Source organism: Cynocephalus volans, chromosome 11, assembly GCF_027409185.1.
Source record: "Cynocephalus volans isolate mCynVol1 chromosome 11, mCynVol1.pri, whole genome shotgun sequence".
NCBI lineage: Eukaryota > Metazoa > Chordata > Mammalia > Dermoptera > Cynocephalidae > Cynocephalus > Cynocephalus volans.
In genome coordinates, this window is record NC_084470.1 from 18,518,989 (window position 1) to 19,672,421 (window position 1,153,433).

General features: G+C 43.6%; 3 protein-coding genes across 4 annotated transcripts; all 3 read right to left on the bottom strand.

Annotated features, from left to right (window-relative positions):
• Positions 1 to 263: 263 nt before the first annotated feature.
• Positions 264 to 35,179, bottom strand: SLC25A36 (solute carrier family 25 member 36). Of its 2 annotated transcripts, XM_063114950.1 has the most exons (7): positions 34,942 to 35,179; positions 24,896 to 25,060; positions 22,593 to 22,670; positions 18,524 to 18,624; positions 10,410 to 10,476; positions 7,382 to 7,671; positions 264 to 4,870 (listed from the first exon to the last, which is right to left on the bottom strand). In XM_063114950.1, exons 1-7 carry the CDS (start codon positions 34,980 to 34,982, stop codon positions 4,677 to 4,679), a joined length of 936 nt encoding a protein of 311 aa, XP_062971020.1. In that variant the 5' UTR covers positions 34,983 to 35,179; the 3' UTR covers positions 264 to 4,676. The 2 variants fall into 2 exon arrangements, 1 of the variants encoding a protein (XP_062971020.1); XR_010024904.1 differs by lacking the exons at positions 264 to 4,870; positions 7,382 to 7,671; positions 24,896 to 25,060 and adding an exon at positions 14,663 to 14,765 and having other exon boundaries at positions 10,426 to 10,476.
• Positions 35,180 to 219,400: 184,221 nt separating this feature from the next.
• On the bottom strand, positions 219,401 to 242,049 carry TRIM42 (tripartite motif containing 42). The gene is made up of 5 exons (XM_063115398.1): positions 241,709 to 242,049; positions 236,934 to 237,631; positions 231,363 to 232,183; positions 228,149 to 228,373; positions 219,401 to 219,487 (listed from the first exon to the last, which is right to left on the bottom strand). The coding sequence occupies exons 1-5, from the start codon at positions 242,047 to 242,049 to the stop codon at positions 219,401 to 219,403; spliced, it is 2,172 nt and encodes a 723-aa protein (XP_062971468.1).
• A 110,053-nt stretch (positions 242,050 to 352,102) lies between these two features.
• Positions 352,103 to 941,777, bottom strand: CLSTN2 (calsyntenin 2). Its single transcript, XM_063115155.1, has 17 exons — positions 941,660 to 941,777; positions 715,363 to 715,485; positions 482,072 to 482,267; positions 481,440 to 481,648; positions 464,949 to 465,098; positions 437,413 to 437,598; positions 426,312 to 426,560; positions 419,181 to 419,302; positions 381,831 to 381,993; positions 368,222 to 368,388; positions 360,712 to 360,860; positions 359,178 to 359,395; positions 356,036 to 356,206; positions 355,381 to 355,526; positions 355,120 to 355,243; positions 354,200 to 354,384; positions 352,103 to 352,297 (listed from the first exon to the last, which is right to left on the bottom strand). The coding sequence occupies exons 1-17, from the start codon at positions 941,775 to 941,777 to the stop codon at positions 352,103 to 352,105; spliced, it is 2,871 nt and encodes a 956-aa protein (XP_062971225.1).
• Positions 941,778 to 1,153,433: the final 211,656 nt, after the last annotated feature.

Below are 1,153,433 nucleotides of genomic sequence, written 5' to 3' on the forward strand. Positions count from 1 at the left end.
GTAAAAAGTGGGACTAAGATTCAGAGCACCCAAGTCAAAAAGCCCAACTGTGACTATATGTCACTTGTCTATTCATATGGTCTACAGACTATTTTCTATGCACTGTATAGAAACATAACCATTGTATAAACACAACACTCCATTAGTATAAATTTTGAATTGACTCAATATATATTAAGGCAGCCAGCTGATATGTGCAGTACAAAAAGAAAAAAAGGAAATAATTTAATTACATTTTGCTTGCTTGACTTTTATTAGTTGTATAGAGCTCACACTTGAACCTTAAGAAATCAGACTCGCAAATTCATCCCTCTGTCATAGCCCCTGATATTCAGTAATGAACACACACACAATTCAAACTTGGGACACTTGAGCTAAATCACACTAAACTCAACCATTTTGTCAGTGTCTTCAGTGCAAAGACAACATTTAGTAGAACAAACCTTTGTTAACTCTGAAATATGAAACATTTAGTTGTCTTGGTTTCCTTACTTACAAGACTGAGTAATGTTGATATTAGCTATAATTCAGAAAAACAAAACAAAACAAAAAAGACAAAATGTGAAGTGGGTAGGTAATACATAGCACTTTACGTCTGACTTCTATTTCAATCTAAGGTGGATTTACTTGGTTATTCTAATGGTTCTCAGCTCTGTATTTCTTAACTTCACCAGAAACCAAAATTAAAACAAAAAAGCTGATGTTAAAAACTACAATCTAGGGTTTTATCAGTCGAATAGTTTAATCAATTTGGCTACAATTTCTCAAAAGTTCTCTGCAAACCAGATTTACTTTGATACATGAGAAGCTTAAAAGATCAATAAACCTGTGGAAAATATGCAGGGACAGATATTTCTTATTAAACTATGAAGGAGTTAGATTATTTGACCTTTTGATTCCTGGAGATATCACCAGGTCTAGCAGATAGGAAGTACTCAAAAAAAGGTTTGCTAATTGAATCAATAAATGAGCTTAACATTTTACTTGAAAATAGTAACGCACTTTTGTTCTACACATAGGATAACCCTAAGAAAGTGACTATATCCTCACCATGCTAAAATAAGATACATTACAGAAAAACCCCACATTTTCATAAGCATATTTTAATTTTTTTAAATTTCAGCAATTCAAGTCAGCTAGTTAACATAAATACAGAGTAAATGCACGTAATTTACAGTCATGTACATAAATGCAAGAATAGCAAACCACACAAATGGTCAAAAGTATTAACCTATGACTGACAGGTCGTAATCGTTCACACACACAGGGGTACACATTCAAAAAATTTATTTAGACAGAAACTGAGTGAAACTAGGATTTTCCGTTTCTGAAAGGAGTAACAAAAATCAGTGTATAGATTAGTGGGAAATACGAGGGTATGATGGAGAAGAGATTTGAGTGGGCAGATAGTACACTGTATTTTATATATTAAAATTAAATCATTCAGAAATTTCTATATTCTTAGGAATGTTAAAGTCATGATCATTATTAAAGGAGAAAAAGGCAGAACTGTATTTATCCACCCAAAAGGGGCCCACAGCTTTACGGTCTGGGCAGAAGAGCGGAAACAGCAGAAGATAGGCAAGAGAGATTCTGGAAAAGTAAAGGTTACATTGATGTCTAGCACTGAAATCCCTCACATTCAAACCAATATTTTTAGTGATTTAAAACAAATATTAAAATGCTGAAATGCTTATACTTTAGTAGAAGAGTAAACATTCATTATTTTTTCACAGCCCAAAGTCTGCTGGTCCTAACACACTATTCTGCAGAGGGCATTAGGTTTTTGGAGATAAAAAGCTTGGAGATGAAATAATCTAATGATATGCTACCATGGTTCTGAAGTTACAAATAAATCAAGTGTGGGCCCCATCTAGTGAGGTTGGTTCTGCAAACTTACATAATGAGAATCAAGACAGAACTTTGACGATAGTTTATTTCCTAAAATTGGAAACACTATATGGTATCCTACAATCACAGGGTTGGTAATTCTCAGATTTGGACTTTGAAATTTAGGGAACGGTTTGTATGAGTCACCGGTAGATTTCTATTTGCTGCTCTATGAGCATGCTCTTACAGCATCTACTGCTTTAATGTGAATAAGTTCAATAATTTTCTGACAAGATTCTATAATAAAAATACCTACCAATCTGGAGTGACGACTACTTCCATACAAGAAATTAAAAGAAGCTGTCTGACAGAAAACAGATAAAAACAAAACATAGTTTTTAAAAAAGCGCAATGCTGAATATGCATTTTTCTTTTTAAACATTTGAATTAAAAAAGAAATATTTCAGAGACAATTTTATATATAGTTTTCATTTTTGTATTATCTCTGTCATACATAAGGTAAACGACAGCAGACTGTGCTCAGGGGAAACACAGTTAAGATAAACTGCACTGCTCCATTCCAGTTGTTGCACAAATAAACACACACTATTCACTTTTAAAAGCTGAATATAATGCGCTGAAGGTCCACGTAAGTTTTACTTACTAAATACAAACAGAAATAGAATACATGTTAATCCTTGAAGGACACTTGTTATGAATTTTCTACAACTAAAAAGATGTTTCTTAGCTGCTGGTTTTCATAACATTCTTATATTTGTGGGGTACTGAGATCAGTAAGAACAGGGAGAGTCTGCCCTACATTCAACACAGCTAATGTTTATGGATCTTCACAAGGCAGATGGCATTGTATTAGGCAGTATAAATGGCACCTGAAAAGGAAAACACCACAGACTGAGACCTCTACAGATTTAAGTTAGAAATCCCTATTTTTTTATATGTTCCTCACATTGTCAAAGATGAAATTTATCATAAAAGGTATTACTAATTCCGAAGATAAGAAAACTGAATTTGCCTTTGGTCTCCAAATAGATTGGAATATTTTTAATTCCAACAGAGCACCTCAAAAACATCCAGTTGATCAGAAGGAAACTAAGGTGTGGGGATTCAAAAGGGCACTGTGTTTAACCGGTGACAGCAGAGAAAGCTTGCAATGACATGCTGCAATTTTCTATAATGTTGGGAGCACTACAAGGTACACAGAATACTTAAAACATTTATATTAAAGATCTCAAAACAACATAGTTAAACCTGGAAAAATGTTATGAACACTGTTTCTGCCTAATACATAACCAATTTTTTTTTTTTAATCTTAACATGAAATTCTCTCCTACTATCTTATCCCCCCCAAAAGGCCACAAAGTGCATTCACAAAGAGTCATTTTTAAGTTAAAGCCATTGCACAAAATGTACAGTTCAGGTATACTGAAATGAGTACCACATTGGAGTTTAATTGGAGAAGTTTTATAAACCAGTATAGCAACATCCATAGGTAAAGTCTCTTAACAGAATTAGAGCAAACATCTTCACACGGGCATATATATATATATAATACATTTAAAGTATTAAAAGGTGCAACTGACTCAATAGCAAAATTTAAAAGCTATATCCTGTTAGCACATTTAACCTAAATTAACTTGAATCTATGATTTTCCACTCAGGAAACTAGAACAGAATAAATTTCTTGTCAAAAGCAGTTTGTTCATTTACAAAACTATAAGGTCAATTAAGATCACTACCTGCTGAGTCAGATAGCAGAGGGCCCCTCTTCTATAATATTTATACTATCCCAGATATAAATATTAATGTCACCTTAAAAAAGTTTGTAAGGGCTGAAAATTACCATTTTCTCTACAAAATAAATAAATGTTATCTATTCAGACCCGGAAATAATTCAAAGATTCAAATTCTCCATGTGAAAGCAAGTAAAAAAGATTCTGAAGTGGGAAATCTTTCCCACTTTAAGTAATACCTAGACATGTTAAATAGGTGATAATTCAAATTCATAACTAGCAAATCACTGAAAAGACAATTGCATTCATTCATGTATCACAAAATTAGAGAAGATATGAGGACATGCTTAAGTCACTGAAATGGTCAAGAATCATTTTACTAGTTTATTTTGTTCCAAACTATTACCATGTGAGTTTGATATGTTAACATTTAAATATTCACATTATGCTAAACATCAAGCATCTGTTAGTAGTAGAAACCAAAACATTTTGATGCTAAAATTATACAAGATATTCAGATACTATTTCATTGGTTGTCAAAAACAGTGACTACTAATGCCAAATAATTAAATTTAAAATATTGTGCCAGGTCCTCTCAGGGAAATGTGAAAATAATACTGAGGATCCCCTATTACTGTTGTTCTTTTACAATTTTCTAGGAATTAAACCAAAGCCAAAGTCAGAAATTTATGACTGTCTATACTATCTTTGGATAGTTACAGTACGGTATATAATTATGGATGGCTTTGTTTAGAAGACTGGAAAGGTACTCATGGCATAAACAACAGTATACTCTGACTGCCATAAATAAACAAAACACAGGTATGTCTGAAGGACACAGTAGAGAAAATGGCAATTTTGAAAAAGGAGTGCTTCTAAAGGCATTTCCTTGGAGGCAGCCGAGGTTTTTTTCACATTACTGAAAGGTCAAGTAATGTGGTGTGATTACTTTAATTCTTACAACCAAACTTCCACTTAGGCATAGTTGCGTGTTCCCAAACTATTTTTCTTTTGTCTGCCATGCTGGCTTCAATATTCCGTGGTCCACTGTAATCTTTTGGTCTTCCCTCTTCGTAGCACGGCAGCACTCTGCTGCTATCCGTTGAGTAGGTAGACCACCAGTTCATAGGTGGCCATCATAATGGCTGTGTTTGGAATCTGTCTCACGAGATGAGTTGTTAAACCACGGTAAAGAGATCCATACCCTTCTTCTTGAACAACCAAAGACACTGTCTGAAAAAAAGATCTGTATTTTGTTCCCTCTTCACGTAGTCTTGTTCTTACAACTTCTGTTCAGGAAAGAAATAAGATCACTTTATTTAAACATTACTGATATCTTTACACCCTCCCTAATTATACTGAGAACAGTCCATTTATCAGTCTGTAAATGTAAGCTCAGGATAAATAAGTGATTTTTTAATCTGCACCTTACTGATACCAGTCACATTATAGTAGCACCAAACCTCTAATGCGAGGGACATTTCAAAAAGTTTCTGGAAAAAAAATCGAAAGATAACACAAATATTTCCATGAACTTTTTGAAGTACCCTCCTATAGCCAAAATCATGTACACTAATTATAAGACTTTATAGGTCTCAATGTAAAATGACACAATGAAACAAAAGAGAAGTGTCAGTTGTAAACTAGATAAACAGACACAAGGGAGAATATATATAAGGAGAAAAAAGGTGAAAAAGCAGGAAAGGAAGGAGAGATGGTATCAGAGATGAATACAGAAAGACACAATGAAAAACAAGCAGAAAAGACTTCTTAAAAAGTGGACAGTACAAAGAGCAAATGGAACTATCCATCTACTCAGAATGGTCAACATACACCAACGTAAAACATTCTATGAGCAAAGCCGCCGAGCAAGAGGAAAACACTAGCTATCCAGTCCAGGAACCAACTAATCAAAATCTTAAGGGCTGAATGAACCTTAAAGATTAGTTTAAAAAACACAAAACTTAAAAAAACAAAGAAGATTAGTTAGTCCAATTGTTCTTTATTTTAAAAGGTGAGAAACTGGGGCCACTGAGAGGTTTTAGTAGGTTGGGGGTAAAAGCCGGGACAAGAATTCAGAGCTTCCTATTCAAGAATGTAACTCCTCTTTCTACATCCATTATTTCTCAGAAATGTTCACAAAGTACTCCTGGTGTGCCTGGGGAACCAGCCTAAAGCAGTCTGTGGCAAATATAAATTACTTGCTTGGTATCTCCTGTCCTATCATAAAGACTCACGCCATTTATACATTTAATTCCAAAATATCTTGTTTGTCAACTGTACCTCTTCTCATAATGATATCATCTCACTTCAGTGGACTGGATGCTTAAATCCCCAAACTTTACTTCACCCTTTAGGCTGCAATCCTAATCCATCCACAAGAGGACAGAACCTAAACAACATTGCTGATTTGTCCAATTTTGGCTTCTTTTAGAGAAGTCAGGAACTTCCCTCAGGAAACTGGGATAAATTCACAGTCCAACTTAGTCATAAGTTACATTTTAGAGCAAATACTAATTTCCTAGCCCTGTTTCATTTTTCATGATATGGTATACAAGGGGGGAATGTAAATGCTAATCAGTGTAACAAAAGTGAGGCGCTTAGATAAAAAAAAAAAAAAGAAAGAAAGAAACGAAACCTTAAACACACCCAAAATCAATGACTACACTGAAATAAAACAAAAAAGCCACAAAAAACTTCAGTGTGCTGCAGACAAATTCTTAAGTAATTTCTCTAGCTATTAATGAAACAAGCTAATATTGTAAAAGTTAAAGACAAAAATACAAGAAATTATTGATAGTCATGTGTGGCTTTAACAATGGGGATACAGTCTGAGAAATGTGTACCTAGGCAATTTTGTGGTTGTGCAAATATCAGGTGTACTTACACAAACCTAGATGGTATATCCTACTACACATTATAGGCTATAATGGTGTAGCCATTATAATCTTACGGACCACTGTTGTATATGTGGCCTGTTAGCTGAACCATTGTTACATGACCCATGACTGTATATACTTATTTGCTAACATGGAATAATGTAAAATAGCTTGGTCTTTGGGATAAGACTTCCATTCAAATTTCAGCTCCCCCACTGAGTAGCTATGTGATCTTGGGCAAGTTACTTATTTTGCATTTCTTCTTTGTTTGCCTTTTGAAAATGGGGATAATTCTGGCTATGTTTTAGCATGCCTAGACTTAAATAGAGAAGATAAGTACTTTAGAGAATTTTTATGTCAATTAGCAATAATGTGTGTGAAGTATCTATTACATCACCCATATACAGTTTGGGAATCCCAAATCCAAAAATGTGAAATGCTCCAAAATCCAAAACTTTTTGAGGGTTGGCATGACATTCAAAGGAAATGCTCACTGGAGCATTTCAGGTTTAGGATTTTCACATTTGGGATGTTCCATCATGTATAATGCAAATATTCCAAAATCCAAAAAAAATTCAAAATCTGAAACACTTCTGGTCCCAAGTATTTTGGATAAGTGATACTCAACGTGTACAGACTTTTTTCCAAAACTGAAAACTTGCCCAAAGGTCACCTAGCAGGAGTAAATATAGCTGGAATTTGACTCCAGCCATGGAATTTGACTATGTGACTCCAGAGCTCAGGTTCGATCACCACCATGCTACTTGATACAGCCTTACATTTCTTAAACAGTTTTAATCCTACCATAAACTCCCAAGAACTGTATTTTGTTATACTAGAATTCAGTACAATTACAAATGCTGGGTGGGAAAAATTTCTGATTTAAAAGAATATTATTTATATAAACTCGAGTCTTCTTACCATGTGGATATGCTATAGTTGTGGCACAAGTTTTTGAGGTGGCAGCAGCTAGCATCATTCCCACAAAATCTGATGCTTCTTTCACAGACTCTTCATCATTTTCCATTGTAGAAGCAGCCTTATATCCCAGTAGTTTTTGCTTTATACTTTCATAAATAACAAAATGGATAACAGTCTCAGATATGCCAGCATATGAAGCAGACATGCCCCTATAAAATCCTCTAGGTCCATCTGTCTGATACACTTTACGGACACATTCAAAAGCGCCCATTCGCTTTTCCCCACGGTTCCTGAAAAGCAAAAAGGAAAAATCTTATTGACATAAATAAACTAGTATAGGTTTTTAAATAAAGTAAATAAAATATGGTAAAAACATGCCACTCTAATAACGAATGGTCTTTGTTAATTTGTGGAGTGAAATCGGAATTTCAAAACATTAATATTTTAGATTTCCTATTCTTTTGTCCAAATTTGTAATATTAGATGGATAACACATAAAGTTTATTTTACTGAATGCAAAATACACTACACTGAACGTTCAGTTTCACATCTTCCTCACTGGGGTTCATGTAGTAGGAATAAGCCACAAAATACTTTGAAGAACTAGACACTCTGACTGCAGCTCAAGATAAAAACTAAACAAAGAAAACAAAAACCCTTACATTGCATTAGTTCCAGTTCAAAGCTGGTGAATTTCCTTTACATTTAGTAGCATAATAACAGTGACTGAGACACTAGAGATGGTGGTACATTGTAAAGCAAGGAATACGATTAACTGAATTTCTGTGCACCAGAGGGTTTCTTCCAGCCCCACTCAGGTCCTGAAGTGACTAGGTAAATACAAGTCAAATTCCTTGTAATCATTTAAAGGCAATGCCCCTATCAGCAGCCCCAGGGAACAGTGAATGACAACTTCTATAGTTATTAAGTATTTATTTAGAATTGTGCCCAAGACAATTTCCTTAGTGCTACTCAAGGGTGCAGCACCTACTCTTACACCGTGCAAAATTTACTCACACTGACCTATGTAATTCTGAGCTTGTCAAAACATTTACTACCTAACACTATGACTCCCCCAATAAAAGCTAATTTTTAAGAAATGGTTAACTACCTATAGAGAAAAAAATATAAGATTTACCTATTTATAAATTGTATCTAAACTGTTTCTGACATGAAATAAAACCACAGATAAAGCACCCGCCTGATAACCTACAGATTCAGATTCATCTAGTTTTATAAACTAATGATTGTCTTTAGATATTGGACATCTATTTAGCTGAATGATCCCCACAACCAACTGTAACTAGTTTCTGCCACTAGACATACTTCCTCACAAAAAGTTCAAAGAGATACAAGCCTGCAAGGGTAACATGCAAATATATCAGCCCTATTCTTGATCTCGGTGTTATAAGTTAGAATTGTCAAGTCAACCTATTACCCCATCCCTATCCCATTCTGTCCCCCCACCCCCTTCCTGGCAAGCCTAAGAATTGTGCTAGCTTGTGTTACAATTATGAGTGGAAAAAAAATATTGGAGAGTTTTAAGCCATGCTCTTCTTGGATACCCTACAGAGCAACTCTATAACATACTAAAACATAACTCTGGTAGTTTACAATAGTATAATGTGGACTAGCATCTTACACTTTTCAACCCTTGGGTTAAGTCAAGTCTTATCTACCTTTACTTTTCAGATATTTGGCTATAAGTAATAAAACTTCAGTTCTGCTACAACACTTAAGATTTCATTATAAGGACTATTCCAGATGAAGCAATTGGACATTTCAAGTCTCCAGGCAGCATACAGTTCAACATGACAATGTGGAGAACAGATATTTAACGAGGCATAATTAATTGTTAACTATTTGTTCAACTGGTTTTATTTATAGCCTACAGGTATACTACACTTCCCAAACCCTGAATATAACTGGAAATATTACAACCTACACCAGACTGAAAGTTTAAAGTTCAAAAACATCATTAACCAAAACCATTATTACATCAAATAGGATCACCTCTCTATTTAAAAGTACAACTGATCCTTGAACAATGTGGGTTTGAACTGCGTGGGTCCACTTACACATGGATTTTTTTCAACCAACTGCAGATGGAGAATACAGTACTGGGGAGCTGTGGGACGTGTGTCTACATATACACACAGGTCAGACTTTTCATGTTCCTCGGTTCTGCAGGGCCAACGGCAGAACTTGAGTATCAGTGAATTTTGGTATCAGTGGGGGTCCTGGAACCAATCCCCCAGAAATACTGAGAGATGACCTTTCTCCATTCCCTGTTCTCAGGCCAACAGGAGTTGAGATGGCAACACCCTAAGCTGCACTGCTTCTGGCCTCTTCGTTCAGAACACGCGAAGGCCTGACACTTTGGGACCTCTGAGGTTTACACTGTCTCTTCTGCTTAAAATGGGCTCAAAATACCATTCCTTAATTATTCCATTTGAAGATGGTTCCCACTGTTTCCTGGTATACCTTTAGAATGTAGCAGTATCTGCTCAATTTATATCTGTTGAGTGAATGAATCTTGCTATTGCAAAGTGGTCAACGGTAATGACGAAGACTAAGTATATATGAGAGTTATATCCCAGCCCAGGGTTCTCTATACATAAGGTCACTGAATTTGAGCAATGTTCTTCCAAGATTCAGTCTAGACTAGCTAACCATGTGGCTTATTTAGCTGTTGGGAGACTGATTTATAAGCACTCATGTAGGAAAAGTATCACTTCTTGGACTGGGCTTATATACCCTTTTTCTTTTTTAAAAAAACCACAAGCACATAATAATTTTTTTCACCTGGAAAATCTCATATTCTCAACTATTACATCACTTTTGCTTCTGAAGGCAGACCCAAGTTTAAAAACAAAACATAACAGAACAAAAAAAACCAAATTCAGCAGCAAAAGGTAAAAAATGAAAAACACGGTTAAATACCTGGCATTGAAATCTTACTGGCATTAATTTATAGATAAAAATCAGTTAAAGCACTCTAACTAATTTTATGTAAAAAATAACATACCTTGCGTCAAGCTGTAACCGAGTCTTTATAAGCCAAATGGGGTTGGTTGCTGTGATTGCAGTAAAACCTAAACAAACATGTTTAAAATGAACTCTGGTAAAAATGAAGAACATACTATTAACTTTAAGATTTTTAAAATTATATTAATCTATATTAAAAGAAAATGTATATAAATATTTAAACTATTAATTGATGTATGTTTTATGCTCTTATTTTACAAATCTATACAACCATGAACATTTTTGTCTTTACTTCCAATCTACATAAATTCTCAAATTCTGACCTTTAAAAAGATTATTTTAAGAGCAAAATCTGAAAAAATATACATATATGTATATAAATTGTTCTCCCAACCTATTCAGAATAACCTCTAGGGCACTCTATACTCTCTAAGCTGAATTCAGAAACCCATTCCTGCAGACATACAGAAATTTTGTGTATTCTAGGACTAAAAAGCTACTTGGGGTCTGATTAGCACCATAAATGACTACATTCAAAATGGATTCTACATAAATGTCAGCATTTACTAGTATTTTGATCTTTGGTTAATCATATAACAGAAAAGACTGTTGTTTGGCCCCATGAAAACGTTCTATAAACATACTGTTAAAATAATGGTATCACAGAGGTAAGGTTTCTGTTAGGGTTAATAAGAGAGATCTATTTTTCACCCACTTAAACATATACAAAACCTCTAGGGCCAGCCTGTGGCTCACTTGGAGAGTGTGGTGCTGATAAGACCAAGGCCACGGGTTTGGATCCCTATATGGGGATGGCTGGTAAGCTCGCTTGGGATAGCAGTCAGCTCACTTGGGAGAGCGTGGTGCTGACAACACCAAGTCAAGTGTTAAGATCCCCTTACCGGTCATCTTTAAAAAAAAAAAAATACAAAAACTCAAAACTTCAAAAACTTCTTCCTCACTTTTATAGACACTGAAGAAACTCAGGGTAGAAGGCAGCTCTAATTTACTTTAAAACTAGAGTACTATAAACTATTAGTGTAGAAGGGTGGTCACCTAAGATGATCATTCCAGGTAGTACATTAAGATCTCTGGAACAGCATGTTTCCAAGCTAGCACTTATGTTTTACTTGCCATCTTCCTAGTTATGAAAAAATAGCAGCACAAGAAACGCCATATTGAGGATGAACATTTATTAAGATTGCTTCATCTACACGAAATGGGGTTTTAATATATTGCTTTTACATTTAAGGTAAGTTACACAAACTTCACAGAACTACTTACATCAAGCTACATTTACTCAATTGGTCTTAGAATTCAATGAAAACTTACATGCAGAAATGTCTAAGGATCTTAACTGTTTTAATATTTTCTACCAAATACTATCAGAACATTATCAGCACATTATTTTTAGAAACGTAGACTATAATCAGCACAGTTAACGTAAGTATTTTTGGAACAAAAACTGCTGTGATGTACTATGTAAAAATTTGATTTTTTAAGCTAATACATAATGCAGAACCAATCATAAAACTTTCTTGGCTTTAGTTAGTATGGGTATGCCTATATATGCAAAATAATTTTACTAAACTGTTTACAAAGCTGAATTTGGTCTCAAAAGGTTCTTTTCCCTTCTATGTGTCATATGATAGCTAACTCAAATTTTACTCCCTTAACCTGATTTAACGCTGGGAAAACAGCCAGATGTTACACATGGGGATGCTCCAATTAAATCTATTTGGCAAGCAAGATAAATGGAATAAAAATTTGGTTTAATAACCTCTTTTAATAATGTTGTAAAGATTATACAGTCTCTATTTCTCTTAAGTGCTTTTAATACTACATACATAAGTATAAATCTAGAATGGGACCAACAATTTTGGAAGCATCACCTGGTACTAAAATATTAAAAATTTAAGGTGTTGAACAGGTTGCCAGGAACATCTTTTTAAATAAGAGGTTCTTTTCATGCACATATTCTAGGTAAAGAAAAGAAAAACATAAAACTATCAGACCAGTTGAAATATTTTTCTTGCATGGCCTGGCTTAATTGAGGACACAATTATAGACTATTATTGTTTTCTTCTTTTGAACCTTATTGTTCTAAGTGAAAAGGTTAAACTAAAATTATCCCAATTATATTTTAAAGCAATCAGACATCAATATTCACGCCAACCCCCAATTTAAAGATTCTTGTTTTTTAAACTTAAATGTCTGTACAGCAAGATTAAGGGTTTATTAGTAAAAAGCTGCTAAGCAGCGTAAACCATCAAATTATTCTACATTACTCACAATAATTTTTATTAATTGTTCCATAGAAATTTTAAATTAAGAAAAACTATTTGCTTTTATTAAAATTTGAAAGTCTAAAACTGAGAATCCTTATATCAAACTTAAAAAAAAAGCAAAAAACAAAACGTCTACCTAGGTAAAAATTCGCATCCAATCATTATACTTAATTTGAAAGAAGATAGCACCAAAGTTTTTAAAAAAATAAATGTTCTATTTCTAAAAAATAAGAGGGTACTTCAAAAAGTTCATGGAAAGATTCATAATCTCTTTTAAATTTTCCCATGAACCTTTTGAAGTATGCTTGTATGAACTTAGTGTCCAAGCTTCTGCCCATAATACACTTCCTAGTAACAAAATTCCTCAATTTGAGGCTGGAAAAACCTCCATATATATAAAACTTTAAAATACTACAACAAATATCCCTAAACATTACTAGGAATAAAAATTTTTAAAGACTTATAAATTATAATTTTAAATTATTCTCATAAATATTAACACACAATGTCAGAATGCAAACAGGTATTTCTCACTTAACTAAAATTCATTTCCAGGCACAAATTAACCTATGTAACAGGACACATTAAAATTTAGGTAGAATGTTATCTTATCCCTATATAATTGTGATTATCACTAAGCTGTGCTTATTATAATTATTCTGACTCAAATTTCCCAATAATGAGAGCTAGTTCTTAACAGTCTAACTGCCAGCAAGCAAATGATTAGGTTAGATAAAGAATCTTAGCATAATGCACAGGTTTTAGCTATTGATCCTTCAATAGTTAAAAATCTGGTCTTTGAGTTTTACTAATACTTTCTCTTAACCAGACTTGAATAAATTAAGTAGAATTAGACAAATTAAATCCAGAAAAATATAATCTATTAATTCAAGAAATTAAACTAATGGCAAGAAACAAAATTAATCTAGAATTATATATGGTTAGGCAATATGAAATTAGCCAAAGCTAAACACATCTTCCTACTACTTCTAACACAAATACACACAAAGGTATTAAAAATGGTGCCCTGAAATTCAGAAATTGCCTATTACTTTTACTTTGCATTTAAGTATTATATTTTGACAATATGCTAATTTATTTTAATACTCTGATCACCCAGTGAAACATTAAAGCACACTTAAGAGTATATGAGGGATCTATTTGTAGGTTAAGAAGAATTAATATTGCTCCACAGTCAGTTAAAGAAAAGTGCCAATATACTGGCCATACTGTTAGTTGTGTGGTTAGTGTTCTACCAGAAAGCTTTGAAAAAATTTTAAAATGCAATTTTAAAGTTTTGCTTCATCTCAGACTCCATTGATAGTGTACACCAAGTAAAAACCAGATTAAGAGAAAAATTCTGCTTATAATAAAGTTGCTGAAAATGTTTATTTTATTAAGTGAGTGATACCTGTAGTACTGCATTTTCAGTATTTCTTATTTCAATTAACTTCTGTAAGAACAAGCCCACCTAACCTCCCAAGATAAATGTATTATAACTATTTAAAAAAGTAATTAAAACTAAAACAGCTAAGATCCCATATATTCTTATCCTGCATTTATAGTATTAAGATCAATATTTCTGCAAAAGATTAGAAAGCCAAGTAGCAAAAGACAAGCGATTAGAAAGCACCGTATTAGGTTTTTAAATATGTTAGGCTAAGCAAAGAGAACTATTTTATCTAAAAGTCGTGGGAAGGTATAATACCATTTACAACTATGTTTACATACTATTATTATCAAATTCTTTGGAGGTCAAGGCTGTTATGGTTGAAGACCCCAGGCTTTTATTACACGGTGAATGAAAAGTACCCCATTTTTCCTTCTAGAAGGAGCATTATAAAGGGATCAGAACTAAATTTTTATAAAATACTCAATAATGCACACACAAATTCAGGAAATAAAAGTTCATTTCCCGCCTTCTATTAATTCCACAGCTATTATAAAATCCCAGTGTGTGTTTCTTATACTAGAGGCTGCAAGAGATGCTCAGATCAGTACTCACGAGGTTTAAGTTAGTCCATATTTCTACAGGAAGTGACCTGCGGATGGGGAGCATGAGATGACACGATCTCACTCTTTTCTCGGGAGAAATGTACAGTAAATGCCTAAAATAGACACAGGCTTTTCTGTATCATAACAACAAGCAGTGACCTCATCAGAAACATGTGAACAAACTGAATCCCATTGGAAGGACTGAGAAATATTTACTGTGAGATCTAAACTTTTTGAAAATTTTAAGTTAAAAAAAAAAAGAAAGAAAGGAATATCAGACTGGGCCATAATTTTTTTTTAAAAAAATGCACTGAGTACTGAAAATCCTGCCATCTGCAGCAGTTTCAAAGTCCAAATACTTACCTAAAAGAAGACCAATTTTGCCTTAAAGAAAAAATGCTAACCTTGTCAAAGGGGACTCTAAGAAAATATTTAAAGGGGATATCCATATCTCATTTTCCTACTATTATTATCTATCACAATCAAAGAGTTGAAAATACACCTTTCTATTCTTTAATAACCTGACTACTTAGTAAATCTTTAAAAAAATAAAATAAAAACAGAATATTCAGGTAACTTCACTTTGGAACTATTTATATATATATATTTTTTTATAAAATAAAGTATATGTTGCTACAATAGTACCTTTCACCTTTTGTACTATGGCCAGTAATAATGCACATCCATACTTATGGAATATTTTGGATTGTTTTGTATTTAATTTCTTGTGTTCTACAAAACAAAAAACAGAATGTTTACACACAAACACACAAAATATCTGTCCAACCTCCATCTGGCTGAATGAACCACCATGGACAAAGTATTGTTTTAAAATACTTTACATATGCAAGACAAAATTTGTATTTAATGAGTAAAAACTTAACCTTTAATAATGAATTTTCAGTCAAATGGAAAAATATACCTTGAAAAATAAGTGTATGCTGAAAGCAAATAAAACCCACAAGGTATATACATTATTAGTATTTTAAAAATTGAGCAGTAACTATGAATATATAATCCAATAAAAATTTGAATTCATTTCCATTATATTTACAATGCATATAAAAGTATATACATGCCGGATAAAAACTTTTAAAAAGTGGGAATTACTATAAAGAAAGAAGAAACGTAATGCGATTTTTTGTATACACATCTGTACCTAGGCATATACAGAGGGACACTGAAGTTCATTTAAGCAAAACACAGACACACAAAACAGACACCCTCAATAACTAAGATATACTTAGTCCGACAAAGATCATGTGTGTGTGTGGAGGGAGGCAGGTAAAACATAGTAAGAGTCAACATTACTTAATTTGATTAAGTAATCAAACTACTTAATCGTGATCCTCACAATTGAAATTTTTTTAATGCATGAAAATTTATAGCTCAATTTTCGAGGCTTCAAATTTGTATAGTATTCATTTGTAAAACTTCAACAAATGAAAAGACCCACTTTAAATAAACTGTCCTTTTAACAAGTTTTAGTATCTAAATTAAGCACTTGAGCTCATATGGATAAAATGCAAAATGAAGCTGAATTGAGAGGTTATTAAGAATGAAAATTACGGACATGGCGCCTTACTGAGTCCTTACTGTGTGTGCTATTTAGTGTGGCAAAATCTCACGGGCCATATCATAATGGTCTATTTTAGTACATTTTTGGATACCAAAGTGACAAGGTTAGCATTTTTTTCCTTGAATTTTTCTCATGACTATCTCTACATACTTCATACCCCCAAATCATTCACATTTAGACCTCTAAAAATGATCTTGAAGAAAAACCAGAGCAATCTGGTCTAAATTATTTCAAAAACAAAGGGGGCAAAAGGCTACCTTAAATGAGTCTGCATTGGACCATTCAGTTTCAGCAACTGTGCAGTTACGCACAAAAACTGCGAGGCTAAATGTTATGCTCATGAACAGTGCAAGGAAGCCTCAAAGCGCAACGCTCAGAACAATGTCACTGTGAACAAATGGGAGAAGTATTTCCAAATTACACAGTAAGAGTGCAGTGCCGTAATCTCCAAGAAAGTACAAGACTATCAATTTAGCAAAATTCAAGGAATTCAGGTTGGGAAACTGTATCAATGCATAGATAAAAACAACGAGTTAACATTTGTATATATTTGAGAAAAAAGTGCAAACTGACAATTCTACTGAAATTCTTTGCAATGTGACACAAATACAGTAATAAATTTTGATAAGATATTCTAATAAAATAAGATGTTCAAGTGGAAATTAAGATATTCTGAACCTCTAAATCTGCAATACTGAATATACAACAAACATCTTCAACTTAGAATAACTGCTCATCGAGTTTCTTGATTTCAATTCTTTCAAAAGAGATTAGCATTTCTTTATAATTTTCTGGTGTTAAAAACCAAAAATATAAACACTGGTAATCCAGAAATATATTCTTAAAGAACTTAATTCAGTGGCTTGTCATTGGCCACCAACTTTTACCTTATACCCACTCAAATTCATAGGGGGAAAATCATATCCATTTATATTCGACATCTGAAAAAAGTACATTAAAAAATAATTCTAGTTGTAACTAGATAATTTCTGTGGCACCAAATGAAAGAACTGATTCTCAAAATCCAGATCTACGCAGACCAACCTATTCATTCCATGAATAAGGTAATGAAGGTTCACATAAATTATATAACTTGCCCAAGATCTCCTTACTGGTAAATGAGAATATCTCACTATCTTGATCTTTAAGGTCATCCTTTCCTGCTTTAGAACTTCGACGAGTCAGTAAACAATTACTAGATATAAAAAGTCTTAAAAACAATTTGTAAGGTATATGTTAGATTTATTACATAGGAAGTTAAGGGCTTCAACCTTTCAGAAATTAGTATTTCAAACTTACACTGACTGAGTATGTTAAGTATATGGGTCAAATTGATCCAATTTATTTCTAAACAGAAAATGGTTAACAGTTTAAGGCACTCATTATTAAGCACATAATTGACACTCAATTTATTGATCGATAACAGATGAAAGCAGAAATAGTTTGCTTTTAAAGTCTTAACATAATTTGGAAATGTGAGATGTGGTTAAATATGCAACAAATCTCAGAAAACTGGAGAGAATCTTCTCTAAGAACCAAAGTTCATGGCTTTGTCTAACATGCACGGTAGAAAATGATTCCAGAACCAGATTGTTGACCAGTCTCCCACAGTTTATCTTTAAAGCAAAGTAAAGACCTGAAACTAGTTGTTTTAATAATTTAGAATCACCAATACTCATCAAAGATGACAGAAGAGTTCCTGGAAACATTTCTACAGCAAGCATGTACACATAGCCAGTGTCTAAATTTCAGGTGTTACCTAGTGTGGTTTACATGGAATGATAAACATTTTTTAAAATGCACACATTATAGTAACACTGAGTTATCAATAATTCATCACTCACAAAAATTTCAGCATTTGAGCACAGGACAAAATGAATACTTTACCAAGAACTGCCGGCACATTTCAGACAGAAGCCAAAACATGCAGCAAAAAAGGAAAAGGCACTAACAGAAATTGAGGAGAAAAGAGTAAATTACAGCTCCATAACTTTTTTATAGTGTAATTATGATTGGATTCTTAAAACTATTAAAAGTGATAACCTTATAAATATTCAGCAGACTACACAAGGCAATATACTACCTGCATCCTGTCAGTTAAATTCCTAATTACAAAAATGCCAACTGACAACAGACCTTATATATGCCTAATCAAATATGTTTTATACTAATAAATGTAAAAATCATTTCTGCAGATGCTAAACAATAAAGAGCACATTAATCATCTTAACTTTTCAATATTAAGTCTCTAGGTTTCAGAAAGTTTTGTTTTTTACTATTATACATTCATACCTGCCATTGCAGCTGAAATCATGTGTACCTGGGTAGAATCAGGATCAAATACATCGTTCAACTTTTCCTTGCAGTTTGAGTAAGCAGCAAAGTATATTGCTCTAAAATAAAGATTAAAATTTATCAATAAGCATGTTACTAAATTCTTGGGACTTAAATGTAAATTAATCTTCATAATTTTAGAATGGAGAAATCTAAAAACATTAACAAAGTCTTAGCCACATTCTCATGTAATAGTAGATGAATTTACACATTTTTTTTTATAAATACCCCGAAGTACTTTTTGTACTGACTCATTAAAAAAAAAGACAAACAAATGTAAAGTTCTTAATGTCCATCCTCAAACAAACAGATCCCCCGCTCAATATTCTGACATGCACTTAGCAACTGACTGACTGAAACAGAAAGTATTTTTATAAGATTTTGATGACTGGAAATCCCATGAACGAGTAAGGCTGTAAGTCCTGTGCAATGCTAAGGCTAGAGTAAATACACTTAGCTGAGTTAAGTAAATTTGGTTTGAGTACTTTAACAAATGTATAATTTTTTGGTGGGGAGTATGGGTAAAGCTGATCTAATAGGGTCGTCCAGTTAGCCAATTGTTCACAGTGTGGTACTGATAACATCAAGGCCAAGGGTTTGGTTCCCTGTGCTGGCCAGCCACTAAAAACAAAAAAACAAAAAACAAAACAAAAAAACAAAGTATATGGTAAACAATTTTGAAATACTGGAGTATATTCTAATCTATATTACACACAGTAATTCACAGTATCCTTAAACAGACATAACATTTCCAACAAAAGAAATCAGGCCCATTTTAGTTCAGGATATATCGTTTTCCAATGTGTGTAAACAGTCCATTAAATTTGTAAATGCTGACTATGACTTTATGCATCCCCACTACCTCCTCAATGTTTAACTTTCCAGGCACTGAATTATTTGCTTGCTGTATGAAATATCCCATTACTTCCCAACAATCCTGACTACTTGTCCAATAAGAGACAGAGTAGACAAGTACAAACAGGGAGAGTATCACCATTGTGACTTTTTAAAAAAAACCACAAAATTAAGTTAAAACAAAACATTCTAGACTGGCTGGTTAGCTCAGTTGGTGACAGCATGGTATTATAACACCAAAGTCAAGGGTTCAGATCCCCATACTGGCTAGCTGCCCTCCTCCCCTCCCCCCCAAAAAGAAAAAAAAAATTCTACTTTATGAGAAAACACAGGATACACTTGATGCCAAATTGTGAAGGTGGAATAAACAATGCATTCCTAGAAATCAATAAGAAAAAAGACATCCTAATGAGAAAATAGGCATGGAATATATACAGGCAACTCACAGAAGACACGCACAAACTGACAAATTACCAAAAAAGGGGGTGTAACTGCTCAAAAATTATACAAGTGCATATTAAAACAGTAAAAAATCATTTTATTCCATTTGGCAAGTATTAAAAAGATGGGTAACAGCCAGCATTTTGTAAGGATGTGGATAAAGAGCAACTAATTCACTATTTGAGAATAAAAAAATGGTATGCCTTTTTAGAAGGCAATTCAGTAATATTTACTAGTTTTAAATGGACATATACCATTTTATCCAGAAATCTTACTTTTAATTAACCATCGTAAAAAAGCATACTTCTTTAACTACTCAAAGATAAAGGTTCAGGTATCTTCACAAAACCATTATTTTTAACAAAAATCTGAAAATAATCTAATTATATATCAATAAAGAAATGCTTATTAATGATTAAGTCATACAACACAATTAAAAAACACCCCACATATTATCATGAAAAGAGCATCAAGATAAATTACATTAAATATTTAGTATGATTCAATTTATGTAAAGTAGAATATAATAATGTAAGTATACATGTTTTTATGCAGTATATGATAATCCAGAAAAAGTTAGTGGAAGATTATATACCAAACTGTTTATTAATGGTGGTTATCTATAAGAAGAGTGTATTATGTGGGAAGGTGCACAGGGTGAGAAGTGATGTGCTTAAGATGAAATGCCACGCTTTCTCTCTCTCTATATATATATTTTAAGTTTTTACAGTGAGGTTGCAATTTTGGATAATTTCTTAAAGAAAGAAGAGAACCCACAAAAAAGTTGAAACACAATAAAGAATAAGACATAAATCTGGTACACAGTTTGGACAGAGAGAGCTGCGTATGCATTTTCATCCTAAATATGAACTTTGTACAGTGTTCTATCATGGGAGAAGCAAACAATTTAAGATAAAATAGTATCAAAGAAAAATGACAAAGTAATGTTTTCAGGACTTTTTGGCTTCTTTAATGGAACCATTCTGTTTGGCTTGTCTCCTAAGCCAAAAAATGGCTTAGTTTTAGTATTCCAGGTCTTCCCCTTTCCTACTGCTAGTTCCATTAGCTGTTCCTTTAGTTATTAATTTCTTTCTGTTTTTGCCTTTTGAACTTGGTGCAAAAACTGCTTCACAATGATCTCACTAAGAGGTCCTTTACACCTCTCCACATGGTGCACGGCGCCCATCCTTTTAGATGGCTACTGATCTCTGTTAAAGCACAGTGCTTTACCCTTACCACCAGGGCTTCTCTTCAGCATCTCCCTTCATTAGGCTTCCTTTACGGGCCGGCCCGTGGCTCACTCGGGAGAGTATGGTGCTAATAACACCAAGGCCACGGGTTCGGATCCCATATAGGGATGGCCGGTTGCTCACTGGGTGAGCGTGGTGCTGACAACACCAAGCCAAGGGTTAAGATCCCCTTACCGGTCATCTTTAAAAAAAAAAAAAAAAAAAAAATTAGGCTTCCTTTACTATGGTAGGTACTGAGCCTGTCTCTTACTGCCCTTCAATGCCACAAAAATTCTCATGCTTTTAGACTTCTTGTCCCTTTCTTCAACCCTGTTCTAAGCCCTGACTCCCTTCCTAGCTCTTTGTTTCTACTTTTCCATCTTGTTTCTTTGAAGTTAATTTCTATGTAGAGAGTCAAAAAGAAACACTAACTTCAACTGGAGCACAGAGAGGATAGCTATCAGAAGCAGAAAAATTTACATATATCCTAAATATTACACCTCTAAGTCCAAGAGAAACATTTAAAAGAATGCTTATTTTCCTTAGAGACAAAATTTTTCAAGATGCAAGAGTTGGTTTAGTTAAATTTACAAAAACTAGGGCTAGCCCGTGGCTCACTTGGGAGAGTGTGGTGCTGATAACACCAAGGCCATGGGTTAAGATCCCGTTACCGGTCTTCTTTAAAAAAAAAAAAAAAAAAAAAAAAAAAAAATTTACAAAAACTAACGAACACCTATCTCAAAATATCAGGAGTAGTTTATGGGCTTAGCCCTGTGTAGATTTTCAATTTCCACCTCCCCCCAACAAACATTCTAACTCCTCAGGTCAGTAGAGAGTATAAGCATCCCCCTAGGAGGACTAAAAACATAGCCACTAGCTGTAAGGGAATTTCCAGACAGACCTATCCTGCAAATATTACTAATTTTATACTTCCTATTCTATGCAATATAATATAAAGATAAGTGTTAGCTTCACTATTTACAACTTTGAATATAACAACCACATAAAAATCTCAGGTCCATCCATAAAATTAAAAATTTTAACTCTTATCTATAAATACAGTGCTCATTAAAACTTTAGCTATACTATGCTATGGTTCTTCATTTCCCCCCAGTACAAGACTGTCAAAAATTTTATGCAAATACTGTACTTTCTTCCCTTCCATTATGGAACATATCCTTTGTATGCATATTACTACTGTTAATTTCTAACAATTCTGAAATATTCTTGGTCTTCGAAATATCCAGTACCAGAAGAAAGGAACAGAAAAAAACCCAAAAAAACCCCCCAGTACCATATCCTGCCAACAAGCATTACTTGATTACATAAATTTGTTCTGATTAGCATCTGAAATCTTTAAAAAGAAAATCAAGTATTTTAACTTCCCATAAACAATGAAAACTGCATTTATAAATTTAACTTCAGCTATAAATGATTAAATACAAGTGCTTTGTAAAACAAAGACTGCCATAATTTTGCTTAATTTTAAAATGATTGTTTACCTGGAAGGAGCCACCCCCACTAAATTGGGGCCTAATCCTCTAAATAAGGAACGAGGCCCTTCTTTTTCCAAGATCATTCTGTAAGAGAAAAAAAATTATATTAGAAAGAAATGTCCTTCAAAGTCTGCTATGTTATTTCCTTTGTATAGCAAAGTTAGAGTCTAAATCCCTGTATCTGTATTATAATATGTAATGCTTCTCTGGTCAGTTTTCCTTATTTACAAAAATCTGATTTTTTAAACAATAGTATAAATTATTGAAGACTGATAATAGATTTACTAGTGATAATAAAAAGAACTCCACTCAGATTCTTTCCTAAAATATTTTGAAAACATGATATAGATTTCTACATTTACTTTTATATTATCATGCTACTCTTATCTTCAATCTCTTTGTTTTTACTATCTTTACCAGCAAATTGAATTCCTGATTAGAAATGTAGTTCCTTCCCAGTTTTGAGGTCTTTTACTTGATATTGGACAACACTCTCAGTAATACAATATTATCTCACGCAACTACTCCAGGGACCCTAACATCCTCTAGGGTACTACAATGGTTGGCCTGTTATTTCTCACTCCACTCAGTTAACATTTACTATATATTGAATACTTACTGCATAAAGAGCTCTTTATGACTAGGCAGTTAGGAGAAAGAAACGAGGGAGTGAAGCCACTAACACTGAGAAATTTGCTGTCCAGTTGTGGCAAAAAGAACTGTACTGAAACAAATAATTTAACAGACCATATTAACAAGCAAATATTGTACAAGCTAGATACATATATGTCCAGCAGAGAAAGGAACAGAGGTGTGTCTAAGTCACAGAAAGCTTTCTGAGAATAATTTTTTTTTTTGGCTGGCTGGTAAGGGGACCCGAACCCAGGACCTTGGTGTTACAACGTCTAACCAACAGAGCTAACTGGCCAGTCTGAGAGTAAATTTTGGAATGAAGTTTAGAAGTGAGAAAGAACAGAAGATTGAAGAAAAGTAGGCATTTTAATTCAGAGTTAACAGACTATGCAGAGTGGTTCTTGAATATCTATATACTTAGGAATATCTCTTGAAAGACAGTTGAGCATCATGGTTAATTAGAGGCCTGAGCCGAGGGGCCAGACTTCTTAGGTATGAAGCCCAATATTGGAAAGTGGCTAACTGTAAGACCACAGAGAAACTTTTCTTTCATCCTTAGTTTCATTAGCAATAAATAAAGAAAAATAATACCTCATTACTGGGTTACTGTGAGGATTAAATAAATTAATACATATAGAGCTTAAAAGAGGGCCTGAAAAAGTGAGGAACTAAAACAGAGCCCAGAGGGATTACTAAAGTTCCTGTGAGAAAGATAAGGTCAAATCACTGAAAAATATAATAAAAAATACATCACAGAGGTGAAAAGAAGAATTTTAAGGAGAGGTAATCAGAGGTAATATATCTCAAAAATCATATTAAGATAATTTCCCTATTATTAATCAAAGTATTTATACATAATTATGGCATTTTAATCCAAAATTGTTAACAATTTTATGCTACCTATTCATGTACTTAGGTAACCAAATTTGAAAAAAGAAAACACTGATGAAATCTTTTGGTAGCAAAGGTAAACACACAGGATGAGTTTATTTGCTACTATAAAATAAACTCTAGTGAACCGGGTTCAAATAGATTAAGTACTAAGTGGGCTGATAAGGCAGACACACATGGCACTCAGTTATATACACAAGTTTAAACATGTAAAACCTGATTTTAATCATTTTGAAATTTAAAATACAATTGCAACATAACGAAGTACGGTAAAATGTAAATGCAAATCTTTTTCAAACCATCAGGAAATGTCAAACACATACTACACCGAATAACATTTTAAAATCAGAAGAACTCTGCTTTAAGTCTCCGTTTTATTTAGATTACATAGAAATCAGATTGCCATTAATTGGATATACTTTATTTCCGTGAGTACTTGGAAAATTAAAAACACACACAAAATGAGTTAGCCTTAACATGATCATACTTCAAAAATAAATGAATTAATAATCCAAAATAAAATACCTATAATAGCTATAGAAAAGAAATCCATTGGCTAAATGTAGAAAACTATTCTAAATACACATGATTTAGAAATAATATTAAATTTTATATTACCCTTTTAACCGTTTTTTTCTATGAGGAATTATCATTTCTAATGGATATAATTCACAGTAACTTGTCATTTAAGTTTATAAAGAATCTTTTTAAATGTAGAATATAAATAAATAAATGTGGGAATCACTAAGGTACACCAAAAAAAATTATGAATACTGTGGTCTCACTTTAAGCAATGGAGAGGTCCAGGAGACACTACTCGGTTGACACTGGCTCCAGCCATGGTGTTCAGCTGAACTTCAGATATATAAAGTGTCACAGAAGATGACTGCAGCCGTGTTTTTACAACTTCCAGTGGACATGTCAGAATAGCTCCCACTGTACCACCACATCTAAAAAAATGAGAAAAAACTTATCCACTTAATTCTTTAGTACACATGCCCAGAGCTGTAACCCAAGTGGGCACCTGGAACAATGCCAATATACTAAAATTTTAAATATTTAATGGTTTTAGAAGACTAATTTTTTTTTTCTTAGATGACCGGTAAGCGAATCTTAACCCTTGACTTGGTGTTGTCAGCACCACGCTATCCAAAGTGAGCTAATCAGCCATCCCTATTACAGGGATCCGAACCCGTGGCCTTGGTGTTATCAGCACCACACTCTCCCAAGTGAGCCACGGGCTGGCCCTAAGTAATTTTTTAAACTTTCACTTATTTAACTGCATACAAACACCTTCAGCAGCTTAAAAAAAAAAGCCAAAAAACAAAAAACAACCGAGCTTAATATCTAGCAAGAATAATTAGTTAGAAGACCTCACATTGTAGGTGTTGCTACGAAAATTTGTAAGTCACACATTGTGGCTTTAAATATTGTTCTAAGGGTTGGTTTAGTGCTCTTAGCCCATGTATGACTCATGACTCTGCTGAAACATAGACCATTATTTATGGTATATCCTATCTTTCAAGCTACGGTCCTTTCAAATCTCAAGATATGATCTTCTGAGCCATAAGAAATAAATCACTGATGACCAACCATACATATTTCTATTTTAAATATCCAATACTCAGAAATATTTCACCTACAAAAAAATATGACATCTGAGTATCACAATCAGTATTTGTGAGGCCCACATGTAGACATCTGTGCAAAGTACGTAGACTCAGAAGAATCCAAATTAAATAAAAAGCCTGATCAGCAGAACAACAACAAAATAAAAGCTATTAACAGCTCACATTATTTGAATTGTTTAAAGGCAAGTAAGAGAAAGGCTGAGTAATTATTCTTTTTAAATACAGGAGTGGGAAATAATTTTCTCTTAACGCATTACTAGCTATCGAAGCCCTGAGAAACTGCTTTCTAATCCAAAGAATAAAATCATTCAGAAGATATCTCACTGCAGTGAAAGAGAAAAGCAGAGTCAGGGCCAGCCCTGTGGCTCACTTGGGTGAGTGCGGTGCTGTTGGCGTGGAAACCGCGGGTTCGGATCCTATAAAGGATGGCCGGTGCGCTCGCTGTGGATGACAGCAAGCCGAGGGTTGTGATCCCCTTACCGGTCAAAAAAAAAAAAAAAAAAAGAAAAGCTGAGTCAGAGGTTAACATGGACCTTCAAAATGAGCACTAAAGAAAGAAAAAGAAAAGCAGCCCACCAAAGGAATATACCAAACGATCCTACCTCCAGAACTAAAAAATATGTCTGTGTGTGTATAAGACGTCAAGTACGGATAATATATAAAATGAAAGCAGGCAAGGCAACGTTAATATCACTCCAAATCAAATTTAAAACAAGAAATTATGAAATAAGATGAAGAAAATTTCACATTGATTTAACAGTACATGCCACCAAAAAAACTAAATAAAAACAAATTGTATGCTAATGTAAGAGTAGCAGATTTATACAAAACTATTAAAATAGAGAACATCTATATTTAAAGCAATAAAACTTGACTCTTACCTCACACTATATTTAAAAAGTAACCCAAAATGAATCATAGACCTAAATATAAAAACATGAAACTATAAAACTTCTAGAAGAAAACACCTGGAGAACTATCTTCTTGACTTTGGGTTAGGCACAGATTTCTTTCTTTTTTTTCTGGGGGCTGGCCAGTATGGGGATCCGAACACTTGACCTTGGTGTTGTCAGCACTATATTCTAGCATCTGAGCCAACTAGCCAACCCAAGTGCCGATGTCTTAAATAAACAACAAAGAAACTGTTAAGAAAATGAAAAGACAAGCCACAGACTAAAAACATTTGCAAATCATAGACCTGGATAAGGTTCTTGTATTCAGAAACACTTACAATCCAATAATAACAAACTCAATAAAAAATACTTGATAGAGAATTAACACTTTACCAATGATATAGGGATGCAAGTAAACACAAAGGTTTTTCAAAATTGTTTATCATCAGGGAAATGCAAAGTAAGTGCATAATGAGATACCATTGCACAGACTGACAAAATCTAGTGTTGTTGAAGAGTGACTGGAAATCTCATATATATTGCTGGTAGGAATGCAAAATGGTACAGCCATTTTAGAAAACAGGTTGACAGTTTCTTACAGCATTACTGTAATCTCATTCCCAGGTACTGACCCAAGAAAAATAAACAAATATGTCCACACAAAGACCTGTCCAAGAATGTTCACAGCAGCTTTACTTTTAATAGCTAAAAACTGGTAACAACTCAAATATCCATCAACTGGTGAAGGACAGATAAATTGTTCTACAGTTACACGATGGAATAAAAAACCACAACCTGGATGAATCTCAAAAGCATTATGCTAACTGAAAAAAAGCCAGACACAAAAGGTTTTCTTTCTATGGCATTTTCATTTTTATGATATTCTGGAAAAGGCAAAACTAGAGGGATAGAGATGAGATCAGTTGTTATGAAAGAGTAGGGGAGGAGGAAGGAAATGACTGCAAGAGGCCTGGGGAAATTCTTGGAATGATAGAAATGTTCTGTTATCTTCATTAATGTAGTTATTACAGGACTTCATACATTTGCCCAAATTCATTGAAACGTACACTTAATGAAGGATGGATTTTATCGTATGTAAATAATACCTTGATAAATCTTACTAAAAAAAAATGTGAAAACTAGTAGCAACTTTTAATATATGAACTACCTGAAGGTGAATATATTTATATTATGTGAAACATTTAACCATAATAAAGTTAATGTTTTTTTAATTCCACTCATAGCCTTAAACAGAAAATTAAAAGTTTAATCCCCCAAAAGAAAATGTCAAAAAAAAAAAAAAAGTGTCAAAACCATAATTATATTGACAGATAAACCTAACTTGATTAAAAAGAGTAGGCTTATAGCAGATTTTAAACAAAATTAAATAGCTCTAGGAGAGAACTCTATACTCAGTAAATAAGAAACATATTATTTTAAACAGCCATTAAATCGTTTTAAAACCTGATAACATATAAGGCCACAAGGCGAATCTTAGAAGCCACAGTTTATGGTAATTGTTAAGGGATAAGTGGTAAGAGAAAAGAGTCATCACACAGTACACTGCACACAATGAAGAGCTCAAAAGAACTCAGGGTAGTCCACACCACATTCACACTACAATAGTGATTTATTTACAGCAAATCATACTTGTTTTTATTTGTATTTGCCTAATTCTTTTTTAGCTGCTTAATGATATATATTTACTTTGTAAATTTATTAAACATAAAACAGCCTCAAAATCTAATAAACACGCACATTTGTTTTGGTTTTACATTCACATTTACATTTACAAAACCTAAAAAATGTATTCTTGAATATGAATTAGTCATACCTTGGTATCTGTGGAGGATTGGTTCCTTGACTCCTGCAGATACCAAAATCTGAGAATGCTCAAGTCTCTCATATAAACTGTCATAATATCTGCATATAATCTACCCACATCCTCCTGTATACTTTAAATTTCTTATATCTAATATAATTTAATGCTATATAAATAGTAGTTGTACTGTAGTTTTTTATTGTATTATTTCTTACTGTTGTATTGTTATTTTTTACTTATTTTAAAAATATTTTTAATCCATGGCTGGTTGAATCCACAGATGTGGAATCCACGGATATGAAGAACTTCTAAAAAATATACTCAATGAACACGAATTACTTCTATAATTAATGCTAATAAAAACAAACACACAAAAAGCAAAGTTAGCACGTAAGGCCATGATTCCTACCTACCCAGCCATTCCTGTTTCCAAGAGAATAAACTCAGTACACAAAGAAAACAAACAGACAAACAAAAAACCAGGGAAAAACAATACCTATGCCTCACAGTCTTGATGTAAAGATGATATATGATTTAATCCATGTAAAATATTTTCTAAAGTGCCACACAGAAAATGCTAAATAAATATTAGCTACTGAGGTTATGTGTCTATTACTGACAGTAAACTGTAAAATTCTGTAATAGAACTATTACAAATATTTTATGGCCAGACCACAGACAAGATATATACTAGGATTCTTAAAAACCACTTCAACAAATAAAATACATAATGAAGATCTTAACTGTACACAAGTAGGAGGTGGTATAACGGGGTGTACACGTAACCACTTAGGTTGTCCTGAAGCAGTTTTACATTATAACATGCAATAATATTTAAATATGAGTACTGAAGGCTAACAATCATCAGTTGGAATGGCAATAAAGAAATACAGAGGTTTTCTGATATTCAACTATCCTCAAGTTCCACTAGTTGTGTATTTTAAACTTCCTCTCATACTTCTCACCCTCCCTACTGCAACGGCCTTAAAGCAGACTCTCATTTCTTGCCTTCTAACTGGTCTTTCTTCCCTTTTATCCAGTAATGTGGCCATGAGTTAAGATCAGCTGTACTGTTTAGCCAATGTAATTTGCTACTATAATAAAGTTCAAGATGGGATGCTTTACTATTAAAAAAAATTATAATTCAAATTTATTTCTATAAAAAAGTCATCATGCATTTGCGCTATATTTTCTTAACTGGCAAAGAATTCCAAGTAGAGAACAGCAAAGTTTGATAACAAAAGAGCATACAAGATCATTGTTCTGTAACATCAAAAATCCAGAGAAGACAATTCCTAGATTATGAGTCTAACAAAACTGTTATGTGTCACTATACACTTGGTATATCCAGATCAGAGCATCTAAACTATATGTTCTTAGTGAAAATACCAGGATCAATACTCATTTAAGTTTTATAGCCAAATGTCATATATAGTATTTTAAAGACATGAGAAAGTCAAGGTTGCTTGGTGAGACAGATAATCATAATTACGCATTGATTTCATAGAATATTTAAGAATTGTTTAACACAGTTATTACTAGACACCATAAAGGTGTATAAAACGTAACATGTAAACATTTCCTTGATCTTTGCCAAATTGTATAGTAAGTCAATCAAGTTGTCTCAGTTATCTACTGGAATGCAAACACATTCTAGCCTATAGTAATACTGCATATGCTAACAAAATCAAACTTTGGGGAGCATAGATAAGAACTTTCAAGTGTTGCTTCTACTTATTGCTTATTATACATAATGAGAATAAAATTCTGGCATGCCAGGGGTCTACTTAAGGGCCTTTAGAGACTTCTCAAATAAAGGAGTGGGGAAAAGCATCTTAGTGTTTTTGTTTGTTTGTTTAACAAAACACAAAAAAACCTTGTGCAAATAGGTCTTCTACGAAAGAACAAGGCCTCTGCTGGGGGCCTCAAAGTGCTCTCTCACACAAATGATAGCAGCACAGGAATGAAAAGTTGGTGGTAGTGGGGGGGGGGGAGACAGAAAAAGGGAAAGAGAAACTGTTCACCAAATAAACATGAATAGCAATCAGACCAACTTCAGCCATGATGCCAAGAGTAAGGAATCACTAGGTCAGGTGCACAGACATAAAAGCCCATCAGCTGGACAGACCCAAGCTGCTAAACCGCTAGATCCAGTTCCCCTGCCTTTAAAGCACTTTTACCAGCCTTACCTGGGGGAAAACCTAAGGTACCTCAGGATTCTAAGAAAAGGGTGGGTCATGGGGAAAAAACCAGGATTTCAAGACTGTGATTGTTAAGACATATGTCCTTAATATTAACCTTCTGTCCATGTATGGACCAGAAAACTTGTTTTTAATAGGCAAGGTAATTTATAAATGAACAAAATATTTTCTGAATAGGTCCACAATATTGATGTGTGTATACATTTAAAAAGGCACTTTAGAATTCATTTTTGTTAACTTTAGGCAAACCTATTTTGTCAGACAACTGCAGTGTTTAGGTCTGTGTACCAAAATAAATAGGTTAAAATATTTTGTCATTTTTCTGCCTGCAGGTAATACTCTACTGCAATTTACTAACTAGGGCATTTTTTAAATTAAGAAATATCACTAAAGCAGAAACTTCATTAAGAGGTTAGACAAACATAAGGAGTTTTTCAATCTTAAAACATGCAGCCTGTTTCTGGAATTCCATAAATATAATTAAGGAAGTCTTACCAAAAATTGTTTCTCTGGTAGCATATATGTGTAAGTATTTTCTCTGAAGCTTTCGTGTTTGGGAAAGAAACAACAGAAGTTATTGAAATGGTGAAGGACATTTTCAATATACTTGATAGACACACTTATGAAAAGTCAGACAGATATGAATGGTTGAGGAAAAAAAGGTATTTTTTTTTTAGGTACATACAAGGGATCTTCAAAAATTCACGGAAAGAGGCATATTATCTTTTAATTGCATTTTTCCCTTAACTTTTTGGAGTACCCTCATATAGGGTTTCTGATGCAGGAAAAATTAACAGGTTGTTATTATTTTGAATGCTAAAGCAAAATCAAGATTAATAATACTAAAAAACAGAAAATGTCAGCCAACAACTTATATAAACACAGAAGCACGGAAGGAAGCTCTGCTACACAGCCCAAGATGCAGTTGTACAGTCTTCACTTTAATTTAAGGTAAACAATAAGACATTAGACTAAGGACTAAAAAAATCCATTATAAAAATAAAATATGCTGAGGAACTGTGGTAGGTTCAATAAAGGTAAATTTCCCCCATGAACTACTACTTTCTTTGCTCCCCTTTGCAGCAAATCTAAAAGCTGTCAATCTGTCTCCAATTTCGCTCCACTCTGATCAGGCTTTTTCTTCACTGCCCTATTAATCAAAGCCACCAAAGGTCCCCAGTTGTTACATTCAATGGTTAACAGCTCTCAAACATCATCTTAAATGACAATAACATCTGATAGTTCATCACTCACTCCTTCCTAGATACTGTATATTTGCTTCATCTGGATTTCAGGACACTACATTTTCTTAGTCACTCCTTCTAAGTCTCCTATGCTGGTTCTTCTTTTTCTGATCTCTTTTACTAAAGTCTCCAGAGATTAGTACCTGATCCTGAAGCGTCCAGATTTAATAAAATTAGTAATTTTTATTGCTTCTGGAACATTCTTAAGTGAAACTGACATTTTTTTCATTACAAGTGCCTCTTGGTAGACTTATGCAGTTGATACAATAACTAGATAATGTATAATTTGATCAAAGTATTTAAAAGTACATTTCATATTGTTTATATCTCTATCTACAGATATAGTGTTATCAGAGGTACAGCTAAAATTAAGTTATATTTACATCCTTTTTGCAGGCTGCCATGATAATGCCTCCGTAACTCAATTAACCAAACCAATGACTTTACAAACTCTGAATATTAACTCTGGCAAAAGCATAATGGGACCAAAGGGTGTCTTAAAGAAAGCACGAGTTATGCATATGAACATGATGCCCGGACCTCATGCCCAGGACCGGTCTGTTTCAAATGTTCTTGTTTTAACAATACAGCTACTGGGCTATCAAAAATCTTTCTGAGATCCTGATAGACACATACTTGAATATATACAACTTTAATTATCAGCAAACCCACCCAAAGGCTCCATATTCAGAAAACCCTTGCCTAAAACTAAATACCACAGTGAAAGGCTACTGTTGGTTCCTTTAAAATATACTGAGCTTAATCCAAAGAACACTTGTATGTTAAGTAGCCCAGGCATAAGAGATCACTCTCCTTTTCCTAATGTGGTTATTATAAAAGTGAAAAATAAATTTCATAGCTTTCAATTTACATATAACTCTATCAGGATAAAAAATAAGTCTAATATTTTATGAAGAGCCTAAAAATGACTGCCTAAATAAGCAACTATGATGTATAAAGAATTAGACATCTTCAATTAATAAGAACAAAGTTACCAACACAACCTGCTTTGCATTTCCACAATGCTTAGCACACAGCAGACTTCCAAAATATTCTACAGAACTGAATTTATATAGAGAGCTGGCAGGATCTTTCAAGACTATTTATCCCTCATTTTACATGTATGAAAAGCTGTTTGGCCTTGAGTAAGTCAATTTTTTACACCTCAGTATTTTTCCATATCTTGAAGGGGCTGATCCATATGGGGACCTTTACCATCCTTCCTAGTTCTAATGCAACTACATATAAAAATAAAATCGAGATGAGATGCAAAGGAAGGGAATTACAAAGATGACCACCTATCTTGCACCAGATCCTACATACCAGTATATCATTTAATACTCTAAATAACCTGCACATTAGACTTTTTTGGGGGGTGGGGGGGAGGAGCACCAAACTATAAGTTTAGATGCTACAAAAACCCTCCGTTCCTGTTCTTAAAAAAACCAGAAGGGCATAAATTTATTGTTGTAAATTTATTATTACTGTTATTATTTGTTAATAATAACAAAGTGACTGATGTACCTAAAGCAAACTGGAAAGTTAGTGCAAACAAGCTAATATATATTTTAAATATAAGTTGTACAGTACTTTAATGATTAAACTTGATATATGAATCCTGAATGCAGAATAACAGAAATGTTATGTGCTAGAGAAAGGCCTTAGAGTTCACATAAATGAGATCTCATTTTACAGATGAAGCAACTAAAAATCAAAGGATTTGTCCATTTTCCACCCAAATTAAAACAGTGGCCAGAACTAGATTTATGGTCTCCTATCTTTCAGGGGTTACCATAAGATCTAATTACATGAGGGAATCCAATTATTTACATAACAAGACATCTTTACTCTTCAAAAACCTCCACACAGCTACTGAATTTTAAAAAATGATTTAATTTGCCTGATTATTGGCAGTAAACATTTCAGAAATATGTAGAGCAAACTACCAAAATTGGGTCTCACGGATTAATAGAAAATACTGTCTTTGCGCCAGAGGAGTGGCTGGCCCATAATCAGTGTACAATGAATTTTTGTTGAATAAATCTTGCCCACCTAAGTACGTACTTTATTACCATCATTGGCGATAGAGTCCTTATGTCCAACTAAAAGCAAGAAACCTTGAATAGAATAGTATTTAAGTGGTCAACGTAAAAACAAACTATAGGGTTTAAGGGGATGCTATTTTATACGGTTATATAGGGGATGCTATTCTATACGGTTAAAAGAGTCTCAGCATAATTTACTGTAGGCATTTTTGATAAGAAACTGTAATCCTACAGATAAGAAGTAACTTAAAATTTCTGATTCTCGAAATAATTTGAAAGGAACAAATCTAAAGAAAAGGCTAAACTGGCTGAGCAAAATAGCTGTAGCACGCATGCTTGCAATCGGGGTACTAAGACTTCAGGCTCAGTCTTAATCTTGTACACATAGTAACTACCGTCAAAGCATCTGACCTCTCCTCACCCCCACTCTCTCCTTTAAACTGCGGGTGTGAAGAGGGTTGGTTTACATGTCCGACCCCAAAGGCACTGCGGTTTGCACCACATCTCGCAACCTGGAAAAAGCTCGGGAAGGAGACTTTCCAAGTGCTAGAGGCACCCTACACCCTAGTCTTCCCTGCTCGTGCCCGAAGCCCCCCTGAACACCTACGGCGGCAGGGCCGCGCCGGAAACCGGCCGCCCGAGGTCCAAGGCAGGGCGCGAGCGACGAAAGGCTGGCCCGCCCGCGCGGCGAGCGCAGGCCGACGCGGCCGCGGCGCCCATCTTGTCCTCGGCTCCGCACTTCCCGCCTCGGGCCCGGGCCGCGCAGCCCACGCGAGGCCTGGAGCGAGGCTCCTCACCGCGGCCCCACAGCACGGACACGCTAGGCCGCGGCGTGTGGCCTGGTCCCGCGGCGGGCCGGGACCCCGCGTACACCCCGGCCCTGCCCGCCGCTCCTCGGGCCCGAGGCCTCATGCCCCGTCCGGGCGTCCCCCGTCGACTCCCCATCCCCGCTGAAGCCCCCCGGCCCCAGTCTGCACGCCCCGGCTGGACCGTACCCCCCGGCAAACAGATGCACCAGCGTGTCCCTCTGGCTCATTCTCTCTCCCGCATGTCCTCCGGGCACTGAGGCGGGACGCGGATCCGGACGCCCGCTGCGGCCAGCGGCTTCGGTCCCCGACTGGTAGACGTCCTACGCCCCAGAGACGGCGAGGGGAGTGGGCGGAGACGCGGCTGCGGAAAGCAATCCGCACAGCCCTCCCCGCACCGCCCCAGCCACACCGCCTCCGGGCCTAGCTCCGCGCCCTCAAGCCGAGCCAGAGAGCTGGGCGGCGGAGGAGGCGGGGGGGGGGGGGGGGGGGGGGGGCGGGAAGACGCGGGTGGCTCCCGATATAAACAGAGGCTCCTATTGGTCCGAGCCGCGTGACGTCACGCGGCCTTCATGCCTCTTTCACGTGATCGAGAGGGGATTTTTCAATGAAAGGCGCCGGGAGGCGTGGTCAGAGCGCGAGCCTCGGGGGCGGTCGGCAGCGCAGGAACCCAGTACGCTGACCCGGAGGGCTGCACAGGCTGTTCCCTGGGCCTGCTTGGGAGCCCCGGTCGGGGCCGCGCGCTCCCGACCGGGGGACCCCGGAAAAGCCGCCTGGGTTCCAGGTATCCAAGCGGATTTACTTTGTGGAAATTGGATTTATGACCCAGCAATTCCGCTTCCTGGTGTCGACCTCAGAGTGACACTCGCACGAGGCGTAAAAAGGCTTGTGCTGTGATACTGGCGTAGAGTTTGACTGTGCTGTCCTAGCGGAAAATTGGGATCTGCAGGGAAATAGAGAAATAAATCATGGAGCATTCTCATTATGGAATACTGTGCAATCGTGACGAGGGTGAAGTAGAGCCGTTTGGGCAAAAATCTCCAAGGCGTAGAAAATAAAAAAGGCAGATAGAATTAAATCACTAAGATTTTAAACTGGCATTTACTCGTTCTACAGATCAGCAAATGCTTCTAGTAGTGGTTTGAATTATGTCCCCCCAAAACTCCCTGGAGCTTGAATTGTGTCCCCCAAGTTTTATGTATTAGAAACTTGGCCCCCACGGTGACTGTTCAGAGGGTGGGAAATCCTATTAATGGTAATTGAAAGGTGGAGCCTTGAAGAGGTGATTGGATTGTAGGATCGTGCAGTAGTGAGTGGATTAATAATAGTGGTCAGGGGCGTGGTTCTGAGGGCTTTAAATAAAACGGAGAGTCTGCCTTTTTCTCTCTTTGCTCTCTCTGCTTCCACCATCTTGCAATTTGAGACCCCTGGGTCACTGTCACCACCAGCAGATGGATTTTGGACTTTCCAGCCTCAGAAACTGTAAGCAATAAATTTTGTTTTCTTTATAAATCACCCAATTGCAGGTATTTTGTTATAAGCAACAAACACGGACTATTAAACATGTATACGTAGGAAGGTCAAAGACCGAGGGGTTGGCTAAGTTGGTTAGAGCACAGTATCATAACACCATAGGCCCATGGGTTGGGATACCCGCACTGGCCAGCAGCCCCCCCCGCCAAAGAAACTAAAAAGGGGAAAGAAAACATTTTATTTCTCCAGATCATGGAGATTAAATATTTTTAATTTTTGTTAATTATTTTGTTAATTAATTTTTGTTAATTATTTCTAAGGTGCAGAAGAGTCCGGAAAATAGTATAACGGATACCCATATGTTCATCACCCAGGCTGAACCAATTTTAGTATTTCTACCTCTTTGCTCACATAACTTGCCTTCCACCTGCAAGGCCCTAACCACCCTTTCCTACCCACGTGGACTTATTCAGGGCCCTCCTTCCTTTTCTTCCAGGACGACTTCCTTCATGAAGTCTCCCTGAGTGCGTCAGTTTCTAGGTCCGATACCTGCTCCTAAATTCCTACAAAATGTACAGACTGCATCCCACTCGCAAGTGTTTATCCATTCCACTGTAAATGTTCATTTGTAAGATGGGCGTAAGAGTACCTATTTCACTAGGTAGTCGTGAAGATTAAATGTGTTAAAATATGTAAAGCATCTACAGCAGTGACGGATGAGTGCTAGCTATAATTTTTAGTAGTAGTATTTTACTGCCTTATTATTAACAAAAATGGCAGCCGATATTTCTTGACTACTTACTAATGTGCCAGGCTCTGAGCTAAGAACTTTATAACATTCTCTCATTAAATTCTCAAGACTACCCTGTGGGTTAAGTGATAGAATCCTCCTAATTTTACATGAGAAAACTGAGATTTAGAAAAATTAAGTGACTTGCCCACGATTACCTGTTTATCTGGGAGGAGGAGCTTGGATTTTGAATTCAGCAGATTCTGACTCTAGAACCTCAGTTGGTAAAGTAACAGCTGCCCATTAAAGGGAAAAAATTTTACAAAAACAGAAGAGTAGAAATAAAAGTTGGCACCCCTGGCCATACTTTCCAAAAAAATGTTTCATTAGCATTTGGGGGGTATTTGTTTCTAATGGTAGCTTTATTGAGATACAATTTACATACCATAAAGTTCACCTACTCAAAGTGGTGATTTAGTGGGTTTTAGTATACTTTCATGGTTGTGCAACCACTACCTAATTCCAGAATCTTTTTCGCACCCAAAAAGCAGCCTCATGCTCATTAGCACTTACTTCCATTCTCCTCTCCTTATCTCCCCTGGCAACCATTAATCTACTTTCTGTCTCTGGTTTTGCCTATTCTGGACATTTCCTGCAAATGAATCATACAATATGTGGCCTTTTGTGTTTGGTTTCTTTCACTAAACATAATGTTTTCAAGGTTCATTTATATTGTAGTATGTATCAATACTTCGTTCCCTTTTATGACTAAATAATATCCCATTGTATGGATAGATCTGTTTATCTGTTCTCACTTGATGGCCATTTGGGTTGTTTCCACTTTTTGGCTATCATGAATAATGCTGTAATGAACATTCATGTGTACAAGTTTTATCATGGGCATATGTTTTCAATTCTCTTAAATACTGTGGATTAGGAGTGGAGTTGCGGGGTCATATGGTAACTCTATGATTAACCTTTTGGAGAACCGCCAAACTTTTCCAAAGTGGCTGCACCACATTTAGGTATATTTCTTTTAAGATAATAGTTGCAGTTCCACATTTTTGACATTGCGAATGCCATAGTAATTCCATTTAATGAAGTTTCTGAAACTACTTCATGAGGAAGCCAGAGTTCTTATGTGCAATAACAGTTATTCCCATGAGCTATGACAATTGCTAATGTGGCCATTTCCTTTTGAACCCCATTCAGCTGCCACCGTGGAAGCAGACTCTGCCTCCTGCGCATTCTGGCTGGTACGGCAGGGGGCCGCCCATTCGGTTGTTGTTGCTGAAGTCGTCATTCTTGCGGGGATTCCAGGGTTGAGTTAGCTGTCATGCTTGCTGAGGTTCCACAGCACCGTCATCTGCCCGCTCTTTACAGCCTTCTGCCTCGTTCCTGTTGACAACAGTACGTCTTCAAGCGATTCCTTCAAGACTGGCACAAAGGCGAGGTTGCTTAAGCCCTTGACCTTGCACAAGCTGCCAGGAGAACGACTGGAGGGCACGGTGGGGGGACTAAGACCGGCTTCGGTATCAGACAAACACCTTCACCTCTTCCCACCCCTCTGTTCCTGCCGAGGGTTCTGCTGGGAGTTGTAGTTTTTTACTGAATATGGAAAGAACTGATTTTCCCATCCGGATGGTTGCAACCCGCTGCGTGTCTCAAAACAAGCAAGCAAACTCCTTATGAAGTAAACGGGACTCGATTTCCCATTTGGTTCAGGCTTCGAATTTTAATTGCTAACGGGCTGAAGAAAAGTTCTTAATAGCTATTCGTGGGGATAGGAGAAGTAGAGCATAATGGACCACTAATGTCATCCCCCTTTCCCCCTTAGCCTGTTTTGGTCTTGTAGGTTTAGAAAATTCCTGTGGGGTTCAAGACTTGGATTGGCAACATTAGTTCTAAATGTTTGGGTTTTTTTTTTTTTTTCTTTCTTTTTTTAACCTCTGTGTCTTCTTAGCTATTTTAGTGGGAGGTTGGCAGAGATTGTTTTATATTATCTTAGTCAGATGCCGTTTTATTTATTTTTTTCTTAATTTTACTTAAAAGTAATAAATTCAGACAATACAGAGGTGCACAAGGTAGAACTTAAAATTCTTCTGTCAGCCTCCATTCCTAAATCCCATTTCTTGGGTGAATGTCCTTCTGGGTGTTCTGTGCCATGATAATCTCGGAGAGCTCCAGATTTATACAGCATTTACTATGACAGCCAAAATACCTGCTCTGACCAGGTCAGCCAAATTATAGTGCTTTGGGAGATATGGCATAAATCAGTAATCACATCCACCTGTGTGGAAAATGTTATCATAAGACCATTTTTTACTTAGGAGCAGATCTAATGGCACAAGAAAGCCAAAAAATAACCTAGAATGCTTCTTGTAACCCTTATGTAACCAAGTAACAATCCCAAATATATACTTAATATACAACCAATAGAAAACTCAATGAAGTAAGCAGGTGGAGCTGTCTTTTTCTCACTCTCCTTTGACCATTCCCCATTCTTGTGATTATAAAATGCTAAGCTCTGCTGGTCCTCTACTGAATGCATTTCTCTGGGTGACCTGACCATGCATCTCTCTGGTTGCAATCGTCGTATTGGTTCAATAAATCCTTGCTTTTTTTTAGGTCATCAACTACATGGCAGGCATTGTTGCAAGTGCTTTGAAAGTTTTTAAATTACTCTACTTTACAACCTGATGAGGAACCATTTTGCAGATGAGGAAACTGAGATATGGAGAGCTTAGGGGATTTGTCAAGGTGGTTCAATGAGCAAGTAGCTGAGCTGGGATAAAAACCTAGGTAGTCTGGCTGCAGAGCCTGTGCTTTTATCCTCTATTCTGTACTACCTCAATACTTTTTTTGGTTGATTGAGAATATAAACTGTAGTTTCTACAAAAAACAAAAAAACCCAAAAAACTTTTCAAGGACCATCAGAAGATGTGGTGCCCAAGAAGACAAAATGTAACTTACATTTGAGCCCCAGGTGGAAGGTCACTAGGGCATCTGGTCCCTAATGCAGATTTAATCTGCCACTGAGCTGCCACTTCCCTTGTCCTTACGTGTGGCATATTATATTCAATGATGTTTACTGTTTCTTAGATACACAGGTGATAAGCACTCAGAGGTGGCACTGGAGATAGATAAGGAGCTTTAAGTGTAAAAATGAATTTTCCCCGTGGCAAAACATTTTCCTTGCAGGAAACACTATCTCTCAGGGCCCAATTCAGAAGAGTGTCCCAGGACCCTTGGAAAAGACAAAACAACCCAGCATTTCCTACCTTCCAGGAGAGGAGTACTAGAAGGGTGGGGCGGCCTTGCAAAGAATGGAGCAACACACTTTTATTTTGCCTGAACATGCCTGGGCCTTCAACACTATGTGTGGTAATACAGAATAGTAGCCTGCTTCCCGTTTCAGAACCCATCTAAGGGCCTCTCCAAGGAGCCCTACTTTTTTTTTTTTTTCAATTTTAAACAACAGAAATTTATTTCTTATGATTCTGAAGGCTGGAAAGTCCTAGATCCAGTAGATTTGATGTCTAGGGAAAGAGCCCTCTTTCAGTCTGCAGAATGCAGACTTCTGATTGTGTCCTCACATCACAGAAAGAGAGCAAGAGAGCTCCCTTGGTTCTCTTTTTAGAAAAACACAAGTCCTCACCAATATTTGTTGTCTTTTGTTTTTTTATTATATCCATTCCAACAGGTATGAGGTGATATCTCATTATGGTTTGAATTTGCATATCTCTAATGATTGGTGATGTTGAGCATTTTTTCATGTATCTGTTAGACATTCATATGCATTCATTTGAAAAGTATCTATTTAGGGAAGAAGCCCTACTTTGAATCCCAGCTTACCTATTAACATTTGGATTTCGCTTTTAACATTAATTTTTTGTTTTTATTGAAATATAGTACAGTCAGACAAAACACCCAATTCAAAAATGTGCAAAGTACTGGAATAGACTTCTATTCAAAGAAGAAATAAGCCCATGAAAAGATGCTTAACATCACTAATCATTAGGGAAACGCAAATCAAAACCACAATAAGATACTACTTCAGACCCGTTAGGATGGCTATGAGCAAACAAACAAACACACCATAAAAGAGAAAATACCAAGTGTTGGCCAGGATGTAGAGAAATTGGAACTCTTATGCATTGCTGGTGGGAATGTGAAATGTTGCAGCTGCTGTGGAAAAGCGTATTGTGGTTCCTCAAAAACTTAAACATGCAGGGCTGGTCGGTTGGCTCAACTTGTTAGAACACCACCTTGTAACACCAAGGTCAAGGGTTCGGATTCCCATACCGGTCAGTCAGTCGCTCAAACAAACAAAAAAACCTACCAGCAGTTTCACTTCTGGGTACATACCTAAAAGAATTGAAAGTAGAAACTCAAATTACTGGCATACCAATGTTCACAGCAGCATTATTTACAATAGCCAAATGGGAGAAACAACCCATTAACATGTCCATCATCAGACGAATGGATAAACAAAAATGTGGCATGTATGAGCACATGCAATGGATTATCCAGCTTTAAAATAAAAAGGAAGGAAATGCTGACACACACTACAACATGGATGAAACTTGAAAACATTACGCTAAGTGAAATAAGCCTGACACAAAAGGATAAATATTGTATGACTCCACTTATCTGAGGTACCTAGAGTAGTGAAATTTACAGAGAAAGTAGAACACTGGTTACCAGGGGCTGGGGGAGGGGGAAATGGGGAACAAGTGTTTAATAGGTAGAGTTTCAGTTGGGGAAGATGGAGAAGTTCTGGATCGTGGTGATGGTTACACAACAATGTGGATGTACGGTATTGTATACTCCTCACTGAATTATGTACTCCTCAAAAATGAGTAAAATGGTAAATTTTATGTTATGTATATTTTACCACATTAAATAAAAAATACAGGCAATGCACATAGTCGTAAAAAAGTAAGTATGTAGTACCAGAGGAGTTATAAGGAAAAAATCAGACCCCCTACTCCATTCCTCCCTGTTTCCTCATTTTTGCTCCTAGAGGGTACTTCAAAAAATTCATGCAAAAATAGAACTAAAGATAATATGAATCTTTCCATGAATTTTTTGAAGACCCCTTGTATTTCTCAGTAAGAGCAATTTATGCTGTTTTTCTTTTTCTCCTCTGCTGTAAGGGAATATGCTGTTTTTCTTGATGTATGAGTTTCAGACATTGTCTATTACACTTCTGGTTATAATAGATGCAGATGTAGTTCTCTTATTACACCCTCCTACTCCCCATTTTATCTGCTCCAGCTTCCCAGAAACCTTAGGGATCTTTCCTTTATCCTGGTTTTGGGAAATCTCATGACATAGTGCCGTGATGTTGGTGGGGTCTTGTCATTTACTGTGCTGGGTACCCACTGGGCCTTTTCAGTCTGGAAATAAAAATCAGAGTTTTGCCCTTGGACTGTTTTTAATAGTTTCACATGTCTCAGCTTGTGTCTGTCAGCTCCTAAAGCCAGAAAGTGCACTTGATGTTTTCCTTTCCGTATAGCACCTGGCATGATATTAGCACTGGGTCAGCACCCAGAGTCAAGGGCCCTTAGTTGAAAGGATAGACTTCTGGTTTGGCAGCAATGCCTTGAGAAGCAGCATCTGATAAACATTTGGTGAGGAATAGGGTGAAAACAGCTTCACTTTGCAAGTGGCCAGTTCCCTTGAGCCTGGGGTTAGGAGAACTGGTTCAGCAGCTTTTCACCTTCTCCACGCTCCACTCCAGGCCATCCCCTCTTATTCTGCTTAATAGCTGCTTACCTGCCAGCCATCAAAAAAGAAAAAGGTGGGTAAATAGGTCGGATATGGAAAACAGGGCTGAAGAATTTTATTATAGTTGGAATGAGGGTCAAAGATCAGAGCTGGAAGGGAAAGCCCATAACCCATGGTCAGAATTACCTCGGAAAAGCCTTTAAATCTCCCAGAAGTATGGGATACTAAGTATTTTTTTGTACTAATATTTTTCTATACTCCTTAATTAATCCTTTAATTTCTTCTTACAGGATGTCAGTGAAACAATCACCATCGGGTTTCTTGGCCACTAGCTAGTTTGTTTTTCATCCTTTCATTTATTATGAAATACTTAAAATTGTTTTCACGGTTTTTTCACAATTTTGGCTAAGACTTTCATTTCCAAACAAGATAGAGTAACAAAAATCAGAAATAACCAGAAAAAATTATAAGCCTATGGTTTTTAAGATATTGGACATCAGGCAATGAAAGACAGTGATTCCTGAGGGATGGAAACAATGTAAGCCATACAATTGCCCCAAGGTGCTGCCTGGAGAGAGTTTCCAGGAAGGTATAGAAACCAGGCAGATCATGGGTTGAGGGCACACAGCTGAGGGTCCAGGGAGACCGAGGCAGGTAGGGTTTGTGGAGCAGAGTACCAAGAACCCCAGATATCTGTAGTTTTATCTTAAGTTTTTGCCTGAGACTGATTAGTACATGCATGTGATGAAACTACCTGTGCAAGAGAAAAAAACCTCCTCATAAAATTAGAAGGCACAGTATGTGACATTCTCAGAGGGCCAGGAATAGTGCCTATTCCCATCGGCTAGACTGGAAAATCTCACAAATCACGAGGCATTAGGTAGAGTACTCTGAAGGGTCTTGCCTCACTGGCGGGGAAGAATTAGCCCTAGACTAAACACTGCTCTGGTTCTGCCCAAGAAATCTCTTTAAAAAAAAAAAAGAGAGACTGGTAAGGGGATCTTAACCCTGGACTTGGTGTTGTCAGCACCACGCTCTCCCAAGTGAGCCATGGGCTGGCTCCCCTTCCTAAGAAATCTTAAATGCAAAACGTGAAAGGGTTAAACTGTGGGTAACTTAAGTATAGGAGAACAAAGCTCAAAAATATTTATAGGAATAATGAAAGAAAGTGAGCCGAAACACCTGGGTACTGTTCAAGCTTTATTAAAGGAAAAGAATCTGCCGGGCTGTGCTGAAAGTGGGGGTGGAGTGAGGGGGGGGGCAGCTTGGGGCTGCCCTGAAAATGGAGGGCAGCCCCAGGTGTGGGGGTGGTAGAGCTTATATAGTGCACCAAGGGTTGGCTGATACCATCAAGGAGGGGCATTATGCTAATGTGGATCAGGCTGGAGAACTGTGTCCTTGCCATCCTTGCTGAAGCAAAAGGGGTTTTTGTTTTGCAGAAGTCATGAGGCTTCTCATAAGGGGAAGGGAGAAGGGTTTGGTGCTGGGGTGGAAGACAAGGCCAGGGGCTATTTTGTGTGCACAATGGTGCCGGTCACATCCAAGATCCATCAAATACAAAAATATCCAGAAACTAACAAAGTAAAATTCACAATGTTTGGCATCCAAAGATTACTAGGCATGTAAAGAAGCAGGAAAAGATGAACCAAAATGTACTATTGTAAGTTTTTCATACTATGTGTTAAGTATAGTAGCACTTGAAAATAAACGGTGGTAAGTTAAAGATGTATGCTAAAGCACCCACTAACACACAAAGTTATAGCTAGTAAGCCAACAAAGAAGGTAAAATTGAATCATAAACAATACACAATAAAAAAAAAGACAGGAAAAGAGGGAAAAGGCCACAAAGAACAGATGGGGGAAATAGAAAACAAATATCAAGATGATACACTTAATGCTATGGTTGCTTGTCTGTCCCCTCCAAAACTTATGTTGAAACTTAATCCCCAGTGTAACAATGTTAGGAGGTGAACCTTTAAGAGTTGATTGAGTCATGAGGGCAGAGTCATTCATTAATCCATTCATGGATTAATGGATGAATGGGTTATCATGTGAGTAGGTTAGTAATTATGATAGTGGTTCTGTTATAAAAACCAATTTGGCTCTCTCTCATGCACCCCCTCACCATGTGATGCTCTGTGCCACCTTGGGACTCTGTAGAGTATTCCCACCAGCAAGAAGGCCTTCACTAGATGCAACCCATAGACTCTGGACTTTACAATCTCCAGAATTGTAAGAAATGAATTAATTTTCTTTATAAATTACCCAGTCTCAGATATTCAGTTATAAAAACAGAAAATGTACTAAGACACCTTACCATATCAGTAATCATATTAAATATAAATGGCCTAAACACCCCGATCAAAAGGAGGAGACAGTCAAACTGGACAGAAAAGCAAGATCCAACTATATGCTGCCGATAAGAAACAAAATTTAAGTATCAAGACACTGTGTTGAAAGTAAAAAGTTGGGAAAAGATATGCCATGTTAACAAAGTCAAAAGGAAGCTGGAGTGGCTATATTAATATTAGATGAAGTAGATTTCAGAGTAAAGAATATTACCAGGGATAAAGAAGGTCATTTTATAACGATAAAGAGTCAATTCATGAAGAGGATAGAACACTCTTAAATGCATATTTGCCCAATAACAGTGCTATAAAATACATGTATCAGAAACTGTAGAACTGGAAAGGAGGAGTAGACGAATCCATAATCATAGTCAGAGATTTCAACATCCTTCTCTAAACAATCGATAGAACAAGTAGATAATCAGGAAGGATATAGCAAACTTGCCCTGAGTGACATTTACAGAACACTTCTTTCAATAATAGCAGAATACACATTCTTTTCATGTGTACATGAAACATTTATCAGCTCGATCATATTCTGAGCCACAGAATACATCTCAAACATTTTAGGAGGACTCAAGACATGCAAGTTATGTTCTCTGAGCCTAATAGAATTAAATTAGAAATGATAATTTTAGCTGAGCTATAGAGGTGTTTCAGGCTTGAGTGCATCCACTGCTTATATAATTTTGTTCTTATAAATTAAGTGTGTGGCAAAGAGAGGATGTGTAAATGGAATGGGGTAAGTTGCTAACTGTGTAGATAGGAGGTATGTAACTGAAGAAGTGATAAACTGGTAAAATTGTGAGTATGGCTGAGAAACAGTGCACTATCCATTTAGGCCCAAGAAACGAAACATTTATTGACAGAAATGCAGCTAACTTTTATTTAATTTTTATCAACTAGGTATCTGACACATTGGTGGATGCTTTCACATATATTATCTCATTCTGTTCTTAAAACAAACCTATGGTGTCAAATTTATTATTTTTTTTCCACATATGAGGGAGAGAATGGGGTGGGGAGACAGAGAAGAAAGGCCAATTACCTAGCGTGGCACTCAAGCCTTTCATGGTGAAGTCCCCGTCTACCTCTCCCCCCACCCTCCTACCCTTAGCACACTCAGCGGCATGCTTGTGGTGCCCACACTCACACCGTTGTTTCACTGCTCTGGGCTTTCAGATATGCTGCTCCCTCTGGACCCTCCCTGCCCTCCTGTGTGCCCCGCCAGCTCTGTACTGACCTCTCCAGCCCAGGCTCTGTGCACACCTCAGGCCCATGCCCTCCCTAAGCGCCAGGATTCCTGGCACACAACAGGCACCATGCTGGGGACCATCTCATGTTTATCTTTGTAGCCTCTTTGGCACTTGGCAAAGTGGACATTCAATGAAAATTTTCCATGTGGCCTACCCTGTGCCAGGTACTATCATAGCAGAGTAGTATGACAGACAAGGTGCCAGCTCTTGCTGCAGTTATATCCTAGCTAAAACAGACAATATGCTGGTCACCAAATAAAATAACTATATTGTGAAATTATCATTTTTTGTGTGTGGCTGGCTGGTATGGGGATTGGCATATACTGTGAAATTATTTACTGTGAAGAGCAGGTGAAGGAGGAGGTTGTTCAGATTGAGTGGGTAGGGACAAACTCTCCGGGGACATGACGTTTGTGTTGAGAGCCAAGGGTGATAAGAAGGGACCAGCCGTGTGAAGTGAAGACTGGGCTTGTATTAGAGTGCTAGGGCCGCCACACAAAGTACCGCAGACCAGGTGGCTGAAACAACAGGGACTTTTTCACAGTTCTGGAGGCTAGAAGTCCAAGAGGAAGGTGAGAGCAGCTTTGGCTTCTTCTGAAGCCTTTCTCCTTGGCTTGCAGATGGCCACCTTCTCACTGTGACCTCTCACGGTTGTCACTCAGTGTGTGTGTCCGTGTCCTAATTTCTTATAAAGACATCAGTCGTATTGGATTAGGGCCCACCCTGACACCCTCATTTTACCTTAATTACCTCTTTAAAGGCCCTGTCTCCAAATGCTGAGCTACTGGGGATTAGGACGTCAACATAAGAATTTGGGGGGGGGGTATAATTCAGCCCGTATCAGGGGTGAAGTGCATTTCCAGAAATAGCAAGTGCAAAGGCCCTGAGTGAGTTTAAGGAAGAAGGGCAGGTGGTGGGGCCGGAGCAGAGTGTGCAGGAAAAGGCTGGCTGGAGATGGTGTTGGGAGGTAGCCAGGGCCAGCTCTGTAGGCACTCGTGGGTCGTGGTCACTTATTCTAAGTGAGATGGAAAACCACTGGAGGGTTTTAAGCAGGGTAGCATGAGGACTGAGTTTCCAATTTTGGGAGATCACTCTGGTAATGGGTGGAAACCAGATGGAAGGAGGGCAAGAGAGGAGACAGGAAATCTGTCAAGGGGCTATTGCAGGTGGTGTCTTGCGCAGAGCACTCATGGAGGAATAAATAGTTTCTGTTAGATGTTGGGAGGGCCAGGGGTGAGGAGGAGAGTAAGTGGCTGGGGATAGGAAGAAAGAACATGGCACCTTTTATAAAAATATAGTTCTCAACCAAAATTCATCATCATAGTTAGTAGAAGGTGCTAATCCATGAACACTTTCCATGAACAGAGCAAGGCCACTCTAATGAGTCTTGGATGATTTGATTGGAATGATAAACGCCATTCATCTAGTCCCTGTAGGCCAGATACTGGCTTTATATGCAATTTCATTTCATCCTCATGAAAACCCCACAAGAAGGATCTGCCACCATCATTGTAGAGATGAAGAAACAAAGGCTCTAGTGAAGGCACCGGTGAGCATCAGAGCCGGAAATGTACCCCAACCCTTAACCCCCGACTGACACCCTCAGTGCTCTGCTCTGTCCTGCCACTCACCGTGGTGCCCAGAGGAAGGCTGCTGTCTGAGCAGCTGAGCTTGTGTCTCAATGGTGGAGACCTGAGGCTCGGGCCATAAGACAGAGTTGCTAAAAGGAAACATTTAATTGCATGTTTTATTAATTTGTTCTTTATAAAACATTAATCATGAACTCTTGCTGACACAAAGTCTGGGCTGCAGTGGGTAGCTCTGACTTCTGGCATTCCTGAAAATACTGAAACTCCGCTTCTCTGTACCCCCATAGATAATCACTTCATCCAGAGGACCCTCTGTTCAATTCCATTCTTCTGACTTCCTGAGGAAAGCTGCAAGTTTATTTCTATGAAAAGGAAAAAAAAAATATTCAAAGGGACAGAAAGGGAGGGAGCAGCCCAGCGTGGAGGCAGCAGCTGGCAAAAGCAAGACAGCTCAGGAGAAGGTGAGGTGTGGGGCATACAGAGGCAAAGCTGAAACCCCCCTCTTCCTGCCCAGACCATTGAGCCGGCCAAGGGAGAAGCAAACCTGACCTCCTTAGATGCCTGGCTTTGGGGTGAGGGAAGGCCGCCTTTGGCCCCCAAGTGGTTTTCTGCTGGCCAGGAGGAATGTCAGCTACGGACACCAAACAGAAGTGGTCATTATTTTTACTTGGCCCACAGTACACACTGCCACCCTCTCATTAGGGAGCTCAGGACCAGGAACACAGTTTAAGGATAGAAGACATAGTCAACACAGAGGAGGGAGTAGCCAGTATTCTAGGCAACTATCCAGTGATTTGTGGAGATGGTACATAGCCTCTGCCCTGGGGCATTCCCATTTCATAGCAACAAAAGGGCCCTTTCACCTGATGGGGAAGAAACATCTTTTTGTGGGATAGATGTAATTGGATTCCTGCCCTCAGGGAATGGCCAGTTTGAGAGAGAAGACAAATTCAAGTAGCTCCCAGGTTAATGGTCTTTGTTCTCATAGAGCTCCCAATATGTCACTGAGAAAATTTCAGCCCAGGGTAGTTACACAACAATGGTTTGCAACAATCTGCAGAATGTGGTGAACACACACACATACATGAAAATGACTTGGGTACCTTTTATGTTTGAAGAACTGTTAGGTGGTATACAGACACCCCTTATGTTAAGTAACCACAAGATACAAACTTAAAAAAGGAATAGTGTTTATTGGATCCAAATACATATGAGAATTTAACTTAAAAATGGCATTTCAAATCAGTGGGGAAAATATTCAATAAATCATGTTGGGATAACTGGATTATCTCATCTGCAAAAGACAAATAATACTTGGATTCTCAACCTCATTTCTTAGAGAAAAATAAATTCAAGATGGTCAAAGATTTAAATACAAAAAGTGAAGCCCAGTCAAGAGAATGAGAAGACAAGTCATTGGCTGGGAAAAAATATCTGCAAAACACATTTCTGATAAAGGACTATGTATTGGTTGAATTATGTACCCCCAAAACTCAATGAAACTTGAATTGTGTCCCCCAAGTTTTATGTATTAGAGACTTAGCCCCCACTGTGACTGTTAAGAGGGTGGGAAATCCTATTATGGTAATCAAAAGGTGGAGCTCTGAAGGGGTGATTGGACTGTAGGACTGTGCAGTAGTGAATGGATTAAAAATGGTGGTCAGGGGCATGGTTCTGAGGTCTTTAAAAGAAGAGGAGAGTCCGTCTTGCTCTCTCTCTACTCTCTCTCTCTCTCTTTTTTTTAAAGATGACGGTAAGGGGATCTTAACCCTTGACTTGGTGTTGTCAGCACCATGCTCTCCCAAGTGAGCAACCGGCCATCCCTATATAGGGATCCGAACCTGTGGCCTTGGTGTTATCAGCACCATACTCTCCCAAGTGAGTCATGGGCTGGCCCTTCTCTCTGCTCTCTCTGCTTCTACCATCTTGCAATATGAGACCCCTGGGTCACTGTCACCACTACCAGATGGACTTTGGACTTACCAGCCTCAGAAACTAAGCAGCCTGAGGCCTGCGTCAGATACACCTGTCCCAGAATCCTGAGCCGAATAAACCTCTTTTCTTTATAAATAACCCTGTCTCGGGCCTGCCCGTGGCTCACTTGGGAGAGTGTGGTGCTGATAACACCAAGGCCACAGGTTCAGATCCCATGTAAGAATGGCCGGTTAGCTCACTGGGTGAGCGTGGTGCTGACAACACCAAGTCAAGGGTTAAGATCCCCTTACCGGTCATCTTTAAAAAAAATAAAAATAAAAAACAATAACCCAGTCTCAAGTTTTCTGTTATAGCAACACAAAATGGACTAAGACAATTGTTATCAAAAATATACAAAGAACTCTTAAAACTCAGCAATAAGAAAACAAACAACCTGATTTAAAAAATGGGCAAAAGCCCTGGGCACTTTACCAAAGAAGATGTACAAATGGTAAATAAGCATTTAAAAATATGTTCAACATCATGTGTCATTAAGGAATTGCAAATTAAAACAACAATGAGACACCAATACAGATCTACTTGAGTGGCCAAAATTTGAAATAATGATAGCACCAAATGCTAGTGAGGATGTTCAGCAACAGGAACTCTCCTTCATTGCCAGAGGGAATGCAAAATGGTACAGCAACTTTGAAAGACAGTTTGTGTTGCTTTGCCTCCGTGGATTTGTCACCTCTCTTCCCCTGGGTGACGGAGCCACCAACGATTACTCAAAGCCCATCTCTTCTGAGCAGTGAGAAGCCCCGAAGGAGTTCATCTCCTGGAACCCTCAAGAGAGAGGCATTCCTTTCATTTGGGAAATTAACCACGAATTGGGGTCCTCTTCCTGCACTTATTCTCCAGACCAGGAAGTTACAGGAAGAGAACATAGGTGGGGTTATAGTTTAACAATATAGGCTGGTAACGTTCAGCAAAACAAGCAAGGTGACATTCCATAATGCAATTTGCAAGAAGTTAAGTCGATCCACCAACAAAAACCTGATCCCAGCAAACATTCTCTCTCACAGCAATTTCCCAATATCTTTACATATCAATCAGTAACCTGTCTGTCCTCTGAGCCAGCACCCTTGCTGTGCCACAATTCTTTATCTTACAACAGAGACTAGCCTGGGGAAAAGTTTCCTGTCTTTTGCAAGGTCAACATTCCACATGTACTTCTAAGAAGCTAGGCCAAACCTGAAACCACAAGAAACTAGGCCCTGTGAAATACATTTGCTTTATAGTATACTCCACAAGTTTGGGAATTTCCTACAAACCAAACGTACTTTTACCATATGATTAAGACCCTTGGTATTTATCCAAGTGAATTGCAAACTTATATCCACACAAAAACCTGTACGTGGATGTTTATAAATAGCTTTATTCATAATTGTCCAAACTTGGAAGCAACCAAGATGCCCTTCAGTAGGTGCATGAACAAATGAACTGTGGTACTTCCAGACAATGGAGTATTATTCAATGCTAAAAAGAAATGCCCTATCTAGCCATGAAAAGACATGGAGGAAACTTAAACACATATTACCAAGTGAAAGAAGCCAACCTGAAAAGGCTGTACAGCATACTGTATGATTCCATTTATGTGGCATTCTGGAAAAGGCAAAACTATGGAGACAGTAAAAAGATCAGTGGTTGCCAGGGGTTGGCGGGGGAGGGAAGAGTAAATAGGCAGAGGACGGAGGAGTTCTAGGGCAGTGAGATGACTCTGTGTGAATCTACAATGGTGGATACATGTCATTGTACGTTTGTCAAAACCCATAATACGTACAACACCAAGAACAAAGCCTAATGTCAGCCATGGACTTTGAGTAACAATAACATGTCAGTGTAGGTTCATAAGTTTTAACGAATGTGCCACTGTGGTGCAGGATGTTGATACTGGGAGAAGATGTACATGTGTAGGGGCAGGGGGTATAGGAGAAATCTCTATACTTTCTGGTCAGTTGTGCTATGAACCTAAAACTGCTCTGAAAATTAGAGTCTATAAAAAAAAAAAAAAGAAATTAAGTCATCAGAAAAAAACAAGATAAAACAAAGTGAAGCCAAGCAGGTTTATTTATAATAACCCCAAACTGGAAAATATCCAACAGATGAATGGATAAACAAATTGTAGTTTATCCATACAGTGAAATACTACTCAATAATATAAAGGAAAGAAGATACACACAATAACGTGGAAAAATCTCACAGACATTAGGCTTAGTGAAAGAATACAGAAGATATACTATACAATCCCTATGACATTCTGCAATATGCAAAACTGATCTAAAGAGAGAGAGCAAATCACTGGTTGCCTGGTGGTGAGGGTGGGGCGGGCACTGACTACAAGGGATGGAGACTCACTGCAGGGATGCAAATGCTTAGTTACAGTGCTGATCACTGGGCTGTGTTGATTTGTCAGAATGAATTGAAATGTATAATTGAAATGAGTGCATTTTATTGTATGTAAATTATATCTCAAGAAAGTTGATTTTAAAAATGAAACCATAAAAAATTTAAAAGAACACATGGGAGACTTTAAAAAAAATACATAATTGTGGATTGAGGAAGGCTCATGCAAATGTGGCATGAAACCTAGACGGCATAAAGGAAAAGATTGATAAATTTTGATTATAGAAATGAAAATTTTTGTATGGCAAAGAAATACCACATGCAAAGTAAGAAAACAAGCCACAAAGTGAAAAAAATATATACATCTTGGTTTCTCTTGTTCTTAAATACTCTAATTAAAACAGGGTATAAGTTCAAACCTATGTTGTCTCAAAACTGAGCCTGGTGAAAGATATACGGGTACATAAGTAGGGAAATGGGGGTGGTGATTGGATTAGGATGGGTTAATCATGGAGGGCTTGGCTTGCTGATTGGTAAAAACAGGGCATATTCCATTTTCGCAGTCCCCCATCTGGACTGAGAGATGCAACTGTAAGAAACTCACCATCAGACTTTGGTCTCAGACTACTGGTGTGAGGCTGCTGCTGCTGGCGCCGGTGATATTCACTTCACAGGCCCGGGTTTAGGGTATTTGTGCAGATCAAGGTTGCATAGGGAGGCAGTGGAATTCAAGAGGATTTTTATTCCCTTCCTGTGTCTTGATCAAGATGTGGGAAAAATTGCTTTTCTCTGAGTTTGAACTGAGTTTTTCCAAATTAAATCTTACAAAGGAAACAGATGGAAAACTCTTCCTCGACACTGACCCCTCCTCCATTACCCTGCACCTGAACGTCTTCTAGAAACCTAGCTTCTGATTAACCAAAGTCTAGTCCCAGATTAGACTAGCTGACCATGCCGATCACACACCTGGCCTCGGGCTCCTTCCCTCAAGGCAGCTCTGTCTGGATCCTAAATAAAGATAACCTGGTTTCTAGGTCAAGGTCAATTGGTTTGGCATAACACCCAGGCCTGGCTGGATGCTGTGTCCTTTCCAGAGCTGGCTTTCTGGTCTCAGGCCAGGCTGTGGGCCCCAAGTCACCCTCCGCAGCCCAGTCCAACTTGTATTTCTGCCCCGACGCAGGTGGCCTGGTTGTTTTGATCCTTGTGCTGGCCCCTGGCTTCTGTGTGTCCTAAAGATTCCCTCCTTGCTTTTCAAGCTAGTCACCATCTGCTTGTCAGTTGCTTCTCTTCTCCAAGAGCTTCTGTGGCTCTGAGCTCCTGGAAGTCTGTATATACCTTTCTGGGTACCTACTGTTAAAAGAAAAACGTTAGACAAATTAAATTTAACAGAGTTTAATTGAGCAAAGAATGATTTGTGAATTGGGCAGTCCTCAGAACCAGAATAGGTTCAGGGTGATTCCAGGGCTGCAGCAAGCTCAGATAACATTTATGGACAGAAAAAGAAAAGTGACCTACAGAAAATGGAAGTAAGATGCAGAAACAGCTGGACTGGTTACAGCTGGGCATTTGCCTTATTTGAACTGGTTTTGAATGGTTTGCTGCCTATGATTGGCTGAGACTCTGCTACTTGCTACAATACTAGGTTACAGTCTGTTTACACATCAAGTTAGGTTACAGTTCACTGTGTGTGAAGAAACCTTTAGGCCAAACAATTTAACACCACTTTTTGCCAAGTACTTAGCTAGATGCTGGGATTGTTGTGAGGTGCTCGCACAGAGGAATCCAAGACCAATGTTGGTTTTATAGCTCTTTTAATAGTTGTCAGCTCTTTTTGGTGTTACAGCTCTTTTTGATGTTACAGCACTTCATTGCTTGCAAGCAGGGAGAGCACGAGCGTTTGGCTCTTGTCTCCCCAAACAAAGGAAAGAGGCAGTCTTTATAGCCAAAATTACCACCCTAAATTTTTGCCCAAGTTCCCATTCAGGTCCTTTTGTGTAAATGAGGGATGTAACCCTGCTAATTCATATTGGCTGATTATGGGACACAGTCCATTTGTCAGCTCTGGAGCCTAATTTGCATGGGTGCAGGAAGCAAGCTGGGTTGCAGAAGCTAAAGTTCGTGATTAAGACAGCCAAGCATAAAATTTCTAAAATAGTTTCTCTGGCAGAAGGGGACAGGTTTAACAATCAGAAAATGCTCAGGATTCCCCACTACAGAATCAGCTCTGTCCCCAAGTTGCTAACAGTTTTGTGGGGTGGACAGACAAGTAAATAGGCACTAACAAATCATGGCTGTGACAAAAGGAAGCCAGCATGGGAGGAGCAGTGGGACCTAGAAGATAGGGGACCACCCAGCTGTGGAGTTGGGTGAGATTCCTGCAGGAGGAGATGCTTGAGCCCAGAGCTGAAAGGCTGACAGGTAGACAGGTAGAGGAAGATGCCCCAGGCAGAAGGAATAGCCCGTATGGAAGCGTGAAACAGGGACATGGAGACAGGAGAATCACACAGCTCATTTTCCTAGATCGGGCTGTATTTGTCAGGAGCAGCTCTTCTATCTGATTGTTAAGGCCCATCCTACCCTATATGAGCTGAGATCTAATACAAAGTTTAGCAGCTTAATGTAACAAACATTTATTATCACCTACAGTTTCTGAGGTCAGGAATCCAGGAGCCGCTTAGCTGGGTGGTTCTGGCTTAGTATCTCTCATGAGGTTGCAGTTGAAATGTCACCTGGGTCAGTCATCTTAAGCTTTGACTCAGGTTGGAAAACCTGAGTCACTCATGTGGTTGTTGGCAAGCGTCAGTTTCTCACCATGTGGCCTTTCCGTAGGGGTGCTCCTAACATGGTAGCTGGTTTCTGCTAGAGACAGAAAGAGAGAGAGAGAGAGAGAGAGAGAGCGCCAAAGATAGAAGTCTTTTATACTCTAATGTTAGAAGTGACATCCCATCACTTGCGTCTCATGCAACTGATCACACAGACCAACTTTGGTGCCATAGGGGAGGGGACTACACAAAAGTGTGAATCCAGATCCAGAAGGTGGGGGTCATTGAAGCCATCCTGAAGGCTAGACACCACATATTCTATGGTTAAAACAGATTGCATCACCTGGGATCCTAAGTGTAATGGCATGTAGAATCGGTCTCCCAGGCATCCGTGTGTCTTCAGTGGGGCCCTTCTTCTTTATTTGGAGTTCCTTAGCATTGGGTCAGGTCTCTTAGAAAGCTAGGCATTTCCTTGTCCCCTCCTGCTTTGGGAGTGACGGCTTTTCTTTTGGCCTCTCATCATTAGTTTCTAGTTTGTGAACATCCCCTACTTCTCACTCCACTCCTTGGGGGATTTAGGACACACTCTGAACCCAAAGAATGAACAAATCTTCCCCAACTCAGCCAACAAACCATGTCTACCTTTTGAAAGTCTAGGTGCAGCCAGGGGATGGCTCTTTTTAGCAACTTACTGCTTTAATTTTACAATTCTAAAATATTAAAAGGCAATTTGTATCAAGAGATGGAGTGCTGTTGTCCACATCTTGGGGAGGTGGTGTAGGTGGTGTGGCATTGAGAACAGACTTGGTTCCATCATTGGTCAAGGTCCTTCACCTCTCTGAGCTTCAATTTATTCATCTATGAAATGAGTTGTTCTGAAGATTAAATGAGAGAATTTATGCAAAGCACTTGCTGGCACATAGTAGGCTGTGGAAACTAGCACTTTATTTTTTTCTTTTAATGGTGCTAGTTTTAGTATTATCAGTACCATCTTCTTTCTTTCTTTTTTTTTTTTAAAGATGACCGGCAAGGGGATCTAAACCCTTGGCTTGGTGCTGTCAGCACCATGCTCAGCCAGTGAGCTAACTGGCCATCCCTATATAGGATCCGAACCTGTGGCCTTGGTGTTATCATCACCACACTCTCCTGAGTGAGCCACGGACCGGCCCAGTATCATCTTCTTTCAAGGTCCAACTTAATTTTTACCTGTACTTCAAGTCTATGCCAAGAATCAAACCATCTCTGTTCTCTAAACTTGAATAGCCCTTTGAGTCAACACTTCACAATTTAGTATTTAGTTACCTATCATCTTACACTGTTTTCTGTTTATTTCATGTGTGTCACTCTATCTTCATAATTAGATTTGCAATTCCTCGGAGATAAGTACTGTCTTTTCCTGAAGTGCTTCTAATAAAGCCCAATATAAGCCAGGGCTTACAGTAGTCACTCAATAATTTCTTGATGAATGTTCAGATACCAAGTATTTTTGGGAAGCTGACTACAAGTAGAGCCCCTGCTCTGAGCTCAGAAAACTATCAAAGGAAGGAAGAAAAGGGAGGGAGAGGGGAAAAGTAACTAAGTACAGATAATCTCACGAATTTCCCTGCCTATAATATGTTGTATATTATTTTACTTGCTATGATTTTGTTGGGATTCCAAATTAACTGCTAAAACCCTCAGTGCAGCTAGCTAACAGCAGGAAAGCCATCCAATCAGATTGGATTCATTTCTTTAAAACAGTGTGAATTAATCCTACTTCTGTAGAGGAAAACAAGCTCTCACCCTTCAAAACTCTGCTTAAAATATACCAATCTAGGATTAATCTGAAAATACTCATACAGTGTAAACAGTTCTTCCTGCAAGACAGCAGTGTTACTATTAAAAAGAAAAAACCCAAACCTATATTTTTTGCCGCAGCTGACAACATGTTTATCAGCCTGGAGACTGTTTTGCAACAAGGGAAGAATGGTTCCATTAAGGCATCAGCTCTATGGAATCTAGTGGCTGGCTACAAATGCTATTTTAGGGCCTTTGTGACATGTATAAATGTCTGTGTTGACAGCTCTAGCTTCTTGTTACCAAATGTGAATAAAATTAGTCCTCTCTTAAAAAATGAACTGATTATAAAGTCGAACCACGGGGCTGGCTTATTTGCATGCCCATTCCTTTTATAGTACCTGCCACGGCAAACTTCAAGGGTTTCCAGTCTGTAGCACATTGTGTGTTGTTGGAAACTCCCACAGAAGAATAACATTGCAGCACCGCTCTGGCAATGACCTAAGCAGTGGGTAATTTTGTGGTACTTGGTGAAGCCAGGGAAGGGGCTGTTTGTCAGAAAAATTCATAGTCACAAGTAAAATCATGCAAAGCTTCCATTGATTGCTTCTAAACCTGAACGGATCCTCGGTTAAGAAAGTTTAATCTAGGGTCAAGTTGACCAGGGAATTTGTTGTGTTAGGAAGAGAGGGGCTGACTGTTCACTAGGGAACTGGAGCTGGGAGGTCATTTATAGACCAGAGGGTATGGCCCGTGAAGCCAGCATGGAGGGCTCAGGGGATGTCATTTGGATGAATGGATGAGTGGCAAAAAGCATGGTGAGAGTGGATGTCTTTCTGAGATCATGACGGAGCCAGACAGGTCAGCAGCTCTAGGGAAGAGCAGCAGTGTAAGTTATGACCTCATATGTGATCTTTGCTGTCCTTCCTCATGTTTGTCATTCTGCTGAGCACAGTTGGCCTTAGGATTGCAGGTGAGTAAATGCAGACAGGGTAGGGAGCTGTGCCCACACCTGAATTCTAACTCTCTCTGAGGCTAGAGATTCTAGACACAGCCAGAAGGCAAACATTGTCCTCTTGCTGGTCCTGGCACTATTCCAGGAGTCCCACACCCTAAGGTTCTTGGTCCCCATTATGGCCCTCCATGCAAGCCTCCCCTTTCCATGCAGGACCTGGCTGCCTGCACCTTTTTCTCCTTCCTAGCAAGACACCCACATCCCTGGTGGTCATCTCAGGAGGTGATCTGATAAATGAATTCAGACCGGCCAATATATCACAACTCAACTCTGTCACTGAAAGGGGTGTTAATTTGACTACAGAGACAGGCCAGCGGCAGAGGCACTGAGTGGAGCAGCCGTGCCCAGGCTGGTGACACTCTCCCTGCCAGTGAGGATGGCGTGAGTTCTTGGAGCACGCAGAGCCAGGTGTGAGTCCTGGCTCCCCCAGGACCAGCTATGCCTCTTCAGCAGGTCTGGCTAGTGTCCGTGAGCTTTATTGGTTTCTTCTCTGAAGAGTGGAGATAACTCTTCCAATTCTCACAGTGTGGCTGGAAAGAATAGGTGGGTGTGTAAATGTAAAAGAAACTGTTGGGCATTTGGCAAATATTTTAATTAATATCAGGCATGGTCTAGCCTTGTTAGGGTTGGGGGCTGGAGGCTGGGGTATTGTGAAAACAAATCCAGATAATCCTGTTGCAATTCTGGGATCCAGTGGCCAGGCTGGAGATGAAGCTGAGAAATGGTTGAACTCTGGGGTGCTGCCCTGGCCCCAAGCCCTGCCTCACTGCCCCCAGTGGGCCTCGGGCCTGCCGGCCGCGCGCCACTCAGAGAACCTTTGCAGGCGTTCTGTAACGACTCCTCTGGGCCTGTGCACCTCACATCAGCAGGAAAGCTCAAGTCCAGGCGGGGACAAAGAGCGAGGAGCAAGGGATGTGACTATGCTTTGTTCCCTTTCTTGTCAGATAAGCGGCTGGGGAAAGCTTGGCTCGATGTGCCTTGGACATCTGTGAAGATTTGTGAATACATAACTGGGTGTCAATGTCAGGTCACATTCTGTCAGCCCGTGGAATGTCCAGCCTAGAGCTTTGTCTCTGAGAGGCCCTCCAGAGGGGTGGTTTGAGGCAGGCCCTTGCCAACTTGCCTTAAGGATAGGGACATGTCTTGGTGTTCCTGATGTCCGACCGTCTTACCTGCTGTCTTACCATCTGTCACAAAGATGCATTTTCTGAGATGAGGGAGAGCTGGGGTGGAGTTCAGTGTCAGACCTAGTGGGATGTTTAGGAGGAAATGTCCTATAGGCAGCTGGATGAGCCCACCAAGGGAGATGGAGAGATCCGGAAGCCCCCAGCTGGGAGGAGGCAGGCGAAGCCGTGGGAGTTGAGGAGCTCTTCCAGGAGGTGTGCTGACAGAGCGGAGGGACTCCTTCCTCTAGTGGTGGAACTGAAGTTGGCCTGGCCTGCGTGTGCATGCAGGAATCAAGGGAGCATTGTCTGCAAATAACTTGAAAAAGGTAATAAATCTAACTAAAGAAGTCAGTCTGCTTTTTATTATCATCAGTGCACGTGATTCTGAACAATGTCAGTGATAAAATTCTCCTTTCTGCTGGGGCAGATGGCTCCCACGGTGCCATGCTTGGTAGGCTACCACCTGTGTTCCCTTCTGTTTGTTCACTTCTTGCTGGAAGAATGACCTTCTGAGTGTCACACCACTCTCCAGATGTGCTCCTACAGAGTACTGGGCCTGAGTTTGCCTGAGATGATTGACCAGCATTGCAACATGGTGACCTCAGGAGAAAGAAAGGCAGGGGCTTCTAAGATGAAGAGAGACATTCCTGCTAAGGTCATTTGAGCACCTGGATTCAATCATGCCTGAGGATTTTCCTAAAATGTTCATTTACAGAAGACAACAAAATTCCTTTTGTGCTTAAAATAGTTTGATTTGGGTTTTTGTTACCTGAAACAGGAAGAGTTCCAGTTATATAAATACCATATCAATAACTATAGGCAGAGGAAACTCCAACAGTATTTGGAGGTACACAAGGTGTTCTGATTTTCACCTAGTGACTGCATTAGAGGCTGTGGTTTCTAGGTTATTCCTGGCTTTGGTGACCCCTGTCATCACTAAACAAACAAACACACTGGCAGGTCACAGATACACTTTTCTGTACACAACAGGACTCAGTAGAAAGCTGCTTGGACTCCATCCAAGGCAATTATTTACAGAAGTTCCCAAAGCACATAATTATGGGTCCGTAGTGCAGGTACCTGCACCATGAGGGCAGCTCTTGAGTGACACTTTAAAATGTTACACAAGAAAATCACTGAATTAGTCGAATCTGTATTTAGGATGAAAAAAGAATTTCACTGCATAGGCTTATAGTGAAGAGAACTGGATCAAAAGCATTTCACATGAATAAGCTTTAAAGATAAAATTTTAGAAAGTAGCAGAACCAGCTGTTTTAGTTTTTTTTTTTTTTTAAAGATGACCGGTAAGGGGATCTTAACCCTTGACTTGGTGTTGTCAGCACCATGCTCTCCCAAGTGAGCCACGGGCTGGCCCTGCTGTTTTAGGTTTTTTACTTTATCCTGGGTCCAACATTAACCAGTAGTTGACACAGTAGCTAGAAAAGCTGACATTATATTCCCGAGCATATACTCATGCCACAGTAGAAAGATGATTCCAGCAGCTTCAGGGTTACAGGGTCCTTCTGGCTCATGATCTCTTAAAGTGAGAGATTCTTTTTACCCCTATCGTTTGCCCCAAGTGTAGAGAATAGTCCTGCTTGGATCAAATGCCTATCGCTGAGCCAATCACTGCCCAAGGGGATAGGAGATTGGGATTGACATGTTTGGGTCACTTGTCTACCCCTGTGGAGTAGGAGGGAATATCCTGATTGACAACCCCACATAATCTCATGGATTAGTGTATTAGTCCGTTTATGTTGCTTATAACAAAATACTTGGAACTGGGTAATTTATAAAGAAAATGAAATTTACTGTTTCCAGTTTCTGAGGCTAGAAAGTCCAAAGTCCATCTGGTGGTGGCGACAGTGACCCAGGGGTCTCACATTGCAAGATGGTGGAAGAGCAGAGAGAGAGAAAGACAGATTATCCTCTTATTTTAAAGCCCTCAAAACCACACCCGTCACCACCATTTTTAATCCATGCACTACTGCATGATCCTACAACCCAATCACCTCTTCAAGGCCCCACCTTACAATTACCATAATAGGATTTCCCCCCTTCTTAACAGTCACAGTGGGGGCTAAGTTTCTAATACATAAAACTTGGGGGATACAATTCAAGTTTCATTGAGTTTTGGGGGGCCATAATTCAATCCACTACAATTAGTAATTTTCAGTTCAACAAAGACTGGAGGTGGGGTCAACAGAAGGTAATAAATGTCCACAGTTATCCTGTGAGTTTGAAGACTTCTTTTGCTCTCACATTGCTGCTTCCCTCATTCTGATTACTTTTTTTGGAGGCCTATGAATTGGTTAATGTCTGCCATCCATCAGGTTGACCTTCTATTCTCCCCTAGGCTGTAAGCCTGCAAACTACATTTCCCAGATCCCTTTCACCTTGCTTCTGTTAGGATCTTCCAATAGGAGGCACTAGCAGGAGACTGGAAAATGAGAGAAAGGGAGATTTCTGGTAGTGCCTCTGGGAATAGTGGGGGCAGTCACTGTGATCAGAGTATGGTAGTCTTAGAGGCACAATGTTCCTGAGACCAGGTTCATACAGTTTTCTCTTTTACATCTTTAGACCCACGGTTAGTGATGACTTTGATACTTAGATTGTTAATCTTTTGGTGATTTTTGTCTTTTGCTCCTCCCAATACCTTTATAACCAATTCTTGGTATTAATTTCCCTTTGTTTATCTAGAGTGGTTTCTGTTTTCCTAATTGTACTAATATGTCTTTCATTTGTTTGTATAAATTCCCAGGGTTTATTTATTTTTTTTCATTTTAAAAAATTTTAGAATTTTTTAGAATCTGCTGTTTGCAGATGACATGGTCCTATATGTCAAACAGCCTAAAGCCTCTACAAAAAAACTCTTAGAGTTGATAAATGATTTCAGCAAAGTAGCAGGATACAAAATCAACACATAAAAATCAGTAGCATTTCTATTCTACAATAGTGAACGTGCAGAAAGAGAAATCAGGAAAGCTTGCCCATTTACAACAGCCACCAAAAAAATAAAATACTTAGGAATTGAGGTAACCAAGGATGTGAAAAATCTCTATAATGAGAACTACAAACCACTGCTGAGAGAAATTAGAGAGGATACAAGAAGATAGAAAGATAGCCCATGCTCTTGGATTGGAAGAATCAACATTGTGAAAATGTCCATACTGCCCAAAATGATATACAAATTCAATGCAATTCCCATCAAAATTCCAATGACATTTTTCTCAGAAATGGAAAAAACTATCTAGGCATTTATATGGAATAACAAAAGACCATGAATAGCCAAAGCAATGCTGAGCAAAAAAAAATAAAGCTGGAGGCATAACACTACCTGACTTTAAACTATACTACAAAGCTATAATAACCAAAACAGCATGGCACTGGCATAAAAACAGACACACTGATCAATGGAATGGAATAGAGAATCCAGAAATCAACACCTACACCTACAGCCATCTGATCTCTGACAAAGGCACCAAGTCTACATACTGGGGAAGAGACTGCCTCTTCAGCAAATGGTGCTGGGATAACTGGATATCAAAATGTAGGAGAATGAAACTAGACCCATACCTTTCACCATATACTAAAGTCAACTCAAAATGGATTAGAGAATTAAATATGCATGCTGAAACAATAAAACTTCTTAAAGAAAACATAGGAGAAACACTTCAGGAAGTAGGACTGGACACAGACTTCATGAATATGACCCCAAAAGCATGGGCAACCAAAGGAAAAATAAACAAATGAGATTATATCAAACTAAAAAGCTTCTGCACTGCAAAAGAAACAATTAACAGAATTAAAAGACAACCAACAGAGTGGGAGAAAATATTTGCAAAATATACATCTGACAAAGGATTAATATCCAGAATATATAAGGAACTCAAACAACTTTACAAGAAAAAAACAAGCAACCCAATTAAAAAATGGGCAAAAGAGTTAAATAGGCATCTCTCAAAGGAAGATATATGAATGGCCAACAGACATATGAAAAAATGCTCAACATCACTCAGCATTTGGGAAATGCAATCAAAACCACACTGAGATACCATCTCAGCCCAGTTAGGATGGCTAATATCTAAAAGACTGTGAACGACAAATGCTGGCGAGGTTGTGGAGGAAAAGGAACTCTCATACATTGTTGGTGGGACTGCAAAATGGTGCAGCCTCTATGGAAAATGGTATGGAGTTTCCTCAAACAATTGCAGATCGATCTACCATATGACCCAGCTATCCCACTGCTGGGAATATACCCAGAGGAATGGAAATCATCAAGTCGAAGGTATACCTGTTATCCAATGTTCATTGCAGCACTCTTTACAATAGCTAAGAGTTGGAACCAGCCCAGATGTCCATCATCGGATGAGTGGATATGGAAAATGTGGTACATCTACACAATGGAATACTACTCAGCTATAAAAAAGAATAAAATACTGCCATTTGCAATGACATGGATGGACCTAGAGAGAATTATATTAAGTGAAACAAGTCAGGCACAGAAAGAGAAATATCACATGTTCTCACTTATTTGTGGGAGCTAAAAATAATTAAAAAAAAATACACAAAAAATGGGGGGGGGGAAGAGGGAAGAAGACATAACAATTACAATTCCTTGAAGTTGATAGGACAAGTGAACAGAAAGGACATTGTTGGGAGGGAGGGGGGAGAGGGAGGAGGAAGGGAGGTTTGGGTAGTGGGCCACAATAATCAACCACATTGTACACTGACAAATAAAATAAAATTTGGAAGAAAAGAAAAATTTTAGAAATTGTGGTAAAATATACATAAAATTTACCACTAAATTATTTTAAGCATACAGTTTAGTGATTTAAGTACATTGACACTGTTGTACAATCACCACCACTATCCTTCTCTGGAACTTTTTCATCATTCCAAACTGAAATTCCATGTCCATTAAACCGCAACTCCGCATTCCCCCCGGCTCCCCATCCTGGCCCCTGGCAACCTCCATTCTACTTTCTGTCTCCATGAATTTGACTGTTCTAGGTACCTCGTATAGGTGGATTCATACAGTACTTGTCCTTTTGCAACAGGCTTATTTCACTTAGCATAATGTCTTCTAGCTTCACCTATGTTGTAGCACGTGTCAGGATTTCCTTTTTAAGGCTGAATAATGTTTCATTATATGTGTGTACCACATTTTGTCCATTCATCTGTCAGTGGACATCTGGGTTGTGTGTTAGTCTGCTTGGGCTGCCATAACAAAGTACCATAGACTGAGTGGCTTAAAAAACAGAAACTTGTTTTCTCACAGTTCTGGAGACTAGAAGTCCAGGATCAAGAGTCAACAGGGTTCATTTCTTCCAGCCTCTGTCCTTGGCCTGTAGATGGACATTTTCTCCCTGAGACTTCACACGGTCTTCCCCCTGTGTATCTGTGTCCTAATTTTCTTTTCTTATAAGAACATTAATCGTATTGAATTAGGGTCCACCGTAATGACCTAATTTAATCTTAATTTTACCTTTACCATATCTCCAAATACAGTCACATTCTGAAGTACTGGGTGGTAGGACTTTGACATATGAATTTGGGGGGGTTACAATTCAGCCCACGGTAGGGTACTTCCACCTTTCTTTGGCTACTCTGAACAATGCTGCTGTGAACGTAGTGTGTGAATATCTATTCAAGTCCCTGCTTTCAATTTTTTGGGTATATACCCAGACGTGGAATTGCTGGCTCATATAATAATTCTATGTTTAGTTTTTTGAGGAATCACCACACTGTTGCCCCACAGTGGCTGCACTGTTTTACATTCTCACCACCAATGCACAAGGATTCCAATTTTTCCATGTTCTTGCCAACACTTAGTATTTTCTATTTTTTTTTAAACAGTAGCTATCCTAATGTTATCATTTTTAAAAATATTTTTATTTTTTGGCGGCTGCCTGGTACAGGGATCTGGCCAGCCCTAATAAATGTTTATTTTTTTATTTTTAGCACCTGGCCCTTACGGGGATCCAAACCCTTGATTTTGGTGTTTTCAGCACTGTGTTTTAACTAACTGAGCTATGTGGCCAGCCCCTAGCTCTCCTAATGAGTGTGGGGTGGTTGGTATCTCATGGTGGTTTTGATTTGCATTTCCCTAACGATTAGTGACATTAGGCATCTTTTCATGTGCTTATTGGCCATTTGTATATTTTCTTTGGAGAACTGTCTGTTCAAGTCCTTTGCTCATTTTTAGAAATTTTTATTCTTAAAATAAATAATATAAACACTATGGCAACATTAATTGGAATTCCAATGAAATGGGGAAAATATTCACCTACAATCCCTAAATAGTTCTGAGATGACCGCATTGTAGGGTAAAAAGTTGGTACAGTCTTTCAGAGTCGGCTATATCAAGGTGGCAAAGCAGGTGGGCTCTAGAACCAGGATGGCTTGGAATCTGATTCCTGATTCCTCTACTTACTAGTTACGTAACCTCCTACAAGTTTCTTAATCTCTCTGTGCTTTCGTTTTCTTATTTATAAAATGGGAACAATAATACTGTCTACTTCATAGTGTTGCTGCAAGGATCAGATGAGTTGACAATTAGAACAACGCCTGGTACAAAGTCAGCATGTATCACAAATTCATTATCATCAATCCTCTTCTCTGGGTCCCAACCTTCTGGGCTGCCTCTGCAGAGGGGTGCCTTTGGGTGTCCTCTCTCCCAACTCCTAGTGTTTCTCATTATCCAGTTATCCACAAGGCAGACAGATATATGTATCTAGCAGTTTCTATATGCTAAAAGAGTTTTACGTGTTAACTTACTTTCACAGTTACCTTCACCTATAGCCTGGTAATCATAAGCTCTGGATCACAGATCATCTGGGAAGGAATCTAGATTCAAATCCCATCTCTCCTCTTCCTATGTGATCTTGGATAAGTCACTTCACATCTCTGAGCTTCAATTTCCATAAGTGGAATATGGAGACAAGAGTCATTCACAGGGTTGCTGAGGGATTAAGTGAGATAAGCCCTGTGCAGCATGTAGCATATAGAGTGCCTGGAACATAGTAAATGCTTCACGGACATTTATTATTATTACACACATAATACAGATGAGGAAACTGAGTCTTGGAGAGCTGAAGTTCTTGCCCAAGGTCATAAAGCCAATGTTGAGAGAAAATGGACCAACACAGTGTTCTTTGTTACTTTCTTCTGATCTGCACACCTAATTTTTGTGTAGTTCCTGTTGTGTGATGAGTGCAAACATAATTTTGGATCTTTAAAAATTTCACATTAGATCATAAGCAATTTTCACATTGCTACAGAGATATGAAGATCTGATTGTATAATATGCCATGGAATAATACAGCATCTTTATGCCTATTACTTCCTTTCCTTTTCTTGGATTATTTCTTCAGGATAGGCTCCCAGAAATAGAATTTGGTAAGTAAAAGCCTGTGAGCATAATTTTGATTCTGGGTACAGAACATCTTATTGCTTTTCTAAAGAGTTTATTGATAGTAATTGTGTTTGCCTGCCGTAATTTATTTTCTAGTCTCCTGGAAGTAATTGGAACATTCTTAAAGAATGAATAACCTTGACAGAGGTAAGCAATAACCAGGCAGAACAGGAATGTAGGAAGTTAGAGAAGTGAAATGAGTAGGTTGGAAAGATGATAATTATGTTCGGATACATGAGACTTAATAACCCCAGTTGCTGTAGTAGGTGTATAGCTCTTATTTACTAGAGGCGATGCTCATATTGTATGGTTGAGGAGTGTGTATATTATCTGTAAATGATCAGCTCAGTCTCTGGGCATGTGAGGGACCAAGTGTTACCAGTAGGGTGTGACTTGTTTACCGGGTCTTGCTGCTCACTTGGCTTACCTCTGGAAGAGGCCTCTTGCTCTTAAAGGAAGCTGGATCTGAGGTGCAAACCCCTGAGTGAGAGTCACTCTTCAAATTCTAACTCAGGCTGTGAAGTCCTGGAGAAAAGGCCTGACATCCTTCTTCCCTTGTTATTAGTCTTGAGATCTACAGAAACCTCTGAGAGCCTCTGTTCCTTCACCTGTAAAAAGGGGGCGATAAGGCAGATAGTTAATATTTAGGGAGCTTTCTAAAGGCTTTACATATGTTAAGTCATACAATTCACAAAACAATGCCACGAAGGAGGTATTACAATATTGTTATCCTCATATTACGGACGAGAAAACTGAGGTACAGACCAGTTAAATAATGTGCCAGGTAACAGTCAGTAAGCAAAAGGGTCAGGGTTTGAACCCAGGCACTCAAGCTCCAGAGCTTCAGTCTTCAACACCTGCACAGCCTTGAGCGATATGGGAGGTTAACGATCCTTTGCTTCAAGGGTTATTGTGAAGATTCAGGATGACGGCACACGAAGCATTTGGTATGTGGCTTCTGGTCTTGTTATTCTATTCTACACAAAAGGTCACTCTTTGGCCGGCCTGTGGCTCACTTGGGAGAGTGTGGTGCTGACAACACCAAGGCCGTGGGTTTGGATCCCCATATAGGGATGACCAGTTAGCTCACTTGGGAGAGTGTGGTGCTGACAACACCAAGGCCTTGGGTTCGGATCCCCATATAGGGATGACCGGTTAGCTCACTTGGGAGAGTGTGCTGCTGACAACACCAAGGCCGTGGGTTCGGATCCCCATATAGGGATGACTGGTTAGTCACTTGGGAGAGTGTGGTGCTGACAACACCAAATCAAGGGTTAAGATCCCCTTACCTGTCATCTTTATTAAAAAAAAAACAGAAAGAAAGAAACGGTCACTCTTGCTCAGCTTCCAGTGAGCTCCGTATTGCCAAACCTAACAAACACTTTTCTGTTTTCATCTTCCCTGACCTCTCAATGGCATTGAACCCAGTTGACCATTTTCTTCTTCTTTTTTTTTTTTTTTGAAAAATTAAATATGGGCTAGTTATTTTATTTTATTTTTATCTTGTAATAGGTATATATACTTTTTTCTTGAAACATATTGATTGTACATATCTGTGGGGTACCATGTTGAATATCAATACCTGTGTGCAATATGTGACACTCATTTCCTCATCCTTGAATCACTTTCTTCTCCTGACTTTAGTACATTCAGAAGAGTTTTCTTCTACTCCATTGGCTATTCCTTGTCAGGCTCTTTTTCTCTTTTCTCCTTTTAATTGACCTCTAAATGTTGGTGTGCTCTGGCCTCTATCCTCAGCTCTTCTCTTTTTCCTCTCCCTGGAAGATCTTACACAGTCCATGGCCTAAGATATCATTTATATCACATTTTTGTTGATGCCACTTGTATCAGTCAGTATTCAGAGAAGTGGTACAAGTAGGAATATATATTAAGAGATTTATTACAAAGAATTTCATACATGACTTTTGGGGTGTGCTAGGCAAGCCCCAAATCTGCAGGGCAGGTTGTCAGGAAGGGCAATTCTTGGGCATGGGGTAAACTGTTGTCCATAAGCAGAATTTCTTCTTTAGGGAAGCCTCAGCTTTACTCTTAAGATCTTGCAATTGATTGAATCAGGTCTACCCAGACTTAAGTCACATCTATAAAATATTTTTACAGCAATACCTAGATTAGTATTTGATTAAAAACTTGGAACTCTAACCCAGGCAAGCTGACCCAAGAAACTGACCATCAAACTCATAAATTATCTCCACCCCCCTACAATTCTGCTTAGCCTCAGATCTGAATATCCAACCGCCTGCCTAATATAACCATTTAGTGTCTCAAACCTGATATTTTCCAGGCTGAACTTTTGATTTCCTCCCACCTGCTCTTTTTCTGTCTTCCCCATCTCTATAAATGGCACTACCACTGGCTCACGTGAAAAAACCTGAATCATCTTTGATTATCTGTCTCTCACTTCTACATCTATAAGCAAGTACTATCTTCTCCACATCCCAAATAGGTTTTAATATCTACTTCTCACCATCTCCACTGCTTCCACCCTAGCCCAGGCTCCCTCATCTCCAGCCTGGATGACTGCCAAAGTCACTGAACCAGCCCCTCTGCTTATGTTCTTGCCCCACTCTTTTCCTTACTCTACCCACTTACCAGGGTGATCCTTTTAGAGCATAAACCAGATTTACCTGGTTCCTGTATTTGAAACTCATCAGTGACTTCCCATTGCTCTTAGATTAAGATGTAAACTTCTTACTTTGGTGGAGTATATTGCAAACATTGGTTACAATTCCTCCCATCCTTGTATGCATGCTCTTTGCAAAAATGTGATGCTGCAATTCATCCCGTAAAGAGGAGTAGTCTATTTTCCCATCCCTTGCATTGAAGCTGGCCTTGTGATTTGTTTTGACTGATAGAATGCAGCACGAATGACGTTATTTGGCTTTTAAGGCTAAGTCTCAAAGAGCCCTGCCGCTTCTACTTTTGTTCTTTTGTAATTAACATGTGAGAAGCCTGGTCTAGCCTGCAGGAAGGTGAGAGAGCAAGTGGACAGAGATGTGCTCTTCCAGCCAGGGTCACTAAACCAACCAGCCAATAGTCAGCGACCACCAGATGTGTGTGAGAACATCTTAGGTCATCCAGTCCTAGTTGGGCCACCAAATCATGACAACTTCATGAATGAGACTAAGTGAGACAGGTGGTTCTTTTGATGTCTGGCCCAAATTGCTTCCCCACAGAATTGTGAGCAAGTAAAATGGCTGTTGTGTTAAACCACTAGATTTTGGGTTGGTTTGTTACACAGCTGCAAATAACCGATACACTTTACCTATAAGGCTGTTCATGTGTGGCTGGCTTCTCAAACTTCCCTCATACTGCTCCTCCTCGATTGCTCCACTCCTTTCCTGCCTCCTGGCCTTTGCTTCCTGTGGCAATTGTGTGTTAGGTTCATTTTCATTTTTCAGTGCAAGTTAAAATACCATTCTTTAGCCTAAGTTCAAATACCATGCAGCAGTCTTCCATGACCACCCCTCAATTTAAAGTTACTCTCATTGTTATGATTCCTTCCCTTACCACAGTTTCAATTATCTAGTTCCTTCCTTTGTGTATTTGTTTTACCAGAAGGTAAGCACTGCAAGGGCAATGAATTTATCTGGATTGTTACTTACTGTATCACTAGGACCTAGTATATTGCCAGGCTCATCATAGGTGCTCAGTATGTCTATTCCTAAGTTGAATGAATGAAGGGCCTCTCTATGGCAGCAGCCTGGGACCCTGTCCCAGCCTTTGGTTGCCCACCCTGTAGCTATCTCAACATAATGTAAACTGGGACAGGTGCATGAGTCCTGCAAATGAGATGGCTATGCCCACTCGTGTAAGCTGGACTCTTCTCGTGCTTCTTCTGTGTTGTTTTCTCATTTCCATTTGGGTCCTTCTCAGTATTGTCTGTTGGTGTTCCAGGATGCATCAGCAGTTCCAAGGGCAGTCAGGACTAGGATGTGGACTGCATTTGGGCCAGGATAGTGATGATAGTGTCTGTAATTCCCAAAGAAAGAGACCTCCAAGGAAAATATGAGACACTGGGCTCCAGCTGGAGTAGTTCTTTCCAGGGTCAAAATAATGGAGGTTCTTGTTTTCTCTCTCTCACTTCATAAGGATTGACAGCCTTCTGCATGCTCGGAGAAGATCCCTGTTCATCATTAGCACTTGTGTGGGCTTAAAGATATTCTGCCTTTTGTGTCTGAAACTACACATTGTGTCTGAAACTACACATTGCTGACTCTTCACGGGGGTGCCTCCCCAGCCCCCACCCCTCTCAGGCCTGCCCCTCTCCACAGTGGTAGCCCCAGCAAGCCCGTTAGTGTCACACAACTCTGCTCTTCACCACAGGCACAGGTGATGGGATGGATTTGAATTTCTCACCTATGCTGCGCCAATTAGATTCAGGACTTGTAGACTTGGGAATGTAGACTTAGGCCAGAAGGATGTAAAGTTGTTAAGGATGTAAAGGTAAACTGGGATGGCCATTTTTTTTGTCCAAGGGCCAGGATTGGGGTCAGACGGCTCTACCATGTCCTAATTAGGTAACCTTGAACTTATCCTCTTATCCTCTCTAAGCCTCAGTTTCCTTATCTATAAAATGTGAATAACAGTTGCAATCCACAGTCCTTCTCTAAAATCTTGGAGGAGCCACATGTGTTTTGGAATTTAGGATTTTTCACATTTTAGAAATATATTACATGGTGTATACCACATATTATCTGACATCCCTAGCAGGGTCTGGGGCAGACCCCTATAAATCAAAGATATTAATATTTCTGCAGTAATGTATCTCACTTAAGTGGGGTAAGTAAATTCCCCAAGTAGCTTCTCATCAGTTCAGGTCAAGTTTTGTTGAAAAAATAAAAGAACTAACTTAAAACTTTTTTTGTTCTTTTTAGAGCTGTTTAGATTTCAGATCTGTGGATAAGAGACTGTGGACCTGTGGTAGGTTCAGAGCGGTGCTGCAAAGACGAAATGCACAGAGAGGCTCAGCGCAGCTCCTGGCAGGCAGTAAGCACTCATTAAAGGTTAGCTGCTATCATTGCATCTACTAGAAAAAGGGGGCTATTATTTTCTTGGGCTCTATAACAAAATACCATGTATTGAGTGGCTTAAATGACAGACATTTATTTTCTCGTAGTTCTCGAGACTAAAAAGTTTGAGACAGGTAGGTTTCTGGTGAGGGCTTTCTTTCTGGTTTGTAGACAGCTGCCTTCTTACTTTGTCCTCACATGGTGAAGAGAGAAAGGGTAAGATGTCTGGTGTCTCATAAGGACGCTAATTCCATCATGAGGTCCCCATGTTCATGATCTCATCTAAACCTAATTACTTCCTAAAGGTCCTTTCTCCAAATTTCATCACATTGGGGGTTCGGGCTTCAACATACAAAGTTTTGGGGACACAATTCAGTCCATAGCAAGGGAAGTGTGTGTGTGTGTGTGTGTGTTTGTGTGTGTGTGTGTGTGTTTGTGTGAGAGACAGAGAGGAGAGGAGAGAGGATATGTATAGATCAAGGGGGTCCCTAGAGGAAAAATGAGAGACTGTGGTGTGTGAGAGATGGATCCACAAAGAGGTACCTTGAGTCCTGATGATGTTCTTCACTCTCTGGAAGTAAGGGGCTCTCTTTGGCCAGGACAGGCTGTTCTTGGGGACCTTGTGTTCTGAGATATACTACTGAGGATAAGTACATAGAAAACTGGACTATCCTTCCCTCCAGATTCAAATCTTGGCACTCCTTCCTTCCCCCACAGGTTCAAGATTACTCACTATCTGTCCTCAATGTCTTGGAGCCCCCAAGCTAGTCATGATCTTTTAGGCAGGAATCTCCCTGCCTGGAATCTTCTACCACACTGTTGATTTGCGTTGCTTCGCCCCCCACGGATTTGTCACCCCACTGCCCCTGGGTGATGGAGATGCAGAGGATTACTCAAAGCCCATCTCTTCCGAGCAGTGAGAGGCCCCAAAGTGGTTAATTTCCCTTTGGGATGCTTAAGTGAGAGCCATGCCTTCCTTGGGAAATTAACGCTGAATTGGGGTTCTCTTCCTGCATTTATTTTCCAGACCAGGAAGTTACAGGAAGAGACATAGATGGCATTATAGTTTAACAGTATAGGCTGGTAACTTTCAGTGAAACAAGCCAGATAACATTCCAGTAAGGCAATTAAGTGGTCCTATCAACAACAGTTTGATCTTAGCAAACATTCCTTCCTATAGCAATTTCTCAGTATCTTTACATAGCAATCAGTAACTAGTCTGTCTTTGAGCCAGCAACCTGCTGTGCCTTATCTTGCAACAGAGACTTATAGCCTGAGGGAAATTTCCAGTCCTCTACAAGGTCAATATTTGAAACTGTAAGGCTTTGGAAAACCAGGCCCTGTGAAGTACATATGCTTTTTAGTATATTCCACACCACACTTTGTAAGTTCCTCCTGATTTTGAGGCTTAGCTTAGGTTCCCCACACTCCCAGGGACCCCATGTTCTCCCACAGGCTGTCCCCCAACTGCCATCTACCACAGGAATTAAGGTTTGGTGCTCAAAGTGTGGCTGCCTGCTTTCCCAACAGGAGCACCCAGCCCTGGCCCCGTGTGAGAGGGACCATATGAAGGTGTAAATTCCAGGAGCAGGGTGGTTGGAGGCATCTCCTGGGCTGCCCACTGCAGGCAGCACACACCATGCCCATGGTCACTCCCCTGTTCTGTGCTGACACTACTAATCAATTGCTCACAGAACTCTTTTCTTCTGGGCCCAGATATGGGTCCCATGACCTTTCTCAACACAGCGCTGCAGGTGTCCACTACCAACAGATGGGATAAACCTGTTCACTGTTCCAGGTTGACAGTAAGGAAGGCAGAACAGCCCCGGGATCCTTGACGGGTGGCCGAGGAGCATCGTGGGGCATGAGGAGAGGGACAGTGTCTTCAGTGAGGACTCAGAACAGAGACAAAGGCCTTCACCAAAGCAGGTGGGGAGAAGCTGCCAAAGATATGCCTCCTTTAAGTCACACTCCTGGACTCCTGGCCTGGAGCACCTACCGCCAGGTTTTCTTATCCATCCCGCCGGAGTCTCAGGGAGAGCCTCTGGAGACTTGGAAAGACTTTTTGAAGAACTGACAATGGCTGATGTTTTTATTCACAAACGGAAAATGGAATTTGGTTAAACAGATTTTCTACCTTCTGGACTTTTCATACTAAATCTTCAGAGATTCAGGCTCACTGCTAAAAAAAAATGTATTTACTCCTCAGAGTTGGGAGCAGGGGATATAAGAAGAGAAACTTTGAGTTCAAGAAATACTATTTCCTTTATTTAGAATTTTTTGTATAAAAGATTTTATTTATTCATTCATTCACTCATTCATTTTAGTATGAAATCATGGGTATTGATTGCTCATTTTAGGTAATAATACAAAACTACTGTATTAAAAAAAAGAAATACTATTTCGTCATTTGCTTAGGGAAACAACAACGACAACAACAATAACAAGCTTGAATTCTAAGAACAAAATGTCATGTTTTAATCAGAAAACAGGCCTCCTGGAAAGAGCTGTGGGAAAGTCTGTAAACCAGAGGGGTGCAGAGTGGACAGCTTCATTCTGGATGTGAATCTCAGTGCTTCTTAACACAAGAAATGCACAAAATTACTGCAGGGCACCAAGTCGTGATAGTTCATTTATTTGAGTTGACAGAATCGTAATTTTCTTTAAGTCTTTGAGCAAAAGGTACTGTACTCTAGCACTCAGGAATAAACTCAGAGAAGCCACAGGGCAGAACGTGTTTGAATGAGGATGGGGTTGTCTGCTCACTGGGCTGGTGCAGGTAGAAAGGCAAGAGAAGGGGTGGAAGAGTTTCAGGTTATTCTTCATCCTCCACCTCTCAGATCCATTTTCTTCCCTGTTTTGTGTCCAGGGGCCAGACCTCTCTAGGCTCCACTGTCCCAGCTCTCTTGCCCTTGAGCCTCAGATTGGGTTCAGTCAATGGAGAACACTAGCCGGGGATTGGAAGCTGGGAGGAAGGAGAGGTTGGGGTATTTATTACCTTCCCCCTTTCCCCACTGTGGTCTGTCCCTCCATGACAGTGGTTCTCAAAGTGTGGCCCATAGTCCCGCAGCATCTGCATCACCTATGAGCTTCTTAGAAATGCAAGCTCTTGGCTGTACCCCAAGTGTACTGAGGGGTCCAGCAATCTCTAGTTTAACAAGACTTCCAGATGATTTTGATGCTCCCTAAAATTTGAGAACCATTGATAGATGGCCAATTCCTGGTGGGCAGACCTTCCTCTGCAGTCCCGGATTTTACTAGACTCCAGTCATTCTGTTCCCTCCTTTTGTCTCTTCAGTCTCAGGGTGGAAAGGTCTTCTCAATACTGCAGGTGTTTGGGGAGCTCACACCCCCTTGTTAGTGTCCTTATCCCTGCCTGTTAGTGCCTTTGTTAAAGTCCCCTCAGTTACATCATTTGAGTGTGCTGCCTGTCTTGTGCTGGGAGACTGATGGATACACAGAGGGACCAACTATGGGCAAAGGCTGGAAACCAAAGTGTCCAGGTATAGCAGTAGGATAGAAGACCAGAGAACCCACAAGTTGTGAGCCCCTACTCTGTGCAAGGCATTCACTCATTTCATGCTCATGAGCCTCCTAGAGTGGCAATCTTTTGTGTTTTACCGACAGCCAACTGAGCCAGACCTTAGACTGTGCCCTAATGTCTGTTGTGGACTGGGCTGATTCCTTTTCCTGGTCAAGGAGACTCCTTGAAAATCCTGCCCCTGATGTCACCACACAGATTACACCTTCAACCCATCAAGCTACTGTGAAGTAGCAGCCTGCAGGAAGGGCATGGTGGTGAGGAGTGAATGGTATGCCATTTATGAGCTGTGTGATACTGGGCAAGTTACACGACCTCTCTGAGCCTCAGATTCCTCATCTGTAAACAGGGGTATTAATGCCTGCTGTGTGGTGTGTGGGAGGATCGCATGTGACAGTGTATGTGCAGTACCTACAGCCACATCTGGCACAGAGCAGGAGCTTCATAAACCTACAGCCCCTGCCTTCCCCACAAAGCTGGGACAGGGTAGAGGATGTGATTGGCTCAGTGAATCAGGTCAAACTTTTAAAATAGTTCTAGGTCTGGGACCATCACATCCCCAAGGAAAAGGTACTTCCAAGTGGTAGGACCCTCAGGAATCCAAGAGGGCTTTTCTAAGCCTTGTAAGAACTTAGTTCTTGAGGCTTTGAGACAGGACTGGCCTCTGTATATATGCTTGCTTGTCTTTTAAAGTAAAAGACTTGGCTCTGGGACTTGGCCCCACTCTGTCTCCAGAGCTCTCTCCTACCTCGCTGACCTGGTTGTGACCAAGTCAGTGCCTGAGGGAGGAGGAGTGAATTACCAGAGTTCTCCTAAGGTGACTTTGCATGCTTGGCTCCCTCTGTTTGGAACAATCTCCTTCCTTACCTGGGATGACTTTTACTTGGTCTGCTCAGATACCTTCCCACAGATCTGTTCCTAGCCCCAACTGCTCCAGGTAGAGTGAGTCATCCCTCTTCCTGGCTCTCCAGTACCCTGTGCATTCCTCTAGTGCTGCAGTTGCCACAGGGCTGGGATCCGTTTCCTCCCCATGCCTAGGGCTTGGTGGTACATGCCTAGGGCTTGGTGGTGCGTGCCTAGGGCTTGGCTCAGTACTTGCAGAGGTGAGCTGTGCCTTCAGGAACAGCTCCAGAGAGGACTTGCCTCAGGCCTGCTCTGTCCCCTTTCTTCCCTGTTTAAAGCACATATGCTTTTATTTCTTCCACAACCTTGGTGGAGTACCTGCCAGGCTCCAGGATGGAGGCTGGAGATGGAGGAGTGGATCAGATGAAACTCTGGAAACTGCGGGCCAAGAGGGAGGGCGGCTATGGTTCTAGAAGATGCTTCTACAAATCAGAAGACCAACAGAGGGGCTGTGCTGTGGGCAGCAGAGGAAGAAGGGGTGACTCCTAGTTGGGATCAGGGGACACTCACACAGGGGTGCTGTTTCCTCCCTTCTGCGAATGTCTTCCCTGCAGTACCGCCTGATCGTGACAGCTGCTGTTGGTGAGGTGGGGGATCACACACAGAAGTCCCACCCTGTGGTCCCTTTGCTGACATTGTCTGTGGGTCTTGGTCTTGCTTTACGGCTTCTTAAAAATGCTGTCCCTCCCCACCCCGGGTGACGTTTCAGAAACTGAAATGTTTTAGAAATTGGAATCAAGTGAGGAGCCATTGGATTGCCACAGTGATTGGGGGATGCTGTTGGCAAAGTTGGGGCAACGTCAGGAATGCTAAGCATCCCGCAAAGCCCAGGACAGTTGGCTCAATGAGGCACTGCCGTACACTGCACATGACTCAAATGCCCTGCCTGACACTCACGTTGGTGAAAAATCTGTTTATCATGATCTGAGCCTAAAACCTAATTCTATTTTCTATGTAAACACAGAGTATTTTTTGCCCTATTTTAGTAAACACTGAGTTTTCCAAGGGTGCAACTATTGTGTAAACTGAAGAAAAGCATGTTTTTTTCTGTTTGGCACCTCGTGAAGGCTGTTCAATGTGTTGGGAATTGTGTTCCCAGGGGCAGCGCTGTTTATCAGATCTTAGTGCCCAATTCCACTCTCCTTTATCGGTCTGTGTACACAGCCATTGCATTCACATTATTTAATCCTTATTTGAAAATGTCAAAAACAAAGAAAAAGTGTTGGCAATCCACATATTTTATTTTATTTATTTATTTATTTTTAAAGATGACCGGTAAGGGGATCTTAACCCTTGACTTGGTGTTGTCAGCACCACGCTCATCCAGTGAGCTAACCGGCCATCCCTATATGGGATCCGAACCCGTGGCCTTGGTGTTATCAAGCACCACACTCTCCCGAGTGAGCCACAGGCCGGCCCCAATCAACATATTTTAAAGCAAACACAGCAGAGATTACACCAAGTGTTGGGGAGAGACGGTTGCATGGTGAGATGATGAGGACTCGAGGACTGGAGCTCTTTGAGACAGGGAGGTCAAGAGAGTGTCTGTGAGGTGATGTGAGGTGGCCACTCAAGGATGGCAAGGAGCCAGCCGTGCAAAGGCCCCGAGGCTGCAGTAGCGGGGCATGTCCTAGGAACTGTCAGAGCACTCATGTAACTGGAGTGCAAGTGAGTGAGACACAGCTGCGATTGAGAGAGTGACTGAGGTTTGAGAGGTCACAAAGGGCCTTGAAGGCCACAGTAAGGATTTTATTCTACAGGAAGTCATTGAGGGGCATTAAGTGAGGGGTGACCTGGCTGAACTTATATTTTAAAAAAATGAGGCTGCAGACCTCAGCCAGGGAAGGTGGAAGATGAGCGGGGGACATCTTGCAATCCCAGAAGGCAGAGAAGAGCTTGGAAGATGCTGGGGGCATGTCAAAGAGACACGGAGGCCGGCTTGAAAGAGCTCCTATGGTCATGTCTGTGACGATTTATGCAACAAAGTAAAAAGAGAGAACAATGACTTATAACTTGCAGAACAAAATAAATACCCATGAGTTTATACTGATATAAATAGCAAATAAATAAAGGATAATAAGAGACTGTTCTTCATTATAGGAGATGAAATTAATTAATATAGAAGAAATGATGAACTTAGAAAATTATCGTTTGACAAACACCACAGTAGTAATTGTTTCAGGCAAGCATTGTTTAGTGGTTACTAAATTACAGGGCAAAAGTATGATGAGAAAAAATATTTGCATAGTTTCAAAATATCTCCCCAGATGACACTTATTAATTACAAAGAGAAAGCTCAAATTTATGGGAGAAAACCTGGAGACACCACCCTAACCGAGTGATCAACGTTATCCTGTAACAGGAAAATCAACACCATGTGCCCTCTGACACGATGACTGAGAAGGGCGTCTGTGGTGTTCTTGTCCAAAATGCCTGACTTGAAATTCATCATGAGTAAACATCAGACAAACCCATATACAGAGATAATCCACAATATAACTAGCCTGTATTCTTCCAAAGTCTCCAGTTTATACAAAGAAGTGCTGAGGAACTGTCCCAGTTTGGAGCAGACCAAGGAGACAGGACAGCTGAATACAGTGTGGGTTCCTGGACTGCATTCTGGAGTAGAAAAAGGACATTAATGGCACAATTGATAAAATTGAAATAAAGTCTACAAATTAGTTAATAGGATAGTATCAATTTTCTGATATTGATAATGTCAGAATGTTGGTGCAGGGTAAATAGAAACTGTACTATTTTGCAACATTTTTGTAAGTATGAAAATTATTATAAAATAAAAAGCTAGATGCATAATAAATAAATATATTAAACACACACACACACAATGTGATAATATGATATAATAGAACATGTTATGATATGAGGTATTTTGGTCTTTATCACTGTTTCCTAGCCAGAGCTCCTAAAACCCTTGTAATTTCCTAAGTGATGGGAGCAATGAAGGTGAAGGGATTGTCTTTTGTTTTTCATAACAAGTCTATTATAACACCAAGGTCAAAGGGTTCGGATCCCCTTACTGGCCAGCCACCCCTCCAAAAAAACCCCCCAAAACAGAAACAAAAACAAAAAACAAGCCCCTTTCAACCACACAAGAGTTGATGTTAATGAGGTGACTTTCAGAAACCCCTAAGTACTGGTGCTGGTTGCCAGTGGAACCAACCCTATAATTATAGGATTGGAACTTTCAGCCCCAGTCCCTCACCTCTGCTGAGCTGATCACCAATGGACAATGATTTAATTCATCTTGCTCACGTAATGAAGCCTCCGTAAAACCCCCAAAGGACAGGGTTTGGAGAACTTCCATGTTGATGAACGTGTCAAGGCACCAGAATGTGGTGGAGAGGGCCTGGAAGCTCTGTGCCCCCAATCCCACCACACATCTAGTGTCAGAAGTGTTCTGTGTGAGAGTGTAGAGAGAGAAACAGTGTTGCACACACACACACACCCACACACACACGCACACACACACACACACGACTGGGCTGGCTGCTGTGTGAACTAGGGTTATCACACACACACACGCATGCACGTGCACACACACACACGACTGGGCTGGCTGCTGTGTGAACTAGGGTTATCACACACACACACGCACGCACGCGCACAAACCCACACACATGTGCACACACACACACGACTGGGCTGGCTGCTGTGTGAACTAGGGTTATAGCGGGCAAGAGTGGGGGCAGGAAGACCAGCTAGGAGACGCGCAGGTCGGTGAGTGAAAGGCGGTGGTGACCTGGCTGAGCAGTGGCGGTGAGGGGAGGATGGGGAAAAGTGGAAAATAAAAATTATACAAATGCACATTAAAAGATTGAGATATAATTCACATACCACAAAAGTCACCATTTATAAGTATATAATTCAGTAGTTTTCAGTGTGTTCTCAAGGTTGTGCAATCATTACCTCTAATTCCAGAGCCTTTTCATCGCCTCAGCAAAAAAGCACACACCCAGAGTGCTCACTCCGATCCCCCCTGGCCCACCCCCGCCACCATGAATCTACTTTCTCTCTCTACTGATTTCCCACTTTGGACATTTCATGTGAATGAAGTCATACTGTATGTAGCCTTTTCTGCCTGTTTCAGTCAGCATAATGTTTTCAAGGTAGCATGTTGTTTTGTGTAAACATGTGTTTTCACGTCTCTTGGGGATATGTATCTAGGATGGTATTGCTGGGTCACACAGGTAACACTATGTTTACCTGTGTGAGGAACTGCCAGCCACCTTCCACAGATGCCGCACCAGTGCACACTCCCACCAGCAATGTGTGAGGGCTGCAGGGTCACCACGTCCTCTTCAACACTTGCTACCGTTCATTTAAAAAATTATGGCCATTCTAGCGGCTGTGTGACGATATCTCATTGTGGTTTTGATTTGTGTTTTCCTAATGACTAATGATGTGGAAAATTTTTTATGTGCTTATTGATGATTTGTTTATTTTTTTTGGAGAGATGTGTATTCAAATACTTTGTCCATTTAAAAAATTTGGTTGTTTGTCTTTTTATCTTTGAGTTGTAAGAGTTCTTTGTATATTCTGGATACTATACCCATATCAGATATATGATTTGAAATTTTTTCTCTCATTCCTTGAGTTGCTTTCCACTTTGTGACGATGTCATTTAGTACATACAAATTTTAAATTTTGATTAAGTCCAATTTATCTATTTTTACTTGGTTGTTTGTGCTTTTGGTGTTAAATCTAATAAAATGCTGCCTAATCTGAGGTCACAAAGATGAACCCTTTTGTTTTTTCCTAAGAGTTTAATGGTTGTTAACGTTTACATTTAGCTCTTTGATTCATTTTGAATTAACTTTTGTAGGGGTCCAAATTCATCCTTTTGCATGTGGATATCCAGTTGTCCCAGCACCATTTATTGAAAAGACGATCTGTTCTTTCCCCATTGAATGCATTTGCCATCCTTGTCAAAAATCAGTTGACATTAGACTTGTGGGTTTGTTTCTGGATTCTCAATTTTCTATTCCATTGATATGTATGACTATTCTAATGCCAGTTACCACATTGTCTTGATTATTGTAGCTTAGCAGTGGGTTTTGAAATTAGTAAGTGTGAGTCCTCCAAATAAAATTTATATTTTAAAGACAAAGCTAACAAGATTGGTTATAGATATGTTGAGGAATGTGGAAATATAACAACTTTGGGGATTTTTGAATGTTTGCCCTTTGGAAACTGTGTTGGCTAAAGAATATCTTTCCTTCCTCCTGGTGGTTTTTTTTTTTGGGGGGGGGTCAGAGGAGATAAACCACCTCCTCCAGGTGGGTGACCCTGGGAGGGTCACCTTTGCAGGCAGTCAGCATGGAAATACTGCACATCCTTTTCCCCTGTGACTTGAGGAGATTAAAGGGAGAGAATAAGTGCTCTGTAAATATTAATTGTTGCCCTATTGTTGATAGAAACCAATAAAAGAGAACAACACATGGCAGTTCTGTGTCCATGAATTTGTCTAGAGCCGCACTGTCCAAAATGGTAGTCACTAGACACTTGTGGCTACTGAGCACTTGAAATGTGGCCACTACAGTTTCGGAAGTGAATTTTTTTTTTTAAAAGATGACCGGCAAAGGGATCTTAACCTGTGGCCTTGGTGTTGTCAGCACTACACTCTCCCAAGTGAGCAACCCGGCCATCCCTATATGGGATCCGAACCCATGGCCTTGGTGTTATCAGCACCACACTCTCCCGAGTGAGCCATGGGCCGGCCCTGGAGACTGATTTATTTAACTTTAATGAATTTAAATTTACATTTTAAAAAGTGAAACAATTCAGTTATTAGAAAATGCTCAAGTATGTTTAGAATAATTTGAATTCTCTGTAGACATGACCTACTTTTTCGACTGTCAGTTTTATGAAATATAAAAATAGATCAAGTCTTTCTGATGAAAATTTAGCCTGAGATTTTCCAGTTGAGATGTACCATAAGTATAAAATACCCACCAGATTTCAAAGACTTAATATAACAAAAAGAATATAGACCATCTCATGAGTAATTTTCATATTGATTACATGTTGAAATGATAATATTTTGGATATATTGGAATAAGTACAATATTTTATTAATATCAACAGCTTCCTTTTACTTTTTAAAATGATGCTATCAGAAAATTTAAAGTTATGTATCTGGCTCTCATGATCTTTCTTCTAGACAGAGCTGCTCTGGATGTTTTAATGAAGAGGTCCCTTTGCCACTGCAACCACAGAGATAGTGACACAGCAAAGGAGCTGCGGTGCATCCACAGTTGAGATTTAAGGTTCCCGTTAAGTGGAGCTATAAATGGGATGAATGGGGAAAACATAGGCAGAGACTGCCTGTGTAGGGTGAAGTGTGACAGGGTGGCATGCCTGCTTCTCCTTCCTCTTTCTGTCCTTGGGTGCCCTGCAGGCCCGCACTGCCTGTGCTTAGCTTCCCTTTCTCAGGGAGGCAACATTCTGCTGTCTGCCCAGTGCCAACCCCTGCTTGCTCCCTTTCCTTGTCCCCTCCCTGCCCATCCTTCTCAGGGGCTTACATCCTTTCTGCTCCACGTGCCACCAATCTTCTTTGGAGAAACATAGGAAAGAAACTTAGCTCTAAAGCAGGAGTGGGCAAACTTTTTCTATAAATTGTCAGAGAGTAAGTATTTGAGGCTTTGTGGGCCACAGAGCCTCTGCTGCAAGCCTTCGACTGTGCCACGGTGGTGTGGAAACAGCTGCAGACAACGTGGAAGCCAACGGGCAGGACTGTGTTCCAACACAACGTTATTCATGGACACGAAATTAGAATTTTGTGTAGTTTTCCTATGTCAAGAAATATACTTCAGCAATAAAATCTTCAAAAAGTTCTTCAAAAATTTCATGGTAAGATTTGCATTATTTTTTAATTCTATTTTTCCAGGAACTTTTCGAAGTGTCCTCGTACTACTTTTGATTTTTTCCCCCATCCCTTTCAAAATGTAAAAGCCATTCCAAGGTCCTGGGCTGTACAAAAACAGGCAAGCAGGATTTGGCCCTTGGGTCCTGGTTTGCTGGCCCTGGCTCTAAAGTATGTGCAAACCCAAGTGCAACGGACTAACCTTTTAGAGATACCGAGGCAGAAGGATCTTTTGATCCCCTCCCTGTCAGCTCAGTACCGGCATGTTGCAGGTACTCAGTAGCTCCAGTCACTCTGCCTGAGTGGTTGGAATTCCAGGAGCCTCCACATGGGGAGAATGATTAACACTGAAGATCATCAGAAGGCCTGACAGCAGGAGAGACGGCTGTGCAGTAATCTCTCTCAGGTATGGGAGAGAAGGTGCCTGCCCCAAGTCCTCTATTTTAAAGGGTCTGCTTTGGCCTTAGTCTGGCTTTGCCCTCCCCAAGGGATAAGGAGTCCCTAGGGCAATGGGGACATGCTCACTTGGAGCCTAACTCTCACCTCCATGCCTCAGGCTCTTGGGTCCTGTAATTCCCTGCCCAAATGACCTCAAGTCCACTATTAGGTAGCAGCGCCTCTCCGGGCCCATTCTCCTGTGCACAGATCACATTGCCAATGTGCTCACACCTGGGCCCAAGGAATGGCCAAGGGGCAGCTGTTTCAATAGGGTGTGGATAGAGCTTGGAAGCACAGGCTAGGGCTTGTGTGTACTGGGGGTGGGAAGAGAAGGGAGCTGGCCCTGGGAAGGCGGGCCAGAAACAGCTTCTTCTATGCAGCCATGTTCAGGCATAGAATTCTTAATTTAAACCTGGCTTTCCAGGTAGTCATGAAAGTATATTTGTTCAAGGCAGTGGGATAAGACATATTTTAGTGAACAGTTTGTTAGTTTGACTTATAAATTAAGTATTTAGACATAGAGTATGTGGGCCATTTTGTACCCTTTCCCTAAACCCTGCAAATGTTAGAGGTGGGCCTGCTTCTACAGGAAAGATGTAACTTTGAAATGGAAGTGGTTGTGGGTGGGAGTCAGTGGTGTGATCACATGGGCTCGTTCTGGCTGGCAAGAGCCCCTTTGTGCATCTCTTCTCGACTTCATGATAAGTGACACCATGTGGCAGCTTGAAATTGGCCAAGAAAGGAGTGTTTATACCACAGAAATTGGCAGATGCTACAAATCAGAGCTTTTTTATTTGTGTTTTGAGAACTGGTTACTAAGCATTTACCAGCATACCACACAGTGTGACTGCCCACTGCCTGGGAGAGATGCCTGCCTGTCCCTTTTCTGTCCCATGTATGGTCTCTCCCCCAAGAATTTAATGTTCTGTCTGAGGAAAGCAGATCTGGGGAGATCTTCTTTAAGAGATGCATTCAGCAGAAAAGTGTGAATGTGAGGGAGCATACTGAATCACTCACTTATTTGTAAGATTTCTGAAATAAGCCAAGTTCCTACTTGTCCTCAGCCATACACCTGAGCAGTGCCAAGCTCTGATCCTTAGAGCAGAATCTTTACAGAGGTCCCTCTTCAAACTGTTGCTACTGATTTTGATCAACTCTAGCAAGGCATGAACATTCTCACCTTCATACCTTATGTCTGCAGAATACTTCTACATTCAGATAAACACATAAAATGGCTTTTATGGTTGATCCCTGGATTCCTTCCCCTGAGTGTATCATACTTGCAAAAATCTACGGTTTTTCTCCTTTTATTTTCCGTGCCTGCCCTCTGATGGTGAACTGAGAGAAATACAGGTAGATTCCTATCATGCCATAGATTCTGGAAGAGGGGTTCACAGACTCAGCCAGGAAATGCAGAAGAGCGGGCGCTTGTGAGGTGTCCTGGAGAACTCATCCCCTTTTAAAAGACTACTCCTAAGACTATGAGTCTAGGACAGAGGTCATAGCCTGGCAGCCTACAGATGGATGTTGTTTGTTTGGCCTTTGAAGTGTTGATCCATAAAGTGCTTTAAAATAGTTAAATTAGTTTTATACATTAATTAAAAAACATTTTCCAGCTTTTTTGTAAACATCTGAATATTTGGCAACCCCAACTTCGTACCGCTACATGGCAACAATCTGGTGATAACAATGACTGTTAGAGAACTTCAAAAAAATGGCAAATGACATTCAAGAACAAGTTATTATGATTTTCCCAGTCAAAGAAAGAATTATCTCTACAAATCCCCAACAGATGCTTTTAATTTTTTATTATGTAGTATTTCATACAAATAAAATCACACACATAATACAAAGGTATATACAATAATAAAGTAAACAGCTTTCTCTCTCTCATCCATCTTAAAAAATAGAACATTATTAATGCTTTTGAAAGTTAGCCATGTCCTATTCCAATTGTGTCCTCTCTCTCCACTGAGGGTAAACGCCATTATGATCTACCTCCATCATTCCTGTGCTAACTCTTAGTGAGTCTAGTAATTTGTTTACAATTACTTTGGGTAGACAATGATTTCATTTGAGAGAATTCTTTTTTTTCCTTTTTGATCCTTACATCTATTTCTTTTTCTTGACTTATTGTACTGACTAGATTCTCTGATTCAGTGTTGCTGAGAAGTGGTAATTAATAGTAGGGGCATCCTTGTTTTATTTCTTTTTTTTTCTTTCTTGTTTTATTTCTGATTTGAAACAAGCCTTCTGTTTTATTATTAACTATAATGTTTGCTGTAGATTTTGAAGGCACACTTTATCGGGTTAAATAAATTCCCTTTTTTCCCTAGTTTGCTCAGAATAGCAATTACGAATGAATTATGAATGAATGTTGAGTGTGATCAAATAAACTTTTTCTATGTCTATTTAGATGATCATATGTTTAACTTATCACAGAGATTTTCAAACACACACAAAAGTAGAGAGAATGTTATAATGAATCTTCACGACCCATCCCCCAACTTCAACTATTATCAGTTTTGTTGCTTTGCCTCCCATGGATTTGTCACCCATTTTCCCCAGGGTGATGGAGTCACCAAAGATTACTCAAAGCCCATCTTTTCTGAGCAGTGAGATGCCCCCAAAAGGGGTTAATCTCCCTGAACCCTAAGAGCGAGGCATTCCTTCCATTTGAGAAATTAACCACGAATTGGGATTCTCTTCCTGCATTTATTCTCCAGCCCAGGAAGTTACAGGAAGAGACATAGGTGGGGTTTTTGCTAAGTACCATTTAACAAATTTAACAGTAGAAGCTGGTAACATGCAATTAAGTTGATCCACTAACAAAAGCTTGATTTTAGCAAACATTCTCTTCTTACAGCAGCTTCCTGTTAACTTTACATATCAATCAGTAACCTGTCTGTCTTTGAGCCAGCAACCTTGCTGTGTTATGATTCTTTATCTTGCAACAGAGACTAAATAGCCTGGGGAAAATTTCCTGTTTTTTGTAAGGTCAATATTTGAAACTGCAAGGTTTTGGAAAACCAGGCCCTGTGAAGTACATTTGCTTCACGCATACTTCACACAGTTTCTTGCTGTTCTTAAATCATCTCTTCCCTCTGCTTTTTTTTTTTTGGTTGGAGTATTTGGAAGTAATTTCCAAGCATTTTATCTGTAAATTTAGTAGTGTGCACCTCTAACAGATAAGGACTTTTAAGAAGCATAGCCGCAATACTGTTGCTCACACCCCCCAAATACTACTATGACAATTATTATTATTTTAAATAGTTATAATTTCTTTATTCTTTAGTATCCAATCTGTGTTTAATTTTTCCTGATTTTCTAAACTGTTGTATTCTTACTGTTAATTTATTTGAACCAGAATGTAAAAAGGTGCACACATTTCATTTGGTCAGTATGTTTCTTAAATTTCTTTTAATACACAAAAGTTTCCTTTTATAAAAACTACTTATTTGATGAAGAAACTGAGTTATTTGTATAACAGAATTTCTTGCTCTCTGTATTTATCAGATTTTATCTTTGCCCCATTTTGCATGTTAGGCCATCCCCTGTGTTTCTGAAGTCTAGCAGAACAGAGATTTGATTAGACTCAGGCTTTTCCTTTTAAAAACATTTTAAAATTTAAAAATATTTCCTGTTTGGCACAATTGCTCTATAGGTGGTGCTGTGTACTTCCTGTTCCATCACATCAGGAGGTACATACTGTCTGGTGGTCTCACTTTAAGTGATCTTAGTAGTCATCTGTTGGTTCAGGTGGTTTCAGCCTGGTCCATTCATTATGAAGTTTCCCATCCACTTCTCACTGAGTGCTTTTGGCAGCCATCGATGATCATTATCTGTATCTGTGATTTCATTTAGAGGTTGTAAAATAGAGATTTTCTAAATCATTAACTCTTCCTGCACTTATTAACCGTGATTCTTCTAAAAAGAAGAGCTTTCATCAATTATATGGTTATCCTGAATCATAGTGTGAATAGGAAAGGTAAGATAGGTGCTTGATTTTTTTCCTTTTATGTGTCACTTCAGAAGAAGTTGGTGCCCTAATGACCTCTGAAGACATTCAGTGATGGCTTTAAAAAGTTATCATCATGAATTTTTATATATTTGCTGTGTTTCAAAAAAATATGTTTGTATATATTTGGTGTGCTTCAATCTATCAAACTCATTATTATTTTTGATGCTCATATTATCTCATCTTTGGACAGTGGGAGTACCTTCAAGTTGGCTTCAATATGCTATTGACATGGCCCCAGTAGTCTTTGATGAAGTCCTTGAATTCTGTTATGACAAGATGTACCAGGTTCTTCTTATGTATTTCCTTCCTCAGATGTGGAACTAGTCATTTGTTCAAAGAACGTTGATTTCCTTTCAAGGGTAATGATATTTAGAAAGCATAACCTTGGTGCTAGGGATGTATTTATTGCTTCTATATCTTTTCAAAATAACAATACCAATATTTCAACTGACAACAAGACCACTGAATGTAGTTTTGATTCTTTTTGATTTCCCCCCCCCTATATAGGATCCCAACCGGCGGCCTTGGCATCCCCAGTGCCACACTCTCCCGAGTGAGCCATGGGGCCGGCCCTTGATTTTATTTTTTTGACCTTATGATCCCTACTACAGATGTACAGTCAAAACACTGTATTTAGTCACTTGAAGTAATTCTCTGTGTGGTTATGCTACCAACTTGATATAGAGTTAGTTTCCTTTGTTTATTTTAATTTTTAATTTGTAAGGATCGCTCTTTATTTTGATTTGATTTTGTGTTTTAATTATGTACAACATTTATATAATTCCAAAGTCAAACCATAAAATAAGGTGCATTCAGAGAGGTATAGTTTCCACCCTATTCCAGCTCATCTGTTCTCTTTTTCCTCTTATATTATGTGACCATTTATTATTAGTTTTGGTTTGTCTGTTCATGCAATGACTTATGACAGTAACTACCCAAAGTTAGGCCAGACTTCATTGGTTAAGAGAACAGTCCTCCACCAGACTGGCCTTACTTCAGACACCAGCCATAAGCTAGGGGGTTCCCAAGGCCACCCCCATTTTTGACCAATTGGCTACAAATTTGGAGGTCCTTCACTACCTCCTCAGGTTTGATTATTTGCTAGAGTGACTCACAGAACTTAGGACAGTGCTATACTTATAATTACAGTTTTATTATAGCGAAAAGGATACAAATCAGAAACAGCCAAATGAAAAGATGCCCAGGGTGAGGTCTGGAAGGACCCCAAATGCCAAGCTTTCAGTATCCTCTCCCTGCAGGGTCATTACGGGTCACCCTTCCAGCACATTGATGTGTTATGATATACGCAGAGGGATGCTGATCAGGGAAGCTCACCTGAATTTTGGTGTCCTGAGTTTTTATTGAGGTTTTATCATGTAGAATTATTAGTTTAATCATTGGCCATGAAATTGAGCTTAATCTCTATTCCCCCTCCCTTGCATGGATGTCAGTCTGGTATCACCTGGGTCACAGCCTTATCCTCTAATCACATGGTTGGTTGGGTTTCTGACATGGCCAGCCCCCATACTGAGCCATCTCCTTAGCATAAACTATCTAGTGGCCCACCATGGGTCATCTTGTTAGCACAAACTCAGGGGTGATCTGAGGAGCACACCATGAATAACACTCTTATCACTTGGGAAATTCCAAGGGTTTAGAGGCTCCTTCCCAGAAACCAGGGACAAAGGCCACCCAGATTCTTTTTTTTTTTTTAAAGATGACTGGCAAGGGGATCTTAACCCTTGACTTGGTGTTGTCACCACTACGCTCTCCCACGTGAGCGAACCGGCCATCCCTATATAGGGATCCGAACCTGTGGCCTTGGTGTTACCAACGCCACACTCTCATAAGTGAGCCGGCCACACCCAGATTCTTTATTACACAGAAATTTTAAAAAATATTTTTAAAAGTATAAGAAAATATATACTATATTTTTCTTTTGCTATGTTAATTTAATTTTTTATATTAATGGATCTTCTAACAGAAACATACTTTGAATTTCTAGGATAAACCCAACTCGGTAATGAAGGCATTATATTTTTCACAGATTGCTGGATTCAGTTTGCCAATATTTTGTTTATGATTTTTGTATATATGTTAATGAGTGAGATGGGCCTGTAATTTTTTTGATTATTTTAACCTTGTATGCCTTTGATATCAAGGTTACAATAGTGTCAAAGAATAAAGGTTTGAAATATCTGTTCCTTGATGGTTTGGTGGAACTCACCTGTATATACATCTGGTCTAGCCTGGTGTTTAATTTTTGGAGAAGTTTTAAACTATTGACTTAATTTCTTTAATGATTATAAATCTATTTAAGTTTTCTAGCTGAGTAGTTTTATCAAGTTAGATTTTTCTGTGAATTTATTCATTACATCTGTTTTAAAATTAATGGTATAATATTGCTCACAATATTTTCTTATTCCTTTATTCTTAGAGTTTATTTATATTTTCATTTTGAAATAATTTCAAATGTACAGAAAAGTAGTAAGAATTATACTAAAGAACTGCTGTATATACTTTACCCAGATTCACACACTGTTAATATTTTGCCATATTTGCTTTATAATTAATCTATCTCTCATATGTATATATATATGATATTTACACACATATATATTTTTTGTCCTGAATCATTTGAGAGTAAATTGCAGGCATTACGTCCCTTTAAACTTTAGTACTTTAGTATTTATTTCCTAAGAACAAGTATACTCTCTTACATAACCACAGTATAATTAATGAATTCAAGAAATTTAACATTTATCTAAGCATTAGACAACTTGACATTATCTCATATTCAGTCCACATTCCACTCTTGCTAGTTGTCCCAATAACGTCATTCTTTTTTCTGCTCTAGGATCCAACTGAAGGTTGCATTTAGTCGTCATTGCTCTTTGCTCTTAGATTTCCTTTAATCTGAAATAGTTTTGATTCCTTGGTCTTTCATAACATTTATATCTTGGAGGGTATAGAAGAGTTATTTTGCAGATGTTTCTTATCTTGAATTTGTCTCATGTTTCCTGTGGTTAGGTTTGGGTTGTGCAGTTTTTGCAGAGGTGCTATGTAACTGCTACTGTTTGCTTCCCAGTGCGTAACACCAAGAGTCAACTGATGACGATTTGTGATGTTAACTTTGGTCACTTCGTTAAGGTGACCCACTAGTTTTCACCACTGTGAAGTTACTATTTTACTTTCTGTAGAAAACAGTTATTCATGGGAAGGGTTGGCCGGTTGGCTCAATCGGTTAGAGCATGGTGCTGATAACACCAAGGTCCAGGGTTCGATCCTTCTACTGACCAGCCACCAAAGCAAACCAAACAAAAAAAGCAATTTGTGGGAGGTACCTTGAAAAGGTAGACATATCCTTTTCCTCATCAAACTTTCACACGTCTTAGCATCCATTATTGGTTCTTGCCTGCATCAACCATTATTACGGTGGCTGCAAAATAATGATTTTCTAATACCTTCATTATTTCTATATTTATTAGTTGGCATTCTTCTGTAAGAAAGGGTTTTTTTCTTCTTTCCCAGTTATTTATCTTATTCTTTTTAAAATCTAGACAGCATCTATAGAGTTTTGTCTTCCTTTTTAAATTTGTGATTTTGTATATTTGTGCCTTCTCCTTTACTAGTCCAATCTTTTGCATATTTTATTAGACTTTTCAAAGAACTGACTTTTTGATTTGTCGACTCCTTAGATTTGGTTCTTCCAGAGGCAGACAATCTGTAGGCTTGCTGGTAATGGTGCTGGCTAACACACTGTGGATAGGGAAGGCAAACCCATAACCGGAATGTATATCATTCCTAGTAGGAATGAATTATTGCTCCCACTGGGGTAGAAGGGATCCAAGTTAGTGAACTTGCCTCTGAGTGTCTGCTTATGTCCTCGAGGGATCATACCACATCAAGGGCTCAGCATCGATCTCTGCTGCTGATGATCAGGCATTCAGCAGTGGTGGTAGCGAGATCAGCCTGGGCAAGAGAGAGTCCATCGTTTCAGGCCATCATGACTAATCCATTCATTCATGACCCCCTTTGTTAAGAACTGAGGTGGCCAAGGACAGAGTCTGACTGGCATTCACTGGATTAGTCATCCTGTCCCCTTGCTTATTCCATGCTGCTTCTGCCACATGTGCTCTCTGGGGGGCACTGATGTGGGACACAATGAACTGTACACTATGTGTCCATTCCCATAGCACCATCCACATGCCTCTTCCTCAGACATCCTTGCTTCCTGTCTTCTAGTCTCGCTCCCTCCAGGCCCTTGACCAAGCAGCCAAACCATTCACCACCTAAAAGTCTCTGTATATCCATACTTTCTGTCTTGTTACCAAGTAGGTGACCAATTGCCCTTGACTTGGGACCCAGGGCCACTTTGGGTGTTCTCCAGTGCAGCAGATGTCCACTTTTAGCTTACACCAACATACCATGCTGACCTAACCATTGTACAGCCTTTCCCCCCTCTTTTCCTTTTCTGTCAACTGGCTGTAGAGAAACCCCCAAGAGGCCATAGGTATGAGCTGATGGTGAGACATCAGCACAAGAGAGGCAGGGTACACGGGGGTCTGGGCCACCTGTTCATCCAATGTTTCCTCCGTACTTACTTGAGCCCGATCCCAAATGTACCATTTTCATTGTGTGACAGATTGCAATTGTGCCTGCCTGAGCTTATGATTTGCTGGGTCTGACCATTGTCCCAGCTTGTGATGTTCCATGTCAGACATTCAGTTTCTCCCAGGGTCCAGTAGTGTGCCAGAGCTGCTTTTTGAATGGCGAATAGTTCTAAGCTGTAGACAGCATGGCCTTGCTCCACAACCTGAGGAGTCTAGGCAGTAACTCTCCTGTAAGGGCTTGCCAGAGACTCCACAGAGTGTCCTTAACTACCACAGATGGTTTCAACATCACTGGATCTGTCAAAATATACGGCCCTAGCAGTAGGCCCCTTGTACTGCAACCTGAATGTGCTGCAAAGCTCTCTTTTTCTGCTCCTCACTCAAAACTGGCAGCCTGCCTTGTTACCTGGAAATGGGTCAGAGCAGCCTTCCCCAGCGCAGCATATGCTACCTCCAAAACCTGAAACAAGTGTTGTGCTTCTTCTTAGCGGTAGGTGGCACCAGATGAGATAACTTGCCCTTTACTTTGGAGAGGCTGTCTTGGCATACCCCAGACCATAGACTCCTAACAAGTTCACTAACGTGGCAGTTCTCTGAACCTTTGTTTGGGTTAATCTCCGACCCTCTGGTATGAATGCATCTTCCCAGGATGTCCTGAGTGTTTGCCACTTCCTAATCTCCAGGTCCAATTAATGTGATATCATCAATATGATGGACCAACCTTGGAATGTCAGGATGATCCAGATTCCTTCAGACTATATTGTAACAGCAGAAGGGCAAGATTCCTTGTGCTTCTTACCAGGTTTTGAAAAGAGTTTCTCTTTGAACATTTGGTTGAACCGGCTGCATTTATGAAATTTTGCCAGCAGGTGGCGACACAAACCAGTCACTCAGGATCCCGATCCCAGCGACACAAAACCAGTCACTCAGGATCCGGATCCAGGGAAGGATTGCGACTCGTCACCGAGTCCTCCAGGTTGGGTGTCTGGCCTCATCTTGTGATTTCTGGGATACTGGGTCCCCACCTCTACTGCCATGTCACCCTGGTTTCCGAAGGTTCTCAGGACAGAGTCCCGGTGCCCTAGCCCTGCCTCACTCCCTGTCCGCTGATCTTTTCGAGGCCTTAATGCCCTTCCTCGCTTCGCCCTCTGTCCCTCTGCCTGGAGGACCTTTTCTTCCATCCTCATCTGGTTAATTCCTTCTCATCTCTGGAGATTCAGCACAAGGCTCACCTACAGGGAGCTCACTCTGCACCCCATCCCCCATGCCCAGGCAGGGCAGAACCCCCTCTCCCTGTCACGGCACTGGTGGCCCTGGGTCCTGCTCTTGTTTTGCTTGGCTGCCTTCTTACTAGACAGTCCCTTTGAGGGCCAGGACTATGTTCAGTCCATCTCAGTATTTCTGGAGCTGGGCACGCAGATTGCTAGTGCCAGTGCAGAAAAAACCCGAATGAATGAATGACAAATGAGTGTTTGCAGAGGGCCAGTGACCTGGTCCTGGGAACTTCCATCGAAGGACTTTGTGGAGCCCCAAAGTGCAGAGTCTTTTGTAGACGCGGACAGTCATCTCTCAGGGGAGGGTGGCTCTCCCTGGCTTGTTTGTGTCTTCTGTGGGGCATTTCTTCCTTTATCACAACAGCCTCTTTGAATCTTCTTAAATTCCTCCAAGGAAGAATGCATTTTCTCAAGGTGTAAAAAAAGAGTAATTTAAATAAGTGGAAGGAAAATGCATTTTAATTGCATTATTATCCTAATTTATATCTCTTGCCCGCCTTGAAACAGTGCTTTTTCACAGTGTGGAAGCACATTAGGGTGGAGAATTGAGACTAATTGTTTCAGATGGCTGCTGAGAGACAATGGGCTTTGTTTTTACAGCTCTCAAGGCAGGTGGGTAAACAGGCCTGTTTTATTCTCTCTGCAAGTCCAGACTGGGTTTCATGAGTTTAGGGACCACAGCTGCAGTGTCTGACCTCCCAGCACAGTGGCTGGCACGTAGTAGGTGCTCAGAAAGAATTTGCTCAGTGGGTACACAAATGAATACTAGAGAAAGGAAGGGCTGGATGAAGGCTGAGGAGCATTCAGGACGGTTGGGTCTCTTTCACAGTGAAGTCCTGTGAGGTCTGGCTGTGGGGAGAGGAGGAAATGAACTCCCCTGTGCTGCCCGGTGCAGGCCGCTACTTACACGTGATTTCTCCGTTAATCTTCACAACCCCCAGGGGAGGTAAGGCCAGTTTACAGATCAGCAAGTGGAGGCCCAGTGGGGTTAAATAACTTGTCGAAGCTCCCAGTGTCAGGGAGAGGCAGAGTCAGTAGGAGCACGGAGCCTGTCTGATTCCAATGTTCAGGCTGCTGCTTCCTCCAATGGCAGGCTTTTTAAACAATGGCAACCATGTTTTGAACATCTTAGTCCATTTGGGCTGCTGTGAAACAAAATACCATAAACGGGGTGTCTTACAGATAACAAATACTTATTTCTCATGGTTCTGGAGGCTGGGAAGTCCCAGATCAAGGTGCTGCCAGATTCAGTGTCTGGTCAGGGTTCTGATTCATAGGATGTGTTCTCACTGTCTTCTCACATGGTAGAAGGAGACAAGGCAGCTCTCTGGGGCCTCTTTTATAAGGGCACTGACCTCACTCACGACAGCTCCACCATCATGGCCTAATCCTCTGCCAAAGGCCCCACCTCCTAGTACCATCACCTTGGAGGTTGGGTTTCAACATATGAATTTTGGGGGGACAAAAACCTGCAGACAATAGCACCTACTATGTGTGGGAACTAAACTAATCTCCTACTCTATATTATCCTGGTATCTGGCACATAGTAAGGTGTCAGGTAAATGGCAGTAATCACTGTGAATAAGAAGACCCAGGAAATCCTTTGGAAGGAGGCATTGCTATTTCTACTGTGTAAGCCAGTGCTTGTCAGACTTTTTCTTTTTATTGAATCATAATTGATTATACATATTTTTGGGATTCAATGTTGACATGCGTTGATCAAATCAATATTACTAGTATATATATTGTTACAAATTGTACTTTTTTATGCCCCTTGTCCAATCTCCCTCCCCCCTCCCACCACTGATAACCCTAGATTTCTTCTCTCCCTCTGAAAGAGTAATGGTTACTCTGTTGATTTGTTGCCTAGATGACCTGTCCAATGCTGAAAGGTGTGTTTAGGTCCCCCAATATTATCATAGAGCAGATGCTTCTTCTGTCACTCTGGAATGGGCTTTGTGGAGAGAGACGTCCTCTTCTTTTCTTTGGTCTCTGCTGGTGACTCTCCTTGTGTCAATGCACTCCAGTGGCTGGTGGACCATCTGTGTAGTGGTTGTGACATCTGGGCACTTTCACAGCAGCTGTGGTTACTGTGGTGGCTGTGGTGGGCCACCCACATGGAGGTGATGTTTTTCACATGCTCCTTAGCACTGGTGGTGTGCCGGGTTGTGAGCAGGGGGTCTGGTCCCTGGCTTGATGTCCCAGGCCCCTGGGTGGGTCCCCAAGTTGCTGGAGGTGTGCCTGGTTGTCGGTGGCGGGTTGTCAGACTTTAATAAAACAGGGATTCTGATTCAGTGGTTCTGGGGTGCAGCCTAGTATTCTGCACATCTAACATGCTTGATTATGACTGTCCAGGGTCACACTTTGAGTAGCAGGGATGTAGACAGTAGAACTGGGGCTCAAAGGGAGACACTAACTTGCCAAGGACACCAGCTGTCAGGCCCAGGAGGTTCTGGGTCTAAAGCTCAGAGTCCTTCTGTCATGTACTCTCATCCCCCCAATCCTGAGGGTAGACTTCCTCCAGGGCTGTGCTCTCCCCATGTGGTTAGGACACTCTGCACTGGGACTACTCGGGGCCATTTTATGGTGCCCAGGCCAGGTCTACCCCTGAGTGAGAACCACTACTCCAGGCCGGATCTATTGAACTCACTTCTGTTTTTTTTAAAAAAATTTGACTGGTAAGGGGATCTAAACCCTTGACTTGGTGTTGTCAGCACCACGCTCTCCCAAGTGAGCCAACCGGCCATCTCTACATAGGGATCCGAACCCATGGCCTTGGTGTTATCGGCACCACACTCTCCCAAGTGAGCCATGGGCCAGCCCCCAATTCACCCACTTAAAGTGTACAAATCAATAGTTTTTAGTACTGTATATTCAGAGTTGTGCAACCATCATCACAATCAATTTTAGAACATTTTTGTCACCCCAAAAGAAACCCCATACCCTGTAGTTGCCGCTTCCCAATCCTACAGCCCTAGGAAAGCACTATCCTACTGCCTGTCTCCGTGGAATGACCTGTTCTGGGCATCTCATGTGAATGGAATCATATAATGTGTAGTCTTTCGTGACTGGCTTCTTTCACTTAGCAAAACGTTTTGAAGGTTCACCCACGTTGTAACATGAATCAGTACTTCATTCCTTTTTATGGCTGAATAAATTTCTATTCTATGGATACTACATTTATCCATTCATAGGTTAATGGACGTTTGGGATTTTCCCACTTTTTAGCTATTATGAATAATGCTGCTCTGAACAATTGTGTTCAAGCTTTTGTATGGACACATATGTTTTCATTTCTCTTGGGTATAATATACCTAGCAGTGGAATTTCAGGATCAAATGATAACTCCATGTTTAACTTTTTGACAAACTACCACACTGTTTTCCAAAATGGCTGCGTGTTGGGCCGAGTCACTGACTGCTCTACCCTGTCCTGTGCAGGTCCTGAGCCAGCTAGTTGAAAGAAAAACCGAGCAGCCTCCAGCAAAGTGGACATGCTTTATTTTTCAGAGGCGAGCTCCCCCGACCAGCAGTTCGGAGCCTCTGCCTTCCATATGGAAGAGTACACGCAATAGTGGTAACGAGCCAAGGGGTACATGGGCGTGCATGTGCACTAACTCTACACTTAAATTACTTTTTCCAAAGGATGTGCTGAATCATACCGAGCTGGATATGAGGTGAGAGGGCCTGACTATACTGACTCCACTTTCCTTACACTGCACCATTTTAAATTCCCACTAGCAATGAATGAGGGTTCTGATTTCTCCACATCTTTGTCAACACTTGTTATCTGCCTTTTTTGATTACAGTCATTCTAATGGGTCTGAAGTGGGGGGAATTTGCCACCTTTCCCCTTCAGCTTTGGACTTCAATAGTGTGTCCAAGAAAAAGGAAAGAATCCCGCCATCTTAGTCTATTTGGGCTGCTATGACAAAATTCCACAGACAAGATGGCTTATAAACAAATAAACAACAAACACTTATTTCTCACAGTTCTGGAGACTGGAAAGTCCAAGATCAAGGTGCCAGAAAATTTGGTGTTAGTGAGGTCCCATTTCTTGGTTCACAAATGGGACTTTCTCACTGTGTCCTCACATGAACTGAGGGGTCTCTCTAGGGTCTCTTTCTAGGGGCACTAATCCCATTCATGAGGGCACGTCTCTCATGTCCTAATCAACTCCCAGAGGCCCCACCTCCTAACTCCATCACCTTTGGGGATGAGGATTTTAACATGAATTTTGGGGGACACAAACATCTGACCATAGCATATACTAACATCATTGCTTCCTGTTCTGTGGGGCAGGAAGGCAGCCTGTCAGGGCACCCGGGCAGGATGAGGAAGAGACACTTCTCAAGAAATCAGGCTAGGTAGACAAAACATTGAGTGACCTCTGTGGTTGTAAATCAAATGACATTCAAATGAAAACGTATTAAAAGCATTTCCCAGGGTTGGCAGGCGCCAGCACGGAAGCAGATACAGAATGCAGGTGACAGTGAGCGAGAGAGAAAGCCATGCTGATCAGCCCCAGTGTGCTCACCTTGCACCTTCCGATACATGCACACCTAGTCTGGACTGGATCAATTTGCATTTGCTGTTTGGGGTAGAGCATGGTTCCCGAGCAATTTCTCAAGATCCTAGCATGGTGGCTAAGAGCACTGCAACTGGATTCATGCTGCCTGACTTCAAATCCCAATTCTACTGGTCATGGCACCTACAGAGAGTCACTTAGCATTTCCAAGCTCTGGAGTCCTCCCTGTGAAATGGGAATATCAATACTGCTACCTCATGGCTTGCGGGGACTGAAAAAATTCAAGGCAGGCGCCTTATCTGGAATCTGTGCAAATTAAGTGCTCAATTCTTCCTCCCCCAACTCCATCGCAATTTTCTCTAAATGAGTAATTTAACATATGAATTTAAGTCTCTGCCTTCTCTAACTGCAGAAGGAAAGATTTATTAGAGATCGTGTGGAGAGGTTTGATGGATACCCTCAGAAGCTTCTCATCCTGGCAACCTGCCTGCCTCTCCCACTTTCACACAGAGGTGTCCCAGACGCTTAAAGGATTCTCCTCCACCCATTACCTCTGCTCGACCCCGCAAGACAGAGTAGAGAAGCAAGAAGAAATCTCATGCTTGAAGTTGCCTGATCTAGAGCTATGTTCACAAATTAAAATCTAGTCTGACTCAGATGATACAATAGTAACAAGAAGGGAATATTCATAAAAGCTCTGCATTGTGTTTAGATCTAGAAAATCATGAGTGTGCTTTAAATTTTATTTAAATTTGTTATAAACTTCGGCAGAAGGAAATCACACATGATAACTGCCCATCTCAAAAATGAAGACTCCTGAGATTTTATGTTTTGGAAACCCAGAAAGGCAGGAAAAGAATTTTGAAAAGTTCACTTTCAGTTAACATCTCGACATCTCAATTTATGATGAGTTATAGAGTAATGAACTACGAGTGTATCCTACTCTTATCAAGTTTTATGACAAGCCACAATTTTCTTAAGTAAGTTTCACACTCAGGCATCCATAGCAGTAAAGGGCTGTCATTTAGTTGAGTAACGACAGACACTGTAACACATGAAAATAATACCCAAAGGGAATCTGGCACCTAATACAGAGCAGAGCACGGCTGCAACTGGTCTTTGGATCTTCACCTGTATTCATCTACCATCCAACCAAAGGCTCTTTGCTTGATTCAGAAACTTGAACTTTCAGTTTTCTTTTCTTTCTTTCTTTTTTTTTTTTTCTAAAAAGATGACCAGTAAGGGGATCCCAACCCTTGGCCTGGTGTTGTCAGCACCACGCTCACCCATTGAGCTAACCGGCCATCCCTATATGGGATCCGAACTCGTGGCCTTGGTGTTATCAGCACCACACTCTCCCGAGTGAGCCATGGGCCGGCCCCAAACTTTCAGTTTTCTTATCGTTTTACAGGTAGCATCTTAATTTTAGAAGTGCTTCTGGGCCCTAGAAGATGGTTCCATAGTTTTCTTTTAGTTGGACATGGCTTTCCTATTAGAGGGAAATATAAGTTCTGATTTTTTGGATCTGCCTTGTCCTGCTTTCACCCCAGCAGGCCATAGCCAGCTCTCAGCTACCAGCATTCTGTCTTACTTCTCTTCCAGAATCTGGCAAGGGGCATCAGGTCAGGCTATCAAGGATTCTGGCTGCCTTCCAACCAAGGGCTGGAGTCTCAGATGACCCGGTGACAACGTCAGTAGTGCCTCCTCGACTCCTGATTACCCTGTGGTATACCCTGGTGCAGGCTCACCTGACTGTATTTCTTGGGTGTAATAGATTTGCCACCCTCATTCTCTGAGAGGGAAGGGAGTTGTGAATTATGTTTCAGTCTATTGTCTGAGACCTGTCCCTTCCCCTATACTTCATCCTACCAGCTCCTTCTTACAGGTGCTTGGCTCTGTTGCTATACATATTTGTTTCTGTTTATCCATGTCTTGAAATTAATGGGCTTGGTACTGATTCTTCCCTACCAAACCCACTTGTCTGCTTATTGTCTCAGAAATCACACCCCTTTAGCATTATATCATTATTAGTGTCTCACCTGGAAGGGGACAGGTCCCCAAATAGATAATATTAATTAATCATCATATAATTCATGTGTAGAACACTCTCGCTCATTCCCTGTCTCTCTCTCTACATGTGCACACATATACTTTTTTTTTTTTAAAAAGATGTCTGGTAAGGGAATCCCAACCCTCAATCTGATGTTGTCAGCACCACATTCTCCCAAGTGAGCCACTGGCCGGCCTTCATACATACACTTAACTTTAAATATAAAAGATTACAAATATATGGGAAAATATAAAAAGCATAATTACTTTTTGTATCTTCTTTCTTTGTATAATTTTATTTTTCTTCAATAGCTTTTCAAAATTTTTTCAAGTTGGGTCTGAAGTGGTAAACTCAATCCTTACTTTTTTGAAATAACCTCACAGTGAAATACTAGTTTAGCTTAGTATAGTGTGATAGGTCGACAATTGTATTCTCTCAGCACTTTGAAGATATTTTTCTATAGTTTTATGACCATTGTTGATATTACTGAGAAGGCTGTACCAGCCTAATTGTTATTTTGTGAAAAATCTGTTTTTGTGAAGTCTGTACTAGTTTAATTGTTATAATTTTGTTGGAAATTCATCCTTAATCTCTAGTTTCCTATAAGATCATCTCCATGTCTTAGGCGCTCTGTAGTTTTCCTGTGATATGTCTACCTTTAGACTTATTTAGATTTTTCTTTGCACTTACGATGCTTCCTAAATCTGAGAAGCCATTTAGTTATCAATTCTGGAAAATTCTCAGCCATTGTTTCTTCAGATATTATCTCCCTCATTTACTCTGTTTTCTTTCCAGAAATTCTATTAGATATAGGTGGACATTATTCTATCCTCAGCTCTCTTAAATGCTTTTTCATATTTCTGCATCTTATCTCTTTGTGCTGAGTCTGTGGAATTTTCTCAAGTCCGTCATTCAGTTCATTACTTCTCTGTTTGTCTGGTACTATTTTGCTAAACCTCTTTCAAGTTTTTAAAATATTATTTCAATATTTTAATATTGAAGCTTTTTCTTGTGTGTGTGTGTGTGTGGCTGGCTAGTACCACGATCTGAACCCTGAACCTGGGTGTTATCAGCACTACGCTCTAACCAAGTGAGGTAACTGGCCAGCTCTAAATGGCTAAATTTTTTAATAAGCTTTATTGAGATGTAATTCGCATACCACATAGTTTACCCATTTAAAGTGCATAATTCAATGGTTTTTTAACAAAAATGGTTGAATTTTAAATTTCTAGGAATTCCATTTGTTTCTTTTAAAAATTTCCTGCTCTTTCCCTCCCCCAATAGTGACTTGTTCTTCCCTTGAAGTCTCAATTCCTTCATTTTGGGTTATTATTTTAAATTCTTTTTTTTAATAATCCCTATTATGTTGTCCTATTATCTGAAGCTTGTAAGAGTATAACATCCATTTTTTTCCCTTTAAGTTGTATCTGCTGCTGATTCTCACTCAAGGTGTGTTGGTTCCTCATTTGCTCTTTAGTTTTGAGCTTATCTTCAGTGGAAATTTATCTGTTGGACTCAGATGCAGTGTGGGATAAAATTGTGTCTTACCATGTTTTTCATTTGCTTCTGCCAGGGGCCCAGGGATATCACCAGCTTGTAACAAATTTCTGTATTAATTTATCAGCTTGTGGTATTCGGAACCATACTGACAGCATAAATTTCAACTCTAGAGTGTGTGAAGTATGGGGCTGGGATTATAAATTCCGTGGGAAGGATTTTTTTCCTACCTAGATCACAGAAAAAGGCAGCTAGGCATCCTCTTTTTCTCCCTCTACTTTTGGGTGTATTTTTTCTTAGTGTACACTATCCCTGGGAATACAGTCATTTGATAGTCCCGGTTTCATGTAGGAATCTGAGCTTCATTTTTCCTGCTTTGCTTAGTCTGGTGGTCTTATCTCACAGTGTCCTCACACTCGCATGAAAACCCAAGCCTTGCATATATCCGCCACAAGACGTGCACAGAATGTTCACAGCAGCTTCATTCATAAGAGCTCCAAGCTGGAAACAGCCCAAATGCCATCAGTGGTGGTACTGATAAGTGAGTAGTAGTATATATTTTACAACAGAATACTGCACAGTAATAAAAAAGAACAAACTGCTGACACATGCAGTAACATTGATGAATGTCACAGACATACTATTGAGTAAAAGGAGCCAGACAAAAAAGAATACCCGATGCACAGTTCCATTTTTATGGAGTTCTAGAACAGGCAAAACTAATCGTTGGTGATGAGTCAAGATAGTGGTTATTCTTAGGAGAAATATTGACTAAAGAGGCGTGTGAAGGAGCCTTCTGTGGTTCTGGAAATACCCTATATACTGATCTGGGTGGAGGTTACATGGTTGTACACATATGCAGAAATTCATTAAGCTGTACACTTAAGAATTGTGCATTTTACTGTATGCTAATTATACCTCAATTAAAAAATCAACCAAGTAAGCAAGCAAGCAAACAAGCAAAAACTAAGACCTCAGAGTGGGCATAAGGTGCCTATCATATTTACTCCTCTGGTTTTCGGTTCCTCTGTATTTCTGGGCCCTGGAGATTTCTTATTCTTTTTTGTGTGAGTTTAGCTGAGGATGCAGGAGAATATTTGTGACATGCTTCCCAGCATTCCTTGCCTTTTTTTTTTGAGGATGGTCCCAAGAATCTACCATATTGCAGACCTGGAAGTCTTTGGTCTTCTTCTGTCTTAGATCACTTTTGCATGTATGTAGCAAGGGCTTCTCTGGTTGGACACAACATTGTTAGCATAGTTTTTTTATCTAGGTGTTCATAACAAATCACTTTGGGGCATATCTGTGTTTAGGGAGAGCCCATGGAGTGGGTCCGTTTAGTTATGTAAGTGTAAGTCCCATGTGATCTGCTGAAAGGGCATAATAAGACTTTCTGTGGCTCCAGCAATGCTTCTTGTACTCAGAGCTGGTTCGGGGAGAAAAGGTGTACTAATTTTCATAGAGGCCAAAGAGTCTCCTGTGGGGAAGACACTGAGATTCTGACTGCCCCCATTTAGAGGTTTAGCTGTGCTAGACTTTCGCCAATGAACTGGGATAATGTAGTCAGAGATCTTCCAGAAAGAAAAGAGACATCCTCTGGGGAGGCTGGACTGGTAGCCCAGGCTGGAAACTGCATCTAAAGGACCACAGAGGAACCGTTTCTGACACAGGGTGTGGCTGAGGTGAGAAGCCCTTTGTGACCCAGCCTCCCTTCCACTAGAGTTGCACTTGAGGAATAATGGCTGTGCCTGTGTCACCTAAATGACTGTAATGTGAGAGCCAAGCGTGAGAGCCCCTGGCCTGCACAGGGAATTGGGACAATAAGAGCATCACCTCCCTCTGCCGTGGACGAGCGGTCAACTGATTGTGTGGGACCGGTTGTTAACAGCAGCCCTGCAAGGCAGCGACACAGTTAGTGACAGATGAAAGCTGAGTCTTCCTTGTGGACAGAACAGACTTTCCCATCCTTGCTGCATCTGGCCTTCCGAAGTGGAACTGCTCTGCTCAGGTTGAACGAGCTCTAGTGCTGTGGACCAAAAGCCACTCACAGCTTCTTCCTCCTTTGCTTTTCTCTGTGACAGACGTGAAAAATGAACTTAACTTCCCAGCTTCCCTTGAGGCTAGGAGTGGTCATGTGATTTAATTCTGGCCAATAGGATGTAGGCAGAATTCCTATTCCACGTTAAAAGACAAACTCTTTTTGCCCTTTGTTCTTTCCTCTTCTTCTTGCCAGGAGGTACAGCAGCCTCCCTGTAACCACAGAATGAATCACATACTAAGGATGGTGAGCCAGGAGCCTGGATCCTTCTGGACATCTTTGAGCCTCATTCTAGCCCTGGACTGCCTAATTCTGGATTTCTTGTTGTGGGAGGGAAATGTACCCCTCTTCACGTAAGCCATTGTCAGTTGGGTTTTCTGTTGTTTACAGCGGAATTAATTCTTCAGTGCTACAAGTGTGAGGCTTCAAAGTGGTAGATACTGAACCGCTTAATAACAGGAGCATGCAGCTGCTCAAGTGATTAATGGGAAAAATAAAAGAGACACGCTCATGTTGGTAACCTCAGCTGGTTGTGGATCATGCAGTTTTAGGCATTATCTCATTCATTCCAAAATAGCACAATGACAGAAGCAAAACAGGTACAGTCTGCACTTGACACCCTTGGAGACTAAAGCCCAGATATATTTAGTGAGGAATTTTCTAATTATAAAGGTAATACATACACATTGTATAAACAGTGGAGAATACAGAAAAGTATACAGAAGAAATAACTTGAGATTCTCCCTACAGAACATTTTGATGTATTTCTTCCTGGTCTTTTTCCTTTGTGCAAGCAAACATTCATACACATACACTTTACAAAATTTGGATCGTACTCTATGGGGTGATTTGACTTTTTTTTCTCTTAAGTGACTTTCTGAAGGTCACACAGATTGCTACTGTGGAAACTAGGATAGAAGCAGAGATTATGGTGTGCAGGACATAGAAAAACCCTCTTGCTTTAATAGATAGTAGGCTGTGGTGAACCTTATTAGCTTCCATTTTTCAAAGAATGAGAAGGGAATGGATCCAGAGAAGGCCATTCAAGGACTGCCATTAGCAAAGTGCAGTCCTCTCTTCTGTCTCATATTTTATTCACTCCAAATTTCCTCTGCTGTGACGTGTCTGTAGTGGAGCACAGTGTCCTCTGCACAAAGGTTGTGTCATTCTGGGGTAAATGGTCAAGGTCTCCTGACAGTCCTCAGGGGGATGGTCAGCAGTCACAGAGGAGCCGCCTGTGTCCCTTCATGCCAGTTGGAGTCCTGGGGGCCCAGAAGGCTTGGAGGAGAAACAAAGAAGAGAAAGAAATGGATCGTAGGAGGAGAGAAAAGGAGGTAGAAAGAAAAGGAAATAATGCTGGAAAGGCAGAGCTGTGAAGACCCCTGAGGGTGGGTTTCTTTCATCCCTACACCCTAGCCCTGCCCTCCTGGGCTGTACATCTGTACCATCACAGTGTTAGTGAAACAAACCAAGTTGGTCTCAATTCTGTTTCTGCTTCTTGCTTGCTTTGGTTCTGGAAAGTCCTTTAAATTCCTTGAGACTCTGTTCCCTTTTGCACATTGTGGGATGACAGAGAAAGCTTCCTGAACAACATCTACCTGCCAACTTATCTCTCAGTGTGAGCCGTACCCTGCCTGGGGGTGGTAGTGGTGAGCACCCTGACACTTGACTGCTGCTGGGGACACCTGGTAAGAAGCATTAACGTGCTCTTCCTTAACTCATGATCGGGCAGGGTGGTCTGTGTTTGCTGACTTCCTCTCTCAGAGTAGACTGATTCTGTCTTCTAAGATGATTAGCATAATTCATATGGAGAGGGTGTGTGTGAATCTCTCTACTGCTTTCATTTACATAGAAAGACTGGTGGAGGAGAGAAGGAAGATCAACATTTCAAATCCTCTAACAGTTCCTGTTGCTATAAGGCAAGGGCCTGGGAGATGGAGCTGGAGAACAGGAAGGAGGCTGGGCTCCAGAAACTCCTAAACCAGTGTCTTGGGCACTGCCATGACTGTCTCTCTTCATCTCTTGTTTTTCTCCTCTTGGATCTTTTTTGTAAATATGCTTTATTCTCTCCCTGAGAACCGGCTTCCTTCACCTGCTGAAACACGGCATCTGGCACCTCCAGAGATTTATACCTTACAGCCTCAGCGAAGAGGGGCTGACCCAGTCACCTCTCTGGTCCCAATGCAAAAATGCCAGGGAAGAGTCTCATTGGCTGAACACGGATTAGATGGCCACACCTTGACCAATTAGCCAGGATCCTGTGAGGATCCTGCAGCCCCCCAGGATCCATATAAATGGTTAAGGGAGTGGGATTTAGAATAAGGATGCTGGATAAGCTATTCCACAAGTGTGCACTAGGGGAGATCACATGAGAAGAGTGTCTTCCAGGGAAGGCTGGAGCCTGTGCAGAAAGGAGGATAGTGAGAAGGCCCTAGAGGCACCTGAACAAAGGATACGGCGAGCACGGATGTCAGTCAATCTTAAGCTGCTTGCTTTGCTGGGAGGTAAAACTCTTGTCTGGCCACACATACTGCAAAGATTGCCACATGCTTTTAAATGTGTTGTGTGAGTGATCTGGGTGAAGCCAAAGGCTTGTTGTCTTAGGCCAGGATTAGTGCTCAGCAGTGCCCGAGCTCCGCTGCGGAAGGTGAATGTGTTTAAAACTGAAATTTGTCTCAGGACATCAACCCCCTGGGGATTTTCAAAAATTTTGAAAATAGTGTTGAGTTTTCCACAGAATAACGGGGGATGCTTAAGCCAACTTTAGTCAAATATCAGTAGATTGGGGACTTTAGCTGACATTTGTGTTAGTGTAAAAAATGGGGGTAGACCCCATATCGCAAATTAGAATTACATGATGTAATACACGTACAGGTTTAGTGTTCAATAGACATGCAGTAAACGATAGTTTCTTCCCCCTCACCAATCCCATTTCCAATATCAGGAACAATGACTTTAAACACTTCCTAATATTTACTTTTGTGTGAAAGAAAATATTTTTGAAAGGGTAAGCGTTTTGGAAATAGTATTTTCCACCCAATTTTTGCCTTCTACCATCTGAGTAATTTCTGCAATTTACTGAACCTCTCAGACCCCGGTCTCTGCCTCTCCGTGAGGGGCAGTGATGTCTGCCTCAGGGTGTGGGCGCAGCAGCTAGGTGAGAGAAGGTGTGTAAAGTGTCCCAGCACCGACGCACACTTTGGTGCCCACTAAATAGTGTCTGCACCCCTCTCATGTGTTCCTTTCTCATTTTCTCAATTTCACTACAAACTCCTCGAGGGCAGAAGCCATGGTTAATAATAAACATGGCTTTACCTTCCTAGGGTACTATAGTATTTGCTAAGTTTTTTTAAGCCCACAGTTCTCATTTGATTCTCATGATGGTTGTGTGAAACTGGTAGAACAGACGTATTTTTCCCACATTAAGGAGAGGCTGACTGACATGTGCTTAGCCTAGAGCCTGGCAACTATTGTGTGCTTAATGTTTGTTGAGTGGATGTTGAATGAGTTCCATATGTGCAGGCACTCTCGGTCTCCTTACTGAATCCACACATTTGTTAATTCATTCAGCAAATATTTATTGACCACCTGCTATGTGTCCATCTATGTGAATGACAACAAAAATCCCTGCCCTCATGGCATCCGCATTCTACTGAAATGAATGAATAAATTAATGACCAAACGGATGAGAAGATGAGGAGGAGCTGCTTGGATATCAGTCCTGGATATTTTCCTTCAGACCATTGAGAAGGAATACTTGAAGGACAGATATGGAAGGGGCTTGGGGGACATCTAGTCCCATGGAATGTGCTTTTTAAAGCCTGGAACAATGTTCAAATGAGAGCTTACTGTAGACAGCTGATGTATAAAGCAGATAAAAAAGGAGCTTCTTTGTAACTGTCTCTAGTTCTTTAAAAAAGTCCCTTGACCCCTGATCTCTTTCCAGCGACCATTCGTTGCACTTCTTTGCTTCTCTTGCAGAACTGGAAAGGGTGTGTACATGCACTGTCTCCGTTCTCAACATCCCCGCTCCCTCTCCTACCCAACCCTGTCTGGATGTTGTCCCTTATCCTCCATCAAAACTGCTCTTGGCAAGGTTCTCGATGACCTCCATGTGGCCAAATTCAATGGCAGTCTTCTGTTCCCATCCTGCTAGTCTTCAGGAGCTTTGACACAATGATCTCCTCTTCCTTGAAACACTTTCCTCTTTGATCTCTACGGAATCTTCTTCTCCTGGTTACCCTCCTATCTCTCTGATCATCTTCAGCCTCTCTTCTTGGGTCTTCGTTCTATCTTTATGTTTAGGAGTTTCTTAGGATTTAGTCATGGGTCTTATTTTCATTTCTTTCCATAGTCGTTCCCTAAGCAAGCCCTCAGCTTCAAATACCATCTGTACTCGTATTTTGCTATCTTCTAAATTTCGATCTCTGGCCCAGATTTCTGATAAACTCCAGACTTAGGTATACAGATGCCTGCCTAACACCTTCATATCTCACAGTCGACTCAAAATTAGTTATTCAAAGCTGAGATCTCCATCTCTACCCTACTCAAACTATTTATCTTCAATTTTCCCTCTTTCGGTAAATGACCCCACCATTTAGCCACCTGCTTAGTCCAGGGAGTCCTCCCTGATTCTTTTCTGTCCCTCACACCAAGCGTCTGATCCTACAAGCTCTGTCTCTCTTTTCCTCCTAAATGTATTTCTCTTCTTCCCAGTTTTCCCATTTCCAGAGCCACTACTATAAGTTCAGCCACATCAACTTTTGCTGGATTACTGCATTTACAGCCTCTAATCCAATCTCTTTTTCTGCTCTTGCTTCCCTCCACACGTAAATCCTTAAAATACAAATAATCTTATAATGCTCTGAGGCTTAAAGATCCATTAGTGGCTTTGCATTGCCTTAGAGGAAAATGTCAGCTCCTTTCTGAGGCACGCCATGCCCCATGTGACTGGCCCCCGTCTGCTCCCCAGGTGTGGATCTTTCCTCTCTCCCCTAGCCACTGCGCTCTAGTCACATCGGATTTCTCTTAGTTCCCCACACGGGCTGGGGTCTTTCCTGTTTCAGGGCCTCTGCACACACAGCGCCCGCCCGGAGTCTGGAACAGTCTTCCCCTCGCTCTCTCTGGCTAGCTCCTTTTCAGTCTCAGATCACAGCTTAACTGGCCCCTCCTCTGAGAACTTTTTCTGAACATCCCATCTGAAGAGCTGCCTAATTTTCTTCATCACTTCACCCTGTTGGTTTCCTTCATGGCACTTGTCACAATTAGCAGTTACTTGCCTACCTCTTTACCTGTTTATCCTCTGCCTTTCTCGCTACACTGTGTGCCCATAGGACAAGGACCACATCTATTTTGGTCAATGCCGGGTGCTTAATGCAACATGTACTTGTTGAATCAATAATAATGGATGAGGTCCAAGCCTGCAAGTCTGTCCTCTGGCTTTTGCTTGTGGTGGCCTTTCACAGAGTGACTGTACAGGCTACCTTTTTTGTTGCCCAGCACTCGTTTCTCTTCATCAGTCTAGAGACGCACCCAGGTGGGAGTGGGTGAAGCAGGTTGACCAGGCTGTGGCCACAGTCGTAGCCCAGTCCGGCTGACCAGAGTGCTTCGCCAAGTTTCTGCTAACCGGCGCTAGCAGAAGGGACTTTTCTTTCTTCATTAGTTGTGATGCTCAAAGGGTGTTATTGGGAGCCATTGGGGCAGCTGGCCTGAGAGAATAAGGCCAGAGAAGCAGAGACAAGAGGCAAAGAATGAGGGAGGCCTGGTGGAGCGAGAGTCCCGGGTGCTCTTACGGCCAGTCTCCCCTGCCCTTCCCACCTATGCCTGTCAATCCATTCTTCCTTTTTTGGGGTTTGGTTTTCTTCACTCGCAGAGGCAGAATAAATACAGCGTCCTTGAGCAAGTGGACTTAACCTCTCTAAGCCTCTGTTTTCTCATCTGTCAACTCTGGTTAGTGATGTTTTACCTGTTTGATTTAAGTAGTTCTTGTGAGGCTCAAAGGAGAGAGTGTCCACAGAACTTCTCTGAGATCCGTCTTTATGATCACGGGAATGTGCACCTTTTATCCCTTAATCATAGCAATATGCAGTTTACTTCTGCTCTTCCCCAAGGAGCATTTCTGGAGTTAGCATGCACAGCCGGCTGCGTAATTTAGGAGTTTGTTATTTCGGGTCCAAAGGCCACAGTCCTTTTGTGTGCAGCTCACGAGCGTGCTCGAGTCCTGGAACAGCCACGTTGCGTTCACTCGTCACCCCTGCCATTTCCTGTCCTTGACACATTTGCTCGTGGAAGTCGCGGATATCGAGAGGCAAGCCTTTTCTGCATGAGTGTCAAAACCTTTTATTTTCATTATTTTTTTTTCTCTTTGAGCCGCTGGGAGCCTTTCTTCTTCGTTAGTGGTGTCACATGGAGAGCTTGTATGCTGCAGGCTTTGATCTAAAACTGTTTAAAGTGAAAGCAGCTGCTTCTGCTGAAGAGCCTCACTCCAGGGCCCCCGAGGATGCAATTGGATAATGAAAGGCAAACGGTTTGAGCAGGACTCTGCTGGCGGACGATGCCCTGCCTGCCTCAGCAAATACCAGGCCATCTGAAGCCTAGCTCCTCATGGCTGCTCCAAATGGACTTCCCCATCTCCAGCCGCCCTCTCCCAACTGATCCAAGCATCCGAGACCTGGGGTGTCCAAATAAACTTGAATTTTCTCTCTAGCTGTTACGTGCATTTAAACCTTCACTGTCTTCTTATTTCTTCAATATGTCCACTCCACTCTCAGTGGCCCAGAGAGTGTCTGGTGCCTCCCAGCTGCCTGGTGACTGCTGAGTGACTTATATCTTTCGAGCTCCAGTTCTACATTCTCCCTTTCCAGTCATTTAGCCTCAGCTGCCCCCTGTCACATTGTACAAACTAGGTCTAAGTCATTCTGCCACCTCCCCTGTTCCTCATCCAGCCTCTTTGTTTCTCAACACCCCATCCTTCCCCTCCTGTCCTTCTTCCTCGGTCCCGGCTCTGCCCTTCACACTCATCCCGACCCTTCTCTTTAACTTGCTTTATAGATCCAGGCAGTGCCTCGTCCTGGTGATTTGCTGATTGATTGTTTCATCTGTCCACATTACCAAGAACTCTGTCAGGTCCTGTGTAGGTGCTGGGAGACAGAAAATAGAGCTGCTGTCTCTCGGTCTAGTGCCTGGGCCACTGAGGCAGAACAGCTCAAGGCCAGATGAATGTTTTTTGAACTGCTTTTTTGTGCATTTCACTCCTCTGGTAAAAATCTATCATGGCTCTCCATCGTCCATAGAAAAAAGTCCAACTGTAGTCTAGAGCTGTCCAGTGTGGCAGCCATTAGCCACATGTGCCTATTAAGTGCCTGAAATGTGGCCAGTCTGAATTGAGATATATGGTATGTGTACAAAACATACAGGATTTCAAAGGCCTGTACAAAAAAAAAAAAAAAAAAAAAAATATATATATATATATATATATATCTTATTAGGTTTTTAATCAATTACGTGTGAAAATGATAATATTTTAAATACATTGAGTTAAACAAAATATTATTGAAATTAAATAATTTTTACTTAAATTTAATATGGTGTATAAGGTTCCCCAGAGGAAGATAGATAAATATAAATGTATTAGGAGATTTATTTGGGGAATTGTTTCACATGATTGTGGAGGCTGAGAAGTCCCATGATGTTCCACCTGCAAGCTGGAGAACCCAGGCAGCCCACGGAATAATTCAGTCTGAGTCTGAAGGCCTGAGAACCAAGAGAGCTGACAGAGTAACTCTTAGTCTGAGGCCTAATGGATAAAAAGTCAAGGGGTGGGGGCAGGTGCTAGTGTAAGACTCAGAGCCTGAAGGCACGAGAACCTGGAATTCTGATGTCCGAGGGCAGGAGAACATGAATGTCCCAGCTCCAGAAGAGAGAGGGACTCTCCCTCCTTGCACCTTCTTTGTGTTCTATCTGGGCTCTTGATAGATTGGATGATGCCCACCCACACTGGTGAGGGTGGTCTTTTTTACTCAGTCTACTGATTCAAATGCTAATCTCTTCTGGAAACATCCTCCCAGATATACCCAGAAATAATGTTTTGCCACCTATCTGGGTATCCCTTAACCTAGTCAAATTGACACGTAAAATTAACCATCACACGTGTTATTAGAAAATCTAGAATTACATATGTGGCTTGCATTATATTTGTATTCTCAACACAGATCTAGAATATAAGGCTTGCAGTAACTTAACACATAGCATCTCGTGCCATTCTCACAATAGGCAGATGCGATTTGTATTACTACATCACTTTCTGATGAGGAAAGAGATCCAGAGATGTGTGAGGAGCCAGGTCAGTGGCTGTGGAGGAGCACCAGGAACACGCCTGAAGTCCCAGAGCTTTAGCAGAGTCTCACGTAGCACCATGTCCACGATGCCTACATGCCATGGTCGTGTTGTCTCCCTTCTGCCATTCCTCCGTGGTTAACACATAGGAAGAGGGGAACAAAATCCTGAAAACCCTGGCTGGACAGACCTGGCATTCGAGAAGGACTGACTGTGGAATCATTTAAGTGGAATTCCATGTCAGGTGAGCTTGAGAAGAGTATCAAGTTGAGATCCATTCATTGCGGGGACTACTTTGTTAGTCTCTCACCACATGAGATATGGAGAAATTAGCCACCAGAATGTCTCCATCTAAGAGAAAAAGGAGTCAGGCACAATGAGCTACACCCTTGGTTTCCTTGCTGTCCTGAGCTAGCTGCGAATGATTGGCATGTGCCAGGTGGATGTGGATAGGGTGATGTCTACCAGTAGTCGACCCCACCTTGGGGTTGGGGAGTACATACAATGTAGCCCCTGGGAGAACCAGACCTACTCAGGAGTAACTTTGCAGGGGTTTGGAGCTCCTGCATGAGCAGGCTGGGGGTGACAGGAGCCAGTGAGATTTGAGGCATTTCTGTTCACATGGCCCCATCTGTCCCCATTGGCCCAGAGGATTTTGGATTTCCTGTGCTTGGAACACCCTCAGTTGTTTGTTGAGATCCTGAGAGGTGGTAGCAGGAGAACTATGGAGTGACACAGTGTCTGCTGGCTAATTTCCTCCAGAAACCTGTTGAGGAATTCCTGATTCTGGTGAGCTATGGTGTCTCTCGGAGTCACTCAGGGAGACTTTCAGGACCTTTTTCCTTTTCTCTGACCACAGGGCAGCTTCTCAGTTTTTACAGATGATATGTACTCAAAGAACCACCTGCTCAGAATTAATCTTCAAATTGGTCTTACCTTGGAGGCCCTTGCTTGCTCTGTTGGTGTAAGCTCCTGTGCAGCACACCTCGCAAGAATGGATAAAAGGGCAGTCAGGGGTAAATAGCTGCCCAGTTAACCAAGTGTAACTTTCTTTTTCTTTTTTTCATTTGAGACAAAATTGATGACACAGCATCGAGCAGTGCTGACTCGGTGATACATCTCTCTGTTCTCTTCACTAACGAGGCTCTCATCAATTCTCTTACACACCAAAACACTCACTCCAAACATTTTGGATTGTCTGTAGGGGCTGATGGACAGGTGACAATGTGATTACAATTACTTTTCTCTATTTAGTCTCTGTATTGGAAAAAATTAGAGCAGACAGATTTTTGGGATTCTCTAGTCTTATACCCATATTGTACAGATGGGGAAACTGAGGTTCAGGGAAGGGATATGACTTATATAAGAGAGAGTTTCTAGCAAAGGAGCTGGAGGCAGAGCCCAGACAGGTGCTCACTGGCTCGCTACGTAGGTACTTGGCTCATGGAAAGATATCTTGACCCCCTGTGACCTGCTCTAGTGCATCCTGTTCCCATATCCCATTTGACCCTTCTCACCTGGGCAAGCAGCACTGGACATCAGGAGAACTGGGCTCCAGACCTCTCTCCATCTCACCAGCAGGTGAAGTTATATATTTTTGTTCTCATGGCAACCTCTGTAATTGAAACTTTATATAATATTGTTAGTGCTCTATTTTTCCAGACAGTATTGACTAGTTTTTCAGTATGAATAATGACGAAATTAGTGTATTTCATTTTTCTACCTTCTCCCCTCTCTTCCACCACCCAATTTTAGTTGTCTTAGTGCTTTAGTTGTCTTTAGATTGTCTTGTTGAAGATGTTTAGGCATGCTCTTTACTTGGTTCGCCAGTTTTGAATCATGGTCTTTCATTCCCACTATTACAAATGCATCAATCTGCAAACCTACTCTATTTTTCATCTTCTCTCCCTTTTCTCCCTTCCATTTTTAATTAGTTGTGTTGTTTATACATTGTCAGGGTATGTAATATTTGCATTCTATCTGTCAACCCGATCCCCAGCTTTGTTCAATCTTTTTTTTAAACTTTTTTTTATTTTTATTTTTTTAATTATTATTTAAAAAAAAATTTTTTTTATTAAGTTTTATTTTGTCGATATACATTGTGGCTGATTATTGCTCCCCATCCCCAAAACCTCCCTCCCTTCTCCCTCCCCCCTCCCCCCCAACAATGTCCTTTCTGTTTGCTTGTCGTATCAACTTCAAGTAGTTGTGGTTGTTATATCTTCTTCCACCCCCCTCCCCCCCGGTTTGTGTGTGTGCGTGTGTGTGTGTGTGTGAGAATTTATTTTGCAGTTATGTACATGGGGCTCATCACCCGTCTTCTTGTTGTCATTTGTTTTCTCCGTCATCTCTTGGTTGGCTGATGTTTGATCTCTTGGGGATTCCTCAGGAAAGCATCATGGGACAGTATGACATAAGTTCTAACATTTCAAAACTGTTAGTAGCTTTGTTTGCTTTTGGAAGAATGCTCTTTGCTAGATATAAAATTCTTTGGTTATCTTATAGATGTGAACTACGTTATCTTCTGTTTTAAGTGTTGCTATGGAGAAATCTGAGACATATCTGAATTTCCCCTGTTTAGTGGCGTATCTCTGCTTGGATGTCCAGAGAGAATTCTTTCTCTCTCTGCCTTCCTTTGTCCTTCCCTTCCTCACCCTCTCCTTCCTGTTTGCTTTCTCTTTCTCTCTCCACCTTCATAGGGTATATCTCATTGTTGACAGTTTTGATTCAATTTTCTCTGGTCCACTGTATGCCCCTTTAATATGTGAGTCAAATCTTTAATTTTCTCAGTCTCATGATTTCTGTTTTCCAAGTATGTGTATGTTGGATCTCCTTTGCCTATTGTAGCTGTCATTTTCTTTCTAATCCCCTTTAATTCTATCTTTATAGTCTGCCTTATATACTTTCCAATTTTGTCTTCATTTCTGATGCTTTTACTTTTTGTCAATTACTTGCTAGAGTTCTGTTCGCTCACAGTTCATTTTCTCTGTTTTTTTTTTTGGCTACAATGTCCCTGAATTCTGGCATTTCTATTTTGTGGTGTTCTTTTAAAGATATGGTTTTTAAAATCACTTAAAAAATATTCATGGTGAAATGTTTATGTACAATTTTTTTTTTCACTTCGTAGCAACATCTTTTTTCTTGGTCAATATTGTTCATCTGTTGGTAAAATTCGCAACTCTTTCCAAAGCCTTATAGTAGCTTTGTAGATATGCTCTGCAGTTCATTTTTAAAACTTGCTTTTCACTAACTTATTGAGTTTTTCACTTCCAGCTATTTACATATGGTTTCTGATGGAATGCTTCACCACCAAAAGCTTTCTCTTTCTTTGCTGTTCACAAAAACAAACAAAAAGCCTGATTGCTGGAATATGGCTCCTCAGTGTCATTCTTTGTGGAGCTCTTCCTCCTCTGTTGCTCTGAACTCGAGGGGACTCTGCCTGTGAGTTCTGACCCCCTCAGTTTCTTTCTTTCTTTCTTTTTTAAAAAATTAATTAATTGATTGATTTTTGATTATACATTTTTATTGGGTACAGAGTTGACTATCAGTATTTGTGTATAATACATGATGATCAAATCAATATGATTAGCATGTTCATCATTACAATTATTATTCTTTGTGTCTCTTACCCAATTACTCCAAACCTCCTCCTCCTTTCCCCCTCTAGTAGCTACAAGTTTGTTTGCTACTTCTGCAAATTCAAAGTTTTCTTGTGGTCTTTTCTTCCTTCCTTCCTTAGCTACCACTTATGAGTGAGGACATGTGGTATTTCTCTTTCTGTGCCTGGCTTATTTCACTTAACATAGGTGTCTGCACGTTGCTGCAGATAGGGTGGGCTGCTTACGCACTTCAGGGTGAGCTGCTTGCCATCAGGATTTGTTTTTTTTGGCACTTTTCAGATCTGCCATCTCTAGGTTCTCTTGCAACTCAATCTCACTTCCTGTCCCTTTCTTTCCGTGTGGTTTCTGTCTTATTTCAGCTGCTTTTGTCAACCCTTAAGCATATTTCAGAGCCTGCAGATTATATTTGGCTCCTTGTTTCACTGAAAATAAAGTTTGTGGATTTTTTTCAATTTTCCTTGCTCCTTTCATGTGCTTCTATGGGGAAGATGAGCAAATAAGCTGATGTATGCAGGCATGTTCATGCCAGAAGCCCCCAGGATGACTTTAAGGTTATCTACCTGGGTGGGTTTTTCTTGTTGTGAAACACTAACGAACTGAGTTTTGAGAGTCCTTATAAGAGTTATTTTCCCCCACTTAATAATAAAGGAGACTACAGATGAACAAATCCCATATGACCTTGGCTGTCCAGAAAGTTAAAGAATAAGTTATTTTAGCTAGCTCTGAGTTAAAACCTTGGCACTAATCTTTTCCATGTGAACCATTTTAGAAGAAAATCCTTCTGAACACTGACATGTTGCTTGCTTTTTTGGATCTTAGAGAATCAACTGTGTGTGGATGGTTGGAGACTAAAGGTTATTATGACTGCCTGATTCTGAAACATGGTTATTCCATTGAAGGAGTGGAGGGTGTTGACTTCCATATGAAGAGACTCCAAAATATGGAGTCTGATTTTTTTTTTTGTCACGCATGGTTTCTTTCCCTCTTTTTCTTGTGAGTAGGTTTTCTTTCTGTGCCCTTTCTTGTAGCTGTTACTGTGTCTGCCTGTCATAGTCCTTCGAATTCAGTGAAGGCTTAGAATTCATATAACAAAAATAGCTGGAATTATATATAAAGTAAAAGTAAGTATACTTTGGGCATGACATGAAGGACTCCCACAAACATGGTGGCATAGTGCATAGACCTTGTAATAACTGCTTTAGTTGCTTGCAAATCTGTTGCTTCTTGGACCTCAGCAGCATTCTGATTAGGAAAGGAAGTTAAATGGTTACATTTCTGACCCATCAGGTAGGTGTTTCTTTAGGTTTGATTATATATATGTCTAATGATATTATTGTAATTGTAATATTGTGACTAATTTAAAATGCCACCACCATGTAATTTTTCTTCTCTGGAAATACCATGGAAAATCTAAAGAAAACATTTGCATAGCAGCCTGTTGAAGAGAAGGGTGTTTTTGTGTTTCCAATGCCCAGTTGTCCTAGTGTCTGGGGGAGGTGCAGACGTTTGCTATGCAGGCCAAGTACACAGGGAAGGTTCTAAAGTTGTTAAGTGCAAGCTGCAAGATTCTAAGATTAATTGTGCTTCACTCTCCAGTGAGATTAGTGTATTATAAATCATAGAGGCATATCTCATCAATCTGGTGCCTGGATGCTGGGAACATGATAACCCCTACCTCAGCAGAAACGTACCTTCCATCCATTATGGCATCTCTCCACGAATAAACCATGTGCTCCTCAGACAGGGCCAGGACAACAGACAGCATTTTAAAGACATTTTTGAGATAGTGTTGCTTCTCTTACAACAAGAAAGCCATTTCTTTGGCTCCTTAGTTTTTTTTTTTTTTTATAACAAAAACTTTATTTTTTAATTTTTATTATTTTATTTTGTTTATTAATATTATTTTTTTACATTCAAAGATGTTGTAGAGCAGTTGGGGGAAAGGGGAGGAAGGGTATAGGGTGGGAGGAGGAAGGGTGGGTGTGATTGAGGCCTGTGGTACCCCCCTCATTCTGGAAGGAGAGACCAGGGGGCTTTCAGCAGCAGCTCAGTTGTTGCTGGGCTGGATGCAGATGTGGGGGTGGAAGGCATGGTTGAAGCACTTTGTCCCCCACCACTCCAGCTTGGGAGCCTGGGGTGCTTCCTGTGGCAGCTTGATGGTAGTCATTGGGCTGGTTGCATATGTTGGGGTGTGTGTGGCTGAGGGCTAACAACAATGACTTTAAACAAGACTGGTTTTGAGAAGTGTTTTCTGGGCATTTCATATCTGCTCAGCCCTGAGATAAGTTCTCTGGGATACACAAGAGAAAGAAAATATATGATCCTTACCCTTGATGAGCCTACTTTTTTAGTTGGGGAGAAAAGACATATTAATTTTAATACTAATTGCTATTGTTTATCTAGCACTTACTATATGCACACCAACAGAATATACTAAAGAATTTTTCATAGAATATATTTCAAAATAAGTGCTGACAAGTTCAGAGAAAGGAGAGATACATGCTGGCTGGAATAGTCTGGAAGGTCCCTATGAAGTCAGGCCTGTGCTGGGTCTTGTTGGTGGGAAGGCTTTGGAGAGGTGGGACAGGGTACATTTTGCAGTGTGGAGTGTAGACTGCACAAGGGAAATGAGGTTAAATAGGTGGTGAATGAGCACAAGACAAGAGGCTTGGAAGTAGCCAGCAGAGCCACAGCACAGGCAGAGGCTCTTGCTGTGCACTTTTCCACACTTCCATGCCCCCTCTGATATCAGGGTCAATTCCATTCCTCTTTGGGCCCCCCTGCCTAGAGACAGAGAATTCCCATGGGAATGTCTCATGAGACTGCAAGGTGAGAAAGTGAATCATGCAATATAACCAGATAGGTGGGTCCTGTTGGCTACACAGAGAAGGTCAGTTGATTAGATTGTGCCAGCTTGATTGTGTGTGTAGATGCTCCTAGGGCCAAAGTTTGTTTGCTAACATTTGGCAGGGAGATAAGGTGAGCTTCCCTCCCTCCCTCCTTTCTCCTGTTCTTATTATCTCCCAACCTTGCTCTTTTCAACCCATGCTCTTCCTTGATGCCAAGCTCAGTTCCCTCAGTTACAGCTTTGTGACCACCTGCTGCCTGCGCAACTTCATTCACTTGTTCATCCAACACATGTTTATTGAGAATTCAATGTGCATCCTCAGAAAGTACACCATCTTATGAGGAAGACGATAAGGAAGGAATTACAATAGACATGGCAAGGACTTTGAAATGAGAAATGCAGGACACTACAGGAGCAGATAGAAAGGTTTCTTAATCTTATTGAGAAGAAGAGGGTGTCAGAAAAGAAGTGACATATAAGCTGAGACCTAAAAATGTGAATGGAGGTGTTCTACCTCCCCCGACAAGGCTGTCGAGGGTGCTTCTGTCTGCTCTGGGGAGCGGCCGGGCATTTTAAGGTTCTTGGTTGCCTCTCGTTGCCACCACCAATATACACAGGAAATCAAGTTATTTGTGCAATCAGTAAATATTTCTTGAGCAGTTCTATGATACAAACAGTGTTCTAGGCTCTGGGGGTCCAGCTGTAAGTTAAACAGAAAATGTACTTGCCGTCATAGAGCTTACATTCTAATAGGATGAGTAGACAACGAATAAATAAACAAAAATGTAAAATATGTTGGGCATTATGGGAAAAAATAAAACAAAGTGATAGAGTGTATATTCTTGTAAAGTGCTAGTGTGTGTTCTTGTATGTGTGTGTGAGTGTGCACTACTTTAAACAGGGTGATCTGGGTCTCTCTGTTAAGGTGATATTTGAGCAAGAGCTGATGAGTTGAAGAAGTGAGTCACGTGGTTTTCTGGGGACAGGGGCAGCATTCCAGGCAGAGGCAGTAACGGGAGCAAAGTTGTTAGGTGTGTTTCAGGAACTGCTGACAGGCCAGGTGGTTAGAGCTGAAAGAGAAGAGGGAAAGTGGGTGAGGTTGTGGGACCTTATCTACACGGCAAGCTGTGCAGAGGCCTGAAGTGGAGGGCAAGTGTGCAAACAGGGAGGTCAGTGCGGAAGCTGCTGCAGTGGTCCAGGCGAGAGAGAACTGGCTTGGCACGATGGGACAGGTTGGATTCTGAATATATTCAAAAGGCAGAATGAACAGGTTTGCTGATGATTTCGATGGGGGTGTGACAGAAGAAAGGAGTCAATGATGACTCAAAGAATGTAGGTCTAAGTCACCATAAAGCAGATTTGCCACTGACCGAGGTGGGAAAGACCGCAGGAAGAACGGGTTTTGGAGAGCAAAGATGTGTTTGCTTTGCTGGCAGTCATCCAAATGAAGATTTCCTGTAGGCAGATCATCAGACAAGTAGAAATTTCAAGGGAGAGCTTGGAGAATTGTCATTTAAATCTATGAGACAGGTTGAGACCGCTAGACAGGTGAGTCCAGAGAGAGGAGAGATGAGGTCTGCGGGCCTCCATTCTTTAGAGATTGGGGAGACAGGAAGGATCCCACAAAGGAGGCTGAGAGGGAGCAGCCAGTGAGGTCGAAAAAATGGGTGGCGTGTGCTGCCCTGGCAGCCAGGAAAGTGCTTGTGAGAGGAAGGGGTGACTGTCTCTGTGAAGTGCTGCCGAGAGCTAATGGAGGGGAAGACCAGACGTCACTGGTGACCCCTCCGCAGCAGGTGTGATGGAGGCGTGGGGCAAAGGGCTGATGACGTGGGCTCAGGAGAGGGTGAGAGGAGGAAAGGGGTGACAGTGACGAGAGCCACGTCTTCATGGAATTTTGCCACAAAGAGGGCAGAGAAATGAGGCTATAGCTGGGGAGGAAACTGGGGTCACAGGAGGCTATTTCCAAGAGGAGAGAAAAGCAACATGCTCATGGAATGATTCAGTAAAGAGGGAAAGTGACGACGCAGGAGAGAGCACACTGCAGGGGCGATGCTCTCGGGCGTGGGCTTGGTGACCAGGTGAGCATGAGCGGCGGCAGCTCCTTCCTCCCACAGGAGGGTGGGTAGGTGGGTGGGTGGCGGGGGTGTGTGTAGTTCTCTTCTGATGGCTTCAGGTTTCTCAGTGAAGGCAGAAGCAGAGTTCCCAGCTGAGTGTGGGAAGAGGGGAGGAGGTGCGGGTGGTCTAGGGGACTGAGACAAAGCCCCGACATGGGTTGGAGGTGTCCTTCTCACTGTCCTCCACCTTGCCATGCTTGCTTCAGCCTCTGGGCCTTCAGTCACGCTGGCTTTCCTGCCAGGAATGACCTCCATTTCTCAGGCCCCCCGGGGTACCATCAAACTGTATTCTATGCTGCCTTCTTGAGATGATCCAACTTCTATTTCCTCCATGACAACCTCTTTTTCTGCTTTAAGCCACACTCACTCTCCCTTCTTTAAATTCCTTTTATATCTAGAGGGTAGGGTGGTCAGATTTAGCTAATAAAAATACAGGCTATCCAGTTAAATATTACATAGGACATACACTAGAAAATTATTCATTGTTTATCTGAAATTCAAATTTGATTAGGCATCTGCATTTTATCTGGCAACCTGACTAGAGTGGGAAGCAGTTAAGTATTCATTCAAAAGATCTTTATAGAGCAGGAACATGCAAGGCCCGCTCCTGGACACTGGGGAGATGGACCCGGCTTTCAGGGCTGGGAGGCACCAGAGGCAGAACAAACACACAGGAGTACTTATGTCTCCAGGCAAGCAGGAGCAAGGAAAAAAAGGTTGCAGGAGAATCAGCTTGGGTAAACTCCTCTAAAATTTCACAACCATAACATCTAGAAAAAAGCTATTTTAATTTCAGAATACATGAAAATTTTGTGATTTATTTTTATTGAGTACTGTAATTTTTAATCTTAATGACATACTGGGATGGAGGCATCGTTATCCTTTCAATGCTTAGGACATCTAAAATTCTTCACTAAGACTCATCTGCCCAGGAGGAGTTTGTCATCTGTCATTTATATCATTGTCATCATCATCACCATTGGTGTTGATCAGAAGTGGCAGCTGTGTGGGCAGAGGCAGGGTGGCATGCTGGTCCTAGATGTGCCACTTACTAGGAGTGTGATTTTGGGGAGCTACTTAATCTCTCTGTACCATAGTTTCCCCATCTGTAAGATGAAATATAATAATGGTATGTTCTTCAGAGGGGTTGGTGAGAAGGTTAAAGAGTTAAAACATGAAGTGCTTGATGGTGCTTGTCACACGGGAGGTGCTAGACAAGTGTTGGCTAATATAATTTTAAAATTAATTTACGTGTGTGCTGTAATTGGTGTATGTACTAGCACCGTCTCACAGGAGGCAGCGGCTGGGTATTCCTGAAATGTGAAATGACTCTCTCGGTATTGGGCTTACATTTTCCCTAAAACCTCCCTGCAGGCAAGAATCACATTCCTGCATCTTTGTACCACCCCCACCCCCCCACCTTCCAGCTTTCCCTCCCTTGGTGAAGTGGAGGCTCTGCAAATATTTGTTCGTGAGTATATTAACACTGTAGCCATCCTAAAAAATGTTAGTAACATTCATGGATGATGTATCCCCAAGGTCACTGAGTTCCAAAATACTCTGAGTACCTATAATTTCACTATTTCTTATTCATTTATAAAGACTAAGGCAAATGTATTTAACTCAGGATAAATACTTTGTAAGTACCCCAGGAATGAAAGCAAACTGGGAACTCATTCACCATTCACATCTTACTAGTTACAATTGACAAAGCATTTAATTAGTGGCCAACATTGCTATAACCACTTGACACTCATTATCTATTCAAATTCCCCGAACCTCTCTGAGAGTTAGGTGTTATTAATCCCACGTTATGTACAGCAAAGTGGAGGTGCAGAGTGGCTAAGACATTGCCAAAATCACTTAAATAATAATTACTTGGTCCTAGGTTCAAGTTCAGGATTGCCAGGTTCCAAAGCCCATGCTCACAATGAGTAGGCATGTTTCTCAACCTGAAAAGCTGCTGGACAGAAGAGTAGAGAAGAGGGGTTTATTCGTTCATGTATTGGTTCAAGTGCAGGGCTGGAGGGAGAGGTGTGAGGTGTCAGGAAGGTCACAATCATCAAGAGCTGGGTGTGGTAAGGGCTCTAGCAAAGGTGCTCATGAAGTGCCCAGGTGACACAGAGGTGGTAGAATTAGCGGTGCTTAAGAAGGGGCGGTGGCCAAGTAGGGCATCACAGAGGAGGTGATATTTTGCTGCATTGTGCAGACTAAGAGAAAAGTGCTTATTGAGGTCTTACTCAGCGTTTAATAAACACTATGTAAGATTTGCAATTAATATTGCTACACCATTATTACATAGATAATAAGAGAGCAAATATTTTTAAAAGTCTGCTAGGTACAAAGGCCTGTGCTAGACACTTTTATAGACAGAGGTTAGCTTTCTGACAATCATCTAAGTTAGATACTCTGATCTCCATTATACAGATACAGAAACCGAGGCTCAGAGTGGTTGAGACTTGCTGACCATGGAAAGTTGTCTTATTCAACAAATTCACACATATGTTTATTCATTCAGGAGTTGATTGAGCACCTACCCTGTGTCAGGCAATGTGCCTGGTGCTGAATAACAGTAGTGAACCAAGGGGTCTTTCTGCCCCCACAGTTTACCATCTAGTGGGGGAGTTGACAATTAATCAAATTTATATATATGTGTATACATATGTGTGTATGTATACATGTATATTTATGTGTGTGTGTGCGTGCATATATGTATTAGGAAGATACATGTATCCTCTGAGAAGGAATTTTGGGTGGAGGTCATTGGGGAACACCCTAGAATCTGTAATTTGGATTGTCCCCTGTCCTCTCCCTTGCAGGCCTGTGCCCAGGTTATAGGAGAAGGGATGGTCAGTCAAAACCTTGCAGCTCACTGAGCATGCTAGACTGCCTTGCTGTGTGTCTGCAGGGAGTCAGTGCTGAGGGGAACCAGAGCAGAGGAGCAACACCACGGACTCTAAACTGTGGCTTAAAAGACTGTTCATGTGCATATGTGGGACATCCTTGCTGCGTGCGGGGAAGAGAGGCTGAAGTGCTGCAGGTCTGCAAGGGGGCATAAGCTGAGAAATGCAGCTTAGTGCTTATTCTGAAACTAATTTTACTCTTTGGCTTTTACTAGAGTCAGTGTTAGGGGCATGCAGGCTTCCAGGAAGGTGAAGCAGTGCTGCCACGTGGATTCAGACCAGGGTACCCAGAGTGGCGCAGAATACACCCTTAAGGCCATATGGTGGCTCTGGGTGGGTTTGGTGCAGAACAGGCTCTGCCAGGGAGGAACAGGATGAGAGCACTGGGAATCAGGAAGGCTCAAAGACAGGTCCTATATGCTGTTTGCCCTAAGCGAATCATTGTGCAGTATATGCATGTTTTGAAAAAACACACTGTACCCTATAAATATGTATAAGTAAATGGAAAAAGACAGGTCCTAAGACCACTTTTATTTTACCCTTATCAATTCAAGAAGGGCTGATCCCGGAAGGCATGTTATTCATATTCTTTTTCAGTTTAAGATTTTTGTTCGCAAGTAACAAACGAATCTGGTCTCATGTAACCAATTTACTGAGGAATCTCAATTCATTCTGGATATAAACATCAAATGTTTTATTTCATTCCACTGTGTCTGTGATTCTCAAACTTTAATGTGCTTACGAGCCACCAGGTGACCCTGTTAAAACACAGATGCTGATTCAGCAGTCTGGGATGAGGGCAGAGATTCTGCTTAGCTGATAAGCTACTGCTGCTGGTCTGCAGACCACACTGGGAGTGGGAAGGAAATCTACTTTGTGGGATCTTCCTTGCTCCTTTGTGGCTCCGCAAACACAGACTTTGTCCTATTCTGTATCTTTCTCACACTTGCAGGTTCTACTCACTTGGGAAGTCAAAGCTTGTTCCTGCTCATTATTGAAAAACTGCAGTCTCAAACTTTTGGAACAGTTCTTTCTCTTTAGTGCAGGCTGGAGCTGTGTCCCCGCCTTCTTAGACTGAGGAGCAGCTGTGTGGTCTGGTCCTGAGATACTATCCCCACCACAAATGCATCTCATCAGGGACTGGGGGGCAGAGAAGAGAGATGAGGCAGGTGAAGGCTCCCTCTCCAGGCCCCTGCACATCGGCCATGGGAAGTGTCACAGGCCCCACTCTGCTTCTGGCTGGCTCCTTCACTGGGGGCCTTTGCTTGTTGTCTCCATGACAATGGTGTGTGGGGTTTTGGGGCAGTGCTCACTGTAGCCCCTTCATCTCTTGGGAAGCTGCCAGAGGGAAGCCCTTCCTCCCTTTGGCTCCTGGAGGCATATCCCCTGACCCCTTCTCCAGGCTATGTATCCTCTCACCTGGCCCTGGAACCATCTGTCCTGTTTCTGTGGAATTGGTCTTTCTGTGTTTGGTGCTGGGTCCTGGCTGTGGGGACGATTTAGGGGATGGTCATTCTTACATCTCCCACTTGGGCAGAAACCCCTCCAAGGCGGGGGGGACAAGGCTTGGCCCTTGCTCTAGGCCAGTTGCCAGCCTCTGGCAGCCTTCCAGGGCTAGGTGGCAAGTGGGCTGAGGCCCTTAATAAAGCTCTCTCCATCTGCCCCACCCCATCGTTGGGAGCCAGTCTCTTCCCCTCCTGCTTCCAGGAGCACCCCCCGCCCACCCCTCTAATACACCCCCATCCTTGGGAGCCAGTCTCTTCCCCTCCTGCTTCCAGGAGCACCCCCCGCCCACCCCTCTAATACACCCCTCTCCCCAGTGGAATTCAGTCAGCACATCTGGCTTTAGGCTCATATTTCTTTTGGATGCTTTTCTTCCAAGGTGAACCAATCTCAGGGAGGGGAGGAAAGGGGGCGGTGGGTGTCACAGCAGGGTGTTTGCTATGATGCTTCCTCTTGCTGACGGGCTTCCTTTGGCTCATGTACTCACAGCGGGCTGGCATTTGGAAGTAAATTTCTTCTTAGACTAATTCATTGCACCCCACAAAGTAGCAACACTGTCCTCCGCATGGATAGACCCTGGCCCCTGGGCAGAGCAGCTAGCCTAGGGAGGCATTTTTGACATCCTGGTGTATTTTGGGCTGTCAGTTGCTCTCCTTCTACTGGATCTGGCATCAAGCTTGTCACCTGGGTCCCTCAATGGGAAACCTTCAAATATTCATCTGGAAGAGACCACAAACCCGAGCCATTAAAAAGCAGACAGACCTTTGTGTTTGTGAAAGCTCACAATTAATATTTCATGGAGAAAGGATTAATAAAACATCATGCAATTAGCTGCTTCCCTTCAGCGGTCACATCTCATTAAGGGTGGTAGGAGGCAGCTGACAGGGGTCCGGAGCAAGCAGCTGGCTCAGGTCCTGACGCCAGGACAGGCCTGCTGGTCTCGGGGAGTGGCAGCCCTGCTTCTGCCTTGTTTGAAGAAGAATTTTCTCCTGTAAATGGTGTGATAAGTGAGGCCAGCTCTCAATGGGATAACTTTTGGCAGCCACACCTTAGGTGTATCCTCAGCATTTTTTATTAATTTATTCATCAGCTCATTTACTCATTTACGATCTTTTCTGTGTATGTACTAGGTACTGTGCTAGGTGATGGGTAAGCAGCAGTCGTCAATGTCTCCACCTGCAAAGTGCCTGCTGGCTCCCATTAAAGACCTCTGCTTCCCTCAAAGTCCCGCATTCCTTTCTGCCAGCCAGCCTGCCTGCCCAGCTCTGCTCAGTCTTCCGCCCTGTGAACACTCCAGCAGGTGCATTCCATGTCCCCCTCTCAGCCTCTCTGCTCTGTACTCAGAGCTTTACAAGAGGACCCCTTCCTCCTCCACCCTTCATGAAGAACAACACGTAAAAGTTAGGGATGGGGGGTGGCATTAAAACTGTTTCAATGCTTCCTCACCTGGGCTTAGAAGAATCACAGGAACCTAGTCTTTCTTGCCTGAGCCCTTCTGTTTTCTCTTCTGTCATGTTTTCTTTTCTCTGGAGTATAGTGGTTAGGAGAGAAAAACAGGTTTGAATTTGAATCTTGGGTCCTATGAAGGCTAGTGGGTAGCCTTGGCTGGTGGCCTCATCTTTCCAAGCCTCAGGGTCCTGTCCTGTGAACGGGGCTAACAGTACCTTTGGCATAGTGTGCTGTTCCATCTCACGGAACATGCTTTATGAAAGAAAAACTATGATTGCTACAATTTGGGTGCTGTGTGAGCATCTGATACCAGAGGGGCTGGGCTGAGTGCCTAGCCCTGCCAGCTCTTAGGGGACAGGTCTTTCCTCCTGACACAGGGCACCAACTCTTTTCTGTGTGGATGCTGTCATCTTTAAATGATGGCTCTGCTCGGCTGACATCATCTTTGCTTCCGGTCTGTTGTTCCTGTGTGAGGCTGTGGTTTGGTCTGGGATCAGCATGTTGACATGGTCCTGAGGGCCCTAGAGAAGGAGCTGACAGCCTCTTCTGATTTCCACAGAGCGCAGTAGCCTTCCTGAGAAGGCTGTGATCCCGATGAAGCCCAGTTAGACGTGTGGGATCCAAGAGCATCAGGCTGGGAGTCACGCCTGGAAGCCTGACAGTCTACCTGTGTGCCAGGCCACCTTCTCTGAGCCCCTCAGGGTTGGAGGCAAGAAAACAGGGCCTCAGTGACAGCTCTTCAGAGCCAAAGTAACAGAGCAGGGGCTGCTCTCATGAGCCTTTTCCACAACCCATACAGGCAATCCGAATCATGCCAGTTCTGATGCTCTTAAGTAAACAGGTTAGAAAGGGAGTGGTCTGGATGATTGCTTCCATTCAGTAGCCTATCGCATCTCTGTGGATGAGAGAGAGGGAGGGAGAAAGACGGAGACATGAAGAAGGTGGATTTGATTTGGACCTGACTGTGGTGGTCTTACATGAGATGGAGACACTTGGCTTGTGCATCCCCACCCCAGCCCAGCGCCGTTGAAATCATCTCCCAGTTTTAATCCGAGGTGTGATGCAATCACACATGTTTGTTGGGAAGGTCACTGTAGCAGATGCTGTTGGTGCCCTGCCCAAATCCCCTTTTCAGGCTGGTGCCCCCATCTCCCAGCTGCTTTGAGTGTTTGCTGCAAACAGCTCACTGCTGTTCCTTTTTCCGAAGAATTGTCCTTGGTCAAATTGAGCTGTTCTGCCTGAAAAACAAAGTCAGTGGTTAACAGTCACAGGGAGACAATCTACCTTGCCTCAAGTGGGACCAGCTCTGGTATAATCAATCAGTGCCCCTGAACTCACCTGAAGGGTCAGGCTTAGACTACATCCTTGCTTAGCTCCTTCCTCTGCTTCGTCCTGCTTCCCTCATCTGCCTTCTTTGAGAGCATTTCCCCCATAAATTACTTTAACAAGAAGCTCAGCCTAAGACAGTCATTAGGCACAGGAGTGAGAGGACCTGAAGGGGACGGGGTAGGAGGCTCTGCAATAGTCATGCATAAGCTGGTGAGATCGTGGCATGGGGAGCAGCAGGGAGATGAGAAAGGGAGACAGAGGTGCCAGAGACATAGGATGGAAGATCTGGCAGGACTCCACACCTGACTGGGCACAGGGTGAAGGAGAAGCCAGCATGACTGAGGTTTGAAATCAGGTGAGTCAGTGGCGGTGCCTCTGGGCATCTTTTGCATTCTTTTCCATCTCTGCAGATAGTGACCACTGCTAGCTCACTTGTCCCATCCTCCTGGGGCTGCCTCTGTGGCTGCTGCTCCTGTGGTTTCTCTTCCTCGACTTACTCTGGGCTGGCAGACGTACTCTGCCCGGCAGTCTCTGTTCCTCACGTGGCCGCATCTCTCCAACGAGATGGTGATCTCAGGGTACTCAAGCACCATGCCGTGGCCTCTTCTGTGGAGGGCTCCATGTGTATTTTTCATGTGTAAAGGGAATTAAACAATGCTTTTTGATAATTACTAGGTTGGCTCTAAAAGCTTCCTTGTAACACTGGTGAGCTGCCAAGTCCTCCTTGGTTGGGCTGAGGGCTTCACAGTTATATGATGGCATTACCTGTAGAGCTTGTTTTCTGGGCTTAACTTATTTATTTTTCTTATTAACTTTATTGAGAAATAATTTATGTAAGATAAGCCACATCCATATAAAGTGTACAATTCAATGAGTTTTATCAGTTATTTACACTCGTAAAACCACACCACAGTCAAGACAAAGCCCTTTCCATCACCTCGCCTCAGCTCCACGCCCCCTTACCTGGCCCCATGCATCACCGATCTGGTTTTTGTTTTTTTGTCAGTATAGTTTGCATTTTATAAAAAATCTAAATTAGGTTGTATTTTATAAAAATGGAACCATACAGTATGTGTTCTTTTGTGCCTGGCTTCTTTCACTCAACATAATGACTTTGAGATTCACCCACATTATTAGGCATATAAGTAGTTCATTCCTTTTTTTTTTTTAAATTAAAAATTTTTATTTTGGCGTAATTGTAGACTTGTATGCACTTGTAAGAAATATTACAGAGCTTCTTTGTACACTCTACTCAGTTTCTACCCATGGTAATGTCTTGCAAAAATAGTACAGTACACTGGCACAGTCAGGACACTGAAAATGATAGTGGATCACCACGAGGAAGGAAATGCTCTATGTTGTCCTTTTCCAGCCACACCTACTACTCCTGCCTGCTTTTTAATAGAGTCTTTTTTAGAGCAGTTTTAGGTTCCCTGCAAAACTGAGTAAAAGATATAGAGATTTCCCATGTGCCCCCCGTACACACACATGCATAGCCTCCCCCACTAGAGATATCCCCCACAGAGAGGGACATTCGTCACAGTTGGTGAGCTACATTGAGAGATGATCACCCAAAGTCCATAGTTTACATTAGGGCTCACCCGTGGTGCTGTGCATTCTACGGGTTTGGACAAATGTGTAATGACATGTATCTACCACAACAGTATCATACAGAGTAGTTTCACTGCTATAAAAATTCTCTGTGCTCTGTCTATTCATCTCTCCCACCCCCAACCACTGGCAACCACTGACCTTTTTACTGTCTCTGTAGATTCTTTTTTTAGAATGTTATATATTTGGAGTCATACACTTTGTAGCCTTTTCAGACTGGCTTCTTTCCCTTAGTAATACACATTTAAGGTTCCTCCATGTCTTTTCATGGCTTGATCGCTCATTTCTTTTTAGTGCCAAGTACTATTCCATTGTCTGAAAGTATCACAGTTTATTTATCGACTCACCTACTGAAGGATATCTTGTTTACTTTCATATTTGGGCAATTATGAATAAAGCTGCTATAAACATCCACGTTTTTGTGTGGACATAAGTTTGCGGTTCATTTGGGTAAATACCAAAGAGCTCGATTGCTGGATCATATGGTAAGAGTGTGTCTACTTTTGTCAGAAACTGTCAAGCTTGGTTTCCAGAGTGGCTTTACCATTTTGCAATAAATGAGAGTTCCCTTTGCTCCACATACTCACCAGCATTTTGTGTTGTCAGTGTTCTGGATCTGGCCAGTCAAAATAGGTGTGTAGTAATATCTCATTGTTGTTTTAATTTGCATTTCCCTGATGACATATGATGTGAATCATCTTTTCACATGCTTATTTGCCATATCTTCTTTGGTGAGATGTTTGTTAAGGTCTCTGGCTCATATTTTAATTGGGTTGTGTGTATTCTTATTGTTGAGTTTTAAGAGTTATTTGTATATTTTGGATAACAGTTTGTTATCAGATATTTGTTTTGTATTTATTGTCTCCCAGTCTGTAGCTTATATGTTCATTCTGTTGACAGTGTCTTTCACAGGGCAGACTTTTTTTTCCCCAGAAAAATTATATACTATTTTTTATTAATTGACATGTTCACACACTTCTAAAATTTTTCCTACATGTCTTGGTGGTATACTCTTTGATCACCTCTTTATATTGTAACAATTTTGTAAAAAAGCTTTTGGTAAAGATAACACATAATTCAATCTTTCCTCCGACAAGTTGAGAATAGTTACTCATAGCTTAAAATGTTTATTCCAGCTTTATTACATGTTATTGTAGTATCATGTAAATGTTTAAGATTTCTGTTAAATTTGGAAAGACCACTTTCTAGTTTTTTTTGTAGATGAACTTTAAAACTTCAGAGCATTTCAAGTTTTTTATGACTAATCATAGCAGAGCAGACATTTTTAATTTTAAGGAAGTCTAGCTTATCAATTCTTTCTTTCATGGATTGGGCCTTTGGTGTAATGTCTAAAAAGTCATTGCAAAGCCCATGGCCATCTAGATTTTCCCCTACGTTATTTTCTAGGAGTTTTATAGTTTTGTGGTTTTCATTTAGGTCTGAGACCTATTTTGAGTTAATTTTTGTGAAGGGTGTAAAGCCTGTGTCTAGATTCATATATATATATTTTTTTGCATGCGGATTTTCAGTTGTTCCAGCACCATTTGTTGAAAAGATTATTTTTTTCTCCATTGTATTTCCTTTGCTCCTTTGTCAGAGATCAGTTAGCTATATTTATGTGGGTCTATTTCTGGTCTCTCTATTCTGTTCCATTGATCTATTTGTCTATTTATTTATTTATTTATTTTTTGCCAATTCCACACTGTCTTGATTACTGTTGCTTTTATATGTCTTGAAGTCAGGTAGTGTCAGTCTTCCAACTTTGCTTTTCTTTTTCAACATTGTGTTGGCTATTCTGGTTCTTTGACTTCTCCATATAAACTTTAGAATCAGTTTGTCAATATTTAAAAAATAACTTGCTAGGATTTTGATTGAAATTGTGTTCAATCTATAGATGAAGTTGGGAAGAAAAAACATCTTGACAATTGTTATGGATTAAATGTGTCCCTCCCCCATTTCATATGTCACAATCCTAACCTGCAATATAATAGTATTAGGAGGTGGGGTTTTGGAGAGGTAATTAGGTCATGAAGGTAGAGCCCTCAAAAGTGGAACTACTGCCCTCATAAGAAGAGACATGAAACCTTGCCTCCTCTTTCTACTCTTCACCATGTGAAGATATAACCGGAAGACAGCACTTACAACCCAGAAAGTGGGCCTTCATCAGAAGCTAGATCTGCTGGGCTTCCAGTCAAGATGGCAGAATAGACGGTTCCTAGTGCTGCTCTCTCCCACAAAACAACCAATTTGCAACTATTAAAAAGCAGCAACAGGAGGCATGAGAGCCACACCAGAATAGGCAGGAGATGCACACTGCAGGACCCCCAGCCCAGGCCAGTGCCTGCCACCCAGAGAGGCCTGAGAGCCTCTGGGTCCACACACTCTGAATCAGCTACATTGGAACAGGCAGAGCTGTGGGACCCCTTGCCCAGGCCAGTGCCCACCATCCAGAGAGGCCTGAGAGCTGCTGGGCTCACATGCCCTGAGTTAGTTGCACCAGAACAGGCAGGCACCTCAGGACCCCCAGCCCAGGCCAGTCCCTACCACCCAGAGAGGGCTGAGAGCCACCGAGTCCACATGTCCTGAGTTAGCTGCACTGGCACAGGCAGGTGCTGTGAGACCCCCACCCCAGGCCAGTGCCCACTGCCTAGAGAGGCCTGAGAGCTGCTGTGCCCACACACCCCAAGTCAGCCATGCCGGACCAGGCAGGTGCCATGGGACCCCCAGCCCAGGCTAGACCCTGCTACCCAGAATTGGCAGTCCCTTCAGGATCCAGGCCAGACATCAGGGTACAATGAGTGGTCCATGATAACCCCTGCCACAATGACTAAACACAAAAGGAAAGACACCAGAAATATGAAAAATCAAGAAAGTACACCACTAAAGGGTAATAACAATTCTCAAGCTCTAGATCCTATAGAACATGAAGCCCTTCAAATAACTGATGAGGAATTTTGAGTGATAATTCTGAGGAAACTAAATGAGATACAGGAAAACTCAGCTAGACAACATGATGAAATGAGGAAAAGTATACAGGACCTGAAAGAAGAAATGTGCAAAGAAATCAATGCCCTGAAAAAGAATGTAGCAGAGCTTGTGGACCTGAAGAATTCATTCAAAGAAATAAAAAAAAAAACAACTGAGAGTCTAACCAGCAGGCTAGAACAAGCAGAAGACAGAATTTCTGACCTTGAAGATGGGCTGTTTGAAATAACACAGGCTGACAAAAAAAAAAAAAAAAAAAAAAAAAAAAAAAAGAATTAAAAACTTTGAGGAAAATCTAAGAGACATAACAGACAACCTTAAGCGCTCAAATATCTGAATCATGGGTATTCCAGAAGGGGAAGAAAAAGGAGATTGCATTGAAAACATATTCAACAAAATAGTGGCAGAAAACTTCCCAGGTAGAGGGAAAGATACAGATCTTCAGATTCAGGAAGCTCAAAGATCCCCAAACATATTCAACCTCAAAAGGTCCTCTCCAAGACATTTTATAGTCAAATTGGCAAGATGCAAAGACAAAGAGAGAATCTTAAAAGCTGCAAGAGAGAAGCATCAAGTCACCTATAAGGGAGCCCCAATCAGACTAACATCAGACTTCTCATCACAAACTCTAAAAGCCAGAAAGGAATGGGATGATATATTCGAAATACTAAAAGACAGAGATTGCCAGCCAGGAATACTTTACCCAGCAAGGCTATCCTTCCAAAATGAAGAGCAAATAGTATATTTCTCAGACAAACAAAAACTGTGGGAATTCACTACCATACGACCAGACTTACAAGAAATTCTCAAGGGAGTACTGGGTTTGGTACCTGAAAAATAACCACCACTGCCATAAAAACTCAAGAATAACCAAAACCCACTAGTAAAATAAAAATGCTAACAATGAAGAGAAAAAAAGAAAAAGAAAATTTTGTTACTACCCCAAGAAACCAACAAATACAGAAGACAAACAGAAAATCAGAAAGAAAGAAACAAAAGACACTTAAGACATCCAAACAAAAATCAATAAAATGCTAGGAGTAAATCAACACTTTTCAATAACAATTCCTAATGTAAAAGGATTAAATTCTCCACTCAAAAGGCACAGACTGACTGAGTGGATTAAATAGGTGGACCTAACTATATGCTGCCTTCAAGAAACTCACCTCACCTGTACAGGCATACATAGACTAAGAGTGAAAGGATGGAAAAAGATATACCATGAAAATACAAATGAAAAACAAGCTGGAGTAGCTATTCTTATATCTGATAAAATAGACTTTAAAACAAAAACTATAAAAAGAGATAAAGAGGGCCACTATATAATGATAAAAGGATTTATCCATCAAGAAGACATAGCAATCATAAATATATATGCACCTAATGTTGGAGCAGCCAGATTTATAAACACTATTAGACATAAAGAATGAGATAGATACTAATACCATAATAGCAGGGGATCTGAACACTCCACTATCAATATTGGACAGATCATTTAGGCAAAGAATTGATAGAGAAGCACAAGATCTAAACAACACTTCAGACCAATTGGACTTGGCAGATATCTATAGAACATTCCATCCAGCAACCTCAGAATATTCATTCTTCTCATCAGCACATGGATCATCCTCCAGGATAGATCACATGTTAGGTCACAAATCAAGTCTCAACAAATTCAAAAAAATTGGAATTATCCCATGTATTTTTTCAGTTCACAATGGATTAAAATTAGAAATCGATAACAGGAAAAATTCTGGAAACTATACTAACACATGGAAATTAAACAGCATTCTACTTAATGACATATGCTTCCAAGAAGAAATTAAACTGGAAATCAAAAAATTTATTGAAACTAATGAAAGCAATGATACATCATACCAAAACTTGTGGGATACCGCAAAAGCAGTACTAAGGGGGAAATTTATCACATTAAATGCTTACTTCAGAAGAATGGAAAGATGGCAAGTAAACAACCTAATACTTCACCTTAAAGAACTAGAAAAACAAGAACAATCTAAACCCAAAGTTAGCAGATGGAAAGAAATAATTAAGATCAGAGCAGAACGTAATGAAATAGAACCCCCCCCCCAAAACAATACAAAAGATCAATGAATCAAAAAGTTGGTTTTTTGAAAGACAAATAAAATTGACAAGCCATTAGCAAGGCTAACTAAAAAAAGAAGAGAGAACACCCAAATAACAAAAATTAGAAATGAAAAAGGTGATATTACAACTGATACCTCAGAGATACAAGAAATCATTAGTTACTCCTATAAACTATTATATGCCAACAAATTTGAAAATCTGGAGGAAATGGATAAATTTCTGGGCACACACAAACTACCAAAACTGGGCCAAGAACATGTAGAAAATCTGAAGAGCCCAATAACAATAAAGGAGATTGAAGCTGTTATCAGAAGGCTCTCAACAAAGTAAATCCCAGGACCAGAAGGGTTCACTGCAGAATTCTACCAAACTTTCAAGGAGGAATTGATACCAATTCTTTACAAACTATTCAAAAAGCTTAAAACAGAGACAATTCTCCCATACTCATTCTATGAAGCAAACATCATCCTGATACCAAAACCAGACAAAGATACAACAAAAAAACCCAAAACTACAGGCCAGTATCCTTGATGAATATAGATGCAAAAATCCTCAATAAAATACTAGTTAACAGAATACAGCAACACATATGCAAAATTATACATCATGATCAAATGGGATTCATCCCAGGGATGCAAGGTTGGTTCAACATATGCAAATCAATAAATGTGATACACCACATCAATAAAATCAGACACAAAGACCATATGATCATCTCTATAGACACTGAAAAAGGATTTGACAAAATTCAACATTTGTTCATGATAAAGACTCTCTACAAGTTACGTATAGGAGGAAAGTATCTCAACATAATTAAAGCCAAATATGATAAGCCCACTGCCAATATCATCCTGAATGGGTAAAAGCTGAAAGCTTTCCTATTAAGAACAGGAACTAGACAAGGATGCCCACTCTCACCACTCCTATTCAACATTGTGTTGGAAGTACTAGCCAGAGCAGTCAGAGAAGAGAAAGAAATAAAGGGTATTGGGACTGGAAAAGATGAAGTCAAACTGTCCCTGTTTGCAGATGACATGATCCTATATATCAAACAGCCTAAAGCCTCTACAAAAAAACTCTTAGAGTTGATAAATGATTTCAGCAAAGTTGCAGGATACAAAATCAACACACAAAAATCAGTAGCATTTCTATACTCCAGCAGTGAACATGCAGAAAAAGAAATCAAGAAAGCTAGCCCATTTACAATAGCCACCAAAAAAATAAAATACTTAGGAATAAAATTAACCAAGGATGTGAAAAATCTCTACAATGAGAACTATAAACCACTGTTGAGAGAAATTAAGAAGACACAAGAAGATGGAAAGATATCCCATGGTCTTGGATTGGAAGAATCAACATTGTGAAAATGTCCATACCACCCAAAGTGATATACAAATTCAATGCAATCCCCATCAAAATTCCATTGACATTTCTCTCAGAAATGGAAAAAAACTATCCTAACATTTATATGGAATAACAAAAGACCATGCATAGCCAAAGCAATCTGAGCAAAAAAATAAAGCTGGAGGTATAGCACCATCTGACTTTATACTACAAAGCTATAATAACCAAAACAGCATGGTACTGGCATAAAAGCAGACACACAGATCAATGGAATAGAAGAGAGAATCCAGAAATCAACCCACACACCTACAGCCATCTGATCTTTGACAAAGGCACCAAGTCTACACACTGGGGAAGAGACTGCCTCTTCAGGAAATGGTGCTGGGATAACTGGATATCCATATGCAGGAGAATGAAATTAGACCCATACCTCCCACCATATGCCTAAAATCAACTCAAAATGGATTAAAGAATTAAATAAACACCCTGAAACAATAAAACTTCTGAAAGAACACCGGGGATACACTACAGGAAGTAGGACTGGGCACAGAGTTCATGAATACGATCCCCAAAGCATGGGCAATCAAAGGAAAAATAACCTAATGGGCTTATATCAAACTAACAAGCTTCTTCACAGCAAAAGAAATAATTAACAGAGTTAAAAGACAGCCAACAGAGTGGGAGAAAATATTTGCAAAATACACATCCGACAAAGGAATAATTTCCAGAATGTATAAGGAACTGAAACAACTTTACAGCAAACAACCAACCAACAAACCAACCAAACAAACAAACAAGTAACCAAACTAAAAAATGGGCAAAGGAACTAAATAAGTATTTCTTAAAGGAAGATATACGAATGGCCAAAAGATACATGAAGAAGTGCTCAATGTCACTCAGCATTTGGGAAATGCAAACCAAAACCACACTGAGATACTATCTCACTCCAGTTACAATGGCTAATATCCAAAAAACTGTGAATGATAAAAGCAGGTGAGGTTGTGGAGAAAAAGGAACTCTCATACACTGTTGGTGGGACTGCAAAATGGTGCAGCCTTTATGGAAAATGGTATGGAGTTTCCTCAAACAATTACAGATAGATCTACCATATGACTGAGCTATCCCACTGCTGGGAATATAGCCAGAGGAATGGAAATCATCAAGTCAAAAGGATACCTGTACTCCAGTGTTCACTGCAGCACTATTTACAATAGCTAAGAGTTGGAACCAGCCCAAATGTCCATCATCAGATGAGTGGATATGGAAAATGTGGTATATCTACGTAGTGGAATACTACTCTGCTATAAAAAAGAATGAAATACTGCCATTTGCAACAACATGGATGGACCTAGAGAGCATTATATTAAGTGAAACGAGTCAGGCACAGAAAGAGAAATATCACATGTTCTCACTTATTTGTGGGAGGTCAAAATAAATAAATAAATACACAAACAAATGGGGCAGCTGGGAAGAAGACAAACAACCACAATTCCTTGAAGTTGTTAAGACAAGTGAACAGATATGAGGTTGATGGGAGGGAGGGGGAGAGTGAGGGCAGAGGGAGGATTTAGTAAAGGAACACAAAAATCAACTGCATTGTGTATTGATAAAATTAAAAAAAAATCGTACTGATTGTAGTGTGTTGATTTTGTATCATGCAACTTTACTGAATCATTTAACAGTTCTAAGAGGTTTTTTGTAGAGTCCCCATTAGACTAACAGCAGATTTCTCAGCAGAAACCGTATATACTAGAAGCAAATCAATTAATATATTCCATGTACTAAAAGAAAACAACTTCCAGTCAAGAATGCTATACCTAGAAAGGCTGTCCTTCAGAAATGAAGGAGAAATAGTATATTTCCCAGACAAACAAAAACTGTGGGCATTCACTTTCATATGACCAGCCCTACATGAAATCGTCAGAGGAGTCCTGCATCTGGCATCCAAAAAACAATCATCACCACCATGAATACACAAGAAAGAACAAAACCCACTGATAGAACAGATATGCAATCAAGAAAGAGAAAGAAACTATGTCTGACCACCGAAAAAACCAATGAACACCAAAGACAAACAATAAAAGGGAAAGAAAAGAACAAAATATTTTTAAAACAACCAAGTAAAGATTAATAAAATGTCAGGAGTAAGACAATAACTTTCAATAACAACCCTAAATGTAAATGCATGAATTCCCCACTCAAAAGACATAAACTGGCTGATGGAATTGAAAAGTTAGACCCAACTATACGCTGCCTATAAGAAACTCACCTCACTTGTAAGGACTAACACAGACCAATTGTGAAGGAATGGAAAAAGATATACCATGCAAATGGAAACCAAAAATGAACAGGAGTAGCTATCTTATAGTTAATAAAATAGAATTTAAACCAAAAACCATAAAAAGAGACAAAGAAGGCCATTATATAATAATAAAATTTTTCTTTTTTTGTATTGTCCTTGTTGTGTTTTAGAATTAGGGCAATACTAGCTTTGTTAAATGAATTGGAAATTATTCATTCCTTCTCTTTTTTTTGAAAAGATTGTGTAGAATTGGTGTTAATTCTTCTCTAAATGTTTGGTAAAATTACCCAGCGAAGCTTTCTGGACCTGAAGAGTTCGTGATGGGGTTTTTCATGATGAATCCAATTTCCTTAATAAGTGAGGGGATGTGTAAATGATCTATTTCAATTTGGGTGAGTCGTGATTGTTTTTTGGAGAAATTAGTCCATTTTCATCTATGTTGTCAAATTTCTGTGTGTAGAGTTATTCATAATATTCCCTTAATATCATTTTGGTGTCTGTAGGATCTGTAGTGATAGCCCCTGTTTTATTCTTGATATTGGTAACTTGTGTCTTTTTTTTCTTTGCTAGTTTTTCTAGAGGCTTGCACATTTTACTAATCTTTTAAAAATATTGCTCTGTCTTACTGATTTTTCTATTATGCTTCTACTTTCAATTTTATTGTTTTCTGCTCTTATCTTTTTTATTACCTTCTTTCCGCTTATTACTTCCTCTCTTTCTAGGTTCTTGAGGTGGGGGCTTAGATTGATTTGAGATTTTTTCTTTTTTAGTGCTATTAAATTTCCTTTCAGCACTGTTTTTACTTTGTCCCAGAAATTTTGAATTCTTTTATTTTTGTTTTTATTCAGCTTAGTGTATTTCCCCCCCCCTTTGGGGCTTCTGCCTTGGCCCATGAATTATTTAGGAGTATGTTGTTTACATTTGGGTGTTTGGAAATTTTTCTATTTTTCTGTTATTGATTTCTAGTTTTATTCTGCTCTGGTCACAAAATATATTCTGTATAATTTCAGTTTTTTAAAAAAATTGCTGAGTTTTTTTATGATCCAGGAAATGATCTTTCTTGTTATATGTTCCAATGGCAGTTGAGAAGAATGCGTATTTTGCTATTGTTGTGCAGAGTGTTCAATAAATGTTGATTAGATTCTGTTGTGGATAGTGTTATTGAGTTTCATATTGTTGTTGATTTTCTATCTAATTATTGAATCAATTGTTGAGAGAGGGGTGTTGAAGTCTCCCACTAAAATTGTGGGTTTGTCTATTTTTCTTTCAGTTCTTTTAGTTTTTGCTTCACATATTTTACAGCTCTGTTGTTTGGTGCATATACATATAGGATTAGTACATCTTTTTGGTAGATTGACTCTTTTCATCATTATATAATGTTTCTCTTTGCCTTTGTTTGTTTTATTTACTTTGAAGTCTAATAGTTAATCTGCTTTCTTTTTATTAATGTTTACATGATATCTATCTACCTATCTTCTTTTCCTATCAACCTGCCTATTTCGTTATACTTGAAGTGAATTTTGAGTAAACAGCATGTGACGAGGTCATGTTTTTTAATCTATGTTGCCAATATGTCTTCAAATTAATGTATTTAGGACATTTAATTTAATGGAATTATTAGTATGTTATGCCTCAAGTCTGCCATTTAATTTTTTCTTTTCTGTTTTTTCTCTGATTTTTCTTTTATTTGTTTTCTTTTCCTGCCTTATTGTGGGTTTCTTAAACTTTCTATAGAATGCCATTTTGTTTTATCTATACTATTTTTGAGTATATCTCTTTGTACAGTTTTTTAAGTGGCTGCTCTAGGTATTACATTGTATACACATAATACAGTCTACTGGTGTCATTTTACCAATTCAAGTGAAGAACACAAGCCTTACCCCCCCTTTATGTCACTTTACCTTCTCCCATTATAATAGAGTTCTCTTAAATATTTTATCTACATACACTTAGAACTATATCAGAGAGTATTATGATTTTTTTCTTCAGCCCTCAAATACAATTTGGAAAACTCAAGAGGAGAAGGAAAGTATTATATTTTCCCCTATATTTTCTTACTGTGTTCTTTCTTCCTGTCTGATGTTACAAAGTTACTTCTTTTATCATTTCTTTACTATTTGGAGATCTTCCCTAAGTCATTCTTTTTGGGTAGGTCTGCTGAAAACAGATTCTTTCAATTTTCCTCCATTTGTGGATGTCTTGATTTCCCCTTTATCCGTGAGGAATATTTTCATCAGATACTGAATTCTGGGTTTACTACTTTTCTTTCAGGACTTGAAATATGTTGTGTTACTTCCTTCTGGCCTCCACAGTTTCTGGGTTGAAATCCACTGTTATTTGAACGGTTTTTCATCTATAGATCAAACGTCATTTCTCCTTTGCTGCTTTTGAGACTTTGTCTTTAGTTTTCTAAAGTTTGAGTATGATGTGTATTGGTGTCAATTTCTTTGGGTTTACCCTCTCTGAGGCTTGCCCAGCTCTTAAATCTGTAGGCATGTGTCTCTTGCCTAGTTTAGAGAGTTTTCATTCATGATTTCTTTGAGTATTTTTTCAGCCCATCCCAATTTCTTTTCTCCTTCTAGAGTTTTAATGACATGAATGTTAGATCCTTTGTTACAGTCTGGTAGGTTCCTGAGGCATCGTTCATTTTTTTCATTCTATTTTCTCTCTGTAGTTCTATATTTTATCTTCTATTATACTATCTTCCTTTTCACTGATGTACCCTCCATACTACTGTTGAGACCATTCATTGAGGTTTTTAATTTCAGTTATTGTACTTTTCAGTTCTAAAATTTTTATTTGGTTCTTTTTTATATCTGATTTCTTAACTGAGATTTTCTATTTTTTAATTTGTTTATGTTTGTAATTGTTTATTGAAGCATTTTTATGATGGCTTCTTTAAAATCTTTGTGAGATAATTTTAACATTTCTGACATTTTAGTGTTGGCATCTACTGATTATTATTATTTTTTTCCACTGAGTTTAAGATCTTCCTGGTTGTTAGTATGATAAGTATTTTTTTAAAAAGTTTGAAACCTGGGCATTTCGGTTATTACATTATGACAGTCTGGATCTTATTTAAACCTACTGTTTTAATGGCTTCCCCTGACACTGCTCTGGCAGAGGAAAAACAGCTTGCCACTTCATTACTGCCAACGGGGGATAGAAGTCCAGGTTTCTCACCTGGCCTTTATTGATAGTGGGAGTCTTCCTTACTATTGGGCATGTGAAGGAGGTCTGATTCCTCATTGACTCCACTGGTACCTCCGTGATTGAGATGTGTGGCAATGACTCAATCCCACTCCCTATAAGACCTCCACCAACATGATGGGGAGTGGGGGTGGTCTGAGAGATTCAGGGGCTGGTCCAGGAAAAAGACATGACTATGAGGTGGCACTAGCACACATAGCCTTGTGTGGATGATGTTTTGGCAAGTTTGCATGCAGGGGAAGTTCTTCACTGCATAAGGCTATATAGAGGCTATGTTGCAGGGGGTTCACTTCTCATAAGAGAAGGGAAGCAAGGGAACTTCTGGGGAGGGGCAGATTAGAGAGGGGACTTACATGTTCAGGTGATGCTGCTCACCAGAGCCTAGTGGGAAAGCTCTGGGTAAGAGAGCTGCAAAGAGCAGCACTGACTTGGGGTATTCATCATTGCTGGGTTTATCATATTTACAGCTAATAGATGTTGGGTGCAGTTTTGTGGGATATGAAAATTAGGCTGTAAATAGCTAAAAACCTGCTTATTTTTGTTTGCTGAATCTTTCCTTTGTCATCCTCATTCTGCTATTGAATCCATTCAGTGAATTTTTTACTTCACGTTATATTCTCTTTTTGAGTTATAAAATTTCCGCTTTAAAAAGGTTTTTATTTCTCTGCTGAGAATGTCTACCTTTCCACTCATTTCAAGAGTGTTTACCTTTACCTCATGGAGCATATTTATAACAGCTCTTTAAAGTACTTGGCTGATGATTCCAACATCTGGATCTGATGTTGAACATCTGTCATGTTGAATGCATTTTCCCTTGAGAATTGGTCACATTGTCCTGTCCTTTAAATACTGGGTACAGTTTTTATTGTATTCTAGACATTTTGTACATTATGTTATAAATATTGGGTCCTGTTAAATTCTCTGGAGAATGTTTATTTTATTGTTTCAGTAGGTGATCAATCTAATTAGGTTCAAAGTGCAGGTTTTCTCTTGCCATTTGCAGGCAGTGGTTCCAATATTAGTTTAGTTTTCAAAGCCTTTATTATGCTGTTTAGGGTTTGTTCCATGCATGTGCCACTCTGAGACATGGGCAATGGATAATATTGTAGTTAAGATTTCTAAGTCTTTGCTGTGGTGCATTGGATTGATCTTGTGCATGCAACAGCTTATGGGTAATCCTAGAACTTGTGGCAGAATTAGGGGATCCATTTCTCCAGCTCTCTCCTAAGAATTCCTCTATATTCTTTAGCTCCCAGGGGATCCTTTTTCAGGTCCTCTGCCCTGATTTTCTGTCAGTATTTTAAGATCCCTGACTGCTGCATAGTTCTGCAAAGGAACCACCCTTAGGCCAAAGTCAGATGATAAAAGAGAAAAAAAAAAAATAGAAAACTCACTCCTTGAATCACTCTTTTAAGTGTGCCTCACTTTCCTAATCTATCTCCTCTTGTTAATTTTTAAGTCTGCAAGTAGTTGCATTTTGTTTTTTTTCTGAGTTTTTAATTGTAACCAGGGGGGGAGAGGGTCAGGTGAGCTTACATCATTTTGGCTAGCACTAGAATTTCCAGACATGATGTTTTTAGAGAAGTTGCTGGGGCATTGGAGTGTGCTGTCTGAGAGTGGCTTTATTCATGTTTTGCCCTAGTGAACATGCTAATGAGTGGGACCTTGAGTAGAATGTGCCACCGAGAAAGGAATGGTCCAGATCTCCGCAAAAAAAGGCTGGAATTGACTTCCATTATTTTCTATGGGCAAATTTCTAATTGTTTTCGGAACGTACCATTGAATGTTATTTGCTGGTAGAGGCTTTGAAAACGTGAGATTTTGCCTAGAACATGATGTCTGCTGAGGTGTAAATAGCAGTTGGTGCCTACAGTAGCCAAGCGCTATTGTTAGAATTATACAGGCTCTTTAGTTGAGTCACTGAATGGGGCCTGAAACCCCTGGTATGGCCAAACAATAATTTTTCTTTCTTTAAAAAAATAGCATTTAAGAACACTTGCTATAGTTTGAATGTGTCCCCCGAATTTCATGTGTTAGGAACTTAATCCCCAAATTCATATGTTAATTGGAGATGGGGCCTTTGGGAGGTGATTAGGATTAGATAAGGTCATCAGGGTGGGGCCTCCATATTGAGGCTGGTGTCTTTATAGGAAGAAGAAGAGAGACCTGAGTTGACATGCATGCTCTTGTTCTCTTGCCATGTGATAGCCTCTGCCATATGATGATGCAGCAAGAAGGCCCTTGCCAGATGCTGGCACCTTGATATTGGACTTCCCAGCCTCCAGAACTGTGAGAAATAGATTTCTTTTTCTTATGAATTATCCAGTCTGTGGTATTCTGTTAAGGTAACAAAAAACAGACTAAGACACCCCTGTTCTTAAGTAAGGTAGGCCAAAATCATTGCAGCCTAGCTTGGAAGTTTTGCTACACAGCCACGAGGGGAGGGAAGACATCATTCTCCTCCTGTTCGAAGCCCCTTTGTTTAGAATCCTCTTTATTTAATCTTTTGATATGTATGCAGTTTATATCAAAAAGAATTTATATTTGGCTTTTACTGCAGACTTACAGTTTTTGCTCTACAGAAAGTAATGTATAAATTAAAGATTAATTTGTTCCTTTGACTCTCAAATAAGGTAAAAAGAAGTTGCAATTGATGTCTGCTTTGAACCACAATTTTTGCCCAGCAAAAGTAATATAAACCGTCACAACATTCGAGTCCCCCCTTTTCCTGGGACACTTTACTTGGGCCTGCAGGGATTTATCCATAAGTTGCAGGTAACCCCTTTGTCACTGGCTTCAGTCACCGAGGGAGAAATGTCAGATCTAGGATCAGGGATTTTTAGATCATGGATTATTCTGCTATTTAGGGAAATGTTTGGGCAGAATGCAGGTTATAGTAATATATTGCTTGGATTTGCATTTGACAGAATTAAAAGGCATTTGAAACTCTGGCTAGTTGCTGTCACCTAGGGTTTTGAAAACTTTCATTATATCCTAATTAAAAATAATTGAAGTACCATTTAATGCAGGGTGAGGGGCAGCCCCAGGGTTGGTGGACCCTAAAGCATTAGACATTTCTAACCCTTGCAAATGCTTCATTCCCTCCTTGGGGTCCCTCCTGAGGCATGACTTTCTTGTGGTAATCTTTCTCCCTAAGACCTTAAATTTAAAGAAGAGCCATAGTGAGTGTTTGGAGGGGGAAGTTTGAGAAAAGCTGCATTCATGCTTTTCTTTTCTGACTGAGCAGCTTGCTAATCAGGGTCCCCAGGCAGCGTGGCTCAAGCCACTTGGCACAATTTCACCTATAGATGAAATCTGCCCTCATCCCCAAGGGGCAGAGTGCCAACCAGGGGGCCTTTACTGGGAGGGGGCATCTTGTAGTGGTCAGATGTAGAAAGAACCAGAGACCAGAGTCTGAGTCAAAGTCAAAATCAACACCAAGACCATGACACAGGGAGAGGGATATGAAAGGGGCCTGAACAGACAGGCAAGAGTCAGGCTGAGTGTGGAAGAAATGGAAGTGGTTCAGGAAGAAAGTGGGTGATCCGGGGTGGTTTCTGGCACTGTGCACTTAAAGTTTACATTTATTGGTTAGGGTGGAGTGGGATGGTGTGGGGGTGGGGGACTGATGGAGACAGACCTGTTAAGTGGCCCTAAAGGTACAGGATCCAGTCAGCCACTATTGAAGAGGTCTCTTTGGTACTTATTTCCCTTTCTTTTTGTCACAGTAGTGCCATAGAATCATTTTAAATAAACATTTTTCAGTTTGTTAATTTTCCCTTTTTAAAGCTGGAAGAATTATTTTAAAATATTTTATTATAAAATCAAATGTGTAGAATGGCAAAAACAAAACAAAACAAAACCCTCCAAAACTTGGAAAGCACAAAAAGGAATTGAGAAGAAAATAAAAATGTACCAGACATCAGACCACCCAGAGGTAAGTACTGTTGGTGTTTTGGTGAATTTCCTTCCTGGTATTTTGGTAAATTTCTTTCCAGTCTTTCTTTTCTAAACTTAGCAGCATTCCCTCCACCCCCAACCCCAGATATTGTTTAGATTCATTTATTATAAAAATATGTAATGAGTCCCTAGTGTGTGCCTGACACTGTTCTAAGCACTATTATGTATGGCAGGGACAATCTGACAAAATATTTGTCCTCTCTTGCTGACATACTGATTAGTTTGAGGGGACAAACATGAGCAAAATAAGTAAAATACGTGAAACGTTAGTGTATGAGTCTGTTTTCTGTTGCTTATAACAGAATACCTGAAACGGGGTAATTATAAGAAAATGAAATTTATTTCATACAGTTTTGGAGGCTGTGAAGTCCACAGTTCAGGAGGTGCATCGGGGAGGGTCTTCTGCTTGGTGGAGACTCCCTGCAGAGTCCCATGGCAATGCAGGGTATCACATGGCAAGAATGGCACGAGGGAGAGAGTTAGCGTGCTCACTTGCTGTCCTTATAAAGCCATCAAAATCACTTCCTGATAACCCATCAGACTGTTAACTCATTACTCCATGAATGGATGAATTCATTTGCCAAGGCATGGTCCTCACAATCCAATCACCTCTGAAAGCACCACCTTTCAAATACCATAATTGGATTTCCCACCCTCTTACTACTGTTACAGGGGGCTTCAGTGAGTTTGGGGGACATTCAACCCACAGTGGTTAGATGTGGGTGCTAGGGAAACAATAAGGCACAAAAAGGGCAGGGACTTGTGAGGAAGGAAAGACTTGAAATTTTAAAAAGGGTCATCAGGGCAGGTCTTACTAAGAAGGAGACATTTGAATGGAAACCTTAGGTTGCAAGTCTGGAGGAACAGGGAAAAGCAATGCAAAGGCCCTGAGGTGGGAGCACAGCTAAGGTGGGGAAGAAGTGCGAGGAGCCAGTGTTCCTGGTATAGAGGGAGTGGCAGGAGAGAGGCTAGGGCGAAGTAGCCCACTGAAGTGACTTTGGCTTTTACTCTGGGCGTGATGGGAAGCCTATGCAGTGTCTGGACAGAAGAGCGATACCATTGGACTTAAGTTTACTGGAACTGCTCTGGCTCACAGGGTGTTTGGGGCCATGGAGGAAGCAAGCAGACTGGAGAGGAGGCCATTGTGATAATCCAGGGGAGATGATGGTAGCTTGGTCCAGGTGATAGCACTGAGGTGGGGAGATGGGTTGGATTTGAAGGTAGAAGTGACAGGGATTGCTGGTGAACTACATTTTGGGATGTGACAGAAAGAGGAGTTTAGGGTGACTGAGCAATTGGAGGTATGGAGTTACCATGAACTGTTGGGAAAGGCTTTGGTAGACGCATGTTTTTGGGGGAAGACTAGGAGTTTGATTTTGGACCTGTTAATTTTGATATGCCCATCAGGCTTCCAAGTGGAGATGCTGAGCAGGAAGTTAGACACGTGAGTCTGGAGTTTAGCGCAAGGTCAAGGGTGGACACATGATTTTGGAAATCATCATCAGCATGTAGATGGTATGAAAAGCCATAGATCAGATGAGATCATCAAGGGTGTCAGCGTACTTGAAAAGGTCTAAGCACTGAACCACAGGTAGTCCAAAGTTAAGAGGTCAGCAACGGAGGTCATGAGGTAGGAGGATACAAAGACACTTGGTGTCCAGGAAGCCAAGTGAAGGAGTGTTGAAGGAGGAGGGACAGCAGAGTGATCAACTGTTTGGAGGCTGCAGTTAGGCCATGCAGCCTAGGGGTAGGGTGTGTGGGGAGGACTGTGCTTGTGTGAGAATTTTTTTTTTTTTTTGGAGTGGTGGTTTATGGAAAATATTTGTGTAATCTTTGAAGGACTGTTAGACGGAGAAAGGGGAAGAATATTTCAACAAGTAATGATTTGGACAAAATCAAGAGAACTGAAAGTGAATGTTTTTAGTGCAGTGCCCACTAATTCTGGATATGGTTGGGGAGATGCTGGGAGATGAGGCTGGAAATGCCCTGAAGAGCCTTGAATGCCTGCTAAGGAAAAGGGAAGAAAGATTAGAACAACCATTTGTCAAGACTGACAACAGTTACTGAAATTATTCCAGTTAATTTTCATGACAAAATAATTAGATCAGCATTATTGTTCCCATTTTACAGTTGTGGACGGTGAAACTCTGGTGAAGTAACTTGCCTTACACCCCACAACTTATAAGTGGTGGAGCCAAATTCCAACTCCGACCCATCTTGTTCAAGGCCTTTGCTGTTTTTAAGTCACCATGCTGCCTTCCTCAGAGGTGTGAATGAGGGTGTTTGAACCTGAGAGTGACACATTCACATCAATGTTTGGGGTAGGTACCTGGCAGCAGTGTGGGGTATAGGTTTGGGGCAGGCATGGTCTCTGAAATCGTCTCAGATGGGTGAACACTTACATTGCCCACACATGCTTTTGATTTGTTGACCTTATATTTTCAACGAGGTAAGCTGGCCAGGTGAAACATGCTGGCCAGGTGAGCCACACCAACCAGAGCAGGGAGCACATGCTGGGGTGTTGATTGGAGAAAACGTCAGATACATCTGCCCTCTGTAGATGTACCCTGTTAGTGGTACAACATTATTCTGTCAACGTATGTGGCATGTACCATCATGCAGAGCATCTGATACCATTTAGACAAAAGACCTGGAAAGTGAAGCCCAGAACAATCCAATTAAGGAAGAAGTTCTGCTTCTCATGCAAGTCTAAGAAGACCTGTTTTCAAGTCAATGTCATTATAGTCACTCAGGGAGGGAGCATAATTCTCTCAGCGACTTCTGCACTAAGACCTTATTATGATGATGGGTGAAAAGAGATATCCACGAGACGTGCATATCACATAACGAGAACCCCAAACCATGACATGTCCAGCGAACTGTTTAATTGGAAAGGACTTTATCAGAGATGGCGGCCACCCTCCTGGCTCTCCACCTATGATGGGACGTTATGGAATGTTGATCATCAACGCTGCCCACAACCCAATGGCAGAATAAAATCATATAAATGCAAATTGTGTTGTAATTAAAGAGGAAAGAAGCGAGAAGCAAAAACATTTAGTTGAGCACAGCCTTCAGAGTCTTCCGCTGCCTTTGAGAGTCCAGCAGGCTCTTAGGGTTTGCTTTGAAATCATCCTCTTACGCTGTTGATGGGATAGGAGGTTAATGAGGAGGAGCTGCAGGCATGGTTTTGAGGGAGCTGAAACAATGTCATTTCACAGACAGTTGCTCGGGGAGTGTCAGATTGGTGGGAGTCTGACCTCCTATTCAAGGGGAAGGGCAGGCTCCCTGCTGTCTACTGTGTCTCCCCACCTCTGTGGGTTATCATCTTTCAGGGGCCCAGCACTGGGGTGTGGTGGGAAAGGTAGAAAGAACAGGGATAATCTTCATACGGGGGCAATGCTAAGACTGTTTTCATTGGCTATAATCATAGCTATTTTTTGAATCGTTCTAAAATTCAATTCCAAAGTAAAATAAAATAAAATAATATATACATAAAGTGAAAACTCATCTTTTTACCTTTAGTCCCTGCCCAGTCCCCTATTCCCCAGCCCCAACCAGAGGAACCACTGTTATTAGTATTCTTGGTGTCTTTTCAGAGTCCCTTGGTGCTTATACAAGAAAATATTAATAATACTCAATTTTTTTTCTATTTTTATGTAGAAGGTAACATGCTGTATTTTGAAACTTGCTTTTTTCACCCAATATATCATGGAGCTCTTTCCATTCCAGTACAGAGAACATCCTTTTCCTTTTCTACACCTGCTTTGTATTTCATGGATATACCTTACTTTACCAATCCCCTGTTCATGGACATTTAGTTTATTTCCAATATTTTGCTACTACAGACGAATGCCATTGCTTGGCATATCTGCTTTCCCCACTGGATCCTGAGCTCCATGGGGGTTGTCCCATGCCTTATTCATTTGGTATTCACAACGTGTAACACAGTCTCTAATGAACAGTAGGTGCTCAGTAAGTGTGAACGGAATTCAGTTAAGTTGAACTCAGTGGATCCTGTACAGGCGGTCGTGATGAACACAGCTCTCTGCCTGCCCGTAGGCCGAGTGGAGGGCTGCCCATCTGGGGGGGGTTTCAGCAGGCCGAGTAACACCTTCATTCCCTCCCCTACCCAGCTCCAAATCTTTTCAGACTTCCTGAATCTTACCCAAAATCCCTCTATTTCTTTCAACCCTTAGCTTCTTGCTCTCAGTCTTGTTAAATAGCAAATGCTCCACCCTCCTGTTTGCGTCATCCACCTCTCGGAGGGGTTCTTCGGACCTCCCCTCTCCAGCCACATCACACATTCTGACCATTTTAGTAACTATAAGACACAAGTCTTAGGAGTGGGAGGGACAGACACCTTCAACCTGCAGTGCCACACTGTAACTGGTGCTTATTCATGCTGCTAGATGGCCACTTCCTGGGCTGGTCCAGAGCTCCAGAGTAGAGACTCATACCCAGACGGCCTGGCCTCAACTCCCAGCTCTGTCACTTGGTAGTGTGTGACACAAGGCAAATCAGTTAATCTTGGTGTCTCCATTTCTTTATCTGTAAAATAGATGTACTTACACTTACACCTGGTGTCAGTCCTTCTGGGCTCCTATAACAAAATAACGTAGATTGGGTGGCTTAAGCAACAGAAATGTATTTCTCACAGTTCTGGAGGCTGAGAAGTCCAAGATCAAGGCAGATTCAATGTCTGGCAAGGGCCTGTCTTCTTGCTGCAACCTTACTTGGTGGAAGGAATAAGGCAGCTCTGTGGGACCTCTTTTATAATGGCACTAGTCCTATCCATGTGGGCTCTGCACTCATGATCATGTCACCTCCCAAAGGCCCTACCTCCTCATACGATCACCTTGGGGTTTAGGATTCCCATATATGAACATCAGAGGGACACAAACATTCAGAACATAGCACCTTACCTCATAGCATTGTTGAAAGAATCAATGAATTAACACACGTGGAGAACTTAGAACAGTAGCTGGCATGCAGTCGGTGCTGTGGAGTGCTTTGCTATTCTTGTTATGGTCTCAGGGCAGGCAGCAGAGGGGTACCTGCGGTCTGCTAATGTCTGCTCTGACTCTCTGCCAGCACACCTGGCAACCATCTCACAGCAGGGAGGGGTTGTCTCTCTCCTTATTGCTCTCCAGGGGCAGAAATTTTGGATCACTGGTGATTTCCAATTGAAATTCTTCTGCCTCATTTGAGGAGCTTTAGTTAATGACATCTAATCAAAACTGTCTTACCACATTTGGAACACTGGATAGAAAAAGTTTTTTCTTCCTCTTATGTGATAAAAACACTAAAACACAAACAAGCATTCTTTCTAGACAAAGAAGCGTTGCTTGAATGGACATGGCGACATTAAACACCCCTTTTCTATGTTGCATTTGCTTTGTTTATCACCTGGGAATGAACACGTAGACCCTAGATGAGTATTGCTTAAGAGCAATGAAAAGTAGTCACAGCCTGTTAATCCCATCAGGTTTCTAAGCTGAAAGGAAAACCTATGCCATGGAGATAGCACAGGGTCCCATAGGACCATTTGATTGAGGGTTTCCCATAACAGTGGTTTCTCAGGCAGGAAAGGGAGCGAGAGACAGGGTCTGGCAGGGGTAATGAATTTTGCTGAGGGTGAAGCTGATAGAGAGAGAAAAAAAGATGTAAGAGATGCAGACTTTGTCCCCATGACGCTTCTGGTGTTTACAGTGTGTGAAATGGCAGCGAGACATAGGCACAGGCCAAGTGAAACTGAGGTCAGTGGCCCTGCAGACTTGGCCCCCTGTGACTCTGCCAGGTTTTGGCTACTTACTCACACGTGATTCCCTGAACATAGGGTCCCTGAGCATAGAAGCATATTTCTTTGCCTCTTTACCTTTGTCTGTGCTGTATGACTTGGAATACTTTTGCCTCCTCTGTGGCTAACTTCTGTATTTCTTTGAGACTTGGCTCAGGCACCATTTATTCTGGGAATCCCTCCCTGACCTCCCCCCATCCCTGCCCCAAGTAAGCTGAGTGTCCCTCCTCTGTGTTCCTAGAATGCCCCATGCATACGTCTGTAAATGAAATTAAAACATTTTGCAGAACTTTTCTAAGAGCTTCAAAAAGTTCATGGAAAGATGTATATTACCTTTCAACTCTATTTTTCCATGAACTTTTTGAAGCACCCTTGTATGTTTTCCATGAGCTGTCATGTGGCTCCTGAACAAAGAGGGGAGGGCTGTCCTTGAGGGAGTTGTGCAGGTGCACATTAATAGGGCTTACGTGACACCTTCCAGATGTTTTAATAACGTTTGGGACCCCTTGCTAAATACAAATTCCCAGGCCCCACCACAGAGAAGGTTGGTCTAGGGTTAGGTCTGGGAATCCATATTTTCACTGTGTGCCCCAGGTGATTCTTTCTCTGGCAAACGTGGGAAACATCTGCAGAGTGGTTAAGAGCTCAGGATTGGTCAGACTTGGGTTTGAATCCTGACTTTCTCACTTATTAGCTATACAACATGGGCAGTTACTTCATCTGTCTGCATCTCAGCCTTCCTTCAGCTAAACTAGGACTATAATAGCATGTCCTCAAAGAGTGGTTGTAAGTTTAAATGCATAAACGAATGGAAAAGGATTAGCGCAGCCCCGCCACATCACACATTCTACCAAGAATAATTCACTTAATCCTCCGAATGACACTCAGGGATAGGCATTATTTTAATCCCTATTTTGAAGATGAGAAAGCTGATACACACATAGGCTAAGAAGCTAGCCAAAGCCACACAGGCAGAAAGTGGCAGAGCTAGGCTTCAAACCCAAACAGTTCCTGCTGAAGTGGCCCGTGGCATGCTTGGGGACAACCAGTGTTTGGAAGAAATGGAGTGAGGCTTTAGGATACATGCATTGCACATGCAGTGATCCTCTCCCTATAACGAGCTGGGAGTCTGAAATTGAATCCTAATGTATTAGGTAATGTATGAGGATAAGAGGGTTTTCCTTAAAGAGATAAATTTAGAACTGAAAGATGAGGTCTTCATGAAATGGAAGTAGAGTAAGGAACACGTTTTCTTCAGTCTAGTAATATAAATAATCTTAAGAGAAGTAAAATTCCTGTGTAACAGACCCCCGAGAGTCTCTGAGGATGAGCGATGGACTGCAAAGTTGGCATTATTGAGGATGATCAAACTTCTTAGGGCATGAACTTCCCTGCCTGCCTTGTGGGTTCCAGGGTTATAACTTCTCCCCGCATACATGGTCAGCAGTGTTTGAGAGCACTCTCTTAGGACCAATTCCAGAAAGTTTTCATGGGAAAGGCAGTGGGAAGAAAAAGATGGGGAAAGATATGCACAATATTTTGCAACAGAAATTAATAGGGTGAAGAGTTTTGCTTCTGACTGGAATGACTAAGGATGAAAACAACCTCCACTCTCACTGTGAAGGTCAAGAAATCACTGGATATGGTACAGAATCATACCTATTTTTAGAGCCATCAAAGAGTTTTGAGTGCAAAGAACTTTAAAAGAAATAAACTCCAGAGAGGTCAGTCCATTGTAGGTGAGTCAAGGATGGAGGAAACTTTCATATCTGGGGTCAGCTGCTGAGGTTAGGAGCTTTTGGGGCAGAAGTGGAAGTCCTCCAGAGAAAGAGTCTTGGCTGTGATGAGGACAAAGAGACAAACTTTTGATAAACCTATGACTGACATTTGGATTAGAATGTGAAGTTTTTCAGATGGAAGGAAAATAATACCAGATGAAAATCTGGATCTATAGAAAGGAAACTAGACCAATAAAAATGGTAAATAGAATATACAATTTTTCTTTGTTTTCTATTTTCCTAAAAGCAAACTGACTGTTTAAAGCAAAATGGTAACTGTGTGTATTGTGGCATTTCAAATATGCATAGGAGTAAAATGTACAACAGTAATAGTACAAAGGGCAGGAGGGGATGTAAATAGAATGATACTTTGTAAGTTGCTTCATTATACAGGAAGTGGTGTAATGTTAATTCCAGGCAGACTATGATAAAGATGCATATTTTAATTTTGAGAGCAGCCACAAGACATAAACAAAAAGAGTTACACCTGAAAAGCTGAAAGGGGAGATGAAATGTAGAACTAAAAGAATGCTCAATTAACCCAAATGAAAAGAGAAACAAAAGAAGGACAGAGAAGATAAGTAGAAAATAAGAATTACATTAAATATAAATGGACTAAACATGCTGTTTAAAGGTAGAAATTGTCAGATTAGATAAGAAAGCTCTATGCTGTTTAAAAGATATATGCTTGAAATACAAAGGCACAAACAGTTTGAAATAAAAGGAAGAAAAACATATACCCTGAAAATACTAAAGATAAGGAAACTGGCTATATTAAAATCACATTAAGAGCATTAGTGGAGATAAAAAGTGTCATTTCATGGCAAGAGTCTGCATTTTGGGTTAAACATCTCTATGAAAGATTCTGAATTTCAGGCCAGTTGATGAACTGTTTGCCGAGAATATCTGTTTTATGTTTGAGGTTTGTATTTTTTTCTCTCTTCCTTTCATCTTTCATCTAATTCCTTCCTCTCTAATAGCATTCATTTGCTATAAAGTACTTTTCCCCTTTTATTTCTTGAAAAAATGCTTTGTGAAAATAACAAAATCAATTTTAAAGAATTACCTATAGTTCCATGCTCCTAACAATAGATCTGCCTTCTTTTTATCTTGTCTCTCTGTAGTCTTGGTCTACATGCATATGCAGTTTTGATAGCTGAAGTTATAGCATGGATACAATTTTTTGTTCTGGTTGTCCACTTATATAAGTAAAATGCCTTGTATATGTTGCATGTAATTATGGCAAGGTTTCTCAACCTTGGCACTATTGACATTTTTCACCAAATAGTTATTTGTTGTGGGGAGCTGTTCTGTGTATTGTAGATACTTAGCAGCACCCCTGATCTGTACTCACTAGATTCCAGAAGGTCCCAATCCCCTAGGTGTGACAATCAAAAATGTCTCCAGATATTGCCAAATGTTGTCTGAGAGGCAAAATGGTGCCTGGTTTAGAACCATTGAATTCTAGGAATCATTTTTATTAGCTGCCTAATGTTACATACGTTTAGATGATAATTCGTATTTTGCCAATTATTTTCCATTCCTGGACATCTATGTTGTTTCCAACATCTTGCCATTCTAAAGTCTGCTACAAGAGGTATGATTATAACCATTTCTTTTCTTTAAAGACTATTTATTTTCTTCAGGTTAAGTTCTTGGATGTGGGGTGTGTGGGTTAAAGGGCATTTGACCATCCTTTTGGGGCCTTTGAGGAGAAGAGTGATCCTCTGAGTGGTCCAAAGCTTGGGCTTTCCATCATCTCATGCCCTGAGTTAGTCCCCTGCTGGTATGAATCACCTGAATCATTTAGGACCTATCTGTGTCACTGAGAAAAGTGTTTGGTGACTTACACATTTTGGTGCTGGGTCGACAAATTAGTTATCTGAGCTATAAATTACTGCAATGATCCATAAATCAGATCTATATTACATAAATCAAGTGACACTGACGTACGATGGGACTTTAAGAATACTAATTTATAAAACGCATTATGATAGATTGGCCATGCAATAAAGGAAAACTGTGGCACATCCATCAATGCCTCCTCACCCGAGGAGATATCAGATGCAAGGAGGGTGCCAGGGAGTCATTTAATGTTGACAGACTCTTCATGGAAGGGGAATGTGTGAAAATGTTAGTGGTTCTTGCAAAACAAGGAGATTGCTGATGTATATTTTAACTTTCAAGGCACTTCTAAAATGCAGTTTTCCTTCTGTGTATTTTTTCCTCTAAGTGTCTGGTGTCTCTAGGTGTGGGGTTGAAACACGGGTTTGGAAAGTAGCTGAACTTTTCCCCACCCCTTGTGCAAGCTGCTTCTCCAACTCAGAATTCCCTCCAGTCCTCTCTCCTCTCCACTGCTTTACACGCATCCCCATCTGCCAGTGCTCTGTTTGCATGTCCCCTCCCCAGGGACACCTGCCCTAACAGCCCTGGCTGGATCAGGCCATGTTGTCATGGGTTCTCATCACTCCCAGCTCTCTGTCACGGTGTGTACCTCGATCCCCACTCCTCATTCACATGTGCTGTTGCTCTCCCTTGCTAGAGCATCAGCTCCAGGGGGAAAACAGCTGTGTCTGTCTTGTCCTCCGCTGTATCTCCAGTGCCCAGTGTGTTGTCTGGGGCAGAGTACACACGCAAGAGTGTTTCTGAACTAAATGAGTGAGTAGGAGAAAGGAGGATCCCACAGTGGGCAGCTGAGACCCCTGCCCTGGCAGGTGCTGGGTCAGTGATGCATAGGGCAGTGGTTTCTAAGTGTCCTTGGAATGCTTCCATGATAACTTATTAAAGGTTCTAATGAAAGGAGCACTTGGTGGATAGATACATTTGAAAAAGTTGCATACTTCATTCCTCTCCAGGAGGGCTGAGTTGCACATTACCATAGTAGAGATTCCATGGTGTTTTCTACTTAAAAGTTAAGTATTTTTTAACTGAGGTCAGGGATTCCAGATGGGGGGAGGCTACCTTAGCTGTGAATTTTGCTGAATCAGACCACACCCACTGATCAATGTAGATTGATGAGGAGTGTGTGGGCTCCCCTTGCTGAACAAGGTGATGCCAGAGACATGGGCTACGCAGCCCTTTCCCGTGAAGAGGTTGCATTTTGTTGGGGATCCGCATACCTACCTGCAACTGAAATCTTAGTCTCAATTCTCTGCGGTGCAAAACAAGGATTTTATTTTCCTTGAACCACAGCTTCCAAACATGCTGTGTTATTTTTACCCTTCCCACCCCTTGACAACAGCTCAGGCAGATCCTGTAATTTTGTGGTCCTGTAGCTATAGCAATGGTCATTTTAACAATCGAGACACATTCAGGCAGCAAAAGGTCCTTTCTGGTCAAATTGCCACTTCAGCCCCTCTCCTGTCCAAAGCTTCTCATCACTGCACACACAGGTCCCCGGCCTCCTGGGGAAGCATTCCCTGTATGGCCTCTTATGGCCCCTGTCCCTAGCTCCTGCCTATAACACAGTCCGTTCCCCCGGCACCTGTTGCTATTGGGAGGTACACCCTTTTCTCTCCAGACCCTGTGGCTGTCTCTCCTCTTGGGCTGTCATAGGCTGCTCTGCTTGGCCTCCACTGTCAGAATTCTCCAAGAGGCTATGACCCCTATCAATGACCTCCTTTGACTTTCTAGTCTGGGTATAGGGAAGGGTGGAGTGGGGGAGAACAGGGTTACAGGACCACTTGGTTGTTTCTTAACAAGCATCTTGGTGCTCTCTTTATAATTAGGGGTACATAACACAGAGGATTGTCAGCCATCAGGCTGTGACTCTGAGCCAAGCAGGAAATTTTGTTCCCCTGCCCATTCATGCACAGGTGAGCAGACGGCATGGACAACACATGGCAGTGGACTTGGCTTATGGGTTCTCCATTCTGCTCATTGAGTGTTCAGAGATAGGAAGGGACAACAGGACTGGGAGTCTGGGGATTACAAGAATTGGGGCCTGAGCTGAGCCTTGAAGGAGTTTTTTAACTTAAAAAATTACATTATAAAATTTATACACATTTCTTATAAAAACAACCACAAAATAAAACAAAACTCTCTTCCCTCCAGTCTTGCTTTCTCAGGATAACCTCTCATAACAGTTAGCTCTGTATCCTTCCAGGCCTTTTATTAATGTATGGATAAATACACACATCTGAGCCACAAGTACAGTGCAAAGATCTTTTTTTTCAAGAGCATCCCATGTGTCTTGGTTTGAAGGATTTTGAACAATCATTCATTAGATATTTGTGTACTCCTGTGCCTTGGTGTGACCCTAAGGGCAGGGATAGAAGGGATGCTGTCCCTGGCCTGGAGAAACAGGGCTGTCAAGTATGGTTGTGCATGCTGCTCTTTGTCCCGGGTGCCTGCCTGATAGGTCACGTGGGGCTAAGAACCAGCTGTGTCCTGTTGCCCAACCACATGTCCTGGCTATGTGCATCTGGGGGCAAGGGGCACTGGAGGGATGGAGGCCTTTTTCTGATTGCAACAAAGGCATTGGCTCCTTGAGAAAGTTCCAAGTTAGTAGTGGAGCCAGAGAAGGGAACAGACCAGTCCAATGCTGGAGTAAAGCTGGAGTGTGACCCAAGGCCGTATGTACAAAGAAATAGGAGAGCCGGGAGGCCAGGGACCTCTGGGGACTGGAAGAACACATGATCTTGCCCTCTGGGAGCCGACAATCCCATTGGGGAGGAAGTCACACACCTGAAATAAATGTGAACAAACATCAAATGGAGTGTGGGGTCCAGCTGGCATTTTAGATGTTGGGCTTCTGTTGGGGACATGCTCTTCCAGGCTTTCTGACAGTCAATGTCACTCCCCTGCTCGAAATCCTTCACTAGTCTGTCTTTTATCATCTTCAGGAGAAAGAAAACCCAACCTTCTTTGCAGGGCCCATAAGGAGGGTTCTTTGAGATGTGACCCTTGCCCATCGCCCCAGCCCCATTTCCTGGGCCGTGGGTGCTTCCAGGACCCTCTGCCTACATGGAGCCACTCAGAATCCCTGAACCCACCTGTCCCCACAGCTCTGCAGTCCTGGCCTTGGCACATGCTGGTCTCTCAGTTTGGATGTCCTTATATGCCCCCCTGCCAACCTGCTCCCAGTTGCCCCTCTCTCTGCCTGGCTGGCTCTGACTTGGTTCCTAACCATGGTGATGCCCACGTGGTTTGGGAATTTCTTCCCAAAGACCACCTTTAATCTGCCTTTTAGTTTAAGTGGAGGCGGGAGCAGCCCAGCTGGTGACATATTCTCCTACTCTGTCATTCATTCCTAAAACGTCACAGGCAGGTAGAAGAGGAGAAAGGATGTCCAGATAACCTAGTGTAGGTCTCAGAGAGCAAGGCCTGCAGGAAGACATATTGAGTCTTTGTACAAATTAAACTTTACATGCGGTGACAAACCATTACATGCTCTGCTGATGTAGAAAATGGCATTTTTTTCTAAGCTCTGTTATGTTTGAAAGTTATTTGAATAATAGTATACTTTTACATCCAAATCAATTCCTTGTTAGAATAACTCTATACTTTTGAACATAGCCTTTCAGGGCACACATATTTAATCTTGATGAAATATCATTTCGTCTGCTGAGACCATTCAGCTTCAGTGTTCTGTTGTAGTCGGAATTAACAAGAATGAGCTCCTAAGTGTGTTTTGTGAATCAAACCCTAGGAAAAAAAATTTATATCTGCCTCAAAAGAAAATACATTTCTTAGATATGGTGCCTTTTGGGTTCCCTAGCACGTCTGAAATTGCTTCAATCAGCCGAGCAGGTTAGGCCTCTTGTGCCAGTGTTTGCTGTGAGTGATGGATGGACTTTCCTTCCTCGGGAAGGTGGATGATGAAAAACAGTGACCCTTATGCTTGCACAGGGCCCTTCCTTCTGCCCCTCAACTCCCAGTTTGTGAAATTCATCAGGTCTGCACCGTTCTAATGGCTGCTCCAATGAAGGCAGTAAAAACCCATCAAGCAGGCCAAGGGCGAGCGACCTACTTGTATCCAATTGTGTTAACTTCCCACAATGTGCTTTTTCTGCCCTGTTCTCAGCTTCCTTTGATGGATGATGTAAGAAACTGATGCGCGAAACTCACTATATTGTCCACTAAATCAGTGGACCCTGTTTGAAGATCCACATAACAAACTGAAGGCTTGAATACAAGGAAGGCATTGTTTCATCCAAGAAACTACTATGCCTGAGTTTTCATGGACGGATTCAATTTCGTAATTGATTGCCTTCCTTTGGCTGCCAGGGAGCTCAGAGCCATGTTTGCAGTGGAACTTTTTACCAGCGAGCTGTCTCTTGATTCATCTTTTTATTTTATCTACACTTCTCTCTGGTTTTTATTGAATCTATATTCATATTCACATCTTTAGCTCTAGCTCCTCTATCAAGCTCACAGAATGAGTGGAACCCCACAAGGTGCTGGGAGGAGACAAAACACGGAGAAAACATTCACATGGATGTTTTCTTTCCCACCACCGTCCCATGAGACCGGTTCTGTGCCACATTCTTCCTTGCACCTTGGATGAATCGCTGTGAAGTTCTACAAATTTTCTTGACATTCTTAGGTAAATCATCCTTTGTTCACTTTTAATCACAAGAACAATGTTATCTTTAATAGTTACAATGTTCACTCCTGAGCAGTACCCCAAATCCAGAACTTTCTTCAAGGGTAAACTTCTCCAGCTTTGAGCCTGCTTCAGGATGGGAAACCTTGTTGAGTGGAATCTTGGGGTACAGTCAGCATCTCTATCTTTCTCTCCCTCTCTCTCCAAATTGCTCTTGTATCTACCCCACTCTGTCCCCAGACTGTCTCTCTCCTCCTGGGTAGGGAGAGCCTACGTAGGGGTGGGAAAGCTCTTACCTGCTGAGGTTGCCTTATCCTAAGATAGAAAGCGGTCTTGGGCTTCTGAAAGCGACCCATTCACTTTGGTCATGAAGTGCTGGGGCTACACTGCAGCAGACACCTCTGCCTGCTGTCGTGGGTGGAGGCCAGTTCAGCCAGCCTCTCACACACTCCTTTACCTCTGGGTGTTGCAGCTGTCTCTGCACCTGTCACACAACAAGGACAGGTCTAACTCCACAAGTGGTTCTTGTGGTGCTCTTTGGGATTTCCTTGACTTCACTATTTGGCTGTGGGCCAGCTTATCAGACAGGAAAGAGAGGAGCACTCAGAGCACAACTGAGGAGGGGTGGTGAAGGGACTATGGACAGAGTGTGGGGAGGGTAAGGACAAAAGGTCATGGGGCTCCCAGATGCCAGCACCATGCCCTGAAAAGGTTGGGAGAGGGAAGGTGTGCTAGGGTTGTGAAAGACTGGTGCTGGGTAGGTGAGGTGGCCAAGGGGAGCCAGCCAGAGCCAGAGCAGTGCCAGGTGGGCGTGGTATAGGTTGAACTGTGTCCTTCTGAAAGATATATTGAAGTCCTAAGGCCTGGTTTCTGTGGATGTAACATTTTTTGGAAGTAAGGTCTTTGCACATGAAATCAAGTTAAGGTGAAGTCATACTGGATAAGGGTGGACTGTGATCCAATATGACTGGTGTCCTTATAAGAAGAGGAAAAGAGACAGACTCAGACCCAGAGTGGAGAACACCATGTGAAGATGGAGGCTGAGATTGGAGTGAGGTGTCTACAAGCCGAGGAGCACCCAGGATCGCAGGAGACCACCAGAAGCCAGGGGGGCATGGAGCAGGCTCTTCCGCAGAGCCTCCTAAGGAACCAACCCTGCCAACACCTTGATTTCATACTTCTGAAACTGCGACAGGATTGATTTCTGTTGTCGTAAGCCATCCAAGTCTGTGGTAAGTTGTCATGGCTGCCCTAGGAATACAATACAGGGTGAGATGGCAAAATTCCTTCATCTTTGTCCTCCTGCCTTCTTCCCTCATGATGGTGCCTATCATTGGCCAGACCCAACCAGGAGCCAGAAGGCAAGGGAGTCCCAGGTGGTGGTCCCTAGAGGTCAGCCTCCTGGAGCACTGCAGGGAAGAGAATGGATGGAGAGTGGCAGTGAGTGGAGAATAATCCAGGCTCCTATCTTTTTCAAGTTCAGAGTCAGGAGAAGGATAGGATCAATTCCAAAGGCACTGGAGAAACAGCTGCCTTGACCCCTCTCTTCTGCCCTTTGCGTCTGGTTCTGTTGTGAGCACAGGCAGGCTGGAAACACAGCTGGTTTCTCAAAACTGCATATTGGATCAGAAGTCGGCTTTCCTAGGAGGACAATGTTATAAACAGGCAAGGAGAGGTATGTGCATGCTGAGGAAGGAGATGACGGACAAATTAAAAGGCTGGGGCACAACAAACATGACAGGCTGCTCACCCTCATTTGTAAGCAGACCAACTCAAGTCAAAATAACACCGAGATGAATCCATTGACACCTAAAGGTTGGCACAGAAGGAAGGGATGGCTGGCTCCCGGGGCTGGTGAGGGTTGGGGAGAAGGCCTGGCTTCTGCACTGCTTGCAGGGCTGGCTGTGGGTGCCATAAGGTGTGAAGACCCCAGCACAGTGCTGGCACCTAGTTGGTGCTCAACACACGTGATTCCGTCTCTCTTCTTGCTCAGCCCCGCTCTGCATCTTCCCCAACTGGCACTGTAAAGAATAAGGCGTTGAAAACTCAAGGTACAGCATCAGTGTATCAGAGCTGTGTGGTGTTCTTTGCAGGGACATTCACCTTTACTGATGGAAACTTCTGGAGCTTTCACGCTGCACATTCTCAGCACTATCTATGCCTGGGGCAGTGTGAGCACTATTGTGAGAAAGTTGACTGAGTAAAATCACACAGGTCTTAAGGGATGTGGAGGGGCAGGGTGCGGGTGTATAGCTAGGAACATTTTCACCTTATGACAATTGCTTCATGATTGTAATGACGAGTGTAGCTGCAGCGGGTGCTCTGCCATCTCTCCTTGGTACTTTCCAGCATCTCCATCCGTGCCAACCTGATGTCCAGTCGCCAGCACCTGTGTCTTTGTTGGGGTGTGCCCTCAGGCTACTGGAAATCCCTTTGTTTCTGTGCACATCAGTCTGGAAGTGCCTATGGATTAACCTTCCCCGGGGGTCAGCCTTCACCACTGGCTGATGAGCGTTTGGGCGAGGGTCTCTCCGCTGCCCAGGAAATTCTGAGCCATATTTTTGTGCCATTTTGCAGAATTTCCCCATGAGATTTTGCTTTAATCTTCTACTGTGGCTCAATAACGTGCCCTTCACTGGCTATCTTCACTTCCCACACCACTTACCCTCCCTCCTACCTCTGCACCTCCTACCTCTGCACCTCTTTATAGATGGCTTGTCCTTGAATACCTGGCTCAGGGTCTGCCTCTTGGGTGATCCAAACTATGACAAGAGGCAAGTTTGCCCTCCTCAGCCCATACTTTCCAGATATGACACCTTCTGAGATCCAGAAGCTCTTCTGTGTTAGTTCATCACCAACAGTTGCACAGCTCACTCATCACCTCACCATAATGGGAATGTGTGTCCAGCACTAATTAAGTGCCAGGCTCTATTTTAAGCACTTCTCGTGAACTAACTCATTGGAAACACCAGGAGGTAGGCACTGTTACCCCCATATCACAGGGGAGGAAACAGGCTCACATGAAGAGACTCAAGGCTCGCTGGTGACTCTGACCCAAGCCTTATGTCTTCAGATCGTGTGTTTCCTGCTGTACATTGATAATCTGTGAGACACACATTTTATTTCTGCAGTTTTCTTTTTAGCTATCATGAGGAGTTGGGGTTTAGTAACTGAGTCCTTTTATGGGGGTTATCATCCCTCCATGGAGGGATTGGAGAAGAAAGGAAGACAAACGGAAGGGAAGAGCCAGCCATGAAATTATAGGAAAGATAAAGGGTGCTGAGGGGAAATTCCAGCCCTTGAATGGCAGTCTGGGACTGGGTCTGCTAGCTGTCAGCATGTGTCATGGGCGAGGTAATCAAGGTTTGACAACCCTGGGCTTTGGAGAAGGGATCAGAGGAAAATCCTTTCAAAAGCGTCAAACAAAGGTTTTTCCAAGGCTTCCTCTGTTTCATGCATCAAGGGGGCTCTGGGCGTCTGGGGCCTCTGAAGGGCCCAGGAGTCGGGGGTTGGCCCGGTCAGCCACTGCTGGACACTGGACAGAGGACCACCAAACCAGGTCCCTCTCGGCATGCACGTTTCATCTGCAGAGCTACCAGTGTCTTCCTGACACTGCTGGGAAGGGAGACCTGAGAATTTTCTAGCAGGGTTGATAGGTGTAAGTTGTTAACAATGGTTAGGTACTGTTATTATTCTCAGTTAACCATAGTGGACAATGGGGAACTTAGAAATGAAGAAATTTGCTAGCACCACACAGCAAGTGAAGGAGCAAGATTCCAAACCAGCACCTCCATCCTGGGTCCCCCTTCGTAGCTCCTGCACCACGCTCTACCCTGCATAGGGCAGTGCCCGCTCTGCCATTTTGTGTCAGATGTCACTGCCCTTCTTCTGGGTCCTCTGTTTCATGTAAGTGAACATTAAAATAAGCATAAAGGCTCATGGGGATACAGATGGCCAAGTGAGTGGAGGCCAGACAGGCAGGGCTCTCTAAAGTCCCCATGTCTCTTCACCCGAGAAATTCCACAGTTGTGTGTTATTTGTGTCCGTTCTCCGTAGGATGTTACTGGGTGGGGCAGGTGTTTGGGAATGTCCGTGTGGCAGAATGTCCGTGTGGCAGAATGTCCGTGACCGGGTTTGCACTTTAACCCTGAGGGGTCTGAATGTGAAGACAGAATTTTTGGGTGGATGTGGGGGGATCAGCAGGAGGCCTCTGGAAGAGCAGGAGACGATGATAACTTGGACTAGGGACCAGGGCACACACGGAGTAAGAGGAGCTGGTGAGTTTAAGAGATACTTGGGATGTGACATTTCAAACACAGCACTTGCTTTTAAATGCTAGTTTCTACCTTGTTATCTAAGTGTGTCTTCCAGCTTTTAATTTAAGGCTTTTGGGCTTCAGGTAATTTTATGATACAGTTTGTTTGTAAGAGGGAGAAAGTCCTGTTGCAAAAATGTTTCTTTGGTTTGGGGTTGGGGGAGGGTAATCAAAGTAAATTGTCCCAAGACTCCTCTGACACACTGGGCAGAGTCTTCTCCCCCTGCCGAGTCCTGCTGCTATCCTTGGGGACCTCAGCATCCTCATGGTGTTCAGTTCCATGCTCTGTCCCTTGGTCTTGATTTCCATGACTCAGGAGGCCTTGGTCTGCTCTGCACTCCAGCCGTCCACTCCCATAGTCTTCCCTTGTCAGCGCTCAGACCTCCTCCACTGTGACATGGAACTCAGGTTGTACTGGGACTCCCTCGATCCTTCTGTCACTCCCTGGATTCCTCCCATGGCCTCTGCTGTTTGCCCGCATTGTGGTTCTGGCCTCTCGACCCTTCCATTTTCTTCGTGCTTAGTCGCTTCCTTCCCAGTCTGCTCCCGACCCTGCGCCCATCACTCCAGTCTCTCATCAACATCGTCCCTCCGTTTACCTAATTTCTGCGTCAGCACCGCCCGCACAGCCCCCTCCACACCGGGCACTCTGGAGCGTGGCTTCTGCACTCACTGCCTGGGCTGCCTGCTGAGTGCTGCTGGCCACGATCACAGCTCTGCTGGTCGGGCGACCAGAAACTCGTGGTCTGGTACCCAAGTGCGGGGCTGGGCTGTGCGTGGAGAGAGCGTGTCTCCTGGATGGGGCTCTTCTCTGCGCCTCTGGGAAGGCTTCTGCACCCCCCACCACACCTCCAGTGCCGGTGCTGTGTCCCTCACTGTTGGGGGCTGACTTGGCCTCCCACCGAGCTGAGAAAGTGGATGCTCACCAGAGGACTCTCGTCCCACCTTCCAGAACTACCTGCACCTCGCCCAGCTTTGTCTCCTTCCTCCTGCTCTCACAGGAGGAAGGTCCCTCTTCTTGCGTAGGGCCACTTGCTGCAGTGGGGTCTTAATTCTTCTCCCCCGGTGTTCGCATATTCTGTTCCTTCTACCCAACACTACCCTACTCGTTCTTCTCATCTTGGGAGGATCCTTCGATCACCCTCCACCCCTCCTCTTCTCATTAGCTGGGCACCACCCTTTTTTAGTTTCTCCTTCTTTATGGTCCTGTCCTCCTGTGTTTTATGACTTCATGAGCTCAAGGCACGTGGCCAGTGGGGCCGGGGCTGGGGTGAGAAGTGGGCCTGTCCAGCCCCCATTTCACTCATGCACCAGGCTAGGCCTGCTTCAAGTTTACACCTGATGTGTCTTAAAAACCTTGGCCCCTGAGGAGGAGTTGAGTTTTCTGAATTGTCATTAACACTGACCTTTGAAAAATGTCCAGAAAGAAGCAGATGATTTGTCTCTTGATCTCAACTCTGTGAACTTCAGCTGGAGAATTGCATTTGGGCAGCTTGTTCTTTGTAAGCCTATTACAAAAATAATACAGCTACATAATTGCAGAGGAAAATGAAATTTTATTCTCTTTCTGTGATGGCCTTGAGGGGAAATAGAAGCATATAGAAAATTCTCAACTTAGGAAAAAATAACCAGAACCTCCCCCAAATGCTATGTAATTTAGTCATGAAGTGCTTTTAAAAAAATGTCTGTTTATCTTAAGCCCCTAAAGAAATACCTTTATGGAGAGATTATCATATTGAAATTTATTTTAAGGACTTACTTAAAGAACATTGGTTTTTTCCACCCATTAATCAGATTTCATTTGATGTTGCTTTGATTTCTCTTTAGTTATGGCTAATTATTTTACGACTGCTGATTGCCTGCTATCAAGGATTGGATGCTCATGTTATGAAAACATTTCAAATGATCTATTGGCCTGAACACTGTCAGGGAAGACTGGCAGAGTTCTGGGAGGCAAATCACTTTAAAGTTGATTGGGCTTGGTCTGGGCTGCGGCAGAGAAAAATGGAAATGGAACTGCTCAGGAGGTTTGCTTCCAACATGGAATATTCCTCAAATGTGGCAGAGGTTGTAAAGGTGGCAGTGGATTGGACTGAATCTCCAGAGATGGAGTGTGGGCTGAGGCCATTTGGGGGAGGCTGGAGCCACAGGCTGCTGCAGAGGGACGTCATGAATCCCACACCACTGGCTCTCTGGGCCTTTCTACAGCTTCCTTCCCAGGACCCCAGGAAGAGCCCAGATAGAAAAGGACAAATCCTTACATAGTGTTTCTCTCTTGCAGGAATTATGACCCTAATCTCCCCAAAGTGAAACATCGAGTCAGACCTAAGGGCAAACGGACAAGAGAGTGGTGACATGTACAGGGAGGGGTAACCTATAGTCATTCTGATCCAATTTGTTGGTGGTGGGACCTTGAACAAGTCATTTTCATGCTCCAAGTCTTGTTTTTCTCACCTGCACAATGGGAGAAATAAGGATAGTTGCACCTCATAAGTGTGTCATGAGAAATCAGTGAGACACTGAACATAAAACGTTCAGCCCAGTGCACAGCACCAATAGGTACTCAATACATGCCACTATCATTAGTATCTATTAAATGGGCTAATAATCTCTATCTCAGATTTAATTGTTGTGACCGTTAAATGACTTAACTTAGACAAAAGACTTAACACAGTGTTGGACATGCAATAAGCCCCCAGTATAGCATGGCTATTAGTCAAGTACTAGTGTCTGGGAAGGTGTGTGACCAGGTCCCTGCCCATCTTCCTGAGCCCACCTCTGCCCACTCTCCTCCTCACTCGTGGTGCTCCAGCCACACTGGCCTCCATCTGTTCCTCTGATTCTCCAAGCCCATTCTCCCTTCACCTGTCTCTTGCCTCTGCACTCGGTAGCTCCTCCAATCACTCAGGTCTCAAGTCTAAAGTCATCTCTGCAAAGAGATCACCCTTCATGGCCAACCTGTCCCCCTACCCCGTGTCTGTCCACTATGGTGGGGCACGTACCAGCAGTGATTCATTTATTCCCCCTCTCCTCCTACTGGGCTGGAAGTTCCATGACAACAGATTCCTCTTGTCCGCTGCTGTTCCCCGGGGCACAGGACAGGGCGTGGCACAGATTAGGTGCTCAAAAAATACCATCCCCACCTTCACCCCATTGAGTCCCCATTGGGAGGTCCCCAGAGGGGATTCACTTTGGAGTCAACATCTTGGAGCCTTGAGAATGCTCAGTGTTTCCTGGAACAGACACGTAAGAAACCTCACAGAACCAGGCACTAAGAATGTGCAGGGAAAATAATCTCCCCAAAGAAAAAGGAAGCTGAATCTGCAGGTAGGGCTTGTGGAGACTGGGCTGGGTAGAAGAGGCAGCTCTGTCTTCCGAGAGGGAGGCAGTGGCAACAAGCTCCTCCTGGGGTACCTTCTGTCCAGGGAGAGGGGAGAAGAAGACCCCACGCACTTTTGGGGGGTAAGTGCTGTGAATACTGCTGCACACAGTGGCGCCAGGTTGCCCTCTGGACAGGGGTCTGGCTCCCAGGGCTGGGCTCCTTTGGCAGGGGAGGGAGGTGAGAAAGAGGGGTAGAGGCCCAGGCTGCAGCTGTGGAAGGGCAGTGCATGGGCCCCAACAGTGAGTCAGTAGGGAAGATGTGGATGGCGTCAGAGATAACCCAGAGGTGTGGGAGAGACAGGAGAGGAGGGACAATGTTGGGGTGACCAGAAAAGTTCAAAACAGGGGGAGCAAGGGAGAGCAGGATGAATCTCTGTGACTAGTGGGTATGGGAAACCCATCCATCATCCATCCATCCACCCACCCATCCACCCACCCAGCCATCCACCCACCCACCCACCCACCCATCCACACATCCATCCACACACCCATCCACCCACACATCCATCCACACACCCAACCACCCACCCATCCATCCACCCACCCATCCATCCACACATCCATCCATCCACCCACCCATCCATCCACACATCCATCCATCCACCCACCCATCAATCCACACATCCATCCACCCACCCATCCACCCATCCACCCATCCATCCACACATCCATCCATCCATCCACCCATCCATCCATCCATCCATCCATCCACACATCCATCCATCCACCCACCCACCCACCCATCCATCCACCCACCCACCAAACCATCCATCCACCCATCCATCCACCCATCCACCCACCCATCCATCCACCCACCCATCCACCCACCCATCCACCCACCCATCCACCTACCCATCCATCCACCCATCCATCCACGCACCCATCCATCCACCCACCCATCCATCCACCCACCCATCCACCCACCCATCCACCCACCCATCCACCCATCCATCCACATATCCATCCATCCACCCATCCATCCATATATCCATCCATCCACCCATCCATCCACCCATCCATCCACCCACCCATCCATCCATCCACCCACCCACCCACCCACCCATCCACACATCCATCCACACACCCATCCACCCACACATCCATCCACACACCCAACCACCCACCCATCCATCCACCCACCCATCCATCCACCCACCCATCCATCCACCCATCCACCCATCCACCCATCCATCCACATATCCATCCACCCACCCATCCATCCATCCACCCATCCACCCAAACATCCATCCATCCACCCATCCATCCACCCTTCCATCCACCCATCCATCCACCCACCCATCCATCCACCCATCCATCCACCCACCCATCCATCCACCCACACATCCACCCACCCATCCATCCACCCACCCATCCACATATCCATCCATCCACCCATCCATCCACATATCCATCCATCCACCCATCCATCCACCCATCCATCCACCCACCCATCCACCCACCCATCCATCCATCCACCCATCCACCCAAACATCCATCCATCCACCCATCCATCCACACATCCATCCACCCACCCATCCATCCACCCATCCATCCACCACCCCATCCGTCCACCCACCCATCCACCCACCCACCCATCCACCCACCCATCCACCCATCCATCCACATATCCATCCATCCACCCATCCATCCACATATCCATCCATCCACCCATCCATCCACCCATCCATCCACCCACCCATCCACCCACCCATCCACCCACCCACCCATCCACCCACCCATCCACCCATCCATCCACATATCCATCCATCCACCCATCCATCCACATATCCATCCATCCACCCATCCACCCACCCATCCATCCACCTACCCACCCACCCATCCACACATCCATCCACACACCCATCCACCCACACATCCATCCACACACCCAACCACCCACCCATCTATCCACCCACCCATCCATCCACACATCCATCCATCCACCTACCCATCCATCCACACATCCATCCATCCACCCACCCATCCATCCACCCATCCACCCATCCACCCATCCATCCACATATCCATCCACCCACCCATCCATCCATCCACCCATCCACCCAAACATCCATCCATCCACCCATCCATCCACCCATCCATCCACCCATCCATCCACCCACCCATCCATCCACCCATCCATCCACCCACCCAACCATCCACCCACACATCCACCCACCCATCCATCCACCCACACATCCACCCATCCATCCACATATCCATCCATCCACCCATACATCCACCCATCCATCCACCCACCCATCCATCCACCCACCCATCCGTCCACCCATCCATCCACCCACCCATCCACCCATCCATCCACATATCCACCCATCCACCCATCCATCCACATATCCATCCATCCACCCACCCATCCATCCATCCACCCATCCACCCAAACATCCATCCATCCATCCATCCATCCACCCATCCATCCACCCACCCATCCACCCAAACATCCATCCATCCACCCATCCATCCACCCATCCATCCACCCATCCATCCACCCACCCATCCATCCACCCATCCATCCACCCACCCAACCATCCACCCACACATCCACCCACCCATCCATCCACCCACACATCCACCCATCCATCCACATATCCATCCATCCACCCATACATCCACCCATCCATCCACCCACCCATCCATCCACCCACCCATCCGTCCACCCATCCATCCACCCACCCATCCACCCATCCATCCACATATCCACCCATCCACCCATCCATCCACATATCCATCCATCCACCCACCCATCCATCCATCCACCCATCCACCCAAACATCCATCCATCCACCCATCCATCCACCCATCCATCCACCCACCCATCCACCCATCCACCCACCCACCCATCCATCCATCCACCCAACCATCCACACATCCATCCACCCATCCATCCACCCATCCACCCGCCCACCCATCCACCCATCCACCCACCCACCCATCCATCCATCCACCCAACCATCCACACATCCATCCACCCATCCATCCACCCATCCACCCGCCCACCCATCCACCCATCCACCCAACCACCCATCCATCCATCCACCCATCCATCCACACATCCATCCATCCACCCATCTGTCCACCCACCCGTCCGTCCACCCACCCACCCATCCATCCACACATCCACCCACCCATCCATCCATCCACCGATCCACCCAAACATCCATCCATCCACCCATCCATCCACCCATCCATCCACCCACCCATCCATCCACCCACCCATCCACCCACCCATCCATCCACCCATCCATCCACCCATCCATCCACCCATCCACCCACCCACCCATCCACCCATCCACCCACCCACCCATCCATCCACACATCCATCCACCCATCCACCCGCCCACCCATCCACCCATCCACCCACCCGCCCGTCCACCCATCCACCCGTCCATCCATCCATCCGCCCATCCATCCATCCACTCGTCCATCCATCCATCCACCCATCCATCCATCCACCCACCCGTCTATCCACACATCCATCCACACATCCATCCATCCACCCATCCACCCACCCATCCACCCACCCATCCACCCACCCATCCATCCACCCATCCATCCACCCATCCACCCACCCGCCCGTCCACCCATCCACCCGTCCATCCATCCATCCGCCCATCCATCCATCCACTCGTCCATCCATCCATCCACCTGTCCATCCATCCACCCACCCGTCCATCCACACATCCATCCACACATCCATCCATCCACCCATCCACCCACCCATCCATCCATCCACCCATCCATCCACACTTCCACCCATCCACCCATCCGTCCACCCACCCGTCTGTCCACCCACCCGTCTGTCCACCCACCCACCCATCCATCCACACATCCATCCACACATCCATCCATCCACCCATCCATCCACCCACCCGTCCATCCACCCATCCATCCATCCACCCACCCGTCCATCTACCCATCCATCCACCCATCCATACATCCACCCATCCATCCACCCATCCACCCATCCACCCACCCATCCCTCCGTTCACCCATCCATCCACACATCCATCCATCCACCCACCCATCCATCCACCCATCCATCCACCCATCCATCCACCCATCCACCCACCCATCCACCCATCCATCCACCCATCCACCCATCCACCCATCCATCCACCCATCCATCCACCCATCCACACATCCATCCATCCATCCATCCACCCATCCATCCATCCACCCATCCATCCACCCATCCATCCACACATCCATCCATCCACCCACCCATCCATCCACACATCCATCCACCCATCCATCCACCCATCCACCCACCCATGCACCCATCCACCCACCCATCCATCCATCCATCCACCCATCCACCCACCCACCCACCCACCCGTCCACCCACCCACCCGTCCACCCACCCACCCGTCCACCCACCCATCCGTCCACTCACCCACCCGTCCTCCCATCCACCCGTCCATCCATCCACCCGTCCATCCATCCATCCAGTGGTCCATCCATCCATCCATCCACACATCCATCCATCCACCCATCCATCTATCCATCCAAACAGTTATTGTTGCTTTCTCTTTCCATTCCTCCCTCCCTCCTTCCCTTTCTTCCCTTCTTTCCTCTTTCCCTCCTTCTGTACATCATTCAGTGGAAGAGCTAATCTCCTGCTGGTTGCTGAAAGTACAAAGAAGTGTCTGATCCAAACTCTCAGTGAACTCACAGATGAACTGGGGAGGAGGAGACAAGCAGGGTCAAGCTGGGGCACGAGGCACCTTTCTGAATATTTTAAAAAGGTACTTTGTCCTCAAGTAAAAAAAATCAGTATGTTTACACACTATTCCACTTGAACCAGTGCCCAGGAGCTGCGTGTCTGCCTTAGGAGCTTTCCAGAGCCCTGGTGGGTGGTGTTGGGGCTGTGAGCACACACGTGCCCACCTGCCCCTGAGCGCCGGGATGCCCGCTGCGAGATCCCGGCCTGTCCCCGCTGTCGGCTCAGGTGACTGAGGCAGGACCCAAGTAGAAGCAGGCGCTGGAGTGGAATTGCACGTCTTTGCTGCAATGGGTGGGCAAGAGAAGTGACATGGGGAGGGGCACAGCTGCACAAATGAATGAGCCACTGGCAGTGGAGGGTCTGTCTCCCCTGAGCATGCACTGGGCTGTCTGCGTCCTGAGTGTGTTTATGCTGGAGCCAGCTCACTGCTGCTGGCAAACGCATGGCTGGGAGGTCTGGAGCCACACACTCACTGGTGTGCTCTCAGATAGGTGGGTCTGTCTGAGATCTTAGTGGCATTCCTAGGTGTGGCACCCTTGTACAGTGCACAGTCTGAACATCATACAGCAGCCCTGCAGACGATAAAGACATGCTAATACAAACCACTCGATCCTGTGCTAGGACAAAGCTGAGCGTGGGCTGCCGGGGAGCGCAGAGGGGGGCACTAACATTGCTCCCTGGGGCTCCTCTAAATGCTCTTGGGTTGTTCGTGCCTGGGGCTTCTGGACTCTGTAAAGAGCTTCTTGGGCTGTCAGGACAGCACCCCTACCCCCATCCAGCACGCCCTGGCTCGGCCCTCTTGCCTTTGCACCTTGGTCTTGCCCTTCCTTGGCTTCGTTGGAGAGGAGTCCTGGGTGGGGCTCCCAGCCTGGCTCTGACCTAGCAGTCCCTTGAGGACCCCGGCATAGCCCCTCAGCTCCTTGTGCCACATCTGCTGACAGGAAGTACCACGTGCCTGCTTCTGCTGTGGTCTCAACGTCCCCAGCCCCCACTTGTTAGGGCTGCACAGGGGTGACAGCTCCTCAGCCTTTGCCCGAGGTCCAGAGCAAGGAGGGAGCAGGGGTCCGTGCTCCAGGACATCTCTGCTTTCCTTTTCCTGTGCGAGCACTGCCCTGGGAGGTAACCACAGCCTCCAGGAGGAACTAATGGTCTGGGGGCTCGAGGTGGGACAAGCTGGAATCAGTGGGGTGAGGAAAACACTGTGTTTAAGCCCCAACCCCCAGCGTATGATGCCAGCACTTACATCAACCAACACATCACAGAACAAGCTCTTGAGGGATTCTGTGTTTGATTTATAAAAGTTTAGCACAAAGAATTGATTGGGGCTGGAAGTGGATTGCTGCAGCTGGATTATCTTTAAAAAAATTTTTTTTGGATTATCTTAATGTCTTCCTGGAGAAACTCTGTGCAGATTATTCTTCTTGCTAATAAGAATCATGTATCTATTTATCTATCTGCCTGGGAATAAAAAGTCCACACTGCCAAGGAGCACGGTCCTTGCTGGAGAGCACTGTGTCTTTGCTGAGATGTGTGCATGGCTGTCCAGGCAGCTCACCACAGGTCTTTGTGGGCCCCAGCTGCTGTCGCATTCCTGCCACTTGGTTTTTGGGCAAGGGCTTAGGTGGGGCAGCTCCCTCATGTTTGCATGACTGTCTGCAGGAGACTCAGAGGCCTCCACAGCTGAGGGGGTGCAGTTGCATGAACCCTCTTCCCACCCACACACCATGGTTTGCTGTCTATTTTCTAATGCTTTCAAATGAAGTATTTTTACCAACTTATGAACATGGGTTAGAAGATAGAGTGGAGTAGTGAGGAGAAAGAACACAGAACAACACACATGGGTTCTGAGGTTAGGACCAGGGTTTGCATAATGCCCCTCCGAGGATGTCCATATCCTGCTGTCTGGAACCTCTGGGTGTGCTACCTTACATGGCAGAAGGGACTTTGCAGATGTGATTAAATTAAGAATTTTGAGATGGGGAGATGATACTGGGTTACCCAGGTGGGCTCAATGTAATCACAAAGGTCCTTATGAGAAGGAGGCAGAGTCAGAGAAGAGCTGTGATGATGGAAGCAGGGGTCAGAGAGAGAGAGAGAGAGAGAGAGAGAGAGAGAGAGAGAGAGAGAGAGAGAGAGAGAGAGAGAGAGAGAGAGAGAGAGAGAGAGAGAGAGAGAGAGAGAGAGATTGACTGGAAGATGCAATGCTGCTGGCTTTGAAGATGGAGGAAGAAGCCATGAGCCAAGGGATGCAGGAGGCTTCTAGAAGCTGGAAGAGGCAAGAAATGCATCCCCCCTGAGCCTCTGAGGGAGTGTGGCCCTGCTGACAGGTTGATTTTAGCCCAGGGAACCCATTTAGGCTCTCTGTCCTCCAAAACTATACAGTAATAAACTTGTGTGATTTTAAGCCATTAAGCTTGAGGTCCTTTGTTATAGCAGCCACAGGAAACCGATACAGGCACGCTGCTTTACCTCCCATGCTTCCTTTAGCTCATTTCTGACACTGGATGAGGAGGTAAGCTAGGACTTGCTTTCCTGGGAGGGCTGTGGTGTGTGTTAACTGAATCGGTGACTTTGCGTGGTCGTAGGTGGGGAGATGGGGAGGAAGCAGAAAAGGGCCCTCAGTGTGAGGTGCTCTGCACAGCGTTTGCCCCTGCCCCCACTTTTTAAGGTATTTCTATCTGTTGTGGATAATACTTTTGTAAAAAATAATAAAAATGAACCATTAGAAAAAAGTGAAATAAAAAGACACAAAATTCAAGCCCTTTAAAAATTAGATTTAACAGTCATAAGATTGTTCTGCGTAATTGCTCTAAAAGTTTCTAAAGACTCATTTTATGTGCTTACCTCATGTTCTGTGGGTGGCTAACAAGCAGTCTGGTGAGTGTCCCCGGTCCTGGCCCACACTCTGAGTCTGTCGTTTTCGGGAGGTGAGTGTAAGTTGCAGTCAAAGCCTGGAGAAGTCAGATTGTTTGACAGTCAAGGTGAGGGCCAGACTGAATTTTGAAGTATGAATAGGGGTTTAGCAGGAAGAAAAAGCCCCAAACAAGACAGGAAACAGCATGTTGAAAGGCACCAAGGTGAGGAACGTGTCATGCACCGTGAACTTGCATGACGGTGCATTTGATGGCCAACATGCTGAAATTTGACCTGTTCTAAATTTGAAATTTGACCTCGATAAAGTGGAGAATAAAACGTGCTACAATGACAACATTACTTATCAGCTTAAAGTGTTACAATGACAACATTACTTATCAGCTTGAAGCCTCTGGGAAGCTTCCGCCATCATTAGGGTAAGTGACAGCTCTTAGTGGAGCCAGCAGAGCCTGAGAGCCCTGGCCCTGCCTCCCGGCCAGCCTCTGCTTGCCCTGCTCCAGCCCCAGTGCTCCAGGCCCACAGGGCTCCCTCCCATTCCTACAGTCCTGCCCCAGGACCCCACACTGTTGTTCGTCTGGCTGGCATGCCCTTCCATCTCCTCCTTGCCAGGCCAACTCCTATCTGTCTTTCAGGTCTCAGCTTGAATGACATTTCCTCAGGGGACCTTCTCTTACCTCCCAGCTTTTATCCTGTTACATGTTCCAATAAGCACTTAAGACAGGGTTTTGTCTGTCTTAGTGCTCAGGAAATACCTAGTGGATGGATGAATAAGAGCATTGCAGTTTTCTTTGCCTAGCACATACCACAATTGCAATGAAAACTTTTGTGTATTTATCAATTTTATGTTGGTAATCCCACTTCCCCCTAAACTGTAAGCTGTATGAGAGCAGGGATCATGTCTTCTTTGTCCTCCACAGTGCCTTGCACATAGTAGATGCTCGATAAGTACATGTTGAATGAGTATGTGAATGACCGACTGAAAGGATGAGTGATGGGTGTTGGGAGGGATTGGTGGGTGAACCCTAGGGGAAGATTTGATTGTCTTCCTTGGAGTTGCCTAGCAACAGTAGCTGACGTTCAGGGGGCTCCCTGCTCCCCAAAGTCTCCTGCAGTGGTTGATCCTTAGATCCAATGATCACAAGAAGTATAGGAACATTTCAGATCATGAGAAGAATCAGTGAGGGAAAGATTACACTTTCCAGAGAAACAAAGTCATATCTTTTCCAAGGCAACCAACCCATTTACGCTCAATGATTTTATTTTAGGAGTCTTGTGGACGTTTTCTTCAGGTAGCCACAGAACACCACATTTGATAAGACCCTGTTTCATAATTGTAAGACAACAAATGAAAAAAATAAAACCTGTTAATAAAAAAAACAAGACAACAACAAAATGACCAACCAACCCAACTGTGCAAAACAATTAATCAACTAGAAAACATCAGCAACTCCTTTCTTAACAGCAGCCTCCTGGGACACGTGCAGAACACGAAGGAGCAGGGTCATGTGTGTATTAAGTGCTCTCAGACGCCGATAACATCCATGGTCCTGGCTTGGCGGGATCTGTGGCTCTTGGAACAGATTTAACTGCTGTGGGGCCTTGTGGAGATGGGGCTGAGTTAGGATTGCAGTTCTCTGATGTGCTGGCTTCATGTGATGTGTCACTGTGGACGTGAAGTCTAAGGAGGGCTCCCTGACCACCTCCCACACGCACCTCTGAAGTCATCTGCTCCAGCCCTTCAGGTAGGGGTAGATTTCCAGCCAAGGGTGCACAGTGAAGTGAAACCTCTTCCTTTGTTGGGTGACAGTCATGGCTTTATTAGAGTGTGAATTCTTCAGGGGCAGTGGGTAGAGCTTTTCTTTTAAGCCTTCACGTCTAAGGCAGGGTGAACACTCAGCTGTGCCTGTTAAAGGCTCACTGACAGGCTATTCCTACGGACACAAGTTTACAGTCCATGAGAGGAAAAGTGATCTAGTGGAGAGAGGCCAGTAAGAGGGAATCTGGGAGACCCAGACCTAGACCTAGATCCATAATCTCTCTCGGTGACTTTGGCTCTCACCCACCCCGCTGATTTCCTGGGGTTGCTGTGCGAATCAGCTGAGTTGATGGACATGGCCACAGGGAGGAAAGTTCCAAAGCCCTACCATGTAAAGGTAACTCACTGGTTGTAGAGGTGGAATGCATGACACTGTCTGTCACTGTGACACAAATCTGGTGGTGTGACTGTTGGTTAGAATTTTGCTTTCTGATCTGAGACCTTTATACAAAAGAAGGAACATTTTCTTTGGAGTCATAAAACATTGAGCTTAATGTACTACTTTTACATTTTTTGAGTGCTCATGTCTGTTAGGCACTGTGCTAAGCACTTTTCATGATCTTCTGTAATTCTTACCATAGCCCTCTGAGTTGACTTGCTCCAGATCACCAGGGATAAGTATTGGCCCAGGGAGAGTAGCATGATGGTAAAGCATTGGGCTGTGGAGGGGGCTGGCCGGGTTGAGCCCCTGCCTGCTAAGCAGCTGTGTGAGCGTGCGTGAGCTGCTTACTCTCTCAGGGTTCCTCACATCTGTAAACTGGAGGACTGAGAGCCAAAGGCCTTTCCCAAATTGTCTGGAAAGTGTGTGCCATTAGGACTCTTGGATCATCGGAAGGAGTAAAGACCCTATTTCCTCCTCCTATTGTTGGCAGCATTTATCTGATTATTTATCTATAATTGTGATAAAATGCATATAACATAAAATTTACCATCTTAGCCACTTTTACATGCACAGTTCAGTGCTGTCACACTCACATAGTTGTGCAGTTTTCAGAGCTCTTTTCGTCTGGCAGTGCTGAAGCTCTACTCATGAAACAGCAACTCCTGATTTCCCCTTTCTCCCCACCCCGTCAACCACCCTTCTGCTTTCTGACTCTATGACTCAAAGTACCTCATATAAGTGGAGTCCTGTAGTATTTGTCTTTTTGCAATTGGCTTAGTTCACTAAGCATAATGTCCTCAAAGTTCACCCGTGTTGTAGCATGTCTCAACATTTCCTTCCTTTTTAAGGATGAGTAATATTTTGTTGTATGTATACACAACTTTTGCTTATCCATTCATCTGTTGATGGACATGGGCTGCTTCCACATTTTGGCTACTGTGAATAATGCTGCTATGAACATGGTTGTACAAGTATCTCTTCAAAACCCTGCTTCCAGGTCTCTTGCGTATACACCCAGAGTGGAATTGCCGGGTCATATGGTGATTCTATTCTCAAGTTTTTGAGGAACTGCCACACTGTTTGTTACAGCTGTGTACCATTTTACATTCCCACCAGAAGTGCACAAGGGTTCCAATTTCTCTGCATCCTTGCCAACATCTGTTATTTTCTGGGTTTTTTTTTTTTTTGGATAGTAGCCATTCTAAAGAGAGGTGGTATCACATTGTGGGTTTAATTTGCATTTCCCTATTAATTAGTGATATTGAGATCATTTTATGTGCTTGTTGGCCACTTATATATCTTCTATTCAAATCTTTTGCTCATTTTTAATTTTGTTGTTATTCAGTTGTAGGAGTGCCTTATACATAACTTTATTTAACGGGCGTTTTTTTTTTTTTCAGTCCAAGCCAAACTTATCTGATTCAGAAAATAAAGAACCCTTTATTTCCCCAAGTGTCATGAAACTAGTTTACACTCCGTGTGCTGGAATATCTCATTTAATCTTCAAGGCGATCTATGAAGAAGGTATTACTATCACCTTTACTTTAAGAATGGAGACTGAGGCCTTGACCAGGGTCACGGTCATAACTGGCAAAGTCATCAGGACTGGGACCGAGGGGTTCAGTGTCTGGAGCCTGAGCTCTGAAACTGCTCCTGTCTGCCTTTGGCCTCTGCCAAGACCCCTGGGTGAGCTCTCGTTGTTGGATTGGCATGTTCTGCACCCTCTGCACAGCCTGCTCGTCTGCCCTTGGACATCGTCCACATTTTCTCCCGTTCCTCGCCAAGAGGCACTTTGATTTGACCCAGGTTTGAGTCTCGACTTAGATGAGACCTGAGGTTAGGTTCTGGAATCAGAGATTCATTCACTCATCCATTCCACAAATATTTGCTGAGCACCTACCAGGTTTCAGGCATTAAACTGGATTCTGGGGATTCCTAGACAAACAAAACCCAGTTCTTCTCAAGTTGCTCTCATACCTAGCGGGGGAGATAGACACAAAAGGCACATGTGATTGTTAATTTTATGTGTCAACTTGACCGGGTCATGGCACCCGAACATTTGTTCAAACATTATTCTGGGTGTGTGTGGGAGGTTGTTTCTGGACGAGATCAGCATTTGAACCGGTGGACGGAGTAGAGCACATTGTCCTCCCCAGTGTGGTGGGCCGCGTTTAACCAGGTGAAAGCCTGAGTAGAAGGAAAAGCCTGAGATGGGAACTCCTGCCGTCTGAATGCTCGAGCTGGAACATTGGTTCTTTCTGCATTGGGACTGAAACAATGGTTATTCCTGGGTCCCAAGCCTGCTGACTGCTGCTCTTGGGACTTGTCAGTCTCTATAATCACGTGACCCACTTCCTTCCAATAAATCTCTCTCTCTCTCCACACACACACACACACACACACACACACACACACAGAGTCATTTCTCAGTATCCACAGGGGATTGTTTCCAGGACTGCCCCCCACCTCCAGACACCAAAATCCTCAGATGCTCAAGTCCCTTATATAAAATGGCATAGTATTTGCATATAACCTGTGTATATCCTCATGTACTCATATAGGTTAAGCCACCTATAGATTACTTATAATACCTAATACATGTAAATGGTATGTAAATAGTTGTTATACTGTATTGTTTTAAATATTTATTATTTTACTGTTGTATTGTTATTTTTAATTTTTTTTTGTTTTGAATATTTTTGATTCATGGTTGGTTGAATCTGTGGATGTGGAACCCGTGGATACAGGGGGCTGACTGTACACACACCCACACCCCCCCCCATACACCCTGTTGATTCTGTTTTTCTGGAGAGCCCTGAATAATGCAACACAGTAGTAAAGTAGAGCGATCAACACAGAGGCAGAGGTCTGAGTGCTCTGTTGCAGGGCTCTACCAAAACAGGAAACTGGGCCTTCGATCTCACTGTCTGGGAGACCTTGAGGTACATGGCCCTTTTCCTCGCATCATAGCAGACCCCAGGAGGGCAGCACTGTCCCGGCCTGGTAAGTTCCAGGGACCATGGCTTCCACAGTGTCCAAAGCTTTGAGGGGTACTGGCAGATGCACGGACTCGTTCAATCAGCAGATGTTCATGGAGTGCACCCTTTGTGGGATGGATCCATTCCAGGACAATGGTCATAAAGAACGCCGGTTCATACGTCTCACCTCCTATAAGGCCTGTGATATAGCAGGGGTGGGACAGCAGGCAATGATAGTGGTAAGTTCTGTGAAGACAATCCGTTAGGAATTGTATTGGCTTCTTGAGGCAGTAACACTAGGTGAAGGCACAGTCCAGGCAGAGGGAAGAGCTAGGGCAGAGGTGGGCACAGAAAGAAGGGTGATGGGCCTGGATCTGCTGGACATGGGCCAGGGTGGTCTAAGCTGAGACCAGAGAGCTGGGCTGGGACCCAGCCCAGGCAGGGCCTGTAGGCCACGGAAAAGAGCACTGATTGTACTCCAAGGGGGAAGGAAAGTCTTTGGAGCATTTCTAGTAGGAGAACATTGTGATCAGATCAATAATCAAATAAGATGTCCCTAATAATTGAATAAAAATCAAACAAATGTTGCAGTTGTCCAGACAAGAGATGATAGTGACCTGGACTGGGTGGTGGCAGAGAGGAGGGACAGGCTCAGGTAGGTGTGGGGTATATTTTGGAGGCAGAGGTGAGAGGAATTGCTGATAAATGTGGGGGAAGGAAAAGAAGGAATGGACTCAAGAAGAAGCCCTGACTTTCTGGGGAGTGTTGCTCTGGCTGTCTCTGAGGTCAGGACAGGCCCCAGATGTGGTCAGCAATGGCACCTGCCACAGAGAGGGCAAGGTGATATTTGAGCTGAGGCCTGTCCTGGCCACTCACTGCAATTCATCTGAGCACGGGGTTAACATCTTCTGATCTCCTCCTTAGTTGTCCCATCAACTGGACCAGAGCGGTCTCTGGAAGCACTTCAGATCACCAAGGACACTCGGGGCTACGGTCTGCATCTCTCGTTTTGTCTTTAGAGTGGTGCCTACTGTTTGGGGCACCCCTGCCTCCTGGGGCAGGATGCTCCTTTGTTCCAGGGTCTCTCAGGTGCTGGGCCGAGGTCGCTGCGTGCCCTTGGGTGAGCGTGAGCAGGTGGAGAGCCCCCATCAGATGCACTCTTCCCGCAGGGGGCCAGGCTTCTCACACTGTGTCCCATCGTGCTGTTCTCTGTGCCTGGAAGCCCTCCCCTTCTTCTGAGGACTGATTCCTGATGATCCCTGGAGATGCCAACACCACACAGAAGCCTTTTCTGATGGCCCCTCCCATCCCAGGCCTCTTTTCCTTGTGCCCACAGCCTCTTGGTTATTATAATAATTGTCCCTTTACCTGAGAGTCATCCAGTGTGAACTGGTGAATTCCTTGAGGGCAGGGACTGTGTCTCATTTATATTCCCAGCCTCCATCCCAGGGGGCTCAGTCATTGACTGAAAACAGCAGAACAAATCCATTGTTGGCCACAGCAGCATCGGACTGGGGAGAGAAACCTGACCTTTCTAGAGGTGTCTTGCTTCTCTTCCATAAACTGTGCTGCATGCACCACCAGAACAACGAAAATAGACTCCAGCTTTATCTTCGTTTCCCTGGTTAGGAAGATCTAGTTTTGAGTTAAGGATGTAAATGAGGCGCTGTGACTGTTTCTTGAATAAAAGACCAAAATTTGCTTGAACTTCGGCGATAAGTATTTTACTTTATTGACATGTTTGGCATTACATTCAAAGCAGAGTACATTAGATGTTCTTATAATTCAGGTTCAGTGTTGGGCTAAAATTCAAATATGCTCACACTAATGGGAAAAAGTCTGGAAGCTTTAATCACAGCTTGTGGTTCAGCCTGATTGACAGTGTCTCCATTTTCTAAAGTCCCTGTTTTTCATGTGGAATGAATGACTCCTTTTTCATTTTGCCCCTGTAATAGGAAATGTTCTTATTGTAGCAGGAAATCTCTACAAGCAGCCCATTAAATAGTAAAATGTTACTGCTGCGCCTGAGTGGAATTAGCAGCCACGGGAAGCAACAGCTCGTAAGGTGTGCAATACTAGAGTATGTTTTCCCAAATTGCTGAGCTTGGAGGTAATTTGTTCGTCATCTGGGGAGACATGCATTCAACATCAATGTCCTTCCTCTCCTCGGCTTGCTGTTAGTTGGGCCTCTCTAGATGTCAGCTCTGGAAACTCCACTCCATCTACTTCAAGTGAGAAGGACTCAGTGGGAAGAATCTCAGAGTGAGCTGCTGAATCCAGCCTTGGAGATAAAGGCAGGCAGCAGGACCAGTGGTGGCCTGGAGTGCTGCCAAGCCAGTGAGTCTCCTCTGTGTCACATGTTTCTCTCTTTTCTTCTGTCTTGCTGTGGTCCTGCCTTCTCTGTTTCCCAGTTCTCAGAGTGTAACGTGGTCACTGCTACCAGCTCCCACATTTGTATGCTACAAGCAAACACCCCGGGAGAGTCTGTCCTCTTTCTCAATCCCAAATGCAGTACCCTTCCTTGGACTAGTTCCTAGTAACTAGGGGTGGGTCATGTTGTCACTGAAGCTTCTGCTACAGTCCTATGGGTGGGGTGAGGGAGGGTCAATTCCTAGGGAAGCAGTAGTAGGAAGATAGTCCAGGAGGTGTCCATTATATGGAAACAAGAGCCCAAATTCACTCTACAAGTGAGTAACAAGCTCAGTGACTCCCACTACGTTGAATTTCACATCCTGACAATGCAGCCTGCAAATACCTATTGATGAAAAAGGGCTGTGAAGGACAGAGAACACGTACTTCTGATTCCATGTGGAGCCGTGACCAGATGTAAATCCTAGTGCTTGCCACCTCATTCTAAGAGCTTGTGCTGTTGGGTTAGTCTTGGGGTGGGGGTGTCACCCCTTCTCTGAGCCCAGTTCCCCTTTCCCTCTGTGGACTGGCTCCTCACTAGGTAATATCCACCACAGACCAGGAGCCCCCAGCCTCACTGATGAAGCTGCTGGCCCTAAAAACATTGTTTCTACACACCTTGCAGGTATGGAATTGAGGCTCAGAGAGGTTAAACAATTTGCTAAGGCCACACAGAGAGGAAGAAGGGGAACTGGGACTGGCATTCACGTATTCCTATCTCTAAAGCCTTTATCTCATAACACCACACTGTTCCCTCCACATAGCAACACATTGCAAGACCAGGAGGTTAGCAAGGAGAAAACAGAGGGACAACGGCCAAGAAAATGGGCCCATCATTAGACATGATGCAGAAATGCATGGATGGACCAGATATCTGCTGGGATTCCCCCTGCTGGGACCTCAGATTGGCTTGGAATCCTGTTTTATGCCTGTGGAAGCTCACGGCCCTCCACTGGATGTTGTGAATTTCCAGGGGGCTTATGTGCCCATTGTCCCCTTGTCACTCAGGTTCTTGGGCCCGTGAGTACTTTCTCCATGTGGCATACCATTGACCCAGACATAGAGACATGTTCCTTTTATTAGGTAATGCCCTGAACCTAAGTAAAACCTGTTCACACAAAGGTTTTGCTAATGTGAGTGTAGCAGCCTCCCGAGGATTTGGAGATTTCCATCTGGCGATGCACCCAGTCTTAGTTTGAATTAGTCACTCCAACACTTACATTATCTTATGGTCATCACATCTAGGGACATTTCCACTCACTTTGTGCTCTCTAGAGTCTCCTCACTTCTTACCATCTCCAGAAGCCCCTCTCTCCCTTTCCTACTCTCTCTTGAATTTCAGGCTAAAACACACAGTCCTCCCATTTTCTCATGAGTAGGAGCTGCTGGGTGCACGTCCTCTTGCTAGTCTCAGCCCCTCCTATAGCCCCTGGATGGAACAAGAGCTTCTTTTCATGAAAAGCTCCTCTCCTGTCTCTGCCCTGGGGATGCTGTCTTCCTGCTGCCTAGGTCCAGCCTCATTCGTCCACCCAACTACAGCTACCACAGTGCTCACATCAGTGCCTGCTGCTGGAAGTCATTGTTCTCTGACAGCACCAGCTTGTCCCCTGCTCAGAGCCTCCAGAAGCAGCCATTCTGGAGAGAGGAAAGGTGTTTCCTCCAGGTGGAGCAGCCAGGAAAAGGTGGGTGGCAGCGCTGAGCAGGGCTGTGCAAGGAACAGCAGGGAGTGGCTGAGGGGAGCTTTTGGGTTGGGGAAGCACAGCAGGTGATGTTGCAGGGCTCTGCTTGTCTGCAGAGGGCTCCCAGGTTTGCACGGGGGATGGTGGAGGGACTTGTCTTATCTTTTGGCCATGCATGGAAAGAAGGAGTTTAAACATTTTTGTGTATCATAGTGTCTGGTTCATAGAGGCAAATGGCAACCGTGTGCCGAATGAGTGAATAAGCACAGGAACAGGTTCTGTCAACTGTGAAAGGAAGGCACTGGAGAGTAGGAGGGGCCATGAGGCCATTTGATAATCCCTGAGCTCCCACTCCATAGACATCACCTTAAGATCAGCTCTGGGTTCAGAAGAGGTGGTCGCTGCTCCCTCCCAGGCAGTTCCTGGGAGCCATAGCTGACCGAGTCCATGGAGCTGGACTACTAAGGCCCACTGGACTGCAAGCCCCTGGAGGGGGTTAGCTTACTTTATTCATCATTGTATCCCCAGCCCCAGCACAGACAGGGCTTCAGGAGTGGATGAAAAGTGCTCAAAGGACATCCTTTCAAATAGAGACCATTGTGGCCATGGGGTGGCACCATTGTTCCAGCTAAAGACCACAGAGACCAGTGGGAAGACCGCATTGCTAGGAACTTACTTTAGTTTAATCCAAACTCCTCCAACATGTCTGTCAGGCTCTAATCTCAGTGCAGTGTGATAGTCTCATCTCACAACAGGGGGATTAACAACACCACTGTAGCTAATTTTAATCTAGAAAATCTGTTTTAGAAAGCACAATCCCAAGACCATTCTTTCTCTCAGCCAGCTAAGAAGGGCTGGGCGTGTTGGTAGAAGCAGTTTCTGCACACACTGGTGAGTCAACTTGCAGGCTGAGCGTCCCGCACAGTTTACTGCCCTGCTGACTTATGGAACTGCAGAGCTCACCGAGCATTCCAGCCCCTGTGCTCCGTCTTGGTGGCTGTCTCAAAGGCAGCTGGGGAAAAGTAGAGGAAAGGTCCCCAACCTAAATTCCCATGGCTCCTTTCCAGCACCCCTTGCACCAAGTCCTTGGTGTAGGATGCCTGTCTACTCTTCTCCCATGTTCATGTCCTACCCTTTCTTCAAGGTCCAGTTCCCAAAGAGGGTGTTTGAGCACCTCCTGCTCCTAGGACCAGGACCTCTGAATTCCGGAAGCCCTTTGACCCAATGGCACTGAGAAATGTGACTGTGTCTCACCTTTTTCTGCACCTGTTGTTTCTTGACTCTTCATTGATGTAGTAATTCCCTTGAGGGCAAACTCCATTCTTTGAGCTTGTTATGTGTCCTGCACACAGCAAGCACCTGGTAGGCACTTACGGATGCTGAAGAGTGAAGTGAATCATATTGCTCCATATTCAAAGGGCCGGGGGATGTTTCATGGCAAAACATAAAAAGAAGGAGTTCTGTGGGTCATTGTTCTTGTTCTTAGATATCTATAGATTATGATTTTAGATCATAATCTATAAACTGGCAGTGTGACTTTGTTAATGTTATTATTAGAAATAACATTAATAACAGGTGTATTTCTTGTGTGCCTGATATATAGTAGTCACTGTACTATGCATTTTACACATGTGCTTTATTTAGTTTTCCCAACATTTTTTCTATTTTCCATATGGAGAAAAGTAAGGCTCAGGAAGATTAAGTAACCTACTCAAGTTTCTAAGTTAGTGCTGACCGAGCTTGGTGGGGTTGACCGTGGGGCTGGAAAACCCAAATCACTTTCCAGGACCCGTGCCCTCAAGGACTAGGTCCACAGCGGGTGCTGGGGTCATGCAGAGCTGCACTTACTCAGATCTGACGCTCGAGGGGCTGGAGGGTGCAAAGAGTGAGGCGGTGGGGAGCAGCAGCCTGGGGAGGACCAAGCCGTGCATCTTGGGAACCTTGACAGAAGGGAGGGCTCAAATTATCCCTCAATGAGAACCAGACAAGGCCTGGAGTACAATGTGTTTGCCCAGTAGAGCATGTGCAAGGAGGTGTACTTTTGCCTATTTGGTATGATTTTGGGAGACTTCCCTGCCGCCCAGAATCTCCCTCTGTGGCCTGTTATGATACCCTGTCATCACTAGTTCTTATTTCCTTTGAGTTTTAAATGTTTTAAAGTCTCTCAAGTCCTCCGTGATCTATCACACCTGGCCAGGGATGAGTTGAGAACCACTTGGTAGGAGGGTGGGTGCCTGGAAGTGGCAGGGGGTGGGGCCGGCTTTGGCTATTCCTGTCCTCCTCTACTGTTGATGGTGAGGCCGGCAGGCAGTCCGAAGCAGGTGCTGCTGGCAATAGGAGTTGGAGGAGGGAAGACAAGTCTTCAGCAAAGTCTTCATTCGACTGGAGCACCTGCAATGGAAATGCATCTGCTGGGGAAGAAGGTCTCCAGCTTGACACTGAGTAGTTCCTTGGAGGGTCGCATGACTTCCTGCAGGAGCAGTAAGAAGCTCCCAGTCACTCTCTGATGCTGGAAATCTCTTCTGCAGAAGACAAGGCCTTTCATCTACCATTAAAAATTAGACTGAGGCTGCAAGCCCTTGGAACAGTAAATTGTGAATGTTCCTCTCTCCTGAGAATCAGCTGATGTGGAGCAAAGGAAGGAGAGGATTGAAATGTGAGGGCACTGAGCAGCTGGGGAGCAGGCAGGTGAGGCAGGCCAGGCTGCACTGTTGGGCATGTCTTTGCACTTTGCTGATTTTGTGAGTGTGTGGAGGGTTGGCCTCCTTTACACAGGTCTAAGGTGTGTGCATGTAACTGACTAGGCTGTAAACCTGGATATTTAGTAGTTTTCTGGGTTACTTTTCTAGGGCAGCTCCAAACTTGGTTGGCTTTGTTTGGCTTCAGAAAGTCACAGAATTTCTCTGAACTGGGCTGTGGTAGGCTGAATACATCCAGATGTTAAACCCTGGAACTCGTTACCTTGTATATAATGTTACCTTATAATGTGGAAAAAGAGTCTTTGTAGATGTGCTTAAATTAAGGATATTGAGATGGGAGATTGTTCTGGATTATCCAGGTGGACCCTAAATGTAAGTTTCATTATAAGAAGAAGGGAGAGGAAGACTTGGCTACAGACAGAGGAGAAGACGGCCCTGTGATGGAAGCGGAGGAAAGCAGAGGCTGAGGCAGAGAGGCAGACGCTGGCTCTGAAGATGGAGAAAGGGGCCATGGGCCAAGGAATGCAGCTGCAGAGGCTGGAAAAGGCATGGGGAGAGATTCTCCCCCAGAGTCTCTGAAGGCAGCGTGGCCCTGCCAAAACCTTGGCTTTGGCCATTTTGCCATTTTTAACCTCCAGAACTGTAAGAGAATAAATGTGTATTGTAAGACACCAGATTTGTTACAGCAGCAATCAGAAACTAATACCTGGGTGCTATGGTTTGAATGTGAGTGAGTTCAGCTCCTTGTTTCCCCTTCTCCCATGTGGAAGCATAGTGTTTGTCCCCCCCCCAGAGGACACAGCAATACACCATCTCGAAGCAGAGAGAGCAACCCTCACCAGATATTGAACTTGCTGGTGCCTTGATCTTGGACTTCACAGCCTCCAAAACTGTAAGAAATAAATTTTGTTTATAAATCATCCAGCTTCAGGTACTTTTGTAATAGCAGCATGAACAGACTAAGACAGTGGGCTGTAGTGAGAGTTTTCATCCACAGAAAAATAAATGAAGTGATTGTTCTTAAGTGAGCTTGCATGGTCTTTATCGACATTAGGTAAGCAGACTGGATTTCTAGTGATGTAATCTACTGTAGCATAATGGATAATGGTGTCTAACAACAGAGCCCTGATGGTGCTGCAAGGACAAATACTTCATTTTCTTTGATTGTAGTTGCATTCCTTTGTGCAAGAGAACACCAGAAAAGAAAATACCCAGACCCTGTAGGATCTGGACTGATGTGTGTAGTGCATGTGTCTGCACACTCATGACTGAGTGGATGAGGGGTGGGCATGTCCGTGCCTGTGCCCATGTGAGCTGACATATGTTTGCCACATTCTCTGTTAGCTTGGACAAGAAAGCTTCAGAAAGCAGAGCCTGAGACAAGGGTTTGCATGCAGGTGGTTTAATTTGGTGAGTGATTCCAGGGAATAGGAGTGGGAAACTGAGAGAAGGAAACGAGAAGGTGGGAAAACCAGTCTGTCCATGGGTGCTTCATCAAGCTGGTCACTGATGTGGACAGCTGGGCTCAACCTGGTTGGAATCCTCTTCCAAGCTGTCTAGGCTGTGCCTTGGAGTGGTCTGCTTGAGGGATGGGAGAGGAAGTCGTTATCTGCGGTGTTAATAACCTTTGCCCTTCTAGGCTTGTTCATGCTTCAGAGTGGCTGAGCACGTTGCCATGGGCATTTCACAGGCAGAGGGTGGAGAAGCCTGGGGCCAGAAAGGGAGAGAGACAGAGAGAGCAGCTAGGGAGGCAGGGGCTGTCTGACCATGTTTGCTTGCAGTTGATGGGTGGAGCAAAAAGGCAGGCAAAGAGGATGTGAGACAAGGCCTAAGAGGTGTCTGATACTTCCTCCTACCAGAATATTCTGTGTTGTTGAAACCTCAATTCTCTGTGTTATTAAAAGCAGTTTTCATACACTGGAGACCACAACTAGAGATCGGATAGGTTTTGTCCAAGCTTAGAGAACTACTTAGAACATTTCTTTTCTTTTTCTTTTTCATTTTTTTTTAATTTAGCAGAATTTAATTGAGCAAATAACAATTTACCTCAAACATTTCTAAGCTAATTGGCATGTCAAAGTGGTGACATCAGTCAGGATCTATATTACATCATAGACTGTGCTAGAGGAAGGCACAAAGAGATGAATGTAGCATGAGTCCCTGTCCTTAAGAAGTTGTCATAGCAGAGTGGGGGTGCTGGCTTGTGACAATCAGATGGGGGTTAAAATTTCAGCTCCTTAACTTCTCAGCTCTGTGGACCTGAGATCGCCACGCCACTTCTCTGAGCCTCAGTTTTCTCACTGGTGATATGAGAATAACTTCTCCAGAGGTGTGATATTAGAATTAAATAGTACAATGAATGTAAACTGCTTAGCCAAGTCCCTGGCACATTATATGTGTTTGAAAATGGTGGTGATAAGAAGCTTACTTTCAGATGGGAAGGTATCAGTACACAGCTGGCTCCTGCGTACTGTGTTAAGTTCTGTGTTAGAGGGACACAGAGCGAGGGGTGAGTGAAGGCTTCCTGGAGAAGCCTTTTTAAAGATAGATAGTCGACACAATAATATAAGAAAATATATGAAAACTACATGAAATGAAATGGGTATTTTTGAGCAACCATTAGAACTAGTAGCAAGTTCAGAAGTCTGAGTGCTTAGTTGTAAACTGAACAGGAAATGTCCACTTGAAAGAAGGTTTGAGGTAACAGACAGACATACCATGTTTCTAGAAGGAAAGAAACAATGTTTAAAATTATCTTCAAATTATTTTATAAATTCAGTAATTCACACTCATTATTGGTGTGAGATTCATTACTGCCTCATTATTGGAAAGAAATTTGGCAATTCCTACCATATCACTACTTTTGACCTAGCAATTCCGTATTTTGGAATCTATCCTTCTGCAATACTTAAATGAGCACTAACCTGTCCAACGTTCATTGTAATTGTAGTAGCAGAAAATTGGAAATCAAAGTGTTCTTCTGTAGGGAACAATTGCATTGTATTGTGGAATGCAGTGTAATGGCAAACAAGCCTCTGTCGACCTACGTGCATTAACAGCGACATTTTCTGATACGAGTCACAGTAATATGTAGAGCAGGATTCCCAGTGCGTAGAAAACATGCGTATATGTGTGTGAATGAAGAAAGGGTCCCAAACGGGCACCAGCTCCCCTGGAAACTGGGCAAGGTTAAATGGGACCTTATTTGTTTTCAGATAAATGAATTTTGTGTTTGTTAATGTGGAAAAAAAAGTTGAAAAGGACTAATAGATATGTTTTCTTTATAGGAACAGTCCCAATACAGGTTTGATACATAATTATTTCAAAATTTGATTCTTAAGTGACACTACTAATTTCATGAAAGTAGCACAGTCATCAAATAAAAGCTTAAATGGGATTATTCATTTCTATTTTTCTTGACATGGCTCAGTATTTAAAATACAGCTTTTCATTATGATCATTGAATATTGATTTTTCCATTTTCTTATACTTTTAGACTGATCGCCCTATTCATGTAACAATCAATGTTTGGATGACATTAAAGTTTTATGTCCTTTTTTATTCCATGATCCTCCATAGTTTTCTTCCTTTTTACATAGATAATACTTGAATACACGCCTGATTTTCACATTTTACTTTACATCCTGCCATTTAAATTTGTTCCATAACCTCTTGGTTGTGCCCCAACACCTGTGAGTCTTTATCTTAGCGGATAGAGCCTGGGCTCAGAATTCGAGGCTGTCAATGCAAAACGTTTCCCTCTGTTATCACGCTGGCACTGACGGGTCTCACAGGCCCAGTGAGCGTGGGCTCCAGCCTTAGTCTTTTCTTTTCTTTTGGCCATCTCCTCTAGGATCGTGCTGTAGAACCCTGGGTCTTGGGCACTCTGAGCGGAGAAAGCTCAGAGTCTCCCAGGGAGCTCCACAAGTCACACAAACCTTTCTTGTCCTGGTATCGATGGTACTTCCTGACATTGCTTTGATGGCTATTGTAATATTAACCTCTTTACCAGGAAGGTGGTGTATGGAAGTAAAGAAAGCCCAGAGAGAAAACGCAGACCTCCTTCTGCCACAGCTTATGGGAATTAAGGTAAAGGACGAACAGGAGTTTGCCACACTAAAGAGGGGACAGGTGGTGCAGGCAGAGATATGGTCAGAGACAAGGAACAACCCAGGGTGGGGAGTGGCGTGGGAGCCGGGTGCTACCTTGTCAAAGGCTGGAGATTTTGACTTCATAGAGTTTCTCTCTTTGCCTCGCTTTCTTCATCTATAAAATGGGGATAATGCTAGTTTTTATCTCACAGGGTTATTGTGAGGATTTAATGAGTTAACATTTGCAAAGTTCTTAAAATAAGGCCTGGTGAGTGGTGAGGGCCATAGAAGTGTATGTATTAGTATAAACAAGCTGTAGCCTTTCATTTTTTTGGTTATTTCCTTATATATTATTTATCTGTTTTTATATACTTTCCTTAGAAAATTATTTTTTTTTCAGCTTGTGGAGAAAAAAGAACCTGTCAACTTTGTATATTTAAACAACACAGTGGTTTTATTTTAGAAACAGTCCCATTATCCTGTCCAGGCCAGAAGCTTTTTGGCAGTTGTTTTTCAATTGGGTTTATCTGGACTGATAATAGGTTGGCTGATCTCTGAGCACACGGTTCTTTTTACCGTTTTTTCCCTCGTGTTGGAAAATCAATGGCAACTGGCTATCAGTGGGCCTTTGAGGGGTCCTGATAACTTGTTGAAAAAGCTCTGCTTGTTATGGAGGGAAGCTGTGCTTTAGATCCAAAGTTCCCCGTGATGTCCAGCCTCCTGTCTCCATGGGCTTTGGGGGCCCGAGTGGATGAGGACAGGGGCAAAGTGTAGCCTGCCAGCAGGGGTGTGCTGGCAAACCAGCTCTGGGGGATGGCGGCTTTGATTTGTAGCACATGTTGATTAGTGTCATGTAAGTAATTCCGCAGTGGCCCATTTCAGACGACCAGCATAAGGCCACTGAATGCAGAGTCGGTGCTCTCACAAGATGGTGTGAGCCAGCTCGGAAAGGACATGGATGGGTCAGAAAAAGCTTTACTCCTCTAGCAGAGGGGCTGGGGCAGGGGAGACTGGGAATGTTCCTGTGGGGATTTCTTTCTGAGCAGGGAACATTGGAGAGACCAGAAGAGAATTAACATTTGCGGAATGTCTCCTGAGTCCGTTCTGAGCTTGGTGCTTTGCAGACATTATCTCATTTGATCTTTGTAATGACTTTGTGAGTCAGCTAACTTCAGCCCCCTTTTCATAGAGGAGACAGAGCCTCAGAGGAGTTAAGTAACTTGCCCAAGGTGACAGAGTGACAGAGGGATTGAAGCCAGTCGTGGTGAAAGCAGGATTGAAAGCAGCAGAGAATAATGCTAATGAGAAAGTTACAGGGAATTCTCTATGGGTGCATCCACGTCAACTTTACCCCATCGCTCCCACAGAAAAATCACAGATGTAAAGTCTGGGAGGGGCTATTATCTAGCTCACTCTCATCAAGGAGATGAGGAAGGTGTGCTAGAACAGTCTGACTTTAGCATAAAGTAGGGATGAGATGAGAACACGTGCTCACTGTGACAGCTAGGAAGGTGCTCTGTGCTTGTGGAAGAAAAAGGCTGGGAAGAGGTGACTTTGCTTTCTCAGGCCCATTCCCTTCAGGGCAAGAAGCAAGGGCATCCGTGCCCCGACTCTGAGGAAAACAGCGATTCCTGGAACCAGGCTTGCAGGTGAGCTCACAGCAGGATCTCCATCTTTTCCTTTCCAAGGGGCCTTCCCCATGACTTCAAATCCAAGGAGAGAGACACAGCTTGGGGACGCTGGTGACTTCAAGACCATTCGGCCCAGGGCACATGCTCCACAGTCTCCATCCAAACGGGGCCACCTTTGTAAACACAGTCTTTGGCCTTGTGGTACTTACTGGTTTGGCTGTCACTTGTGTGCACAGGGGTGGGGGAACATTTCTGGCCTTCACCTCATATTTCAGTCTTTAGTGGGGACATTTCAAACCCTTTGTCCATCCTGCTTTAATTTTATCTGTGAATGTGATTAATTAGCACCTGGTTAGATGGGCCGTGTTTGCCAGGGGCAGGGCTATCTGTCTTAGGGGTCTGCAGCCATGCTTCTCTGACATTTTCTGGTCCAAGTACAGGGGGCTCCCTCTCTCTGCCTCTGGCCCACGTGCAAACTCACCTGGGCAGGGCCTGCTTCCTCAGCTCGGGCCACCAAGTCTTTTCTCCTCTCCAGAAGGTTAAGTGGGTAAGCGGATTTAGGGCCACTGTCGGGGCCTGATCATTCTAATGGTGGAGGCATAAAATAGGTGCTCAGCAGAGATGAATAGAATCAGTTTTTTTCCTACTATACTGCCTTCAGAGCGTGATGCATGTCCTCCTATAAAATGTGCTGTTGTACTTGCTATGCAAAGTTCATTCACTCATTCATTCTTTTATGCATTTATCAACGAGTATTTATGTGCCAGGACTCTGCTGGGCCCTTAGAGATTTCGGAGGCTGGGCTCTTCACTTCTCTTGCACCCCTACAGGCCCTGACTCATGCTGCTTACACAGGAGAACTCAGCAGAGTTATGGTGCATCGGGGTCTTCGGTTTTGGGGCTCCCCTGGAGTTCATCCAGGCCTCCCAGTGTCCTCAGATGCCCAGTTCCAGGCTCTGATCCTGTGGTTCTGGAGCATGTGTACTTTGCCCCTCACCTTCTGCAGATGTTAGATTGGATTGTGTCTCTGGGATTTCAAAAGATTCAGGTTTAATGACCCAGCTCTTACTCCTGTCTATAAAAGTCAGGGGACCAGTTGGCACGGCAGGCTGGGAGATCTGTGGAGAAATGGGATCTCAGAGCTGCGAGGGGGGGAAGGGAAGGACCCGGAGCACAGCTGCCTCTCAGGGGTCTGAGCTGACACAGCAGTGAGGGGCTGGCGAGCCAGGCTGTAGTGGTGGATGGGCCTCACTGTCTCCGTGGACAGAGCAGGAAGCTGGGTCCTTACTGGATGGAGCCAGAAGTCACTTTCCTTCCAAATGAAAGGAAAACAAGTCCACATGGAAAGAAGAAGGGAATTATGAGCACATGAAGTCTTCTGCTTCCTGAGGCAGAACGGCCAGGAAATGGGAGCCTGGGCAGCCCCCAGCTCAGGCTGATTTTGAGCCTGAGTTCAAGCTCTCACACGTGTGGTGTTATGACCTTGGCTAAACGTAATCTCTCTGAGCCTCAGTTGCCTCTTCTTTAACATGGGGAGCAGGAGTACCTTCTCTATGGGGTTATTGTGAGGACTTCAGGGTGATAGTTTTGGAGGGCTCGGCACAGGGCAGGCACTTAGTACATGCTGATCTTCCTCATCCCATCCTTGATTGACACCATTTCTGTGGTAGCTGGTCTCCAAAGATGGCCCTCAGTGAGTGGGGACTCCCTCCAGTCACACTCTTGAGTCTGGGCTGGCCTGACCAGCAGAATGCACTGGAGATGCTACTGTGTGATATGTGAGGCCAGGTCACTAGGAGCCAAAGCTTTGCAGCTTCTCCTGGGCCTCTTGGAGGGCTTGCTGTTGGGATGCATCCTCTCAGAAGCCCACTGCCCTCATCATGAAGAGGACATGTGCATGCACTATGGTGACAGCTCCAGCTGAGCTCCCAGGCAACCGCCAGCATCATCTGCCAGTGTGTGAGTGAGCCAGCTTGGACATCCACTCCAGTCAAGCCTTCAGATGGCTCCAGCACCAGCCACCATCTGACTGTTACTGCATGAAAGACCACAAATGAGAGCCATTTGGTCAGCCCATAGAACCGAGGTAATAATAATATGTATGTCTTTGTTTTAAGAACTATGTTTTGGGTTGGCTTGGTAAGCAGGAACAACTGGAGCCTCTAGTATCCAACATTTGTTATTATGTGGATATTCCACCATTAGTGGTTTATTTCTTTGGGTTAGATATTAAGCTATCTAGAGTTCTTATTTTACCCCAGATTTTACTGAGGTTAGGGTCCAGCATAGCCTGAGGCCTTAGCCATGTAGGTGTAGAATGGGGACAGACAGAGATGACAGCTTGGGGATTCTGAAGCTAGACTCTGTGAGTCCAGTACTTGGTCCAAGTGCTCCAGTCTTGTGAAGCAGAGGTGATTATACCCATTTTATAGAAGAGTAAATGGCGGCCCACAGATGTGGAGACTGGACCTCACTTAAGTTCACAGAGCCGACGAGAGCAGGGCCTTTGTGTTAATTTCTGTTTGACTCTAAACCCTTTAAGCTGAGGCTTTTGGAGCATTTTCTGGTGGTAGCTCTTTCCCCTGTCCCGAGAGCCACTCTTTGGTACTAGAGACTTGCCACATGTTTAGGTGGTGGAGGCAGGGCAATTTGCCTTAGAGGGCCATAAATAGGGCTGCTGTCCATCCTCTCAGAGGCCTGTGGCTCCAGAGCAAGGTCAAAGGTCTTCCTTCAGCTAAAGCTCCTACCCGAGTGTGAGTTGCTCTTGTCACTGGAACCCTGATTTTCCCAGGAGGTAGATTGGGGGCCCATATCCAGCAAGGGCAGATGTCTGTTGAGCAGCTGGGGAGGGTCTGGGTCCTTCTGCCTTACTGTGCTGAGGCTCTGTCCACTCCCATTACGCATGGCCTGCTGTGGTCTCTAGGATCCTGTGCACATTCCAAACCTCTTCACCAACAGGACAAATGAACTTGGAGAGGTGTAAAGTGGGAAAAATCTAGGCATTTCCTCTCCCCAAGACAAGGAACTCACATTTCACTGCCTGCACTCTCTGGGCATGGCTGCTTTATCTTCAAGAAATTAATAAGATGTGCTTTGGCCAATAAACCTGCTCTCAGATGGTCTATCAGTCACTCCCTGTCTACCTGCCTAGCTTTCTTCAGAGATGGCACCTGCCTTAAATTCAGGAATGAACTCATTACCAGACCTATGGGCTGGGTCAGACTAGGAAAGCCATAGGTCACTGTGGGAGAAGAATGGCCTAGCTCGCCCAAGGGCAGAGTGGAGGACTGCCTATGTTGTGAGCTCTCAGGTGGGGAGGGCAATTGGAGAGCTGCTATGGGACATCACCTCATGGGCCAGGCACGGCACCAGGCACTTTGTGAACACCACTTCCTTCAATTCTCGTGACAGCTCTGTAAGGTAAGTATTATTACCCCTGTTTACACATTAGGAATGTTAATGTGATGTTAAGAGATGTTAAGTGACTAAGGTTTTCTTCATTCATCCACTCGACAGCTATTTATTATCTTAGTTTGAGTTCCCTTGAAGCAGAACCTGATGCAGGGACTGGGTGCATGTGCTATTTTGAGGGGGTGCTCTCAGCAGACTCAGAAAAAGAAGGGAGGGAAGCAGGATGGGCAGGGGAAAGAGCTGGGCAAGGATGGGGCTTAGGTGTACTCCAGCCTTGGCCTGACTCACAGGGGGCTCTACAGCATAAATAGCACCCGGGCATTGCTCCACCTTGAAACAAGGGGGCTGTGCTCTCATAACCCTGCGTCAGTCAGTCACTGGCCCCCTGAGGCTGGTGGTGTGGCCTTCCAGTGTCTCTGGGTGAGGCAGCTCCCATCAAAGATGATTCTGTGGAGAAGGCCACACGTGGAAGCTTGTAGCACCAGCTCTTGCAGCACAAGCTGGGAGCTGGGTGTAATCGACACTGAGGGTGACCACCCATCTCACCTTGCCCAGGACTGAGAGGTCCCCAGGATGTGGGATTTTTGGTGCTGAAACTGGAAAGTTCCGGGCAAACAGGAATGAGTTTTCCATTCTACCTGACAGTAAAGGGTATCTGAGTGATGCACCAATACATAGACTGAGAATATTGCTATGCAAAAATTCTTCTTGGTAATGAGGATGTAGTGGTCAGTGGTGAAAAGGCATGGTCCCTGTCTCCAGGGGCCTAGATTCTAGTTGGGGAGACCCAAGAAAGTGACAATGGCTGCACTGAGCTAAGGAGGCACTGGAGGCCCTGGGGATTCAGAAAAGGGGCCCCTCGCCCAGCCTAGAGGGATGCAGCATTGGGAGGGGAATGGTGCTTTCCCAGAGGAGGTGATACCCAGTAAGAATTTGAAAGATAGAGAAAGTTAGCCAGGAGAAGAAGTTGGGAGAGGAAGGGAAGGGTGAAATTTCAGATGTAAAGATAAAAACTCAACTACAGAAAAAAGTATGGATGTCCAAGGGTGCACCTGGAGATGCTTCATGTATTAGTTACCTAATGTTGAGAAACAAATTACCCCAACACTTGGTGACTAAAAACAACAAGTGTTTGTTATCTAGCAATTCTGAGGGCCAGGATTTTGGGAGCAACTTAGTGTAGTGTTCTGGCTCAGGGTCTCTCATGAGGTTGCAGCCAACACGTTGGCTGGGGCGTCTGAAGACTTGACTGGGGCTGGAGGACCCATCTCCGGGGGTTCACTCACATGGCTAAGGGTGAGCAGCTTCATTTCCTAGCTTGGCTGTTGCCAGGAGACCTCGGTTGCTCACCACGGGGGCCTTTCTAGAGGGCTGCCTGAATGTCCTCTGACATGGCAGCTGGCTTCTCCCAGAGCAGGTGATCTGAGGGATGGCAAGACGGAACCTGCAGAGCCTTTAAGATCCCCCTCGAAAGTCACACTCTGTGATTTCCACCACATGCTAGTCCTTAGGAGCAAGTCACTACATCAAGCCCACCCATGGAAGGGGAGAAGAATTAGGCTCTACCTATTGAAAGAGTGTCAGCTAATTTGTGGACATTTTAAAAATTCACCACACATCAGGTCTGACTGGATCCAGGGACAAAAATGAGGTCTGTCATTGTCTCTCAATCTCTCCCTCTCTGTTCTGTCTCCTTTTCTGCTTTAGCTCCTGCTGCTGACAGATCTCTCCACATTGGCAGTAGGAGAAGAGGGTGGCTTCTGGCAGCCCTGGGTTCACACTATTCCAGCTCCCTGACCGAAAAGATCAGACCCGCTCCTCTTCATTTCATAAAGTCACAAGGAGACTCTGATGGGCCTATCTGGACCACACGGCGGTATCTGGGCCAGTCTTATTTCCCAACAGAAAGCAGTTCTCTGATTGGCTGAGCCTGGGTCACATGCCCACTCCTAGGTCTGGAAGAAATAAGGCTTGTGATCATTGGTCCCTCAGGAGTCACATGATCATCCTGAGAGAGGAAGATTTCTGTCCCCCAGACCACAATTTCTATTACACGGGATGGAGGCAGGGGACAACTCCTGTAAAGGTGACAGGTAAGGAAAGAATGTGATCCTTCCTGGCCAGCCAATTTGTGTGGGGGACTGGAATGTTGGTTGGTGATGAGGCAGCTGAAGGCAACAATAAAAGACAAAGCTAGAGAGGGGCTGGATGTGACAACGGAGGGCCTCCCACACCATACTGGGACCAGTCTCTATCTGAAGCAAATGTCATTAGAGTAAGGGTATGGCATGACCATATCTATTTGTAGAAAGATTACCCTGCTAATAATGTAGAGGCTGCACTGGAGAAGGCTAGTTGGAGATAAGAATGATAATTCAGAAGCTATTTCAGTGACACAGTTGAAAAAAATAATTTTATAACAATTTTAAATGTCATCACATGTGGTGGAACTTAGTTATTCTTACTGGGTGACTGGGAGGAGATTCTGAGCAGGAGAACTTTCCAGCCCTTCTCATCAAGGTGTATGTTAGAAATGCCTTAGCTGTTTTCATTAAGCCCTTTTCTTCTGTCCCTCATTTACTCAATAAGTGTTTGTGAGGCAACAGTTAAGCCAAAGAATGGATTTTCTAATGATAAAATACCAGGCATCTTGGCAGGTTGGTAGGAGAGAGATTTTTGGGCAGGAAGGATAACTACCTGCTTGCTTTGTACGTGAAACTGTCCCATCTCATGATACCTAAATGTAAGGCATGTCTGCTTTTCACATCTCTTTTCATCTCATCCTTACACTGGGGGCCCGGCTGTGTGAGTGTGACCATCAGTTCCGCCACAGGGGTCAACACCAGTCGTAGGCTTGCAGAGCTAGGCCAAATCCTACCACTGTCACCAGCACGAATAGCAATTTAAAAGGTCCTAGGCACTGTTCTAAGTGTTCTACACATGTTATCTCATTTGGTTCTTACCACATCCCTAAAAGGTGGGTACTAGTAATATTCTCACTTTATAGCTGAGAAGACTGAGGCTCAAAGGAGTTAAGCAAACTGTCCAAAGTCACATGCTAGGGAGGGGCATTTTGAACGCAGGCAGTGTGATTCCTGCCTCACTGCTCTCTCTGCTTTGCTGTGTTGACTCTTGTTAACACACCCACACCATAGTCTAAGCCAATGTGAACCTCGGGTGGAGACTCACTGATGTGGGTCCCGTGTGGCATCTCCGTGTGTTCTATGGAGCTGGCAGATGGACACTACTATAAACTCCCTGGCCACCCTCCCTGGGGAACGTTTTGTTCTCTGTGAATCTCCAGGCAGGGTCAAGACTTCAACCACTGTGACTCTCCTGGAAATAACCAAAACAGAAAAGAAAAGCTTCGTCCCTCCTCGCTCCCCCCCCCCCCCAAGTACGGCCTATTAGAGCAGCAGCACATAGCATTATGGCATGCATTTTCTCTCTGCATCTCCATACAGGTGCTTGTGCATTGAGAAGCAGCTCTTAAAACATCCTTGAGCAGAATCTAAAAAAGTCCGATCCCAGTGTGGTCATTAGAAATGCAGTTCTCTGGTATTTCTGGCTCTCCTGCTTCTGAGGTGGGGCAAGTTTGCATGCATCTGCCCCTTTGAGGTCAGACATGGCCGTGTGACTTGTGTTGGCCAGTGGAATGTGAGTGGAGGTGAGGTGTCTCACTTCTGGGTGGGACCTTTAAGAGTCAGAGTGATATAACAACCACAATTACTTGAAGTTGATACGACAAGCAAACAGAAAGGACGTTGTTGGGGGGGGAGGGGGGGAGGGAGAAGGGAGGGAGGTTTTGGTGATGGGGAGCAATAATCAGCCACAATGTATATCGACAAAATAAAATTAAAAAAAAAAAAAAAAAAAAAAAAGGACAGATAATGCTTTGCAGACCATCGTAGCTGGATTTTTGACTGAACCCATTGCTTATCTCAAATCAAAGTATATTAAAAATGAAAAATTGAAATGAGGATTATAATAGCACTCGATAGATTCATAGACATTTAACTTTTCAAAGAGTTTCTGCATCTATCATAATTTTTGCTCAGAATAACAACACAAAATATGTGACAGATTCTGTTTTCTGGACGTGGCCTTAACAATATCTGCCATCTCATAGGCTCTCTGCAATGTGACCTTCAGGAGGTGGGGGTTGATTTCTCCATGAATCTGGGCAGGGGATGTGGCTGCTTTGGCCAGTCAAATTAACACAGCAGAAGTCATGCTGTGCCAGCTCTGAGACAAGCCCGTAACTGGCTGGCAGCTTCTGCCTCCTGCCTGCCATTTGGGAAACAGCCCCCATATAAGAAGGCTGACTGCTCTACACCCCCACCTGAGACAAGGCCAAGAGAAGTGTTTAGGCTCTGGGCTGAGATAGCATGTGAGCAGAGGCAGGAGGAGGAGGAGGGGAAGGGGGAGAGAGAGAGACCGACCAAGACATGCCGTTGTGCCACCAGATACGTGAGTGAAAAAGCATCAGGGAACTGACTCCTCCAGCCCCAGAGGCCCCAGTGATGCCACGTAGGGCTGAGATGAACCAACCAGCTGAATCCTTCCCCAAATTCTCGGCCCACATAATTGTGAGCAAAAGAAATGGTTGTTTTTTAGCCACTATGTTTTGTGGTAGCATGTTTGCAGCACCAGGCAACCAAAACATAAAATGATAGTTAAACCCGGGAGGTAGGAAGGCATGACCTAAGTTCTTATTTTAAACATATGGAAACGGATGCACAAAGACATAAAACTGTGTGCTTGGAATCATGCTGCTCCTTGGTGGAACAGGAAGGACTAGACCACAGATGTTCTGATTATCAGCCTAGCTCAGGGTTTTTCCACAACACGAGATATCCTGGCACATAGGGTGCACATCTTACAGAAGATCTACATGGGAAGGAAAACGAAGCCCAGAGAGATTGAGGGTCTTGCTTAAGGTCACACGGTGAGTCTGGGCCACTGACCAGACAAGAATCCTGTCTTCTGACTCCTGGGTCCAGTTCTCTGCCCTGCAGGGTTCTGATTCCTCCCTTATTTGAAAGAGAAAGAGCCAAATTGCTCGAACAATTAAAATGCGTTTTTGTTGCCTTTGTTTCTTGGTAATACCCTGTAAAAGCAAATGATCATTCTCAGGGGATATTAAATAAAAAGCTATAAAAATATCTCATCGCCAGAGGCTGAACATTTGAAAGGAGATTTGCTGAGGAATGAGCCGTATTGTTACAGCCAAGGGAACTAAGGAGAGGAGAGGGTGAGGGGTCTGTCTCCACCGCAGGAGCCCCTGCCCAGCAGGGAGCACTGGCTCGGACCTCCCGCTCTCCCCCTCCCACCAGCCATTCCGAATAGAAATCAAAATAGAAATATCTCTGTTGGCATGCTTCATATATGGTATGTAACAGTGACATCCCTATCATATATTTGCAGGTGTGTATCTGTCTGCGTAGATAGATACACACGCACAATTCATATAATGGTGTAACCATTTTGTTGAGTGGTTTAAATTTCCATCATTATCTTCCAATAAGTTCTGTTTCTGTACCTATAATGTTACCTCCAGAAGATTCCACAGCTTTCTGGTCTCTTCTCAGTTATAAGAATCCCATTTTCAGATATAAAAGGGTCCAGTCAAATCTAAATAAAAACTTCAATCTCACATCTCACTTTCCTCCTTCCAGTTTAAATGACCCAAGCTCGGGGACCTGCAGCGAGGAAGGACGGGCCTGGTGACTTTTTGCTCTTCCTCATTGTCCTCCCACCTCCTTGCTGCTGGCTCTTGTACCTCCACTTCTGCCCCCAGAGGTCCACCCATTGTCTCTTACTGATGGGTTCCCCCACCTGGGAGACACTACTTTTGAGCAAAATTTCATCAAAATAACTCAAATAACTTCTGCGGTATCCACTGACACATGGGAGCCTCATACGTCCCTGACTCGCCCCATAGTGACAGTGCAGCCTGCCCAACTCTGTCCCATCTCTCCTTGTCCTGGCATGATGGGCATCTCCTGCCAGACTCTGCCCTCATAATTTTCCAGGCAGGAACCAAACATGAGTCTCTAGGCTCACTATGTCATAAACCCCTGGAGGACACTATCAAGGTATCTGGAGAACTGTCATCATTGTACAGGTTAGCTATTGCTGCAGTAACATATTGTAACAAACTGCCCCCGAACTCAGTGCCTTGTAACAATAAGCGTTTATTCTCACAGTCACGGGGCTGCAGTTCAACTGATGCAGGGTGGCCTTGCCTGGGCAGCCTGGCTTCACGTGGTGGTTCTGCTGGCCTTGGCCCCTCGCTGCAGACTGGGCCCAGGTTTGCTTCTTGTGTTCCTTCTGGGCCAAAGCTAGAGGGGAAGCAGCTACCCCAGGACAATACACCCAGGAGATGACAGAGTGTGAGAACAAACCAAACCCTGTGTGCACTCTGCGTGCTGACCTCTGCTCATTGCATGTCTACTAACAGCTCACTGGCCAGAGCAGGTCCTGGGACTGAGTCCAAAGTCCAGGGGTGGGGAGGAAGGTGTACTCTGCTCACAGTGGGCCAAAGCAAGTCACATGACCAAGCCCAACGTCAATGCCCAACCTCAATGGGGTAGAAAAGAACACTTCCATGGAGATGGCTGATAGGAGGGAATATTTGCTCAGCAGAAATCTAGTTTACCACAAGCACTGAGATGGGACTCAGTTTCTGCAACTCAGCTTCCAAGCATACCCCATCTCTTCATGCAATTCTCCTCTTCCTGCCTTCAGGGGGACACCCCTTCCCCTCCATTACAAGAGAGGGAGGAGATCAATTCTCTAATTTTACCTTATTTTCAGCAAACTCTGAATGACTCATCTTCTCATTCATAGCCAGGATGGAGTAGTGGTTACTGGACTGCTTTTGCTGTCTTTCAGCAAGTCCTGCATGGAGGTATCTAGGGATTCTGTTTAGAATGGGTGTATATGTATCCTCCTTTGTTCTCAGCTTTGAAAACTCAGCCAAGGAAAGGAAAAGTTTCAACCAAAGGAAAAGTGTCTTTCCATAGAATTATGGTATAATTCTTCTCATATTATTTGCTTCTTTTTCCCCCCTTAATACCAATCAGTGGACCTCTTTCCGTGAGAACACATAAACACTTCTCTCATTCCTTTTAGTATAATTTGCAGTATTTTAAAGGATGAAGACATTATTATTATAATAACTAAGTCCTTACATGGTAGACATTTAGGCTGTTTTTAATTTTTTTGTTATTTTGAACAGCTTTGCAACGAACATCCCTGATATACATCTTTATACACTTGTTTTATCTCCATAGAATATATTTTTAAAACTGAGATTGCTAGATTAGCAATAAACACTATTAAATATTATACCAACTTTAATTTTTTCGTGGAGAAATTGAAACACAACATAATATTTTCATATAACATTTCTTTACAACTGCTGTTGCAGGAAGCATTTTTACTGTTTTTAAATTTTTGTAGACTGGCAATTCTGATGTACAAATGGGAAAGCCCCAATGGTGAAACTGATTTATTCCCCAGAATATGAAGATACTTTTATTTATTTATTAAAGAAAAAGTAATTTCACTAATATTATTTTTTTGCATTCTAGGATGTTGCGTAACAGTTGGGAGGGAGGGGGAGAGGGGAAGAGGAAGGAAATGGGATGGAAGAAGGAAGAAGGAGGAGGGGTGGGATTGAGGACTGTGGCACCCCCTCTTTCCCACAGGGGAGACTGGGGGTATTCTAGCAGAGGCTTGGTGGTCGCTGCTGGGCTGTCTGCGGGTGTCACGGGGGAGTGGCTGAGGCCTGAGGTAAAACTGATTTAGAGTTGAGAAGGAAAAGGCAAGAAAAATCCCTTAGTTGTCCCCTTTTCTATCTCTGAGTTTTGTTGTACACACACTGACAGTGAAAGATTTGAAGGGTATCTTTTTTTATTTTATTTTATTTTATTTATTTATTTTTTTAAATTTTATTTTGTCGATATACATTGTGATTGATTATTGTTTCCCCATCACCAAAACCTCCCTCCCTCCTCCCCTCCCCCCCAACAATGTCCTTTCTGTTTGCTTGTCATATCAACTTCAAGTAATTGTGGTTGTTATATCTTCTTCCCCCCCCAGATTTTTTTTGTGTGTGTGTGTGTGTGAATTTATATATTAATTTTTAGCTCCCACCAATAAGTGAGAACATGTGGTATTTCTCTTTCTGTGCCTGACTCGTTTCACTTAATATAATGCTCTCTAGGTCCATCCATGTTGTTGCCAATGGCAGTATTTCATTTGTTTTTATAGCTGAGTAGTATTCCATTGTGTAGATGTACCACATTTTCCGTATCCACTCATCTGATGATGGACATTTGGGCTGGTTCCAACTCTTGGCTATTGTAAAGAGTGCTGCGATGAACATTGGGGAACAGGTATACCTTTGACTTGATGATTTGAATTCCTCTGGGTATATTCCCAGCAGTGGGATAGCTGGGTCATATGGTAGACCTATCTGCAATTGTTTGAGGAACCTCCATACCATTTTCCATAGAGGCTGCACCATTTTGCAGTCCCACCAACAATGTATGAGAGTTCCTTTTTCTCCGCAACCTCGCCAGCATTTATCGTTCAGAGTCTTTTGGATTTTAGCCATCCTAACTGGAGTTAGATGGTATCTGAGTGTAGTTTTAATTTGCATTTCCCGGATGCTGAGTGATGTTGAGCATTTTTTCATATGTCTGTTGGCCATTTGTATAATCTTCTTTAGAGAAATGCCTACTTAGCTCTTTTGTCCATTTTTTAATTGGGTTGCTTGTTTTTTTCTTGTAAAGTTGTTTGAGTTCCTTATATATTCTGGATATTAATCCTTTGTCAGATGTATATTTTGCAAATATATTCTCCCACTCTGTTGGTTGTCTTTTAACTCTGTTAATTGTTTCTTTTGCTGTGCAGAAGCTTTTTAGTTTGATATAATCCCATTTGTTCATTTTTCCTTTGGTTGCCCGTGCTTTTGGGGTCGTATTCATGAAGCCTGTGTCCAGTCCTATTTCCTGAAGTGTTTCTCCTATGTTTTCTTTAAGAAGTTTTATTGTTTCAGGATGTATATTTAAATCCTTAATCCATTTTGAGTTGATTTTAGTATATGGTGAGAGGTATGGGTCTAGTTTCATTCTCCTACATATGGATATCCAGTTATCCCAGCACCATTTGCAGAAGAGACAGTCCCTTCCCCAGTGAATAGGCTTGGTGCCTTTGTCAAAGATCAGATGGCAGTAAGTGTGTGGGTTGATTTCTGGATTCTCTATTCTATTCCATTGATCAGTGTGTCTGTTTTTATGCCAGTACCATACTGTTTTGGTTATTATAGCTTTGTAGTATAGCTTACAGTCGGGTAGTGTTATGCCTCCAGCTTTATTTTTTTTGCTCAGCATTGCTTTGGCTATGCGTGGTCTTTTATTGTTCCATATAAATGTCTGGATAGTTCTTTCCATTTCTGAGAAAAATGTCTTTGGAATTTTGATGAGGTTGCATTGAATTTGTATATCACTTTGGGTAGTATGGACATTTTCACAATGTTGATTCTTCCAATCCAAGAGCATGGGATATCTTTCCATCTTCTTGTATCCTCTCTAATTTCTCTCAGCAGTGGTTTGTAGTTCTCATTATAGAGATTTTTCACATCCTTGGTTAACTCAATTTCTAAGTATTTTATTTTTTTGGTGGCTATTGTAAATGGGCAGGCTTTCTTGATTTCTCGTTCTGCATGTTCACTATTGGAGAAAAGAAACGCTACTGATTTTTGTGTGTTGATTTTGTATCCTGCTACTGTGCTGAAATCATTTATCAATTCCAAGAGTTTTTTTGTAGAGGTTTTAGGCTGTTCGATATATAGGATCATGTCATCTGCAAGCAGGGACAGTTTGATTTCATCTTTTCCAATCTGGATGCCCTTTATTTCCTTCTCTTCTCTGATTGCTCTGGCTAGTACTTCCAACACTATGTTGAATAGGAGTGGTGAGAGTGGGCATCCTTGTCTTGTTCCTGTTCTTAAAGGAAAAGCTTTCAGCTTTTCCCCATTCAGGATGATATTGGCAGTGGGTTTGTCATATATGGCTTTAGTTATGTTGAGATACTTTCCCTCTATATCTAACTTATAGAGGGTCTTTGTCAAGAATGAGTGCTGAACTTTATCAAATGCTTTTTCAGCATCTATAGAGATGATCATATGGTCTTTGTGTTTGAGTTTATTAATATGGTGTATCACATTTATTGATTTGTGTATGTTGAACCAACCTTGCATCCCTGGGATGAATCCCACTTGACCATGGTGAATAATTTTACGTATGTGTTGCTGTATTCTGTTTGCTAGTATTTTATTGAGGATTTTTGCATCTATATTCATCAAGGATAGCGGCCTGTAGTTTTCTTTTTTGGTCATATCTTCCCCTGGTTTTGGTATCAGGATGATGTTTGCTTCATAGAATGAGTTTGGGAGATTTGCGTCCGTTTCAATCTTTTGGAATAGTTTGTAAAGAATCGGTGTCAATTCCCCTTTGAATGTTTGGTAAAATTCTGCTGTGAGTCCATCTGGTCCTGGGCTTTTCTTTGTTGGGAGCCTTCTGATAACAGCTTCAATCTCCTTCATTGTTATTGGTCTGTTCAAATTTTCTATGTCTGCATGGTTCAGATTTGGGAGCTTGTGTGTGTCCAGAAATCTATCCATTTCCTCCAGATTTTCAAATTTGTTGGCATATAGTTGTTTATAGTAGTCTTGAATGATTCCTTGTATTTCAGATGAATCAGTTGTAATATCGCCTTTTTCATTTCTTATTTTTGTTATTTGAATATTCTCTCTTCTTTTTTTTGTTAGCTATGCTAATGGTTTGTCAATTTTATTTATCTTTTCAAAAAACCAACTTTTTGATTTATTGATCTTTTGTATTGTTTTTTGCGTTTCAATTTCATTCAGTTCTGCTCTGATCTTAATGATTTCTTTCCATCTGCTAACTTTAGGTTTGGATCGTTCTTGTTTTTCTAGTTCTTTAAGGTGAAGCGTTAGGTTATTCACGCCATCTTTCCATTCTTCTGAAGTGAGCATTTAATGCAATAAATTTCCCCCTTAATACTGCTTTTGCAGTATCCCACAGGTTTTGGTATGATGTATCATTATTTTCATTAGTTTCAATAAATTTTTTGATTTCCTGCTTGATTTCTTCTTGGACCCATATGTCATTAAGTAGAATGCTGTTTAATTTCCATGTGTTTGTATAGTTTCCAGAGTTTCGTTTGTTATTAATTTCTAGTTTTAATCCATTGTGGTCTGAGAAAACACATGGGATAATTCCAATTTTTTTGAATTTATTGAGACTTGATTTGTGACCTAATATGTGATCTATCCTGGAGAATGATCCATGTGCTGATGAGAAGAATGAATATTCTGAGGTTGTTGGAAGGAATGTTCTGTTGATATCTGCCAATTCCAATTGGTCTAGAGTCTTGTTTAGATCTTGTGTTTCTCTACTGATTCTTTGTCTAGATGATCTGTCTAATATTGACAGTGGGGTGTTCAGGTCTGGTGCTGTTATGGTATTAGTGTCTATTTCCTTCTTTAGGTCTAATAGAGTTAGTTTTATAAATCTGGCTGCTCCAACATTGGGTGCGTACATATTTATGATTGTTATGTGTTCTTGATGCGTCAGTCCTTTTATCATTAAGTAGTGTCCCTCATTGTCTCTTTTTATGGTTTTTAGTTTAAAGTCTATTTTGTCAGATATAAGAATAGCTGCTCCAGCTCATTTTTCCTTTCTGTTTGCATGGTAAATCTTTTTCTATCCTTTTACTCTTAGTTTGTGTGAATCTTTATGGGTGAGGTGGGTCTCTTGAAGGCAGCATATAGTTGGGTCCTCATTTTTAATCCAGTCAGCCGGTCTGTGTCTTTTGATTGGGGAATTTAAGCCTTTTACATTAAGAGTTGTTATTGAAAGGTATTGATTTATTCCTAGCATTTTATTGGTTGTTTGGTTGTCTTAGGTGTCTTTTGTTCCTTGCTTTCTGATTTACTGTTTGGTTTCTGTGTTTGTTGGTTCCTTAGGTTGTAGATAGCATTTTTGTTTGTTTGTTTTCTCTTCATGAATGCCATTTTTATTATACTAGTGGATTTTGATTTTTCTTGGGTTTTTATGGCAGTGGTAGTTATTTTTCAGGATCCAAACCCAGTACTCCCTTGAGGATTTCTTGTAAGGGTGGTCGTGTGGTAGTGAACTCCCGCAGTTTTTGTTTGTCTGAGAAATATACTATTTGCCCTTCATTTCGGAAGGATAGCCTTGCAGGGTAGAGTATTCTTGGCTGGCAATCTTTGTCTTTTAGTATTTTGAAAATATCATCCCATTCCTTTCTAGCTTTTAGGGTTTGTGATGAAAAGTCTGATGTTAGCCTGATTGGGGCTCCCTTATAGGTGATTTGATGCTTCTCTCTTGCAGCTTTTAAGATTTTCTCTTTGTCTCTGAGTTTTGCCAATTTGAGTATAACATGTCTTGGAGAAGGCCTTTTTTGGTTGAATATATTTGGAGATCGTTGAGCTTCCTGGATCTGAAGATCTGTGATTTTTCCTATACCTGGGAAGTTTTCTGCCATTATTTTGTTGAATATGTTTTCTATGCAATCTCCATTTTCCTCCCCTTCTGGAATACCCATGACTCGGATATTTGAGCACTTAAGGATGTCTGATATCTCTCTCAGATTTTCTTCAATGTCTTTGATTCTTTTGTCTTTTTTTTTTGTCTGCTTGTGTTATTTCAAACAGCCCATCTTCAAGTTCAGAGGTTCTCTCTTCAACTTCCACAAGCCTGCTGGTTAAACTATCCATTGTTTTTTCTATTTCGCTGAATAACTTCCTCAGTTCGGCAAGTTCTGCTACATTTTTTTTCAGGACATTGATTTCCTTGTACATTTCGTCTTTCAGGTCCTGTATACTTTTCCTCATTTCATCATGATGTCTAGCTGAGTTTTCTTGTATCTCATTCAGTTTCCTTAGAATTATCACTCGAAATTCCTTGTCAGTCATTTCAAGGGCTTCCTGTTCTATAGGATCTAGAGTTTGAGATTTATTAACTTTTGGTGGTGTACTTTCTTGATTTTTTATATTTCTGGTATCTTTTTTTTATGTTTATTCATTGTGGCAGGGGGTTTCATAGTCCACCGGTTTGAGAATATTGACTAACTTAGATGTTGCTGTGGTTGGCAATTTGGTATGGCTACCTCTGTGACTGCTGAGTTGGCCTCTGGTGCCTTGTGTGTGTGGTTGCCTCGGGTCTTGGGCCTCTCCGGGGAGCCACATCTCTGGTCAGCTTGGACTCTGCTGGGCTGCTGAATCACGGGGTGGTACCGCAGGGTGTGTGGTCTCTGCTGAGCTTTCACTTCCCGTGCAGGACTTCTCCCTGTTCCGTGCGCTCTGGCCCAGGCTGCTGGATCACGCAGTGGCGGCCCCACAGGGTGTGTGGTTTCTGTCGAGTCTCTGCCTCCCTAGCCGGATGTCTCCCCGCTCTGTGCACACTGGGCTGGGTTGGGACGTGTCTTCTGCAACCCTCGTCTATCAGCTAGGCCTTCAATACCCTGCTCGGCACTGCCTCGCCCAGGAAGTCTACCAGGTTTCTGCTAGGCGCAGACGACCGGTCGCTCTGGGTGCCTTTGTAGCACTGTGTAGATCTTTCTTGGGACTTATCACCTTCCTCCTGGTATCATGGTTATTTGTGCACTTGTCTTATCTCCCACACCAGAGTGTGAGCTCCTCGGGGGAGGAGCCTGAAACACACAGTTCACCTTTGAATCTCCCCGGCATGGACCGACTCCAGTGCCTGCCTGCAGTCAGCTCTCCGGCAGGTTCATGCGAACTCGGGAACTCTTCGACCACACTATTCCTAACCAGAAATCGGTTCGGCGTTTTTCTGAACTGGTGGCCGCAGAGACAGTATCTGCCTCCCGGTAACAGGAAGTTTACCAGGGGCCGGAGCCCAGGGTGTGGTGGAGTGACAGTCGGCCCAGCCCGTACTTCCTTGGCCTCCCGACGCTGACTGGGGATGCCCCACGCCACCAGCCCCTCCAGAGAACCGCGGAGGAAGTGGGAGGTGAGGCCGGCCCGCAGGCCCCAGGAAGCCCCATGCCAGGGCAAGCAAGTGGGAAGGCTCTGTGAGGAGCTGAGCCGGGTGAGGAGGACAGGCTTGGCCGAGCCAGGCCAGAGCCGCCACCACCTGAGAGAAAGGAGACAGCCCTGGGGCTGGTGAGTGGCCTGGTGGGGCAGGCGGAAGCCGGGCGTGTGTCCGCCCACAGAGCAGGGCTGGGCCGGGGGTCACTCACGGGGCTGTGCCGGGCCAGGCGGCTCCCTCTCTGCCTCTGCGTCATCGCCATCCCCGTCCTCAGCTGCCACCACCGCGGGCTGCTCACTCGGTCCCACGGCATGGCTCAGGTGCTCCCAGGAATCTTCTTTTATGCCAGCCTGAAACCTCGAATCCTGAATAGGGCAGCTGGCCGCCTTCAGCACGGCCCCGGCCTCCGGGATCCTAGCAGTGTCAACAGCGGCCTGGCGCCGTGTTCCCTCTTTAGAGACTCGCTTTTGCAGCTAAGAAAAAGTTCTTTTCCTGCTCCACACTTCAAAGCTGTTGCCTGTAGACGAGGCAGCCTCTCCTGCCAAGGGCAAAGTGGCGGTCAGCCCCCTCGACCGGCTACCAGCAGCGGTCCTCCCTTAAGAGACGGCAAGAGGAAGGTCCACAAGTTTCCGGCTGCCTATGGCCCAGTGGCCACCTTTTCCACCTCAGCTACTCTGCGCCAACTGCCGCAGCCGCTGCCATCTTAGGAGTCCTGAAGGGTATCTTAAGGCCGAAGGAGAGACCAGTCACTGGAGTCCCTGGGATGCAGATTCTTTTCAGCAGCAGTTGGTGCCTGTCTCCTGAGCCAAACTAATAGGCAGAATGTAGGGTGACAGAGATGACCACTCCAACAATAACCAGCCACTTAATGAGATGGGCAAGCTATAGATTGGGATCTCATCTAGAGTCCCCGAATATATCATGTACACCATGGAACATCTACCCTTATATTTAATGGTAATAAAAGGTAATATCTCAGCATCCATTTTGCTGTCTTTGTTATTTGAATATGTTATACTGTAAGAACTTTAAAATATTTTCAACTTATATCTTTTCTGACTATCAAATAAATATATTCTCTTTTGAAAGTAGAGGAAAAGCATAAAGTTGTAGAAAAAGATTTGCTCATAATCTCACCACCTAGAAGCTTATAGAATAGATGTTGGTGTTTTGTTCCTGACTTTATACAATACTATTGCTAGATCTGCGGTAATGAAGTACCACCCCCTGGTGGAAGTTTTCTGAATTGCAGGTAACACAGATGATCAATCATTTACAAAGGAAGACGTGGGGAAAGGGAAGTGTTGAACTTGGTCACCTTTATTTCAAGAGAAAAGCCCCTGGAAGCATAAGTAGGGGGAGGGGAGAGTGTGGAAGAGGCACAAACTTAGAACTGCAGGAGAAATGCATGGATGTGAAGGAGAGGACTTCAAAAAAATGTTCACTTATTCAGTTCTCTTGCTGTAACTCAACTCTGCTTGTTACTATTGTAAAATTTCTTCATGTTTTCATTGGCTAAAATACAGTAGATTGAAAACAGCTTAAACCTGCCATTTTGCTGAGAAGTGGTTTTAGAGAAAATGGGAACATAGGCTTCCCAAATTTGAAATTCAGGCAGAACTATTTTTTTAAATCTAATTTTAGTTTCTGTGACTTTAACAGAGCAAGATAAAAGAAAAAGAAGCAAACGAACTCATCCAAAACCTTTCTATCTGTGTATGAAAGTTGAGGTAAGGAGAACTGGCAAAGTGGCTGTGAGCAGAGACTCTGACACAGACACTCTGGAAATGGGGTTTATTTGTAGTAGCTAAATAAAGGGATCCTTGGATATGGCATGGTCTCTTGTGTTTAAAGCATGCTCTGAAAGGCTTCCACTTTGTTAGTTGCTTCTGGAGGTGCACTGCTCAGCCATTGCCCAGGCAACCCTCTGTCATGGATGCCTGCACTGGACTGCGGGCCAGGGAGGGGGCAGCTGGACCCAGCCAGGACTTCTGACCCTGTAAAATTTGAGGGTCTCCTTAAATGTCAAAATATTCCTGGCATCTCCATGGGCTGATGCCTGTGCTTTTATGAGCTCTTTGTATTTTGTATTTGTTCATTGCCACAGTGACTTCCTACATTTGAAAAATACAAATTTCTATGTGGGATAGTTGCTGCTGTCTTCTCAGTCTGTACACAGAGCTTGGTGTGCATGCTGATTCCTGGGGCTCTTTGGTTGCTCTGTGGCCCCCATGTTGGGCCTCCCTAGGCCAGGAGATCTCTGTAAGCTCTTCATGGTAGAGATGGGACAGGCCTCCCAAGGATGTCCTGGGAAAAAGTGCAAAGAGGCCACCTCCCTCTAATCTCAGGGCAAAATAAGTGAGCTTAGAGACAGGCACATTCTCTCAAATTCAGGGCCTCTGAACCCGGAGTCCCTGGACTTCTGCAGGGTGGGGATTGGGGCTTCTGACTTCACTGAAATCCTGTGCAAAATCTTGTGTGTATGTGCTTTTTGCTAGGTCCTGTCATTTTTCCATAGTCTCATTGAGAGTCCTGTAACCTGGAAATAGTTCAGAACTCCTCTGCCTTGGAAGAGGCAGGCCATGTTGACTCGGCTGGCTGGAATGGTGATCACTTGGGTTGCTGTTGGACTTGTAGCAGCAAATCTCGTCATGGAGCATGTGCAGCAGGCCAGGCACTGTGCCTGCAACTGTGGGGTACACTCTCACTCCATGTCCATGTAGGTTTCACGACTGTCCTTCCCAGTGGGCCCCACTGTCCCCTTTTATAGAGTAAAGCCCTGAGATCAAGAGAATGTAAATACCTCGACAGGGTCCTACCGAGAATGGCAGAGACAGTGACACAGATCCAGGTCTGAGTGCCTTGACGTTGGTGCCCTCTCCTGACACCACGCCAGGAAAGTCACAATCGCTCCAATGAGGTGTCCTCCTGGGAATCCCTGCAAATGTGTCAGGGACTTCACCTTCCCATCCTGGGTGTTCCTGGAGAGCTGAGAAGGATGACCTCGTTTCTGTAGTTAGGGCCAAACTGCTCAGAAAATCTGCTCCTCACAGGTGGTGTCTGAGGTGAGGTCCCTCCACCCTGACAGGTAGATTCTCACCTTTAAACCCACAGAGGCAGGGGCTTGTCCCAAGAGAAGATGACTCATTTCTCTGAACCATAGCCATTCACCTGTTTCCACACAAGACCCGTGGCTTCTCTTAAACCGGGAAAAACACTTTAGTTAGGGACACCGAATGCCTGACTTTTGGATGTCAGTGGTCCTTCTTTTGTTGTTCTTTGTGGGGGAATGGACACCAAAAGCCACTTCTGAGGTGAGGCAGCAATGCAGGGAAGGGGAGCGTCTGTCTGGAAGGAAACAGAAACCATGTGGAAAGGGCCACGGCGTGCGGGGCAGGGCAGGGCAGGTCCTGGTGTGAGGAGGAGGCGCTGGTTTTACTCCCGAGGGTGTGGGAAGTGTCTCTCTCATGTCGGTGTCCCCAGCATCAGCACAGTGCTGCCTTAGTAAGTACTTAGTAAAGTGCTGCTGAGGAGGAGCCCCGATCTGATAGTAATAAAGGGTGAAAAAAGAGCATTTTGTATGTGGCAGAACCCCTACTCCAACCAGCAAAGAGGTGAAGGAGGATTCAAGAGGGCAGGGGTGCACCCTGACGAGGCCTGGCAGCAGGGCCAGGCCCCTCCACCGCTCGCCTGAGCTCCTCCTGCCTCTCAGCTCTGTCCCCCCAGACCAGCCCCCCGAGGGGCAGGTGCAGTGTGAAGCCAGGCACAGCCTCACAGTGCGCAGCCGCCAGGGCAAGGGCTGGGTTTCCGTTCACCTTCAATGGGCAACTTACAAGCTGTGTGACCTTGGACAAGTTACTTAACCTCTCTGTGCCTCAGTTTACTCATCAGTAAAATGGGGATGATAACTGTGCTTGCTTCATAGGGTCGTCATGAAAATTAAATGAGGCAATATATGTAACATGCTTTGTACAGTGCCTGGATCGTAGTTATAAGTGTTAGGTGTTACTTTTATATTTGCTGTTGTTACTCATTTCCAGCTCAACGACCTGTACAGAGTCCTCATTATCCACGGGATAGACTCTAGATCTGTTTTTCATGGACCTCTACGATCCGATCACAGAGCCCTCTCCAGGCTCCTCTCGTGCATCTGACATTCCACCAGTCCAGCCTCTATGTCTTTATTCCTGCTGTTCCCTGCCCAGCATGCCTACCTCTCCTTTCTCTGCTCCTCTAATTCCCTTCAGTTTTTATGACCCTAGGGAGGTTCTGCTCCTTCTACAAAACTTGGCTGGACACTGAAGCCCCCTTGGGGTAAGACCTGATTGTTTTGCCACCGTTTCACGTGTGTAAGCCTGTGGAGGGCAGAGCCTGCTTGGTTTGCTCTGTGTGCCCAGGGCCGGGAGGGGCAGCTCCCGGTCAGTTTTTACTGAGTGAATTTGTTGTCTGCTTTGGTGCTCAGAGAGAAGCTTTCCATGTCTGGCTTTATTAAGATGAAAGACTCCCTTTGTTATGGTTTTCCTGGAAGAAAAAAGATATCAAGGAAATAAACCCTGAAACAGCTACAATTTTATATAGAAAGCATTAATTCTGAGCTAAATGACTTTTTCTCTGAAGGAAAATTTAGAAATTATAGCTCCTGGTGGAATTAAAGGGATGGAAATGGAGCCGTGGCCAGATTCACGACATCTCAAGAATTCTGTTTTGGACTCTATTTTGGTAGCTTCTACAACTTGGTACGCTCAATTCAAGCTTCTGGGCCCAGTTCAGCTTTGCAGTGACATGCACCTCATGGGCTTCTCTCCAAATTGCGTCTTTTCCTGGATTCAGTCAATTATTTGCCTTGGAATGTATTAGCTTTTCTGAGAACTTTATGCAACCTGATTCTTCTGGTCATTTGCTGGCAAAGAAACCCCTTGATTTCAAACCAAAATGGACTCACAGATCGTTTACAAACCAGGGTGACAGGAAAATGCTCACTGCCCTTCCTCTGTGCCAGCCCTCCCCTTCTTCCCCACACTCTCTCCTGTGGTGGATGTCAGAGTGTTCCCTCAGGATGTGTCTCCTTGATCTTTCAGTCCTGCAAGACTCAAGGCAGATCCCCCATTGTTTTGGGAGGTTCTCGCTGACCTCAGAGTGGAGCACTTGGATCAGAGGCAGTAACTGCAGGTGTGTGCATGCGTGTGTGTGTGTGTGTGTGTGTGTGTCTGTTGATGTGTGCGTGTGTCTGTGCTTGTGTGAGTCCTGTGTGTTCCAACTGGGGAGGTGGGGTGGGATGCTGGTGTTGACTTTTCTCAGGAAGCCGTGGCGTGGACAGAAGTGCGGAGCAGCAGGGCTCCCACCACCTGGGGACTCATGCCATCTTTCTGCTCCCTGTGTGTATATTCCCAGCCTGGTCTTTGGGGTGCCCTCTTCTTTTCTCCTAGGGCTCCCAGATTCAATTCAGGCACTTCTTAATTATCAGTGAGACACACATTGACTGGAATTTGGTATTTATTTATTCATTTTGGAGTGGGGCAACTCTGGAAATGACATCAACGGTTTAAATGATACTGGTATTTTCCCCCAAACCATGTTTCTCATTACCTCTCAAAACAAAAGGAGGGAGAAGCAGCTCATGGTGACCCTTGAGAGTTTAGCAGCTCACATCAGTACCTTTGTGCCTGGTCCCCTTCATTCTGGCCTCTGTGCTCTTCTGCAAGCTGTTCTCTCCTCGTGCCGTCTTTCCTCTGGCCCTCATCTTATCCAGTTCCTGCCAAGTCTGCAAAACCCAGCTCTGCTTCTGCTACAGCCAGCACCATCTTCAACAACCTGGGCCACCATTTGGTGATTCCAAATGCTTGTTGATTTTGAAGAGGGCTGCTCGCCAGAATCACTCAGGGGCCTTTAGAAAATACAGATGTCCAGGCTCCTGCCCTGCAGAATCTGATCGGGGGGCCTGGGGTGGCATGTGGGCATCTGCATTTTTTAAAAGCTCCCTAGGTGATTCTGATGCCCATCTGTGTTTGTGACATTTGCCCTACAGGCAAAGTCACACATTCAAGTGCCTGATTGAGTTGTCCTTGGCATTCTCTTGTGGCTAGGAAGTAACCTGAAGACAGGAACGAGCTTTGTGCCCTTGTGCTCTGTCTCGCAGAGCCTAGGCGAGTTCAGGGCACTCAATGTCATTAGTGCTCGAGAAAATCACAGTCATGTCCACTGATGATTCCTGAGTTTGTATCCCCAACCCCATCCCCCAAAGGCCTATCCTTTGAGCTCTAGTTTTGTGTAATCGCGCTGATTGTGAAGCTGTTGCCTCTCATCCGCTAGCCCACCTTTCTGGACTCAGCCTGTGGTGCTGGGACTGGAGCTCTGCAGATGGCATTTTTTCATTTGCCAGCTGGCTCTGCTAGGATCTGTTACTAGGGGACACCACAGGAAGACTGGCAGCCTGGAAGGGGGAGAAGGAAAGTGCCACCATTCTGGACAGCATCGCTGCAGCAAAGGTCCTTCCTGGGCAGTGGCAGTACAGCTGTTCCTATCAGTGTCCAGCTTGTTTCCCACACTCCTAGAACCAGCCTCATGGGAGGCCCTCAGATACCCCAGCACCAGCCAGCCAGCGACCCCTCCTCAAGATCTGGGTCCCAGCTCAGAGGCTCGCCTCTTGAGCCTCTGGTTCTGGTTACCTCACTCCCTTCCCTTTATTCTGACAGTGGCTGTCACTATCTCTGTGTTTTCCTAGTGTCCCTTTTCTGTCCTCATGTCTCTGATATCTGTGCAACCAGTTCCCCATATTCGATTCTCTCTGGTGAGGTTTCTGTTTTCCTGACTTCATCGGACTGATACGATGCCCACCTGCCACCTTCGATCCTATACTGCTGTCCCTCAAACATCTCACACGTCACTTGTCCAAGGCAGAACTCTGATATTTCCTGGAAATGTGTGCATCCTCCCCTTCTGGATCCAGCCAGGGCTTTATCCAGAGTCTCGGGAGTCACTTGTCTTCTTGCTCGACTCACTCCCACACGCTCCGTTGGTCGAGTCCATCCCCAACCCAGGCAACCGTGCTTTTGCTAATACTGCTCCTGCCTTTTCTCTTGGCACCCCACAACTCATTTTCCCACAGAACCAAAAATAATGCCACTAAAATGTAAGCAGGGGGGTGACGTTCCCTGCATCACGTCCTTCACCAGCCTCCCGAGGCACTGACCCTGAGACGGCCCACACGGCCTGCCGAGGCCACTCACCCGCCCTGCTCTCCTTCTGTCCCCATTCTCCAGGCACCCTAGCTGTGATCACACCTTGAACACGCCAAGCCTTTTCTGCCTCAGGGCCTTGGCACCTGCTGCCCTCTGTCCAGAATGTTTTTCCTTCTCTGTGTGTACGTGGCTGGCCCCTCCCATTCTTGAAGGAGCAGCTTTAAATTCACCTCTCCAGGGAGCCCTCTGCTGACCCCTTCTTTAGAGCTGGTCCCCGCAGCCCCGTGCCTCCTTCCTCCTGGCACTTATCATCATTTCCTGTCATCTCCGTGTTTGTATCTTTACTTTATCTGTCTTACTCACTAGCCTGTAAGGTTCATGGGGCAGGGACCATGTCTGTTTAATTTGCCACTGTGTCCCCACAGTTGGTACGGTGCCCAGCTCTCATTTTCGATCTTCTAAATGAAAAAATAAATCTAGAATAGATATTGACAAAAAGGAGGGGGGAAAGAAAACCACCGTCAACTTAGCTAGCAACTGTTTTAATGAGCTCCGAGGTGTTCTCACGTAGACACCGCCACTGATCACCTCTTCCCAAAGCCACTGGCTCTTCTCTAGTGAAAGGCTGTGAGGGATGTTGAAATATGTAGCTACACAGAGAGATCACGGCTCAGCATAGTGATCTATGTTTGTAGATACGTATTTACAAATCTCTTGGTTATGTATGGCATGCATACGTCTGTATTAATATGTATATACTTATGTTTGCACCTAAGGATGATCTGGAGGGAGCCTCCGGTGAATCATAACCTCAGGGACTGTACGACGTGCAGAGGTTTCTCTGACATTGAGGAACCCATCTTGCATGTGGTAGAATGGCGCAGCTGCCGGCTAAGTGGGCTTCTCAGAGAACCTGCCTAACTCGGTCACCAAGTGTGCATGTACATGTTCTCTAGAGAGGCAAGACCAGGCTGCTGTGACTTATTAAATTCTGGCCTACACCATGAGTAGGTGTGATCATTGCGATGTGATATTCATACAGTTCTAGTCTTCTAGTTAAGTTTCATTTTAGTTTATCAGTAGTAAAATCCTTACTGGCATGTCATTTAATTTGCTTCTGTGCTAATGATGATTCTGAAGACTTTTACAGAAACGATTTGGTAATACCAAATCCGATGGTGGATTCAAGCCATCGTTTACAGTAATAGGATCATAATGAAGGTCCCTGGGGCATTCCTTCTTGTAATACTGTTGGGGGGCAGGGCAGGAACCTGCTTGGCTTCATTTTCTCACATTATCAGAAGTTCTCACTAGAGACCTCTCCCGGGGAATGGGTCTTTTCTGGCTCTGATGAAAAATAATGCGCTGTAGAGCAGAGGTCCTATGCCAGTGGCACAGCTCATGAAAAGGATGGGATTAGAGGAGGTGGGGACCAGCGACTGCCTGGCCCTTTCTGTGCCCACTCCCACTGCTGTGTGTGGACACTCGTCGTGCAAGCTGGCATCTGGGAATGTCCTGAGGAGCATCATTCTGTGTGCCTGCCTTCCAGCTGTGGTGCCACCCTCCTCGGTACTAGCGTGCAACATGTGCCTCCCCGTGCCAGCCATGAGGAGAGAGGATGAATGAGGCACCGTCTCTGCCCTAAGGCTAGGGGCACATGAGAGCTCCTAAGTCTCACAGGGCTGGAATGGGTGTCTTTATGAGGGATAGGAGGGCCCTGTGCTTATGGAGACCCAGGTCAGGAGGGAGTTGTCAACCTCACTTAAAGAATCACCGGAGAGGGCCGGCCCCGTGGCTCACTCGGGAGAGTGCAGCGCTGGGAGCGCCAAGGCCACAGGTTCGGATCCTATATAGGGATGGCCGGTGCGCTCACTGACTGAGCGCCGTGCGGGTGACACCAAGCCAAGGGTTGTGATCCCCTTACCGGTCACAAAAAAAAAAAAAAAAAAGAATCACCGGAGAAAGTGGTTGAGCTGAGTCTTGAAAGACAGGTGGTGCTTTCTGGGCAGAAGTGGGGTGGGTTCAGGAGATGGTCATTCCAGGCAGATGGAGACTTTTGAGGCAAGAAACCTGGGGCTTCATATTGTGGGAAGGGCCAGGTCAAGTTCGGCAAGGTTGGAGCTGATGCACAACCCTGTCATTCTCTCGTGCCTTGCTTCAGAGGAGCATCGGGGGGCCTCCGACCAGGTGTTCTCCTGCTTGTGCTTTGCTCTGGGCCCCCGGGGAGTGAGGAAAGAGGGAGAGCTCTCACTCCCTATGGGCCAGAGGCAGACCTCAGACCATGGGGTGAAAGTCATAGGAAGGCAAATTCAGGCTTCATAGTTAGGAAGAACATTCTAACAATGCTGGCTGCTTAATATTGAAATAAACTATGTGGTGAGGTAATGAGTTCCCCGTCCATCAGTGACTTGCCCAAACACCCAAAGCTAGTTAGGCCAGCATTAGAATGCACACTCCGGGGTCCTGGCTGCAGATTCAGAGCTCTTTTGATCACCCAGAGGCCTGGTGTTTGCTGCGTACAAAACACCACCAAATTCTGAGCCTACAACTAGACCTGGGCTGGTAGAGACACATAGCCTCGATGACTATTTGTATCTTAGTTTTCTCACAATGAACAAACAGCTAGCCACGATGTCAGCCATTTCTTTTTATTAGCTCTTAGAAGATTCTTGTTGGAAAGCTCAGTGGTCCTGGGAACATCCGTCTACAACCTCGTTGAAGAATGTGGTGAGAAAATACATGTGCATGTGTGTGTGCGTATATGTCTGATTTGGGGTGCATCACTGAGGGCGCCACTGGCTCTGTGGGCTCAGAAGCGCTTCTGGAGGGCAGACTGGATGTTCTTCAGCAGGCCCCACTTAGCTCGATTCTTCCCATGCCCGTCTGGTGTTACCACCTGCAATCAGAAGCAAAGAACCATGGCACAGACCACCAGAGGGACAGCAGCTCCCAGGAGCCTGGCCCTGCGAGCCAGACACTACACACATCATCTCACTAACTCCTCATGGCAAACACACGAGGCAGGTGCACTTTATAGATGAAGAAACTGAGGCTCAGAAGTACCAGGCAACTTTCCCAAAGTCCTACAGGTAATATGTGCTGGGGTTGTGATTACATGGACCACATCCTACCCACTTTAAGGCAGCTCATGTGACTGGGTGCTGACAACTGTGATGGGGCTGGACCCCAGATGGGCTCCACCATAGAGTAGTCCCTTGTCTCCCCAGCCCTTGCTACTTGCTTCTGTCACAGCTTTTATCAGTTGGAAGTTTCAGGTAATGTGTTTGACCTTCTTACCAGACTGGGAGCACTTTGACTGGGAAATGGGGGAAATGACAGTCTTTCATCTTTGCAGTCCCAACACTGGTTATGGTAAAGAGAAGATTCTTAGAAAAGTGGATGGAAGTGAATTATTTGTAAATCTGCCAAATGATTCCCTTTGATGCATGTAGGAATGCTTTCTACTAGTTTTGATCATTGCTACCTGGAAAAGGCAGATTCACTGGGCATGAGGGGTAAGAAGGACCTCCTAGAAATCCCACCAACTCAGCTTAGATGTGGATCTCCATGCCTTGCCTTTCTCCACTTCTCTGGTCTGGCATTCCCATTCCTTCCCAACACACATTTACTGAAGAGGCATTTAGGGAGTGAGGTTGAGACCCAGGGGTGAAAGACGGTCCACAGGGCAATGGGCTGTGCCTGGACTGAGGGCTTATGGATCAGATGGGGCGGGGTAGGGGTGGGGGTGGGAATTGGGAGTGGGGGCAGAGAGGAAAGTTTATACAAAGCACAACATCTCTGTGTACAAAGCATTTAACCTTCTATATTTGTATGCAAAGGGAAAGGACCAAAAAAATTAGACATGTTAGCATTATGCTCTCTACTTTTACAAAGTTTATTTTCAGTTTTAGAGAAAACAGGGCTGTATGCAAGGTAAAGGTGATAGTATATACATGACATTAGATTACCCCTTGCTGGGTAAAAATGGAAATAATGCATAGAAATAACCCTGATAATGGTAATATAAAAGATGTAAGATAAACACACAGAGCTATCGGGGGCAATGAGTAACAGCGTTATGAGGGGCTAGGAACTGATTCATAAAAAATAGAGGATTTGAGGTTTTGATTTAAAGTTTAGTCACGATCTTCAAAAATAAAGACTGTGTGTGACATGTAAATAGGGCAGTGAGGATTGAAGCGTGTTTATGAATGAGGGGACCAGATAGAACACAGGACAGAAGAAACAGAAAAACAGAACTTGAAGTACTAAAGAAACTGAAATGAAGTTGAAATGATAGTTCCCTGCCCCAAATGCCCCACGCTCAGATTGTGTTCCAAATAAATGCTACCAAACTTTTAAGAAAGAGTTGTTTTAGATAATGAAAGAGCAAAAGTTGCCAAACTCTTATTTATTAAGCTGGTCCCAGAACCAGATAAAAACAATATAAGCAAATACTCGTAAGTACAGTCCATTTATGATCATAGATGCAATAATACAAAATAAAATATGAGCTAACTAAAACCAGGTATATTAAAAGTAATATACTTTTCATATACATCATGTTCACGTAGGGTTTATTCTATAAATGCAAGTAGAGTTTAGCCTCAGAAAAATCAATCAATGTAATTTGCCTAATTGATAGTCATTGAAAGGAGAAAAATCATATGATTGTTTCAAATAATGCAAAAAAATTAATAAGGTTAACCTATTTATGCACGAGCTCTCAGAAATTTAGAAGTAGAAGGAAATTTCCTTAACTTAATGAGAATTATACACTACAAAAACCAAATAAAAAATAATAACTTAATGGAGAAACTTAAATATCAGGAAAAAGACAAGGATATCTATTACCACTGCTGCCATTTTATGTATGACTCAAGGCTCTAGCCAAAGCTATAAAGAAAGAAAAAGAAATGGGGGTTCAAGGATTATAAGGAAAGAGATTAAACCATAGTTATTTATATGATGGGATCATATGCCTGGAAAAACAAGCAGAATCAACAGTAGACTCTCAGATAATAAGAGTTTTTGAGAATGCTGAACCAAGATTAACCTACAAACAGCAATAGCCTTTATTTTAAACTAGCAATCCATTAGAAAATATAATAAAATATAAAATAACATTCATAATATCAACAAAGTTTATAAACTCGTTTGTTTATTTACTTTTATTGTATATATTTAAGGTATGCAACATGATGTTCTGATGTACATATACATAGTAAAATATTACTACAGTCAAGCAAATTAACATGTCAATCCTCTCACATTGTCACCTTTTTTTTGTGATAAGAGCACCTAAAATCTTAGCAAATTTTCTATACAATACAATATTATAACTAAAGTTTTCATGATGTACATTAAATCTCTAAACAACTAGTTTAACCAGGAAAACATAATACCTCTGTAGGAAAAACTTAAAAACCCTAGTAAAGCACAAAGAATATGGTTTGAATTAATGTTCAGACATATTACAAAAATATCATTTTTTCCAAATTAATTTAGACACTCAATCAAATCCTATCTGGATTTTTTCAAGAATTCAATTTACTTATTCCAAAATTTATATGAAAAAATAAATTCCTATAATAAGCTAAAAAGATCTTAAAAAGAAAGGTAACAGACTTACCTACCCAAGCAGTTCATCAAGACGTAGCACTAAGCTCAGGTTAAAAAACAATGAAAACAGTGCGGTATTGACTTAAGAGCAGAAACATAGACCAACAGGATATAACAGAGAGCTCAGAAATGAACCCCCAAATATGTGGGGATTTAATATAAGATCAAAGTGGCATGTTTATTGTAGACTAATGGAGAAAAGACATTGCTTGGTAGATGGTATTGGAAAAATTTGCTTACTAGATAGCAAAAAAAGTACATCTCTACTCAGTATTATATACAAAGGTAAAGTCTAGAGAGATTAAGGGCCTAAATTTGAAAGATGAAACTATAAATTTAGTAAAAGATTAGATAGACGATTATCTTTGTGATCTAAGCCTAGGAAGGACTTTTTAAACAAAACTTCAAAAGGTCAAACCATAATAAAAAAAGTGATGATTTTGATTACATCAAAATTGAAGATTTCTGCTGTTTCATGAAGTACACCATGATCAAGGTTAATAGACAAATGTCAGAAGAGGAGAAGATATTAGATGTCTAAAACCATTATCTAGAGTGTACAAAGACATCCTGCAAATCGCCTAGAAAAAGAAAAATGCAATAGAAAAACAGACAAAGAATATCAATAGAACATTTACAGAAGAAATCCTGAAAACTAATATGTATATGAAATAAAATTTAAAACAGTAAGGAAATACCGCTTTATACCTATTGGGCTAACAAAATAGTAGAAAGCTAGATCTTGCTAAATATAGCTGGGGCTTAAGACATAGGGATCTTCATCTATTCCATATGGAAGTATATGTCCCTGTGGTCAAATTAAGTACCCATATACTCTATGACCCAGCAATTTCACTTATGGTATATATTTTATATGGGCTCAATTGTGTCTCCCCCAAAATTCACATGTTAAAGGCCTAATCCCTAGTACCTCAGAATGCAACTGTGTTTGGAGATAGGGCCTTTAAAGAGATGATTAAGTTGAAATAAAGCCATTAGAGTGGGCCCAATCCAACCTGACTTGTGCCTTTCTAAGAAGGAAATTTGGACACACATGTACAGAGGAAAGACTGTGTGAGGACTCAGTGAGAAGGTGGCCATCTGCCAGCCCAGGGGAGAGGCCTCAGGAGAAACCCTCCCAACAGCTTGGTCTTGGACTTCCAGCATCCAGAACTGTGAGAAAATAAATTTCTGTTGTTTAAGGCACCCAGTCTGTGGCATTTTGTTATGACAGCCCGAACTAATACGAATACCCAGAGAAATTCTCACACCTCCATCCCACCCACAGGTGTCATGTGTAAGACTGTTCACTGCAGTGTCATTGAAGGTCACCTGGATGTCCACCTTGGCTAAGTAGACAGGTAATATGCGGTGAAGAAATGTATATTGCGAAGAAGAGGCAGCATCAGGAGTAAGGGATGGAATGCCATAACAACATGGATGATCATGAAAACAGGGTTCAGGGCAAAAAGGTAAGAAACAAAGTGAGATATGTAATACAATGCTATTTGTGTAAATTAATAACACATTGAAAACAGCAATACACATCATGTAAGAACACATAAGGACAAAAAGATACACATAAAGCAGAATGGATGTCACAAAAGGGAATACATCAATAAGAAAAGGGCCTTTCCTAGACCAATGTTGATAATGGACCATCGACCGAAGTGTATGATTAATGCAACCCCGTGTGTATGAGGTTACCAAACCCCACCTCCAAAAACCCCAACAAAAAGACAGATCCAGCTTGAGCCTAAGTTATACTCACTGCTAAGCTCAAGCCTATTTGCAAGGGCGAGACCTCCACTACAGACTGAGAAGGACTTTGAGAGGATGGGTGGGGGCTGGTCCTGAAGAGCTCTAGGGAAAGACCCAGAAAAGCACCAATTTGTGTCTATTGTTGGGCCTTAATTTTTACTTCCAAATCTGGTATGATCTAGGACATCCAGTTGATAGATTGTGGGAGGCAGAATAACAGCCCCTCAGAGATGTCTGTTTCCTACTCCTCGGAACCTCTGGAGATGTTAAGTTACATAGCAAAGGGGAATTGAGGTTGCTAGTCAACTGATCTTAAGATAGCGAGATTATCCCAAATCATCAAGCGGATCCAAGGTAATCACAAGGGTCCTTCAAGGGGGCAGATGGAGGTGGAAGAGAACCAGGGAGACGGTAGTGTGAGAAGGACTGAACACAAGGCTGCTGGCTTCGAGGACGGAGGAAGGGGTCATGAGCCAAGGAATGCAGGTGGCTTCTAGGAGCTGGAAAAGGCAAGGAAGTGGATTCTCCCTTAGACTTTCGAGAAGGAACACTTTGTAGTAGTAGTGCTGACACTTTGATTTTACCCAGTAAGATCCATTTGGTCAGAACTTCGGATCTCCAGAATTGAAAGGAAATAAATATTTTGTATTGTTTAAACCACTAATTTGTTACAGCAGCAATAGGACAGCTGAACAGTTAGATTTGTCATGGGATGAACTTTGTAGAAGTTAGGTCAGATTTAAAGTCAGAGGGAAGGCTGGCTGATGAGTTCTCTTGGTTAGAGCATGGTGCTGATAACACCAAGGTCAAGGGTATAGGATCCCCATGCTGGTCAACCGCCAAAACAAAAAATAAAATTGGTGTTAAAGTCAGAGGGAGACAATGACTCAAACAAACGAGACTATTTCCAGGGAATGGCGGTTAGCAGGTGTATTGAGGACCAGAGGAAGAGCAGAAGAAGAAACTGAGGCCAAAGTGTACATGGCTTACCTAAAAACACACCGTTCTATCCCTTCAAAAATACCAATCAGGCTCTTTGATGTCAGAGGCTCTCAGCTGAGGACCATGGGCAAAAAGGGGTATGTAAGACCAACGTGGTGCCTATCCTCATGTAGCTTGCAGCCTAGTGGATTTGGGACGTGGATCCAGACACACGAGCCCCAATCCAATACTCGTTCCAGTGCATGATCTTGCCTTTCAGAAAAATAAAAGTTCGGCTCTCACTGCTGTTGGCTTTGACATCTCTCTCCCAGAGTGAGGCACCATGTTCTCAGGGCTCAGTGCCTCAGACTTAATTGCATCTGATCACAGTGCAGGGTGACAAAGAGCTCTGGCCTTGGATACAGACCTAGGTTCTCACTCAGCTCCTCCTTCATGTTACATGAGGCCAGACATGCCCCCTTTCTGGGCCTCAGTTTCCTTATATGTAAAATGGCAGTAATATCTCCCTCCTTTCCAAGTGGTTGGGATGATCAGTGATAATGAACATACAGTGTCTGACACAGAGTCGACCTTCAGATGTGACCTTTAAAAGGTGTTAAAGTTAATTTTTTTGTTGCATGTATTATACTCCAAATAAAATCTGTTTAAAAAATCAGGTTTTAGACCATGCAAATCAAATATAAAAGTTGTTATATTTCACTTCTTTTATAAAAGTACCTGTGATGGAAATATTGCATTTTGGATAAGAAATGATTCTGCTGCCTCATTGCAGCATTTAAATAAAATCTTTCAGTAATACCTGCATAGAACTGATGCCAAAGGAAAAAATTTCAATTTTATAGGAAAGAGCTGAAGTCATTACTTTTATGAGACTTTATAAATGTCATTCAAACACATCATCTTATTTTCATTTGCTGTAGAAGCCTTTACTTATGCAAATCATGACAAATGTTAAGGAAACCAGTGTTTCCCCTAGAATGCTAATATAACCACAGAGAAGGGAGGAAGAATTACTTCTGAAGGAAAAATCTATATTGCAGCTCCTCGAGTCAGATAAAAATGAAGCTTCCAGAAAACCTCATTAATTAGGGCTCTGCTCATTTAGATTTTTGTGTTAAAAAGCAAAGGGACTGGAAAGCATTTCATTCTCTTACAGGGAGGGCAAATTAATCGCAAAAACAATTTCAAGGGGAGTGTTATTTCTTGACTGAGTGTATAGAACACTTAACAGCTTTCAGACACCTTATGATACTCTGTAATTATTAATTTTATTTATCAATTTATTTTTTCACTCCTTAATCTAGATATTTGTTCATATATTCATTTGTCTGGTCACATTTTCACTCATGTATTCGTTCAATAACCATTGAGAACCTGCTGTATGCAAAGTGCTGTGGTAAGCACTGTGGGAGAAAGAAAGAGGAATTAGATGTGAGTTTTGTTCTCAAGAGGTTCATAGTTTAAGAAGGATGACAAAACATCTACAAGAAAGACCCAAGAGGAACTGAGGTGGCAGACTGATGACACACTTCTGTCTCTCCACCTGTCCCCATCCCTAGCATCTAAAAATGACAGAAGATATATTTTAGAAAAATTAATAACAGCACTGAGTGCTCTACGTAGGCAAAACACTTTTGAGGAATTCCTAAAAACTGAAAAGGCAGATGGAATTAAATTGAAAGACAGATCAGCAGTCAAGAGGACATCTTGTGAAATGTGGTAGCAGCTGGGGGGCACTCCATGCTCTGCAGAGACGGGTATCAAGAACAGGAAGGGCTGTGGGGCCACTGATGGGCAGGGTGCTTGGCTGGTGTATAGCAGCAGGAGCAGCGGATAAGATAGGCTTCTTCATCCCACTTCTTCCTCATGCATGGCAGTGTCTGGCCTCTGGGGGGTGCTGCATGTGGGTGCTGGGCTCCAGGAGCAGAGAACAAGCCTTGGACCTGGCAATCAGGATGGACTAGTCTCTCTGGAGACCTGCTACCGGATACTGCCAATACCATAGTCCTGTCTTATCCTACTTGTGCTTCCCTGTATCCCTAGAGGTGACAACCAGTTGGATGCCTTTCGTCAAACATTTAAGCCAGGAGAGGAAGAGCGCGTCGCTTGTTAGATGCTGTTGGGCATGGGGTTCTAAGGTCACACAGAGGCTGGGCCACGGCAATCCAAAACCACACGTAAGCTGAATTTAGCAGATCCAGAAACTAAAGGCTAGCTGAAAATGGTGCAGATTCAGAGAAAAGCAGAGATATAGATAGATAGATAGGTGAGAGAGAGAGGAGAGAGAGAGAGAGAGAGAGAATCCGAGACTGACTGATGACTTTCCATTACCCTTGGGTATCAGATCAGAGGTATGTCCTGCTATTGGTCTCATGACACTTCCCTCTCTCTGTATCATAAATTTCCCTTTTTCAAAAGCTGAAATAAATAGACTTGTCCTCTTTGCTTCTATAGATTCCCTGGTTAAAACATAATTTACTCTGATTTCAAAGAACACCATCATGGTTACACAGTAAGATAGCTCTGGGCAGCCTTAATATTTTTCTTCTCTTTCTCCTTTTAATATCAATAAAATGATACGCATGAGAGTGCGTCTGCTGGGCATATAAAGAAGAATCAGTCCTGCATTACAAAGCAGGTAGGGATGATCTTGCCCTTTCTTTTATGGAGCCCACCTTGACCTACTCAGTGGCTATTTCTTGACATTCAGATAAACAAACAATTTTTTTTTTTTTTTAGTATAAATAGGTCCTACCTATTGCATGGTAAAAAAAATTATTCATTGTTTGCCAGAAGTTCAGATTTAACTAGACATCTTGTATTTTTATTTGTTATACCTGGCATTCTAACTTTGTCTGGGATAGCATCTCTCTCTTTCTCTCTCTCTGTTTTATCATTCTCACACTGCTATTGTTTTTTGTTCTTCTCACACAACAACTGGACCCTGGGCGCCTTGAAGGCAGGGATTATGCTTTATTTTCCTCTGATTCTCTACACCCTAACATAATGCCTGGAACAAATGTTTTTTTGAATCAAACAGAGCTAACCATTCTCAGGCCTCATTTGCAAAGTCTGGTAGAGGCCAGCAGCTCTCTCTTTGGACCCAAGTTAGTAAATTTCCTGGGCTTGGACAGAGAGCCGTAGGGTGGGTGCTATGATCTCATGACCATCCTAACAGAGCTGCACCCAGACCTACCAAGATAATCTGTCTGAGGAATGATGTGCACACTACCTTGCAGATGTCACTCCACTGACCAGGTCCATTTTCATTGACGGCTCTGACTTTAAACAGATATTCGGTGTTGGGGGTCAGGTTGTGCAGCTCCAGACTCTGCTGCATTATGTCCCGAATTTGTCCACAGAGCTCTGTCTGCACATTGTTAGGAGGAGTAGTAATAATTTCATAGAATTCCATCTCAAAAGAGTCCACGTCTTCTGTTGGGCATGTCCAGTAAACCTATGGAAGAAATGAACATGTCGGTGTGATACTAGTACACGCCATTTAGCTTTCTTTCCCATAGAGATTTGTGTTTTTGACCCTCTGTAGGGCGAGTTTAAGCTGGCCCCATTCCCTGTAGGTGCTGAGGACTTTGAACCAGAACATGTGCAGCAGTCTTGGAAGGCTGTGTGATAAGGCCTGGCATGGTGCTTGCAATGAGTTTCAAGAACAGAAGATGCCCAGTGCTCCTTTGGGTTCTGTTGCTGTTAGTCAACGTGGAGGCGAGAATTGTCCTCCTGACACCGTTAACCAAAGTGGCCACCATCTATTGAGCACCTATTATGCATCAGATCCTGTCAGGTGTTACCATCCCTAACTCAATCCTCACAACCTCCTGGAAGATAGATTTTGTTATCCCATTTTACAGATGAGGCTCAGAAAGGTTACATTTAGCAAATTTCTCTGGAACCATGGAATACTAGAGATGAAAGTTTATCTATCTCAACCCTCTACATCGTACACAAGGAAAAAAGAATCTAAAGAGGTGAAATGACTTTTCTAAGAAATGGAGAATATATGTTCACATTCAAAGCACAAAACATCAACTCCTAGGAGGAGATATATTATCAAGTATCAATTAGCAGATGGTGTCTGACATATAAATATTTTATAATAATTGTATTTTTTAAACAGATATATCTATAAATTTAAATGTTATAAGTTTATAAAATTAATTTATAATTTTATGAGTACACAAATTTTACAAAAATTATACAATTAATTTATAATTACTTTTATATATTTAAACTTTAATATTTTTTATAAATTTATAAAATAATAAAAATAACTTATTTTTTCTCATTATCAGAACAAACATACTTATTTTAACATACTTGGAAAATACAGAAAAAGCATAAAAGAAGAAAACAAACGTCACTCATAATCCCACAATTCAGTTAATTCACTATTCTTTCCAATTTTAGAATACACACAAACACATGTAATTTAGATAGTACTGCTTTGATTCCTGATTTCTTTCACTTATGATATTTTATATGTTTTTATATCATTAAAAATTCAGCAAAGCACCACCTTTAAAAACTGTCCTGTAAATAATTTAATCCTTCTAAAGTTGAATATTTAGGTTGTTTCTAATTTTATACTCTAATCAATAAATGCTGCAACAAACCCTTTTGGGCATAAATCTTTGAGTTTTAAATCATTTCCTTGGAAGGGGTTTCTAGAAACTGAGTTAAAAAATTTCTAGGATTTTAACAATACATATCAACACATTATAAGACTATCTGTAAGAATGTTTTCTGTGCCCAAATCCTAAAGTTTTGAGAGAGGTGTCAACACAGGCTTAATCTTCTGTATTACTGAGCAGTGTGATTCCTGTGTGAAGTTCATTCCATGATCCAACAATGGAGATTAATGATATTTTTACATCAAATGCCACTGTCTGGCGGTAGGTTTATGTGTCCTCTCTTGACAGCTAATGCTCTTTACTCGGTTGTTTTGTGTAGGCCCCTTTCTCAAGCTCATCCAGGGATGACTAATAGGGGGTATGGGGTGATTATTCCCCAAGCTCAAGGACAGAGCAGACACCATCAGTCCTTTGGTTCCTAGCAAGATCCTGACAACTTCCCAAGAGGTCTGAATTGACATGAAGATGAGACCTACTGCCATCCCTGAGCTAATGTTACATAAAATGTAGACCTTGTTAACCTAGTATCATTGGGAAATGTAGTTCAGCTGCTCAGTGATGGGCATCTCTTATGTGAAGGGCAGAGATGCTTTCTCTTGTCTGATAGCCCATGGGAGGGCGTGTTCTACTTTGCAAAGTATGGTCATTCTTGGTATTAGTTATAGACTCCAAAACATACATTATGATGTCTCAGGAGAATGGAAAAGTAAAGGTTGATCTGTGTCTGTATTTCATTTTCTTGTTTTTAGACACTTGATAGTAAAGTGTGGTGTGCAGACAGCAGCACTGGCCACACTTGGAAGTTTGGGAGAAACAGAATCATGGGCCCCACTGAAAACTACTGAAACAGATTCCAAATTTTAACAAGATTCCCAGGTGCACATTAGTGTTTGAGAACCACTAGTTTAGATTTCAAAGACGCTAAAAGTCTTTGGGAGTGTTCCCAGATTACGGCGGCAAAGGGTGGGCTCTTTTGCCCGTCTTCTGCGTGGAAGCAGGTCCTGGGCTGGCCTGGAAGGTGGCCCCATAGCCCGAGGAGGCAAGATATACTTTAACGGAATATCTAGTTGCGTGCTAATCTTTTTTCTTCCCTGAACTTTAATAAAGTATTCTATAAACAGTTCAATTTAGGTTCAGCTGGATTTGAAAGGTATGTTAAGGGAGAGGCATTTGTCCCTGTTAGGTCAAGAGAGTAAAGGGGAGCTGTGTCTTTCTTTTGAGGTGATGGCAGCTGTAGAAGTCTGTGAGAAACTCCACTCTTCACTTCCCCCTCCTCCCCCAAAAAGTTGAATCTCAGAAGACAAGAGTTGTAATTCTGTTGGGGTACATTCTTCCAACCTTTCCAAATCATGGAGAGTCTGGATATTTCCTTTAGAAAAGGTAGCAATTTAGAGGAATCACAGCTGATAGGTGATGGAGCCTGCATTTCTAACTCCAGTTTCTGTGCTTTCTCTATTCCAGGCTTTCCTTTGGGAAATATTACACTACCTAAGCAGTCTCTTCAAATTACTCTTAGTCTGGGTTCTCTTTCAGTAGAGAAGCTGCCTTTGGAGTGGGGGTGGGACTTTCAGGTGTATTTCTGACTAGGAGTTAAATACGTCGACTGTTTGGGTTAAGACAGTCTTGGGTTACTTAAGATTTCAGGAAGTTATCCCTTTTGAATGGGCTGACCATAGAGTCCGGAGGAGCAGATTTGAGTGGCCAGACCTTAGAGGTCAGAGGTGTGTCCTTCCTGACTACCCGCTTCCATCCTGTGCCCCCTGCTCCCACCTTCCCCACAGGGCCTAGAGCCTTTCTTACCTTGGCAGCTCTTGGATACACCAGAGTCTGGTAGATAACAATTGGGCCCGGGGTCTTCACAGAGGCGTCGTTGAAGGAGTACCAGTTGTGACAGCTGCTGCTGTTCTGCGTGGGCTGGCCCTCCGCTGCAGTGCTCCAGTAGGTGTACAGGCCATCTGTGGGCTTGGCGGGTGCGGCCGACTGGGCTCTCCCACAGGCCTCCAGACCCACCTTGGCCTTCTCGCCAGTGGTGTTGAAGGACAGCAACGAGGAGCTTCGCTGGTATATCTGCTGGTTGCCAAAGCTGTGGGTGCTGAAAGTGACCTTCCTGGCAATCATCATTTCTGAGTGCACGGGGTAGGGGGAGGGCAGCGAGTCCCCGGAGGAGCACACCTTCTTGGGTCCCATGGGGAAGAGCTCATGAATGGCCGTGGAGAGCTCAATGAAGTCCAAGGGCATGCAGTGCAAAGAGTGCAGCCGCAGCTGCGGGTCAGGCCTGTAGGTGCTCTGGATGCCGTCCTCGATCTGGTCCACAAGGATCTTGGCAGACTGCAGGAATGCCACTTGGCCCGTCTCCTTCAGGGCTTCCTTGGAGTAGGCAATCAGGCCGTCCATTTCGTTCACTTTCAAGGTTGTGATGGACACATATTTTTCGATCTCCTTCTGCCTGGACACTTCTAGATTTTCTATTTGCTCCATGATGGTTTTCTCTTTCTCTTGAAGAATGTTGCGCAGCTTCAGAAATCCATTTCTGATCTCTTTTCGCTTTGCCTCCTTGTCTGCCTTAAAGCTGCTTTTTAAAATGTTGAATTCCATTAGGTCATTATCAATCTCATATCGGACTGCAAAAACAACCAAGTTAGTTACTGTTAAAATGCTTATCTCCCCAGAGATCAAAGCCAGTAGCAAATTGGAGCAAATTACCTGGGACTTCGAGGAAGCAAGTGAAGAGGGAGGGAAGGCACGTGTGTCTGGACTGAAACAGGCTAGAACAGTTTGTGAAATGAATGTGCCTCCCTCAGGACACTCCTCCCTCCCGCCTTCTCTAATACTTCACTCAGGTATACCAGCCATCCTTCCCTGGCAATGTCTATCTGTGACAGTGGCCTTGGCTCTGAGGTTGGAAGTTCAAGGCCACCTTGATGTTGGTTTTCACCAAACTTCGCTTGTCTGCAAGTCAGACTTCAGGAGAGATGAAGTCACACATTGACTGGCCGCTGCTTTTCCCTGTAGGAAAGCTAACTTTTGCAGTGGTAGGAGAAAGAACTAAATTTCTGTTGACTACTTCTAAATGCTGCCTTGACTCATTTACCAAGAATTCAGCCCTAGACAACGGTGGGAAATCAGCAAAATTTTCCTTCATTGAGGAGACTCTTTCACATGCCCTTTTTACCCCACTGGGGGTCTTTGTCTCTCTCGTGGTTCAGCTATGTGGCCTCTCCAGCCTTTCTACCGCTCCCATTCAAGAAAGGGTTGCTGTCCCACTTCAGGGAGAACCAATTCCTCCTGCCTCTTCTCACATGGTATTTGGATTTTAAGTGCACTCAGTCAGTCATTCAAGAAACATTTACTGGACCCGTTACATGCTGGATCACTTTCTAGGCACCAGAGACACAGGTATGAATACAAGAGGGCACCTGTGCTCAAGGCACTCGTAAACCCAACAACACTACAGTTGGAAGATGCTATGGCAGGGCAAGCACGTGGCACATCTCTGTTTGTGAAATGAACACCTTAGTTGGCTTTAAAGGGTTTTAGGCATTAGGCAGCAAGCTGAAGAATGTCAGCTTTCTATGCTCTATGCTATAGTTAAGGTCCTCCCCATGAAAAGCTGACTCTTATGAATTGATGGGCTATAATCCTCACCTAATTTTACTCAGAAGTGGGGATGACCAAACACTTTTTCACTTGATTCTTATCATCCTGGGTCCACAGGAAGCTGAGCTTCTGTGGGTGTGGCCATTGAAACAATGATGTGCATCTAAGTGAGAGGAACAGGAGAGGTCCCTAGACCATGAGAACAGGGACAATGGCTGCCATGGTTACCACTATGACTAGGGTGTGTAGAGGTGATCAGAAGGTGTTTGTCCAGTGAAAGCTATTCTTTCTAACATCTCTGGGGTGAATGTCGTCAGTGTCACTCTCTTGCCTACTCCCTGAAGCCCCTGTTTCCTCTGCCCATCTCCTTCCTCACACTGGCTCAGAAGGGATGAGGTGGGGAGAAACTACTAGGGTGAGGTTTCAGGGGTGCTGCAAAGTGCTCCCTGTCCTCCCCAAATGCAAGCCCTCCTGTGACTTATGGCAGTTGAAATTCTACTTTATGCATTCTTTCCTTTCTTTTTTTAAAAAAATAGTAGCTAGGATTAAGTTTATTTTGCATGTTAAAGGCAATAAAGAAAATGAAGGAAAATAGAGAAATTTTACTTGTGATTTCTCTACCCTAAACACTACAATGGCTACTATCAAATATGTACATGTCCTTCCAATGTATTTTTAACATTGTTACAACAAAAGTAATTTTGATCTTTTTTCACTTAACACTATACCCACCATGTCACAAAACTTTCATAATTTTCCTTTTAATGGATGCATTTTTTTGGTATGCATTATTTTTTTTTGCCTATTCAGTAATTACCCACTGTTAAAGATACTTGGATAGGAAATTCCTCACTTTATTAGGGATTAGTTAAGCTTATGTAGAGCAAAGCCCTGAGAGGTAGGATAAAAATTTCTCAGATGAAGGGAAAGAGGCAGTGCCAGGAGAGGAGAAAAGAAACAGGAGGCCAGAAGCACTCCCACCCCTAAACCTCACAAATATGACAGCTTTGTAAGAGCTGATCTTAGAGCAAATTCAAATCAAGGTCTCACTCAGGCAATACACTTAAAACTAGCTACTATTTATTAAATATTTATTATGGACCAGATCCATATATTATCATATATAATACATATTATGGACCAGATCCCTACGTTATCATATATTACATATATCTTTCTACAAGGAAGATTTTGTTCCCATTTATAGATGAGGAAACTAAGCCTCAGAGAGGTGAAGTGACTTCCCAGTGTCACACAACAAGTAAAAGGTAGAAACCAGGCTCTGTTCCTAATTCTATTCGTCTCACTCCAAAGTCTATGTTCTTAATTGCTCCAGCTGTGGTTCTCAGCCCTCTGTAAGCACCAGAATCACCCGGGGAGCTCTAAAAAGCTCTTCTCTTGGTCTCACTTGCTGAGATTCCAAGTCAGTTGGTCTCAGGTGGAGCCCAGGAATCCAGGTGAGGCAGTTTTCAGATAGGTTTAGAATCTAACACAGGATATCTCCTGGGGATCTTGCTAAAAATGCGGGTTCTGATGCAACAGGCAGTTCTAACAAGCCCCTAGGTAATGCCAATGCTGCTGGTCCTTGGCCCACAGTTTGAGCAGGAAGGAGCTAAACGTCTGAGCTCCCTGTAATCCAGTGGTCCTCAGCCTTGGCAGCACATTAGAAACGCATGGGGAGTGTTTGAAAAATCCCCATTGCTCAGCCTCCACCTCTGTAGGGGTGGGACAGGGGCATCAGTTTTTAGTAAAGCTCCCAAACTGGATCTTGTGTCTAGGGTCCAGAGTTTCTCAATGTGCATTCTCAAATCACCTGCTTTTGGATAACCTGGGGACCTGTTTAAAAGGCAGATTTTTGGCAGCTTCCCAGAAAGTGAATCAAGTGCTCAAGAACAGTTTTGAACCCCTGTTAAAACTAATTTTTTTTTGTTGTTCTTTCAACAAAGTTGGACAGGCTAAATTCTTTGCCTACATCTAATATCTAATTTACCTATTATCCCTGCCTCCTTCCCAGGTGCTGGGCTCCCTGGAATTTGTACTGGTTTTGTCCTCCCACCTTCAGTCAAACTTTGCTGTCTGACTTTTAGGTGCCCCTGGACTCAGAAATGTACCCTAGGCTCTCCTGTGTTACGAACCACAGCAGGCTGTAGGCAGCAGCACCTTCCCCTGCCAAGACCCTAAAGAATCCAGCTGAGCCCAGGCACGGGCAGGCAGAGAGCCTCACCTTAAGAAAACCTTTTAGGAACTACAGGTCTACCCATTTTCTTGGCAATATGGCTCCTGTAGGGTTTCTTTAATACAAAGTCTCCCCTGGTGATTGTTCTAAAACTGAATAAATGTAATCAACAATGTTTCTGGGTAAGTAAAAATTGAGAAAATCAAGGTATTCCTGAAATAGCCCTGCTGGGGAGAGGTCCTGGGTGGTGTGATAATGAGCAAAGCCTGTCTCTGACCCACCTGTACATCCGATGGGGTCTTTCTGTGCAGCTCAGGGAAAAGCTGCCTCCCTCCTGCATGTTTAGGCATGTTTGCATGATGGAGACTGAAATATCCGACAAAGGAAAGGGGCTGGGTTGATCTCGTGCACTTTGGTCACTGACTGTAGGATACCCCTCAAGGTGTAGGAACAGCCCTTAAAGAAGTAGACGATGGTGGTAGTCATGGTCCACCGACCCCTTCAATTCCTCTGTCTTTAGTTTCTGGTCACTGTATAGCACAGAGAAGGCTGTCAGGTGAATGCTGGGGAACTAACATGGACATTGGAGTCTGATATATTGGGTCTGCCATTTACTAGCTGCCTTGTGCCGATTACTTATTTGAACCACAGTTGTCTTATCCGTGGAGGAGATTTTAGTGCCTATCCTGTAGGATTACTGAGATTGGATGTGTGTTCCAAAGACCTGTGTAAAGTAGGCCTCCATACAAGGTGCTCCTCCTGGTGGCAAAGGGCCCTAGTGGGACTCCTTGGGAGTCCTGATGTCTAGTTAGGTGGAGACACACCCAGAAATCATGGGGGTCTTTCCTGAACCCTGTCTCATTGTGGAATCAGGATCAGTTTCCTTATAGAAACTGTAACTATGCTATATGTAGCCAATATAAAACAACCATGAACAGGCATGCAGAGGGAAAACAAGCTGTTGACCAGAACAATACTGGTTATTTCTGAGTTTTCCTATTATTACATATTTGCTACCAGTTCATTTACTTTGTTGTCTGCAAGTTTTGGGAAAAATTCATGGGGAAAAATTTAAAATTAAGATGATTGTCAACACTGACAATTCTTTCCCCATGCAAATTGAGAAAATACTGAAGACATCCAACTTCAGTGACAAAACATCTGACAAAAGCTCACAGAACTTCAGGATACCATACGAACAAACTCTTCGTTTTTCAAAAGGGAAAGTGAGGCCCAAGAACATAAAGATTATAATGAAGATGATATAATCTTTATGCACTTATTATATGCCAGATAGTTTTTGCACACTTCACACAGAGCAATTCATTTGATCCTCACAACAACCCAGTGAGGGGTTTCTACTATTGTCCCCATTTTACACTTGAGAAAACCAAGGCACAGGAAGGTTAGGTGGCCGGTGGTGGTGTCTAGGCGTGGACACCAGGACAGTGACTGGCCAGGTAGCCCAGCGTTTCCTGTTGCTCTGACTGCCCCACAGGTGGAGGCAAGGCTCTCACTGAGCAGAACGCCCTAAGCCACTTTCCCCATCAGTCCCTGAGCTACAAGTTCCTCTGGAGGGGAGAGAAGGGGCCTCGCACCTGCTTTGAACTTGGCGATGGCGCTGAAGAGCGCGGCGGCCCTCTCGGAGCAGGCGTCGATGAGGCTGACGGTGTCGTGGCCGTTGTGGAACGCCACCTTGCAGAAGGTGCACAGCAGCTCGTGGTCGTTGCGGCAGTACTCGATGATGCGGCTGGACGGGTGGTGGACGCAGATCTTCTCGTCCTGGTCCTCGGGGCTGGTGTCCACGAAGACGTGGTCCTGCATGGCCACGTCCGAGTGGAAGGCCTTGAGGCAGTCGTTGCACAGGTTGAGGCGACAGGTGATGCAGCGCTTGTAGGCGATGCGCCGGCTGCGGCAGACCTGGCAGAGGATGGGCCCGGAGGAGCGGTCGAAGCGCCACTTGAGGTAGCCGTGCTGCTGCATGTAGCGCTTGGTGAGGCGCCCGCGCAGGTAGTTCTCGGGCAGGTGCATCTTGTAGCTGTAGGGCATGCAGTGCGAGCGGTCACACACCGGGCAGATGAGGATGAAGAAGTTCTCGGTGACCTCGGCGTGCTTTTGCAGATGCCGCAGGCACTTCTCGCACAGGCTGTGGTGGCAAGGCAGCATAAACGAGTGCAGGCGCAGTCTGTGGCACATGGGGCAGGTGAGATGGTCGACCAGATGGCTGCTGGCTGGCATGGACTTCACCTCATCGACCTGAGTATCGCTGCTCCCGATCCGCAGGGCAGTCTTGGAGCTGGAAGGAAAAGCAGACAGAGGGCGTCAGGAGGCAGGCTCAAGAGCTCGCTCGATTCTGCGCCTCTGAGAGAACTCCTGGTCACTGAGAGGCACCCCAGTGTGGTGGAGAGGAGGTGGGACAGGGGCACAAGGGCCTGGGTTCTCAACCTGCCACCACCTTCTTTCAGCTGGGCGACCTCAGGTAATTAGTTAACCTCTCTCCACCTGTTTCCCCTTATAAAATTAGTGCCCATATCATAGAGTTTCTTGAGAAAGTTAAAATTGGATTTAATCCACAAGGAGTGAGAGTGGTTCCTGGAACATGGTGAGTTCTCCACAACAGCTTGTTGTTGGTTTTGAGCAAGAGAAAAGTGGCAGAAACTGGACTGGCACTACCAGCTGGGCCTTGGTGTTCTTCTGGGTATCAATAATATCACAAAACACCCCATCAGACAAGGCCATTCCACTCCTGGGATGGATCAAAGCAGAAACAAGACCACTGCATAATGTCTGAACTCACACAAGAACATCGCACAAACCACAAAACTGACCAAACACTCCCCCATCCCAGCCAGTGGAAGTGACTGACTCTGACTGATGCTTTTTTTTTTTTCTTCACCATTTGCAGCTTTAGGTTCACTCTGTCCTTCTGCTTTCTAGATAAGATTTATTAAGATACCCAAAAGAAGATTTATCCCCATGTCTTCACCTAATATGATCCCCAATCCTATAATAAGTTACCAATGCTTCCTACCAAGGTACCTCACACTTGCTATAGTATATGTTCTCACTTGTTGCAATGAGTCAATAAATCCAATCTTGTCCAACTACGGTGTATTCTTGGTGGGTTTTGTCTGGGAGGCATTGACATTATTATTATTATTATTGTACATAGGACAAAACACAGGGGAGGGTGGGTAAGTGTCCTTCCAGGACACTAGGAGGTCAATACCTGAGCCAAGCCTAAAACCTGTGTTGTCTGACTACTAGACCCACAGGTAATGGTTGAGGGTCTGGGCTGTAGGGGCAGACTGCATACGATGGAATGCACCACTTTAGAGTTGCACCTTTGAAATGAGTGTTTCTTAACCTCTCCCATCCTGTTTCCTTATCTGTAAATCAAAGCTCACCATGTTACTTTCTTCGTGAGGTTTCTATAAAGTCTAAATGAGATAATCCATTGTAAGTGGTTAACTTCTGGTACGTAGTAAGCATTCAATAAATGTGTCCACTATGAGGGTACTTCAGAAAGTTCCTGGAAAGATTTGTATTATCTTTTAATTCTATTTTTCCATGAACTTTTTGAAGTACCTTCATATAACTACTCTTGAAAATAGTGGTCAAATCCATGAAAAGTATGTTTCTACTGTTGTGTGTGTGTGTGTTAAGATTCTCTATTTGTATAATGTTAGAGACTGATTTCATATATTTAATTGTAAGAACTATGGAAGATGTAAAAGCATGCTTACAAATTCAAGTGTATGTTCTAGGAAGTTACAATTAGAGCAAAGGCAGTTATGAAAATAATGAATTAGCTGAGGGAATGGAGGTGTAACAGACACAATTTGTGGCTGTTCCTATCTCTTTTTCTTTGTTCACATTAGTAATGTTTGGGTATTGATCTTGACATTGTGGCTGTGTTCCCTTCTGCTTTTGCCTGCTTGTATTCTCTATATGTCCTTGTCTCCTTCCCACTCCTCTAGCCAGGGATCTGTGTCTCAGAGTCCAGGCATCAAAGGTGCTTCCCAAACATGCTAGAATGGAGTGGCCCTGTGGTGACAGAGAGGGCCCCTTGTGTACACTCTGGCCCTTAGGGATTTGGATGCTGGACTCCAGGTCTGCCAGCCTCAGTGTTCTCAGCTCTGCTTCCCAACCTCCTGCTTGTGCCCTGAAGGGGGTCACCTGAAGACACAGGTCAGTTGTACACGTGGCAGCTGGATGGGCTTCTTTAGTTTGATAAAAAGGTAGGATTCTGAGACTCAAAGTATAACATAAGGGGAGACAGCATAGGAAGTCAGAAAGAGGGAGGGAAGGAGCTACTGAGGAAAGAGAAAGAGAGTGCAGGGCTGAGAGAGGGTTGTCCATGGCCCAGGGAGCTGTAGTCAAGCTGAACAAGGAAGTGAGACACAGTAAGGCAGAGAGCAGTGAATGAGGGCAGGCTAAGGTGGGACCAGACAGCTGCTGAGCAGGAGGTGATGATGAGGAGCAGGGCGGCCCCGGGTCAGGACCCCGGACAGAGGCCAGGTGGAAGACAGTGCGAGTGTACTCAGAGCTGAACTCCTGACACTGTGACAGCATCTATGCCCATCTTCCAAAAGTCTCAGGCTTGGATTGGGCATTCAGTGGCCATGGTTTCATTCCCAGTCTCCAAGCCCAGCAGCCTTGTCTTCCTGCTGAGATATCCTGCCTCTGCTCCTCTGCACAGCCCCCCTCCCTCTCCCAAATCCAGGCCTGTTCTCCTGGCACCTGGATTCTTACTGTGTCACCTGGCAAGTTGCCCAGCTTCCCTCCTTGTCCCCTTCAGGCCATTCTGAACATGGGAGTCACCTGAAGAGGGGTGGGGCTTTTACAATTCTGATGTCCAGGTCATACCCCACATCAATAAAACCAGAACGTTTGGGGATAGGGGCTAGGCATCAATTCTTTTTAAAGATCCCCAGGTGATTTCAATGTTCAGCAGGGTTTGGGAGTTACTGATACCTAAGCCATCTTCCCAAAGCACAAATTTCATCCCTCCCCTGTTGACGTGGGCTCAGTGGCTCTCCATTGCTGATGCACAGAGAACGAGAAAGTTCAGAGGAGAAAGGAATATGGACACTTCTTTCCACGCCTTAGAATTTCTTGACCTGCATTCAGAATTCCTGCAAACACATATTCATGCAAACACCATGAGAGGGCCATGGGTGGAGAGGAAGATTTAATAAACATCTACTAAGTGCTTAATTGCAAGATGGATCATATTCAATTTATATTTTTCGATCCCATAACAGATGAGGAAACACACATTAATCCTCACACCTACCTGAATTCACCAAACCTTCGCTCACAGAATTGCTTTTCCGACCTTGAAAATCTTCAAACCTGCCTCCCATTTTTCTGCCTTTTCTAATCCTGTCATCTTCTGGTGCTGAGCTATGGTTTTTCCTCCTCTAAGAAGTCTGTCCTTACTACTCCAGACTCCCCTCATGTGTGACATAAGAAGACTGGTCTGGCAGAGCAGGAAGAGGACATGGAGGAAGAGGACATGCCTGACATGGACGGTTTATACCCCAGATGAGTAAGTGAGACCCTAAGTGCCATGACTTCTGGATAGGAAAGAAAAGGGCAGCAGGAGTTCATGGGTGTCTGGAGCACTTATATTAGTTGTTGGGGTCAAAAGGGGTCCAGGAAAATTCTTATTTTTCTAATAAATGTTATAGATACCAAGAGTTTTATATCACATAACAGATTACAAAGCACATAAATTAATCCTCATACCTACTATACTATGGCAGGTATTGTTGTCTCCATTTTGCCATATAGCATTTTATTTATTTATTTTTTAGTGGCTGGCCAGTTATGGGGATCTGAAACCTTGACCTTGGTGTTATAACACTGTACTCTAACCAATTGAGCTAACCAGCCAGCCCCACAGTATGGCATTTTAAAGTTAAGAGCACAAACTCTGGGTTCAAATTCCAACTGCATCATACTAGCTGTGTGATCCTGGGAAATAAAACTCTCCAAGACTCAGTTTCCTCGTGGGCACAGTGTGCTTGGGGTGAGGATTAGCTGGGGTCATGCATGCAGTGCCTGGCAAGTTGCTTAAACATTAGGAATTAGCTATGACTGTCTTGTACAGATGAGAGAGTTGGGGTTCAGAAGAGTGCGGTGCTCATTCATACAGTTAATGGAGCTTAGATTTGGAACTCAAGGTCTATATACAGTTAGTGGCTGTTTAGGAGACACTTAATTGCTACAAAATTCTTGGTCTCCTTTTTTCAGATAGAGAAACGGACTTGGGGGGCACTCTCCTGCCCTGTGGACCCCACAGCTGGTATGAGGTCCCCAGTTCTCCTGAGCCAATGTGGCCCCTCATTGGGTGCCTGGCACTTACGAGGTACGGATGCTCTTGAGGCGGCCCTTGTGGAATGTGATGGTGGCATTGCGGCAGCAGCGGCTCTCGTAGTAGTAGAACTTGACGTTGCTGCTGGCCGTGCAGCAGTACTTGCAGTTGGGATCATTGGCCCAGGAGCAACAGCACCAGTGGCAGTTGGGGCTCTCCGCACAGGTGCAATGACAGCACTGGCAGTTCCGCTCATCCTTGTAAGGGCAGGGGAAACAGGTGCAGTTCCGCTCCGAGGTGAAGATGAACTTGCAGCACAGACAGGAGCATAAGTGAGGACAACATCTCTGCCATGTACAACATGGAGAACAAACACACATAGCAGTCTCCATGGCATCTACATAATTTTCACCTGGCCCCTACTACTCTTGATGCCTCCTCTACCAGAATCCTGCAGTCAGTTCTCCAGTGGAGGGGTCCCTCTTCCCTCTGGTCAGGTTGTCAGCTTGGGGGTTGCAAGAAGTTGACTTATGAGGCCTTCACAGGTGGTGTCTGTGCCAGGAAGCTCATGGGCTGGCATTTACATATAGCACCTGAGTGCATTTACTTATGTCACAATCCCTGTCCCCCCACCATGTCTCACCATACTGGGTAGATAGGAGGATGAGAACTGGGGCGTGGTGGCAGGTGGGTTGATGGACACTCCATGCTTCCATAGGACCAGATCCAGAGCAGTGGTGAAGCAATGAGCATCCTGGAGGTTTAGCTGTCACTTGTCACCTCTGGGGTTATGGAGTAGATTTCAGAAGCTATTTCTCCTTATTTGATGCTTTGCCTGCAATTTGGGCTCCTTGACTTCAGGGTATGTCTTCATAGACTGCAAGGTCTGGGTATGATTAATTGGCAAAGTAGATTGACATATTTTTTCTCTTTTTGGACTTTTTCTACCTCGTTAGAACTCTTTATTTGGTGAGCAAAGCACAGTGTTTACAAATAATAGCAATTCCACATTTAAAGAGATATCACCATCTGGAGAAAGAATTAAAGGGAAAAAAGATATAGGTTTACTTAGGCACTTCTTTTAGTGGTCATTGATTTTGTCAATCTCTGCATAGTAATTTTTATGCTCATTTTTATGCGGCTTCTTGCAGAAGCCTCTGAGTATTCCTGGCTTTTCTCCATCTTCATGGGGTTTGGCTGTGACTCAAGCCTTGTTTCCTCTACTCTACCCGAATCCCACCTCACTATGCCCCTTTTTTCAAGAGGTGAAGACTGTACATGAGAATCTTTAACTGTTCTGCTAGTACATGCTCAGAATCCCTAGAAAAAAGACCCTATATTTTAGAGGAGAATTTCATTTTTCATTTTAAGCAGCTTGCAAAGATTAAAAGAGCAGAAATTTCATGGCCATACCACACTGTAGTATGAACACTATCTTATTATTTTTCCAAAAAGAATCAGAAGTGAGAGCTGAATTTGGCTGCAGGAGTTTATTGCATAATTTATCATCTCTCCTTATGATTATCACCTTTATAATAGGAAAGAATATTCCTTGAGTGCTAACTGTGCTAACCACACATTGATTTTAAATTTCTACAAATGAAAATCCTGAATTGTAGGGTATGTGCCTTATCTTTTTTGATAGATACTACTAAGTTACTTACTCAAATAAATGTGCCAGTTTATACTGATACCAGCAATGGATGGGAAACCCCTTTCCCTTACATTTGCCCAAATTCAATTTTATTAATATCCTCCCCATCCTGCACAGAGGTTTGAGTTTCATTCCTAGATTTATGGTGCATTTTCATCATTGGTCTCTCAAAGTTCACCTCTTGTGTTTGTTTCTTAAAATTTTATTGAGATATAATTCTCTTACCATTACATTTACCAGTGTAAAGTGAACAATTCAATAGTTATCAGTGTATTCATAAAATTGTGCAACTGTCACCACTATATAATCTGGAAACATTTTCATCACCCTCAAAAGACATTCGGTAGCAGTTACTCCTCATTCCCCCTTTCCCCAGACCTTGGCAAAGAATCTGCTTTCTGTATTTATGGAGTGGTCTATTCTGGACATTTCACATAAATCGAAGCATATAATATGTGGCTTTTGGGTCTGGCTTCTTTAACTTCACATAATGATTTCAAGCTTCATTCATGTTGTAGCAGGTGTCAGTATTTCATTTTTCTATGGCTGAATAATATTGTATGGATATTCCACATTATGTTTATCCACTATCAGTTGGTGGACATTTGCACTGTTTCCACTTTTTGGCTGTCATAAATAATGTCGCTGTGAGCATTTGCGTACACGTTTTTGTATAAACGTATGTTTTCACTTATCATGGGTATATACCTAGGAGGGAAATTGCTGGGTCATATAGCAACTCTTATGTTGAACTTTTCGAGGAAATGACAAACTGTTTTCCAAAGTGACTGCACAACTTTGCACTCCTACCAGCAGTGCACGAGGGTTTTAGTTTCTAAACATACTTACCCAAACTTGCTAGTGTCCTTTCTTAATTTTATTTTTTTTTATTATGGCCCTCATAATAGGTATAAAGTGGTAACTCATTGTGGTTTAGATTTGAATTTCCCAGCTGGTGAATAATGTTGAGAATTTTTTCATGTGACCATCTGTATATCTTTTTAGGAGGAATGTCTATTTAAATCCTTTGCCCGTTTTGAAATTGAGTTATTTGTCTTTTTATTGTTGAACTGTAAAAGCTCTTTTTTAATTTAAAAATTTAATTGTACGTATTTGTGGGATACAGTGTGTTGTTTCAATACATGTATGTTTGTACAATAATTCATTTAGGGTAAATACATGTCCCTCCCTTGAACATTTATCTTTTCTTTGTGGTGATTGAGGTCAGGATCCTCTACTCTAGCCAGAAATATGTGATATAATATTATTAGCTCTAGTCAGCCTAGAACACCAGAATGTAAGAGCTGTTTATATGATCTGGATACTAGACTCTTACCAGATACATGATGGAAATTATTTCCTCCATTCTATGGGTTGTCTTTTAATTTTTTAATAGTGTCCTTTGAAGCACCAAAGTTTTTAATTCTGAAGTCTAATTGATCTCCATTTTTTGTAGCTTGCCATTTTAGTGTCATGTAAGAAACTGCTACCTAATCTAAGGTCATGAAGATTTACACTTATGTTCTATCCTAATAGCTTCATAGTTTGAGCTCTTACACGTAGGTTTTTGATTTATTTTGAATTAATTTTTGTATTTGGTGGAAGGTAGGGGTCCAATTCTATTCTTTTGCATGTGGATATCCAATTCTTCCAGCAACATTTGTTAAAAAGACTGCTTTTTCCCCACTGAATGGTCTTGAAAACCTTGTTGAAAATCAGTTGACCATAGGTATACGTATCATTAGTGAACTCTGAATTCTGTTCTTTTGATCTATATGTCTATTCTTATGCCAACCATACTGTCTTGATTACTACAACTTTGTGGTAAGTTTTAAAATTGTAAGTGTGAGTTCTCCATTTTTGTTTTTCTTTTAAGATTGTCTTGGAAATTCTGGGTGCCTTGTATTTCCATATAAAATTTTAGGATGACCTCTACTGCTTTTGCACAAAAGTCCATTAAAATCTTGATAGAGATTGCACTGAATCTGTAGATCAATTTGGGGAGTGTTGTCATCATTAAGTTTTCCAATCCATGAACACAGGATGTTTTCCCCTTTATTTATGTCTTCTTTAATTTCTTTCAACAATACTTTATAGTTTTCAGCTTGCAGGTCTTGCACTTCTATGGTTAAATATATTCCTAAGTATTTTATTCTTTTGATGCTATTGTAAATATAATTGTTTTCTTAATTTTATTTTTGAATTGCTCACTGTTAACATGTAGAAATACAACCGATTTTTCTGTATTAACCTTGTATCCTGCAACCTTGCTGAATGAACACATTTATTAGCTCTAATCTTTTTTTTTTTATTGATTTTAAAAGGATTTTCTATATATATAACTTCATGTCATCTGTGAATAGAGATACTTTTACTTTTTCTTTTCCAATTTGGATGCTTTTTTTTTTTTTTTTCTTGCCTAATCATTATAGTTAGATCTTCTGGTACAATGTTGAATAGAAGTGGCAGGAGTGGATAGCCTTGTGTTGCTCCTAATCATAGGGGAAAAAGTTTTAGTTTTTCACTGTTAAGTATGATATTAGCTATTGGTTATTCACAGACATCCTTTATCAGGTTCAGGATGTTCTATTCTTTTTTTTAAATTTTATTATTTTATTTTTTTTGTCGTTTTTTCGTGACCGGCACTCAGCCAGTGAGTGCACTGGTCAGTCCTATATAGGATCCGAACCCGCGGCGGGAGCGTCGCCGCGCTGCCAGCGCAGCACTCTACCAAGTGCGCCACGGGCTCGGCCCAGGATGTTCTATTCTATTCCTAGTTTATTGAATGTGTGTGTGTGTGTGTGTGTGTGTGTGTGTGTGTGTGTGTGTGTGTGTCATGAAAGGGTGTTGAATTTTGTTAGATTCTTTTTTTCTGCATCTATCATGATTTTTGCCCTTTTTTATATTTTTCCTATTTTCTATTTTTTTCTATTAATATTAATATGGTAATTACATTGTTTGATTTTTATATGTTGAATCAATCTTGCACTCCCAATATAAATTCTACTTGTTTATGATGTAGTTTTGTATTTTGTTAAATTTGATTTGATAGTATTTTGTTGAGGAATTTTGTGTCTATATTCATAAGGAATATTGGTTTGTAGATTCTTTTCTAGTCATGTCTTTTGTTTGGTACCATAGAATGAGTTGGCAAGTATTTCCTTCTTTTCTATTTTTTTTGAAGAATTTGTGAAGTATTGGCATTAATTTGTCTTTAAACATTTGGAAGAATTCACCACTAAAATCATCTTGTCTGGTCTCTTCTCTGTGGATTTTTTTGATTATTAACTGAATCTCTTTACTAGATATAGGCCTATTAAGATTGTCTATTTCTTTTTCAGGTTGGTTTTGTAGTTTGTGTCTTACTAAAAATGTTTCCATTTCATCTAGGTAATCTAATTTGTTAGTGTACAGTTGTTCATAGCACTCACTTATAATCCTTTTTATCTCAGTAAGATTAGTACTAACATACCCTCTTTCATTCTCAATTTTAGTAATGTCTTTTCTCTCTTTTTCATGGTAAATCTAGCTAGATGTTTGTAAATTTTGTTGATCTTTTCAAAGAACCAATGTTTGGTTTTGTTCATTTTCAGTACTATATTTCCATATAATAGTACATTGATTTCTGCTATAACCTTTATTATTTCTTTCCTTCTGCATGTTTTAGGTTTAGTTTGGTTTTGCTTTTCTAGTTTATTAAATTGAAGGGTTAGCTTATTAATTTGAGATCTTCATTTTTAAGTAGAACTTTATAGCTATAAATATCTCTCTGAGGTCCTGCTTTGCCTGCATACCATAAATTGTGATATGTTATGTTTTAATTTTAATTCATATCAAAGCATTTTATAATTTCCCCTGTGATTTCGTCTTTGATCCATTGGTTATTTAGTAGTGGTTTAAAATTTCCACATATTTTTGAATTTCATAAATTTCCTTCTGTTACTGATTTGGAATTTAATTTCACTGTGGTCTGAGAACATACTTTGTATGGTTTCAATCCTTTGAATTTATTGAAATTTGTTTTAAGACCTAACATATGATATATCCTGGAGAATTTTTCCTGTGCATTTGAAAAGAATATTTATTTCACTATTGTTGGATAGAGTATTCCAGTTTTGTTAGATCTAGTTTGTTTTTATTGTTGTTCACATCTTCTGTTTTCTTACAGATCTTGAGTGGAGTTTTGTCCATTATTAAAAGTAGGCTACTAAAATCTCAAATATTATTGTTGATTTTCTATTTCTCCCTTTAATTCTGTAAGTTTTTGCTTCCTATATTTTGGGACTCTGTTGTTAGGAGATATATGTTTACTATTGCTATATCATTTTGATGGATTGACTCTTTTATTATAATAAAATACCCTCTGTCCCTAGTAAAAAAACTTAACTAACAATTTTTTGTCTTGAAATATATTTTGTCTTTTTTGGTTACTGTTTGCACAATATGTCTTTTTCTATTCTTTTACTTTCAGCCTATTTGTGTTTTGAATCCAAAATTATTCTCTTGTAGATATCCAACATTTAGATCTCTAAAAAATCTATTCTGCCAACATCTTTCTTTTAATTGGAGAGTTTAATTTATTCACATTTAATGGAATTTATATCTGCCATTTTTCTATTTATTTACTGTATGTCTTACATCTTTTTTGTTACTCAGTTCCTCCATTATTGCATTCTTTTGCATTAAATAGATGTTTTCTAGTGTACCATTAAACCTCGCCATTTTAAAAAAGATATAATTTGTAACTATTTTATTTTTCCTGAGATTACCATCAGTACCATCTTAATTTCTAACAATTTCATTCTAATTGTCACCAACTTAATTTCTATAGTATGCAAAAACTTTTCTCCTATATAGTCAATTTCCCCTTTTGTTTGTGCTGTTATCATCAAAAATTACAAATTCATACATTATATGCCTAACAATGTAGACTGACAATTATTGAATTATGTAGTTATCTTTTAAGCCACATAGGAAAAAATTATAAGCAAAAAATACTTTTATATTTTAAAAAATACTTATTGTATAGTTACTGGTGTATAGTTTAAATGTGTGTTAAATAACAGTTAGATCAAAGCAAAATACAAATAAAATTGCTGAATTTCTTAAGGATAAAAATAATGAAAGCATGACATATTACAGTCTATTGGATATAGGTAAGGCAGTTTTCGAAGGGAAATGTATAGCATTAACTATCTTTTATCAATGAAATTGAAAAGCAGAAGTGAGTTAAAGGCCCAATTCAAAAACTTGTAAAAGAATAATAAAATAAACAAAAAAGCAGAGGGATCGAAATTAATAAAAAGAAAAGCAGAAATTAATGATTTGGAAAACATAAAATAACAAGTAGATAAATACAACAGCTGATTCTTTGAAAAAGAAATTAACCAAGTTGACAAAACACCCACAAATCTAACAGAAAAAAATGGAGAAAGTGCAAATACACAAAGTTAAAAATAACAAAAAAGGAATAATCAAGACAGAAATTAAATAGAATAATTAAGTAATAAATTAAGTAAAAATCAAGTAAAAATTTTAAGGAAATTGTATTGGACTATTGTGCATAACTCTGCAAATTAATTTTAAACCCTAAATGAAATGGACAATTTTCTAGGAAAATGGAATTTACCAGATTGATCCCAGTAGTACCAGAAAATCCAAACAGATGAACTGTCATAGGATGAGTAGAGAATATAATAAAATTACTCCCTCACAAGTAAGCAACAGGCCCACATAGTTGTTACAGGGGAATTCTGACGAGCCTTCAAAGATTAGAGAATACTATGTGACATGAACAATTATAGAGGATATAAAAGGAAAGAAAACTGCCTAATTCTTTTTATGTGGCCAAAATGAAGTCATGAATCCTAACCTGACAAAGATTGCACCAAAAGAAGAAAACTAGAGCCAATCTCATTTAATGCAAAACCAATGCAAACCTTTCAATAAAATATTCAACAGGGGCAGTCCCTGCTTCTGAAAGAGGCCTGAGAGCTGCCAGGCCCACATGCCCCAAGCCAGCTGCCCTGGAACAAGCAGGCACCATGCTACAGGACCCCCAGCCCAGGCCAGTCCCCACCACCCAGAGAGGCCTGGGAGCTGCCGGGCCCACATGCCCCGAGCCAGCCACACTGGAATAGGCAGGCACCATGCTGCAGGACTCCCAGCCCAGGCCACTACCTGCCACCCAGAGAGGCCCGAGAGCTGCCGGGCCCACATGACCTGAGCCAGCTGTACTGGAATCAGCAGGCACTGTGCTGCAGGGCCCACAGCCCAGAGAGGCTTGAGAGCTGCCAGGTCCAGAAGCCCTGAGCCAGCAGTGCCAAATTGGTAGTCCCTGCAGGATCTAGGCCAGACATCAGGATGGAATGAGTAGACTGTGAAACCCCCTGCAACAATGATCAAACACCAAAGGAAAGATACCAGAAATATGAAAAATCAAAAAAGTATGACACCACCAAAGGAAAATAATAACTATCAAGCACTAGATCCTATAATAGAACAGGAAGTCCTTGACATGACTGACAAGGAATTTCAAGCAACAATTCTAAGGAAATTAAATGAGATAAAAACTCAATTAAACAACACAATGAAATGAGAAAAAGTATACAGAACATGAAAGAAGAAATGTACAAAGAGATCAATGCCCTGAAAAAAGAATGTAGCTGAGCTTGTGGAGCTGAATAATTCATTCAATGAAACAAACAAACAAACAAACAAACAAAAAAACCAGAGAGCTTAACCAGCAAGCTAGATCAAGCAGAAGAGAGAATTTATGACCTTGAAGACAGCCTGTTTGAAATAACACATGTGGACAAAAGAAAAAAAAAAAGAAAAAAGACTTAAAAAAATCTAAGAGAGATAACAGACAGCCTTAAGTGCTCAAATTTCTGTATCATGGGTATTCCAGAAGGGGAGGAAAAAGGAAATGGCATTGTAAACATATTCAACAAAATAATAGCAGAAAACTTCCCAGGTATAGGGAAAGACGCAGATCTTTGGATTTAGGAGGCTTGAAGATGCCCAAACATATTCAACCCAAAAAGTTCCTCTGCAAGACATATTATAGTTAAATTGGCAAAACTCAAAGACAAAGAGACAATCTTAAAATCTGCTAGAGAGGTGTCACGTCACCTATAAGGGAGCCCCAATCAGACTAACATCTGACTTTTCATTGTAAACCCTAAAAGCCAGAAAGGAATGGGATGATATATTCAAAATACTAACAGACAAAAATTGCCAGCCAAAAATACTTTAGCCAGCAAGACTATCCTTCTGAAATGAAGGACAAATAGTATATTTCTCAGACAAACAAAAACTGTGGGAGTTCACTACCCCACGACCAGCCCTACAAGAAATTCTCAAGGGAGTACTGGATTTGGTTCCTGAAAAACAACCATCACTGCCATGAATATTCAAAAGAACAATACTTACCAGTAAAATAAAAATGCTAACAACAAGGAGAAAAAATAGTTTACCTATCGCCCCAAGAAACCAACAAACACAGAACACAAACACTAAATCAGAAAGAAAGGAACAAAAGATCCTTAAGACATCCCAACAAAAATCAATAAAATGCCAGGAGAAATCAACACCTTTGAATAATTACTCTAAATGTAAAAGGTTTAAATTCCCCACTCAAAAGACAAGACTGACTGACTGGATTAAAAAGATGGACCCAACAATATGCTGCCTTCAAGAGACTCACCTCACCTGTAAACACACACATAGACTAAGAGTGAAAGGATGGAAAAAGATATACCATGCAAATAGAAATGAGAAATGAGCTAGAGTAGCTATTCTTATATTAGATAAAATAGACTTTAAGCCAAAAACTGTAAAAAGAGATGAAGAAGACCACTATATAATGATAAAAGGATCTATCCATCAAGAAGACATAACAGTCATAAATATCTATGCATCCAACATTGGAGCAGCCAGATTTATAAAGCAAACACTATTAGGCCTAAAGAATGAGATAGACACTAACACCATAATAACTGAGGACCTGATCACCCCACTCTCATTGGACAAATCATCTAGGCAAAAAATCAGTAGAGAAACACAAGATCTAAACACTTTAGACCTATTGGACTTAGTAGATATCTACAGAACATTACATCCAACAACCTCAGAATATTCATTCTTATCATCAGTGCCAGGAACAATCTCCAGGTTAGACCACCTGTTAGGTCACAAATCAATTCTCAAGAAATTAAAAAAATTGTAATTATTCCATGTATTTTTTCAGATCACAATGGATTAAAATTAGAAATCAATAACAAATGAAACTGTGGAAACTATACAAACACATGGAAATTAAACATCATTCTACTTAATGACATATGGGTCCAAGAAGAAATTAAACAGGAAATCAAAAAATTTCTAGAAACAATTGAAAATAATGACACATCATACCAAAACCTGTGGGATACTGCAAAAGCAGTACTAAGGAGGAAATTTATCTCATTAAATGCTTGCTTCAGAAGAATGGAAAGATGGCAAGTAAACAACATAACATTTCACCTTAAAGAACTAGAAAAACAAGAATTGTCCAAACCCAAAGTTAATAGAAAGAAATAATTAAGATCAAATCAGAACTAAATGAAATAGAACCTCCAAAAATGATACAAAGGATCAATGAAACAAAAAGTTGGTTTTTGAAAAGATAAATAAATTTGACAAGCCATTAGCAAGGCTAACCAAAGAACAGAGAAGACCCAAAAAACAAAAATTAGAAGTGAAGAAGGTGATATTACAACTGATACCTCAGAAATACAAGGAATCATCACAAACTACTAAAAAAAAGTATATGCCAACAAATTTGAAAATCTGGAGGAAATGGATACATTTCTGGACACACACAAACTACCAAAACTGAGCCAAGAAGATACAGAACATATGAAGAGACCAGTAACAATAAAAGAGATTGAAGCTGTCATCAGAAGTCTCTCAACAAAGAAAAGACAAAGACTAGATGGGTTCACTGCAGAATTCTACCAAACCTTCAAAGAGGAATTGATACCAATTCCCTACAAACTATTACAAAAGATTGAAACACAGGCCATTCTCCTAACCTAATCCTATGAGGCAAACATCACCCTAATACCAAAACCAGGCAAATACACAACACAAAAAGAAAACTACAGGCCAATAACCTTGATGAATACACACAAAAATCCTCAATAAAATATTAGCTAACAGAATACAGTAACACATATACAAAATTATACACCATGATTATGTGGGACTCAGCCCAGAGATGCAAGGTTGGTTCAACATATGCAAATCAATAAATGTGATACACCACATCAATAAAATCAAAGACAAAGACCATATGATCATCTCTATAGATGCTGAAAAAGCATTTGACAAAATTCAACATTTCTTCATGATAAAGACTCTCTACAAGTTAGGTATAGAAGGAAAGTATCTCAACACAGTTAAAGCCATATATGACAAACCCACTGCAAATATCATCCTGAATGGGGAAAGTGGAAAGCTTTTTCCTTAAGAACAGGAACTAGACAAGGATGCCCACTCTCACCACTCCTATTCAACATAGTGTTGAAAGTTCTAGTTGGAGCAATCAGGGAAGAGAAGGAAATAAAGGACATCCAGATTGGAAAAGATGAAGTCAAATTGTCCCTGCTTGCAGATGATATGATCCTATATATTGAACAGCCTAAAGCCTCTGCAAAAAAATTCTTAGAGTTGATAAACGATTTCAGCAAAGTTGCAAGTTACAAAATCAACACAGAAGAATTAGTAGTATTTCTATACTCCAACAGTGAATGTGCAGAAAAACAAACCAAGAAAGCTAGCCCATAAGCAAAGCCACCACAAAAAATAAAACACTTAGGAATAAAGTTAACCAAGAATGTGAAAAATCTCTATGATGAGAACTACAAACCACTGTTCAGAGAAATTAAAGAGGACACAAGAAGATGGAAAGATATCCCAGGTCTTGGAGTAGAAGAATTAACATTGTGAAAATGTCCATAGTATCCAAAGTGATCTACAAATTCAATGCAATCTCCATCAAAATTCCAATGACGTTTTTCTCTGAAATGGAAAAAACTATCCTAACACTTATATAGAATAACAAAAGACCACAAATAGTCAAAGCAATTCCGAGCAAAAAAAAAAAAATAAATAAATAAAAAATAAAAATGAAGCTGGAGGCATAACACTACCAGACTTAAAGTTATACTACAAAGCTATACTAACCAAAACAGCATGGTACTGGCATAAAAATGGACACATGGATCAATGAAATAGAATAGGGACTCCAGAAATCAACTCCTACACCTACAACCATCTGATCTTTGACAAAGGCACCAAGTCTACACACTGTGGAAGAGACTGCCTCTTCAACAAATGGTGCTGGGAAAACTGGATATCCATATACAGGAGAATGAAACTAGACCCATACCTCTGACCATATACCAAACTCACTCAAAATGGATTAAAAAATTAAATATACACCTTGAAACAATAAAACTCCTTAAAGAAAACATAGGGGAAACACTCCAGGAAGTAGGATTGGGTACAGAGTTCATGAATATGACTCCCAAAGCACAGGCAACCTAAGGAAAAATAAACAAGTGGGATTATATCAAACTAAAAAGCTCTGCACAGCAAAAGAAATAATTATCAGAGTTAAAAGACAACCAACAGAGTGGGAGAAAATATTTGCAAAAAATCATCTGTTAAAGGATTAATATTCAGAATATACAAGGAACTCAAACAACTTTACAGCAAAAAAACAAGTAACCTAATTAAAAAATGGGCAAGGGAGCTTAATTTCTCAAAGGAAGATATATGAATGGCCAACAGACACAGGAAAAAATGCTCAACATCATTCAGCACTTGGGAAATGCAAATCAAAGCACTTTGAGATACCATCTCACTCTATTTAGGATGGCTAATACCCAAAAGACTGAGAATGATAAATGCTGGCGAGGATGTGGAGAAAAAGAAACCCTCCTACACTGTTGGTGGGACTGAAAAATGGTGCAGCCTTTATGGAAAATGGTTTGGAGGTTCCTCAATTACAGATAGACCTACCATAAGATCCAGCTATTCCACTGCTGGGCATATACCTAGAGGAATGGAAATCATCATGCTGAAGGGATACCTGTACTCCCATGTTTATTGAAGGTCTATTTACAATAGCCAAGAGTTGGAACCAGCCCAAATATCTATCATCAGATGAGTGGATACGGAAAATGTGGTACATCTACACAATGGAATACTACTCTACTATAAAAAAGAATGAAATGCTACCATTCACAGCACATGGATGGACTTAGAAAAAATTATATTAGGTGAAATAAGTCAGGCACAGAAAGAAAAATACCACATGTTCTCACTTATTTGTGGGAGCTAAAAATAAATAAATAAATACACACCCAAATGGGGGGCAGGCAGGAATGAAGATACAGCAATCACAATTCCTTGAACTTGTTAAGGCAAGTGAACAGATATGATGTTGGTGGGTGGGAGCGGGGAGAGGGAGCGAGGGGGGAGGAATTGGTAAAGGGACACAAAAGTCAACTACATTGTATATTGATAAAATAAAAAAACCCACCAATAATAAAGGAATTTATAGTTACTTGGTTTATATGATAAAATGTAAATATTTCAGCCCCAAAGCAGTATAATATTTGAAAATACTAGATGGTTTCTAGAAAATGTCATAAAAGGCAATAATGCTCACTAACACCCCCTGCTATTTAACCTGGTATTGGAGGTACAAGTCAATGTACCTGAACAGGAGAAAGTACTTAAAGAAACAGTAATTGGAAAGACACAGGAAAGGCATAAGCAACAAAAGCCAAAATAGACAACTGGGACTACATAAAACTAAAAAGCTTCTGCATAGCAAAGGAAGAAATCAAGAGAATGTAAAGGCAACCTATAGAATGGGAGAAAATATTTGAAAACTATATATCTGATAAATGATTTATATCCAAAATATACAAGGAACTCAAACAACTCATTAGCCAGAAAACAAATAACTTGATTATAAAGTGGGCAAAGGACTTGTATGTGTAGACATTACTCCAGAGAAGACATACAAATGGCCAACAGGTATATAAAAAGCTGTTCAGCGTCACTTACCATGAAGGAGATGCAAATCAAACCTGCAATGATATACCACTTCACACCTGTCAGAATGGCTATTATCAAAAAAAAAAAAAATGGATAAGAAATGTTGGTGAGGATATAGAGAAAGGTAACCCTTGTACACTGTTGCTGGAAATGTGAACTGGTGCAGCCACTATGAAAAACAGTACGGAGGTTCTTCAAAAAATTAAAAATAGAGCTATTGTACTATCCAGCAATCCCACTTCTGGGTACATATCGAGGGAATTGAATCAGGACCTCAAAAAGATATTTACACTCCCATGTTCATTGTAGCATTGTTCACAATAGCTAAGACACAGAAGAAACCTAAATATCCATTGTTGAATGAATAGATAAAGAAAATATTATTCAGTCAGAAAAGAATGAAATCCTGTCATTTACAACAACATGGATGAATCTGGAGAACATTATGCTAAGTGAAATAAGCGAGACAGAAAGGAACAAATACTATATGATACCACTTATATGATGAATCTAAAATGGTTAAACTCATCGATGCAGAGAGTGGAATTGTAGTTGCCAGGAAGGAGGATATGGGGAGGTATTAGTCAAACACTACAAAGTTTCACTTATGCAAGATGAATAAGTTCTAGAGATCTACTGTATATCATAGTTAATAATATCCTAAGAGGGTAGATCTTATTATTTTTTTATAACTAAAAAAAATGGTGTAAGAAAACTTTTGGAAGTGATGGATAGGTTTATGGCCTAAATTGTGGTGGTGATGGTTTCACAGGTGTGTCATTTAACATGTTCCTCCATCCCCTGCATTTTCTAATGATTGGTTGCTGGATGCTGAAGCTTGGTCTCGCTCAGGTCAGATTTGGCTTAAGACATATAAGTTCTTACCACAGGAGGCCTATTATGTCTGATCATCTCCCTGTGACATTAGCAGACATTGACGATCATTTGCTAGATCCATTTTTTCAATAGCGGTTTGCAAAATACCACATTCTAATTGTTTTATCCCCTTTTTTATTTTCTAGCTGGGATACTTCAACAGACAGAAATGTTCCCTCCTCAGCTATTTATGGTTACCCAGAGGAACAATGCACACAGGAAAGACAGGATAAATGCTGTTGACTCTTCCCTTTAACTTACTAGTTTTAGGAAAAAAAAGATATCAAATCTTTGCCTCTGATACAAGGTACAAATCTTTTCCAGTTTGTCATTTGTCTTTCTACTTGGTTTATGGGGTTAGTATTTTGAAGGTTTTTTTGTTTTATTTTTCTGCCATTAATACTTTATATTGCTACATAAATATCTCCCTATGTTTATCCAGTAAGCAACATTTTAATAAGCTAATCCATTATATGAAAGTAACAGTGTGTACAGTTGTCTTGAATTTGTAGAATATTTAAATATTTTCAAAATATTCACAATTATAGTTTTCCCTCTTTTTCTGGGTTATTTCCTTACAATGTGTCCTAGAATTTGGATTATATGGGGAAAGGACATTAACTTCTTTATGATTCTTATTATGTATAACTAAAAGTGGTCAACAGTTTACATTATCCAACCACTTCTAGTTTTGACATCAAAATTACACTTTGGCATTTAAATAAGCTTTATAGAACTTGTGGGTGGGGGAGAATGTGGGAAAAAAAGAACAGTATTGGAAAATGAGAAAAATTTAAACAGTACCCATGGGAAACAATATGAGAAAAATAACATCTCTCACAGTTTTTAAATCCTAAGGTATGTTTCATATAACCAATTATTATATTCAGTAGAAAAAAAGTTTTGTTTAAACTTTCTACTCTCTAAAATCTTCACATCTGAATGTTCTATTTTATCCATTTGTATTTGAAAAATAGGAAAATAACAACCAAAATCACATTCCATGCAGATTAGTAATGAAAAGTGCTTATGTGAAATTTTTATGGAATTGTTAAAACGCACACAAAACAATGGAAATCATTATGTTGAAGGGATACCTGCACTCACTCCCATATTCATTGCAGCTCTATTTACAATAGCCAAGATATGGCACCAACCTAATTGTCCATGGATGGACAACTGGATAAGGAAAATGTGGTATGTATACACCATGGAATACTACACAGCCAAAAGAAAGAATGAAATTCTGCCATTTGCAGCAACATGGATGAGCTTGGAGAAAATTATGTCAAGTGAAATAAGTCAGGCACAGGACGAGACATACCACGTGTTCTCACTCATAAGTGGGAGCTAAGAAATAAGGAAAAAAAGCCCCACTGCAATAATACATTGAAGTTTGAGAACAGAACAGAACTGTGGTTACTACAGGTGAGAAAGAGGGAGGGGAGGGGTTAGGGAAAAATTGGGTAATGGACACAAAGAATAATTATGTTTCATAATGATGAACATGCTAATAGTACTGATTCGATCATCACATATTATACAGAAATACTGATAGTCAACGCTGTACCCCACAAATATGAATAATCAATTGAACAGTTTATGTAAATTGCCTGTAACCATATGTAAATTTACTCACTTTTGCTTATAATATGGAGAAATGCAAAGTAAAACTATACTTCACAGTTTTTTGCCCATCAGATTACCAAAATCAGAAAAAATTGAGAACATATTCTGTTGACAAAGCTCTAGGGGAACAGAAGTTCTCATGTATTACTGGTGAGAATGTTAAATGGCACAAGCCCTGTGGAAAGGAATTTGACAAAACTCTCAATATTACATTTGCCTGTTGATTCAATAATACCATTCCTAAGAATCTCTCCCAAATATACACTGACAAAAACACAAAAAGATTAATTCACAGGACTATTCATTATGGCACTATTTGTAATAGCACAAAACTAGAGACAATAAGAAAATCCGCCAATAGGAACTGATCAAATAAACTAATGTACATCCATATAGTGGTGTCTAATGCAGCTGTTACAAGAATGGGAAAGACCCCAGTGTACTGTTCTAAACTGATTTTTAAGATATATTATTGAGTAAGAAAAGCAAGATGTAGAAATGTGCATATAATATTCTACGATTAATCTCAGGAAAGGTCTTAAGTCTGGTTTATGTTTTCATATGATGTGGAAATATAAACCCAAAGCTAAGATTTATGAGAGAAGGCAGGAACAGGGTGGAAGGGACTATATATTTCAGTTTATAAAACTGGTTTTAAAACCATTTAAACATTTTACATAATTGTAAAACAGAAGTAAACTAAAAAGGGCAACTCTAAAAATTAAAGCAAAATGAAAGAAATGAACCTAACTATAAATTGAGTTGGTAGCATGCCCATACAAAGAGGAATTATTTTGAGTTAGCTTAAAACACAATAATTTGGCTGTACATCCCTAGTGGGGTTTATACCTAAGGACAAACAAAACAAAATAAGGAGAAATGTTAAGTTTCATAAAATATTGTGATGATAGTTTGGGTATTGTTATTCTGAAAATGTTGTGCATGTATTGTACAATAAAGCAAATGAGGAATTACGTTGATACCAGTGAGAATCAGAATTTCTGGCATGGAAGAAAGGACATACAGATGGATGACTGTTGAAGTCTAGAAAACCTGGTAGTCCCAAATTTGAATGTGAAATATCAATTTTAACTCATACTGTATTTATGAAAAAAAAAGTATGTCTAACTCTGGCCACAGAAAAGGCCCAGAGACCATGACTTACCCAGTAGTAATGGGCCCTCTTATCTCCCAGATTGTGGTCTCTGAATATCACTAAAGGGAACTAAAGCTCTTTTCCAGATCACTTCCAGGGCAAGAAGTGTAAAACAAATATGGGCTTAGTTCTATATTTCACAACACTCAGCAGGTCCCCTCTGGCACCAGTTTATTTAGCTTTGCTAGAGTATATATAGGACAGGAAGGACAGCAGGGCAAGGTCAGGTGTGACAGGTCAGGTGTGACAGCTCAGGCATGACAGAATGAGACCAAATGAGCTGGTGTAGTAATGCTGTGGTGTGCTGCCTGGGCACCTTGGTAGGTCTGAGACACTCATTCTTCCAGTTGCTTGGAATGTTGGTTGCTCACAGTCCATAGCTGAATCTTTCTTCGGGAATTGCTCTCAGTTGGAGGGGAGCTGTCTGTCTCAAGATTATTCCCCTATTCAGGGAGCAGTCCTGCCTAAATTGGGACAACTTTAAAGGCCATTCCAGCTACCAAGGAGGTCCTGTTAGATTGGCTGAGGTCTACAGCTGTAATTATATTACAGTTTAGCTTTTTCCTCTGAGCAATCCTATTTGCCTCACTCCCCAAGAGCATTCCCCAGGAAACCTCCTGTATGCAAATCTCCATCTCACAGTCTGTTTCTTGTGGAGCCTAGCCCAAGAAAATGGGTATGGGATCTTCCCAGCTTATAAGCTCCATTCCCCATGTAAGCCAATATCTTTTATTTCATTTCATGGGAATAGCTTCCAGGGATCCTAGCAAGGGACATGCTTAGTTAAAACAATGCATTCATTCAGAGAAGCTCAAACTATGGATTCCCATTAGGCATTTATAGTTCATTCACAGTGCTCCCAGACAAGGTCTACTTTAATAATTATAAGTCATTTTTACCATAGGCAATGTTGCCTAGTAACATAGCTCAAATTCCACCTTTATTAGGTTTCCAGGGGAACAGAGATAGAAAGTTCATACAAGGTCATTTTTCCATAGAGAGAAAGAGAATGAATTTTGTTAACCCTTTATTCACATTTAAAAACCAGGGCTGGCCCATGGCTTACTCGGGAGAGTGTGGTGCTGATAACACCAAGGCCATGGGTTTGGATCCCTATATAGGGTGGCTGGTTAGCTCACTTGGGAGAGTGTGGTGCTGACAACACCAAGTCAAGGGTTAAGATCCCCTTACCAGTCATCTTTTAAAAAACAACATCAAAAAACAAAACAAAACAAAAAAAGCCCTATGAGTTCACAAAGATAACTGAAACAAAGCTAAGATCCCAACAACCATCATTCAGAGGACACTAGAAAACTAACTCATTATTTTGAGATGTGGTAAATAAAGGGAAAGAATAATTCATCTGGACTTTCCTATATGAACTGTGCCTTAGGATAATGAATGAGTTAATAAAGGGAATTTTCTCAGTATAGAAGTATCGCAGCTAATAAATGAAGAAGGACAGAATTAAGATATCAATATCACCCTTTGCCAGTTTCTGCTGAAAAGATGGAACTGGACCATGATCACCAGTGACTGCTAATAGCACCCAAGTGAGACATCCAGACATTGTGCGTCCTTGATGGAAGTACACAATGCTACCTATAAAGTATTCCTGCAGAAAATTCTAACCTGAATATGATCAAGCTTCTAGATCTAAGTACCAATTGTTGGGAAAAGAGGAATGTGTTAAATGATATTGTAGTAACACAATTTTCAAAATTCAGAGATCTCTACAAATAACTTAGTTTTGACCTGCCTCAGGATCCAGGCCAGGCGAGTTCCCACTCCACAAGGCCCAACTTGCTGGCCCCCAGGCCCTGAGGCAGCAACAGGCAGCTGAGAATCAGCAAAACACCCTGCCACTGCTGCAGACACTAGGGTGGAATGAGTGGAATTTGAAAGCCTCTTCTACAATGACTAAACACCAAGAGAGTGATACTAGATATATGAAAAACCAAGAAAGTACGGCACCACCAAAGGAATATAACAACTCTCAAGTTCTAGATCCTATAGAACAGGAAGTCCTTGAAATGACTAACAAGCAATTTTAAGCAACAATTCTAAAGAAACTAAATGAGATACAAGAAGACTCAGTCAGACAACACAACAAAATGAGAAAAAATATACAGGACCTGAAAGAGGAAATGTACAAAGAAATCAGTGCTCTGAAAAAGAATGTGGCAGAGCTTGTGCAGCTGAATAATTCATTCAGTGAAATAAAAAACACAACAGAGAGTTTAACCAGCAGGCTAGAACAAGCAGAAGAGAGAATTTCACACCTTGAAGATGGACTGTTTGAAGTAACACAGGTGGGCCAGAAAAAAGAAAAATGAGTTAAAAAAATTGAAGAAAATCTAAGAGAGATAACAGACAACCTTAAGCACTTAAATATCTGAACCATGAGTATTCCAGAAGGGCAGGAAAAAGGAAATGGCATTGAAAAGATATTAAACAAAATAATAGCAGAAAACTTCCCAGGTGTAGGGAGACATAGAGATCTACAGATTCAGGAGGCTCAAAGATCCCCAAACATATTCAACCCAAAAATGTCCTCTCCAAGGCATGTTATAGTCAAACTGGCAACATTCAAAGACAAAGAGAGAATCTTAAAAGCTGCAAGAGAGAAGTGGCAAGTCACCTATAAGGGTGCCCCTACCAGACTAACATCAGACTTTTCATCAGAAACCCCAAAAGCCAGAAAGGAATGGGATGATATATCCAAAAATGGATGATATATCCAAACCCGAAGTTAATAGATGGAAAGAAATAATTAAGATCAGAGCAGAACTAAATGAAATAAAACCCCAAAATATAATACAAAAGATTAATGAAACAAAAAGTTGTTTTTCTGAAAAGATAAATAAAATTGACAAACCATTAGCAAAGTTAACTAAAAAAGGGATAGGGAAGACACAAAAACAAAAATTAGAAATGAAAAAGGTGATATTTCAACCAATACCTTAGAAACATGAGGATTTATTAGAGGCTACCATAAACAACTATACACCAACAAATTTGAAAATCTGGTGGAAATGGATACATTTCTGGACACACACAAACTACAGACTGAGCCAAGAAGACATAGAAAATCTGAACAAAACAATAACAATCAAAGAGATTGAGGCTGTTATCAGCAGTCTCCCAACAAAGAAAAACCCAGGACCAGATGGCTTTACTGCAGAATTCTCTCAAACTTTTAAAGAAGAATGAGTACTAATTCTCTACAAACTATTCCAAAAAATTGAAACAGAGGCCATTCTCCCAAACTCATTCTATGAGGCAAACATCACCCTGATACCAAAACCAGACAGAGATATAACAACAAAAAGAAAACAATAGGCCAATATCTTTGATGAATATAGATGTAAAAAAAAATTCTCAATAAAATACTACCTAATAGAATGCAGCAACACATACATGAAATTTTACACCATGATCAAATGGGATTCATTCCAGGGATGCAAGGTTGGTTCAACATATGCAAATCAATAAATGTGATATACCACATCAATAAAATCAAAGACAAAAACCATATGATCGTCTCTATAGATGCTAAAAAACATTTGACAAAATTCAACATTTGTTCATGATAAAGACTCTCTATAAATTGGGGATAGAAGAAAAGTATCTCAATACAATTTCAGCCATATATGACAAACCCACAGCCAATGTCATCCTGAAAGGGGAAAAGTTAAAAGCTTTTCCCTTAAGAACAGGAACAAGACGAGGATGCCTACTCTCACCACTCCTATTCAACATAGTGTTGGAAGTACTAGCCAGAGCAATCAGAGAAGAGAAGGAAATAAAGGGCATCCAAATTGGAAAAGATGAAGTCAAACCGTCCGTTGCAGATGATATGATCCTATATATCGAATAGCCTAATCATTCTACAAAAAACTCTTAGAATTGATAAATGATTTCAGCAAAGTTGCAGGATACAATGTCAACATGGAAAGATCAGTAGCATTTCTTTACTTTTCTTTCTTTTTTTTTTTTGTGACCAGTAAGGGGATCGCAATCCTTGGCTTGGTGTTGCCTGCACCGCGCTCAGCCAGTGAGCGTACTGGCCATCCTTATACAGGATCTGAACCCACAGCCTCGGTGCTCCCAGCGCTGCTGCACTCCCAGTGCCCTGAGTGAGCCATGGGGCTGGCCCAGATCAGTAGCATTTCTATACGCCAACAATGAACTATCAGAAAAAATAAATCAAGAAAGGTAGCCCATTTATAATAGTCACCAAAAAAATAAAATACCTAGGAATAAAGTTAAGGAATAAAGTTAACCAAGGTTGTGAAAAATCTCTACGGTGAGAATTGCAAACCACTTTTGAGAGAAATTAAAGAGGACAGAAGAAGACGGAAAGATATCCCATGATCTTGGATTAGAAGAACCAACATTGTGAAAATGGCCATACTACCCAAAGTGATCTACAGATTCAATGCAATCCCCATCATAATTCTGATGACATTTTTTTAGAAATGGAAAAAACAATCCTAACATTCATATGAAATAACAAAGGACCACCAATAGCCAAAGTAATCCTGAGCCAAATAAATAAATAAATAAATAAATAAATAAATAAATAAATAAATAAAGAAAGAAAGAAAGAAAGAAAGCTGGAGGAATAACACTACCAGACTTAAAGTTATACTACAAAGCTATACTAACCAAAACAGCATGGTATTGGCATAAAAACAGACACATGGACCAATGGAACAGAATAGAGAATCCAGAAATCAACCCCTACACCTACAGCCATCTGATCTTTGACAAAGGCACCAAGTCTACACATTGGAGAAGAGACTGCCTCTTCAGCAAATGGTGCTGGGAAAACTGGAAATTCATATGTAGGAGAATGAAACTAGACCCATACCTCTCACCATATTCCAAAATCAACTCAAAATGGATTAAAGAATTAAATATACATCCTGAAACAAAAGAACTCATTAAAGAAAATGTAGGGGAAACACTCCAGGAAGTAAGATTGGGTACAGACTTCATGAATGTGACCCCAAAAGAACAGGCAACCAAAGAAAAAATAAACAAATGTGATTATATCAAACTAAAAAGCTTTTGCACAGCAAAAGAAACAATTAACAGAGCAAAATGACAACCAACAGAGTGGGAGAAAATATTTGCAAAATATACATCTGATGAAGGATGATGTATATCCAGAATATACAAGGAACACAAAGAACTTAATGGAAAGAAAACCAAGCAACTCAATTAATAAATAAACAAAGTTGCTGAATAGGCATTTCTCCAAGGAAGATATACAAATGGCCAATAGACACATGAAAAAATGCTCAGCATCACTCAGCATTTGGGAAATGCAAATCCAAACCACTTTGAGATACCATCTCACTCCAGTTAGGATGGGTAATATCCAAAACACTGAGAATGATAAATGCTGGTGAGGCTGTGGAGAAAAAAGAACCCTCCTACACTGTTGGTTAGACTGCAAAATGGTGCAGCCTTTATGGAAAGTGATATGGAAGTTCCTCATACAATTACAGATAGATCTACCATATGACCCAGCTATTCCCAATATACCCAGAGCAATGGAACTCATCATGCTGAAAGGATACAATAGCCAAGAGTTGGAACCAGCCTAAATACCCATCATTGGATGAGTGGATAAGGAAAATGTGGTATATATACACAACGGAATACTACTCTGCTATAAAAAAGAATGAAATACTACCATTTGTAGCAACATGGATGGACTTCTAGAAAATTATATTTAGGAGGAGAGGCTGCCTCACTTACAGGCAACAGCTTTGAAGTGTGGAGCAGGAAAAGAACTGTTTCTTAGCTGCAAAAGCGAGTCTTGAAACAGGGAACACGACGCCAGGGCTGCTGTGGATGCAGACAGGATCCCGGAGGCCGGGGCCGCGCTGAAGGCGGCCAGCTGCCCTATTCAGGATTCGAGGTTTCAGGCTGGCATTAAAGAAGATTCCTGGGAGTGCCCGAGCTGCGCCGCGACTGAACAGCCCGAAGCGGCAGCGGCCGAGAACGGGGAAGGCGGCAAACCAGAGACAGAGAGTGAGCACCCGACCTGGCACAACCCTGTGAGTGACCCTTGGCCCAGCTCTGTTCGGGGGGCGGATGCCCACCCGGCTCCCTCCTGCACCACCAGACCACTCACTGCCCCGGTGCTGCCTCCATTTTCCCAGGTGCAGGCAGCTCCGCCCGGCTCGGCCATCACTGAGCCTTCCCACTTGCTTGGCCCGGAGCGGGGCTTTCCGGAGCCTGTGGGCCGGCCTCCCTTCCCACTCCCTCCACGGTTCTCTGGCGGGGCTGGTGGCGGGGGGCATCCCCGGCCAGTGTCGGGAGGGCAAGGAAGTACGGGCGGGCCGACTGTCACTCCACCACACCCTGGACTCCGCCCCCGGTAAACTTCCTGTTACTGGGAGGCAGATACCATCTCTGCAGCCACCAGTTTGGAAAAAAGCCTAATGAATTTCTGGTTGGGCATAGTGTGGTAGGAGAGTTCCCAGGTCCGCTTGAACCTGCCAGAGAGCAGGCTTCAGGCGGGCACTAGACTCGGTTTATAGCGGGGGGATACAAAGGTGAACAAGACCCAAGAAAGATCTACATAGTGCTACAAAGGCACCCAGAGAGACCGGTCATCTGTGCCTAGCAGAAACCTGGTAGACTTCCTGGGCGAGGCGGTGCCGAGCAGGGTCTTGAAGGCCCAGCTGATAGACGAGGGGTGCAGAAGACACGCCCCAGCCCAGCACAGTGTGCACAGAGGGGGGAGATGTGCGGCCAGGGAGGCGGAGACTCGACAGAAACCACACACCCTGTGGGGTCACCACTGCACGATCTAACAGCCTGGGCCAGAGCACACGGAACGGGGAGAAGTCCTGCACAGGAAGTGAAAGCTCAACAGAGATCACACACCCTGTGGTATGTGATCCACCAGCCCAGCAGAGTCCAAGCTGACCAGAAAGGTGGCTCCCCGGAAAAGCCCAAGACCCGAGGCAACCACACACACAAGGCACTAGAGGCCAACTGAGCAGTCATGGAGGGAGCCATACGAAATTGGCAACCACAGCAACATCCTAGTAAGTCATTAGTCTCAAACCGGTGGACTGTGAAACCCCCTGCCACAATGAATAAACACCAAAAAAAAGATACCAGAAATACAAAAAATCAAGAAAGTATACCAACCAAAAGTTAATAAATCTCAAACTCTAGATCCTATAGAACAAGAAGCCCTTGAAATGACTGACAAGGAATTTCGAGTGATAATTCTAAGGAAACTGAATGAGATAGAAGAAAACTCAGCTAGACATCATGATGAAATGAGGAAAAGTATACAGGATCTGAAAGAGGAAATGTACAAGGAAATCAATGTCCTGAAAAAAAATGTAGCAGAACTTGCTGAACTGAAGAAGTTATTCAGCGAAATAAAAAACACAACGGAGAGTTTAACCAGCAGGCTTGTCGAAGTTGAAGAGAGAACCTCTGAACTTGAAGATGGGCTGTTTGAAATAACACAAGCAGAGAAAAAGAAAGAAAAAAGAATCAAGGACATTGAAGAAAATCTGAGAGAGATATCAGACAACCTTAAGTGATCAAATATCCGAGACATGGGTATTCCAGAAGGGGAGGAAAATGGAGATTCCATTGAAAACATATTCAACAAAATAGTGGCAGAAAACTTCCCAGGTATAGGAAAAATCACAGATCTTCAGATCCAGGAAGCTCAACGATCTCCAAATGTATTCAACCCAAAAAGACCTTCTCCAAGACATGTCATAGTCAAATGGGCAAAACTCAGAGACAAAGAGAGAATCTTAAAAGCTGCAAGAGAGAAGCGTCAAATCACCTATAAGGGAGCCCCAATCAGGCTAACATCAGACTTTTCATCACAAACCCTAAAAGCTAGAAAGGAATGGGATGATATTTTCAAAATACTAAAAGACAAAGATTGCCAGCCAAGAATACTCTACCCTGCAAGGCTATCCTTCCAAAATGAGGGGCAAATAGTATATTTCTCAGACAAGCAAAAACTGTGGGAGTTCACTACCACACGACCACCCTTACAAGAAATCCTCAAGGGAGTACTGGGTTTGGTTCCTGAAAAATAACTACCACTGCCATAAAAACCCAAGAAAAATCTAAACCCACTAGTATAATAAAAATGGTATTCATGAAGAGAAAACAAGCTAACAAAAACATATCTACAACCTAAGGAACGAACAAACAAAGAAACCAAACAGTAAATCAGAAAGCAAGGAACAAAAGACACCTAAGAAAACCAAACAACCAATAAAATATTAGGAATAAATCAACACCTTTCAATAACAACTCTTAATGTAAAAGGCTTAAATTCCCCAATCAAAAGACACAGACTGGCTGACTGGTTCAAAAAGCAGGACCCAACTATATGCTGCCTACAAGAGACCCACCTCACCCATAAAGATTCACACAGACTAAGAGTGAAAGGATGGAAAAAGATTTACCATGGAAACAGAAAAGAAAAACGAGCTGGAGTAGCTATTCTTATATCTGACAAAATAGACTTTAAACTAAAAACCATAAAAAGAGACAATGAGGGACACTACTTAATGATAAAAGGACTGATCCATCAAGAAGACATAACAATCATAAATATGTACGCACCCAATGTTGGAGCAGCCAGATTTATAAAACAAACTCTTTTAGACCTAAAGAAGGAAATAGACACTAATACCATAATAGCAGGGGACCTGAACACCCCACTGTCCATATTAGACAGATCATCTAGGCAAAAAATCAGTAGAGAAACACAAGACCTAAACAAGACTCTAGACCAATTGGAATTGGCAGATATCTACAGAACATTCCACCCAACAACCTCAGAATATTCATTCTTCTCATCAGCACATGGATCATTCTCCAGGATTGATCACATATTAGGTCACAAATCAAGTCTCAATAAATTCAAAAAAATTGGAATTATCCCATGTGTCTTCTCAGGCCACAATGGATTAAAACTAGAAATTAATAACAAATGAAACTCTGGAAACTATACAAACACATGGAAATTATACAGCATTCTACTTAATGACATATGGGTCCAAGAAGAAATCAAGGAGGAAATAAAAAAAATTATTGAAACTAATGAAAACAATGATACATCATACCAAAACCTGTGGGATACTGCAAAAGCAGTATTGAGGGGAAAATTTATCGCATTAAACGCTCACTTCAGAAGAATAGAAAGATGGCAAGTGAACAACCTAACACTTCACCTTAAAGAACTAGAAAAACAAGAACAATCCAAACCTAAATTTAGCAGATGGAAAGAAATCATTAAGATCAGAGCAGAACTGAATGAAATTGAAAACGAAAAAACAATTCAAAAGATCAATGAATCAAAAAGTTGGTTTTTTGAAAAGATAAATAAAATTGACAAACCATTAGCATGGCTAACAAATAAAAAGAAGAGAGAAGACTCAAATAACAAAAATTAGAAATGAAAAGGCGATATTACAACTGATTCATCTGAAATACAAGGAATCATTCGAGACTACTATAAACAACTATTCGCCAACAAATTTGAAAATCTGGAGGAAATGGATAAATTTCTGGACACACACAAGCTCCCAAAACTGAACCGTGAAGACGTAGAAAATTTGAACAGACCAATAACAATAAAGGAGATTGAAGCTGTTATCAGAAGGCTCCCAACAAAGAAAAGCCCAGGACCAGATGGATTCACAGCAGAATTTTACCAAACATTCAAAGAGGAATTGACACCGATTCTTTACAAACTATTCCAAAAGATTGAAACGGACGCAAATCTCCCAAACTCATTCTATGAAGCAAACACCATCCTGTTACCAAAACCAGGTAAAGATATAACCAAAAAAAAAAAAAAAAAAAACTACAGGCCAATATCCTTGATGAATATAGATGCAAAAATCCTCACTAAAATACTAGCAAACTGAATACAGCAACACATACGAAAAATTATTCATCACGATCAAGTGGGATTCATCCCAGGGATGCAAGGTTGGTTCAACATACGCAAATCAATAAATGTGATACACCATATTAATAAACTCAAACACAAGGACCATATGATCATCTCTATAGATGCTGAAAAAGCATTTGATAAAGTTCAGCACTCATTCATGACAAAGACCCTCTATAAGTTAGGTATAGAGGGAAAGTATCTCAACATAATTAAAGCCATATATGACAAACCCAATGCCAATATCATCCTGAATGGGGAAAAGCTGAAAGCTTTTCCTTTAAGAACAGGAACTAGACAAGGATGCCCACTCTCACCACTCCTATTCAACATAGTGTTGGAAGTACTAGCCAGAGCAATCAGAGAAGAGGAGGAAATAAAGGGCATCCAGATTGGAAAAGATGAAGTCAAACTGTCCCTGTTTGCAGATGACATGATCCTCTAAATCGAGCAGCCTAAAACCTCTACAAAAAAACTGTTGGAATTGATAAATGATTTCAGCACAGTAGCAGGATACAAAATCAATACACAAAAATCAGTAGCATTTCTTTTCTCCAATAGTGAACATGCAGAACGAGAAATCAAGAAAGCCTGCCCATTTACAATAGCCACCAAAAAAATAAAATACTTAGGAATTGAGTTAACCAAGGAGGTGAAAAATCTCTATAATGAGAACTACAAACCACTGCTGAGAGAAATTAGAGAGGATACAAGAAGATGGAAAGATATCCCATGCTCTTGGATTGGAAGAATCAACATAGTGAAAATGTCCATACTACCCAATGTGATATACAAATTCAATGCAATCCCCATCAAAATTCCAAAGACATTTTTCTCAGAAATGGAAAAAACTATTCAGACATTTATATGGAACAATAAAAGACCACGCATAGCCAAAGCAATGCTGAGCAAAAAAAAAAAATAAAGCTGGAGGCATAACACTACCTGACTTTAAGCTATACTACAAAGGTATAGTAACCAAAACAGTATGGTACTGGCATAAAAACAGACACACTGATCAATGGAATAGAATAGAGAATCCAGAAATCAACGCACATACTTACTGCCATCTGATCTTTGACAAAGGCACCAAGCCTATTCACTGGGGAAGGGACTGCCTCTTCAGCAAATGGTGCTGGGATAACTGGATATCCATATGCAGGAGAATGAAACTAGATCCATACCTCTCACCGTATACTAAAATCAACTCAGAATGGATTAAGGATTTAAATATATACCCTGAAACAATAAAACTTCTTAAAGAAAACATAGGAGAAACACTTCAGGAAATAGGACTGGGCACAGACTTCATGAATACGACCCCAAAAGCACGGGCAGCCAAAGGAAAAATAAACAAATGGGATTATATCAAACTAAAAAGCTTCTGCACAGCAAAAGAAACAATTAACAGAGTTAAAAGACAACCAACAGAGTGGGAGAAAATATTTGCAAAATATATATCTGACAAAGGATTAATATCCAGAATATATAAGGAACTCAAACAACTTTACAAGAAGAAAACAAGCAACCCAATTAAAAAATGGGCAAAAGAGCTACATAGGCATTTCTGTAAGGAAGATATACAAATGGCCAACAGACATAGGAAAAAATGCTCAACATCACTCAGCATCCGGGAAATGCAAATCAAAACCACATTGAGATAACATCTAACCACAGTTAGGACGGCTAAAATCCAAAAGACTATGAACGATAAATGCTGGTGAGGCTGCGGAGAAAAAGGAACTCTCATACATTGTTGGTGGGACTGCAAAATGGTACAGCCTCTATGGAAAATGGTATGGAGGTTCCTCAAACAACTGCAGATAGATCTACCCTATGACCCAGCTATCCCACTGTTGGGAATATACCCAGAGGAATGGAAATCATCAAGTCGAAGGTATACCTGTTCCTCAATGTTCATCGTAGCACTCTTTACAATAGCCAAGAGTTGGAACCAGCCCAAATGCCCATCATCAGATGAGTGGATACGGAAAATGTGGTACATCTACACAATGGAATACTACTCAGCTATAAAAACGAATGAAATACTGCCGTTTGCAACAACATGGATGGACCTTGAGAGAATTATATTAAGTGAAACAAGTCAGGCACAGAAAGAGAAATACCACATGTTCTCACTTATTGGTGGGAGCTAAAAATTAATATAGAAATTCACACACACACACACAAAACCGGGGAGTGGTGGGTGGGAAGAAGATATAACAACCACAATTATTTGAAGTTGATACGACAAGCAAACAGAAAGGACATTGTTGGGGGGGAGGGGGGAGGGATAAGGGAGGGAGGTTTTGGTGATGGGGAGCAATAATCAGCCACAATGTATATCGACAAAATAAAATTAAAAGAAAAATAAATAAATTAAAAAAAATATTGCACATAAAAATTTAGATTTATACAAGTAACAAAGTACAAATGATAAATAACTTTTCTTTAATGTAAAAAAAAAAAAAGAAAATTATATTTAGTGAAATAAGCTAAGCACAGAAAGAAAAATACTGCTTGGGAGGTAATAAAAATAAATAAATAAAGATAGAAACAAATAAATGGGGGAGGAGGGGGTGGGAGAAGACACATCAATCACAACAATTTCTTGAACTTATTAAGACCAGTGAACAGATATGATGTTGATGGTGGGGGAGGGAGAAAGGGAAAGGGAAAGGAGGAATTGGTAAAAGGACATGAAAATCAACTACATTGTATATTGATAAATTAAAATAAAAAAATTTTGGTTTCTTTCTTCCACAAAGATATTGAGAGAGGGAAAGAGAGAAAGAGAAGAGAAGAGAGAGAAGAGGAGGGGAGGGGACGACAGAGAGACGTGGAGACATGAAGGAGGTAATTTATAGATTAAAAAGAGACTTAAAAGACAGAAGCATATTAGCCAATTATAAAGCATGAACTTTATTTAGATTCTGATTTGAATAATCTGTAGAAATCTTGATTCAACTGAGGAAATTTGAACACTGACTGAAGACTAAATAATAGAAAAAAATGATTATTAATTTTTTAGGTATAATAATGATATTGTGGATATATTATTTAATAGTCCTCAACTTTGACTTCCGGTCAAGATGGAGGAATAGATGGTCCTCAGCATTACTGTCTCCCACAAATCAACCAATATACAACTATAAAAATATAACATCAAGTGTGTACGGAGCAGGAAGACATCCAGCAAGGGAGGCAGGAGCTCCACAGAGACCACATGCCCTGCAGGGCCGCTGCCACACAATACAGCAGGTAGGCTTCACTGCCGCCACCCAGCTCCATTCCCCACCCAGGCCAGTGTGCATGGAGCAGGGAGACATCCAGCAGGGGAGGTGGAAGCTCGGCAGAGACCACACACCCTGGGGTACTGCCCCGTGACCCAGCAGCCCGGCCGAGTGCATGCTGACCAGAGAGGTGGCTCCCTGGAGAGTCCCAAGACCTGAGGCAACCACACACACAAGACACTAGTGGCCAACTGAGTAGACACTGAGGTAGCCATACCAAATTGGCAATGCCAGCAACATCCTAGTCAGACATTCCTGTGGGCTGTGAAACCCCCTGTTGTAATGACTAAACATCAAAGAAAAGATAACGGAAATAAGAAAAATCAAGAAAGTACATGACCAAGGGGTAATAACTCGCAAGCTCTAGATCCTATAGAGCAAGAAGCCCTTGAAATGTCTGACAAGGAATTTTGAGTGATAATTCTAAGGAAACTGAATGAGATAAAAGAAAACTCAACTATACAACATGATGAAATGAGGAAAAATATACAGGACTTGAAAGAAGAAATGTACAAGGAAATAAATGCCCTGAAAAAGAATGCAGCAGAGCTTGCTGAACTGAAGAATTCATTCAGTGAAATAAAAAACACAACCAAGAGTTTAACCAGCAGGCTTGCAGAAGTAGAAGAGAGAACTTCTGACCTTGAAGATGGGCTGTTCGAAATAAAACAGGCAGACAAAAAAAAAAAAAAAAAAAAAAAACTAAAAAAAAGAAAAAGAAAAAAGAATCAAAAGCATTGAAGAAAATCTGAGAGTGATATCAGACAACCTTAAGTGCTCAAATATCTGAATCATGGGTATTCCAGAAGGGGAAGAAAAGGGAGATTACATTGAAAACATATTCAACAAAATAGTGGCAGAAAACTTCCCAGGTATAGGAAAAGTCACAGATCTTCAGATTCAGGAAGCTCAAAGATCCCCAAACGTATTCAACCCAAAAAGGTCTTCTCCAACACGTGTTATAGTCAAATTCACAAAACCCAAAGACTAAGAGAGAATCTTAAAAGCTTCAAGATAGAAGTGTCAAATCACCTATAAAAGAGCCCCAATCAGACTAACATCAGACTTTTCATCACAAACCCTAAAAGCCAGAAAGGAATGGGATGAAATATTCAAAATACTAAAAGACAGAGATTGCCAGCCAAGAATAATCTAACTCGCAAGGCTATCCTTCTGAAATGAAGGGCAAATAGTATATTTCTCAGATAAAGAAAAACTGCAGGAGTTCACTACCACACGACCACCCTTACAAGAAATTCTCAAGAGAGTACTGGGTTTGGTACCTGAAAAATAACTACCACTGTCATAAAAACCCAAGAAAAATCAAAACCCACTAGTCTAATAAAAATGGCATTCATGAAGAGAAAACAAACAAACAAAAAGGCTATCTACAACCCACGGAATGAACAAATACAGAAAACAAACAGTACATCAGAAAAAAAGTAACAAAAGAAACCTAAGACATCCAAACAATAATCAATAAAATGCTAGGAATAAATCAACACTTTTCAATAACAACTCTTAATGTAAAAGGCTTAAATCCCCCAATCAAAAGACACAGACTGGCTGACTGGATTAAAAAGGAGGACTCAAGTATATGCTGCCTTCAAGTGACCCACCTCACCCATAAAGACTCACATAGACTAAGAGTGAAAGGATGGAAAAAGATTTACCATGCAAACAGAAAAGAAAAATGAGCTGGAGTAGCTATTCTTATATCTGACAAAATAGACTTTAAACTAAAAACCATAAAAAGAGACAATGAGGGACACTACTTAATGATAAAAGGATTTATCCAGCAAGAAGACACAAAAATCATAATTATAAATGCACCCAATGTTGGAGCAGGCAGATTTATAAAAAAAAACTCTATTAGACCTAAGGAAGGGAATAGACACTAATACCATAATAGCAGGGGACCTGAACACCCCACTGTCAATATTGGACAAATCATCTAGGCAAAGAATCAGAAGAGAAACACAAGATCTAAACAATACTCTAGACCAATTGGACTTGGCAGATATCTACAGAACATTCCAGAAAACAACCTCAGAATATTCATTCTTCTCATCAGCACATGGATCATTCTCCAGGATAGATCACATATTAGGTCACAAATCAAGTCTCAATAAATTCAAAAAAATTGGAATTATCCCATGTATTTTTTCAAACCACAATGGATTAATATTAGAAATCAATAACAAACAAAATTCTGGAAACTATAAAAACACATGGAAATTAAACAGCATTCTACTTAATGACATGTGGGTCCAAGAAGAAATCAAGCAGGAAATCAAAAACTTTATTGAAACTAATGAAAATAATGATACATCATACTAAAACCTGTGGGATACTGCAAAAGCAGTACTAAGGGGGAAATTTATCACATTAAATGCTTACTTTAGAAGAATGGATAAATGGCAAGTGAACAACCTAACACTTCACCTTAAAGAACTAGAAAAACAGGAACAATCCAAACCTAAACTTAGAAGACGGAAATAAATCATTAAGATTAGAGCAGAACTTAATGAAATTGAAACCCCCAAAACAATACAAAAGATCAATGAATCAAAAAGTTGGTTTTTTGAAAAGATAAATAAAATTGACAAACCATTAGCATTGCTAACTAAAAAAAATATCCAAATAACAAAAATTAGAAATGAAAAAGGTGATATTACAACTGATTCATCTGAAATACAAGGAATCATTTGAGACTACTATAAACAACTATACGCCAGCAAATTTGAAAATCTGGAGGAAATGTATAAATTTCTGGACACACACAAGCTCCCAAAACTGAGCCAAGTAGACGTAGAAAATCCGAGCAGACCAATAACAATAAAGGAGATTGAAGCTGTTATCAGAAGGTTCCCAACAAAGAAAAGCCCAGGACCAGATGGATTTACAGCAGAATTTTACCAAACATTCAAAGTGGAATTGACACCAATTCTTTACAAACTATTCCAAAAGTTTGAAACAGAGGCAAATCTCCCAAACTGATTCTATGAAGCAAACATCATCCTGATACCCAAACCAGGTAAAGATATAACCAAAAAAGAAAACAACAGGCCAATATCCTTGATGAATATACATGCAAAAATCCTCACTAAAATACTAGCAAACAGAATACAGCAACACATATGTAAAATTATTCACCACGATCAAGTGGGATTCATCCCAGGGATGCAAGGTTGGTTCAACATATGCAAATCAATAAATGTGATACACCATATTAATAAAGTCAAACACAAGGATCATCTCTATAGATGCTGAAAAAGCATTTTACAAAATTTAATATTCATTCATGACAAAGACCCTCTATAAGTTAGGTATAGATGGAAAGTATCTCAACATAACTAAAGCCACATATGATAAATACACTGTCAATATTATCCTGAATGGGGAAAAGCTGAAAGCTTTTCCTTTAAGAAAAGGAAGTAGACAAGGATGTGCACTCTCACCACTCCTATTCAACATAGTGTTGGAAGTGCTAGCCAGAGCAATCAGAGAAGAGAAGGAAATAAAGGGCAACTAAATTGGAAAAGATGAAGTCAAACTGTCCCTATTTGCAGATGACATAATCCTATATATCGAACAGCGTAAAGCCTCTACAAAAAAACTCTTGTAGTTGATAAAGGATTTCAGCAAAGTAGCAGGATACAAAATTAACACACAAAAATCAGTAGCATTTCTTTTCTCCAATAGTGAACATGCAGAAAGAGAAATCAAGAAAGCTTGCCCATTTACAATAGCCACCAAAAAAATAAAATACTTTGTAATTGAGTTAACCAAGGATGTGAAAAATCTCTATAATGAGAACTACAAACCACTTCTGAGAGAAATTAGAGTGGATAGAAGAAGATGGAAAGATATCCCATGCTCTTGGATTGGAAGAATCAACGTTGTGAAAATGTCCATAATACCCAAAGTGATATACAAATTCAACGCAATCCCCATCAAAATTCCAATGACATTTTTCTCAGAAATGAAAAGAACTATACAGACATTTATATGGAATAACAAAAGACCATGAATAGCCAAAGCAATGCTGAGCAAAAAAAAAAAAAAAAAAAAAAAAAGCTGGAGGCATAACACTACCTGACTTTAAATTATACTACAGAGCTTTAATAACCAAAACAGTATGGTACTGGCATAAAAACAGACACACTGATCAATAGAATAGAATAGAGAATCAAGAAATCAACCCACACACCTACAGCCATCTGATCTTTGACAAAGGCCCCAAGCCTATACACTGGGGAAGAGACTGACTCTTCAGCAAATGGTGCTGCGGTAATTGGGTATCAATATGCAGGAGAATGAAACTAGACCCATACATTTCACCATACCCTAAAGTCAACTCAAAATGGATTAAAGAATTAAATATACACCATGAAACAATAAAACTTCTTAAAGAAAACATAGGAGAAACACTTCAGGAAGTAGGACTGGACACAGACTTCATGAATATGACCCCCAAAGGACGAGTAACTAAAGGAAAAATAAGCAAATGGGATTATATCAAACTAAAAAGCTTCTGCACAGCAAAAGAAACAATTAACAGAGTTAAAAGGCAACCAACAGAATGGGAGAAAATATTTGCAAAATATACATCTGACAAAGGTTTAATATTCAAAATATACAAGTAACTCAAACAACTTTACAAGAAAAAAAACAAGCAACCCAATTAAAAAATGGGCAAAAGAGCTAAATAGGCATTTCTCAAAAGAAGATATACTAATGGCCAACAGACATATGAAAAAATGCTCAACATCACTCAGCATTCGGGAAATGCAGATCAAAACCACACTGAGATACCATCTCTCCCCAGTTAGGATGGCTAATATCTAAAAGACTGTGAGTGATAAATGCTGGCAAGGTTGCGGAGAAAAAGGAATTCTCATACATTGTTGGTGGGAGTGCAAAATGGTGCAGCCTCTATGGAAAATGGTATGCAGGTTCTGCAAACAATTGCAGATAGATCTACCATATGACCCAGCTATCCCACTGCTGGGAATATACCCAGAGGAATGGAAATCATCAAGTCAAAGGGATACTTGTTCCCCAATGTTCACTGGAGCACTATTTACAATAGCTAAGAGTTGGAACCAGCCCAAATGTCCATCATCAGATGAGTGGATACAGAAAATGTGGTATATCTACACAATGAAATACTACTCAGCTATAAAAAAGAATGAAATAGTGTCATTTGCAACAACATGGATGGACCTAGAGAGAATTATATTAAGTGAAACGAGTCAGGCACAGAAAGAGAAATATCACATATTCTCACTTATTCGTGGGAGTTAAAAATAAATAAATAAATACACACACACACACACACACACACACACACACACACACACAATCCAGGGTGGGGAGGGGAAGAAGACATAACAATTACAATTCCTTGAAGTTGATACACAAGTGAACAGAAAGGACATTGTTGGGAGGGAGGGGGGAGAGAGAGGAGGAAGGGAGGTTTTGGTAATGGGCCACAATAATCAACCACATTGTATTTTGACAAAATAAAATAAAATAAAATAAAATAAAAAAATAAAAGTCCTCAAGTTTTAGAGATATAAGACAGAAATATTTATAGATGAAGTGATAAAATGACATTTTTTTCTTCCAAAATAATAATCTGCACTGTGGGGAAATGGGTAGCACATTAGATGAAACCAGATCTGCTGTGAGCTGATAACTGCTGAAACCGGGCAATAGGTTTATGGGGCTTCATTATATGTTTGAAAATTTGTATTATAACAACTACAAGTATATATACATTTACTTTTTAATATAATAATATCACTCCAGGAAATCTATCCATAGATATCACCTCTATATGATTGTTTAATGTAGCAACACTAACAACGACAACAAAAAAAACCTTGAAAATAAACCGAATTCCCAATAATGGCATATGGATGAATAAATTGTGACAGATTAATGCTATGTAGTCATTAAAAAGAGTAATTTAGAGCCAAACCAGCTTACCTGAAGGAGTTTTGGAGAATACTGCTGAATGAGAAAAGCAAGATACACATATGTATGTATGAGATCCTATTTTTAAAAAATAAAGATGAAAACCTTGCATGAGCATATTTGTACATGCAAGTATGACAGAGCCCAGCGGGTTGAGAACATGGGTTGCTTGGGGTAGGGGCAGTGGGGAGTGTGTGGGTGGATGGCAGGGAGGTGAGGCTGCTGAAAAACTTTGGTAGAAATGAGAGGGAGCCATGCTGCGCCTGGGCTCTGTGGCACAGTGGACGTAAGGCAAGAGTATGGACAGTGGGGACAGGCTGCATGCCAGCCTGGCTTTGTCACTCACCAGTGGTGAAACAGTGCAGATTTCAGCGTGTTCATGGAGCACCTGCTGTGCATCTCGCTTGGGAGCTGGGGATACACAAAGATGCTGCTCCTGCCCCCGAGAAGCTGCTGTGCTAGGTTAGCATTTTATGCACAAGATGCTGTGGGCGTATCACTTAATTTAATGAGCCTCAGTTTCCTCATCCATGAAATGGGGCACAGTGTCTGCCCCACAGTGAGGATTCAGTATGTGTAACACAGATGTAACTGCACCCTCTTGGGTCATGCTCCTCTTACTATAAGGACCAAACCGGAAGACTCTTACTATTTCCAGGGGTAGGAAGATGAGAGTGGGTAAGAGTTAGGGAAAAGTAAGTCTGAGAGCTAAGGCATGAAACAGTAAGGTAGAATTTTTTGATGGTTTCTTGAGAATACAGAGGAAAGGAGGTAATTTTTTCATTTACTCATTCATTTGAAAGCATTCATTTAATACTTACTATGTTATACATTAGTGAACAAAATAGATCAGGTTATAACCCAGAAGGGGGAGATAGACAATAGACATTAAAAGGAATTTAGAAAAAAGTAAATGTGTAGTATGTTAGAAGATTTCATTGAAGAAAGGAAAAGCAGAGCAGGGGAAGGGTATCAGTTTGCTAGGGCTGCTGTAACAAAGTACCACAAACTGTGTAATGTCTCAGTTCTGGAGGCTGGAAATCTGAGATGAAGGTGCCAGCAGGTCTGGGCTGCCTCTGAAGGCTGCAGGGGAGGATCTGCTCCAGGCCCCTCTCTTAGCTTCTGGTAGTTCTTGTCTGTGGCAGCACAACCCCAGTCTTCCCGTGGCGTTCTCCCTGTATGCCTGTCTGTATCTGCCTCCAGATTTCCACTTTATATAGGGACACCAGACATATTGGATCAGGGGCTTACACTATGCCAGTACGACCTCATCTTAACTAATTATAAATAAAGTCTCATTCTGTGGTACTGTGGATTAGAACTTTAACATATGAATCTGACTCAAGGAAGGGAAGTCGAAGTGCCCAAATGGCTGGGGGCTGCAGTGTTAAATAGGGAACTCAGGATGGGCCTCCCTGGGAAGGAGAAACTGAAGCGATGGCTTGAAGGAGGTAGGGAGTGGGCTGTGTGCATATCTGGGGAGAGCGTCCCATGCAGAGGGACAGCCAGGGCAGAGGACAGGGCAGGAAGCCCGTGTGGCTGTGGCAGAGAGAGGGAGGGAGCTGGGCGGTGAGGACCCACCCAGATGGTGCTGCCCTTGGAGGCCTATGAAGGACTTTGGCTTTTGCTCTGAGCATAATGGGGAAATATCGCAGGTTCTGGGCAGAGCAGAGTTATGATCTAGTTTATGTTTTGACAAGGGTCACTGTGGTGGTTAGTCTGAGAATGTCCTGTGAATGGGTGGGGAAGCCATTAGGAAGCCAGAGCTGACAGAGAGACAGGAGAGAGAAGGTTGAACTGCTGGGGAAATGTCCCGGGTGGAGAAGTGGGTGTGCGATGTGGGGCACAGGCAGAGAAACTGGCCTTAGAAAGCCATGGTACCGCTCTGGGCCTCTGTGAATATGTATAATTCAAATACTTTCTCCTTATTGAATACTTAAATTATTTAGCGAAATACCTGGTGAATAGAGTCCCTCAATAAAGGTCAGTTTCTTCCTTTTTCCTTCCATGCTTGTGTCTGGCCTCCTCTGCACCCACCGCCCACTTCATTCCCAATCATTCATCTTAATCTCTGCTGGCTCTTTAATCCTTAATGAGTGTGAGCTGGCATTGATTTAAAGAAATGAGTTTTGAAAGGTCTTCTGAGGAACCCCAGGTTTGGGAGGCAGTGCCTTGAGGTCCATGTGAAGGAGAAGGAAACTCTGAGTGGAGAGAATGCCAGATACCCCCGCACGCTCCCCCTGCCCCTGCCCCTGCTCCATTCCCCACTTCATGCAGAAAAACCCCTGTCTATGGTTTGTATATAGAGGTTTGTTCAAGGATTTTATTAAAAAAAATGAGTTAAGCTTTCATTTTTTAAAAATACATTGTTTTAAAGCATTTTTCTGAGATATTTTTAAATCTTCTAAAAACCAAAGAAGTGAGACTCTAGTCGTGGAATTTCAGATCCTGGTTCTGCTGGTTTTGCCAGTGCTGTGCTACATATCCTTTTCTACATATACTTTTGCTACATATTCTTTTCTAAAAATAATGATGATGACAATAACTAATATTTGTTGAGGGATGAACTTGCCCTTGTTTAGAATCCTGCTTAGGAAATTGTAAAGAATAAAGCTGTGCATAGTCAAAGACATAAATTCATAAGGCCATAGAATGTTAGAGCTTGGAGTGCTCTCAAAAATAATCTGATTTCAAACCTCTCATTTTCTTAACAAAACAACTGAGAAAAATGTTGACTTGATCAAGGTCACCCAAAGATATATGGGTGTAGAATCCATGTCACCTGTGTCACGGGTCCCCAATTTTCTCATTATATCCTGCTGGAAGGCAAGTGTTCTCAGACTGTGCCATAATACAGCTGTGGAAACAAAGAGTAGGTAGGAAGTATGTACTGAAGACATTTGACGTGACATTTACCATCCCTGAGAGTCCAGGTTTACAAACTCCACCACATTTAGGAACCTTTTAAACTTTCTAATTGCTCATTTATCTGATGTTACAAAAATAGTTCCCACAGATACAGACTGACAGGTAAATAGCTCATTGAGAATTTATTTAAAATTATAAGCTAACATAACGCATCTTCTCTTGAGAGAATTATCAAAAGCACAGGACTGCACCACAGTCTGCAGCAATAATTCTTCTGTAGTCACTATTGGCTGTGACCTCCTAATTTTCCTGGGGAACATGTCATTCCTTGATCCATGAATTAGTGCAGTGTAAGTGAACCTGGCATGTCCTAGGGGGCCAAGTAGATCAGAGCAATCTGGTGAAGAAAAAAGAAATCAGTATGGCAGTTAGCCAGCTTTGGGTGACAATCCTGCCTCTGCCTCTTAGATCTGCCTTACTCTGGGCAAGCACGTCAGCCCACTATGCCTCAGTTTTCTCTTCAGTAAAGTGGAAATTATAATACCTACCTCATTGAATGGCTGTGGGCATTAAATGAGCTAAGCTGATACAGGAACCCTCCCCCAACATCCTTGAACCTCGCCCCACCCCCCCAGTTTTTCCCTATGCTTCTCTGGTGACACTTCTTCCTTCTGTTTGAGAAAGCCCATTTCAGTTCAATTTTGGAGATCTCTAGCTTTTGGGGAGCTCTTAAGTTGAATTAATATGCGGTAAAGCTCAAGGAAACACAGAGTTACTTGGGAATTATATCCCAGTATAGTTTAGGGTCCTGAAGTATTGTTTTTTTTAAAATGAAATAATTTTAATTGATTTTTATTGACCAACCAGATTTTGGGAACATTTAGACTCCCAAATGGTATGCCACATTTTTTTTCTATAACATATTCACACGTTTAATTTGCAATAAAATGTTTTTTAATTTCACAGGAAAATAAGTAATTAATTAAGTAAACAATCTATTTACTTTGTATTAGCTCAGAGATACAGTCAGAACCTCAGGTTTCTTTTGTGCTAATTACGTGACAGCGAGCATCAGCCTTATTGTTCAGAACCCTCATTCTGTGACAGTCCTGAGTTTGCTTAATAATAACCAGTCAATGTTATTAACTTGAACAATCTGAGTCCTTCTCAGTCCTACAAGACCTGCCGTTTTTGGATAGAAGGTGTTTGCTACCCGGGTTCCAGATGTGTACAGTCCCTGCAACAACCCAATTTCCCCTTGATAGTTAGGATTAATCATCCCAGGCAAAAGAGTAGTCTGCTTCCTTTCCTGTTGGATTACTAGCATGTAGAATCCAATATGACCAGTTCTCAATCTCAAGTTCCAATTCATCAAAAGCATTGTTGTGTCACCTGGTGGCAAGATTTCTCTCTTGAGATCTAAGACTCTTTAAACTAGAAGAACCCAAAAGTATAGAGAGAGGAAGTATAAATTCTTCAAGTGTATTGTCAAGTGCAATAATGAGAGGGACTATTCCTACTTCTACCTTTGATTCCCAGATGCAGGTACATGAGCTGTGGAGAAACAGTACCATATACTGGATGTAGGTTCAACAACATCCTCTAGGACAGTGCCCCAACCTTGTAAGGTAGGTGAAGGAAATGGTTAATGGACTTCTGTGGTCAGCACCCAAGGATGTGTTCACTTGGTGAACTCGCAAACGAGTTAACCAAGAAATGTCAAGGATTGCAAACAATCCTTGAGAACGCTTGAAGTTGTGAGAACACTTTCTTGGGATGTTCCCAGGAGGTGCATTATAGATAACCAAGTGCTTGAGAAGGGAGGTAACGGCCTTCTGCTCTTGAGAAAAGTATAACAGAATTTATGCATTAATGCTTATCTCGCATGCACAAGCCTGCTAAATGTAATAAAAGCCGTAACAGCGGCTGGGTCGGTGCTACTTGCCTGAGAGAGCAGTGGCCCCCGCTCTTCACCTGCATCTCGTCTGCTGCGTCTTCCTTGGCGTCGCCGATCATTTTAATCAACAGGTAGGGAGTCCCAGCTGGCTCTGTAAGAGGTCTTCAGCAGGCCATCTGTGATTCTATCAGTCCAGCTACTTCTAGGTGATGGGGTATGTGGTAAGACCAGTTGGAATTCCATGAGCATGAACTACTGTTGTATTTCTTTTGCTGTGCAAATGAGTTATTTGGTCAGAGGCAATGTTGTAAGGCATGAGACAGTGAATAAACATTTCATAAGTCTACAGATGGCTGTGGGCAGGGTAGGCTGAAGCAGAATAGTAGAAGGACCTATTTCAGTGAGGACAGATAGTTGCCCCTCTATGACAAGAGGGGTCCACTGTAATCCATATGCCACAACGTGCCTGGATGGTTCCTTGCAGAAACAATGGGCTTTCAGCATTGGTATTTGTTGTTGGCAGGTTACTACTTAGCAGTGGTGGTAGGTAGATGGGAGGAGGTCTTTTTTGAGCTCATGTGTAGCCTCCATTCCTGTCACTATATTCAAGAGCCCATTGAGCAAGCATTGTGGAGACTGGGTAAGGAGGTTGACAACAGATTTTATTTTGTTAAAAAAAAAAAGATTTTATTTTGTGCACATGATTATAACAACCTCCAAACTCCTGTGAGGGAGCAATTACATAGGATGCAGATATTCACAATTCGTGCCCATTTTGAGAAGACCATCCACATACTTTCCCCCAGACCTTCTGATCATCCATCTTTTTCTTTCCAAGCACTGGCATTGTAACCAAACCATTAGCCACTGACTGAATGAATGTAGACCTGAATTTCTGGTGATATTCTCCAGACGATGTAGATGACAGAATGTGCTGCTCAACGGTCTGGGTATGGGGAGGATCTCCCCTTACTGGTATCTTTTGGGATACTCCTGATTGGGATTTGCATTCTGCAGCAGCCGTCTTTCAGTTTGTGGCAGTGTATTGTGCAGTAGCATCTGTAAATCAGACCTAAGTTGATTCCTTGTCAACTGGTCATGAGGATTTTCCAGGTGCTAATGATTTGGGATGAGGGAGGGGATGTGGAGACTCAGCTATTTGCTCATGCAATTTACTCGTGCCCATGAAAACTGCGCAAAATAGGCTCTGCAAATACCATTTTACTACATGATGGAGCTTGCTACACACGCCTAGTGTTACGGCTATGGATCAGATATTATCAAGTTCATGAAGAAAAGCTCAGGTCTGGTCGTTTGATGTTTCATAGTCAGATATTCAGTCTCTCCTAGGGTAGAAGCCAAAAGTTGTCTCTCAAAAAGCTTAACAATTAACTGCACAGAGTAATCATTGTCTTGCTCCAAAACTCCAGGGTCTTGTGCTATGACCCTCCTTTAGGAGAATTCCAGAGGCTTCATACAGTATTTCTATTTGCCTCAGAAACCTCAGGCGCCTCAGGCTCCATTGTAGGTGCTGGGTCATACAATCTAAGTGGCAGAACAGCTAGCACGTCACTGGACCTGCTAAAGAGCCCTCATTTGCTCTGTTCTGCAAAAATGGGTTCATGTGAGCTACTCAGTAAATAGGTCAGAGTAGCACACTCAAATGTGGTATATAATGCCTTTAAAATCCAAGAGGCTTATCAAGCATTGGACCTTTTTCTTAGTGGTAGGCAATGCAAGGATCAGAAACTACTTTTATTTTGGAGGGAATATCCTAAATAAAATCTCAGACCATTAGCCCCTCAGAATATGCATGGAGTAAGTTAGTTTCTGAGTTGTTATAGGGTTTATCTACTATCCTCTAGCACATGTAGTAGTAGGTGTTTTCTACTTCATTTTCACCATGTTCAATCAGCATGAATGCCATTTGTGTAATAAATCAGTGTAATGTCTTGTAGAATGTCAAGATGATTAAGTCCCTGCTAGATTATGACAGAAAGCAAAAGTTAACACAGCCTTGAGGCAAGAGAGGGAAGGTGTATTGCTGTCCTTAACATGAAAGCAAATGACTGCTGAAGGTCGGTGGGGGTGGGGGGAGAGAAATAATACTGCCTACCAGGTGCCAAGGACTGGATTGATTTTCGCCATTAAAAAGAAACTATATTTGGAACACAACCTGATCAAGCTTGCAATAATCCAGTCATTCCTCAAAATCCAACTGTCTTCTTTATAGACCAAACTAAGTTAAGTGGGGATGTGATAGGAATCACCACTTCTACATTTATCAATTTTTTTTTTTTTGTGGCTGGCTGATAACAGGGATTGGACCTGGACCTTGGTGTTACCAGCACCACACTCTAACCAAGTGAGCTAACCAGTCAGCCCAGATGTCACTGATCTCTGTGATTCACAATGGGATGCAGCATTTGTTTTGGATTAACTATTTGGAGATAGGAAGTTCCAGGGGCTCAAATTGCTTCCTTCTACCTTAGTAGTCATGATGCTATAGTTCAGGGAGTCAGTATGGGGATTCTGCCAGTTGCTGAGTATGTCTGAATATGTGTATGCTGAATTATACATTCAGAAAATGGGGAAATAACCACAGGATGACTTTGTAGATCCACTGGAACTACTGTATTACTAGGCCCAAACTATTTATCACCTGATCTCCATAAGCCTCAATATTAAATGACGCACCACAATGGTTAAGATATTAGCCTTAACTTGGAGCCCATATCCAGTAAACCTGAAAGTTCCACATATTTTCCTCTCAGTTCAAAGAAACCACAAGTCTTTCTGAGTAAGTCTTGCAGAAAAATTTATGTAATATACTTGTGGATGTGTTGCAGGTACCCTCTTCAAGAGGGTCCCCTCTCACCTTCAAGGAGCTTTGGGCTCAGGAACTGACAAGAGGATCTAACTTTCTATAAGGCAACTCATCAGCCTTCTTCTTGTCATATTTTCAGTATTTCCAGTTACCTAGATATAGTAATTCTTTAGTAGGCTGTGAACCTATTTTATTCCTAGGAATGCTGGGATCAATTAGCCATTGTGAAAAGTCCTATAGACTTTTCCTCTCAGTTTCCCAGTATGTTAATCATACCAACCTTGTCTCTGGTGATAATTCTATCACTTTGTCTCTCCTCCTTCTGGATCTCATATTTTCATTAAAATAACAGAGCCACTAAAATGGCAATAGTATTGCACATCCTATGTTGAATTTATTTCTAAAGTATGTTTGTTGACTGTATTGTAATTGAAATATTTGTTTCATGTTCCCATTGTTTGTTGCTATGCTTGATTTTTGTGTATTGAACTTGTGTTCTATGACCTTGCTAAATTCACTTATTAATCCTAATAATTTCACTGTAGATTTCTTAGGATTTTCTACACAATCATGTCATCTGTGCATAAACATTTCACTTCTTCCCTATATTCATTCCTTATTGCACTGGCTAGGATTTTCAGTGCAATGTTGAATAGTGGCAGTGGTAGTGGACATCCTTGCTGTTTCTTTTTGCATATTACTTTTATAAGTTCCTTCTGTTCCTAGTTTTAAAATTACGAATGAATGTTAAATCTTGTCAAATAATTTTCTGCTTCTATTGAGATAATCAAATGATATTTCTTCTTTATTTTCTTAATTCACCAATGAGACTATCTGTCCTTTGAGTTTTCCTTGTAGAAGATTTTCTGATTACAAATTCAATGTCCCTCGTAGTTATAGGGCTATTCGTATTTTATATTAAATCTTCTCAGTTTTGATAGGTTGTGTTTTAAGGAAACATCTATTTTTTTAAGTTGTTGAATATATTGACATAGTTATTCATAATATGATCTTATTTTTAATGTTTATAATATTAGAAATTGTAATACAATTACAATATTAGAAATTTGTATTTTTTTTTTTGTTCAGTCTTACTACGTGTTTTTCAGTTTATTAAGGTTTTCAAAAACCTATTTTTGGTTTTGTTGGTTTTTTCTGTTATATGTTTTCTATTTTATTGATTTCTTTCTGTTCTTATTTTTATTATATCTTTCCATCTACTTACTTTGGCTTAATTTTTTCATGTTTTCTAGCTTCTTAAGACAGAAGCTCATTTTAAAACCTCCTCTGTTTCTAATGTGAGCATTTGAAGCCATAAATTTCCTAATAATCACTTCTTTAGCTCTATATCATTAATGTCAATGTTATATTTTCATTATCATTCAGTTTTTAATATTTCTAATTTTTCTTGTGATTTCTTTTTTGACCCAAGAGTTATTAAAAACGTATTGTTTAATTGATAATATTTAAGGTTTTTCTTGATATATATTGTTATTGATTTCTAATTTAATTCTCATGTGGTCAAAAAAATCCTATAAGAGATTTCAGTCTTTTTAAATGCCTTAAGCTTTGTTTTATGGCCAAACATATGTACTAAATTGGAGAACATCCCATATGTATTTTTTTTTTTTTTTAAATTTTATTTTGTCGATATACATTGTAGCTGATTATTGCTCCCCATCACCAAAACCTCCCTCCCTTCTCCCTCCCCCCCTCCCCCCCAACAATGTCCTTTCTGTTTGCTTGTTGTATCAACTTCAAATAATTGTGGTTGTTATATCTTCTTCCCCACCCCCCCCGGTTTGTGTGTGTGTGTGTGTATGTGTGTGTGTGAATTTCTATATTAATTTTTAGCTCCCTCCAATAAGTGAGAACATGTGGTATTTCTCTTTCTGTGCCTAACTTGTTTCACTTAATATAATTCTCTCAAGGTCCATCCATGTTGTTGCAAATGGCATTATTTCATTCGTTTTTATAGCTGAGTAGTATTCCATTGTGTAGATGTACCACATTTTCCATGTCCACTCATCTGATGATGGGCATTTGGGCTGGTTCCAACTCTTGGCTATTGTAAAGAGTGCTGCGATGAACATTGGGGAACAGGTATACCTTCGACTTGATGATTTCCATTCCTCTGGGTATATTCCCAACAGTGGGATGGCTGGGTCGTATGGTAGATCTATTTGCAATTGTTTAAGGAACCTCCATACCATTTTCCATAGAGGCTGCACCATTTTGCAGTCCCACCAACAATGTATGAGAGTTCCTTTTTCTCCGCAGCCTCGCCAGCATTTATCGTTCATAGTCTTTTGGATTTTAGCCATCCTAACTGGGGTCATCCCATATGTATTTTTAAAGAATGTGTATTCTTCAGTTGTTCTATATGTGTTAATTAGTCCAAGGTACTTGATAGTGGTCTTACTATCTATATCCTTAGTGATTTTTTAAGTAGTTCTTCTATTAATTACTTAGAGAGTTATGTTTAAATTCTCCAACTATGATTGTAATTTTATCTATTTATTTCCTCAGTTCTGTCAGATTTTGCTTTATGTATTTGAAAGCACAATTATTAGGCATATACACATATATGATGGTTATGAGTTCCTAATTAATTTGCTCTTTTATCATAATGATAGCCCTTTTTATCTCTTTAATAGCTTTTTTTGAATACTGTTTTGTCTTATATTAATTCACCATCTTTTTTTATGTTTAATGTTTCATGGAAAAATATCTTTTTCCATCCTTTTGCTTTCAACCTATTTTTGCTTTTATATTTAAAGTACATCTCATGTTAACAGCATATACTTGGTCCTTTCTTTTTTATTCAATTTGACAATCTCTGACTTTTAATTGTATTATTTAAGTCACTTACATTTAATGTAATTATTGATGTTTTTGGGTTTAGTTATACCATCTTACTTTATTGCTTTCTATTTGTCCCATCTACTGTTTTAATCCTTTATTTCTCCTTTCTTATCTTGCATTGGGTTAATCAATTTTTTAGTATTACACTTTAGTTCTTTAATAAGATTCTTATAACAGAATAGTTCCATTTTTTTACCCCCAGTCCTTTGTGCTATTTTTGTGATATGTGTTTTCATATATTATAAAGACTGCAGTATAGTGTTATAAATTTTAATTTAAATGGTTATATGTCCTTTATTTTGTTTGTGGTTTTTTTTTTTTTTTCTTTTTGTGGCTGGCTGGTATGGGGATCTGAACCCTTGACCTTGCTGTTACAAGGCTGTGCTCCAACCAACTGAGCTAACTGGCCAGCCTGTTATATGTCCTTTAAAAGAGTCCAGATCTTTATAATATTTTGTATTTACACGCTTTACCATTTCTAGTTCTCTTTGGTTTGTGTGTCTGTGTGTCTGTGTGTGTATGTAAATTCAAGTTTCTATCTGATGTCAGTTCCTTTTAGTCTGAAGAGCTTTATTAAGCATTTCTTCAAGTATTATTCTCATGACAACAAATGCTCTTAATCTTAGTTTATCTAAAAATGTCTTTTTTTAACTTTTATTTTTTGAGAAATATTTTTGGTAGGATGTAAAATTCTGGATTTTTTCTTTCAGCACTTTAAAGATGTCACTTCATTGTCTTCTGATCTTTGTTTTTAAGAAGAAGCTGATCATTTTTCTTTTTTTCCCCTCTCTTTTATGTAATGTGTTGTTTTTCTCTGGTTACCTTCAAGATTTTCACTTCATTTTGGGTTTCAGCAGTTTGACCATGGCATGCCTAGCCCTTATGTTTTTAGTATTTATTTTGTTTTCGGTTCTGTGAGTTTCTTGGATCTCTGAGTTGACCTTAGCCAAATTTGGAGAAATTTCAGCCATGATTTCTTCAAATCTTTATCTCCTCCATTATTTGACTTTTCTCCTGGGACTCCAGTTGCATATATATTAGACTGTTTGATATTGTCCCATAGGTTACTGTGGCCCTTTTATTTTAAAAAAATGTTTTTTTAAAAAAAAAATGTCTCTTTTCCCTGCTCTTCACATTGGAACATTGGTGTTGATCTGTTTTCAAGTTCAATAGTCTTTTTTTCTGCCATTCCCAATTTGCCATTAAGCCCATCAAGCAAGTTTTTATGTTTGAAATATTTCATGCTTTCAGATATAATACTTCCTAGTGTTTGATTTGATTGTCTATTTGGTTCTTTTATGTAGTTTCCACTTCTCTGCAGAGGATCCTCCTCCATTCATTTTGATAATATGTTCCTTTAAGCACTTAATATATATATATATAATAGTTACTTGTAAGTCCTTATCTAATGATTTCAATGTCTGCATCGTCTTAGAGTCAGTTAATATTGACTGATTTTCTTTCCCCTTGACAATGACTCACATTTTCCCATTTCTTCACATTGTCTAATAAGATGTGACTATATATTAGACATTGTGGATGGCACATTATTAAAACTCTGAATTCTCTTATCTTCCTTTGAAAAGTGTTGATGTTTATTTTAGGAGACAGCTTTTTTGGTTGAACTCAAACACCAAATCCTGTTTCTCCCATGGTAGGAAACAGCTGAAATACACATTCATTCTTTCTGCCTTCCTCCTGTTGCTTTGTGCAAAGCCTCCTGGATTTTTTTCCCATGCATGTGTAGTTCATGGGTCAGCTGAAGATTAAGGTGGACTTTACATGCAGATTTTGGGACTTTACCTATGTAGGTCCTTTACTTTCCAGCCACCCTGGGAGCCCTAAACACCAGCCTCTGAGTCCTCAGGCTGTAGGGCTGTGGATGTTTGCTTGAATTTCATCCCACTTTTTATAAATTGGGAAATGCATGCAAGAGGAAATCTGCACAAATCAGTATCCAGTGCTGTCTCCTTTGTCAAGCTCCTCTAATTTCTCCCTTCTTTTGATTGCTCTTTAATGCTTTCAGATAGAGGAGTCCAGAGTTTATAATTGTTATTTGCAGGAGAGTTTGTGATAGAGGTTACTCTTTTGTTACAGAAGTAGAATTCCCATATCTTAAGCTTTTAATTTTAGTTTAACCATAAAATATATACTTGCACACCAGCTCACCAAGTTTTAGATGTAAGGCTACGGCATTTTTTTTGACTATGTTCCTTTTATTGATGATGTATGTACATAGCTTCAATTTGGATTTCTGCAAAAGTAGAACAAGAAAGATACTTGTGAACTCCAAAGCCCATCTTAGTGGTCTTAGGTTTAACCTGACAATTGTACTCACCTGAGTACAATAGGTCACACTTGGCTTCAGTTTCAAACAGAAAGATATAGGACAGTAAATACAGCAGGACAGCAGGACAGCATAAGGCACATTTCTTTTGTGGTGTTCTCAGAACAGTCAAGAGGCTGTTTTGTAGCCCTTTGAATGACGGCTTGGGTGTTAGAGAAGGAGACCGCAATTGTGGGTATGAGAGTTGGACAGGTTATATTTTCCAATTATGGCCACAAGAATACCTCCCATCCCACATCCTCTTTTTAAAATGTAAGTCTGTGACTTCTTTCATCTAGAGGTATAGACTTTGTCCCTTTCCTTTGGGCCTACTTTTGGGACAGTTAACTTTTTAAAAAATATGAGAATTATCCACCCCTCAAATATTTGCTAGAATTCATTTGTAAAATCATCTGGCTGTTGTATTTTGGGTGGATAGGAGATATTGAGAGGGTAGCTTTTTGACATATTTCATAATTTCTGCCATGGTTTACTATCTTCTTCGGTCATTTTGGTAATCTATATTTTCTTTTGAAAAATCATACATTTGATTCATATTTTCAAAGTTACTAACACATTGTTGGGCAAAATGTTATCCTATATATCTTCGGATTTCCTCTGCATTTGTATTTTCCTTTTCTCATTCCTAATTTTATAATTTTATACTTTCTTGTATTCTTGTTTAGGCTGACTAATTTTAAATATATTATTTATATTGATTTTTTTTCTTCCAAAGAATCTGTTCTTAAAATATTTAATTCTACTCTTTGTTGATCAACAATTCATTTTTTCTTGAGGTTGTGTTTTCCTTAAACATTTTTCTTAAATTATTTTTTCTTTCCCTTTTATTTTCTATGTTGAATGCTTATTTAATTTACTTTCATTCTTGTGTGTTTAGTAATATAAATATCTGAGGATGTGAATTTTCCTCTGAGTACAATTTTGAATGTATCCCAGTTGTAACTTGTAATGTTATTATTTTATTTTTATATACTTAACAATTGCAATGTATCTGTTATCCTTGACCCAATAGTTAATTGGAAGGAATGTTTTTCCCCTTAATTTCCAAGTGTTTGGCTTTCCAATGTTTCTGTGTTTGCTACTTATTTATTGCTTTATTTGCATTACAATTTTAGAATGTGGTTTGTATTATAACAGCTCCTTGGAATTTATGCCTAAAAAGGGGTAATTTTTGTAAATGTGCCATAGCTACCTAGAGAGACACAGTTTTAATTATATTGTTCACATATTTTATGTTCTTACTTATTTTCATATATTTATCTGTCAGAGATCTAAAGAGGTGCGTTAAAACCCTTTTATTACTTTTATATTTTTGTCAGTTTGTCTTTGTATTTCCTATGACTTTACTTTACAAATACTAATGCTTTGTTATTTAATTCCTAATGGTTCATGACAGTATTATCTCCAAGGACTGCAGCCTTCATCACTATAAAGTGGCTACTTCTGCTTCTGTGCAATGCTTTTGACCTGGAATTGGCCTTTGTCTGATAACAGTGTCACAATTCCTGTCTTATCTCCATTGAGGCTTCTGCTCCAGCTGGCTTGGGGAGAGTAGAAGTGTTATTATGACCGCCATTTCTCCGCAGCTCTGCCTCTAAAGTTTCCCCGTGGAGTAGAGGAATAGCCTCCTGCAGGGGGCCCCTGCTTCTTCCATGGCCCACCTAAGCCCAGCGTTTTCATCTTTCCTACTGAGAACCCTTGAGATCCCTCTTCTTTACTTTTTCAAGTTTTCTAAGCACCGGCGGTGCACCCATGAGTAAGAAACACGCCCTGAGTCTTTTGGCCCTCTCACATTGGGGCAGGCAGAGAAAATCATAGTACAGAACACTAAGAGTTACAACTGGAGCTTCAACTCTAGGTAGGGGGATGCTGCAGGACCCAGACAAGGGGCACATCTTTAATCTAGTCTTCCTGAAGAGGTGACATGGGGTGGCAGATAGCCTAAATAGGAGTTAGCCAGGCAAAGGCAAGGAATAAGTGGGTATTCAAGACAGAGAGGAGGTAATGATCAAAGACGTGGAGATAGGTTTTCCCACTTCACAGAGAAAGTAGTTGAGTCTCAGAGAACTGAAGTATTGGCCCAACGTGACAGTTAGTAGGTGGTGGAGTCAAGACTTGAATCCAGATCTTTCTCCCTCAAAAGCCTGTGCTCTGCCCCTCCAGCGTGTCACTTGCCCAGATACATTTTCCTCGCAGTGGTGTCCTATTTCCTCATCCTCTTTGTCTATTTATGTTTCCAGTTATCACACTTTCTTCATTAGTGACAAAGCTTTCACACAGAGGAGCAAATGACTGACAAATAAAGTTGGAGATATTTTCTCTTCAAAGAGATATGTATTTTTTTTTTAAAAAAAAGATTTGAATTTTAATTATGTGAGTCAGAAGTTAAAAGAATACAACTGTAGCAGTGGGATTCCATTCTCTGTTCAGAGAGGAAGGTTTCAGGGCTGTCTTGTCAATTCCTGGGAAGTTTCACCTTGAGCTGAAGAGAAGGCTGGTCCCATTCTAAGCATCCCTCTTTTCCTTTGGTTTTTTATTCTTGGTGCCCTTTTACTCACACATTCCCAAATCCTTTGCACAAGGAGTCTCTGGCCCACTTCCTTTGCGACTGAAGACATGGGAGAACCCTGGACCTCTAGAGGGAATGTGCTGATGGGGACACGGTCCGCAGTGGATGATAACAAGATTGCTCAATGTACAGCTTTCTAAGGCAGTTCTTGCTCATCTCCTGGTCCCTCCTTCATTTCCAGGTCTTGTGGGGACTCCTCTTGGAGTTCTGGGCTCTCCTCGTCTGAGAAGAGTTTTCAGAGTTGCTGGGATGCTTAACTTGCCAGTGTCAGGAGGAGGTTGCCATGGCCCTCAGACTCTGCCTGAGTTTCTTCCATAAAGTCTCTCTACCCTCTCAGCCCACACCTGCACACCCCTTTGCAGTGGGAGGCACTCTGAGGCCCTGAATCTGATTGTTCACTGCTCCAGGGGTGCATCTGCGATGGGAGGTGGGGGGCTTCCCTCAGGTTTGCCTTGCCCAGAGCCTGGTCAGTGTGAGCCATTGTGTGCATAGGCATTTTATCCTGTGGCTCAATATTTAGTGAGTGCTGCTCGTCTGACATTGATCGGCCGTTGCATATTTACTCTAGAGAGTCCAGTTGCAATGACTGCGGCTTTGAAACCCAGGCATTTTCTAATACTTGGCATGAGTTATTCTTAACTTCTCTTCAGTGTCCATTTATTCAGTCAAATGCACACATGACGTTTTGGGAAGCTAGAGTATGCCCAGGATGTGCTAGCTACTTTAGAAAATGTAGAAACAGAGGCTCTTTGTCATCTCACTCACTTTACACTTTTATTTTCACTGAGTGTATTTTTCAAATCTCATATCAGTGCACGTGGTGGGGTATTCACAGTTTTTCATTTTGTTGTTTTAAAGTAAAAGAATACCCAAGCAAAGCTTGCTTAAGCAGGGGGGCGGGGAGGGAGACTTTTTTTTGCTTAGGTAACTGAAAAGTCCAGGGTTATAGATGGTTTCGGGCACAGCTTATCTAAGGTCTCAAACAGTGTTCTCAAGACTCAGTTTCTCTCCACTGCTGTCTTGGCTGCAGTCTCAGGTTCCATGATGCAGCCAACTTACTAGGTAAGTTACTAGGACAATGGCAAATGAAGGATGGGAGTTTATTCACCATACCTGGTCTGATCAAGAATTTTGAATTTCTGGACATAAGACCAGATTGGGGGAAGTAATATGATGCCAGTACATTATCATTTCTGGGACATATTTTTAGGCAATGATAAGTCTGTCACAGAAAATCGGTGATTTATGGTCACTGAACTGCTACCTCAATCTTTATAATCTTTATAATTATTTGGTAATATCTCCTAGGGGAAACCAACAGAGAAAATAGAGTGTCTCACCCAGTCTGGATAGTGTTGGCAATTTTGAGAGGGATTGTTTTGGAAATGTATGTATTATGTGTACTGAGAACCTAAAAATTGCTTTCAACATTTTCCAGAGAACTGTGGAGTGCTCTGAAGGCTGCCAACAAAATGTCAAGTCAGCCCATTGACAGAGAAAGGAAGAGAAGCCCTTGGAAAGACATTAGAGCTTCCCATTAGCTTCCAGTCCATCTGAGTCTGAACAGCTGGCCTGAGGAAGGAGGTAGGAGAGGATAAAGGGATAAAATATTGAGTGAGCCCTTTTCTAATGGTTTCAGTGGGAGAGAGGCCACCTTGATCACTGTAATTCTAAGGGAAACACCCATAGCTTCAAAGACACTGGAGTGCCTCTGCCGAGCACAACTCACACAGTGAAAGAGAGACCTCATCACAAATTTCTTTGGGCATCTTTTATTAACAGACTTGGGCTAACCAAGTGATTCCTCAAAAGTTCTTCATATTTGAAGAAGGCAAGCAGAATGATTAATCATGAAATATTCATTATTATTATTATTGCACATATTTTAGGGCAAATACCACAGAAAGGTGTGATCCGATAGTGTTGGGGAGAGAGAGGCATGCTGCATGGACTAGAAAGCAAGGCAGTGGAGGAATGGATATAGGGGAGTAGAAGCCATTGAATCCAAGAGCTTCCAGGGAAACTTCTATTCCAGTGGATGCAGGCTTTCACTGCTGGCAGAGGAAGTATCTGGGCAAAGTCGTTAAAGACAAAACAATGGTAAGCTACCAGAGAATTGAGGTAGAGCCATAAACTCTGAGGGGGCTTGTCCCTTGGGGCCTTGGATGGTATAATCACTGGGCTGGAAGGGTTTTGTTTTTGTAAATTAAATTAACATAATGTATTACTTTTTGAAATGATTTTGTGCCAAAAAACTAATGGTCATTCTAAGGGACAAGCTTGGGGACTTAGATGGCCAGGGAGGAAATAAAACGCAGAAGAGGCTATGGTCTTATCAGATCCAGAACTGAAAGGCCCAATGTACCAGCTGAGTTTCATCTCTCTTTTTCTCCTCTCTTGTGTCCCATGTGCTTGTATGTAAAGGTCAGGGCTCCTTCTGCCCAGAAATTGCCTTATCTGCAAAAGGCCTGTGTTGTAGGCTGAAAAGGAGTGCTCTGTGCTTGTGTTAGAAATTCCTTTCCTTTTATTTTGGGGGTGCATTTCCTTGAGATGACCTTTCCTCCCCTTTGGAAAGTTAAGCTCTAGAAAGGAAGACTCTTAGATGGCTTTGGTTACAATTGCCACTCACTCAGGTAAAAGAAATCCTCTACATGGTTCAGCCTAGGTTACTGGAGGGCTAGACTGAAATTGGGGCCATCTTCATGTTGCAAGATGTTGTTCCTGGAATATATGACTCCCACACAGGTGGCCATGCAGAAGTGGATCCTGAATTTTTGGTACCCTTGTTCCAGACAAAATCATCCTCTTTCCCTCACTCATGACTGTCACAGGTGGAATTCAAACCCAGGTCAGTGTGATGTCCATGAGAAAGCTCATGCCCTTTCTCCTAAATGTTTGATACTCAGGGGCATGACCATGGAGGACAAGCAGAATTCAGGAAGCCAGAGGGATGGGGCAAGAAGACCCAGGAAAGTGCAGCAGAAGAGGGAAAGGCAAAAGGATGAGAAGGCATTGGGTGTACTAGGGATGGAAGGTGGAGGGTGACTGTGGCCTCCAGTACTAGAACTGGAGACTCTTGGAGCAGGGGTAATGAAAAAAATCATGGTGGAAAAATGGCAACCAGGAAGTGGCTCTGTCTTTGGGAGGTGGATGGAGTAATCTGGGAGGTCTGCACAGACATAGAACATGGTGGCAGCAGAGTGTCAGGGGCAGGACCCTGGTGGCTGCTGTGGTCAGTGGGACTGATCTCCCTGGACTTCTTCATAGACAGGCCCATCCATTGGGTTTCATGTCTATTATTGCCACTGAGAAGGCCGTGTGGTTGGCTCTCCTGCTCTCTCAGGGTCCTATGGGCCCACAATTGAGGAGGTGCAGCTTCCAGCACCCCTCCCTCAGAACCATAAGTTGGAGGAAGTTGAGGGTATAAAGGCTCTTAGTGGATGTCTCAGAGTTTCCACCGTCAAATTATGGCTGGATTAAGACCTTTTGATTGAGTCACAAGTGCGGGAGAGATGCTGGAAGTAGAGGAATGCAGGTTCAGAAAGAAAAAGTGGCCCCTTATTAGCTGGTCTATGTCACAAATGAGCAAAGAAAGCTCGTGGAGGCTCGGAGACATGAGGGTAGGCATACAGGGAAGAGGATTTTTATGAAATGAATTGCATCCACCTCCCACTCTCCACTTATCCTTAGTGTTTTGGGGCTAGTTTGGATAAGGATGCATTTGGTTTCCAAGGAAAGGAAAGGAAAAAAACTAACTGGTTAAAAGAAATAGTTACTCAAGTGACTAAAATGTGTGAGGTGTGCTTTGGTCAGGGCTCTGCTGAGAGACAGAACAGGACGTGTACACAGATATATAGAGGGGACTTTTTAGGGGAATAGGCTCACGTGGTTATGAAGGCCGAGCAGTCCTTTGATAGGCCGTCTGCAAACTGGATGCCGACAGGGTGGCTCAGTCCTAATCCAGAAGCCTTAGAACCAGGGAGGCTGATAGTGTGATTCTCAGTCCAAGGCCAGAGGCCTGAGAGCTGGGGGTGCCACTGGCGTAAGTCCTGGAAACGCAAAAGCTGAAGTGTCTCGAGTTCTGATGTTCACAGACAGGAGAAAAGAGTGTATCTGAGCTCCAGCAGGTAGAGTAAGAGATTTGCCTTCTCTTCTGTTTTTGTTCGCTTGGGGGCCCCAGCAGATTGGAGGGTGCCCACCCAGATTGAGGGTGGGATTTTTCTCCACAGTCTACTCAGGCTCACATGCTATATCTTCTGGAAACACCCTCACAGACACACCCCAAAATGATGCTTTAGCAGGATTCTAGGTATTTAGGTATTTCTTAATCTGGTCAAGTTGACACCTAAAATTAACCATCACAGGTAGAGTGCAGCCTTCAGGCACACTCTAACCAGGGCTGTGGTTCCATTTCTCTGGTGTTCTCTCTGTTTTGCCAATTGGTGGGCCAGCTGCATTCTAGAACATCTAACCACAGAGTTCAAAGGCTGCAGCAGTTCTAGGTTTCACATCCACACACCACTCCATTCAGAGCAAGAGAGCTTCTCTTTTCCAAACCATCAAAAGCCCTGAATTTTATTCTACTTGGACCAATTGCTCTAGTGAGGAGGAGAGGGTTATACTGTAGGGCTTTTAGGGTTGATGTCAGGCATGGAGATCTATCTCACTCAGACTTTGTGCCTGCTATACAAGGGGATAGTGAGGGATAGATGTTGGAGGGAGATGGCAGCAACAATGTCCTCTCCAGCATCAGTCACTTTCTCACCAGAGCAAGGGACTAGTGTATCCAGGCTGTGGTAAGTGTGTGGAAGAGAAAAGTTCTCATATTAACTTCAATGATACAGATCCAGGCCATAGCTGGAATGTGTACGGCATTGCAATGGAAATGCCATATAATGCACAGCCTATTATTATTTTTGAGATTAATTAATTGCTTTATAAACACAGTACCTGAAATTCATATTATTTAATATGAATACAAACATTCAAGGCATCATTTATAAATGTGCTACTTTCTCAAGGCAAGATATTACTTGAGTATATAATAGTGTTTAACTGAGTACTTAACAGTGAATAACAAAAGTTTACTATGGAAATAATGTATTTAAATACCATCGCCTTGCTTTTCTTCTTTCTTTCTTTGTTTCTTTCCTTTTTTTCCCACAGAATTACAGTATTTGCAGCAAATTCAATGATTGCAGAGTCATCTGCTCTATAATATTTCCATAGTCATCTCACAGAAATAGATAGATAGATAGATGGCTACATGAATGGATAGACAGATGGATAGATAGATAGAAAGATGTTGGGGAGGTGATAGATAGATGGATAGATATGTGTAGATAGATAAATAGGTGATGGATAGGTTGATAGATAAAGTGAATTCTCTACCTTTATCATGTTTTGTTTTTTTCCTGTGATCTTGATAGACACAGGCTTTGATTGCTTCCTTCTCAGTGGGACACAGAAGAGTTAATGCTAGCTAGTTACCTACCCAAACTGGAGCACTGCATCTCTCTGTATAAAATTAATTTGAAAAGCAGCATGTTTCCTCGCTCTCCTTCTATCTTGATGGTGATCTGATTCAGGTAGGGAAACTCATTGCAACGCCCCCAGCAGAAGCGAGCAGGAGCCCCCCTCTCCTTCAGGGGTGGGAAACTCAGATGGGCCACTCCTCCTGTAGGTGTGGAGAGCTTCCTTTACATCTGACATTATTAAAATGAAAGAGGTTTGAGATGACTGGATTTTTAAGTCCCTTTGGTTCAGTGTTCATGATGTTGGGATATAATCATCATCAGCAGCAAAACAACACACCTGAAGAGACAAGACTAAGCCATGATGTCCTGGGGTCAGAACAGCACGATAAATCACCCAGACTGTTGGTAGCTTTGGGTCTAGTCAAAGACGTGGCTGCTTTTTCTGGTTTGGGAAAGGATTCCATGGAGGCACCTAGGATCCTATGTCTACCCGCAACTGGTCTGTCTCAGAAACTGAAATTTCACTTCAAATTGAAACTTAAAAAATATTTTTTTTTAGAGGCAATTACCCAGATATTTTTGATTACATGCTTCAGCTCAAAGCAGATTATCATCCTTCCTTTGGTGCAAGGACTCTGTTTTATTTCAGTTTTCCCCTTTTGTCTCACAAGCCCACTCTACTTCCCTTATTTCATAGAAGTCCATTCTAGAACATTTTACGTGCTTCTTTTCAATCCACCTTCCATGTGTTTATCCAGATAAGGCTACTCTTAAAAAGATATAATGTGGTATATGTTTTAATTTACATAACTGGTTCTGTGCTATAGATCTCATTTTGTTGTTTACTTTTCCTATTCAATATGTTTTTTAGATTTATCCATGTTGCTGTATGAAAATCAAATCCTTTTTCATTCCTCCTCCAGTTTATCATTCCATCATAGGCAAATTTCACAATTATCTGTCCAGACAGAGGGACCACTAGGTTGCTTTCCTCTCTTGCTATCACAGACAACACAGAGATGAACATTCTCACCTGTTTCTCCTCATCCTTGGGCTTGTGTAAGAGTTTTTTTCAGGTAAGTACCAAAGAATGGGACTGCTTCCCCTCACTCATACCTTTCAGATTGACCTAAAATACAGCAACACCAGTAACTCTTCTCCCAGCCAGGCACTGGGTAGTAATTGTTTAATTTTTGTCAGTAATTGAGTATTTTACCATGGCATCAACTTTTTTGTGTCCCTCTGAGAGGGAAGCAACCAGAAGGCTATGGCTGTTAAGATCAATGGGTAAAACACGGTGTTTTCTAGTTTTAACTGTACCAGTGAGGTTGAGAATTTCTTCAGTAGCAATTAGGGCTTACCTGTCTGTGATTTTCCTATATCATTTGTCTTTTTTTTAGGTTTCCTGCCTTTTTCTTGCTGATATAATAGAGCAAATAGAGGAGAAGGACATGGATAAGCCACAATCTGCTTAACCATTATCTTATTGACATCTAGGTTATTTCTAGTCTGAGATAAAGGAGAAGGTTGGTTTATTATCTGAAAATCTGTCAGTGTAATTCATCATAGTAACAGACTAACAACAAAAATATATTCATCTCAATAGATGCAGAAAAACATTTGGCAAAATTTAACACTTTTTGATAAAATTTCTGAGAAAAGTAGGAATAAAATAGAATGAAAACCTATAGTTAACACCATACTCAGTGGTGAAAGACTGAATAATTTCCCTCTAAGTTTGGAAGGTGAAGGAAGCAGAGCCATTCCCACCGCTTTTATTTAACATTATACTGGAAGTTGTAGCCAGTGCAATAAGGCAGGAAAATAAAATGAGACATATGGATTAGGAAAGAAGAAGTAAAACTGTCTTTACCTATGATATGATTGTCTCCATAGAAAATCTTAATAAATCTATAAAAAGGTTATTAGAACTACTAAACTATTTTATAGGTTGATAGGACACAAGGTCAATACACAAAAATAAATTTTATTTCTATATATTAGCAATAAAAACTTCAGAATTGAAATTAAAAACATTTAAAATAGAATAAAAATATAGAGTTATTTAGGAAAATTTTGAAATATCTAGGAGTAAATTTTAAAAACACAAACAAAATCTGTATATACTGAATATATTTTCAGTATACTGAAAAGTTACTGCTGGGAAAAATTTTAAAAGGCTTAAGAAATATAATAGTATACCGTGTTCATGAATTTGAAGATGCAATATTGTTAAGATAGCAATTCTCCTGAAATTGATCTATAGATAGAATACAATCCCAATCAAAATTCTTAACAGACTTTTTGTAGAGATTCAGAAGCTGATTTTACGATTTATATAGAAATGCAAAGAACTTAGAATAGCAAAGCCATTTTTATAGGGAAGAATAGCACTTGAGGACTCACATTACCTAATTTCTAGTCTTACTAGGCATAAGGGTACATATATATTCAATGGAATAAAGAGTCCAGAAATAGACCTATACATAATGGTCAATTGATTTTCAACAAAGGTGCTATAATAATTTAATATAGAAAGGCAAGTCTTTTCAATAGATGGATCTGAACCAATTGGATAGTCATATTAAAAAAATGAACCTTGATCCCAACTTCATGCCATATACACAAAATGAACTCTAAATGGATCATACTTTAATGTAAAAGCTAAAACTAAAGCTTGTATAGGTAAACATAGGAGAAAATCTTTGTGACCTTGGCTTAGGTAAAGATTTTCTAGATAAAACAAGAAAAACAGACAGTATGAAAGCACAAATTTGATAAATTGGAATTCTTGAAAATAAAAATCATTTTGCCCTTTGAAAGACCTTGTTAAGAAAATGAAAAATGCAAGCCTCAGACTGAGACAAAATATTTTCCAACAATATATTGGATAACAAACTTGTATCCAGAATATATAAAAAACTCTCAAAACTTAGTGTTGAGAATCCAAACAACCCAATTAAAAAAAATGGGCAAAATATTTGATAAGACTCTTTACCAAAGGAAATATATGAATGGCAAATAAGCATATGAAAAGATGCTTAACATTATTTGCCATAAAGGAAATTCAAATTAAAACCTCAGTGAGGTACCACAACATGTACATGTTAGAATGGCCAGATTTCAAAAGACTGAGAATACCAAGTGTCAGAGAGGATGTGGAACAACTGGAACTCTTGTAAGTTTCTGGTGGGAGAGCAAAATAGTATAGCCACTTTGGAAAATAGTTTGATGGTTTCTTATAAAGTAAAACATTCACTTACCATATGTCCCAGCCATTCCAGTTCTAGATATTAAATCCTAGAGAAATAGAAACACATTCCACATAAAGATTTGTACATGAAAGTCTGTAGTAGCTCTATTCAGCATAGACAAAAACTGGAAACAATCCACATGTCCATTAACAGGCAAATGAATAAGTAAATTATGATATATTCATACAATGGAATACTACCTAGCAATAAAAAGTAACAACCTAATAATATGTGCATTGAGGCAGATGAATCTTAAAAGCATCATGTTAAGTGAAAAAAGCCAGACCCTAAAGACTATGTACTCTATGCTTCCATGACATTTTAGCAAAAGCAAAACTGTAGTAATAGGATGCAGATCAGTGGTTGCCTGAAGTCAGGAAGTTGGGATAGGGGCAAAAGGGAACTTTTTGGGATGATGAAAATATTTTATATGTTGACTGTGGGGGTAGTTACAAGATTCCATACAAATTTGTCAGAATTCATCAAACCGTGCACTGAAAAATGGGTGACTTTTGTATGTAAGTTAGACTTCAATAAATCTCATTTTAAAACCTGTTGTAGTGTTTGCTGTTGCATTCATTACAATGTTTCCACATTAAATGCAGATGGATCAGGTTGCAGGTGCTTTAGAGAGGCCTGGGTTCGGGCACTAGAGGGAGTGTGGTGAAGCAGGGAGCAGCCCAGGCTGCAAAGTGTTGGCAGCTGTACAGAGGCACCCACTTCCTCTAGAACCTGTCTGGGGATGTCACATTTCCTTCTGAAGCCCCCATTAGGAACCTGGGATCCACACTGGGATGCACAGGTAAAACTCCCAACTTCTATCAGGTGAAGGAATAGTGGACCCAAGAGAAGTTTAAGGAAGTGAAAGGAAAAATACCAACCTCACTGTGCAGGGGAGAGAACAATGGTCTTAGAAGTCAGGCCAGAGCTGTACCTGACTCACGGCCACTGGTTGAGTCTCTGACCTTGGGGCTTTTCCTCTTCTGATGGACTGATTGATTCAGCCAGGGTTGGCTGAGCCCTTTTCTTTGGTCTGGACCCTCTGCAATCCACCAGGGCCACAGAGGTGACTTCAATTTGTTCCTAATTTCAAGGATCTCGCAGCCTGGGAAGAAAAACAGCATAGGCACAGGTAATTATTATAATGAATTTGGCAAGTGCTGTGATATAAATATGTATTCAGGATAGTATAGGGGCTGGGACTCTCTTGAACCTCAACAACTTCACTTATTAAATATGGGTAATAACAATAGCAACCTCCCACGATCATTGTGAGGAATTAATGAAATATCCAAAAACGCCTTTTCAGACTATGTATTGCACAGGATGCATAATGAAGCAGCATTCACAGCATATTTCTGATCTCTATTGGCCCTGGCTGGCTTCAGGCCCATCTTTCTCCAATGGAGTATGGCTTATGTCTGAATAAACTAATTATAATAATAGCTACCAGGTGCTGTGCAAACATTATACAATTTAATCCTCATAAACATCATGCAGGATATGTACCATTAGCCCCATTTTACTCAGGAGAAAAACAAGGCACCTAAAAGTTATAGAACTTGTCAAAAGTCACCCAGCCAGCGAGCACCGACTTTGGTGGAAGGCAGTTAGGGAGGCATGATTCCAGGTCATTATTTTTCCTCTTAGACTTATGCTGGCATGGCTATACGCATGTTGTTATGAAGGGTCACAAACCCAAACTCCTACAGGAGCCAGTCAGGTAGTGTAAACGAGGGGGAAAGCTGAGGATCAGACCAGCAGGCCAGCAATGAATGTGGGGGACTGCAGCCAGGGAAAGTGCCCTTTCTGAAGAAACCAGCAGCTAACCAGCTCCAGCTACATGTGGTCAAGCAGGAGTGCCAGCTCTGTGTGCCCAGCTCCCCTGATTTCCCAAGAGAAGCAGAATTTAAAAGTGAGCCTGAAAGTGAAATATCCTGATCTTTATGGTTAAATAGTTTAATAAAAATTTTGTTTGGGCCTAACTAAACATGTATGGGGTAGGTTTTGCCCACAATTTTCAACATCTTGTCTATATAATTTTCTTTTCATGGAAGACTAAGAACCAAAAAGAGAAATTTTGCCATAGGCTAAATTCAAAGATCTGGTATATTGTATTGGATTTTTGGATGACATGCTATTTTAAACCATCTTGGTCCGTAATGTAATTGACAGGCGATTTTGATGGGTAGGGCTGGACTTCCTTTGGGGTCTGGAGCAGTGATTATCTGGGCTGTGATCAGCTGTCTCACATTTGGGACTACATTATATATGGGTTGTCTCTGAAATACGAGCCAGCGAAACCCACAGAAACTGGGAAAGGTGGACAGCCGCCTGACTTTCAGGCTCTGCAGCCCTAATGGAATAGCTTTCAAGGGGAAAGCTGCAGTAGGGCTGTTTGCTGCTGCTTGCAACAACTTCATGAATCAGTACAGGCCTCAGGGTTAAAAGTCAAAAAGCTGAAGAAATCAAAGGCTAAAATTTCTGATTCAGTGAATGAAGATTTTACCTGGCTACAGGTATATGGGTAATGCTTGGCAATAGGACCGAAAGCCTTGATTTGTGTGTTATTAGCCAAAGAAAACCTCATCTATTAGTTCAGGCTTCAAATGAGAAAAGTGGCTGTTAACACAGGGGTGTGGAACAGCAAATCACAGTGCTAGGTTTGGATCCCATCACTAGTGCTCAGTATCTGAGCTATGTCCCCATGTGCAGTGTTAGGTGGCTCTGCAAGATCAGGGACAGGGCCCTGTGCTGAGGGGCTGGATGTGGCAGTTTCTGGCCCCAGCCAGTCCCCTAGGTTTGGAGATGTGGAGCAGCTGCCCTTGCTTTCAGCATCCTCACCTAACACATGGAACCAGAACCAATTCTCAGACAAGCGTGTCTCACATTTTCAGCTACCTTCTCATACATCAATCATTTTGTAATGTCATTGCTTCTAGAGAGAATTAAGTCCTAATTCAGTCTTTCCTCTAGTGTGGTTGATCCATATTTGCTTTTTATTATTGATAGTTTTAGAAATGTTTCTTTCAGTTTACCATTTTATTTTTGGAAGTGTCATGTAAATTTTCAGGGTGGTTGTCATATTTGGGAAATCCTCAATCAGGTTTCTTTCATTTATGTCTCATCTAATGAGAGGTGTGCTTGAATATTTACTTATAAAATCATAATATTAGATGGTTTTGGTCCTTTATATTGTTTCTGCATTCTCTGAGGCATCTTTTTCTGTCTTGTCTTCTTTAATATTTCGGAGGCATTTAGTCAAATTGAATTGATATGCCCTTAGAGGAATTGCCTAAAGCATCTTTAAAATGCTTAAAACAAGCAAAACAGGAAAAAATAATGGAAATAAGAATGCTTTCAAGGAGCTACACAGACCATGTTGAATATGAAGAACTGCACATCTGATAAATATCTACTTATGAAGATGCACATTTAGGCAAATTACCTCCCTTGGTCACCTGCTGCCTGCTTGACGGGAAAAGCCACAGAGTTGAATCATGCTGTTTTCCAGACTTGTTGGAGTGAGCAGGACTGAAGCCATGTTGGGACCTAAAACCGCCTGGGCTTTAGGAAGAAAAATTTTCCTAAGAAAAGACACAGGTTTTTTTTTTTTCCTTTCCCTCTCTTCCCATCCTCTAACTTTCTTATCTTGCTTGCTAAGTAGAAAAACAAAGCTACTGAAAGCTAATCAGTAATTTGCAGAACTAACAGTTCTTTGAGGCTTGCAGAATTCTGAGAAGTGATCAAGGTCAGATGTCTGGAAGCTGACCATGGGCACCAGCAAGGCCAGCCAGAGCCCTGCAAAGCTGCACAGAGACCTTTGCAAAGAAGCTGACTCCCTCCGCATCCCACTCCCTGAACCTCCTCTTAAGAAACCCCTCAGTAAATCTGAGTCTTTGAGATGGTTTTAGTCTGGTCATATCTTTCAGGTTTACTGGAGAGATGGGTTAACCTGGCATCTCCTTCAGCTTACCGGTCCTGAATACAGCTGCCTTCCCTTTCCACCAACATTTGACTTTTGAGTCTTTTGTTTCTGTTTGGTGGCAGGCAGCCAGACTTGGTTTCAGTAACAGACTGAGTCCTTCCAGTGCTTCAAAAGGCCAGCAGGGAATTGGGTTTCTGTTACTCAATCCCTGCCCACTGTGCTTTTGTGCCATAGAAATGGTGTTGAGGGTAGGAGCAAGAGAGAACTTGCAACAAGATCCAACCTTCCTGACCTCTGTAGGGAAAAATGATGCTTCTCTTTACCAGCTGTTACACTTCAATGTAATAAATATTGCACCAAATGTATTTGTCTTTTTGCTTTGGTCACTTGGAATCTCCTATCAAACCATATTACCTCAGTAAGTGAGAAGGACTGTGTGACGTGCATTTTTAGGAATTCTGACTTCAAGGGCATATTCTGATGTTGCTAAACAATTTCTCTTCTTTGTCAATTATATACAAATTTGGAAGGTACCACAAATGCTATTTGGCAAAACCATAGACGTATAAATGAAAGAAGATGGTGTTTAGAGGGAGAATGGCTGAGATGGAGATGAGCAAGAGGGGCTTTGAATAAAGAGGCTGAGATGCGGGGAAAGGGTTTTGGATATTGAAGAAAACGTGGGGAATGGGGTGGGGGCAGGAATAGGAAATTACAGATGGGCTCAAGATCTGAGAGTGTGTTAGCAAAGACAGTGTGCTGAGATCACAGCAGTGAGGTGGACAGTTCCAGAAGGAAGAAGAGGGCCTCCAGCTCACTGGGGCAGTGCAATTGCTGCACCTTATTTAGTCAGCAATCTTTGTATTTTAAATTAAAATGAGTCAATTTTTTTGGTTTTGTTTTTAATTTATTTTTTATTTTTAATTGACAAATTAATTATATGTATATTTGTGGGCTACAACATGATATTATGATATATATATGTAATGTGGAATGATAAAATCAAAGTAATGAACATTTCTATCACCCGATGTACTTATTTTTTTGGTGAGAACTTGAAATTTATTCTCTTAGCAATTTTGAAAAATACTATACATCATTATGTGTAGTGACTATACAGTCAGCCATCTTTTTTGGTCCAGATATTTTGAAGATTTTTCTCTGTCTTTTTAACTAGGATGTGCCTGATTTTGGATCAATTTGTGTTTGTCTTGCTATGTGTTCAGAGCAACTTTCAAATAAAATTTTATTTTAATTAATTAATTAATTAACTAATTAATTAATTAATTTGTTTTGGATAATTTATTATACATACATGTGGAGTACAACATTGATTTTCAGTGATTGTGTAGAATGTGTGGTGGTTAGATCAGCACAGTCAGCTTATTCATCATCACAATACACAATCATTCTTTGTGTCCATTGACCAATTCCTCATTAGCCTCCCTTTCTCCCTCCCTCGCCTCCCCTTTTCCACTTCTAGTTTTCTTAAAGTTTAATGTATTACTGTGATTGTTCTCTCTTTCTTTCTTTCTCTTTGTCTCTCTCTATTATTCATTTGTTTATTTATGGATTCAGTTCCCAGTTTTGAGTGAGAACATGCCATATTTCTCTTTCTGTTTCTGGGTTGTTTCACTTAGAATAACTTTCTCCAGGCTCATCCACTTTGCTGCAAATGGTAGAATTTCATTCTTTTTTATGGCTGAGTAGTATTTTTAACTTGAGAACTTACATTTCTCTTAAACTGTGGAAAATGCTCTACTTTTCTCTCTAGATATTGCTTCTTCACTGTCCTCCACATGGAACTGCTCTTTCTTATAATTTTTTTTCTGTACTCTGGCCATCCTCTGGGTCATTTCTTCTGAGTCATTTTTTATTTTGTCTAGTCTATTCAGTTTATTAACCTATTGAATTCATTTCAATAACTATATATTTGATTTTCAAGACTTTTAATTAATTTTTAATAGCTTACTGTTATTTTAATTCCTGCTTGAATTTGTCTCATAATTTTTGTCCCTTTTATTGATAATATTTCTTCTCATTGAGGGTCTTAGACATTTTATTTAAAATCATTGTCAGACTGTCTATAATTTTACTTTCATCTGGAGTGAATCCATGTTTGATTATTTATTAGTTTATTTTGTTTTTTGTCTTTCATTGCATTTGGTTTCCTCATGTGTTTTGGAATTTTGGTTTGCAAGCTTGTCTGAAGAGGGATATCTTGCTTCCCCTGCTTATCTATACACACATGCACTGTTTCAGTGAGGATGCATTTGACTTCATGTAAGAGGAAACTCAACCAATGTTGGCTAAGCCATGATCACATTTATCACTGACTTTAGGATGTAGAGGCTGGGTGTTCCAGAGTTCACTGAGTGGTCCAACAGTGTCACGACTCCAGGTCAGTGTCTCTCCTTTTCCTCAATAGTTGCAAGAGGCTGTCTCAGCTCTAGGCATCTTGTCATTGCACAATAACATACCAAGTAAGAAGGGACACACAGGCAGAAAATGGCACCTTTCTCCCACAAATGCTTTTTTGGAAGAAAATCTTTCCTAGAAGCACCAGATATGGGTCCTTCACCTGGTGTTCAACACATATACAAGGGGTTTTCAAAAAGTTCATGAAAAGATTTGTATTATCTTTTAATTCCATTTTTCCACAAGTTTTTTGAAGTACCCTCATACTCCCCACCTACACTGCAATAATAAAAATCTCAGACATCCCTGACTATATGATAGCTTAGAAAGACAGCAGTTTTAACCCCTACTCACCAATTTGGATTTCTCTTTCATTCCATATCTGCAGACATGGTCATCTTGATTTTGAACTGCTATGATATTAGCAGTTTCTCTTAATATTTCATCTGTCATTACTATGTGCTCAGATTGGAGGAAAAAAAGGGGACTTCAAATTACGTCCTTACAATACTATCTTGATCCAATTCCCACTTTTGTTCCTGTTTTAAATTGTTGAGTCATGTATTGGGTAAATGGGCAAACTCAGACACCTAATGGAGATAAACATGGTTTCCTTGGCTTGAAGGACGTGGGCCAGAGTGGTAAGGAGAAGGCCTCCTTCTGGATGTGTGAGGCACAGGTGAGGCTGAAAACAGTAAGACACTAATAGCCCCTCTCAACAAGATTCATATTCAACTTTAACAGGACACACTTGCATATTCAGCTCATTAATACTTGTGGGTGGGAGACTGCCTTGGCAGATTTTGTAGCCCAGAGCCTTGAATTTTTGTTCCTTAAACTTTGAATTAGCTACACTACTGCAATTGTGGCTAATACCAATATTTAGTCTTGGTTAATTTTTAGATTAATTAACTGGAGCGTGATTTACCACTTGGAAACAATAGGGGCGGGGTGTCTATACGTAGACCCACAAAGCCTTTCTGCCTTTATGTATATCCCACAAGGCATGGGGTGTGGAGGGGATGGCAGGACCTTTTCTATTTCTCTCCCGTGGGTGGCATATTTTACAGATAAGTTACAGCAGCAAGCAAAAAATTTATTTAGTTTTAACTGCAACTATTTGTCCATCACCAGCTTTTCTAGGCTGGCTGGACCAAGCTCGGAGCAGAACGGGGATGTTTCAAAGCCTTTCTTTCAAAGGCTTTGTTTTCAGAACACATTTTCCCCTCCTTCTTCCAAAAGAAAAAATAGTTCTGTACAGTTTATTTACTAGCAGTTCCCCCCCCCCACAGGTTTGATTCAGCATCTCAAAGGCCTTGTTTGAATCTTTTTACTTTCTGCTTTTTTTTTTCCCCAAAGAGAAAAATTTAGTTCTATACACTTCACTAAAGAAGTGTTCCTCAAGGTATTAGAGAGCAGCTTCTAATAGGGCTGCCTGAAATTTACTTTACCAACTTTTCCCCATCTCCTTGTCTGCTGCTATTCAAGAAGAAAGGGGCTTTGGCCTGTGACTTCTGGCTGAAGCTGCCATGACTTTACCCCCAGCCCACACTTTAGGGTCCAGCTTTACAGCTTTCAGCTTCTGGCTGCTGCTCAGGCCCCATCTCAGCCTCTGATCACTTCTACCTTCATGTGCATGTCCACATCAGCTGCTGGTCTGGTTTGGAGCTGCCTCAACCTCAGACTCCTCTGTGAGCACCAGCAGCACCCAGCACACTGAGCCTTGCCTCTTCGTCTCTTCATCTAAGACAGCAGCAGCCTCTGAAACCATCACCTGTGGGTGCCCTCTCCTTCCAGGAAGTTGAACTGTGGCTCAAAGCTGCTAAGGCTCTGTCTTCTGCAGCAATACATTACCCCTCAGCCTCCACATTTCTCTTGCCCACTTTTAAGGAGCTATTAGTTGTGCTAATTGCTTGTACTTGAAGGAGCTCATGCAAATGCAGGCAAAGCAAACCAAGGGTATACTTAGCTTTAGGACCATGAGTACAGGGGAAGAGGGCATATCAGGGCTATTCAACAATGGGGAGGGGGTCTTTGTCATGTTGGTTTAGGGAGCCTTCAATAGTTTAGAGCAAGGTTTGGTAAAATAGGGCTATGGGCCAAATTTAGCTTGCCATGTTTTCTTAAAAATGATTGGAACACAGCCATATTCATTTCTTTTACCTATTGTCTATTGCTACTTTCATGCCAGAGTCTAGTAGTTATGACAGAGATCTTAAAGCCTGCAGCCCAAAATGTTTTCTCTCTAGCCCTTTTCAACAAAAGTTCACCAACCCCTAGTTTCCAGTCTGTTCAGTAGAAGAAACTTAAGACTTCCCACAAAGTCCTGAGAGATTTGGGAAGCTTTTCTGAAGTCTGTCTGGCACTTCTCACATCTGTTCTGGGTGTGTGAAGTAGGAATGAAGTTTATCCATGTACCAAGATAATTCTAAATGCATTTAACTTTGTCTGTGTATGAGAGTCTGAGTGAGGTTCATAGTTTAGGTGTGCGCCATTAATCTCCTCCAAGGGATGTTAATAGAAAAGGACAGAATTTATAGACAACTAAAGAAGATATTGTACTATTAGAAACAATAAAATATTTGTGATTATTTGCATCTCTGCGAAAGTCCTGCAGTGTTGCATTATTTGCTTTAGTGACATTTTGGCTAGACATAACGAATCAGGTAAAATCTCTTGACTGCTCATCTTAACCCATTTAGATTACCTTAAACCTCCTTAGTGGCCCCATGGTCAGGGAATACAAGCAGAGCTGTGGGTGCTACAATTGTCCTTGGTCCCAGCCAATCCACAAAAGCCACCACATGGGAAGAATGAGCTATGCCCATTTGGCTTCTGCCACCAGGCAGAATAGCTGAGGCAACAGGGGACACAAAACAAGTGGTTTATTTGCACTGAGTGACCACATGAGTGGGCAAGTCAATAGGTCTGTGGCACCCGAGAAGTTCCCAAGCACTCATACTCAGGGGCCTGACTTTCCTCTACCACCTTCCTCTGTGATCGTTGGGTAGTCCCCAAAGGACTGTAAAGAAAAAATTACTTAAAGCTTGAAAATGAGGCAAAAATGTAGGCATATGTCCTTTTCATGGTTAACAGTCTCAGCTAAGGATTAATTACGTACGAGAATGTACCCATGTCTTGCTATTTACTATTTAGCAGAGTCCAGACATTGTAAAGTTACATGCTAACTTGTAGTTCTGTTTAATAAAAATAAACCCCTCCCCCAATTATAGTTTTATTGCCCTGTAGGGTAGTAACTAGTTTTGCATCTCACCTACTAATCTTTAAATTTTTTTCTTTTTTTTCTTAGCAATCTTATTTAAGCATTCTTTTTATTTTTCTATTTTTTAAATTCTTTAAAAAATACATATTTATTTATTAATATTTTATTTTTTTACATTCTAAGATATTGTTGCAGAGCTGTTGGGGGATAAGAAGAGAAGGAAAGTGGGATGGAAATAGGGTGGGAGGAGGAGGAAGAAGGGGAAGTGTGGTTAAGGCTTGTGGCACCCGTCTCATTCTGGCAGGGGAGCCCAGGGCACTACCTGTGGTAGCTTGGTGGTTGTCACTGGGCTGGTTGTAGGTGTTGGGAGGCTGTAGCTGAGGCCCTTGGCCTCCCACTGACTGGGCTCAGGAGCCCGAGGCGCTTCCTGCGGTGGCTTGGTGGTTGTCACTGGGTTGCAGATGTTGGAAGCATGGCTGATGCCATTGGCCCCCTGCTACCCCAGCTCGGGAGTCCAGGGTGCTTCCTGTGGTGGTTTGGTGGTTGTCACTGGGTTGCAGATGTCGGGAGCATGGCTGATGCCATTGGCCCCCTGCTACCCCAGCTCGGGAGTCCAGGGTGCTTTCTGTGGTGGTTTGGTGGTTGTCACTGGGCTGGGTGTGGTCATCAGGGGAGGATGGCTGAGGCCCACAGCCCTCCCTGCTCCCTGGCTTGAGAGCCCAGGGGGCTTCCGGTCCTTCTAGGTTCTATAGGTGTTCTTTGGTGGTGTTAGAACTTTACTGGTTAATATCAAACTTTGTCTCTGATCTGTGGATTTTTTGTTTGTTCTTTCAGTTCTGTGTTGTATTATTTGCTGTTTCCACCACTTAAATTCTGCACTGGAACTAATTTGTTGTCCTTTGCTTACTTCTGAAACGGGGAAACTTCCTGTGGCGACCAGCACTTGAGCCCTGTGGTTGAGCTAAATTGCTACCTTGCTGCTAATTTTCTAGGGAAGACTTTTTGTGATGCTCATATTTTAATTGCTGACCTTGTAAGCACTTCCGAGTCTTGTGAGGTCTGGTACACCTGGGTTATATACAAACTCTGGTCTGGGCCTGAGTCTTTTCAGAAAGACCCTGCAGTTCCATATTCTTGACCAGTCTTCACTGAGTGGTTCTGTGCTGATTGGGGGACAGATCAGTTGTCCATGCTGTGCCCCAGTGTTCCTCCAGTGAGCCTGTCTCCACGCCACCCACACTCCAAACATTTCCCATGGGGTGGGCTGTGTGCCAGACCCTTGTTATGACTCACCAGGCTCTTAGTGTCTCCTTTTTTCAGTTGTCTGTGACTTCTCTCTCCTATGTGGGTCCATGAGAACCCTGTTAGTGGTCTTGCTGGCCTGGGGGCCACCAAGTTCCCTGTCTCCCCTGCCATCTCCAAACAATTTCATCCAAAGAGCACAGCTGTGGCTTTTTGCATTCAGAAGCTCCAGCTTTGAAGCAACCAGGGCTCAAAATGGTGAGAGTGTTCTTCTTTCTCTCATTGTGGCTTCTCCTGCCTTCATGAACTCTGTGGGTCTCTCCTCCTCTTCCCCTGAGTTCTAGTGGCCCCAGCTTGGCTGTCGTTGCTTTTTAACAGTTGCAAATTGGTTGATTTGTGGGAGAGAGTGACGCCGGGGACCATCTATTCTGCCATCTCGACCGGAAGCTCAGCATTCTTTTAAAAAGTGCCTTTTATTGATGGGACAAACCCTGGTCCTCACATACTCTTGGAAACAGCTCTACCATCTTACTGGCATGTACTGATGGTGGAAAACATGACCAAAATGGTCACTGCAATTCTCTCCTACCTTAATTTACCCTAACATCCCATTTGCCAAAGCAATCAAACTCAAGGGTGTGGAACTTCTCTAAAGGACATGGGAATTAATAATAGCTGAGCAAATATCTAACTTACTACAGTAGATAAAGTGGACATTTCATTAGCAGAACTCATTGCAGTGCACTCATTGTCAGATTCCTAAAACAAGTAAAAACAATCATGTAGTATATAAATATAAATGCATGCAAACTGACTTCTCAGCAAAAGTGCTGGTTGCAAATGGCACCCCGATGAACATAACACAGATATGGTTGAGCACAGTGGGGCCAATAATCAAATTCAACCAATCCAAATATGGTAGTACCATGATCTTGCACTGGTATCACATCAGAGATTTTTTTTAAAATGAATGCCAGTGTCACAACATTGTAGGTAAGTAGACATAGTTGTTGTAAGCATGTTCATAAAAGACTAAGGTTACACCCACTGCAAAAACATATATGATGAGGCAGAAGATTTGAATAAAACAGAATGGGAGACTATGGCTTATGGGCCAAATGTGGCCTACATCCAGTTTTTATAAATTAAGTCTTATTGGAACACAGTCAAGCACGTTTCTTTATGTGCTACAATGGCAGAGTTGAATAGTCACTACAAAAATTAGAGATCTACAAAAGCTTTGGGGCCCACCAAACCTAAAATATTTACTCTACAGTCTTTTAGAGAAAATGTTTGCTCACCCCTTATCTAGGTGAACACCACTGGTATGATTTTTGCTTACTCTTGAGCTATTTCTGGGGGTCACATGGTCTAAGAAACCAACAGGTAACAGTGAGGGTGACTTGGCAAGGACTGCTAACCCCCAGCGTATGAGAGCCAGAGCCTCCCCAAGGTGTGCAGCAGGAGTCTGCAGGAAGACTCTAACAGAAGCCCCTGGAAGGGGACCTGCTGTTAGTTTCTCCCTCCCTGCACCTTCTCAGGTTTTGTGGAAAACATTTTTGTGAAGGGAAAAATGTTCAGGTTACTACCATCCCTCAAGGATTGGAAAGGTTTACCTCTGTCATACACTGTGAACTGAAAATAGGGATGTTTATTTGAAAATGTGAAAAACTCAATTTCCAGCAGCAGCAGCAGTGACAGGCACATGCAGTGTCAGGCTGTACTCTCCCCACTGACATTGCCAGGATTAAAAATAGCCGTTCTGTTTGTCCTTCAGCCCTGTATTGAACCAGAGCCTCTGAGCTGCGTTCTCCTTAGCTTCATGCTTAGTGACGCATCATTTGTATTAATAGCAGCTATTAAATCTAGAGCGCTTAACAGGAATTTAGACTGGAGTCCCTGAATCAATGGGCTCCTCAAATGAGGTCCCCAGAGAGCTGAGCTCAGGCCTGACCACCAGCAGCAGTGAATCTGGGGCCTGCAAAGGTGAAGCAGCTGTGGTTGGGCAGGAGGAGGAGGAGCAGGGAAGCCGGGCTCAAAACCTCCCACTTAGCCTGGGGCTTCCTCAGGTCCCAGGTCCTGCAAGGTGGTCTCTCGGTCATGTAATGGCTGCATTCCAGAAAAGGCAGTGCTGGGTGCTGGAAAACACATGGACTTGGCAATTTTATAGACCTGCATATGGTGTTTGGATTTGGGTTCTGCTGTGTGACCTGGTTTTGGTCTCTTAATGTCTCTGAACCTCAGTTTTCTTACCTAACGAATAGAGATGATTGAGTGGGGAAAATATCATGGGAGTTGCTATTAAGAACAATAAGGAAAAACACACAGCAATGAAGATTTGATGTTGGCTCTGCACCTGTTTGTTTTCCCATCCTTCTCTAAAATAAGTTTTATTTAAAATATAATCTGGAAGGATTTCTGCTGAAAACTATTTTGAGAAGCATAATAGCTCCCTTTGGGATTGCATTGGTAAACATTTCCCCGACTTGCCCAGACCTCCCTTTAGACACACATTGTGTTTATCACTGTGTTGTAAATCCCCTGTTCAAATGTCTGTCTCTACCCCTCACCCCACCCCCAATCCATGGGCTCCTTATAGGCAGTGGGAGAAGAAAAGGTGAATTCCTTGTTGCCCAGCACAGGGTCTGGGACCAGGTAGTGTGCGACTGGTTACGGCTGCTGCCATCAGTGTTATTTTACAATTGAGAAAACAGTGTTAGGTCTTACTGTCTGTTTTGAGATTACCAGCTGCTTGCCCTTAGGCGAGTCACTCAGTCCTTCTGTGCCTCAATATCCACATCTGCAAAATAGGGTTAATAATAGAACAACTTCATAGATTGTTGAGAGGAGTAACTATAAAAATAGAGCATGTTGGCAGTGCTTGTGCCCTACCATTATTTTTACTAGCGCAGGAAAAGCTGAGGTGGCTTCAGAGTGTAGCATGTAGCTTATTCTGACAGTTGCGCATTTGGCGTGAACACCCTTTTCTGCACTGGGCTGTGGGTCTGGTCCACACGGTAGAGGGCTGGCTCCATGCATGGCTTCTGCTCAGCACTTGGGTAGTGGGAGGCAGCAGCAGGTCATGAACCTTCAAGGAAATGATCAAGTTGGGTAGCCTGCCTTCAGAAGGGACAGTTTGAGGCAAGCCATTACAACAATGTCCTAGGTCCATTTAAATGTGCCCAGGAGAAAAACACCCTTAATTATCTACTAACACTCTGAAGCAAAAGGATTAATAACAGCCTTGGCCTTGAACTCAGGCAGCCAACAGGAAAATACACACGGTGAAGACCTGGCCACAGTGAGCCAATGTGAGCCTGAGTATCCTCACTGAGCATTATCTGTCGAAGGAACTGGCTATGGGAGAGGACTAGAGAGTTATGTGTAAACTGATAAGCCTGTAGATTGTCCGCAGAGTGGGAACATGCAACATGGGATTCTATTTCAGGCAATCATTCATTTGGATGATGTTGGCTTCACTGCAATGGCCCAGTCACGAAAGTGGAGCTCTTTGTTGGGCTGTGTACATCAACGACAAAGTGTCGGCAGTTTTTTTTTTTTTTTTTACAAAACTAAACATACTCTTACCATAAGATCCAGTAATCATGTTCCTTGTATTTACCTAAAAGAACTAAAAATGTATGTCCACACAAAAACCTGCACAAGGATATTTATTGCAGCTTATTCATAATTGCTATAACTTGGATAAACTGTGGTCTATCCAGACAGTGAAATATTATTCAGTGCTAAAATGCAGTGAGTTATCAAGCCATGAAAAGATGTGGAAGAACCTTAAATGCATATCACTAAGTGAAAGAAGCCAACATCAAAAGGCTACATAGTGTAATGACAACTATATGCCAGTCTGGAAAAGGCAAAACTCTGGAGAGAGTAAAAAGATCTGCAGTTACCAGGGGTTAGAGGGCGTGTGTGTGTGTGGGCGGGGGGAGGGGGGGGTGTATGGACAAAGCACACAGGATTTTGAGGGCAGTAAAATTAGTCTGTATACTATTATTGTGGATACATGTCATTTATACATTTGTTAAAACCCACAGAATGTACAAACACCAAGAGTGAACCCTCCTGTAAACTGTGGACCCTGGGCAGCAATGATGTGTCACCAAAGCATCATCAGTTGTAATAACTGTACCACTCTGGGGGGAGATGTTGAGTAGTGGGGAGGCTGTGCATGTGCTGGGTAGGGTATGTGTGAATCCTTGGTTTCTTCCACTCAGTTTTGCTGTGAACCTAAAAATGCTTTAAAATATTAAAGTCCAAACAAACAAGCAAACAAGCAAACAAGCAAACAAGCAAACAAACAAACAAACAAACAAACAAACAAAGTCCCCAGGATGTGTGCTCACCTGTGGAGTGCAGGCTGCTCTGCAGGTTTGATGACTGACTTGGCAGAACCTGAGGGAGATCCCCTGGCCCTAGGTGTTATCGCCCTTGGGAAAAGAAAGGATTCCCCATTTACAGCGGGATAAACTGAGGTCTAGGGCCGACCCCGTGGTGCACTTGGGACAGTGTTGTAGGGACCTGTGCAGGCCTGACTAGCTTGTGGGGTGCTAAAGAGGGCCTTGAAAGGGGTCTCTCTTGTATGTCCTGCAAGCAAGTAGGAGATCTGAAACAATGGTGTCCTTACTAAGGGTCATGCACAGGTCAGTGTATGCGTGTGTTCTTGCTTGAGAAAACATCTTGAGATTAGATCTGGTACTTGCTATAAACATCATGTTTCTCAGATGTTTGCCATAAACATTGTATTCCTTATATGTTTATGAGCCATTGACGTGAGAGCAGGGAACAAAGAAATACCAAGGCCACCTGTATTGTTTTTGAAAAAGCTTGTTTGTTACATTCCTTCACGTAGACCTCAGCTAGAAGGATATAAATAAGATTGTAACTTGAATAAACTTGCTAGTGAGCAGCATCCCTGCTCTTAGCCCCCTCGATCCCCGCTTTTCTCTGTCTTTATTTCCCAGCGGTCTTCTACTTTCAGGTTACCTTTGTTCTCGTCGGAGCCGGCCTCCGACAAGTGGCGCCCGAACAGGAACCTGAAAATACTGAGGACTGCCCGAGCCACAGGAGAGGTGAGTGCGCGCAATTGTTTTTAATTCGTGGTTTCGGTATTGTTGTTACAATCGAGGGTTATCAACAATGGGGCAATCTAACAGTTCTGAGTTGTTTATTCAAGTGTTACATAGTTCTCTTAGTTTGAGAGGTGTTAAAGTTGAAATTAAGCAGTTGTCTAAATTTATTGCCTTTATAAAGCAAGTTTGTCCTTGGTTTCCTGAGTCCGGCACAATTAATATTGAAACTTGGCGGAAAGTTGGTGAACGTATTCAGGGATATTATCAAGCTCATGGGCCAGAGGCTGTTCCAATTGATGCATTTGCATTATGGTCTCTAATTAAAGATTGTTTGGTTACTGAGAGTGAGGCAGACAGATGGAGGCGTGCTGCCCGGGGTTCTATTAGACGCTCCCACTCTTCTTTTGATTTGGCCCCTCCAGCGTGTCCATTACCTCCGTTGCCTAAGATGCCCCCTCCCTTGCCTGGTGGAGGGCCGCCAAAGTATGAGGAGCCCATACAGCCTTCTGCTCCTCTACTCCCTGACATGTCGGAGGACCCCCCTAAGGAAGCCTTACATAAAATATGCCAGACTCAAACCTATCAAGAATTTTTAGAGGCTTTAGACGATGTTCCTCTTCAGGAGCCAGTTCTCACTGATCTGGCAGCCTTGGCTCCTAAAGGTGAGGAGCAACTTTCTCCTCGAGAATGGGAAGATCTTGAAGAACAGGCTGCCCGTTACCATCATGAGGAGGGAATATTTGCTGCCATGGAGGGGGGCAATACTGTTACTTTTCTTAGAAATTTACGGCAAGAAATTCAGGCTATTGCCGAGTGTGTAAAGGGCTTGCAAAAGGAACCCTCTAAAGATATAAAAAGGCAATCTGATCCTCTTCCTTTAACTAAGATTCCCTTAATAGCTCCAGTCTTAGATACTCAGGGGACAGAGTATCGTGTCCTTAAACTTCCTCCTCCTCCTCCTACCCTAGATGATGTCATCTCTCCGTTACAGTTAGCCCTTAGGGCGGCATCTAAAGACGGAGAAAATTTGGAGGGTTATCGTCCCCCATTAGGAGCTTTCCCTGTTGTTGAACAAAGAGATCAACGAGACAATGTTCACCGTGTACATGAGCCTTTGCCTTACAAACAGTTGAAAGAATTAAAAATGGCTTGTGCTCAGTATGGACCTACTGCTCCATTTACTGATGCTGTTTTGGAAACTGTTGCTGCTTATGCTACAAGCTCATTTGTTGTCCTGTTTCACAGTGATGGGCACACCTAAACATCTTAAAACTGATAATGGCCCTACATATACTAGTCGCTCTTTTCTGCGATTTTGCTCTCAATTCCATATTACACTTAAAACAGGCATCCCATACAACCCTCAAGGACAAAACATTGTTAAACGTGCACATTTGACACTCAAAAATCAAATTTATAAAATAAAAAAGGGGGAGTTGGACTATAAGTCTCCCCATTCCCTTCTTGCCCATGCTATTTATATCTTAAATTTTTTGCAAATTGATGCTGAAAGACGTTCTGCAACAGAAAGTTTTGGAATCCAAGAGCTGTTTCTCATCCTCTAGTCACATGGAGGGACCCTCTTACTTGAACCCTCCATGGACCTGATCCAGTATTAATGTGGGGGAGAGGTTATGTTTGTGTTTTTCCCACAGACGCTGATAGCCCTCGCTGGTTACCGGAGCGGTGTGTCCGCCATGCCCAAAAGTCGGGTGGCTCGACTACGCAGGAAAATGATGAGGCTGAGGATAACGCCTCGGCGCAGGAATGAGTTTGATCGGAAGATCCTCACACTACACTCCCTGGCGCACCTCTGCTCCATATTCTGGATCATCTTTTTTCCTTTTGTGCCGGTGTCGGGAGACAACTATTGGGCTTATGTCCCCAGCCCACCTTTGCTGCATCCAGTCACCTGGGAGGATGATCGTGTTCCAATATATACCAACAACACTCAGGTGATGGGGTTGCAGTCTGCAGCCCATATATGGCCAACAACCGCCTTTAACTTTACCTTTTCAGGACTGAGTAAACATCTCCCCATTTGTTTTACTCGAAGAAATGACTCTATTCACTGTGTGCCGGTGAGACGTGTTACTGAATTGGATGGAACTGACTATACAAAACCTGGCAATCATTGGGTCATGGAACTTGTATACCCTCAATTTAACTGTACACTGAAAGGACCTGGGCCCCCGCCTCAGCGATATCCTCCGTGTACTCCTAAAGTTCCTAACAATAATTATGGTATAAATTGGAGAACATGCTATGCTAATGTCACAGTTTGCAATAATGTGATTTGTGATCGGGCTGAATTTATGGACAAACCTTGTATGCCAACAAAGATGGTTGCTGGACTTTGGACTGGAAATAATCGGACTTGGCAGCCCGACCTCTGGAAATTGGTTGCCAGCCTTGATTATGTCACTATTCATAAAACCAATGTTACTGTGAGCCCGACTGTTCATTATATTAGTGGCTTGATTTCTTCGTAGAATGTTTCTATATATGCTTGTGTACCTAACCCCTATGCCTTGGTTGTGGGAACATTGAATAACCCCCTATAAATATAACTCCACTGTGTATAATTGGACCCAAATCCAAAATCATTTGAATGGTATTTGGCATGATACTAACACTTCATTAGATTTGCGAAAGCTGCATTTGGAAATTAAAGCAATGCTTGATAATCCTGGACTTGATATCGATATCGCTAAGGAAGCTCAACACTTTATTCAAAACCTTAAAATGCAGTTTCCAACCTTACAACAGTTAAGCACTCATTTGATCTATTTAGGAATATTGGCTCTTGGTGTTATCCTTGTATCTCTTGTTCTCATCATTGGTTGTAAAATTATCTTGACCCATTTTATGAAATTATTTGTTGCTGTTAAAAAATTACAATTATACCAAGAAAGAGACAGAAATCATATGCATTTGTAAATAAAAAAGGGGGAATTGTAGGGACCTGTGCAGGCCTGACTAGCTTGTGGGGTGCTAAAGAGGGCCTTGAAAGGGGTCTCTCTTGTATGTCCTGCAAGCAAGTAGGAGATCTGAAACAATGGTGTCCTTACTAAGGGTCATGCACAGGTCAGTGTATGCGTGTGTTCTTGCTTGAGAAAACATCTTGAGATTAGATCTGGTACTTGCTATAAACGTCATGTTTCTCAGATGTTTGCCATAAACATTGTATTCCTTATATGTTTATGAGCCATTGACGTGAGAGCAGGGAACAAAGAAATACCAAGGCCACCTGTATTGTTTTTGAAAAAGCTTGTTTGTTACATTCCTTCACGTAGACCTCAGCTAGAAGGATATAAATAAGATTGTAACTTGAATAAACTTGCTAGTGAGCAGCATCCCTGCTCTTAGCCCCCTCGATCCCCGCTTTTCTCTGTCTTTATTTCCCAGCGGTCTTCTACTTTCAGGTTACCTTTGTTCTCGTCGGAGCCGGCCTCCGACACAGTGTGGCGCTGGGAGCGCAGCAGCGCTCCTGCGGCGGGTTTGGATCCTATATAGGGATGACCGGTGCGCTCACTGGCTGAGCGCGGTGCGGCCAGTCACAAAAAAGACGAAAAAAAAGAAAAAAAAAAAAGAAAAAGAACAAAACAAAACTGAGGTCTAGAAGCTGGAGTGACTCAGGGCGTCACAGAGTCAGAGCAATAATAATAGGACATCTGGCTTATTACAAACTCACCCCTCTTTCCTTTACTGAGCAAGGAGCCAGGTGCAGGACTGAGATGGGATAGAAACGTGGAAAACACAGAGGCCCCAGACACCTGGGAGTGGATCCAGCTTTTGTGCGTCCTTCTACTGAAAATAATACCAGATCATGAATATAAATACAGGTAAAAAGTGAATATTTATTTAGAATAAAAAAAATTACATCAAATCCCATATTTTTTAAAGCTGACAATACCAGAAAAATATCGTACTTGAGTTAACAGACACATCTCTATAATGTTTGTTGTTATCATATTTTGATAGCATGTTCTTTGATTGTGACTTCCTATGACAGTGATTTTGTAATGCTATTTTCTAAGGAGAACATAAAGATGATTTTGATTGTTGCTTCCTATGACAATGACTTTGTAATGTTATTTTCTAATGAGAACAGAAAGGTGATTCAGTCTTTTCTGTTTATCGTTTATCAAAAATTGCTTTATGATAGTTGAAAAAAGTTTTTTTCACCCTCATGTTTCGTTACGGGAATGTCATGTAAACGTGAGGATTGCCAATTTGGAAAAAACCTCTGTCTCCAGTACATGGATCTTTCACTCTATCCTTTCAGCTCTTTTGTTTCTTGTTTGGTAGTGTTCTGATTCTCATAATCTTCTTTTTATTCCCTCTGCTATTTTATTATTTGTATTTTTTGGATGTCATGATTGTTTCCTCATCTTCAACTGAACCGTCGGCTTTTTAGTCTATGTGATACAAGAGGATTTGATATTTTGAAGCCTCTGCTAGGCTTTCTTTCAGCTGGTAGTTTTGGCTTCTGCTAGGATGCTTCCTTCCTGTCATATCTGAGTTTTGGAGTGATCATTAATTCTGAAAAAAATATACAAAATTGATCTGAAATTAAGGCATACATAAAATAATTCAAATACATTCTTACATGTCAGTATTTTGTATTTAACTATGTAATTGTGAAACCAACTTACTTATATACTGCAACCATTGACTGTGTAGGGGTTTTGCCAGACTAGTTTCTTCAGGTCATCTCTCTGCATCAGTTGTAGCTTTGTATGCAGTTTTATCTGAAACTTCCAGATCTGAAGAGGACAAATCGTGTCAGACACACTAAGATATGCCCCAAAACACGGGGTGTTTAAAACATGCAATTTCCCACATAGACATATTCTCTGTTTGTAGTATTGCTTCTCCTATAGCACAAGAATTATGATACAATTTATTTTGTGGAATTCCCATAAAAATTTAAAAATGTATGCCAAATTTGTAATTGAATATATTCCTGAGAAGAGAGACATTTTTATCCAGGTGTAGATGAGCCCTGAAGCTTTTGCTCTTGTAATTTTATTCTTCCTGTGATTGTAAGAATATTATACAGATTTCTGGCTTCAAGCATTTTGAACTTTGTTTATCTTCTATCTCCAGGTGCTATAGAAAATGTTCATATCATAACATCCTCTCTGGGCCTGCAATTTTGTACATGATGCTGGCGGAGTGTGTACAGTGGACAGTAGGAATATTCCACAGAAATGACTGTGAAGCACATTTGAAAAATACCCCATTAAGCCCATATGAAACTTTCTCACAGCAACTCCAGTACCTCCCACATGACGGGAAATGACACAGAGGGGAAGTCAGGTAGGAAAAGGTGGCAATATTAACTGATTGTGTTTACATATCTTATTTTTGACAAGTCCTATGACCATGAGAACACATTATTGAGGTCTGTGTTCACTGAAGGAGAACATTGTTGGGGCCCCTGAAAGGCCCTTGGGAAGGAGGTGGGCAAGTGAGTAGCACTGAAGCTTGAGCATCCTCAGTGTACTGGGGAGTCCACCTCTGTCCCTTCTCATCGAGAGCTCATGGTAGAGAGAGGGAGTGAGAGGAGAGATAGGCTAGCGGACAGGCAATGGCAGGATGGTATGATTGTCCTAGGGAAGCATAGAGAAGGGGAGCATCAGAGAGCAGGAACCTTGGTCAGCTTGGAGGGCAGGGAAGGCATCCTTGGAGAGGTGGTCCCCAAGCTGAAACCTGAATGATGACTGACGTTTAGCCAGATGGACTAGATGAGAAAGACATGTCAGATGCAGGGCAGCATGCACAAGGACACAGATGGTACACACAGTGTCCAGGGATGCACAGGAGTTCAGTGTAGCTGGAACTTAGATGCCAGGGAGAGGAATGGAGAGAAAAAAGGCTCAATAAGAAAGCAGCAGTGAGATCCCCAAGGGCCTGGAGTACCATGCTAAGGGGACTCTATCCTGGGTCATGGGAGGCAATGCAAGATGCGAGCGAGGATGGCATTTAGAAAGCTCACTTGAAGCATTGTTGAATTGGGTAGGAGTGGGGTAAGACTGGGGTTGATGCAGTAGCATGGGTATGAGTATCTGTGTGTGAGAAGAGAAGGTCCAAGTATAAGGGAAAAACTAAGGATTAGAGGGAAAAAAAAAAAAAAAACCCTTGCTTGAGTGGGGATTTCCAAGGATAATAATCCAGGTGTCTGGGCTGACGGTGATGTTGAGAGAGGGGACAGAAGAAGAGAAGCAGGTTTACTGGGGGAGATGATGATGAGCTGCTTGAGGTTCTTATAGGACATCTAAGTGGAAACATGGCACCAGGTGCACCCACAGTGCTAGTAAAGGATCTGCCATAGTTGGGGGGATTTGGAAGTCAGCGAAGCCACAGACAGGGACAAGCTCTTCAAAGGAGAGGGTGTGGGGTGAAGAGGTGGGACAAATAACCAAACCCTGACACACACCATATTGAAGGCAAAGAGGAGTGTGCAGAGGAGACTGGGAAGAAGTGCTCAATGTGTAGGACAAGGGTCGGTCTCCAGGGGGTTTTCCAGAATTTGTGTGTGATCCTTGAGCAAGATAGGATCAGAAGAAACTTTCAGGAGACACTTGATGCTGGTGAAACTCAAATAATGGCAAGTGTGTTTTACATTTTACAGTTCCCGATAATTGTCCATATTGGTATCATCTGGCTATTGTACCAATAATATGGAGGGAAAAACTACTTTTGTTCTCTTTTTGTTTTTCCTCAGAGGGACTTGAAGAAATACAAAACCATACGACTCTCAGTATCTGATTCAGACATTCCATACAATTAGTATAGAACTTAGGCAAATACAAAATATTGAGGTTTTGCCTAAAATTATCCCATAACTCTCTACGGCTTAAAATGTAAATCTAGCTTTTGCATATACATGTGTGTTTACTAATGGCATTACTTAACTCTTATTCTAGATAGTTTTGTGTTGAATTCTATTTAGATAAATTATCTCAGTTAATTAGTCGGAATAAGGCTACATAGCTTAACACAACAAAGGTTTATTTCCCTCTCATTGTTAATATCTGCTATGGGTCAGTGGGAGTTATGATCCACATGGTTACTCAGGGATCCAAGCTGACAGAAGGTCCACCATCGTGAAGCTGCACCATCTGGGAACACTTGGCTTTTCTCAGCAGGGAATGAGAGCATTGCTGTGTCACATCCTGGCTCTGCAAGGCATTGTTCCAGGAGGGACACATACCACCTTCATTCACAGCCCATTGGTCGGGACTAGTCAGGCACTTCTCTCTAACTGCATGGAGGAGCACGTCTGCATATGGTGGGTGCTACAAGTCTCTGCCATAATCAATATTGCATAAATCCAAAGTCCCAAGAGCCAACTTAGAAGATGAGAAAATATAAGCAAATTAATAAATAAAATACTTAAAATTAATATTAATGAGTATTACCAAAATATTTTTCTTGGAAATTATGTAAACAAAGTAAAAATGAAAATGCATCTATATGTAATTTTGCAATGTCTGGTTTCATTAGAAGCAATTTATTTTTTTAACCCAGTTATTTAGGTTTTGAAATATTATTTGTCATACCGTGTTAACATTACATTTATATATTTTCCAATATCAACTTAATTAAGAGTAACTAGACTGCTTTTTATTATTGTTTTCATATGAAAAGAAGTATAGGAAATTCAGAAAATTATAGTCATAAAAAGTTTTAGCTACTTTGCCTTTGCTGTAAAACCAAATCTTGGCATAATGAAAATGTGTCATGATATATTTCTATTCTTGCTTTCCGTGGTAACTGCACAAATACTATAGAAATAAAGCACAATGTCATTTATAAAAGATTGAGCTTCAACAAAAACTTAATTTACCAATAGATGTTTTTTCTCATTTCAACTTATAAGGAAATTACTAGACTATGAAATGTTAAATTTCCCAGTTTTATTATACAATATGTTTTTATTTCTTTCGAACTAAAAGCATTCAATAAAAAGTTCCCGAGTTTGGAATTACCAATCATTCAGAGAAAATAAAGCCCATATGTAAGATTTGTTTTCTTAAAAGAAAAGTTAGGGAATAGCTGTGTTCCCTTTTCTTGGCTCAGAATCCACCATTTCAGAGGATGGATTGAAAGTGACACCTTTTCTTCATTTTTTTTTAAATGAATTTTTAGGCTTGAAAAAACTTTTTATGTTATTATATGTTTATCTTAAAGTACTATTCTACTTTAGTATAATAAAATTATACTTCAGTATAATTTTAGAATATTGCCGGTTTCCTTAGCATATAAGTTACTTTCTTATTGAAAGATGATATTTAAAAATAAAATTAGTAATTAAAGTACAGTTTAGCCATAACAGCATCTTATTTCTTGATTTTGAATTTATCTTGAAATTGATAGAAGTTATAACCTAGAGCTCTTTGCAAACACTTGCATATATTTTATTTTATTTTTGTGGTCAGATCATATTTATTTTTAAGCAGACTTTTTATTTATTTATTATTATTATTATTTTTTAACATTAAAAACTTTTATTATTAAATATTTCTAGCATACTGAAAAGTGCAGGAACTAATATAACTGGCACCCACATACATGCAGCCCACTTTTGCTACAGATTTTTTTTTTTTTAGTTGATACATGGTGATGTATTTATGTATTTATTTATTTATTTTTTAAATTTTATTTTGTCGATATACATTGTGGTTGATTATTGTTGCCCCTTACCAAAACCACCTTCCCTCCTCCCTCTCCTCCCTCCCCCCCAACAATGTCCTTTCTGTTTGCTTGTTGTATCAACTTCAAGGAATTGTGGTTGTTCCCAAATGTCCATCATTGGATGAGTGGATACGGAAAATGTGGTACATCTACACAATGGAATACTGCTCTGCTATAAAAACGAATGAAATACTGCCATTTGCAACAACATGGACGGACCTTGAGAGAATTATATTAAGTGAAACGAGTCAGGCACAGAAAGAGAAATACCACATGTTCTCACTTATTGGTGGGAGCTAAAAATTAATATATAAATTCACACACACACACACACACACACACACACACACACACACACACACACACACACACACACACACACACAAAAACCGGGGGGGGGGGGAGGAGAAGATATAACAAGCAGACTTTTTAAAAGAAGTTTTTTAAAAAAATTTTTACAAATGGGGTTTTAGATTTTCCATTATATATTTTATGTTGGATATTCAGGAGAAACCCTTACTTAGACAACCTCTTTCTCTTTCTCCCTCTCAACTTAATCTCTGAATATCATTTTAAAACTGTAAATTTAAATTGCTTTACAGGACATTTGTATAAATTATAGAGTACTAAGCTCACAGATTTTTTTTTTTGAGACAAAAGTCCTTGTATTTGAAAATATTTGAAAATGTGCTGAAAGATTAATATGGTATCAGGAATCCGTTTGTCTGCAAATAAGAGAAAACCAACCAACACTGGCTTAACAGATGAGAGTGGAAAGGGCAGAAGGTGGGACTGTAGCTCAGCAAGGCCACTGGGAACCCAGACTCTTTCACATCTCTGTGTCACCTTCAGCGCACAGACCTTTTGTCTCAGGTTTTGTGCCTTCTGGTTACAGGTGGCTGCTGCCCTTTAAGTCATAAGGAGGCACCGGGAGAGCACGAGGATGCCTCTGTAAGCTCTGCTTTCTAGTTCAGACGTGGACATCTTCCTCAGGGTCTTTCACCTGCATCTTACTGGCCAGAGTTAGGTGAGTTAAGTGGCCATGCTCAGTAGCAAGAGTAGCTGGGGGCTGAGTACTTGGAACTCTTCTGTTAGTGAGAAAGTGCAAATGGGTACCAACAGGCAATTAGCAGAGTTAACTCATGAACTTCCATGAGTTAAAATACAGTTACTTATATAATTAAAGACTTAACATATGTACATATACTTGACTGGTGTGTAATATTAAGTTTTATATATAATTGCTCTTTAAAAAATGTTTTCCCTCCTCTAAAGAGAGCCATGTTTGAGAATTCTTCAGCTACATTATTATAACATTCCATATCTGACACCTGGGCATATATCCTTTTTTCTTTTCTTTTTCTTTTTTTTTTTTTTTTAATAAAAGGATCTCTGATTACTTTTAAAACAAAATGAGGAGGGCTCTTTTGATTAATTTATGGAGTAAGCAAGCAGATGTAAATAGATCTAATTAAGGAAATGCAGACAAACCCAAGCGTGTACAATGGTTATTAGACGATGAAATGTTGCATCTCCCAGCTTTGTCCTTTAATATATTTTAATTCTTTTTAAACTTGCTTAAGTATTCCAGAGTAGAGGGCAGCTCCCCATCTCCTGACTCTGCCATCTTTGACATGGGGCCTCCAAGGCTGCAGACTGTTCTGCATCCAGTGCTCAGCAGGAGAAAGAACAGAGACGACTGACTGTTGACACAGTTCCTCAGGGCCAGTGCTTGGCATGGCTGGCGGCACTTGTGTGCACCTTCCATCAGCTAGAACTCCAACACAGGTAGCCCTGGAGCAAGCAGTGGGGATGGGTAACTGTTTGCCAGGAAGAAGAGGAAAGGTGGATTTTCTTGGTGAAAAGTTAGCTGGTCCCTGCCACACAGCCGATAAGGCTCATTGAAGATTATCAGCTTCTTCTAGCAATTACTGGTTGTGTCTGGCAATTGTCTTGGCAAGAGGTTGTGGGGCTCTCTCTCTCTCCTTCACAGTTTTGCTGCAGACATATAATAAGAACAAGTTCTAAACTGAATTCTGCTAAGTGTACAAGCAGTCACCAAAACACTCACTGAACCTCTGCTTGTAAACAAGAATGTCCCCATTCTCTAGCCTTAGTCACTGTCCTGAGTGCTTTGAATAAAAGGTTCACTCCAGGGCAGACCCGAGGATATTCTGATGGCAGGACCAGCCAGATATCAGGGTGGTGTGATGGAGCGCTCCAGAAAGTGCGGCTCACAGGGCCAGTGGAACTCTAGACCTTTCTAGAAGAAAGTAGGTTGCTGTGCTTGCTTTCTTACCTGTTTTTAATGTAAGGGTCTTCAGGAAGTTCATGGGAAGGTTTGTATTATTTTTTTATTCTATTTTTCCACGAACTTTTTGAAGTCCCCTTGTACAAGGGCTGTGGAGACCCTTGCCATCTCTCTAGTCCACCACATGTTCTGAATCATCTCTCATTTTATCAGTTAAAATTATTTTGTTATTACTAGTAATAGTGCAAATTTGGACCTCACTTACAAAAGGATTTACTTAATAAACGCTTTAGTTCCTGTCATGTCATTATTGTTGGTCTCTGTTCAAAGCCCCATTCCCACTCCTATACCCTCCTCCGTTGCACAGGCAAACCATGTAAGGTATTGATTCTGTCTTTTATTTGTATGTGTTCTTGAAAACATGTATAGTTTTGTGTGCATCTATTGTCAATTTTTATTAATGCTACTGGGTTAGAGATCTCATTGTGTTAATTTTTTTTCTTCCTTTATCACTATGCTTACATTATCTGCCCACGTTGCTATGTGTCTTAGGTTGGGTTTCCCGGGAAACAGACTGTGAGATGGAGATTAGAATAGATAAAGTTTACTGGGAATCCTCTGTGCTTGAGGACCAACCCCCGGGAGGGAGAGAGGGAAGCAGGACTGGGCAGAGGGAGGAACTATTTGTGATGCAGATCCTGGGGACCTCGCCGGAGCTCTGGAGCTGTGATTGCCCACAAGAGTTGCCCTGACTTAAGGCAAGGGACCTGGTCTCCAGGCATCCACCTTGCATGTGGGCTGCCCTTGAGACATGACCCGGATAAGGGGCTTGCTTTAGCCCAGAGCAATTTTCATGGGGAGATTCAGCTGAGAGCCATTGGGGCCAACACTTCTAGGAGCTGGAAGAATGAATTGTCTCGGTCCTGAAAGAGGTGACAGGGGCCGAGATGCATGCTGTGAGACCTGGCACTGTATGCATATATCTCATCTCATTTCTCACCTCTGCTGCACGTCCCATCATGTTTACTCATCATCTGTTTCTTCAGACGGCCTCAACTCCGTGACACCACAAAGGGCGCTACAGCAGACACGCCTGTTCATGTGCATGTGAGACAGCTTCTCTGGGGATTATTCAGAATGGAATTCCTCAGTCCTGGGAATGGTGCTGGGTTGCTCCCCAGCCTGTGTTCCTACCAGCTGCACACAAGGGTTTCTGGGCTCTACCAGCTTTGGTGCTATCCAGTTCTCTAGTTTTTGCCAATCTGATGGGTCTGTGATGTCTGATTTTGGTTTAAATTTGCATTTTCGTAGTTACTAATAAGTTCGAGAATATCTTTATATGATTTTTAGCCTCTTGAATTTCCTCTTCTGTGAATTGTCTGTCCATTTTCTTTGTCTGCTTTCTTATTGGGTTCCGAAAAAAAATATTTCTGATCTCTTTTTAAGTGGTAAACAAACCTCCTGTATAGATTTTGATACAGGTATCTGAAGAGTTCAAGCAACCCTCTCCGGAGTGTGGATTCCTGTTCAGTAGATTTCAAGTGTTAACTAATCACACCTCTTCATTCTCTCTCTTTCTGTTTGTCTCTCTGTTTCTCTCTCACACACAGTGCTGTGTATAATGAAGTATTTGTGAAGAAATTATCACTTTGATTATAAAACAATCTGCCTCGTTAGTTTTTAACTGAGGATTTTTTTGGAGTGGCTAATTTTTTAACTCTCACTCTTTTCTTTGTGCCCACTATAAATGTTTTTACATCTAAAATTACAAAAACTTACAGTATTTTCTCCCATTTCTGGGTTAGAACTCTCATTTTATAGTCTTGTTAAATCTATAATGGAATTGGTGAAGGTGGGCAGCTGGCTTGCTCACTTCTCCCTCCCTCTCTCCCTCCATCCCTTTTTTCTTCCCTGTTTCCTGCTCTCTCTGATATATTAGTCAAAATATGAGTCCTGGAAATCTAGAGTTCTATGATTCTGAAGATGTTTTTAAGGTGCATAATTTTGCCTAAAACAGAAGATCCCATTTGAGGGAAATATTTTTCATCCCAGAAGTGCAAAGCCTTTATAGCAATATGACGTGCACACCAACTGCACCATTATCCCGGGTGGGTGCGTCCTGGACTCCGAGACTCAACCTTCACCTCTCCCACAGGAGAAAAACACCTCCAGGCTAGTCTGCTTTAGCTCTCTCCATGGGACCTTTATGTCAGGGAAAAAATACATTCAAATCCATCTGTCTTGAGTTAAGAATTTCACTGTGCACAGATCAAATCTTCCTAGGGTCTTTATTGCAGAAGCCCAGGTTGCCTTCAAGATGGGGTGACAGTGCAGGCTGAGCCTGCTCCCCCACCCCCAGGAAAATTCGGGGGTTCCACTCCAGCCAGCACACAGTTCTGAGACCATTACCTTAAATTAATTCTTTCATCTGGAAGTGGCTATTCTTCAATGCACCCGGGGAGACATGCTCATTGGTGCCATCTCTATCCTTGTCTAGACACAATATTTACTTTTTTCTTATCTGAATGAGTCCAGGAAATCTGGCAGCAAAACTGGTCCTGGAACACACAAATTACCTAGCTGTGGAAACCCTCGTCAGAGTTTCCTAGCAGTAAGCAGTCTGTCCCATTGCTCCTTGTCAAATACAGTCTCTGAGTTGAAATCATCTTATACTGGAAGAACCAGCTTCAAGTTGTGTTTGGGTCAAAATCTATTAGAAGTAGACTTTCATGATAGTATTCCAGCTACTGTTGGGAGATTGAGAGAGTGCACAGAGGGCCTTTTTAATCAAAGTGCTTTCCTACCAAGTGACAGAGTTAATATATTTTTATAAAGTGAAAAGTTACTTTATTATTTATTAACAGAAAATTTGCAATGCAGTTTTTCCATTTTTTAAACATGGCTTGTCAGAAGAGGCTTGTGGCTGTCCATCACCAGCGTTTCAGATAAATAGCCATATTTTTCAGAAAGCATTTTGCTCCTTGTGGGTCCTTCTCACTTTCTAGCAGACTTACCCCATGCTTAGCTAAGTCTGCTAGATGCATGGATGATCCTTGGAATGCAGAATTCCACACAGGCAAGGAGAGGTGGGGTTGTGTCTGTTAAATGGAGGTTGTGGCCAGCTCATTAACAGCACTGGGAGCCACGGAGTGGGTTTCACTTTGATCTTGAGATCCTGGAACTCTCTCATGGACTTTGAGCAGGGGAGCAGTGTGATCTCAAGTGGTAAAATCTGAGCCCATTTGGGAATATCACCATGCCTACTCTGTACACTCACTGACTCCCCTTCAGGTGGTCATCCCAGCTGAGACATGGCATTTTGGGAGGTGAAATAATGGGAAGAATTTGGAGTGAAAGTCTCAAGGGAAGACACAGAGAGAATAAAGTAAGTTGGAGATCCTTCCAGATCATCAGCCCGCATTGGTACTCATGCCCCAGTTTATTTCTGCTGGAGAAGATGCTGCTGGTGTTTCTGGAAGCTCAGGTTCTTATCCTCCCAGTGATTCTGTGAGCTAGCTAATATCCCTCTGTAAATACCTGATGTCTTCAACTAGCAAAAGGTGACTTTCTCATTTGCAACTAAGAATCTTCACCAATACACTGCCCCTTTCTCCCTCTCTCTCAACTCTCTCAGCACTTCCTTAGGGAATCTTTGACCTTCCTGATTATGGAAATTCAACCTATTATTATAGATGCTCATAGCTCCAGAAGTGTCTCCTTTGTAGTGCTCATCGTAAGGGCAGTTCATACTTACATTATTTGATAATTATTTTTCTCCTTTTCTAAACTATAAATTCAGTGAGAGTGGAAACCTGGTGCTGCAGGTGTCCCTGGCACTTAGCACAGGCTATGGCGGCTCATAGGAGGCACTGAGTGAGTAGCTGTGGAGTGTCTTTGGGCGATGAATAGATGAATGAATGAATTAAGACTCAAAGTTGCCCTGTGTCTTGGAATCGTTGTAAGTTTCAGGACACAGAGGTTGACAGAGACTTTGTGGACAGTTTTCTGGTGTCATTGTTCAGAGAGAACACCCGTTTGTCTCTATTTCAAAGAGTGCATTTCTACATCGTTTGCTCTCCTGCTGTTTTTTTGTCTCTCTCTGGCTTATTTATTTTTTAACACTCACTTTATTTTTGGAATTGTAGTTGTCTAACCAGGGCTTTTCAGTTCCTATCTGGTGTGTGTTTTGGGACTGGTTGCAGCCCAAGGCACTAAAAAGGAAAACAGCATTTGTCACTGGGCTCCAACACCCGCTCGCTCTGCTTTATCAAAGGCATCATTTTTCTTTTCAAGGATGGTTATTCCCCAGTGATGTGGGCAGATATTTGGCTCTGTGGTACAAGCACAATATTCAGAATACCACATCTGTGAAGGAGTGGGCTCTGCCTCTCACCAGTTGTGTGACCTTGGGCAGGAGACCTAATCTCTGTGGAACTCAGTTTCTTCATTTATAAAACAGGTATAGAGATACTTTCTGCATGGGGTTGCTGAAAGGATTAAATTAGAAAATGCCAGTGAAGTCCTAGTCCAAAGTGAGTATTCAGCAAGTCTTTGTATGTCTCCCTGCTCTTTTCTCCTTGTCTCTTTCTGAAAAAAGTCTGCATTGGTGAGATAAACAGGAGGCCACCCATGGAGAATTTTGTCCAGGCTAGACCCCAGGACCTGAATGAATGAATGTGCTCAGTAAGTGAATAAAAGAAGGTCTGAATGAAAGAAAGTGTGGCCCACACTATCTGTTACTAGTTGTGGTGACAGTAATTATTTAGTGAGTGCCCAAAGGGCTGGACATTGTGGCACTTTACAAAAATTATGTTATTTAATTATCACAACAGTCCTTTAAGAGAGGTGCCATTATCACCACTTTGAAAACAAGTAAATGAAAGTGAGGTTGTCACATAAGAGTGATGCCACGACTATGTAGTGGTTTTACTAAGGAGTAATAAAAATAGAGGGTCGTGGATAAGTATGTGTGTGTGTAGGTGTATTGCAGGTATGTGTGTACATACTCATGTATGTGTTTGTCTTAGTCTCAAGAAAACAGTGGGAACCCATGGCATGGTTGTGCAACTGTTGAGTGACTGTAAATGTTGGTGGTAAATGGAAAAGTGAAGGCAGATAAAGTGAGGGGAAGAACAGGAACCATTGTTTTGACAGTGTAGCCTTGGGAAAGGGAACATAATTGTCAATTAAGTCAATTGACAGAGGGCTTCTGGGGCCACCTTCCTGTTTGGGGAAGAGAGAACTGTAATAAGGGCTCTGAGCAAGGTCAGAGGGCACTACTCAGACCCCAGAGCCAGGGATGCAGAACCTCTGTCTAGCAAGGAAATTGATGAAACCCATAGGCACATGTGGACATTTCTGCCATGTGACCTATGTGTCAGCACCAGAACTTTCCCTCTTAAAAGTTTCCAAATAGCTCTATAGTTATAACAACACTGGGAACTCAGAATATAGCACCTGCTTCTGGAGTGACCCAAAGCAAACTTTCTTGACTATGTACGGGCTAAAATCACCAGTTTAAGTTGGATAGGACTGGGTGAAATTGAACCCTGATATCAAGTAGCCTCAGATTATTTACTTAGTCTCTCTGTGCTTTGTTTCCTTGTTTGTAGATGGAGATATAAATGTACTCATCTAATAAAATTTTTGTGGGGTTAAAATGAAATAATGTGTGTAAAGCACAGCATGGTTCCTGGCACTTAGTTAATGCTTAATAAGGTACATATATTAACAATGATTCCCATGGCAAAATTTGTTACAGCAGAAAACATTTCCAAGCCTTAGTGCATTCAGCTTTATTTTAAGATCATTAAAAAGACACAGAGAGGGGCCGGCCCGTGGCTCACTTGGGAAAGTGTGGTGCTAATAACATCAAGGCCACGGGTTTGGATCCTATATAGGGATGGCCGGTTGGCTCACTGGCTGAGCGTGGTGCTGACAACACCAAGCCAAGGGTTGAGATCCCCTTACTGGTCATCTTTATGAAAAAAAAAAAAAAAAAGACACAGAGAGGCTCTTTGGAAGATTTTTACCTTGGTTTACTTTGCCAACATGTTTGGGTCACAGTTTAGTGGGATTGACCCAGGGTAAGTCTTAAGCCAGGATGTTAACACAGTGAGCAACTGGTGGAGAGGAAAAGAAGGCATTTCCCAGGCCTGCCATGTGCCACTCATGGTTCTGTGCTTGGAAGACCATGCTGGGTCCTTTATCTTTGGCCATTTCCCTTTTGCGCTGAGCAAACTAATGTGGGTGACACCAGCCAGTCCCAGCCCATGGTGTCACCACTCTGCTGGCCAGAGCCAGTCATAGCTACCATTATACCATGCTCCAGTACTCTCTGTTCAGCTGCAACCTCTACATCCTTGGGCTCAACAGCTTTTCTTGTCTTTTGAGATTGGCTGATTGAACCTGAGATGTGGGCTTCCCGCGCAAGGTCATGAGGACGTGAACTGGGAGTGTAAGCTGTACTACGTGGGTGGACACAAAGTGGAGCAGGGCCTGCATCCTGGAAGTCATATTCAGGATGATTTAATTGCCTGGCATAGGATGGTGCCCTGGATGAGGGTTTAACAAGGAGAAGAACCCTGGGTCTCAGCTCCAAGTCCTTATCTCATGCTTGAGTCCACAGTTCCCGAAGCAGGCTGGAGTGTGAACGCTGGTCCCAACGATGTTTAATGAGGTAAAGGGTTCTACAGCTAAATCAGCTTGAGGAACTCTCTCCTGTTTTCTCTTCTAGATGATTCAGAGTGGACATTCTGAAAATTCCTGGCATAAAGAAAACCTGTTCAATCCATTATTTCCAAGAATAGAATTTTATCAGGGAACTTAAAAAAAAAAAAGTATAAATTGAGAAACATGCCATGGACTGTGTACTCCACGCAGCACACGTTAGGAAGGCCAGGCTCAAGGAATTCTTGAATGGAAGCAGTCAATGGGAAGTTATTTGTTGTATCTGCCCAGGTTCTGGTGAAGGTTCCCTGCGTCTTATTTGAGAAATACTTCTCCCCGTCTGTTTCCTAGATATGTGTTCCTGGTGGTGGGGAGAGAGGGTGGGGCTGTCAAACATGGACCCCAGTCCCATGCACAGCGACGGGGTCATACATGACACAGGGAGGGCCAAAAGAGTGTCTGAGACTTTGAGCTAGTGCTATGGGTTCAATGTGTCCCCCAAAGGTTCATGTGTTGAAAACTTAACCTCCATTGTAACACTGCTAAGAGGGTGGGAAATCCTATTATGGTAACTCAAAGGTGGGGCCTTTAAAAGGTGATTAGATTGTGAGAACTGTACCCATGAGAATGGATTAATCCTTTGATGGTTTAATGAGTGGTCATAGGCATGGTTCTGATGGCTTTGTAAGGGGAGTGAGAAGGTAACTCTCTTGCTCAGCCCACCTTCCCCATGTGATACGTTGGTCACCCCAGGACCCTGTAGAGAGTCACCTGCAGAAGAAGGCCCTCACCAGATGTGTTCCCTGGACTTTGGACTTCGCAGCCTCTGAACTGTAAGCAATAAACTTCATTTTCTGTATATATTACCCAGTGTCAGTTATTCTGTTATAAGCAACAGAAACAGGCTAATACAACTGGGACTGAGGAAAATGTGCCCCTTCCTCTCTGAAGATGTAGCAGAGAAGACGTGAGCCTGGGAGCTGCCAGCAGATCCCACCTAGTGATGAAAATTGGTCAGAAAGAACCTGCCAATATGCAAAAAGGTGTAGGCATGAGGGTCACCTAGTTAGCGCCTAATAAATTACATATAGTAATAATATGTTACTATTATTGTATTAATAGTATACAATATATAATTATGTAATCAATGATACATAATAATCATAATTATGTAATTTAATTATATAATATATAATTATATAATTATGCAGAGTAATTATAATTATATAATATATAATTATATAATTATGCAGAGTAATTATAATTATATAATATATGCTATATAACTATATAAATTATATAACAACATATATAACTTATTATAACATAATATATAGAATATAAAACATATCTGATTTTAAATAATTATATAAAATATGAGTATATAATTAATATGTTAATATATGTAATTAATGCATATTAATAACTTTAGCAAGCCCTAATTATTATATATTGTATATAAATACATAATATATGAGTATATAATTGTATATAGTTCAATATAATAATTAGTTATATGTATATATAATATGTATTAATCACCAGAGCAAGTCCTCAGCTTCCAGCAGTGAGGCCCAGCCACACCGTCTTACTGTTGGGTTATAAGAGCCAAAAAAATGTGTCCTTTTGCTTAGGCTTATCCAACTTGTCACCAAGAGTCCTGATGAACAGAGGCAGCTTCTGCATGGCCCTGACCCTCCATCGAGCTGCCCACATTTCAAGCTTGGCCTTAGATAAGGCAGTGCTGATTCTAAAGAAGATTTTAAAATTCATCAAAGATTCCAAGAGGAGAACAAAAAGGAGCCGGGGGTCAGGCCTCTTTTGAAAAGCCTCTGTCCTTTGAGGTGGGGACCTGGTGGTGTCAGCTTTCCTTCCGCTCAGGTGGCCTCATTTCATCTCTCCCAGTGTTGTGCTTTCCCTCTTCTCGTCCTCCTGCACGTCTCCTGGCTGTGTCTCATTCTGCCGTCATGAAAGCCGGGAGGTGGCTGAATGGTTTGTGGGGGAAGAAAGGCCACCTGCTACCTTCTTGTCCTTCCCTCCGCCCAGGCTCCTTCTGTCTTCCTGAGCGCAGGCGCCTTAGCGCAGCCTTCATTCTGGTTCCTCTTCCCGCTCACGGTCTTCAGTGACAGCCTAGCTTAACGTAACCAGCGGGCCCTGCTCAAATTATCTGGCGGTTAACAGGGATGATAGCCTTTCATGAAAGGGACAGCATCTCATGCCTGGATATGTGAAGGAGGTTTTGATGTAGGTCATGTGCCTTCCCAACACTAGGCTGAGTCCTTAAGAAGGTGGCAGGTTTATCTGTTCATAATTAAAGGTGTTCCTGGGTTTTTCTTGATACCTGATCCGTAAACAGTGGTGTGTGGTAGAGCTGGCTTGCAAAAGCCGATTTTTTTAGCATCTCTTCTTAACCCTGAGTTCAGTGATGTCACACTGGTAGCTTAAAACAGCCATGGTGTGAGTACTTATACCATGGGAAGCAGCAAATGTTATAACTTAGATCTGCCCCCCGCTAACCCCCAGCTGCTGCAGGTGGCTGTGAGCCATTTACCAGCAAGCAACGGCCCAGAAACCACTTCACCTTGGTTGAGCTGCGGGGCACTCGCTTGGCTAATCTGCTTCTCTCTTCTCTGTTTCTTCTGCCCCCTTCCAGCGGCATTTATACCCACAAGACTAAATAATCTGAATTGTGGGTTTGGGGATGATTTTATTTTTCTGATTAGTCAGACTCACCTGGTCTAGAATAGAGGTTGCATGCTAGTTGCCTGTGTATTGAATTCAGCCTGCCAATCTATTTTATTTGTCTCACATTGAATTTGTTAAAAAAAATGTGAATTAGTTGCCCATATTTAAAATCTGGTAAATTTCACATGAAAACTTGTGTTTCGGACTTTTCTTGGAAGATCTGGCAATGATGGGCATCCATCCTTGCACTGAAACCGTTGGCTGCAGTTGAGCAGCAGCTCTCCCTGTGGACTTGGCATGAGTTTTCTTTTCACCCTCGGCCCCACCCAGGCCACTGTGCTCACTCACCCTGTCTGCCATACCTCTGCAGCTATTTGAGTTTGGCTTAGAACAACATGTCCTATGTCGTGTGCTCCCCACCTTCCACTTGCAGCACTTAACAATAGGGTAGGACACGCTCCGGGGGTGCAGAGGATGGTAGGATTACATTCCACTGGGGAAAGCAAGCATAGCATCACTGATAAATAGCTCTGCAGCTATGGAGGTGGACCTCCAGTTAGGGATAAAATTTCCATGGACCAAGTTGTGGGGGGAGGGGCGGCATTCCAGGTAGCAGGAGCAGCTAGAGTAAAAGACTTGGGAATACTAAGTCCTAGGATTCATGCTGGGTAGTTGGGTGATCTAGGGATGAAAACTTAGGCTGGGGCCAAGTAACTGAGGATCCTGGGTTTGAGATTTAATTCCATTCAGTTTAACACATTCTCTCTGAGCCCTTACTGTATCCCAGGCTCTCCACAAGAGCACAGACACAGATATGATTGTGAGGAAACCTCCGCCCAGGACTTTTATCCATAGTTTATAAATTTCCTTTTGTTGTTTGTCTTTGCCATGTATCCTCTATCAGGTTGACCTGATGTGAATCCCTACGTTCAAACCAGATAAAGTAGGACTTTTTCAGGTTAAAGAATATAGTTCATATGTGCTGAGGGACTGGGGGAACCCTGGAGTACCAGGGGCTTTGCTTTGAAACTGTAAGTTACTAGAAGTCTCTGTGGCTCGTCAGCCTGGGAGGCACCACCCAGTGGAACGTTAGCAACGTCAGCATCATGGCATGCACAGAGTCGGGGAGAGGATGGTCAGCAGGGAGGCTGCTGTGGTGGCTGCGGGATGAGGAATCCTTTTGAAAAAGATGAGAGGGAATAGACACACATAGAGCATGAAGAATCTATTTATCAGACAGCAGGAACATGGGCCTGGGTTGTTTTGGGTGGTAAGAGCAGTCAGGGATCTGGAAGTGAGCTGCCACGTTGGGATCCAGGGAAACCCAAGGATAGGGGTGTGTGTTTGAGTGTGTGTGTTTGTGTGTTTCTCTGTGTGTGGATATTTGTGTGTGTGCATATTTGTGTGTGTGTGTGTGTGTGTATGCACATGGACATTACCAAGGTGAAGTGTGGAAAGACCACCAAATAGACCAAACCTTCTCAGGCTCCTTGTTGACTCTCTGATATAAAAGAAAAGATACAGTTCAATGCAGTAACATTCTATCTTGACATCAGGCAGAAAAAAGTCCTCTTAGGGTGTGAATGGTCTCCTCAGGAGAAGGTCTTGATGAACTGCTTGGGGTAGAAGAATAAGCATGGATTTTGTCAGAAAACCAGGCAGTGAAGAAAAGATGATGAAACTGCTCTTCAAAAAGACAGAAAAAGGAACTTTCTTTGTTTATGTCTGCAAAGGATGGGGAGAGATGAAAGCGGGGCAGGGGGAAGGGCGGGGTGAAGAGGGCAGGCAGGTGGCACACGGCTGGGAGGGTGGCCAAAAGGAGCCTGAAACACAGGAACGTCTACCGTGATATGCAGCTGTTTGCCACGTCATGTGCAAGTGACCCCTTTCTATGATGCCAACGCTTTGTTTGAATTTTCCCTCAGGAACTCAAGCAAAGGGTGGGGCCTGACCCTTGGGTGGCCCGTGTGAAGTGGGAGAGAAGGGCACAGTCACTGCACCATGCAGAACCCTAGGGAGGTGCCTGGATCTCTACTGGCTCTGCATAGCGAGGGGAGCGCATCTTCTGTGGGCTGTGGGGGCGAGGTGGCCCTGGGTGGTATCTGGGTACAAGGGCAGGTTGGCATGAGGAGCGGGACGGAGAGAGATAATGGAAGGACAGGGCTGTGCTCAGTCCCACTTGCCCTCGGGCAGTTCCCCAACTCATCTGTGTCTCATTTTTTCCATGTTTTATAGTAAAGACGACCTACTTCAGGGATTAATTAAGACCCTACACAGAGAGCTCCAGCACTTTGTAGGTGCTCAGTAAATGCCCAGTGTTACAAGGACTGTCTGTGTATTGGTCTCCAACAACAATGCTGCCAAGTTCAGCTCTGGGTACAGAGGGCCCTGACTGAAGCCAGATAGGGGCCAATTTGCCACGTCGCCTCCCCCACATCTCACCTGCCTCTGTTCTCCAGCCATGGATTTAGGACACAGCCACGAGAATATTGACGCAGCAAAGCAGTGTCTCTCCTCATCAAATAGTCTGAACAACAAAAACTCTCAGAGGTCATCTTTACTGTGAAATTCTAAAATCATATTTATTCACCAATTCACAGAAAGTGTCATAATGACCACCAACATGAATCAGTTCATAGGCATTTACAAGCCACAGCTGAAAATAAATATCTGTGTTGAATAGGCATTTAGCAAATTACTTGGAAACTGCAAGAATCTTAATTGTTAGAAATTTAAAGTTTGTGATTCAAACATGGGTAAGATCACAGTCATGGGAAGAAGCCCAACAGATTCCGTGATGATTTATTTTCTTCCTAAGTCTTTATATACATATAGACTCTTTGCGCCCCTCACCCCGTGTCAGTCTGAATTGGATATGGCAGCTCAATTCCGCAGGGGAGAGGGTGGTGAGTAACGAGTGGGGAGGAGAAAGCCCATTTTCTTGATCCTCTGCAGCTGGGCAACCTTGTTGATTAAGAAGACAAGGTGCTCTTCTGAAGTTACATTGAATTTTCTGTAAATTTGCACAGTCCTTCTATGAGATATTCCAAAATTTGCATTGTATTACACCCATACCTTCACAATTGGATATCTATGAAATAAACATTTCCTAGATTAAAAATATTCATTCTTTGAGGCAACTTGAAGAGATCAGAAGTCTGACATGTATCAGGTGCTCAGTGGCCCGACCCTGGTGGTCAAGCCAGCTGGAGACACTGGCCAGACGGCGGTAGCTGCCCAGACAGTAATAGTGATGGAAGATGTTCTGCAAAACGAGGCTGCTCTTCCTCAATGCCATGAGACTCCGAGGAGAGAAAGCACACTTTTTTATCTCTGACCTTTCCCACAACCCCTGTGTTGGAGCAGCTGGGGACAAACAGCCATCCAGGGCTTCTAAATGGTGGTGGCATCTCTGGATTTGGGAGAAGAGAAGGGCTGAGAGAAGAAATCACCAGACCTTTTAGACTGGCTGAGCCCAGCACCTTTACATTTAGTTCCAGAATCATGCCTGAAGGTGACAAATTCAATAGCATTTTACCAAGTGTTTAGGCAACAGCAGAGACAACAGGAGGGAAGCCCCCGACCACACTCTGTGGAAATAGCTTGTTGGGTGTTATGCAGATGCAGTTTAAGTGTGTACAAACTGTGTGCAACGTCCCATCACTACTCACTACCAGAGAGCCAGACCCCATGCCTGCAGCTGGCTGAGTGTGCATGGACTCTGAACTTGCAAAGGCTTCTCCTCAGTGGAGAGGGGCATATGGCTGACCTGTGTCTCAGCAGCTCATTCCATTTGGGGTACAGTGATGCTACTGAGTCTCTACCAAGTAGTGACAAGCTAGAGCTTCAATTTCCAGGTGTTTACCAAACTCCTGCTATGTGCAAGGCCCACTGCCAGTGCTTAGAGAGCTAAAAGTAAATGTCCAAACCAATGCTTCCAAGGAATTTAAAATATGTTGGGACTGTTGACCTCTTTATTCTCTTACTTCTGCATTACAGATACGTATATGACTTTTGTGTGCATGTATATATATATATATATATATATTATATATATATACACACACACTTATATATAAGCTGTCCTTAGCCTACTTATCTCTGATAATTTATACTTAATATTCTAATTTCCCCAACTTATGCCCCACCAAATCATTCTGGCTCTCTTCTCTACCGACATTATAATGCCCATGCCAATAACATAACAAACCCAACTCTAATACTTACAGATTTCTTTAAGAACAACCATCTTCTACATGCAATTTCTTTTCTAAACTCACTGACTGGTTTTCTCCATTCTCCTGCCAAGCCTGTGCAGCTCGGGGCATCAACAACCCTTTGTGGAAGGCATTGAGGTCAGCTGGAAGCAATGAGGTGGATTGCTCCTTCACGACTAGTCAATCAGAAACTGAAATCACCTTCAGACAGCTTTGACTTTGGAAGCAATTGAGTTGACTGCCCCTGTGCCCACATGGCCAGACTCACCCCTAATTTTCTTGAAATCTGGATACAGCTTTAAACTCAGAGCAATGCTCTGGTGTTCTAGGTGAGGGGTTGTAGCTGTTGTGGTCGCTCCTATCCAACTTCCCTGGTCCCTCTCAACTCTGAGTCATCATTCCTCAGTATCTCTCCTCTTACTTGAGTGATTTGCCCTGGGTTTCAAGTCTAACTCCGTCCCCTGCCCCCATGCAAGCTTTTGCCTTATTTTACCATCTGAGGTTTGGCAAGCAAATGTGAGCGGACCTCTTCTGCATCTCACACATCAGCAGCTCTTTTGCAGATGTGTGAGGGCACTGGGGTAGGTGGGGGTGGGCTTCAGAGTGGCAGATGTGCACATTAGATTCACATCTGTGACCCACAGGCACAGGCGAGTCCTCATCACAGAGGCTCTGCTGAATCCTAGGGGAGGGCAGACATTGTCCCCACCCCCACTCCTCCCATTCCACAGGCACTGGAGTCTGTGGCTCATACTTGTGGGCAGTCTCTGCTTCTGCAAATAGACACCAACCATTAGCTCATTTCTCCGATAGCTCTTTCTGCTGGGAAAAAGAACCCTTTGCGTGTGTGTGTGTGTGTGTGTGTGTGTGTGTGTGTGTGTGTGTGTGTGTGGCCTTTGTGTTCTGAAATGCTCAGTGAAAAGGGTCTAGGTAACAGACACATTCTCAGTTCTAAGTAAAGGCATATGATGTGGACAGTAAAGCCGACACGTTTCCATGGCCCGTGATTAATACGCACCATCCGCATCTGGCTTCTCATGCCTGTGCGCTCTTTTCATTAGTCTACTGGGAGCTGCGCCTCATGCTGATGAGTCTCCTCTGCAGTCACTCTGAGGAAGGGACTGGAGAGCAGCACAGGACTGGGGTCATTAACAAATTAGGGCTTTCTCTCCTCAGGCCCATGACCATAGGGTGGAGTGAGTGGGCCCACCAAGGCCCATCTCCTCCTGCTCCTGGCTTCGGACTCCTGTCCTGACTCCAGCCAGGGAGAGGTTGCTCTCCAGACACACACACACACGCACGCACACACACACACACACACACACACACACACTCCTGGTTTTTGTCCATTTGGGCAGAATGGGTTGTCCTTTGCCCACTGTACTTCCTCTTTTCCTTGAGCTGATTTTATAAAGGACCTTGACTAATGCATTAAGGGAGAGGTTGAAGGAGTATTTCTTCATTGGGAAATCTTAATTTTTCAAACCAAGTCTCTTCATCGAGGTCAAATGATCTCTGGGACTCAATTGAACTCAACATCGGTCGGGCACATGCTCAGGCTGGCAGTGCTAGGCATGAAGGGTGCTGTGATAGATAAGTTGCTCTTCCTGACTTGAGGAGGTGGCCCCTGTGACATCAGAGGTGGCAGGAATTGGGGTCCATAGCCTCACATGACCATGCTTTCCAGGGTCCTGGTCAGGAAACTTATCAGGTCCCTGGGAAGGGAGGACTGTGGTTTCACTTAACTGCAAGTTCTCGTGGGGTGGGGCCTGCCTCTGGGGGTGTGTCACTTCAGTGGTGCAGAGGTACCAGCTCCTCTCTGCTCCTCAGAAGGGGAAGACTGCTGCAGGCAGGAGCTGGGAGACACCCAGCCTGGTATTGCAAAGAAGCACTCTCCATTGTTTCTGACAGATGTGAACAGCTGGTCCTGCCCAATCACCAACCTGTGTGTCTCACCTGGGCTCAGCCTCCCCAGGGAACATCCTGCACTACCCACTCACTCCACTGGTGTCCTGTCTGGATCTGAGCTCCTGACCCTCAGTCCTGACTGCCCCGACACAAGTCCAGGACTGCTGATGAGGACAGAGCCCAGTCTGCTTCCAGAACTACCAGAGGACTCTCCCTCAGTTCCTGCCATCCCACTCTGTCCTTTTGTGCCAAAAGAGGCTTTTGCAATAAATGACTTATGTAAGGGAAACACAATTGCCTTAAGTCAGGGGAGAGAAATGTGTTATCAGAGAATTCACTCAGGCCAGGCTGTGAAGACCCTTTCTGTGTGCTTTTCTCCACGCTCTCTCCCAAGGAGACAACTGGCAAGCTGTATTCTTTCTTTTTAGTGGATTCTAATTTATTTAGGTGAGTTATTCTCAATAGGATCTCTGTGTTGGCCGCAGGAAATTGGTTGCGCTTTCTATCAGACGACGTTTTCCTATGCTGGGCTGTACAAACAGGGGTTCTCTTTAGGCCATTCAGGACTCAGTGAGGAGACTGCTGAGAGCACGTGGACGTGTCCCTGTGCAGGAGAGAGTCTGAGCTCCTAGGAACTCAACAGCAGGTGCTCCTTCCCCTCAGCCGTGTGTCTAGTCTGTCTCTCCTCTCTCCTTCCACCCCAAGGCCTGGCTCCTTGGTCCTCTGACTCCCAATCTCAAAAACCCCCATACGAGGAGACTGCTCCAGACTCAGGTGCAAATGACTGATAAAGCGCCAACAAGTTCCTCCCGAGGCTTTGTGGACCTGCACAGAGCTTAAGCCATAAATCAATAAGAGGCAGACCTCAGGCATCTGGTTGGTTGGGGAAAGGGTGTTGGTAGAGCTTGGCAGCTTTGCAGGCCTAGGAAACTGGAGGGCCTAGACAGATTCAGACCATAGATCAGGCTGCGGGTTTGTTCTTGGGTTTTGTTTTCTGCTTTCGGTAACATCAAGAATGAGTTTCTGCACTTCCAAGAAAAGCCATCTATTCTCCACCCAGTGTAGTGTTTGAATTGTGATGCTGCATGCCCCAGGCCCATTACAGCTGGAACATGCTGTAGTAACAGGCATGTCCGTAACTGACCCCACTCCCCTCGGCCAGGCCCTGGACGGCTCCACCCACAGACAGGCTGGGGGAGAGCAGATCCCTGGATGTCCAGGGTCAGCGCTGCTGTCTCATTCTTTACCCTCTCCAAGGACGCTGCTCAGCTGACAAGAACCTGGCTGGCGGCCTCCCCAGGGATGGTGGCCTCACTGCAGCCTCTCCTGAGCTGCTGTGCTCTTAGATGGAAGGGGCCGGCAGGCAGGCAGGAATGGTCTCATGCCAGAGAGGAGAGGGGAGTTGGGACTAGGACCAGGCTCCCTGAGACCACTGCTTTAGGGAGTGTGAACTGAGCCCCGAAGGCCCTGGAGGGTGGGGCGGGGTGGTCTACTTTGGCCCCCTGCCATCACTGTGCTAGAAATTGATTATTTTACCTTGTTGGTTAATAGTTCCTCCCAATGCCAGCTTAAGTCATTCTCCTCATCCTATATTGTCGGTGGCTCTCAAACTTTAGTGCCCATCAGAACCAAAGAGCATGTTAAAGCACAGATTGCTCACCCCCAGAGTTTCTGATTCAGTAGGTCTGAATGGGGCTGAGAACTTACATTTCTCATAGGTTCCCAGGGGACACTGATGCTGCTGGTTCAGAGACCCCATCTTGGAGATCCCTGCTTACAGCATCGAGCACACACCCTCAGCAGGCCCTCCAGAGTCAGGCCCTCCTGTGCCTTTCAGCTCTGACTCTGGGCTCCAGAGGGGCTCCCTTGACCCCAGCTGGCTCAAGCCTTGAGGGACTTGGTTCGCACTAGCCTGCACCTGGACCACCCTTCCTTACTTTCGAGGTCCTCCTGGCTGCTACTCATACTTAAGGACTTACTCTGGCTTAAGGATTCCTCTGAATCCCAGTCATCAGCTGTGTTATTTCTGCCAAGTGGGCAGGGTTTCTGTCTTTCATCTATAAGTGAGCTGGGTCAGGCTCAGTAGAACATTCAGGGAAACACTGCCCATGTCCCTAGAGATCTCCTTGGTCTGCTCAGGGATGTGTGTTAGGGCCCTCAGAATGACACCTACTTAGGGTGGATAACGGCCAGAGCAAGTTATCCCACCTCCTCCAACCCCAATTTCTGTCCAACGTCCTGACTGCTCTGGACAGCCTCCAACACTGCTAAGGAACCACTGCAGCAGTGCACAGACCAGGAGAGCCTCACAGGCATGCCTCATTCATCCTCCCTCCCCTGCTCCTGGCACAGGGCCTGGCATACCACGGGTGCCAGCGAGGATTTGCTGAATTACATTGGCCAAAGCTGCAAACACAGACTCCCATCTGTTCACTGACCACACACGGGGAATGTCTGATTGCTTTCTAGGGTGCTGGTGGAAGTAACTTCTTCTGTCTCTTTTTGTCTCCCCTGGACAGAGTCAAGCTTGGCTCCTACTTCAAAGCCCCTCTCCCTTTCCATTTGGTGCCAAAAGGAAAACTAGAGCAAGATCTATATAGCATGTATGGAATAAACTTATAAAGTAAAGCAAATAAAGACAGGAAAATGTGGGTGCTGGAGTAGACTTCAAAACTTTCATTGCCCATTTCCTTTGCCTACAGCTGGACAATGGAAAGAAGTTACATGAAAATTCAATTGTACAAGGGCTTTGGCTTGTCAGCCTCAACAAATGTCGAATTCAGAGGGAGAATCATGTGCCATCTACAGCCTGCCAGAGCACCTTGCAAGAGGCTTCGGTTCTCCCAGAGGCCTGAGTGTTATCCAGTTTGAAAATCTACTTTCCACTGGCAAAGTCTTTCAAAGAATTAGATCCACTCCTCCACTTTATTGTGAAGCCTATTTGGTTTGTTTAAATGAGGAGATGGCGAAGAAAAGTCTTTTTCCTCCTCTTGCTACTATTGAGTCATAGAGCCAGAAGACTGCTAATTTTGAAGTGTGCTGGGTTGGGCTTTCTACCGATTGTGTTGCTATTGATTGAAACAGTCACAAGTCTTTAGGATCATTTTTAGAGCAATGGCATGAGCAAGACTGAAATGAAAATCAGTCTGAGATAATGAATACTCTGCTTAGAAATCGTTATGGGCTGAGCTGTGCAGGAAGACACTGAGCCCGGGGAGTTAACACGTGCCTCCGTGGTGTTCGTGCTCAGTGATTAGTCAGTTCCCTGGATCCAAGGCTTTCTAGTCTTGAGGAATGTTTGTCTGAGTTTGTCAATTCAACAAGTAACAAGTGCTTTTTGTTTTTGTTTTTGTTTTTCCCCTGGAACATGGACTTTTAAAAGAGCTTAGTTAAGGATTATAGAGTTTTCCTGTTGTTCAGTTTGGAGGTGAAGACCACTGGGTAGTTGATGGGAGGGCTGTGATAGCAGTGTGCTTTCTGCTGGCAAATAGAAGGCTGCTTTCCATGCATATATGGTAGAAGTTGGTAAACCGTAGTTTGCCCAAATCTGGCCAGCTGCTAGTTTTTGTATGACCCGTGGGCTAAGAAAGGTTTTTATATTTTTAAATGGCGAAAAGGAAAAATCAAAAGGGTAAAAAAAAAAAAAAAAAGTTGTGTTGTGTGAAAATTAAATTCAAATTTCCTGCTTTCTCAATGATCGTAAATAAAGGTTTTCAGAATATTTGTTTGTTTATGTGTTGTTTGTGGCTACTTTCACGCTATAACGGTAGAGCTGAGTACTCGTGACAGAGACCACATGGCCCACAAAACCCAGAATATTTACTGTCTGGCTCCTTACAGATAAAGTTTGCTGGCCCTGACATATAGGAATGGAGAACATTGTTTCCCACCAGGATCCCTGTCACTGGAGGGTCCATGACGGTAAGATATAGCCCTTGTTAAATACAGAGATGTTTGGTCTGAACCCTGTTCGATAGGACGACTGAGTGAATGCAAGAAAGTGGTAATGAAAAGAGATCCCATTCAAATTACATCTTTGGTATCTAGATGGATTTGGGCCTTGGTCAGACTTACAGCATTTGATTAAACCTCTTAGGACATATTTTTTAGTATTTTTAAAGACAGGCCACCAACTAGTTGATTGCTTTACTCCACTGGGGTAACTCATTCTGTACTGGCCTTTTCCAGTCTCAACCTCCTCTACCTCCTCCTCTGTCATCTGAGTCATCTGAGAAGTTTCAGCCTATCTGCCTTCAAGCTCTGGATAGCAGAATCTGGTCATTCACTTGGCAAGACAAGCAATGCACTGGCCTGTGGCCAAAGCAGTCAGCTATTCCTCCTGGGCATGAGCCTGCATCTGCCTGGCTGCTGACATCTAAATGAGAGGTCACAGGTGTCTGGGCTATCTGGGAGTTTTAGTTCCCAGATGCCAGCATATGGAGGCTGGAAAATGCCAGGCTGATTAAATGCCAGGCCTTTCCCACTCATGATCAGGATATCTGGTGGACGGCAAGTTACTCTAGCCACCACTCACCTGGACACCTCCTGATGCTTCTGCTCATTTTATATGACCGCCCCCATCTTGTTCTCACCTCCAGTGATAAGGAGGGCATGGGAAGCACGATAAATACTTGTGGTCCCAGCAGCATCATTCAAGTGTCCCCTTTTTGCAGCTTGCTCAGAGTCACCTCTCACAGCAAGAGTTGAGGGAAAGGACTCTGATTTATGGTCACCTTCGTCTCTCTGCAAATGCCTCTTCAAATGACTCATCTCTGCAGCCCTAGCCAAGTGCCACTTTCACCTTCTCCCTCCTTCTCCCATGCCCAAAAGACATATAAAGACTTCACAACACTTCTATCAGCTCGCTTGCCCATGGATAAGCAGAGGAGCCATAAGAGACAGCCAGAGGACATGAGGAACACCTTCCCCACCCCAAGCCGAAAAGACTGAGCAGAGAGGAGAGGGCTCTCATAAACGCTGGACTTAAAAATCTTAAATCAAAATGTAATACAAGAAGAATAGGATTTTAACATAAAAAGTGTTCCTTTCACTGCCATAATTTTAAGAGAATTCAGTAGCTCCTAAGTTTTTATTTAAGTAACAGGATTGTGAGGACTAACCAGTCCTACAGATTTTCTCCTGTGGGTGTGCAGACGCAGCCTGACAGGAAAGGGCTAGCTGGCCGGGAGAATGCATGGCAGAAGCATTTATTTCCATGCAGCAAATGTAAAAGCCTGAGCTTCTTTCAGTGTTTCTCCCTAAGAAGGGAGAAGTAAGATCACCGGTTGAGTTCGTAAACATGTCCCTCTCCTCCTGCGACTTCTGCTCTCCCTCTCTCTGCATTCATCCTTGTATAATTCCTAGGCCTGTTTGTCTCCCCTCTGCAACCTTAGAGCCCTCTGTGGGGGACTTGACTTATCCGCTTCATCCCATCCCCACAGCTGTTGGTAGCACGTTTAGCACATAGCAGCCCCTCGGCCATGTCTGTCATGCACGAATATGGACATAAGCAGAATCCTGGACCAGAAGTGGAGGGTGGGGTGTCTGGTCTTGCCTACACCTCTGAACGACTCTGAGCAAGACACTGAATCCCAGCCTCAGTTTACTCATCACGAAAACGTGTCTAGCATCCGATGTCCCAACTACTTCACAGGATTACTGAGGTCCAAAGGAGGGAACAGATGCAAAAATATGGTGGGAGATGGAAAAAGCTGCATAAGGTAGTCCTCCCGAGGCAGAAGGTTGCAAAGGCCTGCCGTGGATTCTCCCTGGGTTGAGGTCAGACTAGAGGACATTGGCAGCACTCGCCTTTCTTAAGCTCTCTGTTTTGACGGCACATGGACTAGACTGAGCAGATTCTGAACTTTCTGTTGAATCTGAAAGCCACTTGACTAGGGACCAGCTCTGTGCCTGTTCTAAACCAATATGGAACAAGATTGGGGAGGGACTGGAGGATGGGGACAGCTCGTACATACTGAGGACAAAGAGGAACCCGAGACGTTCAGGGCCTCTTGGAAGTCCTATAACAGCCTTCATTCTCGCCTGCTATTCTCTTGGTCACAAAAGATCACCGACCAGTTACTATAGCAACAATTCTCCTCAAGAGCTGTCCATGTGAGGATGGAAATGGAAAAGACTTCCTTATTAAAAAAGAAGAGAAAAAGAAATTAGGTTTTTGGATATATTTGTCCTCTAGCCAAAGCATTTTTCTTTTTTAGAAGAGAGAAGCAGCTGCTAATTCCTAGCTGTTGCATTTCCAAACTTTCATTTTAGACTTGGTGGATTTCGTGCTTGTTCTAACACATCTGAGATGGGTGTATCTTCTCTAGAGGGAAAGCTGTGTAAAATAGGAGATAAGGGACCATGAGGCAGGTGATGAGAACCTCACCAACCTTGGGGCCCCTCTGTCCTTGGGGAGCCCAGCTGCGCCACCCATTTCCCAGATCCATGTCCGCCATGGAGCCCAGTCATGTCATCTCTTGAGCCCTCCCTTCTGCTTCCTGGCTATAGGCTTGTCGTGGCTGTCGTGGGGGCAGTGCTTGTGTGGATGCTTCCCGGCCCTGGGTTTTGTGTGGTGCACCCCCAGGCAGGCCAGCCACCCAAGTCTCAGCAGCTGCCCAGGCAGGCAGGCTCAGATAGCTTTGGTGAGGACCAGGCCCCTCTTGTGGCCAAGGACCTATTCTTGGTTGCAGACTTTTCATATAAGCTTAGAAAGAAGCAAAGGGAAAGGCTCTCCAACCTGGGGAGAGTGTGTGTGTACCTTTCCCTGTAAATTTAATTCTGCCTCAACAAGGACTTTCCTTTAAGTGTTAAGCACTCAGACCTTAGTTGTATGAATTTCAGCCACCCTCCCCATAGGAAGTCACCTGGAGAGTCAGTGTAAGGAGGGCCTGCTGGTCTGTGTGGAGAGAGACGATTCAGCAGGTGCACGCACCACACAGTGTATAGGAACCCAGGGGCCTTGGGAAGCCTGAGCCTGGGGGAGGTGAGTGGTGTAAAGGTGGACCTTCTCCCCTGCAGATAAGAGCAAAGGCAGAACTCTGCAGACGGGGCTGACGGGAGGCTGGGTGAGCCCAGGGCAGAAGGGGGGCTACAGGACAAAGTCCACCCTGAAGTCCCCACTGATGACGACGCTGGGCTTCCTGGAACCACCCCATGGCTGGGACACAGGGAGTGCCCGAGGCATGAGGAATGGGTTCTGGGAAGCTAGAGAAGGCCTCCCAGACCTGTCACAGACATAGAGGTGAGGTGCGAGAGACACGGGCATACATGGGTCGGGCTTACAAAAAGGACACGTGGGCTGGCGGTGGAGCTCCAGGCGCTAGTAGGGGAGGGTGGAGTCATCCCACTCCAGCTGGGCTTGCCTGGCGCCACTCTGCCCGCGTCTGCCTCGGCCCGTCCCTTCCTCATCCTCCTCCTCTTCGCTGTCGTCGGAGGCGCTGCTGCTGGAGCTCACGTCTTCCTCGACCTCCTCGCCCTCAGTCTCATCCTCCCCACGCCCTGGTTCTCCATGTTTCTGGATGTCAGGGAGAGAAGGGAAATACTAATCATGGCTGAGGTTAAGTTTCTCCCTCCATTAAGGAGGTATTTAGGGCCCCTTGGGATTCCTTTCTCTTAATGCTAAAGCCTTGGGCCTGAGACAGGCCTTCTGGGAGAGGATCTTCCGGTGAAAGGGGAGTCAGAGGGTTAAGGACAAAGGCCTGAAATAACAGAAAATTCCAAGATGTGAACTCAAGGAACAATGTTGTGAGTAAGTGATGGGATGGACATTTAAACTAATCCCATCTGTCATGTATGGAGGCTTTCAGTCCAAGGCTTGCTTGGGGGCCTTTTTAGAGCCTATCTAAATGGAGCTCCCCAAGCCAATGCTTTTCAGTGAAAGAGTAGCTTTTAAGCTTGTACCCTTTTTCCAGGTGGGAATATAATGTCCCTAGGAGTAGAAGGCCTTCTAATCCAAGACTCGGGTGTGCTGCCCTTCAAAAATACTCCTTTGGAAAGGACAGAGTTCACAGTCCTCACTCTGCCTGCCTGCCCCTCACCCCCTGCCTTCTGTCCTCAAGCTGTACCCACCTTTTCCAGTCCCATTCGTCCTTTTAGCTTTTTGGTGATTCCAGCAAAATCTTATTTCTGGATTTACATTTTGAGTTGGTGAACCAGGCTGTAAAAGATGTGTCTCTTTGCTTGGCTACATCTCCTCTCTAGAATGTCTTCTCTTCTACCTTTTCCTCCCCCAAATCCTACCCATTCTTCAAGTTGGCCCTTAGGCCAACTTCCTCCATAGAGTCTTCCATGAACTCTAGCCCCAAAGGCTCTGCCTGCTCAAGCCTCACTGACTGTTGACATCACCAGGTCAGCCCTTGTTAGGCACACTCTTGCCTGGTCCTCAGACTTCTCCAGGTGCAGTGGTCTTGTGTTCTGCCCCCAAGCCTCAGGCCTTTGGGGGTGGAAATGCTGTGGTCCCCACAGTGGTGAGGTCAGCACTGGACCTACAGCACATGATTAGAGAGACTGCTGGGCCACATCAGCATGCTGGCTTAGCAATCACACCGTGAGACCAGCTGAGGCATAAACTGTGGAACAAGCTGGGATCTTTGTTATTTCCCAATGACCTCCTGGTCTTCCCCTGCTTTCCTAGGCCTGAGTCTCCCAGCACCCAGCACCCATGGGCAAAGGGCACGATGGCTTCCATGGGTATCCCACATCCAGAGCAGGGGCCTTGGGCACTCATGCATGGATTCTGAGGGCTACTAGATAACGATGAGATGTAAGATATGGACATTAGAATCAGATGACCTTGAGTGTGAGCGCTGGCTGTGTGAGACTGAGCACTTGACTTTACCCCTTGTAGCTGCTCCCACCCTGGTGAATGAAAATGACGACTCCTATTCCACAGGTGGTTGGAAGATTAGATGAGGCGGAGTTTCTAGAGCACTCTGTACAGTGTCTGCCAGAACAGGGGCTCAATAACTGGCAGGTGTTGCTGCATTTTTGCTTTAACCTATTCTGAGCCTTTAAGTGAGCTCTGCAGGAGTATGGAGCAAAGCCATCTAATCTGCACTGTGAGTTAATCAAGAATTCAATATTGAGTTCCTAAGTGTTAGTCAGCTCTGAGCTAAATACTATGGGGGAGGCTAGGGATAGACACCACATGGCCGTTTGCTCTAAGAAATTTCTGGTTCTGTTTGTGGGGTGGGAGCAATTCACAGGTTTTTAATAGAGAGGGCTGGGGGAGTTTCGAGGTGGGAAGAATCAGTGGAGCTGGACTAGTTGGGGCAGGGCTTCCAGGAAGGTCTTGGGCCAGGCTTCAGGCACAGGAAAGATGCAGCTGGGTGGAGGGAGAGGCACTCCCCACCCCCAGCCTCCCAGCCTGCCCCACCCCCACGTCGCCACCAAGCTTCCAGCCCTCTGTGAGGATCACCTCCATGGGGTTGACTGTGATCGTCAGTGCAGAGTCATCCCAGTCCATCTCGGCCTCCTTGGTAGCCTCGGCCTCCTGGATGAAGTGCTGGTGGGCGATCCGGACCCGGTAGACACCCATGGCCACGACAAACACCAGCATGCACACGGAAATGATGATGACCACCGTGGCAATGCTTGGGACCACTGGAATGAGGAAGGAACGCACACGACATGGTGAACAGAGGTCTTGCTTATTCTGTGAGGGAGCATGAACTAAAACAGCCATGCTGTCCAACTCTGGGTTAGCACCTCTGCCTGTCCGGGCTTCACTTTCATCATCTACTCAAGAATTCCTATCCTATGGGTGAGTGTGGGGAGTAAATGAAGTAGTCTATGTGAGTTTCCACAGTTTCCATGTAGGCACAGAGTAGGTGCTCAATAAATGCAAGTTCTCTTTTTTCCTTGATGTTTTCCCTCAAATTACAGCCAGTGCCCACCGAGAGCCAGTGGAGTTTAGTTAGGAACAGACACAAATGCCCACCAGGTGGTCACACAATATGGCAAATGCTCAAACACATGTGTGGGCAGAGGATGTGGCAATATGGTATACATGTGTATGTTGAGTGTCTGTAGGGGTCCACAGAAAGCTTCATACAGTGCGTGACTTTGAGTTGGGCCAGAAAGGACTAGCAAATTTTGCCCAGCCCTTTGTTCCAAGCTCTGTTGTTATGTATTGTGTGTGACTTCTTGTTTACTCGAATGGCTCCCTAATGAGGCTGGGAGTGCCTCAGAGGCAGGGCCCACATCTTCCCCACTGCTGGCTTCTCTCCCTCTGTCTGGTCACCCATGGCTGTTGCAACGTAACTGTCTGTTTGGTGAACGGTCTCGAGTCACAGTGACCACCTTGTGTCCTGAGGCCCCTCCTCCCATGTGCCCTACCTGAACTGCGCTGGATGCTACTCCGGGACTCAGGGTGATGGACAGACTGGAGGAAGGGAGGCTGCACAATCAGGTGGTTGACGTGTTCCTTGTCTGAGACTCTGACCTCACGGAGGACGCCGACCTGGGAAGAGCAGGGCAGGTGCTGTTGGCTGGGAGTGGTGGCTGGGCCCATTGCAGCAGTTCTCCCGACTCTCCTGAATAAGTGAGGGGATGAATGGGTGGGACTGGGCCTCCCTAACAGTGGCAGGCCCCACTCACCTCCAAGTTGAACTCATTGCTGGTGTAGCGCCCATTGAGTTCTGAGCACTTGATCCGGAACTGTCGGGTCTCAAGGGAGGCTGGATGCCAATTGCGGTAGCGGATGTGGTGCAGCACCTGCTCGTAGCGGCTCATGGAGCCCACACCTGTACCAAGACACCACAGCTGTCATCAGGAGGCAGAAAAGGAGGAAGAGAAGATGGGAGACAGGCTGGGGCTGCCGGGGCTTGGTCATCTCCTGAATTTGTCAAGGGTCAGAGCTCAAGATATTTATGGGCAGACAATGTGCTGAAGCAGTTCTACGGAGCCTGTTAAACGGATCCAGAGGCTTTCCACATAGACTGGACTCTGACTGAAATGTTTGGTCTCAATCTGACAAACATTGACGTAACATTTGCTGAGATCGAACATTTAAGATCCACCTAATTTCTACAGAAGATTTCCCCAGTGATGGGGCTATAGGACAGGTGCTTCAGACGCTGGAGTAACTAACTAAAGTAGAATCTAGAAACCCATGCTCTGAGGTCAAAGGTCTCTACCTGACACCCGGGGCTTCACAGTGCACCTCCACAGGTGCCACCACAGTCCTGACTCCCTGGACAAGGATGTTCTTAGAGGACACTACTGGAGTGAAGGGGGCTGAGCCTGGCCTTACCGTAGATGGAGTAGCCCGCGGTGGAGTTAGTGGCATCCAGGTGTCGTTGGTGGAGCTCGCTGTGATTGAGCTCCAAGCACTCCTGTCTTGGGTCCAAGTCCCCTCCAAGCACCAAAATGTCACAGAAATCTAAGTTGTGAAGCATTTCTTCTAAGATGGCTGATTTGGGGGCTGCAGGAAGACAGACACGTGGGAAATACAGGAATAAGACACAGCTCAGATAACAGCCTTGCTTACAACTTCCTCCTCCATTATTGCAGGTCCCTGGTCAAGGCTGGGTCAGGAGGAGAGGCTGTGCAATCCCAAATACCAGCCCACTACTCAGTTGTCATGTGGCCTTCAGGTTGGGTGGCATGAACTAGAGGGAAGAGCATGAATACTGTAGTCAAATACTGTGAATGTGAACACCAGGTCTGCTACTGAGAAGCTGTAAAGTGATGGAGAATCTACCTAGTACACAGTTTGCTCATCTGTAAAGAGGGCAGGGGTCTTGAGAGGGTTGAAAACAGTGTCTGGCATGGCATAGGTGCTCAGGAAGCAGCAGCTGTCATTTGTGGAGGAGATAGGTAGCCAAAGTGTGTATATCTGTCTTCCCACCAGACTCTGAGATTCTCAAGAGCAGAAGCACCATCTTTCTACGACTGGATCCACAGTGTGTAACCCAGGGGCTGGCAGGGAGCTGTTATTACCGCACATTGCTCAAATGGAGCTGGATCATTAATTAATCAATGATCAATTTAGTAAACACAATATAACCAATCATTAATTAATAATTGATGAAGTAAGTTAATTAAATTAATTAATTAATGTGCTCTCAGGTGAACGCATTAACACGTTGGCCAGTCTAGTTGTCCTTCCTTGCCTGATTTTATGTCTCCAAACTTCCCAAAAGTGGACTAAACACATTTGGTGCATTATAAAACACTTATAAAAACAGAAATTTAAAAAAGGATTCACTAAAGATGAGAGAATTATTTTAAATAATTATTTTGTTTAATTTTTTAGTGATACAAAAAATATTTCTGCTCTCCCTAGATATATATTAATTTCTGTATATTTAATTTTTAAATGTTTGCCAATCACAGTGGTTTCTTGTGTCACTAGCAAAACCTGAGAGCACAGTAACATACACTTAAGATGAGGTCTATCATTAACAATAGTGACTGTGTATCTCTGTTTCAAGTGGTAGATCACCCTGTTCCTACCTCCCGAGGTGGTGGCTGACTGAGAGCTCTGCTGGCTGGGGCTCGCTGGGCTGCCAACTTCTCACTGCTCTCTGAGATCGCACTATGGGTATTATCTTTTACCTGCAGTTCCCTTGATTCTCACTGTGTTGAAGAGGCTGTGCTGGATTCAGGGACCCAGAGGTAAATCAGCCAGGTTGAGCCCTCAGGTAGCTCCTTGTCTGATTTAGTGAACAGTCAACAGGGAGGGCTAAAAAAATGTGTGTTAAAGGGCAGCACAAGCAGTTGGTCATGTACAGAGCAGGCAATGAGCCCAGTCTGGGTCAGTGCAGGTGGTGGGAGCCTACTGGAGAGGGTGTTGAAGGCAGAGATGCTTTGCAGCAATAAAGGGGATGGGGAGGGAGAGGGACCTACCAAGCAGAGGGCAGAGCAAAGGCATGACACAAACGGGTGTGTGTGCATGTGTGCATGTGTATGTGTGCATGCACATGTGTGAATGTGTTGGGCCGAATCTCCTGTCTCTGGTACTGAGACAGCATAAAGTGCGCGTTGATGGGGGCAGAAGATGATGCTGGAACTGCTCACTCCAACCCGATGGCAAATGCCGTCAGCCTGCTTGTTTAAGACACCCACAATAATGATAGTTCCAACAACAAGAAGAGTAAAAATGTGAAAGTACTAATAATAGCTCTTGGGCACATGGCTCTGTGCTCTGCATGAACCTCTCATAATCAGAAGGTGAAAAGTGGACCCAGATAATTGCTCTGCTCTGCATTGCCTGTGTGCTGGTGTCAGACGCTGCAAATCCTCATGCCCTTGGTCATGGCTGCAACAACTGAGGTCAATGGCCCTTCATTTTCTGTCTGATTTTAGCCACAGATGAGGACAGGGGAAGAGGGAAGATCACACGGCCCAAAGCACTTTAGGGAACTTTTAGGAAACTGTCCTGCCTGGACAGGTAGTAAGACACCATCTATTTTTATGAGCTCAGAAGGGCTGCCTCTCAAATATCCCATTGGCTAGGGATCAGTGTGGTGTAAGGCTATGGGTAATTAGGATTTTCATAGAAGCGGCTCTTCAGGGACTTGGGTCCACAGCCCATCATTAGCAGTGGCTTTTGGAGGGGGATGGGAGAGTTGAAAGTATTCTCTTGGAACAGGCAACAAAGGACAGTTCTCAAACGAATTATTCCCCATAGACCTGGGACCCGTGCCCCGTGAGTTAACAAAAGGGATTTCCCCCCTCCTTCCCTCTTTTCCCTGTTTCCTTTCTTCCCTTCACCTCCCCTCCTCCACACTGTAGATTTCAACACTACTAAGTATTTCTCCATGGCAGATAATTCAAATTACTCTACTTTCACTCATCAACCCTCCCAATAATGAAACTGTTGGAAATGACCACTTGAAAGTTTCCTGAGAGCTGAATGAGACCTAACTTTTACCATGAATACACTAAGAAGCAGCTGTAGTTTTTTCTTTGTGCATATTTAGCTTTTCTTCTGATTGTCAGAATAATACGTGCTCACTATCGAACATCTCTGCAGTTGCAAAAAGGAAGGGAAGCAGAAACGAACTGGCTCTTACCATGCTTCTCAGAGAACATCAGCGGGATCATTAGGTGGGTGTCCTTCTTGGCAATTTCCTATTTTTTTCTCTTATGTGGTTGAGATCATTTTATGTGTAGAGACTATGTAATTTGGTGTCTTACTTTTTTCATTTACCGTTTAGCACCAGATACCTTCTCTCCAACCACATATCACTTGTAAGGGTATGCCAGAACTTGCTAACCCATTCATTCTCCTGCTGCTGTTCATTTGGGTGGTTTTCAGCTTTGTTCATTTGATTGTTTTGCTATTACACGTTACCCTGCTATGGTGAATAAGGCTGTTGTCCTGAAGTACCACTTTATGTGGCTGTAAGAAATTAAGGCCCACCTTCCCCACAACCCTGAATGTGCACCTGTAGTTTTCACATCCCCAGGGGCCTCGGCATTGGCGAAACTGCTCACAATCTTGATGTCAGGGAAGAGGATCACTCCTCTGGCACTTTCAAACTGGGAAGCAGGTCTCCAGAAGCGGTCAGTGCCCCGGAGGGTGATCTGGGGCTCGATGGCCTGTAGGACCATCACATAGGCATCTACGTCAGGGATGCTGATGCACACATCTTCCCCAAAGCACCTGGAAAAATGGCAAACAGTTAAACCATCATCATACAGCCGTGGACAAGGACCTGGCTCCTCTAGTCCTTTCCAAGTCATTCTGACTGCCTAAGAGTCTTTGAGGATGTCAACAGACATGCAAATTTAAAGCCACATTATAATCAAAATTGCTAGCAATCTAGGGACCTAAAAGACTGGCTTCTGGGAGGAAAGGGAATTTTCTATATGAGCAACAAGTAACTGTTAACTCTTCATTATCCTTTAGCAAAGTAATCAGTGGCAACGTTAATTAGACAGCAACTACTTGTCACATGCATCAGAATTTGGTAAGCAGACTGTCTAACTGGATGTTACAGCCATCTCACCAAATGAGACCCCAGGGCTAAACTTTCCTACCTCAGCATATATGTCATGTCTCTAGGAGGACATCACGCACGTGAGCCTTTTCTAGCATGCTATTGTAATCAGGCTCTTTTCCTGATGCACTGCCACAAAAGCAGAACTGCGTGGAAGGCAGAAATGGTGTGACAACGAGAGCAAGGCCAGAGAAATCAGACAGACAAAAATCCCACCCTGGCTCTGCCACTCCTGGTCTGGGTTACTGAACACCTGGTCTGGGTTCGACTCCTGTGAACCTCAGTTTCTTCACCTGTATAATGGGGATAAAAATACTTGCTCTACAGCAGCAAGGATTAAATGCAGATGACATAGAGAAAAGAAGCTAATCACAGCCTGCACTGTGGTTTTGAGCACAATCTAACTCTCTCCTAAGACCTCACTGGGGCGCTGTAGAGCCACCACTAAGAACAAGGTCCTTATCAGATGTGTTCCCTGGACTTTGGACTTCCCAGCCTCTGAAACTGTAAGTACATTCTATTTTTTTATAAATAACCCAGTATGAGATATTCTGTCATAAGTAACAGAAACTGACCAATACACATACCTATGGTATTTAGGAACTCTATAAACCTGGCTGGCTAATTTAACTCAATTTAGTAAACATTTGTCAAGCACCTACTATGTATCAAGCACTGTGCCCTTAAATCAGACCACTTCAAACCCAGCTCTCTGAGAATTTATAGGAAGCAGTACCTTCTAGGTATTAGATCAGATACAGAATAAAACAGAGAAAGGTGGATTTGAGTTGGCAAAACAACATAACATTTTTTTTAAGAAGAAAAAAGGGGAACACAAGTCCGTTGAGGCATCCTCATTGGCACAGAGGAGAAACTGTGGACAGCTGGAGGACGGTGAATCCTGTTTTGCAAGGGAACGTTCCCAGGGGAACATCCCTGCTGCCTCAGTTGGGCCCCAGGCTGACCGGTGTCCACTCACTGGACTTTGGAGGAGACTTTGAGGCGTCGCACACCCGCTGTTGGGAACTGTCTGGAGTTGATGTAGGAGACCTTCTGGAGGGCACGGTTAATGTTCCCAATGTCATCACCTTCCATCACCAGGATGGACTGCGAGGGGTTGAAGTGGTACTGGAAGACAGAAGCAGGTGTCACGGGAGGAAACGATCAGTGATGTGCAGAGTCCCATAGAAGCCCTCCATCCCCATGAAAATGCCATTATGGACACCACAGGCACCTCCAGAGCATCTATGTGTGCACAAAGGATTGTTTTTAATCTTTCAAGCAATTCCTGTTACTCTCTGGTGGGCTTCTGGACCCTCTCCTGTAAGGTCTCCTAGGAATTATAAACTCCTGGTAACATTGGCCTGAGCCACAGGATTGAATTCCGAAAACTCAGTCACCGTGCTCTTACCGCCCAGCCCTTGGCAAGGGGTGGCCCAGGCTCTATGCTACCCACGTGGTCCAGACCAGCAACTTTCAGCCCTTGGACCATCCACCGCCTCAGCCGACAGCCCAGAACCGAGGCATGGGCTCCTTTCGTTGTTCTTGTCTCTGCTTTGAACTGCTCTCCAATTCATCCTGCCCTCCACTTCCTGACCCGTGACACAGCTCAGCCTCCAGCCTCAGACCTCATTTTTCAGTTAGTGGTTTTCCTTTTCTCCCAGCTCTAATTCTTGGTCTTGCTTTCCAGGTGCTAAACTCTGGTTTCCTTGTTTTGCTCTCCTGCTGCTCACATGCCTGCCACTGCCCCAGGTTTGATATCTACCCATCCCATCCTGAGTCCCAGGTATCCCACGCTTGGTGACGGACCATGTGGCTCCTATGCTCCCCGCTGAGCCACTTCGTCGTCTCACTCCTCCCTGAGTCCCCCCAGGTGTTCATCTTCTTTGAATGGAACATGGAGAACTACACTTGTGCTCCTCAGTGTTAGCAAAACTGACACACTTCTGAGCAAGATGTCGGGAACATACCTGTGGATTCTGATAATATACCAAATACTCGTGTCACAGGAAGGGGAGATACGGATATATTTTATGTTGCTTCCTGAATTAACAATGATTTACTTTTTTTGAATAGATAATATATTCACCCAGTTCAAATGTATAAATGTGCCAAGTGAAGAGTGCTCAACTTATTTTTATCTCTCATCCACCCAGTTTTCACAATCCCACCCCATAGGTAATCAATATTATATTAATTTCATAATGGCACATTACATCATTGTTTATAATTAGTTGCAACCCCTTCCAGTGGGAGCCTTACATATGCCTTCCCTACTGTCAAGAGGCCTGACCATGGGACTTACAGTACCTTTCTCAGCAGAAGATACATTTTTGCCTTGTCACATTCAGTAGTGGTCATGAGACTTTCTTGGTCAATGAAATGTGGGCAGAAATATTGGTTGGTTCCCACCCATATGGAAGATTTAATAGACAGTTCATGGTTTGCCATGTTTTTTTCTCTCTGTCATGAAACCTGCAAAATTCCCTCAGCGGCTGCTCTATCAGCCTGGGTCTCACAGTGAGGGTGGTGTTGGTCAGAGCTGAAGCCAGTCTATAATCGACATGAAGCATGAGAAATTAATACAATTTTGTTGTGTAACCCCAAATGAGATGTTAAGTCATTTGTTACTGCAGCATAATCTAGCCTATCCTGACAGTTATACTTAAGGATTCTTATAAATATAGATTTCCATTTTCCTCCTATCTGATGCCAAAAGTAGCTTATTACATAATGTACAGTACTTTATTTATTTATTTTTCTTAGCTCATATCTTGGAGATCTTTCTGTATCAATACATGACAAGCTTCCTCACTTGTTTTTCTTTTCCACAAATGAATAGCATTCCATTGTACAGATAAACTGTAATTTTTTAAACCAGTCTCCTAATACAGACATGTGGGTTATTTCCAACCTTTTACTGACGATGCCACAATGTATAATCTTGTACATATAACATTTCATAATTGTGCAAATATATCTGTAGGCTACATCTCTACAAGTGAAATTAGTAGGTAAAAAAGCATATGCAATTTTTAACTTTGATTTAATGTTGCCAAATTCCTCATTGCTAGGGATTATATCAGTATATACTCCTTCCAACGGTGTATGAGATTGCCTCTTTTCTGGATACCTCAGCAATGGAGTACACTATCAGACTTTGGGATTTTTGCCAATCTGATAGATGGTAAATGTCATCCTAGTACAGTTTTAATTTGCATTTCTCTTACCATGAAGGATGCTAAGTATATATTTTTGTGGGTTTAAGGAAAAATTCATCTATAATATCTTTTCCCTGATCTGACTTGAATGTCTTTATAAGGGTGCCCTGTTGTGTGTCTGGACTCTATGAGGCGGTGGATGTTTCATGAGCCCTGTTGATGACATAACTTTTGCATGGTGGCTAGCCAACCAATCTTTGTCTCCTTAAACTGTCATGTGAGTATTTTATTGTTTTCTACTCCTTGAGGCCTACCAGCTTGCTTCATTTAGGTCCCCACTGGGTTTCAGTGCCTCTCTCCTGTAGCTCTTACAAAATGGCAGTATACTTATTACAGAACAGTGACCAGGAGCTCGCTGGGCACAATAACTCTCAGCATCCCTGAGCCCCAGAACCCAGCCCTAGTGTTCTGAAAGCCCCTGCCAGATGAATGAGTGAATGGTTCTCCCAGCCTACGTTTCACAATCATCTCCTGTCACTTCCCAAAGGGACACTTTTTGTTCAGTCACTTGTCTTTTTAGTCAAGCTCTGCAGGAGTCATTAACTGTCCTCACCAACCCCTGTTCTCCTTTCCTCCCAGGGCATCGAGGAGGCTCCACTTCCCAGCCACCTAGCACCACACGCAGGTGGGCCCTGTGACTACATCCAGCCAATGAGACGTGAGAGGAAGTGAGGTATGGGCTTCGGGCCAGAGGGGTGAAACGCCTGCAGAATGCTCAGACTCTTTTCCCTCCACTTCAGTGACCTGCAGCATTCTGGGCAGGACCAACCCTCGCCACCTCCCTACCTGAGTGTAAGAGAAAAATAAAGTTTTAAGTGTTAAGCTGTTGAGGGTTTGGAGTTGTTTGCTACTGCAATATCTTACCCATTTGGAAGAATTCAGCACTTCCCAGGCATGATTCTCACTTCTCCAAGGCTATGTGGCATCTCTGAACGACCACAGGCTCTGCAGGCTGTCACACCCCAGTTGCAGGGCAAATTGTAAAATGCAACTCTGAACTATTCACTTCCTCTTTCTGGATGTCATCTCCCATTTAAAATAATGGGGAAATTAATATCTACCTTCTTGGGGCTTGAATGAAATAATGTATATGAAGGCTTTAGCACTTACAAGGTGTCGAACAAGTGGTAGGTTTTATCATAACTCCTGCCACTGTGATTACATCTGCACCGAGTCTGTTGCAGGCACCCCTGCCTTGGTCACCCTTCTTTCCCTGTGATCCAGTTCCCTCCTGTCTCCAAAGCCCTGAGCAGGGCCTTTGAGCTATGACATCCGGCCACAAGCGCCACTCCCTTGTGCTAGATTCTGCAGCACTCAGGCATGTGCACAGCTGTTGCCACAGCCAGTCTCTGGGTTGGCATCTCTCTTGCCATGGGAGCCTCACCAGCTTGGGGTGCTCATCCCTGAAGCTGCCGCTTGCTAGTGAGTTATACATAATTATGCTGAGGTGTTGCACAAGTCATCTATTTCAGATTTGAGAAGATTCAAGGTCATCCTTCTAAAAACACCACTTATATTCTAAAATGTTTTTCTGCTCCTTTCCCCCTCCCCTCCACACCATCCCCCCTGTAGCAGAGTCTTGTGGTGCCATTGCTGTCTGTCTGTCTGTTTGCATCCTCCAGCAGACTGTGAGCACCTCGAGGGCAGGGTCTACTGACTTTTCCTTAGCATTGCCACAGGGCCTAGCACGCAGGAAGCATGAGATAGATAAGGCCTGTGGAGGCTGATCTCTGAGCCTTGTGTGAGTGATTAATAAGGAAATCAAGAGGGGCCTCTAGCGGGATGGATCAGCAGTGTCCCATGGCAATCAGCAGAGGGCATGTCCCCACTGCAGCCACCTGGTGAGAGGATGGGTTAGGGGATGTATTGGATCTCTGATTAAGACCCTGGTCTGGCTGCCAGAGCATCCAGAGAACTGCCAGGGGGCATGAAGGTGAACACTGGCTTCGCCATCAATGTGGTTCTTGCAAGATCAATAAAACCCTCCCAAATAGTTTTTTTTTTTTTTTTTTTAACTGCAATATTTCCAGCTTGGTGAATGGGTCTCTGGTTACACAGGAGACATGTCTATACTGGCATCACACCGGGACAGGGGATGCTGGCATGCTGGGGTCCCCCTAAATGGTGACACTGCTTACTCTCCTTTGGGAAGCTGTGCTGTGGCCATGGTCATTCCTTTCTTTGAGCCAAGAAGGTGCTAGACAGATGGCCCTTACAGGATTATCACCTCTCCTAGAGCTTGGCCATTGGTTCCAGGTACCTAGCAGGCTGAGCTGTCAGTGAAGTCCTTGCCAAAAGCCCTGGTCTGTTCCTTGAGGACAGGCTGGCTATGGCACTCCTGGTACCTTGTCATTTCCTTGCACCTGCCAACCTATCTGGGCTTAGCCAGATGAAGATTTGCCACTTTAGAGGCTCCCCTGCTAGAAAAGGAGCTGTGATTTGCAGAGAGCCTGTTAGGTTTGGTAGGGGGAGATTATGTATGTGAAGGTACTTCAAAAACTTCATGAAAAACTAGAATTGAAAGGTGGTATAAATCTTTCCATGTACTTTTTGAAGTACCCTCATACATCACACGAATATATTCAGAAATTCAATTCTTATAACATCACTACAAGATAAATAGTATTGTCTGTTCTATACATGAGGGATTGGGGCTTAAAGGATTAAAGTATCTTCCCCAAGGTCACCCAGCTAATAAATACTGTTACTGTGATTTGAACCTAGGAGTGTCTTGTTCCAAAGCTCTTGCTCTTTCCTGCTCTTCCACGCTGTGGAGATGACATATTGGTGGTATTGTGCTTTGAAAATCAGAACAGGGTATTCTTTAGGAATGTGGCTATTCTATAGTATCTTGTATAGATACAGGACAGCAGCCACCACAACCATTTAAAGAGTCCAGACATGCTGGAGAAAGATTCAGAAATATGCATGATCCCAGAGGAAAACTAGGAGCCTGTGCCAGGCCCAGTGAGCACACAGGAGTTTCCTTAATCACAAGAATCACTTCTTTTGACTGGCTAGAGAGGTGGGAGGAGGCCAGTAACTGCAAAGAAAATAATAGTTATTATTCAGAAATGACATGAGGGATACGTGGAGGGAGGGAAAGAAGGACGCTAGTTTCAATCATTTTCAAGAATGTCTTCTAATATGAGTTGCTGGTGTGGAGGAAAGACATGGACTTATTTTGAACAAGTCCCTGAGTCCCAGTCCCCTTATTTTTGAAATGGGGTCATAATATTTAATTTGTTGTGAGGAGTAGGGATAACGAATGTAAAAGAGCCACCAGTGGGTGTTCTCTAAATTGCGTGTCTTATTAACTCCTCACACAGTGCCCTAGTTCTTACCAGCTCCCCCCAGGGATGGAAAAGGATCATGTGCAGTGATTTGGTTATGAGCAGGTGGTATCCCCAAAAGTTGGATTCGTCTCCCCCGGCCCCCAAAGTTTTTTGGGCCACTTATTTTAGCACCTCCTCTTTTCATTGGCTATGTCTACTCTGTAGAAATAGCTATTGTACTTAATTTATAATGCTAAAAATGTGTGGCTTTTGAGTCCAGCATCTTTGGCTTATTTGCTCTGTAGTGCCTGGAAGCCTGAAACTGTGGCCCCAAGGGATGGTTCAGAGCAGGGAAGATTCGCTCAGAGGCAGGGAGTAAATCCAGAATCAGAAAAAAAGGTAGGGTTGGAAGATGGATTTCTGCATCGCTGGGTTGACAAAACCCTCAGGAAACAACGCAAACAGTAGGTCTAGACCGGCCTTTGTAATGAGGCAGTCTTGTGAGCTCCCTCCGGTGACAGGTGATAGCTATTGATTAGCTATGTGTGTGTGTATCTAATCCACGTTAAACAATGTTCTGGAAAGTCAGTCTGCCTTACCATGCCTTTTACACTCCTCCCGTCTTCCCCCTTCGAGCCAGTCTCCAGGTGAGCATCCCAAACCCACTTCTGCTGAGACCGAGCTCCCTTGCCTGAGCTTTCAGTAGCTGCCTGGGCTCAAATTCTGATTCTGCTTGTCACTAACTCTAGGATCTTAGGCAAGTTTCCTTTCTCCTTTGGTCTTCAATTCCTCACGTGAAAAATGGGAACATTCATGGTACCTTTGTAATGCGGTCTTCTGGGGATTAATACTCACTGAGCATTTAGAACAAACAGTGCCCGGCACTCGGGAGACCCTCAATAACTGTTAGTGCTCATAACCATGTAGTCATTGAGCTGGGTTACAAATGTCTGCTTGGGCTCTTGAGTTTCCTGAAGACAGAAGCTCAGAACATTCATTTTTGTATCCTAGTACTCAGCCCAGATCTGAATACATGAGTGTCTGAGGAATGTCTGCTGCACTGACTGCAATTTAAAGAACACTACAGTGTGCTCAGACCTCTAGCCTTCCAAGGCCACCCAGCATCCAGGCCCCACAGAAGTTGGCCACTGACAGGGGAATTGGTGTTGGAGAGGTGACTCCCAGGATGGGCTGGCCCAGGGCAGGGAGGGCAGGAAGAGCAGTGGAGCTCTGTGGGTGGGGGATGGGAGGCAGGGTGGGAAACCTCTGCTTTAGTCACACCCCCTTGGGAAATGGCAGGAGGGAAGCCTTCACAGCTGCTGGAGCTTCGTGGGGCTGTCCTGTGCAGGAGGCAGAGGGACTGCCTTCTCACACTGGGCTTCATTATGATTGAGTGGGGGTTACAGTGATGTCGACTCTGCTCTTTATTCAGGAACCCAGGGACCTGGTGCTGGCAGGTGCTCCCTAATTCCACACGAGGCCAGAAAGTAACCCTGTCAGGGAACATAACAAGGTGAGACCCAATGACGTCCATACCTGCTTTCTAATTCCACCTCACCTGGCTTTTCACCTTCCTTTCTAATTTGTATTTTACTGGGTCCTAGCTTTTTATTTCTTTTTTACGTTTTTGAAATATATTCTTGCATGCTTCTGTTTCTCTAGGCAAATAAATAACAAAGCAACCAACCAACCTACAAACAAATGAAATATAAAAACTTCCTTCAGGTAGACACTGAACACGTGCCTACTCTTGCGTAGTGGACCGATTATACACGAGGGCTTGATCCCAGGAGATGGCAGCAGAAGTCCATTGTGGAAGTCATGGTCACTAGCTCCCGTGCCCCCATTCCCCGTCCCCAGCAGCTCCTTTGCCATGATGCAACTTCTGCATTTTTATGGGAAATGACTCCATTTCCTGGTGTGCACTGGTGCTGGGCAGCCTCAGCCTCATAAATCAAAGTCTAATTGGGGGTGGTGCCAGCTCCTTCATTACCTTTATTCCTTGGCCAAGGCTTTCCAAGGAATTAATATCCAGCCCTTCCTTGCAGGCCTGCAAGCAGGATATCACCTTCTGGCTTTCCATTTTGCCCGGGCGGATGGTGAGGCTTGCCAGGCTGCCATGGAAGAACTGAGCAAACCGTGGTTTGGCGACTTCTCCTCCTGAAAGAAAAAGAAGCACCATCATCTGCCCTGTGGAGACTGGGTAGGAAACATCTGGCCATGGAGCCAAGGACACATTGACTATGGGTGCCCCGAACCTGAGGTTTTCCTCCTGAGGAGCACAGTAGCCAGAATCTCAACAAGGGGGTGTTATATGCTGCTAATACCCTGGCGTCCCCGGCTGCACAGATACTTTCAGGGACACACTGTCTTAGAAGACAGGAGGGGTCTGCAGAGCAAAAATAGGGGGGAGAAGGAAGCTATCATTGATTAAAGGCCCACTGTGTGCCAGTCTCTCAGCCAGGGACTTCATCTGAACAAGCCTGCAAAGAGGGTCTGATTGTTCCCAACTGACAGGCGAAGAGCCCTAGACTCAGAAAGGTTGAGGAACTTGCTCCGGGACACACAGCTAAACACGAGCTGGTGCTCCAGTCCCGGTCTTCCCGACTTCACAGCTGGCATTTGCTTCCCTCCAGTCCACTGAGAGCTTGGCTGCAGCTGAGCAGTCCTAGAGACAATACCTCTGTGGACTTTGCCATTCTTGCAATGTGCTGATCTCATCCATGCTCAAATTCAAGGCTTTCGGCATGTAAAGCCTTCCCTGATTCTGTTCATCATCTGACCTTCCTCTCACTGCCCACTTCCTGTTCTCTACCATTTCTCTACCAGCTGTGCTGCGTCCTATCTGAGCTCAGGTCCACTTTCACCCATGTGCAAGTGTTCAGTGCGGCCCATGTTGAAGAGTCAGCCTGGAACCCCTCCCCCTGCCATTTTCTCCCTGGTTTTCCAAATCAGGCCTCTCCTGAGGTCCACTTGAAGCCTCCTCCAGGAAGCCTTCCCTGCTGACTTTACTGATCATAGGCCTCTTTCATCTCTGGGCAACCTACATAGATAGACCTAACCTGGATCCCACACAGCTTGTTTGTTCAGAGAGGAAGCAGAACGCATGGGAAAGATGGACCTGGGTTGAATTCCAGCTTTGCTAGTTCCCTGAGAAGTTTTCATAAGCTCTCTGAGCCTTGCTTGTAGGATGCACTGTGGGGTTTTGCCTCCTGGTTCTCCCGGGCTTTCTCAGTGGTTCCGTGGCTTTCCCAGTGTCTGGTGCCTGCCATGGTGGCTGACAGCCTCCCTAACACTCCACGCTGCCAGCAGTTTGGTAGCAGAGTGTGCTCCAGTAAGTAACCTCCCTGCGATGGGCTTCCCCAGCTCCCTACAGGGCAGATTTCCAACAAGCAACACCTTGATGACTTCTCTGCCATTTGATGAGCCACGCGGTGCCAACAAAATCTAGACCTTGGCTTGGGGAGGGCAGGTGTTCCCCCAGGGGTGCTATCTTAGCCCTGGAGGTAGTGCATGCTCCTTTTACATGGCACTCCTGTATTCTTTAGACTCTCTTGACTACTCAGTCACTAATCCCTTGGTCCTCCAGTCCCCTATTATAGTTAGTTTTTTATGTTTTCCTGTTGAAATTACTGTGTGGTCTCTTTCCTGACTGGATCCAGACTGATACACCTTCTGTGTCTGCCCACATACCTTTGTTTACACCCATTCCTCCTTGCACTGAGACATCACTCCCAAATTACTCAGATTAAGCAAAGATCACAGTTCTTTAGGCTCCATAAGCCCCCCATCCTCTGCTCATGGAAACCTTCCATAAGCCCCCCACCCACCATGCCCTCTCCCTGCCCTGAGCCTCGGAATACCAACAGCTCATTTTAACGTACTCCTGACCACCTGGCATTGTTAGCTAATAATTTATCCTCCATAGCCTAAAATGGTGGTTCTCAACCTTGGCCACACATTCTAATGATCTGGGGATCTTTAAAAAGACAAACTGATGCTTGGTAGTGGGTCTTGCCCCAGGGATTCTGATTTAATTGAAGTGGGGAATTTTGAAAGCTTCTCAGGTGAATCTAATGTGAAGTCAAGGCTAAGGGCCACTGGGCCATAAGCACTTGGGGCCGGGCCTTGCTGCCGACAGGCTTACTCATGCCACCCTCCACACACTGCTGTAATTCATTAGTTCAAGTCTTTCTCCTGGATAGAAGGGATCACTCATGCATTATTTACGTTAGTGAAGACAATTCTGAGCGAGTATTAGGGGCTGAATGCTGTGCCAGGCATTTTGCGTAAGTCAGCTCATTTATTCCTCTCAACAACACTGGGCTTCTGTGTCCTCTGGCATCCTGCACCCTGCCTGGCACACAGCAGACACCTTGTAATTGGCTACTGAATTGGAGGAGATGGTGAGTTGAACACCAGCAGAGTAATGGGCACTGTGGCTGTCTCCCCAACAACCGTCTCACGCCTTTGCTCTTGCAAAGGCAGCCCTGAGGTTAGGGGGGGTTGACTCCAGCTCCAGGAATGCATTTTCTTTAATTTAAGATAATTTAAGAAACTGTCATCCCTACTGCTTCAGCGATTGAGTCAGAGATGGGCCTGGGACCCGGTACCAAGATGAAGCCAATCAGCACCTTGGCATTCAGTAAGCCACAGGGATTGACCAAGGAATAACCATGAGACCAATTTAGGCCAGTTGAACGAGAAATGTTGACGGGAAATTTATGCAAAAAATGCTTCCATTTTCTTTCCAGAAAGTTTTCAACCAACTCTTGCTCTCTTTCCCGGGGGATGGTTAAGAGGAGACGGAAGGCCACGGGCTGTTGCAGCCAGCTCGCCAGCACACAGGGACAACGAAGGCAGAGCCCAGAGGAGGCCGAGCCAGGAGAGCCACTGCAGGCTGAGTGAGTCCCGAGCAGACCTCCTCACCGCCCTGCCTCGGAACGTCTGAGCTGTGAGCCACTGTTCCACCTCTATGGTTAAAGTCATTTTCACTCATGGTGTTACTTGCCACCCAGAGCATCTTTACTTTAGAAATGAAAGAAGTCTCTTTTGAAGTGCTCAGTTCACATGGAACTCTAAATAGATTTGGTTCAAGGAATGACCTTAAATAGCCCATGGCTATAGAGAAGCCAATTTGGGGCCTTCTGATCTAGATCCTCCAACCTTCATGGATAAAGTGCTCCTCCAAGCCATTAGCATGCTCCTGCCCTAGCAAAAGAATATCTTCCTTGACCTGCAGGAAGGAGCGTGTGAGCCTCGGCATGAATGGTAGAGCTGCTACTCTCCATGGCACCCAGATGGCCATCTCTTCCCTGCCTTGTCTCCCCCCTTGGAGCAGCAGAGCCAACAACTCTCATTTACTGGGCATGAAATACATCCCTGACATGACGCGAAGTCCTCAACGTACATCACTTCATTGAGTCTTCATAAAATGCCTGGAGGATATGGGTATTCATTCTGTAGTTACAGGTGAGCAAACTTAGGCTTAGACAGAAGTGAGGGGCCTAAGGCCACACCAGTAAGTGTGCTGCAGTGTGTCCCCAGTGTGCGCACATCCGTCCATGCACAGGACCACCCAGGGTGTCCTGGTGGTGTTGGTCAGCCCAGTTCAGACGGAGCTGGGAGGAGGCCCATCGTGATCCATCGTCCAGCCCTCCTCAACTTCTCACTCAGTAGCTGCGTCCTCAAAAGCCACACTTCGTGACTCTCTCCGATGCTAAGACATTGTCCTACATATTATTTTCTCTCAGCAAAACGCATTTATGTTCTATATTTTTGACTCATAAATCCCAGATCTCTGATGTACTCTACTTATTAGTGTGAAGCTCCAGGAAATCGATTCAATTAGCATTTTTCAACAGGAGGTCAGCATAAAATTTGAGATATATTTACACTTGGGGAAGTTGTGATACAGGATTTTAAAAAATAATAGCTACATTGAAAATCTCTCTTTTTAATATGTAGGGTGTCTGCATAGACCACATGGCTCCTCTGTTAATATTCAGACATAAGAATGGTTGTGAATCATATTAAGAAAAAAAAATATAACCCAGTTTCTTCCACAGAGAGCCTTCTTTAAATGTTTGCAAACACGAGTTTGGATTCCTGAGGCTAGAAATGCACCCAGTTTTAAAGCATTTGCTGCTATGCCTAGCTTTCCGTTAGATTCGGTTAATTATACGATGTGGGTCACACTCTTCAGGAGCTTACATTTAGTTGGGAGACTGAAATATAGACACTGGGAAAGTAAAATAAAAATGTCAGAGTAAATTTCCAGTATAGAAGATGTTCTAAGGCAGTGCATGATTAATTTCCAAACAAATGATGTAGACAGTGTGACCGACAGGTCAGAAGGGGGAAAGAAAAAGACGTCATTTATTAAGTCCTTGAAACATGGCAAGTTCTTTCATATGATGTTTTATTTAATCCTTAGTGGTGGAATGGTATTTTTGACAGCCTCTGTTCTTTTTTTTTTCCTGAGTATTTCTCCCCTCTTGCTTGCATTTAAACACATCTCTGGCTTTGCACTCATTGCCACAAGGAGGGTTATGGCAGAGAGAAGAGAGAAGGGCCTAAAGCTGAATGTCTTCCCTACTGTGGTTTCCAGAAGCCTAAGCCCTTGGCGGCGGGGAGGTCTGGGTATGGGTCAACATCTGGGGAAAAATAGAGGAAGATAATCTGGCTTGCCTTCAGATCAGGAGTGATATCCCAGACAGACGTGGGGGTGGAGGTGGGGGTGGCAAGGAGGTGGTGGAGGGGGACAAGACATCTGAGTCGCAGAGTGAAGGCACCTGGAGCTGCTTCCTGGGCTGAGCCCTGGCAGGGGTGCGTGATGCCAAAAGGGAATGGGCCACAGATGGACTTACAGAGAGGGAATGAGAATCATTGGACATATTCATGTGCCCCTAAGTAAGGCAAGGAAATACCAAGCCAGCTGCCAGTCATGAAGGACCATTAGTGACTGAGGAGCCAATGAGGTGAGCATCTTTTCCGTGGACACCTGTGTGGAAAGGTGCCTGGAGGCGTCCCTCAACACCCTAGCACTATATAACTCCCCCCACCGGCAGCCAGCACCCTACAGAAATGGGAGAATTCCATGTTCGCGGAGGTTAAATCTCCCCCTTTAAGATGGTATGGGGGCTTGGAAGGAAACAAAGATGGATGTGGGGAAAACATGTTTTTCTTTGTGAACTGAGATTCTTACCTACTGTACTTATGACTATCTTTACATATGAGGTTTTCAAAGTATGATAACTTGCCCAGGGGCACACAGCCAGTAATCAGCGAGGCCAAGATTCAGACATGGATTGTGCTTGTTCCCTGCCTTTCCCTGCATGCCATATGATGAGATGCGGCTGGGAAGGTTCAGGGCGGGTTTCTTGGAGGGGGTCTGGCTGGGCTGACACCATTTTGGAGGAGAACGTCCAATTATACTGGGAGCTGTGGACATGGAATGGCTTCAGCAGCCATTGGTGTCAAGTTTGCTGGAAAGCACAGTTGTCTTGAGAAACCCTAGTATTTGGCATGATTTGACGTAGCCTGTCTTATTCTGAGCCAGGGCTTTCATTGGGAATAAAAACTGCTTATCAACCCCTCAACCTCCCCCCTGACTGATTTATTTTATGAGAGGTGGGGCTCACTCACTGTAAGTATAGCTTTTGAATCAGTAATGTCCCTTTTCTCCAAGAATATTTGGAGGTAAAAGTGTGAATGTACTAAGTGTCCTCCTCCCTGCAAAGTGTGTTCAGGATGCTGCTGGTCTTCCCTGCTGTCATTCTCACAGCTATTTAGTCTGAGAAACACATGGAAAGGAGTGGGGGCCACGCTCCCTTCTGCTTGAGTTGCATGCTGCTCTGTGCATGGCTGGTTGATGGGGACGCCCCTGGATGAACACAATTTCATGGATGGTCAGGTATCAGCTTTGAGCAATGCAAATGATGAGACCATCTGAAATCTTGCTTTCTCTCATTTCCTTATTTCAGTGATGGAGACACCCATGGAACGCAAAGATTAAGTGAAGTGTGTAATAGACCTCCATAAGCTGCAACTTTAAAACTGTCCAGACAACCCCAGGGCGTGCTCACGCTTCTGTATGAGTCTGTCTTCATGGCTGTCCATGACACACCCTGGCTTTCTCACCCTTACATTTTTATGCATCCCCCTCTCTAGGCTTTCCAGCCAACATTTATGTGGCACTACAGTGAGCAGAAAATACTACTTAGGGATGACCCCAAAAGTCAGCTTTCTGGGGTTGGAAACCTGAATTCAATGAATTCATCATCCAGAATATGATCTTCATTCTCCAGATGGAGGAACTGAGGGCCTGAGAGAGAAATATATTGTCTTCAAAGACCTAGAGCAGATAAGCAGTAACAGGAGTGGTTTTGAATTCTCCTCTACTGACACCAGATTTAGCCTTTCCCCACTAAATCATGATACCTGATGGACTTGTAGTTGTTTTCAGGCTTTAGCTTGACTCTGTCCAATCAATGGGAAAATGCCAAGGGAATTTGGGTAAACAATTTGACCCCAGATTCCAGAATCCTCTGGTCTTCCCTACTTGGCTGTGGTGGTCCAGCAGTGTACTTAAAGGTGAAGGCTCTGGTGCCCCAGACCTATATTCAAATCCAGACTTGGTGTGAACTTCATCAAGGTACTTCTCTTTTCTAAGTCCCAGTTTCCTCACCAGCAAGATGGGGATCATACTAACGCCTACGCCATCAGGTTGTTGTGATGACTGCAGGAGAGCACAGGTAAGATGCTCTGCACAGAGCCTGGTGCATACCAACATCTCCAGCTTGGAAGCTAGTTACAGTGGTACAAGGCATCAGAGACCCCAACACCCCCCATGTTTCTCTCAGAGATGCTAAAATGATAGTTTTTGCTTTTAGACTATAGTCAAATTTTCTAATTAATATAATCTTCAGAATAAGATACCAAATTAGAATTAGAGCTCAGTTATGAATCGTTGAATTTTAAATCTAATTTCATCTGCATCATTTTCAAGCCAAATGTGCCCACGTGTCAAATTGACTCCAGGGCCTAGAACAATCTTTTAATTTTTAATATAGACAAGCTAGGAGACACCCTGTTCATCATCTGTGTGTGTGTGTCAGATGGTGAGCCATACATCTTTGTCAAAAAGCCTCAAAAATAGAATGTCATTTATCAAACATTAATTATCAATTTTTTCTAGGTCCTGGAGTTGGGAAAGGTGGAGGAGCCGAGGACCTGTAGAGTAGACAGCCCTTGCCCTCTGCAAACTCTCAACCAAGTAGGGGATGAAGACCTGCGCTGATAACTCCAATGGGATGTTTCTGAAAGGGTACTTCGGTACCATGGAATCTCATGGAGTAAGTCCATGATGAAATATGAACACATGGATTAAGTAATGTCGAACAGGATGCTTTACTAGAGTGTTTTTGAGAGCTTTTAGTAAGCTAATATGCATTGTGACTGTCTAATGTGGTGGCATCAGTATGGTTTATGCTGTGTTTCTCCGACTTGACCTTGTTCTTCTTGTGGAGGGTGCATCCTGAGGGACTGGAGCTTCATGAAGCCCTCCTTGGGAAATGCCACCTGAATGTAAGGCAGACTGTGCTAGTACGTGCCTCTTTCTACTGGTGGCGGAGACCCTAGGGATGCAGGATAATTTCAGCACAGACTTTATTAAGAGAAATTTGTATTAAATTAGATCAGGCTTATTAAGTGAAGGCATGGACTCCAGGTCTCTGTGCTAATGTTAGTGTCTAGCAGAAAAATGACCTGAAAATGTGCAACAGATCTCAGGACCACATGTGGCTCCAATTCCCCTATAGCCAAAGATGATACACTATTGATTACTCTTAGGGATTGTTTCTGCCTCTTTATCTCTTTTTGACCATTCCTATTCTTTGCCTTGGATCCTCCTAAAAGCCATAATAAGGGTTCTGTATCTGTCCCTTAACAGGCTCTTAATTTTCAAAACATCTTCTTCTCTACCTCCTGCTGCCTTATTCGTTAAGTAGAAGGTAGAACTCAGTAAGACCAAGAGCCAGGGTAGAAAGCCTTCCTCATCCAAGACCAGGGGTGTCACACCAGGAGTAGGCAAGGCTGGCACTCTAGGAAGGCTGAGGTCAGAACATGGGAGGAGAGTGCCCCGGCAGAGACAGGGGTGAGGTGGTCACAGCAGATAGAACCACAGGTAGGGAGCCCTGTGATGAGGTCCACCAAGAATCGGTGTGGATCAGGCAAGGAGCAGGATAGTGGCTTCTTGAGCCAGTGCCTAGAACCGTACTTCCTCAAGCATGTTTGGCCATTTCATTAACAGAACTCCTGCCCAGACATCTAACAAAATAGGTGAAGCAGAGCTGCTCTGGTGGTAGAGCGGGGAGAGGTGCCTGGAGTACCACATGCTGTGGCATCTCCCAGAAACCCCGGTGCTCCCCAAGGCACTGGCCTGGCATTGTTGACGGTCTTTCTGACTCACCTCTTTGCACAGCAGGGTACAGGGCTTGGGTGGTGAGGTCCAGTTTAGAGGTCCAGGGAGAAAGTGGATATATGAGTTTACAATTTTTATTGTTTATGAGTAGAACTCGGATTTTTGTTCTTAGAAATGGGATGAGTAGGAAGTTGAAGGAAAAGGATGAATTTAGTTTTTTAAATGATCTTCCCCCTGTGGTGACCCACAGAGAAACAAGGAACCTGGTATTTATGGAAGGGAAGCGGTGTCTGAGTCAGTCTGGAGCTGGACTGTGAGAGAGGGTCTGACTGCACCATGAGGGCACAGAAGTGACAGTGAGGCAGTGGCATCAGCCACACACAGGAACGAGAACTGTTTCGTGGTGCAAGGTCCATCCTGATTGCAGGAGCCTTTCCCTGCGATTACAGGACACTACATGCTCTAGCCTTACTGGCAATATTTTCTTACGTGTAAATGAAGTCTCATTTTTTTTTTTTTTAATTACTGGAAAAAATACCAATGGAAATGAAGTTCCACTGATTACTTTGGCTTTCAGATTCGCTACCAGGACACAGCAGGCTAATTGGTTCTGCAGCAGTGCTGGGGCCAGTTCCCAAGAGACACCAACTAGCAGCTGCAATCAAGTCATTTTCTATTTCCATCCTTAAACCCAATTAGAAATTCCAGAAACGGGAACTCGTTCCCTTGCCAACCTCAGAAGCAACTGAGAAACTCCCCACAATTGCAGGCCCAAAGGCAATTAAGAGGTTCACACAGAGGGCTCATACTATGAATATCAGTGGACTTCAGAAGGCTTAGAAACATGCAGAGATAAGGGCTGCACTGTAGGCCGTAATTTCACAGCACTGGGTCCTACCGAAAGATCTTTGATGTGTGCATCCAAGACAAAAATGTGGTTCCAAGGAGGATCTAAGTATTCATGGGGATCCAAGCTCCTTGATGAGGCAGATGGTGTCCCAGGGTGTGGTCTCATCTCTTCTTTCAGTCCCACCTCCATGTGTTCTGTTCCATGTACATTCCAGTGTTAGGGACTCCTGAGCATGCCTATGCCACACTTCCTGTCAGAGCACACACTGTTGTCTCCCTTACTTTCCTAGTGAACTCTTATTCATCCTATAAAGCCCAATTTTAAAGATTCTAGGGACTTTTTCCTCTGCTGAAAATTCATCAGTGAGATTTCTTCCTTTAGGGAAAATACCCACATCTTCTCCATGGCTCAAAAGACTGCACAGTCAGGTTCCTGCCTGCATCTCAAGCCCCCTCTTCCAATACTTTTCTTCTGACTTTCTATTCTCCAGCTTCACTGACCTTCTTTCTTGTGGAGGATGTTAACATTAATAAAGCAGAATAAAGCAAATATATTTCACAGGGCCTAACACATAGAAATATTAAGCTTGGGAAAGACAGGAAACTTTCCCTGGGCTAAAGTCCCTGTTGTAGGTGAAGAATTGTAACACAGCAAAAATCCTTGCTTTTAGGGCAGATGTCCTTGGTGCAGCTAAACCTTATGATGGGAAAGTGCAATGATTATCTCATTGTTCTTTCTGTAACCAGCTATGTTCTTTTTCTGTAACTTTCTTGCCTGGAGAATAAAAATGGAGAGAAAACCTGATTTGGGGCTATTCCCGGGATCTTTCTTCTCTTGAAAGAATTATTCCTGGGGGTAACCATTTCGGATATCTCACTGCTCTGGAGAAATGGGCTTTGAGTAATCCTTTGCATCTCCATCACCCTGGGGGAGAGGTGACACTTTATGACCATCAATGGACCTGGACAGCAGGGTCTGTGTATGAGGGTTAATCCTGGGGAAGGGGAGAAAAGTCAGTGCATACAAGGGGCCATGGGAAAGCTCGGACTGCAGAAGCCAGAGTGTGCTGAGGTCTTGCAGATTGTCTGCAGGGTTGGGTTTGGGTGAAAGGAACAGAGAAGGGGGTTGAGGAAGGGACCAGCAAAAGTTTTAAAGTTTATACATTCATTCAAGCAAAACAGGCCAAGCACAGTCCATGTGCCCAACACTTAATACTTACAATAACCCTGTGAGGTAGGCATTGTTCTTATTTTGTAGAAAAGAAAACAGAAGCTCAGGGAAGTTAAGTATCCTGCCAGGTCCACACAGCTAGGAATAGCAGGGCTGGAATTTGATTCAAACTCAAATTTTTCTAACTCCAAAGCCTAAACTCTTTTCCTTATTGTTCCCTGGAGTGTCACTTAAAAGAGTATAGTGCAAGAGATTTGCAAGGGGAATGCAGAGTTCCCGTGTATTTTTACTAGGAGGTTGTCAGATGTCTCAAAAGATAAAGGGTTTGTAGTTTATAGTATTTGTATCAGTGCACATCAGCTCCTGCCTTTCTCCAGACACATAATTACATTATCAAAATGATTGTCTGACAATAGCGGACAGTGAGCCACAGTGAAAGAGCACAAGCACTGGAGGCTGGGACCGGGCAGGTTTGTCTGGGTGACTTTGGTAAGCTACTTCCCCTCTCAGAACCTCAGTTTCCTTATCTACAAATTCTGACCAATAACACTTTCTCACAAGACTGTAAACAGCTCATGAATGTAAAGGGGCACCTTGCAACACTGGCTCTTAAAGTTTCCACCAGGAAATGACATGATACTTCCACTCACATTTAATTGGTCAGTGCAGTCACCTGACCACACCTAATCCAGGGAAGAGCAGTTCTAGCATACATTCTGAAAAGAGGACCAGAAAAACTTGCTGAATACTCTAGTAGTCATTTTTTTCTATGACATTCTTTTAAAATAAATGTATACTTTGGTTCAATGTTTGAAATCATTTTTGTGAAATGGCTTTTAAATAAATTGTAATCAGATATACTATTAGAATTGTTATTTATGGAGATTCAATGCCCTCTTCAGATGTGGCCTAGGAGGATACTGGGGAAGGAAACACCTTCTAGAGAATGAAGTTAAGGGCCAAAAGAATATTCCCCACTTTAGAGCAGGAGCCCTTACAATATCTGTCTAAAGGGATTTCAGAATTGCTATGGGCTAAAGACTGCTGTATTTCTCTAATTCTTCCTCTTTCTTAATGGAAGTGTCTTTTGATTATTCTGCCTCATTCTGGTCTTGAATAGTGTCGTGTGTTTGTGGGTGCACATGCATATGTGTGTGTGCTGGGATGGAGGACATGGTGGTTGTAGTGGTGGCAAGTAATTTGTCCTATTAGTATATAGGTCTCTAGATCAAGTGGAGCCACATCTTGGCCTGTTATAGAGCCTTCTGTGCATGTCACCCCGATGAAGACATCACCAAGAATCACTCAGAGAGCTTTGGCATTGAGCTTAAACCCAGTAACAGATGGAACTTTTAGGTGGTCTCATCTAGGGAAGGGTGGGTGTATTTTTTATGTGAGAAAGAGAGTCCAACAAATATATGTTGATCAGGTGGACAGACTGTGGTGTTCATCAGTGTTGTTCATAAAATATTTTCAATTTTTCTTCCAGATACATCATATATTTCACTTCTCTGCTCTGTTGGAGTTATGTGTGGCCATATGACTTGATTTGGCCAAGAAAATGTGAATAGAAATGATTGGCATAACTAGTAGGTAGAAGCTTTAAGAGCTTGTGCACAATTTGCCATGCTTCCCCCTCATCTTTCTAGGTACCCAGCAATGTGGCTGCTTTGTCTGTTTGGGTCCTGGACTAAGAATAAAGCAGAGAAGAGCCCCTATTGATTTGCAGTGAATATGAAGTGAGAATTATTTTAGCAACTGAGAGCTGAGGCTTGCTTGTCATTGGAACACAACTTATCCTGTTCTAACTGATTCAAATAGATAATCTTAATTCCTTATAAAATCACTTTTTATTTGGTGGGTCTGTTTCCCCACTCTGGGCAGTAAATATGTAACTCTGTAGCAGTTGTTATGGCTGGGCTTGCAGAGATGGGGGCAGGTGTCTGTTGCAGGCTGAGGTGACAGAGATCTGGGCTCGGAGGGCTTCTTGTGAAGAATCATGGTAAGGTTCATGTGGGGACATAACTAGGGCCCTTTTTTCTTATGAGCATTCTCCAGGCTATGTTTAATAATATCCACGGGCTGGCTGTGGTGTCCAATTAGAGCACTGAGGCACACCTGGGGGGGGGGGCATCACTCTAGCACAGCTCTGTTCGGTGATTAATGATCCCTGTGCAACCTTTGAACCAGTGTCTTGCTATACTAACTAGTTTCATGGACTCTCGCCAGGTGATACAGTTTTCCTTTCCTGATATCCTGTGGAAGACTGCAATGGAAGAAACTGTTATCACCAAGTTCTGAGTGGGGGGAAAGGGGGGAGGGAGAAGGAAGTTGGGGATAACTGGGTGGGGGACACAGGTTACAAATGCAATTTGTGGTAAAGGGTATGCTGCTAGTATGAATCTGGCCCTCACATCATGGGCACAAGGGGTGACAATCAGCTTTGTATCTCATGAATATTCATAACCATTAAAAAAAATAAAAATAGTTTTTTTAAGACAAAAAAAAAGTTTAATGAACTTTTTACTACCAAGTGACGCACCTCAGCCTCAGCTCAAAAACACCTTCTCTTCCCTTGCCTCATTCATGTCTTCTCTCCTACTGGGTTCTGCATTCCTAGTGCTCTCAGGGTGCACTATATGAACTTATTCCCATCTTCTCATGTACGAAGCTGCCCAGAACCCACTTTTTGTCTAACCCAGAAGGGCCTGTGTCTCTCTTAGCTCACTCTTGAGCCAGCCGGTCCTCAGAAGGCAAATTCTTATGCTATAGCCCACCTCTCCCCATGGTGAATGGTCAAGGTCACACATTTTGGTAATTTTCACAGAATCCATCAACACAAGTTTGGGTCATATCTCAAAATACTAATATGCTTATTTGGGGAGCATTTTACTTCCCCTCTCCTCTCTCGTTGCTTCAAAGAACCTCCCAGCCCTTAAGGGAACAGAAACAAAGATGCCAGCAGACCTGAGTGAGAGACAGAAAAGTAACATTAATGCTTGGAGAGCTGGCTTTCCTGTGTCCAAAGAGGAGATTAGGCTGGGTTTGCAGATTTGTAGACAGGTGGCAGCACAGGAAGTGATGAGGGGTGCAGGAGATTCGAGTGGGAAGGCAACTGTACATACGCGGGCCAGGGAGAAGGGTTCCACTCAGGCTCACCTTGCCAACAAGCGCCGACTGTAAGTTGCATGGCTATGTGCGATGGATGAATGGGCCAATCGTTGGTCACCAGGTATGGTTCATATGTTGCTCCATCCATGTATAAGGTAACCACAGGAAACTCCACATTGATGACATAGTAATGCCACTCTTTGTCACAAATCTAATGAAGAGCAAGAGAAGCAACACTTAGAATCGAATATACAATGCAAGGTCAAACAGGCTTTTATTCTAATTGGGTCAACAGGTCTTCTTATGACGAGGAACATAATGGTTGATGCACACTGAGGTTATAGAAGCTTGTCGTCAAACATGATGGGGCAAACCATGGAGAAGAGGAGCACCTGAGGATCCAATCATCAGGCAGGTATCTGACTCTGGGCAGATTGTTCAGCCCTACCTTGGTGTACCTGGAGAGGCAGAAAAGGACCATGAATGGGTCCTACCAGCCTGAACTCAATGCAGAGCACTCACACGCACGTCTTCTCACAACCTTTTGCACTCAAGACTCCTACTCTCAGGGCTGGGAACTGAAACCTAACCACAATGGCTAGGTAGAGATGTTGGGGGGATAGGGTGGAGTCACAATTCTTGACCTTAAGGGACTGAACTCGTTCAGTGTGATCCAAAATAGAACCAAGACTGGCATGTCTTTGGAAGGAAGAAAAGAAGCATAAAAGGTGGCAAGACTCGAGAATGGGGCCACCCTCCCTCCGGTGTCCTGATCGAGTGCCTTCAGAGTCACGTTGGACTCTCTCCTTCACACTCCTGCTCCCTCTAATCCCTCTGCACCTGTGGAGTCCACCTCTGAAATGTCTCATCTCTGCATCCTCCTGTCTCCATCATGCCTGCCACCTGTGTGAGGGGAGATAGATGAGCTCTGCATAAAGGTGACCCCAAGGTGAGGCCATCAGAGCCTCCCTACATCCCACTCTGGATGAAAATGTGCTGTTTCTCATGAACAGATAACACCAACAGGGATGCTAAATGATCATTTTTCTTTCATTTTGGAATAAGAATTTTTTCCTTAATGTTCTTTTTATATTGTCCCATCTCATGTCTCAGAAAATTGCTCCTTTTGAAGTCCATTAGTCTGATAAAGCCTGATGAATATTTTAGGGGACTTTGGAAGTCACATCGGTGTATCTAAGCCTCCAGCACCTCAAAGTATGTGCCTGTAACAGCTTTTCAACCTTGCTGGAAAATGGGACTTTTCTATTTATTGTGTCCCCATAGACAGTGGCAGATGGGAAAGTGCTAGTTGGATCACATCATATAACAATTTGAAAATTTTCATGTTTTCCTTAACACAAGCATTAAAATGCCTCCATAAAGTTCATTTTAAATGGCTGTATAATGTGAATATGCTATAATGTACTTAAATATTCCATTATTAGGTATTAATTATGCACCATTATAAATGATGTTGTGATGAATTTCTTGTGCATAAATATTTGTTTTCATTTCTGATTATATCCTTAAGAATGATTCCTGGAAATTGAGTTATGGGTCAAAGGTTGGAGGTATTTTTAGGGCTCTTGATACATATTGCCAATTTTTTTTTTTTTCTGCAAAAGGTTGTGCCTGTTTATACTCCTGCCTACAGAGTGTGGGTGGGCTTATGCATTATACCTGTGCCACACTGAGTACTAAAAAACTGTAAAAGGGGATACATTCTATCTCATTTTAATATGGGTCACAAAAAATGGCAAGATGTACATCCTTCAAGATCAAAGGAAGGGCATTCTGGGTGTGGGGAACAGCCTGCGCCAAGACTCAGAGGTAGGAACGATCAGGAGCTGCCCTGGTGAGCTCCACTGGGCATCCCAACAGTCTTTTAGTTCATCCCAGGCTTATGCCTGCAGCTAAAGGAAATAATTAGGGCTTCACAAATGTGGCTCTATGATCAGGAAGAGACCAGCATTGACCCTCTGCTAGAACTGCAGGGACAATCTATAATTGAAAAATGATCAAGCCAGGAAGCAGCAAAAAGAAACGTGTCAATGCACAGTTCAGCCAAGAGAGAAGGAAATTAGGCATAATAACCTTTCCTGGGGGGAGAGAAGAGCTTTAATTCCTGACTGTTCATGAATCTCTGTGAACCCAGCTGGCACCAAGCATGTCCCCTGAGTTGACTCCTAAGGCTTCACCTAGGCCGAAGACACTTCACTCTCTGAATACCTGCAGGTGTGTTCCCAAGGTGGGCAGGTGTAGCTTCTATTTAGTTGGTGAGTAAATCAGAGACCAGAGACCCAGGGACAGATGCTGAGGCAGGATAGCAGGTACAATGCCAAAGGAGGGCTGAGTTAGGAACAGACTGACATTCTAGGTCGAGTCGGGGCCCAGGGAAGCCTCCCATGAGATGAGGAGGAAAAGATCAGGTGAGATGCTCTCTGTGTAGCTGCTGACAGGTTGATCCAAATGTCATATAAGGGGCCAGATTGAAAGTTCTGACTAGGTTTTCTGAGTAAATCAGGTATTGTTGAAAATGCAGCTATTCAGCTGAGATACATTCACCTACCAACAACTGCGTGTCTGCTGCTATGTCTAGTAGGGTCCACAAGAGATACAGAGCTTGTGAGATATGTCCTTCACCTTCAAGAGCTTCAATCTAATGGGGCGTGTGTGTATTCAGTGCATAAGACTCAAGTGTAATGGGAATCAAGATAAGTGTTGTAGACAAGCGGCAAAGCGCTGTGAGATCCCATAGAGTGGAGAGACTCTTTCTGGCTGGAGGAAGGTGGTATTTAGGGTGGATATCGAAGGACTGTTAAAATTTCATTAAGGATAGATGGTGATTAATAAATTCCCCGCAAATGGAGCAGAAAACTCTTATTCCTTTATTCATTCATCCATCTGTCTTTTCTATTTCAAAGGTACCAAATTTGGGGCATACGGCGATGTACTCGTTCCCTCGTTCACTCACTCCTGCAGACATTTGCTAAATGCATATCCTACTTTGTGAACAAAAGAAAGCACCTGCCATTATGGGGTTGCTGGTCCAGTCATGGGATTGATTGGGATTCCATCCCAGCATGGATTTGTGCAGGGTACCAGGTTAACCCTGCAGAGGAGGATGGGGATGTTCGACACACTGGGAGAACGGGAAGGAGCGAAGACACAGAGCTTGCGGGGCAGGTCAGGCTGCGTTTGAGGAAGCTGAAGAGTGTGAGATGGGGCTGCAGGGGTGGAGTTGGGCTGAGGGCTGAGGGCGTGCACTGCTTTGATTCTGCACGCAGCCAGAGGGCTGGAGGTTTCTGGAGGGGATGGTGATCATAACGACAATCCATCTTGGAACACGCTTTTCCATTTCTCCTTGTACGATTTAATCCTCTCTGCAACCCTGTAAAGCAAGAGGACTCATTTTTCCCTAGGTGTCTTTAGAACATAAAGGGAAAGGAGTAATATTGGGAGTGAGAGGCATCAGCTGGCCCCGGGCCCATGCTTGCCTCCTGTCTTTGCACTGCACTGAGCCAGTGGCTCAGCTCCATGTACTCACTGCCGAGTCAGGATCTTGAGCAGAGACTTATGTCCTGAGCAGAGGACTTGCATGTCAGCTTGTCCCTGAATGGTCCCACTTGGATGTTCTATAGGCATTTCGAACTCATTGTGTCCAAAACTGAACTCCACACCCCCATGCTCCAGCCTAGCCTGCTCCTTCTCCTGTGATCCCTGACTTGGCAAATGCTCCCTGGTGTGAGCTGTCATCCAAGCCAGAACACCAGACCTTGCTTTTGACTTCCCCCACTCTTTCCCTCCTCCACTCACTTTACTGCCTGGTTCTGCTGATGCTCTGTCATGTCCATTTTCCCTCTTTCCCCGCATTCCTGCTCAGCATTTACAATACATGCTAGAGAGGGCAAAGAGATGGATGGAGAGGTGACTGATTGAGAAAGTGTGTTTCAACATAGGCTATGTTGAAGATGGGAAGGATTTGAGCAGGGGAGGGGACCGTTTGTAGCAGGGAATGTTGAGAGAGCTTCGGTGTAAGTGTGGGTCGAACAGAGTGAGCAGCATGCTAGTGACCATCTGCTCTGGGGCTAGAGGCAGCCACAGAAGGAAAAGGGCAGGGCACGAGTCACTGCAGGCTGCACCTGTGGGTAATGTGGGTATCACACCTGCTTCGTGAATTTCTGGGGAATCATATTCTGGACTTTGGGGAAATAATATTTCTAAACCTTGGCTACCTCATCTGTGAAGTGAGGATAATAATTGTGTTTACTCATAGGACTGCTGTATGAACTGGGCTAAGGCACATACAATGCTCAGCACATATTTTCAGCCTGATCAGATAGGGGACCCCTTTCCTTTTCTAAATGCATTGAGATGCTGGATAAAATAGAACAACAACAATAATAGAAGAGAACATAGATAAAAAAGCTAGGGAGAGAACTCTTCAGGTTTCATAAACAAAGACCCAAAGCTGCAACTGGAAGTTGAAACTGAATGGCCATGGTGGGGCTGCAGCCCACCCGGTGGCTGGACTTTCAAAGCCCATGAGAGAAGAGGAACAGAGACCTAGGTCCTCTGCATGAAAGAAAACTCGAGCAGAGATGTATGCTTAAAGCCTGCAGCTGCAAAAGGACTCTCTGAAGCTTGTGACCTGGAACAAACACTGCTGCTGGCCCAGGATGCAGGTTGGAAGCCAGTTAACCACACTGGAAAGAGTCACCTCTGGGAATTTAGACCCCAGGCTCGCTCCATGCATGGGCATCAGGTTCAAATGCACATGGCCCACAGGGTGTGACTATGCTGAATGCAGAAACCAACTTAAAAATGCAGCTGTGAAGTCTTTAGCGCCCCTAGCAAAGACAAACTCAAAACCTCTCAATAGAAATGTGTTCACACTTAGGGCATGTGCAAGACAATTCCTATCAGAGGTGAGCTCAGAGAAAAAAATCACAAAACAAAGAGGAAACTATCCTCTGCATGTGTGAGAAAAAGCAGACACAAAAAATGATCAAACTCACATAACAGGAACCATGAAAATGGAGCAATTAGAAAGGAAATGGGGATAGGCCAATTTGAAAAAGAACCAAACAAAAATTCCAGAAATAAAAGACACAGTGGTCTTTTATGTGAAATAAAAATAAATTTCAAATAGGTTAACATGGATGGGAAAGTTGACAACAGAATCAGTGAATCAGAAGATAGATGAGATTACAGCAAAATGAAAAATTTGATAAGGAAAGTTAAAAGATATTGATCAATTCCAACAAACACTCTAAAAGATGTGTGTGGCCGGAGGTGAGGCTGGACTCTGGAGGACCTGGTATGTATTCCCGCTAAGGAGAGGGCTACTTTATTTTAGTGCCTTGTCTTCTAGAAAGCCATTCTTTACTTCAACAACCTTATCATGTGCAAACTCAGAGGACATTAGAGGACAAAAGAGCTACATAAGCCCCTGGCCCCCAGAACCGACTTGATGGGCAGTTCAAGACTGAGTTTCATTTCGTGAAATGTAGCGCTATTTAACCAGTAGGACCAAAGCATACAAACTGGATTCTCACTGCGAATTTGAAAGGCCATTTGGCCTCAGGCCCCTGTTTGGGCACATTAGAAAGATGAGGTTTTGGTCAGTGCCAAGACAACCCTTGTGCCAAGGCAAAGATGCTGTTCCTATTTGCAAATCTATTTAAGATCCTCCCAGGAGGCCGCCTGCACTTCCGAACTGGCAGGGAGAGGTACATGTGCTTTCAGCGGAAGTTGATCATGACAGCTCAGAAAGCACCCCGTGCATCTCCTGTCAAGAAGTGACCGCTGACTCGGGGTGGCGTGCGGGGGAGCTGGAAACATGAAAGGTGGCCTGTGTCACAGAAACCACCCCATCTGAAATCTGGGCGAGTAACATTTGGGCAAGTCCCTAAAACAATCCTGAAAAGCTGTCCTTGTGATTTGTGCTTAGAGGGTATAAATCACGAACTGCTCAGCACCCAGATTTAAACTCAACCACGGGGCAGAAAACCCACCTTTGCAATGTGCTGATGATGTGCCTGGCGCCTTGCTCTGATTTCTGCCTGTGTCATTAGCTGGCAATTATTCTTTCTCACCGCTGCCCTTGATGGTGTCAATCAGATCTCCCTTCCTCACCACGGATAACACTATGGTAGACCCCTTAGTGTTTCCAGTCACCATTTTCATGTATTAAAAAGTCCACTTCAATTAGACTCTTATCTAATTCAAAATATCTAAGTCTAATTCTTATCCTTTCCCCGCACGCACCCGGCTTGAGGCTGATCTGCAAATTCTGCAGAGCCCCACAGAGGTAGCATTGGCCGTGTCGATGTAGGAGCCAGAGAACAGGACCAGCCAGGGGAGGTGAGGCCCCTCTCTCTCTACCACTCAGAAAAATGCTCTCCGCAACCTTTTCAGGTTTCCTTTCCCAACTGAGATCCTGTAAAACGCCGTCTTGCAAGATAAGATGTAACACGAACAAAAGGGTCCAGGATCAAAAACGTTTTGGAAAAGCCTCATTTAACACAGTTCAACAGGTTTCTTTCAGCAGGATTCCTAAAAGCAGTGATTCTCAGAGTGTGGTCCCTGGACCAGTGCATCAGCATCTCCTGGGAACTTGTTAGAAATACAAATGCCTCGGCCCCACCCCAAACCCATTGAATCAGAAACTGCAGGGGTAGGCCTTGGCAGTCTGTGTTTCAGCGAGCCCTGCTGATGTGTGCTTGGTTCTGGTGTGGCTAAGTTCCAGAACTTCTGCCTCAGGGAACTTCATATGCAGGAGAGGGGGACGATGAGGGGGCTCAGAGTAGGCTGTTTATCAAATTTTTGGATCTTATTTATTTTGGCACCTATGAATATCACCTGGAACAAAAAAATCCCAGAAAACGCATGCTGTGAAATTTGTTCAATTCATTGAACTCATGTTTATTGAGTGCCCGCTATATCCCTGGCACTTCCCAGGCACTGGGAATGTGACAGAGAACAAAACAGAAAGATTCCTGCCGGTGCATTCCCACTTTCCAGCAAATGCCATAGTCTCCCCCCTCCCCCCATACCTCCCACCCCCTTCAGGGGGCTTCCCTGCCTCTGTGCACATATTCGTCTGCTTCTCCTCTTGAGCATGAGGATCCTCACCCCCCAAAGAAAAGCCTCTCTTAAGCCCACCATGCTTTTTTCCTCCTCCCTGGTTTTTGCTTGCAGGACGTGCCACGGAATTCATCTGGGGATATCTTCCTCATGAATTTCCTGAACCAGCTGACATCTGGCAGGGCCCTGGGGCACAGGTTCGGAGGCGCAGAGGCACAGCCGTCCTGTTGGAGGTTGTAAGCGCCCATGTACCAAGCGAGTTTAATATTTTAACAGGCCGGGGAGCACATGTCTTAAATTTGACAATTAGGAAAGGGAATATTTCTCATGTGCTCCTTCCCTGAGCACCGTCAACTGCATAAAGACTGAGCACACTGCTTGCCTCCAAACGGGAATTGTACTGAAAGTGAGTCATTTTAGGATGGGGGTGAGGTGGTTGGAGTCTCATCATGTGAGTTCTACTCCCTCCTGCAAAAGACTGAGCTCAAGATGCAGTGTAAGGGATATGACAGCCCCTCAGTAATTAGTGTTTACGGACAGACTGGATGAATGAATGAACAAGTGATTACAGTAAGAGCCAGAGACACTGAAAATAGTTCCTCTAGAAAAGGGACACATGAGGGTCTAGCTTGGAAACTGGGGCCGATTCAGCCATATCTGTGCCAAATCCTGGGAATTCTAGAAAACTCATCAGCCCTGTCTGTCTAAGAAAAATGGTTGAGAACCCTCCGACAGACATGGAGGGTTTTGGACAGAAGATGAGAGTCTCATGGGTAGAAGGAGGGAGGGTACAGGTCTTCAGAAATGGGTGAGTCCCAATAAGACCCTGACTGGGGAGGAGCTGATGCATGGTCTCCTCACCAGCCCTGGCTTTGATGCATGTCCTGGGGGACTAGCACCTCCTTGCATTCCCCTGAGAGGAGGTGGCTTCAAAGTGAGTCAGCTCAGGGGAAACTGCAGCTCTGTCCACTTAATCTGCAATGGGGACCTGGGGCAAGTTTCCCAAACTTGCTGAGTGCCAGTTTCTTCACCTGTAAAGTAGGTAGAATGCCTATCTTGCAGGAAGATTTGATCATTTATTCAATAGATATTTATTGGTACCGATTACAGGTCATGCATTATGCTAGGTGCTGAGTATATAAAGTGAGCAAAAATGGACACAGTTCCTTCCCTTAGGGGATATACAGAAAATAAAGTATTCACATAAGTAAGTATAACATTACGTCCACAGAAATCCAATGAGTGGAGGTACAAGGTCCATATGAGCCTGTAATAGGGGGACTTGACCTAGTTATGGAGATCGGGAGGTGATGGTGGAGAAAGGAGGAGGGTAAATGGCCCAGTGGGGGAAAGAGCATTCCAGTCAGAGGGAATAGCAGAGGCAGCGGCCCTGTGGCTGGAGGGTGAGGGTGGAGGGACAGCTGTAGTGTGGGGGCAGAGGACCTGGAAGAGCAGGTGTCCTCTCCCGCACCTGCTGCTGCCAGCACACCCTGACCTCTCACACTGGGCTCTGATCTGCCCCAGACCTGTGGAGATGCCTGTTACAACCCTAGGGAGGGGCTACTGTGAAGCCCCATGCTGAGGTTCTGGAGCCGGACCTCTCAAGTTCAAATTCCGATTTGATCATTTCCTGGCTGTGTGACCTCAGGCAAGTCACATTTTCTCTCTGTCCCTCAGTTCCATCATCTATAAAATGGAAGTAATAACAGCACTAACTACCTCACGGGGTTGTAAAATACTCAGAACACTGCCTTCCTTACACAGTGAGTGCTACAGAAGGGTAGGCGTTACTACTGGTATTCATTCCTCGACTCATGGCCTCAAATTACTTGCACTGTTCTTGGCATGAACCCTCTGCCTTACCCCAACTCAGTCCAGGAAGACCCCTCCTCCCCACGGTGTTCCTCACTGCACCGTCAGGACCACGTGGACTGCACCAGCCTGTAGCATCCCCCGTCCATCCCAGCCCCTGATCCCTTACACACTCAAGGCACACATGTAATTTCACATTAAAAAAGTAAAAAGAAGCAGGTGAAATTAATGTTAATACTGTAATTTAATATATCATCGCAACATAGAATCAATATTAAAAATCATTAAGATGTTTTACATTCTGTTTTTTTGTACTAAGTGTTTGCAGTCTGTTGTGTATTTTACACTAGCAGCACATCTCAATTCATATGAGCCTCATTTCAATTGCTCGGCTGTCCTACTGGTCACCCCAGCCCTTGACTCTGAGATCTGTGAGGACAAGCACAATGAGCGTTCCCATACCTCCAGGTATGCGATAGGTTTGCGATAAGTGCCGATCGCACCAATGAAAGCATGGACGGATAGATGAGTGAGCACAGATCATGTTATGCAAAGCCCCACCTGTCCTCCCGAGCCTGCTACTCTGCTACTGGGCACACAGCCTTTCAGCCACAAGGGGATCAAATCCAGGGTACCAAGTGCTAAATGATCTTTCCAAAGAGAAGGTGAGGGGAGAGCTTAAAGGACCTGGGGGTCTAGGACAGCGCCATAAGGAGGGGACTGTGAAGAAGGAGATGTGGGTGAAGATTCATTCTGTGTAAAGGAGACAAGGGACCTGTCCTAGGGCCCTCAGGCAAAGAGGGAGAAACGGGCTGAAAGAGAGACGCTTTTCAATATGGCTCTCAACTCCTTAGGGACTTGGTAGGGGGAAGTAAGGGGGTTGGCAGGAGGAATGAAAAGAGATAATATGTTGATGTAAAATGTTTCTTTTCATGCTTAATTTCTCCTTTAGCTCCTAACTAGGCAGATAAACTGCAGAGAAGTCACACATAATTCTCTTCACCCCCAGAGGGGACAATATTTGTGGGCTGCAGAAGAGTAGGTGAGAGGATTGCAGAGGATTAGCCACACTTTTCCATGGTCCAGAGAGCAGCAGTGACGTGTTCAGGTGAAACAGCTTGTTAGTGGCTGGGCTGGAGCCCAGAACTCCTGTTTCCTGTCCTCAGACCTGTGCTTTCAAAGGGTATCTCTTAGCAAAGGTGAGGACCCCAGCATATTAAACAACCAGGTTGCTGAGATGCAGTTAACTATTCAGTAATATATTTGAAGAAAATTAATTTTTCATTCTGCCACTCAAATACAAAGGCTTCCTGTTCAAAAATACAGTCTGTCTCTAAGTGAACAGGGATGGAATCCTCCTTGCAAGTTAAAAATAAAAAAGAGGAATTTCAGTGGATATCTTTAGAGAATCATAATTATAATTTAGTTGACATATTTCATATTTTGGTGCTGGTAAATAAACCTCCCCTGAATAATTCAAATAATAAATGCTGCCCCCTTGGAAAAGTGAACTGATCTTGAAAGGAATTGGTTAAGTGTTTCTTCCTCCAAAGACACAGCACATGCTGCAAGAAAGCCCGTCCTGCATCTGTCTCAAAGCTCGGCAGGGACTTTGTCAGCTACTGGCTGTGTAAACCAGCCACGCCATGGCTAGCGGTTGTCTCCCTCAGCTGTGGGCCCACCTGGATCACCTGCTCCTCTCACAGGGCCATTTCTAGGGACAGGCCAATGAGCATTTCATGTGGGCCTCTAGGGAAAGCACATGAACAGGTTGCCTCTGCTTAGAATTCTGCAGCAAAGAAATTGGGTACTTTGAAATGCAAGTCAGTCTATTAAGTTTGGGGGACTCTGTAGAAATCTTTGGGGAACGGTCGCAATTTTAAATCCATCAGAACATCCAAGATCTTGAGCTCAGGCTGTTATGGATGTTTGCCAAGTGGAATTTTCACATTTGGGTTTGGATCACGTACAAAGCTCTGAGAACTGGTTAAAATCAGCAATAGCCACTGTCCCCAACAAAAACAAACAGGAAAAAAAAAAAAAAAAAAACCCAAACAAAAACCCAACAACAAAACAAAATCACAAACATAAAAACATGCCCAGCCAGCACCAACTTTCCCTGGTCTTGGAGAGAAGGTGGTAGTTCTGTCCTTCTCCATGGCCAGGTTCCGATCAATCACTCAGCACAGACTCTGCAATTACAGGCAAAGCATGTGCCAGTTCTAAGCTTCGTGGATGTCAGAAAACACAAATATAAATGACTCTCCACACTCACTGAGACACAAGTGACTCATTCATCCCATTGTCCATCTGAGCCACATCGTTCAGAGACCAGAACAGATTTTTACCATCTTTGCACAAGACTGGAAGTGCCTGAGGCCAGGACTCTGTTTTGGCCTTCTCTTGTTACCCATGGCCCCCAAATGCAGGACTAGGGACATGAAAGTGCTCAAAGAATGTGTGCTGAGTGTGATGCCATCACCATGACAGAAAAGCAAAGTGGTTATGTAGCGGGCACTGCCTTTTTTTTTTTGGCATGAGGAAAGAAAATTGCTGAAATTCCACATAATAATGGTATTCCGTGAGGTGTTATGTGTTTAGGAAATGCTACTTTTACAAGGAGGATCTCTCATTACATAATAATAAAACCACATTGAAGCACACATGCAAACTTTCCTTCCTTCATTCATCTATCTGTTCACTAAATATGCAGGGAGCCTGCATGCACCAGGCACCCTACTCCAGGCAGAGGAAGCTGAGGTAGCCTGGAGCCTCAGCACTGCATGGCAAGGACTCACAGGCTCCCTCTGTAGTGATCTGGCAGGAGCAGGGGAGAGGCTTAGGCTTAAGACTACTTCAGAGAGTGCTGATTCTCATGCCTGAGGGTCTAAGGGATTTTATGGGTTTATCTGGTAAGGGGAGGCAGTGCTGAGGACACAAAGGGGAGACTAAGGTTGACAGGCTCTCCAAGGTCTTCACTGCCTGTGGGCTGCCTTTCCTGTGGCTCTTCCTGGGGGCCCCTATGAAGAGGACCCTACCATGATGCCACATGTACTGGGGGTCCTCAGTCCCCATGTGAGGGTGAAGTTCTCCTTATAAACCAGCCAGTATGGCCGAATCATGGAAAGTTATTTTTCTTCTATCCCAAACTCTTGGACAAAAATTTTATTCTTTTTAGGAACTTCCTTTTTTTTTGAATGTAATGTTTTTAATTTAATTTAATTAATTTATTTTTAATAATTCAATTAAATATTTATTGAACAAATGCAGAGTAGATGAACTAAAGAGTATTTTATTTTATTTTATTTTGTGATTTTTGAAAATCTCATTCTTTTATTAATTTTTATATTTGGTATATGTTTTATAATACATACAATATATTAATAGGAGGAACTTCCTTTTATAAGTGGCATTTCCAACAAAATCCTGGGGGACCAGCACATGAAAGCCAATCCCATTGTGTAGTTGGAATAACGGCCCTCAAGGAGGTCCACATCTTAATCCCGCACACCTGTGAATGTGTTACTTTCACAGCAAAAGGGACTTTTCAGAAGTGATTAAGTGAAGGGTCTTGAGATGAGGAGATGATCCCGGGTCATCCAGGTGGGCCCAACACAAGGGTCCTCACAAGTGAAAGAGGGGAAGGAAGAGTTGGAGTAAGGGGACAGTGAGAGCAGAGGGGGCAGCGGTGCAGCTGCTGACTTGACCCGTGGAAGGGCTGTGAGCCAAGGTGTGCGGCGGCCGGAACGAGGTGCTTCCCTAGAGCTTCCAGAAGGAACACAGCCCTGCCAATACCTTGATTTTAGCCCCTGAGACCCATGTCAGAATCTGACCTCCAAAACTGAAAGATAAATTGTGTTGTCTCATGCTGCTAAGTGTGTGGCGTCTTGTGTAGCTGCAGTAGGAAACTTACATGCCCGTCTTGCTCAGCCCATCCTTGCTTCTCAGCACAAACTGACTTCCTCTCTGTTTCCTTTCTGACTAGACGCTGTGTGTGTACCCCACTTCTGCTCTGCTCTCTCCCCCGCTTCCCACCTCTCCACACCAGTTAGCCTTCCAAGGCCGACTGCACACTCTGCTGCACACCCCCACCCCTGCCCCGGGATCCTTTGCTGATTCCAGGCAGACCATGCTCTGAGATCTGAATTCCCTCAGTGTTCAAGAGTGTTTCTTATGATGTGTAACCTATGACCATTTTAAATAAACAAACAAAAATCTCATCTTCCAAAAGACATTTAAAAAGGGCCAGGCTGGTCACACAAAAGGTAACAGACACCACCTCTACTTGGTGGCTGATGTGTGCTTAAGCCTGACCAAGCCTCCCCAAGCTGTGTAACAAGGGCTCATCTTCCTGAAATGCCCACTGGTCCCCTCTGCATGGAAACAGTGTACTGTGGAGTGGAGGAGTCAGCAGCTTCCCTTCATCCACCCCTCGTGCAAACACAGGCCTCTGCACCTCTCCCTGCCCAGCACGTCCAGGGCCGTGTTCCATTTAGAAGTGTGGAATTGGTGGACTTTGTGCTCAGACAGTGCTAAGCCTGAAAGACATGCTCTTCTGAGTCTCTGAAATGTCTCTGGAAGGAAAGGCCATAAAGGAGGATGCTCCCTTTGTCACCATGCACCCACTCCGTCTGAGTTCAGCCCTGTCTCACACTTGGTGCCACCTCCTGGGCCAGGCACTTTGTATGCATTATCTTATTTTTGTCTTCCCAGCAACTCTTGGAATTAGTACTATTCTTTTCTTCACTTTATAGATAGACTGAAGCTCAGAGAAGTTAAATAATTTGTCCAAGGTCACAGAATGTGTCTACAGCCATGCTGTAAACGCTTGCTGCTCAAATTGTGGGCCACCACCCAGCATCACCATCCACTAGCTGCATAGGATCACCTGGGAGCTGCTTATAAATGTAGAATCGCAGCCCCACCCCAGGCCTTCTGAATCTGCATTTTAATAAGATCTCCAGGTGATGTGAATGCACATTAAAGTTTGGGAAGCTCCGCTCTGAGCCACTGTATGGTACCATCATTCAAGAAAGAAAAAATGCAATAGTTTGTTGGATGAAAATTTGAATAGCGTGTCTGTGTAAGGCTTCTCATAGGTAAAGGGGAACAAGACACTGTGGGAGGGCCTGGGAAGAGGAGGCAAGGCTCCAGGGGCATTCCATTTAATCCCTAAGGATTTAGTTAGGGGGTATCCTCCTCCCTGCACCCAGCCTTCAAGCCAGGCAGGGAAGAGTTGCTCCTACAGGTTTGCAGGAGGACTGACAGTGGGAATTTGTCCATGTGTGGTGGCTAAGGAAGCCAGTGACCTCCAAAGAGCATTCAAGTGACCAGGACTGCTCTTGCAAACATCTGGACTGATTCTGCAGTCCCTTAGCCTAAGGTGGAAGTAATGGAATTGCAGGTACTGAATTACTGGCAAGCAGGCAAGTATGCAGGAGAGAGTGAGAGAGGATGAGGACACGGTGGGTGGAGAGAGAGAGGGTGACATTGGGGATGGATGAAACACCCTGGGCACCACTTGTGTTAGGAAGGGCTGGCTCTGTTAACAGCCAGCCTCCATTCCTTAAACAGTGTCAGGGGCACTCAACCCAGGAGCACTTCATCCCGGCACTCAACTAGCAGTGAGAGGAGCAAGACTGGCGTGCAATCATTAAAATGATTTAAACCCTTTAAACCTGTTAATTGATATCTTATAAGTATTTATTTATATCCATCTTATTCCTCATCAGATTTAGGGTTAATTTGTATTAATAATGGTTTCTTAATAACCTTCATTAATGGCAACAGCACAAATCATTTTCTGTTAATGAAATAATACTTAGTTATTTTCAAAGAACTCCACAATATCGTCCCATTTTCTCCTCAGTCTCTCTGGGAGGATGAATGGACATCACATGCATCCCACAGATAAAAAAGTGAGGCCTGAAGAAGTACAGTAATGTCATCAGAGGTGGCTCATGGGCAGGAGGAACTGGGACCAGAGCACAGCTCTCCTGAATTCTAGGTGACATTTCTTCCTTGGCTGGCTTCTCCAACCAACTGAGCAAACGCAAAAACCAAACCAACAGTTCCAAAAAACACTAATCAAATACAGGCAAAGAAGGGAACAGGTCCAACACTCTGATTCAGAAATACCCCAGTTTCTCACCCTTTAGCACAACCCTTGCTTTAGATTCATGACTGTAGAATCCAGCTCGAATGGCTTGCTTTGGTTCCATGGTGAGACTGCCCACATCTATGAGAAAGTTTATCCCCCCCTCACACATATTCTGAGTGTATTACTACTTTTCAAGTATGCCTTTCTTCTCCGATCATATATATGCATACATTATATATGTTGGTTTGTTTTCTCAATTCCCAGATATTTTTTGGGTCCTTGAACAGCTACCAGGAGGGCTGATTTTGGATCATCTTCTGATACCTAGTCAGAAGAAATGCCTGTGTGTTACAATGAGTGGGCAAATGGGGAGACATTTATGTTGATTCCCAGAGGCTCACAAGCTGACTCCAAATTCCCGAGCCCCCACTTGGGGGTGCCTAACCTGAGCCTCCCTGACCTCCCCATGAAGTGCCCTGATTCCCAAACTTGCCCTCCCCTCAATGAGAACCTTTGCATTTTTACAGGGGTCTTAGGTACCTGTGCCCCATGCATGGCAGGATGCAGAATTTCAGGCACTGGGGCAGGTCAAGCAGAGATACTCAGCGAGGAATATTTGAGAAGGGGGGTGATTTTGCTACCTGCTACCTATGCCGAGGGCAATTCTGCCAGTGAGCAGAGCTGCCCTGCATGAAGATCAGCCTCACTATTTCCGAATGCTCCCCCAGCATCCCAGGCCACAGGGGCCACTGAGCACCCAGGTGGGACTTGATTCCTTAGGTTGTAGCTCTCAGGTTCTTGACCCAGAAAAAAAAAGAAAAGAATGCCCAAGCCAAAGGCATCCTCCCCCGTCCTTGGCTGGCCATTTAATTACAAAATCCAATCAAACTAATGACACGTTAGGGACCTTGAAGACATTAGGTGATTAAAGAGCGCCTCACTGCTGAGTTCTAGAAAGGTAGATCGTTTTTGCTGCAGTCAGTCAATGGGGCTGTGAGTCATGTAGTTGAAAAGGCAGACCTTGAGACCTAGGGAATCAGGAAAGAGAAGCATCTGCAGAAGGCAAACTCTGTAAGGGCCCAGTATCGGGTTGACGGGGGCTCTGTGCTTTTTCAGAATCAAGGGAGATGTGTGAATTGCTTTCTAGTTAAATCCATATGCACAGAAATCAGGTTCCTCATCAGATTATGAAAATGAGCTTCAGCTGGTAAAAGTAAACCAGCTAGTGCTGTGTTGGGCATATAAAAAATGCTCAATAAATAGTCAGTATTTTGATATAGTCATTGTTAATTATTTGTTTAAGTGCAAAAAACATTCATCAAGTGCCCACAATGCTGGACAAAGTGCTCAGTGCTGGGTGTTCTGAAGACATGCTGTCTTTGTAGAATCTTGGGGTTTCCAATGACAAATGCAACCGCGGCAAACAACAGCCTTGTACTTGGCACATGATGGTGCGTTCAAGGCTACCTTGTCACATAGAAAGGTGGTGATGACAGCCAGTGGTTGTGACAAGTTGTCCTCAAGTATCCACTTTAGCCACTCTTGAGGGCACTCCAGGAGAAAAAAGGGAAGGGGTGCCTTGAGGATCTGAGGCATTGGAGAGACTGGGTTAGCACACAGCAAATAATGGTTGAATTTTATGTGTACCTTGACCCCTGCAAAACAGATTGAATGTGGCTTGTGTGAATAAGATCAATACTAGATGTTTCAAAAGAAATAAAATATCATGAAATAAAAGCTGTGGAAGGGAAAATGTGTGTGGGGAAAGTCTGTCATATGCCTCTCTGGGCTACCTGAGATCTTGGCAGCACCAGGGACAGGGGCAGTAGGGGTGTGGCCGCTTAGCTCCAGCTCCCTGCATGGCTCATAAGACTGTACGGTTCACCCAGCTGCTGCCAGTGATGCACTTCCCAAAGGCACAGCCCCAGCACCCGCCCCAAGGTGGGGCTCTCTGGTTGTCTCCGAGGCACGGCAGAACTTCTGCCCATGCCACCCAGACATATAGAGGAGTTAACACTCCCAGAGCAAATCTTAGGCCCCTGGGAGACACGTGCTAGTGGATAAACTCTTCTTTTCTCCTCTCACAGCAGACACAATAGTTTGTGGTAATTAAGGAAAAAAAAAAAAGGATCAGTGTTGCCAGGATTTCAGGGGTTGAGGGCAGGAGGGCAGGAGGGATGAGTAGGTAGAGCACAGAGGATTTTTAGGGCAGCAAAACCATTCCGTATGGCGCTATAACGGTGAATACATGACATTATGCATTGGGCAAAACCCATAGAACTGTACAATACAAAGAGGGAGCCCTAACATAAAATTAGGTTAATAATAATATATCAATATTGATTCATAATTGTAACGAACGTACCACACTAATGTAACGTATGTTGGTGCGAGAGGGTATGGGAATCATTTGCACTTTCTGCTCAATTTCTCTGTAAAACTAAAACTTCTTTAAAAATAAGAAAGAAAAAAGGTACAGTAGATGTTTTCATCCATTTTGTGTTGCTGTGACAGAAATACCTGAGACTGGGTAATTTATAAAGAACAGAGGTTTATTTGGCTTATGATTCTGGGACAGCTGCATCTGGCATGGACCTCAGGCTGCTTCTACTCATGGTGGAAAGTGGAATCCAGGGGCAGGTACAAGCAGATCACAGGGCGAGAGGAAGCAAGAGAGAGAGAGGGGAGGTGCCAGGGTCTTTTAAAGAACCAGCTCTCATGGGAACTAATAGAGCTAGATCTCATTCAGGACCCCACCCCCCAGAGAAAGCATGAATCCATTCATGACGGATCTGCCCCCCATGACTCAGCTTCCAACACTGCCACATCGGGGATCAGATTTCCACATGAGTTTTGGCAGGGACAACACATCCAAAATCTATCAATAGTTAATTATAAGTAGTTAATAATTGCTTTGGGAGAGCAATCAGCTGACCTTGGTCACAAGCAGTGTCCCGCTTGACAGCACACTCTTTTGTCTCCCCAGTTCCTGTTTTCCTCCCTTGTCCCTCACTTCCATCACCCTGGGCCTGTACTCCTTACTGTAAAGGAGAAGCTCATGAACTTCTGCCTCAGGTTTTGCATTCTGGAGACTCAGACTAAGAGAGAAAGTTAAGATGAACCATTGGAGGAGGTGTACGTGGTTTGTGTACTGCAAGGGTTGACGTTCTTTAGCAGAGGGGGCAGGCAATGTTCTAAGGTTTGTAGCAGCCAATGCAAAGAGGAAGCTTAGAGTCATATGGTCTTATTATGACCATAAAATTAAAAGATACCTGTTGTTAAAGAGAAACAGAGCTTTCTCTTGTATGGAGTCCAGATAAAAATCTTTCCGTGGGTCTTCAAAGTAAGGCATTCTGTGATACAGAAATCATTGTCCTTAACATCACCCTTTATTAATCTAATAATGCTTTTTTTGCGGCCAGTTCTTCTAAGACCCTTTGCTGTGGTCTGAAAGGTCAACATCAAGGTGTACTCTAGTAAGAGCAGGTTTTTAGGGAGACCGGTGAAAGAGCTGTGTGGCTTAAGTCAAGCCATTTCAATTCTCTGAGGCTCAGGCCTCCCATCTGTGACACGGGGGTAATAATGCTTCTTTGCAGACTGCTATGAGATTTAGAAAAGTGAAGGTAGGCAAAGCACCTAGAGCAGCAGTTCCTGGCACACAGAGGCTTAATAACACTTAATAACGCTTGTTTCTTTGAACTTCTTCTTCATAATGTAATTTCTTGTTATATTATGACCTGGTAGTGTTACCCAGCTCCTGATATGATAGGCAGGAGGAGATTTGTCAAGCGTTTCTCTGTGACCCCCACAGAACCTAGCTTACTGCCTAGTATAAAGCAGGTACACACAGTGTGTGCTACTCACAAAATATTTGACTGAAGAAGCAAACTTGTCACATCGCCCTCAGGTTGCATGACTAATGCTACAGTTATAAGAACAGCACGACTGAGATTCCTAACAAACCCTGTAATGCACGTAAATGACTCTCTACCATCCTAAATAATAACACAGATTTAATTAAAAACACTTTAAAGACATCCTTCCAAAGCCTCGCCTCAACCCTCTGTTCCTTTATCAAACTCTCAGTTTGCTGACTTGAATGTGATTTTTGCTGAAACCTCTGGATGGCAAATCACATTTTCATCCTAAAGTGTCAGAGATAAAGCCATGTGAGAGAATGGAATAATTAAAGGCCAAAAAGGTAAACCCAGCCAGGAGTGCAATGGGAAAACTCGGGCTAGGCGATAATGTTCACAGATTTCTTCTTCTTCTTCTTCTTCTTCTTCTTCTTCTTCTTCTTCTTCTTCTTCTTCTTCTTCTTCTTCTTCTTCTTCTTCTTCTTCTTCTTCTTCTTCTTCTTCTTCTTCTTCTTCTTTTTTTTTTTTTTGCTGATTGAACTAAAGGTCTTGGTTGTAAATTAGAAATTTGTTCTCTTGAAATATTAATCTATATCTGAAGTAAAAAAAAAAAAAAAAAGTCCATGGTTGATCGTAACAATTCAAGCTTTCAAGCTGCTGGTAAATGTCCTTTGCAGACCTGAGTAGGCTTTGTTGGATTCTTTGTGGACTATTTCCTACGTGGTGGGAGGCTCTTTTCTTTACTAGCAGCAGTTTGTCTACAGAGTCCTGGGCTCTTCCTGTCTATGGTCATTTCCATCACACATCCATCCATCCATCCATCCATCCATCCATCCATCCATCCATCCATCCATCCATCCATCCATGTATCCAGTATATACTTATTGAGCCTCAACTATGAGCTAAACACAGCTCTAGTCCTGGGTGATACAACAGAAAACAAGACAGATGAAGTTCCTGCTCTCATGGGAAGAGACTACACAATTACATGAACAAGTAATTATAGGATATAAACCAGAGTGGCCCATATTGGTATTCATTACACAAATTTCCTTGAGCAAAGTGCACAAGGTCTTGGTTTCCTGGTTGCTGAAGTAAGCGGCTATACTTTCCTGAGAGGGTAAGGGCTGTCTTTGATTTAGTCCTTTATTCCTAGTATCCAGCCTGAAATCCGAAATGCAGTACACACAGAAAAAGTGTGTTCATTGATAGGGATGAGCTCTTATTTGCCTCTTCATAGAACCCTCCAGAATAACACAGTACACACAGAAAAAGTGTGTTCATTGATAGGGATGAGCTCTTATTTGCCTCTTCATAGAACCCTCCAGAATAGGTCTTAATTCATTCAATTAGCATTTTCCAAGACCTATTTATTTCCCAAATACATGTCTTTTAGTGAACATATGTGTTTATTTCCGCTGGGTAGGCAACTAGGAATGGGACTGCTGAGTCCACTCTAAGTAGATATTGCCAAATAGTTTTCCAAAGTAACTGTATGAATTTACGCTCCCACAAGCAACCTACAAGACTTTTGGTTGCTCTACATTCCTGCCAAATTGGTATTGTCTCTTTTTTTATTTCTTTATTTTTTTTAAAGCCATTCTGGTGGATGTTTAGTGTAGCTCACTGTGAATGTAAAATTTGCCCTTCCCTGATGTCTACCAAGTTGGGCACCTTTTCATGTATTTACTAGCTATTTGGATAGCTTCTTTCATAAAGTGGCTGTGGGGTCTCTCAGAGGTCCAGGATTTTGTCTGCTTTGTTCACTGTTGCATTCCCAGGCCCCAGAGCAGTGCCCGGCAGGTAGGACGCACTCACAGGAGGTGTCTGTTTAGACAAATGCCCAAGTCACATACCTCTTCTCCTATCATTTTCTTAGTATCTTTCAATCAACTCACTTTTACTCAAATAAACTAACTTAAAATAATTTTATATCATTTCCTAGCTGTGAAATCATGTAATGCACAAGTTATACTTTTTCTCATATACATTAAAATAAATGGGCAATTATTAAAATTTTTAAAAGTCCATTTATGCATTTCTAATATCTCTCCCTTAATATCACTGGTGACATATTAATATCCCTCAAATTAAGTGAATTGATTCTGTGAGACACGTAAGTGTTCATTACATGTTAATTATGGTTAGCTTTCCTGCACCACCAGTGGTATGTAAACCACACCAGCAACCGGGATGAAGTGAAATGGGAATTCTGGAAACATGTCCAGGTAAGCAGTGGTATTATGGCCCTAGTGATGTTTTTAGAAAGTTCATTGAGATGAAGCAGCAGAGAGTGGAGAGAAGGGTGGACAGGCGCCAGGTTGGCAAGACACATGGAGACATGAAAAAGCAAATTAACACTTGACTCTTGTTGTGAGGTAAAGTATGTTTTTCAAGATTTTAAGTAACCAATTATGTTTTACTCCACCAATAAAAAGCCTTAAGTGTATTAGAGACAAATGACTTGCAGGGGGTTAAGACTGTGCTAAAATCTGATTAAATGAACAGGATTTCAATCTCCTGCCTCTCTCTCTACATAAGCTGCTGTTAAGTGAAATGCAGAAATGGAGCAGCCCCGAGTAATAAAGTGTAATGAGGAAGTCGCATTGGCTTGGCTTCTTTTATCAGTCATTATTAGCACAAATGCTCCCTGGTTACAAGCAATCTTGTACTGGACATCACAGCTGGGATGGCCAGGCTATGGGACCTGTGTGAGGTGTGGGGTCCGCCCCATGGTTACTGAGCAGATGATGGTGTCAGTGTTCAGCACACAACACTGCTTGGTGAACAGACTGCCCATAACTAAAATGTGGGAAGTCACAGAATCCTGCTCTTGAAGCCAAGAGCCTGCACAGAACATAGTCCTATGGACGTGCCACATCCTGGGCAGGTCCTGGGCAAATGGCAGCAAGGATGAGAGCCTTCTCTGGGGCTCAGTTTTCTGGTATAAGAGTCAGCAGGATGCCCCTAGTCTGTGTGGCAAATGATTTCACAGTGTTGTCTGTTAGCTGCAACTCTGGGGACAAGTGTCTAACACTCAGGCATGAGAGGGCCTTCATGTTCAGTCCTGACTCCAGGAGCAAGGGATCTTTCCTTCACAAGGATATATAACCCCCGCCCCCCATCTCCTTGGAGGTGAGAGAATATAAAGAGAAAGAGAGATGGGTGTGGATATGGTCCACAGAGCATCCAGTTAGAGACAGGCTGCCATGCCCCCAACACGCTGGGCTGAGCAGTAGAAGGAAGCAAAGTCTTGGAAGAAAGACTTAAACCTTCAGTGTCTATAGACTGTGCTGAATCAGTGCTTAAGCCACAGTCAGAACCCATGCAGTGGTAACAAGGGTCTCAAAGCAGGAACTGAGAAGCCCCAGAGAAGTCATCATGAGGAGTAAGCAACCTGTGACGTCCAGGGAAGGCTCTGGCCAGACTGGCAGAGACCACTCTGCTGGATACTTGGGAAGGCTCCTCACCAGCAACTTAATGCAGAAAACCTGGAGTCAGAAAGCTACACTAGATACAATGTACATTTAATTCTCCTAAACCTAAAGGGTAAGTGCCATTTTACAGATGGAGAAACTGAGGCACAGTGAACTTAGTTAACTTTCCCAAGGCCACACAGCTTAGTGGCAGAGCTGGGATAAATCCCATAAAGTCAGGTTCCACCATCTATGCACTTAACCACTAAGCCAGGCTACCATTCCCAACCAAATACACCGAAGGGCATAGCCTCATATTTTCATAAAGCCCTGAATTCTACAGTCCTCCAGGGCAGATTGGAACTGGTTAACCAGACTCTAGTCTCCAGTATGGGGCAAAACAAGGTAAAAATAATGACAGTGATAAAACAATGCAACTTAGTGATCACCTAGCATGAATCAGGTGCCTTATGCACATGAGTATATCTAATGTTCACATAACCCATTTTTTAGATGAGGACCTGGGGCTTGGAGGAGTTAGGTAATGTCCTTAAGTTCCTATTGCTAGAGGGTGGTTATGGTGCGATGTGAACTTATGATTGTCTGCCCGAGACCAGTGATCTTACTGCTACATACTCTCTTCTGTCCCTGTGAGGCTTTATATTTTCTCTAGGTACACCACATGTTCAACTGTCCTTCCTCTTCCAGGGGCACTTGAGTGTGAAGCCTCATCTGTCACCTGGAAAAGGGACTGCAAACCTCGGGGTGCCCCTGGCAAGTCTGTGCCAATTTATACTTGCCGCTAGCAGCATATTTCTAATGCATCCTTGCCAGTACTTGGTATTGTCATTAAAACAAAAACAAAAGCAAAATAAAAATAAAAATAAACTTTGCCATTTTACTTGATAGAAATAATTTTTTATTTTTGTAATTTATGCTTTTCTGTTGCCAACGTCTTCAACTTCTGGCCTGGGCTGCCCGCTCCTACAGACTAGCCACCTGAACATGTCAGGAACTCCAGACCAACTACTTCCATGGTAAAAGAGTGTAGACTTGGTTCAAACCTCTGCTCTTCTATTTTCTGGCCTATTGATCTAGGGCCAGATGATTTCTAACCTCTCCAAGCCACAGTAACCTCACATCTGAGGAATGGGGCAATGGTGTCTGGCAGGAATTGCCTGAGACGCCACGGTGAAGATGTATGAAATGCACAGCAAGGCACCCAGCCTGCGAAAAGTTTTCCTGCCTGCATCCCCCAGCGAGCCCATGTTAATGTTCCTTTTGAGCCAAGACAGTGTCTAGTATACAATATCCCTGGATCCTCAGGATGGGCCAGTGCATGGCAGGTGTTTAAAAATTGTTAGGTCCTGTCTCTGCTGCTCAATCCAAGCCTCCCGCTGCCCCCAGGCTTGGTGAGGAGACCCTTCCCACTAGTCTTCTGTATTTCCCTCCCTTCTAGTCCTGATCATGGCACTGTAATTACCTTTCCCTTCCACTGAACTCTAAGCCTCAGGGCCAGGACTGAGCCTCCTCCATAACTGAAGTGCCTGGCAATATCTCCAGCACACAGTACTCTTCAACACAAGCTGCTTCTTCCATTTTAGTTACTTTTACTGTAATGTAAAGCAAGATGAAGAGAGCCACACAACACAAGTGCACAACTTAATGAACTGCTATAGAGTGACATCCTCACAGCACACCCAGGCCGAGAATTGGAACCTTGTCAGCAAGGTAGAAGCCCCTTCCCTGTGACCCCCCCCCCCAGTCACGACCACCTCTCTCCTCCCAAAAGTATCCACTATCCTGACTTTTACAGTCTTTACTTCTGTTCGGTTTTATCACTTCAATTTGTAGACAGTACAGTTTAGTTTTGTCCATTAAAAAAACCCAGTTTGTTATGGTATTAAAGTCTTTTTAAATCTACAGATTCCTTCTCCATTACTTTCTTTCCCTTACAATTTACCTGTTGAAGAACCCAGGACATTTGACCAATAGAGTTTCCCAGTCTGGGTTTGTTATTTGCACACATATATGCAGTTTGGAATGCTTCACTGTCCCAGTATTTCCCGTAAATAGGCAACTGGATCCAGGCTCATCTTGCTCATTTTTTGTCCTAAACCCAGAATCAGCTATTTCTTCGAGAAACTCTGTGTGTGTGTGTGTGTGTGTGTGTGTGTGTGTTTAGTGCAAATAGCATTTTAGGCCCTCAATCTGGATAATGAGAACAGGGACCTATTGTAGTTCTGTTCACTACTATATGCCCTGCTCCTGCCAGATCAGTGCTGGTATGGAGTGGCTGCTAGTAAGAAAACATGTGTTAAATGAATTCAGCAGTAGGACACTGCTTATTCCACCTACAGTTTCTATCTATCTGTCTTTCTATTTATCCATCCATCTATCTGTCATCTGTGCATGTGCGTATGTATGACTTCCATGGGTCAAATATTCTGCTGTCACTACTTTGTTAACCTTGTTTTACATTCATTATGTCATTAAATCCTTACAACCATGTGTAAGGTGTTTGCAATTATCTCATTTTACAGATGAGGAAACTGAGGCTCAGAGAGGTGAAATGACTCAGCCAAGGTCACACAGGAGATAAGAAATGGAGCTGAGCGGCAAACTCAGGTCTGAGAGACTCCAAAGCCTCCATGCCTTCCCCTGCTCCTTAATAAATATTTGTCCCGAAATAAAAGTTTGTTCCTTTTAAGATTTGATCTTGACCAAGACTTGTTGATGAGTAAGTGAATAGATGTGTGACTTCACAGGACAGAGTGTTAGATGCAACCGAGCTCTGCACTAGACCCCACTAAAGAATGCTTTGTTTTTCTTCTTTTGGTTCCCAGTGTGGCATATTTTTGCTACGTATGGCAGAGGAATATTTCTATTATTCTGGAATAAACCAGAAGGTATGCTTTTTGCTCTTGGCTTATAAGTCTCCTTTTATTCATGTGTTTACAGATGAAAAAACAGTGGGTAATATTAGATAATTCTTCAAGTAATTTAATCCCCAATTCACATTTATGCCTAAATTATGGGCTTTTTATTTGAGTCTAGATGATAGGTATAAGTGTCTCCCTTTGCTTTGTGTCCAAATAGTGATAACCTTGTTGTCCCTTGTAGTTGTGACTATAGTGAAACTTTCTGACAAGGTTGTGTTTGATGGAAAGGTATGTGGCCCTTTTAGCAGAAGCAGACCACACTGGAAAGCTGATACCAAGCTCTCAGAGTCCAGGGCAGCCTGAGCAGAAGGACAAGGGGTACTCAGTATCTCAAATTTCATGTAATGTCAAGGAGGCAGATGTTAGACTTCCCTATTGAGAGACGGAGGGTCTCTCCTTCCTATGAGCACATGGAAAGTTACTACCTGCTGAAGAGATGACAGGGAGGTGGATCCATGGGGTCCAACAGAGCGATAGTTCTAGCATTGTTCACTGTCTCCATCTTTGGACACTGGAGTCAGGACAGTGTTGGAACAAATGCCAACTCATCTCCACTAATAAGAGGAGGGAAGGCCAAATTATGGTTTGTCCTTTAATTAGCTTAGAAAACTGTAAGGAAATTGGCTGGAGAAACTCCACTGGGCTCTTCTCAGAGTGAGGTTTTGCTCTTGATGGCAAAATGACCAAAAGAAGTGGAGGTAAGAGATGAGGATTCACGGTAATTTCCAAATAAATGTGGGAGAATCACGGTGCAAATGAGCGATAATTTCTGAGATCTTTGAGGATACCCCAATTCATGGATAGTACTTACAATTTTCCCTTTCAGATTTCTAATTTATGGCTAAAACCATCATTTTTGCAGATCTCTCACTCTATTCAGTTCCATGATCAGAAAAAAACAATTTGAGTGAAGAGTGGTTTTCTGTTTATAAAAAGAGAAGAGGACACCAAGTCCATACCAAGAAGTCCTCTAGTCCTCTTGGGGCCGTAGCAGGGATCCACGCTGGGGCAAGGTTGATGCCATCATGGGCAGCCCTGAAAGCAAGCTCCATATTCCTTGGCCACTCTCCAAATCACAATCCAGCTTTATAACATTACCATCACCCCAAAATGTCTTTGCCCATTTGTAGTCGATTTACATTCTTACCCCAAACCCTAGGCACCACTGATCAGATTTCTGTCTCAACAAAATTTCCTTTTATGGACATTTCATGTAAATGAAGTCATATAATATGTAGTCTTTGTGGTCTAGGTTATTTCACTCAGCATAATGATTTTGAGATTCATCCATGTTGTTGTATAAATCAATAGTTCATGCCCTTTTTATTGCCAAATAGCATTCTTTGTGTAGATATACAAGTTGTTTAAAGAATATCCTGCTTTTTTCTGAGGCTTTCTTTTTCAATGTTCCTCAGACGATACTTATATAGCCAAATTGGTACTTGTAGGTCTAGGGACCATTGTTTGAAAACCACAGTGTAGAAAACTAATCAGATTATGCCGTTTGGTTAGATTAAAGAGGCAAATAAGATGTGATATTCCAGTGTAGTGGGAGAGATGAACCAGTGAACAAATAAGTGTACTAAAGAGTGCAAAATGCTGTGATCAAAGTCTTTTCTGCCCCCCTCCCCCCACCATGGAGGTGAGGTTAATTCTCTATTGGAGAGAATTGGGAGTCACAGAAAAGTCTTTTATCAAGGATGTGACCCTGGAGTATGGTCTTGAAAGACGAACAGGTAATTGGCTCGTCAGATAGTGGAAATGATGTGCCTGCCCATGACACACTGTGTTTTATTCTTCCAAGCTGTGCAGACTGGCCCATGCAATTCCCAGTCTGCTTGTGCCACTGGGGATTGCGTGGTACAATCTACTTCTGTGAGTTTCTGCTGAGATCGACAAGTGGAGAAATATAGTGAAGACTTGGTGGATACCCCATTCTGCCAAGCTATGTAAATCTTCCCAACAAGATAAAAATGTAATGAAAAACGACATGGAGCTTTGGAGAATGGTGGACTTGGTCCAACACCTTAGGCAAATTACTTAATCTGTTGGAGTCTCAATTTCAGTATTTATAAAGTGGAGTTAAGATTTAATTTCAAAAGTAACTGTGCAGCTTAGACCTAATTATGTAAATCAAGAGTTTAGGGAGTGCACACAATAGCCTCTTAAAAATTTTTAGTTTCCCTTTTTCCCCTAACTTGTAATATGCTCCTGGCTAATTATTTGCTATTCTTGAACCTGAGGCCCAAGGAGTTAATGCAATCACAAGGCTTGTTTGTATTTTGACTCCTATTTCTACTGCCCTAAGAAAGCGACCATCTTCTAAGTAACCAAGGGATGCAGTTCTTGCTCCATAATGAGGCCTCGCTTCTTCTAAATATGCACTGATTGTCAAGGTGATGGAGGAGGTTCATTATTTAGACGCATAATTAAAGGGCACTTTCTTTAGCTAAACTAATGAGCAGTAAGTGCAGCAATATTTGCATGTTTAGACATTAAGGATGGAAACAGATGACTCGTAGGAGATTGGGAGTAAGTGAGGAAGATAGGGCAATTAATCTCACTGCTGGGCCTCCAGGGTTATTGCTTTTTAAGACTTCCTCAAAGGAGTGGTCTTCCCGAGGAAGTCAGCTCCATTGCCGTCTCTCCTTTTAGGGGATGAATGGCCCTCTCATCACCTTGCCTCAGGAGGAAGCTGATCTTTGCTTCAAAAGACGCTAAAACACAATTCCTGATGAGCTGAGCTTGGAATCTATTTCTGGATGGACATCCATGCCCTGTTCTAAATACTTAGGTATCAGCACAGACACTGGTTTGTTTTTGTTGTCTTGTATGTTCACTAAGTTTATAAATCCTCCCCAGTCAGGAATGGTGCCTTTCACCCTCTTGGAGGATGTGTGTTTTGAGGCCATATTCAAAATTCTTCCACTTGTCAGATGAGAACTGTGAAAGACACCTTGCTATGTCTCCTGTTCTTCATCCCTAACCTGAGTGCAATGACTAAACTGCAAGATTTTTGTTAGAATTAAAAGTGCCTGGCACAAAGTAAGAACTGAAGTACCACTGGTTCCATGTCTCCTTCTCACTGCACAGGGACTTCACAGGGGCCAGGGCTTTTGCCTTGCATCTCCTACATAGGGGGATCAACATTGGAACTGGCCATTGTATTAGTCCGTTTCTGTTGTTTATAACAAAATACACGGGTCTGGGTAATTTGTAAAGAAAACAAAATTTATTGCTTACAGTTTCAGAGGCTGGGAAGCCCCAAGTCCAGGGAACACATCTGGTGAGGTGACTCTACAGCAATGCAGGGTGTCACATGGCGAGAATGGAGGAGCAGAGAGAGCCTAACCTCTCATGTGCTATACTTTTAAAGCCCTCAGAACCATGTCCCGATCACCATTATTAATCTATTCATTATGCATGGTCCTACAGTCCAATCACCTCTTCAAGGCCCCATCTTTCAATTACCATAATAGGATTTCCCACACTCTCAACAGTTACAGTGGAAATTAAGCTTCCAATACATGAACCTTGGGAGACACAATTCAGTCAATCTACAGCAGCTATATTATATTAGGATTCAATTTTACCAATTTCCGTAGTCTTTCCATGTTGTGGAAGTGACAGAGAAACACATTCTTCAGATAATGCAGCAAACTTTTGAGCTCTGTGCCAAGGAGCGGTCTCCCTCTGCTCCCACTGGCACCAATCCCAGAAGAAGACTAGACAGGTAGAGGTATGACACAGCCAGGGTGGTGACCGAGTTCATGCTACTTCCATCAGGACCACCCCAAGGCTGGAGCATCGTCATTGATTATTGAAAAGGTTATTTGAGTTACGAAGCATTTTTAATTGTGTTGGCATTATTTTCTTCTTTTCAACAGTAAAATAACATTCTTTTAAATGTTGACATTATTTCCTTCTTTTTAACATTGATTTCAAATATGTATTAGAAGATGTCTACTAAAAATATGTATTCATTGCCTCTGGGCAGATGTACAAGCTAAAACACAAATAACGATTTCATGGGAGCAGAAAGAATTGCTGAGCAGGTGCTTGTCAGAGGAAGAGAGACCAGAGAGGAGTCAGGTCGGCCAGCAAAGGCAGAAATGTATAGAATAATTAGCACCTTCAATTTTCTTGAATTTTAACTGTTGTGTAGACTTAGACTTCCAGTCAAAATGAGAAAGCAGAAGTCAGTGAGATTGCAGCCGGGAAGAGAATGACATCCCTGTAGCCCTGTCTTCGCTGAGAGTTTGCATTCTCCTTTGCATAGTCTTTTTAGAAAAAAAAAAAAAAAAAAGATCCTTCTAGTAACAATGAAAATCCAAAAAACCCCTGAGAAATCAGCTCATCAAGCAAATGGCTCAGGACGTACTGACAACTATGGCTGTGGAAACCCTCCGTGGGTTTGTAGAGACAGGCTCACGAGGAGCCGCAGATGGGACGGTCCACTTGGCAGATGTCACTGCAGATGAGGTGTGCAGTACCCACGGCCACCGGCAACACTGTTCTGTGCTTTGCGGAACTTCCCTTTCTTTGCTTTATTTACTTTCCTTTGGTCTCTCGGTGACTTCCTTTCATTGTGGTTCTGTGCCTGGAACTCTGCAGAAGTCTTTTTCTTGCCAATAGTCACAGCAGCCACTCTGGTTAACTGCCCACCACAGATCCAGAGCTTCACCTGGGCTACAGGGCTGAGCTAGGGCACAGTGCTCCTTTGGGAGGTGCTTTCTGGAAGGAGGGAAGGCGAAGTGGGAGAGTGGGTCAGGGAAGGAGGAAAAGCCAATCCAGAGGGGCATTGCGGGGGTCATCCCTGCAGCCAGGGGAGCTGCCTTACTTTGGAACCCCTGAGAAAGTGCAGGATGCTGCTCAGAATTGCTCCCCACCCTAGCACTGGCTGCTCCTGTGCCCCTTGGGGCGAGGGTGCTCTGGGGGTGATACCGCCGCCACACTTCTGCACGGTGCTCACTGAGGCTGGCTGGCTCCTGCCGCCTGGAGGAGGCCCTGGGGCAGAAAGCAGAAAGGCACAGGGTGCGTGGTGGGTGCTGCAGGGGGCTGGCTGGCTAGGGAGGGTTTCTATGCTGCAGAGGAAGGGTAGGTATTAACTAGAGAATCTCACTCTTGTATCAACATTGTCAGCTTTAAGCTCTCAGGTGTGGCTCTCTCGGGAGAAAGAGGATTTTCTGAGTTCGGTTTAGCATTCCCAGAACTAAACACAGAGGAATCCGTATTTCTTCCTTAAAGGCAGAAGGCTCCTTTTCCACTTCTCATGGCGGGTGAGGAGGCCAGGCACCTCAGGCTAGAAGAAGAATATGGCTTAAAGAGGAAAGAAAGACAGAATCTGCCCCTTGGGGACCCAAGTCCCAAGGCTTAGGAGGAGGCAGACACGGGGCAAGCCAGGAGCCCGCAGTGAAGGGTGACGATAAGGCAGGGCCTCTCCCTCCCTTCCTCCTGGCTCTCAGGAGCCCCGTGGCAGAGGCACCACGCTGGTGTGCAGAAGGGCTGTGGCCTGCCCGGAAAGCCTGGCCCAGGGTCACCTCAGTAGGTCAGGGGAGGTGGGAGCAGGCTTGACCTAGGAACCTGAGGCAGCTCCAGGGCTCCCCAAGGCTCATGAGGGGTGCATTAGTTTCCCATTGCTGCTGTAACAAATTCCCACAAACTTTGTGGCTTAAAACAACACAGATGTATTATTTTACAGTCTTGAAGTCAGAAGTCTAGGACGAGTTTCACTGGACTGAAATCAAGGTGTCAGCAGGGCTGTCCTGGAGGCAGTAGGGGAGAATGCATTTCCTTCCTTTTCCAGTGTCCAGAGGCTGCCGCATTCCTTGGCTCATGGTTTCACATCACTCCAGCCTCCACTTCTGTCATCTCATCTCCTTCTCCATCTGTAATCCTCCTGCCTCCCCTCTTATAAGGATTCTTGCCATTATGTTTGGCCCATAAGGACAATCCAGAATAATCTTTCTATCTCAAGATCCTTAACTTAAGCACATACGCAAACACCCTTTTGCCGTGTAAAGCAACGTGTTCACAGGTTTCTGGCATTAGGATGCTGATATCTTTGCGGGTCATTCTTTTGTTTGCCACGAAGTGGCTCACAGAGGACTCAGAGGTGCCCAGGTGAGGTGGCCTGGCACAAAGGTAACCAGAGGGACCTGGGGCATGATGAAAGGGGCACAAAGGGGGCTGTAGGATGAGCCAGGGGGCAGCCAAAGAAAGCAGAAACAGGTGGCCTCAGCATGTCAGCAGCCACTTTTCCAGAGAGCAGACCATCCATCACTGCATAGTAACAACCCCAGAGGACCCAGAGTGTCCCATGTGGGTCTGAGGACCCTTCTCGGCCAACACCATGAAGTCATGGAAGCCACCTCTCCCCACATGTCTAGACATTCTCTTGGAGATGGAAAGAGGCAGGGACAGGGAGTCTGAGAGGATTGGGGGCTTGTCAGAGAGCCCATAGATATTATAGAGAAAAAGAATTGGGGATTTCCTTGCACATCCAAGTGAGAGTCATTGTGTTTGGGACCCTCCCACATATGTTATTTACCCAGAACACCGTGCATGATGGCATGTTAGAAAAAGTCATTTGGGATTATGCCTGAAAGAGAGAAAAAAGAGGCTCTGCACATTCTTTCCCCTCTGTTTAGGATGACATCTGTTCCTGAAGGAAAGCAGGTCTTACTGAATGCCGTGTGCAGGCAGGGATGCTGAGCAGGGTGGGTTACTGTGCTGGAGAAATGCGGCCAGCACATCCAGAGCTCAGTTTCCAACAGTAGAATTAGAGTGCTGACAGTGCCTGATTACTCTGCTCATTAAGATGACCGGTCTGGACTGAACTGACCATTCTCCAATAACGCCTTGGCACTTGGCTATAATAATGGCTGAACTAATCTGGTAGGCTCCCGGTGTGGCTGAATGAGCGGACGCAAGCGAACTGACTCTGCATCATTCTAACACTCTCCTCACAAAGAACAGAGGGTTTGTTCACTTCTAGCTTCCTCCAGGAGCTTTAGAATTCTATGCAAGTAGAACGGACATGACAGGCGGAGGCTCTGGCCCAAGACAAATGTGCTTGAATCCTGGATCTGGGGGACTTGAGCCCATGACTTACTCTCTCCTTTATGCAGGAGGAAGGACGACCACCATTGGCACCAGGGCCTGGGTTGAAGGGATGCCCACCCCACTCACCCCTGCCCCTTCCCATCTGGAGAGTCAGCATTCTCTATGGGGTGTGCAGAGGGCTGGGAGAATGGGAAGCATTTACAAAGCACAAGTAGGCCTCATTTAAGAAGGTCCAAACTTCTCAAACAGACACATTATCACACGGTTTTCTTGTGTTAAGATCATAGTTTTTTAAACCAGTAGTCTCAAACTAGCTACCAGAGGATAAAGGTGGGCTGCAGATTATTTTGTTTGGCCCGATGCTATTTTTTTTTTAAGGAGAAAATATTAAAAATTGGTAGATTTTCCATGAAAATCTGATTTCCAACTTCTGCACAATTGATAGTGCAGCACTTGGCCAGGATTCTTGTATGGCCTGGAGCTGTGTGGAAGCTGGATCTTTATTTTTTAATAGATTTAAAAAAATGTTTTTCAGCTGGATCATAAATTCATCCAGCCAGGTATCTTCACTCACTCTTGCTGCTTCTCCCTGCCCACAGTTATTAGAGTTTTGACTCCTGCAGAGACCACTCCCCAGGGAACACAAACTGGGTATAAGCTGGCAGGGCCTGAGCTTCCCCAGGGTGGAGCTGTGTTTTTCTTTTCTCCATCCCTGGAGTCTGTTCCAAATTCTGGCACAGAAAGGACAACAGCCAACTGAATGGATCTGACTCCTGCATCTGGGGCTCATTGCAACTTTTCAGAGATGCAGTTTTTCCTCACATGAGCTGGGAGCAACTGTGCTTTTGCTGGGCAATTGAGGCTGTCACTCAAGCTGTGTCTTCCAATAAGTGGAAAGTGCTGTGAACTACCAGCAGGTTTCCCTTCAAGCACCGACAGGTCCAAAGGGAAGACGTTGGAATCTGTGACACTGAGTCAACCATATCCAAATACTATTAAAGCCAGGAGGGACTGCAAATTAATAAACCTTTCCTGAGTGTGCTGGCAGCTGGGCATTCTCCTTTGCTCCTGTCTGGGTTTGCACATGACTAATTGCAGGCTCAAGGGATTTGCATCAACAGATCATAAGTAAAAATCCCATTAAAATGACATCTTCCTCATGGTTATGATCACTTCAGTGAGATGCATTGGATTGTCAGGGGTATTTCCTGGAGCTGCTTGCTAATGGATTTACCTGGCTGTCCACGCACCTTGGCAAAGGCCTCCTGAGGTGTGGGGCAAAGGGCTGGGCTGACAGAGCGCACGGTACCTCTGTGGCGACTGCCTCACTGACCAGGCATGCTTCTGCAGGGCTATGTGGAAACCACACCGTGCATCATGCCCTGCTGCCAATCCTGTGAGGAGCCAGCTGGTCAAACACACCTGTCTAGTGCTGGGTCTCCCAGCCTGGCTGTGGAGCAGGCAGCAGGGGGGCTCTGCTCTCACACAGCCCCTGTCACCAGCCCCATGGAATGGCCTGGCCTGAGTTATAGCTACTTAAATTTGATAATTTGATGAATGTTATACTAGCATTCGAAATATTTGCCCATCCCTAAAATTCTGTCTTCTGTTGAATACCAGATGCTTTGATTGTGGCCTATTCCTTTGGGAATAAAGAACCAACTCAATAACATGATATAAAAAGCCACTTGGGATTTAATTCCCACCTGCTCCTCCATACTTGGGTCCTAACACCTGGCAAGGTCTTCTCTTCCACCCATCTATGCCCTGCCACACCGAAGGCTTCCAGTTCTCTGACCACAGCCCTCCACTTCCCTGATCTGTGCCTTTCTAGTTCCCTCCTGCTCACTGCTCTGCCATCTGGGCCACCTGGCCCCACACCATGGAGCCCTCCACAGCCCATTCAGATGTCGACTCCCAGAGGCTTCCCCAGACTCTCATCCCCAGGTCCACGTCAGGTGCCCACACATGGGCTCCCACAGACCCCCACCCACCCCCACCTTCTGCCCCAGAACCTATTGTAAACTATATGTGTATTTGACCCATGATTGCGGAAACCTCTAGAGAGCAGAGGCTCCTAGTTTAGCTGCTGATCCCAGGTACCCAGCACACAGCTGGCTCAGATTGAACTGGTGAATAAAGAAATAAATGAGTCCCCATCAGGCATTAGAACAGAAATTAAGCTTCTGGAGTTCCCATGGTGGGCCAGGAGTTTGAATGCACACAATACATTAGACCTCCTTGAGTTCTTTCCGTTACAGAGCACTGGTGGCAAATCTAGCTGGATCTTTGAAATAAGGTATCATGATCAAAGATGAACAATGGTCAAGGCCCAACAAGTAAAACGTGGTGAAACGTGAGAGTTTTAAAATGCTCGATCAAATGAATCAAAGATCAATTAATCACCAGGTGTTGACAGATCTCTGGATTTTTCTCCTCCCCTCTCTCCCTCCTTCGTCCTCTCCCTCCCTTCATCTCTCCCTTCTTTTGATCTTGACATCCACTGGATTTCCAGCATGGGTACAGCTGAGGTTTCCTACACCCTACCCACCGTGGGTTCCTTCAGAGGAAGGGCAACTGTCCAGGTGAGCTGGGGCTTCTGATCATTATTAAGCAGTCTTTAAAATTTTTTAATGTTAATTTATTTAGTAGAGGAATATTAAAGACTGAATAATGTCCCCCCCAAAATTCATATTTTGAAACCCTGACCCCCAATGTATTTGGAGATAGGGCCTTCAGGAGGTAACTAAGGTTAAATGAGGTCATAAGGGGGGACCCTAATTCCACAGGACTGGTTCCTTATAAGGAAAGGACAAAACCCGAGGGCTCTCTCTGCCATGTGAGGACACAGGGAGGAGGCTTCTCCAAGCTAAGCAGAGCACTCACCACACTGAACTGGCTGGCACCTGGACCTTGGACTTCTCAGACTCCTAAACTGTGAGAAAATAACTTTCTGTTGTTTAGGCCACCCAGCTTGTGGTATTTGTTACGGCAGCCTGAGCTGACAAAGACATGGAAGAAGGCAGAGGTTGAGCAAAGAGAAGTCCTGACAGGTTCATAGTGCTCCATCAAGGCTATGCACACTGTGAATTTCAGTGGTAATTCCCATCTCTGCACTTAAAAAATTTTAAATGTAAAAATATAAATGTTTAAGTTTTAAATTAGCAAGCTCACTAAAGCAGCAGCATGACATCATGCAAAGGGCAGGTCCTACCCATGGTTTGCTGTGTGATGTCTGGCTCCCGTCTCGATTGGCCACTGGGAAGGACTGCAGCAGAGATTAGAATGACCTCACATATGCAGCGCGCATGCCGAGCACAGCCCGGGCACTGTCGCACGGTGGTCAGTGAGATCACGGTAGTTTGGAAGGTGTGCAGTGAATCTCAGCCCGTCCTTACACTCACCATTTTGGGAACAGATTTTAGAACTGCTAGATTCACTAAGTCTTGATCTGTAAAACCAGGATTCCTTTTCCTATTTTTAATTTCAAACCCTGTGACTTCATTTGCCTGTGTCAGTGTTTCCCAATTCCACGTTAGAAAACGTCACAAGGTATTTATAATGATCTCGACCAGTACTGCAATGTTCTTATTAAAAAAAAACCAAAATGCTCACCATATGGAATTTATTTTAATTCACTTCAATTTATGTTATATATTAAAAAAAATCCCATCAAAGCCAAATGGCACTTTAGGACATAGCTGAAAGGTTGCTGAGAAATCAAATAAACAATCTCAGGATTTCACAATTCCTGCAAGACCCAGAATTCCTAGCTCAGAGGAACATAAACTAATCCAGGTGTTCTATTTGCAGAACTCTGGGATCCAGCAGGATGGGATTTACTGGGAGGAATTGGGCAGTTGCCACTGGGATCCCCCAAACATCTTTCCCATCAGCCTGGTATCCTTAATCTCATCATGTTGCCTGGAGTTCTACCACCGAGAGGTTGCCTGGGGTGAATGACTCTGTTTTGAAGAGCACATCTGTGTAATCTGTGAGGATGAGAGGGGGCAGCAATCGTTCACATCTCAAAGTGCTTAAATTAGTTCCTCCTGGAATGTTTGCCAGGACCACCTTCTGAAATCAGACCACTGGGGCCTGGGGACTTAGGTGGCATAGGAAGAGGATGGAGTGGAGATGGAGTGACAAGGAGAGAGAAAGGAACAAGTTATAAAGCAATCGGACCTCAGCAAGGTGAGGCAGGTAGTGCACACAGTGAAAAAGAGAAGACTGAGGGTCTCAGGTGCACTCAACTCTGGATACGGGTGGGGCAGAATGAAAGCGAAAGGAGATGCTGGGGCCCCAGGCGGTAAGGGTCCCACGAGCATCGAGCATCGAGCATCGTTTCCTCTGCTTCATTAAGCTGCTCAAGTTCTTCAGTCCCATCCTCTGCCTACTGACATTCTCCCTCCTGATCGTTCAAACTCATTAAAAAATTAGCCCCCAGCCCCTTTCAAATCTAAGTAAAAGCCAATTCTAGGCCTGCTGCACAGACTCTTGCTGGGTGAACCCCCACCCGGAGAAGCGAGTGCTGCCTCCACAGTCTCGATGCTGCACAGCCTCGGAAACAGACGTTTCATAGCTTTGGATTCGAACCAGACACTTGATTTGTCACTGACAAGTATGACTCAGTGGCCCTTGTAATCAAAAGTCATGAGGCTTTGGAGTGAGTCATAGATTTTTCCACTTCAGAAAGAGCATGCGCTGCTCACAGCACTCTGTGTCACTGTTTACTTCAAAGTCCTCAGGTCCCTGTTCTCAGCTTGTGTCACCAAAAGCAAGGCTGCACCATCACTCAAAGGAGGTAGTAGAGCACCAAAGCGGAGGCACAGAGCGTTTGTGATATAAGGATGTAGTGGCAAAGATCACAGACGGGGCCAGCCTCCCATGAGCTCAACGTGGAGCAAATGCACAAGACGCAGCTGCGAGGTGTGGCCTCCCCACCTCCGACTGGCTTCAAGGAGGCAGTTTCCACCCCGACTTTCAGATTCTGTGTGTCTCCCTGAGCAAACACCACCAGTGACCAGACCTTGCGGTGCCTACCTGCTGCCATCACCACTGAGCAAACTGACCACCCCTGCAAAGGCGTGAGTGGGGTAGGGAAGTGAGTGCCATACCTGGTCCAGCTTCCAGTGGAACTCTGCTGGGCGAAAGGTGTCGGCCTGGTCGAAGTCCTTCCGCAGGAGGAAGACGAGGCGGCAGTTGTGCACGTACAGGGCATAGTGATGCCGGTTCATTTCTGAAAAGCAGCAAGAGGATTTGGGCAGTGAGAGAATCCCTGTGTCAGTCTCTGCCAGAAGAGCCTCCTGCTATGTCACTTAGCAAAGCTCAAAGGACAAAGGAATGGGCATTCCAGTTTTCGTGTTTACAATTGGTTCCGATGAATGCTCTAGAACACACATGGTGGCGCTCACTGACATGGAAGAGGAAGATGCAGGAAAGCCCACAGCAAAACTTGCGCTGAGAAGCCATTTGGACTTTAAATATCAACCTAACTTACACTCAGATACTGCCTCAGACCCAGGGTGACAATTCCTTAAGTTAACAAGCTTTGTTTTTTTGTTGTTACAAATACTTCTGGGAGGGTTAAGGGGGGCTCTTTGCCAATCATATCAGCCGCTCTGAGCTCCTTTAGCATAGTTGGTGTCTTCTAGAGTTCTGGGTTTTTATTTTATTTCATTAGGCTTGGCAACAGTGACGAGAGCACATCTCCTCTCTCCACCTAATCTAGGTTAAGGGGAGCTGCCTCTCTATTACCAGTTGGGAGCAGAGGATAGATTGATTTTCCAGCATTAGACGTAGTTCTGTGACTGTCCGAAGCAGTGAATAAACACCCCTTCCCACACATAGACAGTCAATGGGAACTTTTCCTCACCTGATATAAAAACTTCTTTTCCTGCTTAGGAAATCTCATGTCATGGATCCCAGTCCTGATGCCTCCAGTGAGAAGATACTACCAATTGGCAGAAGAGGAGCTGTTCTTCGACTAGTCCTTAGAGAACTTGCATCTTGCTACATCGTGGCACACACAGAAATCTACCAGGAGGTGTATGCTCCATAAATGTTGGGTGAATGAGCAGGTGATCAGGTGTAGTGGAAAGAGCATGGACCATAGATTCAGACACTTTGGGTGGAGCTGTATGTTTGGGTGATGTTGGGAGACATTTAGCCACTCAGAACCTCAGTTTCCTTAGCTGTATCATGACAGGGATGCTGAATTATCCTAATGTATAAGAAGAGTAAGATACCATGACTGGTTCCTGCACAACTTGTACAAATCTTGCCTGTGAAGTTTGGGTGGAAGGAACCAACAACACCAATCCCACTTCTAGGGGTGGGTCCTGATTGGCAGATCACCCTGCCACAGTGAGTGGTTCAGGGTCCGTGCCCAAGTTTGGCAGCATAGTCCAGTCTCCTGGCCACAGGCTTCTGTCAGGAACTGGCAGGCAACTCAGTGCTGGCCAGTGACATGAGAGAACTTCTGAGTGGTTCTGGGAAAGAGTCTACCTCTCTTTTGGCAGAAAGCGAATAGAAGAGACACGCTTTCCCTCTGGAAGTTGTGGGAGGCTTGATGCTGCAGCATCCACATTTACTAACATAAAATTGATACCCTTAGGGGTGCAGACATGAGAAATGACAGAGAAAAGGCGCCCGGGCCTCAATCACATGTTACCCTGACGATGACTTTATGAAGCCCTCATAGCTCCAGACGTTCCAGTTACAAGAACCCCACATTCCCTTTATTTTGATTTTCACTTACCTGACATCAGTTTGGTCTGGACTTCTCGTTTCTTGCAACGGAGAGCATCATAACTGATACAGTGAGGAAATGTGTGCAAAGCATCTGCCAGAACAGAAGCTCGGTGACTGTTGTTATAAGCACTATTGCACTGCCTCGTGGCCACGGCAACTTAACAAGGTAGTGTCGGAGGCTGTTTTCACAAAAGCATCCCCATTTTCAGAGTGTGACCAAAGAATGGCAGGAGGGAGCGTGGTCAGTTGCCAAAGGTGGCAGGGCTGGTCAGTGGCTGGGTGACCACTTAGCCTCTGGACTGGCAAAATGGCCTGGTTATGGGGATTTTCCTAAATATTTCTGTGCCCTCATACTTGTATGACTGATTTCCTGTAGTGTCTGTGGATAACTTAGGAAAACAGAGCAAGAAGGAATTTTTGCCTTTAGTGTATTTGGAGTCAGGAGAGGCTGCGGAGGAGAGAGAACAAGGAGACGGAGAGAACAGCCCTGCGCTGCTACAGCATCCTCTCCCGGGAGCTCTCCCTCCTTCTGCCTTTGTTACTCTGGGTTCCTGGAGTCAACACACATGCTGGGGCACCTGCTTTATTCAATGAGCTGCTGGTGTGCTATGCCTAGGAATCAACCTCATTTATTTTCCTGTCCTCAGGCATTCTGTTGACGCTTTCTCCCCTTTTCTTTGTCCACCTCTCTGGCAGATCCTAAAGCCTCCCCATCACTTTCAGATATTAGAAGAGTCCCGAAGGGTTCAATTGAAATCAAATATCAGTCTTTCACCCAGGTAAAAGATATGCCCCCTCCTCCACTCGGTCTTGACCCCTGGCTCGGCAGCCAGCCATAGGGAAGGAGAGGCAAGCCTGTTCTTTCATTCTTCCTGACCCACCTCCTCACCCCCCAGCCTCCTCCTATCTCCAGTCATGGTCAGAGGCGGGGGAAGGCAGATGAGAGGCAAAGAAGCAGAAGGTTTCTTTTAAAAGCTGCTAGAGTCTGTCATTTTCTCACAGATGTCCAAAGTCCTCTGTCATGGCGGGTGTCTACATATGGGCTTCTCCATGAGTGCATGGATCACTCTCTGGAGGGGCTCTGCAGAGGGCTGCACATTGCCACCCCCATTCCACTGCACCCCTGGCATGGATGGCCCTGCTCTAAATCTTTACACAGGAGCTGATACGGTGAGGGACACAGTCCCTTTCCACATGGCTAGGACACTTGTGCCGGCTCCATCCCCACTTCTGTGGGCCCTACCTCTCTATCCCTGGTGTGACGGATGCTCTTTCCAGTTGGCCTCTCAATTGTCCCCTCCTACACACACACCTGCTGCTGCTGCTGGGACCCCTCTTCCTGGCATTAGCCTTGCACATTTCTGGATGCCCATTTGATCCACAGGAACAAGAACAAAAACACATGCATCCTGCTGAATTCTAGCAGGGGACCTGCTCTCCCTACTGCCCCGCTCCCCTCACCCTACCACTGAGGCAGCCCTTCAGCCTCTTGCCTTCAGACACCTGGGCGAGTGCCAGGCCCCAGCTTCCATGCACTCTAAAGTCCTGGGCTTGCGAGTCAAACCTTCCCAGGGCTCTCCTGGGCTCTGCTCTGACACCAGCCTGGAGCACAGCTGACAGTGTGTGCAGCTCAGCTGACAGGCAGCGGGAGTGAGGTTCTCACCTCTTCTCTACAATCCACCTCCTCCATCACCTGCCATCCCTCTGAGTGGTTTTCTGAGCATCTCTGGAAGTGTGGAGTAGCCCTTCCCTTCCCCAGCAGGCAGGGGGACCACCCTTGCACTGTCTACCAAGCTGACACCTCTGTCATTCTCACCTGGTGACTGCTGGACCAGGTTGGCTCCTCTTTCCTGGAAAGTCCTGTAGGGAACTGGCCAGAACTGTATGTGGCCACTTATCCTTCATCGTTCTCAGTTGAACTCAGAGAACACAAGAGGGCTGCACGCTGGGAGGAAGGGACCTGGCAGGAGGAGCAGCTGTGTGTGCATGTGTCGTGTAGGCATGCACGTGTGCAGGAGGCGATTACGACAAAGGACAGGAACTGAGGAGGAACCATGGAAGGAAACTGGAAAGAGCACCGCTCACCTGAGGAATAGAGGTTAAGGACCAACAGGGGTGGGTGGGACCGGGCACAAGTGTCCTTGTGGTAGCTGCTGTGTGTTTACCCAACCCTATTTCCTTTGCTCCAAGACACACAGCTAAACTCATATCAGAGCTTCGCCCATGGGTAGGTGGGGCGATGTGACCAAGTTCTGGCAAACGGACTGTGATTAGAAGTAAAAGTTGCCACAACCTTTCCTGGCCACTAAAACCCTCCGTGTTCGACTCTGTTCTTTCAGTTCTGTGGTTGAAACAGCAGCACCAAAGGATGAGGATCCTTGGTCTCTGAAGATCTAGGGCAATGTGAGACTCTGCACCCTCCACTCCCACGCAGGGCTACCGGACACCAAAATGAGGGAAGACCACGATCAAAGAGTGTTAGCCACTGAAATTGCGGTGTTGTTGATGGCAGGCGTGATAATGGTGCTCTCTCTCTCTCTCTGTCCTGCAATTAGCCTTTGCTGACTAATCAAGTCTGTTATCCAACTACTTATAAAGTACTCCATAATGAACCAGCATTAGTAAGTTTTACTTAGTGTACCAGACAGAAATGACTGTAATATCCATGAAGGGCGATTTGACAATGTACATCAATAACCTTCCTAAAACACTTACATTCTTTGACTCAGTAATTCAACCTCTAGTTTGGAAACAATAAAAAAAAGTCCCAAAGGTATATACCAGAATGCTCATTACAGCATTGTTTTATTTGCATTTAAGAGGAGACAACCTAAATATCTAACAAAAGGAAGCCAGCTAAATGAAGTATGATAGATGTACATGGCAGAGTATTAAACTGCTCTATAATTCATATTTTTTAAAGAATATTTTAATCACAGAGAGAAATGATCTGGATATAATGTTATGTAAAGAGAAAAGATAACATAATAGCATCACATGTATTATAAAAAATATATTGAAAATTGTAAGGACATTCTACATATATAGAAATAAAAATAACTTTATAATGAAATGCTGTAAATGTTATCCCCAAGTATTGGGATTTTAGGTGATTTGTATATTTTCTTTTATACTTTTCTCTGTTTTTCATGTTTCTGCTGTAAACATTTATTGCTTTTGTAACTTGAAAATAATTTCTGATATAAAAAACCCCAATTAATCTTTAATTTCTCCCTGATATATACATATATATTTCTTTTTAAAATTTAGGACAGGGAGATATTTATAGATTTTTTTTTTAAAGTCAGAGAAGTTGCAGTAAATTCTTCCCATCTTCTTGGTGCCAATTTTGAGCACATTTGTAAACTGTTACTTTATACAGGGTTGAAGGTGAGTAGCACCAGGTGTTGGGGCTGAATGCCTGTTTGGTGGACTGCTATGATGACAGTCAGACATCATCATCTAATGCAGAATTTCCAGCTGCTGCTGCCTTAAAACATCCCCTGAGATCCTTTGCTGAGCTGGAGTGATGCCTGGCATCTACACACGGTATTTTTACAGGTGTGCCAGTTTATTCTAGCTAGAACTGCTGGTACAATAGGATGGGCCTGGAAGATGGGTCAGAGGAGCTAGGTCCAATCCTGCTTTTCTTGGTCATTGGCTATGTTATCCTGGGCCAGGCACTCAACCTTCTGGATTCTAATTGCTTCTTCTGTAAGCAGGGACATTTATATCTGTCTGACCTGCCTCACAGGGGTACTTGATACATCTCAGAAAGGACTGCATGTGTGTGGCTGCTGACCTCAGGTCATGCTGCTTTGAGCTCGTCTGCTCTGTTCAAAGTCTAGGCTGTTGCCTCACTGAGATGCTGGATCCTGGATCATGATAGGAGTGCTCACCAGGCTCTGCACAGGCTGAAACCTGGTCTCAAACTGCAGTGCCATCTCACGCAGGCAGGCTGGGTCCTCCCTGAGTGAAGTTCTTAGAGAAAAACTGTCCTTGGCACTGGATCCTACTCAGACCTACCATGTGACTAGGGGAAAGGCAGGCAACTCTATCTCTACATTGGAAAACACCTGAACATTTATTGTGAAGATCAAGGAAAGCAGGGAATGTGGGGGTTCTGGTAGGAGCATAATGCAGATGTAATAATGAGAATGATAACATCAGGTAAATTAATAAAAGCACGGCTTTTATGTCTGGTATTGCTAAATGATCTAATGCTTTATTTCATGTTTATTTCCCCCATTTTACATATGGGGAAACTGAGGCTCAGAGATCAGCAACTTCTCAAAGGTCATAGCACAAGAAGCTGAGATATGAACTTTGGCTGCCTGGCAGCAGAGGCTGAACTGTTAGCCATTCCTCCACATTGTCTTCTGACTGTTATCTCTGCTATGGTTGTTATTCATTTTGAGTATTTTAACAAAAGTAGTATTTGGAATGGGAAATTTTGAAGTTATAATTAAAGACAGAGTTGTAAAATTTGAGGATATTTGTGTGTGCATGTGTGTGCGTGCATGTGTTTGCATGTGTGTGTGTGTGGGTGCAGCGACAAGAGCATAGGATTTGGAGTTAGTTGGATGTAGGCTGACATTCCAGTTCTGATACTGGCTATATAACTACTTGTGGCAGGTCACTTAACCTCTCAGGGATGTTTTTTAATCCTTAAATGGGAAACACAATAATGCATTTATAAAATTGTAAAGATGTTTTGTTTAGAATAGTAATAGCTAACACAGGTCACACTTCTATGTGCCAAGCACAGTCCTAAGCACTTTAAGTATGTGGAGTCATTTAATCCTCACAAAAACCCTTTGAGGTAGATAATATTCTGACGAGATCGGGCGCGTTCAGGGTGGTATGGCCGTAGACAGAGGTAGATAATATTCTAATGTGTATTTTGTAGACAGAAAAGTGAGGCACAGAGGTGAAATGACTTGCCCAAGGTCATGTAGCTAATAAGTGCTGGAGCATTTCTAACCACCAAGCTGTGAACTGCCTTGCACACACTCAGCATGCTGACAATGCCTAACAAATGTTAGCTATTGCTATTACATATGGAAGTGATTTTTGAACTACTATTTTAAATCAGTAGGCCCCTTTTATTCAAAAGAAAGCTTTTGGAAATCTTTACATAATATATTAAAGTGAAGCTTCTTTGCTTGAAGTAAGAATGAAGATTCCTCCTCCACCCTCACCTCATCTATAGAAGCCCTACGGTACCTCTGGGGATGCTGGAGTTCTGAGAAACCCAGGTCAAAACCCACTAATTCCAGCTTTTGCATTTTTTATGTCTGTACCTTTGCTTTTCCTGCTTTCCAGCTCCTGCTCTGACCCAACCCAGTAAATCAGCAGGCAGAAAACCAGAGACCAAAATATATTCCCAGGGACCCTCTCACATGCCTGCTTTTCTCCTACATCCTCCAGGGCCATATCTGTGCCCAACCAGTTGGGATAGAGGTAGCCATTGGGCAAGCTGGGTTGAGACTCACCAGTTTTATCTGAGTTGCAGAGGATGGTTTCCTTCTCAGCTCTCACGCCGGGGCTGGGACCATGCTTCATCCACATGGTGATGGTGAACTGGTCCGTCAGGTTCTTGGGCACAATCCCATCGGGGATCTTGGCACCCTGCCTGCCATCAAACTTGAAGATTATCTCACTGCTGTCCACCAGCAGTCCTGCAGTCCAGTTAGTGGCAGCGCTGGGAGATGGTAAGAGGTCGATGATGCCAGAGGAGGCTCCTGCAGGGGACGGGGGACAGGAAGAACAAAGGGTCATTTCTCATGGGGCAGGGGTGGGTGTCCTCACCTTCTGTTTTCTGCTCCTGGGTCAGGATGTACTACTTAGCATACTGAGAGAGGTCTGTGCCTAGCCCTGAGCTATGTGACTTGGGAAAAGAAATGCCAAGCACCATCCCAGCCCCTGAATTGCTATGGTCTGCATGGGGAGGCATCAGTAATTTACAGACAAAAGAGCTGCATGTGGCAAGACAGGGTACAATGACCTGTTCTACAAGGAAAAAGTGCTGGAGGAGTTTAGAGAGTTCGGGGGAAACTGGGGGCTTTTATAGCAGGGAGGGTTCCTGGAGAAGGCTAGTGTTTGATTTGGATCAATGGATTAATTTATGTGTTCATCCATCTATTTACCTGTCAGCCATTTATTGTGCACTGACCATGTGCCAAGACCCCTGTTGCAGCTGGCTATGTAAAGGTGAATCAGACACAGTCCCTGACCTGGAGGAGCTCAGAGCCAACAAGTTGACACAGTGTGATTAGGGCTGTGACTAGGAAAAGTTCTGGGTCCTGGCCCCACGAGCCATTTGGTGCTAACCACACTTTTTATAACCATGTGTTGAGGCCAAATGGTACAGTGGTTGAGACCATGGGTTCTTAAGCCAGCAAAACTTGAACTTCCCACCTCGCAGCACCATTTGATAGCTTTGTGACTGTGAGCAATCGCTCGACCCTTCTCATCTGTTTCCTCTTCCCGGTGTGTTGTGAGGACTGGATGAGACGAGGCGTTGGAGCCTGCAGCACTCACCATGGTGAATCTTCACTCGGCATTAGCTGTAACTTTAGCATCATCATCATCATCATCATCTTCAGTTCTGCTACCACTGTTGTTCTAGGCTGTCACCTCTCCCAGGGTGATGGAGATGCAAAGGATTACTCAAAACCCATTTCTTCTGAGCAGTGAGAGACCCTGAAGGGGTTAATTTCTAGGAACCCTCAAAAGAGCAGCATTCCTCAGAAAATTAACACTGAACTCTGGTTTTCTCCCATTATTTATTCTCCAGGCCAGAAAGTTACAGAAAAGGAACATAGGTGGTTACAAGAAGAACAGTAAGATAATTGTCATGGCAACAATCATTAGGTTTAGCTGTACCAAGGACATCTGCCCTTGGAGCCAGCAATTTTGCTGTGTTGCAATTCTTTATCTACAACAGAGACTTTAGCCCAGGGAGTTTCCTGTCTTTCACAAACTTAACATTTCTATGTGTAATTTAAGAAAGTTAGTCTATACCTGAAACTGCAGGGCCTTGGGAGCTAGGCCCTCTGAAATACACTTGCTTTATAAATGTTAGTATACTCCACACTAGGCCAAGGCACGAAGACTCAGCCTGATGCAGTGGCAGTGTCGTGGGCACATTTGCGAAGGTGAGGCTGAGGTGAGAGGGAGCAGCTGGCCTGGCAGAGAAGACTGCACTGCCTGCTGGGAGCACCCTTGGGCCTCCACTGACTCTCTTCAGAGGCTCAAATGCGGAATTCTCTGCATCCTTCTGTCACGCAGGAGCAGGGCACAGCCACTCAGGAAAGAAGGAGGACGGGGGCTTCCTGTGATTTTCAAGTAATGAGTCATGGAGTCTAAGGCGAGCCCTGTGCTCGGCGGCAGGGCACGGAGACCAGTCATTCGTAAACTCTGATGGGTTTAGTGGGCAGTGGCTGTACATCTTACCTGCTATTTGTCCAGAATCATTGAATTTTTGCTTTCTGTATATCAGAGCCTCATGTCACCTGGAGTTTGGATTCCAAAGTCAGCCGCCACAAAAAAATCTCCTACAGTTAAAATGACCCCTGAAAATCCCTCAGGAAGGCATTATATTGAAAACCAATATACTTCTTTGAAAACGTTCAACCCAGCTAGTTTTCCTTGAGAATGTGGGAGATTCAGCTTTCCTAATTCATGCTCACATTGTAGCTTGTGCTTATCCAGGGGAAGTGTGGGTGTAGTTGTGGCATTATTTACATAGGTATTTCCTAGGGATTTTGCCTTTCCTCCCCCCCAGTGCCCCCCTGAGATGCTCCTGGCAATCTGCCTGGTGCTCAGGTGAGCTCACCCATCCTGCCTCTTGTCCATGCCCACACCTCTCATCATACTCACCGGTGCTCATCCTATGCTCCTAGCCCTTGATTGGTATCCATGTTACCTACCTGACAAGCTAATTCACACTAACGTTTAATGACCAACAAAGCTTTAGCCCTCCTTAGGTACCACCCTCCATAGGTATTTGCAAGAAAGACATCTATCAAGGAGGTAGCAAGTAGAGATTTGTGGGTGGTTTGGCAGTGGGACATACAAGGTATTTGGAACAAGTTCACTTTCCTAGCACCCCCAGAATAATCTGACATGGCAACAGCTTCTTTGACTCATCAAGTAGCTGGGTCTGACACCAGAATTTGTCCAGCATGAAGACAGCAGGTGGCTGACTGGGGCACACACTGAATGTGTATCAGTTCTTGACATCTGGGGTGGCCAGAGAGATGGTTGAGCACTCAGAGCTCCTGTCTTCTAGCTCAAGATCCCAGCACAAGTCTAGCAGGGCCCAGTGCAGATGTGTGTGCATGGTGGCTGCTGAGGTTGGCTTTGCCACTGTACAGAACAGCCAAGCCTCACACCAGGGCACTGGGCAGGGCTTGAAATTCCACCACTTTTGGTTACGGACTTCACCATTCCTGTAGAATTCACACCTTACAAGTATCACCTTACACTCCTGTAGGACTTGATTATGGATTTCCCCCAGACAGGTCTGAATGGAGGCAGAGAGGTGTAAAGACGATCTTGGGGTGATGAGGGGGAGACATCAAGGGAAGACTGGGAGGCAAAATTGGTTACAAAATAGCCTAGTCCTTGACAGTTTATTCTATAGATCTAGCTGAGATTTATAGAACTTTATTTTTTATAGTTACAGAACTTGATTATTTTCCTAGGAACTTTTTATCGGGCACTAGCGGATGCCAGACTTGAACTAAGTCCGTCCCATGCTGTTTCTTAGTTGCTCGTCTATGTGGTGAACACTATTAGGATTCTGGTTTACAGGTAAGAAAGCCAAGGCTGAGTGAGTTGGCCAATGAATGGACGCATCCTTGGGAATTCTAGCTCCGAAACCCGTGATCCCCACTGTGCATCTCAGTGAAACTAGGGGGGATCTTATAACTGCCTGCTCATTTTGCAAACATGGAAACTGAGGCCCTGAGAGAAAAAACTCCTGGCCTGAGATCACACAGCCACACAGCTAGCTAGAGACAGTCTCACCTCTCAGAAATCGAACTAATTTTCTTCCTACCACACAGAGGTGTCCAGGGGCCAATCAGCTGACCTGCCAAGCACAGCCCAGTCCCATGGGATGCCCTTTCCCTGTACAGGCTACTGCTCCCACAGAGAGGCACGTTGAGGACATCATGTGCCCTGGCAAGGCCATCAGTGTAGAGCTCCCCTGTCTGCCTTGCTGAGGAGGGGTGGCCGGCCGTCCTCCCTAACCTGCAGATGTTGCCTGCCAGAAAGCATCAAGCTGTGCTTAACCAGATGGTGCAGACTTCCACAAACTTAACAGATTGTATTTTGGTTTTTTTTGTACACTTTAACAAACTGATATTTACTCTCTCTCAAGGTTTTTCTATCTCTCTTCTCCCCAAAAGCTCCTATGGGAAAGCAGTGGCTAAACTGGATGTACTCTTGCAAAGATGCTGCAGTATCATCTGCACATCAGGGTGCATTTAAGATGCTGCCTTGGAATCCTCTGTGAAGGTCCCTGGGGCCACCAGGCTGCAGAGGATTCATGCTGGTCGGGCACACAGTAGCTGCAGCATGAATACTGGGGACTTGGAACCAGAGGTGAGATCTGATTTGAGGTCCCTAGGCTCTACCATGGCAGGGATGCCACTCTGAGGCAGCAAATAGATAAAGATGGGGTGAAGAAGTCGATTTCAGGGCACACTGTGGTGTGAGAGCCCAAAGGGGGCCTGAGGGTGATGGTCACTGTCTGGACTTCTTAACTGATGGGTTTGCATTCTGCTCTGGGTGGCCTTGGACAGGGCAGCACTTTAAGGTAGGACAATGGGAAGGGTGATTGACATGCAGCCCTCAGGTCATACCTTCTTGGGGTCCACCACAGGACATGGAAGGGGTGAGGATAAGTGGGAGGGTTTTAGGGAGAAGAACCAAGTAATCAAGGACAAAGGCCTCATTCTGTAGAATATTTTCACAATTGGCAATATCAACTCCATATTATCTCTATAAATGTTTAGGTAATGTCCAAGGTATGCCAAGCACTGTGATGAGAATAAGGCAATGAACCAGACAGAAACAGCTCTTCCTCTAGGGACCCAGTAAAAGTCAATTATTTCCAGAAGCAGTTCAGTGGGTGGGACAGTTCAGTGGCAGAGAATCTCAAGGGATCCAGCGAGGCCCTCTCGACAAGTGCCTGGCAGACTACCAGGACTGCACCACGGCAGAATGTATTCTATTCACAACATACTTCTTGGACCCACTGATACAGGCTTGGCCACGTGACTTGATCTGACTGATGAAATGTGACTGCAAGTGACATGTGTCATATCAGAGCAGAAACTTTAAGAGCTAGCCATATGACTTTTCCCACTGCCATGAGATCAACAATGCTCCAAATAAAGATTGTTCCATTAGCCTGGATCCTGGTGGAGAACCAACATGGAGTAAAGCCACAGCCAACCCAAGAAAGACATGTGGCAGGACTGAAAAAGAAATTTTTGTTATTTTAAGCCACTGAGATTTGGAGGCCATTTGTTATTGCAGCATAACCTATCTTATCCTGACTGATAAATCCATGTGATTGGTATCAGCAGCTATAGTTTTCATTTCTCCATCTGCATGGGCATGGAGGACTTTCCAATGTCCTTTCAGGAGCTCACACCCTGTTGATCCTATAATCAGACTATCATTCCACCTCTAGAATACTAGACAAGAGGGTTTACCCCAAGGCCTTGGAATCTGGAACCTGGAATTCTAGGTGAAGTAAGCTGAGCTTTAGATGAGGAGTGGTTGGCCAGGCTCCTGGGACAGAGCCATGGATACCCGGTGGCTGATCAGTTTGGGCAAGGCCACTGCAGGCAAAAGCCCTCTCCTCAATATAGGAGGACACATTGTATGATAGCTGCTGAGATGACCCCAAGAAATATGCACATCGAGAGTGTCACCCATCGCTCACTGTCATCCCTCCAAATCAGTGTGTGCAGCCCTTCACTGATGTGTGATCAGTGATTTGATCTAATTTCCAGAAAGTGTTCACTATTTTCCTTGAAGTCAGAAGCCTGCTTCAGCTCTCTGAGAATGAATGCACTGGCGATATGCTACACACTGTCTCCCCTGGGACCTCCAGCTCCTAGAGGTGCCTTGGAGAAACACATGGGTGCTTCCTGCAGTTGGGCTATTCTGAGGTGGTGTTTCTCAATGTGAACAAGTTTTGTTAAGCTGCAAAGTGTAGTAGAAAACCGAGGACTTTAATAGCTCTTAAAAAAATTGCATTGTAACTTTTTAAATATGTCTGTCTTTCCCGAGACTGAGTTGTTACATGGTCTTATTAATCTCTATATTATTTCAAGAGTTAGCACAACATTTAGATGCTCAACAAATATTAGTTGAATTAATAAATACATGAATGAATAAATGAGTCCTCTCTGAAAATCTCCTGGGTTCACAAGTGTATAAATCCAGAGAACAATGTAAGGTCTGGTCATCTGCACTGCTCTGACAGATGAACCACTTGATTTTAATAGCATGCTCCTACTCTGTGGCCTTTCCTTCAAAAGGGTCTGTCCTCAGAGTTCTTGACTCCGTATGCAAAACAGCTGACCCAGGCATCATGTGCAGGAGGTACCAGCCAGCTGCCAGGAGCCCTGTGATCCCTACGAGGAGCAGCCCCTGGCCTCTGTGCTACAATGCACATGTGTATCCCAAATTATTTTTCTGTGCTCTGTAATATGTAGTGACGTAGGGTCATCGAAGTGGTCCTTTTCTTGGGCTGTCGTTAACATCAAATTTCATTTTGCCAAGTGGTCTCATTGAGGGCTTCATGTGCATTTCCCACTCGAGGCAGTTCTCAGCCACGTCACCTGTGGAAAGCCTGGGCGGAGATGGCGGGGTCTTCCATCTGAATCTCTGGATTTGGAGGAAGTGATAAGCAGCTGGCCCAACTTCTCCAAGAAGCCTGGCTTTATGAAAAGCAAGGGCAGTGGGGGAATCATCTTAGGCGATGCCTTGTCCCCCAGGCTGAAGGAGACACAGGTTTAGGGCTCTCCCTTATTTTTGTCCAAGGCAGCATGAAAGTAGCCCCATGTATAAATCTCAGAAAGCAATATGCCTGCCATCTGACGCTTCATGAGGCCCAAAGAGGCCAGTTCAAGTGCTGCTGCATCCGCTCAGGCACGTCCTGACAGCAGGTTTGATGTCAGCTATGTCTGGCACCCCTTCAACAGGATTCTCTGACAGCTAATGGAGCCTCTGCCACAGGAGGAGGAAATAGGAGAGTAATGATCAGAAATCCACGGAGAACCAGGGGAGTCTTCCTGGGAAGTCACTGCACGACTGCAGCATCACAGAGGGAACTCCAGAACTCAGACCACCAAGGAAGCCCCACAGGATGGACTCCCGATGTGCATAGAGGGCAGGGAAAGGTCAGGAAAGGTGAAGGGAGAGAGCATCCCAGTGGGAGGAAGACATTACGGAGGCTTAGGGATGAGAACGATCCAGGCAGAGGGACGAGAAAAGGTGCCCTGAGTAAGTAGAGGCAGAACGCAAGGCCGAAATGGGCTGGAGTGATGGGTCAGCAGGTGGAGGCAGAGCCTTGGGAAGGCAGAGATGCAGGCTGGAATCTGGCGCCCACGCCTGCCTGTCCCCCAAGCTAGTCACACTGCCTTGATCTGCTGTTGCTCCTGGATTCCTAGTCTGGTTGGTGGCACCCTCACACCAGAGTCTTCTTAGATTCCTTCTTTCTCACGCTGGCACCTAATCTATTATGGAGTCTTGCTGGTTTTACCTCCCAACCCTGTCTTAAATTCATCCTTACTGCCACTCCCCTAGTGTAGAACTCATTATCACTTGCTTAGACTGTGGCAATAACATCCTAAGTGGTCTCGCTGTTTCCATCCAAAGTCAACCAAGATTTGCAGGATGAAAAATGCATGAAGGCCGAGGCTTAAAGTGTCACGGCAGCTCCCTAGTTGGGAAGCCCAGCAAGAAGCTTTTCTGCCGCACACTGAAACACATAGGCACTTGCCTCCAGAACCAACAGAGCTGGGGGTCATGGCCTCCCAGCCTCTGTTTTAGAAGCAATCCAGTTGCATTTCCCTTGGAGTTTGGAGAGAGGGTGGGCCCCCATATGGAAGCAGACCCAGTAGCAGATCCACATCTTGGTCTCCCTTGTTGCTTTGCCTCCCATGGATTTGTCACCCCATTCCCCTTGGGTGATGGAGCTGCCAAAGATTACTCAAAGCCCATCTCTTCCGAGCAGTGAGAAGGCCCAAAAAGGGGTTAATTTTCTAGAATCCTCGAGATAGAGGTATTCCTTCTATTTGGGAAATTAACCATGAATTGGGGTTCTCTTCCCGCATTTATTCTCCAGGCCAGGAAGACACAGGAAGAGAACATAGGTGGGGTTTTTGCTAAGTATAGTTTAACAAGTTTAACAACAGAAGCTGGCAACATTCAGTAAAACAAGCAAGGTGACATTCTATAATGCAATTTTCAAGAAGTGAAGTTGATCCACCAACAAAAGCTTGATCCTAGCAAGCATTCTCTTCTTACAGCAATTTCCCAGTATCTTTACATATCAATCAGTAACCCATCTGTCCTTGAACCAGCAACCTTGCTGTGTTACAATTCTTTATCTTACAACAGAGACTATAGCCTGGGGAAATTTTCCTGTCCTTTGCAAGGCCAACATTTGAAACTGCAAGGCTTTGGAAAACCAGGCCCTGTCAAATACATTTACCTTATGTATACTCCACACTCCCTCCCTTGCTTCTGCCTTTATTCTGAGCTCTCCCCCTGTGCAATTCAAGAGTCAGACTTGTAATATGGAGGCAGGACTGGCCCTGCCATGAGGGTCCCCAGAAGTGTGGTGGGCAGTGCTACTAGGAAGGTCACCAGAGAGAAAGTCAGATTTCCCTCCTTCAAAGGGCAGCTCCCAGCACCAGAAACTGGGGGAATCTGCCTTCTCTGCTGAATTAACCTGCCTTTCTGCAAGGTAATGCTGGCAGCCCAGATGGAATGAGATGTGTTAACACACCAGATGCAATTTTTCTCTAAAGTTTCTTTCCTCAGAAAATCCTTTTCACACTCTACATCTCCCCATCTCTCCCCAGCAACATTCAAAATCAAGTCACAAGCACGTGCCCTTGGGCACATCTGATCTTTAAAAGGCTGGTTCCATCATCTCCTTCTAACCTGGAGGAGTTTAGAAAATGACTCTAACCCACAAAGGCATGGGGTCGAGTTGACTAATAATTCAGGTGCACAGGGAGCAAAATGGGATATTCATTCAAAGTAAGATGTCGTCTTAGATGGCTTCTGTGCATGCAGAGTGAAGGAGAGGACCGGAGGCAGTTTACTGAATATCACAGGCCCCTTATATCCATTTTTGCAAGAGCTGTTTGGAATATTGAAGTTGTGGTGTTTTTCCCAATCTACTGCAGGCTTTCCCTGCCAGCCGGGTGACATGATAAATGGAATATGATGGTACCTAAGCAGGGTTTATTTCACATTCAGTTCTAAAATTTTCACTTGGCTTTTTGGGCAAGAGCAGTGTGGGTAAAGGGTCGTGTGTGCATGTATGCATGTGTATATGTGTGTGTGTGTGTGTGTGTGTGTGTATGTCTGTGTGTCTGTGTATCTGCATGTGTGCATGTGTATATATGTATGTCACTGTGTAGTGGATTGAATTATGTTCTCCCAAAACTCCCTGAAGCTTGAATTGTGTCCCCCAAGTTTTATGTATTAGAAACTTAGCCCCCACTGTGACTGTTAAGAGGATGGAAAATTTTGTTATGGTAATTGAAAGGTGGAGCCTTGAAGAGGTGATTGGATTATAGGACCATGCAGTAGTGAATGGATTAAAAATGGTGGTGAGGGGTATGGTTCTGAAGGCTTTAAAAGAAGAGTCTGCCTTTTGCTCTCTCTGCTCTTTCTGCTTCTACCATCTTGCAGTGTGAGAGCCCTGGGTCACTGACCCCACTACCAGATGGACTTTGGACTTCTCAGCCTCAGGAACTGTAAGCAATAAATTTCATTTTCTTTATAAATCACCTAGTTCAGTGTACTTTGTTATAGCAACATAAAATGGACTAATACACTCTATATGTGTGCATGTGTCTGTGTATCTGTGTGCACATATGTGTGTGTGTATACGTGTATCTGTGTATCTGTGTGTGTGCATGCGTGCATGTATATATGTATGTGTGTGCCTGTATGTGTGTCTGTGTATGCACATGCATGGGTGTGTGTGTCTGTATGCATGTGAATGTTGAGGGAGGAAAACTGCCCCACAGATAGTAGTGGAGGTACGTACCCTGGGGGATGGCAGGCTAGACTGTGCACTCAGGATCCTCCCTGTCTTTTGGAGGAGACACAGTTACCCCCAGTACAGGCCTACTGTGAGATGAAGCCCTTTTCTAAGCTCTTCACAGCATGGCTAGAGAGTCACACATGAATTCCTGCACATTCTTGGAGAGAACAAGAAAGAAATGAACTATACACAGGGTGTGATGAGGAGGCTGTCAGCACATCGACAGCCTGGTTCACCAAGCATGTAGGGCTGCCCCCCCATGAGGTGCCCATCATCTCATGCCACACACTCACTGCAGAGCTACATCCTTTCTCAAGAGGCCTGGTTGAGCTGAAGAGCCTGCTATTCAGATAGACCCACCTTTGTATTCTGACTCTGTCACTGTCTGTGGATGTGACCTTGAGCAAGTCATTTCTATTCTCTGGGCCTCACATATTCATCTCTAAACCTGGGTGAGTAGCACCCTCCTCGCAGGGAAGACAGAGGAACTACACAAGTAGTGCATGCAGCCTAGCAGGGGGCACAGTAGGTGCTCAGTGAAGCTGCGCCTCCTGCACCGGCTTTGTGTCCCAGCTGCTGGGACACTGGCTGTGCATCCTGCCCCCTCTGCGGTGGCACTTCCTCCTCTCACTGCCCTCCCTCCCCGACACGTGAACGTCCTCATCTGCCCCTCCGCCCCACGCCAAGCTCTCCTCTGCTGTGGCCAGGCCCAGCTGTGCAGGCATGTGACCTGAGTGGTCGCATGGGGCCCATGACTAGTTGTGGGCACTTGGTTTAATGCTTTGTTGTCATTATCTTAAAGTTCTTAACAATTTTTGAACAAGGGTCCCACATTTTTATTTGCACTAAGCCTCACAAATTATGTAGCTGGCCTGTGGGGAAGAGACCGACCTCCTAAGTGACTGACTTCTCTCATCATATTGGCCCTGTTCAGGTGGCTCCCTGTAAACCAGCAGGGCAGGAGGGAACTCGTATTTCTTCGGGCCTTTTCCTAAGTGCTTTCACACACATTGTGCCGTTTAACCCCTGTTTTGCCAATGAAGAACAGAAGCTTTGCTGTGTCACTCCTTGGTAGAGTCTGAATCAGGTGTGTCTGATGCCAAGAGCTGGGCCTTCCGACCCTCCTGCTGTAAGTAAGCCTAATATCCGTCCAGGAGTTACAAATACTGAGGCAGGTGGAGATGGTTGATTATTTCCTAATGTAATAAGATATACTTTGTTTGTATGTATCATTGAAAAGCAATTTATTTAACAAATTTCAACAGGAAAAAACCTACCACATAGTTTCTGAAGGGATTTCTCAGAATAGGTCTCCCGGTCACAACCCTTCCCGATGTAATTGGTCTGCAGCTCTGCGGTGATCTGCAGGGATGACACAGCTCCATCACATGTCTCCAGGTGGATGCTGGGGAACAGGGGCATGCTTCCTGAGCCAGGCTGGTACTCAATCCTTTTGGTCCAGTCTGAATAAATAAGGAAAGATTAAAAGTAAATTGGCTATGGTCAGTTCTGCTAGAACACTTATTTTGAAAATGGGAACTTGTTCCAACAAATTATTTGTCCCAACAAATCTATTAGGGAACAGTTTGAGGATAATGGAAATTTTATGTTTGCTTATGCAAGATTTTCTCCCTGAGAAATATTAGGTGAATACAGACAACTGCACCCGGCCTAGCTGAACCACGTAGGAATCTCCAGAACACGCACGTGCACGCACCTTAAACATCTGCCAGCTTCTCAGTTCATCTCATGTGAGGAGCCACAGCCACTCATTTCAGAGACCCTCCTTCCACCACATCACAGCAATACACTGACCACAACCCTTCTTATGTTAACTTCCTCAGCAAACAACAGGTCCCTTCAAGGTAAAGTGCCATCTTTATTGCAGTCCTTACGTAAGACTGAGCTAATGTTTCTCTTTCTCTTTATTTTTATGCATTCCTGATGATGTTTTTGAGTGTTATTCCTCTCAGCGCACTTTCCCCGTTTTGCCTTGCATGGTCATTTTTAGAAATGCATGTATCTAGTTACAAAACAAAAGGGAGAATGGTTGTTCATGGATTACATGAGCTCACGTGACAGGGTACAAGGATCCTCACACAGTCAGAGCTGTGACTCACAAAGTAGGGCTGATGGTCTAGTCACTACTTGTAGTGGAAAAATAATTTGGAGATGATAAAGCATTGGAGGGAAACAAAATCACGATTATAACGGCACAGTGCAAGAACAGCGCAATCAACAAAAAATAAACACTAAGAGGAAGAGCATTGATTGAAAAGTCAGAGCCGATCCAAGGCAAGGCTCATGGTGATAGATGCCACGTGTCTGCTGTGACAGTGACCATCCCATGCTCTGCCATGATGCGTGTCTGGGAGAACTGTGTCATTGTTCTCAGCCAGACTTGCATGTAGAAGAGTGAATGTGAGCCATGAATAAATGCGAATTATGTTACTATTAGCTAAAATCCCAAATGTTTGTCACATAGACCTTTGCTAGACAGTATCCTTTTGCTGAAGTAGGAATGAAAATGTATAGAATTGCCTGCCCTCACTGTGAGGAACTCAGGACGCTCTGCATTTGTGGGACTTTGTGTCAGTCTGCAGCCACCAGGAGGCTCTCACGAGTCCCAGTGGGCCAGCGGCTGCCAGCACCATGGAGAAGGTGGGCTGAGGGGCCAGTGAGATGGCTTCATTGACTGAGCAGCTATTCATTCAGGGCCTCTAGGTGCCAGGCTCTGCTTGCAGCACCGAGGATTTGGCAGTGAACAAGTCAGGGGCTGTTGCTGTGGAAGGAAAAGCCGGAGATGTGGAGGGGCTCCTTTAGGTCGAGAGTTCATGCCTGAGCTGAGGCCTGAATGCCAAGGATGATTGCGTGGGAGGAAGCCTCAGAGAAGCACATTTGAAGCAGGTGCAGCAAGAATCTGGGCTTGACCCTTTAAAGTCAGGAAGTTCTTGGGCAGTTACTACAGATCTACTCATCAGTAAAATAGGGAACAGGTCTCTGGCCTTACCGAGTTGGGGTAAGCATCGACTGTGACAGTGCGTGCATGGCACTCAGTAGGGACCTGATCAGTGTACCCCAGTGAGGAAGGGGGTGATGCCCCCCTGCACCGCCACCCTGCCATGTTCTGGATAATGACGTCATCTGGCTTTGGCTCTGAGCTACCTTTTCAAGGGTTTTCTCAGAGCATGCCAAGAGCAGAGGTGGCACACCATGGTTGTGAGGTTCATTCCCAGGAACTTACAGGAAAAGGATGTTACAGTGTGAGAATGACTGCATGTAAAAGAGAATATACCCAATTACACGGTTTTTCTCTCAGAGCCTCCAGGAGGTATTCTTGGACTAGCCCATCCCCTCCCAGAGGCTGTGATCATGGAGCTGCTGCAGCCCACACTATGGAGACCCCAACTTTAATCCTAAGGACAAACCTCTGAAGCAAAGGAGGGCTTCTTGTCGGGTGTATCTGAAAGTCACAGTGCTGTAAGCAGCAGTCCACACACAGCCAGCTGTGCAATATCCTAGGTACAACACGTTTCATGCCACTGTGCATTTGATCATGCTGTTTCTTCCACATGGAGCTCCCTTTCTATCACTGTCCCTGTTGCTACCTCCTCCAGTTAGCCTTTCAGGATTTCTCTAGTCTAGGTACATGCTGCCCCCCTGTGCTCCCACAGTCTTCCCAGCATTAGACTGCAGCCTTAGACTCCAAGCTTCATAGTGACTCCGAATCCCCATCATGCTGCACAGTGCCTGGCACACAGTAGATGGTCATCAGACAGTGGTAGAAAATGTGAATGAATGGATCTTATAGGATATTGTATTGAAATTATCCACTCATGTGCCTGCCTCCTCCAGTAAGTGTGAACTCCTTAAAAGCAGGGATTGTGATGTTTATTTTTGAACCCTCCACACCTAGATCAGAGCACAGAAAATATTTGTCAGGTGGAACCGGGGTGCCCAGACACCTAGCCTTGACTGTGGCCACGGCAGCCCTTCCTGAGTCACAGACAGAATCCATGTCCTGTTTACAGCTTCTCTGGTGCTGACCCCATCGGTCCCATCTTTAGCCCTGCAGAACCATCCATCCCAACAGCAGCACATACATGTTTGGTTCTCTTTGTTCTTGGCAAGGCAACGGGTCCAAAATGGATGATGGAGGAATCTACTTCCCAATAACAGGAAATGGCAGCAAGGAGCAGGCTTGTGGTCCTGCTCCCCCACCCCCTCGCTGGGCCCTACCAGTAAAAAATGGAGAAAGTATTGTGCAGGGGGCCTTGGCATGAGCCCGCAGCACCAGTTCTTGAGGTCCTACTAATGTGTAGACCTCCCACCACACCTCCTCTGGCTGCACAGTGTCCTGGAGCAGCTCAAGGCACCCTTGGTATTGATTCCCCCCTTTTTTTTGTGGGGGCTGCAGTCCTCTCTCATCTAGATATTTTGGTGGCTATCTATGACAAGAAATTCTAGCTCAGATTTTTTTTTTTAGAAAGAGTATAATAAACAAGCCAGTAAACCCTGAAGGGAAAGGCCAGTGGAGACACAGTCCTACAAGAGTTGTTATCCTCTTACCCACCCCCTGCTTGGGAGGGCAGGGACCTCCCCGGCCATTGGGGAGAAATCAGGTAAGAAAGAGCTTTAGGGGCATCATAACTGCCAGTAACTTTAGCGACCTCATGAAGTTTGTTTTTGAGGGTTATGAGCAGCAGTCAAAATTGCAACCATACAGTAAAAGAAATCGATGACACTTTCTGAGCACAGTGCTCTTGAGAGAGTGGGAAGTTCACACAGACATCTTTCACTTTCCAAGAAGGAGTTGGGGTGGGGACTGAGAGGGCAAATGGCAAGTCATCAAATCCAGCTTTTGCCACTTGAAATGTCTCTTCACCCTCATTTCCTGGAGGATAGGACAGCATAAGGTTTAAGAGCATGACCTCTGAATTCAGCAGACCTGGGTTCAAATCCCAACACTACCATTTACTATGTAACTTTGGGCAAATCACTTACCCTCCCTGAGCCTCAGGTTCCTCTTCTGTAAAATTTGTAGGTACCTACCCTCAAGAATTTGGGGGAGATTAAACGCAGAGTTACTTCAGCATCAAGTGCAAGGGACACATTCAACAGAAAAATTATTGTTAAATTATTATTTATTCAATAACATTTATTATAGGAAATAAGAGGAAATAACAATTATTCAGCACCTACAAGGTGCCAAACACTTTTACATCTCTTCTGTCGTTTAATCTTCCCAGAGACCCAGTGAGGGGGTGTTATTACCCTAATTGCAAAAATAATGAAACTATGGCTGAGAGTTGTTGTGACTTGCCCAAGGCCACACAGCTCTTTTACAAAAGCTCCTCCACGATGCTAAGCATTTGCCAGGACTGAGAACAACTGTAATTTTTACAGATTTATTTTTGAACATTCGCTTTATGCTGATTTTTTTTTAAAGAAAGTGATAATTCTGATGTTGGCAAAGGATCAAAGAGTGTTGTCAATCTCATTGCTGCCTGACCTTGAGGGCATTTGTGGGGCTGGAGGTTTGGCTTGACGCCGAAGACTGAGACATCTGGACTTGAACCTTGACCTCCCCAAATGCAGGTCATGGGAATTTTGCAGCTCTGTTGTCCTCTCATAGCCTCCATTGCCTCAGCTGTAGCTTTGAAATAACTATACCTCCTCTTTGGCCTGTCAGCAGCAGGAGATAATAGAGGCCAAGAGCCTAACACACCCTTGTTATAGGAACACCCCACTCCTTGGTTCACAGCTTCCTAGACTTCTCTAAGCTGTCCTGCTTAGAAACAAATTCTGTTTGGTTTATAAAGGGTGGAAAGACTAGTGTATGATTTGTGGCTAAATTTTTTTCTTAAGTGAAGAGAAAGGAAGTAGACTGTCTGCTGTGTTAACAATCAGGCCTAAATCACCCCATAAGTATTCCTGAAAAAACTGACATTGGAATGCCCTTGGGATTTAAACTCCTTCTTTGTGGATTAAGAATTTAGAAACATGATGATTTTACTATAACTCAAGCTAAATTGGGGGAACATATGTTTTCTTATCAGGAGAATATTGAAACCACTCGGAACTTTCGTATTACTTGCCTAGAGGTGGGAAAAAAACTAACCTGAGACTTTCGGAAAGCACAGGCTTTGGGCAGCTCTTGTAATCCAAGACATACAGGCCATTGTTCCAATTCCACACTCAGAAATGATGCAGAGGATGAAAGGGAAAGATGCAGGTGTGGCAGAGACACTCTTCCTTTTCTAACTGTGCATGTTCGGGGTCTCCAGCACTTCCTGGTCGCAGCTTTTAGTGGCTGAAAAAGCACCAGGATTTCTAGCAAATTGCTGGATTCACGCAAGGTGAGTGGCTGGATATGGGGATGCCAGAGAGCAGGAGGGACAGGAAGGGACCCCTCTGAACAGGGATTGTTCAGGCAGCTGACACTCTAACCAGGCTCTGCAGGCATCAGCCATCTGCCATCTTTCAAGACTTTCTCCAAGGGATAGCTGGCTTTGACTTAGGCACAAAAGGGCTTCTACTCCTAGAGGGAGAAGCAAGGGGCGGTAACTTCACTTAGCAGCCCTGCTATCCCCAGTGGCCGTCCAGTGCGCCTGAACTGAGGGTGAGTTGGGAAGTAGAGAAGGGCTGGAGAGGCAAGCAGAGGTCACGTGGTGAACGAGGGCTAGGAGGTTTAGATTTCAGTGAAGAGCCATAAATAGATGTTTAGTGAGGGTGTGAAGAAGTAGTCAGACTGTGCTTTGGAACAGTCACTCAGCAGCTCAGTAAGTCTTGGTGTTCACTTTCAGAACAGTAGAACACTCCTGATAGCCACTGCTACGGATTGGATGTCCCCCCCACCTCATTGAAGCTTAATCCCCACTGTAACTGTTGAGGGTGGGAAGTCCTATTATGATATTTGAAATGTGGGGCCTTGAAGAGGTGATTAGATGGTAGGACCATCCTGTAGTAAATGGATTAAAAATGGTGGTCAGGGGCATGGTTTGGAGGGCTTTAAAAGGAGATTGAATGAGCAGGTTAGCCTCTCTCTGCTTGGTCATTTTCTGCCATGTGAGACCCCTGGGTCACTGTCACCACCACCAAGACCCTCACCAGATGTGTCCCCTGGGCTTTGGACGTCCCAGCCTTGGAAACTATAAGCAATAAATTTCATTTTGTTATAAGCAACAGAAACAGACTAATACAGCCACTCCTTGATGAATCAATGCAGGGTGTCACCTCTGGCAGAGTCACACAAAGGGGAATTATGTTCAATTCAGTTCAATTCAATGTAATTAAATTTAAGAGTGTTACTTCTGCAGCTGGACAGACTCAGGTTTGAACCCTGGTGCTGCCACTTCTTGACTGTGTGGTCTTGGGTAAATCACTGAACCTCTCTGAGCCTTGCTTTCCTCATCTGTAGAATGAGGGTAACACAGTTCCACCTTGCACAGTTACTTTGGGAACTGGAGAAAAGGTGTGCAAAGCACAAGAGTGGGGAGCTGTTGCTACTACTACTACCATCATTCTCGTATCATTCTTATCATATTCCAGACACCATGTATTTACTGAGCACCTACTATGTGACAGGAAGCACCATAGGCATGGGAGGCAGATAAGTGTCAGGTATTACCCCTAGCTCAAAGGAGTTCATGGTCAGAGCAGTGGCAGCCACATAGCCAGCTTGAAGGCTGACAGGAACAAAGAACAGACTCCAGGGAGCAGAGAAAAAGGGGTAATTTGCACTTACTACGATATTCAAAGGAGGCTTCCTGGAGGAAGTGACCTTGGTATTTGTTTTAATATAGGTTTTCTTATTACTTAAGTATGGTAAGGCCAACAGATCAGGATACAATTGCCACTGAAAAGGTAGTTTGTTATATGCACAGATCCCCAGGGGAGGGGCACGCCACACCACTGAAGTGAAGGGCCACGCAGACAAGCACCAGGGTCAGTCAGAGGCAGAGGGAGAGAGAGGAACTGTGGGTAAAGGCTTTATGTGGCTTCCATGGGAAGGAAAGGGTAAGGCAGGGTAAGCTGGCTCAGGGTTGGTTGTGTGAATAACTGCAGCAGGCTCTGGGGCACAGGGACTGCCCCTAGTTCTCTAGTGCCTGGCCCTGGTGTGATTAGGACAAGCGATTAAGGCCTGGACTGTGAGAGCCTGATAAAGGAAGTGGTTGGGGTGTGGGCTCTGGACTGGCTGGCTTGCATGTGAAAAGCCAAAGCATGAGTTCTTTACTATCTCTGAGAATTGGCTAACTCTGAGAGGGGCAGTCCCTCCAGGGTCACCAGGGCCCCAGATGTCAAAGCACCAAAATACAGAAAATAAAAGACATGGTCAATATGGCATTGCAGAGTGAGGGGAATGCCAAAGGTTGGAAGAGAACTCCAGGGTGTCTCCACCAGGGCTTTGGGGCTGTACAGCTTCAAGTTCAAGCAGTGCCATTTAGACGGACAATGATGTGCAGAGTGTCCCCACCTGGGTTGTACAGCTCAGCAGCCCAGCATGACTCAGAAAGTGTGGACATAAGTGAGTCTGGGAGGGCCTGGGCGGGGGCGCAGATTACAAGGGCCGTGCGCGCTGGGCCAGGGAGCGGGTTCTTTAGCGTGTAGGTGATGAAGACTCTTCCAAGGCCTTCATGTAAGGGAGTGAAAAAGCTGGTTCCTGAGGCCTGCCTTCTCTCTCCTCTCTCTCCATGGCTCCCAGGGTTGAGTTCCTCAGTGCCCAAGCCCAACTTTGGGCAGGGCTGAGGTGACACTTAGACAGTAGAGCACCGAGGTTAGGAGTGAGGGTCAGATGCCTGGGTCCAGACCCTGTTCCTCTGCTTATCAACTACTGCACCTTGAGCAAGTTACTTAACCTGCCTGTGCCTCAGTTTCTGCATCTATAAAGTGGGGGAAAAATCACAACTATATCTCATGAGGATGCTGTCGAGATTAAGTGAGATGATACATGTAAAATGCTTAGCAGAGTTCCTGGCACACCATGAGTGGACCCTCGCTGCTTTTATTAGCCTTCCAGCTTTGGGCTCCTTCTCACACATCCTTAGGGAGTCTGAAAGCCAGACCTGCATCTTAGTAGCTGATCTCAGGAGAGGAGTGGCAGAGCCAGCACTATGCCAGACTGATCTGATTCCTACTCCAACTCCCCAAAAGGATTTCTTGCTTTTCTGAATTCATTTTCTTTTTACCTTTCACCAGTTGCTGTTGTGGGTCTATGGCTGTGGGGTGGGACATTCTGCTGGAAGCAGGCAGGAGGTGCTGAGGACAGAGAGGATGGGCATCCAGCCCTGGCTCCGAGACCAGCTTCATGCCCAGAAGGGCCCCATGCTTGGTTTCATGCTCTGCTGCTACCATTTTGAAATTCTTTGTACTTTAAAAACAAGGGGCCCCCATTTCCATTTTGCACTGGGACCCACAAATTATGCAGCTGTTCCTGCCCTGCCAGCTGGGTAGCCCTGGACATGTTCCTTAACCTTTTTGAGCCTCAGTTTCTTTATCTATAGGATGAGGATTAATTAACTGCGCCAAAGGGAGGCCACAGAGCACAATTTCCAGGAACCAGGCTTTGGAGTCAGACCTGCATGTGACTCCCAGCTGGGCCACGTGGTGTCACCCGCTGTGGGCATGACTTTTCCTTCTCCGTCTGAGTTTCCTCATGCAGACATTCAAACTATTACCTACTTCACGTCATCTACAGTGCTTATGTGAGATAATAAATGCAAACCACTTTGCCCTGTGCCTGACACATGATGGGAACACACATTTTTGAAAATTAAAGTATGTGGCTTTCTCTTCTCCAATTAAAAACAATCACACACAGGCACCATTTAATGAGAAACAAAACACACTCTCTGAACTTAATTACAAATATAAGGAATCCCCTCTCTTCCTTCATTACTGACCCTTTTCCACTTACTTTATTTTTACAAGATCATTTTCATTACCTTTTAATTCCTCTAAAAAGAGACAGTTAACTACAAAAGAAAAGGAGGGAGGGAATAAATGTCTCCATGCACACATCCTTGACTAAGCCTCAGGCCACTGCTCTTGCTGAGCCTTCTGCTGGGCGTGCAGTCCCTGCCCTACCCGTGGCTGCTCCTCTTCCTTCAGTGACTTTGTAAAGGGACCCTCCTCGGCCTCACCTTGATGGAGAGCCCCCCTAGCTCCACCCCAGCCTTCACCCTCCCCGGGAATTATTTATTTATTTGTTTATGTCCCATTCCTCCACTGAAGCATGACTTATGCATCACTGTGCAGTGCTGGGCACATACTAGGTGCTCAATAAATATTTATAAAATGAGTGAATGATCAGATGTGCAAAAATTAGAACACACGCACGCACACGTACACAAGCACAACTCACTCCAATACTTCAATTCTGGCAGCCAAAGCTGAGAAAGGCAATCACCTGGAACCCAGGGAGTCTTTGTTGCTGTCCATGTGGGAGCTTGCTTATCTATCATCCACCTAGCCCCCCACCAGCTACTGAATGAGAGGCTGCCAGGCATTAACACAAGAAGGACCCAAGCAAGGCATGGCTGCTGTGTGTCTGTGTGTCTGTGCATGTATGCATGCTGCTGTGTGTCTGTGCGTGTATGCATGCTGCTGTGTGTCTGTGTGTCTGTGCATGTATGCATGCTGCTGTGTGTCTGTGCGTGTATGCATGCTGCTGTGTGTCTGTGTGTCTGTGCATGTATGCATGCTGCTGTGTGTCTGTGCGTGTATGCATGCTGCTGTGTGTCTGTGCGTGTATGCATGCTGCTGTGTGTCTATGTGTCTGTGCGTGTATGTATGCTGCTGTGTGTGTGTGTCTGTGTGTCTGTGCGTGTATGTATGCTGCTGTGTGTGTGTCTGTGTGTCTGTGCGTGTATATATGCTGCTGTGTGTGTGTGTGTGTCTGTGCATGTATGCATGCTGCTGTGTGTCTGTGTGTCTGTGCGTGTATGTATGCTGCTGTGTGTGTCTGTGTGTCTGTGTGTGTATGTATGCTGCTTTGTGTGTGTGTCTGTGTGTGCATGTATGCTGCTTTGTGTTTGTGTGTGTATGTATGCTGCTTTGTGTGTGTGTGTGTGTGTGTCTGTGTGTGTATGTATGCTGCTGTGTATCTGTGTGTCTCTGTGTGTGTATGTATGCTGCTGTGCGTCTGTTGCTGTGTATATGTATGTCTGCACACACACACACCCCAGCCTGAGTTTGAATGTCTATGGGCCAGTGTGTGTATTGAAATTGCTCTTATATGCTCCCAACTTAGAAACCCTCATGTATTTTCAGCTTTCATGTACTTTCCCCCTAGACATTTTCAATAAATGTCAAATGTAACAGCCAGAAATTTGTCTTCAATTTTTGTTTTGTCCATGAAGTTCTCTCTAGTTTCCTGATAACAGAGGAGATTTAATTTTGTCCCAAATAAGCCCTGTGATTACCGACTCCTTGACTTGAGAAAAGCCTCACGGCCACCTGGCAGGCCTCAGAGTCATGCGCATCAGCAGACACTTTCAGGCCGTATTCCCGGAGCACCTGGGAAACTGCAGGCAGCGTCCTGCCCAACAGCTCCTCACCGAAGACCAAGGCTTATATCACACTCCCCTCCCCGCTGTCACTGCCAGCCAGGATAACCGGTGCCACTAGGTAAGGACAACAGATACAGATGGCTTGCTGAGCAGACTAAGCAGGAGAGATCATCCAAGCCTAAAACATTTCCGATTTTGTGGAGGATAAGGGTGATGGAATTTTCCAGAACAATGCTGCTCACTGTGGTCTACAGACTGGTTCCAGTCCCTCAGCTGCTTTTTACAGGTCTGTGATGAGGTAAGTATAGAAATCGAAAATAAGCATTTAGAGAATTTCATAGCCATTTGACAGAGTAACTTTATATTTGTTGAATCTAATAATAAAAAATTAAGATCATATTTTGTATGTCTTTGCTATTCATTTCACTTTTCTAGAAATTTGTTTCCGTTATATTTTTACAAAGTATTGGTTTACGACTGATTGTGAAGAAGCTCTGTGCCTTCACTGCAGATAATTTGGGAAGCACTGTCGAGATAATACACTATCAAAACTATTTCCTAAAACCTATGTCCAAAGCCTTCAGTTCCAGGAGGCAATACCTCAGAGCTCTGCAACATTTTACTCTGTACATCCACAGGGCTGTTAGAGCCTTCTGCTTCTGCAGAAGATGCTCTAAAGGTCAGCATCTTCCCACTCTAATCTTCTGACCATCATCACTTCTCACCTGGATCAATCACTGTGACAATGTCCTACTTTATCTCTCTTCGTTCCTCTAACCTGTGCTGATCATCGTTGCCCAACCATAACGCTTCCAATTCCTCTTCCAGGAAGTCCTCCTTGATTGCTCTAGCTCAGACTGTGCTCTCTCCTCTCCAGTTCACAGACCTTGCAATCCACATCATCTGTTTTTCTCAAATTCTTTTCTATAGACAGGTGTGGGGTAATGGCTGGCCTCAGAAGAATCACCTGAAAAACTTCTAAAGCCTGTTCCTGGGTCCTACCTCAGAAGATTCTAGTAGAAACTTTTGAGGGGAAGGCCCTGGGATCTGTCATTAGAATCAGCCCCTGAAGAGAACCGGACACACAGACAGACTTGGAAATCACCAGCCCAGACAGTATTGGGTGGTAAACTCCCAGCCCTCTTCCCACCACACTCATGAGTCTCAGCAGTCAAAGCAGGTGAGAAGCCACCCATGCCTTGCTATCCCAGGTGCCCAAAGGGAAATCTGTTTGCGGCCTGGAAACTGACCCAGCAGGGTAGTACTTTACACCAAATGAGTCAGAACAGGCTTTCTTTTCTTTACACTGTGCAGGGCAGAGTTGCAGAAGAACTAGAGATGCAGGACCCAGGGCTCTCGATGGAGAGAGAGCCATTTCCAGTTGTAGTGTGCTGGACTATTGCTCCTGGCTGTGCCTCCTCCCAGTAGAAGGAGTACACATCCCTGCCCTGTTGATGGGGTCTGGCCATGTGACCGGCTTTCACCAGTAGAATGATGACGGACAGTTCTGAGGGGGCAATTTTAAGAGGCTGTGACTATCTAATATGTAAAACAACCCTTGGGCCCCCAGCTTTCTTTAGCAGGATCCAGGATGAGAAAATTGTTCAGCTGCCAAAGAGGGCATATTCTACAGTGCTCTCTTTAGATTTGGTCAAGATGGATAATGGGAAAGGAAGGACCTCCTGGAGGGTGTAGCCAAGAGCAGTGGAGGATAAAGGGCAGAGGAGCTACATCCAGAATGCAGATCAGGGCCCAGTTGACACCTTCCTTCCTCCCAGGGTAGGGGACCTCGCAGCCTCTGTCCATGGGATTGCAGAACTGCTGTGTAACAGTGACTGCTGTGTCCCTCCTCCTTTCTCCCTTCCTGAATGGGAGTGTTTACTGGTTACACTGTTCCTGATGCCCCATGCATGCTGTGTATGTGTGCAGCAGATCTCTTTAGCTACAAGTCTTCACATCAAAAGGAGCCTCATCCAGACCTTGTATGCACCATGAGGCTTTGGGCTTTGAGCCTGATGTCATGATCTGAGGAGACTTTTGAGGGTCCTGGGGGAGGTGTAGGTTTATTTTACGGGCGCAGAGAACACTTGTGACTGAGTGGGTAGTCTGCAGAGATTGGATTTATTGTTTTCTGTATCTTTGGGTTTGGCATGTGACTTGTTTTGACTGATGGAACGTGGGAAGAAATGAGAGTGGCCGACTCTGAGTAGAGGAGTTAAGAGGCAAAGCGTGTTTCTACTCACTCTCGTAAGCTTCTGCCTCTGCCATAAGAACTGCTCAGAGTAGACAGGGCTGCTGATCCAGCCTGGTCTCTAGGATGAGGAGATGGAGCAGGTGGATAGTGCCTTTGTGGCTTGTAGCATTGTTGTGGAGCAACGGGCCCGCAACAAACCCACAGGGCACAGGTACCAGTGAGTGATAAATAAGTCCTTGTTGTAAACTGCTGAGATCGTGGGGATCACTTGTTACACAGCATAACCTAGTAGAGACAGATGGTAGATCAGGGTAGTCAGGAAAGTTGGTCACCAGCATCTTGCAAGTACGTTAGAGAGTTGAAACTTCTGAAGACATCACCGATAACAAAATTTCCTTTAGGAAACTTAGAGCATGTGCTGAGGCAGAGATCAAGAATAAGGATCCTCAACCAAGGAAGGGAGCATTTCCAGAACTGCTGGAATGGGTTGACACTGGTGTGGACACAGACCCCATGGGGGTTAGTGGAATTTGGATAAGGCCAGGAGGTCAGGATTCCAACCCTGATCATGACAGAGACTGGATCTGAGTCAGGTGGCCAAAAGTTCTCACCAGTTCCTTAAGGAGGCAATCTGGGAAGTTCATATCTGCAGCATTTACAAAAGTTATACAAGGTATTTGTGCATATTTAGTATATGGCAAACTGTATCTATTTCTCATTCCACACGGTGGGCTCAGTCATTCCTAGTTCAGGTTGTGGCTCTTCCTTGAGCTGGAAGAAAAGCCACCTTTCAGTGATCATGAAAAAGAAAGAGATGCCGGGGCTGTGAGCCCGTCTCCCTCCCTACCTGACCACCATAAAACTCTGCAGCTCAGAGGAGTGAGACAGAGAAGCAGCTCCCTTTGGGACCTCTCTCTTTTTATTATTTGTTTATTATTAAAACAATTGATAATACATATTTGTGGGATACAGAGTTCACTATCAATACTTGTGTGCAATAGCCAAATCAAGACAATTAGCTTATTCATCATCACAATACGGAATCCTTCCTTGTGTCCATTAACCAAGTCCTCCCTGGCCCCTCCCCTTCCTCCTACCCCTTTCCCACCTCTAGTGACCCCAGCTCTGTTCTCTCCTTCTGAAAGTTCAATGTATTGTTGTGATTGCTGTTTCTTTCTTTCCTTTCTTTTTCTTTTTCATATTGTGTTAGTCCATTTCTATTGCTTATAGCAAAATACCCGAAATTGGGTAATTTATGAGAAAATGAAATTTATTTCTTACAGTTTCAGAGGCTGGAAAGTCCAGGGAACACATTTAGTGAAGGCCTTGGTGGTGGCAACAGTGACCCAGGGGTCTCACATGGTAGAACATGGTGGATGAGAGAGAGTAACCTCTCATCTGCTCTTCTTTTAAAGTCCTCAGAACCTCACCCCTGATGACCATTACTAATCCATTCATTATGGGATGGTTCTACAAGCTAATCACCTCTTCAAGGCTCTACCTTTCAATTACCATAATAGGATTTCCCACCCTCAACAGTTACAATGGGAATTAAGCTTCTAATATACGAACTTTGGGGACATAATTCAATCAACACACAGTACTTATGTATTTAATTTTTAGCTCCCACTTATGAGTAAGGACATGTGGTATGTCTCTTTCTGTGTCTGGCTTATTTCATTAAACATAATTTTCTCCAAGCTTATCCATTTTGCTGCAAATGGCAGAGTTTCATTCATTTTTATGGCTGAGTAGTATTCCATTGTGTGTATATCCACATTTTCCTTATCCAGTCACCCACTGATGGACATTTAGGTTGGTTCTATAGTTTGGCTATTGTAAATAGAGCTGTGACAAACACGGGAGTGCAGGTATCCCTCTGACACGATGATTTACATTCATTTGGGTACTTAACCACTAGTGGAATTGCTTGATCATATGGTAGTTCTACCTGTAGTTGTCTGAGAAACCTCCATACTGTTTTCAACAATGGCTGTACTACCTTACAGTCCCACCAGCAGTGTAGAAGTATTCCCCTTTCTCCACATCCTTGCCAGCATTTGTTATTCTCTGTCTTTTTGATACTGGCCAGTCTAGCTGGGGTGAGATGATATCTCATTGTGGTTTTGGTTCACATTTCCCTGATGCTGACTGATGTTGAGCATTTTTTCATGTGTCTGTTGGTCATTCGTATATCTTCTTTTGAGAAGTGCCTATTCAGCTCCCTTGCCCATTTTAAAAATTGGGTTACTTGTTCTTTTACTGTTAAATTGTCTGAGTTCTTTGTATATTCTGGATATTAATCCCTTGTTGGATGCATAGTTTGGAAATATTTTCTCCCATTCTGTAGATTGTCTTTTCACTTTGATTCTTTTGGTATGTAGAAACTTTTTAGTATGATTTAATCCCATTTGTTTATTTTTTCTTTTGTTACGTGTGCTTTTGGGGTCTTATCCACAAAATTTTTGCCCAGTCCTACATCTTAAAGTGTTTCCCCTATGTTTTCCTCTAGGAGTTTTATAACTATGGACTTATGTTTAAGTCTTTAATCAATTTTGAGTTGATTTGGTATATGGTGAGAGGTACAGGTCTAGTTTCATTCTTCTACACATGGATATCCAGTTTTCCCTGCACTATTTGTTGAAGAGGCTGTCCTTTCCCCAGTGCATGTTCCTTGTGACTTTGTCAAAGATCATTTGGCTGTAAGTATGTGAATTGATTTCTGGGTTCTCTATTCTGTTCCATTGGTCTGCATGTTTGATTTGGTGCCACTGCCATGCTGTTTTGATTACTATAGCTTTGTAGTATAATTTGAAGTCAGGTAGTATAATGCCTCTGGCTTTACTTATTTTTTGCTCAGGATTTTTTTGGCTATTTGGGGTCCTTTGTTGTTCCAAGTGAATGTCAGGATTGTTTTTTCTATTTCTGTGAAGAATGTCATTGGAATTTTGATGGAGATCTTGAGCTTTCTTCCTACTTGGCTGTGTTCTGTGCCTCATGCACATGGATGATTTTCAGTTAATCATATAAATACAACTGAATGCCAACTTTGAACCAGGCTAGGCCACTTAATATCTACACCCTTTCATAGCATCATCTAACTGTCTTTTATGATACCATGCTCGTGTTTAAGTGTTCATTTATTTCTGTGATTATTTGTTTGTCTGCAACTCTCACCCACCCACCTCTGACCCCAACATGAGTTTCACAAGAGCAGGGACTATGTTTCTTTTGTTAGTTTTAAATCTCCAGTTCCTGGAGCAATTCCTGGAACATAGTAGTCTCACTAAGTGTTTGAGGAACGAATGAGAAGGTGCCTGTGCTCAGAGTCTGGGGCTCATGGAATTCCCTGGCCCACTTGCTCTGGTCGGAATTCCCTCTCCTTGCACACCCTGTGGATTCTTCCACTCATTCCAGCCCTTCTAAACTGAAGGTGTGGTTGCTGTTTGCTGGACTGGGTTTGGGGTCACTCTATGTGCTGCTTCTCCAGGGCTCTCACACCTCACACAACCCTTGGGCAAGTTGTGCTCTGGCTCAGGCACCTGAGGCACTGCATCCCAATCCCGGTAGCCTCTGGCCTTCCCTGTGCTGATAGGGGGGACTATTCTATTCTGCATTGTTCTCTCATGCCTCCATGAGCACCTTGGTTCCCAACAAGTCTCTGGTCTTGCTGGTGTTGGGTGCCACCTCTTTAAAGCCTGTGAGAACCCTCCCCCTCTTTCATCCTGGCTCCAAGCTCTCTGGGGGGCAGTCTGGTGAGCAGCCAAAGCTGAAGTGAACTGTGTGGTGCTCAGAGAGCAGGACTCCCACCCATATCTTGGCCACTTTCTCCCCAACTCCTCCATCTCTGAAGCTCCTTGGCTCACGTGTTTCTCAGCTCCCAAACAGAAACATGTCCTGCAGAATTGATACTGGAAAGGTGCAGAAACCAGGCAGTTTAGAGCAGGCCTTCTGATAGATAATTCTCTTAAGGGGGAATTCATTAACTCAACTAACCAGGGTACTTTCTCTTGGATTTATAGAAACTCTTCTCTCTTATGTCTAATAAACACGAACATTTTCTAGGCAATTTTCTTATCTTGGGACAAATGTATTATCGGTGTAAGATGGAGCAGCTGTTCTTTAAGAAGCTTTGCTTTTACGGCTTTGAAAAAGCATTTACAGTTGAAGAGTATAGTTCTTCACATACATATTTTGAGTCTTTTTAAAAAGATGCCTTATGTATACTTTTTCATACTGTAGTTATGTAAATCTCTTCAATCTATCAGTTGTACAGTTTCAAAGCTTATTCTTTTTTAAATAAAAGGACCATGACTCTAGGTGGAACTAGAGCACAGGGCTTTCCATTTCACTGAACAGTACTCTACAGTGGAAACCAAATTCTGATCTCTTTAGGAAACATGCTCGAAATCCCCAGTCTGTCAAATACACGGGACCCTCCAGTCCACGTGCATGAGGGTGGGAGAGATGGCTCCCTCACCCAGCTGGGGGCAGGGGGGGTAAGCCTTCACAAAGAATTAGAAAGGTGCAGACAAAATGTGTCTTGGGCCTCAATATGCCCATAGACTTTGGCCCAGTAAACACACTCCTGAGAAAGTAGCCAAAATTCAGACAAAGACTTTTGCACAAAGATATTCGCCATGCATTAAAAAGAAAAATGGAACCATGCTCATGCCCGACAATCACACATCTCTAACTGCAGCGACAAGGTCAAGCACATCTGGGTACATCTCTGTGAGGGAACATTATGCAGCTGATGAGGGGTGGTGAGGTTTTACGATGTGTGGAAATACACATGACATAAAGTTAAGTGGAGAGAGAACATGAAGTTCAAACGACTGTGACTGAAAGAAGAGAACTATATACAATAATATTGATAATACTGTGTTAGTTGGATTCTGGGGAATTTTTATTGTGATTATTGTACTTATTCTTTATCATTTTCAAATGAGCATAAAACACTTTATAGTTTACAAAGTGTTTACATAAGAATAGTCATGGTGGTCCAATTGCCACTTACTACCTCAGGTTCTGTAATAGAACCCAGAGCTTGCAAATCTTGCCTGAAAAACATCCTCCTCCCTTGCCTGGGGGTGCCCGTCTGGGCAGCCTCTTTTCTTTGTCACGGAGGGCCCCTGCTGGCACGTGTGAGCCCTGCCCACCATCAGACCTGGGGGCTTTGTCTGGCCCTGGGTGATGAGGGCATTAGACATCCACTGAAGCTAAGAGCCTGAGAGCAAAAGCCTGGGAGGTGAGAAGGGGATGATGTACTGTCAATATTCGCTTCTGGGTCGGGAGGCTGGAGAAGTCCATGGAAGTGGGGAGATTCAGTGTGTGTGGGGCTGTCATGAATCAAACCTCTCAGCAGGTAGCTGGGGCCCCTGCTCCTCATGTGCCTGGTCCAGCCTGTGTGACACTAGCTGCTATGACCCAGCGATGCAGAGTCTCAGGCCAGAGACAGGCACTCGTACTGGGGGATGCAGATGGGGGAACAGAGCCGTCCTGGCTTCTGTCCTCCAGCAAAGGCCTTGCTCTTAAAACAAGACCAACCAAATAACCCACTGTCTTAAACTGTGGCTGGAAGTGAGGTCACATTTTACTCTAAATACTGACCTCCACCAACCAGGTTATCAGACATGAGTCCTCCTCAGGATGGACTAGTTTTTAGAGGCCTCAGACAAGTTTCCCACATTGGCCCCACAGGCCTCCCTGGGCTTCCACTCCTGCTTGGGGCCCACTGACCATGCCTGCTTCTCATGTGGTGAGGCACTGCCCTGCCCGCCTGACCAGGGACACCAGCCTTCCAGCAAGGGCACCAGCTGCAGATGCCCTGAAGGCTCCCAGGTCACAGGGGCCAGGTGAGCTCTGGTTATTATACCCACTGCCTTACAGAATCTCTCTGGAAGGTCTGTCTACTTTATCCACAGTCCATGCTGGAAATCTCACATCACTCATGAAAACTAACAGGGAAATAAACACTAGTCCATCTACCTCATTACTCAACTTTCTCCAGAATCATCCTCTGCAACCCAAACGCCTGTCTGCTGTCATTTACAGAGCAAGAGATCTTGAGCAGAACAGTGGACGTAAACAGATTCCCAGGAGGTGCAGCAATTCAGCACCAAGTTTCCTGGGGACACTCCTCCCTGTCCCTTCCCATTGTTGCTTCCCTCTCCACCCCCTCCAGGTACCTGGATATTTGTTTTCACTCTTCGCACCTCAGCTTGGGTGCCACCTCCTCTGGAAAGCCTTTCTAACACTGGCTGAGGCTGTCTTCAGGGGAGTTCAGGACTCTATGATGGCTTTTCCAATTGTTTGGGAGGTGCAAAATGCTCCATTGTGATTTTAAAAATTGGAATAAAGGGGACTAAAAAGAGCTGCTTACTGAGCCCCCACATGTGTGTGGTTCTGGGCAAGGTGCTACAGCAGCCATCCATCCAGTCCTTGCAAGAAGGAAGTGTTCTTCCATTTACAGTGGAAGAAGCTGATGCTTCCAGAGAGGAGTGACTTTCGCAAGCTGCAGAGTGAGTTAAAGCTGAGTGGGACCCCCCAGGACTCTGCTTTTTCCCCTCACCCCATGGTCCCCTTTTAGTCCCAATCTTAAGCACTAAAACCAGGACATGATGCTCAAGCCACACAGCCTTAGTCAGTTCTGTGGATTTAAATGTGTGTGTATGTGTGTATGTGTTCATTTGTATGACAGTGCTGTATCTATTTTCCCAATTTTAATCACGGTATTATTTGCATAGTGATTTAAATTTTGCCAAGTGCTTCTACACTAGAACCTCTCTGGTCTTAACAATCCTATAGAATAGTTTGGCCAAGGATTATGATTCTTAATTTATGGTTGAGGAAACCAAATCACAGCTAGAGAAAGAACTTCAGCAAAGCCTCTGACCAGAACAGGACGGAGCTAAGTTTTAAATCCAGCCCTTATCACCCCACGTCCAGCTCCATCTCCACTGGCTTGTACCTGACTCTTGCACCCCCTCCAACCCCCAGCCCTCATCCCTTTCTCCAGTTGTGGGGCTCAGGGCATCTGCTTGGGAAAGGAGGCGGGGCCAAAGGAACCAGAGGAAGAAAGGAACGAAAGGAGAGGCAAGTGGAGAATGGGGATGCAGGGAGAGGAGAGGCCATGGATAAAGAGGAGAGAGTCAAGAGGACAGGACTGAGGGAGACTGAGGGTGGAGGCGACAGAGACTGAGGGCAGAGGATGAAGAAGCTGAGCTCCTGGGGATGAACCTCAAATAAAGCCATTACTCTCCTGTTGAACAGAGGGTAGAAGGGTAAGTTTCATGCTGAATTACCCCTGAGGAAAAGCTGGAGTCTTCTTGCTCTGGCAGGAGGAGCCACACTTGGGCCCGGCATCTCTGGGTTTGAAGATTAACACTCAAGTCTTAGGCTCATCGTGTGTTTCCCTGGCCCACGAGACAACCAGAGGAAACCTCAGGCTCAGGCAAATAGTATCTGACAGACAGACAGTCTCCGAGTGTGGGTTTGTTTTTGAATGAGTTATCATTTTAAGGTGACAGTTCCCTAGACCCAACTCAGTCAAGGAAATATGAGTTGGGTGAGCACGGAGAGGAAGACAAGTAATGTGTGGGCACTTCTTAGGTGCCGCGTAGACACTGCTTCATTGAACTCCAGCTACCTTTCCAGGTAAGTCTCATCACTGTTTTGTAGATAAGATAACTGAGAGGTTACAAACATTGCCTAAGGACCACAGGCTGTCTCTTTCGTCTAAACAGTTTTCTGAGATTCTTTTTGGTAAAGCTGCTGTATCCCCCTTTGGAAATTCCCAACCTGCTATTTCTTTCCCCTTCTTACCCCTAACACCACAAATGTCTTCTGGAATAGACTGATATGAATATGAATCCCATCTCTGTCATTTATCACCTATGAGACTTTGGGTAAGTCCATCTTTGTTAGCCTGTTTTCCTCGTCTATAAAGTGGGCTGGGATGGCTCATCTATCAGAGCTGTTCCTGTCCTCTGTGCAGTGAACTTGCTTTGGATTTTTGTACTCCTTTGCCTCTGTCTAAACATGTCCATTGGATATCCCATTCTTTCTAGGCTGTGCTAAGTAATCCAATAAACTCCTCCCTACTAAGGTGTCAATGGACAATAAATAGCTTTATGCAGGAGTCAGAAAACTTCTTTGGTAAAGAGCCAGATAGTAAATATTTAGGCTTTCAGAGCCGTGTGGTCTCTGTCAAAATTGCTCAGTTCTGCTGTTGTAGGGCAGCCATAGGCAATAAGTAAATGGAAGAATGGGGCTATGTTCCAATAAAACTTTATATATGGGCCCTGAGACTTGAATTTCATGTAATTTTCACATGCTTGAAATATTATTCTTCTTTTGCTTTTTTTCCCAACCATTTAAAATGTAAAACCGATTTTTTAGCTTGCAGTTAGTTGTATAAAAACAGGTGGTGGACTAGATTTGGCCTGCGGGCTATACTTTGTTGATCTCTGGCTTGATGCTTTACTCCTGCACGAGGTATTTGCATTTTAAGTGGGGATTATCCATTAAAATAAAAGGTTAGTACTGTAATGGCGGAGTCTCAGACACCCTGACAAGACAGTGGAGGAGAGAACTGAGGCCGGGAGACCTCCTGCACCCTGGTTCTCTGGCAATGCCCTGTGTACCAGCCTGAAATCAGGGTAACGTCGTCTTCCAGTCCTCTGATGGACACAGCTATGCTTTCTGAGTCCTCTGTGATTCCGTTTCCCTAAGCAAATCTGGACACCTTCCTGGCTTATCACTCCGTGATTTGAAATCAGTGCCTTTCATGCAGTAAAACCTAAGCCAGCTCTTTAGTTTACTTGGTCAGTAATTAATCTGACTTTTAGAAGGGGCAGGGTGAAGTCAGCTGACCCCGAGGGCCTGGGCTTTTTTCTCCTTGGTGGCGGGGTGGTGGCAGATGAACAGCTGCAGAGGGGACTGGGACATACTCTTGGCAAAGCTTAGCAGAGCCTCTTCTATCCCAGGCATGCCTGACTGCCAACTTTATCCCCTGCTCTATGGGATCTCATGAGATTTGTCTGCAAATCCAAGCTCCTTTGCTGCTCAGTACTTTACATTGATTTTGGAATCAATACATGAGTTTGGATACTTTTCAGGACGTGCTCCAGTCAGAAGTGCACTCAGAAGCTATTCTTTTTGGCTGGTCTCCCTGCCCCAGTCACTGCTTTCCATCCTTCATGTGTGTGGTTGTCCAAGGGGTTCTTCTTCCCTGAGATCTCACCTAACCGCACAGAGGCTGGTAAGTCCCTGGGGTTCCCTTACCCTCAGGAGGACGTGGGAGGCCCTCCGTCCATGATCTGGCCCCTGTCGGCCAGCCCAGGCTTCTTCCCCTGTGTCCCAACCATGCCATGCTCCTTCCCACCTTCTTAACACCTGCTCCGTAGTCTGGAACACCCTTGCTCTTGGGGCTACAGCCTATTATCCTTCCAGATGTGGTCCAGGGGCGTCTCTCCCAGCGCCTCTGCTTGGAGCAAGTTTAAATGTCTCCTTTATGTTCCTGTCATTCCCTCCATCACAGCTTTTGTCCTCAGTATTGCCATCACCTCCTTCCACACTATGAGTCCTGTAGGTCATATGTGTCTCTGTGCCCCCAGCCTTTAGCACACCGTGGGCCTTCAGTAAAGGCTGAGTGAATTCACTCCAACAATGTTTCCTACTGTGTAATGTCAATGTGAATAACCAAGGGAAAATTAATGTCTATCAGCAGCTTTTGTGCTCTTGTCTTTTCAACACAAATGTGTTAGACACACTCTAAGTGTCTAGTCAGTATTTTCCGCATGACCTTCTTACTCAAAGTGAAGTTCATGGACCAGCCGCATCCAAACTACCCCAGGCCTTTAAATCCAGGATCTACATTTCACCAGGCCCAGCTGACTCCTGTGCACACTCAGGTTGAGAAGCACTCTCTGAAAAACCACCCTTCCTTCCTAATGAAGGCCTGGTTTGTGGAGTGGTGGAAAGACTGGGATAATCTGGTGCACCTGGAGAATTACCCAAAGAATCGACAGGGAATGGTTCAACAAAGTAGCTGCATCTCCCTTTCTCTTTATTTTAAACAGGACAACTTATTGTGAAGGTAGAAGGAACAGGAGCTGGTTGGGCTTGTTGGAGAAACTCTTCCAACTGGCAGTGCTAGGTGAACTGCTGCCGAGCAAGGTGTCTAGCTGCCGGGGATCTAGGGACAAGGCGAGCAGACAGATGGTTCTGCTGGGGCTGCAGAGCTGATTCTGCCTTGTGGAAAACCTTGGATCCAGACTGGCCAAATGTCTGATCAGCGACATGTCTGGGGAAGAAATGGTGAAAGGCCACCAGGAAAGTCTCCAGTGACTCTCTTTAAAGGGAAATTATTTTGCATGAAGGGACAATGAAGTACTGAACTTTGGGTCCAGACTGGCAGAAGCAGGTAATAAATACAAAATGTGACTTTCAACAATAAAAGGGTAAATACACCCAGTAAGTGTTGCGGAAAACAATGTTTTCAGCTTGAAGCAGAAAGAGGTGGGCCAAGGGATTAAAAAGAAAAATAAAGGAAAGCATAAACAAGGGATGTGTTTCTCCAAATAAGATAACATAAAATCAAAGTTAAACAAACAAACCCCCCCAAACTAACAGTTGCATTACAAATGATCCTGTAAGGGACAGTTGGGTGCCCCCTATAAAGAGGGGTCCGCAGGGTCGCATGACTCAGCAACATCTCCAACTGCATCCACTACTGTCACTGCACCATCACCCAACGGCCTCCAGGGCGCCACCTCCTCTGCAGTGCTATGACCCATGAATGGATGCAGACCCTCCTGCAAGTCCTTAGAGCACAACAGGTCCAGGCTTGGATGATTCTGCCCAAATGGCAAGAGGGAAACAAACATTAAGAAGACTGCAAATCCAGACACCTGGAATGAGAAGCAGGACAGGAACCCTCCTGGGTTTCCTGCTTTAGCATGTGGCTGCTGCAGGTGCACCTCTTTCCTGTCTCCTGATAGAATCTCTCATCTCCATGGACTAGAGGTGTCTCTAAGCACACATGAGTTCTCAAAGCTCAGGACAAAACAGAGATGTAATTCTCCCTCCCAGTCACACAGGTCTGGTTTATGCCTTGAGGCCCCTTTTTTTCCATGGCCAGTTGAGAATGGGAGTGTTCCCTTCAGCCAAGTCCCACCTACCCCTGCGGAGGGAGCTGACCCTAACCACCTCTTCAAAATTACAATCTCGGAATACAGCAGAGAAGATGAAACTTACCCAGGAGCAACATGCACGTACCTGGCACCCTGGGGTCATTTCTGGATGCAAAGCCTTTTTCCCTTCCCTCGCTGCCAGCAGAACCCCTGATAAGCCCTGCTCAGCCTATTAGGGAGCAATTCCAGCAAGCAAGCTTTTAGTCTATGCTCAGGTAAGGGATGGAAAGTTCAGTGCCAGAGGCTGTGAGAAGTGAGGTTCTGCCCTCTGGGAGCCCACATTCCTTCTGAGAAGACAAGACCAACCCACAGAAAAAGACTGAAATTGAAAAATCACAGCCCAAGCAGACAATGCCTGGGCCAAACTATGAAAGGCAGGAGGCTGCAGAGCCAGGGTATTGGTGTCCCCGCACAGCTGGGCAAGGCCAGCAGTACACTGGCAAAGCCAAGGTCCTGCACATGGAAGGTGCTATTGTGATGGAAAATGGGGGCCACTGTTCTGGGGCACCACTGGAGTCTGGTAGCAGGTCCCTATGGGCCCTGGGAAGGAAGGGCAGGATCCTTTGCTCCGAGACAGCTCACTGGGAGCAGCCGGCTGTGGCAAGGGCTGGGTGAAGAGTTGCTGGGACTGCTCGGGAAGGCGGGAGGGCCCTGTGCATGATGGATTGCTTTTACTGTGCTGCAGTCCCCTCCTGCCTGGAGGGAAATTACTTAGAACAGGTACAAGAATTTAAACTGCCAAACTGCGTTTGCTTGGTGACACATGTTGCTTGTAGGAAGTCGGCTTGGGAGGGGCCTCTGTTCTCCCTGGGAATGCCAGGGAATTCGGTCTGGCACATGCATGCAGATCCTTCCCACCTGCGTGTGAGGGGCTTGAGGCTCACTGCAGCTCCTTACCCTGGCCTCAGAATCTCAGCCCTCCCTGCCCCCGCCCTGACCTCTCCAATCCTGCTTCACACTTCTCCCCAGTCATCACCCTTTCGTTGAGCCAGGCTGCGCTTCTTACACATTCTTCACCAGCCCTCTGAAAAGCTTCTCTTCTCTGTGCTCCCCTCCCATCTACAAAAGTGCAGGATTCACCCCACACCCGCTCCAAGAAAAGCCATCCATTTCCCCTAGGGCCTGGCGACCTCTCACAGAAAGGTGCAGCTGGCTTCACCTGCGGCAAGCAAAGAAACCAGCCAATAAAACATGGCTCACTCCAGTTTGCTCTGCAAGTCTGGGACAAGGGGTCAGATGAGAGACACACATCTGACCCACATCTGGGTCAGTTCTTCCCCAGAGAAAGGTGCACTTTCAGCTACGAGGCTGCAGCCCTGGCCAGGGGTGATAGAGAGAATGGGCCTCATGATGCATGGGCCAGAGGTGAGGGCTGCCCAAGTGGAGGAATAAAGGGACCAGTACGCAAGAAGAAGGAGAGCTTCCTCTCCAGGTCTGTGGGCTGTGACAGCAATGGCAGGAAGGTGCTGAGACCCTGGTACACATACCAGAGCATCTGGAGGGTCTGTCTGTGATCTGAAAGCTTCAGGGGCAATGGCTGGGAGAAGGACTTAATGGCTGTCTATGGGGGTGAGCTGGAGGGAGGAGAGTAGAGATGCAGAATTGTGCCAGCTCAGGCAGTGAAGCACCCTGAAGTTGTCAATTCTGATGTTACACATACTTAAGTCACTTTGCCTGACACGATGAACTGATGCAGGCAATTGCTGCTTCCCTGTTTGTTGCACAGGAAGGTGCATTTTTTATTCAGGTTGTGCTGACCACTCATTCCTCTGTTCCACACTTGCTGAGTGCCTGCATCGTGCTCGGCCCTGTGCTGGGCCCTGGAGACACAGAGCAAATGGGCGCTGTCCTTGCCCTCCAGCAGCTCACGTTCTGCAGCTGCAGATGTCACTGTGCACTGAAGGGGAGGTGCTCAGTGCGTCCTTCACACACTGAGTCAAGCATCAAGACCAGGCTTTTCTTTGCATACATTTAACACTACATTTGCCTACACTGAATGAGTACAAACCCTGTTACGAAATTACATTTAAATGTAGGTATAAACACGCAATCCCAAATCTGTAGGTACCTCATTTGTCAAAGACAAAAACAACTGGAACCGTTCTCCAGACAGGGATTCATGTTTTGCTTTTTCCATTTAAAATCTTAATGGGAGCATATTCTATGCTTAGAGAGCTTATATATTCTTTCCAGGCTTTGTCTTCAAAGTCTAGACCTTCACAGGGGGATAATCCTTATAAGTTAAAATAAAACAAGGTGAGCTCTTCTTTACTCAGATAGCTTTTCATTCATTCATTCATTCATCCAATGACTATTTCTTCAGAACCTACAACTGGGGCCAGACACTAAGCCTCCGAAATTCAGGGGTGAACTAGAAACAATCCTGCCCTCAGGGTCCTTGGATCTAGTGAATTATATTCAACCGGAGCTCAGGCTCCCTCAGGATGGGAAAACACAGTTTTCCAGTCTGGCTTGTCTTTCTTTCCGTGTATCTTGCTTGGTCCTAAAGAGACTGACACACAGATGACTCTATTTTGTTCTTTACCTCACACATGTCTTACCTGCGGCTCCTCTACTGCACGTTTCATCTTCACTACTTTGTTCAAAGGCAAACAACTCACTGTCTGCAGAGGTGGGTTTAATCCCCCCTCCTCTAGTTTAAAGTTGGAGGGAGTTCAAGTTCTGCAGAGGAGAAGCACTGTGAGACCTGCCTTCTGAGGGGAGCAATCCCAGGTAGCTCCTGCTGCATGGGTGTCCTTGCTTTGTACCATGAGGTCGTGCCCATCCGCCCCTGATGAACTGGATTAGGAAGAGTACCTGACTAAAAGGTAGCCATTCAAAGTCTGTCCAGGGACCTCCAGGGAGGCCTGGCATCAGTCTGACCGATAGGTTTGTGAGTGACTAACACAGACTAACACGGACTGTAGGGGAATTTTAAAATGAAAGATCCAAAAAAAAAAAAAAAAGATAAGAAAAAAGAGAGAGTAGAATATCATGAGGCCAGAAGCTTAAAAATGCACCAAGAGAAGGCCGTGAGCGGAAGCCACAAGGGGACGCCACCATGAAGCACCATGAGTTACAAGCAAGCAGTAGCCTGCGGCATCGTCAACACATGAAGCAGAGACAGGGAGTGGCCAGGCAGCTAGAATGACGATGGCACAGAGATCACTCTAGGATTGCTGCTTGGTACCACACCCACTGGTGTCCCCACCAGAGCCATTATAGTCGACAAGCCACCCACCGCTCTGTAAGATCCATCCAGGCTGTCCTTGCTGTCCTTTCCATGCTTGTTCCTCCTTAGCTCAGTGGTAAGCCCTGTGGTCTAAAGGTAACCTGGACATTTGCTCTGTCTTTGTATCCTAAAAGATCTAAACTGACACAAAACTCCACCTCCATCAAAAGCCATTGCTCCTCCACTCCCAGAGTCAACATTTTAGAAATGCCCTAATCCTGAGGCTGGATTCTGGCTCTCCCTCCTCTGCCTGTATGTGCCCTGCACGAGCATGGAGCACCTGACGACCTTCCCCAGGTGTTGAGCGGTGCCGCCAAACTTGAAGCACATCAGCTAGACGCAGCACCCTTGAGCAAAGTGAAAAGGCTTGCTGGCAATTTCTCTTGAGTGCTGTGAGATAATTACTATTGATTCAAAGATGTCATGAGTTTTGCGAAAGGGAACGCTGGACAAACTGGGAACATGACATTAGACCTTCTCAGCTATAGAATGGGGGTAATCTATAACATAAGGGTTGTGAGAACAAACAAGCTACTCTATTCTTGCAGCAAAGTGCAAGAATTCTTGCACTTTGAGAATTCTTCCAGTTATGTGTTGTGATGATGTGAGGACAAGTCCAGTGCCTTCTATACAGCAAGCCATGCTGCCTTCACATAAAAGCTGATAAAATCAGGCCCACCTTGCCAGCCAGGCTTGCAAACTGGCTTCACATCCACCTGCACCAGGGTGTCCTGAGCAGCAGGCTTCTGTCCACAGTCGTAGGCGGTCACCAGGATCTCATACTGGCGTTGCTTGTCGTAGCTCAGCTTCTCGGTGTTCCTGATGTTGCCTGAGGAACAGGGATGTTCAAAATTACTTCAGGTCAGGTTAACCACTCTGCACTTTTTCCAAATACCTTCTTCACTCCATCAACCCTCACAAGAATGAAATGACCCTTTTCCCCATCTCTTTGTGAGAACAAGGCTACACAGAAGCACGGAGGCTTCTACCTAGCACGGCCTTCTACCTGCTCGTGCTTCGCTGCTAGATTCCCGGGAGCCACTGGCTGAGGCCACTCCAGCTGTGCAGTGGGACCACTAGGGGGTTCTGAGCACACATCTGGAATCCAACTGGCTGTGTTTGTAAGTAATGGGCTGGCAGGAAACTCCCTCCTAAAGAGCACCCATGTTGCTGTGTCCCTGATGTAGGGCACAGAGAGATTGTCTGCCATGAAATCTCTGGGAAAAAGATGGAATTCAGAAAATGTCCTCACACATATTTTCTTAACATCTGGGCTTGTCGCCAGGAATGTTTACTGCCTCTTCTCACATTATTTTGCTACCAAATAGGAAATAAAATCAATAAGAAAGCGTGTGACCTCCCTTCTGAAAGCTACAGAGTAACAGATTCCTTCAGAGACATTTTTCTTCTCCAAGAGAGACCAACAGTTTTTTCTGAGCCTTTTGCATGTTTTTGTTCCTATGGGTTTGATATTATGATTAAGAAATAAATATTTGGTAATTAATGAGCAAAATTTTAATTGACTATTTTGCTGAAATACAAAATATTTGTTCTTTTGGTTCCAAAGAACTAATAAAGACCCAAAGTAAATTTAATACTTTTAAGTTTTTAATTCCAAGAGATTAAACTCTTCCTTTGCTGGAAATAATTTCATTTCCGTTTTTTTTTTTGACGATGGCATTGACAACAAATTAGAACTCAAATGTTATCATTCTCTTTTACCAGAAGTGAAATTAAGAAAATGGAAATTAAAAAACAAACCAACCAACAAAAAGGTATATAAATATGGAATGGCTGACTCAAGTAAATATTTACATTCCTTCAAAACTAAAGGAAAATTACCCAAATGAGCTTTCTTCCATTCCAACTGATGTACAAGGGGTCTTCGAAAAGTTCATGGAAAGAATTGTGTTATCTTTTAATTCTATTTTTCCACAAACTTTTTGAAGTACCCTCAGATATTGTTTATGTGAATTGAGACAACATGGACTAAGATAAGAAAGCCTGGAAAATCAGAAAAGTCAAATAATGCTTTAAAGATGGAAAAAATTGATTCCCCAATCACCCAATGTTAGCGAAACAGTTCTCAGCACCAGGCCACGAGCAGGCGCTGTCGGTGTGAATTTATGTCCCGGTGGGGAGTACAGGGAGCAGAGGCTGGCTGATGTCGAGGAGGCATTATGAAGTTGCCCCAGACATTGAACCAAGAGTTAGGATAATTTATTCTGCTCTCTGTTCTGGACTGTTTCTAAAAATGCAACTGCATCCAACAATGCAAGGTAAAATTTGGTTTAATAAAGTCGGTCAAAAATCTCTGACTAAAATTGGGTTTGATGTGTTTCTGGCTTTGTTGTTGGTGTTCTGAATCCCTTTCATTTTTCCCAAATATGTGTTTCAGTTCCGTTCTGGGGACCTGCACTGGTCTGTAATGGCTCAGCATTGGGTTGGTAACACTCCCCAGTTTGTTTTGTGTTAACAAACTCGTTTGTGGTTATATTCATCGCAGGGGAGGAATTCTGCCAGGGGAAACACTCGAATATAACCACAAGAAGTGTGTTTCCCCAACATCAAATTGAATTTTGAGCAAAAAGTTTCAACTTTCTCTTTCTCTAAAGTTAAATGGCTCTCCAAAGATATACCTCCTGGAAGAGGAAGGCTCGGGGTTTACAATCCGTATGACATTAAGCAGACCAAACCCTATTGATTGTGGTAGAGAAATAAACACACAAGCTGAATCCGTGACTCAATTTGCTGCAGCTCCACTTCTGTAAGTCTTAATGAAACTGTCTGAGAAACTGATTTACTTTCCTCTGCCACCATCAACTTCATGCATGTGAAAATGGGTTTCAAAGCACCAAATCTGATGCATTAGGTCAAAAATGAGAGTGTAATATTGTGTGTGGCCAATTGTTGCCTGGGAGAGGGTCATATTTGGATAAGACAAACACAAAATTTTTTGAAAGCTCAGAAAAAGCCATCTGTATCGCTCTGTTGCAATTGTATTTCTTTTTCTCCCACATTTGAATGGTTTTTCCTACTAGTGCCTTCTCAGGAGACCTGAGCTGACAGATCGCCCAGGAGAGAGGTACGGTCCCTGGGCCTGTTTCTCCAGGTTCACATGAATCTGGGAAGCTAAGCCTCAAAGAACAAGCAGTACCCACCTTGCACATCGGTGAAGGTATCGTTTTTAAACTCAGGGGGAGTTGGGGGTTGGAGGGGCAAAGAGATGAGCGCACTGAGTGGCACTCTCCTGGTGGAATTAAAACCGGAACAACCCTTCTGGCAGTATGGTCGTCCCTCAGTACGTGGGAGGCATTGGTTCCCAGACCTCTGTGGATACTAAAATCCACAGATACTCAAGTCCCTGACATAAAATAGTGTAGTGTTTACATGCAATCGACACTCAACCTCCCGTACACTTTAAATCATCTCCAGATTACTTATAATACCTAATACGATGTTAACATTATGTAAATAGTTGCAATACTGTATTGTTCTTATTTGTATCGTTTTCTATCATTGCATTATTATTTATTTATTCATTTTATGAGTATTTTGGATCCAAGGTTGTCTGAGTCAGCAGATGCGAAACCCGCAGATGTGCAGGATGCACTATAAATGCCAGCCGCTTTGAAATTGCTCATACCTTTTGGGCATGCAGTTCTTCATCTAAAAATTGATTCTAGGGAAATGATAAAAATTACAGATATATGTGCAAATATGTTCATCTGACTATTATGTATTCCATTGAAAAGCAGTCCGATAGTAAGGAAAGAGCTAAGTATAACAGTCTATGCATAAGATGGAATATGCTTCAGCAGCGAAAGTGGTGATTATGAAGCGTTCTTTAGGGTGGGGAAAGTACATATAATGGAGTGTTAAGTGAAAAAAAGGACAAAGAACAGCAAGGATAGTGTGGCTGGAATTTCGTTTAACAACTTCATAGAAAAACGATTGGAAGTGTGGTGAGCTGCTGTTAGTAGTGGTTATCTGTGGCAGGATCAGAGACACCTCATTTCCTTCCTTGTACTCCTCTGAGATTCCCAAATTTCCCACACAGGCATGCATTGCTTTGCTATCCAGGTGGGAAAGAAGTGCACTACATTTGCTGTCAGTCAGCAGACCTCAGGACACACTCTGCTCAGAAGTGTCGCAGTCCTGCTACTCCTTACTAGACAGGCTCCCGATAAAGACAGAGCCGGGCTGAGGCTGTGAAGACCAAACAATGGCTTGAAAGTACAAAGATCTGCCAAGTGGTGACTGGGTGTCACTGAAACTCCTGCTGCTCCCTCTGCCACCATTCTCTGCCATTGCTGAGTGGTTGGCTTGTGCCAGACCCCAGTGAGTGCCTTGTTTGCGTTAGTTCAGGTAACAGTCACATTACACAGGTACAACATTTAATTCCCATTTTAACTGATGATCGAGGCTCAAGTAACTTGTCAAAGACCACACACACACACACATGCAGTGGTGGATGCAGGATTAAGACACACTTTGTGAGTTTTTTCCCAGCATTATTGAGGTATGATTGAAAAATAAAAATTATGTATATTTAGGGTATAGAACATGAATTTTTAAATATATATACATTATGAAATGACTACCACAACCAGGCTATTTAACATATGCATCACCTCACATAGTTACTTTTTTTGTGTGTGTGGTGAGAACACTTGAGATCTACTCTCAGCAAATTTCAAGTGTACAATACATTATTATTAATCATAATCACCATTCTATACTTTAGGTACCCAGTACTTATTCATTTTGTAACTGAAGGTCTGTACCCTTTGACCAATATCTCCCCTTTTCCCCAGCCCCCAGCCCCTGGCAACCACCATTCTACTCTCTATTACTGGGAGTTCTACCTTCTTTTAATGATGTCCCATATAAGTGAGAACATGTGGGATTTGTCTTTCTGTGTCTGGCTTATTTCATTTAACACAATGTCCTTAAGGTTCATCCAAATTGTTGCAAATGACAGGATTTCCTTCTTTAAGGCTGAATAATATTTATTTTGTGTGTGTGTGTGTGTGCATGTATCTCCCACATTTTCTTTATCCATTAATCTCTTGAAAGACGCTTAGGTTGTTTCCATATCTTGGCCATTGTAAATAATGCTGCAATGAATATAGGAGTGCAGATACCTCTTCAAGATAGTAATTTTACCTCCTGTGGATATGTACCCAGAAGTGGGATTGCTGGATCATATGTTAGTTCTGTTTTTAATTTTTTTTGACCTCCACACTGTTTTCCATAATGCCTGTACCAATTTACATCACCATTAACTGTGCAGAGATCCCTTTTCTCCACATCCTCACCAACACTTGTTATCTTTTGACTTTGATAACAGCCATCCTAATAGGTGTGAGGTAATATCTCATTGAGGTTTTGATTTTCATTTCACTGATGATTAGTGATATTGAGCATCTTTTTATATACCCGTTGGCCATTTGTACATCTTCTTGGAAAAAATGTCCATTCAAGTCTTTTGTCCATTTTAAAATCAGGTTTATTTGGCTTTTACTATTGAGTTGTATGATCTCCTTATATATTTTGGATAACTCCTTATTGCATATATGTTTTACAAATATTTTCTCCTATTCCATAGGTTGTCTTTTCATTTTGTTGATTTTTTTTCCTTTACTGTGCAGAAGCCTTTTAGTTTGATATAGTCCCACTTACTTATTTTTGCTTTTCTTGTCAAGTCCAAAAAATCATTACCAAGACCAATGTCAAGGAGGTTTCCCCTTATGCTTTCTTCTAGGAGTTTTATGGTTTCAGTTATTACATTTAAGTTTTTAATTCATTTCAAATTGATTTTTGTGTATGGTATAAGATAAGGCATCCAGTTTCATTTTTTTTCCTTGTGGATATTCAGTTTTTTTGTATTTTTCATGTTTTTGTTGAAAATTAGCTAACTGTATATGTGTGGATTTATTTCTGGGCTCTTTATTCTGTTCCATTGGTCCATGTGTCTTTTTAAAATGCTAGTACCATACTGTTTTGATTCCTATAGCTTTGCAATATAGTATGAAATCAAGAAATATAATGCCTACAGCTTTGTTCTTGCTTAAGATTGCTTTAGCTATTCACTGTATTTTGTGGTTTCATACAAATTTTAGTATTTTTTTCTGTTACTGTGGAAATTGCCATTGGAATTATGATAGGGATTACATTGAACCCATATATTGATTTGGGTAGTACTGATATTTTAATTCATTCAGTCCATGAATATGAGATATCTTTCCATTTATTTATGTCTTCTACAATTTCTTTCATCAATATTTTTATGATTTTCAGTGTACAGGTCTTTCACTTCCTTTATTAAATTTATTTCTAAGTATTTTATTCTTTTTGATTCTATTTTAAATGGAATTGTTTTCTTGATTTCTTTTTCAAATAGTTTGCTGTTAGTGTACAGAAACACAATTGATTTTTGTATGCTACTTTTGTATCCTGCAACTTTACTGAATTTGTTTATTAGTTTTAACATTTTTTTGGTGAGGTTTTTGGGGTTTTCTATACTTAAGATTTTATCATCTGAAAACATAAAATTTTACTTCTTCCTTTCTTATTTGGACACTGTTCATTTATTTTGCTTGCCTAATTATTCTGGCTAGGACTTTCAGTACCATGTTTAATAGAAGTGGCAAGAGTGGGCATCCTTTTCTTGTTCCTAATCTTAGAGAAAAAGCTTTCAACTTTTCATCATATTATGTATGTATCATCACATATGAATGTGTCATGTATGTATGGTGTTAGCTATGAGCTTGTGATATACAGCCTTTAATATTTTGAGACACATTCCTTCTGTACTTAATTTATTGAGTTTTTTTTTAATCATGAAAGGATTTTGAATTTGTGAAATGCTTTTTCTGCATCTATTAAGATGATCATATGGTTTTTGTCCTTCATTCTGTTAATGTGGTGTATGACATTTATTGATTTGTGTATGTGAAACCTTCCTTGTGTCCTAGGAATAAATCTCACTTGATCATGGTGCATGATCCTTTTAATGTGCTATTGAATTTAGTTTCCTAGCATTTTGTTGAGGATTACTTTTGCATCTGTATTCATCAGGGATATTGGCCTGTAATTTTCTTTTCTTGTATGTCCTTGTCTGGCTTTGATATCAGGGTAATGCTAGCTTCATAAAATGAGTATGGAAGTGTTCCTTCCTCTTCAATTTTTTGGAAGAGTTTGAAAGGGATTTGTTTAATTCTTCTTTAAATGTTTGGTAGAACTCAGCTATGAAGACATCAGGCCTTGGGCTTTAACAGAAGTTCTTTAAAAACTACCGAATCAACCTCCTTATTGATTACTGGTCTGTTCAGATTCTCTGTTTCTTCATAATTCAGTCTTGGTAAGTTGTATGTTTCTAGTAATGTGTCCATTTCTTCGAGGTTTTCCAATTTGTTGATGTATAATTGTTCTTAGCTGTGTCTCATGATTTTTTGTATTTCTATGGCATCAATTGTTACATCTCCTTTCATTTCTGATTTTATTTACTTGAGACTTTTCTTCTTTTTCTTAGGCTACCTAAAGGTTTGTCAATTTTGTTTATCTTTTGTTTATCTTTTCAAAAAACTTGGTGTCATTGATTTTTTTCTATTATTATTATTTTTTAGTCTTTATTTCATTTATTTCTGCTCTAATCTGTTTCTTTCTTATACTAACTTGGAGCTTGGTTTGTTCTAATTCCTTGAGGTGTAACAGTAGGTGGTTTATTTGAGCTCTTTCTTCCTTTTTAAAAAAAATATAGGTATTTATTGCTATAAAAGTCCTTGCTGTATCTGATAAGTTTTGATATGTTGTGTTTCCATTTTCATTTGTCTCAAGATATTTTTAAATTTTCCTTTAGATTTCTTCTTTGACCATTGGTTGAACAGGAGCATGTTGTTTAATTTTCACACGTTTTTAAATTTTTCAGTTTTCCTCCTATTATTAATTTCTAGTTGCATACTATTGTGTTTGAAAAAGATACTTAACAAGATTTCAATCTTTTTAAATTTAAGACTTCTTCTAGGACCTAACATGGTCTATCCTGGAGAATGTTCTGTGTGTGCTGTGAATTCTGCTGCTGTTTGAAGGAATGTTCTGAATATGTCTATTAGTCCATTTGATCTAAAGTATGGTTCAAATTCAATGTTGCCTTATTGATTTTCTGCCTGGATGATCAATAGAAAATGTTGTATTGTTGAAATACGTTGTTGAAAGTGGGGTATTGAAGTCCCCTGCTATTGCTGTACTGTTGTCTATTTTTCCCTTCAGATCTGTTAGTATTTGCTTCATATATATAGGTGTCCCAATGTTGAGTGCATGTATATTTGCAATTGTTATTGTGTCTTCATCAGTTATATCATGACCTTCTCTGTCTCTTTTTACAGTTTTTGACTTAAAGTCTATTTTGTCTGATATAAGTATAGCCACCCCTGCTCTCCTTTGGTTTTCATTTTCATGGGATATCTTTTTCCATCGCTTCACTTTCAGTATATGTGTTTCCTTAAAGGTGAAGTGAGTCTCTTATAGGCAGCATATAAGACTCCTTGTTGGGTCTTGTCTTTTTATTCATTTGCCCACTCTATGTCTTTTGATTGGTGAATTTAGTACATTCACATTTATAGAAATTATTGATAGGTCAGGATTTATGATTGCCATTTTGTTAATCATTTTCTTATTGTTTTGTGGATTTTTGTTTCTTTCTTCCTCTCTTGCTGTCTTCATTTATGATTTGATGATTTTCTGAAGTGGTATATGTTTAATCCTTTTTCTTTATCTTTGTTTATCTACTATGGGTTTGTGTTTTGTGGTTACCATGAGGCTTACATAAAACATCTTATACCAGTCTATTTTAAGATGATAACAACTTAACTTTAATCATACATAAAAGCTCTTCACTTTTACTAACCCTACCACTATACACTTTTGATGTCACAGTTTTCATGTTTTTGTATTGTGTATCCATTAACAAATTATTTTAGCTATAATCATTTCTAGTATATTTGTCTTTTGACCTAGAGTAATGTTATTTACATACTACCATTACAGTATTGGAATATTCTAAATTTGACTATATAATTACCATTACCAGTAAGTTTTATGCTTTCATATGGTTTTATATTACTAATTAGTATCCTTTTGTTTCAGCTTGAATAACTCTCTTTGGCATTTCTTGTAAGGCAAGCCTTGTGGTGACAAACTCCATGAGTTTTTGTTTATCTAGGAAAATCTTTATCTCTTCCTCATTTCTAAAGGACAGGCTTGCTAGGTAAAGTATTCTTTCTTGGTTGGTAGTTTTTGGTTTTGTATTTAGCACTTCTGACATATCATCCCATACTCTCCTGAACTGCAAGGTTCCTGCTAAGAAATGCCCTATTAGCTTTATTGTGGTTCCCTTGTATGTGACATGCATCTTTTTTCTTGCTGCTTTCCAAATTATCTGTTTTTGATTTTTTTGACAGTTTTATTATATAAGCATACCTCAGGTATATTGCAGGTTCAGTTCCAGATCACCACAATAAAGTGAGTATTGCAATAGAGTCATACAAATTTTTTGGTTATCCAGTGCATGTAAAAGTTATGTTTTCTCTATGATACAGTCTATTAAATGTGCAATAGCATTATATCTAAAAAAATGTATATTACATACCCTCATTAAAAATATTTTATTGCTAAAAAATGCTAATGATCATCTAAGCCTTCAGCAAATCATAATCTTTTTGATGTTGGAGAGTTTTGACTTGCTGTTGATGGTTGCTAACTGATCAGGGTGGTGGTTGCTGAAGACTGGGGTGGCTGTGGCAATTTTCAAAAATAAGACAACAAGAGAATTGGCACATTGATTTACTCTTTTTTGCAAAAAAGATTTCTTTGCAGTATGTGATGCTCTCTGATAGCATTTTACCCACAGTAGAATTTCTTTGAAAATTGGATTCAATCCTCTCAACCCCTGCTTCTTCTTTATCAGCTAAGTTTATGTAATATTCTAAATCCTTTGTTGTCATTTCAACAATGTTCATAGCATCTTCACCAGGAGTAGATTCCACCTCAAGAAACCTCTTTCTTTGCTCATCCATAAAAAGCCACTCCTCATTTGTTGAAGGTTTATTGTAAGATTGGAGCAATTCAGTCACATCTTCAGGATGCACTTCTAAATTATAGTTCTTTTGCTGTTTCTACCACATCTGTGATTACTTTTTCTGCTGAAATCTGGAATCTCTCAACGTCATCCATGAGGTTTGGCATCAACTTCTTCCAAACTTCTGTTAATGTTGACCTCCTCCTATGAATCATGAATGTTCTTATGGCATCCAAAATAGTAAATCCTTTCTAGAAGGTTTTCAATTTATTTTGCCCAGATTCATCAGAGGAATCACTATGATCTATGGTGGCTATCGCCTTATGAAATATATTTCTTAAATAATAAGACTTGAAAGTTGAAATTACTCCTTGATCCATGGGCTGCAGAATAGATGTTTCAGGTATGAATACAACATTAATCTCCTGTATGTTTCCATCAGAGCTCTTGGGTGACTAGATGCATTGCCAATGAGCAGTAATATTTTTAAAGGAACCTTATTTCTGAGCAGTAGGTCTCAACAGTGGGCTTAAAATGTTCAGTAAACAATGCTGCAAACAGATGAACTGTCATCCAGGCTTTGTTGTCTCATTTATAAAGCTCAGGCAAAGTAGATTTAGCATAATTTTTACAGGCCTTAGGATTTTCAGAATGGTAAATGATTACTGGCTTTTTAAAGTCAGAAGCTGCATTAACCCCTAACAAGATAATCAGCTTGCCCTTTGAAGCTTTGAAGCCAGGCAATGACTTCTCCTCTCTAGCTATGAAAGTCCTAAATGGCATCTTCTTCCAATACAAGGCTGTTTTGTCTACAGTGAAAATAATCCAACTAGCTCTTCTGGATAATGTGCTGCAGCTTCTATATCAGTACTTGCTGCTTCGCCTTATACTTTGATGTTATGGAGACGGCGTCTTTCCTCAAACCTCATGAACCAACATCTGCTAGCTTCCAACTTTTCTTTTGTGGCTTCCTCACCTCTCTTAGCCATCATAGAAATAAAGAGAATTAAGACCATGCTGTGAATTAGGTTTTGGGTTAAAGGAATTGTGACTGGTTTGATCTTCTATTTAGAACACTAAAACTTTCTCCATATAAGTAATAAGGCTGTTTTGCTTTCTTATCATTTGTGTGTTCACTGGAGTGGCACTTTTCATATCTATCCTTCAAGAGCTCTTCCTTTTCTTCACAACTTTGTTAACTGTTTGGTGCAAGAGGCCCAGCTTCCAACCTGTATTGGCTTTCAACATGCATTCCTCACTAAACTTAATCATGTCTAGCTTTTGATTTAAAGTGAGAGAAGTGAGCATAATTCTTCCTTTCACTTGAACACTTAGAGACCATTGTAGGATTATTAATTAGCCCAATTTCAATATTATTGTGCCTCAAGGAATAGAGAGGCCTGGGGAGAGGGAGAACACTGGGGAAATGGCCAGTTGTTGGAGCAGTCAGAACACACTCAACATTTATCAATCGTTTGTCATCTTATATGAGTGTGGTTTGTGGCACCCAAAAAACAATTGTAATAGTAACATCAAAGATCACTGATCACAGATCACCATAACAGATATAATAATAATGAAAATGCTTGAAATGTTGTGAGAATTATCAAAACATGGCACAGACATGAAGTGAGCACAGGCTTTGGTGCCAGTAGCCTTGCTTGATGCCCAGTTTCACAAATCATCAGTGTCTGAAGAGCAGTAAGGCGAAGTGCAGTGAAATGAGGTATGCCTCTAACATGCCTTGGTGTAATCTTGTTTAGATTGATCTGATTGGAGACCTTTGACCTTCCTGTTCCCAGATATTTATATCTCTCCTCAGATTTGGAAATTTTTCTGTTGTTATTTTTTTAAGTAAGATTTCTACCCCTTTATTTTCTTTCCTCTTGCACTAACTCCTATGAATTGAACATTTGCACTTTTAATACTGTTCCATAAGTCCCATAAGTTTTCCATGTTTCTTTTAATTCTTTTTTCTCCTCTGACTGAACAGTTTCAAATAATCTGCCTTGAAGTTTGCTTATTCTTTCTTTTGCTTGATTGCATCTGGCTGTTGAAGCTCTTTATTGCTTTTTTTTTTTTTTTTTTTTAGTTCAGTCCTCGTTATTTTTTAGTTCCAAAATTTCTGTTTGGTTCTTTTTTACCTTCTCTATTTCTTTGTTGAACTTCTTGTTTTGTTCTCCTGATTTAAATTGTTTATTTGTGTCCTCTTGTAGCTTGCTGAACTTCTTTAGAACAATTTGTTTGTACTACTTGTCAGGCAATTTGTGGATCTCCAATTCTTTGGGGTTGGTTACTGGAGGCTTATTGTGTTCCTTTGGTGGTATCACATTATCTGAGTCCTTCATGATCTTTGTAGTCTTGTGTAGGTGTTTGAGCATTTGAAGGAGCAGTCATCTCCTCTAGACTTTAATTTGGCTTCAGTAAGAAAAGACCTTTACCTGTGGAAGTATGGGGGAAATGCTGGAGAGCACTGTGGCACCATGCCTAGTGCTTAGCATATGGTGTCTGAAAAATTAGCAGCCATGTTGTCCTTGGTTTGACAAGGGCTGTTGGAGGTCCATGGTGGCTAAGAGGGCTGTTGGTGTTCTCAGTGGTGCCCCTTTGTTCAGTGGTGAGGGACTGGTATAGGTGGCAGTGGGGACTGGGACCAGTGGTGTGCACATGCTCAGTCATTGGGACGCATATGGTGGCAAAGGACAGGGCAGTACCAATTGTGGGCACATGGGGGCTGGTGATGTGCACATGCATGGCTATAGGAGTCAAGTATGGTGGCACGCATGTGTGTGGTTGTAGGAGCTAGCTGCAGGAATCTATGTGGTGGTGAGGGCCAACAACAGGGGTCAGGCCAGTTGCATGTGCATGTGCACCTGTGGGGCTCAAGCTGGTGGTATGCATGCATGAGGCTACAGTGGCCAGCTGCAGGTGCAAGCACAGTGATGGGGGAAGGTGATGTGTTGGTCGGGCTGGTTTCATGCATGTGTGCAACTGTGGGGACCAGGGTGGTGGTAAGCATGTGTGAAGCTGCAGTAACCAGCTGCAAGCATGAGAGCTGGTTAATGTTCATGATGGGGATTGGCAACTCCATGCCCATGCACAACTGTAGGGACCAGAACTGGTATATGCTTGTGCATAGCTGCAGGGGCCAGTGGTGAGGAATGGTGACAGGAGTCAGGTTTGGCTACTTGCATGTGTGCAATTGCAGGGGACAGGACTGGTGGCAAGCATGCCCAAGGCTGCAGGAGCCAGCTGTGGGCATGAATTGGCTGTGAGACCTGGCAAGGGGGGTTAGGCCCAGTTGCTCACATGCTCATAGCTAAGTGGTTAGCCACAGATGTACACGTGGTGGTGAGGCCCAGGTTTGCAGCAGGGGCCCACGTCACTTATGAGCATATGCACAGTGGCTACACTGGGGCCCTGGGTTTGGGTGCCCACAGCAGCAGCAGTTGGGGCAGCTCTGGGGAAGGGGTAGTTACTCAAGCACCTGGAAATTGTGGAAGTGAAAAACTGTGGGCTCCTCAATGGAGAAATCTGTGGACATTCTCCAAAGCTGTGCTGGTTGTTGGTTTCCTTAGTGGCAAAAGTGGTTGGGGTCCTGTGCAGAGCAGGCCAGTGGATTGTGGTGGCTCCTACCACGTGGCTGATACTGATGACCCCTACCCTTCTTCTTTGTTTCCAGCCATCTCCAGACATCCCCACTATGCCAATCCTCCCAGCAATCTGGGTTGGTTGACACTGAAATAGGTACTTTGGGTAGTACCCTGAAAGGCAGAGAAAGCTGCTTGTTTACCCTGCTCTTTTTCTCTGTGAGGGAAACTCATGAGCCAGAGGGTTCCTTCCCATGCTGGGCAGTGCAAGCCTGGGCAACATGAAACTGTTCTTCCTATCCTCTTTGTGCTGTCACTATCACTTTTTTCTTCCACTGTTTCTGTAGCATCTTAACTGACCTGAGCTCTCCTAGAGCTATTTTTGTTCATGGATAGGTGTCCAATTGTCATTCCTTGTGGGGCAAATGAAGCTGGGACCTCCTGCTTTGCCATCTTGCTGAGATCACCCTATACTTTGTGTTTGTGAACTTAAATACCATCACCATGCATCCCTGTCAATTATCATTGAGGAAGAGCCATCTGATAGAAAGGCCTTGAGGCCAACACTCAGAGGACGTGGGTTTCAGTCCCCACTTGGCCACCAGTGTGACATTGTTGTTAGGCAGATAGTTATGCTTTAGGATTCAGTTTGTCCATTTGTTTAATGGAAATGAGGATTCAGATTTTGACTATCTCAGAGAACTGGCCAAGTGACTGCAGATGTGGGCCTGTAATCCACCCAGAATGGATCCAGAACTTCCAAGAAGCAGGTGATGTCACCAGCTCAAAGTCACCTGCTCATAATTTCAGCCTGGAAGTGCATGGGGAGAGAGCAGACCTCATGTCCTAATCACATAGGTAATTGTCTAACAATCACGGCACCATTAATCAAGTACTCCCTGTATGCCAGGAACCCACAAATACTATCCCCATGCACTGCCTCTCCTTGAGGCCTCACACCCCACAACAAGGTAGGGACTGTTAGCAACGTGATTTCACGGGAGAGAAATTCAGGAGGAAGATGAGGGCCTCCACCTGGAAGAGGTTGAGTGTGTAGTTAAGAAGGTCCGGCTGCCCACATAGTGTCTCCTCTGCTCCCTGCTGCCCTGCCTCCCTTCCCTCCCCTAGAAGCAAAGAGCCTGGCAGGTTGGAGGGGTCAGGAGCTGTCTACCTGAAGACATGGGGTGAGGGATGGGGGTCTGGGGGAAACCTATGCCTCAATGAGTGCCCTCAACTCAGCAGTACTTTCCCTGATGTGCATGCAAAGAACTTCCTCAAGGAGCCACGGAAGTCACCTGGAGAAGTGATGGATAAGGGCCATTGGGAAGCTCATTTGAACGGAAGCTGCATCTGTATCTGCCCCTAGGTCCTGCCTTCATTACTTGGAGAATCGCTTTTGTAAACCTCTCCGTCGAGTGCCCACACTCCCCAGGAGCTCACGCTCTCCTCTCCCTCTGTGTTGTAAACCAAAGCCAGAGGCACAGGCCTGGCAAAAGCCCATAACTCACTTTTAATGAGACAGCCAGGGAAATAAATTGGCATATGTTAGTGAAATGGCTCATCAAGGTAAGTAATTATCTTCATGACTGGGGCAGTTTACCCTCCGATGAAGGAATTTGCATCTCATCTCTCACTGGGCTGTGGCTCTCCAGAACTAGGGCAGGAGGTCAAGTGGAGCTTGACCACTGATCACAGATCCCTCTACTCGTCTAGTCTTGCTATTCACCACGCACTTGTTGCTCCTCAAATTCCAAAGCTTTCCTAGGGATAGACTACACAACTGATGATAGGGGAACTGAAACCCAGAGGAGAAAAATGCAAAGCAGCTGTTTTATATTTTATGAAGTGGTATGTGTGTGTGTGTGTGTTTGTGTGTGTGTGTGTGTTTGTGTGTGTGTGTGTGTGTGTGTGTGTGTGTGTGTGTGTGTGTGTGTGTGTGTGTGGTGGGGACAGGCTAGCCATTTTACAGGGCACGTGGACGATGCTGTCAGGGAGTGGTTCTGACAGGCTCTGCTAATTGAAATTACCTTCTTCTTAGTCCTGAACCAAACTTAATTAAAGTCCAGTATTTCCTCCTTAACTTTCTTTGCACTGGTCTTGTGTCCTGAACAACTAGCATCTGGTGATGTAATTGTCCAGATGTGTAATTGTCATTCCCACGTGTTTTGGCATTTTATAGAGAAATTACCTCATTACTATTTTTCTGTTTTATGAAGGTTAGTTCTGTCTTCCGAGGCAGACCATAAGCTACTTGAGGTCAGGGATGAGGGTGTCTCCTTGGCTTCTGTCCCCTGTGGAATCTGTTGCAGGTCTCAGGATGCAGAAGACTGTATCACAGAGTAAGTTTCTCCCTGGTCTCAACATCAAGAAGCACTGGGCTTCTCCTGAGGGCTTGCAGGCAGGTGACTGGTGTTATTTCCCTCTAGACACTGGACACCAGGAAGGTCAGAGATGATTTGCTGTCTAACCCTGTTTCATGGCATGCTTTGTGCACCAACTTCACCCTTGATGCCACCTGATTTTTATTTATTTTTTCACTAAAAGGTAAACAGGCCCATGCCTGTTTTGAGTTCTACTCTATCTCCATGCCAAGTGTCCAGCATCATGCCTGGCACTCAATAAATAATTACACAGTAGATAAACTTCTGGTTTTGCAACTTTTGCAGCTTTGTCTGGTACTTAAATCTTATTAGAAACAAAGTGTGGAGAGTATACAGACACCCACATACTCATACTAATAATTAAAATATATACTTGGCAAGTAACTGTCATTTGATTATCATCGAGTATTGAAAATTACAGCCGAAGTGGGCTGAGTTGATTGGGTTTTGGGCTATGGTGTTTACTCCACGGTGGGTTTTTTATTCACGGTGATCAGGAAATACCCAGTGGCTTTATTGCACAGTGTTCAGTCCAGTTCAGTCTGGGATTGAGGTATGGTGGGAGGGTTCTTTGATTCTTTATTCTCACAAGGATTGAAATTCTCAAAAGTGATATTGGCAAGAACATTACAGATTCCTGAATGCTTCTATGGTTTGGAAAGTGTTTCATAATCCCTATCTTCTCTGTTAGTGTTTCTTAGTCTGGGAGAAGGAAGCAGGTTTCTGTGGTGGGGGGTAATGTTACAACTCATACACAGGAAAGGGACCCAGCTATGACCAAGCTGATGGCATGGCTCACATCTGGATGACAACTGGAAAATGCTACTGGAAAACCAACCCTCGTCCATATCCAGATGTACATACGGCATTGTGAGTTGTGCAGACTGTATTCGGTGAGTAGGTTTCTGAGGTTGCCTGGGGCAGTGCCAGACCTGGCAGTCTGCTGACCATGGAAGGCCATTCCCTCGAGTGCAGGCCTGAGTTATGGGTTATGGAGTGTAGACCAAGGGTGGCAAGGGAGGCGTCACCCGCCAGCTACACTCAGAACCTCATGTGCCCTTCAGAGTGGGGATGGCAGATTTGTTTCCCTGACTCCATTGGGGTCCTCTCAGGGCACTTACCATTTCTGTCGATGGCAAAAGGCACATCTGTTGTGACAATTTCATAGTTGCAGATCTGGCTATACTGGGGGGAGCAGTCCTCGTCGACGGCCTCCACCTGCAGGATGCTGTCGTAGATCTGGCCCTCCGTCACCACAGCCTTATAGGCTGGCTCTTTGAAGGCAGGAGCAAACTCATTGACGTCCTTCACCTGGATGTGGACCACGGCCCTGGGATCACACATGGGAAGGAAGGGTTAGAGGTAGAGAAAGAATCACACCATCCTCCCACACCTCCCAGGGCACTGACTGTGGTCCAAAGGTCCCAAGGCAAGGAGAACCCAGAGGTCCTGACCAGGTCTATGGGTATGGGCCAGCTTAGGAAAGGCTGCCCAGAAGAGGTGACACCTGAGCTCAGTCCCGAAGGTTAAACAGGAGTATCTTCAAGTGAAGAAGAGAGGGGAGAGCATTCTGGGTCTAGAAAGCAGCCTGTGCAAATGCCTGCAGGGACTGGGAGACCAGGCAAGCAGTTGAGCAGGGCTGCAGCACTGTGGTGTGACAAGTGGGTAAATATATCTGAAGAGCAGTGTGTGAACAGAGATAGGAGGACAAGGGCTAGAGGGGACAGCCAGCAAGCTCTGTCAGGCCACTCACTTGTGTGACTTCTTCCAGGCTGTCTCCCGGGGCCCAGCGCCGCAGTCATAGGCCTGGATGATGAATGTGTACTCCTTCTGCAGCTCACAGTCGATGGGGCTCTTGGCCCGGAGCCGGCCCTCCCCGGATGTTTTGTTGAGCACCACGGCCTCAAAGGGTAGCTCCTGGCCATGGATCTTGAATGCACAGATTTCCCCTGTAGATGGATGGAAGACAGTGAGTGGGAGCCCTGAGAATTGTCAGACTGCAGACAGTGCTTCTGCCGGGCCAGATTTGCAAACCCAAACCCTCCATGCAATTTCCTCCATGCACATAGACTTGTCAGACTAGAGGAGGCCTCCAGAGATCCAGCCCAACATGTTCCTTTCCTCTGGGTGGTAAAATTGAAATGTTTTATGCATGAAAATGTCACCCATCAAGTGTATCCTGGTGAAAAAAAGGTGGGAGTCTTGTGCTAGGGAACTGCCTGATTTTCCCAGATTCCGTTTTCCCAGCAGGTTCACTTGCTCTCTGCTTAGTCTGGGACTAAGGACCTTTCCCACAGTAAAAAGACAAATGACTGCAGAAGAAAGGAGTGAAAGGCCAAAGCTTTTCACAATCTTTTGTCCCGTGACAACATCCTCACTACTTGAAGGTGTGGTTCACGAACCAGCAGCATCAGCATCACCTGGGATCTTGTTAGAAATGCAGACTCCCAGGCTCCAGCCAGACCTCCTGACCAGAATATGCATTTTAACAGGATCCGCAGGTGATTCGTTTGCTCACTACATTATGAGTAGCACTGCTCTTCTTCTTTTGCTCTTGGTTTAAACACCCCACATTGCTGCAGCCAAATTCCCTCCACCTCCCCCACCCCATTATGTCTCTCCACCCCCCACTTCCCAGTGGGGACAGAAGCACTACTCAGAGTTGCAATTTTCTCTTTTGAAACAGTGGGGGTGAGTCTGTGTGAGCTCCAGAGTCCCTGTGGAGCCTGAAAAGCTAACTTCTTAAGGAGCTGAAAATAATGTGAAATTAATGCATTTCTCCCCTTCAGCTGGGTTAAATTTATTATCACTATTTCTCTGCATTAAAATTATAAGCCCATGAAAATATCTTTTTTTCTCAGTCAATGGATATTTATTTCTTGAACCCTGACTGCAAGCAAGACCCGTAATCTTGAGAAGTGCTGAAAATTTGAGGTGTACCCTCTTCCTGTGTTCAGAGAGTTTACAGACTTGTTGGGGAGATGATATGTAGATATCCAGAGAGACTACTCATAGTGCAAAGGAATATGTGTATGCCATGTGACATGGGCAGGAAAGAGTTCTGCTATAACCTGCTGGGGAGTAAAACAGAGGCTTAGAGGCCAGAGGCCTGAATTCACATTCCAGGTTTGCCACTTACTAAGTGATTAGCTTAAATCAAATCATGTTGCCTGTCTGGGTCTTAGCTGTGTCATCTGCAAGGTGGTCTAGGAGATGGTGGTGGTGGGTAGGGCATCTTCCCTGAGATGCTCCAGTCCTGGTCTGACATCACTCCAGCTGCACTGTCCTGACCAGGGAAAGGCAAGCAAGGCACCCAGGATGCACAATTTAAGGAGGCTTCACTTGTGGGGTGACCCAGTAACCTGCTTGCCTCACCCTAGTCCAGGCCCTGCCCTGTTCATAAGAGTGGACACTGTGAGGACAAGGGATAACATGTGGGCCTGTCTGCTCTGGGCCAGACACCGAGCTATGTACCTTCACCCAGGTAATCTCATTTGACCTTCATAACAAAACTGCAAGGCAGATGTTTTATACCAATTATACAAATTTAAATAAAGAAGAAGGGTCAGAAAGCTAATTACTTGCTCAACGTCACAGAGCCAAAGTTGGGTATTAAATGCAGGTACGGCTGACTCCTGGATATCAGTGCTTTCCACTCCACCACAGCATCTCCAAACAGCCTCGTTACTTCTAAGGGGTTCCCTTGGGGGTTGCTCCCAGGAACATTCTGTATTCCAATTCAAGTCTCACTCAGGAGAGAAACCCCCATTTTAATACAGGAAACATGCCCTGATCTCTTACTAACAATGTTTTCTAAGATGTTCAATCAATACCAATATTACCTTTAGGCTTTTCTTTTATTATTATTACATCGATCTTTGATTTCATTATGCGCATTCCCCGTTCCTTACCTCCCCTCCTGGCCATTTCTCAAATGCAGTCGTGGAATAATGGGCAGGACCACAGACTGTGGACCAGGTTCTAGCAAGAAGCTGGTTCCCACTATTTGCTGTCGCTCAGGATCACTCTACACTGCCCGTTCTGATGAGGCTAGTTAGGCAGCCTCAGGGCAAGAGAACAGATTTTATCCTATCCTCAAGTTTAATTTCGGCTCTGAATTAGCTGGGGTTGAATGGATGAACTTCTGAAGTACCTGCCTTGTGATCCTACCCCAACATCAATGCCAATGCAAGAATATTACCAACGAATGTGCCCAGATTGTTTCTGGGGCATCCTCTGGAGTGCCAACCACTGCCGTGATTATAAGGCTAATCTGACCATTTCGCTTTGAAGAGTTGAGCTAAACCTAAAATAGATGAGGGTCATTTTCTGTTGGAAACATCTGATCACAACTAAAGCAGTTCTCAAGACTCAGAAATCCTTAACAAGAGAAAAGGAGAGGAAGGCAGGAAAGGGGAAAGAGGACAGGGAAGAGGAGACACAAGGTGAGGACAAGATAAAAAACTTCAGGGTGACATATTTCCATCCATCCGAATTTAACTCAGTTTAATCAAATAGGACAATTTCTTTTTGAGAGCTAAGTCCCAGGTACTGTGCTGGGCCCAGAGACACAAAGACAGATGACTTGGGTACCTTAAAATCAAAGTATGCCTTACCCTCAAGTCCTCCTTACCTAGCAGGAAAGACAGACGAGCAGACAGGGCAATGCCAGGCTCACTTAATTTCACCAACTCAAACTGAGACAGGAGTTAGCCTCGATTGAACAAAACCTAGAATTCATGTCACCTGCGTTTATCTCACCTCTTCACCTGACACTTGTGTTCAGGTTGCAAAACATTCATTTGTAGTCATCTCATATGTATTTATCATGTGCCAGGCACTGGTACAGCAGGGATGAACTAGAGCAGGCCGGCCCTGGCCGCAGCTGCCGCCGTTCAGTGGGGGAGGGAAGCAGCAGTCAGATGAAGTGAAGGATGGCGATTGTGACATGTGCAGTGAAGCTACCTGGTGGTGGGAGCATTCTGGCTGGGTCAGGCAGGGCTGGGAGGGCTTCCCTGGGGGTGTGACGGCTGGGCTGAGATCACGGGAAGAGGCAGAGTGACACCCAGGCCAAGAGGAGGGGATCCTGTTTCAGGCAGACGAGCAGTGCGCGTTAGGACCCTTTAGCAGGAAGGAACATGGTGGGTCCAGGGACTGTAGGGTCCAGGGTGGCAGAAGCAGAGGCCATGGGATGGGGCTGGCTTCATGGGCATGTGACCTGAGAGCCACCCAGGGCCCCATGCTCTAAAGGTCCCTGAGCTTGTTTTAAATCTCTGTTGTCTCTGTCTTGAAATTCTTAATAATGTTATCTTTGAACTTGTGTTTTGTAAGTGAAGTCTGAATGGACCATGTTATGAGCAGAGATGGGCTCAATGTGAGTGTCCACCGCGTCATGCTCCCTGTTCACATGTAGCATTCACATGATGCCCACGAGCAGAATTTGGTGGACACATGGGAGATGAGTGGGACTCACGGCACGAACAAGTGAGCACAAGTTATGTCGTTGAGTTAAGTTGGGAGGTGACCCTCCCAAGAGACCACACTTTCATTTAAATCAGAATCTGCTTCGAATGCAGAAAAAAGGCATTGGAAACTAAGAAACACGAACACCCACAGCACCTGTCGTATCCTTTCTTACTCGTGTCACCTCTCTGTGTTAGCCACCACTGAAAACGATGGCGCAGAAAGGGAGGGGAAGACAGGGCAATCTGTCACTCCTTTCCCTTCGAGTCCTTCCTCCCCAGCAGTAAGCCCAAGGCAGAGCGTGGTGACCACGCGTGGATCAAGGAGTGAGATAGAAACAGGTGAGCTAGTCTTGTGCAGAGTCTCCTCTGTTCTGGTAGGAATGAAGTGCATACGCGTGCAGGGGCTACAAGATGCAAGTGTACGATGCAATTTCAGTGATTCTGTGTATGACTTAAACATGCTTATATTTGCATTGAAAACAGATATTACAAAATATGAAGATGAAAGGTAAAAGTAAAATTCAGGCTAGTAATTTAAAATTTTAAGTTTTTTTTTTTTTTTTACTTAGAACTACATCAAATAGTAAATTAAAAACACCACCACAAATTGAGAGAGAGACTGTGGACGAAAGGTCCTAGAATGGAGTCCTAGGAAAAAAGGATACTTAAACTGCAGTTCTCAGTGTCGTGTATGACACACTGGGCTGACTTGATCTTTCGTCAGGGCCGTCACTAGAATGTTATTACTGATAAAGCACTGCAGTGGGAGAAGGATATACTTCAAAGTAGAAGATCGACCTAATGTTTTCCATAGAAAAATATCACTTTCAAAATCTTGCTGTCCAACATGCCTCCTCGGTTGGGGGAGCTGGTGCTCCAGGAACTGCGCGTGGGACACACCGGCATGAGTGCACGTCTGGGAATTATGCGTAGGACATGCAGTGAGCGTGCAGGCGAGGCCGGCCATGGGCTGAGTAGGGAAGTGAGACCAGCGACGTTGGGCCTCTGGGGCCATCTCACACTGGCTATGGCCTGAGGCGGATGAACCGGCTTCACCAAGAGCCCCTGTGAGGGCCAGACCAGACGAGGAGCCCTGGCATCATCCGCGTGGGGCTCAGTGGCTCCAGCCCTCAGTCACCTGGCCGTATCTCACAGTTCCCTCCTCCTCAGCAGAAACGCACCCGCAAGACACCAGCAGAAACTGGTGCTGGGTTTTCTTCATGCCTCGTGTAGGATGCTGGGGGGAAGGACTTTCAATTGATGTTTAGAGCATACTTTGCTCCTTCTCTGGAGTACCCTTGAACAACAGGTTGTATTGATTCCACTTTTCAGATGAGGAAACTGAGTCTCCGAGAGCTGAAGTGGTTCACCCACTGTCACTTTGATAGTGAGGAGCACCCTCTGTGACTGTCAAGCTGCTTAGCACTGCATGAGGGTGACACTCCAGTGGTTCTCAAAGTGGGGTCTGTGGACCCCTTTCACCCCCAAATCCCTGTCTAGGGGATCAACAAAGTCAAAATGATCACAATGTCAACACTAAGATATCATTTGATTTTTTCACTGTGTTGCTATTTGCACGGATGACATAAAATAATGGTGAACAAAAGTGTGGGTGCCTCGGTGGCCCCTAAGTGCATTCTTCACCACAACATACAGGTTTTTTTAAAAAGCCAGTTTCACTTAAGAAGGGCTTTCATGGTGCAGTAAGTAGTATCACTTTTGTTAAATCTCAGCCTTGAGCTCTGGGGAAGTGAGAAGCTCACTTGAGGCCCTCAGCACTGCAAAGCACGGCGCCAGGTGTCCCCAGGAAAAGCATCGTGTGATTTCAGTTAGTCGTGAACTGAGCTGGGAACTTTTTCATGAAATGTCACTTTTTACTTGAAAGACTGATTGACAGACAAATGATGTTGATTCAAACTTGAGTGTGGGGCAGACATTTTTTGAAGTCAGCCTGTCACTTCACGGAAAAGAATGGGTAGCATTTGTTGCCAGTGACAAAATTCAGGCTTTCAATTTTGGAAAACTTGTGTCTCCCACAGTGAGTTTAACAATTTACCAATACTTTAATACTTTTCTGATGAGACGGCCAGAGATATTAATGAGTGTGACTTTTTGATATTGCATAATGAAGTATGTCAACTTTTGAAAGATCTACTTAACAATGAAACAGTACCTTCCAGACGAACAATTCATAATGTCACACAGTCATACGTGGGTAAAAATTCAAAGTGCAGGATAAACCAGTGGAGTTTTATGTAACAGTGTGTAATGGACTGAATGTTTATGTGCCCCCAAATTCACATGTGTAAACCAAACACCCAATGTGACAGTATTAGAAGGTAGGTAGGGACTTTGGGAGTTGATTAGGTCAGGAGGGTGGAGGCCTCTTGAATGGGATTAGTGCCCTTACAAAGGAGGCCCCAGGGAGCTCCCCTGCCTTTCCCACCACGTGAGCCAAACCAGCTGCACACTCTGTCCTCCCTAGTGCGCACTTGGCAGGCTGTCTACACCACCAGAGGGCTGGGTGGAGGGAGCTTTTAAAGTGTACTCTACACCTCTACATAAAATCATCTGTAGTCACTTTAAATATAATAAAATGGGAATGAACAAATGATAATCACATCAAGAGGTAATCATGCCCAGAATATCAAATTAGGGCTAAACTTAGAAATAAATCTATACTTAAAAAAAAAAAAAAAAGTTGACTTTAAGCCTTCCCACTTAAGATTAAAAACTTAAGCTCTTCAAAAGTAGAAAGCTAAAGGAAAACATTCCCTGGATGCCAATTTGGATGCCCCCTCCTGTGTCTGGGTGTTGGGGAGATGCCCAGACAGGATTTGGGATTTGCACGAGTCCCATCCCTGCTCTTCTCAGTCGTGTGACTGGGTGTCTCCCAAGTTCCTCTTCATTACAGCCTAGGATGCCAGCCATGCCTAATCCTGAAGGTACCATGGGGCTACAATGGCACAGTAAATGTGAAAGAGCTTTGGGAAGTATAAAGGTTTATCTTCTTCTTATTACAATTATAATAAATGCTGCCTTCTGGCCTGCAGCAAGCAGCTAGACGCATACTGGCAACTTACCTTAATTCCTGCTAGAAATCAAGCTAGAAACCAAACGGGGGTGGGGAGCGGGAGTGACCCACTCATAGCTTTCTGTCTACTTGGAATTGAGCAAAATAGAACATACTCTTTTACTTATAATTTTTCAAAAGCTTTATGCGGAGACAAGAATCCCCCTCTTGAAAAATAAATGAAGACAAGGCACTTTTCCTTCCTTGGCAGTATTTGCTGAATGAATAAATAACGTAACCAGTTACACACATGCTGAGAGGTGTGGAGAGGCCCACAACTCAGCAAGTGATGATTAGGTCCAGCAGAGCTTGAAGAGATGGCGGGCAGTCATTCGGTCTACCTGGTGCCCAGTGGTTCTGGAGTTGAAGGACTCCAGGTACAAAAACATATTGTGCTCATTCACTCAGCAAATCTTCCCTGGGAATAAATAATACAGTAAGAAGAACATAAATAATAATAATAATTTCCCAAATCCCTGCAGCTTGCATCTATTGAGTGGTCACTATGGGACAGGATCTTGTTTAAGGCTGCAGTGGAAACAGCCTGCATCTCTGTATGTGCTGATCTCCCCGAACAGGGAATGGAGCCTTGGGTGTGTCAGAAAACAGCTCTGTCTTTGCCGACGGGAGAAGGAGGTAGAGGAACAAAAAGTCAACTGCGATGGAGCACTGCAAAGGCTGTGACAGTGTCTTTTCTGGTTGGTGTGAGAACACAGTGCTCTTGGCTCAGTCTTGCCTCCTAAATGCTTCCAGAAGCAGCTGCTTCCTGTCATGCAGCCACCACAGCAGAATGTGGTAGCTGCAAGGAGGAAGGAGTTTCAGCGTAAACAACTCTGCTGAGACAAGACACTGTCCCATGGACACTGTCAGGTCTCTCTCACTCCAATGGCATTTAAATGCTTTTATTCAAGTCATTGTAGGAAGAAAAGGTTGGCACCTAAAAGTCAGGAAACCTAGACACAGACCCTGACTCTTCACTTGTCATCTTTGTAACCTCGAAAAGAACCTCTCCATACCTCTACTTCCTCATCTGTAAAATGGGAATAAACCCGTCTTCCTCCTATGGTAACCACACTGTAAACAGAATAGAATTTTTTTTTTTAACTGAGAATTTACTATGGCGGGAACTGGACTGAGTGGGTTGTGTAAAGCTATCTAGGTGAATTCTCGGAAGTTTTATGAGGAAGCCAGCAGGAAGGAATGGCAGACTAGACCAGGCCAGACAGGTGCCCCCCTAGTTCTGCCGTGTGCCCTTACCCATGTTGTGGACTCCCAGCCCTCCTGCAGACGCACCGGTTGGTCCTGGGGTGTCCGATTCCAGCCAGGTGTTGTCAGATGGGGGGTGGACAGGGAGCAATGAAACCACGTTGAATAGGACAGTGACTGAGTTTGTAATGGATACATTTTTAATATCTGCCAAGAGAATGTCTCAAAAATTACTCTCCTGGACCCAATGACAAGATGGGAATAAATACCTTTCCCACGGTCAAGCAGGAATGGAGGTCTGTCAAGGAAGCGTAGAGAATCCTATTAAAAAATGAAGGGATCTTGCTTGCCCACAGCACTTGGGTGACAGTTCGGTCAGACCCACTCTGTGATCATTACCCAGGACCTATCTCAGTTAACTCCTATTTGTCCTTTAGGAAAACAACGGCTGTTGAAACAACTTGAAGAGTGACAGAGTCCCACGCAAATACAATGGTTTTTACTATTATCCAGTGATATCTGTTAACATTTTTGTAAGCCTCCTCCTCCTGCAGGGAGGGACTTTTAGCAGATGCTGAGGTTCCCGGAAGCCTGAGACTCCGTCCTTGTCCTCCAGGGGCTTACAATTGGGTTTCAAAACAGAAGTTATCCATGTGACCAAATAATTACAAGTGTTTGAGAATATTAGTACCAATGGGTTCTCAAGATATAGGGGCGGACTATTACAGCCTCCTCTATTAACCAGAGGAAGACTTAATATTAAAATAGAATTGGTGTGAATCGTGCTTTCGGGTGGAACCTTTGGAATCTCTTCCCTGTCCCCCCTCTCAGTGTCCAAACAGAGGTCTGACATAGGGCCTGAAGGTTAAACCAATCAGAAGTTACCCAAATACTTTGTTTCTCTTCATCTAATTGTTTTTAATTTATTTTGTCCTCTACTTCAGAAACTCAGACACAGGACGAATGTTTCTTCCAAAGGATGCCTTGCTGAATATATCTGTACTCTTTAGTGTGGAGGCCACTAGCCATAATATGGCTCCAGACACTTGAAATGTGGCTAATGTGACTGAAGAACTGTATTTTAAATTTTAATTATTATTTCAAATTTAAATTTAAGAAAAGACACAATTGAATTACTGGAAAACTTTGGAGGATGTTTGGACATGTAAATCATTTTTTTTTTACTATAAATTATATAGAGTATAAACACAAATCAAGTATTTCTGATGAAAATTTAGAGTTCAAATTGAGGTGTCTTATAAGTATAAAATACACATTGGATTTAAAAGACTTTTTAAATGAAATGTAGAAAAACATTTCTCATTAATAATTTTTTTACTTGATACCATGTTGAAACTATAATATTGGATATTTTGGATTGAATAACATATATTACTAAAATCAATTTTACCTGTTTCTTTTTACTTTTATCATGTGGCTACTAAGTAATATAATATATAATTATGTATATGGCTTGAATTATGTTTCTGTTGGACAATGCCACTCTACATAATCAATAGCACACGTAACTAAAGGCTAATTTTCCAGTAGATATAACTTAAAGTAGAGAGAATACATTTTGCAATAACTGTAGAATTATTCTGCTTTTATGCTGATTTTTATTTCCTTGGCATTATCCCTAATGTTTAGGATAATGCTCCCTCTTAAAACAACAGTCCATTTGATCTTCTTCAGATGGTTAAGTAACATTTATCTCCAGTTCCCAAACTGCTGATTGTCAGGCCTTGAATTAGTATTGCCTCTTAATGATTGCTTGGAAGGTATCATTATAGGATACAAAAATATTTTTAATTTTTAATAATATTAAATATTAAAATAGTAGCCTATGGGTCACTTGTAGAAATCCACATGTATATACTGAGAAATAGCTTTTGATTGATTACCAGCTAAGGTGGAAGTCTTTGGTAACAGGATTCTAGTTTATAATTCACTTAGCCACTAGAAGTGAAAATGTGTAATTGTTTATAACAAAAATTTTAAAATTCTGAAATAGATTTAACAATATTATATTAGAACTATTTTAAAAATACAAGGGTACTTCAAAAAGTTTTTGGAAAAATAGAATTGAAAGATAATACAAATCTCTCCACTAACTCTTCAAAGTACCCTCATAAATAATAATTTTATAAAGTAATAATTACATATTGCATATCGAGTCATATTATGTCAATATCTATATTGCACTTTTTCTACCTAGAATAATTCAGACTCACACAAAATGTCCTGCACTGTGCATGTTTAGATGAAATGGGCGGAAAGGAAGCACGTGCAGGCACTTGGGCGCTCTGCCTCTGATGTGGATATCCGCTAACACACTGACCCTCTACAATAAATCATAATCCAGAAAAATACTCCCCCCCTGCAATTACCTAAGAGTTCTAAAGAGTGATTAAAAATAGGCAGATTTTGGAGGTGAGTTGAGACTTGGAGGAAGCCACTAGCACTGGACAATATTTCTGTTTTGATACTTTTCCCTGATGCCAGCTGCAGCCATGTGCTGCAGGGTGGCTAAAACTTGGCTAGGAAACCTGCTGTCTGGCCAGGTAATCAGGACTGCTGACGCATGAGAGGGAAATCCCTGGAAGGAGAAAGTCAGGGAAGAGGAAGACCACCCAAGTCCCTAGCTGGCCCCAGAACACTGCATGTGGCAAACGGACTGAAAGCTTGAACTAAGATCTGTAAAGAAGATTAAAGACCTCTATCTGTCATGATCATAGACACAAAAATGCTTAACAATATGTATTAGCAAATTTAATCCAACTTTATAAAAGGGATCATGACTAAGCAGAGTTTATCCCAGGAATGCAAAATTCAATCAGTGTAATTCACCATATTAACAGGATAAAGGAGGAAAAACCATATGGTGCAAAAAAGAATTTGCCAAAGTTCAACATCCATACATAATAAAATCTGTCAGTAAACTAGCAATAGAAGGAAACTTATTCAAACCAATAAAGGGCATATATGAAAAACCTGTAGTTAACATCATACTAACAGTGAAATATTAAGTCCTTCCTTCCAAGATGAGGACAAGGCAGGATACCTGCTTTCATACCTAATAGTTCTTGAGAACTCACTATGTGCCATGTACTGTGTTAATCAATGACTTCAGAATAACCTCTTATGTAAGTACCAAGTTTTCTCCCATTATACAGAGGAGACTGAAGCACAGAGAGGTTAAGAAACTTGCCCAACATCACAAAGTAATCATAGGCCAAAATTTGACTTCAGATCTCCATGACTTCAGAGCCTGCCTCTTAATCATGACTGTCTTCTCAGTAGTATATCAATAATCACTATTATAGGATTCTAGAGGCAGGGTAGAAACCTCCATGCCTGGCTTTTTCATCACACTTTCCCCTCCCACAGGTCCAGAGGCAAAAGCAACTGCAGATGCTTTTGCACCAAGCCTGTGTCTACAGGCTAAAAAGTGCAGGGTTTCCAGGAGACGCTAGCGAGAGCTGAGTTATACATCTCCTTCAAAAGCGTCATGCTGCCCATCAATGAGAATTTTCAAATTACAATGGTATTTTGTCACCCAAAGCAAGTCTAATTTGCTCATTTTCATTGTTTAGAGGCAGTTAATTAAAAACCCAACAGATACTTATTTTGCTCTCTTCACATCACTGTGATTTCTTGCTGCACGTGTTCACAGCATTACAGTTTTATGGCTTGACATGGCCTAGAGTGGCTTTCTTATGATTGTGTCTCAATTACTTTAATTGCAAGCGAGACATTAAACCACTGTTAAGAGTTCAGCCATTGCAGGCAAAGTGTGAGAAGCAATCGTGGTGCTCGTCATGATGAAAGAGCAGACACTACTGGATTAAACATCAGAGAATGGACTTCTCCCTTCAATAGGAAGAGTGTGGGTTTTCAGCTCTTGGGCTGGAAGGATTGACCCCAAGTGTCATAGTGGCAGAAGCAGGAAACCTGAATCCTAGGTCCATTCAGTCATTTCATTATCTCCTAATGATGGAGAAGGAATTGCTATGCCCAAAAGTGGCCCATGTCAACTGTGACATTTCTAAGAAAGCTAAGCTTTTGTTTTTTAAGAGAATGATAATTTTGCAATCACTCTATAATGTATCTAAATATCTTTTAATATAAAATTAATGTTATTTTACTTTTACATCTTTGAGTAGAACTAACATTCCAAGAAAATGTGTCATGTTTATCTGGTAACTCTCTATATCTGCTTGATGAGGGGAAATTTGGGCAGAGAGAAACCCTGCTCTGAAATCGCTGGTTCAAGGTTAGAACATCAGGGAACCAACTGGCAGTGAATGAGCAAGATCTTTAATCTGGAAATTAAGGAGGAGCAAAAAAAAAAAAAAAAAAAAAAAAAAAAAAAAAAAAAAAAAAAAACTGAGACAAGCAGACTTCTGCAGTCTATGTATGGAACCTATGGAATCTCAAAGGCTTGCAAGCTGCCCAGCTGAGAGATTAGTAAGCAGCTGCTATAGCCATCAGCAGTCTTTATTGTTGTGAAAATGAGCTGTCCTATTTGCTCTTGGTCAACTAACAGAGAACTTTCCCTTATATTCACCAGAACTCCTGTGCAAGCTTTAAAACCCAGTTTAAGCATGAGCTCCTCTAAGAAGCCTGCTTTGGCTTCTCAAGCTGAGATGGGCACCACCTCCTTGGTGCTTGGCCATGTGCCCTGCCTCCTTCTTCCCTGCACCTTTCTTCCCGCATCCTCAATTGCATCTACATATCTCTTTTCCCTTTAGAGCCCCCGGGGCAAGAATCTGTACTTACTCATCTCTCTGACTTTACTGCCTAGCTTAAGGCCTGACTTAACATAGGTGCTCAGGGAATGTTTGTTGGGTGTCAAAGAAACTAAGTCAGGATACATTCAGAGAAAGTATGGCATAATGGTTAAGACCAGAGCCTTTGGAATCAGAATGACTTGGCTTTACCTATCAGCTCCAACATTACTAACTCTGTGACCTTGGCCAAAGTGCATTAACTTCCCCAGCCTCAATCTCCTCATCTGTAAAATGGGAATAATAACAGATTCTACCATACTGGGTTATTGTGAGGCGACAGGGGAAAGTCATAGAGCACTTGTGTAAAGTTGGCATGGGGAAAGTGTATGGTAAGTGCTGGCAGCTGCTAACATCAGTGGTAGCACCCAGAACTCATTTTCTTCTGGTTTTGACCTCACAGGAGAGTAGGAGCCTCAGAGCATGTCACTGTTCAGTGTCAGAAATATCCAAACAGGGCCATCTCTAGGACTGTGCATCCTCACTTCTCTCGGCCAATTGTCAATCCCAGCTCCCTTAACCAGCCTCATTTCAAGGGCTGTCTGTCCCCTGCCCAAGACCCTGGCTTGCTTCAGGGCTTTGTGCAATGAGCCATCTCTGGTGGGCCCCCATTCCAGGAATCAGGACTCTTATGTGTGACACCTTCTAAACTCGGAGGCTTCCTGGCTTACTTCTTCCACTTTAGTGACACAGCTGGATACACTGCTCAGTCCTTCCCAAATTCACTGCCCGTCACTGGGCATACTGCCTGTACAACCTCTCACCCTCCCAACCATCCCACTGCTGGGGGTATTCACCCCGTTTGGCAGATAAGTCAAAGGAGGCAGAGCAACTGAATGACTTGTTCAAGGTCACACAAGAATCTGCCACCTGTTTACCTGGCTCTGGTGCTCTCACTATACACCAAGCTGCCCCCCAAATCGATGAACAGCTGTAGTACACAAGACCTCATATTTCCACTGTCTGACAAGTCTCACCCATAATCTATATGTTGTACTAAAGTTCTCAAATGTTCAGGTGGGGAAACCCAAAGGGGCAGGGGCATATTTTAATTCAAGTTAAGGCAGGTGTCAGGAAAATCCATATTTTGAGCTGCAGAAGAAAGAGAAATGGCAGCCTGATCAATACTACAGAGGCATATAGACTCTTTTACTGTTCTATCAATTCCTGGAGCTAATAAGTCAGCATCTCAGGGGACAGTTTCATACTTTAAAACAAAAGTTCAGAGGCCTGCTGCCTGTCAGGTGTGATTCTAGCTTTCACTCTCACACGGGGAACAGGTGACCCCACAGACAATTCCATCAAAGTCAGGACTGCCCAGCTGATAATAAACCCCTCAGCACGTGGCTAGCTAATTCTTGATTTCCTCATCATGAGGACTGCTGCAAAGCCCCCGCTGAAGGCATGCAGATTAAAATGTTAAGTCAAACACAGAAGAGAAATTTGAAAATCAATTTTAGGTTCCTGCAGAAAAGGCCAGGAAAGATAATTAAGACTCATAACTCGTTGCTTCATTTTCTAATTCTGGAGCAAAATAAAACAATTATTTTCCGAGAAGTGGGCTGGAGCAGGAATGAAATGTTGGCGCTTCCCAGGCTGTGAGCCATGATGGCCAAAACATTCCCATTTCAAGGACTTGCAGGCCAGGGAGCCAGACTATCAGCAAAGGGACTCGAGACAGCTCTCTCCTCTTCTTTTCATGTACCTTTCTTCCCATTTTCTTTTTTGCTGGCAACAGAAAGCCAATGCAAATGTGAAAGGGTGGCTGCTTCCAGGTTTATAGTAAATAACTTGAAAGAGCTGTAGATCACCCAGGCCCTGGGTGACAGGAGCTAAGTAATCCATTTCCGGCAGAGCCAAACTCCACTTTGACAGTTTCCTTCGCCACACATGGATGAGGATATTTGTATTATATAGGTACTTCACTCTGGCTCTAATTTGCTTCTTGTGATTCACACGGACCAGCAATGCTAATAGGGTGCTTCTCCCCCGGGCCATCGGATAGTAAATACCCTTGTGATCCCTCTCATCGTACAGTAAATACCCTACTGCTATGTCTTACTTTCCATGCAAAACATATGTGGACACAGTTCACTCTAAGCTGCCTAGAAGTGGGAAGAGTGACGGAATTCTTCCCTCTCTATGTAGGAGGTATTTGTAGATGGTCCAGGAGAATTTAACTCCCTGGCCTCCAGCAGTGAAGGTTATATGATTATACTCCATGTGATTATACCATCCCCAGTGAGATCCAAAATTCTGCATATCCCAGAAAAATAAAACCAACAGGAATTATTTTTGCAGGTCCTCAGAATGGCCTATGTTTTTATTGATTGGGAAGTCTTCATTGCATGTTTTTGCATAAATTTATCTGCAGTAGTTTTTCATCCAATTTGCCTACTTGGCAAATAGTGTTTGGCCCAGAGCTGCTATGATAAGCTTAGAATTCAATCACTTATATCCTTTGTTACTTGTTCTTCTCTCAGCCAATCACATTCATGCATGGAATGTTAGGAATAATTAATGAGCACCTGCTATATACTGGGCGCTGTGGAGGAGGCAAAAGAAATATGACTCTATCCCTGTCCTTCAAGCTGACATCTCCTTAGGAACTGGACTGGAATACATCCCTAAAGCAAAGAAACCATTCCTGTTCATCAGATGGTCGTACAGCAGATATTCCTACAAACCTCTTAGTTGGGTCTCCTCCATTTCTCCTCCTTAGAGAAGAGAATCGTCTTCCTGTTCCCACAGAGTGTATATGAAGTCTGCTGGAATGCTCTGAGTTTACGCAAAGAACAGCAGCCTCTGGCGTTTCCTCTTTGCTTGACCTCAGTTCTTCATGAAAAGGTAGTTTTTCAGCAGGGCTATTGCTGTGGTCTGAATGTTTGTGTCATCCCAAATTCATGTTTAAACCTAGTCCCCACTGTGATAATATTAAGAGGTAGGGCCTTTGGGAGGTGACTAGATCATGAAGACAGAACCCTCGTGAATGGGATTAGAGCCCTTAAAAATGAGGCCCAAGGAAGCTTGTTTACCTCTTGCGCTATGTGAGGACACAGCCAGAAGGTATGTCTATGAGGAACAGACTCTCACCAGACACAGAATCCATTGGGGCCTTGACCTTGGATTTCCCAGCCTCCAGAACTGTGAGAAATAAATTCCGTTGTTTATAAGCCACCCAGTCTATGGTATTTTGTTATAGAAGCCTGAATGGACTAAGACAATTATCCTATTAACTTGAACCTCAAAAGGAATGAGGTAGATTAAAGCCCACAGACACAAAGAAGGTGCTGGCTGCAGGAGTGCTTGCCAACTTCCATGAAAACAAACTGACTTCCTTGACAAAACACAGTGATTTAAGTATGACTCAGTTGAAAGGAGAGACCACAAATCATTCATTTTCCCTGGAGGATCAGCCTCCCTCAGCATCTTGGGCCCACACATTGTCTGGGGAAATAGCAACTGTTTCCATTAGATATCCACAAAACAGTCCCAGCACCCTCTCTGTGCAGGGCCTGAGCTAGGTGTGGGGTAGCCCATGGAGAATGAAATGGACCTGGTCCTGCAGCCTGGGACCTGGCCTGCTGGAACAGGCAAATATCGAATGAGCAAGATGCTGAACATGCGATTGTAAATTGTGTTAAACATTATGAAGGGAATGTACAGGAAAGTAACTGGGGGAGGGGAAAGTGGGTAAGTAAAACATGATAAAAAATTAGAAATTTGGGAGTTGGGGGTGGAGGTACCTGTGTAGTGCATTACAGGCCCTCAGGCAGGAGGGTGCAAGCTTTCTCATATGGAACAGAAAGGGAATCTGAACACAGGGAGGGATGGTCAGTGGCATGAAAACAGTTGGAGAGGTAGGTCTAGATACATCATACTTTCCAATTCATGATGGAAAAGACTTTCCAAAAGGCTTTCTAGCCTGACACCAAGTTTATTTTTTGAAGGCCTCTGTGAGGTTGTGCAGTTCAACAAGCTCTGATACATCACCAGCCCATGTCTGGTACTGCACTCTTGATGAGGACACCTAGCTGATGAGCCTGGGAAGCCTGTGCTTGCAAGGCACTCTCAGACCCTCCGCCCAGTGGAGTCAGTGCCATGGTGTCAGCCCTGACTGGCTCAGGCCAGACACTGTCACCTGAATGGAGTGACACTGTGGACAGCAAGTGAAACAATGAGAAGAGTGCCTAGGACGAGCCAGGCACCATGCTGCGGGCTTTGCATGAGTTACTTCATCTAGACCTCTTGATGACCATGGGAAATCAGGTGCTCTCTCGACTCCCAATCTATAGAGTAGGAGGTAGTTGAAGTTCAGAGGAGAGTGGTTGTGTGATTTTGAAGGCTACACAGCTGGTAGAGTCAGCCTTAGAAACTGATATGGGTTGAATTGTGTCCCCCCAAGAAAGACATGTTGAAGTCCTAAATTCAGAACGTGACCTTATTTGGACATAGGGTCTTTGCAAAGGAAATCAAGATGAGGTCATTAGTGTTGGCTCTAATACAGTATAACTGTGTCTTTATAATATGGGGAAATTTGGATACAGAGACAGACAATCACAGAAGGAAGATGATGTAAAGACACACAGAGAGAAGATGCCAGGTGACTGGAGCGAGGCGTGTACAAGCCAAAGGTCACCTGCAAACACTGGAAGTAAGAACAGACAAGGAGAGACCCTCTCCTAGGGCCATCAGACACAGCACGACTCCACCATACTTTGATTTCAGACTTAACACCTCCAGAACTGCGAGACAATACATTTCTGTTATTTTAAGCCACCCAGGGTTTGGTACTTTGTTATGGCAGCCCTAAAGACAAATACACTGAGGCAGCCTGAGGCAGACGCACTCTGCCTTTGAGCTGCAAGGCCATGATCACACTTTTCTTCAGCTGCTCTTCAAGTCCACCATGGTCCTACGCTGGAGCCATGGGAGAAGAGGAGGGAGAGAAGACCCCGGAAGGAATGCTTGGTCCAGTCATGAGCTGTCTCACGTCCGTGACCCCTCTGTCCCCGGTCTCTGTAAGAACAGATGGAATTCCAGCAGAAGGTGGAGCTCAGAGCATGTTTGTTAAATGTTGAGGAAGTAAGCAGCAGAGTCAGCCACAGAGGCCCAGGCAGTGGGTCACAGAGAACGGGTGCTTTGTGGGGGCTGGCATCAGCAGGAAGGGCCCTCCAGGGTCTGCTGAAGATGCTTAAGTATTTGCTCAAGAAGAAGTGAAAATAATCTATGTCAATGTTTCCAAAACTTGGAAGTATTGCAGAATTAAAAAAAGTTCTCAAGCACTTCAATAAAAAGGTTATAAATAAACCTGTTGTTTTTTCATTGTTATATGCAGTCCCTTGAGGGGCACAGTCTGATAAGCATTTCAATTTACACATGGCTGAACAGTCTTGGATCACACATGGACACATCATGTGTTTTTCTCAGGAAACAGGCCCAGCCCACAGCACAGGCCCTGCCTCTCCCTCTACCAGGGTCCCACAGCAGGGGCTGATTCTGAGGGGGTCTCCTTATTCTGTGACAGGCACACACTTCCAACTACCCCTCACAAACAGTTCTGGCTGTTCCCAAAGCCCAGCATTGTCAAAGCCGGCTCAGTGGTCAGTTCCATAGACCACTGTCTGGGTGAGGTCATTCAGCAGTCACAAGGCGGCTCGTACCCAACAGATCTCCCCCTGGTGGTGCCTGAAATTCCACAAAGAAAGCTCATTTCTTTGGGTTCAGTATCACCCATACTGGTATCTCCTGGTTTTATTTTTGTTCCATTTTCAATTTTTATCTTTATGCTTAGTAGATAAAATTTAGGAATATAAAAAGGCAAAAAAAAAAAAAAAAGAACAGTAATCCTACTTCTGAAGGCAATCAACAGTAACTTTTAGGCATATTTATTTCCAATCTGCTTTTGGCGTACTTTTTTTAAACAGTAGAGCTCACACTTTATGTATAATTCTATATCCTGTGTCTTTATTTCATATTATAAGAGCATCGTCCTAGCTTTTTAAAGACTTCTTGCACACATTATTTTGATGGCTGCATAATATTTCTTTCTATGGGTACGGCAAACATATTTATCCTGCATCCAAATGGTTGAAATGTAGGTTGTTTCCAATTTCATACAACCACCAATAGCACTGAGATGAACAGTTTCATATATTTCTAAAATATCATTGACAAAATGATTATGAATTCCTAGAAGTGGATATACTGGGCATGAACACTTTAAAGTTCATGTTGTGTTTTGCTATTTTACTTAAAAATGCAGCCTCCCTTTCCCCCTCCTCAGCAGAGGAATATATTGCATTCCCAACTCTCCAGCACTCTGATGTGAACCTCCTGGGAAACGGGGCAAGCTTTCCCATGCCTGGGCTGGAGGCTGGCAGTCCCACAGTTGTTGAGAACCCCAGCTGAATGCTCTTCTGATGAGCCGCAGAACGTCTCAGCCAATGGGCTACTCTGAAGAGTCACTGTCTCTCCTTCCCCTTCCTGGCACCCTCCATAATGACTGTGACCTTGCCTAGGATCAGTCCTCTGTGGTGCTCTGGGGGCACGTCCCTCTCAATATGGTCCAGAGCTTGTCTCCATGTTTTCAGCGAGGCCAATGCCTGAGACTGTCAGTGAGAAAAGCCAGGCTCCTGCGTGCTAAGCGAGATGGTCCCAGCTCTTGCTGGCAAACACCCTGCAGCCACTGAAGAGCATAGTGACTCAGCTTTGCCTTGTCATTCCCACAGAATGTGGTGCTCTTTGGGGGTTTTCAGTTAGCACCTCCCACCAGACAGAAGGATTGGACTGGAGCAGAAGGTGCTATTGCTGGGGACGCCCAGCTGCTAAGCGAACAGTGACAGCCAACAACAGCTCAAGACTTCAGACCTCACGCACGTTTCAGCAAGTAGCAGGCAGCCTGAGGCTATGACTCAAGTCACACTTATTGCTGCAGGAATGGAGGAAAGGTGTGAGGGAGGGGTAAAGCCATGTACACCTGAGTGACAGATCTTCATCCAGCACTAGCGTGGCATCTCACACATATTAGCACACTTAATCTTGGCTAACTCCTGAAAGCTAGTTATTTTTACCAAATTTTAGAGAAAAGTAAACTAGAGCTCAGAGAGATTATGTGACTCACCCAAGGCCACACAGCCAATAAGTGGCCCAGTCTGTCTGATTCCAATGCTCCTCCTCCTTCTGGGTACCAGTCTCTAAAGAAGCCCTTCCTGCTGGCTCCCCACAGCCTCCCTGCTGCTTTCCCCACAGCCAGGCTGATATGTGCAGTAAGATCCTGGGGTCCCTGAGAAGGCCTAGGTCTCAAGGCTCTGGGCCGGATGTTATGGTCCCAATAATAAATGACTGGATCATGGTCCCTGCATTTTGAGCTCCACCTTTCCTAGTGCTGGCAGAGCACTCTTAGTCTCTGAAGGACACCATCAATTAAGGAAAATTGTGGTTCCTGGCCTCATGCAGCCTAAGCTTGTAAAGTGCCTGGATCATACTAAATATGTAGATATTAGTTCCCTTCCTCCATTAGGGTCAGATGGTTTTGCAGTTCATCTGTCAAACTCATAGGTGCCAAATGAGATATATGGTTATATATACACACACACGTATATGTATGTTACACTAACTGAAATTCCTCTAAGATCTAGCCAATTCCTGCACAGACCTACTACCAGGAAACAAGAATAAAGGAGCACACACAGCAAGAGGATGTTCCTTTTTCTAACACCAGACAGCAGAAACATGGCTCCTGCCTGCTTTAAGACCTCATCAAGACATACTGGTAAAAGAACGACACAAACCCAGCACATGGACCTTTCATTCCGAGGAGTCTTATGAGAACGCTATAGATCACATGTTGGCTTATTTCAATTAAACCTAGACACTACTCTCCTGTTGATGAATCTTGCCAAATGTGATTGTACAGTCAGGCACGACATCGGATTTAGAACACAACTCCTCAAGGACTTCATAAGACGTGATGTGAAAACAAACAACTTTGTTACAGCATTGAAAAGCAAAATCCATGTGGGGTTTACCCCTTGGGAGAAGGACTTGGAATTTTGACCAGTTGTCTACTGGATTATTCAACAAACTATTTTTAATGTGAGAAGAAATAGAGGAATCTTTGAGAGGAGGTTGTGATGCTGCCACAGGATTATCTGGAAGGAAAAAAGCATCCAGCCTCCCTTCCTTCACTGTCCATCACTACCCTTGGGGAGGACCTGCCTGCCACAGCCTAGAGGGAAAAGCCTTGTGCACCACCCCACCGGCTACAGCCAAGGGAGGTGGGATGAGGGTCAGAAGCTGAGAACTGAGCTGAGCTGAACTCTCCAGTCAGACCCTCTCTTCCCGGCATTTGGAATTGGTTAGCAGTGACTGAGTCAGTCCGATTGTAGTAGGTTCTGGACTGTAAGACATGCAGACTTGAGCTTAGTGGCTAGGCTAGGCCTTGGAAAAGCAGACAGACCTCAACAGTCTAGAGAGAGCACATGAGCAGAAGAGCTGAGGGACCCCAGGGTGAGAGACACGTGGAGATCGTAGTTGTAGGTGGTAGTTTTCTGTTTCTAATGTGTCTTGAATGTCCTCATGGCACTTCATTTCTTTGGTGTTTGTCTGTATCCTTCTGATAAGCCTTCACTGTTATGTGGTTAGCATGAGCATCTTGTTGCTTCTGGCCACTCGAGATGTTTCTGAGACACCGGACGACCTCACAACTGGTTCCCTCATCTCTGCCTTGGACTTTCTGTTTTGTAATTAAAGAGCATAAAAGACAGTAAAGTAACAGTATGCTATCAACAAAAAGATGGATCAAGGCAAACGCCATTTAAAACAGCATAAAAGGCAAACAATGAGGCTAAAATAAAAATGACCAAGACAAAAATAAAGCCCCAAATAAAAGTTGAACGTAATGAGGAAACTAGATAAAATCGAAGCCATGGAAAAAAGTACAAGTGAGATGAAAGAGAATTATTAAATCGTAATTCAGTTGAGAACAATTAAAATACAAGAAACAAAAGAGCAAAGTGAATACTAAAAGAATATAATCTATGTAATATAAAACTAGAGTAATCAGGCAATATGACAAAATAGAAAACAGAGCTCATTTGGCCACGAGACATCTGCCAAGGCTGAGTCCCCAAGAACAAAGACTGTCGTGACTTTTCAAGCCACAGTAGTCATGTGGGTGCACATGCCTCCCAGGTTGTCTTCGCATGGCAAAGGATCCCCAAGACAACGTCCTCTGGGTGGAGATCCCCAGGGGTCAGAGAGCAGGACATTTGTCCTTTACCTTTGAACTCTCTCCTTCAACGTGTATCTCTTCCTCATTCCAGCTTCTTTAATGTACCAGAGTGAAAACATGACTTACACCTTGGTGAAAATCAAACCAGGTCATCTGGTCTTCTCAACTATATCACCCCCTGTAGTGGATTGAATTATGTCCCCCCAGAATTCATCAAAGCTTGAATTGTGTCCCCCAGGTTTTATGTATCAGAAACTTAGCCCCCACTGTGACTGTGAAGAGGGTGGGAAATCCTATTGTGGTAATTGAAAGGTGGAGCCTTGAAGAGGTGATTGGATTGTAGGACCGTGCAGTAGTGAATGGATTATAAATGTGGTCAGGGGCATGGTTCTGAGGGCTTTAAATCTGAGGAGAGTTTGTCTCTCTGCTCCCTCTGCTTCCAGCGTCTTGCAATGTGAGACCCCTGGGTCATTGTCACCACCACCAGATGGACTTTGGACTTCCCAGGCTCAGAAACTGTAAGCAATAAATTTCATTTTCTTACAAATCACGCAGTTTATGTATTTTGTTATAAGCAACAAAAATGGACTAACACACCCCCCACTGCATTTTGTGAGCAACAAAGATCAGTACATACAGGCCATTACAGAGTACAGGCATCAGAATTCAGAGTTGCCAAAGGGGCTACTAGATGGGGAAAGATTGGGGGTGGGGAGGCAGCTATGGAAATTGTCAGCCTGAACTGCTGCCAAATGCACAGAGGCTTTCAGCTGGGCTGGTACGGTCAGAGGAGATACTTGTGGCAATAGAGTTGTCTATGACCAGCTGCCTTTCTTCCCCCAAACCTCATCAGGGAGCTGAAAAGGGTCTGATGACCAACAGCAATTAGGCAAAATTGCGATATATATTATTGCTGTAAGACTAAGCTGAGAGTTAAGGATCTTTTATCACACTCAGAAAGAAAAGTATCTGTCCATGAAAAATGGCCAATTTTATTTATTTAAGAGCTATAGGATCATTCGGGTTTTCTATTTCTTCTTGCATCAATTTGATAAGTTTTATTTTTAGAAACTTGTTCATATCATTTAAATTTTCAGATTTATTGTCTTTATTGGTAATATCATTTTATTATCGTTTAACATCTGATATCCTCTTTTTTCATTCCTGTTATAGATTATACAGGAATTATATTAGGTTATATTACTCTCTCTTTTTAACTTTTCATCTTTATCAGAAGTTTAACAGTTTTAATAGTGTTTTTAAAGAACCAGTAAACCCAGAGAATAGAAATTAATGAAATAGCAAGCAAACATATACTAGAGAGGGCCATTAGGAAAAAAAAAAAAGAAAAGCTATAAAAATGAGCTAACAAAACATGAGACACACAACACAAGAGCATTTAGTAGCAGGTGCCATCAGAGATTACTTGTGAAGACACATCAGGCAGGATGTGGGACCTGAGTTGGGCTGTAAAGAATGGCATGTTTGGGCAGATTTAGAGGAGGACAAAAAGGAAGAGGAGGATGAGGGAAAAAGAGAAAGAAAGAAAAAGAGAAAGAGGATATTGGGGGAAGGCTTGAGCAAAGGCACAGAGCAGACAGTTTGGTCAACTTGGTTTCTGCCATTGGATTTATGACACCAAGTTCAACAGTGAATAAGGGCCAGACCATAAAGGGCTGAGATGTGAAAGCCACTGGGAGGGAGCTGGTGGCACATACCAAAGTTAGAGGGCGGCCACTGGAGTGGACGCAGGATGCTGGCTGTAAGAGGACCTTCCTGCAGGAGCAGAGGGAGCGGAGCTGGGGCAGGAAGACCATGATGAGGGGATGGAAGTTATCCAGGGCCTGCAGCAAGATCCTGCAAAGACGTGGGAGAGAAGGCTCTGGAGCCTGAGTGGTCAGGAAGGGAAAGGAGCCGAAGGCATGTGAGATGTCATCTATCAGGGAGGACTCCAGAAAGTTCTGGCAGCTGTAAATGGCTCGTTTTAGCACTTCAGTGCTGGCAGACAGTCCTCAGCCTCTTTGCTCTGACCCCTTCCCCTCCTGCTGATTGTGAAGATAGGCTGCACCTTGCTCTCCAAAGAGACAATTACACCTTTCTAACTTTCCAGCGGTCAGAGATTTACACGTGATGGTGTATGTAGGTCAGAGTGATTGATCCTTTGCCCTAAAATAGAGCTTTCTCCCTCCTGATCCAACAGTACTGATTGCCGGTGCCCTTTGCACTTAGAGGGCTCTTTCCCCTAAGAAGTCTCCACACTTTGGGAGGGCAGCTCCACAGCCTAAACCAAGGAAGGATGGAGAGATTTGTTCCACGCTTTTGGTCTCTGATTCTCTTGCTCAACATGACAGATAGCACATTGCAGAGCAGCTCTCAGAATGGACCTTTTGTGGGTGGGCAGTGAAGCAGTGAAATCTGATCATTTTCCATTTGAAAACGTAGTTAACATTGGGCATGTCTTATGCTTGGTGGTCACTGGAGGAGCAGGAGGGGTAAGAGGTCATCTCTCCCTGATGGCTGCGCATAGCTTCTCCCAAGAATAAGGAACAACAGTCCTCAGAGTGCCAATGTGATTATTGCTCCACTTATCAATATTGGAATAGGATTGTGACCGTATTTGCTAGAGTATGTACTGCTGCTGTTTCTTAATGGATGTTATACACATTCCTTTCATGGCTGCATGCTTTGGAAAATGCTCAGTTAAAAACAGGTTTCTTAACCGCAAACCTTTCTAGAGCATTTAATATGCTAATTTGCACTGTGAATTTCTAAGAGGATCAGTGTTACCAAGAATGCACATTCTTGGAACCACCTTTTTGTAGAACATCGTATGGGACTAGAGTTTCATGGGTACTTTTAGAAAAGAGAGCCAAATGGCCATCTCACCTGCATGTTGATGGAGCCATCTGTGTTCTGAGGGTTGCGTTCAGACTAACCTCCCTCTCACTTGCTTCTAGACTACAATTTCAAAGATGCAGAGAGATTTTAGCACATCACAGTTGATGATACTGCATCTCCTAAAGTTATAAAGTCAGCACAATGTGGGGTCGAGGGTCTCCTTCCCCACTTAGCCCTTCACTCTGTTTTTCCCCAAGTTTGTTCTTATAATTAAAAGAAGGTAAATAATTCACACTAATGTGTGAATGGCTGAAGACTATTAGCTGGGTTACCTATGCTCACAGGCATCCCTTCATTCATTCATTTAGTCATTCAGAAACATTCAGTGCTGATTGTGCTAGGCACTGGGGATGCAGGCAAAAAGTAAGATGCAGGCCCTGCCCATGAGAGGAGCAAGTGGGAGAGGCAGCGAACTACACAGGTAGTTACTCTCCTGGGTGCTGTACTGTGAAAGAGGGGCACATCAAGTGCTTTTGGGAGCAGATGGGGGACACCTTGCTCAGCCCAGGCAGAGATGGCCTCCAGAAGGAGGTGATGTCTAACTGGGAAGGTGGGAAACAGTGCTCTAGCAAAACAAACAACATGAGCAAAAAGGCTGGGAAGCCAGATGGCACACCATGCTTCGGAGAGTTGGGGACAGCTCAGTGTGATGAAAGAGAAGGATGACTTTAGAGAAGTGACTGGAGATGAGGCCAGTAGGGATGGAGGAACGTGTCAGAAATGCTCTGAGGAGATGGACTGAGGAGCACGGGTCTCATCCTGAAAACTAGGAGCAGCACTGAGGCCAGGGACAAGAGCGTGAGTGTTGAAGTGTGGACCTGCTGCATAGCCTTCCCAAGTTCATCCTAGGTCCTTGCAGTTAGTCCTGCTCTGCCCTGATGCCCCAATTACAAACCCCATTGCCACGCAGGTGTTACTGGCTTGGTCTTTCTGGCCACCCATGGCCCATCATGAAACATCAAAGTATTAAAACAGCTCTCTACAGGAAGGGAGAGGTGGAGACTGTGGGTGTTACCTAGGGTTAGGGGTAGGGTTAATTTCAGCCAGCATGCCCACTTACTGGCAGTGCCACTGTGCAATGTGAAGCTCTGAACACGTGCTGCCTGTTGTTGTACCATAACTGGTTTGATAGAGATACCCTGAAACTAATGAATGTGTGGCCCTGGGCTAGTCCTATAATCTCCTTGAGCTGCAGTCTTTCAGCTGAATGTAAAGATCTAATTTCCCTCTCAGGCTTTCTTTAAGGAAGGATTACATGGGGTGATGAAGGTTGAGCTCTAGTCTGAGCCTAGACTGGGACTCAACATGCTCAGGCATAGGTGGCCAGCTGGAGGGTTGGGCTGCGGGGTCTCATTTGCAGGAAGTTTCCAGGGGCAGCCATTTGGCAACCCTGATGAAAGCCAGGGCTGGGGTGTGCATTAGTTTTCTAAGGCTGCTTTAACAAAGTACTGCATACTAGGTGGCTTAAACAATAGAAATTTATTGTCATGCAGTTCTGGTGGTTAGAAATCTGAGATCAAGATGTTGGCAGGGCTGGTTTCTCTTCTGAGGGCCTTAAAGACAGAATCTGTTCTGTGCCTCTCTGCTAGCTTCTGGAGGTTTGCTGGCAATCAGCCTGATCTCTGCTTTCATGTTCTCATGGTGTCTCCCTGTGTGTATTGCTGTGTCCAAATCCCCCCTCTTTATAAGGACACCAGTCATATTGGATTAGAGGCCCCCCCCACTCCAGTGAGACCTCATCTTTAATTAGATCTGTGATGGCCCTATTTCATGTTCTGAGGTTCTGGGGATTAGGACTTCAACATATGAATTTGAGAGGAACACAGTGAAATCCATAACAGGGAGGAAGGTGGGATGATCCCTGTAAGTTCATATAAGACATTCTGGGAACAGGCCAGAGGGGTTGTGCAGAACTTTGCACGGTCTGCAGCTCATGTCATGCCTGTGGTAGGAGCAACCGGAGTGCTCCGGGCATATGGCATATTACCAGTTGCTAGTGTGGGGGCTCCATTTGCATCAGAGATTGGTGAAGCCTGAGGAAATTGGCTTATATGCCAAAATGCCTGGCATGTGCTGGTCCTTAGTACCGGATAGCTCCTTGTCCCAACCCCTGTCTACACCCCAACTCCCTATGTTCCAGCTGAGCAGGTTCGCTCCTTAGTTTTCTGTAGATTTTTTGCAACAACCTTCCAGGGCCATGTCTTCCAGTCCCAGCTGCACCCCCTATCTTCAAAGAGCAACCTAAATGTGGCCCTGCTAAGATTAGTTTAGCTTAGTTAAGCGCTTTCACTTTCCAAAGCCCTCTTAGATCCCTGTCTTCAGAGGCACCTGCCAGGTCTCCTGGAGGGCAGGCCTCACTTGGCCCCCTTTATCCTTTAGCAGCTTCAATGCCAGGGGAATTGCTGGTGAAATATGTCACCTCTGAGAAGTGAGAAAATTCCTGTAGAAGGTGTTTGCCAGAAAGACAGCCAAAGGTGTTGTTTTTGCTTAGCAGGTGTTTAAATTTTTATGAGTCACAAACTTTGTAGGAATCACAGACCTTCAGATAGATGTTTGATATCTGGAGTCACTGTGCTTTCCTGGTGCAGGGGTGAGGTGCACGTGCTAAGATTCTGACAGAAGACATAAAGTGTACCCATGGGCCCAGAGTAGCCCTGCTGGGAGATAGGCACTGGAAAAAGCTGTTGGGCTCCCAGAAAACAACTCTTCCTTGAAAAGTGTGTTTGTTCTTCTGCAGGCCCAAATGGCTCTCTTCTTTTCATCTGTTTGAACTTCCCCTTAAGCTTGAACCTAGACTATTGGGGTGAGGACATGCTGAGTACGTACAGCTCCTGCAGGCCAGAGGGGTTGTGCCAAGGGCTCCTCCCACCTCCTACAAACCTGATGTAATAACCTTGTTCTAGTACTGGCAGAGTCAGTAGCGACCATCATAAGCTTTCCATGACAATCCCCCCTGCCATCATCTCCCTCTCTCCCCCCGATCCCATGCATATATACTGAGCATCTACCACATGCCAGGTACTATGCTGGATGAAGGATGCAGGGTAAACTCAAAGCCACCTGGGGTCTTTGGTCTGGTGGGGCAGGAAGATCCCCAATGTTTCAATCTCGGACTGCACTTCAATCCCATGATTATAGATCTTAAGATACCAACTTCCTTGGGACAGTGATTCTCCTCCTTGGCTGCATGTGAAAATCACCAGGGGAGCATTTACATACACTGATAGCAGGCCTCCACTGAGAGCAACAGAACCAGACTCTGGGGAAGGCCCAGCTGCGTGTCCTGGCACAGAGCCAGGGTTGAGAAGCCTGCCCTGGACCATGCTAGGGCCCTTTAGACAATCTGTTCACACGTCCTCTCACCTGTAACCCATGATTCACAGAGTGAGGGTCTATGGAGTGTACCTGCCCTGAAGCAGGGACTCTCTGACTAAAGACATGACCCCACAACTCCATGGAAGAAATCCTTATTAATTCCCAGAATAAATACATGCTTTTACATTTCGATACACAGTACACATTTGTAACATAAAATGATCCCAGAAACAGCTTGCAGGTGCCCCCCATGGGGGGGCCGTGTGTGTCCATCTATAGATATGACCTTCCACAGTCTGTAACTGGCGGTTTTAGTTCCTAGTGGGTGAGACAAGGCTAGGTAAACGTAAATGAGTGAAATGGGCTGCGTGAAGGTGAAACTGAAATAGAACTCCCTATACCCTCATAACATACGCTATCTGCTTCTGTAGGATTGCTTGCTTAACCTAAGTAACTCCATTTTACCCCCTCTCTGACCTGCAGAATACCCCCTCCTTCTGCGTGAGAAATCATTGACCTTCTCATAGAAACAAAAACCATTGTATAGAAACAGGAGCCATACACAGTGAACTATTACGTGGGAACAGGAACCATACACAATGAAAATCTGTATGCTTGGTTGCTCGAATGGCTCATTCTTGGCCTCTGTGACCTAGCTCCCTAGCTTGCTTTGTGCACCGTGTGCCAATGCAATGTGGCTTTTGCCTTTAAAAACCCCACAAGACCAAGGCCCGGGGCTGTTCTCCCTTGGTTGCTCCTTGAGAGACGGTCGCTGGCCAGCTGGAATAAATAAACTGCCCTTTTCTGCAAGAGTGGCATGTAAATGCATTCATGCGGGAAGGTGCCTCACAACAAAATGTGCTGTGTGTGTGTATGTGTGTGTGTGTGTGTGTGTGTGTGTGTGTGGTGGAGGGGTGGGACAGGGGAGGGAGCTGTGGCCACAGGAACACTAATGCTGGGTCCAAAGTGGGTAGGCTATTATTTAGCTCCAACTGATGTGGCCAAGTAGAAATGGATGGCCTGTGTTGGCAGATTTGCAGATTTTTTGCAAATTTTTATGTGAAATCTTCTGAGTTTTAAGTGTTAAAATCCAATCAACTTTTTAAGATATTAAAATAAAAGCATATAAGGCCGTGCAAATCAGACATGTCAGATGACCGAGAGGACACAGGTGCATTGCCCGAGCAGGGCCCCCTCCATGTGCAGACCTTCTGTGATGAGTCCTCATGGCTTCCGCGGGCCCCAGCTTTGGTTTGTGATGCTAGAGGCAGGAAAGCCCTGTGGCTGGCCTCCCTCTGCCTCCTGCTGTGAAACGCAAGTACGAAGTTCACAAATACCCACGACGTGAAAATCTCTCTCACTTTCTCAGTGTCGAATTATAATGGCTGCTGATGAATTTTACACAAGACAATGAAATAGTAAACTATAACAACTGCAGTGCTGGGAATCCAACTGATGACCTTGCTAATTATTCTTCCTCATCTAAACAACTGGTCTTAGATGTTGCCAGGTAACAGAGCAGCCACTATCTAGCCAGAAATTCTTTTGCTTATTGGAAAACAGCTGCTGCACCTGTACCTGAGGTGGGCACTGTGACCCAGCAGGGATGACCAGCCCCGCCCTCAGAGTCACTCTCCCCTAGAGGGAACGAGCCCAGTCAGGCCACAGGAGGCGAGCTCAGCAGGTGGCGCAGGAGGCATCGTCACCTCTTTCACTGCTTCCCACCCTGCTTTCGTTCTGAAGTGTATCCAGACACTGTGAGAAAATCCATAAATGATGATGCTATAAAAGTAACTCTGAAATTTCCACATCGAATGACTAGCATGCTGGGACGCTCTGGGAGGAGAGGGCCGAGCACAGAGAGCACAGAAGCCTTTCCATCATGGGGTCCTTGCCTCCTTCTTCAGTCTGAACACCCACCTCCTCCCAAGCAGAGGGCTTGCAGGGTCCATGTCCAGACTGATCTGTTCACACCGGGTGGCTTCCCCTTTACCTCTCTCTTTGTGTAAGCCCTGCTTGTGCTGTCAGAGTCCCAGGTGGAAATGGGATGTGCAGACATGGGCTATTCATGAGGGACAGTTTGAGTGCTGAGAAGTCACAGGGGATGGAGCAGGACCCAGGGACACAGACACCACCCCTGGGGCTGGGGTGGGGTGAGGTGAGGAATCAGCTTCAGAGATCTGAAGCCGGAGGCTGTGATGATGGGCCACCTGACAGGACCTCCAGCCCTCGGTCAAGGACACATCCAGCCTGTAGTGGCCAGGAGGGAGGGCTCCAGGGCAGGGAATAACCTGGTACTTCTCTCCTTCCTTCCCCTGAGCTCCTGCCTGACTCCACTGGCAGAACTGACTGGAAGCCTGTGGCAGGGAGCCTATGGCTGGTGCCCACTGCCCGGGCACGGAGCAAGGCAGGGAAGGATGGAGAGGGGCTCTGGAGGGCACACGGGGTCCAGCAAACATGCAACCAGTCCTTTAAGATCCAGCCAGGCCACCTCATCTGGGAGGCCTTCCTGGTTGCCACCATCCCCAGTAGATCAGGTGTCCCCTCCTCTATGTGCCCAGTGCTTGGTGACTGGCTCATTTCAGGCACCCAGTAGAGCTGTGTTCAGTAAGCCTATGAATGCATCTTTTTATTTGTCACCTGTGGGTCTTCCCTCAAACTTGGGTAATGAGTTTCCTATATTTACCGTATCCACCTTGATTAGGATCTTTCTGATTTGTTTTTCTAAAAATAATCACCAGGAAGCCTCCAAAGCTCTCCCTGGTTTAGATTTTGGGATCAGAGGGTCAAGTTTGTTTCTCTTCTTCTCCCCAGTGATGTAACGTGGGCCACTACTGCCTCCTCCTGTGCTGGGACAGCCACGGTGACAGCTGCACGAGCCGAGCACTAACTCTGCTCCAGGCCCTGTGCTGAGAGCTGACATTAGGCTTCCCTGGTTACCAACATCCCTAGGAGGTGGCTACATCCATTCTGGTTTTTCAAATGAACATGTTGAGGCTCAGAGAGGTTCCCAACCATATCCAATGCCACACATTTAACAAAAGGTAGAGCCAGAGCTAGAATAAGAACTTTAGGGACCTTGTGCATTAAAAATGCTATGGAGCCCCACAACCCTCACAATTCAAAATATAAACAATAGAAGACGTGAACATGAAACTCAGGCAGATGATGGAAGTAGATAGCTTCTTAAGTTTTATAATTATAAATTCCAGATACATTTCTCTGTGGCTAAGTTTATCCCCTTTCTGTGTGTCTCCCTACATTGCCAGTGCCTAAGACACCACTCAGGTCACCAGGCCCTGGAGTGGGAGGGTTACAATCGGATGGTGGGCTCAGCACCAAGTTCCTAGCATCTAGGTCACAGTAGCCGGCCACAGCAAGCCCTCCTGCATCCATCCAAGTTTGGCTTGGCCTTCCCTCCTGCAGACACTGCCCAGACCCCACCGGGGGCTGGTTCCACCCTGGGTGGCTGTGAGGGACCCTCTTCATTCCCAGCACGTGGGCATTGCCTATTCCACTTTTCCTGGTGGCTAGTTGGTCCTGAGACTGGAAGGGAAAACTCAAATATGCGAGAAAGGTCCCAAGTGCAAGGACAAATCCCAAATAGGAACCACCTCAGCTGGAGCTTTGAGAGGGAAGTAAGTGAACACCCCAGCTGAGGGGGTCTGCAGGTATTCGCTTGGCAGAGGCAGCATCTGAGCTGGTGCAGATGGTGGAGGGGGTTCCAGAGCTAATGAGGTGAGGCTGAGGCTGGGTAGAGGAGAGAAGGAAGGCAAGGGAGAGCTAACTGCAGGGCATGGGGCCCTCACCACAGGGTCCCCCTCCTGCACCTCTGGCTGAAATCAGCCCAGGGGGTTCGCTGGCTGTCTTTGCATCTTGAGTGTCTTGGTTTGTTTTTCACATTTTTCTTTCTCAATATTTGATGCCTACTTTCTTAAATACTCTCTTAAGGCAGAACAAATCCTGTCTCCTGTCCTCCTGTGGGGGCTTACAATTTGTTCCAGGAGAGATGAAGTAATTAGACTGATTGCTCCAGGCTGGGGCTGCTGCCCACACTCACAGTGTCCTAGTCTCCTTATGCCTGGATGGTGTCTCCATTGACTGGCAAGGCTTTTCCAGCACAAATCCTAACCAGTGGTTTCTGAGTGAGTGGCGGTGGTGGGGCTGCTGTGGCCCTCCATCCCGGGGGCCAGTAGGATCAGGGGAAGTGCAGCATGTGCCTCTGTGACACCCACAGGCAGCACAGCTGACCGTCACAGCAAGGGCACCGTGTCTCTCTCCCCTCCTGGGTCAGCCTGACTTCAGCCAGCTGTGTGTGGAGAGGGAACCTTCTGGCTCAGCAAGCGTCAGCCTCCTGCTGAAAATCACAGTGAGGAGGGTCCTGGGCGAGGTCTTCCAGGGGGCAGGACACAGCTCCTGGGAGAGCCTCTCTCCAGGCTCAGGCGTGGGCTGTGCCTTGCTTTCTCTCTAGATGCTCCGGGCCCTCAGAACAGCATTGTGAGTTGTTAACAAAGGAGCAACTTCTGTTTGAAAGGTGCAGGCCTCTGTCCCCAGCTGTGTACAGAGCCGCAGACCCCAGACAGAGCTCAGCATGTGGCAGGCCCTCAGTGAAGGCCGAGTGAACACATGGGAGAGCAGGGAGAGGAAGCCCAACCCCAGGGCTCGGAGTTTGAAGTCCTGGTTCTGGTGCCACCATTTACCATTTGTGTGGCCTGGACTCAGTCCCTTCACCTCTCCGGGCCTTAGTTTCCCCCAAATAAACTTGCTACAAGATTAATCATACTAGCCTTGCTGTCCTCCCCAGGCTGCGGGAATGACAGAGGAGATAACATGTGGAGGAACTATTAAGTGGCAAAGCCTTCTGCAAATGACACCATGTATTTGTTGACAGATTTCTGAAACTCTGCATATGTCACATCCCATTTTGAAAACTAAGAATTCTTTCCTCTGGGGACCGTGTAGGGGTCCCTTTGAGGTGGGAATATCTCCCCCTGGCAAATCATTTCTGCTTAGTTCCAGGCTGCCGCATCAGAGCTGGAGCTGCCCTGGCTGCAGGAACTCCAGCATCCCCACCTCTACCAACACCAAACATACTTTGGCCTCCAACTCCAGAGGGCAGCATGTAGTCACAGATTTGGGCATGAGTGTGTTGATTTGTTCATTCCTTCCCTGAGACGATCAGTCCTGCAGGGATTTCCTTGCTCTCCCTAGCTTGGCCCTTGCCAAGAGTCAACTCTCTGCCTGGGATGCGGTTCTTCTCTTCCCTGTCTTCTGCTAACTCACAGTCACTGTTCAGGTCTCAGCTGGGACCACCTGCTCCAGGAGGCAGTCCCTAGGCGTCTTCATGTTTGGATCGAGTGCCCCTCCTAGGTGAACCCTCAGCCCTTTGTGCTCTCCCAGCATTGCACCATGTTATATAATTGCTAGTTTTCTTATCTGCCTACCCCACCGGACTATAAGTTCTGCAGGAGCAGGGACCTTATCTCCCTTATTCATAGTTGTGACCCCAATGTGTGCCCAGGGACCAGCGCAGGTCCTGGACAACAGGGGGCCCTCAATCAATGTTCACTTAATAAATGAATGAATGAATTTCACTTGAGTTGTAATTCACATTTCCTTCCAAAGTAAGTGATGGTATGAAATTTGAATTGAGGCTGGCCGGTTACTCAGTTGGCTAGAGCATGGTATTTTAACACTAAGGTCAAGGGTTGGGATCCTGTACCAGCCAGTCTCCAACAAAAAAAGAGGAAAAAAAAAAATTGAATTGAGGAACTTCTACATGCCCTTTCCAAGGAGGACCTCTGCTTCTATCCTGGCCCTCTTCCTGCTTCATTGCCCCCTTGGACCTCAGGTTTTAGACTCTGCCCTCTTTTCTCAACTGTTATCATAAGCTGCTTACCCCCCACCACAACCTTATTTCCTAGGGTGCTCCTGGCACCCTGAACATAGGCACCTTCACTCCTCAATGCTGCACCTTAACTGACCTTCAAACAAGCAGAGACTCCACACATACAAGTTTTAAGGTGGTCACTGGAGGGTCAAGCAAGTGACCAAATGGCACAGAAAGGCAAAGGTACAATTCTAGGGACCTCAGGCAGTTTCCATGGTAAATGCTGGTTTCTCTCAAACTCCTGTTCTCATCGGAGGATAGATAGAGATGGGCCCCTTTGATGTCCTAGGACAGAATCCTTCAAACCCCAGGCCCCCACCCTGAGGGCACTTAGGGCAGGAAGAGAGCCCAACACCATTAAGAGGCCAGGGGTCCACCTCCAGGAGCTTCTCAGGGAACTCTAGGTGAATGTATCTGATGCTCATGACTGCCTTCTTTACATGAAAAATAACAGAGTCCACTCCTTGGAATTGATTTATGGGAAGAAAGTGGATGAGATGGGAGACTCTAAAAATATGCTCCTGGGGCCAAACCCATGGCTCACTCGGGAGAGTGCGGCGCTGGGAGCGCAGCGGCTCTGTGAGCACCAAGGCCGCAGGTTCGGATCCTATATAGGGATGGCCCGTGCACTCACTGGCTGAGCGTGGTGCGGGCAACACCAAGCCAAGGGTTCCCATCCCCTTACCGGTCACACACACACACACACACACACACACACACACACACACACACACACACACAAAATGCTCCTGGAGGTCTAGAATCAGGACTTAGTACAACAAGGAAGGACCTTAGAGGGACACTCAGTAATCAAACACACATACTGTGCATGCCAACTGTGCCAGGCACTGTGAATGGTGCTGGGTCCTGTAGCTTAGCACCTTGGTTTGCAGGTGAGAGAACCAAGGGAGGTTCTAGTCAGCCAGGGACGTGGAGCTGGTGTGTGTCAGGGCCAGACCAAGACACCTGGTCAGGCTTTCCTGCCTCCCACTACTCATCTCTCTTTACTGGGCTTTGCCAGAGTGACCTACTTGGTCTCCTGCCCTCCAGGCTCCTCTCCTCAGTTCATCCCTCAACTCAGCAGCCAGAGGATCCTTGTGAAGTCCAACTTGGATCTTCACCGTAAGCTAACATCTTGGATGGCTGCCCATTCTCCTTAGGAAAAAGTCCCGAATGACATTGTCTTTCACATTTTTGTGAAAGACATCATCCCCCTCTGGCCAGAGGAACCCCGCTTGGGTGGCATGCAAAGCAGTGAGAATGCAAACACAGTCAGAACTTAAGTACCCATCAGGTCCCTCTGACTATCAGCTATGGCCACTACCAGCTGCCACTGAACAAAGACTCTGTTATTCCATCAGTCACAGTTTCAGAATCAGAAGATTTGATCTCTTTATCATTTTTTTTTTAGCAACTTCATTGAGGTATCATTTACGTACCTTAAAATTCACCCATTATAAGTGTAGATCTCAATGATTTTTAGTAAGTTTATAGAACTGTGCAACTATCATCACAATATAGTTTTAGAACATTTCCATCACCATCAAAAAGTCCCTTGTGCCCATTTGTAGACAAGTTGGCGTGCCATGATGCTACTGACAGGGGAGGCCTCAGCCAGGCTGGCAGCAGACCTGGCCAACCCACTGCCCAGGCCCCCAAGCAGCCCATGGGTCAGGCAAGACCCCATACTGCACTGCTGCCAACAGGGGAGGCCCTAGCCAGGCAGGCAGGAGACCTGGCCAGCCTATCACCCAGTCCCCTGAGCAGCCTGCAGGCAAGGCAAGACCCTGTGCTATGCTGCTAACAGGGTAGGCCCCAGCCAGGCAAATAGGAGACCTAGCCAGCCCACCACCCAGCCCCCAGAGCAGCCTGTGTGCCAGGCAAGACCCCACACCACCACCACAGTGCCTCGCACAGATTTTTCAGAGGTGGTACACAATATCCACCATCACAGCTACTTCCATTGCAAGATGGCTGCCTTAAAAACATCCATGTGCACCATGCAGTTGGTCCACCACATATTTGACTTCATCGACACAAGGAGAGTCACTGGAGGAGCCTGGGAAAAGAGGAAGTCTTTCTCCTCAAAGTCCATTCCAGAGGACTAGAAGAAGCTATTTATCTGCCAGATGCCCAGAAATCAACATAGAGATACTAGAAATATGAAAAAATCAGAAAATATGACACAGCCAAAATAATTCAGTAAATTTCAAGCACCAGACCACATAGAACAGGAAACCCTTGAAATGTCTGAAAAAGAATTCCAAGTAACTAACTTTAGGAAACTCAATGAGATAAGAGAGGACTCTGTAAGGATGAAATGAGAAAAAAATACCCAGGATATGAAGGAGGAAGTTTACAAAGAGATTAATACCTTAAAAAAGAATGTAGCAGAACTCCTGGAAATGAAAGACACATTCAATGAAATAAAAAAAAAAACACAACTGAGGGCATAAGCAGCAGATTAAAACAAGCAAAAGAAAGAATTTCCTAACTCAAAGATGGTCTTTATGAATAACCAAAGCAGACAAAAAAAAAAAAAAAAAGATAAAAAGAATTTTCTAAAAATGAAGAATTCTAAGAGGGCTAGCAAACAACCATAAGCACACAATCATCCAAATCATGGGTGTTCCTGAAGGGGAGAAGAAAGGTAAGGGCATTGAAAAAATATTAAATGAAATAATACTTGAAAACTTCCTAGGTATAGGGAGGGAGAGACACAGACCTTCAGATACAGGAAGCTCAAAAATCCCCAAACTGATTCAATTCAAAAGATCCTCTCTGAGACATATTATAGTCAAACTGTCAAAGCTCAAAGACAAAGACAGAATCCTAAAAGCAGCAAGAGAAGAGCATCAAGTAACTCATAATGAAGCCCCTATCAGACTAACAGTAGACTTCTCAAATGAAACTCTACAGGCGAGAAGAAAATGGGATGACATATTCAAAATACTAAAAGAAAAAAACTGCCAGCCAAGAATACTGTACTCAACAAGGCTACCCTTCAGAAATGAGGGAGAAATAGTGTGTTTCCCAGACAAACAAAAATTGTGGGAGTTCATCACCACACGACCAGCCCTGCAATAAATCCTCAGGGGAATCCTGCACCTGGAGTCCAAAAAACAATAATCACTACCAAGAATGCACAAGTAAGAACAAAATACCCTAGTAAAACACAAATGCAAATGAGAAAGATAAAACAAACTAAATCTTATCACCTCAAAAAACTCCACAGACATGAAAAACCAATAATCAAAGGAGAAAGAATAAGTAAGTAATACTTAAAGCATCTAAACAAAAAGCCATAAAATGCCAAAAATAAAACAATAAATCTCAATAACAACCCTAAATGTAAATGGATTAAACCCCCCATTCAAAAGACACAGACTGATGCATTGGATCAAAAAGCAAGACCCAAGTATCTAAAAGAGATAAAAAAGAGAGACCCACCCAAGTCTCTCTTCAAGAGAGACTCATTAGTCTGTGTGCTAATGAGTGAGACTAATAGTGAGAGGATGGAAAAAGATATACCATGCAAATGGAAACGAAAAACAAGCAGGAGTACCTATTCTCATATCCGATAAAACAGACTTTAAACCAAAAACCATAAAAAGAGACAAATAAGGCCACTATATAATGATAAAAGGATAGATCCAGCAGGAAGACATAACAATCATAGATATTTATGCACCCAAACACTGGAGCATCCAGATGTATAAAGCAAACACTATTAGACCTACAGAAAGAGATAAACCCTGATACAGTAATAGTGGGAGACCTAAACACCCCTGTCTCACCATTGCACGATCATCCAGGCAACAAATCAACAGAGAAACACAGGACTTAAAAGACACTATAGACCAACTGGACCTGTCAGATATCTTCAGAACATTTCATCCAACAACAACAACAGAATATACATTCTTCTCATCAGTACATGGAACATTCTCCAGGTTAGACCACAAGTTAGGCCACAAACTAAGTTTCAACAACTAAAAAGGTCAAAGTCATCTCAACTATCTTTTCAGGCCACAATGGATTAAAACTAGAAATTAATAACAAGTGAAACTCAGGACTACATACAAATACATGGAAATTAAAAAACAGGTTCCTGAATAATCTATGGGTCCAAGAAGAAATTAAACAGGAAATCAAAAAATTTCTAGAAAACAATGAAAATAAAGACACATTATATCAAAACCTTTGGGATACTGCTAAAGCAGTACTAAGAGGGAAGTTTATAGCAATAAATTCTTACATCAAAAAAACAGAAAGACTTCAAGTAAACAACCTAACCCTACACCTAAAATAACTATGAAAACAAGAACAATCCAATCCCAAAGTTAGTAGATGGAAAGAAATAATTAAGATTAGAGAAGAACTAAATGATATAGAGTCCCAAAAAACAATACAAAAGATCAGTGTAAAAATCACTGCTGACTATTACAAACTATATACCAACAAATTTGAAAATCTGGAGGAAACAGATAAATTTCTGGACACATACAAACTAACAAGACTGAACCAAGAGGACATAGAAAGCTTGAAAAGACCAATAACTAGCAATGAGATTGAAGCAGAAATCAACAGTCTCCCAACAAAGAAAAGCCAAGGACCAAATGGTTTTACTGCTGAATTCTACCAAGACTTTAAAGAGAAATTAATACCAATTCTCCTCAAATTATTGTAAAAAATTGAAACAGAGGCCACTCTCCCAAACTTATTCTATGAGGCCAGTATCTCCTTGATACCAAAACCAGACAAAGATACAACAAAAAGAGAAAACTATACACCAATATCTCTTATGAACTTAGATGTAAAATTCTTCAATAAAATACTAGCAATCAGAAAACATAAATATATCAAAAAAATTATACAGCATGATCGAGTGGGATTCATCCCAGAGATACAAGGATGGTTCGACATATGTAAGTCAATAAACGTAATACACCACATCAACCAATTCAAGGACAAAAACCATATGATTATCTCAATAGATGCAGAAAAAGCATTCAACAAAATTCAACATCCCTTCATGATAAAGACACTCAGCAAATTAAGTATAGAAGAAAAGTATCTCAACACAATAAAAGCCACGTATGACAAGCCCACTGCCAATATCACCCTAAGAATAGGAGCAAGACAAGGATGCCCACTCTCACCACTTCTAATTAACATAGTACTGGAAGTACTAGCCAGAGCAATCAGGCAAGAGAAAGTAATAAAGGGCATCCAGATAGGAAAAGATAAAGTCAAACTCTCTGTATTTGCAGATGATGTGATCTTATATATAGAAAAACTTAAAGACTCTATTTAAAAAACTATTATAGATGATTAATACTTTTATGAAGGCTGCAGAATACAAAATCAATGTCCCCAAATCAGTTGCATGTATATACTCCAATTCAATAATGAACTAACAGAAAGAGAAATCAAGAAAGTAAGCCCATTTACAATAGCCACAAAAAGAATTAAATACCTAGGAATCAATTTAACCAAGTAGGTGAAAGATCTCTACAGTGAGAACTACAAATCACTGCTGAAAGGAATTAAAGATGATATAAAAAGATGGAAAAATATTCCATGCTCTTGGATTGGAAGAATTAACATTGTGAAATACCCATACTACTGAAAGTGATCTACAGATTCAATGCAATCCCCATCAAAATTCTAATGACATACTTTACAGAAATAGAAAAAAAAAATCCTAACATACATATGGAACAACAAAGGACCCCAAATAGTCAAAGCAATCCTGAGGCAAAAGAAATAAAGCCAGAGGCATAACACTATCTGACTTCAAATTATACTACAAAGCTATAGGAACCAAAACAGCATGGCAGTGGCATAAAAATAGAGACTCAGACCAGTGGAACAGAATAGAGAACACAGAAATCAATCCATATACTTACAGCCAACTGATATTTGAGAAAGGTGACAAAAACATACATTGGGGAAAAGACTGCCTTTTCAGTAAATGGTGCTGGGAAAATTGGATATCCATATGCAGAAGAATGAAACTAGACCTGTACCTCTCATGATATAACAAAATCAACTCAAAAATGGATTAAAGATTTAAACATAAGACCCAAAACTGTAAAACTACTAAGGGAAAATATAGGGGAAACATTTCAGGAAGTAGGACTGGGCAAAGCGTTTTTGAACAAAAGCCCAAAAGCACAAGCAACAAAATAAAAAATGAATAAATGGGAATATATCAAACTAATAGTTTCTGCACAGCAAAGAAAACAATCAACAGAGTGAAACAACAACCTACAGAATGAGAGAAAATATTTGCAAACTATGCCTCCAGCAAGGGATTAATATCCAGAATATAAAAGGAACTCAACCAACTATACAGTAAAAAAAACCCCTAATAAGCCAATTAAAAAATGGGCAAAGGAGTTGAATAGACATTTTTTGAAGGAAGACATACAAATGGCAAATAGGCACTTAAAAAAATGCTCAATGCCATTAATCACTAGGGAAATGCAAATTCAAACCACATTGAGATACCACCTCACCCCAGCTAGACTGGCTATAATCAAAATGACAGAGAATAACAAATGCTGACAAGGAAGTGGAGAGAAGTGAATGCTACTACACTGTTGGTGGGACTATAATTAGTACAACCACTATGGAAAACAGTATGGAGGTTTCTCAAACAACTACAGGTAGATCTACCATACGATCCAGCAATCTCACTTCTAGGTGTATATGCAAAGGAATGGAAATCATCTTGTCAAAGGGATACCTGCACTCCCCTGTTCATTGCAGGTCTATTTACAATTGTTAAGATAGGGCAATTGGATAAGGAAAATGTGGTATAGCTACACCACGTCATAGTACTCTGCCATAAAAAAGACTGAAACTCTGCCATTTGCTTCAGCATGGATGAGCTTGGGGAAAATTATGTTAAGTGAAATAAGCAAGGCACAAAGGGAAAAATACCGCATGTCCTCACTCATAGATGAGAACTAAGAGAGAAGGAAGGAAAGAAAGACCACAGTGGTGTGTTGGACTCACAGATGGAGAAAGCCTACATAGGATTGCATGGGGGGGGTGGGGCTGTGGAGGGTGGTCGGGGACTAATTGAGTAGGGGACATGGGGAATAATCACACTTTGTGGTAATGGGCTTCCTGATACTATTGATCTGAGCATCACATCCAGGGTGCAGGTGGCGAAGGTCAGCTTTGCAGCCCATGAATATGCATAATTAATAAAATTTAAAAAAATAATTTTGAGGTTCATCCATGTTGTACTGTGCATGAGTAATTCATTTGTTTTTATTGCTGAATAATAATCCATTTTATGGATATACCCTACTCTGTTTATGCATCCACCAGTTGATGGTCATTTAGGTTGTTTCCACTTTTAGGCTATTATGAATAATACTGCTATTAGTATTCATGTGGAATTCTGAATGTAGACATATGTTTTTCACATCTCTTAGACAGATACCCAGGAATGGAATTTCTGGGTCATATGGTAAGTTTATGTTTAACATTTTAGGAAACTACCAAACTGTTTTCTAAAGCAAGTGTATGATTTTACTTCCCCACACCAACCAAGCAATGTATAAAGCTTACACAGTTTCTTCCTGTCCTTGTTAACACTTGTTATTGTCTTGTTTTTCTTTATTATTATTATATCTATTCTTGAGAGCCTGAAATAGCAGCTTACTGTGGTTTTAACTTGTATTTCCTTAATGACTAATGATGTTGAGTACTATTCCATGTGCTTATATGTGCTTATTAGGCATTTGTATACCTTCTTTGGTGAAATGTCTATTCAAAATCTTTTGCCCATTTTAAAAGTTGGGTTGTTTGTTCTCTTATTGAGTTGTAAAGATTCCTTAAATATTCTGCATTCAAGTTCTTTACCAGATATATAATTTACAAATATTTTCTCCAAGTCAGTGGCTTATCTTTTTGTATTCTTAATGGAATCTTTTGAAGCACAAACATTTTTAATTTTGATGAAGTTCACTAAATTAATTTTTTAGGGGTCATGCTGGTCATGAAGATTTTCTCCTATGTTTTAATATAGAAGTTTTATAGTTTTACCTTTTACATTTAAATTAATTAGTGACCCATTCCAAGTTAGTTTTTGTGTCTCTTGTGAGGTAAGGATCTAAATTCATCATCTGGTATGTGGATATACAATTATCCTAGCACGGTTTGTTGAAAAAACGACCCTTTCCCCATTGAATTAACTTGGTGCCTGTGTATAAAAATCACTTGATAATAGTATGAAGGTTTATTTGTGGAGCCTTAATTCTGTTCCACTGATCTATATTCCTATTCTTATTCTAATAATCCACTGTTCTGATTACAGTAGATTTGTAATAAGTTTTGAAATCACAAATCCAAATCTTTCAAATTTGTTTTTCCTTTAAAAAGTTGTTTTAGCTATTCTGGATCCTTTGCATTTCCAAAATCAGCTCACTGATTTCTGAAAAAAAAAAAAAAAAAAAAAAAGCCTGCTGGGATTTTAATAGGGATTGTACTGAATCTGTAGATGAATTTGTGGAGAACTGCCCTTTCAATAATATTGAATCTTCCAATCTGTAAACTAGGACTTGTTCTCCATTTATTTAGATCTTTCTTATCTATTCTCAGCAATGTTTTTGTAGTTTCAGTGTATAAGTCTTGCACTTCTTTTCTTATATTGTTCCTAGGCATTTTATTATTTTTGATACTACGTTGAATGTGTTTTCTTAATTTCACTTTCAGATTGTTCATTGCTAGTATAAAAAATACAACTGACTTTTTAACATGGGTCTTGTATCTGCAAATTGCTGAACTTGTTTATTAGTTCTAGCAGAATTTTGTTGATCCTGTAGAATTTTCTATTTCCAGATTCCTGTTATCTATAAATAAATATAGTTTTTTACTTCTTCCTTTCCAATCTGAATGTCTCTAATATTTTTTTCTTGGTCTTATTTCACTGGCTAGAAACACCAATTCCATGTTGAAGAAGTTCCTTTATTCTTAGTTCAAGCAGGTGTTGAGTTTTTTTCACACGCTTTTTCTGTGTCTATTGAGAAGACCATGTGGTTTTTGTCCTCTCTAGTTTTGTTCGTTCTAATAAGATGGCATATTGTGTTGGTTACTGGATGTTAACCCAACCTTTGGTTCCCAGGATAAATCCAACTTGGTCATGGTGTATAATCCTTTTTATATGTTGCTGGGTTTGATTTGTCAATATTTTGTCGAGAAATTTTGCATCCATGTTCATGAGAGACATTGGCCTGTAGTTCTCTTGTGATGCCTTTGTCTGACTTTGGTTTCAGTATAACACTGAAGCCACAGAATGAATAGGGAAGTATTTCCTCCTTCTGAATTTCCTGGAGGAATTTGTGAAGAATTTGCATTATTTCCTCTTTAAATATGTGACAGAATTCACCAGTGAAGTCATCTGAGCCTGGGTGTTTTCTTTGTGGAAAGATTTTTTATTACTAACCTGATTTATTTGCTTACTAAGTTCTATTCAGATTTTCAACTTCTTTTTGAGTCAGTTTTAATTATTTGTGTCTTTTTAGGGATTTTTCCATTTCATCAAAATTGTCTAATTTATTGACATAAAATTGTTCATAGTATTCCACTGTGTGTTACATGCGTTGGTCAGTTTCCAGAGTCCTGAAACGGTTGTTTTAGATGAGCTGTTTTAGTTGTACTGTGCTTTTCTAGGGAGAGGTTTTGCTGACCTCCTCATTCCACTATTCCAGAAGTAGCATCATTCTCTCTGGTTTAGATACCAAATCCTCATTTGTCAGTGAAGGAGACTTTGCATGAATGACTTCCTCAGTGACTTGAGTTTCTATTTAAATGACAACTCCTCTGAGAAGCTTTTCTTGGTCACTCTCATCTCAAATGCCTCTCCTCCTTCCCCCCAGGTACTTACTACAGTCAGTTTGAGTTTAGCATTGCACTTATCGCTTCATGGATTTTTCTATTTCTCCAGTCACTTTCTCACTTATTTATTGTCTGTCTGTCACTCGTGCCCACCTAAGCCTCTCTTCCAGAATGTCAGTGCCATGAAAGCAGAAGCTTCCTCAATTACATCTATTGCTGCTTGGTATATGGGAGAACCTGATAAATATCTATTGATTAATGACGAAGTGAAGGCAGTGGTTTTTCTGCACAAATTCCCAGGGTTGGGTGGGGGAAATGGCATGAGGAGAAACTAAGATATACTGAGCTCCTGCTGTCCATAGACATCTACTGCACATTTCCAAGCCTCCCTTGCGGTTATGTTGGGGCCAAGTGACAAGTTTTGGCCAAGAGGAAGTAATTAGAAGTGAGTATATTATGTCTTTTCTGTTGTAACTCAGCAAGGTAGATATTATTGTCCCCCTTTAAAGATGGGGCTGGTGAGTGTCAGAGGTTAAGCCCTGTGACCAAGCTCACCTGGATGATGAAAAATGGAACCAGCCTTCCTTTTAAATTTAGTTCAAGGCATTTGAGATCTTTCGGTGTTTTCACTGCTCTGGGCAAGGCAACGTACACAGGAGCAATTATGTCATTAAGTTTTTAAGAACAATTAACACCATGGTTGGTTTATTGTGAGTCAGGCAAAGAATCAAAGGCCCTATTCCTTTTACCTTCTCCTTTCTTAATGTGAGTACAAGTGATGTTTAGCATCAGTGCAGCCCTGGCTAAGTATCAAAATTATTTTTATGCTGACAATTACAGTTTAGAGAAGAAGAGCTAGTTAGGCATAGAAATGGTTTCATTAGATGACATACGCGGTTTAAATTTAAGCCTTTTACTTGAGCACTTCCAGTGGTTTTGTTCGCTCACTTGCCCACCCAACATTTTCCTGGCTTTATTTCTACTCTCAGGGGATACAGAGATGAGAAGAATCAGACCCTGCCCTACAGAGCTCAGAGTCTAGAGGAAGAGCCAGAACGGAAGCCTTCATTTTCCTATAAGTACCAGCAAATGAACTGCCGTCTCCTGCTTCTGGCAACAACGCATGGGCAGATGTTGTTGGTGGGTCATGGGGTGATCACAGACTTGGAGATGACACCTTTGAAAGGCAGGATCTTTGCTCTTGGTGAAGATGCCTAGAAGTAGGAAGAGGGTTTGGATGCCAACCCCGCCTGAGAGCGGGATTTAGCTGCAGCCTCTGCTCTCCCATTTATCCCACCACATGGTGACTGCCTTGGTGTGAACCCACTCAGGAATCCCTGCCTGTCCCTGACCTCCACCTACAAAACAAAAGGCTGGATCAAATCAGCCTCTTCCTCCCCAGGTGCACCTCATCTGGAGCATTTAAAAAACACACCCAAGCTGTTATCTCACCCCAGACTAAAAAGATCGAAATATGGGAGTTGAATGAGGTGGAGGGGTGGTGGTAGAGGACTGATACTTCTGAGAAAGCTCCCAGGTGATGGCCATGAGCTGCCAGCATTGAGAACTAGAATAATATTAATCTAAAATAATCTCTTGGGTCCCTTCCAGCTCTGTGCAGAGATTCAAATATGCAAGGTATGACCCAAGAAGGGTCATGGTCTCGAATCACATTTCCATGGCTGACGGGCATTCCTAATACCTTGCCTTTGATAATGCCTTATGTCTTTCTAAGTGCTTTCATATTCATTAAGGGAATGATCTTTAAATGCTAGTACTACAATGAGGTAGGTATTTTAGGCATTTTACGGATAAAAAATTTTATAGATGAAAGATCCCCCCCAAAAGGACAGTTCAAAGTCTCTTCCAGTATCACCAGCTATTTAGCCACATGCTGGGACCAGAATCCAGACAGGCTGCTGACCCCAGCCCAGAGCCACAGCTTCCAGAAAGCTTTTCCAAGGGGAGATGAAAGGGGTTGGACATGTCTCCCTGACATTCAGAGAGACTAAAGAGCCAGGTTTCACAGGATTCCAAGGAGAGCAGAATGTCGCTCGGCTACCTTCTGACACACAGAGTGTGGGGAGTCCCGGCCTGCCCAGCAGTCATTGGGCGGGCAGCCATCAGCTCTGATGGGGGATCAATGACAGCTTAACCCCAATGTGGCAATGAGCAGCCTCCCTCAGCAACAGCCTGGCTCTCACTATGACAGGAAGGGGAGACGTTCTCGCCAGGGCACTTTACAGTTAACCTTTTGCTAGTAGCTAATGGGCTGTCAGAATCTATAAAAGAGTTTGCTTTTTTGACATGTAATCCAGAAATGTATCATTTTTTTCCTAAGAATTTAGTCCTTGAGGCTGGCCAGCTCAGCACTGGACTTAACAGCTCAGACGGAGAAGTCTGAGCCTCCAGAGCACCCTGCTGACCCTTGGTCATGCTGAAGCTGATGGCGTTCAGATACTCCCAAACCATGGTCATCTGTGCTCTGCATGAGACAGTCTGGATCCCAAATACCCCTGTCCCTGAACCTCATTCTAAAGGCATGTTGAGAAAGCACAAAATGAGGTAGGTGGTGGAGTCTCAGCTCACCTCTCTCCCTGTAGGCAGTGTCACCAGACAGCTCCTTCTCTGCCTGGACTCCCTGACTCTGTCTCTGGTTGCCTTCCTCACATCAGAGACCATCTTGGGTCAATGAGCCAAGTGCTAAAGTGAGAACAATAATTAACATCCCCATTCTGGGGGTGGGGGGTGGAGGGACACACTTGGGACACACAGCCTAGCCTGAGGCTTCCTGGAGAAGACGTTGAGCATGGCAGTGGGAGGACCCATAGCAGGGGCTCCATGAAAGCTGGCAGGAGAGGCAGGGCCACACAGCTGTCCAGTACCCTCCTGGCTGAGGCCTCACCCTGCTCCACGTGGTGCCCAGGAGCTTTCATTCTGTCTTTAGGAACTGCAGGTGGCATCACCTCGTGCCACAGCCAGGGTCTGGGTGGGGCCCCCTGGAATTTTCATTCTTGAGGGAGGTAGCTGGTTCTGCACATGGGGCCTTCTACAGCCACCCCCAGGACTGGGCCTCAGGAGACTGTGGGGCTCTGTGCTCACACCACCTCCTGCTCTCCTTCAGGCCCTTCAGGCCTCTTGCCAGGGCCTGCTGGGCACTGAGAATATACACCTGAGTGTGCAGAATGCCACATGTATCCTCAGCCTAGGCCTGTCCCCATTGTGAGTAGCAGGATGCTGGGCCCAGCACCTCACCCAGCTTCTCTGGGATATTGGATATGTGGTCACCAAGACACCAGCCACCATGCTCTGAAGAGGGTTAGTTCAGCTTTCCACCTACAGCTGGACTTCTAGAGAGTTGTTCTGCTGGGGTGGGAGGAGAGGGGAACATTCCAGGCTGTAGCAACCTCTCCCAGGGGGCCTCTGTGGGTCCGTCCCCACATCTGTGCATCTGGTTATGGTGGAATAACATGTACACCTGCATGGGTGTGTGTCTGTAGGAAAGGTATCTGGAGTGGGTGCCTGTGGAGGTGGCTCTGATTTTGGTCCAGGGGCAGCATTCAGAAACGTAGGCTGAGTTCATCTTTCTGGCCCCTTCCTGGCAGGACATCCTTTAACCATCTGATACATATACCCCTTGGAGAGTAACCACTGCTGCTATTTTAGAGGATTCATGGGACCAAATGAATTTAACTAGTAACATTTCAGGAAATTTAAGAAAAAACAAATCTGTTAGACACCTACTACATTCCTGACCCTCTACTAGGAACTTTAACGTTAAATATCTCATTTCATCCTCATTTTTCAGATTGAGGTCCAGAGATGTGACTTGCCCAAGACCTCAAGGTGAGTTCCCAGAGTGGATCTGCCTTCTGGTGCTTTTGCTTTGCTTTATACTAATCATGTGGCCTGCAGCTGCTTTCTTCTGTAAGCCTCAGTTTCTCCATCCATAAAATGGAGGGATATGCCAACTACATCTCTGGTGTGTTTTCAGGGCTGAGATGCCACATGGAACATGGCTATTACAGAGTAACTGGTACCCAGTTCATGTTAATTTCAGTTCTCTCTCTCCTCTTCATTGTCTGAAAAGATAATATAAAAATTAGCGCAAAATGTTTGGAAGTTTTCTTTTTAATTGGGGACAATTATTTTCCTAGGTGTCACCAGCTCAGGTCTATGTCGGGAAAAGACCCCGACCTAGCCTTGCTTCACAGGGAGTGTTGCTCATCCTAGGAGATTCGGCTCCAGAACACCTTCAGGGAAAAGCTCGAGGAGGTCTGTGTTGTGCATCCATCCGCAGTCTGTCTGTCTGCGGGGCGGTCTCTTGCCCTGCACACTCCTGGCACCCTTTCTGCTTTTGCTCCCTCTGATGGTGTCTGCACCTGTGCTTGCCTTTCCTTTAGGTTCCTGCATGTGCTGAGCGGTGGGTCCAAAACTCTGCCAGAAGCCGACCATGTCTCTTCCCTCAGGAGTTCACAGTCAGTGGGAGAAATGGGTGATCAGAACTCAGTGTGACAAGTGCTGGGTAGTGGAGATCACACAGGTTGGAATGGGCCCTACCTCAGCCTGCAGGACCCAGGTGGTGATGCCTGAGCTGTGTCTTCCCTAAGGTGAGTTTTTCAAGGTGCCCCCAAAATATTTATGGTCAACTTTTATGCATTCTTATTCAAAGACAAAAGCTGACATTAATTTACATTTTTAGAAGGCAACACAGATGTCTGCCCACTGAGGACATAGATACCACCCTCAAATGAAATAAAACCTCTCTCCTGTGACACCCTGGACGTGATGGTCCCTTAGCAGGCTGGGCATCCAGGACTGATCCTGGGAAGCAGCCACGGATATGGCCACGGCACCCCATTGCCTCCTGGGAGTGGAGGTGCTTCGAGTCACCTTCTCAGCCACCTTCCCACGCCCTCCCTGGGCCACTCTAACCCCTACTGGCCCTGTAGCCCTGAAATTTGGCAGCACCTCCTGGCTGCCCCAACACTGTGCCTGATAATCCCATGTTGTTCGCAATCTTCCCCCTCCTGATATATTTACTGAGCATCATTCTCATGCCAGACGTCATATCAGGAGCATGGCGAATGCTAAGGGCATTTTTCTATTTGAGCCTTAAAACAACCCTTTGAGAGTGATAGTAATATTCCCATTTAACAGATGAAGAAAGCAAGGCTCAAATAAATAAAAAGTACATAAAATTGCAGGCAAATTCTGAGTCCAATTATTTATCAGGAGAGTTAAGTTTCCCATTTAAGTTTAGAAAATTGAATAAGAAATGCCTTTCTTAGGCCCGGCCCTGTGGCTCACTCGGGTGAGTGTGGTGCTGTTGGTGCCAAGGCCGTGGGTTTGGATCCTATATATGGATGGCCGGTGCGCTCACTGGCTTAGTGTGGTGCGGACGACACCAAGCCAAGGGCTATGATCCCCTTACCGGTCAAAACAAATAAAAGAAAGAAAGAAATGCCTTTGTTAAATAAGAAATGCAATTCTTACATCCATGCACAATTTAATGGCGATGCCACTTTTTCCTGTAAAATGCCCTGGCCTTATGGTCTTCTGATAACACAGTGAGAGTCAGGTGCGGCTCTTCCCTACCAACTTACTCTGGATTTCATGAGGATGGGGCCAGGCCTTATGCTTCCTCAGACACCTCTTAGAGTGGGTACAGGGTGGAGCATATGAAGGTGCCCAAAGCGCAGCCCACACCCTACAAGGCATCTGCCAACTAGCCTGAGGACAGCTGGAGCAGGGGCAGGGGGACATTCTCCAGAAGCGCTGCCTTGTGAAGGCAGATGTTGACCTGCTGCTCATGAAGGCAGTATGGAAACACAGGCGGAAGCAAAGCTGAAGCAAAGTCTCTTGTCTAGTCTCTCTGACACAGAAGGGAGTTTAAAGGGGGAAGGGTGCTTTTTATATGCTTAATTCTCACCAACTGTGGGCCAAGCCTAATTCAGCCAGGCCCACTCCAGATTTCCCCTGCACATTAAAACACAGACCTGTGGCTACAATGCAGGCTAGGGCTGCATGGTGTGGAAACGGTCTCTCAGTGTCTTAGCAGATGTCTGAGGAGGGGTCAGGGAGTACTGTGGAAGAAGCAGAGACCCTCTTCCACCAACAGTGCCACCCAAAGCTCTAGAAAATTTGTCAATGTGGGTGCAATCACAAATGTAGTGACACAGAAATAAAGTTTATGTGGTTGTCACAAGGGGACAGCAATGTGATGAGTAGAAATGTGCCACCAACTGACAATTAGCAGATGTAGAGTTTTTTACAAAAAAAGGACAGAGGTGTCTTTAACTACAACAGATATGGAATTTTACGAAGCTAGATATGCAAACAGGAGGACCACTCCCAGATGGAGGAACAGTGAGTGTCCTTGGGCAGCCCAAAGTTCCACCCTGATCCATGCAACTTGGGGTGATATCGTGTGGAGGCAGGGTGCTGTCAGGTGCAAGAAGCTCTATGTGGTATTTTCGGGAGGGTCTTTCATAACTTGGTCTGGCCTCACCTCCTCCCCTTCTGAAAGACAAGGCTATGTGCCTAGCTGCTCTCCAAAAGCAAGGAGCCATTCCTGAGTATGTAGTGTGAGATGGGTGAATAGTAGCTGATTTCCCAGCCTGCACATTTTCCAGTGGGCTCAGCTTTCAGACCTGCCTTAGATCTGCACTTGTAGCTCAGCATCTGCAGTCTGATGTGACCTCAGCATTTTGGGGCTGTCCCTCTGCGCAGGACCCCCCGGCAAACTGTTTGATTAAGGCAAAGACAGACAGCACCACGTGGCATTTGATTCTTTACTCTTTGGGTAGTACTATTTAGAAGTGCAAAGGACATGCATAAATGACCCAGAGTAAATATTATCATTATTTTTTAATATTTACTGTGGCTGTCTGAGTAAGCTTTAGAGCTGCTACCTGGGGCAGATATTACTAGCAACTTGACTGACGTGGAGACTGCATTTCTGAAAAGATGGAGCCTGGCTGAAGGTGGCAGGATGTTGCCTAAAGAGAGAGGAATTCCCCTGCTCTGAAGGAGATAAATGGTTCCAATTAGCAAAAACAAAAAACAAATAAATAAAAACCAAAAAATTACCAATAAAGATATCATTTAGGAAACTAGCTCTGAGTGAGCACAAGACACGGCTGCCAGGGCGTAAGTAAAGAGGCCACCGTGTTTCTTAGTGAATCTTAGAGGCTTTAAAGGATAGGTAGGAATTATTGTTAATTAGCACATCCATTGTCGGCATTCAGATGTGGCTGCTAACCTGAGCAGCTTTACTCTTAAGTACACCAACTGTGTCCTTATTCACAAGCTAATTGTCCTCAGAACTTTGTTTATAAATTGCTACTAGGGGATTCTTAACAGGAATTCCAGGAAACTGTGGGGTTCTGAGCCCAGCTGGGTGTTGGAGAAAAAGATTGGGTTGTCTTAGGAAAGTCTCAAGGACCGAGAGTCTTAACTGGGAGGAAAATGAGCAGCAGAGCTGTCCATCATGCCTTCGTGTTCTAGCTCTTATGTTTTTCCAGCACATGATGTGGGCTCATCTGCAGCCCTAGGACCTCCCTCTGGCCTTGACTGATAAAGAATATTAGTGACAATTTTGTAATGAAAAGCTATCATTACTGAGTACTGAAAAATGCATCATTTCTTTGAATGCTCATAGCAGCCCTCTGGAACGTCCAATTATTATCCGTATTTTTGAAGCAGGAAAACCAAGGTTGAGTGGGATGAGCTCCATCCTCTCAGCTCATTCACTGGAATTAGGACCAGGTCTATTTCACTCTCTTGTCCAGGTGTATTACTCAGGTACACTTATCTCGACAGGTAAAAAGAGGGTGGATTTCCTCCCCAACATTCCAGCTTTGTCCGTCTCCAATGGCTGACACGCCTGTATTGGTGCGCTGGGAATTTTTGCTTACTTGTAACTTCCCAAATACAACGTGTGCATTCATGCCTCAGTACCCTTGCACATTCTGTTTCCTTTGCTTTCAACCTTTTAAGAAAAAAATACCAAGACTTGGGCATAAGTTAAAAAGGTGATTATCTGACCCTTTAAGTCCATGGTAGAGCAGGGGTCAGGCCTCAGTAGTCTGCAGGCCAAATCCAGCCAACCACCTGCTATTGTAAATAAAGTTGTGTTGAAACACAGCCACACTAATTCACGGAAACACTGTCTGCTCTGCTTTTGTGCTGCAATGGCCCATTGAGAGTAGTAGTTACATTAGAGACCTTACGGTCCACAAAGCTCAAAATATTTATTATGTGGGCCTTAACAGCACTCTTTTGCTGACCCCTGCTCTAGGGGGACTTGACTCTTGTTTGATTTACTATTTGCTATGGCTTAGGGCCCAGCTATTTTGTACTCTGTAGAGGTGTAAAGGTTAGAGGTGTATTTATAGAAAATTGACAAGAGGAGATGCTGGTAGAAAAGAACAGTTTTGTTGTTCTGCAGGATAATCCAGCTTTGTATCTAACATAGCTATGTCTTCTCAGCATTCCTTTTTATTTCACAGACTATATAAAACCTCAGTGCTCATGTTCTCTTTTGTACTGATTTTGTCATCCTGCTGGTTTCCTCATTAAAAAGTTAAATCCAACTCTGATATATGCTCTCCGTCTTTCTCTCTCTCACACACACGCACGGACACACACACACACCACACTCCACACACAGACATTCTGAGAATTTTATTTTGACAAGCCAGTTTCAATCATGCTTGGCCCCTTCTTGAGAAGTCTTCCCTGATGGCACTCCTGCATCCTGTCCTTGTTACTGGCCTCTCTCTCTGTACCTGAAGTGTCCTGGGTGCCTTTTCCCCGGCACCAATTCTCTCAGTTTGAAAGTAAAGCATGGGATGTGGAGCAAACAAGGACCAAACCTAATACAGGGTCTGCAAGGAGAAAGAGTTCAGGTGTTCATAGGGGAGGTGGGGGGGTGAGCATTAGCATTGAGGGCCCAGGGCTCTGTGAAACACCTGACCTGCCTTCTGATGACTTCGCTCATGACTCCTTCCATTGCAAGCTTCTAACATCTAACTTTCCAGAGCTATGACAGCCCAGGCTTCAGTAACCTAGAGTCAAAGGCAGAATATTATTTGATTACTTGGATGCAGAAAGAGACCAAATTAGGTGCCTCATAACATGTAAATCATTTGCAAAAGGTAAACGTGAACTTGGAAGCACCTTTCAAAATATCTGGGAAGGGAGAGCCAGAGAAGTTTCTAGCAATCAAGGAATAAAGGGGTAAATGAAACCCAAGCATACAAAGTATCCACTATTACCATTCTGAGATAGCAGTAAGTCATCAAAATGCTCATTATGTAGTGTGTCCTTCAATATTTTACTTTTGGAGACACAGAACACATATAGGGGCTTTCCCAAATCATGGCCCGCTCCCACCCCACATCCCATTTTTTCCATTAGATCTCGTCCCTAACCACAGGACTTTCAGGAACCCAATGGCCATGGCAAATCTGTAGCTGGCATTTTAGCTTCCACATAATACCTGAATTTGCAAGTTCGTTTTACATGGATGAAACTCCTCTAGCTGTTATTATCTTCTGAGATTAGTGTGGATTTTTGGCAGGCAGTGTTCTTGGCATCATTAAAGAAAGATCTGGTTTTCTGGAATGTGTTTTTTAGCTTTCCAAAGGTATTATCTTTCTTCCTGTCCACCCCACCTAACCTGCCACCAAGGTGAGCAGCAGGACCATGCTTGCTGTCTCTGCCAACTCATTTTCCACAGGGATTGTAGGGTGGATGTGTAGTAAAAAGAGGTTCATTAGCCCTCAGCTTCTGCCTGACTCCTGGCTCTTCTTCCTGGACTTCAGACAAAGTGTTGAAAACTGCCATCCAAATGACCTTTTCAGTCTATGAGAGATGTCAACAAGGCCAGAGGCGGGGAAAGTCAGAGAAGATCTTGGAGACAGACACCATGATACAAGATGCTTGTCCTCTGTTCAGAAGCAGCCATCAGCACGCAGTGATGGGGAAGCAGGTGCGTGCTCATCTCTCTATCCCATCACGCACATTTTTAGAGTTTTGTTAGAGGAGGAAATCTACCCATGGAATCAAGGTGGAAAATAGCAAGCAAAGGGTACAAAGGATTTGGTGCTTCAGTTCTGGGTCCCGATACCTTGCAATTAAATTCAAACACCTGGAGACTTCCAGTCAAGATGGCAGAATAGATGGTCCCCAGCATCACTCTCTCCCACAAATCAACCAAATTACAACTACAAAAAAGCAACAACAACAAAAAAGCCAAACTGGGGACTCTAGAGCTCAGAGGAAGAGGGGAAGAGACCTATGGAGTGCATGAAGGTGGGAGAAGCCATGATGAGAAACAAAACAAAACAAAACAAAACAAATACTACTCTGACTGTATCGAGCCCTGGCTGCATCCAGGCTGGAGCTGTTGAGTGCATGGAGCAGGAGCTGGCAAAAGCCACAGCTGTGTCTTTCAGATGAAGTTACTTGGAGGTGGCAGGGGAGAAGAGGGCCTTGGTGGCCCCCAGGCTAGCAAGACAACCAATAGGGTTCTCATGATCCACATAAGAATGAGGAGCCACAACAACTGAAAAAAAGGAGCCACTCAAAGGCCAATGAGTCATTGCAAGGGACTGGCACACAGCCCACCCCATGGGAAGTGTTTGTAGCACAGGCGGTGGGGACAACAGGCCCACGAGGGGAACACTGGGGCACAGCAAAGATAGCTGATCTGCACCCCAATCAGCATAGGACCACTCAGAGGAGACTGGTCAGGAATATAAAACTGGTCAGGGGTGCAGTTTGATGAAAAGTCTCAGGCCCAGACCAGAGTTTCTACACAACCCAGGTGCACCAGATTTTAGTAGACCCGGAAGTACCTATAAAGTCAACGATTAAACCCTGAGCTGCACAAAATCCTTCTCCAGGGAATCAGCAGCAAAGCAGCAATTTAGCTCAACCGCAGAGCTCAAGTGCTGGTCCCCACAGGAAGTTCCCCCACTTTAGAAGTAAGCAAAGGACAACAAATTAGTTCCAGTGCAGAGTCTAAGTGGTAGGAACAGCAAATAATCCAACACAGAACTGAAAGAAAAAACAAAATACCTGCAACCAGAGACAAAGTTTGATATTAACTGGTAAAGGTCTCATTTCACTAAAGAACACCTACAACACCTAGAAGGACCGGAAGTCCCCTGGGCTACCAAGCCAGAAAGGGGGGAGGGCTGGGGGACTCAACTATGCTCCCTGACACCCACAGCCAGTCCTGAGGGCAGTGGATGAGGGCCTTGGACACACTCCATGATGTGCACAGCCAGTGCATTGACCACTGAGCTGCTGCAGAAAGATCCTTGGGCTCTCCTGAGCTGGGGCAGTGGGGGCCCAAGGGCCTTGTCCATGCCCCACCAACACATGCAATCAGCCCAGTGATGACCATTGAGTCATGGCAAGAGGGCCCTGGGTTCCTGAGCTGGAGTGGTAGGGGGCGAGGGCTTTTGCCCCACCCTCCTGACATCTGCACCCAGCCTGGCAATGACCACGCTACTGCTGGAAGCCCCCCAGTCTCCCCTGTGGGAATGAGGGGGGTGCCACAGGCCTCAACACCACCCCTCTTCCTTCTTCCTTCTTCCATCCCATTTTCTTCCCTTTTCCCTCTCCCCCTCCCTCCCAACTGCTCTGCAACAACATCCTAGAATGCAAAAAAATAATATTAATAAAATTACATTTTCTTTAAAAAAAATTCAAACACCTGGACTTTCAAATGTCTTAGCAATTGGCGGGCATTGGTGGTGCAGTGGTTAGCATAGCTGCCTTCCAAATGTCTGAGCAACCATTTCAAAGACTTTGCAGGTTCACAAATGTCAGATCTGGCCGTTCCTACCCCTTCATACCACACTCACTAGTACACACTACTACTGCAGCCACAGATTGGATCCCCACTGGAATGCCATCTACTATCTTGGGGAATCAACAGGATTACATAAAAAGCAACCAACAAATGTTTCTTAAATAAATAGCTGTATAATAACTATTACAAGAAGATATCTATTTACAAAAGGGAACATGGTCCTTTTTCCCTGTGCTAAATTCTCTTAGTGCATTCTAAGTGCAATTGGATTATGACCCAATAGCAAAGTGGAGGGCATGACAATGGCATCGAGTGAGGAAAGCACAGTCATCCACAGGAGTGACTGACAGCCAGTCTTGGCAAAGTCACTGGGAACCTGTTTGTACCAGAATGAGGGGGCTGGGAGAGCAGGGAGAGACTGGCTGGGCTGCAGGGAAGGCTCCTGTGCATGTGCAGGGTTGTGTGTGTCTTTGACACAGTGGAACCTTTGGGGAAGGAATTCCCTCCAGCACCAGTCAAACAGCAGCAGGGCTGACCTCACATATCAGGCAGATGAAGCTGTTATATGTGTTGTGTGACTTGGAGCATAATATAAAGATCTTCCTGTGTGAAATCATATTGCTCACACACTGCTGAGGACTACCTTTCTCTAATGAGCAAGGAGGTGGTGGGGGGGGTGCGGGAGACTTTCGGGTCTCAGAGAAATTTCAGACTAATTCTATGAGAGAAAGAAAAACAGTGGAACTCATGTGAGACATGAGTGACTGACAGAGACCCTGTGTGGAGAGCAGACTGGTGCCGATGTGTGCTGTGGGAAGAGGGTGGGGTGGGATGTGTCAGGGCAGGGGCGGGGGAAGTGCCCTGGCCTGGACACAAGGATGGAGAAAAGAAAATGCAGGCAGCTGAAGACAGGCTTTGCTGATTGACCTAAACTGGGGCATGAACACAAGGTTTATCAGAGCAAGAGAAAGTCCTTCTCACTTGAAATAGATGTTTTCAAAGTTCAAAAACTTGGTTTTGGGTTCCAGTGCACGAAGAAGTGAAGAGCTCAGTCCATCAAGCTCATGGGACTAGACTGAACAATTTGGTGTTTACCTGAGAATTTGAAGTCAAAGAGGTAAAGCCACACCTTCCTTTTGGTAACTACCATTTCAAGATGGGGAAAGAACATTCCCAAGGGTAAAAGCTTATAATTTGACCCCAGTGGGTTAACTTTGCAAGTCTACAAGGTAGAGCCAATACACAACACCTGTGCTGTCACCCTTCCTTTCTACCCGAGTGACAGTCAATGCCACTTCATGAGAGCATTCTTCCTATTGAGCCAGTATTAAGCCTCAGAATCCTTCTCAACCTGGATCTCCAGGCTGCCAGAATTAGTTGATTGGACTTGGCTCTTGGGTCAAAATCTATTTTCCTTTCTTGGTCAAAAGCAATGTTAAGAGGTTCCACAAACAAAGTTTTCAAGGGTTCCATATCTATGCTTTCTTCTCTGAAGAGACAATTCACGGTAGGGTATTCCAATAGGTGTGCAGTAGATCTATAAGAATTTGATGAAAATTCATATGAAAACAAGAACACACAATCAACCCATTAAGAATTCCTGTGACTGAGGTGTAAGAAAGCATTAGCTGGAGATCATGAAAGCATGTTCGCTATGATTGCTCACTCTCTGTTGGCTCTGAAAGAGAAATAACCCACTGAGGCCTCATCTATACAGAGTTGCAGCTGTGCTCAGACAAAAAGAAATGTTGCAGTCTGTGTTTTAACGATCAATCAGATGTTTGCCTCACCAAAAAGACAGCGAAATCATGATGAGTTAATGTGTTCATACCAGATGACTCACCTTTGCTCACTTGCTGGTTTAGGCCTCCAGGAAAATGACCAGAGCTCCCCAGATGGTAGACTCTGGAGAACCACCTTGTGAATGGTTATTAAACAAAACCACAGTGGGCTTACATTTCAGCAGTCCTGCAAAACCTGCTCGGAGTCTTCGACTCTCTTAGATTCCATGTCACTAGAAATGACCTAATTTCTCTTGTTTAACAACGAGAAGTTCAATAGCAAAATGTATTTTGTTGCTGTTGATCTAGTAGGAGATGCCAAATAACACACTTTACTCAATGTTTCAGTCAGGGGTGTTTTGTTAGAAAACCATCAAGAAAAACGATTCTGTTCAGAATGTATGTATGATTCTCAGTAGAAAACAGAATCTGGGCCCCTTTGAAGAAAATAAAATAAAACTTAAGTTGAGCCATGAAATCCCTCTCAGGAGAGAAAAGTGAAAAATAAAGGTTAAAAATGATATTCTTCCAGTGTTTACTATCTATTTATTAGAAGAAAAGAAAAACATGGTGGGCTGAGGCACTCATACAGGGAGTTCTGTGCCTCTAGCTTAGGCAGGATACGTGGATTGGCAGGAGCAGGGTCCCAATATTAATCATTATTCCAGATTCTGGAGTAGCTCCCAAGGGCCATGTGTTTTTCACTTGCATTCCTTCTCATAGTCCTCATGGCCACTTTCAAGTTTGTTATCTCATTTTGCAGGTGAGCATCATGAGACGCTGAGAGATAAAGTCATTGGGGAGGGGGAGGCTGATTATACAGAGACTCTCTGGAAGTTTTCAGTCCCAATTTTGGATAAGTAAGGACTGATAATGGCTCTGTTCAGAGTTTCTGCATATTTTATTCTTGTTCTTAAACTTGCTTACTTAATTCTCATAGTTCGATCCCACAAACTCATTAAATAACTCCCCTGTTTGAAGCGGTTGTGCCTACAGGGAACGCTGCCTGGAAGATCTGAACAGGCAGAGCTGGGGACGTGGGCAGTCAGAGCACACAACTTGGGTGTGATATGTGGAGTGGGTTCAAAGGCAGCAACAGCAAAGTGTGGGTCACCAAAGACAGGCTGGCATGCCCGGCGCACGCTGTTCCTCCCCACACGTGCTTACTCTAGCTTCCTGAAGCTCTTCCCTAAATGAAAATACCCAAAAGAACTTGATCGGGCCATCCTGTGCAGGGTGACTGCAGGGAGTTGGCTGATATGAAATTCTAAATTTGAATAAAGAGTGTGATATTGTATCCATTGATTTTTACAAGCCATTCCACTGGCATGGAATAAACACCTTTGATATAATGAGAATCATCTGAACGTTTGCATGCCTAGGGGAATTAGAAATGGCACAAGAAGAGATAGCAGGGTTTGGGGCTGTGCCATCCGGCACCATCTCTCATGTTCTGTGTATCGATTTGGAAGAGAATTCTGAATCTGTCCACTCACTTCTTTGGATGAAGGCCCAGGCTGGGAAGCCATGAGTGGTTTCAGTAAGCTGAGATGATGGGCTATTATATCTAAGGGTACCATATTGAACCGGCGAACACAGATAATTGAGTTACCTTCAAAATTATCATTCACAGTGAAAGGCTTTAGATTCCTTTAAATGAGGAGCAGCTGTGACTTTAAAAGTACCACCCGGCAAACATGTACATTCCCATTTTCAGTCACATTCTGAAGACACTGAAGTCTGGTGTGTGTTGCAAGCAGCCGGCAAGTCTGTCCCCTCCACCCTCCTTATTGCCTCTGGAAAAATTCAAACAGAGCTGAGTGGCAGCCACACATGCTGCCTTCACACACATGCACGGCCTTCTGCTGCATGCTCCAGTAGCCCACCCCGTTACCAAAAATCCACACATGACACCAGCAACAAACCCTGCATAAAAGAGCAGGTATCCACCCCATGCCACCCTGGGTTGGATCACCCAAAACTATTCTTGGGGAGCAAACTGGCAGTGGATCAGAACTACTCTTCATGTAAAGCAAAACAGGGGGGACAAAAGGCAAGAAGGGCAAATGAGGATATGATGCCATCCGGAACAGAATCTAAGCCACATGGTCCACACTGATTTCCCAGTCTCGACATGCCCTGAAAGCAGATGGCATTTGTTGGACACAGTTGGACGTGCCCAGACGGCTCATACGATTCCAAATGGCTGGCTGACTTGGAAATGCCAAAGCCCCACTTCTTTCCTTGTTTCTCTAGAGCTGTCAGTGTAGAGAGGTCACAGTCCCCTCACCCAGGACCACAAACACCGCGTACATTTGCTCTTCAAAACTCTGAGCCCAGTGAGGCACGCTGGGGAAGTAACGGTGAGTGGGATGTGGTTCAATGTTCATGGAATGATGGGGGAGGTAAGACAGATAAATTTACTTTGTGCAGTGTAATGGGGTCTCTATATGTGGACTGGTATGTGACCTAGGGGAGAGGCAAGGAACCTAAGTGTGTTATCAGGGAGATTATCTTAGAGGAGGTGGCCCTGGCTGGTATCCCAAAGGTGAGTAGAAATTACTTCCCGAGGGGAGGATATTTCAGGAAGAGGGTATGGAATGTCAGAGATCCAGAGGCCAGAAAGAGCGTGGCACTTCAGAAACAATACTGGGTGTGGCAAATTAGATTACTGTTTAGGAAATAATTCACACACTCTCCCCTGCCTCTTGGGTTTGTCTACTGGCATGCAACTTGACATTGGACTGGGAATATGACTTATTTTGGCTGTTGGTACATTAGTGGATGTGGTGTGAGTAGAGGCTTAATATGTGCTTGTGCAGACAGGCTTGGTCTCTCATGCTCCTGTCTTTTGTCATGACAACATTGTGTCTTGGAAAGCTCCAGGCCCAACAACAATGAGGTATGTGTAGAGCAGACTTGAACCCATTCTCGGCTGAGTTTAGCCTAAACAGCCAAATTCCAAACAATGGCAGACATGTGAGTGGTGAATAAGTGCTTACTGGTGTATGCCAACGACATGTACAACACCGGGGTGGTCTGTTTTGCAGCATTATGGACAACATAGCAGGCAAGGAAAGACTGGGAAGAGAGGAGGCTGGAGAAGGAAAAAACTGCCAATCATAACCAACTGGACACAAACACAGCAAAGAACCAAAGGAAGCAAGAAATGGTCCTGAGACTTGCAGCAGAAACTGCCTTCTTTTGGATGGTCACCCGTGGCTGGCACTTACTATAGTTCTGAGCACATAGCAGTTACTCAGTAAAGACAACTTAATGACCAAAGCAATGAGTCCTCGGCCACAAACAGTGGGCTGCACACACATCGGCAATGGAAGACTAATGCAGAATTGGATCAAAACTATCACAGGCATAATTTTTTAGCTATGGCCACAGCCTAGAAACTCTTTCAAGTTGGCAGGATAATCATATAAACTTACTTAATGTAACCAGAACTTTAATGAATATGAAAGAGGAGCCAAAATCCATATTATAATTACATTTTGTCTAGAACTTCCAGATATGAGAAAAATCTCACAGGCCTTGAATATAGATGATATTCAGTATAATAAAATGCTCAGTCACTGAGATCAGAAACATCTATTCAGTAAACATTTATTAAGAACCCAGTATGTGTACGGCATTGGCAGGCTCTGGAAGTCACAAGTTGTCTCTTTAAGATGATCTCTTAGAAGTAAAGATGTATAATCTTATTTCAAGTATACCAACACACAATTCTTTGTTGAGCTAACCTCAAGAGTAACCGATGTTTCGGTTTTTGCCTTGAAATGAGCTTTCTTAGGGTGAAATGAAGCTACCTATTCTTAGGATCTCTAAAATTGAGAATCAAAAAGTTCTCAGAGCCACTGAAGATCTTTAAGACATCAAACAGAGTCTCTGCATCATGCTCGTCTAGCAGAGCTGTGGGTCATTTTCATTTCAGTCTCTCGAGGTTCCATTGGGGAGCCTGTGTGGTGAATGGGAGGAGTGCAGGGAGCCTGAGAGAGGAGAACCAGGAGCCGGGGCCCAGGGGATGGGGTGAGACAAACATACTCTACGCGGAGATGAGGTCAGGGAGGGAATTGGGCAGATGGCCACAGCAACACATCCTGCCCCATGTGTTCTTTGTTCAATGTGATTTTGATACTTCTCCCATCTGGAAGGGCTTGTGACCACAGTGGAAGTGACACCATGTGGGTTCCAAGGCTTGGTCATAAAAAACAATACAGTTTCTGCCTGGTTCTCTTATGATACTCAGTATTCTTCTTTGGGGCCCTGGGACATGTAAGCATCTGAGTGTCTGGGGCTGCCATGTTGTATGGAAGCCCAGACCACATAGAGAGTCCATGAGCAGGTGTTTTGGCCACAATCCCAGCTTAGTTCTGCATGACAGCCACTATCAACTGCCACATGTGTAGGTGAAGACAGCTTTGGATGATTCCCAGTCCCAGGTATCAGGTCACACCCAGCCTTGCGTCTTCCTAGTGAGGGCCCCAGAAATCAGGATCAGGGACAAGTTAACCCTACTGTGCCCCTTCTGAAGTACACAGAATCCAGAAGTAATAGTTGCTTTACCTCACTAACACTTGGGTGTTTTTTACACAGCAATAGGTAGCTGGAACAGGATCGTGATGAGGACTGCCTCCTAGTCCCCCTTGTGCCCTCTCAGTTAAGGGTTAGCAGGTCATGTGCCCTACATAGATAGTGTCCCTATCTTCCGGCCCTCCAGCAGAAACAAAAGCATATGAAAGAGTTGCAAATATGTTTCTTTGTACAGGACCTGGAAAGATACTCATCCTTTTAGAATAGTGGTTCTTAACTGAGAGTGATTTTGTCCCCCAAGGGACATTTGACAATGTCTGAAGACATTTTCAATTGTCACAACTTGGGGGAGTGGTGCTACTGTCATCTAGTGGGTAGGGGCCAGAGATGCTGCTAAACAACCAACAATGCACAGGAGAGCCCCCACAGCAAAGAATTATCCAGTTCACAATGTCAGTAGTGTTGGGGCTGAGAAACTCTGCTTTAGAAGACAGCAACCACTCAGAGCTGGGTAATTGGCTAAGAATGTTCCATTTTCACAGAGGGATGCTCCCTGGGTCAGGAAGTCAAGGCTATGACAAGGTATGACTGAAGACCCTGTTTCTTCTCTTTCAGGTGTTAAGTACGTGAAGCAGCATCCACAGGCTGTCTACCCCAGGACGCCCAGCCCCCACAACGCCTCTCCGAACCTTGTCCTCTGTATCGGACTCCCTTTAAAGTAGAGCAATTAGCCACCTGCTCTCAGACTCACTCTGGAGAACTTCTTTTGAAAGAAGTGTGTGTGTGTGTGTGTGTGTGTGTATATATATTCACACATGTGAATATATATATATATTCACTAAGGATAGTAAATTTTGGGACACTGTGTCTGCTGCAGGTGGCCAGGAAACTGTTACTGGTGGTAAAAGCTATCTAATTTCAATGTTATCAGTCACTAGCTTCTTTGACACAAAGCCATTGGGGGTACAGGGCGGGTGTCCTCTACAGTTCACTTATTTATCCCACTAATAATTGAACACAATTGTGGCCTGGTGCTTGGTGTTTGAGTGGAAGGAGGTGTGGGGCAGACTTTCCTCCAAACTGCTAGGGTTTCATATGGCTGGATAGAAACTTTCTCCTTCAGCAAGATTTACACCCTGTTTACCTTCAGCAGCAAGGAGAAAGTGCAGCTGAAAGTCCCCTTCATTTTTGCAGCGAGGGCAAAGCCTCCCTGGCTGATTTATGGGCCTGCTCATGCGGCACCCTGGGAAGTTACTCTGCAGGATACACCCTCCTCGGGCAGGCGGCATGGGGCTGAGGTCAGAGTCACACTCAGCAGGAACCAAAGCTAGTGGCTGAATTCCCAACAGAGACTTCTGGGAGGGGTGTGCAGTAGTGCTGAAAACCATGCCAAAACAAAGTATGAAGAAAGTCTCTTACAAGACTTTGTCAAATTTTTTTCCAGAGTAAAAATAGCTTTTTTTCTCCCTGATTATCAAAGTAATTATGCTCATTGAGAAAACAACAAAAAAAAACCCCTAAAAATACAACAACTTCAGTCTGTCTTCCTCCCCAAAACCTAAACCTATAATCCCAGTCTAATTATAAGAATATAGGAGACAAGTCCAAATTGAGGGACAGTCTTCAAAATACCTGACCAGTACACCTCAAATCTGTCAAGATCATCGAAAACAATGAAAGTCTGAGAAACTGTCACAGCCAAAAGGAACATAAGGAGACATGACCACTACATGTAATTGATATCCTGAATGACATCTTGGATCAGAAAAAGGACATTAGGTTAAAAGTTAGGAAATCTGAATAGTTAAAATAATATCTCAATATTGGTTCACTAACTATATGAAATGTACCATATCAATATAAAATGTTAATAACAGGATAAACTGGGAGTGAGGTTTATGGGAACTCTCTGTACTATCACTTAAAACTTTTCTGTAAATCTAGAATTGCTCTAAAAAAATGAAGTTTATTAAAACACAACAAAGAAAAGTCATTAATAATTGTAACCTCTGGGCAAAACTACTATAAATAATATGGCTTATTGCTTTCTCTTTGCATGTAGAATCATTCTATATGTATATATATTTTTATTTATTTATTTATTTGGTGGCTGGCTGACATGGGGATCTGGATCGTTGACCTTGGTGTTATAACACCAAGTTTTAACCAACTGAGCTAATCGGCCAGCCTCCTCCTATTTTTATCTTTTAACCCAAAACAGAGTTATTCTATACCTACGGTTTTTCAACCCTTTTCATTCCCACTCTGGCCCTCACTTGCAAATCTAGTCAGTGTACATTACTACCATGTTCCATATCCAGGAGAAAGTGAAACCCATGTAAGTACATTAGAACTTCTGAAAGTCAGGTGTATTGCACAAATTAGCCTGGGCCAGGATAGATCCATGTTTTAGGAAGGCATCTGTTAGGCAAGTACTGGTTTAAACAAGATTGTAAAGGATATATTTAACCAGTAGGAGAGAAAGTTGGAGAAGAGACCAAACTTGTACCATTGTATTACATACCACTCACTTCACAAACACCATCTTTTTAAAATCTCACAGAAATCCTGCAAGATCGATCTAATTGTGTCCCCATTTTCAGGAAAGAAAACTGGGGCTCTGAGGGACATCTCTGCCTTGCCCAAAGTCATATCCCATGAAGAGTGTGGATGAGATGTTGTCTGAGCCCCAGACCAACTCCAAAACTTGAGTTCTTTCTCTTGTATAATGCAGTGTTGTTGCTTGAACTAGTCATGCTTCTAGAAATGAGAAAGCGAAGGCCAAATGGGTATATGAATAACTGCATTTCAGCTGCTAGAAGAACGTTCACTAACCATCCAATGTGTAATTGTTTTTGCACAGTTTGAATATCTGAGTGGTGCACGTGGCTCTGTGTGTGCCCTGGGCAACCACAGGGCAAATATAATTCAGCTAAGGACCAAAACTTCGGGGCCTTTCTTTCAAGGCCCATGGTTCTGAGGAAGTGCAACACCAGTCTAGATGCAAAGATTCCTGAGTCTCGGCCCCGGGGTCTCATTCAGTAGGCCTAATTCATGGTCTGGGAATTGGTATCTTTTTAGTTCCCCGGGTGATGCTGATGAGCAATCAGATTTGGAAACCACTGAGATGGATGGTCGGTCCCTTGTAGCTCTAAGATTCTAAGAGAAATTGATTGGCAAATTAAGTCCCTGTAATTACTCTTCGCAAATCTCACTATAATTCCAAAGGGTCTCTTCTGGTCTTCTTAATACCTTTTCCTTGGAGAAAGGGGGGAGGGGGGAGGGAGGGAGGGAGGGAGGGGAAGAGAGAGAGAGAGAGAGAGAGAGAGAGTGTGAGAGAGAGAGAAACAGTCTGCTAGTCTACTACCACCGTTCTCCTCCACACAGAACATTGTCATTGGGACAGGACTCTTCCTGGGATTTCAAAAATGCACAAATAGGCCAAATGGAAAAAGCAGCCTGAGATCTTTCAACCCAACCTCTTATGGTATGGACAAGGCACCAAAGTTCTGAGGACAACATTCAAAGCTGGACTGTCCACCTGGAGCCCACATGTATACCACTGTGCAAGGAGCAGACAGAGTGGCTGTGGGTCCCACTTGTGGACACAGGGCAGCCTTGCCGCGATGAACCACGACATGGCATGGCACATTGCCTTTGCCTCCTAATAGAGTAGCATATGCGGGTCTGTGTTAGGTGGCCAGAGCCCTCATCTCTGACCCCCCACCTCACTAAACAAGAGCTCATAAAGCCTGCCTTACTGTCTGTTTGGAAAAAGCAGACCAGCTCAGTGTACACTGGATTAAGACAGCAGCTGGCCAAGCCCCAGGGGGACAGGGAGAGCACAGCATCTGTATACCAGGCACCTTCAGGCCTGGAAGAAGCACAGTCTACATGTCCCCTTCTGTTCTCCAAAATGTATGTTTCCCTGGGTTGCAGGCAGTGAAAGGTCCTTGGGCACTAATACCCAGGCCTATGCAGTAAGGGATGCTGGCCTTTGCAGTTGTCAGACAACCTCATAGGGTCCTCACAAATAAGAGCTCTCTGAAGCGTTCAGTGTCACACAGCGCCCGCAACAATTCTGAATGCACCACTTATTGGGTGCCCACTAGGGGACAGGGGTGAAACTGCCTCATTTCACCCTTGCAGGCACCCTTGTGGGAGAGATATTATTATTCCTGCTTTATAGACGAGGCTCAGAGAGATTAAAACACTGACAGTAGGACATTGACAGACCTGGGACATGAACCCAGACATGAGCAGGGTTGGTTCACAGAGGCCCTTGATGTGGTGTTATGGATTCAGATTTTATTCTATGAGCTATGAGTCACAGACAGACCTGTGGCCCCATACTTGCATTTCAAACTGATTCCTGTGGCTGGAGCATGCAGAAGAGAGTGCCGTGGATGCAGATGGAGACCCATCACTTAGTTTCTTAAAAGAGACAGAAAGAGTGTGCAGTCAGAGAAGTGGGAGGAAAACCGGGGCACTCCTGCTGCCTTGAGGCCTGAAGGTCAATGACCCTGTGCATCAGAATCACTACAGTTCCCCTTACATTCAGATTCCTGGGTCCCAGCTCAGATTTACTCTGGGGGGAAAGCTTAGAAATCTGCATCTTCATGAATCTGGAGTCAGAAGCTTGGGCTCTGGAGCCAGAGTACCTGCGCTTCCATCTTAGCGCATCACTCCCAAGCTCAGTGACTCTGGGCAAGAGGCCTGCTTTGTCTGTAAAATGGGCATCATGCTAGTATCCACTCCATGTGGAGGTTGTGAGGGTTAAATCAGCAGACACAACCCCCTTTAACTAGCTCCAGGGCTGAATTAGTACCCAAAGGCTTTGGAAGGGTCAATGCTGATTAAGTGTCTACTGGTGGAGGCTCAGGCTCCACCACATCCCAGCAGAGATGCTTTAGTCATGGGCCCAGTCCAGGGCTCCAGAAATCAGAACAAAAGCAATTATATTCTCCATCTCAGGCAAGGCCAGTGACACAACCTGGGTGTATCTCCACCAGCTGTGACACCCAATGACATCCACTCCTCCCCATGCAGATTCAGGCATACAGGCAGCATCTTGACTGTCATGGGTTGAACTGTGTCACCCCAAAAGAAGTCCTAACCACTTGGTACCTGCAAATGTGACATTACCTGAAAATAGGGTCTTTGCAGATGACCAAGTTAAGAAGAGGTCATGATGGTGGGCCCTAATCCAATATGACTGGTGCCCTTAATAAATGAGGAAGCTTGTACACAGAGACAGGCACACACAAAGGGTAAACAATGTGAAGACACAGGGAGAATGCCACGTACAAGCCAAGGAATGTCTGAGCCTACCAGAAGAGATGCCTGGAACAGATTCTCCTCACCGCCCTCAGAAGGAACCAACCTTGCTGACATCTTGATCTTGGACTCCAGGCCCCAGAACTGTGAGACAATACATTTCTTTTGTTTAAGCCACCCAGTTTTATTTGTTTTCAGCAGCTCTAGGAAATTAGCATATCCAACAATCCAGAATGGGCAGTAACTGGGGCTCTGGAATTAGAGAGCTGAATGACAGCTCCCAAGAAGTAGGTTCCATATTCCTGAAATCTGCTTCCTGAGCACCAACTCAAGCAGTGACCCTTCTGGAGATAGCAGCATTGCTCCTGACTGGGAGGAGGCAGCTGCTCAGTTCTCCCCTCTGCTGTTCATTTTCTTAGGGGAGCGGAGGTGTGGATGGCTATTGTAGGGACCACGAGCCCCTCCCTCACCTGTGAAGCTGGAAAGTTTCATTCATGGTGACTGAGGGGTCCTCAGCAGTGCTGTTAGTCCGTTGTCCAGTGAAAGCCATGATCAAAGTCTTTGGCAGCTGATTCTCTGCAGCACAGTCACACAGAGCAGCAGCAAATTGTTCCACGGAAGATAATATAAGAGAGCCCTCCCCTCCAGGACTTCAGCTTTTAATCCACTGAAAACAGTTGGTTTTCAGCAAAATCTTGCAAGTCTATGCTGGCTTTGACAGGCTAATGAAAGCTGGGGTGTCTGTGTGCTTGGCAGAGGGTCAGATCCCAGCCCCACCTCAGGTAGGCAGGGAGCTCTGCACCAGACGGAGCCACAGAACTGGTGCTGAGCAGTGGGGGGCTCTGCCATGCCAAGGGCTTGCCACACCGCAGGGGATGTTCTGAGGGGCTGGTCCATGGGCAGAGCATGAAACACTAGAAAGAGAAGGCCTAAGTCCCCTAGAATGGACCTCAGGACCCTTCATAATTCCTCCCCAGTCTCATTTCCTTTCTCCACTCACACCCTGGGCTCTAGAAATGCTCAGCAACTGATCATTCCACCTGAGTTCGAATCCTGCCTCTACCATGTACTGGCCTTGTGAGCTTGGTTTTCACCTCTGTAAAATGTGGATGCAAATATCAATTCTTTATGGCAGTTATAAGGACCACATGAGATAAAAGTTTAAAGTGCCTTTACAGTGCCCAACACATAGTCAGTACTCGATGGTAGCTATTACTGGTCATCAGTAACTCATTCATCAATAAGCTAATTCAGCAGCATTCAATCTACGAGTAACTGCCAATTGACAAGAGATTTACCAATAATCAAAGAGATTTACCAATCAGGAATTGGCTCCTTCAACTTGGTTCTCCAATTGCTTCCAAAGCCCCAACCATGATGCTAAAAAAGACTAAAGAGCAGTCTTTTGGTATCTAGTTTAAGTTAGACTGTGGTTTGGTCTAGAGCCCCAGTTCTGGGAGAGGGGAGCGGTTCTGACAGGAGCAAAGGTCAGAGGAGAGAAAGCTGTTCTGGGACTCCCCACCTCTTCCCTCCATAGACATACACACAGCCATATTCAAGTGTTTTATTAGTTCAGTTTTTCCCCTTCTCTTGGAAGGATTGTCTTCCTCAAGCTCATGTCTCCAAAATTACAGGCATGTGATTGAATTAATAACAGCATTTCAAGAAGCAGCAGCCATCTGAAAATATCCTTTCAAGTAATTGTATTCTCTCTTCTCTCTTTATTATAAATAACAATAATCAGTGAGAAATGCAGTCTCCAAGACTTCCAAAATGACTTATCCTGTCTTTAACTGTCTTTGAGACCCTGGCTGTCTTAATCCAGGGGCAATCAGACTGCAGGCTCCCATGTCTTAGAGTGTTGCAGACCCAGGGCCCATGGAGGTGGGGAGGGCCCAGAACTGGGGGTCCCACTGGGGTCTGACTCAGATCAGAGAAAAGCCACTTCAAGGCTCAATGGGGCTTTATTTGCCTTTCCCATCTACTGAGCAAATACGCACAGCTGCATTCCCTAAACACTTCTCCCTACCTACTGCCTGCCATAATTGATCTTCTTTAGGAATAGAAAGTTGTATGAAAGTTTATATATATATTTTTAACTACTATCACCCTAGTAGTACGTGATCCTTAAAAGATGAGCAATCTTGTGCTTTGACTTCACTTCTTTCCACCAAATGGGTCACCTTGGGGTCCTGGGTAGCTGGAAGCAGGCTGCCTGTCCCATGCTTGAATTTTAATCAAGACAAGGATGCAACTTACTGCCCACAGAGTTGGTGACTCAGCAGCATTTTCCCAACCAGAGGCAAAGATTCCCCAGCCTTGGAGTCCCTATCAGGGCAATTTTCAGCCAAAGAAATGTCTGAGCGAGGTAAGGAGCCAGTCATTTCTTTGAGACTCCTCTATGGAGATTTATACCCTCCCGGATTTGACCAGCTCCCCTGGAGACAAAGTCCCTGTGTCTGCCTGTCCAAGAGGCAGCAATGAGTGGTAACAACGACGGCACATTCCTGAGGCTCTGAGACAAATAAAGAGTTGATTTCCAGGGTCAGCTTCCCAGATTGCTGGCTTTGCGTTAAGCTTGCTTGCCGGTTGATTCCCACACCTTGCCTCCAAATTCTGCCTGTTGACATCCTGCACGAACCCCAAGAATCACCTCTCCTGCCACTCTCTGCTTCCCCTCCCCCTTCAGCGAATGCCTTAGCCAGCCTTCAAGTCTCCTTTAACTGCTCCCTCCTCTGTGAAGCCTTCTTGATGACCTTGGCATGACTCAGTGATCCTTCTCTCAGCCTCACACGGAGTGCCCTTCAGTTCTGCATCCTGTCACTTAGCAGAACGTACTGCCATTCTTTTTGTTCATGGGCCTCCCCATGTGGCTGTGAGGGACTCAAGGCAGGGACCCTGTCCTTCCATTTGAGCCTCCACAGTCTAGCCCAGGGCCCAGCACAGAGGAGGTCTTCAGCACACATCACTGCTGTGTGCTCACTGAATAAACACGGAATAGCAAATATCCAAGCAACACGGGACAGAGACTTTCAGTAACAAAAAGGCCACCACCCTGTTCTTACATTTTAATACTTCAGAGGTGCCACACTTTCTCCTTGTATTCAGGTCACATCCACAGAAATGAGTCATTTCTTGGTGGCTGGCATGGTGACTGGCTTTGCTCATTCTGGAAAGCCTGTCTGTAATGGAGGATGAGCAATGACTTCATGATAATACTTTCTCCTTTGGGGTAGCGTTTGGATGTTTTTCCCAATGCACCTTTTATGTGAGATCTCCTTAACGGTGTGCCACCCGTCTAGAAACAAGAGCATTTTCATTTTGTAGATGAGGAAACTGAGCCCGGAGAAGTTAAACAGCTGTACCCGAGGTCACCTGGAGAGTTGAGACACAGTCACCATGAGGCTTCTCCCCCCTGCCTTCCTCTATTGCTCTTGCACAACACCAGTCTGCTTCTTCTTGATCAAAATAATGTATCATCCATACATAAAACCCATGTGTACTGTTTTAACACTTTCCCAGACTTTTATCTGATCTGCTTACAACAGCCTCAACAGCAGCTCAGTGTGGAGCTATAGTATTTCTGGGCCCATGTTTCAGCCCTAACTGTCTAGATGGCTTGGTCTGATTAACTTGCCAGCCATATTTCTGATTATAAGCTAAGGCTTTCTTTGTCTTCCCCTTAGCAATACGCACTTATCATGAAATTTCAAATTAACTCAGGAAAAAAAAAAATTACTCTATGTCTCCTCTCTGTCGACACTCTTAGTTGCTGAGATGAAACTGAGTTGAGTGAGAATGTGACCCCTGGTGTTCGCAGGTCCAAGGAGGCAGCAGAGAACCCACAGGGTGAGAAGGCAGGGGACTGGGGACAGAAGAGAAACGGGGGCGATGACAGTGAAACTCAGACCGACCACGGGGCGGGCCCGGGACAGCTTGCACATCAAGCTCAGGCATTTGGGCTTCATTTTCTAGTCAGTAGACAACCATGGAATCATAGAATCACATAATGTTAGATCTGGGAGGACTCGCAGAGGTAATCTGGCCCACGCACCTATTTTACCAATGGACACATGAGGCCCAAGAGAGCAGACGTGACTTGTCAAAAGTCACATGGGGAATTATTGACCAGGGAAGTACATAGTTGAGTTCTGGCTCAGGAAGTCCTCACTAGTGGTGGCATGGGAGTGGATCAACCTACACAGAGACATGGAGGTGAATGATGCTGTCCTGCCTTGGCATCAAGCTCGAGCACTGACAGAGATGGAGGAAGAGAGAAGTGGAAAGGAACCCCCCAAAAGAGGCAGGAACAATCCGACACCCACTGAGCTCCCTCTGGGGTCCTACTGAGAGTCAGGCTCTGTGACAGGTGCTTTACTTGGTGTTGTCTCTGTTAACTGTCTTAGCAGCCCAGTGAGAGATGGATCATGAACTCCCTTGAGAAGGACACTTGAGGTTCAGAGAAGCTTGATACCTTGCCTGATACTGAACCTGGCTTTGAACACAGGTCAGTAAGACACCGAGACCCAACCTCTTTCTGCTCTGTTAAGCCTCCCTAAATTTTAAAGTTCCTGCTAAGATTTGTAGAAAATGAACAGAGGTGGAACCCCTCCGCCCAGTCCCCTGCAATCTACTGCCTGCTTCTCCTGTTCTTACTCCTAACTGTTTCCAGAGGACAGGCACAGGGATCTTTCTTACAGATTTTCTCACTGGAAAAGATAATTGAATTCCCCTGAGAGAGTTGTAGACCAGAAAGCCCAGTGTCCATTGTGTACAAAAGGATGGGGGTCAACAGAGGTAATCACAGCCTCTGAACTTCATTGACTCAGCTCCTTCCATGTTTAGAATACCAAGTTCACATCCACAGCCTTTCTCATCCATTCATTACAGCCAAATGTTCATCCAAGCCCACTGAAACACAAAGCTTTCCATACAGACACAGGTAGATTTTGAAAAAAATCCATTGACTTTCTACCATTTGCAAAATATCAGCAAGAGCAGAGCCCTTGTGGAACACCTGGCATGTCTTCCTGTTCCTTACAGGGTTGAGTAAAAGCATCTTAATGGGCTTCTCATCTAGGACAGGGCCTTGCTGACTCCTGCCCTCAAACTCATGTCTCTCTTTTCCCTGCCTTCAACCTTATGCTGCAACAACACTGAACAGGTTAGTCCCCTGCGTACATTTCTTGTCTCCTTGTCTTTGAACCTGCTGTTCTCTCTTGAATGGCCCTCCACCTTCCCCACCCACCCTCTTTGCGCAGTGTTAGACAGCACAGGTAATAGTCTGTAATTGCTTTCAAGAAGTTGACACCAGCCCTAAGGCTAGGGGAGGGACCTGCTCCTGCTCCCAGAGCCCCTGTGCCTCTGTCGATCACTGTGCTGTCTTCTTCTCTGCTTGTTTTGTTCCTCCACTAGAATGGAGACTGGATTGATTCATGTCTGCAGATGCAGAGCCAAGCACATTATTGGAAAACACTGAATATATTCTTTAAGAATAAATTACTAATAAGTGAACAAATGGGCAGATTCCAATAAGCACCGCAGTGGTTTGGAGGGAAGAGACACAAGTGAGCTCGAGAGACTGGAGAACATGGAAGTACCTTTTGGGAAGAAGAGTGAGTGAGGAAGTCAGCATTAGCCAAGGGCAGAGGCAGAAGTGAAAGTGTCGTATGGGGTATGAGAAACTGACTGCCTTGGTTACAGTGTTAAGGTGTATGGATAAAAGTAGTCAGATGCAGGGCAGAAGCCCAGGTGACTGAAGACCAAAGCCAGCCTCTAAGATGCCTTTGTGTGAACTGGAAAAATGTACCACCTTTGTGCAGATGCCAACCTGAAGCCAGGTGCTGATGGCCTAGAGAATGGTTGGTACCTATGTATTAAGAAAAAGGAGACTTTTGTTTTGGTAGATGCAGCCCAACACCTGAGAATATGGCCCGATGAGCAGAGCAGGTGTCAAATTTTAGACCCTGGGGTTAGGTGCCCTTGTGCAGTGCCCAACCTCCACAACTGTATGCAGTGGCCTGACCTTGAGAGTTGAGGTAAAATGTGGAGAACACAAGAGGTGCAACTGAAGCCCAATTCTTTTCATACAACCTGAATTTTAGAGCTACTTGGCATTTTTGTCAGGTCCTAAGCCTTCAAACCTCACTTCTTCTTCCAGAAATCCTCCCCAAACTGTATCTTGGTGTGAGTTTCCCTGAGACAAGGACTTGGGCCAAGTAATTTACATGGGAGTTGTTACCAGGAGGCCAGAGTGAGAGGGCAAGGAAGACAAGACAGGAAACCATGGAAAAGTGCAGAATTGGGCTAGTTATTGCTGTGAGAAAGCTGGGGGTCAACCCTGCCAGGGACCTTTTAAGGAAACACGTAGAAAGCACATCAGAATTGTCCCTCCGAAAGCCAAGCAGCTGGCACATTTATCCACCCCTCATCCTCCCACTGTCCATTAGTTGAGAGTTGCCTCTGGGAGCATTAGCTGCCCCACCATTCTGAGCAGTACCTGAGTGTGAGTAGAGGGGACTTCAGGGCTGACAGTGTGTATTTACTTGTTTGTCAGGACTGCACTGGAATCAGGTGGGCCAAGGGGTACCCCGTGGGGTACTAGCAGTGTCCACTGCAGCTTATCTGCAGGCCAAATCAAACACGAAAAATCCCCCTCTTTGCACGAAGAGTTCAGGAAGAGGAGCAGCCCCTCTGGCCTTTCTCTCCCAGGAGAAGCCAAAGACGTTGCTCAAAGGCTTGGCTCTCTGCCGTTCATTCTCCCTGCAGCAGCCAGCATCACACAACCCTAAGAAAGCAACCTCTAGCCACCAACAATAAAGGTGCTGGTATTGCACCTCACCAGTCCTCAGGGCCAGGCAGGGTACCCAGGGCTGTTCATCCACGAACAGGGGAAGGAAAAGGCCCTTGTTTGCTATGGCTCGTGGGAACAGTAAATTACTTACATTTAATATTTTATAGCAGGCATAATGATATAAGCTGCAATCTTCAGCATCCATTAGAAATGAAGGATCATTTATATTTTAGTGGCACCTGGCCGTGGATTCCCCATGCCTGTTTTGCTGAGGCCATGCTGTGAATACAGGAAGCCAGATGAAAGGCCATCGATCAGAGCTTGGATCTTAACCCCATAAATATGACCTAAAGTGCTTATGCCTATAAAATCAAAGAAAACAGCTTGATTTTCTATGAAGTTGAGCTGAGTTTCTTTTCTAACTCAAGGTGTGTGTCACATGTATTTATAAGTCAAGTCTCAATCCCTTCACTAAAGGGTTGGAGATTGTTCTGTGAATACCTAGTGCATAGCACAGGAAGCCAAGAAGCAGACCCCAGAATCAGCTATTCTGCCACATCAAGCAAAGCCATAAAGTCAAAGATAGACAAGAGTGGTGTGGTGGGCTTCAAGACCATCTTTTTCAACTCAGTGATGATATGAATGGGAGAAACTAAAGTCCAAAAAGAGAAGGTAATTTGCCTAAAGTCGTACATGAAATTGATGGAGGAGCCAAGAATAGAAGTTAGACCCTGACTCTTACTCCAGTGCTCTTTTGATAACCCTACATTCACTCACTTCAGTAGAAAACACCAGGCAAAGTATCAGTGAGAAGTTTACTGAGCACACACCACGTGCCAAGCACTGGTCTAAGGCCCTTCCAGGTATTACCTTACTGAATGGTCACAATGACCCTATGAGGAAAGAACTACTATTATTTTTATTTTACATGTGGGGAAACTGAAACAGGTAGAGGTTAAGTAACCTGTCCAAAGTCACTCAGTGACAAGGCGAGGATTTGCATCTAGACTGGCTCCAGAGTCCACTGGCCTAATCACTCTACTGCTTCCCACCTGTGTTTTCCATGCCCTGTGTTCCCAGGGAGCCTCCACCCACAGATGGTGTGAAGAATTATGCTGTGAAGGAATGTCATAGTTTTGTTTTATCCATGTGTTTATGCTGAGCTGGGACTTCTAGCTTAAGCAAGATTTGGGAAAAAGAGGAGTACAAACCATGAGAAGATGACTAACACATAGAATATGAGTCTGTTTTCGGCTGCTTATAACAGAATGCCTGAAACTGGGTAATTTGTAAAGAAATAGAATTTGTTTCTTTCAGTTTTAGAGGCTGGGAAGTTCAAGGTCCAGGGGGCACATCTGGTGAGGGCCTTCTTCTTGGTGGTAACTCTACAGAGTCCTGTGGCAATGCAGGGTATCATGTGGCAAACATGGCATGAGCAAGAGAGTTAGTGTGCTCACTTGCTGTCCTTATAATGCCATCAGAACCACTTTCTGATAACCCACTAAACCACGAACCCATTACTCCATGAATGGATTAATCCATTCATGAAATTCTCATGATTCAATCACCTCTTAAAGCCCCCACCTTTCAAATACTATAATGGAATTTCCCACCCTCTTAACACTATTACAATGGGGTCCAGCTTCAATAAATTTTTTTGGGGGGGTCATTATATCCACATCACATATGATCCCCCCAATTCCAAGGTACTTTACAATCCAGTGAGGAGGACATTGGAGGAGGAGGTCTGTGTGGACGGGAAGCTCAGAGAATTTCTGTGTGGTAGGTGAGTCAGCCCTGGGTTTGAAGAATGAACAGGACTTGGCTTAAGCAGATAGTCTGTGTGCTGATTATCTCAGTGTGTAGTCCACCCTAGGAACTGTCAAGAATATCAAGAAGCAAACACAATTATTTACTTTCCAAGATGCCCAGAAATGTCTATCTGCTCTGGTTTGGTTGGGAGTAGAGTATAGCTCTTGGAACTTCCTAGGCTGGGGCTGGAGAAGGTACCTAGTTTCCTTCTGAAGAAGTTAAACCAGTAGCAAGGATAGGGTAGGTGAGTGAAGGTAAAATGATTACCCAGAACAACTGATAAACCATCCTCCTGCGATTCCCACAGGCTTCTGGGATGCCCTCAGAGTGCTGGGGTTGAAGGACAATTGGCCTGAGATGCGGGGACTCCAGGTCTCCCACCCCCACAGCTCAGCTTTTAACTAGCTTATGTGTTGGGTTTCTAGGTACAGTTTCATTAAGCAAATGTACCTGTGGCTCAATATGTCTGAAAACTAGTTAGGTATTATCATGCTACACCAAATTCTTAAGATCAGTATTCTAGGGATAAGTGGCAAGCAAACTATCATTTATTGAGTACATGGCACTCATTTTAATCAATCCTCCAAAACACTAAGAGATAGGTTTTGCAGTTAAACTCCCTTCATAAATTAGGAACATGAGGTTTATGAAGGTGAAGTGACTTGCCCAAGATCACATAGCTGTTTGTCCATGGTGCCAGTACTTGAACAAAGAGCTGTCTGACGTCATAGCCCATATTCTCTTGAATATACCAAGCAGCATGTCAAGAGCTTTTCATTATTTCCCTTTTCTAAAACGTGAGGAGAGACAGGAGGAAGGTCTGGCTAGCAGTCCTCAGGAAATCTATATTCCAAACCTGATTCCAGCAGGACACTGATCCTATCTTGGTACAAGAAGGCTTTGGGGTGCCTCTTATGCATGAAGGTGCTTTACAAACTGTGCCTGTTGCTGGGGAAATGGAGGCAGGCTGTGAGAGTTTGGGGTTATTCTTCTTGTTATTGTCCTTCTGGAGTGCAGGATAATGACTATTTTGTGAAGGGCAATAAGAGCATTAGTGCACAGCTGAGCATCAGATTTTGATTGGGTACCAGTAAGCTTGATTTCGACTTTAATGAGACTCAGTTTTCCCCATAAGAATTAACCCTGGCTCATTCAGAGTGTGTGTGTGTGCGTGTGTGTGTTTCTGTGGGTTGGACTTGTCCTCTTGTCTTCGGTGTGCTATCTAGCATTTGCTTTAATGATACTGACCTGTTTGCCAAAAGCTACATAAACGATCACTTTCATGAGGTTTTATTTTTTTTCTATGAAATAGATTATCTTATTTGATTGCATTTTTAGTTGTTCTTCAGGGCAAACAGTTTATATTAATCTTAGCAACGAGGAATAAAAGGTCAGGTATAAAATATTTTACATACAGGAAGTCGACCTTTCATTCTTAAAAGAGATGTCTAAAGCAAGCACAGTTGTAGAGGGCACTTTGGGAAAATATCACACAAAATTGCACAGGTCAGTGACAGAGCTTTGTATGAAAGTGCAGGAGCAAAAAGAAAGCTGTAGATTCTAAACAAGCCCTGAGTTTTCATTCCTTGCTTCCCTCATTATCAGCATGTTATGACATTCAGGACCACGGCCAGCACCACAGGAAGTCCTGCTTGGATGAAGGGAGCAGGTGGGCAGAAAGGGTGCAGCTTTAGGAGAGTCCTGTCTCTCAGGTTCTTAGGTCTTCGGTAGAAATATAAATTGGAGAAATAAAACATACCCTTGAATCTCATATCCACCAGGTATTAATATGTAAACTTCCAAATTCCTTAACTAATCAAAGCTGATTTTCTTCTGAAAATCAAGAAAAGCTGGGATGATGAAATAATATCATTCATGGGAAAAGCCCAACTCACTGTGTGCTCTTTTCCTTAGTTCCATTAAAGAATTAGGTAATTCACAGCCTTGGACAACTTGTTCAACTAATGGGAACAATGACCTCTGAAAACTTCAGGTTACAAGACCTGCAAGAGCTGTGAAGCACTTGCCTTTTGGGGCCCTTCCTCCTGTTGTCTTGCCTCCCCAACTGCACATCCAGAAGCCTTTCCTATTGGTGGTCAATGATTAGTCCATTAAATGCTGCTGACAGTGACATAAGAATATATCTCCCAGTAGGAAAGCATTGTTTGGGGAGAATTAACATACAAGATTACTCAAAAGAGTAACTGGTGGCATTTCAGTTACTGCACCAGGCAGCAGAGGAGAGTTTGGACACGATGTATGGAGGGCGGGATTTTGACACACCTAGTGTTTATTACAATGCATTAAAATGGTTCTTCTTTCTCACTTTGTTGTGGGGTAGGACTGTAAGGAGGAAAAGTACACATTTGGTTTCTTAAGAGCTTTGATCATCACTTTATGGGCAAGGTGTTTGGGGAAGGGGCCCTCATGAGAACCTCCTCATGATGAGGTGAGATACATTGTCTACCTACATGTCAACCCGGATCTCTGGCAACTCCATGTTATGCTTTCGGCTCTACCTCATCAAACTTCCTGTTTTGTAGGCACTTTCAGCTCTTTAATCTCTTTGTGATCAAAATAAATCTCTTAATAAAAACGCACAGCCATCCTCTTTAATTTGACACAGATACTAACTATGTTTTCCCAAGTCTTCAGCATTTCTGTGACACATTTGCAGTCCCAGAAGAGCCCCCTAGCCTGAATTTCTGTGGTCACCACAACCACAATATCATTTCTAGTTTATGTAACCTGTTCTCAGGGCACAGAGGTCCCCTCCCTCATCTCTCACTTGCTTCAATAAATCCGTTAAAAATGCATGAGATGCAGGGACTTTCACACACAGTCTGGGCTGACTCTTCACATTGATTTGGATGGAATAGAAAGTATAAATATACATGCAGATCCATGCCAAGGAGGCATTCTCTCTGGTCAGGCTAAGCACCATTATTTTTTAAAATTGTTTTTCTCCCTGTTAAGGGTAAAGATGTGAATTGTAGAAATTTTAGAACATTGTAGGCAATGAAAAAGGAAAAGCAATTGATCAGGCTTCCACAATTCTACAAAAATTGCTGTCTACATTTCATTTATTTTCTTCTAGCAGATTTTCCCCCATACCTAAATTTTTTGGTACATATTTTGCTTTCCTTAGTGGAAATAATGTCTTGTATATACATGTTTATATTACCTATTCAACATTACATAGTAACATTTTTACATGTCACTTAGAAATTACTTTTAATACCGCAGAATTAGAGGGGTACACTATGATTATTTAACTATTTCTCTATTATTAAACAAGGTGATTCCTTTTCTTTTTTGCTTTTAGAAATTACACTACAGTGGACAGCTTTCTACATAAATAATAAATATTGCTAAGCATGACAGTTTTTAAATAACTGAGCTTACCATCAACTGTTTTTGATTAGTAACAACACTTTAGTGAAGACCTAATGTGTGTAGAGGACTTTTCAAGATGATATGGAAGAGATTTGGCAGTATAATCTCATGTCCCTACACTGGAGCCTTATTTGAAGAGGTCTGGCAGATGCTTTTAACTGGTTGCCCCTCAGAGATCTACTCATCTTCTTCGTTAGAGGATTTTTCATTCTATTGACATCAGGGATCTGCTTCTGGGCTTGGTCTTTGAACATTGTTGGGTGGACATAATGCTGGGAACTGTTGCATCCATGTTGTGAGGAAAAGCAAGGGATTAGCCTCAAGACAGAGGCCAACACTGGAACCTTGAAGATGTCATTGAGCTGCTTATTCAACTTATCCTCCCACCAGACTTCTTATTAAATGAGAAAATATATTTTTCTCATTGTTTGTTCTAGTTGAGTTGAACTTTTTGTTAATTGCAGTTAAAAGTATCTTAACTACTAAAGTAAACCCAACACATATCATAATAATGGCTGTCATTTATAAAATATATTACAGACTTTATCTTCCATTGAACACTAATTCCCCTTATTACAGATGAAGAGACTGAATATCAGAGAAGCTATGCAACTTGCCCCAAATCACAGAACTAGAATTTGAGTCTGTACATGTGTGAGTCTAGAGCCTTGCTGGTGAGAGAAGTGAAGAGGACCGAGCATTCCAATCTGTGAGGCTGAAGAGGAAGTGCGTGGCTTCCCTGGCTTTCATGCTCTTTGTTGAGATGTGCACGTGTGGAGCTTACTGCTTTATAAAATCTTGTTGCATCCACTAATTTATTTTATCCTGCTCCATATACCCTGTGGAAGAGGGTCCAGAGTTTGAATGCTCTGTCCCAAGGCACAATGCTGAGCCGGCATCAGAGGCTGAGCTGGGATCCTTGTTTCCTGAACAGTGGTCCAAGCCCCTCCACGCAGTGCTCAGGAATAACCTAGGAAGCCCATTGCTGGGAAAACCTGCTCAAGGAGTGAATCCCTCACCTTCCTGGTTTTCTCTCTTCAGTCCCCACCATTCGAGGTTCTTGTTTTCTCAAGCACAGCATCTACCCTGTGGTGCTGTTAACAAACATAATACATCAGTAAAAGCATTACAAGTATTTATGACTGTAATAACTTCCCACCCAAAAAAGGGGCATGGATCAGATCATTAGAGACAATCAACCCAGCATGAGCTGTGATTTTTATTTCTCCCTTAGATTTTAATATAGATAATGCACAAGATTTTCTAGGGGTGAGAAACTTCTGCTTAGGAAAACAGGACTTTGCATGGCAGGGATGCTGGTTTGCAAGTAGGGGATTTATTTTTTGATTCACTGATTCCATCAGAACTTAGTAACCCAGTAATCTCTCAGAGGCTTTACAACTGGGACTCAGAGATTCCAGGAGTCCCAGCATTCTGGTGGATGTGAGTCTGAAGCCCTGCCTTCTCCTTCACACACTCCATCTCTTTCACAACCTGCGTTTGGGGAAATCTTTCTGTTAATGTATTTTTACAGTTCAACAAGAAATAATCACAAAGGGCTCATTCTAGAAGACTCAGTTCATTGCCACCTGCTCTAGAGATTTCCCCCACTACCACTCACCCTCAGTCTGGTTCAGGGCTTCTCCTCTGTGCTATTTGTCCCATGGGATGATCTCTACACAGTATCTGTCACTCTGCATCCAATTCAGCTGTCTTCTTGTCCATCTCCCCCACTGTATCATAGTTGTGTTTGGATCCCCAGTCCTCAGCATGGAGCTTACCACAGGGACAGGTACTCAATACTTATTCAATGACTCCTAAAAGGCACCCAGGAAAGTGACTCAGTGTTGGTTCCCATCTCAGTGTTCAGGGTGGGAAGTTGCTGCCAGGGTGTTTCAGATTTTGAATGAGAACAGCAATGTATGACCCAGGCCAGGGGAAGCCTCTGCCCCTCCCCAACACTGTGGTTCTGTCTCTTCACCTTCACTGACAAAGTTTCTGCTCTGGAACACAGCTATGTCTAATGTCCTGCCATTGAGAATGGTCCCTGCCTGGGGCCTGGGGCCTGGCCTACAGCTAAGCACCAGTTGAGGCCACTCTGCTCCAGTTGCTGATCCTGAGCCAGACAAGGCTGGAGCCTTCAGCCCTCCTTCCCTCGGAGTCTGGATACCCTTGGAGGCTGGGAGCAGGAAAGGCACCTTGAGCACCAGTCTGTACTGGATACTAAACTAGCAGAAATGGGGAAAAATATATTTTCCAGAGAACAATCAAGAAGAACAATCTGATAAACTCTGGAGATGGCTTGGGGCTGCGGAACCATGGACGCTTCCTGATGTTTCCTCAGGTTGCCCGAGGGCTCCATGCTCTCAGTGGGGTGTGCACCCCCTCAGCTCCTCCCCTCTCTGCCTTCATCCTTGCTGCTGAAATGTGCAGCCAAAATGTATGGACTATCAGCTTGAAGGGGTGCTAGGTTATTAGCTTCTAGGGTCCCCAGTGGTCTCTTTCCAGCCCTGTTGAGGAAGGATGGTGGGACTGAGCCTGAACCCACACCTGAGGGGATGGGAAGTGGGTGGAGAAGGTGGCAGTGTGAAGGCTGGATGACACAGGCCACTGCCAGGAGCTCTGAGGGTCCAGGAGGAGGAGACAGGCCTGGGCTGACATGCTCACCTGGCAGGTAACTAAATAGGAAATTGATTGAGCTGGACAGGCAGCGTGGAAGGTGTTGTCAAAGAGGACAGAGGCAGGCTGGGGAGGCTTGGGCATGGGATTAGACCTACTCTGAGCCTAAGGATATGGAAGGTCCAGGACAGGTTCTTTCCCACCTCCTCCTGAAGGCCCCGAGGTCATCATTCCAGGAACAAGCTGCACTCTGCCAAGGTAGACCCATACAGCCAAGGGAAGCCACCTTTTTCCACAATCAGTCACCACAATCACTCACAAGTGGTCATCTAGGACACCTTTGCCTTTACCCCTTATAACCAAGCCCGTTGATTTCAGCCCCACACCCTCCAAAAGATAAGGGAGCATTCCTTGATATTCCCAGGATATCCTTTGTATGGCACCATCTGGTGGAGTGTTGCTCCTGGCACCCAATAAAAATGACTTCGGATCCTATTTTCTGTCCCATCTGCTCACCTCCCATCAACCAAATAAGCAAACATCATCAACCCAGGCTCTTGGGGACCGCGTTTGCCTTTGTCTCTGTATTCCTCACTTGGGCCATCTATTTCCACATTTCTGCATACTTGCACCCCCACAATAGCCTGTCCCTGCTTTTGACATGGTTCAGGGCTGCAACTCGTAATGAAGATGCTCCTGAACACTGTACAATCCAGAAGACACATAAAGTGACCCACTGCCCCACCAAAAAAAAAAGAAAAGGAAACATGAGCATTAGCTGTCTGCAGGAGAGTCCTCCTCAGTGCCACCCAGCTCTCAGTGGCACCGCTAGCCCGAGGTGTCAGCTCAATGTCAAAAGGGGTGAACTGTGTCTGGGATCGTGTGACACCTTCATGTGACAGCCACTAAGACAGGACTGTGTCTTTTGTCACTCTATTGTTTTCCTTATCAATGCTATCATTTGAGAGATGGTGACTGGGTTGTTACTTTCATTTTTGGACCCACAGCTAAGGCTCCCTTCCTTGTCTTTCTCCTTCCCCAATTTCTCCATTCCCTCCCTGGAAACTGCAGATGAGGGTGAACTCTGACAAAGCCCCCGGTGCCCAGTGTCCAGGATGTTCTTCAGGTGGGCAGTGGTCCCGGCAACTCTGTCCCCTCATTCAGGGATTTCTTAGGTTCTCGGGGTCTCAGGATGGGCTTGCATCATTCACGGCTCCTGAAGGGAACCCGAGCACAAGGGCTGTTGGAGCAGCCGGGCTGCAGGAAGGTGGGACAAGGACGTTTGTTTAGGATGCTGGAGCACAGTGTTCAGACACTGTTGGGAATGCACTTGCAATAACATGGAAAAGCCATAAAGCAGCAGTGAAATGTTTGCAGCAAGAGTGGCCTTTTCTCTGAGGAACATGGTTGAGTTGCCACTTCTCCAAAGCATCGGTAGAGTGCTGTGCCCGGGGCATGTTTCAAAAGAGCAAAGCGATTATTATTTGAAACAGAGGCAGATGGAAATTCCTAGAAGTGTTTGTACCTTTGCTTATTATTAGAGTGATCTGTACTTATGCTAAGGCACATGCTCAGAACTTTTCATGTGTCATTTCTTGAGTCTTCATGACAAACATCTATCATGGTACTTGTGGGGGATGCTGTTATGGCTACCTTCCCAGCACCCTTGTCCTCTCCCACATCTTAACTAGATCCTGATTTGTTCTGTAGCCAGCCCATGCCTTACCCTACAGGGGCAGCCTGATTACTTAAGAAGCAAATCAGTGCATGGCATTCCCCTGGCCAGTGTCAGTCAACTGGGAGGGGACTCATGACCATGGCCCAGACAGATTGAGGATCAGGACACATGTACCATGGTTGGGAAATTGATTCTCTCTCTCATTCTCTCATGCTGGGTGAGAACAGACAGACATGCAGACTCAAGTGCCACTTGCAGCCATCTTGTGATCCCAGGGGAACACCCTTAGCATGGCACCCATGCCGAGGACAAGAGAGCCGAGGGACAAGGAGACCTGGGTCCCTGATGCCATCATTGAGGTGCTGGATCTGCCTGCCCTGCCTCTAGGTGTCTTGTAGTGTGAAATAAGACATTTCCTTAATCCCTAATTCATTCAGGATAACGAATTACCCTCATGCTCAGAAAAACCCTAATTGATCTAGGACTGTTATTATCCTCATTCTACTGATGAAGAAACTGAGGCTTAAGAGTCTAATTAACTTGCCCGAGGTTAGATATTTGGTAAAAAGTGTAAAATCCAAGGAAAACTTGACTCCAAAGTCCAAACTCTTAATTGCTCTTACATATAGATTCTTACAATAATATACAGAAATTGTACAATTCACCTTCACTGAAGGGAAGAAACAAATTAAATCAACATTGTCCCCCAAGAACTCAGAGCATAGATCGTTTTGAAGGGTGGATTGCTTTTTAAAATTATTTTAAAGTTCAAATCCTCCACTTTACTCTTTCTCCAGTTTCCTCCTCAACATTTAGCTCAAGGCTGAGTACAGAGCAGGCACTGAATGTGTGTTTATTAAATGACACACCTGAGGTCCCTCGGCAGGAATGGAAGCCCTGAGGAGGACCCTGGGGTTTCTGGACACTTTTCCTGCATCACAGTAAGTTGCTGGAACTCCAGCATATGGAGACATTCATACCAAGGTCTGTTTATTCAATGGCATGAAGAAAATCATAACCTTTCAGCAGTAGGAAAGTTGTCACAATTACTCACTAATATTTAGGTCACAGGCTGAGACCTGAGGGGCCCTTGATAACCTACTAGAAATAGACATCTCAGAGGGGCTCTTCAGTAGCTGCTCTGCTCTGCTAGGTACCACGAGCTGGCTTCTGATAAACCCAGCATCCTGACGCCACCGTTTGTTTGAAAACCCAGATTCCTGATTTGCCTGCTCTGTCTACTGAACGTGACCCCACTCTCTACTCTCCCCACACCCTTGGAATTCATCTCACCTATTGGCTTCCCAGGCCCCTGCCTGCTCCTCGTCAGGGTTCATGCCCCCTTCTCCTTGCCTCATGGACTTGGCTAGTCAGTCACTGGACCACAGGTCTGCCACTGTCCACAACACCTTGGGTTACCTGGTAACATCATTCCTGGGAGACTGCCCAAGAGACGGGATAGCAGTTAAAACCAGGGCCTCTGCAGCCAGACCCCACAGCTCCCTCACTTCAGTGTGAGTGGCTCTGGACAGGTCACCTAATTTCTCTGTACCTCACTGTCCTCATCTAAGGTGGGAAAAGTAATAGTTCCTACCCCACGTGGAGGTAACAAGCAGTGCATGAGGATCACAATGTAGTGACTGAGCTGCACATCCCTGGAGGGCGCTATTGATAGGACGCACAGCCCGCACAGCAGCACACGTGGTCCTGACTTCCATGTGGTGAGCAGTGGACGGGTGATCCTATTGTAACTGAGAGGATGCATCCAGAAGCCTTGATCACAAGAGCTACAGAACTGCGGGGAACGCAGTGAGGCTTCCCAAGGAGCCAACAAACCTGGTATTAACTGTGAGGGGAAGAACACCATTGCATCTTTAACAGGAATTACAACACGTACTCATTTCTCCAACAACAGTGCACTGAGTCAGGTAACAGTAATGAGCCCTTACAGCATTTGGAAAGTAAGTTAAGTTCTTAAGGTTTTCACACACACTGTCTCATTTGAGCCTCAGTAGTCCTGAGAAAATAAAGGCAGACAGATTTTCTGTTTTGCAAGTGATGAACACAATGTCTGAAGAGGTTGGTGACTCCAGACACAGCTGGTCACTGGTGGGTCAGAGATTTGAATTCAGGGCCTATGGCCACCAGGCTGTAGGGCCTTTTCCTGAAGGCAGGACTCTCCAGGGAGGACACAGGGCTGGCTGGGAGGCTGCCAGTGGAGTCTCTGGCCTCCGAAGCCCACCCCTACTTCCCTGGTCTTTGCAGCTGAGGTTGCATCATGAAGCTGTGGCTTCCAGCAGCCTGAAGTGGCTTCTCAGATGAGCCCTCCCAGAAGATTTCCTGAATTTCTACCACCTGCACCTTCAAAAAATGATGCAAGGAGCAGAAACCCTGTTTATAATTGAGCCATCTGGTCCACCCAATACTTCTTTTTTTTTGACCGGTAAGGGGATCACAACCCTCAGCACGATGTGGTCCACACCACGCTCAGCCAGCGAGCACACCGGCCATCCCTATATAGGATCCGAACCCGCGGGCTTGACACTACCAGCGCCGCACTCTCCCAAGTGAGCCACGGGGCCGGCCCACCCAATACTTCTTTGGTATAATTCATGGAGATTGTTTTCTTTTCTTTTTTTTTTTAAGGCTCAGCTTCATTATAAGGAAACATTGTTCCCAGAGGATCCACTAATCAGGGAAATCACTGAAACTCTCAGCTGGAAATACCTCTAACAATTTACTTTATTATAACTCTGTCTAACACCAAGAACTTATTTTCCTGATTTCCTGGGACAGTCTCTAAAGTGAGAAGATTTCCCCGTCAGCGTCCTGACAGCCGGCCCTGCATGATTTCAGGCAGGCTTTATTCGTATTCACAGTGAGTTTAAAACTTGGACTACTTTGACGGGATTAATATGAGGTGTCTCTTCAAAAGTTGAGTGGTATAACAATTTAGCAATGCCTCCACTAACTATGTGAAATGAAATATTAACTTCATAAAAGGTGACAGATTAGAATATCATTCGCCTCCAAGGCAATTACAGCTTCTGATCACACGTAACTACCACCCTGGGAAATGTGTGTCTGTCAATCACCCCCAATAGGTATACACTGAGCACCTGCTTGTGTCCCACACTGCTCTGAGAAATCTGAATCACAGTCCCTGCCTTAAAGAACTGACATACCAGAATTAACCCATGATTAAAATGGCATGTAATCCAGAGGCAAAGTCAGGGACACAGACACCAAGAGATAGTGAGAAAAGAAGATAGCGGGCTGAAGAAAGGGCTACATGGAGAAGTCATTAAATAATTGCAAGAGTGTAGGCGCTGTTTTGAAAGTGCCTGCTTGAGCTACCACCATGCTACGTACCTGACATATTCTATTGAATTTGGACTTGATCACAATCCCATGAGATAAGTCCGAGGCTCACCCAAGCTCAATCATCTGTCATTGTTGGAACAGGCAGACCTTGCTTCTCCCCAGGACTGGAGATTGGGGTTCCTCACTTGATGACCTTGAGGAGGGATGAGGTCCCATTCTCTGTGCTGCCCCTGTATGCTCGCCTCCCTCCACACCACAGTTCACACTGAGTTGTAACCCTTTGTTAATTTGTCTGTCCCCTGACTGGGCGGTGAAGAACATGGCTGGGTTTCATTTATCACTATACCAGGCACCTAGCACAGAGCCCAACACACTGCTGGCACTCAGCAAATCCCTACCGAGTGAGTGAGTCTGAAGACTTCCAGTTCCCCAGGACCGTGAAGGACAGAAATAAAGCAATGATACGGGCAGGGGTGAAGGTGGGGAGATGGTCTCCACCCCACATCCCTGGGTCCTGCCTCACTCAGAACCCAGAAGCACGACGTGCACCAGATTCAGGAGCTGCGGTAACTTCACCCCCCTCTGGAAGACCACCCTGACTCCTTCCCCTCCACTGAGCTCACCTCCTCCCTTGCCTGTTGCCTCAGTGAGATGGCAGTCGTCTTGCAGGCAGTGGCCAAACACCCCTCCACTTTTTATCCTCCCTACTCTCCACCCCAACCCTGTACCACAGTGAGTCCACCGCACACGCTCCAGAAACTGAGTATAAATAACAGGTGGTTTGTGATCTTGCTAAAAGACATCAGCCCTGACCTGGGATTTTTGCTTAGAAAGAAATGGTAGTTGGGTCCCCCTAGGAGGCAAGTTGCTAGGGGGAGCCCCCGTATTCAGGAAATAACCACTCTGCAGAGCTGCCCTGGGACACTCAAACCTTTTAATCTCCCTTTTCTAATCGAAAACTAGTGTCATAACTAAAGAAGTCAAGCAAGGTAACAGTGGAAGGTCTCATATTTGGCACATGTGGAAGGCAAAAAAGCCGCAGTAGTGAGAGGATAATAGCATCCAAATGAACAAATAAACATTTCCATAATTTGACTACTAATTAAAATAGCAAATACAATCAAATCCAATTAACATGGATTGGTCTGTGGGGCTTTAAATCAGAGGAGCCCGGCTGATTGCTCTGGAATCATTATTTAGGCCTGACGTGATTTCTTCGCAGCAAATCCTCTTGGCATACACTTTCCTCCATTATGGGGTTCATGACTGGCTGTGAGATCACAGGTGTTGTGTAGAACTGGATTTTGGAAGGCCTCTTTCAAGGGCTTCCTATCATTTCACACATGCACTCAATTACTTGGGGACAGTTTCCCAAGCTTCCGAATCTGGTCCATGTAGCGGTTCTAGGTTCTGAGTGAGGAAGGACCCAGGGATGTGGGTGGAGACCATCTCCCCATCTTCACCCCTGCCTGTATCAGTGCTTTATTTTCTGTCCTTCACATCCACAACTTTCTTTGGCATAGGCTAGAAAGTGATCTAACTCTCTCATCTAACTGAGATCACAGGAACTCAGTTCAACCCCGGGCTGCCTCATGGACAGGTACTTGCTTTGTGCCAGAAGGTGGCTGTGAAACAGAGCAAGGGCCTGTCCTGAGCAGCGGAGGTTTGGTTCCTTTAGGGAGAAAAACGTTTATATAAATAGTAACTCTGGTGTCCCCAGGGGCGAGGCCAAGCACAAAGCCAAGAAGTGGGCCTGGGGTAAGTAAATAGGGAGGGGTGGGAGCTGCGGTCAAGGCAAGAACATGGGCTTATTCTTAAGGGAGTGACCACTACTAGATTTGAAATAATGGTTGTGCCCCTGGTTCCTAGAGATTCTGCATTTACTCAAAGAGCAGAAATCCAGATTCTTATGCAACCCCCCCTGTTTTATGTTGTTTGTTTTGTGTTTTAAGATACGCTTATTTAATAATAAAAAAAGAAAAGCCACACACACTCGATGACTCTGCAGCGTATCATGGCGCAGGAAGAACATCCCACTCTGCTCCTGGGGAGTCCTAGGAGGCCTCCAGGGGGAGGTGGCACACGAGTGGGGCTTGACAGTGAGGCGGGGAGGGGACAGGCAGCAGCATAAGAAACAACACGTGCAAAGTCATGGTTCAAAGGGATACGTGATGCCTTCCCCACACCAGGGGTCTTGGCACTGAACTCCAGGCAGCAGCTAAGGGAGGCTACATGTCAGGAAGCTGACAGAAAGAGTGCTCGTCTCTGAAGGAAACTCAGGCGATCTCACCTTTGCCCAACTCCTTCCTGGGAGCTCGGCTTTAAGTACAGCTGTTTGATTTCTCAAAAAGAAGATGGAGATAAAAAAAAAGAAAAAACCCACCTCATGGGATTTTGTGATGATTCCATGAGACCATACATGGGAAAGGTCCAGGGCCTGTCACTTGCTGATGTGTGTCCTATAAGCAGCAATGTTTTTTGCTGCCGTTAAGTTCCAGTGGCCAAAGCACTGCCTTTCCCTGAGCCACTCTGTACTACCCACTCAAGTCCTCGGCCCTGTGGCTACTAAGGGCTGGGACTGGGGTGGCTAAAAGGACAAAGGGGGCAACTGCAGACAGTAGGGTCTATTCCTGTTCTTCCAACCTTGACCTGCCCTCAATATTCCCAAACCGGCGAATGTCACCTCCTCCAAGCACTGAACACCGATGGCAGGGGACGTTGCCGGTCCATTTGCTATGATTTGGAGATCGGTGCACTGTGCCTTGTGTCACACGGCCATTATGATGTCTAGACTTTTTACCAGTGACACACTTTACTTTATGAGTATAGAAATAGCCTATGCGTTGCTGGTACAGATGCACTTGAAAGCTGTGAAGCTTCGCTGTCAACCTCCGAGTCGTCGCACTCCTGGAATCATTACGCCCCTCTGCTGCAACTTTACAACCCGTTTGTGCTTCTTCCAAAGCAACGACTGCAGCTGCCACCTCCTCTAGACACTCTTAGCTCTCCGCTGCTCTTAGCCCCTCTCAGCAGTGATTTGTCATATAATTCAAAATGACACTGCGCTCCACTGAACTGCCATTTCTTCTATGGAGACTTGCATGAGGTTCCTCCTGAGGTGGAAAGGATACCTCTCTGTCCTCCTGTCTGGGCACAGGGTCTGCATGGGGAGAGGAAAGACAGACCGACTTAGAAAGCCCTGCACGCACCCTACCTTGCTATGTAAGCCTGGTCTGGCCAACCTCTCTGAGCTTCAGTTTCTTATCTGGAAAAGGAACTAATAGTCCCCAGTTTGCAGCATTCTTACAAACATTAAGCAACATAAAACATACAGTGTCTGACACATACAGGGGTCCAACGAAGAGCTTCAAAACCGTTTGCTGCACGTGTTTTTCTGGCTTTTCTGCTACAGCACGAGTTTCTGGGTGGTGGGGAGGTGCCAGATTTGTCCATCTTTGGATGCACCATGATGGCACATAATTTGATTCACTGAACGTAATTGCCTGAACTTTTTCTCCCCAGAATCCTTGCATTGCTTCTTTAAATGTTTTCTTTATGTTCAAAAAGAAATGAACAAATATACCAATAACACAAAATAGAAATTGCCTAGGACTACGGTGGAGACCTTTGAAGACAAGCTAACAAATCATCCAATTGCTGAAAATGTCAACCCTTAAAAGGTTTTGCTCTCAATTTTCAAAACAAATGCAAATTTCCATCTCTCCCTTTCCTATGTAACTGTTGTCAGACTCTAAAACCAAGGCAAACAGAACTGCGTTCCTCTGAAAACCCCCAATTTTCTCCTTGACCACAATTAATGACAGTTTCATTGTGGTTTTACAGAGTTCACTCCACCGCTGATTGCAACGCACTGGCTTATCCTAGATCCTGACAATGCTAACAGCAAGACAGAAGGAGGCACACAGTGGTGTCCAGCTTCCATATTTCCCATTATTTTAAAAGAGGGCTTAGAATTTTCTTGCCTGCTCCTAATGCAGAGCAATTTCTTCAAACAAGCTCATGGCTCAAACTCTACAGAAAGAGTTGTAGACTGAAGGCGATAACTAGGACTATCAAAACAGTTTGCTTATTTCCCTGGGGCAAACCACCTACTGGAAAAATAAAGAGAAAAACAGTCAGACTCTCCGACACAATGATGATAGAGCTGGTCAGGGGGCTGGTGCCAACTAGTGAATCGCCAAGCCGCAGCTCGACAAACCAGCCAACGCCAGGGAAGGTCACACTGTGCAGAACACGTGCACGCCAGAAGGGAGGACGCTGCTTATTTCTGTGTAACTGGGACCCCGACTTGTAAAGCAATGCCCACTTAGTGATCTGAAACCAATTACATGTTAGAAAAACTAGCACAGCACACACAGCTACCGGGAAGAGATCTTAGATTCACGTCCTGGTCCTCTCATTAAAAATAAATGTCTGCATGGCTTCCGAGCATTTGGGGAAGACATGCCTATCCTGCAGAAGAGGAAGGAAAGCGCGTGAGTCTGGATGAACCATAGAAAGCAGGACCAGGCGTAATTGGATTATTTCCAATTAGGTGACTCTAATGAGAATTGAAAAACACTGACAAAAACATGTAGACAAGTAACAGGAATGATCTTCATAATTAGAGATGCGACTAGAGATGAGGCATCTCGCTCCTGGGCACTTTGTTGGCAAAACTTTGTTCCCCATCTCTCCTTCCACCAGAGCCCAGATTCCAGGTCCATGTGCCTGGTGGAGTCCTGGCCACACCCGTTAGCTGTGTGACGGGGACAGTCACTCAGCTCCCTTGTCTCCCTTTCCTCCTCAGCAGGTTAAAGCAGCACCTACCTTGCTGGGTTGTGTGAGGACAGTGTGAGGGACCCCTGGAACATAGTGAGTGCTCATAAATCTCAGTTGTTGTTGTCATTATTATTATTAATTCACACACCCACCCAACAGCTATTCATTTGAACAGCATTTGTTAGGTATTTTCAGTGTTCCCAATTCTGGGCTGGGCAAATCTGGTGATATTAGTCTGGATTCAACAGCTTCCTGCTATTTTTACAGAAAGACTGCATTGACTCCCGGCCACACCCTGCTCGCCTGTCCCTTCCCCTCTCTGCTTTGGCAGCACATGTCCTTTTCTAGTCTCCCTGGACCAGCCACGCTGCACTGCCCTCCCCCACCACGGGACCTCTGCACAGACTGTTCCCTCAGCCTGGGATGCTCCAGGAGGGTAGAGTCAATACCTGTTTTTGTTTGTTCTTGAACCCACAGCACCTAACTGGTTTGTCCTAGGTGCACAGTTAATATTCATTGAGCTAATGAATAAATAAATAAATTAAATATTTAAAATAATTAATACATGGCAATGGATAATCATAGCCAGTATTTACTTAGTGTTTGCTCTGTGTCAGGCACTGCTCTAAGCACTTTTCTTGTACTATCTTATTATTCCATCCTGAATGGGATGAAATGGAGTAGAATGGAAGGGGGTGAAGGGAAGAGGAGTGGGATGAGTTGGGATAATAAAACAGAATAGGATGCGATAGGATAGATGGTCCTAGCTTAGGTCTACAGGGGAGGGAGAGCTGTCAACAGAACACCATACCCAGCAAGTTGCGTGCCATGATGGAGTGGGGCAGAGGGCACCACAGTAGCCCAGAAACAGCATCCTGACTGTGTTTGTGTGTTTATACACATTGATGAATGTCTTATAGAAGCGGCCAAATCCTGAAAGAAGGGCTGAAGAACTAGTAGGGATTGTCTGCAGGGAGTGGATGGGGCCTTTCCAGAAAGGGGATGGCAACTAAAAGCAGAAGGCCTGGGAAACTGAGCCAGTGTGTGAGAAGAGGCCAGGAGGAACATGCTGGGGATGGGGGACAGGGGCTGGGGAGCTACGTGGGGCTGGCCAGACCAGAGAAGACCTGTGGGCCAGCCTGGGTGCTCACTGAAGGCTTTAGAGTGGACAGATTTATGGTTCACAAATAAATCTCTGGCTGCAGCACTGAGTCTAATGAGATGAGACCAGGCAGGAGACAGAGAAGAAAGTTGGGAGACTGCTCTAGTAGTCCAGGGGACAGATGTACAGACCTGAACTCTTGCAGTGGTAGCAGTAAGGTGAGAAGGCCAAGCTGAAAGAATAAGGAGGAGGAGAAGAAGTGGGAAGGCTAGAACCCCAAGTCCAGACCTGCCCTGGGGGTAACACAGGGAGGACAGGGCAGAAGGGGCCCGAGCAGGATGACCAGGCAACAGCGTGGAGTGTCAGTTCTGACAAAACTCGGCTTTAGTCCTGAAGAACTGGGCACGCATGTCTGTATGTGCTTGGTGGGGCAGGACGGAGACAGCAGAACCCAGGCCTGAGCAAACGGGAGGACAGGGCCCAGTGCCACAGTGGGGTGCAGACATCAAGGACATTAAGGCCCCCAGTAAGGGGAAGGAGAAAGGCTACGGGAAGACATAGTCACTGGGGAATAATTCCTAGTAGGACACGTGGAGATGACTCTTCTGGCTGCCTGGTTCTTTTAGCTGTGACCTGAAGCCCTTGCCTAACTGCCCTGATCACTGAGGGACCCTAGTGTGCCCAACAGGTCTGCTGGAATGGCCAGGTCCTGCCTCCTTTGGCCTGCCCACCTTGTCACCACCTATACCCTGCTTGGGACAGCACTGGCTTGCATGATACTGTGATGTCACTGGTAAGACTAGCCTCCACTACTCTGCTCCAGATCGCTCTGGGGCACCTGCCACCTTGCCCTCTTCAGACACCCGGTATCCAGGCTCTTTCTCATCTCCCTCTATCTCAGAAAGCCCCAGAGCCAATTCACCAGTGCAGACCACAGTCCTGATCAGGGCCTGCCAGGCCTGCATAGCCTGGTCCCACCTCTCACCAGCCTCACTTGGGACCAGCTCCTGGGACAGACTCGGCAGGTGAACCAGACAGGCCCATCCCAGGTGTAATCATCACCCTCCTCCCTGCACCTGCTCCTCGGCCTTCCTCCGAGAAGCCTTCCCTAGGGCCCCAGCCAGGCCAGAACCACCAGGTACATACTCCCAAGCACCCTGAACTTCTACTCTGTTCCAGGTAGAATTCAACTAATTGGTTGTTACTCATGGGCTTACTGTCTGACTCTCCCAGCTGACTGTAAATTCTATGAGAGCAGGGACCAGGTGAAACAGAGCCAAACACATGGCATGTGCTCAGTAAGTACGTGTTGAATAGGCAAACAAGCGAATAACTGATATGACCATGGCTCAAAGACCCCACAGTCAGCAAAATGTGGAATCAGGATTCAATCACCTATTTTGTGTAAGCGTCAGTCCAGTCCAGTTAGGAAATGATTCTTCACGGCAACTTTGCTTTCGCATCTACATTACAGCTGCCCTTAGGAAGGCAACAGGATGGGGGAAATGGGACAGGATTCTTGTACGTCAATCAATGTCACTTTTCTGGGAATATTAGATGGATTTGCGTAAAACTGGAGTGAAGACTGTGCTTCTGAAATTTTAAACATTGTTTAATAATTCGGCACTGTATGATGAGAGGTTTCTGTCAACATCGAACAAGCAGCACTCCATCTGGCAGAGAAACGAGCAGGGGTGGTTTTGAAAAATTCACCATTTCTCTTGGGGAAGGCTGACTAATCTGATTTTAATGCCTCATGCAATGCTTTGGGATTGTGCTCATTCACTTCGAAATGTATTGGCAAGAATTAACTAGGTAGACTCTCCCGAAGGAGGATCCTCCATAAACACAAGACGTTTATTTACCAGAATGTGGAGTGCATTCCAGGAGGGATTGCAAAGGGTTTGTAACAATTGGGATCACTTACGGAGAGCCCACTAGGGTTGGCTCAGTGCTGAAGGACTCTTTCTGAACTGGTGGTCCTTATGCCACACTGTGTTTAAGTGACTTGTCTGGGTCCCAACATCTAACATGCAGTGGAGCTATCCAGGAAGTGAGGCCTGTGTCTGGGTCTGAAGCCTGTGCTTTCTCTGTTTCCACTTTGTCTGAGTTGACATTCGTACTGTTAGTGTTCCAGGATTAAGGGGTCTGTAGCCTCCCACAGATGCCAAGAGCCAATTCCAAGGTGACTGGCCATCCCCCGAGCGCACTTTCCACAAAGGCCCAAGATGAAGTGAGCAGGCTCCATGTGCAGCAAATGTGGGGACACGGCTCTGTGGCTCATCTTCACCGTCAGGAAGAGCCTTGAGTGCAGATGTACCATCCTTTCTGTAAGTCTGCAGACCCTGTTGAAGGGCTGCTCCGACAGATCTCAGTGGAAGCCTTCACCACACAACTCTAATTGTTAGATGTAAATACTTAAATGAACCATGGTGTTGATAATTGGTTTGCAATTGCTCTGTTTTTTAATATACCAGAAGCCTCAAAAAGTAAACATGGCTCAGACCTGTCTGCTCACATGAATGATGGCAGAAAGCAGAAAATTCACACGAGGGTCTGGTCGCTTGAGGGAAGTTGATTTTAACAAAATAGAAGGAATGCTGAAAATGGGTAAAAGAGGGTGAAATAACGAACCAATTAAAAATTCAGTCAACAAACACTTAATGGGCACCACTATGTGCCGTGTCCTAAATCAAGCATAGTCCCATGGACATGACTAAGCATGGTCTCCAAAGTCTGCGAAATTTGGGGGCATTTATGATATACCATGTACTTTGTGCCAAATCCTGAGAGAAGTATTTACAGATCAAACTTTTCTGTTTGTGTAGAGTGGGGAAGTGAGATGTGGACAGGAGAATTGCCATCAGCGCAGTCTATGCCCTGCCAAAAAGGTCAGAAAAATATAGGGGCCGGGATTCCCCAGGAGGAAGAGCAGGAGGGTCGGGGGGAGGTTGAAAGTAGTGGACGATGCTGGGTCCTGCAGAACATGGGCAGTTAGCTAGTTAGAGAGGGTTTGGAAAATGTCCTACTGGGTAAGGGGTTCTCAGTTACTCAGGACTGTTCATGTAGAAACAACAGAAATGAAAAAAATAAGGGATTAAAAGAAAAATGCATCCCATAACACCAGAAATCTGATGGGAATGGAACAAACTGCTCCGAGTGAGCAGAAAACCAGGTCAGCGACTGAGATGTAAATTTCCTGGAAAAGCCGTGTGTGTGGGTGCTGAGACTAGAGACTCAAAGCAGTAACTACATTCTGTGCCTGAAACCCACAGAGTGAACTGGGCAAAGCAAGCTCTCTAAGTACCACAAGAGAAGGACAGAGAGGAAGGCTGAGACAAAAACTTGTGAAGCAGCTACTTGGTGACAGGCATGTTCTTATTGCATTCATTTTCTCTAATCCTGAGACAAGAGATGGACATTCCCTCCCTGATTATAAAAGACCACAAAGTGGTGGAGCCAGGATCAATGGCCATAAAACCTAAGCCTTTCCCTAAACATGTGGATGTCCTCTTAAAATTATGACAATGTGGGGAAGAGTGACATCCTCTAGTGAGAGTCAACACTGAGTGTTTGGCCTGCTGTTACTCTCAGCAAAGAGATGAACATTCCCTCCTGATTACAAAAATAACATATGTTCACTGCAAGATCCTTGGAAAGACAGATAAGTATAACGAAAAAATTAAAGTTAGGCATCAATTTTTGGTGTTTATTCTGCCAGGCTTTGTTCTGTGCACTTTAGGAAAAAAAAAAAAAAAAAACACACATTCATGATCAGACCATACACATAATCCCACACCCTGCTTTTTTTTGACTTAACAAAATATGGGGAACATTTTATTCTCCTGGAAATATTTTTCAAGAATGTGGATTTCCATGGCTGCGTGGCACTCTGTTAAGGGCCTCCCAAGTTCTTCTTTGGTCCTGTGAACCTGTCAACCTGCACTGGGAGGTGAGGACCATGGCTGTCTGGGATGGAGAGGTGAGTTCTCCAGGCTCTCCTTGGGTTCCTCTTGGTACCCTAGGGCCCCAGTGACCTTCTCATTGCAGCCTGAACGTGGCCTCTTTCCTGCCATTGTGTGTCTGGCCTTCTAGGGGTGACATAATGGGAACAAAAGGAAGAGTCTATTTTCCTTTGTGGGGGGAAGAGACCTGAAATGCCTTTACCCCTATTACACTATACACTCAGCAACTAAGGGGTTTTAGAAGATGTCTTCTATTGGTGATGAAGTTTAAAGGAACCTGTTCCAGATTTCTGGAAATATTAAGATATGTGATTTCTAATTCCTGTTGTCTATTGTACTTTGTGAAGGCAGTCTGAACTGAGATACAGGGATTCAAAGCCCCATCGCCAGCAAAGGACTCCATTTGAGACCGAACCTAGCATTTCAGATTATCAGTGATGAGGAAAGAAACAGTAAGTGCTTTTAGGTTATCCACAGTTATCAGAACATTTAAAGAAATGAAGTTTCATGTACTTATAGCAGGAGCTGTTTCATCTTTCCACCATGAATCTCTGAGATAACCACTCAGTTCACATACACCCTTTTCTGAGTGTTACACATATTGTCACATTTAACCCATACAAGCACCCTTTGAGTACTTTTTCTGATTGCCCATTTCAATGAAACGAGAGGAGACTCGGAGAAAGAAGTAACTTGCTTAAAGTCACCGAGAAAAATAGGCACTACTGTGAACTTCATTTTCCTTAAGATTCTGGATTTTTAAAGTGCTAAAGCCTCAGGCCCTACCCTGTGTGAATGGTAACCCAGAGGAAGCCCAGAGCAGGATTCTTGGTCATGGCTGGTCTCCTATGTGTACGAACAGAGCAGGCTGATACCTCTCAGGGGCAGTGCCTACCTCCTCTAGGGCCCCCGGGTTATCTGAGCCAGGTCACAATGGTCAAGTGTCAAGCTGGGATACTGAATGGTCCCTTCTAGCTCACATTTGTTCCGACATGTTTTACAGACACCTATAGAAACCACCATCACCTACTTTGCCCACAGTGGCCTTCAGCTGGACACACTTTCGATTTTGGAAGTAAAAGTATTTTGTAAACTGTAGAGACTTGTATGTTTGAAGGATTATTTAGAGATTATCCATCTTTTACAAGTGAAGAACTATCCAAAGAAGTTAAATGACTTGTCAGAGAGTGCAAGGTTGGGCAGTGGCAGAGCTGGGACTAGAGGCTGGCCTTCCCATTAGACTCAAGCCAGGAAAGCACTAACTGAGCACCTCCTGGGACCTCCCGCATCTTTCTGGGCACATAGGAGAGGACGAAGAGGCAGGTGTCTGAATGGGAGAGGCCATGTCTTGGTCTCCTCTGGTTCCTCATGCCTACCAGTGCACTTGGCACAAAATAAGCATTTAAGAAATATCTGCTGAATGAATTGAATGGCTGAACCCACGGCTGCTCGTGCTCTTGTTTCTTCTTGTGAACAGGTAGAACCTAAACTGCCCACCTGAGGTCTGAATTCATGCAAGAATGCCTTGGGTTTTCCTGTCATCATCTCCCCTGTATTCACGTGCATTCCCAACAAGACTGTATGCTCATCAAGGGCAGATATCCTGACCCTGCTTTTGCCTACTGTGCTGTGTGCATGGCAGGCCTGGCCAGAGCCTGAGAACTCAGCAGTGTCTGAAGAATCATAGCCCTGCCTCTTCTCTGGGGCTGACACACTTTTGGCTCACACTGGAACACAAGTCCTTGTTTGCAAACTGGAGCCACCAGGTTTACTACCAGGCCAACACCATTCCTTCCTACAAGCCACCTTTTCCCATCCCCACCCCTCCACCTGGCCTACCACAGTGGAGCATTCTTCTCTCTGCTCTGCACACCTGCCTCACTCCCTAAGCTAGACAGTAGGCCACAGTGAGGGCATTTTTTCTACACCCCCAACCACTCCAACATCTGGATCGGGGTTTTGCACATGGCAGTTACTCAATAAACTTGTGTTTAACACAGAAAACATTTTAGCCACACATGTTTGGCTTGTTTTCAGCCAAGGTTTTCTGGCCTTTGAGAGTAAATGCTTTGAAGACCATGTTTTTCAAAGAGCTCCTACGTGAACCCAGAATTAATAAGCATCTAAATTACAAATCTCACCATGTAGAACAAATTGGATTTCTTTTCATTAATAGCAAGGAAGCAGAAAACAAGCCCAATCCCAAGGGAGCCAAATGAACACAGTTATCCACCACTTTCTCTCTCATCCTTTTTTCCCCATCTATAAGCCCATCTTTATTCAATTATGGAGCTCATAAATAGGGCCCCTGTATCCTGGCATACTTAACAAATGGTCTCCAACATCAGCGCCCTTTTGACAACTCATCCAGCCTTGTGATAATAGTCACTGTTCTGGTTCTGGAATTTTTTTTTTTTTTTTTTTTTTTAGGAAAAAAACAAAACAAAACACAACAAAAACTAGCAAGACCCAACCAAACCTCTAAATGATCATAATGTTCCAAATATTAAGATGTGGGGCTAGTGGCTTTTTAATCAAATAAATGTTAATGTTCTATAAGACAGCACAGAAACCATGTTATTGATGAAAAACAAAGTCCAATATATGCATAGAATGTTTTTATATTTACCTTTTTAAAACTATACTTGCTTTAAGCTGAGGTCTGAAGCTTTTCCACAAATCTGTGCACTATAATAGCAAAGACTCTTCTCCAAAAAAGTACTGTAAGGATTTGAGGAAATCCCACCTCTGTCCTTAGGTTGCTCTTATATTTCCCATTTGCCTGACAGGTAGAGGGGCAGGGTGCAGGGGTGGGGAGCTGCTGCTTGACAGCTCATGGCCTCTGGGAAAAGCACTTGCTCCCCCTGTCTACACAGCAGAAGCCCAAAGCCTGACATGTTAGCCAATTGTTAAGAACTCGAACTTCTTGCCTCTAAAATAGAAAATCTCTAGGGATAGTCTAGAAACCCCTCGAGTTCCCTGTGACCCTTTTGGGGAGAGGATCCACGAAGTCAGAACTATCTTCATAATTACATCAGGGCATTATTTGTTGTTTTCACTCTTATTCTCTAATGAACATACAGTGAAGTTCTACAAAAGCTACATGAGGTGTAACATTGCAACAGAGCAAACGAAAGAGGAAAAATAAGAATCCTGCTGTCTGCTATTAAGCTTGTCAATAAAGAGCTTTGCAATCATGCAAAGCAATGCCCACTCTTCTCAATGGATTTGCCTTGCTTTAGAAAATAGTTATTTTTCATAAAAGATGTTATTTATATTAACATGGAATGAATTTATTATTAATTTTTACTGGGTTTTTTTTGGTTTTTATTTATTATTAATTTTAAAAATGAATTAAGTAAATATTTTATAAAATATAAACTTCAATTTCTAATAAGGTTAAGTGTTGACAGATAAAACCTTGTGATGGTTAATTTTGGGTGTCAAGTTGACTGTGCCACAGGTTAAACATTATTTCTGGGTGTATCGTGAGGATGTTTCTGGGTGAGATCAGCATTCGAGTGGCTGGACCCAGTAGATTGTCCTTGCCAATGTGGGTGGGCTTCATCCCATCCACTGAGGATGTTAATAGAAAAAAAAAAAGCAAAGGAAGGAAATTTGCCCTTTTGCTTCCTGCCTGACTGCTTGACTCTTAGAGCTGGGACCTTCTCCTCTTGCCCTTGAACTAGGAGTTACACCAGCAGCACCTCTGGTTCTCAGGCCTTGGTATTCAGGCTAGAATTACACCACTGGTCCTCCTGGGTCTCTAGCTTGCAGGTGGCAAATGGTGGTACTCATCAGCCTCCATAATCGCGAGAGCCAATTCCTTATAATCTCTTCATACACACACACATTATATATGAACACACACATAATGTGTGTATATATGTGCTTATATATATACGTGTGTGTATATATATATATTTACTGGTTCTGCTTCTCTGGAGAACCCTGCCTAATATAAACCTACTCTAAATAAGTTCTTTGTGGTCCTCAATAATATTTTTTAAGTGTAAAGAGGTGCCAAGATCAAGGAGTCTGGGAACCACTGCTCGAGAATACTCCTCAGCCCTTCATGGACCTGCCAAGCTCCTACTCACCCTTCAGAGCCCTTGACCCCACATGAACCCCGTGCTGGCCTATGCAATGGCATTAGTACGGTATTCATAGTTTTCCTTGTCTGTATTTCCAAATGCCAACTCTCTGAGGCAGGGCTGGGTAGTTTTCATTTCTTCATTCTCAGTGCCAAGGAGAGGACTTGGCACCCAGGAAGAATTTAGTAAATGCCGAAGGAAGGAAGAAAGGCAAGAAGGAAACAGGTGGGTGAGAGAGCAGGGCCCAGTAGGGATTTTGGTTGAAGGGTGGTAATCAGCATCAAAGATCGAGTGAGGCCACAAAAACTTTTGATTACAATGATTCACTGAGGACCTAATCTCTGTCCAGCCCTGCATCAAGGCCTGGATTACTATACATTATTATGCATATAGATCCCTTGAGTTATTCATGAAATTGCATTTTGGCACCCTATCCCCGGAGATAATTAAGTAGAATATCCTCTACAGGTGTGGGCAGGGTGAGGGAAACCTGCATTCTGGGCAGTAGCTCCCAGTGAGGAAGTCAAGAGCTATAGTTTTCTGAGCAACAAGAGGAAACATTTTCAGACTGTTCACAATTTGGAAGCTGCTCTTTTCCATCAAAAGGCAAGGCTATATGCAAAACCATCAGCGCATGCAGCATTCTCCCAAACATTAAACAAAGACGTTATTATTATGGGAGAGGAGAAAGGAAGGCTTCACTGAGAACTCCAGCACGTGGTGTGTGTGAGTCTGTGTAACTCACACCGCGTTCCAGAGGTGCACATGTCTGTGCAAACAAACTTAGGGGGACAGTCGCTAGTGTGACAGAATGCAGCTGAGAAAGACAGTATTTAGCCTGGGCCTTGGGCAGTGGTCAACAGCTCGAGACATCTCTGCAAATCGCTTTTCCATCCTCATATAACCAGTACTCTTCTTTTTTTAAATTTATTTTATTTTATTTTATTTATTTTATTTTATTTTGTCGATATACATTGTGGCTGATTATTGCTCCCCATCACCAAAACCTCCCTCCCTTCTCCCTCCCCCCCCAACAATATCCTTTCTGTTTGCTGGTCGTATCAACTTCAAGTAATTGTGGTTGTTATATCTTCTTTCCCCCCCGTTTTTTTTTTTTTTTTTTTTGTGTGTGTGTGTGTGTGTGTGTGTGTGAATTTATATATTAATTTTTAGCTCCCACCAATAAGTGAGAACATGTGGTATTTCTCTTTCTGTGCCTGACTTGTTTCACTTAATATAATTCTCTCAAGGTCCATCCATGTTGTTGCAAATGGCAGTATTTCATTCGTTTTTATAGCTGAGTAGTATTCCATTGTGTAGATGTATCACATTTTCCGTATCCACTCATCTGATGATGGGCATTTGGGCTGGTTCCAACTCTTGGCTATTGTAAAGAGTGCTGCGATAAACATTGGGGAACAGGTATACCTTCGACTTGATGATTTCCATTCCTCTGGGTATAGTCCCAGCAGTGGGATAGCTGGGTCGTATGGTAGATCTATCTAAAATTGTTTGAGGAACCTCCATACCATTTTCCATAGAGGCTGCACCATTTTGCAGTCCCACCAACAATGGCGAGGTTGCGGAGAACCAGTACTCTTCTGATGCAGAGCAAAGTATGAGCTGGGTTAAAGGATGAGAGGGATTTGAAGAGGGAGGTCAGAATGGGGAAGAAGCGAAGATGAGTGGCCAACACGAAGACACAGAAAGAGAAGGCAAAGAGAGGCATCTGGACAGGAGCAGGATGGACACGCTCTCCCCTACACCTGGCTAAGGGCTTCACCACTTCCCTGATGAGCAAGGATCGCAGCTAACACAAGTGCAATGTTACAGCTGGATTTAAATATGAGTTCTCTGTGAATACGCGCTCCGATACATACATACCGTGTAAACTGAACAGAGTTTACTGTGTAATGTAGAGTCAATTCTAAACCAATCTTTAAATGATTTTTTGATGAAGGGCTCCTGTAGTTTCGGTTAAGGACGAAGGATGGGAACCAGGAGTGTCCACATAACAATGCAAGTTGAAACCTAGTGAGGGGGTGACATCCAGGGGTGCAGCCCCCACCTGCCAAGGCAGGGCCTGTTCCCATTCGGTTGGGCCACACATTGCAATTATTGAAAACCGTGTCCTGGAGTCATTTGTTAGGGCTTCTTGCCAAATGAGAGGGAGCAGTTGATCCTGGGCTGTTAGGAACCAGTAGTACCTAAGTGAGTGGAGGGGAAAGGCAAGGCTCTCAGCCTACAAGAGGCCAAGTGACAGTGAGGCCAAGGCACGGGGGGAGCAAGGCCACAGCCAAGTTTTTACGGGGCGCTCACTGTGTGCCCACCACTGGGCGAGGCACTCCTCAGAGGGTCTCTTCATCCTAAAGGGACTGCAAATATTTCTGTTCAGCCCCTCCCCAGATCTCCGATCTCCTCTCCAGCTTCTGCTCAGGCCTGAAGGCCCTTCCTGGCCTCCTGGAACCCCTCTCATCCTTTCAGTCTGGCTCCAGTGCCTCTGTCTCCCGGTTCTGCCCAGATGGGTCTCTACCCTCCCGCCTCTTTACTCCAACTGTGTAGCGAATTTGCATTTCCCTTTAGGTCATGCCTTTGACTCTGGCTCCACGTGTGTCCCTCGCCCCCACCCCCACCCCCACCCCCAACTGCTACCCCTCCAGCAAGGAGCGTTTTGAGGAAGGACATCGCCCTTTGTGGGCCAAATCAAGGTTTCATGGATGAGCGAATGAATAAACAGCTGGATGAGTTTCCTCGTGTGATCTGGGCAAGTTACCTCCCTCCCTGGGCTTCAGATTCCTTGTGTATGGAAGCTGGTGGCCGACCCTGGCCCCCCAGTGGGAGGCAGGAGAGATTCCAGCCAGAGCTGCTGAGGCGTTCAGTGTCTCCTGCTCCTCCGTACAGCCTGTCCCTGGCACAAACCCTCCTCACCCGACTAACACACGACAAGCCACTTCTCCCCACTGACTTCTTTGGTGGTCCCTCTGTGTCCTCAGCATTTCTTGTCACATGTACTTCAGCTGTGTGTTCCTCTGCCTGTCTCTTTCTCTAGACTGTGAGTTCTTTGACGGTTCACAGACTAATGAAAATTATGATTATTGTTATCAGTATTATTGTTGTTTGCTTCCATTTATAGACACTATATTCCAGGCATGTTTTAAGAACTTTACATATATTATTTCTTTAATTATTTAAAATAGTCCATGGCTAGTGTATGCATTTTATAGACTAACTATGTCAAGCCCATTTTACAGATGGGAAAACTGAGATTGGAGATACTAAGTGAATTGACTAAGGTCACACAGCATGTAGGTAGCAGGGCCAGGAATTGTGTGCAACCCTGTCTAAATCAAAGCCAGAACTTGAAATCACTATTCTTTCCAACATCCCACCTCTTAATACAAGGCCTAGCACATAGTAGAAGCTCAGTAAATTGTTGATAAGTGAGTGAATGAATGAATTATTATTAGGTTGAACCATGCTGCTGGAACTCAGAAGCCCCACACATTGTTATAAATGCACAGAAAAAGATAATTCACTTATAGTCAGTTTCCCTGATCTCGGTTTCATTGTCTGTTCACTGGTCACAGCACTAGACATGGGGGTTGGCAAGCTACGCCTGCAGGCTAGTGCAGCTCTTTGCCTGCGTTTACATGGCCTGAGAGCTGAGAATGATTTTACATTGTAACTGTAAATGTTCAGAAAGACTCTAGCTTTGAGGAGAACGGTTGCTCAGTGGTGCTTCTTGGCCTACAAAGCCCCAAACACTTATTATCTGGCCCTTTACAGTAAAAAAGTTTGCCAACCACTGCTATATGTAGTGATTACTTCACAAGCTCTCTGTGAGAATCAAGGGAATGCCATTGGTGCAAATCTTCTGAAAAGGCAGATGTAGTAACAATGGCATTCATATGTATAACAACCATTAATATAAGTATCATGCTGATGTCAAACGTGGCCATCTTTCCTAAAGCCCTTTGCACCTCTTTCTAAGCAGTGGCCATGAGATTCTAGGTCCTTCAAAACCCAGAGTAGCCGTGTGATTTCTGTGCAAGATGCATTCTCAGAGCTGATGCCAAGAGCGTGTCCGGCACTGAGGCTGGCTGACTAAATGGCAAAGTGGCCTAAAATGCTTAGCAACAAACAAATCAGATTGAATCCATATGTGTCTTAATTAGTCAAAAATTAGTACAAAGTTAATTGCTCTAAGTAATGCCCAGAGAGCCCTTCATAGAGGAGCCACCAGAAGGTCCAAATTTCACCTGAAGGAAATCGGGCACACTCTGGAATGGCTCCTGAAGTCAGCGCCCATCTGTCTGTCCTGTCCGTCTGTCCCATCTGTCTCTCCGACCGTCCACCTGGCAGAGTAGAGCGACACGCCTGCGGTGTCGGCCTGGCCACTCCTGCTGACTCTGCCCACCATGCTCTTGTTTCCCCTCCTGGACCTCCCACCCCCACTCTGTGCATTGACTTGTATACCCTTCCTCTCTCCCTAACAGGGAGGTTATGAGGAACTAATGGGAAAGGGACGTGACAGTACAGACTTTGCTGTGGTTAGAAATAATAAAATACAGCTCTCGCAGGAGAGATGGTCAGAGCCAGAAACTGTAAAGAAAATGTGGGTAGTTTTGACTTTATCAACATTCAACCATTATTTTTGAAGCTCTTATTATGGGCCAGACACAACATAAACATTCAAAAACTTCTACAGGGAAAACAAACTTAAAAAGCAAATACATTAAAAAATATTTGCATTGTATATGACAAACAAAGAGTTGTTATCATTAATTTATCAAGAACTCTCAAGAACCATTAAGAAAATAATAAGCATCCCAATTAAAGGAGGAAAGGTGTGAATGAGGTAATCCACGAAAATTATAACAAGTCAGCTGCAAACATTGGAGAAGGTGCTCAACCTTACTAGTGATCAAAGAAATGCACATTGAAATGACAACGGGATGTCACTTTCCACTGCAGCAATGCAGGTGAAGTGTGATCATGTCTGATGTGGGCAGAAATATGAGGAAATTTGGACAATATAAATTAGTTGATCTCTCCCGGAGGACAATACCAGTATCTATCAGGATTTTAAATCTACATACCCCATCTCTGTTAACTTTCCAACATGATGGTTTTTAGGGAACTTACACCGTGATTCTAAAGATCATCTCCAAGAATAAATATGTGAGGCCTTCCAGACAACTTGAGGACAGAAAGAGCTAGGAGGAGGGAGATTACGCTTCTGGATCCCAGGACTGTGAAAGCTACAAAGTTGTGGTTGTAGGTGCAAGAAAAGACAAGTCATCAGGAGAACAGCATGGAGAATTCATAAATAAAACCAGCTGCAAAGGCTACACTGCAAATCAGAGGGATGGGTAGAGAGGACTATTCGACAGACAAGGGATAAGTTAGGGCAGTTGTATAACTCTTCAGAAAAAAAAGTAAAGCTAGACCTTTACATCACTTTTTAAACCAAGTTAAATTTCAGATAGATCAAAATTTATATGTAAATAACACAAATGCATAAACATAGAATGAAAATGTGGGTATAGATTTTTTATAATTTTGAAATACAAAAAGCAGAAGACTTTCTGTAAAGGTAAAACTCTGATAAATAATGTTGAAAGATAAATTTTAAAACTAGGAGAAATAATTTATGTGATGGATAAAAGGCTAAAATCCCCATATGAAAACTGGCTTTAAAGCCATAAGGAAAAGTTCAATATTTCAACAAAAAAATAGATAAAGAAAATAGATACCATGTAATTTCCAGAAGAAATATGAATAGCCTGTAAACATATGAAAATATAAATATCCTTGCTTATAATAAAATGAATATAAAGAAAAACAAAGCATCACTTTTTTCTAGAAAATTGGAAAACAATATGTATAAAATTAGGTATTCCTAGAAAATTTTAGAGAGAGAGGGAGGGAAGATATTATGGGATGAATGAAGTCCTAACCCCCAATGTGACAATATTTAGGGGGTGGAGCGTTTAGGAGGTAATTAGGTCATGAAGGTGGAACCGTCATGAATGAGATTGTGCCCTTATAAAAGAGACCCCAGAGAGCTCTCTCACCTCTTTCTGCAAAGTAAGGACACAGGAAGTTGGCAGGAGGCCCTCAACCAGAACCCCGGCACGCTTGCACCCTGATCTCGGATTGCAGCCTCCAGAGCTGTGAGAAATCAACTTCTGTTGTTTACAAGCCATCCAGTCTATGGCACTTTGTTACAGCAGCCCGAACTAAGATAGCAGGAGAGCGGGGAAGGGTGAGAAAATGTGAGCCACCGATGGCAGGGCTTTGACACACTCACACGTTGTAGGTAGGGTGAAAGTTGGCCCCCTAGCTTCATGGAGCTCCTCCTTGCCACAGGCCAAGAACAAAAATGACAATCGCTACCTGCAAGCACCATGGTGAGGAATAAGACAGAATAACAGTGAAAAGGCTTGGGAAACCCTACAGTGCTTTGCATGAGCGAGGAATCGCAGCTGGTTTGTTGTTCGGGCAGGGGTACAGCACACGAGCTATACTCAGACTCTGAGGATTAAGGTGTTTGTTCTGTTCTTAATAGTTCCTACCGTAAAGCCTTTCTCTCTGTTCCACAAATAAGGCAAGCTCAGCTTGGCCTCAGATCTTTGCATTTGCTGGTTCCTCTCCTTAGCCAAATATTCCTATGATTACCTCCTGCCCCACACCCAATTCTGTTCCGGTACCAGGTCCTCAGAGACGACCTGTCTGACAGCACATCCGAAGCAGCACTTTCCTGCAGGAACAACCTCTCTCTTGTGTCCAGCCCTGCTCTCAGCACCACAGGGTATATGAGAAGATTTGGCTCCTCGAGGAACTCACGGTTTTCCTGAGGATTATTAACAGCTAACACTCTAATCACTCCCATTTTATGAGTGAGGACAACAAGGCACAAGGAGGTCTAGTAAGTTGCACACATCTAATTAGTGGTGGAGTTGGGATGAAAACCACGGATTCTGGAACCAGAGGTACATACGGCCCTTCATCTACAGCCGATGGGTTGGGTGAATGATAAGATCAATTCCTGTGCCCGGCATCCACGGGACACATGCCTGCATTTTCTCACCCACCCATGTGGTAGTGGCTAGAACAGCTCACAAACATTTCTGGTTCCCTTTCTTTTGGGCACACGAGGCAATGAGGCAATAGCACTCTCTGCCCCCTTTTTGGGGGGTGGCCATGTAACTTGCCTTGCCCAATGAAATGTGAGCAGAAGGGACATGTGTCACTTCTGGGCAGAGGGCTTTAAGAGCTGGGGAGCAATTTGTCACCTTCCAGTGTACTGGTGACCAATGATGTTCTTAATGGTGATGGTCACATTAGCCGGGGGCCCTGAGTGAAAAAGACTTGGAGCAAAACCCAGTGTAGGCATGTTGCATGAGTGAGAAATAAACCTTTGTTATCTTAATTCATAGGGAAATAAACCTTTGTGTTTTAATCTACTGAGATCAATAATTTAGTCCATCAGGACTATTATAATTTCTACTTAAACTTCATAATTACAGTACTAGGTTAGATTATTTCTTGTATTTTCCAGCCTAAACTGAGGCTAAACTCCGTGAGGCTAGGTAACTTCACAGTCAATGACAGAATCAAGACGTCTGATTTTATAGACCATGTTCTATTTGCTACAACAGGCTATAACCAAGAATCATATGTTGGGTGGTACCTTAGAAACCTCTCATTCCACTTGCCCCTTTGCAAGATGAGTAAATGGAGGCCCAGAGTCAGTGCTTTCGATGGGGTGCAGAGTAAATCTGGGTTTCCTGGCTTTCAGTTTTACATTCATCCCACGATTCTGGTTTGCACCTCAATCTTTGGTTCTGAGAACTCTTGAGCTTTCATAGAACGGAGGAAAGGCATATATAGATGGGAGAGAGAGAATACAGTAAAGAACGAGGAAAGAGAGACCTTGGCCCTCAGCCAGGAAAGAGCCAGGCAGGGACTGCTCAAGACAGGAAATATGGACACAAATGCTTGGACCCGACAAGCCCAGAATCAAATTTCCAGTGTACCTTAGCATCTCTCCTCCCGGTCCCTATCACTTAGTAAATGGCATCAATATCTCTCAGGATGACAGCCCTGGGATGCTCTCAACTCCTCCTCGTCCTCATCCACTTCATCACGAAAGTTCTAGGGACCCTCCTGCCTAAATATCTCTTCATTCCATCCTTTCCACTGCTCTCTCAGGCCATCATGGTCACAGGGCAGCTCAGCTCAGGTGTCTTCCCTCTGACATATGCAACGTTCAGTATTTGTGATAGATGTAGGTAGAAGAAAGACTCCCTGCCACTGAACTGGCCCCTCCATGGCCTACCCACGGAGAAGGCGACGGGCTCTGCTGCTCTGAAGCCGTGCTCCTGCCTGGGGGGAGGTGGGAGTGAGCAGAGGGTACTCAAGCTGGGCCTCCTGGGGAGGTCACCCCTGCCCCCACTCTTTTATCACTACCCATCTCTCAGTCTATAGGAAGAGTTCACCTGCTTATCAGTCCAAAGAACCACCTTCAAGTACCTCTTCAAAACCCACCTTTTCCAGGAAACCCTAGTTGTTTTCTCTTCCTGAAGATTCAGCTGGTACAAATTGACTGGGAGAAGCGAAATTTAGCTTGATTCCACTTCTCTGTGCTGGGCTCCTCTTTCAATGTGCCATTTTGTGCTCTAACAGCATTTATCTCGTGTCTCCTCTAAGCCTGTGGGTACAGTTTTCTAACTTCCTGGGTATTGAGGTCACAGGTGACTCCAGGCCAACCACCAACCAGAGGCTCAGCCTCACTGTTTTCATAAATGACTAAGTCATCTGCAGTCTGCCAAATTTGAAAGCTGTGGTTCTTCAGTCATTAGCCACTGTTTGAAAAGTTCTCTGTAATTTTTAAAGCACAGGCACACACATTACCTTGTGTAGTTCTCCCAGCAATCCCATGAGGGACGTATCGTTATTCTCACCCTCATTTGGCAAATGATGAAATTCAGCCTGAGAGTGGTTAAGTAACTTGCTTAATGTCACTTGACTAATAAAGGTTGGAAAGTGGATTTACATCCAGGTCTTTGACTCTGCATCCTGTGTGATTCTCTTCTCTGTGCCGTAGCTCTAACAGGCATGCAGAAATGCTGGGGTGAATAGAGAAAAATACTGTGGCTTACGGGAAGGAGTATCAATTTGTTCATTCTTTGATAAAGATTTGCTGAGGAGTTAGTGCATGTCCAGCACTGCACTAGTCACAAGGAACACAGTGGTGTTCGAGGCAGAATGTGTTTCTGCACATAGGGGGCTCTGTTTTAGTGGGGCAGCTAGAAGAAAAACAAATATCAATGACACAGTTAACTGGGTGAATAGAGAAGGCTGAATTGAGGACGAGCTATCTGGGCAAGATATTCATAACAGGAAGGAAGCAGCTTACAGCCATGAGAAGGGCGAGGCAACAGCCTCCAGTAGAGGGAGCAGCACATGCAAACACCCAGGCTTTTGTAGAAATGGAGAGAGGCCAAAGGGGCTGAGCATTGTGAGCAAGGAAAAGGGTGGCAAGAGGTTGGGAGTTGGGCCTCAGACAGCCACAGGGAGCTTGGCAGGCTGTGAATGGAGATTTTTTTTTTTTTTTTTTTTACCATAAAGACATTGGGAAGTCTTTGACTTAAACAGTGGAGAAAGATGATATGGATTTTGCTTTTAAAAGATCCTCCATCCTCGGGTGGAGAATGCACTGAGGAGGGGCAAGTGGGACCAGTTAGGAGGCTCTTGAAGTTCTCCAGGAAGGAGATGCCATGGCCATGGAGATGGAGAGGGTGCCCAATTTGAGTATGTTTTGAAGTTGCAACTGGTCAGACTCGCACTGTGGTGTTGATGGGTAGGGAGGAATCAAGGATGATTCTGAGATGGTGTGGTTGGAAGCTCATCTTTTTAGAAGGGAAAGACTGAGGAACAGTCACTTGAAGTGGGAGGAGGGAACAAAGCTCTGTTTTTGACATTGGATTCAAGGTGCTTGTGAGACAGAAGAGCAGATATGTCAGGTATGCAGGAGGTCTGGAGTCATGAGAGGTCTGGTCTGGAGAGGGTAGAAGTTGCTAGCATATAAATGGGGCCAGAGGATAATTTCAAGGGAAAAGGTAAAAACAGTGACTCTCTAATATTTGGCTGTCTGGTGGAAGAAGAGGAGGCAGCAAAAGACTCTCTAATATTTGGCTGTCTGGTGGAAGAAGAGGAGGCAGCAAAAGTGATTGAGAAGGAAGTTCTAGAGAGACAATGGAATCAGAGAATCCAAAAGAGAGAGATGTTTCAAAGAGGTGGGGCAGTTGACATTGTTAAATGATGTGAGAGGCCCAGCAGGGAGTAGATAAGAAACTTCGATCTGATTTAGCTTCCTGTCATTTACTGGTGACCTTGGCAAAAGCCATTGCAACTACATGTTAGTAAAGGAGGACAGACTGGAGGGGACTGAGAAGTCATACAGTGTGGAGGTGGGGCTGTGAGGACCAGCAACCTGGTGGAGATTAATAACTGCCAGCCTGCAGTGAGAGCTCGTCACAGGCAAGGCTCTTTCTATGTGCTCCACATGGATTCACTGACTTAACTTTTTAACAATCCCGTGGGACAATTATTAATATCGTCCCCGTTTAATGATAAGGAAACTGGGATACAGAGGGATGAGTGATGACGTTTTGCTGGCAAGGGTGGTAGAGACCTTTGGATGCCACTGAAGATGATGTGAAGAAAAGAGAGGGATTTACATTTATTTTTGTTCTCAGCATCAGGCAGTTGACCCTGTTTGTATGCTGATGGGGATGACCCAGTAGAGAAGGGCATGAGAACAAGAATATCACCGCAGACCAGGTGAAGGGCTGGCCCTGAGAGGTGCACGGATACTCGTCCATTAAAGGATGGAGGGAAGCGGGCTGTCTTCTGATGGATTCTATTTTCATGATGAAGAATGGGGTGGGGTCATCAGGCAAAGGAGTAGAGGCTAAAGGTGGCTTGAGAGCAGAGGAAGAAGTGTGAATCAGGATACTGATGCTTACACGTTAAATTATCCACTCCATGCTCCAAAGTGGAGGGTGAGCCAGGACACTGGAGGATCCCAACCAGGGAAAAGCCTTTCCCTGTCAGTCATCTGTTGGCTGCACTATGACTGGATACATTTGTGTGCATTTCCCCCCCCCATAGACTGTGCACTTTGCAGAAGACATGGTGACTGATGCCCCTTTCTTTCCCACCCCCTCCTCTCTTCATTTGCAGAAATCTTTCCTGCTGTCCCCCAATCCCACCTCAAAGGCCACTCTGTTCAAGAGGCCTGAACTGGTCTCCCTAGTCCACTCAGTGCATCCCTTCCTGACACTCTCCCTGGCACTTCGCAGGCTCCTACAGTTGTGTCAGTGCCCCCAGAGGGTGGAAGCTCCGTGATGGCAGGACTCTGTCTTCATAGTCGCCTCTGAGGCTCCCTGTACTACCAGGCCCCCCCAAGCCCCCGGCCTCCAAGTGTGGTGCCTGAGTGTGGTGGGAGCCATTCACTAAATGATGTACTACAAGACGAACTCGATCACATTCCAAACTAGGCACAAACGCCTTATGGAAATGAGTGTTCTGAGACAATTGCAGAATCCATCATCTTAAAAATGCAGAAAAGATAATGAAGATCTCTGATTCCTATTAGCAAAATTAGAGCACTGGAGGGATTTTTGGTTCTTATTTCTCTACCTTTTACATAAAGCCTGGCTTTAAAAGCCTTAAAAATGTATGCTTAGCATCTAGTAGGCTGGTCGAACAGACTTCTGAGACAATTTTATGTGCCTGGTCGAACAGACTTCTGAGACAATTTTATGTGCCTCACGAGCCCTGGTTCTTATCTGAAAACACAATTTCACCCGACTCAATATGAAAATTTGTCATCATTTAACATATATGAGGATCTCGATAAAATCTTATGTTTTGGGTTTTAATACCTTGTCTGATATTTAAGAAACATATGTATCAAGCTATTGACAGGGATATTTTTAGTTCATGATCAAGGTGGCAGAGATGTGGTTTTAGAAAGGCAGCGGTCGCTAAACTCCATGCTCTCATCCAGATGTATCTTGCAGTGCATACACATGCATTTAGTCCTTCAGTCATTCCACAAGTGTTAGTTAATTCGCCCATGATGTGTCAGCCATTGTCTGTTAAAGGTGGAAGGTGGAAAGGTTTGATAAAGTGTTTGGCCTTGACTCTGAATGCGGTGAGGAGCCACAGGAGGTCTGCAGCAGGACAGAGGCCCAGCTAGCCCAGTGCCACGGAAGGGGCTGTGCTGTGGAAAGAGGCTGTGGCATCAGAGGATGCTGTTCCTTCAGCTTTAGTTTTCAACCAGTTGCCAACAGAGATTAACTAGGTACCTGAAAAAAAGACCACATTTCTAGAAGTACAACTGAATGGATGCTGAAAAACTATAAAATTGGTCTCTCAACTGGGCTCGCTGGGTCTGAATTCTAGCTGTGTGACCCTGGACAAATAACTGAACTGCTCTGTGCCTCAGTTTCCTCATCTTTCTTATAGAGATAATAGCACAGCTTATCTCATAGAGTTCTGAAGATTAAAGAGCTAAATAGAGGTAAAGCCTTGGGAACCAGGCCTGGGACACAGTAAACAGTCATATTAGCTATAGTGGGGTTACTTAAATCTGTGTTGGGTCCCGTGGAACCAAAGGGCAATAACTGTGGTCCTGTCCTTAGGGAGCAGCCTGTGGAGATCCCAGAGGATTTCAGCACAGTGTGATCCGGGCCGCAGTGGAGCAGCACAGCTGACCTGGGTGAGGAGGAACAGGGCACAGGGGGTTGGGGAGGAAGGTGTCTGGAGAGACTGTCCAGAAGAGGGGACTAGGAGGTAGGTATGAAGGATGGACAGAAAGAAAGCAGCTCATTCAGGAGGCTGTGGAGAATGCCACAATCTGCTCTGAACTGGCTGAGTTTTCCCTATTTATAGATTAATTCATTAGTTTCCAAGCCTGGCTCACAATTGTTTTCATATAAATCCCTTGGAAAGTGTTAACGGGACCTTCCACCACAGAGATGATACCATCATGAGAGATAATTAGTGGTGTTGGTGGGAAGCAGGGGATACTAAGTGGGGCACGGTGAGAAGAAGGAAAATCAGAACAATTGATCCGCATTTCCTCAAGCCAATATACAAACCTCAGACATTATGTCTTGGACATGAGAGTCTGAATTCTGCTAAAATACTAGGGGAACCAAAGTGTCCCAATCACTCAGCCAGCCCTGCTGAAGACTCTTTCTAAAATATTCAGGAAATTATGTTCGGTGATTGCAACAGAATCTTCTTGCAACAGCTGGATGCCTGAGAGGATCCCCGAGCATTGGGGTGGGATCGTCACTTCTTATGCTGAGGGTCTGGGGTGCAGAGGAATGTCTAGGAGGAGACTTGGCTGCATGCTAATCCTGGCACATGCCCCAGAATGGAGACTTTTTCCCTCTGTCTCCTCCCTCCTTCCTTCTTTCTATTTTTCTTCCTTCCTTCCAATTTTCTTCCTCCCCTCCTTTTTTGTTTTGTTTTGGCCAGTATAGGGACCAAACCCTGGACCTTGGTATTGCCAGCACCACAATCTAACCAACCCCAACGGAGCTAATCTGCCAGCTTCCCCCTCCTTTCTTGCATTCTTCAATTTTTTCTTTTGTCTTTGTTTTTGTGATACGGTTAATGATTAAACATTCAAAGATAACAACAGGTGCACATCTAAAATGTAAGTTGTCCACACCTGTTTCTGACCTGCTGCTTCCTGTCCTGCTGAGTTTGCTTTTTAAATGAAGGTTATATGTCTGTCACCTACCGAGAAGAAGAAATGATTTGAAATTAGTTGAGTTAAAAATTTGAGCTAAAATTACCCTGATCATCATAAAGTCAAATCTTTCCCAAATCTAACCCATTCTGAAAGATAAGAAAATTGATCCTCTGAGGTTCTGAATTGCTATTGAGCCCATCTGTTCATTCCTCTCTTCTCCTGAGCACTGGGACGTGCTTTCAGACAGAGAATTGAGTTTGAGAAACACAGATAAAGTAAATGGCACAATGATTTGGAGATCAGATAGACCTGTGTTTGAATTCTGGCTTTGCCCATCACTCACAAGCTGTGTGACCCTAAGTCAGTCAATGAACATCTCTGAGCCTCAGTTCAGAATTTGTAAAATGGGAATGTAATACTGACATCACTGAGAGGTTAGAAAAGATTACATGAATTGACATATATAAAGTATTCCCTTTTCCTTAGGAGAATAAACTATGTTTTCTCAACTTCCAGTATAGTATGGCACCCTTTACATTACTTGGACAACTATTTTTTTTTATTTTTTACAACTTTAGTGAGGTATGATTGAAGTACAAGAAACCGAACACATTTAAAGTGTACATCTTTTTACCTGTTTTGACAGGTGTACATACTGTGAAAACATCATCAATCAAGATAACAAGCATTTCTCTCACTCCCAAGTCTCCTCATGCCATTTGCAATCCACCTCCTCTACTCCTGTCCCCAGGCAAACGCTGATCTGCTTTCTGTCTTCAGGGACTGGTTTGCATTTTCTAGAACTTCATATAAATGAAATTGTACAACACATCCTCTTTTTTTTTTGGCCTAGCTTCTTTCACTCAGCATAATGATTTTAAGATTCACCCATGCTCTTGGGCGTATCAATAGTTTACTGCTCTGTATTGCTGAGTAATATTTCATTACCTGAAATTTTTAAGCTGTTAAGGCATCCCTTAACAAATCACACAACATCCTTGAAAACCAGGAAGCCAGAAAGAAATGATTTTTTCTAATTCTCAGAAACCTCTGCTTACTATTATATTCTACTCCCTACTCCTCTCTCTCCCTTCTACTCCCTACCAAACATATCTATGTGGGACTGGACAGAGAGGACCATCAATAAATATTTCAGTGATTTGTGAAGGAGAAAGAGTCCAAAGAGTCTCCCCAGCTCTCCTTGAAAACACTACACCTATTAAAGAAAGAAAAGCACAGCCAGGTATGAATAAAAGGCTTGGTGCAAGCTCTGACCCACAGTCCATCCCACAGGCTGCTGGCACGGCCACCATTAGAATCAGGACCTGGACAGAGAGACTGCTTTCTTTACACGGTGGCAGTTCTGGATCACAGCTGCTTAGAGATTGAGATGGGGTCGAGCCTCTATTGCTCCGGGGCCACCTCATCCCTTTGCTGTGGTGCAGCAGCTCATGCTAAAGCCCATCACTAAACTTTCTCAGGAACCACAACCCTGACTCTCAGACACCCTAGAAGCTGGCAAACTTTTCCTAAACTTTCCATTTGGCAAAGTCACTGTACTGGATGCTTCTTGTCCTCCAACTTGGGTATCTACTTGTCCCCATTTGTCAGGGACTATTCTGGCTCTAACACTGAAAATCTTGTGTCCTGGGAACCCCCACCATCCTGAGAAAACCAGTCTGGCTCAGTACCCTAGCTCCAACCCACATCCCCCGGCCCACCTTTTACTTTAGCGCAGGAATTCTGGTAATGTGCTCACCTGACCAGAAGCAATGGCATCTAGAAAACTTGTTAGAAATGCAAATGTTCAGGCCTCAGCCCAAACCCACTGAATCAGAAACCCTAGGGTTGGCAATCAGATCAGCAATCTGTGTTCTGACAAGCCTTCCAGGAGATCCTGGTGTTGGCTTATGTTTGAGAACTGGCCACCTCTGTTGCTGCCAGCTTTACACAGCAGTATCCCCCCAGCTCCTGTCTCAGCTGCACCCCAGGACCCCCACGTTGCACCTGCTTCTCCAATGCAGCAGCAGGGATGCCTACAGGAACCACCTGCACCCATGCAGGCCAAGAGGAAGTGTGAGGACATAACACCCCCTGAAGCAACAGGAGCTGGAGCCAATGGATAAATGAAACCCTCCTCCACCCCTCAGGCAGACAACTTGAAACCCCAGTCTACACATGTGCTATTCAATATCAATATGGCTATTTAAATAATTAAAATTAATTAAACTGAAATAAATAAAGGAGCCACCCATTAGTCTCATGTGGCTAGTGAATACAACAATGGACAGCACAGAGAACATTCCCGGCATCACAGAAAGTTTACTGGACAGCTCTGTCCTATATGGCTCCTCAGAAGAGCCCCAGTTGCTCACAGCAGTGACCAACTCGAGAACACACCTTTGTATTGGCTTTTACTCCTTCCCTGCCTTACTCTGCCCAGTCTCCCAATCCTGTGTCCTAGAATAAACCTGCAGAATCAGTTTTCTTGGGGCAGGGGTGGAAGGTGTGGGGGTGGCAGGCGACGGCAGGGAGTACTAGTAAGGGCTGGAGTGAGACAAAGCCCCTACTGACTTCCAGTCCCTGCCACTGGCCCCAGCTCTGCCCATCCCCCTGTCTCCAATGTCAGAATGAGCAGGCTGCATGTGCCAAAGCTGCTGCCTGCCTAGTAAACACAGGCTGTTGACAGAGGGAGTCTTTACATTGAGAAATGCAACCTAGAGATCACTGGAGGACAAAGACTTTGGAATGAACTATTTCAGTTAGAGGTTTGTGTTGACTTTGAGAGAGGATTTGTGCTGCAGGAACTTTTCTTTCTCCAGAAAATAGGTACCTGAGGCAGGTACCTCCCGATGGAGTGGCTCTTGAGGTAGGAAATCTGCAATGGCAACACACAGCCCTGATTTAAGGACTTGATTCCCCCAGTCTCCTGCTGTTTGTGAATAATGTTTTCTTAGGGAAAACACATCATTCACACTTTCTTTAGGATTCCATCAATATTATACATGCAGAACAACTCTACAATTGGCTGTTTTACCTTAAAGACTGGTTAAGGGGGATGGTGTTCTGATGTCTTTTCAATGCAGCTCAATTTGACAAATAATTACGGTGGGCCTAGCACAGTGCTTCTTAGCCAAGCAGTAAATTAGAAGCCCAATTTATTCTTTTATTTAAAGATATATAATAGCATTTAGATTTTAAAAATATATGTAATTCTTCCTTTTGATAAAAACCTACCTGGTTTTTACATGTCACTGCTGCATTTTTGTAGTAATGGCTTATTTCCACAATAAATATATTGCTGCTTTCTCTTAAAAAAAAAAAAAAGCTGTTCTCTTGGATGACAATTTTATTTGATCAATAATTACATCAATTCCTGCCAAAAACAGATACTAGCTGCTCAAGGTGAAATTTACCAGCTTCCAATTTTAATTAGCCTGTATCTCCTTTACAGTTGGAGCTTCTAACAGAGAATTAGGGCAAAGTAACTCACCGAAGAAAGGCAAGTCATGCAGAATACGCCCATATCAATTTCCTAAACAAGTTATAACTGAAATGCCACCCACCCAGTTCCCAGCCTGAAGCTTGAAAGGGAGAGGCAATCAAAGAAACTGATTGGGCAGGGAACATTATCAATTAATGAGAGAAGTTAAAAGGAAAAAAGAGTGCATTAAATAAATTGGAAAAACAAATTCCAACTGAGGCTTAGGAAAGCTTTTCCATCTGGACTCATCCATCTTTGCCCATCACTGAACAATCCACAGCAAATAGGAGCTCTGGCCCTGAGGCCTGGGAAGGAGGATCACCCTAGAGCCAGGAGCAGGAGGTCCAGGGTTTAAGACTGTCTCTGCCACCATCTGGGGCACCTCGTACTCATCTCCTAGACCTCTTGAAGTCCATATTCCTCCTCCATAAAACAAGGGTAATGCCCTTTCAGCCCCATGGGCCCCACAGGCTCACTTCAGAGGCTGGACAAGATCAGGGGCTGAAAGTGAAGCACTAACACCAAGGTCAGAAGGTCAGGGGTTCAGATCCCTGTACCAGCCCAGCCACAAAAAAAAAAAAAAAAAAGAAAGAAAGAAAGAGCAAAGCATGAATCACCTGTTCTGTGTGCATACGTCCTGGTACACAAACATGATGGCACACATGTGCTAGTGAACGTGTGCATGCATGTGTGCAATTAAAAAATGTACAAAGACTTTTGTCCTCAGAATGATGAGGGAATGCATGGAACTAATAAGCACCATGTTCAAGGTGGTGAATACTCCTGGAAGATTGGGTCAGAGGGTCACACAGGGTGTCACTTGAACTGGTGATGTTTTATTTCTTAAGCTGGGTAACAGGAAAACAATGTGTGTTGTATTAGTCTCTAGAATCTGGTATATTGTGAAATACTTCTTCTTAATTATTTTTTTTCATAAAAAGGGCAAAGGCATAAACAGGAAAACAGGAGCTCTGAGCTTCATGGTTAGGGACTGCACCTCATCTCAGCTCCACTGAGCAGCCCCTGGATGTCATTGCTGAGGGAAAAAACAGCTTGGTTTTAGCAGAGAAAGCCATTTTGAGGAGGGATAATCATTTTCCCCCAAGAAATAGCAGCTCAGAGTCTCTTCTGCAATGGGATTGTCCCTCATTCAGCTTGGCCAGCCTGGGTTGCAAAGTCTGGATACCCTCAGAAACTTTTAAGTAATACACATACTGTACCACAGCATGGTGAGAAAAATCGAAATTGCTTTTGAACTCAGACCTAGTTTCAAATCTCATTTCCCCTGGCCACCAGCTCTGGGACCTTTGACAAATCCCCACATCACTCTATAAGTTGGTTTCCTTGGTGTACACAGGATCATAATACACCTCCAAGAAGATCACACATGATGTTAAGTGTGGGGAAAGGAGGGAATTCTTGGACCTAAAGGAAAAATAAAAGTCACAGACAAGTTTCTTTGGTCTATAGAGTGTTTTAAAAATTTGAGTGAGTTGCCAATATTTTCACCTCGGGAGATGGCACAGAAAGCTCTGATTTCCAGCTTGTGGGAGAATCAGAAGTCCTGCCTGCACGGGCCTTCATTCCCACGTGCAGCCGTAGACCGCAGGGGAGCGGTGGTTGCGGTCCATGGACACCGCATGCTCTCTGGCCCACCTGCCTTCCAGGCCCACTCAGCACTTGTGCCACCTGTCTGCACCTAGACCACTTGGGGTGAAGCCTCCGCATCAAGTGTCTTGAAGGGAATGTGTGTATACTTCCCTGAGAGGCTGAGAGTGGTGCTCCAGGAAAGCTCAGAGCCAGGCTATTTTATAAGAATGATTCATTCAGAGCTGGCTCAGGGACTGAGCAGAAGAACCTCATCTAAGCACTGTGGCTTGAGGAACATCTACCCCACTCAAATGTGCGCACACACGCTTGTAGGCACACACGTTTTTGGCTGGCATGCCTAGTGCACAGAATAATCCCAGTATTAAATTTTATTTCTTTGGGATTAACATGGTCAATTCCCTGACTTCTCCAGGGAACGTCCCTTTCCCCCTGCCCCAGTCCTCTTTGGACCAGTAAGGTAATCTGACACAGCATCGACAGCAGCTCCTGCCTGGAGGGTCCGTAGTTGGGAGGGGCCAACAGTGCCCCTCAGGCTGGGCTTTCCATGATTTCGTGTAGCTTTGCACTTCTTGTGGTTTCTGGGCTCCTCTCTCACTGTCTCTTTGATAGTTTCATTTCTAATCTCAATCAGAGGGCTCCCTCTAGGATTCTCCACTTCCCACTCCCAATCTCAAATTTGTTGCTTCTAATCTGCTGCAGGTTGAGGAATGGGCAACCATGCTTTTTAAATCAGACCTTATCTTCCGTAAAATCTCAGTGAGTAGACTGTGAATGAGGGCCTGGAAGCAGCTCCCTAAGTTAGGTAATTAGCTAACTGCACGTGTTTTTTTTTCCCTCCTCCTGTGTTTCTGGATTTAGAGATACAAGCAAAACAGCAGTGACCACACAACTCTGTGCCCTGCCTCCCCATAAGTGAGAAGTTACCTGCATACACCTTCTCAGGCATCAGCTGCCCTGAGGCCGATGTGATGGTCATTTGGGGGTTTTCCTGGTTTGTTTGTTTGTTTGTTTGTTTGTTTGTTTGTTTCATTTCTGAAAGTTCTTCCAAGTCCATGAGCTCACAGAGGGCAGGAAACTCTCCTTCCTGGTACCTCCCAATGCAGCTGCCACATTTTAGTCACTAAGTAAATATTTGGTAAAATGAAAAGAATTTTCTCCTGTTATATGCCAGTGTTGGCTGAATGAGATTTTGAATATTTAATGACACATCATCCCACCCTTTGTGAGGCTGTGTGCCACACATGGACACACGTGGACTCACACTCACACTTAGACCTGGAGCCTGGACAGGAGAACCTCAGAGAGACTCAGCCACAGCCACTCTGCTCTCCACGGCATGCAGGACAGATGTTGCTAATTGTGCAATCTTGTCATTCTTTCTCACTGAGCCTGGATCCTACCTCAGATCCTTCTCAATACAGTGCACCGGGAAGACTCTACCAACTGATAAGGGTTGGTTTTTGGATGAAAGCTATTTGCCATCCCAGATCAAGTTCAGTGTACCAAAGTCCTCATTTCACAAGGCTCGGGCTGACCCCAGGCATGTTAGGTCACTTGCACAAATTCTCAAAGTTCCCCTGAAGTAGCCCTGCCTCTCTCACCCTCCCCGGTGCCCTGGGCACATCACCTACTAAGGGTGGGTGCATCATGGCTCATGAAGCCTGCATAGTGCCAGCCTGCCTGTGGCCCCGTCTTGCATCATGGCACAGTGGAGAAAGCTCCAGTTCTACACCCAAAGCATCTCAGCAGAAATTTAAGTCTCTACAGCATGCTCTCAGAATCTGCGCAGGGGGAGTTCGTGCCTGACGCACAGCAGAACATCCTTGTCATTCTCTCTTGTGCGCTCAGTTCCTCATAGGCATGGCAGCAGCTTCCCAATACTTTCTGCATTCGCCTAATTACTAAAAATTCTCCTCAAACCAGCCCTCGCTGCCTCTTGCTGTCCCTTCTCCTTGTACCTTCTGGTTATCTCCTACTCTCTTCCACCAGAGATTTACATGCCCTTTTTGGTCAAGTAAATCCAGGCACACTTTCTTCCCCTCAATTTTCCCACTTATCCATTACTGTGATTCTGCACAAAAAAGGACCCAGGACCTGAAATGACAGACTCAGCACCCTATTTATGGACAGGGGCGGGAAGAAAACATGGATATTAAAACGGCAATATTTATTTATTTTTGCACACATATCATTATGTAAGATTCAGAAATCTTAGAGTGCTACTTTTAGCATTTTTTTCTTCCTTGCCCCAAATTTCCCTTTATTTAAGAGAGGATGTGATTATTTCAGTCTGATGCTCCCGCCCTCCACTGAGCTGCTCCTGTCTGGCCCAGGCCCTGTGTTGGAGTTGCAGGCACAGCGGTGAGAAAAGCAGGGCCCTGGCTCAGGGAGCAAGCAGACTAGGGGGGACTGACACGAGAGGGGAGCAGCCCAGAGACTACACTCACTGCCAGGTGATGGCCCACCATGCTCCTATTCACCTCTGGGACAGACCAAGGTGGCACTGATGGTGTAGATCCCGCAGGTGAGCATGAGAAAAAGGCCTGTTCATGATCTCAGACAAGGGTATTGTGAAAGAACAAGGGGTGGGACAATTGGTCCTTTTATTCTTTCCTTTGTTAATTTGGCAGTAGCTTTTCTGAGAGTAAAACTGTACACCAGGCATCTGATAGGTGCCAGGGACGTATAAGGCAGCCACACAGGGACACATAAAGCAGGCCACTGACCTTGAAAGGCTTATGCCCATCACAGTTAAGCAGATGTCACCTGCTTTCCTGATTTCTCCCTGTTAGAGCCTGAGCAGAGTCAGAGCTGCATTACTGCAGTGATCAAGAAGGCAGATCGTATCAGAGCAGTGGCTTGGTGCAGCAGATCAGGGGGTTTTGGGAGCACAGCCATCTGCCCATACCCACCACTGACAGTTCTTTCCTCCTCCATGTGTCTCCTAGCTCAACAAAACACCTCCTGGCCGCACACCCTGGGCTGCCTTTTCTCAATGAACTAAGGCCTGCAATAGCTTCAGCTCTTAAGGCCAAGCCAGGTCCCCAGGAGGAGCCCTGATCACCTAGCACTGACCTTGATTACTGTCCAGGTGCCCTGAGCTCTGGCACTGAGCTGCTGGGCCCTCAACAGCCAGTGTAAGCTCCGCCTACTGCCCCAGGCTTGGCCCTGTTTTCCTGAGCAAGGGGTCCCTTGGTAGATATCTGACTGGGGAGCCCTGCAGAATATGAGCTCGGAGCACATGGAATCCCATGGGGAAGAACCTCACAGATGGCTTGTTGAGGGAATGAAGCCAGACACAAGTGTACCTGCTGCATGATTCTATTTATATCAAATCCTAGAACAGACAAAGCTGATCAATGGTGACAGCAATCAGAAGAATGGTTACCCTAGGGGTGGGCCATTGGAGGGCAAGAAGGAGCGAGAAGGGAGTCTTTGGGGTGCTGGAAATGTTCTATACGTTTATCTGTATGGTAGCTACATGTTTGTGTACGTATGTAAAAAAAATTATCCTCTGTGCCTGTATCATTAGTGCACTTTACTGTATATAAACATTAGTGCACTTTACTGTATATAAACTCTACTTCGATTAAAAGAAAAAATACCTGCAGGGGCACTGGCAAAGAGGTCACTGCAAATGTGCACAGATAAGTTTGCTTTAGTTTACTCTGGTCAACAGACAGATCCTGGGATTGCACTCCTTGTTGGGGCCCCGGGACCATGAATGAAGAGGCACAGTGCTTATCCTTGCAGAATTCATGGGCTGGTGGGAACACAACTGAGTAAACTGAACCTTGAGAGGAGGGCAGGATGGAGGTGGTCCAGAGATGGTAGCAGGCTGAGTCCTGAAGGGTGAGCAGCCATTGGCCTGGGAAATAAGAGAAAGGGCTTCACTGGCAAGAGAGTGGCTGAGAGGAGCAGTGGGGAGTTGTGGCGAGTCTGCTCCCTGTTTGGTGCACCAGGGCAGAAGAGAAAGTGTTGGGAAAGGAGGGAAAAGAAGGGGCAGGGCCAGATGGTGAGGCCCATGCATGCCTCAGAATAACTCCCATGACTATCAGCTGCATCTAACCCGCTTCTCTCACCTCATTCTTCAGGCTGCGATTGTTCTGGGATCTATGACTTAACCATGATCCAATTACATCCATCGGTCTTGAATACCAAGTACATGAAGGAGCTAAGGGATGTACCATCTCGGCCCACCCTAATCCTGCTCACAGCCTCATTTCAGCAGGCCACAGACAGTTTTCCGACTTGAGGTCTGGTCTTTAAGGTGAATAGCTCTAGCATTGGCAGGGAGAGAGCCTGGGCTGCCTGTTTAAGATGCAGGTTAATCCTTCCATGAAAGCATCGCTGTCATGGCCAACAAAGAATTATTACTTGTCTACATGTATTGTTTATTTCCTCCTTTGATAAAGCCTTTCTGAACACAGATCTCCCTTCATTTCCATTTCTGTTAATTGCAGTGTCTTTGAGTGAATAATAAGGCTGTGTGATCAGTAGTAATGACAGAGCCGCCCAGCACAGACAGTATCTTGTCTGCCATCTCTCCCCCAGCATTCATCTGCTTTATTAAGTGGCAACGTATATTATTAAGAAAAAGTGCACTGGTAGGGGATACAAATCTACAAACAATTATTTTAAAAAATTAATTGGTGGTACAATTCAATTATGCAGCATGCAATGCAGAAAAATTCCCTTAATTACAACAGAATTGAATAGAGCATTCTTCAGCCTTAACCTTGTTATTTTTCAAGGAGAGCTATTACTAACTAAATTCTAGGATGGCTTTCAATAGCCTCTCTTTGTAGCTGCCATCTGCAGAACTATTCAGAAGGAATCTGTCTCAGGCCAGATGCAATTGGAGATTGCTGGAGGATAAATAGATAACTGGAGGCAGCGTGTGAAAAGCAAGGGGCATGAGCTTTGAGGCTGGACATACCTCCTTGCAAAAACCAAGCCAGTGACCTTGAGGGAAACAACTTAGCTCCTCAGGCCTGCAGTAGATCTTATCATCCCTACCTTGCAGAGTACTGGGGTCAATGAGATGTTCTGACATATACAAAGCACCTGAGGAATCTCAGGTACTCATAACGAACACTGCCATATCCTCTTGGCCCATGTCTCAGTTCACTTGCAACTACACAGACCGTTCCTGTGTATGTTGACTGATTCTCACCTCAAGGGCCTGTGTCTCCCTGCTTCTCTGCTGGAGGGCTTTCTCTGGTGCCACAATAGCTGTGAGAGGCTTTCCAGAAGCACCAACCCCCAGAGGCTGCACTCAATCAATGAGGGACAGGTATTGGCAAATGCTCTGCCTTCCCTGTCCTTTGGCACACATACTACACAATACCAGTGGCCAACCATGCCAGTTTGCAAGGGATGGAAGGGATTCCCAGGATGTAGGACTTTCAGTGCTAAATTGGGTTAGTCTGGGCAGAGCTGATGGCCAGTCACCTAATTATACCCCAGAGGGTTTGTGTCAGGATGGAGTCCAGGTGCCCACAGCAGTAGCCCATTCATTACTGCACCACTGACTAGCTTTTCTTCCTTCCCTGTCTCATGTTCTCCATTCCTGGATGTGTGCTTCCTTGGGTCACTCCCAAATCACTCACCTGCACCCACGTCCTTGTCTCATGAGAAAGCTAGACTCAGAAAGTGCTCAACTACATGGCGGCTCCCTTTCCAGCACTCCTGCTCTATGCTTTATTATAGACCCTTCCTCATAACTGGGCTGTGAAAAGTGAGGCTCACAGGTGAGCAGGGAGGATGTGGAGATAAAAACACAAACAGAAAGCCTGCCTACTGGAAGTGAAGGAGACTCTCGGGCCTTCCAGTTGGGCATGCCAAGGGATTCATGTGCATTGTCAGTTACCTGGGAATGGACAGGCAAGGTGTCAGCAGCTGCCCTGTTCTCCAGACACTAGGGCTGGCCTCCACCTCTGACATGCCCTATGCCCACTGAGCTACATACACCTGGTGGGAGGAGAAAGGTGCTCTCTTTGCTCTCTGGGTGGATATGGAAGGCAGGTCTCTGCAGTTTGTATCCAGGTTCTCCACTCAACCCACATCGGAACCAGGCTGTGAGGCCTCCCTGCTCATGGGTCACTAGTGCCCCAGTGCTGGCCACTGCTTACAAGTCCTTATTCATGCTGTGCTCCTGCTTGCAATCTTCCCTCCCTTCACCTCTAACTCGCACTCTTCAAGACCAAATGCAAGCCCCCAGCACCCAGGGAGCCATCCCCAATGGTCACCACCCACACTGACCTCAATCTTTCCACTGCCTGCACCATCTGCACTTACTCGCTGTGGTGAGTCTTACTCGGCTGCTTCCCTAGCTGGAAGGGAGTGGCAGGGGCTGGGACCTGAGCACAGTGGGGAGTGCTGCACAGGACACATGGGGGAGCCTGAGTCTGCTTGTGGGGAGCCAGGGGTCAGATGGCCTCTTACGTGGGGATCCCCAGAAGCACAGCCTGAGATGCAGGTTCTTGTTTAAGTAAGAAATCCTCCCAGGGGAGACCTGTGAGGAAGTGGCGTCAGGACAGGGAAGGGGAGAAGCCAGGCAATGCTGTGATTCCAGGCAGAGTCCCTTGGCAGGAGGCTTTGGCCTTCCCACGACTAAATACTCGTTTCAGCTGTTTCAAGGCCTTTCCAGTGCTCTGGCACCTACTGCCATGAGTCGACAGATGAGCGAGTTACCCAAGAGGTTGCTTCTGTGGGCTCTCTGAGGAGACCACTGCTGGGCTGAGGAGACAGCAATCAAGAGTGAGCATCCATTAGGCGCCAACTTTATACAAGGCCCTGGGGCGTTGACATGGTAGCTCATTTAATCACACAATAGCTTGCAGAGATTTTTTTCTATGCACCTGATTATTATTACCCCTATTCATAGTGATAAAGAAAAAATATGAATTTTGGAGTCATAATGCAGCCACACATATCTGTGAAGATTTAGTGTGCTTGGCTGTAACACTGTTGTGAGGATTACTTGCAATTAACATGAGAAAAATATCCTGCAGCATGGTGGACTACCAATATTTTTAAGAAGAGGAAAGAAATGAGTATATTTTTCAACTTACAGGAATTTAAAGACGGTGAGTCTAATTTCAAAGGCAGAGTCATTCTTTAGGAAGTTTACCCTCAAACGTGGAGAGGATGCTTCCTTCATCATGGGTGCTTCTCTGTCTGCATCTGAATACATCATATGAGCACAGAGTGAGAGAGTAAAGGAGGACATGGGCAAAAGAATCAAGTCAAGAGTGTGCAAGAGCTACTTTCTTCAAGGTTTTCAAAATCAAGCCAAGATTGAAAGGAAAATCATCAATAACAAACTTTCTTAAAAGGGTTTTGATTTTCCCATCTAATAATCAACACAATAAAATATAAAATACTGAGTATCAAGGTTTAAATAAATAGTCATTCTAATTATTATCACCTTACTGACTGGCTACTGTTCTCTAGACACACTCTTTACATGGTCCCATGAGGTATTGGTTGCTGACCTCATTCACGGCCTACACATATGGATCACATTGATACTCTGCGTCTCCTCTCAGAGAGAAAGAAACTGAGGCTAGCAACACTAGGTAATTTGCCCGGGGCCACTTAGCTAGTCTTGGAAGAGATGGGATGTGGATGTCTCACTTATTCTAAAACTGCTTGTGTTTTCCTTCCCCATATCATTTCACAGACTTTTAGGTATGAGCAAGACAAAAGCAGGGAAGCTTTTATTTTGTCCTTTATCCAGCCTCTCCTCGCCTTCCCCGCTCCCCCACCCCGATCCCCCACACAGGGTCTAGAATGGCAGAAAGTTAATGGCATTCCCTTTGAGAAACAGTCCTGGTGGCTCCTCTAAACACTGCTTTTATCACAACTAACCAGGAAGAATAAGGAAGGAGGTTAGAGAATTGGTTTCTGTTTGCACATTTATTCTAGAAACTAAGTGTTCGTTGGTTTAAGTAAGCACATTTTGCCTCAGCTGAAAACCTGCACATTTGGATGTCAGTACACAGCACACTGTAGTCTGAATTTCACAAGGTTTCCTTCTCCTTAAAACTAGTCAGGCCCAGAAAACAGCTTCATGGGCTAATGAACAAATAGACCTTTTGCTATGGTCCAAATATTTGTGTCCCTCCAAAATTCATATGTTGAAACCCAATCACCAAGGTGATGATATCAGGAGGTGATTAGGTCATGAGGGTGGAGCCCTCATGAATGGGATTAGTGTCCTTACAAAGGAGGCCCAGCGGAGTTTATCAGTCCCTTTTCCTCTTCCACCATACGAGGACATGTAGCAGGTGCAAACTATGAAAAATGACCCTCACCAGACACCGAATCTGCTTGTGCCTCGACCTTGGGCTTCTGGACTCCAGAACTGTGAGAAATAAATTTCTGTTGTTTATAAATTTCCCAGTCTCGGGCATTTTGTTATGGCAGTCTGACAGGTGTCTTGGACTAAGACACCTCTCAATGCAATGAACAGCCTGGAGGGGAGGTGGGCAAACACAAGCGTGCCAAGTAACCTGCTGCTGCTTTTCCCTGCCAGGACATTAGCTGGCGTTTGGGCTTCTGCTTCTCGTATAGTGGTCCCCAGTGAGCAGAGGTGACCTCCGAGAGATTCAGGGATAGATGATGGTGGGATGCAATGGTGCTCTAAATCCATTCGATTGGGGGCAATGATGCACTGAGCCATCAGCTGTTTGGTGAGCCAGTGCAAAGTGATTATGCTGCTCCCCGGGAAGGAAATCACCCAAAGACACTGCTGAAGAATTATCTGGCATGAGGATGTTAGGGAGTAATTCCTCTTAAATTATTACTTTGTTGCAAGACTATCCAATGGTGCTAAATTGTCTCTGTGTTAGGATGAGAGGTCAAAACAGACATCTTCCCTGTCTGCTGGAGAAGACTTATGACAGGGAGGCAGCCGCGAGACCTCCGCAGGGCCCCGGGTGGCTCTGGACTGCAGGTGCCCGAATTCTGCTTTCAGCACCCAGGTGATAACGCATGTGCTTTCACGTAAGAGTGAAGCTCCAACCATCCTGTGGCCCATGCTGACATCCCCTGGCAATGCTGAGTGTCCCAGTGACACTTGCCTCCTCCTGGACCAGAGTTTCCACTTGTAGATCCATAGACCCACAAGGTGGATCTGCCACTGCCTCAGCACCCCCAGCCCCCATCCTCCTTACACACACAGCCAGGCCTCACAGGAGAGGATTCGTGTCCTTTACTGGTCCAATGTGTGAACCACGGGGTAGGAGACTCTGGGGTAGACAGGGGTCCACGTGGTCTTCCGTTGTCAGCTAGTTTCAGGCTTGTAAATTCTGCCCTCGCAACCAGACCACAGGCACCTCCCAACCAGGAACCTTGTCTCCTTTTGTCACCAAAGCAGCTGACAAAGTGGTTGACACTCCCAGGCAACTAGATCCAGGGCGGAGTTGGTGGAGCCCGGAACTCTGGGGCCAGATGCATGCGGGTGTGAGCCCACCTCGCCATGGACTCTTCCACTCTTGACCTCTCTGAATGTCCATTTGCCACCTGTGTTGGGAGGTTCTGAGTGTAGCGGGTGAGTGCATGAGGCAGCGAATGAGCAGCACTTAGTGGCTGGGCCGCAGAATGAGTCCTGTAATAAGTGGATCCTCCCTCACTAGAGCATCTGTGCAGTCTCCAGTATGTACTCTTCTCTAATCTCATTGGCATGTTCATCCCTGAAAATGGGCTTATTAACATGCACCTCATCCATTGACTTTGAGGCTTACATGTGCTCCTGTCTGTAAAGGTGGGGGCCCCAGCAAACAGTTGCTCAGGAAATTGGCTTGCATTTCCTCCCTCTTGCCTCCTGTCTTTCTGTCTCTACCACATCAGACCTCATCAGATCCTCATCAGATCCTCACAAATCCCCTCTGAGGTATGTATAAGTATGACCACCATTTTACAAATGAGGAAACTGAGACTCAGAGAGGTTAAGTAAGTTTGCTGAATTGTGCAGCTAGTAAGTGACACAGCTGGGATTTGAACCCAGGCGTAAGACCTCTCAAAACACTCCTTCAAACTTTTCTGGAGCCAGAAATGCCCTGGGGATGCAGGTTGGGAACTGCATTTCACACAGTCCCAGTTTCCAAAACATTTGCCGTGGTCCCCATTGGTTCAGGAATTGGGACTAGGCACACAGAGTTTAACTCAGCAATAACAAAAGCTCTTCCTTCCAGAAGGGGCCACTGTTTAATTACCTCTAGTTCTGCCAATGTGCCACAGGAGTGGGCCACTCTGCCCCACATCGGTGTTGACCATTAGATTCCTGTTAATTAATACTGAGTTTAATCTTCTTTGATTACAAATATTGATTGTCACTGATCTCTCAGCCATCTCTGCCAGCGGGTATGTATCTGAGTTCCAGAACACTCAGGCACCATCATGCCAGGAGAAAGGTGAAATGAAACATTAAGCTGGGTTTATGGTCAATTTAATTAATGCAAATGCTCAGCTCGGTTCATTTGGCCCAATACTGCTTTCCAATAAAGCTATTGGGGACAAACATTTCTTGACTGTTTATTTTCTATGTCCTCTTTTAAAAAAAATCCTTCCTGCAAGAAACTAAGCAAAGTATGGCCCAAAGGACACTATTATATTGTAAATTATATCCATGAAAAATGCACCTCTTGACTAAAATCCTGAAAACAAGGGGTCTCTCAGCAAAGAGTAAGCCTGTGAATTGGCAGGGTTGATGGTGGAAGGTAGGTGTGAATGTTAGTGTGTGTGTGTGTGTGTGTGTGTGTGTGTGTGTGTGAGAGAGAGAGAGAGAGAGAGAGAGAGAGAGAAGCAGGAAGAGAAGAGGTGTTATGGAATGCTTATCCACCAGCAGATTTGTTAAAGACTTCCCTGATCAATTAATCAACGGACACATCTCTATTGAATAACAATACTTAACATCTGTGCAGAGCCTCCCAGGGCCCAGAGCACCACTACATACATCATCTCCTTTGAGTGCTGCTTACAACAAACAATTGAGTGTTACTTATAAAATCAAGGTAGGTATATATTACTGCACAAATAGGAAATGAGACTCTGAGAGTTCAAGTGGGTTGCATAGAGTTACACAGCATCAAAGCCAGGAATGGGTTGTATGCTTCTAGCCCACTGCCACTGGAGCGCCATGTATAGTTATGCAGGTTGCCCCCTGCACAAGGGCACATGAGCATTCCCACTCTTCACTGGCAAAGTCAACATCATGGCTGGATATGGAGCCAGCCAGGAGATTAGGACGTCTTCTCCTAATCTGCACAGTGACACCTGTGTTTGCCAAGCTATATGCCTGTGGGTGGTGTCTTCCCCAAAGTGCCACATGGGGACTTACAGCACCTGGGTCTGCCTGCCTACCCCCTTGCCCATCAGACCTATCATATCACCCATAACACTATACAGTGCACATGTTCCTCCATATGCAAGCTCATGCTCCAGATGTTTCTGAACTTTCTGAGGGAACAGAGCTTTAGTCATCTCTATGTCCCCAGTGCCCAGCATGGGGTTTGTAATACTGAAGGAATGACCGGTAAAAGGGATGAATGAATGAATGCATGAATGTCCAGTGCCCCTTTCTCTGCATATACTTGGCCCAGCCCTCTGCTGGTTGGTCCCTCACTCCTCTGAAGTCCCACAGCCTTCCCTAGTCTCAGAGTCATCTGTGCACTTAGACTACTCTTACTAGACAGTAAGCTATGTGAGGGCACCCACTGGGTCACACTGATGAGCCTTTCCACACAAAGCTTGGAGCTTGGCATTAATGTTATTTCCCTTCCCTTTTCCTCTGCCTGCAACTCATTTTCTATTTTTATGTGATTTGTTTTCTAAGGACAAATGATAAGCTAATGTGACAGGAGCTCATGGATGTCAATGCGAGTATAATTTCATTTCACAGAATCAATCAAGTGCAGGAATAGCTATACCTTCTAGGAATACAGTCTTTTGGGGGATTCTCCTGAGGGGGAGTCTCCCTTTCCTTCCCTCTTCTACTCTTATGTTGGGGCTTCTGAACCAGACCACAATCCTCATGCCTCCAAGGCTCAGTGCAAATGCACAGTTGAGATATCAAAAGATGGTGGCTTTCCTCAGTCCAACCAAACTAGAAATCAAGGAGGTTTTCCTCTTGTACTTTCAAAGGTTTGCTTGTCTCCTAGCCTGGGGCACAGCAAAATCCCTGCACTTGTGTCTAAAGGAGTCAACACAGAGGTTTTAAACAGCCCGTACCCTGTGAAGGCAGGTACAGTTCCATCCGGCAAAGGATGTATTCACCTACCTTCAGCTCCTTTCAGTAATTGCTATTGTCCATATCTCTCTTTGCTTTGGTGAAGTTCAGCTTTTCTCCCCAGCCTTCACAGCTCCTTCAATACCCATAGATTTCATCTTGCCTTGAAGCCCAGAGACTTGCAGAAGACCAAGGGATTGGAATCTGTGGACTGAGATCATTAGACCAGGACAGAGGCATTTTAATCAGAGACACCCTACAGGGTAGCATTATAAAGCTGGGCTTACTCCAAAATCTCATTTATTTGTACCCACTCTTTTAGCTGCATTCTTCTCATCCTCCTCCTTAAGGAAAGATCTGAGACTTCAGATGGATGATAGATACAAAAATATTGGTGGATTGAGAGGAGGGACCGACATGGTGTAAAAGACAGGAAGAGACACACCTCTCCCCAACTACACATTCAACCTAATGGCCTGAGAGAAACATGGTCCATTCTCCACCCACCTAGGGATTCCCAGATAGAACTGCTTTTCAAATCTTGCAGCTCTAATCCATGAATGAAATACACGGGTCCCACTTATCCCAGTTCTTTCCACCTGCAGTCATGGCAGACATTGCTAACTGATCCCGATACTGTTCCCTGTGGAGCCAATGTCAGCGTCAGCATACTTTCCAACAGAATGTTCCAGACAGTAACTAACAATCAAAAGAGTTCATAAAATGCCATATCTCTCTTCGAGCTCACCATATAGATCAAGACAAGTCATCGGTTAATACTCACAGTCAGGAAGAACAACCAGGTGTGGATTGAGTCTTTATTTAAATTTGCTGTGAAGGATAATCGCTTGTTAGACTAATTAACATTCCATATTGTGACCGTCAGTCCAGCACCAATTTGTCTGAGCTTTAACGCCTGGCATAAACAAGATGGATGAAATCAAAACATACCAGTGGAAACCCAGGCACGTTTTCATTTATTCAGTCTCTGCTTGAGGATGAACAACATATTTAAAACTAATGATGAGTTTTAGGAATAGATACATAAACAGGATATCAGTGAGGCACCTTTGAATTGCTCTCTAGTAGCTGAGAACTGGCATTGTCCTAAGGCATGAACGCATGTGGATGTGAAGCTGGGCATTGCTTAAACTTAAAAGGAAAATTGGAAGATCCTATCTCAGTTTTATAAGAACACCAAAACTACTCTTTTATAGTACAAATTCAGCACTTTTTCAAGTTTGCTGTTGTTGTTTTGGATCTCACTGTTGCTGGGAGATTTCAATGTTTTATTTTATTTTTTGTCCATTGATGCTTTTTACTGGCTTCATTCACCTATATGATTAAAAACTGAGGAGCTTCCACTAGGGGAACAGCATCTTCTCTGTGTTCCCTCCAGCCATCAGGGTGATCACAGCACAATGGGAGGTGAACCAACACTGAGTGTGGAGAGAGACCAGACGGTAGAATATGGAGTAAGCCACCTGCAGCAATCCAGTGCCTCTGTTTCTGATGATGAGCTACTGAAGGCTGTCAGGTGCAGTACAGGAAGGCTTGTTAGGAAACACCCATGAATCGCAGTGGGGCCATCCATAGCTGGCTGAGCTGAGGCAATGGAGTGTTGATGTCTGCCCCAACTAGGACTCCTAGAGAGGGCATCAGGATCCCCAGAGCCTCATTTTCCCAGTGCAGGGATGCTTTCTGAATTTATGAGCTTGGATCACAGAAGGGAGACTCAGACTGATACAAATGCCTCTGTCTGCCTAATTCTTCTCAGCTTCTAGCCCTGAATAACCCTTTGATGTGTAACATCCTTGCTGACTTACAAACGTCCCTTTTCAGATGCTCTGTGTGGGAGTGTGAAGAATGAAGAAAATCTTGCCCTCACCTAAGAAAACTCGAAGTCCTGATGATTATATTTTTCTTCCAGATAAAACTGGCTTTTATTTCATAGTGGCAGCAGGAGAATCACTTTTAAAAGTCAATGTCAATGGAAGTACATTAAAACTGCAGTAAATCACACTCAATAGGGATAGGCCAGCCAGAGTGATTACCTTTTTTGTTGTTGTTGACAAAAGCTTTGTTTTCTTGAAGGCTGGCCTCACAGGAGCTCCATGTTTCAAAGCCTCTGGGGTGAGACTGGCCTTGGGGACCCTGCTCTGGGCTCCCTCCATCCCTGTGTGCCCTGCCAGTACAGAGCACTTACAATGCAGAGCTGCCTGTTTCCACATCTGTCTCCCTAACCGAGAAGGGCAAGCAGAGGCCTGGTTGAGGGCCTGAGTGTCTGCAGCTCCACTGTTTGGACCCAATTCCTGGCACTGCCATGTACTGAGTGAATTCATGCAAGTGATCTGACCTCAGGGACTTCCTCTAAAAAATGACAATGTTAGTAACAGTATCTCCTCGTAGGGTCATCACACAGATTAAATGAACTAAGGTGTGTAATGCACTATGGCAATGACCATCACGCACTCAACACTTTATCAGTGCTGGGGTTTGTGTTGTTGTTCACTTTCTCAGGGCCAACCAGTGCTTTACCAGCTGAGATGTTGAGTAGATGAATTCCCCTCTTGGAACCAACATTCTACACTTCTGTTTTGAAATTCCATCTACAAAGTACACCACGGCTTTGCTGCACAGACTTTGGTGCTGCTTCTCCAGGAAGAACAAGAGCTTTTGCTTTCAGAAAGATCGAGTGCCCAAGAGGGACAGTGCGGCAGCTGTGGGCACAACTCAATGTTGTGTCAACACTTTGCTGGTGTCTTATTAGCTTTATTAATTTAAAGAAAAGAGTTTTAGCACCCTCTGTGGGATCCAGGCCAGGTGAGTCCCTGCCCCCGAGATGCACAACCTGCTGACCCCAAGGCTCCGAAGCAGCAAAAGGCAGCTGAGCATCAGCAAAACTCTGCCACAGTTGCAGACACCAGGGTGGAACGAGTGTACTGTGAAACCCTCTGCCACAATGGCTAAATACCAATGGAGAGATACTAGAAATATGAAAAACCAGGAAAGTATGGCACCACTAATGGAACATAATAACTCTCAGGTTCTAGACCCTATAGAACAGGGAGTCCTTGAAATGACTGACAAGGAATTTCAAGCAACAATTCTAAGGAAACTAAATGAGATACAAGAAGATTCATTTAGACAACACAATGAAATGAGGAAAAGAATACAGAAACTGGAAGAGAAAATGTACAAAGAGATCAATGCCCTGAAAAAAAGAATGCAGCTGAGCTTGTGGAGCTGAAGGATTCATTCAACGAAATAAAAAATAACAGAGAGCTTAACCAGCAAGCTAGACCAAGCAGAAGAGAGAATTTCTGACCTTGAAGACAGCCTGTCTTAAATAACACATGTGGACAAAAAAAAGAATTTAAAAATTGAAGAAAATCTAAGAGAGATAATAGACAAACTTAAGTGCTCAAATATCCAAATCATGAGTGTTCCACAAAGGGAGGAAAAGGGGAATGGCATTAAAAACATATTCAATGAAATAATAGCAGAAAATTTTCCAAGTATAGGGAGAGATACAGATCTTCAGAATCAGGAGGCTCAAAGATCCCCAAACGTATTCAACCCAAAGAGGTCCTCTGCAAGACATGTTATAGTTAAATTGACAAAACTCAAAGACAAAAAGAGAATCTTAAAAGCTGCAAGAGAGAAGCATCGAATCACCTATAATCAAGCCCCTATCAGACTAACATCAGACTTTTCATCAGAAATTCTAAAAGCCAGAAGAGAATGGGATGATATATTCAAAATACTAAAAGAGAAAAATTGCCAGCCAAGAATACTATACCCAGCAAAGCTATCCTTTTGAAATGAAGGACAAATAGTATATTTCCCAGACAAACAAAAACTGCAGTAGTTCACTACCACATGACCAGGCTTACAAGAAATTCTCAAGGGATTACTGTGTCTGGTACCTGAAAAACAACCACCACTACCACAAATACTCAAGAAAGAACAAAACCCACCAGTAAACTAAAAATGCTAACAATAAAGAGAAAAAAAGTTTATTTACCATCCCAAGAAACAAAGAAACACAGAAGACAAACAGTAAATCAGAAAGAAAGGATAAAAGATATTTAAAACATCCAAACAAAAATCAATAAAATGCCAGGAGTAAATCAACACTTTTCAATAACTCTTAATGTAAAAGGATTGAATTCCCCAATCAAAAGACACAGACTGACTGATTGGATTAAAAAGATGGACCCACAATATGCTGCCTTCAAGAAACTCACCTCACCTGTAAAGACACACATAGACTAATAGTGAAAGGATAGAAAAAGATATACCAGGCAAATAGAAATTAAAAATGAGCTGGAGTAGCTATTCTTATATCAGATAAAATAAACTTTAAGCTAAAAATCATAAAAAGAGATGAAGAAGACCACTACATAATAATAAAAGGATCTATCCAACAAGAAGACATAACAATCATAAATATATATGCACCCAACATCAGAGCAGCCAGATTTATAAAGCAAACACTATTAGACCCAAAGAAAGAGACAGACTCTTTTATCATAATAGTAGGGGACCTGAACACCCCACTCTCAACAATGGACAGATTATCTAGGCAAAAAATCAACAGAGAAACACAAGATCTAAACAGAACTTTAGACCAATTGGACTTGGCAGTTATCTACAGAACACCACATCCAACAACCTCAGAATATTCATTCTTTTCATCAGCACACGGAATGTTCTCCAGGAGAGACCACATGTCAGGTCACAAATCAAGTCTCAACAAATTTTAAAAAATTGGTATTCTTCCATGAATTCTGTATATGACAAACCCACTGCCAATTTCATCCTTAATGGGGAAAAGTTGAAAGTTTTTCCCTTAAGAACAGGAACAAGACAAGGATGTTGACTCTCACCACTCCTATTCAACATAGTGTTGGAAGTACTAGCCAGAGCAATCAGAGAAGAGAAAGAAATAAAGGGTATCAGGATTGGAAAAGATGAAGTCAAACGATGAAGTCAAACTGTCCCTGTTTGCAGATGATATGATATTATATACAGAAGATCCTAAAGACTCTACAAAAAATCTCTTAGAGTTGATAAATGATTTCAGCAAAGTTGCAGGATCCAAAATCAATATGTGAAAATCAGTAACATTTTTATACTCCAACAATGAACTAGTAGAAAGAGAAATAAAAAAAGCTAGCCCATTTACAGTAGTGATCAAAAAAATAAAATACCTAGGAATAGTTAATCAAGGATTTTTCACATCCTTCATTAACTTTATTCCTTGGACAAGGAATAACAAGAACTACAAACCACTGTTGAGAGAAATTAAAGAGGACAAAAGAAGATGGAAAGATGTCCCATGCTCTTGGATTGGAAGAATTAACATTGTGAAAATGCCCATACTACCGAAAGTGATCTACAGATTCAATGCAATCCCCATCGAAATTCCAATGACATTTTTCTCAGAAATGGAAAAAAACAATCCTAACATTCATATGGAATAACAAAAGACCCCCAATAGCCAAAGCAATCCTGAGCAAAAAAATAAAGCTGGAGACATAACACTACCTGACTTTAAACTATATTACAAAGCTATAGTAAATAAAACAGCATATTACTGGCATAAAAACACACACACAGACCAATGGAACGTAATAGAGAACCAGAAATCAACTTCTACATGTACAGCCATCTGATCTTTGACAAAGGCACCAAGTCTACACACTGGGGAAGAGACAGCCTCTTTAATAAATGGTGCTGGGAAAATTGGACATTCATATGTAGGAGAATGAAACTAGACCTGTACCACTCACTGTATACCAAAATCAACACAAAATGGATTAAAGAATTAAATAAACATCCTGAAACAATAAAACTCCTTAAAGAAAACAAAGAAGAAGCACTCCAGGAAGTAGGGTTGGGTACAGACTTCATGAATATGACCCCAAAAGCACAGGCAACCAAAGGAAAAATAAGTAAATAGGATTATATCAAACTGAAAAGCTTCTGCACAGCAAAAGAAACAATTAACAGAGCAAAAAGACAACCAACAGAATGGGAGAAAATATTTGCAAAATATACATCTGACAAAGGATTAATATCCAAAATATACAAGGAACTCAAACAACTTAACAGCAAAAAAATAAAATAATAATAATAGTAATCACCCAATTAAGAAATGGGCAAGGGAGCTGAATAGGCATTTCTCAAAGGAAGATATACAAATGGCCAACAAACACATGAAAAAATGCTCAACATCACTCAATATTCAGGAAATGCAAATGAAAACCACTTTGAGATACCTTCTCACTCCAGTTAGGATGGCTAATATCCAAAAGACTGAGAATAATAAATGCTGGCAAGGTTGTAGAGAAAAAGGAACTCTCATACACTGGTGGTGGGACTGCAAAATGGTGCAGCCTTTGTGGAAAATAGTATGGAGGTTCCTCAAACAATTACAGATAGATCTACCATATAGTCCAGCTATTCCACTGCTGGGTATATACCCCAAGGAATTGAAGTCATCACGTTGAAGGGATACCTGTACTCCCCTGTTTATTGCAGTGCTATTTACAACAGCCAAGAGTTGGTACCAGACTAAATGCCTATCATCGGATGAGTGGATAAGGAAACCGTGGTATATCTACACAATGGAATACTACTCTGCTATAAAAAAGAATGAAATACTACCATTTGCAGCAACATGGATAGACTTAGAGAAAATTATATTAAGCCAGACTCAGAAATTGAAATAATAATTGAAATAAGCCAGGCACAGAAAGAGAAATACCACATGTTCTCATTTATTTGTGGAGCTAATAAAAATAAAGAAATAAATATACAAACAAATAAACTAGAGGTGGAGAGGGTGGGAGAAGAAAACAAAACGATCACAATTCCTTGAACTTGTTAAGACAAATGAACAGATAAGATGTTGAAGGGGGGAAAGGGGGAGAGGGAAGGGGTAAAGGGAGGAATTGGTAAAGGGATATGAAAATCAACTACATTGTATATTGATAAATTGAAATAAAAAATAAGGAAAATTTAAAAAATATGTGCTGGGGTTTGGAAGTAGGGATGAAATATTTGAGCTCCTTGAGAGCACAGGCTTGGCTAAATCTCTTCTGTAATCCTAGCATCAGGTCCAGCACAGAGAAAGCGCTCAGTCTATGGGTTCAAGCATACCTGTACTGCTGGATCTCTCCCACTGGTCTGGCCCTCAATTAATAATCATGGTTCAATGAGAATCATCATTTTTTCAGCTGCTCTAAAAATCATTGACCAATTCCCACACTCCTCTCTCTGTCTCATGCGCCTGGGTCGCTTCCCTAAGAGGCTTGAGATGATCTCTTGCTGATGGGTCATAGGAAGACAATATAAGGGAACCATCCTCAAAGGGACCATCATCAACGATAGTCAATTCTTGTATTTTGCAGCAGTTATGGTCTATGAAGTCACTGCATATGCTAAGTTCATGAATACCAAACCACTGCTCCTAGGGAAAACAGAGCTCAGTGTCTTCGAGACTCTGGTTACATTTTTGTCAATTGATCGTTACACGCTTTGTTTTATGTCACTGTTGTGTTACGTGTGCTTCTGTTTAAGACACCTTATTCAATATGTACTATTTTTTTTTAAAACAGATGACCGGTAAGGGGATCTTAACCCCTACTTGGTATTGTCAGCACCACACTCTCCAAAGTGAGCCAACTGGCCATACCTATATAGAGATCTGAACCCATGGCCTTGGTGTTATCAGCACCATGCTCTCCCAAGCGAGCCACAGGCCGGCCCTCAATATGTACTGTTGATTCATTAACATTAAACTTATAGCAACAACACTGTAACTCATGCCTGACCAAAGGTTATCTAATGCATGCTTTTCTCCATAAGGTAAACACAGTTTTTTTGTACTTAGAAACACTAGACAGCATATCAGCACTATGCTTGGGGGGCCATTGTAAACAGCAAAATAATCAACAAAAAACATAAAAGTGCAACAAAAGGTGGCACTAAATAGACCATGAAAAGGACACTTGTTTACAGTAGGAGAGCTGAAAAGAGGAGGCAGAGCTTGCTTTGTCCGACCTCAGCTGGGGACATGCGCATCAGGCAACTCAGACTCTTTGCGACTCTGCACAAGTTCACAAAGACTGTGAAGCAACCACTAATATTGATATTGGGATCACAAAAATTTTTTAGCAAGTAGGCAAATTCACAAATGTGGAATCCCCAGGTACTGACTATCATTGTATATGATAATGCGGTATCGAAGGAAGACACTCAGTATGGAACTTGTAATGAAGGCCTGTATCTTCAAATGTTTTCAGACTATCGGAGCTTGACTTTAAACTTTTTTTAGGGATGTTTCCCCTTCCTGGAATAATCAATGAGTAGTTAATATAAACGTTTTGTTGTTTTAATAAGGAGCTGCTTTTATAGAACCAGAATACTTAGACCGAGCCGGTTGTTCTAAGTGACTGGACACAGGTGAATTTTGTTTACTTTCAGCCAAGGAAGAAAAAGGGAAGAGATGTAAGATTTTTCTTCTTGAGTTTCTACTCTGTGGTACAATTAGTAATTGGCGTTAAATCTTGTTAATTGGGAATTAGGCTCCCTGTTTTTAACAGATGAAGCTACAGAGGCTCAATTTCCCAGGGCCCGGGGTTCCTCCTTTAGGGCAATTCACCTCCACAAACTGCCTGTGTGAGCAACCACTGAACCGCTGACAGTGACCCAGTGACCACGACCCTCCACACCGTCCAGCAGGAGGTGCCCGGAGCCCATCAGCACCAATCCCACCGCTCCACACGGCCCGCTCACTTCTGCCCTTGCCTCCTGGTCATCTCCCGTGCCCCCCACTAACCCCACCGTGGGTCCATACACTCCCTAATCTGAACCACGTTCCCATGCTCCCGAGTCTCCCCACGGTTGCCTCTGCAGCTCGGGGTTTATCAGAGCCTGGTTCTCCCATGTTCTTCACATCTCTGAATGGTCCTTCCTCTTCTTTCTGACTACGCCAGGCTGCCCTCTACAGACGCCACTTGCAGTCTTCTCGCCAGAGGCTGTTTTGTTGTTGTTTTCAACTACTTCAGGGATGCTCCAAACCATTTGTTCTCCTTCTTTCTTCAAAAATCCTGGCTCATTTCCAGTTCAGCACCCAGGACTATATAACTCACCATCCACCTGCAGACCTCCTCGTGACCCGTCTCCCCTGAAGAGGTCAGCTTTTGGCTTACTGGATTCCTTGCCACACTGCTTACTGTCCCCAATCTTGGTGATGCCAACATCCTTCTGAAGAATCCATCCTACACCCTTGCCTTTTCCTTGACTGCTTCCACACCAAAAGCCTTCACTCTCATCCAATCCCAGCCACCCATAGTCACGGTCATATCAAAGATCCTGTCTTCCCTGATAACGTCCCTAGGTCACCTTCACAGTGTAGATACAACATGGCCTTCTCCTTCCACACCGTCTCCCGTGCCTCCACTTCACTTTCTTTAGTAAAGCAACTCCCACCAACCTATGGACCTCAAGAAAGGCTCAGTCCAGTCGTCTTGCCACTTTTTCGCTCCCCATCATCAACATTGTTTCTTTATATCCATTTTTAACCAGTTATACTTCACAATTAATCATTAAGATAATTTCATTTCCAACACCCTTTACTCTCTTACATCCTCTCTCTCTTTCATTCTCACCAGGCCAAACCCCATCCGTGGATAAGCCCTCTCTTCCTCTGTGCCTGAGCCTGAGCAGCTGAGTGTGCTGGGGACGCCCCACAGCCACGCTGAGGGTGCCCAGTGGTCCTGCTATTCCTCCCAAAGGCCAGCCTTGACACTCACACACTGAGCGTGATCGCCATGTGTCTTCACTCCAGCAACCAGACCTTCTTGCTTCCATGTGATACATTTTTTTTTCATATGCTACTGGATTATTTCCAGCAGCCCATAAGCATACGTAAGCAGACATATAAACATAGTATAAATAAACACAAAACCCTGCCAAGTTTTTACTATGATTTCCATTTTCTAAATCAAGAAACTGAGCTTTAGGGAAGTTAAGAAACTTACTGAGGTTACACAGCTAGCTAATCAGGAGGGAAAGGACAACTCTAAAATCTGTAGTTTTTATAGCATCACACTAATTAGGCTGGCTGTATGACTGACCTTAAAATAACTCTCAGCATTGATGATAATTGGTAGATCAAGCTCAAAAAACATTTTGGTAGCTAAAATAAGCCATAAAAATTACATGGAGGTTAAGATAAAAATATAAAAGGGATTGACCAAAATGTGTGAGTCAATAGCATGGTATAGACACCAGATTTGTGAGGTTATCTATTTACTGCCAACACCTGTCTATGTGTTGCTTGTGTCTCCTCTACATAAACAGTTATGCTGTTATATGCATATCATGATTTTCATCAGTGAGAAAGTAGATATTGTGAACAGGTTTTGAAAATAAAGATAATTGCATAGAAGCCCCTTCGTTAAGTACTACTTGTCATCAGAGAGTTTTACAGCTTCTAGCAATCATATGGCAAGTGTCAGAATGATGGAAATTTCCAACATATTGTTAAAACCCAAAGAGGTCTCGCGCACCATAGAAAATGGTTCAAAGATATTAAGATGGAAATTTCCATAAAAGATATTAAAGAAAGGAAGTAATAGAATTTAACTGCAAGGAGAAAATTCATCCTCACTTCATCTTTGAACAGAATTCATATCACAGTCACAAATGGAAATGACAGACCAACCAACAGAAACACGATTTCTCATTCTCACAGTGACGCATTTACAGCTTTTCCTAGGATTTGACTAAAGAAAGCCAGAAGAAGAAAAAGGAAAAGACAAATGAATTGGAAATGACCTCATTCATTATCTACGGCCATATAGAGGAAATAATCCTTCCCAACGCAGGGCCATGGATTAGTTGTCAAATAAAAAACCTATTTATAAATATTTGACCTAAGCACAAAGCATTAAAGTAATTTCAGCTACATATGTCTATGACAACGTCAATGCCCATCTGGAATTAGTAAATTGGTAGATGAAAGTTTCCATTAAAAACCTTTCCTTAATCTCAAGGTCTGTTTAAATAACTTTACTAAAGGGAGGTTGAAAAAGCTATGAAGAGAGAATGTGTAAAAGAGGAAATTAAAAATGCTATTAAGCATTGGGGAAAGTGCTCAATAAATAATTAAAGAATAACAAATTAAAACAAAGATAATTCTGCATCCAAAACAGAAAAAAGTACACACATTACAATATTCAGTGCTGGCAGGCTTTTGTGGAAGAGGGGTGCCTATCCAGTCTTAGTGGGATGTAGAATGAGGAGCTGGGAAAGAATTTATGTGAAGAGCTTAAAAGTGTTTATATCCTTTGACCCAGCTATTTGTCTACTGGGACTTCATTTTAAGGAAGGAATCTGAAACGGAGACTGACATTTTGGCACAAAAGTAATCACGATAAAACCATTTTTAATATTTATGTTTTTATCAGCCAAGATTTGGGAACGACCTACGTGCCCAGCAGCAGGAGGAGTGTTAATTAAATTATGACACATCCATATGTCAAAGCAATTTGCAGTCATTTTAAAATACATCTTCGAGAAATTTTTAATGACCTTAAAATAACTCTCTTAAATATTATACGGAAAAATAATTTTGTATGTACAATATGATCTCATAGCAGACACACATACACACACACACACGTAACTGGAAAGAAATACTAACAGTATTTTCCACTCCATGTCAGTGAGACTACTGATGATTTTAATTTTCTCTTTATGAACCACTGAGCAATAATAAGTTTAAGATACAAGAGGATACCATCACAACATATTATGATCTATAGTAAATCTTCTGCATCATTTCTCCAAGTAATGCTTGCCCTCCAAATGCAAGACTTTCCTCATTACACAGGCAGGCTGTGTTAGTGTTCATTATGTCTTGTCTACTGGGTCATGGCTTTCCACCTTTCACCTAAACACCTTTCCTTATTAAATCATTTAAATCTCCTAAATGCTCGCAGAAGCTTTTCCACATGCAGCATGCACCAAGAACTATTTATGGAGCACACATTTAATTACTGTAGGGCCATTCTTTAGCATGAAGCATATTTACTTTAAAAGTTTGAAATTGGGGCCGACCCAGTGGCTCACTCAGGAGAGTGAGGCGCTGGGAGTGCAGTGGTGCTAGGAGCGCTGAGGCTGCGGGTTCGGATCCTATATAGGGATGGCCAGTTCGCTCACTGGCTGAGTGCGGTGCGGGCGACACCAAGCCAAGGGTTATGATCCCCTTACTGGTCACAAAAAAAAAAAAAAAAAAAGAAAAAAAAAAAAGAAATTGATCCTCTGTATCCTTTTCAACCACTCCAGTGAACACTGAATTCAGTTTCATGAATAAATTTGTATATTTTTAAAATAGTGATTAAGTGCCCACTATGTGCCTTTCTATACTACGGCATTGCTCTCAAAAGCTTCCTGTACCCTAGGCTTGTCTCCCAAACAGACTTGGAGGTGCAAAATCCAACTTCTAGCATGTGGCATGGAGTTAGGCATACAACCGACACATGCATCTACTTCTTGAATCAGAACACAAATTACAAAACCAAAAAACAAACAAAAAACTCAGTGCATTACTAACTTCATGCAATGGTCCTGATGACATTTAAGTTAATGATATTTACTTGGCTGTCTTTCTGTTGGATGGAATCAAATGAAGTCTTACTCAGAAATGTTTAACCTGGAAACCACCCAACTCAGAAGTCCTGCAAAGCCTCGAGAACCACTCCTTTCCTAGAGCATCAGGTCCAGCATATGTTCTTCTGGGATGTAAAGAAGGGTGACAGAGAAGGGAAACCCAACCTGAAACTAATGCTAAAGCTTGCCAAGGCCAATGACCATTTTTGAGGTCCTCTTCTGGGCCAGAAATAGCGATGACACTTTCTCATGTTATCTCATTACATCTTCACAAATAACTCAGTAGGAATGATACCAATTTTACAGACCTCAGAGAGGTGAAGTAGCAGACTTCCTTTCATACATTGGAACAGTTTGCAACCAATCAAAGACATATTTTCCTTTGGCGATTAGTTTTATCATGAATAATAATAATTTTAAAAAAACAGCATTCCATAAAGTTGCTTTTTGGAGCAACGTGGCTCAAAATGTAAAGTTCATCTTTATCAAAAGGGAAGCAGGATCTGCAGTTTGAAAGGAGAGGCTCCAGTCCCCAGGAGAGAACTGGGGTAAAGAATGAGGGAAGGAGACTGTTGTGGATATTTTCGAGGAAAGATTTCTCTTTTGTTCAGCTGCCATACTTTGGACTAACTTTGACCTAGAAATAGCTTTGTCATCTGACCCTTCTCACAACCCTCACATCAGAGAAATGTGGAGAAAGAAAATATTTGTGTTGGTGGAGATGTGACTTCTACACACAGAAATCCACTTGCCAGATTCAGAATCTAAGGATTTTAACATTTCAAAATGTCCAAAATATCCTGGGTTATGTAGATGGAGCCAATAATTTCTGTTCTCAAAGCTTGTGCTGGAGTTCAAAGAACAGGAGTCAGAACCCTGGTTATGTGTCCAATTTCAAAGGACCAGTAGGCATATTGACCAACAAGACTTGAACATTTCTAGGTCAATAGGCATATGACCAACAAGACTCGAACATTTTTATGCCTAAGTTTTTCTCTGTCAACTGGAGACAATGGTCTTTGCCCTGCCACATTCATAGGGGTAACCTGAGGACCACATTGGATATATCAAAGACCCTTCATAAACTTGAAACTGTTAAATCTCTAATTTCTTCAGCTCTTATTAATCATAGCCTTTGAAAATTTATGATTGACATGGTTCTACTTCCCATAAAAATGTACAAATGCACATATACAAAAATTGTACAGGACTTCCGGTCAAGATGGCAGAATAGATGGTCCCCAGTGTCACTCGCTCCCACAATCAATTTACAGCTACTAAAAAGCAACGAATGCCAAAGCTGGGGCTGCTAGAGTTTAGAGGAAGAGAGGAAAGACCTGTGGAGTGCATGCAGGTGGGAGAAGCTACAATGAGAGAAAGAAAGGACCGCTCTGACTGTTTTGAGCCCCAGCCACTTCAAGGCTGGCCCTGGTGAGCTTATGGAGCAAGAGCTGGCAAAGGCCACAGCTGTGCCCTTTGTATGAATTTGCTTGGAGGTGGCATTGAAGAAGAGGGCCTTGGTGACCCCCAGGCCAACAAGACCACTAACAGGGTTCCCGTGAACCCACATAGGAACGAGGAGCCACAGACAACAGAAAAAAGGAGCCACTCAGAGGTGGGTGAGTCATCCCAAGAGGCCAGCGCATGGCTCATCCCATGGGAAGTGTTTGCAGCACGGGCGGTGGGGGAGATGGGCCCACCAGGGAACACTGGGACACAGCAAGGACAGCTGATCTGCCCCACAATCAGCACAGGACCACTCTGTATAGACTGGTTGGGAATATAGAACTGCAGGGGTGCAGTTTGCTGAAAATAATTGGGCCCAGACCAGGGTTTCTACACAACCCAGATGTACCAGATCTCAGACCGGAAGTACTTACAAAGTCAATCATTAAAACCTGAGCTGCACAAAAGACTTCCCCAGGGAATCAGCAGCAAAGCAACAATTTAGTTCTACCACAGAGCTCAAGTGCTGGTCCCCGCAGGAAGTTCCCCCATTTTAAAATTGAGCAAAGGACAACAAATTAGTTCTACTGCAGAGTTTAAGTGGTGGGAAGAGCAAATAATCCAACACACAACTGAAAGAAAAAACAAAAAACTCACAGATCAGAGACAAAATTTTGATATTAACCAGTAAAGGTTTAACACTACCAAAGAACACCTATAAAACCTAGAAGGACCAGAAGTCCCCTGGCTCCCAAGCCAAGGTGGGGAGAGGGATGAAGTCCTCAGTTATGCATCTCTGACATCTATATCCAGCCCAGTGATGACTGAACCCCTGCCAGAAGTCCCCTGGGCTCCCAAAGTGGAGTTGGGATGGGGCAAGGGCCTAAGCCATGGCACCCTGACATCTTCATCCAGCCCAGTGATAACCACCAAGCTGTTGCCAAAAGCACCCTGGGCTCCCAAGCCAGAGTGGAGGGACCGAGGGCCTCAGACAGGCTTCCACAATGTCCACTTCCAGCCCAGTAATGACCACTGAGCTGCTGCTGGAAGTCCTTGGGCTATCAAGCCAGGGTGGGGGTGCCAAGGGCCTCAGACACACCCTTCCAAAATCCATCTCCAGCCCAGAGATGACCACGAGGTAGCTGCTGGAAGCACTACTCTCAAGCTGGTGGGGGTGCTGAGGACCTCAGCCGTGCCCTCTGACATCTGCATTTAGCTGAGTGATGATCACTGAGCCACCACCAGAAGTTCCCCAGGCTCCTGAGATGGGGTAGTGGGGGGCCAAGTGCCTCAGCCATGCCCAATTGACATGCTTACTCAGTCCAGCAACAACCACAAGGCCACTGCTGGAAGCACCCTGGGCTCTTGAGCTGGGGTGGAGGGGCCAAGGGTCTCATCCACGCCTCCGTGTCATCTGCATCCAGACCAGTGATGACCACCGAGCTGCCACTGAAAGTGCCCACGTCTCCTGAGCCAGGGCAGTGGGGGATCGATGGCCCCAGCCACACCCCTCAATGTCTATATGCAGCCAAGCAATGACCACCAGGCTGCTGCTGGAAGTGCCCAGGGCTCCTGAGCTAGGGTGGGGGCTGCTGAAGGCCTCAATCATGTCCTCCTGACATCTGCACCCAGCCCTGCCGTAACAGAGCCACCACCAGAAGCCCCCTGGGCTCCTCTTCTGGAATGAGGGGGGTGCCATGGACCTCGACCATGCCCCCCTACCCCCTTTCTTGTCATCTTACCCTATCTCTCTCCCTGTTTCCCTCACCCCAACACCTCTGCAACAACATCTTAGAATGTGAAAATAATAAATAAATTTAAAAAAACTATACATACTACTATTTCAGAGAGTTCATGGAATTCCTGAAGCCATGAAAATCCTAGACTGAGAACCCATTTTATAAATTTGTTTGGGAAACTCTCCTAAAAATCCCTTCTTTAAGACTCAAGACCTCCTTGCCCTTATATATGATAATTTTTCCTTCTTGCAGGAAGCCAAAAAAAATTAGTAATTTGGCTCTTTCCTATGGCTCATAGATAAGGTTTGCATGGACCTGTATCTCTTCTCAGACCCACCACGTATTCTCAATGAAAGGTGAGAACATGGGAAATCTGCAGATATTTTCTAAAGAGTCCTGCCTTACTGATTTTATTATTTCTAGAAAAGAAGGGGGAGAAATGTTCCCAAATTAGGTAAGGGACCCACAATTTCTACCCCAAGGAAAGTTTCAAAGGAGGTAGAGCAGGACTTTCTGATCCCCGTGCAAATTTACCCTGTTGACTCCAAACAAGGGCTTTGTGGCCATGGCTTTGAGCAGAACCCTGACAGTCCACCCCCATCACCAGGCAGCCCGTGGGAGCTCCGGATTCCAGGTGTGTCACTATATCAAAAAACCCACATCTGTCAGAGGGATAAAACGGCAACAGCCACATCTGGTTTTGTGGCAACAGCCACAAAAAACATAGACCTAAACCCTTTGGTGGGCCTCTGTCTCCTGGGATTTTGAACTTACTAACTCCTTGAAATGAAAAGAATTAAATCGAGGTCTGTCCCAGTGAAGGGAGCCATGCCTGATTTTGGCAGATAAAAACAAAAAAATCCCAAAATACTCTAGCTCTTCCATGTCACCTTTCTGGCTGTGCTTTCTACCAGCACATAGTACATCCTTCCCTGTCAAGAGAGGCTGGAATGCTGACACGTCAGGGGCCCCTATTTGCACTTTCTCTGCCGGCACTGTGCTGTGTGGGAGTTTTAAGTGAGTTATAAAAGAGCAATTATACAAATTTGATTATGTAACATCATAAACAAATGTAGCTGCTGCCAACACTAATTAGGAAACATCAGACTCCTCTGGTACCACGTGCATGGTGCACGTAGTCAGAGGAGCTGACAATAGGTTTCCTGGGGACGGAGACAGCTCCCGTAATCCTCCCTCTGGCAGTGACCATGGTGGGGCCCATGTGCTCACCTTGACCAGCTTCCACCTTACTCCTACTCCTGCCTGTGACCGCAATTAGCTGGCTTGGTCTTTGCAACTGTAACTTGGTAGCCTAGAATCTGTCTCCTTCTCTCCATCCCTCTGCCTTGATTTTAGGGAGGGCTCCAACTGTGTCTCCTGGTGTTACTGGTCTGTGCAGGTGGCCAGATTGGTCCCAGTGATCAAACTCACACACATAGCCACAGTCTTACGTAGAAATACACATTTGGCTGACTGTAGGGCAGCTTGTTGGGGAAGGTAGGGGATTCCAGGGATTGGCGTTAACTTAGCCTGTTGGCCTGGTCTCCCTGGCTTCCACAGAGAAACACTGGCCATGGCTGCTTCTCATAACATGGGTTGGTCAAGGCTGAAGAGCTCACAGCTCTCTCATATATCCCTTCAAGTCTCTGAGCTGCTATTTTCCTTGAAGAACATATCTACTCAATAAGATGCATCCATGGCCCACACTGAACGAACCTGCCCACACCGCAGGCAACTGCCCTTATGGAGTTGTGCTCCTGCATCCCATGACCCTGTGCACAGCTGTGCTTCCTAGCTTTCGATCCAAATGACTGAGAGCTCATTAACATGCAGACTCAGAGTCAGCAGGTCTGGGTGGGGCTAAGGGTCTGAATTTCTAACAAGCCCCAGGTAAGGCCTATGCTGCTGGTCTGTGGACCACACTTGGAGTAGTGAGGGTCTCTGTGTGCCATTTTGGGACCTCCAACAACAGTAGACTGCTCAAAATTTTCACACAGGATTTGCATTTCAGCGTTGAGTTCTACTGGGTTGAGAATCTGTTCCCTCTTCCCCAGCCCACCCCTCCATGAAGCCTGGAGTTTGCAGCTGCCTCCCGACTGGCCTCTTGTCACTGGCCTGGCTCTTCCATCACTGCTCCCCTCAATTTTGTTTCCGAACTTCTCTTTGTAAATTAAACCCATGCCTTATTGTGACACTCTCTTGCTTAAAACTCTCTAGTACTTTCTCCCCATCGTGCTTAGGAAACAAGTTTCTTCATCTGGCATTTATGGCTCGTTCCACTCCAGGCCTTTCTCCCCCTGCAGCCTCATGCCTCCCCACTGCCGTCGTTCTGTCCCCAGCTGGTGCCACAGCAAACCCTGCAGTGCCCAGGTGTGAGGCGGCCATCTGCCTCCAGCTGTCAGTGTGCTGCTCTTCACTGTGACACCTCCTCCTTCCAGCCTGCCCTCTCCTCCAGCTTGGCGCAGATCCCACTTCCTCCACGCACTCGGCCCATTCTTTTGCACTGTCTGTTTACTTTGTTTCCCTCACTGATAGAGCCCCATGAAGGCAGAAGCATGTCCTTCCTATCACATACCTAATGTGCCATTGACAGCACTCAGCATGGCTCAGAGAAGGTGCTCAGTAGCCACGTGCAGAGGAAAGGAAGGAGGAAGGAAGGAAAGAACCCAGAAGCTGCCCCTGTTGACTTTCCTTTTTTCTGCCACCCCATCAAGGAACCAGGCTCAGGATATTCTCTAAACTTCATAAAACATTTTCAGCTCTTCCTGCCAAAGATTCTAGGAAAGCAAATTAGCTCTTCAGACTCGTCACAAAAAATGCATTTAATTCTTAGGCAAATTACTAAAGTATAGAAGCAGATGCTAATAAATTATACTCATACAGGCTGCAGCAATTTTTTAATGGGAGAAGACACATGATTATTCTTTCAAAAGGCAAACTTAATGACAGACTTGCCCCAGAAGAGATGCCAGATTTTAGTATTGAGAACGATGAAGTCACTTTCTGGTAATGTCTCTTCCTTCCTTCCTTCATTCTTTCTTTCCATTCCTCCACAAATAGGCCTGAATATCTACAAGTTTACACTCAGAGAAAGCCAGCCAGAGACTATGTGGCTCTGGCTCCCAAAGCATTCACAGAAGAGACCCCGCACAGTCCCGCAGCCTCCCATACATGCAGCCAACATATACTTGGCACAAATGTCACAGCATGGACGCACCTGCCACATGGAGAACCAGTTGGTGGGGAAAAGGCTCTTCTCAGAATTCTGCTGCTTAAGAAATCCTTTGTAATCCATATTGTCAGTTCTGGATTTATTAAAGGTCACACAAAAAGCAATATTCTTTTCCACTGAAAAAGCAAGCTTTGAATTAAGCTCTGCTTAAAACTGCATTTCACATTAATGAAGACTACATTATTAAAATGGATTTTAGTTTTACTGTTTTACTCTCAAGTTTGGAAAAAGAGTGATTAATTAAAGTGGATGCTTTCCTTTCTTTTCTCCCCCTGGGTAGGTCTTCACACCCATTTGGCCTAATTATTCCTGGCCAAAGGCCCATCCAATCGTACCGGGTGCAGCATGACTCTCCAGTGTGGAGAAATGCCTGGCTGCTGCTGCAGGCTGAGGCACTTGCAGAGACAGTGGCTCTGACACCACTCCGGGGAAGCCCGTAATGAACAGCCTTACATCAAATGATTATGTAAATTTGACTTCTAAAAAGTAATTGAAATAGATTGTTCTCATTTTTTCCCTATGAAAACTTCATGAAACATTAGCCCCAACCCCCAAATGAGGCACCGCCAAATAGCTGTGACTCTCAGCTGTAACCGTCTGACAAGGCAATGTTCTCCAGCTTATTCCCAAACCGTCCACTCCGTTCTACCATGAGCGCATAGAGTCTGGGAGGAGTGTGAGCTCCCAGAAGGCAGGACCACATCTGGCTCATTCAGCATTCCCAGACCCTGGACCAGTGCTTGCACAGCGTGGGTGCCTGTGAACTTGGGCTGAGTGAACGCATGATTTCCCAAGACACTTCTGCCAGCACTAAAAGTTTGCTCGCCGAACAATGTCTATCTTCCCAGTATGTTGTCTGCTAGTCTTGTTTGGCTATATCCCTCTACACAGGGTTGATGTCAATGCTGCCTCCAGGCTGTTGCCCTGCCTGCCAAGCAGGGCCCTTCAGTTAAGTGTACTAAATTCAGGCCTCCCCAAACCCTTCCCTGCCATCTCTAACCTCCTGCACTGCAAACTTCCCTTGGCTGGAACTCATGAGTTATAGTCGTTTCCAAGAATGGTAGGTGAAATGAGGATAGCTGGAATTTAGCACATAAAAAAGGAAAGAAAACAGGCTTCCTATCAGATAGCATGGAGTACAAACACACTCTCTCCTTATTGGCCCCCTAAGCCTCAATTTTCTCATCTGTAAAATGGAGATAATAATGCCAGAGGGTTGGTAAGAAGATTAAATTAGATAAGATGTGCAAGTGTCTATGCTGTACCTGGAGTATTGTAGGTGTCTGCTGTGGAAGTCCTGTGCTGTTGTTCTCTAGCCTGGGTAACAACTGCTTGTTAGGCCAGAATCTGTAAGCCTGGGCTTCCCCGACCATTTCCTCTTGAGAGCTCCAGCCCCAGAGCAATAGGATGCCAGATAAGCCCTCTGCAGAGCGTTGGTCCAAACCCAGCTCTTTTGGCCATCTCATACTCTCAGCGAGGCGTAAGGACTGAATGTTTTCATGTGAGCGGAGGGTCAATGGCTCCAGCCAGAACATCTGTCAGTGCTGATTTATCTTCATCTAGACTCGGATTTTCAGCTGGAGTTGTTTGAACAGGGAAATAACTTTAGAGACAGGACAGTCTCTCGCCGGGCCATTTGTTAGAGTAACAGCTTACGGGGGGTGGTGGGGTGGGGCATGCCTGGTACAAAGCTGGCTGGCATCTCAGGTCCTCCATGGCTCCAGGAGTTGTAGAAATGTGCGTGCTTAGGAGAACCAGGGAGGAGGTGGTAGACTGTGTCTGGGAGCAAGGAATCGAAGACCCCATAGGCTTCCCGCTTCTCCACATAGATAACTGGGCTCAAGAAAAGGGAGTTTCTAAAGTGTCAGTGCTAAGAGGTCCCCTAGATATCACCTAGTCCACTTCTCTTACTTTAAAATTGAATAGATGGAGGAACAAAGAACAAAAGTGACTTGTCCAAGGTCATATAGTTAATTAGTGGGAGAACTGAAGTTGAAACCTGACCTCAAAATCTGTAGACTGTAGTTCCTTCTATTTCTTGTGTGTAGATAGAATTTTTATAACATAATTTTCAAATATACTATGGCAGCATTCAGTCAGAGGAGTTCTACAAGGACCTTTCACTCACACACTGATCCTGCCCCAGAGCGAACTGGTAAAACTTCTCCTCAGACTTCAAGCTCAGGGAATCTATTATTAGCTAACTAGTCTTTTGGCCCATCTTCATAGTGCAGGATTGCAGCCATCCCTTTTCTGGCCACCAGTCATGCATCTTTCCAGGTGCATGTTGTGGGAAGTCCTCAGAGGGAGTTTCACACGAGCATGTCCTTTAATGAGTTCTTGCCCTGGCCTCCTCACCGAGGCCCGCTGCCTGCAGGCCATTTGAGAAGAATCCTTAGTCTCCTCCACTGCTGCCCCCAACTGCTGCCACCTTCTCCTCCGGGCATGGGCTGCTGCCATGCTGTGGACCCAACCATCTGCTGCCTGCAGGAGTCAGGCAAAGAAAGGCTCCTTGTTCCTGACGGGTGGTGCCTCCTCATGGGGCCTCTAAGCAGTACAGCTTGTGTTCACACTTCAGAATGGCCCCTTCGGCTTTACTGATACCCCATAGTTCTGTGGAGGGCCAAATGCAATGCTTTGTTCTGCCTAGGAAATGGGCAGAGCATTCCCCTCATCTCCCCTCAGATACAGGTCTTTGAAGTTCTCCTGCCCACTAATTCCTGCCCTTAGATGCCCGGCAGGCAGCAGGTCTGAAATGCGATGATGTCCAGAACCACCTCCTGCTCACACGTCCTGCTTGGTTAGAGACACGACCTCAACCCTGGCCATGTGTTAGCATCACCTCAGGGCACTCATAAGCAGTCCTGATGCCTGGCCTGATCACAGGCCAGTTAAGTCAGAGCCTCTGCAGTGTGGCCTGGGAATCTGTATGTTCAAAAGCTCTGGCAGGCAGGAAGACCAGTGACCTGTGTGGGCATTTAGTAACTGGGGTGGGGCATGGGAGAGCCTTCTGTGGTGCTAGAGATGATCTGTGTCTTCATCTCTTGCCACACGGGGCATGAAGGCTTTCTTCGGGAGGGCTGTGAAGGGTGCAGGTGTCATCACGGCTGATGTGCCCCCACCCTTGCCCACCGCACACTCTCAGATGCCCGCCTTTCACACTCAAATGATGCCCGCTCAGAACAAACCCAAAACCATCAGGAGGGCAGAACCGCAGCAAAGTATATAAATCACCTCATGTTGTGTCACTTTGGAGACCCAGATGACCCATGCTCTCATTTTTGTTTTTTAAATGAAAGAACTCTGTCTAATATGCTAGTTTGAAGTTGACTATTTTTAGGCTTTAAATAAAAGTGGCTTAATGCCATTGTAGTTCTGGGCATTATAAGGGTGCCAGAGCTTTTTGAAGGTCACCTTCCACCTGTAGGGGGACAAACAGGGTTTCCCATGATGTAGAATTTTTGGTGCTAAATCTGGGAAAGTCCCAAGGAAACCTGGAAGACTTGGTCATCCTACTGAGTATTTGGTCCTAATTGCCACTGGTAATTGGCCGAGTTCTCAATATGACCACGAAGGAGATCCAGGGTTAAGAGTCAGAGCCTCGTGAGAGAGACGCTACTGATAATCAAGTCAAGACCCCAAGGTCTACGTCAAGGCCCTTTCATGATCTTCAGCTCACTTTTCTTAAAACCCAAACCCACCTCTCCGTGGCATTCATCCTTACTTAGAAGAGGAGACGTCATAAGCCCATCAGGGCAGATGTGCTCCACATTCTGTGTTTTCTGGAATCATCCTGTAATGATGGCCCCAGGTCGGGGCACCAGCAATCCTGACGATGTTTCATCCATTGTTCAGAATCCTTACAATAACTGATAAGAGCATTGTTATTCCCATTTTAATAACCTGAGCATTTGACCCCAAGTACACCTGAATTCACAGCTCATACCCTGCCCTGGCATCTGAGTGGTCCCGCAGAGAGCTGCCGAGGAGCCTGGCACTCCCCCTAGGAATTCCTTCGGACTCGCCCCATGACTTCCTGCTGCCCAGGTGTGCCCCATAGTCTCTTCCAGCCCTTGAACTGATTATTTAGTTTGGAAGTTTCAATTTTTATTAAGACTTCAATAAAATAAAAATGATATACCACCAGTGTTAAGTGTACTTACTATAAGCCGGGCATTTGCTATGCACTTCACAGCATTGTTTCATGAAATCCTTGTCCTTTGAGGTCAGTATCATGCCCATTGTACAGCTGAGGCAACTCAGGCTTAGAAAGATTAAGTAACTTATCAAAGTGTGTACAGCTACTAAGTGGTGTCATGTCTGGTTCCGTCACCTGGCCTGGACAGGCAGGGAAGCAGAAAGACCTCTGGAATGTTTTTCTGAATCAATAGCAGTGAAACTTCCCCCAGTAGCAACTGCCCACTAAGAACGACAATTATATACCAGGAATACTCTTTGATTGAAGGGGCAGGAGATGCATTCAATTAACATTTCATGCAGAGTCAAAATTCATGACTCTCCTGGGGGAAATAATAAAACGTCACCTTAATCATAATTAAAAATGATACTCAACTTCCATCTGATATGCATCTAAATCTATTTTAGTGTTATTAGTGGGGAAACAGATTCTCCATCAGTGTCGTTCCTGGCTCATAAATAAGCTAAAGGAAAAGCGAAATAAATTTTAAGTTGGAAGTATCAATGTAAACGCATTTTTACAAGTTGTCTTATTTACAGTCACAGATTCACAGTTTATTGAGTGCACGCTTAAAAAAAGTCTACACATATCTGTTCTGCATAACAAGACGCTGACTTTAGGAGAATAAGAATATCAGTGATACATGCGTCCTACTCTGCTGCCACCAGCCATGCGGTCGGGGCAGGGCCGTGCTCCAGGGCACGCTCCCTCAGTTCCCAGGGGAGCAGCAAGTAAGTGGGAGGTCACCAAGGCCGAGGCCACTGTCCGAAGCCACTGTGAATCCCTGAAGTCATGAAGAGGGGCAGCGTCCCCAGTCAGAACCGGACACGGTCCCCACACAGCTGCTCACCTCTGGGGCAGGGAAAGACATGCTCCCTGTGACCAAGGACATTCTCAGCCTCGACATTTGTCAGCCATCGCATTTTGTTTTTTGGAAGGCAATGGTCTCTGGGACACAACAATGAGTTTACACCTCCAGGTTCTTGGCTGTAACTACCCTATCCCTAGGTGACCCTCCCCCTCCTTGTTAACTTGGTAAACTCACAGTTATCCTTCCACAACCTATCTTAGTCATCATCTAGGTTAAGGATTAAACACTCCTTTTCCTTCACAACCTCCAAGCCTTGTACATCCATCATTTCTTCCGCTTACCCGCAGTTGGGGAGTTTCTTTGTTTGAATGCCTGTCTCTCCTTCAAGTCTTTGAGCTTCTTGAGATGGGCTGAGTTTCCTTCATTTCTGCACTCACCACGCCTAGCACAGTTCCTGGCACAGAAGCAGTTACCTGAACATGCTCACTGAGTTGAATTAGAGTTAAATTGATTAAATTTGGTTTACCCTTGAACTTGTGTCTACTTGACTTTCTCAGAGGCATACTTTTATCTTAGGTATTCACTCAGTAGGCATGCCTTGAATACCTACTATGCCTTCAGCCTCAGGGAATAAAAGCCAAGTGTAAAACACATTTCCAGCCCTGGAACACATGGTTGTCAGGTTAGGAGACAAATGACATGCATACCAAAACAACTAGATCAGGTCTCCCAAAGTTTATTGAGAAACAAAGACACTCTGAAGAAGAGGATCTGTTGTGAGGGTGAGGGGAGTTTGTGGCACCCTGAATACCCCACTTCCTGCAAATGCACCTGTATTTTAGCACAGCTGAGGTGGTCTAAGTCCATGGCAAGACGTGCTGCAGTGCTTTTAAACCCTGACATTTCAAAATTTACTAGGCTATGGAACTTTTTAAAAAAGTATGAGATAAAATTAGCATTCTGCAGAAGCAAGTATTACAGAGAATAAATTGTCCAATAAACGTCAAACTAGAACTACAAGCCTAATAAAATATAAATACAAGTGCAAAGGGAGATCTTTTCAGGAAGGGGTTCAATAGGAGTGACCTCTCCTTTGGATAAGTGAGGCCTTGATCTTGGAGTAAAGCCATTTTCTTACTGCAGTTAAGATTCCATCAATGAATATTTATTAAGCAGCTATTATGTGCAAGGCATGAGCTTAGGAGCTGGGGCTACAGAGAAGAGCCAGACACTGGACTAAGTGTAAGGCCTGAACCTAGTGCTTGCAGAGTGCTGACTGTGTGAGTGCGTGTGTGTATGTGTGTGTGTGGAGTGGGGGTCTGCCTGAGACAGGGACCCTGCCCACAAACATCATAGCCACCTAGTTAGGTATGCAGCACAGGAGAAAAAGGGGAGACAGCATGTCCTGAAGGTTGTGATATGAGTCTGGCCTCACACTAAAGTAATTCCCTTCTTGCTGGCTACACATCACAACACCCACCCCATCAGATGGCCCTTCTCTGCACCCATTTCAGCCCCTGCCACATCAACAGGCAGTGTAGTAGCCCCACAGGGCCACATCCAGGTGCAGGCAGGACCAGGAAGCCCTCTGGTGGGGTACTACATGATTTTGGCCTCCTAGCCATGATGGAGTTCGGACGCTAGGGCATCTTCCTTCGGCATTCAGTGCAATGGCCTTCCTCTCCACTTCCCTTCCAGCACTTCCAACAGACAGTTCCGGCTCCTAATAGGAGCAGAGCCACAGAACGGGCAGGCGATGTGTGGATATGGGCCTCAGTTGCACCAGGAGGGGCCAGGTGCATTCTGTTTCAGCAGGCCTGGCTGTAGGCCCCATTCTGATGTGGACTGACCATGTAGCCCCTCTCCTGGCCTGTTTATTCACTGTGCAAGTCAGGGAGATAAACTCTAAGCATGTGTTTCTCAAACACTGATGTGCTTATGAATCCCCTGCAGATTATGTTGGAATGCAAATCCGATGCAGTAGATCTGGGGACCTGAGATTCTGCATTTCTAGCCAGCTCCCAGGTGATGCTGCTGGTCCATGGACCACACTTTGAGAAGCCAGACTCTAAGCTCCCTTCCCTCTCTCAGAGTCCGCAGTGTCCAATTTCTCAGCACTCCCTGTGGAGGCCCTGCATGCGTACAGTGGCAATCACTATCTGTGTGCTCAGTGGTCAAGCCCAAATATGGCACTTCCACTACGTACTGATAGCTGCATGGGGAGCAAGTAGGCATCCACACAACGTGCACTTCTTGCAGCTGTGCACACATATGTACACGTGCCATGGGCCCTTCCTCTTCTCCACCCTGTGCTCAACCAAACCTCCCCTCACCAGCTAAGCCATTCACAAAGGAGAGCAGCACTACCCCACTGTCTCAGGACGTCAAGGCCCCTTCATGACCCACTGTGGGGAAGCACACCACCCACTAATCATTTGCCCGCTCAATGGATTTCCTTCTGAAGTCTGAATTACAATGCTGAGTCTCAAATTAGCCCCAGAAGAGTGAGCCATTGTATTCTAACTTGGGATGGGAAGACAGACATTTCTGTCTCTGTCCATTACCATGGGCTACATTGCACACACGTCCGTGCTGCTGGCCTCATGCTGAGCTCCACTGTGATGGGAGAGGGTGAGCTATGAGGCTGGAGGCCTTTCCTCCAGGGTGTTGTTTGGTCATGCCATTAGCAAACACCAGGGAGGGAGAAACGTGCAGTGGGCCATGGTGGCGTGGCAAGAATCAGAGCTAACAGTGAGTCAGGGAGAAAGGACAGCAGTGGGTGTTGATAAAAATGAGCACGGAGAAAGCACAATAACTACAGTGGTGTGTGGGAGTTCCTGGATGTGAGTCCCCGGTGAGGGGCAACACAGGTCAGCGCAGGCCCTTCATCCAGGGCGGGGGCGTAACACTGCAGTGTTCCCAGGGGAGAGACTCACTCAGGAACGAGCACTTTTCCTCCACAGGCCATTGGGCAGTGAGGACTCCGTCAGGCCTCATGGCCTCCATGAACATCAGCCCCAGGCAGCCTGAGGAATAGAAGTCACGTCCTCTCATAAAGTTCTGAGTCCCATGTGCTCTCACCGCTTGTGAAGTGTCCCCAAGGGAAGGCAGTGGCTGAGTTCTGAAGCCCTCGAGGTCCATAAAAACCCTGTAGTTCCCAGCCGAGTGGAAGGATCTGGGGTGGAGGCCATGTCTGTTTTATGTTGGGAAAAGTTAACTTGCCTGGGCTCAGGGAGGCTGAGCACAGAGAACAGGCACATGGAATGAAGCACGCCAGGGCTCCAAAAAGGTTCTGAGGTAAAAAATACTCTTGCAAGTTGGTCCATGGAAGACATAGGGCCACCTTTTCCAATATTATATTTCAAATGTGTGTTCTTCGTTTTTCTACTCATATGTCACATAGACAGGTTTTCTTAGTATTTAAGATGCTTTTAAAAACTGTAATGTGGTTTCTATGAGTCTTTCTCAAGGAAACCATCATTGATTCCTGGATTAGACCAGGTCTCCCATTTGCATGTATTGATAATACATCATACAAGTCCTCTGTAGCACATAAGGCAACTATACCAAATAACATGTGTGCTTGAGGGACCCTATTTATCTTGTTCGTGGTTATATCCCTAGATGACATCACAATCCCTGGTGCACAACAAGTGCCCAATCAAAATTTGTTAAATAAATGAATGAATGATTGAATAAATGCATAGTCTAATCATTTGTGCCAGAAGAGTCTGAGAAACCAGGATCTGGGCAAGATGCCCAGGAACAGTTACAAGACATGAGCATTAGGATTGGAGCCAAGTGCATGCTCTACTCCCTCCTCAGTCAGCTCTTACACATTTATTCTCCACAAGCAGATCTTGACTTAGTGGCCTAAACCACAGACCAAGGGTAGTGGATTCATGGAACATGGAGTCCACTCTCCTCTCCCTCACCTATGGTAGATTATAATGTTTAAGTTCTCATATGACACTTTCTCAATGAACATGGACACAGCCTCAGAATATTGGCCAACAGAGCATTCGCAGCAGTCACTGCCAATTGATTGGAGAAGACAGGAGACATGAAACTCATTTGCCATCCTGAACATATGTGTTAGGGATGGGCAAACACTATTTGACAAAATGGATATGAGTTGCACCATGAGATGGCACTCTTAGTACTCTTTTCTTTCTTTCTTTCTCCTTTTTTTTTTTTTGAAATTTTACTGTCTTGCTAAAAATACTGAGAACAGAACACATAGAACCAAAACTACAAGTCCCAGTTTCTCAGCTGATTTTGTGCAGTATCATTTCTCATATTCCATCACTTTGTCAACAGTTATGATCCCTCATCTCCTAGGATCTTGGTACACTATAACCTGGTGACAGGGGCACATACCACTCCCCCCCCCCGCCCCCTTAGCATGTCATCTGGGAAGAGAAAGGTTCTCTGATGGAGAGGGGGTGTAGAGGTAGAGGCCCTAGTAGTGCCACTTAAAACTTTGACTTCCTCTTCTACCGCAGCTCCAGAGCACCCCTTAGCCCCAGTCAGTCCTCATTGCTTCAGTCTTTCAAAGCTGGCTTGTTCCAGTCTCATTTGCTAACTCTCTATTCTGATGCTTTGCTAAGAGCAAGATCAAGGACCAGCTACCATCAGCAAAGTCCCTGCCTTTCCCTGTAGGAAATGCGTCAGCACATCAGTGGTATGACTGGGATTCATGAGTGTATCATGTTACATCTGTATAAATGTTATTTAACATACCATCAACAAACCTGTTAAGGTGGGGTTAACATATGGTCATTTTCAGATAAGGAAATGAGGCTCAGGGAGGGCTCAAATCTTCTGTTTCCAAATTTCATTCTTTTCCACAATGTCATACCATCTTTTATGCTTATTTTCTTTGTTCATGATAACTTGCTCAGTAAGTTAAGAGCAGGACATCCAGGTACAATTAAGGTAGAGCCCTATGGCCAGGACTGGGACCAAGCTTAGGGAAATGCTAAGGCCAGAGGTATGTGTACAGATGGAATACCTGTCCCCAGCAAAGGTACAATGGTATATCCTATCTTCTGAAGGGAGATCCTACAAGACAGAATTTAGAAATTTCTTTTCTTTTAAAAACGTTTGTATCTCTATATATACACACATATGTATCCATATATGTATGTATATATACACACATATGTATGTATGTATATACATATGTATGTATATACATCCATATATGTATGTATATATACACACATATGTATCTCTATATATACACACATATATGAGAATATTTCAGAAAGTTTGTGGAAAATAGAATTAAAAGATAATAAGGGGCACAGAAGGCAGGATCCAGTACCACCCACCACAACTAGGGAGGCCCAGGCCAGAAAAAGCCCTGGGAAGCCTCCCACTGCAGGACCCAGTGCCATCCACTGTGACTGGGAAGCCCTGCACTGCTTCTGCTGAGGTGGCCCACTACAGCCACCACTACAGCTTCTACCACTGCAAGAAAGTCTTGCCACCACAGTAGCACTCATGACTACCATGCAGGTGACCTGCCACGTATTCAACTGCTTTGACACAAGGAGGGTCACAGAGAAGCCTGGAAAAAGATGAGGAAGTCTTTCTTCTCAAAGTACACTCCAGAGTAATAGAAGAAGCAACTGATCTACCCGACCAGAAATCAACATAGAGATACTAGAAATATGAAAAAAGAAAGAAAGAAAGAAAATATGACCACCAAAGGGATATGGTAATTCTCAAGTACCACACCCTACAGAACAGAAATCCTGGAAATGATTGAAAAAGAATTGCCAGTAATAATCCTAAGGGAAGTCAATGAGATAACAGTAGGCTCAATTAGACAACACAATGAAATGAGAAAAAATATTCAGGATATGAAGGATGAAATTTATGAAGATATTAATACCTTAAAAATGAATGTAGCAGAACTCTTAGAACTGAAGTATTCATTTAATGAAATAAAAAATGTGACTGAGAGCTTAAACAGCATATTAGAGCAGGCAGAAAAAAGAATTTCAGATCTCAAAGATGGTCTTTAAGAAATAATCCAGGCAGACAAAAAAAGGAAGAAAGTTTTTTAAAATGAAGAAAGTCTAAGAGAGATAGCAGACAACCTTAAGAACATGAACATCTGAATCTTTGGTGTTCCAGAAGGAGAGGAGAAAGGTAAATGCATTGAAAATCTATTTAATAAAATAATAATGGAAAACTTCCCAAGGGAGAGACACAGATGTTCAGACCCAGGAAGCTCAAAGACCCCCAAACAGATTCAACCAAAAAGGTCCTCTCCAAGACATGTTATAGTCAAACTGGCAAAGCTCAAAGGCAAAGACAGAATCCTAAAAGTAGCAAGAGAAAAGCATCAAGTCACTTATAAGGGAGCCCCCATCAGACTAACAGTAGACTTCTCAACTGAAACTCTACAGGCAAGAAGAAAATGGGATGACATATTCAAGATACAAATAGAAAATAAAACCTGCCAGCCAGGAATACTGTACCCAGAAAGGCTAATCTTCAGAAATGAGGGAGAAATAGTGTATTTCCCAGATGAACAAAAACTGTGGGAGTTCATCACTACACAATCAGCCCTACAAGAAATTCCCAAGGAAATCCTGCACCTGGAATCTGAAGAACAATAATCACTACCACAAATACACAAGAAAGAACAAAACCCACTAATAAAACACAAATACAAATGAGAAAGAAAAAAGAAACTCAATATTACCACCTCAAAAAATCAACAAACATTGGAGATGAATAAAAGCAGGGGAAAAAAGGAATAAAAGACATTAAAAACATCTAAACACAAAGTGATAAACTGGCAAGAGTAAGACAATACCTCTCAATAACAATGCTAAATGTAAATGGATTAGACTCCCCACTCAAAAGACACAGACTGGTGGATTGGATTAAAAAGCAAAACCCAACTGTATGCTGTCTTCAAGAGACTCACCTCACCTGTAAAGAGGCACACACACTAATAAGGAAGGGATGGCAAAAGATATACCATGCAAATGGAAACCATAAAAAGAGATAAAGAAGGCCACTATATAATGATAGAGGGATCTATCCAGCAAGAAGACATAATGATCATAAATATATATGCACCCAACAAGAGCACCCACATACATAAAGCAAACACTTTTAGATCTAACAAAGAAATAGACCCCAATATGATGATAGTGGGGGACCTGAACACTTAGCACTGGACAGATCATCCAGGCAGCAAAAATCAACAGAAAAACACAGGATTTAAACTACACTTTAGGCGAACTGGACTGGGCAGATATCTTCAGAACATTTCATCCATATAAACTACAGAATACACATTCTTCTCATCAATACATTGGACATTGTCCAAGATAGACTACATATTAAGTCACAAATCAAATCTCAACAAATTTTTAAAAGCTGGATCATCTCAAGTATCATTTTAGACCACAATTGATTAAAACTAGAAATTAATAATAAATGAAACCCAGGACACTATACAAATACATGGAAATTAAACAACAGACTCCTGAATGACCTATGGGTCCAAGAAGAAATTAAATAGAAAATCAAAAAATTTATTTAAACCAATGAAAATAAAGACACACCATATCAAAACCCATGGGCTATTGCAAAAGCAGTACTAAGAGAGAAGTTTACTGCAGTTAATGCTTACATAAAAAAATAGAAAGATTTCAAATAAACAACCCAACACTATACCTCAAAGAATTAGAAAAACAAGAAAAATTCAATCCCAAAATTAGTAGACAGAAAGAAATCAGTAAGATCAGAGCACAGCTAAATGATTTACAGAGGCATAAAATGATACAAAAGATCAACAAAACAAAAAGTTGGTTTTTTGAGAAGATTAACAAAATAAGTAAACTATTAACTATGTTAACAAAAAAAAACGAGAGAGAAGACTCAAATAAAAAAATCGGAAATGAAAAACGATGCATTATAACCAATATCATAGAAATACAAAGAATGGTTAGAGACTATTACAAACAACTATACACCAAAAAATGTGAAAATGTGGAGGAAGTGGATAAATTAATTTCTGGACACATACTATCTACCAAGACTGAATCAAGAAGACATAGAAAACCTGAACAGACCAATAACAAGCAATGAGATTGAAGCAGTAATTGGCAGTTTCCAACAAAGAAAACTATTCTACCAGAAAGAAAAGAATTCCACCAGACCTTTAAAGAGGAATTAGTACCAATTCTCTTCAAACTATTCCAGAAAATTGAAACACTGGCCATTATTAAAAAGACCGAGAATAACAAATGCTTGTGAGGATATGAGGAAAGGGGAACACTTCTACACTGTTGGTGGGACTGTAAATTAGCACAACTATTATAGAAAACAGTATGGAGTTCCTCAAACAACTACAGATAGAACTACCATATGATCAAGCAATCCCACTACTGGGTATATATCCAAAGAAATGGAAATCTTCATGTTGAAGGGATACCTGCACTCCCATGTTCACTTCAGCTTTATTTGCAATAGCCAAATTATGGAACCAACCTAAATGTCTATTGACAGACAACTGGATAAGGAAAATGTGGTATATCTACACAATGGAGTACTACTCAGCCATAAAAAGAATGAAATTCTGCCATTTGCAGCAACATGGATGAGTCTGATGAAAATTATGTTAAGTGAAACAAGTCAGACTAGGAAAGAGAAATACTGCATGTTCTCACACATAACTGGGTGCTAAGAAAGAAGGAAAGAAAGAGGAAGGAAGGGAGGACCAAAGTAAGGAAGGAAGGAAGGAAAGAAAAGACCACAGCAATACATCAAACTTACAGAAGGAGAGAACTAAACTAAAGATACTAGAGATGGGGGGGGGGAGGGAGGAGGATTAGGGAGTGATAGGTCGGGTAAAGGGCATGAAAAAAAATCACAATTTCTAATAATGAATATGCTAATAATAAATAATAATAAAAAAATTGAAACAGAGGCCATTCTCCCAAACTCATCCTATGAGGCCAGCATCATCTTAATACCATTGTAAAAATCCTCAATAAAGTACTTGAAATCAGAATAGAGTGACACATCAAAAAAATGATACACCATGATCAAGCAAGATTCATCCCAGGGAGACAAGGATGGCTCAACATATGCAAGTCAATAAATGTGATACACATCAACAAAATCAAAGACAAAAACCATATGATTATCACAATAGATGCAGAAAAAGCATTTGATGAAATTCAATATCCCTTCAGGATAAAGGCTTTCAGCAAATTAGGTACAGAAGGAAAATGTCACAACATAATAAAAGCCATATATGACAAACTCACCACCAATATCATCCTGAATGGGGAAAAGCTGAAAGTTTTCCCTTAAGAACTGGAACAGAGACCACCCTTACAAGAAATCCTCAAGGGAGTACTGGGTTTGGTTCCTGAAAAATAACCACCACTGCCATAAAGACCCAAGAAAAATCTAAACCCGCTAGTATAATAAAAATGGCATTCATGAAGAGAAAACAAGCTAACAAAAACACTATCTACAACCTAAGGAACCAACAAACGCAGAAAACAAACAGCAAATCAGAAAGCAAGGAACAAAAGACACCTAAGACAACCAAACAACCAATAAAATGCTAGGAATAAATCAACACCTTTCAATAACAACTCTTAATGTAAAAGGCTTAAATTCCCCAATTAAAAGACACAGACTGGCTGACTGGATCAAAAAGCAGGACCCAACTATATGCTGCCTACAAGAGACCCACCTCACCCATAAAGATTCACACAGACTAAGAGTGAAAGGATGGAAAAAGATTTACCATGCAAACAGAAAAGAAAAACGAGCTGGAGTGGCTATTCTTATATCTGACAAAATAGACTTTAAACTAAAAACCATAAAAAGAGACAATGAGGGACACTACTTAATGATAAAAGGACTGATCCATCAAGAAGACATAACAATTGTGATCCTATATATAGAAAAACCTAAAGACTCTACCAAAAATCTCTTAGAGCTGAATAACAATTTCAGTAATGTTGCAGTATACAAAACCAACACCCCCAAGTCAGTAGCATTTTTTTTCTCCATAGTAAAATAGCAGAAAAAGAAATCAAGAAACTAAACCCATTTAAAATAGTCATCAATAGAATAAAATACCTAGGAATCAATTTCACCAAGGAGGTGAAAGATCACTACAAAGAGAACTACAAATCACTACTGAAAGAAATTAAAGAAGATACAAAAAGGCAGAAAGATATTCCTTACTCTTAGATTGAAGAATCAATGTTGTGAAAATGTCCATACTACCCAAAGTGATCTACAGATTCAATGCAATCCCCATCAAAATACCAATGACATTCTTCACAGAAATAGAAAAAAAAAAAAATCTGAATGTTCATATGGAATAACAAAAGACCCTGAATAGCCAAAGTAATCCTGAGTAAAAAAAATCTGGAGGCACAACACTACCTGACTACAAAGCTGTAGTAACCAAAACAGCATGGTACTGGTATAAAAATAGACACCCAGACCAATGTAACAGAATAGAGAACCAAGAAATCAACCCACATATTTACAGCCAACTGATCTTTGACAAACACACCAAGAACATACATGGGAAAAAGTCTGCCTCCTTAATAAATAGAGCTGGGAAAATTGGACATCCATATGTGTAATATTGAAACCAGACATTTCCTCTGGAATTGTGGCTGTGTGTGGACTTTTCCCTTCTTAGGCAAATGCTTTCTACAGATGCTATGAGTGGTACATGAGGGTGATGGTTTGCATCTTTTCTGAGTTATCCTATCTAAAACATTTTCTCAAGTATTTCCTGTACTGCTTTAAGACCTTCTTTCCTCACACTCATCCATCCCTTTCCCACCCTCCTGACTCAACTTCTGGTCTAGTGGCAATGACGAGGAGCCAGAATTTTTAAATTACCATACTGGGTAGGAAAAGGACTGATACTGCAGAAATTAAACATGGAGAAAACACTGGAAGTAGTACGTTCATAGAGGACTGTTAAGGTTTGGATTTAGTTAAATTACTATTTTGGGACTTCCAGTCAAAATGGTAGAATAGACAGTCCCCAGCATCACTCTCTCCCACAAATCAACCAATTTACAACTATAAAAAAGCAACGACGGTCAAACTGGGGCCACTAGAGCTCAGGGGAAGAGGATGAGAGACCTACGGAGTGCATGAAGGTGGGAGAAGACACAATGGCTCCAGCCATTTCAAATCCTGGCTGCTTCTAGGCTGCCCCTGGTGAGTGCACAGAGCAGGAGCTGGCAAAAGCTGCAGCTGTACCCTTCGGATGAAGTTGCTTGGAGGCCGCAGGGGAGAAGAGGGCCTTGGTGGCCCCCAGGCCAGCAAGATCACCAATAGGGTTCCCATGGACCCACATAGGAGCAAGAAGCCACAACAACTGAAAAAAAGGAGCCACTTAGAGGCCAGTGAGTCATTGTACGGGACTGGAGCCTGGCCTATCCTATGGGAAGTGTTTGGAGCATGCGCGGCGGGGGAGACAGGCCCACTGGGGGAACACTAGGGCACAGCAAGGACAGCTGATCTGTCCCCCAATCAGCATAGGACTTCTCAGAGGAGACTGGTCAGGAATATAGAATTGCATGGGGTACAGTTTGATGAAAAGACTCAGGCCTAGACCAGAGTTTCTACACAGCCCAGGTGCACCAGATCTCACGAGAGCCAGAAGTACCTATAAAGTCAGTCATTAAAATCTGAGCTGCACAAAAAGCCTTCCCTAGGGAATCAACAGCAAAGCAGCAATTTAGCTTAACCGCAGAGCTCAAGTACTTGTCCCCATAGGAAGTTCCTTCATTTTAGAAGTAAGCAAAGGATGGCAAATTAGTTCCAGTGCATAGTTTAAGTGGTAGGAACAGCAAATAATCCAACACAGAGCTGAAAGAAAAAACAAAGTACCCACAACCAGAGACAAAGTTTGATATTAACTAGTAAAGTCTCATTTCACCAAAGAACACCTAGTAGGGCTGGAAATCCCCCGGGTTACCAAGCCAGCAAGGGGGGGAGGGCCAGGGGCCTCAGCTATGCCCCCGGACACCTGCATCAAGCCCTGAGGGTGGGGCCTCAGGCCTCGGCTATGTGCCCCAACATGCATAACCAGCCCAGTGATGGCCACCCAGCTGCTGCAGGAGGTGCCCCAGGTTATCCCACACTGGGGCAGTGGGGGGGTCCTTGGGCCTTGGCCACACCCACCCCGACACCCACAACCAGCCCAGCGATGACCACCAAGCTGCAGCAAGAAGGGCCCCAGTTCCCAAGCTGGGGTCGTAGGTGGCAAGAGCTTTTGCCACACCCACCTGACGTCTGCACCGAGCCCAGCAATGACCAAGCTACTGCTGGAAGGGCCTTGGTCTCCCCTGCAGGAATGAGGGGGCTTCCACAGCCCTTAATCCCTACCCTCTTCTTTCCTCCTTCTTCCATCCCATTTTTTTCCCCTTTCCCCTCTCCTCCTCCCTCCCAACTGCTCTGCAACATCACAGATTGTAAATAATAATAATAATAATAATAATAATAATAAAAGAAAAAGAAAAAAATTAAAAACAAAAATAAAAATTCTCAAATTTAAGTGTCAGACCTGAAACTACAAAACTACTATTGGAAAATATAGGGGAAACACTTCAAGAAATAGGAATAGGCAAAGATTTTATGAATAAGACTCCAAAGGCACAAACAACAAAAATGAATAAACAAATAAATGGGATTATATCAAACTAAGAAGCTTCTGCACAGCATAGGAAACAATCAACAGGTTGAAAAGAAAACCTACATAATGAATGAAAATATTTGCAAACTACATATCTGACAAAGAATTAATATCCACAATATACAAGGAATTAAAACAATTACACAGTAATAAAATAAATAACTCAATTAAAAAATGGACAAAGGGGCTGAATACACATTTTTCAAAGGAAGACATACAAATGGCCAACAGGTGATCAAAAAAATACTCAGCATCACTAATCATCAGAGAAGTGCAAATTAAAACCACATTGAGATATCACCTATCCTCATATAAACTGGATATAATCAAAAAGACTAAGAATAACAAATGCTAGAGAGGATGTGGAGAAAGAGGAACTCTTCCCCACTGTTGGTGGGACTGTAAATTAGTACAGCCACTATGGAAAACAGTATGGAGTTTTCTCAAACAACTACAGATCACCTACCATACTATCCAGCAATCCCACCTCTGGGTGTACACCCAAAGGAATGGAAATATGTCTAAAGGATACTTGTGCTCCCATGTTCATTGCAACTCTATTTACAGTAGCCAAGATATGAGACCAATGTAAATGTCCATTGATGGATGACTGGAAAAGGAAAATGTTGCATATATAGACCATGGAATACTACTCTGCCATAAAAAAATAATGAAATTCTGCCATTTGCAGCAACATGGATGAGCTTGGAGAAAATTATGTTAAGTGAAATAAGCCAGATACAGAGGGAAAAATACCTCACACATTAGAGGGAGGTAAGAAACAAAAAAGGAAGGAAAGAAAGACCACAGTGCTGTGCTGGGCCACTGTTGCAGAGGGAGAGAACAGAGCTAAGGATTCCAGGGGCGGAGAGAAGAGCGGGGGGAAGAGAGGTGTTGGGGTGAGGTTGGGTGGGTGACACAGGGAATAACTGCAATTCGAGGTGGTGGCCATGCTGATAGTATTGATCTGATCACCGTACCTTGGGCTCTGTGCCCGTGAATACGTATTATCAATAAAAATTGAAATTAAAAAATAAAAATAAAAATAGAAGATAATATGAATCTTTCCATGAACTTTTTGAAAATCCTCATGTGTGTCTATATATGTGTATGTGTATGTGCTTACATATGTATATACACACCTGTACATGTATACACACAAATATATATATATATACATGTATAATTTCATCTCTCCTAAGATGCATAATTTTTTCATATTTTATCATCATTGAAATCAGGATGTATCTTACAATCAATGGCATCTCAAAATCTCTGGCCAGATTGTAGTCACGGTGTAGTTGTCGTTGCCAGTGTGTACACATCAAAATTTGCAAAATGGCTTTTAGCACTCAGAAAAAATCCTGGACACAATAATGAAGCACTTGTAGGAAATATTGCATTAGCAATGCTGTTAATGACACAGAGGATGACATTGTGTGGAGAAACTTAGGCTTGGACTCTGAATTGCAGGTGACTAGACAGCTCTGAATTGCAGGTGATTGGAAAATTCAGCTTCTGACTATGAAGCTGATCTGAGAACGTCTCAACCATTTAATTTTATCTATATTATATTATCATTTTTAAGATATAAGAATGATAACATTCATCTATTTGTTTCTCAGGGGTTTTGTTCTGTTTTGGGGTTTTTTGGTGGCTGGCCGGTACAGGGATCAAACCCTGGACTTTGGTGTTATCAGCACCATGCTCTAACCAATATCTACTTTTTGCAAAATTCCTTTAATAAGTATAAAACAAAAATTCTAAGTATTAAGAAAGCATCATGTCATAGTTTAGCTGGTGATGTTTTTCCTTTCCTAGTGATACATAAAATAATTGTGCATCTTACAATTGATGGCTTCTTAGCTTCAATAAATACAGCTCACATGTGTACTGTGTGTGTATTCATATGTATTTGTGTGTGTGTGTGTGTATCTATTCTACAACTTTAAAAAAAAGAGTTGCAGATCTGTACTGAATGAAAATTATGGAGTTACCTCCTTTTGCTTTTCATGCTGCCAACCACACTGTCCCATCCTCACAGCCAACATCTGGGGAGATTGGCAGCAAAAATTGGGATTACTGAGGACTTCCTACAACTAAAATGCAGCAAAAGATTGCTGGGATAGATGATGAGATGCACAGTACATGTGAGAAATGTACAGAAACATTCTTTCACGTGTCACTTTGATTTTTTTCCCCAAATAAATGCCTTCAATTCAGCTGGGCAATCTAACTTTCCTTTTAGACCCACATCCATTGTATTTTATACCCTGAATGCTGAACTAAAACTCTGGAACTCAAATCCTTTCTTGCCTTAATCATTCTATTATTTCAATGCATCACAAATTTCTTTGTAGACAAACTTGAGGCTCTGGGACTTTGTTGAAATAGTACCTTTAAAGCTGATATTTTTAAATCACACCTAACTCAAATTAAAATGGTTTTGACATGGTGTTCTGAGAAAGCACAGTTCTTAATAGCAGACACTTCTCGTGTATTAAGCAGGATTAGTCAGTCTAATTCCAAAAGGATGTCATAATAAGTATGCCACAATAGATGTTTTAAAATTTGGGCCAAATTTGCTTCTATTTTTTCCTATTGATGTCTTGGAACATTGAAGGGAAAGTTCCAATTTTGAAAATGAAAAGAAACCTCTGATTACCAATTATAAAAGGAGATACAAAAAAAAAAAATGGATGAGCTTCAGACATTGTTTCTTTCTCCTAGTAGAAGTAAAATATATCAAGAATAGTTGCTTCTAGACAGTATAGATTCTTTTTAAAAAAATTTTTCTGCTCTGTGCAGGAAATTTTCCTAAAATAGAACATAGAGAACTTTACCTAGCTGAAAACCATGCATAATTCAGCATAGAGAGTGAACTATAATCTCTTTACACTATTTGAGTAAATGGTTTGTGCTCTGAAAACAGGAATTTTTCAGATAGCACTGAAAAGTCAGACTATATTTCTATTCAGTACTAGTATCTTTCACAAATGGAGGCTCTGAAAATCTATCCTGTGGCCCTAAAGGGTCAGGAGAAATATTTTCTGTTCTTAGATATGAAACAGGATGAAAATACAGCATTCAGGTTGATGCCTTGAAAAGCATCCATGATTAGTTCTGAACACATGGATGGGCAGAATGGGTCTGTCCTTTTAAGTACACAATAGGTTTATTTGCAAACACATGTTGATCTTCTTCCTCCATAGTTGGGAAATACCAAATTATTATGTGTAAAGATTTTGACTTGGTTTATAGAAATACTTTTGAGGCAGTGGATCCTAAAATTTAAGAACATGACTTCAAATCCATTAATTTTTAACTGTGCAAGCTTGGGAAAATTTCTTAACCTCTCTATGCCTCAGTTTCACCATCTGCAAAACAAGGATAAAAATAGTATCTAATAGGATTTCCACTTCACACTATGATAGAATATTATGAATCATTTGCCTTAAAAAATACCAGAACACTGAAAAAATGTAAAAAACAATGGTTTTCAGACATTGTACAACAGGCAGCAGAGAGCAATGATCTCTAGGAGAAGAAAAACAAATGAGGTAAGCTTTACCCCTCATCTAGCTACCTGGCAAGAGTTTCTAGGCTGCGGCACAGGAAGAGAGTACCCAAACAGAACCTAGCAGTTTCTCTGAGTTAAGAAGTCAGAGTCTGAAGTTCAAGAAAGTCAGGGTTGTCATAGACTTCTGGAGAAGATTATCAGAGAGGAAGAAGATGCACAGCAAAAGAGCTTTGGAGACCTCCAGAGGATTTCTATCACGTCTTTGTCTGAGGACTGACCAGAGCATGCACATGAGAAAACTACCAAGGTTGGGGAAAGAACTACTAAAAAGGAGCAGGCAAAGTAATCCCAGGAGCTCATATAGTGCAAGGAATAGTTTGTGATCCCACTAGCCAGTGAGGAAAAACCTTGTGATATATGAGGCATGGAATATTGCCTCTGTAGTGGGGACAAATTATCTCTAGAAAACAGCTGATCTGGTCCTACCTGATAACGCTTTAAAGGAAGCCTTGAAAAGTTCAAACTGATTGCTAATAATTTAAGAGCATTCCAGAATTAAATCTCCAAATATTTAAAGAAATACCAAAAAAAACTAGCAACTCAACAAAATAAAATTCTCAATGTCCACACTCCAATAAAAAATTACTTGGCATGCAAAGAAGCAGGAAAACATGACTCATAATGAGGAGAAAAACCAGTTGATAGAAACATAACCAGAAGTGACACAGATGATAGAATTGGTAAACAAGAGCATTAAAAAAAAAAAAAAAAATATATATATATATATATGTGTGTATATTCCATATGTTCAAGAAGGAAGAGAAAAAGCATGAGAAGATGCAAAGGGCATTGAAAATTTTATATATATAATACATTATATATTTAATTTGTAAATAAAACACATTATAATAGAACTTCTACAGATAAACAAAAACAATATATGAGATTAAAAATATACTGAATAGAATTAACAGCAGATTAGATATTTCAGGAGAAAGAATGGGGAACTTGAAGACATAGCAATAGAAACTATTCAACATAAAATAAAGAGAAAAAAATTGAAAAATTAAATAAACAGAGCATCACTGAGCTAACATATGTATAATTAGAGTCTCAGGAAATGAGAATAGAGCCAGAAAAGATATTTGAAGAATTAATGGTTGGAAATTTAACACATTTGATGAAAACCATAAACACAGAAGCAGCTCAGTACACCTCAAGTAGAAGAAATGAAAACAACACACAGTAAGGTACATCTTAATCAACTGACTAAAAACCAGTATTAGAGAGTGAAAGCTTTATATTAGCCAGAAAAAAGACATATTACAGAAAAAAGACATATTACACATAGAGAAACAAAGACAAGAGTGACAGCAGACTTTTCATCAGAAACAATACAAGTCAGAAGATAGTGCAACAACATCTTTAATGTAGTTTTTTAAAAAAATAGAAGTTAACTCTTAAGGCTGTGTTAAAGTTTAACAGAGAAAATATATTTATTTTAAAAATCTTGAACTAGCACAAAGTAGGTGACACTTAAGTTCGGTAAATCAAAACAACGACAAAAATATACAGTTGTAGAGTTCCTTTCCCAAGGGATACAGGAATTTTAGATGTGTGTAGAGGCCCTTAGAAATCACCAAATCCAAATCTAAATTTTACAGAATTGATACCTGAGGCGCAGAATGGAGATGGCACTTACTCAAGGACACACAATGAGTTTCAGGCAGAGGCATCTCTAAGACCCCAGCAACTCATAGGTCATCTCGACACTATCTGCTGTGGTCACCATTCATGACAAACCATTCGGGTTTTTTCTCCAGCCTCATTCCTGTCCTGTCCTGTCATCGCTGTGGCTTTTCTCAAGCAGTTTATTCTTCTTTATTCCCTTCCTTCTGGCAAATGAAGTGTCCTTACTTTCTTTAATCACCTAGCTCAAAGCAGGGTTTAAACCTGGGATGAAGACAAGCCCCCACTCCCACCCACTCCCAGCATGGGAAGGCATCGGTCTACTCATCAGGAGGGTGCTGAGGAACCCTGGGGATGTTCTTGGACTTGCCCTCTGAACTCCTGCCTCTCCCAGCTTCACTGGCAAAACAGCCCTGTATCTTCCTAACACAGACAAGGCAGATAGTGAGGGCTCTTCACCAGAGCTGAAGCCAGATGAAGACCAGACTCTGTGCAGTCACAGCAAAAGGATTAATTAGAGCCCCTCAGACGTACAGGTGAGTCCTCAGAGCTGCATGACACTGGACACAGCATAGGGCCTGATTTATCAGTTAAAAGTTATCACCAAGCATGCATCTACATTTCTCTGCAAACAGACCAATCTGCTTCCACACCCAGAAGCGCTTAAGCCCTTTTCTACCACCGCTCTTCTGCTTGTTGAGCTACATGGCTGACTTGGAGTCTTCATGGAAAAGAGAGGACAGCAAGGGCTGGTATGGGACTCTTAGGGCTCCACCTGCCCTTAGAGGCCAATTGCTGGGAGCAACACTGCTGTCTGAGGCAATGCTCATTATCAGTCCATTGTGCCAAGCTGCGTGCAAAGAGCAATGTACTGAAAGCATGAAGGGCAAAATGAACGTATTTTGAACCTACTATGTGCTAGAAACATTTGTCACATTACCAGTCAATCCTCACAACCACCTTGAATGATAAATACTCTTGCTATTTTGTAGTTGAGGAAATTGAGGCTCAGAGAGGCTGAGTCACACAGCTAAATAAGGCTGAGGAGATAAGTCTCACATCCAATGAAGCCACCTCTTCTGGGGTCAAATGCACTCTGGAAAAGAGGGAGGTCTGTAGGTGGTGGCTACGGTCATGGGGGACTTCCAGCAGGAGGTGGATCTGCTGCTGGAGCTTGAGAGACAGGCATGGAGGAGAGGTGAGAGCACTTGAGAAAACAGTAAGGACAAAGCAAAAGAACAGGAGTGTCTGGGGCAGCATGCAGGGCAGTGGGGAGGCCCATGACTATGAACGGAAGGCTGAGTGACATCGGAATAGTGAAACAGATGGAACCTCAGTTTTGACCTTCTCATATATGCACTGAGATGCACAGGAGATTTCATGCAAAGGAATAGTATGGAGGAAAGAATGTTTTAGGAACCTGGCTGTGACAGGGAACTCCCAAATCCAGATCTTCTTGGAATTTCTTGCCATAGTTGTAGCACACAAACAAGACCACAGTAGCTGACATTTACTAAGTATTTTAAATCAACCAAACACTGTCATAAGAGCTTTACATGATGAATCTACTCTCCACTGTGACCTTGGTAGTTGGATGCTACCTTCATTGGTCATGTTTTACAGAGGAGGGAACTGAGACTCTGAGAGTTAAGTAGCTTATTGCATTATCAGTCAGTAGCAAGCTAGGTACGGGTAGTGAGATTCCAGAGCCCATCCTCACTGGCCTTGCAGCACAAAGCATGGTCAAAGAGCAGCAGCAGCAGGCTCACCTGGGAGCAGTAGTCTTTGCATCTGAAGATCTTGTCTTAATGAATATGAAAGTACTTAGAAAAATATAAAGTATTATCAAAGGAAAGGTATTAGAAATGCCTTTCAGCCATGGAAATTGGACTTGAGACCGTGGCCCTTTCTTGGGTTATGCCTCGTATATTTGAACCTCAGCATGGTGCTGAATGATCCTGGAAGCTCTTGAACAAAGCTCTAGAGTGGGCTTCGGCAAGCTTTTATGTTGTTGTTGTTGAGGGCCAGAATGTAAATATTCTGGACTTTGCAGGCCATATGGTCTCCATTATGACTACTTAACTCTGCCACTGTGGCATGAAAAAAATCCATACTCAATACACAAATGAATTAGTCTGGCTGTGTTCCAAAACTTTATTTACAAAAACAGGTGATAAGCTGATTTTGTCCCCAGGTCACAGCTCGCCATACCCTGTTCTAACGCACCAGCGATTCACCCTGGCAGAGGGGCTGTGGAAGAAGAAAATATGCTTCAAGCTAAACAGACATCCTAATAGCTACCTTGATGCAAGATGTTTTAGTTGCAAGGCAAGAAAGCTTTGGATTCTGCATGTCTGGAATGAACACCACAAGTTCTAACAGAGTGAAGAGCATCAGACCATTTATGGCAGGGAAGACCTTTTGCCCATTCATATCGAGCTTTTGTTAGATGGCCTCTGCAGAGTAGAAGGAAATGCCAACTAACATCCATCGATTCTTTGTTATTCATCTTTGCTAAGTGACTGTATGGCAGACAAGATAAATATAGGATAAAGGATGAAGTGAACCTGTTCTCAAAGAGTTCATAGCCCAATGGGGAAGGAAGGTGTAAATAGATGCTACATCAGGGCATGCTGGAATGCAGGTGGCCATGGGGCACTGCATGAGCTGAGAGGAGGACACTTTACATGGACCAGCAGGAGGGGATCAGGAGCAGCTTCCGAGAAGGAGGTCAGCCTCTGTTGAGACTTGAAGGCTTGGAGGATATGGAGTCAACCACGTAAAGGTGAAGGTCAGAGTGAACAATGTGTACGACTAGAGCCAGAAGAAAGCACGAGAGGCTAAAGCAGTGCAAGTGCAGAACCAGAGACTTGAGCCAGAAGAGAATGGAGGGTGCTGGGGGAGGGAGAATCTGGGGTCAGATTATCAAAGACATTACACCCTCTGAAGGACGTGAGCCCGATTCTTAGGGCAAAGTGGTGCACCAAAGTCTTTTAAACCACGAAGAAATTATATCTGGATTTGTCTTTTAAAAATCTAGAGAAACTTTACTAAGGTTTTGAAGTTGGTGGACTGATGGAAAGTGGGGCAAGACAGAGGGAAGGCCAGTCAGGAATCTCTGGAAGTCACCCAGGAAAATGCTGGTGTCCCGAAATAAGCTAGTGATCAGGGGTCAGAGAGGAGGTAGTATTCGAAAGAAGAATTATGGCGGTAGAACTGATAAAGTTTGGTGAATGTTGAGAGATCAGTGGTGAAGGGAGTAAAAGAAGACACCCAAGGAACTGGTAGGTACTGGCACCATTCAGTGCAATATTCATTACAGGAGGAGGGTCAAGTTTGGAGCAGAGGTAATGAGTTCAGCCTTGAGCACATTGGCTCTGAGTGTCTGTGGAACAGAATAGACCAGAAGATGTTGAGTGGGCGGGTACACTTAGCGGGAGAGATACACTTACCAGGGGAGCTCTGGGCAGGAGGTAGGGATTTGGAACATCAGTCTGAGGGAATGGTGATCAAAGCCATGGTAGAGATAAAATCAAACCAAGAGAGTAGGAAGAGCAGAGGGCCCAGGGGGACCCCTTGACAGAGATGGGCAGAGCAGGGACACCACGAGGAGGAAGGAAAAGGGCAACCATGAGGAGGGAAGGAGGACCAGGAGAGTGTGGCATACCATTCATTGTCAGGGACGGCCAGCAGATTATCTCATGTAATTCAGGCCCTTATTGAGCACCTCAGTGTGGAAGACTATTCTAGACCCGAGATGAGCTGTAATGGGCAACCCAACTTAAGGGAACAGGCACTGGATATTTTAGACCTGCCTAGACATGCATTTGTTTGCCCTTATGAGTTTTCTTGTGGGAAGTATTTTTGCAATGGCTACTTCGCTGCTCATGAGACATTCTGCATTTTTAAAAAAGAAACTTAAAGCTTTTTTCAATCTCCTTTTTGTGATGAGAATAGACTTGGATGGTCATAACTTAGAGGGTTGGGACTTATAAAATCATAAAGTTCCTCCAGTGGATGATGGGGAGGGTAGTGATGGGTCTGGACCCAGGAAGAGAAGAGAGTATGTCTGCTTCAGATAGAAAGGACTCTTGGGTGACATCATGATATAGTGGGAGCCCCCAAAAGAAGCCAAGCCCTCTATTGCTTCTTAATAATGATTCCCCCTATATTTGTTATTACCTCCCTCCCCAGTGCTCATGATGGGATTTGATTGTTACAGTGACAAGAAAGGTCCAAATTGGGAGAAAGTCTACCAAAGTCATTTCATCATAGAGAAATAGTTTATTTTTTTAAAATGGGAGTATTCCCTCCTTTAAAAGCCAAATTTGTGTCTTCTCATTGCCTTCAGCAACTGCCAGGTTGACCTCACACTGCCAATAATGTCTCCTGAGAACCTATGAGGTTCTTTGTCCTCACGGTGTCACCTAAGGCCACAGGAAGGCCACAATATCATGGTGGTGGTTTGGGAGGGATTCCCTTTACAGATACAAACTTAGTGTCAACAGTAGGGTTTATATGATGTCCAAAGATGGCTTCTGAAATGGTTGTGCCTCAGTCTGCTCAGGCTGCTATAACAAAATACCACAAACTGGGTAATTTATAAACAACAAAACTTTATTTTTCACAGTTCTGGAGGCTGGGAAGTCCAAGGCTGGCAGATTTGGTGTCTGGTAAGGGCTCACTTTCTGGTTCATAGATGGTTCCTTCTCACTGTGTCTCACGTGGTGGAAGGGGTAAGGGTCTCTCTGGGGGATTTTTAAAATAAGGGCACAAATCCCAGTCATGAGGACTGAGTCCCACCTCCCAAAGGCCCCACCCCCTAATACCATCACCTTGGAGGTTAGGATTTCAGCATTTGAATTTTAGAAGGACCAAAACATTCAGAACACAGAAGGCTGTATTTACTGTTTGAAGCTTGCTTCAAGCACTAGACTCGATCTATTCATTGAGAGTATTATAGGTAGGTCTAAAATACCCACAGGTTTGACATATACCTCTGCTCTTATGCTGGCTATCCATCAGACCACACTACACTGCCATGTAAAACCTTCCCAACAAATAGGTTTGCCTCACGCCACTGCTTTCAGTATACAACGTTCCGTACATCAGAAACTAATGCCAAAACTGCCTCTCGCCCTGCTCCCTGAGGCCTGATAGTCCATCAGTATCCCATCTGTTTATCCACCCTTCCATCCATCTGTTCACCCATCCATCCATCTGTCCATCCATTCATCCATCCATCCATTTGTCCATCCACTCATCCATCCGTCCGTCCATCCACCCCAGTCACCCACTGGCTAGGCACTTACTTTACCACGTCTTACCCTGGTAGTAGGAGGAAGAATCAGATGTATCCCTCAAGTGCTCACAGGCTATTAAAGAAGACAGATAGGAAAGCAATAATTTCAATGCAGTGTGATGGATTCTATAAAGCCTGTACACTGAACACAAAACATAGATCGGGCTACCAGCTCACTTTCTGCTTGGAGAGACAAATCAAGCAGCTGAAGGCTGTGTCTATGTCCCCATTGGGCAAGAAAGAACACTTCATTGTTAGCACTTTACATTTCAGAGAGCAGCAGCTCCATTTGCCTTTTTAAGAGAAGATCTTGACAGGGAAAAGACTGGAAAACTGGGTCTGCAGGAGCCTCAGAGGAATTTGTGGAGAAGATGAGAGCGAGTGCGGCACGGCAGGGCCATCAGAGCGAGCAGGGCAGCTGCTTCCTCCCCCATCCCTCACTCGGGCACTTCCTTCCTTACCTGCCTGAGTGGTTTTTAGCTCTCTTAAATCACCATGTGCAGAGCATCAATTCAGAGTTTGCTTTGCCAAATGAAAGACAACTTAGAGATATGTGGCCAGAGGCCTGGGATGGGAAGAAGAGAAAAAGGAGGATGGAAGGCAGGGGAACATGTGGTTTTCCCTGGAATGTGGAGATGTGGCACCTCAGGACCCCCAGCAGCACCAGCCTCTGAGTGACCAGGTTGGAACAGACACACCCAGTGGGCTGGTGAACTGCAGCTGGATTTTATAACTTTGATAATGAAGCATCGGATTGACCATTTTTGAGAAATAGTTGGAATTCGATTTGCCCGAATGCCTTACGTGTACATTTGAGAATACACATCAGGAGCTTGGTGGCTTGTTCTGCATGCCCTTAGCTCCTGGGAATCTGAGCCAAGAGAGGCACATCTGGCTTCTGCCCACGGCTGTGTAAGCCCCTGCTCTCCTGGAACTCATGACAATGTCATGCCTTTCCTGTGCAGAACTTATCAAGCATACTTCCATGCTGGGGCTCAGCTCCTCTCTCTGGCTCCTGGTCTCTCCCTTCAGGGGCCTCCTTCCTCCGTCACATACTGAATGAGTATGTGTTCTGTCTCTGCTCCATGCTTGGGGCCAAGCAGTCAGCTTTGCTCTCCAGCACCACAGACTTGAGGTCGCGTCCTGTACCTGTTCTTCATTAGGTGATTACTTACATTTCCAACATATTTTTCCCCAACATTTTATTATCAAAATGTTCAAACACAGAAGAAAAGTTAAAAGAATTTGCCCTTATTATGTATCTACCTGTCTATCTAGTTATCGATCCACCTTATTTTTCAATGCGCTTTTTCATTTAGGTTTTTATTATGAGATAATTATAGCTTCACATGCAGTTGTAAGAAATAATATAGAGAAATCCTGTGTAGCCTCGACCCAGTGTCCCCCAGTGAAAACATCATGCAAAGCTGCAATGCAGTATCGCAACCAGGATATTGATGCTGAGATAACATGTCCACCACCGTGAGGGCCCCACGTGTTGTCCTTTTACAGCCACACTCACTGCGCTCCCACCCACCCTCTTCTTAATTCCTGGCAGCCACTAAGGTGTTCTCCATTTCTATAATTTTCTATTTCAAGAATTTTATTAAGTGGAATCATGCAGCATTTAGCCTCTGGGTTGACTTTTTTCACTCAGCGTCATCTCTGGAGACCCATCCAGGTTGTTGTATGTATCAGCTGTTCGTTCCCAGTATGTTTTCAAAGGCATTCTCACACCTGGGGGAGATGATTCCTGAGCTGTGTCAATATCACCCAACAAAATCCCTAGCAATTGTTATAGACAGAAACACATTCTTTAGCGTGTTTCCTTTTTAAAAACAATCAACTTATGAACGTTTTGACACTTTGCAGTTATTGGCCCCCAAAATTTTGAAAAGTTTCCAGCATGATTTTTGTACATGTAAATTTGAGAAGGGCATAAAAGTGTCAGTGGCTATATTCTTCTTGCATAAAATATTTGAAGTTTACACTACACTAAAACAATAAATTGTCTCTGTATTAAGACGTGGGCGATTAAACAAGCAAGAGAAACAACTCATGTAGCTGGAGCTGACTGGAAGCAGCGCAACTGGGCTAGTGGAATTGCACCCGGGAGCTAGAGTGGGGCGTGTGCCCAGGAGAGGTGACTGCCCGATGTTTCTTTATATAACGGGTAAGGGAAGTATAATTTAATTTGTGAACAGCAATCCTTAGAAATCGGTTAGGAGTTTATTTCAAAGAAAGCAAACACCAGTCAGAGATTTATGGAACTCTCCACATGAGGATGGGAGTTTAACATTTAGTAAACATCTCCACAGGAAAGACTCCATATCTTCACAGGAAAGACTCTGGGGGAGGAATGTGGTGGGAGCCCTGGTGGGACTGATGTAAGAGGGTGTCTCCCTGACCACCACCTGGAAAGGCAGACCAGCCATAAGAAGAGGAATCCTTCTTTGCAGGCATGACAAGTCCCTTCCCACAAAACAGCAGCTGGTGAAGGGCAGGGGAGGCTGCTCCAGAGCTCTGCAGTGTATGGGGGATAACGAGCCTGTGCCCCGGAACTGGGAGGCTGCTGGCCCAAATGGCCAGGGCTGATGCCCCAGTGAAACTGAATTCACACACAGGTGGAGCAACCTGGGGTGGGCCCAGAGAAGACACCCTGGAGGGTTGTGTGGCACCTGCAGGTGGAGCAAGCCTACCCTAGAGAGCAGAGAAAGCCCCTCTTTAGGGCTGTCCCTTCCTCGGGCTACTTGGCTCAGGTACAGACCAACTATACATAAAATATAGTACTCATGACTATATTATGGGCTTGCTTTTACAGTTATCTCTGTAATCTCTAGCTCAGTATTTTCCTAACATGTGTTTCTCAGAACATAGGTCCATGGGAGTCTAATAGGGATTAGCAAACAAAAATTGTGTGGTTATGTAAGTTTGAGGAATGCTGGTTTAATCAAACTTAAGCAAGCATCTTTACTGCAGGACTGCTCAGACGCTTTGACATGGGACCATGCATGGAAGATGTACAAGATTATCATAAATAAGATTGTACAGTTATAACTACTGATTATAAGATTATAATCAGGATCTTGGGGACTTATTTGACTAGGGGACCCATTTTCCTGTGAAGTTTCACCCAGACTAAGGTTGTCTGGGTCACACTTTGAGGACTCTGATCTGTGCGTTACACATCTGTGAAGCCTGTGTGCACATAAGCACAGCAACGTAAACTGCACGCTGACAGGGCTTCTCGCTGTGTTCCCTGGTGTCTCTCCACTGCCTAGACCCCTGCCTGGCTCATAGTAATGACTCAGTGAATGCTGGCTAAATGACTAAAAAATGCTTTTATTTCCTGAGTTCTAGGAATTGTGCTAAACATTTTTCAGGTACTATTTCATTTAGCTCTCAGAATGATCCTGAGAAATATGTTCCATTGTTCCCCTTCTGTAAATGAGAAGACTGAGGATGACACTGGTTAGATAACTTGCTCAAGGCCACACCAATAGAAAGGCACAGGCTGGGGCTTGAATCCAGATTATAAGACTCTAAAGCCCACATGGTAAGAGTTCCACCACATGGCTTCTAGGAAGGAATGAATAAATGACTACAGAATCCAGAACTCATCCAGGGACCACTCATCATAAGGGAACTAACCTAAGTGGCCCCACCAAAACATCCTATTTCCCAGAGCTAACTTGTCCTCAGTGGTGGCCCTCCACAGTGCTCAGGGATAACACACACTTCCAGAACCTTCCTGACTGCAGAGGCTGGCACACACTCCTCTGGGAACTGCAGCATCACCAAGAACAAGATTCACCTGAAATACTTGATGTGCTCTTCATTTAGTTGTGCATGATTCTTTTTGAAAAAGTCAACGCTCAACACTAGTATTTGGAATAAAGCAGCCATAGTGTTGGGGGCAGGGGTTAGGGAGTATAAAGGCATTTGATGCAATCGAATAATTGCCATGGCTTCCAAAGAGGAAATTAGAAGCATTTCTTTTTGCACAGGAGATGGAAGCCCAGGGAAGAGGGCATCACAAGCCCTCAACGTTCCTAATGTGTCTGCGGGAGACACTACAATGCTTTTCCCCAGCATTGCAGCAGACAGGAAATAATGAACCTGTTCAGAGAAGTGGATGTTGACAAAATGCCAGGTGTGAAAAGGCGTTCCAGGATGCCTCTTTGGAAACTGGAAGTGCGCTTCCCAGAGAATGCTGAATTAGGGTCCCCGCACTCAACAATCTTCAGTTGCCTCCAAAGGCTGGCAACAAGCTGCAGCCCAGGCAAGGGGCTGGCCCAGGCCCTGGGAGCTGCTGTTTGCTTTGTGGGGCCCTCTCACCCAAGACTTAGCCAGGCATGGCCCTTAACACAAACTAGTGTTAAGATGCCTGAGCTGCACAAATAAATCCAACTATTGCTGTTGTTAGGGATTGTGCTGCAAGCATACACTAACAGTAAACTTCTCCTTTGTTCAATCGGAGATTTTTCCAAGCATCTTGTGTTTGAGCCAAAGATGCAGACTTGCTGCTGGTCCCAGGTAAGATGTCAGCTCTGGCCCAGGGGGACAGGGCCATTTGGGCGACTGAACAGGATGTTCCCTAGTCAACACGACCTCAGCTCAGCACAGGACAGTGGTTAAGAAGGCAGGTTTTCAAGCCAGATTGCCTGGGTTTGATTCTTAACTCTGCCATTCACTCAGTGTGTCACTTTCAGCATATTATTTTAATTCTCTGGGTCTCAGTTTCCCCACATCTACAGCGGAAATAAAAATGAGAGCATTCATTTCTTAAGATTATGGCAAGGAATGAGATAGAATAGATGTAAGACATTTAGGTGTAAGGCCTGGCAGATAGGCCATTATTGCTATTTCAGGTCTACATTTCCTTATCCAAAATCATTACAGCAAGATATGTTCCACAGTTTAGAGTTTTTAGGAATTTAGGAAGGTAACATGGTGCATGCAATTTATATTATGCAAAACTACCTTCAAAGTTGTGGGCAACACCCCATAATCAAAAATGTTATTGTTTCTGTGGCTAAACATAGAAATATTCACATTAAATGAGATAATTTTTCCACAAAATGCATTTTGGCATGAAACTTATGAAAAGGCTTTCTGTTTTTCAGAGCTTTTTGAATTCTGGATAAGAGATTGTTAACCTGTCTCTCTGGTACTCATGCAATGGGCTGCTGTGTCTATACTGGGGAAGATGTCCTCCATACTTGGGTCTCCTGAACTTTGTTCCTGGGTGACTGTGTGGGTTGGTTCCAGCAGCAGAAGGCTTCTGCTTAGACCCTGTCCATGACCCTCCAGAGAGCCTCCTGGTGAGCCTGGGAATGGTAGGTTGTCCATAGAAGTCAGGGCCTCCATCCTGTGAGCACCTGACTGGTGCCTGGTGCCTGGTGTCTAGCCATGTCTGCTTGCTGGCTCCTGATGCTGTGTGGGCAGTGCCAGACATTGCTCCCAGCCTGGATGAGTGATGGATCCCTAATAGCTCTTAGAGCCTACTATTGAGATTATAGAGATATAAAAGGTATTTTAATAATAAAATGCTTTGTGAGCTAGAACCACTCATTTGGCTAAAGCCTTTTCTCATGAAAACAATGGCACAACCTGCAGATATAGCATTGCCCACTCAAGAAAAACCAGGGGAGAGGGTGCCTCTCCCAGGACTTGTCCTGTCCAGCCCCTGTGGATGGTCTACTTTGGAGTGAAGAGAGACACATCAGAATTTCAAAATGAATGAAAACATTAAAATTGTGAGTTGTCTAAGTTTTTCTCCTAATCCTGGTCTCAGATACACAACAGAATGGCGATTTTTTTCATTTTATAAGGAGGAAACTCACTAGTCAGACAAACAGAAATGCTTGTCTTCTGTATGACTATATGAGTATGTCTCACTGGCTCTCTGGTTTTCACATCAGCCTCAGTGTGTTTAGGTAGTGCAAGGCAGTCTCTTTGTGCTGGGTGAACTCTGAGCATGGGTAAGTTCAAGTTTCTGGGGCTGCAGTGCTGGGGCCCCAGTTCTGGCTGCCCTGTGAGTCTCGTAACCCCCTGCAGGCCAGCCAGCCTTCCCCTGGGGACACCAGCCAACCTTCAACACAGTCAGTCATCAAACACCTGAAGGATGTGGGTGTCACTAAAAGTTCCAGGGTCTGCTGGAATTAAAACAAGACCTTGGTGACCTCCAAATCTGGCCTGTCCTGCTGCCTCCCAGAATTCCTGAAGTCTCCAGCATTTGTCCCATATTCTGATGAAATGCTTAGTGTTTAGCTGCCGACACATTCTGAGGAGCATCTGGAGTGATAACTGAGAATTAAAGTCATAAGGAAAGACTTGAAGATAGCAGTCATGACTTTAAACTTGTTATTTTTCTGAGTGTCATCAGGTTGTTAGTTCATAGGAGTCCTCAGATAATGTTATTAACTCAGTCTGTCAATAATATGAAACACTTTTTTCAGCAACTGGTAAAAGCTCAACACTGTAGAGATACAAGGAAGAACAAAGTTGTCCTGTGACTTCTGCTTTGATTGGCTGTACATTTGAAGTTAGACTCAGTCTGATGCAGGGCTCCTATGCATCCTGGGCCTGTCCCCAGTCTCCATCTGCTCTCATCCTGGTCTCTTCACAGTCCAAACTGCAGTCACAGAGCCAGCACCAGATACTTTCTGCTCTTCCTGGCCCCAGTGGCCACATCTGTTAATGCGGGTAATAGTACTGAACTCACCAGCTAGTCAATAATCCACGGACATGATGTGGGCAAAAGTGCTGGGCATGCAGGGGCATCTGTAAGTTTCACTCTCCTTTCCTTCTCTGGATGGAAACCACCCCGTCTCCACCACAAATCAGCACACTGTGATATTCAGTCTTGCTCTGTGCTTTCTCTTCTTTAAGTTCGTGGGTGTTTGCTTTTGTATTTTCCACAAAGTAGAAGAAGCGACACGGGAGCAGGCACCAGTTCCAGTGACGTACCCTCAGCGCAGGGCACCTATGACATTATTACTAAACGATTGGAAATGTCTTGGCAAATGGCCTCTAAATGCATCCAGAATCTTCTTCATGAGTTATAGAGTTAATAATAATAGACAAGGGAGGGTTGCTTGCTCTGCCACCCAGGCAAGGATGACTAGTTCCAAAGCTAAAGTCATCTAGACCAATTGAAAACTGAAAGTGGAAACTGTCTGTAAACTAACCATGGAGTTCAGACAGGAAGATGACAGGCTGAATTCCACACAGTGGTCCTGATAATGCCCAGAATTCTATTCTCCCAAGGAACTCGCGCTCCCTGCCCCCTCCAGCATTACAGGCTAATGGCCAAGTACTTTATCATACTGACATACGCAGCCTTATGTGTGTTACTAGATGACACCGGGTAGGTGGGAGGCTCCCGCCAGGGGGCGCTGTGGGCAGCTACGACTGCATGGCACGTGCTCCTGTGATGCTGAAAGCCGACTGATGCATCTGATTGTTTTTATCTGGATGTTATTTTGCTGACTGCATGGAAACACATGAAGCAGGACGGTGGAGCACTTCAGGGCATCGCACCCAGAGCCGACTGCCTGGGTTGGAAGTCAGGCCTCTGCCATCTGCAGTCCTTGACAACATAACCCAAGCCCTCTCTTCTTCTATTTCCCCATCCGTAAAATGGGGACAATAACAGTGCCCACTCCCCCTGGGGCTTCAGCGATGTGGAATGAGTAAACATGGCCAAAGCTCTTCACACAGCGCACAGCAGAGAGAAAGTCCCAGGTAAGAAGTAGATATGATAGTGACTATGCTGTGTCCTACTACCTGAGGTGGCACTTCACAGGGACGTGCCACCACCAACCAAAAAGCTTGGAAAAAGTGAGGGTTCCAAACTGTATTTACTGGTCTCTAAGACACCAGGATAGGGCCCGCTCTGAGTGATGAGCAGCAGCCATAAAAATACATTGAGAAAAAGAACTCTGGAAACAAGATCGTTCCTAGATAAAACACCACCTGTTTTCTTAAGGAGCTTTGAATTCTCTGAATTAAGGAACTGTTTGAAAGGTTACCTGTGGGAAATCTGCAGCTTTTAAAGCCCTGGGCTTTAATTAAAACTCACTCACGCGCAGCTAATGTGTGAGCCCAGAGGACCCCTGCCTGCTCTCAGGGAAGGCAGGTCAGAGCATGTCTTCAATAAGATGAGAAACTCTGCAGTCCTGGCTGTGCATGCAACTCCCTCTCAGTCCTCCTTCCTACTCCTTATGGAGAGCTGTGCACCCCACTCCAGACACAAATGCTCCAGCACCCAAATGTCTACCATCCCTGCAGTCCACGTATGACGATTGCCGTGGTGCTACCAAATGGGCCAGGGCATGGTTGGAGTTGATGCACTAGTTGCGTTAAAATAAATTCTCAATCATTAAAACAAAGAAACAAAAAAACCTCAGCTCCACGTGGCACCTACAATAATCTTGCGTGTGAACCAAACACTGTCAGCTGGGGTTTCCTCTCCACCCACGTTGGGTTCCCCTCTGCTCCTCTCTGTCATGTTCATTGAGATGGTTCAAATGCTTGCACCACTTAATCCTGCCTCACGTTCCCCCAGGGATACCACATACCCTGTTATTTATTGGAAGCAAACCCAAGTCATCATTTCCCTCAACAGATCCTGCCCCAAATACTATCTTTCTCCAAGTTTCATGGGGATTTCATTGTTTTATACAACTCCCTTCTACCTTGAAATGTTCTTGGGGAGAAAGATCCTATCTTTGGGATAACTTGGCCCAAAGACATGCTTGCTTGACCTACTCGTGTTCTAAAAAATTTGAACTAGTTGCTGATATGTAAAAATCAGGAAGTTTTTATGTATCTATTTAGGTTCCTCTTGAAAATCAGAATATCTAGCTATGTGGGACAACATTCCGACAAGGCATCAATTGGCTGGGTTCCGCTTTTAATGGGAGACAGGCCTCCCCAGTTCTGCACAATCCCAGCAGCCCTTCTAATTGACACACTGTCGTGTCACTTGCTTTCACTTCATGCTTGGCCCTGGGATGCACCTTTCCAACCCAAGTAGTAGGTATAAAATAAGTGAGCAAAAGCTTTTCAGTGCCTAGCTTGTGATGGGAGCACTGTCCAAGACCCTGTAATAGCTTTGCAATGAAGGGGAGGGATGAGGCTGTGTCTTTGGTGGCATGGCATGGAGATTAATGCTGGCAAAACAACGGCACATACGGTGACTGACTCAGGAGTTTTCGTCCCGAATACTGGAATCTCTCAGCTAATAAGGGTGATCACTTTCTGACAAGAATTGGGAAATTTCTGCTAACAGGAACTTATAACAAAAACACTCATCTTTAAAAATAACTATTATATTTTCTCATCAACATTTTTTCAGTTTTGCTACTTCCTGAGTTCTGTCCCTTTAATGAGTTCTTGGAAAATGACCACAGGGTCCTATTTCTGGTCAGTCTGCTGCTGGGACTGGTAAATGGATCAGTTCATGAATGCTGAGTCATCAAATGAAGGTTTTGGGGAGAATTCAGTTCATTTCAGGGCCACATGAGTTGCTAATGTGCTTTTGAGCTGAAGGAGATTTAGTTTGGCTTTTTCCTTCCTTTCTGCTGTAGAGAACGTTTAAAATTTAAAGTCACAATTTCCAAGCTTCATCTGCACTTGACATTTCTTGAATAGTTTCATTTTCTTGCCCAACAACAGTGCTCTGACTTTCTAAGGCAAATATGCCCTTTCTTCTCTAGAAGCAGCTGCCTGGGAGAAAACCAGAGGTGAGGGAAGAATATTAGAAGTGTGTCATATGCTACAAATCCCAGGTCACAGCCCACTCTCGGCACACCAACCTTTCCTACTTCTCCCAGATCTTGAAAAGGTACAGAGAATATTATAATCAGATTGTAGGGCAAGGATTATTTTGCATCATGTGTTTTCCTATTTCCTATTTTTGTTATGTACAAAGTAATTAACAAAACTTTTTGCTTGATGGTGACTGTTGAATGATAACCAGTTTTTCCCAGACCTCAGAAGACTATGGCAGAGGTGCCACTGTGGGTTGAATGAAGATGAATTCTAACGTGAAAAACCAGTTCTTGGGGAAGATTACAACTCCATGGACAGCCATCCTGGAGCATAGTTGCTTAGTTACCTTGTCAAAGTCTTCTTGATAGGAGAAAACATCCCCAACCTTGGCAGAGAGTTGCTTCTAGAAGAGTGAAATAAGAACCCATGCTTTTCAAACTAAGCTTTCTGAAAACTAGACTGGCGGAGGTAACAGACCCTCAGCTACAGCCAGAGCCAGCTCCTGAGGAAATCACAAAGTCAGCAGATGTCGGCTTGAGCATCCTCTCCTCTCACAAGCACGTGATAGTCAAGAAATTGCACCCTGGAGTCACATGGCTGAGAGTCAAATCCTGGCTTGAGCACTGGCCAGCGGGGTGACCTTGGGCAAGTTACTGAACTTCTCTGGACCATGGTGTTTTTGCTGAGTTCCTCATGTTTTCCTGCCCTGTCCTGGGTTTGTGGTCTGGGAATATTCTTCCCATTTCACTTCCATTATGACCGAAATCTAGAATCTTCATGGAATGTGGAAGTGTAAAACGCTCCTGCACTCTAGTCTCACAATATCCTCACACCAGCCCCGAGTATTGTCCCCACTCTGCCTGCCTGATTGTTTGGCACCTGACACTGGCTTCTCTCCTGTGTGCCTTCCCTTGAACCACGGGTCCTCATGTCCTGGATACTGGATTTCTGGGAATTCTAACCAGCAACTGACAGGTTTTTGGATTAGAGAGTAGCGGCAGAGAGGCGCATGTGGAAGAGTTCGGAGGGCAGGAGAAGTGGAGCCCTTACCGCTGTCCTGCAGGAGGTGGACCTGTGGAGAGATGCCAGCACACCTAGGCGTCCTGCTGAGAATCACTTGTCGGCACTGCAGTTCCTGACTCCTAAACACTGGCAGTGGCTTTCCCTTTCCTTCTATCCCTCAGCTTCTCTAAAGACCTCATATCCTTTAATTCCCTCTATGAAATCCCTTCTTGTTTGGCATACTAGAATGTTTCCCATTTTCCCAACAAAATTCAGACAGATAAACCTACTTTATATCAGTAGGTTTGTCTACTGTACACACACTGAGTATTTACTATATGCCAAGCATTGTTTTAAGCATTTTAATGAATTACGTAGTCCTTACAACAATGCAGTTTGAAAAGTGGCACTGCTATTCAAGATAAGGAAACTGGGGCACAGAGAGGCTCCGTCACTTGCCCATGATTATTACTATGGTCTGCTCACTCTCAATTTACTGAATGTTTACTATATACCTGCATTGTGCTAAATGCTTAAATGAGCAATGAGCCACAGTTTTTCCAAGGAAACACAGCTAGTAAAAAGCCAAGCAGAGGCTCTCATCGCTTTCCAACTTCATATCTGATGTCTCTCTAAAACCCTAACACCTCTTGTGCAGAAACAACTGTTATGGGAAAAAGGACAGGTCAGCTACTGCAGTTAAATGGTGTCCGACTAAGAGCACACAATCTGCCTCCTGCTCTATATGCTCTTTACATTTCACCAAGGAAACTTTTATTCCAAAGGATGAGCCTGTAATGGTGAGCCTCAAGGCCCAGGGACAGTTTAGCATTATCACACAAGGCAGAAGTAAGAGAAACAGGGGAGGAGAGAGAGAATGAAGAGGAGGAGAAGACAAGAGTAAGGAAAAAGGACAAGGCAGGAGGAGGAAGAAGGAAGGAAAAGCCACGGACTGTTTCTGATCATCAAACCTGCCAGCCACATGGAAGAGTCAAGGCAGAAAAGAGACTCTTCCCACCTCCTGTTTCTACCGGGGGATCAAGTTCTCCGTCATTACGGGCTCTAAGAGCAGCTCCTAAAATATTCATCCCCTTGCCCTAGATTTATATCATAATGCACAATCCATACATGCTAGTTGTTTTGGTTGGCTGCTTGATAAAAATTTGATACATTCTGATTAACACACATCTAATAAATAGTCTACTTTTGTTACATTGTATAAAGACGTCAGAAATATATGGCATCTGTGCTTCTTCAAAGTGTAAGAAAACAGATAAGGCTTCAGACAGTCGAAGAAAGATTGCTTTCATTAAATTATGCAGTTATTGAATTTTTCCTCCTATCCTGTGCTCTCCCTCTTCTCAAAGTCGTCTGCCACATGAGCAATCACTTGGGGTGGAAATTTCCCCTCGATCTCTAGAACAGATCCTTGGAGATACTATTTGAATAATTAGGAGATTCTTTCCTGAAGGTCTGCATGCAGTGCAGAGGTGTAGATAGAAGTTGGACAAACTGGTTATTGTCATGCCCAGGCTACTTGGAGGTGATGCAAGCTCTGGCTCTAGCTCTTGGGACATCTTGAAGCTGAAGAATACTGATCACCTACTCTGTGTGAGGTACTTTCAAAGCCCCTTCAGTGTGGGCATATTCACCTTTTTTTTTTTTTATAGATAAGAAAACTGAGGCTTAGATAATCTTTTCTAAGACAAAGCTAGGATAGTGACTTTGGGGATACTTTACATTCATTGCTCTTTATTTTAGATTAGAACTATAAACCAAGCTGCTGGGTCAACTAAACTTTTCAGATCACTGAATCTTGAGTGGACTGGTTCAAGGATGGAAATTAAATCTGGGTCTTCAACCTCCTATAGGGCCTGCAACCTCCCTCTGCCCTCATATACTTCCAGTAAATCCTCTTCTGCTTTAGTCAGAAAGTTTTGACTAAAAACTCTAGTTTCTGTTGCTTGCAACCAAGGTGTGCTGAAGGATACAGAGCAGGGCAGGATGTGAGTCCCAAACTTACTGAGGCCAATACCCCAGGCCACACCAACCCCTTGTGAAGAAAAGTGAAACTCCACCTTCTTGCTAACCTCACAAAATCAGACCTTGGAATAGATGAATGAGTATAGAACTACGCATTCTCTTGGATGCAGCAGGAAGGAGAGGACCTTGGCCACCAACAGCTACCCCTCAGCATAGCACTCCTGTCACACATCCTGCAGCAGCTCTGGGCCTTTGGGGCCAGGTGCTCCTCACTTTACTCTTATAAGAATCAGCAGGCAGCCAATGCCATGGAGATTTCCCCTTATGTTTTCTTCTAGTAGTTTTGTAGTTTGCAGTCTTACATTTAAGTTTTTAGTACATTTTGAGTTAATTATGGTATATGGTGGGAGATAAAGATTTAGTGTCAATCTTCTGCATGTGGATGTCCAGTTGTCCCAGCACCATTTATTGAAGAGACTATCCTTTCCTCATTGTGTATACTTGCACCTTTGTCAAAAATCAGTTGGGTGTAGATGTGTGGGTTTATTTTGGGGCTTTCTATTTGGTTCCATTGGTCTATATGTTTGTTTTCATGCCAGTATTATACTGTTTCAGTTACTATAGCTTTGTAGTATGTTTTAAAGTCAGGCAGTGTGATGCCTCCAGCTTTGTTCTTTTTGCTCAAGATTGCTTTGGCTACTTGGGGTCTTTTGTGGTTCCATACAAATTTTAGAATTCTTTTTTCTATTTCTGTGAAAAATAGAGACTATTTTTCTATTTTTTCTATTTCTGTGATAGAGACTGCATTGAATCTGTAGATTTCTCTGGGTACTATGGACATTTCAACAATATTAATTAATTAACAATATTAATTCTTCCAATCCATAAACATGGGACATCTTCTCATTTATTTGTGTCTTCTTTAATTTCTTTCATCAGTGTTTTATAGTTTTCATTGAAAAGATTTTTCACCTTCCTGATTAAATTTATTCCTAGGTATATTTTTGTAGCTGATAGAAAAAGGATGCTTTATTTCTTTTTCAGGTAATTTGCTATTAGCATATAAAAACACTACTGATTTTTATATATTGGTCTAGGCAAGGAGTTTTTAGATAAAACCTCAAAAACATGAGCAACATAAGCAAATATAGACAAATGGGATCACATTGAACTAATAAGCTTCTGCACAGCAAAGAAATGCTGTGGAATCAGCAGAGCAAAGAGACAACCTACAGAATGGAAGAATATATTTGCATACTGTACATCTAATAAGAGATTAATATCCCAAATAGATAAGGAACTCAAAACAACTCAACATCAACAACAAAAATAACCCAATTAAAAAATGTGCAAAAGATCTGAATAGGCATTTCCAAAAAAAAAAAAAAAAATACAAATGACCAACAGGTATATGAAAAAAATGTTCAACATGACATCACTAAGCATCAGGGAAATACAAATTAAAACCACAATGAGATATCACCTCACACCAGTCCCAATGGCTACTATCAAAAATCAAAAGATAACAAGTGTTGGTGAGGAGATGGAGAAAAGCGAACCCTTACACACTGCTGGTGGGGATTTAAATTAGAACAACCATTGTGGAAAACAGTATGGAGGTTCCTCAAAAAATTAAAAACAGAACTAACATATGAGCCAGCAATCCCAGTACTGGGTATATAACCAAAGGAAATAAAACCAGTATGTTGAAGAGATATCTACACTCCTATGATTATAGCAGCACTATTCATGATAGCCAAAATATGGAATCAGTGTAAATGCCTACCAGTGAATGAGTGGATAGAGAAAACATGGTATATATACACAATACCATCCAGCCATAAAAAAGGATAAAATCCTGTCATTTGTGGTGACATGGATGAACCTGGAAGACATTATGTTAAGTGAAATAAGCCAGGCACAGAAAGACAAATAATGCATGATCTCACTCATACGTGGAATTTTAAAAAAACTGTTCTCATAGAAATATAGAGTAGAATGGTGGTTACCAGAGGAGGGGGTGGGTGGGGACAGGGGGCAGTAGTCAACAGGTACAAAGCACAGTTAGATAGGAAGAATAAGTTTTGGTGTTCAGCTGCATAGCAGGACAACTAGAGTTAACAATATTGTACTTGTGTATTTCAAAATAGCTGGAAGAGAGGTTTTTGAATGTTCTCATCACAAAAAAGGATAAATATTTAAGATGATGGATATGCTAATTACCATGATTTGATCATTGCCCAAGGTATACATGTATCGAAATATCATGTCATACCCATAAATATGTACAAATAAAAAGAATCAGCAGGCAGGGCTGGGTGCCCAGCTTCCTCAGGACTGGCTTCCTCCAGAGCTCATGCCCACCAAATGGCCAGGTGGAGGGACTATGCACTCTGTCTCTTTGCTCATTGGCTTTGTCCAGAGGCCCTCAGGATCCTCTTGTTGCTCCACTACTACTGTCCAGGCCTGCATTCTGGAAGAACAGTCCTCACCCCAGGTCATCCCAGTGCCCATTCCCAGCCTAATCCAAATCTGCTTGTCCTGTTTCTTCTTTCCTTGGGGTCTGAAGCTGTGCAGATAATGGGTGACATTAACAGAAGGATAGTGGCTGGATTGAAGGAGGTGATAATCCCAAAGTACCCAAGTCTGGTTAGGCCATATCTGGTGTGCTGCATTCCATCACTCTACCCTAGGAGTGACACTTTAAGAAAGGATTTACCGAACTGAGGGGCAGGCAGGAAGGTGCCCTGCTGTTAATGAGGTCTAGAAACTGAATCACAAAGGATTTGGCAAAGAATTAAGAAGGATGGTTAGTGGGAGACTTGACAGTTCCTGTCACTCATTTGGAGGGCAAGCATGGAGAGGGGGAGGAGGTAGACTTGGTGGTTGAGGTTCCAGAAGACAGACTAAGAGTGAAGTGGGAGTTAAAAGGGAGAAGATTCTGATTTAATGTAGGAACAAATCTCCTAATTAGGGCTTCCTTCTCTGGTACTGAGTATCTTGTTCCTTTAAGAACCCAAGCAGGACTGGGTGACATCTGCACTGGGATGCTATTGGAGGGACTCCAGGCTCTAGGCGGAAGATTGGATCATATCATTCCCAAAGTCTCTCTCTCTCTTGAAGATTCCAGGATCACATTGTACTTAAATATTGATGGACAACGGGGGAGTAACTAAATAAACTGTTCTGTCCATGCTCTAAAATCTTGACAACCTCTAAAAAGAATGAATTAGAGCTATGGGTGCTAGCACAGGATCAAGTTTACAACATGTTGTAAATTTGAAAAAGCAAGTGCAAGCTGCAGATGGGTATTTCTATAGAATACTATATATTTTATTTGAATGATATGTGGGTACATGAATACAAAAGTGCTAACACACATATACACAGAGGTAGGAAAAATAACATTAAATATAGGGGAGGATCCTGGGACTGGAAATAGTAAAAGAGGGGTTTAGCTTCATCTGCAATGGTATTTGTTTGTTTGTTTGTTCTTGGCAAGAATATATTCATATATTACTTCTGGTATTAAAAATGAAAGGAATGGTGCTGATGGCTGTGAGGCTATTTGAAGTTTAATTGATGATTAGTTTGTTCGTTCACCAATATCCATCAAGCACCTCCTGGGCACCAGACGCAGTGTAAGGGGACACAGTGTGGTGGGCAGACAGACAGTTCTTCCCCTCAAGGAGCTTACAGTAGGGGGGGGCAGCAAGTACAATAGAGTGAGAAGCAGGCTGCAGCTCAGGCAGGGGGCACCGGGGAGGCTGTCCCAGTCTGAGGGCTGAGGCCCACTAGGTCTTATGGTGAGAATGAGTAGTCTGTGTATAAGGGAGTATGTGGCAATGTATAAAGTGAACAGAAACATGGCCTTCTTGAGAGAATCAAATAAGTTTGTTACAGCTGCTGAGAGGTAGGAGGACCAGAGAGAGATGAAGCTAAAGATATAGGCAGAACACAGACAATAGAGGGCCTTTGGGTCATGTTAAAGAGTTTAGACTTTAGCCTAAAAGCAGCTGGGAGCCACTGAAGAATTATAAGCAAACAAGGGACTCAGGGGGATCTCAAGTCAGCTAAAGGAGTTCCTGTGTTGGGAGGCTTTGGGTGGTCACAGAACAGAGCCTATACACTTTCTGCTCACATAAACACAGTCTTGATGTCAAAGTAGTGCAACAGAATCAACTTCTAATTATTTATATGCAGATTAATTGCCTTGTGGATTAGCTGTGGCAAATGAAAAATGTTAATCCTGAACTGATTTTCCATTCTTACGCAGGACATAGTCACCAGCTCCCCTAGGTCTGCAAACTCATTTTAACACTGAGCTTAGCCAAACCAAATCTAGAAGGTAAATCTCTGCTAAAAATGATTAACAGAGTACATCAGAAAGCCCAGTGTAAATGACTGCTCATTCAGAGGAATGCTCGTGGCAAGCATCCATGTGCCCCTGAGACACTGAAGTTCCCTGCCTCTGATTCAGCACAGCCACCATTTGGCACAACCACATTTGAATTTTGGCTCCACATTAGATCCATGGTGTTTGGCAGATTACTTAATCCCTGGGCGTCAGTTTCTTCATCTGATGTTTTACATAGATGAAGCAGCGGAAATCTATGCAGCGTTGGTGTCAAAAGTCAGCAGGCGCACTGGGAATTGAGAATCAAGTGCAATCAAAATCATACTTGAAAAAGAAAAAGGCCTTAAATCCTCTTTAAATCATGAGCACCACACCCTTGAAAGCCCAAAAGCATCCTTTTTTTTTTTTCTTTTCCCACATTTTACTAATTCACTGGAAGTTAAAGTTTACTTTGAAGAGCTAGGGAAGAAATGGCAAATAGGGTGAGGGGCAGGCCATGAGAAGATTCTCACTGTCCAAATGTGGTTTAATTCAAGTAAATTAGAAGTGTATTATGATTCAACTGCATTTTACTACTGAAAGTATTGCAACTACCTGAAGTTTTTCATTTATTTATTTATTTATTTATTTATTATTTTTTTATTGTGGGGATTAAGTGGATACACACATATATGCAAGATTACCAAGCATATATTACGTGGTCTGGGGCCTCTCCTTATGTTTATTGGTCATGGATAATAGAGACCTGATTACTCGTCCCTGTAAACCATTCACCCTAGAATTAATCGTAAATAATAGATCTGGAAGTTCCTTTAAAAGAACTTAATCTGAAGAGCTCAACTTATGAAGAGGAAACTAGGCCAGGAAGGAGAACCATTAAAGGCACATTGCTAGTGAGTTCACAGCCAGGACGAGGCCCCCGCCCTCCTGACAGCCAGACCAGAGCTCCTGCCCTTCCACTACGCTGACCCTCCCTCCACAGGAGCCTGGCTGTGTCTGTCCAGGGGACAGACACCTCCACCCCCACCCCAAGTCTACAAACCTTTCTTAAAAAGCATGCTCATATTATTAGTAGTGAGCAGATTTCTGGGTACTGTTGATAAAATACTTGCAGGAGGAAAGGGGAAGATGTTATTATGAATTAGAGACTCCAGGCTTCCTAGGAAGCTGAGGAAATTGTCACCACCCCCTCCCTGCCCCCAAATCCCACCTCATCAGTTGTAAGTAGGTCCATTCTTCAGGTTTCTATAAATATGCTCCTCTCTCATACCCACTGCATGGGTAGGAGCCACCAAGACCTACCCAAGATGAAACACCAGGTGAGTGGCATTCTCCCTAAGGAACGGCGCAAAGACTGGTCAGGACACAGTGTGGCTGCAATGCATGGATTACCCAACCAAAGGAGCCACAGCTTGATGTTTCCTCGAGACTCTATGATCTCAGCTAAGGCAAGTGCATGATGTCTCTGAGGATTACAAGAGAAAAACTAAAAATTGCTCTCAGACCTCAGGAGTCTGTATCCCGTTAGGAATGTCTCTTTCCCGCGGGGTGTGATTAATGTTGGTTGACTGATTTGCTGGTGCCAAACACCTGCCTAAAAGTGTGTCATACTTTCCGATGTTTCTTAGCGTCCAGACGTACAGCATGCTCCAGGTACTGCTGCTCCTATCAAGTTGAACACTGCATCTCTGGCTCAGGAGTCACAGCCTCGCAAACATATTCTGCTCATTCCTGGGATGTGAGAATTGTTTTTTTTTAGAAAGCATAGACAAGTGCTTCCAAATCAGGCAGACAGGGTCGAGTCTTGGCCCTTCACTAACACAAACAGTGAGTTCTCTGCGCCTCAGTCCCTCACTTGTGAGATGGGGACAGCGGCGGCAACCTCCCAGAGTCATCACACAGAACTGCTGATGCATGTAAGGCTCTGAACAGATGAGGGTGACATTGTTGGTCACGGAATGATGGAAACAAGAGTAGATTTTCTCAGAAGAGACAGAGAAGGTCCTGTCTTATTCACTGCTGTATCCCCAGCACTTAGGATGTGGCAGGAGCTCCATAAATATGAATAAGGGAGTGAATGCATGAGCACCTGAATAGCCTCTGATTTGCAGCCCTGTAAGTGCTTAGAAAAGTCCTTGAAATCCATGCTTGAAGTGAGAACTCGATTAATTCAGGCTCCAACATAGACATAAAAAGTTAGAACCACTTCAAAGTTGAATAGCTGTAAAGCCCTCTTCTGCCACCACCTGAACTGAGTTCATTCTCTTCCATGGTGCTGGCCTCTTTGTGCTACCTGTTTTCTCCAGCTCCCAGCCTATGGGATGCAGTGGTGTGCAGAGTGTACCTTCATGGCCACTGAATATCAGGGTGCTCTGTGCCCTCAACCTGGGGAGCTGCTGGTTCAGGCAGCAGTACAGACAATGTCGTGCTTCAGTGGGCCTCTACGTCTGGCCTTGAAAAGCTCCTGACTGGCAGCCTCCCTCGGCACCCCATGCAACTATGTACAAAGCTACAGGAAGGGCCACCACTCCCCCAAAGCATCATGATCTGGCCCTGGCAGTTAAGCTACTTCCAGAATTGAGAGGAGAGTGCTATTTCCCACCAATGAAATGGAAATGAAAGAATCCATCGATAGCCACCAAATTATGTGGCTGAAAGGAAGTGAACCTGCTGACCTGAAAGCATGAGGGACTAGAGTCCACTCTCTCTCCATCTTTCCCCAACCCAGAAATACAAAATCAATGCCTTTCCAAGTACTGAGCCTTCTTTTTTCTACTGAGTGAAGTCTGGTTTGAGCTCCTTCTTTCCCCCTGTGTAAACAGTTTTCACAGGGAGGTGACGGTGGCGAAGATGTGAAGAAACTTGGTGGCACTTCAAACTAGGAATTGCCATTTTCTGTATACACAGTATCTTCTTAGACTGTGAAATAACCATAAAGTGGTGAGAGGTATTAAAAACAATAGGTAAGATTTCCTGAGCCCTTTCTATATGCTAAGCATGGTTACAGCCCTTTATGGGTATTGACTCGTTTTATTTTTCCAAGTACTCTCTGAAAAGCACAGAGAAGTTATACAACTCACTCAAAATCATAGGGCAGAACTGACTTAAAAGACAACAAATAATATGAAAACCCAACAGAATGAACTAAAAAAGATGAGTGAAATAAAAAGGACCGTAACAAAAACCCAAACCGTAGCATCAGAATTAAAATTTGCATAGGTAGCCCAAAAAGGCAAAATGGGCACTGGAAGACTGAGTCAGTGATGCAAAACATGAAATGAGCAGATATCTAAGAAGGCAGGAAAATGCCAGCATAAGAAACAACAATGTCAAAACACAGCATTCATGAGGAGGACAGAGGTCCCGAGCATTTTCGGGGTTTGTGGGGAAGAGAATCAGTAAACAAAGATATAGTAAATTTCCCTTGCCTGAAATAAAACAAAAAGTCAATCATAGTTGTTAAATTAAAAGATCTCACTGCATATCATAAAAAGAAAGAAAACCAGTGAAAAGATGCCCTTTCCACATACAGCCAGCTAAACTTACTAAATGGAGGATTAATAAAAATTACTTTGAGACAGTTAGTGAACTATTTTTAATAAAAAGAAATTAGAACCTCACCTCAATTCCTACATCAAAAAATTTCAATTGATTAAAGAGTTCATTTAAAAATGAGCCATGTATAACTTTGGAAAAAAACTATGTTAGCACTGTTTGAATTTTTCGATGGAGAAGCTTTTTCTTTTTGCTTAGAGCAAAAAGCAATTGAAAAAGTTCACAAAAGAAAACATCAATGGACTAGACTAATACAATTTAAAATTTGTATCCAAAACCACCTAATCAAAATTTAAAAGCACAGAAGAGAAATATTTTTCGCAAAAAATATGGCAAACAATGGGTTACTATTAAAAATGGAAAGTTAGAGATAGACGTTTTTGTATTTTAACTGGGAAGCAATAATCACTTCAATTATAAATATGCATGAATATGAAACTTACAAAACAAGAAATGAATACACCCCATAACCATTTCAGAAATGTTCACACTCCCCAATAACCAACAAAATGAAAAATAAAATGTGGCAGAAATTTTGCTTATCAAATTGGCAAAACAGATGAGAGAATCAGTTCCTTTCTTAACTGCTGGTAAAGCAGCTCCTTTTGGAGAACGAATTCTGCGTTGGGTGCCACGAACACTAACAGTGTATCCATTTGACCCAGCAATTCAACTTCTCAGAATTCCTACTATGCAACCATCAAGCAAGTGCATCAAGATCTATGCAGGAAGATTTTCACCAAGCACAGGATGCTCCATCTATCCTGTTCTCAGTTGGTCATGATTATTTTAAGATCCACCATCAACATCAATCCTCACAGGTGTTTCAAATTTTTGAATTTGTGGAGCATGTTCACAAACGCCCTCTTATTTATTTTTTAAAATAACTTCCTGAGGAAGCCATGATTATTATTATTATTCCCACTTAAAGACACTGAAAGACAAAAAGGGTCAGTGAAATGTAGTCTGAGTTAAAGGTCACAGTTAGTTTTCTCTGATGTCTGAAATGATGCCATGAAGACTGAAAGTAAAATGATGGAAGGAGAAGGGTGAATCATTCAGACCAACTTTTTTTCTCTTACGAATTAAAGAACTGGCATTTAGAGAGGGGAATTTTCTTACTAACGTCCATACGGTGATGCGGGTACATGCTTTCTCTTGTATTAACTCACTATGAAATACAAACATTCCTGGCAAGGAGGATCTTGTGGACCTACTCTCAAAGTTACTCTCTTTGTTTATTAGGTAGAACACAGGCACCTAAGAAGTTGGAAATGAGATGTGACAGGTCAATTCTGATGGAAAAATAGGAGGTTAGGGAAGATCTGAGAAAAAGTCTCAGAAACTCCCTGACCTCCCACCCTCACCCCAATGGGTTCTGGGCATGCAGTGAGCACCTGGATGGGTTAAAGAAAGGAATATAGGAGAAAGAAGAGCCATACCAACCGCTTAATCTACCACTCAGGCCAGATAAGGCTTTGATGCCTCTTGGAAATGGGAATTCCCGACTCAGACAGGTGGCCGGAGCTGAGATGTGAATCTACACTTGCCATTTCAGGCCAACCAGGTATCTGTTGGCTTCTGAGCAGTCTCCGCAAGTACCCTGGACAGCGCTCCAGGAGCACTCGAGAGAGAAAAACTATCAGACCCTCCTTAACCAAAGACTCTAACAGGGCAAGAACAAATGTCTCCCTTGAGAGTCCCTGGGAAGCTTCCCTGGGAGATTTTAAATCTGGTCTCAGCCTTTCTTCTTGGCTTCTCTGACTCCACTTGGCAGCACATTTATCAGATACTTCATTATTTAAAAGAAGAAGCCCTGAAGAGTTGGTTTGGGGAGCTAATTTAGTCTGGAAGATAAGAGCCATGTTTGGTTTTCAAGTGTCAGGTGTCCTCATATTTGATAAGAGCAGACGGTTGTTAACAAAGCCAGAGCCTGCCTGGAGCACTTCAAGCTCTTCTCCTACTCGTGGGGGCTGCTGTTCCTCCATCAGTTTCTTCAGGGCCACTTTGCCAACTCCCTGCCCTGCCACTCTGCCTTAGCTTCTGCCTTGACCTCTGATCCCAAGCCATGGGAGGCCAAGTGGAGCGTTCTGCAGGGCTGGCCTGAGCTATGGGTGACCTTTCTCTCTCCCCAGGCCTCTGATTCCTGCTGAGAGCAGATCTGCATTCCAGAGGAGAGGCTCTCCCTCTGAGCTGCATCCTGCCTCTCTTAACTCCCATGACTCCACTGCCAGATAACATGCCCTCCCACCTCCACGAACAGACTAATTTGGAGTTGTTTACAGCTCTGGATCTCAGCAGCAGTACTTCTACAGACAGTAATTTGTTACTAATAAAAGCAAATGTTCTCAAGTTTTTGAATGATTTCTTTTTTTATTTTTTTAAATAAGAGTGGACTTAAGGTTATATCTATAATAAAATCCCTTTCTCCTGTGTATTCCAGTGCATTCTTTGGGGGTAGAGAAGAAGATGGAGCTCCCAGCCCTCAAAGGGCACAGTGCACACTCTTGCAAGTGACCATGGGAGTGTGCTGCCCATGGGAGCTCCATCCACCCTGTGGGGCTGACCTTGGGCACTACTGCTTTGGAGCTTTGTGAGCACGGCTTTTCGAACTGATTAGGGAGTAGGAGCTCCTTAGGGCAGTAGCGTGGCCTCAGTGCCCTCTGGCCACCAGCCCCAGACACGGTACCTGAACACAGTAGGGACTCAGTCGTGGAGAAGTGGAAAGCAATGTTTTAACTGATGGGCTCATTGACTATCCAAGATCTGTAATTGTGAACATGCATGGAAAGTGGCTGTGTGTGGGGTCAGGTCCAAACAGCAACTGCATCCAGTCCTCAATCCTCCTCACCTCCTCTGAGGCTTTCCTAACCCTGTCTGCTCTCCAGCATCAGTTTACTATCTCTCCAATATTCCCACCTCTTGTGACAATGCAGCGCCTGTAAATTGCCTGTCTCTGAACTCCTGTTCAAGGCTTCGCAAGCTTGATTGTTGAACATTTGCCACATGTTCGGGTGCTTCATACACATCTATTTTGCCTCTAGTCCGCATTGTGTGTGCCTCATGGGCAGGCACCTTGCCTTTTGCCTCTGTTGCACATATGTCTCTCTTCCGGCACTGGGGACTCAATGTGAGCTCAGTAAGCATTTGAACTGAGTTGAATACACACAAGTATAATAATAAAGAAATAAAATCCATAGGATTTGGGTGTCAGATTTCAGCAAACCCCTTTGGAAGCTGTGTAATTTTGGTCAAGTTACTTAATCTCTCTGACTCAATTTCCTCAACTTTAAGATGCAAATCATAAGGTTTACTTTGTTACGGGTGGAACAAAGACCACAATGTATGGAAAACACCTGCCCTCTTCTTGTCATGACTCCCTCTCCCACCGTGTCCCATCTCCCCACTCCCTTCTGATTCCCCCACTCCCCTTCACACTTCGAGCCCCCTAAGAATTATTAGCAGGTCAATAATGTACGAGGACCATCATTGTATTGTCATTAGAGATCGCCAGTCCCTTCCCAGTGGCCAGGATGGGGGACAAGCAGTCACTACCACCATTGCAGCCTGTCTGCCTGTAGGGACAGTAAGTGGGAGAAAAAGACCCTGGGCATTTGCAAGGACCTCGAGGTGGCTCATGGTGCTCTTCAGATGGGGGCTTCCCCTCAGCACCTCCATTTCCCCCCAGAAGGGACATTTGGGCATATCTGGGGTGACAGGTTGAGCATCACACTGTCAGCTTTAGTTCCAGATTCCCCTCCAACCTCAATCTCTGCCCTTGACAAAGTCTTTATTTTACAACCAACCAGTTCAGGGATTTGACATTTCCCAAATTAGCATGAACACACAAACACGTGCAAAAAATTCCAATAGCTGATCCACTGAGAAGATGGTGGCAGACACTATGTTACATGTATCCATTCGTTAACACTCCCTTCACATCTGTGAGGCGTGTGATCACCCTCACTTTATGGACGATGAGGCGAAGTGCAGAGAGAGGGTAAGTAGCCTATGAGTACTTTCATGAAAGTGAGAAAGAATCAGGTCATGACCTGCACAGTTTGGCTTCAGCGTCAGAGCTCACAAATAGTGCCCTGCCTGCGCCTCTGGGCCACCGTGTATTTTGGGATGGTCCCCAATAACAACAGCAACCACCTGTGAGCACTTCCACATGCCATACATTGCTGCAGATATTATTTCTGTATTCCAGAAAGGGGAATTAAAGATTTGAAAATTTAAGTGACTTATTCAAGATCACATTGGCAGAAATCAGTAATGCAGGAAGTTAAAGTCCAGCCTTTGTAACATGCCACACTGCATCCCAAAGGACACTTTTCCTTTGGAAAATGGGGAGCAGAAGGAAAGAAGAGACCCAGGGAGATTAATTGCAAGAGGATGTCTCCTCATAGGGTGGTCCTGGCTGTCTTTGACCTAACCAAGACCCTGAAGAGACACATTTCTCCCATATCTCTGTTCCCTCCTCTGGCATCTGCCAATTACACAGAACCTTGGGTTCTGTTTCCTCTCATGCTCCATGTCCCACATTAAGTAAAATCTTTTCCTCCTCTTCCTCCCGCTTCTCTGTCTTTGTGCATAACACCATTCATTACCATCCCTGGAACCTCTCCAAGATAAGCACTGCCAGGGAAAGCCATTGTCATGTCAGAAAAGTCCATTAAGGCTGTCAGGCTCCCTAACAAATCAATCAGGCACCAGGAGGCCTTTCAAAATGATATCATTTGCTATTCAGGTGGAAACAAATAACTATCCCAGGTGAGCGGTGGAGACACGGGCCATGTGCCAAATTGCACCATGGTCTTGGGAAAATAGCTAACATTTTCCACCAACAAATGGCACAGGGTGTGCTTCTCTTATTTCTGCCATCTTATAAAAACCAAAAACACCCACACCTTGTCCAGATCCCTTTTCCCCACCAGCCAGCATCCACTTCTTTGCTCTCCTTTGCAGGCGTGCTCTGTGAGAGAGAGCGGGGCCCAGCTCACCCTCTCCTCTTTATCTCCTCCCATTTTCTATGGAACCAGCTCCAAGCAGACCTCCATCCACCTTTTCCCCAAATGACTTTTCAAGGTCACCAGTGACCTCCAAGCTGCTACATCCAATGATCCTTTCTCAGCCCTCACCTCACTTGACTTATCAGTAGCACTTGGTCACTTCTATCATTGTCAGGGTACACTTTCTGCTGCAATCACCAACTCCAGATCTCAGTGGTCTTGATAACAAAGGTTGATTTCTCACCCATGACACATTCCAAGTTGGCGGGAGGGGTACTGCTCCATGCAGCCATTTGGGGACCAGATCCTCCCACCTAGAGGCCACTCATCCTCTAGGGCCATGGGTCCCCTGCGGTTCTAAGAGTGCGGGGAACTGACCAGCCAGGCCTGGAGGGAGCACATGTCACTTCCAGAGCTCAGTCACACGGAGACACCTAGACTCAGGGAGGGTGAGAAATATGGTCTAGTTATGAGCCTGGGAAAGAGGACCTGCTTGTGAGCGTCTCACCATCTCTCCCACGCTCCTTTCACACATTCTTCACCTTGCTTCTGGACATGTGACTCTTCTGGTTTTCCCCTAACACACTGGCCATCTCTTCTCCATCTTCTTTCCTCATCCCACCTCTTCCCTTGAATGTCTTCATGCCCCCGGCTTAAAAGACCAGCTGGATACCAACGATTCTAAATTTACTTCTCCAGTCAGACCTTTCTCCCAAACCCAAGACTCGAGTCTCCCACAGCCTACCTGGATTCTGGAAGACACAGCAAAGGGAACATTCCAAGGGGAATGCCCAGCCCTCTTTCCTAAACCCACCACACCTGCAGCCTTCCTCCAATCAGGCAATGGCACCTCCATCCTTCTGGTTGCTACTTAGGCCCCAAACCGTGAAGCCATCTCAGATGCCTTTGCTTCTCTCACACCTCGGACATGATGTGAGGAAATCCTGCCAGCAATTCCTTCAGAACACACCCACCCAAAATCCCATGACCTCTCACCCGCTGGTGTAAGTACTCTCAGCTGGACTATTGCAGGTACCTCCTAACTCACCTCCATGACACCGTCCTCATCCCCTACGATCTTTTCTCAACACAGTAGCCAGAAATGTAAGTCTGATCACGTCACTCCTGTGCTCACATACCTGTAACACCTCCCCGTTTACTCAAAGGAAAAGCCAGTGTGCTGACCACGGTCCCCAAGCCCTGCTTGATCTGCCCCACCTCCATTACCTCTCTGACCTCCTGCCTTTCTCTAAACAGTTGGGCCTTTGCCCTGGCAGTTCCTTTGCCAGAAACAACCCCCTCAGGTGGCACATGGGACACTCCCTTCCTTCTTCCATTCTTGCTCCATATCACCTGCACAGTCAGGCCTGAGCTGACGTGCCCAATCTCCCCTGCCCTGCTCTACCTCTCCAGGTTTTTTCCCTTTCCATCTTTCATCTAACCTGCTACCGTTGGCCCTCTGTATCCATGGGTTCCACATCCATAGATTCAACCAACCGCAGACCAAAAATATCTGGGGGAAAAAAAATGGATGGTTGCATCTCAACATGCACAGACATTTCTTCTTGTCTTTATTCCCTAAACAATACAGTATAACAACTATTTACATATCATTTGCATTGTATTAGGTATTACAAGCAATCTAGAGATGATTTAAAGTATATAGTACACAGGAGGATGTGCACAGGTTATATGCAAACACTATGCCATTTCATATCAGGGACTTGAGCATCCATGGATTTTGGTATCCTTGAGAGGTCTTGGAACCAAACCCCCGTGGATACTGAGAAACAACTGTATATTATTATGTATTTGGTGTGTCTGTTGCTTATTGCCTGTCTCCCCGTTACCCTTGCTGGAATGTAAGCTTCCCAAGGGTGGAGAACACTTTCTGGCTCACTAATGTATCCTAAGTTTCTAGAACAGAGCTTGGCACATGTAGGTGCTCAACATTTTTAAAATAAATATTTAGAATTTTGCATCATCAGAAACAATAGAGCATTCACAGTTATTTTCTCAGTAACCAAAGTACGTCACTTTGATTTCCCACCCCCTGTTCTAGTCCTGCCACTCAAGAACCTTTCTGGCTCCCCACCAAACTCCCAGCTGGCAGTGAACGTCCTCCACACTTTTGTCCCATTGCTCCTTCCTTACTGTAGCTCTTTCTTCCCCCATTCACAAGGCCTGTGTGCCAGGCAAAGTGACTGACAGCTGCTACCTGGACATGGCCACAGTTTTCTCCCCTGTGTGTCTCTTCTGCTGGCTTTCCTTCTCTTCTTGAATGCAGCCCCTGGAACCCAATCATCTTCAAATGGCCACAATAAAGCTCCCCCTGATGTCCCCAACTGAACTGAGACCACCCCAGTCTTTAAACACCACAGGGCCCTGTGTGTATCTCATGTCAACTTCCTCCTCTGAGTAGACCTTTTGAGAGCAGGGCCTTTGTAATATATTTACATATCTCAAAAAGCAAGTATAGGGCTTTATACTCATTTATCTAGCTTTCACTTAACAGACAATTTTGTTCTGTGCTAAGATGGGGGACCTGGAGGTAAGTCACCCTCCCTGCCCTCAGGGTGCTCACAGTTGGAAGAGGAGATGCATGCGTGAAAGAGCAGTTTCAAGGTCATGCTGTTAAGGTCCTGGAAAGTGGAGAGGTGAGAACTGAGTGATATGTCAGCTCAGATGGGGAGGGGCTACAGGGGAAGGCTTAGCAGAGGAAGTGACACCTGAGGGGCAGGAGTTTAAAAGAAGAGGCAGATGGGGTGGGGAGGCAGCCTAGAGTAAAGACCAGTGGGGGACTAAACATGATTTGTTAAATTCAATGGGATCATTGAGAAGTGTTCTGCTTTTGATGCTCTTTCAAATGTTTGGTTATATACACACAATGCCTTAATGAGATTGAGGAAAAACGCCGATGCCTTAGAACCTGAAAAAAAATTTTTAACCTAATAATAGGATCTTGCACATCAAAATAGCCTTTTTAAAATTTCCAGTTGTGTTCACATCCATGATATATTTTGTTTTTCACAACCAACCTGTAGAGAAAAAGAGCATGGTATTAGCACTGCCATTTCATAGACTTAGAAATGAATGTGGAAATGTTGTATGGGTTTTCAACCATTGACAGGTATACTGACTCTATTTTTAAACACAGCCTCTCTCTCTTCCCCTCCTAAGACTTTCTGCTACATTTGAGGGTCATTACCTGGAGTCTAAGGATGAGGCTCTTGAAATGGTTTAGGGGCTCCATAAATTCCCTGAAACTTATATAAAAATTCCCAAGCATTTTTCAGGGTACTAAGTTCTGTGTCTTTTATTAGATTTCAAAGGAGTTATGATTTTAAAATGTGTACAAACCATTGCAGCAGACAACAAGTGAGGCCATTTAGAAAAAGCAAAGAAATCTTGACTTTCATGATCAAAGTATAACTTTGAGACTGGTTCATATAGCTTCTACCCAGAACAAGGTTTCTAGGGGAAAAAACATGAAGCTACATGTAGAATACAAACTCCTGTGAGATGAACTGCCCTTGTGCCTGGACTAAAGGTCTCCTAGGAGATACCTGGAAACAGAGCTACCAGCTGCTCCAATCCTAGCATAAATAGTCTTCCAGCCAAAACCTGAACTTATTTGTGCATAGTGTTTGGGTTCAGTGCCACTAAACTTAAAATACCTTTGCAATTTCTAACACCCACTGCCTGACTTGGATTAAATGTCATTGAAGTCTAATTAAGTGATTGCTACAGGTGAACTCAAGTGAGTCCACCTGATGGCCAGGTACACGTATTTAGTTTGTACATCCTAGTGGCTTGCAAACTTGGAGAACATCAGTTTTACCTGGGGTGCTAGGTGTCTAGCTACCCAGAACTCCCCCCAGGCCCACTAATCCCACATCTGAGAGGGCCAGCAGCATGTAGTCAAGTGTGGGGAATCTGAGGTAGAAGAAGATTGGAATAAAAGATTTCCAGTGTGTCCCAGCCACCCCTGATGGTAATAACCACCTGGGGAGGGTCCTGGGCAGCTCCAAGTTTGTTAAGTACCTAAGTTCCACATGAGAACGCAGCCTGGCTGAAGCCTTGATTTCAGCCAGGGGATCCAGAACAGAGGACCTAGTCACACTGTGTGCAATCTCCTGATGCACAGAAACTGTGACATAATAAAGAGGTGTTATTGTAAGCCACTAAATTTGTGGTAATTTGTTATGCAGCAAGAAAAAACTCATTCAGGTATTCAGACACCAAAAACCTGACCATTCTCACTGGGAAAGGCACTGCGACTTACCCTGGTGCTCCTGGTAAGTCTCCCCCTTACCTCCCTCTGCCTCATCTTTCAGGTGGCCTGCCATTTATGAAGCCCCAGCTGACTAACTCCCAGCTCTCAGGGAGTTTGCAGTCCTTGGAACACAGGGCCCTTGGTAGGGCCAGTGAATCCATCCATTCCTAGGGATTTCATGGGATTCCTTAGGCCAGGTGCAGGAGATACTGAGAGAAGTCGGGGCCTGCCTTCACAGCATTCCTGCAATACAGCACAAATGGAGCTGTGAGAGACCGTGTGTGCTGGTCACTTATGCCTTGGTGTGCCTGTCACTCTGCTCATCCCTGAAGATGCAGAAGTAATTCAGCCTGCTAAAAGCTCACAGAGCCTTGTTCCTCAGGACCCCTTCACAGCAACTCTTGGGTTACAACGGTGTCATTTACCTCCCAACCCAGCTCTAATATACTTCCCTATCCAGAAGCTGCCAGGTCCTTTAAGGCAGGAACTAATGTGCCCACACCTACATTCTGCCCATAACTCAGACAGACTTGAGGATTTAATCTATCAATTTAAGTGCCAATCCTCAAATGCCCTCATCTCTCTAAAATTCAAGCAAATCCTTACCTGCTTTTCTTCCAGCGACCTTCATAAAAGCATTAACAATGAATCATCAATACTCTGAAGGTCTGTTCTCCATAATTACAAAACCCTACGTGAAGTTAAATCTTCATAAAACCAACACAAATGAAGTAGTTGAAAGACTTATCCTGTAGTCAAATTGTGGGTTAATCTGTGTATGCATAGGTATGTGCATGTATGTGTTGACAAAGAAGTAACTTGTGGCCTTTGAGTAATTTTTTCCTCTAACTGCCACTGGCCAGCTGGGCTGAGGCCAGGAGAACCAAGCTATGGTAAAGCCTATATGGTCGGTTCTTATGGTTGCCAGAATCAAACATTGTTTGTAAAATGAGGGTACTTCAAAAGTTCACGGAAAGATTTATATTATCTTTCAATTCTATTTTTCTAAGAACTTTTTAAAGTGCCCTCATGTAGCTATCTTAGTCCCACTGTTAGCTGGTCTGTCTTCCTCAAAGGCACTAATACATGAAGTACCCAGCTAGGTCAACCCACAGAGACACAGTCTGTAGCTGGTTCAGAATGGGCAACCTAATTACCTTAAGAAGTCAAAATTTAACAGGACCATCAACTAAGACCCAGATGAAATATGACATGAAAATATTTTTCCTATTTCAGAATACGTAAAGTGTCTATATGTATTTATTGATGCCTTCCAGAAACTTTCCATTACTTTTATCTGAAGCATCAGTACAAGTCATAGGAACTTTCAAGACCACTTCAATAGATGTAAATGAAATTCTGAAGTTTCTCAGGACCCATAGGGTATTAAAGCCAGAAATACCTTAGAGATAATGCAAGTAGCCTAGCTTCTTGTTTTACACATGAGAAAACCGAGGCTCTTGGAGAGGAAATCATTTGTTCAAGGGTACATTCTGAGCTGGATGCAGAGTAAAAACTAAAACTGAGGCCTCCTGCCTTCTTGTACAGGGTTTCTCAATCTCAACTCCATTGACATTTGGGGCCAGATAATTCTTTGGTGTGATGGGCTACCCTGTAGGATGTTTAGCAGCATCCTTAGTCTCTACCCACCAGATACCATAGCAACCCCCTTCCCTCATTAAGACCACCAAAAATTGCCTCTAGACGTTGTTGAATGTCTTCTGAGGGGAAAAATCATCAGTGGTTGAGCACCAGTGGTCTGAACAATATATGATGTCAATCTATGTGAATTCTGGCTCTAACATTTACCTGGTTGTGTTATTTCAGCAAGTCACTTAACCTTTCTGAGCTTGTTTGCTTATCTTTAAAGCAAAAATAGTGCCACCTTTACAGGCTTATGCCTGTAAAGTGAATGTAAATGAAATTATGTATGTAAGTCCCCCAGTACTATTTCAGGCACAGAGTAGATGGCAGTAGCTATTATATTTATTATTTTTTATGAGATGTGATAGCCTGACACCAGGGTCCAGGCTGCCTATATCCATCAAGCTCTTTCTGCTCTCTGCAATCTGCTGTAAATGCCACTGAACAATCATTTCATAGCGGGGACAGCTACCTTGGCAGCAGTGAGCTGAGACTATGGCCTTCTCACATTTGGAGGAAAGGAGTGCTTGCAAGCCAGGAAGGGTTGTATTTGCCCATGCAGAGAAATAAACAACATGCTATTTGTTTGTTTTTGTCATGTCTTTAAGCTTCCTTATCTCCAGCTGCAGGATTCTGCAAAGTAAAATTCAATTAGTATTTATCATCCTTTCCTAAGCTGGGTAAGTCAACTGCTTTTATTGGCGAAACTCATAAAAAATGTGGAACTGCCAAGGACCTCTGAAGATTTCAGTGTTTTGAGATGGAAAAGTCCTGGGTGTAAGAGGAAGAAAGAAGTAATTTTTTTCATAACAAAATAACCATGTTGCTGTTGTGATCAAGCCATATTATACGAATACAAACAGAAACTTCAGTTCTAGGGTTTTTGAACTTTGGCTTTCCTGTGAAACCTGTGTGTGCAGAAGCCCAACACCACACAACTGATGGGAGTGGGACACTCTGGCTGTTCAGGCTGCCTCTCTCTGTTCCCACCCCACCGTGGGTCCTCATGCTGGCTGTGATTCCAGAGGACTCGAAGACACATCCACATCTTCAGAGCCAGGACTGACTGTTTCATACACACCCTGATGATCTACAAGGGTCAAAGGAACATGGACTGAGACTTCTTGAGTCCATTCCTGCCTCCTCTCTCCCCTGGAAATGGTGAGTGGTACCCATTCCATTCCAGTCCCTTCTAGCAACTCTGGTTGGACCAGTCAAGCACATGCTGATACGACTGCCCCTGCCTTCACTCCCATTTCTTTGACCTGTCCAGGCAATGACAACTCATGCCACAATTCTATATCTGGACTGCAGCCCTTCTGTTTCCTTGACCTCCGTTAGTGTGACTCTGGATTCTCCCCCTACCTTCCCCTACCATGAGATTTGGGAAAGCTCTGCCATCTCTGACAGTGGCCAGCTGCCAGGATGGGATGCCTTGATGTCAAAACCTGATGTAGCTAAAAGGCACCTGCTCTCTCTCTTCCAGCTGCCATGAAGCTAGTGTGGCTGTCCCCAGGCATTCTTCTTGGGCAATAAGAAAGATGCCTTTGGATTTCTGAGGAAAACTACCTAGGGAGCTGCCCATAGAGTCATGTATGTTTCAAAAAAAAAAAAAAAAAAACTCTTCTCCACAATGACACCCACTACAGAAGAGTATGTTCATTTGTTTGTTCATGTACTCTCCATACTGAGAAGCCCTCATCTGTATCATTCACCACTACAGTATGCACGCAGTAGATACGCAATAATTTCTTAGGAATGAATAGATGTGGGATAGGTAAAACACCCTCTTTAAAGTGTGCAAACCTCCAAGTGTACCAAACCCACAGTTCTTTATTCCTTATTGCCTAGGTAGCTTCAGCCAGAAGTCACAAGCTGGTGGGTGTGGGACCAAACTGAGCCATCAGTTTTGTTTAACCTGTAAACTGTCTGTCTACACAGTGCTTTACAGATAACACTGAATTAGCTGCTTTTGGAAAACATTTGGATATTCAAAACAAAACTGTAGATTTCTGACTTCTTTGGAAAATAACAAGATTTGGCAGCCTTAGGCTTACCTTCCTGGATGAAAAAAATTAAACTCTCCACTATTAACTATTCTTCCCACTAAGTACAGCTAAAACCCCTGGACATCATATATACAATAAGCATAAGAAGACTCTGAAAGTGGGAGAGAAGAAGGCAGACCAACTAGGGACCTTAGGACCCAAGGAATGACATGGTGGTGAGTTCCCTGGGTTTTCTTTTTGCCTCATAGATCCCAAACATGGAGCTGAAGAAGAATGCAACTCAGAAATACCAACAGGTACAGAAAGAAACAAAAAAAGCCCCAACAAATGGCTATTCTCTTTAGCTAGCCAAAGGACCAGGATATGGGCATTCTAGCAAGACAGAAAACTTTCAGACAATAGCCACTCTACCCAGAAAAACACTACATAGAGAGTTGTAGCCTCACCCCTACCCACACCAGTAAAGGCTGAGTAGCCTAGACTTCCATTCTCATGAGGCTGTAATTAGGTGCCCCAATACCTGGCTGGACTTGTATCAGAGAAGGTCAAGTACAGAGCTGGAACTTTCACCCCAATGTCCAGTAATGAGGACCCTGTTATTATAGTATCAATGGAGACCATGTGGGGAACCTGGATGTCCACCCTTACCTGGCAGTAATGAGGAGCTCTACCACTGCCCCACTGGGATGTTATCAGAAAAGGCTTAGTGGAAAGTCAGGACTTTCAGCATTGTCCAGCTGTAATGAGAGACCACCTCCACTTTAGTGTCACTGGAGATCACATGAGAGGCTGTAACTTTCACCCCCAGCCAGAAGTAATGAGACACTCCCCTCCTCAGGTGTCAATAAAGGCCAAGCCAAGAACCTAGAATTGTACTCCCAGTTGGTATTAAGGAGGTGGTACTCCCTTAAGCAATGCCAGAAAAAGCCAATTAAAACAGAAGGTTGAGAAAAGATTTGGAGTCTCAGAGAATGATATAAAATTTTCCATATTTCAATAGAAAAATCACTCATTATACCAAGAAACAGGAAAATCTCAACTGAATGAAAAAAATAAAATCAATAGAGCCACCACTGAGATAACAGATGTTAGAATTATCTGACTGCTATAGACTGAATGTTTATACCCCACCCAAGTTAATATGTTGAAACCTAATTCCTATTGCAATGATATTTGGAGGTAGGACCTTTGGGAAGTGATTACATCATGAAGGAGGGGCCCACATAAATAGGATTGGTGCCCTTGTAAAAGGGACCCAGGAGAGCTCCCTAAACCCTCCTTCATGGGAAGACACAGTAAGAAGATGGCCTTCTATGAATTAGGAAGCAGGCTCTCACCAGACACAAAATCTGCTAGCATCTTGATGTTAGACTTCCCAGCCTACAGAACTGTGAAAAATAAATTTCTATTATTTGTACATCACTTAGTCTTTGTTATTACATTATAACAGCCTGAATGGACTAAGACAGCAGCCATGATAAAAATGCTTGAATGGTCAATTATGGACAAACATCAATCCAAAGAAAATGTAGAAAGTACAAAGAATTAGAAAGTTACAGCAAAGAAATAGAAGATACAAAGAAGAACCAAATGGAAATTTTAGAACTAAAAATCACAATAACCTAACTAAAAGATCCTTGGATGGGCTCATCAGCAGAACTGAGAAAAGAATCAGCGCACTGGAAGAGAGAAAAGTAGAAATATCCAATCTGAACAACAGAGGGAAAATAGAGTAGGAAAAAAAAAAAAAAAAGAGGAAAGAAATGGAGACTCAGGAACCTAAGGGGCTATAACGAAAGAGCTAACATTTAGGTCACCGCATTCTAAAGATGAGAAAAAGAGAGCAGGGATAAAAAATATTCAAAGAAATAAAAGCTAAAAACTCTCTGTATTTAGCAAAAGACACAAACATATAGATTCAAAAAGTTGAGCAAACACCAAACAGGATACACCCAAATAAGTTCATAATAAGACACCATAATTAAACTGATGAAAACAAAAGACATAGAAAAATGTATTGAAATCAGCTACAATGGCACCTTACCTATAGAGGAAAGGCAGTTAGCATGATAATGGATTTCTCATCAGAAATCAAGGAAGCCAGAAGGAAGAGCCCAATGTTTTTCTACTGTTGAAAGAAAACAATTGTTAACCCAGAATCCTATACCCAGCAAAAATATCCTTCAGAAATGAAGGGGATACCAAGACATTCTAAAAAAAAGGAAAACTAAAACAATTTTCTACCATCAGATCTATTCTGAAAGAACAGCTAAAGGACATTTTTGTTAAAGCAGACTGTAAAAGAAGGAACCTTGGAACATCAGGAAAGAAAAAAGAACAAGATAAGAAAAATTATGTCTAAATGCAGTAACCCCTTTTTCTCCTTTTGAGTTAAGTTTTCTAAATTACATCTGACATCTGAAGCAAAAATTATGCTACTTTCTGATGTGGCTCTAAGCACAGATAGAAGAGATATTTAAGATAATTATAAACAGAGGAGGGAAAAGGGATGTAAAGGGAGGTAAGTTTTCTATGTATCATTCAAACTGACAAAATAACAATACCAATAGACTCTGATAAGTTATGTACATATAATACCTGAAACAACCACTAAAAAAGCTATACAAGAAGATATATTAAACAACACTATAGCTAAATCAAAATGTAATTCTAAAACGTGTTCAAGTAACTGACAGGAAGACAGGAAGAACAAAAGCAGACACAAAAATAACAAATAAAACAACAGACCTAAGTCCTAACATATCAACAATTACACTAAATGTAAATGGTCTATTTGGGGTCTTTTGTCGTTCTATATGAATATTAGGATTATTTTTTCTATGTCTGTGAAGAATGTCATTGGTATTTTGATGAGGATTGCATTGAATCTGTAGATCACTCTGGGTAGTATAGAATTTTCACAATGTTAATTTTTCCAATCCAAAAGCAAGGAGTATCCTTCCATCTTTTTATGTCTTCTTTAGTTTCTTTCAATAGTGATTTGTAGTTCTCATTGTAGAGATCTTTCAATTCCTTGATTAAATTGATTCCTAGGTATTTTATTTTTTTGATGGCTATTATAAATAAGCTTACTTTCTTGATTTCATTTTCTGTTAGTTCATTATTGGGGAATATAAATGCAACTGATTTTGGGTCATTATTTTGTATCCTCCAACCTTGCTGAAATCATGAATCAGCTCTAAGAGTTTTCTTAATAGAGTCTTTAGGTTTTTCTATATGTAAGATCATGTCATCTGCAAATAGGGACAGTTCGTCTTTGTCCTTTCCATTTGGATGCCCTTTATTTCTTTCTCTTGCTTGATTGCTCCAGCTCGTATCTCCAGTACTATGTTAAACAGGAAGTGGTGAGAGTGGGCATCCTTGTCTTGCTCCTGTTTTTAAGGTTAAAGCTTTCAGTTTTCCCCACTCAGGATGATATTGATGGTGGGCTTGTCATAGATGGCCTTTATTGTGTTGAGATACTTTCCTTCTATACCTAACTTGCTGAGAGTCTTTATCATGAAGAGATGTTGAATTTTGCCAAATGCTTTTTCTGCATCTCATATGGTTTTCTTATTTTATTTTGTTGATGTGGTATATCACATTTATTGACTTGCATACGTTGAACCATCCTTGCATCTCTGGTATGAATCCCACTTGATCATGGTGTATAAATTTTTTGATTTTTTTTTTTTTGTATTCTGATTGCTAGTATTTTATTGGGGATTTTTGTGTCTACTGCCCATCAGAGATATTGGTCTGTAGTTTTCTTTTTGTTGTATCTTTGTCTGGTTTTGGTATCTAGGAGATGCTGGCTTCACAGAATGAGTTTGGGAGAGTGGCCTCTGTATTAAGTTTTTGGAATAGTTTGAAGAGAATTGGTATTAATTCCTCTTTAAAGCCTTGGTAGAATTCAGCAGTAAAGCCATCCAATCCTGGAAGGCATAACACTGCCTGACTTCAAATTGTACTATAAAGCTATAGTAACCAAATCAGCATGGTACTGGCATAAAAATAGACACTTGACTGGTGGAACAGAATAGAAGAACCCTGAAATTAGCCCACAGACTCACAGCTAACTGATATTTGACAAAGGCAACAAAAACATACATTGGGGAAAAGGCTACCTCTGCAATAAATGGTACTGGAAAAATTGGATATCCATATGCAGAAGAATGAAACTAGTTCTGCATCTCTCACCATATACCAAAATCAACTCAAAATGGATTAAAGATTTAAATATAAGACCTGAAACTGTAAAACTAGTGAGGGAAAATATAGGGGAAACACTTCAGGAAATAGGACTGGGCAAAGATTTTATTAATATAACCTCAGAGGCACAAGCAACAAAAGAAAACAATAAATAAATAGGATTATATACAACTAAGAAGCTTATGCATAGCAAAGGAAACATTCAACTGAATGAATAAAGCACCTATAGAATGGGTGAAAATATTTGCAAACTATACACCTGACAGAGCATTAATATCCAAAATATACAAGGAACTCAAGCAACTGCACAGTAAAAAACCCAAATAACCCAATTAAAAAATGGGCAAAGGATCTCAATAAACATCTTTCAAAGGAAGACATACAAATGGCCAATAGGCACTTAAAAAATGCTCAGCACCACTAATCACCAGGTAAATAAAAATTAAAACCACATTGAGATGTCACTTCACTCCAGTTAGACTGGCTATAATAAAAAACACAGAGCATAACAAATGCTGGTGAGGATGTGGAGAGAAGGGAACACTCCTACACTGATGGTGGGACTGTAAATTAGTACAACTACTATGGAAAACACTATGGAGGTTTCACAGACAACTATGGATAGATCTACCATATGATCCAGCAATCCCATTTCTAGGTATAAACCCAAAGGAACTGAAATCATCATGTTGAGGGATATCTGCACTCCCATGTTTGTTGCAGTTCTACTTATAATAGCCAAGATATGGAAACAACTTAAATGTCCATTGACTGATGACTGGATAAGGAAAATGTTGAATGTATAGACATGGAATACTACTCTGCCATAAAAAAGAATGAAATTCTGCCATTTGCTGCAACATGGATGAGCTTGGAGAAAATGATATTAAGTGAAATAAGCCAGGCACAAAGGGAAAAATACCACATGTCCTCACTCATAAGTGGTAGCTAAGAGAGGAAGAAGGAACGAAAGAAAGACCACAGTGGTGCATTGGACTTGCAGAGGGAGAGAACATACATAGTGTTGCTGGGGGTGAGTGGAGGGAGATGGGTGATTAATTGGGTGGGGGACATGGGGGCAATCACGATTCGTGATAATGGACATCCTGATATTATTGATCTGACCATCACATCCTGGGCACACATGGTGAAGGTCAGCTTTGTACCTTATGAATATGCATAATTACTACTACTACTACTACTAAAAAATGTAAATGGTGTAAATACAAATACAAATATTTCTGTAAACTTTTTGAAGACCCCCTCCTATAATGATTAAAGCGTCAATCCACCAAGAAGATACAGCAATCTTAAATGTGTATTCACTGAACAACAGAGCTACAAAATATGCGAAGCAAAACTGATAAAACTAAAAGGAGAAATAAATAAGTTCATAATTACAGTTGAAGACTTCAAGGCCCTCTCTCAACAGTTTGTAGAACTAGACAGAAAATCAGCTACAATATAGAAAACTTCACAACACTGTCAACCAACAGGATCTAACTGACATTTATAGAATAGTTTACCCAACAACAGCAGGATTTACATCCTTTTCAGGTGCCCACGGAGCATATGCTGGGATAGATCATATTCTTGACTATAAAACAAGCTTCAAAAAGAAATTGAAATCATACAAAGTGTGCTCTCTGACAAAATGAAATCTAGCTAAAAATTAATCATAGATAACAGGAAAATCTCCAAACATTTAGAAACTTTGCAACACACTTCTCAGTAACTCATGAGAACATTAATACACTGAACTAAATAAAAATACGCATCGAAATTTGTGGGACATAACTGAAGGGAAATGCATACATTAAAAAGGAGAAAACATGTCAAGTCAGTATCTAAGGTCCCATCTCAAAAGCCTAAATGAAAATGAGAAAAATAAACACAAACAAGTAGAATGAAGAAAGTAATAGAGATAAGAACAAAAATCAGTAAAAAAAAAAAAAAAAAAAACCCAACAGAAAAGCAATAGAGTCAATGAAATAAGAAGCTGTTTCTTTGAGATCATTAATACAATTGACAAATCTCTACCAAGTCGACAAAGAAAAAAGAGAGAAAACATAAATTATCAATATTAGAAGTGAACCAGCATATATGACTTAAGATCCTGCAAATATCAAAAGAATATTACAAGTAACTCTAAACACATAAATTCATCAACTTAGACAAAGTGAAAAATACAACCTACCATGACTCACCCAGTACAAAGCAGAGAATTGGAAAAGCCCTGTAACAATTAAGGAAACTATGTTTTTAATTTAAAATCTTCCTCAAAGGCATTGCCATGAAAATTTCACTGGAGAATTTTACCAAACATTTAAAGAATTTAACACCAACTCTACACAATCTTTTCCAGAAAATAGGAGGGAACACTGCCCAATTTTTATGAAGTAGTATTACTCTGGTGTAAAACCAGACAATGATGATAGAAGCAAAGAAAACTACAGACCTACAGACCTCCCTCATAAATACGTATGAGAAAATTTTGAATAAAATATTAGCAAATAGAATTCAGCAATCTGTAAAAGGAAGAATACACTATGACTAAATAAGATTTATTGCAGGGATGCAAGGTTGGTTCAATGTTTAAAAATCAATCAATGTTATCACCATATTAACAAACTAAAGAATAAAAATCACACATACATATGGATGGATGCAGGAAATAAAGTGTTTGACAAAATCAGCACCCATTTATAATAAAAACTACAGAAACCTAGGAATAAAGGAGAACTGCATTGACTTGATAAATAATATCTGCAAAAACTCTATAGGTAACATTATATGTACTGGTGACAGACTGGATGCTTTTCCCTGAGATTGGGAGCAAGTCACAAATATCTTCTCTCCTCACTTTTATGCAGATGAATTGATTGGCTATGCACAAAATCCCAAGGAACATACCAAAAAAACCCCTCCTAGAACTATTGAGTTCAACAAGGTTGCACGATACAAAACTCAAAAACATAAACAAAAAAATTATTTGTATTTCCAAATACTAGCAATAAACAGCAACATTAAAAATATAATACCACTTACAGTCATTAAAATATTAAATACTTAGGTACAAATATTAAAAAATTGTGCAGAAATGTATATTTAAACCTATACAACACTGACAAAATAATTAAATAAAATTTAGCTAAATGGAGGGTTATGTTATGCTAGTGGTTTGGAAGATTCAACGAGGTAAAGATGTCAATTCTCCTCAAATTCCTGCACATGTTTAAGTCATTGTCTATCAAAATCCCAGCAGGATTTTTCGTATCCATAGATAAGATTATTCTAAAATTTGTTTGGAAAGGCAAAGGAACTAGAATAGTGAAAACAATTTTGAAAAACAAAAATAAACTGGGAGTAATCCATTTACCCAATTTCAAGACTTATTATGTAGCTACAGTAATCACAGACTGTGTCATTTTGGTGGAGCCACAGACTCAAAGATTAATGGACAGAAAAGAAAACCCCAAAATAGACCCATACAACTAAGCTCTGAACTTTTCTGCCTCCCACCCCCAATTCATCTGGTGAAACCTGATCACCAGTGTGAAAAAAAGAAAAGTACAGACCAATATCTCTGCCTTTAGTGGGTGATTAAATCTTGAGGACAGAGCTCTCATGAATGAGATTAGTGCTCTTATAAAAAAGACCCCTGGGAGCTGCATTCCCCCTTCCACCATGTGAGGACAGAGGTAGAAGGTGACATCTGTAAACAAGAAAGAGGGCACTCGCCAGAGCCCCACCAGGCTGGCACTTGGGCTTTCCAGCCTCTAGAACTGTAAGAAATAAATTTTTGTTGCCTATAAGCCACCCAGTCTATGGCACCTTGTTGTAGCAGCTCAAACAGACCAAGACAGTGCCCAAATGATTTTTGACAAAATGTGCAATTCAATGGAGGAAAAATAAACTTTTCAACAAAGGGGTGTGGGAGCAATTGGACATCCATAGTCAAAAAATAAAAAGAGTCTCAATCTAAGTGTCTTACTTTATACAAAAATAGCTCAAAATGGATCATGAAATTAAATGTACAATGTAAAACTATAGAACTTTTAGGGGGGAAAAAAAGGAGAGAATCTTCAGAATCTAAGGCTAGAAAAAGCTCTTAGACTTGACTCCAAAATCACGATCCATGGGATTGAACTTCATCAGAATCAAAAGTTTGTGCTCTGAGAAAGACTCTGTTGAGATGACAAAAAGATAAGCTACAGAATAGGGGAAAATATTTACAAACCATGTATCTGACAAAGGATTAGTATTTAGAATATGTAAAGAACCCTCAAAACGCAACATTAAAACAAACAAACAAACAAACAAAAAACCCAATCCAATTAGAAAATGGACAAAAGACACGAAGAGGCATTTCATGAAGAGGATATACAAATGGCAAATAAGCACGCGAGTAGACATTCGACATCATTCGCCATTGGAAAAGTACAAAATAAACTGCAAAGAGATAACACTACGTGCCTACCTGAATGACTATAATGAAAAACAGTGACAACGTCAAATGCTGGTGAGGATGTGGAGAAACTAAATCACCTGTACATCGCCAGTGGGAAAGGAAATGGTGCAGACACCCTGGAAAACAGTTCAGCAGTTTCTTAAAAGAACTAAATATGTAATTACTGTATGACCCAGCAATTGTGCCCCTGATATTTATTCTGGAGAAGTGAAGACCTATGTTCACACAAAAGCCTGTACATAACATTTTTAGCAATTTCAGGCCCCAAATGGAAACAACCCAGATGTCCTTCAATGGACGAACGGCTAAACAAACTGTGGTACGTCCATACCGGGGAATATGTATCCTGCAATACTATTCAGCAATAAAAAGGACAGACTGTTACATAGGAAATGACATAGATGAATTTCCAAAGAATGACGCTGAGTGAAAAAAAGTCAATTTTTCTGAAAGCTTGCTTACTGTGTGATTCCATGTATATAACATACTTGAAATAACCAAGTTGTTGAAATGAGAACAGCTTAGTGGTTGTTAACAGCCAGGGGTTAAGGAGGAATGTGGGTGTGGCTGTTGTCTCTCTGGATCACCACATTCCCTCTAGTCCAGATTTCTCTTAGCCAGGCTTCTTCCTTCATGGGCTACGTTAGGCATGTGAGTGACTTGGGAGACACACCAGCCAGAGTAGCATTGCTCCCAAGTACACCAGAGGGCCACCAGGAGTCAGCGTCAGCCCCTGCAGGCTATGATATAAGCAGCGTGGACGAGACCTCCTTGAACCCCAGTGCCCCTCCATCCCTACCCCCACACTGCTTAGAAGAAGATTGTAAGCCACACAGTCCTGTCAATTCAAATCAACAAATATTTACTGAGAACCTCTAAGCTAGATGATGTGCTAGGACGTAATGATAAACAACCCCACTCTCGTATGCAGAGCAGACAATTAAATAGGTTGCACTGAAAGTGCAGCAGAACCTAGGGCTAATTCTAGGGACAATCACGCCAAAGGCAATAGGAGAAGGTGACAGGTGAGCTTAAGCACAGAATATAGCAACCTGTCATTCTTTATTCAACACATTTTAAATGAGCACCTACTCAGTGCTCAGTGCTAGGAACGCAAAATGGATTCAGACACTGCCGCTTGCCCCAAATGGTCTGGCCAGCCCATTGCGTGCGACACAGATCAGCACAGGTGGCCTCAGTGCAGATACGACAGGCAACAGGGAACAGCAGCCTGGAAGGATGGCTGGAGGAACGGCAGAGACACAAGCTGCAGTGAGTGTTATATCTGATTTCTCACTTCTTCAGGGACTTCGCGAGAGAGATGAAAAAAAGGGAAAGGGCCAAGGGGTGTTCTCTGTGCAGTGCATTTAGGGACGGAGAGTATAACGTTTTACCCTTGCAATCCACAGCCCAGTGGGGCCAGGAAAGGGGCTTCTGTTAATGTGCCCTCACTTCCCAAATTTGTTTTTCTTCCTTACTCTTTGATATTTGCTATTAGTATCATATTAGACAGAAGGAACCCCTGACCACTAGGATTCACCTTTCCATTAAAATAAATCAAAGAGTGCTGTATTTTAATGAAGTCCATGGCCATCTATTACAAGGGATGTTATTTACCATGGCACTCAGCTGTATGTTAAATAAATAATAATAATTTTTAAAGTTTGTAGATCATATTGAACTTGGCTTAACAGGCCTTCTCTACAAACTGCTGAAAAGATGGCTCATAAAAAAGTAATTAGTTTATATAGACTGTCAAGGTTCATGGAGGACAGCTGGCCTTTGATGCCTCGTCTGTGAGTACAGGCAGCTACAAGATAATAAAATCAAGCTCTGAACTCACGCCAAGGTGTTCAGTGATCTCATTCTGGACACTCTGCCAAGCAGAGTGAACTAGAAGTGCCTGCTTGTACACTTGTTCTTTGATCTGGAATCTCAGACAGGTCTAAGACATTTAGAACTTCCATTTATAGGCCCCAAATTCCTATTAAAGTAAAACCATTGACCTTATAAATTCAAGTTCATAATTAATATTTGCCAATTCCAGGCTTATGCAATATGGCCACTGCAGTAAGCCACAGAAATGGCTTCTGGAAAGGGAATTTGAATCAGTATTAACTTGTCTAAGCTTGGCTATTAAACGGCCTAATTACTGATACTTGGAGATGGTTTTCAGCATTGATTTTGCTGTGATAATCACCAGTTATGGCTTTTTAAGTAGGTTTCCTTAATGTTTTCAGATTTCCAGTTCATTCTTCTCTATGCCACCCCCAATCTGAGCTTTCTTGCGTCTTTATTCTCCTGCAGCTCAAATGATGCCTCATGTCCCCCTAATACAGTAAACCATATTAACTGATGGTTTTCATTAGGCCTCTTTAGTTTCCAGGAACAGAGACAAACTCCCTCATCTCAGGGCATCGAATAGAGATATAAATGCAGTGAGGATGATTTTGTGGAAATTCACAATCACTAAGACACCAGGACCACTTGGGAACTGAAGCCACTGTTCCCTTCAGGGACCACTTAGATGCTCTCTCCTCTGGTCACATCTTCTCCCTGGGACCAGCTGCTCTCTCTGCTGACCTAATGCTCATGACTGCAATTTGCACATGCCATGGAAGCTTCATCTACAGTCCCCACCTCTCTGCCCCTCAGCAAACAGGAAACCAATGGCCATTTTGATCTTTTCATCTGGGTAGCAAGTCACAGGTTGTAACCAGCCTATATATATTGGCCACCTTGAGTCAGGCACCCACCCCAGGTCCAATCAAAGTTGGTCAGGGAGGTGGGTCATGTGGCTTGCAATTTGGCCACCAGGGGCAGTGAGTGGGAAAATGCCACCGACATGTTTGCATCGTACTTGTCAATAGGCACGACATAGATCTGGCATCCCTGCTACCCCAGGATATTAAGCCTGGAGCTTGATAGGTTTTCTGCGTGGTTTTCCAACAGAAAAAAGGTGGTTTGGAATTTTTTGTTTGTTTCATCTTTGGTTTTCACTGATTTATTGTGTATGGAGCCTTCAGTTTGGAGTTCCAGGTTTGACCCATTGTCTCTCACTGAGGCTGGACAGAGTTGGACACTGATGTGGAGACAAATGAAGTACAGAGTTTCCCCAGGGACTGAGTCCAGGATCCGGACCTCAGGAGCACTATGCCAATTCCTGCTGAGTCCACCAGATTTGGGATGGAGCAGGACCAAATGGTGGTGAAGGAGAGGGGTGGTAAACAGGGAGCAGTAGGGAACAATGGACAGGGAGCCCCTCTCAGGGAGCAGAACCACTGTCTAAATGGGGCGGACCCGGCAACATTTTTCCAGCAGGATGTCAGACTTGCTGCGGGCCAGACCAGTGGTTGCTGTGTCTTTTTGATGGGAGTGTTTACTGAGATCTTCCTTCCTCTGGTGGGTATGCAGGGAAAGATAATGTATCATTTCATCTCACAGGTCTCTAGATCAAAAGGAGCTGTATCCAGTCCTGATGAGGATCATGAAATCTCGGGCTTCAAACCAGATGCCACGATTGAATACAAGCTTTGGGGGTCCTAAGGTAGAGGTGAGTGTATTTACATGAGGAAGGGATATAAAAATTGGTGGCCTATAGGCAATCTGTGATAGAATGACCACATTGATGACCCTAACTTGTCATCCCTTTATGCCCTTTGGTAGTCCACTCCTACACTGACTACAGGTTGGCCATGTGACTTGTTAGCCAGTGAGACAGTAACAAATTTGTCATAAGTAGCTTCTTGCAAAACTGCTTGCACATTTCTGTTTTTTTATTTTTCTGCAATCACAACGGGAACGTGCTTAGGCCAGCTTGTTGGAAGAATATGTGGGGGAAAACAGTGTCATTACAGCCAAGGCTACCCAGACCAGTCAGCTTACCCACTAGCTGCCTGTAGACACGTGAACAAGCCCCACTAGGATCAGGTGAACCTGGCTCAGATTTGCAGAGCTGCCCAATCAACAGGTAGACGCATGAGAAAGAACTAATGGCTGTTGCTTGGTGCTCCAAAGAGTTGGTGCGGTTGTTGCATAGACATAGCTAACTGAGGCATCTGGGCTGAAATTACAGCTGTAGCATTACTACTATGTACTGGGAAAATTATATAACCTCGGTCCCTCCTATTAAATAGGGATAATAATAATGCCTATTTCAGAGGATTGTTGTAAAAATTAAGTGATATAATGTGTGTAATACAGCGCCTGGTATGTAGTACCTATAAATGTTAGCTGATTGTCAGTGCCCGTTGTGTGCAAGCTGTTTTCTGAACAAGTTTGTATGTATGGACCAAGGGGACAAGGAGGGGCCGAAATCCACCTCTTTCTCCACTTGCCAGGCTATGTGCTCTGGAGTGGGACAGTGTCCATTAGGAAGAAGGGGCTCCTGTTAATAATTTGCACGGCTACCATAAGAGCTGGCAATAGTTCATTGTTCACTTTCATTGTTCACTTTTCATCTTGTTTTAGTAGGGGATGGTCATTAACTCAGAGTCCCAGCAAACTTGCAATTCCTCAAGCTATCTCTTGGTGCTCAAATGTTCTAACCCAGGATGCCACATCTCTCTTTTTAGGGTGGCCAACTCACTCTGGATTACCAGGACCTGCCTGGTTTGAGCACTGAAAGTTGCACATCCCAGGAAACCCTTCAGTTCCAGGCAGATCAGGATAGTGTTCCTCCCTGAATGTCCCATTTCAAACTTACTGAAGTATCCACTGTTTCTCCCTTAAACATTAGTTTGACCTAGAACAGAACCCAAGCAGAGTCATCTCATTGAGAAGGTCCAAAAGTTCTGGGTCAAGACCACTGACAGATGGGTGGGGCAGCCCCTGCAGACCCCTCCCTCGCCTCCTCCCATCAGTGGGACCATGGAGCCCAGCCCTGCTCGATTTACAAGGGACTGTCACTTTCCACCACTCCCTTGCTGACCAGAGCCTGCTCCTGTCCTCCTTCCTCTGTACCCTGGCTCTTAATCCCTTCCCTGACACCCCCTGGGGCACCCCCTTAGGCTTTCCCCTGTAGCCTCCCTGCTCTCAGAACCCACCTCTGATCATTCAGCACAGGAGGAGCTGTGTCACACTCATGGGGTCTCCAGCTGCCATCAACGAACCCTCTCCTACCAAGACCCTGTGGAGAGGCCTGGGATGCCAGGATTAAGCAGCAAACATGACGGAGAAGAAGTGAACAGTAGAGTCTTTCAGATGATGAACCATCCTGAACTAATCAGGGCTGAGATGCCACATAGCAAAAATACACATATCTTCAATACAAACAAAAAACAAAAAAGGCCAAGCAGCAGGGGCTACACAGACAGCCTCAGGAACACAGAGACAGTTATTGGTGGGCAAGCAAAGATGATAATTCATGAGAAGATTTGGAAGAATTTGTTAGAGGTGAGAGAAAACAAATCAGGGCAAAGCCCCCAAACTCATGGGCAGCAGAGGAGATGGGAAGCTTTGCATTCTCACTCCAGAAGAGCATCTCCACCCTAGAAAGGGGTCACTCACCAACCATCTCTGTGTCAGGAGAAATGTTTTGTTGTCTTCTCAGCAAGGCAAGGGCTTTGTGTCCCAGGCTCCAGGGTCCAAGCATTATGCAAACAGCCCCTGTCCACCCCAATGGTGCTGACACTTGCCTCCTGAGCTGGTCAGCCATCAGCAGGTAGGAGGGTGCAGTATAAAATGTGAAAGGGAAAAATTGGAGTGAATGCAGTGCCTCTGGTAGAAACAGCTAGAGAGGACTCCAAACACCCCCTCATCCCCATATCAATCACTGCCAAAGCTGGAAGCTGCCAACCTGGCAGAAGAAAGAGAACAAAGGAACAGAGCCAAATAAATACTTTCATTCCAGAGTGATGGATGCATCAGGGCTTTCTTCTCCCAGTCTGCCTGGCAGACCCCTCCAGCACCTACAGGACCAGGTGCATAGGTGCAGCCACTGCAATAGCCTTGCTGCTCCTGGAGTTACAAATGGACCTTTCATTGTTATCCTCCCACAGGTCACGAGCATCAACTTGGCCAGGGCTTTCAGCTTATTTACTGGCTGCTGTCCCCTCACCCTCAATTGCTTTCAGCTTCAAAGCAATTTCTGCATTGCTCCTGTGAGTTCTTAAATCACACTCTGCCTACAACTGGAAACCCTTAGTTCAGAGTCGCTGCAGTGAGAGTGGAGAATCTGCCACAGAGATTGAGGCCTGAAATCTGAGGACAAGACTGAGCACTCTCCCACGGGTAGCAGACAGGTGGAGGAATGCATGTCCACGTCTCACTCCCCATCAACTCTGGACCCCTCAATCTGCTCTAAAATTGGGCAATCACAGGTTACATCAGCAAAATGTTTGACAACACAATCAACCTGTCACTGGAAAAAAACACATCTGTTTTTGTACTCACTGTCTGTGAACTAAACCACAAAAATAAATCTTGGCTCCTATCCTTGTATAAGAAAGGCATTTCAAAGTTGCCCAAGAAAATTTATTTTAAAAACATGGAAAACTATTATAAACAACCTAAATATCCAAAAACAGCAGAATGTTTGAATAAATTGATACATGTATATGGTGCATAATTATGCTGAAACTTAAGTAATATCTTGCAATTAATAGATTATTCCACAGGGATAAATTACAAGCAGAATGCAAGGAAAGTTATTTCCAACTGATTGATATTTACTTATAGAGTTCTGCACAATTTTCAAACTACTTTTCCTATTTTATTTAATTGATTGTCCCACACCACCATATAACCAAATGATCAAGGCAGCATCTCTCGATGGTACAAGTGAGGGACTGCATGAAGCCTTAGAACAAACTCCAAATTTATTTTTCTCCTTCCCTTAACATCATCGTCACAGATTCTAACTGCACCATTGTAATGAAACTAAAATGAATCAAACTCTCGTGGCTTATTGATAATAATAAGAATTACAATTACTCTGATTACCCTCATTATTACCATTGCTATGATTATCAGAACTATGATTAATTGGGTACATACTGGCCTCCAGAGAGGACTCTAGGCACTTTGCATTAGTATCTTATTTAGTCCACGTATTAACACCAGGAGGAGGTACTACAATTACCCCCATTTTCAATATAAGGAAACTGCCCTTCAGAGTTCAGTGACTTACCTGAGATCGTACAGCTAGTAACTGGCGGAGCCTAAATGTAAAACCATGTGTGACTGCTTCAAAACCTGTGACAATCACAATCTCTGCCTTCCCTTCTCACCATAAGACACCATGGCTATACCAAGCCCTCTGGGAGGCTCTCTGCCATCAGGCACCTACTGGGCCAGAGGCATAAACAAGGCCCCTGGGCAGGTTCAAAGATAAGGAGGCAGATAGACGGGCACAGGCTGGACAGAACAGGAGGACAAACAGAGTTAACCAAGAAGGAATGAGCGTCCCCTGCTGAAACTAGCCCTATAACCAGCTAATCAGACCAGGCCAGTCATGTCCCAGGCAATTTTCTGGGCAGCCTTCAGAGACTCACCCAGCCTGAGAAGATAGACAATTATGCCTGATCATTCTCTGCAGCCCTGTCCTACAAAAGACAAGTCCAGACCGGGCCAGTGTAGACAAATAAGCAGCCCTATTATCTCTGAAAGGCAATCTAATTCCCTTCAAATTTAAAAGTCTCTGCAGTTTCCTAACAGACCTATGTGGGGCACAGGTAGAAATTAATAAGTTCATGGTGTTCCCAGCTTGCTTTCAGTATCATTTTCTGCCATGTAGTGGACAGGATTTTCATTACTACTCAAGGATTTTTCTGTATCTGATTCTCTAAGAAGGTCAAGCCTACAGAACTCAGATGCTGGGTTGAGCGGTGAGTCAAGTCTAATGCACTTGCTTTCACTGACTGAGAGTCAGCGCCTTTACTGATCAGGTGGGACAGGGATCAAAAGGCAGTTTCATAGAAAAAGAGAACTCAGAGCAATGGTGAGAAGCCCTGGCTCCAGCCCCAGCCCCATGCTGGCCTGCTCAGATACTGCGCAAGTGAATTAGTTATCTCCCTATGACATGGCCAGGGAGGAGCGTCTGGAATGGGAAACTCAAATTTGTTAATTTCCACTACATCTCAAATGATCGCAACATGCATCATAGACATTCTTTAAATTTCATCAAAGCAACAAACCTGGAAAGCTTATATTATTTTTCAGATGATGATAGTAAGGCCATTGTAAGCAGCTATTCCAACATATTGTCATTAAATCACACTATGAAAATGAGCCACACAGGGGACGAGGAATGAGGGTAAATGGGACTGAAAACTTATATGATTTTTTTGGAAAGCAGTTTAACATGTTTCAGGAATTTTTAAATGCTTGACCAATTAATTCCAATTCTCAAAATCTACCCAAACAATAGAATCTAAAATGTAGACATATGTTCTAATAAAAAAAATTAGGAATAGATAAATTGTAAATCAATGAGAGAATGGTAAACTATGAAATATTCATTAAGTGGAAAATCATACATCCATTTAATTGTTTGCAACAGAATATTTAATAAAATGGTATATTTTCATTAGCTTAGCAGGAAAAATGTTATAGTATTAAATATGACGTATTATTACAACTTTTTTTTTTTTTTAAGAGTAGAAAAAGTGACGGGAAGGAAGTCCACTGAAATGCTAAGAGCGTCTCCCTCCAGGGAAGAAAAGCACACACCTCCTGCTTTTTTGTCTGCTTTATTATGTTTTCTACGGTTTCTACAATAAACACTTTATTACTGTCATAATCAGGAGATACACCAGAAAAGCAATTTTAAATCCTTGCATTTTGTATTTATATACGAAATAGAATCATGATATTTATTTAAATGAAAATGGCTTGAGATCACACATGACTCCGAATGATATTTTAGCAGAATGCATGTGTAGAAAAATTTTTCTTTAAAAAAAAATTTAAGAAGGGGAGAAGATAAGAGAAACAAAACAGAGCAAAAATGGTATGGCTAGAACTGCCCTCCACAAAGCTTACAGCTCACCTCACAGGCTAAAGTGGAAATAGAGACCACTGGGAAAGGGATGGAAAAGCTGACACAATACAAGAACAGTTGATAAGCGGGACTAAAAGCTTCAGTTGACTTGGAGGAGTGATGGAGCTGGCAGATATGAATTTTTCAATTTTATAAGAATGATACGGATCTGTAATAAATCTTCAGTATTTTCTTTTTAGATAAATGTTTTAAAATAAATGCCTGCAGCATGGATGGATGGCTAGTGCTTGTGTCCTGTCTTAGAGCTGATCATAAATAACATTGAGAAAAATAACTTTGACCATTCTAAAAAGCACCTTTATTTTTTACTCTTAAGAGCTTGGAAGATTATATGTTGATGCATTAAGCTAGATTTTTTAAAGGAAGCTGCAAGTAGTAGGAGGGGTAAAGAAATTGTTCTCAGATGGAAAAAATTATTCAGGGCTTGGATTAGAAGCAAACCTTAGTTTCAAGATGTGCCTGAACACTAGTGGGCACATCCAACTGTCAGAACACAAATTCAATTTTTAAGGCATTTGATGGTTTATGATTCAAGGAAATCCTTTGGTGACTCTTCAGGTGAAACTTTTAATTGTCTTTCAGCCTTGCAACCATAAAGTAATCTTTTGTAAATCCAAACTTTCAAATATCAGATTTGCTTGAAAAAAGTTTTTTCTGGTTTGGTCTATACATTAGAGAGTTTATAACTTTACTGTAGGTCAGCTTATTTGACAACTTCAATTTCCCTGCTCACTAGTGGATGAGAAAAGGACTACATTTAGGGCAATGTAATGAATAATCAGACATATCCTTCATCTTTTAAAGTGTTAGCCTCACTACACAGAAATGACTTAATGGCATTCGTTTTCTTCCCATTTAATTTGTCAGTGGGTTTCTCTGCTGTGTTTGAAAGAGGGTCACGCATTCAGGTGGGAAGGTGGTGAGAGGAACTGCGTGGTGGGAGGGCCTCTGCACAAAGGCTGTGGGGAAGGCTGGAAGCCAGGAGCGCATGCTCAGTCTAAAGAGGAAAGCCACCGCTCAGCTTTGTATTTCAGATCTGATTCATCAAAATAAACTTGAACCCTGCATTGTGATGCTAAATCTCCCAATTTCTAAATGTTGTCTTTCTTTTTTAAAGCGCATAGTGCACGCAAACCAAACATTTCCATGACCCAAACATTTTTGCTAATATCTGTTTAAAAATCTCATTTCCAGGGATTGCTAATAATTGCTGATTAACCCCAATACCATGTTAGCTCTGTACAAGAAGGGGATATGTTGAAGCATTCCTAGGCTGGCAAAGAAGTTGTGGGGAAGATACCTCATCTTATGTGGAAGAGGCAGCATGGGATTTACATTTCCAAGTGGCATTTGGTTGAACTGGGACCTCTGAGAGTGGTTGGAAGACGTACAGAAATGCCTCAACTCTAAGTACCATGAAAGTCCCCTTGGTGGTTATCATTCTACATAGAATATAACGACCTCTTAGAGTAGAGAGTATCTCCCCCACGCTCTGTAAGAACACTTATGGGTTAATCTTCACGTAACGCTGCATTTTACCCTTTTAACCCACCAGCTCGCTCCTTACTTTATAATGTCCCATAATGAAAAAAGGCCTTCGCAGAGCTTATCTCTTAGAAGTGCAAAAGAGCCAATTTTTTTTGTGCCCGAGTAGCTCATCATGTAGCAGACAAACTGTCAGAAAGAATAGACTTCATCATGGTGAAAATCTCAGCCTGGCACCCATCTATCATATAACAATCTTCTGGAAATCTTGAAAACCTTCATTAAATTTCCTGTCTTTCTCCTGACAGTTATAAAATGCTAACAATATTACTCATGATGAAGGCATCTTCAGAAATTCTTTGTTCAATCCCTCCTCCCCTTGTCATCACCTGTCCCCTTCTCTTTGCCAAAATCCATGGAAACACGTGACACAGCCATATTCTTCATGCATCCCTCCTAGGGCCTGGCCCTTCCAGGAGGTCAGAGGAGAATGCAGTGGTAGCCTTGATGACAGGAGAAGGCTCTCTAGCCACAAGATTCAAAATGATACTGGCTTTGGATTCCCCTGCCAGAAGCCACACCCACTTGGAAGCTCAAGGGCAGGACCCTGTCCCACCCTTAGCAAATATTCCCTGATCCTTTTTTCAGTCCCTTTTCTCTTGCCAATATACCAAGCTACAAGTCTTCACCTACCCATGATATGTGGCTAGTGGGACACTGAGTCACACACCTTATCATGTCTATGGGTTATCTCTCTAAGGGGAAAATTCCCCTAGGAACCTTAGCCCAACCTCTCCAACTCCAGGGGCTACTTCACAATTTACCACCCCTCAGAAGAAGAAGAAAGAAGGGGCTTGCTATGGAGGCAACATGAAGAAAAAAAATCGTAAGGAGATACAGAATCCACACCAGGAATAAGAAGAGGCACGCAGCATTAACACCACAGGCTGGTCTAGGAGATGCACAGGACAGTGACAATAGCTTTAAAGCTCTAGCCTGGGCTTTGTGCAGGTTTTGCAACATGTCTCCAAATGAGCCAAGCCCAACCATGCTAAGCTGTCATCTCACCTGCAAAAGGAACTGGTGCATCTTTATCCAGGGCTACCAGTGGTGGGTCCAAAATGACTGTGTCATTGTTCTCAGTTATGACTCCATGATACGAAGTCTCGATCCATGGCTTGTGCTTGTTGACTAGAAAACAATGGGGGGGAGAAAGATCATCATTTGAATAAAATCCTTAAAAATATTATTAATTTTGTTCATTTGCCCAACCACAGGATCTCTTCTAACCACCCCATGAGGGACGCAGAGCATATTTGTCCCATTGTACAGCCAGAAAAGCTTCAGAGGAGTGCAGAGAGACATTCAAAAACTCACTCAAGGCACATACAGGTAAGGGTCAACACTGAGACATAACACAGTGTTTTGTCTCTAAGACCGTGGATCTTTCACCTTACCAAAATCCCATTGTTTCTATTTCTGGAAGCCCAGTGTAGACAGATATTATTAAGAATTGATTGAAAGCATTAATTCTCAAATGCTACTATCTATTAATAGATGTTTCAGAGTTAAAGTTCATATCAATCAAAAAACTAGCAGATTATGGCTGTGTATTGGGATTTCTGACCTCAACCTAATCTGGTCCATCAATAGGAGCAGTTACAGCATTTTATATACACACATAATTCATAAATATATGTATAGGTACCAAGGTATATGTAAAGATGCAACAAATGTTTGAATAGTCTCTAATCATTTACAGACTGTGTCTATGTAAATCGTCTAAATTAAATAGCAATTTAAGTTGCTCATCAATTATTTGACCAGCTGAATGATGTGTAATGAACAATTCGTACACTTAAAATACTTATCAAATATATGTTACAGATTGAAGTGTGTCCCCCTAAAAAAGACGAGTTGTAGTTCTTACCCCCAGTCCCTCAGAATATGACTATAGAGTTGTTATAGAGTTAATCAAGTTAAATGAGGTCACTAGGGTGGGTCCCATCAGTATGACTGATGTCCTTATGAAAAGGAGAAATTTGGAGGCAGACACAGACATGCTCATAGGGAGAACGCCACGAGAAGACTGGGGTTGTGCTGCCACAGCCGAGAACTACCAGAAGCTAAGAGAGGGGCCTGTAGCAGATCCCCCCGCAGCCTTCAGAGGTAGCCTGGTCCTGCCAACACCTTCATCTCAGACTTCCGGCCTCCAGAACTGAGACAGTAAATTTCTGTTCTATGATACCCAGTTTGTGATACTTTGTTAGAGCAAGCCCTGGAAAATGAATACTTATATCATATAAAAGTATACTTATATCACCAGGTACTAAGGACGGGTAGAGTCTTGAAATAAGGCTTGTGCCAGGACTTGGTGTAATATTCCTATGTGAGAACCTCATCCTATGAACATCTGATTTCTGCCAATTCCTTCTCCATGGTATGTCTTGCCTGATTTGGTTCTGGCCCAGCCAGCAACTCTCTGCATAGCTGCAGTGACCCCCGACTGCTCTCCCAGTAGGAAGTCTTGCTTCACTCCAGTTCATCCTCCACTCTGGCATTAACAGCAATTTTTCTAAAATATTAATCTTATTACTCAACTGCGAGCTGCTTGCTTTCTCCTTTCTTAGTCCCTCATATACCCTCATAGAAGTCTGGATATAGAGGAGATGCTTCAGAAACAAAACAACAGTTTAGGGGGAGCCCTAGACCAATCAAAGTTGTCCCGATGCCATCCTTCACATCCTGACTCACAGTAACACTCCCCACAGCAGCCTATGAGGTAAGCATAAGCATTGTAAAGATGATGAACAAACTACGTCCACAAGGTGTGACCTTCCTAAGATGACCACATAGTTAATAGTTAATAAGTGGAAATGTCAAAAGCTCTTTCACGCTTCATGATATCCAGAAAACATATGCACACACTAACACACACATATGTGTAATATACATTATGAGGTGTGGAATATACTATAAAGCATATGTACTTCACAGGGCCTGGTTTTCCAAAGCCTTGTAGTTTCAAATACTGATCTTGAGGAGGACTGGAAATTTTCCTTGGGCTATAAGTCTCTGGTGTAAGATAAAGATTTGTAACACAGCAAGGTTGCTGACTCAAGGACAGACTAGTTATTGATTGTTATGTAAAGATACTGAGAAATTGCTGTGAGAAGGAATGTTTGCTAAGATCAAGCTTTTGTTGATAGCCTTACTGGAATGTCACCTGGCTTGTTTTACTGAAAGTTACCAGCCTATATTGTTAAACTATAACCCCACTTATGTCTCTTCCTGTAACTTCCTGGTCAGGAAAATAAAGGCAGGAAGAGAAAACCCCAATTCAGGGTTAATTTCCCAAGGAAGGGTTGCCTCTTGCTGGAGGGTCCCAGGGAAGTTAACCGCTTCAGGGCCTCTCACTGCTCAGAAGAGATGGGCTTTGAGTAATCCTTTGCATCTCTGTCACCCAGGGGAAGTGGGATGACATATCTGTGGGGGGTGAAACAACACAAAGCAACAATGATGGTACTTCAAAAAGTTCATAGAAAGATAGAATTAAAAGATAATGCAAATCTTTCCATGAACTTTTTGAAGTACTCTTGTATTTTGTATATTTCATATATTATATTACAAATTTTCCAATAGCCATGGCAAAGCAAGAGCTTATAGAATGAGAGCAGATCTGTTGTGATGCTCCTGTCCCCTTCCCACCCCACCACCCTTCAACAGATCAGTTAAGAGCTGTTCCAGGATTGATGGTAGCCTTAACCTAAGCCACCATTTCACTCTTTCTACCCATTCCACGGCAATCACGAACTAACCAAGAGGCAGCCTAGTGGGGCAGAGACATATGCCTTGCTACTCTCAGGTCTTGGCCTCTGAGATCACTGTCTATGGATTGAGTCATGGCCAGGAAAGAGAGCAGCTCTGCCCACTGCAGGTGTTAATGGGCAACAGGCTCATCCATTCTCACATTTTGGTGTTCAGATTGGTGCTTCACTACGGGCCATGGAAGAATTACAGCCACCCTGGGCTGTCCCCACATTCCTTTGCTCTTTCATTAGCCATCAACACAAATGCAATGTAAATAATTTACAGCTGTTTGGAGAAACAATTAATCTTTTTTCTCCTTAATTAAACCTAGGAGCCTATTCATTAGAAATGTGCACAGTGCCAGGATGAGCCAGGAGCTCATCCAATGTTTCAGATTCATTGTGCCACTTGGCTCAGTGGCACGCAATGAAATCCGCAGTCACCGTTTCTGGTTTCAGCCCTGGCTTATCCACTTCCAGCCGATCCTAGGTGAGCCAGGCAGCCTCTCAGAGTTTCAATACTCTCAACTATAATATGGGGATGATGGCACACTTGCAGAGTTGTCCTGTCACTCAGATGTCCTGCACTGGACACAGCCTTTCATTACTGAGTCTCACTACCCTGCTCTCTGGGCACTGACAGTGTCTGCAGGAGAGGTGGTTGATAGACCAGCTTCAAAGGTAAGGTTTTTCCATCATTAGTGGAGGTGGGCTTGATTTCCTTCTATCCAGTGGCCTGCCTCCCTTTACTCCTCTCTATCACTGCTCGAATTAGTCAGGTACCTATCACATTTAGGCATTTTACATACACATATTCATTCATCCTCACAACAACCCCATGAGGTTATAGTTTATATCTCATTTTGCAGGTGAAAAACTGAAGCTTAGAGAACATTTCTAAAATGTTCTCATTTTAGAAAATGAGAATGCTAACATCTCTAAAATTTTCTCACTTTTCTCCCATGTTCTAGCTTCCCTCAGATCCATCTGGATTTTGGCTTTACCGAGGTTGATATGTGCAAAATGCAAACACTTGCATTTTGATCTGTAAACAAAATTAGGTCTTCTATGCTTTGTCTATAGATTAAATCCTCAGGGTTGAAAACAAATAACTTAAATTTACATTATTTTGACTATGAAGATATTGTTCATCATTGAGCCAAGTATTGTACAAGAATTACTTTTTCTTCTTAGTGGTTCAACGGCCATTTCAAGGACAATATACCTTGCATCCAGACCAACTGAATTCTTTATTCTTCCACTCCATCAAATGGCTGAATCACATTCTATTTTAGCTTGCATCATATTTGAAAGCTAAAACTCCTTTCTACATTTGTATACAATATCCTCTGTATATTTTTTTGTTTCCTGAACCTAATGATTGCCTTTTTATTACTACTGAGTAATAAAACACAGGACTTCTTTTCTGCAGCCCAACCATGTTATAGCTTTTAAACGTCCATTACTTATTCCTTATTTGTAAAATGTACATACTTATTTCTCAGAAATGTTGGGAAAATTGAGATAATGCAGGCAAATCTAGTATCCCTGGCACAGAGTAAGCATTCAAACATTTATCTCATGCTCCTAGATGGACAAGGTGTGGCCTCGTCTCTCAGAGATATTTAGCCCAGCTTCACTCATTCAACAAATATTTATGGAGTACCTAATATGCACAGAAAACATTTTAATCTTCGAGGTAAAATAGGGGGGAGTCCTTGAAAAAAAGCATTTGACAAAATTCAATATCCATTTATAATTAAAACTATTAGCAAATGGGGAATAGAAGGGAACTTCCTCAATTTGATAAGGAACTTTTACAGAACACTATAGCTAACATACTTAATAGTAAAGAGTAAATGTTCTCTCTTAAGTGCAGGAGGAATACCAGGATGCCCACTCATCCCTTTTATTTAGGTTGCACTGGAGGTTCTAACTAATGCAATAAGGCAAGAAAAAAAATCAGATTGAAAATAAAAAAGTAAAATTGTCTTTATTCACAGTGAATACGTCCATCAATACAAAACATTCTATAGAATCAAAAATGCTACTAGAACTAATAAAGGAGGTTAGAAATGTCACAGGATAGAAAGTAAATATATAAAAATCACTGGTATTTCTATGTGCTAACAATGAACAACTAGAAATTTAAATTTAAAAAATTCTGTTACAAAAGCAACAAAAAAACATGAAATAGTAATAACTTTCAAAAATACCTGCAAGATCTGTACATTAAAAACTCTAAGACGCTGTTGAAAGAATTTAAAGAAGACCTGGAGAGGTCTTAATGGAGAAATAGACAGTGTTCATAATTTGATACACTCAATATTGTTAAGATATAAATTTACCCCCAAATCGATACACAAATTGAATGCAATCCCAATCAAAATACCCACAGGATTTTTTTAAAAAGGGGTAAGTTAATTCTAAAATTTATATAAAAATAAAAAAGAACTGACACAGCCAAAATAATTTTGAAAAAGAAGAACAAAGTTGGAGGACTTACATTTCCTGATTTCAAGACTTATTGCAAAGCTACTCTAATCAAGATAATGTGGTATTGACATAAAGATAGATATATAGATCAACAAAAAAGAATACAGAGTCCAGAAATAAACATACATAGTCAACACATTTTTGACAAATGGTCCAAGATAATTCAAGTGGGGGAGGGAAGAATAGTCTTTTCATTAAATGCTGCTGGAAAAATTAGATATTCATATGCAAAAAGATGAACCCCAATCCTACTGCACATCATACACTAAAACTATCTCTAAGTGGATCATAGTTTTAAATGTGGGAGTTAAAATTATAAAGCCTTTAAAAGAAAACATAAAAGAAAATCTTAGAGTCCTTGGATTAGACAAAGATTCACTAGAAGGAAAAAAAAAGAGCATGAACCATAAAAGAGAAAATTGATAGCATCAAACTTTATATAAACTATTAACTTCTCCTCTTCAAAAAACACTCTTAAGAAAAGACCTTTGTATCCACTCATCCGATGGTGGACATTTGGGCTGGTTCCAACTCTTGGCTATTGTAAAGAGTGGATACGGAAAATGTGGTACATCTACACAATGGAATACTACTCAGCTATAAAAACGAATGAAATACTGCCATTTGCAACAACATGGATGGACCTTGAGAGAATTATATTAAGTGAAACGAGTCAGGCACAGAAAGAGAAATACCACATGTTCTCACTTATTGGTGGGAGCTAAAAATTAATATATAAATTCACACACACACACACACACACACACACACAAAAAAAAAAAACCGGGGGTGCGGGGAAGAAGATATAACAACCACAATTACTTGAAGTTGATACGACAAGCAAACAGAAAGGACATTGTTGGGGGGGAGGGAGGAGAGGGAGGAGGGAGGGAGGTTTTGGTAAGGGGCAACAATAATCAACCACAATGTATATCGACAAAATAAAAGTGAAAAAAAAAAAAAGAAAGAAAAAACCTTTGTAAAAGCCACAGACTGGGAGAAAATATTTGCGAGACACATCTCATAAAGGACTTGTATCTAAAATATATAAATAACTCTTGTAAGTCAATAATAAAACAAACAACCTAATTAAAAAATAAGCAAAAATTGAATAGACCTGTCACCCAAATAAATCTACAAACAGCAAATAAGATCACGAAAAGATGTTCAACATCAGTAATCATTAAGGATATGTACATTAAAGTCACAATGGGGTATCATCACAACACCACTTGTATGGCTAAAATAAGACTGATGATATCAAGTTCTGATGAAGATATGAAGCAACTGGAACTCTCACACATTGCTGGTAAGAAGGTAAAATAATACAGTCGCTGTGGAAAACAGTTCAGCAGTTCTTATAAAACGACTCAGCAATTTCATTCCTAGGATTTACCCAAGAGAAATGAAAACATAAATTGCACAAAAAGACTTGTATATAAATAATCATAGAATCTTTATTCAGAAAAAAATTTAGTTTCCAAATTGGAAACTGTCCATCAACTAGTGAATGGATAAACAAATTAGAGTATAACCAGATAATGGATACCTGCTCAGCAATAAAAAGAGATTAACTTAGTGATCCATACACAAAAGGGATGAATTTTCAAAGCATTTCACTGGTGAAATGAAGTGAAAAGAATCAGATATAAAAGACTGCATGCTGTTTGGCGCCATTCATGTGACATTCTAGAAAATGTGGAAGTATAAGGACAGATAACGGATCAGTAGTTGCTATGGCCTGGGCTGGGTGCGGTGGGATTAGATTGCAAGTGGGCACATGGGAACTTTCTGGAATGATGAAAATGTTCTGTATCTTGGTTGTGGTGGTGGTGATTGTACCTCTGTGTGTAAGCATTTGCCAACACTTATCTGACTGCACACCTAAAAAATGGTGAATCTTATGATGTGTAAATTGTATCTCAATAAATGTGGGGCAAGAACAAAGTCCTTATCCTCAAAGGACTCTTAGACTAGAGGGGGGTCCGTGATAACCAGTTTGGTCAGGGAGGTAAGAAGAGAAAGAGCAGAGTGCTATGGAAGAAAAGAAGAGAAGGGCTAGCTAGCCACGGTATTTTAGGATTACTTCCTGGAGAAAGCAGAAGCTAAGTTGGGAACAGTAGAAATTCAGCAGAGATAAAGGATATGGAGGGCTCCAGGCAGAGGACCGTGGCTGGATACAGGTCCTGCGGTAAAAGCAACAGGTATACCATGGGGAAATTGTGAAGAGTTAGATCTGGCTGGAGACTGAAGTTTGAGGAGACAAGGCTGGACTGATGGACAGTATTCACATTACCCAGGACTTACTGGCATGCTCAGAAATCATCCAGGAGCTACTTCCAAATCCTGGCTTCACAGGATGCTGGAGAACCATCTCCTTTGCAGAAAGAAGCAGTAAGTGCTGATGCTTGTGGCTTGACTATTATTATTTAATCTGTTCCCTCACTGAACAAAATACTTTGCCTTTTTCTTTCAATAGATTGAGGTCAGTCAGCTCACACTTTGCTCCATTTGGATGTAACTTCAGAAGAACCGATTTTTTATCAGTTCTTCACACAATAATATCCCTGTTTGCTGCACATCCCTTCTCGAGGCTGAGCTCTGTCATACCATGTCCCCTTAGGACTGCTTCTCGCCTCTCTCTTGTCTCTTTTCCATGATGTTTTATCATCTGGAAAGTGCCTGTGTCTTTGCATTCAGGCGGAGTAAACACCGGTGTGATATTTCTGCTCCATTTACAGAAAAATTAGGTCTGGCCACCCAATGTGCCTTTAACTAGAGCATGGATGCATTTCTCAGGAGAGCTCCTCAGCTCTCTTCTCTTGCTTCCATCCCTGAGAAAGTGCATTAATGCTTCATCCAAGCAGCAGGGCCAAGTGGCTAATGATTTACCCTTTAAATCTCTGATTTCATCCTAAAGTTGACCCTTCTGGCCACTGCTAGCCTCTGAATCTTCAGAGCTGCAATACTGTTCCCTAGGTAGGAGTAAACTATGAGTAAAAAAATGCTTAACTGGTTGCAGAGTGTTCTAGTAAGGTTAACAGGGAACATATTATTCCAGTGGTCAGGCTGGTCTTTTGCTTGCCATGTCCAACTACCCCTTCTGACCTGATCCCCTGGTAGAACTGCTTGGACTGGGGTGGGTATTGGATCCATGGGGAATTGATGGGTGGAGTAGGCTTGGCCCATTGATTGGATCTTGAAACTTTCACTTAACAGGCCCAGAAACTATAGAGTCAGTCCTCTGTATCTGCATCCATTCACAGATCTAAAATATTTCGGAAAAAAAAATTTCACAAGATTCCCAAAAGCAAAACGTGAATTTGCCATGTGCCAAGAACTACATTGAATCCATGCAAACATATTAGGCACTGTAAGTAATCTAGAGATGACTTAAACTATACAGGAGGATTTGTGTAGGTTATATGACAATAAACCATTTTATATAAGGGGCTTAAATATCCTCAGAGTTTCGGATCCTCGGGTACCTCGGTATCCTGGGAACCAATCCCCTGTGGATACCAACGGATGACTGTATTTTGTTTGGTGATGAGCACTTGAGATCTTGAGATGAAAGTTTATAAGGAGTTGGAGCTGGTTGGTCACTCAAAGTTTAGAGAAAGCTGAGAAGCAATTAAAATCAGACAAAGCCAATCTGCCAGGAGATGCAGGATTTGGGAGTAGATGAGCCAGAAGAAGAAATGCGCCCTGAGAGGCTGCAGGGGATATGGGAAGCCTGCCAGCCCCAGCCCTGCCACCCTTCACACACTACCAGCTGTGGTGGGGTGTCCAAGGTTGCCAAGTGAAGCCTTTCAATAGTTCTTCTCCCAACCACTATTATCTTTCTGCTTGTAATAGTTCGAGTGTATGTCTGTTCTTGCAATAAAATCATTCATAACTACAAAAATTATAATGGTATTGTTAAAAGTATTTTTATCCCCTGCTTCTGGATGAGGGTGGGATAGGATTCCTGTCTAGACAAATACAATCCTGTGCTTCCCAGCCTAGGATGCTCCAACAGCTATCCTGTCCTCCACTAGATTAGGTGAGGCCACCCACGGCCCGAGCTCCCTCACTGACCCATGCCTTTGCCCTCACTGTGCTGTCTACCCCTCTCCTCACAGTCCTTCCTCCTGACTCCTATCTGCTCATCCTTCCAGATTCAGCTCAAGCCCTTCCTCCTCCAGTTTTCCTCCTCTGTTCTCCCGTCACCCTGCACTGCTTGCTCTCATGTCACAGGTCTACCATACTGCCTTTAACTATTTCCCTGTAGCTCTTTCCCATGGAACTGCAAGCCCCCTTGAGAAGCAAACGGCATCTTACTCACGATGATGTACACAGTTCCTAGCACAGAGCCCAACGCATGGCAAGTCTTTGGTAAATGATGTGAGCACACCTTCACTTTGCTGGTCCCTCCAATATCTGAAGCAATTAGCAGCACTTTGTTTCCAATGAGTAGGTTTTCCTACATCATCGAAATAGAGAGTGTGCCTCCCAAATCATAGAGTGACAATTACCATTACTTAATTAGAGGCAATGCATATTGCTTGCTAGAAGTACCAATTAGAGAGTTTTAAATACAAATCCCATGCGTGTGACTCACACATTCAAAACAGAAGATGGGGGTTACATCTCACTCTTTTAAGTGGGTTGAAAAGTATTTGAATAAAAGACCAAGTTGTTATTTTTTTTTCCATCAACCAATCCATCCATCTGTCCATCCATTCATCCATCTATCCATCTATCTACCATTCCTATTTTCTTCTTTCTTTCCATCTATCACTTTTCATTCATAAATACTCAATTGTTTGGAGTGTGGGTATTCTCAAAGTCATTAACTAAATTTCTCCAGCCTGGGGATGAAACACATGCCAATATTCCATTGGGTACTGGCATGTGTCCCAGGAGCAAGGCTAGGCAGATTTGTTCACTGGGGTACCATGGAGTGTTACAAAAGTGAGATTTTAACTTGTCTCTACACAAGCCATCTGGATAAAGCCTGTTGGCCAAAGCTTACCCTAAGACACACCCTGAGGTTTGGTGTAAGGCGTACTGAAATTAATGATAAGATTTCAACACTATATACCAACAAGATATTTTAGCCAAGTCTTTCAACTTTCCCAGGACTCCACTCTCCTTTATAAAATAGAAGTAATACCAATCCTGCAACATTGTTGGGAGGAGCATAAAATGAAAACCTGAGTTAGAGCTGACTCAGTGGCGACTAGTATCTCCTAAGTCCTCAACAAAAGCTCTTCGATTCTGAACTTCAACATCCATAGGCTGGGGTCAGGACCCACGCAGGATCTACTGTGTTCCAAGTAGACATGCTTATAACCCAACCAAACTATTGGTGGGATGAAGATCTAACAGAGCCCTAGGCTTAACTTCCAGGGGCTGGGAAGATTAGATTAAGACTATGAAGAAGATTGGAAGCTATTTAGGAAAAGATCATTTAAAGTAGGAAGGGTAGGGAGTGGGGAACTGTGATTGTTTAACGGTCCCGTTTAGTTTTTGGAGCCAACGCATTTTTCCACGCAAAATGTCTTACCTACTCAACAACATTATTGGACCGAAGCATGCACTAAATTGTTACATCTATAATTTCTCAAGATTGTTATTACTTCAATATCTCATACTTCACTGCATTTTAAACATCTTTAACCCCTAAAACCAGCCCTTAACTTATTTTGAAACTTATGCTATTGAATGTAATTGTCTAAAACGATTTCTGTTATTGCCATCGTCAGACCAGAACCATTACACGGCTAATCAGGAGCGGCCACACCTGAGGGCCTACTGTGTGCCAGGCTTTGCAGTCATAATCTCATTAAATCCTCATAGGCACCCCTGTGAAAGGGCAGCGTTGGCTCTACTTTCTGGGTGAGGAACAGAGTTTCAGAGAGCTTGAGGAACTCATACAAGGTCATGGCCTCCAGATAGAAGAACTGAGACTCCCACCATGGCTGGTCATTCTTACCCTGACCAGAGGTCAACGCAACAGCAGCATTTGTTTTCATCTCCTGTGGGGCAAGCTTTGGACCACATGATTGGTGGGGCACAAGGAGACAATATAGCTGAGACTGAAGCCACCTGGAGAACAGTTCAGTGTGCTCCGGAGAAACAGAACCAGTAGGATATATCTATACATCTCTACACCAATGTCTATGTCTATATGTGTATGTCTCTCTGTGTATGTCTAGATAGATAGATGGATAGATAGATTGATTGATTTCAAGAAATTAACTCAAGCAGTTATGGGGACCAGCAAATCTGAAATCTGTAGAGTAGGTCTGCAGGCTGGAAACTCAAGCAGGAGTTGATGCTGTGGTCCAGAGGCGGAATTCTTCTTTTCTGGAGAACCAGAAATTTTTGCTATTAAGGCTTCAACTGATTGGATGAGGTCCACGCATATCACTGAGGGTTATCTCCTTTACTTAAAGTCTACTGATGGTAGATAATTAATTACATCTACAAAATATCTTCACAACAATACAGAGACTAGCGTTTGATTAAATAACTGGGTATTGTAGCCTAGCCAAGTTGACACATCACAAACTAACCATCAAACCCATCGAAGAATATTTTAAAATGTTGTATTCAAATTGAGTGAGAAGATTTGATGGGCCAGTGCAAATTTCCCTTAACCTCAGATAAAAACATCATATTTTAGTTTCTCTACTGGCAAACTAATAAATAAAACCTTGTGGCTTATGCTATCAGTTTTGCTGTAGAAGGTGTGATACATTTTTATTGCGAATTCCATTTCACGCCTTAGATGTTCAGGACTATGATTGGCAATTATCTGGTTTACAGTATATTCATTGCAAAATGCTCACTTGCTTCTCAATGCTTCAGAAAGAAAGGACTGGCAGGACAATTTCACTTTTTACTTATGGGGACTGTTACCTGCATTTCTCCAGTTCTGGCTCCTTCCCGGGAAGGTGTGGAATATCAGAGTAGAGGGTAGGCAAAAAACCTCCTCCTTCGCTACCACCAGATATACAGCCATGATAAAGCTGCAAGCCAAATACCCTGGGTCATCCTCATGATCAGTCCTGAGTATCAGCGCATCAGATAAAATGGTTCCATTTTTTTTTTTAAATTTTATTTTGTCGATATACATTGTGGCTGATTATTGCTCCCCATCACCAAAACCTCCCTCCCTCCTCCCTCCCCCCTCCCCCCCAACAATGTCCTTTCTGTTTGCTTGTCGTATCAACTTCAAGTAATTGTGGTTGTTATATCTTCCCCCCCACCCCGGTTTTTTTTTGTGTGTGTGTGTGTGTGTGTGTGTGTGAATTTATATATTAATTTTTAGCTCCCACCAATAAGTGAGAACATGTGGTATTTCTCTTTCTGTGCCTGACTTGTTTCACTTAATATAATTCTCTCAAGGTCCATCCATGTTGTTGCAAATGGCAGTATTTCATTCGTTTTTATAGCTGAGTAGTATTCCATTGTGTAGATGTACCACATTTTCCGTATCCACTCATCCGATGATGGACATTTGGGCTGGTTCCAACTCTTGGCTATTGTAAAGAGTGCTGCGATGAACATTGGGGAACAGGTATACCTTCGACTTGATGATTTCCATTCCTCTGGGTATATTCCCAACAGTGGGATAGCTGGGTCGTATGGTAGATCTATCTGCAATTGTTTGAGGAACCTCCATACCATTTTCCATAGAGGCTGCACCATTTTGCAGTCCCACCAACAATGTATGAGAGTACCTTTTTCTCCGCAACCTCGCCAGCATTTATCTTTCAGAGTCTTTTGGATTTTAGCCATCCTAACTGGGGTGAGATGGTATCTCAATGTGGTTTTGATTTGCATTTCCCGATGCTGAGTGATGTTGAGCATTTTTTCATATGTCTGTTGGCCATTTGTATATCTTCCTTAGAGAAATGCCTACTTAGCTCTTTTGCCCATTTTTTAATTGGGTTGCTTGTTTTCTTCTTGTAAAGTTGTTTGAGTTCCTTATATATTCTGGATATTAATCCTTTGTCAGATGTATATTGAAAATGTCCATACTACCCAAAGTGATATACAAATTCAATGCAATCCCCATCAAAATTCCAAAGACATTTTTCTCAGAAATGGAAAAAACTATCCAGGCATTTATATGGAACAATAAAAGACCACTCATAGCCAAAGCAATGCTGAGCAAAAAAAATAAAGCTGGAGGCATAACACTACCTGACTTTAAGCTATACTACAAAGCTATAATAACCAAAACAGTATGGTACTGGCATGAAAACAGACACACTGACCAATGGAATAGAATAGAGAATCCAGAAATCAACCCACACACTTACTTCCATCTGATCTTTGACAAAGGCACCAAGCCTATTCACTGGGGAAGGGACTGCCTCTTCAGCAAATGGTGCTGGGATAACTGGATATCCATATGCAGGAGAATGAAACTAGATCCATACCTCTCACCGTATACTAAAATCAACTCAAAATGGGTTAAGGATTTAAATATACACCCTGAAACAATAAAACTTCTTAAAAAACATAGGAGAAACACTTCAGGAAATAGGACTGGGCACAGACTTCATGAATACGACCCCAAAAGCACAGGCAACCAAAGGAAAAATAAACAAATGGGATTATATCAAACTAAAAAGCTTCTGCACAGCAAAAAAAAAAGGTTCCATTTTTATCCAAATATCTGCACTCCTGCCTGCTCAGTTCAGCTCAGCTGAGGCATTAATGATGCAGGGACTCTGAGCCTCCCCTACTCCTCTTTAAATACAGACCTAAGACTGAATTGGGTCCTTCTGCTCATCCTCCCGTAGCTCCCTGCTTAGCACAGCAAGGTCTTTACTGGGATATAAATATTGTTTCTTTTCTTTTGTTTCTTTCTCTACCAGATGTTGGGGAAAGATGCTGGGTCTTTTATGTCTGTCTGTATCTCTAATCTAGCACCATACTCAAAATATGGCCAGGAGCCCTTGGGGATCTCAGAAAACCTTTCAGGAATTCACAAAGTCAGAAGTATTTTTATAAAAATACTAAGATACTATTTGCTTTCTTCCCTTTTATTCTCTCTGGAGGGGTTTCTCAGAGGCTACACAACGTGGTACTGCAACAGATGGACTGCAGGAGCAGGTGTGAGAATCCAGCTGTCTATTCATCCAGATAGTAAAGATATATCAAAAATGTAAAACAATAGTACTCTCTCCACTATTTTTTTTATTTTGATAATATAGTTATTTTTAATAAAAAGTATGTTGTTTTATTCAGTATGTTATGGGTTTATGACTGTTATTTTTAACTGAATTAATAAATATATATTTTTTAATTCTACCAGTTTTTATTACTAATGCAATAAATAGCAATAGTTATAACCCACAAAAACAAAAGCTCTTTGGGGTTGTTAATAGTATGGAGGAGTGCTAAAGTGTTCTGAGACCAAAAAGTTTGATATATGGCCTGGCAAAAGACCTGAAACATAGTACATATTACCCAGGTATAAAGAAAGAGAAAGAGTGTGAGTGGGGGAACAGAGGGGAGGGAGGAAAATAAAGGATATCTTGAGTCATCAAGGCTAGATTCACATCTCAGTTCTTAGATTCAACTCAGTAGTGGGGGAAGTCGATCAATGTAATGACAAGCTCAGTTCTTTTGCTGGTTCTGGTTGTGAAGGAAAAGCACCTGGTTGACTGGCTAGCTCACACATCTACCATTGTGATACTGTGTAGGTAACAGAGCCTCTGATTCTTTCAGAAAAAGGAAGAGGAACATTTTCTCTTTCATATGAACTCGAGTACATGCTGTCAAGAGAATAACTGTCTGAAATCACAGTCCTTCTGGCTCTTGCCACCCGGTTAGAGAAACTGCCATAAAAAGACACAAACTTCATAAATCATCCCTGCAAAAAGTATCAAAGGTTAAAAGCATTGTGATGAATTTCTGAAATAAATTTAGACTCTGAATTTTCACAGTGTTTGCGAGGCAACCATTGTTCAAAAGAGAAATCATGATCTTAGCTATTTTAAAGGGTAACTCCATTGTTGAATGTGTCAATTTTTCCTAGAGGTAAATAGGATAGGTATTTTCCAGCCTGGAGACTCTTTCAATGCCTAAGGCACCCTTTCCAAAAGTGACTGAGAGCCTTGTTCTCACCAGGACTAATCACGGGGCCTGGCACCTGGTAGGTTCTCCGCATATGTGTGTTAAAAGATCACTGATGAATGAAAAAGCTCTTTTGCTGCTTGTGTCAATTATCTGGACAAGACCCACAGACAGTGATTCCTCCCCAATTATAAATTATCTTAAGCAAGACTTCTGGTTTGGATATATTTATTTCTGAACTACTTTTAGGTAATCAGGAGAATTTTAATTTCCATTTCACCATCACTTCTGGGGATACTTAGACAAAGAAGAAACATGCAAAAGGGGGAAAAAAAAAGAGGATGGATGGACAGAGTAAATAAAGGAATTGGCAGACAATAAACACTGGTCTGGAACACTCCAGCATGGAATTCCATGGAATTAAGAAGGTCCAAGGAAGAAAATTGATTCCTGAATCATGAAATCAGATTGCCACCAGACATTTGGGTGGTTAACAAGACATGCATATTATCTGCAATAAAGCACACAAACGAACTGGTGATGAACTTATTTAGGGTTTGGAAACTAAAAAACTCTTATGAACACAGAATGGTGAATGGAGTTAACAGTGCAGGGCTCCTTATGTTGACTTTGAGATGGGTGCCATGTCATTGAGAGTGTTTCATTTGGTGTGCTGTATATTAGTGAAAATGGAGATATTTACACAATCAGTTATATGTTACTTCTCAATATCATTTCCTCAAATCTTTTTTTTCTTTCTTTCAGTAAGGATTGAATTTCTCAGCAGTGGTTCCTTCCCCCACTGGACATTTCCAGGAACAGGCCTACTTCACACTGTATTTGTTATAAAGAGCCGGGGCAAGACCTCAGCTGCTGCCCAGCAGCATCTGGTCAGGTTAGCAGAGCCCTGGCTCCTCTGATGTTAGCAACATGGGTTAGTCCAGGTCCTCTAAGAGGCAGACACCAAGATGGGATTAATCACGCAAGGATTTTATTAGGGAAAATGCCAATGTGGGGGAAAACAGGGAGGGAGCCAGAAAAGGATGGCAAAGGTATGGCTTGATGCAAGCATAACCCCAGTGGAGGAGCAAGGGAAGCTTGGGAGACAGTGTCCCACACTGCCAGTCAGTCTAAGTAGGACTCCACAAAGCCAAGGCTGTCCTCAGTGTCTTCAAGCCAAAGTTGGCAGTCAGAGGAGTCGCACCTCTCCCAAAAGAGGGTCTGCTCTAGTATCCCTCAGCATCTCCATACTCAGCCATTGGCTGGGAACAACCCGTGAAAGGCACGGCCTGGATGCCAAGATATCCCCCTGCTCACGGCTGGGGCCTTCCTCACTGTCCCTGCAGCCATAGTTTGTGAGCTGCCACACACAGTGCCTGGTAGCCTCCAGTCCCCTTATAGCTAACTTGAAACAAAGTTGCCAAGTACCACTCACTCATTTATTCACTCAAAAAATACTTATGGAGAACCTATGATGTACAAGGCCCTGTTCCAGGCATGAACAATGAAACAGAAAAGCAGCATATCCCTGGAAATATCTAGGGGTGGTTGACTTTGAGTAAACTGTAATGGAAACATCTTGGAGCAAGTGGACAGAAACATCTTGGAGCAGTCCTCCTCTCCTGCCTGTGACAGGCACGGGTAATCGATCCCACTGAGTCCGGACATGACCTCAGGCTCTTTCTCGGCACAGTATTTCTGGCAGCCTCTACCAATCAATAAGAAATAGCACTGAAGAGGAAACTTATCTGGCATCCTGTCCCAAGAGAAGTGGTGGACAGTGGGGTGAGTGAGGTATGGACTGTGAAGGACATTAGATACTCAAATTTAGTGTCTATGCTGAGAAAGTAGGATGAGAAGATCAACAAGATTGTCCCCAGGAGGGTTGGGAATAAATCTGTCTTAAGGGGGAGAAAAAGAGGGAGAGAGGGAGAGAAAACATGGCCAAGGATGTAAAGTCAGTTTCTTACTCTTTACCTTGGGCCTAACGATCTTGGAAATGGTTTTCCAGACAGATCGTGGTTACAATGCAGCGACTTAGAACAAAGTTCAAACTACTTCTTGTGGTCGACGAGACCCACGTCTGACTCATCTTCCCCCAATGTCCCTCATCCCAGTCACCCTGGTTTCCTTTTCATTCCTCAAATTCACCAAGCTCAGTCGCGCCTTGGGGCATCTGCGCGAGCTCTTCCCCCTGCCTGGAATGCCGTTCCCCCTGGTCGTGGACTAGCTCTCTCATCACTCGCCCTCCACTCTGACCTCCAAGGACCCCTCCCTGAAGACTCCACTGGTGTACCCCCACGACTTGTCCTAGAACTACCTGCCCCATCCCCACACCTGTCCTGGAAGTACCTGCCCTTGCGCCCACAATGCGTCCCAGCACACCTGTATGTTTTCATCACAATGATCACAGCTGGAATGACCTTTGTAAGTCTTGACTTTTTTTGTCTGTCTTGCCCTTCTGGAATGGAAGCTCTGAGAGCAGGTGTCTGTCTGTATTTCCCATCACTGTGTCTCTGGAGTTTAGACAGTGCCTGGTCCCTGGTAGGCACAAGAAACACGGACCAAGCCAGTAAATGAACCAGCACTGATTACGGCTGTCAGTGAGGTCAGAAGAGTTTCCTTCTGGGCCCAGCTCAGCTCCCTCCAGAAGCCCCTTTCCCACCACAATGCTCTCAACTCCCATGCTGCCATCACAATCCCCCATTCCTCTCCGCATGATCCCCAAGTCATCAAAGATGGTCAGACACTCTCCATGTCAAGGCTTTCCATTTTGTCTAAAGAGATTTTGAGAAGTCCCATGCCCTTTACCCTCAAAAGGAATGAGGCTTTCGAAGAAGGAATCCAACTTCTCAATATACATTGTAGTCAATTTTCATGACCCTTTACCCGTTCCTCTTCGCCCCTCCCTCTCTCCCCTCCCCCACCCACACCATATCTGCTCACTTGTCTTGAAAAGTTCAAGGAATTGTTGTGATTGAGAAGTTAAAATTAAAAATAAATAAAACAAAATAAAATAGAGAAGGAAGTCAGAGGGGAGATAATTTTGACAAAGACCCCTTTGATTTGCCTGTGGCTTGATTTCCTTTTTAACACCCTCCCAACATACACACAGGTGCACCTGCTCTCATGGCCTCATGGCTCTTTCTACATCACCGGCTGCCTGAGCTGGTGGAGAACAGTTAGCAGGGCCCAGCCCAGCACTGAGGGGCAGCCCTGCTCTGCGCTGCTGCTGGCAGAATGTCGGAGCTCCAAGCCAGAACCCTAGCCAAATTCCTGCCACAGAGGGTGGCGCCAGCCTTGAAGAGTTACAGTCACAGGGAGAGCATGCTCATGCTTTTGTGTAGGCGATTTGTTTTTAACAGCTGGCAGCCCCGTGTATTCCCTATGCCAGTGGGTACACCTGTTCCTCCACCCTACATCTTTACCAAGCAGCCCCTGCCTACAGTGGCTTCAGGGCTCAGAAGGGAGCCTAGAGGAGCTATGCAGGGGACAAGTGTCAGGACTCCTTCCTTCCCCTTCCCCAACCCCTCCTCTACTGGAGTTTAACAAGCCCCACACCATGCCCTGGCACACAATTCTAAAATCCTCATGAACCAAGCTTTTTGAAACGCCACATTAACCAGGCAGGCACCCAAGCTCCACAGCCCATGTGGCTACAGTTACAGGTAAATCAGGCTTCTTCTGGGCACATTTGAGCTGAATGTAGTGCATGTGGGGACAGACCTTGGCTTCAGGGCCTGTCCGCAGGGCTTGTATACAGTGGGCTCTTCAAGTATCTCTTGCATTACGAAGGATTTATGTCCTGGGTATGTAGATGATCTCCAACCCCACTGAGCATGGAGTAGGAAAAATGGGATTTCCGGCAGCGCAGGGAAGGGGCCACCTGTAGAACAGAGCCTTGTGAACTTCACGCTTAGTCCTGGGACAGGTGGTTGGGGAAGGCGATAGCTTCATCCCCACTGGAAATAACTTTTCAAAATAGCTTCCAGCCACAATTAGGACTGGGATAATGGAATGTGAACACCAATTGGCCATACACACAGTGTAGTGCACAAGCAAATATTTAATGAGTAGCTATTGTGTGGGGGAAATTATGCCAGATATTGGAAGTGCAGCACTAATAATTATCCTAGTAATAAACCTAATTATATTAAGTAATTACACTAACAGTTATAATTGGGATAAGTGCTAAGAAGGAGACGTACAGGATCCTATGAGGACATATTTTAAAGGGAATTAACCTCATTGGGGGTGTTGGAGGAATCACCCTTCAAAAATGAACAGTGAGCTGAAACAGCTGAAAGGGACTGAAGAATGTTCCAGGCAGAGAGAACTGCATGGGAAGAGACTCTGAGAGACACCAGAGCATGGTGCACTTGAGGAAGAACCATAAGGAGACAATCTTGTACAGAACGAGGTATGGCTTCTACCTAGAAAAGTTCCCAAGGACACTGGAACAGGATTCAGGCTCTATGTAATGTATAAATATATAAATTAATAAATACACTAATTATTAGTAATAATATATTAGTTAATATTTAATCTAACATGTAATTTTGTAGGAACTTCAGAGGAAGGGGAGGTTGATGATGAATTCATCTTTGCAGGCTTTCAGGAGCTGGGCGCTGGACCTCAGCTGGGTCTCACGTGATAATCTGGGTGGGCAGAGAAGCAAAGCAAGGTCAGAATCCCAATGTTTATCTGGACTGCTCCCTTCTCTCTTATCTGTCACCATCTCTCTTCATCGCTTCTCATAAAAACATCTCTTTTGGAGTCAGCTTCCCATCGCGGCTGCCTAGGCCAAGCCCCATCACTGCTCCTGGAGTAACAGATGGTATCAGGGCAAGATCTTGTGGATGAGGCTGTCTGAGTTCCTCTGACCAAACTCCTTCCCAGCCTGTTGTCTGACATCCATTTACCTTACCAGCACCCGACGTTTCTCGTTGCACAGTTAAAGCTAAAGCTTAGTGCACCTGCACCCTGGGACAGGGGCACATGAGGCAGTCTTATGCACCCTTATGGGGTACTGAGAGCAGGTTTGGAAGAATACACACACAAGGACGCAGATGGGGAAGAGGGACATCCAGGAATGGATGATTCTCTGGGGTGAAGGGCTCAGAATGAGAAGAGGAGGCCGGCGGTGCACAGGCAGCCTGAGAGCTTCTCCATCTTGCTCTGCCCAGCTCGTGAGGAGGAGGCTCCCGTCCTCTAGAACCGCCCAGCAGCCTCCTGAGTGCCCCTATCTCTGGCTTGAAGGGTAACACTCTGCCCCCCTGCACAATAAGCCCCTGACCACTAGCAACCAGCTGCTGCCACGGCCTGTTTGTGGGTCACCAAGAAGTCTGGTGACCTAGTGTCACTGCATCTGGAACAATCCCAAGTTTTGCAAAAGCACCAGTTTTCTGTTCAGTCTTCTCATTCTGAAGTTGGCCTAGAACCTGAGGTTTCTTAGCAGGTCTGTGATAAAGAAACAGTGTGAGGACAACCAAAATGCTATTGCAAGTGACCTGAATATCTTCTTATTTTCCCAACTTTCCAGATGAGCCATTCCCTTTAATTATCCAGAGATTCATAAAAATGCATAAGTGAATGTAGCAGCTTAAATAGTTTTCTCTTAGGAGTTTGGCACTAAATACATTCAATGAATTCCCTCAGCTCTTGGACAAGAAGCCATTAGATATGGACTATTACTTGCATTATCATTACATTAGTGGGTCATTATGAAAAATAAAAGTTCTAATCAGCATGAACATTTATAAAGTGCCATGATGGGGAAGGTGCCAGGCTGGGCTGTCTCAAACATCTAAACTAACCATGCTGACTAATGACTTTGAACTAAAAAAAGGTTGAACACAAAGAATCACTTTAACAAATCCTACTTAAAGTCATTAGCAATTGAAGGCTTTAGGGAAAAGGGGGAGGTCTACCCCCATCTCTCCAGCTGTGTCAGAGTTCTCTGAGCTCTCCTTGGTGGCAGGTGACAATACTCACTGTCTACCTTCCTCACCCAGCCTCCAGCTAGAATGAGAGGAGAGGATCCTCTGTGGTCCTTGCCAGGCTCCAGGCAGCCCCATGGCCTTCAGAAACAGCTCCAGGTCTGCAGTGGGTGGTAAGGAGCAGCCACACAAGCAGTGTGGTGGACCGCTTACCCCTCCCTTAATCCTGCCCTTTCCAACTCATCCCTTTGCTTTTACTGTGGTCCTCTTATGAGTTACAGATGATCTGGAATGAGCTACATTCACTTCCCCTCGTGTTACCTTCAAGGTCAAATCAGGCAGCTTCTGACACAGGGTGATTTTAAAGTGACCAAGCTACACACTTGTCATGTTGCAGGGGACCCCATCACGTCCAGGGCACTGTGGGTCAATCAAAGGGGCAGACACCAGGGCTGGCACCTGATCAGTTCTTGGATGTGACCAGCGCCATTTTGCACACACTCAGCACAAAATGGCCACCAGCCTTTCCCTTATGAGAAACCTCATGGTTTCTGAGAAATAGAAACTCCTCCACACCAGCACCAGACCCCTCTCTGATTACATCGGTCTTCCTTACGGTCTCTATAAGCTCTCCCAATCCCACACCTGGTGCTGTCCTCCACTTTGAGTGCAGCACGGCAGATTCTTTTGCTTTAATAAAGCTTGATGTGTACGCAGCATTTCGTCTCACTTTCTTTCAGCACCGTGGCGGGGTCCTTGGCCAAGGGCTAGATCAGTGGAAGAGTTACCCTGGAATGACCAGAAACAGACTGAGTCAGTGGGCAAGGGGCAAACTGCACAAGCAGTTGAGCCAAGGACCCAGCAGAGAAGCTGACCCAGTCCTGAGAGCAAGGGCCCCTCAAGAGTTGGGCCTGCATTTGGGGCAGGGGCAAGGAACAAGGTGGGCACAAGGCAGGAAGGTCATCTTTGCAGGCTCGGTCTCAGGGGTCCTTCCATTTTCCCCCAGGATGTTCTCCCTGACTCTGCAGGGTGAGTAGCCCTCACCCCAGGGATGCGTTGTGTCTTCTCTTATCTAAATACACGGAAGCAGGCTCACTGCACTTCCTTGTTTACATCTATTAGACTGTGACCTCTGCTAGGGAAGGGGAGTGTCCACATCAACCCACGCATCCGTTCACCCATCCGCTCATTCAATCATCAATTCACTCAGCAGATGGACAGTCAATATGCTCCTTCCACAGGGTCAGGTGCTCTCTGTATATCCAGCATTTGAAACAGAGCTTGGCACCTAGTAGGTTCTAAATAAACAATGATGAATAAATGCATGGACTGGGGACCCGTTTTGTAGACAGGGCTGTGCTCCCAGGCAGCAACATTGCTGAAGGGATGGAAGGAGGTGGTGCAGGAGGAAGGAGAGGATGGTGACATATGATGAAAACCTCAGCTTCTGGACTGATACAAATATACCAAATGACCAGAAATGTCTCCCTCACTGGTCCATCCCAGCACATGAAACTCCTACTCCCAGCCATTACTCTTTTGGATTAAGATATTTTCTTCTGTGTGTTGCTAGTAAGGTATTTACTACATCATTTTTTTTTTGCCACTGTTTAGATGCAACACAATTTCTTTCGAGTTTTTGCTTCCCCCAAGTGAGCTTCCTCTGAACTACCTATCTGCTTTATTTAGCAAAACCTCAAGTAGCCTTTGAGGAAGGAAGGGCTGTCGTTTGTCTCCACAGCACTGCTGGCTCCACAAAGCCCTTTTGTTTCACTTCCCTGGATGCCCTGTTCTCTCTCTTGCTTTGTCTATCTTGCCCTCCTGCTTTTCAGCAACAGCCCAACCACACATTGCTATGCTTCTGCTATTTCTATAATATTCTTTTCCTAATAAAAGCAACCTGTGCTGCACATCACATTTCAACTACAGCTAAATTCCTCCTCTCTTATTGTGTGTTCAGCAACTTTAGGGCATTCCAGCTATTGTAAGTTATTATATGCTTAGCTGAACTTATTAAATTCCACTTGTTTCCAGCTTTGTTGATTTTCATTTCTGTAATGGATTCTGTGCTCCTTTGTACATATTTTTACAACAGGCTTTCTAAACCAGCAGGGATCACGGGGGATTATACCTCACCAGAGGGTGACAGGTGGGCTCAGGGTGTCCTGGAAAAAAAAAGTCCTTCCAGAGTCTGACCTATGGCTCCAAGCATTTTGTCCTCCCTTGTTCAAGTCTATCCAGCCAATTCTCAGAAACAAGTCAGGCTTCTTGTGGAAAAGTGTTTTGAAATGACAGGCCATCACACAGGCTGGGCAACCTCACTCATGGGCAATGATTTTCATCGGGCAGAATGTTCTGTGATGCCATCTGTCCCACATGGGTGGATGTGTTGGAAAGATCATTCTGCTGGCTCCAGGAATGATATTCCTTGAACCCAAGAAACCCTCCTGTGCTTGGAAGAGGCGTTGAAATCTTGCCTGGAACTTGCTAAACTGCAGAAGACTGAGCAGAGCATACAAATGAAGCTGAGAATGGGTTTCAGAATTTGCCACCAGGCCCTCAGCAGGATGGAATTATAAGGGGCAGCCCTTGGCAGCACCTGCTTGAGCACAGGCCTCAGCTAGTGGAAAGCAAAGCTGCATCACCCACTACTCACAGTATCTGCTGAGAGAGCCGAGAGGCAGTTCTCAAAGTAGCCCTCAGGAGTCTCCTTATCCCCAAGCTCAACTATTTGGAGGGCTTCTCTCCAAGAACTGCCGTCAGAAGCCACGGTCCTTTTGGCAGATGCTGTACAAGTCCATGTGCACTGGACAGAGTCCCTGACACACATCATTCATTTCTTCCAGAAATCTCATGCGTTTAGGAATCATTTTCTCCCTTATACAGATCAGGTGATATTAAGCTCAAAGATGTTGAAGATTTCCCTATGGCTCTCCCACTCCTATGAGCCAGAGAAAGAGTTTGCAATCAGGGATCTCTGATGGAATATTCTGAACTCTTCCCACCCGTCCATGTTTCCTATCTACAGCTATCTATAGTCAGTGAATACGTATTTACTGAGGGCGCCATGTGTCAGGCTGTGCTAGGAGTCCAGCTACAGAGGATTTAGTAAAGATACGTCCTTTGATCTAAAAGAAATCAGAGTGTGGGGACCAGTTCCCTAGCTAAACTATTCCAAGACGATGAAACTTTCAAGGAATAGATAAGGGGCAGCCTGGGGGAAGGGGTAGGAAATGGTCTTCTTGGGAGAAAATCAGAGGTGTGGACTTCTTTCACAAAAGATGAGTTGAAGTGACTCTTCGAACATGGCAAGGAGTCATCAAGGCCCCAAAGAAAGGAAAGTTGTTTCAGGCAGAAGAAAAGTCACATACCAAGGCCCAGTGAATGTGCAGAGAATGTGTTCGGTGAATAAAAATGTTTAGTGTGACACGGATTTCAGATGCAAGGTGCCATGGGACTGGGGATATAAGGAGCAGCCCAGCAGCACTAACTTTCAGAAAAAATAGCACTTTGAATCTAATCTGGCATTTTTGGTTTTACAGGCCCTGAAAGTGACCATTAAAAAATAAAGAAAAGAAAAAAGAAAAAGAAAGGCATTTTAAGTACTTTTAATGTAACCAGAATAAGTGTCCTAAGGAGACTACTTTTAACATCAACCCTCATTTGGTGGCCCGCTCACATTAATGGGAGTCATACATGTCTCCACCCCTTATGATTCTTACCTGTCATCAGAAATAACTGGAAATTCAGTTCTCCAGCAATTTCTGTTGGCAAACATTCAATCCCATAGTCATCAATTTGACTGAGTCTGATGCCCTTTGCGTGATTCGAGAGGCTCGCTCTCGCCCGTCTCTCTCACAAGCCTCAGCCTGAAGAGGACGATCTTGAAGTCTTCTGTTCATTTTATCTGGCTGGAGCACTGGGGAGCACATTCGGCTCAAAAAGACATCTATTAACTTGTCAGTCGTGATATCATTCGCCTTAACGGTGTTTAGTATCTACAAGCGGAAGCTGACAGACAGCACAAAGGCACTTTGTGAGGGAGAAGGCATGCTAATTAGCACAGCACCCTCTTTGCACTGCACCGGTTAGGAAAGCTGGAATCATAACATGTCTTTCTGCACGCTTCTCTCAAAGATTTCAGGCAAAGAAGAGTTGGAAGTTTGCTATCAGAGCACCCTAAGTTTCTACACAAATGATTAGGCAGGCTTCCTGCCTGGGGCCCATCCTGCTTACAGGTGGGACTGGGCACACCCAGCTCAGAGAAACATCCCTCCAAAACTGAGAGAATGGGGGAGCAGTTAATTTAACGTGCTCACTGGAGTGTGCTAAGTGATGATGCACATATAGCTGGTAAATCATCAATTCTGGGTGTGTCTGTGAGGGTGTTTCAGAGGAAATCAGCCTTGAATCAGTGGACTGAGTCAAGAAGACCCTCAACAGCGTGGACAAGCCTCCTCCAATCGTCTCAGGCCAAAGAGAACAAGAAGGCAGAAGAAGGATGGATTTGCTGTCTCTGCCTGAGGTGAGACAGCCGTCTTCTCCTGACCTTGGACATCGGGGCTGCTGGTCGTGGGCCTTTGGACTTGAGCCATTGCCTCTCCCTGCAGCTCTCAGGCTTCTGACTCACTGGGAGTTGCACCATTGGCTCCCCTGGTTCTCGAGCCTTTGAGCTCAGATCAGATTATACTACAAGCTTTCCTGTTTCTCCAGCTTGCATGGAGCAGACTGTGGGACTTCTAGACCTCCATAATCACGTGATCCAATTCCCATAATAAATTTCCTCATGTATATATATCTCTCTGGTTCTGTCTCACTGGAGAACCCCGACTAATGCAAGAGTGTGAGCTGTGGGGTGCTGGGAAGTGCGTCCCATCCAGGCAGTAGGAGGGTTTTGCAAGCTCAGACAGAAGTCCTGAGCACCACCACAGTGAAAGAGGGAAGGGCATCTCCTGAGAGAAACCATCTACCTGGCAGAAATATCTATATGTATATATATGATGATGATTGCCATTATGATGATTATAATCATTATAACAGCAGCTGCTGTTTCAAGCTTGTATTCTATATGCCAGGAACTGTGTTACATGCTTTATACATATTGTCTTAACTCACAGCAGCCCAATAGTCCTGTTGTGATTAGGGTGCTATTATCCCCATCAGACACATGAGAAAAAAGGGATCTGAGAACTCACTGGTCACAATGTTAGTAAATACTAGAGGTGCTTCAAGTCCAGGTTGATCTGCTACTCCTTACACATGCAGAGTTCGGAGTTATCTACAACATCCCAATACTCTTTCCAATGGATCAACACTTCTAACTTCCTGTGAGGTGGATGGGACAAATGCTATTATTCCCATTTTACAGCTGGAGAAACTGAGGTCCAAAGAAATAAGATGCTTATTACCTTAGATCACAGTGGGCTAATACAAGATCAAGATGCCACCTTCTTCCTCTCGGGGCTTCTCTCCAGATCACAAAAGGGGCCAACAGCACCAGACAAGTCATTACTAGACCAGGAATGCCCAGATAAAGACAGAATAATGATTCTTATTGCATGAAAGGGAATTTGATAACAGGAAGAAAATCTGTCCCAGAAAACCAGGTGCATAGTTTGGTCACTCATGACATTTGCTAGGGTTTATGGAGATGGAACCTGAGAGTGTCCTGGCACTTGGTGTCAGTTTGGATAGGTGGCCCCAGCTCTGCACAGCTTCTCAGCATTAGCCAAGGCTATTCTGCTCCCTCACATGTCTGGGGGAAGCCTTGTCACTGAGAGCCCCATCCAGCCCGGGCAGCCTGAACAGTCCTGAGGTCCTTTGAGCCTCACCTCAGGTTGAAGGTCCCACTATAAGTGGCCTTTCTACACTCAGGCACTTCCTCCCCCAGGTGTCCCCTATCCCAAGCAGCTACTTCTGTTAGTCTTGCTGACATTAACAAGGGAACTGGTCCCTGCCCTCAGCATCCATACAAAGGAAGCAATGTGAGCCAAGTCAGGACCTTGCCAACACACATCTGAATGCCAAGATTTAGTGTACCCCCTAGCCTACTTACTTCCTTATGCAAATCACAAAAATTATACGCATCTGACAAATGAGGCAATTGAGACCAAGAAGAATGAAGTGAGGTGTCCAAACAGCAATGCTATAAAGTGGGCTTCACAGCCTGGGTCTGTCTCATTTTACCTTAGTGGCACAGCTCCTCTGGGTTTTTGTTTGTTTCTGTATTAACTGGGGAGACAAGATTGGGACACAACTCAGGACAAGATACCTTCTGGAGTAAGCCCAGGTCTTGAAGCAATGGACCTCCATCCAGAGAACTGAGCAAAGGTCCTCTGTGATGAGCAGCCTGGACAGACTCTGGCTTCTCACCCTTGGGTGGTGAGAACAAGCAAAGATCAGTCACATCAGCCCCACCTGCTGTGCACAGAGCTGTATGGCGTGGTGTGCACTGGCCAGGTGTGAGCAGGGTTATGGGCTGTGTTTCTGGGCAGCAAAAGCTGCCGGAGCTGCTGGCCCAACTTCTGGGGCAGTGCCAGCCCTCTGACCAGCCTCAGGAGGTCAGTGGGGACTCTGAAAGCAGCAGCTCCCTGGGCTGGGCTACCCAGGCAGTTTTCTTGCTTGTGATGATGCTGGCTTCTCAGAAGCTCTGCTGTAGGGACTTCCAGAATACACAGCCGCAGCCATGCTTCCTCTAAACCATCCCCTGGGATAAGCCCATTCCTGTCACTGCAGGCTGTGCCTTCCTCAGAGGAGCTCCAGCAGGGTCCCTGGCACCATCCAGTTCTGCTGACGGCAAACAGTGTTCATCTGGTGAAAGCAAAAGGCAGAGCAGGACTGCCCCAGGCCGGTAGGACCCCGAGAGTTAGGGCATCCATCCAGTAGGCATGAGGCAGGCTCCAGGTACTGGGTATTAAACAGAAGCAGAGACCCCACCTCCTCTCAGGCTCACCCTGTGACGAAAGCCACCGCTAAGGCAGGGGTAGAGCCTCAAACGCCTCTTTCTGTGCTCTAGCCATGTCCTTCAAGGCCCACTTCACCTCTGCCTCCTCTACAAAGCCTTTCCTGACCCCATCAGCCTACGGCCATCTCCACCTCTACCCCTGATCAACTCCACGTAAAGGAGCCTTTGGGCTCTTGGTTGTTGGAAGCTCCTTCTGCTAGTGCTGCAATGTCTGCTTTGGCAACTCTCTGAGTTTCTTTTATTGATGGGGAGCACGGAAGTTTTTAAGCAAGTTAAGGAGTTGCTTGTCACCCAGTGGTACCTGGAACATGGCTAGGAATATGGCAGGAACCCCACAATGGCCTGTCAGGAGGCAGTGATATGTAGAGAGGTGCAGATTTTGGTGTTAGGCAGTCCTGAGTTCAAATCCTGGCTTTGAGAGCTGTGAAACAGTCTGTAAAATCTCAGTCTGGAGGCAAACAAGACTATGGAAGAATGAAGTAAATAAATATTTGGAATTACTAATATGTCATTAAATCATTATATGCTTATTAGCTTTTTAAACACAGACCTATTTAAATTTATAGACACAATGTCACATATTCAGACTTTCATTCCTGGAGAATTTTTTTTTTTAATGTTTAAACACATGACAATGTAATAAATAGAAAAAAGTGGTTAAAATAAAAGCTGTCTTCACAAGTTACCACCTGAAATAAGATGTCTTGTTTAGAAGCTAAGAAGCCATCCTTGTATAAAAGTGAACCACTGATGAGCTAGTCAGGGCCACACTTTCTGTCTTGAAGGCGTCATAGCATCATGCCACAGCCCCTCAGGTGGGCTGAAGCAGCCACACAGCAGCCTTGGAGGTATGTGTGCACAGCTTCACAGTCCTCAGCCCTGCTCGGGAACCTTTCGGTCACCCATCCCATGCTAAATATCCTGTCAACTTTTATAAAAAGAAAAAGGTGTGCTCTTGTAAAGCTACTTAGCAGAAGAGCAAAACAAAACAATAAGCTACTCAGCTATCTGGGATTTCTAAATGGGGGCAGTTGTGCCACTCAAGTCATTTTTGGAGATTAGAGGTAAATAATAGAAGGACCAAGGCTGCCTAGAAGGGGGATCTCAAAGTGAGGTCTCTGGACCATCAGCATCACCCAGAAGCTTGATAGAAATGCAAATTCTTGGCCCTACCTCAAACTCACTGAATCAAAAACTCTGAGGTTGGTGCACAGATACCAACATTTTAATAAGCCCTCTGGGTGATGTTTGAAAACCTCTGTAGGCTCTCAGTAAATGCCAGTGTCCCCTCCCTTTCCAGCCAGGGATGAAGGAATGACCATCTGTACTGGGCTTAGTGGCCAAAGTAGTCATGACATAATCACGATCATTTGGGAAAAGTCACTGGGCAGGAAGAAGAGTGTGGAACCACAGACTTAAACAAGAGCCAAGAACACATCCAATTCAATCTAGTCCAATATGAATTTGCATGGTTGTTATTATACAGAGTAACGAACTCGCCTAAAAAGCAGGCACTCAATACACACTGATAGAGTCAGAGCTAATTAAATATGAGCTGCCATGCATATTTCTTTAAATATGCTTTCCCATAGAGCAGAGATTCTCAACCCTGGATGCATATTAGAACCACCTGGGGAGCTTTGAGACATGCAGATACCCAGACTATACCCCAGAAAAACCATATCAGAGTCTGTGGAAGGGGTGAGAGCCAGGCATGAATAGTTTTCAAAGCTCCCCAGGTGATTCCAATGTGCCCCCCAGGGCTGTGAACCACTAAACCAGCTGGATCCTCCTGCTATGCAGTGGCCCAGCAGGCAGGTAGGAGCAGAGCCCAGCCCCTTGTCCCTTCCTCTCATGTCACATGTCCAGCCATTCTCATTGCAGAGGTGGAAAGCTGGCTCATGAGCTAGAAGTCACTCAAACCTTATAAAAACCTTTAGTGAAAGGAAGGGCAAATGTTATGATTTAAATTTTGTGGATTAAAAAAAAAGAACATTGGCACCTGACCTCCTAAGAGATGCTTAGTCACTTACCTGAGTTGTTGGATGGTCAGGAACTGAACTGAGATGCAACTCTTGGCCTTGGTCCTCTACAACCCATATTTACTCAACGTGACATGCCCCCTCCCGCCCGCCTAGAAAGGTGCCATCTACTGAGAACCTACTATGTGGCAGCCACTTAGCATCATCTCTCATCCCTTAGCAACCATGCTGCCAGAGACGTATGATTATTCACATGTTACAAAAACTAAACCCAGGTGCACAATGATAATTAATTTGTCTAATATCATGTTGATAATAAATAATGGAGCTAGAGTTAAACATGGATCGTTTTTTGTTCTAAATACAGTGTTCTCTCCACTGCACTACACTGCCTTTCTTGGAGAGAGGACATGAGAAAATGTCAACATGGCCTCTTAAAATGGACTTTGATTTGAAGCCATCACAACAAAGTAACTCAGCAACAGAAAGAGGCATGTCTTCTACAACTTACATAAGGCCCAGCTCAACCATGAGCAAAGGAGGACCTTAGAGGCCATACTGGCCTTGGTGGGAGTAGGGAGCAGCTCAGGTATGGGAAATAGCTCAAAGCAAAAGCCATTCAGAGGGGGTGTCCATGCGCTTTCTGTGCCAGCCAAGCTATAGGATAAGGTGTTGACATGTCTTCTAGTTCTCAGTGAATTTGTCCTATAGATTTGAAGTTCAGGCTGAGGTTCCCATGTCTGCCTGGCTTCACTCAGCTCTGATCTCAACACTCCTCCCCAGTTGTGCTGCCTCAGGGCACCTGGAATGTGCGCCTACCTCAGGTGGACTCTGACCCAGGAAGGAGGCTTCTCCCCAAGCATGGCCTGGTAGTTGGATGGGGCTCCCACCTTGTTGTCCCTGGTTCAGCAAATAAAAACCAGACAGGTGGATTAACACAGAAAAGGACCCATTAAAAGCAGTGCTGTGGGTACAACAAAGCTTGTTTCCTTTTGACCGGTCCCTGTCTCTTTTTGCAAGGTACTTTGTCCCCTTTCAAGCAGTAGGATACAGGAGATATCTGCTATCTGCCATTTTGGGTATTTGCAATATTCACAGACCAAGCTCTATTGTACCGTTCGATTTTTGTTCCTGTGGAGAGATGTCAGGTCTCAGAAGAGTGGGCAATGGTAAATGATTTAGGAGAAAGAGAGCTCCAGACTAGGGGGTTCCTTACTGAATAGCCCTCCCTTGCTGCACTGGCCACTGGCATTCTGTGTGTTTATGTATGTGTTGTATGTCTTTGTGTATGTCACTTTTCCTTAGGACTTCTGTTAAACAAGCAAGCAAGCCAACAAAAGACTTACTACAACAGAGAAGGCAAAAGGATTTGGAATCACACAGACCTCGATTCAAATTCCAACCCTGACACTGTTTAACTCTGTATAACTCATTGGAAAGACGGGGGAATAGGGAAGCAGTGTCTGCTGTACTGATGTTGTCTGTCTCATGGGGCTGGGTGAGAATTAAGTGAGCAAAGACTGAGGGAGTGCTTTGTAAACTGCAAAACATCATGTAAATATTAGCATAGTCATAATAACAGTTACTGTTATTACATACTTTGTGATTTGCAAGTATGCGATGCCATACATATTTGAGTAACATCGTTACTGTCCCTAACACATTACAATCCCTGGGCTAGACGCAGTCTGCCATCAAGAGTTTACGGTCTAGGAGGAAGACGTTCACAGCCAGAGGACACTGAGTGGTGGGTGCTAAACTAGAGGGAAGGAAACACAGAGTAAGAACTGCGGGTTCCAGAGGAGAGGCACCTAATCTACTCTGCGGTCCAAGAAGTCTTCATGGAAGAGGTGACCTTTGAGCTATGCCCAGTAGGCTGTATAAGAAGAATGCAGGTTCGGAGGCTGGGGCTGGTGAGAACTTTCCAGGCAAGAAACAGCATGTGTGATGAAAAGAACAAGACACTATGGATACTATATCCAAATAAATATCCTATATTTGGAACTCAAATAATTTGATATTCACAAAGGTCCTCAGCTTCTGGCCTAAGTGATTTCATATCACTGAGCTCCTGAGCCCAGCTGGGGCTGGGACAGGAGGAAGATGGAATTCTCTGCTCTCTGATCACAGAGGTATCCTTCATCAGTGGCTCTCTCCTCATAATAAATCAATGTATCTCCAGTACCAAGCCCAGATCCTGGCACATAGGTGGTTGTTAATAAATATTTGCTGAATAAATATGTCCTCAACCTCCAATATATCTAGAGGCAGAAGGCTATTATTGTGATAAAAATAACCATAGAGTATCAAATAATCCCACATTTTTATAGCCATTTCATTTATAAGCTGACTTCAGCAATCTCTTCAGTAACCTGCCGTATTTTCTGCCACCCATTCTCCACAATCCATACCTGAAGTTAAACTCAACTCTCATTGCTCCATCCATCCATAAAACCCCCACCTCAAAGCCCAGAGGAAGAATTGCTGCCATTTATTGGCCACCTGCCCCCTGCCAGAATTGTGTTCAGGCGCTTCCTTGAATTTTTTCATCCAATTCTTGTAAGAACTCTGCAGAGCAGTCAAGGACTACCAAGGTTTACAGATGAAGAAGCTAAAGCTCAGAGAAGCCAAGTGATTTTCCCAAAGTCACACAAATGATTAATAAATACTGCATCATGTCTCTTTTTGACCCCAAAATTCAAGTCCCTTTTTAACCCCCAAACCTGTGTTGTTTGCCACACTTTTGGTCAAGCTTCCACCTGGGTTAATGTGAGGGGACATGACTGCAGACCAAAAAATAACAACAGTAGTAACAAAAATAGCTACTACATATTGAATGTCACACCTTTCACTAACAAAGCACATCACTAATTGTCATCTCCTTAGCCCACACAACACTTCCTATGAGAGAAATGCCATTGTCTCCATTTTATAGATGTGAATCTTGAAGTTTAGAAAGGTTAAGTAACTTTCTCCAAGGCACAGCTATTAAGTCTTCGAGTTACTTTGCCTAAATCCAAAGCCTGTCTGTCCTCTTACCACAAAAGCATATTAGTGCCAACTACAAACACAGAAAGAATCGAGGAGATTTGCCTGTTGTCTTCAATAGGAATCCATGATCCCATTGGGGCACAATGCCTAAGACTGATATGCGTTTTTAATTATTAGAGCACTGTTATCCATCCAGATCATTTGGGGGAAGCTGTGGCTGATAAGCATAATCAGCCTCGCACTATTTAACAAGCTCTGAAGAAACTGCTCATTAGGAATGAAAGTGACCCTCACTCTGCCTTCCTGGATCTGAAAGCTTCAAATCTTCTTAAGTCCAAGACAACTAATGATCTACTCTTATTAAGGCTCCAAGATAGAGATCTAAATCTCCTAAGCATATATCTGCATTCACCAATGCTCTCATGATGAACAGCAGAAATATAACTTAGTTTGGGGTCACAGGATTTTAGAAATTAAGCCAGATTCCTAAAACGGAGAGACCTCAGACAGGGAGAGATGCACGCAATAAAGGCGGCAAAAAAAAAAAAAAAAGAAGGTTGAACCATATACTCCAACTTCAGAGGCATAAAATTTTCCACCAGATTAAAGCCTCCATTTGTTAAAAGAGCCAAATGCTACCGTGCCAAATGTGAGCATGTGAGCCTGTGTGCTCTGCTATATTCTACTCACAGCAAATGATAAAGCAGAATGCCGCAGGGTGTCCATATGGCTCTGTAATATCTGCTCTCATTTCCCACTTCAGCTGCTTTTCCTTGATGTTCCTAGAGATTTAGGAACTCATGAATTTCTCCTATCCAAACTAGTTTGTTTGTGAAGACTGTGAGAATATAAATACAGCAGAAATGCACGATGGGTCAACCTCATTCTTCATTTAGCTCCAGATCCTTCCTTTGAGGATGGTCACAAGGATCATACCACAGAAAAGTGTGATGGAAACTTGCCAAGGTTTCCCAAAGTGTGGGCAAAACAGAAGGATGGGATGCTATTACTAGGGACATCAAAAGGGTTCTAGAATTGATAAGTTTGGGAAACACTGAATGAAACAAAATTAAACAGGTATCTTTCCTAAGATCTCAGAGTCTTTGGTATGTAAATATGTATTATGTAATTCCAAGAGATGCCTGTGATAACTGGCATATGTCCAGTATATCTTGTTTTTTTTCTGGAGAAGCATCACCCTAGACTGTTCCATTTGGAACACTCTCAAAAAATGCTACCCTTTATTGAAACCATTTTTGTTTGCAAAATGAGCAATATCCTAGAACAAGAAATTCCATCCATGTGATCTTCATTCTAAAATGTTCTTCTATTCACCTTCCAGCCTTTTTTGTTATTATAAGCCAGCGTAGGAATTCTTCACAAGCCATCATCTAGAGGGTCACTGCATGTATTTTGGAGCTTTTGATGAGTGTGATGTTCCCTGATGGATTATTAGAATGACAGCTCATGCATCTTGGATGCTAAGTGACAACTGCTCCCTCCACCCTCCCCCTTTCCCCCCAGTCCAGCTCTGCACTAATGATTGGCTTTGCACAATGCATTTTCTGGTGGCCCTTGCACTGCATTGGGAGAAAGCTATAAAGGGGATACTCAGCAAGTGTCAAGCTATATTCTCCTAAGCTGATGTCCAAGTGATAACTCCTTCTGCCCAAAGAGGCCTGATTAAAAACCCAAGCTTTCTCAGCTTTGGCACAGGCTGGGTTTCTATGGAAACATAACTTTACAGGGAATGTCTTAATTTAGCTCTCCGGACCACTTGGATGGCCTTATAAACCCTGCGCATGGCTGCTCTTGCCAAGAAGCCATTGGATGGGGTGGGAGCTGGGGACTAGTTCTGACTTATAGAGAAGAGCTGCTCAGACTGATGTCAGCTGAAGAGCAGAGAGCTAGCCAAGCAGGAGATGAACAGACTCAGGCACCAGAGAGCTCTGTGACTCCAGTGGAAAGATTTCTTCTATGTCCAGAAGGGAAACATCCAGCTCAGAGTACAAGAAGATAAGCGAGGACAGGTGGGGGAAATAAAGGCATCTTCAGTATTCACCCCTGTATGATAAATTGATAAATGAGGAAGCTGAAAATGAGGGGAGGTGAAGTTATATCCTGGTGGTCCCACAAGTAAGTATTGGGGCTGGGACTGCAAGCCGGGTGAGAGCTTTAATTTGAAGACAGTTGTTCATTTGACTCTAATTACAACCAGTTACCCAAGGACCATGGATAGAGAAGGGGAAGATACCCCAGCCAAGCGATGAACTCCCCAGGTCCAAATTGCAGCCAGATGTGTCTTATTGCCTGCAAGGTGGACTACAGCTCTTTTAGTAAGGACAGACTTTACTCTCTCATTTCCAGAGAGAATGTCCCATGTTCTCTGCCCTGCAAGTGCCCTGTATGGGATACCTCTATTCCTGCCTCCCAAGAGCTTTTCCAGTGGTGTGTTGGCCTTTCAGCAACATTTTCTGTGAATGCTGTCAAACCTGGCAATGAAGGCAGGCTCGTAGCTGCCCCACCTCTGCCATTCTCCAGGAGTCAACCTTCAGATATTGTGGGAGGGATGTGGGCCTTCCCCAAACCTAATCTTAGGCATGCTTCCACTTCAGTCCCTCGTTATTGATTTACCAAGTGAAAGCGCCTCCAGGTCTTTCTGGAGACACCTTGGGTATAAACACAAGTAGTCTGGGCATATATCAGAACCTTATCATAAGTCCGCTGAAGAATCAGGCCTCTGTGGGCTTTCAAAGCAGCAGACAGATGCCTCTTCCATTAAGCACACATTTTAAGAGCATACCCACTCTCCTTTTTAAAAATCCTTTAAAATGAAGACATTTTCCAAAGATATTGAAAATACTTTTCAATACAATATCTTAGATATAGCAGATCCCTGGGGTAGACTAAAGGGTAGATTTTGCTATCGCCACAAAGACACAGGTGTAATTACAAGGTAGTGATCATTTTCTAGCTGTGACTATTAGTCGAGTTTCTCTTGTAAGAACTTATTGGATGCCCTTTGCTATTAACAACATATTTCAACTTTAAGAAATATAAAAATGTTTAAAAATAATTCACTTCCCTGGAGCTCCTATTTTGTGCCATACTTTCACATGTTATCTCATTTAATCCTCATGACACCCTTATTATATTCAACTTTCAGGCACAAAACTGAGCCTCAGACACTCTAAATAACTCTCCACATCTAGAATGTGGCAGAGCTGGGAGTAGAAATTGGTTCCACCAAAGCCCATGGTTCATGCACTTTCTCCTATCCCACTCCATCTCTCCTCTACATTTTATAGTGTAGGAGAATTATTTTCTCTTTTTTTCCTGCAGGGGGAGATTAAGTTGGTTTATAAAGTATTTTTGGAAGATTTATGCATTCTAAGTGAAGTTAGCTTGAAAACATAAGAAGTAAGGTACATCTGGATCTGTTTATTATTCACCTTCCAACACAGAAAAAAGAATTAATTATTTAAGTGCTATCAGTGAAATCATGAAAATCAGAGGAAAGCATTTCCCCTTAAAGTGAGGAGTATTTTACATTCTTTCCTCCTGTTAAACTTCAAACCAACATGATGAGTTATGTGAGCCCGCCATGCAGAATAGCGATATGTATCATAATTGCAGCTCTCCATGTGAGCTATCTATCAGAAACCTTAATGTAATTGCCAGACTGAATCCTAATTCATCTCTGAGAAAAGCTTATTACTTTGGGTTGTTGTGTCACCTGCTTTTAAATTACACACAAGTATAGCTGCAATGATCTACTTAGTCTTCAATGTTTTAAATGCTGCTACTTGTGTCTACATTAATTCCCCATTTGCCAGGCAGTTCAGACAAGATACGAGTCAATGGTAGGGCAGTTTTAGGCCACTCTCTGTACTAGCATTCCTACCTCTGTCTCTTTCCTTCTACTCCATTCTCCTCTATAAGGCCACCAGAATGAGCTTCCTAAAACACAAAACTGTCTGTGCTGTGCCCTGCTGAGCAGTCGTGGATGGCTGCCCATCACAAACAGGACACAAGACCGCTCATGATTCAGCCACTGCCTGCCTGCGCCACCTCATCTCACACTGCTATTTTCAAGAAGAAGCAAAATTATGGACAACCCTGGAAGTGGGCTAGAAATCGGCCAAAGCAGGCAGGTCTGCTTGTTGCCTCCAAGGGGCTGTGGATATTCATTGCGGATGTGAACTACAAACTTGACCACCTCTCAGAACACAGAAGAAAAGGACAAAAAAGTAAAAGTCATGATAAAAAAAAGTGATAAATATATTAGATTGTAAACATTCAACATACACAAAATTTGTATTCCAGAAGAAAGCATCACGATAGAGCATATTCTATAGAAGTGACAAATAAAGATATGAAAAATCTGCTGAGCCACAAAAAATGACCTAAGAGAATCATTGCATTAAAAAAACAACTTTGAAGTTTTTCACTTTTACTAACCTTCTACAAAAATTTATATTTGGAAGGACAAAATATGGTCTAGTAAGTATAAAGCAGAAATCATAAAACGGATTTGCTGCCAAAGAAACAGAGTGTGGCTGCCCTCAGACCACTCCTTTGGTACACCAAGTGCCATGACATAGACGCATCAAGTTTTGAGGGACAAAGTAGTTGTGACTCAGTGAAAGCATGTCAGCCAAGTTCCCTTTCATTTATGAAGGCAGTGGAAAGACGATCTTCCATCTCAGAAAGCGCCGCCCTCATGTGCTCTTTCCTGATCACAGGGGGTGGTCAGAGGTGGTCTTGGGAAAGGAAATCAAATCAGATCAGAAATCCAATCAAATCAGAGAGAGCAAAATTAGAAGCTCAAGTATAGAGAACTACTGTGTGATGTAAGAGGGACCATCAGTGCTGAAGTCAGTTAACACAGGTTGCAAACGTGGCTTTGAATCGGACTACAAAATTGCAAATGTCAAAACTTCTCAAAAATAAAGACGCAAATTATGACATCGGCATCTACACCTGTAAAAGCAGAGGCAGCTCCCTCTTGCCCCGAGAAAGCCTCCAGGGCCCCTCAGGCTGGGTCAGGTTCCCCTAGCTCATCCAGTCCCTGTGCTACTGTCATAGCACTCATCTCAATGCTGAGCATCAAATTTGTTTCATATTTCCTTTGCCATTAGAAGAATGTGAGCCCCTAAAGAGGAGGGGCTGTTCTATTTGCTTCTTTCCCCCAACATATAGTTTGGAGCTGTAAATGTTTATTGAAAGAATGAAAGAGGAAAAACTTGAATGTTCCTTCACTGTGCCCCAGGCAACCTTTCCTGAGCGTATGACCTCTGATTCCTCAGGCAGGACTTCAGTGAGGGTTTCCTGGGAAGTGCATTTAATACCTCCTCTGAGCACCAGTGAAGTTTCCCTCAGTGTCTCCTTTTTAAAAACAGTGGTGTGCATGTTATGTGGATAGCTGTGTAATGGCCTTACTACTGTGTGATTGCAGAGGACCCACTAACCACTATGGTTCTCAACACCACTCTGAGAGTTTGTTACTGCCTCTCCCATCGGGCAAAGGAGGAAGCTGAGGCTCACAGAGGTAGTGTAACCTTTCCAAGCTCACACAGTACATGGTGAAGGTACAGTTTGACTGGATCTCTCTGCCTGTAAAATTCAGGCTCTGCATCCACTTTCTGGCCCTCACCCACTTCTGAATCTAAAAATCTGTGTTAGAGACAGTCACATTGTGACACACAGGGATTTTATCTCCTGAACGACAGTCCTCTTACACCCTAGTTCCCTATTCCTGAACTTGGCGTCCGTCCCTCCAGGCGCCTCACTAAGGCTGCTCAGTATGCTGCAGACGGAGTTCATGTTCACTGCACATTCGGCAGTTTAGTTTACCAGGAGAACGCTGCATCTGCTTGATGAATGGGGTCCTGGGCTCATTTACATGAAAGCAGGACCAGAGAGCAGGCTTCCTACATGTGATGAGGGTCTTTGCATGCATCACTCGCTGCTTCAGCATGCAGAAGTCAGGGTGATGAATGGGGCTCCAAGAGGAGGGGCTCCAAGAGGAAGGGCTCCTGGCAGCTCCAAGCTTCCACCCACCAGGCCCCGCTGATCTGGTGCCTGATTAGGGGTTCAAGAACACCAGCATTCAAGATTAGTCCCTCATACATGCATCCATGTGTCCACAATTTACTGAGCACCTCATCTGAACCCGGGGCTGCTATATGCTGCAGAGATGGAAGGAAGATACAGTCTTTATCTTGAACCTGCCATCTAATAATGAGAACATCAATTATTGAGCATTTGCTGTGTACCAGACACTTTATATGCATGGTCTCGTTAAATCTTCACCACTTCCCTATGGAGTAGGTGTCATCATCATTTAATGAATGGGAAAACTAAGGCCGAGAAGGATTGCTAACCATCCCAAGGTCATCACAGCTAATTAGTGAAAGAACCTGGTTTCAACTCAGATCCATCTGACCCCAGAGTCCTTGCTAGTAATTATTCTGCAGCTGTGCAGACAAGGGATGCTACTGACAAGGAGAACCTACAATGTATCATACCTGCATGCTTTATCTTCTTTATTTCATGATAAAATAGGGGTACAACAGACTTCTCTGTGCTCCTTTTGTGACTTCTTATGATTCTATAACTAGTTCAAAATAAAAGTTAAAAAAAAAGTGGTAGGAGTCAACTTATTTTGACAAACTCTTATTAAACCCAAATAATAAGTGACAAACACTTATTAAGCCCAAATTGGGCTCAGCTCTCTGCAGGCATTCAGCGAATCTGAGAGGCCACTCGGTTTCCAGGAGCTCAAGATTATAAATTCTTAGATATACTTAGATTTGCATCTCTTAAATGTTTATGCTCTCAAACTCCTAACTGTGGAAATACTATCTACTCTTCATCTCTGAGAACGTAACTAGTCACCACGTCTGCATCTCTGATGATCTCATATATTAATCTCACATGATCCACTCAGCTGTAGCTCCTTACCCGGCCAAGGTCTCTAAGCTGGGCATCATCCAGATAGACTGGGAGGAGACTTTCGGGGATCCCAGACTGACTTCCCCTTCTCCTCCCAGCTCTGCTCCCCAGAGGTCACACAGACCACATCGATGAGCTGCTTTGTCCGCCCTCTCCTAGCTGGGCTCAGCAATGACTGAAGGCAGGGGGTTGACAGGTTGGGGAACTCCCTTGCGTAGCTCCCTCCCCATGGGATCATTGAAACCACGCTGATTCCCTCTACCAGAAGGAAGGTCACACTCTGGTCAGGGGACCCTCCTGCCCAACTTTAGCTTCAGTTTCCCTAATGACTCCCTCCCCTTCGGGCCTAGTGGTGGTCACTGTGTTCCTCTGTGTCTGGCCTGAGAACCACATTCTCTCATGGTTGACAACATCCTGCCCACGCTTTTGTGAATAATCCCTTTATTAACCTCTCCTCGTACCACCTGATTTGAATGTACCATTTGTTTCCTGCCAGGATGCTGCCTGATAGCATCTTTGAGAGCAGAAACTATATTTAATGCACTGTTTCATTACCTATGGAGTCAACCACAGAGCACAGTCAAGCCCACGGCAGGTGGGAATTGTCTGATTGGGTATTTCCTCACTCGTCCAAGAGTTGGGCTTATGGCAAATTTATTTAAACTGATTTTTTTTTTATATTTTGCAAATGGAATTCTATTTTAATTGGGAGAGTTCTATGTTTTTAAACCTATTTTGGGGTCATGGATCTCTTAGGAAATCTGATGAAAGTTTAACCTAGAAAAATATACAAATGCATGTTTTCATAAACATTTGCATACATTTTTAGGCAGTTCATAAACCACAGGTTAAGAACTCCTGCAATGAATTTATTATTTATTAAAGCAAAGAATCCTATCATAATGTAAATATTTGCTTCCTAATTCTAAGACACAGTCAGTTCTAAAGGTTTTATTGTTATCATTATTAATTAAATGGGGATGGCAATTAGATTTACAAATTAGTGTGCTATTGCCAGGATTTAGTATGAAACACAAAAATTCTAGAAGCTCATAAATGACATAAGAGAAAAGTAATAATAGGAACACACAGAACCCTAACTCTGTCTCCAGCACTGTTCTCACTGCCTCATACATATTAACTTATTTAATGCCCACAACAACCCCACAAAGTCAACTCTATTCTTATTCCTATGCTCACCAAGCCCTTGAGACTAATCTGGCTCTTTCTGTCTATAAGGGTCAGGGAAATCAATTCTTGACTAGGAAATTCAACTCAGGAGGGGTCTGGGAGCCATGGTTCCCAGCAGCCCTCTCATCCCTGCTCCCACAGCACCTGTTCTCAGCATGTCCCTTAGCTCGGCCATCTGCATTACAGTCACCTGTTTGTGAACTGCCCATGCCATCAGACCAGCAGTCTTCAACATCTTTCTCATTGTGACACCTGTGACCCAGAATGTAGACTGCAGCATATTAGTAATAATAATTAAACCTAAAATGTACTGAGACCTTCTGATGTACTGGACTAGCCCTGTCCTCAGAGTATTACAGGCATTGTGCCTCAGTTAATCGTCTTGACAATTCTATCATTTGGTGTTGTTATTCCTCTTTTACAGATAAGGAAGCAGAGGCCCCAGGTCAATGCTTAATATGTAGTGGTTCAGGGATCTGAACCCTGGAATGTTGTCCGCAGATTGTTCCTGCCTTCCAGAGTTAAGAAGATGGTAGGGGACACTCCCACAGATCCCAGCCCACTCACCCTAACATCCCCCCTTTGTCCCCCACTCAAAAATGCACTCTAGTATGCAAATAAGGAAGAGTGACATTATAGTGACAACTCTGAATCTGCTCGAAATTTTTTGAAGTCAATAATTTGCTGATTGCATTAGTTTAACCATCGTCAGGAGCACAGCACTTGCAACCCACCTCCTGATGGATTATAGCTGACTGGTGTGCCTGCACACAGTGACTGGGGCCCACTGTGCCTGGCAGGGTCCAGATATGACCTTCTCTGTGTCCGCAGCATCCGGCCTAGATAACGGCACAGCTCAGCTCTCAGCGAACATTTAAATGAATGCATTCAAGCACGCATGAATGAATGAAGTTGGAAAGGATGGCCCTCAAGTGTTAAAGGCAAAGATATTAGAAAACATTTTGGCAAAAGGATTGGGGGGCGAGAAGAAGCACTTGATAAAGACCATACAAGCCTGTGCCATCTCCATGCCACCCAACCTCCCTCCCTGACCCCAAACCCGTATGCTCAGAGAATATCATACTGAACTCAGAGAATACCAAAAGCAAATGAAACTTGCCTCTATCCCTGGTCTCAGCTTTGGATAGTACTTTCACTTTATTCTAATGAAAACCTAGAGGTCCCTTATGGCACTTCGTATAGGCCTTTCTAGCAGTAGAGGCTAATTTGTCACAGCTCAGGGTCTAGAGGTGGGAAGGTGTCCTCTGGATCCCCACTGCTACTCCAAAACCCATTCCCTGCCTTCCTCACCCAAGATCTCCAGCTCCTGAAGTGCCTCATCATCACAGGCTGCCATCTGCCAGCTTTCCAGCCACCCTCCACCCTGCCACGCACCGTGACTTCAGCGCTGGCTCCCTGTCTTCCTCCCCATCACCTTTCCTGTCTTCATTTAGGGAATGGTCTCTCCATAACCATGGCCTCTCAGTGCCTTGCCCGCCTCAACCCAATAACCACTTTCTTCCTCCCGCCTCAGGCACCCACCCCTATGGCCAGACATCACCAGCCACCACTGAACCAGCCCCACATTTCTGTTTCAGTCATTCATTTCTGACCATCCCCCACCCTCCTCTTCTCCCCTCTAGTGTAAATGCACTAACAATTCTTTGGCTGCAAGTGCCCTCCTGGCCCTTGGCCCCACTGATCCATTCACTTCCTTCCTGTCAGTCATGTCCCTGCGTCCTCATTTCCATCCTTTTGCAGCTTAGTCCAGTGCTACAATCACTCCCTTGCAAAACTGCTTAGTTCCCCTGGCACTCTCTCCTTCCTTCTCTCCAGGCATTATTACTCCAATCCCAGCTTAACCCAAATAATCCCCTTCTCAGATCCTGCACTCACATAAATGTGTCCAGAGAATATGAAGCCAGCAGTGCTGGCTGGGCCCAATCTATGTGAAGGAACCAAATCTCAAGTGGGTATTCAGCACCACGGACAGCCCCACAAGCTCCCCAGCAAATTCACTGTCGTGCACCCCAAGTGCTTATGTCACACTTCCTCGCTCTGCGTCAGACTCCGACCCCCCCCCCCCACTCAGCTGGTAACTTTGCCTCATCCTTCATGAAGCAAACAGATGAAACAAAGGACTGTCTCACATCCCCATCTCTGAATCCTCCAGCCCTGGGCGTCTGCTCTCCTGTCCTCTGCCTTCCCTCCCGTCATGGTGGGAGCCTCGCTGCTGCTGACGCCGACCCCTCTGCTTGTGGCCCGGGCAAGTCCCTCTCGCCCACTCGTGGACTGTGCTCCTGCGACTTCCCTCTCTCCCCTGAACAGTCAGCTTTTCTCTCACATACAAACATGCCTTAAAATTGACTCTGAAACACTCCCCCGCCTTGGAATTCCACTTCCCCCTTCTGCCACCACCCCATTTTCACGCTCCCGCTCACTGCAGCCTTTCTCCAAGAGCTGACGGCACTCTCAGCTCTGCCCCGTCCTCCCACGACCCAGTCCAGTTGGGCTCTGTCCCCACCACCCACGGAGACCACTCCTACCATGTCACGGGTGACCTGCGTCCTGCTAATTCCAGTGGTCAGCTCTCAGGACGCACATTCCACTTCTGAGAGACTCCTGCTGGCCTTCTCGAAACATCACCTTCCCTGGGCTTCTGTGTCCCCACACTCTCTTGGGCTTCCTCCTGCCTCGTGGCTGCTGCCCCTGTCTACATGGCTGCTTCCCTTTCCCTGGACTCAGCGCTCACCAAGGACTTGGCCCTTGTCCCTCTCCTCTCTGTGCTCACTCCCTGCATGTTCTCATCCTGCGCCAGGACTTCACTAGTCTGCTGATGACCCACTCTGTCACCAGGCCTGGGGTTTCCCCCAAGGTTCAGCATGGAATATTCAACTGCCACCCTGACATCTCCACTTGGATGTCTCACGGTCATCTCAGCATGCTTGGAACTAGACACCTGAGTCCCTTCCCCAAACCTGCTCGCTGCCCAGTCTTCCACACCCAGTAATTGACGTTGCTATCCACTTAGCTGATCAGGCCAAACACAGGGGAGTCATCTTTAACTCCTGTTTTAACATTGCCTGCACGTCTCACTTGCCAGCATGGCCTATGGCTCTACCTTCAAAATTTTACACAAATTCATCCAGTTCTCCCGCTAATTTACCCCAGTACACATCACCATCATCCCTTGCCTGGGCTACTGCAGTAGAGAGCAGCCACTCCCCCTGCTTTCACCACCTACGGTCCCCCTCTGCAGCAGTCTAACAACCCTGTGGCTTTGTATGATAACAGTAAATAAAACTCCACTGTTGCGAGGCCCTCCTTGATTTGGCCCCTGCTTTCCTCCCCACCTATCCCCAATCGCTGAGCAGCCATGCTAGGCTTCTGCCGTTCCATACACTGAACTAGTTTCCACCCGGGGTCCTTGCATGTGTGTTCCCTGTGCCTGGGATGCTATTTCCTACGTCTTTTCACAGCCAGCATCTTAGTGTTCAGATCTCAGCTCAAGTGCCATCTCTTCAGAGATGCCCTCCCTGACCGCCTTGATAAAGTAGCCAACCATTTCCAGTGGCTCTCTTCCCCATTTATTTATTTTCTTCATTGCACTTATTTTATTTAACAAACACTCACAAAGTGCTTGTTCTGTTCCAGGCACTGTTCTAAGTATGTTAAAATTCTTAATACATTCAAACTTCATACTAATCACACGAGATTAGTTCTACTGTTATTCCCATTTCACAGATGAGAAAACTGAGGCACAGAGATTAAATCCAGGGTCCTACAGCTGGTATGTGTCAGAGGCAGGATTAGTACTGAGATGAAAGCACTGGAATGGATAACACTGAAGCCAAGTTGGTAGTGTAGGAGCGAAGTGAGAAATGCTGTAAGCTGGGATCAGTAGGAACTCCAAGACTTGCTGTGTGACCTTGAGCAAAGCCCACTCCTCTCTGGGTTTCAGTTTCTTCATCAGGAAATGAGGACTTTGAATCTGATGATTCCCATTAGCCTTTCAGTAATGACCATGATTGTTTGGCAGCCTTGCCATGGTCATGATCATGGATGGTTTGGCAGCTTAACTCAGGTGTTGTAGACTGAGAATACTGCTACTATTACTATCACCACAACCAGCACTACTTATACTTACAATATGATAATGATGGTAATATCTGCTTCTCTTTGTTGAACGTCCCCAAATGTGGCCCTGTATTTAACAATCCTCTCGACTGCCCTTGAAGATTACCCTCTTTTTATAGAAAAGACAACTGAGACTCAGAGAGGTTAAGAAAACCACCCAAGATCACACAGCCGAGAAGTGCCCAAGCTAGATTTTGAAACAAAGTGAACGGGACCCCTCTCTTCCCCATACACCTTCCACCAGCCTGCTATTCTACTTACATTCATGTTAGCATTTATTACCCTCCTACATACTTATTATGATTTTTAAATTGTCTCTCTCTTCATGCTATGGACTGAATTATTTCCCCCCCAAATTCATACACTGAAGCCCTAATCCTCAATGTGACTGTATTTGGAGATAGGACTTTTAGGAGGTAATTAAAGTTAAATGGAGGTTATAAGGGGAGGGTCCTAATCTGATAGGACTGGTGGCTTTATAAGAAGAGAAAGAAAAATTCTCTGTCTCTCTCTATCTCTTCCCCCCTCCCCCCCCCACACACATATGCACTGGGGAAAGGCCATGTGAGGGCACAGCAAGAAGGCAGCCATCTGCAAGCCAGGAAGAGAAGCCTCACCAGAAACCTAACCATGCTGTCACCTTGTCTTAGACTTCCAGCCTCCAGAACTGTGAGAAAATAAATTTCTGTCATTTAAGCTACCCAGTCTGAGGTACTTTGTTATGGCAGCCCAAGCTAAGACACTCCGCTAGAATGTGAGATTCACAAGGGCAGACATCCCTGGTTACTATGCCCTAGAATAGTGCTTGGTATGCAGAAGGCACTCAGGGAAAGCTTATGCCTGAGTGACTGGCTTCCAAACAGGGCCCCTTCGGTGGTGTGTCCCCATCTGTAAGGCTCACTGCTATGGTTTGAATGTTTGTGTCCCCTTCAAAATATATGTTGGAATTTAATCCCCAGTGCCACGGTATCAAGAGGTGGGTCCTCCAGGAGGTAATGAGGCCATGAGGGCTCTGTCCTCATGGATGAGATTCGTGCCTAATAAAACAGCTGAAGGGAGCTGGCGAGGCCCTTTGTCCTTCTCTTCTGCCACATGAGGACACAACGTTCCTCCCCTCCAGAGGAGGCAGCAGCATGTGCCATCTTGGAAGCAGAGAGCAGCCCTCCCCAGACACTGACCTGCCAGTGCCTTGATCTTGAACTTCCCAGCCTCCAGAACTGTGAGAAATACATTCCTATTATTTATAAATTACAGTCTCAGGTATTTTGTTATAACCGCACAAGTGGACCAACACGCTCATAAACTGACTGCTGCTCCAAGACAAGATCAGCAAACTGCAGCCCAATGGCCAGACCCAGCCCATGCTATGTTTTTGTGCATCTCATGAGCTAAAAATGGTTTCTACATGTTTAAAGGGTTGTAAAAGAAGAGACAGAGGATGAGGCAAAAGAACAACCACCATAACAACAGCACATGTCACAGCGACTTAATGACCCTTTACAGAATCAGCAGATAGACCCTTGCTCCAGGAGACCAAGGAGGCAGGTCGGGGGCAGCCCATTCCTCAGGGGCCCCGGAGAGGGGGCGGTGCCCACTGCTCTGCCACCTCAGACACTCTCCCCACGTGACCCTGACAGACACCCTTCCATGCCACCATGTTTCCAGCCCATCAGGGAAGGTAATGTGGCACATAGCAGAGCACTCAAGAGGCTTTTTTCATGGGAATTTTCTAAGAATCCATCTTGTGAGAGTAAAGACATTCTGTATTACCTAATAAAATAGTTGTACTGTGAATCGGGAGTCGGTGATTCAGCTAACACGATTCCATTAGCGTTCCCGCCCCTCCTCGCCACTTAGCTCCTGTTGTGTGCCACATTCTTCCCTCTCATCCATCCGCTGCATTTTGCTGACTTTGAAGTTAAGAGGGGCCATCCAGGCTTGCCTCCTCATAAGTGCCATACCCGCACAGCTAATAGATTCATACGGTTAAAGATGCATTGACAAGCTCGTGTGGCAGGAAGAGCTGTCCTCTGGCTGCAAACTGCGCGCCGAAAGCTGGTGTGCATGTGCAGAAGCCAGAGTTGCAGTTAGATCTAGTGCCTTCCAAGGCAGCGTGAGAAATGTCTGACTGCAGAACAATGGGAGAGAGAATCACGGGGAGATGCAGCCCTCTCAGCTGCACTCTGCAGCTGCACTCTGTCATATGGTCCCCCCCATGACAGTTGCTTTTTTACTCCCCCTAAAGCTAATCCTGCTGTCAACTTTAAATGGCAGGGTTATGTTTTCTCCCACCAACTCAGGTTTTGTGAGAACTGGTTTGCTTAGGAGGGAAGGTAGGATCAAGCCCCAGTCTTCCTGTGCTTCCCACTCTTGTGTCCGCAGCACTGTCCTTGTCATGAATACCCAGGTCTCGCTCGCTCAGGGCTTGTCTGCAGAGTTGAACCTTGCCCTGCTGTGGACAGTCCCAGCAACAATGACGTGCTTCCTCTCGCTGAGCCCTTGGAACAATGTCTGAGCTGAGCCTCGTGCTTCTGCCTGCGCACAGGACAACTTCCTCTGCAGCAGCCCTCGATTCACACTCAGGTGCAGTGAGAAGGGGCATGCCTCATGGCCCTTGCTCCTGGGGCTGCAGGCCCAGCTTAGCTTATTCTCAAACTCCGCCCACTCTGACGGCCTCCCTTTTCTCTCCATCCCTGCAAGCTGTTCTGCGCAGAGGTAGAGGGTGCTCACGGTTGAGTCCACACTGTGTGCCAGACTCTACGTGAGGTGTGTGTGTTGAGATCTTCGCCCCTGTAGATCCACTCCTTGATCTGCCCCATCACTCTGGGCTAGGACGCTGACCTGTCTGGCCTGCATCAGCAGGCTCCCTTGCCCTTTGCTTTCAGTTGGGTTTGACCACCAGGATATCGAGGGAGGCTGCAGTACTATGGCCCCAGCTCTCTTCCTGCAGTGCACTCTGGGCTGGCTGTGTTCCTCCACTGAACACCACAGTCCTCTCAAGAGCCCTGTCTGTCTGTAACCTCTCCCTCACGCCCTTGTCACTTGTAGCCTATGAGTGGGGATATCTCCCTATTACCAGCCCTGAGATACTACAGTATTCCTTGTTGTTTTCCTAGCTACTGCCCACATACTTGAAAATAGTCTCTTTATTAAACTCTCCTCAAACTCAGTTGACTGTTTTATGTTTACCATGGAGACCCTAAGTGGTACAATGCTTTATCTCGATTTTTCAACTGGTGGTGATTCCAAAATGCTTAGGGGACATTGGAAATTTCTGTGTGCCTGGCTGCCAGGGTGTTTAGTGGCGAGGGCATAGGGATCTGCAATGCCTGGGATGGTTCTCCAGGTGCAGGACTTCTCCAGCCCAGAGGCCAAACAGAATTCCTACTGGAAACAGTTCACAGCCCAGTGAGGATGCCCTGAAGACACCAGCTCATGTGGGAGGAAACTGAGGCTCGGGGAGCCTTCACTCAGAATCTAAGTGGCAGCTGAACATTTCATCGCAAGTCCAAAGACTTGGGAGTCAGTGCTCTCTGTGAGACAGTAAGATGCCCTACTGGCTCCCACACATTCTAGCAAGTAACTGTTCTGTATTTAACCACCAGCATTAACTGAACATGTACTACGTGCTGGTGTTCTAGACTCACTACTCGTCTTAATTGTGTCTTGTCTGTGCATCTTACCAGCCTCGCCTCAGTCAAGTGAGGAACTCAGGCTTCTCTGTCCTTCCACTCCCCAGTGTCCAGTGCAGGGCTGACCCCACAATGCGTTACTAACTATTGACTGACCGGTTGCCTTGATTCTGGGATTCTGTTGAGTGGGGACCAAGGAGTCATATCAAGTCTTTTCTGCTTCTGGTCCAGGAGAAAACAGTTTGGAGAAGCAGGCAGTTGGGAAAGGGAGAAACATGATCATGACCATTATAACTTTGAGCTGTGGCACCCCAACCCCCACTTTCCGAGCAAGCACTTCACTTCCCGCAGGCCCCATAGTTAGAGGGGAACTAAGTCCTCCCTCTCGCTTCCTGTACCCACCTTTGCTCCCACCTGCCTGCTCTGCTGACTTTTTGCCTCTAAGCCTCTTCTCCACCTTCAGCCCCACCACTGCTGCTCCCTCTGTGTCCTGGGGACACAAGAGCCACACCAGAGGAGCTGTTAGTAAGTGAAGTGATAGTAGGGTGGCAACCACCACTCAGGGAGCCCCTTCCTGCTCAGACACAACACCTGACGTGTCTGCCTTAGCAGAGAACACACTGCCCACAATCTGGGGATGAGGACACTGCATCTCAGAGAGGTGAGTAACCGGCCAGCCCCCATAATCTAAACCCAGAGGTATCTGAAATGAGGGCCATGTGCTCCTCACCCGCCACCCTCACCCCAATGCAAACTTCCCACTGAAATTTGTTTCAAGTTCTTTTTACCTGAACCTGCTGTCAAGAGAGGGCCTTGATTGCTTCCCTGAATTATGCCCATTTTTGCCCCTTCTAACTACTGTGGACAGTGAAAGAAACTGACAGTTTCCCTCCTGAGTTGCTGAGGTCCTCCAGAGCATGCCGTCTGATGTACATCAGAAAGTCCCGGCAGTGATGAGACTGGATCGTGAAGCACTGGTTTTCAATTGAATTGCAAAGTCTCATTCTCCGTGCCCAGATGTCACTTTTTTTCAATTCCAACACATGGCCTGTATCAGTCAGCTCAGGCTGCCGTAACAAAGTATCACAGACTGGGTGGCCAACACACAGAAATTTATTTTCCCACAGTTTTGGAGGCTAAAAATCCAATATCAAAATATTGGCAGGGCTGGTTTCTTCTGAGGCCTCTTTCCTTGGCTAGCAGATGGCCTCCTTCTTCTTGTGTCCTTACATCACGCAGGTCATCCTTGGTCTTCGTGTCTGTGTCCACATTTCCTCTTCTTATAAGGTACCAGTCATATTCGATGAGGGACCATTCTAATGACCTCCTTTTACCTTAATAACCTCTTCAAAGACCCTGTCTCCAAATACAGTTACATTCTGAGGCGCTGGGGGTTAGGGCTTCGACATACAAATTTTGGGGTGGGCACAATTCAGCTTATAATGCGGCCTAAGAAGGCAGTTAGCAGCAGGGCACCCTTGTGACAAGGTTACCTACAGACAATGGGACCAAATACAGGCTGAGTGTCTCTTATCCAAAGTGCTTGAGACCAGAAGAGCTTTGGATTTTTAATTTTTTCAGATTTTGGAATACTTGCACATGCATAATGAGACATCTTAGGGATGGGACCCAAGACTAAACACAAAATTCCTTTGTGTTGTATGCATACCCTTACATGTACTGTGAAGATGACATCATACAGTATTTTAAATAATTCTGTGCATGACACACAGCCAGTCGTGAGGCTGACCATGGAATTTCCCATTTGCAGCCTCATTTGGGTACTCAAAAAGTTTTGAATTTTGGAGCATGTTGGATTTTGAATTTTCAGGTTAGGGATGCTCAACCTGTACAAGTTGTATGGAATTCAGACGGGAGACTCGAGTCCCCAGTCCAGCTGCCCTGAGCTGTCTCTGTGACATGGACAAGTCATTTGGCCTCCCCGACTCTCCCATTTGTAAAATGGCTGTAACTACTCTGTCTCTGCTGGCCCGGTGTGGTTCCGCTGGTCCTACAAGTCTGTGGCAGTGAAAGGTCTTTGAGGCGCTGAATGCAACAGGCCTGTGTGATTGACATTAACATTTCCATTGAAAGGAAAAGGGACGGAAGACAGGGAGTGTGGCTTACAGAAAACTGATTTCTGCTGCCCTTCTCCTACCCCAACCTGAGACCCCGTCTTCAATTAGCTCCCTTCCAGGGGGCTGGCAGTCCTGGGAGCATGTCATGGGTGGCTCTGGGGTAAAAATCTGTCTGCTTTACCTCATGAGATCCTTACCACAACTCTGGTGGGAGGTGCTGTCAGCTCTGCTCTAAGAGGAGGAAAAGCAGGCTTCGGGAGGTGTGCTGGCAGAGGGGGCATAAAGAACCTGTGTCCCCTGCCCCATGTGCTGGGGCCAAGCCCTGCTTACATGCACCAAGGGCACTGAGCTGTGTAAGACACATCCCCACCTCTGAGGAGGTCACAGGCTGCAGGGAGGACACAACAACAGGCAGAGCATGGGTTGGGCAGGGGAACATGCCGAGGAAGTGGGAACACCTGAGCAGGGCTTTGAGGGATGAGAAGGAAACAGGCTGAGAAAGGAATTTGGGGAACAGGAAACAGCACAGAGCACTCAGGGCCACCCAACAGAACTCCTGCCCTTCCCAGCACAGACCAGTGGATCAGGAGGAAGAAGAGGAGCAGGAGTATTGGAGCAATTCCAGAACACTGACCAAAAGCAAATAGTACCCAAGTTTCAAAAGGGGCAAATGGTAGATTCTGGAAACGAGACCTGGAAAGCTTGATAAAATGCTCAGTGCACAATGACAGTGGGATATGACATGGGCAGGTGTGTGCACTTAGAAGGGGTCAGGCCAGCATCAAACACACAAACATGCACTCTCTGCTGATTGGGCAGAAGGCTGGAAGGGGCAGTGTTTCCCAAGGCTGATGCTCTGGTGATGAATTTAGGTAGTACCGGGGCCTGGTAATGAATGGCCCTTGCTCACAGAGGCCAGGGACCAGGGTAAGACCAGGGTAAGGTGCCCAGGAGCAAAATCTGAGGAGGCACTTGCTCCCAGCATGGTACAAGCCCAGGGTCTGTCCCAAGAGTGAGCACCTCCTGACATTTTGTGTCCTGAAGCCTCACTGACCCCAGCCAAGTCTTGTCCCTGCTCAAAGGGAGAAATTCAGTCCCTTTTCAACTCATGGTCAACTCCTAATTCCTGTAAGAAGAATGCAAATATGTCTTTAAACATGGCTGTATTTTGTCTGGCTTTGAGCAGTCCTCCTGCTCAGAACTCCCTCAGGCAACAGTGTCTAGCCAGAATTTAATACTACTACTTTGATCTCATCATACTTACTTTTGCAGATTTATACCAAGAGATATTAGCTTTCCATTTGTGGTCATAATATAAAGTTTCCTTTTAAAATAAATTTGACTGAGTTGTAAAAAGTAAGTTTCTCTGAAGAGAAATATTAAGTCAATACTAGAACAGGGGGTACACAGATGGGGCAAAAACTGTGGAGATGGGTTGTGGGTGACCGAGGTTGGGAAGCACTGGATTTTTCCGCTCCAGCTGCTCCATGAAAGGGCATCTCTCCTGACAGCAAGTGCCAAGCAGGAGATATCCTATTCAGTGAGCCCAGAGCCACTTCCGCCCCAGGACGGCAGAATGCAGGCTCCCATTTCCAGCAAAAACATTGGGTCTCATTCCCAACAAGGAAGTATCTAGGAAGCCTGCTGCTTCCCAGGAATTTTCAGCATAACAACTGAGCCTGCTCTGGGATCCCTTCAGGAGGCTCTTCTATGCAGAGGATTTCTGATCAAACCTAGAAAGCCACTTTTTATTTCCTGAAGAATAAGAGCTTCTAAAATGTTGCTTTTCAGAGAGGACAATAGGATGGGGACAGCTTTCTGGTAAAGACTTTCTTAATGTTTCAACCCATCTCTTGGGACATGACACCTTGGCGACTGATGAGCACATGGCTTTGGTGCCTTCACTTGAAAAGAATCCCAAACACAAAGGCTTCTGGACCAGGCTGCCCTGCCTCCTGAGGGGCAGGGGTCAGAGGGGGCAAGCTGGTTTGGGGAGAAAATCTAATCAGAGGCAGGCCCTTTTCCTGCCTGCTCTTTGCAGACAACTGACTGTTCACATTTCCCTGCCTGGCCCCTGTGCCAGTGAGGAGCTGGGGGTGAGGATCTTCCCAGCCCTGGTGAGCCAGAGGAGGGAATGAGGGCCAGGAGATCTGTGCCCCCACCCCACACTTCCGAGCAAGGAATGGGCTTTCCTGTATTTCATGATTTAATACCTTTGAACACTGTAAACACACACAGAGGAAATCTATATGTGTTTTAAGGAAATGTTGTGTACCCCACGACAGTGTCCTATAATCAGGAAGGCAAAAGCAGGATCACAGAAGGAGAATAAATAGGCTTAGGAGCTGAAGAATGAGGGGCAGTCCCTAGATCCACCTCTCACTTTTTCACAGCATGTGATTTAGAACAAGACTTGCAACTCCTGGAACCTCAGTTTCCTCAACTGTAAAACGGGCTGCTGCTTCCTCCCTTCAGGGAACAGCTCATACAGTCATCAGAAAGCACACCAGAAATGGGAGAGTGCCAGCCAAACGAAAGGCCTTGCTATGAGAAAGGAAAACAGACACTACACAGGCACCAGAGAGGGCTTGGAAAGTCGAGGGGTAAGTCACATCAGGGCAGGAGAAGGGAGACTGCAGCAGCTGTCCCCGAGAAGGTCCCAGCGATGGGTCCAGGAAAAGCCAGCACCAGGCATCAGAGACTGTTAACCATGTTAAGCATGGAGATACTGGGCAGAGGGTGACAGTCACTGTGCAGCTGGGATGGTGACAACAGTATCACTCCATTTGTTATTCATTCATTGTCTTTGTTCACCTAACAGATATTTAGATGACACACCTATGTGTTTCAGCCACCAGGAATAGGAATGAGGGAAGTGACCAGTGAGGGAGATAAACAGAAGACAGAAGGTGAGACAGGATGGCTCGCAATGAGGGTCAGGACAGACATGGCGACAGCAGGAGTGTCTGAGCACAGGTATGGGGGGCGCATCCTTAGCCAAGACCCAACACATGTGAAGCACTAAAGGTACAAAGAGCATATTCTGGGGATGGTGAGTGATTCAGCAGAGCTGAGTAGAACCCCTGGCTGTGATTTTTTTGGAAGCAGCTCCCATCCTGAAACTGCAGTAAAGACCTGATAGCCCTGTAGCCACTGAGGGAGTGACTTGGGTCTGCACCCCATCTGCAGGCACAGTGGTGTGCTATTAAACCAGCTCTCCAGCGGGGGGGGGGGGGGGGAGCAGAAACCTCATTTGTAGTGCTTGCCAATTTCCATGGTGTAAAAATTCCATACATGGCCGATTTTAAACCACCAACAATTGGCTCAAAAAATTCCAGAATATTGAACAGTTGATTCTCATAAGCTAGTGGGAGCAGACTCCAGCAGAAAACTGAGGCAGCCATCAGAAGAATGGATTTAGCATCTTAGGGCCTCTCCAGGAAATTGTTACAAGCAGATTACGAGCTGTTTTCTGTAATAAGCATTTGCACTTCAATCTGGTTAAATGAAAATCAGCTGCAAAGGAATCTTTATGGTGTGTTTTCTCATGCTCTGTTTCTAAAGGCGTGCTTGTACAGCAGGGAGAAGTTCTCAAATTTACCTTTTCATAGAGTCAATAGGCAGGATTTGGTAGAGCTCTGAAGGGCAGACCACCTGCTCTTCTCCTACCATACTGCTTGCTAGGTCAGACATGCAGTCTCAGCGCAGACCCATCCTGCTTTTGCTTGGAACCTAGGATTTCCCTCCTCCCCAGGAGGAGCCAGAGGTGAGAATGATTCCAGCCTTCAATCCATCCACATGTGATGGAGGGATGAGTAACTTCTGCCCATTTACTGAGTTTATGAGGCATTGCATGTAATGCACAGTGCACGGCTGTCTGCACCCACGCCACTTGCTCATAGAGATGTCCCTATGGAGATGTGCTCCTGTGAGTTCTAAGGTTTCTTAATAATAAGAATCTTAGAACTTTAAAAATGTATGTACTACTCTTAGAAATTATGGGCTTTAAAAATGTTTATGCTACTCTTAGAAATTTAAGGAAAAAGTAATTATTTGGAGTGTAATGAAAAACACACTTTTAATATTTGCATCTCTTTTTCTGTACTCTTACCTCATCTGTTATTTCAAAAGGCAAATAAGCTCCAAAATAATGGTGTTCCTGAAATTGCTTAGACCATAAGTAGTTAGAGGATCCTTTCTCTTCCTCCACCCCCTCACAGAACAGAAACAAAACTTCCATCAAGGTGGGCCCTTCTCTTCTCCTTAAGCAGGAAATGAATGAGGGCTCTATTTTGAGGAAAGACATTAGATTCAACCAAATGAAGACTCCTTTCTATTTCTTCCCCTGGGATTTTGAGCTGAGCCACAGCAGTGACCCTCAGAACCTGCACACTCAGCACGTACTTTCGTGCAGTGAGAGGGGTAGGGCACATACTCCAGGGCAGACTTTGGTTTTGAAGCCCAGTTCTGCAGCTCACTAGCTGTGTGGCCTTGGGCAAGTCACTTGTACTCTGTAAACTTCAGTTTCCTCATCTGTAGACTGAGTTAGCCTTCCAGGGAAGTTCTAAAGATTAAATGAGATAGTGCACATAAGCCCTTTAGTGTGGTGGCTCCTAGCACAGGGTGGGCACTCATTAAATGATGATCATGTTCTCTAGCTGCTCCAAAGACACATGCACCTTGTCTTTTCAACTCTACTTTGACTGCCTGAAGGTGTGGGCTGTTTCTTTCCCTCTTGCAGGCCCCAAGAAAACATGGGATATGGATACAAAGCAAAGTCTTGGAGATTGATGTGTTGTTGAATCAGGAGGTGGGAGCAGGAAGGAAAAAAGCAGGGCCCAAGACAAGGAAACCCTTGTGGAGGGCACAGGGTGTCTCTTCTGTAGAGATGGAAACACTTTGCTAAGCTGAGACACCTGGCTCAGGCCTAAACAGGGACCCTGCTCCTCCACCCCACAGCTTCAGAGGTTGTCTCAAGGGAGTCTCGGTTTAAAGGATCTCCCCAGGTGGCTTGCCCTGGTAGCTCACAATGGAGAGGTCACCTCTCTGATTTGGATAACAAAGATGCGGTCCCTCTGAGCCCACTCCCATGAACTCTTCAGCATGTCCTGGGGATCTGACCAGAGGAGATGAGCGATGACACAGAATTTCATATGCAGAGGGCAGGGCAAGAAGGGACACATGGAGCAGGAAAGGGGCTGTGTCTGTGGGGGCAGAGAAAAATGCAGAGCACAGAAAGAGAGATGTCACCCCTGGACACAGGAGTGCTGCAGACCATCTCTCTAATAGGATCACCGTCCCTCCTTGGAGTGACAGACGTCTCAAGAACGAAAGCCCGTGAGGTGGGAAGCATGGGGTGATACCATTGGGTCCTGAATGTGCAGCTCCCTTCCCCGAGAACAATGGGAGAATGGGGTTGAGGAGCCCTGGGGCCTTCTAGGAGCACAGTCCGGACAACCCACAACCTGGCTTGTGTTTCCACAGTCTGGAAACTGGACAACAGCTCTGGAATCAAACTAGCCTGCTTTTCTTTCGTGGGAGCCAATTGCACGTCCCATCCCGGTCTGGGGACTATGAGGGAAGCAAGAAGAAAAGCCAATACCCGCCCCCCAGAGGCCCCCCATCCGGCTGGGTGGCAGGGCTCCCAGGCAGGCAGCTATGAGTCACCCAGAGTTGAGGCACAACAGAGAGAAGCCAGGACTGAGAGAGAGTCGAGAAGCCAAGCCTTTTCTCCCCGCGTGCCTGGGAGACATTGGACCTTGAGGAACCTTGGCTTTCCTAGATCTACTACAGAAATGATAGCAATGATCGGTGTTGGTAGCAACATATCTGCTCTCTAGGGGAATTATTTTAGAACATCCATAGTTAGCTTTTTGAATTCTCTCTAATAATAAAGAACAAATGAGAGCTTTTGAAGAAACAGCAAAGTGAAAAGTCCTGACCTTAGATTATCCTCTCTACAGAAGTGTAAAAATTAATTTCTTAACTCAATAACAATGCCCCATGGTGTGTAATGTTTACATTTCCCTTGTTGCTTTTTTGCCAAAATATTAATGTGCAAATATACTCTGAGGTTTCTCTTACAGAGTAGGCCATTCCCTGGTCTTTGGAATTTCCTGTATTAATGATCAGGGAGTGAGCAGCTCTGTAAGGAAGATATGGGTCATTTTCATGTTCATGTGGAAAGCAAGAATCTCATCCTGATTAAAAAGCCTAAGGAAGCCCTAACCTGTCTAAATAGTATGTGCCTCAAAATAAAAGTATTGAGAAATTCAAGGTAAATCATGAATATTAAGGTGGAATTGTTCCAATATTAGCAGATGTTAAGGTAAGAAGTGATAATGGCTTGAAATTGCCAGCTTTTTATAATAAAGAAATATTTTAGCAAAACCTGGCATAAAATTGGCATGAATGCTTCTGAGAATCATGGTCCTGGGGCTTAGCATGTTGACAGAGGGAGGAATGACTGTGATTGACGTGTGAACTGGGAGGAAACCTGGAGAGCCTTTAACAAATCCCTTTCCACATACTGATGGATAAAACGAACCCTGGAGTGGGCAAGACATCCCTTGGTCACTTGGACGCTTATTGCAGAGCTGGGACAGGAGCACAGTCTCCTGACTAGTTTACACAAAACCCAAAGCCTCATCTTCACTTCTGCTCCAGACTGATCCTTTGGTCCTGTCTCTGTGCTGCCCTACAACTCTTCTGCTGGAAACAGTGGGCCTCTCCACCCACCCTGGGAACTTCCTCAGTTCTTTAGGAATTCTCCAAGCTCTTCTAAAGATCTTTACAGGGCTCAGCACTTTCACAGAGCAAAGACACTAAGGGGACTTCCCTAAACTTAAAATAGCCTTGAATGGGCCAAAGAGCGGGCTAGTCATAGAGTCCACGGCCCTTCCATATCCATCGCTGGCCTCCAGAGCCAACAGGAAAGAAGACTCTTTACCTACTTCTCCCCAAACCTGGGCCAATTATTCCCCAAATTAGACAAAAGCACCTTTCGTAGTTAGAGTGAATCAAGACTCCTAAGGGCACAAGTCCAGCTAAGTCTTCCCCCAAACATGAATCTCAGACTTTTTCAAGGAAATATGCAGAGATGCTGTGAGAAGCCTGTGCTGAGATTCCTGGTCCTGCTAGGAGGTGAATGTGATCTTCTGCAGTAACACCTGGATTTCTGAGAGAGCAGAGAAGCCATGCTGGGGCCAGTAGCCTCAGACCAGGGAAGGGGCAATGGTGCAGGTGGCCTTCTCCTGTTATACTTGAGCAATAAAGAGAAAGAAGTCATTTCCATATGTAATATGCTGAGGCCCAAGAAAGACCCACATGCCCAAAACTAACTCCCTAAGCTGAACCACAGTGCCTGGGATTTCACCATTAGAGTTCCACCCATCCCAGTCCTTGTGGTTAAACATGAGCTCTTCCACTTCATAGCTGCCTGGCTTGAGCAAGACACTTGACTCACCTGAGGCACACTTGCCCACCTTCAAATGGGATCATAATATGGAGGTTCTCCAAACAACTAGAGACAGAACTGACACATGACCCAGCAATCCCACTGCCAGGTATATACCCAAAGGAATGGAAATCATCATGCTGAAGAGATACCTGCACTCCCATGTTCACTGCAGCTCTATTTACAGTAGCCAAGAGTTGGAATCAACTTAAATGTCCATTGACAGATGACTGGATAAGGAAAATGTGGTATATATACCCAATAGGTCTCCTCCCTTGAAAACCTATCCGGCAAGACTCTTCTCTGCTGTGCCATAAAAAAGAATAAAATTCTGCCATTCGCAGCAGCATGCATGAACTTAGAGAAAATTATGTTAAGTGAAATAAGCCAGGCACAGAAAGAGAAATACCACATATCTTTATTCATTAGTGAGAGAAGAAAGAAAGAAAAGAAAAGAAAGAAAGAAAGAAAGAAAGAAAGAAAGAAAGAAAGAAAGAAAGAAAGAAAGAAAGAAAGAAAGAAAGAAAGAGAAAGAATCACAATAAGACATTAAACTTTCAAAAAAAAAGAGAGAACAGAACTGTGGTTACTAGAGGTGAGAAAGGGGAAAGGGAGTGGGGTTAGGGATAAATTAGTTAAGGGTCACAAAGATTGGTTACGTTTTGTAAACATGAGTATACTAATTATCCTGATTTGATGACCACATTGTACACATGTATTGATATTCAATTCTGTACTGCACAAATATATATACTCATTCATGTTTCAATAAAAAAAACTGTCAACCCCCCCAAAAATACCCCAGAACTTCAGACCTTAGATTTAAGACTAAAAAAACTTTACAAAAAATATGCTGAAAATTCATGTTATTAAATTTTACTTTTAGTAAAAAAAAAAACAACCCAAAATATGGGACCATGTATAGCTACCCTCAGGATGACAGGGTATGAATGGAGCTCTCCCAGTGCCTGGCACGTAGCATATGTGCAACAAATATTGATCCCGTCCTCTCATTTTGTTTGATTTTTTTTCTTGAAGGGTTTCCCTCTCTGGGTTCATCTTCTAAAGTGACTATGCCCAAAAAGAAAACATGGTGAGCATATTCAGATGCATGCTCCTTACAAGAAGAGAGGGACTACTAGCCGCAGGGACAGCATCAGGTTGACAGGAAAGGGAAGTACCTGGTAAAGGAAAGCTGGAGAGGGGCAAAGAGGGGTGGCTTTAGCCCCACCACCACTGTGTCAGGCTGCCCAGTTTCCACTGGCTCCAGGAATCCCTAAAGAGCTCAGCTGTGGCTCAAGCAAGTATGATGGAGACTTTGATTTCTAAGCAGCTGCACATAATACAGTATTAAGTACTGAGGTTTGATACTCTAAAGAGTAAGCATGTTTTATGCCAAACCCACTCCCATTTCCCCATGCCAGTTGTGACTGAATGATTGAAATGGCCAGTATCAGCGCCTGGGCTTGATGGCATGGTGGCTCTACCTGCATTTGCACCATCACTAGAGGAGCAGACATTAAAATTTTAGAAGAAAGTGCTATCTGAAAAATTAAGTTCTCTATTTTCTACACACTGGAGGGGGATACATAATGCCTGGAATACAAGAGGCCACTCTTCCTTGAGGGTGTCCCTTATCAACCCGCCACTACTCTGGCACAGTGGCATGATGAGAACAATGAACTTGGCTGAGAATGATGGCATGTATTACCTACTGGCTGGCTATGCTGCCGCAGAGAAGTCGCAACGTTTTTGAATCCCCTTTTTCATAGCTGTCATATTGGGAGACGGCCACTTATATCCTTGCAGCCTTGTGAGCATTAAAAGATTGATGAGAACAAAATAATTTAATTGATCCCCAATAGAACTGTGGATCCATTCTTTTTGGGGTAACAAGGGGAGTTTAGAGAGTGATGTGGTTCCTATACCCTTTGGCAGCCCCAAGGAGAGACGTAAGGAACCAAGCCCTATTTTGCCTGTAGACTTTACAGACTGCACATGAGGGAAGGGGCGATAAGACAAACAGGCGAGTTTTCTTCTGCTGGCAGCGTTTAGATACAGTGGTTCTCAGAATATGACCGTCATCCTTAGAGATGCATATGATGTCTGATGCAGCAGTTCCAGTGCTTACTGGATCAGGCAGGGAAGCCTACAGTCAAACGGGGGGTGAAGTGACAGGAAACCCCTCCCTTGAAAACCTATCCGGCAAGACTCTTCTCTGGTGCTGTTCTTGGGTATCAATGAGCAACAGGGCCACGTAACGAGCTGCTCCTGTTGTAATGAGGCCAACTTGGGAAAACCTGGGTGGTGGGGTAGATCCAGGGCGAGAGACGACCTCTTGCATTAGGGCTGAAGGGTGGGAAGGAATCTGAGAAGTGGGTGGAGATTCAAAGACCCCAAAGAACAGGCCACTCTTGGGAAAGATGACAAAGGAGCCAGGACAGAATGTGGGGTTTCCCTAGGCAGATGCCATTGCAAAGGACCGTATTATTGTGGGGGTTCCCTGCAGGTTCTGCAGAAATTCTGATGTAGGGAAACTTCTAGTTTATTCTTGTCTGCCTTCTTTTTCAGCCATCCCAGCATTCAGCAAAAGAATTCATACAGATTGTTAGTCCTCTTACAAAAATCTTTATCATCAGTGCCAGACAGTAGTGAGGGTGTAAAAAAGACTAGTTGTCACATCACTAACTGAACAAAGTGAGCTCCCACTGAAATACCCGCCCTGCTGCTTAACACTAGCATTAGGAAAAAAATACTCAACACTCAACTGAGCGTAAGTAGTACGTAAGTGCAATTATAATTTTATCTTATAAAATTTAATTATAATCTATCTTATAAAATTATAATTTATCTTATAAAATTAACATGCTTTCATAATTTTATTTATATGTTTCATGACAGTATTCTGAATATCAACCATAAATTTTGCTACCTTGCTTTTATGAAGATTCATTTTGTAGGTGGTCTTTCTTCTGCATAAATTATGTTTAAATGATGACGTTCTTGCACATTGTTCAGCCTGGCATGGTGGTTTTGAGGGAGTCCTAAATGACCCTCCCATCTCCTTGTGGGCCATCCTGGAGAGGGACCTTGTCTTCTGGACAGGGTCACCGCCTAGAATTCCAGGCAGTTTGGTGCTGTGAGAGTGCCTGTCCCTGGGGCACTGGGAGGGCCAAATCAGTGGGTATTTGGTATGAGCTAGATTATATTTTCTTAATTATGGGATGCTGGGAAAAACTGAAATCCTACCTCCCTCTCCACCCTGAGATCTGATCCTTAAAGACCAGATATGAATATATAAGACAACCTCAAATGCCTGTCATACACATGGCTATTTGAAAAAGGAGAGACCCCCCCCATCTTTCCCAGGGAAGTTACCATGTTCCACAGGTAAACCAGGCCCACCACCCAGTCACTGAAGAATAAACAGGAGTGATTCCTACACTGGAGGTGCCTAGACTCAGGCCCTGTCACCTCTTCAGTCACCAAGTGTGATTTCTGCTCGGAGGGGGCACTGTGTGCTACACTATAGCAAGCCAACCACAGCAGCCCTCTCTCAGGGGTGGTAGAGATGCCATGGAATAAGGAAAAGCAGGTCTCCAAGGCTGAGATGCATGACCTATATACAGCAGGCACAATGTCAAGTGGCTATGAGGCCTGCTGTGTCTTATAGTCTTTGGCAAGCCAGGGTCCAGGGTGCCAGAGGGTCTGACGAAGCATCCCACCTGGCCTCACATTCCCAGGGAATGCACCTGCATCATGGAAGGGGCCTGGCATAGATAAGTGTTCAGTAAATGTTTGCCCAAAGAATGACTCTAAGAAATCCTCCTGGTGTAGATGCTTGTTGCCTAGAAGTGGGCAGTCAAACCTTTCACTGTGCTCTGACAAGGGGAGAGGACACAAAGCCGAGTGGCTGGCAGAAAACATGCGTGTGCTAGCCTTGAACAGGGCCTGCAGCCCAGGACGGGAAACAGAGGCTACTGTCCAATGACTACCAAAGTGTGTGTCATGTGCTGGCTCTTTAAATGTTTGAGCATTCAGGGCTGTTTGGGGACATGATGTCCCATTCCAGGACCTATGTTTGCACTTGGGGCATACAAGACTGGATGAAAGCCTTGAGGTTCACCAGGGTCTGTTCTAAGCATTGTTATTAACAGGCACATGAATGCACTTTGTCAGAAACTTCAGTAACACAGGTAAAGTCAGAGAGATAGGGCACTCAAAGGCGATACATCTTAAGGAGATGGAGTTAAGGAAATAAGCCTGGATAAACTTGCTATTTATCTCACTAATTCTTAACTGCTGTTCGTCACTGCTTAACCTAAACCTGGAAATATCACAAGGCTTGAATAGAACATTTCTTTCTAAGCCACCTTGAGTCCTTGCCCTGGAATAAAATTCCTTTTGTGTTACCACCAGAAATTCAGGTATTACGTTCTGTTTTCTATTTTGCAACAAAAGTTTCTCTTTTTATCCTACCTGGCTCTGGGTTTTTCCTTAATTATGAACAGCCTATTCTTTCTGGGGTAAATCAGTGGGTATTTGGTATGAGCTACATTACATTTTGTGCTGTTCCCGTAGCTGTAAAGTCAGCCCAAAGAACTCCAGCACACTGTTAGTCAGTGGGCTTGGGGAGGGACGCAGGAAAACAAGGGGCTCCTCAGCTGGGCATTGCTTAGCCGGCACCGAAGAAAGAATCCTAGGCCTTTTCTGACATTTGTGCTGGGAACAGAATAGAAACTTCTGCTGCTGGCAGCTCTTGCCTGGAGAAGAACAATCTTCCAAGTGTGGGTGGTATATTTCAAAGAGTTTATCTCTTTCTTGGGTGCCCCTAGCCTGCTGCTCTGTGAAGAAGAGGACAGGTGGGAGGCACTGTCTTTGGAAGAATCCAGGTCATCCTTTGAAGGGTGCCATTCGACCCTTACCACCGCTGGAGTCAGCAGGGGGGAAGATGTCCTTACTAACCACATGATAGTGAATTTTGCAAGTTGGCAATAGTCTGATTAAAGCTGTACAATTCCTTCCATTCTGGCTAAATTTACCAGCCTTTAACGTGAACAAACATCTCCTTGTTGCCTGATAAGAACAAGGCAAAGATAAAGTTCTAATCAGCTTTCACAGTTCCCATTCCCTTCCCCATCAGTCATGCCCCAGTTCTCTGGAGATCAGAGCACCACGGTTTTTCAATTACAGGCAGGTATTGTTCTGTATTGTTGCACAGCCCTTGTATTGTGAATCCTTTTTTTACGCATTTATCTTCTCTCCTCAACTAGTCCAGAAACTCTGAGAGCCCAACTGGGACTGGGTACACAGTAGGTGCTCTGTAAATGCCTGTCACATTGCATGTGGTTCTTCAGAACTTCAGCAAGGCCATGGAAAGTGAGGGGAAATAATATATCACCCCTGGAAAACTACTTTGTATTTTATCTTTGACAATCTACATTTGGCCGAGCATACTACCCGGTTTAGATTTATTTTGATATATTGCGACTAGGATTCTGAGATCACAGCCAAAATACTTTCTTCAAAAAGACCCTGAAAGATACACGAATGCATAACTCACTTATCCATGCTGCAGATGGAAAGGTAAATGGATAATCTTTAAATGAAGCCACAAAGATCCTGTTATGTTGGGATTGAAGGCACTATGACAGGCATGGGAGGTAGAGAGAAAATTGTGAACAGAAGCTTCCTGTCTCCCCTGAGAGCACATTGTAGGGCTGCAGCTGCCTCTCCACCCACAGTAGGCCAGCTGTACATCACTTCCCAGTAGGCCAGCAGAGAGTGCAGAAGACAACGTGAAGGCAGTGCAGAGGTCAGCAACTCCTGGCTTGGCTAAAGGGATAGACCAGCACAGCACCGCATCAAGAGAAGATACTTCCAGGTGTTCTGTCCAGCTGCTGCGACCTCACAGACTGGTCAGGTCTGGGAGAGGTCTGCCTTAAAATGACTATTAAATAATACTGCTAGCTGCTACTTTTAATTGACCAGCTATTCTCTTCCAGGCTATGAGCTATGTAATTTTCATACTTTATTTTAAATTCACACAACAAAAATAGATATTAATATCCCTATTTAATAGGTGAGAAAACTGTGGGTCAGAAAGTTGGGTAAATTATTTATCACACAGTAGGTTTTGGACCTGGAGTTTTGGACCCCAATCTGTTTGACTTTCAACTACTGATCATTCTGTAGCTATTCTGTATTTTCATATGTCATTCTAAATACCACAATTAGAGGTCTCTTTCCAGGGCACTTCTGTCACTACTTGGGTGGAAATCTATTTCCATTCCCCAGCCCTTAATATCAATAACATTAAGAACATGAAATAACAAAAGAGCCATCTGGGTCATGGGAAGACAAAGGCTTTCAGATGAGTTTTTGTTGTCTATATGAGAAAGTTACCTCCTGCTTATGGGAAATCTTGCTATGCAACCCACAGTAACATTTTTAAAGCTTCTCTTTAAAATCAGAAGCAAGATGCTCTGCAATATGTCTTTTCATCTGACCCCTGCACTGCTTTCCAAGGGCTTGAAGTAGCCTGTTCAGCCACTTGAGAGACCCACAATGGCCATGAGGTGTTGGTTGCTGAAATGATGCCTGAGCACAGCAGGTTTCTTGCCCCCAAATCCTACATTGTTTACCCTAGATGGTCCCTGCGAGAAGAGACCAAGCCCCTTACTGTCACTTCTATTTGAGAATGTCAGCTCCATCCACAACTCCTTCTTACAAAAATGTTTCTAACGCAGCCCTTGATAATGAGGCAGCAGACCATGTATCCCTTCTAGTCTCAAATGATTGGCTCAGGTGTGGACAGCTGCTTGTAAGAAGCCCATTGGCTGGCAAGCAACCTCTGTCTGACTTGAAATGAGACGTGGAAAAATGGTCTCTTCAAGAATTTGAACTAAGGCATCTTCAGGGAAGTTACCAGTAAGCTATGGACACTAGACATGAATGACTTTGTAGTCCCAGAGTGTGGCATGGTTCATATTCACCAAACAGACAGACACAGTTCTGCAGACCACTAGCTGCATGTCTGTGCTTTCCCTGCATACGCTCCAGCCTCCCTTGCGGTTGAGTAGGAGCCACGTGCCTAGTTCTGGCCAATGAACTGTGAGCAGAACTGAGTTGTTTCACTTCTGGGAAATGCAGTTAAAAGCAACTGTGGCTTTTCCATCATTCTGCCCTTTTCTTTGGCCACAAGTTCCAGATGAGACAGCTATACGATGGTTGCAGCCTAAGTCCCTGAACCACGCCTGATGAGAGAACTATCCTGGAAAACCAACAACCCCAACCAAGCACTGCAAGAATAACAGATAAACTTTACTGTACTACACTATTGAGATTTGGGGGGTTGCTTATTATACAGTGTAAGTTGGTCTATTCTGACTAATACCCAGGGCCAAAGCCAGTATAGGGCTCATATAGGGAAGCCATTTGGGAGAAAGAAGAGAAAGACACAGATGCACAAAGAAAATTTGAGAAACCATGAGAAAGAGATAGGCATATGAGAGCTGCCCAACCTTGGCACAACTTCAGGTTCAAGAAAACACTGGCATAACCTCCCAGGAAGAGGGATGGGGGAAAAGGGATGGCCGGTGTCCAACATCTCCAGCCTCTGCAAAATATGATTACCCATTGCCGGAGAAATTAGGTCACAAGGGCACTGTGCTACTGCTTCAGGAGCATGTCCTTACATGCTTACAGGGTGACCCAGAGCCTGGCCACAGAAACTGACCAAGTCCAGCTTGATGTGTAGCGGTGGTTCAGCTTTTCCTGAATCCCAGAGAAATGCATATGCAACTCTTAGTGCACGTGTATGTACACTGGCACATTGGAGTGACTTGGCAGTGATGGCCAACATTAATACTACTTCCACTGATAGGTGATAAAATGGCAAACCCACATAAGTCTGTGGCCAGCATGAAGCAATGCAGTCCACTGGTGGGGCAGGAGAGGGGCAGGGGACAGAAGCTCACACTCACCTGGTCAGTACCAGGAGCACTGCCTCATTAGATCCTTATAAAAATCCTAATAATAAAGTAGGTATTATCAACCACATTTTACAAATGAAAAACTGACAGAGTAGTTAAAGGACGTGAAACCAATAGTCCCCAGTGTCACAAGTGAGACCCAGTTTGACTCCAGGGCACCAGCTGCCCTTTTCCTAACTTTTCGCTCCAGCCTTGCATTTCCCTTGGCCTTGTACAACGGCCTGCAGTGCTGCATCCTGACCACAAGGGCACCAGAAAAGCTACCAGTGAAGACTGTCTTGGCCTCCCCTCCCAGAGCATCAGGGACAGATGAGAGTGGCAGGGTGATTGTAACCATACAGGGACACAGGCGCCGTCTTGAACTATCCCTGCAGGGTTTATGGTACGCGGCAACTCTCCACAGCAACCTCCTGGCAGATGCTGCCTCTCCCGTGGTGTTAGAACGTGGGCCTCAGAGCGCATGTGCACGGGTCACCCTGTCCCCAAGGCAGGTCTGCATGCATGTCCCCTCCTCTCCCTCCCCCAGCCTGGATCCTTAGAGAGGTGAGGGGGAGCTGGGGAACCAGAATACATTTAAGATAGAAAAAGAAAGTGAAGCCTCTCAGTGACTGCAAGGTTACACTTTCCGGTCACAAGGTCATGTTTTCAAGAGAACTCAAGAGCATTCCACAGTTTCTAGTCCTTTCCTTCAATCTTTAGAGTTTAAAAGTGAATACTGAAAGCAACATTTTAAATCCTTTTCTTTTGCTTAACAAAAATGCGCCCACCTTGATCACTGCCTGACTAGGCGGCATTGCCACGGGACGCAGATGGTAATTACAACACCTTGGTCCAGTCCACAGATAGCCAACAGGTTTAGGGGGAGGGGAACCAACTCCACACTGCCTGACTAGGTGGCATTGCCATGGGGATGCAGATGGTAATTACAACACCTTGGTCCAGTGCACAGATAGCCAACAGGTTTAGGGGGAGGGGAACCAACTCCACACTGCATGGGGCGAGGGGGAGGAGAGAAATCACAGACAGAAAAAGATCCTATGTCAAAGGATGAGAACAGACATCAGGGTAAATAAACAGGGCTGGGACTTTCCAAAAAAGGAGTTCACAATAGTTGCCTGGTTTTAAAAAAAAAAAAAAAAAGCTCTTGCTCTGCTCAGCCTTCCCCCCCATGTGATACCCTTCCTCACCACAGGAATCTGTAGAGTTTCTACCAAGAAGGCCCTCACTAAATGCACCCTTCACCTTGGGCTTCCCAGCCTCCAAAACTGAAAGAAATAAATTTTGTTTTCTTATAAAAAATAGAAATACAATTTACAAAGGATGGTGATGTGGGATTTTAGGAAGAGTGATCCAGCTTGTGTGTGCAAGCAAGCGTGTCTGTGGGAGACAGGGGGAAATACTTGTGTGACTTTATTTGGGGAAAGGGGACAGCCAGTGTCCAACACTGACAGCCTGTAGACAGGCCTCTGCAAGAGCTGATTACCTATTGCCACAGAAATTAGGTAATAAGGGCAGTGTGCTACTGCTTCAGGAGCATGTCCTTGGAGGGTGACCCAGAGCCTGGCCACAGAAACTGATGCAGTCTCCTCAATCCACCGTGGTTGGCTTCCATGTTCATCTCACCCCCTCACCTGTGACAGCCATTTTCTTCAGGGTTGGCAAACAGATTTCATCGCCTATGCCAGCTCTAGTTGAACCTGCAGCAGAACCTTGCGAGGAATTCTGCAGCAGATATGCACCCATCTATAAACGTGCCTTCTCACCCTCCCTTGCAGAGAGAGGTGGCTGTGGGACCCCATTCTTTCCAATGAGATGGAAGCAGCAGTTTGGTGGGTGCAGTGAGTTGAATACCGGCCCCCTCAAAAGATATGTCCACATCCAGGACGCTGCGAATGTGACCTTATTTGGAAAAAGAGTCTTTGCAGATGTACTTAAGTTAAGGACCTAGAAATAAAATCATCCTGCATTATCCAGGTGGGCCCTAGATCCAACAGCAAGTCCTTTTAAGAGACACACCAAAGACAGACACATGGAAAAGAAGAGAAGGCCATGTGAAGATGGAGACAGAGACAGGAGTGATGCAGCCACAAATGAAGGAATGCCTATGGCCACCAGAAGCTAGAAGAGGCAAGAAAGCATTGTCCCCTAGAGCCTTCAGGAGGACCCCAGCCCTGCCAATACTTTGATTTCAAACTCCTGGTTTCTAGAACTATGGCAGAACAAATTTTTGTTGTTTTAAGCTACCGAGTTGATGGTAGTTTGTTATAGCAGCCCTAGGAAACTAATATAGTGGGATTTCCAGAGAGACCTCCTTAAAAGCTGACCACCACTCCTTGACTCTTTCATTTATTAAAATCTGCACCAGGAGAGAAACTTGCAATTGGATAAGATCAGGCCATGTGTAGACCAGCCAGATTCTCCTGTCCTTCTCTGGACTCTCACATTTGGCACATTCAACACATATGATCTCACGTTTGAGTCTGGCTTTGTCCTGGATTTATGACCTGTCCGGGAAAGTGTCTGCCCTTTTCCTTTTGACGAGGCAGTGCAGTAAATTTTAGCTCTCACCCTTCTCTGGGAGGGCACTCAAACTCCTAATGTTTTCATGTAAAATGTTAATAATAATAATAATAATAATACCTTTAGAAGCACAAAGTTCATAGCTCAGTAATTCAGGGCCCCTGGAATAAGGTACTTGAAAACCAGATGGGAGGAAGGCAAAGGACTTCATGTCTATTATAAAACAGTAACTATATTCAGGGAGGATTACATGTTTTTGAGTATTTACCAAGTGCCTCCAAACCCAGGGGAATGAATAAAATCTCCAGCAAAAGATTTTACTGCCTTCAAAATAGTAAATATGCAGTGTCTATACATTTTCAAACAAACATATTTTGATTAAGTCATTAATGTCACTTTATAGCTCTTTCTCTCCCTCAGTCTTGCTGAAGGATTTAACATCAGACAATTCAACAGTGACAGCTGGTGAGAAATCAGCTTTGAGATTTCTCATTAAAAGTAATGCTGTGTTAGTAGCCAAATACTTGGAAATGTGAAATGTTAAAATTTAATGGTGTGGAAAAGGCTTATTCTAACTTTGCAGATTGTACCATCTTTGCAGAAGTTGGTAGAAAATAACAACTTGGATTGTGGAAGGCCCAGTGTAGTTGTAAAAATGACAGGAATTTGCAGAAGCAGGAATCCACCAGTTTACAGAAGTGTCCACCTGAGTTGCAACACTTAGTGTAGTTTCCTTCGTGGCGTTCTTAAAACTTCTGATTAGCTCTCACACTTGCACAAAATAAAGCTTCTCCTTGGTTCCTGCTTTTTTTCTCTAAACTGTCACCATTATTGGCCATTATGCGGAATAGACAAATTTATTCAACTTATATTATCTCCCCAGTGCTGTTTCCAGGAATATTCTGGCCAATGTCTTATATCACTGCATTGTGTAAGCATTTAGGAAATTAATTTCTCTGAGAGGAACAGCAGGAAATAAAGTTTCATTGTATTTCGGATGGAGAACAAAAAAGTGAGAACTCACATCCAATGTAATCAAAGCTGCCCATTCTCATTTGGGGGAAATAATTGCATTCTTTATCTCCTGATCTTAAATCACTTCTTGAAAGCTTCCAACACGTATGACAATGGCGATGTACAACTACACAAATTATTCAATGGATCCCATCTGTAGGTTTTAACACCAGCACCTTGCGGCCCTGTAATTGCTCTGCAGTTGAGGACAGTTGGGACGAGGGGGACATGTGGGCTCTCTGGCACACTGCATTTATTCCTTCTCTAAAATTTGAAAGCACATGGAGTGGGACCAACACAGCTTGATATGCAATGGTAGTAGATTGAATTATGTTCCCCCAAAACTCATTGAAGCTTGAATTGTGTCCCCCAAGTTTTACGTATTAGAAACTTAGCCCTCACTGTGACTGTTAAGATGGTGGGAAATCCTATTATGGTAATTGAAAGGTGGAGCCTTGAAGAGGTGATTGGATTGCAGGACCCTGCAGTAGTGAATGGATTAAAAATGGTGGTCAGGGGCATGATTCTGAGAGCTTTAAAAAGAGAATGAACGAAGAGGTTACTTTCTGCTCTCTCTGCTTCCCCCATCTTGCAATGTGAGACCCCTGGGTCACTGCCATCACCACCAGATGGACTTTGGACTTCCCAGCCTCAGAAACTGTAAGCAATACATTTCATTTTCTTTCTAAATTACCCAACTCCAGGTATTTTGTTATAAACAACAGAAACGGACTAATACAGCAACTATGTATCCATTTGAATAATTTGTGTGATTTTTACCTAAATGTTTCATATTAGCGCATCTTATCTCCTCAACTTGATTGTAAGCTGCTCAAGGACACACAGTAACAACAAAGAATATTATCTGCTATGATCTTGATATGATGATGGTGATGCCAAGAGAAATAGCAGCCCCTAAGTAAGGCTGGGGGTGCTTCAGTAAGAAGCAGAATTTCCAAACCAGACAGTTGAAAGGTAGGGTGGAGAGAGGAAATGACCACCGGGCTTGGAGGCAGGCGTGCCTGAGCCCCAGCCCTAGCGCTTCCACTCTGTGATCTGGGATAAGCCATCCAAATACTCTGAGGCTGAGCATCTTCATATGTAAAGTGAAGGTAATAATATAGTTATTATATTAGAAAAATATATGTAAAGTCTCTGGCATGTTGTAGGTACTCAAAAAGTGTCCACTCATTTGAAGATGTAATCCTATACTATTGGACCCAAGTTTTGGCTGGGAGGAGTCTGAGAGCTCAGCTGGTCCAACCCCCTCCCCCTTCTAGATGAAGAAACCAAGGCCCAGAGAAAGGAGTTGGGCTGCACCCGACTTTAACCAGGAACTGGCCCACTCAGGGTTAATGGCAGAGCAGGGGCCAGAACTCGAGCCTCCTGCACCCAGCCTGCTGCTGCACTTGTGCAGCCCGCTGCCTCTTCCACTTCATGTTTTTCCAAACAGAACTCCAAGTCCAGGAGGATGAGAACTGCCACTTCTTTGCTGGTGTTCCCCGCAGCACAATCTCCTAGTCCAGACTAAGAGACCACAGACTCCTTGTGAGGTAAAACAAGATCAACTGGATCAAGAGCCTGGGGCAACTACCAGGCATCCAATATGGGCTACATCTAGCTTTGGGCATTTCCAAAGGAGGCTTTGATGGATCTCCATCTGCACCAGAGCATATGGCCATCGAATGTTCCTAGTTGACATGGTCCTGGTTCATGACCTAGAAGACTTCCCCATAACCGACTACTGCAAGAAACAGCCACAGGAATGGGGGACCAGCCACTCAACAAAAGAGCACACTAGCAGGAGAGTGCTCCTGCCCAAGACTCTGTCTCCCAGCACCTTACCACAAAGTCCACCATCATAGCGTCATCCCTTCCAGGGATGACATGCATCCTCTGGCACATCACAAATGCTCTTGGGAGATGTGACATATCATAAGCCATTAATGCCAACTGGATTCTCAGAAACCTTCCGCTGAGAAACTTCTAAGCAGGGCATGATTTTCATGAGAGAGCACTGGCTTGAGGGGGTAGGAGAAGGGGTTAGGAGCAGTATTAGTCATGCCCTGAGCTGTGTGGGGAGCTGGGGACAGCATAAGACCACTGGACACTAGAAGGAAAATGAGATTTCAGCAGCGGGAGGCACGGGGATGGTGAAGCAGAGAACTCTGAAAACAGTAAAACCAAATTATTTCCTTTAAAATCTTCTCTGGGAAAGGCACTTTTGTTTTTCTGAGAAGCTGACTAAATCAGCATCCGGTGTCCTTAAACTTCCTCTTCTAGCTATCGTGCTTTATCTCCTAAGAGAGCAGCTTGACACAACTGCACAATCCTTAGAAACAAGAGCCCGTTGCAGACAAATAAAGTGCAACCCACTCACCAATGTGTGGGTGCCAGCTTGTCATCAATTACTTCCAAGTCCTAAAACTAATTTACAGGGTTTAGGGCGGCTGTCACTGTTCTTGCAAAACACATAGCACTAAAGAGACACCAATGTTTGTCACTGGTCACCGACATAGTCCCAACACCCCAGGTGTTAGCGTCCGGCCATTTACTCTTCCTCTCCCATTTTGTGGTGAAATTTCAGTGTAGAGTGACCGATACTCAAAATCAGGACACAAAGTCTTCACATACTTTGTGAGAACTGAGGGTGTTTGCAGCCGAAGTGAAATAATATTAATAGTCATGCCTAGGCCTGATCCTAATTGTTATGTGAGGGAGGACATGCATGTTACTTGCTCTGTGTCAGCTGACTTTATCAGGAGTGGAATGACTGTAAACAGCCCACGAGCTCCTCCAGTTCTCCTCTAATGGCACTGGGCTTTTCTGTATTAAACATCCATATACAGTGTCTCCGCTAACTACAGGTATGTAAGAGCTAAGTCACTTTTAATTCTGGATGTTTGGCTCGAGGGCATCAAGGAATATGATCGAGCAATCTGGAGAATCAAATTAAGAGACATGTCCACTTGACAAGACAGTTTCAGAAACTGTCCTCCCTACATGGTTGTAATTAATGGAGAACTTTCACAACAAAAGTCAATGTTGCAAATTAATTTTCTCTATCACTTTATTAATATTCTCTGTACCATTATCATTGCTAACCCCCAGACATCCTTAACATATATGAGCAGTTATAGTGTGAGGCTGGGAGGGAGACAGAACTAATCAGAAAGGGGTAGAGAAATTTAGCTCATAAAATCTTTCTGAAAGTCTCTCATAGGGTAAGGATACCACCTGCCTCTCATAATGTGAGAGCATCATGCAGTCAGTAAAATTTGCTTAAGTTTCTCTAACCAGTCTTGGTCTTAATTTAAATCACTTCAAGATCTTGAAAGAGCACCGACAGTTCTGCTGGTTCTGGCAATGACTATGAAGCCCTGGCTGCAGTAGGATGGTTGAAGTATTCCAGCACCATTCGTGGAAAGTTATTTTGCTTCAAGTGAAACCTGCCACAAAAGAGAAGACAGTGTGATGGAGACCTCAGAAAACTGACAATTTCCATATTCAACGGGAATTCTCTGACAGTACAACTTGGGGGCACAGACGCTAGAGAGGTCTTTTGTCTCCTTTTTTCCAACGTTTGCTGCCATCACTGCTACAGACTAAAGGATATAGTATTAACATTGCACAGCACTGGAGCTGCTTAATTTAAGCACTTATGATGTTGCATTTTTAAATTAGAAAGAGTTTTGAGTGCTGAACAATTCGTTTGCTAATGTTTTTTCCTTTCTTCCCTACAGAGGCTGCCCACACCATTTGAAATAAAAATTCACTTCTTTGAATACATGGGATTGATGCTAATGAAAACGCCTCTGAGAGTTAAAGGAATCAGCCAGCCCCAGGAAAATATAAGGTCGATTTTATTTTTCAAAGGGCATGCAAAGAAATTAAAATACCCTTAATTCAAGCCATAGATTTTATGGTTTGAAGAGACTGTACAGCTCCTCGAGGAAAGTAAGAGGAAGGGCACTGTCTCTGAAATCAACAGATGTGGTGTGATGCGTGGCTCTGTCCCTTCCTCAGTCTGTGACCTCAGACAAGGACAATTACCCCTACTCCCCTCCCCACTGAATTAGGAAGAAGATGTTTTTAGCAGGGAAGATCTAACTTCCAAATTCAGGCACACGTGCTTATGCATCACCTTGGCATTGGGGTTGGGGTTGGTATCTCTCAAAATCAGATGAATATTAATGATAGAAACTTGAGACAAATCTCTGTTGATGAAGAGAATTTGGATTTCTCATATGGAACAGAAGGGCTGGTTCCAGAATGACTACCTCCACTCAGGTGTGAGATCCTTCCGTTCTAGGTCCCCGCGGCACTCCTCCAACACCGCAGTCATCCCCATGTAGCCTTAGATGGTTCTTGCCATGTCTGGACAGCACTCATACTTTCATTTACTCCTTGTTCTTATTATTTACTTGACTTCGAATAAACTCACTTTATTGACGGATCATCCTTGTCTGAAGATATTACTACTTGTATTTGAGAAATAATAGGTTTGACATGCTAACTGTATACATTTAACATACAACGAAATAAATACATAACTGTAAATTAAGCCATGTCAACCTTGTGCCTTTCAAACTCATTTTGCACACAGCTCATTGGAAAATACTTCTCTAGGGAGTGTTGTAGTGGAAGGTCACCATGGTTTCCTCCCACCCCATCTTAAGAAGATGAGATCTATGTCCCCCACCCCCAATAAAGAGCAGTGGAAGCTGAGGGGGAGCCCACCCTGCCCTCTGCCAACCTGAGTCACCGGTGTTGGGAGACGCTGAGATTCAACACTGAGGAATGTGAACTGTGCAGGACCAGAGTGGAGAGAGGAACTTGAACTCCATTGTTTAAGGATGAGTGAGGGGGGAGGTGGGAGGTGGGGAGGGAGGTTAAAGGAGGAGGAGACTGCACAGGAAACAGGAAGGCAGCAAGAGCACCTCGGGCCACACGGGTGTGGGACATAGCCAGGCCACCTTCTGGCGGAACGACCTGGCACAGTTATTTACTAATTCAACTGTCATGTATGTGACTTCAAATAGACTGGGTTTTTGCTTAGCCTTAATTAATAATATCTGTGAAATAATGGTTTGGGGAGTGACCACAGTAGGCAACACCCCTGCTGCCACCTGAGGAAGCCTGGGCTGTGCTATGGTTGAGGGAGTCAGGTGGCCCAGTGGGCCTAAAGCCTGGGACACCTCTCTGTCTCTCAATCTCTTTCCTACCCCCAGCTCTGTAGCTCCCATTTGAGCACCTCATAGGAGCCCCTATGGTGTACACACATTGTGGAGAAGGATGGGTGTGGTGGCCTCCAGAAGAGCCGAGCCTCACCCACCCACCCCCATCCTGGTCTTGCCAGCAAGTGTCCACCTGCCAGGCCGCACCCAAGTCACTTTGGGGAGGGAGAGAGAGGAGGCATTCAGGAGGGCTGCTGGTCCCTCCTCTGTTTGGATGTGCCAAGGGTGGTGGGCACTGAAGGAACTTTCATCGTCAGTGCAGCTCCCTCGGGAGCACAGTAATTAACTTCCTGGAGGCCACAGGAATCAGGTTTGAAAGCAGGGATCAGACCTAGGTCATCTGACTCCAGCCCACTGCCCTCTGCAAAACGACTTCATCTGACAGTTTCCCAAACCTCACCAGCCCAGAGCACCCTGCCATGCCCGTGAGCACAGCCCTGGGAGGCAGAATTCCTCAGGGGGCCCACTCTGCCACAGTTCTGCCACCTCAGGCAAGACCCTCCACCTCTCTGAGGCTCAATTCCCCATGGGAAAAGTAGGAATGCTCCTGTGAACACTGAGTATGTGCCAACTGCACACAGCTGCTTGCCAGGGACTGCTCAGCACTCCATGCCCAGGGCTCAGAGCAAAACTGGGCATCTGTGTCACCTCACCCTCTAATCAACAGGCTCACTTTTTCCCTGGCAGCATTGCCCAGCTGGTCCAAAAGTGCATTCCCAAGTGAGGGCTCTGGAAAGATCCCTCAGTGAATTGGACAGCGAGACATCATCCAGTTCTAAACACTTCCAAATGGGGCCAGGAGGTCTGAGGGGCACACACTGCACCCCAGGGAGCCTCAGTGTCTCCTTGGGATCCAGCTTCCGGACACTCCCACAGCAGCCTCCGCAGACAGACCAGAGGGCGTTGCTGATCCAATGGCTGACTCCCAGGCACAGCCGGGCTTCAATTAGAGCACCCTTGTTTATTAAACAAACATTTACTGAGCACCTACCATGCACCAGACACTGCCTGGGGACTGGGAATACCTAGATGATGGAGGACATCCGACACAGCAAATGGAAAGGGCTTTATTATGTGGACAACAGTGAACACAGGGGCTGTTGCTCTCATTCATAATAGAGCTTTAAAACACAATATCAGGTCTGAGCACATCATCAGCAGAATCACTAATGGGATTCTGTTCCCTTGGTATCTGTTTCTGAGGCTTTGTGCTTGGCTCTGAGGAACCATGGAAGGCTGCAGTCATAACGGCCCATGCTTGTTTCATTTCAACATCAAAAAGTGAGCAAATGTTTTCATGTCCTGAGTGATTTCAAAATATGATTTCATAGAGAAGCGCAGCAAGTCACCACGAACATTTTTAAAATGTCTTCAAACTGTAAACAGATTTTGTTAATGAAATGCTCTTGGCTTCTCTGGCTGTCTGTCACATGCCACCCAGGCAGGCTCCCCTGTTTTCTAGGAATTCCTTCCCCCAAGGAGAGCCAGGAGCTAACACTAGCTGGTGGGTTAAAAATGTGGAAAGCTCCTCACTGGCATAGCTCCTTGGAAGCCAATGGTCTGATGGGTAAAGTGGGGCATGGGTTTCCAGGAAGACAGCTACCTTTCGTCTCTGAATTGTCACCGTTTATGTAAAGGTCACGAGAGTCTGCCAAGGTCATGTCACCAAGGGCACGTTCTTCCACCTGGCGCTGTGGCACGTGAGTCAGCCTCCTCCTCCCCCAGCCGCTCTGCACAGTCTACTCATGCCACTGGGGACCTCGTGTTTAGGGCACTCTGCTTGGTGTCTGCAATCCTCACAACAGCTTCAGGGGGTAGGTCACTATCCCACATTTAAAATCAAGAAACGGTGACTGGCTCTGCGAGGCCAAAAGCTTGCCCAAGGTGACACACCTGGTGACAGTCATACTGGGCCCTGTCCACCACACGATCTATGAGAACTCCAGGGTTCCTCAGAATGCCCCCACCCGCTACTTGGCTGGACCTGCATGCTTTCAATGCTCCCCTGTTAGGATAAGGCTCCTACTTCCCAAATTGGCATTTGCAGGCCTCTAGCTTCCTTCTCTGACCAGAACCCTTTACTGCCCCCAACCCACCTCCTTCCTTATCTTTCTTGCCCATGTTATGTCCAGCCTGCTTCTGAGTCTTGATTTCCCACTTCAGAAACTTTACCCAAGACTAAGTTTGCCCTGTCCCTCAAGGATCACATTCAGCCTCACCTCCTCCAGGAAGCCTTCCCTAGCTGATGCAGCTGCTCCTCCCATAAGAATTCATTGTTCTGTAGTTATTCTCTGCATGTTAGTACTGTGTCTCCAGCAGGACTTAAGCTCCCAGAGCAAAGGTGTCAGACCTTTATCTTGCTTCTACTCATATCCCCTGACATATGTTAGGTGCCAGTAAGCACATGACCTGCATTTATTCATCCATTGATAAGGCCTTTGGTTTTTTTCACTGATATTGGATGGAAAAGATTGACCTACATAAAGAAGCTACAAAGGACGACCACCAAAATGGAGCACCCCTAAAAATGTAGGGCTTTACTTCTCCTTCAATGCCTTGTGTGTTTAGAACCTGCTGAACTAATAGATTCCCTTCTCCACTGGGCAGAACAGAAGGGCTGCCCTGGGACCAGTGCCCTTCTGGAGAACCCACGGTCTGGGTACAGACACGAAGGCCTGCACTGAGGGGGGCCGTCTCAGGTGTTCAACCAGAATCCAAGGGCAAATCTGAACCTTGGCCAAGAAGGGAAGCAAGAGGTTAATCCCAAAAGAGCGGAAGCACTAAGCTTGATTTTTAAGGTAGCACAAGGCTGCACACAGGAAAACAAGCTCTGAGTCAGAATCCCAAGAGACTTGAGCAAGTACAACAAGAGGAAAGAGGGGTGAGCCGAGACCAGGGCTCAGCCAGCTTGTTCAATTGAGGTCTGGCTGTGTCCTACCTGAGTAGCCTCTAAGCTGACAGATCTTCTAGAAGCTGGGACACCAACCAAAAGACTGAGAAAACAGGAGAATGAGTCAAGTACCATGAAGTCCTGTTGGCAGGTTTTGCCTCAGATATCTACTGTAAGCTGTGAAGAGTTCTTCCCAGAAGATCCAGGGAGAGACCCCAGGAAAATGCATGACATCACCTCATCATTGTTCAGGTCTAGTCATCCAGTACTGAAGGTCTCCCAGGAGCCTCAAGACACTGGGGTGGAAGGACTTTGGCCAGAGAGAGTGACAGGAGCAGGTACTGACAGCTGCCAAGGAGAGCTGGCCTCCTTTATTTTTCTGCAGTTATAATTCTGTAAACATCAGCCCAAATAACCTTAAATGTCAGTGTAGACTTGGTGGCCATAAATGTGGAATAGGATGGGCTGGGAGATTGTGGCTTGGCTGGATTCTCGATTAAAAGTACAGGACTTTCAGAAAAATGCCTCTCCCAACAAGTTACAGTGTGTCCAGGTATCCCATAAAAGTCAACGTTGATTTATGTGTTCTGCACAAAAATAAAGGAGACTCTGGATTACAAACTGTGTCTGGAACTCATTGGCCATTATCAGAACAAATTCCATTCTCAGAAAATGGACATCTGTTAATTCTTCCACTGTTAATAGAAAATGTTGCCTGTGGGACAGAGACTTTTATAATAGTACCATCTCTTCTGTGATAAAAGTATTCTAAATCTTATTTTAACCGAGTGATTGTGTTTGCATCTGGTTTCTTAGAGGGAAAAGAATAATGGGCCACAAAAGAATCCAACATGTTAGAGATGTCACAGCATAATGAAGGGCTAATGAGATACTAAACTCTCCTGCCTTCAGCCTTCCACTCAGGGCACAGAGATCAGTGGTTCCAAACTTCTTAAAATCTGGATTCTTAACCCTGGACTATGAGACCCACGGGGACATGGTCTGTGTCTTGCCCCACGGCACTGCTGCACTTGCAGTTTACACTCTAACATGCCAAGATTTTGAAGTTTCTTAAATGTTCCAGACACTACTGCATCTCCCTACCTTGCTGATTCCTCTGCCCCAAACTCCTCACCTCAGCTCCTTCCCATGTTATAAATGACTTGCCTGGCCTGGTTAACTAAAACTCACCTCCTCTGAGAAGCTGTCAGTTACATTCCTCTCCCATCTCAGGCTAGGTTAGGTATTCTTTTGTGGGATCCCATAAAACCTAACAATTATCTTTGTATCAGCTTCAATCTTACTGTCTAGGTGGGTTTACATTTTTATTGTCCGTGTTTGACTTTGGAAGTACCTTTCTCAAAAACAGGGGGTCTACCTTATCCATCTCTTTACAACACAACCACCTGGCTCAGACATGATTGGATGGATGAAGGAATGGATGGGTATGTGGATGAGCAGAAGGGTGGACTCATTCGAAGACAAAGATGCTGGGAGGTAGAAACTGGATCCTCCTAACGCAGGATGCTGAGAAACAGCTAACAAGGCAGAGGGTATTACACATTTACCTAGGATCTTAAAAGTATAAAGTTTATGATAAGAATGGCCACAATTTGTATGTTTAACATTTAATCAGCTCATTTGCCTAATCCTCAACCCATACCTCTACTTGGACTCTGTCCTAATCTCAATAACCTGTCCCTTGACCTACCAGAGAATCTTAATCCAATATCGGGCTCTTTTTTCTACCTTCTTTCTTAGACTCAACTAAGGTAAAATGGACACATTACAACCCCAGTCTGCATAGTCTTAAGTTTCTGGCCAGAACTTCACCCCATCCCCCAAATCTTGTCTCAGCTATCAGCTGTGATTCTCCTCCTTCCGTTTTTAACATCTTCTCCACAAGACAAAAGGTCTTCAAACCAGCTATTGTGCAAGCAATGACCTGGTTTCGAATGCGGGCTCTGCCATTTGCCAGCTGAACAAACTCAGGCAAGATGTTTAAGTTTTCTAAACTTTGATGTTTTTATTTGTAAAAATGGGGATGATCAGAGTACCAATCTAAAAAGTTTATTGTGAGGAATGAATGAGACAATAAATGAGAAACTCTTAGAATTGTGTGTGATACACATGACTACTTAAATATGTCACCAAGATCTATCAAAGACAGCTGTGGAATAACGGATAATGAGAGCAATTCCTGAAGATTAGGCAATGCCAGAAGACATGATTTTCAAGAACTGAGAAGGCATGGATCCAAAAATACATGTCTGTGAGATGCACGGTGATGTCTAAGAAAACTGTAGAAAACATATTAAAGAGATGATTTATGATTTATACACACTTAGAAAGGAAAGTCGCGAGCCTGAGGACCTAAAATGGACATATTAATGACAAATACACCAGGTGAACTTCATCCCTTCATTGCACTAAATGTCAGGAGTATGTATTAATAATTACAATAATAGCAAATACTTATGTTGCACCTACTGTATACCAGGTGCCATTCTAAGTACTATTCACAGATTAGATAATTTAATCCACACAAAAGCCCTATGAAGTAGGTACTATCCATATTCTCAATTTACAGATAAAGACACTAAGGCACAAAGGGTTTCAGTAATTTGCCTAAGATCACACAATGACAAGAAGTATTAGAACTAGGATTTTAACTGACGGAGTCCAGCTCCAGAGCCTGTGTCACATGCACTACAGCATGCACACTGCCTATCTGCTCTCCTGTTCCCACAGCAGACATTGCTAATCAATCCCAGCATTCATTGTGACTGAACAGAGTTACAACCTCAACATCCTTCTCAAGATAGTACTTCAAAGGGACCACACCTAATCTGTTGGCATTGTCACACCAGAGGAAATCTTTACCATTCCTGCCATTGGCATATGTCCAGATGTCCATAAGGTAGTCAGCAAAGTCTATTATCATATTCTTATTAATTAGGTGAAAAAGAAGCCTCAAGACAGAGTTGTATTTGGTTGAACACATGTACCTAAAATCTTCATACTTCTCACTATTGGGCCAATGCCTATCTGGAGAGGGTCTCTGGGAGTTGTCCCAAATGATCTGTACTTGAGCTGGTTCTGTTCAACAGAGTTGTTGATCAAGGATTTGCATGAAGAGCTAATACAGTATCTGGTGAATACATGACCATGTCACACAGCACATCATAGTTCAAAACCTTCTCTGAGGCTACATATCCCCGGGAGTCTGCAGGGGCCAAGTTTTCAGTCTCTAGACATAGCTTTATTGAGCCTATTCACCCTGTCTTGTGTGAGATCCTGGGGACAGCAGCAATGGAGAGAGGAAGCAGAACCCCAGCCAGGATGTTGAGAGCAGGTATGTCAAAGATGACACCTGAGTCTCACCAGATGGACCCCAGAATCTAGCCACAGGCAATTAGTTATGTCGGCTCTCTGGACATAGTAATTTGCCTCCAGAGAACTTAGATTCTTATGAATGGTGTCCACAGCCCAAGTGGTCCCTCCCTACTTCCAGGTGAGGTAGGGCTATGAGCCAAAGACTTGGAGCAATGTCCATAGTGTGGTCAAATGTCATCTTATACCACAGTCCTGCCTATGTATATGCAATGAGGAAAGTGAGTGGGTCTAAAGCTGGTCAAAGAGTGTCACTTTGAGACAGCGAGGCTCCCCAGCTGCTGACAAGAAAGGCTCCTTGTGCAAACAGGAGAACACAATTCTCCAACCCACTGTCTTTCTTTTAGCACAACAGCAACGACACCCATCTGTTTGTTGATTTCTTTTCTAAGGCAGGAAATGAGGTGTCCACAGAGACTCTGGATGAATAATGCATAACATCTGTGAGCAAAATCAACCCTCAATTAATGGTACTGGTGGAGGGAGGCTGCAAGAATCCAAAATATCTGACGATCCTAGAAAAGTTCTATTTATCTTTGGAAATGTTGGAGTGGTAAATGGTGGGAGATTCAGCCACATACACTAGAAACACACTCGTGAATTGTGCATGCTGTGTATACATCATGTTTACATTCATACACACACTCATATGCATGTGCTCACATTCACACTCAAACACACACTCACCCGAGGTTGGCTGAGTCCCAATTCAAAGGCGAGTGGGCTTCCTTAGGAGGGTAGAGCATCCTTGTTGCTGGAAGTGGGTAAACAGGAGTAGAAAATGCTTGTTGTGGATGCTGTAAAGGGGATTCAAGTATCTGCTGGGAGGAATGCCTTAAGGCTTCCCTCAAACCTTTAGGTTGTTGTTCAAGTTCAACAATAGGTTGTTGAACATCACTGTTTTGACCAGGCAGTATATCAGAGAACCCTCAAATACTGTCTTCTCAAACCTACAAATTTGGTTAAATAACCATGAAAACAGCAGCATATTCTGTTGTAGTTGCCTGTGGACTTTGTTTCTGACAGGCTTTGGCAAACCCTCAGCTATTGCAGGAAAGTAGATTTTGTCAGGCAAATTATTATTAGTAGTAGTAGCAGATTTTGTAATACATATATACAAATGCACACATATCCATATACACCCTTAATCCTCACCTTAGTGAAACCCCCAGACATTAAAGCACTTGCTAGAGCTCATGCAGCTGGTTAAGGGCTTTGCTGAACAGAAACATTACCTTCCAGTTCCCTGCCTGGCACGCCGTCCCCTTTCTTGGGCTGGTAAGAAAGGAGGCTATACTTATTTATTTAATACACTTATCTTCCCAATCCTAGCTCCATGTACATACCTCTCTGCCGCTTGGTCACAGCACAGGGTATGAGGCCTCTTAGCAGGGCAGGTGAGAGATGCACATAGTTCCAATTAGCCACAGAAAGGCAAAGAGAACTCTGAAATGCTGATTCATCAGGATGTGACCTCCCGTTCCTCTGGGGTCCTATACAGCCTCAGGAGAAGCCTACATTCCCAGATCAAGGGAACCTATTACTTCTTTTAGGTGAGAGCCTTCCAAAGACAACACAGAATGTCTACTACTGATCTCTGGTTTATATATCACATCAAAAATATAAGTTTCAAGAGTCCACTTTTGATGCTTACTGAATGGAGGCAGAGGATCAAAATTTACTGCTTAAAGAAAGAAAGGAAGAAAGAAAAGAAAAACTCAAAAAAGATTGCTGAGCTTAGGACACACAGATGCTGATGTTCTCAGTCCCATGTATTACCTGTGGACTCTGTCGGCTGTGTCCTGCCTACAGATGTCTCTTAGGCAGTGTTCCCACCAGAATTGTGGAGCATCACTGTGCTGAGTGGAGATTCCCTGGCACAGCTGGGCTAAAAGACAGTGGATGGGAAATCACGTGCTGAAAACACAAACTCATCATGTACCACTCAGCACAAGCACTAGATTCTGCCTCTGGAAATGCAGATACTCAGGAAGGAGGGATCCAGGGTGATGGAAGGTTGGACAGGCCACGCATGGGCCAGAGGTTGGAGAGGAAAAGAAGGGCACATGGCAAACATCTGGATGTCTGTGAATGGCCAGAAGTTGCTGCCTGAGAAAGCCTGGTTTTATCCTCTCAATCATTCATTCATTTAACCATTCATTAATTTATTCATCCAACTATCAGCCATTTATTTGGCACAAATCAATCAAATAGCAACATAGTAGACTTGCGACTGTGCCAGGTACAGGGCATAGAGTGGTGAACAAATGAGGTCACACAGAATCATAGAGCTTACAATCTTGGAAGAGAGACATAAAATATTCAAACCGTCATACAAGCAGATTAGTAAAAATGTAATAAATGCTGTACAGAAGAGTACAAGAAGCCATGATGGCTTAGAAAAATGACTCCATATAGTGTACAGCAATCAAAAGGCCTCCATGAGGAAGTAACATTTCAGCTTAGACCTAATGGAATTTAATAGTCTGAGGGAGGGGAAAGACATACCCAGGCAGAAGAAATAGCACGTGTAAAGGACCTGGGTGGAAATGAGGATGTTGTCCGTGGCTGCACCCATTTGAAATGTAAACACATTTTCTGCATGCTCCTGGATGTCAGGACCTGTGCTTGCTACTGAGACAAAGATGGGAATATATGAAAGATACAGCAGAGATGTGAACTCACTGCAGCCAGGGGCCATGTCAAAATCTTCCTCATATCCCCAGCACCCAACACAGCCCTGGCAGAGGTCAAGCCTCAGAATGAGTGATAGGTAGAAAACTACAGTGGATCATGGGAAAGTTTACGGATGGAACTAAAAGACTTGAACTGCTGCAGAAGAGTGGAGATACCCCTCCAGCAAAGGGACGGTAGCAGAGCAAGGTTTGAAGGCAGTGCCAGGAGTGGGTGTGAGAGGAATTAGAGAGCAACCCCTCTCCTAGGAGGGGTGTGTAGAAGCATTAGACAGTAGTCAGAGGCATGTAGATGTCAACAGGGGCCAGAGTATGGAGGCTCTTAAAATCCAAGGTGGGCTTAACTCATTTTGATCTCAGAAATAAGACACAATGGAGACACGGTCACTTCAAGGATACATTTGCCAGCCTCTTCTGCTGCCATCTGCAAAGCCGTGCCTGGAAGGATGGCTCACCCCACAGTTTCTCCATAGGTAAGCCCCAGTCCAAAAAGCAACACACATTTCCACCATCTCCACTGCCAGCTCTCCAGATGCAGCACACAGCCCTCTGAGGTCAAGGAACAGGAGAAAAGCCAGCCAAAGGAGAGGAGCCTAGAGCAATCAAACAACTTCCAGAGAAAGATTGCACAGAAGGGCAGAATGGATTACATTCCTGCAAAACTCTCCTGTCCTGGGGCATGGAACAATACTCATGACAGTAGCTAGTGCTGCCTTTCACTGCGCATCCACCTGCTGTGAGTCAGGAGCTGGACTGGTCCTCTCCTGCTGTCCCACTGAAGGTGTTCCATTTAAGTCACCAGAGCACTACTACTAGGCTTGTTGTCGCCAAACAGCTAGGCGGGGGGGAAATGCCCTGCTCGACATTAACCCCAGGAACGTGGAGGGAGTTGAACAATGGAGGGGGTTACAATCAGTTAAATGAATCAGCCAATAGGTAGTTATCACTGCATTTTATATAATAATAATAATAATAATAATAATAATAATAATAATAATAATAATAATAAAAGTAAGCTACATCCAGAGGGGTTTAGCAACTTGCTGAAGTTTAAATGGCTATTAAGCTGCAGAGCTGGATAATTTAACCCCAAGCTCTCTCTGGTCTCCAGAGTAGAATGATGTCTAAATCCATCCTCAGATCAGATCAGAATAAGCAAGGCTGTATCCTCTGCCCCAGACAGATGTTTTGAGGAGTTCAGAAGGGATGACAATATCTTGGAGCACAGCTTGGAAAAGGGAAGAGGAAGGAGAGAAGTGATCAGGAAGAGGAGGAGATGAGTCGGGAGTGGAGAGGAGATGGGAGTGGGGAACATGCCAGTGTGACCTACCAGTGCCTGGAGCTGCAGTTCAGAAACTGAGCAATTTCCTCTCCAGATTCCCTACTAAATAAAATAAACGTCTCTGCCTCATGTCACAGTTTGCATTTGCAATCTGATTCATGGGGAAAGCATTGGCAGGTAATCTTTATCCGTTTCAAGTGTTTAGCTTTTTATGCAGAATACTAATGACAAACATGCAGAAGAGGAGAAACATCAAACTTGGCACTAAGAAATTAATCTTTCAACACAAAGGAGCAAATGAAACTTCCCAATGCTTTCAATACTTTTTTATTCTCTATCTTTTCTCCATCATTCATTTTTAGTAGTGTCTTGATATTTGTGAGGGATTTGCCCTAAGGGGGGAAAAAACAAATAGACAAATTCTGCTATGGTATAAATTTCCCCCGTGAATGTCTGTTCTCTTGCCGGGAGCCATCATGCATCTTCACCTTTTGCTCCATTCTGTCATCAACAGAGACATCTTCCTTTCTTCTGGAGGTCCATTTTCCACAAAGAGAGAGCATATCTGTCACATCACTAGAGTCACTGTGCACGTGTGGAGCTGAGGATGTTGGGAGGTCAGCTAGCCACCATCTCCACCTCAGCATGTCCACACACAGCATTCTCATAGTGCCTGAGTCAAATGCATGCTTTGGTAAGCTTGCTCCATGATTAATAATACTTTAGCCATGTTGTAGAGATGAGGAAAAGGAGGCTCAGGGAGGTAGTTGTCTCATAGCTGACAAGTGGCAGAAGTGGGACTGAAATCCCTACCCTTATATCCCTATAACCCTAGTAACACACCTGCATTTGTCTCACTCTGTGGCAGACCTCAGATGCTGCCTGGCCTGTGTGGACTTATAGACCTCCAGCCCCAGGAAAGAACTAATTGGAGGATGTCTGGGTGGTGGCTTTCTGAAGTTCTCCTTGAGGGGGGAAGAGCAGACACACCCAAGAAGCTCAAGGTGCAGGTGGGGCTTTGGAAGCCTGTGAACATGGCAGCACCTCGAATAGAATGCAAACACCACAGGGAAGTGGAGGATCCCAGGAGACTCTTGATGAGGAGACCTGTGGCCCGAGGAAAGAAGGTAGGGTTGGGATGAACATGAGCCCAAACAGGACCTTGCATAGATGAGGCTGAGACCCATTGTGGCGCAAAGGAAATACCTGGGTGCTGGAAACCTGGATCTTCCAGCAGTCATTCAAACAACCCTCCCCAAGCACCTACGATGTGCCAGCCACCACTACTAAGGTCTTGGAGGCTCAGAGATGAAGAGGACAGTTTTTCAATTTTGGAGTTTACTTTAAAGATAATGACTAGTGAATGGATAAGCACAGAGCCGTGAGTTCTGTGGGGTGGTGGTGGTAGGCTGGCCGAGCCTAGAGGAAGGGCACTCCCTGGGCTTCGGGGAGGAAGGAGGTTTACAGAGGGTTTCCCAGGTGCTGATATTCTCTCTCTACCATGAGGCAGCAGAAAGACTGGAGTGTGAACTCTGGCCTCACTCCAGTGGTGCAACTGAGTCTACTCTAAATGTTTTGCTCTCAATCTCCTTATCTCTGAGATGTGGATAAAATGCTTCACATCACTCAATTGTAAAAATAATGTCTATGAGCACGTCTGCCTCAAAGTTGGTATATGTTACTTCCTCTCTGCCAAATAATCAAGAATAATCTGACATATATATGCACTGGACCTTTTAAAAAACTAAACCCAAATTCAATACATTATTCCCCAGAATGTTTTTCTAGCATTTAAAAAGTAGTTATTTGGAACTCATTTTTGGATAAAAAAATATATAAATGTAGACTCATTTTTCCTTCCTATCTGTCCTAGTATTCCTGTGCATGGTGTCCATGATATGACCCTACCATACCTGCTTGAGTATTTCCAGGGCTTGCCATCTTTTGAAAGAACTCTCTGTATCTCTTGGAGACTTAAGCTCTCATGAACATTTTGATACTAATGTGGTTATTGTTAATGAACAGATTGAAAACTTCACATATACCACACAACTCTTTCTTGGTCTTTGGCTCAGAAGTCATTAACTAGGAGACTATAATGAAGTATGAAATGCCAAGATAACCACAGTTTGGTAAGCAGCTTTTTCCTACCAGGCACCGTGTTAGACACCTTCACAAATATGCATGATGCTATGTGAGATTAATAATAAACTTACGAGGGAAATTCTATTTCACAGATAAAGAAATTGACCAGTGGACATGCAGCTAACAACAGGCAGAACCATGATTCAAAAACAGGTCTTCCTGACATCAAACTTCACCCTCTATCCCCCAGCATTCCCATGGTCTCTCCTTTATGGATGTACATTAATTTCTCAGTTCTCCTTTTCAAAGACTATGAGAACACACTCAACACGGCTGCTGTGCCTAACAGAAAGTTGGATATTTCCCCCAAAAAATTCTCATTCTCTCCAACTTATAAACTGAAAAAGAAGTATCAAGTTCATAACCAGTGCAATAAAAACCATCCCAGAAATAAACGATTACATTTATTGCCATGACTCTGTTAATACTATTGATTTTCCCCCACACCATTTCCCTTTTCTTTGCTCTTTTTATAGACCACTAGCAGCGGGAAAGCTTCCCATTAACCCCACAGACAGCACTAATGGATCACCATGCTGTCACTCCCGCCCTCTTTTGTGTGTGAGCATAATAACTCCAGGCTGTGGCACAGCTCTTCACCTATCAGTCATTGAGGCCTCCTCTTGGAGACGACACACTCATTACATGAAGCTCCCCAGACAGGCTGCTGTCAGCTTGCAATCCCGGGTAAAAGTCACCTTTAATTTTGTAATGCTCCCAGCAGTATATTATACCATATTTTGGTTCCACGTTGGCAAAAAACATGGCTCAATTCTGTCCCAACTATCTCCCCTAAACCACAGTGACCAGATACTGTGCATTGGGCAGCTGCAGGTTCTAATTTTCAGTTCTATCCACCAGCAGCAGCTAGTTCAGTGTCTCCATATTTACCACCTCATTGAGGAGATGAGCCAAGCACGGGTGCCAAGTTAGGGATTAGAGCCAGTCACAGGAGAGCTGCTGCAAGCACCTCCTATCACTGATCCAAAAGAGGGTGAGGGAGTGATGTGTGGTCCAGAGCATGGAGCCCAGGGGGGCTGGAGGGAGCCCCCAAATGTCACCGGCACACACTGTGACCCTGCTTCCCCTTCCTTCCCTCCATCCTCTCTACCCCTGTTTCCCAAAATTAAGATTCTCAGTTGACCCTCTGCAGCAGAATTTTTCCACCAATTCCTCCAACTTCTCGCGGTTGATTCTTTTCCCTCCAAGTTTTAGCCTCTTCCCTTGAGACGGAACTGCAAGCTTTAATAGTTACACTCAAGTCTGGATTGGATCCCAGGAGAGTTCACACATAACTTATCAAACAATTCAATGCTAGCAGAGGAGCAAGCCAGCCGTTCCAAATGCTAGCAGCTACAGCTAGGTGGGCATTTGATACAGGATGAAAGGATACAAGAAGACAGGGTTTTGTGGGCAGTAGGGTGAAAGTATAACAGGTTCAAGTATTTTCAAACTGTAATGTTTAAGGGTTTTTTTCCTCCCCTTTAAATGAAAGAGAACCTGGCATGATGGAGTTCTGTAGACAAGCCTTACCAGTGTGCAATGCAGGTCCTTCTGAGGGGCATTAGCAGAGCACCTTCTCACTGAAGAGAGGGTATCTCCTGCATCTCTTCCATTTGCAAATGTCTGCATGGTACCCACAGAAACAAAAAAAAAAAACTGGAGCAATAGAAACAGTGGTAGAGCTCTTAGACTCTTTAAGAATCTTGCTTTAAGGAAGGACTTTTGAGCAGGTGCTGAACAGGAAGACTGAGAACACTACAAGGTGTATGAGAGCCCTGTGATGAGAAACCAATCAGCCAGGTGTGGCCTAGAACAGATCTGGGCTTGGGGTGAGGAAGTGGCAGAGGGCGTGCCCTGGCAAAGAATGAAAGAAGCCGCAGCCATTGGCATAGAACTGATAGGATGTAAAAGGCCCATAATAGAGCTAGAAACAGGAATCCAGATCTAGCTGTGGACGTCCAAGAGAACTTCAGGCTCACAGCAAGGTGCTCTAAGTTTGCTTGTAAGAAGTTCTGTGTGCTTTCCATTTCACTGAGAGGATTTGGTCTTTTCCACTCATCTTAGAGCTAGTCATCCTGGCAAACTCAAAGATGGAAAATGTAATTCAAACATTAAATGCTGGGAGTAGACAAGGTAGGTAACCAACAGCTCCAAAGCACGGTGCCTGGCCAGGCCTGGTCCAGTGTGCAGAGCACCCTCCATCCCCCAACACGAGGAGGTGTTTGGACCTGTGAGCCCACAGTGGGGGAAACCATGGTCTCCATTTTCATGGTGTTCTCTTCCTTCAAGGTGTCCTCAGCCAAGCCAGGGAGGCCAGAGGGAGCTACAAAAATATAGATAATAATTCACTCTGCATAGGCTAAGTGCCAAATAAATCATGCAGGCATTCACTGCTGTAGAGTTCCCAGGCAGCACAGTGAGGCCCAGCTGGTCAGGGAAGACTTCAGAGAGAAGCTGGTCCTTGAAGGCTGGACAAGCCACTGCTAGTGAGAGGGCAGTCACTGACGACACTGTGCAGCGACAGGTCTGCCATCAGCCGGAGCATGGAAGGCTGGCACGGACATCCATCGGCTGCTCAAGTGACATATCACTCCCATCCCAAGGTATCCCTTCCCTCCAAGCTATTTTCACATTTTTATCCTTTTTTTTTTTTTTAACTGTAGGAGCATTGCTTCTTACTGTGGGTAACTGAAGGAGAGCCAGTGACTGACTGGCGTTTGTTAAAATCACCCAGGAAGTCTAGGCTTCTAATTCATGAAAATGAGCCCAAAACAGGTGTAAAACAACCTAAATGGCCATCAATGGATGAATGGATTACGACGCTATGGTATATACGTACAAGGGAATATTATTCAGCCTTAAAAAAGAAGGAAATCCTGCCATTTGCAACAATGCAGATGAACCTGGTGGATGTTATGCTAAGTGAAATAAGCCAGTCACAGAAGGACAAATATTGTATGACTCCACGTATATGAGGTACCTAGAATAGTCAAACACAGAAGCAGAGAGCAGAATGGTGGTTGCCAGGGGCTGGGGGTGGGGGGAGTGGGGAGTTGTAATCAATGGGCATCAAGTTTCCGTTGTGCACGGTGATTAAGTTCTAGAGACCTGCCGTGCAACACTGTGCCCACAGTTATCAACACTGTGTTGCACACATAAAAATTTAAAGAGGGTAGGACTCATCCTAAGTGTTCTTGCCACATTTTTTTTTTTTTAAAGTGAGCACAAGGCAGAAACTGGAGAAGAAAGTGCAGGCAGGAGAAACTGGTGCTCACCTGAGTGATGATGTGGCCCCTCCTGTCCCTCCAGCACCACTAACGCTCTTACTTGTTCAGGTCCCCAGTGACCAGGTAATGGGGAGGAGGTGGTGGCAAAAGCTGAGCTTTGGAACTGTAAAGAGCTGGCTTTGATTGGACCGCCTTCCTCTGGCCACCTCCCCCCAGGCCCCACAACAACTCACACGTAATAGCTGCTTGACACCAGGTGACGTCTTCAATCTCAATTTCTACATCCGTGAAATGGAGAAACTGACACCGCCTGAGCAGGGACAGTGTAAGGAGCTGTGCCAGTGAGTGAGCTCCTGCCACAGGGTTGGGAGTGATTAATGGGAGGGTATTTTGGTTTTGATGAAAGAGTGTTACTATTTAAGAAGAAGCCAAGAATCAAAAGATAGGCCAGAAAAAAAAAAAAAAAAAAAACCAACCATATGTTTGGAAGTTAAAAAACATACCTTTAAATAACCCATGAGTCAAAAAATAAATCATAATACAACATGAAAATATTTTGAATTCAGGGATATTAAAATATACATATCGAAACATGTAGGATGTAGCTGAAGCAGTGTTTAGAAGAAAACGCAGAGCCTTAAGTGAAGAAAGGACAAATATTAATGGTCCTAAACACCCATCTTCCTGAACGGCAAAAAACAAAATGAACCCAAAGAAAGTAGGAAAAAGAAAATAATAAAGGTTAAAAAAGCCATTATTAAAATAATAAATGTAATTTAGATAGGGCCAAAACATCCAACAGCAGGTTCTTTGAAAAGTCTAATAAAACTGACAAACTTCTGGAGAGGCTGATATAACAAGGAGGAGCAAATATCCAGTAGCAGATGTCGCCTGTGGAGGCATTTTGCCGGACCTGATTGCTGCTTCCAGAGGTAAAGCCTTGGCCCCTGCTTTAGGATCCTGAAAATGCAGGGGAGAGACAAACCATATGTCCATGAAAAGTATCAGGAAGGAGTTTGGGGCAAGTGAGTGCTCTGGGCAGGAGACTGAGTGGAGTGTGAGCCCCTGACTGGGGAAGCAAGGGAAGGTTTTCCAGTGGGGTAGAACCCTTGCCAGATCCTATAATGAGAGCCTTTAATGGCCAAGGGGACCCAGATGATCTGAAAGATTGCATCTCATAATGTCCCCAGGTTCAGGCTCTGGAGTTAAATGGAACTGAGTTTGCATGCCATCTCTGCAATTAACTGGCTTTGTAGCCTTGTACAAATTGCTTAACCTCTCTGTGCCTCTATTTCCTCATCTGCAAAATGGTAATAATAAGAGTATCTCTCTTACAAGGTTGCCGTGAACATTAAAATAAATTGGTAGTGAGTACATGCTCAGCTGCACTTAGTATTACTGAGTATTATTATTATTAGTTTTACCTCTATTAACATAGTTTAATGTATCAGTTTGGGCAAAGAGCCAGAACTGCACTTCTGTGGACAGGCCCAGCCAGTGAGGCAACCCTCGTCCCTTCACTCCCTCAGCATGATTTATTTATCACCTCCTACATGCTAAGAACAGGTACCATTCTCACCAGGCTGTCCAGGCACTGTCCAGAAGGTAGGGCCACCTTTGGTCAACGCCCAGGCCAATGCCCACCCCAAACTGGGCCTCCTGTCCATCACCATCAGGGAAAAGGAGAAGGCAAGGTGAGAAATTCTCTCTCAGATACTGAGGTGCTAAAGAATCCAGACAAGAGTGGATGATAATAGCCCTGAGCAGCAGAAGTGGGCGATTTTTCAAACATAAATATTTTACCTAAGAAAAATCAGACGTCAAATGGCAGATGGAAAAAAGAAAACCAGCAGCAATTTGTAGTTTTGACTTCAGTTTTCATGCCAAGAGCTACAGTGCTGGTGTGCCCAGGGCCCAGAAATGGAGGAGAACAGCCTGGCTGCCCAGCCCAGGCGGCAGCACCAGCGTCTGGCCTCCTGGAACACAGGGCGCCCTCCTGTGCCTTCCTTGGACGCCAGAGAGCAGAGCCTGCTTTCCACGGGGCAGGGTGGAGTGGACTGCGTTCAGAGCTTCTTGAGCGAGTTCTGCCAGCCCCAAGGATCATAAATCACAGAAATGGAAAACAGGAGCGAGAAATAAAACCCTTGGCTTCCCGTGAACTGCCAGCCACTTTCTTGGGGCTGTAAATAACCACAGTTAAACCACGCACCCTTTGCCCTTCTTGGCAGGGAAGTGCATGAAAACACCGCATGTAAGGATTTTAAATGCTCTCTGCCAGCATCTACTTAACCACCCAGAGCTGTGGACTTCAGGCTCTTTAAGGAGAACCCTGATGCATCTGCCTCACACCCCTTAGCACTGCCCTGGGGGCCCACTACCTCCTTGGTCATTGAGAGAGGCTTTGCAGGGACAGGTGCCTGCATGCCATCGTAAATCAGGAACAGGGTCACTCAGGCCTGGAAGAAGTAGGTGGACGGCCCTGAACCGAGGGCCCAGTTACCCACGTGCCAGCTCTGGCTCTCGCCATTCTGCCAGCCCTGAATCTGTCAGCTGCTGAGTAAGGAACTCAGTCCATATTCAAACCTACATTGTCCTGGCTGCAAAGCTCAGGTCCATTTTCAATCGGCACATCACACAGCCCAGGAAATATATCCCCGAGTTGGGAAGAGAGTCTTTCCATCTTCCTACTCCTTCCCTGTAACTTTGGGATTCCACCATATTGGAGTAGTCTGGCAGTCAGGAATGCAGACTGTTGGTCCTGCATCTCACTTCGATGACATCCCATAAGTACATGAGCAAAAGCCATGCTTTGGGTCATCTGGATGATCGTCTTTTAACCCAGAAGTGCCCAAAGTTTCCACACTGCCATCTGTGTTGGTGTTCACTACAAGAGTCATTGCATATGAAGGTCAAATGACATCATGGCAGTCTGTGGAGATAAAGGTTTCAAAGTAATTTGAAAAGAAAGAAGCAAGGAGAGAAATCGAGTCCTCGGGGTAGAATAAGCAGGAAACAGAACTCAAACAACCTCCACAGCAGCCTGTGCATTGGTGGCGTGCCTCAGTTCATTAGCAGTAAGTACGGCAGTCAATACCCCTGGAAGAACGTTTCTGTCGTCAATTCCAGGGATAATTAGATTAAATACTATTTAACAGACATTTCAATAAGCTACAATGCTAACCTTATCTTCAAATAAACTGTTAGCTTCATGGAATTATCAGCGACAGCTCATTAAAACTGGCTTTTGAAGATTTTGATTAATCATGGATCTGAATATCTTAAACGAGCAAGCAGAATAAATGTATAAATATAAGTTTAAAGCCTTTTTCTGTAAACAGGATTTCTCATTTTAGTATTATTGAACTAGAAGTATAGATTTTATATATAAAATTGAATCTGTGCGCATACAACCCCACTGTTTCAATATCCACCTTTTAGATTCAACAGGAACACATTGTGCATCTTACAAAATTAATATTGCTAACTTGAATTTTATTTGTATTTGTATTTGTATATAACCAATGCATTTGTTCTTGATTTATAGTATTATAAGTATTATAAACCTGTGAGGTTTATACTTAGTTTAATAGTTACACATATCAAAGAAACATCAGAAGAAAAATTAATTTAACAGTAAGGGTTTCTGAGAATCTTTCTCCTTTAAATGGAATTGATACATTGCTCATAATGAAACCCTAGTGATCGGTATTCAGGTTGTTTCCTGCTATTTTACTAATACAAACAATGTGCAATTAAGTTCTTTTCCATGTATCATTGTGTGTTTGAGCATGTCTGTAGGATAAATTTCTAAACATGGTAATGCTGGGCCAAACTGCAGATGAATTTACAATGTTCATAAATGCTGTCAAATTTCCCTCCCACAATATTGCAATTATTCTTCCAAACTATGTATTTGAATGTCTGTTTCCATACACCCGTGGCACTTTTAAAATCTTTGCCGATCTACCAGTCTGACAGGTAAATAAAGATATATCAAAGTTGTTTCAGTTTACAACTAAAGGAAGAAAAGACTGAGCTTTTTTGTCGTGTTTATTTGATATTTTCTATTTTTTCATTGTGTGGGTATGAACTGCCTGTTGACAGTCTTGCTGATTTTCTACTGGATTGTTTTATATTTTCTCATTGATTTGTTGGTACTTTTTGCACACTATCTCTTTAACTCTCATGTTAAGGATACTTTGTCTTGTTTTTCATGTGTCTTATGACTTCTTTACGGAACATTTACTAGATAGGCTTTAAAAAAATTTTAGAGTAAAATACATGAATCCTCTCTTCTTTCTAGCTTTTGTTTCCTTTTAGCCTTTTAATAATTTTATTGATTATTATTAAATATTGTACTCACCTAGAATTTCTTTTTAGAAGGCTTGAGGAAAGTATTGAAATTGTTTTCCTTTTTCTAAAATATCAACATAGTTTGTGAATAATCTGTTTTTTTCTTTTGGCTGATTTGAAATGTCGAGTTATCATATATTAGATGTAAGTTCTCCCAATGTTTAGACCTACTTCTTTACTCTTCTGTTGAGTTGAACTATTTGTCTATTCCTGTGCTGATAAGTAGTAGGTATTTATAAAACATTTTGAAATTTGGTAAGGCTAGTCTGCCCATTTCAATTTTCTGTTCTTATGTTTTCAAGGATATTCTCATGGGCTTAATTTTCTGGATCAGAGGTCTGCAGACTTTTTCTTAAAGGGACAAATAGTGAATATTTCAGACTTTTGTGAGCCAGACGGTCTCTGTAGTAAGTACTTAAATGCTGCCTTTGCAGCTAGAAAGCAGCCACAGACCATATGTAACCAAATGAGTGCAGATATGTTCTAGTAAAACTTTATTTACAAAAAACAGCAGTGGCCTGGACTTGGCAAGGAACAGATTACGAATCCCTGCTCTGAATGAACCCTAATATCATTTCAGAAACTCCCCCCACCCAAACAATCAAACCATTTTGGGCTGTTGTTTGGGATTACTTAGAATTTAATGGTTAATAGTGGAAGAATTAACATTTTTAAGAGTTGAATCTTACCATCCAAGACATCATTGTTTCTACTTATTCACTGCTTCATTTTTGTTCCTCAATAAAATTTCGAAGTTTCCTTCTTGTAGCCCCTGTACATTTCCTGTTAAGCTTATTGTGAAATATTTTATCTGTTTTTATGTTTGCTTATTATTGCACATGAAATTGTTTGTTTCCACTGATTTTTGTTCAAGATGCCCAGACATCAGGGCTCAACCCATTAGTTTAATGCAAGAGCATGACTTATAAACAGGTCTATAGACCTCATGGGGTTGATAGAGAAACACTATGGGACCTATATACCCTCTGAAATTGTACGCAACATTGGTGAAGAAGTATCTTTTTCTGGGAAAAGAGACTGTACCTCTCACCAGAATTTCAAGATCACCATCCATTGTCCTGCCCCAAACATGAGATCCTCAACTTAAGATGGGTAAAGGCAAGGGCATTGGCATTGAAATGGAAACCAATTATAGGTGACCAGGAACATACTGATGGTAGGGGTGATGGCCAGGTTTACGGAGCACTCTTCCACTGTCGTCCATACGGGCAGTGCTGCCTGGGGGCTGAGGCATTCCAGAAGGCCTGTGGCCATCATTCTTGCTTTCAACCCACTCTCCCTGACTTTCAGGCTGAAGTGTCTCTTCACTTCCTTCCCATGGAGCCTTGATCCACTTGCTTCCTGGGATCATGGACTGTCTGATGCCAGCACTCCAAAACTGCCCCCAAACCCCTGCTAGGGCCCTCTCCTGACACTCTTTCAGCCCTGTAGTCCTAGCCTCATGGAGAGAAGAAGCATGGGGTGAAGGAAGAGCACAGTCTCCAGTGTCCAGCAAACCCAGACTTAAATCTTGCCTTTACCAATATGTGCTATAAAGCAAGATGTGAACTTCTCTGACCTCAGCTTTCTTATAGCAATAGGGCAATGTGAATACCTCTTTAGCATGGCTATAGGAATTAAAGGAGACATTGCATAAGAGCTGAAAGCCACTCTTATGACACGGAGCTTGTCATTCAGCAATGTAATGGTCATAAATTACTTCTCATACAACCAACATCTTGCAATAACTCAACCTCAGACTCTGCACAGAAAACCAGCAGAGACTCTGTGCACTCTGCCCTCCCCAACAGTGGGGGTCTGCTTTCTGTGGGAGTCTCAGCAGCTCAGCAGTCTTCACTTAGGGGAGGTCTATCCTGGCCCTGCCATTAATCTGGTGTCTCAGTGTCCTTATGCACCCAGGATGCCTCCCATGGCCAAGTTAAAGTGGGGCATTACTCAGTTAGTATGATCTGTGCCAGCCACTTACCCAAGTCCAAACCCATCACAGGTGAGAGGCGTGGCTTGCTGTATACTGAGTGGGAGGATTATGTCCTCACATTGCAAAGAGCTGGCCTGAACTGAGAGTAAGTATAGAACAATTCTGAGATCCAGAATTGGAACTCAGGCAAGATTTAAATTTAAATTTTCCTCTTGGAAGAGGACGACTCAATCACTGATATTTCCCAAGCCTTGGTTTCATTACCTGCAAGATGTGGATAAAAAAATAAGGGCAGCTAAATGTTATTGAAACCTACAATGTGGCAGGAGAAAATTCCTCCCAAAACTCTATGAGAGAGATTCTATTATCATCAAAGAGCACAGAGTGCTTAAAGTGGCAAAAATAAAATTGAAACCAGGTAGCATGACGTTAGGTCCAAGCCTTTTCTTCTCTATGCCTATCTCATGCAGCACTTTAAGTAACATAGGACCCATGAATTTCCTGTACTGGTTACACAGCAGATGTTTAATCAATTATAGTTTCCCTTTCTTAAAGCAGAAAGTGGCCCTCCCAGCAACCGACCATCGCAACATGAATTGGCCATATCTTCGAACACTGGCCACTCCATCAGGAACTGTACATCCAGTCAGGAAGATTCCAAAAGGCAGTGCTCCAACTCATGCCTGTCCGAGAGTCAAACTGTCACAGGTAGACTTCAATTCAACAAATATGTATTGTTCTTTAGTGGAAAGAGAAGACACATTACTACTAAATGCATCTCAAATCCCAGTGCTCAGGGATCTTTAAGTCCATCTGCAGGGAAGGAAGAAGGCAGAGGCATGGGCTGGAGGCAAACAGTCCATGTGGGTCTTAGGGTAATTTCAGGGTGCCAGGAAGCTCCAGGTATTAGTTTATTCAGGCCATATAATAACTCTGAAAGTGTTTCTTAGGTCTACTTACAGATAAAGATTATGAGGTCCAAAGAGGTCAAGTGAGTTGTCTAGATTCCTGGAGCTTGTAAGTGGCAGACCTGGGATTCAAAAGCAGTGGTCCCAGGCTTTCTACTGAGCTTTAGTGCCATCCTCCACCTGACTGTGATGGGTCCCCACAGAAAGAGTGGCATATGCTCAGGATAAACTATGCCTCCTTCAGAATGGAACTGAGTCTAGCTCTACCCTGGACCAGACTCTCTGCACCCTTTAAACCATCTCCCAAGGAGAGTCTGGATTTAACTGTCTGCCACTGCCCAGGCTTGGGACTCCTAGATGAATAGAGCTGTGTGCACGGTGCCTGGCACAGAGCTTGGAATAGAGCCAAAGGTGTCTCATATAAATAGTGTCAGGATTGCACCAATACTTCTGCCAAGACAGCAGAGCCTTCATGTCAACAGAGAAGGTTACATGGTACACATAGCTAATTTTTAGTCCTTTCTGGGAAGGCAGCAGGGTGAGGTGAGGAGACTGCTTATTCCACAAATCCCACTACCAGGAGCCAGTGAGGCAAAGACATCAGCACCAAAACAATGGAAGCAGCCCCATCCCTCACAAGAAACCACCCTTCCTAAAATGACCACTGCCAGGAGCCCTTGTGGTCAGAGGCAGTGATGCATCTGTAATGGGAGCACTTAATCATCAGCGACATGCAGATCATGTCCTGACACCACCTCTTCACATGCATGAGCTGTGAGAAATCACTTAACCTTTCTGAGACTCCATTTTCTCTTCTCTAAAGTGGGCACAGTGCCTACTTCACTGGACTTTCTGGAGTTTTAAATAAGATTATTTTCGTAACACCCCTAGCACGAAGTAGGTTCTCAGTATGATGGTTCCCTCCTTGAGCGGAAGCAGCATCATCAATGCAGAGACCAGCACAGTTACCTGGCTGGAAGCTATGAGAAGCAGATGCAGGCTGTGGTAGCCCCATCAGCAGAGCTAGATAACCGAACAAGCATGTTATAGTTTCGGAGAATTGCAGCAATGACTGGTTTTTTAAAAAAAAAATCAGAGAGATAAGGAAACAAAAGCTGTTTATACAGCCCCAACCATGTGCTACTGCGCTAGGAGCTTTACATATATATCTTCAGTATGCCCCTGCCAAGTAAATCACAGTGTCCCCAGTTTAGCAAGGAGGAGGCTAAGGCCCACAGAGCTGCATAACATCACCACTTCCCTCTTCGAGCAAGTAAAACTCCTTTCCTGCTATTCCACATTACCCTGTTTAATCCATCATGGAGTCACACAGATTGGGGGGTGGGGAAAGATCAGGGGTCCAACCCCTCCTCCCTCAAGAGAGATGGAATCCACTTTGGGTAGTTCCTATTCTGATTAAAATACACCGATGATAAATTATCAAACTCCTTGACATGGAGATGTGAGTGATAGAAGTGCCACAGACAGCTGGTCCAGGGTGCTCATCACAGAAAAGGGAAGAACAGTGATACACAGTCTATCTCCTCACCATTGTTTCCTGACTCCTAAGCATCTATGGGCCAAGGGCAAGGCAGCCAATGCATCAGAAGGTGATCTGGAGGTCCTAGTGGTCATAGATGAGTGGAAGCCAACAACCTACTGCCTTCGCTTAATATGTCAGGAGCCAAAGTAGAGTCCTCCCCTGCCCCCAGGGGTAAAGCTGTAGAATGGGTAGAGCGTCTTGACAAGCACCAGCCCCTCCTTTTTGTGCCTAATCCTTTCTGATGGAAACATTCCTGCACAAAAGGTTTGGTGCCTTCAGCCCTAATCCCCTTCCTTTTCAGACCTTCGCTCAGGAAAGTATCTCCTACAAATCAGTTACACTGTGATGCTAACATAAAGTCACTTGTCTTCTCTCACAGGGTCACTGGTTTCCTGGGGCTCTTCTCTCATTATGGAGCAAAAGGTTTGGTGTTTGGTGAGTCGAATTTCCAGCATCAGAGAAAGAGAGATTGGGGAAGGAGCCTTGAAAAAACCACAATGTTGGAGGCTAGGTAGCCCCCTGTGAGACATAAAAAATGAAAGACTGCTTCTGCAGCTCACACTCATCCCTGAGACAGAAAGGCCACTGGGGGCTCCCATAGGCACTCTGGAGGACGGGATGGGACATTTCACAACATATTCTGTCTGCACTTGTGCCTGTCTGGAAAAGAGCAAGATGGTAGAATGGAAAAATCAAAGAACTTAGAATCAAGTGGAAATCTCATCTCCGCCATTTTCTAGATGAAAGACCATTGGTAAATTATGTATTTACTTAAAGTTTTGGTTACCCATTCCACTGAATGGGGAGGATAATATCTGCATGTCAGCGGGTGATGGTGAGTGTTATATGAAGTAGTGAATGTAAAGTGGATAGGAAATCATGAGGACTTGATAGTAATTAGTCCTCTTCTCTCTCTGCCATAGTTGCATGGATCAGAGATTAATCCTTCAGGGATAGTAAAAGTAGTCTAACTGAGGTCTATAAGTAGCCAACTGAGGCCCCACCTAGCATTTTATTGCTCACTGGGCCAAGTGCCCCTCACTCCCAAGGCTGTATTTTCCAACATCATCCATCCCTTTACCAAATAAAGCAAACCATGATCATGCGTTCAATGTTTCCTGGGAATTGAACCTTTAAAATACCAGCATTTCCTGACCTTCTGGTCCAGAGAGTTTTTATGGAGAGTCTTGGAGGTCAGTTAAGAGGGTGTCGACCTGGAGAGAAAGGTGAATTTGCTTACCAGGTATCTCTCTCTGCCCAGCCCTCCTGGCATCTCCTCTCCAGATAATACTTCAAGACCGTAAGAAGCACTTGAAGTTTTGAAATCATCAACACAATAGCTTTGTAGGAATCAACTTCCTGACCAAGACAAGGGCAGTCCTTTCCCTCCAGCATTGATAAAATTGCATTGGTGCGAGTGCTCAAGCATTCCAAAACCCTTTCCCACTGGCAGTCAAGAAACTGAAGTGATGAGTAAGTGGTGATGGGCCACCCTCACGGTCATCTAGGAGGCCACACCCAAGCCTGAAAAGGAGGACACAATGGATTGGTCTCCAAGCCCAACCTGCCCCAGACTCCAGCTCACCTGGCCTCACCTCTTACACACCTGCCCTTGGCCTGACCACCTGACTTCATTCTGATCTCTCTGTGCCTCTGACCTTTCTCTGCTCATCGTCTTGCTCCATCCACTTGCCTGCTTCAGAAACACACTGAGTCTGTTTCGATCCTTCTCTGAAACACATTTTTTTTTGATAATTCATTAGACATCATTTTAAATTGCTTCCATGACTGTTAGCCTAGTTAACGTTTTGAGCCAAATCTGATAATGTATATTTTCTCAGAATGCCATACATTTCAGAGACTTTCCAATATCTTAGCTTAGATCTGTGTGTACAAGTATTATCCTCTTGTAATTTGATTTAATCTATTTCTTATCCATGGTTATATTCCCTTTCTCATCTTTAATCTTTGTATTTGTGCTTTCTCTCTTATTTCCTTGATTATATCTAAGACAATCATGTCCATTTTATTGTTTTCTTCAGAGAATGGACTTTTAGATTCACTTATAAATTCTAATGCTTTTCTCTTTTCTAACACATTAATTTCTACTATGTTTATGGTTTATAGCTTCCTAATTTTCTCAGATTATTTTTATATTTTGTATTGAGTGCTTTATTTATTTTCATCCTTCCTCCTTGATTATGGAGGCATTTAAGGCTATGGATTTGCTTCTAAGTACAGCTTTGGTCACATCCCATAAGTTTCGGTACATACTGTTGCTCTACTAATAGCCTGTAATTGTGGTTTTGATTTTCATTTGTACCCAAAGTCATTTAAGAAAGCTATATTTTTTCTTTCCAAGTGATTAGGTTTTATTTTGCTTTGATTTTAATTGCAAGTGCTAAAACATGATTTGATTCTTCACAGGCAGGGAAGACATTCTACTCTACTTTTTAAAGAGAAAAAACCTGAAGCATGGGGAGGTTAAGTGACCAACCTAAAACTTTAGGGGCAATTGATAATGAAACCAGAAAAGGGGGAATGAGAATCCAAATCTTTTCTATCAGTACATGTTCCCCAAAATCTTTCTTCAGTAAAAGGCACTGTTCGACTGCTGGTGGCCTTTTCTAGGTCTGGGGAGGGGAGGGATGTGATTTGGGTGTTTTAGAAGGGTTTTCAGCAGCTAGAGGCCAGGCCAATACCTGCATGTGCAGGTCTTCCTGAGTCAGATTGAGATGGTACCTCTCCAGGCACCCTGTTCCCTGTTCATGCTCGTTCACTGGGCAGGATGGAAGGCAGGCAGTGGTTCCTGCTCCATCTTTCAAACCAGGTCCAGGACAGCAGGAGCAAAGGTCCCAGCAAGGTTCTCTGGGATTGAATATAAGCACTCCAGATGCAAGAACAGCACTCAGAGGTTCCAGCTATACTTGTCCACAGGGTGCCAAACATCCACACTGTTGTAGGTGTGATATGCCACAATTGTGTAATTTAAGCCTATTTAGTAGTCATCAGTCCCCTTCACAGATAAGGAAACTAAGGCTCAGAAAGATCAAGGAACTTCCTCCAGGTCAGAGTTTGTGGTAAAGAATGGCCCCTCCTACAAAAGGGTGACAAGGTACTGTAGGAGGATATAGTAGAGATTTAGACAGTCCTATTTCAGAGGAGATGTCTGAAGGGGTTGTTTAATATGGACATGTGGCGTTCTGCCAGGGTTTTGAACCACTGTTTCCCACACTCTTTTCATAGACCCTTCTTACTCCCTGAGATAAGGGGTGGTTTTATCTGCCTCACAGTGAGTTTGTGAGCCCTGGGGACTATGACACATATGAAAGTTTCAGGGTGGTGCTGGGACAAGGCAGATGCTCAGTTAGCATGAACTAAAGGGATGGGGAGGATCTGCCCCTCTCTCCTTGTAGCATTTGGGTTGCAGCTGGGAGATGAGGACCTACTTCTTGCAGCAGCAGACACCATAAAGTGCCAAGGCTGGAAAAGCCTGGTGATACCATCTAGTCCAGGGTTCACTACTGGCTTCCTGGGTAGAATTCAGGGGAACCCTAAAATTTAAATGGGAAACACTCACAGCTTTACCCATACTCACCTCACTTCAATGTAGGATTTCCTTCATGATGCAGGGAGGCAACAGACCACAGCAGTTCTAGCTGTGTACCTAGGGCTTTGTGACCGATACAACTGACAGGTGTTTACATGGCATGTTACAGTTGCTCCAAACAACGCAAAATATCATTGATATTCATCTCCACCTCAGAATTAGGATAGGCATTACACCCACAAGTAGATCTTGTCACTTAATGTGCCAACAAGTAAGCATATGTATCACAAGGTCACACTTTTCAATTTTGATAACTCTATTTCAAAATAATCCGTTTCTTTTATAATCCAATCAATTTTATTTTACTGATTAAAAAACATTATTCTGAGAAGGGGTCCATAGACTCCACTAGACTGCTACAGAGGTCCCTGGTACAAATGTGTTTAAGAACCATGGTTACAGAGAAGGAAACAAGCCCAGAAAGAAGTGATTTATCCAAGGTCACACAGCAGAGCTGGGACAAGAAACCAAGTCTTCCAGTCCCACCAGCATGTCTTGAGCTTACTAAAAGGGAGAGGGGCACAGGGGCGCAGGTAGTGAATGTGCAGCTCAGCCGCATGCCTATTTGTGACAGCTGTGGGACAGGGTAAGGCCCAGCCAGGGAGGGGCAAGGCAGCCTTCACAGTCTGCAGCCCCACCTGCTCAGCCAGGGAGGCCCTCAAAACAGTGGTTACAGATATTTATTATTTGTTTTCCTGAAGTCTGCTCACATGGAACCCAGTAATAGATTAAATTATCCTTCAGTGGCCACATGAGAAGGTGGTGGGGCTTGATTTGTCTTTACACTTAAGCCCCACATTATGCACGTGTGTTCTTTACAATTGCATTGGAGCAGTTTAGGGAGATAATAGAATACCTCAATATAATATCTCACAAGGATGTGCATGATTTTCTGTAGAAGAGGTGCCCCTCTACTTGGAGTTGGTCCATTTTCCTGCTACATTAGACTTGCTGAGATCAATAACTTGGAACCAGGAAGAAAGTGCTTCTCTGAGGATGATGTTGACATGTTTAGGGAAGAATGACATCATCACGCCCAGCATTTTGCAACCTGAGTGCCTGGGTCTCCACAGTACACATCCACCATTCTAGCCCCTGCGTGCCTGACTCATGCAAGATTTCCTTCTCTACACTCCTTTACCACCACCACTATCATTATCATTACTACTAGTAATTGGGTTGTAATTTTCTTACAGCTTGGAGACTGTTAGCAAGCAGAAACTCTCAGTCTATAAGGGAAGCTGCTCTATAAACAACCACCATTTTAACTGTGTGATCAATGTTAGGAGAGGTGAGCAGAAGTTTCTGGGGCACCTAGAAAGAACCTTTTAGCTGAGTCTTGAAGGAGCGGTGTAGGAGCAAATGGAGTTCCAGGCAGAGAGAAGAGCACATGCAAAGGCACTGTAACAGGAGATAGCACAGCTCCCTCAGGCCACGGCAGGACTTTCCATCTGCTTGGTTCAGAATGCAACTGTGCCCTGTCCTGGGTAGGCTGCAACAGGCTGGGTGGGATTTCTCAGAACTTTCCTTGGTCTTAAAGCTTGGCAGGAGAGGAAAAGGGGAGAGAGTATTCTTGGAGGGGGTTCCAGCCCAGAATGGATTGGTACAGGGGAGAACCCCCACTGCAAGCCTGGAAAGAAGTGGGGCTGTTGGGTAAAGTGTTCACCAGCTTCCTATGTGCTCTCCGCAGATGTGGGATTCCCCCAAGTTGACCTGGAGGATGCTCTCCCTGGAAAATCAGGGACATCAGAAAGGGGAGGGGGTAGGAAAATCGAGGTTCTGCAGTGCTATGCTGTTTGATGTAACTGTTCTTCTCATGTACACAGCATTATAGAGCATGGGACCTAAACGAATTTGTTGACCTGTGTTACCAACTAACTTATGCTCCAGATAAAGGAAATGTGTCCATTCACATCCACTTATCTGTCTGCCTTTCAATTCCTCTCTTTTGAGGGCTTACCTACTGCATTGGTTGCAAAATAAAATTTGATCCAGAAAAGCTCACTTTGAGAAATGATCATTAGTATTTCCATGTGAATTGAGAAGGTCAGAGTTCTTGCAGATTAGGAGAAATCAGAAGACACTCGGGGCATCATGCTTCCTGGCCCAGGCTGAGTAAAATATGTCCCCTGTGCCCTTCTGCTCAGGGCACCCCCTCCACCCCAAGCACTGACACTGTGTCTGCTCATTGTCTGTTTACTCCCCTACCTCCCTCTCCAGGCTACAAACTCATGAGGGCAGAGATCACCATCCAGAGGAGCAGTCTTTCAGCTTTCACAACAGTACATATATTATTCCCCTGGGGCTAGGCCATCAGCACAAACAAGACATAATAATCCAAGGAGGAACGAAGACAAACCTTTATTGAATTCTTCCTATGTGCCAAGAACATTGCTGAGTTCTTTGTAAACATGTTATTCAATTCTCTTAACAGCTCATGAAGAAGTCTCATTATCCTCATTTTACAGATGAGGAAATTGAGGCTCAGAGAGATTAAGGAATCTGTCACAGGTCACAGAGCTGGTCAGTGGTAGGTCTAGGGTATGAAGCCAGTTCTCCCCAAATCTGTGGGTTAGGATGTTATTCTTACCACCATCATTAAGCAAAACCATTAACATCCTGAATGAGCTCTTTCTACATTATAGAGTCCCTGATTTTTGTTGTTTAAAATACTTTCTTTGGACATTTTGTTTCCTTAACAAATGAATCCCTTCTGTTGCAATTTGGGAAAGCAGAGAGGTTGGGGATCCAGGGAGTCAACATGGGACAGGGAAGAGGACAACACAGTGCCAGCACAGGCCCCCCTCAACTGCTTCCAAGCACATACCTCAAAAGGACAAGCTTCTCCACTGCCTGGACCTCATTCAGTCACCCAAAAAATAGGGATAATCAATCCACCCTGCCGTGCCCAGAGGAGGTCCCCACGAGGATTGGACAGGATGATAAGTGTGCACAGCCTTGACCATGGCCTGAGGAGAGGGCCTGGGTGGAGCCTTGCAGTCCCCTGGGACCTCTCCACGTGGCTCTCATTGGTCCCCTGCTCATGTTATCTCGTCAACAGCATGCCTGGGTCCTGGTTCCCTGGCACGTCACTCTAGTTGTCTATTCCATATTGAGCACACATTTAAGGAGCCCCTATTGTGTTCCAGGCAGGTTTCTGGGTCTGGGGTACAGCAAAACACACACACACCAAAGCCTGCCCTCATGGAGCTGTCGGCCCTCTCGGAGCGAGAGCCAACATTCCTAGAGCACTCATCAGGGGCTGTTCAAGGTGCTCGGTGTGTGCTTGCTCATATAATCCTCCCCCACAAAGCTGTGAGGTGGGAGCTAGTGTGACAGCTAAGGAAACTGAGGCATAGGAAGGCTGGGTACATTGACACAAGTTGCAGAGGCAGTAAGCAGCGGAGCTTGGGTTTGAACCTGGGGAGTCTGACAATCGAACATCCACCCACAATCACACTGTACTGCCTGGCGTCTGCCTGCCTCCCTTCTGCTAATCAGCTGTCGGCTGTTTCACTTCCTCCACAGCTCTCCAGTCTTCTCCTGCTCTCCTTTCTGGTAGCTCCCCTCCCCTGGAAACACAGCAGCCTCTCCGGGCCTTCCCGCCTCTTGCAGCAGACTGCCCAGTTCTCGCCCAGCCCTCCCCTCCACTCCATCCCGCACCCCACCCCACATGTCTCTTGTCAGCGGAGCCCCAAATAACATCTAGTTGTCTAACCTTGGCATTCAAGGCCCCCTTAGTCGGTCCCAACATACATTTCTGCATATCTCCCGTTGTTCCCCAGTGCTTAGTTCACAGAACTGCTCTCCAGGACACTGGGTCTAAACTTTCAGGGGAATCACTGGCCCTTCTGAGTAGCTAACAAAAGCTACAGACTATTCCTCCCCAGAACAACACACATGTACAAGCTCTTCCCAAAGCCAGCACCCCCTTTCTGGGCTTGCCCAGCTCAAGCTGTCATCACGAAGCCCCTGTTATAGACGTGCAAATCTTATTACTATTCCCTTATTCCTTAAACATAGGGCGTGTCTGTCCATCTCTCTCTCAATGCTTGCTCATGCATCCTCCCTTCCCATTCATGAAATCCCAGTGAGATCTTGTGACCTATCAAGCCAGTTCCAATGTTACTAGACCAGACACAAGCTCTCTCTCTCTCTCTCTCAAGGCTTTCACCACAGCTGCTCCCATGGGGTTTCAGTGCTCCACTGTCTGGAATTCAGAACCACATCTCCTTTCCACCTTTTCAATTTGACCCCCAAGGGCAGGGAAATTGGTTTCGTCAGCTTGCAACCTCTCATCTCCCTGAGCATGGAGCTCTGTGGACAGCAGGCACACAGTGTTCAGTTTTTGAAAAACTGAAAAATGGAAGCAGCCATCTTTATCTCCAAATAGAAGATTCCAAGATGCTAATAAAATATATTTTTCATCATCTGCATCCCACTAACAGGCCCTGTAGAGGATGAACTTTTGGAATATTTCACCAGACATAAGCTTAGGAAAATTCTCTCTTGCCCTTCTCATTTGTTAGAAATATAAGCATTCATTCCCACTCATTACTGCAGTTATTGAGTTCCTACTTAGATCTCTATTTCCCTAGCAATGTTTAACCTAGTTTACAGGAATCTAAGACTTCAAAATAAGGTCAGATCCTTATAATTAGTTATGATCTATATTTTGTATCTGATAATTAGCTTATAGCTGCAATGATAATTGGGCCCTACATTTTTAGGAGGTGGCATATTTTATGAATGCAACGTACCCTTCATGTGCTCTGATCTTGTCTCTGCTTTGTTAAGAGGTTGTTAAAGTGAGACCTATAAGATAGGAGAAAAATGAGTACGTTTGCTCTCAAGGATGCAATTAAAACAGAATGTAAATATGACTAATGAGGCGATTAACTTTTCTAGAAATATTATGTAGGAAAATCAGTCTCTGGGATGTCACATTTCCATGTTAAGAAATTCAGTTTGGTGGCATCAGTGACCAAAGAGACCCAGAGAGAAAGGACATTGCTACTGTCAGGAGAGGCCCAGGCAGGCAGAAAGATGGACAAAAAAAGGTGCCTATTTCTTTCTAGCCTGGTCTGCCAACTATGAAACAACTGCTCTTGCAAATGCTCACAGCAGCGGCTGCTGCATGTGTGCTGCTTCTGCGATCCTTTCCAACATGCACCCCTAGCGTGGCATTAACTCAGTGGTCAGGAGCACTGAACTCAAGTTTCAGCTCCACCAGTCACAGTTGAGTGGCTTGGGATCATCCATGTCATTGTCCTGGGCCTTGGTTTTATCTGTGATTGGGGATAATGACACCTGATAACGACTCAGGGCATATGAGGATCATGTGAGCTAACACATGTACAGTGCCTGGTATGGAAAAGAACAGGCCAGTGTGTGCCAGGGACATTGCTATTGAAACTGCAGAGTGGGAAGGGCATGAGGAATCCCTTGTTGCAGGAGGAGGCTGTCACACTAGGCAGGGCTCTAGCAAGGGGGGATTCAAGAGTCAAGATCCCGGACTTCATCCTACCCTCTGAGTTCATGAGATCTTGGGCACTGGTATCATTCTTTCAATATTCAGTATTCATAAAATGACAGCATTTTATTAAATGGTTTCCAAGGCATTGTTCTAGAAATACAGCATTGTCCAATGATACACAATAGTTTATATTTTTCCAAATATTTTGTTAGTAAGTACCTGAATTTCTCCAAATATGACCTACTGTCAACCCAATTGGGTTTAGGTCCTTAACTGTAGGCACCCAAACTTATACTGCAATTAGTCTGACTTGTAGCCCTGAAGGGCCTCTGAGTTTTATAAACTTTTTTTCTCCTCTCATTCTCACTTCCCATCCAGGAACTGCTCCCTACTCTTCAACGCATGTCTGTGGGCCGTTATTCAACCCACATGTTCCCCGATCCTGGATCCCCACCCAGGCGAGGACACAGAGCTCAGTCCTATCCTCAGGAAGATTGTAGTCCTGTGGGGGTAACAGGCCAGAAATAAACAAGATCAACCCAGTGGGGCACGGTCTATGACAGAGAAGTTCACCTGGGACCCTGGAGGCACAGAGGGAGGGTCACCTAACCTAGAGTGGGGGTTGCCAGGAGGATTAGAGAAGGCTTCCTGGAGGAGGTGATGCTTGAGCTGAGTCTTGGTCAACCAACCAGACATTCATCCAGCCATCAGTCAGCAACTATTTATTTACCTACTGTACAATAGGCACTGCACTAGGAGCTGAGGCTACATTACTGAATGTCACTTCTTAAATCAAGCATCCGCAATGGCTCACTCTAGTCACTCACTCCAGGATCCATTCTATCCTCGTCTGCCTCCTTGACATGACTTCCCCAGTGTGGCCTGGCTTTCCCAGTGAACAAGCTGTCTTTCTTTCCAAAATGCCCCCTCCAGGGTAGGCCCTCTCCCCCATCCATACTCAGCCCAAGGCCCTCAGCACTCTCAAATTAGCCTCTTTCCAAACCTTCTCTTCAAATCAATGGTAAGTGCCATTACTGTGCACACCTTCTCCTGACGGGCCCAGCCTGCCAGGCACCCAGCTATTTATCTTAGATGCATATCATATTCCTGTTCAGACTCTACGTTCCTTTGAGGTGGGGCTCTGCTTTTTTCCTCTTTTATGCTTTATTGTGACGATGACAACTCTAGACACTGAGCAGACTGAGAGACTGATTAACCAGGCTCTGAAAATGAGATGTTTCCTCCTACTCATTACCAACCTTTCTAAGATTAGAGCTGAACCAGAGCATGCTTTGTTTTCTTGCTCAAGAATACAGATGAGCACTGAGTACCCGCTCTATGCTAGGTTCTGTGCTGTACACCTCAGTGGTGCCCCTGTCGTAACCCCCCATGGCTCTGGAAGGCAAGCATTGCTATGACCTTGCTGCATGTAGGGAAACCAAGGCTTAAGGAGGTTGCTTAGTCTGTCCAGGGTTACACAGCTAGTAAGTGGCAAAACTGAGACTTAAACACAGCTATGTGATTCTGAAATCCAAGCTCTTCTTCCTCCAATAAATTTTCTCCCAAGAACACATGTCCTTTCCTACCTCCAAAGACCTGCTTAAATGCCGCAATCTGGAAAGATAAACAGAACTTGTTTGCTGTGTGATGGTGGCTCAAAACCAGGTGAAAACCCAGGGTTTCCTCAAGGGAGAGATAGGCCCCTCCATGCCAGGGTTTAAGCAAACAAGATAAGCATGATAAGAAAATGGCTTCCAGACACCACCATCCATCTCTGGGAAGTCTTAGAGGCAGCAGGTGATGAAATGGAATGAATTCTGAGGGGGGAAAAATGAAAATGGAAGTTTTACACATCACTGAGCTGCCTTCCTATCTAGAGGGAAAACCCAACATTAATAAAACAGAGAACCTTCAACAAAATCAAAGCCAATTTTTCTGTGAGATTCAGAAACAACAGTGCGTAAACCTCAAGCACATCCCCGGTGTGTCCCATAAATAGCCATGTTTCCGAGAAGTTGGGTGGAAATCAAACTTGAGGGACCTTGTCCCTACCACTCATGTGTAAGAGAGCTGCCTTTGTCACTGAGGAATCAAACAGCAGCAGCGTCTCTTAAGACATCAGCTTTAAGTTTTCCTCCTAAAGTCCCTTCTTCCCTTCTCCCCACTCCAAAAAAGGCTACCCTTGATAAGCAGTTAATAGTAGACAACAGACTCTTAATTGCACAGGGGAGCTCTCAGTGAATTGACCTCTTTTAATAAATCTGTCAATGAACACACACACACACACACACACACCCTACAAGCTCTTGTGCAGTGGCTTTTTCTATAGATATGGACCCACCTATATTCTATTAGTTACTAGCAGGACATGTTATCTCCTTACCAGGCTACCAGGTAAGGGTCAATGGCAGGAATTGTAGGCAGGAGGGATGTAGGTGGCTATCAGCAAAGTCTGTGGGGTCAGGGAGATGTTGGTTTACAAGTCATCCCCAACACTCATTGGCCATGTGACCTTGGACAAATCACTTATCTATCACTACCACTGATGTCTCAGCATCCATCAAAGAGAGAACAGAATGCCTCCATCTCAGGGTTAAATTAAAAAAATTTTAAATGACAGTATAAAGTTCTGGGCATCAGGAAGGCACTTGATAAGTGCCTGGCCTCACTGCTCTGCTCACCCTCTCCAAATATGACCCATTCTGGAAGGCCCCGCTCAACCTCAACTCCTCCAGAAATCCTTCCCTGACCACTTGAGTCCCCAAGGACCTCTCCCTCCCATGAGATTCATGATACTGTTGGTCATGACCAGCCCCTTTTCCTTGGTCACTCACTGCCTTGTCCTGTGAGAGTTAAATGTCTGTATATGCCAGGATTTCCCAGACAACCTGTAGCTGCCTAAGGACTGACTGTGGTAACCCCCTCCGTCAGGGGCTGGAGCCTGGCTCAGAGAAGGCAATTAGTGAAATCACAGCTATAGATGAGGCATTCAAACATTCGAGGAGTTTCAGTGAAAAAAGCTTCCTTGCCTGTGCTGAGTCCTAACTACGTGCCACGCACCTTACATCACCCATCTCCTTCCATCCCCACAGCGTGCTCTGAGATAGGCGTTATTGATTCCATATCACAGAGGATGAGACGGAGGCTCCTGGAGGTGAGCTAGCAGTTTCCCCAGAGCCTCACAGCTCAGAGGGGCAGGGAGAGAGGCAGAAGCACGAAGAAGGAAAGGAGGACAGAAAGAAAAGGGAGAGAAGGGGGTGGGGAAGACAGACGGCAGACAGCCAGACATGAGACAGAATTAAACTCCTCTGTTGAGCTCCTGTTGTGAGCATCCCCTGGGCAGGCCTCTGCCCACATAGTGCCACACGGGAGGCACCCAGCATCCTTGGGACTGGCTGCCCCTCTGTCATGCCCAGTGAAAGCTAGTGTGAGAGAAATTGTGGCCCTGACCTCTGTCCCCCTTCCACTGACCAGTGAGTTTATCCTCAGATACAATCCAGTAACTCCGGAGAACCAAAATGAACTAGATTGCTTTCCTGTAATAAAATTTACAGTGTATACAAATTCAATTACATCATCCTGTGGGCTGATGGTGGTTGGAGGGGCCAAGGTCACTTACACACGTCCATCACCAGAATGCAGAGAGCCTGGGGAGTGGAATTACCTCCCGCACAGAGCCCAGCAGAGGCTGCTGACTGTGAGGAGAGGTCTCCTGGGCAGGAGGATGCTTATGTTCAGACCCCATGTCCCCCAGGCATCCAGGAGTGATAAAGAGCACAAATGGATGCACTGGGGGTCCTGACTGCCAACCCCACCCATAGGGGTGTCTGTGCTCATTCCTGTAGGCTCACAGCTGGCTGTGCCTTCTTGACAGCAGCTGTGTCTGTCCCTAATACGCAGCCTGCTTCTGCCCTACACAGGGACAGGAGAAACAACATGCTGTGTCCATACCCGGGGTATGCTATTTAATCCTCTCAAACCCTCATTGTATAGATGTGGGGCTGCTAGAGAAGGAAAGAGTGCTCAGAGAGGTTAGACAGCATGCTCAAGGCCACACCGCCTCTGGATTGACAAGCTGTGCTTGGAATCCAAGTGTGTTGGGTTCCAGAGACCATGCCAAGCATTGAATCTTCTCACACCAACCAGCCAGCAGAAATGGGAAGGGCTACACTTCAAAAGAGAAGCTCTGGGAGGCCGACACGTACCTCAGGGGACACTGCCAAACCCAGTTCATGGTGGGGGAGATACAACTGCCTAGAAATAAGTATTTTAAGCAAGTGCTCCCCTCCTCCCCCTCGCTGGGGATTCTCATGATCTGTCAAGTCTGGTAAACACAGGCCTGTAAGAATAAACCTAGAATGCGGGTGGGAGCACGTGTGGCCCTGTGATGATTTATTTATTTATTTATTTTAACAAGGGTATGCACATTCATTTGTTCACATAACAAATATATAAACTGAATAACAGATGAATAACAAAACACTCTGTAGAAAGTAGGGCTTCAAATTTTCACAAAAACTGGAGACATAAAACTTATTACAATTTACATATTTCATTTTATAATCTTCACAATTATTTGAAATAGATCTCTAAAGTCTTCCAAAAGCATGCAAATATCAAATTAATTTCAACAGAGGAACATGAGTAAACTTTTTAAAGGCAAATTAATTTCTAAGCAATAAGTCCACTTAATAAAAAAAAAAAGAACAGCAATTAAATATCTAAGTTTAGCAACATAAATTGCATAAAAAATCAATAAAACAGAAGATAAACACAGGGGCAAGTCAAAATATTCATGGAAAAATAGAATAGAGAGATAATATATTTCCATAAACTTTTTTTATTTAATTTTTTTTATTGAAAAAGACTAAGAACATAGAAAATATGTTCTCTGATGACAATAACAGGAAATTTAAATAACTCACAATTACGTAGAAATTAAACAACACTCTTCTAAAAAAACAATGGATAAAAAGAAAAATCACAGGGAAATTAGAGAGTATTTTGAGATAAAGATCAAAGCACAACATATCAAAATTTATAGGCTGCAGGGCTCACGCAATGCTTAGAGGAAAATTTATACTTGTAAACACCTATACTGAAAATAAGAAAAATCTCAAATCCGTAATGTAAACTTCTACCTTAAGGAAACAGAGAAAGAGCAAACTAAACCAAAAGCAGATATAAGTAGGAATTAACAAAGATTATAACAAAATATATGAAACAAGGAATTAAAAGACAATAGAGAAAACTGACAAAACCAAAAGTTGATTCTTTAAAAAGATTAGCAAAATTTGCAAACCTTTATCTAGACTGACCAAGAAAAAAGAGAGAAGACCAAAATTACTAAAATCAGAAATAAAGCAGGGGCATTATTACATTGCACTGTAGCTTTTTGTGGTGGTAAGATTTAGTTTCTTTCTTGTTTGCATTTTTGTTCTACCAGTGCGTTTTGGTCTTTCTGTGTATTCGTGGTAGGGATTATTGTTTTTCAGATTCCAAATGCAGGACTTCCTCAAGGATTTCTTGTAGGGCTAGTCGTGTGGTGGTGAACTCCTGCAGTTTTGTTTATCTGGAAAATACACTATTTCTCCCTCATTTCTGAAGGATAGCCTTGCTGGGTATAGTATTCTTGACTGGCAGGGGGTTTTTTCTTTTAGTATTTTGAATATATTATCCCATTTTCTTCTGGCCTATAGAGTTTCTATTGAGAAGTCTGCTGTTAGTCTGGTAAGGGCTCCCTTATAGGTGACTTGATGCTTTTTTCTTGCTGCTTTTTAGATTCTCTCTTTGTCTTTGAGATTTGCCAATTTGACTATAATGTGTCTTACAGAAGATCTTCTTGGGTTGAATCTGTTTGGGGATCTTTGAGCCTCCTGGATCTGAAGGTCTTTGACTCTATACTTGGGAAGTTTTCAGTTATTATTTCATTGAATAGTTTTTCCATGTTTTCCCTTTCTCCTCCCCTTCTGAAACACCCATGATTCAAATGTTTGTGCACGTAAGTGTCTGCTAGCTCTCTTAGATTTTCTTCAATTTTTAAAATTCTTTTTCCTTTTTTTTTTTCTGTCTGCCTGAGTTATTTTGAAAAGGCTATCTTCAAGATTAGAAATTCTTTTGTCTGTTTGTTCTAGCCTGCTGCTTAAGCTATCACTTGTGTTTTTTATTTCATTGAGTGAATCTTTCAGTTCCATGAGTTCTGCTACATTCCTTTTTAAGCTATTAATCTCTTTGTAAATTTCCTTCTCCATATCCTGGATTTTTTTTTTTCTCATTTTATTAAGTTTACTAACTGAGTCTTCTCATATCTCAGTGAGTTTTCTTAGTAATGTTGCTTGGAATTCCTTTTCAGTCATTTCAAGGGTTTCCTGCTCTATAGGGGCTGGCATTTGAGAATTCCTGTATTCTTTTGGTGGTATCATATTTTCTTGGGTTTTCATATTCCTATTATCTCGATGTTGATGTCTGGTCATCTGGTAGAGCAGTTGCTTCTTCTATTACTCTGGAGAGGGCTTTGAGGAGAGAGATGTCCTCTTCTTTTTCTGATCTCCAGTGGTGACTCTCCCTGTGTCAATGCAATCAAGTGTCTGGTGGGCTGCCTGCCTGCTGGCTGTGGCTGCTGCTGTGGTGTTGAGCTGCTTTTGTGGCAGCCATGGCTGTGGTGGTGGTTGTGGTGGGCCACCCTTGCAAAAGTGATGATTTGGCATGCTCTCTGGCCTGTTTTGGGGCAGGCAGTACTGCTCCTTGCCTCAAACCCCATCCCTGTGATAATTTAATGCCAGAAATATTTGAAGGAAATATTGGCCTTTTGCACGGGCATATCCAGCCAGACCTGGAGAGGGATAAAGCAACCTCAACTCTTTGTCCTCTGAGGGGAATCTGACCTCCAGCAAGTCGTTTAAACTCTCAGAACCTCTGATTCCACTAAGGCAGTGGTTCTCAAAGTGTGGTCCCCAGACCAGCAGCAGCAGCAACCACTGGGAATTTTTAGAAATGCACATTTGGGCCTCACTCCAGATCCACTGCCTCAGCAACTCTGGGGTGGGACCTGGTGACCTGTATTGTCCAAGCCCTCCATGGATTCTGATGCAGCTCAAGTTGGAGCCCCTGCTACTAGGCAGTGGTGTCCATGCCCAGTGCACATCAGAATCCCCCAGAGGTGCTTATGGCAATGCCGGAATACAGGCCACATTCCAGAACCAAGGACAGCACCACCTCTAATGTGAATGAGGTGACACCCGGATTTGTTGAGGCTTCCCAGGTGATTCTAGTTACAGCCAGATTGAGAACTGCTGTTTTATGGACATGATTATGTAGTGGATAGCCTGGAATAAGATGCAGTTGGACAAAGGTGAATGTCAACAATCCCTCCTCGTCTTGCATCCTCTGTGCAGCTAGCAGACGGCCCCATTGTTCCTCCTCACGCCCCTGCCTGCTCAGCAGAGCTCAGCGAGTGTGCAGCTGGGGCACAAATGAACCAAGACAGCTGCTCAGGAAGATGCACGGCCAGCAGCCATGCTGAGGATGGATCAGAACAGACTGAAGGCAGGAAGGGTTTCAACTCTGATTGCAATGGGCTTCATGAAAGTCTGTGATATTTCATCTAAGTCTGATTGTTTTTCATTCATCAGGAAAAGTCCTGAAGGTCTGCAAACTTGTGCAAATTGCACATGCCACAAGATTGATGGCTTCTCCTGACAGCCTCTCCCTGATGCAATTTGCTATTTAAACCCCAGTTCTGCCAAAGACCTTGAAACTGTTCACACCATCAGCCAGACTCGGGCTTTGAACTGGCATAGGAAGCCATCCTTCCTTCTCCCTTGGGGTGGAGGGAGTCCCAGAGGACAAGAGGGGGTGGTCAGGCAGCCTCAGGGCCCAGCCAGAGAGGCTGTGCTGACAATAGAACAGTCTAGAAAGGTACCCTCTCTGTGTGCATGTGTTGTGACTGTTCATGAGCTATATTTCTTTCCTTCCTTTGAGTGTGCTGAAGCTTTGCATCCCAGTTCTCCCTGCTTGGCCTTCAAAACCCCAAGAGCAGCAATAAGAAGAGGGAGGCAGCCACTCAGCACCAGGTGCAGCGTGTGGCCCTGTCAAATCTCTCCTGACCAAAAACACATTAGTCCCCTCTTGCTGCCCCAGACCCAGCCTCCACCACCTCCTCTTCCTGCCTCGGGAGGCTGGCCCATGGACTGCCTCTTCCACGCTCCTTCCCCTCTTGTCAGGCTGGGTTTGACAAAGGCAGGCACCAGCAGAAAACCAAAGGGCAGGAGGAGCGAGAGGCAGGGGCATCTGCTCCTCTGGTTTCCTTTCTGTTGGGTCCCAGTGTGGTCCCCTGTTCCTCTGCAGAGGTCTCAGCTCCTATGGGACAGCCTCTCTTCTACAGCCACAGCTCCTGCAGCCCAGGCACTGCTCCCCATAACTTCTCTTGTCCCTTCCCCTTCTGCCTGGACATGCCAGCCCTAGATGTGGCACTATCCCTTATTGGTGCCCCTTAATCTTGCCCCCACCCTTGAACCTTGTGAAATTGCTGTGTGTGTAGGTCAAACAGTGACGATTTCATATGGTTCAACCTAGCAAACAGTCCACGGTCCCTTCCTTCTACTGTCTGCTATGGCCTGCTCTACCTGGGCTTCTGCTTCCTGCTCAACACACACAGCAGGCTCAAAGCGATGTCATGGTGCCCCATTCCCAGGTGAGGGACAGAGACTCAAAGAGCTTCACTGACTTGTCCAAGGTCAGCTGGGGTATAGTTAAGAAAATAAAAATAATGCCAGGTTGAGAATTTACTATGTGACGGGCATTATGCTAAGCAGTTCCTACAGATTAATTCATTTAATCCTTGGAACCCTGAGATAGGGACTGTTATGCCTATGTTACCAATAAAGAAATGGGGGCTCTGCTGCCTCACCCAGGTGCCTGACTTTGGTCAAGCCCATCCAGAAGCAAGAGGGCAAGTGAGTGTGGCTGATGCAGCGCAGAGGTCGGGCTCCCAGCACAGAAAAGAATAGAGAGGGTGGGGAAGAGGTCTGCAGGGGCGCAATGGGGATAACAAGCTCACATGCCTTTGGTTAAGATAAAAGGAGATATTCTAAGGGCCCCTGCACAGGGGTCACAGGGTCATCTTTTGAGGTTTCATGCTGAGGAAGTGCCAGCCTCTCCTTCCCCTGACGCTGTTAAGTTTCTGTCCAGCCACTGGGACTCCAGCATGCTTCTCTCAGAGCAATGTGGCCAATAGGAAGCTTTTGAGCCTGACAGACCATGGCCCAGCTCGGGCACCTTCTAGCTGACTTCACACCTTGGACGCCTTCCCTGGTCTCCCTGCATGTCAGAGAGGTAACAGTGCCCCTCAGAGAGGTTGAGCAGATGAAACAGATAGGGTAGGCAAAATGCTTGGTCCCTAATAAGCATTTAATAAATGACTGGTTCTGTTCCTTCATTCTGGAAATAATATTTCTAATCTGGATATTATAATTGGCGGTTTAAAAAGTGAGGCTAAAACTGTTTATCACACATTGATTTTCTGCACCTGGGGTTAGAAAACGCACCTTAAAAGATGGCTTCTTGATTTTACTGTTAAATTCCAGGATTTCCTTGGCAATGACCTTCAGGCAGTCAAAGGCCACCCAGAGGGGATGAGAGTTAAGGCAACTTCTTCCTCTTCCTGGTGGGCCCTCTACAGGGTGTGCTGGTCGGGTGTCCTCGGTAGAGGCATGTCCCTGGCTGCAGACAGAATTAACTCCTGCTCCCCACACCGCCAGGTCCTTCTGCTTGTTTCTCTGGCTGGAGCATGTGCCTCCCCTACTGACAGGGTCCAGTGTGCAGGGACCAGCACAAGTGGTGCTCACCAGGGCTGGCTAGAGCAGCACAGCTGGTCAAACCAGGAGGAAACGGGGACAGTGAAGCAGGCGGGGGCTGATGAGAGTCTGGGAGAGTGGGAGGCGTGGGCAGGATTAGAGTCTGGCCTTCCCCTCTGGTCGTGGTGGGCCTGGAAGGGCTAACTGCAGCAGTGGAGGGCTACGGCCTCAGTGCAAGTGAACGTGGAGTTTGCTGGTTCCCTCTCCATCCTGCCCTGATGCCTCTGACACGGGACCCCCCAGAGGAGGGCCACCACACTCAGCAGCCTCACCAGCTGATGGACAGATCAGGTGGGGCAGGGCTAAGGGTCGCAGAGCCTGAAGGCACCTGCCCAAGTTCACCTCCAGCTCCTCTCCTCACTTAGCTGTCTGATCCTAGGCAACCCATTTAGCCTCTCTTTGCCTCAGTCTCCTTATCTGTAAAATGGGGATGATATTAAGGGGATCTACCCAGCAAGGCTGTTGTGAGAACTAAATTAACACATGCAAAGCAGATGGAACAGTGCCTGGACCCTAGAGAGCTCTATGTCAGTTTAGCTGCCACTACTGTGAGCAGAACGCTGGTCAGCTCTGAGGGTCACCCCATGTGTAGGCAGGACTTGAGCACACATGACAGGTCACCACTGGGCTGTTGGCATACTGCCTGAAATCCCACTGCTGAGCACTCATTCACTCATGCGACCACCTATGAACTAAGTCATATTTCTCAAAGTATGGTCCATGTACAATTGACAAGTTGGTACACAAGTTGACAGTAAGGGGTATGCTGGAGGTTGCTGTTTTAATTTTAATAGTCATATATTTTTTGAATTTCCTCATATCAATATTTAAGGCCAGAAATATCAGCTGTCCATTTGAATAAATAATGACAACATTTTAAATACATTTTCATCCCTTTTGATCACAATCCTCTTCCTTCCTCTTCCTTTTGCCCCTCAGTCACCATGGAAACAATATCCTCTGGTCATTTTTTAATACTTCATATTTTAACTTTAATAGCCATGAATTTCTTTATTTCCTTAGACCATTATTTAAGGAAAGAAATAATCATATCCCATTTGTAGTGGTGACAGACAGTTTCCTTTTTAAATTAATTTACATTAGAAGTGAGTTAGAAAATATTATGTAAATGAAAAGCACAGGTGGACTATTATGGCAGTCAGAAAGAACGAGCTAGATCTATATACCAACACAGAGAGTTAAGACATACACCTGAATGAAAAAGAAAGTTGCAGAGCAAGAAATATTTTGTGGCATCATTTATAGAAAAAAATATATATCCAAAATACTAATTCTGATATTTTTCATGACCACATGTATCTATCTGTAAAGATACACAAAATTGACTTGAAGGCTGGTGTTTCCCTGGAGGGTGAAGGGGAAAGATAAAAAGAAGGAATACGGCTAAGATTGATGATCAGAGGAGACATTTACTAAAGGTTTTAATTTCTTTTTTATTCCTAAAGAGAGGGGAAGTGACTTGAAGGAAATAAGACACAATGTTAGCAATCTGTATGCAAAGAACATGGATGGATATTTACTAAATAGCCTTTTCTTTTATTTTGTAAATCTCTCAACATAAATGATTATATAAATGGTATACGGATGTGCAAAATCATTCAGAGGGACAGTTGAAAGCACACAACACCAAATTAGGCTGGTGACAATTACAGGGACACAGAAATGCAGGCAAGCCCTCACAGTGTCATACTTGAGTGGTGCACAGAGAAAGGGAATTTTCACAATTCTGTGACAGAGGAAATCTAGGAAGCCCTCCTGGAGAAGGTGACACCAGAGCTGTGGTTAAGAATCAGAGATGGGGTCCATGAACTAATGGATGGAAAAATAAATTGTGGTGTATCCATATAGTGGAATATTACTCAACAATAAAGAGGAATAAAGGGCCGAGCCCGTGGCGCACTCGGGAGAGTGAGGCCCTGGGAGCGCGGCGACGCTCCTGCCGCGGGTTCGGATCCTATATAGGAATGGCCGGTGCACTCGCTGGCTGAGTGCCGGTCACGAAAAAGACAAAAAAAAAAAAAAAAAAGAGGAATAAAGAACTGATATATGCCACATCATGGTGAACCTTAACAACACCATGCTAAGTAAAAAAAGGCAAACACAAAGGCCTGCATAGTGCATGATTCCATTTATATGAAATATCCAAAATGGACAAATCCAGAGACAGAAAGTAGATGAGTCACTGTTGGGGACTGGGGGAGGCAATGAGAGATGTTGCTAATGAGTACAGAATTTCTTTATGGTTTTAAAAGCATAATGAATCAAATGAACCTGTGTATTGACTGCTACATAGTAGGGGGTTTCATTGATGAAAATGTTCTAAAATTGTAGTAATGGTTGTATAACTCTGTGATTATACTGAAAATCATTGAACCATGCTCTTTAAATGTGTGAATTGTTGGTTGTTTTTTTATTCTGTTGATTGTTTCTTTTGCTGTGCAGAAGCTTTTTATTTTGATATAATCCCATTTGTTTACTTTACCTTTAGTTGCCTGTGCTTTTTGGGTCTGATTCATGAATTCTGTACCCACTCCTACTTCCTGGAGTGTTTCCCCTATGTTTTCGTTAAGGAGTTTTATTGTTTCAGGATGTTTATTTAATTCTTTAATCCATTTTGAGTTGGTATATGGTGAAAGATATGGGTCTATTTTCATTCTCCTACTTATGAGTATCTAGTTTTCCCAGCACCACTTGCTGAAAAGGTAGTCTCTTCCCCAGTGATTTGCAAAATATACATCTGACAAAGGATTGATATCCAGAATATACAAGGAACTCAAACAACTTTACAGCAAAAAAACAAATAACCCAATTAAAAAATGGGCAAAGAAGATGAATAGGCATTTCTCAAAGGTAGATATATGAATGACCAACAGACACATGAAAAAATGCTTAACATCACTCATCATCTGAGAAATGCAAATCAAAACAACACTGAGATACCATCTCACCCCAGTTAGGATGGCTAACATCCAAAAGACTGAGAATGATAAATGCTGGTGAGGTTGCAGAGAAAAAGGAACTCTCATACATTGTTGGTGGGACTGCAAAATGGTGCAGCCTTTATGGAAAATGGTATGGAGTTTCCTCAAACAATTGCAGATAGATCTACCACATGACCCAGCCATCCCACTGCTGGGAATATAACCAAAGGAATGGAAATCATCAAGTCGAAGGGATACCCATTCTCCAATGTTCATTGCAGCACTCTTTACAACAGCAAAGAGTTGGAACCAGCCCAAATGTCTATCATCAGATGAGTGGATATGGCAAATGTCGTATATCTACACAATGGAATACTACTCTGCTATAAAAAATGGTGAAGTACTACCATTCGCAACAGTATGGATAGACTTAAGAGAAAATTATATTAAGTGAAATAAGTCAGGTGCAGAAAGAGAATTACTACATGTTCTCACTTATTTGTGGGAGCTAAAAATAAATAAATAAACACAAAAACAAATAAAGGTATAGAGGAAGAAGACAGAATAACCACAAAAATTCCTTGAACTATTTAAGTCAAGTGAACAGATATGATGGGGGGGTGGGGGAGGAAGGGGGTGGAGAGGAACAGGTAAAGGGGCATGAAAATCAAGTACAATGTATTTTGAGAAGTAAAATTTTAAATAAATAAATAAAATAAATATGTGAATTGTATAGCATGTGAATTCTATTTCAATAAAGCTGTTACATATTAAAATAAAGATGGAGGCCAGCCCCGTGGCTCACTCAGGAGAGTGCAGCACTGGTAGCACCAAGGCCGCGGTTTCAGATCCTATATAGGGATGGCCGGTGTGCTCACTGGCTGAACGTAGTGCAGACCACAGGGTTGCAATCCTCTTATTGGTCAGTCAGTCAGTCAGTCAGTCAATCAATCAATCAATCAATCAATAAAGATGGGAAGTTGGGGTGTGCATGGAGCAGGGGAGAGGGACTATGACCGAGGGCAGCTCAGACCCCTCTCGCCTCCCCAGAAAGGTCTGTCTCACCTGCTGTGCATAGGCTGTTGTAGGAGAGACTGCAGCCATAGCAGAGACCCAGACAGACAAGGTCCCTGCCTCTGTGAAGGTTCTTGCATGGTTATTTGAGAGAAACAATGACACTGATGACCTAAAATGACGTAGATATGCCTGAAAAGCTTCATAGGAGTTGCTCAGGCCAGAAGGTGGGGAAACACCTTTCAGGCAGAAGGAATGACATGTGCAAAGCTTGGAAACAATACAGATTGAGGCTTTGGGAACTGCAAGGTGTCTGTGTAGGATGTAAGTACAGAAAGGAGATGAGTCTGAGGAGACAAGCAGGGGCCTGAAGAGCTGACAGCTCTCCATAATGAAGCTTGAGGCCCAGCTCCCCATGTGTAGAGGATTCTTAAAGCAAATGTACTTCACAGGGCCTGGTTTTCCAAAGTTTTGCAGTTTCAAATATTGACCTTGCATAGAACAAGAAATTTTCCTCAGGCTATAAAGTCTCTGGTGTAAGATAAAGAATTCTAACATAGCAAGGTTGCTGGCTCAAAGACAGACTAGTTACTGATCAATATGTAAAGATACTGAGAAATTGCTGTAAGAAAGGAATGTTTGCTAAGATCAAGCTTTTGTTAATGGATCACTTAATTGCCTTACTGGAATGTTATCTGGCTTGTTTCACTGAGAGTTACCAGCCTATGTTATTAAACTGTAACCTCACCTATGTCTCTTCCTGTAAATTCCTGGGCTGGAGAATAAATGCAGGAAGAGAAGCCCAATTTGGGGTTAGTTTCCCAAGGAAGGGATGCCTCTCACTTGAGGGTTCCAGGGAAGTTAACCACTGCAGGGCTTCTCACTGCTCAGAAGAGATGGGCTTTTAGTAATCCTTTGCAGCTCCATCACTCAGGGGAAGTGGGGAGACATATCCATGGGGGGCAAAGCAACACCCATGTCCCCATGTCCCTCCTGCACCACCTACCCCTCTCCATAATGTAGAAGGGGAATAACCTGCTTGTCCTCTGTGAGTGTCCTCTGCAAAGGTCTCTCCTAAGGCAGAGATGAGTTCTGTTGCTTCTGACTTCTTGGACATGGAGAGACCAAGGCCTGCCTAGAAACCTCTTCTGTTGACCCCTCCATTTTCTGGAAAATAAGAACCTGTCCACATGAGCCAAATGGCCACTGGTGCAGAGCAGTCAGGCATCTCAGCCATAAGCTGTCTGTACATAGTCAAGTTACCCTCACAGAGAGTCCTTACATGGCCTTGGAAAGCAACTCTAAATAAACTTGTTTGGGAGTCAGTTAATTAAAGTCAAGATCGCAGCCCATATATCTCAAGATGATAAAAATGAGCAGTTACATGTCCCCACTGCTCTCTGGATTTAATGTGATGAATGGAAGAGCTAATGCACTGTAGGGAGTGCTCACAGAAGCTCCGGTGGAAGATATCTCCAATCTTGATTACAGTGCCTCTTCTCCTCTTGGACTGCCTGATTTGGAGGAAGCTTATTTCCTTCATTCATCACTGCCGTCAGCAACACGAGTTGGATGTCAAAGCCCCATTTTCTTTCCTCATCCTGCCATCATGCCCGACATGACTGATTCACTGCTGAGACAGCCTAACAGCCAGATCCGCACACTCCACCTTGTAACCATGAGAAATACTCTCCCCCCCTTCACCGGGGCTGTCACTTGTGCTGCATTAGCAACAGTCTCCAACCCAAGACTTTATCCTTTTTCTCTTGCCACTGGCTTCAAACTAAGAAAGAAGTAAAGGCACATCTCTAAAGAAGTGTTCTATTTTCTCTAATCTCTTCAAATTGCTTGGCTACTCGAACTTTCTTTTCATCAATAAGAAAAGCCACCAGCACTAAATAAAATATTCGACCCCCTGGCAGAATCGGGATGAGGTGAGATCAGGTTGCCTGGTGAGGAATACTAACATGTGCCCATGTGGGACATTAATCACCGACCTTTTTTCCACCTCCCAGACAAAGAAACAGCACATGAGAATGCTGCTGGGGATGGGGAATTTGCTCCTGTTTATAAACATACCTTGTAACCATCCTGTTAAATAATTTACCACATTTAACCTATGCAATGAACAGTCTGGCTCCTGAAAAGCTTCAGACTATTCCTTTTTCTTCTTCTTCTTCTTTTTTTTTTTTTTTTTGGAACATTAGCACCCCAGGAGTGTTGTCTAAAACTTCAGTGATGCATTTCTGTGATAAATGGCAAATAGGAGTTAAAGAGCGCAAGGGCTGAGCAGTGCTGCCAGCTTCAGGGTGAGAATTGCCTCAGCCATACGTAGGGGTCATTGAAAGACACCAAAAAGGATGAGAAAAAAAAGGCACAGCTACAGAAAATGGCTGATGGGCAAGACATAGGAGAATCAGACCAGGTGACTTCAAAATACTGTAGCTTTAGCAACACAGTAAGTGATGTGATATACTATGGAAGCTCACCTGGTCCAATGCCTGGCTTACAGAAGGTGGACCATGACTTCTATTGTATGAAATGTTATTTTATATTAGAGCTTTGATTTTTATAAAAACTTAAAACAAGGGAAGGAAAGGTCAGATTTATCTAATTGAAAATAATTTAGGCATTGTCCAACATTTTTGATACTTAGAAGTTGTTGTTACTGTTGATTTTTAATCTAGTTGACATTGTGTAACTCATCTGTTTACATTGATTTAATAAGTTAAGTACTTTGTAGTACATATATGGATATTTACTTTAAACACACACATACACACATATGCATAAATCTACACACATAAAACAGGACTTTCCCCCAGAGTCTAGAATACCAGCCCTCAAGTTCTTTTCAGCCCCACAGATTACCTGGTGGCAGTGGAAAGAAATCAGGGCATTACTGTGCAGAAAAAAATCAATACTGTCTTAAAGACAGGCCCTAAATTTGAATTAGCTGTTAGAATGTCACACAGGTTAATAACAATTAAAAAAACAACCTGTAATTTACTTACAAATAATTCATCATGCTTCTTATATTGTTAGTATTAGCAACACAAGTATTAATATGCAGATAATATACAAACTGGAAATATCCAAGTGGGTAGGAAAAAGAATTAGATAAGAAAGTGAACAGTAGAACAGCGGTGGAAACGGGAGGAAAGCAATTTGGGAAAATGCACCAAAAGCCTTAAAAGGAGCTTTACCCCTTTGACCCAGAAATACAACACTGTAGGAATTTATCTTAAGGAAATAATCAAAGATTTTTAAATGACAAAGATTCATATGCAAGTGTGTTCTCCATAGCTAGATTTACAACAGAGAAAAACTAGAATCAAAATATCCAGGAAAAGAAAATAAATTAAATAAATTGTGGTACGTGCAAGTGATGGACTACTACACAACCATGAATGAAAGGATGAATGAATAAGGTTCCAAATCAAGAATAGCCCTTTAGAGAAGAAAGACATTGAGTAGGAACTGGCCCCACCAGATATCTAGTGATAAGTGGCTCAGACTGTCAGAATCAATGAAGTTAAGTAAAGATAAACTCATTGGGATACATCAGTTGGAACTCATAATGCATTTTCTCTTTAAAACAGGTTAAACCATGTGAAATTGCCAATATTGGACCACTAATGACATGACAATTTCATGTAGTTTAATTTAATACATTTTCTCTAGCTCTATTCAGTGAAAATACAAGAAACAGTGAAAAACCTGGTAGCAATAAATACCCATAATATCTACAAAACATTTTACAAAAAAAGAAACAAAGACTCCTTAGAGAAATGGCTTATTCTAGGTCTGGGATTAAAAAATGAACAAGATTAGTCTAGAATATCTTGCCATGAGAGAAAACCAAGGATGTCATCAAAGACTATGGTATTATGTCCCAAACACAGGTACCAGCCTGAAGAGACTTCCACTGAAGAAAGATGGAACAATTTGAGCATTAATAATAATGTTAACAGAAAAGGATTGAGACACATCAAATATGCTGAAATCCATGAGTTCACAGACCACAAAACACACTTTGATTACCTCTGAGTTAGGGAGATTAAGGGACCAACTCCTTATTTTGGAAAACAGCCAGCCAGATAGTTAATGAAGGGAAGTTTATCTTAAAGAAGTATCTCAGCTAATAAAATAAAATAAAATAGTGCTAAAAAAAAAAAAAGTGCAGAAGGAATGATGAAATTGGAACATCATCATTCTGCAGCTCCCAGTGAAATAATGAATCAGGCAACCATCATCAATGACTACCAACATCACAAGGATAAACACACTCAAACATTACATACCATCTGATGGACATATGCTATATCACATATGAGGTCATCTTGCCAAAACTTCAAACCTGAACCTAGCAAAGGCTCTATAGCTAGCTATCAGTTTACAAATATATAGAGGAGAGAGGAACATGTTAAACTACACCAATTTCAGACTGTGGGAAACTACAGTACAAATTAACAGATAAACCATAATAAAGAAAAAGTGTGTGGGAGAGGGATTTAAATTAAAGGACATTTAAGAGACATATCAGCCAATTATAATTTATGGGTTTTATTTGGATCATGATTCAACCAAACTGCAAAAAAAATTGTATAAGCCAATTGGGGAAAACTGAACAGTGACTAAATGTTTCATGGTTGTGAAAACTATTAATTTTTTAGGTAAGATAATGACATTGTGGGTATGTATTTAATAAAAGAGGTCCTTATCTTTTAGAGATCCAGGCTCACATGTTTTGGGAGGAAGTGATATGATAGCCAAGAGTTGCTCCAAAATATTTCGATGGCAGGCAGGAGAGCGGTGAATGAGTCAAAAGTGCTGGGCCTAGGTGGTAGGTACATAAAGGGTTATTACGATGTTCTGTTTCTTTTCATATATGTTTGAAATTTTCCAGGCTCAAAAGTTTTTTAAAAGTTTGAAAATAATAATTAATGTTAAAAGGTAACCTTGATGTATTCATTTTCAGAAAAAGGATGCTACAAGATGGCATGTATGATTCCAACTTGATATACAAACACATTAGTATGTATAGCACAAGAGAAAAGACTAAAATTATATACTCTAAGTGCAAACTGTAATTATCTCAGGATGCAGGGATTATGTAAGATTTTTATTTTCTTTATACATTTCTGTATTTTATACTTTCTTTATAATTACCAAATGTGTTTTAATCTGAAATTATTGCTTTTATATCTAACAGTTAATGTACACAACATTCAAGAATCAGATTAAATATACCTCCATCCTAAATAAATATAATTTAAAATGTAGGCCAGAAATTTATGGCAACATTCTAAACATTGGAAACATTCTGATGAGTGACAGATGCCTTGCATTTTTTGGATATCCAGCCTCCTGCAAAAATAGATCTAGTACCCCTGCTTTGTGATCAGAACGATAAGGGTGGGGAAAGCATCTGACGTGATCCTGTGATTTGGCACTGACATCGTGTTCCCTTCATGCACAATTGGGAAGGAAATTGGAATCTTAAAGTGAAAATCCGAATGTTTCCAAATGTCCTGAATTGTGCCCAGATTTCGTGTTTTTTACCTACATATCTGTATTATAAGACAGTGCCCCAGGATATCATTATTTCCCACCATCTTCAAACAAAAGTATCAACTAGAAAAGGTAGAGATGAACAATGCCACTGATTCTTCAGGGCAAACATGTGACAAGACCAAGTTCTTCTGGCTTGGGCCAAGCTGTCGCAGAGTTGGTCCTCATTAAAAGCAGCATAAATCACTCTATCGATTTGGGGCCAGGCTTATCATGGTTTTAGTTAACAGAATGGAAACAGTTCTAAAAAGTGAGACAGAACATAAATAGAATGTATGTGATTGCTAGTGCTTCAGAATATAAATGTCCAACCATTCACTCACTAAATACTATCTAGCACCTGTAGTGTTAGTGTTGAAGCCCAGGCCAGATACCAGGAAACACGGGCAGACTGGTGACACTGCCCCTGCCATCACAGAGCTCACAGATTACTGGGGGAGACGGGTTTTAATCAATAAATACACAATGCGTAATTATGAGTGGTGACAAACTAAACTCCATGAAGAGAAAAAATAGGCTACTTTGTGAGTATATGGCAGGGGCCCTGGACTGGTACTGATGGTCGGAACAGGTCTCTTCAAGCTGAGATGCAAGAGATGTAGAAGTAGCGTATGTCACCCAAGCAACATGGGCAGTAAGCTGGGGAGAAAATGCACGAGGCAGAAAAGAGCACCTAAGGTGGTATTTTCCAGTGACAAAAAGAAAACAAATATGATTAGACCGCAGGCAACGAGCTTGGGATGAGGTTGGAGGAGCAGGCAGAGGGCAGATCTTGCAGCGACTTAATGGCCATGTTAAAATTTCTGGTCAATAAAGTATTTTAGGCCAATGACTGACAAAATAGTAATAATTGCTAACATCATTGAGCACTTCCATGAATCAAGTACCGTTCTGGGGTTTATGTGGATTCTCTCATTTAATCCACATAACTACCCTAGGAGGCAGGTTCTGTAATTATCCTAGATGGAGCGATAGAGGCAGAGGGAGGTTAAATAGCATACACAAGTTCACACAGCTAGGAAGATTTAGAGCTGGGATTAAAAGCCAGACTCATAAGTCCACCCTCCAACAATCTACGATGCTCTGTTGCCGTTCTGTGCTCACGCTGGCTGCTGTGTCGGGGATGGACTGCAGGCACGGGGTGGGAGGAAGATCACCTAGCAGGCCACTGCAGTCATCTGCTTCCTATTGCCCCATATACTTACGAAAAGCTTACAGCACCATGAAGAAAGACATTCCAACCCACGCTCATCACTATATACTTGGTGGTTCCCTTGACAAGGTACACTGGGATCTCCAAGCCTTCTTCCAGTCTTGGGACTGATCAGAATTCCTAAGGATTCAGAGATTCAGTAAAAGTTTCTTAGCTGATATAGGCTATTGATATGGCACTCTGGCTGGCCAAAACTTAAAACTACAAAAGGAGAATGTTTATTCCCAAAAAGCTCCAATATGAGCAGAAAACAACGTCCTTTGTGTGGTAAAACCGGGTTATGGGTAGGCTCCCAGGAATTCCTATAAAGGCCAGTAGGGGCAGAAAAGAGCCAACAAGAATGAACCATCAAAGCCCCAGAAAGGATCTGTGTGTGGATAGGCTGCTTCTTGTGCAGAATAGGATAACAGTGCTTCGATCCTTATTCTTATTGTGTACCTACTATGCACCCCGGGCCTTGAATAAGTAATATTCCTTTCAGCCACCCTGTGAAGTAGGCATTACTATCCCCACTTTATGGATGAGAAATTTGCATTTGGATCTATGTCTCTACCTCACACTATTGAATAAGGACACTGGAGAGAGAAAGTTGATTGGTATCAACGGACACCAAACTTCTAATAACTCCCCCTGCCCTCTCTCCCTGCGCCTCACTCTCCTAAACCTTCAGAGGCTGGGACTCCATCTGGAGGAGGTGCTGTGACAAAGGGAGGAAGGCAGGGCAGGCTCAGTGAGCCCGCACGCCCTCGGTGGCCAGGTCCAGCCCTTGCGGGTGCGCTTCCCATGCGGAGAGCTTTATGGCAGGATGGGATCATTCCCAAGGAAACAGCCCAGGGTACCTCTATGGCATTCAAGACTCCTGTGGCCTCTGGGCCATTTATTCTCTCCTCCTCTGATGGGATGATGACATCCCAGTTTCAGGTTAATGACTGACATCTGAGAATTCCCATTAGACACTTCCCCACTGCACCACTGTCCCTCCATCGTCACAGACACCCTCATGAAAAGCATTTGCTCCTTTCCACACTGCATACGACTTCGATTTAAGCATTCATTCAGTTGCCTCAGGCTGTCACCAAGAAAATTACTTATTCATTTCTATCCACTGCAGAGCTATCTTTAAAACCAATAGTTTACTCGGGATCAACAGTGTTAACCCCATGCACTGGCTTTGTGCTTTCTGCCAGAGCCTAGAAATGTTTCTAATATGTAGTCATACATATTTGATTACATTTAAAAATGCAAATTTACTCAACATTAATTGAAAATGTTCATTGGTGATGTCTTTAAAGTTTGCACCCTTTCAAGCTGTTAAAGAACTAATGAGAGACATTTTCTCCCACATATTATGGTAAAGCTAATTATTTCAACCTCCTTCTGTCTGAAAAGAAATAACAGCTCCATAGATTAGTGGGCTGTAACCTTTTGATCCTCATCTCTTTGAGAATATGAAGAGTGATATGCACCCTCTCCCCAGAAAAATATATAATTTCTACCCACATATGCACACCTGCACACAGAAAAGGTAATTTTGCATATACATAAAACATAATTTCAGATATTTACTAGCCCGCCCAAGAGCCCAGGAACCCTGAAGAATATTCTGCCTCTCTTTTTTGTTCATTCTCCCAATTTGTGTATTAAACTGATGGCTACCTGCTTGATCGGTGCTATTGGTACTGAGTGAGGGATTGAAGGTACTGAGTGCAGAGTGAAAGTGGTATTTGTGTTTACTTCTGCACTCCCAAGTGCATTATCAGGTGTTTCACACACACATTTAAAATGTGCTAATGGCTCTGGAGGATACAGTTAGCTAAGTGCACCATTGGAATGGGGAAAAAATAAAATAAAATCAAAACAGTCATGCCTGTCATCCAAATCAAGATACAGCAGAGGAGGAAGGCCTTTTCTCCAGGGCACAAGGTAGGTGTTCAGTAAAAAATATTTGACTGTCATTGTGAAGCTACTGTCTTCAGGGGGCACAGAAATTAATTCCTGCCTGGCCGCCTGATGATTGGGTTGATCCTGCCACCATGCTATGTCCCTTCAGAGGCCTGTGCGGTATTACAGTTCTCTTAAGATGTCTCAAAGCCTATCATAATCTGTATGTACTATCCACTATGTGTCAGTTCTCCTAATTCTTTTTTAATATTGAAACAACACTCTGAAGTTGTTGTCATTATCCCAATTTTAAAAATAAGGAAACCAAAGCTCAAAAAGGTAAAGGGGCTCACATTGGCTTGAAGGCTGACAACTGGTGTAGCTGGATTCAGGGAGGAGAGTCTCGCTCCAGTGTCCTTGCTCTACCTGAGGGCCAGGCCGCCTCTCCCATCTCTACAGCACTTTCCACTTTGCTCATACACCAACTCAAGCCTCACAAACTTGGAGGAGTATTTTGTTACCCTCAATTGCCATTTTGTAAGTAGGAAACTTGAGAGTCAAGGAGACCAGGGGACTTGCCCAAAGTCACACAGATGGCTAACGGTGGCTGCAGTGCTGGAAGCCCTGTAGATCCGACTCCACACCTGATGCCCCGCTGGCAGGAAGGCATGCACATACCTCTGCCACCCTGTCCCAGCTCTGGATCATGAAGAAAAAGTGCTTAGTGGCCCTAAAACCTGGGCTTGGTGGAGCAAAGAGAAAGCAGAAGAATAAGAATAAATTTTAGACAGACTCATAAAAAGGCTACATGTGAAATATACATTTAACGAATTAATTTTTCCTTGTGAATAAATTTATGGTTCTGTTCTTCCCAGTAAGCCTGTTCATTTTGCACAGATATAATTTTCATGGCAAGTCTACGCGATATGTCCAGGGGCAGCATCTTCCTTTTGTCTGAAGGGGAAGGAGGTCAAGGAGTCCCTCCCACCTCTACCTTGTGCTTCCTCTGGGTACAGAGCAGCATATCACAGTATTCCCAGTGCTACAGATTGTTAAGACTAATGAGCAGTATGGAAATCCTGGAGTCTAACTTCCCCATTTTATGGGAGGGTCCTGAGGTCCAGAAAGAGGCATGACTTACCCAAGGTCACATGGTCAATTATGCAGTGGCTAAGGGCACAGACACTGGAGCCAGACTGCCTGGTTTAAATCCTAACTCTGCCTTTTACTTACCATGTGACTTTGGGCAGATAACTCAAAGACATAGTAGGAATCTTCTCCAGCAAATCATGCAAACTGCCAGCTACCTGATTTCTTCCCAGTGCCATCTTTGGGTAGCACCACCCCGTTCAGTTATAGCAGTGGGGGCCTAGCTCTAACAAACAGCTTCTGGGTCTGTGTCCTCTCCATTACAGAAAACTGCAACTCACATATGCTGTCCTTGTAGGCAAGAAATGCCTGGAATAAGGAAACTATAAATATCCCTCCATATTCATACAGTCGGAAGGTGAGAACTTGGATGTGTCTCCCAAATATAGAAGGATACTTAATTATCTGAATCTATTTATATCCTGAAAGCTGGATAGCAAAGCAGCAAGGATTTGGCTAGCAAGGGCTATCAACCCTGTATCAAAACATTTATCCAAATCTATTAATCTCCTAAGTTTGGACAGCAAAAGAGTTTGGAGAGTGAGGGATGCCACAGGAAGTCAACACTTCGACCACCCCAGGGATGTGGTGCTGATTCTCTCCCCACTGCTTGAGAACCTCATGCTGCTCCTTGTTAACAAAGAGCCAAGAATGACCGAACAAGCCTCTTCATAGTCCAAGGATGTCTTCCCTCCACATGCCATATGCAAAGTCCAGTTCGATTTATAATAAAACCAAACAAGCAAAGCATGACTGCACATTGGCTTCCTAGTAATGCCACTGCCAGCCTTTAACTGGATTTATTTAAGGCCTGCCAAAAAATTAGGAGTGTATGTTGATGTCTTTTCCAGAAGGGCATCCTAGCCTTTTGATGTGGTACTGTCAAGACTTCCCAAGAGAAATGGGAGTGAACACTGAAGAGACAGTGTTACAGCAAATGCATCTTCCCACCAGAAGGGCCAGCATGGAAAAGGGAAGGAAACACACCCATTCATCTGGGCTCTTCTTTTCCTCAGCCTAATTTATGCCACAGACTGCTACACCGTTTCTCCAACTTTAATAATGTGTTCCACTGAAGGGAATTCAAGACAGAAGATGCCATTTATCTGCCATTTGGGGTACTTAGTGAAAATGTTGCTGGGCATGCATTTTTTAATTAACGATTCCAAAAGTGTATTAAGGAATTCTGGTTTCAGTTAAATTATTTTCAATGAAGTGATGGAACCATTTTTCTTGTTAAGTGGCTGCAGAGGGGTGTGGAAGAGCGCTGAGTGTCACAGGGTACCTGGGTAGCCGTGTGTCCTCCCTACTCTGGGGCAGTTTCCTCAATGGTTAGATGCAAGGACTCCAAGTTCTCCACTGTCCTTTCTGGCCCCAGGGTTCTCTGAGTCTTGCACCTGTCTAGTTGGTGGTCTAGAGCTGACCTCACGGGCTTATTAAAGAACAGGTAAATGGAGGCTGCAGCGGTGACCTCCCTGCCCCCACCCACTCTCCTGTCCACTTCTGAGCATCCCGATAATGCGGCTCCTCAGCTCTTCAGGTTTGGAAGAGTCAGTGTTAGGGAGAAAATAAAGAGCAGGGGCTTTGGGATCAGCCATCCTGGGGAGAGTATTCTACCTCCCACTGGAGCTGTGCTGGGAGTTACCGAGCTCTTCACGTCCATGTCTGTAATGGGTACAACATTATCACCCATCTCACAAGATGGCAGCAGAGGGGGACATGAGGTTCCTAGGACAGTGCCTGGCGCAGAGCGAGCCCTTCACACAGGAGATGGCGATCTCCCCTCTGAGGCGCCTGCTGCTCTCGCCAGCGTGTAGCTCCTGACAATTCTTGGGGCTACCAAATACAGGGGTGGGCAGTGTGTTTGATCGCTGCATGCAAAGCAGAAAACGCGGGTCCAAGGTGAAATCCTAAGAGAACCAGCTGAGACGGTAGCCTCTCGGAGATAGCTTTGGCTTTCCTGACCTCAGACATGGGTGACTCCACGGGGCATCTGCTGCATCCTGGCAACTCGGAAACTCCCTGACGTCTCTGACGAGGGTGTTTGAAGATCTCAGTGTTTCACTATCCAAGTTATGTGGAGGATCCGCACATGGAGAGCGGGAACAAGACGCAAACCCTAAAACCTTGGGGGAGATTTAACTTAAAATTCACAGAATTTTAGAAATCTGCGGTATCAGCATTTCTCATCTCAGCGTGTTTGGCTCCTGTGTATTGCTTACGTACAGATATGCTCCAAGCCCAAACCCCTATCAAGTTCTGATTGAGTCAAATGGTTTGGGGGAGACTGCTCTGAAGGCATCACTGTGCTTCTATGAGAAATGACTTCAAATTTTAAACAACCAAGTGAAAAATCAACGTGTGGAACCCAGGCCTTGCACGCATGGGCCAGACATCCTGGTCGGCCGCTCTGTCTTCCCCAGCATCCTTCCTCCACGGATCCAAATTTAAATGGTAATTTAAGAACACATATGTGCCATATGTATACCAGATTTTTAGTCACAAAACTCATTATTTTTGCTACCCTTCAAATGTAAAAATGTAGGAAAAGAATCAGCAAAGAGTAGAATTCATTTTTCCTCAAAAAGCCTCCATTTATTCCAGACCACCCACACGTTTACTCCAGACAGCCTGAGAGAAACTTAGAAGAATGTACTGGAGTCTCAGAATGAGAATGTTCTGGGTCCTACGAGAGTTTGGGGAGGAGGCAGGGAAAAGGGGAAGCAGACACAATTTTAAGACACGAATGTGGACATGGCCCACTGAGCCCCCGTGGGACTCCAGGACGAAGGCCTCGGCGGTCCACACAGCCTCACCCGCCCTGGCCGGTGGTGCTTCCAACGCTTCCCCTCGGCTATGGCTGCACTTGCCGTTTGCCCTCCTCAAAGAGGCAGACCCGGCACCAGCCCTTCTCCCTCTGGCACACTTCTCTCTCTGTGGCTCCTGCTGAGCGACACCATGGCCAAGCTGCACTGGCATCGGCGGGCGGAGGGCGAGGGGACCGGAGGGCCAGTTTGCAGTCAAAGTCAAGGGGCCACCACCAGCCTGGCTTTCCCTGACCCTGTCCTTCTGACCTGCATGTTCACAGAATACCAGCCCTGGCCTACTTCTCCCACCAGTGCCTGCTTTTTAATAAGGAAACTGGGAGATACACTAGTGGAAGACACTCAGGGACGACGATGGCCCTGGGAGTGGGTTTCCCCACCCCTCCGGCCACCCTCAGTAGGCAGCCGCCCCTCCTGTGTGCGTGGCCGGTACTCACCACGGCTGCAATTTCCTCACCCGCTCGGAGCCACACACATTCTCTGCCACAAGTGTCTATTTCTGTCTTTGTATTTGAAATGTACGATAATGTTGGGATGAAATATGATGCAGTGTCTGTGTGGCATCTGTGTCCTAACATGGGAGCCTTTCGCTTTCCTCTCACAGTACCCTTCACCCTTTGTACTGAGTGCCCGGGCTCAGTCCACACTGAACAATCAAGGAGGTGCCCTGGGGTTTGGGAGTCTGAAGGAAGGGAAAGATAACCACCCTGTGCACGAAAGGCTCCAGAACACTGAGAAGAGATGTCACCAGCCTTTCAGGGCCTGTCTGTGTGCCCAAGTGCCCCTCCTCTCCTATGCACACCTGCTGCTGGGACCGGGCAGTACAACCCGGAGACCAGTACGAGCTTCCACCTAAGAAAAATGCTCTTCCCCCCAGGCTTCTGCCTCCCTCCCAATGTACCAGGAATCCAGGAGTCCTGGAAATCCTCATCACAGTTGGTGGCAGAGCTGTGGATGTGGGAAGTCCTTCTGAATACCAGTAGCTGCCATTTTCCCCATCTGCTTTGCCCTGAGCACAGCCCCAGCATCCTGCACACAACACCGCCTTTGGTACAGCACACCTGGAAGGGTGACAGGACTACTCCACCTTACACGTGAAGAAACCACAGCTTGAAGAAGGCAAGTAACTGGCCCCAGGTTTGCCAAGCAAGTCAGCGGCAAACCAGTATTCCCAATCAGGTGTGACACCACAGCTCCTGCCCTTAACCACTGGGTGAGCTGCCACCTGCTCTATCCCTTCCCTCTTGTCCCCTCTGGGGTAAAGATCTTTGTGGAAGCAAAATTCCCAAAGCCCAAGGTTTTGCTAGTAAGGGTATTAGCTGAGGTGGCTTCCTTTGCCTGGATGGTACTAGGGCCTAAAGTCTTAAATGGCCACCGAGGTCACTGTGAGAAGACACCAGACTGGAGCCCGAGTTCTCAGTTTGATGCCACCACACTGATTGAGGACAGTGGACACCAACCACGGAGTCTGTATTAGTTTGCTAGGGCTGCAGTAACAAATCACCACAACCCAGGTGACTTGAAACAACAGAAATTTACTCTCCAACAGTTCTGGAGGCCAGAAGTCTGAAATCAAAGTGGGCAGATCCACGCTGGCCCTGAAGCCTCTAGGGAGGAACCTTCCCACCTCTTCCAGCTCCTGAGGCTCCTGGTGCTCCTTGGCCTGGGCTGCCTCCACCTTCACATGGTCTTCTCCCTGCATCTCTGCATGCCCTCTACTCACCCAATAAAGGCACTGGTCACTGCATTTAGGGCCCACTTTAATCCAGTAGGACTTCATCTTAACTAGTCACACATCTGTAAAGATCCACTTTACAACCAAGGCTACATTCTGAGGTTTTGGGTGGACGTGAATTTGGGGGACACTATCCAACCCACCACAGAGTCAAAGGCAAAGCCATTTTTCCAGTCCCTTCCCTTGGCCTGCTGGCTCATTTTGGCTCTGATGAAGCCCCAAGGCTGACATCTGTGGGAGGTCTGACACTTTCAAAGTTCTACTGAAATCCCCAGCTTAAAGAGAAGCCTCACTGCCATCCTCAAATGCAACCTGTGATTCCATCAGTGATAATTTTCAGAGCTCCATCCCTTGGGGAGACTATCAACCCACAGAGACTGCACACTGGAGCTCCTGTGGCCACGCCCACTCCCCCATGGCCACTCTCACTCCCGTGGCCACTCCCAGTTCCATGGCCACTCCCACTCCTGCAGCCACTCCCACAGCCACTCCCTCTCCCACAGCCACTCCCACTCCCATAGCCACACCCTCTCCCACAGCCACTCCCAGTTCCATGGCCCCTCCCACTCCTGAAGCCACTCCCACTCCCCCATGACCACTCCCGCTCCCGCGGCCACTCACTCCTGCAGCTCAGGAGCTGGGTGCCAGCCAGGAGGAAAGAAAGGCAGGCTGACCTGGGCCCAAACCACCTCATGTAGGGAGGCGTCTGAGATGGGGAGGGGGTCCTCCTCTCCCGTCCGTGGGCCCCTTGTACCCATCTGTAAAACAACAAGGCAGCAGCTCTTGGATCGCACACATTCCTGACTGTGAGAACAGTGAGCTCACAGAGAAGGGAGGAAAGGATGGCCTCTTCCACAGGGAAGGTGTCACACTCAGCCCGTCCAGCCCTGGAGTGTCACCTTGCGGTTGGAGGAAAGGGCCCTGAGGGGCCGGAACTTCTGAACAGTGGAATCCAGCCACCTCCCCTCCTGTCTCTGTGACCAGCCAGCTCAACAAGAAGCAAGTAACGGTGCAATTCCTCCAAGCCCCACAGCATTCCGTGGCAGGGAGAGGAAGTGGAGGAAAGATGGCCCTTTATGTGAAGGCAAATTTTTTTGTCCGTTTAGTTTTTTTCTGCTTTCTGAGCCTTGGGACACATTCAGCACATACACACCCCACACAGCACAGAAAGGGCTCAGTGATGCATTTGCAAGCACTTCCATATACTATTTATTTCACCTACTGGAATATCATTTCTGTCTGGAAAAGATATTGGGTAGTCGGCTTTCATGCTCTCGGCACTTTCCCCCCTAACAAAACCCTTCCCTATAAATCTACAGTCCGCAGCCTGACTTCAGAAAACACTTTAATAGTCCCCAACTCCAATGTTTTCCATAGCAATATATCCTCATGTCAAGAACACTGAAGTGCTGAGGCTTGAATTCATCAGACAGAATTCATCAATACCCTGAGAGTGGGGTTAGGACTGAATCTACTCCTGCCCCACTGGAGGGGGCAGGGGGTGAGGGGAGATCCTGGAGAGTAGCTGGACCCACCAAAGCTCCTCATCCCTCATCCCTCCCATCTCTAGGAACCAGCAGGAACTGGGCCGCCTGAGGGAGCGGGTGAGGGATCCCCTTCACTGTTATCAGCAGCACAACCACACACACACGCACAGGCACACACACACGGGGTGTCCTCAGCTCCTACCAGTACCCAGCCTGGGCCACACATCAGTTCCTTACGTGGCCCCTGAGCTGGCTCTGCCACCATCCCGTGCTCATCTTGAAGCAACACTCAACTCTACCCTCATCCAACCTCATGCAGTACGCCCAGCAAGACAGACATCATACCAAATACGTCTTTCAAATCTTCCTCAGTGTCTCTTTGGCCAAAGCTGCCTCATCTCTCTCTCCTCTTCCTCTTGCTCATGAAGAACATTTAAATCCTTCCTCATCATCTATCAACCCTTTCAACAAAAACTTCAGTTGGGAGGCCGTAGGAGATTAGAAATGACCACCTGTAATATGAACAACAACAAAAACCTTGTGTGACTGTGCTAATTTTTGTGTGTCTGTTTTCATCTCTGCAGATGGGGAAGCTGAGGCTCGGGCAGGTCAAGGAACTTGCTGAAGGTCACAGAGCTGGACAAGGAGTGGCAGGATCCAAGCCAGTGCCTCCAGACTATGCTCTCACAGTGCCAGCCCTGGGGGAAAATTGAGCCACCTTTGTTTCTGTATGTCCATCATTTTCATGGGTGTTTTAAGGCCTGCCACTAGACGTACGCCCCTTCAGTTTAGAGCAGCATACCCAGCAATAAGATTTTGCTGAGCAAATTTACCCAAGATAGTAAACAGAAACAAAAGTACTTGGGGAACAAAATTGGAGTCCCATTCAAAGTTCTTATTTATGTACAAAAAATAGGGACCTGAAGGGAAAGGACCTGAGAAACAACAAAGTTCCTGGCCAGGGAGGCCCCAAACAAGTTGTCAACTCTCCTTGGGCCTTAATTTCTCATCTGCAAAGTGGAAGAAGTTGATTACGATCCTTTCCAGCTCTAAAATTCTTTGACTAGTTCAGATAATTTTGTACATGATCACTAAGGTTTATCCCTGAAGAGTCAAATCGCTGGCATTGGGTACATTCATTGAACAAAAATAGCAGCAACTACTACTTATTGAGCCTCAACTATATACCAGGTGCTTTATCTGCAGTATCCTGAGTCTCAAAACAATCCTGCAAGATAAGGATTACTGTCCTCATTATACAAATGACAAAACAGAGGCTCAGAAAGTCTGTCTTGAGGACATGAGCTAACACTTGGGCCTGTACAGAGCCCACTGTGCGCAGTGTGGGTGCTGCCCAGCTCCTGCCTGCAGTCTGAACCATGGGGCATCTGCGTGGCCAACCTCGACGAGGGCCAGGCTGAGGCTCCCCAGAGGCCTGCTGAAAACTCACCTAACACCCCCAGTGCTCCCCAGGGAAAAGAAAACCTTGCTCCACAGGGAAAAGGACACACAGCTGATATGGGTCCTTCCTGTGGCACAGTCTAGGACTCCTGGTGAAGGTTGGGGGCACCACACTACCTGGCTGCCCACGTATGTGGAGGACAGACACAAGAGAAGACCCAAGGTGGGCACCGCGGCAGGTTGTCCCCATGCCATGGGGGTGCTCACACTGTGGAACACTCCCACGTCCGTGCTCAGACTTTACAGCATCTCACAGTAATAACCACAAGGCAGCCGGTGCTTACTGAGGGCTAGTGACCGTCAGGAAGTGTGGTGGTGGCTTTACACACACACCCTCACCAAGTCCTCACCATTTTGCCAAGTAGGTGTCATTATTTATCCCCATTTTGCAGATAAGGAAACTAAGACCCAGACTGGCTGCGTTATGCAGTTAGCAGGCCATCTGCTTCAGAGACTGAGCCCTGACCCTCCTGCTGACTGTCGTGAAGCCACTGTGGTCCCCATGGAGTCCCTGGCTGCTGTGAGACAAGAAGGAGGCACTACGGCCTGGAGCAGGCCCAGAGCCCAGCTCTCGTGCCAGGTGGAGGCCCAGTGCTCGGTGTTTCCAGCCTGAGCATTTTTCCTGGAGCCAGACGCCTGCCAAGAAGCAGCAGTACCTGAGGTGAGCGCGCAAGGCAGGGGGACGCTGGACGCAAGGCACAGTATCTAGGGAGAGCCTCACATAAACAAGGAATCTGTTGGAGCTCCCCTGGGCCCCCGCCACCGCCACGAAGGCTCCTGGTGCCGGGCTTGAGCACTCCTGGGTGGCAAATGCAACCAAGGGCACTGAAAGCAGCACCAGGCCCCTCTGCCCATGCCCTGCCAAGGGGAGGGGACACAGGGCAGCCCCCTCTTGGAGGACTGTCCAGTCTGCTTATTTGTTTTACAAATGGGGACACAGGCTCAGAAAGAGCAAGGGCCATCCAGGGCCAAACAGAAATGTTTGAAGAAAAGCAAAGTGTGTTCCTGTGTCTAGACCCCCGCCTGCTCGTGGGCATCTGCCCTTCAGCTCTCTGCCCTTGACCCTCTGCACTGCGTCGCTTCCCCCGTCTCCTCCCTGCCTCCCCAACTCCTTGTTTTGACCATGACTGAGGCAGAAACATAACAAGATCCCAAGTAAAGAGACCCTAGGCTGCTCCATCACGGTGAGCGTGGCCGTGGTAATTAAATGGCTTTCGTGAGGTCTGCTACCCCATCCCTTCCCTCCCCCATTCACACCACCAGCACCACACAGGGACCACAGCAGCAGCCACCTTTTCATGGTCTCCCAGCTGAAGGTGACTTCTGCCTGCAGGACAGCCTGCCTCTCCCTGTCCTGGGCCTAGTTCCCCTACTTCCCGGCTGAGACCTGTGCAGTCGGCCCATTGAGCTTGGGTGAGTGGTGGTGCCCATGAGCCAAAGTGGGAATGACCAGTGGGCCCTCCCAAGGTCCCCGTGGAAGGCTGAAGGCTCTTCCTCCCAATTTCGCCTCACTTTTCTCATCCACCCAGTACCTTTCTGATAAGGGAGAGGTAATGGTGGGACCTTGAAGGCAACACCTCTGGGAGGGACGCAATTGGGGGGGGGTTCTGCTCTTCTCCATGTGTCTTGTCCAGAGAGTCCTGGCTGGAGAGGCCCATGACCCAGCTTCCATGGGGCCAGCTGAGGACAAAACTAAGATTTGGCAAGTCACACCAGCACTTTCTATTTGTCCAGGGGTCTAGCACTGTTAGTAACATCTGCCTGCTGGCCCCACTCCCAACCCACCGTCTGCACAGCAGTACCTGGGTCCTTCTGAAAGGAAGCCACTCCCCTGCTTTAGGTGCCTCCACCCCCCAGCAGCGCTGACCAGAGCCCCTCCCAAACAGCCCTGCCTAACCCATGGGCAGCCTCACCTGCTACTGCTCCATGCCTCCTGGCCTCTATTTCAGCCCCGGGACACTTGTGCTTGTCCCGGCTGTCATGCACCTGGGCCTTTCACACACTGTTCTCTCGGCCGGGGTGCCCCCTCTACCCCCATTCCTCAGCTCCTGGGCAGGCTGTCTCCATCTCCAGGGTGGGGCTCATCACTCTTCTGCAGACCCTTCCTGAACATCATGCACAAACGTGTCCTGGCACCTACCTGGTGACCCTCCTAACGCTCAGCCCTCTGAGATGGAGGCTGCACCCAGCTCAGCTCAGCTCAGACTATAGAGGGGCCAGAGTCCGAGGGCAGATTGAGCTTCATAAACATTTGGGGCCCTATAAAGTATATGAAATATACAAGAAAATCAATGGCATTTCTTTAATGATGCTGCTCAATTTGCCCATGTTTAATCACTTGATTTATTTAAAAATCTTGCTTAAGATTTAAAATTACTTTGTGTCCTTTTCGCTAATAGATCACACATGGACCATTACTTTAGCCCTGGGAAAACAACCAGCTGCCCACAAAAGCTGATCAGTCCACTGAGGTTTGTCCCCACCTCTCTTACCTGTACTTGCTAAGGAACCCAGACTGCATCTCACAGGAAAGAGGAGCCACTGGAAGGAAGCAAGTCTCATGGACACAGACTGAGAAAGACAGAAGGACCAGTGTCTTGTTTCTCTAGGAGGAGTGGTTCTCTCCCAGCGACTCTCTTCTGCAAACAGGGATGACTCAGGCCCTCTCACCCCAGTAAGAGGCCAGGCTCCCTCTCCAGCCACCTGGGAGAGTGCAGAGAGCCATCAGCAGAGCAGCGGGGCCTCCAGCACTTCTGTGCTTCTCCCATCCCTTCAGAGCTCTCTGGGCATCGTCCAGCCACAGGCTACTTCCCATTCTCACCACTGTCCTCTGCCCTACATTGGACCCACAGTTCCCAATATAATCTTCTGCTCCTCCCAGCAAAACAGCCTGGCATGTGCCGGGTTTCTTCAGCACCTTTCCAGGTGACTTCCCATCAGAATGGCTGTGCCCAGGTCCCAGCTCTGCCTGCTGCCTGGCTTGGCAAGGTGCACACCCACTCTGTTCTTTGTTCTTCTCACCCCACAAACAAGTTGTTGGATGGCATCATTTCATTTTTAACATTCAGTGACTCCACTCTGATCTGAACTAACATATTAACGTTGGAAAAGTCCTGATGGGGTAGTTCTCCCTTGTGGATTTTAACTCCAAAGAAATGCATCTCTTAATGGGTAGAATATCAAGTACAGTGGCATGTGGGTGAGTAAAAATTTTGGACCCAAGAGAAGAGGGCTTCATTTTCACAGGAAAGTGCCCCTCACCGCATCCCAAAGTAGTCACAGATATTTATTTCCTTAGTGTTCCTGGAGCATGAATTAAAAACCAGCTCCAACATACAGAGACACACACACATGCACAACCCACCTGGACTATTTCATGATACCTGCTGTACACCAAGGCTCTTGCCCCGACAGGGGAAGTTTCTAACAGCACAGGGCTCACTGGGGTCTGAGAGCTAAGTGTGGGGTGGAGCAATCCTGGCTCATGGCAATGCTGCAGGTAAACCACATCACTGAGTCACCCGGGCTGACCCAGAAGTCCTGCCCTGCTTTCACCCTGCCATTGGCACATACCTGCTGTTAGAATCCACTTTCTCCCAGGGCTCCTTGCTGGAGGTAAGCCCTTCTGGAAGCTCCAGATCCCTTCAGCCCACAGGAGCATTAATGAGCACAAGGGGGCAGTATCTCAGTGTACTTAAGAGCGTGTGACAACATCATGGCACTTAGGAGGCTGGGGACTGTCTACATTGCTAACAATGATGCTCCCCCCATGGACAGAGTGCTGGGGAAACTGTGGCTCCAGGAAGCATTTGGAGTATCAGATGGGAGAGGCATTGAGTCCCACATCATAAAAGTTATTATCTCGCAGGAGAGTAGTTTTTTCTCCAATTTGATCTAAATACCAGGTGAAATGAGTGCTGGGTGGAGAAGGGAGCCCACGAGCATTTAAGTCATTTATAGTTTACATTTTTACGGCACAGCAGAGATCAGCGTCCGTGTTCCATCTGCAATTAGAAGACAGAGCAGTCTGCCAAATCTCTCTGTAAATTGTGCCTATTAAAAGAGTCTACCCCATGCAATGATTGATCAACACCAAGGATTTATTCACTGAGTTAACAGCATTTTTTACTTTTGCCATTACCCAGGGTGATACATAACAATTTAGATAATGCACCCGGACAGACGCATTTATAACTCTGGTGTCAGAGTCCTGCCTTGGAGGTGGATCAGCCTGGGGGGAGCAGAACGCTGATCCTGGCCAGACCAGAGAGCCCAAGCCTGTCTGGCCTCGGGTGTGCCATCCCAGGACAGGGCCCACACTGCACCCAAAGGGAGGGTGTGGGGATGGGACTGCTGCCTGACTCCCCAGCAGCACACTGATCCTGTCTGCAGATGGGTCTCCTTCACTCTTCGCACATGTCAGTGGGGACAACATGGCTGTCCCGGAGGTAGCAGGAGGCGGGTTATGAAGCTAAAATGAGATACATGACAGTAGGTTTACAGAGATGCCATTATTCATAAGCTGACATGAGTGCATGCATGAGGGTTCTGTGTGAGTACACACACACACACACACACACACACACGCGCGCGCGCACGTGCAGAATAACCCCTCCCCACCCCCTCTTGCACACGTGATAAGCCTCTTCCCTTTAGTACACGGTCTTCTCACAGAGTCACTAGATGGTGTTTAACACCTTTGCTGAGTTCTGCTGACAGGAACTGAATGTTCCCTTGTCAACACTACCAGCCTGCTCTTTGTGTCTGTGGGCTCCTGGGTGACAGACCCAAGCAAGGGCACATGCCAGGCAAGGCACTTCCGATGGCTGTTGCATGGGAGATATACTCTGTGGAAACAGAGGAGCTCCACGCACTCCACAGGGCTTTGATCCACTCCCCCAGCACTTACTCCCATCTCCCAAATCCGTGCTTCCTGGCATCTCCCTCAAGATGTCCCTGAGGCTCTTTCCAGTGTGACATGCCCCCAGAAAACTCACCACCTTCTCCAGCCTGCTGTCTCAGCCTGATTCTCCTTCTTCTGCACCATCAGGCACCAGCATCCCCTGGGTACCCAAGACAGGAACCGGGCTCACCCTGACTCTCCTCCATTCCTCATGCAGCAGGTCCCCGTTCCTATTAGGTTCCTGTGACTACTCTGGCCCCTCCTCTCCTTCCCCACTGATGTCACCAAATGGGCCCACTCCCACCTGGATAAGTTGTCCCCCCACCCCGAGTCTCCCCACCCACCATCTGAACCTCCCCCGCACCTTTCTAAAATACACATCCAATCATGTCCTTCCTCTGCTTTAAACTCTCCAGTGACTCCTACCAAAATCAGGCTGGGGCTCAAACTGCTTTACCTGGGAGTATGTCTGACAAACATTTCTTAAAAAGACTGGACAATGCCATTTGTATATAGTCTGGGTTCTCCAGAGAAACAGAACCAATAGGATGTGTGTGGGGGGCAGGTGGAGAGAGACTAGTTTTAAAGAATTGGCCCCTGTGACTATAGAAGCCCAGGGAACAGCCAATGTTTCAGTTCAAGTCCAAGTTCCACCTGCTGGCTGAATCCTTCATGCCCAGTGCAGGTCAGTCTTTATTTTATTCAGGCCTTCAGATGGCTAGGTGAGACGCACACACATTATGGAAGATAGTCTGCTTTACTCAAAGTCTACTGATTTAAGTGTTAATCATATCTTAAAAATATGTCACAGAAACATCCAGAATAATGCTTTACCAAATATCTGAGCACCTTGGCTCAGCCAAGTTGACACATAAAACTTAATCATTGCACCATCTTTTTCCTATAACAACAGAGTTGAGGCTTTATCTCCCTCCTGCATGGCTAGTGCAGACTCCTCTGAGTGGCCCCAAGCAGAGGAAACCAGACCTTCAGAGCTGGGGAGACCCCTGGGATCATCTCATTGGAGCCCCTCTTGAAGCAGTGCGAAGAGAGAGGCCCAGAGTGGGCCAAGGTCCCATACACGTGGGACAGTCCATTAGTTGAGAGGGCAAGGTGTGCTGTGCATCAATTTGGTAAAAATTTAAAATACCAGTAACGTTACAGAACATAAAAGCTGAGGGCCCCCTACCACATGGCACTTATCAGTAAGTACTCATCCTTGAACAGAATCCAATACCTACTGAGTGTCAGGCCCTGAGCCACACACGTGACAAGGAATGTGTGGGTGTGTGTCCAGGGGCGTGGAGAGGGTTCCTAGAAGGCAGGGTGCTAAGGGCAGAAATCCAGTGGGAAGAGGATGGGGTGAGGGTAGCAGGGACCTGTCCTGAGCTTGTGCTTCTGTAGCTAGCACACGATTTCTACTTAGGTTGTCTCCTTATCTGGATTTGAGGCAGATGAATGAAGATGATGAAGGGACCAAACCCCTAAGATCCCTCCCCAACTGGGAAGTGCTGCTGTTTACACACAAACTGGGCCTTACTATGCAGGTGAAGAACACCAGACGCATATGGAAATGGCCCACTCAAGGTCATACAGGCAGGAGTGAGAGCTCAGCCTCAAACCTGAGCCAACCCACAGACTCCCCTCTTTCTTCTACCCATCACCCTCCCATGTTCCTCCCCAGAGAGCCACCAAAGCACTGGGTCTCTGGTGCCCACAGCCGCTCTAGGAAGACAAGGCTCTGGGCTCTGCCCTATAGAGCAGGCTGCTTACTCGGGTCAAACACCTGCCCATCTTCTGTACAAGTTTCTTATTACAGCAAACCCCTTGTGCACCAGAGGGACTCCCATTAGCAAAGACTGCCAGAAATATTTCTATTCCCAGAGTAATGGCAAAATGCATCCCCTCGGACCTGAGGACTCATTTAGAGAAGCATCACATTACAACTGCAAGTGGACATTCATCTGGCAGTCAGGTAAGCCTGAACGGAAGCTTATGCCAGACTAACAGTATCTTCCAGATGCATAAAGCACAGTGAAGGCTCAGCCACTGCCATGGCCTGTGAGAAGAGAATGACTACTTTTTTCTTAAAAAATGTGGAGAAAAGGGGTGCCCTGAAGTTATGCTTTATCATTTTATATTCATTTCTCAGCCTCAAAAGAGCAAGTCACTCTATGCCTTCCTTCCTTAAAAAAACGAAAAAAGCAAAACTAGACTGTACTTGGTCTGGTGTGCAGAGGCACCACAAGATGGTATCTCCCCACTGTCAGAGCTGTTCAGGCAAACAGTCTCTGGCGTAGGCTGTGTGTTCATAAATACTCCAGGATGAGGCAATAAAGTAGCTCCCAAGCCCTGACATGGGCTCCACCTCGGGACTCCTGTCCCTGTCATTTGCAGGTAGAAGGAAAGGCCTGGTCAGACCTGTGGCCAACCACTGAGCAGGAGACTCAGCCATGAAGAAAATCGCACTCCAGATCTGCCTCTGGAATGCCACTTCCCTCCGCCATCCTCGGAAGGAGTCACTGCACCCCAGCTCCGAGGATCCAGAGGCCAGCAGGCACCTCTGTCCATCCAGCTGCACAGTATCTGGAGCCTCTGTGGGCTCCCCCGCATGCGCAGCCCTACCTGTGTGCCCTGGAGATGGGGGGAAGTGGCCCAGCTCAGTCCCCTTGGGAAACTGCACAAGGGGAGTGTGATGTCGGAACCCGTGGTCAATGCTCCCAGAAGGGCAGCATCAGGAGTGTTGTCCTGGCATCACTGTGTCCAGGTCCAGCCTTTTCTGGGCCCTCTTCTCTCTTGCAGCTGTGTCTATGCAGCCCACCCTCCTTGCCCTCAGAACCCTTCGATGACCACCCCTCCTACCAGCACTTCCCAACTGTCCCACATCACAGCACGTTTCTCGAAACAATGACCTCCATATGGGGCAGAAGCTTAAGCAGGAGCCAGTCAGTGCCCAGAAGCTGCTTGCCCAGGCTCAGGACATTCCCAGGGCTGAGGGGTCAAATCAGCATGTACGTCATGGGCGGAGAGCATATGTCAGGACTTCCAGACATTAACAACATGGGACCAGGACACACAGACACAGAACTAAAAAACAACTTTCATGAGAGAGTGCCCTATCTATACACGGGGCTCTCACATTCCATTCTGTTCAATTTCTATTCCTGTTCCCACTCCTATCCCACCCCATCCCATTTTTTTAAAATGCTACTCATATCCCACTGAATTGAATGTATAGCCAATCAAGGGTCTTGAGTCACAGTTTGAAAATTACCAGTCTGCTGGGTTTCTTAACCTGGCATATTGAGGCATTCCAAGGCCAGCCCCAGCCCTCTGCATCTCTTGCAACCTCCTTTACTCAAGTAATCTTCAGACCCTGAAGCTCTTGAAAGGGCTAAGCTCTTATCCCCTCAAAGCCTCTGCACGTGCCACTACCCTGTCTAGGGAGCCCTCTCGGCTTCTGCACCTGCATAACAGCCTACGTGCCCCTGTATAGTGACTGCTGATGCTTATCTGGATGCCCCTCTGGGCTGGGGTACTCTTGGAGGCTGTGACTGCCCTTCTCAGCTTGGTGTTCCAGAAGGGCCTAGCCTGGGGCAAATGCTGGGTAATGTTCCTGAGTGGAGAACTAAAAGAGAAAGTCAACCACCATGGCATGACAGTGCAAGTGGCAGAAAGGGAGAACAGTGGCTGCGAGCACGGAGTCGTCCCCTCCCTGACCAGATTGGCCAGCACTGCAATCACAACGGCACCTGCCCAGGCAGCCAGGCCTGATCAATGGGCCCTGGGCCCAGTTTCCACAGCCTTGCTTCTGAGCCATTCACTAACAACTAAATCAGACTCATTTTGTCCAGAATTACGATCTTTCCACCCAAACCTGTTCCTCTCATCATGTTCCCCAGCTGGGTTGACAGAAATTCGTTTCTTCCATTTCCCAGGCCCCAAATCTTGCAGTCCTCATGCCCCTTTCTGTGAAGCATCTGCTTGCAAGCTAACAAGTTAGCCTGCTGCAGTTTCACAGATGCTAACAGAGACATAAGACTCCTGGTCAGAGACAAAGGGTTTTGTTAATCACGGCACAGACGTGGTTCGTCCAATCTGTCAGGAGACCCTGTCGACCTTCCCTCCAAGGTACACTCAGAATTTGGCTTCTGTTTTCCAACATCCCCAGTGCTATGACCTTCATCTAGCACTGTTGTCTCTTTCGCGGGTGACCACAGCAGCCCCCTGAAGGGTCTTCCTGTGATCCCACTTCCTCCCACATCATAGTCATCACAGTGTCGGGGGCAGTGCTCCACGGATCTCTGCATGTCTTGTGACAACATTTGCCTTGGATTATCTTTTCAAGGATGTTTATATACAAACAGCCTTGGAAGATAGAAATAGTACATCTTTCCCGGACAGAGGGCATATTGTTTCTTCAATATGCCCTCTGTCCGGGAAAGATGTACTATAAAGATATTGTCTTACTCCAGGGCAACATTTGGACAGGTTTGCTAATAGCTCTTTGTAAGACTGGGAGCTTCCTAAGCTCAGGGTCCCTCATCTGTGACACAGACCCACTGGGCTACTCCAAATCACCCCACAGGACATGGGGACTGTATTAGTCTCTTTTTGTTGCTTATAACAAAATACATAGAGATGGGTAATTTATAAAAAAATGAAATTTATTGCTTACAGTTTCTGAGGCTTGGACATCCAAAGTCCAGGGGACACACTAGTAAAGGCCTTTGTGGTGGCACACTATCACATTATGAAATGGTGGAGCAAAGAGTGGAGAGAGAGAGAGAAACATTTAAAGCCCTCAGAACCACAGCCCTGACCACCATTTTTAATCCATTCACTATGGCGTGATCCGAGAACCTAATCACATCTTCAAGGCTTCACCTTTCAATTACCATAATAGGATTTTACACCTTCTTAATCTGATCTTCAACAAAGGCACCAAGTCTACACACTGGGGAAAAGACTGCCTCTTCAGCAAATGGTGCTGGGAAAATTGGACATTCATATGTAGGAGAATGAAACTAGACCCACACTTCTCACCATACGCCAAAATCAACTCAAAATGGACTAAAGAATTAAATACACATCCTGAAACAATAAAATTCCTTAAAGAAAACATAAGGGAAATCCGGAAAGTTGGATTGGGTACAGACTTCATGAATATGACTCCAAAAGCACAGGCAACCAAAGGTAAAATAAACAAATGGGATTATAGCAAACTAAAAAGCTTCTGCACAGCAAAAGAAACAATAAACAGAGCAAAAAGACAACCAACAGATTGGGAGAAAATATTTGCAAAATATACATCTGACAAAGGATTAATATCCAGAATATACAAGGAACTCAAACAACTTAACAGCAAAAAAACAAATAACCCAATTAAGAAATGGGCAAGGGAGCTGAAAAGGCATTTCTCAAAGGAAGATATACCAATGGCCATCAGGCACATGAAAAAGTACTCAACATCACTCAGAATTCAGGAAATGCAAATCAAAATCACCTTGAGATAACATCTCACTTGAGTTAGGATGGCTAATATCCAAAAGACTGAGAATGATAAATGCTGGCGAGATTGTGGAGAAAAAAGAACCTTCCTACACTGTTGGTGGGACTGCAAAATGGTGCAGCATTTATGGAAAATGGTATGGAGGTTCCTCAAACATTACAGATAGATCTACCATAAGACCCAGCTATTCCACTTTTGGGTATATACCCAGAGGAATGGAAATCATCATGCCAAAGGGATACCTGTACTTCCAAGTTTATTACAGCGCTATTTACAATAGCCAAGAGTCAGAAGCAGCCTAAATGCCCATCATCAGATGAGTGGATAAGGAAAATGTGGTATATCTACACAATGGAATACTACTCTGCTATAAAAAATAATGAAATACTACCATTCTCAGCAACATGGATGGACTTAGAGAAAATTATCTTAAGTGAAATAAGCCAGGCACAGAAAAAGAAATACTGCATGTTCTCACTTATTTGTGGGAGCTAAAACTAAATAAAAAAATAAATATACAAAAAAATAAATGGGGTTTGGGGGAAGAAGGCACAACAATCACAACAATTCCTTGAACTTGTTAAGACAAGTGAACAGATATGATGTTGATTGGGGGAAGGGGGGGAAGGGGTGAGGAGGGATTGGTAAAGGGACATGAAAATCGACTACATTGTGTATTGATAAATTAAAATAAAAAATTAGTAAACACAAAACCAGAATAAACCCATTTTAGCAAAAAAAAAAAAAAAAAAACAGCTTACAAATAATGTACAGCACATTAAAACAGATTGATCCCATTTTGTTTTCTTTTCACAAATAAAATAAAGCAAAAATAAAATCTCTTAATTATCAAGTAAATAAATAAATACAATAAAATAAAACCCTCAGAACTACATCCCTGACCACCAATTTTTAATCCATTCACTATGGCATGATCCTACAATTCAATCACATCTTCAAGGCTCCCCTTTCAATTACCATAATAGGATTTTACACTCTCTTAACAGTCAGAGTTGGGGCCAAGTTCCTAATACCTAAAACTTTGGGGACACAATTCAAGCTTCAGTGAGTTTGGGGGGGACATAATTCAATCCACTACATTCCGCCCCTGGCCCCCCAAAACTCATGTCCTTTTCACAAGCAAACACATTTATTTCAACTCAAAAGTCCAAAGTTCCAAGTCCCATGTGTGAAGTCAAAACAAGTTATCTACTTCTAATATTCAATGGTGGGACATGCATAGGGTAAATGTTCCTATTCAGCAAAGGAGAAATAGGCCAAAAGAGGGGTAACAGGTCTCAAACAAGTCCAAAACCCAGCAGGGCAGGCATTAAATCTCAAAGTTGGTGAATCATGTACCTTGACTCCATGTTCAATGTCTTCTGCAGGCTGGTGTGGGGGTTGGGTGCCAAAGTCCGTTGCAGCCCCACTCCTGGTACCAATTTTCTGTATTAGTCCATTTTGTGTTGCTATAACAGAATACCTGTAACTGGGTAATTTATAAAAAACAGAGGTTTATTTGGCTTATGATTCTGGAACAGCTACATCTGGCGCAGGCCTCAGGCTGCTTCTACTCATGGAGGAAAGCAGCAGGCAGCTGGCGGGTGCAATATCACATAGCAAGAGGAAGCAAGAGAGAGAGAGGGGATGCCAGGGCCTTTTAAACAACCAGCCCTCACAGGAACTAATAGAGCAAGATCCCACTCATTACCCGCCCCCGTTCCCCTCCCCTCCGTAAGAGAGCATTAATCCATTCATGAGGGATCCATCCCCACCCCCATGACCCAAACAGCTTCCAGCACTGCCACATTGGGGATCAGATTTCCACGAGTTTGTGGGGACAACACATCCAAACTCTACTGGGGAGCAAGGGGAGTGGATGTGAATAAGAGGCTCAGGCTGCCTTCTGTGCTGTGAATAACAAATTCCTTTGTCTCTGAGCAGGAGTCTCATGTCTCTGCGAGCACCTGTGAAACCATGCCAGGAAACTTCTTAGCTTATAAGCAGACCCTTCACAGTTACTGACAATAGGCAAAGTGCTCATTTCATACCTGAACCAGGTGAAGTCACTCCTCTACTCGAAACTCTGCAATGACCCCCACCTCACTCAGAGTAAATCCAAAGTTCTTACAATGGCCACAATGCCCTGCACAATCTCCCTGCCCCACACTCGCCATTCCATTTGCTGGATGCTCTACCCCCCATACCCACTTGGCTCACTCATTCACCTCCTTTGGGTCACTCCCTGACCTCCTCCACTTCACTCCCTGACCCCTTCCTCCTCTGGGTCACTCCCTTCTCTCCTCCTTCAGCTCAACGTCCCTTTCCCACTGAGACCATCCCAAAGCCCCTACTTAAAACTGCACCCTCCCACCATCAGAGGCCCTCAACACTGGATCCTAAACCCTGGATCCCCAAAGGACTACTGGCTTGCCACCTGTGCAGGTGCCTCCTTGAGTATGGCCTTCTTAGGTAAGGATAGTAACTGTCCCACCACTGTCGCCCCAGGCAGTACTGACCTCGTCACAGCCCTACACACTGACAGTGACAGAGAGAGAGGACTGATGCTCTTACCTGTGGAAGGGAAGATGGCACCAGGAACACAGTGGCTGTTGGAAGGAAGTAGTTTTCCATTCAAGAAGAGGCCAGAACAAAGGGAACGAGGTGACTGGCACTGGTTGGTGTCAATGTCAGCATTCCCTATGGAGCCACAGAAACACTTGGGGAGGGAGCCACGGTATGAGGCTGAGCTCCGACCAGTCAGCTGGAGGAAGGCTCAGACTATAGTGATTTGGGCATTCAAGGCACACATAGAACCTTCCCACCTCGAGCACAGGCTGGTGACGTCTGGGAGAGTCAGCTTATTTGTTCAACCGGTACATTTTCTACAGTATCTTCTACTCTTTTCAGTTACAATTTTGAGTTTGGTGATTATGACAGGCCTGCTCTGATATTTATGTTTCTGATTATTTTTAGTGTTTTGCAATTAAATTTTCTTAAATTAAAACTTTACACTTAAGCATTGGGTTGTCTGTGATGTAGCATGGTGCATTCACATATGCAGTTTATATATTTGGGTTTCAAAAACCTCAGAAGAAAGCTATTGCAACATTTGGCAAACAGCCTTGCTTCCACATCACCCACATGTCTCCATGCACAGCTCTCTACTCATGCACTCTAAGAAGTGTCCTCCAGATCCAGATCCTTGGGATCCAAAACAAAGAGCAGGAGAAGCTGCTGGTTAAACAGACACTACAGACTAAGCCCTGGGCCAGGTGGCATCTGTGCATTATCTCATTTTAAAGTGCGCAGTTGGGACAGTTTTATAGAGAATGTAATCTGAGGTTCAGGGAGATTCGTCAGCTGATCTGAAGTCACACAGCAAAGAACAGGCAGAGCGGTCATGTGAGGTAAAGAGAAATGAGGTTGGAGGAGCTGTTTGTCAAGGCTGCACGTCCTGGAAACAGAGAATAACCATCTCCCCCGGCCCCCTGCTGCGGGCTCTTTTCTAAAGCCAGACACCTGCCAAAACACCAGCACAGGAGCTGTAACAGACCTGACACTAACACCACCATGCTTGTCACTATGTAGATAAAACACCAATCAAAGGATTATAGATTCCTGGAAACATTGCTCCCTAACAAGATGCCAGGCTAACAGCACCATGGCTCCAGCCCAGAGCCCTCTAGTGGGTCCCTGGGTATGTCCAAGAGTGTCTGTGGAAGCAGCACACGTGCTGAGGTCAGCTCGCCTTGCACTGTGACTGCGGTGACATTCCCTTCTGCAGGTGGGGGGTAGGAGGGGGGTGAAACCTGGCTCTTTCAGAGCTCAGACTCCACCCCTCTGTCTGAAGCCCACTGTAACTCCAGAACACACAGGCCACTCAGACACACCTGAGGCATAAAGACAAAGGGACTGCCAACATCAGAATATGAAGAGCCCTTCTTTTGGCAACTTGTCTTACAATTGCTGAAGCGCTTTCACATCCATTATTTCACTGCGTCCTCACAACAGTAAAACCAGTGTTACTTTTTAAACTTTCTACATCACAACATCAACAACAACAAAGCAAGGCTCCAAGAGGTCTGGTGTGCTAAAGACCTCACAATTCTGGAGTGCAGCAGACAGTGGGAGCCATCGATTCTGTCTGCCTCTCCTTCCTTCTGGTTCCCTGTGGGACCCAGGGCCCAAAGGACCCCATCTTCCTGGGCGCAGGAGGAGGTTCTGGGAAGGGGCTGTGACCTAGTCAGGCCCTTCAGAATCCTCCTAGGATGTATGATGGAATCATCAGGAAAAAAGGCAAGATGTAAACCTGAAGCAATGGCAGGTCATCCCCTTCACACCACCGAGGAGCACCTTCCAGAAACTGGGGTTGGCTTAGAGGAAAGCCAGCTCTAGCAATGCAAAGATGAGTTTCTGGGAACACCATCAAGCACACAAATCCAGCCATGCCTCAAGGCAGTCATACCTCTGGAAGTTCCAGTTATGTGAGTCAATATTTTCTCATCTTGTTTGAGACATAAAAGTCTCCCCACAAACACAAAGAGTAAAACCAAGACCTCCTAATTCATGGCAGATATAGAAATGTCTCAAAAGATAGAAGTAAAAATCAAAGAAAAGCATAAGGTTCCAACCATGAACAGTTACTTTTACGCATTCAACAAATATTCATGGGCCAAGCACCCTGCCAATTGGTTGGAAAGAGGGCAGTGAGCCACAGAGACAGCATCCCTGTGTCCCGTGATCTTAGTAGGACAGAAGCGTAGGCATTACAGACGGCTGGGGGGAGAGCACGAATAACACAAACCTAGTCTGAGGGAGGGTCAGGAGAAGACCCTACCTGGAATGTCACATTCAAACTGAAACTGAAGGATGATCAAACGTGACCCTCGTGAAGCACAGTCTGGGCAGGGACAACAGCATGGGTGAAAACCCATTGCTGACAGCAATTTCATTACCAGAGACTCATGAATATTGGAGCGTTTTTGTCAAAGGGATATAAGTAGATTCTATATCTTCTTTTGTAATTTGAAAGTAAATACATACGAAAATCTTTCCAAACCAATCCAATAAGCATGCAAAGAAATATTTGCAATGACCTTTGTTGTAGCAATTTTTCTAACAAAAACTTACAACAACAAAATCTTAAAAACAGCAACAAGATATGCCAATATGCCCTTACATGTGAAAAACATTTTAAAAGACAATGTAAGCACACATTTCCTGACTTGGAAAGATGTGCATGTCTAGGAGAAATTAGCAGTTCTCAAAGAATATGTATAGGATGATATCATGTATTGAGCACAAAATAGGAATTCAATGAATATTCATTGAATGAATAGCAAATAAATATATCTAAACAGATAAACACCAAACGAATCGTTCACATTCATATTCCTGGGTGATGGGTTACTGGTAATTGTAAATTCTTTTCCATGTCTGCTTATCTGAACTATCTAATTTTTGTATAATGCACATGAATTACTTGCACAGTAAAAAGGAATAAATACGAAAATCTATCCAAAGCAAGGAACGACTTGCCAAGGTCAGTTTTAAAGTTCAACACTTGTAATTAGAAAATGGGACTTTGGGAAAGAATAGAAAATGGCATGGCTGGATAAATACAATGGACAGGAAACATTCCTCCTATAAACATTGAGGAGAGATAAAGCTTTCCTCAATGTCAGCCAACATTTATTCAATGCAAGTTCATTCCACATTTCTTATTTATTCAGCTATCTGGAACACAGTACATTAGTTAAATATTAGTAAAGGAAGACATTTACATTGATGCAAAAATGAAGTCAATAAAGCTATGTTTGTATGATGCCCAGAAATTACATTGAAAAAGCCTATGTATGCCAAACAATTACATATTTGAGAAAATCTGGAAAACAAATGCCATTTGGATCAATTTCTGGAGTGACTGTATCATCCATATTTCTCCAATGTTTCAGCGTAATAGAGAATGTGGTCTTGAATAATCAAGCCAGTGGCTGAGCAGAAACACAGCCAGCTCTATCGTCACCATCACTAAAAGCATGTTCCGGGCAAATAACACTACTGACTCTCTGATGTCCTTCTGCAGCCAAATTATAATCCTCTGATTGTTCATATCATTAGGAAAATTCTGTTAACTTTGAAACTCTGGAAGCCCTGATGGAGGCAAAGATTGGCTCTGATCCTGGCAGAGTCGAAGAAGGCGGAGAGCAGGTGCTGCGGAGAGTTGGCCAAATGGTGGAACGTGGGCCCCATGGGACCCCCGTAAATTGCAAGAACAGCTGTCATATCCCACACAGCCTCCCAGGGCCCCTACAAGCATGCGGCTCTCACCTTCTTGGTGTCACCTCACACACCAGGCTGCAGCTTTCTCAGCACACCACAGAAGGCGTTCATGGTTGACTGAAAAGATCGGGAAAGGCAGTCTGCAAGGAGCAGGAGGCGACCTGAGCCTTGGAGTACCAGCCAAAGCGAAAAGGATGCCTAGCGCGTGGTCACACAGGCCACTGCAAAGACCTAGGATGTAGCTCCTGAGGACAATCGAATAGCTCATAGCTGTGCCCTTGAAGAAGCATGGGACACTCGTGGGACAAACTCAAGGACGTGGCAAAGAAGAGAGGCCATCACCCCACGAAACCATGCCTTGAACACTACTCACTCTGTGCTGGACTCAGCTGCTTACATGTGGTTATTCCCCACTGGAACATGAACCCTATCTTACTAGGCTTGGTGTTCCTGTGGCTGACATAGTGTCTGACCCAGAGTCTTCATTCATTGACTACCGGCAGATAAATGAGTAGATGAATGTATAAAATAGAAAAATTGTGTCTTACTCAGAAGTTAAGTTCTCAATTAGCACATGATGGGAAAATTATGGGTAGTCCAGGTTACCTCCAGGAAATCCCTTCAATTGCCCAGAAGATACATACAGAACCAGCCAGCACCTCTCCTCCACCACTAGCCATGATCATTCATTCTCCTGTTAAAACCCAGAGGAAGTGGGTACCTGGCACACACAGAGTTACCATGATGCACAGTCTCACACATGCACACACGAGCTACAAACATGAAGAGCACACTCAGCAGTGCAAGGTTCTCACACCGTGGTCAGTGCACAGGAACCGAGGCCCACCAAGGGGAGGGCCAGGCTGAGCCACCCACCACCCCCTGCAAGCTCACCCTGGGCTCCCTGCTGAGTGCAGTGGTGGATGGAATCCTCACATTGGTTAAACTGTTGTCTCTTTCTCCTTTTCAAAATTTCTGGTGGCAAAAATAAGAGAATGAGTTAAATTTCTATTTCAGAAGACCCAACTTCATTCCTGTAATTGGGTTACTGTAAACTCCAAACGAAATGCGGATGGGCTGGGGGACTGGAAAAGGCTGCCTGCACATCAGCATGCAGTCCTGGCCAGAAGCCTCCATGGGTGTCACCGTGCCTGTGTTGACCACACCAGCTGCCAGCACACCTGCCCCTCCCGCTCCCCTGTGCCCTTTCTCCACACCTTCTAATCAGGCCTTGGCCTGAGCTTGCACCAATTATTCAGTCTCAACTCAAGTCTGCCTACTCCTGGACACACCCATGGTTTTCTGAGTGCCAGTTCTTCAGCAAGCCCAACAGCTTGGTGAAACATCCCTGCAAGAAAATCCCTTACCCTATTCCACCTCATTTTCAGATCCCTAGTGGGTGACAGAGGAAGAGCAACCACTTGGTGGTCCAGATGGCAATAACTACCATCACTACCAGTGCCATGCTGCACCATATTGGAGCCTGAGGCAAAAGGAAAAATCAGCAATGCTGATCCTGTATTTATTTGAAATGTTGACACTGCCCATCATGGATTTTTTCACTATGTTGATTTTCTAAAATATTGCATTAAATATTGTTTATCTTGATTTCTGAGTGTTGTTTTATTTTTGGGGGGGTGCCTCCTTAAATTTTGTGGCTGAGACTAGTGTCTCATTCATTTTATCCTAGTCCCTATTGATAGAGCTACTATTTATTGTCTGTAGTATACCAGACACTATACTTTTAAAAAATTACAAATGATCCTCACAATATATTCTTATCAGTAGTGAGGAGTGTTTTCATTTACAAATGGGAAAAATGAGGCACACAAAGTAAATAACATAGCAAGTGTCACACAGCTGGAAGGAGGTGCGGGAACACAAATTCAGGAGACAGCGGAGGGGACCAAGCTTACTTAGAAAACGCCAGTGTACTAGGTCACAGTTAGGGGAGAAGTGCCATGGGGAAAGCCTGATGAAGCACCACACAGCTAGCCGGAGTGAGCCAGAGTGGGTCCCACGGTGCCTGCAGAGGTTCCAAGAGATTTGAGGGAGGCTGTGCAGAACCAGCATGTCCATGGACATTTGCATACAGACCAAGGAGCGTCCTCTCTGCTAGAGGATTCACATACTGAAAAAAGCCTGACAAGTGTCTTAAAAAAAACAGGCTTTGAAGTTTTCATAAGGTTATTTTATATTGTAGGAAGAAGATTATTATAAAATCTGTGGCCAAAAGTATTTTTCTTGCAATTTAATTTTTTCAGAAAAAATAAAACAAAGTATTTAACACACACACACACAAATTTCTAATTTGATTTAAAGTCATGGGTCGGTTTCTTCATCTGCTCATGAATATCATATTCTCATTAACAATCAGGGATTCAGTGGAAACCCCACTGAGAAACCACAAAACCTCAATGCAGATTGAACTGGGAGCTGTTTTTTTCAAGAATGTGTACGTTATATTGAATATCAATGTATCAGCTCTGGCTCCTGAACCATTATTTTGCTAATCTTAATGGTAGGATGAATGAACTTAATGTTAATTCTTAGACTAGATCAAATATAGAATATTGTCCAGACCACGATGTCAATATTAGAGTACTGGTGATCACCATTCTAGTATGTGCGGGTGGGCACCTTTCTTCAATTCTGTTTGTCTTTTCATTTTTTGTCATTGCTGTTTGCCACACACCTTGCCAGTTGATGATGACACTGGCCAAAATTGAGAAGTGAGCCAGAAGGCATATCCCAGGTCAACATCGACTTCTTTTCCTTCAAACTACATGAACTTTTCTCGTGTCAGACTTTCTCTAGCAACCGCCAGCACCACGCCATTTAACACTTATTTAAATATAGTCCCTTCTGGTTAAGAATGGGGAAACTTTTGTCTCCTCAGGTAGAATTAGCTTCTCAATGGCAGGATTTTTTTTTTCACTTCCACATACTCAGTTTAGGGATGAGCACATATTAGGCTATCAGGTAAAAGGCTTTGGAGACACAAAGAAAGCCAGATGGGGCTCTGTGTGTGAGTCCTGGTGGGCAGAGGGTGACAGTAGATCTAGGGGCCTGCTAGGACTATTTGGGGCAGTCTGAGGAACTGTAGCCAGAGGCTGGATCAACACCAAAGATGGAGGGAAACCAAGGTCATCACAGAGCAACTGTAAATGTGGAGAGACTGACAACAGGAAAACCAATAATCACAACATAAGTTTCAAGGATCTGGAGTGAGGAGAGGGGGAAAAAAATGAGCCTCAGTCCCTGTGTATGGTTTAGGACTGAGACCACGTCCAGCATGGTTGTGTTGGCGGCCACCCGATGGCCAAGCAGTCATAAGACAATGTGCTCCTCAGAACTGCCCGACCACAAACCCCACCCCCATGCCAAGGTCTGTAGTGCTTAGCTCCTATACCCTTGGGTTCCCAGGGCTTAGTTTAAGCTAATTTATCCTTATTGAGGTAATATTCAGGGCTACCATTCTCTCTTCCTTAGCCTCCAATGGCCATAGGAGATAAAGGCCACCTGATGTAACAGCATTTGTTTATAAACCATAAACTTGGATCCCAATGGACTAACAGAAGGGGCATATGATATGGTCAATATGTGTAGAATGGCACAATAGTGCCCACTACAGAATGGATAGAAACCTGTCTGTAATTTCTATACCTTGCTTGGCACCCAGTAAATACCATGGAGCTGCAGCAAACAAATCCAGTGTGATTTTTTGTGAAATGGCCAAAGCTAACAACCAGATCCTCGCACTGGATTTTACCTGGATTGAAGGGACTGGAAACCAGATCTTCCTGACCATAAATTTGTCTCTCTTTCCAATTCAGATATCTTCTCCAAATCTTTGCTCCCTCATGAATAACTTCACTGTGTTAGTGAATTACTAGAACAGCAAGGAACTAGCTCCCTGAGAGGACCCTAACATCAGAAAGACTGCGTAAAGAAGGACCTATCAAGTATGCCCACCCTGCTGCCCCCTGCTAATGGTTCTTGGTGACAACAACTGTATGGGGGTTTCCCCATTGGGATTCAGATGGCCAGAGGTGGATTTCATTGACTTCTCCCACATTCACCTCATCAATGTCTGTACCTCTCCAGATGATACCTGTCATAAATGGAAACCAAGGTCAGATAAGTGATCTGTTTACATTAAGAAAGCCACCTTTGAACTAATCATTATCTCTCTCTTTTGGTTTTAATTCTGTAAATAAACAAAAAGAATGCATTTTAATAAAGGCACTTGTCTAATTAATTGGTGTAAGAGAAATTTCAGTGAAAGCTACCTGACTATGGAAAACTCAAATAGGCAGTGAGCACTGATTAGTGTGCAGAATACGAGTGTCTATTTTTTATTGAATTGAGATTATCATTTCCTCACTCCACCTGCCTAACAGAGGAAAGGGAGAGCTCTCTCTGGTAGAAAATAATATTAGCATCTCTACAGTTTTTTATATGCAATGATCAGGACACAATAAAAAAGAAGGACACAAAGAGGAGGGAAAACTTGACTAATAACCAAGGGAAGAAAGATCATAGAAATAGACCCACAGATGATCCAGATATTGGTAATGGCAGACAAGAACTTTAAAATAATTGTGATTAACATGTTAAGGAAACTCTAAAATTTTTAAATTGATAAAAAGAAAATTGCATTAGAACTTATTTTTTAAAAGAGTTTTAAAAGGCATTTTGGAACCAAAATACGCAGCATATTATGTTAAGAACTCATCAGGTATATTTAACAGGAAACTGCACACAGCAGAAGACAAGATTAGTAGATAGCTACACTAAATTGCAAAGAGAAAAAAAGAACGGGGAAGAAAAGAGGAAAGAGCACAAGAGATATGTGGGAAATAGCCAAGTGGTCTCATGTATGTGTAACCAGAGTTGTACTGTGTTTTGACTTCAGTCAGACTCGAGCTGATCCTCAGCCTCCCTCATTTACTGAATGAGTAAGTGGTGTTATTGGTAAGTGACCTTACACCTCTGAGATTCAGTTTCTGCACGTACAAAATGAGAACAATAAACCAACACTGTAGGCTTTCTACAGTGAGCAAAGATGTTTTGAAGTGTTATCTGTGTGCCTCTCCCAGCCGTCCTTGCATCCAAACGACCCTTTTCATTTTACCACCCCCCAAATGAAGACACACGCCAACAACTGCAGAACCCTAAAATAAAGGCCCTTAATACTGGACTTCTAGGCTTACAAGCCCTAGGTCAGTGTGGAAGATAAAAAGACAGGGATGAAGACTCAGGATGTAGGTTTTCTTGTCTCCTGGGCAAGATAAGAGATAGCACAGGATAGGAAACTATAGTAATAAAAGATAACGCAGGCCAGGGAAAAACAAGATGAAAAACCTGGGCTGCTGTACCAGAGCAAGCACCACACCCTGACAACACCCAAAGATCACACGAGAATAGCTCAGCTCTTAGGAATGCTTGTCATTGCCACTGTCCAGTAATGACCACTGAGATGGGACAATCTACAGACTGTGGTAGAAACAATACTCATCTAGGCCCTGACATTCTGTTAAGTTACCCATCTGACCTCTCCATTTGGGCAATCCCTGCTTTATGGATCATGACTGAGTAAGGTGATAATTGTGACATTTATTATATTATTCACAATTGTGTTATTTATTGAGTATTATGACTTATTGTCTATCATTTCATTTGTGACTAATATTTAATGAGTGAATACTATGTGCCAGGCACTGACCTTAACATTTCACATGTACATTAACTCATTTGTCCTAACAACTTTCCAAGATGAGTACTAGCTTCCTCAAGGCCACCCAGCTAACAGGGTCCTTTGTCCACCCTAAAGCACTACCCAAGGTAATATCCTCTGAGTGCCCACTATATGTTAGAAACCTTTTATACTGTCCTGATTAAAGGCAAACAGCAAACTCTGAGGCTGAGTTTCCTCATTCACAAATGCAATTACGTTGTTAACCATTGCTAGCCCCATGGCACTGCTGAGAAGCTAAAAGAAGATGATTATATAAGTGCCCATCAAAGTGATCAGCACGTTGTGAGCACTCATTAGACATATTGTCTCTTTACTTCTATTTGTGTGACAACAGAGATCTCAGAGAACAGGGAAGAAGGGAAGATCCAGAATTTAAAGTGTTCTATACATACAGTTCACACGGAGAGTGAAACAGGAACATCTACTTCTATTGTTGTGCTTTCTCATGTTTAACTTCATATTTAACTTCATATTTAATGGAAGTTAAATAAATAAAAAACGTGTCTGTCTCCAATTTGGTTTAGGGTTATAAGTCAGAGCATCAGAGCTTACTGAAATGTATCAGAAACACTGTGTTAATTAGTCCCGTCCCTACCAGGCAAATCTGAGATCCATCTGAGGCCCTCAGAACAGCTGCTCCTTCTCTGACCAAGTAGATAACCACAGGGGACCCAATCACAACTCGGATTCATCCTTAAAGAGCTGCACAGGTGAAGAAACAACCCTGGAGCCAGAGGCAGGCAGCTGTGGGTACTGTATTTATTCCCCATCCCCAGGTCCCCCAGGAGTCAGGATTAGAAAACTTCAGGGCACCTGAGGCCATCACCACAGAGACTGCCTCAAGTGACTGGAGCCTGGAGACAGCACCTCTCAAAAGGGTTGGCACCAGCAACGAGTCTGTCCCCAGGCCGGGTAGGCCATGGGGAGAGGCAAACATAATGGGATCACTGGAGGATTCAGAACAAAAAAGAATCACAAAGTCCAGGCAGAGAGAAAAACTGAGTCTAAAGCTCCTGCTGTTCCCATCAGAGTTAATCTCATTTTACACTTGGCCTCAAGGTTTCCAGAAACCTATTTAGATTTTGTGTAGCCTCTGTGTGTGACTAGAATATGAGTCAGAAAATCAGCTGAGCAAACGCTGCTGTCAGACCCTAAGTCCACTCCGGTCCAGGCCAGGACAGGTGCTGGGACACTAATGAGAAGGGCCCATGCAGTTCCTGAAGCTGAAAGGCAGAGCGTCAGTGTCCTGGCCTGGCCTTGATTTAGGGAAGTTACCCACTCTTCACGGGCACCTCTGTGGGTTAGGGGAGGTAGATGTGATGTAGTAGGAGCTCATGGGTAGATGTAGGTTATTGGTACTATACTATTCTTGGCTTGAGTTGTGGGTTCACAAGTGTTTATCATATTTTTTAATAAACAGAAGGGACAATGATAATATTATGTCATGGAAAGAATTAGGATTAATCCAATTCTGTATACATGAGGTGCAGTTAAAAAAAAATCTAGGCTACAAGAAATTAAACATTGGCAATTGCCAAAACAGTGCCTTCTATTAAAGTACCTGTCTACTATCCAAACAGCTACAGAGACCTGTAGCAGGGAGGCTCTTCATCCCCTCTTCACACCTGAATATGAATAGCAGATAGATATGCAGCCCCCCAAACCCTGCAACCACTTTTCCTTGTCATGACCAAGGCGGACATCAACAATGGACCTGCTAAGACCACCCACTCCTTACACAGCTCTCCCCACAGCTGCTGGAAAGACGCATGGGCAACAGCGGATGAGTTCTGTACACAGAAGCCCAATCAGCATGTCCAGAACAGCAGACAGTTCAGAGAAAAAGAATTTGAGAGATCACAGGCAAAGAGAAAGGCAAACAGTCAGCTGATGGAGTATAATGCAAGGTCTAAAATTGCCACGTGGCTCCCTGGTTGACAAAACCCTGAGCACAAGCCCCCTGCCTGCCTCAGTTCCTGAGAGAGAGAGAAAATCAGGACAGACAACAGCATATTTAACTTGACATGTGGGAAATATGCTATGCTGTGAGGTGTGGAGGCTGGAAATGGAAAGCAATTTCCTAAAGAAATGTCTCTGTTCATGGGCAATGGGGTCATTCGGCATCCCTGAGGGAAAATTGGATGCTGAGGGCTGGGGAAGAAAATGTGATTCCTGCACTGCATCCCCAGATGCTCATGGCAAGAAGGACCCCAGCCAAGATAGATGATGCCAAAAATGACCCGAGGGCATGGCTGACAGCAGCAGCTCCAACTCTCCAGTTTCCCCCAGAGCTCCTCAAAGTCAGTGCCACAGCTCAGAACAGGCTCCCCAGTAAATGTCAGAGAGATAAAGGCTGAGACGCCAGAGATGCATGGTTCTTTCTTTTGGTTCAAAGCCAAAGTCTTTTGAGCCTGAGACCTGAGTCATTTAGGAAGGACCTCAGGGTTCTAAGGGAGGAAAGGAAGGAAAGAAATCAGAAAGGGATCATCTTTCCCTTGCAAACTCCTTAGTGGCAAGAGAAACAGCTTGTAATTCTTTACAGCACCTTCACTTGCCTACCAGTGTATGGGACATAGCACATTCTCAAGAAAATGTTGATTTCCTACTCAATTCCTCCAATCCTAGAGATTCACTGAAGCAACAGGAAATATGCAAGGAAAGGATGTACTTGGTGTTAATTATCATATAAGCATTGAACAGGAGTCTGGGGGTGGGGGGTTAGCAAGAGGGAAGCAAGACAGAATGTCATATGTGGTAACTTGGAGCAGTTGAGTGTGCATGAGATCAGAAATTAGGATATCTACAGTAAGGCATCATGTCTCAGTTTCCTCATCTGTCATAATACCTACCAAGGTAGGTATTATGGGCATAATACCTACCAAGGTAGGTATTATGGGCATAATACCTACCAAGGCTGGGTAAGGATTAAGTGATAGATGTGGAAGTATGACTAAAAGTATGAAACATTATAAAAATACAAGAAAAGGTCACTGGCAGGTGTTAAGCCAACTGAAAGATGTGACTAGGTGTAGACAAGTTGTAATTTCCTGTAGACAAATGCACTTCAGGCCAGGAGGATGCCATGCCCGGTCACGAGACCTGGGTGGGTTCAGACACAGCAGAAAAGCTCTGGGTCTGCCTGAAGACCTCTGTGACTGGGCTTCACCTTCTGCCCCACCCTGGAAGGTGCCAAGAGCAGATGAGCCATCATCCCCAGGGCCGAGCACTCCACTGGGAGACCTTCCCCATGTCCCTGGGAAGATCCCACCACAGTTGTCCTATGGGCTGAGCAACAGCAAGTCATGGGACCACCCCAGGCAGCCACCAGCAAGCAGCTGCCAAGGACCAGCCCTGCTGCCACAGGTTCACCATACCAGCCCCAGCTCTCGTTCTGCAACATCCTCCCATGTACCATTTACTTGTCACATACTTTCATGGATTTCTCCCAACTCCACCAGATCAGTCAGTATTTTTATACCCATTGGACAGATGAGGAAACTGAGACTCAAATTGGCCCAAAGCCGCATAAGTGGTTTGTGACAAACGCAGGATTTAAAGTGATAAATGTTTGTCCACAAAGCTCACACTTTTGTCTACTGTTTGGGGCATTAATGTTAATAAATTAATCCATCCAACATCCAGGAAAATGCAGGCACATTCTGTGAGTTTCTGTTTCGGCAGCAGGGGAAAGGGGTAGGATACACTCTTTGGTCAAATGCCCTTCAGGAGAGGGGGCAAGTTGGGTATTAAGGTGAGCTTTTAATGCCCATTTGATCATCTATTAGTCATAGACCCAAGATGAGCTGGACATTGGCCACTTCTCACTGAGGGGCCAATGAGCTCACTGCTCCTTGTAGCTTCCAGTGGAGGAAGCAGGAGATAATGGGAAACAATGGGCCACCTGGTATCCCCAGTGCAGAGGTTTGTGGTGCAAGCTGAGTTGGGACATGAGGCACAAGCCACATGGAACTAGACACACGTGAACCTGATCTTGGGTCCAGTGTAGACTAGAACCTCTGTAGGTAGAAGGAGAAAGGGAGAGACCACCAGGCCCAGGAAGGGTTTGTTCTAAAAGACCCACCAAGGAGGGAAGGAGGAATGGCCAGGCTGGATCTCTCTATGTGAGCATAAATGAAGGACTTTGCCCCAGCCTTCCACAGTGATTGTCCCCACACACACATACATGTACACACACACGAAATTCTGGCACAATCAAGACCTCGGGTGCTGACCATCAGCCTTCCTCCCTTATAGGGGAATTGAAAATGAGCTTGGGAAGAAAGGCAGGTTTACAAGAAGAGAAAATAAAATTATTAACTTTGTGCAGGAGAGAGGATCTCAAGGGTGAATGATCCCCTGAACAGAACATCAGAGAGAGTGGGAGAGTAGCGGCATAAGGACGTTTCTAGACCACGTGTGGTCCTGAGCTCTGGTAGGTGCTAGTGTGCCTCTGAACATCATCAAGTGTCACCTGGTCTCCTCCAGGGAAGTAGAGAAGAGAAACAAAGAGCAAGAGATGAGGAGGTTTAGAGGGGAGCAGCCTCCAGCACCCCAGCCCTTCTACTTTCTAGTTTTCTGCACCCTCCAGGGCCCTCCTCCTCTCCAGAGCTCCTGACAGCCTCCCGCGTATCTTCTCCCCAACTTCCTCTTGAGGGAAGACCCCTGTTTCTGTTGGTTGATTCTCCTATGGCTCCTCATAGAATCCTTGGTACCCAGGAGGTGCTTAGTAGATTATTGGTGGTGCAGCAGATAAGGGGCATCAGAGCTGTAATTTGATTAACAAACCCGGCACATACTAGGTGCTCAGTGAGTACTTGTTGAACGAGTGGCTTAGGCCCTCTGTTTTGCCTATTGGGACAATAGCACAAAACGCTGGCACTGCTGCAGGATGGCTCTCGGGAGCCCTCTCCTCTGAGCTTCATATGGCAGACTCACCACTCCCTCCATCTCTCGGGGGTAAGAGGAGGCGTCTGCCAAATAGAAGGATGCATTCATTTGATCCCCAGAGGTTTTCAATATGATTCTATCTTACCCTTCCCCATCCTTAAGAGCAATCACCAGCAATCCCCAATTTTTAGTTTCCAAAATGCCCCATCCTCACTGAAATCCCCATGCCTTTGTGCATTCTCACCTCCTTCCTAAATGGCCTTTTCCATTAGTTAAACTCTTGCTTGAAAGTACCTTCTCCCTGGTTGCCAGTGAGCTCCCTGAAGACAGAACATGCTGTCCATTCCCATTTCTCTGGTAGCAGGTGCCCTATCTTCTTTTGGAAAACACTTACCCCCACCCTCAGTCCACACAAGTGGTCCCATCCCCACCCTATGTAACAGAACAAGCAGGCTTGGTCAATGAGTCTCAATTCTAAGACTGATGTCAGAGCTGTTGTAGAGTAAAGCCCTCTTTTTATGAGACTTGAAATCAAGTGAATGACCTCACATCGTCGGGGCTACCACATGGAGAGAGAGTAGAGATAAAAGGAGAGCTGAGGTGGGGGAGGCTATGCACCACGGCACTGCTTGGGCACCTGGATTCAGCTAGACCAAGCCTAGACTTTTCATTGTGTGAACCTTAAACTCTCTGTGTGTTTGTCCTGGCTAATATAAACATCACCACATCCCCAGGGACCTAACAGAGCATAATACATAGTGGACATTCAACAAGGTTAAAGTTAAATTCAGCAACTCTGTGGCAGATTGAAACCCTGGCCTTCAAAAGTGCCACATCACCCCATGCTTTCTCAGTAAGAGGAAGATCTCCCTGTTCCACTCTGACTGCTGATCTCACTGCAGCATCACTTTGGTCCCCCAGGAACTGCTGTGAGCAGAAGCTTATTGTCTTCTAACTTTTGGAAGAGCACTTCTAATTAAAGCAATATTAAACAGTAATAACTGTCTTATAGTTTTATGGCAATGCCTATGATCACATAAATAAGCATTTTATATCCAATTAGCATTTTATATTTATTCCATCCTAAAACAATCTAGCATTTTTATTAATCAAATAAAATAGCATTTAATAGATATGGTTGTTTTAGCTTCTGAAATTAGCCACATATAAAATAGCACTATATTCAATTATGGGATATATTGCCCCAAAAGAACAATACGTGCTCAACAGGATTTCCATCAGCACGGGGCCTATATTTACATACATGAGCTAAAATCAACACTTTTCAAAATTCCATCATTTGTATAGTACCTTCATGATTTCTGCTATGTGCCACTCGTACTATTATTTACTTAAAATCTTTCTTTAAATAGACCCATTTTGTTCATTTAAATAATTTTATTTTAAAAAGGAAAGATTATATCATGAATTTGATATGCTAGCTATGTTTTAAGATAGTATTAAAATAAAGACATAACTATTAACATAAAAATGGTTTATCTCTGTACCCATCTCACATCATCCTGCATACCAACATTAGTAGTTATAGCACATTTGAGGAAAACTCATGAGTTAAATCATTCCAGCAAGAATTCCAAGGACTTCCTGCCCAGCGCCTTCCTGAGCCTAACTGGGTCACACAACATCTACCTGTTTAGCTCTAACACCCCCAGGTGGGGCCTCCACCTCAGACCTCCGTGCAGTGAAACTTCTCCTCTTCATCAAGCACTGACTTACTTATTGATAGATCAGGAATTGGCAGTAAGAAGTAGAATTGTCTCTTACATGGTGGATGATCTCTTTGATCTTGCTGCACAATTGCATTTTAAGCAAAAGATGCCTTTCAGAAGGCGTCAGACAGTTTAAAACAGATACATTTCAAGATCTAGGGATAAATGCAAAGTAAGGGGGATGAATTCTAGAAGCACCTAAATCTGCAAATGCTCTTGCATATTTGATTTTATAGCTGCTTTTTATTTTCTCAGCACTGGCCCTGATGCTCCACAAAGAGCCCCCTCCTACACGACCCGGTGGCATATCACAACAGCTGTCTGGCCTTTGGCATGGCATTTTAGCAGTTCTATCTTCTGTACCAAACTTATTCACATCCAAGTGCAATTTTCAAGACTAGCAATGCCCCTTAATGAACACTCGGATGACATTGTTACAGGGCATAAAAAAGGATTTCCAATTATAATAACAGCAAATGTAAAAATAACAGCATGATTACCAAAACAACTTGCAGGCTTCCAGTGCATGCAAGCAACAAAAGGATTACAGGACATGGACAAGAAATGAACTACTTCTGTTTACCAGTTCAAGGGTGAGCAAAGTTTATATCTGGCTTTGAAATCATGCAGTTTGTAAAGAAAAAAAAAATAGGAGGGTCAAATTATTTCCAAATTTGTGCATAAAGTGACACTCTAAAACTTTCACATCACACTTTTCTAATCTGCTCATTCAATTCCACATGGATTACATTGTTGCTGGCAAGGGTCTTCTAGAAGGGAGGAAACTGGGGAGTACCATGGCAGAGCAGGTGGGAGAAGCCTCACAGTGGTACTTTGCAGGGAGGGTTGCCAAGTGTGGGCTGGGGAAAGAGCTTGCCACTTGTCAGCACCCCAGATGCAGTAAGGCTCAGTGCAGAACTGTCGGTACATTTTCTCAGTTGATTCTTACATCCCCCTTTTAGAGCTGAGGAATCCAGAGGCACCAAGAGGTTCTGGGACTTGCTCACTTGTGCCCAGCCCAGGAGAAGGCAGCCTTCACTTCAGACAAGGGGGAATGAGGGAAGGCAGAGATAGCAAAGGGCCCCACAATACCCAGACGGAATGGAGACTAGGAGAGCTGCGGCCACGCCACAAGGAGGTAAGGGACGCAAGCTGCATGTGGAGGGTAATGCTCTCTGCAAGTGGGGAGCAGAAAACCATGGGGGAGGGAGTGGAAGGCCGCAGACAGGCCAACAAAGGCAGCCCGTGAGCATGGGAGAAAGGAGAGCAGATGAGAAAGCACGAGGTTGTGACGGGCCGTGGAAAAGGCCCCTGAAGTGGTCAGGTGGGGCCCTAGGTGGCTGCAACAGTGCAGGCCAAGATGGGCAGAGGAGGAGGCTCTGAAAGGGATTGCAACATCAGAGCTGAAATCCCAGTGGGATCCTGGACCCAACTTCACCGCTTGTCACCCGTGGGACCTGGTCCGGTGATCAGTCTGTCTTCAAAGGCTGCTGGGAGGATTGACTGAATAACACAAGTCAAAGTGCTCCCTAAATTGTAAAGCAGACAGGAAGAGCTGTCCTGGGGCAGAGGGCTCTCCCTGGCCCTGCTGAGGAGGGAGTGTGGCTGGACTGTGTCCATATCACACACACGAGATGGCACTTATCTATCACATTCTCTCCTTGAGCTCACCAGGGGTGACAAGTAATTATGATGCAATCCATCTGTGTTATAATCCCCAGATACCTGATAGAATTTGTTCATACAGAAATTTCTAAATGCAGGCAGGCCCCCACCAGCCAGCAGTGGACTTTTACGTGCACAGGAGTAATACTTGCCTTCCCAGTGCTCGAGTCCTACCAAGCTCTCTCACGTCTCCTTGCAACTTTCTCTGCTTGGACATCCTCCCCCTGCCCCCACTCCCTACCATGATATCACCTTGCTTCCCCAGGAAGCCTGCCTAACCCCACAGACCAGGTTAGGTGCCCTCTCTGGTGTGTCCACAGCCTCCGGAGGTCTGTTTACTTCTTAGTTTCCTCATGAAGACTAGAAAATCTCTGGGGCAAGGACTGCACCTTAGTGATCCTGTATCTCACTGCCTAGCAGAGCAACCAGTGCATATCGCACACAGCTCAATAAACATTTGACAAGTGGAAACTGACTATGGAACTGGTGCTCCACAAATACTGTGGGATACGGACAAAGGGGTCACCATATCTGGGGGTTCTCTTCATTATGTTGAAGCTTTGCCCTCAATACTGTACTCTGAAATTTCACCCAGCAGAAGTTTGCCTATCTTTGTAAATGTAGCATGATTACTTTTTTAGTTTTCTTTTTTTTTCTTGTTTTCTTGTTTCTTTGTCATTTGTTTTTAGTGCATGGAATTTAAAGGGACAATCTAATTGGGAGAAAGAAATGTTTGGTAGTGCTGGTACCACTGGTACTACCACTGGCTGGTAGTGCTAAGTCAGAGCTTCCCGGGGAGGGAGAACACACGGTGGTAAAGACAAGGCACATCAGCTCCTTCCCCGCTCAGCAAATGCCCCAAGTCCCAAAAGCAGCATTTCCATTAAGATGTCTCTAGAAAAATGCCAGTATTACAATGCTAATCAAACTAGAAAAACTGGAAACTATCTAGTGCTGGCCTTCCAATGCTAAGTAAAGACTCTGGCCCATTCTCTGTTTGTGAGAACTCAGATCGACTTCCTAGTTCTTCACTTTTCACTGTAGTTTGGGGTAACAACTGCAGCTACTACACAGGAGGTCCAGGTTCCCAGAACACAATCAAAGCAACCTATTAGAATGATTCCAGTTCCTGCAGCTCAGAGGCTAAACTCACCAAGGGTTCGGTAGCTAACCTACTGTCCTCAAGGTGTGCAGTTGGATTCACTGTGTGCTTGGCACCTCAAAGGATCTCGCCAGAAGGATCGAGGACACTGGAGACAGGAGACCCGGAAAACTTCCACCACTTGAAATGGACGCATTCCACCACCACAACGAAGTGCCTGTGCTGTTTGTGGACTGGCAGAAAAGTTGTTTTAAGGAAAAGCTTTTACTTTTCTATTTAATATCTTTCTTACCTATAAAACATAAGCTCCAATCCAATAATGGTGGACAGCTTTTGGAAAGAGACGCTGAATAGTGTGAAAGGTGGGACTACTTGGGGTCAAGTTGAAAGATGGGACTAATCAGCACAGCCGGTGACCTTGCTGTCTGTTCTCAGGGGCTCTGTTCCCCCCACCCCGTTTTTCCTGTTATAGATAATGCCATAATTAACATTTTAAATATGTTTTTCCCTATGTCTAATATTCTTTTTATTATGGTAAATTTCGGTGACTTTTTTACTACATGCAGGGGTATAAACAATTTAAGACCATTTGATACGTATTGCCAAAGCACCCTGCCACCAGTGGCTTGTAAAGGCCCAGCATTGCACATGGCCATTACTTATCTTTTTAAATTGTATAAGCAGAAAGGAAAAGGCAGTTATACTTTCAGTTTGCATCAATTGTATTATTAAAAATACTTGACCTTCAAAAAATGGAGGAACTCAGTCATTGAGGGTGACTTCCTTCTTAGGACTGATATGCCAATAGGAATTTTTTAAACAGCATCAAGCTAGATAATAGATCTCTACGATATGTCTTTAAGTCAAAGAGCATACTTAAACTCATTGAGGATGATAAGTATCTTTCCTTGTAAATGCACAGCCTTCATACCAACTCTGACTCTCAGACATCTCTACCACTTTAGAAATATGGCCCAGTGACACCACCCCATAGCCATCCCTGAGTGTGCAGGGAACACCACTGACAAACCCAGCTCTCAGGTGCTTTGTGTGCTGGTGCCAGAGCTGAGTTAATCCATGAGAGATGCACCTGTCCTTATAGCCAGGGAAGAATCCACACCGGACTGCCAGCTGCTGGCATAGCTGAACATGATTAAGCACAGTAGTGCAGTTCCATAAGGAAAATTCCATAAAGGGCTGGGGAAGATCCCAGCAAGAGCAGTGGAGAAAATTTATTATGGGCTGTGAGCAGTCTGAGCTAAAAGGAAGGAAAAACCAGAGTCCCTACTACTAGACATGACAGAAAGCTTAATGTACCCCACAAGAAGAGGGCAGCAGGTGTGGACTGAACAAACACTATCCCCACAGTATGCTGGTCCCTGTGCCAAGTGAAGAGAAACAGGGGCTGGGCGCTGCCTGCCAGAGTGCAGACAGCCAAAGGTCAGGAGCCCAGCTCTGCCACCTACACTGGGCAAGATACTGATCCTCTCTGGGTGAGGGATCATACGCCCTCAAAGACTGGGGGAAAAATTAATGAGCTAATGTAGTACAATACCTAGTACCACAGAAGGCATTCAATAAAGGGTAACTGTCACTGTTAATAATTACTCTAATGATTCACATCAAAAACCTTTATGTGCATGTAATAGACTACTTTAAATTTTTCAATATATTCTAGAACTTGCTTTATAAAAATTTAGTTCTATGCTCAGAAACCCAGACAAATCATGAAACATGACTATGTCTCCTCAATAATACCAAAGAAGAAAATATGTCCGATCTACCTCCCAAGGTTAGGATAACTTGAGAGGAGAGATGTTAAGGAGCTTGGGAAGACCTGAAGTGCTAAACAGCATCAGAAATAATTAATTAACGCCCAGCTACACTTGGACAACAAGGCTTGAGTCTGCAGTGTCCAATGCAGTGGCCACTGGCCATGTGTGCCATTTCAATTTAAATTAATTAAAATCAAATGAAGTTTAAAATTCAGTTCCTTAGTCAGACTAGCTACATTTCAAGTGTACATGCTGCTAGTAGCTACCACACTGAATGGCAGACACATGGAACATTCCCAACATCTCAGGAAGTCCTCCTGTTCAGTGCTGCAGTCTGGATAACACAAACTGGACCACACAGGAGCCAGGCCCTAAGCACAGCTTCCAAAGGAATATCAGAGCAATCGAAATTCCATTATCTTCTTTTCCTCAACTTTATTCTGAAGTCTCTGTATTCAAATAAACTATTTTTAGTGACAACTATAGACTTCTTTAAGAAACTGATAAAAGTAATGGATTCTCTCTCCAGAAAAAACAGCATGCCTAAGGACACTAACACAGTCTCTCTCTCTCTCTCTTTCTCTCTCCTTCTCTCTCAGACACACACACACACACACACACACCCCACAGTTTTGAAAACAATGTCGAAGTTTCAGGATATACATACCCATGGACTCTCCAACTAGGAAACTTAATCTAGAAAAACCCAGAAGGCCTGTTTATCAAATGGTTGACTTATATGAAACTGAGAAGAATCCTAAGAGATTTTGCACACACACACACACACAAAAAGCAAAACCTCAAAAAACTCTCCTATTGCTGTTCCACACCACTTTATTTGGGGCATTCTTTCCTTACCTCTCACTTAGACACAGATGGTCAAATCTCTAGTTTTTCCTCATTGCTAAGTTCAGTCCACCCCACTCTGCCCCCAGTAGTCTCATAGGTCAAGGTTGAGTCTGGATTTTAGGCAGAGTACAGTGGGCAGCCACTGGACAGTTTTAGGCAGGGATGTGAGATAATCTTATTTGCCTTAAAAAGTCTGAGTGGAGAATTGCCTGCTGAGAATGAATTGTTGAGAGGGTATAAAAGGCAGAAAAAGCAGGAGACCACATAACAGGCAATACGGGAGGAGGAGACAGACATCAGTGAATGTGCTAGATTGTGGCAGTGGCAATGGAGAGAATGGGACAGACCCAGACACGTTGTGAAGGTGAAGGCGAGGGAACTGTTGCTGGTTTGGATGTGATGAATAAAAGCAAGTTTCTTGGCTGCAGAAGATGAGTTGTAGATATGAAAAGGAACAGATCTGCCGGGGCACAGGGGAACACACATTCTGTTTTGACCTTTCAGATATTTAACTAGGATCCAAGTGGAAATATCAAGCAGAGAATTGGAGATACAGAGTTATTTAGTTTTTTGCTGTAAAGTTGTTTGAGTTCCTTGTATATTCTGGATATTAATCCTTTGTCAGATGTATATTTTGCAAATATTTTCTCCCACTCTGTAGGTTGTCTTTTCACTCTGTTGATTGTTTCTTTTGCTGTGCAGAAGCATTTTAGTTTGATATAATCCCATTTGTTTATTTTACCTTTAGTTGCCTGTGCTTTGGGGGTCGTATTCATGAAGTCTGTGTCCAGTCCTACTTCCTGGAGTGTTTCCCCTATGTTTTCTTTAAGGAGTTTTATTGTTTCAGGATGTATATTTAAGTCTTTAATCCATTTTGAGTTGATTTTGGTATATGGTGAGAGGCATGGGTCTAGTTTCATTCTCCTGCATATGGATATACAGTTATCCCAGCACCATTTGCTAAAGAGGCAGTCTCTTCCCCAGTGTGTGGACTTGCTGCCTTTGTCAAAATTCAGATGGCTGTAGGTGTATGTGTTGATTTCTGGGTTCTCTATTCTATTCCATTGATCCGTGTGTCTGTTTTTATGCCAGTACCCTGCTGTTTTAATTATTCTAATAGGCATTTCTCAAAGGAAGATATACGAATGGCCAACAGACACATGAAAAAATGCTCAACATCACTCAGCATCCGGGAAATGCAAATCAAACCACTTTGAGATACCATCTCACTCCAGTTAGGATGGCTAATATCCAAAAGACTGAGAATGGTAAGTGCTGGCAACATTGCAGAGAAAAAGGAACTGTCATACACTGTTGGTGGGACTGCAAAATGGTGCAGCCTTTGTGGAAAATGGTATGGAGGTTCCTCAAACAATTACAGATAGATCTACCATATGACCCAGCTATCCCACTGCTGGGAATATACCCAGAGGAATGGAAATCATCAAGTCAAAGGAATACCTGTACTCCAATGCTTATTGCAGCTCTATTTACAATAGCCAAGAGTTGGAACCAGCCCAAATGTCTATCATCCAATGAGTGGATAGGGAAATTATGGTATATCTACACAGTGGAATACTGCTCTGCTATAAAGAAGAATGAAATACTGCCATTTGCAACAACATGGATGGACTTAGAGAAAATTATATTATGTGTAACAAGTCAAGCACAGAAAGAGAAATACTACATGTTCTTACTTACTTGTGAGAGCTAAAGATAAATAAATAAGTAAACACACAAACAAACATACGGTGGGGGGCAGAAGACACAACAATCACAATAATTCCTTGAACTTTTTAAGACAAGTGAACAGATATGATGTAGGGGGGAGGGGTGAGAGGGAGAGGGGAAAAGGAATGAGTAAAGGGTCATGAAAATTGACTACAATGTATATTGAGAAGTTAAAATTTTTTAAAAAATTGGAGATACAGGCTGGAGTCAGAGGTATAACTTTTAGAAACTTTCATCTTATAGATGGGGTTTTAAACATCCCATCAGAGGACTGGAAGGGGTGATGTAGGGAGTGATGTAGGTAGAGCAGAAGAGAGCACCTTGGACAGAGTCTCCCCCCCACCCACCCCCAAAAGCCAACGTAAGAGTTGGAGAAGAGTTGGAAGGAGGAGAGGAAATCAGGAGGGAGAGGTATGAGAGGTAAGGAGAACACAGGATCCAGTGCCCCAGCAGCTCGGAGAATCAGGGTTTGGGGGAGCAAGGGATGGTCACTAGGTAAATACTGAGGAGAGAGCCAGTTACTGAGGAATGGAGATGGACCCCCTGGAGTGGCCGTGCACAGAGAACAGTCTCAGTGGCTCCTGCTACAGAAACCAAACTGAAACGAGGTGAAGGCAGAGCAGGAGCAGAGAGCGTGACTGGTCCACTCTTTCTGGCAGTGCTTTCCTCTCCTGGGGCAGCACCTGTGATGACGTTCCTCATTTGTTAGGACACTGACCTCCTGCAGCCTCCTGACTGTGGATCACCCTGGAGAAGTGTTCCTGGAGTAAGAGCCAGGCTCTTGGCTAAGATTAGAATTCATGAGTCCCCCCAGTTACATGCAGTGGGTGCCTCAACCCCCTGTCTCCACAGCTTTCTCAAACACATTTTCCCCACAAGCTCCCTCTGGCTCCCCCCTCTCAGCTCCTGTAATAAGTATTTTCTAGCATGCCTTTGTTGTAAATAACCCATTGCTTGGCTGATTAAAGAGATGGATCAATCTGTGGGCTAATGCCAATAAGTTTACCTTTGGCTCCAAGAGAGAACCAAGAAAGAAAAAAAAAAAAATGTAATGAAGGGAGAACATTTTGGGAAGTTGAACCAAATTACAAATGACTAAGAAATAATACTACTTTATATCCATTTTTAGAAGTATTTTAATTACATGTTATTACAAATATGCAAAATTAATAACATACTATTGATTGGGTAAGCTCCCAATTAAAATGTGAAGCAATTTACACAAAAGAAGATATTGAGTATCTTCTAAATAATCTGGAAGTTGATTTTTTAAATATGTTAAAAATTACACGTTAAATTATTACATAGTTTAATACTATAACATAGTAAAAGAAAAGGGCATTTTGATTCTCTATGAGATTTAAATCACATGGTATTTAAAGATTTAATTTCAGGATGGGCTTTACAAATATTTCATACTTTTAGAAATCCAGTGGACATTAGTCTTAGCAATATAAAATAATTTCTTCATTTCTTCTATCCCCAAAGTTCATAATATAATGGCATGTGGATTCTCATGGCTGTAAAGTTAAAACAGAAGATGATTTCAAGATCTTGGAATGAATATGTAAGCCAAGTTATGATAGTGAATTAAGGAAAAAGTTCATCTCTCTCTTAAGAATGCTCTCAAGCATATTTCTCCAGATGAGACCCACAGCTTAAAACTTCTTTACTAATTAAGATTTTAATGTGGTAGATTACATTAAATCAGATAAAACCATCCTTCCCATCTTTTTTTTTTTTCAGTCTGCTCTTTTTGTAAACAGATTTCCACATGAGTGGCTGCTTACTAAAGGTGAATAACACTGTATAATCAGGTTTCACTGATCAAAACATGTAACTATAACATGCCCAAACCAGCCCCAGATCCTTCCAGTAACAGCAGGAAAAACATACCAGATTAGAGTCAGACTTTGCACAGGAAAGAGATAATCTCTGAGGTTTTTATTTGTTGCTTTTGTTTCTAAAGTATCAGTGACTGCTTTGGAGTATTATTGTTCATTATGGAATTCTCATGTACAGTCAGAGGGATATATATTTTTGCTTTAAGTAATGTCTAGAGTCAGCCCAGTATCAACATTATCCAACTTATCTCCGTGTCATCTAGTCATGTCTGGGTTTATTAAGTCCTTAATGACTTTTTCTATGATATCCATGAGATACGCACATTTCTTCTTCACAAGCCACAACAAAAGCTGGCTTGAGACTTTAGCCATGATATAAATACTCCTCAGGAGGTTTTTTAAGAGCAATGCCATGAAACTGTAGATGGATGTATATTCACAAACAGGTTAGATCTGAATCCTGCAACCCAGTAGTGGGGCAGAGTTGTCCGGCCTGTGTCCCGGTGCACAACTTTCTCAGATCTACAAAAGTTTGTAAGTTGCGATGACAAATAAAGAAGGCTCTCTGGGTATTTCTACAAAGACCTTCTAGCATTTCCAACTATCGACAATTATCACTTGGCAGAAATTAAGCTCCCATAGAAGCATTTTAATACCAAGGGTATTACATTCACTGAAACACCTGTGAGCATTTGGTAACTAAACAAAAATTAAGATGTTGTAATATTAATATGATACACTATCATTCACAATCATAAATATATTAAAAATTAATACTAAAGGACACCTCTCCAAAGTATAATTGGAGCATGTACTAAGTTCATTTGGCCAATTGTAATCTAAAAATAAATTAACAATAATAATAATAATAATACTGGAAAACATAAAAAAATTCAACGAAAAACAAACACATAAAGAGACAAAATATTAGTAGTACATTTTAATTTGCTGATGAACACTTAATTCAGTTAGGAAAAGCTGCCCACTGTGAATCTGGCTTCTCCTGGGTAGCAAATAAATCATTATTGGCTGCATTAGCAAGCTCCTCGTTGCTCAGGTCTATTCTTCCTTGTTCTGCCAATAGAAGGAAGGGAATACACAAATCATGGCAGCTTTCCAACCCAGCCATGTTTGAATGCTGAGGGCACATCCTGACCAGCAAGAGAGGGTGGGCCAGGGCAGGGAAGCCTGGGAAACAGACAGAAGTTCCTTCTCTCCTGATATCCAGCCTGTAAACCCACCTTTTACTTGCTTACTTTGCAGCATGAGCCCATAGGAGACAGCTCTCATGGCCATGGGGTGGTCCAAAGTTGACATGGGTAACTTGGAAGAGCAAAAAGTCTCTCCAAAAAGGCAACCATCTTGCTTCATAAAGCAGCCAAATAGGATTAGTCGGCTGACTGGAATTGATTTAGCAAATGCAGAAACACAGTTTGGAGGCTGCACTCTTTTTTGTTCCTTTGATTTAGTCTGCCTAACCTCACTCACCATTTAATTCTAATTAGATAGAGCCAGAAAACTGAACTGGCAGGAGTAGTCATTGACATTTAATTAATGTCTGGTATTCCATTTGTTCAAAAAGAAAGTCACAGTAATGGAAGCTTGGCATAGCAAACTTGAAGCACAGGCAATGATAAAAGTTACACGGGGCCTGTACTTTCAAAGGGCATTAATACCCCAGTAGACTTGTGCTCTTTTACGTGGTTCACTCTTGCCCCTGCAGAGAGGCTTAAATCCTAGGGCAGATATTCCATCTTTATCCCCAGTGCCTAGAACAGAGCGAAGAATGCAACTGATGCTGAAAGTACTTGTTAAATAACACTATGTTTTCACAAAAAGGGCAGTTTGGGAGTGGGGGCTGCATTACTCCCTATGCACTCAGCCAAATCATCTCAAAAAGTCAGTGGAGAGAATGACATTTTCCAAAAAGGTGAGACAAGAGAGACGATGCCACTGAGACACATCAGTAAAACCCAAATATGTGTGGATGACCCATGCACAGAGATAGCTTTGATTTGCCCAGTCAAACCCACAAAAAATTTCCGACGGCAGGGAATTCTCTGCCCCATTCCCCATAATACCACACTCCATTAGCTCCAGCTGTCTAGGCAAGAGTTACAAGAGGGAGGTAAGAAGGCAGCAGACCACCGGCGCAATTCCTGCTGGAAGTCAGTGCGGGCCATTTCCTGTGGTCACATAACTCTCTATGGGTGTCACAAATCCAATGCAGGCACAAGTCCGAAGTCTCTACATCCCACAGTCTCTGGAAGTGCTCTGCTTGCAGTGGGTGCACAATTCACTCACCAGGACATTCAACAAATATCTACCTACCAAGTGCCTACTGTGTAGTGGCACTGCTCTGGGGCTGTGGGTAAATCGGGATCAAAATATCAGATGCTCTTGTGGAAATCATAGTCTAGAGAGGAAGATAAATTAACAAATATATAATATAGTGTCAAAGAGGCAAGTACGAGGAAGAAATGTAACTCAGGAGAAGGAGACACAGCAGTGTGCAGGAGAGGGAGGTACATGACATTTTACATAACATAGTCATGGCAGGCCATTCTGATTAGATTGCACTTCAGCAGAGACTTAAATCAAGGCATGTGGATATCTGGGGTAAAAGTCCAGCAGGGAACTGCAAGTGCAAAGCCCTGAGGTGGGAGCAAGCTTGAAATGGGCAAGGAACTGCAGGACAGACCGTGTGGATGCAGCAGAGAGCTGGGAACAGAATGACAGGAAATGAAGCCAGGGAGGCACGTGGATCACATGGAACCCTGCCAGCCACTGGGAAGATTCTACTCTAGATGCCCCAGGAAGGCACTAGAGTTTTAAGATCGGCATTTTCTGACTGTAGGAGCAGGCCTTGGGTGAGAGCAGGGAGACTGTCAGGAGCCTCCTGCAGTCATCCAGGTGAGAGAGGATGGTGGCCTGGGTGTGGTGACTGTACAGGTAGAGAAGTGGATGGATTCTGGATGCATTTTGAAGGTAGAATTCACAAGACTACCTGGTGGATGAGATGTAGATTAAGAAACAGACAAGAGTCAAAGATGACTGCAAGACGGCCTGAGCAAGTGGGTGGGTGGAAATGCCATTTATAGAGATGGGAACACTAGGCTGGTGGAAATGGGGGACGAGTTTAAGAAAGAGAGACCAAGAGTTCAGTTTTGGAACATAAATATTAGCCAATGATGATGATGATGACGGCAACAGTGATGTAGTAGAAAGTAAAGACTTCATCTTGAATTTCAAGTCCCTCACAGAAACAAGAAAGAAGCTTCTGGAGCTCTCTATAGGAACCTGGTCTTTAGCTACTTGCCTGGCAAGAAATAGACCAAAGTTATTTTGAGTTCCGTAAGCAAGAAAACGTAAAAAATGAATGACAACAGAATTGACCCGCATCCATCCTGGACATGCTCTGTGAACAGGTGACAAATCTCAAGGGCTCTGCTGCTCTGGGCAGTGATCACTGCTAATGACGCCCTCACAGAGGATGCAGGGATGCCAGAGTGGAATGGCAGGGAGCCCGCAGTCACCGCAGCCTGGCCTGGAACCCTGTCCTTTATCGTAGGTCAGAGGCTCTGGTGTGTAGGCGTCAGAAGTCGGGCTCAAGTGCTCACGGTTCTCTAGGCCTGAGTCCTCCAAAGTGGGGCATGCACCTTGGGACATAAGCAAGGGCATCCACTAGGCATTATGTACCCATCATTGAATATTTTCCTATTTAAAAAATTTGTGATTACTTTTGTCAACGTTCTACATGTACACAGTTAAAAGAGTCAAACAGTTCTGTAGGGCTTATTGTGAAAATACAACCATTCTCCTGAATCTTCTCTCTGCCCCATTTTCCACTTCTCCAAGGCGACCGCTTTTAACTATTTTGGCTGATTCTTTCATTATTTACCTCTATATCACTAAGGAACATGCTTATGTTGCTACCTCATTGTTCACCAACAGGCACCGTCTACTGACTTTCCACTTTTAAAGATGACAATGAGGATTTACTTTTGTTCTCTCCCTCCATATGTCTAAACACACACACACGTGTGCACACACATGCACCACCCCCCATCCTCCCAGCAGTTAGTTGTGTTACACTTTGGTTAGTTCAATATTCAGTGTTTACATGATTCCAACTATGTAGACGTTATTCATAGCTAAGCCACAGAGACAGCTATCTCTGAGCCATGCCTGTAGCTACCTTTTTTTTCTGTACAACATTTTGTGTTTTCAAAACTTAATAATCATCTCGATTTGCCTTTCTTGTTTTCTAGGTATTTTCTATGCAAAAAATATACAGCAAACCTTTGAACAACAAGAGTTTGAATTGTGTCGGTCCATTTATGCACAGACTTTTTGCAATAAACATACTCATATTGGACAATTTTTGGTTAGGAATGTCATGAATGCATGACGTACGTGACCAAACAGTTAAGTAGCCTATTTAACAGAAGGCTATTAGCAGGCTATTAGCAGTTAAGTAGTAGCTACTACTTAAGTAGCAATGCAGCACCCCACCCCCTCAGGGCTCAGGTTGTGCAGGGCTGTGTGGGCTTCACATGGAGGAAAGAACAGGACTACTTAAGTTAAGTACTAGTCAAATAGTTAAGTTTTGGGGGAGTCAAGAGTCACATGCAAATTTTCAACTGTGTGGGGGTTGGCACCCCTAATCCCCATGTTGTTCAAGGGTCAAGTACAACCAAATGGAAGCCAAATCTCTAAACTTGAAGTTTATATGTTCATTTTCTCTGGCTGTCTCTAATCCATGCACTCATATAAAAGGGGGTTTTTAGTGAGGGTGGACATATTATCCCCAGAGCAACATTTCAAAAACAAGTATATAGGTAGCCCATGAGAAAAGAGTTTTATCAACAGAGTTGGGAAAGGCCTAACAGAGCACCTGGCAATAGCGGGAACGTGGTTTTGTTGAACTCACATTTTTTGAACTGTTAAAGAGATCAGCTTAAGATCCCTTGCTTGTTTTCTGCTCATGGTTTGAAGACAAAGCGTCCCTTCTGTTCTTCCCTCAACTCTGTACAAGTCCCTTCTCTGGTGCTTACACTGGACACAGGGTTTCCCAGAAGCAGAGGCTGCTATTTGGGGGCTTTAGGCAAAGCCAGCCCCTCCCACTGTCAAAATGAGAAATATCAGTTCACTTGCATGTCACCACGTATCACAAAAACAGGCCAGCAAGGGAAGCGTTAAGAACATGCTGAGCAGAGAGCCTGTGAAAATAACCTCAATTTCAAAGTTATATTTTTCTCAGCAGGTGAAGAATAAAAAATAATGTAGTTGACCTCTGCCCTGCCCAGTGTGCAGATGTGCAGAGCAACTGCAGGTCTATTCCATGCCAGGCAGTGGCTCTCCTGCAGTGCTCAGCTGTCTGGTCAGGGACATTCCCCACCCCCAGCCTGCACAGACCTGGTAAAAAGTCAGTATGAGGCAAGGAGGGTCCCTGAAATGCTGCAAAGCATGTGTATTGTAATGGGGCTGACACAAACTCAGTAATCTTGATGCTGAAATACTTAATCTAGCAGGGTCCTTGGAGACTTGCGGGTGAAGGAAAAAAAGGCACAGGTATAAAAATCTACACTAGCCGATACTGCTTACAGCTAATGCTGTCATTTTCTTTAAGACCCATCTGGGATTCCGGAAGAACAAGACAAGAGCAGAGGGCAGCATAGTGGAACTCAGGAAGCCTTGTGGAGGCCTGGTCCAAAGGTGGCAGCCAAGATGTGTCCCACTCGTGGTGTTCTCCCACCACCAGCTGGTTTTCTCTGTGGCCTCTTCTTTCTCCCTCCTCCTGTCCCTTCCTCCTTTATACCCTCTTCCATCCCTGTGCACACCTGCAGTCTGCTTACCTGTGGGGCTGTGAAGCACCACCCAGCCAGCTCTTTGGTGGAGGAGATGTGGTGAGATGAGAGACCAGCTAAGGACCCAGGAGGCCTGCAGGAAACAGCAGCAATAACACAGCTCACATTCTCACCTGCAAATCAAACCTGAGCACTGCCAGGCAGGACTTGCAGGGTTTGAAGTTTTCTCTTTTCTGCCCCACTGATTCCTATTTGCAAGTGGAATAGCTGCTGCTTCTCCTGGGCCCCAGGCCCAGGTGGCAACTAACTGGCAGCAGATGGAGGGGCGGCACTGCATTTTTGGAGGTCTCCACAGGGGCAGTCTGAATATTTGCCTTCTAGGAAGTATGATCACCAGGGAGCGTTGTACGACTCTAACTTGCCAATACACAAGCATGTGCATGTGCACACACACATCAATATACACACAGCAGTACACAAATCACCCCTCAGCATGTTTAGCACCCTCATACTACAGATGTGGAAGAAGCTTAGAGAGGTGAGATAACCTGTCCCAGGCCACAGCACCAGCTCATGCTGAGCCAAGACTGGGGACCATATCCTTTCCATGACCCCAGCTATCTGGGGGCCTTGCTGCTCTGTAGGCTGGGCATAGCAGGAAAGGCAGGGATTATGGCCTCAGACACACTGCATTCAAGTCCTGGCTCTACCACCTACTGGCTGAGTGCTCTTGGGCACATTGTTTAAGCCCCCGAGCCTCAGCCTCCCTCATCTGCACACTGAGGAGAACAGCACCAACTTTCCACACTGTTTTATAGATTCCACAAGACGCCATGTGTGCAGCACCTGGCCCATTGCCTTGCACACAGCAGCTGCTTCTTTCAGTGGCAGATGTTGCTAATTCTCGCCTTAATATTCAGATTTGTGGCAAATTTAGATGGCTCTGCCCATCCTGGAAGAAATTTAATCCCTGGGTGGCCCAGAGAAGGGGGTCAGGGTGTACCAGTGAGGGACTTGGGGAGGCTCCTGACCCCCAGGGTAGCTGAGCAGGCTCTTCCTGTAACCTACAGGCTGGTCTGCCAGCTTTGACTGTTCTGTAAGAGCATTTGATGACAGCATTGGACAGAAACATTAGTGATTTGCACGCAGCAATGTCTGCCTGCCCACAGGGGTCATGGTAACTTCATAGGTTGTATTTTTCAGCCTTTTTTTTTTTTTTTTTTGAAACACTGTTGATTGTACATATCTGTGGGGTACAGAGTTGCATATCAATACCTATGTGCAATATGTGATGCTCATGTCAGGATAATTAATATGTCTAACATTATACAATGTAATCATTTTTCATGGTCCTTTATCAATTCCTCCCTGACCCCCCCTCCATCTCCCCCTTTCCCACCTCTGGTAACCTCAGTTCTGTTCTCTCCTTTTGAAAGTTAATGTATCGTTGTGATTGTTGTGTCTTTCTTTCTTTCTTTTTTTATGTGTTTATTTTTTTAGCTCTCACTTTGAGTGAGGGCATGTGGTATTTCTCTTTCTGTGCCTGGCTTATTTCACGTATGATTTTCTCTAAATTCATCCATGCTACTGCAAATGTTAGTATTTCATTCTTTTTTATGGCAGAGAAGTATTCCATTGAGTAAATATACCAGATTTTCCTCATCTAGTCATCCGACAATGGACATTTAGGTTGGTTCCAAATCTTGGCTACTGTAAATAGAGTTGTGATGAACATGGGAGTGCAGGTATCCCTTTGACATGATGATTTCCATTCCTTTGGGTATATACCCAGTAGAGGGATTGCTGGATCATATGGTAGTTCTAGCTATAGTTGTTTGAGAAACCTCCATACTGTTTTCTATAAGGGCTGTGCTAATTTACAGTCCCACCAACAGTGTAGGAGGGTTCACCTTTCTCTGCATCCTCGCCACATCCTCGCCAGCATTTGTAATTCTGTGTCTTTTTAGTAACAGCCAGTCTAACTGGGGTGAGATGGTATCTCAATGTGGTTTTGATTTGTGTTTCCCTGATGCTAAGTGATGTTGGGCATTTTTTCATGAGTCTTTTTCAGCCTTTTGATTTGAACTCCCTTCGTGGAAAAGTCAGCTTAATATTCCCTGCAAGCTTCAGTCTTTCTGTACTAATAACTGTCTCACAATTGCATCACAAAAATTCTGTGGAACAAGATGTGGCAAGCCCTCAGCAAAGTGTCCGACATGCTGTGAGCTCTCATGAAGGCTGTCGTGGCAGTGGCTGCAAGGACTGAGGCTGTGATTCAGCACCTCCCCAGAGCCCGGGGAGAAGCAAGCCCACACACAGTGTCAGGGCCCTTCTGACTCACCCAAGGATGCACTCTCTGCAGAAAAGGGATGGGAAATTGCCCACTCACTCATTCACTGGGCAAGCACTTTTTGAGTCCCACTGTGTGTCAGCCTGTTTTGGATGCTGGGACATATGAACAGCCAGGACCCAATTCCTGTCTTCCTAAAGTTGTGTATTAAGAAGTCTGAGGCTTTTTACTCCTGTCTTCACATGTGTCTCAGGGTCAGACATTGCAGGTCCTTTCTTAGAACCAGCATCTCCAGAATCTTATCTTGTAATGTCTCCATCAGTCCTTCAGTCCTGAGGAAGCCGAATGACCTCTCCCCAGGTCCTATTTCATATTTGCAGTTAGCACCAAGAATGACAGTATTCACTCATTCATTGGTTCATTCACATTTCATGAGCACCCACTCTGTGCCAGGCACTAGAGAGACAGTGGGCCCATGACAGATGTCACCTCTGCCCTGGGGGAATCCACAGTCCAGCCAGGTCCTGCAAGTGCCCCTCCCTATCCCAGAGCCTGAGGAACTCACCTGGATCCTGCTAGTGCCTCCACCTCTGGCCAAGGTGCTGCCCTAGCAAACTTCTGCAGCCCTACCTCCTGCTCCAGTTCTTGAGGTTGTGCCTACTCGGTCCTCTTGTTGAGGCTCCAGGAAGCTACAGCTCTTGCGGCAGGGCCCAGGGGTGGAAGGCAGCACTCCTAGCTCTGTCTCTAACCAGCTGTGAGGCATTTCAGAAAGGATATCCTCTCTCAGAGTCTCAGCTTCCTGCCTGCACAGAGACACACAGCTCTTCTGCAGGGACGTCCCAGTATTAAGTGGGCTAAAGCATGCAGGTGAGGTGAAGCGGCACCCCCTGCACCTGCTCCTTCTCCCCTGCAATCCTGCCCAACCACTACTGGCCCGGCTAAGCCCTTCCTCAGCTCTCCTCTAGGACAAATATTCTAGGCCTCAGTGCAGGGCCAGAGGCTGCCTGTGTGCCAACACCCCTCAGGCCTGGTCTCCCAGAATAAATTATAGCACAAGACATTAGGCTCTTTAGCAGGGAACCAGCGATTGATTTAATATGTAATTTGAAAAGAGAAGAATATTACTGTACTTTGTTTTCCTATGGCTATTATCCCCCTAAGAGCTCATTTCTACCTTTAAACAGGGATTTACCTGGACTGATAAATTGGTTAAAAACCTTTGTGCCCAATTTCAATTTGCTCAGTGCAACATACACTGTAAAACATTTAGCAAGAGTGTAAATTCGGCCTGTGCAGCTCCCCGAAGAACGCTGTTATTCATCCACAGACACCCCATCTCCGGGAGATCACAGGGTGACCCCCGGGTGAGCAGGGGGAGGTGGTCTAGATTAGCTCTGGCATATCACTCCCCCAGAGCAGGACAAATGACAACATATCTTGGACCATGTCTAGATGTGGGCAGAAGTGCAGAGAGAGATTCTTGTGGCTGAAGGTGTGAACGTGTCTTGGTTGAGTCCAGGGGACCAGAGATTTTAGTCCTTGCCCCGTGGTTCCCATTCCCAAGCTGGCTCTCACAGGACAGGCAGTTTCATCTTGAGGCCTGCAGCTTCACTCTGTCGTTGCAATGTTTCCCCAGAATGTTTATATCAAAATCGCTTTCTCTCAGGCCTGCAAGCACCTTGGGCTCAGTGGAACCACAGAATTGGCAACTTGGGACAAAAGCAGCCAAATCTGGGTTGCTATGGATAATTCAGCAGCTTCCACCTTAAGTCCCAGGACCAGATTTCACAAATTCTAAGCTGAGCTCTACCTCCTGACATAACCACAGGCCCCACACACTTTTTCCCAGAATGCTGCCAGAGAGTACAGCATCAGCTTCCTGAAAGTGCCACAACTGCCCAGCAAGGCGGTTCAGGACCCCAAGTTCCTAGTTCCCTCCACCCCGCACTCACCCCAATCTCAGGTGTTACAGACCAGCTGATGGCCAGTTGTTCCTACAGACAAGTTCTGTGTCCCACCTCCCTCCTTCACCACCCACTTCCCCCAATGCTTCGCCTTTAGGTTGGACAAATCTGCTTCTTACAGTCATCCTCTGAGATGAGTATTCTAGTACTTCACCAAGTTTCTACGGTGTGGCCACTACTGAGACCATGGCTGAACCTCAGTGCCTGGGAAGATGAGACACCCTGCCTTGCTTCATCGCCACATGCTACCCTCAAAACCCAGCAGTCACGGGGACTTGGCTCCCCAGTGATGAAGGAAGCTGGGCAGAAATGTGGGAATGGCTCATGGCACATCATGCCCCCACCAGAGCCCACCTAGGGGCTGCAGCCCTCTGCATCAAGCATCCCTGGCATCCAGGCCTCACCCCAGGCTTCCATCAGGAAAGCCATCAGCTTCTAGCTCACAGTGAACACTGAATAAAAGTCAGTTTCCTTTCCCACCAGCCTGATCAAGAACCAGATTATACACCAACTCACCCATATTCCATGAAACTACAGGAATCCTATTTATCTTTCAAGGTAGACTAAAGGAGCCACTAATTTCTAATAATACAGACAGATGTGCACACAAAGTTCCTAGCAAAAAATACAAGAGCACAAGTTCTGTCTTTCATTCATTCATTCATTCATCCAGTCATTCATTCGATTAATCCTACTGAGAGCTGCCTGTGGGCCAGAGAGGAGAAAGCAATGGTTCTGCAGTCCTCACACTCTTCATCCTGGATGGGTGGCCGTGGAGGTGCCTCCAGCATTGCCCCTCATCCCGACACTGTAGGAACTATCATGGCATTATGGATGTCACTGACTACCATTTAGTGAGTGCTGACAATGAGCTAGGCCTTCTGCTAAGGGCTTTCATGGATGATCTCATAGAATCCGCACAAGCCTTTGAGTAACTGGGATTACCTTTATCTTACTAATGAGGAAAGCAAAACTCTGATGCCATCAGCAAGTGACAGAGCTGAACGTGCAGCCCACTTGTCTGGGTCCATGACCCCTGTGTCCACTTGACCTGGTACTTACAGAGGATTCAAATCTCTAGAGAGATGCTCATAACATCATGATTTCCTTCATGCAGCCTCTGCCTGCAGCCTGGGGGAAGGGCAGAGAACTTAAATGCTTTTAGGAGACCTGAAAGAGGAACAAATGAGAACCTACCAAATTATGGAACCTACATCCTCCAAGGCCCCCTCAGACCCTTTCTTCCAAGAAGCTTTTGAAGACTCAGAGACTTCCTGACCCTCCTCAGCCCCTATAGCCAGGGATTCAGAGAACATCTGAAGCTGCATTTGGAGATGGTGACACCAGACCCCAGCAGGCCAGGGTAGCTGATGTCATACACAGGCATGAGGCAGAGCTGGGCTGGAATCTCTGTCTCCTGGCCTGACTGCACTCCACTGCCTGTAGATCAGAAACTCAGCCCTGTCCTGCCCTCTGTAACTAGCATGGGCCGTGTATACTCTGCAGCCACATGTGGGCACAGGCTCCAGTTCTCCTGTCTGCTCGGAAAGAAAGTGCTGCACTTCTGGGTAAGCCCTGGCTCACCTGGACATAGACCCCTACTCTGTTTAACAACTCTTCCCACGAGGAACCCTGCCCTCCTTTCAAGCCTGGCTCGGACCACACCTCCCCCGGGAAGTCTGCCCTGCTGTCCAACCCATACCTCTCCCCTGCAGACAAGGAACTCCCCAAGGACATGGACTGTGGCCCCCTACTGTGTGACTCTCCAGCCCTGCACCCAGGGCCCGGCACAGAGGAGCACTCAATAGATGATTGTGAATAAATTTTATTGAATACGGGCCGACCCCGTGGCGCACTCGTGAGAGTGCAGCGTTGGGAGCATGGCAGTGCTCCCGCCGCGGGTTCGGATCCTATATAAGTATGGCCGGTGCGCTCACTGGCTGAGCGCGGTGCAGCCAGTCACAAAAAGATTAAAAAAAAAAAAAAAAAAGACAAAATTTTGTTGAATACACCAGAAATGACACAGCAGCCTCAGGCTTGAAAAGATATTTCATTATCAGGTGAGGAATTAAAAGATACCAACTCATCTTTAAAATAATCAACTGCTCTTTTATGAGGCCTCTCATCTCATTTCTCTTCAGCCCTGCAAAGCAGTGAAGCTCTTCCATATCCCTCCTAATCAGAGGTACTATTTATTCTACAAGTATTTCATTAAGACCCCAAATCGTCAGTGGTCATTTCTTTTCTCTGGTGTCAGGGATAGCTGCTCGGTGCTGAGAAGAGCAAAAGCACGCAGACAAGAAAGCCCTGAAACTCCAAACCATCATCATCCCCTGATTGATTTCCTTGAGGCAAAACTTCACCATGAGAAGCAGTATTGCCTACCCGAGTTTACACGAAGACCATTGGCCCTCCACAACAATGCACGTAATGGACACAGGGCAGAGGGCAGGCGTGTGATGGGTCCTGTCATCACGCCTTCAGCTATTCCGGAAGCTGAATCCCATCATTATGTTTAAGAGCTATTTCTAAAGTGTGAGGCCTTTCCTGGCCACTGGCCCATCACAACGTGAGACTTGAGAGAGGCCACAGCTCCCCTTGGAAACAATGGCATCAGCATCCAGTCAGCTCCTTCCGAGTGGGATGCAGGAGGCAGCCTCAGGTGGAAATCCTGCACACGTCCACAGAGACAGGGGCCCCCCATGGTCCACTGCAGCTGTGTTCACGATGAGCCATACAAAGCTGTTTACAGGCCACTTGAGACAAGCATTGTCACCAAGAGGGTCCAGAGTCCCAGCACAGAGGAGCACTCAACAAACACACGGGGCCTCCTGCTAAGGGCTTCTGGAGACCACCTCATGGAATCCTCACGAGCCTTTGTGAGGTTATGGACAGAACACACCTCTGTCACAAAAGCACATACTTTCTTATGTTTCATATTTTAGAGCTAGGCTTTGAGCATCTACTCTGTTCAGGACACTGTGCCAGGTGTTGTGGAGGTTACCAAATGGAACCATAACTACAATGAGCACCATTTATTGGCAGCATTTACAGAGCACCCCCCACCCCAAGTGCTACATATGCAGCTCACTCCTGCCCTGACGCACAGGTATTTTATCTAAGAATAAGTTTTAACCCACCTACTCAGGCAGGTTCAACAAGTGACTGAAACCTTGTTGCTCATCAGAATCATCTTTTAAAACTTCTGATCCCCAGGTCACACCCCAGACCAAATTACATCAAAATGTCCCAAGGTGGGATGCAGGCATTATTTTGTATAAGCCCCCAAGTGGTTCTCTCAATATCCTAATGAGAGGCTGAAGTTTCCATGGCTGGTAAGTAGGGGGACAAGGTAGCTTGAACCCAGAGGGTCTGACTCCAAAGCTGGTGTCCTGTCCTTTATGTCACTCTTATCCATTTTTCCCTGTGATTGAGATGCTCACAGACTCTAATAAGGGAATAAGGACAGTCTACAGTGTCACAGAGGAGTCAATCAATGCCACGGGGTGGGTCCAAAGGGCTCCAAAGTTCAAGGGATGAGACATCTCTGAATTTGGGGCAAGTGGGTGATGGTTCCTTTGGGAAAGTCTCATTTGAAAGTGTCCCAGAGGCACAGATCCACTGCCATGAATAGCAGTGGGAGATGTTACAGGTGGAGCATGTGGGCACAGAGCCAGGGTAGGACAGCATGCAGGGTCTAAGTGAAGACACTCATGCAATTAGGCTGGAGCTTTGAGGACCACCAGGGAGTGGGTGGAGGCAGGGCTAGAAAGACGGATGGGTGAAGTGCTGGGAGGGCCTGAGAGTCAGAGGGAGGAGGTAATGATTTATGTGACTGACAACAGGAAGCCCCTGAAGACCCTCCAACTGGCAATGACATGGCTGTGGATATACTCTAGGAAGAGTCATCCAGCTGTGGCACCGGGGAGACATTCGAGGTCTACTGTAGAAAGACAATAATTGAGAGACCAAGTGGGTTGGGGTGGAAGATCGACAAGGAGGATGCAAGCTTCCCAAAAATTCCCAGGGTGGGCAGCAAGACTGGAAAGAGTAAGAGCCACTGGGATGGCAGAATGGACAAGACTGACAGTGGCTGACAACGTTGGAGGCTCTGCTTTTGGTAGCAAAGCAGCTCTGAAATTTACTAGTTAGGTGACCTTGGGAAAGTCACTTAACACATGCCTTAGTATCCAGCACTGATGGACTGGAATAAGAGGACCCCCCCTCCCCCATCCAGTCCATCTCACAGGCAGGCTGTAAGTCTCAAATGAGATAACGTATGTGAGCACAGTCAGAGGAATAAAAAAGCATTATATACAAAGTCCTATACAACTTCATGATGTTATTAATACTCTGCATGTGCTCTTTACTTTCTCAAGCTCTTCAACTTGAAGGCTATGCTACCACATGAGAAAAAAGTGTTAATAATAATGTCTTTTATAGCTCAAAGTTATGAACAAATAAAACGAGTTTATGTCTTTTGCTGTTGCTAGAGAACAGACTTACCAACATGAATTTGAATTAAAATGTCAATAATTTTTCATATGAGTTTCATAAAATACATTTAATTTCTTTTTACATTTTCCTCTTATTTTATGCAGCAATATATTCTACATATTGAATTTCTGGAATAACTCAAGAGCCAAACTAACTAGAATATGAAATTATTGTCTTAGTTGGTATGAGCTGCTATAAGAGAACACCTCAGACTGGATAATTTTTAAAGAAAAGAAATTTATTTCTCACAGTTCTGGAGGCTGGGAAGTCCAAGATTAAGGTGCCAGCATCTGATGTCTGGTGAGGGCCTTCTTGCTTTGTTCTCACATGGCAGAAGGAGACAAATACCACATCCTCATGTGGCAGAAGAGCAGAAGAGAGTGAACCCATTTCTGCAAGCTCTTTTTATGGGGGCATTAAGCTATTCATGGGGGCTGCACCTCAGAAGATGGTGGTCATGCAGACCATCATATCTATGCCAAGGATCCTCAATCAATTATACTTTTTGAAACTCTGGGAACATGAAAAGGGACTGAAGAAGAGAACAGATGGAAGGCTAATTGTCAATTACCCCCAGAATTCCATTAACTGGTATTTCACAGTTCCAAGGAGGTTGATTCCTCGGAACTATGGAATTGTAGTTAATTCTGGCCTTCAGTTTACTCTGTGGCCTCCAGTGTAAGCGCTAAATTGTCCAAGGACTCTCAACATATTCAAGAGGACATGTATGCCATCCAACTGGAGAGTCCTATTTTGGGTTTCTCAACATATTCTAAACCAAATAGCCAATTTTATTAAGTATTTTGATTGTGCCAAATAGGTCTGCTGCTGCATACACACACACACACACACACACGTGTGTGTGTGTATGTATGTACGTATAATATATATGCACATTCTTATTTATCTTCATAACAAACAAGAATTATTGCCCATTTTGCAGAAAAGGAAGTTATGTGACTTACCAAGTTTCACACAGCATGAGTCCTCTGTTACAAACACTTTGGCATACCCACAGCCTGCACGTGCTCTTTCCTTTTCAGAGAACCTAAGTATGAGACTACGAGAGCTAAGATATGAACCATCTCTTATGGATGTCTTCACTCCAACAGAACTGGCAGGACCACTTGGTGAATTGGCCTCCTGACGAGTGGGTAGTTTCTGCCTGCCCACCATCAAGTATATATATTGGTGTAGATGTGTTAAAGCATGGAGCTGTTTCATCATTTTTAAATAGCTATTTGCCGGGACTTCAAAACATCCAGAACACAACTGGAGTATTTTACTCTTAGGAAACTGGGAGTTCTCACTTTCAGGAAAAGAATAAATTGACAACCATCTTTAATAACAAAATAGCCTCTTCTAAAGTAGGAGGGAAGATGGGAAAGTACTACAGTCTTGGAAACAAAATCATAGAGTGAAAATGCATTGAGATTCCTGGAGATGTAGGGAACTTTCTCCTATAGCCACCTTGAGTCCCACAGGACAAATTCCCTTGGCTTGTTCCTGAAGGACAAACATGAGTGACAGCCATGATCTTTCTCTGGTTGTCCCTTCTCGGAAGCCTGGGTGTTGCTGAGATGCAGCTGGAAGATGACACTGCCCTTTGCCTGGCAAATTCTTATCGACCTCAATGCCTAAGAGGTATGGTGAGAATATAACTAACAGAATTAATCACATCCTAATGGGTCCAACTTTTAATAGGCAAGGCCACCTTGTAGGCTGCTGTTTGACCAGCCATTAAAGAAAGCAGAGGAGGGAGGAGGCCTCCCACTCACTCACAAACATCCCTCCAAAGTAGCCCTTATTACCCTGATCCCCAAATCCATCGCATTCATCCATCATCCCTGTGACTTGTAAGTCAACCACTGACCTGCCATGATCAGAGGCAAGTGTTAAGGATCCCTGGCCTAGGTACCAGCCCCACCAAGGCCCTATGCCAGGGATAGCAGCAATTTATCAGGCATACCCTTAATGAGCTGTGAGTTTCCTCCACCCGCAGCACATTCACACATGTCTGTTCCCCCAGATATTTCTCTTTTCTGATTTACACTCTGGTTTCCCTGTGGGGACAGCCTAGAATTCTGGCAGCATGGTGGGTTGCTGACCCCCCTGCCTCACTCTTGCTGGTGACCTTTCTCAATCGCAAAGCTCTAGCTTGGGTTCTGCCTGTTTTGCACAAACAGACCCAAAAAAGATTTGGTCACAGGCCTGACTCTGAGCGCCTTCCCTTAACTCATTTAGTTCACCAACAAACATGGATGTGCTTCTCAGGAATGCAACAGCCAACTTCTACTGTCTCATGCTCTGTGGGGGAGACAGAACAAATGAGCCATCAGAGTGCTGTATGGTGCGTGCTCCAAATCCAACCAGGGGCACATAGGGAGGGCTTTCTGGAGGGGCGAGGGTGGAATGAGGCTGAACAGATGAACAGGCAATTCAGATTAGCAGGCAATTCAGGTGGGAAGCAGGAAGGGGACAAATGGCCATGCCAGGCAGAGAAAATAGCACCAGCAAGAGCAGGAGAGAAAAAAAGCACGGTATGTATGTAGGAAGAACACACAATCACAGGGTCAGGTGTTAAGCTGGAGCCAAATCACAGAGGACTACAAAACACATGGTAGGGAGCTTTGACTCTATCCTTAATGTGACTGGAATGCCTGAAAGGATTAAACAAGAGTGGCCCCGTGGGTCTGGGTTTGAGGATGATGTCACTGGCTGCAGAGCAGACTTAGCTTGTGGAGAGAGAGCAGGAGCTGCGGACTTGGCAGGGGCTGCTGCCATCATCCTAGGTAGTGTGCTGGGACCAGAATTCAGTGTCACCCTCACCTGCAGCTAAGACCTACTTGGATGGCAGCACCGGCCTCTCAAAGCCTAGGTTGTCTTCTATCATTTGGTCACAGCAAATCAGACCCCAGAGCACCCCTTCAACCAGCTGGTCTGTTCTCTTGGCCCTGGCTCCAGCTCCTCTAGCACCTGCCTGGGCTCCATGGCCAGTGCTGATGAAGTGCCTGCACACTCCAGGGCAAACTGAGGAACTACCTCGATGGGCCAAGCACCCAACAACTGTCCAACATGGTAACAGAGCAAGACAGAGAAGAGCATGGGTTCAATGGGGGGAAATGAGTGGACATAACCCAGAATACTACTGGGGCATCCTGGGGCTTCAGGAGGATGTTGGAGGCTTCTGGGGAAGGCAGAAGGCTGTGCGAGGGCTCTGGGACCTACAAGAGGGAGGGACAGGTCTCAGAATGGGAGGAAGCTAGGTTCTGGCACCTTACCTGATTCTGCAGAGAGCTGAGTCAGCCCCGAGGTTGGAGCCCTGAGAGAGGAATGTGTCTGCCCCCGTTCTCTGCGAAAATGCAAGTAGCTCTCCTGAACCATTAAACAGCTAGCCCACTGCCTCTCGTCTGGATAGGACATTACCATCCCTGCCCCCCCAAACTATAACCACCTTCTCCTTCAGTACTCTCCACAGACGAGGCACCAAGGCCATGGCCCAGACAGAAATATTGGGTATTATTTTTGGCCTAGGGGTGCTTTAAAAAAAATTACTGAGACACAAAGGGTGTTGTGAGCCAAGAAAGTTGGGGAATCCCTGCCCTAAGGTGAGGTTAGATGTAGAGGACACCACACCTGGAAGTGTGAGAGCAAAGACAGATCAGCCTGGCTTCTGCCTCCAGAGCTCTCAGGACCCACGGCTTGCTCAGAAGTACAAATACCCCCTGCTGTCCCTCACCTCCCTCTGGACCACCACAGTGGTTGTGGGAGACCACCTAGAATACTGAGGCACGTATTCAAAGGACAGATCAACGTCTGCAGGACCGCTGCCTGCAACCAGTCTTGAGCAAAAGATAGAGCCTCTGATTAATTCTTTCAAATATCCTTTGAACAGAATTGCAGAAAGGCATTTTCTTCACCAAATAACACCATGTAAACTTTCTGGGGACCAAGGGAGGGTGGCATGAAAATCAAAAGCACATTAAATAAAATCACTGAAGAACACTCCCAAGTATAAAACATCAACCGTGGCGGTGTTGTCTGAAGCCTGCCATCAAGATGAATGGGGGTGCCCGGGAGAAACATCAGATGGTATTTGTCAACTCGCCGTTCTGAAGGACAAAGCAGGTCATTCCCCAATCGAAGAGAAGTAAGGCAGTCACAACGGGCCACAGATGTGTGGCCGGGAGGCAAAATGAAGCCTCCTGGAAATAGCATTGTATACCGCTGGCAAAACTCATTTCTCCTTTGTTTAAATAAAATCAGAGGAAGAGAGAAGAAAGATCATTGCAGAAAAGGCTTGGGGTTGTGCAGACCCCAGGAGTCTTGGGGAAAGACACAGGACTCAGCCTTCCGTGCAGGAGCCTGTCTCGCTCTCTCTAGTGGCATCCCACCCAGGAAAGGTGGGTCTCCAGCCCGACTGCACAGCCATCCCCAAGCTCCTGCGGGGCAACTAGGGCCCCACACTGGGTGCCAAGGCACAAAGGCAGTTCCGGCTTAACTAAGACTCTTCCCCAATTCTCTCCAGTTCACACTAGGAGACCAAGCTTTATGTCCCCTCCATCCCGCAGCTTCTTGAGTCTCCAGGTTGAATTAGAACACCTACTTACGCTTGCATCGTGTCCTGTGCTGACTTGATCTCATCACGTACTCTCTCAGATGACAGGAGCTCTTCACCTGGCATCCCTAACACCTGCCCAACCTCCAGCGTGGCCCGGACTTGATTACACTGTGACCACTCACACATCCCTCTAGCCCACTAGACAGGAGGTCCTTGAGGGCACTCTCTGCACAGCTCTATCCCTGGGACACAGGACACTGTCAGCACCAATAAACACTGAGGGGAGCTAGGGGAGGACACTGTCACCACAGATTCCACGGTCTGAGAGGCTGCGTGGTGACTTAGAGGCATCAAGTTGTTAGAACATAAATACTTATTAACTTTTGGAAACCAATCTATTTAAGAAACTAAACTATTAAGCCTAGGGGTGCTGTAAAAAAAATTACTGAGACACAAAGGGTGCTGTGAGCAGGAAAGTTGGGGAATCCCTGTACTAAGGCGAGGTTAGTGTAAGAGCAGGGGAGACAGCTCCCTGGTCTGCTCTGGCAATGCCACCTGCCATGCCACGGTGCCTGTCCACCCAGCTCCCTCCAGTATCTGCTTAGCTCCTACTGTGAGCCAAGTGCTATGTCCAGCACCTGACCCAGCAGCTGGTTCAGAAACTGCCCAGGATGAGGTCCTTGACCAGCTATACTGAGAGTTGCACAAAACACAGCTCCATTGTCTTTTCCATAGGCCTTCTGGATATGACTGCAGTTCCAAACAAAGAAGCAAACCCAAACTGACAGTCCATAGATCACAAAAAGACCTTATCAAATACATCAGAAACTTGTGTCTTTAGGATTGATGTGGTAAGTGACTAAAACCAGAAAGCTCAGAGAAGAATGAGGAAAGACTAACACAGAGACCACAGCCATCTCTGCCCGTCTTGCTACTTCCTAAATAACCCCAGAGATATGGGAGTGCAAGGCCCCAGGACAAGTCACGTGTGAGCTATTACCACTTTTTCCTACCCATCCCCACCACCTCCCACTCTTGATATTAGGAAGGCTACTGAGTATAGGGGAGGAAAAGGAGGGAATTTGATTGACAAAGTAAAATCAGATGATTCCATCACAAAGTACTATAAAGAGGAAGAAAGTGGAATCCAAGCAGGAGGCTCAAACCAAAGACCCAAAAGAAGTGAATCTGCTCTTCTGAGGAAAACAGGGAGGGGCCTGCAGGAACCCAGAGCAGAGCTATGGCTCCAGATCCTGCGGGAGCAGAGGCTGCAGAAGCCCCGTGTGTACACAGTGTCCTCCTTGGTTACTCTCGGCTGAATACCTAAAGGAGAGTGGCAAGAAGTCGGTCCCTGTCCCTGTCCTCCGCATTCTCACCTTTCATGAGGGGACCAGTGTAATATCCAGTGAGCCAATTAAAATAATAAGTAACAATCATCATCACAATAATAATACATCAATGTCTTATCCTAACAGGTAATCACTAGTAACAAAAGATGCTGGTTAGTTAAACATACAGCTACCATATGACTTATCCATTCCATTCCTGCGTATTTACTCAACGGAAATCGAAGCATATGTTCACTACAGATTTGTATATGAATGTTCACAGCAGCTTTATTTGGAATCACCAAAAGCTGGAAACAACCCAAATGTCCATCAGCTGAACAGATAAACTGTGGTGCATCCCTGCAATGGAATACTACTCAGCAATAAAACAGAACAAACTATTAACACATGCAACAACAGATGAATCTCAAAGCAATTATGCTGAGTAAAAGAAGCCAATCAAAAAGAAGAATATGCTGTAGAATTGCATTTGTATAAAATTTTAGGAAATGCAAATTAATCTATAGGGACAGAAAGCAGACCAGAGGTTGCTCGTGAGGTAGGGAGCAAGGTCAGGAGGGGCAGCAGGGACGGATTCCAAAATGGCATGAGCGAACTCTTGGGGGAAATAGATTTGTGCATTATCTTGGCTGTGATGATGGCTTCATGGGTATATACATATGCCAAAATTTACCAAATCATACACTTTAAATATGTGCGGTTTACTGTATATTATGTCCGTTAAGAAAATGATTGTAGAGAATGTTCTGCAAGGATATATACAGGAATATAAACTGATGAATCCCTCTTGGAAAGCAGTTTGTCATTACGTATCAGGAACCCTAAAATGTTCTTATTCTTTGATACTTATTTTAGAACTGTATCCTAAGGACATAAAATGACAAAACTCGCAGACCAAATTTGCACTGCAGGGTTATTTATAATGAAGAAAACGGAAATCACTGATATATCTGACAAAAAAGGCTGCTTGTATAAATTATGTTATACTCACATATTCAAATATTATGTAGCCATTAAAGGCAATGCCTATGAGGAGTTTCTAATAGCCTGTAAAAATACTTATGTGATAATGTTAAGTGAAAAAAAACAAGATATAAGTTGTATATATGGTATGAAGAAAATTATGTAAAAATATGCATACAAATATGTCTAAAATACTTTAACGGTTATCTCTGAGTGATGGTTGGTATGGTTCATTTTTAATCTTTTAATGCAAATTTTAAAATTTGCTACTCTTTTTATGTATTTTCTTACTTAAGAATATGTTTTTTTCATTACAAAATAAAAAATATTCAAGGAAATTCTCTAATCTTTCTTGTTCCTTGAAAAAGCAAGTCCTTGTAAGGATAAGAACCAGACTGTACTTCTCTAATCCTTGCATCTGTAAAAACACAGAAACGTCTTCTCTACAATCTGCCACTCTTGAACATATTCCTTTTTCTACTTTTAGACCACCTAGAGAACCAACTGATCAGCACCAAACGCTGTCACCTAATCTTGTGGTATACTTTGTTAAAACTCCACTTCAGTCCACATCTGAGCCCCCTGTAGGTGGAAGTGGGGTCTTTTCCTTCGCTTATGCCTTCCCTGAACTTCCCACCCCACCTGACCACAATATCCAAGAAAGAACTGGGGACACAGGGTTGCATTTGGCCCCATTTTATAAAGAGTAAAACATGACCAAAGCACTAACTTTGGCTAAGACTAATTTCAGGAGTCTTTCTCTGGCTTCCCTGTGTGGGCAACAGACTGCTGTGCTGGCACTAGTCATTCACTAGGCTATGAGCTTCGATGATTTTTGTATGTCCAGTGCCCAAGGCAGGCATCTGCTAAATTTTTGTTGAGTCATTTTTAAAAGAAAGGGTTAGCAAATTAACAATAATCAAATGCATAGCCATTTTCTCTTATGTAACATAGATCTAAGAGAATCTTCAGTTTTTCAAGACCTATTTAATAATTTCTCAAAGATATGATCCCCTAAACTTTAATTCATTTCATGAGTCTTTGTAGTAGCCCTAAGTGATTAACACACTGAGGAGATCCTGGCCCCTTATCTCAAGAGTCCCCCAGCCCTGTTCCCAGCTCCCAGACATAGAGCTGCGTCACCCCCTGGCTTCTTTCACGGTCAGCGTCACAGAGCCCACCAAACAAATACTCTAAAATGGTTGAATGCTTAGAACAACTAAAGTGAAGGAAGGTACAGAGGGAAAGGAAGTACAGAAAGCCAGCACATGGCTGCTGGCCCCTGGTGGCTCAAGCCCAGTGTTAGGCCTGGGAGGAGAGAGAGGGGGGGAGAGAAGACATGGCCCACGTCCTCCAGAATCAATGCCAAGAAGACTCTACCTTGGATACTCTTCTAAGCAATGGGGAACCACCAAAGCTTTTTAATTAGGGGCTGATATGCCCAGATCTGGTTGAAGGATGCCTGGAAGGGGGAAGAGACTGGAAGACACAGTGAGGAGATATCTCCATAGTCCAAGAGGGAAATGGTGGGGCCTGAGCTGGGGGAGACAGAGAAGGTGGGAATGAGGATGGATGCAGGACAGTGGAATGCTGAGCCGGCGCAGATCGGCTCACAGGAACCCACTGTGCACATCACTTCCCAAACCCATGCTCAGTGATGTCACATTGGTAGCTTGAAATAGCTACGATAAGGGTATTCACAGTAAAGAAATTGGCAAATTCTATGAGTCAGAGGGGCTCTCTTCTCGCACCCCCTCAGAGCTGGTTTTTAAACATTTACATACAGGGTTGGAAACCAGCTGGAATTGGGAGGTAAAGTGGAGAGAAGAGTCCAGGATGACCCCTTGATGTTCCTAGTCTGGATCTCAGGAAGGGTGAGGCTCCATCCCTTGAGATAAGGAACACAGAATAAGCTGGCATGGGGCCAGAGCCAGAGAGGGTGAACTCAACCAAGGTCATTTTGAGTTTAAGGGGTCTATAAGACAATCCAAAGAACATGGCTTGAGGGCAGTGTCATTCTGTGTCTGAAGCTTGGGAGACAGTTCTGTGCTGCACAGAGAGGTCATGTTTAAAGCCAAGGGTGTGAGCAGGTAGAGTTAAAATAAAAAACAAACAAAAAAGCAGGGGGATGAGCCTGGGACTCTGCAGAACCCAACGATTAAGGGACTTGCAGAAGAGATGTCTGGGCAAAGGAGACTGAAGAAAATCATTCAGGAAGCAAAGGGAAAGGAGGGGGGCTTGTCCCAGGAGACAAGGCAAGGTGGAGTAGCAACCGCACTGCCAGTGCCACAGGCCTCAAAGAATCCTCCGAGTTAGCATCAAAGGCATCACCAGAGGCCCTAACTGGACCAGATTCCACAGAATGTGGGGATATGGAGAGAGAAATCTGTTTAATCCCGTGATGACGTATCATTGTATCAGTCAGGATCTAAGCAGGAAAACAGTACTACTCTAGGTACCTCAAAGAGAGAAAACTGAACACAAAGAATAGTTATCCCAGTGATTGGAGAACCAGAAGCTTAACAGCAAATGCCAAAGCAGAAAGCCATGGCCATCCAGGGCTGAGGTTTAGAAGGAGGGACAGTGTCACCAGAGCTCAGGAGATGGTCACATGCAGAGCTGGAGCCTTGGCAGGCCTCCTCTGTAGAAGGGGACTCTGCAGAGGGAGATGTGTGGCAGGAGCTAGAGGTACAGAGAGAGGACGTAGCCACTGACAGTGAAATGGCTGAGGAAGAGAAAGAGAGGGGAAAACACTGCAGCTTCCACCTACGCTCCAGTCATCCACCCAGTGGCTGTCCCTAGCCAGAGGCAAGTGGGCAAGGCATCTGGGGAATGGAATCCCCTACCATACAGAGCCGAGCAGCAGAAGGGTAGGACTAGATCTGACAGCAAACAGGCCTATGAATGACACAGTCATGTAACACATTTCATCTCATCTAGGACACATGGATTATAAGACCCATCCTAACTTCAGAGATGTTAACATTTGTAAATGAAATATGGTTCACCTGTGGAGACAGCATCTCTTTTCCCGGACATATTGGGTTCCTTTGCACAAGGCTGTTGTCTAATCCTAAGTCTACAGAAACACACACCAAGCCCTTGGAAGAAGCAGAGGGCTGCAGGTGTGTTCTTCTGAGTTGCCCCCCCTCCCCCCAATGCTCATTCCCCCAGCCCACCTGGTACATCAAGGCCAACCACATCTTCAAGTTCATCATGTCACCCTGGACAGAAATCATTTTTATGATTTTATTCGTTGATGCCCCAGCAAATTCCACAATGGATTTCAGTCTTTTGTACAGAAATGCATGCTGTGCCACAAGAGAAAAGGAATCACTGACGCAGAGGAAAGGGCAATACGGACAGCAGAAAGGTAAAGCCAGGAAAAAATGGAGCACCCATAACCCACCCCACACCTCCTAGACAAGTACTAGAGGCGCGGCACATGCACTGTGTAGCTGACATGTGCTCCCAAGAGTGGCCAGCGCTATTCTTCTTCCTCAATGACAGTCCTGCACCCCCAGCTCTATCATTATGGGCAGGCGTTCTGGTGGCCCATAGACCTGTTCAGGGGCAACAGTGCATCTGGACTGCAAATCAAGCAGGAGCAGAACCTCCTGAGTGAGAGTTGGCTCCCAAGTGCTCCTGGTGGAGAAGACTGGGCAGTTGGGTGCCCTGGCTAATCCCTGTTGTCTGTACAACCCTGGATTTACCTGCAGTGGATCAATATCGAACAATAAAGCCCTCGCAGCTGCTTTAACACAGGCAGTAATTCAGCAGGAAAACAAAATCACAAACAAAGGGCAAGTGCCTGCCTTTGATGAGTTTGATAGGTGGGCTCCCATGCTGATTCTGAGACTGTGAGTGCCTGAGAACATTTCCTGCATGAGCCCAGACCATCCAGCTGAAGACCCTAGGGCTCAGCATTAGAAAGGGGTCCTCGTCCTTTCTAGGCCTTCCAGTGGCAGCTCATGACAAGCAGGCTGGCTCAGCACGTGTCCAACACGGCATCTGCCCTCTGCTGGTTTTGGGCTCATAGATGACATCATTTCCACCTCCAGAACCTTCTCCAACCCTACAGCCCCTTAGAGTCCCACACACTCCAAGGCCATCTCATTGACTCCTTACATTCATTCCTTTGTCTACTCAACCAGTTAACAGTTAACTATCAGGTACTGGGGTAAAAGGATGAATAAAGACATGAGCCCTGCCCCCTCACAGAGCTCACTATCTGGTGGGGCAATCAGGTTTTTCAATTTTTTTTTTTTTTTTTTAAAGTAAGGATTGCATGAACTCTATTGGAAGCATGCACAAGTTAGAGTCTAGAGTCAGGACGCAATTGTGGGAGGAGAAAGATGAAGCTTCATTTTAAAAAGTCACAGAGAAGGTGAGTGTTGAGAGAAGATGCTCTCTCTCCACCAGTTGGGATCTGGCATGGAAGCTGTAGGTAGGGAGGAGACAAGGGCATCCCAGGTCCTGCAGGGAGAAGTGGCACTGCCTAGAGGAGTGAAACACCCTGGAGGGTGAAATTTCCTGAATTCTGGGTGCCAGATGTGGCAGAGATGGGGCTGGAGAGGCAGATGGTCCCAAGGCATGGAAGGCTTCCGGCTCAGAGCAGGCATCACCTGGTCTCAACACCCCTGACCCTATGTCTCACTCAACATCTGTGTTGTCCAGCATCATCATTTAAGATTTAAACCTGTCAGCTTGTTCATTTCCCCATCAAAACTTAGGTCATCTTGAGAGCAAAGAACTGTCTTTCAAATTGACCACATTCACTGAAGGCTTCTATACTCTAAGCAGCCTGGTAAGCCCAGGAAGAGGAGGTGGGTGGGGTGGGGTTAAGGAAAAAGGCAACACAGCCATGGTAGTTAATTTGGGGGAAGCAATATTCTAGCCTGAGTAGTTAGTAAGGCAAAAGGGCACTTACCAGCAAAAATAAAGTATGTATTTTTTTTAATTAAGATTTTTAGCTTTTCATGGAATCCTATTACTGGTGAATGGCAATCAGCATTGTCCTCAGAGTTTTTGTCATGTAAATTCTGCATTTATCCAGCAGCTTTAACCTGTCAGGGCCATTCATAATATTCTTTGGAGAGTTTTCTTTCTCTTTGCTTTATGATTATTGCTTTTAACCTGAAAACAGGGAAAAAGAAAGTCCATTCCAAATAAGACATCCCTTTGTCAGACCTTCTTTGTTTCAATTTTAAAACCGATACTTTGACCCTAAACTACAAGAAAATTTCCTTTGGAGAATAGGAGAACAGTGCCTTCTTGTTCTCCATCGACCCAAACCCAGGTGGCGTGGCTAACAAGACAGCATCACATGCCAGGCCCCTGAAAAGGGACAGTGGTCTATCAAGCCCCAGTCCCCTTTCCTAAGGGACCTGCATCTGCACAGAGAGAGCCCACAGGCTAAGATGGGCCTGCACGCATGAAAGTGGTGGGAGGAGAGGGGACATGGGCAGGACACTGACAGCTTCTGTTACAATCACTCTCTATGCCCACACCTCCCCCTCTTCTTCCCCCCACCCAACAGACACACTTGTGGCTACTGTCTAGTCCCTGTCCAATATAGGATGGGAATGTAAGAGGAGAAGACACACTCTTGCCCTCAACGAATACAGAATGGAGTTGGAGGAAACGATTAATGCGCAGTAAATAGAGAACAAAGTACAAAAATGCATTAGTAAGTGGGAGGCTGCATGTCCCAGCCACATGAGGCGCACAGGCTCTGAAGCCAGTTTCAAGTCCTGATGCCATTACTTATGGACTTAATAAAGCTCTCTGAGACTCAGTGTCCTCAACTACAAAGTAGGGGAGTCAGAAGACCCACTTTACAGAGTCCTTGTGAGGATGACATGAGCTGAAGCATGTAAAGTCTCTAGAACAGGCTGGTTCATGGTAAGTGCTCACTAAGGGTCAGCTGTGGGGCAGGCTGAATGCAACTAATGAAGCTGTGTAACTATTCTCAGGGTCCTACCACACTGTTACCCCACTCAGACCTTTGGGTCTAATCTCCTACAGGGAACCATCTTTCCTCCAGTGTTTCCACCGTGCATGCTTCCCACCCCATGGGGTGCATTCTGGGTCTGTTCCCCAAGAAATAAGTGTCCCCTATCCAGCCTTTATGTCTTGGCAGGGCATAAAGACCACTCTAGCTAAGGCCAAAGTCAAGAACAAAGAACATCGAGGAGAAAATGCAAGTCATTAGCTGGTGAGGGGCACACCTGAGATGAGAAGAGCCTAGCTCTAGATTCTAGATGACGTAAGAGAGGGACCCAGGAGAGGGACCCAGCTGGTTGCACAGGGAGGCTGCAGCTTCCACTTTGTGTACCGGAGCCCTGAGCCACCAGGTGAGAAGTATGGCCATCTGAGGTCTTAATACAGTCAGGAGGCCAGGCCACACGTGGAGGCCATGCATAGGACCTGCTTAGCAACCCCAGCTGAGCCCAGCCCTTGCAGCATCCAAACCTTCTGAAGAAACCTCCAGATGATCCCAATCCCCAGTCATTCAAGGCCACTGACATTATGGAGCAGAGACAAACTATGACGCCTATCTCGTGTCTAAATTCATGAGACACAGGGTCCATGAGCATAAAAAAGTGTTTGCTGTTTTACATCTCTAAGTTCTGAGCTACTTTGTTAGGCAGCAATAGATAACCACACTACCAGCCTCTTGCATGCCAAAGTTTTTATCCTTAGGCTTACTTTATCTTTACAACAGGCTTACTTTATTTTTATACTTACTTGTATATTTCACAATATACCCATTTTAGAGATAAGAAATCTGAGTCTCAGAGGAGTTATGTCATTTGTCCAAGATCCCATGGCTTCTAAGTGGCATAATCAGGATTCATTCACCACCCACACACCAGGCATCAGCCAGCCACTTAAGAGAACTTTTAAAATGGACCAGATGCTATACTCAGTGCCTGCAACTGCCTATTTACATATCTTCTCTATGCCAATAACACTCACCTCTGAAATAAAGTCATTTGGCTGTCAAAAAAATAAAAAATACTAAATCCCATCCACTTGAGCTGGGCCATGTGACTTAGCTAACTGATGTTCTAATTCACTCTAACTGCTCAGCCCACATTGGCTCGGTGCATTGAGTCTCTCAGAGAAAGGGCAGGATTTTTATCAATTAGATTTTTCAGCACCTTACCTGAAATACCTGAATGACCACAGTAATTCAGACCCAGAGGCAAGCTGGGGTGGGTGTAGCCTAGGGATTTTTAGTTCTGCCGGCTGTTCCACACCAGCAAAGGAAGTGCTGAAGACAGAGGTAACTGCTTTGCAAATTCACTTATAGGTGCTTTGGGAAAATGCTGAAAATAGATACTCGAGAAACCTGGCTGTGATCAGAGGTGCCAGATGCTCCCCCAGACACTTGGATTACGTGGGCCGCAGGCACTCAGCCTAAATGAACTCATATCACCTTCAGAAGGAGGGTGTCTGCCTTAGCCCAGATCTTGGGAAAGGAGCTGGGACAAGCTTGTCTTCAAAGAACCTTCAGAGTCCTGGCCCCAGAGTAAAAATCACCACCACTGCCAGGCCCAGTGTCCACCTCTGCTGCAGAACACAGCATACTGTGTTTGCTCCAGCAAAGTCTCCTGACCCCAGATGGCTGTGAAGGCAGGTGTAAGTGTGGCCCACAGGTGCTGAGGATCAGAGAAAGGAGACACAAGTCAGGTGTGCACAGGGTGACCTCCAAATGTCTCACAAACCTCACAGCTTCCGGGCAAGTCTGGCTGAATGTCCAAAGTTCAGATCTTGCAAGGGATTCACTGCACAGGGGTGCAGAAGGCGCACAGCAAGTATCTATAAAGTTTCCTCCCTTGTTCACTCCCGCTTAGTTTCAGTTCCTTCAGGAGCAGGCCAGGAGACAAGGATCTAAGTGATCTCAGGAAAGACCAGCAGGGGAGTGGAGAAGTGAGTCAGGAAGGAAAGGAAGCCAGGAAAGGGCGAAAGCAAGTTACTACTGCAGGCAACAGAGCTCAGTCCTGGGGAGCCCTGGGAGACTGGGTAAAATACCTCAGGTGTCCTCTGCCTCCTGTTAGCCATTGGTAAGAACAGTCCCTGGGGGTGTTAATTCCCTGGGACTTCTGACCAACCTGTCACACGTGCAAGCAGAGAGAGCTCTAGTGGAGAGAGAGAGCCCACAGGCAAAGTTGGGCCTGCACGCATGAAAGTGGTGGGAGCAGAGGGGACATGGGCAGGGCACTGACGGCTTCTGTTACAACCACCCTCTATTTCCACACATCCCCCTCTCTCTGCCCCCACAAACACACACACTTGTGGCTACTGTCTAGTCTCTATCCAACCTGCACCTTACTGAGCCTGATGCACATGCATCCCCTAGAAGGGATCAAGACCAGCTGTGAAGCCCAGCCCGAAGCTCACATCCCACCTGAGGAGGACACCCCAAATTCTAAGCCCTGGTAGCAGATCCCACCTAACTCAATAGCCATTGTACTCCTCCAGCTCAACCCAGTGGGGTCGGGGACAGGGCTGGCCCTTCCCATCCTCAGCTGGCTGTGGGTGGAATAGGGGGCCATTTCAGACCTGGTTTTGTCACCACCCTTTGGTGTAGGGAGGTCTACTCTTGAGTCTCCTGGTACATACCCCACAAAATCATTGTGTCCTAGGGCTACCTGAGTGTAATCTTGACCTTAACAGCCTGAGAGTGCCATACTGGGAATTTGATATAATCCATTTATACTTGTATTTTCTACTTGGCAGGTAAGGTAATGGTGAAATGGGAAACAAACAGATAGCAAAGGCCTGAATTTATCCTGAAATGCCAAAGAGATGCTAGAACACCATGCTCTAGGCATCTGTTTCACTCCCAGATTTTTTGTTAGACATACTTTTATCTGGCTGTCAGAGATACTTCATACAATCTCAGGCTTGTACTGCCACGATTTTCCTTTTCACATGCCCAGTCATTTCAGGTGAATTAGGATGCAAATTCCCCATAAAGTTAGAAAAGATTCCACTTTCTAAAAAATCTCTGGGAAACCAACGTTGCAGGGAAGGAACAGGCACGGGTACAAATCAATCTGGGAAAGGGAAGCAGTATAGTAAGTCAAGTTGTAAGAATGGGCGTGAGGACCCCCCCACCCCACCCAAGATCTTCTCTTTACTGCGCACTAGCTGGGTCTGTGTGGGAGCTTGCAGGGAAGTCGCTTATAAATTCACAGTCCATCGTCCATTATAATTGAAAATATGGTGATGCATAAGAGATGATGTTGATTTTAGAATCAGAATGTCAACCAGGTCTTCTCATTTCAGAAATACATACATCCCTTAGTGCCCTGAAGTTACTGTTAGGCTGAAATTTTTATAAACTCAACTCCAAGTCAAATATTACAGAGCTACCAAATGTCATTGAACTATGTATTAAGGGGATCTGCCATTCCCCATTAAATCAAAATATTAAAATGTGTTTTCACCTCAAAGTTACTGAAACTCTTTGCCAATTCAGCCTAACTCTCAGCATCTCCTCAAGCTTATCCAGACAAAGGAAGAGAAATAAGCAGACACCTAGGGATTAAAAACAAAACAAAATAAAAATCTTTATCCCTCTAAATTATCAATGAGAACACTAAGGAAGAAGTTTCTACCCAAGAGAACAGTATCTGTCTCTGGAACATCAGTACTGACCGTAATAAATATCCTGGCCAGTATGTTGGAGTCTAATCCATTGGACTAGAAACATAAATGATGTTATTTTTGCTCCCCCCCCCCATGCTCTGTGAGCTCCTCTTTTCCAGAGGGTGGCAACTGCCTTAAAAATATTCCAGCCCAATTCCACAGCTTTTCATTCACTTTTGGTTAGTAAGACTTGGTCTGGTTCATGTTTTAACTACAATCTCATATCTGATCCAAAGGTCATCTACTCTGGGCCGAGTGTGTTCTCCATCCCCCCTCACCCCCCACCCCAAGCCCTTCAAGTAGAGAAGCAGAAGACAGGAAAGACCAGAGATGTCTCCACCTTATCTGGGCAAAGTGGCAGTCCTCTCCTCAGTTGGTCTAAATGATGTTCTAGCACACGGTTTATGGGCTCCGTATGGTCTCCCAACATGCCCCACTGGGAAGATCTTATTCTCTAGAAGGTCTCCTTGTGACAACTAACAGCCTCTTTCAGTTGACCACCAGCTGGTGGCACTTTCCCCTTTTCTCCCAAAAGGTCCCTGAATGACTATGGTTCCAGATGTTGTCTAACCTTTCAGGCAATTTCAGCCTGCAAACACATATAGGATCCATCTTTGCATCTTAGAACCAGGAACTCAGGAGTGAGTGTGTATGTGTGTGGTGGGGGTTTCCTGGCACCTCTCTGCCTGAACGTCCCCCAGCAACCACCTAGAGCTCACAGCTCTCTTCCTTACACCAGGGACATTGGAGTGGGTCAGCTGGATATTCTCTGTGTAGCTTTAATAAACCCCAAGTTTTCTAGATTACAGCCTTTCTGTGAATTGAGGCCAGAGTGTGCTCTGTCATGTTCAGAACATTACCAAAAGTATTTCTCCACTTCTAAAAGTCACATCACCACAATACTGCCCGTGATATCTGAATCTTCAACAACACATCTGGATTTGTTTGCATCTATAGTTGTGAAATTCACAGTGATTCACATCGTGCTGCTGTCGAATTCACAGCAAGCATCTAATTTACTACTTCCTTTAATATAGCTGGGCCCAAGCATTTACATATTGAAATACATATTATTTTACTATACATTATTTTCCTTTTAATTCCTTTATACGAGGATATTTCAAAAAGTTCATATTAAAATAGAATTAAAAGATATTACGAATCTTTCCATGAACTTTTTGAAAAGTACACTCATATTTTAGTTAAGACATTATATTGATTTGTTAAATTCTGTATATAAGTAGTAATAGTATCAATAAATTTCATTTCAGGATAATAATGAGGGCACAATAAAACACGTAGTGTACAAAGGAGCCACTGGTTCCATTAAGGTTGAAAACCAGTGATCTTTTCTGTTTATTTCCCTGTTATCTACCCTGAGCCTTTAGCAACACCCTGTTTGGTCTGAGTTCCAGCTTTGAAATCTAAACTAGAACGTTATTCCCACTTGAGCCAGAATTATGGAAAGAAGAGTAGTTCTATACTGTCTATGCCCTGCCCATGTGGGGAGTGGCAGCATTATTTAGCATTATTTAGAATTAGAGCTATTAGCAACTATCATCACACCCCACGGCCCACACCCCCGGGGACTGTCTCCAAGAGATGCCCCTCCCGACACCAGCCTAGAAGTTTTAGATTTTGGTTTGGTTGAGAAAGGTGGACTTTCCGTGTGCATAGTGCCAAAGTTTTAATGCTCAGAACAAGCCAATCTATCCTTAGACACATAAGTAAATGTCCTGACTTCGGAGATATTCCCATTTGCTCATTTTTGTGGACTCTGTATGCAACCTGGAAATCTCAGCACAGCCAGAAACTGGTAACACTTCCTGCTCCTCCGCAGTCCCAGCTGTGGGCACAGAACCCCGCGGGCCTCATCCCATGTGGCCGTCCCATGTTAGTTGATGACAAAGCTTTTCCAATTACAAGCCTTATCCTTGCTTCTACATACACATGATCTGATATCATAAATTGCAAATTGTTTCAACAACCTGTTTGGAAAATGGAACATACTTTATCCACCTAGGACTTGTACAGGCTAGGGGTTAATAGAATGCGAACTGGAGCCAGGAGGATCTGAGGAGTGACTTGGGAGACCATCAGACCCACAGCAGCCCATGGTTACAACTAAATTCTCCTCAGTGCATGACAGAAGATATTTTCCCCAAATGTGTGATTCTCAATGCTGCGGAGTAAAGGGGGAGCTCACGACTACACTGCTTCACTGATGACAAAGTTAATTTACATTAATTATCCAAGAAGGATGCACACTCTGGAAATTGCCTCCAGAATCATCAGCCACAGAGGTTCAAGGCCTTGCAACATGTGGCTTTCTACTCCCTAACTTTATCTCATACCCAGCAGGTCCCCTATCCCCAACTGGGTACCATCTCCCCATCCCTGAATGTGCCAGCTTCATGCCAGCCATGACCAATAGTCTCCTGCCTGGGATGCCTAATCCCCCTGCCCCGCCAGCCCTGCTGTGGTGTGCGTGCATGGAGGAGATGGGCAGTGGAGGTCCCGGGGGTTGAAGGAGGAAGATGAATCAAGGAAAACTCCATCCCATCCCCACATCCCCCCAGGGAGCTCCATCCACCACTCACCCACCTACTCTGTGCCAGACCGTGTTGGGGACATGGGAACAAGGAACTCACAATCTAGTGAGGGGCACACAGGTGGGCAATGACAATACAATAGGATAAGTTTCACTGTGGAGGTCTATATGGGAGCCATGTAAGGTGGGGAGGACACCTCCCCTGGCCAGGGAATGCCCAGGGATGGATTCTCAGAGAGGCACCCGCAGTGTGAGGGATGGCTGCCCAGCTGCCAGCAGGATGGAGTGTGGCAGCAGATGGAGAAGGGTGGACAGCAGCACAGAGCACAAGAAAGTCCCCAAGGCAGGGATCTGGGTCATCTGCAGATGGGGCTGACATGGGAGGAGAAAGCATGGAGAGGATTCTGGCATTTGCATGCTCAGGCAGGTGTGCTCAGGCAGGTGGGCTAGGTGCGGCTATGCTCACACAGAGCTTACCTTCTAGCCTGGGAACAGGTAGGTGTCAACTAAGGGACTCTTGAGATGAGCCAACAAATGTGGACTTTATCCTGAAAGAAAGTGATAAGTGACATGGAGGACTTCTGAGCAGGGGGGTGACTGACTGGGTGTGTGTTTGGAAGATCTGCCAAGGGCTGTGTAGAACTGAGTGGAAGAGGGACCGGTCCACAAGCTGGGGATACAGAACTACAGGCAGAGGCGAGGAGAACGCAAATCATTAAGTGAAACAAGTCAGGCACAGAAAGAGAAATACCACATGTTCTCACTTATTGGTGGGAGCTAAAAATTAATATATAAATTCACACACACACACAAAACCGGGGGGGGGGGAAGAAGATATAACAACCACAATTACTTGAAGTTGATACGACAAGCAAACAGAAAGGACATTGTTGGGGGGGAGGGGGAGGGAGAAGGGAGGGAGGTTTTGGTGATGGGGAGCAATAATCAGCCACAATGTATATCGACAAAATAAAATTTAAAAAAAAAAAAAAAATCACCAAGCACTCTGAGCAGCGAGGCCCCCACACAGAGCCCTTGCTGCCTTCCCCAACACCCACCCTGTGTCCTAAGCTGAGGAAGGCGGGCAAGAGTCAGGGGTGTAGTTCCTGCCACAAGAAGCAAGGACGAGAGACAGGACCTTCCCAGCACCCTGAAGAGCACACACAGAAACATGGACGGAGAAGGACCAGGGCTCTACAGACTGCTGAGTCAGGGGGTGAAGTGCCAGGAGGCACGCAGTAGAGGCACTGCCCTGCCTTTCAGAAGAGACAGCCGAGATGGAGAACCAGGTGAATCCTCGTGGTTAAGCAAGGGAAGAACTCTGGCCTGGACGCCCTGTATCTGTGATGCTTCTGTGGCTGGATCTGAGCACTGCCAGCCTGCACTCCTGAGGTGCTTGTACAACAGTGGGTGGCAATCCCCTCCCTTACCACTTGGGGAGCCTCTTTAGGTGCTCAAGTAGGTGGGGTAGGTATCTGCAGGGCTCAAAGTCCCCAGAAATTGAGGCTGCCTTGGTCCAGTGGAGAGAAGACACCTAAGCACACATCTCCCATAGCCACAGAATGGCCCAGACAAGGTTGTCCCATACAAGACCCAAGGCTGAATAGACACTTAAGACCCACCAGAACTGGCATTCAGTTGGGCAGGACCTCAGTTTCCTCAGGATCTGTGGCCAGCCCCTGCCAGCTTCCAGATGACAGAAGGTGTGTCTCAAACACTTATCCCTGCAGGGTCCACACAACTGGGGCACAGAGGCTGCTCTCACTCGAATATAGTTTAAGCATCACAACAGGGATGCAACTGCCACACATGTCACCCACAGCCCCAGACAGCCTGCCGTGCTGCCTAGAATGCCACCATGTGAGAATACTTAGACCTGTGGGTTGAGCAGTGCCCTCTCTTTCTAAATGCAACCATGGCTAGATGAGATTATGTATCATGTCCCATTACTGTAGTCTGTGTGAAGGTCAGAGATATTTCGTACCTGAAAAATGATGTAAGTAGAGCATTGGAGCACATGTGTCTTGTCAACCAGGGGCTGAGACAGTGGCTCCTTCAAATTTCCTACACAGGAGGCCGTTCTGTTGGAAGTGTGAACCAGGTGACTTGTTTTGAAGCCGTGGCTCATAGCAAGCCCTCTGTCTCTAGTAAGATTGGCTGGTTCTGATCAGTAATAGTAGCAGTAATGTTTTCTAAAGATGATTTTGCCCCCATTTTCCATTGGATCGAGAAAACACAAATTCGTAAACCTAGGATGATGATGATTCGCATTTTTGGTAGTATGTTAAGGAGTGGTTTCCAGAGAGCAGCCAAACCCTACCTCCAAAAGCAGTCTTTGGTGCCACCAAGGACAACAGGAGAAAGATCCTAAGGAGGCGGGGGTGGGAGGAGATATGGCAGGATGGGGGAACAGTGGGACAAGAGGGTGCTGAAGGTCCATGTGACAATTCTGTCAGCCCTTCCCTTCTCCTGCTGAGGGCTTTGGGACAAAGTGGTGGTGGTACATGTCTATAAGCAAACCTCCAGGAAAAGCTACAGCTACAAGCAGAGATTCTTGGCTGGTCCCTGACTTGAGTTCCTCTTCCCAGGAGAGCTGGTATTTAGCTTCTGGAAGACTGAGGTGGACGGAAGGCAGGGCTTGTTCAAAGAGGAAAAAGACACAGGTGCAATAAAAGATGCTTTACTCATGAATTCTAATTAAAAGAGTAAATCACTAAAAAAGTCTTAAATCTAATTCTAAAATTAATAATCAAGAAAGATATGACCATCTTGACATTTCTGATGACTGCGCAATAAAAGCACAATAATTGGTTTTCCTTTGGGGAAAAAAAATCAACAACAAGAAAGCCGGGAGCTGAAATGTAGGTCTTAGTCGTGACATTCTTTTTAGTCTGATTTTAAATGATTTTAGCCTCCTCTCCTGCTCCAAATAACCATCCATTCTCCTGCAAACAAACAAAAACACCAAAAAATAAAAATAAAACAACAAAAAAGAAAGAAAAGGAAGCTCTTAAAATACTATGAACTTTAAATCACTACCCTGTCTCATTCTCCATTGTCTCTTTGAGTTTTCTAAGCGATAATTTGTCTTTCAGTTCTTGGCTCTGAGTCCTGATTCTCAATCCTTCCAAGGCAGTGGGTTAGAGGGGAGAAGCTGGGACAATTTGCCGCCAAGAGATGTGCACCAAGACGTGTTGGCAGAGCCCAAGGAGATGGGATTCTAGGACCGTGTGGCTTAACCTGTCCTTGCATGTGGTTGGGAGAACCAGAGTAAGTGATTTTCTCACTCCAGAGGCAAGGAAAGGAATTCCTCACACTCCAAAATCTTTCTCCTATATTCGATTTCATGTCTAACCATTAGTGATCCATTCCTTTGGGTTAACCATTACCCTTGGTAGGCTGGGAACCATTAGCTAATGAGTGGGCTATTGTCTGGGATGCATTCCTTTTCCAAGGAGCCTGGTTTGCGGATTATAGTATAAATCTCCCCCTAGGAGGGTACTTGTGGGCTTAAGTACTTAAAGCAGCAGAAAAGTTAGGGGAAGGAAAGAACATTCAGAGTCTCAAGCCCTCAAACATACACTTCCACTCAAGCTAAAGAAGGACTCACAGAGTCACCTCCCCTGAGTCCTCAAACTTTTGTAGCGCGAGACCCCCCTCCTTCCCCTCCCTCCCCATGTGTGTGTTTATCTCCAGGAGGCCTGGGCAATGACTCCGAGTGGGAGTAAATGCTCCAAATGGGCCTGGCCCCATAGAAGCTGGGTGTTCCTACCGACAACCTACAGCAGAAGACCCAGATCCTCACTTTGGACACTTCCCTTGAGAAACAGCCCTTTAGGCCACCAAAGTGAATTCTTCCTCTCACTGGTCCTTGCTCTCCATCCCAGCAGGTAAAGGAGCACCAGTTCTCTGTCCCATGCCAAGGCAGGGCTAAGCCTTCTCCCGTTAGCATCCCAAGGTCTTGCTTAAGGGCTCCAGTCTGATCTGTCTCCAGATGGTCAAGTGAAGGGGCTGAAGTGGAGCAGTAGCTGGCCCAAGAGGAAGATGACCCTCTGGATGCCCAAGTGGCACTGAGGTCTAGCTGCCTGCACCCACTTGGAGATGGCCCTGTCTACCACCAAGCCCAGACTTGCTGGGGTGCATTTTATTAAACAAAGCAGAGATTTCCTTACAGCCTTAGGCCTAAGCACCAGTCTCTGACTTCAGGCATGGAGTGACTTGCTAAGTGTTTCCTGGCACCACGAGAGAGAAAGTGTGGATACATACTCATGTTCTCAAGCAACATAAGTCCGAATAAACTGTACCGCTGCAGAGGAAATCGTAAATAATAAATCCTCAGACCAGGACTTCAATATTTTTGAAGGGTTTCATTTCTCCTTCCTTCCAACTTTGATATACGTACTTACTTAACAAGGGTCTGGGGAGGGTTAATTGAATTAATATATGTAAAGTGCTTTGAGTTTGAAAAGAATGCGCAATATAAATGGAAGTGTCACTAAAAAGGTTAATCTAATTTACATCTAACACTTTCAGTTCATGGTGTTAATGAACTATCTCCTTTTAGAGAGTGATTAATTTATAGAAATGTGATTATTTTTCTTAATGCTATATATGGGTCAACTTCTCCTATTACTATATCTAACTTTGTAGAAGAATTCAGCATTTTATAAATTAAAATAATAAATCAAATGCCCTTGTAATGGTTATATTTCATTAATTACATGGAGACGTGCATTAGATTAACATTTATCCATTTTAATTAATTTGCTGCAATGCAGTTATCTATGCAAATTGGAAAACGACACATCAAGTTGACATAATATTAACAGTTTTGACTGGTTCTTCCCAAAATTTATGGGCCTGCAACTGCTGCATTTGTTGCGTAACCATGGCGACCACCAGCTGTGTAACACATGCAGCCTGTACATCAAAGAACTGAGAAGAGACTCACGCTAAATTCAAACTTCTGAAAATATAATTAACTAAATTTGTAAGACAGTACAAAGAGAAAAAGATGTAGGGTTTTGTTTTGGGAGTTTGAGTCCCAAAGTCTCAAAACAAATTTCTTAAATACGAGTATGATTGCATTATTTTCTTAGGCGCTTTATCTCTTCAAAGGGCGTTCGGAGACACTTCCATCTGGACACTCAGAACTTTCCTGGGTAGAGGAGGGAGAGGCTGTTACCTCCTTCCTGCATGTAGAAAAGCAGATACCCAGAGGGGCTGGGTGATTCTGGAACCTCACAGTTCATCAGTGAATTCAGGCCACATGAGTTGGAGACCACGGCTTTTCCTTGATACTCCACAGTGACCTTCAAGTCAGACTTGACTGAAGGCTGCAGATTTATTTAACTACATAATACAACAGTCATCACAGAAATGCCAAGTGGCAGAAGTCACAAAAATGATGTGCTTTTGAAAAAATCAGCAATCTTTACATGACAATTTGATGCAGCAATTCCATAGGAATAAGTCAAATTTAAGCCAATTAAGCATTCTTAACAGCAGTGAGAATGGCATTTAGAGCCTTTCTGAGTGAGAATTCCAACGGCATCTGCCAGGCCTGACTCCTTAACACATTTTGGTATCATGTTCTCCTGACTCATCTGCAGAACTGAGTATTTTAAACCTTTACAAAGTGAACGCTGCAAGTTGGTTTGGGTGGACAGTCAGACAACTGAAAGGCACAGGCCTGACAGGTAGCTCTCCCCATGACCAAGGAAGGGAGTGGCACTGACTGGGAGAAGTGCACAGGGACAAAGTCCTCACACACAGTCACCTCCCCAACACTTGGTGTTCACTCTGGGCCTCAGACAGTGCAGGGCACCAGTCACCCGGGGGCGAGCACAGTGCTTCCCCTTGTGCGAGCACAGTCTGCCTGGACAGACAGGAAGGTGGTAGAGGCTTTGAGAGGGAAACAAGTGAAGGGTGGGTGAAATACAGAGGAACCAGGCCCCGCCTGGGAGCAGCACCCAGTCAGGAGAAGCGGGGCAGTACCACCATCAGAAACACTGGCCGGCTTTAAACAAAATCCCAGAGCAATTCCCACAGAATGTCTGGGATGGGCTCCAGGTGCCCGTGTTATTTTAAAATTCTATCAAGTGGCTCCGCTGTGCATCCAGGGTAGGTAATCACTGGCATGGTGGGTAAGAGAGTGGACTCTGAAACTAGACTTTGTAGTTTCAAATCCCAGCTCTAATGTTTTACTAGGTGGGTGAAATGGGTAAGTAAGTAGCTTAACCTTCCCTGCCTCAGTTTCCTCACCTGTAAAATGGGAACAAGAAGAGCATGCCCCTTATCAGGTGGTTATGAGGACTAAATGAGTTAATATCTACAAAGCACTCAGAACAGCACTTGGTACCTTGTAAGTCCTTGAACCACAGAGGCAATTACTATTGGGAAATTTCTGGAAAGTTCATTGAGAGGAGAGGAGGCCAGGTAAGAAGCCAGGGGCGAAACCATCAACAGACTTCTATGCCAGGCTGGCATCTGAAGTCTGCCTTGAGAGGACCGAGGCTTCCCCAGAGGTCTGTCAGCAGGGCGTGGCTGCGTGGCTTAAGAAGACAGCCCCGGGCCGTGCACCCTGGCTTCACAGGAGGTCTGCGTTGCAAGCGCAAGGGCAGACATTCTGCCTTCACACCTCCTGCCCAGGCCTCTGTTCTGGAAAGGTCTGAACTCCTTATTGAGGTTATGGTAGTGATGAGAGAGTTGGAGGTGGGAGACTTTGGGGAACCCATCCTACCAGTTTTCCTCCAGGATGGAAACTGGTAGCCTGTTCCCTTCCCCATCTCCAGATGGTGGCCTCACCCCAGGACAATGGCTACAGTATGTGGCATGAGAACTGGACCCCAGGTGCTGGTGGTAAAGATTCTGGTGCCTGTGGGGAGTAGAGAGCTCGGGACCTCAAGGCAACACGCTGTTTGGACAATGGGCATCACATGTGGTAACAACCTGTGAGTGACAGAAACTCAAGGTAATTCCAGGAGTGTTAAGCTATTCTCAAAAGCGTGGGACCCTAACAGATCCTAAGATGGCTAGTGAGGACAGAGTTCACGATGACTGGGAAGGAATTTCTTGCAGGCCTGGTAGGACTGGGATTCATGCTATCATCCTGGCTGCAGCATGATGGATAGAGTTGGCAGGGGGTCAGAATCAGAATCTAGTGCTTTCCCATTTTCAATCTAGTGTAAGAGGTGCTGAACAAGGCAGTAGCAATGGGCATGGAGGGGATGCTCTAGATCTTTCTGGGTGGAATCAACTGGACATGATGAAGGATGGAGTGTGATGGGTTGGGAGAGAGAAGCATGCTGGAGGATCCCTGGAGCTCTGGCTTGGGTGAGTACACAGATCATGTACCTTTTACCCAAACTCAAATAGAGACCACAGAGCAAGCAGCAGATTCTCAGAGAAAAGATGGGAGCTTGGGTTGGGATACATGGGTCTGGCAGGCATCCTAAAAAGGACAGACATTGAGTGAATCTTGGGCAGGGGTGGGGGAAGGAGTGGTTCAAAGTGAGCTAGAAGAAAAAGTATTGGTCAGGGCCAGAGATGCCCCAGGGAAGGACTGATGTGAACAGAGGGTACTGGGCTAGGAACAAGCAAGGTCCTAAGAAGGTACTGGACACAAGTTGCCTGTTCCAAGAATTAGAACACAGCTAAGCAGTGAGAGAGGTGAGCTTCAGGTGGCCATCATCTAAGATGTCACCTGGCTTGCCACACTGGCTCCCTGTTGCTGGGTTCAACCAACAGGAAGCACCTGATCCCTTGCTCTGACTCTTGGCTCTGCTGCTGCATGCCCTGTGATGTCCATTCACCAACCTGTGAAATTTACACTTGAGATTAGAAAATCCTGCCACATTAGAAAGGCAGCCTTGATGAGCAGTGAACTACCTGCCACTCTGTCTGTCCCATCTCTGCCCACCCTTGCCATTCTCATCTTTCAGCACCCCCTCCCTAGCATCCAGTCATCCAATATACTTGAAAGTGTTTGTGGTATCCTTTCTTAACCCTGCCTAGTTTTAAAAGGAGTCAGTAAAGGGCAATATTTAATCTAAATGAAAGAGCATGACAGGAGAACCACTGGCACAGAGGCCAGCCGGCTGGGACAGCCTTTCTGGAGCAGGAGACCCCTCCAGGTACATCTGGGGCCATCCATGCAGACAGCTGCCTTCTCCATGTGAGGCCAGGCAGGACCAGAGGTGAAGAGGGCTCCAAGCTGCCTGGAAGAGACAAGACAGACCATGCCCACTCCGGATCAAAAAGTGACTCAGAGAGTGAGGCTTCCAGAGAAACGAACTCTCTCAGCAATCTTGATGCAAAACCCAAACGTGTGTTCCCGGCCAGGCAAGCAATGCCTCAGGGGCAGCAGAGCCTCTCTGGCCTCACTCAGAGCCCTCTTAAGGCAGACATCCCGTCTCTCTGGTAGGCAAGCCTGTGTCATAAGAGAAGGTCATGTACACCTCTCTGTTCTGGGGTTGGAACCTCAGCTCCGTGACCTCACTTGTCAGGGCCTCAGTTTTCTCCTCTGTGAAAATAAGACTGTAGTTTTACCTCCTTCAGAGGGTTGGAGAAGGATCGAACCAAATGACACATGTGAAGTGCTTCAGGATAGTCCCCAGCACACAGTATGCACTCAGTAAACCACCACTGTTGTGTAGCTCTGGAATCTGCTCATAGAAATATGCTCAAGCCTGGCTAGGCCCCTTCCCTCCCACCTGTGCACCAGTCGTGGGCTTTCTCACCCCCTTGCATTTCCCTGTCCTGCCCCCTGCAGTCCCTGTCTGCTGACCCATGCCTACTCACCTATCACTTTCTCCATAAATCTTTCCTGACTTCCATCCTTGCCAATTTCTTCCTTTCCTACAAGACACTTGGGGTCGTGATGCACAACCTACCATTTTTGCATAAGCTGCCAAGTTCTGCAGTAGTTCCTGTCACAAGTGCTGTTTGCCCCCCAACAGACCGCAAGCTCTTTGATAACTGGAACCTGCTGTATCTTTTTGTCCTTCCAGAGAGGAGGAGAACCAGCTATTGACTGATAAGCCTAAAGAACAGGACCTAATGCATGTTTGGATGGGCCTAACTCCCATCCCAGGCCTTCTCCTCCGACCAGTGCCCCCTCCTGCCTCCTGGCTGCTTCTTGCCCAAACCTCACGGTGCAGTCCTCTGTCCTATTCAGTGCCAGTATCTTCAGCTCAGTGCTCTTCTGCCAGCTCAGTCCTCCCCATGACCCTTCTTCAAAACTTATCTTTCCTATGGAACCATTTCCAGAGGGTCCAATTAGTGATGGGCTAGATAACAAATAAAATAATAATCTATTTCAAGCTATTATTTGGTTATCTCCTTCCATATAAACATGTATCATCACAAAGGTCGGCCATGTCTTAAACAGAAAAGAATGCTTCTCTGCTTTCTGGGCCAACAAGGCTGGGAGAAAGGGCTGACTGGGCAGGGCACCTTTCCTTATAACCCTCCCACATAAGCTCTTCTTCTGAGACAAGAACCCCCCACATCTCTGGCACTGGCATGTGGAGATGTGCATGTTTATTTATACAGCAAACAGTGCTGACCCCTACTCTAAGCTGGCCCTGCATTAAGTGCTAGGGCTTTTGAGATGAATGAAATAGCACCCTGGCTTCAGAGGCATCCATAGACTAGTGAAAGAGGCAGGTGTTCTCACAAACAATTCAAGCCAAATGTGTATGCATATGCATGTGCATTTGTATTTACACTGCATGTGATATTTATACACACATGCACATTCACACATGGAGAGAGCAAGAGAGCAACTGAGAGAGCAAAGTTCAAGCTGAGAAAAGGTAAGAACAGATATACCAGTTAGCCAAGAGGTCAGAGAGGGGATTTGCCAAGTCTCAGACACCAGAACCAGGTATTTAAGTGGTAAATAATAACAATCATTGTATATGTAGTGCCTTTTACCAGCCACAGACTGGGCTGAATGCTCTCTAAGCACTCAGCCGACAACCATCTTGCGAGGGAGATCTCTGTATCCCCTTTTTATCGATGAGGAAACTGAAGCTCAAAAGGGTCAAACTTGTCCAAGATCATCTAGCCAGGTGATAAGGCCAGAAGGGGAACCCGGCTTTCTCAGGCTACTAACCCAAACTTTGTATAGGAGAGAAGAAAATGTCTAAAACGTCTATGTCAAGAAATGATAGTGCTCGGGGTTACAAACAGCCATGCTCACTAAGCCACTCACCGTTGACCGCTCGTCTATCTGGAGGCCAGACCCTGGAGATACGAGGAAAGTGAGGACGAGTCTCCAGCCCTCAGGGCCCACAGACCAGTGCTGGAATCACAGAAGGAAACACAGCATGCCAGAAGGGGAGGCAAGGTCTGCAGGTGACAGCCTGGGAAGATTCCTAAGGGAAGGCCATGTCCAAGTCTGCCCACGTCTTAAGTAACAATAGAAATTGGGCTGAAGAAGGTGACCTTCCAGCCTGAAGACCTTCTTTCCTTGTCCAGGGCCAGGACAGAACTCATTCCAGTCCAGGAACCACCGGTGCTTCAGGATGACTGCAGGTCAGAGGACACTCCCTGATGCACTGCTGAGGGCTTTTTGACATTTGTGTTTCAGTTGGGGAAATAACTGTCATACATATACAAGACTACATGCTACTTGCCCAAAGATGACTTAGGACAATTGACCCTAAGAATTCCACGCAACCTTTGTCCCTGCAGGAAATTCTGCAGTGTGCAATCTGGAATATCTGGGGATGATTTCTGAATCCATTGGGGAGGAGAACGAGGCTGCTACTCCGAGTAGGAACACTGGTTTCCACAGATGGAAGCAAGGCCCAGCTCTCTCACCTCACCCGCACGCACCTGTCAAACAGCAGCCCTGGACTCACACTGCTGAGGGCAGAACCACAGGGCTCCTGAGTAACTCAGATGCAAACAGCTCAGCCTCCCTGTGGTTCCTACATCTGCTTTCAAAACCAAAGGGGAGAACATCTGACAAATAATCAGGGGGCACTGGGCAGAGTGACCCTTCCTATTCTCACCCCAGCACCACACCCTCTAGCTGAAGGAGGTCTTGGCAAGTCATTCACCTTCTCTCAGACTCAGTTCTTCATCTGTGAAATGGGCTAACACCGGCTCTGCATGTGTTGTAAGAGTTAGAAACAGCCCACATAAAGGGATTAGCACATGCCTGTTATATACTGAGGAGGGCCTCCTACACTGCAATGACTACAATTGCACTGCTACTCTTCTCATAACTCTGCTCTGTCCTCTCCCCTCCCTATTACCACATGCTGCTTTTGCAAGTCTTATCTCCCCACTCCCATCTCCCTGCATCCCCATCACACAGTTACGACTATCCTTCAGACAAATTCTGTCTGCTGTTATTCTCTTAACATTTCCACATAAAAATCTGTTTCTCTAACTAGATCAAAATCTCCTCAGAGAAGGTAGGGGTGAGAGAAGTGGGGGATGATTTTCTGCTACCTTCTCAGAAACCCCCAGAGCACTGAGCCAGGCTCTGGACACATAGGTGGGTACTATAACTGATGGTCTATACTCAAGTATTGCCCTGAACGACCTCTATGCCCAGATGTTGGGAAGTGAAAAAGGACTGTGTACCAGGTCCTTGAGATCTTGAGGTCACTGAAATTTTGCAAGATCTAGCACAAACCTTAAGATGTTTATCTAGAAGGCACTGCCTTCTTTCCCTTGGGTAAGACACGTCTTCTCTGCCCCAGAGACTCCTTGGGCCCACAGTACCTTCCCAGCTTTGCTCATAGAACATGCGTGTGATCTGGCCTTTCGAAGAATGCAAGAAGTGGTTTTCTTTTTTGAATATCCAAGATGCAGAAGGGTGAAGGGAAGAGGTTATAACTGCCTGGCCACTGTATTATTTCTGACATCGGGAATACATTTGCCCTGAAAGTGCAGTGATTCTGTGAAAACCCAAAACGGTTGTCAGGGATTAGCTGCTCGATTTCCTACAGCAAGAAGCAGGTAACACAAAGGCAAAACAAACTGTTTTACACCACAGACATTACATCTCACATGGGTCCAAAGGTGGGAGCACGCTTCCAGACAGTGTTCTCAGGGTGCCTCCAACTTCTCCAGGCAGCTTAATGCCACACTCCCAATTTTCTTCTACGCGTGAATACAGAATTGTGCGGAAGAAGAAAACTGTTTTTTGTTAAATCTTCTTCACATGCCTTCCTGAGTTTTTTCTTTTTTTAGTGATGGGAATAGTAATGATATGAACCTTAAAAATGGCAAAGTCAGAGGCAAGGTGCATTATACATGAAGCATATAGCTTTATTATCTCAAATGTCCTTTAGAGATTATACAACTTGGAATTGTAAAATGCAAGTGCATTCTAATAAGGAAAGTCAGTCCTGTAAATACCAACTAAAGTGTCATAATAAATGTCTCTGTTGTGATCAAATATTACACACTTGTCTTAAAAAAAAAAAAAAAAAAATGCAGCAAACAGCGCTCTTTGCAGCCCCCCAGTGGTTAGATGGGGAAAGAAGAGAGAACGGGAGATTCAGATGGAAACTCGGTAATCTGCAGAGCCAATAAACTTTTTACACTGGAAAGACAAATGGCCAGTTTTAACCATGAAATGGATATGTTCTAAGTGGGGAAGATGAAAGGTGTATTGGTTAAAATGTGCATAATTATCCACACAAACAATCATTGAAAGCCTGGATTTATTTCTTTTTTATCTCTCTCTCCCTCTCTTTCTCTCCTATCTCTGTAAAGCTTTCCATTTGCACCTGACAACTGAGCAATACATTATGCACACCAGGTCCTCTTTTCACATCATTCCTTCCCCGTTCTTCACTTGCTGTGAGCTCCCTCCCCTGTTTACAGGCATCTGCTTGTAAATATAACATTCGCTACAAAGTAATGGAAAATCTTTTTTAAAAATGTAACTTGACTGTTTAACAAAGTGTCTATATTGGGGAAGGAGGGCAAAAGATTTAGAAGTTAATTGTTTTTTATTCTTGTTTTCACCAAAACAACAGTCTTTCAGATTGATCCCTTCCTCTCAGTGTCTCCTTTACCATACTATGTTTGAGACATTTTCATCATGAGTTTTTCTTTGTCTTTCCAAAGAAGAATCTGCCTATCAAGGATATACAAGGGGAAAAAAAAGAAATATGTATACATACATATATATATATATGTATACATATATATTATATATGAATACACATATATTATATATATATGCACACACACACACATAGCTGAAAAGAAATAGGATACCTGCTTATAAAACCTTTTCAAAACTATGCCACCCCAAAATTAAAAGATTACAGATAAACAGAAACTACTCTATTCTTCTCAAATTTATTACTCCTAAGTTACTAGAGAGGCAGTTCCCAAGGCCCAGACAAAGCGAACTACCTGCCTCTCCATCTCCCCACCCTCCAAGAGTAATTCAACCTGATATGCATTCCCTTTCCTGAGCCTGGGAAGCTATAGTTCATAGCCTGCCTCCGAATCATGTTATCTCTAATAGAAAGCCTCTTTTCGGACAGGCACAAGCCCCTCCACCCTCTGAAGATTCCAAGGACCACGTTTCCCCCTCATTGTCACCCAGCAGATCCAGCCACAGCCCTCAAACAAAACCTTGTCAACAGCGCAGAGAATCAACAAGTTATGACTAAGCTGGGCGCTCCAGCCTGGATCCGCCACAGCCCCCCCTGCAGCCACTGCCCCCTACCCCCCACCAGCTCTGCTCTGTCCTTGCTTCCCCACCCCCCGCAAGCATGTGACCCTTGTTTCAGACCCGTTCTCCCGGGCGCCCCCACCCCAGCGCTCCCGCCCGAGCTCCCAGGCAGCTGTCAAAGTCCGGGGCTCGCCAGCTTCCAGGCTCGCCTGACAGCGCCAGGCGTTCGCGGGGATCCAGCTTCCTTCCGGCCGGGAGGGGTGGGAGGTCAAGATCTTCAAACGAGCAGGGCGGGCCGAGGAGGGGCGCCAGGAGCCCCTGTCCTCAGGAGCGGAGCGGCAGAGGCAGTGCAGAGCGACACATCCCCCACTTCTTCCCGACTTCGCCGCCCACCAGGAAGGCGCGCATTCCCCGGGGAGCCGGAGCCGCCCTGGGGGAGCCGCAGGAGTGCCAGGGGAGCCTTCCCTGTAGCCCACAAGTTTCCTCTCCATCCCCGAGCTGGGAGACGAGTCACTGCTCGGCTCCCTCCTCGAAAGGCACCGCCGCTGCTCCTTCCCCGGGGCAGGAGCAGACAGACACACCTGCTTCTCTTCCCCGCGCCCGCGCCCTGCTCGAGCCGTCCCTGGGCCGGAGCCCGCGACTCGCCCGCTACGCTCCCATCCCGGAGCAGACAGCCCCAAAGTTGGCCGGACTCCCCGGACCTCGCCTTCTCCTCGGTCGCCGGGCCCCGCCCAGGGGTTGGCCGGCGTCCGCGGGTGTTAGCTCTCCGGCCCGCGGCGCAGGGGCTGACTCCCGGGAGCCCGGGCGCACGGGGACCCGAGAAGCTGCGGCAGGGGAGCGTGGACAAGGCCAGCGTGAGCCCGGGTCCCTGCCGCGTGCAGCCTCAAACCCGCCTGCCTCCCTCCTGGGAAAGGCGGAAACTTCACCAGCACCCACCTTTAGCCGCGAGGAGGCGGCGCCGCCGGCTGTCCCCGCCGCCGCCACCGCCGCCGCCGCCGCTCCCCACGCCCAGCGCCAGCAGGAGCGTCACCCAGCACAGCCTCCCGGGCAGCATCCTCGCCGCCGCCGCCCGCTGCCCGCGCCGGCGGTCGCCTCCCGGGGCCCGCCGCGCCGCCTCGCTGTGCCCGCGGGGTGCGCTCCGGACGCCGCCGCCGCTGCCCTCGGCCTCCGGTGCCGCCGCCGCCGCCGCCGCGCCGCTCGCTCGCCCGCCGGCAGCACCGCGCTCACTGGCGCGGACACCGAGCGGCTCCGGCGCTTACCCCGGGACCGCCCGTGACGTCACGGAGGGAGGGAGGTGGCTCGTGCATATTCATGAGACGCGGACCCCGGCGCAGGCTCCCCGCTCCCCGCCCCGCGGCCCCGGCCTCCAACTTTCCTCCGCCGTCCTCACGCTCCCCGCTCCCGGGCACTCTCCGGGGCTCAGGCCTCAGCCAGAGCTCGGCTCCCGGAAGACCCCGGTTGGCAGCGCCGGGGAGCCCTCCGGCCCGGGGCCCCGGCTCCGGCTCTCCAAACAGCTGCCGCAAGAGATGGCGGGCTCCCCCGGAAAGGGGTCCCCTGGGGCCTGAGAGTCGTCTGCGGGGTGCAGGGGAGCCTGCCCGGCCACGCCCTTGGCACTGACATCCGGGTGGAGGCGGCTGGCGGGCGTTGCGGCGGGTACTGCCCTGGGCTAGCTCTCTGGGCTCTTTATGCCGCCTGGGCTGGGGAGGGCGCCAGGCGCACACTGGAGCTCGAAAACGCAAGTGCTGGGAGGAGTTGTTGGGCAGGGTAGGTCGCCTTGGACCTGAATGGCAATGGCCGGGCTCTGCGCCATCCCCGAGAAGCAGGGGCAGCCAGGGCTCTCAGAAGCTGATGGACCAGCCGAGGCTGCAGTGGGGACCACATTTACAATTCCCTGCAATATGGTGCCCAACCAAGAAGTTGCCGCCTTTATGTTGTCATTGTACATCTCTAAGAGCAGGCCACTGAACATCATGCCAGAGAGTATTGTCTCAGGCCAGAGAGTATTGTCTCCTGAGTAAGAGGCCATGCATATCTTGGCACCCCCATCCACCCCCGGCCATGAAGGGATCATAAAGGTACTCAGTAAACATTAACTAACTGCTCAAAATAAATCCTTGGCCATATTTACATATACGCAGTGCCAATGTCACATACAATTCAGGATTCATAAGGAATAGACAGTTTTGGAAGAAGGTAGATATGGAAATACAGAAACAAAATCATTTATTTACTAACCGATTGAAGACGTTTACCGAGCATCTAGACAGGTTGTATCACCCTGCCAGAGAGCACTGGATCAGGCATCACAGGTCCAAAGACAGGGGAGTTGTGAATTCTGTCCTCAAAGCCTTTGTTCCCAGTCTGGGAAGTCAGAGTCTGGTAATGACAATTACAATCCCTTGTAAATGTTATGGTCCTGCACATTCTTTATGTTGCTAGATATGAGCCTGTACAAATCAATTAACAAAATGTGTATATTGCAACAGTGTCTAAACAGCATCCTATAATTAATAACTGTAGTTTGAAGTACTCAACAAAGCCATAAAATCCATTAACAGCCCTCATGCTGCTCAGCCTCCCTGTGCCATCCTGACAGCTCACCCAGAGATGCAGCAGTTGTGAAAGCCAACTCTTCGGTATTTCAGGCACCAAGAGGTGCACTGGGACAACCATGAATCATGGTGGCTGCACAGGGCTCAGACTAGGCAGGGGCTCTTCACCTGCAGGTCTCCTTTAACCCACAAATCAACATCTGCTCTATTATTCTCATTTCACACATGAGGAAATGCAAGCTCAGGGAAGTTAGGAAACTTCCTTGCTCAAGGTCAAAGAGCTAGTCAGTGCCCGAGGCCAACACCAAGACCTTGCCTTTCTCGGCTTTTGGTATCAGGATCCAGAAAGGATAGCATGGAGAGGTAGAAGCTGACTCAGGCAAAATTGGGGAAGCCAACAAATACAGGAGAAATGTAAACTTGTCTCATTTTCTTTCATTTGCGCTGTATCCAGCTACATACTTGGCCCCCTTCATTTTCTCTAATAAGTAGACCTACCTTACTGACTTACCTGCACTGTCCTTTGATGTCATTATACTAGATTTTGTTAAGATCAATGGCTGGTTCCAAAAATTTTACATGAAACTTCAAATTCAGACCAAAGAATGAGGAAGAGGGGAAAATACAGCTGATTACAAAGCATCTCAAAGTAGTACATCACCAGGAAGGACCACGGCAGAGAGAGGCCAGAGTGTAGGCCAATGACCCCCAGGTAAAATATTGCTACCCTCCATCTCCTCCTTTACACATGGGGGTAATAACAATGCCTATTGTGGTAGATCAAGTGCACCTGCCTCAATATATTCTCTTTGGATGTACCCTCCTACCCCTACCCAGAGGCTGGCCATATGATTTGCTTTGGTCAGTGGGACAGTACAGTGCACCTTTTTGCTTCCTCTCTTAGACCTATGCCACCACCATGAGAACAAGCCCAGGCTAACCTGCAGGAAGGGAAGAGACCACGTGGATTACAGCTGAGCTATCCCAGCCAGCCAAGGCCACCCTATGCTGGTCAGCACCAACTGACCTACAAGCTGACCACAGACACAGGAGGAAGCCAAGCCAAGATCAGCCATGCCTGGCCCACACTAGACCTACCCAAAAGACTCGTGAGAAATAATAAATGGTTGTCACATTAAGCCACTGTGTTTGGGGTAATTGATGAAGCAGCATTACACCTACTTTATAAGATCATTACAAGAAATAAATGAGAAAATATATGTGAAACACTCAGTATGTTGCCCATAGTCAATGTTCAATAAATGTAAAAATATCTTCCTCTTATCCCTACTTCCCAAGTCTCTGACATGCCACTCACAACCCTGGTTTGGTTTGTCTGAGGAAAAGGCGACGATGACCTGGCTTAGAGGGGAGGAAGGTGAGTAAATCCTAGCCTTACAAATACTCGGTCACAAGTGCTTCAAGTCCACGCCACTTGCAGGGAGCACTGCTGTGCTGCCTCCCTGTGCTGGGCCATCGCAGACGCAGGGTGGGTGAGACAGCCTAAGAGTTAGTGGTCCCCACTCACTCGCTGCCAGAGTTGGCAGTGGGTGTCGTGCACCCTACACCTCCTCTAATCCTTGCAGTGACAGCTGCTATTTTCCCTCTTTTATTGTAATCACATTACTGATTCAGAAAATTTGAGTAACTTATTCACATAATTGTGCAGAATATCAATTCGTGTCTGCCTCATTCTGAATTCCATCTTTCTCCCACACATTATGGTTTGGGGAGAGGCATTAGGAATAAGTAAGCAATAAAAAATAGTTTCAAATTAGGAAAGGTAGCATTGGGGATCTGATCTCTTTCTAACCTTTATCAATCATCACCTCTAAATTATGACCGTTTAAATAACCAATTGTCACGAAAGTAGAGCTAGAAATCTCTGAATTTGTTGAGGCCGTACCCCTTATGACTTGCTGTCATGGCATGTTTCTTTACAGACCTTACGCAAAAAGTAGTGAGCAGGATGATGTACGTAAGGCTCCGGTCACTTTAAACCGCAAGCCCAGGGCCCACCTGGCAATGCAGTGATGAATCTCAGGCAATTTATCTGGGTCAATAGTTTTTAATAAATAAATAATTCCTTCATTCCAGAAAATAGAATCTAACAGGAACAGGCTTCCCGTAAACAAAGCCATTCCCTCTCATGTCACCAGAGTCATTAATGCTTTGCCCGATTAAGCACCAAAACTTAGCCCCTGAATAATATGAGCTGAATAAATTGAAGAAAATAAATAAATTATACCTACTTATAGAAAAGTATTTTTAAAAAGAAAATTAAACCGAGGCTTTCTACACGACCCAAATTTAATTCAGCTGAAAGTCCTTATCTTTCAAAGGAAGTTTGAAAAGCTAAACTTTAAAGAACTGAAGTCACCTATTATTCCCTTCCCCCATTTCGGCAGGTAAAGCTGGGTTTTCATGACCCCCAAGTGACTGGACTGGTTACAGAATTTTCAACGTTGCTCTCAGAAGTTTTGGTGCTAGTACAGACACTGCTGCTGCTGCTGCTGCTGCTTCTTAAGTTCAGGCATTTCTCTTCAGGAAAAAGCAAGAAAAGCTTGTTCACAACCAAATCCAGTTTATGTTCAGCATTCTTTGGACATGAGTGTTTTATGCTTGGCAAGGCAGAGTGCCCTAGCCGAAAACAAAGATGTCATTAATTATAGCAACGCATTATTCCTGTACACTTTCCCATACTTTCCTTGGACCTTTATACCCTATGGTGGTTTTTGTAAAAACAGTCATAAAATTCAGTGACACTTCTCCCATTGAGAGATGGAATCTACGTTTCCTCTCTATGAATCTGAGTACTGCTCCTACCAATAGAATTCAGTAGCAGCGATGCCATGTGACTTCCGAGACTGGATCATAGTGGTGACGCAGCTTCTGCCTTGTTCACCAGGATGCTCACATTTGGAGGTTGGAGCCTCTATGGAAGGAGTCCAACCTCCGGAGGCCACCATGTTGTGAGGATCACAGGCCATATGAAAAGGCTATATATACAAGTAGGTGAAATTGACAGCCCCAGCTGAGTCTAACATTTGAGTCATCCCGGAAACTCCAGATAATTCCATTTCTTAGCTGTGGAGTTACCCCCCAACTAAGGATCTTCCCAGCTGAGGCCTTGGCCATCATGGAACAAAAGCAAGACATTCCCACTATGCCCTGCCTGAATTCCTGACCCACGGAATCCATGAGTGTGAGCAAATGATTGTTCATGCCATTAAATTTGGGGGTGGTTTATAAGCCATCAAGAGATAATAAAAAATAAAAATAATAAAAATAAAGTGACTGTACCATAAAAAAAATAAGAATTTCCTTTCTTTTTAAGAATAAATTATATTTCATTTTTTAAAAAAGAGTAGTTAGAACATATCGACTCTCATTGTTCCCTGCAAAGATGGGGAACAGAGAAGTGTGTTGAGATAAGTCATGTGTAATTAGTCCCATTTTATAGCTCAAATGTTGAGACTTATGAAGCCAAGAAGAGGAACCAGAAGAGCTTGAAGGAAAGAGAATTACTTAGAATCAGACAGGCCTACATTGCAAACCCAGTTCTATCGTTTTCTAGCTGTGTATGACTCAAGGAAGCTACTTACTCTGAACCTCAGTTTGCTCGACTACAAAACTGAGACTAATGAAGCAAGGTTGTTTTTAGAGTTAAATAAAATGTAAATAGCTGAACCTTTTCCCTGCCAGATGATAGGGACACGGTGAATAGAGCCATCAGTGGTTACAAAGACACTCACTCAGGACCACACAGTTTGTTGGTGGCCTTTTTCCTGACTCTTAATCTAGTATTTGGTGTTTTCTATGCAGAGGAAATATGGGCAGATACAGACACACATGGAATCACACCAGCTCCAGCCCCACCAGCACCTTTGCCAATACTGCCATAAGAAGTATGCTTCGTCCCCTGCCAGAGCAATTCAGATGTGTCCTGGGCACCATCTATCTGCTATGTCATTTCAGGGCTCTGTTCCACCGAGGGGGAATGAGAAAGAACTTACCATTTACTGAGCATGTACTATGAGACAGACATTGTACACATTAGGTGATTCAGCCCTCCAGAAGTCTGGGCAGGTGATTTATTATTCCCATTAGACATGTGGAGAAATTAAGGCTCAAAGAATTCAGTGACATTCAGCTGAAAGAGGTTAAGATACACCTCTATAAATGGAGGAGCTAGGATTTGAACTGAGGTCTGTCTGACTCTGAAGCCGTGTTTTTCCAGCCAAGTGAGGCAATGTGTCCAGCTGCCACCATGGCTACAGGTACAGGATTTAGACAGAGACCAGATGGGCCTGAGTCACCCTGGCAGTAATCCCAAGTTTTGCACAGAAATCCTTGCCTTTCGGCATTCTTTCAAAGTTTCCCAGGTTGGGTTCCTGTTTCCCTGCTGTCTTGATCAGTATTAACAGTACTTGCCTGAGAATGTTCCTACCTCTTTTCTTTTCTTTCTGTCCCAAAGAGCCTGACTTGAGCCCCATGCTCCAAGCTGTCTCCTGACCCCATCATCTACTACATGGCTTTCGCATAACTAGCTGCTTAATCAGCAATTTCTAGCTCTTCTCCACTACTCAGGTACTCTCCAAACTCTCCATGACTTATAGTGAAAGGCCAGAGCTCCTTCACAAGGATTCAAGACCCTCACCAACCTGGCCTTGACTTCCATTGCTAACCTGACTTCCTGTAATTCCAGTACATGTAAACCCTGCTCCAGACAAGCTGGTGTCCTCACTGCTATCAAGAGGGACCATGCCAATTCTACTTCTACCCCTTTGCTCACACTGTATCTCCTTTCATGGGCTGAATTGTGTCTCCCCCCACCCCCCCGCCAAATTCATGTGTTGAAGTCCTAACCTCCAGTACCTCAGAATGTGACTGCACTTCAAGATAAAGTCTTTAAAGACATAATTAAGTTAAAATGAAGTCATTAGGATGGGCTCTAATCCAGTATTGACTGGTATCCTTACAAGAAGAGGTGATTAGGACACACACATGCAGCAGAGGGAAGACCATGTGAAGACACAGAGAGAAGACAGCTATCTACAAGCCAAGAAGAGAGGCCTCAGAAGAAACCAACCATGCCAACACCTTGATCTTGGACTTCTAGTCTTCAGAATTGTCAGAAAATAAATTTTTAAGCCACTGAGTCTGTGGTACTTTATGGCAGCCCTGCAAACTAATACAACTACCTACCTACAGTCTCTCCCTTTTCCTTTCTTACTCAGCTCACTCAGTTTTACCTCCAACAGAAGTTTTCTCCTACCCTCTTGTACATCCCTGTTATCATCACGTGGTATTCAGGTCTCATCTTAAATGTCACCTCTTCAGAGAGGCCATCCAGTCACTCTCTATAATAGTGATCTCTTTCAATTCTCTGTAATGACTCTTTGCTGATATTTGTGAATTTACTTGCTCTTTTACTTCTTGTCTCCTTCTAATAGAATACAAGCTGTAGGAGAGGAGAGATGCATGTGCCTGGCACGTGGGTGCTAGAGAGTTAGTTGTTGAATGAATGAAGGAATGGTTTGCCTTCTCTGAACAGGGCTTTTCCTTTTTTTTTTTTTTTTCCTGCATCACTCACTTTTTACTCTTTCACCAAACACCCTATTGTAAAACCAATGTACATTTTTCTTACAAAATCTAGAAATTTTATTTACTTTTATAAAACTTTTGCAAAAGATTTATTTACTTTTCTAAAAGTTTTATTTACTACTTTTTTGCATTATTCACTGCCTTTTTAAATTTTTTATTTTTATTTTTTTATTTTAACTTATCAATATACATTGTAGTTGATTTTCGTGTCCCTTTACTCCTTCCTCTTTCCCCAACTCCCCGCCCCTCCCCACTACATCATATCTGTTCACCCGTCTTAACAAGTTCAAGGAATTGTTGTGATCATTGTGTCTTCTTCCCCCCTCACCCTTTATTTGTTCGTATATTGATTGATTGTTGATTGGTTGATTGATTGATTGATTTTTAGCTCCCACAAATAGGTGAGAACATGTGATATTTCTCTTTCTGTGCCTGACATGTTTCACTTAATATAATTTTCTCTAAGTCCATCCATGTTGTTGTGAATGCTAGTATTTCATTCTTTTTTTATAGAACTTCTTACAAAATCTGGAACTTTGATGCACTTAGCTTGAGCTGCACGCTGGGGGAGGTGGTGCTGAGTGAGAGAGCATCCGGAAGGGTGGAGAGTGCAGGTCCTGTTTTCATTTCACACATGAGGAAAGGGAAGCAAAGAGAGGTTGCACCATTGGCTTACAGTCACATAGCCTGGGCTAGATTCTAGTCCTCCTGAGTTCTGGCCCAGAGCTTTTTCTCTTCTGTGCATCCTGATATGCAGTGAGAATCAGTAAATGTACCAACACCAGTGCTTGAAATGCCTGGTGCTGACTGGACGAGGTGTCAGGAAATGCCTTCCATACAAAAAACACCTGGTGGAGAAGCCCTCGTGGAAGAGAACTGAAGGGATAAACCTTCATTTGCTTTCACAGCTCAAGAAAGAGGCTGCTCAGGCCTGCGCTTCAGAGCCTCCCACTCTAAGCATGACAAGCTGACTTGCTAGACTGTGTCGAGGAAACCATTTCACCTCAGTAATTTTAAAGTTTTATGTCTTTCAATTTCTCAGTGTTTAAGAAATTTTTTCCAGGTTGGCATGGTTATGTGTAGTGAATCATGTGTCCAAAGAGGACAGGACATATTATATCACCTCCATACAATGTTCTATAACATCTGGGCATGTCAGAAAGTGGTGCCGAGCGGATGGCACGTGATGAATGGTATGCACTTGCCAGGGAAGGAATTGAGGGACATTAAAAACCCGATACCATGCCTAAATGACAGAGTAGGGCTCCATTCCTGCTTCAGTCTATGAGCAACTGAGTATTGGAAGCTGACTTTATTGTAGAAGATATCCAGCTATTTTTTGGATTTAGAGTTTGGGGATGAATACTCTTAAATCAGACTACTAAAATCCAAACTAAATACATTTCCCTAAAATTGGTCTAAAGGTTGATTTAATACTGCAGCTATCTAGGGGAGAGAGAGAGAAAGAGAGGAGTTTTTGAAGAGCAGCTACACAAACAATGATTAAGGACTTTGAGGATTTATAAAATACAATTCATATACATAAATATGAAACTTCCTACTTTGCAAATACAGATTACAGCTTCTTTTAAACTCTTCAGAGAAACTGATTAGATGTCTTTATCTTCAAAGCACTTAAACAGGTCTGTGATTAATAAATTATTTAAATAGCTAAGCTGTTTATTCAGAAGAGAATGTGAAATAAAGATATTTTCAGACACCCGGTGCTAGTTTATCACCAACATGCCCTCATGGAAGGAAACTTGAAGATGAAAGTGGGAATCCTGAGGAACAAAAAATATGTTGGTAGATCTAAACAAGATCTAATCAATAAAACAAAAATAATAGTTAAAATAATGAGTGATTTGAGTGGTGTACAAGTATCAACAAAATACTCAACAAAACTAACATGCAAACTAGAAAAGAGTAGCCAGAATTAAAATATTCTAAGTTCCATATATTGTTCAAAAGGAGAGTAGAGATATGGATTACTTTTAGACTTTTCTCATGCAAGAGTTCTTGCTGAAATTTTAAGGGTAAGCAGGTAAAGATTAGATATAGAACAAACACGTTTCAGATAATTAGAAGAAAGGGGGATGGAAGAAAATTTGATACTTCAAAAAGTGTCAGTAAAGGAATATCCAAATATATCATTACTAAATATGAAAGGATTAAACTTGCTTATTAATAACAGAGATTCTGAAGTTAGGAATTTTTTAATGCTGTTTACAAGTGACACACTTAAAACATAAGAATACAAAAAAGCTGAAATTTACAATGTGTGTGCATGTATTTATTTTCATATCTATATTATATGTGTACAAACATATATCTACATATATGTATGTAAATGTATATTTATGCCCAAGTGTTGCTTTTTTGTTTTCAGATAAAGTAGAATTTAAGGCAAAAAAAAAAAATTACTAAAAATAACGAGGATCACTTCATAAAGGTAAAATTTTCAATTTTTGAGGAAGATATAATAGTTCTAATCTTCCATGAACTTAATAACATAATCTCAAAACATATGAAGCAAAAATTTACAGAATAAGACTTACAAATTCACAATTACAATAAAATATATCAGTGTACTTTGTTTTGCAATTTGTAGATGAAAATGATAAAATTTAGTAAGAATAGAGAAAGTTTGAACAACATTATTAGCAATAATTCTGCTCTAATGGACAAATTTAAATCCAGCAATTAGCAATTAAGGATACAATTTAATTTTCAAGCACTCGTCGGAAATTTACAAAGCAAGTCTCATCAAATACCAAGGAATCTAGGTCATGAAGACAATATTTTTTACTGCCATTATTCTAAAATACAATTAATAACAAAAAACGTTTTTAAAGGCTCACATATTTGGAAACTGAGGAGAAAAACTTCTAAATGGTAATGGATCAAAAATAAAATAAAATTAAAAATTAAGAAACACTTAGAACTTAACGGAACAATACTGAAAATGCTACATCAACACTTAGAGAATGAAGATAAAGTGGCATTTAGAAATAATAGCCTCTGATGCTGATCTTGGAAAAGAAGAAAGTCTGGAGATTTTCCAGTTGGACGCTCAACACGAAAAGTTACAAAATGAGCAATAGTACTTAAGAGTGTGTGATATTGCTGAAGCAACAGAGAAACAGGGAAATAGGACAGAATAGAGAGCCCAGAAACAGATCAACATATATACAGAAACTTAATGTGTGCTTAGAAGTCGATGAAGGAAAGGATGGACTAGTCAATCAACAGTAATAAGGAATTCCAGATGGAACAAAGGCTTAATCTGAAAAATGCTAAATTATAAATTTTAGAAGCAAATTTAGGAGAATATTTTTATGACTTAAAGGTAGGAAAGAATTTCTTAAACACAAAACAGAAAGTACAAATCATTAAGAAAAATATTGATATATTCCAAACATTGAAATTAAGAACTTTTCTTCTTAAAAGGACACCAAAAATAAAGTGAAATGTGAAGCCATGAAGTGAAGATTAATATCTGCAACCCTTATAATTAAAAAAAAAAAAAAATTGGTCACAGAATATATAAAGAATTGCTACAAATCAATAAAAATAAACTAAGCAACTAAGAAATAGGAGAAATGTATAAAGTGGCAATCAATAAAAAAATTAATCTGAAAGACAAACACATGAAAAGATGTTCAATATCATAGGTCATCAGGGAAATATAAATTAAAAACAACAACAAAATAACAAAATACTATTTTACACTTATCAAACTAGGAAAGTCTTTTTTTTTTTTTTTTTAAGTTTTATTTTGTCGATATACATTGTGGCTGATTATTGCTCCCCATCACCAAAACCTCCCTCCCTTCTCCCTCCCCCCTCCCCCCAACAATGTCCTTTCTGTTTGCTTGTCGTATCAACTTCAAGTAGTTGTGGTTGTTATATCTTCTCCCCCCACCCCCGGTTTGTGTGTGTGTGTGTGTGTGTGTGTGTGTGTGTGTGTGTGTGTGTGTGAATTTATATATTAATTTTTAGCTCCCACCAATAAGTGAGAACATGTGGTATTTCTCTTTCTGTGCCTGACTTGTTTCACTTAATATAATTCTCTCAAGGTCCATCCATGTTGTTGCAAATGGCAGTATTTCATTCGTTTTTATAGCTGAGTAGTATTCCATTGTGTAGATGTACCACATTTTCCATATCCACTCATCTGATGATGGACATTTGGGCTGGTTCCAACTCTTGGCTATTGTAAAGAGTGCTGCGATGAACATTGGGGAACAGGTATACCTTCGACTTGATGAGTCTTAAATGTCTATGGATACCATACACTGATGATAATGAAAAGCAATGGGAATATTTATTCACTGCCAGTGGGAATGTAACTGGTACAACCACTTTAGAAAGCACTAGATAGAATCTACTAAAACTGAATAAGCACATACTCTGTTATCTAGTGTATTTGTGTCATAGGTCTGCCATAACAAAGTACCACAAACTGGCTAGCTTAAAACAAAATAAATTTATTCTTTCACAATCCTGGAGAACAGAAGTCCAAAATCACGATGTCAGTTGTGCTGTGATCTCTTCGGAGCCTCTAGGTCAGGATGTTTCTTTGCCTCTTTCTGGTAGCCCTGGTTGTTCATTGGCTCATGACACAATAACTCCAATCACTGCCTCCATCTTCACGTGACATTCTCCCTGTGTCTGTATCTTCACACGCCCATCTTCTTATAAGGACACAGTCATATTGGATTAGGAACCCAACAGCGTGACCTCATCTTAACTAAACTAAATACAACTGCACTGACTCTCTTTCCATAAGGTCATATCCTGAGGTACTACATTTGGGGGGTACAAAATTCCACCCATAACATCTAGCTGTAACTGTTCATTATATATTTTAAAACATACACATGCACAGAAAAGCATGTATATAAATGTTTTTGCAGCATTTTTTATGATTATGAAAACAGAAAAAACATAAATATCCTTCAATAAAAGATCAATTATGACATATTCATTCAATGGAATGTTACATAGAAGTTCAATTAAATTCAATTGGAACTCCTCATATCAAATGGAAAAACCAAAATACATAAAATACAACTTGGAAATTTCCTTTTCAACAGTTTGATAGATTAGACATTAATGGACAAAATAGAAAAGTTTTAAACATATTGCTGAGCTGACACAAAAATAAGGTTTCTGCAAAATCCAAAATAAAGTGAAACCGGAAACCCTGAGAAGTATGTGAGCATCAAAGGTGGATTTTCCCCAGGGGATTTTGCCAACCCTATAAACCTCAAGTTTCACCTGTAATGACTACCTGTCATATGAGATCCATGACCTAAAGTCTACATTCCACCCTAAAAGATAACACCTTTACTGTGAGAGTGAATGAGGAATAAACCTTACTACACAGAAAGAGACAGCAAGTACACTTGTCTGTCTAAACCCTAGCCCTGGGTAAATAAAAAAAAAAAAAATCTCCCCTAGCATCCATAGCCATAAATCAGCCCTTTCATGTGTTTTCGGTTAAAAAAAAATCAATGTTACTTGCGCATTAAAAAAAATTCAAGCAGAAAATTGAAAGTTCCAAAGTAGTACCAACTACAGGTAGCAGAAAACAAATGTATACATTTAGAAATAAAACAAATGTATGCATTTAGAAATAAAATTTCACCTAGGACCCAAAGAATTGTCACAGGTAAAGTTTGGGGTAAAATAAGCAGCACAAAAAACTAGAAATTTCAACTTGTATTTTATGTACTTTGGTTTTTGCATTTGATATGAGAAGTTCTATTTAACTTAATTTAACTCACATGAATACAAACCAGCAGAAACAAGAGAAAGCAAACAGATACATGAAACCATCAGATATTAGAATGTAGACACATAAAAATCCAAATAATTATGTTTAATACATCTAAATAAATAAAAAGAGAAGCTTGGAAAGAGCAACACCATAGAAGGGACCATTAATGAATAACCAAATCAATTTTGGAAAGAACAAAATAAAAGTTTAAAAGTAAAAAAGAAAAATATTCGAAATAAAAATCCACAATGGACGATTAACAATTTTTATGTAGTTGACGAGAGAAATTTTGAACGCAAAATAGATCCAAATAATTATCCAAAATTCAGGCCAGAGAGATTATGAGATTAAAAATTATAAAAGAAAGGTCAAAAGACATAAAACATAAAGGGAGAATTCAATAGAACTGGAATTTCAGAAGACAAGAGAGAAAAAGAAGAGACAGTAGAAAAATAGATAAGTTCTGAGAATATTCCAGAATTGGTGAAAGTTATCAGTCTCAAATACAAAAATTCTAATAAATTCAAAACAGAGTAATCAAACAATTTTTTATTTTATTTTATGTTTAAATTGACACCAAAATACTGTCTGTGTTTGTGTGTGTCAGACAGAGATGGGGGAGAAAAAGAGAGCTGGGGAAAATCAAAGAGAGAGAGAGTGTAAGCAAGCTGGAGAGCCCACACGCGGAAAAAGGTGAACAACTGGTGAATCTGGGCGAAGGGCCTACGAGCATTCATTGAACTATTTTTCAGAAATTTAGAAAAGTTTCTAAATAATTTAAGTACAAATTAACAATATAAACATTAGATGTAACACAAATATAATAAAAACACGATTGAGAATACTGACCCCAAACAATATAGGAATTGATCCAGTAATTTAAATCTTCCCTCATAGAAAACAACAGGCTCAGATGGTTTTCACTGAACATTTTAATAAGCTTTCAAGAAGCCAATCATTTTAATGTTACATAAAATGTTCTAAAGCATAAAAAAGCAAGAATGCCTCTACATTCCTTTTGTGAGTCTGTATGATCATGATGACCAAGTCTGACAAGGACACTGCAGAGAAAGGAAAACTACAAAGGCACAGTCACTCTTGGACTTACGTGCAAATATTTCCCTGCTCCTAAAAACTATTAGATGACCTAACAGAGTATTGAAAATTGGGGGTTATTTCAGAAATGCAAGGTTTATTTAATTTTAGGCGAGTAATGTAATTCACCATATTAACATATTTGAAGAAATAAATGGAAAGTTAATTTAAAAGATTCAGAAAGGTGTCTTTAAAATTCAATATATATTTATGATTTCTAAAAAAATCTCAGAAAACGGTGAAACTTTCCTCACCTTATAAAATGAGCATATCTATATCTGTATACATATATGTGTATTATATAAATCTATGTTATATATTCATATATATGTCATGTATTAACTATTATGTTTAACTGTGAAACTTTGAAATCTTTCCCTTCTGTGACTGGGAATAAGGCAAAGACTCTACTCTCACCACACTGTTCGGCTTTGCACTGGAGGACTCTGTGAACATGATTTAAAAAAAGAAAGAAGAAGTTATAAGAATTGGGGAAAAAGGAAACAAGTAATTATTATTTGCAGATTATATGACTGTGAATGTGGAAAGTAAAAAAATCTATAGATAAATAATTAGAACCAATAAGAGTCTTTAGCAAGATTATTGGATATAAAAACAATATGCAAAAATCATTCACCTTTCTATATACCAGCCACAAATAATTAAAAATAAAAAAATAAAAAATACAGACATAAAAATATGAAATAACTAGGAATAAAAATAACAAAACACCTCTACAGAAATTATTATGAAACATTATCAAGAGATATTAAAAAGACCTAAATAAATGACTAGAGATACCAAGTTATGGGATCAAAAGTATTGTTTATTGTAAAGATGTCATTTCTCCCTAAAATAACACATCAATTCAACAGAATTCTAATAAGAATCCAAAAAGGATTGCTTCTTTGTTTTGTGGAGCTTTATAAGCAGATCTAAAATGTATTTATACACATAAAAGGACAAGGAAAAACATGACATTCTTGCAGAACAAGATGGAAGACCTTGCCTTAGCTTACATCGGAACTTAGAATAAAGCTATAAAAATTAAGATAGAGTTATTTGCTCAGAGATAAAACAAAACAACAACAAAAACAGCCCCATGGAATATAACAGAGTATGAAGAAACATTCCTATGCATATGTGGATAAAGAGGTATTGGATACTGATGAGAATATAATGCCTTTTCAATAATCTGTGCTGGGACAACTGGATATTCATAAGGAAAAAAAAATAGTAAAATTTTATCCCTACTCCACACCAATTCCAAGTACATAAAAAAGCCTACATGAACAGCAAAACCATAAAGTTTTTAGAAGCTAATATAGGAGAATACCTTCATGACTTTGGAGTAGGAGAGGTTTTTGTTTTTGTTTTTTAAACAATAAATAATAAGTACTACCCATAAAGAAAAAGATGATTACCTTAAGTTAAACTTTATTCCTCTAGTACCATAAACAGAGTGAAAATAGGAGCCACAGTTAGGAAAAGATATTTGTAAGGCATCTAAAAACTAAGGTCTATTATCCTGAATATATGTTGATTATTAATTTATAATGAAAATTATGACCACCAGACTGTCCAAAATTAAAAATGTGATTTTATCAAATGTCAGTGAAAATCTGGAGCAATGGGAACCATCTTACCCTATTGATGGGAGTGGAAATTGTTACAATGCTTTGACAAAGTGTTACATAGTAAAACTTAAGATATGCATCCAGTGACCCTACTGTACCACTCCTAGATATTTACCCAAGAGAAACTTTTACACATATGGGTCAGGAGACATACAAGAGTATTTACTGAAGCATTGCTTCTAATGGTTCTACACTGGAAATATGCCAAACGTCAATCCACAGTAGAAGGGATAAATAAATTATGACATCTACACTGAATGAACTACAGTAAAACAACAAATATGAACAAACTACACCTACACACTTTATGAATTAATCTCACAAATATTATGTTGAGCAAAAGAAGCCAGACACAATAGACCGATTATATGTGGTATCATTCCATGTGCATAAAATTTCAAACATAGGCAAAGTAAGTTAGACTTCTTACGGATGCACACATATATAGTAAAACCATAAAGCAAAGCACAGAAATGATTATGACAAAAGTCAGGATAGGCTTAACCTCTGGATCTCAAGCCCCTTGAGGGCAGGGTTCAAGTCCTTTCATCTTTATTTCGGCATCCAGCATAGGCCAGACACACAGTTGGCACTCATGAAACTTTCATCATAATTGGATGCTACGGTATCTACAATATGTTATTAAAGTTTAATTTGGGGGGGGTGCTCTGTGGTTTAAACCTGTCCCCATGCCAGGTTACACGTTCCAGACAGAACAATCATAAAACAGCCCCTGTTGGTCACGACTCCCTCAGGCAGCACTGATCAGGAGCGCCTACCATTACCTGTCATGCTCTGTTAGGCAAAACTATGTTTTAGTCGATCAACATTTTTTTAAAAAGACCCACAGATCTTTCTCACTCTGGCATCATAAAGGAGAGGCAGGTGAAAAAAGAGCCAATGCCAAGAGTGTAGGCGGTAAAGAAGTGTTAATGATTAAATATGTTCTATCTCTTGTGAAAATGAAGATCTTCAGTCTTTTGGCTAGGCACTCATAGTTTGTGTGAGTTTGGCCAATGATGAGGTAAGGGAGGAGAGATTTACTGGATATCACAAATCTCATCACTTCAACTTACTACTATTACTTACTACTTCTGGAACAAAATGTGCTGTTTTCGCCTGCCCTTTACCCCCCACCCCCCAGCCCATGACTCAGTGCACACAGCAGAGGCTGGGAAATGTGTGCTGGGTTTTGATAATGAGGGTTGGGGACAACACATCCTGAGAAGTGGAGTGAGGGGCATGGTCCATGGAAACAGGTGGTCCTCTGAGAGGACACTGTTCCTTGGAAGGAGGACTTGGGACTGAGGAGGGGCGGCACCTCTGGGAGAGCCTCGGCTTGAGGGATTTGGAGGTGCTGGCCAGAGTGTCAGGTGGAGATGTCCGCTGGCTGTGGGAGGTGGTCCAGGAGGCCTCCCATAGAGGACCCAGGTGGCTTGAGCTGCCATTTATCATGTTTATTTCTATAGTGTCATCCAGGAGCTTGTAGTAGAGTCTCAGTTAAATATTCCTGCCTGTTGCCAACAGCTGCCCACAGGGAAATAAGAAAAGAGCTGCACGTCATTAGGATTAGAAGGGAATGATACTGAGTGCATGAGGCCACTGTGGCAATGGCAGCGACTTGCCAGGAGTCTTTGAGGGGACACTGAACACGAGAAGACAGGAATGAGGGCTACCATGCCCAGCCACCCTGCCCTGGCCCAGGGGTCTCCTTCCACTACCAACTTGACAGGCCTGGTTTGGTTTTATTCGGGAGTCAGCAGGGCCTGGCTTGCCTGGGAAGCTGACATCACTCACCCTTTGGACCAGGGCAGGGACTCTGCTTCTCACTAGGAGACTGCATTTCCCTAGGACACAGGAGAAAGCTGGAGTTGTCAAGTCAATTGCACAGTGGTCGATCACAAAACAGGATAGATGGAGCTTGTAAAAATCTCTTTTCCAAACAAATCTCAAAGGGTGTTTGGGACAACTGCAGTTGGTCCCTCAGGACACAGGTACAAACACACGGGGTGAGAGCCTTCAAGAGCCAACCTTTCCCTGGGAACTAATTTGTCACCCTCAGGTCAGGGAGCAAGTGTGGGCATGTTCCTGATGTAGACTCTGCCTTGCCACTTTCTGAAGGAGAGATTCCCAAGTCCAGCAGATCCTACCCTTCTGTTTTCACAGCTGTGTGCTGTGTGGCTGTGACCCAGCTCATGGAAGAGGGACTTCCAGCAGAGACAGGACTCCCCAAAGGACAGAGAGTGAACTGAGCCAAACACAAACCACTGACTCAGCTAGGTAACTGGCACCCTGCCTTCAGTCACCTAGGCTGGCTCAGAGAAAGCACACTTCCCTTCCAGATTCCATGATTCCAGACTCCAGGGCCTAATGTTCTGGAATCCAAATCAACATGTAAGCAAGGCTATGAACAGGTGATCATCTCTGCTGACCAATTTTAATAAAATGATGGAAAAATGATGATTAATAAGAGCCCAACACAGACTACTTAAAACACCAAAGAGAATAGTCACATGCCATTTGGGGGCATGTTGCTGCTGCCACAGCAGAAACAAAGGTACATCAGATGCAGCTTCTCATGTACACATCCTAGGTCTCCTCTCACCAGTGCCAGTCAGGTTTTCAATCCAAGAAATAGTGAAGTACTGAGATTCCAGTCTCAGATTATCCCTACAAGCACGGCCTCTCCATGTGCATCTCGTCAAGCTACAAAGTGGGGTTTTGGTAAAATAAAATGGTCTTATACATCCGGAAATATCCACAGTGGCACATCGTTCTGAAACTTGTCGTTGCAGTTCTGCTTAAGCCTTGGGTTTATTTCCAACTGGGACATATGCACAGGCAAGCCTGATTGGTCAGGGGAAGGTGGCAGCCTCTCCTGGCAGTGTTGAGGAAGTGAGAGTGTAGTGGAACCCACTAGGTATCGGAAAAGACCACGAGGTGACTTGACTCATTGCCTGCCAGGACCCCTCCCTCCAAGCCACCTCTAGTCCTGGTGAAGCAAAGACAGCCCAGCTGGTAGGAAAACCCCAAATCTCACACATGTCCAAAGATTAAAGAGGAAAACATGCTTCCATGGATGAGAAATGGGCTTGAAAGATGCACAGAATTTTCCCTCCTAATAAAAATAAAATTGAACTGCCATAGAGGAAAATGAAAATGGACTTCTGAAAAGGGATGGATTTGGCAGTTCTGACCAATGGAACATGGTCCAAATCTCTCTTATAGAACAGGGCACATAGCTACATCCTGTAAAAACTGATAATGCAGAAAAAGATATGGGAATTATGGACAAGCTGTGCTCCTGAGGCCTGAACAGAGATCTCCAAATTAAACTGGTCAGATGCTGGCCATGCTTGCGAAAGTGTCTGATTTGGCCATTTCCACCCAAGCCTTTTGTGATAGCAGTTTGGAATCCACTCTGTGCTTCTGTCCTCAGACCATGATGTGCTTTTCAGGCCATTGGACACCTCCATTTGCCCAGTGTCCCCTGGCTTGGCCTGGCAATGTACTCTGTGCCCTGCCAGCGTGGCCAAGTCTAGCTGAAAGCATTTTGCCAAGCTCTAGGCTCTCTGCCCTCCCAACTGTGGAGCTCAGGCCTGGCCTTGTGTCCAATGTCCTACCCATGCCATTTGGCAGCTTGGAAACAAAGGGAAGAACACGCATCAGCAGTGTGGGCAGCTGGCCTCTTTCTCAACCTAACAAAGAGAATATGGCCAATGCAGGTCACTCCAGAGGAGGCTGAAGATGACATATATAGGAAATCTTTCTTGTTATTTATACAAGGTCTTTGCTTTTCAGAAGAAATTTAAAATTAAGGAGACTGAATGCAAGTGTCTACTGTAGGAAGTAATTGGAAGGCAATTGATTGCTATTAAAGAGAGAATCACATCTCAGACAGTGCCGAGTCTCAGATTTATATACACAAAACCGCCAAAGAATTTTGAGCTCCCAGAGAAGTTAGTCTTTTTAGCCTTAAAATATTCACCATGCATACATGTGTGCATACACACACAAACTATTTTTTCCAGGATACACAAGCCTTATAAAGATAGATTTGATTCACTGATATGGAAGTAAGCATGACTCAATCCTGCTTCTTAACAGAGTACCATGTGTGAAATGGCTTTGGTGGTAAAAAGACAGGTATCATGATGACTCATTCTTATGGGTTAATCTTCTGGGTCTCATGGGGAGTTTACCCTACCTGGACTCTAGGAGGCAGATTGGGCAGCATATACAAAACCCCCCTGTGGGAGATGGTTGGAACATCCTCCAGCAGACTGGGTAGCAAATCATAGGTCTCTGGTTGCAGAATGGTTCGCTACTGAATGGTTCCCAACTTATGGGGTTCCTTGCTGTGTCCCAAGGCTGAGCTAGGCTCAGCTGCAGACAGGTCAAAGACAGGGAAGAGCCACCACCTCCCCCATCTCGAGCCAGCTGGCTGCTGGCTGCAGCTAGAAAGGAGGGGAGCCAGGCTCGGGGCAAATACTCCTGACCTCAGTGCAGGGCTGGGCTTCAGGGTGTGTCAGCCTTTCAGGTTGGTATCTGCAGCTGAGAACCACCTAGTATATACTTAGAGTCTGAGGCAAGTTACATCAGAGGTTCTTCCTGGGAGAATGCATGGAAGTTGAGGGCGATTCGAAAGCCCAGTACACAGGCAGGAGAAGAGGAAAGTTGAGAGTGGGCTGGACTTCGGAGGAGTCGGGTTTGCAGCCTGGGAGTACGAGAGAGGAAGTTCGAAATGCGGCAGGCTAACTAACAAATCTGTCACCTCACACATCATTTTTTTCTGGTAAAAACATTTAAAATCTGCTCTTCTAGCAATTTTGAAATATACAATGTACAATTATTTATTGCAGTTGCAATTCTGTGCAATAGATCACTAAATCAATTAAAAATAAAATTACAAAACATTTTTGAATGCAAAGGGAAGTAGAGAAAGTCCCGGAACTCTTCACCTTGTCCATCTCTCATCTCCAAACATCAATTTGTCCTCAGTGCCAGCGGCTTCAGCCCTCTTCATTGTAGCAGTGGATGATTTCACTTGTGGTGAAGAGCTCAAGCTCTAGAGGATTAGGTTTGGGATTAAATTCTGGCTCTAACACTTATGCTTCAATACCTCCATTTCCTCATCTATAAAGGGGACGGTAGCCATGACACGTCCCTGAGAGGGATAGTGCGAGGGTTCGGTGGGATCACCTAAGTCTGATGGGCACGGGACCTGGCACACAAGAGCCCTCAGCACAAGTTACCACCTATCATCTCATTCACTCCTTCAACAAAAGTATACTAAGTGTCTACTAAGTCTACGCTGAGCGCCATGCTCCGTGTGCACAGAAATAAAGCCAGCGTGGCGCAGGGAGAAAGGGACAGTGAAGGAAGGACAGTTGCAGCTCAGGGAGAGTCAGGAGAGAGCTCTGCATTCTGGAAGGGTCACTGCGGCGCTGGTAGAAAGCCCCCACCAGAGGGAGAGGGCCTGTGCAGGCAGTGAAGCAATCAGGCCAGAGGTACTCAGGGCTGACTGAGGGCAGTGGAGTCCAGAAACAATTAGGAAGAAAAATTGGCAGGACTGAGAAGTGGGTAGATGTAGACTGTGGAAGGAAAAACCCAGGCCAGACTTCCAGCTTGGGAGACTGAGTGGGCGGAGGTGGCAGCCTCTCAAAAGAAGCAAGCAGGAGGTAGGCTGGTTAGGGAAGTGGGGGTGAGGAGCTTGCGTCTGGGAAAGCTGGGTTGGACTGGCTTACAGATCAGAGGCGGAGCGCCAGAAAGGTGAGATGACCTTGGCAAGGGTCTTCTGTCTTCTGCACTCCCACACCTGGGATTCCTTCCCTCTGTCATATCATGTCTACACTGTGTGTCGTTGCTGTCTCCTCCTCTAGCTGATAAGTTTCTTTAGGCCAGGGGCTGCTTTGTGTTCACCTTTACATCACTATTACTTAGCATAGAGACTCAGCATGGAGCAGGCACTCCATAAAAGATAAACTAATTTCTCTGAAAACCCATGACTAAATTGGTTTCCCCATTATCAGGTCCATCTAGATGACAGACAACTAACTGCCCAACCAAGCCTTGTCTCCTCCAAAGAGTCAAGGAGGCCTGCAGCGGCCCTGGTTTATAAGTAGGAGGATTCATTAATGCACCAAGGGGAAGTCACTGTAGGAAGGATTGTTTGCTATAGTGTGGCAGGATTGGGATTATAAACTGGAGCAAGTGGCCTTTGGGGGGTAGCACCATTTAATTGTTATAGCTTGCTGTCTCCATTACTCTGAGAAGCTGGGGTAAAAAATGAATATAAAACAGTTAAGTCATTCCCCAAAGAAAACAGTTTAATAACTTTCCTTTTAGGCAGTGTCTAGACGGTTTCTAAACAACTGGTTGGAAAAGTAAAAAGTAAGTCAATTGCCCAGCTATTTTACACTGGGCAGGGATGGTGTCAGAACACCTTGGCATCTTCAGCCCCTCCATTCTGGTAGGTGACACCCTGGCCCCATAGAACCCAGTACACCAGAGAGTCCTTGCATTTTAGAACTACAAAGAATGTTAGAGACCACATAACCCCACAGCCTCAATTCAAATATCAAAAAAAATGAATGTCCAGTCACACTCATTAAGTACACGTGTGCTGTATCCAATCACGTGCTCACTAGGACACTAAGTCACTAGAGAGTATTCCAGGAAGTCCACGGGGTTAAAACTGTGCTCTCCCTGGAATTTTGAGCATGAGGTCCTTCCTTCCAGAAGCTAGAGCCTGGTGGGAAAACAGGTTATTTAAGTGGGCAGTCATAAGGAAAGTGTAAGACAGTGAGTGCTGGTGGGCAGGCACCGAACCCAGAGGAGGGGGATCAGACCCAGCCTCCTAGAGGTGGAAATGTGTAGACTCAGGTACGAGTTAGTAAAGTATCCTGGGCAAACAAAACCCTTGAAGTAAGAACTCAAGGCAAATTTTGGAAAAAGCAAATGGCTCAGGGAAACTTGACCATGGATTTGGGATAGGGTGGGGGAGTGCTGAGAGGAGAAGCTGAACAGCGAGCCAAGAACAAATCATGAAGTGTCTTGTGATAGTGATGCATAGCAACGCTGAGGGATTTAGACCCTCTCCTGAGGTCAGTGGAAAGAAACCGAAGGAGAGCGACATGGTCAGATAATGCATTTTATTTAATTAATTTATTTTATTTTAATTAATCAATATACAATATAGTTGATTTTTGTGGCCCTTTACCAATTCCTCCTTTTCCTCCCTCTCTCTCCCCCCACCCCCACCCCCATCTACATCATATCTGTGCACTTGTCTTAACAAAATCAAGGAACTGTTGTGATTGAGATCACGGGCTGCAGGGTGGAGACAGGACCAGAGAATCAGTGGGAAGCTACAGCCAGGAGAGAGAGGAACTGCAGCAGGAGCAGCAGGAATGGAAAAACAAATGAAACAAAACAAAACAGAAGGACTTGCTGAATATTTAAAAGGTATAATTGACAGTTCTTGGTTATTGATGTGGGAGGTTAGTAACAGGAAGGAGTCAAGGGTGATGCCAGGTTCTGATCTGGGTGACTGGGTGATGCCATCATAGAAAGGAGAACACCCAAAAGGAGGCATAAGTGTGGGGCAGGGGCACTGTCACTTACTGAGCACTTACTGTATGCCAGGCATTAAGATCAGTGCTTTTCACGTTATAACCTCACTTAATCCTCACTATGACATTATAAATTAGGTAATATTATTACACTCAATTTACAAATGAGATACTGAAGCACGGAGGTATGTATTTTTTCCCAATTTCTCACAACTAATTAATGGCTGAGCCAAGATTCAGACATAGGATTAGGTAGAAATCACAATACTGTTAAGTTTAAAATGCTGATTACACATAGAAGTTGGATAGGTAGTGGAGTCTATATTTCAGGAGAGAAGTCCACCTTGGTGTCCTGGAGGTCAAGTCAAGAAGGGATTTCAAGAAAGAAGGAGTGATGCATAATGCAAATGCTGCTGAGAGGTTAAGACAAGGACTGAGAATAGATTATTGGACTGGGCAATATGGAGGTTATTGATCTCGATGAGAATGAGATCAGTAACGTGGTAAAGACAAAAGCTATTTGGGGTGGGCTCAAAATAGTGGGAGGTGGGGAAATGGTTATGGTGAATATAATAAACTCTTTCAAAGAGCTTTTCCATAAAGGGTGGCAAAGGAATAGAGCAGTAGAGAGGAATATGGGGTCCGGTAAGTTTCTATTTTTAAGGTGGCTACTCATTACAGGATGCTTCTATGCTGATGAGAATGAGCCCATAAAGAAGAGAATGTTGACAGTATGAGAAAAACAGAGTGGGAAACTATAGGTGAAAAATCCTGGAGGAAGCCAGTACATAGTGAGATGGTTGGCCTTGGAAGGGAGCAGGGTGTATCTGTCCATTGTTACAAGGGGAAAGGCAGAGCATTTGTACACAAATGCAGGTAGGTGCACAGGTGTGCTGGTGTGAGGTTGAGGCAGTTTTCTCATTTCTTCTATTTTATCAGAGAAAGAAGAAGCAAGCTTACAAGCTGAGCGTAAGGAGATGCTGGAAGTTTGAGAAAAAGGAAGAAGTGTGAAATAGTTGTCTAGATCTGGGGAACCCACTTGAGATCTATGAGGATAAATTTAAAATAAGATGGTTTGAATGTGTTCCCCACAGTTCATGTGTTGGAAACTTAATTCCCAATGCAACAGTGTTTAGAAGTGGGATCTTTAAGAGGTAATTAGAGATGAGACCTTTAAGAGGTGGTGAATGGATTAATGCCATTATCACAGGAGTGAGTTAGTCATTGCAAGTGTAGGTTCCTGATAAAAGGATGAGTTCTGTGCTCTCTCTCTCTCTCTCTCTCTCTCTCTCTCTCTCTCACCCAGCTGGTGACTTCTGCCATGTTCTGACACAGCAAAACAGCCTTCACAAGATGCTGGCCCCTCAGTCTTGGACTTCCCAGCCTCCAGAACTATAAAAATAAAATCTCTGTACTTTATAAATCACCCAGTCTCAGGTATTCTGTTACAGCAGCACAAAACGGACTAGAGCATGAGACCCGACGTTTTCCTCCAGCCATGTTTAGTGCTTAGATGCAGGTGTAGAATGGATGGAAAAGTGGCTTTAAACAACAGGATTAGAGTTTTTCCAGGAAAGTGCAATGAAAGGAAAAAAAAGCAAGGGTGTATACAAGGAGTGAATATGAGGGTTTTCAAAAAGTTCATGGGAAAATTTGTATGATCTTTCAATTTTACTTTTTCCCGAACCTTTGAAGTATGCTCATACAGTGATGAAATAGAAGTTTTAAAATAAGGGAATAGTGGTGTTGGGCACTGAAAATGTGGCAGGCTCGATGTTCGAGACCCCTAGAGTCAAAGAATTGCTAGAGTGAAGGCCATGGAGGAGACAAGTTGGAAAGCTGGCAGCAGTTGGAGCTTCCTATGCTTAAAGTTTAGACACGGTCTTACGAGTGGCCATGGGAGAGGGTGACCGAGGGGCAGCCGAGGAAGCTGTCACTGAAGATGTGGAAGTTAAGCAACTGAGACGTTGGGGAGTTGGATGACACATCTCCATGAATGCCAAAGTCACAAAAAATGATGGCAAGAGTAGTGGAGGAGAGAGATACAGCGACCCAGGTATTGAAATCTTTGATACCTGAAGGAGAGTGAATAAGAGGACAGTGTATAATCATGACAATCAGGGTTAGGGGTGTGTGGTCCAGTGACATGCAAGTCAAACCCACTGGGCTGGAGGCTGTCTAGGAAGAAGGAGGAAATGGCCATCAGGAAGTGGCAATAGGAGCAAGGGAGACACAACCTCAAGTCCAGGCTCTGAAGGAAAAGACAGCCTCCACTGGAGAGGGCTGCTGAGGAAGCCACATCCTAGAGGGGACATCAGGTGTTGGCCAGAGCAAGATGGAGGATATGCGGCAGGGATCATTCAGAGAAGAGGAACATCCAGAGGAACTGGAGGGAGACTCAAAAGGCATGGGACTGTGCAGGCTGAGGGAAGACGCCCGGGCAAATGCTGCAGAGACACCGGCTAAGGTGAGGGCTGAAAACTTTCCACTGGATTGAGCAATAAAGAGTCACTGGTGCCCTTGGTGACAGCCCCTGCTGCAGGAGCGAGGAGGAGGAAGCCAGGCTGCAGTGGGTCGAGTAGCAGGTGTGCTGTAAATGGTAATTAGGGCTGTGAAGGATTTGAAAAATAAGATTGTAGCAAGAATGGGATGTGGGATTACCAGATTTATTTTTGTTTTTTTAACATGGAATGGATTCTCAGGAGCATTTTCAGAGACTAAAAATATAGCTGTAAAAAGTGAAGAAAAGTGTCCCTTGTTGGAATGAACCCACGACCTTGGCTGTATCAGCTCCCGTTATAAGGAACAGAGCTGACCTGAAAATCCTCAAATGTGTTTGGAAAAGCCATGAGGGTTCCCAGAAAGCGTCGCTGTTCAGAAACCTCAAGAATTGCCATCCACGGCCTCAATAGGCCTTATCACTCCAGCTATAATATGCTTTCTGGAATGAAATGTTGTTGATTATACCGCCAGGTTATGATTTTCTGTTTTGTGCAACAATATCTCTCTGGAAGGAAGATAGATTGTGATGCACTGAATTCCTAATCCAATGCCTAATTTTGTCCAAGATACTGTAAATCTTGATGTGTTACCTGAAGGGAAACCTTCGATTTCTGGAAAGTGAATATTATAGTTTTCTATGACCCAAAGAGACTTGTGCAGCAGGCGCAGCCACGCAGTATGGATTTTTGCAGCTCCATTAAGATGCTGAATACAGAAAACAGCAAGTGCTGAGCCTGACCAACTGTCACCTGTGTCTGGCAGCCCCTCACCTTTAGCAAACTCGATTTCTAACAGTCTAAATTAGCATCAGAAATAAATGAGGAGACAATGCTACTCTTTATCAGATAAACTGCTGAAGGGTTAATTATGAATATGTCCCTGGGGTATTTTGGGTCCACCTAAAGGGTCTGTGGAAGAACCATCCAAACTTCAGCCACCTCTCCAGGCCTGGGAGGAGAGGAAGGGTGAGATGGGAAGACCACAAAGGCAGCTTTGGATGAGTAGCCAGGAAACAAACCCACCCATTATTTTCAACTTAACTCAGTGTACCTGCTCCAGGAAAACCTCCCCGACATCCCTAGGCTCAGTGCAATGAGCAGAAGGGGGTATCTTTCTCTCCATGTTCTAATGGCTCCAGTGCTTAAACCCTTGAAGCTGTTATTTACTGAGGATTCCAAAATTTCTCTACAGGACTGGGCTAATGGGCTTCAACCTGGTGGGTAGGAGATACTTGAAGCCGTTGTCCCCTATCTTTTTCCAAAGGATTGAGGAAATACTCATTGTCCACATCAACAATTGTGGAAAGGGGGCTATTGGATAACTAAGAGAAACCTTAGCAATTGGCACAGTACCTGCATGTCCTAAGTGCCCAGGGAGGGTTTGTTGGAAGCACATAACTGACAGGCTGATTGTACTTGTGATTTGAGTTACTTCTTGCCCCTCCAGTCTTTGGGGTCAGACCCACACGTGTGCTGCCCTCCCCACCATGCTTCTTTGTCCATCTCTTCAAGAAGTTCTGGAGGAAGATGGAGAAGGCTGAATTAGTATAAATAGAAAAGAGATGTGGGGTTCTAAACTGGTTTCCAAGAAGTTAAGATTTTTAGTAAATTTTTTTAAAATTATTATTTTTTATTCCAAAATACTTTAACATTTATTTGTACATATTTGTGGGGTACAGTATGTTGTTTCAATACATGCATATACCACACAATGATTCACTTAGAAGACAGCATAGTTTTGTATCCATTAATCTACCACTTCTCCCCCCTCGGCTTCTGGTAACCATTATTCTACTATCATGGTTCTATCAGAACCATTTTTTTTTAGATTCCATATGCAGTATTTGTCTTTTTGTGCCTAACTTAACTCACTTAACATGATGGTTTCCAGTTCCATCTATGCTGCTGCAAATGATAGGATATCATTTTCTTAATAGCTGAGTTGTATTCCATTGTGTGCATATACCATACTTTTTTATTCATCCATTCATTTATGGACATTTAGGTTTAATCCATCTCTTGGCTATTGTGAATAGTGCTGCCATGAATATGGGAGTGCGGGTGTCTCTTTGATATATTGATTTCATTTCCTTTGGGTATATACCCAGTAGTGAGGTAGTTGGGTTGTCTTTAGTTCTCTGAGGAACCTCCATACTGTTTTCTACAGTGGCTGTACCAATTTACACTCCCACCAGCAATGTAGGAGAGTTCCTTTTTCTCTGTATTCTCACCAGCATGGGTTATTTTTTGTCTCATTGATAATAGCCATTCCAACTGGAGTGAGATGATATCTCATTGTGGTTTTAATTTGCATTTCCTTGACGATTAGTGATGTTGAGCATTTTTTCATATACCTGTTGGCCACTTGTATGTTTGGAGAAATGTCTGTTCAGGTCTTTGCCCACTTTTTAATTGGGTTATTTGGTTTTCGGCTGTTGAGTCATTTAAGTCCCTTATATATTCTGGATATTAGCTCTTTGCCTGGTGTGTAGCTGGCAAATCCTTTCTCCCATTCTGTAGGTTGTCTCTTCACTTTGTTGATATAATCCCTTGGTGTGCAGAAGCTTTTCAGTTTGTTGTAGTACCATTTGTGTATTTTTGCTTTAGTTGCCTTTGTAATCTCGCTCGAAAAAGCACTACCCATTCACATTTTGTGTAGTGTTTTCCCTATCTTTTTTTCTAGTACTTTCACAGTTTTGGGACTTAAATGTAGGTCTTTGACACATTTTGAGTTGATTTTTGTTTCTGGTGAGAGATAGGGTCTAGTTTCAATCTTCTGCATGTGGATATCCAGTTTTCCCAGCACCATTTGTTGAAGAGGCTTCCTTTCCCCATTCTACTCTTTTGGCATCTTTATTAAAAATCAGTTGACAGTAAGTTCACGGGTCTATTTTGGGGCCTTCTGTTCTATTTCATTAGTCAATTTGTCTGTTTTTATGCCAGTACCATGCTGTTTTGGTTATTACAGCTTTATAGTATATTCTGAAATCAGGAAGTGTGATGCCTCCAACTCTGTTCTTTTTGTTCAAGATTGCTTTTGCTATACAGGGTCTTTTGTGGTTCTATACAAATTTAAAGATCCTTTTTCTATTTCTGTGAAGAATGTCATTGGTATTTTGATAGGATTGCATTGAATGTGTAGATTGCCTTGAGTAATATGGACATTTTCAAGATGTTAATTCTTCTGACTCATAAGCATGGGGCATCTTTCCATTTATTTGTGTCCTCTTCGATTTTTTTCACCAATATTTTATAGTTTTCATTGTAGAGGTCTTCCACTTCCTTCATTAAATCTATTCCTAGCTATTTCACTTTTTTGGTAGCTAATGTTAATGAGATTACTTTTTATATTTCTTCTTTGGCTATTTTATTGTCAGTGTATGAGAAGGCTATTGATTTTTGTCTGTTGATTTTGTATCCTGCCACTATACTGAATTCATTTATTAGTTCCAGTAATTTTTTGGTGAAGTCTTCGGAGTTTTCTATGTGTAGGATCGTGTTGTCTGCAAATAGAGATAGTTTGACTTCCTCCTTTCCAATTTGAATGCCCTTTATTGCTTTCTCTTGCTTTAATGTACTGGCTAGAACTTCCAGTACTATGTTGAATAAGTGTGTGGAAAATGGGCATCCTTGTCTTGTTCCAGATCTTAGAGGAAAAGCCTCCAATTTTTGTCCATTCAGTATATTATCTGTGAGTTTGTCAACTACAGCCTTTATTGTGTTGAGGTACATTCCTTCTATACCTAATTTGTTGAGTATTTTTATCACGGAGGGATGTTAGATTTTATCAAATGCTTTTTCTGCATCTATTGAAATGATCAGATTTTTTTTCCTTCATTTTGTTGATGTGATCTATCATGTTTATTAATTTGCATACATTGAACCATCCTTCCATCCCTGGGATGAGTCCCACTTGATCATGGTGTATGATCTTTTTCATGTGTTGCTGGATTCTATTTGTCAGTATTTTGTTGAGGATCTTTGCATCTGTGTTCACAGGAATATTGGTTGGTAGTTTTCTTTTTTTTCTATTTTTTAAATTAATACATAATTGATTGTACATATCTGTAGGGTGCAGCATTGAATATCAATACCTGTATGTAATATGTGATGCTCAAATCAGGATCACTAATATATTCAGCATTACACAATGTAATCATTATTTGTGGACCTTTACCAATTTCTTGTGTCTTTTTCTGGTTTTGGTATGAGGGCAATGCTGGCTTCATAGAATGAGTTTGGAAGTATTCCTCCTTTTCAATTTATTGGAAGAGTTTGAGAAGAAGTGTATTAGTTCTTCTTTGAATGTTTTGTAGAATTCAGCAGTAAAGCCATCTGGTCCTGGAGTTTTCTTTTTGGGAGACTTTTTATTACTCCCTCAATCTCATTACTCATTATTGATCTGTCTAGGTTTTCTAGTTCTTCATGATTCAACTTTGTTAAGTCGTATGAGTCCAGGAATTTATCCATTTCTTCTAGGTTTTCCAGTTTGTTCACATATACTTGCTCATAGTAGTCTTTTAGGATTCTTCATATTTCTGTGGTATTTCAGTTGTAATGCCCTCGCTTTCATTTCTGATTTTATTTATTTGAGTCTTCCCTTTTTTTTCTTCATTAGTCTAGCTGAAGATCTATCAATTTTGTTTATCTTTTCAAAAAACTCTCTTTGTTTCATCGATCTTTTGTATTGTTTTTTAAATCTCGAATTCATTTGTTTTTACTCTGATCTTTGTTATTTCTCTCCTTCTACTGATTTGGGGTTTGGTTTGCTCTTGTTTTTCCAGATCCTTGAGGTGTGACATTAGGTTGTTTATTTGGAGCCTTTCTTCTTTTTTGATGTAGGCATTTATTGCTATAAACTTCCATCTTACAACTGCTTTTGCTGTATTTCATAGGTTCTCATATGTTGTGTTTTCATTTTCATTTGTCTCCAGGAATTTTTAAACTTCTTTCTTGATTTTTTTCTTTGACCTATTCATTGTTTAGGAGCATGTTGTTTAACTTCCATGTATTTGTACAGTTTCTAGTGTCCTTTTTGTTGTGGATTTCTCGTTTTATTCCATCATGGATGCATAAGGTAGTTGATATGATTTTGATTTTTTAAAAATCTGTTGAGACCTTTTGTGACCTCACATATGGTCTATTCTAGAGAACGTTCCATGTGCTGCTGAGAAGAATGTGTATTCTGTAGCTGTTGGATGAAATGTTCCATAGATGTCCTTTAGGTCAAAGTTGGCCTATAGTGGAGATTAATTCTGATGTTTCCTGGTTAATTTTCTGTCTGGATGATCTGTCCTTTGCTGAAAGTGAGATACAAAGTCCCCAAATATTATTGTGTTGGAGTTTATTTCTCCTGTTAGGTCTAATAGTAATTGCTTTATCTGTGTGCTCCAGAGTTGAGTGCATATATATTTAGAATTGTTATATCCTCTAGTTGAATTGATCCTTTTATCATTATACAGTAACCTTCCTTATCTTTTTCTTACTCTCTTCAGCTTGAAGTCTATTTTATCTGATATAAGTATAGCTACTCCTGCTCATTTTTGGTTTCCATTTGCATGAAATATCTTTCTCCATCCCTTCACTTTCAGGAAGTATGTGTATTTATTGGTTAAGTGAATTTCTTGTAGGCAGCATACTGGTGGTTCTTGTTTTATAATCCATTCTGCCACTCTGTGTCTTTTAATAAGGGCATTTAATTCATTTACATTTAGGGTTATTATTGATATATAGGGACTCATTACTGTCATTTTGCCATTTCTTTTTCTGGTTATTTTGTGGATCCTTTTTCCTTTTTTCTGGTCTTACTTTCTTTTTTGTAGTTGACAGTTTTCTCTAGCTTTACATTTTGCTTCCTCAGAATTTATTTTTAGTATCTCTTCTAAGTTTTTGTCTTACGGTTACCATGAAGCTTACAAAAAAAACACATGTTATAGTTATAACGAATTATTTTAGACTAAAGAAAAACCTAACAGGACACTAACATATACAACAATGGTATAACAGAAAGGCAATTTTAAAAGATATATAACAAATTGTCAAAAAAGTAGGGGGAGGGGAATGATGCCAACTCTATGGAGTTGGCTTTGTTTTTTTTTTTTTCCTTATTAGATATCAAAGTTAAGTTGTTATTAGTCTAAAAAAATATTAAGATTTTTGAGAGTAAAGATGAAGAGAGGACAGTATAAGTGGTAGAGATCTGAGCAAACTGGTGAGAGGAAAAAAACAGGGAATGCTCTAATTTGATTTGAGTATGAGGTAGGAGATAGAATGGAACGGAATATAGGACCACATGCTGGGGGGTCTTGAATGCCAGCTCCAGGACTTTGGATAGAATTCAGTAGGCAGTGGGAGCCACGGATGGTTCTGGAATAGAAGAGGATCCAAAAAAAATTGTTACAAGACATGGTTGCTTGAGTTTGAGATAAAATGATAGCCTTCTGAAGTATCCAATGTTTGAATACTGAGCATTTACAAGATTAATCACTGCTTGGAAAATGCTGTTACTGCATATGGTTCTTTTTCATAGATAATATAAATAAAGTCATCTGGATATATTTCTAGCATGAATAGTCCATTTATTTGACACATTTGTAATTGAATCTCTTCTGCATGTATAACACTACACGAGGCACTATGAGGATACAAAGACATGTGGCATCAGATCCTGCCCTCTAGAAGCTGCAATCTCAGAGTAAAGATAGGTAATGATAATACACTGCCACAAGCATACAATTTAGTCAAGACTCTTGTGGTCATATGTAGTAAAAATCTATTCAAATTAGCTAAAACCAGCTACTGGCATTTGCCACAGAAGTGTTCCCTATAAAGACACAGACATGACTCAAGAAGCCCCAGAAAGGGGGAGAGCAGTTGGGCCTCCCACAGGCTGGCACAAGAGACCAGAGGAAGCTCTGCCCTGCCCTGCCTTCTGCCAGAATCCATTCTCTCGGCCAGAGTCTCTGCTGCACAGGACACAAGGCTGCCCCAATATGCCTTGGTCCCAGTCTCAAGGAACAGCTTGAAATCAATGCCTCTCAGGCTCAAAGTGGAATTCCCAGGACAGAGGATCCAGCTGACCCAATCCTCATCTAAACAACTGTGAGGGAATATGTGGAGATGGGTCACGTGGTGTGAACATCTCCAGGAGCTCTCCCTGAGGCTGTGGGGTGGTGGTCTGTTGAGACAGGAGACATTTGTGAGGTGGACAGACACCCCAGAATGCATCTTCCTTGCCAATGTGGTTCAGGAGATTGGGGGTATGTGATCTGGGAATTCAGAGGAGGATAAAGTCCCTTATGTCTGAGAAGTTCTTGGAACCCTTCCTGAAGAAAGGGACTTTGAGCTGTGCCATCGAGGATCACGGGGTTTGGACTTTGGGACATGTGGGAGGGCTTCCTAAATTAAGGCAAGGCCCCCACTGGCAAAGGTAGATGGGGAAGAAGAAAGCCTACACCACATCCCAGGAGTGTGGCTTTATCTGTTCATGAAGGACTAAAATGTCATCCTGTTCACCTGTAGCCTGCTAATTTCTTCAAGTGAATAAAATTAAAAGAGGCTGAAACCAGAAAATTACTTCATAATGCATAAACTTTGACACCAGGCTCTTTGCATCCTTCCTCTGGCGGAAAGTATAAAATGTCTGAAGAACAGAGTCAACAGGAGTGGACTTCGAGGCCCGTAGCTCGACACCCTGCCCAGCATGTTCCTTGGTGGTGACCACATTTGTGCCCCAGCCAGCTGCAGGGGGCCCCTGAGGCTGGGGGCTGCCCCAGATGCCAGCACCCTCAGACCCATTCTTCCCAGGAGCAGCTTCTGAGGCAGCAGGTCCCAGCATAGTCGGAAGGCAGCTAGAACATCAAATGCTATCTCCATAGCCTATAATTCCAAAAGAATGGATTATGTACCCACAGATCTGAAGACACCTTGGAGGTTGTTGAGGGCAGGGATCTAGAAAATGTCTGTAGACAGCCTCCAGGCCAATGACAAGAACCTGAGCCCTGATCTCTGGTCTCTCAGCTGGGCCCAGAGGCAGGTCTTCCAGATTCCTCATCCAGTGCTCCTTCTACTATGCACACTGCCTCCATGACCCAGACTGGCCTGAGCTGACCTTCTGTAGCTCGGTAGGTGATCGGTGTCAGCTGGGACCGATATCCACAGGACACGATGCTTGCTTTGGTTACTCCCATTCAATCCCCATTCACCTTCCTACTTTCCATCTCAGTGAGGGCTCCTTCCTTCATTCCTTTTCTTCTTTCACTCTTCCTTCACTCATTCATTCATCAAGTATTTGTTGTACTACTCCTATATGTCAAGAACTGCTTGAGAATCTCTTAGTCAAGACAGATGGTCACTCTCTTCATGGAGATTTTTGGCAATGAGAGCAGAAAGACACACACACAGAGTAAATGGTTAAATAGAATAAAGGATAAGGTAGGTAAGTGCTGTGAGGGAAACCTCCAAGGTGCAAGTGACAGAGGAAGGGGCAGTAGATGGTCTTGAGCTAGTATGTTGTTTTCCCATTCTCCCTGATGAGGTGACACTTACATGATACCTAAGTGATAAGAAGCTGGCTATGGAAAGTGTCATGAAAGACAGTTCAGCACATGCAAATGCCCTGAGGTCAATGTGAGCTTGGTGTGTCAGGTGGAGCCTGGCAATTGAGGGAGAGCAGGTCATGCAGGCCTGTTAAGCTGCACTAGGTAGTGTATTTTGTGCAAAGTGAAATAGGAAGCCTTTAAAGGGTTCTAAACAGGGGCATGCTGTGAACCAATTTAAATCTTAAGAGGAATCTTCTGGCAACTGTATGAAGGATGGGAAGGAGGGAGCAAAACCGAAAGTGGGAAGACCACCAGTCAGGAGGCTGCTTCAGTGATCAGGTAAGAGACAATGGTGGCCAGACCAGGGTGAGTATGTGAAAATGGACAAGTGTGGACAGATTACAGACACAGCTAATCAGACAAAGTGATGGGTTGGCTGTACAGGCTGAGGGCAAGGGAGGAATCAAAGGTGGCTCCTACAGTTCTGGGAAAGTATGACAGGGATGAAATGTTGTGTTCTGGAGGGAAAATCAAGAGTTCCAATTTGGAAGGTTAAGTTTGTGATGTCTAAACTTTCTAGGTACAGCCAGGTTCCTGTAGAACTGGAGAGCAGAGGAAGACTCTGGGCTGAATTGTGCATTTGATGTCAAGGAGAAACCCCTCGAGTCAGCTTAAGTTAAATGGTATTTGTTATGAGGATTCAGAGGAATCTCACCAAACTTGAGGGCAGAAATTTAAGGCAGGTCTCCAGAGGAGCTGCAGCCAACAAGCCCTGCAGACCCCAGAGCTGGGGCAGCCTTTCTGCCTCTGTCTGTGCTGGTCTCATGTTGCCTCTGAGTCTGGGACTCTGGTCTGACTGTCTCTCTTTCTCTTTGTCTGCTATGTCTGTCTCTGCACTTTTTCCATGTCCTTTCTGTCTATCTGTGTGTCCATCTCTTTCTTTAAGTGTGCAACTGAGTGTGTGAGTGTACGTCTCTCCCTGGGCTTTGCATCTCCATGATTATTTCTCTCCTTTTCTCACTTCATGTGTTTAGGATTATCTGTGTGTTTTTATCTCTGTCCATCCTTCCCTCTGTCTGTCTGTCTCTCTCATGCTCTCTCTCTCTCTCTCTGGCTGCACCTCTCTTAGACCATCTCCTTTTACACTGCTTCCGTCTTCCTCTCTGCTTCTGTGTGCAGGTGACCAAACATGGCTGCTCCCATCCAACCTTGACAATATTTTCCAATTTACATGCCTAACAGAGACTGACCACCAACTCTGGATTCCAATTCCAAGTTCCTGAAGGACAGGATCTGATTGTACTAGCTTGGATCAAGTGATCATTTTTGGTTCAATTCAATTGTGGCCAGGAAGGCATGAAGCGAGGACAGGAAAGTATCAGGTGGTATGAACATGATTGTGTGTTACTACTGGTCAACAGAGCACTGGGATCCTGGCCAGCTGGGAAATAGGAAAAAAATAATAATAATAAAAGGTAAAAGGACTTGAAAACAAATAAAATGCTCGCTATTTGGAAATATTATATACATCTACCTAGAAACACCAGCAGAATCAAGCAGAATGAGAGAACTTAGCGAAGTTACTGAATTGAAGAGCAATCTCAAAAATCAACATTATTTCTTTACACTGGTAATAATTAACTAGCAAATATAATTTTAAAAAGATACAATTCACAATAGCCACACAATCTATAAAATACATAGCAATAAAAAAAGACCAATACGGAGTAAAATTTAAAGTTCTAATAAATAAAAATATACGTATATATGATGATCTGAATAAATGGAGACCCATTCCAAGGTCATGAATGGGACAATTTAATATTATAAGAATGTCAATTCTCCCCATATTAGTCTATAAATTCAATGCAATTCTGGCTTATTTTCCAAGTGGAGTTATAAAGGAATTTTATAAATGTACTTTATAATTTATGTGGAAACAGGAGATCTGAAAGAACTTCCTCTGAGGCATGCTGGGCCTTCACAAATAGTGGCTTCCTTCAGCTGGGTACAGGGCAGGAGAGCTGAGAACCTTCTGAGATACCCTGAGCCTCAACAGATACATTGCAGTGGCCCTCTGAAAACTGGAGCAGAGCAACAGGGAAGAGAGAGATCTCCTGAGGTGCAGAAAGGCATATATCCAGAGGAAATGAAATCAATACACCTACAAGACACCTGTACTCCCATGTTCATCACCATGTCCCAATAGCCAAGAAGTGGAATCAACCTAAATGCCCATCAGTAAATGACTGAATAAAAAAAAAAACTGGTCTATATACACAATGGAATACTATTTAGCTATAAAAAGAAATGGTATCCTATCATTTGCAGCAACATGGATGGAACTGAAAAGCACCACGTTAAGTGAAGTAAGTAAGGTACAGAAAGACAAATACCATATGATATCACTGATACATGGAATCTAAAACAAATAAACAAAAAAGTGCTTCCCATAGAAGTAGAGAATAGGATAATGATTACAAGAGGCTAGGGGTGGGAGTAGGTGTGAGACAGAGAAGTGGTGGTACAAAACTATGCTACCTACTCTAAATGAATCATTGGGTAGTATATGCATGTATTGAAACAACACACTATACTCCATAAATATGTACAAGTAAATGTTAAAAGGAAAAAAAAAAAAAAAGAAAGGCAGGGTGGGGAGGACCAAAGTGCACTCCCCACATTAGACAGAGCTCCCATGGCTCAGAGAGCTAGTATTTGAGCTGTAAAACATAAAGAGATTCCTAGAACTTTGGATCCCTAGCTCCTCAACCCTACTGAAGGGGAAATCTTTATTTCATTCCCAAAATATTTGAAGCCAGTGGTGAAATGAATTAAGTTAAAAGTGCAAGAAAGTCCTGGACCCAGCTCAGCTAGAGATTACAGTAACTCATTCCCTATACCAGCAGTCTGAGAAAACAAGGACCATGCCTTTTCCTGGAAGATAAGTTTACTTAGCTCAGTCTCTACTGCTTTTTTTTTTACATGCTGTTTGCAATACAGTTTTAAAAATTATGAGACAGGAAAATGTGTGGCCAAGAGAAGAAACAGCAAAGCACTTGTTTATTTAGAAAACAACCTCTCAACAAACTAGGAATAGAAGGTGCATTAGTTTCCTATTGCTGCTGTAACAAAGGACCATAAACATCGTCACTTAAAACAACAAAGAGTTATTAGCTCATAGTTCTGGAAGTCAGAAGTCCAAAATGGTTTTCACTGGACTAAAATCAAGATGTTGGCAGGACTACATTCCTTTCTGGAGGCTCTAGGAGAGAATTTGTTGCCTTGTATTTTCCAGCTTTTAGAGGTCACCTATGTTCTCAGCTCATGGCCCTCTTCCTCCATATCAAAGCCACCAACATTGGATCTCTGATCGTTTTTAATGTAATCATGTCTGCCTCTGCCTCTCCTCCTCTATCAGAAGATTAGCAACTTTAATTTCATCTATAACCTTAATTTCCCTTTGGAATGTAATTTAGTATATTTTCAGTTTTCAGGAATTAGAATGTGAACTTCCTTGAGAGCCACCACAGAAGGGAACTTTCTTGATCTAATATAAAGCAATGGTGGAAAACATACAGCTAAAATAACATTTGATGTTAAAACACTGAACACTTTTCCCTAAGACTGAGAACAGTTCAAAGATTTCTTCTCTCACCACTGGCAATCCTGCTCAGTGCTATAAGGCAACAAAACAAGAAGGCATAAAAATTGGAAAGGAAAAAGAAAAACATCTTTATTCATAAATGACATAATTTTGTATGTAGAAAACACTATGGAATCCACTAAATGTAATAAGTGGTTTTAGCAAGGTTAAAGGATATAAGATCAATATTCAAAAATTAATTATATTTTCATGTATTAGCATAAACAATTGGAAAGTGAAATTTTAAAAATCATCTATAATAGTGCCGAGTAAATCAAATACCTAGGATGAATCTAACAAAAGATATGCAAGATTATATAGATACTGAAAATTATAAAACATTTCTGGGAGAAATTAAGGGAAAAAAATAAATGAAAAGATAACAGCATATTCATGGCTTCGAATATTCGAGATTGATAAAAAATCATCTATTCTCCCTAAATTGATGTACAGATTTAGCACAATCCCAGTGAAAATTTCAGGAGGATTTTAAGAAATTGAAAAGCTGACTCTAAAATATATAAGGAAATGTAAAGAGTCTAGAATAGCCAAAACAATTTGGTAAAATAAGAACAAAGTTAGAGGACTTACACTAATTTTAAAACCTACTATAATGTTACAAGACAAGAGTTAAAGCACAAGACAATGTGTTATTGCCATAAAACAAATAGATCAATGGAACAGAATAGAAAGTACAAAAACACACCCACACATGCATTGATTTTAACCAAGGCACCAAAGTAACTCAATGGGGGGGAAAAGTCATTTTAGTAGAATGTACTGAAACAACTTGATATCTCTGTGGGTGGGGGGAAACAAAGCCTCAAAATCAATCAATCTCAATCCATACATGAAAAAATAGTTTGAGACAGATTATAGACCTCACTGTAAATGCTAGAACCATAAACTTCTTAAATTAACAAAACACAGGAGAATGTCTTTGTGACCATGGGTAGGTAAAGATTTCTTAATCAAAATTCAAAAAGAACTAGTCTTAAAGGAAAAAAAAAATGATGAATTAGGCTTCAACAAAATTTAAAATTTCATCTGATCAAAAGGCACCATTAAGAAAATGAAAAGACAAACCACAGACTGAAAAAATAGTCACAATATATTCACCTGACAAAAAGTTTATATTACAGATTGAAGTGGGGAGGGAGAGCTGGGAACTCCTGCAAGTCAATGATGAAAAGATGAGTAATCCAAGAAAAAAATGGGCAAAAGGTCCATTAAAGAGTCACTTTGCAAAAGACTAGCCAATAAGCTCATGTAAGGTGCTCAACATCACTTCATTAGACATCAGGGAAATGCAAATTAAAACCACAATGCGATACATTTCATGCCCACTAGAATAGCTTCTATCTAAGAGACTGACAATACCAAATGCTGGTGAGCAGGGGAGCACCTGGAACTCTCAGACATTGCTAGTGAAACATAAACTCCCACATTTTTGGTTTTGAAGAATATCCTGTAAAGTTATATATAAGCCTACCCTAAGACTCAGCAACCCCTCTCCTAGGTATCTACCAAAGAGAAACAAAACAGTAACATTTATAATGACCCTTTTACATAACACTAAAAAATTGGGAACACCACAAATGTCTATCAACAGGCAAATGGAAAAACAAACCTACCCAGCACTAAAAAGGAATGAAATACTAACACCTGCAACAACAGTAATGAATCTTTCAAAAAAAAAGCAAAAACAAAAACAGAAAAGACCTAAATCTAATTAGAATATAGACTGTCTAATTCCATTTATATGAAATTCTAGATCAGGCCAACCAATCTATGGTCACAGTAAACAGAAAATGATCATGGAGAGGGATTGGCAGAACGTCACAAGGAAAATTTCTGGGGTGATAAAAATATTCTACATCTCATAATCAGTGAGAGCTAATTATGGATTTTTTAATTCTTCCATATAAATTATTGAGTAATAATTTTGCGCATAACGAACATGGTAAGAACATAAGTATTTAGTTTAATGAATTTGACAATTACATTTAACTTTTCATGTGTGCACATTATACCACAATAATTTATATAGAAGAATAAAAATCTATAGTTAAATAAGTCAACTTTAAAAAAGAAGAAGAAAGAGGGCTTTATCAGATAATAAAATATACTACAAAGCCACAGTAATAAAAACAGTTTGGTATTGGCCTACAAACAGAATACAGACCAACAGAACAGAACAGAGAGCCAATAAAAACCCATTATCACACTTCTTATATGGTAAGTTTATGCTACAAATCAAAGAAAATATTGTTTAAGAACTTGGCAAAACTGGAACAAAAGAAAATAAAGTTGGATCCCTACCTAATATAATTATTTTACTCCAACTGGATGAAAGATCTAAATATATAAGATAAACATCTAAAATGATCAGAATAAAATGGAGAAGAATATTATTGCAACATAGAAGTAAAAAAGCACTTCCTAAACAAATACTTCAAAAGCACAAACCACATAACACAAAATACATAGATTCAATCATATCAAAATTAAGTATTTTTCAGTTCAGTGAAAGACATTTGTAAAGACTTAATAGATGACAGAATGAAAGACTATATTTGTTCCATCTGATATCAATAAGGAATTTATTATTTAGAATATACAAGAAATTCCTGTAAGTCAAAAGAAAAATAGACAGCAACCCCAAATTTAAAATGTTCAAAGATTTGATTTAGCAATTTATAGAAAAGGAGATTCAAAGGGCTAATAAGCATATGAAGAAATGCTGAAACTCACTCTAGTCAGAGAAATGCTAATTAAATAACAAAGAGCTTAGAACTTACTAGACCAGTAAAACTGGAAAACTGGACAGTGCCACGTGCTGGAGAGGATATGAAAGCATGGAAATGTCCGTGCACTGCTGGCGGGAGTGGCACAGCCATTCTGGAAAGCAGCTGGGTGATTCTTAGTCAAATTAGGGGTACAAGTACCTATGGCCCAGCTATTCTGCTCCTTGGGTATATACCCTGAGAAATTCTCACTTGGGTCCAAGGGGCACAAGTATGAGAATGTTGAGTTGCTTCAGGTCGCAGGGATTTGGAAGAGTGGCTAGAGTACTCGTGGGGGACGCTCACCCTGGCAAATGAGCTGGTCAGCAGTTAGTACCAATGCATCAAATATGTACATGGCAACTAGGATGAATCCAGAAAACACAGAGCTCAGGAAAATAAGAAAGAGAATAAAATACATGATGCAATACCAGTTGTGTAAATTTAAAATACAATTATGCAGAACAACAGCATGCTGTTTGCAAAAGGATACACATTAAACACTTTAGAATGATTGGCTGAAGACAGAAGTGAGAGCCAAAAGGGAGCAGGGAATAGAGAATAAGGAAATAAAACAAAAGAGAGACTTTGCATGGCCCAGTGATGATTATGAACCACAAGCTAGTAAGGAGGACTAACTCACCCTTCTACAAGAATTCCTTCTCAGGGGAAGGAGGACACTTACTCGGAAGGGAGAAAATGGGCTGTGAAGTCACTGGATTACTGAGGCTCATGTGCACCAAGTAATTACACAGCAAGTGTATTCATCCTCGCTTTTTTTAAAAGAAGAAATTGAAGTTCAGAGAAGCTATACTTGCCCAAGGTCACAGTTTGTAAGAGGCAGTGCCAGAATTTAGACTCAGTGTCGAAATGAGTCATTGCTCGGCTCAAGCCAACATGGTCTCTCCCCTGGACTGTTGCCATCACCTCCCGACTGGTCCCTGCTTTCCCACATTGCCCCCTATAGTCTATTCCAACAGCAGCCAGAGCAGCCTCCTAGAAATCTAAGTCACATCGTGTCACCTTCCTGCTCAAAATCCATCAAGGCTGTCCCAGTCCCACATCATTAAGAATGAAATCTGAAATTCTTGCACATCCTACAAGCCCCGATATAGCCTGGCCCCTGCCTGGCTTTCCAGTCTCATCTCTGATCATGCTGCATCTGGCTACTGCAGTTCAGCCACATTGACCTCCTTGCTGTTTCTTAAACACTCCAAGAGCATTCCAGCCTCAGAGCATTGGCACTAGCCTTTCCCCCCACTTTCATATGGTTTCTGTATCACTTCATTCTGATCTCTGCTCAAACATTACCTCCTGAGAAAAGTCTTCCCTGGCCATCTTATTGCTAACTCATCACCTTCTACCCAGTCATTTTTTAAATGCCTTACCCTGCTTTGTTTCTACCTCAGTTATTCCCACCTGACAGCACATTATCTATATTTTTATTTGTTGGTTTATTTTTGCCTCTCACATTAGAATGAGGGCAAGACACTGATCTAACCTGTGTGCTCTGCACAAAGTCTGGCCCGTGGATGAGCATTTGGACATCTGAGCCCAGAACCCATGTTCCTTTCCCTGTGGTGCCACGGATGGCTCCCAAACAGAAGTGGGGGAAGGGAGCATGGGGCAAATGGGGACAACAGTGAAGGTCAAACGTGGCCTCTGACTAGAAAGCAGGTATGCAGGTTAGAGAGAAGAAACCCCAGAATGTGATGGGGCTGAATAAGGTGGGGAGCAGGAAAAAGAACTGGCAGGCACTAAGATTTCAGGGTTAGGGTTTCCAACCTTTCTGTTTCTGACTCTAGAAAAGATGAAAACCAAACTGACCAACAGTTCCCCCACCCCTAGGTCAGCCAATACCTCTGAGCCTGTTCTCCTGAGCCTCAGGGAAGAAAGTCTTCACAACTGCCTTGCAAAATCCCGTTCCCAAGTCTAATGGCAATCACAATATGAAATCCATCCTTATTATAAGCATAAATTTCTCTTGCTGCAATTTTAGCCCATTTTCTCCAAGAAATGTACTATAGATAATCAAGAAATAAATAAGGGGATAAAGTGCTTTGGAAATATAACACATTTACCCAACTCAAATAGGAGACTTCCCCCCCAACCCCCCCACCCCCACCCCCGGATTGTAATTATGCCTTTCTTGTTAATCCCAGAAAGTTCTCAGAATGTAGCTTTTAGGGCTGAGCTCAGCAATCAGTTTCCACAAAAATGCCACTTACCGTATGTCTCTCCTAAGAGACACTATTGACAAGACCATTAAAAGGAGAGATCCCTTTGTGGGAAGAAGAGCAAATCTTTTCTCAAACAATTTATTGTCCTACTGCTAAAAGTACATCCACTGCTCATTTTCACAACCACTAAATGGTGGTATTAGGAGCCCTGGAAGAACTCTGGCCTGGCCACAAAACTCATCATGGCCTGCAAGAGAAGACTTGTCTAGTCTCCCACCAGCACCACCTGAAACGCCATGCCCATGGATTCATTCCTTTCAGTTAAGCATCGCCCCTTCTGGTTCTGCATCTAAAATGCCATTAGCTGCAGGTGAGAGACACAAATCCTAATGTCTCAGTGTGATGGGCATTTGTTGTTTTGTTGCATGAATTCAGCTGTCCCTCTTCTGTTAAATGTACCCCTCCCACTCATACATTCTGATTTTCTTTCAATAACCATCATCAGTCATATCAGTTCTTGCTATAATAATGCTGCATAACAACCACAACTAATTAGTGTTTATAAAAACAAGCATTCATTGCTCGCACGACTAGGATCAGCTGTGGGTGAACTTGTCTGGGCTCGCTCACATTTCTGCGGGCCATTTAGCTGTTTGCTAATCCAGGCTGGTCTCTACTAGGGCAACTGGTTTGGTTTATCTCTGTTCCATGAGTCTGTCATATATCTAGATACATTCTCATGTTAATGACAGAGGTGCAAGACAGCATGCAAAAACACACAAAGTCTCTTGAGGTCTAGGCTCAGAAATAGCACACCATCACTTCTGCCTCTTTCGGTTGGTTAAAGCAAGTCACGTGGCCTAGTCCAAATCAGAGTGGATGAATATTACAACCTACCAGCCATCCGATTGGTTCAGGAGGGAATGGCCCTCTTCTGTCTCTAGAGTGTGCCTGTAACTCAGGATTAGCCAGTAAGAGCTTAGCCCACCTCTGCCCCCAGCCACTGCTACTATTTCAGCTATTAAATCAAAGAGAGTCACATCTGGAACTTGTGTTCAATCACCTGTCTTTGATTATTTCTCCAGAGATTACAACATTCCTCCCCGACTTATTTTAATCTAATACTAAATTTGTACTTCTGCCAATTCTAGACAACATAAAGAACTTAGAGCACTTAATCTCCTGCTTTTGTGCTATTGTCGTCTTATCTTTTAATTCTACCTATTTGAAAACCACAAGTCATTATTATTATTTAATATCGTCAATATTTATCTACATTCACCCCCATATATTCTATTCAGATTGAATAATTCGTATTGATCTATCTCCAAATTCACTCTTTTTTCTATCAGTTCCTTTCTGTTGTTAAGTTCATCCAGTAAATTTTGAATATTAGATATTGTGGTTTTTTAATTTTAAATTTTTTATTTTATTCTTTTTTAAGGTTTCTACTTCTCTGATAAGATTTTTCTATCTTTTTATACATTGAGAGCACATTTTAATTTACCTCACTGAGCATAATTATAATAGTTTCTTTAAAGTTATCTGCTAATTCTAACATCTAGACCATCTCAGGGCTGATTCAGTTAACTGTCTTTTGTCCTGAGACTGGGTCACATTTCCTTTTTCTTCATGTGTTGACACTTATGGGTAGTAGCCTGAACATTTAGATATGAAGACTTTGGATTCTGTTATATTCCTCTGAAGAATGTACATGTTTGTTTTAGACTTGTTTAGACTCAAATTGAAAATGCTCTTGGGAAGCTCAGATCTCATTTATTTTAATAAATGAGACTGGCTGCTTTGAGTCCAACACCAGTCCCTTTCATCAGGTTTCAGCTCTCCAGAATCTTCCTATTTTTATTCACCATTTAGTGCCACCTGGTCATTGGTTTCATTTGTTTATTTATTGTATTTCTCCAGGGTTTAGGGTTTATAGTTGTTTTCTGTGAGACTGTTGAGTTTGATAGAAGCCTATTAGCCTATATCCTACATATTTACTCTGTTGTTCTTTATTCCTTCCTTCATCTCCATGTTTTTATCCAAAATAATTTTTATTCTGCCTGAAAATTTTCCATTAGCATTTCCTTTAGTGTTGCCCTTCTGAAAGAGACTATTTCTTTTACTTGTAGTTTCTTAAAATTCTCCCTTTTACCTTTATTTTAAAGAATATTTTGGGAGGTATAGAATTCTAGATTTGTGTTTATTTTATTTCATCACCTTAAAGATGTCATTACATTGTCTGGATTTAAATGTTTTTGTGGAAAAGTAAGCTGATGGTTGAATTATTGTTCATTTGAAATAATGTGTCTTTTCTCCCACTCCTATAGATGCTTGCAGATTTTTCCTTTTTTCTTTTTTCCAACAGTTTATTACAATGTGTCTAGGTGTGATTTTCTTTGCATATCTTGCTTAAGATTTGTAGAATTTCTTAAATCTGTGACCGCATTTTTTCATCACTTTCAAATATTCTCTGTCATTAGAGCTTCAGATATTGCTTTCCCATGTGTTTCTTTCTCATTCTGAGACTCCAGCTTTATTCATATTAGACATTTTTACTGCATCCTGTATATTTTTATGTTCTCTCTGTGTATGGTGTGTGTGTGTGTATTTATTCTTTTGTCTCTCCAGTCTTCAGTTTCCTTATCTTCTGATATCTTCTTATCTTCCTTATCTTCCTTATCTTCTATTTCACTAGATTTTTCTTTTTGCCTGATTTCATTGAATGCTAAAACCAATTATTGAGTTCTTAATTAGTTATTATATTTTTCAATCCCATGATTTCCATTTGATGCTTTTTTATATATGATTTTTAATACCCTGCTGCAATTACTCATCTTCTATTTTATTATCTAAAATATACTAATCATAGTTTAATGCCTACAATACCTAGATATCCGACAGGTTTTTTGTATTGTCAATTTTTACATTTTGATCATCATTTTATTTTGTCCTTTTTTATGCTTCTTAATTTTTGTGGTATGCAAGATATTGTGTGTGAATAATTGGAGAGATAATTTGAGGGGCTGGATAATGCTATATTCCTCCAAAAGGAATTTAGTCTCTCTTCTATCGGACATTTAGGAAGGGCACAGATTGCCTAAATCCAGGCAGAAGTTGAGATGACTCACAGCTGGGCTTACATCTTTGTGAGAGGTGGTCTATCTTAAGCTCACCCTCGTTCCTACTGTGCATGCTTTCGGGAGTCCTAAGTGAAACTCTTGAGTGTTTATCAGGACTCTCTCCCTTCTTGAGCTCTTAAGGCTTCTATCTAGTCTTTCAAATTGGCAAGCACCTCCAGGAGAAAAATGGTGTCAGATATCAGGCTTACCTTTCTGGGATTCCCATTTCTCTGTAATCTTGGCCCTTTGAGTCCTCCCTGACTTATTAACTTTTCAATACCTTCAAACAAACGTTTTAAAATACATCTTTGTCCAGCCTTTTAACCTGTTCTTGATGAAAGGGTTATTCTGGAATAAAAAAAAAAGCTAGTCTTCCATTGGCAGAAGAGAATGCCTAAAGGTCTCTTCTCTTCTGATGTGAATTGTGAGAACAAATCCAGAGCTTTAGGCAACCATATCGCCAGCCTGAGGGTAGAAGCTGCCTGAGAACGATGTTCTCCATTTGTTATGTTACAAACTGATTGAGATTAGGCACAGTATCAGGCACATGATAGCCAAGAGCTCAGTTAATATTTTTTATGGATGAAAAAAATGAATGATCAAACCAACTTCCGTCCTCAATGACCTCAAAATGAGATACGAGATATGGGGCAAGAAGGGGGAAAAACACACACACATCAAGCAGGAGGTATGAAGTACCACGAGAGGGGTAGGGCATACTGAGAAAGTACACTGAAAATGTGGGAAGGTAGCATCTGCTGCTGACATATTCTGTCTCATTATTTGACCTCTTGCCCTGGCTCTATTCCCTCAGAAATGACCTTCATACTGGATGAGTAGCCGGGGAGAAAGTAGGTCCAGAATTTTAAGTTCCAATATCCCATCCAGATTTTATCTAAACATTCCTACTACTTGATACTGTTTTTCAGCACTAAGGTGTCTGCGGCCCCTGGAACTTCCTGAAGGCACAGCTAGCTCTAGGTCAATGGTCCTCAAAGTATGGTGCCTAAGCCAGGAGCATCAGCATCACCTGGGAACTTGAAAGAAATGCAAATTACTGCTGCCCACCTCAGATCTACTAGATTAGAAACTATAGGGGGAGACCAGGACCCTATGTCTGAAGGATCCCTCCGGGTGTTCTGATGCATGCTAAGGTTTGAGAACCTTTGCTTTATGACTTATTGCCCTCAGCACCTTCTCACCTCCCTCTCTGTTCATGGCTTCCTGCTTCTGGAAAATGAATGTCAGATACTCACTGCCTTCCTGTGGCTTTCTGGTGGCCTAGTGGAGGGGATGATGTAAAAAAAGAGCACTTCAGATAGGGGTCATAGGAGAGGTAGGGACAGAACACAGGTGGTACAATTCCGCTTAGTGAAGCAAGGCTTAGAAAAAAGTAGGGGACTTGAGGGATAGGGACCACTCATCTATCTCCTAAAACCATGAGATTAGAAGAATGAAAACCAATTTATCCTCCTTATTTGGTGGAACCAACTAAACAATTCTATAGTGTTAGATCACAGTTTATATTCTTATATAAACAAAATATAAAACAAGTAAGATCTGAGCAAGCAGCTGCCACTTCTGAAGAACTATGTGCTTCCTGCAGCATCAGTTCTCGGCCCAGGGTCCCTGTGGAACAGGAGGCTAACGGTGACCTTCTGACTTCTGGGGGAGCAACACAGTGAAATTGGCTGTCCCTTTAGGGTCGTGGTCATCCTTCCCCCTGGTCCAGACCCGGGCCCGGCCCCGCCTTTCTCCTCGCTCTGCCTCGTACTTCACTGCACCTTCCATAGTTCTGCTCACCTGCAGCGTGGAGGTGACAATGCTCAGCCTCTGAGACTTGGGTGACCTTCCAAGTCTCCTCAGACCTGAGCAGAAGCCCCAGTGAAAGGGATCTGGGGAGGGGAGGGGGCTGGTGTGTTTCTGCTTTGGGGAGAGCTTCCCATTTAAAAACTGGCTGTTTATTCCTGGCTCAAATATTGAGCACCCACTTCACACAAGTGCTGACATGTTGGAGAGGTTGTACATGGATCCGATTTCATTTTCAAACAGTCATTTCAGAAATTGGAGAGGAGCTGAGGTTTCTGCTTCAGATGAGGTTTATTAGCAGCTGGACTGAGCTGGACTCAGTCTCATGTTGTAGCACATCGACGAATCCAGGCTGTGACCCTGAGTTCTGAACTCACTTACAGACGCTTTCTTTAGGAAGCCCACATCAGGTCTCTTGCTCTTCCCACTAAACTTGGCCTGGACATCTTCAGGGACATTGCTCTAGTGCTCCCGTCTCTCCTCATCAATCCCCACTTCTGTTACAGTTCAGTGTGGCTTCCCACATGGAAGCCGTCTGACGTTGGCAAAATCAAGTGCCTTGAGATCTCAGAGTGCCCAACACTCCCTGGCCCATTCTGAGCTGTGGTTGCCTCGTCCCTGAAGGGAGAATGATAACACCTGCCCCACAAGGGCTGTGGTGAGGGTTAACTTAGTGTGTGCTCCCAGGTCCTGAGACTCTCTACTCACAGTTGTTTTCTTCGGCAAATACTTTTATACTGTTTGTTTTTTTCCACATATGGTTTTAAGTGCTTTCTACATACTAACATATTTGAGCTTCACAATAACCCTGAAATATAAATACTACTATTGTTCTATTTAATATATGAGGAAAATAAGGCAAAGATTATCCAAGTGATTTGCCAAAGATCACATGCTCGTATGTGGCAGAACCAAGACTCAAGTTCATTCTCTTAACCCATATGTGGGGCCATCCCTCAACAAACTGACCTCCTTTCCATTGTGTGTCTGCCCCAGGCTCTTTCTCACTCCAGGGTCTTCATTCATTCTATCCCCCTACCTGGAACACTTGTCCCCCCACTTCTCCTCATTAGGTCCAACTCAGGCTTCTCATCTCAGCTTCAACATCACCTTCTGAGCTGAGCCTTCCTAAGTGGCCCAATCAGAAATTATTTCCACCCACATTTATGTCTCTTGGTCATCTGTTCTTTCCCTTCATAGTACTTTATACAGAAGTTAACCAATGACCAAATGCACAATCTCACCAGTTATCTAATAAATGCAAACAAACCAACCTATGGTACTTTTTACATTTGTCAAACTGGAAAGACTAAGCAACCGTTGGGGCACAGGGCTGGTGAAATGGAATTGGATATTCTACTTGGTGAGAGAGGATTGACTGGTAACTCTCCTCAAATCAACTAGCGATTTGGCAAATGTGCAGTCCCTTGGACCTGGACATAATGCTTCTGGGGTTTATCCTAGCAAAGATGGGTGTCTGAGGACATCTAGTGCAGCAGGAGAAAATGGAGGTAAGTCCAGTATTACAAAATGGAAAAAATAACTGCAGTGCTTCCTCACAGTGGAGTGTCATTGAGAGAGAGAGGCAGAGACAGAGAGTGAGAGAGAGAAATATGGAATGTTTCCATATCTTTCTACAGTGGGCCTGTATTTTTCATTTATTTTAAACTTCGTGAAAATGTGGCCAGATGTGCAGTTTTCTCCATTCTGCTGAAGGTCTCTCTACTTTGCAACTTCTCCAGGGGTGTCGTTTTCAAAGTGGTCTCTAAAGCCCCCATCCCCTTGGCATGGCACTGCTGTCCAAGGCTGGCCTCATCACCATAACCCTCTCCAGTTTCATTACTGCAAATGCTTCAGCAGTGTAACCGTTTAGTTCAGTGGTGGGAACTATGGAGCACCAGTGGCCCCTGGCTCCCTAGAGCAACCAAGAGTGTGCAGCCAGGTGACAACTCCTGCTCAGGAGCTGATTCCATTCCCAGCTGCAGCAAACTAGGCTCCTTTCTGCAAGAAGCAAAGTACACCAGGCTAGGAGTGCTTTAATCTGAATGATTCCCAGACCCAGAACTGTCGCCAGCTGCACCTTGGGAACAGGTGCCCTGCACAGAATGCAAAGGAGCTCATTACTCAAAGGCACCCTGGGGCAAACCATTTTGCAAAGCGAGCAAGCTGTTTGTAGAGTGACTAATCACTCTAGAGTTTGCGTTTCACTCACAAAGATTGTTAACAGCACACTGTAAACAGCAGTCATGTTAATATTGTTATTTTCAATTCTTCATTTTCAGACTGACACACTCCTTCATCTGTCCCTACTCCAAAACTTATAAATACTTGAAAAATGTATCAGGTTAGCAAATAATGTTTTTCAGTCTGCATTCCAATGTCTGGATTGGCTTTGATTTGGCCTTTGAAGACCTGACTGACCTCCCTAGGCTGCAGGGTAACAGATTCTTTCTGAAATACAGATAGTTGGGCAAGCAGACAAATACATCGAATTTCAGTCATTGTTTATTTTATAAAACTAAAATTATATTACTCTACTTCTCTGAAGTTTGCTTTTCCCACTTTATAATTCATCACGTAAGTCATCAGCTGCAATAGACCAAACTCATTCTATATAGGTTTTTATTACGGAATTTTCATACATACACAAAAGAAGAGAAAAAGTATAATGAACTCCCATGTATCCATCACCCAGCTTCAACAATTATCAATGCTTACATTTTGCCAATCTTGTCTCATTAATCCCTCATGTGATAAGCAGAATATGACACCCCCCAAAATGTCCACATCCTAATCCTCTATGAGTATGTGACCTTACATGGCAAAAGGGACTTGGCAGATGTGCTTAAATTTACATACCTTGAGATGGGGAATATTATCTTGGATTAACCAGGCAGGCCCAACCTAATTATATGAATCCTTAAAAGTGAAGAACCTTTCCTGACTGTAGTTAAAGAGACACAACTATAGAAGAATGATCAGAGAAATGAAATCTTACTGGCTTTGAAGATAGGGAAAGAGGGCCATGAACGAGGGCTTCCAGAAGCTGGCAAAGGCCAGGAAATGGATTCTCCAGCAGATCCTCAGAAAAGAACACAGCCTGCAGACTCCTCGATTTTAGCCTAGCGAGACCCACATCAGACTTCTTATACACCTGCAAGACAATAAATGTGTATCTGTGATTTTTTAGGCTACTAAGTTTATGATAATTTGTTACAGTAACAACAAAAAACAAATACACTTCTCTCCTCTTTCCTTCTTTCTCTTCCTTTTTCTTTCCTTCCTTTCTTTCCGGTAGGGGCTAGAGCATTTTATAGCAAATTTCAGATATCATAGCATTTTATCCATAAATACTTTACCATATATTTTTAACAGGTGAAGAGTTTAAAAATACTCACACGCCTATCATACTTTACAAAATGATTAATTATTTAATATCATGCAGTACTATGTGTTCAGAATTCGTTATGGTCTAAAACACAGTCTCTTTTTACATTTGGTGTGTTTAATCAGTTCTAAAGAAGTTCCTCAAGTTACATCATTTGATTGACATTTCTCTTAAGTCACTTTTAATTTATAATAGTTTCCTCTTCTCTCCTTTTAAACAGACTTGTTCATTTGCTCAGTAGAATTTACTGCATTCTGAATTAAGCTAATCATATCCTCAAGATGTCAATGAACATGCGCCTCTAGCCCCTATATTTCCTATAAACTGGCAGTTAGAGCTAGAGTCTTGATACAATTGGATTTAACTCTTCTGGCTTCCTGTGGCATTACATCTGGTTGTTCTACATTCAGTGATATGAAGATCGGTGGTTCAGGTGTTGTCAGCCTATCCACCCAAAGCCTTTCACCCAATGATATTGGGGATCAATTGCCTAAACACATCCTTTCATTAACATTGAGTATCATTAAAACTCCTTTGCCTATATTTCACACCTTTTAATCTTTTGCAATTATTATTTTTAATACTCAAGTTTTCCCAACTTTAGTTGATGGAAGCCCTATGATTTGACTACTGTGCTCTTTTGACATGCCACATTAGTCTTTGATAACCTTTCCATTTGGGAACCACAACCTAAGTGATCAGGGTTGACTCACTGTTTTTAGAGCCTAAATAACAGTTCATGATATGAGTGGCATATATTTTGGGTGAGCTCACTCAACTACATTCTAATCACGGAGTGTGTCTTACTGAGTGCTAAACACTACATCTTCTGCTACCCCCAGACCTATGATTCCTCATTTGGCCTATTTTCTACCACACAGGTACCTGAGATACCCCTGGGAATTAGAAGTATGGAAGAATTTTGCTTCGGCTGCTTCTCTCATCTCAGCTGCAGTCACATGGAAGTGGTCCTGGGAATCCCGGGCTCTGGTGCCGAGCTTCATAGAGTGCAAGGGTCAGGATGCAGGGTAGTTATTTGCTGCTTTACGTCCTGACTGCTGCAGTGCATCTTGGATCCACCTTCCCGAATCTCTAGCTTTATTAGTCAGCTTTTGCTAGGGTATGCTGCTTTAAAAAAAAAAAAAAATCTTGCATCTGAAGACAAAGATTGATTTCTCCCCAATGGCTTTGTACATTGACTTTGGGTTTGATTTGCCCCTTCTCCTGTTTCTTCATTATTCGGGGCTGAAGGAGCAGCCCCAATCTAGGACACACTATTGTTGAGACGCATTGAAAACACAAATAGCAGAACCATGCAACTGAAAGCATTTAAAGCTGTTATTTGGAGCTGGCACACATCACCGACTGACATTTTATTGGTCAAAGCAAGACACCTGGCTAAACTATGTTAATAGAACGGAGAAGAATAATCCTCTTGCAGAAAGGAGAGCAAATCATTGAGAACAATGATACAATCTACCACCATCGCCACCTGATTGGGTCAGAGAGTGCAGCAACTTCAATGGGCCAGTTCTGTGTGTGTGTCCTGGAAACTTAGCCTTGACTCTGCTTGTCCAGCCCTCCAAGAATTACATAGCTACGTAATTCCACCATGTCAACTCACTTTCTCCTCAAATTAATTGTAGCTGAACTCTGCAGGCATAGTGTGGCTGTGTCATCGTTTATTCATACTGTATTGATAGATGCTCCTTTTGTTTCCAGGTTTTATGGGTTTCTTAATTTTGCTACTAAATATAATGCTGCAACAAAATCCTTTAAATACATACTTAAGCATGCTGTATCTTTATTCCTATGAGGTAGATTTCAAGGTGTGGGATTCCAGAGACAGAGAATATAGGTGTTTTTCATTTTAATAGTTACTTCCATATTTCTTTATAAAAAAGCTAAAACAAGTATTATTCCTACTTTTTCCTGAATGTTTACCAGTGACACACAGTTTAACTCTTTACTGTTTTTACCCATCTGATAGGTCACAAATATTATTTCTTAGCACCTTTAATTTGCATGTCTCTACCACTAGTGAAGCTAGGCATTACTTTCTTTTTTTACAGCGTTATTGAGGTATAAAATTACATACATAAAATTCACTCATTGTAACTGTACAGCTAAATGATTTTTAGTAAACTTATAGAGTTGTGCAGCTATCAACATAATCCAGTTTTAGAACTTGCTCCTCACTCTAAAATGTTTCCTCATGCTTATTTGTCATCAGTCCTGGCTCCTATCTCCAGTTCCAGGCAACCACTGATCTGTTTTCTGTCACTATAGATTTTCCCTTTTAGGACCTTTTATATAAATGGAATCATATAGTCATATACAGTCTTTTGTGTCTCGTTTCTTTCACTTAGCATTATGTCTTTAAGGTTTATTCATGTATTGTAATGTCATTTCTTTTTATTGCTGAATAATATTTCATTGTATGAATAAACTGCATTTTGCTTATTCACTCACCAGTGATATACATTTGAATTGTTTCTACTTGGGGCCATTATAAATAATGCTGCTATGAAAACTTGTGTACAAGTCTTTGTGTGGACATATCTTTTCATTTGTCTTGGGTAGATATCTAAGAGTGGAATTGCCAGGTCATATGGTAAGTCCATGTTTGTTTGTTTTTTTAAGTGGCAAACTGTTTTCCAAAGTGGCTGTACTAATCTGCTTTTGCACAAGCAGTGTATGAGGGTTCCTGTTTCCCCACACATTCTCCAGCACTGGACTTTGTCATTTCAATTATAGCCATTCTAGGGGGTGTGTAAGGATATTTCGTTGTGGTTTAAAATTGTATTTCTGTAATGACGAATGATGTTGAACACCTCTTCATGTGTGTATATCTTCTTTGGTAAATTGTGTGCTCAAATCTTTTGCCTGTTTTTATATTGGGTCGCTTGCCTTCATATTATTGAATTCTAAGAGTCCTTTATGGATTGGGCTGCAAATCCTTTACATATATACATGTTTTGCAAATGTCTTCTCCTAGTTATGACTAAACTGCTGTGCTCATGCTCTGCCCCACCCTAATAGAACCATTTCAACAACGAATTTTAGAGGGAGAGACAAGAAATATGAGCAGCCACAGACAAGAATGCCCCGTCCTCCCACTGCTCTTGTCTGATGCTTAGCCACTTCTACATGAATAAACACTACTCGATATGTTGTTCGCCTCTGGTCAATTTCCAGACCTCTGAAATGGTTGTTTCTGACCATGTTTTCCAGTTTTTTAGCTGTATTTTGAACAGAGTACTCACCAATCTCTTCCCTATCCTGCCAAAAGTCACTGAGCATCACTTTTCATGTTTGTGACAATTTGGAGCTGGCCTTCTTTCTCGACAGCTCCAGCAGGTGCCAAGGCTGTGTTTCATCGTCTCCTATGGGGACTGGGTTGTGTGCCCGTCCTGAACCTCTGGCAGTGGCCAGGGAAATGCATTGCTGTGGCTTGCCAGGCCTGAGTCCCATGCCCGCCTCCAGAGCTGAGGGGAATTGCTGCTACTCACGGCACCCAGCTTGAGAGCAGAAAGGAGTGGTCCTCCAGAAGGGAACTGGGGTAAGTTTTCTTGAAAGAAGACATGATGCTAGGTGGCAAAACCAGCCAATGTTCACTCCAGGCTCCCTTCAGAGTTGTGATTTTCCTGTGTGAAACCCCTACATCATGGGCCAGTGATCGACACCTACAGCGGCTTCTCCTTCAGAGAGACTGTGTCTGACAAGGCAACCCTGCTGGCTTCTCAGTGATACAGCCAGACAAAGCCCCCTGAGACCCCACAGCACCGAATCCGGCTTCAGATGGGAACAGATGTCAGTGCCCTCCAAGATCTCTTCCAGCCCTAAACCTAAAAACCTAGAATTCTGTATTTCTCTTTTGTTTTACATTTTAGTTTTTCTTATGTGTTTTTAGTCTGTTTTTTCTTTCCAGCAAAATTCTATTTTAACGTTCCTTATATCCTTCCCATCCTAAAGACTTCCCTGTTTTGTCTGTCATTGTCTGTGCTCTCTCTCTCTTTTTCTCACTCTGTTTCTCTCTTTCTTTCTCTCTCTATTATCAGCACTTATTTACCAAACACCCACAACAGTCAGGCACTGTGCACAGCCAATGCAGCAAAAACAAAGATGTATTAGCTACACTCTCTTCCCTCAAGTTTACAATGTCTTTGCCAGAAAGAACCCATCTTTCACTGCAAGATGTGTACCACAAAAGTACAGCACCGGAGTGCGGCATGAGCGATGCAGGCAGTACCAGCCGTGCATTCTCCAGGGCTGCCTGAGCTCAGACAGAGGAGCTGGACACATCTGCAATGCCAGGAGGGCACCCAAGCCTCCCAGTACTGTGCTCTTCCTCCCTTCACCTCTTCACATTCCCTGAAATTCACATAACTTTAGCATCACTAGTATGCTGGTCACCGGGCATTTATAATGGAGGATCAATTAGCTCCAAAACATTGCTTTCTTCTTAAGATGAGCAGAATCAATGTCAGTGCAAGATGGCAATTGTAATGTGGTGGGGGAGGGATGCTAGAACAGGGATTCATATTGAGGAGGGGTCCTACATGGGGGTCCCCAGAGGGCACTGTGTGCCTGTGATGCAAGATAAGGTGGGTGCGAGGAAGAATGAGAACCAGATGGGCAGGGAACCTCCACACATGGCGTCCTTATACCTCACTTCTGTGCTGAGGACCACTCAGCATGTCCGTCCAGTCGCCCTTGTTTAATCTTCTTCCTCTTGTCTTTTCATCTCCCATGCAATTGCAAGTTGATGGGCAGTAGTTCATACACAATTTAGAACTCAGTGACCCAGACAAGGCATTTAGACTTTCGTTGAAGTTTTAAAATTGTGCAGTTCATGTGATCAAGTGTTGAAATGTTGCAGGCTGCTGAGCAACTGTAAAGAAAAACAACACCTTCCATTTCATCACGGGCTCCTCGCCAACATAGTGAGTTACCATAAGGGCAAGCCAAGTGCAGAAACACCCCTTTGGGGAGGGGAGAAATGGAGAGGATTTTTCATGCTATGGAAATTTTGAGAGACTGAAAAAGTAGACCCTAGAAAAGGGGGAAATCACACGGTAGGGGAGGAGAAAACTACCTCACCTTTGAGTGTGAAATTAGTTTACCTTCGTTAAGACACCAATCCCATTAAAACTATAAATACGACATCCTGATTATTTAAGAGAAAAACGCTAATTTTCAAGTTTGTGCTATTTCTAGCGATTCCAATCTGCTATGCAGGAAGTGTGAGAGTGCTGATAATTAAAGAATACTGGTAGGCAATGATAACACACGGCCTCTGGGTCCCAGCTCACGGTACCTTGTAAATGTGACAAAATCTGATTTGATACTGCTAAAGTGTGAGGAACACACGTCAGTAGTGCCCTCATTTCCACACAACTCATTGATGTTGACTTTGCACTGCAGTCCTTGTGACAGTGCTCCTTGTCATAAAGTTGATATTGTGAATTCAAGATAATTGTTACAAAAAGTATCAAAAAGCCACAAGCTGAAATAATTTGCAAATCACTTCTCCCCATGCTTTTTTGTCACTAACCTGAATAAACAGCACAGTCCACAGCCATGGAATCAGAGGGATTGGATGAACTCCTCAGTGACCTCCAGAACTGTGGAGCCTCAGAAGGTGAACCTGTGACTGTCTTCACCCATCCAGCCAGCCACCCTAGACACTGTCGATCCCCCGTCTCCATCATCCAAGCCCCAACCCGGCTGTATTTCCAGATTCCTGGTCTTCTCATGCCAATCTCACTAAATCCTATCACATTTACCTACGTCTGCAACCCCGGGTTCTGTTTCAGACCTTCCCCATCTCTTGCAGTCACATCCTGTCTCTGGGTCCCACGCCTCCACCTGGCTGTCTGAGTGAGGTGTATCTAAAACACAAATCTGGCCATGCTCCTGCCCTGCTTAAAAACTTGTGGTAGCTCCCCTTTTCCCCTGCATTCCAGTTCCAGTTCTTTGGCACACCTACAGGGTCGTCGGTGATCTGTCCCTGCACGTCTCTTTGGCCAGCGGTGCCCCTCCCTTGCTACCTGCACCCTGAACTTCACACCCAGACCAGGACCACCAGACCATGTTGGTCCCATAAGCCTGTGTTGATCCGGCTGCACGCTTTCGTTCATGCCAGCCTCAAACACCACCTTTACTTGGAGCGTGACCCTCATCCTGTATTCCTCTCAGGAGGCACCTCCTCCAGGTGCCCACAGAGAGGAATGGGTGTGCTTTCTCCAGACTTTTCCATACCTCCATCTGCCGCATCACATTATTGTTTGCCTTTGTTTCATCCCCAGTGGCTGGAAGGCCCCTCAGGGCAGAGGCTGTATCTCATTCATCCTTTTGTCCCCAATTCAGAACAGCAGACCAGGATGTTGTAAGCGTCTGCATATTTTCTGGAATTTGAATCTGAGTGTGGATTTAACTAAGACATTGGTGAAAATTGCACCAATTCAGATTCCGTGGTGGGGGGAAGGGGGGTATCTCCTTCAATCCCAGAAATTCCCATATTAAAAGAACAATGAATTTAAGCATTTATTCAAATATGTCAAAATTATAAAATCATAGGCTATGTATTTACCAATATACAGTATACATTGTTCTATGTTCTAGAACTTATATAAAAGTGTCATTCTTTATGTTTTGAGATACAACTTGCTTTTCTCCCTCAATAATGCATTCTTCAGATTTATCAGTGTTGATACATTTAAAATCTAGCTCATTCATTTTAATTGCTGTGATGTATGCTGTTGTATAAACACATCATGCCTTATATATTCATGATCGTTATAATGGTGAAATAATTGATTAATATGTAAAACCCCTTTTATTTTTACTAATACTCTCCATTAAATTCAATTTTCTCATTTTGGAAATACTGCAAAACTTTCTTACTTTGGTCTTGTATTTTTAGGTATAACTTGCCCACCTCTTTATTTGCAAATATTCTCTGTGACTTGTATTAGGAATGTTTTTAGTGAACAACAAAAAGCTTGATTTTTTTTTTTGTAACAATGATATTGGTTATTGTTGTCTCTATTTTTTGATAGGTGATTTTAAACTTATGAATGCTGATATATTTAAATTTAACTATTACCAAGTAATTTTTAATATATTTTCTTTGTTTCTTTTAATTTCCTTTCTTGCTTTTCTTGCTTTGTTTTGAATTAATAAAGTTCTCTTTTTCTTTCCTTTTTCTCTTTCACAGGTGTGGAAGCCATATACTAATTTTTTTTTTTGCACTAGTTGTTTTTACTTTTCATTTTTTTTAAATAAAATGATTAAGATATAATTTATATACAATACAATTCATCTATCCAAAGTATACAGTCCAGTGGTTTTTATTATAGTCATGTAGTTGTGCAATCATCACCCCAATTGATTTTAGAACATTTCATCACCCCAAAAAGAAACCTTTTAGTACCACTTTTCATTTCTCCGTGACCCCTCCACCCTTGCCCTAGGCAACCCGAATCCACTTTCTGTCTCTCTGGATGTGCGTATTCTGGGCATTTCTTATAAATGGAATCACACAATATATGATTTTTTGTGACTGGCTACTTTCATTTAGTGTAATGTCTGCAAGGTTCATTGATGCTGTAGCATGTATCAGCAGTTCATTCCTTTTTATTGCCAAATAGTATTCCATTGTATGGATATGCCACATTTAATTTATCCATTCATCAGTTGATGAACATTTGGGTTGTTTCCACTTTTTAGCTATTATGAGGAGTACTGCTATGAACATCACGTACAAGTTGTTTGTGTGGATATTTACTTCCAGTTTTCTTGGGTATATGCCTAGGCGTGGAATTTCTAGATCATATGGCATCTCTATGTTTAATCTGTTGAGGAACTGCTAAACTGTTTTCCAAAGAGATTGCACCAATTTACATTCCCAGGCAGTATATAAGGGCTCCAATTTCTCCACATTTTCACCAACATTTGTACTTTTCTGTCTTTTTATTATATCCATCTTAGTGGCTGGGAAGTGGTATCTCACTGTGGTTTTGATTTGCATTTCCTGATGGCTAATGTTTATTGAGTATCTTTTCATGTCCTTTTGCACATCTGTATTTCTTTGGCTGAATTTCTATTCGGATTCTTTGCCCATTTTTTACCTGGGTTATTTGTCTTTTTATTAATGAGTTGTAGGAATTCTTTATACATCCTAGATACAAGTTTCTCATCTGATATTTGATTGGCAAAAATTATCCCCCTTTTTGTGGTTTATTTTTTCATTTTCTTAATGATGCTCTTTGAAGCACAAGGGATTTTAAGTTTAGTGATTTTAAATTTATCTATTTATTTTTCTTTGGTTGCTTGTGCTGTTGGTGAAAATAGTGCCTAATCTAAGGTCATGAAAGATTTATACTTATGTTTTCTTCTTCGATTTTTTAATGTGATACTCAATTGCTCCACCATTTCCTTTATTCTCTCTTTCCCTAAAGTCTATTTAACATACCCCAAAATCTTCTCATGTCTCTTAATTGCTCTTTTTTATTTTAATCTTCTTATGTGATGTTCCAAATGAATTCAAACCTCCTACCTTCCAATTAATTAATTCCCCTTCAACAACGTCCAATCTAAAGTTGATTCCATTAATATTTTTAATACTCTGTTTCTATTTCTATGATTTCAAATTGTTCTTTTTTTATATCCACTGGTCATATTTCATTATGCTTATTTAATTTCATAAATTTCTATTATATTCATGAATGTCATTTCTTTACTTCTTTGAGAATCCTAAATATACCTTTACATAAATGTAATTTTCACATTATCTGTTATTTTTATTTCATCTGGAGTGGATTCAGTTCACAATTGTCAATCCTTCTTAGAATTAGATCTTCTCTTAAGTTTTATGATTTTTTACTTACAGACTCACCTTAAATAGGAAGTTTTATTTTTTTATATGTTTCTCTCTGCACTCAACTCCTGTCCAGAACCAGGGTTCATATTGGTTGTTCACAGTCTCTCTCAAATGCTGATATTTTTGCTATTCCCAAACTGTCGGGCAGCCAAATGGCAGCTTGGCCTGAGTCCTGCCTGTGTCTACTCCGATGCACCCTTAAAGGTAGCTTTACAGCAGACATTGCTCCAAGTGGCTGTTTTCTATATCAATTTTCCTTTTTACTTCTCTAACTGACAAGAAGGCTAAGGCTAAGAGACATTAAGATCCTTATCCAAAGTCACACAGCCAATGAGCTGTAAGACTGCGATTTAAACTTAGTTCTCTGACTCCAAGGCCCAGGCTTTTCCCAGTGTGCTCAGGAGCTCTGAGGCAGGACATCAGTGGGTGATCTTCTCCACGCTACCCCTCTGGCTCCAGTCAGAGACAAAGTCCACAGCCATAGAAAACAGAGGGCCGCCCCTGGGGACAGTTTTTAAATAAATATTCTTATGTCTGACTGAATCCGTTGCCAACCGATTACTGCTCCCTGGAAACAGTGTGATGAGTCCAAAAGAAGATTTTTGAGTTAGAGTGACACATGTTCAATTCCCAGTTCTGCCACTTCCTTTCAGGGAACCTGGACAGATTATGTCACATCTCTGAGCCTATGTCCTTAGCTGTGAAGTAGGGACAGTTATGCTCATCTTGGCAGGTCATAGCAAGGATTCTGTGAGCTGTTCCATGCACAGAGTAGGTACTCTGTAATGCTGGTTCCCATCCCCCTTTCTGTGGACATAGTTGGTTTTGCACAGGGGCCTTAGTATCGCAGGGAGCACACTTTGCCTCCTTCAGTTCCTGGAATCTGAAAAAAGAACTTGCCAGGAAAATCCAAGGCACAGTATATCAGGCTTGGACACACCCCTGCTATGTGATACATTTCCCTACTGATCTGGGCCATGGGAGTGGGTAGGAGGGGGTAGCAGAGGAAAGCAGGACCAGTTCCCATGAAGGTACCTATGCTAGCCTTCATGAGAGAATGTTTTTTCTCAGTAACCTAGAATAGTACAGAGCCTCCGGGAGGCAATAATTCTGGGTGACAGCTCCATAGGCTGATGCAGACTCAGGAGAATGCAATTGTTTAGAAGGAAATAAGAGTCAATCAGACACTTGGGATTTCTCCTGAAAAAAGCTTTTGAGTTCCAATTTTTGGACAGGACTTGAACACCAAAAACTCCTTAAAATGAGATTTATGCCTTGGGTTACACAAAAATTTCTTAGATATGACACTAAAAGTATAATCCCTAAAAGAAAAAAGTTTATAAATTGGACTTCATTAAGATTAAAAACTTCTGCTGATATTGTTAAGAAAATAAAAAGACAAGCCAAAGACCTGGAGAAAATACTTGCAAATCATTTACCTGATGAAGGATATGCACTTGTAATATATAAATATTCTTAAAATTTACTAAGAAAATAACACGATTTTTTTAAATGGTTGAAAGATTTTAACAGGCACCTCACCAAAGAAGACAGATAAAAAACACATGAAAAGGAACTCAAAATCATTTGTCCTTAGGGAAACATTAAAAACCTAAAGTACCACTACTTGCCTATTAAAATTAACAAAATGAAAAACCCTCACAAGAGTTCCAAAGTATGGGAATATTTTCTCAAATTTGGAAAATCTTATTGGAAACTCAAGAATACTTAGGGTATTCTTAATCCTATAAGATTAAGCAATTTTTGAAAATTAATGCTTGGAAAGCATTTGATACCTGGGGCTGGCCCCTGCCCATCTTTTGGAGTTTGTGATGGTGCTACCACCCAGCCCACCCTCCTCTCTTTTTCCAGTCCCACTCGTTTTCCTAGCCATCTTGCTGCACACTTAGCAAATGTGGCTCCTCAGCTCCAAGACAGTGTTACAGCAGACACTCCTGCCTCTGCTCCAACCTGTTCCCCTTGAACTCTTGGTTTTATTGACCATTCTTGGATTGCTCCTGCCCTGTAGACTGCTGGATGTACTTTGCTTTTTCTGCTCTACCCTTTGTCCTCTGGCCCACCACTCCTGGTCACTCATGTGACCTTGGTCATAGCTGTGGTTGTCCAGGATTCAAACACTGAGCAGATCCACCTGGTGCCTCTGGGTAGGAGCTGGGGGTAGAACTGGGGAAGATGGTTCAAATTCTCTTCATCTGGATTGTTTTCTGACCTGGGAATAGCATCACAAGTTAGATGCAAATAACAGTACAGGTCCTTTCAGCCCAAGTGTAGACAGTTGGTTTCCCCAGGGGGCTCAGAGCATTTCCATAGGGAAATCTCCCAAGCCTTCTGCACCACTCAGGCTGAGCTGGATGGGTTGGGTGCTCTTCCTCTCCTCTTGGATCCCTTTTTCCCTTTATCATTCCATTTATTTTTATTTTGTTTATTTTTTTGTATTTTCTTGCTTTTCCCCAATCCATATCCCTTTCCCAATATGGAAGGCTCTGGAGAACCGGAATCTTGTCTTACGCATATCAGTATCCTCGGCACACAGTGCAGACCCAGGCACATAGGAAAGAGAGACAGTGAAACAGTTGATTTATTTTGGGACAGTGAGACCAGCAGGACCTGACTTGACAGGTCTTGGGGATCATCTGTGTTTGCTTCAATTTCCATGACAAATGTGGTTCTTCAACTTTCGATCTTTCTCCGTGTGGCTTGGAAAGAAGTATTGACCCTCTTCTCTGATAAATTTTAAGACGGCCTAAGTCTTAAAGACATATAAACAGTAAAGAAGAATCCCTTTATTCTTCCCAGATTAACTCCAATTCTTTACAAATATGTGACATTTCTGAATCCCACCCAGCAACCTGAGAACTGTATTGTGTTTCATGTGAAGAGAAGCGGCCAAGATTCGATCCCAAATCTCTGGCCGGTTTACTTCCCACGTGTGCCTGCTAGGTCCTCCAAGCAGAACTGCAGAGTGAGCACTCCAGGAAAATTCTCTTCAGCAAATTCTGCTCCCCAACTACTCTCCTGCCTGGGCAGTGGGCTGGAGATTGGGAATAATCTGGGACTCCTCCTACTCCTCTGATCTGAGGCCTATACCAAAGGTCCAATCAATCGTCTTGTTCCCACCCCCCATTTTTATCTGTTTCTGCTGGGCTCCTGCCCATCAAGCAGGAGGTATCCCCGACCTGTGAGACCACAGTGCCCCTGAGAGGTACACGATGGATGTTGCCTGTCTTTCCTCCTTCCCTTTCTGGCTCTAACCCCTTGATCCCACCCCACCTGCCTGGGGTGAATGTGATGGTCACTTAGGGTCTTGTTCTTGTCAGGTCCTTGACCCACACCTGAGCTTCTCATCCTTGGGAAGGGTGTGGGGGTTGAGGTCAACAGTCAAGGGTGATTACAGTTACACACTGGACAAGTGAATTATAAAGCAGGGCTGTGTAGGAATTCTGAGAAGATGGTAGCCTGAGCCTGTTCTTCTGATACTGCCAAATCCCCTGGAGCAGTAACTCAACAAGAAAGCAATAAAGACAATGCAGATGGGAGTAGCCCTGATGCTGAATCTAATAGCAGAGCCAACTTATATCTGAGGTTTCTGATTCCAAGGGACTGGGCAGGTGTGGGCGGTGGGCAACATCTGCTCTGTGGGACTTGCTTCTGTCACCTGGAAGGCCTAGGACTCAGTGATAAAGGAAGAGGGGTCTTTCCTAGTAAGGCATGAGGTGAAGACATCTGACCACCTCATAACATAAGCAGGCACAATGCCGAGCAGCGAGCTCTCCAAGGCAAAAGAGGGAGAAGCTGCTGCTACCCAATCTCTGCTCTCAGCACTGGAGGCAAACCGTGGTCCTTCATTTCCTCCTCCTTCTTCCCCTCCAGTCCACCTCTGATCAGAACACCTGCTGGAGGAAGCCAGACCTACCAGCATAGGGATGGAATGAATCACCATAAGTCAAGACTTTGCAGCATGAAGGGAGGGAGACCAAGCAAAGAGCCAGTCCTCTTTCTAACAAGGAAGCTTTAATGAAATAAACAGAAGAAAAGTTAAATAAAAGTCCATAGAAAATGCATAAAGCTATGCAATAGGAATTCAGGTAAATTAAAAAATTTTTTCTGACTTGAAAAATTTATTTGCAGAACTGAAAAAATAGAATTGATTCAACCAAAAGCCAACTAAGTAATCTAAAACATCAAGCAGAAGAGCTATCTTACTACAGAAGAGCAAAAAATACAAAGAAGGAAAAGCAAGTGAAAAAAAATGAGACATAGACTATAGATCCTGGAGATGTAATATGCAAAATGCAGTAATTTCAGAGGAGACAAATGAACAGGCCTAGGAGAAGCAAAAATGTAAAAGGAAGATGGAAAAACTCTGAGTTGAAAAAGATATGAATTTTCAAATTGAAAAGGCACATATAGTGTCAGATAGGAATGAAGAAGAAAGAGGTATACGTCTGGTAGAATTTCTGAGCTCTAAGAATAAAGGGATTTGCTTACAGGCTTCCAAACACAAAGAAAAGGCTAGTTTCAAAAGCAAGAGAATCAGACCAGCAACAGATTTCTCATCTGCAACTCTGGAAATTCGAAGACAGTGGGAGAAAAAAGAGAAAAGTGCTGTGATCCAAGAATCTTACACTGTCCAATGAAATATTCATGTAGAGAGAGAAACTTCTGTCACCACAAGATGATCATAACGTATGCTACCAAGTATGCTTTCCAAACAAATGACCGAAGGGAGTCTTCTGATAAATAAAATAAAATCAGAACAAAAATCTCAAGGTAGAATGGAATATTCAGAGTAAGAGTCAGCCAAAGAAATATTTATTATGTCCCTATTTTGTCCCAGGATATGGTGGTGGCCTTCGAAATTATATGTTTAGGTATTAAGTGTTATGAAGACAATTGTGTGAGATAATGAGGAGGAGAGGGACTGGTATGCCTTACTGCTTTGGTAGGTTGGGGATAACATTCAACTTGAGAATTAAATGTCACACAGTTTGACCACATTGCCCAGCCTCCCTGGAAGCTGGGTGTGGCCATTAGGGATCTAGCCAGTGCCATGTGGACAGAAGTGATATTCACTTCTGCCCATAAAAGCCACCCATGTGTACTTTCTCCTGTGCATTTTCCCCTCCGGCTGATGGAAATGGTAATGACCCCCAGGGTGATTCTGTCAGCCTGTATCTCCGAATGACTGTGTGTAGAAGAACAACTTTACCAATCTGTTCACCTACTTTAGTGTTGTTATGTGAGAAAGAAATAACATCTACATAGTTTGAGCCGTTGTTGGTTATTGGGCAAATTTATTACAGCAGGTAATGCACTCTGACCCTTATGGGTTGGCAGGGTCATGTGGGACCATCGTATAGAGTTTTGAATTTCTCTCCAAGTGTAATGAGAAGGCTGGGGGTGGGGAGTGGGAAGGGATGATAATGGAGGTGACATGATCAAACTTATACTCTAGGATTTAGAGGTAGGGGTCCTGATCAATTAAGAGGCCACTGTCTTGGAGAGAGATGACTGTGGCTTGGACCGAAGCTCTCCAAATGGAGGGGCTGGGAAGTGACTGCATTTGGAGAAATTCTGGAGGAAGAGCTGGTGTATTGGAAATGGAACAGTGAGAGAGGAATAAAGGATGACTTAGGAGTTTGAGGTAATTTACAGAGATGTGGAAAACTGCAGCAGGGAGCAAATTTGTCAGATGGGAAATCCAGATTTCTGTTTGTTCCTGTTAAATCTGAGATGATGACTAGACATCCAAGGAGAGATGTGAGAGACATAAATATGGAGTTTCAAACAGTAAATAAGGTCACAGGAAGAACCATGAGAAGCATTCACTGTGTGTATGTTTCTGAAGGCTGTGACTGGGAGCAGAACCCCAAGACTCTGAAGCATTCTGAGTTCTACCTGGGGAGGATAAGCCAGCAATGGAGACTGAGAAGGAACGCATGTGAGCAGGAGAAAAGCCAGAGAGTGCAAAGTCCCAGGAGCTTGGTGGAATATTTACCAGCAATGTTCAGCATCCTGGGTATATGTGATGAATAAGCAGACAGTTTTAAATAGTTCGGAGATTTTCCAGTTAAGGACATGAGAAGGAATGTGTTAGTTTCCTAGGGCTGCCATACACATTGGTGATTTAAAACAATAGACTTTTATTCTCACAGTTCTGGAGGCCAGAAGTCTGAAATCAAGGTGTAGGGAGCATTGGATCCTCCTGGAGGCTCTGAGGGAGAATCTGTTCCATGCCTGTCTGCTAGTTTCTGGTGCTGCCAGCAATTCTCAGCTTTCTTGCCTTGTAGGTGTACCCCTCCAATCTCTGCCTCTGTCTTCACATTGTTTTTTTCTGTGTCTGTTTCCCCTTCTTTTCTCTTCTAAGGACTTGTCATTGGATTTAGGGCACACCCTAATCCAGATGATCACATCCAGGGTTCTTTATTATATCTGCAAAGATTCCTTTACCCAAATGAGTTCACATTTACAGATTCCAGGTGGGCTTATCTTTTCAGGGGCCACCATTCAACCCACCGCAAGGAGAGGTAAGTGAGATAAAAGAATTTGCAAGAGAGGCTTTATGGTTAGACCATGGAATCCAAGCTGGATGAGGAAGGATAGGAGGCCATGAGTGGGTGATGGAAAGTAAAGAGTGGTGAGATCAGATTAGAGAGCGGCTAAGCAAGGGAGCTCGGGAGACAGGGAGTAAGGGAGAGGTGACATGGCATTGGCTGGTGGAGTTCAGTTACTGAGGATGACATCTGAGAAAACTCCCCTGGAGGAATGGAGAGCGTGAGACTCAGAGTTCAGGATGTTGAATGAGTCACCAACATAGGTGATGAAGCCCCCAGAATGATGACAGGGGTGGTGAAGGGGAGATGGTGAGTCAGGGGCAAGAGGCATCAATGACCAAGGGGCAGGACTAAGGGATCAGGACAGCAACTAGGACTGAGCAAGTGAAATTATGGCTAAATTGGTATAGCTGCATATCAGGGAATTTCCAACTACAGTACAAGGGATAAAAATTAATAGGACATTCCATAAGAATAATGTTTTTAAAAAGCTGGGAAATAAAATTCCAAAGGATTCCAATAAAACTCAGGAGTTGGTGGGGGAGGGACAGAAGGATTAGAGAAATAAACAGCTTAATTTTGGTGTGGGGTATGTGGCTGGAATTGAATTGAATAAAAACTATACTATAAAGTCTCCTCATGGGACATTGAGATGTTTAATGTATTGATAGAGAAATACAGACTTGAATGTACTCCTCCAAATATATGTACTCACCATTAAAAAAAAATTTTTTTTAATTGAAATAAAAGAAAAAGGACAGAAACATCTAGAAAAGCTTCCAAATCACCAGAGGCCAAAATAATAACTAAAAATAACTCTTTCAATGCAGTAAAATTTGATGAGGGGAAAAACAGGTACAAATAACAATAATACAGAGAGCATAAAATAAGATAAAATAAGGCCAAACATGTCCTCTTTTCAATTATGACAACTGTATTTAATATCCCTATATAAATAATGATGAAAATCATTAACCAATCATTAAAAAACAATCATTGTATGATTTTTTTTCCCATGGGAGTACAATTGTGCACTTTAAATACATGCAGTTTATTGTACATCAATTATACCTCAATAAATCCGTTTTAAAGATGAAACAACAAAGACTTTAAAACTAGAAAAAAGCAAACTCCAAAATTATGCCCTATGCATATACCTAAAAATAACCCCAAAAAAGCCAGAAAAGAGAGGTGGCAATTGCAGACAAATAGAAAACAGGGACAGCACCGTTTATTTCTTATGAAGTAAATTTTGAAGCTAAACATGTAAAACAATATAAATATTTTATAATGGTAAAGGATAAAATCCACAAAGATGTCCTAACAGTCAAAAAGTTTTAATGTACCAATAACATAACTTTAAAATATATAAAATGATAACTGGTAGAAATACAACAGATAGGCAAATCTACAATCATATTAAGAAACTCTAATACACCTTAATACACTTCTCTCAAAAATCTCATAGATAAATAAGTAAAACTGTGGAGGACTTGAATAATAATTAACAAACCTACATAATACACATACACATATAACTTTACACTTAGCAACCAGAAAATATATATTCTTTCAAAACACCCTTTTATTAAAACTAAATTTAAAATTTATTAAATTTAAAAATTTAAAAATTTTAAACTTATTTAAATTAAATTAAATTAAATTAAAATTGAAACTACAATTTTAATTTTTAAAATGAGATTATATATTAAAAGCTACGAGAATCAGCCAAACAGTAATGTTTCATAAGAAATGTGTAGCCTTAATGTTATGTGTTAGAAACAAGGAAGATTTTAAACAAGAAACTAAGCATCCAATTCAAGAAGATAAAAAAGGAAAGAATAAAATAAAGAGAAATAGAAAAAAATAAAAATAAAACAGAAATTACTAAAATAGAAAACAAAAAGAAAGCCCTGTGGTCATAAATAAGATTAAAAGTTTGTTCTTTGAAAAAAGTTTAAAACAATGAAAAGGCTATGAAAATAAGATAAACTTTACTAGGGATGAGAGAAAAAATAAAATTACTGTGCAAGGAGGGGGCTAAAATATAATACCCCTCACACTGAGAAGGTATTTTGAGACTGAAGAAGGAAGTGGGCAGGTCCATTTGGTAATCAGAGATATTTATTAATTGGGGTGACTTACAGACCTGGAAACTGGACACATGAAGGATCAGTCATCAGCAGATGAGAGCTCTGACTCTCTGAGGTTAGAAAAAAAATTGTGATATTGAAACATAATTGATTGTACATATCTGTGGGGTACAGCATTGAATATCAATACCTGAGTGCGATATGTGATGCTCAAATAAGGATAATTAGGATATTCAACATTGTACAATATACAACCCCTGTCACTGGAAATAACTTCAGGGAAACATCTTAAGAAAAATAAGTTGATAACATCATTCACTAGGTGTCTTTGTGATTCACAAGAGGGGGTGATTGGGGGGGGGGCTGTGATTTTGGCGCTCAGACCACTGACGCCACCTGCTGTGATAAATCATTCACTCCCTGAAACCCATGTTTCTTTTACAGCTTGCCCTAAGGTTAAGATGTAACCGGTCAGTGAAGCAAAGGAATGAGGTTAAGGAGGAGTCAACATGACAGGCAAGGTACAAAACGGCATTGGTTTTGTTCACACTCTAACAATTACAAGCACTGACATATAAAAAATTAAGACAATGCACTATGCCAAATACGTTGAAAATCTAGAAGCAATGGATAGTTTTCTAAGAAAATATTAATTACCAAAACTGACTCAAAAAGAAGTAGAAAACCTAAAAAGATGAAGAATCAGAGAAAAACTTAAATCATCAAAGATATATCTCTAAAAAAAATACTTGACACATCTAAAATGCATAGTGTAGTGGTTAAGATTGAAGGTGTATGCTTAAACCTCACTCTGCTTGTCACTTTAATATGGTTGCCAGTTTTAGCAAATAAAGATACAGTACACCGAGTTAAATTTGAATTTCAGATAAGTAACAATTTTTCAATATAAATATCCCCATGTGATATTTAGGACATACTTATACTAAAAAAAGTATTCATGCTTTACCTGAAATTTAAATTTAACTAGATTGTCTATATTTTACTGGCAATCCTAGACTTCAGGCAGATTACTTACCTTTCCTGTGTCTCTGTTTCCTCATCTCCAAAATGATGATGCTGATGATAATAACAATAATAAATATCCACCTCTTAAGGATGATGGGAGAATTAAATGACTCTTAGGGGAAATATGGCAGGCACATAGTAAGCACTATGTAAATGTTAGTTATTTTAGTTATGGCTCCTTCTCTCCCTCTCTCTGTCTCTCTCTCTCATGCTTCCTTTCTTCAACAAGCATGTATTGAACACTTATTAAGTGCCTGGCCCTAGGCTAGATATTGAGGCAGACACAAATAAAATTTGAAGCACCTCTCCCTTCTTCTTTATCCCCACCCCCACGTCCACTACACACCCTCGCAAGCCCATATGAGAAACAATTCTAGCTAATACCAGTGCTAAGTCTCCTTGCCTCTTCTGACAGCAGGACAGGAACAGCACACTGATGTACCTTTCATCCAGGAGCTTATGCCCACCCTTGGAGGGAGGGGACTCCCAATCCTGCCCATGGTGTCCTACGTTTCTTACTTTAGAACAACAACCTGTGGCCTTGTTAGGGTGACTTTACCTCTTTCAGTTTCCCTAATGTAAAACAAGGTACTTAAAGAAGATAATAAATTTATATGTGTCTACCATACTGCAGGTACTATTAGCTTTTTCTTGCACTCACAACACTACTGAAATAGGTACACCTTGGGTGTTTTTGCCCACATACGTTTTCCCCTTGGATTAATTGTTATGTGTGCCATTCCCTGGTGAGAAACAGTAACTAAGACAGAGAGAAACTTGGCCTGGTCTATGCTCTAGGCTTTTCTAGTGAGTGCCTGGCTCCTTTGGCCTTAGCGTTTCACTTAGTGGCCAGGTCTCAGGACCTAAAGAAGAGCACAGGCTGCTCTCCCAGACCAGGCCCCTGCCCCACGAGACCGTTTCCACTGCAGCCCACCTGAGCTCCTCAGCTGCCCAGGAGCAGACCCCAGGTTCACAGCAGGCACTGCACCTCCAGGCACACCCCACCCCGCAGCATCACTGCAGGGCCCACAGAGAAGCTGAGGGGCTCGCCTCCTGCTCTGGGTTGCGCACCCTATGGTGGCTGTTCAGATGATGAAGTCCACCTCCCTGGTGTCCCAGACTTCTCTTTCCTCTGCAGCCTGTCCTTCCCCCACCCACTAGCCCCCACTGCCATTCACTTCAGTGTTCCACCCCAGCAATCCACACCTGCATTCCCATTAAATCCAAGCTTAAGAGATAATCAGGAATTTTTAAATTTACATTTTAAAGGGACTGCTGAATGTTGAGGACCCTATACTTGGGTAGTGAAAGGAAAGGCTTTATTTCTGCTCAAAGGAGGAAAGTGACATCTGCTGAGTTCCTACTGTGTGTCAGACACTAGGCTAAGCCCCATTCCACGTACAGTGTTTTTCTCATTTAATTCACTGATAATGTGGTGAAGCAGATGTCAGCATTTTACAAATTCAGAAACAGGTTCAGAGAATGTGTCTTGCCCTTTTATACACAAGTAAGTGGCAGAGTAGGGATTTAAATTCAAGTCTTTTTAACTCTAAATTCAATATCTTTTTTAATAACCCACACTGATTTCCAACTTGTGGAAAATTTGCTTTAATATTTATATGTTTTAAAATTTTAAGATTTTTTTTAAATGGCACCTAGGTCTGGATCTCTCCTGCTTTCTCTCCACCTCCAGGTCTTTCCTGCTTCTGGCTACTCTAGGTTATGAGATGGTAGCTTTTTTCTCCCTGTCTGGTTAATCCCATGTTGAGCCAGGCCCAGAAAGAAAAACATGAGCTCAGGAAAAGCAAGGTTGCCTGCTGCCTGTTGCTGCTGTTGTGTGATAGATCCCAGAACAAAAGCCCGAATCTACAGGCAGTGTCTTGTCTTTGAAAGCACAGACCCTTAGTGAGTGGAAAGCAGCCAGATTGGCAGGTACCCTCAGCCTCCAGGATCCCATCTGAGTGCTCTCCAGCCCTAGGGCCTGCCCCTCTGCTCTTTCATTTTATGCCTTGCTTTCTCTCTTGCCCTCCCTTTCTCCTCTTCACCCTATTCCCTGTCTTTTCCCACCCCCTCTCTCCCTTCGTCGCTAGGACTGCCACAAGTAAGTACCACAGACTGGGTGGCTTAAACAACAGAAGTTTATTTTCTCACAGCTCTGGAAGCTACAAATCCAAGATCAAGGTGTTGGCAGGGCTGTTTCCTGAGGTCTCTCTCCTTGGCTTGTAGACGGCGTCTTCTCCACGTGTCTGTACATAAAGACACTCAATGTCTGAATCCAAACGTTCTCTTCTTCTCAGGTCTCAACATCAGTCTAATTAGCTTCTGTGCATGTAGAGGGCTTACAGGGGATCCTGGAAATCTAAGGGAGGGGTTCTTGGGCCTGGTGCATTTCTCACTTGTGGGTGTAAAAAGGCTGAGAAGAAGATTGACCCTACCCTTCTGGGTCCCATGGTTAATCTGTTTCAATAACTAAGTCCACTGTCACATTCATAGAGTCTTCCAAGCCTCAATAAGGGTAATTTTTAAAGTTTGTGTTTTATTTCAATGATCATCTAAGAACAGTAACCTAAGTACTTCCTGAAATATCAAGATGACCACCCAGGTGCAAAGACTGCCACGCCATTTCAGTGCCTGCGTTTGTATTCATTCCTGTCATTGGATTGGTGCCAAAGAACACTATTTTAAGTGCTCAGAGCCAGAGAGAAAATGAACATATTTGAATCCTCCACATAAATATAATGTTTATGCAAAGCGAAGGCCAAATAATGTCACGGCAAATGGTATTAATTAGAGTTGAAGTTATTTAGTTGCAGGAATAGAGAAAAGAGATATGAGAATTGAATCCTCACACAGCACAATTAAAACCCTGAAGTTAGAAGATAGTCACATATCTTAGTCCATCATTCATCATATTAAATTAGCAATAATTTTAATGTTGCTGTTTCTATTTTTAAGCAATGATTTAAACTGGTTGAATTTGTTAATCACATTTCTTAAGTTGGTTTAGATTTACTAATTTTTTTGTTTTTTGTTTGCATAAGGCTGTAAATAAAAGAACTTGCATCTAGTATTTTTGAGGGTTTTTTATTGAAACATAATTGATTATGCATATTTGTGAGCTGATTATCAGTATTTAGTTACAGTATGTGATAATCAAATCAGAATAGTTGCCATATTCATCATTACAATACATAAAATACAATGGGGTTTTTTTTGCCACAAAATAAGTCTTAATACATTTTAAAAGACTAAGATCGTAGAAAATATGTTCTCTGAGCACAATAACGAGGGAAATTTAGAAAATTCACAAATGTGTGGAAATTAAACAACACTCTCCTAATTTAACAATGGGCAAAAAGAAAAATCACAGGGGAATTAGAGAGTACTTTGAGATAAAAATCAAAGCAGAACATATGAAAATTTATAGGATGCAGAACTCATGCAGTGCTTAGAGGAAAATTTATGCTTGTAAACACCTATATTAAAAATAAGAAAAATCTCAAATCAGTAAACTTCTACCTAAAGAAAATAGAAAAAGATGAGCGATGAGCAAACTAAATCAAAAGCAAATATAAGTAGGAAATAACAAAGATTACAACAGAAATATATGAAGTAGGGAATTAAAAAACAACAGAGAAAATCAACAAAACCAAAAGTCAATTCTTTAAAAAGATCAACAAAATGTGCAAACCTTTATCTAGACTAACCAAGGAAAAAAGAGAGAAGACCAAAATTACCAAAATCACAAATAAAAAGGTGGCATTATTAAATTGTCATTATGGTTTTTCATGGTGATAGGATTTAGTTTTTTTGTCTTTCTCATTTGCATTTTTGTCTACCAGTGGGTTTTGTTCTTTCTTGTATATTTATGGTAGTGACTATCATTTTTCGGATTCCAGATGCAGGACTTCCTTGAGGATTTCTTGTAGAGCTGGTCATGTGGTGACAAGTTTCCAGTTTGGAAAATACACTATTTTTCTCTCATTTCTGAAGGATAGGCTGGCTGGGTATAGTATTCTTGGCTGGCAGTTTTTCACTCTATGACGGTGTGTGTTTTTGTTTATGTATATATCCTGTTTGCTGGCTCTGTCATGTGCATTCCCAACCCCTGACCCATTGGCACACCAAACATACAGTGTTTTTGAGCTCAATATTATATATTTTTTCACTTTAAAGGTTCAAAATCAAAAGAGGAAGGAGATGGAGGAGGAGGAGGCAATTCATTTCTCTATTCCTCTCTGGAAACAAAAATATCATCTGAAGTCTCTAACATTTTTTAAATACAATGTATTCAATAAAAAATTACCAGACATGCCAGGAAATAAGGCCAAATCATTGAAACCCAAGAGAAAAATAAGTAGTATAAATAGATTCACAGGTGATCCAGATATTGGAGTTATCAGACATGTACTTTAAAATAACTATAATTATTATAATCACAAAAATAGATAAAAAGAGCATTTTATGAGAATTATAATCTAAAAAATAAAATCAAGTGGGAATTCTTTACCACCACCAATTCAGTAGTTTAGTCTAGGAACGTAGGCCTTATTTTTTATGCTTTCATCTTTCTCAGCCTGTTAAATCATTTCAACTTCACTATCCACTGCTCACTGCCACTTTCCTAACATCATGTCTCACCTACATCTACACTTCACACCACAGAATGAACACTCTCTATTGTAAATCTGGTTGTGTCATTCCTCTTTATAAAATTATTCAGTGGATCCCTCATTGTCCTCAGAATAAAGTCCAAGCTCCTTTCTGCATTCTACTAGGTCATGCATGATCTGACTCTTGCTTTCCTCTCCAGTATATGTCTTGCTACTTCGCCACTCCAAACCCCAGCAAGTGCTTGTCTTTCAACTAATGCAAATTAATTTCAATTGTTCAGATGCACCATGCTTTTTCCACTTCCCAAATTTTGTGTATAATGTTTCCCTTTCACTACATCTTCATTCTCTGCTTTCAGCAAATGTCTACCTACCCTTCAAAACTTGACTTTCAGGAGGCTCTCTCTGATCCCTTGGGGGACCTCATTAGGTGTTCTCCTAACAGACCCTCTATCAGAGCATTTATCATGCTTGGTAATGATAATTTAATATCTGCATACATGTCTTCCCCATCAGATTATGAATTCTCTGATGGCAGGAACCATGGTCCCCTGGAAGTTTGAACAACAGCTAGTATGTTACAGAGAAGTCTCAGGATTGGTGGCTAGGAGATGGCATTGCAATCAGGGTCATGGGAACAAAAGCTCAGCATTTGAAAAAAAAAAGGGGGGGGTTCAACTCACCCTGAACCCAAGTACTGACTATGGGACCGTGGTTGATTGTCTCCACCCACATGGGTCCCTAGCATGAGGCCAGTCTCCAGGGAGGGTTGGTAATTATGGCCAAGATTCAACCTCTGGAAGTCCTCACCACCTCAGGTCAACCCAGAGACAGCATAAACACCAGCGTTGCGTTTCCAAACCCTGTGAAGGGCATGAGTAGAAGCAGCGTGCTCCCCGAGGGTCCTTCTGAACGCTGCAGGCAAAGGGTATGCTAACTTACCTGCCTGTGACTGCTTTCCAAATGATCCATAAAAATCTACAGTCTTACCCAAAGTGATCTCTTAATGCCAATGTGATTAACCAGTAGGGCTGGACTGAGGCATGTGTGTTTTAGAAAAGTTCATTTGCAATGATTATTCAGACATAAAGAGCAACTAATACTCGTGATTGTTGCACAAACTAGAATAGATGAGGCCATTCTCTCATCAATAGTAAATCTGAGATGGTCCTCACAGCTCTGCTCTTGCAGCCTCAAGGCATACTGGCCTCTGAAGCACAGAACAAATACGCTGCTAGTCTCCCGAGAGGGGCAGCTCTAGAAACAGCTGAAACAGTGAGGATACGAGTAAACAGCACTACTGACATTTTATACATGGCCTACCTTTTCATCTTCACAATGACTCTCTAAGGTAAGCATCACTATCTCCATTTTGGAGATAATAAAAATGAAGCTGAAAGGCTGAGTAACTTCTCTAAGATCACACAGCCAAATGCAGTCAGGGTTCGGACTCAGGTGAATCTGATGCACGGAGGGTTACTCCCTCTGGTTCCCCCTTATGTGGAAACAAGGCAATCGTCTGAACACAAGTCAGTCCTGTTCATTTGGTGGTGATGTGCACTCTACTTGCAACTAACATGCCTGGGAGGAGGCAAACAATTTTGAATCCTAAACTTATAAACATAAATTTAAAAAGTTGTAAACATCAGAAAAGGTCGAGGGTCAAAGCCATTTTAAGTCTAGGATGATGTCAGCCAGAAAGAAATCTGTTTCTACCCTTTGAAAGGTCTTTCCACAATACTTGTCTTTCTTTTCAAGATCATCTCTGCTATCTGAGTAACATTTACACCGAACAATCTCCCCTGTGTAAGAAGCACAGGGCTCCCCTGAGACCAGTAAACCAAATGTTTTTGTGCCTGAAATCTCCTTGCAAGGAACACAGGTCCTCCTGGTCCTCTGATTACACTTGATGGTACAAAATGAAGTAAAAAAGAAAGCTTCATAATGATGATGCACTGCTTACTGCTGCAGCCATAAGGAATGAAAAACTCACCGTGGCCTAATTCACAAGACAGGCAGCAACAGCCCAATTTCATTCCAAGGTAGAGACATTATTAACTTGTGACCCAACCTAGGAGCCAGGCAGCTGTGAAATAATGTTTCAGCTAAAAAAGAAAGAAAAAAGAAAAAAAGAACCTCTTCAGAACATATTGCTGATAAAATGTTTACACTCAGTTTAACAAATTTTATAGTAATGATGCTTTAAAAATGTGTTTCTCATGAATGGCTTTGCAATACTGAATGCAAATAAAGAAATAATGAATTTGGAATTGCAAGCAGATTACCTCTGTCCTGGAGTTGATGGTATCAGCACATCACCCACCCTGGCCAAACCCATAGGCACAGATTTGCCATGTGACCCTCCCAGCAGATCCTACAAATTACATTTGGCTACCTCAGCGAGTCACATGGTTACCACTGGAAGGCTCTGTGTGGCTGTAGGCGCAGAAGCAACACACCAGACTCTCTTAACAAAAAAATAAATAACCAAAAGATCCTAGGGATTTGGTAGTTGGCCATGTGAGTACCATGGAAACAAGAGAAACTGAGGAAGGAGACACAACTCCCAGACCAATCCTAGAATATTTGGCATGGAATAAATCTGAAACGAGAGAGAAACACCAGTTTTGTATCAAAGAATCAGAGATGCTATTTTAACCCAGAGAAACAGCAACACTTGTAAGTGTGCTGGGGCTGAGGCTAAATGAGACCCCCTTCCTAAGTTAGCCTTTCAGGCAGGGCCTGCAGACAACAAGGGACACCTGCGTATGTGAGGTTTTCCTTCCACAGATTCTGGACACACAAAAAGGAAAAAGCTCAATTTCTCTATTACAACTTGAGCTCACACGTGCTATTCCTACCAAGCCTCCATTGCACAGTGTGTTGCTGGCTAGTGGGGAAGGCAAGAATGTAAGAAGGGGTGGCATCAGACAAAGGAGAGAATTTTCATCAGGTGCAGAGACCACAGCCACTAGAACGACAGCAGAATCTGGGCAATGGAAAGGTCACCAACACGTCACGGTTGGCCCAGAACTTCCCTGGTTTTAGCACTGAAAGCCCACATCCCAGGAAACCTCTCAGTCCCAGGCAGACCCCAGGGCACTCAGTTTAGAGAGAAGTAGAGCTGCACCTCAGCAGCCATTCCTGAATGAAACAGAGGCAGCCAGGCAGAATTGCACATGGCTCAGGGAGCACTGGACAGCCCCTCAGAGGCCACGCGTATAACATATGCTGAACACTTGCAGACACAAAGTCAAATACAGTTGGCACTGAGTGTCTGGAGGGAAGAAGTGGACTTCCCAGAGCAGGCGGCTCTGGACCACAGTGACCCACAAATGTGGACAGGAACAGCTGGAAGAGGGCGAGTCTAGTCGGCACACTGTTCTCCAAAGTCTTGCAGGACTTGGAAATGGTTGTCAGGACCCATCACACATCTCTTACAGTTTGTGTATAAAACGATGACAAGATATTTATTTCTCCTCTTTGTGTGTAGGCTGGGCTCAGTCATATTCAATGAATTATTTTGTCCACCTCACAAAGTCCTTAATTACAGAGCCCTTCCTGATCATGTCATAGGATGGAGCAGGCTTGGCCTGACTATTGGAGTAACAATTTAAATTCTACTTTAATTACTCTTGCTCCACTCCATACACACACACACACACACACACACACACACACACACACACACACACACACACACACACACACACACACACACACACACACACACACACACACACACACACACACACACACACACACACACACACACACACACACACACCCCTCTCTCTCTTATAAAGTTCTATCTTAACAAGGCTCCTGCAGTCAGGTGTGTTCCCTGTTATACAAGTAGGATTTCACAGCTCCAGGCAGGCCAACAGAGTTTAGGGAGAGGCAAAAGTGATTCTTCTCATGGATAAAAGTGAAAGTTTCTACATCATTCATTCTTGACAGAGGCCATGTTGGGAAAATATAGGAAAAATGGTCAGGGTCCCTCAGATGTTCAGAATCTTGCCAAGCATTTGATGTAAACAGGCATATGCGCTCAGGTGTTCCTTGGTTATCATCTAGTGTAATTGCCCATGTGCACCCAGGTGTCCTGGGTAATGGACTTAAGTATAAGGATGAGTGGCTCTGATCCCCATCCCCAGGATGCCCCCACCCCACGGGAGGTCACTACTGCTGCTGGAGGCTACTGCTGCTAGTGCCCCTGGGACCCTCTGCAAGGCCACTGCCACTGCTGGACCTGTCAGCTGCTGCCACTGAGGAAGCTGAGGACTGAGCTCATGTCATCTACCAACAGCTCCTGGAATCTTTCTCAATTACCTAGCATGGACCTGCGTGTGAGGGGTCTGGTGACCCAGTCTGTACAATGGGTTTGGAGGGTCTGAGTCCTAGCCCTGACAATATAAATGGAAACTTAGTATAACTAAGATAACTAAAACAGTGAAACATTTTGGCTTTAGTTATGATTTGCCTTACTTTACAGGCCACAGTGTAAAATCTTCAGGCATGATGTAAAATCATCTTTAAAAGGGGGGAGGGGGAGAGATTTTGAACATGACAAAACTTCGTGCTGTTATTCTGTAAGGAACAAATATTGTTAATTGTCACTATTGTTAGGCATTTTGGTGGAGTTTGATCCATTATTCCTCTCACTCCTCCTGCCCTTTAAGGCTCTGGCAGACAGAGGACACCACAGGGATGCTAGCTAGGAAGGGACCTCAGGATGTTTTACTCATGGGTCAGACAGGTACCAAATAACTCCAAGGCAAAGACCCCCTGGACAAGCTGGGCTAAAGAGGAGACTTTCCTTCATTTTCCTCCCCTGACTTGAAGACCACAGGCTCTGAGAAGCTGAACAGAGAGAACAGAGGTTCCGGCTGGGCCTCTAAGAGGCAGGCCTGGCCTAGTGCTTCCCTGCTGAGCAGAGTGCAAGAAAAAGTACTCAGGGCTGCAAGCAGCCCCCAAGGGGATAAGCAGGGACTGGTGCCCTGCTGCAGCTCTACCCACCAAGCATCCTCTAAAGCAAAAGGCACATATGTCTTTGTACAAACGTCCTCTCCCCAGCACCTGTGTGGCCATGCCTGCCCAGATGGGGCATCATTTTCAACTCACACAGAAGAGCCTTGCAGGTTAGCTTGCTGTCTGTGAGCAGTGCCCTTAACAGTCCCACTCCACTTCCTGGTCAACATCTGGCCTTCTGAATGTTAGCAACTCCGCTGTGCTTGGAAGGATTTAGCAAGCAGATGGCAGAGAAGGACAGCCTCTTCTCTGTGGAAACAGGAGGCAGGTGGATCAGGGTTCTGCCCTAATTCCACCCAGGTTTTGTCCACTTATCTAATTGGGCTAAGCTGCCAAGCCTATGGTCAGCCTGGGGCTGCCTGTCCTTCCAGGGTGGAGGCAAGCAGAAAAGCTCCACCCTCACAACTCACCGCCATGCCTCTCATTACTACCCAGGGGCCTGTGGGATGGGCAGTTCAGCTGTTGCCTCTGGAAGCCTCTGAAATGGCCAGAATAAGGCATTCTGTAAAATCCCCTCCAAGTCCCCACTGTACCCTGGGCCAAAAATTCATCCTGATTGTATTTCCCATCTCAAATTTCAAGCCACACTGTCCAATATAGCTCAGCAGAGGAAGCTGTGCCACAAACACCACATGACAGCATAAAAATACCCCAAGGAGCATAACACTGACAACTTAAAAATACTCTGAACTTGAGCTCTGCAGACCCCTCTCCATCATTAAATCCTAGGAGAGAAATCAAAATTCAAAACCAGAGCTCCCATCCTCTTGCAAAGTAAAAACAAGGAAGTGAAAGCCCTTCCCTCCTGAAGTTTGAACTCCCTGAGTCCCACCCAGGGAGCTCCCCAGCTGGAGTCTGAGTGCCTCTTCCAGGAGCAGCTGCTCTCCACCCTGTCTACCCAGAATGGGTGTGGCTCTCCAAGCAACAAGGAGATCAGATTTAGCCGATCCCAAGACCCTCATGTGTCCTGCTTTTCGAAGAGCTTGGAAGTCAATAGGGTGCACAAGAATATCCCAGCCCCAACCCCAACCCCAAACTCACCAAATTTAGCCAAGCAACGTTATGTTCTCAGAACTCGTGTCTCTGTTGCCAGCCATGGGATGTAGCAGATGCTTGGTGATATTTGGGGGAAAGGAGACACAGAAAACAAATGCGAGACATAGGAAGAAAATATTCTGGGTTTCAGACTCACTGGAATTGCCCATAAGAACGGCGTCTGTCCAGGTGTAGCTCCTGCTTACTTGAGATTCCATCTCCTTGTCGTCTAACCCCTATTTGTCCCTAATTCCCATTTCCTCATTGAGCCCTTTGTTCCTTTGTTCCTGGCAGCCCTGGCTTTGTCATGTGATCGGCCTCCCCCACCCTTCCCCTCTGTGAGCAGGACCTGACCAGCCAGGTGCACGCATGTGCACTCTTTCACCTCCCCTCTCCCTTCGTCGTGGCCACCGCTGGCACCCCTGGGCATTTCCTATTGGCCTGTGCCCCATTCACTGCTGCACTGCCTCCTGCACACACCTTGCCAAGCCTACCATCAGGGCATTTTCCTTCTCCCTTGTTTTTTAACTCAGCTGCAGGAACACTGGGAACTGAGGCTACTGTGTGTGCTTCTGGAGAAGACCGTCTCTTCCTGCTGTGGGCTGCTTTCCAAGACCTCACCTCTCCTCATCTCTCAAGCCTCTTTCTGCGGCCTCCTTTCCTGCGGCAGTGGGACAGTCCTCATGCAATCCATTTCCCTCTGTCAATAGCTCCCTGACTCCTTTCAGGCTGAGTTTTAAAATATACAACCTGCCTCTTTAGTTAGCTCCTTTTCTCTCTACTACATACAGGTCTATGTATAGTGGTGTTGGCTGAATCCTGGTGCTTTCCTTTATTTTCCTAGTTTTGTTGTTGTTGTTTCAGGCCCAGATGCTTGTGGTCCTAGCCTTCTCCTTCATTTGTCAGGCAAGAGAAAAAGCCGAAGAGTTAGCGGCAGAAGTATCCATTATCCAAACCTACCCTGCCTACCTCTGTCACTCTGGGGCGAGGAAGTCCACCAGGATGCATCTTCTGCACAGTCACTCACTGTAAGAAAATAATCTAAGTGATTCATTTTCATAAATGACTTATCTGAGGGTGTTATAACTGATTCAGGCCCAACCCAAAAGTAGTCTGACTGATCCAGCCCATTCCCAGAGGGCCTCTGAACAGACGGAGCTCTCCTTGAGATGGTGATTACTTACTAGCCCCCATTGTTTTCTTCATTCCCTGTGTTTCTCCTTTCAAAGGGCCTAAGCAGACCTTTTTCACAGGCTTGTCCTGAGCCTCCAAACAAAGAAATTCCTTGCAAGGGGGTAATAAATTTTAGGCATCGTTCAGGAAGATTGTGTATCCCATAGTACTCAGCCAATGAGGAAGTGAGGGGAGGGGCTTGCATACTAGGGAATAAATTGCTTGCTACAGACCTTTTTTGTGTGCCTGTCCCATTCACAGACACCCGGACCTGCAAGGCTATTATTAAAGTCTCACTTCTCTGTACCTCGTGTCCCTATGTCCATCCTTTGGCACTGGATGGGTGAGGGCATTTCTCATGCTCTCCCAGCAGCTATCTGTGGCAGCCCTGCTGGGCACTGGGAACTATGCTGGATGCTGGGATACAGTGGTGAACAGGTCAAAGTCCCTGTCCTCCTGGGGCTTATGCTCAGGAGGAGACCATCCCAACATCTAACCTGGACTTCACTTAGCCATGATTTTCCTGCCTGGCTCCTCTAACTTCTCTTCCAATCTGAACTGTACATGTTTCTCTGGCACATTTCTCCAATACCTGTGCCAGTCTGCTTCCCCACTCATGACAAATGTCTCGCTTTGAAATTGGCCTTTATATGCTTGAATCATTCTCTCAGGATTATTGTCATCTTCCCCTCTCAAATCCTTCTTTAACCGTCTTGTATAGCCATCCCAGTCTTCAAGCAGGGGTTCCCCAATTGCTTTTATCATGAACTCTTTCTAATTAAAGCTTTTAATTCCCTTCTTAGCCATGGGATTTGTAATAATTCCATCTAATTTTTCGACACCTCGATCCAGGAAAACGGCATATACCTTGTATAACCAGAATCCTCCCATGACTCTTTGTCCACTCATGCACTAAATCTATCACTTCTCTGAGGAAACCCCCACATTTCAGTTCCCTGAATACACCAGGATGCTCAGACTCTATGCAAAGAACAATCCAAAGCTGGTTGGAGAACATAAGGGAAGAGGTGGTTTCAAGAGCCCATGAACCAGACACAGGGATCCCAGGTTGGCCTACATGTGTCCTTCTTGGTCCCGGGTGTAAGTATTTGCGATAAGTGGGCCTGTACCTTCCATCAATGCCTCTCCCTAACAACCCAAACATCCAAAGGTCTACCGTGTACTCTAGTCTGTGTTCCCACCTGGAGCATGGATGTTTCTGGCAAGTCAGAGTCCCTTTCATCTCATACAGCCTCAGTTTGCAATACCAGCTGTGGCTTCAGTCAGACTTGCTGTATTCCAGTTGGCCAAACCCCACTGATTCCCAATCAGCTCACCACCTATTTCAATCGTGATAGGCCGGGTTATGCTGCGGTGATAGAAACGTTCCCACAGTAGCCAAATGAGTGCTTGTTTCTCATTCACACTACACTAATGTCACAGAACATCTGGGGGAGAGGGATTTTGCTCTACATTTTCTTCATTCAGGACCTGACTGAGAGAAGTTCTATCTTCGTTCTTCTTGGTCATAAAATTATTATGGTCATTATTATTTATACCTATAGCAGAAAAATGAACTGCCCTTGGAGTCAGAAGACTTTATCTTGGTCCTGGCTCCACCACTAAAAACTGTAATTTTGTACCTTCCCTCTTTGTGCCTCAGTTTCCTTATCTGTAAAATAAAGGAATGAGGTCACAAATAATCTCTAAGGCCACCTACATCTCAAAAAGTCCACATTTCTTCTCCCCTGGAAGGGAAAGGGAACTAATGTTTATTGAGTATCCATTCTCACAAGTACTCTGGAAAGCATACTCATTCTCACTATATAGATTGGAAAACGGAAGCTTAGAGAAGTTAATCACTTGCTCAAGATCACATAGATGAGAATCAGATGTGCGATTTGAACCCATGACTGTCATACTCAAGAGGGTTTTTCTTTTCATTGTATTTTATCCCCCACTTGACCTGACATTACATATACAGAGACAGAGGGTGGTGAGAAGCAGATGCAATGAAATGAGCCAAAGGCCACACTTGCTAGGGCAGCCCTGGTGGGTAAGATGATATACGGTATTCTTATTTCTTTTAATGATTCAACTTAACTTAGTAACAACAATATTTAGTACTTTTGAAGTGCCAGATCCTGGACGAGGTAGTGGACATACAAACACGATCTACACCTGAGGAAGTAGGGAGCACACGTCATTTAGGGAAATAGAAACCACTCTGCACATTTCAAGAGAGAGAGATTTACTGCAGGAGATTCAATACTTATAAAACTGACCAGAGAGCTGGGGAAGTAATAATAATGGAAAACCAAAGCTGGCTTTCAGGAAATCAGCAAGTGAAAAAAAATTAAAAAACAAAAAAACCACCAAAAGCTGCCATCTACCATACCTCTATCTACCGTTCCTGGAAGTAAATAATAATTTATTATTTTCTTTTGCCTTCCCAATCTCATGTACCAGTCTCTCATTCGAAGAGTTTAAACTAGAGCTTTTACCTGTCTGCCTTCAACCCGGCCCCTTTCCTTTACCACTCCATGCTCTGCCGGCAGAGGAACCCGGATTATGTTGTTGTCAGACTCCCAGCCTCTGTGGCACAAGGGCGAGCTTAGAAGTCCGGGAAGGTGTTGAGCACCAGCAGGCAACAGCTAGCACAGCATACCAGTTCTAAGTGAAAAGGTCAGGAAAGTCTCCTAAAGGGTAGCATAGCTGATTCTTGGAATAAGATAGAAAAGATGAAGGGCCCTGCAGAAGGGATGCATCAGTAAACACAGAGCAGCAGAGCTCCCAAGTCCAATCGGACTGTGGAGCAACAGGAAATAGGGCTGGGCTCAGGCTAGACAGGTAAGCAGGGATGAGATTTTGGAGGCCCCAGCACATGGAGCTGAAGAGCTTCAAATTTATCTGATCAGTAATGGAAAACCATCGAAGGCCTTTTAAGGTGGAGAGCGCTAGAATCAGGTGATATTTTTTAAAGATCCCTGTGTTGGTATTGAAAAGGTTTGAGGAGGTACTAGGAAGATCAATGAGACGACTTTGCTGTCAGGCAAGTGCCAGATGATAGGGGCTTGGAATGGAGCAGTGGCCACGGGGAGGGGGACAAGACAGCAGGTTTGAGAGACAGTACAGGGGTAAGGCTGTGTGATCCATGGGCTGTGGGGATGAGAGACAGGGAAGCGACAGCCAGGCTTCTGGCATGAGTGATTAGAGGGTGGTGGGGACATTATCTGAAGTGGGAGTGTGGAAGAAGGAACATGTATGGGAGGTGAGGGAGATGGGTATTACAGAGTTTGGTTCTGTATAAGTTGAGTTTGAAGTGCCTGGGTGAAAAAAGACGAGACACCAGTAAGGTATGAAGTGACATCCTACCGGAGGCGAGACCCCCTGCTCAGGGCCAGGAGCACTTGGCTGAGTAAGGTATGCTGTGTCTTGGAGGAGCCCGAATTCAATCAGCCCCTGGATGTCCATGACTCCAGAGGACCATCAACAATGGAAATCTCTGGGAATGTTCCAACCTCACTTGAGACATGTTTTCAGTTATACAGTGTCTCCAAGCAAAATTTCTCTGGAGAACCTCACAAACACACTGTGAATGGGTGCTCATTTCTCTTTCCTCTGGGCTCCAAATGTAGGCTAAAAACATTTAAACTAGGCACTGGGGGATTTTAAAGATGGGCACGTCAAGCCTTAACCCTTGGTCAGCCAGGGTCCACTCTGTGTTGGGGGGCTGATGGCATCACTGTAAGTAGGAGTCTACTGAGGCCAGGGGATAGGGGGACCATTTGTTCCCATTTGCCTGGACTTACTAGGCCTTGGCTCTGAAACTGCCATGTTCTGGGAGCCCCTCAGTCCCAAACAAACTGGGACAGCTGGTCACCCTAGGTGGGAAGAATGTACATTTCCAGACTTCCCCAAGGAATCTTCTCATGAGAATTGGGGACGATGTCTCAAGACACTCCACAGCAATTCCGGCCACTCCACCCAGACCTAACCTACCAAGCATTTGTCAACAGGAGAGTGAAAAGGTGCTTGAACACATCAATATCAAGTTTACTTTCTCAGTGAAAACCTGTCAGACTGCCTAATTTAATTTTCAGCATCACAACCAGAACTCCTGATGTCCTTTCCCCTGCTTTATTTTTTTAAAATCTATTCCATGACATTTCTCAGTTTCCGTCATTCTATATAATGTATGTCCTTATTGAATTTATTATTTACTGTCTATCTCACCCTGCTAGAACATAAACTTCTTGAGGAGAACATCCTTTAACTGTGTTTGATACCTGGTATATCATATTTGCCTGGCACATCACAAGCCCTCAGTAAACATCTGTTGAATGAATGAATGAATTAATTAAACATACTCTCAATCTACAGCGTTTTTGAAAGAACATGATCAATCCTAACTTTAAAAAAAAAAAATTCAAATGGGACTACGTAGACATTTGCATTATTTCATATTCAAAACCCACTGTTGACACATTTAATCTTGCTAAACTCTCCAAGTGTGGTGGCTTTCTCCTGCCAGCGGATTACATAATCTTCCAGGCACACATTTGAAGCAGCAAGCTAACCTGCACACATGGCAGCTGTGGAGTGGAAATTGCGAGGGGGTGTCTCTGAAGGGCTGGAGAAGGCAGGCCATCTGCTGCAGCGTCAGGTACAGCCAGGGGCGAAGATGTCAGACCTCCTGCCGTGCCTTGTCTGCCATTTAGCTCTCCCCACACTGGCTGAGTGGGGCCTCCAGGCATGGCCGACTGGAGCCAAGGATTCAATAGAAAGGTCACCAGCATAGTAATCCAACAGCCTGCCTGTGCAGGAGCACACACAAGCTGAGCTGAATGTTGGCATCTCCTATAGAAAGAGGAAAGGAAGCTCTTTCTATATTTCCATTCCACAAGCCAGTGGGGAAGGACTGAATGCTCATGGGATCAGTTGATCAGGTGTTCTGTCTTCTGTGCCAGGCTAACATGGTGCTGTCCAGCTCCTGGAACACACCATGCCATGTCTCACCCCTATACATGTGGCACACATTGCTGTCAATGCCTGCAATGCCCTTGTCCCTGTTGATGGCCTGCTGAATATCTTTTTTTTCCTCTGTCAGAACCCTACAAAGATCTCACCTCTTCTTCGTGGTCTTCCTGACCACCTTGCAACAGAATTTGCTTAATCTGAGCCACTTCAATAATAATAATCATAATGATCATAATAAAAATAGCAGCTAATGTTTGTCAAGCACTTACAAGGTATAATAAAATGTGTAATAGTAGTGATATCTAAGTTCGTTGTGATATTTAAGTCAGCTAATACTTATACATCTGCTGGCATAAGCCTCACAACAGCACAGAGGTATTATTAGCTCTGATTTACAGGTGAAACCCTGGGACTTAGTGAGGTCACCTCACTTGCCAAGGCCACACAGCTCCTAAGGGGAGCTTGGACTTGACTCCCAGTCAACTCCAGCCCAAAGCTCATGCAATAATCATTATGCCGTGCCTTGCACATTGTGCTGTTTTCTTGCACCTCACTTTTTGATCTTTATTTGGTGACACAGACATCTCCCCACTGGATCTCACTCCTCTAGGTATCAGCTTCCGGAACAGTCTGAGTGTTCCTTGTATCCTCAGCCCTCACACAGTGCTTGGCATTTAGTGGGTGCTCAGTAAGCATTTCTGGAATAATACAGGTAAAGGGTTGGCACAGTGGTTGTTTGACCCAAATTAATCTCACTAATTAGGTTAATTAGCAGTATCTGGAAATCATGACATTTAAATCTGCACTCACCAAATGACCTGCTTTTTTTCAGTTTTCTGTGATGTTATGATTCTGTGAGAACAACCAAGCCTCCCACAAAGGCAAGATGCTGACAGCCACTGCAGCTCCAACCCCTGAAGGTCCTCTATGGCTCTGTGGCTCTTTGACATGAAACATTTGGCACAAGGCTGTGCCAAGAACAGGAATCAACCATACAGTTGCTGCCCTGCAGAAGCTGAAGATCGGCTGTAAATGCACGTGTACACAGGGTCACCAAGAGAATGTCCTTGAAGGGCAGTAGGAAACTATAACCAGAAGAACTTGCGGACCCAAGAAGTTAGGAGGTGGGAGTGCACACTTGCTACTGCACCAAGGGCACATCCTCCTTTCCCATCTTTTCTTGTCACATGCCCTGTCCACAGGCACCAAACAATCCAACTGAGAATGGAAGGAGGACGGGAAACAGAACCCGGGCAGTATTTTAAGATGGCACGCACAAGCAATCCACCTGACAGTCTACTGAGGCCCATTCTATGAATAGTCTGATCCTTCCCCCTCAGATGCATGGAATTCTGAAGAAATTACCTGTCTCCTTCCTATAGAAAACAATAGCATTCAACCCGGCCCAGCATCAGCAGCACAAGTGGCCTGTATCCCAGGATGCTGGGGAACACTGCAAGTTGCCTGGGATTCCTCTGCTCTCCCCTGGCTAGGAGGAGCCAGCTCATCTGTGCCTGGCCAAGACAGCTTCGTTCTTCTCTTTGGCAGCAAAGCCCTGGCTGCCCAGGAGAGCCAGAACAGGGGAGTGCAGAGGATACCTGCTGCTCTCCTCCTGGAAACACTCCTGGTCTCTCTGTAGGAGCACCATTCTCAGACATGGCTGGAGATGGAAGCCACCCCCTCAACGATAATGACTGAGATAATAATCCTACTCACATAGTGCCTACTGTGTACCAGGCGGCACTGTGCTAAGCCCTTCACACACAGTAATGCATTTAAACCTCACAACAACCCCTCAAGTCTGTATGGATTACTATCCCTATTTTATAGTTGAGGAAACTGAGGCACAGAGGCTAAATACCCATGATGTCATCTAGGGGACTCTAGGAAAGTACTCCTTACCTCAAAATACCTCTTCTACTGGTAGCTAATTTGGCAATTAATGAATCCTTTTGTAGGACAAAAGTTAAGAACTCTTTTGCAATGAAATGTCCCCAATAGGAAAAGCCTAGAGTAACCACTGCATGGATAAGAGAAGTGTTTAACCTTAAGACTCGTGAATTTACTCCCTTCCCCACCATGTATCAGCTGTGTGCACCTGGACAAGTTGCTAAGCTTCTCTGAGACTCAGTGTCCCTTTATGTAAAATGAAGATAGAATTGAGTCATCCTGAAGATTAAATAAGACAATCTTTATAAAGTGCTTGGAACACCAAGAACATTCAATAAAATGTTGGCTGCTGTCATTATTATTTTTGTTGTTACCTTAATGAGAGTTTGTTTCTGTTCTTTTTTTCAGTGTCCCTAACAGAGAGCAAGGCTTCACTGGAGGGCAGGGGAGTTTTAATAAGAGGTGAGCTCACAAAAATAATTTTGCAATCTGTGTTTCTACCTCAGAAGGCCTGACATGGGACAGGGGATGAAAGAAGGGTCCCATGAGGACATCAGTCCCATAAAAGAGGCACCAGAAGGAGCAGGATTCACATAACACGGTGGAATGGTCCAGACAGACGCTTGGCCAGCTTCAGAAGTGCGCGGTGGTGTTTGGGCTCTCTAGGAGTGGAGGCGCCTTCAGCAGCCTGCAGTGCTGCCAGCTTTTTGCTCCAAGACAAGCTGCAGACCCAGACAGAATTACCCCACTTCAGCAGTAGTCGGGTGCCTGGAACATCAGCCCCAGGCAGAGAAGAACTTCTCTGCTCCCACTTCCAGGACTCAGGGGGTGTATTTCTTTCCTTTGGGAGGAGAGTTCTTCCAAGAGAAGGTTTGGCCATGAGGCCAGAGAGGAGGCGGACTTGACCAGATGGCACTGTCTCTTCCGTTACCCACGGTTCTTATGTAAGATACCCATGACATCTCATCCTAGAATTATGAGCCAGGAATGGGGACAGTGCCTACTAGGCACCCTGCTTACAATAATTGCCTTCATTTCACAGAAGAGAAATGTCTTGCTCAAGGAACTTAACGTCTTGCCCAGCGTCACACCTGGATCTCAGACCTCCACCTCTCCCCAAGGCAGGTCCCCCTCCGGTGGAGCACCGCGGTCCACCAGATGCTCACTTCTGAGCTGCAAGCCTCTGTCAGGCACGGGGGACAAAACAAACAAGTGCACTTGCCTTTTTTCTAGGATGTCGTGAGCTTTGAGCTAAATTTAGAGATCACGACATCTTCCTCTGATTTCCTGATGCAATTTCCTCTTTCCTTCTTTCATGTACTTTCGGCAAGCTCTTTCAAAAATCTTTGTCCTAACTCCCCTAATTCATGGGTAAGCTGACTCAGATCCTTTTTGGAATGGACACAGGATGAATAAAAATTTTTAAATCTTTACATGTAGACGTAGTGTCTACAAGGCCCCCTGATACAGACCATGTGTGTTTGGGGAGTGGGATGTTCTCATTAACAGAATATTCTGATGGGTGGAGAGATGAGCAGGTTCTGCCCACAGGCGATGGGAGGCTGGCAGCTCGGGTGCTGTGGTCTGAGGGCGGTGCAGGAGCCTGAAGTGCGTGAGATGATGCTTTCCCTGCTCCTGGCTGACACCGTATACCACAGCTAGAGCTTCTTCCATTAGTTTAGATTTTCCTTACCTGTTTCCTTACCTTGAAATCCCTTGGGACATGTTGAAGGTGGAAAGGAGGCAATGTCACTTGAAAGCTGGTTTCAGACATGGCCACCTTGACGTGTCTTTCAGTCAGCTCCTTTTCCCATAGGCGTGGTTCCTGGGGATGGAGCCATCCTGAGGGGTTCATCGAGGCACCACGTCTGCACTGTGCCATCTGCTAGCACCACACCAAAGGGCTCCATCTGCCTCTCCAGTGGTACAGTGGCTCCCCCTGCCACCTCCAGCCTGCTCTTGCGCCTCCCAGTTTCCAATCCCGTTGACCAGACTGCCACTGTCGAGTTGGTGACATTTACTCTCCCTACATCAGTTTCTCTCCTCTGGGCCCCTGTCTTCCCTGCCTGCAACCATGCTGTCTGCAGAAGGCTCTAAAGCCCATCCTCAGGCTGCCTTCCAGAGCTGTGCCAGGCTCCACGATTCTCCCACTCTTCACCCCTCACACAACCCCAGCTGGGTTCCCCCAAGTGTTCTACTTTCAGGTAACTGACAGAGGAAAGTCTCGTGATGTTACCTGGGGTGGAGAAGGAAGTAGGGGTGGCATGGTGGCTCCCCATCCCCTCCCTGAGCCCTCTCCCGACACAATGAATGCTCACCTCACCAGACACCCCTTCTTGGTAACGGGAACCTCTTCCCACCCAGTTGCTCAAGTCAAAACAGAGGAACCACACCTGCTTCTCCCTTCAACTCACAGCCTACATCTAACTCGGCACCCAACCTGGCCCTCTCCCCAAACTTGCTCACTCCACCCTCCCCCACCCATCTCCACCCCCTCCACCTGACCCAGGCCTCCATCATCTCTCATCTCTCACCTGGACGACTCACATAGCCTCCTGGGCAGTCTCCCACCTCCCGCTTGGCCTGGCACAATTGGAACTCTGCACTGGAGTGCAAGTGATCCCCATTACAGCACATTATCAAGTCCCTCCCCAGGCTTGCTATTAACCTCAGTCTCTGCTTCCAAGGCCTTGCTTGATCTGGCCCCTGCCTCTCTCTCTGATCTCATACCATCCTCCGCCCTCACTTCACCCTAGCTACTGGGAGTGTTTTCTGTTCTTTAACTTGGTAAGTTCATCCCCACCTCAGGGCCTTTGCACTTCCCATTGCCCCTGCCTGGGCTGTGCCTGCACTGGCTCCTTCTTGACACTGAGTCTTGGTTTTGGTGTCTCTCTCCAGAAAAGTCTTTGCTGAACACCACTCTTCCTAGGCCCCTGTCAACTCACCCTGCCATATTGTCATCAGAGCACTTATCGCTTCCTAATGTGTTCCTATGTGTCTACTGCCTGTCTCCCCCACCAGAATGTAAGGTCCATGCTGCAGGGCCTTTTTCACTGTCTCATTCCCAGTGCCCAATGTTCACTCATGTCTAATGAGTGCAATAAAAAGAAATGGGCTTTGGGTCAGACAACCCTATGCTTGAATCCTAGCGTGCTCTTTACAATCTCAGAAAAGCCTTTTAATCCCTCCAGACCCATGTTTTTCTCTTTAGGAAGATGGGGGCAGCATATCTCATGGGGGCTGCTGGAAAGATTCAGTAAATTGAGAGCTGCACAGGACGTAGCGGGGCCCTGGGTGCATGCAGACATTCAACCAGTGGTCGCCTCTTTCTTCCCGCTCCTGTTCCTCTGCAGGATTTGGGGACTGCTGCTAACAAACTTGATTATCACTAAAACGGTGCATGCCTGGACAAACTGGAGCAGAGAACCAAATCTTAATAGAATTACAGATCTGTACTGGGTTGAATAGTGTTCCTTCAAAATTCATCTCCACTTGAGTAGGTTTATGCTAGTTGTCTGGCTATGATAATTGTATTGCTAAGGGCTAGGGCCCACAGATCCTTCAAACCCGTTGTACAGACTGGATCACAGACCTCTCATATGCCAGGCTGGGTCACCAGACCCCTCACATACAGGTCCATGAGCTAGGTAATTGGGAAAGATCCCAGGAGCTGTTGGCAGACAACATGAGCTCGGTCCTCAGCTTCCTCAACAGCAGCAGTAGCTTACAACAGCCTCCAGCAACAGCCTCCCAGGGACACTGGCAGTAGCAGCTTGCAGCAACAGCCTCCAGCAGCAGTAGCACCCTTGCTATGGCCCCCCCGGGGGCATCCCAGGGACAGAGGGCAATGGCAGCAACAGCAGCAGCCTCGCCTCCCGTAGCCCCCTCTCTCCCCCCTAGGGCATTCTGGGGGCAGGGGAGACACTGCAGATCAGAGCCATTCATCCTTTATACTCAAGTATGATAACCCAGGACAACTGGGTGCAAGTCAGACAACCCAGGAACACCTGGGTGCACATGCACAATTACATTAGACAATAACCAAGGAACACCTGGGCGCATGCATATTTACATCAAGTGCTCGGCCAGATTCCAAACCCCTCAAGGGATCCTGACCATTTATCTTTACTTTCCCTACAACTCGGAACCTCAGAATGTGACCCATTTGGAAATAGGGTCTTTGCAGATAGATGTACTTAAGGTAACGATCAAGAAGAGATCATGCTGGGTTAGGGTAGGCCCTAAATCCAATGACAGTGTCTTTATAAGAAACAAAAAAGGACACACAGTGATACAGAGATGAAGCTGATATGATGATGGAATCAGAGATAGGAGTGATGTAGCTGTAAGCCAAGGGACACCACAGGTTGCTGGCAACCACCAGAAGCTAGGAGAGACAGGGAAGGATTCTCCCTCTGAGCCTCCAGAAGGAACTAACCCTGCTGACACCTTGACTTTAGACTTTTGTCCTCCTGAACTGTGAGAGAATAAATTTCTGTTCTTTTAAGCCACCCAATTTGTGGTACTTGCTATGGCAGTCCTAGGAAACTGATGTAAAATCAGAGAGAGCCAAGCACTGTTGCAAAAGGAAGAACGCACTGACACTGCAAATCGTTCCAGCTCCTGGACCGCGTGTACAGCAGGGTCCTCCAGCGCCCTTACAGCAGCCATGACTCCTGCCCCATTTGCAGCTGGAGCCTGAGGGGCTACCTAGCTCACCCCAGGGCATGGGGTGGAGGAGGAAGAGTGGCTCTGTTTCATCCCAGCCCCTGTTTTGGCTCAATGGAGAACAGGTGAAGTTTATGTATTTACTCAATAAACATTTTTGGCTGCCTGCTGTTCTCCATGCCAGGTGTTCCAGAAGAGAGCAGAAGAACCTGCTCTCACAAACATCCCCTCTGAAGGCAATGGTGCAGATGTAAAGCAAAGCTGCACTGGCTTGGGCAGAGAGACAGGCAGTGAGGGCTGCTTTGTGGTCAGAGGGGTGGGAAGGACATTAGTGCCTGGGGGTGGCACAGGGAGGTGACACTGGCTGTGGGAACACAGACCTGCCACTGTCCCTGTTGGGGCCCACCACTGCAAGGATAAAGTCAGATTTAGCATCCCTGGAGCCCTCCCAGTTTAGACATTCTCCGGCTTTCTAAAGTTACCATACTCAGGCCCATGGGTCGGTGCCCAACTCACTTCTCCAGACTACATGGTGCTGTGCTTCCCCTGCTTCTGAGCCCAGATTTGAAGTATTTCTGTTGCTTGGAAACCCAGGCCCAGTTCCCTGTGGCTAATTCCTCCACCGGGTGGAAGAGCTAACTAGATGAAGGTGCAGGAGCCATTCCTGCAGCAGGAAGGCCCTTGCAGCAGACAGCCAGCAGCCTCCTTCCCTGGCTGCCACCTCAGAGTGGGGGGGGGGGGTGCCTGGTGTGAAAGGAGGAGAGGAAGGGACTTCCTCTGGTCCTGCTGCCCTAATCAGTCCCTCCATGTACGTCTCTGGAGCAGCAACCTCCAGTTCCTCCAGCTGTCTACTGAACATCTGTCACGTAAGGCCCTTTGTAATCGTGGAGGTGGTGAGCAGGTGCAGAAGAGTCACCACTGACTCAGCCAGTCCCTGCCCTTATGAGATGCGTTGTAGACAAGTGACTTTATCCCACCTCTGCCTCCACCTATGGGAGTCCTGGAACAGATTCCTTCTAGGTCCCCCTTGGCAAAAGTTGGGAGAGTGCAGGGAAGGAGAGCTTTTCTTTCTAGGCTCCACCACCACTCTAGGTGTCAAGGCCTCCTCTCCCCTATGGGGACTTAGGAGTTCCCTGGCACATGAGAGCAGAGAGTTGGCTTGGTGTGGGGAGGAGACTAGAAAAGCCTCAGAGCCTAGGAAGACATCACCCCTGCCAGTGCATCAACGTCAACCTGCTGACTGATGCTGGCAGGTGATCCTCTTTGGCTGTCTCTTAAAAGATAACAAAGATGGCTCCTTAGCTAGGGCCATGTCCTCTCTTCATGCACAAAAAGACATGGCTTCCATGGGGGCACTGATGGGCCTTCCCTGGACAGAACTCCAGGTGTGGGAATCTTCCTGCTGATTTGGGTGCAGTTTCACAGTACTTCTCTTCCCTCTGTGTGTGTGTGTGTGTGTGTGTGTGTGTGTGTGTGTGTGTGTGTTTTGGGCTGGCTGGGAAAGAGAGTGAAACTCCATTGGACCTCAAAATTTGCTTTTTTGTCTGAGCCCAAATTTTTAATTCTCAGGCCAAGAATTTGTCATCTTTTTTCCTTGTACTCTGAGGCCCTCCATCCCCAGGGCAATGTGATTTTAATTTATTTGCCTGGTCTGGGGAAAAAGCCTGAGGATACAAAATATCATTTCACTACACAATATAATCTGGATTTAATATACATAATTTACCACACTACAAGGCATGACTAATTATTACAGAAACATTTACTGAGCATCTACTATATACTTTATGCCAAGTAATATGCTGGGTCTTAGGGGAATGTGGAGAGATGGTAGAAAGATAAACAAGATAATTTCTACTCTCAGACAATCTAATAAAGGCAATAAATGCAGAGACATTACTACAATTCAAGATAGGATATAAAGGCAATGAGATAAATTATAGAGTGATAGTAGGGAATAAAGCCATAAAAGGAAGAACAGCTTAAATGTGGTAGGGAAGACAGACAATCTGATTCCCTACTTGGAAGACCTGGGAGAATGCACTGAAGAGGCATTAAAACCAACAAGCGAGTTTAGTCAGGTGATTGGATATAAGAGCATCCAGCAACCAGAAGCCTTTCTCTACACCAGCAATAGCCAATTACAAAATGTCGTGGGACAAAATACCTTATTCATGTCTGCAGCCAAAACTACAATAAGTCTAGGAATGAATCTAACAAGAAATGTGCAAGAACTGCTTGAACAAAGCCATAAAACTTTATTGCGCCAACCCCTTGGCTCACTCAGGAGAGTGCAGCGCTGGGAGCGCAACGGTGCTGGTAGCGCCGAGGCCGCAGGTTCGGATCCTATATAGGGATGGCCGGTGCACTCACTGGCTGAGTGTGGTGCGGGCCACACCAAGCCAGGGGTTACGATCCCCTTACCGGTCACACACACACACACACACACAAAAAAACTTTATCAAAGGACATAAAAAAGAATTGAATAAATGAAAAGACACCCCATGTTGTTACATGGAAATACTCAATATTGCAAAGATGACCATTCTCCTTTAATTTGCTATTCATTATAGTTCCAATCAAAAGTTCAATAGATCACTTTTTGGAATTTGACAAATAGATTTCAAGTTTATCCTGGTAATATAGTTTGGATATGTTTGCTCCCCCCACCCCAAAAAAAAAACCTCATGTTGAAATCTGATCCCCAATGTGGCAGGGTTGAGTGGTGTTTGGATCATAGGGGTGGATTCCTCATGAATAAATTATTGCCCTCCTTGGGCGGGGAGGGGGGAGTAAGTGAGTTCTTGCAGGAATGGGTTAGTTCCTGGGAGAGCTGGTTGTTAAAAGGAGCCTGGCACCTTCCCTCTCTCTCTTGCTTCTTCTCTGGCCATGTGATGTCCCTGCACCTGCAGGCTGCCTGCACTTTCCACCGTGACTAGAAGCAGCCTGAGGCCCTCACCAGAGGCAGCTGCCCCAGAATCGTGAGCTTACAAATAAGCATCTTTTCTTTACAGATTACCCAGTCTCAGGTATTCTGTTATAGCAATACGAATACAGACTAATACACCTGGAAAAGAAAATGTACAAGAAGAACTAAGAAACATGTTGAGAAAAAAGCAAGGATGGGGAAAAAAAGAAGGAAGAGGTGGTAGTTTTTAACCATATATTAAAACATACTCGAAAGCTAAAATAATTAAAACAGCATGATATGTATGCAGGAATAGATAAATAGATTAAATTGGGAAGGATAAAATATTCCAGAAACAGACTCTATAATGTACTGGAATTTAATATGTGATGAAGAAGGCATTTCACTGGGAGAAAGAATGAACTACTCAAACAAATGACATTGGCCTCAGAGAAACCTGGATTTGAATGGCATCTCTATCAATTACAGCTGTATCACAATGAGCATGTTCCTTCACCTCTCTGTGCTTTCTTTTAAAATGAGGAACGTCAATCCCTGTCCACCTACCTCACAGGATTGTGATGACAAATGGGACAACCTGTACATAAAAACATAGCCCATGTGTTGCAATTCTCAGGACTCTAGTAATGAAAGCCCTGGGGTTAAAATAAAACAAAACAAAACTCTTATGTTTCTAAAGCCTGAAATGTCGAAATGTTACCATTAGAACATCTTCCCTCACCTCATGGTCTTGGTCCATGCCTAAATGTAAATTCCCTGAGAGGCAGCTCTTTAAACTATTGCCAGCTAGTGAGGAAAGAAATTCCCCGACAGAAGACTTGAATAGGCAGGCTGAGCATGAAATATTCAGCAGAGGACAAACCCAAGGTCAAAAGGCTGGGAAAATGAAAAACCACCTCTGCACCCTCCAAGGACTGCAGCCAGTCAGCTCTCCAGCCTTCATAAAGAGTGCGGGCTATTAGCTCGCCTGCTCTCCTGACCACCCTTCTCGTCTCCTGCTCTACTCTGTTTGGTAGAGAACTACATTTCCCAGGCTCTCCTGCCAACATACTCCCAGGTAGGTTCAGGCAGTGGGAGACCCTCGTGGAAGACTGGAGTGTGGGACGATGAGAAAATCAGGGTCTTTCTTGTCTTGCATTTGTCTCTAGTGGTGTCTCAGAGAGGGAAAGTGGCAATGGCTGCTTGTCTGCTGTGATTCTGGCTCTGGAGAGACAGACCCTTCCTTGACCGCCCACCTCCCACTGGACAGGCCCACCATGTTTCCAGTTTGGTGGCCCTGGCCCCTGAGCTCTTCTCCTGTTGTTCCCCCAGCACTAAAGCTATCGCAGTTTCCCGTTGTTGCTAACCTCTAGGATTCCTCACTGTCCCGTGGATTGGCTTCTTACCTCTTCCATTATTTGTGTGACCAGTTCCCTGTGTTAAGTTCCTCTATTAGAGTTGTTTCTGTCTTCCTGACTGATAGGGAGCCCTCTGGGGAAAACATTAAATACTTACACTAAAATTAACGCTAAACATACCTAAAGTTTATTGAGCACCCATATGTGCCGAGCATTGTGCTAAGGGTTTTAGAACATTTCATTTTTTCATCCAATCAACTGCATGATGTAAGCACATTATTACTCTGATATTACAGATGACAGAAACTGAAGCTTACATTTAAAGTTGAAGTCCTGGGCTTTCTCAGGAAATCTCTTTTATTTAGGAGTAGCTAGCTGATTCTGAAAGAGGGGAGACCTAAGTCAGCCCACAAACCCCATACCCCATCACAATGTCTTTCATGTCTCAGGAGGCTCTACTGTGGCACGCACTCCCTCCAAGTCCCCGGGTTGATCGGTCCATCCTAAGTGACAGCCCCACTGAAACCTCTGTATATGGCTGCAGGCACTCTGGCCAACCCCTCATCTGAACTGAACATTGGTTCTGGCTGGTGGCCCCTCTCCTGGTTCCTCCCCTGTGGAATATCAGTACAGTGGCTTTGATGAAGGGGACTGGGTCTGGCCATCTCAGCAAATTTCCAACCACGGGATCTTTTATCATCAGTCCAGGCCTTTGCTGAAGATTAGGACAATTGGACCTTTTCCCTCCTGAATCTTGTCTTTGATCATGGCGTTACTCAGACCACAAAGAAAAGCCTGCAAATTGCTCCTCTCTGTCCTAATGCTTCTCTAAAACATTACTTTCCCCATCATCCACCGCCCCCATCACTCCCACAACTACCATCTATTTTTTTAATATCCTTCCAAGGTAACCACATTTAAAACTCATAAAGGCCAATTTCTGGGAGATTTTCTGTCTGACTTGGCACCTTCCTTCCAATTAGAGGAGGGTAATTATTGTTTTCTTATGTATTTCTAGATACATCTCTCCTCTTTATTGCATATGGAGATCAAGAGTTCTTGGACTCAACACACAAAAATTCATCAGATTCTTTTCCTAGTTTGTATGCCTGCCCCCTTCTAGAGAGCTCCGTATCTCACCTGCTCAGTGGAAATACTTAATAAATTTCAGTTGGTTAAACATTAAAGATAGACAGATAGGTAGATAGATAGATGGATGGATGGATGGATGGATAGATAGATAGATGGATAGATAGATCGATCGATAAATAGATAGATGGATAGATAGATGGATGGATAGATGTCAGACAGACAGTAAGAGAGAGAAAAGTGAGAAGGTGAGAAAGAAATGAGGGAGAGAACATTCACAAGGACCAGTTTCTTCCAGATTCCAGCTCTAGAGGATGATAAAGGATGGTTAAGTACAAACTGCACCTCTGGCTCAGAACAGACACCTCCCTTTTTCCATTACCTTGGGGCCAGTGATGTGGGTTTTTTATCAGGCTTCTGGTAAACTAGAAGCCACTCATATCTGCACATAAGAGGATCCAGCTGGAGAATAGACTCTGCTTTCACAACTCTTCCCTTCTTGAGTCCTATTCACTTTTAGAAGCAATTAGGCAGAGTAGTTTGAACAATGTAAGCAATTACTTTAAACTAATATAAATTCATATGTCAAGGGTTCTGTTTTGTAAAGGAAGAGAGTTGTGGTGAGAAATGAGAACGGTGAGGCTGTCTTCAGCTGTCAGTCGGTCAGTCCCTAAACACAGTTGTAAGCATTTACACTATGCTGGGCCCTAGGTGGGACGGGAAGTGGCTGACCCAGCCCCTGTATCCTCTGGACTTACCACAGAATTTAGGAGACAGAGTTCATGAGGGCCACACCTTGATCCTAAAATGTGTTCCCCTCATCTTGCCAGGAGTGCAGTTGGGCTGTGCTCAGCAGGGCCTGTTGATGTGAGGGGGCCCAGGAAGCCTCCTGGGAATAATTCATCTGCAGGAAGTGGTAGCTCAGAGCATCCAAGTTTGTTTCCAGGATGGCCAGTTTGTCTCTGGGGGAGGGTTGGTGAGCAATTCCAAGCCTCACTTGGTCTCACAATCTAGTTCCTTTTATGGAGAGAACTCACTCACTCAGACTCACTAGCAGGAATCCAAGATCAAAGAGGAGAGTGTTTCAAGGAAGACATAGCTCTCCAGCTCTCTTCTCTGCTTCTCTCAGCACATGGGAGACACAGTGTTCTCAGAACACTGGGTATTTCTGCTACTCTGTCCATGTGCCTGTAGGTTAAATGGCTGCCTGAGGTCACCTGGCATAGTTCTCTCTCTCTTTCTCTCAGTCCTGCATTTCCATGGAAGCATTTGGCTCAGGCTAGAGAAGGAGCCTACCCTGGTCCAGTAATCTGTGGCCAAAGGGAAGGGCCACACCACAGCAGTATGATCACCACGGTCCCATCTAGGGAAGATCATGTGGTACAATCAAGGTAGTGCAGTGAGCTGAGCAGGCACCTACTACTTTTCTTAACATGTCCAGCCCACCATGAGCACAAGGCAGCAGAAACGCAAGGGTCATGCCAGGGTTTGGGCAGGGGCAGGAGGCACTGCTGTCCACTGTGGTTGTAGAGAAAGCCAGTCTTCTGGGGACAGAAGCCAGCCACATCCCATGCACACAAGCAGTAGTAGGCAGCACTGGGCACAACCACAGCAGGTAGCAGCACACAGCCATGCCCTCCAACCAACACAGCTACAGCAAGAGAGAGAACACTTGGGGGGGATGTGAAGGCGCCAATGCTCCTGCACAGCAGGTGGGGGCAGAGCAAACAAATATGTTTGTGGCTGATGTGACCTCAGGAAAACATACTACATATACATGTAAAATAGTTACCATGCAGGCAGTGTGTGAGATGTTTGAGACAGGTGCTCTGTGAGAGCAGTGGGCTTTCAGAGGAACAGTGAAGGCTGGTTAGGGCAACTTACCTAACTTTTAAATACTTTTGTTGAAGAACATTTAAACCATGACCCCTCCCCTACACAGCCAGCCCCCAACCCAACAATCATCAATGCATGGCCAGTCCTGCCCCAGCCACCCTCCAACCACTCTCCCCTCCCTTATTAGTGGGAAGCAAATCCTAAATTTCATATCGGTTTTATTTATAAATACTTCAGTATTAATTCCTGAAATATTAGGATATTTAAAAAACATATTCATAGTTCCATTATCATACCTAAAAAAAAACCCAATAATTCTTTAATATCATGAACTATCTAATCTGTGTTTAAAAGAACAATTATCTCATACATTTCATGCTATTTTTATACATTGCTTATTTGAATCGGGATCCAAATAAAATTCATACATTATAATTGATTAATGTTTTAAAAATCTTTTTAAATCTGTAGGTTCCTCTTCCATCTATCTCTTTCATTTTTCCCTCCTGAAACCATTTAAAAAATAAAAAATAAAAAAATACCTCAGTCATTTTCCCATAGAGTTGACCATTATCTGGATTTTGCTAATTATATCCATTTGGTGTGATTTAACAGGTTTCTCTGTTCTCTGCATTTCCTGTAAATTAGTAATTAGATCTAATGGTTTAATCGAATTCAGATTTTATTTATTTGCTTTTTGGCAAGACAATTTCATAATTGGTGGTATATTCTGTCATCAAGAACCACATATTTCTGGTTTCTCTGTTTTGGGATTTTAGCAGCTATTGATACCCAGTGGCAAGGTCCATAAATTCATTAGAGGTTCCAAAATGCTGACATTCTGTTTCTAATATTTCTTCTTTGCTTATTTGTTGGAATGTATCAAATAAAAGGAATTTACTCTCCTATATTACTTGGTTTTCCAGTTCATAAATGAAAGGCAGGATAAATGCTTGATTCTTTCCCTTTATTTTCAAAATAATGGCAAAATCATGATGTAGTTCCTAAGGGCTTCTGTTATCTATCGCTATGTAACAAACAACTCCAAAACTTAGCAGCTTAAAACAGCAAGCATTTGTCATTTCCCGCAGTTCTGCAGTCTGGGCTGGGCTCAGCTGAGTGCACATTCTACTGCATGGGGTGGCTGCTGGGGCTAGATCACCCATGGTCGCTTCTTCACCCACTCTTCTGACACCTCAGCTGGGATGGCTGGGATAGCTTTCTCCCCCTGTGGCTATTTTGGGCTTCCTCATAGCATAGTGGTCTCCAGAAGGTCAGGCTTTTGACAGGACAGCTAGGTTCCAAGAGGGAGTGGTGAAATATGCAGACCTCATAAATCCCAGCCTCAAAAGCTACACAGCGCCACTTCTACACATCCCATTGGTGAACACAAGCATGGAACCTGCCCAGATCCATGGAAAGGAGATACAGACTCCACCTCTCTGGAGGAGGGGCAAAAAGTTTACAACTGTCTTTAAGCCACTACACCTAACATCCTCCAAAAGGGACCAATTAAGATTGGCTTTGTTCTTCCTTTTTAAAAAAGTATTATTGTGAACTAATACATACACACATATATACGTATGTACATGTATTCATATAAAATATGTATGGATTTAATGTGCTTTAATCTATTGTATTTATTATCTTTACTGATGCTCAGATTGTCTCACATTTGACCAGTGGAAGATTATTTAAGTTTCCTTCTGAGTCCTTTCAACACCATCCTGGTTGATTCATTGTTTCCTTGATTTCTGGAACAAGATGTTCCTGGCTCATCTGGTATATTCCTTGCCCCAGCGATTTCCCAAGGAGCCCTGACCCCTTTCAGTGGGAGATGGCATTTGGAGACCACAATCTGAGTGCTAGGTGTGCTCATTGCTTTTCGGCTTGTTGTTTTTTCTAGGTCTTTTTGAGGGAGAAAACTAGGAAATGTGGTTTTTAAATATTTTATTCTTAACCATCTCTTTTCCTTTGTTAACTCTGGCATCTGCACTATCTACTTGATGACTTCCAGGGCATTGGATCCCCCCTCCCCTGCCCATTACGAGAATGATGCCTGACACACCATTTGAAGATAATTTGGGGACTGGTGCGTGCTTTTCTTCTTAGAAGAATCGTCATCTGTAATCTATAAAATCATTTCACCTTAACTGTAACATAGCCTGGAAATCCTGATTTCCCCAGGTAGTTTTCTTTATTGGCTTTCTTGGTGCGTACTTCAAAATTTTTCACTCTCTAGAACCCAGAGCCCTGTCTCCCACCATCATTGTCAGAAGATGACCTGTTAACCCTTCTTACCCAAGTAACCTAAAACTCAGAAGGCTTCAATACCTTAACTTTCTACCACCCACCTCAAAACCTAATTTCATTCATATTCATTCTTCCCCTCCTTCTTTTCTGTCTCTGTGGGAAGGCTTTAGATCATTCAGGAATCTTTTGTTTGCAAGCAACAGAAAACCCAATTCACACTGGCTTAAGTGAAGAAAAAAGGCTCATCTAATTAAGACTCCAGATATAGATTTGACTTGAGGTTAGCCACTTAAGGGTGAGCTTGACCGTATCTTTTCTGCATGTTAGTTCCCAATGGACTTGAGCCAATCTGTGAAGTCCTATGTTGGCCCCATTAGAGGAAATCCCAGGAAAAGCCTCGGGTGGCTGTGGGAAGACAAGCTCTCTCCTTGGACAATATGATTTGTGGATGTGAGGTTTGCTGCAGTCATAGTCATTTCGCCCAATGAGGGTAACCCAGCAGAGGATGATGCTGACACTCAGTGAGCAGCAGAGCAGAAAGGCATATTACAGAAGCACTGCATCAGAGCCCTGATGAACTGTACCTGCCACCGAACATCTTTACTTGTGCAATCCAGGAAATTCCTTCTATCATATTAGTCAGTTGTTTTGTTCACTTTTCCATTAATTGCAACCTCAAACATCCCAACCACTACAGACTACCTGTTATCCAGGAAATTACATTATTTACTTACATTTGGACAGTACCTTATAGTCAAAGAACCGACACTGAAGTTATCTCATATGTCCTCCCAACGCACATCGAGGAGCAGTTTGGTGATCCTGCCTTTACCTTAAGAAGGAAGGGGATGATTGAGGGTATTTGTTTGTTTGTTTTTTCAATTGTGAAATATAGATATATAACATGAAATTTACCATTTTCATCATTTTTAAGTGTACGGTTTAGTGACATTAAGTACATCACATTTTTGTGCAACCACCATCCGTATTCAGAATACTTCCATCTTCTCCAGCTGAAACTCTGTACCCATTAACTCCTCATCCCCTCTCTGCCCAGCCCCTGGCAATTACCATTCTATTTTCTTTATCTATGAACTTGACTATTCTAGTTACCTCACAGGAGTGGAATCATACCACATTTTTTGATTGACTTATTTCATTTAGCATAATGTCTTCAAGGTCCATCTATGTTATAGAACATGTTGGAATTTCCTTCCTTTTTAAAGCTAAATAATATTCCATTATAGATTTTTGCCACATTCTTTTTATCCACTTATCCTCAGATGGAAACATGAGTTGCTTCTACTTTTTGGCTATTGTGAAATGCTGCTGTGAACATGGGTGTACAAATATGAGTATCTGTTTAAGTCCCTGCATTCAATTACTTTGGGTATATACCCAGAAGAGGAATTGCTGGGTCATAGGGTGATTCTATGTTTAATTTTTTGAGCAGCTGCCATACTGTTTTCCACAGCGGCTACATCATTTTACATCCCCAACAGCAATGCACAAGGGCTCCAATTTCTCCACATCTTCACCAACATTGGTTATTTTCTGGTTTGGGTTTTGTTTTGTTTTATTTTATCTATAATAGGCATCCTAATGGGTGTGAAGTGTGTATAGCTTTTTCATCATCAATAGTCTTCCCAGCAGCTGGGCAGTGCTCCAGGGAGGTCATGCCTTAGGTATCAGTTGATATGTTTACAGTCTTGTAATGGCATCTGGGAATACAAAGAGGGGACCATTAACTGAGCATGGATCAAATAGGGCTTACTCAACAAGTATTTGTTAAAAGAATGAGTGAGTGAGCAACTTATTTAAGGTGAACCTCCCTGCCTCCCCATCTCCCCCCGCACCTCCAAAAAAGAAAGAAAGCTCCACATAAGAGCTGGGAAGGGGAAGTAAACATGTGGCTGACAGCACAGGTGGGAGGTAGGCACTGAAGTGAAAGATGAGTGCAAGGACAAGGGTATTCACCCAAGCTTCCTGGCAAGCCCTCTCAGGACATCTGGCCCTGGCACCCCGAGTCCCCTCTGCATCACTTTCCCTAGTCACCTGCCTTTCTCTATGTCTAGAACCCTCCTTGTTGATTTTTTTAAAGTCCCAGCCTTCTGGAGTAGTACATGACGATCAGAATGCCACGCTTTAGTTTTCACCAGCAATGTGTGTTGTTGAGAGCACTCTGGTAGGGAGTCCCTTTAAAATCGTGTCCTCTCCAGCTTTAGAGGGAGAAAAGTTTTACAGGGGCCGGAAGCTCAGCACACTTGCCTGAAAGCAGCCGCGGAGATTTTTCCTTAGGACATGAGACTAGGAATGATCCAATTTATACTGTTCCCATTGGGAAGATCCTGGGTGCTAAATTCTGAGACTTTTAGTAGCATCAGGGACACTTCAAAGCATCTGGAAGTTTTACCTCACCAAAGCTGTAAAGGCAATCAGATATTTATCTAAAGCTTGTCCAGACCACTTAGGTCTGGACACGAGGCTGGAAATCTGAGAAGCAGCTGCTTTCTGAAGTTTGCTTTTTCTCTTTCTAGGGAGGACAAAAATAGCAAACAAATAACAATGCAACCTTGATGATGTGAGTTTCTCCTGAATAAATAGGCATGAAGAGGATTGAGGTATTGCTGTTTTCCTATTTCCTGTGTTGTGCTCTGGAGCCCTGGATGCCATTTCTTTGACATTTTGCTCTTCCTACCAGTTTCTTCCCCAAGTCATTGCTAAATCCTTGTCCTTCCCTCTTTCCCTGGTCCCCAACACCCACACATTCTGATCTACAGCCCACCTGGCAGCAGCCAGGAGAGTCTCCCAGGGATATGTGAGCAATCCAGTCCCTCCTGGTGAGGGAAGAGAGGACATCCAAAAGATACAAAATATCCAGAGAACTACTGTTCTGTAAAATATACCTTTCTGGCTCAGATGGCTTCACTGGAAAATCCTACCAAACATTTTAGGAAAAAATAATATCAATTAGACAAATTCTTCCAGAAAATCAGAGGCAGCAATAAAAAGGAATAAAGTGCATCCTTATAATAGCATGCCACAACATGAATGGATCTCAGAAGCATTATGCTGCGTGAAAAAATGTCAGGCACAAAAGAATCCATACCGTATAATGCCATTTATATGACATTTTGAAAAAGATGGAATTATAGAGACAAAAATCAGATCAGTGTTTGGCTGTGGGTAGAATGCAAAGGGGCACATGGGACCTTTTGGGGTTGATGGAACTGTTCTATATATTGATTAGTGGTGGTTATGACTGTATACATTTGTACAAATTCATTAAGCTGTACATTTTAAAGGGGTGAATTTTACTGTATTAAATTATACCTCAGTAATGCTGACTTTTGAAAAAAAAAAAAGAAGAAAATCTTGGCTTTCAAAGCAGTATACTTTTATTGAAAACTGGCTTTAAATAAATACATTTGCATTTATTATTAAATATACTCCTATGTGTATATACATATGTGTGTGTGCACATACACAAATGTGTATATATTTTTCTTCTTCTCATGTTGCCATGTTACCACACCATCCCCAATGCCAGGAAGAGGAACAGTTTCTCAGCTCCTCTCACTGTCTGTATTACCCCCACTCTCATCAATCTTTGTCTCCGGCAGATGAATCTTTCCCAAGCTCTGCTTTGTGCATAGACACAGCAATGACCCAGCCTGGCCCAGGGTCAGGCACTGCCCTCAGGAAACTTACGGATTAGCAGTCACGGAGGGGATCCATGCCACGATGGGCAGTGGCCTTGCGAATTATGTTGTCCTTCTAAAATATGCAAGTGAAATAATGTGTGTGAAGTGGAGAGCACATAGTTAGTCCTCAACAAATATAAGTAATTATTGGTACTGTTATCAGCATTTCTACTCATTTTATTTCCTGTCACCAGGTGCCACTTGGTCTTCCTGTATTATTAAGCACCATTTACTGGAAATTAATCCTGTCCCAGTCATCTCCCAACCTGCAGACAAGAGCAGGAGGTGGGAGGGAATCTCACATTGTATATTGAAGTATGAAGACCCTCAAATGACCATTTACTCTTCTGACACAGGGTGTGACATTAACTCCATGTGTTTAAGTCCAGGATATGCCAGCATTAGTCTGGCATGTTTCAATTATTTGACAAATGTTTACTGAGCACCTAAGATAAATCAAAGGCTCTTTCATGTGCTGGGGATACAGCAGGGGACAAAACAGACAAAACTCTCTGTCCTCGTGGATCCTTCTTTTCAAATCTAGCTCAAGATGACCTATATACAAGAAACACTGGCTTCATACCAACAGTCACTCTGCTAAAAGAAAGGTAAAGAGCTGTGGGATATCTCCCTACCTTTGAGTTTGTAAGTTCCCCAATATTTGAGAAGGATCCTAAAAGTATAGAGGAGAAAACCTAGGAGAGATTCCAAACTGGAGCAATGGGATGAAACTAAAGATTAACGTAACAGACTAAGAGGAATAAATGTGAGGTGCTCATACAACCTAAATATCCAGCTCCAGACTTTAAGAGGGATATAGCTAACATTTTTGTGAGTGGAAGAAAACAATAAACAAACAAGTAAAAGGACTCAAAATAATGTTCCACAAGGAATAGACGGAGTTTAGCCAGGAACAAGGGACGTGATCTCTCTCCTCAAGTACTTGAAGGCCTGATTGTGGAAGACAGGTGAGGCATGTTCTATTTAGCCCTAGAAAGTGGGTGACATGTTTTGGCTCAAAATGAAGAGAAACTGCCTTGCTACCACAGTAGTCTAATATGGAATGGGCTGCCTTGGCTGGGAGTGAGTTCCCATCCCTGGAGGTGTTGGGAATTCTGTAGACGAGTTTCTGCTTTGCCACGAATGGGAGTCTCACTAAACATAAACCTGCTAGTATTCATTGTATACCTATTAGGTTCCAGACACATGGTCCTGGCCCCCAAGGACCTCTGGTCCAGTGAAAGAGACACACAATTACCCAACAGAGTGACTGGTGTAGTGAGAAAAGGAAGCATAGGGTTGCAGGAGCACAGCCCCTAAGTCAGAATAGGAGCCAGGGAAAGCTTCCCTCAGGAGCTGACCTGAGCTTAGTTTTTAATGATAAAAAGGAATTAAAGAAGCAGTCAAGGACCAGGAAAAGTGTTGGACTAAAATAAGTAGTTTTCAGGCTTGCACCATGGTCCCTAGGGGGACCCACATAGGCTACTGAGAGGCTTCCTGGGAGCAGGACTACGTGACTGCAGTTTCAGACACTTCCTCTACTTCAACCAAAGCAGTAGATCTTAATTTATTACATACATCTTCCATGAAATATTCTACACCTAAAAAAAACTTAGAATATATTAAGCCAGCGCATCATATCCCAGTGTCTGTGCCTCCTAACCCGGGGTATGCTTTTCAGGGCTTGTGACTCCCCACTGGAAATTATGGAGGCAGTTCGGTGGGGAGAGGTCCCACGGAGCCCCAGAGTCAGCCAGACCTCCCTGTTTCTGCCATTCAGCCATGCTGATAAGGGCTGGAATAATGCAATGAGATCAGAGGAACTGATTTGATTTCTTTTCCCAAGGGGTAGCCTGTGACTTTAGAAGAGAAATGAAGACCCAACATGCCTAAGGTGCTAAGCCTTGATATGGTTTTCTGAGCCCTCACTCACGCTGTCGAGGATGGCATGCACTGCCATGCTGCTTGCCCCAAGGGGCAACCTGGCAGGAGAAGCCAGCTTCACCCCCTCCACCACTCTACCCGCCTAATGCCTGGTCCTGTGCCTCTCCGGTTATGGAAATCCTGGTTCTACGTTTAGGTTTCTTTTGGTTCCTCTCTTGCTAGAAAATCAGACCCTGCTGCACTTAATCATTTCCCATTTAAATTGAGCAATCTCTTTTGATTCAGAGGTGTAATTAGCCTTAATAGCATGCTAAATATAAAGGTACACCACTCACTTACAGGAAGTGATAAATGAAAAGGGAGGTAAGGGATGGACTCAAATATTTTCTGCATTCTCCACTAAATGCCAGTAAAGCAGTCAAGAACCACAGCTGGGGAAAATGATCTTTTGATGGTAAGTGGGGAGTCTGGGAGGAGGAATTTCCTGACAGGTCAAGGTGAAAGCTTACCCCACAGCGAGATCAGCACAGGAGGGAATAGGATACATCCCCCTTGTCATTAGGAGGTGGTCACGAGTGGGTTAGAAGTTGGAGTCTACGCCCTGGGTTTCTAAGACACAGGATGGTCTTAGTCAGAGGCAGGAGCCCTGCACACCTGGTCCACTTGTGAAGGGAGGGTGGGTTGAGGCCTGTCTTTGACAACCCTCACTTCATCATCTCATGGGGAGACACTGAAATAGTATGATGGGCACTTGGATCTTCCCTCAGACATTCCACAATGTGAAACCCATAGCCGGTCACTTTAATTCTCCAAACTGCAGTTTTTTCATAAGTAAAAAGAATGTAATATCCTGCTTCCCCAGAGGATCACTGAAGGATTAAACATGACAACTTGTATGAAAATTCCTAGCACAGTGCTGGTGCATAGTAGGTACTGAGATATATTAGATGCTATCCTGTGCACTTGCAAGGAATAGATTCTTTGCAGAATGAATTGATACACTTTCTACGTGGCTTACTAATGACTGCCCAGAAAGCACAAGGCTCTCCCTCCACCTGCTCACTTTCCACAAAGGTAGACAGACACATTTGTGCCAGGTTCTCAGCCCAGACTAAACTAAACTGGCCTTTGGCAACATCAACTCCACATGCTCCAGTGAAGTCAGAAACAGGTCAGTAAGTTTTGCGTAGGGGTCTTCTACAGTGCTTCCAAAATTGCAGGTTTCTCAATTACAAAGGAAATGAGCCTGGAAAATGTCTATAGCTTAATCATTAAATGTGCTTTTGCTGAAGCAAAATCCATAGCTTTTCCTCCTCGACTAGAAAGTGATGGTTAAGCATTTACAACACTGAGTATTGGGGTTCAGTCCATTGTGTAACGATTTGTGTTAATTACCCACTATGTGCAGAGTATGGCTCCTCAAGGCCTTGGGCCTTTGTCTGCTATAATATTCCTTGTTCTTGGAGACTCATCTCAGATGTTACAAACTCGTTTAAAGTTGAAACACTTTGTGGGGAGGAGGAGGCTGAAATGGAAAGAGATAATGTCATAAGACTAGAGTTTCATGGAACACACTTTAGAAAACAATGTCTTAGACTCACTTGCAGTAGATTGCGTCTTACAAATGTAAGAATCTGAAATAGGAAGCAAAGTAATGAAAAAGGGCACCGGCTTTGTCAAAAATATGTTGCCCCCACAAAAGATGGCATGTGGGGGCCTTGAGGAGTTGGGCCGCACATTCCAACCATCCCTGCTCTGATGGAGTAGCAAAACATAGGCTCTTCTGTCACAGGAGCCTGCAGGTGGGGAGCTGGCTGCTTCCGCCTGTGTTCTGGGTTTCACCAGCACCGGCTTCCCTGGAAATGCAGATTCAGAGCAGCTGGCCAGTTTCTGCCAGTCCCTGGGCAGCCTGGTTGTCCTGTAGCCTCCTTATCAAGAAAATACCACCTGAGGTATTTGCAACCTCCTGAGAAGACTCCTTATCAGAAAAATTCATTGCTGTTCAGAGGGAGTGTTTGAAATGGGCAATGAAGACTGCAGGCGTAGCCCTGCTGTCTCTGTGTTTGTCATTGCCTGTTCTCTTGTCCTTCTTCCTCACTAGACTCTACATACCTACCCTGCTGGCCCCTTCCTATTTATAGGCCAATTGCGTTCATATATCCTCCAGGCAAAGCCCTGCAGAGAATTTGCTGATAGGCTAAGCTCATAACCACCCCCTTGGTCATATCTGGCCACCTCAGGGCTCTTGGCACCCTCTGAACAGATGTCTCTTGGATCAAACACTCATCCCTGGTCCAATCAGCAGCCATCCCTGCTTCTTTGAGCCAAGGCAGAGCACTGCTGGCTGGAGGACCCTGGCCATGCAGACACCAAGATGGACATGTCCAGGACAAATTCCCTCTGGGAATTGTTTTGCATTGCTGGGTGGACTGATAGGGATAATGAGGGCAAAGTCATTTCATGAGTCTTTCAAAGAAATGCAGAATGAAGCGTACACACAGCACCCTCTATTTAAGACCACTGTGTGGTGTTCACACACATGCAGTAGAGCTCATGGAGTTGAATAGACTGCTTGGGTTCATTTCCCAGCACTGACATCTGTTCCACACACAACCTAGAGCAAGTTACTTAACCTCCTTGTGCCTCAATCTTCTCATCTGCAAAGTGGGGATAATAATGTGTAAAGCACTTAGATAAGGGGCTTATTAATAAACTAGCTACTATCACTGCTTTCCTAGAAGGCATGCATGGAGAATCTCGTGTGTCCCCTCCCGCCACACACACACCCCCCAGCCAGGACTCAGCCCAGGCGCAGGAGGTGTTAAGTGCACGGAAACCACTCGGTTAAAAGAACCAAATTCAGAAAGGCAAGTGTTAGCCTGCAGGCACCAAGCCGTGTTTGATGAAGCTGTGGGTGAAGCAGGGCCAGAGGACTTAGCTCATGACGGGGAGTGATCCATAGCAGCTAAGAAATGAAAAGCAAGGGACCCTCCTCAGCCCAGACGCAGTCTAAGCAGGGACTTTGCCACCAGCAGCAGCGGGTAACTCTTGGTTTATCCCAAGCAGTGCTATGTAATGGAAACATAGAGTAATCGTGTATGCAGTCCGCTGTACCTCCAAACGTACCCCCTGACGACTTTTATCCTTCTGCGTGCCTCACCCTCGTTCCGTCCTCGGTCTCCCCACCTGTCTCTGTCTCCCCTCATCCACTCTTGCTTGCTCTACAAGGCCCAGTGACCTTTGAGACACTCAGGTCAGATCAGGCCACTCCCCCTCTCCCAGGTACGAGCGATCAGGTGCCTGCCCACCTGCAGCAGTTCTCTCTCCCGCCCTTTCCCAGACCCCATCCTCCTGCTGCACCTGCCTTCGCTCAGCTTCACGAGCTGCCCAGTCCCCACAGCCCTGTGCACGTTGCTCCTCTGGCCCAGAAGCCTCTTCTGCTATCTTCATTTGGGTCTCTCCAGGCCTCTGACCGCTTTCCCAGGTTAAATCTGATTCCCTGTTCCCTCGTCTCTCATATCTTCTGCTTTTCATTCTTGGCATGTGTCAGTTATCTTGTATTTATTAATGTGATTATGTGTGTGTCTTACATGCCTCCCAGTACACCTTGAGTTTTCAAAAGCACAGATCATGTCTGTCCTACTTACATTGTATCTCCAGTGCTGAGCTCAGCTCAGTAAATATTGGTTGAATGAATAAAATCGAATATGATCTCTGAAATCAGAGGCGGCCCCTGGGGCTCCAGGCATCACAGCAATAATGCTCCCCTGAGTGGGTGGAGATGGGTTTCGGGAAAAGCTCATTTTTAAGGAGTTTATTGGGCTGCTTGGCACATAATGTGGTACAGAGGGGCCTTTGCAGAGTTTACAGACTGGTGGTTCAAGGCTCAGTTAGGGCCACAGGTATGTTTTCTTTTGCCTGTGATATTAGTAATTTAAATTTTTTACTTTAATGTATAGATTTCCGGACTACCTTGAAAAGCTGGAAGGTCCAGCAACACCAAGGGCACATTGCCACGTGGCAGTAACCTACTGGAAGAATTGATGGCCCTCTTCAGATGGGCATGAGCTCCCTAGCTGCCACCACACATTCCCATGCTCCATCCCTACTGTCCCAGGGGAGAACCCCATCAGCACTGATCTCAGTGAGCACAGTAGCCTCTTGCCGGTCCTCCTGTATCAGACTTTGCTTCTTCCATGTGACAGCCAGATGGTCTTTCTGAATCACACCCAAACCCCTGCTGTCCCTCCCCATCACCCCAGAATGCAGGCTAAGCTCTTTTGGTAGGGACACAACGCCTTCCCTGATCTGGCCTGTCTGTCCCTTCAACCGTTTGAATTGTGCCTTTCACCCCAGAAGCAAACTGCTTCTAGTTCCTCTCCTAGTCCGTGCAGGCAGCTATCTCTGGACGTCCCCAGATAGTTAGGCATCCCCAGTAGTGCTCAGAGCATCCTCTGATGACACCCCCATAATGCAGTTCTCTCTTTTTCTTTCTTCCCCACTAGGCTCAGGGATGCTTCAGAGCAGCATCCAGGTCTCACTTTATTCCCCTTCATTTTCCAGCGTGCAGCACAATCCATTTGCCTCTGATGGATGGATGGGAGGAGGAGGACAGTTAGTGATTCCAGGAGTGGAATGAAGGTCTGTTACTCCTGGCCCAGTGCTCTCTCCCCTACCCTCAGTGGCCTCTCCAGGATTTGCAGCCTCTTTCTTTCCAGGCAAGAAGTAGCTTTTAGAAAAACCCGCTTCTCCATCATTGCAGGGAGTGCATCTGGCCTCCCTCATTCAGATCCCACCTCGCCCAGTCAGAAGCCCCTCCTGCCACAGCCCCAGTGGGCGGCCCGGCCCTCCCTGTGGAAGCTCCCTGGCTTCCTCCTTCCCTCTCATCCCCACCTCTTTTCTTCAGCACCCACTGATGGGCCAGGGAGGACGTTTTTGCAGACACTGCCACCCTTTTCCCCTCTGCTAGGCTCTGAAACCATACCTCGGCTGTCCTGCTGCAGCTCAGGACAGAGCCCATCCTCAGGTACAGAGTCCAGGTGTGCCTCATGGGCCTGCAGACACAGAGAGCCAAGTACTGGCTGCTCCTTGGGTCATGGGGCCCCAGCAAGCCTCAGGTGCTGCCTGAACCTCCCGTCTCGTGGGAGCAGCCTGTCCACCTTCAGTTAAGAAGAAGTATTAATCACAGCACTCAGAGAGATGTTATTTACAACAGGTTTTTGAGAGACACATCCATCTGGAGGGTGGGCCTGAAAGGATGTCTCTTCTCATGGCTCCCTCAAAGTGTTCCCTGTCTGCACCCCCATGGTCTGGTCTCTGCAGCAACCTCCTTGCTGGTCTCTCGACCTTTGCTCTCATTCCCTCTGATAACCATTCAGAGAGATATTCTTTCTCACCCTCCAATGGCCCAGAATTGAAGCTCAAATTCCTAATCACCAAGACAGGACCACTGTAATCTGGTTAGCCTGACCTCTCCACCTCACTTCTCCTGCTCCCCAATACCCTGATAACTCCCAACCCTGCATTCCCAGCCCCCACCCCTTCCTTAAGCTTCAGAGCCTGTATTTTTCTGCCCATGTCTACCTGGGTGTCCCTCAGGGCCCGTAAACTCCACCTACCTCAAACCAAGCTCACATCAGGTTCCGCTCCTGGCTTCCCTGTTTCTGCAGCAATCCACACCCCTCTGCCTCATCGATACATGTCTTCTGAACCCAGGATTTCTAAATCCTATTCGTCTCACTTTGGAATGTTTCCTGTGTCCATCCTCTCTTCTCCATTTACACGGTCTGGTTTGAGACCTCATCCTCTATTCCCAGAGGAGAGGGATGACCATGGTGCTTCTTGTGCTCAGAACTGTCCCCTCTGTCCAGGACCCAGGGTTGCCTTTTCCCAAGATGAGTTTATTACTGTTCTGAGCAAAACCCTTCGGTGGCTCCCTATGACCTATGAAATATATCCTCAGGTACAAAATAGGATTATTATTATTATTATCTATGTTTTCAGGTTTGAGATGAGGATGACGTGAGAAAATGAAGGTACGGCAGAGCATCTAACACTGTGCTTGGCACACTGAAGGTAGTGAATGAATGGTCACTTGTTATGATCATTATCAGTCATTCATACTAATATGTATTAAGTACCTAGACCCTGGAGATAAGCAATGAACAAAAGTGCTCACTCTCGCAGGCATTGGGTGCCAGTGGGAAGAGAAAACACTAAGTACATGAGTAAACATCAGGTGATGTCAATGGCATGAAGAAAAATTAGGCACAGTAAGGGAAGTTGATGGGGAGTGCTGTTTTATTTAGGTGTCGGAAGATGACACTTGAGCAGGCCCCTGAGTGACGGGAGGGGAAGCCAGGTGGACGGCTGTAGGAAGCATGCCAGGCAAGGCATGGAGAGTAAACAGCAAACTTCGCTGTGCCTGGGGAAGGACACAGACCCGCGTGGCTGGAGCAGAGCACACAGGGGGACAGTTCAGCGATGACGGCAAAGAGCAGTGGGACCAGCTCGTGGAGGACACTGGAAGCCAGTGGGAGCACTTTGAGTTTTATGCTGAGCAAGGGTGACGGGTTGGAGAACTCTAAGCAAAACACCCACATGTCTGATTCTCATTTTAGAAGAATCTCTCTGACTGCCCCGTGGAGGAGAGACTGAACAGCAGGAGAAAGACTAGGGTCGATTACAGCAGTCCAGGCAGAAGCTCACAGAGGCTCTGACTATGACTGTGGGGGTGAAGATCATGAAAAGTTCCAGAATGCTGGGCTGTATTTTATTTATTTATTTTTAATTTTTATTTATTTATTTCTTTTATGCAAACGTGGGGTACAACGTTGATTTTCAATAATTGTGTAGAATGTGTGGTGGTTAGATCAGCATAGTTAGCTTATTCATCATCACAATACACAATCATTCTTTGTGTCCATTAACCAATTCCTCATTAGCCCCCCTCCCACAACCCTCTCTTTTTCCACCTCTAGTTTTCTAAAAGTTCAATGTATTACTGTGATTATTGTTTCTTTCTTCCTTTCTCTCTGTCTCTCTTTATTGTTCATTTATTTATTTATGGATTCAGCTTCCACTTACGAGTGAGAACATGCCGTATTTCTCTTTCTGTACCTGGGTGGTTTTACTTAGGATAATTTTCTCCAGGCTCATCCATGTTGTTTCAAATGGTAGAATTTCATTCTTTTTTATGGCTGAGTAGTATTCCACTGTGTATATATACCGCATTTTCCTTATCCAGTCATCCATCAATGGACATTTAGGATGTTCCATCGCCTAGCCATTGGGCTGTATTTTAAAGGCAGAAATGAACATATTTGCAATGAATCAGATGTGGGGTGTAAGACAGAGAGGGGCCAAGCACAGCTCCAGGTTTTTGGCCTGAGCAACTGAATAAATAGAGTTGGGCTTTACTGAGATGGGGAAGACCGTGGGACGAGCAAATTTAGGGGGGAAATAAAACATTTGGTTGGAGGCATGTTAATTTTGAAATTTTCAAGTAGAGATACCCAGTGGCTAATTGGGTAGACAAACAAGAACTTCAGGATAGAAGACTTGGCTGGAAATAAATACCTGAAAGTCATCAACATGAAGTGAAATCACAGGACTGGATGTGATCACTTAGGCTGTGAGCATAGATAAAAAAGGAGAGAGGACCAAGAACTGGACCCTGAAGCATCATCAGGGGGATGAGGAGAAATGAGCAGAGAAATGAGAAGGGATAGCCCAGGAGTCGGAGGAAATTCAGGACAGCATGGGCCCCCAGAGGCCAACTGGATAACAAGTTCAAGACAGGAGTGATCTGCTATATCAAATGTGCTGATAGACTGACAGTTAAGTCCAATGAGAATTAACCAGTAAATCTGGCAGCAGGGAAGTCACTGGTGGCCTGGACAAGAGTAGTTTGGAGGAATGGTGAGAAAGAGGCTGACTGGGGAGACATCCCAGAGAGTGAGAGAAGGTATTACTGTAACAACCACAAATACCAGCCTGGCATGTAGGGATCTCGGTAGTCATTCTCCAGGTTCATCTTTCACCTGTCTTCTCCCACCCCTCCAGCAAGATCCCTGCATCTGGTCAATGCGTGTCCTTCCTTCTATGTCACTGGCATCTTCCCTTCTCTGCTTCTCAGACAGTTACCAAATTCTCTCCTCATTACTCCAATTCTTGTTTTTTGAAATCCAGTCCATTCTTTGTGGCTGAGCTTAGAAGCCCTGCCCTCCTGGGATCCCTTCCTAAACAGACCTCTTCATATGTGGAATAGTTTGTATGACATATATGTGAAAAAAGTCAATGTGATACCCAGGTTTTCCGGGAAAACCTGTGTTAGTTTCCTATTACTATTGTAAAAATTATGACAAATTCAGTGGATTAAACAATGCTGATTTATTCTCTTACAATTCTGGAGGTCAGAGGTACTAAAATCAAGGTGTCGGTGGTGCCGTGTTCCTTTCTGGAGGCTCTAGGGGTAAATCAGTTCCCTTGCTATTTCCAGCTTCTAGAGTCCGCCTGTATTTTTTGGCTCATGGCCCCTTCCTCTGCCTTCAAAGCCAGTAGCATAACATCTTCCAAATTTATTGTCTCTGCGGTAGTCATCATATCACTTTTTCTGACTCTGATCTTTCTGCCTCCCTCTTATAAGGACCCTGTGGTGACATTGGGCACACCCACATAATCCAGGATAACCTCCCCATATCAAGATCCTTAATTCAATCACATCGGCAAAGTCCCTTTTACAGATACAAGGGTATTTCAAAAAGTTCATGGAAAGATTTGTATTACTTTTTCATTCTATTTTTCCATGAATTCTTTAAAGTACTTCATATAAGCTAAAGTAGTCACAGGTTCCAGGGATTAGGATGTGGACATTTCACAGGGAGGGAGGCATCATTCTGACTACCCTACAGCCCCAATTCCAATGTTGTGTTCTCAAGGGAAACTATCCACCCCAACTATTTTTTGATGCAGAACAATGAGTCTTTGTAATGCAAGGCCACTTTTCTTTTAGAGCCTGGTGTTGCGGGCATCTCAGCGGGTGTGCTCCACCCCGTCTTCTTAGAAACAGCTGCTCCTCCTGCTCAGACACCTAGGGGAGCACTTGGAAGCCAACTGCAGCTGAGCACTCATTTGCCATTGCTGCATGGATTCAACATTTACTGACTGCTTTGTGCTGGACCCTGTGACAGAAGACACATAGCCTTCCTTTGAGAGGCTGATGGGCCATTTGTTTTTCCTGTGTCTTGCTCATATCTTTTCCCTGATATGCAGCCCCATGCTTTGTGTATGGCATGTGCTCAGTAAAGAGTTTGTTGAGCTGGAGTGAGCTGAGACATTGTTCAGCATCATCACCCTCCCATAAATACTCTCTGCTGCTGTCTTCCTGTTCTCCTCATTCTTTGTACTACTCATAGTTCAGGGCAAGAAACACCTCCCACTGCACAGGGGCCCCAGCTGCGGGCAGGGCATCTGGGCTGTGTGTGCATGTCACGTCTGCTCTTCTTGAAGCCAGGTGTCTGAAGGCTGGAGATTGCTCTCCCATTTGATGCTACACGGTGAGATGCCTGGGTCATTGCACCATGTGATTCAGATCCATAAATACTTGTTGCATAGAGCAAGTGCCTGCCAGATCGTGAAGACACAGGAGGGACTCCAAATGCACTAAAGGAATATACTTCTCCAGCTAAAGTCATATTAAATATTTATGCCCAAGAAACTATAACGTTTTCTCCCACAGAGAAAGAAGTTGAGGAGCAAACTCTAGAATGGCTCCATCATGAGCAAGAAATAACAGCAACAGCAAATAAGTGGCACAAACAGCACTCGCAGCCATGCCCTGGTGGTACACGGTTCAACACCACTGCACCATTCATTCGTTCAACAAGTGCTGACTGAGTGCCTGCCACATTCCAGGCCTGCTTCTGGCCACTGAGGAGTTGGCAGTGACAAGACCATCAAAAGGCCTGCTCTTTCAGACTTGCTTTGGAGAGGCAAGAGGAGGGGAAGGCTGGGATAGTGGTGATAGCTGACATTTATTGTGTTGTAACTGTGTGCCAGGCTCTGTACCAAGTGCTTTACCTATGTTAACTTCTCCTCGTCATCTAGTTATTTTTAGTCCTGCTTTACAAACGGGGAAACTGAACACACAACAGTTGATTAGCCTGCCCGAGATGGCAAAGCTTCAGGGTGGCGGAGTTGAGATTCGGTCCCAGGCAGCCACTCCACTGCTCTCGGCTCCTTCTGCTCATCTTAGAGGTGAGGGATTTAGGAGAAAGTCTTAGTCTTCCAAGCCTTCGAGCAAAGAGAGATAAACTCTTTGGCCTCTGGAATTGGGCTGGGAGAAAAGAGAAAGAAATTGAGAATGAGAAGGAAGAGGGAAAGGTGTTAGCCCCCTACTGGCCTCCATCAGGCCCACAGTCCCATCACGCTGTGGTCTACGTTAGTTAAGTAGCATTAGTGTGAATAGAACTAACCTCTCCTGAGTTTCTTCTAGAGGCCAGGAATGGAGTAGACCCTTTATATAACATAGCTCATTTAATCTTTGTACACACTCTCTAAAGTCCATGTAACAACATTTAACAAAGGATAAAGTTAGGTTAGGCTACCGGGTGAGGAGGCGTCACACCTGGGTGTGTGGGAGACCCTGTCCAGCGCTCCTTCTGTGACCCCATCCCTCCATCAGTATGATTTAAAATATTCAAACATGTTGACCCAAGAAATCTACTTCTAGAAATTTGTTCTTAGAAAATAACCAGATAGAAACAAGCATGTTTATTGTAGTCTTATTACAATAGCAAATTTGAAAAGTGAGGGAGAGAATAACCCAAATGTCTAATAACCCAAAATTAATTAAACAAATTGTGAGACCTTCAATAAAATCCATGCAATACTTTTAGAAAAGGTGTATTTAAGCATAGAGAATTGTTCCAGATATATTAGGCAAAAGTAAATCAAGTTTTGAAATAAATATAAAGGCTTACTTATGGGTGTGTGTATATGTATATGTATATATATTTCATATATATATGTATATACACATAAAATTTCATATGGTTCAAACTAACAGGAAAAAACTTGATGGGTGCATAAGAAAATGCTAGTTGTGTTTATCTATTCAGGATGATTTCAAAAGGGTTTTCACCTCACTTCTTGTGATTTTTTATGGTTAAATTTTTTCCACAATGTGTGTACATTGCTCTTTTGTTCAGAGAAACCTATTAAAATAAATGCAAATAATTAGAAACATAAAAAGACTATTTTGACATTTATTTTTAAGGAGTACGCTTAGCCTCTCAGATGTTACCATCTGAGAATAGACTTTTAAAAAATGATCCAGTTCCAGAGGTTAAATTGAGATCTCATGACAAAAAAATTGAACAGTTGAGGAAATTGATTTGTGAAATGACTTTAAAAAAAAAAAAACTTTTGGAAACATTAGAGCTCTAAGTTATCAATCAGATTATGTGCAACCTTTAAGGTAGTGAAATCACTGGACCGTCTTAAAACTGCATAAGATGGATATGGCATCAGGTTAAAAGCTAAACCTTTGCCTGTGAAGAATTTGTAACGGGCTGATTTAACGACAAACCGGCTAATCTGGTGTGTCGTAGGATCAAACAGTCAAGGTTGGTATGTTGATCAAATAAATGCATGTCTCCAGCAAGAAAGATCACAATACTTGGAAGTCAGGATTTTGTTTATACTTCTATTGGGAAGGTCAGACCTTTATAGCTTAAGTGAGACTTCAAACTTTGAGCCATGGGAAAACACAAGCTGAGTTGGAATCTTTGCTTAGAAAGACGAGTCTGTCATTTAAATGGGCACTGACAACAATGCTGTTTATGCAAAGGAAGTACATAATCCCCTGGACAACAGAACATCGAGGGAACCTCAGTACATCATCTTGGTTATTGTGCTTCCATTTCACAAACATTTCATGTGGTCTTTAGGCAGGACACAAAAGACCACCTTTTTAAACTCTTAACTTTGAGCTCCTTCCCAGGCTGGGGGTTTCTCCCCCTTGCGTATAGAATGACTGGCTCTCGCTGCTGGTTTGACTTGCAGGTTTGGTGGCTTTACACTGCTTTAAGTTGAAATCTCTTCCTTCTTTGTAAATGTGAGCTCCTCTAGGAAAGAAACCACTGCTGACACAGTTCTGTGCACACAAGTCACATGTGCTTATAGATAAATCGAGAAAAACAGGGTTAATATTTAGAAAACATTAAGCTACATACTTTTTACCCTCTCCGACATAAATCATGATTCTCAGCAGCCAGCCAGCCATTACTGTGGGAGGAAAGGAGAGAGTGGACATGGCCAATGGGAAACCCTTTTAAATAGGCACCAGAAGTAGCAGTTCCACCCGTGGTGGGTAAGGGAAGAGAAAGCATATCAGGCAGGGATGCGGATGGCAAGAGGCCTGTTCTGAACCCCTCTCTAGATAGGGAGGAATGCAAGTAGGCTAAGGGGAAACTAAGGCTCCCCGTTGAAGGCTCAGAAGGTCACACAGCATACATAGAGAGACCACGACAGATTCCAAGTGGCAGCTCAATGCGGCCAACGGATAGGAAGCCTGAATTAGCACCGCAACTACGCTCAGCTGCTGTGTGCGTGGAAAAGACCCAGCGTGGCTGAACGAGGGAGTCAAACTTTGTTTTCTGGGCCACCAGACTAGGAGGAATTGTTCCTGAGCCTGTCAGCCTCTCACAACTAGCCTTGGCCTCTCAAGCCATTCCCATCTTGCTTCTGGTTCCACCCACTTTTCCTCGGGCAGAACCCAGTCCAACAGTAGCAAGGGGAAGCCCAGTACCGCTCCAGCATTCCTGATCTAGCTCAATCCTGGGGACATCTCCTCTGATGGCCACTGCTGGCAGAGACCAGAGGGCCAGGAGCTCACACTGGCTCCCCCTCTATCACCATCCCAGGAGTCCCATGGCCAGAGATCAAGCCCTAACTTCTGGGAAGTCTTTAATCCACCTCAGGTGGCTATGAGGCAGTTGGCTTGTTTCAAAGTACAGTAATCACCCTGCTGGGAAGAAAAGCAGAAACATCGCATTCCAACATGCACGCATCCTCTCGATTGGCCCAAAAGAATAAAAATCAATGTCCAGCTTACTGTCCCTCCACCACTGCTGCAGGAATCGATTCTGCCCTCCAAATATTTATGACTTATGGAATGTAATACAACCACCTCGCTTGAGCACAGTTCTGAGACTCGAGCCATGTCTTGTCTCAAAACCTGCTACCAGGAGAAAAGGCTGTTCTGTCAGGGACAGAGACAGGAACAGAATTTACATCATCTTCCTTCCAGCCACTGGCACCTCTTAAGATCCATGGCCACTGCGTGTGCATGTCATCCGTGCAAGTGGCCCTTCCTCCACAGTTACTGAGTGGGAACTCCTGATGTGCCAGGGCTGTGCTCAGTCTTGGAAAGTGTGATAAATGCAGACTGCTAAGCAGCTGACAACCTGGAGTGGGTTGCATGGGGGGCCCCAAAAAGATAGGCCCAGGTCATAATATGACAGTCCCTGGAACCTGGAATACTGGCTTCTATGGCAAAAGATACAATTAAGTTAAGGATCTTAAGAGGAGGAGCTTATCCTGGATTATCTGGGTGGGACCTAAATGCAATCACATGTGTCCTTATAAGAGGGACACACAGAGAAGACACAGAAGAGGAGGAGGCAGTGTGACCACGGAGGCAAGATCATACTGATGTGGCCATGAGGCAAGAAACACCTGGAGCCACCAAAAGCTAAGAGGGTCAAGGAGGGGTTCTCCTAGAGCCTTCAGAGGAAGTGTGGCCTTGCAACACCTTGATTTCAGGTCACTGGCCTCCAGAACTGTGAGAGGACACAGTTTTGCTGTTTTAAGCCACCAGTTTATGGTAATTTGTTCCAGCAGTCACAGGAAACTAATCCAACACCTAATAAAGGAAGTGTCCCAGTTAGCCTTTCTGGGAGCACCTGGAGAACAGGGGCAGACGTCCCTTCTCAGGCCTCTCCCTGGGAAAGAAGCCAGAGTCCTCCTAAGGGCAGATGTAGAGGGAATTAATACCAGTCCTGGGGATCAGATTAATCTTCTATAATATGCAGGAATCTGGAGGGGGAAGAATCCTCTCCCAGTCTTTGCTTTCTAAGCAGGGGTCAGGGTTCCTTCCAAAATGTGGCTACTGAGAGAACAATCTGCTTCCTCGACACCATTTATATCATCTCCCCAAAGAGTCACCCGCCTGTGTCTTCTCATGTCATAGAAGGTCATGAGAAAGAAGCCAGCACTGCCTGTGTGGATGGATAGTGTTTGGCATGACTCCAGATGAGTCTCCCACAAAGATGTCCCAATCTAAGGCTACCTGCCCGTGGGATGGCAGCTGGCTCAGAGCAGGGGACACAGCTTGCCACAACCTTGGCCAGTGCTGGGGAGAAGAACGGAGCCCTGTAGCCCCAGGCTTTGACCTCCTGAAGGGGCGTGGCCCTCTCCCTGGGGTTCAGTTGAAGACTGGCTTCTGTAATCTAGTTTTGACTTTACTGATGGAGAGATACTAAGATATTTCAGCCAACCAATGTTAGATCCCACATTAGGGAAACAGAAGATTTCAATATTATGCATAATGTTCAGGAGGTAAGACATTACACCTCAAGGATCAGGACTGCCACATCGCACAAGTGACACTGCTTGTGTCTTTCACCCATTTTTCTCCCAACATCATATTCTGTGTGAGTGAAACCCTCTGAAGTTGTGCAAGGTGAAGGGTCTGCCATGGACAAACCAACGTTTCAGGGACAGCCAGAGCAGCTCACTGAGCTGACGGAAACCACAGAATGATCACTCGATGAAGGACAGGGGACAGGAAAGAGCCACAGGGAGGGATAGAGGCAGGGAGCCCTGAGGACTGCTGCAGTCAGCTGAAAGGCAGGGAAGGATTCCTGGGAACAGGAGGAGGACCTCCGCTGCGCCTGAAAACTGCTGTGTGAGAGGAGGTGCTGCAAGGTGTCAGGGTTAACCATCTCATTCCCTCCGGCTTTCACCCAGTGCTGGTTGTGACTCATCCATGATTTTTAAATAATGACATCCCTAGTGCTACCCACCCAGGGCATGCTACGTGAAGTTGCCCATGTGGGACTTCACTCAGTGGTAAATCGATCTGTGTATCTGGGAGGATCTGCACTCGGGATTTTTGATTTGGGGGTACACGTTGGAAAGGTACGTTTGCTTTCTGGGCCCTCAACATGTTAATATGCGTGGCATGGGTCCTCTAGCTGGCAGTCCCCAAGCCCCTCCTTATACCTCATTTTAGCTGCTGTGGAGCTGTCTACCAACTGCTTTGAGGTACCCCTGGAATTCCCAAGGATGTCACAGAAGCCATATGGCCTGTACTTTAAGGCAGTCCATCCCAAACAGACTCTCTAAGCTTTGTGAAAATCAAACCAACCACTTTTATGTTTTGTAATAACAGATAATCACAGGGAGCCTTCGTTTCATTTATATAAATTCTAGTTCAATTTCTGTCTTAGAGGATCAGGAGGTTGCTGTAAGATAGGGAAATTTCCATCACCGGGAGGGGGTATATCCTAGGCCACCTGAGGCAGTGTGGTCAGCTCGGAGGACTAGACCTGCTCTCCTAAGGGCCCACCTTCGGAGGCAAGGGAAGGGAAGGGTGGAGAGGAGAGGGAACTTCCAGGTCACACTGGGGTGTGAGGAGTCAGAACACAGCAGGTGTGAGACACAGGTCAGGGCAGCCTGCCCAGAACTGAAGCCACAACCACGAGATGCCAGATGGCTCAATAGAAACACCCAAAAGGCCTAATAAAAAGTGTGTGAGCTTCAAAATGTACGTCCACCTGATTTAGGATGCTTACTGACAATCAACATTACCCACTTTTATTTTGTGTTGCATCGGCCTTTACCCTTTCTTTATTCTCCCAACATTTTATTTAGAAAGTTTTAATCCTAAAGAAAATAAAACGTATCATGTTAGGAAGACTCATCCATATCTGAGGCACATTTTTTGTTACATAATTTCATCACATGTGCCCACTCTCTCTCTCTCAAACAGTTTAGCTAAATTATTTGAAAGTCAGGTGCAGACACCAGGGCACTTCACCAACAAAAACATGCCCATTGTTTTAAGTTTTTGCCAACTTACCTTTTATTACCAAAAGCATATTGTCAAGAAGCACACAACCCACTTCTAAAGACTCCACACTCGATGTGTGTGTTCATTGGTCCGTGGATTATCACCTAACAACTTTTCACACAATATAATTTGAACCAGAGCACTAAATCTTTTTAGACAGGATGGAATGGTAGATTCTCTCCTGAAAAGATTATATGCAAATGTGAAGCTATCAAGTCTTCAGGGATGCAATGGGCGTGTCTGTCCCTCAAAGGGGAGCAGGAGGTGGGGTGGCCAGGGGAGGTGAGAGTACATGGGCAGGCGGGGGGACAGCCGAGGATTGCAGTCCCCAGCAACCTGCCTGTTCCCTCCGTGTGTGTGCTGCAGTGACAACAAGGACCTGGTAGTGGATTTGGGAGAACCGAAGCCATAGTTGATTACAGAGGCCAGGGAGAGAGAAGGCTGCGAGAGAAGGGCTGAACATCATGGTGACTCCGCGAACAGGGCAGTATTACTAATAATCACAGCAAGTGACGCTCCTGGAAGAGCTTGCCCTGTGCCAGGACTGACTACAGACTGTCCTCGCATTTGTTTAATCTCCACAGGATCTCCTGGAGGTAGACTGTATTATCCTTATTTTGAGAACAACACAAAGTTAAGAAAATGCCCACATTCACAGTATTTGTCAGGATGCTGATAGAAACTACTCTCAACCCAGTTTGGTCAAAACAGAAAATGTATTAACTCACATAACTGGAACGACCAGGGATCTGCACCATGCCACCCCACAGGACAAAGCCAGAGTGTTTCATCTTGTGTCCTGCCATGGGTGCAAGCAGAGCTCAGTGGGCCAGTCTCAGGAAGGCCTGATAAACCTGGGGGTCAGGACAGGAAGACTGGAGGAATGTTAGGGAGTCCAATCAAAAACTGGCCACAATATCCTGCTGCCAGAGGATGGGTCATCTATAGGAACCTTCTACTGAGGGGGATGGGTAGAGTCCCTTTACCAGGGTTGCAATCACATAGAAAACACTGCTGGGCTCAAGGAACCTCTCAGAACCCAAGGGAGTATTTGAACTCCTGACTTCTAAGTGCAGCTCTGTGTTAGAAAGAAATAGACATGGCTGGGACCCCTAACCTGTGTCCTACCCCAGCCGCCCACCACCCCCCAAGGAAGATGGGCAGAGGGACTACTCTAGCCAAAGTCACGCTGTTCATCACGCTCAGGTTTTGGTCCCAGGCCCCTGCGTGCCTGGAGGATTCCTTCGGCAGGGACTGGATACAGGCCTAAGCTGAACCTGACATGAAGTGGCGCCAGCAGCTCCACAGCCCTCTGCCCTCAGCCCTTGGCCTGATGTTGACCTTTAGGTCTTTCTTCCTCTCCTATTGGCCCAGGTCCACTGGACTAAGCCAGGTACCCCAGGCCTCCACGGCTCTCCACAGAGAAGCGAGGGGAGGTGTCTTCCCAAGCAGAGGGACACGGCCACTCTTACTCCACTAGACAAAACAGAGAAGAGTGCCCAAAGAAGCCAGTTTCAGGATAACTCATTGCAGGTGACGGAAAGCCAGGAGGGTGGTGCCCCTGTGAACCAGAGCCCTGAAAGCCTGTGCCATCTCCATGGAAGCTCGCCTTCACCTGCTCCCCAGTGGGGTGAAGGCTTCACTGGCCTTGGCCTCTGGGCCTGCCCCGCTGTCTGCTCTGTCTGCTCTCCAGAGATAGTCACCATCTTGGCTAGATCAGGCTGCCATGACAAGTACCACAGATTGGGCTGCTTACACAGCAGAAGTTTATTTCTCACGGTTCTGGATGCTGCAAGTCTAAGATCAAGGTGCTGGCAGGTTTCACTTCTCCTAAGTCTTCTCCTGGCTTGCAGACTGCGGCCTTCTTGCTGTATCCTCACATGGTCTTTCCTCTGCACAGCATCCCTGGCGTCTCTTTCTCTTAGGAGGACACCAGTCAGATTGGATTAGGGCCCCACCCATATGACTTCATTTAACCTTAATTGCCTTTTTAAAGGCCCTATCTCCAAATACAGCTACACTGAGAGTTAGGGCTTCAATATATAAATCTGGGGGGCGTAATTCAGTCTCTAACAGTCACTGCCACAGGCCTCTCCTGACTGCCCCATTCCCATCCTGCCCCTGCCTTTGGATTCTGGCCAGGAGACGATGCAGGATTCGGGTCTGTGAATATGCGTGCCCACTGACTCCTGCTCCAGCCACTCCTTAATAGAGAATGCAGCCAGACCAGCATCCTTCTGAGTCTCCCACCCAGGGCATTTCTGCTCACAGCCTGGGGCTTTGCAGAGCCAGGTTTTTGTTTTTCTCTTCCATTAATTAAGGAGTGAGGCAGAAGGGTGCTTTCTCAAGTTTAATGACTGTTCTTAGCACCATCCAGCAAATGACTTCTTAAATTGAAGACCAGAAAGCACTCAATTTTCTGGATATTTACTGTCTCATCTACAGCAACACAGCTGCCACTGAGTGTATGATTCCCAAGGCTCCTGCTGAGACGGGAGAAGACGCCAGTCTCACAGCACTGAGACCTCTGAACTAAAATAACAACTGCCTGTTGGCCTCCAGGACTGGCAAGACAGTGGTCATTAGCCCAGGCCCTCCTGCTTGCATTCCCAGGGCAGCTGATCTGCTAGACACCACCAGGCACAGCTGCCTGCTAGAAGAGGTGGAGAAAAACATCTGATCCTTGAACAGAGCAAACACTCATCTCCTTCCAGTAAAAAGCTGGTCAAAAACATTGCCCCGCTCCAGCCCTGTCCTGAGAAGAGGTAAAATGTTTCCTTGCAGGAGAAATCAGAATGGGGTGCATTCAAAACATGGGAGTCTTTCTTCTTAGCAGGAGGCTTTGGGTAGAGAAGCAAGGCTGGGTTCAAGAGTTGGACTGTGTACCCACATGGGAAACCCCTGCCTTGTTTCTGGATTTCTGTATGGCTGGTGGGAGAAACAGGAAAAGGTCTTCCGATGGCTCTGCTGATAGAGTGATGACCTGGCACAAGCTCTTCTAGAAGTCTTCTTTGAACTGTCCTCTCTCTCTCTCTCTCTCTCTCTCTCGGGCATGGAGCAAGAAGAGCATTTTCCTTTGCAATTGAGAGTGGTCAGAAACCCTGGAAAGCCTGCGCTGCAGCAACAGCTATGAAAGGAGGGACCATCCACAGGGTGCTCTGAGGACCCTAACAGACAGTATTTTAGCCCCAAGCTGACCAGAGCTGCCTCCTGCCCAGCACACTTCAAGAAAACGGCTGACATGACAGCTTAAATCCCAGGAAAAGCACGTCAGTGCCATGCTGGCCTTGCACCAACAGCAAAGACCAGTGTACCTACCCCTGGCCCAATACCTGTTCTCCTCAGTTATTTCTCTGTTCAGAATTTTTCTGCAGCTTCTCTTGAGTGGCTGTCACGGCCTTAGGAGACAGAGGCCCATTCGTATCTGTTCCAGGTACTATGTTTTCCTCCACTGAAGTTCTGGCTAACCAGGATGCTCCAGCCCTTTCAGGCCTATGGGCTTTACCACATGCTGTTCTCTCTTCCTGGAAGCCCCTCCTCACCCCCTATCCCCTGCTGCTCACAGGCCAGCTCCTTCTTTGGGAACCCACTGCTTCAGGAACCCACTGGGAGCCCATGAAGATAAGCACCGTGCCTTATGGATCACTCCCCTACATAGGACTTCACACTGTACCAGTTGGTGCTCACTTAATAATCATTGTTAAATAAGTGAACATCAATGTATTAGTTCTCTATTGCTATATTAACAAGTTACTCCAACTGAGCAACTTAAAACAACACCCATTTATTATGTCATAGTTTCTGTGGTTCAGGAGTCTGGGCACAGTTTGGATGGATTCTCTGCTCAGGATCTCCCAAGATTGCAATCAAGGTGTCAGCCAGGCTATGTTCCTTTCTGCAGCTGGGGTCCTCTAGCAAGCTCATGTGGTTGTGCAGAATTCAGTTCCTCATGGTTGTAGACTGAGGGCCTCCCGGAGGCTGCTTGCTTTTCCCTGCCATGTTAGGGAATTAACATCACAGCAGCTTGAACCTTCACGACCAGCAGGACAGTCTCTCTCTCTCTCTCTCTCTCTCTCTCTCTCTCTCTCTCCCCCCTGCTAAAAAGGAGTCTTATATAACACAACATCACCATAGGAGTCACATCCCATCACCTTTGCTGTGTAATGTAACTTAACCGGGAAGACATCCCATTGCCGTATTTCACTGGTTAGAAGCAAGACACAGTCTCCACCTATTCCAAAGGAGAGGGGTTTATATACAGGCAAGACCCATTAGAGTCACCTTAGGGTGGTCTGCCACAGTCAACAACTCAAATTGACAAATGACAAAAAAGAAAACACTAATGTTTTTGGGCTCTCGCTGTGGGTCAGGCGCTGTTCTAAGCTCTCTCCAAGCATTACCAATGAGTGAGTGAAATGAGGAACCTGGTGAATGGTTGAATAGGCAGGGAGCCTGGGTGTACGGTCTGGATACCATGAGGTGTGAGAGAGGAACAGCAGAAGGTATAAAAAAGCACCAACCTCCTCCACCTAAACACTCCCTGTTCCCCTACTAGGTCACAGAGTGACTCGGCTCAGAACTAGCTGACCACCTATCTTTGCATATATTCTAGAAACCAGCTCTCATCTCGTGACGAAGCCCCATGCTATGACCCAAGTGCTCTCTACCTGACACAGACCCTCTAAACGCCAAGTGCCAGCCTGTCTGCTGAGCAGATGGATGCCGAGCAAATGGGTGCTACCCTACCCAGGCCCCCCGGGCCCTCCCTCTGCAGTTGTGGACACTGCAAACAGCTCCTTCTTGGTTCTCTGTCCCCTGTTCCCAGTTCCTTCTCTGTCTCTCTCCTTGATCATCTTCAGCCAGCCCTAACTCTTGCTAGAGTACAGAGATCTGTTTCCAGTCCAGTGATCCTCTCATGCTATACACCTCTCACCCCTCCCCTGCACCCCCGGCCTCAACCTCCACTGCCTGCAGTGACTCACACACCCACCCTCCCCCTGCCCCCAGCCTCCCCACAGAGCCCAGGCCCTCCACCCACCACTGTGGGGTATCCCACAGTCTTCTCAGCTCAGCATGGTGAAATTGAATCTATCACTTTTTCCCAAATCCTCTCCTCCTACATCCCCATCCTCACACACAGAACTCTTCAGCGCATCTCACACTGAAATCTCCCTCTCCATGCAGTCAAATACATTCCACCTAGTCCTGCTGATCCTGCATGAGTAACGTTTCCCAGTTCTTCTCCCCATCTCTGCTCCCACATTGTCCTTCATGATCTGTCCTCATCTATCTCCTAAGCGGCACGTCTGGCCACCCCATCCACCCCCCAGGACCCTGCCCTCCAGCGATGCTGCACCGTTTTTATTTCCTGAGGGAAGGATTTTCTCTCTCCCCTCAATACTCTCTCCACCTGATACATCTCCCTCCGTGCACTCCTATTTGATTGGCTAACTACATCATGTCTGTCAGGAATCTGCTTAGATGCCACCTCATCCAGGGAGACTTCTTGAATTTCTCCAGGCATATTGGGCTGCCCTCTTTGGGGCTCCCAACTCCCTGGAGCTATCTCTACCAGAGTCCTCATCACACGGTTCTGGAATAACCTGTTCATTCATCTGGTCTGTGAATTCCTCGAAGGCAGAATTCCTGTGCCCCCAGGGCCTGGCTCATAGTGAACAGTAACAAATGTAGGCTGGTGATGGTAACAAATGAATCACCTGCCACCCACCTGCACCTCCAGCTGTCACTTGTTCATTTTGCCTGCACACCCACCCCCATCAGATTTGTCTTCAGACTGTGTCCTGAGAGTTCTGGCCCTTGGCCTCAGGCTATGACCCCTGCTTGCCTCAGTCCATTTCAAAGGTATTGATTTCATTTGGCTCCAAGGGTGTTGGACATGGGGAGTTTTCTGGAAGCAGCTGAGCAAACACAGCTCTCCTTTCCCAGCCCCCACCAGACACACATTCGTGGCTGCCTGTCTCTGCAGCATTCATGTGGCAGGCTGCTTCTGGGAAATACTTGGGAGTCTACTACTAACAAGAGTTTACCTACTTGGTTCTTTGGCTCAATGCAAACCTCCAAATTCCTTTGGCTTCCTTCACCTCAGCTAACAGCCCAGCCCCAGGCTGGGTACTGCAGGGAACAAGACATGGGGAGCTTCACAAGAACAAAGTCAAAAGATGAAGTGTAAGCTGGCACGAAATATTTGCAACTCATATCCTAGACAAGGGGCTAGTTTTCTGGGATACAAGATAGCCCCCTGGAAATAAGTAAGAAAAAAGACCAAAACAAACTCCAAAAAGGGGGGAAGGGGATAAAGCATATGAACAATTTAGAGAAAGTGGCTCTTGAACATTTAAAATGGTGCTTGGCTCCATTTATGTTTTTTAAAAATATGAAGTGAAGATAGTAATGCCATTTTTCACCAATGGGACTGGCAACGATCAAAAGGTTCTATCACACACCGTGCTGCTGAGCATGTGGGGAATTGACACTCTCGTGCACAACAGGTAGGAGGAGGAACTGGCCCACCAGTGGTGGAAAGCAGATCAGCCACAGGTATCAAAACTGGAAATGCTGACAATTCCTCTTCTAGGAATCTAGCCTGCACCCAAGCAAAATAATGCATGCCAAACTGTTTGTCGCAGACCATTTTTAGTAGCAGAAGACTAGAAAACTTAAATGCCCATCAGGAACAGATTGGGCTTTTATTATGGCATATGCATGCAAGGGAATTTATGCAAAACAATGAAGAGACTCCTTGTGTACTGACACTGAAAGTTCTCTAGGATATATGCTTTATACACGTAGGTAGGTGTGTGTATATTACGTGTGTGTGCAGATACACATATGCACACATTCTACATCTGCTTGTATAATACATAAAATATCTCTGGAAGACAGGGGTGGGAAGGATTTTTCTTTCACTGCCTGCTTTAGTCTCCTGCTTACAGATTCGTGTCACTCTGCTCACCCAACATGGCCCCACTTCCCTGGCTGAGGCATTCTCCTCTGAGGGAGGGTCTTTGCTGTCCACTGGTCACAAAGATGTTGGGTGGGAATGGCAGATAGCATGAGTTGGAATTAGTTGCCTCAGCACAGCCGACAGGCATGGCCCCCAACTCTGTTGTGTCCTTAGATGATGAGGTTCCACAGGCTTCCACCCACTGCTTCTGCCTCTCTCATTCCACACACCCACTCGGAGGCTTCCCATCACCTGCGTGGCTCCAAATGTCATTGACTACGCCCAATACTCTGCCTCTACCTAGGTTTCTCTTCTAGGCAGGCTCTTCCCTGGATACACACTCACGCCTCTGCTGGACAGAATCTCCTCCTCTGACCCCACACCTGCAGGATGTGGACCGGGGAGCCCAGATCAAAAACCCAAGCACTGCTGTCAACATCGTTTTTCTCCAAACACCACGTGCTGCCCAGCACCAAGTCTCGCAGCTGCTGCCTCTCTCACATTCTCAAACGTGTCCTTCCCGCTCCAGCCCACACCACCACCCCAGTCCTTCCTCCTGCTTTCTGACCTGGGCCACCCTAGAAGCCTCTTCATAGTTCCTCCTGCCCCCAAGGCCCTCCTCCTTTGCAAGCCACCCTCCACACTCCACCAGAGAGATTTTTCCAAGCGCAAAGTCAACCCAGTGAAACCCTCTGCATAAATTCTATGGTAGTTCCCCGCATTCTTTAAACTACAGTGTGAATCCATTCAGATGTCTTTCAGGGTCCTCTGTGTTGGGCCTTCCCTCCATCTCTTCAGCTTCATCTCTGGTAACACAAACACATACGCTGACACACACACACAAGCACATGCATCCTGCTCATGCAACAGTACTTACTGAGGGCCTGCTTCCTGCCAGGCAGTTCTTGGTGCTGCGGGCACACTGCTAAACAAGACAAACTCTCTTCTCAGAAAGGACAAGAGACACAATTTAAAATAAACCATCCTAAAAAACAAACAAGATGATGTCAGATTTAACAAATGCTATAAGGAAATTATGAGCTGATATGACAGAGAACCAGTGGATGGAGGCTGGTAGGAGACACTCCCTACATGGGCAGTCAAGGGAGGCTCTTGAGGAGGTGACCTGTGAGTGGAGCACACACTGAGCATGAGCCATGTCAAGAATCTCAAAATGAAAATATTCCTCACACTGCTCTGTATTGCTGACTATTTATTTTGCCTGGAATGTGTCCTCCCCTTCTCCAACTACCCCATCCCTATTCATTCTCCAAGACTTAGGTGAGATGTCACCTCTTCCAGGAAGTCTTTCTTGATCCTGAGACTGGACTGGGCGTCCTCTGCTGTGCTCACCCTGTGTCCCTCCATCATGCACTCAGCCCCCTGTAGTATAATTTTCTATTCATTCTCTGTCTCCCCCACTGGATGGGAGCTGCTCCAGGACCAGGCAAGATTATGCAAAGCCCAGAGCACCAGCCACAAGAGTCTGGCCTTGCCAAGGAGGGACCTCATGTAAGAGCCGGAGCCATAGGGCAGAAAAATGAAAGGGAAATAGATCTCCATTCTGGCTGCTTTTAACAGGCAAAAAGGAAGATTTGCTTGATGAACTCTGGGCTGGAAGATGCTTAAAAGATAAATATTTTTGAAACAGAAAAGCTATCCTTTCTACCACGGATTCAGAAAAATCAAAGCCTTTCTTTCATGTCAGTTTAAAAGATTTATGAGGCCCACTCCTTACTGTGTCTCTGGGTAGTTGTTTCCTACGAATGCATTAATGAGTGGAAAAGAAACCTCATAGCCATGTGTAAGTATGTGCCACCAGGAGCCAGACCACTGTCTCATGTGACCCTCTCCAGGGGTGGGGTCTGATTCCTGGGGCCATCACACACACAAAATTGGTCATGTCAAAGCTCTTGCACAGGCTTTTATGAGCAGCATACTGCTATAAATAAGCCCTGAGCTTGGAGTTGGGGGAGACCCAGACACAGGGCTTTCAGTGCACTTACAACCCCAGATGTGTCATGATCCTTTGGGTACAAGTATCAGAAACCCACCTCAGACTGGCTGATACATGAAGGACTTCATGGTTCACAAAACTGCGAAGTCCAGTGGAATGTCTGCCTGCAGAGCTGAGCAGACTCAGGAGCTCAGACCCAGGCTCTCCACCCCTGCCACCATGCGGGGATCCCTGCATGAGTGGGCCCCAACACTCTAGACTTTCATCTGACCAGTTCAGCAATCCCAGGAGAAAAGAGGGGCCTCGTTCCCAAGAGTTTCAGCACAAATCACAGGTCTGACTCCAATTGGTCAGTTTGGGGTCATGTGATAACCCCAAAGCAGGGAGGCCAGATCAGCTCGAGCTCCCTGCACAGAGAGTTTGGAGGAGTGGTTCCTCAAAGGAGACCACAGCAATGTTTTCTCCTAAGAGGGTAATGGGAACTAGGCCAGCAAAAACAACAGAAGTCCACCATATGGGACAAACCATGGTAGCTCCCTGGGACTCAGTTTTGTCCTCTATAATAGAGGTGATCGGCCTAGCTTGGGTGATCTCTAAAATCTTTTTTAATGGTCCAAAAGTGATTTAAGCTGAAAGCTAAAACATATTTTTAAAGAAGTTTTATGAGTCAGACCTGATGTCTCACCTGGATGCGTTGAGGTTTCAGGGAAAAGGTTGGACAGCCATACCCCCAGGAAGGACAAGCATGCCCCCTGCCCAAAGCCCCCACACAGCCAAGCCCAGCCTGGACAGTCCGATTCCAAGGGCCAAGTGGCACGTGGCTCCCTCATCACTTGCTGCCTGTGCACCCCATGGGCTCTGCCCCAGGCTCAGCACCTCTGGACCTAGAGCAGTGATTCTCAGCTGTGGACAATTTTGCCCCCAGGGTATAGCCAGCAATGTCTGGAGACATTTTTGATTGTCATGAAGCAGGGGAGTGAGCAACAGGGCTGCTGCTGGCGTCTAGCAGGTAGAGAGCAGGGATGCAGCCAAATGTCCTGAGGCACACAGGACAGCCCCCACAACAGGAACGAACTGGTCCAAAATGACTGGGAAGATCAAAGCAGATGATTCACAGGGCCAGCACTTACTTCATTTGCTTTTGTTCTTCTCTCCATTGCTTGGGCTCCCTGGCTCAGACCATTTGCCCTGAGTTTGATCTCCATAATGAAGCTGCTCCCACCGGGAAGATATCAAAGGAAGTGCTGCCCTGTCGGTGTGTAGAATCCCACCTCCAGCCCAAGGCCCTGGAGGAAGCTGTATCCCTCCACCTGTACCTCCATACGAGGAAATACATGGTTTTCTCAATATTTCCCTTGGTGATACCCAAAAGAATTCTTAATCTATATTCATAACCCCTTTCTTTATACCACAATCAGCTCTCTTAACATTGTAGTGTTTGGGAGTCAGGGTGTGTATGTGCGTGTGCGTGCATGCACACTTACTTGGGTTGAGGGAGAGATTTTCTTTAAATGACCGAGACATGATCACACAGACTCCCTGGAAGCTTCTGTCCCTAGCAGGAAATCACCAAAGAAGCGTGAGATCCGCTGTTCCCTCCCACCCCCTACAAGGACCAGCTCATAATTATTGACCATTCCTTTTCTTTTGGACATGGGCCATCTTGAATGTAGTTCTGATACTTGGTGCTAAATAGTGTGAAATAACAAACTGCCCTCTGGCAGCTGTGGAGGTCATTATTTAACACAGAAAATTTTTCAAAAGTTTCAAATCTGAATTGCCCACAGGAAGGAGACAGAGACAGACGAAGCAGGCTCAGAGTCCTCTAGCCCAGTTCTTCCAGAGTTGCTTATACCCAGCCTCAAAGGAGGGTCTGGAAAACCAGCTGGTGACATTATTGTTGACAATGATTTCAACAACAGCCATTGTTTTTGAGCACCCACTGTGCCCCAGGCACATGCCACATCAAAAGTGCCCTGGTTATATGTGACCCCTGTAGCTGTCCCACAGTGGAGTGAAGCAGAAAGGACACAGCCTGAGTTAGCATGCTGCTCAGCCTCCTCACCACACAGTGGGGACGATGCTCCTGCCCTCCCTGCAGAGGTGTGCTGGATACGGCTCTCGTGGTTTGTGGGAGTCAATTGTGCACATCTCTTCCCAGCTCTGTGTTCTGTGATGTCAAGCTGGCAGGTTGAAATTAACCATGGTAAAAATATTTATACCACAAAGATTGGCAAACCACAAATCACAGCACATTTTTTTTAGAGAGCCAGTTGTTAAACATTTTACCAGCATTGTCTACCTCATCTACATAGAAACTGAGGGAAAAAAAATGCCTTTACAGATCTTTGCACGTTGCCAGGAACACAAAAAGTGCTCAAAAATTGGTAACTACAATTATGATTCACATTTTTCCATGAGGGAATGGCTGCTCAGAGCAGCCGATAACTGTCCCTTAGCCTCAGAACTGATAGTGGCAGAACTGATTACATGTCCGGTTCTGTCTGGTACTGTCTTTCCCAATGCTCTGCACAGCCTCTCAGACAGAGGTACAGGCGAGAGTAGCAGAGAGAGGAGGGAATAGTGCTGACCCGCCAGGATGGAGAGGCATGGTGGCAGTAGGAAGAGATATGAGGAGATCTGGAAGGATAATGGGACTCAGAGAAGCCAAGAAGCCACGCCAGGCTGGGAATGAAGTGAGCAGAGGCACCGGACGGGGATGGGTACGGCCCACAAGCCGGGTGAGGGGACCATGATGTCTGCCTCCCCCCTGCAGCAAGGACCCAAGCCAAGCCAAACTGCAACCCCTTTGCAGTTCTGGCAAAGCTTTGGGGCCTGCAGCAGTCTGCCTTTGGGGTCACACTGCCCTCCATTTAGCAATGCTGTCCTGAGAGCCACTACAGCCTGCTCACCCTTCTTGTGGTCACTCAAATAGGTCTGGTCACTCCAAACTGTTCCTCCATATCCTACATTGCACATTTGATTAGAACATGTTTAGAATTAAATAAACTATTATCCAATTATATTTAATGGTAATAGTAAAGTTTTTTAAAATATATAGTCATCATTTTTATTAGTCGTAGTACTACATTTATGGAACATCATTGTCATATTATTTAATTCTCCCTGTGAGGTGGCATCATCATGCCCATTTGACAGACAAGGAAAATCTCCTGCAGTCACTCCAGATAAACAGAGGACAAAGGCTCAGAGAAATCCAGGGATTCGACCAAGGCATCTTGGCCAGAAGGTGGCTGTGGCAGGACTCAACCCAAGTCTGTCTGACACCAAAGTTCCTATTCTTCACACCAAGCCACCTACTCTTTTTTTGTGGCCTGTTCGACTATACATTCAGCTTCCTGGCAATAGTCCTGCTACTGCTTCCCCCCAGGAAACCTGAAAAGAACCCAGAATGCACAATTCTCATCACGTGTTGTTCAAACAAATAGCTGCTTTGGGAATGCACCTCGGGACCTGCAGAGTCACTCCCAGTGTGAGGCTCTGCTGAGTAGAAGCAGACGACACCTGTGTCTGTGCTCATGCACTGGTGGGGATTTAGTCTCGGTGAAGCTGGGAGTAGCTGTCGCCCAAATGCCGCCAGCTTCCAGCAGTGGTCCCATTGACTCAGAGCAATAGGTGCCGAGACATGGGGTGGGGGGAAATGGGAGCAAGGCAGCCTGGCCAGGGCAGATGTCCCAGGCTTGCTCCTGCAGAGTCACTCCAGATAAACAGAGGATGAGGGCTGAGATAACGAGCAGATGCCCATGAGCTCCTCCAGCCACCAAGCAGCTGGGCCTAATGAAAAGCCCACGTACGTGCCTGGAATTGAGAGGTGGAGTCTCCTCCTGACTACTGATGCTAGCTGAGTGACCTTGAACAAGGCATCTGCCCATGGTCTCGGGACCCCTGGCCATCAAGAGGAAAGAGTAAGACCCACCGGTCCACCTCATAGCAGCACTGGTCATTTTAAATAGGGCCTTTCTCAACTCTCAGCTCTTCCAAGAAGCATCTTCTGATTATTCCAGAATAGTGTGCTCTTCCGTCTTCAAACTTTTAAAGAATTTGCTCAAACATTCCAGTTATAAACATAATACATGATCATAGTAGAAAATTTGGAAAACACATAAAAGAAAAACTTATAATTATTCATAATCCCACAGATTCATAAATATGTATTTTTAGCATTTTATTATCTATCATGTTATACATAAATATAACGGTTGAGATAATTCTCTACAAAGTTTTGTATCTTTCTTTTTTATTTAATACTATATCAAAAGAATTTTATGTTATTAAAAACGTCTTTGTTAGCACAGTTTTTACAGGCCATAAAATATTCCACTGAATGCCTGTCAATCTGCTTAATCCTTCCACCAGTGTTGAACATTTAGAAGGCTTCCGATATTTCGATATTATAAATTGTATTACATGAACGTCTTTATTCATAAAGCTTTTTTTCTTCCCCACCTCTGATCATTCCCTTAGACAGATTTCTAGAAATGAAACCATCTGGTCAAAGGGTAGCAACATTTTGCAGGCTCCTGTGGCATACAGAAATGTTGCAGCTATGTTCATTCCCGTCAGCAGTGTGGGACAGGCCTACCTCCCACCTCTTTTCCATCATGTAATTATTTTCCTTTTTAAAAGTCTTGCTGTTCTGATCTAAACAGAATAGATTCTCATTACTGCTTCATTCAGATTTCTTTAACTACTTGTTCGGTATTCTGCTCATTTTCACAATGGGTTTAATTCTGCTTCACAGATTTGTCTGTTTATTTTCCATTGCATAAATCTGTATTTTCTATCTAATCTCCTTAGAGACAAGGCCCAAACCCGCAGTGGTGGACCGCACCAAAATTCCTTCTCTGGTCCTCCTTTAAATGTTCAGTATCCCCTTCCTGCCTGTCTTATTGCTGTGTGTGGCTTTTTCTCTGCTGACTCAGCCTCTTAAAAGGCCTCCAGGACAGCATTCACACAGCAGAATTTGGCAGCCAGGATAGTACATTGTGATGGGTTAGGAGTCTTCCTCCCTGACTAGACAGCAAGATCCTTAAGGGACTCTCTGGGTCCATGAGCTCTCGCTGTAGGGGACACCATTCCTTACCTTTTCTTGTGTTAATGAGCCTTGGCCCATAATTGGAATGTCCAACCCCAGACTTCCAACACGAGTACCAGTTAGGAGTAAGTATCCTTTCCTCATTCTCTAGCTGCTCATGCCAATATGCGAGATAGGAGAGATTGGCAGGAAGGAACTCGGTGTGTGCACAGCCCAAGCCAGTCTCTGGGGCTCTCTCTAGCGGGGCTTCCTGCCTTCAAGATGCCCATCCTTTTCTATGGTGGGACTACGATATGATCCCACAGAGGCAGGCTCCTCCCCAATGGCTGGCGCTGATGTCAGCACAGTTCAGGGGAGACAAGGAGCAGAAAGACCCCAAAAGACCTCAGATGCAGTCTTCTCTCTGCCACCCAACCTCATCATCACTAATGCTAATGTTTGGGTCCCTCCCTGACTCGCTGGCCCGGGAGTCATTTAGAGAAGGGAAAGAGAACTCTCGGCACCCCAGTACCTGCCGTACCCACAAAGATGGCTTTACGCAGGGAAGCCTGAACCACCCACATCTTCCAGGACTAAGTGAGAGTGCTCTGCAATTAACACATAAATAACTTCTAAAATCCATGACACTAACTTTTTATCTTAGACCATTGTTTCTCAAATCTGTTCCTAGATTTTGTGGGCCATGATTGAGGTACATATATAAAATAATTCTGTGATCAATTTCCATTAGAAAAACTTTGTTAAACAAAGCAAATAGGTTTCTCACCCACAGGAATCCTCAGAGCCTTTAATATGCTAATATATGTTGTGAATCTTCAAGAAGAGGTTAAGGAGTGTGTTTCTCAAACATCTCTGACTCTTTATTTGGAAGCATCTTACAGAACTAGAGTTCAACAGCAATGCCTTAGAAAACCTGCATTATGCACCCTCAGATTTCCCTCTGCCATGTGTACATATTTCCCACAGGAAGGAAAGCTCTGGCCCAGTCTTCCTGAATCAATCCCTTCTCTATCTGAGTCCCAGAATAGGATCTGGTGCTTAATCTGCATAGACGGTATAGGGCAGGGGTTAGCAAGTTTTATCTGTAAAGAGACAGATAGTAGATATTTTAGGTTTTGAAAGCCATACAGTGTTTGCTACAACTACACAACTCTGCTGTTGTAGCCTGACAGCCACCACAGACTATATGCAAACAAATGTGCATAGCTGTGTTCTAATAAAACTTTATGTATAAAAACGGACCATGGGCCACATTTGGCCAACAGGCCATAGTTTGCTGGTCTTTGTTGTAGGGCATATCAGACTGGGGACAAAGGATTATGAAGAAGTCCAAGTCATGAGAGCCCTCCAAAGGGTAGTCCACTCTTGAATGAGAAAGCTTCACCCACAGCCTGCCGCAGTTTAACTGATGGGGAACAGACATGTGCCCTCACAGCTTTGGGGCTCTGAGGACATAGCCACCCCAATCCCCAATGCTGCCAGCATGTGATCACAGAAAGTCTCCAAAACTCAAAAGCCCCAAGGGAAGCCACATGAGGCTTTACGTGAAATTCCCTGCATTCCTGAAGAAGTGGATTTATTTAGGTGAACTGTGGGTCAGTGGCCTCGTCTGAACCAGCATGCTTACTTGCGAGCAGCTGCTGCAGACCTCAGGGCAGGAGAGTGAGACTGAATGTCTGCCGCATTCCATATGGGGTTCTTCTCTCCTGGGCCCCTGCAGGGAATGCATGGGGAATGTGAGGACTTTCAGCAATGCAAACCCCAGCACGCTGGGCCACGTGGACTGAAAAGGCTTCAAAGACTGCAAAACAAGCAGCCTCCTCTGTAAGTTGTGGCCTCATTTTCCAACCTGTGACAGAGGTGACCATGTGGTCCCATCACTTGCAATCAAGGGCTTTGTCAGTAGTGTGAGGCGGCAGGCAGGTAGGAGTGTGGCTGTAGACAAAACCAGCTTAGAAAGCTTCTTGAGGGACACAAAGGACCTCACTCCCCCCAAAATCAGCCCTAGATGCCCACCCCATAGCTGGACACCCATCACTTCTTCAGGAGATGCCCAGTGGAACCTGACTGATTATTGGCCCATTCACACCGCAGAGCAGAGCTCACCAGGACTATACAGTCTGGGTTTCTCTGAACAGTATTTATTTAAAAATACTCTGCCCTATGTTTACCATGAGTCCTAATCTGTAACTAAGAAAACGCACAACAATGATCATATCTGGGGAAATAACTATGGTAACCTAGTGTATGACAAAGAATTTGGGAGCTAGTTCTACATAGGGGAGGCTGCCTGGAAGGTTTGAGTTGGAAGATGCAGAAACTGTGAACTTCCTGGGTCATCTCAAGAATCAAGAGACTGTGGTACAAGGCGTCTAAAACGGGATGCTGCTGAAAAGGCTCCCAAGTGTGTAGACAAGATGATCTTGGCAGAGCACCTACAGCATCCATTAGAATTGTCTAAATTAAAAATCAGGTTTGCAGGCCAGAACCAACTGGGTGGCAAGAACTTCGCAATTAATCACAAGCAGATAAAACTATCAAAGAGACCTTTCTGTATCTTCAGCAGGCATGTATGAACTAGCATCTGTATAGGAACCCTCTAGGGGATGTAGGACAACCAAAGAACTTAGCCTTCAGGAGCTTATGATCTACTTAAGGAGTCAAGTGATTGAATAAGAAAATTACGCAATAATGCCAAGTTCTAACATCAAAATAAAAACAGAACTAACAGTAGGCAGCATTTTGTACCCACCCATGGGCCTGAAGAGAGGAGAAAATGGCTTCATGAGCTGAAAGAAAGGGGAGAAGAATGAGTTTTGGCAAAGTCAGGAAAAGTTTCCTGGGAAGTCCTCTGTATGCCTTCACTGAAGAAGACCTTCAGGACCACCCAGCCAAGGATATAACCATTGGACGTGAAACTTTTCCCTCAGCCATGGGAGGTGCAATTAGTCAACCATGCAATTTTTTTCAGCTGAGCCCAGAAATGCACTTCTCCAGCAAGGTGCAACCAGTCCACCAAAAGTGGCACACAGAATGAAAGAAAACTGCCATCGCTGGGCTTTCAATGAGAGAGGAAACAGACACAGTGAGTCACCCGGGAGGTTAACGAGAGAGCCGAGACTAGAGCCCCCAGCTCCTGCTCCACTCCTGGGCCTTTTCCTGGCATTGGCAGAGGCACTATGTCTCCCTAGTGTGCAGCATGGGCTCTAAGCCCCAGATCCCCCTTGGAGAACCTCCTTTCTTTTGGCCTCTAGATCCCAAGAAGTCCCAGAGCAGTTCTCAGGGTCAAAGAAGAAGCTTTCCTGAGGGGTGACAACTCCCATCCCAGTACTGGCCTGAGTGATGGGTGCCAACCCCACCAAAAAAAGGAGAGGATCCTTCATTTCTGAGATGATATGGACATGGAGTACGAAAGGCACCAGTGGTAAAAGCAGCTCTACCTTGGGCTGTAAGTGGGGTTGGAGTTAGCTCCTGGAGGTAGGGGGATGCGCCATTCCCCTGCTGCTGAGCACTGGCTGCTTAAGGCCCCTGCTACCTCCAGGGAACTGCCCTCTGCCCAATCCAGAAGGTCACTAGGAGATGGGTGTGTGCTATTCTGTTAGTTCCATGCATAGAGCCTAAAGGAATGAACTAGGCTCAATCAGGTTAATTTTGCAACTTCACATTTATTAAGTCAACGGCTCTATAACTTGAGAGTACATAAGGATTACCTGAGGGGAGAGGGGCTTTTGACAAATAGACCCTCAAGCCTTGTGCACAGGAGGGTGAGAGGTTGTAGTGAGAGCAAACAGTCTGGCCCCACCCAAGAATGGCTCCCTGGCTGAGCGGGCTGCCGGGGGTTCCTACCATGAAGGCCAAGCTCCTAACCCGTGGCCTGCAGGGCCCCCCAACTGCATCTCACTCACCCCTCTCTACTCCACTGTCTGTGCTCCAACCACATGGACCTGACATGAGCCACACTTCCTCCCCCTCAGGGCCCTCACAGAAGCTGTTCTCTGTGCAGGGAAAACTCTGACCACACCCTTGACCCAGTTAATCACCCTTCATGTCACGTTTCAGGGGCTGTCCCTGAGACCGTACCAGACTAGACCTCACCCTGGAAAACTGCACTGGTGTGATGCTGAGTGTTGGTGATTTGCCTGCTGCTTGCCCTCTTCTCCGGGCTGTACACTGCGTGGCAGTGTGGACGTGGTCTGTTTTAGCCCAGTAACAACCGTTTGGCCAAATGGCTTTGCCACTGTGCCATGGTTCTTGTGTGTCTGGAGTGTGCCCCAAGATTCCTCCAAATGTGTGCTGAGTCTCGACTGTGTGCCAGGCCTGGGGCTAGGTTCTGGGCACACTGGGATAAATCAGATATCCGCTACAAACGTTCTAGCCCATGTAGGACTGCGGATGTTTGGCTGTGGACACCAAGGCCTTTCAACTCTTTGACACATATCCTCACCCAGAGTGGGGAGGAACTTTCATTCTAACGCAAGGTAATGTGTCTAGTCCCCCAACAAGGTTCCCTCCTCCACACCCCGTGTCATAACATGAGGGTGGTTTCACCAGATCTATGGCTGTGCTTGGGAGTTGGTGAACTTGGGAGAGAACCAGCAAATTTGTCTCCTAATAATTTGGGAAATGCTCTGACTCTGTGCCAGGCTTGGAATAGGACTTGCTTGAATACCTGTGGCACAGCCAGTACAGGGTACCAAAAAATTTCCCAAGATTCTTCTTGCTTGACGATGGCTTGTTTTAATTTTAAGCTGCTCTAGACCACCACCACCCACAAAGTACTTGTAGTATCACACAGTGCTGCCCTAATCCAAGTCATTTCATTGTTGGGAAGTACCTAAATCGCTGTCCCTCCTCATGTCACTTCATAGCTTTTAAATACCTGATCTACACCAGCTCAGTTCTTGTAGAGCCAGAAGTGAAACATTCTGGCTAAGCCTGAGATGAAGAAATGAAGAGCACCCTGCCTTTCTCTCTGGGAGCAGGAGGGCTGGGCAGCCAGGAAGAGGAGGCTTGGCAAGGCCACAGGAACGCTGGTGGACGTAGGTGTGTGAGCACCTCCCACCCACCAGGAACAGTACCCTGTGACAAGCTGGCTGCTGAGGCTGCTGAGAAGATAAATCCATGACAGCTGAGGAATCTGAGAGTGGGCAGGCAGTCGGGCATCAGACCAGCCTTGGATGCCTCAGCCAAGGTGGCCTTCTGCTAAGGCAGAGGAGGTGACTGTCTTTGGAACTGGGGATGAGGGTGCTATGGAAAGGCTCACTCTTACCAAATACCTGCCTCCCTGGCCTGCATCAGAGCCCAAAACTGTCCTTATATACCCCTCTGGCTAAGGCTCCTGGGCTCCCAAGGACATTATCATGGAGCACACCAGGAAAAGTCATTATATTCTGGTAAAACAATAATGCTTCAGTTGATTGCACAGTAAAAACAGCTAGGGAGTTTTTTAAAATCCAACCCAGGCCACACCAAACTAATTACATCAGAATCTCTGCAGCAAGGACCCAGGCTTGAGTATTTTTTAACTCCCCAAGTGTTTCCAATGCTCCCCTACACCCACATCTTGGTGAGGATTAGCTTCTAGGTAAGCCCAGTCCGAGAGCAAAATGCTGGCACATAGGTGTGGAGAAACCAGCAAGGTGCCAGGTGCCCCACAGCTGTAGTCGAACCTCATCCTCTTCCTCACAACAGATGCTTGAGGGGGGCATGGTTATCCTCATGTCTGCAGTGAGAGGTCTGGAGCTCAGGGAAGTGAATAGCAGAGTGGGACCCCAGAGCCTTCAATCTTCTCAAGACACAATCTGTCTCCAGAGGTGTCTGGGTGTCTGACAAGGAACAATTAATTGGGTACACTTGGGAGACAACTATAACTGCCCTATTACAGGGGTGTATACACGGAGCCCCTGAGTGCCAGTCTCTGTCTAGTGGTTGACAGGAGACATCCTTGTTTTGATCCTGATCTTAGCGGGAAAGTGTCTAGTTTCTCTGCATTAAGTATGATGTTAGCTGTAGGTTTTTTGAAGATATTCTTTAGCAAGTTAACAAAGTTCCCCTCTATTCCTAATTTACTGAGAGCTCTTATCATGAATGAATGTGGATTTTGTCGAACGCTTTTTTGGCCTCTTTTGATATGAACATGTGATTTTTCTTCTTTAGTCTGTTGATGTGATAGATTACATTAATTTCTGAGTTTTGAACTAGCCTTGCATACCTGGGATACATCTCACTTAGTCTTGGTGTATAATTCTTACACATTGTTGGCTTTGGTTTGCTAATATTTTGTTGAAGATTCTTTCACCTATATTCTTACATATATGTCTTATTGGTCTCTATTTTTCTTTTCTTGTAATGTCTTTGTCTGGTTTTGGTATTAGGGTAATGCTGGCCTCAGAATGAGTTAAGTATTCCCTCTGCTTCCATGTTCTGAAAGAGATTGTGGAGAATTGTTATAATTTCTTTCTTAAATATTTAGAGGAATTCACAAGTGAACCCATATGGACCTTGTTTTTTCTGTTTTGGAAGGTTATTTATTATTGATTCAATTTCTGTAATAGGTAAAGGCCTATTCAGATTATTTTTTTTCTTATGTGAATCTTGGCAGATTGTGTCTTTCAAGAAATTGGTCTGTTTCTTCTAGGTTATCAAATTCGTGGGCATAGAGTTGTTCATAGTATTTCTTGGTTATCCTTTTAATGTCTATGCATCTGTTGTGATGTCCCCCTATCATTTCTGATATTAGTAATTTATGTCCTCTCTCTTTTTTTCTTAGTTATCCTAAATACAGCCTTATCAATTTTATTGATCGTTTCAAAGAACCAGAATTTAGATTCATTGATTTTCTCCATTAATTTCCAGCTTTCAATTTCATTGGTTTCTGCTATAATTTTTATTATTTCTTTTCTACTGCTTACTTTGAATTTAATTTTCTCTTTTTCTAGTTTCCTAAGGTAGAAGCTTAGAGGTTTAATTTTAGATCTTTCTCTTTTTTTTGTAAATGCATTAATTGCTGTAAATTTCCCTCCAAGCACGATTTTCCCTGCATCCCACAAATTTTGGTAAGTTATGTTTTCATTTTCATTTAGTTCAAAATATTTTTAAATTTCTCTTGAGATTTTTTTCTTTGACCCATGTGCTATTCATAATTTTGTTGTTTAACCTCCAAGTATTTTGGTATTTCCCAGCTATCTTTCTATTATTGTTTTTAAATTTAATTTCATTGTGGTCTGAGAACACACACTGTATGATTTCTATTTTTTTAAACTTCTTAAAATATGTTTTATGACCAATAATGTGGTCTACCTTGGTGGATATTCTGCGTAAGATTGAGAAGAATGTATATTCTGGTGTTAGTGGATAAAGTAGTCCATAAATGTCCATTATGTCTAATTGATTGATGGTGTTGAGTTCAACTACATCCTTACTAATTTTCTGCCTGCTGGATCTGAACATTCCTGATAGAAAAGTGTTGAAGTTTCCAACTGTAATAGTGGGTTCATCTATTTCTCTTTGCAATTTTATCAGTGTATGCCTCATATATTTTGGCACTCTGTTGTTAGGCACATACATGTCAAGGATTGTTATATCTTCTTGGAGACTTGACCCCTTTATTATTATGTATTGCCCCTCTTTCTCCTTGATAAACTTCCTCACTCTAAAGTCTGCTCTGTTTGAAATTAATATAACTATACCTGCTTTCTTTTGGTTAATGTTAGCATGGTATATCTTTCTGTATCCATTTACTTGTAATCTATATGTTCCTTTATATTTAAAGTGGATTTCTGGTAGACAAAATATACTTGGGTCTTATTTTTCCATCTACTCTGGCAATCTCTTTTAATTGGTGCATTGAGACCATTAACATTCAGAGTATTACTGATATAGTTGGATTAATATTGCCCATATTTGTTGCTGTTTGCTATTTATTGACCTTGTTCTTTGTTTCTACTTTATCTTCCACTTTTTCTGCCTTTTGTGATTTTAATTGAGCATTTTTTATGATTTCATTTTCTCTGCTTTCTTAGCATATCAGTTGTACTTCTTTTTTTTACATTTTTTAGTGGTTGCTCTAGAGTTTACAATATCAATTTACAAATAATTCAAGTCCACTTTCAAATGACACTATCCACTTCACGTGTAGTGTGAGTACCTTATAATAACAAAATCATCCTAATTCTTCCCTCCTATTCCTTGTATTATTACCCCATTCATTTCATTCATACATAAGTGTATATATATATATGCATATATGTGCATAAACATACATATGCACATATATCCATACATAATTGTATACATTGCTGCTATTATTTTGAACAAACTGTTATCTGTTAGATCAATTAATACTAAGAAAAATAAAAGTTTTATTTCATCTTCATCTGTTCCTTCTCCAGTGTTCTTCCTTTTTTTATGTAGGTCCAAATTTCTGACCTACGACATTTTTCTTTTCTCCAAAGAATTTCTCTTAACATTTCTTGCAAGGCGATTCTTTGACAAAAAATTCTCTCAATTTTTTTTTTCTGGTCCAGCCATATTTTTATTTTAATTTTTTAAAAAGATATTTATTGAGATGTAAGTGATATACAAAAAAATCTGCACATATTTAATGCATACAATTTGGGGGGTTTAAATATATGCATATACTCTTAAAACTATCACCACAAAGTAATAAACATATTCATCATCTCCAAAAGTTTTCTCCTGCCCCCTTAGTGTGTGTATGTGTGTACGTGTTTGTCTGAGTGTGTGATAAAAACACTTAACTTGAGATCTACTCTGTTAAATATTTCAGTGTGCGATACAGTATTGCTAACTGTAGGCACTATGTTGTACAGAGGGTTGCTAGAACTTACATGTCTTGCACATAAAGAACTTATACCCATTGAACAATGACTTCCCATTTCCCCTTCCTCCAGCCCCTGGTAACCACCATTCTACTCTCTGCATAGGTTTAACTGTTTTAGATACCTCATATGTGGAAGATCAGGCAGTATTTATCTTTCTGTGACTGGTTTATTTCACTTAGCATAATGCTGTCCAGAGTTATCCATGTTGTCACATAATACAGGATTTTCTTCTTTCTTAAGGGTGACTAATATTCCGTTGCATGTCTATGACCATATTTTCGTTATCCATTCATCTGCAATGAATATTTATGTTGTTTCCATACCTTGGCTACTGTGAATAATGTAACATGGACATGCACATATCTGTTTAAGATCCTGATTTCAATTCATTTGGATATATACCCATGAGTGAGATTGCTGGATCATGAGATTGTTATATTTTTAATTTTTTGTGGAACCTCTATACTGTTTTCCATAGTGGATGCACCATTCTACATTCCCAGCAACAGTGTACAAATTTTCCACATCCTCACCAACATTTGTTATCTTTTGTTTTTTGATAATAGTCCTCCTGACAGATATAAAGTGATATCAGATATAAAGTGGTTTTGATTCATGTTTCTGTAATGATAAGCAACGTTCAACACCTTTTCATATACCTGTAGGTCATCTGTATGTCTTCTTTGTTTTTTTTTTTTTTTTTTTTTTTTTGTATGTCTTCTGTTTGAGTACTTTGTCCATTTTTAATAGAATTATTTGGTTTTTTTGGAATTGAGTTGTTGGAGTTCCTTATATATTTTTATAATTAACCCCCTTATCAGATACATGGCTTACAAATATTTTCTCCCATTATATATGTTGCCTTTTTACTCTGTTGACTGTTTTCTTTGTTGTACAGAAGCTTTTTAGTTTAATGTAGTCCCACTTGTCTATTTTTACTCTTTTAGACCATGCTTTTGGTGTCATATCCAAGAAATCATTGCCAAAATTGACATCAAGAAACTGTTCCCCTGTGTTTTCCCCTAGGAATTTTATAGTTTCAGGTCTTAAGTTTAAGTTTTTAATCCATTTTTAGTTGATTTTGTGTAAGTATAAGGTAAGAGTTCAATTCTATATGTTTGTGAATGAATATCCAATTTTCCCAACCCCAGATATTGAAGAGACTATCCTTTCCCCATTGCATAAGCTTGATACTCTTGTTGAAGATCATTCGAGCATATATGTGTCGGTTTATTACAGGTTCACTATTCTGTTCCATTGATCTTTATGTCTGTCTTTATACAAGTGCAGTACTGTTTAATTACTGTAGCTTTGTAATATATTTTGAAATCAGGAAATGTGAGGCTTCTAGCTTTGTTCTCTCTCAAGATTACTTTGGCTATTTGGGAGTATTCTGTAGTTCCATATGAATTTCTATACTGTTATTTACATTTCTGTAAAAAAAAAATGCCATTGGAATTTTTATGGGGTTATCATTGAATCTGCAAATTGCTTTGGGTGATATGGACATTTTAAAAATATTGCCTTCATGACCTGAGATCTGCACTGGAACAGGCAGTAACCATGCACCATGGTACCCCAGTTCAGGTTGCTCCCCACTACATAGAGAGACTTTAGACCTTCTGGGCCCACTCACCCCAAGTTTGCCAGGCCGGAGAAGGCAGGAAGGGCACGACTTCCAGCCTAGGCCAGTCCCTGCCACTGGGAGACACTTAAGAAGCTTGGTGCTCGCACACCCTGAGCGAGCCATCCCAGAGAAGGCAGGTGGGACTGGACTTCTGGCCCAGGCCAATCCCCACCCCTGGGAGAGACTTAAGAGCCATGGGTCCTCCACACCCTGAGCCAGCTGTCCCAGAACAGGCAGGCACAGTGGGAATCCCATCCCAGGCTAGTTCCTGCTGACAAGAAGCAGCAGTACCATCAGGATCCAAGCCAGACATCAGGGTGAAACGAGTGGACTGTGATACTCCCGGACACAATGACAAAACACCAAAGGAAAGAAACCAGAAATATGAAAAATCAAGAAAGTACATCACCATCAAAGGAAAATAGTAACTCTCAAGTGCTAGATCCTATAGAACAGGAAGTCTTTGAAATGACAGACAAGGAATTTAGAGTAACAATTCTAAGGAAACTAAATGAGATACAAGAAAACTCAGTTAGACAACACAATGAAATGAGAAAAAATATAATAGATCTGAAAGAAGAAATACACAAAGAAATCAATGCCTTGAAAAAGAATGTAGCTGAGCTTGTGGAGCTGAAGGATTCATTCAAAGCAATAAAAAACACAACAGAGAGTTTAACCAGCAGACTTGAACAAGCAGAAGAGAGAATATCTGACCTTGAAGACAAGCTGTTTGAATTAACACAGGCAGACCAGAAAAAAGAAAAAAGAATCAAAAAAATTTGAACAAAATCTAAGAGAGACTACAGACAACCTTAAGCACTCAAATATCTGAATCATGAGTATTCCAGAAGGGGAGGAAAAAGGAAATGGCATTGAAAATATATTCAATGAAATAATAGCAGGAAACTTTCCAGGTATAGGGAAAGTCACAGATCTCCAGATTCAGGAAACCCCAAGATCACCAAACACATTCAACCCTAAAAGATCATCTCCAAGACATGTGATAATCAAACTGACAAAATTCGAAGACAAAGAGAATCTTAAAAGCTGCAAGAGAGAAGTGGCAAGTCATCAATAAGGGAGCTGCAATCAGAATAACATCACACTTCTCATCAGAAACCCTAAAAGCCAAAAAAAAAAATGGGATGATATATTCAAAACACTAAAGGACAAAAATTGCCAGCCAAGAATATTTTACCCAGCAAGGCTATCCTTCTGAACTGAAGGACAAATAGTATATTTCTCAGACAAACAAAAACTGTGGGAGTTCACTACCACACGGCCAGCCCTACAAGAAATTCTCAAGGAAGTACTGGGTTTTATAACACAAAAACAACCATCACTGCCATGAATATTCAAGAAAGAATAATACCTATGAGCAAAACAAAAATGCTAACAAAAGAGAAAAAAAAATAGTTTATCTATCACCCCAAGAAACCAACAAATACAGAAGACAAACAGAAAATTAGAAAGAAAGGAACAAAAGATACTTAAGACATCTAAACAAAAATCAGTACAATGCTAGGAGTAAATCAACACCTTTCAATAATAACTCTAAAGGTAAATGGATTAAATTCCCCATGCAAAAGACACAGACTGACTGACTGGATAAAAAACATATACTGTCTTCAAGAGACTCACTTGACCTGTAAAGACACACATAGACTAAAAGTGAAAGGATGGAAAAAGATATATCATGCAAATAGAAATGAAAAATGAGCTGGGGTAGCTATTCTTATATCAGATAAAATAGACTTTAAAGCAAAAATCATAAAAAGAGATAAAGACGGCCACTACATAAGAATAAAAGGATCTATCCATCAAGAAGACATAACAATCAGAAATATATATGCACGCAATGTTGGAGCAGCCAGATTTACACAACAAACACTATTAGATCTAAAGAAAGAGATAGACACAAACACCATAATAGCGGGGGACCTGAACATCCCACTTTCATCATTGGACAGATCATCTAGGCAAAAAATCAATAGAGAAACACAAGATCTAAACAATACTTTAGACCAATTGGACTTGGCAGATATCTACAGAACTTTCCATCCAGCAACCTCAGAATATTCATTCTCATCAGCACATGCAACATTCTCCAGGACAGACCACATGTTAGGTCACAAAGCAAGTCTCAACAAATTCAAAAATATTGGAATTATTCCATGTATTTTTTCCAATCACAATGGATTAAAATTAGAAATCAATAATAAACAAAACTCTGGAAACTATACAAACACACGGAAATTAAACAACAATCTACTTAATGACATATGGGTCCAAGAAGAAATTAAACAGAAAATCAAAAAATTTTTTCAAACTAATGAAAATAATCATACATCACACCAAAACCTGTGGGATACTGCAAAAGCAGTACTAAGGGAGAAATTTATCACATTTAATGCTTACTTCAGAAGAATTGAAAGATGGCAAATAAACAACCTAACACTTTACCTTAAAGATCTAGAAAAACAAGAACAATCCAAACCTAAAGTTATTAGATGGAAAGAAATAATTAAGATAAGAGCAGAATTAAAGGAAATAGAAACCCCAAAATCAATACAAAAGATCAATGAAACAAAAAGCAGTTTTTTTAAAGATAAATAAAATCAACAAACCTTTTGCAAGATTAACTAAGAAAAGAAGAGAGAAGACCCAAATAACAAAAAATTAGGAATGAAAAAGGTGATATTATACCTGACACCTCATAAATACAAGGAATCATTAGAGACTCCTATAAACAACTATATGCCAATGAATTTGAAAATCTGGAAGAAATGAATAAATTTCTGGATGCATACAAACTACCAAAACTGAGCCAAGAAGATATAGAAAATCTGAACAGACTAATAACAATAAAAGAGATTGAAACTGTTATCAGAAGTCTCCCAACAAAGAAAAGCCCAGGACCAGACGGGTTCACTGCAGAGTTCTACCAAACCTTCAAAGAGGAATTGACACCGATTCTTTACAAACTATTCCAAAAGATTGAAACAGACACAAATCTCACAAACTCATTCTATGAAGCAAACATCATCCTGATACCAAAACCAGGTAAAGATATAACCAAAAAAGAAAACTACAGGCTGATATCCTTGATGAATATAGATGCAAAAATCCTCACTAAAATACTAGCAAACAGAATACAGCAACACATACATAAAATTATTCACCACGATCAAGTGGGATTCATCCCAGGGATGCAAGGTTGGTTCAGCATACACAAATCAATAAATGTGATACACCATATTAATAAAGTCAAACACAAGGACCATATGATCATCTCTATAGATGCTGAAAAAGCATTTGATAAAGTTCAGCACTCATTCATGACAAAGACCCTCTATAAGTTAGGTATAGAGGGAAAGTATCTCAACATAATTAAAGCCATATATGACAAACCCACTGCCAATATCATCCTGAAGGGGGAAAAGCTGAAAGCTTTTCCCTAAAAAACTGGAACTAGTCAAGGATGCCCACTCTCACCACTCCAATTCAGCCTAGTCTTGGAAGTACTAGCCAGAGCAATCAGAGAAGAGAAAGAAACAAAGAGCATACAGACTGGAAAGGATGAAGTCAAGCTGTCCCTGTTTGTGGATGATATGACCCTATATATTGAACAGCCTAAAGTCTCTATAAAAAAAACTCCTAGAGTTGATAAATGATTTAAGCAAAGTTGCAGAATACAAAATCAACACACAAAAATCAGTAGCATTTCTATACTCCAACAGTGAACATGCAGAAAAAGAAATCAAGAAAGCTTGCCCATTTACAATAGCCACCAGAACAATAAAATACGTAGGAATAAAGCTGACCAAGGATGTGAAAAATCTCTACGAATGGCCGACCACATGGCGCACTAGGGAGAGTGCAGCGCTGGGAGTGCAGCGGCATTCCCGCCGCGCAGTTTCAGATCCTACATAGGGATGGCCGGTGCGCTCACTGGCTGAGCGCGGTGTGGGCGACACCAAGCCAAGGGTTGCGATCCCCTTACTGGTCACAAAAAGGACAAAAAAAAAAAATCTCTACGAAGAGAACTAAAAACCACTGCTGAGGGAAATTAAAGAGGACACAAGAAGATGGAAAGATATCCCTTGCTCTTGGATTGGGAGAATTAACATCATGAAAATGTCCATATTACCCAAAGTGATCTACAGATTCAGTGCAATCCCCATCAAAATTCCAATGACATACTTCTCTGAGATGGAAAAAGCTGTACAGACATTTATATGGAACAACAAAAGACCACGTATAGCCAAGCAATCCTGAGCCAAAAAAATAAATAAATAAAGCTGTGCATAACACTACCTGACTTTAAACTATATTACAAAACTATGATAACCAAAACAGCATGGTACTAGCATAAAAATAGACGCACAGATCAATGGAATAGAATAGAGAACCCAGAAATCAATCCGTACATGTACAGCCATCTGATCTTCGACAAAGGCAGCAAACCTACATACTGGGGAAGAGACTGCCTTTTCAACAAGTGGTGCTGGGAAAATTGGATACTCATACGTAGGAGAATGAAACTAGATCCGTACTTTTCACCATATATCAAAATCAATGCAAAATGGATTAAAGAATTAAATATATATCCTGAAACAATAAAACTCCTTAAGGAAAAATAGGTAAAACACTCCAGGAAGTAGGATTGGGTACAGACTTCATGAATAGGACCCAAAAAGCACAGGCAACTACAGAAAAAATAAACAAATGAGATTATATCAAATTGAAAAGCTCTGCACAGCAAAAGAAACAATCAACAGAGTGAAAAGACAACCAACAGAATGGGAGAAAATATTTGCAAAATATACATGTGACAAAGGATTAATATCCAAAATATACAAGGAACTGAAACAACTTTACAACAAAAAAACAAGTAACCCAATTAAAAAATGGGCAAAGGAACTAAATAGGCATTTCTCAGAGGAAGATATACAAATGGCCAAGAAACACATGAAAAAATGCTCAACATCACTCAGCATTTGGGAAATGCAAATCAAAACCACACTGAGATACCATCTCACCCCAGTTAGGATGGCTAATATCCAAAAGACTGTGAATGATAAAGGCTGGAGAGATTGCGGAGAAAAAGGAACTCTCATATAGTGTTGGTGGGGCTGCAAAATGGTGTAGCTTTTATGGAAAATGGTATGGAGGTTCTTCAAACAATTACACATAGATCTACCATATGACCCAGCTATTACACTGTTGGGAATATACACAGAAGAATGGAAATCATCATGCTGAAGGGATACCTGTACTCCAATGTTTATTGCAACACTATTTACAGTAGCCAAGAGTTGGAACCAGCCCAAATGTCCATCATCTGATGACTGGATAAGGAAACTGTGCTATATAAACACAATGGAATACTGCTCTGCTATAAAAAAGAATGAAATACTACTATTTGCAGCAACATGGATGGACTTAGAGAAAATTGTATTAAGTGAAACAAGTCAGGCACAGAAAGAGAAATACCATGTTCTCACTTATTTGTAGGAGCTAAAAATAAATAAATAAATAAACACACAAACAAATCAAGGGTGGGGGAATCAAGAAGACAGAATAACCACAAAAATTCCTTGAACTATTTAAGTCAAGTGAACAGATATGTCGTGGCAGGGGAGGGGAGAGCGTTGAGAGGAATGGGTAAAGTGGCATGAAAATCAACTACAAGATATATTGAGAAGTAAAAAAAAAAAAAAATAGTAGTCACCCAAAAAAAGCAGCCAAAAATAAATAAAAATGACTTTCCATGTGAAAAAAATAAATAAATAAATATGTAAAAAGATTGTCTTTGAATCCATGAACAGGGGATGTCTTTTCATTTATCTGTGTCTTCAGTTTCTTTAACCAATGTTTTATAGGTTTTAGTGTATAAGTCTTTCACCTCCTTGTCTAAATTTTTTCCTAAGTACTTTATTCTTTTTGATGCTATTGCAAATGGAAGTGTTTTCTTTTTCAGATATTTCATTGTTAGTGCACAAAAATGCAAATAACTTTTGCATGTTGTTTTTGTATCCTGCTATTTTATTGAATTCATTTATTAGTCCCTAAGGACTTCACACACATATAAGATCATGTCATCTTATGTAAACAACATTATTTTTCTTCATTCTTTCCAATTTGGATGACCTTTATTTCTCTGTCATGCCTAATTGCACTAGCTAGAACTTCTAGTACTATGTTGAAGAGAAGTGGCAAGAGGCATCCTTGTCTTCTTTCTGATCTTAGAGAAAAAGCCATTGGATATGAGATTAGCAGTGAGATTTTTATTTTGGCCTTTATCATGTTGAAGTAAATTGCTTCTATACTAGTTGTTGAGAGTTTTCATCACAAAAGCATGTTGAATTTTTGTCAAATGCTTTCTCTGCATCTATTGAGATGATCATGTGAGTTTTATCATTTACTCTGTTAAGGTGGTATATCACATTAATTGATTTGTATATGTTGAACCACCGTGACATACCAGGGGAAAATCTCACTCATTGTGGTGTACAACCCTTTTTATACATTGTTGAATTTAGTTTACTAGTGGTTTGATGAGGATTTTTACAACAATGTTTATCAGAGATAAAGATATTAGCCTGTGGTTTTCTTTTCTTATAGCGTTTTTGTCTGGCTTTGGTATTGGTGTAATGTTGGCCTCACAAAATGAGTTTTAAAGTGTTCCCTTTATTTCATTTTTTGGAATAGCTTGAGAATGATTGATGTTAATTCTCTTTTACATGTTAGGCAGAATTTACAGGGATAGAATTTTGAAAGCAGCAGGAGAAAAGCAATTCATCAGGTAAAGGGGGCTTCTATAAGATAATCAGCAGATTTCTCAGCAGAAACTTTGCAAGCCAAAAGGAAGTGGGATGATGTATTCAATATCCTGAAAGAAAAAACTGCCTGCCAAGATGTCTATACCAAACAAAAAAGACTTTTCCAGCCGAACAAAAGCTAAGGGACTTCATAACCACTAGACCTGCCTATGATAAATGCTAAAGTGAGTTCCTCAAGTTGAAAAGACAGAATACTAAATAGCAACATAAAAGTATATGAAAATATAAAACTCACTGATAAAGGTAAATAAATAAATACAGAATACTGTAATACAATAATGGTGCAAGAGTACTAATCATAACCATAACTACAAATATTTGCTAATGGATAAATATAAATTCTACATATCTAAAATTTGATAATATAAAAATATGTAAATATTTTTGTGATATAAAGAACAAAGTGTGGGAGTAAAAGCATAGAATTTTTGTATGCGATTGAAGTTAAGTTGTTATAAGCTTACAATACAATTTTATAAGTAAAGATGTTCTATGTAAGCCTTGTGGTAACCACAAAGAAAATACCTATATAATAAACACAAAAGAATCAAAGAAAAGAATCTAAATATATGACAATAAAAAATCAATAACACACAAAGTAAGACAAGATAAGAAAAGAGGAGCAAAAGAGCTAAAAGACAGATAGAAAACAATGAACAAAATGGCAACAGGAAGTTCTTCCTTATCAATAATTACTTTAAATATAAAGGAAGGAAGCTATCCCATCAAAAGACATAGAGTGACTGAATGAATAAAAAACCAAGAACCGACTGTATGATGTCTACAAGACACTCACTTTAGATTAAAGAACACACATAGACTGAAAGTGAAGGGATGGAAAAAGATATTCCATGTAAATGGTAAATAAAAGAGAGCAGGGGTGGCTATACAGTCATACCTCAGAGATATATTGGTCTGGAAGTTTGGTTCCAGACCACCACAATAAAGCAAGTATCTCAATAAAGCGAGTCACAAAAATTTTGTTTCCCAGTGCATAAAAAGTTATATTTGCACTATATCATAGTCTAAGCATGCAATAGCATTGTGTCTTAAAAAAACAACATATATACCTTAACTTAAAAATGCTTTATTGCTAAAAATGCTGAACAATCATCTGAGCCTTCAGTGAGTTGTGATCTTTTCAGCGAGGGTTTTGCCTCAATGTTGGTGGCTGCTAACTGATCCAGGTGGTAATTGCTGAAGATTGGGATGACTGTGGAAATGTCTTAAAATAAGACAGTTAAGTTCTTTATCAACTGACTCTTCAAAAATTATTTCTCTGTATCTTGTAATGCTGTTTGATAGCACTTTACTAATAGTACAATTTCTTTCAAAATTGGAGTCAATCTTCACAACCTTGCTGCTGCTTTATTAAATAAGTTTATGCAGTATTCTAAATCCTTTGTTGTTATTTTGACAATGTTTACAGTATCTTCACCAGTAGATTTCATCTCAAGATACCACTTTCTTTGTTCATTCAGAAGAAGCAACTCTTCATCCATTAAAGTTTTACCATGAGATTGCAGAAATTCAGTCATATCTTCAGGCTCCACTTCTAATTCTAGTTCCATTGCTATTTCCACCTCATCTGCAGTTACTTCCTCTATGAAGTCTTGAATCCCTTAAAGGTATTCATAAGGGTTGGAATCAACTTCTTTCAAACTCCTGCTAATGTTGATATTTTGACCTCCACCCATGAATTACAAATCCATGAATTACAAATTCCATGTAGAATGTTGAATCCTTTCTAGAAGGTTTTCAATTTACTTTGTCCAGATCCAGTGGAGGAATCACTGTCTATGGCAGCTATATCCTTATGAACTATATTTAAGTAATAAGACTTGAAAGACAAAATAACTCCTCTTAGATGTATGTGCTGAAGAATGAATGTTGTGTTAGCAGGCATGAAAACAGCATTAATCTCCTTGCACATGTCCACCAGAACTCTTGGGTGACTAGGTACATTGTCAAAGAGCAGTAATATTTTGAAAGGAATATTTTTTCTGAGTAGTGTCTCAACAGTGGACTTAACATATTTAGCAAACCATGCTATAAACAGATGTGCTGTCATCCAGGCTCTGTTGTTTCATTTATAGAGCACAGCAGAATAGATTTAGCATAATTCTTAAGGGCCCTAGGATTTTTGAAATGGTAAATGAACATCGGCTTTAACTTAAAGTCACTGGCTGCATTAGCCCCTAACCAGAGAGTAGGCTGGCCACTGAAGCTTTGAAGCCAAGCACTGACTTCTCTCTAGCTATGAAAGTCCTAGATGGAATCTTCTTCCAATAAAAGGCTGTTTCATCTACATTGAAAGTTTGTTTAGCGTAGCCCCTTACTCAATGATCTTAACTGGATCTTCTGAATAACGTGCTGCAGATTCTGCATCAGCACCTGCTGCTTCACCTTGCACTTTTATGTTATGGAGACGGCTTCTTTCCTTAAACCTCATGAACCAACTTCTGTGGGCTTCCACCTTTTCTCCTGCAGCTTCCTCACATCTCTCAGCCTTCACAGAATTGAAGAGAGTTAGGACCTCACTCTGGATTAGGCTTTGGCTTAAGGGAATGTTGTGACTGGTTTGATCTTCTACCGAGACCACTAAAACTTTCTTCATGTCAGGAATAAGGCTGTTTTGCTTTTTCATCATTCATATGTTCACTGGATTAGCACTTTTAATATCCTTCAAGAACTTTTCCTTTCCATTCACAACTTGGCTAACTGTTTGACACAGAGGGCCAAACATGCCTTCTCCACTGAGATTAATTATTTCTAGCTTTTGATTTAAAGTGACAGATGTGTGACTTTTTTTTTATTTGAATGCATAGAGGCCATTGTAGGTTTATTAATTGGCCCTGTTTAAATTTTGTTGTGTCTCAGAAAATTGGGTGGCCCCAGGAGAAGGAAAGCATTAAGGGAACAGCTATTTGGTGGAACAGTCAGAACACACACCACATTTATTAATTAAGTTTATTGTCTTACATGGGCACAGTTTTTTGGCACCCCAAAACAATTACAATAGTAACATCAAAGATCACTGTCACAGATAACCACAATAGAGATAATAATAATGAAAAAGTTTGAAATATTAAGAGAACTATCAGAATGTGACACTGAGACATAAAGTGAGCACATGCTGTTGGAAAATGGCACCAAAAGACTTGCTCAGTGCAGGGTTGCCACAAATCTTTCATTTGTAAAAATGCAACATCTGTGAAGCACAATAAAACGAGGTATGCCCTAGCTATATTAGAGAAGATAGACTTTAAGTCAGAAACTGTCACAAGAGACAAAGAAGAGTATTATATAATGATAAAAGAATCAATTTATCATGAAGATACAACAATTACAAATATATATGCACACAACATCAGAGCACCTAAATATAAAGCAAACATTGACAGAACTGAAGGGAGATAGAGACAGCAATACAATAATAGTAGGAGATTTGGGTATCTCAGTTTCAGCAACAAACAGAACATTCAGACAGAAAATTAATATGGAAACAGTAGACTTAAACAATACTATAGACCAAATGGCCCTAACAGGCATATACAGAACATTTCACCAAAAGCGGCAGAATACACATTCTTCTCAAGTGCACATGGTACATTCTCCAGGGTAGATCACATGTTAGGTCACAAAACAAGTCTTAACTAATTTAAGAAGACTGAAATTATGCTAAGTATCTTTTCCAACCAAAATGTAATAAAACTAGAAACCAATAACAGAAGGAAAATTGGAAAATTTACAGATATGTAGAAATTAAACAACATTCTCTAAGCAACCAATGGGTCAAAGAAGAAATCATAAAATATCTTGAGACAGATGAAAATGAAAACAGAACACACTAAAACTTACAGAATGCTGCAAAAGCAGTACTGAGGGGGAAGTTTATAGCAATAAATACCTACATTAAAAAGAAAAAGATCTCAAATAACTTAACTCCAGACCTTGAAGAAGTAGAAGAAAAGAACTAACACCAACGTTAGCAGAAGGAAGGAAATAACAAAGATTAGAACAGAAATAAATGAAATAGAGAAGTGAAAAACAATAGAAAAAATAAATGAAACTAAAAATTATTTTTTAGAAAAGATAAATAAAATTGATAAACATTTAGCTAGACCCAAGAAGAAAAGAGAGAAGACTTAAATAAATAAAATCAGAAATGTAAGACATTACAATTGATGCCACAGAAATAAACAGGATCATTGAGACTACTATGTACTATTATATGCCAACAAATTAGATAACCTAGAATAAATTCCTAGAAAGGTACAACCTACCAAAACTGAATCATAAAGAAATAGGAACTCTGAACAGACCAATGACGAGTTAAGGAAATTCCCTCAATTTTAATTTGTCTGAGAAAGTCTTTATTTCTTCTTCACTTCCGAAGGATAGTTTCACAGGGTACAGAACTCTAGGTTGATGATTTTTTTCTCTCAACACTAAATATTTCATTTCACTCTCTTCTTACTTCCATGGTTTCTTTTTTTCTTTTTTACTGTATGTATTTAAGGTGTACACCATAATTTTGAATAAAATAATGAGGTGGTTACTATTATCAAGCAAATTAACATACCCATCATCTCTCATTGTTACCCGTTTTTGTGGTGAGAGCACCTAAAATCTACTCTCTTAGCAAATTTGTAGTATACAATACAATATTATGATTATAGTCCTCATGTTGTACACTAGATCTCTAGACTTATTTGTCTGCAACTTTTTACCCTTTGGCTACATCTCCTCATTTCCTCCCTGCACTCCCCACCACCCCTGGTAACCACCATTTTATTCTCTGTTTCTGTGCAGTTGGTTTGGATGGTTTCTGAGGATAGGTCAGAGTGAAATGTAATTCTTGCCTTTGCTCATCTACAGATAAGAAGTATTTTTGCTCTGGCATCTTTCAGGAGTTTTTCTTTATCTTTGATTTTCTGTAGTTTGAAAATAATATACTGAGGTGTAGTTTTTCTGGCATTTATTTGGTTTGGTGTTCTTTGAGCTTCCTGGATCTGTGGTTTGATGTTTGACATTAATTTAAGGAAACTATCAGTCATTATCATATCAATATTTCTTCTGTTTCCTTTTCTTCTCCTTCTCCCCATTACACATATGTTACACCTTTTTTTTTCATTGTCCCACAGTTCTTGGACACTCTGTTCCATTTCTTTTTCTTTTCTTTTTCTCTTTGCTTTTCAGTTTTGGAGGTTTCTCTTGAGATATCCTCCAGCTCAGAGATTTTTTCCTCAGCCATGCCCAATCTATTAACAAGCCCATCAAAGGAATTTCTGTTACAGTTTTTTATCTCTAGCATTTCTTTTTTCAGTTCTTTCTTAAAATTTCCAGCTCTCTGCTTAAATTGCCCATCTGCATGATGTCTACTTTATCCATTACAGCCCTTGGGCTATTAATCATAGTTTTTTAAGTAACTGTCTGATAATTTTAACATTCTTGTAATATCCGAGTCTGGTTTTAATGCTTGCCTTCTCTCTTACGACTGTGGTTTTTGTCTTTTAGTATGTCTTATAATTTTTTTCTTGAAAGCCAGACCTGATGTAAAAGGAACTGCTGTAATTAGGCCTTTAGTAATGTTGTGGCAAGGTGTGGGAGGAGGGAAAGAGTTCCGTAGTCCTATGATTAGATCTCAGTCTTGTAGTAAGCCTGTGACTCTGGACAGTGAACTTCATATATGTTTCTGCCCACCCCCCTTTAGTGGGACAAACTAGCTACAGGGGTGTGAGGAAAATGGAGAAAGTTTGGTCAGGCTCCCTCACCTCATATCTGACAGGACATGACTCAGCATGTCTGCTGTAAACAAGTTATGTAAGAGTAGTGTAACTGCACGTGTGTGCCCATGTACTCCTTGGCTCATTGCCACTTTAGTGTACTTTAGTATAAAAGGCAATGGTTCTGAACTGCTGGCTGGTGGAGCTTGCATCTAAATAATGCATGCCGACTTTGCCATCAGCTGCAAGAATCTTTTTTCAGCTACCTGATTCATGACCTGCACAAGACAGGGTTGAGGCGTCTGTTATCCAGCCCGATAAGGGGGCTATAATTGGGTATTTACCTTCTCTCACATGGAAGGTTAGAGGGGGCTGGAAATGGGAATTTTCCATCTTCCAGTTCAGATAGGCTCTGATAAATCCTCAACTGGTTAGACTGTGGTAAAATAATTTCTCCTGAGGACAGACCTTGTTGAGAACAACAGAATGCTCTGGCATATTTCAAAATAGTTTATTTTTTGTCCCCCTGCTGAAAGCGTGAGGAGATTTTTCTCCAACACTCACTGTGAGAACCTGGTAGAGCTCCAGGAGCGAAAACTCACAAAAGTGTTGGGGTCCCCCGTGACTGGGTCAGTTTTCATCCCTCAGGTTTGTCCACACTGAGCCCCTTCAACTCATCAATTATAGTTCAGGTTTCCCTACCTTCACACCCTCCTCAGAGATTTCTGCCCTGGTCAGTTGTGACTCTGTACTGTTGGTCTTTGCAATTTGGGGGTCAGTGGCTTGTTCTGTGGTCTCATTTTTCTTACAGATCTGAAAGTTGTTGATTTTTCAGTTTATTCAGATTTTTACTTGTTAGGGTGAAGTGGCGACTTCCAAGCTTCTTATAGACTAGACTGGAAACTGGAAATAGCAAAAGGATTTTTGATCAAAAGAAACCTTGTATCTCCAGCTCCTTCAAGGCCCATGAGGAGAGGTTGAGTGTGATAGTTAATTCTAGGTGTCAACTTGATTAGATTAAGGAATATCTAAGAACCTGGGAAAGCTGTCTTTTTCAGGTGTGTCTATGAGGGTGTTTCCAGAAGAGATTGGTTTGTGGGCCTGAGTGGATTGGGTGGGAAAGATCCACCCTCAATATAAGCAGGAACCATCAAATCTACTGGGGAACCAGAAAGAACAAAAATGAAGAAAAAAGGCAAATTGCTGTCTCTGTCCATCGGAGCTGGGACGTACTCTGCTCTCCTGTCCATGGACATCAGACTTCAAGACTCTTTAGCTTTTGGGTTCCAGGACTTACACCAAGGGCACCATCTGCTTCTCTAGTTCTGAGGCTTCCAGACTTGGACTGAGCCACGCTGCCAGCATCCAGTTTGCAAATGACCTATTCTGGGACTACTCTTCACAATAACGTGAGCTAATTCCCCTAATAAAGCCCCTCTCATGTATTTACACACATATACTTTTGGTTTGTGTCTCTGGAGAACCCTGACTAACAGACTGAGTGAAAGACTCTGAGTGAGGGATTGTCAAGGGTCAGAGCAGGCCTTATTTGGCCAAGGCTCACGACTATACCTGGTGTGACCTGACACAGGGCTCAGTGGTGGAAGGGCGGGAGGTGAGGGTCAAAATTTTAGGCCTCTTTTGCCCAGAGAAAAACCTCAGTATAAATCCAGTCTTCCAAGAAAAGGACCTGTGTTGAACAAGCAGTTTATTAATTTCCTCTCTGAAGGCAGAGTCTCACTTGTACAATCAGCTTCGTTTTCTGTCACTCGGACAGGCAGCAATGAAATAGTGCTCGGAAAAATTACATTCCCAGCAATTTCAGAGCAAGGCTGGCTCATGAAGCCTGCACATAATTGCTTCTTCATAAAAATTTGATAAATGAGATGCAAAATATATGGCTACTTCCTCTGAACAACGTAGGGAGGCATTATTCCAGGGGTCATTTTGGATAATGAAAAACATGACTAATGAGTTTGATTAAAAGATTCATTAACGATAGAAAATGTTTAGAAACTGAAAACAAACCTCTGTTCCTGGAAGGAAGGCACCTCAGCTCAAAGCCTAAATGGTCAAGGTTTTGGAGAACCTGGATTCAGGGCAGTGCTCAGCTACCTGTGACCTCTGTGCAAGACCTTGGGCAAGTCCCAGGCCCTCTTTTGGCCTTACCTCTCCCACCTGGGGAGCAGAGGTCGCAACACTTTATCCCTTGATTTTTATACACGTGTTCTGAAGCTAAAGTTTACTGAAAAAAAGTCTCTTGGGTTTGAACCATAGTCAGTTGCCCTGTAAGACACCCAGGACAAAACTAATGGGAATAGGGGACTTCCCAGATGTCTGGTTTCTGAACACAGTGGAGAGGGCAGCATTGGGAGGATAGAACAGCTTCCATCTTAAATGACCATTTCAAACTTCCGTAATGACAAAGAAAGGCATGTGTTTATCTGACCTGTGTGCAAGCATGCACAAATGTTTATGAATGTTCATGCACAAGTGTGCATGAGTATGTGACAGTATGAATGTGTAATAGTGTGTATCTGTGTACACACAAATTAGTAGGTGTGTGTGTTTCTGAGCATACAAGTGTGTGCATGTACAGGTTTGTGTGAATGTGTGTGCATGTGTACATACAAGTATGCTTGAATATGTGCTTGTTAAGTGCATATATGTGTGTGTGCATGTGTATTTGTGAGTGTGCACCAGTGTGCGTGCATGTAAGTGTGTGAACGTGTGTGCAGGTGCATGCATATGTGTACCATTTTGGAGGTGTCCTGCCTCTCAGAGCTCTTAAGTGTGCTTTGCTTCCTGCTGGTCCACTCCTTTAGAAGCTCTCTTTTTATGCTATCTCCTTTGCACACAGTAACACCAAGAGGTAGTTTAATAATGCAGCCTGGACGTGTGTAGAACAATTTGTAAGAGCCTTTAGAAGCAAATTGTTTTAAGCATAAGACTACAGCATCACACACCAGTACTATGCCTAACCCATTCATATGTTGTTGAAAGAAGAGGAGGTTCTGTATAGGAGAAGGCAGACTGTGCTCCAGAACAGAAAAGAGCCTTTCAACTGTGAGAAAACACAGAAGAGATTACATTTAGGAAAAAAAGCCAATCATTTCTGCCACAAACAACTACATTATTAATGCTTAACCAATGAAAGCTTTCTCAAAAAAAAACAAAAAAATGCCTGACTTTTTTTTGAAGACCTTAATATATTTGACCTGAGTCCATTCAGATTTAACTATCAACAAAAAATGTTTTCAGCAGGATAAACTGAGGACACACAACTGGAAGTATCTGGTGTTCTCTGTACATCTGAATAAGTATTTGCAAACACTGGCCCAGCCCTCACCACCTGCCTGGGTTTAAATACTCCTCTATGAAAGGAGAATTCAGCATTCTGGGACCAAGAAGGGACAGGTAAGATAGGAATATTTCAGGAAGATGAGAAAAGATACCAGTGCGCTCAGAGGAGGAAGAAAAATTCTCCATTCCAATTTCCAGCGTTGTGTCTTGGACCTAGTAGATGCTCAAAAAACTGTTCATTTCATAAATTAAATGAACATATTAATGCATGAATCAATCAATCAATCAATAATTCTATGAAAGAAAAGTCAAGATTTTCAGATACCACTGCCTTTGCCAGCCAAAAGGACCAAATGCCATAGATATATCTGGTATGAATATAGTGATTCCTGTTGCAATGACTGTTCTGATCATTTTGAAGATGCCTAAAACATCTTGAAGCAATTTGATCAACAATTTTTTTTTTAAGCCATAAGGTTTAGCCGTCAGGATACCTGCCAGAAAGACCAGACTCATGTCTTACTGTAGAGCTTCTTGGGTCCTTACTCAGAACCTATTAACTCTTAGTTACCACACAGTTCTCGTAAGCTGGAATATCTGCTCTCCAAGGCACAAAGACTCACCATTTTAAGTTAGAAGGTAGATTGCTAAAGATATTAACGATACTGACAAGAAATGATAACAAATATAAAAAGGAAGGAGGAGTAAGTCTATATACTACTATGGAGTAATCCCTAAGATATATTAAGTGCAAAAGGCATGGTAGAAAAAAGGTATAGTCTGGATTTATAAGTATATAAAATATATTTGCTTATATTAAAAGTAGGTAGAGATAGATTTCTTTAAATATGCATTGCTTTATAGATTTAATTTTTGAACCATGTAAATATTTCATATAAGTATAAAACAAAATTAAATTTTAGAAAAGTAATCTCAAAATCAAATGCAAAATGAGATAAGTGAACCAAACTCTGTATTCAGTAGGTAGCATAACCACACAGAGCAGAATTATTCCAAGCAATTTTAAAACACAGTAATTTGACTCTACATCCATTCCCAGTAGAATATATCCTAAGGACAAAAAGAACTGCAAAAAATTCTTAAACCCATGTTTAATGTTCAAATCATAATGCTCATGGTGGTGTTTGTATTGTTATTCTTAGACTGTTGCATGTATGAAGCACATGAGTAATTATCTGGTGACACTGAGAAATGATATTTTCAGAAAGGGAGAAAAGGCATATAGACACAAGATCAATGAGGTTAAGTAAAGTTCTATAATTCTAAACATGAATTGGTAGCAGCAGTATTAACACAATATATTTCATCTTAAACATATATACATCTATATACACTTTTTCCTACCTCTGCCCACTAAAAAGGCCGAGAAACAAATACTAAACCAGTGACAATTGGCTCCCCTAATGCCCACTTTCCCACTAAAAGAAACCAGAGATCTTTGGAGAAATGTTTCATAACCAGTCTTGGACAAGAATTACACAAGTGTAGGAAATCTTGTCATACTCAAAAAGCACAGAAACTATCAGACTTCCAGGGTCATGTCAAAAGGACTCAGGAGCAAACTTAAAGATGCTGCCATTGGCCAAGGGGAGGCAATTTGAGCTTCAATAATGATAACAACTATAATAGACTGAAAGGCATTGAATACTTTTAAATCCATGAGTTTATAAAAAATCAAAACTCTAAGCTATTTAGTCACCATTGGAAGGCACAAATGAACGACCTAATTATCTTAAAAACTGGTGAAGAGACAGGGAATCATCAAGCATTTATCTTGCTTTTTCTGACTGAACTATCCCTCAGCATAACTGCAGAGTTGATGAAGAAAAATAGCCATTTATAGATACATCTAGCTAATAAACAAAGGCAGCATGCTAGAATTGATGCATCAACATTTTGCCAACCCAGTGAATTAATGGATTAAACACTGAGCATCAATGTCTGCCAACATCACAAAGAGACACCAGATATACATGCCTCCTGCTGGAAGTACATAGCACTGCTTACAAAGTGGACTTGCCCAGAGAAATCTAACCTGAATGACATCAAGCCTCTAGATTGAACTACCAATTAACAAGAAATACAGGCAACAGAGGAACATGTTAAACTACACCACATGAGGATAATCAGCAAAATCCAAAGTCTGATCAGCTCTCAAGGACAAATGACCCACACCAGACTCTCCAAAAAAATAAATTGCAAAGGAAAAAAAATTGATTAAAGGGGGGAAGCTATAAATTAAAACACTTAAGAGTAACATCAGTATAACCCATTATAATGTTTACATCCTGATTCAAACAAACTGGTAAAAAAAAAATGTATAAAGCATTCAAGGAAATTGGGCAAAGGTTGATTATTTGATAATTTTTTTAAAATATGATAATCATATTGTAATCGTATTGTAGCTATGATTTTTTTTTAGTTCTCATATAGAGGTATAATATTTAGGGGAAAAACTATACAATAGCTGTAATTTACTCTAAAATAACCAGGCATGGGGTGGAAGGAAGTGGCTAAAGAGTGCAGAGGAAAAAAGACCAGCTATGAATCGATAATTATTAAAGCTGGATGATGGATAAATGGGGGCTTCTTCTACTCTCTTCTCTACTTTTATATGGGTCTGAACATTTCCATAATGAAAAAGAAAAAATAGCAGCTGACAGCCTCATAGAGGCTAAATAAGTGAACAAATAAGCAAAAAGGCAACAAGTAGCAGGCACTGCCTAAGAAGGCAGACACGTAGCAGATTGTAAGCAGAACCTTTTCAATACAAGGATGAAGCAAACCCACGTAAGTTCCACTTATCTTTAAATTTTTATTGTGGAAGACTTTAGGCCCTAACACCATCATACATGACACTTCACTAAATTTTTATATTTATTGTAAAAATGCCATTCATATAGCACTCCCTAGCTCTTGAGCAACTTATTTACAGTCTCTAATTTGACATTACCAACATCTCTGTGAAGATGCCATTATATACTCTTATTTTACTGACAAGAATTCTGAATCTCAGAGATATTGACTTATCCAAGACCACACAACTGGTCAGTGTTGAATCTTGGACCACAGACTGGTTCTCCCCTCACCCTTGCAGAGATATGTTAGGTTTCTACCTATCCAAGTTGAGTCCTCTTTGAGAAGGATGCCAGTGGCCTTTGATGAACACACCAGGTCTCTCTTGAAGAAATGGCACTACCACTTCCAAAATAACACAACATGTGTGAAGTGAGCAAAACCCTCACAATCCATCGACTCTCACATTCCCAGGGTGCCCACTTTTTCATTCGGCATGCCATTACAGTCTAACTTATTCTAATCATATTATTAATGTTGAAGGATGTTTTCATTAGTGTTTTGGGCTTCATGTGTTCCCTAGATAGAAATTTTCAGTTGGCAGGTGGCAGTTTTCAGCTGCTAAAAGATCTTGTCACAGCTCAACACACAATGCAATACTGTGGAGCCTCATTTCTACCATGGCAGGTGTGAGATACACCCCATGTGCACTAAGTTAGAATAATTCCTTTGGATTTCACTCCTCAGAAAGGAAGATTTACCTAAGTTTAGTAGACATTGGGTAGTATGGCTTGAATGTGTTCCCCCAAAAGCATGTGTTGGAAACTTAGTCCCCAATGCATCAGTGTTGGGAGATGGGACTTTTAAGAGGTAATTAGACCATGAGGACTCTTCCCTCATGAATGAATTAATGCCATTATTACAGGAGTGGGTTTATTATAAGATAAAAAGTTTGGCCTCCTTTTCTCTCTCTCTTTTGCATCCTCTCTTTGCTCTTCTGACATGGGATGCCTCTCTCCATGTTATGCAGCAAGAAGGCCCTTGCCATATGCCAGCCCTTTGATATTGGACTTTCCAGGCTCCAGAGCTGTAAGAAATAAATTTTTATTCTTTATAAATTACCCAGTCTGTGGTATTCTGTTATAGTTACACAAAATGAATTAGGACAGAAAATTGGTACCAGAGAGTATTTGGTACTAAAACAAATACTTGAAAACATGGAAGCAGCTTTGGAACCGCATAATGGGTAGAGACTAGAAGAGTTTGGAGAAGCAGGCCAGAAAAAAGCCTAGATTTCTGTGAGTGAAGCATTAAGGGTAATTCTGGTGAGTGCTCAGGAAAGGAAAGCTGTGATGAAATTCTAAAACTTCATAGAGATTATTTAAGTGGCCATGGCCAGAATATTTGTAGAAATAAGTGTGGTAATGGCCATTGTGATGAGATCTCAGGTGGAAATGAGTGACAAGATATTGGAGAGTGGAGTAAAGGTTATCCTTGTTATAAAGTGGCAAAGACTATGCTGAATTGTGTCCATGCCCTAGAGCTTTGTGGAAGGCAGAGTTTAAGAATGATGAATTAGATTACCTGCAAAAGAGACTTCTAAGCAAAATACTGAAGGAATTAGATGGCTTTTCCTAGCTACAGACAGTAAAATGAAAGAAGAGAGAAGTGATTTAAAGACAGAATTTATATTTAAAAGGAAAGCAGAACATAAAGATTTGGAAAACTCTTGGCCTAACCATGTAAAGAATAAAAAAGCATGTTTGGGGTTGGGGGCCAGATATCAAGAGTGTGGCCAAGTGACCCTTTGATAAGGAGATTAGTATGGATAAAGGAAGTCAGGTGCTATTCATCAACACATTGGGAAAATGACCCTGAAGGCATTTCAAAGATCTATGAGGTTGCTCCTCTCATCATAGGCTCAGAATGTTAGAGCCTTGAGGGCAGAAAGAGCTTGCTCCTCAGGGCCACCTCAAATCTCTGCTCCCTGCATTCCAGATCAGTGCTTCTCAGCTGCCCCAGCCATGGCTCAAGTGTGTCCAGGTGCAGCTCAGGCTGCCACTCCATAGAGAACAAGTGGTAAGCCTTGGCAACATCTTGGCAACATCTAACAGCTAATTCTGCAGGAGCACAGAGTGTGCAAGCTGCAGAAGCATAGCTACCCCCACTTAGATAGCCTGGTGGTCCTGGCAGAAAGCTGCCACAGGTAGGAGCACCACACAGAGTCCACACTAGGGCTGTGACTAGTGGATCCATAGGAGTGAGACTGACCCCAAGACCCTAGAACTGTAGAGCTACCAGCATGTAACACCAGCTTGGGAGAGTTGTAGGCACAAGACTCCAACCCAAGAAAGCTGCAGCATGGATTGAGACCAGTAAAGCCATTGAGGGTGCAGCTGCTTGAGGTCCCAACCCCCACCCCAGTGTGCGCAGAAGGTGGGACATGGAATCAAAGGTTATTCTCAAGCCTTAGGATTTTGCATTGTTCACCCTGTTTGGTTTTGGACTTGCTTGGGGCCTGTTATTCCTTTTTTCTTTCCTATTTCTCCCTTTTGAATTAGGAATGTATATCCTATGCCTGTTCCACCATTGTATTTTGGAATTCTGTAAGTTATTCTGATTTCATAGGCTTACAGCTTGAGGGGTATTTCCCTCAGGATGAAGAATACTGCTTTGAGTCTCACCCATATTGGACTTAGACCAAACTTTGGACTTTGGACTTTTTAGCTGATGTTGGAACAAGTTGATGCTAGACCATTTGGGGCTATTGGGATGAAATGAAAGTATTTTGCATGTGAGAAGGATATAAATGGGGGGCCAAAGGCAGAATGCTATGGTTTAAATGCTTGCCCCCAAAAAGCATGTGTTGGAAACTTAATCTCCAATGCATCAGCGTTGGAAGGTGGAACCTTTAAGAGGTAATTAAGCCATGAGGGCTCTTCCCTCATGAATGAATTAATGCCATTATCACAGGAGTGCCTTCCTTATAAAAGAACGAGTTTGGGCCCCCTTTTCTCTCTCTCTCTCTAACTATCTATCTCTTGCACCCTCTCTTTGCCCTTCTGCCTTATAATGCTTTCCCCTGTGTTGTAACGTAGCAAAAAGGTCCTTGCCAGATGCTAGCACCTTGATGTTGGACTTCCCAGCTTCCAGAACTGTGAGAAATAAATTTCTGTTGATTACAAATTACCTAGTCTGTGGTATTCTGTTATACCAGCACAATACGGACTAAGATATTGGAGCTGGAGAATTTGCACCAAAGGCAGCCAAACTGACTCAGCAGCCTGAGGCAAAGTATGAAGCAAAGCCATTAGCTGAGAGGGTCGGCCCCACTTTGTTACCCTACATCCCAGGGATGCAGCACAGAGGTCCCATCAGGGCAGGGCAGGACACTGGGGGTTTCTATGGCATTCAGAGTCAGTCTCTTAGTCCTCTAGACATCACAGTCTCCATATGAAAGATGAGGATGAGAATCCCCACCATACCTAACATGCAGGGAATGGGGAAAACCATCCATATAGATGTCCTGGGATCTCTGATGTTACCATGACACTGTGATGGGAACCAGCCCTCAGAAAACCACCTCAGTAATAACAGCCTGCATTCCAGCAAGTACTGACCACATGCTGGGCAAGGGATCCCTCATTTCATCCTCATAGAGACCCTGTAATGAAAGTAGCATCATGATCCCCATTTACAGATCAGGACCAATATACATGAAGGAAAAGTAAATTGTCCATTTACCCAGCTAGTAGGTGGCAGAGGTTGGGTTAGACCCCAGGTCTTGCTGATGCCAAATCCATGCCTTTAACTGCTTGCTACACTGCCTTTGTATCTCTGAATCTCAGCACAGGGGTAAAACACGCTACATCCCAATCAATACTTTAAGTGAATGAATGAATGAATAAATGAAAGGAAAAAAGAATGATTAGTAGCTCCTGGCCCCAGACATGGTAGTGGTAAGTGATTGCTTGTCCTGGTGCACTGAACTTATGTCTTGTGTACTGCTGTGTTGGAGATGCACCCAGGGTTCTATAAAATACATTTTTCTGCTTATCATTGAAAAATACATGTTCAAAGTTGAAAATTAGGAAAGTGCAGAGAAATATAAAGAAGAAAATAAAACTCATCCCTAATCCACCCTCAAAAGGCAGGTGCTGCTGACATTTGGGTTTATTTCACTCCAAAAAAGAGAAAATCTCAGGTGGTCCAATGCCCAAAGTGGCCCTTGCTGTCTCCTCACATGACTTGGTACAAAGACTGAGCAAGTCAAGGGGTTCAGCAAAATTCGAGTGTCCCCCCAATCATCAACATCATCATCATCAACATTTCTGTAGCATTTAATATGTTACAGGTATTGTTCTGAATACTTTACATACTAACTCATTTACCAGAAGAGAAATAACCATTATACTTGGTAAATTTCAAAATTTTACAGCATCATAAAATTCAGCCCAATAATCCTAACTCTTCTGTCTTCCCTTTCCCTGCCACTAACAAAGAAAAAGAAAATCTCATTAATATATGAGCAATGACTTATTAAGTGCCTGCTTTTACCAAAGCACTAGGTAAGGCTCTTGATACATAGGGTATTTTCTCTTGCAAAAGATCTTACTGGTTCATTAAAGAAACAGGACTCAGGCCCAATCAGCAGTAAGTATCACTTTAGACCAGAAGCATCTAGACATTTGTTAGAAATGCAAATTCTCCAGCCCCATTCGAACCTACAGGATTAGAAATGCTGGGGTGGGATTCAGCAATCTAGTTCAGCAAGCCCTCCAGGTGATGCTGATGCAGTTCAAGTTTGGGAATCTCTGCTTTAGGATATACTAGACCTGGCATCAAAGGGCTGCTACCAATCATACCTGCTGTCAGATTGTGGGCTGGAGCAATCAGAGAAGACTTTCTGGAGGAAGTGATCCTTACCTGGAACTTAAAGAGTTCCTCTTTAGAAGGAGGAGAAATTGGGATAGAGGGAGTGCTAGGCTGTAGGATTTGGACAAGAAACGAGCAACCCCCCTTACTGCATCTGGGGAAGCACAGCCAGGCCCTGAGGAAATCCTTCACTCCCTCACCTTCAGTTTTCAGCCCTGTCACCACCAGTCAATAGCTGTCAATGGTGATTACTGTGCAGAGGCAGGGAAATGCTGACTGGGCAAAAAGGGAGTGAGAGTTGTGGGCAGCCAGAAGCCTAGAGGTGGTGGGAGGGGAGGCCTGGAGCCCACGGGCAGGCCCTCATTGATTTTCTGTCCCAGGGGTCAGCCCCCAACTCTTCTGTTACCACTTGGGTACTGAGCCTGCACCCCAGGACTCCACCCATAGCCCCCAAAGATGGCACAGAGAGAACAGAGCATGAGAGTCAGACCACCCACCACTCCACAGGAACACACCCGCGGAAGGCCTGTCATATCCTATGAACAGCCTTGGACTGGTGGGGGAAACGGCAGGGGTGGAGTGGTCACAAAACACACCCTGCTGGTCCTGCTGGCCCTGGGACTGCTTTCCCTCAGGTCCATCACTTGCTCTTCCCCTACTCTGTCCTGCAGGACAGAGGAGCTAACCCCTCAAGGTTGCCTTTGCCAGCTCCTAGGTCAACTGGCTTCTGGCTGGCTCAGCCAACATGGAGGGCAGTAGAAGGAGAGGAGCCAGGGCATTCAACGCCCAGTCTCTCTGCCTCGAGTGGCGTCTCTAGCCATGTCTGGTCATCTTCATGTTTGTGGCCCCTTCCTAGGCTCTAGCAAACTTCGTCCCTTTGTGCCCCTGTGTCTTTCCTCCCCACCCCCCACCCCAGTGCTTGGGGCTGCCTGCTACTGCTAATGGTGTTTACCGTGTTAAATTTGCTCCACAGAATTAGCTACTATGGCCTCTCTTTCCCTGCTGGACCCTGTCTGATCTAATGCCCAGACACCCTGGCCACCTCTGCTGGCCCGTGCTCCTGCAACCCCTTCTGAGGCCCTCTGTTCTCACACACTGCTGGGCTTCTCGGCAGGCCCCAGACTCCTCTCCAGTGTCATTTCCATCTGCTCTCCTCTTGCCAAAAAGAAAGCTTCGCCAGACTTAGCCACACCTTGTGCCCTCATCCCGCTGCCTCACTCCACCCACACTGACCGACCAAAGTCTTGGCAACTCCTGCTCCTGTCAGGAAGCCTGCCTGCTCACCTTCTCTCTTTCTCCTCTGATCCTGCAGGGTTCTTCTGACCCCAGCTCATCTCATATACAACACAAGAACATCTGTAGGAATTTGCACAAGTCTAGTCTCAGCTCTGTGAGGTCAGGACCAAGCATTCCAAACCTGTTTCCCCCTAGCACCCGCATAGACCTTCCATAGAATGGAGTCCACTGATGCATCCTCGCCGTGCTCTTGGCCTCTCCCACCCATTCTCCACACTGCCACTCCATGGTCCCCCCAAAATCGTCATGTGAGCTGCCCATCCCTTGCACAACCCTTCACCAGCCCTATGCCCTCAGGACAGAGGCTGTGGCCCTCCCTGATGTGGCTGGGCCCTCAGTGGGTGTCCCAGATGGGCTGTTGACTTCAATAGAGGGAGGGGACTGCGCCTTCCTCTCCTCCTGACCTGGTCCCTGCCCCACCTGTCCCTATCCATGCTCAGCACTGGACACACTCATAACCAGCACCTGATTCTTTGATGGATTCATTTTCAAGAACATGGGAGACTGAGGCAGGCCCAGACTTGAATCCAGCTTCATCACTCCCCAGTCCTCTCACTTCTGCAAGCCTTGACTTCCTTTTCTGCAGTATGGGTTCCTACCCCCAGGGATAGCAAAATAATCGATAAGGGCATTCCTAGCATACTGTCCACACCCTGTAAGTACTGGCTATTGTGTTATGATAGACCAAGATGCTCCTCCCACCTGAATCCCATTGCCTTTGGGGGAGTTTAGGTACATCCTTCTCACAGGAAGACAGTCTTCATCCATGCACACTACTGTAGCGGGCTAGGGTCTCTCCTGCTCTCTGTCACTCACTCTGGTTTTAAACCTTCTTTCTTCTTCCCCCACCCGGTCCCCCAGCCCATCAATAGTTCTAGATCCTGCACTTCAGAGCACGTCAGTGCCTCCTTTGATGAGGAGTGGAAAATGTTCTCCTGGTGGAGGTGACTCGACATTCTAGAAGCATCCATGCTCTGGGGAAACTCCACACAGCATGGCCCTCTGAGGTTCTGGTGCCCTGACTCTGTCTCCCCACGGGTTACTCGTGGTCCCTGTGAATTGAGTGCTGGTTGAAACAAAGAGGTGTGGGGGAGTCACCCTGGGCCGGAAGTTTCTCTTCAACAGAAACCTCAGTTCAGATTAACAGATATTTAGGGAGTAGCTACGATATGCTAAGAACTGGAAGAGCTAAGACGAGGTTTTTTTGAGAACAGTGTTTTTTAAGCTCTGTGTCTTCTGGCCTCTACATAGTGTCTGTGCTCAGAACAGGCTTGAGAAGCAAAAGGAGAAGAAAGGAGAGGAGGGAAGGAGGAAGCAGGGTTCCCACTGTGTGCCAGGACCTGGCATCTAGAGACAGGTGAGAAGTGGCCCCGGCTCCTGTGGGGCCCACGGACCGTGGAGCACCCTTATTGCTCGGATGTGGCAGCCCCTGAGATGGTCTGTCTCCCACTCAATTCTCGGCTCTCTGAAGGCAGGCCCTCCCATTGGTTCTCCTCAGAGGAGGGGCTGTGAGTGCACCTGTGAAGTCCAGAGCTGGGTGAGAGACTAAATGCACACCTGTGAGACAGCCAAGGAGATACGGGTTCAGACAAGGGACAGGCCCTGACTGCCAAGTCTGCAAGACCTAGCTGGGAGGGAAGGTATCACACAGCAGACACAGTGACATTGGCATCCTGGGAGGCTTCCTGGAGGAAGCAGGCTTGGAGCAGAGCCTTGGAGGATAGGTTGGGTTTACCTGAATGGATAGGAAGGAGCAGGGGCATAGCAAAAGGGCAGGGCAGGAACACACACAGATCAGGAAACACAGGGGAGAGGACGCCTCAGCTGACGAGGGCGTCGGGGGTTCCATATAGAAGATGCGTATGTTAACCAGTGCAATTGTTAGCAAATCTGACGACGCTGTTGCCCTGAGCCCTTTATCATTTGCTTTTGTACACTTAAGTCTCCCTCAATTGTCACATGAGCCTCTCGGCCACCACTGGGCAGTCCCTGGTCAATTGCTTCTCTTATTCTCCTGGTCAGCCACTCCACATGCTTACCATATTCTCTAAGTTTCTACCCTCTCTCCCGTCCCTTGCTCTTGGCACATGTAGTGGATTAAATAATGTCCCCCCAAAACTCACTGAAGCTTGAATTGTGTCCCCCAAGTTTTAGGTGTTAGAAACTTAGCCCCACTGTGACTGTTAAGAGGGTAGGAAATCCTATTACGGTAATTGAAAGGTGGAGCCTTGAAGAGGTGATTGGATTGTAGGGCCATGCTGTAGTGAATGGATTAAAAATGGTGGTCATGGGGTGTGATTCTGCAGGCTTTAAAAGAAGAGGAGAGTCTGACTCTCTCTCTCTGCTTCCACCATCTTGCAATGTGAGACTCCTGGGTCACTGTCACCACCACCAGATGGACTTTGGACTTCCCAGCAAGCATCAGAAATTGTAAGCAATAAATTTCATTTTTCTTTATAAATTACTGTCTTAGTCCGTTTTGTGTTGCTATAACAGAAATACCTGAGACTGGGTAATTTATAAAAAAGAGAGGTTTATTTGACTTACGATCCTGGGACAGCTGCATCTGGCACGGGCCTCAGGCTGCTTCTACTCATGGCAGAAAGTGGCAGGCAGCCAGTGGGTACAAGCAGATCACATGGCAAGAGGAAGCAAGAGAGAGAGAGAGAGAAGGTGCCAGGGTCCTATAAACAACAAGCTCTCGTGGGAACTAATAGAGCGAGAACTCGCTTGTTAATCCCTCCTCCCCCAGAGAGAGCATTAATCCATTCATGAGGGATCTGCCCCCATGACTCAATCAGTTTCCAGCACTGCCACACTGGGGATCAAATTTCCACGTGAGTTTTGGACGGGACAACACATCCAAACTCCATCAATTACCCAGTTCCATGTATTTTGCTACAGCAATGTAATGGACTAATACAGCACGTGACCTTGTCTCCTGCTACACACAGAAAGCGAGACCCTCCAGGAATCCTCCTTCTCAAGCTGGTTAGATGCCCGCTGGCAGCCGCATGATGTCCTGGGCATGAACACCTGTTTGTGGAGCTGCTTCTTTGGCTAGACTGGGAGGTCCTTGAGGGCCTGTCTTATTTACCCCCTTGTCTCCTGGGCCCAGCACGTAGTCTGAACCAGAGTAAGTGCTTAGAAAATATTTGCTGAATGAGTAAGTGACTCACACTTGCTTGTGAAGTAGATATTATCATCTGTATTTTACATTCAAAGTGATTATTAAACTGCCCGAGGTTACCCTACGAGAAAAGAGCAGAACCAATCCTTAAGCCCAGCATTTCTGATCCCTGGTCAGCACTCAATAACCTAAGATTCTCAAAAGAGGAGCCCACAAAAGCCCCCGAGATGGGTCAGCCTACCCAGCTGTCCAAGAGGATGCCATGTGCACCATCGCCCAAGGCGGCACAGACAGCAGAGGTGGAGGCCACCAGGACAGCCGTCACTGTGCAGCTGACGTGTCTGCTCATTTCTGATCTGTATGCTCGCTTCCCTGCCAGTCATCCTCGGACAGTGTGGCAGTAACAAACATGTCTGTAGACACTGTGTGGGTGGAAAGCAGCCAACATATGGCTCCTATGCCTTCCTGTTTATGCATGTTGATATCTCCCCATGCCACTTGCTGAGCCCATATCCTCTGTTTGTTTTGAAGTTAGTATAATTAGAGAACTGGGCCTGGCTTCTCTCTCTGTGCCAGCTCTTGGCTTGCTTCTAAATGGTTCCATCAAAGGGTTTTCCTGGTATATGTATCAATGCTGTGAGGCCATTCGCACTTCCAAGGATGTGCCGATAGACTGCCACATACCCCTCAGAGACTAAGGCATGCAAAGTCAACAGCAGCAGAGAGGGAAGATGCTCACTTCCCCTCACTTTAACCTCCTCTACAGCTCCAGTTGTCAGGAGACAGGGTCTCCGAAGGGGTGTGTTTTTAGGGGGTCTTTCAGCACACACAGGTGGCAGTGCTTCCTGTGACTCTGCTACCCCTTTGCTTAAAACCCCTCAGAGGCCCCCTTGTCCCACAAGGCCCTTCAAGAGTACTCTCCTATCCAGCTTCAGCACCTTCCACCGCAGCCCTACTGCTCATTTCTGCACCCAACTCTCCAGCCAGGTCTCCACGTCCGGCCAGCTCGCTACTGCTCACCTGCTCTTGCCTCTCCCCTGACCTGCAAGGCCTTTTTTGCTGTGCCCCACACCTGAGAATTAACATGTCAGATACCTCACGTTGAGAACTGTATTATATTACTGTACCCACTCTGCAGATGAAGACACTGAGGTTTAGGAAAGTTGAGTAACTTGTGCATGGTCACAAGCTAGTAAGTGGCAGAGCTAGGAATGTGACCTGAGATATCTTTTATTGCAAACTCAATGCTCTTAAAAACTTGATGCTTCAGTGCCAAACCCTTATCTCTCAGGATTCAGTTTGCACTTCCCCTCCCCTCCAAGTCTCTTCTGACCCCTGTGTACCTTGCCTGAAGGCTCTCTTTCCCTCCCTTATTCCTCCTCCAGGCAGGCTGCTAGCAGAGCACCTGAAATATGGTACAGCAGTTACTCCCTACCTCCCCATTGCCTGGGAGGTCAGCAAAGCAGGGAAGGGATCATAGACTGGATCCCTGGCACTTCTAAGAAGTTCTGACACATCTGTAGGTGTCCAGGACATTGTTTTTAACTGAGTTAATTAATGGGTGAATAATGCAGCCGAAGCCTTAGTAAATGCGAAGGGCCTCAGGAGCTAAAATGCATTCTTCCCAGAGTGACACGTCCTTCTCTCGTCACCATAATACTGGACATGTTTTTTGAGTTTTCAGGACTTATACTCAAAAGGCTACCAATTTCCTCTCGGGCAGTTTTCCTGCACTACATGTGTTCTAACCTCATATGACGTATGGCACCTGCAGCAGAGGCTGGCTGGTGGTAGCTTCTGGACACACAGCTAGACCCTGGATTCCACCCTCTTATCATTTCCATATTTCTTCTTCTTAAACCTCACCACTGCTCAGTGACACTTTGCTGAATAAATGAATGTGGGAATGAGAAAAATGGGCCAAAGTGAGGATTCATCATTACGTCCTATTCCAGGTGGTTCCCCGTTGGGGACTTCACTCTGACCTATTTTACCTTCATATCCCTATACTATAAAGAAAGAAAGATAATGTGGGAAAGAAAGAACTGTAGCGTCCACATGGACCATCTTCCACCTTCACATCTGCAAACGTATCTCCGATTAAACAGGTCAGACTCCAAGCACCAACAGCACCTACTGTGCCAGCACCATGCTGGGGAAGATTCACGCTCGGTACTAACACTGTAGAAGGTACAGGGCTCACAGCTACAGGACAGGGCAGCCCAGCTGAGGGCTGAATTGGGGAAGCTACATAATTTGAAGGGCTCTGCCCAGGAGTGAGGAATCACAATCACCTCTTCCCACAGACCTGCCACCTCAACTCACAGCGGACAGGCCACCCCCAAGGGACTGTACCTCCACACCAGGATATGCCTGGCACCAGGAATGAAGGCGAATGACAGCCCTTGCAAGTGTCCACAGATGTGCTGAGGACCTGCTAGCCCAGAGTGAGAGCAGCTGCCACCTGACTCACCCTGAGATGCCACGGGGCACCCCCTTGATCCTGACCCTCCTGTACCCACACCCAGGCCCACCCAGAGGGCAGAGGGTAACAGCAGACCACAGGCCTCTGCTAAGCAATGCAACCTGGTCACCACCCTGAGCAGTGCAGGGCAGGAGTGGGAAGGAGGAGGCCAGGTGAGGCCCCAGACACTGGGGAGTGGGGAGCAGGCAGCTGTGAGCCCATCACAGCAAAGCAGGGAGACAGCAGGAGGTGGCACCATGTATGAGCCGAAGCTCAGCCCTGGTGCATGCCCTATTGTCCCACTGAACTTCACTTACAAAACAAAAATTCAAAAATAAATTATTACAAATTTCAAAGCAGAAATCACAGAGCATTAAACCCCAAGTGTGGGACTATTCTGAATTCAGGACCTATGTGGCTGCACTGACTACATGTCCATGAAACTGGCCCTGGGCTGGATAGACTGTCACCAACCACAGGATCCCTAGAGGGTCAAGAAAAGAAGGAGAAACTGGAGTTATCAGAGCCAACATTAAGAAGAAAGTGAAACCCAACTTCGCTCTGAAGCCCGGGAAGACATGAGCAGTCGGAGAGTTGAGAGCGGCTATTCAGCCCGTCCTGGCTGGCTGCAGAGGATGGGCCTGGCCTTTGCTCTATACCAGTAGTTCTCAAGGTGAGGTCCTGGGCAAGCAGCATCAGCATCACCAGGTAATGGTGCTCAGTGCACACCAGTTCACATGCTCAGGTCTCTCCCAGACCCACTGAACCAGAACTTCTAGGGCGGGGTGCAGTGATCCATGTTATAACAACCCTCCAGGTGACGCTGTTGCATGCTCACCTGTGAAAAAAACCCTGGTCCAGACCCAGCTGTGTCTGCAGACCGTCAGTACTCATGGTGATCCCAGAGGCAGGAAACCTGACAACAAAGGCAGCCCAGAATAATGGCTCAGAGCAGAAGCTCTGGAGCCAGACTGCCTGGAATGGAGCCCCAACTCTGCCAGGGCCTAGCTGTGTGACCTCAGGCGACTCAGTAACCTCTCTGTACCTAAGATGGTAAAGATCCCACCTCCTAGGGTTGTTCTGATGATCACATGAGCTGAGACTTATAAAGTGCTTAGAAGAGTGCCTAGCACATAATAAGTGTTCTGCAAGTTTTATAAATCACAATAAATAAAATAATGATGGGAGTTAATATTGATCAAACACTATAGACCCAGCAGTGGGCTGTGCTTATGATGATGATCTCATTTGATTGTCACACAGGTTGCTGCTTCTCTTTGCATCCTCATTTTACAATAAAAAAATCTTGGGGGGGGGGCGTTAATCCCTAAGGGCAAACAGAAATTAAATTCTGGGTCCTCTGCTTACTAGCCCTGTGTCTTTATTCTGTTGCTTAATGTATCAAGTCTCACTTTTGTCCTCTGGGGAGTGGAAATTTAAAAATCTGCCTGGTTTGGTTGCGGTGAGAATTAAATTAAGTTCTGAAAGGAATCTGACACGTAGTAGGCCCTCAACATATGCTGGATCTTGTGTAGTAACATGCGTCCTGTTACATACTCTTGGGGGGGCCTGCCGTGCTTCTTGCAGGATGCAGTTGGTCTACCCGAATCTCAGCACACAGCTGCTGGAGAGCTCTTAATTGCCGCATCTCTCTCCCAGCCCTGCTAATAAGAGAGAAACCTCCCTCCCATAATTTCCAAACCTTTCCCTTTGAAGCAACTGGGGATGGTCTTTTTCTCTGTCTTGGCTATTTCTGCTGGTTTTCTCCTTGAAGAAAGCATATAAATATTCAAAGAACACTGGCATTTAGATGCCCTGCAATTTAAGGACCTATTTAAAATTAAGCATGCTGAATAAAAGGCCTTTATGAGGTGTTCTAAACCCCTATAAAATACCATTGCCGACACCTCAGTAAGCGGGTTATTTGCAGCTTCATAAACAGGGCTACGTGGTGGGAGTCTCAGTCACACTTGGCTCTACCTCTGTTCCTTCTCATAAATGTCGATCAGACCCTTGGAATACTGTGTTAATGAGCCTAGCAGAAGGCACCAAGCCCAGCCTAAGATTGGGGATTCATTGAAGAATTATGTCCTGGGGCTCAGGTAATCTTAAAGCAAAGGGAAAAGCAAACGGAATCAGGGCTGAGGAAAACTCGCACATCAATGTCAAGGTCTGAAACGCCCTTCTTCCTCCACACCTCACTTCTGCTTGTGTGCTCGTGGACAGCCTAGATGATCTGTGAGCTCCCTCATGCATCCTCTGCAGGGGCCTCTTGTGGATGTGAGCAGCTGAGACACACAGTCCCCTCCAGTGGCTCTTGGGACAATGCCTGTTCAGTGGGGCTTTGGACTGTCTCCACTGATGCCCTTTCCCCTGCTTTCTTACAGAGATGCAAAGTTCAAATTCAGAAGGAGAACTACAGGCACACATTGTGCTAATGTCAATTTTTTCATTTTCATATTGTACTGCAATTATGTAAGATGTGTCCATCAAGGGAAATTAGGTAAAGGGGACACAGGACCTCTCTGTACAGCCTCTGCAACTTCCTATGAATGTATAATTATTTCAAAATAAAAAGTTAAAATAAATTCAAAGGAGACACTTGGTTTTGAAGAATGTGTTCTGTGCTGCTGAGTGAATGGCATGGGATGTGATAGGCTGTCACCGGCGGCCACAGGGAAACGATTCCTGAAAGAGATGGGGGTGGTTTAAGTTTGTTTTAAGCTGATCCTTGTCGCTTAAACTCAAGAAGGAAATTTGATTCACTAGACATTTGCTAAAATGTCCTGCTCTGTGCTATACTGAGGATACTGAGAATATCTTGCTCTGTGCTATTCTGTTGAGTTTGGTACATAAAGGAATTTATTCATTGTAATTATAGTAAATACCAACATTGTATTACAGAGAGTGCTATGTTTTATACTACACCAAGGCCTATAAATCTTCACACACGCTAGTGTCTTGCTCAGCACTTAAAATTTTCATTGATTGGTTGAGTGATTCAATACTGTTTTTCCTGTACAAGTCTTGATTAATTTCAACTCAACAAACAATTCAACAAATGCCTATTAAGCACCTATTATGTAAAGTCTGGAACTCAACAAATACCTACGAACATCTTTTTATGTGCTCAATGCAGTGGGATTCAAATAAATAACTCTAACCATGGACAAACTGTGCTAACTCTAATAATGGTGGTCACAGACCACTCAGTATAAGTTCATTGCAACAACTTTCTGTGGTAGGTGCTGTCATCAGCATCATCAGCATCATATCATAGATAAAGGAGTAGGAAGATGAACTAACTCACCCAAGGTCATGTAGCTAGTGATTGGTAGAGTCAGGATTCAAACCCAGCAGAATAATTGCAGAGTCTGGGGTTTGTTTGTTTGTTTTCCTGCACATCAGTCCACTTTTAAAAAACGTTTTCTTAGTTCTATCTTTATTTTTAATTTAATTAAATTTTATGAATATATGATGTGGTTGATTATTGAGGCCCATTACCGAAACCTCCCTCCCCCTCCCTCTCCCCACTCCCTCCCAACAACCTCAACTGTGTTTGCTTTTCGTAACAACTTCAAGGAATTGTGATTGTTGTGTCTTCTTCCCTCCCCCTCCCCCACAGTTTGTGTATTTATTTATTTATTTTTAGCTCCCACAAATAAATGAGAACACATGATATTTCTCTTTCTGTGCCTGACTCGTCTCACTTAATATAATTTTCTCTAAGTCCATCCATGTTGTTGCAAATGGCAGTATTTCATTCGTTTTTATAGCTGAGTAGTATTCTATTGTGTAGATGTACCACATTTTCTGTATCTACTCATCTGATGATGGATATTTGGGCTGGTTCCAACTCTTGGCTGTGGTAAATAGTGCTGCAATGAACACTGGGGAACAGGTATACCTTTGACTTGATGATTTCCATTCCTCTGACTATATTCCCAGCAGTGGGATAGCTGGGTCATATGATAGATCTATCTGCAATTGTTTGAACCTCCATACCATTTTCCATAGAGGCTGACCATGTTCTTGGATTGGAAGAATCAACATTGTGAAAATGTCCATATTACCCAAAGTGATATACAAATTTAATGCAATCCACATCAAAATTCCAATGGCATTTTTCTCAGAAATGGAAAAAACTATTCAGACATTTATATGGAATAACAAAAGACCACACATAGCCAAAGAAATTCTGAGCAAAAAAAAAAAAAGTAAAGCTGGAGGCATAACACTACCTGACTTTAAACTATACTACAAAGCTATAATAACCAAAACAGCATGGTACTGGCATAAAAACAGACACACTGGTCAATGGAATAGAATAGACAACCAGAAATCAACCCACACACCTACAGCCATCTGATCTTTGACAAAGGCACCAACCCTATACACTGGGGAAGAGACTGCCTTTCCAGTAAATGGTGCTGGCATAACTGGATATCCATATGCAGGAGAATGAAACTAGACCCATACCTCTCACCATATACCAAAATCAACTCAAAATGGATTAAAGAATTAAATATACAACCCAAAACAATAAAACTTCTTAAAGAAAACATAGGAGAAACACTCTAGGAAGTGGGACTGGGTACAGACTTCATGAATATGAACCCAAGAGAATGGGCAACCAAAGGAAAAATAAACAAATGAGATCCCATCAAACAAAAAAGCTTCTGCACAGCAAAAGAAACAATTAACTGAGGTAAAAGACAACCAACAAAGTGGGAGAGAATATTTGCAAAATATACATCTGACAAAGGATTAATATCCAGAATACATGAGGAACTGAAACGACTTTACAACAAAAAAACAAGTAACCCAATGTAAAAATAGGTAAGGGAGCTAAATAGAAGTTTCTCAAAGGAATATATATGAGTGGACAACAGACACATGAAAAAATGTTCAACATCACTCAGCATTCAGGAAATGCAAATCAAAACCACACTGAGATGCCATCTCACCCCAGTTAGGATGGCTAATATCCAAAAGACTGAGAATGATAAATGCTGACGAGGTTGCAGAGAAAAAGGAACCCTCATACATTGTTGGAGAGTCGGGGTTTTTGACCGTAAACTACACTGCCTCACTCTCTCTTATGCCTAAGAGACATAACCAAAACAAAAACCAAAAAAAATGTACAAAATTCTATGGGATCCTCAAAGCATAAATAATTCACTCTGAGATGAGGGAGAGAAGATTTTCCAGAGGGGGTAACATCAGAGCTGAGTTCTAAAGAGCAAGGACTCAGTAAGCAGAGCTGGAGAGGAAGCTTCACGGTGGAGTGAGCCACATGACTGTAAAGAACCATTGCTCTGGTGCTCTCCTAGCTATGTATACCAAACACTGCTTTCCTCATTGTTGTGTGGTGATGCCTGCACTTCCAAGCCCTAGGAACTTAGGTCCCATATAACCAGATATATCCATTTTCAGTGCAGCCTGGCCCTTGCTTCATAATCTCTCCTAGAGAACTCATCTTTGTCTAGTGAAAGTGCAGGACTGTCTTCTACAGTTAGCATAGTCCCCTGTCCTGGTTCTCCAGGCTGCAGTAGATTTTTAGTCCCCAAACACAGTAGGAATACCCTTAAGTGCTCAGATAAGATTTTTTTATTCTGGTTAAAAACACATAACATGAAATCTACCCTCTTAACAAATTCTTCAGTGTACAGTACAGTATTGTTAACTATATGCACATTGTTGTACATAACTCTAGAACTTTTTCATCTTGCATGGCTGAAATTCAGCAAGATTTTGAAGACAGAGACTTGAGTTCCAAGTGGCTTATAGTGGGTGTTGGCACTGTCCAAGGTGCTAAAATACTAATACCCAGAGCGTCAGTTTCTCTGGTTAGTTATCCGAAAATGCTAGAAGAGAAAGAGAATTTTAGCTACTATATTACACAATTATCTTACCAGTGTTGAAAATAAGATTAAAATCAAGGGAATAAAGGCAGAAAGGAAAAGATTTTCTTTAAATAAAATAAACTATAAAAAAATGCAGAAGACCACTTTGGAAGCTAAGATGTCACCAACATGGGTTGTTTTCCAAAGAAGACACTATGGTCATGAGCACTGTTCTAGGAGTCCACTGAACTCTAGTCAGAAGCCTAGTTCTGCTTCTCAGATAGTGACACCTGCCATTCAAACCTCACAAAGATCAAAATAAAAATGAGATACTGCATGAGACAGCACTTCTGTATCATGAAAACATTAACACAAAAGATATGTTATTGCTAGTAAATTAATAAATAGCACAGCAAGCATTGCCAGGCTAGACTGATTTATTCCTACTGTATAAAAATCTCTTAGGGTTCTTATTCTCTCACAAATACTCTAGAATAAAGCTCTAAGTCCTCTTTTTATGGAATCAGCAAAGCCTGCTTATAAAAAGAAAGTCAGCTCCCCTTTGAAGAACACTCATCCCTGGCACATCTCGAGTGATAAGGCAGGACTTTTGACAATGGTTTAATGACAGAACAGGAAATTCACCTTCTCTGAGATTAAAAAAAAAAAAAAAAGTTAAGTGTCAGAACATGCAGAGAGGTCTCGGGTCACCTTGTTATTCTGAACAACAGGTCCCAGAGATGATGCTGGGTTGGAGATTACATTATTCAACACCAAGCCAAAAACACACATCGTATCCAAAAGAGTCAAAGCACTTTTATTCATTCACCAAACTCTACGGAGTTTCTGCATTCCGTTGTCTCTGCCATCAAGTAACTTGTTGGAAGGGGTGGTGAGAGTGAGGTTATGAAGCATCTTGAGATTTCACCTGAGGATTTTAGACATTATCTCTAAAATTTGCCTGAAGAACTTAAAGACGAGAGTGGCAAGATCAGTTTAGCTTTTTGAAAGACAGTGGGATTCCCTTTGAGACAGGAAGAGCAGCTAAGGGCAGCTACCTCAGCAAGGGAGAATGAATTGTGAACTGATGGTGAGAGAGATGGAGAGGAAGATACAGGCTCTAGAAGGAACTTGATGGGAGACCCTACTGCACTTGGTGTCTGAAGGACTGGGAAGGATAGGGAATTCCAGAATGTTGCCTCGATTTCTGGATTGCCATCTGAGATGACACCAGTGCCATTCACCAGGCTAAAGAATACAGGAGGAAGAACAGGCTTGGGGTGGGGTAGTGAGGATGACAGATTCTGTTTGGGAGGTCCCAGAGGTAGGACAGTCCTGGTGGAGACAGGTCTAGGATGCGGGCAGAGTTCTCAACTGGGTTGAAGGTTGTCATCAAATGGGTAGTCCTTAAAAACACAGGGTGGGAGCTTGGCCGGGTGGCATGTAGAAAGTGAAGAAATCACTGACCCAAGTTCAGACTCTGGGGACACCAGGGTGCACAGAGGCAGAGGTCTTACGGGATGCCCAGGAAGAACCAATCAAAAAAGTGGAAGGAAACCCAGGAGTCAGTGATGCCACACAGAGCCAGAGGTCAAATTCAAATTCAGTCAGATTTGCCCACAATGAGCAGGTCTTCAAGTTGAAGTTCTGAAATTCCAAAAGAAATGAACAACAGAATGTTTGTTAAGTACCAGCCCTTTCCTAGAGCTTTGCTGGGGAACCGGAGAATTATAAGATACAATTCCCTCCCTCAAAGCACCTCAAAGCAGCAATAGAGCACCTGCCCTCTGTTGATAAAAATGCAATTATTACCAAAACTAGGGTATGGACCCTGAGAGCCATGAGGGGTCTGAGAGGGGGCAGGGAGCAGCCAGTACCTAAGGAAGGCTTTGTGGAGAGGGGACTTGATACTTGAAAGGTGGAGAGGTGTTGGGATGTAAACTGGGGATCTGTGGAACATAAACAAAGGCCGGAATGGAAAGAAGAAAGGGCTCTGAGGGGTGCAACTTGCCTGAAATCCACACTGTGTCCTTACTTCCCCTCCTTTGCAGCCATACCAAATGGCATGCAGTTCCACTGGAACTCCAAGCTGCTGTGCCTCCAGGCCTTGCTGTGTCCACTACCAGGAGTGCCTCACACCCCTTCATACGCCTAAGTCCTGCCATGCTTCACAGACCCTCGCAGAAGAGTTCTATGATGCACACGCCTGTCCTAGACTAATCCACAGACTGTGAGCTGCTTGAGGACAGAAGCTGTACCTTATCTATATAACCCCAGCTCCAAACTTACTACTATTAAACTCACAACATCATGTTTGTTAAGTAAATAGATAAATGAATGTTAAGCAGCAGCATGAAACCAGCTGGATTGGCAGGGAAGATGCCCTGTTTTTTTTAACTGATTCACCAGGTGTTTGAGTTTATAAATTTACTTTACATTATTCCAATGTGAAGCAAACTGACAGATCAATAGATTTTATAGTGTCAGTGTGAGGCCTGAATTAGATTTGGAGAGAAGCAAACATCATCTCCAGATTTAGATTTTTTTTTTAAAGCCTATCAACTTTTTAACCACAAAATGCATTTTAATCCAAAGCAGTCTGGGTAATCACTTTTGAAATATTGCAACATATCAGTAACAGATCCCCTGGAGTTTGAGAGCCTAGCTTTATGAAAAGATAAATGTTTCCCTCTCTGACTCTTTAATGTTCAGAGAGTTATCAGCTTGAGAGGATTGTAGTTAACCAGTGGCCACTTCCTACTGGGCTGGGCTGTGCCCACCCTGCTACCCAGCCCATTCCAAGAGCACTGACAGGGAATGGCTTCTCACTCAGCAGCCCTTGTCCTCACCTCCAAGCTAGAGTTGATTCTCTTTACCCCACTCATCCAGTCTCACCCTGGTGAAGAACACAGGCTCCAGAGCCAGACTGCTTGGGTTCAAAAACTGGTGGCAACACTTTCTAGCTAAGGGACTCTGGGGAAGTCACTTATCTTTCCTGAGACTCAATTTCCTGACCTGTAAAGTGGAGATTATAATACATCTACCCAGTGAGCCAATGTTTCTCAACTGGGAGCAATTTTGCTCCCCAGGGGACACTTTTGGTCGTCACAACTAGGGGGGGTGGGGATGCTAGTGACATAGAGACCAGGGATGCTGCTAAATATCCTCCAATGCACAGGACAGCTCCCACGACAACGAATTATCCAGCCCCAACTGTCAACAGTGCCAAGGCTGAGAAACTCTGCTCCAGGGTTATCATAAAGGATTCAGTGAATCCTCCCCACCTCGTCATCCCAATCCCATCGCTCCCCTTGGCTCTTAGCTTCCCTGTTCAAGACCCTTCGCCCTGTGTGCTGACTCACACTCCCACCACGGATATCCTGACTCAGGCCCACATCTCTTCACGCCTTCTCCCGTCAGTGTCCCCTAACACAGTACCTTCTCCTTACTCTTCTTTTTTTTTTTTCAGAGTTTAGAAACTTTATTAAAGAATCAGGGAATGGGGTAGAAAATGAATACAGGGCTTGGTCATAGAAGATATGCCTCAGTCCGTTCAGGCTGCTGTGCTCCCTACTCTGCAGATGACCAAGTTCTGCCGATTCTTCAAATCAAAGCTCACACCCACCTCCTCTGAGCAAGGCTTCCTTGTGACCCTGACCCGTCGCCTCCCTCTCGTCTGCTCACAGTCTGTACCCCTTCTCCTCTAGACGTGGTCACCCTGCACACGTTGCCTGTCTGAGACTCAGTTTCCTCATCTGAACCAGGCATTGATGAAGCAGTCATTGATGGGGTCTTTTATGAAGCCCAATATCCACAACCCTTCTCCAATGAAGTATCAAAATTATTGAGAAATAAGGCAAAGTTGGAGAAAGACACTTGGAGAAAGACATTATTAATGCTATTTTAGTATATCTTCTAGCTCTTCTTTAATTTTTTTTTTTCTGACTTAAACTGGCAAATCTTCCCTCCTAATGTAAGAAGGTGAGCCCTTTTTATTTAATTATTTGTGGGGTAGAGGAGGACAGGAAACACCAAATAGTTATTAAAATCCCTGGTGTTCCTCAGCCCCAGGCTCTCAGAGATTGCAGGTTGACCACATGTTCCAATAAGCTTCACCCTCAGAAGCTTTTAGCTTCCATTAATAAATGTAATTGAGAGCAATGAAACATTTGGATCTCACTTTAATAAGTCAACAAAATGTAAATGAAGACTGTGGTTGGCAGGAGCCCTTTGTCCTGGAAAAGGAGGCATCTCTTCCACCTGCAGCTTCCTCCATTTAGGGGCTCAGGATGGGGGAGGGGATGAAAGCCTGTGTGTAGAAAGCCATCACAGGTGAGGGCTGAGAGGCACCGAGAAGCCCCCACATCCCCTGGACCTCGACATTGATCCAGGGCAGGGCCTGCGGTCCTACTCTTGGTGGCTCAATTCATTCTTACCCACAGCTGGCTCCTCCCTCGGGGTTCACTCTTAACACTGCCTTTGATATGAGCTGTCCCTAGTTTGGGGAAATTTAAGAAAAAACTCTAGGAATTCCTCCCACATCTTTTGAGAGCCTGATAAAGTTGCCTTTTGTTTTTTTTACATGGTAATAATTCAATAATTAAATAATGGTCACACACTCAGAAACCCCAGCCTCAAACTGTCACAGCTAAAACGTAAGGAATGAAGGTAGAAAAGAACTTGCTGGCCTCAGATCTTCCTGTCTAACCTGGGAGAAAACCCCACAAGGGCAAAGCCATCCAAGAGAAGTAAAGCAGGAGCCACGGTGCCAGGAAGCACGCGGGAGGCTGGCAGCTGCCACAGGGACGGCCCGCAGTGCTTGCTGAGAGGAGGTGCTCTTTCATTCACACGTTCAGCAAACACAGTGTGCCAGGCCTGCAGATCAGAGTGGTGATAAGTATTTAAGTTCTCTAATACCTGATGTCTCCTGGGCTCTCTGAGATTGGTCCATGGGTTTTGCTATTTGGAAGCAAGTTGGCAACAGAACTTAAGCTGTACACACTCTTTGACCCAGCAATTCTGCTTCTAGATATTTATTGTGCAGATATTCTAGCATACATACAAAGATATCTGTGGCAGCATTGTTCATAATAAATAATTGGAAACAACCTAAATGTTCATCAAAAGAGAAATGGTTAAATAAATTAGTACAGTTGTGAAAAAGAGGTCATTGTGTGTACTGAAATGAAAAGCCATCTGACATGTTTTGTTAAATGAAGAGAGCGAGGTGCAGGACAGTGTGTGGGGAAAAGCCCATTGCGAATGTCTGTCTGCGATTGGAGATGCACGAACGTCTCTGGAAGCGACATGCGGAGCGGGACGGTGGCTGGCTCTAGGGAGGAGAAACGGACGTGACAGGGGCTGCAGGCATGGCTTGCTCTCGTGTCTCCTATTTGTGTACTTTAAATTTGTGCCAAATGCATGTTTTTAAGGGATAAATAACATTGCAAATGGAAAGAAAAGCCAGGATTCCATAATCTCAGCCCTTTCTCACCTGCTGCATGCCTGGGTCGGCTGTCTGCACTTACTGAGCTCTGGTATCCTCAGTTTCCAAACAGGGATAATGTCATCTACCACGTCAGATTATTGTGAGGATTGGAGGAGACAGGGCCAGTGATACAGGTATGTGGTACCCACCACTGCCAACATCACCATCACAACCACCAACATGTCACACAGTGAAGAGCACCAAGCTTCACAAAAAGGACCAGAAGATGGTATTGCTCTTTCTTTAGCCACAAGACTGAGCCCCAGCACTGCCCAAAGACTGACCCCAGGCTTGAGCACAGCTGTACTCTAAATCCCACTCAGACAGCCCCCTATTCATGGCCCTAGTCATGGCCAGCGCAGGGTGTTGGCCTAAGTGGGGTCTGCAGGAGAACCAGCAAAAGAGTGTGGCGTTAGGCCAGAAGTGTGGCTATGACGATCTTGGTTTAAAAGCTCTCCATTATAACTCCCCTCACTGGGGACAGGTGTGTCAATTGGTTCAACATTTCACAAAACTGTCAGGCTGTATCAACTGAAGCGAAACATAAACCAACTCCATAACTAGCGATTCTATTTCTCGGTACATACCCAATAGAAATTAATGCATGCATCCTCACAAAGACTTGTACGTGAATGTATGTTCAAACACCTTTCCTTCTAATAGCCAAAAACTAACAGTCAAAATGCCTATTATTAGAAGAATGGATAAACAAATTGTGATATATTCATGCAACGGAAAGCTACCTAGTATTAAGAAAGAATAAACTACTAGTGCCTAGTGCAACATGAACAAGACACACAGACGTTAAATTGTGTAAAAGAAGCAATGCACACACAAGTGAACATAATGTGGGTGGTGTCACACGGGTGTCTACGTAGGTAAACAGTCATCAAGCTATACACTCAAGATTTGTGCATTGTATACATTTTGTGGTATGTATTATCCCTCGAATAAAGGAAATAAGTAATGATAAAATAAAGTGCTATACTGAGTGTTCCAGCCTGCCCCCGTGCTGACCCACCCTCACCGGTGGGAAAGTCCATTCTGTTGTCTAAGTTGCCATCCTTCCCATGAGGGACTGAGTCTTTCTCACCTGGCTCTGTTCAAATTGGTCCAAGAAAATGTTTCTACAGAAACAACCTCGTTCTTAAGAGGCCACCTTGTTCCCAGGTATCTGGTCGTGACAGCATGCTGGGTGTCTGCACTGTGGGGGCAGCTGCTCCTGCTTCCCCACAGCTTCCTCCTTTGCATGGGGTTGGCAGGGGACTCTCACAGCAGGGACGCAGGAGAGCAGATTGCCCTTGTCAAGGCTGTGGTTCTCTGTGGGAAGCCACTGCAGAAAGTGAGGAACAGGCTCCTCTGATCAGCTGAGGAGCATAAATCCGCCTACAACTTCAAGGAGGGGTCCTTTGTTATTTGTTTGGTGTCATAAACAGAGAGAAACAGATGGAAATTAGAATTGCTAATGCTCAGTCTGAGGCCCTTGGAGGTTCCTGGCTTCCACCCCAAGCTCCCTCTGCTGGTTCTTGGGAAACTGCATCTACTTGCCAGTGTCTGCGCTCCAGACGGACTGGCCTTGGGGAGGGTCCTATGGGCTAGAAATCTCACAGTGTCAGCCCTCTCCTCCATCTCTTCCCTGGAGTCCCCGGTGACCAGCTGTCCTGAGCAGCTCACGGCAGGAGAGCCAGGAGGCTGAGGGAAGCCTGAGTGTGTCTGTAAGCCAGGGCGACCATAGGGCACCCCCACATGCACAGACACACAGGGTGTTTCTGAGGATGCTGGTTCCTCAGGAAGAGGCTGGGAATGTTCATCCACAGAGCACTTTTCCCAAGAAATAGGGAAGATCACCCAAAATGTCTCTGGCTTCAAAGCCCTAATTTACACAGAGTTGAGGGTAGAGAAGAGACGGTCTTCAAGGCCAGGGTTACAAGCTGCTTAAAATAAATGCATCTATTTTCATCTCTAGGCCCCCTCCAGGGAATCTTGTCTCTCAGGAATTCTCAAGACTTTTTTTATCTGGAGAAAGCTAGGAGATTTGTGAACTATGCCCAGCTGAAGATAGGCGCCTGTTTTTGTTCCAACCTCAGGCTTCTGAATTCCCTCCTGTGTCATGAAAACCACTTGAGGTGTAATTACAGCTGCTCTGCCTGCTGACCCCTGGGAGTGGGGCGCAGGGTGGGCAGAGCACATTCTTTTTAGACTCCTCAGCACTTTCCAAATAACAGCTATTTCAAGCCCTGTCAAGCCAACCAGAGGCTGCCATCTTGTCAGAAATATGTCTGTCTTTTTATTTTTATTTTTCCAATTCCAAAACCTGGTTGGATTTAGCTAAAACTTAGCTTTAAAGTCCTCAATGAATGTTTGAATTGACAAAGAAAATAGGAGCATCAATATACATCAATATGGTGCAAAGCCCACCTCTGCCCTGGCTTCTGTCTGGGCTGACAGCCAGTATTTCTGGCATCTCCAGTACTGAAGAATGTATTTGTTCAGATCCACAGGACCTGGTAGGACAAAGTATAAACATCACAATAGCCTGGACCCTGAGGTGATAGATTTGGAAGCATCTGGCTGATTGTTTAAAGTGTTATCCAAAAAATAATCCCTATCATTTGTCTGAAACAGCCAGCTCATACTGTATGCACTTTGGACCCACATGATGGGCTGGAGTCAGATGTGTGACACCTTCCTGAGGGCTTCCCTGGTCCAGACCTGAGTCCCTTCCTGACTCCACTCCACACCACCCTCTCAAGTTCAAGGAAGCATCTTACCATGCAATGGGGTGAGCATGATGTTATTTGGGGGATAGCAAGAAAGCTGCCCTAGTTTGTTCAAAAAGTGAATTTGTCATGCAAATAACAATTTTTAGAAACAGACTGTGTTGAAGAGTGGGCAGCCACAAATCCACTGGCCAAGTTCCCCCAGAGTCCCTCCACACACTCCCTCTCACCTGATCTGCCTGTCAGCGCTGAGGTTGGTACTGCTCGGCCCTGTCCCATTCAACATGCTGGGGTGGCTGGAGAGGACTGGTGTACTTGATGCTCAGGGTTTGTGCTGTGCAGCCTCACAGGCGGGACAGGAGCTAGCAAGAGTAGGCGGAGAAGGACTCTTGGGCAGAAGAGCCCTCTGGGGAAGGAACTGCTGTCCGGAAGGTGGGAAATGGTCAGGAAGGGAGATGAGCAGGAGAATAGATAGCTGCTTGGGAAGGCTGCCAGCAGGCAGCTCTTCCCAACACCCATTCCGAAGCTGGCATGCTGTGAGGATTGCCACGCCCAGGAGAAAGGAGGTTGAATGGCCAGAGAAGTTTGGGAAACACTTGATCAAAATTAAATGAGGTTCTTTTAAGCAAGACTTCTTAGAGCCTTTAATGTGTAAATGATGAGGAGTAAAGTTTTTGGTACTTGTACAACCTGCTAGATCTTAGATCCTCTTTTATTCTCTTTTCCCAGAACATGTCAAAGTCTGATGAGCTACACCAGTCCATTGTCAACTGGGTCAAATCGAAAGCTTTGTTTCTCAGAATCCCCTTCTGTCTATGATTCCAAGTTCAAGTTGGCTAAAAGTGGAATCAAAGCAGTAACCGTTTCTTTCTAAAGGTCTCTGAGGTCAGGGACAGTGACAAAAAGACACTGGGGTACCCAATCACTTGTTCTCCTCACTGTGCACCCCACTCTTCTTCCCAATTTCTAGTCCTAATCACCAGCAGTGGCCCCAGCCACACCGCCAGATGCTTGATTACCACAGAGGTGAAAGCCTCAGAGATGCAGCAGCCCCCACCTATTCCCCTTGAACCCCACCTTCACATCACCACTCAGCAGCTGGGCCTGCCCAACTTCTCACATTTGCCCTGCAAGCTCCAACTTGCCTGTCCACATCAAGGTCAATCTCCTCTGAGGCCTCTCACCTTGTCTCACAGATGACTGTCTTCTCTGTCTTTGCATGGCCTTCCCTCCGTGTGTGTGTGTCCTAACGTCATCTTCTTATAGACACCAGTCATACTGGACTAAGGCCCATCCTAGTGACTTTGTGTAGCCTTACTTACCTCTTTAAAGACCCTGTCTCCAAATACATTCCTATTCTGAGGTACTGGAGATTAGGACCTCAACATATGAATTTAGGATGGGAAGGGAATAATTCAGCTTATAACACAGACCTTAACTTCCCAACCCCCTCCACTTACCCAACTGCATCCTGATAGCGAAAAGGTACTAGGAGAGAGATGCTGCTGTGAAAGAAAGCAAAACAAGTGGCATTGGCTTTGGGACCAAATGGCAAGCAGTGGCTGAAAAAATAGCAAAGTCAGGAGATGCCCCAAACTGCAAGAGGCAGCAGAGGGCTGTGGCGGGGGGTGGGCTGGAGCGCCTTAGGGTCAGGGATGCAAGTGGATTGCCCTAGACCAAGACTTCTGAAGCCCCCCTCCCAGCCATGGCTCACTGTGCTGATGGCTAAATCCAGACTCTGAAGAGGCAACCCTTCTCAAGGATGCCCATCCTGGTGCAGCTGCCAAGCAGAGCATGCACCAGAGCTTGTGACATCAGGGAAACAGCCATCTTCTCCAGGTGACCAGACACACAAGTGACACAATTAGAGAACCACCTAAGACTGTCTACAAGTAATTGTCTATGTGTTCATGTGCATGCCACAAACAAGGCAGGCTCCTTCTCTCCCCTACGTTGTGCTCCAGCCAACACTTACAGTTTCCTGAAATGTTGGCCTGTTTCATGCCTTGGGGCCTTTGCTCGGCTGCCCCCTCCCACCAGGAGGCTCCACCGGCAGAGCTACCTAGCAAATATCTATCTTCTCATCTTTCAAGCCGCATCACCTTTTTTGTGAAACTTTTTCTTTTGATAATTGGGTAGCTATCATTTATTAAGCACTTGCATGTGCCAGGAAATGTGCAAGGTACTTCATTTGATCCTCTTGACAGCTCTATGGAATAGGTGCTTTTAGCCTCATTTACAGGTGAGAAAACTAAGTTTCAAATGAAGTGGTTTTCCCAAGGTCACACACCTATAGGTAGTGCAACTGGGCTTCCAACTCAGACCATTATGATCAAAGTCTGGCTCTGTGCATACTCATATATGAAATATAGACTGATCCTTTGAAGCCAACTTTGAGCCAGAGACTGAGGTCACCCTGGGGTCCCTTACCAGCTTCCTGATGAGTTGTATAGCAGTCTGGAGGTCAGCAACCCCATCTGAGAACAATCTTTTCTCAGCATAGCACGCATTAGTGTCTGGATCTCTCTGGAACTGCCTGTTCAAGACACAGAAATACTGGTATGCATCAGGGGGGCACTCTTTGCCAGGGGGAAGCTCCTGCTTGTCAGAAGTTCTCAGAATTCCCTAGACACATTACAGCAACTCCTGACTTCTCAAGGAGGCAGCCATTCCTGCTGCAATGGGAGAGCTAAGAAGGAGCAGCAGACCTAGGCTCAAATCCCACCACCACGCTGCCTGCTCCTGGACCCTCAAGATGGGGGTTAGGAGGCAAACCTCTAGTCTGTTGTTTCAGCACCAGGGCAGTGGCCAAGGCCATGTTTCCCTGCCTTTGTTTTCCAAAACACAAGCAGGATCTTGCCAAGTTGTGCCCAACTCCATCTTCCAACTTATTGTTCATGAGGCCAGACATCTGAACTCTCAGTTGTCCCCATCACCTGGATACATGTCATGTGTGTGTGCATGTGTGGTATATGCATGTGTGTTTGTGTGTGAAAAAAATATACTAAATGCTTTACGTGCATCATCTCTAACACTCTCGAAAAGCCGTGATGGTTAGTATTATCTGCCTGAGTTATGGAAGCTCAGGGAGGCTGAGTAGCTTCCCCACCAGCTCACAGCTTATTAGTGAGGAGTTGACTCACACCTGGTTGTGCCAGACATGGAACCCAGAGCCCTTTATAAAGTCCCCTAACTCCATACTGCAAGGTCACTGAGGAAGGAAATGCTAGCCAGGTAAAGAAAGAAAGGAGATTTTATTAGCAAGTGGCAAGTAGAGCTGCCAGGCAGAGCCAAAAAAAATGGCATTAGCACCAAGAGGCAGTTGGGTGTCTTCTTTTATAGGGTTAAGATTGGCATTTGGCCTAGTTTAGGAAGATGGTCACAATGTTCCATTCTGGGTACAGCTTGCTCATGGGAACAGAGACTTAGGGAAACAAAGACTTTGAGGAACAAAACTTAGAGAAACGAAACTAAAGGGTGGGGGGCTTTCTAAAAGTCAGGTTCTCGGTTCCAGAGACGTAACGTATATATGCATGTCTTCTCCAAGCCTCCTCCTCTCCCTTCAAAGCCCAGCTTGGCTCAGCTCCCCCACAAGGCCATCCCACCTCTCTCCAGCCCGCATTCATCCTCTCGTCTGCGTGCCATCGGCACCTCGTTCACACTTCCACTGGCTATCAATCACACTGTGTGGACGGACACCATGTGGGTCTGTCTCCCCCACCCCTAGCTGGAGGCTTAGCTCTGCAGAAAGAGGGCCAAGTGTTAACAAGATTTCCTCACCTCTACCCCATACCAAATCACTGTCACTGGGTGGCACGTTTGCTGCATGGTCTGACTCCTCCATAAGTTCTTCTGTTTCCCGTGGCTGACTTTCACAAAGCCACGCTTGCATCACTCAAACTTTAAAGGTTTCAGGTGCGCATTTTTCTTGTGAGAACAAGTGACTCCAGTGAAAACTTCCGAAGTAAATCAAATTAGGTACTTAGCACAATGTTGGCCACTTAGGCATTCAATATATAAATGATGAATAAATGAATGATGCTGACTCATTCAAATGTACCCAAAGATATTTCTAATCCCAGAATTCCACTTTTCCCAAGAAAATAAACAGATATTTGGATAAAGTTTATGGCCAAGCAGGGATTGATGTATAGTTCTCTAGAGGCAAGTAAGTCATCTCTTGTCCTTTGCTCTTTCTTGTAACTCCTTCATCCTCTCCTCCTTCTGGTTGCTTGGTAAACATGCTGTGTTGCTTAGATGTGAGACCAATGTTTTAAAATCGAGAACTAAATGACATTCATTTTCCCAATAAAACTGATAAAGTTTCATAAGAAAAGTGCAAATCAATCTTAAGGGAGAGGGAGGCAACTTGCAGTCAACGCCATCAAGACTTACTGCACAGGGGAAGAATGCAGGCTCTACAGTGTGCAGCGCCATTTAATCAGGCAGTGAAGGTTCTTGCCTATGCTATAAGACCAGAAAAAAAGAGTAAAAGAATAAATTTAAAAAATAAAATGTACAGCTGTCATTTGTTAAAGATAACCTACCTCTTATAGAAGTAACAAAAAATCTACAGCCAGCTATTACAATGTTTGGAGAATTTAGCAAGATAGATGGATATAAGATAACCACACAAAAGCATTTCTCCACACTGACAATAATCAATTAGGGAACATAATCAAAAAAAGCATATCATATAAAGTAAGAACAAAAACAGTAAAGTATCTATGAATCTAGCAAGACATGTATAGATTTTTTTAACTCTATAAGAGGATATACATACAAATAGGAGTAATTTGAGAGGTACATCATGTTCAATCTCAGTTTAACATAATAAATATTTTAAGTTTCCCAGATGAATATAAAAATTCCAATGCAATTCCAATCAAAATTGTAACTGGGTTAGTTTTGTAAGAACTTGACAAAGATGTTTCAAACTTTTTGAGGAAGAATATAGGACCATAAATAGCTAAGTCAACAAAAAATTGAAGAGCCAAGAGGGGAGACTTGCTTTGGGATAGTAAAACCTACCACAAAACTGTAGTAATAACAATAGTATAGCATAGTAACAAAATAGACAGATGGTACCCAATCGATTAATGATACCACGTACATAAGGGAACTTACACATGATCGAGGTGGTACCACAGAGCAGTGGGAAAATATTGTTTAGTCGTAAGGAGAAAGAGAAAACTAGACAGTTATTTTATGAAGAAGATTCCAAATGGAATAAACACCTAAGCATGGAAAGTAAAACTACAAACCTCACAGAAGAAAATGTACTTGGTTATCAATAATAAAATACCCAAAAGCACAAATCACAAGGCAAAAAAAATATGGATTGACACCACAGCTTGATAGTCATGAGTTTTAACAAAGAGCATTATAAAGTTAATAGACCAATGAGGACTAGAAGAAGATATTACAATATCTAATACCAATAATAAATTAATATCTACCATAGATTTACCAGGAACTCCATATCATAAAGAAAACTGCAGGAAACTGAATCTATTTTTTAAAGGGGCAAGGATATTTATAGGAAATTTACAAATAAGAAGCCAAATGGCTAATGAGTTAACACTCTTACTTCCTAGTAATCAATATACACAAATTAAATAATGAATGTGACAGTGCTTTACACCATCAGCAAAAATTAGAAAAGGGGGTAACTCATAGTTGAGGTGAGGATGTGAGGAGTTGAAAACACTATGTATTGCTCGCTCGCTGGGAGTCTGCAGTTGGTATGACTGTCTTGGAAAGCAATTTAGCAGGATTTAGTAAAATCATGGGTATTTATTCTATGATCTGTCAATTTCACTCCCGTTTATACATTCCAGAGATTTTGCACAGATCTAATAAGGGAGCCAGTATGAGGATGTTTATCAACAGCTTTATTATTTCTAATAGCAGGAAGTGAAGCTTGGGGTCCCATTATTGGAGGGATAAAAAAGCTAAATATGATGGAGAACAAAACTCCAGGTAGCTATGAGAAGCTGTGGACTAGATACATGTAAATCAACACAGATAGACTTAAAAGCAAAGATTTGAATGGGAAAAGTAAGAACTAAAAGGGTCTTATGGGACAATGTTGTTTATATAAATTAAAACCCAAGTGTGCATAAAACAGCTACAGAGATTTTATAAGGAGACAGTACTATTTAAGTTTTTAAATAAAACTCATTAACATAGGAGCCTGTGAAGGGTGAGGGAATGGTGATGAGATCGGAGATGGGGGAAGAAATAAACGGGTAAGTAGCAAAGAAACAGAGGACCTAGAGAGAGTGGCCCTACGTGGACAGATGGTGCTGGTGAGGGATAAGGAGCTCCAGCGGGCGTCTGAGGCCCTCGCAGAGGAAGAGGGGAGGAAGGGGCAAAGGAGGGATGGCATGTGGGCAGGAGAACCGGAGAGCCTGCCATGGCTGCAGCAAACAGCCTGGCTTCTAGTCCTGGCTCTATCACTTAATGAATCTGATCTTGTGCAAATTACTTCACTAGACTCTGCCTCAATTTCCTCAGCTGTAAAACAGAAATGCTGAAAGTTATCTCTGTCACCGGATCTTTTGAAGGTTAAATGGTATCCCTGTAAAGTACCGGATGAGTGGGTGAACGTTAGCCAGGATTGTTTCTATATCAATTCTGTGTTCAACAGTAGTGTCGTGTGTTCTTTAAAAGAACTGAAGTGACGTGACAATGAGGACATACGTGGGCTCTTTTAATCAGCCACCACCCGGAGAGTTGAGTTCCACCAGCAGATAATAATAGCATCCCCACAAAGTTGCTATGCGGGCTGGATGTAGGCAGAAAGCTCTCAGCACAGAGTGAGTGCTTTGTAGGTATTAGTTACTGATATTACTGCCAGGACTGGTGGAAATCCATCCAGGCATCTCCAAATGGAAAGAGGTTTCCATGTAAAAGCCCTTCCCCAAATACCCTTGTGTGATTGTTAACTCCTCCCAAGACACCTAGGCATGGCCCTGTGGGTGGATCCACACCAAACCTGTGCTATCACCTACATGCAGCCCTGAGAGTATCAGAACTCCCAGGGCTCTGGGGTCTATGGCCCAGGGAAGGGGCTCAGTGGACAGACACAGGCTTGGACTCCCTCTCCCTGCACCTCCCTCCCTGCCCTCTGCACAGAAATAAAAGACTGTTTCAGGGGAGAGGATTGAGAGGTGGCCTCCATTTGTGGAATTAAATACCAGAAGGAACTCCAGGAGTTAAGCTGCCAGCCATGGAGGTGGCAGGGTTTCTACAGCAGTCCTTTGCCAAAGGCTCTGGAGAATTCTGGCTCTGACCCTAGTAGAGCTATTCACCCTTGTTCAAGAAAACGATGTTTTAAATCTCCAAAACTGTTCATGCCTACAGCCTATTTGCCAAATGGTGACTCTTTCTTTGGTTGGATTTTATTCCTTCATATCCCTAATGATTAAGTTTCTGGGTTCTATAAGATGTTAGGAAACTTTTAGTCACGTGGCATACCTTGGATCACTAGGGAAGACAGGAGGTTTTCTCCATCTTTGAAGAATAGCCCATGTTTCCTGAGCTCCTACTGAGTGGTCAGCCCTGCACTAGGCCCTGAAGCTCTAGTAAGTTCCTGCCCTTGAGATACTGTTGTCTCATTACCAACAACCCCAAAGATGGGCCTCCTAACTAGTGTCTATTGAACCAGAACCTCATTGTGACTTTCATGGGCTGGCCATAGGCACTTTTGCCTTCCTGGGTCATTTCCTCCATAAAAAATTTGAAATTATATTTTATGACTGCATTGGTATAAAAGTGAATATAATTAAACTGGATTCATTACCCATTATCATATATTTATTCTTATTACATCTGTGTGTTTCTATTGATTTTAAAAGAAATTTTAAAATGTTTTCATTGGTCCCTGAAATTATCATGGGCCCTAAGATCTGTGCCTACTCAGCCTAGTGGATGAGTCGGCCCTGTACTGAGCATCTGGTATATGCTTCAGACTGTCAGGTGCTTTGGGGATAGAAGAAATGATGGGAAGGAGGGGGAGGGGGACGAGGGTGATGATAATGGTAGCTACCATTAATTGAGAGCTTCCTTACATGACAGGCACTATGACAAGGGCTTTATGCAAGTTATTATTTTTAATACTCATAGCAACCCTAGAAGGTTGCCATTGTAATTCCCACTTTACAATATGGAAACTGAGGCTCAGATAGATGAAGTGACTTATCTAAGTAAGTAAATGGTAGAGCCAGGGCCACCTGGCTATTAACACCCTACTGAATGGCCTCCTCCTGTCCTGGGGTGGACCACAGCCTGGGTGAGAAGAGAGAAATAGCACATCAGAATCAAAGAGAATCATCAAAGACTCCAGCAGGGCTAATTCAAATGGTCCAGACTGTAGCACACGTAGGACTTCAGCATATGGAGAGAAATCTGGGGACAGCTTCAACAAATAGAAGGTGCTTATTCTTGGCCTATGTATTTGTCAAGGTTCTCCATAAAAACAAAAACAATAGGATATATATGTGCATGTGTGTGTGTGTTTGTGTGTCTCTCATGGAGAGACAGAGAGGTTTACTATGTGAATTGGCTCATATCATTATGGAGGCTGAGAAGTCCCAGTCTGCCATATGTAAGTTAGAGAACCAGGAAAATAAGTGGTGTAATTTAATTCAACTTTGTAGGCCTGAGAAACAGGGGGCCACTGGTGTTAAGTCCCAGTGTCCAAAGGCCCAAGAACCAGTTGTTCCAATGTCTAAGGGCAGGAGAAGACGGATATCCCATCTCAAGAGGAGAGAGAGAGAAAATTCGCCTTTCCTCCACATTTCTGTCCTGTTCTGGCCCTCAAGGGATTGGCTGATACCCACCCACTTTAGTGAGGAAGGATCTTCTTAACTCAGTCTACCAATTCAAATGTTAATCTCTCCTGGAAATGTCCTCACAGACACACCCAGAAATAATGTGTTACCAGCTATCTGGGCATCCCTTAGCCCAGTCAAATTAACATATTAGAATTAACCATCACAGCCTGAAAGACGGAAATGGATTTGAGGGAAGAGGGGAGCATTTGGGTTGGGCAATGACACCCCAGCAGAGATGAAAAGAAGGAGTAGGTGTGTAAAGTCAGTAAGCAGTGCTCACTTCTGAGCAGCCTTGCTCTGAGTCACTAGACAGAGGTGTGCAGTGGGCTTCTAGTGCACTTACAAGAGGGTGTGTACTAGCCAAACAGAGCCCCGAGAATCAGCACCTGCTTCAGAGCCAGCCGTGCCAGGGAGCAGACACTGTCACACCAAGAAAATGATTCTATTATTCTTAGAAATGATTATCCTACTTCTCTTGGGAACTCAAGAGGAGCTTATAAGAGAAACTCAGCTTCCCAATGATGGGGCTGTTTTCAAATCAGAGTTGGCATTTGCATCAGTTTTGCTGAGGGTGAACAATTCTTTTTCCCATTCCGACATGATGGAGTAGGATAAAAGGGTTTGGTTCCTTGCATGAGAGAAAAATATGTTTGAAAATGCAGCCTTGGGGAAAAGATGAAGGCTTGTAGGCTCAGGCCTTGTGATGGGAAAGATAACAATGATGAGAAGCACATGGGTGGCTGATGGTGCCCAGCAGGGTGCAGTCAGCTGGCGACTTTGAACAGAGCCCCTGGCCGTCCCTCCAAAGCAAAACCTGGGGAAAGCAAGAGGGCTCAGTACTCCCCAACACACACCGGGGTGACCACCTGTCTCACAGCACAGTGAGTTTCTATCAATTTTCATTTATAATTGATTTAGTTTGTTCTGATTTTGCTGATTCTCTGATTTCTCCTCTGAGCTTCCCATCTGTGCCCCCTGTAAGCCTTCCCCTTACAGGTATCAGAACTCTTCCCAAGGCTCTTGTCTGCACTTGTTGGTCTATGGTCAGACACCTCCAGTGCTCCCCATGGTCTCAAAGTTCATTTAAATTTCCAAAACGGCTCATGCCTAAAGCCTATTTGCCAGATAGTGACTCCTTTTTTTGGATGTCATTCCTCCCTTGCATTCAAGGTTCTCTACAATCTTCCCTTGCTGACCTAGACTCCCATGGACCTGCTGGCCCTCTGCAGAACCCCCATTCCTTTCCACTGCCATGCTTTTGTTCATATGACTGCCCAACCTGAGATGCCCCCACCACTGCTTTCCACCTCTCAGCAACTCCATTCAGCCTAAGTTTACTGAGCTCTGATTCTGGACCATTGCATGGGTTTGGGGTCAGGGCACAGAGATGATGGAGGCAGAGCTTCTGCTATCATGGAGCTAGTGAGGGTGGGAGACAAGTACTGGCAACATGGTGTGGCCAGCAAGACAGTAAGAAGAGCACATGGCACAGGGAGGGCACACATGGGGGAATGGCCAGAGGAGGTGCAGGAGGCCCCTGTCCAAGTCCTAAACCTGGCCCCTCCCACCACCTCCCAACTGTGCCAGCAGGACCTCCTCCAGCATGCACTGGAGAGGCAGTCAAAGCAGCGGTTAAGAGCCCAACTTCAGGGCCTGGCTGCCTGACTTTTGAATCCCAGCTTTAACACATACAAGCTGTGTGACTTGGGCAAGTTACTTAACCTCTCTGAGCCTCTGTTTCCTTATGTGTAAAACAGAGATAATAATAGTACTAGCCTACTAGAGTTATTATAAGGATTAAATGATGTATATATGTAAAGCACCACTTAAACAGTGTCTGGCACAGTGTTGGTGCTACAGAAGTGTTTGCTCTCGTTATCTGGGGCCTTCGTAATACACTGCCTGTGGGTCTTCTCTAGCACACCAGAGCTGCCCCATGAACACTGCTGGAAGGTGGTATTCAGGAAGATATTGACTTTCCTCTATACAGATACATATATATTACCATGACACTCTGCCTTTATCTCCATAATGACAATCCTTCTGTTCACAAAACTACCACATTGGCTCTCACATGATCCATAACATTTTGATTGGCATTTTAAAAAATAATAAAAAAAGAAACTTCTGTCTTGGATGTTCAAGAATAGACTCTGCAGTAAGTCTTCCAGCTTCAGGCCTTGGACAGAATTGGAAGAGGAAGTGATCGTTTCGTCTTTCTTTATAGGCTGCATTTCTGGCATCACTTCAATGCTAAATGGGACTTTTTAAAAATAGTCTTAACAAGCACTTTGACAGAAACTCCATCATGGATAACAGAGAGATACAGCCACAGAGAGTCAGCGTCTGTGACCTCTGACCCGGCCCCAGCCAAATGGCCAGTGGCTACAGCCTGGTTATATATCCAATGGCAGCAGAGACATTGGCTCAAGAGGACCATTTGGGAATATGGTATTGGTTTGGTGTTAAAGTTCTAAATGTCTCCTTCCCTGCAGCTGACATTCATTCCCAGGAGTGTGCAGTGAGATTGGCCAGATGACAGGTTGTTCATCTCACGATGCCCACTTCTATTGGGAGCAGTAAAGGAGACCCTCGGGGACATACCCCGGGTGCTTTTTTCTGGAGCCTTGTCTCTACAGGATCAAATTCAGATCAAACCTGAAATGTCAGGAATATTGGCCGAGTGCCTTCATACATAAGCAGTGGGCTTGGCTGGAGGAGGGGGCTGTGCAGAGGAGGGAAAGCCCAGACTCCGTCATCAAAGAGCAGCATTCTGGGGTGCAAGGACCTGGGTCTTCACAGGTAGATCCCCCTAGGCTCTATGGAGCTTTAGGAAGTGTCCTAATCTCTGTGAACTCTAGGTCCCCATCTGTAAAGTGGAGATAATAATAATTGCCTCATGAGGACGTGGTGAGGGATTGCAGTACTTGTCATCGCAAGCATGAGAGCGATTGCTAGTATTATGACATCACAGGGAGGTGCAACCCTGTAGAGGCAGGATAAGTCTCTGAACACAAAGACATCCTAGGGGACAGATACTTCATTCTGGGGAGAAAGACAGAGACCTGCTGCCAGTTGGGATCCCAAAGTAGCTGCCATCAAGGCACCCCCCAAAGTGGCTCCAAGGGCAGTTCACTGATGCCCACAACTCTATGCCTGCCTTGGCCCCATCCCTCCTCAAACCCCTCATCAGAGGTTGCTGCCAATTCCAGAAGCCCTACCCTACCCGCTCTGCAGCCTGGCTGCTGGGCTTCCTCTCCCTCCTCCCACCACCTCCTCCTCTCACTCTTCCCCACTCCCTGTCTTCCTCCTCCTCCCATCCCTCCACCTCCTCTTTCTCTTCTATTTGCTCTAATGATACTGCTCTGCCTTTTCTTCTTTTGACCAGAGGGAAAGTGAAAAATCAAGGAATGGAGAAGAGGAAGGGAAAGGAGCCAACCTGGAACATCCTTGACTCTAGTAAATACGGCCACCAGCACAGCCAGGGCAAAGTCCCCCATCTGGGAGTGTTCCCACCTGGAAGAGCACTGCTGAAGACAGAAAGAGCCCAGAGACCAACCCAACCTAGTACACACAGGAAAATGATAGCTCAGGGACACAAGGAGATTTAAATCCTTGCAAGCTCAGAGCAGAGCTGGTATTCCAGACCCCAATCAGGACTGTTCCCTTAGACCCAGCCACATGTCCAGGCAACAAGGCGTCTGTGAGACAACCTCCAGTCCCTTCTTTCACAGGCAGCAGCTGAGTCCCAGAACCCAAGCCTCAGACCAGGTAACAGCTGAGCTGGAATTAAAATGTGGGTCCGTCCATCCTTCGCTGCCCTCTTCTCCCACCTCACCCACCCACCTGGCAGCGTTCAAAGACTGGAGAGGTATGAACAACCTTCACCCAAATTCTCTCTCTCTCTCTCTCTCTCTCTCTCTCTCTCTCTCTCACACACACACACACACACACACACACACACACACACACACACAACACGAGGGGAATTGTTTCTCTATTGCCTCTTTGCACTTTAGAGATATTTATCAATTATCCAATCAATCAAGTGAACTTCCTGGTTCTCAGCACTGTGCTTACTTTCATGGAAGAATCAGAGAGGCAAAAGTGCCAAATTTACCCTGAAAGAGTTCACAATGTAGACGGGAGAGACTAGCAGATTCCATGCTCAGATTTTTTTATGACAGCTTTATTTATACCATATAATTCACCCACTTATAGTGTACAATTCAATGGTTTTTGGCATATTCACGGAGTTGTGCAACCATTACCACAATCAATTTCCTAACATTTTCATCATCCCAGGAAGAAATTCTATGCCCATTAGCAGTCATTCCTCATTCGCCCTCCCCCAGGCCCAGGCAACCACCAATCTACTTTCTGTCTTTATAAATTCGTCTACTGAACATTTCCTGCAAACGGAATCGTACAATGTGTGGGCTTGTGTGACTGGCTTCTTCCACTTTGCACGATGTTTCAGGTTCACCCATGTGGTAGATCACCGGTACTTTATTCCTTTTTATGGTCCGATAATATTCCATGACATTAATACACCACAGTTTGTTTATCCATTCATCAGTTGATGAACATTCGGGTTGTTGGCACTTTTTGTCTATTATGAGTAACGCTGCTGTGAACATTTCAGTGCAAGTTTTTGCGTGGACGTATGTTTTTATTTCTCTCAGGTATACACCTAGAAGTGGAATTTCTCAGTCATATGTAACATTTTGAGTAACCAACAGACTGTTTTTCAAAATGCTTAATGTTTTGAGTAACTGCCAGACTGTTTTCCAAAGTGGCTGCACTAGTTTACACACCCACCAGCTGTGCCTGAGGGTTCCAGTCTTCACATCCTTGCCAGTGCTTACCTGTTTTTTTGATGACAGCCATCCTAGTGGGTATGAAGTGGTATCTCGTTGTGGTTTTGATTTTAATTTTCTTAATGGCTGATTATATTGAGCATCTTTACATGTGCCTTTTGGCCAAGTATATATCTTCTTTGGGAAACTGTCTATTCAATATATTCTTTGCCCATTTTTAAATTGTGTTATTTGCCTGCTTGGATTTCAACCCTTTGTCTATGAAATAGATTGACTTTCAATTATGTTAGGATTTGTAAATATTTTAATCCAGTCCAATCTAGAAATACTCATTTTAAGGTGTTTCTTAGTTCCAGTGCCTACACTGTATCAAATCTCTCACATTATTCTGAGGTTGAGGTGGAGAAAACAGATTGTCTGACAGCCATGGGGACAGACGTGAACAGCTAGGAAGACAAGTTTAGCACGCCATCCTTCAAACCAGAGCTTCTGAACACGACTTCTTGCAAGACAGGCCTGCACCGGACACGTGAGGGGGATCAGTTGCGGTCCTCTTTCTTCCAACTATGCAAGCACAGTGAGAACTGCCTGAGACCAGAGGCCCCTCTGGCCTAGAGACAATGAATTTGAAAATGGGAGAGCATACCTAGGTTTGTGGAGTGGGGTGGCAGGGGCAGGGGAGGTCAAGGATTAGTCAGGTGTGGGACACGGGGAATAATCACAATTTGTGGTAATGGGCATGCTGATAGTCTTGATCTGACCATCTTGGGCACAAGTAGTGACAGTCAGCTTTGTACCCCATGAATATGCATAACCAATATAAAAAAAGAAAAAAGAAAATGACTCACACGGGGTGGGGAGATTTGTGTCCCTCCCCTAGTTCCTCACCTCCACACACACTAGCTCAGCCAGCCCGAGGGGATCTGTTACGTAAGCAAGAGCAGGTGCCCGTTCAGCATGAGAAGCATCCTCTGAGCATCTACCTTGTGCCAGGCTCTGGACCAGGAACTGCAGTATTCAGCAAACCACTCCTGACCTTAATCATGGTCCAGTGAGGAAACAGGCAGTTTCTGTCCCATGTGATCCGTGCTTTGATAGAGCGACTCGCATGGGGTTTGGGGCATAGAGGGAGGGCCTCATTCAGCCAGGATGTCCTGCAAGTCTCCCTGGAAGAGGGACCCCAGGCTGGCTCTTAATGATTTAATAGATGTTATTCAGGCTCAGGACACAGCACATGTACACACCCCAAGAAAGGGAAAAACTGCAGTGACTGCAAATTCAAGTTTATTTGATCAATAATGCTTATAATAAGAGAACATCTATACGCTTGATTTTTTACTTCATTTGTTCATAAATTTAATAAACTTCAGGCAAAGAAAAAGGACAAAACCCCTACCTATCTATATGAAATTCCCCAATCACTTTCTTCACCTGCCTGGTGAATTCCATTTCACCAGCTCCTGATTTGGACAGCTGTGACTTACGTTCATCGATGGACTGTAGCTCTCTCAGAGGCAAGGATAACTTAGGTTTCTCTTATGTCTTCCATGGCCCCTAGCAAGACAATAACCTCCAGAGACAGGAACTGTGTCTTTTTTACCTGTGTCTGAATCCCCATCTCTGGGAAAAGAGTCTGGCAACAGAAAGGGTGCAGTTAACACTAGAAGGTGAGGACAGCTTCAAGGCTGAGCAGAACGGGGCAAGCCTGAGCCCTAGGTCATGGGCTCTTTAAGGACAGGGTCAGGTGTTACTCATCTGGGGGTCCCTCAGGCATGGAGCCTTACACATTGCCCAGTGCCCAGAATATAGTTGATGTTCGATGAATGTCTATTGAATGTGGTTGAACATTTTGAATGGTCAAATACAACTGAACCATTTTTGCAGAATCATGGCCTTCTCTTTGGATGACTTTGAGGAAATAGAGAGGGAGCCAGCAATAGTGTTCTGGGAGAGGCTCTGTCACCCAGATTTGGAGCAATCTGATGCCTCCTCCCTGCCCCCTTGAGTTCTGATCTGAGCTCTGCCACCTGAAACGGAGCAGCTAAGGTACCAATTGAGCTTCTCCTGAAACAAGGGCTTCCACTTCTCAAGGGCACTGTCCAACCTCTGGGGCTAAGGTGAATTGTCTTTGTGTAGAGGGGCCTTGCATGACTGAATCTTGGGAGCAGGGCCGGGGTGAGGGAAGCATCCTGGGTTGCTGTTAAGAGTCTTTTAATTCCCACTTATTTTTATATGATTCTCTCTTTCTCTGAAAGATTTTAGGATCCTTACTTCGTCTCTGGTACTCTGGCCTTGGAGTGGGTCATCTTTCATTCACTGTGCTGAGCACGTGGCAGTCCCTTGCTATCTGAAACTCAAGTCCTTCAGTTCTGGGAAACACATTTTCATTGTCTCTTTGATAATGTCCTCCTACCAATCTTTTCTGTTCTCTTTCTGGAGCTCTTATTGGTTAGGTTTAGACCTCATAAATTGAGTTCATAATTTTTGGGGGGGTCCTACATCTGCAGGTTTGCTGTCTGCTCTGGAATACTTCTGCATGGGCCAAGAAGCTAGGCGGTCAGCATTCTCACAGGAGCTAAGCGAAGGCAAGGGCCTGGGCTCTCCCCAATCCATTTTGGACTTTGACTTGATCCCTGTTTTCAGCGCCATGCCCTAGAGCCCCTCTGTTCTGTGTTGGATGTCCTGAGTACACCTCTGCTCTGTGCTTGATGTGCTGAGTGCAGGGCCTCCCTGGTAGAGTTTCTCTGGAGTCATTTCCCATGGCCAGCCAAAGAAGGGGAGGTCTGGGGTCTACCTGCTCCTTATACAGACTTGCCTTCTCTCTGCCTGTCTCAAGTCTCACCCTTGCCTCTCGAGGTGCCTGGGTCTTCCCATCCCTGAACCCTCGGCTCTGGGTGTGCAGCAGTCGGGCCTCACTGGCACCCCTGCTGCAGAAAGTGCACTTCAGCTGTTTCTGCCACCTGAGTCCCACCTTTGCAAGCATGTGGATCTCTCTTACCCATTGTCCTCTTTACTCCTATTTTGTCTTTGCAGATTTGCACCATTTTATTTCTTTTTTCAGCCATTTTATTGGTATCTCAGGAGAGAGTCGAGATAAATGCATGTGTACAAACCATCCTGTGTAATTCAAAGTGTCTGTTTTTTGTTTCTTCTTTTGTTTAAAACATTGCAATTTTATATTGTTTCATACAAAACAGTGCTGTGATTTGTTTTTAACAATTTAAAATGCCAAATCTCTTATTTTTGACAACTCTAACACATTTTCAAGAATTTAAATTTTTTCTTCTGGGAATTTTGAGAGTAGATACATTCATCTTCCCCTCCCCCTCAAATGGAGCTTGATATGCTCCACTTAGAATCCAGTCATCAAGTATCCCATGGGAGCCAACCACATTACTACTGCATCATTAAAGTGGATACTCAGGTCCCTGCGAGATCTAAGGCAGTGGCAGTGAGCATGGAAGGATAGGTTCCAGATAGGTGGTGAAGGAAGACATCATGGAGCAGCATGGACAGGAGGGTCCAAAGGGGACACATCCATCTGTGTCACCCTCATTTCACTGTGCCACTGGATGGGTTGGTCACACCTGTGGCAGCAGAGGTGAGGACACAAGCCCTGTTGTGCCCGTCTTCTACCCCTGGACAGTGCAGGGAGGAAGTGGGCCATCGGTCCTCAGAAAGATGTTAGAAAAGTTAAATGAGATGATAAATCTGAAAGCTCTTGGAAAATAAAAGGGCTGTATAAATGCACAGGGTCATTATCAAACCTAGCGCAGCTCAGACAAGTGAGGTCCTAACTCATCGAAACATTACTGAGCAAGTACATTACAATAATCTATTGTGGAGATAGAAATATCCCTTGGACAAGACAAGAACGTCTGGAAGTATCTGTGAGGAAACGTAGCATTCATTAAGGAAATTAAAGCCCAGGGCATCCAAGGTTGACTCAGGAAGAGGTCTGCTCCATCCTCTCTTCCTCCGCATGGAGCTCTTAGAGGATATGTGTAAAGATGGTGGCATCCTGAAGTGGAGGGAGACAGGTCCCTGCATCACCAGGTGAAGGCAAGCCCTTGCTGACCCATATCAGACTTTATCTACATAAGAAATGAACTCTCGTGCTGAGCCACTGGGATTTGGGAATTGATTTGTTGCCACAAGATAGCCCAGCCTAGCCTAACTAGGAAGCCCAGGTAAGGAAGGGCTGCTGTTCCACACTAGTGTGTAGGGGACAGGTACAAAGATGAGGGCAGAGAGAGGACTTCCCAGAGGCAAAGGCCCTCCCCTTCTGCATGCAGATAGAGCTGAGACCAGAAATGGCCCCTGGACTGGGCTTCATTAAACACTCCTGGGTAAATAAGCAAGAAGTGGCAAGACTGGAGACAATTCACCCCACAGGACATTACTCCTTCAGCTTCAGTGAGGAGCTGCCACAGGGTGCCTCCTTCTTCTGTGCCCTGGTCTCCCCCCATGTGGCCGGTCCCACCGTGCCTTCTCTCAGGCCTACTATGGGACCTACCCTCATGGAGGCACTTTCCTGTCTAGCCACCTTCCTGGGGAAAGTGGGACCAACGTTAGCCATGACCTCCATGCCCAAAGAAACCCTGTCGCTGCCCAGAGAAGCAGGATCTTCCTTTTATGTGAGTCCTCCTTTCAGAACCTCCTTAGAGGACTGCACAGTCACCCAGCCTTCAGCCTATGCCACAGGAACAGGTGCAGGAAGGGGG

Bases quoted from the DNA above. Each gene is read 5' to 3' on its own strand.
- SLC25A36 (XM_063114950.1), bottom strand. From the start codon at position 34,982: ATGAGCCAGAGGGACACGCTGGTGCATCTGTTTGCCGGGGG. The intron at 18,625-22,592 runs GTAAACAATCAT...TCTTTATTTTAG, and splicing joins GTGGGGGTGGCTCCTTCCAG to AGCAATATACTTTGCTGCTT. The intron at 10,477-18,523 runs GTATGAATGTAT...ATGTTTGTTTAG, and splicing joins GATTTCAGCTGCAATGGCAG to GTTTTACTGCAATCACAGCA.
- CLSTN2 (XM_063115155.1), bottom strand. From the start codon at position 941,777: ATGCTGCCCGGGAGGCTGTGCTGGGTGACGCTCCTGCTGGCGCTGGGC. The intron at 426,561-437,412 runs GTAGGTTTTTTC...CGTCCCCTGCAG, and splicing joins ATCCCTTCAGAAACTATGTG to GAGCCTCCTCTGGCATCATC. The intron at 355,527-356,035 runs GTAAGGCCAGGC...GTCTTGGTACAG, and splicing joins CGCGGGCTACTCCATCTACG to GTGTGGGCTCCATGAGCCGC.
- TRIM42 (XM_063115398.1), bottom strand. From the start codon at position 242,049: ATGGAGACTGCTATGTGTGTTTGTTCTCCATGTTGTACATGGCAGAGA. The intron at 232,184-236,933 runs GTGCGAGGCCCC...TTGTTTTTGCAG, and splicing joins CATCGCCAAGTTCAAAGCAG to TCCGATATGAGATTGATAAT. The intron at 228,374-231,362 runs GTAAGAAAGGCT...TTTCTTCCATAG, and splicing joins TGTATCCAAGAGCTGCCAAG to GTTTACTGGACATGCCCAAC.